General features: G+C 33.4%; 4 protein-coding genes, 1 long non-coding RNA gene and 1 pseudogene across 8 annotated transcripts in view; 3 read left to right on the forward strand and 3 right to left on the reverse strand.

Annotated features, from left to right (window-relative positions):
* Positions 1-2,943: 2,943 nt before the first annotated feature.
* Positions 2,944-944,254, forward strand: RhoGEF3 (Rho guanine nucleotide exchange factor 3). Its single transcript, XM_072521630.1, has 25 exons — positions 2,944-3,060; positions 6,442-6,647; positions 167,948-168,218; positions 182,739-183,054; positions 186,134-186,316; positions 187,300-187,717; positions 191,647-192,186; positions 202,694-202,941; positions 205,826-206,093; positions 208,013-208,195; positions 211,158-211,523; positions 588,749-588,854; positions 643,955-644,064; positions 672,039-672,124; positions 703,841-704,180; positions 749,254-749,356; positions 778,728-778,892; positions 932,264-932,564; positions 932,811-933,057; positions 937,819-938,258; positions 938,352-938,707; positions 940,817-940,945; positions 941,001-941,085; positions 941,375-941,614; positions 943,898-944,254. The coding sequence occupies exons 1-25, from the start codon at positions 2,944-2,946 to the stop codon at positions 944,044-944,046; spliced, it is 5,973 nt and encodes a 1,990-aa protein (XP_072377731.1). The 3' UTR covers positions 944,047-944,254.
* LOC140434437 (uncharacterized) lies at positions 629,823-631,938 on the reverse strand (annotated as a pseudogene).
* A 40,493-nt stretch (positions 944,255-984,747) lies between the features above and the next one.
* On the reverse strand, positions 984,748-1,041,482 carry LOC140434438 (uncharacterized). Of its 4 annotated transcripts, XM_072522697.1 has the most exons (20): positions 1,041,130-1,041,482; positions 1,035,139-1,035,323; positions 1,032,390-1,032,586; positions 1,030,738-1,032,332; positions 1,029,461-1,029,828; positions 1,029,050-1,029,335; positions 1,024,539-1,024,708; positions 1,024,040-1,024,385; positions 1,021,086-1,021,264; positions 1,020,666-1,021,026; positions 1,018,068-1,018,356; positions 1,015,539-1,015,672; positions 1,015,119-1,015,230; positions 1,008,259-1,008,451; positions 1,006,649-1,007,419; positions 999,719-1,000,304; positions 999,400-999,516; positions 994,813-995,019; positions 991,838-992,104; positions 984,748-988,007 (listed from the first exon to the last, which is right to left on the reverse strand). In XM_072522697.1, exons 1-20 carry the CDS (start codon positions 1,041,272-1,041,274, stop codon positions 987,928-987,930), a joined length of 6,588 nt encoding a protein of 2,195 aa, XP_072378798.1. In that variant the 5' UTR covers positions 1,041,275-1,041,482; the 3' UTR covers positions 984,748-987,927. The 4 variants fall into 4 exon arrangements, with proteins under 4 accessions (XP_072378798.1, XP_072378799.1, XP_072378800.1 ...); XM_072522698.1 differs by lacking the exon at positions 994,813-995,019; XM_072522699.1 differs by lacking the exon at positions 991,838-992,104.
* A 1,233-nt stretch (positions 1,041,483-1,042,715) lies between these two features.
* spel1 (DNA mismatch repair protein spel1) lies at positions 1,042,716-1,133,226 on the forward strand. The gene is made up of 14 exons (XM_072522703.1): positions 1,042,716-1,042,936; positions 1,047,880-1,047,929; positions 1,098,634-1,098,990; positions 1,105,065-1,105,245; positions 1,109,120-1,109,351; positions 1,109,614-1,109,956; positions 1,115,720-1,115,930; positions 1,116,372-1,116,689; positions 1,122,147-1,122,395; positions 1,123,786-1,123,991; positions 1,124,513-1,124,604; positions 1,127,371-1,127,593; positions 1,127,792-1,127,884; positions 1,131,997-1,133,226. Exons 1-14 carry the CDS (start codon positions 1,042,903-1,042,905, stop codon positions 1,132,150-1,132,152), a joined length of 2,745 nt encoding a protein of 914 aa, XP_072378804.1. The 5' UTR covers positions 1,042,716-1,042,902; the 3' UTR covers positions 1,132,153-1,133,226.
* On the reverse strand, positions 1,052,401-1,072,509 carry LOC140434440 (uncharacterized). The gene is made up of 9 exons (XM_072522701.1): positions 1,072,366-1,072,509; positions 1,065,843-1,065,990; positions 1,065,472-1,065,711; positions 1,065,103-1,065,376; positions 1,060,658-1,061,326; positions 1,060,129-1,060,512; positions 1,058,992-1,059,216; positions 1,054,640-1,057,601; positions 1,052,401-1,054,083 (listed from the first exon to the last, which is right to left on the reverse strand). The coding sequence occupies exons 2-9, from the start codon at positions 1,065,982-1,065,984 to the stop codon at positions 1,052,482-1,052,484; spliced, it is 6,498 nt and encodes a 2,165-aa protein (XP_072378802.1). The 5' UTR covers positions 1,065,985-1,065,990; positions 1,072,366-1,072,509; the 3' UTR covers positions 1,052,401-1,052,481.
* Positions 1,133,227-1,147,429: 14,203 nt separating the features above from the next.
* The window catches only part of LOC140433275 (uncharacterized), a 10,074-nt gene continuing 4,070 nt past the window's right edge, over positions 1,147,430-1,153,433 (forward strand). Inside the window, exon 1 of the long non-coding RNA XR_011949914.1 lies at positions 1,147,430-1,147,585. This is a non-coding gene — a long non-coding RNA (uncharacterized lncRNA). The remainder of the gene's footprint in view (positions 1,147,586-1,153,433) is intronic.

A 1,153,433-nucleotide genomic window follows, 5' to 3' on the forward strand; every position in this document is an offset into this window, starting at 1 on the left:
ACCACATACAAGCTCTTCACTAGGTTAGTGACATTAAGATTGAAGAAAAATTTTATTTCTACCAACCAAGAGAGCAGGCAGGATTCCGTTCAAAGTATGGTACCAATACTCACCGTCGCCGTCATACAGTAAAGACACTCATTGAAAAATCTATAGAATACCACAAACCTCTTGTCCTCACTTTCATAGATTTTCATAATGCGTTCGACACCATCGAAATAGACAGCCTTAAATAGCGACGAATGAGAGCAGAATCGACCATAGGTATAGTGAACTTATGTACAATATTTACAAAAATGTCACTATGGCTGTTAAAATACACGATAAAACCCGACCAATAAAAATAAAACATGGCAACGTAAAAATAAGGCACGGAGATACATTGTCACCGACATTATTCATAACGGCATTAGGGTATTCCTTTAAGATGGTTAATTGGGACCACAGAGGAGTAACAATAGACGGCCAAAAGCTTAACCATCTGCGTTTTCTAATAAGAAAATAAGAAACAAAAACATGCGATATGGGTTACACAACATAATGTTGTGGAACGCATAGCGGAACTGAAATGGAACTGGGCAGGCCATGTAGCAAGAATGCACGACTCACAATGGACGAGCAAAATTACAAATTGGAAGCCAAAATCAGACAAACGTAGTAGAGGAAGACCACCTACACGTTGGGCTGTCATCAGGCGTATCACCAAAAATTGGCAACAAAGAGCACACAATCGTAAAGAATGGAGGAGTTTAAGGGAGGCCTATGTCCATCAGTAGACCTGATAAATGAAGGCTGGATGATGATGATGTTGATGATAATGATGATAAAAGGCGGGGTTCCTAAAGCTTCTGGCGCATTTCGCATTTAGATTGCCACACCTTTTTGTCTTTCCATGAATCTTCATTGATTGCACGGTCTCTCATTGTAGCCATAACTCCCTTAATCTATGTAGATGCTCTCTTCGTTTCCTCCTACTTGACAACGTATAGTCAAAAGTTTTTCTTTGTCATCAATGCTCTTATATGTGCTCTAATTGGATATTCGACATGCTCTTCGGAGAAAATTCATTTCTACTGCGTCTACTACTTTTTTCTTCGTTTTTTCTATCATCTGCCACCATTCTGATTAATTTATCAATATTACCTCTACAACTACTCTGTAGAATGTTAATTTTATATTAATGAAAATTTAATTGGACCAAAGTAAAGAAATCAGAACAAATATACCTTTTCGTTCCTGCAGAACTCTGCATCTAATATCACACTCAGATGAACCTGTGTCAAATATAATACTGCCTAAATATTAATATTTTTTGCATTATCTTATTTGTTCTAATTGCAGTTCTGGATCTTCAATTTCTTCCCCTATTTCTTCACCATTTTTAATTTCCATATTTATGTACTAGTATTAGAAATAATGAAAGTATGAAATTTCCATGGGGCAAAACATCCACACTTATATATTTTCATCCTAATATGGCTGTTGCCTAGAACACCGTGACCAAAAGTGAATCAACCTCCAATTTGGGACATGACATAACCTATATATATCTTGTTATATACCGTTTTTTAACAAAATTATTTAATAATAGAGAGAAAATCGAAACGTCAAATTTTTAGGTAAATTATAATTGTGATTTCAAATAAATGTAGCTAGTGAGTTGTAATTGTAATTCTACAAGTGAGTTTAACAAAAACAATTAACACTTACGATAAGTACAAAGTATGAGTACTCAGCCACAGCATAAGAACAAAAATATTACCAACTGTGAAAAAATGATTGAAGTGACTAACACATATGATACTTCAGACTCTTTGCAAAAAAGCAAAATTGAAAAAGACACAAAATAAATCGGTGGCCTGTAAAGTCGGTTTTACGGGCGAAGATTTTACGTGACAACGTCTTTTTCTCGGTAGAATATTTATTGATATGAATATTATTAAATTGCACAATAGAAACAAGGAATTGAATGAAAATAAGAATTGCACCAATTTTAACTATAGAAATATATTTTGTTTACTAAAACATTGTACATGTAAACTTAAACTTAACTAATTTCTATTTAAGTGATTTTGTTGAGGATAGGACGATGATAGGAGAAATATGAAATGAAAGGAAGTGTTTCTGCTGTAATGTGTCTTGAACGCCAAGAACGCTCGAGAAAGACAGAGACACAAGCACGCACCGATTCAACGCGCCTAATTCTCTAGTGCTGCGCGCGCAGCGGACCGATCATGTTTGAGAGCAAGGCATTCGCCGGTCCGGCGGGCCTCTCTCTCGTTCGGTGACTCATCGTAACAGACGTGAGCGGGCGTTACACTTTTTCATGAATGACTCCGAGCCACAACCTAATTTAAGACGTTGTCACGTCAAAAAATCGGTGGCCTTTAAAGTCGGTTTTACGGGCGAAGATTTTACGTGACAACGTCTTTTTCTCGGTAGAATATTTATTGATATGAATATTATTAAATTGCACAATAGGAACAAGGAATTTAATGAAAATAAGAATTGCACAAATTTTAACTATAGAAATATATTTTGTTTACTAAAACATTGTACATGTAAACTTAAACTTAACTAATTTCTATTTGAGTGATTTTGTTGAGGATAGGACGATGATAGGAGAAATATGAAATGAAAGGAAGTGTTTCTGCTGTAATGTGTCTTGAACGCCAAGAACGCACGAGAAAGACAGAGACACAAGCACGCACCGATTCAACGCGCCTAATTATCTAATGCTGCGCGCGCAGCGGACCGATTATGTTTGAGTGGGAGAGAGACGCAAGGCATTAGCTGGTCCGGCGGGCCTCTCTCTCGTTCGGTGACTCATCGTAACAGACGTAAGCGGGCGTTACACTTTTTCATGAATGACTCCGAGCCACAACCTAATTTAAGACGTTGTCACGTCAAAAACTTAGTATCATAAAGGGAATAAAAGAAACGATGAATCCATTTGATGATACAATTGATCACCAACAAGTTGCCAATTTCCTGCTGAACGTCAAAGAAACTGGCAGTCGACAAAAATTAGAGTTTATTTCAAATTGCTCTTTAACTCCTGTAAGATTTGAAAAATTTATAAAACGTAAGAAAATCATCCATTTTGCTTTTTAAATACCACAAAAGTTCTCATGACCAAAGATAAAAATATCAAGTTGTTGATGAAAATGGAAAGAGACATCTTTGATCCACGTCTAGCAGTTAGCATACAAAAAAAAATTAATCTAGAACATTGCTTGACTTTTCCACCTGCACCCATACCGCCTGCACTGTTTTCATGTACTGGTGAAATGTTAAAAACTCCTAAAGCAACATTTGCGAAAACTTAAGCCGAATATCGAAATGGTTGAGTCCACAGTTATTTACGTAGAAATAATAGATGGCTTTTATTAGTTACACCTCATTAACCACAAAAATTTGAAAAAAATTCAGAATCAATACTAATAAAAATTTGTTCCACAAATGTTGTGGAAATCCATTTACTATTCGACAACTATTTGTTACCCCAATCAAAGATTCGGAACGTCAAGCTCGAAAGGAATTCGATATTCCATATAAAATTTCAGAAACTCAACAAGTTAGGTCTACATATTTTTTGCAAATCCTTAAAAAATATCGTTTCAAAGAGGTACTGATACGCTTTTTGACTGATCATTGGGATAGTAAAAATTTTCTTAGAATTATTCAACAATAAAAAATATTTTTAACCGTTGATCATCAGTGTTACTCCTATCAAGCTCACAATAATTGCATTAAAAAAGCTGAAGAAGCTGATTTTACATGTTACTACCACGAAGAAACGGATACGCGGATTGTTTTTCACGCTCATAAAATCGCACCTGGATTAATTGAGTTGACTCAAGAAAGTTATATAACCTACACTCTAATTTCACCAACTGCATCGATTTGGCTCTGAAGTTGGGTTCAAAATGATATCAAAGTTTACCTGCGTTCCACGCGTATACAGGTTGTTATCACACAGCAGCTTTTTATAATAATGGAAAAATTAGTCTGTGCAAAACATTTTCTCAGAATAAAAGGTATCAAATCGTTTTTACAGCGTCAATTTAATATTTTTTATTTTATTTTTGGATTCTATATGAAATTTTAGGTAAAATTTGTGCACATAGTCCTTTACCAAAAATGATGTATTTTCGAGATATTTCGATTTTTTTTTTTAATTTTAAAAAAATTATTGTCTACATAATTTAATAACGATATCTCTATAAATAACGGGACTAGTGACGTGAAATTGTAACAGTAAACAATAAGCACTTGTCCGTTAACTACATTTGCCCAACTCATTAATATTTCATACAGGGTGTTTTAAATTTAGCCGCCAACATGCACAATTTAAATCATTTAAAACTTGCTTAGTTTAAATAGATCACCCTGTATTTTCTTACATTTTTTGCTGTATTTTTTAAAATCTATTCTTTTGGTATCAGTATTCCTTTTACCTAAATCAAATGACTTTTGAGATATTTCATTCTAAGTTAAAGCATAACAACACTTTTTGCATAACAATATTAAATGGTCATTAAGGGCCATGATTTCCAATATTTAAGGTGATATTTTATTATTTTTTCATAAGTTATTAATTCTCAAAAGTAACCAATAGCATAAAAGGATTATTAATTGTGGATAACATTAAAAACGTTGATTTTGTATTTTGTACTAATTTAATTAGATAACTTACAAACTAAAATAACTAAATGTAATATTAAATAAATAAAGTTTTATAATAAGTGGAAGGAAAAAGACAGTTAAGATTTGATTTCACGTATAGTGCATCTGTGTATCCGCTTATACGTATTTCGCCCTAAAAGGGATCTTCAGCAGTGAACGCTCTATTCACAGTTCGCTCTCTCGCTTCTCTCTCCCTCTATTCGCTCTGAACGTGAAAATAAATCTTTTCTGTCTTAGGAAGCAACTCTAACATGGCTTCGTATGGACGCAAGTAGCGACATCTGATATTAAAATCCGTAAATTAATTTTCGAAACCAAATTCAGATTTTTGCTTTAATCTGTGCCTTCTAAGAATTGCAAGGCAAAACAGACGTTGATAAAGATGTTATTGTAGACATGGGGAATCTAAAAATTGCATTCCACAACAATTCAACAACTTTTATAATAAGTGTTTAAAATTAACAACATCTACTTCTAAACATTTTTGAATTCTTTTCATTAAGTTATGTCTTTGGAAAATACCTGATTTTTTATGTAACCCCAAAACCCAATCAACCCATGTGTTGCACACAAAATCACATAATTGTAAGGAGAAAGATATACTTTTCAGCAACTGATACTCGAAGGGAAGATAGAGGGTAGGAGATGTCTGGGACGTAAAAAAATGTCATGGCTGCGCAATATTCGACAATGGACAGGAATCCAAAGCTATGAAATGCTTCGCAATGCTGCTAAAAACAGAATTATTTAATACTGACTATTTAACATCTCACCTGACAAGACGATGTAAGGTGGACACCTACGCAGAAATGCACGGCACCTTAAGAAGAAGAAGTATTTTTTTTGCTCAACAATGTTTTTCTTACTATAATATACAACTAGGACAAAATTGACTCGCCCAAAAGTACCATTGCTACTTATAGGCCTCAGGGCCCTACAAGTTCTGTAAATTAGTGAAATAGTATAAACTAGCGGACCAACTCGACATCGAGTTTTTTAAATGAAATTTTTATTTTGCGAGAAAAATATACAATATATACAATGACCGGAAGTAAAAATATTTTTATCAATAACTCAAAAACTATAAATGATAATTTCGTGAACTTACATTTTTGAACTCTACGTTGAATTCTCTATGTATTTGACTAATAAAAACGAAACCGGAAGTCGACCTCAAAACCGGAATGCAATTTTTAGTTCATCAAATGTCGACATGGATATCATTTAGCAGTTAATTTTGCATGCTGATCACGAATCCGGTGTCAGATTTGCTCTATCTTGACGTTTTATGCGCGTTTCGGGTCACTTCCGGTGTCGGATCGCAACCGGAAGTACATATTTAGATTCGTCTCGACGAGACCTTTCGATCCATATATACATTGTGGGGTCTAAAACTTAAAGTAAATTTTAATTTCCGGTCATCTCAAAACCGGAAGTGAATTTTTGTACTAAAAGTATATCTTGACAATCTCATACGTAATACTAATAATATTCCAAAAAAATATTTTAATTATCTAATATGGTTTTTGAGTAAAGTGGTGGACAAGAAAAGGGCTTAGCGTTTTAGTATATAAGATAAAAAATAAATGTATTTACATGCGGTACATTAGTGGTTTTAAACAACAAAACTTTGTTTTAGGTTATACAAAATTAATCCCGAAAGGTGCAATCCTGAACTGCAGAAATTCTAGTAAATTTTGTTTTTAACGTATTTTTATCAGTATGTACATGCAGTGCTTTATTTCATTGCAGAGAAGCGTCGACAGCATTCTGGACTCGACATCGCCTTTAAGAAACTCACGGGCCGTGACTTCAGAAACAGCTCGACGTTGGGTCTCCAGCGTTGAGGAATCTGTGTCGGCACCTATGGAGTCACATAAATCCGCTTCTACCGCGTCTCATCCTTCGAGCAGGCAAAACTCCACTAGGGTCAGTCCGGCTGCAGAGCAGGATAATAGGTAGGTACACCAAAGAATAATATAATAATCCACACAAAGTATATTTACAAAAATTTGGTTATAAAAATATACTACGCTGTTACAAGAATGTCAGTGTAATAAGTAAATTTTAAGAAAATTAAGCCATTTTAGGTAAATTTTTATTTGATACATAAAATATTAGACAAAAGGCATTAAAGGCGTAGTATGCATGTATATGAGTTACATACACTTAAAACATACTAAAAGTCTAACAGACTTAGGTATTTTTATATTAAATAACACTTTTGTTCAGAATATAAATTTTAATTATCAAGTTTTTACAATTTGATTTCATGTTTATTTTGCATCAATCTGGTCATTGCTTATGAAAGTTAATCAACGTCTAAAAACTTAACATACAGATGAAAAAATATTTTCATTTTCTGGTAGTCGTCAACAATAATTAATGAATCATTTGGCTACTTTTCTAATATTCCCTGTTATTAAGGTACCTTTTATATAACTGAAGGTTAAGCTGAAATGAACATGTTTTACTTTTTATTTTATTCTAATTACATTTCCTCTGCTCATCTTTAAATGTTGCAACCTACTATAGCATCTCTAACACTGTGAGTAATTACTATTTAAATGGGAATAAGCCACAATTAAAGGTTAAAAAACGTTTATTGACGTTTCAATTTCCACTTCGGAAATCGTTCTCAAAATACAAACATTAGTAAATTAAACAAATTTTGTTTTTTGTGGCTTATTCCCATTTAAATAGTGATTACTTTAAAATGCCACAAGAAAATAGCTTCAGAACAATACTGTGAGTAAGTTGTTATCTTGGCGAGGTTTAGTAAAGTCCTGAAAATGGCACTGAAAGAAACAACAACACACTACACGATTATATGTGGCGATTTTAACGCAAACATCAGTCTAAAGCAGCATGAACAGAAAACAGCACTAGGTAAATTTGGATCCAAAGGCTGAAACGAGCGTGGACAAACACTACTAGAATTTTTATTACAACAAAATCTATACGAGATGAATAGTTTCTTCTCTAAAAAAGACCACAGAAGATGGATCTGGTGAAAAAGCCCAGATGGCAAGATTAGAAACGAGAGAGACTACATAATCAGTAACAAAAAAATATATTCAACGATGTCACAGTCCTTAATAGCTTTACCACAGGCAGCGATCATAGGATGATAAGAGCCAAACTAAAATTAAACTTAATAACAGAAAGATTACATAAGAGAGAGATTCAAAATGATTATTAAGAAAGCCAACCCAATATGGAACAACCCAACGAATTTAAATGAATACCAAGACAATATCAATAAAATCCTACAACAAAATAAATGCATTCTTCTTCTTCTTGATGTGCCTATCCGTTACGAATGATGGCGATCATCATGGCAATCTTTATCTTATCTGCAGCAGCGCAGAAAAGCTGCACCGATGTTATATTGAAGCAGACTCTGAGGTTCTTTAACCAAGATGTTCTTTTTCTTCCTGGACCTCGTTGTTCAAATATTTTTCCTTGCAGGATGGCTTGAAGGAGAGCATATCTGGAATCATTTCGCATAATATGTCCGAAGAACTTTCGAGAATTGATGGTGGTCAGTATCTTCCGGTTCTTATTTATTCTTCAGATGACCTCCTCATTTGTGACTCGATCAGTCCACGGGATCTTAAACATTCTCCGATATAGCCACATCTCAAAAGCTTCCAGTTTTCTGCACATATCTTCGTTTAAGGTCCACGATTCAACACCATAAAAAAGAAAAGAGAAGACGTAGCATTGCAGCATTCTCACTTTTGTATCAAGAAAGAGGTTGTGACTCTTGAAGAAGGCCCCCATCTAACTGATTTTTTTATTTTTTTATTCAACGCGCATTTCCCAATTCTGTTATGTCTAATGTTGTCCGTGATATCCTGATATCCTAATTCACTCATGGCCCTTAACAGTGAAAGTCCAGTAAAAAAGTAAAATTTTTGATCTGCAAAATTATGCCTCACCCTATCGGCAAAAGTTGTACCTATAGATCCATCTAGTCCCAAGTTACTTTTTCCTATAATAGTAAGGTTCCTTTCCGTTGGTAAGGTTCGGTACCCACAAGATAACCAATTGATACATTCTGAGATCAAAATTTACACTCATATCTCATAGGCTTCCTTTGAATAACCTGTTTACAGCTATGGTGGCTATTGTACGGTACCATTGATTTATCAAGAGATACTGATATGGTTTTAAATGAACTGAAATATTTAAATGTTCTATAAGTAGTCGTACTTTAGCAAACATCATTTTTTTGTAGCTGAGTGTTATCTAAAAAATGTAAATTTAGCCAAATTTTTCTAAACCAATTCTCGACATTGAGTTGGCGATTGCTTCATTTCTGAGTTTCAAATTAAAACTTTAGTACAGATCTTTTCTGGGACTTTAAGAATACCCAGAAATCAATTGAATTGCAAAGAATATTTTGAGTTCTTTAGGGAATGAAACCTCAAATGATGTGTTTGCATTTTTGTGTCGGGCATACTTATGTATTCAAAGAAATTATCACGCTAAAAAAGTGTAAAGAAATCGATTGTATTTTCACAGAGAACATTATTTTGATTATAAAGATAGATATTTTCTTGATATTTATCTTGGGGCAAGTCAACTCTTTTCCAGTTAATTGGTATATTGGATTTATACGCTTTTTTATTAGATTAAACAACATTTATTAAAGATTCATCGTCACTCGAGAACTTATCTTCAGCCTTTTGTGTCTCACATTGTGAAATAAGATGTGCCTCAGCTGGGGCGTTAAGTATCTTTGATGAAAACTCATCTGAACTTAAAAAGTTCAGACTTGGTTTAACAGAGAAGGAATTTTGAATTTAATATGGGTGCTCAAAGAAAATTAATTTCAAGTATTGGCAGCATATTCAAGATGACACAGCCTCTTGGTCCACCAATTGTTTAATTTTTCAAAGTTGCACAAAAGAATACGGCAACTCATATGAATGTAGAAAGAATAGCTTGGTTTGCAATTCGGCATGTAAAAATTGTGCTGGAGCGAATTGCACGAATATGGAGAACTATGAAGAAAATCAATTACGTGATACAGAAGACGACAACGAAATAAATTTGAATAATACGATTATTTGTTAATCAGCTTTTTTATTTTTTACTTGATAAAACGTTTATATTTTTTTAGTCAAAAAATCATATCGCAACTCTAAATAGATACCACACTTTCATAAAAATAGCATAACTTAAATAACTCATTTAAATAACTTGATCCTGGGCACCAGGAAGCTCGAGGACCATCGCCAGCATAAGATTTGTGTTCAGCGATCTTGAAAACAGCCGAGTAATCACTTTGCACTGATTTCGAAAAAAATAAACATAAAACTCCAGAAAATGAAGTCCACCAGAGAATGGGCACCAGGTAGCTCGAGGACCATATTCGTGTTCAGCGACCTCGACCACGAGTGACAAAATTGAACTCATTGCTGTCGATATTTTCGAGTTGCAAATTTTTCATTTTCTATGCACTTAATTCTCCTCATGCACAAAATACAATTTTCATTTTACCACCATGAATTTTGTTTACAAACTTTCCTGACCATTTCTCAAATTGAATGCAAAAAAGTTGAATAGCGATATATCTTGCTGTTAAAAACTGGTATGCTTAGTAGGTACTTCGTTGTCTCACCTAATAAGCGTAATACAAGGAGACTAACTGCTAATCTTTTAGAAGGTGAAATCTGAACATCAACATGGTAAAAGCTAGAATGACAGAAAATAAATAAGACTAGAGGGGAGAGAAGATTTAGTTATTTTTTTTGAGTATTTTAGCTAATAGAAAGGCTCTTAACCTTAATCGCACATGTTTAAACTCTTTGTATATTCGATTATATACCTGATATAATAGTGCGTAGGGTGTGTAAAACGGTAGTATTATATAATTATGTAATAAAATTATATTAACAACATATCATCGTTTTAATCATACTATCTTTTATACTCTAATACTTTTTTATTAAGAAAGTAATAAATCGAACCCACAAGGTTTCGGCCACGACCATGTCCACTTCCCACCCTGAAATCTCGCAGAATTCTTCGAAACACTGACAATGCTGCTAGGCTTAAGTTAGTCCTGTCGCGGATTCTGCTATGACGACCGCATCTGGTACGACTAGGTGAGAATGAAAGTGATCGGTATCTGTTTTCTTATTCTCGCGCTTGTCCTTCGTTGAGAGCAAGCCACATGTGTTTAATGTATAAATGTTCAATAATGCGAGTCCGAGATCAACAAGGTTATGTTTTGAATTTTTTGTGAAGGTGCCGCCACATTTTCTCGATCAAATAGTTTAAACAAATAAAATGAAACAATAAGTATATGTTACAAATGCTTGCAGAGGATTTATTCTTACATAGGATTATTAACAAATAGAAGCAGGTGTATTAATTTTTTAAAAATATTAGGTTTATATATATAATATATATATATATATATATATATATATATATATATATATATATATATATATATATATATATATATATATATATATATAAATACGTTCAAATTATCGGGTAAAGTGGTCTGTAATAAAAATCTTTCTTTTTTCTTAATTACTCAATATTTCGCCATTTATTTAACAGCTTCTTCAGGAGTAAACTAAAACAATTTGAACATTACAAAAAATGGCGTAAAAATACATTTTAAAACACTTACAGAATTTAAAAGATTTCGCAAATAAAAAATGACATTGAAGTATTTGAAATATTGAATTATAGATTAAATTGTCTTAAGCACGTTCGTTACAGCTATATGATAAAAAATTTAAATTATTTCAAATGTAAAAATAAAAATAACAATAAAAGAAAAGTTAGAAGAATAATATTTCTTTGATTAATTATTAAGGTTAGTTTTTTATTAAGATGAATGTTGGCTATTATGAATATTTATAAATTTTGTTCAATATGTTACAATATATGTTACTTAACTGTCCAGTGTCCGTTTTATAATTTAAAGTGTTTTTATTTTTGTTAATGTAATACATCTCAAGAAATAATCTGCTTTTGTAGTTATCAGTCTGTGCCAAAATGTGAGCTTTGTTATAGTCTAGCATATGACCAGTGTTTTCATAGTGCTCAACCACTGCGCAAGTATTTTTTCTCAAGCGGCAATCACTTTTATGTTGTGTGATGCGTTGTTTTAGCCATTGTGATGTTTGACCAATATAGCTATTTTGACATCCTAAACACGGTATTTCATAAACGACATTACTTTTATATAAGGTTGGTACTGGGTCTTTGATTTTTGAAAATAGTTGTTTGCTGTTCATGGTATTATATTTAGCTATACTAATATTAGGAACATTTTTGAATATGGATATGACAGAATGAGTTAGACCATTAATAAAGGGAAGTTTTTTATATTTGATTAAATATATATATGAAAACACTGGTCATATGCTAGACTATAACAAAGCTCACATTTTGGCACAGACTGATAACTACAAAAGTAGATTATTTCTTGAGATGTATTACATTAACAAAAATAAAAACACTTTAAATTATAAAACGGACACTGGACAGTTAAGTAACATGTATTGTAACATATTGAAGAAAATTTATAAATATTCAAAATAGTAAACATTCATCATAATAACAACTAACCTTAATAATTCATCAAAGAAATATTATTCTTCTAACTTTTCTTTTATTGTTTTTTTTATTTTTACATTTGAAATAATTTTAATTTTTTATCATATAGCTGTAACGAACGTGCTTAAGACAATTTAATCTTGACATTCAATATTTCAAATACTTCAATGTCATTTTTTATTTGCGAAATCTTTTAAATTCTGTAAGTGTTTTAAAATGTAATTTTACGCCATTTTTTGTAATGTTCAAATTGTTTTAGTTTACTCCTGAAGAAGCTGTTAAATAAATGGCGAAATATTGAGTAATTAAGAAAAAAGAAAGATTTTTATTACAGACCACTTTACCCGATAATTTGAACGTATTTATAAATTATTTTTTGGTCGAAATAATCATTTCTAATATAATATATATATATATATATATATATATATATATATATATATATATATATATATATATATATATATATATATAATTCTGCTAAAAGTTCTAATCTACCGTTAGTATAATTATGTGATAACGTATTCTGTTTCCTATTTATCATTAATTTGCTATTTTTATTATCATTAATGCTACATATTATCTTAATTACTATGCTATTTCTTTTTTTTTTTTTTTATTAATAAAACACCTCTTAAGAGGTGTCTTTTACACTGCAATCTGATCAGAAAATTCAATGAGCAGTTCTGTTCTGTCCTAAATTAATACGCTATATGCTCCCGAAGAAGCTGAAGCTGTTTTCACTTGAAGATCCTTTTTGTGCGCGCTCTTGTAAGTCTTGGATCATTTTTCTTCTATTTAGTTTGTCAAACGCCTGTTTAAAGTCTAGGAAAAGTATATGTCTTTCTCCGTCATACTTGTGTGTTTTCTCTATCACTTGTTTTAGCGTATGTATAGCGTCTATCGTTGATCTTTCTTTTCTAAAACCGTTTTGGTAATCCCATATGCTTTGTTCTGTATAAATATATTGTTAGTCTGTCGCTAATTATACCAGTCATTACTTTATGTTACATTCAGTAAATTAATTACTTGGTAGTTTTTGCATATTTCATGGTCTCCTTGTTTTGGGATTGCCATTATAATACCCTTCTTCCATTCTGCGGGCATTATTTCCTTGCTCCTTAGTTTTCTTTGCTTAGTTCTGCACATATTTTGTCTTCTCCCGTTGTTTCCTGTTTTTAAATTTGCATATTTTCTCTTTCACTTCTATATAGGTCAATTTTTCTTCTTCATCATCTTGTTCTGTGTTTGTTATTGTTTCTCTTTCTTCCTCGCTGTCCGTTTCTTGATATATTTCTTCGAAATACTTTTGCCATTTTTCTGCTTCTATAGCTATATTAGCTGTCCGTTTTCGGTTACCTAGTTTTAAGTATTGGTACAATGGTTGTGAGTTGTTGTTCTATTTTCTGTTTCTATCTTGTTTATAATTTCTTCTACTTTTTTATTTTTTTTTCGATTTAAATAATTTCTTTGTCTTTTACCTTTGATCTTTGTATTTTTCTCGTTCCTCTACTTTGCTTGTCCTTAATTATTTCAATCTTGTTCTACGGTTTTCTTCCACTGCTAATTTGCACTCATCGTGAAACCAATTATTTCTTCTTTTATTTTACATTTTTTAACCACTTTCTCTGCTGCATTGTTTATTCCTTGTTTGATTTTTTTCCACTATTCCTCCATTTGTTGTTCTTTGAACTGCATCTCTGTATTTACTTTTTATACAAATCTTCTTCTTACTTCTTTCTCTTACAATTTATCTGCGTCCCAATTTCTCTGTGCTTTTCGCCTTTCATTCTTCGTTGTTTTTATTTTACATTTTGTAATAGCAAATGGTCCGAATCGATGTTGGCCCCTTTGTGAGATCCAACGTCATTTGTGTGTCATTCTTTATGTGTCTTTTTAATCAGTACATAGTCTATTTGATTCCCCTCCAGACTTCCTGGTCTCATCCATATTATTTTGTGTATGTCTTTGTGTTTATATCTCGGGCTACTTATGTACATGTTTAATGCCGCTGCTTAATTACATAGTCTTTCTCGATTATTGTTTGTTGGTTCATGTATTGAATTTGTACCTGAAACCTCTCTCAAGCGAGTTTCTTTATCTATTTGGGCATTGAAATCTCCTATAAGGAGTAATCTATCTTCTACCGGGATTTTCCCTTAGGATTTCTTAGTTTTCTTTTAGGATTTCATAGAACTGCTGTTATGTTAAGTCATCACTGTTTTCTGTGATGACTTTACAAAAATGTCCTAGGTCGACTTTTTTTTTAATTTGTAAAAAAAATCAGGCTATCTAAATATGAAAAAATCAGTTTTTTGCAGTCAATGGTTAAAAAGTTATTCTAATTGTTTATAAGCAAAAAATCGACATGTTTTCGCCAAATTGTTTTGTAACATTATAATTATTTTTTCCAAGTTTATTTAGATAATAATAATAGAATAAATCTTCTTCTTTCAGAAGCTACCCGTATAATTAATATAACTATATAATTTTCTGACTTAATAAGTTATAAGGAAACATATAGGTTTTTGTTATAGAGGTCCATACTACTCAAAACAACTGTCGGTTGCCTGGCCGGACGAGTGTCACGAAAAAAAACTCATTTCCCTGGGCTATGTTGCTTAAACAAATCAATCTTAATTGCAATTATAAACCCCTTTTATTGTAGGAGACTTAAGAGGAAAGAAGAGTGACCTCATGTAATCTTAAAACTTTATTCTACTTTTTTTAAATTCCATTATACTAATTTATAATAAATCTTTTGCCAAGTTATTCCTTATTGAAACAAACAATAAATTTCTTCTTTCATGACGAATTTCAATTCAGAAATGTTTCGATAATTTAAAAATCTTAATTTTCTAATGACATATGCCAATTGTCATCTTTGAAAAATCATTTAAAAGGCTGACATTCGATTTTCCTCATTCTATTTTCTGCTTTAACTTCAATAAATAGTTGGGTCTGACACTTGTACTATAACCAAATTTTTATTGTATTTTTTGTCCAGTATATAGTCCTTTTTGTGTTTTTTTAACGAAAAATAAATAGAACCAGCTTAATAAGAAAAATTGTCTGTAATTTTGTTACTAAATGATCTAACTTAGTAGTGATACTTAAATACTTAACGTAAGTGAAACATTGTAAACTTAAAGTTAGTTATTTATTTTAAATGAAGAGCTGACAAGAATTGACGAAAATTTAAGTATAGAAGAACACTGGAACAAATGCAAGGAAGCTATACATACAGCGGCTAAAGGCGTTTTAAAACCTAACCAGGCTAAAATAAACAAAGATTGATTTGACGAAGAATGTAGATCCATTAACCAACAGAAAAATGAAGCACATAAGAGACTTCAGCAGCGCAGAACAAGATAAACCTGGAAGACTATGAAAATCTTAGGCGAGAAGAAAAAAGGACGTTTAGAAGGAAAAAGAAAGAGTGATACGAAAACGCTCTAAACGAGATTGTTAACCGCCACAATAGAAAAGACCAGAAGATAAACAGCTGCAGAAAAGAATTCAAACCCAGAATAACAGCATGTAAAGACAGAGATAATTCCATAATTAGTGACAAAGAATAGATATTAAACAGGTGGGCGAATGATTTTGAAGAACTGCTTAGCGATAGTCGTGAAGAAGATCAAATAGAAATTACTTTGCCTGAAATGGATGAAAACGCTCAAGAGCCGCCCCCCCCCCACCGAAGAAGAAATTAGAGAAGCCATTTTAAAACTGAAAAGTAACAAAGCTCCCGGTTTGGACAATCTTCCTGCCGAACTCTTTAAGAATGGTGGTGACACCCTTTTTAAAAACGTGTATAAATTAGTAACCAAAATCTGGCAACGGAAGGAAACGCCCGCGGACTGGAAATTAGGTGTAATGCACCCTCTTCACAAAAAGGGAGATATGATGGTGTGTGATAATTATAGGGGCATCACCCTACTTAACGTGGCATATAAAGTATTGTCCAACGTATTGTACAGAAGATTGATCCCATATGCTGAACAAATAGTTGGGAACTACCAGTGCAGTACAAGTTCTATTTAAGTATGTTCTCACTGCCCTCTATAATGTGGTGGTGTACAGTCTTGCATAAACCACATATTTCGCCTTAAGTTTGATGACAATTTTTCCAATAAATCAAATAAAATAATTTTATAAAAAATGTAAATAAATCTCACCATTCAAATTACAAGGTAATTCGCATGTCCGTAAAAAATAATTACCAATTGTCCAAACCATACGTTTATTTAAAATTCATGTTTAAAATGCTTATCCCATAGTTTGGTACCATTTGTAATTCTTTTTTATGGACATGAGAATTACCTTGTAATTTGATTGGTGAGATTTATTTACATTTTTTATAAAATGATTTTATTGATTGGTACACCACCACATTATAGAGAAAAGTGCAGTGAGAACATAATTAAATACAACTTTCCTGAACGTTGTTGGATTGTTCGTGGTAGTCATATTCCTTGGTCATGTGGTGGGATATTAATATAATTATTTAATTCATAAAATTCCCAAACGAATACTTTATTATTATATTATATTTATCATATATTATACTTATAATACTTATTATAAATACTGCAGCAGTTTCTTTAGAACCAATGATGCTATTTAATATGAGACGATCTTTTATGGAATGTATTGACAAATGAATTAAAGAAAATGGTGGACATATCGAACACTTACTTTGACAAAAAGTTTAATGTTATTAAGTTTAACTATTTCTTAATTTGGTTTATTAATAAAATATTTTGATTATGACTTTAATTTAATACACAACGTAAAATGTTGATGTAAAATCCCATTATTCTGTTATTTTGTCAAATCCTACTATTCTATCCTGCTAATATATTTATTTTATTTAATATTTCGTTAACTGTTAGCTTTATTGAAGGCATTTTATACCAAAATTCAGAAGTATTGATGTTTTTGTCTAATTTTCTTTCGTTGCCTGGAGTAATTGCGTTAAATCTGAATTATGTAGTTGATTTGTAAAATGCGATTATCTCGAAAACTGTTGAGTTTTGAAGTTATTAACAAGTATACCTTTTTTTTGGTAAAATAATGTATCTTTAATTTTTTTTATCACAAACACCGGTAACTTAAAAAGCAAAAAAGTTAAGTGCAAATGTATGCCACATATGTGGCATATGTGGCGCCCTCTATCAGCTACATTAAATTATGCATCAGATTATAATTTCGGATGATCAATACTACCCAGCTATGCATTTTTATACATAAATGTTTATAAACGTGAAAGTTATAGTGAAAATTAAAATTTTTAATTTCCACTTTAACACCCTGTATCTTTCTTATTATCAACATTTAATTAAAGCAATTTGACTTAAATCGCAATATTTTAAAGTGTAAAATCCATGGTTTCTTTTTGTACAATTACTTAAGGACCACCCTGTATAACAGGATAAAAACAATATATTAAGATTAAAGTAGAGTTAAAATTGGATAACGTTATTTTGTTATGCTGAAAATGGCTCTTACATGTTTTCTTTGTTATCTCGGTATATAATTCTAGAGCTCTATTTACTTTTCCTACCTACACATAAATATATTTATATGCAATTATATTATGTATATTATCTTTCGGGCAATTTATGTTTGTTCTAACTATTGTTTAATTTTATTCAGTATAATACTAAATAAGTTTAACTTATATTAGGTTTTCGAATTTTTTAAGAGCGTAGGCGCAAAATTTCGGGCCAATGCTTTTTAAATGCATTCATTTCTTTCGAATCCTGAGAAAACTAATAAATATTTTTGAAAAATTTAAACGCAGAATGAAAGATTATATTACTACCGAGGGCCGAAAGTTACTTAGAATAAACAAAAAGTATTTTGAATAAGATATTTGAAATTAAAAATCACACTAAATTTTCTCTTCTTTTTCACCCCTGTAACTTATTAAAATAAACATTATAGAAGTTTTCAGGGACTTTCGGCCCTCAGTAATAATGTAATCTTTCAATCTGCCTTTAAATTTTTCATAAATACTTATTAGTTTTCTCAGGATTCGAAAAAAAAACGAATCCATTTAAAAAGCATTGGCTCGAAATTTTGCGCCTACGCTCTTAAATATCACTTGCCAAATTTAAAAGTTTGTGCCCAGAATTTTTGAGCAAAACAAGATTCTTCGTTAACTATTTGTTACTGGTATACTTACTCATAGTCATTAAAAGTATGAAATTGCTAAAAATAGAAATAATTTAATCACTGTTTTATGACAAAGCTCTTGTCGTTAGTTCGAATCTTTTGTTTGAAATATGAAACAACATTTCTATTATTTCTCTCAATAGAACTTATTCCGAATACAAAAATTTGGATTCGACTACATCTCAAAAGAAGTAACAATTACCTAACAATAAAACACTGAAAACTTTTGTTTTCAATATTTCCACAAAATTGATTTTAAATTATTATCACTACAGCTGTTTCGGCCAGAGTGCCTTTCTCAAGTAATCTATTTTTGGTATGTGTTTACACTTTATAGTCTTTAACTAAATAAGTTGAGAAGGGAGGATCTGTTTGTCTCAAGTTGATTATTCAGAATTATGTCTGTATTTTTTAATTTGATTTCCATTGATCCTAATAAAGATAACTTAAGGCTTTATTTTGAATCTAAAGAATTTGAAATTCGTCATTAAAAGAATGATTATGGTCTAGAAGGCTGTGGCGCACCCAGGTGGAATTTAATTCATTAATCCATACCTTTTAGGAATAATCACAGAAGTATACAGGGATAACACTACGTACCTAAAAATCGAAAATAGACTATCAGAGCCAATAAAAGTAACTAAAGGACTAAAACAAGGATGCAGTATGTCACCCTTACTGTTTAATTTATAAATTGAGGCAGCCCTCCAAAATTGGAAAAATCACTGCCAGGGAATGGGAATCCCCATAGGAAATGACGTACTGTTCTCCCTGAACTTTGCGGATGACCAAGTCGTCCTAGCTCAAGATTCTTATGATCTAGAATTTATGATAAAGCGTCTATACAGAGAATATGTAAAATGGGGGTTACAAGTCAGCATGAAGAAAACAGAATATGTAGTTATTAATTCAGATGCAAGGTTTGAAGTGTTGATAGACGAGGACGTGAAAATCAAACAAGTGGAAAAATTTAAATATTTAGGTGCACTCATTGCTAAGAACGGCTTGGGATAAACCGAAATTAAACACCGATTTAATCAGGGACGTACAATTATAGGATGTCTAAACTCCTTATGGTGGGATTGCAATATTTCCAAAAGGAACAAAAAAATCGGTTGCCAGTAAAGTCGGTTTTACGGGCGAAGATTTTACGTGACAACGTCTTTTTCTCGGTAGAATATTTATTGATATGAATATTATTAAATTGCACAATAGGAACAAGGAATTGAATAAAAATAAGAATTGCACAAATTTTAACTATAGAAATATATTTTGTTTACTAAAACATTGTACATGTAAACTTAAACTTAACTAATTTCTATTTGAGAGATTTTGTTGAGGATAGGACGATGATAGGAGAAATATGAAATGAAAGGAAGTGTTTCTGCTGTAATGTGTCTTGAACGCCAAGAACGCTCGAGAAAGACAGAGACACAAGCACGGAAGCACGTACCGATTCAACGCGCCTAATTCTCTAGTGCTGCGCGCGCAGCGGACCGATCATGTTTGAGTGGGAGAGAGACGCAAGGCATTCGCCGGTCCGGCGGGCCTCTCTCTCGTTCGGTGAGTCACTGTAACAGACGTGAGCGGGCGTTACACTTTTTCATGAATGACTCCGAGCCACAACCTAATTTAAGACGTTGTCACGTCAAAAGAATAGTCCAAACCAAGGCTGAATCAGTTCTTTTTTAGGCTTTGAAGTATGGATAATTAATGCAGACCTGAAGAAAAGATTGTTGGCAGTTGAAATGGATTATTTGAGAAGTGCTAGAACATCAAGGCAGAAAAGAAAGACCAAGGAATCTATAAGAAATAACATGAATGCTACAGAAACGGTCATTGACAGAATAGAAAGAAGAGGTTTGGACACCTATTGAGAATGCCTGACGAACGCTGCGCTGGCCCCAAAAACTTCACAAATGGAAGCCCTCTGAAAAAAGAAAAAGAGGTAGACCTCGACGCTCATGAAATAAAGGAATTAGAAGAGCGATGGAATCGAGAGATTTGGAGGAGGAGCTTGCCTTGGACCGGGAGGATTGGCGGAGGAGAACGGGAATAAGGCGATAGCCGTCTCCAAAATGTATTGTATTGATAAGTTGGATTAATGTCAAACGTCAATAAACTTATTTTAACCTTCAATTGTGGCTTATTCCCATTAAAATAGTAATTACTTTAAAATGCCACAAAAAAATGCTTTAGAACAATAGATAAGATCTAGATATGAGAGGAGAGTGTTCTAAAAATGTAGTCATCCTTACAGCGGCCACCCCACTTTCGGAGTACGGTATGTGTGACAGTCAACTGCGCACAAGTAAGAGAGGGTAGTTTTAGTTAGTAGGCAGGATAATAAATACCTGAATCTTTGGCACTGCTATCTTTAGTACTTTAAACTAACCTAAAACCCAAATTTTAGGGACTCAAAATGGAGGTAGCATAAAAAAATTTTAAACCCCCCCTCTCAGACAAATTCTGAGTGCGCCGCTGTATTCTGAAGATAACGGATTAGGTACAAATTTGTTTTATTTCTTTATTAATTTGTAAGTCTGTATAATTCTTAGTTTGTCGTACGCATTTCCTATCTAAAACATACCTTAAATCTCTCTGTCAGAGCATGCCAATCGTAGATAAAAGTTACAATAAAAAATAAAGTGTGTTTCCACAAATTTTTCAAAAATTCAAGGTGTTTTTCGTGCCGATAAGTATATTTTAATATTAAATTGTCGTTTTACCCACTACAAAAAAAAAATTATATTATACACGGGAAACATATTAGATTTTACCTCCCGGTTTTTTGTCCCTCTCCGCTTCGAGTCGGGAGACAACACAACCTCGAACTAAAATCGAATACCATTTTCTCTTGTAAATTAATAAATATTTTCGATTTAGAATTTTTTAAAACCTGCCAATATGGTCCTTTACATAAACAAACATTTTTTTTGGATTTTTGATGCATTTATTTGTATTATTAGTTAAAATTCACACATAAACACTGTAAATAGTCTAAAGATAATATAATTAATAGTAAACTGGGGTGGTAGTTATAAACAGCATTCTTTATTAAAGCTTTAAAAAATGCTTTATTTAGTGGCTGCAGATAATCGGTCACTGTGCGCCACTGTTCCTTTATGCTTCTTCGTTGCAAAATGGTTCCTTGTCTACAGAAGAAAAATGTCAGCTTTTACGTGCGCTAACTTTTGTGACATGAAAATTATGGAACCAGGCGGCATACTGTCCTTATACTCAGCTTTTTCTTTTTTTCCCTCAAAACACATGCTGGAGGTAAAAACATACCCTCTCCATTGCAGCAAGTGATTATAGATATGGTTTCATCCCTTTCACCGGATGTTATTGCAACTACGCTCTTAGGTCCCTTTCATGCCAGCACATAGCGTGGTATAATATATGGTTGAAGTCCGAATTCAGCTACGTTAAATATATTTCCCGGTTTATCAAGGAAGATGTGTCCCATCAAGATGTTCTGCAGCAATGAAAAGTAGTTTGCAACATATTTCTTGTTTAAACTCCTGTTGATCGTACCTGTGAAACTTCTTCCGATTTGCGGACTCTGCGTACCTGTGAAACTCCTTGGATTAAGAGTTCTGGATTTTGTTTTAAGAATAAATATAGCCAATCCAGTCCGGCAATTTTATTTTCATGGTTAAACTTGTGATGCAGAGTACATTTGTCGGCCAGTTTATATGCCATGGTAAGTACTTCCGTAATAGTCGGTGCAAATACGAATTTTTGTAATCTTATGACATGTTTTAACATCTTCTTCTTACATTTCTGTGTTAAGAAAGGCGGCCCACTTAAGGGCTTTTTTGTGAAACATGCCTTTACTATTCGTCTTCAGCGTTGGCCATGGAATGACAAACTCCTTCCTTTGATGCTTCATTCAGGCTCATTCCATTTTGTCCTGCCTTTACGGCATCTTCTGGTTGCTATTCTGTCCAGTTAGCATGGATGGATCTTCTTTGCATTTTATAAAACGTGGGCATATTTGCCCGAACCAATGACGATTTTTTAAAGTTTTACTTATACCGAAAAATAAGAGTACTCCCATTTATTAGGGGTGCAATGGTGAATAGCACATCAAAAAGTTCGCTTTGTTAGAGGCAAAGATTTCTAGGTTATGTTGTATATAAATAGTCTAAGCTACCTGAAGCAACGTCTACAAGTGCAAGCATTATATAAAAATTACTAAGCACCGGAAATAGTTTTGCGCAAATTACTTACGGTTTTTAAAACGGGGGTGGTTTTCACAACGTATTCGCTGCATAAATGATAATAAACTGTCGGCATTTAGATTTACAGACACATCTGTATTACTGAATTACCTTAAGCTTTTACCACCTCAGTATAATACGAAGGAAAACTTTTTGGTCTTCTTTGGTTCTCTTCTATGATTCGTAAGATGCTTACCTGTCATTGATGATATTTATAATCTTCTTACTCTTTGTCAGAACTTAAGTGTTTTTAAACGCTTTTTTATAAATTTTGAACTATATTGCTTCCATTCCTGAATATGAAATGTTTATGAACTGGTCAAACTTCACTTATACAAGGCATCGTATCCGTGACGAGAGTCACGTCTTCATAACTATCCGATATTTTCGTCTGTAATTTTTTCAACAATAAAATACCAACTAGAAACCCTTTTATATCTATTCAATTAGTTAACGGTTGCATACTCGAATTCAGTGATAAACTTTAGTTTTCCCAATTAGTGAGAAGAGGCTGTTATGAAAAGAGACAGTTACTAGTTTTCTAATTACAATTTATTTGCTAATGGGATATGCAATTGTAAGAAGTTTTACTTTGGGAAATAAGGTTTTTGAGAGTTCTTCGCAGCATGAAGAAATTATTTATTTGCTATGTGGAGATGTGTGTTAAGAGATATAATTACTATTTACATATTTTCAATAAAGAGGTCTTAGGAAAACCTCGAGGGATCTAAACAATATGTATGTACTTTTATAGTGGAATAATAGTCTAAACACAACCTGTGTGAAAAAAACCTTGGTTAAAATATATATAGTCTAGTAGACATCGTATTGGCAACTAATGAAATGATTTAATTGTTATAGTATACTATATTTATTATATCATTTAGTTCATAATCCTTTCATTTGGTTTGCATATTGCACATAATTTTATATTTTTAAAATTGTTTCTTTACAAAAACTACAATCTGTAGCATAAATTATATGTTTCTCTCGTTTTTAGTTTTATATCAGGTGTAGTTTTCAACGCAACTTTTATATTCCTATTTTTTATAAACTGCTGTTTATCAACAAACATTGAAAAAATGTAACGTGCAACTTATTATAAAAGATCATTAAAACATGGGTAATAGACCAGGCGGTATCTGTTCCAAAACACCCCCATTTATGTTAATCATATTAATATGATCCTTTTTTCTCGATTTTTTTAGTTAATCTCTTTGAAATATTATTAAAAATAATAATTTCAGTATGCAAACACTTTAAAAGATGGGCTAACTTTTTTATTAAATAATTGGTTTTCTTTTCTTTTTGTTGCTATATCTCGGCAGCTATGTATTTTAGAAAAAATTGTGAAGAACAAAATATTTTGTTATTAAATTTCCTATAAGATTGAATTTTTTGCAAATTGAAAAAAAAATTATTACTAGTACAAAATTAGCAAAAACCATTAAAAAAGTGCCGGCAAAAAAATCTTTACATTGCCAAATAAATCACTAATTTCGAAGAAAAATTGCATGCGTTCTGTTTGCGCTTGTTTAGCATAAATGAGGGGTGAGGGGATAACGTACTTGCAACAGCAAGTCTGTAGTTTACTGACTGCTTAGTTTCTTTAGTTTATTCTGCGTGTTTGTACCATACACCGTTGGCTTTGTGCGGGTAGTCAGTGTTAAACTTCTTTTTACTTACTCAGTAAAGTTTCGAATCGTTAAATTCTAAATTGAGGTGAAAAATATGGGTCGAAAAAAATTCACACAACAGAAGAAAGTTCGTACTTTAACGATACTTGATAAAGAGGACTCTATAATTACCATAGCACGTGATATTGGTGTTCCAAGAGAGGTAATTTTTCAATTGAAACAGTCGGCTGCGTCGTTGCCTTCAGGGACTGTTCCGGAAAGAAAACCTGGTTCTGGAGCTCCTAAAGAAACATCATCTAGGACTGACACCATATCAGGCGTGAAGTAATGTCGAACCCTTCCATAACTGTCACAAAAGTCAAAAATAACCATCCTGATCTTCTTCAGACCGTTTCATTAAGAAAGATTCGTCACCGGCTTCAGAAAGATCTAGCATTACCTAATCGACGTGGTGCAAATAAGCCCTTGCTTACAAAAGCAGTGAAGAAAAAAGATTAGATTTTTGTAAAAGGTGTCAGCATTGGACACCTGAACTATGGAAAAAGTCATGTTCAGTGACGAAAGTACGTTCATGTTAGTAAGAGGAAGCTCCAAATTTGTTCGTTGTCCACACACCGCGTCAAGGTACAATCCAAAGTTCACAGTTAAAACCGTCAAACATCCTGAAGGTGTAATGGTATGGGGTGCGTTTAGTGGAAATAAAGGAAGGGAAGGGTGGTATTTCTTGCCAAAGAATGTTATAATGAGAGCAAGTCACTATGTGACTGTTCTAGAACATCATTTATAAAAATTGAAATGCCAATACAGTGTCAAAGATCTTGGATGATCACAATATTAACGTATTGGAATGGCCAGGTCACTCTCCCGACCTCAATCCCATCGAGAAGGAATATAATGAAAAATAGGGTTCGAGAGTGTCTAAAATAAAATCACGCGTTCAAAATAGCGACGCGCTTAAAAATTTTAAATATCTCAGCCTCTACCGTATCTTGATCACTTTTTATACTGGTATCTTGTCAGTTAAAACTTTCAAACATGATACTTTTATAAGCGTATAATTATTTATTTTTTATGTTTTTACGTGTAAATAAATATTCACTTGCAAAACTACTTCATTTTTTTTCTTTTTGTCAACTTTGATTAATCATAACGGAACTAATTGACCATTCTTAATGTTTCTTTAATACGCGTCTTTTGCTAAACTTTCGATATAAGTTTAGCAAAAAATGTAAATTGAAAATTAAAAAACTTATTCCATTTGTTTATTAGTTTAAAATTATACAGTTGTTTTGAAAATTCCCTGGACTTTCCTATTGAACAAATTTTAATTATTAAGTTTATTTTAATTTTTGAATCTCCTTTGTTGTAAAAAAAATTTCAATTATTTTAAACTTTTTTGTTGGCTTCCAATCATTATTTTTAAGAGTAATAAGTTTTTTTCACAAATTTAGATTGCAAAAATGTTTTGTAAAAACCACTTGATGGATTGTGCTGAAACTTTATGAAGCTCTTTTGTATTTTAAAAAGATTTTCTGGGTTCATTTTGAAGGTTATATGTGGTTTTTAAATACCTGAAAAAGCCACACGGCTTTTCTCCACACTGAGTCGCAGAAATGTGCAGAAAAGACGTGATAAATCCAATTATTTGTGTAATTCTTTGTAACTAAATACTACGACTGATACACAGCATGCTGAATAATCGGCCGTTTCAAATAATCAGGGGCACTAACATCAGTTCCTGAAGAATCTTAGGAATGGTTTGCCATCAGAATCGGTGCTCTTTCCACTCCTATTTAAACCTGCCAGAAACATAATAAAAAAGTTAGAGTATACTGACGATTGGATGCTTAAAATGAGATGTACTATTACAGTACCTCTACGGTACAGACCTCTTTCTAAGAAAGCAAACAAAAACAGCAAATTCCAATTTAGAAGATGTCTTTAACATTGCTAACGCATGATCTGAAGAGTAAATTGCTTGGAAAAATAGCATGCCTTTCATTATCTATAGGCTACCTCGGGTAAGCATCTTTACAGTGTGATTGCGGATAGAACCAGACCATTGACTACGTTGTTGAAGAGTGTGCCACAATATTCCTAGACTTAATATTTGTTTCTAGTCCTTCAAAAACCACTATAATAGTGGTGATTTTAATATTTCTGTTTATATATTTCTATATATATATATATATATATATATATATATATATATATATATATATATATATATCAAATTTCTTTAATAAAATGTTGATATTAAGAAAGATACAGGGTGTTAAATTGCAAATTTAAAATTTTATTTTTTGCTATAACTTTTATGTTTGTAAACATGTATATATAAAAATTTACAACTGGGTAAACATGAAAAATTGTAATTTGATGCACACGTTGATATAGCTAATAGAGGGCGCCACATATGCCACATATGCCACATATGTGGCATAGATTTGCACTTAATTTTTTTTTTGCTTTTTAAGTTACCTGTATTTGTGACAAAAAATATTAAAGATACATTATTTTAACAAAAAAAGGTATACCTGTTAATAACTTTAAAACTAAACAGTTTTCGAGATAATCGCATTTTACAAATCAGCTGCATAATTCTGATTAAGGGCAATTACTCCAGGCAACGAAAGAAAAATAGACAAAAACATCAATACTTCTGAATTTTGGTATAAAATACCTTTAACTAAAGTTAATAGTTAACAAAATGTTAGATAAAACAAATATATCAACAAATTTATGCCACACATGTGACATATGTGGCTCCCTCTATATGTTAAATTAAAATATGTATAAAATTATAATTTATCCTACTCAAAGCATTCAATTGTAATTTTTGTCTAAAAGTATTTACAAATGTAAAAGTTATTGCAAAAAATAAAATTTTAAATTTCCACTTTAACACCCTCTATCTTTCTTAATATCAACATTTTATCAAAGCAAGTTGGCTTAAATCGTGATATTTTAAACTGCAAAATCTACGGTTTCTGTTTGTACAATTACTTAAGGACCACCCTATATATATTTATTTATATATATATATATATATATATATATATATATATATATATATATATATATATATATATATATATAAATATATATATATACATATATATATATTTATATATATAAATATGTTGGAAATATCGGGTATGTAGTCTATATTAAATAAAAATCTTTGTTTTTTCTAAAGCTCAATATTTCGCCATTTATTTAATAGCTTCATCGGGAGTAACTGTAAAAAACAAACATTTCAAAACACTGACGTACACTTAGATTTACAATACTTACAGAAATTAAAAGATTATACACATAAATAAAATTGAATATTAAAATAACATTATTGTTGATGAAACTGTACATTTAATAAAATGCTTGTTAAAATTTAAAAGATCTTTGAGCACGTTCGTTAACAATAAATAAGATGGAACAAGTAAAAATTATTTCAAAATGCAAAAAATAACAATGTAAGAAAACATTAGAGGAATAGTATTTCTTTAATTTATCATTAAGGCTAGTTAGTATGATTAATCATTAAGGTGAGTGTAGTTTTAAATTTTGTTTAATATATTGCAATATATGTTGCTTAATTGCCCCGTGTCGGTTTTATAATTTAAAGTTTGTTTATTTTTGTTAATGTGGTACATCTCCAAAAATATTTTTATAGCGGTAAAGTTTCTTTTCTTACTATAAATCTTTGATTTAGGCCCTGTGTAGTCTAATGGTTATAGGCAAGTTTTATGAAGATTGTAAGATACAAATAGAGAGTCGAATAAGATCGTAAAAAAACGATATATAAATTTTTCCTTTTATGGACTAATGGCTATTATAAAAAGGTTAAAAAAAGATCAACAGAGTCTAATTTAAGACCAAAAGAACTACATGAAAGTCTTGTTTAACGTAATATAATAAAAAAAAACGATTGCGATTGGAGCAAGTAATAAAAATAAAAAAGAAGTTCGCGACGAAAAAGAAACATGCTAATACCCAGAAACACGCCGCTGTTTACTTCCTGGTCTCTAATAGCAGACGAATTTTAGACAAAATCCATCCTAGTCAACGAGTTTCAGGATTATTTCCATTCATTTGAATAGAAATACATGGGTAATGTTAAATAGACTCCGTAATGAATAACGTAGATATGCAGACATGCTAGCAAAGTAAGGTAATATTCAGTCTCCAAGCTGTTACTGTGGCCATGATAAATAAAGCATACAAAAAATTACTTCTGAATGACCTGTCCGAGCATATGCAGAACCATTGAGTGAGATTCTCGAAACAAGACCTAAAGCGATAAACTGGATAAACAGTTTCGACATCAACGTTCAATAAATATATTTTAATGTTATTTGAATTATTTCCTTTTTCATGTAAAATTTGTAATTTGTAGTAATTTGTAATTTTCCTTAATTTGTGCCATAAGGTAAACAAATAACCTTGACTCTCAATATTATGTCGACAGCAGCCCTTGATTTTATGTTAATTATAACGTAAGACCACCTATCACTCAAGTTCATCATCATCCAGCCTCAAGTCCATTGCTGAACAAAGTCCCTTCCTCGCGTTTTCAACCCCATCTAACTTGCGTCACTATTACCTAGTTTTTATTTTGTTTTCTTAAATCGTCAGCCCATCGTTTAGATAGTCGACTGACGCTTCTCCTGTCTTCCTTTGGTCTCTATTCCGTTGAAATAGCACTTATAGTATGCTAAAAAAAGCCTCTCTCATACCCACTGCGTTCCGAAAACCAAACTGAGTACGGCTGATTTTTCATGTACGGTTGATATAGTCTATACATATATCTTTTGATGTATGATTTTTATAAATAACTTTAAAATGTGGCTCATTAAGCTGATGGTCCGGAAATCATTACAGGATACAGATTGTGTTTTCTTTGGTAGAGCAATAAACGTTGACTTCAGACATGATCTTGGTATTACTCCATTTAAATATATGTCATTGAACATTTTTGTTAGTCGTTCAGTACCGTCGGTGTTAAATAGCTTTATGAGTTTAGCATATGCATTTTCAGGTCCAGGAGCTTTGCCATCTTTTAGATGTGATATGATTTTTATCTATTGTACCTATTTAACTTGCATAAACACACTCGCTAGTATATTTCTCAAAATGTAGAAGCTCCACAAATAATGTTCCACTAATTTTATTAAGACTAGGTTGGTGAATTTGTGATTTATTTGTGTGATTTCGACTACGTATACTTCATCTAATTTACATACCGTTGCACGTCATTGGCGTCATAGCCCGTGACGTCACATGATACCAACACGAAATATTTAGGCGGTAGGTGTGTTCTTTTTTAGAATCACTTTGCCGAGTACACTGGCATTACAGCCACTAGACATATTTTATTATATACGCGTAGAACTAATATTTAAAGATTTCTATTAATATTAACTTAAAAAAATAGACAACAATATGTTTAATTTAATTTGTATAAATGCATTATAAAGCGTTTTTATGAAGAACATTTGTTCGGAACACACTGTAACTGTAATCGAACGAAGGTGAAATTTTGGCATAAATTGGTAACACTTATTTGACAGTTGCGGTGTTGACACTTTTTGTACTTTATTATTTTAAATTTTAAAGTGAATACCTCTTCTTCTATATTTTTACCTATTTAATAAAATTTGTTCTTTTTAATACAAAATTAGTGTGTTTTATTTCAAAAATGTCACGTAACAATTTAAATAGTCGTTGTAAAGAGTATAATAATAATTATATGACCTATTTGATTTAAAATGGATTCAGGATTTTTTTATAGTTTGGCAACTATGTCAACTTCGATCTCTGACGTAGATAATGACGTGCAACGGTTTGTAAATTAGATGGACTGTAGTACAATATTATTAATTTTTAAACCCAATATGTATATGAAATTATATTTTAATTGATCACAAATAATTAAAACAAAATTTTATTAGAATAGACCGATTTCATAATATCGAAGAATATATTTACTTTTTTAAGATATTAATTTCCCTGAGGAATATTTCTAATAGCATTATTCTTACCTCTTCTTTGGTATTTCGACGTCTAAGGTAAATGCCTTCAAGACGATTTTAAGAGACTTTCTTTAAGAGAGATTATTATCGTTTAGGAGCCGCTGAGTACATATATAAAAACTTTAATTCTCTATTTGGTAGAAACGTTTACAATCTTAACTTTCATAGACAAATTTATGTTTTTAGATAAGTTTACAGCATGCATATTTAAATGAGTTTCTCGTATTTATAAAAGTTTTTTTGTTATTAATTACTGTAAATATATTTACCGGGAAATTTTATTGTTAATTACACATTCCTGAATAATTGCAAAATGTCAATGTCATCTATTCGTACTTATATAACATAATAAATGTATCAATTGATTATTTTCTTAAATTTGCATACATGCTATATTGTAGCCATGATAATAAAGTAGTATATTGTAAAAAATAAATTGCACATACTTTTTAAATCACTTATTACTATTTACCGCTTAGCCAAGGAAGGTAATTGTAATATCCTAGAACAACAGAAGCAACTAATTTAGATTATCATATCTGCTTATATAATATTAAATAAGTGATAGTGTAGTAAAGCTAATTTAAAACCCCACAATGTAATGATCGACTTCAATATAAATTTTGGAATATGAGGATGATCCCGTCTAAAATATTATTTTAAATATCATTGCACCGGGTAACGGTCAACATATTTATGTATGGGGTTGGAGTAATCGTATCTCCTCAATTACGTCAATATGTTACAAATGTTATACCTGTTTGTGAAAGATTAATAATAATTCAACTGAATACTACTCCAGTCAAATTGAATTACTTTACAAGTCTATGCCGAAACCAGCGATAAACCCGAAGAAAAGGTAGAGCAATTTTATGAGTTGTTGATAAATTCACTTAAACAAATTAAAAATGCAAAAAATGCAAAAATTGGAAAAAGGGAAAAGCGGTGAATTAATTGGTGATTTTGGTCTAGGGAAAGGAAATAAAAGGGGAAAAGATTAAAACTATTTTTAGAGGAAAAATAATTTGCAACACTAAATAAGTTCCTCAAACTGTAGCATTTTAAAAGTCCTTGGTATATATTGAAATCCCCTCGTATATCTTTAAACACCGAAGAATATTTTTAGTGTATTTCAATTCCTCTTTGCGTCGCCGAGTTGATATAAACACATTTTTAGAGTTTGTTTATATACTACGAACGCGTATTTCTTTGGTATTTTCTTTTGATCGAAGCCGCTTAATATTCTGCGTTTTAAATAAATATTCCCGTTTATATGTTTTGTTTATACCAAGATAAGCGAATGATTTTTAAGAATTAACTCACTCTCGCTGAGACCGTTGTCAAGAGCGGTTTGCTTCAGGTTAGTCCAAATTTTACGTCGAATTTGTAATGTTTTCTCATTCTTCGTCCCTTTTCATAGAAATATAGTGTGTAGTGGCAGTTAATTGTGCAGTATCTGTAGTTACAGAGGAGATTTGAATATTTGGTCAAGGAGAACAGACGTCGTTTAGTTTGGTCGGAGGGAATCGGCAAATTTGTGAAGAAAAGTGATTTTTACTCAATGTGGTGTGTCAGTTCTGAACGAGTAATCACTGTTTTTTGTTTAGAACGGCGTTTGCAACAAATTTTAAAAGTACCCACAAGTTCCATTTTCCTATTTTTTAAGAAGCCGAGTCTAAAGTTTTTATCCAGTGCCGCTAATTTCAGCCTCAAATTTGTATTTGTCCTAATTAAGAAGCCGTTTCACAATACTTTTCATAGTCATCATCATCATCATCATCATCCAGCCTTAAGAGTCCACTGCTGAACATAGGCCTCTTCCTCATGTTTCCAACCCCGTCTATCTTGCGCCGCTCTCATCCAGTTTTTATTGAGTCTTCTTAAATCGTCAGTCCATCTTGTAGGTGGTCGACCGACGCTTCTCTTGTCTTCCCTTGGCCTCCATTCCAATAACCTCTTTGTCCATCGCCCATCTGTCACGCTGGCTATGTGTCCTGCCCATCTCCATTTTAGTCTGGCTATCTTCTCGATGATGTCAGTCACTCCGGTTCTTCTCCTGATGTCTTCGTTGGTTATTCTGTCTCGCAGAGTTATTCCTAACATGGACCGCTCCATTCTTCTCTGCGTGACTCTCAGTTTGGTAGCTGCTGCTTTTGTTAAGGTAAGTGTTTCTGCTCCGTACGTCAAGACTGGGAGGACGCACTGATCAAATACCTTTCTCTTTAGGCATGTGGGCAGCTCACTTTTAAAAGTTTCTCTCAGTTTTCCAAATGCTGCCCACCCAAGGCCGATTCTTCTCTTCAGTTCATGAGTCTGGTTATCCCTGCCAATCATAATTTCATGTCCCAGGTATTTATATCTATCTACGAGTTCTATTTCTTTTCCACCAATACTGATGTTCTGGTTGGGTACCAAATTGGTCATGATTTTTTTTTCGAGATATTTATATTTAAACCTACACTTTCTGTAGCCACAACGAGTTCCTGTACCATCTCTCTTGCCATACCTAGATCTTCAGCTATTATAAGTATATCATCGGCGAAACGTAAGTTGTTTAGATATTCTCCATCTAATTTTATTCCCTTTGTCATCCAATCCAAATTCTTAAAAGCATGTTCTAGCACCGTATTAAAAAGTTTAGGTGACATTGGGTCTCCTTGTCTAACTCCCCGTTCTATTTTTATGCGATTACTGTTAGTATGTAATCTGACAGTCGTTGTTGCCTGCAGGTATATTTTGTATAATAATTTAGTATATCTATAATCTAGCCTGCATTCTTTAAGCGCCTGTAATATTTTGCTTAGCTCAACTGTGTCAAAGGCTTTGTGAAAATCGATAAATATTAGAACTAGAGGTTTATTGTATTCCACTGCTTTCTCTATTAGGGTTTTTATACTTTGTAGATGGTCATTTGTTCCGTAACTTTTTCGGAATCCTGCCTGTTCCCTTGGTTGATAAGTCTCTAATTTTCTTTCCATTCTCTTAACTAGTATTCGCGTAAACAACTTATATATATGGCTGAAGAGGCTAATCGGTCTGTAATTCTCTAAATTTGCTTTATCTCCTGCTTTGTGTAATAGAATCATAGTAGCGTTGTTCCAGTCTGTTGGAATATTGGCGCTGTGAAGGCAGATATTGAAAAGTTGTTTAATTTTTTCAAGTAATACATCCCCTCCAATTTTTAGTGCTTCTGATACTATTCCATCTTCACCCGGGGTTCGATTATATTTCATTTTCTTCAGGGCTTCTTTGATTTCTGATTTTGTTATATCGGGCATTAAATCTGATCCTTGGTTTAATACCCCAGTTTTTAGTGTAATTGGAGGTTCCGTATTGTTATCTTTTTTTCTTGATCTATATAACTCTGTGTAGAACTCTTCGACTATTCTTAATATTTCATCTCTGTTCATTGTTTCTTCTCCAGTGCTGTTTCTCAGTTTGTTAATTTCTATTTTCCCCTTTTGTACGCTCCTCTTCAAAACTTTCATGTTCTTATTTTGCTCTATTGCCTGTTTTGTTTTTTCTACATTGTAGTTTCTTATGTCTTTTCTTATTGCCTTTGTGATCGTCTTATTTATTTGATTTATCGCTTCTTTGCTTGTAGTGTTATCTCCTTTTATTTGTCGCCTTAGTTCTATAAGGGTTTTCGTGGGTTGACTCAGTTTTTCATCTTTTTTGCTTGTCGGACAATATTTAGTTTAGTTTAGTTTAAATATTGTCCGACTTTTCATAGTATGGATATGAATTTGTTCGAGTGGTAGAGAGTTTGTGTTCCAGTTCCTAACCCCAGAAAATTTAAAGTAATTTTAGTGAAATCAAGCTAACTTTTGTGTTTGATTTTTAAAGGAAGAATAAACATTTTTACTAATAATTTGCTTTCATAACAATTTAAAAAATAGTAGTAATTAATATTGTAGATCATAGGGCGTGGCTTAGCTGTCATTTTATTTGTTCTCGTTTTAAGATTTAGTTTTGACATATGACATCTAGCTTATATATTATTTTTGATATCTGGTAAATATCTAATCATATTTGAGGTTTTTTTAGAAAAAGGTTAACCACTATGCATAGTTTTATTTAAAAGATATCTTTTTATTTGTAATGATTTATTTCTGCTACAAATTAAAGCCCAGTAACATTTGTAAGTTTTGTAGTATCTCCAACTACTAGAGTTTGTAAACGGATAGGTCATAGTAAGTTTTTCTTCTTTGTTATTTTGGTATAAATCTTTGTAACTATTTATATAGTAATTTCTTTGTATTACCATCTATATTTGTAACTGTTTGTGGTGAGACAACAATAAATGTTTAATTTTTTTCCTTAAACCATTGTGTTTATTTATTTAGAGAAAAAGTTCCTAACCTCTCTTTTGTATTTTTTAGGACGGAAGAACCTTTTCTTTCATTCAGCAGAAAGTTTCCTCGAAGCGGCGTCCATTTTAAATAGCTAGACGTCCTTCTTGTTGTTTTGTTTGCCCATTTGTCCAGGAGATCCTTGTAAGTACCCCTATGTTTCATTTTTGTAGTTTCCCAATCCAATCACATTGTTTCATTCACCTATCACTTTCTCCAAATAAACCCTGAGCGCCTTTCGCAACAGTTTCGTTTATTTTGCTTGTCCTATCTCTAGCCCCGTAATTTCTGTCCCCAATTTTCATCCCCCATAATAATACCCTATCTGGTAGGAAAAAAAATTTGTTACAAAACTACCACCAAGACATTTGTATACTTGGGTCTCTCCTCAAGATCAACCAGGAAACTTAATAAGGAATCAAATTAATTACATAATGGTGAACAAGAGATTCCGTAATGGTTATTAGTTAAAAGTTACCCTGGTGCTGACGTATCGTCAGATCATATTCCTCTTATTGGTAAATTTTGGTTTAGATTTAAAAAGATTACAAAAAAGAATAGTAAAAAAATGTGATATGAGGAGATTAAAAGATAAGGAAACACAAGAGACAGTCGCACGGATTGTTTTAGAAAAGCTTAGTAACATGGAGCAAATATGTGATCCAGAAGAATCACTCCAGAATATATGTGAAACCTTTAACACGATCAGAGAAGAACATCTAATAAAAAATAAAGAGAAGAGGAAAAGTTGGATGAATGACAATATACTGCAACTCATGGAAGAAAGAAGAAAATCGAAGAAAAATATAATAATATAGTACAAAAATATTCAGAGAGAAATAAGAAACGAAATACGAAAGGCCAAAGAAAATTAGTTAAAAACGCAGTGTGAAGAGATAGAGTTGTTGAAACAAAAACGCGATACATTTAATATGCATAAAAAGGTAAAACAAGCAGCTGGTCGTTAAAAATCCAACACAGCTAGCAAACTGCAAGATCAATAGGAGAACATCATCTTCCCAGATAAAAATCAAGAAATATGCATATGGACTAAATACATGCAAGAACTCTTTGATAATAATAGGTCCGAACAACCTCTGTCCTACATATGTAATGACCACTTACCAATCACTTCAGATGAAGTGAAAAAAGCCATATCACAACTAAAAGATGGCAAAGCTCCTGGACCTGACAATGCATATGCTGAACTCATAAAGCTATTTAAGACCGACGGTGCTCAAAGACTAAAAAAAATGTTCAAGGACATATATTTAAACGGAGTAATACCAAAATCATGGCTGAAGTCAACGGTTATTGCCCTACCAAAGAAAACAAAATCCGTATCCTGCAATGATTTCCGAACCATCAGCTTAATGAGCCACATTTTAAAGTTATTTCCAAAAATCATACATGAAAGGATATATAGACTAGATCTTCTTCTTAAGGTGCCGTGCATTTCTGCGTAGGCGTCCACCGTACATCGTCTTGTCAGGTGAGATGTTAAATCTTTTTCTTCTTATGGTGCCGTGCACCTATAGTGCGTTGGCGAATTATCTTAAGGTCAGACGTCTGTCTTTTGCGGCATGCAAAAGTTCGCCAGTGTTAGTTACGCCTGTCCAGTTCTTTATATTTCGCAGCCACGACATTTGTTTGCGACCTAGTCCTCTCTTGCCCTCAATCTTTCCTTGGATAATTAGTTGAGGGATTGCGTATTTTTTCCCTGTCAGGATATGGCCCAGGTATCCAATCTTTCGTGCCTTGATCAAGCTGAGCAATTCTCTCTCAGTATTTGCTCTTCTTAGGACTTCCTCGTTTCTCACCCTATCTGTCCATGGTATGCGGAACATTCTTTGCAAGGTCCACATTTCGAAGGCTTCCAACTTGTTAATGGAAGATATTTTCAACGTCCATGTCTCCATGCCGTCCATGGATGTTAAATAGTCAGGATTAAATAATTCTGTTTTTAGCAGCATTGCGAAGGATTTCATAGCTGTGGATTCCTGTCCATTGTCGAATATTGCGCAGCCATGACATTTTTTTACGTTCCAGACCTCTCCTACCCTCTATATTCCCTTCGAGTATCAGTTGCTGAAAAGTATATCTTTCTCCTCGTAATATGTGTCCCAAGTATGCAGTCTTCTTACTTTTTACATAACTAAAAAGTTCCCTATCCTGTAAGCCCGCTCTTCTGAGTAATTCCTCATTTCTGACCCTGTCCGTCCATGATATTCTAAGCATTCGACGCAGGCACCACATTTCAAACACTTCAAGTTTGTAATAGACTATATATAGACTATGCGAAGAAAAAATCAGCCGTACACAATTTGGTTCTCTGAACGCAGTCGGTACGAGAGAGGCTCTCTTTAGCATACTGTAACGATTATTTTGCCTACCACATAGGGTATTATTATAAGGGGTTGAAAATTGGGGACAGAAATTATTGTGGTGGAGATAGGGCAAGCAAAATAAATCGAAACTTTTGCAAACGGCTACTCAGGGTTAATTTAGAGAACTGGGTCGTGGATGATAAGTGAATGGCAAAGATGCTGGAATATGGTAACTACCAAAAAGTAAAACAAAAGGGGGTACTTACATGAGTCTTCTGGACAAACCAAACTCAAGAAGGTTCTCAAGCTATTTAAAATAAGGACGCCGCTTTGAAGAATCTTCCTGCTGGATGAAAGAAAAGGCTCTTACTTCCTAAAAAATAATAATAAGGGATTAGAAATTTTTTTTTAAGAAATAAACAAATTGGTTTATTGGAAAAAATTAAATATTTATTGCTGTCTCACCACAAACAGTTACAAAAGTAAATAGAAAATACTATATTAATAGGTACAAAAATAAATACAAAATAACAAAGAAAAAAAACACTTACTATGTTCTATCCGTTTACAAACTCTAGAAGTTGGAGATACTACAAGAACTTACAATTGTTACTGGGCGATAATTTGTAGCAGAAATAATTTTTTACAAATAAAAAATATCTTTTTAGGTGAAACTATGCATAGAGGTTAATCTTTTTCTAAAAAACCTAAGCAAAACAAGATCTGTTATGATTAGGTATTTACCAAATGTCAAAAAATAAAGCTAGCTGTCAGATGTCAATATTAAATTTTAAAGCTGAGAACAATTAATATGACAGCTAAGCTACACCCTATAACATCTATAATTTTAATTATTACAATTTCTTAAACTGTTATGAAAGCAATTATTATTAGAAAATGTTTATTTTTCCATTAAAAATTACCACAAAAGAGTTACCTGGATTTCACCAAAATTTCTGGGGTTAGAAACTGGACTTACACTTTCTGCCACACGAACAAATTCATCTCCAAACTGCGAAAATGACGCTGGAAGTTGGGTACTGGACGCAAACTTTGAAACTCCGGTTCTTTAAAAACTGGAAGACATGTGGGTACCTTTCAAATTTGTTGGAAAAGCCGCAAATCTCTTGGATACAAGTCTCTTAAGTGAGAGACGACATAAAACAAAAACAGTGATTACTCTTATTAGAACTGACACATTACATTGAGTATAAATCACTTTTTTCAACAAATTTGCCGGCTTTTTAACGCCGACACTTGGAGCGTCTTGACTGTTTAAAGATTCTTCCAAACCTCTTTAACTGCACAAATAGAAACATGCAACTTCCTTTTCAACTGCTTACTAACTAATTCCCGATAAAAAACGAATAACGAAAAAACATTTGCGAATTTGAAGAAAATTCGGACTAACACGGACACCAACTGCCTTTGACAAGGACTCAAGCGAGAGTAATGTAATTATCTTTAAAAATCATTCGCACAACTCGGTATAAACAAAACATATAAACGGGAATATTTATTTAACGCGCAATATTAAGCGGTTTAACGATCAAAGAAAATACTAAGGAATACTACGGGGTGATTTCAATACATACGAAAGAACATAAAAATGCTACAATATAAGTGCAATTTCAACGATGTAGATATGTGAATTGCGATATTTATGCATGCTTCATTGATTACCATAAAGTTTTCGATACAGTAAAACATGACAAGCTGATGGAGATATTAACAAATGTTGGAATAAACACCTGTGATCTTGGAATTATTAGCAATTTTTGCTGGAATCAAACCTCGTATATCTGTGCAAAGGCAGGAGAAACCAATGATATCAAAATCAAACGTGAGATCCGACAGGAATGTATACTATCACCCTTGCTGTTCAACATATACTCTGAGGAAATCTTTTAAGAAGCAGTAGAGGATGTTGAAGTCGGACTTCGAATTAACCGAGAATGTATCAGTGACATGGTACTAACGTCAATAAAAATTGAGACCATTCCCTAGAAACAATATGTAGGATAGAGAAAGCAAGACCTGCATTTTAAAAAATGGCTAAGCTATTCAAATGCCATGATTATCAGTACCCATATAAATCAAGTTATTACGATGATATATCTTTCCTATACTGTTGTACAAAGTTTTGGATGAATGAGTCCTGCGAAGAATGCAAAAAGGAAAAGAGATTTTTCACAATACTACAATAAAAACAGCCAAATACCTCGGTCACATAATGAGTAACAGCGACAGATACCGGAAAACGAGGAAGACAAGGGAGGCCAAGGATTTCCTGGCTGAAAAATCTACGTACGTGGTTCAGCATAACAACCATGAATGTTTTCAGAGCAGCAGTTTGCAAAATCCAGATTGCCATGATAGTCGCCAACATCCGAAACGGATAGACACTACAAGAAGAAGAAGGGTGACCAACTAAGAACGGCTATAGGTCATGTCTCACGAATTCTTTATAACAACCTCGAGATAAATACTTTTATTTCAAGAATGGCACTGAAAAAATCAGGAATTTTGATAGAATTTTGAATCACTGATTATTTTTTTTGTACTGTGGTTTGTATACTGCTAGATGGCGTAATTAAATAACAAAACTTAAAAATTCCAAAATTAACCTAATTAAAGGACATTGAAAGTATGATCATCGTATTTTATGTAAAATTATGATTTTATTTGATTTAACAAGTTTTAGTTGGCCTTTCCAAATAAGAGGTGTAAAACAAATCTATTCTAATAATGAAAAAGTTACAATTTTGAAGAGATATAATAGGTAAAAGGCACGATGGATGACGCTATTTTTTGTTTTTTAAAATTTGATTTTTTTAGATTTCTCTGGAAAATATTAAATATGAGGATACAGTTTTAACTATCGATTATATAAGAATATTTTCCTACTTCGGGATACGAACGTATCCTGAAATCCCGTATCTTAATAAACGTGTAAATGATACGAACTTTCTTTCTAACAGCGATTACGCTGGTTAGTCTCAATGTAAATCAACTCATTTGGTCTTATTAGCAATAGGTGTACCACTACAATGTGTGTCTTTAAAATGTCTCATAAATTGGTTAAATGATGCCCAAGCTTACCTATTTTTCTTTCTATTCAGTTTTAAAAACTGGAATCAAACATTATCGCGAATATTTTTTATAATATAAACTCACGAAATATATAACGCAAACGTTTTTCTTATTTACTCTTAAGGAGCATCAGCTCATGTAGCTGTTATTGCCACTCAGTAGTACAAAACATTTATTTTATTTTATTTCATTAGTTTTTATAGTTTATTGTCCATATTTACAGATTTGATAAACCGAATAATGAGTTTTCTTTTAAAAACTCACGTAAATTTTGCGGAAAATTACACTTTTTCCTTTCTTTTTTATTTGCTGGACATTGGAGTAGGATATGTATATAGAGGAACTATTGGAACAGCTAAAGTACGTTGTTTTCTTCTTTCCCATTTTTACACTTTTTCTTCCATTTTGTAAGCGTTGTCTTAATGTTTGGAAGTTTTCGTTGGGATTTATTGAATCTTGCTGTAAGTCAAAAAGATTTGATTTTACGTATAGTGCCTCTACAATTCGCTTATACGTATTTCGTACTAGCAGGACTCATCAGAGCGACTGAGCGGAAGCCCTGAACGTGAAATCAAATATGTTCCATCAAAGAAAGTAATAATAAACTAGCTTCATATAGACGCATATGGCGTCATCAAAGATTAACACACAAAAAGTAGAAATCTGAAGAATCTGAAGACAGGGGAATCTAAATTTGCATTTCAAATCCTATCGATTCATCTAGATAAGAACTTTTCGTGAACTGGTTTCTTATATTTAAAATACGAGTAAATAAAGATATAGAAAAGACAGTTAAGATTTGATTTTACTTAAAGTGCCTTTACAATTCGCTTATACTAATGTGTGTATGAAGTTATTTTATTATTACTTCCTTTGACGGAAAATATTTGATTTCAAGTTTGGGCTTCTACCCAGTCGCTCTGATGACTGACTGGGTAGAAGACTAGGATGAAAAGAAAACTCATCCAGGTGTAAATTTTTTTGCATTATAAAGGTGATTAATGCGCATTTCAGTTTCCTTTGATTCAAGCGGTGTTGTGCCATATGGGCCGCAAATCGCGCAATGTAAAGTAGATATCTCGGCCTGTGTGCGAAAAAAAGTTATTAAATTAGCAATTTGTTTTCCTACTTACTTACCTATGTCCAAAGGTCCTCTTTGGACATTTGGAAGATTTTCTATATCCGTTTTAGTCCAGTTAACAGTACCAAATATCTAGGTAATTACGGAACATGCGTAGGTGATGAGTGTAAACAAAATTTTACTGTTAAAATGTGAACAGAACAACAGTTTTACGCTTCGTATGAATTCTAAACTGAACTTGATTTTCATTTGCCTATGGTCAATTTTTCGGGCCATGATGATTTAAACGCATCATTTTGACCCATGGCATCGATTTTTTGGCCATTTTGTGTATCGAATCAAAAATAGAATGCCACTAATTTAAAATCATCCATATACAAAAGATGATAACCCTATAGTACTTTTTAATTGTTATTTTTAGTTGTCATTTTTAATGTTACAACCTAAGTCGGTGGAGCGCAATATCTAGGATAGGAGGTCCTTGCAATAGGCCCTGCTTGATTGCGATCTTTTTAGATTCGATATTGTTTTCAGCGGATATTTGGAGGTGAATTTTGTTCTTCCAATCTGTCAATATATAATTTAAACAGGTCACTATATTATCATCGACTTTATATATTCTTATTATATTTATGTCATTTATGTGGAACTGAGTCGAACGCTTTCTTGTGTATGCCTCGTTATACATGACTGAAATGACTAAAATGATTTCCATATGTTTATATCATATTGAAATATATTTTTAAAATCCTTAATGTAGTCCTACATTTAAACTAAGGCTTTCGATTAGATGCACAAATTTAAAATCAACATATCAGTTATTTCAACTCCATGGTAGTATTGTCATAAGTAATTATATATTAAGCGGTACACGAATAACAGCTTTCCACTAACAAGTTATTTATGCTTCTTGTTTATTTTAATTAATTTAAGAAAATATTTTAATTGAATGTCGTTATTTTATCGTAATTATATTTTAAAGAAATTTGTGAATAGACTGGATCTTTGTTTCAAACATTAATTATAATTAATCTGTTGAACGTCGTCTTTAATTATTTTAAATGCAATCTGTTAATTTTAAACTTGTTTTTTAATCTTGTTATTGAAAAGTTCCCGAGTTGTCGAACTTAATATTTTAACCCAAAAATATTAACGTTATTGATTACAATATAGACAGTAACCATTCGTAAATCTTTATATATAAAAATCTCGTGTCACGATATTTGTCCAGACTAATAATCAAAAACCACTAAACCGACTGCAATAAAATTTTGTGAACGTTAAATTCACTGTTGGTCTAACGTATTTGTTGGTCTAACTTAGGAGATAGGATATTTATTATCTCGATGAATGACCCTCATTTTTTTTTAATTGTAAATTTAAAAAAATTTTTTTACGACTTCACCTCTACAGTTTTAGTTCATTTGATTAATGTAGTTATAAAATGTCATAAAATGAGGTTTAACAAACGTCATTTTATATTTTTTATACAAATGACTGAATTGATTTGGCAAATTTTGTTTTTGAAATATTTAGTTAAAGTCCTAGGAAGGTCTATTAGGTGAGTTGCATTTTACTCAATTGTTGCATTATACAAAACGATTTATACGATCTACTGTTACAGTGGTAGTTCATTTAAACATAAAGTGAAGTTTAACAACTTGACGTCTATTTGAGTGCTTTAAAAACACTAACAAGTGTTTTAACCCTTTACCGCATCATGTACCCTAATTGGCACAAACCAAAAAATTTTTTTTTAAAGTTTTAACTAAATTTTTGTCATAGCTGCATGGCCGCCCATATCTGACACGTACTAATAGTGTACGCGAGATATGCGGCATAGTTCTGACGGCGACATAGGCACCCGTGCGCAGTTTCAAGTTCATTCTTGTTGAAATTCTGAACCACGTGAAACAGTGCTCGAAGTTATAGGTTATTTTTCATAGTAAAAACGCTTTTTACGGCCAGAAAAAATTGAAATTTATTGTATTGTGATATTAGATATCTGCTTAGGTAAGCAATAAAAATTAAGAATGTTGAAAGTCTCTCGAAAACCCCAAAAAGGGGTCTTCGAAAGGAAAGGAAAATCTGAAAAGATCAGAAAATGATACAAAATTTTCTGGTCCTGAAAATTTACCTTCTTCGATTTTACAATTAGAAACTCCGGTCTAATTTTTTAAGTTTGTCTTTCCTGATAGTTTTATAGAGCATATCACAGACTAATCAAACTTATACTCAGTGCAACAACGTCCAGATAAACCAGCTAATATAAAAAAATATGAAATGGAATAATTTATAGGAATTACTATTTACATGTCGATAATTCAACTTCCATCAACAAGACACTATTGGAATGTCAATATTGGCCACCGAACAGTTAGCGATTTGATGAGCTGTAACAGATTCGAAGAAATAAAACGTTTCTTGCATTTCAATAACAATGATGACATGATTGAAAATAATCAACCTGGATATGAGAGATTAGTCAAAATTAGACCTGTTCTTAGCCAAATCAAAGAACGACTACTCATGGTTCCGAAAGAAGAATTTCTAGCTGTAGACGAACATATTATATCAACAAAAGCGCGAATCCACCTAAAGCAGTATAACCCAAAAACCACATAAGTGGGGCTTCAAAAACTTTGTGATGAGTGGTATTTCGAGATTCAGCTATGACTTTAATTTGTTTGCTGGTTCTCAGAGTAATATTGTACCTCTAGGAGCATCAAATCTTAGTATGAGCAGCAACGTGGTTGTCAAATTAGCAGATTCGATACCAAAACATCAACATTACAAGTTGTTTTTTGACAATTGGTTCACCAGCATTCCTCTTATGATATGTCTGACCAAAGAGGGCATTTTACCTTTGGGAACAGTAAGATTTAATCGTGTTCCTGGAGTTGTGATGACAGCTGAGAAAGAAATGAAGAAGCGCAGCAGAGGTCATATGGTAGAGAAAATAGCCAATATAGACAATGTGGATGTCAGTGTAGTGTCTTGGTTTGATAATAAAATCGTTACTACAATGTCAACATATGTTTTAAGTGAACCAAAGGGAGAAAAAAAAAGATTTTTCAAACAAGAAAGTATACATAAAATGATACCTTGTCCTAACAGTGTCTTAATCTACAACAAATACATGAGAGGTGTAGATCTCCTTGATTCAAGGTTAGGATTTTATCGTATAAAAATCAGGTCGAAGAAATATTATTTACGAATATTCTTTCATTTCATTGACATGACAGCCGCGAACTGTTGGTTATTAACCAAAAGAGCGAAGAAATTTGATTTACCCCTTTTGAATACCAAACTAGCAATAGCCGATGCTCTATGCAAAGCCGGAAAACCAATTAAACAGAACAGAGTAGGAAGATCGTCAAGTAGTAGCATTTAGCAGATGTACGAGAACAAACGAAAAAAGGGACCCACTAAAGAAATACCCCAAGAAGACATCCGTAAAGATGGACTTGATCATTTTCCCTGTTGGGATGAGAGCACTAGGTCAAAATGCAAATTTCCAGGCTGTACAGGGAAAACATATATAGTGTGCACAAAATGCACAATACCGTTGTGTATTAATAAAGAAAAAAACTGTTATTTGCGTTTTATACTATATAGTGTATACTGTAGCTTAAAAATTGTTTGACTTTAATATTACATTGTTAATTAATTAATTTTGTATTTTTGGCAAAATACAAAAATTCATGCGGTAAAAGATTAAAAAATATGATTTTTAGTAGAAAGTGTAATATTTTTATTTTTGGCATTGAAAATTAATACCAACGAAATATGTTTAAAATTAAAAATAATTTTAAAATATTCAACATTGTTTATTTTCATTTAAAAAACTATTTTTTAACATTTTCTCTGCAATAAAGTTAAAAATTTAAGTTTGTGCATTTAATTCAATACATTTAATAATTATAAATTTAATAAAAAATTCTAAATAAACTTAGCTCTTAGCTAAAGAAAGTAAGCTCTATTATCTTTAAAACAGTATATTCTATAAAAAAAAATATAATAATTTACAGTCGTTGAGTTGCGCCAAATGTAGGAAATTTGCAGTTGTTCTAAGCAATGCGGAGAGCTGAGAGCTGAGAGCTTAATATTTCATTAAAGTAACGAATAAAATTCAATATTATTCAATATTAACATCTCAAATTCAAAGTAATGATTTCAAATTATTATAAAATTTCAAGAATATAAACATTAAACCTTTGATTTATTGTTTCAGGCATTTTTATTTTGCATGTGTTAGTAGTAAATAATTGTTAGTTTGCAGACAGACAGACATTACCGGTTATTCTTCTCTTTACATATACGGACGAGATTAATATATATTTAACACAATCCGCGCATTATTTTCCAAACATTTGCTAAATATTAGAAACTGTAAAATAAAACTGCATTCAAATACACAATGCATTAAACTAGATAATTTCTGCAATTTTGTTGAGAACAAACATGAATTAATTGTAAGAGTCTTTCCGATTATACTGAATAATAACTAGAATCATAATTGGCTAAGTAAGCGCGCAATTTTGGCGGCAAAAAAAGTTGATGTTAAAGAAAATAACCGGATTCAACAACTGTTATCAGGTATTTGGTATCTTTTAAATCAATCAACAGTATTTTTAACCCTAGAACAACAACGTGGCGTCGCCGATGACCGGTGAAAAATGTAATCACTGTGTACTCACGCGCTTCTGTACATACATCGCTTGTATTGTATTCCCAGTACCTTTTAGTTCAGTGAAAACGATCACGCAGGCAAGAGGGTACGTACGTGCAAATAATTTTTTGAAGTTGTGAAATCTGAGCGATTTGTCGTATACGACGCCACGTTGATTATTACTTGAAAAATAAATTTTCATCGGGTAATGTTTTTATTTTATTTTTTGCTAAAAACTAAGAGATATTTTGTATTTGACTAGGTAAATACCAGTACAACCCCAACATGAACAACCTTTATAAAAGAAAGCGACCTTTAACTCATGATGAACTTGAGAACTTGCTTTTGGACGACACTGACGATGGTGACATATGTATTAAAAGCGAGGAAAGCGAGACTGAAGATTTGGAGGAAACTGAAGATTATGTGGAATATGAATTTGATGCACGTAATTCAAAAATGTTTGCTGAAGAAGCGGTAGAAAGTCCAGAACCAACTACAAGTAAAGATAGTCCGCAACATAACGCAATAATTTATTCAAAGAACGGTCACAAATGGTATCTAAAACCTTTTCATTCTAAGAATACAAGAACATCTCGACACAATCTAATTACACATCTTCCTGGACCACAAGGAGCAGCTCGAAATGAAAAGAATATAGACAAATTGTGGCAGTTATTTTTTACAGACGATCTATTAGAAATTGTTGTGACGTACACAAATTGTGAAATAGACATTAAAAAAGCTCGCTTTCGTTCTAAACAACGTTATCTTCAACCAACAAACCTCGTTGAACCTCGTGTCTTGAAATCTTCAAATCTTACGACTAACGATTTATGGTCTAAGCAGTTTGGTCCGCCTGTTTTTAGAGCTATGATATCCAAAAATCGTTTTGAATTTTTAATATTATGCCATAGGTTTGATGATAAAACCAGAAGATTAACAAGAAAGGCAACAGACAAATTTTCTGCTGTTAGAGATGTTTGGGACATCTTCGAGGGCCGGTGTAGACAGATGTACACCCTGTCCGAATATGTCACCATTGATGAAAGTTTGTTAGGTTTTAGAGGTAGATGTCCATTTAAAATGTACATTCTTCTGACAAATATGGACTCAAAATAGTAACAATGTGTGATGCAAAGACATATAACATGTGTTCAGCCAAGCCTTAGGTGGAAAAAGAAGTCCGTTGTTCACAATATTTAATTTCAACACAATACGTACTGCATCTTACAAGTGATATATATGGAACCAATAGGAATTGCACCATGGATAACTGGTTCACTTCGTATCAAGTATCGGAAGTGTTAAGAGGAAAAGGCCTTACTGTAGTGGGAACGCTTAGAAAAACAAGCCAGAAATACCACGACAACTAATTGAAACAAAAGGAAAACAAGTTTCATCATCTCTATTTGCTTTTGATTATAAAAACACTTTAGTGTCATTCGTTCCAAAGAAAAATAAAAACGTCATTCTTTTATCGCCTATGCATACTCAAGATGATGTAGATGAAGAATCAAAAAAGCCAGAGATAATCTTGTTCTACAATAGTACAAAAGTACTACTGTAAGTACTACTTCTTCTACAAAAGTACTTCTACAATAGTACATATAAAAAAAATTGTTGAGTTGTTGCATTTTGTTAAAAAAAAATGCAACGCAAAATAAGAATATATATGTTTATAACCAAAAATAAAAACAATATTTAAAAAATAATGTTCTTTTGTTATGCTTTACGGCCAGTCCTTTTGGAGTCATATACGACGCCATGCTGTTAGTAGCGTAACCCTACTTTCACGTTGTTGTTCTAGGGTTAATGAAGACGAAGCCGTAAATTATCCAAAAGAATTTTTAAACTCTGGATATACCGTGATGCCAACACGGATTTCATGATATTTATTTAATTTAACTCTGTTGAATAAATTGAACATAATATTAGTCGTATAATAACGAAGTTACAGCATATATATATATATATATATATATATATATATATATATATATATATATATATATATATATATATATAGTATATGTATATATATATATATTATATATATATATATATATATATATATATATATATATATATATTTATATACATTTTCTTTGACGCAGCAAGTGGCTTTGTGCTGTGTACAAAAAGGATAATAACAAGGTTAAATTAATGTTCGCCCTCCTGCTGTATTTTAAGGGTAGATCTAACATAATGTTTGGAAAACATAAGTATCGTTGCTATTTTAATCATTAAAAATGGTCCACCATGTTTAATCCATTGGTTGCTATTTTAATCATTAAAAATGGTCCATTTTTAATGATTAAAATGCAAGGTTGCTCGAAGGATCCTACCAAGCAGAGTCCACATTTTGTTCAATTTTTTTTTAAATAAATATCTGCATAAATGTTTTTTATATTCATATATTAGGAGTGGCTAAAATTAATTATTTAAATAATCATCTAATTGACAACTGCTGCATATCTCATTAGAAAGACCAAGGCCTTTTGCCATATTGTAAATACTATATAGTTCAGTTATGCTAAGAAATAAAACATAGCGAAATAAACAAAAAGATATATTACACAAATAATAATATTAACACAAACAGTTCATCAAAATTTCCATTCAATATATATTTCTACAAACAGATTATCATCATTTTCGACTAAAATATATACAAATGATTGTTCGATATGATGAAGTTCCCTGAACGACCTACGCGAACTAATCGCATCATCGAAAAATGTTTTGCTTAATTATCTGATTCGTGAATTTTACGAACGGCGACATTGCGAAAACGTGATCTACTAATAGGCGGTTGAGGCATCATAAAGCAAACGCCAAATACGGCGAATATTCATCATGGTGAAGTTTCATCGTACAGATTTTAAAATATCCTATTTTAGCGATATTGGTTTAATAAACCCGGGCAATTAAACAGTGGCGGATTCAACTCTTTCTAAATAGCAAACGAGACGAACTAATAGTTAGCAGAAATTACTCCCTGATCGATAAGCTACTGAGCGAATGCAAATCTTCCTATTGTAACGATTCGAAAAATGCTGTAGGTCTTAGTTCGAGTATTTCAATATCCTTTAACTTAAATTATTTTAATACTTTCGTCCGACTCTATATAAAATTGAGAAGAAATGATTTTTGTAAACATCTTACAGTCTGCATATGGAAGCATTTTAGTTAAGAGTGATTGTTTTGTTTGGTCCAAGTTAAGATCTTATTTAAGTCGTTACAAAGATTTAGCGATTTCTAAACTACGTTTTAGTTAATATATCCGATTGGATGGTAGCTATCACGACACGAATCTAACGTAATTCTTTCAGCAGAAGCCAACTTGCAAAATTCACATAGACTTTTGTGTAAATGTCACTTGTACAGTATGTCTTCATCTCAGCCCACCAGGTTAGTTTTTTGTTAATTTTTTTAAAAGGTTTTCCTTTTTTTGTAACAATTTTTAGTCTAAAAAAAACACAAACGCCCTTTTAGAAAGCAACAAAATACATTTGTCATACATACATTTGTCTATTTCATTAATATTCCTTCTGGTACAACTTTTTTAAAAGTGGTCATTTTTGAAAATATTGAATGCATAAACTAAGGGCTGATGCATATATTTCACGTTACCTCTTGTTAGTTTTGGATCCTGAGACCACAAAGGCATTCCTGTTCTTTCTGACCGAGACAATAATGTACCATTCAGATAAGTACCTAATTTTTTATTTTGTTAAAAATGCTCAGCATCAGCATCATAAATAAAGTGAACAAAATTCTAGTCTTAACCTGATATAATTATTTCAGCACCATTTTCAATGATTTTGATTTCTTAATTTTTATTTAGTTTTTTTATTTAGTTTTTTTATTTATTAAGTTTTTGTATAAATTATAATACTTTATGAGAAAGTATTATAGAGAGATTAGTCTTTAAGATGCTAGCTCCTAAAGAAGAATTTAATTTAACTTATTACTTTATTACATTATATCTCAATTTATAAAAGTAGGTCAGAAAGTATTATTGAAAAAAAATTTAAGTTAGTTGTTTGTCTTCATATTATCTTGTCTTCCTTTTCCAATTTTTTTTAAAAGCTATAAAAAAATTCGTGGCGCCCTTTTGGCAATAAGTTTTTTATTTGTTTTCTGTTCTGTTCATGTAAGTTTTTGGTTTAGCTTTATTAGCTATTATCTTTTATTCTTTTCTTTGATTTCTCCCCAATTTTACTTTAGTTTGTGTAACAAACGAAATATCCAAAGAACCACGCTCATATCTCCTCCGATTATGAGCAACGCAACCTCGTTTATTTTGTGTGCCTCAAACATCTCATCAACAAGAATTCCTGTAAAACCTACCTTATTATCTTAATCGAATAAATTGTAAACTACCAAAATGTCTTTTGCGGTGTTCAAAGAACTAATCGATTATTTATTTGATTATATCGTTAGGGTGTTATCAAAGGTTGACAGAACTTAAATAGGAATAAATTAAAGGATTCTTAGTATTTTACTACATTTCTGACAAACTATTGCTTAGCGTTATCATTTTGATAACGCTAACCATGTTAACCTGGGAAAGAATCACAACAGGAGCAATGCGAACTCAATTGCCACAAATTAGTCGCATTGCTCCTGTAGTGATCCTTTCCCGAGTTAATATGCTCTTTTTCTATCTCGGCTGCACCGTACTGATGACAACCAAATAGTTTTCTTCTTCTTCTTCTTTTTCTTTGTCTTTTTGTTTTTATGTAGACATGTCTGTTTTTTAATGTGACTCCAATAAGTTGACCTTCCATGGTTTTCGTGGTCTTCCTACAGATCGTCTTCCTATTGGGAAGCCATCTCTTACCGTATTTACTACTCTATTTCTTGTTATTCGGCTTATATGATCGTTTAATTCTACTCTTCTACTCTTCTTACCCAGTCCCATGTTTTTTACCTTGCAGCTATGTCGTATATCTTTACTTCTAGCTCTGTCCCATAGTGTTGTACCATAAATTTTTCTAATGAAATGTTTTTATCTCTGCTGTTTCTAACTTCCTTTTTATCCTCTATGTGCCAGGTGCGTGGTTATTGGTCTGATGACTGTTTTGTAAATTCTGCCTATCATTTCTTTCCCAATACTTTTTTTTCTCCATACTGTTTGCTGTATTCACTTGGTCTTCCACTTCTGCTTTCAGCTCTTCGTAGCTAAAGTTCATTTGTTTAGCAAATTCCCATCTGTCAACATAAGCACGTGTTGATATTCGCCGTCTCATTCGTCAAGAGGCTATTAAATATAATTTATTTGCTTTAAGCCAGACAGATTCTCATGTTACAGATCCAAACTTGCCAGCATGTTTAAATTCAAATTGTATCGTGTTGATTTTTAAGTTAATATATGTTATAGTTATTGTTAAGTTATTTACTGGTCGTGTTATTTTTAGAGTTATTTTAATTGTGATGTACTGATTAAATTTCAAGAAATTCTTACACTAATAGTTTCAAAAGTAAATATTTTTAAAAATCATATGATACACATCAGTACGCTAATATAACCACGCATTTTATGTTTTTTGGAGAAATAAATATGTTAAATTTTCTGGCGGTTATAATAAATTAGTGCAGAATACGTTGTAAATCATCTTCACTTTGAGAGAGTAGTATTGCATTGTCTGCATAGCAGATTATTTTAAGTTGTTATTTTCCATTTGATAATCTTTTTCTTTCCTATTTTTTTTATTATTTTATCCATAATCAGGTTAAACAAGAGGGAATCTCACTGTCTTATCCCATTGCCAGCTTCAATCGGGTCAGTTAGTTCTTCTCCTACTTTTACTTTTATTTTGTTGTTTTGGTAGATATTTTCAATCGTTTTGATTATTACTAGACGTTTATATATATTGTTTGTTAATTCCCGACAGTGAATTATTAATATATATATATATATATATATATATATATATATATATATATATATATATATATATATATATATATATATATATATAAGAAAAAAGAAGTACTTGTGACTCGTTTGGAACAAATATATAACTGTTTTGGATGGGTTGTAATCAATAAAAGGGCTATTGGTTAACTATAGATATATGTAGCAACAAAGAACATCAAAACTATTTTATCTTTATATTCTAAAACTAAATATCCTATAGACAAATTTGAAAAAACGAATTTAGTATACAGCATTAGTTGTACTCAGTGTGAGGCTGAATATGTTGGTGAGACCGGAAGAAATCTTTCAAATCGCATTATTTCTCACAAAAGTGATTGCAGAATTAAAAAACCATCTTGTGCTTTGGCAGAGCATGTAATCGATAAAGACCATATTATGGATTTTGATAACATTAAAATTTTATGTAGTGAAAGTAATAAATTTAAAAGGACTTTTTTGGAAATGGTTTGTATTAGCAAAAGTGATAATAATTTAAACAAAAGATCAGAAATTCAAAATTTAAGTAAAATTTATATTCTTATATTCTTTCTTTATGATTTATATCTAAAACTTGTAAAATGTCATATTTAATTCTCCATATATCTGTTACATTCTTTCAGACATCTGTCAACGGTGAATAAATCTTCTTCTTTTTGTTACTAAACAAAAAAGAATGTTTAAACGAAATTTTACTTTTGGCAATATAATTGTCAAAAATAAAAATTTTATGTTGGCATTTATGACATTAAGACTATTTGTAATTGGTTGCTATTTGAACTTATTTATAAATTCAATTATTTTTGTATTAAATAAAAAAAATGTTTTCAAAGTTATAAAAATTTTCGGAGAAACATTTATTGGAATAAAACATTTTTATATTAAATATTTTGAAGATGTAATAGCAGTAATTTTTACTTACTAAACTAATTTTTATTTGGTAAGTTAACAAAAATTGTTTTTTCTTTTTAGTTTAACCTTGTAAGTATTTTGTCTTTTTTTAGCTCTTGATAATAATTGTAAACACAATTGAAAGCTCGAGAATAAAAAAATAGTTAACCAATAGCCCTTTTATTGACTCCAACCCATCCAAAACAGTTAGATATACATATATATATATATATATATATATATATATATATATATATATATATTGATTTATAGTATCAGCAATCGGTCAGTTGACTATTGATTGATTGATATATATATATATATACTGACCGATTGCTGATACTATAAATCAATATTTAAAACAGTACGGTCGAAAAAATAATTTGAAATAGATATATATATATATATATATATATATATATATATATATATATATATATATATATATATATATATATATATATATATATATATATATATATATATATATATAGAAACATTGTAGCCCGCGATAAAAAAGCTATGATTTTATGTATAATTTTACCAGAGCACGTGTCTGCAACATCTGACCAGAAACACGTATGGGACTGAGTTTACTACTCCGCGTAGTGTGTGAGCGTGAAAGAGAGACGGAATGAAAGAGAGTGAGTAAGAGATGAGAGGACTGATTCTATAACTACACACAGCTGTATTGAAGCGCAGCATATATAATAATGTATAAACTGTACTGTCGTTTCAGTCGTGAGAGTCGTATATCCTTCCAAAACCAAGTACGTCGTCCTTTATTCCTTTATAAAATATGATACAAAATTTTATTTTAGTTAAAAAATATATAAAAGTACTTAATTCAAAACATAACCTTTTTTAAAGTCTCGAGACGTACCAGCCATTTACATTATTTGATATAAAACAAGCTAAATACCCTTGATCCTCACTTCTTACAATGTTTCGGTCCCATTGGGCCAACGAAGTATAATCGAATTAGTAACTCTGTTAGGCTGTAAAAGTATTCTCGTAGTGGGAATACTTTTTATTTAGTCATTATATAAGCAAAATCATCGAGCAAAACGAAAATTAAGTTGTGTATTGATATTTCTTGTTTATCTGTAGAGACGCAGTTAGTGATGTGTAAAGTTTTCTTGTGAAAATAATATTCGTTTCCAAAAGGTTTATGTATCTATCTGTGCAACAATGTCAACAGCAAGGTAAGCATATTCTGTTTATTTATGAATAAATTTCCGTTTAAATTCACATATTCTTTCACATATTTTTTTTAAATTGTATACGAAATTAAGAAATTTACTATCAATCTTTCAGATATTTGTATTGATTAATATGATGATTATTATGTCTAGTAAATTTCTTCTATCTACACCAGGTTATATTGGGTTTTTGTATTTTTAAAATATCGTATAAATAATTAAAAAAGACATCAGAGAAGACTAATGGAATGATACTTTTTAAGATATTTGGGGCAAGGATAAATTAATTATTTTCCTCTTCATACTTTCATCTTAATACTTTTAATTACAATGTCATCTTCTTCTTTAGCTCTGTTGTTTTTCATTTCTCTTAATACCATATCTGTTACGTCATTGTTAGTGGTGGCATAGTTTTTGTATAGCACGCCGTAGAAATCTACTATGTTTTATTCCGTCTGCTAGATTTCTTCTATATTATTTATTCATAAACATATTTGCTAGTACTTTTAATTTTTATTCCATTCTATTAGTTTTGAAATAGTTTCGACATTTACATGCATTTTGTATATAGTTCCTTATTTGTTTTAAATATCTTTCCTTTGTAGTCTATAATAGACGAATATTTACCTTGTTCGAATTAATCAACTATTATGTTTTACTCAGAATCAAACCAGCATACAGCCTACTACAGATTTTCAGATTTGTATCCAGATATCGGATACAGTATTTTATTGTGTTACTATATTTATACTGGAAATCTACACCTTTCACCTTACCAAAATCAAATAAATCAAAAAGAGGATATAGTAAAAAGCTTATTTCTAAATATGTACTTATGACTTTCATTGCATGCTTTAATCATGGAAGTATTCATACTGGCATTAAAAATTGTCCTCTTCTCTTTTGGTCGATGATTAGAGAAATTTCCTAATACGTTTTAAAAATAAAATTAACAATGTTCCATTAACAACTAAAATTCTTCGATCCGTGGATATTGTCTCAAACATTCTTTAGTTTGTCTTAACACTGAGTGCTGTGGTAAAATCAATTGTTTCAATTGTAATCCTGAGTGAAAAATGAAAAGGGTTCAAAACCACACATACACGTTATCTATTAGTAGATTAAGTACCTATATTTTTTAAATAGAAAAACTCCCTCGTTTTTCTTTTTGCATTGGGTTCTAAGATGATAACCTAGAGAAATCAGATTTTTCTTATAGCTTTCTTCATTTCGTATTAATCAACGAAAGTCATTCGAGTCCAATTTTCAGTAAAATTTATATTCCATTATTAAGTCCTCTCTTAAATCATCATTATTTAAATCAATAAAAGATCATAATTTCATGTTTGGTTAATTTTCTAAATAACTTTTTTAAAAACCTTAGTCATGCAATTTAACCTTATCGATAACATCAGTAAACAATTTAGTTTACCCGCTTTAAAGTAATACGGCCGAGCTTATGGTAATATTTACATTGTTGTCAGATTTTCCGTTTTTACTGCAAATATAATGAATTTTTTTATTTTAAATAGATCACCCCGTATATATTATCTATTTGAAATCCTTAAAAAATACTGAATATTCTTCATGGCATATTTTTGAAGTTATAGCTAAATTGATATTATGTATATACGCCAAGTTTAAATGAAATATGGCTACGACTGCAACGAAAACAACTTTGTCGTTTCAATAAACTTTTATTGCAGGTGTTTATTGATAGTCAAAATGGATCGTTTTTCTGATAAGGAAGGAATTGATATTTTAATAATATTAGGATATTGTGACAATAGGTGACAATGTATCTCCTTGCCTTGTCCCACGTTTTATTTCTATTGGTCGGGTTTTATCGTGAATCTTAATAGTCATAGTGGGCGTTTTTGTAAATGTTGTAAATACGTTCACTATACCCATGGTACTTCTTTATTTGTAATTACGAATTACAAATAAAGAAGAAGTACTGGAGAGGGTTGGTAAAGAAACAGAACTAATCCCCACTATACAAACCAGAAAACTGGAATACCTAGGTCACGTGATGAGGGGACCAAAATATAAAATTTTGAGACTCATCATACAGGGAAAGATTCAAGGAAGAAGATCTGTTGGCCGAAGGCAGAACTCATGGTTGAAGAACCTACGTGATTGGTATCAATGCAGATCGATTGATTTATTTAGAGCAGCAAGTTCAAAAATAAAAATAGCCAGGGAGACGGCACTCTAAGAAGAATACCCATGGTCAATCCTGCTGTCATTGATTGCTTCCATAAGGCTGTCTATTTCGATCGTGTCAAACGCTTTATGAAAATCTATGAAAGTGAGGACAAGAGGTTTTTTTTATTCTATAGATTTTTCAATGAGTGTCTTTACTGTATGGAGGTGATCATCGGTACCATAATTTGAACGGAATCCTGCCTGCTCTCTAGGTTATTATCCCTTAGCGTAAGAATCATCCTCGGAAAAATCGAAATGTCGGCCATAAACTTTGATACCAAAAAATTAAACCGCTAGGAATTATTTGCTGATTTATTGCTAAGTTTTACGCCAAGAAACAATTTGTTGCTGCAACCGTTTACGAGAAACAATGGTTATGCTGACTTAACGGTAAATTATCTATGGTGGATCTTCCAGCTCTAAACCTTGCTTTTTCCTCAGGTTGTATGTCTTTATTGTCAACTTCTACTAGGTTTCGTAATATTTTGCAGTATAATCTGCCTATTATTGATATTACTGATATTTCCTTATAATTTGCTGGATTAGTTTTTGTGCCTTTCTTGTATATTGGAGATAGGTAGCACGGTTTTTATTCTTCTGGAGCTATTTTTCCATTTAAATACATTTCAAATAACCTGCAAAGCATTTTTAACAGTTTCTCTTAACCATATTTTAGTAGCTCTAGGTGTATTCCACCTGGGCCTTGGAATTTTTTTACTTTCATCTTCTTATCTTCATCTCTTCTTATTTTCTGAATTTTCTTATTTTGCTGAAGGAGAACGACTGGGCTTGAAGATTAATTTAGACAAGACGAAGGTAATGGTGGTTAGCAGAACACGAAATATGCAATTAAATATAAGAGTAAAAAATAAGAACGTCCAAAAGGTCCCTAAGTTCAGATATCTCGGTAGTTGGATAACTGAAGATCTAGATCCAGACATAGAGATACGTAGCAGGATTGAGCAAGCCAGAACAGCATTTACTAATATGAGAACCTTGCTAAGCAACAGCATCCTTAACTTAACGCTTCGATATCGCCGTGTAAAATATTACATTTACTCCATACTGCTATATAGTGTAGAAACGTGGACCATAGGCCAATGTGATGAACCGATTTGAGGCCTTTGAAATGGGGGTATTTAGAAGACTACTTAAAATTCCCTGGATGTATCATGTCGAAGTATTAAATCGAATGGGCAGAGAACGAGAATTGCTGTCAATAATAAAAAGAAGAAAAACTGCTTATCTGGGTTATATATTTCGAAATAATAAGTACCAGTTGTTAAAGCTTATTATGAAAGGGAAGATAGAAGGAAAACGGGGCATCGGAAGAAAGAAATACTAATAGCTTAAAAACATAAGGGATTGGACAACCCTCGATGCCCATGCACTCTTTAGAGCCACACAAGACCGAGAGAAGTATGCCAGAATTGTCGCTAACATCCACTAATTGGATAGGGCACCATAAAAAGAAGATCTTCATCTCCCACCTTTTCTATGTTTAGCTTTATCATTCCTTCAGCTAATATTTGTTTATTCGTTTGTAGGAACTTTTCTCTTCTTTCTAGCTTCATTTTCCGTTCCAAACATTATTTAAATTTTAAGTCATTAAATTTTCAAAGAGATGGACAGTATAAATTTAATTATATGATTCTAAATATTGCCTTGAATACTAAATAGATGGTCAAATAAATCCGAACTCAATATCGATCTTGAAAAACAAAACTAATTAAATGTATTTCTTAAAGTTCGTAACATATGAAAATTTATTTCGGTGACTATGGCGATGATGCTACCAATTCCTACGCAAATTACACGGTCGTAGGCAGAAAAACATACAACAAAATTGCTTCGGACAATAATGGACTAATAAAACTTTATGTCCATTCGTTGAGGTTATTGGCTTGCGAATGTTTTAGAGCAAGTAATTGGTCTTGATTTATTGCACGAGGAAATAAAATCCTCGAAAAGTGGTAATATAAATACAATACGATTTTATTTATAACGAATAAAACGTGGCGTTAATGGCGAGGAAAATATAATTAAGAGTGCGGTAAACGAAGCTTTAGAAAAAACTATATTATACCAATATTCCAAATCTTTATCAGATTTACGATGGATATTTTATTTACGTTGTGTCTAATAAAGTTTCCTATTGCTGTTACAAAAACGGTTTTAATATAACTACAAGCCCATGGGAGATTTTTAATGGGTCATTTGACCCAGTATGAATCATATATAAAACAATACTACAATATGTAATGACAATTTTATAAACTATACCGTCAATTTTTACCGGTACAGGTAAGTCACAGATAAACTCTGTGGCTGGAAGGCAAAAGGGGATAAGTCGATTTTTTGCGAAATAGTGTTATGTATACCATTCGACAGCATTTTTGATTCTGCACAATCTTGGTAAAGAGAGTTAAGTGAAAGTTTACTAATTAAAATATTATTATTGATCAAAAAGGGGTAACTTGGCTACAATTTAATCGTTACGACTGTTTTAAGGATATAACTCAAGATATCTTCTGAAGAACAAAATAGTAATTACTAGTAAAATGGTATATGTGCACATATTTTCAACATTATGAAATTAACTGAGAACCAAAACGATTTAAGTCATGTTAACTTGAGAATTATTCGAAATGTGTGCTAGTAAAAGGCATTAAATCAAGATAACCCCTTTTGCCGGAATGTGATAGAAGAAATATATATGAAAGTATTGCTAGGATATACAAAGATATCCCTTTTTGCAAGAATGCGGTGTCCACGCAAATCATATTCGTATCAGTTTCTTGTCAGTACTTGTCTAGATCGTGAAGAGAGCACACGCAAATTTTATCAAGGAACGTTCACTACGATGGCAACTCGAAATAACAATTATTATTCCTCCACGTGTGGTATAATTGTTGATTATTGATCACTACATTCCATACTTTTTTTTAGTAAAAGAAAATATACAGCAAGATTTTGACTCAGGCGACAGCGTAAAAGACCCGGCCTATGATCACATTCAAGAAGACCACCATAGTAATTCTGACACCGAACAGGAGAAAAATGGCTCAGATGAACCAAATTTTGGAAACAATGAAGAACATGGACAATCAATGCACACAATATTGAAACGAAAAGTAGGAAAAAGAAAAAATAGACAGGTTTTACGAAATACGGGTAAAGGATATGAAACAGACAAAGGAAACGCAATAAAGCTAGGCAGTCACGGTCACTGCGAGATTGTAGAAGAAAGTGTAAAAAAAAATATTTGGTGAACATAGATTATCTCTGTTTCAAAATTACTGGAGAATGGGCAACTCCGGTAGAAGGGTAAGTTGTATTGCCTCATTAATTAAAATTTCTGACAAGAAGATTACTACTAACAGAAGTGATACTGATAAACCTTCAAAAAATATAGGGAAAAGTGTTTTACATATTTTATAGAAATCCAAGGAGGAAGAATCCAATGGTGCAAGGTATGTTTTTGTGCTATTTTTGACGAAAGTAATAAATTTATAGAAACTGTTACAAAAAAGAAAATGTCATCCAACTGTGGTATTCCTATGGCTGATAGCAGAGGCAGGCATGAACCAAAAAACAAAATTTCCGAATCTAGAATGGAACTCGTCTATAGCCACATATCAAAATTTCCTGCCTATGAGTCTCACTACTCACGAAAACATACTAGTAAAAAGTATCTAGTAGCAGAATTAACAAAAGCTAAGATGTATCAAATGTATACCCAGGACATAACATCTAAACCGGTTTCTTATAAAGTTTACTCTCAAACAATCGATAAATTAGGCTTAAAGTTTAAAAAACCAAGCAACGATACCTGTAACAATTGTGATATTTTTCAGAATCATATTAATATCAGTAAGACAGCTGATGCAAGGAAAAAATATAAGAATTTATTAGCGGATCATCATATAGAATTTGAAACTGCTTACGAATCAAAGAGATTAGACAAATTAAAATGTATAAACAGCAAAAGTCAAAAACTATTTGTATTTGACTTACAACAGGTTTTTCCCATTCCTTACTTACAAACTAATACCGTGTTTTACGTGCCAACGAAATTGCTTCTTGTTTATTTAAGAGTTTTGCTAATTTATCTTCTGAAATGCTTTCTGCTAAAAGGAATGTTAATAAAGAGAAAGAAGAGAGACAATAAGACTGAAATTTGCTGGAGAAATATGAAATGGCTAAGATACACCAAGGAATTTGGCATTATTAATTTTAAAACGTCGCTTCAGGAATATCAGCCATTTCAAGAAATAAATTTTAGAAGACAAAAAAAAAAGATACACTCATCGATATCAAGAACATTACTTTAGATAATTTGTATGATAAGCCAAGACAAATAAGTGAAAAAAAAGTAAGCGATCTTTCAGACCTTATTATGTTAGTTGATGAGAGTGCAAAAGAATGTTATCGTGGACTTGCCCAAATCTCACGAAATTCACAAGATCTAGATAATACTGCTGACATAGATAATTATTTTAGTGATGACGATTTTTAATAAAATATTCTAAAACAAATATTTGTGTAGTTTATTATTTTAAAGAAACAGCTTCCCAAAAATATTTGTGTTCATCAAAATTTTTTTTTCTTCCTGCGAAAGCTATTCTGTTCGTATTATATAGAATATATGTTTTTATTTTGTATTTAGGATGCGCCTTTAATTCTCTTTCTAAGTATCATCTTTATCAATTGTTAATTTGTAAACGTATCATCAGATTGCTATAGAAACCGCCATGTTTAATAAACTTTTTGAAAAAATTTACGTTTTATTTCTTGTTCTGTCAATGCTATATCCAGAACAAAATATTTTCTTTGCTTTATTGTGGTTGCCCATTGTAAGTGGAAATAACTGCAGTTAACACTACAGTGCACATATAATGTTAACCAAGTTACTACCGAGCATAAGGGTATAAATCTACATAACCCCCTTTACCAAGATGATTTTATGTTCATTTCAACTATAACTTGACTTATGCTTTCTTGAAATAATTAAAAATAATAAATATGCTAAAATATTTTTTTTTTAATTTATCAAAATATTGGACACATAGATATTAATTTAAGAAAAAACACTTAAATATATCTAACAGAATGTAAGTCGGATCTAGAAATATACAAACGTTACTAATATTACGTCTATAAGGTAACAAAAAGACCATATGAACTAAAAATGTCTGTACTGAAAAACTTCCAAATGAGAGTTATCCCCTTTTGCCTTCTAGCCACAGAACTTACCACTCAACGGGTTGGGGGCGGGGGGTGTGGATTTTTTGGTCAAACAAATTTGCACGGTATATATAACTTAGGTAGGTAATATAAAAATAATGTCAAAAATATTGGTACCAGGAGCAGGGAAAAAATTTTATTTTCGGAAAACTTTCTCCCAATTTTCGGCAATTTGACAAAGTATGGCATTTATACACAAAGTTTCGGATCGGTATATAAATTAATTTTTTTGCAAAGCTACGCGCAGTACATTTTGAGAAATCTAAGGCGCAACCCTAATTTAAACTCTTATGCTTTGTTAAGTGATAAGAATTGGCGGAATAATTTCTAAAGTTATTACATATTGTATTATTGATTTAGATGTGATTCATGTTGGGTCAAATGACCCCCTAAAAATGTCCCATAGACATATGGAAATGACAAATGCCTAAATACTCCATCTAAGTACTTTTCTAATGTTTTAAATATTGTGTTTATATGGGATTAAGTCACAAGATTATTTAAAAATTTTGTTGCCAAAGTTATTTTTATTAAAAGGAAACATTGCCGCATCCACCAACAGGTCATTAGCGGCGTTAATCAGTAAACAAATCTCTGTTATCAAATTTTGATTGAACTTAGGTAATTTAATAAGTTTTTTACGTGACAGTTTTCTCCTAATAAATCTGGAGTATTTGGTATACTGTTTATTGAACGTTCTCTATGATATTTTGCTATGACACTCAATTGACAAATGGACGACTGTAAGAGGCGTAGCACGTAGGTCGCACAGGACAGTAAATAAGAGTGTGTGATCTTAGTGTGTCCTACACGTAGGCGCGTTAGAACCGTTTGAATCAACCGTGTACTAGCACTAGTTTTCGCTGTCGTGTATCTGGTTTTAGCAATCTTAATTTAGATTGCGATAGAAACCATTCGGCTGCCACTGACCAATCACTTTTTATTTAAAAAACGCTTTGAGATCTTTACATACACTCTAACGCACTAATTCAGATTCCGCACTTGTTGCTGCATCACGAGCACTACTGTATGCATCTTCATTGCCGATAATTCCTATTTGCGATGAGATCCATATAAATTTAGGAGTTATGTAGTTCTCTTGAGCGATTTGTAGTTCAGTTTTTATTAGTTACTCCAAGGGCTGTTTAGGATACAGATGCTATATTGCAAGAAGAGAGCTGAGCGAGTCAGTGAGAAACAGAGGTTTTAAAATTCTTGAGAGGTTTGCATGTTTTTGGGCACGATACAAAGCAAACAGTTCAGCGGTGAAAACACTTGAACTAGGCGGTAATTTAAATTTGAAAGTAGACGTTGGAGTAACAAATGCACCATCAATGCTATCATTAGATTTAGAGGCATCGGTAAAGATGTTTGTGCAGTTAAGGTAGTCTCGTTCAAGAATCTCGTTTAGTTTGTTTTTGAGAAGTGTGTTGTTATTGTATATTGGAGAACTCTAATAGAGAGGTATTGCAATTTAGGATGCTTATTATCCATGGAGTCGGATGTTGGATGTTACAGTGAAATACATCTGGAATTGTTGTGTCAAAATTATTTAGAATTGATCTTACTCGTATGTAATAAGGTTTTCCAGTACGAGGTTATTAACGTTAAGGTATTAAGGTATTTTTAACGTTTATTCATTATTATTTCGCGCTTTTTTCATGTTTTGCCGATATTGAGTATTTTTTGTAGTTCTTTTTGTTTTTTTTTCTAGTTGTTTTGTTTTTTAAGGTTCGATATGGTATCCAACGTGTTTTAAAGATCTAGAGATCATTTTACCTTTGAATTTTTAGTAACTTATTTGTGGGTTATGGTCAAAGCCAAAATCTGCTTTATGGCAAGAAACTACTCGTTTAACACTATTGTGGAATCGTTCATCCTAACAAGAAAATCCAGTTGGTTTATAATTTTGTGTTGTTCAGTGACTTGTGGAGATTTCCATATCTATAACCGTCTGGGTGATAGATCATAGTATTTATTTTTATTTGCCAGTTCTTCGTGACAGAATTGTACTAACATGTCTTCTCGTTTATTCCTTTCTTCCAAGCCAAAAGATCTCATTACTTCTTCTACTGCTCGTTTTTCTACCTTGGCGTTAAAGTCACCAATAATAATTTTCTTTCATTAGATTTTATTGGTTTTTGTGGCATTCCTTACTTGTTCATAGAACTGGTCAGCTTCTACGTGTGGTTTGTCTGCTGTAGAAGTGTACACCTGAAGTACATTTACATTTATGGATTTGCATTCGATGTCTACTCCATGTCTATGTTAAGGATACTGTGTGTCAGTTTCAGAATAGTAGAGATTAAATTCACCATACTGACATACCCCGTTATTAGGCCAACTAGTTTCGGTAATGCCCATGATGTCCATGTTCATTCTTTTTATCTGCGTTAGCGATCTTTTCTGCAGTAAATAGTGTTCTCACATTCCCTGTCCTTATTCTATTTATTAATTTTACTGTATCAAACCGGGAGATTCTTAGCCCCCTCTAATAATAGAACTTGTCTGGCACCGAGGGCCAATTGTTTAGGTTTTTCTGTCATAGTGTAATTAATTTGGACAGCATAATTTTTCTGGAGAAATAAAAACTTTACTGTCATCGTTGTAGGTTCCCGTTACTTCCAAGGATACATAGAAATACATTTCCGTAATTCCAGTTTTTGTAGTTATACCGCTGATACTCGGTCATTAGGGAGTACCAGGTAACAAGTTACCACTCGTGAAGGTAAGGTTGACATTTGAGTAGGAGAACCTATTTAAGACGCATCCTACCTGGTTAACTCTTTCATATTTTATCCACTCTGTATAAATCAACTACGAAGCTATCTATGTCAATCAAAATTATTTTCTGGCTTTCATAGTCGAATATATTTTATGCAAATCTCAATTTGATGTATATTCTGAACTTGAGTCTAATTCTATAGAGATAAATAAATACAAATTTATACAGTTTTTATTAATTTGCGTATGGAGAAATGCTAATAGCCGATTAAGACGGATATTTTAGTGCGTTACCTTGAATAGGTGCCGTATTATTATTATTATCAAGGTGGAAATCATCGTTTTGTAAGGATTTCTATTTCTATAGAAAAACAGTTAAGAATGCAGCAGGTGATCGCTGATTAGTTACTTTCTCGTATAGTAAGATTCATCGGCATTTTATTTGATAGCATCAGTACGCGCCCATTAGTAGGCCAATATTTTATGTACTTTTTTATCCAAGATATGTAATATCGCAGTTATTTTAAGATTTCCAATCTTAACTATTATAGTTATATTCCCTTTATTTTTTATTAAAGTTAAGTCCCCATTATCCTGAATATGACCAAAAATAGTCCAAATAAAAAAAGAGATCAACGTCAACTTATATCGTCAAGACCAGATATCTGCCATTTGGTTTTTAATATATTATTTCGCACTAAAGACACTAATTTTGTATCATACACAGTAAACTAAACTACTAAAAAGTAGACCAAGGTCACTGAATACACTCGATTCGAAAGCACCTTTGCTCAGTAGTTGTAGATGATCGGAGGGATCATTTAGGGAGGTGAGAAACACGCGAACACAAAACAACAACAAAAAAGAAAAGTGAAAAGAACCACTTTTCACAAGACTCCCAAAATATATCCCTTTATATTTGAATTCTAAAAAAAACAGAAATTACATGATCATCATACAAAAAAGACTAAATGGAAGACCGATATTAATTTCAGAAGGAAATATTAGCAATATATTGGTGGATTTAAATAAATTTTACGCAGGTAATATATATGTTAGGCGTGGAACGGTTCCATCTCGCAACACAATCTTAAAATGGATAAAGAATTTTAGAACAACAGACAGAACTCCTGTAAACATACAGCGAGTGAGAGATTTCGTCGTCAGAAGCCCTACACGGTCCGCCCGAAAACATGCAATTGAGCTAAACATTAATCGGGAATCGTTTAGAAAAATGTTGCATAAGGATCTAAAATTTTACCCCTACAAATTGCAGATTGTTTAGAAATTAATGGAAAGAGATGTTGAACAACGTGAGGGTTTCGCTACGAGAATGCAAGATCTTTTGGAGGATAACAACTTGGGTCAGCATCTTCTAATGAGCGACGAAGCTCATTTCCATTTGGACGGAACCGTTACTAAACATAATTAGAGGTACTGGGCTCCTGAAAACCTGCGAAAATAAGCGTCCTTTACATTCTCAAAAAGTCACAGTGTAGTGTGCCATTTGTCCGACTGGCATTATTGGGCCATATTTTTTCGAAGAGGCTGGCCACACCGTCACTGTTAATTCTATTCGCTACGTGGACATGATCCAACATTTTTTGGTTTCAAAACTACGCAGAAAAGGGATACACCCAAGGAATGTGCGGTTTCAGCAGGATAGTGCTACTGCACATACTGCCCATTCTTCAATGAATATTCTCCCCAACCTGTTCCCAGGACAACTTATTTCACGTTTCGGAGATTTGCCGTGGCCTCCAAGGTCTCCAGACTTGTCAATTTGTGATTTTTGTCTATGGTAGTATTTCAAGAGTCGTGTATATGCTAGCAAGCCTCGTAATTTGATCGAATTCAAGAACACAATTCGCCAGGAAATCCTAACTATTGATCAAGCGATGTTAGAGCGTGTTATGGAGGATTTCATAAAGAGGATCTAAAATTGCATCCAACGTGATAGTCACCATCTTAATGACATTATTTTTCATACTTAATTAGATTATAAATGGCAATAAGCTTCATTTTGATGTTAATAAAATAGTATTTTCTTGCAAATTTCTTGTGTACCATTTAATTCAAAATCATCCTATTGCTAATTGTCACCCCGTATAAACAAAGAACAAATACCATAAAATAAAAAATTATACAGTTCACTATATAAAAAAGTATATTTAACGTAGCAAAATACCACAAGAAATCCATGTATATACACTAAAAAAATGTGCAAATTTATTCTAAGTTCTGTTTGGAATGGACTAACTGTACATGGAAATAAGTAAACATAACACAATAGCAAAGTACATAAAAAGAAGAAAAAAATGAATGGTTAGTTAGTCCATTTCACCTTTAAACATGTTTAAAATAAAATCTGCACAAAAAAAATATCAAAAACATCAAATACATCCAGTGTCTTTAGATCGGTAATTACATTTTTTTAAAATGACTGACATATATATGGACTAACCTGGCTGCCCTATCGCGGTTTTCCATTAAACGAACAAAACAAAAAACATAAACTCGTGTTGAATGAAACAAAACTGCAACATTTCGCAAACTTTTTGAAGAGAGGTGTGTTTTGCAACAGTTATAATTTTGTTTTTCGCTCGTGTTTCGACGTGTTTCCAAATTTGAGCCTGTTGAGTGGAAACGGTCATGTTTTATTTCTTATTGTCGCCTGTAGCATCCTGTAGTCTGAATACTAATTTTGTACCAATTACTTATTGTTTTGATTCGGAGGATGTCTCTACATCGCTTACAAGTTTTTGTAAAATTTAATTTTAATAGATGCTTTGCGCGAATATAGAAATTTGGTACCCAGAGCATGATAACTATAAAAATAGGTTTAAAACTGCAGTCCTACAAAGAAATTGCTTAATTGTTTGACATCAACTAAAGAAAAATTAAAAAAGTATATATTTCACAATATCAACGTGAAAGAAGGAATTATAAAAAAATCTGGTACAAAACAGCTTTTTGGTTATAATGAAATAAGTTTTATGCCTGACAGAAATACACCCTTTTTAACCAAGGACTTCAGTATGGAAAAATTGTTTTCCCTAAATATGTTGTTTACGGAAAAACTTTATGTTGACTTTCTCGTGACAACAAAATGTAGTCCGCTTGATGGAAAAAAGAGTTTTGCTTCAGTTCCGCAAAGAGTTCTGTTTTAGTTTTGTTTTTGTTTTTCCAAACTTTAGAAAACACAAACGAAATATAAACTCAACTGTCCGTTTAGTGTTCACAACTGGTTGGGTAATCGGTTAATCAGATTACAGCTTGATGAGTGCTTCGACACTAAGTCAAAAAATATTGTACTCGTAGTCACAATTAATAATGATATTTGGCTGCAAACTTGGAAACCTCAGTCCAACTTGAGATTAAGAGCCTTGGTCAAATAAGAAACCCCCCGGTCCAAATTGGAACCCCAATTGAAAAACGGAATCTCTCAACGAATGGTAGTGAGGTTCCTATCTTGCAAGTGAAAAAGGACAAGATTCGAGAATTTAGGTATATTAAATTAATTGCCAATACCTTCTTCAAACAACATCCTAGAAGGCTATACACATGGAAATCACCTGCAGACAGAAAAGACAGAATTGTTAGAAATCAAATTGACTTCATTTTGCTCAATAACACCTTTAAGAAATACATACAATCTACGAAAACATACCCTGGAGCTGATATACATAGCGATCACAATCCAGTTATAATGGATTTTAAATTAAAAAGATTTCTCAAAGTCAAAAAGAAAACAGTGACAAGAAAAATAGACATCTCACAACTGAAGAACCCTGAACAGAAAAAAGAAATAAGTATCAAGCTTGAGGAAGAAATAAAAACGATCGAAAACTTGGTACAGACAGACATTGAAGTAACATGGACTGCTCTAAAAACAAAAATAACAAAGATACAAGAAGAAGACATCGGGTTCATAAAACACAACAAAAAACAAGAATGGATAACGCAAGAGATCATGGACCTCATGGACGTAAGACGAAAACATAAAACAAGTCCAATAGAATACAAGCGAATCAACAAAATCATTAGAAAAAAGTGCAGGGAGGTGAAAGAAAACTGGATGTCAACAAAATGCCTAGAAATCGAACAACTTCAGGAAAAATACGACACCTTTAATATTCATAAAAAAGTAAAAGAAATGACAGGTAGACACAAAAAGAGACAAGCAACAATATTAAAAAATGATAATAACGAAATAATTATGGGTACAGAAGACAAACCAGAGAGATGGAAAGAATACATACAAACTCTTTTTGACGACAATAGACCTTGTTGTCCACCATCCACAGATAATCGAATAAATGAAAAAGGCCCAGAAATAACCAAAGAAGAAGTGATTCATGCAGTAAAATCTCAGAAAGATGGAAAAGCCACCGGTCCAGACAATATCAATGTCGAAATACTTAAACTAATTGCAGATAACGAAAGTAGAAGCCTAGATTTAATAACAGCACTATTCAATAAGATATATGACACAGGTAAAATACCAACAGACTGGCTAAAATCAACATTCGTAGCATTACCAAAAAAATCGAATTCCTCACAATGCGATGATTATCGAATATTAAGCTTGATGTCTCATGTCCTTAAAACTTTTCTCAGAATTATCCATACACGAATTTACAAGAAGTGCGAGTTCCAGATGAGTGACACTCAATTCGGATTTCGAAACGGATTGGGAACACGAGAGGCTCTTTTTGCTTTAAATGTGCTAACGCAACGATGCAGAGACATGAATGTGGATGTATATGCATGTTTTATTGACTATCGAAAAGCATTTGACTGCGTTAACCATCAAAAGATGATCGAAATTCTGAGAACAACTGGAGTTGACGAACAAGACTTGCGAATTATCTCAGAACTATACTGGCACCAAACGGCAACAATTGAAATAGAGCACACAACATCCGAAGACATACAAATCCGACAAGGAGTGAGACAGGGTTGCGTCTTATCACCGCTACTCTTTAATTTGTATTCGGAGTCTATATTCAGAGAAGCATTAGACGAGGTCCAAGGCGGAATTAAGATTAACGGAATCAGCATAGACAACATCAGATATGCTGATGATACCGTCTTAATAGCAAGCAACGCACAAGAACTACAAAATATAATAAATGCGGTAGTTCACCACAGCGAAATGTTCGGTTTACATCTAAACGTTTCCAAAACTAAAACTTTAGTATTTTCAAAGACACCAATAAACGTACAGGTGTATGCCAAGGGTCAAATAATAGAACAGGTAAATTCCATAAAATATTTGGGAACAAATATAAATAGTCAGTGTAATCCAAAAAAAGAAATCCTGTCAAGAATCGAACAAGCAAGGAAAACATTCATGAGGATTAAAACATTTTTTACAAGATCAGACCTTAGTCTACAGCTTAGAATCCGAATGATCAGATGTTACGTTTTTTCTGTCTTACTGTATGGCTGTGAAAGTTGGACAATGGACTCTGAAGTAGAAAAAAGAATAGATGCCTTTGAGATGTATATATACAGACGAATGTTGAGGATTCCATGGGTACAAAGAGTTACTAATGTTGAGGTACTTCGTCGCATGTGTAAACAAAAAGAATTACTAAGAATAATCAAAGAGAGGAAAATGCAATACTTGGGTCATGTGCTGAGAGGCGAAATATATGAATTACTTCAAGTTATACTGGAAGGAAAAGTACAGGGCAAAAGATCAGTAGGAAGACGCCAGAACTCGTGGCTGAAAGACCTGAGGAGATGGTTCGACCGCTCATCCGCAGAGATCTTTCGCGCAGCAGTTTCCAAAACTACAATTGCCATTTGGATCGCCAACCTTCGAAAGGAGACGGCGCAATGAGAAGAAGGTATATTAAAAAGCTACTACCGTTTTAAACCGAAATAATTACAACTGTAAGGTTTTTCCTTGCGGTGTTAAGGCGACATCTTTGGAAGGGATTATTATATCGCTAAGTTTTTTGATCTTCGGTGGTAGAAATCTAGCGGGGCTTTTTGCAAGATTTTATAAAGTATTATTTAGAATATTTCCAAAAAAATATTTAAGGGATTTTTATTACTGCAGAAACTTCTACAAAAACTACTGCAAAGAGGTCATAGAATAATATCATGAGGAATATTGAAAGAGAAACGAGTGGCTGCACTGGGTCTTTCACTAGACAAAATAAACAAAATAAAAAGAAAATAAATAAACTGCAACGCAGTGGTTTTTGACACATTACAATTTCATTATACATTATTAGATAGTTGATACTAAGCATGTTTTGGCCGTCTCAAGTGTATTTCTCAGAGAAAAATATTATGGTGGTCTATAATATTATACTCCAGTATTTGTCTACAACGATTTTTAATAAAAATAAAACTGTTTAATAAAAATGCTTTGTATACAAAAACAAGTTATTAAACCTATTTTCAAGTTTAACCTGGGGTCCATCGCGCTGTTAGAAAAAAATTCATTCAAACATTTTATTCTTTTCCATGATACCTTAATAAAAAAATTTGGCAACATAGCTTTCCACTCGTAAGCGTCTCGAGAAAGAGTGTAGTAATGCATATATTATATCCAAGGGTAGCGGACAGCGTAACTAAATATGAGTAAAATTAACTTTTGTAATATTATTTTAACACCCGACCAAGCGTGTCATCTTTTCTGTTATATAAAATCTAACGGCGCGACTGAAAACTTAGGTCAAAATTTTCAAGTATAATTTTTTATTATTGTGTCTAAGAGTCTTTTTGTACTCAGATATCTATACATTTCTGCAAGAAGTGCTTTGTGGATATTTTTCTAGAAGGATAAACAATGTGAGGCCCAGCTACTTAAGTGGCACGAAGAAATTCCATCTGATGAGGAAGGGCCGGGAAAATCTGAAGACGATATTGACGATGTTCTTGATACTGTGAAAGTTGAAGTGGACGATGAGCAGTGTAATAAAAGTGGCGATGAACAAGAAGTCAGTCTGTTTTTAACCAAATATTTGCCGAACTGACATTTGTTGGAAAAACAGACTAGATTATTTCAAACACAAACTAAATGTAATTAAAGGGAAAACATTATGAGCTAATTTATAATATCAAAGCTACCTGGGGTTAGGTTAGCCGCTAAAGGTTCAAAAACAATTTTATATTGTTGAAAATTGTTTTTTTTTTTTCAAATACCGTAATTAAAGACATGTTAAAATACACGAACCAGAAGTTAGAGCTTATGGGACCAACTTTTTAGCGAGGAAGAGATTGCCAGCCCACAGATTTTGATGAAATAAATACTTAAATTGGGATTTTATATACAGCAGGTCTTCAAAGAAGTCATCATCTCAATACTTCTAATTTATGGGCCAGTAATGGAATTGCACCTGAATTCTTTGGTGCAGTAATGTCTGAAAGAGAATTTCACACTCTTCTATGTGCCAAAAGGTTAGAAGATAGCAGTACCAAAAAAGTAAGAGCAGAATTTGATTACTTGGCTCCAATAAGTATGATGTTTAATAGTTTTGGCGAGAAGAGCTCATATTTTTACAATTTGGGTCAATATACAACAATTGACGAGATGTTAGATGTTATTTTACATGTAGTATGTAGATTTATGCAGGAAAGCAATCCGAAGGTCTAATCAAGTTGCTAAATGATTCCACCAGTATAGTGAAACGTCTTATTTAGCCTATAAATAAATCTGGACAAAATGTCACCATGAACAATTATTTTACCTCGGTATCTTTAGCAAACGATCTCTATATTAACCATAAATTAACAGTTGTAGGCACTTTGCGCGAAAATAAGCCCAACATACCAGCGGAACTACTTTAAGTGAAAAATCTCTCTGTGTGTAGTAGCATCTTTGCTTATGGGAAAGACTTTAATAAATATATCCTGACATCCCACGTTCCAAAGAAAAATAAGTTCGTTCATGTTCTTTCCACCTACCTTGACGATTATTCAATTGACTTTGAAACACATGATGACAAAAATATCATCTCATATAGAAAAAAGAGCTTCAATCACATATCTGCATATTTCATTACGCCAACAGATAAGCAACGTTATAGGAAAAATGCCCACTCCTTCTATAAATGTGCAGAAACCTCGATGTCATTATTGCCCGCTAAGAAAAAACAGGTTCACGCAGCATAGTTGTTCGACTTGCAGGAACCGCATTCCATTTGCAAGGAGCATAGGTCCACGTGATGATCGCCAACATCCGGAACGGATAGGCACTTTAAGAAGAAGAAGATAGGTCCACAACAACGTAGATATGCTGTCAATACACAAGAAGAAATAAAGAGCAGGAGTACGACTCGTAAAGAATTCTATAACATTACATACTGTTTATATATTTTAGTGTTTGTTTCGTTTCTTTGAATCTTTTTTTTTTTGTCTTTATAGAGGGGGATCTGAAATCTTTGAATCTGTTATCTTTTATTTCTTTTCCCTTATCCCTTAAGTTTTAATTTAAATTTATATTATTGTAAGTATTGTTAGAGATTATATAAAGTTATTATAAATCTAATTTATTATCTTTATTTATTATAAAATGTTCTAACACTTAGTTTATTAAAGTCTTTATTAAATTTATATGTATATTCTTACACTTATAACTAAAAACTAGAACACAACTACTTTAATTTATATTATTTATTTACAATATTTATTTTTAGACTATTTAAACGATTCTAATTTATATACTACATTTCCGCGTTACAATTCTTCAAACTCGATACAACTATTCAGACTAACTTTTCTTTAAATAAAAATGTCCTCTATATATATATATATATATATATATATATATATATATATATATATATATATATATATATATATATATATATATATATTAAATAGCCGTTCTTCCAGAGTTCCCTCGAACCGGACGTGACCTTTATTGAACTTTCTCGAACAGCATGGAAAGAAGATAGGTTTTATCGTAGGGGAAACTACTAGAAAAATACTTATTAGAAAAACATGTTTACAGTTTAAGTATGAGTCATATTTATCGTAACAATAAAATCATAAAAAATCAGTAAGAGCACAGGACAAGTTTAGAAAAATAGTCTGAAGTAAAATAAAAGAATCATACAGGTATTTATTGAAAAAGTAGCTGTAGATCGGATTGTGTTGTAACCAACAAAACTACAATGAAGAAACTAGTGACATGCAAGAAAGACTGAAGACATTGTATAAACGAAACCAGCAGTACTACAGTAAGGTAAATGTATTACTATCTTTTACATTGCTTTTTTACATCTTTGGTTATTGTAAGAAATTGCCAAAATAAATAAAAAGAATTGCAATTATGTATTATCGATGAACCTGAGTATACAAAAAATCGAAAATCAAAAGTTAAGCGATGCTGCGACGAAGATGCAAGTTGAAGACAGAGCCAACAATGGCCTGAATATTCGAAATATCTCGCGAGAGTGCAAGTTATCCTGCAAGAGATCAAGTTTCTGTATTTGGTATAATGACCTTTCACAAGTGCCGTGCGTTTTTCAACCTTGTAATATTATTTATCGTGATTTGCTTTTGAAATAAGTTTTAACAATTGGCTATCTATTGGCAAACTTTGTTTTAAAGTAGAGCAAGAAATATTCTTTTAGCAATATCACTATTTCTTATTGAAGATGGATGGATGTTGGATTACAATATATTTGCTGCAAAAATGTAAAACCTACTTGCACAAAATTGGTTCAAACTTCAGGATAGCGGATAAGTAAACATTTTAATAAACTTTAAGAGATAAAAGTAAAACAAAAGAGATAAAAATATAGTATTTAAACAGGACGTATCAATTTTAATTAAGAAAATTATTTTTTATTGAAATTAGCTCCATTAATAAACTAAGAACAACTAAAATATTTGGTGAAATGAGCATTATTAAGTATTGAACAAGCTTCGCATTTTAATGTTAGTACAAACTAACTAAAAATAGGGATAATTGTTTTAAAAATAAAGAATTTTTATTAGAAATATAGGAGAATAATCATAAAACGATGTGGAATAAAGTTGAGGTTACATTAAAACGAAATGTACCAGAAGTAGGGAGCGAAACATTAGAATGGAGATAAAAGGATGCAGAGGATCTGTTAAACCCTGCCCTCAAGTTTTGCCCCATGATGTTCGTCTTCGGCCTGTCCCACTTCTTCCATCTATCTTGAATCAAAAACCACGTTTAAAAAAGCTAAAATATCTATCAAAATATTTAAGATAATTGTAATTTAAAGGAAAAAAATAACTTCCTAGCCTTTTAAATAAAGTATGCGAAACCGGAAAAATACTTGGCTTAACTCTCTATTTGTGATCTGATGGAAATTCTTGTAGGAGTAGGAATATACTACTAAAGATTTAAGAATTATACCAAATTTCTACTATCACCAGCAAGCCAATGACAGAATTGGCGTAGATACTTCTGAATCAATGATTCAATTGAAATTCTTTGTGGGGTTAGACAGGAATTCATCTTGTCATCACTGCCTTTTGATCTATGCCCCAAAGATATTTTTAAAGAGGCACTTGCTAGGGTTGATGTCGGTATTACGGTCAAAAGAATTAAGAACAGTGATCTGCAATATGTGGATGATACGGTGCTGCTTGCAAGTTCTGCAGAAAAACTACAGTTATTAATTGACAGCGTTACTCGAGAATACAGAGAATACGGTTAAAACTCAACTTCAAAACTTCCAAGTTTACTTATTTACTTCAAAAAGTCATCAAAACACCGGTAGACGACTACAAAATTAAAGCATATGGTACTGAAATAGAAAGAACCAGAGAACATTACTTATCTCTGTTTAAATATAAATGATAATTGGGAAATGAGCAAAGAGATAAAAATCCGCATTGGAAAAGCCAAAGCAGTATTCTTTAGAATGAAAAAAGTGTTATGTTGACGTAGTATTAACAGTAACCTGAAAATAAGACTAGTAAAATATTACATCTTCTTGGCATTACACGGAGTGTACTCCTGTACGGAGTTAAAAACTAGACGCTCACTAAATTAAAACTGGTGTATTTTGTCCATCATCCGACATCCAAAACGTTATGAATTCCAATATGATAGCCAACGTTCAGTAATGGACATGGTACGGAAAGAGAAGTATTTAGCTTATTCAAACATCTGAATTGGGAGAAAAAGGGTTTAAATATTGATGGTGTATCTCTGAGTTATTTGAGGTTTACGGTTAATATAGTGTTTTATGACTGAACCTACAAAAAACCAAAATAAAGAGTAAATTACAAACTAATCCCATTATTATTAACATTAATCTGGAAAATTTATGTCACTATAAGAGTTATTTCAGTATCTCTACTGCGTCAGCCGTTAGAGATGATTCTGATTCAAACTGTTGCTGAAACCAACTAATATTTGCAAATTTTCGACAGGCCAGAGGACAGAAAACAATTTATTTAATTGTTTAGCCTTTCGTTACCAAATCAGGTGGCACTTCTGCGCCCGAACCACTGAAATTGGAAAGATTTTGGAGACATTAGTTAGACTTTTTGGCTTAAATCGGAATCAGCTCGAATGTCTGACAAAGTAAAGATACTGAAATAACTGTGATATCGTTCTATTGATTTCGATTCATATGTAAAAAGTTTGACTAATTGCGAGACATGCCATATAATGGCAATCTTTCTTACTACAACCTTTCCGCCTCTTTCTCCCCGCAAATTTGAATTGTCGTGTGTTGAACGCCGATGAGTTCGAGTTAACGCGTCGTTTTGTTATGTAGCAATTATTTTTTTGTTCGAATTACCAAATGCATAAAAATGTATTGATTTAGTTCGAAATATAAAGAGATTTTGTAGGGAACTCGTGATAACTTTGAATTATAGAGAGGTTCGAATTATCGCAGGTTTGAATTAACGCGAGTCGACTGTATTTAAGTAAGCACTAAATACTTCTCCAAACAGTGATACTCCTGGTTGAATCAGGTTTAGAAAAAAGTATATATTGCTTCGCGTTAAGAGAAGGAATCTGTTGGTTATATAGAATTCGAGAACATAAACGTGAGGGTAAGGGAATAAATTATGTATTTTTTAAACTAGTCCAGTATGTCAGATGTTATCAAATGCTTATGTTACATCAATACTAGCTCCAAACATTAGCATTTTTTATTAAAATATCGTACTTTGTATGTTATAATACACGATGGAAAATCAAAGTTGGGCATTAGAATTACCATCAAAGAGAAAGTACCAAAACCTAGAAATGAGAAGAACAGGAGTTAATGCAGTTGAAAAAATAATCATGGCCAAATGGTGTTGATCCGGACATGATGCCAGACTGACGGATGATAGATGGACTAGAAATATTTTGGAATGGCCACCAAGACAAGAAGCATGTTGAAGCAGAGGACGTCCACGGACTACAGGGCCGAATTATATAAAGCGCATCACCAGGAATTGGAAGATAGAAATAAGTGGAGAAGTTTACAGGAGGCCTGCGTTCAGCAATGGGCAATTGTAGGGTAATTTATAATGTTACTAATCACAAATTGATTTATCCGTTATCAAACCCAACTGATGGTTCGTAATTAGATTCATTATTTAGAATAATACTGGATAATTCATTTAATTTTTTATCTGGTTTGGAAACCATTATAATTTAAGCGATTTACACGACAGATGGAGACTAGCGATTGAATATTTATCTCTGGCAATCAGAGAAATTGTTTTTAAGATAAAAAAAACCTCTTTAAAGTTTGTGAAATTAATTGAAACCAACAGATTAGTTATTAAACTTGAATTATATATAATCGATCCGACGTCACTTAGTCGTTTGATAGTCCGTCTACAGGTAGAATCAATATGCCTTACACTAGTGGTTTAATCTTAGTATAAACTTTGAAATGGGGATGAAGTTACTGCCATTTGAAACGTCTATTATATTAACGACCCTAAACAAATTTACATTAAATTCCATTACTTCGGGCGTAACGTGGAAATGGTGAAATTTACTCCTTTATTAGGTTTCATAATACATCATTTCGACATAAGTGATGTTAGCTTCGTGTTGCTAAAATATTGCTTATTATACTATTAAATTTGGTATATACCCAATTAGGGGAGCGTTTTTATGACAGTCTGTAATGTAAAGGAAAAAAATTAATTAAAAGCGATAAATATTTATAAAATTAGTAAAACAATGTAATATATACTGGTTATTAATATTATTACTACTAAGACTACTATTATTTAAAACTTTGATCTTCTTCTTCGTGTACTTTATCCTTTAAAGACATTGGCGATCACCACGGCCCTTTTACTCTGTCTGCAGCAGTTCTGAAGAGTTCTATTGTTGTTTTTCCACTCCACTGCTTTAAATTTTTCAAACATGACGTACGTACATTTTCCTTATGCTGTCAGGTCCATACACTTCAGCAAAATCAGAATTATCAAAATTAAGACTGTTAACTGACCAGATTCCGACTTTTTCGAAACCATTTGTGATATTAATAGGAGTAAATGATAGTATATATGACTGGGTTGTCAAACTTGCAATGTCAAATGTCAAATGTTAGGCAAACCTAGTTTCAAACATGTCATAAACTCCGAGATCCAGCGGCTGCATTCTGTGTGTGCACTGAGGTGGGAAGGAAGCATCACTATTTCATGGTCTCTAGAGTAATTTATTGCATCAAGTGAAATATAAGTCTCGTGGTTATCAACAAGTAAGAGAACAGGATTTTCACCAGTGATATGCACATGTCACTGAATATGTTATAATTTTATTAATACGAGTACAGCTGTTAATATCCAGCCTGATTTTGTGGCATACCCAACTACACTGGACTTACTTCCATATAAATAATGATCTTTCATTCTACGTGGGTACACATATAAAAGAGTATTAGTTACACCAGTGGCGGAAGGTAATGCGGTGCGGATGCAATTATGTTCACATTCATTTCCTGAATCCGACCCATTGGCCAATCACTTTTTCTTGACATGAAAGTGAAGCGTAGATTTGTTTATTTTGCACATTGCTGCTACATTACTACATCAATGCTGATTACTTTAGTTATGGCATTAGCTAAGTTTTCTGTCAAAATGTTGGCTCTATCTCTTTTGCGTTTGTGATTACGCAGTCGCTCCGTGCGTGACTGACGCGACACCTACCACCTTCATCTGACAGTTTTGGACCTACCAATTTTCAGGTTAAACATATGACATATATTTGACATTGTTAAATACATGCGAAATTGACAATTATTAATAATTAACTTTTTAATTAAATTTTTTTAGTTTATGTACAAAATAAATGTAGTATTAAAAATTGGGTTTCTCAAAATTCATCATAATATATCTTTTCAACCACAAACGGAAAAGAAAGGGAAAAATCTAGTACTGGCAAATCAAGTTTTTCACGTGAAAGAGCATATATTTAAAAACAGTAATAGTTAAAGCTATAATATAAAAGCTAAAGTCATCAGGCACTCTGCAGTTAGCTTGAAGCCTTATAAAATATCATTTAAGGTAAATTATTTAAATTTTTCCTATTTCAATTGCATAAAAATGAAGTTATGTGATATTTACTTTTTCATATTAATAGCACGGATCCATATTTTCCTTTTCTCTAATTTATATGTAATCTTTGATAACCTATAAAAACTACACTTACTATTTTTGCTATTATTAGCACAACTAAATACGCAATATGTATTTGCATACATTTTTGATAAAATTTATGCGTAAAAAGGTAGGGCCAATTTTGTCATATTTCGCCGCTACGCACGCTGGCATCGTTTCAAAGTACCCCTACCATGGTCACGCACGGAGCGAATAAAGTATAACAGATCGTAAAAAACACTTGTTTAAAGGTTATGATAATCAACACACTAGACTCTTCGAGTCACAGACAACAAATCTTTGATATAAAAATATTTACATTCTTAATAACATTTCAGAATGTTTTCGCAAATTAAGATGCCGTTTTACTATAATTTCTAAAGTGACACGGCAACGACACACTTAAATCTGTACGTCCTTAGATGCAGTTAACTTTACAAAACTTTTTAAGCGAGAAAATTGAGTTGTCCACATGTGTCCCACGTCCAAATCTACCCAACCCTACCCTAAATTTTATTATATTGCAATAATTAAATTTATTATAAATAAAAATATTATAATATAATAAAATCAGAAAACAATATACAACAATAATTATTCTTTCACTAAATATGCTGGTAAATCCTGGTTTCATAGAGTTAAATGATAATGTTTTGGAATTAATATCGCTAGTTGAGAACATTCTAAAAATTTCTACCCTTCTTTTTCTGTAATTATTCAGATAAGGACAGTCTACAAGTACGTTTTTATATTATATAATATCATCTAAGTTTGTACCTCGAATGTGAATATTAAGAAGTCATTAGATGTTTTTGGATTAGTCTTGTATTGCCTATTCTGAGTGGAATAATTCAGATTTTATTGTTTTGTTGTCATGGAGGGAAACTCAAACTTTTCAGTGCTAGTTTCAATTTCACAATTGGCAACATGAGAGGAACTAATATTATTGTCATTTAAAAATACACTAATATAAGTAAATAATCATTATTTTTCGTCCAGAACATTATCTTACTTAAAACCATTCACATAAAACTCCACATAATTCTCATGGGAAACAAGTGAAACTTCTAACAATATTTACATTTTTTTTGCCCCCTTATTTGTGTCCACCTAGCGGACAACCCGCGCACTAAACTTTAAAAATCAGCCTAACTTACTGTCCTCAAGTTTTTCTTCTTCTTCTTCTCGTGCCACTCCTAGCGGAGATTGGAAATCATCATGGCCACTGCGACTTTGTTAGCAGCGCGCCTAAAAAGTTCAATCGAACTACACCCGAACCATTCACGTAGATTACGAAACCACGATATTTTTCTTCTTCCCACACTTCTTTTGCCCTTAATTTTGCCCTGCATGATATTTCTTAAAAGTTCGTACTTTTCACCTCTCACAATGTGCCCCAAGTATTCCATCTTTCTAGTTTTTATCTCATTTAGAATTTCGCATTTTTTGTCTAAAGTTTGGAGTACTTGCGTGTTAGTGACGCGGTCCATCCATGATATTCTGAGAATGCGCCTATAGCACCACATCTCGAAAGCTTCGATGTTTTTTGTGGTCAACTGTTTTAGTGTCCAAGCCTCTACTCCATACAACAGGGTAGAAAAGACATAACACCGCAGCATTCGTATTCGTAACTTTATATTGATATCACGATTGCAAAAGAGTTTGCGCATTCTATTAAAGACTGATCTAGCGATTTCTATTCTACATCTAATCTCTTTTGTTTGATCAGTATCGTCTGTGATCCAAGCACCTAGATATTTATAACAGGACACACGCTCAATCGTTGTATTGTCTATTACAAGATTAGCTCTGATGTTCTTTGATTTCGTGATTACCATAAATTTAGTTTTTTTCAAATTAATTTTCAAGCCGTAACTGTTACAGTATATATTGAGACTTTGAACGAGATGTTGTAGTTCTACTAGCGTTCCCGTTAGGAGAACCGTATCGTCAGCATACCTTATATTGTTGATCGTCTCACCATTTATTATCAGACCAAGATCTTCTTCCTCGAGTGCTTGTTCACAAATAGATTCACTATACAGATTAAATAAAAGTGGCGACAAGATGCATCCCTGCCGGACTCCTCGACGGATTTGAATTTCTTCTGTTAGCCTATCCTCAACCTTCACATTTGCTGTTTAATTCCAATATAGGTTGCATATAATTCGAATATCTCGGCTGTCTATATTTTTCTTTATTAGAATTTGTCTTCGTGGTTCATGTTGTACTTTGTCAGAGGCCTTTTCGAAATCAATAAAGCAGGTGTAAATTTCTTGGTTCATGTCTAAGCATCTCTGTGAGAGAACGTGCATTGCAAACAGAGCCTCCCTTGTACCCAGCCCTTTTCTGAATCCCATCTGAGTGTTACTGATGTCTACGTCTAATTTCCTATAGATCCTATTATGGATTATTTTCAGGAACAGTTTTAGAGCATGACTCATCAAAGCTATCGTACGATATTCGCTGCATTCCCTTGTATTTGCCTTTTTTGGCAGTAGTATAAAGGTCGAACGGAGCCATTCCCTAGGTATTATTCCAGTTCTATATATTGTGTTAAATAGATCTAGGAGTATTTTAATAGATTCATCGTCCATAAGTTTGAGCAGTTCTACGGGAATTTTATCAGGACCGGGGGCCTTACCACTTTTCGCTTGTTTGATTGCATAATCTATTTCTTCTCTGATTATATCAGGCCCTGTATCATCTGTATATTCGTTTGAGATTTCTTGTCTATCTTTGTCATCAAAAAGTTGTGATGTGTATTCTGTCCATTGATTCATTTTTTGTTGTAAATCTGTTATGAGTATACCATCTGTATCTTTGATCTGTCCTGTCTGTGTTGTTCTTCTCCTTCCTGTCATTTCTTTAGTCTCCTCCAGTTCTACATCTAGTTTATTATTGTTACATGTATGGAAAGGATAAACTACTAGTACTAGTAGTAGGATACTAGTATCCTGATTGCTTTCAATAAAAGTTTAAAATAAATAACAACGTTGAAAAAATGCGATAATTTACTAAAATAATCTTTATGTCTTCTTTTGAGACATCAGTAATTTTTAACCTGTCAGTTGAATAGGTTTTATCTATCTTTCTCAGTTCATTTCATTGGTATATTACTTGTACCTTGAGCAGGAGACATTACGGACGAAGTTTCTTCTTGTGTTTCTGAGATGTTAATTACACTGAAATCTACTGAATTCGAAAAGGCTCTTTTCATTTCAGCAGCAGGTGAGAATGGTGTTCAGGTTGTTGATGGTTTCGGAAAAACTGAAGGAACATTATTGGTATTGAGATAATTGGTAGCTACGTGTCCAAGGAGAGAAGCTCCTCCAATAAAAAACCAATGAAGTTTGCATCTCATAATTATCATTCGGTAAGATTATGTAGACTTTTTCCTTGTCGGATTCCACAACTTATTGTTTTAATGAAGCTTGTTTTTCGGCCAAATAATATTTCCAATTGATTTGACGTAAACAAATAGTTCTCGGGTGTTATCTAAAATTAAAATTATATTTATAATATGCTATAACCTGGTCTTTATTTATCAGTGTTGTTTGTAACAGATAATCTTGAGTATAGCATACCGTAAAATTGGTTGCCTATACCAACTAGCAAACTAGTAAACGTTGTGATAGTTTGATCACTTTATCACAAAAAAGTGTTTTTGCTTTTTATGTGTACGATAATACATATACGTATACGAAATTGGAAACTGGTCAAACAGATGTAATCAAGATATTCCGAGTTGAAAAAGCTGGATACAATAGAAATAGACCTATTAAAACTATAAGGTGAGGCTAACCTAGCTGTGAAGTATTTTAGTAAATTATCAACAATAGTTCAATCTCAAAAGTCTAAAACCAAATACTTCTATATCTCTATATTGACAAGATTGATGGATCTTCGTAACGCTATAGCTCAGTGTAGTTACGACATAATAGTTCTGGTAGAATCTTGTTTATCAGAAGGTTTTGTGGATGCAGAAATTTGATTGGGAAACTATAATATATTCAGATTTGACCGTTCCTTTATTACTAGTGTTAAAAGTCATCGTGGTGGGGTTATGATTCTCGTCAAGAATAGCATAACAGCAAAACAACTAAAAACAGAAATTAGTAGTGTGAAACATGTATTCGTACTGGTGTCCTTTTATAATGTTACAGTGATATTTTTTACAGTTTACATTCCTCCAAATTCCACAGATGCGAAATATGTAGATAACTGTACTGCTTTTAAAGAGCTTTAGAGATTGCAATCTACCGTTGGCTGCTTGGAAGCACACCAGCGAAAATGGTGTTAGTATATCGTGTCCTTCTTCCTTCTTCATATCCAGCAGTAACTATTGCTGATTACTTTACCTACTTTAATCTGAAGCAAGTAAATACTGTGCCTAACCAAAATGGTAAATTTTTGGACTCAATCTTTACAAATAATGTCTCTAATGTTAGAATCGATACTGCAATTGATTTGTTACTTCCGAATAATGTTCATCACACATTTGGGGTTTACTTTTGCTGATTTTCGTCCTTTACCTTACAGTTGCTCTTACTATAATTTTAAAAATGCCGATTACGATGCTATTAACAACTACTTACCACCAATATCATGGCATGAAATTTTGTATAATCTTGATATAAAAAGAAGTGTTAAATCTTTTTACCAAATTTTACATAATGGTATTCATATTTTTGCACCCATAAAAAATGATAGGCCCTTAAATGCCTCGATACAGTGTGCAAGTGATACAATGTCCTCGATAGTTTTAGCCAGATCTAAGAAATTTGATTGTAGCTAAGAAAGTTACTCATGTTAAATTTAAACATACAAGTTTTTCAATAAAATTGGAAGGATAGCTTTATTACTCCTTTTTGTTTAAGAAATGATGCAGAAAGGATGTGAAGAATTACCGACCTCTGGTTATACTGTCTTTTATCCCTAAGTTGTTTGAGTTTCTTCTGTGCAAACGATTGCCTTGGAATTGTAATTCTATCTTTATTAGCCAACAAGATGGATTCAGGAATGAAAAACCCACCTAGACTAATTTGACAATATTTCAGCTTTTGAGAAGAAGGTTCAGGCGAATGTCATATATACAGATTTTTCAAATTCCTTTTCAGTAAATTTTAATTATTGTTATTTTCTGAGTTTTTGTAATCTTTGTCCATAAAATTGTACAATTGTCTGTGACACCAAAGCATTATTCTATTCTTTACCCATACGATATAAAGTTATCTACTTTAGTTTTCTAAGTCTTTAAAACATAGTGTTAAAGAACTCTTAATTAACCAGTTTCTATTCTATTGATGAGTATCTGTCTCATGTATTGTATTGTATTTTTTATGTTTCACGAATGTAATAATGTAGAAATTTACATGAATAAAGCTATCTATCTTATATTTTTAAATTTCCTACTTTTTTCCTGTTAACATTACAACAACATCATTACCTCTTCAAAGGACAGCGAACAAAGTCAAGATAAACAATAGTATAACAGAAATCTTTGAGGTCCATTATCATCTAAAATGTTTAGCATAATATTAGAAAAGGTTATACAGGAATCAAACATTAATAGAACAGGTCTGATCTACCACAAAAAAAACATCACTGCTTAGCATTTGCGAACGACTTGGTAATCTTGGTTAGAAGGAATATAGAGCTGAAGGAAACAGTGATAAAACTGAGAGGGTAGAAACCAAACTAATGTATATAAATGAAGCAAAAACGTATATGGAATTCACAAATAAAAAATTCGTTCAGGGGCAGTATATAACAATGATAACAGCAAAGGTAACATAATATAAATTTAAAGAAGTTAAAAGATTTGAATACTTAGGAAATGTCTTCAGAAGAGAACCTAACTGTAAGGAAAAAATACAGAAAAGAATTATGTCTGGCAACCGCGCTGTATATGCTCTCAATGGGTTGTTAAGCAAAAATATATATCAAAGAGCAAAACTAAGGACATACAAGACCGTAATAAGGCCAATAGTAGTGTATGGAATTTTTATTAGTTTGGGAGCGCAAAATCTTGTGGCAACATATTAACGGTAATTAAGGTTCAAAGTGTGTTTTACCGGTTCTTACATATGGTGCAGAAACACCGACTCTGACAAAAAGAACAAAAGATAAAATAAGAGTTACACAACGCGCTATGGAAAGATCAATATTAGGTATTACCATCAGAGATAAAGTACCAAACCTAGAAATAAGAAGAACAGGAGTCACAGATGCAGTTAAAATAATAGACATGGCTAAATGGGCTTGGGCTGGACATATTGCCAGATTAACAGATGATAGATGGACCAGAAAGATTCTAGAATAGCGACCAAGGCATCACCACAAACTGGATACAAAAAGCTCAAGATAGAAATAGGTGGAAAATTTTACGGAAGACCTACGTTCAGCAGTTGGCAAATATAGGCTAATTGATGAGGGTTCAAAGACTGAGATACCTGGGCCATGTGCAGAGAATGATTCCATCCAGAATTCCCAGAATGGTACCACCTAGTACATTGGCAGACAAAAGGCGAAGAGAAAGACCGAGGTCAAGATGGAGCAACGAAGTTAAAGAAGATATGAGAAGACTTAACTTAACAAACTGGGAAAGAAAAGGGAGTGACAGAATAGTACATCAGCCATGGGCCTACTAGGATCGAAGTGCTTACATATTATTATCATTATTATACAATACCAAGATAATTTTATGTGTGAAAATTACAAAAGATGTAATTTAAAACATTGTGCAATATTGTGTGACCTCACTACACTCATGTTCGATGGCCAGCTAGCTCATCCGATCTAAATAAAGTTGACTTTATCATTATTTATTTTGATTTTGTGTTTAGTTCAGTATATACGTACAAATTTTGTGTACCTACATAACAAAGTGATCATTAACAAATTAAGAAGTGGGAATACCTTGTATATTTGAAAATAATTTTACAATTTTTAGCTGTACTCGACTCATTTTTATTTAGATACCACCTTTTTGTATCTTTTTAACCATCTGAAATATCGAACTCTGGAGTATAAGTTGATCAACCTGTACCTATGTGTAATAAAAGATAAGTAAAACTTGTTGTATAAAGGATATCTATGTGAACAAAATACTTGTACCAAAAATCAATAAAATTAAATTAACTTCAAAATATTATTTATGATTAAATATTATAATAACATAATTTTATCATCTCTTTATAATTACTATAAATAAATTAGCCAAATTATATAAAAAAGACTTAAAATTAAAGTCTTTTCTATACACCTACATTCAAATGTTGAGTGAAGAAGCGTCCTTGACTACGTCATGCGCGAAGCGAACCGATTTTGGAACATTCTGTATCATACCTTGTGTTCATTGTACCATGGAGATAATCAGTCTAACCGATTGTTTTAAACTTTAGGAAGACTTAAAAATTGAATAAATGATAGCAAGTTCAGTTATGTTTTATTAAAAAATGGCCCCTTTATCCGATCATGCATCGAATGGGCTTCCAAAAATTAATGTAATACAAATAATGTATACATCAGTCACAAAACCTTTTATTATAAAGTTATGAGTTATGAATTTTAATTTAAAATGACAAGTACAATCAGTGGCCATTCAAATAATCATCGGTGATTTACAATAGTGTCATCTATGAATGATATTCTGAAGTCTGAAGTACAAAAGCTATCAGTTACTCATCAGTATTAATTTAATTCGACAAATATTTTATATTGTCATTCTGAATATATATTTATATTCCAGGTATTATATTAAAAGGCGAAAAACTCGGGTTCGTTCGGAAAAATATTCCCATGAGATTTTTTTTGCATAATTACTTTCATGAAATACCCCAGAATAGGGTACAAGAGGTCGCCCATGTGACAACAAAATTTTTACGCATAGCTTCGAATGGCCAACGCAGACATTAGGATAGGAAAGCGCCGGAAATCGAAGAATATTTAAACTCAATCCCACACAAAATCACAAAAGAAGCACCAGTATTGGGTGGATAGGATAGGGTGGTTGGATATAATGAAAGGGACAAGACCGTTCAGACCTTGGGAAGATCCAGTACAAAGAGAATACTAATAAGTGACAGAAAGCGTACAAGAATATTAAGGAGAAGTGGAAAAAAAGCTCCAACGGCAAACTACATAAAGTAAAAGAAGAACTCTTACCTTGGAAGCAGGAGAAAATGTAATGGTGAGGGCGATAAGGGTTTCAAGTCAACTGTAACCAGTTGAAGGCCCATATAGGGTGCAAAATGAAATTGACATCAACAGTTACGTTTCAGAACATTTGAAGACTGGAAACATCAATTTAATTTAAAGGATATTTCCAAATAGTATTAAAACTTTCCCTGCACAAAATATAAAACCGAACTAAATACAAGTTTTAAATATTATATATAATGTTCAAAAGTTATGTTTTATTAAAAAATGGCCCCTTTATCCGATCGTGCATCGAATGTTCTTCCAAAAATTATTGTACAAATAATGCATACATCAGCCTGTCACAAATCTTTTACTTCAAAGTAAGATTATGAATTTAATTTAAAATGACAATTACAATTCAGTTGACGTCACAAATATTTATATTGTCTTCCTGATATATTTATTGAGATATATATATATATATATATATATATATATATATATATATATATATATATATTATATATATATATATATATATATATATATATATACCTATATATATATATTATATTTAGGCAAGGCAAAAAGCTTGAGTTTCTCCGAAAAAATGTCCCCATGAGATATTTTTGAATAGTCACTTTCAAGAGATACCCCAGAATAAGGTTCAAGAGGTCGCCTATGGAAGAAAAATAGTCCTAATTTATTTAAACAATTTTTCAACATCAGCTCGGTATTAGTCATATCTAAAAAGTGGTCCTAAATAGCACAGACCAACAAGTTTATCAAATTCCTCGAGAAAAGTCAACCGTTAAACCAAATATAAGTGTAAAATGTTTTTTCAACACTATTTGTAATTCACATTATATACCATTTAAGCTGTAAACTGTAAACTGTAACTCGTACTAATAACCATAGATGTCACACGCACGTTAATTTAAATAAATAAATAAATAAAGATCAACTTATTCGACTTTCGAATTGATAAACAATTTAAAACTAAAAAAAAATGAAAACTGACGATTTTGAAGGCTTAAAAACACAAGTAAAAAAATATTATTGTTGAAATCACCAAATGCTAAACTCAAGTTAACTATCAGTTCCCGATGTTAACAAATCAAAAATCTTTACAGAATCTCTATTCATTTAGTTAGAATTATGAATTTCTCGGCAACGGGGTCCCTCGTACGCAGATGCTACTTTTGTATGATAATAACTCATTTAATTTTTATGCTACAAAAATAAAAAAAAAAAGCAAAACTTTTATCAAAAGAAATTTAATTTTTTTAAGAACAGTTTATCGTAATTTTGTTACTTTTAGATTTATTTTGAAAAAATCGATTCTGAGGTTATTTCGACGTTGCAAATTAACATTCCTGAGAAGGGATGGCATTCACCTCACGATAAAGGCACATGCCAATACTACATATATAACTTTCATTATTTGAGTTAAATTGGAACTTCCGTCAAAATTGTAAGTATTAAAGAATTCGTAGCAGAAATTGTCACTGGACTGTGGACTTACAGAGAAGTGTGGTTTAAGACGGCCACATGTAAGGCCTTTAGGATTTTATCTGATAGATGTCGGTATTTCTAATACACCGATACTCTTTAAAATAATAATTAATTCCCATTGAAAATTTTCTTATAGAGTTTACATTATGAACATACCATTACATTGGTTAATTTTTGTAAGCCCAAAGACTTTTTTTGTAAGACTTTAGTTTATATATTTGGGCCATTTAATAAATTAAAGAAAATTATTTATTCAAACTAAGTTTTATAGTTTTATATATACTAAGTGACATAGAAATCCGAACACCCAGTTTAAATGATTTTATTTCAATAAAATTTGGTGTAATTTATTTATCTTACTGAAAAAAACAAGTGATAAAGTTTTTAGCCTTATCAGTTTTTAGATTCCGGTTTTTATACTCTTTGTTTTTAAATTCACTAACAATCTAAAAATGAATATTTCAGCTGCAGTAAAGATCCAAATTTGGCGGATTGTGGTTCTTGACATTCTTTACGATAGGTTACGATGCCTAGAGTACAGAGACCTGTACGATTTCGTCAACTAAGTGAGTTTGATAGGGGCCGTATAATAGGACTTCGGGAAGCTGGACTTTCTTTTCGGGAAGTTGCAGTTGCGGGAGTGCAAAGAAGTGTAGACACCGTGGTTAGGTGTTGTCAGGCATGGCTTCAAGAAAGCCGTACGCAAAGAGCAAGGGGCACTGGACGCCGCCGTAGAACAACAGACCGTGAAGATCGCCGCCTAAGATTATTGGCCTTAAGAGACCGTTTCTCCACTACCAGCTCCATTGCAAATGAATGGTTTGCATAACATGGAAGACCTATGGGCATGCGAAGTGTTTATCGACGAATGAGAAGTTTTGGCCTGTTTTCATACCGACCACACTGGGTCCTCCCTTTAACTCCAGAACACCGCCGTAATCGCCTTCAGTGGTGCAGAGAACGGTCACTCTGGAATCAGGAATGGAACAGTATTGTCTTTAGTGACTAGTCTCGATTTTGTTTAGGCATGCACGATGGTCGAGCGTGCACGGTCGTCGGTTAGAAGGCGACGTGGTGAAAGGAGGAATTTACAGTTTTTTGTTGAAAGACATGTTCATCACACTGTTGGAGTTATGGTTTGGGGTGCTATAGCTTATGGTTCCAGGTCACCTTTAATCTTCATCAGAGGTAATATGAACGCCCAGCGTTATATCCAAGAAGTTCTAGAACCCCACCTTTTACCCTATCTTGACACCCTGGCAAATCCAACTTTCCAACACACACACACACACACACAGTGATCAACCCTGCCCCTAGGAACATGTGTATACCAATCTAAGAATGGGATCCACATGTCCGAAGATCAAACCGGTCACACTTCGCTAGTCGAAGTGGTACCTATCTGACCCCCAGGTTTTTCCTCCACCCCTCCTCATCGTGTGACTTACGTGAGGAGGCTTATGATCTGAGTGAATGAAAGTTACTTAAGGTGTCCTGGGTAATAGAACACTCTCTGTTTTTAATGACTGTGGTTATGCCACCTAACTGTAGGGGTAGCCACATCTAGGCTTTTCTCCCTATTTACATTACTGACTCTATTGAAGTTACTCTATCATGACTTCGGGACTTGAGTCCCTAAAACAAAAGAAAAAAGCGTGTGTTCCGACCATAGAGCCCCCAGCCTTGGCTGACGACTCTATGTTCGGAAAAGAGTGTGTGCTCGGTCACTTGGCCGCCGATTTGGCAAAATAAATTTTGTTCTCCTCGCCGGCCGAGCACCCGAGTAGGGTCCGGCCACTGAGCCCTTGTATGCCGCACAAGACCTCTGTGCTCGGATTTCGCGAGAATATCAGTATTCACCTGATCCGCCTTAGGGGCCTAGTCCGTTGAAACGGTATATGTAGAGCCAGATGGTTTTTTTTTTTGTTTTTTTTTTTGTTTTTTTGTTTTTATTTTTTTTGTTTTTTGTGGACTTCCTTGGAGCTTCGGAACTATAATATGCCTGGGCAACAATTCTTTCCTTTTTTTTTCCTTAATCCTATTTGTGTGCCTGTGTTGGGGTGAGCATTTCCAAGTGTATACTGCTCTCACTCACCCCGGTGTATATTGGACTTATATCTACCTAAAAAACCTAAAAACCTAAAAGAAAAAGCGTACCCTCTCGCCAGAGTTTTTTTGGTCAGTGTCCTATCTTTCTTCATCTTGAGGTTTTGACGACTAAGCACCATTACATCCTTTGTTATTCGTTTGGGATCTCCCTATATCTTGCTATTTGCTGCTTTGGTCTTCTGTGTACCGTCCTGATGTTTTCGTTGTAGTTCGTCAGCTCTCTTAGCATTCTACTAGGGTGGTTTGTTAGTCCATTGAATATATCATATGCTCTTTCGTCTAGCGTCCGTAGGATCCTGGTTTGTCCTGAGTCTCTGAATACGTACCTTAGTGGTACGTATTTTGGTATTTTTAAGGCGTCTCGTATGATTTGATTTTGAGATCTCTGAATCTTCATTCTGTTCGACTTGCAGGTGTGTCCCCATGCTGCTGAGGCGTACGTTAAGACTGGCATGATGATGCTGTTTGCAACCCTGATTTTGGTTTTAAATCTTAGTTTGCTTCTTCTGCCTATGAGCGTTGAGAGCTGACTTTTCAGCGCTTTGGCTTTGTATACCTGTTGGTTGACATGTTCTGTGAATGTTAGCTTCTTGTCAAGTAAGACTCCTAGGTATCTTGCCTGGTTACTCCATTCTACTGGGGTGTTGTCTATCGTGATTTCACGGTTTGGTACACTTCTTCTATGACTAAACATTACAGCTTGGGTTTTGTCTGGGTTTAAGGCTATTTTCCATTTTATGCACCATCGTTGAAATCTATTTAGTGCTCTTTGCAGGTGATTAGCTGCATGATCCGACCAACTTTCCAACAAGATAATGCCCGACCACATGTTGCAAAAGTCACAATAGACTTCTTTCAACATAATGATGTCACATTGTTAGCATGGCCACCAAGATCTCCCGACTTATCCACACATTATTAAAGGTAAAAGGGCTTTAAAGCAATGCAATCATTTTGAAATTTTAATCATTTACTTATTATGCTTCATTAAGTACTTATACAAAATTTTATTAAAATAAAATCATAAACTGGGTGTTCAGATTTCTATGTCACTTAGTATATATTTTTTATTTTTATAAGTAATATTGAGAGAAAAATTAGAGAAAATGAAAAATCGATCTTAAACTCACAGTAGAACAAACAAACTTATTACTATAACTGAATTTATTTACTTATAGCAAATCACAAAACTTGAAAAAAAAATCAGACTAAGAAACTAAAAAGACGGAAAAGAGTAACTGGACAGCATGTGATAATTTTTTTTTTATATACTTACTAACCAATTATAAAAATCCACATTATGTACATTATTTACAGTGTGTTGTTACTCCAGTGGCAAACTTTTATTCGAAATTTTTTGGGTCTATCCTGAGATAAATGGAACAAATGAATTTGGGCCCTGTGGAACTTCAAATTCTGATTATTCTGAGTATTCTGAGTTATTAGTATGTGCTATAAACGTTTGTGTGTAGAAGAGTATTTGTGTATTGTGTATATGTTTTGTATTTTGTGTGTTGCATATCTGTTTTGTAGGATTGAAGACGAGTGACGAGTTTATTAATCTGAAATTAATGGCTGTATACCATCGTTTAAAAAAAACACAGAAGTTAAAACACTTCACACTTGTATTGTGGTATAAAAAACATAGTTAAAACTTATAACTTATAAAAAGTGTCGTCAAAATTTAAGTACTAGCATAACGTTTTCGATCTGAACAGATCATCCTCAGTGTCTTGTGTAATTGTAGCTAACAATAAAGTTATATGTAAGACCTCCTATATGGGTTTACATCATTCCAAATGTTACATTTTGATTATGTTGTGACTCTAGGTCGATGACAATGGATAAATTTTAATTACTTTAGGGACTACATGTCTCCCTGCTCGATTTTTTAACAAGTGGTACTTGTCAGTTAAAACGACAGTTGGGAACGTTCAGTTGGTCTGTGTCGTTTTAACTGACAAGTACCACTTGTTAAAAAATCGAGCAGGGAGACATGTAGTCTCTAAAGTAATTAAAATTTATCCATTGTCATCGACCTAGAGTCACAACATAATCAAAATGTAACATTTGGAATGATGTAAACCCATATAGGAGGTCTGACATATAACTTTATTGTTAGCTTCAATTACACAAGGCACTGAGGATGATCTGTTCAGATCGAAAACGTTATGCTAGTACTTAAATTTTGACGACACTTTTTATAAAGTTTTAACTATGTTTTTTATACCACAATACAAGTGTGAAGTATTTTAACTTCTGTGTTTTTTTTATTAATCTGCTGTTGTTGATATTTCTTGTTGTTGACTTTTTTTTTTCAGTATTGGTATGGTACATGAGGCTGCTTCTTTGATTTTTCTCTTTTTCATGTCTGTTTCTTTCATGATTATTAATACATCTTTTTATTGTACGCTGTGTTCATTTTCCCAGGCATGTTTGCATATCTGAAATTTGTTGAAATATTTGTTCTTGATGTATGTTTCATGCTCGTTTATCATGACACGCAGTGGTCTTGCAGTCTCTCCCACATAGAAACTGTTGCATTCACGGGGTATTTTATAGACGCAGTTCTGCGATAACAGTTTCGAAATTGCAAGAAGTAAGGAGATTGACCTGTACCACGAAATTTTATTGGATGGTTTTCCGGGTTTAACGATTGTCATCCCTCTGCTACCTTCCATATCTTCGGTAAATACCTAAGTCTGAATGAGGCATTATTAAGATGGGTAATTTTAACTAATTTCTTGGGGTTGACGTTTTCTTTTATTTTATTCGCAACTTCTTTTAGTATAGTTAGTCTATTTTCGTTTTCTTCCTGTAGACGGTTTCCCCAATCACCTTTGCTCTTTTGCTTTCACCTTAGTTTGGCTGGAATGTCTTTTCAAGATATTCAGCAAATCTATAGCTGACAATTTACTCAGATAGGCTGTGTCGGGTCTTGTTTTTAAGGCATATATCATTATTGGTTTTACACTGGTCTTGCAAATTCTTGACTTAATCTCAGTGTTAATGTGTCTGTTTCGCCATATAGTGTTATTCAGGCATCCTGCCAGTCTTGCTTTTGTATTTGATCTCTCACCTCTTTGTCCAGGTCTCTATAGTTGAACAGTTTAATTCCAAGGTACAGTTTTGTTGGGTAAATCAAGTAGATCGACAAACTGTTGCCGGTCGCAATGCCGGATAAATAAGGAGGGGGTCTACAGTCGGGTTGGCACTTTACTGATAGACTTTAAAACCATACAGCTCATAGAAACAGGATTATGCCTTTTTAAAGATTCGATCCCTTATTTTTCTGGAATAGATATGACCTTTAGTTCTAGCAGCAATTGTAAGTTATTATCCCATGCAGCTTGCTAGATATCTTTAACAAATTCTTTCGTCTTTGCAACTACTTGTTTTTTTATTTTTAGTGAAAGAGACACATTTAATGCTTCTTCAAGTTGGAGCTGAAAGATTTACCAATTGGTCCGTTTATGAACGAGTCTGGGAGCAGTTTCCCTTTGAATATTACTATTATTAAGTGTAAGTAGGATAGAAGAGTGGTCGGAATTCATATCCCATGCTTCCTCGACGTGGATATACTGGGTGTTCCAAGATGTTTTTAACAGCCAATAATTCTAGAAGTAATGAATATTTTCATTTGAAAGTTGAGAAATGTCAAGTGGACCCACAATACAATTAATTAATGTATACATGAGATCTGTCACGTCATCACGGGCGCTGTGACGTCAAATTCAACGGTGTACCACAATGGGGGTAGGGTAATTCGAGGAGAGATGGACCACTTTTTTTAGAATGGATGTATTTTTAAAAGTTTTTGAAATTTGGAAGTAAAATAAAACTTCATATAATGATTATAGTTTATTGATACTAATTTTAGTTATGAAATACAAATAAAACTTAAATATATTTGTTTATGTTAAAAAATATAAGTATGGAAAAAAACATCTCACCCACATAACGGAGGAGAGTTGGCTCTTTGAAGAAGGTGAGATGGCGTATTATAAAAAAAATTAAGATAACTCATTATTACATTACATATAACTCATTTTTATGTTACATAACTAGTTAGGTACTTCTTGTTGAACAAATAAGTTTGCCACAAAGGTCGCAGAAATTAAAGTATTTGCTACAAGATTCGTGAAACCATTTCTTGCAATGCATACATTGAAGCCAGTCGTACGATTTGGAAGTTTGTGAATATATTTCTAAACATCCTGCACAACATTCTGCATCGGAATCATCATCCATATCTGAATCATCTTTGAGACTTATTGTTATTGACTCATTATCAGAAGATTCTGAAACTAGTTTGATTTTGTTTTTGTTTATTTTGTTTTGTTTGGTTTTGTTTTCTTTGCCTTTAGAAATAATCTTTTCTTTTGTTTTTAAAACTTTTACTTTTTTTCAAAGCCTTCAAGCCAAGCTTGCTTTTCTTTCTCTTCTTTCTTTTCTCTCTTTTCTTTCTTTCTAGCAATGGTTTCTTTGGAAGTAAGAATCTCTGCTAGCTGTTTGCTTCTCTTTCTGACCGCAGCTACTCCACGTTTATTTGGTAAAGGTTAGATTTCATCAAGCAATTTTCCTGGAGTAATTTCAGAGGTTACAATTCTAATCGACATATCAACTTCAGAGTGATTTTTGCTTGTAGTTTCTGTAGTCTGTAACAAATCTAGTTCCCCCCTTTTGTCAAGCTGATAATCACTCCAGTTGCTATAACCAGCTTTAGGTTGTAATTCAGGCCTTGAAAGGTGAGGGTTAATTTCTTTTTCCTTCGGTACATTGTCCTCCATCGACAAAAAAGCATAGTCGGGAATTACAGAAGAATCCAAAGGTACAATTGCAGTTTATTCAAAAGCGGATACTGCGTTACTAACCGTAGCAGACTTTCCCCAAGCAAATTTCAGTAATTTCCCAAATTGAAGCCGAGTTATTTTTCTTTCTGGGTTATTCTTCATGAACAAATTGCAAGCAAATTGGTAATTTAATTTTAATGATTTAAAAAGCGCTCTGGCAAGAGGTTGCAAGAACTGTGTCGTGTGGCTAGGTAGGCAAAATAGGGTTATGCCATTTTGTTCCGGATATTCAAGAATGTCAGGATCGCTGCAATGCGAAGAATGGCCATCCACAGTCAGCAAAACATTGCCCTGTGGTTTTCGTGGAGTAAATTGGTCTCGTAACCAGGCCAAGAAAATAGAACTGTCTATATAAGCCGATTTTTCAGACATGTAAACCACTGACCCTGGAGGCATTCTGTCTTCAAACTCTTTCTTTTTATTTTTTTTTCCAAAAAATACATGCAGGAGGGATAAATGTACCTTCTGAATTGCAGCATGCTATTAATGTTATTGTTTCGCCTTTCTCACCAGATATGATGGCTGCTACGTTTTTTGAACCCTTTATGGCTAAAACATATCCTGGTTTATTATTTAGCTGTAGTCCAGTCTCATCCATGTTATAAATATGGCCAGGTTTATCTAATAGATCAAGTTCAATGAGAATAGACTCCAAAAGTATTGTTCAACATCTTTACGGCACATTCCATTAGAACGAGCAAGAGACACCCCTTCGGCTTTTCTTACGGTCAAATCTGGATTTCGTGAAAGAAATAATGTTAACCAAGGATATCCAGCTTTTTCAGTATTCTTGTTAAACTTATGTGTGATTCCCTTACGTTCAGCTAACTTGAATGCCATGGAACGTACATCTTCTCTAGTCGGAGCAAAGCCTCGTGGTTGCAGCTTCTTAACATGAGTTACAATTTTGCGTTCTACCAATCCCAGTGTTGAAGATGGTCCCAAAGTACGCTTTTTACAATCATTGTTTGATATTCTTCTACGTAATGTAGAAGCTGGAATATTATATTCACATGCAGCTTTATTCACTCCCATTTTTGTTAGTATTTACTGCATTAACTGCCTCTGTTAATTGTTGCTCAGTCCATTGACCTCGACAAGAATTATCCTTTCTTATGTATTTTGTAGGCATTTCTGAAATAAAATATTTCTATGAATAAAACAATAAAACATTACTGAATTTTTATACAAAAAACTATTATTATATCAAATAATCCTCTCCTTGCAAGTGCACCATCTCTCCTCTCAATACGTGAGCCATCTATCCTATTTATATGAGGGGAGATGGCGCATTGAATAACTACTCTCAATTTACACATATGTAGGAATTTTTAGGTTAGAATTATAATTTAAGGTTTTCTCACATATTTATATACTTAATATAACCAAAAATATGAAAAAAATTACCTCAAGTCTTGGATGCAAAATCTTTGATAACAATTGTTGTAGCCTTCACAAACAATAAACAAGGTTTTTGGCGAAATAGTAAACCTTTTTCGATCATTTAAACACGCTTTAAGCACGTAATCATTTTCCAATGCCGGAGCAAGGTAAACTAAGTTTGTCGTTACAGTACATCTCGTTTTATGCGTACCGCGCCATCTCACCTCCTGCGCCGTCTCTCCTCGATTTACCCTATTTGAAATATATTGTTTATTTTCAACAATATTCAATAACATTAAAAATGAAATAATTTTATAGGTGTTAAAAATGACTTCCTTCTGATTTAACACAAGCATCAAACCGTCTAAGCAATTCACGTGTACATGCCGCATGTGTCACCTCTAGCGTGATCAGGGTACAGGCTTGTCTTATTTTAGTTTTTAAATCTATAGGTTCTTCGTTACAAACGGTTCCTTTTAAATAGCCCTATAAAAAATCTAAGGGTGATAACACAGACAATATAGGAGGCCATCGGTTGGGTCATTAGTTCCAATCCATCTGTTTGGAAATGTGTCGGTGCGCCATCTTGTTGCCATACGATAACTCCTTTAGTGTAAAAGTATATTCTCCAATAACAAGAAAATTCAGATATCTCTAACCATTTAAATATTCTTGAAAAAAATATAGACCTATTAAACGCCCATTAAATATCTCACACCAACATTAATTCCCCATCTAGTTTGAAAGCGAGTTTTACCTAACCACTGCGGGTTTTCCACTGATTTAAAAAGTCATGAGTGTCTTGCATTATCACTTGCATAATGACGATGAAGGTTAGTCTTCGATCCAAATCGGTGGTAATGGTGGTTTTTTTTTTAATCCTTTGAACCGTAGTTGAAGACACTCCATCTGTATTGGTTTGACATGATCTCTGTTTCCCGTTCCAAAATAAACCTTGCTGCATCTTCTCCTTAGCCATAGCAAAAGTTATATAAGGCGCTCTTCTTTTTTCGGGAAAGTAGTCCGTGTATAAGGCTTGAGTATTTATTGAGTATAAAAGTCAATATTATGTTTATAACCCTTCTGAATAAACTGTGTGATGTGATTATTGTTTATTGCATCTATTGTTGTTTTTGTTTTTTTTTATGGCTTTAGATTGGTTGATTCATTCAGCCACGATATAAAATAAATACTGTTTGCTTTAATATTATTTAATATTATGTAATATAAGGATATTACATACATATGCACACATATACACACTTATGCACGTACATACATATTTAGGTATTAAAGAATAAAAAACAAAAAAAATACAAAAAGGAAATGGAAACATTAAATTTACCTGTACATCTATCATTGGATATATCTCTAAATCCCTGTTGAGAATCTTCTATTCTAGTTTCAATTTGTTTTATGAGTCGTTGTCTGATTAATAATTACTAGAATATTTTGTAGCATCTGTTCAACAATGTTATTTTTCTGAGCTGTTGGATTGTGCGTTATTACCTTTCTTTAGAAAAGGAAGTATCCAACCTGTTTTCCATTCTTCATTTCTTTTTTCTTCCCAAATTCTTATTAGGTCGTACTCTTTTTGTTACAGCTCTTTTCCTCCTCATTTTATTAGGTCATTTGGAGTTTCCTCTGGACCAGCTGCTTTTTTTTTGCTTTAAATTTCTTATCACTCCTAAAAATTCCTCGTATAAAGTGTTTTTGGACCTTGACAAGTGTTCGACAAGTCTTGTTTCTTCTGCGCGATTGATTTCTCTAGCCTTGAATAACTCTTCTCTCATATTTTTTGGCATCAATGTTAACTGATGGTTTTTTCTTATTGTGTGATTTTATATATTTAATTAACTTTATGTTATCTCTGCAACTCTTCAAGTTTATCGATCTATCGTTTTTATCATTGTTTTCATTATGGGAGATAAGCAGATACCTCAGTTTAAAAAGGGAGATAAGCAGCTTCCCTTGATTTATAGAGGAATAAACTTACTAACTTACTAAAGAGGTTTTAAATACAATTAAAATCAGAAAATTGCAATATCTGGAACATGTCATGAGGGGCGAGCGTTATAACTTGTTGCAATTAATAATGCAAGGAAGAATACAGGGTAGAAGGAGTCGCGGAAGAAGACGCATCTCCTGGTTAAATAATTTGAGAGCTTGGTTTAACTGCACTTCTGCTGACCTCTTTAGAGCAGCGGCGTCGAAAGTGCGAATTGCCATGATGGTTGCCAACCTTCCTAGAGGAGATGGCACGTGAAGAAGAAGAAACTTACTAATCACAATATTAAAATTTACGACAAAGACTATTGCAAACAAGATTAATGGCCTTATATCTCTAGAGGATAAACAACAAGACTTCCGACCAGGCAAATCTTGCACAGATGCCGTCTTTGTCATAACACAAAAAACAGAAAAATCAATAGAATACAACAAGTCTGCCTCTATATGTTTCATTGATTTATTGAATGTATCCTGTCTTGTCCAATTAAAAGACATCATATATCTTCTATATGATAGCCAAATTCTGCGGATTCAAAAACTGTGGAAAATATTTATCAAGAGAATTAAATTCAAGATAAAATAAACGGAATACCGATCCAATACCAGCTAAGAATGGATGACTCACTGTGTCACCCAACAAAATGAAAGGATATAGGATGGAAGATAAGGAGAGTTAAAGCTTGTGTTATCCGAATGAAGCGATGTTAATTGCTGAAAACGTGGACGACCTACAAAATCTAACATCGCAGTCGAATCGTTTTATATGGTGATATCAGCAGCTAAAACAAAATGTATGACAACATCAAATACACCTCTAAGATGTACACTCAAGTCGAATGTATCGATTATCCAGTAAGAAATGAAGTCTAAATATTTAGGCATAGAATTATCAGGCTATGGGCGACGTTGAAGTAGAAGTAAGAGAGACAACGAGAGTAACAACAATAACTGACTGTCGAAACAATACAAGGTATTTCGTGGCATAGCTGAAAATATTCTTCTAGACAGAGAAACTAGTGAAAACATAAGGAATACATTTGTGGTAGACCATAGTTTGGGTGACAGACAGGAAAAAATTCAAATGAACATGGTAATAGAATAAAAGAAATCAGAATGATTTCGCATCGATTTCGAAATCAGAGTGAGAGTCGCTCGAGATAAATCGCCAACGGGACGGTTTAGTAAAAGCCTTTCCCGAAAAAGTTAAAGCGGCAATCTGAAGAAGAAGAAGAATGTATGTTATATATATATATATATATATATATATATATATATATATATATATATATATATATATATATATGTATATATATATATATATGTATATATATATATATATATATATATATATATGTATATATATATATATATGTATATATATATATATATATATATATATATATATATATATATATATATATATATAGGGTAATTCTTGGAGAGATGGCGTACAAAATTTAGAACTTCGTTGTAATCTTTATTTGAAAAGATACAAAATCGTGTAAACTATCAAGTTAAAGAGCATTCAGCTGACTACCTTTTAATAATAAAATAAAGATTTTATTTCTAAAAAAATGAATAAAATGAACAAAATGTATTTTAAGATAAAAGCCATCTCTCCTCTACCATATAGGAGAGATGACTCGCCACCTAAGGTGAGATGGCGTGCTCATATTTACTAATAAAAAAAATAATAGTTTAGGAGAATATTCAGCATTGTTCCAAAGCTATTTTCTTGTGGCATTTTAAAGTAAATTCAAGAGAATATTCAAGTCTACATATTAATTTTTAGTTTTACATTTATTTCTTCCACACACATCACAAAAGTTTACGTATTTTGTACAACCCTCATGCATCCAACGGGCACAATTGACGCACTGAATCCAATCTTCGTGCTTAGTGGTCTTTTCATAATCTTCGCCGCAGCTAACACATGTTGCTTCTTCTTCATCGCCGCTGGAAGAATCGTCATAAATAATAGATTCGTCCCCATGGTCTTCGTCAGAGGAAGAACGTTTATATTTCGTATTGTTTTTAGCGCGTGGTTTCTAAATTTTACGTTTCGATACTGTAGTAGTTTTCTTGTTTTTATGATTAGTTTCAAGTGTTTTTTTTTATCAATATTGGCGCTATAGGTTAATATAGCAGCAACTTGCTTACTTCTCGTTCTGACAGAAGCAACACTGGTTAATGCAGATGCAGGAGAAATGATATCTAGTAACTTTCCCGGAGTCTCTTCCTCTGAATTTTTCTTTTCGGTAATAATTGTTTCTGCAGGCGGAGGAGTAATATCTCTGGAACACTTTGGTTTGTTTATGTCAACTGAAGGATTGGGAATGTGCTCCGGAACTGTTTCGGAATTTGCTTGTGAATTGTTATTAGTACTGCTCGTAGCCAAATAAGCGTATTTTGGAATTACGGATGGATCAAATAGGACAATACCAGTAGCTTTAAATGATGAAACAGCATTTTGAACTGTTGCTGATTTTTCCCAAGCTGTGGCGAAGATTTGACCAAATTAAAGTCTGCCTATTCTTCGTCCTGGATTTTCTCTTAAATATAAATTACACGACTGGTAATAGAAAGCTTTCAGCGATTTAAAAAATACCCTATCAAGAGGCTGTAAAAACTGCGTCGTGTGGCTTAGAAGGCATAACAGAATAACAGGCTTAGGTTGCCAAAATGTTAGCAATGTGAGTGGGGACGGGGATAGTAACAGCGAGTCATCTCACCTCATACGCCATCTCTCCTAGAACTACCCTATAAACGATGAACTCTAAAGAAATAGAAAAAAAATATAATATCAGAGAGATAAATGAAAAAAAAATGATTTCATTAGATGTCTCTGATAAGAAAAGTAAACTAGTATTGATCAAATATTAGAAAAACATTGGACATAAATGTTGGAAACAAACATTTTTTAGAATATTTAAAAAAATTTAGCGAATTTTGTTTACAATTTGTGTTTTTCAAAACGAGAATACGATAACTAGAATCTAAAACCATATAATCAAAAACTCAACAATTTTTCCTTTACAAAAAATAGTATTTGATGAAAAATTATATCTAATGATATTTAAGTCAACGCCAGCAAAAATTTGTGACAATTTATTTTGGAATAAACCGTGGGAGGCTCTATAAACAGCATAGTTTAGAATCATTATGAGCAAAATCGGATATACAAAAAAGGTAACTTGTTTTTTTAATTTATTTATATCCAACAACGCCCAAAAAGTTATTTCGCATATTCTTGACATAATGATAAAAATATATTTAAAACAAACTCTACAAAGTGGACAAATCTATGGTAAGGAACCACGGTATTCTTGTGCTATTGACACACAGCTATAAAAAATAAAAGAAAGATACACAACAGATTAATTTGCTCTAACGTTTCGATATCCAATCCGGAATATTTTTGCAGTTAGTATTTTTGAGACTAGTTCAAACAAATAACAAGCATATTCCCTCATAATTACAAAAATAAAGATTTATTTTCCTTATCAAATTAATGTAAATTGAGGAAAACCTGTTCCGAAATAATTTCTCTGGTACAGAACTTATGTTTGGATTAAATCAAGGCCCTTTATCCCATTAGTTTATTGCTAAACAATAGGACGGGCTACAAAAATTTAGTCAACGCCAACAACATCTTTTACCGATCTGAATATTAATGCATTAGTTGGTGACAAACTAAACCTATTCCTACTTACTAAATTTACTTGCTGAGACTACATACTAAGCTTACTTGCTAAACTTACAATCTAATCACTTTGATCCTAAAAATTTCAAGTATTCAATAGTATTTACAAAAACAAGTCGATTGTTTATAAAGCGCCATCTTAGTAATTATAGTAAAATTACAAAAGATAGGTTCAGGTAAATTTATACTAATTTGTGTTTTGTTAGATTTAAGTTTATCGGATAAACAACTAACTTGATTCACCACTTTCTCCTTATTTAAAAATATTAATTTAAACAAATTATTTTCATTTTCTCGTCGTTTATTAGTTTTGGATTATCTATACAAATTAAACATTATAATCATATTCAATTTAAATTCAAGAGCAATAGAAACTTTGATTGGTTATAAATATCAGTATAACAGCATTCAAAATATTTATAAACATCGAAAAACAAGTCACAGGAATTTACAAACATTTGGATAATACTATTTTATTGGGAATAAGCCACAATTGAAGGTTAAAATAAGTTTATTGACGTTTCAATTTCCACTTCGGAAATCGTTCTCAAAATACAAACATTAATGAATTCATAATTTATTGGAAATTGGATTTAAGTGGAAATTAAAACTTACACTTTTTAACAAATACTTTTTTTTAACAAATATACCCACATCAAAATAAGGGATATTAGCGGGGGGACATACACAAACAGTAAGATACATATTGTTACATAAAAAAATATTTTAGTCATTTAGTTTAGTTTAGTCATTTTAAGATAACTTAATAAAGACTGTAATTTTGACGTTAGTACACTTTTTAAATTGTCACTAAGGGCACATGCGATTCTTTCGTTGTGGTACACTGGACACTCGATAATTATATGTTTCACTGACAACTGAGTGTTGCACTTGGTACACATCGGATCTGCCTCCTGTTGAAGATGTGCTTGTGGATAAGGAAAGTATATCCTATTCAGAGTCGGTTGATGATGACTTGGTCTTTTTTATTACTTGGTAAGATGAGTGTGGTTCCTACTTGACTTAGACATTCCTTGAGTTTGTTGGCAGTGTGATTCCAAGTAGTTTGTCACGCTCTGTACACGTGGGCTTTGATATTTACTTTGTGATCGGTCCAAGGCATTTGATTTATGATAGCAATACTTTGGTCGGTTGTTGCATTGCTTGCCAGAGAGTCCACTTCCTTATTATCACTTATTCCCATATGGGAAGGTTCCCAGATGATGGAAATATCTTTTTGTTGAGTCTGTAGATAAGATAATTCTTCTTTGATCTTGAGAAGTATGGCGTGAGTTGTATATAGCTGTTTTATTCCAAGTAATGCGCTTATTGAATCGTCAATAAACTTTTTTTAACCTTAAATTGTGGCTTATTCCCAATAAAATACAATAAACTTTAAAATTTCACAAGAAAATAGCTTCAAAACAATATTTGGATAATATAAAAATATGTGTCTTAATCCTGCACTTCCTTCGTTTTCTGTATTTATCCTGCATTTTATCTATCTAAACAGCCTAAATTGTTCACTTTTGAACTTATGCCTCTCTAATTTTACTTTTTATCCAGTTTCCAGTAATTCTTTTTATATTGTTGGCCCATCTGTTAAGCGGCCTGCCTCTATTTCTGTACGCTTCCTATCTCGGACGCCATTCCACTACCTTTCTTGTCCATCGCTTATTCGTCATTTTCTACCAACATGTTAAGCCCAATTCCATTTTAGATGCAAAAGAGCCTTGACTTCTTCTTCTTCTTTTTATGTAGACATGACTGTGTTTTTCAATGTGCCTCCCGTAAGTTGTTTCATCGTTTACGTGGTCTTCCTAGTGATTATCTTCCTACTGATCGTCTTCCTATTGGGGAACAGTCTTTACTACTCTATTTGTTACCATTTGGCTTATATGATTGTTGAATTGTTGATTATAGGCTTAACAGATCACTTAAATTGAAACTCGCTTCTTTTGACTTATTCCTTGCATTTATTTTAAAAACATGTTGCATTACTTCTTCTGGTCCTACTTCTTTTTGTGCAAACATGACTCTATCTGTTTTTAAAAGTGCCTACAGTAATTTTTTTCTATCGTTTTCGTGGTCTGCCCACTGAAGGTTTTCCTATTGGGGAAGCCTTTTTAACTACTCTATTTGTTGCCACTTGGCTTATAGGATTGTTCCATTCTACTCTTCTATTTATTTCTTACCCAGCCCTTGATATTTTTCACTTTGCTTCTCCCTCGTATTCTGATGACTGTTTTGTAAATTCTGCCTTTCATTTTTTCTTTCCCGATATTTTTATTTCTCCATATTGTGTCATTCAAGCAACCTGCGGCTTTGTTTTCTGTATTCACTTGATCTTTCAATTTTGTTTAGAGCTTTCCGTAGCTAGATAGTGTGATGCCTAGATATTTAAACTCCATTACTTGTTCTATTATCTGACCCTCCAGCAATCTTCTCTGATATTCTTTTTCTGTATTAGTATTCCGGGGATTTCGTATTAAGTACTTCATCTCTAATTTTTGTTTGTGTGGGCTCCGCTCCCTTGGGTGTGAAGTATTTTTCTTGATGATCCTTATTTTACATAATACTAATCTATGGTCGATATAGCTGCTACGTTGAGGTATCTTACTCCGATTATTTTTGATAAATGTAAATCTTTGTTGGTTATAACATAATCTATCATAGATCTTTGTAGTGAGTGTTATTAAATGTATATTTGTGTTAATCTTTGTGGTCAAAAAATGTGTTGTTTATTCTAAGTTCATCATTCGTGCATAAGTTTATTATCCAGTTATTTTTATTTTTAACATTTTCGTTACGTGTTTGCTTAATTCCGGGTATTACTTAATGGCCTATTGGAGCTTTAAAATTCTCCAATATGATCATCTTCCTATTGACTTGATCTACTGTCTCTTGTAATTCGTCATAAAACGTTTCCGGTGTTTAGGTTCGTTATTTTCCGGACCGTGTACTTCGATGATGTTCAGATCTTTCTTCTCTATTCTTATCTTTGCTGTTACAGTCCTTTCTGATATGTATGGACACTCTTTAATGTGATTATGGTACCTTTGGTGAATTAGTAAGGCTACACCTTCTTTGGTCCTGTTTTCTTTTGCTACTCCACTGTAGATTAGTATGTCTTCACCTAATTTTGATTGTCGTTTTCCTTTTTTTTTTTTAATTTCCTGTAGAGCGCAAACGTCTATGTATTTCTCTTTCAGCCCTTGGGTTATGTCTGTATCGCTTAAATTGAGCAATTTGATGTTCCATTTGATAATTCTTATCTGAGTTTTGGATATTTTTTGCTTGTCCCTATTTATTGCTGTGATCGTCTTCATAGTATCAATCCGGTTCCGAGGTTGTACATTGTTTCTTTGAACAGTATTCGTTTTTACGGTTGGTAGGTTGCTAACCTTGCCAATCACCCTCTACATTTTATCCGGGTTTAGAACTGGCTGTGGTAACCGCGCAGCTACTCAATCCACCCCGCAATTACCTCAGAAAGTATTGTTAAAGGACATAAAATTCAGTTTTGCAGAGATAACCAGACATGTGCGCTCCCACATCGCATAGGATTAGCCTGGGCAGCGTTTGGTAAATTAAAATATGTATTTAAATCGGACTTACCCATATATTATGTCTTAAAAGAGAAATCTTTGATAAGTGTAACCTGTACTCACTTATGGAGCGCAAACAATAACACTCACAAAAAGGATAATGAACAAGATTTTCGTGAATCAGAGGGCTATGCAGCATCAGATGTTGGGTGTCCCTCTGAGAGACCGAATCCCAAACGAAGAAATACTTCAGAGAACAAAAACAGCAGCAGATATCGAAAAAATCGCGTCGTTAAATTGGAATTGGTCAGTACACGTCGCCAGACTATCAGACACTCGATGGACAAAACCTATTGTCGAGTAGAGGCTAAGACAAGAAGCGCTATGGAGAAGAGAACGCCCACCAGCAACGGTGGACGCGTACAGGTTGATGATGATTATGAAGTTGTCATAAGCGTCTAATCATAATATATTTTTCTTTTCTATAAATTCTAACCATTAGATGTGATTTCCACTCCTATGAAATTCACAATTTACTTTTTGTTTAAGTTCAAATTTACTAAACTTAATTTTCTTTTTTATTATATGGCCCACATATTCAAACTACAATCGAAAGGGCTTACAAAAATTTTTACATAAAAGTTATGCAGACAATGGTAGTAATCATGGTACAATGAATACACAAGGTATGATACATAATGTTCCAAAATCGGTTCGCTTTCGCGCATGACGTAGTCAAGAACCCTTATTCCCGCAACATTTGAATGTAGTTGTATAGGAAAGACTTTTAATTTTAAGTTTTTTTTATACAATTTGGCTAATTTAAGTTCGATATTTCAGATGTTTAAAAAGATACAGAAAAGTGGTAATGGAGGTACACAAAATTTGTACGTATATATACCTACTGAACTAAACACAAAATCAAAATAAATAATGACATTTAATAATGATAACATGATTTAACAAAGAAAAATATGTTATTTTGGAAGATGCTAAATTGATTTCCTCCGAAACAGTTCTTATTGCAAATTGCATAGCAGGCTGAGGCTAGTTTCTTACTTAACAAATCGATATGAAAAAACCATTTAAGGTTTCATGACTAATAATTAATAAAAATAAAGATTTAGACTTACGTCGTTGACCTAGAAGTAGTAAGAAGCTGCTCAACATACTTTTTGGACTCTCTGTGTTCGCCTCCTTGTACGCGTTTCTTTTGGTTGGTTAAAAGGGTAGCCGATGTTGATTTAGGCAAATAAAGACTAGGTACTGCCTCAGGTTTGAGTTTTAGACCCTTTTTAGAAACGTAATTTAAAAGTTCCTGCTGTAGATTTCTTTGGTAATCTTCAGTTTTAAAATGTGTATAACAAATTCTTGCAGTATTACAATTAAAATTATCCTTTCTACAACAAGATATAATCCACAGTTTTCTGGTCACACTATCTTTAGGAAATTTTATCTTCATTGTCACTATTACAACAAGCAATTGCACAGCGTACTTTGAAAAAGGTACAAAACCAGATATACAATGGCAAATAAAAACTTTCGGTTTTACAAAAAAATACTATACAGTATAAATAAATAGTAACTAAACACCATTTGTATAAAGACACATATATAAGCATAAATCTAAATTATTTTTCTATTATAAAATACATGACTCAGTCAGTATTGAGTTACTTTAAAATATATTTATTATCTCATAACTTGCAGTTTGCAATAGTCACCATTGATAACCGATATTATTGTTGAACTTTTGTTTTTATACAAGCTTTCTGTCTTGCCGGTGTAAAGTCGTCTGAAGTCGATATTTATTGTGTTTTGCGTTTGAACTAATTTGTGTCTTATTTTCATATTATTATATTGTTTGATAAGTAAATTTTGCATATAGTAATCGGTAGGTTATAGTAATGTGTATATTTTTTATTTTACTAAATTTCATTATAACTCATCTAAAATACCATATTGAATTGTAAAACAGATTTTTCTCTATTGTACTCTATTTTGTTTTTATTTCAGTAAAACTGCTTGGAAGTAAGTGACAGTGAATCAGAATAAGCAAATCTACTACTATTTACCTATTCACAGTATTTCCTCTGCAGAAAATTTTTAAATTTCAAGGGATTTGCATACAAAAAGAGTACTTATATTATTAGTATATGTATGAAAACAAAAATAAATATTTTGCCTGAATCTCTAGGAGAAGTAAAGGTTTTACGCTACTGAAAATATATTTTTTATTCAATTATAACCAAAACAAAACATTTAAAAAAAAATTAGATCACTTTTTAACCATAATTTCAAAATTAATGTGTACGTTAAGCTGTAATAATGGGTTCGAGGTTGTTCAGGCGATCTTAACTACGTCACACTCCTGGGCCAGCTGTCAAATGTCATGCGCAATATTATACCTTGTGTATTCATTGTACCATGGGTAGTAATACTTCAAAAGAATATTTTCTGTATGCGATAAATAAAATAAAAGAGTATTGGTATCATATAAACACCGACATCTAGCAGAGAATATTTTAAAAACTGCCAAGCTGTCATCTTTAATAACAATACTATTTTATTTTTACTTCAAATATGGTGGAATATCAGAAAACATAAAGTTATTAGATGAACGATGCAGGCTTTATGGTCACCGATAGTGTTTGCTGCAGTCTAAGACAAAACGGCAAAAAAAATTCTAGACTAAAACCAATAAACGCAGAAAAAAGTATCATTACAAAAATTTGTAGTGGGAAAAACTTGAGGGAATAAATTTGTGACTTAATTCATTCATTACAAAGGATCTTGAACGATATTTATCTTCTATTTGCGTTGTATTTAAATTTTGGAGTTTGAATTCTAACCTAACTTAGATATACATGTAATAATAGTATAAATATTTATGTTTGCATTATTTTAGTGCCCTTCGAGTTAAATAAATTAGATGAAATAAATCAACTATGTACATGAGGGCTTCAAAAAGTTTGTCCCAAGTGCTGTGGGAAAGGATGGAAATAACTAACTTAAACAGGTAGGGCTTCACATTTACATATCTGAACGAAGCTTAATTTTATTTGCATAAAATATCTAGTGACATCTATTGAGTAATAAATTATTCACAATGAGTAATAAATTATTTCAGTTACTCAAACATAATACTCTGAATTTTGGACTTATAAGGTTTTATTTATTAATGCCTTGGGCAATATATAAGGGATACCTAATTTGTGAAGGATATGTAAGGACAAAAAATTAATAGCTAGGATAGGGAGAAAAATAATACTTCTCCAGGATACCAATTCCTAAATCACCAGGAGAGGACAGAATACCGAACGAACTCCTAAAGTACTGAGGACTAGATCTGACTAAACAACTATTAAAACTAATCCACAAAAGAATAGAACAAAACAGAATTCCTCAAGAATGGAGATCAAGCATCCTAATACCTCTCTTCAAAAAGGGAGACAAATCGGACCCGGAAAATTACAGAATGATTAATTTATTAAACATAACACTAAAATTAACAACCAAAGTGTTTTAGGTAGGGAAGATCATGCACTAACGCTATATTTATAATGAGGCAAATGCAAGAGAAATAAATAGAATACAAAAAACCGGCATATCTATGTTTCGTGGACCTTAAGAAGGCATTTGACCGGGTCAAATTAAAAGCTACGTTATCCGCTTACTGCACGCAAGAGAGATACCTCCAGGAATAATCAAAACGATCAAAAATATCTACCAAAACAACACAATAAAAGCAAAAGGAGAAGAAGAACTTACCGACCATATAGAAAGCTGGCTATGAGATAAGACAGGGGGATTTACTGAGCCCTCTATTGTTCAATCTGATTAAAGATGAAATAATAAAAAAAGTAAGAACTGAAAAAGGATACCAAATGGGAGAACAACAACTTAAAATAATCTGCTATGCAGACGACGCAACACTACTCTCTCAAAGTGAAGATGATGTTAATTTAACATTTTATTTATTAATTTATTTAACATTCACATTTTTAATTTAACATGATAATTTTTCCAAAAAAGACAAGATGCATGGTTACAACAGCAAATTTACTAAGATGTAAATTTTAGCTGGAAGTTCAGATAATAGAACAAGTGATGGAGTTTACATATCTAGGCATCACATTGTTTAAATATTTTTAGAGTTTTGTGTGCGGACGGAAACTGATGTTTATAACAAATATAAGGAACTGTTTTTAATATTATGGTTTGTTGCTCTTAAATTATGTTTCTACAAATATGCAGAAAGTATTATTATCAGATAATTAACTACGACAAAGAAATAACAATTAATATACAAATTGTACCTTTTTTACGATCTTAAAAATTGACATGACCCTATGTAGTTTTATTTCAACCTAATAAGATGGCGCTGTTATAAACACCAACCACCGATTTTTATAAATACTGATAAATACCTTAAACTTGTATTCTAAAGTTGATTAGATTGTAAGTTTAGCAAGTAAGCTTAGTATGTAGTCTTAGCAAGTAAATTTAGTAAGTAGGAATAGGTTTAGTTTGTCACCAACTAACGCATTAATATTCAGATCGGTAAAAGATGTTGTTGGCGTTGACTAAATTTTTGTAGCCCTTTCGATAGTTTAGCGATAAACTAATCGGATTAAGGGCCTTAATTAAATCAAAACATAATCTTCGTTGCAGCTGATATTCAGATATCGGTTTGACTTAATATGAAAGCTTCCTTGTTTTTATATTAAGTTAAATATAAAATTGTTTCTGCTTAACGTTCCATTAGTTGCCTAGATTTTCATACCATACATGGTCATGCCGGTCCAAGAGACCGGTATTTATTGAACATTGTTTTTGGAAAAATATGATTCTTTTTCATTATTAAACAACAACTTGGGCTTTTAGGATTAATAATACACACATATAGTAAGATAAACCTATAGTAATTTTAATTTTAATCAGAAAAACTGAAACTGCAATTACACCTACTTAATGCAAAAATTAAAAATTTCAATCTTAAAAAAATTACAATTTTTTTATTTTTAAATCTAATTTTTAAAATCTAATTTTAATATTGACATGTCTATAAGATGCTAGTTAAATAATAGAGAAAACTGTCAATACTCCTGTTAAGCATTTTCATGACAAGATCGATAAATAACTGTAATGTCTTCCAAACACATGTTATTGCATATTTATGAAACAAGCGTATTTTGTTAGTCGGTTCTTTTTCCGGTCGCAATAACTGCATCTCAGGGTATATTATTCCCCGGAGGAGCAGATTGAACAGCGTCTTTAGTGCCACATATATCTCTTAATCGAACCTAAAGATTTCTTGGTATATTTTTCATTACAGCCTCCTCTTCATTCCTTGTGCTCTGCTCAGGGCGTAATGACACCCTAAATATTATTGGCTTGCTGCCTTCATTGGCTGCGATCCTCTGTCATATGGACGGCTTCATGTAGGAATTTTCCTACCAGAGTCTTTATTTGGTTTACCCATCGTGTTGGTCTTCGGCCTTTTACCTTTCCTTCTACTACCAATATTTGCATGGCCTGTAAATGTGGATGCATCAATACATTTGCTAGTTCTCCCAAGTATTGTCTTCTTAAAATATTTTTAATTGGATTGTTGAAACAATATATTAATTGTAAATTAATGCCTGCTACATTAAAAATAATGTAAAAAATAACTATTGACCCACTTTGAGTCTTTTTTGAGTAATTGTACTGTATCTAGCACAAAATTTTGTCTACAACATCAACTCCACATTTGGTACGGTTTTATTCTGAGGCAATTACTGGTTTACATTTTCCCCAGTACTTGTATCTATATCATCTTGATCATGCATTTTAGAAACCAAGTGTACATTTTTCTTCTTTCCTGACATATATGATACCGGGGTGTATGTAGATCTACAGGCAAATACATTACTATTAGCTGGTCGTGCTGTAGGTTTGGTAACTCTATTGGTAATTTAGGTTTGTTTATTTTGATACTATTTTAGTCAAACTATTAGATATCTGCATCGATTTTTTAACTAAAGGGATTGACGTAAACCAATTGAGATTATGAGAGCAAAAGTGGTCTAACGCCAAATGTTATGTAATGGATTTGCATGAACCAAGAATATATGCGTTATGTTGTCAAGAGGTTCTCAAATGTTTACAAATCATTAATTGATACAAAAAACTTGAAGATCGTGCAACATATTTAACAAAAAAATTAAAATCTAAGCTTTTTTGTGGATTAGACCCCTTTTGCATCAGAGTGTCGTTAAAAATTATGATAGGAATGTTGATTAAACCTAGAGTGCAATACAATTAAACAAATTCAATGTTTGAAAATAGGCTTTAATAAAACACAAAGTATACTTAATCTTCCTCGTAAACTCTACTTCTGGATGTATAGCGGATCTTATTGTTCTAGGCTTGTGTAAAATCCATTATATATTGGAGGTATAAATGAAGGGAATTTCAAAAGATCTTTTTTTTTGCTTCGATTATCGGACGTCCACCGTGATAAAGATGATCTAGCTGAAGTATTTTCCTAGTTGTCCTCTTTTTGATATCTAATGAGTAAAAATGTTCTCCTTTGTAAAAGTTATAAAGGATTCCTAAACTCAATTTTGGTGCAAAATAACTGGTATGTTCACTTTTATGTGTATAAATTTACTAATGAATTCTTTTACTTCAATAGTTTTGTCCTCACGTGTATTATTTGCTGAATTACTTTGTCCTCTTTTACCCTGGGGTGCAACTCCAGTTTGTAATTTTTTTGTGTGTCTATCCACTGTAGCCTTAGAAATCTGAAAGGTTTTTATAAAAAAAAGGTTTACATATCCTAAATATCTACGATTCTATCCCACAAAGAGGATGGTTAGTCCACTCTTCCATTATTTTACGTATTACACTTCCATTCAGCTTATATAATATAAAGATGCATCAGATAAAGCATATATTTTTATTTCGTATTTATTTTGTTTGATGACGAATATATTTTTTATATATCGTCAAAATCGTCAATACGACGATATATTGACAAAAGCCTCATATCTACCTCTAAATCCTGGTAGCATTTCGTCAATATCTACATATTTAGAATGACTGACCAATTTGACCATTAGATACAAAATTATCGAAAAGAATTTGTATAGATGTCAGCTTATCTAGTGATCTTCTTTCTTCGCGAGACTTCATGTTGTCAAAACGTGAATACATTAGGATAAATCTAAATTACTCTAAGATATGCTACGATGAAATAAATCTATACCTGACCCATTCGTTTTTCACATATTCTCAACGTTCAGACGGTTCTCGTGATAAACTCGGGCCAAATAAAGTAGCCCCAGAGACCACGAATCTCAATCGCAGTTGAAGGTGCAGCATCTCGAGATCGGAAAAAATTGTCGCGAATGGATCATACCATCATCGATAAAGTATTCGTATATTTCTCTAATTTTTAAGGACAATTTTGAAGAAGGAAAATTGTTTACAATGTTATATGCTCTGGTTCTTATAGTTTTAGTAACTGATGAGCGTTTTCTTCAGTGTTACCCGATTCTTTCTAATATACGATAATCAGTTGCTCTCGGAATATCATCTTCCTCCCTATCAGAAATGTTTTGTTCAAATTCACTACCTTCTAGATCTACTTCTTCATGGCATGATTCTTCAGAATCCGACTCGTCATAGGCAGCTTCGTCACTTCACCTCTTCCATAAATTTTTTAACCGCTCCTGCTGTTTTTCGTAATAATTTATATCTATAATAAATTATAAATAAAATATTATTTATTGGTTTATTTATACAGTTTAATAGACTATGTTATCAATTTGTGGGTCGTACCTTGTCTGCTTAAACATTTTATTCATTTATAAAACCACAGACATGTAATATTGGCATAATTACTGTAATTTATATAATTTATATCACCTACCTATGTTTTTATCTTTGTTTTTATCTTTATTGGACAACACCCTAATATGGGATTATTATTTTCAGCATTTTAACTTTGTATCGTGACCTGAAGATGCTTTGCATATTATAGAAAGCGAAACCGGTCGTCCGATTAGTTAAATTAAATTGATTGTGAGTAAGTCTAACTTATTATTTCTTTTACCTTTTGAAATGGACTCACACAAGCAACACATTCATGATCATGATATAAATAAAATATATATATAAGGTAAAAACAACTGTATCTAATAATAAATACCGTTATAATTTATATAAATTGAGAAAGTAAAAAATCAGTACACATGTAATCAGCCCGGTATCACAGACCGTGTAACTTTTTAACTATTCAAATATAAACGTAATATTTGTCACACCAACGCACAACGTTCTAGTTGGGAAGGTACTGTATGCTTAAGTTTCTTAGATTCCCCACTTTTGCCAACATCAGAAGCAAATTCATATACATTTTGAGCATTTTGAATAAATGCATGGTCTCTGCATGGGGTATAATATATTCACTTGTGAGCTATTCTTTATTTAAATTTGATATCCGTAGCATATTTCTTTAGTATCCTACAGTTATCTTTAGTATCCTATATTGTCCTCTGATGGCATAAAAACATTCCTACACTGTAGATCATTACACCCGATCTTTTTACAGATTTGGACCCATCTATGTACCAGATATAACTGTGCAGCCTGGATGAATCCTGTACCTTATCCCTCTCGTGGATTACCGGGAAAGGTATTTTAGAACTACATATATCTGGGTATTATATGTTCAGAAATCATCATCTACACGGTATCTCTCTCCCTTGTAGTTTTCCCACTACTGATGATCGTGATTTCTTCCAATATTCCTAACAATTTTTCTCCATTGGTCTTTATCGTCAGCTACTCTAAACGTTTCCAGAAACAATCAATCTTTCCAAATTATCGTTACCTCTGCTAACCACGTGACCAAAATCTGGACAGCCTTTTTTTAACTTCGAGTTGGTTTAGAGTGAAAACGTTTGTCCTATGAGCTGTCCAAGGTATATGCAGCATTCTTCTCCAGCACCGCATCTCAAAGGCATCAATTTTTTGGCGCTCGCATCTACGAAAAGTCCAAGTCTCTGCCCAGTACAGAAGCATTAAGAATACAAAGGCATTCACCAGTATCATCTTGATATTTTGAGAGATAAATCTGTCTTTCCAAACTTTATTTAGGCGACTCATCGCATTTTTTCCAATACCAATACGTCTCCGAACTTCTGTTTCACATTTACCATCGTTAGTTAAACTAGACACGAGATAGATAAAAATATCCACTATCTGGTATTTTTGTAACATGTTGTCAGTTGAATAGTGTACAATCTGTCGACCACCATTATTTTTGTCTTAGCTTTATTGATTTTCCGATCAACTTTATTGCTTTCGTTTTTTGCTCATTTGCTGCTATAAGTGTAGTATCATCAGAGAATCTTAAATTGGAGATTTTTCTACCAGCCACTGTTATTCCATCGGCCCATCCATCTAAAGCTATGCTCATAACATGTTCACCATAAATGTTAAATAAGTCAGGTGACAACACGCATCCCTGTCTAACATCTCTCTCGGTCTTGGTTTAAGAACTTTGGATCTAGTTGTACTGTTTACTGTACAGATTTATCAAGCTTACACAACCATTACCTTTTGGTAGTCAACGGAGCATATAATCATAGGTACTTGAAATTCTCTAGACTTTTCAATGAGTTGTCTCAGGTTCAGGATTTGTTTCCGTGTACCTCTACCCTTTACAAACCCCGCTTGTTCTTGAGGTATTTGGTAATGTAGAGATAGATTTTTAATCTGTTTTTGATAATATGCCACGAGATTTTACTAGCATGGGTTATTAGTGAGAGTTTGACAATGACACAGTGACATTGACAATCAGATGACCATTTGCCTAAATTCCAAACAGCGACACAGATGGAATAAATGATATGTAACCCTTTGTTACCTAGTAACTGTGGTATTTTACCTGTATTGAATCAATGCCTGTGGATTTATTTCTCTTTAGCGAGTTAATTGCATCTTTGACTTCAGCGAGTAAGACAGTAGGTTCTTTAGGGTAGTCAGAGGGTCACTGATTTTCTGCTGGTACCTCGTTATTTTTATATAGCTCGCCACAGTAGTTTCGCCATATTTCCATTATTTCGTCAGTATCGATCTTTAGATTACCTTCCTTATCTACTACAGACCACGTTTGAGATTTAAATTCTCTGGTAAGGAGTTACTCTTCTGAAATAAATACCTCGGTTCATTTCAACAGCTATGTTCTTCTATCCCTCTGCATATTTAAGAGATGTAATCAGCTCTGTCTTTGCGGCACTCAGTACTTCACGATATATCTAATTTTATTTATGATGTTACTGTGTTCTAATCTAACCACTACGTTCCTCAGGTTCCTTCCTTGTCTCCCTCCTTATAACTATCTGCATTGGAGGAAGGTCATTGAAGGTTGATGTGCCCTTCAGAGCCCTGGTGTTCTAAGACAAGTAAGTCTACATATGTTGTTGTTAGTTTTCGGGAGCTATCACAGTTGCGTTAAACTCTTCCATTATAATTTCAAAATGCTGTCTATGTCTTCGTTAAAACTTTCAATATCGTTTTTTGGTTTGTTTGCGGTTTGAGCATAAACTTGTATAATAAATACATCAAAAATGTCAAAGGAAAACAAAGTTTTTTTCTCATATATCCATAAATTTTGATTGGATTTTAAAAAGTGACATACCGTTATAATTCCTAATTAGTTAGTAATAAAATCAGCTCAATTTTTTTTATTATTTTATCATTACGGTAAAATACAGTTAAGAACTGCACTAATTTAATGAAAATTTTTAACATAAAAGTCAATATAAGATATAAAAATCTAACAAAAAATGTGTTTAATTTTTCTTCTTGAACATATTATGAACTGGTACTAAATAGTATTAGTATTATAAGGAAAGAAATTTAGACGGATCTGAAATAGTAGGTCGTTTCATTAATTGCGCTTTGTTGTCATAAACAAGGGAGGATGCGAAGCAAAAATACGTCGATACCTTACAATAGCTAGATCGGCAACAATCAAACTTACTAAATTCTGAAAAGATACGGCCATAACTAAGAACATCCTACTACACCTGGTACGGGCACTTGGACTATCAAAAATTCTGACTCACAACGTACAATGGCCTTTAAAATATAGGGCTATCGTAGAATGATGAACATACTCTGGACAGCATACCACACGAATATCTCAATAATAACAGAACTTGACAAGGCACCACAATCATTAATCAAAATATATTAAGGTATTTTGGACACATGGAGATTAGTGGTTAAAGGAAAAGTAACTAATAGACCAAATAAAGAACACCACCAGTTACTCTTTCTCATTCTCTATCTCTGTCTATATCTCTATCTCTTTCTATCTCACTCTCTCTCCTATGCAGCACACCACGCGTAGGAGAGAGAACAACGAATAGCAATTATACGTTTGATACCATAATATCACTACATTCTTTCAGAGGATAAACGACAGAGCAGAAGGAGGAAATGTTTTTAATTGATTAGGTTTTATAAGAACGGCCAGTTAGGTCGATTATAACCATCAACATATTACTTTTTTTTATACACCCAGAGTGAGCGTTTGCAAATCTAGGGATCTAGAAAGTTCTTATAGTAGTCTTTAGTATATACAGTAATTATATTATTAGACTAAAAAATTATTTATGTTTGGATTATTTTAAGGCCCTTGTAAGATAAGGCACTGAAGTAATTAAGGCACTTTGTTACTCAAGGGCTTCCAAAAATTTTTCCCACGTGCCGTTGGAAATGTAGAATATATACAATATAAACACCTTAGATTAAAAAAACCCTGGTTTTTTTAATCTAAGATAAACACCTAACCTAAGTTATATCAACATCTAACATCTATAACCTAACATTAAACTTAATACTAATTGGTGTACAGCTAACAAATAAATCAAAGTATTTAAACAAATCTTAAGCTTCACTGTCTGGTGAACTTATCTGGTGACATCTATAGGCAGGTAAAGCAACTTTGCAATCAGTATTAAAATTTATTTGGTATTTGGTATTTGGAGTTTATTTGAAGTAAACAATAAACAGAGACAAAAGTAAATATTTCTTTGTCTATCGGCTATATGTATAAAGATATAAATCATGTATTCAATGCTGACTTACTAGTCGGAACAGATTTCTTTAGTTTTACCTATAAATATACACATAATAAAAATAATTATTTGCACCTATTTTAAACGACAGTATCCAGAGAACAGTACTATACCAATTAATGCGTGAGCTTGGTATACCAAAATAACTTCTCCGCTTAACCAGAATGACAATGTTTAACTTATACGCTGATAACATTAGCATAATAGGGCGTAGCAAGCGAGATGTTTAGCAATATTTCCTAGCATTGGACACGGATCGGTCTTGCCATCAACAAAAACAAAACCAAGTACATGTTGATTACTAAAGATTCTATATCAAATAAGGAACGGGAAACAGTCTTTGGAAGTCCTATCATTACAATTAAAGATAAATAAATCTTACAAATAGGGCATACTATGTACTCCAAAATAATTCCGCTCTTGAAACATTCAAAGGAGAACTGAAACTGATACACAAACCACTGCTGAGGCTGGTTCTCACCTATGGGGCAGAACCATCGACTCTAATACAGAATGATGAAACTTTTTGAAAATATTCGAACATAATATATTCAAATAATTCAGCAAAATATTTAGAGCTATAACCGATCAGATGCAGTAGCGCAAAAAATATCACTTTAAGGAATCACAATTATTTCAACTCTTTAAGGAACCTCAACAGTCACTTAGATATGCTGGACACGTAATACGAATACCAGACTACACGATTGTTAAAAAGCTTGGGGAAAAAATAACACCTGTAGGAAGAAAAAACAGAGATCGACCGGAATTGGGTATTTATATGAAGTTGAGATCTACTGAGAGATATTAAAAATTATAAGATTGCAACAGGTCTTTAGAAACCGAACAAAATAACGACGAATGGTGGAGTTGGTCGGGATCCACAAAGGATCATCAAGGCAAATATGATGATAGATAGTGATTTATAGTAATTGTTATACAGGATTCAACAAATGTTTTTATGTTTGGATTATCTTAAGGCCTTGGTGGGACAAGGCACTGAAATATGTAAGCTGGGATGGATACCCCAGCTCCAAAAATTAAATTTTTTACCAATTTTGTAGAATACTAATTTAGAATATCTACGCCTTCAAAACTTAATCTAAGTTACATCTAACATCTAACATCGAACATCAAACATCGAACATCAAACAGCAAACATCTAACACCAAACACCTAACATCAAACCTAATACTAATTGGTGTACAGAATACAGCTAAATCAAAATGTTTAAACAAATATTAAGCTGCCTTGTCTGACGAACTTAACTAGTGACATCTATAGGGAAGTAAACCCACTTTGCAATTATTATTAAAATTGAATTAGTAAAACATATTTTGTTACAATGAAAAAACTACAAAAGAAAATATTTTCTGTTTCTTCTTTATTTGTACCTAATGTTTGAAACAGTTTAGTGCGCTTTAATGAAACAAGACATAATTGTTTTAGATAATCTACGCATTTAAACGGTTGCAAGAGAGTATAGGAGAGAAATTGATGAGGGAATGGAAAGCCTGGGGAACTAAATGAGCAAAGAGTTAAAACCGAGAATAAAACGCTGTAATGATGGAAAGGGAAAATATCCTTAATGACATGACCTAAATCTTTGACGGATAGGTTGAATTTGTCGACGCAAAATTTAATGGCCATCGTATAGTAGAAGCAGGTAACATAAAATAATTGAAATGTATTCAACACAAATAAAAGACCACCTATCATCGGTCATTGATAAGGTTGCCCAAGCCATTAAAAAGCTTAAATAAGTCACAGAAACTCATCAAATTTGCAGTGAGTTCTAAAAGAATGGTAACGATACCCTACTACAGACACTGCATAAACTTTTAATTGTTTTATAAATGGTCTCAATGCGTTATATGCCTGTTACATACAAAAAGCAACAAGCTTTAGTAACTACACGGCTATAGAGGTGTAACCCTGATAACAACTGTTTACAACATACTAGCAAATATTCTCTACGAAAGGCTACAGGTTTACACAGTAAGCATAATTGGAAAATACCAGACTGAATTTACTTAAAAAAATTCAACAATTAACCAGATTCATTCAATAAAACAGTCTATAGAAAAAACATTAGAATTTGACATTGAAACCCATCACATACGACAGTATCCAGAAAACAGTACTATACCAAACAATTCGTGAGCTTGGTACACCAAAGAAACTATTCTGATTAGCCAGAATGACAACGTCTAACTTAGAAGCCAAAATTAGGATACAGCTTGAGAATTATAGAACTTTTGATATAAAGTATGAACTAAAAAAAGGGGATTGCCTTCTATTTAATTTTGCCATAGAAGATGCAGTCTGAGACACACGAGAATTAGAGACGAAGCTAGATGTTAAGTAATATTTCCTATTATTGAAACGGGTCGGTCTTGCCATCAACAAAGACAAAACCAAGTACATGTTGGTTACTAAGGATTATATAGCAAATAACGAACGGGATTAGACATACAAGTATTGGGCCTTTCAGAAGTCCGATGGTCAAAGTCTGGAAACTACACCAAGGATAATAATACTATTTTCTACTCAGGCAAAAGCACTGGAGAACACAGCCATGGTGTTGGTATTATTATCAACAATAACTTAAAAGAGTTTGTGACAAATTTCATTCCCTTTAACGAACGTATGATGCTACTTCAGCTGAAAGCCAAACCTCTAAACATAAATCTAATCCAAGTGTATGCTCCAACATCTGATAGCAGTGATGCTGAGGTCGAAAAATTCTACGCGGACTTAGAACTGTTAACAAAAAACATAAAGAAGCAGGAGGTAAAAATAATTATGGGCGACTTTAATGCTAAAGTCGGTCAAGGAAAAACTGGAAATATAGGAGGAAATTTTGGGTTAGGTAAAAGAAATGAAAGAGGAGACAGACTAGTCCAGTACTGCCAGGAGAAAGAATTAGTCATAACAAATACATACTACGACCCCTTACGAAGATTATACACGTGGACTTCTCCAAAAGATAACACCAACAATATAATCAGAAACCAAATAGATTTTATAACGATTAACAAAAGGTTTCGTAATGGAGTACAAAGTGCCAAAACCTATCCAAGCGCAGATGCAAATACGGATCATAATCTATTACTAGCAAACGTCAACATTAAACTCAGGAAACCGGAGAAAAAAGTTAAAACCACCAAAATTAACATCAAAAACCTAAAAGACGACAACTGCCAACAGCAACTAAACGCAGAGATAAATAAATTAACTGAAGGAAGCGTTGAATGGGCAGATATGAAAAAAGCCATACTAAAAGCGGGAAAGGAGGTCCTAGGCGAAGAAGAGAAAACCACTAAAAAAGACTGGATGACACCGGAAATAGTTGAGCTAATAACTGAAAAAAGAAAATACAAAAATAAAGATGAAAATAAATATAAAACCATCAAGAATAAAATCAAATATGAAATCAGAAAGACTAAGGAGGAATGGATGAACAAAGAATGCCAGGAATTGGAAGAACTCAGCAACAAACATGACACCTCAAACTTACATAAAAAAATCAAAGAACTTACAGGTAACACCAGACAGAGAAGAACACTCATAACAAGAGATAATAATGGAGAAATACTTAGTGAAGAGAGCAAAATAAAGGAAGTATGGGAACAATATAAATATAATTCATCAGTTCCATGACGACAGAGAAAATGAACAAGATATCGGTGCACCGGGTCTTGATCAAATTCCAGTTGAATTGTTAAAAGCCTTAGATGACGGTAATATATTGTTCTGAAGCTATTTTCTTGTGGCATTTTAAATTAATTTATATTTAAATGGGAATAAGCCACAATTAAAGGTTAAAATACGTTTATTGACGTTTCAATTTCCACTTCGGAAATTGAAAATTTTGAGAATTTTGAGAACGATTTCCGAAGTGGAAATTGAAACGTCAATAAACGTATTTTAACCTTTAATTGTGGCTTATTCCCATTTAAATATAAATTGACGGTAATATAAAGAGACTCACCCGAATTCTCAACCACATATATGTAGAGGGCAACATCCCGGAAGAATGGCTTAAATCGATATTTTTACCTCTACCAAAAAACAACAATCTTAAATCATGTAATGACTATAGATTGATAAGCCTAATGCCACCCTTTAAAGATTCTCTTGAAAATTGTTCAAAACCGAATTTATAAGAAATGTGAGGAGCAGATAGGTGAAACTCAGTTTGGCTTCAGAGGAGGCATGGGTACAAGAGAGGCATTATTTGCGTTGACGGTACTCTTGCAGAAATGTCGGGAATATAACAAGAGTGCATATGTATGCTTCATAGACTTTAGGAAGGCCTTTGACCGAGTGCAGCATATGAAGTTAATAGATGAATTAAAAAACATCAATTTAGACAAAAAAGACATTGAGTTTATTAAGGCTATATACTGGAACCAGAAAGCAGCAGTAAAGGTGAACGATATACAAACAAATAATATACCGATTGCGAGAGGGGTTAGCTAAGGATGCGTCTTGTCTCCGACGCTTTTCAACGTGTACTCACAGGTCATATTCAGAAAAGCCTTATGGGAAAGAAAAAAGGGAATAAGAATTGGTGGAGAAATCATAAACACCATGAGATTTGCAGATGACACGGTAATTATGGCTGAGAGTATAGAAGAACTACAAATTTTACTAGATGCAATAAATAGTGAATGCATTCAAATGGGCCTTGACATCAACACAGATAAGACCAAATTTATGATAGTATCAAGGAGTCCAATAAATAATGAACAACTAACTCTTGGTGGACAGCAAATAGAGAGAGTGACAAAATATAAATATCTGGAAGCTTACATCAACACAGAATTAGATCCAGACCAAGAGATCCGGGTACGAATAGAAATGGCAAGGGCAGCGTTCTTAAAATTCAAGCAATTGTTCTGTGACAAAAATCTAAATACTGCGCTGAGACTGAGGTTTGTTGAATGTTACGTCTGGTCGCAACTATTGTACGGGGTAGAAACATGGACACTAAAAGCGCAAATAGTTAAGAAGATTGAAACCTTTGAACTTTGGATATACCGGAGAATGTTGAGAATTCCATGGACTGCCAGGGTCACCAATGAGGAAGTGCTGAGAAGGATGGGTCGAGACAAAAAATTGTTGAGAACGATAAAAGTACGCAAGACTGCATACCTTGGACACATACTGAGAAATAATAAATATGGTCTTCTGCAGGTCATCATGCAGGGTAGAGTCGATGGCAAAAAGGGGATAGGTAGAAAGAGGAAGTCATGGCTGCGAAATATTCGAGACTGGACAAACATGACTGTAGACGAATTATTCTACGTTGCAAAAGACAGAGAAGCTTTTAAAAATGTGGTCGCCAACCTCCGTTAATGGGGACGGCATAGGAAGAAATAAGAACGAACGGAAAAGAGTCTTTGGAAGTCGTATCTTTTAACATGTTGACAGCTTTACATACCTTGGCACGCTAGTGACTAGTACCAACAAAACAAGCGAAGCAATTAAAGATAAATAAATCTTACAAATAGGGCATACTATGTACTCCAAAAACAATTTCACTCTAGAATCATCAACAGAAGAACTAAAATTATTATAATATACAAAATACTGCTGTGGCCGGTTCCCACATATGGGGCAGAACCGTCGACTTCAATGCAGAAGGATGAAAAATTTTTGGGAATATTCGAGCCTAAAATAGCAAAATATTTGGAGCTATAAACAACCGTTCTCGAGCAGGAATGCAAAAGATATCATTTCGAATTATTCCAACTCTTTAATGAACCAAACGTTGTAAAGTTAATTAAAACAGTCACTTAGATGTGCTAGACACGTAATACGAATATCAGACCACACAATTGTTAAAAAGCTTGCGGAAAAAAAATTGACCGGAATTAGGTATTTAGATACAGTTAAGATCTACTGAGAGATATTAAAAATGATAAGATGGCAACGGGTCTTTAGAAACCAAACATAATGACGACGAATGGTGGAGTAGGTCAGGTTCCACAAAGAATTATCGAGGCAAAGATGATGATAGTGATTTATAGTAATTGTTATACACGATTTAACAAATGTTTTTATGTTTGGATTAGCTTAAGGCCTTGGTGGAACAAGGCACTGAAATATGAAAGGTAGGATGGATTCCAATCCTCTCCAAAAATTACGTTTTTTGCCCATTTAGTAGAATACTAATTTAGAATATCTACGCCTTCAAAACTTAATCTAAGTTACATCTAACATCTAACATCGAACATCAAACAGCAAACATCAAACATCTAACATGAAACACCTAACATCAAACTTAATACTAATTGGTGACAAATGGTGTACAGAATACAGCTAAATCGAAATATTTAAACAAATAATAAGCTGCTTTCTCTGGCGAAGTTAACTAGTGACATCTATAGGCAAGTAATCCAACTTTGGTAAAATATATTTTATTACAATGTAAACAACGACAAAAGAATATATTTTCTTCCTCTACTGGTTATATAAATATATAAAAATGCTTTATTAAATACTGACTTATAGTAGGTACCGATTTATTTTTACCGACTGTTTTAAACATTTAATACGCTTTCTGCCATTTTTAAAGATGGTATCACTATTTAAATTATATTTTCCATATTTGAGTTAGCATAATCTTAAATATTGTACGATATTTTATTATCCAGATGCCTCTCTCTGGGTGTAAAATTTAATCATCCCAGATACCTACAGTATCACAAGGATTGAGCCCTGAGAGGGTTATCTCATGCTATCGAGCTCTAGGTGACCTACAAACAAAATATTTTGTGTTTTAAAATAAAATTAGTCATATCTCGTAAAACACTCGGTATAAGGTAGCATAATCGTATATTGAGAGAATTCTCAAGAGATATTCTATCGAAGTCTGTAATAATATATAGGTCGTTTTAGACAAATTTTGATATAAACAGAAGTGATAGGAACCTCTGTATATTTTAGAATAATGGGACATATCCAAAAACCCCACATCGTAAAGTTTCTCTAACATCTAACTAGAACTCCCAAAGAATCACCCTACATATATGTATATATATATTTATATATATATATATATATATATATATATATATATATATATATATAGGTTGAGTTTACCGAAAGTACAAGCTGAATATAGCCGCAAATGTCAAAAATATTTTGGTTTGGGAGTGTTGACATGTTTTTATAATGCATATGTGGTATGTTTCAAATATAAAAAGATAAAACTTTTAAAAAGTACATTTTGATTATACTATTTTATGAATTCTTACTCATTGTTGTTTTATATAAATCAAAAATTGCAGAATTCATAACATAATATAAACAAAATGTACTTTTCTAAAGCTTTATCTCTTTATATTTGAAGCAGACAGCATCTACATTATAAAAACATGCCAACACCGAAATTTTGTGGTGCATGTTTGACATTTGCGGCTATAATTAGCTTGTATTTTCGGTAAATCAACCCCTATATATATATATATATATATATATATATATATATATATATATATATATATATATATATATATATATTTATATATATTTATAGTCAAACCTCAAAAGTCCGGCGCTCCTGGGGTTGACTAGTCAATCCTCAGGTCTGACTTACGGTCTTAGTCAAACCTTGAAATAAATTTCTTTTTGCGCCTTTGACTAATTTGGTTAGGCAAACGTCGAACAAAAAATTCCAGATATTACCTGGAACAAATTACAAATTCAAAAATTTTTATTTGAGGAAAATTTGTATTTTGAGGCATCATATAGTAAAAAGCAATTTATTGTTGGAGGTTGCTCATAGTAAACAGTACCAGAAGGAATATTTTGTTGATAACTGTGTTCTGATGAATCAGAAGACGACTCCGTTAAAGATAAGGACTGGGTTCAAACTGTTATCTCAGAAAGTAGTAATGACTCTATGCAGTATGAAGAATTAACTAATATAAAAGAAACAAGCGACATAAATAATTCTGTTGGGAATAATGATGAGAATACACCTCTAAAGAAAGTTTCTTCTCGATGTAGAAAATCTGATCCCTCTAAATGGTCAAAAAATATTGAGAAGAAAAATAAGTTTGCCCTATAAAACAAAAAAAGGTATAAAGCCAGCAAAGATTCCACAACCAGCAAACTGTCATTCTTGTAAATTTAAATGTGGTCAAATTTTTTCGGAAGTGCATAGGATCAGCATTTGTAAAAAGTACTGGTCTCTTTCTAATTATAAACTACAGAAAGTTTTTATTTTAAAAATGGTTCAAACAAAAAAACCGGCGAGACCTTTGGCAAATGTTTCAATTAATAAAAAGAGAAAGTACAGCAGAGCATACTTTCTTGTGAGCAATGACAAGAAATATCGAGTATGTCAGAATTTCTTTTAAAAAACTCTTAATATTAGTAACGGTCCTATTAATAAAGCCTTTAAGGGTTCTGACGATGGTGTTTTTACGGCAGAAGATAGACGAGGTAAAAAATCTCCTCATAATAAAATTAAACCAGAAGATGTGGTTTGTGTGAAACAACACATCGAGATGTTTCCTAAAATAGAGTCTCATTATTGTAGGAAAAATACTCACAGATGTTACTTAGATGAAAAATTGTCTATTAGAAAAATGTTTTCCTTGTATACCGTCCATTGTAACGAGAATAATCGAGTTCCGGTGAGTCATTTAAAGTACAGAAAAATTTTTTGCGAGTGTTACAATTTATCATTTTTTATGGGCTAATTTACCAGCCTTTTCTTTATTTTGCTTTTTTTTACGAGATCAACGGTAAATAATTATGGTCTTGTCCACGTCCATATCGCTATAAGGAAAAGACAAAACTGGCCGTCGATTGGCTGCTCATTATATCGGCTGTCTAGTGCACGGGGTACAGTATATTATTCTTTAGCATTAAAGTATGCGCTTGGACCCACTATTTGTTTAATAATTGCTTCTAATATGTCCATCTATTAACAGGACATGTAGATAACCTTGGTATTTCTGGTAGTTACAAACGCATTAATTTTACCTGACGACAGCATTGAAACAAAAAATGAACCACGTTTATTCGTTTGATGGTTTTGTGTTTAAATTAACTAAAATGGCCCTTGCTACTAAACTATACAACTTAACTTAAAATAAACTAAAATATGTACAATTAGATATGGGCCTCCAAAAATTAGATTCAAACCATGATCTTGTTTATATTGATCATTTTAATGTTTAAATCTTAGAGTCTTAAAATCTACTATGTACAACGATAATACTTGTAGCGGCCAATGTTAATGACTCAAAGGTATCGAATTTTACCTGTAGATATGTTTCAGATCTACCAGAGTGGTGGCTCAGAACAAGCGCCATCTAACAAAACAACCGAGAGATAGTACGAACAAAAATAAATATATCTGTATCAAATTCCTTAAGCAGTCTTAAAATATGCCTTAAAATCACATGTTAATGGATTTTGAGTAAAAAAATTTCTACAAAAGGGAATATTCTAATAGAAATCAGGTTAATTTTACCATCTGTCTCCCAAATATTTTTAGATATATGATAATAATAATTTAGATGCATTGTTGTAATATTTTGTTGTGAGGTATTGCTCCAATTTAGTTTTAAAAAAATACACTTGGGTGCAAAACAATCGACTCAAACGCGATATTTGAGATTACACCTTCTGTTTCAATGTAAGAAGTATGAAAATCAAAAGATGTAATGTGCAAACAATAACTTTATTATTGAACTTACAAATACTGCTATTGCATTATTTGGAAGAAGCATTATAGAAACAATATGCAATACGAACAGAGTTTCCCAAATATTTATCATTGGAACTAACCCAAGAAAGACGTTTTGAACAGAGAAATCATCCATTACAAAATTATTTTTTTTATATTTCACTATTTGATATTACCACCCCTACTCCTAATTCCACTTTCCAATCGATTTCCCATAGATCGGATGACTCTTCAAATAAATTCTTGAGGCATTGCTTCTCATTCATCATTAAGCGCAGCTCTCAATACCATTATGCTTCTTAGTGCTTGATTTCTGTCCCGGACCGTTCTTTTAAGCTCATCCCAAATTGGCCCATCAGGCCAATTTATTGTAGGTATACCGATCTTAGTCAGATACGTGGTGGTGAATCGTGCGATATGACACCATGCATTATCCTGCATTAAAATTAAGGCATCACCAATAAATTCCGCACATGGAATTATGGAACCACATGTTCCTTCAAAATGTCTCTTGTAGCCTAATAAATTCCTTGGTTTAAAAATAAGCATAATGAATTTCTTGGTTAAAAATTTCTAAAGACGTCCCTGGTCCGAGATATGTATTTCCGTTTAAGTACTTGACATATTGCGTCTTGGTTCTACAATCCTAAAACCGAGCTAAAATTGTTCAAGGTTTTTTTCATGATTCGTAGGTCTAACGAATTTTAAGAGAAGAAGAGATTTGTGCCGTGTACCAGAGTATTGAAATATTTTCAGTGTTGTAAAAAGCTGCGTATAGGGTGTGTCCAATGTGCCGGTGATTTTGTTCCAACCTCACTTTATTTGTCTCTGGTCGTCTTTCGTCGTCCAGTTGAAGCAGTCCTTTTTTGTATAGCAGAAATTCCAGTATAATTCCAGTTTAACCCTCAGAAACTTTGGTGCTTTTTTTGGTGAAATCAGGAAGGAAGAGCCTTTTTTCCGTTTTCCAGCAAGATTAGGATTCTTCGAAGAGAAAATTAGAGGTGTTTCTTGTGGTTTTTATTCTCTCTTTTGTCCAGGAGATTTATATGTACGTACCCATTTGTTTCATTTTTTTGTAGTTGCCCTAATCCAACCCCTGTGCCATTCACTTATCCATGACCCAGCTCTCCAAATAAGCCCCGAGTGCCGTTCGCACAGTATCGTTTATTTTGCTTGCCCTATATCCACCCCAGTAGTTTCTGTCCCCAGCAGTTTTCGAACCCCCTATAATTATACCCTATGTGGTAGGCAAAATAATTTCTCTGATGTAACGATCCGCCGTTAAACATCCTCCACGTCCTTCACTATATATATATATATATATATATATATATATATATATATATATATATATATATATATATATATATATATATATATATATATAAGAATAAGAAAAAAGAAGTACTTGTGACTCGTTTGGAACAAATATATAACTGTTTTGGATGGGTTGGAGTCAATAATAGGGCTATTGGTTAACTATTTTTTTTATTCTCGAGCTTTCAATTGTGTTTACAATTATTATCAAGAGCTAAAAAAGACAAAATACTTACAAGGTTGAACTAAAAAGAAAAAACAATTTTTGTTAACTTACCAAATAAAAATTAGTTTGGTAAGTAAAAATCACTGCTTACATGTTCAAAATATTTAATACAAAAATGTTTTTATCTAATAAATGTTTCTCTGAAAAATTTTTTTATAATTTTGAAAACATTTTTTTTAATATAAGAATAATTGAATTTATAAATAAGTTCAAATAGCAACCAACACACACGCAGTGATCAACCCTGCCCCTAGGAACATGCGTATACCAATGTAAGAATGGGATCCACATGTCCGAAGATCAAACCGGTCACACCTCGCTAGTCGAAGTGGTACCTATCTGACCCCCAGGCTTTTCCACCACCCCTCCTCATCGTGTGACTTACGTGAGGAGGCTTATGATCTGAAATTTACTTAAGATGCCCTGGGTAATAGGACATCCTCGGTTTTTAGTGAATACACACACACACACGCAGTGATCAACCCTGCCCCTAGGAACATGTGTATACCAATGTAAGAATGGGATCCACATGTCCGAAGATCAAACCGGTCACACCTCGCTAGTCGAAGTGGTACCTATCTGACCCCCAGGCTTTTCCACCACCCCTCCTCATCGTGTGACTTACGTGAGGAGGCTTATGATCTGAAATTTACTTAAGATGCCCTGGGTAATAGGACATCCTCGGTTTTTAGTGAATGTGGTTATGCCACCTAACTGTAGGGGTAGCCACATCTAGGCTTTTCTCCCTATTTACTTTACTGACTCAATTGATTTTACTCTAGCTTTACGTCGGGACTTGAGTCCCTAAAAAAAGAAAAAGGAGCGTGTGTTCCGACCATAGAGCCATCAGCCTGAGCTGATGACTCTATGTCCGGAAAAGAGTGTGTGCTCGGTCACTCAGCCGCCGATTTGGCAAAATAAATTTTGTTCTCCTCGCCGGCTGAGCACCCGAGAGGGGTCCGGCCACCAAGCCCATGCATGTCGTACATGACCTCAGTGCTCGGATTTCGCGAGTAGATCTTTCATTTCGATCTGCCTTAAGGGCCTAGTCCGCGGAGCGGTATATAGAAGGCCTGGCGGGCCCCTTCTATATTTGCTATATAAGGTAAATTTACGTTAAACGGTTTAATGAAAAGTATGAATGTATCAATATGAATTTACGTTATTTAATCAGAAAACACTTTTTTTTTTTGTTTTTTTTTTTGTTTTTTGTTTTTTTTTTTTTTTTTGTGGACTTCCTTGTGGCGTCGGGACTATAAAATGCCTGGGCAACAATTCTTTCCTTTTTTCCTTAATCCTATTTGTGTGCGTGTATTGGGGTGTGCATTCCCAAGTGTATAATGCTCTCACACACCCCGGTGTATATTGGACTTATAATTACCTAAAAACCTAAAAAAGAAAAGCGTACCCTCTCGCCAGAGTTTTATTTTTGGTGTGTTTTCTGATTGACTGCATTTCTTTGTTCGTTCTTCTTGCAACCATCTCATTCTTTATTTATTCGTTCGGGTTCTCCCTATATCGAGCTATCTGTTGTTTTGGTCTTCTGTGTACCGTCCTTGTGTTTTCATTGTAGTTAGTCAGCTCTCTTAACATTCTGCTGGGGTGGTTTCTTAGTCCGTTAAAAATTTCATATGCTCTCTCGTCTAGCGTGCGTAGGATTCTTGTTTGTCCTGAGTCTCTATATACATATCTCAAGGGTACGTACCTTGGTATCTTAAGGGCATCTCTGACTATTTGATTTTGAGTAGTCTGTATCTTTTTCCTGTTTGTTTTACAGGTGTGTCCCCACGCAGCGGATGCATATGTTAGGACTGGCAGGATAATACTATTCGCAACCCTGATTTTGGTTTTAAATCGTAGTTTACTTTTCCTTCCAATAAGTGTTGAGAGCTGACTTTTCAACGCTTTGGCTTTGCGTATTTGCTGATTGATGTGCTCAGTGAACGTTAGCTTCTTATCTAGATGTACCCCTAGGTATTTAGCCTGGTTGGTCCAGTCTACTGGTGTGTTTTCGATTGTAATTTCGCGGTTTGGTACACTTCTTCTGTGACTAAACATTACAGCCTGTGTTTTATCTGGATTTAGGGCTATTTTCCATTTTATGCACCATCTTTGGAATCTGTTTAGTGCTCTTTGCAGATGATTAGCTGCATGATCCGGGTTTCTCCAGCTAACAGCTATTGCTGTGTCGTCAGCGTAAAGACTCAATAGAGAGCCTGGCTCTTTTGGCGTGTCGGCCGTATAGATGGTGTACAGGTACGGCGACAGCACCGCTCCCTGAGGCACACCCGCCTCCAGGGTCCCGACTTCGGATAGGGTTGCCCCTATTCGAACTCTGAACCTTCTGTTGGCAAGATATGACGCAAGGAGGCATGTCATCGCCTCACTGTAACCAAATTCATTCATTTTATAGATGAGTCCATGGTGCCAGACTCTGTCGAAGGCTTTGCTGACGTCCAGAAAAGCTGTAGCTGTGTACATTTTTTCATTAAATCCTTTGGTTATGAATTCTGTAAGTCGTAGTACCTGTAATTCACAGGAGTGTTCGCTTCTGAACCCGAATTGAGCCTCTGGTATGGTTCCTAGCATTTGTGATTCTTCATTGAGTCTTTTTAGTATAACTCTTTCCGCTATCTTGCTTATAGATGATAATAAGCTGATAGGTCTGTAATTTTGCGGAAATGTGCCGTTTTTACCAGGTTTTGCAATCATTATTACGTGTGCCTCTTTCCACCTATCTGGGAAATATCGTAGTTTTAGCATGTTGTTTATTATGTTAGTGATATAAACAATAGCTTTTGTTGGTAGATTTTTCAGCGCCCTATTTGTGATGTTGTCGGGTCCTGGGGCTTTTTTGGCATTTGTCATTTTTATAAGTTCCTTTATTTCTTCGGGAGATGTATGTGTAATACCTATTCTGCCCTTTTTCCTTCTAAGTCTTCTCGCTGTTCTTTCTACCTCTTCTTCAAAGTCTATGTCATCGTCGGGGTCTTCGTTGTTTCTACACGCCCTTTCTAGTTCGTCCTTCATGACTTCGGCTTTGTCGATTTCCGTATGGACAATCCCGTTTACTCCATGTAGGGGAGGTATGGGTTTCTTGTCCTTTCGAAGGATTTTAGATAACTTCCAGAAGGCGGATTTGTTAGGATTTAGCTCATCGATATAGGAGTCCCAGCTTTCATTTCTATGATTTTGAAGTTGTTTTTTCACTTCCCTGTCTAGCTCATTTGCAATCCTTTTGTCTTCTACCATTCTTGTGCGGTAGGCTCTTCTTCTTTTCCGGTTTTTCTCTTTGATTAGGTTTTGAAGTTCTATACTTATATCCCTGAATCTTCCTTTTTGTCTTGTGATTGTTTCGGTTTTGGAGCTGGCATCGATAGCATTGTTTATTGCTTGTTCTAGTTTTATTACACTGTCTTCTAGTTCTGTAATATTATTAATTGTTGGGATGTTACCGATGTTCTCGCTCACAATTCTTCTAAAGTTTGGCCAACTTGTTTTCTTTCTGTTGTGGGGCTGCAAATAGTTCAATTCTGTTGCGCCCAGGGTCAGGACGATTAGGTTATGTGTCGAATCGCCTTCATTTAGAGAGTGTATCTCGTATTGTTGACCCACGTTGTGTAGGATTGCAATGTCGAGATACGTAGGGAGTTCTCCGTGGAAACATGTCGGTTCTGTTGGTCCGATGACATATGTGTTCGGTCTGTTCTCGAGATGGTTGCAGAGATATCTTCCGTTTCGGTTGGTCGTCCTGTCAAACCAATTGGGAGATCTAGCATTTAGGTCTCCAATAATTATAGTTGGCTCTTCTGAGTTCAGTATTAGGCTCAAATCTTCGTTGAAAATCGGATCATGTGGTCTAACGTAAGCTGACACTATTTTTAGTGTTTCGTTGTTGGCCTTAAGTCGAATAATTGTGGCTTCCATTGTCACCAGTCCGTCTGGTGTTGGGATGTGCTCGTGTTCGAGTCCCCTTTTGACTAATATAGCTGTTCCTCCTGATAATGCTCTATGATCCGTTCTATAGATATCGTAGCCTGGAAATTTTGTTTTTTTCCTTTCCACTAGTTTGGTTTCTTGAAGAGCTACGATATCGAGCTCTAATCTGTTTATTATTTCATCCAGAAGGTTGATCTTTTTGAATATTCCGCCGGAATTCCATGACCCAATGCGTAGATCTTCGTTTTGGTTTGCTAACATTTTCGGACGGCTTCTCCAAATGCAGTCATCATTTTTGTTGCTTTGTCCATCATGGACATCATTTCCATCATTTTGTTATTATACTCTGTATGGAAGTTTGCGATGAGGGTAGCCGCGTCCTGTACCGACACTTCTTGTGGTTGTGCTGGAGATTCTGAGGTGGTTTCAGCGGATTTTTTCGCTGCCTGTGCTTAGCTGACTCCTTTGTTGATTGGAGCGCTGTTTATGGGTCTTCCTACCGGTCTTGTTGGAGCAGGTGTTTTCTTTTTGGGGGCCTTAGAGCATCCTCTATAATTTGCTGTGTGCGCTTCACCACAGTTTGCACATTTGGGGTCGGTTTCCCGGCTTTTCTCACAGTCGTTACTGATGTGGTTTTCTCCGCATTTTACACATCTGGATCCGCAATGGCAAGCCTTTGAGCTGTGATAGAACCCTTGACAGTTATAACACTGTAGAGTGTCTTTTGTGATTTTGAATTCATCCTCCACATAGATTCGCATGTAGCATATATCAGATATTTTTTTAATTTTTGCAACGTCTTCCTCTTTGAGGGTGACGATGAAATGTGGCAGTACTTTTTTATCAGCTTTTTTGGAGATCATATTGATCACCCTTGTTGCTTCTATTCCTTTATTGTATAGTTCGTCTTTAATTGCTACTGTGCTAGTAGTAGCAGATAGCCCTTTTATAATGACTCTTTTTAGTTTATCGCTATCTATGGGATATGCGATGAATTCTATTTTTGGACTGTGTTCTTCTAGGATGTGTACCATTCCTAGGTAATCTTTTCTGGTTTTTGTGTTAATAACAATCGATCTGCCTGATCGTGCAAACTTATTGACTGATATTATGCCTTGGTTGGCTGCTCTCTGCAGGATTTTTTGGTGTTCTCCTACAGTTTTTAGGATTATCGCCGGTGGTTTCGGCTCTTTTACTATAGGCTCCTCGCTTGTTTGCGGTGAGTCTTTTGGTACGTCGTTTTCTTTTTCAACTTGGCTATTTTTGCTCAAGTTATTTTGGGCAGTTTTCTTTTTCTGGCTTCTTTCATGAGCCTCTTTCGCAGCCTTGTTAAATTCGATTTCTTTCCGCTGATTTATTATCTGCGTCTGCTTTTCGGCGACGCTTATTTTTGTTTTCACACTACTGTCTGATTTCTCAGTAGTGGTGCCTGTCTTTTTTCCTTTTTTGTTTTAGACTTGTGTCCAACCTGCAGGTTCTTTGGTTGTTATGATTCTTTCCGGCTCTTTAGGCTTGCCTTTGCTACCGGATGGCTTTACGGGGGGAGGTGAACCGATTCCTAGTTCCACTAGCTTTACAACGTCATTATCGAGGGAGGCTTTCCACGGGTCGATTTCCATTATTGACTCTTCTTTCTCCTTGGCTGCTGTTAATGCCATTATATGTTGTACAAGTTTTTGTATCTCCTTGTCCTTTTCTTTGTTTTCGTTTCTCAGCTCAGTCATCTGAGCGAGAAGGTCTTGGATTTGTTTATTTGCCTTTTCCTCGCGGATACGGCTTTCTTCTTTAAGGGATTTGATCTGTTCCGTCAGTACATTGACCGACCTTAAAAGCTCATTGGCTTTTTCCCTTTCCGCCATTTCTCTGGCCTTTTTCTTTACTTCTTCGTCTTCCAAAGAGTCTTCTTTGGGCCTTAGCCTTTTCATTTTCTTGCCGATTTCGGGCTCGGCTTCATTTTTGGAGACGTTGTCCACGGCGGGTTGTGTCTCTACTACAGTTGGGGGTGGGGCTTCGCGCGATTCTGCAGCTGGGCTCGGCTCTTCGTCGATGGCGTCCATCGTATTGATATCGTCATCGGTGTCGATTTCGCTTTTTTCTTCCTCCGACTCGGGCAGATAGGAGTAATCGTCAGATATTACGATTTCTATGTCGTCGATCGCGGGATTAGTCGATTTAATAAATTTATTATATAGCTCGATCGAGCTGTCAACAGAGGGGTTTGATGATTCGGCTAAATCATTCTCTTCTTCTTCTTGTGTTGTCACCTGCGTGACAACACTTTCTGGGGGGGGGGAATATCACTCATATTGCCGTAAGGCAGTGAACAAATAGTTCATAAGATATAAGAAAATTCTACTTAGACGACTCTGTTTTTTTTTCCACCGACTGACCGCTGTCAGTACGGCTTACTGGGTGCCGTCCCAGGTACCTCGCGGTAGTTCACTCCCTGTATTCACAGTGAGGGATCCTCTTCCTGTTTCTCACACCTCAGGAGCAGGGGCCGTTTCTGTCCGACCTTGTCAAATGTCAAGGCCTTACAGTGTCATCCCTGACGACACACTGAGGTGATCCCGAATTCTTCGCAAACGCGAAGCTATTATAGCCTCCGCGAGGAGCCTATAAAAACAGCTCCTCGACGGTTTAACTAGTAACAACCTCGCATCCGCTTTTCGCTAATATGTAGGACAAGTGCCTATGCCACACTCGGTGTCTTACCCACCGGGAGCTGAAAAGCTCCGTTGACAATAGGTCAGTCGCCCCCACCTAAGCACGCTTCTCTCTCACGTCCGTACTGTTCGGCTGCTCGAGTCGAACTTTTTTTTTTTTAGTGAATGTGGTTATGCCACCTAACTGTAGGGGTAGCCACATCTAGGCTTTTCTCCCTATTTACTTTACTGACTCAATTGATTTTACTCTAGCTTTACGTCGGGACTTGAGTCCCTAAAAAAAGAAAAAAGAGCGTGTGTTCCGACCATAGAGCCATCAGCCTGAGCTGATGACTCTATGTCCGGAAAAGAGTGTGTGCTCGGTCACTCAGCCGCCGATTTGGCAAAATAAATTTTGTTCTCCTCGCCGGCTGAGCACCCGAGAGGGGTCCGGCCACCAAGCCCATGCATGCCGCACATGACCTCAGTGCTCGGATTTCGCGAGTAGATCTTTCATTTCGATCTGCCTTAAGGGCCTAGTCCGCGGAGCGGTATATAGAAGGCCTGGTGGGCCCTTTCTATATTTGCTATATAAGGTAAATTTACGTTAAACGGTTTAATGAAAAGTATGAATGTATCAATATGAATTTACGTTATTTAATCAGAAAACACTTCCTTGTGGCGTCGGGACTATAAAATGCCTGGGCAACAATTCTTTCCTTTAATGTATAATGCCGTATAATGCTCTCACACACCCCGGTGTATATTGGACTTATAATTACCTAAAAACCTAAAAACCTAAAAAAGAAAAGCGTACCCTCTCGCCAGAGTTTTTTTTTGGTGTGTTTTCTGATTGACTGCATTTCTTTGTTCGTTCTTCTTGCAACCATCTCATTCTTTATTTATTCGTTCGGGTTCTCCCTATATCGAGCTATCTGTTGTTTTGGTCTTCTGTGTACCGTCCTTGTGTTTTCATTGTAGTTAGTCAGCTCTCTTAACATTCTGCTGGGGTGGTTTCTTAGTCCGTTAAAAATTTCATATGCTCTCTCGTCTAGCGTGCGTAGGATTCTTGTTTGTCCTGAGTCTCTATATACATATCTCAAGGGTACGTACCTTGGTATCTTAAGGGCATCTCTGACTATTTGATTTTGAGTAGTCTGTATCTTTTTCCTGTTTGTTTTACAGGTGTGTCCCCACGCAGCGGATGCATATGTTAGGACTGGCAGGATAATACTATTCGCAACCCTGATTTTGGTTTTAAATCGTAGTTTACTTTTCCTTCCAATAAGTGTTGAGAGCTGACTTTTCAACGCTTTGGCTTTGCGTATTTGCTGATTGATGTGCTCAGTGAACGTTAGCTTCTTATCTAGATGTACCCCTAGGTATTTAGCCTGGTTGGTCCAGTCTACTGGGGTGTTTTCGATTGTAATTTCGCGATTTGGTACACTTCTTCTGTGACTAAACATTACAGCCTGTGTTTTATCTGGATTTAGGGCTATTTTCCATTTTATGCACCATCTTTGGAATCTGTTTAGTGCTCTTTGCAGATGATTAGCTGCATGATCCGGGTTTCTCCAGCTAACAGCTATTGCTGTGTCGTCAGCGTAAAGACTCAACAGAGAGCCTGGCTCTTTTGGCGTGTCGGCCGTATAGATGGTGTACAGGTACGGCGCAAGCACCGCTCCCTGAGGCACACCCGCCTCCAGGGTCCCGACTTCGGATAGGGTTGCCCCTATTCGAACTCTGAACCTTCTGTTGGCAAGATATGACGCAAGGAGGCATGTCATCGCCTCACTGTAACCAAATTCATTCATTTTATAGATGAGTCCATAGTGCCAGACTCTGTCGAAGGCTTTGCTGACGTCCAGAAAAGCTGTAGCTGTGTACATTTTTTCATTAAATCCTTTGGTGATGAATTCTGTAAGTCGTAGTACCTGTAATTCACAGGAGTGTTCGCTTCTGAACCCGAATTGAGCCTCTGGTATGGTTCCTAGCATTTGTGATTCTTCATTGAGTCTTTTTAGTATAACTCTTTCCGCTATCTTGCTTATAGATGATAATAAGCTGATAGGTCTGTAATTTTGCGGAAATGTGCCGTTTTTACCAGGTTTTGCAATCATTATTACGTGTGCCTCTTTCCACCTATCTGGGAAATATCGTAGTTTTAGCATGTTGTTTATTATGTTAGTGATATAAACAATAGCTTTTGTTGGTAGATTTTTCAGCGCCCTATTTGTGATGTTGTCGGGTCCTGGGGCTTTTTTGGCATTTGTCATTTTTATAAGTTCCTTTATTTCTTCGGGAGATGTATGTGTAATACCTATTTTGCCCTTTTTCCTTCTAAGTCTTCTCGCTGTTCTTTCTACCTCTTCTTCAAAGTCTATGTCATCGTCGGGGTCTTCGTTGTTTCTACACGCCCTTTCTAGTTCGTCCTTCATGACTTCGGCTTTGTCGATTTCCGTATGGACAATCCCGTTTACTCCGTGTAGGGGAGGTATGGGTTTCTTGTCCTTTCGAAGGATTTTAGATAACTTCCAGAAGGCGGATTTGTTAGGATTTAGCTCATCGATATAGGAGTCCCAGCTTTCATTTCTATGATTTTGAAGTTGTTTTTTCACTTCCCTGTCTAGCTCATTTGCAATCCTTTTGTCTTCTACCATTCTTGTGCGGTAGGCTCTTCTTCTTTTCCGGTTTTTCTCTTTGATTAGGTTTTGAAGTTCTATACTTATATCCCTGAATCTTCCTTTTTGTCTTGTGATTGTTTCGGTTTTGGAGCTGGCATCGATAGCATTGTTTATTGCTTGTTCTAGTTTTATTACACTGTCTTCTAGTTCTGTAATATTATTAATTGTTGGGATGTTACCGATGTTCTCGCTCACAATTCTTCTAAAGTTTGGCCAACTTGTTTTCTTTCTGTTGTGGGGCTGCAAATAGTTCAATTCTGTTGCGCCCAGGGTCAGGACGATTAGGTTATGTGTCGAATCGCCTTCATTTAGAGAGTGTATCTCGTATTGTTGACCCACGTTGTGTAGGATTGCAATGTCGAGATACGTAGGGAGTTCTCCGTGGAAACATGTCGGTTCTGTTGGTCCGATGACATATGTGTTCGGTCTGTTCTCGAGATGGTTGCAGAGATATCTTCCGTTTCGGTTGGTCGTCCTGTCAAACCAATTGGGAGATCTGGCATTTAGGTCTCCAATAATTATAGTTGGCTCTTCTGAGTTCAGTATTAGGCTCAAATCTTCGTTGAAAATCGGATCATGTGGTCTAACGTAAGCTGACACTATTTTTAGTGTTTCGTTGTTGGCCTTAAGTCGAATAATTGTGGCTTCCATTGTCACCAGTCCGTCTGGTGTTGGGATGTGCTCGTGTTCGAGTCCCCTTTTGACTAATACAGCTGTTCCTCCTGATAATGCTCTATGATCCGTTCTATAGATATCGTAGCCTGGAAATTTTGTTTTTTTCCTTTCCACTAGTTTGGTTTCTTGAAGGGCTACGATATCGAGCTCTAATCTGTTTATTATTTCATCCAGAAGGTTGATCTTTTTGAATATTCCGCCGGAATTCCATGACCCAATGCGTAGATCTTCGTTTTGGTTTGCTAACATTTTCGGACGGCTTCTCCAAATGCAGTCATCATTTTCGTTGCTTTGTCCATCATGGACATCATTTCCATCATTTTGTTATTATACTCTGTATGAAAGTTTGCGATGAGGGTAGCTGCGTCCTGTACCGACACTTCTTGTGGTTGTGCTGGAGATTCTGAAGTGGTTTCAGCGGATTTTTTCGCTGCCTGTGCGTAGCTGACTCCTTTGTTGATTGGAGCGCTGTTTATGGGTCTTCCTACCGGTCTTGTTGGGGCAGGTGTTTTCTTTTTGGGGGCCTTAGAGCATCCTCTATAATTTGCTGTGTGCGCTTCACCACAGTTTGCACATTTGGGGTCGGTTTCCCGGCTTTTCTCACAGTCGTTACTGATGTGGTTTTCTCCGCATTTTACGCATCTGGATCCGCAATGGCAAGCCTTTGAGCTGTGATAGAACCCTTGACAGTTATAACACTGTAGGGTGTCTTTTGTGATTTTGAATTCAACCTCCACATAGATGCGCATGTAGCATATATCAGATATTTTTTTAATTTTTGCAACGTCTTCCTCTTTGAGGGTGACGATGAAATGTGGCAGTACTTTTTTATCAGCTTTTTTGGAGATCATATTGATCACTCTTGTTGCTTCTATTCCTTTATTGTATAGTTCGTCTTTAATTGCTACTGTGCTAGTAGTAGCAGATAGCCCTTTTATAATGACTCTTTTTAGTTTATCGCTATCTATGGGATATGCGATGAATTCTACTTTTGGACTGTGTTCTTCTAGGATGTGTACCATTCCTAGGTAATCTTTTCTGGTTTTTGTGTTAATAACAATCGATCTGCCTGATCGTGCAAACTTATTGACTGATATTATGCCTTGGTTGGCTGCTCTCTGCAGGATTTTTTGGTGTTCTCCTACAGTTTTTAGGATTATCGCCGGTGGTTTCGGCTCTTTTACTATAGGCTCCTCGCTTGTTTGCGGTGAGTCTTTTGGTACGTCGTTTTCTTTTTCAACTTGGCTATTTTTGCTCAAGTTATTTTGGGCAGTTTTCTTTTTCTGGCTTCTTTCATGAGCCTCTTTCGCAGCCTTGTTAAATTCGATTTCTTTCCGCTGATTTATTATCTGCGTCTGCTTTTCGGCGACGCTTATTTTTGTTTTCACACTACTGTCTGATTTCTCAGTAGTGGTGCCTGTCTTTTTTCCTTTTTTGTTTTGGACTTGTGTCCAACCTGCAGGTTCTTTGGTTGTTATGATTCTTTCCGGCTCTTTAGGCTTGCCTTTGCTACCGGATGGCTTTACGGGGGGAGGTGAACCGATTCCTAGTTCCACTAGCTTTACAACGTCATTATCGAGGGAGGCTTTCCACGGGTCGATTTCCATTATTGACTCTTCTTTGTCCTTGGCTGCTGTTAATGCCATTATATGTTGTACAAGTTTTTGTATCTCCTTGTCCTTTTCTTTGTTTTCGTTTCTCAGCTCAGTCATCTGAGCGAGAAGGTCTTGGATTTGTTTATTTGCCTTTTCCTCGCGGATACGGCTTTCTTCTTTAAGGGATTTGATCTGTTCCGTCAGTACATTGACCGACCTTAAAAGCTCATTGGCCTTTTCCCTTTTCGCCATTTCTCTGGCCTTTTTCTTTACTTCTTCGTCTTCCGAAGAGTCTTCTTTGGGCCTTAGCCTTTTCATTTTCTTGCCGATTTCGGGCTCGGCTTCATTTTTGAAGACGTTGTCCACGGCGGGTTGTGTCTCTACTACAGTTGGGGGTGGGGCTTCGCGCGATTCTGCAGCTGGGCTCGGCTCTTCGTCGATGGCGTCCATCGTATTGATATCGTCATCGGTGTCGATTTCGCTTTTTTCTTCCTCCGACTCGGGCAGATAGGAGTCATCGTCAGATATTACGATTTCTATGTCGTAATAGCAACCAATTACAAATAGCCTCAATGTCATAAATGCCAACATAAAATTTTTATTTTTGACAATTATATTGCCAAAAGTAAAACTTCGTTTAAACATTATTTTTTGTTTAGTAACAAAAAGAAGAAGATTTATTCACCCTTGACAGATGTCTGAAAGAATGTGATAGATATATGGAGAATTAAATATGACATTTTAAAAGTTTTATATATAAATCATAAAGAAAGAATATAATTATAAATTTTGCTTAAATTTTGAATTTCAGATCTTTTGTTTAAACTCTTATCATTTTTGCTAATACAAACCATTATATACAAACTATATATATATATATATATATATATATATATATATATATATATATATATATATATATATATATATATATTCATTAGTTTCCGTCATTCAGAAGATACTCTTCTATTTCGCTTGCTTTATATCCTTGTCGATTTTTTCTCTCCAACTTATTCTTGGTCTGCCTTTCTTTCGTCTTCCCTGCGGTGTCCAGTTTGATACTTTTTTTGGTATTCTACTGTCATCCATTCCATACCACCTTAGTTGGTTGATTCGGATGTTCTCTGGTATTTTATGTTTAACGCTCATGATTAATCTCTTCATCCAAATTGCCATCATTGGTTATATGTATGCATAGATATTTATACATTTTACAATGATTTCTTTATTATTGATAAAGTAAGGGGGGGGCTCCTTTGTCAATGCTCTTTGTTAGTGTTAGTAGAGGAGAGCAAAGAAATGTTGGAGGAGAAGTTGGAGTGTTGGAGAAGGGCTATTGAAGATGGAGGACTTAAGGTTGGCAGATCGAAAAAGGAGGAATTTGGTTGGGAGGAAGGAAAATGGTTGGGAACATAGAATTTCCTAAAGAAAAACTAGGACGTTTAGGAGAATTTAAATACCTTGGCTCATAGATAACGAAAAATGGAACACTAGATTAAGAAATTGCCTACAGGATACAGGCTGGTTGGTTTAACTGGAAGCGAATAAGCGGGGTACTTTGTGATAAAAAAATCGGGGAATGGCTAAAAGGAAATATATACAAGAGTGTGGTGAGACCTGAATTAATGTACGGCGGTAAAGTGTGGCCTGTAAACAACATTCAGGAAAAAAATGGAGGTAGCTAAAATGAAAATTTTACGGTGGATGTTGGGTAAGACTAGAAAAGACAGAATCAGAAACTACTTGCTTAGGGAGAGAGCTGGGGTGACTACAGTCTTAAAAAATGTTCAAGAATAAATACTGCAATGGTTTGGTCATGTCAGATGTAGGAAGGAAAACTTTGTGGTACGAAGAATAAAGCTGTTAGAAGTTAATGGAAGGAGACGTAGAGGAAAACCGAGAAGATATTGAAAGGACTGTGTGCAAGAGGACTTGAGAGAAAAAGGCGTACGTTAAGAAGACACGATGGATAGAGATGAAAGCGATGAAGAGTTTATAACAGCGACTTCTAAAACTAAGACTTCTAAACTAAGAAAGAAGAAGAAGGAGAAGACACTGATTTATTTGTTGATGTTGCTATTCCAAAATTAGATTTTGTTGTGTTCCTATACACATGTATTGCTATACACGTGTTGAAACAAAAATCAAAATGCGAGTTAAAGGTGAAGTATGCAATGCAACTTTGTCATACACAATTTTTGTATTGTGCCGCAAATGAAAGTTTCTATAAAGCTATTAAAAAATTAATATGGCGCAATTTTTGCCACTTATTACGATCCTCATGATATCAATAAAATCTACCACTACCATTGACCGGTCAATATGAACTTTACATTATTAGAGCCTAATGTTCAAAACAAATAGCATGAAAATTCGATTTCCGATGTTTTCTTCCTTCTACGAGGGGTAGGTTTTGAGAGGAAGCCCGGGAATAGGAGTGGCAAATTTTTTTGCATTTTTTTGGGGTCCCAAAATTGACATTCTCAGGAAAATTCAGCTTGTTCGTCTAGTTTTTAGAGATCATATCTCTGACGACTGGACTATTTTTTGAATTATCATTTTAAACAGCATATTATTAAGGACCACCTTTGATAGCAGGACTTCTTTTCTAAGGTCTCGTTCTATTACAAATATCTTAACTGTAACATGTATCTTTCTTATTTTACTTTATCGTGGTTTGTTCTAAAATTATCCGAGTAAAGTTAGCAACCTTGATAAGTAATTTGAGCACTTGGGTTGGATTACAAGTCTACAATATTACAGTGTCTTTTTTTGTATTGATATCCACTGCTTTATGTTGAGGACGAGAATAAGTTAGAGTAATACGAGCTATGGTTAGTTGTTACTGTTAACAATTTCTTTAAATAGGGAATGTAAAAGATCTAAAACGCTAGAAAAACGTTTTTAAACAACTCTATTTAAGGTAAATTATGTACAAATTCAATTTTTGTATGTGATACAGTCAATCTATGTAAACAAAACAGTTAACCTGTACTTCTATAAGGATGATTTTTGGTCTATTATAGAGATGGCGCTATTACAAGCAGTCGATTGATTTTAGCAAATATTGATGAACATTCAAAACTTTTCAAATTCAAATCGATTAGATTGTAAGTTTATTAATTAAACTTAATATGTAATCTTATTATATGAATTTAATAAGGCTGATTAGATTTTAAGTTTTTCGTCATTAACAACAAATAATGAATACTTTGACTGATAAACAGCGTTGTTGAATTGACAAAATTTTTGTGAGCCCATCTGGTTAATTTACAATAAATTAACTGGATAATGGGCCCTAATTAAATCCAAACATAATAAATTTTCGTTGAGTTTATATTTATATATATATATAAATATATATAAATATATAAATATATATATATATATATATATATATATATATATATATATATATATATATATATATAATATACATATTTATAATTATGTTTATTTACAATGTGTTACCGGTTTACATTTTTGGGGTGAATGGTACGGTTATTTTGTGATTCCGTAGCTTGGTAGATTTTTTTATTGATAAAAGGAACATTTAAGTCGTAGTGAAGTGATTGATTACTTACGTACCATGGTGGAACTACTATCGATCTTGGCACTTTTGACTGAAATCTTTGGATTATATTCAGCGACGTTCGCTTTGCACAGCCCCCTAGGTATAGTCAGTAGGTCAGTAGTACTAGATAGGTTTGAGTATGACTTTGTATAGACGAATTTTGTTTTGGATGTTGAGTTTTAATTTACGTCCCAGGAGAAAATATATTTGTCGGAATTTTAAGTCGAGCTGTCTCTTTTGGTCTGGATATGTTTCTTACAAGTGAGACGTTGGTCAAGATATAGTCCAAGGTATCTAGCGTCTGTTAATGTTGGTATTCTTGCATTGTCCATTCTTACAGGTAGGCATGTGTTGTGGCAGTTGGACAGTTATTTAAGTTAATTTTGTTTTATTTATTTTTGATCGCCATTTTGTGTACCAATCATTGAGTATGTTTAGATGATATTGCAGGTCTTGTGAAGCTTGTATGGAATCTTTATTTACAGCTAGTATGGCTACTTCGTCATCAAAGGAAGCGACTGTATTATTATTAGTCTCTTTTATATTGGCTGTGTAGAGTGAGAAAAGCAGCGGTCCGATAACCCTACCTTACGGGACTCCGTTGGTAGGGCAGAGGTTGGATTGTTGGTAATTGAATTTTACAGAGAAATATCTATTTAATATGTAGGATTTGAGTAGAAAGAAATAGTTACTGGATAGTGGTATTTTTACTTTGTAAAGCAGATCTCTGTGCCAAACTTTGTGAGATGTCTAGGAATATAGCGATGCAGTATTTCTTTTGTTCAACATTTTTTCATATTTCATTTATCATTTAATTGGTTTGTTGTAATTATATATATATATATATATATATATATATATATATATATATATATATATATATATATATATTCTAGATAGCAATTAGAAATAAACGATATTCATTTAAATTTAAAACAAATGTTCTCGAGTAAAAAAAACAAATTCTATGTGATAAAAGAATTAACAGAGACGGCAAATTAGCTTTCAACAAATTAAAGTATGAGGAATAAAAAATATACAGAATAATAGAAGAATTGGAATTTAATAAGCACCTAATAAGAATAAAAATAGCGTTAAAAAAACGTCAATTATAAAAAGAAAACTTAACAAAAGAAAAATATTTATGCCGAATGGAAAATCAATGCGTCTTAACGTCTTAAAATTTAACCATAATGTTTACTAGGTAGACAAATTATATATGATTATACCAAAGCAAGATTTCTATGGTACTAAAAAACACGCCTGACCGACCAGACAAAAAATATGTTTAAATTTCATTATGGACCCATTGCTATTGCGGGTCTCCAAAAATTAGGTCAACTCTCCAGAACTGTAAAGTGACCTCGCCAGGTGACTGCTACCTTAAGCGTTACTTAAATCTAATGTCTTAAGTCTAATCCTAATTAACTATTTACAAGTTCACTGGTACATACGTGCAGGTACAACGTTTGAATGGCGAGTGCCAGAAATTTGGTATTATTAAGGCAATATATTGTAAGTAGTTCCATCTGTTGGAGTGAAACAAAAACCTGTATCGGCTATTAGTTAGAAATTTACACAAAAATCAGTTAATATAAATAAAAATAGATTTTACTGAAGCTCAAGCAAAGAAATTATGTAAAATATGAGGGGATATTTGTGTACAATCTGCATGTTTCCTAAATTAAACTATTTTTTTTCTATAACATTTATATGACACCTACGTATTAATACACATTTTTTTTTACTTAAACTATTTAAAAATCATTAATTAATTGTAGAAAAATATTTGGATATTGTACTTAATGAAATTACAAATGGAGTTTGTCCACATTGCAAATAACTTACGAACATTATTTATTTTATTAAGATAATACAACCATTCGTCAAAAAAAAATTCACAAAGGGGATAAAATAATGGAGTGAGATGACAAAAAATAGAAATTAACACTTTTAATTATTCAAAAAAAGTTAATTAAATGGAAAGTCCATCGTCTTTTTCGACATTCTCACACACAACGTTTCATCGTCGACGGTTTTATTTTCTGGTGCTACATTGTCTTCTCGGTTGTCTTCGATGATGATGAATTTGTAAAAAGTTAAACGAGGATCACTTTTCCAGTCTGTATGGGAACTGTTTTGCAATATTTCAGCAGAAAATTATCTTAAAAGGTTTTCTCCTTCGTCCCATAACATTTAGATTCTTCCTCTTAGAGTGCCGTCTCCCTACGGAGGTTGGCAATCATAATGGCTATTTTTGTTTTTGAACTTGCTGCTCTAAACAAATCAATCGATCTGCATTGATACCAATCACGTAGATTCTTCAACCATGAGTTCTGCCTTCGGCCAACAGATCTTCCTTGAATCTTTCCCTATATGATGAGTCTCAAAATGTCATATTTTGGTCCTCCCATCACGTGGCCTAGCTATTCCAGTTTTCTGGTTTGTATAGTGGTGATTAGTTCTGTTTCTTTACCAACCCTCTCCAGTACTTCTTTATTTGTAATTCTATCAGTCCATGATATCTTTAATACTCTTCGGTATAACCAGAGTTCGAAAGCCTCGATTCTTTTTAAATTCCATTTTTTTATTGTCCAAGTCTCAGTATCATATAATAATATTGAAAATATATAACAGCGAATGGTACGTAGTCTGATCTCCAAATTTAGATTTTTGCACGTTAGGAGTGGCTTTATTCGTATAAATGCTGATCTGGCAATCTCTATTCGTCTGTTTATTTCTGCATTATGATCATTAGTTTCATTGATCAAAGTTCCCAAGTACTGATATTTTTCTACTTGTTCTATCACGTTACCATTGATTGTCAATAGGTGATGTATATTTTGTGGTCTTTTTGTAATTAGCATGTACTTCGTTTTTTTAGCGTTTAAAGTAATTCCCATCTCAGCACTATTCATACTTAAGCTTTCGATAAGATGTTGTAGATCTTCTATACTCGTTGCTATGATCACAGTGTCGTCTGCATATCGTAAGTTGTTAATTAATTTTCCGTTAACGGTAACTCCCGCTTTGATATTATTGAGAGTGTTTTGGAAAATTTCTTCAGAATATAAGTTAAACAAAAGTGGCGATAAAACACATCCCTGTCTAACTCCTCTACAGATCTTAATTTCTTGTGAGTGTTGCCCATCAATTTGAACTATGGCACTTTGGTTGCAATACAATATTCGCACTATATTTGTAATTTTACTGTCAATGCGCTTGTTCATAAGTATTGATATTAGTTTTTCATGTCTCACTTTATCGAAAGCTTTTTCGTAATCAACAAATCACAAGTGTAGATCAACGTTTACATCCCGACATCGCTGAATCAATATGTTGATGGCAAATAGTCCTTCTCGAGTACTCATTCCATTTCGGAACCCGAACTGCGTTTTGCTAATATCCTCCTCTAGCCTTTCGTATATTCTCTTATGTATAGAGAATTTGCCTATTTCTCATATCATATTTTGTTTCTAGTTCTTCTATTTCTTTACATTGTTTCATCAAATAGATTTCCTTAGCTGTTTTGATATTTTCCTTAATTATTCGTTGTATTTCTTTATACTTCTGTAGATTCTTTCTTCCATCTGTAATAGTATTTCTTCTGTCATCCACTGTTTTTTAGCCTCTGACCTCTGTTGTATCAAACTTTCTTGAGTTGGTTTCAGTAATGTGTTTTTTATATTATACCACTTTTTATTTACGTCCATAATTTGTTTGTTGTCTGTTAGTGTTTTTTGCATATTAACATTCACATTATTTTTTAATTCGTTTTTTTTTTCGTTTTTTAGCATTCTTACATTAATTTTTGGTTGTTGTTTTCTGAGTTCAATTCTTTTTAATTTTATCTTCACGTGAGCAACTAACGGATTGTGGTCTGAGTTAACATCTGCTCCAGGATAAGTTTTAACTGAGATTATAGAGTTTTTATATCTACTATTTACAAGTATAAAGTCTATCTGGTTTCTGACAATGTGGTTTTCTGTATGTGAAGGAGACGTCCATGTATATAGTCTTCTCTTAGGAAGCTGAAACTAAGTATCCGAACTATCCAACTATATTTTCAACTGTACCTACTCCAATTTTTGCATTAAAGTCTCCTAAAATGTAAGTTATATCTCTAGATTTTGTTAACTTGATTGTATTGTGCAATTCTGAATAAAACTTTTCGATCTCATCTTCGGTCTTATCAGCTGTGGGAGCATAGACTTGGATCATATTAATATTACAGTTCCGTGCTTGAATTTTTAGCATTATTATTCTTTCTGAGATTTGAATCACACCTAGCACTGATTTTCTAATAGTGTTGCTTATGATGAAAGCTACTCCGTATCGATGATCAGTTTTGTCTCCTCCAATGTAATAGATATTGTGGTTATTTATTGATATCTCTCCATGTCCTGACAATTGTACATCGCTAACCCAAAGTATATCTATATTTAGTCTCTCTTTCTCTTTAATAACATTATGTAGTTTTCCAGGCTGATACATACTTCTTACATTCCAGGTAGCTATTTTTATCTGAGAGGGTTGAGTATTTTTTTTGTTTTTTGTGCAAGGATTTCTCATGTTGACGACCGAGAAGACCTCGCTTTCTGATGGTGATCCTCCCCTGCCGTATTTTGGTCTCCGATTACCATAATCAATAATGAATCTTGTGCAAATAGTGCTAGCCATTATAATTTATACTAGAGATGTCATTAGGCACCTTTAGTGCAGTGGTTTCTCGTTGCCTTCTGCATTCTGATACCGTTGAGCACTTTCTTGGTTCTTCGGCCTTTGAGACCAATTTCTCAGTCTTAGGACAACAGAGTGACCTTCCACTTACTAGCTCATCCGCCCTAAGCCGTTGGCCAGTAAATGGTGGATTGCTTATCCCGGCAAATACTCGGACGTCAGAGCCTCGTTAGATACCTAGCAGGATGTACCAGAAAACCATGATCTAGATCATCATACGAGCAGGTGAGGTTGACATTTGAATAGAAGTGGCTATATATTGCGCTTCACTATCCAATTACATCCCAAAAAATTTAGATTGAAAACATTTTATTTCGTTAATTTGTAGTAAGTTACAATGAGAAGCACCACTTTTGTGTCTACATTTCGGATAAATTAAGAGCGAATTTACCTAAAGTAAAATCCATGTCTGTACCAAAATATACAAAAACCTTTGATGCAACTTTTCTCAATTTTTTTGCTGACTTCTTTTCCAGGATCTGGTAATACGTTGCCTTTTTCTTGTTTTATTTTTAGGTACCGGTGTATCGTTTACTTCCATTACACGATTTATTACTTTAAAAAGTCGAAAAAATACGATACTAATTTAGTAAACAAACTGTGCTGCTTCCCTAATCACATGCAACTAATAACTAATGTAATAACGTTGTAACAAAAACAACTGGGGAGGGATATAACAAACAAATAAATTAAAGCTGGCTAGCTGAATGTGCCGGAGAGTGACTACTTAACACTCAAAAGAGGATTCGGCAAATTTGCATGCCCTACAGAGACCGTAGAATAAAAAAATGAATGACAAGGTAATAAACAATCTATAGGTATATAACTGAGGTAAATAAAAATGATTATAGAAGTTGCTCCAAAATGTGAGTGGGCGCCAGGAAAGTATTAACATAAACTTTCCAAGGTATCTTGTAAAGCTATTTGCTGAAATACAAAAAAAGGATACAGGTATGAATTGAAATATTTAGTTTTCACCAAAAATTTAATCCCTATCCAATATATACAATCTAAATTTACCCTAAAATACCCACCACCAATTATGTACAGTCAACTTAGTTAATTATCTACAAAAAAATAAATGCCCTAGTTGTACGCAACTGATCCTTGATGATCTAAATTTACCAATAATAAGATATAGAAAAAATTGTAATGATTGACCTAAAAAGGTAATTACTTGCCTCAGAGATGCAACTCTGTCATTTGGCTTTCAATCGAAGGTTGTAATAAAGTAATGAGGACAATATCCTGAAGGGATAAATGTCCAAAGGTTTGAAAATATAATAATAATAAAATCTTAATAAGTAACTCTCTGATTAGATGTGTACACATAAAATCGCACAAATTGAGTTAAATGGGAGGATTTAAAACCTCGACCTGGACGTGACAATTTTACTGCATATATATATTATAATTATTTAGAAAAAATGACGGGTCTTTATTATTAAATGAAACAGTATGATTTAAGATTGGAAACAAAATATTATAAACAAAATTATTAACAATTAATGAATAAAAAAAAATATAAAAAAAAATGAACAATGTTCCACCCTCTAAATAAGGGAGGTCTTTCGGGCTGGTATCCTGAAGTGGTCCGAGAGTAGTCTGAGAGAGCTCTGGACCTCTGATGGAACAGACGGGCAAATGGGCAAATTCAAAAACGCAAATTCTTTTCCTCCTTGTAAAAAAAATCCCCAAAAATAAATGAGAAAAAAAAATCCTCGATCCTGGATTTAACTTCTTGGGGTAGGCGACTAGAAGTGGCTTATAAATCAACGGGTATACACTACGAAACAACTAAAACTGTATATATTCTTCCTTCCCAACGAAATTAGTATTCTTTAAAACAAATTTAGCCTTATTTGTTTTTAGCCTTTTTTTTGTTAAACGATGTTGTCTACCAAAAGGTTAAAACCAGAATGAGCGCTAATTGCTAGCCGGATGATCATGTTGCCCTACATCATCGTAGGTGTCGCTGTTTAAGCCAACTTAGAAATTCAAAATTCAGAAAAGCATTAAGAGGATTGGGATTTTAAAATTGTATTTAAAAATGTTTACGGATTATTAAAGTAACGGACTCGTTACAACGTAAACACAGAATGTTTTTAAATTTGTATTGATTGGATATTGACTATTTTGAAAATAGAATTTCTATTGTTTGAGAGTTTGAGAGTTCTATCAAGACAATTTCGAGTTGTGGTGTTCCGTCGCATGCTCAGAATCCCGTGAACAGCACCCATATCTAACGTATGCTAGAGATCAAGCAATGAATTGATTAACATCATCAAAATGCGAAAGTTACTAAGCACGGCACACAAAGAACGAAAAGGCCTGGAACTGAGATAACGCGGAGAGTGATTTTGTGGTGATGTACTTACGCCGTATAATCAGTTTTGGAACCAGCCAGCAGCTGTTGTCCTATCTATCGCCATGTCTGGCTACACTCAGTTGGTTTGGCAGACCGATGCAGTTTTCTGGGATGTGGCACGTAGAGCAATAAGTATACGTTTACACCTCTATATATATCATCGATCATCAAATATATCATCATACATAGTAACGCTAGAACGCAAATTAACAACGAAATTAACTGAAATATGAAAAAACCCGGCAACAGTGCCGTCTACATTATTTGTAAATTAATTTGGTAATTCATTTTGTCACTGCCTTTGTTCCATGCCTGGTAAAGTAGAAGGGTTGGGAAATGCTCTAGTCACCCATTCCCGTAAATAACAATGGATTATGCATACATGGAAAGTTCTTACACTAAATAAACCAATAGCCCAAGCATCGCTGCTCAACGAACTCATAAAATATAGAAAAGTACTAGTACTAGCACACAATACTATGCAGTTTGTAGTGGAAAAGGTAGCGGAAATAAATATAATTTGGAATGATCTTGAATTTTTAATAATATTATGAAGCGCAATATTTTATATTTTACAACAAAATGTTTTAACCTTCCACTTATTAATAGGGCAGCCTAAAACAGATTCATATAAGGTAGGTGGCCCAAATAAGGCCAAGTTAACGTTTGAATTTTTTTTTTTAAATGAGGCATTTGAATTAGAAAATAATAAAACAGCTTTAAATGTCAGTTAACTTACGACAATCTATATTATCTTGTTTTTACTGATATATTTTAATAAATCTTAGCTGTTAATAATTTTTTTTGTAAATTGGCCTTATTAGGGCCAGGTGTTCCGAATAAGGCCAATAAAAAATAAACCATTTTGTGATCATTTAGGTTAAAAATAAATAGAACTGACTGCAAATGAAAGTCAAATTTATTTTACATATGTGGGAAAATGAAACAATTTTGAAAATTACAAAGTAAAATTTTTCAAAAAGTACATTTTGGGCCAATAAATGCGCCTTTATCGGATTGTGTAAGTCCTACGCATTCTTCTCAAAAGTCAAATTTATTTTACATATGTGGGAAAATGAAACAATTTTGAAAATTACAAAGTAAAATTTTTCAAAAAGTACATTTTGGGCCAATAAATGCGCCTTTATCGGATTGTGTAAGTCCTACGCATTCTTCTTGCACATACCGTCCACAGCCTGAGCACATCATCATATTTCTGATCTGGTCCACGTTACAAATAAAGCAGTACCATGATTCCTTACCGGACAGGCCTTGGTGTGAAGACTTTGTTGATGGCTTCTTAATTGTACCACTTATAGACGATAGTGAAGTATCAACAATTTCACTTCTTGAAGATTTCTTTTTCATTTTCATTTGGAGGCGTTTGGGCTGTTCATTTTTCCTTTTAAAAGTTTTCGGTGCTTCTTTATCAGAAGGAGCATTAAACAAGTTAACCACCAAATTTTGGGCTCATAAATGAATGGAGAGGTGCAGCTTAGATGTGGTGTCTTCAAATGTAACAGTTGGTACAGGTTCCATATCTTCATTCTCTGATGTGTCATGAATCGAGTTGTTGTGGATGTCACTTTCCTCTGCATAAGACGAGAGCCAAGATTCTAAAGTGGCTGACTATGGAAGACTCAAATTTATCAATCTTTATCGAAGCAGATACTAATTCGGGGTTGAAGTAAATTGTAGACTTTTAAGTTTGAAATTAACTTTATTTTCTTAATCACATATTTAAAGAAAACAATTTTATTTTTACAAAACTTCTTCTTCTTCTTCTTCTTATTCTTCTTTTCATAGACATCACTGTCTGTTTTTTAATGTGCCTCCAGTAAGTTGTCGTTTCATCGTTTTTGTGGTCTTCCTACTGATCGTCTTCGTATTGGGGAACCGTCTCTTGCCGTCTTTGCTACTCTATTTGTTGTCATTCGGCTTATATGATCGTTCCATGCTACTCTTCTATTTCTTACCCAGTTCTTGATGTTCTCCACCTTGCATCTACGTCGTATATCTGTACTTTTAGCTCTGTCACATAGTGTCTTACCATTAATTTTTCATCTCTGCTGTTTCCAACATCCTTTTTGTCCTCTCTGTGTCATGTCTTCTTTCTGCCGTGTATGTCATTATTAGTCTGATGACTGTTTCGCAAATTCTGCCTTTCGTTTCTTTCCCGATATTTTTATTTCTCAATACTGTTTCATTCAGGCAGCCTGTGGCTCTATTTGCTCTGTTTACCTGATTTTCCACTTAAGTTTCGAGCTTTCCGTAGCTAGATAATGTGATGCCTAAATATTTAAACTCCATCACTTGTTCTATTATCTGACCTCCCTTTTACAAAATTTGTGCAAAGTACTATGTCGTTGCGTGTATAATATTGCGTGGCGATGGTAAGAACGAGTATAGGTGGACCGCGTTGAGATATTGTACTTGAGACGTTGAAAACTGAATGATAATGTTACTGGCCAAATGCGACAATTTATAGGAAAATTGTTTTAACGGTTATTAAAGGACTTTTTGGGGATGGTAACGAATGTTTTATTGAGCATTTTTTTCAGTCTTCTAACTTGTAAGCTCGAAGCAATAAAATATTTTTTGTGATATTAAACTTAAACATAATATTTTTCATATAACTAATAATAACAAATTGCTTGGAAAAATTAATAAAGAAAAATAAATGAAAAATAACAAATCTAACAAAATAATTAATAAGTAAGTTTAAGTTTCTTCTTCTTCCTATGCCGTCTGCATTATTGGAGGTTGGCGACCACATTTCTAAAAGTTTCTCTGTCTTTTGCAACGTGGAATAATTCGTCTACAGTCATGTTTGTCCAGTCTCGAATATTTCGCAGAAGTTTAATTCTGCGTCTAATTTCGTTTAAGTTTAAGAAACTAAAATTGGCCCGATTAATAAAAAAACACCATTCATTGTTTATAGATTTCTACTCACCGAATTTAAAATTTTTTTCGATATTTCATCGAATTAATTTTTTTTTTGTTAAAAAACCCGTTTCAACCTAATAAGATTGTTAGCGGAACGTGAACAGTTATTTACACTTTGCTTATTAAATTAAAGTCTTCTAAAAACAAAAGTAGGTTATCTATAGTGTTTTCTGAATTCAAAACGTCTTTAAGATTGTTTGGTAAACGGTTTTAATTCGGTGACGATTGAACTTTTCGCACTTTTCCACTAGCCCATGTTTTACCGTAAAAAACGTCCATGTCGTAAAGGAGAAATAATTATTTGCTTTCTTCTGGATACCTCGGGTGGTTGCCATGGTCCAATCTTATTTTTTATCTCCTGAAGCTTTGATGGTGTGAATTTCCATTTATTGTTCCAGTTCTCGAACAGGTGCTTCTTGAAATAGCTTTTTAGATCCATACTTACAGATTGGATTGATATGGGGATACTGTTGTCGTTTATAGCATCTTTGGCATTTTTGACTCTTGCTTCTTTACCTGCTATTCCAACATGTGATGGGACCCAGGAAACTTAATGCTTGTGTCTTTAGTATGCAATTTATTTAATTCTTCCTTTATTACTAAAGCTAATGGATGCTGCGTGTATATTTTCCTGATTATTTGTAGTGATGATATAGATTCTGTCACGATTAATATTTTGTTCATCTTATTTGCCTTTGCGTGTAGTATCGCTTGGTAAATTGCACAGTTCTCCTGTTAATATAGGTGCAGTATCTGGAATTCTATGTTTGAAAATCTCTGTGCTGTTAATTATTGCCACTCCGACTCCATTTTTAGTTTTAGACGCGTCTGGATAGTATACTGTGTAGTCGGAATGGGAGGTAATTAGATCTCTGAAGAGTTGTATGATAAGGTTAGGTTGGTGCTATTTTTTTGGAAATGTCTGCAATTGACTGTTGGAATTTTTATAATAAGGTGAAGATGAAACTATATTTTTGTATTGATATAAGGGTAGAAATTGCTTTCAATTAAGTAGGTTTATTGCATAATAAATTCTGCGGGAATATGGGAGATTTAACTTTGAAGAGTCGTTAAACATGGATATGTCCAAAATGATATTTATTGGAATTATTTTATTTAGAGTTTTGCTAGAAGAAAATGGCAAAAGGTAGACCGGTCCATCTGGCCTTTGTTGATCTAAAGAAAGCATATGACTCAATACCTAGAGTCAAATTATGGGAAGCAATGAATCATCTCGAAATCCGACAAACACTAATAAAAGCAGTTAAAGCACTATACAAAGAAAACAAAGTAGCTATTAAATGTGGAAATAAAGCCTACAATCCATTTAAGACGACAAAAGGACTTCTACAAGGCTGTGCTACGTCCCCTACTCTGTTTAAAATATTCTTGGAAAAGACACTCAAACCATGGAGGAGAAAGTGCGAAGGAATGGGCATACCAGTAAGAGACGAATACCTATACACCTTAAGTTTTGCCGACGATCAAGTAGTCATCGCACAAAATGAAGAAGATCTCAGCTTTATGCTCAGAAAACTAGAAGAAGAATATAAAAACAACGGAATGGAAATAAACTTAGAGAAAACCGAATACCTAACAACAGAAAACAAGGATATGAGAAACCTAGAGATAGACGAGGGAAGACAAATAAATGGAACAGATAAATTCAAGTATTTAGGAACCATAATATCGAACCAGGAAACAACAGAAGAAGATATAAACAACAGACTGAGACAAACAAGAAACTGTATAAGACAACTAAACTCAGTGTTGTGGGATAAGAACATTACGATAAAGACAAAAAAGAGAATATATAATACCCTGACAAGAAGTATCCTGACATATGGGTCCGAAAACTGGACAATAAACAAGAGAAATAGAGGTAGAATAAGAGCAGTAGAAATGGAGTTCCTGAGGAGAAGCTGTAGACTTACAAAAAGAGACAGAATTGAAAACGCAGTGATTAAGCGGAGAATGGGAGTGCAATCAGACATAATCGACTATATAGAGGAGAAGAGACTATCCTGGTACGGCCACGTCAGAAGAGCGGACAGAGGACGCTGGATAAACAAAATCACAGAATGGAGCCCGATTGGAGGAAGAAAGAGAGGAAGACCCCGAAGGTCATTCAGAGATGAAATCGACGAGGCTATGGAGAAAAGAACCCTCCGAGATGGAGACTGGAATGACAGGGAAAATTGGAGAAAACTGTGGAAATCCTTAGTAGTAGTAGTAGTTTTGCTAGAAGTGTAATTAAGGGTTAATAGCTGCCTACGATGTTCTAGCCTGGGTTCACCTATTTCAGCTTGTATGCTTATTTATTACATCCGTAATCAATTTTGGAACGACTTAAGGTTCTGTATACCATGAGTAGTATTTTACCATCGGCACCCCAAGTTTTGTGAGCTAGGTACTTTAACAAGTAAATGCCATTTAGACATGAAAGGACCAACTGCTGTATATGACTTTTCTAATTTAACTGTTGATCAAATATCACTTCTAGAAATTTTATTTTGTTTGTATAGAAAAGATTTTGGGTTTCAAGCATTAGGTTCGGTTTATCCTCGATATGTCTTTTTGAAAATATTATACATTTTGTTTTACTAGAACAAAATAAGTGTACTTGTAATATTGATGTCATACAATTAACGTTCTTGCCTTTGATGTAAATAATTAGGTCATCAGCATATAGTCTTGCCAGGTTTCGCCATGATATCGTTTATTGCTAATAAAAATAGAGTAGGACTGATAATCGATCCTTGTGGGATTCCGTTTTGTTGTTCTCTAAGATAAGATATAGCATTATTCGCTCGGACTTGAAATGTTCTTTGAGTTAAAAAAATACTTCTTTAGGCCAAAATATTTCCTTGATATTCCATTTTTTCATTCAATATACGGTGTTTCCATACTGTATCAAATGCTTGAGTTATGTCAAAGTAAATCGAATTAATTTTACTTTGTTATTTTCTTTTATTTTTAATACATATATCAGTAAGTAACTTATTGCACCTTTAGTATTTTTAACAGAAAATAGAACGCGCAGAAAAAAATTCATTATAAACAGAGTCGTAAAATCCTTATAAAATTCTTAAAAATTCAGCGTAGGCATAAAAAAGTCCCAAATATGGTAACGGCAGCCTACACATTTATTTTACCTATGACGAGTTCACTAACTACAGCAGCGGAGTAGAAAATATTGGAAAAGGTTATTGAAGAATCATAAATAATCTCATATGCACCAAATGTTCACTATTATTTGTGTCCTATGAAATATTCGGTTGTGATTAAATTTTCTTACCTCGAGACACGAAGTATTTCTTAATTTACCATTCTCGTCGTGTTGTAACTATTACAAAGTGATAACTCTTTTATGAATCTCGTATTATGCAGGATCTTTCTTTTAGTATTACCTTATACTACGTTTTATTTTTATTGTACGTAATAATTAAGCACTTTGTTTTTTTACACATTCTAAAAATTTTTTGATTTTTTATGTTTAGTAGGATCGTTGAATCTAAATTAATTTATATCACGATACTATTCAGCGACTTTTCTTTTTGTGCAGCTTGTCGTAAGTTACAGAACTTTTTTGTGTGTATTAGAAGTGTATTGAATTTTAAATTAATAAAATATATATTGTCCATATCAAGATATATAAAGAATAAAAAGACATCTGATTTTAGAGGATATAAAGGAAATGTATTTTATAGTAACTATTTCTATAGAAAATGACCCCAATTAGGGAATTTCTAAAAAAGATCTTAAAAAAAAAGGGAAAAGGTAAATAAGGTATGGAAGTACCAATCGAAAATGAAAATAAGTATTTCTTTATACTATTCGATACTATGATATAAAAGAGAAATATATATGGCTAAGTCAATACAACTTAGTCACTAAAAAAGTCAGTCCTACCTTAGATTCTTCGGGCACATAGTAAGATAAACACCAGGCTGAAAAAATGATCATCAAGGTTAAAATTATTGTCAGTTATAAGGAAGGTATTTTAAGTGATGGGTGGATTAATTTAAAGATAGCGAATCACGATCCGAGCTATCGAGATAGGACGTCGCTACATTTTTCTGATCGTCAAAAGACAAAAGAAAAGAAATGCCTGACAAAAGATATTGCTATAATTACAACAAAAAAAGAACTAAATAAGACTTCTTCTATTCTGTACACTTTAGTAGATCTGATAATGATTGTTAATATTCTTCTAGAGTCCTTTTATCTCTGTTAATTCCATACTATTCTATGTTGCTCGTTCTGCAGAGTGAGATAAGCAAGCATGCTTGCTTATGATCAAGATGAAATCAATTTGGTTCCTAACCATATATAATTCTTTCACCGCCGGCTCCAAATGAGTGAACAACTATAAATAAACAAAAATATATAGAAATCAGTCCTATACGAAGTAGAATGAAATTCCGATTTACAAATCTATTAGTAAAATAATACGAAAATAATTAGAGTATATTGTGAAGGTAAAAATATCTGGAAAATATGCTTAAAGCATTTATCACATCTCATCTCATAATTTTCTCTTTGAAAATCAATCTGTATTTCAAACCCTTAATTCGATACTGGTTTAGTAAATACATTATTTTTAAAAAACGAAATAGACCCGACACTGACTGTCTCTGTTATATTTTTAAGGTGAATGGCAGCATATTTGAATATAAAATTTTCGACATCATTCAATTTATATTTTTTGTATGTAACACTATATATATTTCACGGCGTACATCAAAGATTTTTTTCTCTCTTACATAAAAGTATTGTAAATTAATAAAATGTCTGCTATCGGGAAATTTTTTAATGAAAAAAAGTTATATGAAATATAAAGAGAAAGTAAAACGGTGCGTATTTTTATGCGCTTATGATACTGTGTACATATAGATACATGATTATAATCATAATTCCCTTGTCAGTGTCTTGTTTCTTAAACTTATTTAATAAAAAGCTTTCCTTTTTCATCTTATGGAGCTTTTTCTAACAGACGACATTTATCACGTTTTTTGCCGTTTTACTTTCAACAAACTAGTTATGTCTATCTCTTTTATATTGTCGTAACAGAATAATTTTTCGTTTACTCCTTTAACTATATAGTTTGTAGAAACATTGTCATCCTTTTTTTTTTTCACTGAATCCGTCTGTTATAAACCCGATGTACTTCAGCCAGCAGACTTATTATACATCTCCGATTTTTTCATGATACCCATTCCAGGATTCTGAAACCCTGTATCAGCTTGTATAGATTAAGAGGATGGGTCTACAGCAGGGATCCTCACTAGTTTTTCTTTGGGAGCCTAATAGTTTGAATGAAATTTTCCTCAGGGCCGCAAGTACAAGTGGTGGTATGAAATAACTATATGACTATAACATAAGTTTATTACAAGTTACGTAAAAACAATATAATTATAAATTATATGGACTGTTTTGCATGTAAAAATACGAAAATGTCTTTTACTTGACTCCAGGAATGTCAAGTCCTGAATTTGTTAATTCTTTGAAGTCGACGGGCGAAATCTTTCACAGCTCTCTAGAATGGCATCTATGTTAGCAGGTTGGGAAGAAACTGGAATTCTCAAAATGTTTTCAACTTTCTCACTAGTTAGCCCAGATCTGTACTTGTTTTTACTTGCTTACTGAATGTAGATTCACAGACATATGTAGATGCAAAAATACACAAAATTTTCTGAGCACAGTCAATTAAGTTAGGAAATTTGTCATTTTCAACTGCTTCCCAAAACTTATAGTGAGCTTTTTCCTCCTTTTTTCCTTCAAAAATACTTTTGAGCTCTGTATCATTCTGAAGATCAATTAACTCAGTTTTCAAATCCCTAGCTTCGTATTCAAAAATAGAAAGATGAGCTACATTTGCTGTTGTTATTACCCATGGATTTTCCACCAAGCGAAATGGTTCTTTGAACTTCCTGAAGTCACTAAACCAACCAGACATTTCATCCTTTAGGTCTGCTAACAGCTTCAGGAGGTCAGAAATCTATTGACTTTCATCTGGATTTTCATCAAACAGTGCTTTAACGGAAGGAAAGCTGGAATAATCTTCATTTGACAATTCTTCAATATACATATTCAGCTTCTGCTCCAGTGAAAACACAATACTCATCATTTTCGTTACAATTTTATTGTAGTCTCGTTGCAATTTGGTCAATGTTTCATTCATAATGTTCATTGTATCAGTGAGAAACGCTACTTTAAGCCACCAACTAAAATTATGAATATCAGGAAACTCTTTATTATTTGTAACCAAAAACAGAGTAAACTCATGTCGAATGCTGAAAAAAGGTTTAGTTCATTTGATATTATGATATTCACAATCTTTGCAAGTGTTTTCATAAAACAGCTTTCTTGATGAATGATACAATGGAAACTCAATAAATTATCATTTCCCAAGTGTTTTTTCAACAGCTGAACAAACCCTATATTTCGCCCCAACATTGATGGGCAACCATCTGTACACACAGAAAAAACCTTTTTCAAATCAATGCTATGCTCGTTAAAAAAATTTACTATTGTGTTCAAATAATCAATATCTCGAGTTTGTCCAGTCATAGGAATCATGCCCAAAAAATCTTCTTTAAGAACACAATCCTTTGATACATACTTTACGAACAATAGCAGTTATTTCAGTGGACGAGTCGAGCGCAACACTAAAATATTTAATTTTCTGCAGTTCATAGGTAAGATTGAGGGCAATACTTGCTGCTAAGTTCTGTGACCGTCTCATGCACGTTGAATCAGACAGCTGAAGTTTTGAAACTTCATCTAATATTTGTTCATTATTAGCAAATTGTGAGAACAAAGTTTTGCAAACTGTGACAACACATTCTATTACAATTTCTGCATCAGAAAACGGCTTCATCTTTTTTGCTAAAATTTCCGGCCAGTGCCACTGTGGTGGGGGTAAAGATGACTAATGCCAAATACGGTACAATGCATGGCGCCGCTATGCACTACTGTAATCTGATTAAATACATAAATAGAAACATAATTATATTATAACTCGCAAATTTTGTTTTACTGCCTAGCAGTCTGAGGGCCGCGAAAAATCGCTCCGAGGGCGGCATGCGGCCCACGGGCCACGTATGTTTGGTCTAGAGTATGTTTTTGGAGTCACTTGATAGTATATACAAAGTGTGTGCCACCTGCGATCTAATGCCTCGTAAACATATAAGATATATTTGACTGTTTTAGGTTCTTCATTGTATGTAGATGTCTCTTGACTGGCGTATATCCAGTAAGGAAGCATGCTAATACTCTGAGGTGAGCACTGCTCTTGTTTTCCGCAGTACTTCAGCCCTATTATCACATGTCCGTGTATTACCATGTATTTGACGGTATATTTTCTCAGTGAGAGTTATGTTGTCTTTGGATCCTGGATTTTTTTCCATTCTATGACTTTTTTCCAGACTATGCTTTTTGGCACTCCTACGGCCGGCACTGGACCGAAGTATTTTGTAGCTGATGCTTTTCTGACAAGGGAGTCATCTCGTTCATTGCTGTATATTCCCTGGTGACCTGGAATCCATACCGCCATAACATGTTATGTTGCGCTAGTCTGTCAAGTTTCTCTCAGTATTCCCACACTAGCCTAGCATTCAGTTTATTGGCTATTTTTGCGTATGGTGATTTACTTCAGTTGGAAAGCGCTTATGTTAATTTCTTTCTCTTGTATACTACAAGATTGCAAAAATCTCTGCCTGAAATACAGAGGGATATATTCTCCTAGCGGAATAGAAATGTTTAATCACTTCCATCACTACCGAATATTCCTGCACCCAACCCTTCTGCAGTTTTAGATCTGTATGTGTACCAAGTATAACCCTGTAGTCTGGGTGTTTCTCTGTGCCATCCTCCCTTGGGATTATGTTTGATTGGTAATGTACTTTAGCTCGATATCTGGGTACCATATGGCCAAAAATCATCATCCATTCGGTATCCAAAATTTCTTGTATAATGTACTAATCTAACCGATAAGTTACCCAGATTTTCTCGCAGTCCAGAATATTCCATTCTCGCCTCCTTCCTCATAATTACATGTAAAGGAGGAAGGTCAAGTAGGGCCTCCATAGCTGCCATTAGTATGTCTCTTACAAACCCTATGATTCCTAAGCAAGCACGTTTTTGCACCTTGCTTAATTTAAGGATACGACTTTTTTGCTGCAGCTTTGGCTACTATACTACTGATGGCTGTATCAATATGACATGTCTGGTCTTTATGAATGCGTCTGGCTACCATTAACGTAGTTATCGTTCTCTTAGTTATTCGATCTATCTGTGTATCGAGATGCTATCCGCTAAATAAATTCGGTCTATCTACTGATTTTAAGTAATACTTGAGTCTAATATTACCCCAAGATCCCAAGATAGTTGTTTTCACTCACCAGATTTGGATGTGTACCTTTTGGGTTAAAAGGACTCTTCCTTTTAGACGAATCTCCCCTATAATTGCTTCGTAGGAGTAGTTCGAAACTCCCTTCATATCGAGAAGTGCACCCAATACTACCTCTGGGTTTTCCAGAACATACTCCACTCTCTGTACATGACGGTGCAGTGCCGTTTTTAAAAATACTTTTCGATACTTATACTGTCCCTGATACTTCAACCAATACACCATCTCTAATATGCCAATCGATGAGTTTTGCTAAATTCTTTAATAAGAATGACATCAGATTTATCAGCCTGGTATACTTGCTGAACGAGATGGACAGATGACATAAAAAGAGTGACTACAAATTGGATTCAAATGGCGCAAAATCGGACTAAGTGGAAAAGCATGCGAGAGGCCTATGTTCAGCGGTGGACGTTAGAGGCTAGTTGATGATGATGATGAGATTTGCTGTTCTTGTCCTGTTTTGTCAGGTTTGGGTATAAAAGCCATTCTCATTGGCCTCCATGCTTTTAATATGTACGCCAGTCCTAAGCGAGCGTATAGTGTCGTACACAATTTTTTGTACAGAAAGTAATTTTCATTCTATAGAAGTATTTGATGAATCCCGTCCAAATCCGGTAATTTATATGGCTCAATTGAGTTTATTGTTCGTTTGATTTTGTCCTGGTACACCAGTTCTTTTACCACACGCCAGTTTTCTCTAGAACCATAAGTCATGGTAGCCAATCCAGTCTGTTGCCATGCGTTTAGTAATACCAGTTATGTTTTACACTCAGGCAAGAGCACCCTGAAAAGTTCTTCATTGTGTCTTCAGCATTCTGATTATATTAAGTTGACTCCTTTTGAAGCAGGGGAATACTTATCTGAGGATTCTTTGAAAAATTTTATGGAGTCTTGACATTTCTACATAGGGGTCTGTCGATAATCCATCTCCTCGCAATGCCGTCTCCACGATACTCCTTCTGTTTTTCTAGTTCCTTATTACATTCAGTCAGAGCTTCGCGATACTTGCCCCACTCGCCTGAGCTTTTGGTCCTTTGGACTTCTATCCTTTGATTTGCAAGATTTTTATACCAACAGGTCATGTGTTCGAATTTTCGAATGGTTCAGCGGCCATGTCTAGGTCTAATATATGCCTTATCGTCCCTTCAACCCTTCCTTAACAATATTCCAAGTTGATTGATATATTTTCCAGTTTGTTTTACGAAGATTACGATAATGTGTCGATAGTCTGAACAAGTCACCTCATCCAATACATTCCATTTTTAAAAGGTATATTAATTACCCCCTTGCGAAAGTTTCAGAAGTTACGAAAATTGGCTTCTTTCCTACGTTTCGTATGTCTTCCATCTTCTAAGCAATTTTATTAAACCGATATTATTATCGTGTTGATTTGGTAGTTACCTCCCTGGTCCTACAAGAGGTCCAAAGCAACGGCATTTTCCGCACAGCTTTAATGTCAAACTCTACACATTAACATAATATTAATACTTTCGTTCACTTTCTCAAGTTCCATATAAATCATGTCTTCTAGGCATTTGATCTATCTCATTAGATTTACATTTGTTTATTACAAATTAATTGATACCGGCTACATTCATTGCAGAATAAAAAATGACCATAGGCCACCGGCGAGTGGCTTGAGCGCAATTGTAGGCGGCACACATTTTATCGACTAGAGCTATTCCTGCTTCGGATTATTATAGTCAATGATGATTTCTGGCTTTCCCGTTAATTCGTCTGGAAAATCGTCGAGGTGCATTGTTGAGAGTAAAATATCGTTTTTGTTTATTTTGGTTATATACGACACAATAGTACATTTTTTTTTAAAAGCAAACATACTTGCTTTTTCTGGTCTCTTAGGATCTGTAAATTGAAGTGGAAGCTCTCTTTTGTTTTTTCTTATAGTGCCTACCATAGTCATATGATGTTCGTTTAAAAGAAGATCCACCAAGCTGAGGCTCGTAAAAAAATTGTCCGCTGTTACATTTCTGTGAGAACCAGATATAGGACTGCAGAGGCGAGGAACGAGGGAAATATTGCTCGTATCAACTTTATATGGGCAAGGTGGCTGTTGTAAGACGTACACCTCTAGATTTGCGGTATTAGGAAACTTTTATGTTTTTTATCTACCTTTTTATCTACCATTGTATATGCAGATAATGAAAAATGTTTTGATAAATTTGAATTAAACGAATCGAAGAATTATCTTACAGCTGCCCATTTGTCATATTTTTGCCTCTCTTATCGTGTTCGTTTACCAACATAACGGATGTGTCTGAGCAAAAATTTAAACCGTGCAAGGGACATTGTGAATCTAAAAAGCTCTGGCGATGAGCCGTTTGTCCTAAAGGGATCTTGTGCATTTCTGTTATTCTGTTATTTTTGGTTACCCTAGCTATATATAAAAGACCCAATAGTGCCCTAAGTTCTAAAATATCTGTCTTTTTTGCAGATTTATTACTGAGATTGTAAGAACACAGTTCAATAAAGATATTCGCGTTGTCTACAATGGTTTGCAAAATCTCTTCAGTAAAAAAACAACTCCAAATCTTTGATTCGCTTTTCCTATGTCATACTTCGTATCCCGCGGTTTCCTACACATTTCTTCCATTTATTTTCCCACAATCTCTTCCGAAATTAATAAATATAAGGTTGAATGCTCGAATAAATGAACTTTGATCAGATAAAAGGCATATATCGGGCACAGTTTAATTTAATCTTGCCCAAGTACTTTCGATCCCTAGATCATCTTCAGGGGCATTTCGTCAATTACGGCCTATATGACAAGAACGAAATGTCATAAACATATAATTGTACATTACACTACACTACAAAAGGACAAACAAACACTTTAAAATTATTAAGGAAAGCTACATTGCGTGCCGAAGCCGGAGACAGAATGACAAAACCATCATTCTGTCTCCGGCTTCGGCACGCAATGTAGCTTTTCCTTAATAATTTTAAAGTGTTTGTTTGTCCTTTTGTAGTGTAGTGTAATGTACAATTATATGTTTATGACATTTCGTTCTTGTCAGATAGGCCGCAATTGACGAAATTCCCCTGAAGATGATCTAGGGATCGAAAGTACTTGGGCAAGATTAAATTAAACTGTGCTCGATATATCCCTTTTATCTGATCAAAGTTCTTCTGAAATTGGCTCCTTAATTTCTTATATGTGGGTGTCGTGGTCCTTTATCTCTTCGAAATCTCGTTCCAAACATGGTCATCGTCAGGTTCAACTTCTGGCTCAGAATCAGAGAGTAACTCCGCATGAAGCTTTTCAAGATATACTTGTTGCTTTTTAAAACTCATATTTAAAAATCTGTAAAAAATAAGTTTATACCAATCAAATATACAGAAAACAATCAATAGATCACTCCTAATTATAAATTACATAAATATTTTTTGTTTACCCCAGAAATAAAATATTTTAAAATTTAATCTTACCTGAAGATTTATGACAACATATATAACATGCGTACTCACGTTCCACAATTTAATATAGCAGCAGAACTAAATGCATTAGACAACTCTCACAACTGTACTGAATAGAGTATCTCATCGCTTGAAGCTAGCGAGCACGCCACGACCGAAATCAGAATTAATCGTCAGAAATCGACAAATAATTCGACAAGGGGACTCATACTCCACACGTTAACTCTAAAAGATTAATATTCTGTAACAAATATATTGTCCGGAAATATTTGTAACACTATATTAACGGAAATATCAACCTAATCTACTCTATAATTGAAAAGCGCAGCACTACAAAGTTTTTACGTACCAGTACCAGTACATATCGGGAAATTCTTCTTTGAAGTATTAAGTAAATGAACACGTTTTAATGTGATCCGTTTTATTGTCAAACAATAAAAAACCTTTTTACCATATAATAGTGTACGGCTGTAAATGCTGTAAATACGCTCCAAACAGCAGATATTTTCACCGGAAATATAAAGGTTCAGATAGTCAAGAAATGTGGAGACTGAATTGAATTATCGAAATGTACATTTACGGATCCCTTTCGTATACTTCTTTTATTCTATTTTATCCTCATCTTAGGATAGACGATCGAAGTTTGATTTATATCTTTTTAATTGGATTTAAACATCTAAGAGATGTGTGTAGCGTATACGAATTTGATAAAAAACCATAAACTTTTCCGTTTCCTGTTCATGTTGGGTTTCTTGGTCTAACTATGTTGTCTTACCATTAAATATTTATCACCTGAAGAATTGCAACCACGATATCTCGTTGACGTCGATGCCGTAGATGGAACTTTAAAATAATATTTTTATTGTCATTATCATTGTTAGTAGCACCACAGTTTAATGCTTAAAGCTCTATACTGTGGTAATACTCAGAAAAGTTCACCAAACGTTTTCAAGTACTTTTTTTTTAATGCGTAGTTAAAAGAATAGCCAACCATATGTCTATAATTGTTCAAAACTGCGCTATTTTTAAAATTTCTCTAAACGGAACAGAGAAAAACAACATCTTGGAAGCGGCACTTGGCTAATATAAACAGACTCCTGAAGTTATTTAGTCTAATATTTTAAAATGCAAGAAGATAATAACTACATATATAAATTTTTATGATACACGGGGTAAAAAGAAAATGATACAGTCTCATTGCCCTATTCAGTCGTTTTATTGACTATTAACGTTTCTTCTTCGCCACTGTCAAATAAAAAATGCGTGGACAACGATTTGTGTTACATAGAAACACGATATTGACAGCAACAATAGACTCTACGAAACAGAGTGTATAAAGAGTCGCATCATGTTGAGACATTTTGACTCAAGTAGTTATTCACTAGAGACTCTGTATACAATAATACAAAAGAGCAAGTAAATAATCAGATGGTCAAATTATTAAATTGCTTGATTGCAAAATAATTGCAAAAAACTATAATTATCAAATTATTTAATTCCACAGGTTTAATAAATCTAGTTAGAAAAAAGGGAAAGAATTTTCAAATTTAATAAGAATCTTGTAAAATAACTATAGATCACACCTTAATACTGGTTTTTGTTGTAGGGGTCCCAACGTTTCCATTCTCCATCTACGAACTTCCACGGAACCATGGGAAACAACTACTACGTCTACGTTTTCGTCGAGCACGACTCATACTGCCAAAAGTTATTTCTCGAGAGGCGCAGCATCTAGTTTACCACCTCTGACTAAACATCAATCACTGGTCGGTCCGAGTGGTGCATACAAATGGCAAAACTCACCAAGTTTTCATACCACAGCCGAAGTCAACTCTCCGGAGATGTTCGTCGGAATTGCCAAGAGAGAGCTCTCACCGGTAAGTGCTTGTTCTTTTTTTTGTATGTGCCGTCTCTACTAAGCATGGTCAATTATACTCCATCTAAAGCAGATTATACGTTTAATTTATATTTAAAATTGAAATACTGTACTCCCTTGATACTCCGACGTTTTGCAATCCGACACGCTAGGTAGTCCGACGCACCTCCCGGCAAGGTCGCCGTCGTGTCTACTCGTACTGAAATCTGTCGCGAAATGAATCTCATTCTTACCAGATGCTTCATTTCGTGTTTTTAAGTGAGTAGTTCGATTCGATAGAGTTTTTAGATACAGTAATACATAGGAAGTGCCAAACTTTTATTTAATTCGTTTAGAAAGTTCAATTCAATGGCGAGTACAAGTTCAAAACGAAAGCACAAAACGCTGACTCTAAAAGATAAATGGGATATTATTAAGAGATTAACAGATGCAAGTGTGGTGAAACTCCGATTGCGATATCTAGATTGTATGATACTGGACGAGCTACAGGACAAGGAAAAACAAAGACAAAATCGAAAAATTTATGAAATCTGTAGAGAATGATTCTAAGGACAGAAAAACCCTTAAAATAAGTAAATTTCCCGATGTTGAAGAAGCTCTGCACATCTGGTTTAAGCAACAACGAAGCAGATAAGCTCCCATTTCAGGTGACATTTTAAAAAATAAAGCTGTTTTTTTTTATCAGGAAATAACAAACAAAACTGAATTTTCGTACTAGTCAAGGTTGGTTTGAAAACTTCAAAAAACGGCACGGAATACGATTTTTGCAGATAATTGGAGAGAAGTTCAGTACAGATGAGTCTGAGATATCGGAATTTATTAAGAATTTGAGCAAAAAGATCACCAAATTAGACCTAATTGATGAACAACTTTATAACGCTGATGAAACTGGCCTAAACTGGCAGCAACTTCCAACGACATTTATCACTTTAGATGAAAAAACAGTTTTTGGCAGAAAACTTCAGAAAGAACGTCTCACTCTCATGGTATGTGCGAATGCATGAGGATCCCATAAATTGAAATTGCTAATCGTAGGTTAGTCCAAAAAATCTCGTGCCTTCAAAAATGTTAAAATTAAGAAGCTACCAATTACGTACATGTGCCAAAGCCATGCCTGGGTGACAAAAGAAGTTTTTCTGGATTGATACAAGAACAGCTTTGTCAAAAAAGTCAAAGATGAGCTAAGAAAAAGAAACTGCCAGAGAAAGCCCTCCTTTTGTTAGACAATGCTCCAAGACATCCTGATAAGGACGAATTAAAAATCGAATCTGCCGATGGATATATCGAAGCAATGTACTTACCGAAAAATAATACTACATTGATTCAGCCCATGGATCAAAGCGTTATTAAAACTCTCAAGGCACGCTACAAGAAACAACTCCTTATGGATATTGTAAGTTAACCTAATGCTGACATCAATTCAATTTTGAAAAACTTTAACATCAAAGATGCGATTAGAGATAGTTCATACACTCCTGACTACGGCGCAGTAGACGCAATTTGCTTTAGTCTCCACTTTCATGCGAAACGCACTGTACTATGCACTATATAATTCCACTTACAATAGAACCTTTCTGCCTTTACGTGAATTTTGACTCCGCCTTCGCGCAGCTCCATGCTCAGGAGTATTTGCACTATCTTTACCAATGCTACGTTTGCCTGGCAGCAAGTCAAGCCTACTACTCATTAAATCGTGCAAGAATATTTGGTCCAACAACCCACTCCTTCCGATAGAAGTCAACAAAGAATCCAATGACCAACCTGTGAAAGTTGTACTAGATTCGAATTTGCAACGATATGACTAATTCATCAGAATCAAGAGAAGCTTTACACCAGTGGATTTTAGATGACAATCTTAATGAACAGATCTTAACAGATGAGGAAATAATTAATGAAATGACAAAATCTAATAAACACGACACCCATGAAGCACAGGATGAAAAATCTTTCACCGTCAACTGTGATGGTGCTATGTTGGTTGCAAACACTTTGGTGCATTGGTGTGAGGAGAACGCATAGGACTTTGAAAAAATTTTGATGTTAAAGAAGATACAAGAACAAGCAATGACACACTGTCTAAACAAGAACAAGTAAAAGACAATCAAAGATTTCTTCAAAGTGTGAGCACAGTACATAAATATTTACATACGTCCATAATTAATCTACCTTAGTTGCGGCATTTAGCTATTAGTACGTTTAATGTTTATAAGTTATTATTTACACACTGTAAGTACATTTAATTTACTAGCTTTCATATTTCTTTTAATAAACATGTTTTAGTTAGGCGAAATGGGTGTTTCGTTTGCATATTAATCTGTGTAGCATTTTACTTATAAAATTTAAGAATATTTTAGGCTACCGCTAGTACAATAATGCCAATATGCCAAATATATAATCACTTTCGGTAATCCGGACACTTTTTGAAATCTGACGCTCCTTTGGTCCCATACCTGTCGGATTATCAAGGGACAACTGTATTTTCAAATGCAATGACTTGTGTCGTAAAAGTTTTAGCACCAAATAATTATCGGATTTTTTTAACGAAAAATAATTTAATGATTAAATTACTAATATGGCTATTAAAACATAGGGATTAGTGACAAAAAAAAAATTTTATCCAAAAAATTTAAAAAAATGTTTGGGTGATGGTCCACCCTTATGAGTTAGGGCTTTGAAAAGTATATTGCGACCAATTCTCAGACAAACCGAATATACATAGGTATAACATTTTATAAAAATCAGTTAAGCCGTTTGGAAGAAGTAAGGCAACTAACTCTGTGACACTAATATTGTTATTTAAAAATAGGGTTAGGTGATAGAAGGGTAAAAATTAAGAATTATATGTATTGTTTAATACCAAATCATAAAAAAAAAAATAAATAAAAAATATCCAAAAATTTAAATAAATGTTTGGGTTTTACCATTCTTATCAGTAAGACTTTGAAAAATATATTGCGACCTATTCTCAGACCTATCTAATATACATATAAAATTTCAGTCAGTTCGTTACTGTAGAAAGGTGAAAATTAAGGGGTATTATGTATTTTTTAATGCCTCATCATAAATAAATAGAAGTTAAAAAAAATGTCAAAAAAATAAAATGTAATTGTTTGCGGTGGACCAACCTTATCATTTAGGAATATAAAAATAGATTACAACCTATTTTCAGACCTACGGATAACATGTATAACATTTCATAAAAATGGGTCCAGCCGTTTCGGAGAAGTCTGGCAACTAACTCTGTTACACTATTACCAAAGAATATGGACGCATATAAAAGAACAGAGAAAATGGACGATTGGGTTACGGTTATTTATACTTCAAAACAATCCTAAAGAAGGCGACGAAGTCGGAAAGGGGTACGAACGGAGCTATTGCTATAATGCCATTGACTTGCAAACTGTCTTTTTTGGTTTTTTACACAATAAAATCTTTATTTTTAATACGTTTAATTGTTAAAGTTTTAATTTTAATAATTAAAAAAGTATGAAATTTACAATATTCAAAGTATTTATTTTTTTTATTACATGTAAATAAAATTTTATAACTTTAAATTAAAAATAGGTTTGTTACAACGCTACGAAAAACCGTCACGTAACTTTGTATTATACTGTTTTTCTGCCCAAAAATTAACGAAATATTTTTTTAAAATTTTCAAAATATATTCAAAAAAAAATTTCGTTTTCTCATGACTTTTCATCAAACTTTTTAGACTATTTTCGAAATTATTTCATTGAACATGTTCTGTTCAAAAAAGTATTCAATTAAATTTTTACTAAATTTTGAAATTTTCCATTTGGCTAAAACTGCCAAACTTCCATTTCATCCATAATGTTTTAATAACAACAAAAAGCATTTCTGAATTATTTTTGAAACATTTAACAGTAAATTTTAATGAATAGTCTATGTGGAAGTTTTTACGCTGTATGGGTACTATTTAGTCGTGTTTTAAAATATTAACTACTAGTAAAACATAATTTTCACAATGAATAAATATTGATAAAATTATTACAATAGACTCTTAAATTGATTTGTACTTAATTAAAAATAAACTGATGATATTAATTAAAATTAAAATAAATTTTATGTATAAATTTATGACATTTACTAAAATATAATCTTTATAACTATTTTTTTTATTCATATCTGCATGAATAAATAAATTATTGGATTCATCAATCCCTTCTGGACCTGGCGATTTATAGGTGTCCTAGTATATTTTGTCCTAGTTGGCCACTTGTGTTGCATCACGCTAATTTTGATCCATAAGCTATGATATCCATTTAAGTTGCTGTCACGTGGCTAGAGGTATCAGTTTTGTTTGAACCTCAGGAAAGTGCACCCTGAAAAATATTTCAGAGTCTCTTCACAATTTAGTGTGTGTTCACCTGACTTATTTTGGAGCAAGGGAATACTTATCTAAGGGTCTTTTGAGATAACTTTATGGAGCCTGGACATTTCTGCAGTCTGTTCTTTGTCCTAGCAATGCCCTTCATGATTTTCTTTTAGCGTTTTTTATATTCAGTCCATGCTTTGCCATAATTGCCTTACTCACCAGATATTTTGAAGCAATTAAATTTTCGTCTAAATTCTATCCGTTGATTTCTGTCTTATCGTCTCTTTAATCTTACCTAAATAATATTCCAGGTCTGCTTGATATGCTTCCAAATTTGTTTTACGGGGATTACTATAAGTTTCCTTGATATGCTCATTGCCTGTCTCGATGGTCTAAACAAGACACCTTACCTAAGGCATGCCATTTAATGCCTGGGGCAGTAAAAACACCGTTTGGTGTTTTTACTGCCCCAGGTCAGATGGTAGGCATTCGTATCATAGCCAATAATTAATTGCAGTTCATTTTTCATACAATCTCTCACTAACTATTCCAACTCCCTTGATAGTTGTTCGGGATCATCATATGGAAGATATCCTGATCTGAGAACGCTTGATTTTTGAGGAGCAATCGTCATTGTTGGTTATTATGGAACCCAAGTATACACATCTGTCTACCACTTCGAAATTTGGCACTTGGTGTATGTGCGGTAGATTGTCATTTGCTCTGTCTACGATCATTATTTTTGTTTTTCCTGTATTGATCTGAAGTCTGAATTCTTTGCTTATAGTATAAGTGTGTCATCTGCGTATCGCAGGTTGCTGATTTTCTATCTTCTATGGTGATTCCTCCATCCTATTCGTCTAGTACTTTTCGTCTAGTATTATATTAATATATTTTGTACAATAATGCTGATAGTATGCAGCCCTGTCTAGTTCCTTTCTTTGTTTTGAACGCAACTGAATATATTCCGTGTATTTTAACTTTAACTCAGCTTTTGTCTGAGGAGTTGGTGATAGAAGGGTGAAAATTAAGGGTTGTAAAAATTTTTTTCCCAAAATAAAAAAAAATTTGGGGTTAACCATTTTTATCACTTAGGAGTATAAAAAATTTTAGTTCAATTTCACTTGAAAATGGTTGAAATTATCGTGTTAAAACAAGAATACCCATATACAAAGTTTCTTCTAAAAAAGTTTCGACTCATTTTCATCATCCAGAATTTTCTAGTGTAACTAAATATATAATAATAAATAAATCCGTATTCCTTGTCTAATTGCCTCTGTTAAAAAATACATAGTAAAATTATTAGTAAAAAAATCTCTTTTATCCCAATAGTTATGAATTAACCTGTATAATGATATTGTAATACAAGAGAGACTGTTATTTCTTGAAGTGTTTCTTATAGACTTCCTCCAACGATTACATTTTAGAGTATATATTTCAGGTAAAGGACCCGTTTGGCCTTGTAGATCTTTGCACACTGCGATCTAAGAAACCTTTTGTGTATACCTTACATCTATTGTAACTGTTGGATAGACTTAAAGCCTACTATCGAGTTTCTTTTATGTAGATTCCTTGCTATAACACGTTCTTAAACCTTTTCCTTTTTGTCTTTGTAAGTGTGGTCTATAACGGAACTCAGTTCCATAGTCTCTAGTGTGAATGAGCCTTTTTTGTTTCTGCTTGGACTATTTTTGTTTCCCTGAAGCTGGGGAATTGATAGTCGATGCTGGCAGAGCTCCGCATGCTGAAAAAAGGTTAATAAACCCTAAGTTTCGTATAGTACCCGAAGTTGAACCATTCTTAGCTTTCACTAGATCATCCTCGTCAACAGAACTAGGAGTAACTAAATCACGATCGAGTATTAACAGTTCGTTCCACCCCGATGGAGTCTCACCATCGCGGAGGGGCTCCAAAGATTTCGTCTTAATTTAACTTGTTCCATTCCTTCGTATATCTTCTTCGTATATATTCTCTTCGAATTGATGTAGTTCGGTAGTTCCGTAGTTAGCCATCAAATCTGAATTCAAATAAATTAGATTAGTTTGTAGTTTATTACAACCCAGTTTGGAAAAAGAAAAACATTTTTAATGCACTGAAAAATATATATCTTTCATACTTCACTTTTGTAGAATCAGCCGAATGTTGTAAATATTACAAACTACACATAGAACATAGATAACAATCCATTGATGTATTTATGTTAACAACGGGGGTATCGTGTCAGTCGGTTATTAAAAGGGCTGTCAGCAACTCACAAATCGCTGATAACGCACATAATAAATTCTCTCTACATCCAAACAAGTGTGTTTGGAATGTTCAACTGCTGATGCAGTCAAATTACTGCAAATACTACAATTCCGTTAACCATTCTACTTTATAATAAAAGATGATTTATTCTTTTGATGAGTTAATCAGGCAACATTATTAATTGGCTACTTGGGTATATTTTTTGGCTGCTTTTTTGGGTAGCTTTTTATTGGATATATTTTTTGGGAATAAACCACAAGAATTGTAATTCAATTAAATATTTTTGACTTTTGGACGGAAATAGTTTGAATACACTTTATTGAATAATACATATAAATATATAAATAATATAAATAACCTTTAAATATGTTTCTTCTATTAATTAACGGTACATGAATTCTTGAGGATGTAGATTTAAATTGTACCGATCTTCATGCCATGTAGTCTACTTCCAGATAAAACGATTTTAAAGATTTTATTGTATCTGATGATCTTTCTATACTTGGTGTCTTCAGCAAAGAAATAATGAAATGAGTCATCTGCGTGATCTCTTAAGTTATCGTATAATTTAGTTGTTCCTATGAGTTTTACCACGAAGCGTGTCAGTAGAGGAGAATCATCATCATCATTCTGGCTTACAATCCTACGTGCGTCCTAGCCTCCTCAAGAATTTCTATCCAATCGTCCCTATCCATCGCCTTTCTCCGACAAGCACGTATTCCCATATTTCTCATGTCGTCATCGATGTTATCAAGGAACCTTGTTCTAGGTCTTCTTCTTCTTCTCTGACCAATTGGTCTACCAAGGAGCGTTTTTCTAGCTGGGTCATTTTGTTCCATCCGCATTACATGCCCTATCCACCTCAGACGTCCTATATTAATATGTTTTACGATATCAGGTTCCTGTAAGTCCAGGTCTCTAAACCATATGTTAGGACTGGGCGTATTATTGTTTTGTAGAGTTTTATTTTTGTATTTCTCGATATAATAGTGGATTTAAGGAGGAGATTGAGCCCAAAATAGCATCTGTTCGCCGTGCAAATTCTGCAGTTTATCTCTGCGTTAATTCTTTTCAGTGTTAAGGAGTACTCTTTTCAGTATTTGTGGTTGCGTGCTTATTTTCATATACTTCGTTTTGTTGGTGTTTATTATTAAACTCATTTTTGAAGCTGATTCTTTTAATGCTACATACGCCTCCCCTACAGCGTTTCCGTTTTCCCAAGAATATTGATGGATTGGAGAATTTATTTTTTATTTAGCGTATGGAATATTAAGAACACGTAATTAAAATCAATATTTTTTTAAAAAAGGTTCTTTGGTGTATTAAAAATGAACATCTAATATATCAATATAATCTAAAATATTTTCGGTCGCATTCAGAAATTCCATCTTGTTAGTTTTTCTCTTGTCGATCGGATAGCCAAGCGGGCTGGGCGGCTGGCTTCTCCTTCGCTTCACTGCGAGAGATGTCAGTTCAATCCCCAGCTCGGTGTACAGAAAACAAAAAGGCTAACGCAGCAGTTTAAAATTCTAAATGAATCTGCGGCTTAGTCTAGAATATGCTGGTATCTGATGGGCCTATGGTGGAGCAGTACGGCAAGAGATAAGGGCTTGCGGCTTGGTGATACTGCTCCATAGATCCCTACCGGAAGGGCGTGTGCCGCCTAAATACCGGGTATATATATATATATATATATATATATATATATATATATATATATATATATATATATATATATATATATATATATATATATATATATATATAGTTTTTCTTGCTGTTCTGTCAATATATTATTACAGAATACATTATTTTGTTTATATTCTCTATTTTTGTTTGTATTTTTAAGTCCTTCTACCTATTATCGTTCATGTTTAGAACATCTTTTCCTTCTGGCCATTACCCTTTTTTCAGTAGTGATCAGATTTCGCAAGAAATCTATGTCTAAATCTGTCTAATTAAAGAATCTATTGAAACTGACTGAATAACGAAATTCTATGCCATCAAAAGAAGAATATTTAGCAGGATTTTTTTATCTATACTAAAAGAAGAAGTAGCTAATAAGAAAAGAACAAAATTGATAAGGTAAGAATATATCGTGACACATCGTTTATAATTTAATAAAAACCATAACACAAACGTCCCTACACCTAGATTTGTGCTATCCAGATACTATAGTCTGCCAAATATTAAATAAAATTAGTCATACGAAATCACGCGCCGTAAGTGATGAAATTTAGCCGAAATCACGGCCCATAATGAATTCTAGGACATTTTAAATTCAATCATTGGCGGCGCGTAATAATGTTTCCTTCCAAGTCAGTTTACATTATAACAATAGAATATTATATTTCTGATTTTATTAATAAAATTTTTTTTTAAAAATAAAAAAAGTTTTTATTCACACTAATAATGTGTCAACTGAGCAGATGTGCGGAAGTTGACTATATACCTAAAGATGTAAAATACTCGTATTCCAAAGTCTTCTAAAAACCTGCCAAAACGTGTTTATTTGAAAGAAGTTATATATCGAGTCATGCTTTACATGAATCATATTGTTACAAATACAATACTCCTAGCAGTTGATTCTACGTGTTCCGTTTACGGCAGTAAACAAAACGAAACGCAATTATCAAGATTCTATAGTTTTATACTATTTTTTTGTGAATTTAGCAAACATTAGTGGTACCAGAACATCATGGAAAAAGCCAAAGACATCTCACCAAGGAAAATAGCGAAAATAAAATTTTTATTATTGATCATTAATCACTCCAACAGAAAAATAGCTTCAATTTCTAAAGTTTCAAGGGCAACTGTGGACTTTGTAAAAAAAAACTTGAAGAAAATTTGGATTTGATCCCACGTCATATACAAAAATGTGGTCGAAACAAATTACAACACCACGAGATGAAAAAAAAAATTCGAGATATTGTTTTGGCAAACAGAAAATAACTTCAAAGGATATTAACGAAAATTATGCAGAAGTCTGGCACCAAATAGGTCCAGATAGCTCGTCCCCGAATAAACGATCTGGCGTTTTCATCATGTAGTCCTGCAAAAAAGCAGCTACTCACACCAGCCTTAAAGAAAAAAAGGCTTCAAAGGGCTAAAGATCATAAAGATTAGACCATTGATGATTCAAATCAGGTAAATAACATTACTTAACATTGTTTTCTTTTATATAGTTTACAGTTAATCAATTTGTCCACGATTCTAAAATAATAATAATATTCTAGGTTTGTTTTTCGAACGAATCTATCATGCAGATCCTCATGGATAGAGCTGAATTTATAAAGAGAAAACCTGGAAAAAAATACAAAGCTTCCATCTTCCTTACTGACAACCAGATAAAGGAGCACGACTGGACTGGCAATTCGCCAGATCTGAATCCAATAAAAAATCTTTGAAAGCTCATGAAGAAATTTCTAATGAAATTATAACCACAAAGCGGCAATTGATCTAGCGTTTAATACCAGTATGGCACAAGAGTGAAAAAATTCCACAAAATTGCCAGAAATTCATAGAAAGTATACCAAGAAGGTGCCAGGCAGTCATTGTTACAAAGGGTGACCCTACCAAGTATTAGGCTTAAGGCATATTTTTAAGTGTTTTCATGTAATTACTCGTTTCTTTTTTAATATCTGTACACTCTATAAGGTTCTAAATCATAGTAAAATAGAGTTAAGCATAAAAATATGTTTTATAGCTCAATTACATACCAATATTAAACAAAAAGTAAAATTTTATGGAGTCTCCAATAATTTGATTACCCACTGTACCTTCATTTTATTAGCATCAATAAAAACGATAAATTGCATCAAAGGAAGAACCGGAATAAAAGTGAACGTTTAACTTGCATGGCAACAAGAAAACCTGCACTACACTGCAAGTCACTAAATACTAATATACATACAAGTCAATATCATTTAAAACAATAATATAATATAAATTTGATTCTAAATAACACCCTTAATGGGCATATATTATCTGATCACTTTTAAAAACTACCTATCATTTTTCTTGAAGGTCTTGTCATTTCAAAACAGTTTTTACTTCCTTTTGTTAACAGTTGGTTGTTGCCACTCAGAGTGTCATGTCCCTTTTTTGAGCTGGAAATTTGTATGTTCCCTTAAAAAATGTAATCCCTTATCATCGACCTAGTGTCCTAACGATTATAATATTTGTTACTCTAATTATGGAATTTAAGGATCATATGACCTCATTATGTAGCTAGTTCCAATTAGTTGATAGACGTAAGTATTAACCACATAAACTAAAAGGTGGTCTGAACGAATTAATGAATAGTTCGCTACGCAATTTTCTTCATTAGTGGGGTCGGCTTTCTTAATTTTCCTTTTTGACGAGCCGTGTTTTTACTATTTATGGCGCCTGTTTACCTAACATCTGTGACATTTTTTAAAGTAACATTCATATTACTTTATGATTAAATTTTATAGTTTAAAGTTTCATTCAAATAAGAATTTTATCATTTATAAGGCATTTTATTCATACAGTCCTTTGTTCTTTATTGAATTTATTCTCTGCGGGGCATTTTCTGTCTGAATCTTTTTCCGGATAATATAATTCATTGAAGGTAATATTATTATTCACGCATTTTTAGTTGTAATGACAGCTAATTTTACTGCCATTGAATTTTTAATATTTGAATTTAGTAGCGATAAGAATGTCTTCATGTGTCTTTTTTAAAGAAACACGAGGATAGACACTAAATTTGATGACATTTTTAAATTGTCCTTAAAAAATAAGCTATGCTTTTATAAGGATTTTCTGTACCTAAATACAGGGTGTTTTGATTTATTTCGATTTTTCCAAAAATGTAAAGTTTTAAAAAACATTTAATATCTATGAATCTGAACTTGGGGATAAATTTGTTCTTTAGCACTAATAGAAGTATATTTGTCATTTTTAAACTTGTATTTATACATAGTATTTTAACCTCGGAAACCTTTTTTGGATGGTGCTAAAAAGGTCACCAATGGAGACACTGCGAACGGCAGCTAGGTGGTTGGTGGAGAGCGAGTTGGGTGGTAGAAACTAGCTTTTCGAACCAGGAATGGATTCAACAGAAGAAATAATAAAGATAAGACAAGATAAGATGGATTAGAAAAGATAGAGAAATAGATAACAGGAGGGATAGGTAAAATTACCAAAGATAAGAGAAGATAAGAAAAAGGGCGCCACTTAACTTTTTGGGGTTACAAAGCGGAAAATTAAGAAATCTTAGAAACGAAAAGAGATAAGGAGAGATAATTCGGTTCTGACAGCAAATACAAAAAAATATATTAACAATTAATTAATAAATAAATAGGGCCTGCGTAGCGCAAGCGGTAGGATTCTTGCCTCGCACGCCGGTGGTCCGGAGTTCCAATCCTACCGCCGGCAAGAACAACTAGACATTTTTAAAAATGTCTATAGGCCCCAGGTCGACTCAGCCTGAATAAAATGAGTAGAAGGTTGAAGCGTAGCACTGGCCATGTTACCTTCCTTGTATACCGTAGGCCCTAGATATAGCAGACTACCCTGCTATACTCCCAAAGCCGGGAAAAGCGGTATAAAACAGGAGACTATTATTATATAATAAATAAATGTGGTCAACACACTACATAAACAAATAATAAATAATATGTTCGGTGGAATTCGTCCACCTACTTACCTAAAAACATATACAGCCTGATCTTTCTCTTGGTCGAAGATATCGTGATAGTTAAATAATTTTATTAGCAAATATTCAGAGATACTCTATTATCAGGAAACTTATTAGGGGTAGATAAATAAAATTCAGTAGGTAAACAAACAAAATATATTCAATAACTGAATCACCAGACGGGTGAATTCCAAAAATAAGAAATACAAATAAATCTACCGTAACATGTAAAAAAATACAAAATCTTTCAATATCATAGTCACAGACACATGCACATATAAATAAAATATAACATTAAGGAGAACTTGATGTTTTAAAAAAATATCCAAAAGAGTGGATCATATAAATATCTCTCTTTAATGTTTTAGGCTTATCTCGAGATAATTGGGTTTAAAAGTAATAATTTATAGCAAGTACAAAATAATATTAAATTAATTTACAATAAAGTTTGCAGAAGTACAGAGACAAGATTATAAAAAACCGTTTTACCAAAAATTAAAATAAGGACCAATCCGCACTTGGTTCACAAGAAGCTACTTGCACAGCTTTTATTTAAAAAATGAATGTTTGTAATTAATATTTGTTATTGAAAAGATATGAAAGTTACTGAAAGTTCTGAAAAGTGCAATTGGTGAAATCGTTGTTCGTTAGAGGAATTGATTGCATCTTAAATGTTGCCTCTTAAATCGCACTGAATTTAAACTGTACTCAACTGTAGTATCAAACACTGAAGTCAATTTTGTGTTGTGTTTGGTGTTAGATCAAACTACTTGAGATACAATAGAAGTGTATATATACACTTATTAAATTTCCAGAAAACTAAATACCTACGTCTAAACTCTTAGACGACGCAACCAAAAGTCAGTCTAATCTCTTAGACTACCCAACGAAAAGTGATCCTCTTTTTCTTAAATTGGACAAACTATTCCCTAGAACAGGGTCATCCCCACTTAAAGGACTGCCTCTTAACAAGAACCGACTTATTTTCATTTTCGGCGTAAACACATAAACATAACGGTATTTTTTAAAAAGAGAAGCAAAAAGGCAAATAATGTACCATATTGAGGGCAAGATTCTCTTTGAATTAAAGCTATTTGTAAGAAGTTTAACAAATTTTATTACTCTCTTCCTAGCTCTATAAAAAAGTTCTTCGCTGTTCTTTGTTCCCAAAAAAATGACGATTGCTCTCAAATTTCTAACAAAGCAGCCATCAAGTAATCTGCATGTTTCGGTACTTCTTTTAAGAAATAAAAAAGCTGAAAGATATCGAAGAATTAGGTCTATAAAGATACAAAATCTAAAGTACCGTTACCTGCTCATAAAAAATTATATCGGCACCTCTCACTCGTTTCGGCGAGGTGCACAAGGAAGATTTTTGGATACGGCCATTGGCGTAGCTGCGGTTAATTGCAAAAGGTTTTTAAAATTAATCTTAAAGTAATATATAATAATTAAATACTAATCTAATTAAAAAAAAAAGGTTACAGTATCTCTGAACAAAAATAAGTTTATTTAACGTTTCGATTTCCACTTCGGAAATCATATTTGGAAAACGTCAAATAAATAAAACTAATTTTAAAGTAAAATAGTGGCTTGTTCCCAACAAAAATAGTAAATTTTATAAGATGCTACAAAAAATAGCAGCAATCGGATGTCTTCTTCTGAATCCCAATCCCCACGTTGAATTTAATAATGAAGCTTCTACCGGTGGCGGATCTTGACATTTGCCTTGAGAGGAGAACTTACAAATTGGAAGGGGGGGGGGGGGATTTCCCTATTTTCCTCCCCTTGTATCCGCCTCTGGCTTCTACTAATCTTTTCGTCTGAATCACACTTATAGTTAACGTCATAAATATTGAAATTCTGCAATTGATGAACTCTTTTTATTGATTGTTACTTTTATACCAATGTTTTGCTTGGTAATTCTCAAACTCAATTGTAGTATGGCTTATTTATTTAGAATTTGTACGATTTCTATATTTGTATGCATTAGTATTACAATGTCACTGGCTTTACAGGTTTTGTTGCAATTTACTTTCATATTAAAAATTATGGTAATGTAAAAAATTCTCTCTTCTCTTGAAAAATTTATCTATTTTTAAAAGACAAATATACTGGATATTTCCAGTATATTTGTCTTTTATGTCTATTATGTTTGCAGAGTTTTTAGTGAAATTATATTTCTCCTGTAACTATATTTGTTCTTTTAATTTACTATTATAGTAGTAATAATAGTAATAACAGTAATAATATTATTAACTCTATTATTGTAGGTTCGATGGCATGATCGGGAAGTAGACGGAGTATACCTAAATAAGTCTGGCTGGGTCCAAGTAGAACAACGATCACTTGACGAAAGTAAACGGATCAGTTCTGTCGATTTAACGAAAATACCACCAAAAAGAGTACCCGGAAAACTCACCGATTATCACTTCAACAGCGAGCCAGGCTCCGAACGACCTTCTGTGCTAAGTTTCCAATCAACCGAGTATATTCGAAAAAGTGCCTCACCTTCACCACCCCTAGAATCCCCATCGCTAACACCCATCATATCTCCACCTCCAGCCTTTCAGGATAAGGTTGAGAAAGGTAAGATAGAAAAAAAGTTTTTTCAAATTAGGTCAGGATATTTTTTAGTAGATTGATTTAGGTACTATTAGACAAAAAATGAAACAATGGGCTCTAGAAGTTGTGTTTATGTACCACATATAACTTACATTAAATGTAATTGAATAGAGAGAACGATTTTCTAGGTGGAAATTTCAATATAACTAGACTATATGTCACATAACTTTTTTTCTGATTATTTTACAATAAAATGACATTAGATCAATATTATAGGGGGTTTCTGAAAGAATAATTTTCACTACACAAATTGTTTAATTTTATTAATTTCCCTGTTGAAGAACACCATTCTTTTATTATATATTTTAAACGAACCAATAGGCTAATTTTTTATTCATATAATTTATTATTTTGTTAACATTCCTATGGTATTATTAGTTTATTATCGACCTTTTTGCCGACAGCCTGTGAGGTAGATTTTGGAAGCGCGTTTTTTTAAATGATATCCCCAATATTACGCATTATTATATATTTAAACAGTTGTTTTCCAGCTATTATTGTTTATTTTCTTTTATGGTCCAGACTGCGATTTAAGATCTAATTCAGTATCGAAGGTGAATGTTTGCGAAAGAACGGAAGCTAGAATTGCCGTCATTGTAGGTAATTCATCTTCGAATTTTTCGATTAATTTTAATATTTAAATAATATCACTGCAGGTTTCACCAGAACAATTGAGGCATACTGCAAAGTATTTGAGACCTACTTGTCGGCAGCCACATATATTTTGTTTCGCTTACATCTGCAGAAAATTAGTTTCAAAATTTCGAGAGTGCTGGAGTTCTGACAGTTTTGATTGGCATTCAAATTATTCCATGCTTTTCCTGCCTTCATCCCAATATTTTCTGACGATAAACTCTAACACAGGGAAAACGAGCTGCATCTTGTGTTGGCGGAGGGCGAAGATAAGTTAAATGTAATTTTGGTCACTGTCTTAGCGAATCGTTAGTATCTCATGATGTTAGAGAAGCATCTTTATTTCCACCTCATAAAGAGACGAAAGAACGTTCGCCAACGACAGTGGGCAAAAATAGCTCGGCTTTCTCACTGAGGGATAATGCTCATCCGCTAGCTAACTCAGGATGGTTCTGTAAAATTTTGATGAACTTAAGTTTGCTGATCTTGTGAACTATTAATATTTTGTTGCATCCTGAAAAGGCATGACGAAACAGCAAATTCTCTGCACTGACGTCGCCATATATAAAACTTGAAGGGCAGTATAATTGATGAGACTTACACCTTTTTGAAGTTTGAAAAAAATTGGACACTTTGGACACACAACATTAGACTGCTTCCTTCTTAATGCCGTGAGGAAGACAAGAATGTCAATTTCCTTTACTACTACTAAAAGAAGGATTTGTGACATTTTGTTTTGAATTTTGATGTTGGTTTTATTGACTGGTGGTTCCCAAGTTAGGTGTAGATTTAGGGCGTCATATCTACTATTGAGGCTTTCTTGTGTTTACAGTTATATGACCTCTCTTATTGTTCTCATTTTGTAGTGTAGGATAGTTGCAATTGCTGAGTCTTATTATTATTTTTGAGATGAGTCTCATCTCTAACCACACACTCAAATTTTAAATATCATTAGTTTAATGTAATTAGTGATTATATTTATTACCCTTAGAAAAGAAATATCACCACTTCTAGTAGTATCCAGGTATCTGAAAATTAAAAGTATACAGGCATTCAATCGTGTACTTTGATTTTTTATTTTATTTTTGAATATTGTTTAAGCGATATTAAATATAATACAAATCCTAATGTAGTGTATGAAAGTAAGAAGAGGCTAGATAAAACATTTACTACCATCGATGAATATTTCTAAGTCATATAAATCAATCGTGTACTTTTATTTTTGAATATCGTTTAAGCGATATTGAAGACGATACAAATCCTAGTGTGGTTGACAGAGTGGTAGAAGTCAGTGAAGAAAACGGACTGTCCCTAAACACAAAAAAGACACAATTTATGGTAATTACAAAAGCCCAACAGCGCCAAGAAAACATAACATTACATGGAGAACAAATTAAAAAAGTTGAAAAATATAAATATATGGGTACAATAATTAACGAAAATAATTAGTACACAGAAGAGATTAAGGCAAGAATAGGACAGGCAAGAAATTCTTTCAACAAACTGAAAAAAGTACTCTGCAGCAGGGACATTTCTTTAAAGATAAGACTTCTGAGATGCTACGTGCTCTCCGTATTATTTTATGGGTTGAAGGCTTGGACATTAAAGAAAGATGTTTCGGACAGATTAGAAGCCTTCGAGTTATGGGCCTACAGAAGGATATTAAGAATAAGTTGGGTGGATAGAGTCACGAATGTCGAGGTGTTTAGAAGAATGGGAAAAGATAAAGAGGTTTTAAATACAATTAAAGTCAGAAAACTGCAATATCTGAGACATGTCATGAGGGGCGAGCGGTATAACTTGCTGCTATTAATAATACAAGGAAGAATACAGGGTAGAAGGAGTCGCGGAAGAAGACGCATCTCCTGGTTAAACTATTTGAGAGTTTGGTTTAACTGCACTTCTGCTGACCTCTTTAGAGCAGCAGTATCGAAAGTGCGAATTGCCATTATGGTTGCCAACCTTCTTAGAGGAGATGGCTCATGAAGAAGAAAAAATCCTAGTGTACTGTATGAAAGTAAGAAGAGGCTAGATAAAACATTTACTATTATCGGTGAATATTTCTAGGTCATAAATCTAAGTAAATAAAGCGGTATTCTACACCACTTTATTTCTTAATATCCACGTTACATATTAACTCTTGGTACACCAATCCTGAAGGAGTTCGTTTAGGATATTGCATTTCTTTGTTGAAATATGTATTATCTCTCATTTTATTAATATTTATTATTTTTAATGAGAATTAACCAAAATTTCATTAAACAATTGTAGTGCAAATCTAAACGTCAAAAAACTGAATTTCCACATAGTGGTTAATTTCCATTTAAGATAGTAAATAATAAAATTAATTGGTAATGATAACTTGCTCTTTTGGTCAAACATTACTTATTATCTTAACGTTTTCTTTTAGGTCTTATAAAGAGGAGTAGGACGTTTTTTGGAAAAACTCCTTTTCTGCCTCGATCGAATGCTATTGAAGACAGCGATGCGAGTCCCCCTTCTACACCACAGTGGAAGAAAACAGGGAAGATTCCACCATCTCCTCTTTGGAATCCAAGCGGAAAACCTATTCCGTCTCCACAATGGAAGTTAGGTAAGATAGATCCATTATCATATAATAAATATTCTCTTATGTTCAGCGAACTTAAAAATTATAGCATTCATTTAATAAAGTACTTATTGAAAAAACTACTCGATTCAAAGAATCTTTGTTAACATTAATGCGCATAGCATGTTCCTATTGTTGGTAAATTTTGGTTTACGATTTAAGAAAGTTACAAAAAAAAAATAGTAACAAAAAATGCGATATGAGAAGACTAAAATGTAAGAAAACACAAAAGACAGTCACACGGATTCTTTCAGAGAAGCTTAAGAACATGGAGCAAAGATGTAATGCAAAAGAATACTCCAATAAATGATACCTTTAACAAGAGCAAAGAAGAACATATGATAGAAAAGAAAGAGAAGAGGAGAAGTTGAATAAACGAATATACTGCAACCCATGGAAGAAAGAATAAAATCATAGAATAACAAAAGAATGTACAACAATATTCAGCGACACAGTTGGTTAAAAATTGGAAAATTGGTTAAAATCACAGCGTCAAGAGAAAAAGTTATTGAAACAAAAACACGATACGTTTAATATATAAAAAAAGATAAACAAGCAGCTGTTAAAGGTTAAACAACATCATCACAGATGAAAATCAAGAAATTTACATATCGACCAAATGCATCCAAGAACTCTTTAATAATAATAGGTCCGAACATTCTTCATCCTGAATAAATAATAACCACTTATCAATCACATCGAATGAAGTTGAAAAAGCAATATAACAAGTAAAAGATGGCGAAGCTCCTGGACCTGACAATGCATATGCTGAACTCGCAGAAAATGTTGGTTCAGTAATTTCTTAGAAATAGACCTATAATGTGAAATAATAATCGTCGAAATCCAATCAAGGGTTCAGAAGAAAAATAGCTTCATGTTAAACTTATAGTTATATGTAATGCTTGTGTTAATTTTGGAGAGTAGTGTATATGAAATTCTACATTCTTTAATTTTATTATCATTTTCAGATAAAATGGGCAAATCAACTCCTTCATCTTTACGAAACACGCGTGACAAATCACCTTCTTCTCCCAAATGGAAATCGATAGATAACGGTCCACCTTCACCACTTTGGAACTCTAGAAAATCGCCACCGCCTTCACCTCTTTGGGCCGGTAGGAAAAAGTCGCCTCCTTCACCACTTTGGAGCCAAAATAGAAAGTCACCGCCATCTCCCCTGTGGAATACCAGTGGAAAGTCGCCACCGTCTCCACAATGGAAAATCAGTCCACAATCGACTTCCCTAAAGCCTGCCTTAATTTCTGGCAGTAAGTCAGTGTCTCCAGTGATAGAAAAACCTCCTAGAAATATGAACAGAATGCCTCAGACTAAATCTTTGGAAGATACGACTACCGGAAGAAGATCACTCTTCCTACAGCATTACAAGTAAGATTTTTTATTTAAATACTTTACCTGAATGGATGTTTTTAGAAGTAAAACAATATATCACAACGATGTAATGTTACAACGATACAATATAATTTATATACGGTACCACAATCTTAGGCCGCGTCAAAAGTTCGTTAAATTATCAGTGGTATTTAAACGGACCTGCAAGGAATGCAGTGCAGGCGGGCGCCCCTGCTTGGGAGACGAGAAAATGAACTTTGGAGATTTTTCTTCTGCTCGTGTTATGCAAAATACTCAAATAGAAACTAAATTTTTAAAACGTGGTTTAAATTCCAATCATAATACGATAATATGTGTTTATTGTTTTTGCATCCCATACACGTAAAATATACAACACATACAATTCCTAACGAACAGCGTAGTAATACAATTTATTGGTGAATATATTATGCAAACAACTTTGCACTCATTAAAAATGCTTTGTTTTTAATCTATTTCCTTTAAATTTCTTTGAAATTGTTTGTAGGTTTTGTATCCGTAGTTAGTCAAAGCAGATGCTAGATATCCGAACTTTAACTAGCAAAAATAAGAACAAAAATAACATCAAAACATTTTCTATAGGAAACCACCGAAGAAAAATTCAATGTAGAATCACTGTGGAACACTGTGTGAAGCACAGAAGACCTGGACTGCAACAAATAGGCGACATCGAAGATATAAACGCGAGCTGGGAGAAAATTAAAAACAACATTGAAGAAGCAGCAACAGAAGCTCTAGGAAAACGCAAAGTCAAACTGAACAAAAGAAACAACAACAATACACCATGATTCAGAAAAAAAAATAAAAGAGAAATGTAAAGAGAAACGAGAGTCTTACACAAAGTACAAAACATCAGATACTCCAGAATCCCGAGACACCTATAGAAGAATACGAAATGAAAAAAAACAGTTGGTAAGAAGAACAAAAAATGAACACTGAGAACAGTTTACAAAAAGGACAGAAAGCGACTTTTACGGTGCACAAAAACAAATATGGAGATTCCTAAGAAACCAACGAAAAGAAATGGCAGAATTGAAGGAATACAAAAACATACCAGCAAACGAATGGGAAAGTTACCTGACTGAAATGTTTAAAGGAAAGAAAAATAAAAATCAACACAATAACGCACCTGAATTAAGACACGAAATAGAAACCAGTTTTCAGGAAGTAGAGATAGCCATAAATTTACTCAACAACAGAAAGTCACCAGGACCAGACGGAATAACCAACGAGCTTCTAAAATACGGAGAAACAGCATAATGATACCAATGTTCAAGAAAGGAGATCAAGAAGACCCCAACAATTATAGAGGTATAAATCTTTTGAACACCGCACTTAAGCTTACCACAAAACTCCTAACCAACAAAATCGATAAACTAACAACTAAATACTCACTACGATTTAAAATCGAAATTGATGGGAAAATAATAAACCAGGAGGCAAGGTTTAGTTATCTGGGAATAGATATAACTAGTTACGGAGATGTTGAAGAAGAAGTACGACAACAAAGCTTAAAATCAAGTAAAGCGGCGGGATCTCTTAATGACACAGTCTGGAAGAACAAACACCTAACACAAAACACAAAAACAAGAGTCTATAAAGCAGCAATTAGACCTATATTAACATACACGGCGGAGACCAGACCTGACATCTAAAACGAGACGACTACTAGAAACAACAGAGTTGAATATACTTCGGCGAATATCAGGGAAAACGGAAACAGGAGTGGAACAAACACATTAGTAGAATAGCAAAGGATAGGATAGTACGAATAGCACGAGATAAGTACCAAATGGACGAAGAAGTATTGGAAGTCCAAGAAAAAGATGGTGCGATAATTTAAACCATTTAGGAGGCTAATACTGAAGAAGATACAGTCTTTAAAATCTACATACAAGAAGGAAGAAGAAGAAGAAGAAGAAGAAGAAGTTAGGAGCGTGAAAGAATGATTTTAAAATAAGTAGTTTACGTAAAATTTATTTTATTAGAAGCTTTGTCAATTTAGTATACTTAATATGTGTATTAATACAGAGTAGTTGTGCAGTTAAAAGAACATTTCCTAGTGTTACAATCAATTAACATAAAATTATATTTGGTAAGCACTCTGTATTCGTATCAAATTGCGGTTTCGCATTAGTGCAGAAGCATAATATTGCGGATTTAAAGTTATTATTTTATTTATTTAAATAAAAATGGATTTAAAAAAAGTTATCCAGTGCCTAAAATTGAAAAATAAAATCCGATAAAGAAGAGATGGCAAAAAACAATCTGCGCCCTTAGCCAATTTCTTTAAAAAGCTAAAAATGATGTTTTATCCGATAAGTCCAATAAGATTGTAAATCGAATTTGATTTAGAGAGGACATTCACATCCACACCATTTCTTGCTGATTATTCCAATAAAATTTTAACAAAAACTTATGTATCGGGGAAACCGGAGGCATCCACATTTAATCACTTTTATGTAATTATTACAGGCCATAAAATATCTCCAGAATCAATGGAAAATTTAGAGGATATCAGAAAATCACCAAAAGTTACCGAAAAAGCAAAATACAATTATTTTACTGTAAACCACTAACCTTTATCTTGTTGTTTGAAACGTTCTGAACGTTTGGCATTCCTTTCCTCAGGTAGCTTAGCTTCCTCCGTAGATATGTTACCTAGTTGTTGCTCGGGAAACCTCAGAGTCTTCTAAGAATATTGATACAAATTGGTCGCATTGCTCCTGTAGTGATCCTTTCCCAAGTTAACATGCAGAAATATCAAAAATGCTAAACGTTAAGTTTAACAATTTGTGCAAATTAAAAAAAAATAACAGAAAATATTAGCCTTATTAAGTCAGACAAATACGATCAATCAGAAATTATTAAAAGAGAACTATTTAAAAAAATTTAACAAAAATAAAAGTTTGAATTTTCCCCTGATCTAACTAATATTGATTATGCAATAGAATTCTAAACTTTACAGCAAAATATAATTTGGAGGAAGCTAAATTTGACAGTTGTTATTTAATATCTAATAAACAGTATGATGCAAAAGTATGGATTAAATACAATATTTAAAAAACAGATGACTTTTAAAAAAAATCTTAAAATACGCCAACTTAAATTTTTAAATGGCTATCAATTGCCATTCAAGTTCATATGTGTTTTACATAACGTCATTGGTGTTGGTGTAATTACGTAATCGACGATTTTTTAAAAGACAATCCAAGGTCACGGGTTAGCCCATTGAAAGGTCTCTTCCTAATCGCCTTTGCAACGATGCAATTATTTGAATATTTATTTCTACAAGGTTAACCAAAACTGTTGGTTTATTAGTTCAATTAACTTATAATAAATGTTTAGTAATATACAATAAAATTATAAGGAATATGGAAATTGACGGCCTTCAGTAATGAGAACAACGGGCAGTAAATTCTTTCCTAACGTAATTTAGTTTAGTAAATGAGAATTTATTGTAATTACATTTTACTTAACCAAGTTCATAATTTTGGTTAAATATAGAAGTAAATATTCGAATAATAAGTACATTGTTGCAAATGCGATTAGGAAATTTTTCAAATGAAGTATCCGGTGACTTTGTATTTAGGTTTGTATTTAAAGTATCCGGTTTGTATTTAAAAAGATCGTCGATTACGTCATTACGTCAACATTGATGATTAATTTCCAACACATATAACAATTAATAACCATTCAAAAATTAAAATTGACGTGTTTTAAGATTTTTTTTTAAATTTTGTTTCTAAAATAATGAATTTATTCCATACTTTTGCATCATACTGTATAATCTAATCTGAAGGTCCCAGTGGCTTGGTGATATAATCACTAATCCCGTCACACCTACATACATTGTAAATTGATAGATTGTTTTACCGTGTCTTTTAATTTTCATTTTTTTTTTCTAAATGAAATATTTTTCACAGAGGCTCATCTTCTTCGTCCTCTTCCTCCATGGGCTTTCGAAGTCTAGACAGCAGCTTTAACCGACCAGGTAACATAATGCCTCGCCTCTCAGAAAACACAGACTCCTCAATCGATCATTATCAAGACGCAGACGAGGAAGATAACAACAGCTCCTCGATTAATATTAGTATGCTACCAATAACAAGAACAACATCTACTCGTGAAAGAGAGAAACTTGCAACTACTAGAGAAAAGGCTGTGTCGTTGCCGAATCGAGAACGCGAGCGGGAAAAATCAACTGCAAATCAAGTAAGGTCTGACAGGATTTCACCTTCGGGAAGAACAAATCGATTAATCCATCACAGATCTCAATTAAAAAGATCTCCGGCTGGTTCGGATAAAACAGTGAATAGCTCATCTAGTAGCAGCGATGAGTTTGTTTCCAAATCGCCACCTGGGCCATCAGCGCAACAAGCTGCTAGAAGAGCTGTTACCGGGAGGACAGCGTATCAACCTCCAAGAAATACTATGCAAGATGATGCTACCGGTAGAGTCAGAAGGTGAGTTGAAATATTTATAAACTAAATGTATAGTAAGAGAAGCACGATTAGATAAATTTTTTAAAACAGGCCTCATATCATACTAACTATGAAAGTAGATTCGAGTTTAGGCAGTGGAATTACATATTTACCAAACCTTAAACTTAACATGATTTATAAAAACAATATCTGTCACTTATATAGGGTGATTCATCTGAAATTTCAATTACACGTTTTAGAGAAATTACTATTTAAATGGGAATAAGCCACAATTAAAGGTTAAAGTACGTTTATTGACGTTTCAATTTCCACTTCGGAAATCGTTCTCAAAATACAAACATTAGTAAACTAAACAAATTTTGTTTTTCAAAAATTTCAGAAAAAAAAAGCTTCAGAACGTTTTAGAGAATCTTCAATTATCTGAAAATTAAGAATAAGGTATTTTTTAGATATTCCCAATTAATCTAAAATATTTAGAGTCCTCTATCACTTCCATACCACAACTCTTTATATATTATTACGAATTTCTATAAAACTGCTTTTGAGGATTCTCTCAATAGAGGTTTATGCTACCTTACACCGAGTGTTTTACGAGATATTAACAATTTTATTATGAAACAGTATCAGGTTTGAAATTCTGTATCTATATAAATAATAAAATTATAAATAAACATTTTGTTGGGTACCATTTTGATGAAGCTTCAATATTTTGAATATAAAATAATATTTAATATACAAAGTATTTCAAAACGCGTACTTAAAAATTTCTTAACTTTATTAAATGGATCACCCTATATGGTATGACGTTTATTAAACATAACTTTAAGCCTTTTAAATATGGACACTAAAAATAATGTCTTGTTTTAAAAGAATGGAAAAAGAAAAGTATTTTTGAAGAGAATAAATGCGCGTGATCTCTTAATTTATCGTAAAATTTAGCTGTCCCTATGAGTTTTACTTAAAAGCGTATCAGTAGCGGAGAATTTATTTTTTATTTAGCGTATGGTACATTAAGAATACATATTTCAATATTTCAAAAAAAACTTTAAATAATGAAGTATTACAAACGAACATCTAATATATCAATATAATCTAAAACATTTTCGGTTTTATTCAGGAATTCCATCTTCTTAGTTTCCCCCTTACTTTCGACCAAGTAGTGATCAGAATCCGCATTTGCTCCTCTTCTGGTGCGGACGTTTATTATATTTGCGGATTTCCAGTTGCCTTTGTGTATATCTTTTCGAGCAAAGTTAAAATTATACAATCGATTAAAACAAAAACCGCTATTAAAAAAAGAAGTATGAAATAAAAAGTATATACTAATTTGAGTATTTTCCATCTATAGGTATATAGTCGACTTCCGCTCATCCACTCAGTCGACACATTAATAATGTGAATAAAAACTTATTTTATAAACTAGATAAAATAAATTATTTTTATTATTATAAGCAAAAATATAATACTCCATTGTTACAAGATAAAGTTACCAGCAAGGAAACATTTTTTCTTATGCGCTCCGAATGATCGAATTGAAAATTTCCTAGAATTAATGTTGGACACGTGATTTCGGCTACATTTCACCACTTACTTATTACACTCTCTCTGTTGTTCCATTCTCCATCGTTTAGGCTTCTCTTACTCATGGCGTCGTCTACTTCGTTCGTCCAGGATTTTTGGGGTCGTCCTCTTTTCCTCCTTCCTGTGGGACTCCATTCGGTTATTCTCTTTATCCATCTGCTGTTGCTAGTTCTTCTTACATGTCCATACCACTTTAGTCTTTTTTGTTCTATATATGTTAGTATGTATGTTTCTATTGATGTTTTTTGCTTTATTTCGTCATTACTTCTCCTATCCATTCTTGTTACTCTGCAGCATCTTCGCAGGCATTCCATCTCTGTTGCTACTATCTTACTGCTGTTTTTCTTGTTTATGATCCAATTCTCAGCTCCATATGTCATAATACTTCGCACTAATGTTTTATAAATCTGTGTTTTTGTCTTCATATTTAGGTGTCTATCCCACCATACTGAGTTAAGTTGTCGGATTGCTGTTCTTGTTTGTCCTAATCTTTGTGTAATTTCTTCCTCTGTTGTTGTCTTTGTCGTGATTATAAACCCTAAGTATTTGAATTTATCCTTTCCTTTGATTTTTACGTTGTCATCAATCTGTAGATCTTCTATGTCTTCTTCACTTGTAGATAGGTACTCTGTCTTCGCGAGGTTAATATCTAGGCCAGCCTTGGTAGATTCTTCTTGTAGTTTCTTCATCATGTAGCTGAGGTCGTCTTGGTCTTGTGCAATCACTACTCGATCGTCTGAAAAGCTTAACGTATATAATATATAATTGCGGTCTTTGTTCTGTTAACAGTTCCTTGTAATAGTTCTTCCATTCTTTGTCCTGTCTATTTCCCAATTTAATTTTTTCTTTTGAGTTTTGTTTCAATCCTCTCAGTACTTTCCATGACTTCGAAGTTCTTGTACCTCCTATGTATGTTTCAATATTTAAGCAGGTTCTTTCCCATTCTTCATTCTACATACTAACAAATACTTTGTAGCTTTTGTGATTTTTTTTATTTCGTTGTTAGAAAATGTCTCAAGGTTTTTCTTTTTACTCTTTTAATCTTCTTTTTAACAGAATATACTCCTAGAATATTGCAACAGTTTTTTACTATAATTATTTTCTGTTTAATAAAGTACGTAGATTTTAAAATGGGATAATGGTGTTAAAAATAGCCGATTCATCAAAATGGGCTATTAAAGTAAAATGTTTTCAGACATAATGGTAAACTAGCTTTTAGTTTAGTTTAGTAATATTTGGCACTCATCAATTTTCCCAATCACTATCACGTTTAGCATTGTTTATTGATTTAATTATTAGTGAAGTTTGAATTAGAACATCAATCTTCATCTCTTAAATTTTATATTTTTGTTTGGAGCATGTCAAATTTGATATAGAATAGGTAACATTAAAAGAAAATTAAAAAGTTATTAAAATGGAGTTTAACACAATTAAAAAGTATTCCTTTAATAATCAAAATTTGTGTTGTTATAAGTTAAATACATTTTGTGACTTGTTTCGTTGAGCTTTGTTCAGTGCTATAAGGCATTTTATATTTAGGTTGTTTCTTTCTGAGTTACTGTGATTGTAAATGTTGGAATTTTTTTCGTGTCAGTCAACTAAATAATTTTTATTGCCAAAAAATTCATTTTAACTTCCAATTCTAGTTCCAGTTGTGTAGTGAATATTTATCTAAAGACGTAATGACAACCAGTAATAATTTGCCTGCAATATGAAGTTGGTTTTCAGAGAAAGGAAGTTATCAGCTGCGATAGTTGTCATTGTGGAATTTAATTAATCGTAATTAAAAATGTAGTGAGTTACTGACTGCAGACTTTAGAGCAGTACCTAGTGATGAAAATCGATATTTTGTAGTAAGTTGGTAAAATACCGGTTCAGAAAAAATTTCAAAGTAGGAAGGTCCAATCCAATTACATCGCGTCCGATGGAGACAATTTGTTGCGATAAAAATATGGTGGCGTTTGCCTTCAAATCTCAAAACGGGTTTACTGATACTCGACTATAAAAAGATACATTATAAAATGAGTTAAGCTAAAACCAAATTACAATGTAGCCAGCTCAATAAGGTAATCTAAAGACCAATACTGACGAAATATTGGAAACATGTCGAAACTACTGTGGCGAGCTATATAAAAAATACGAGGTACCAGCAGAAAATCAATGGCCCTCTGACTACCCTAGAGAATCTACTGTCTTACTCGCTGAAGTCAAAGATGCAATTAAATCGCTAAAGAGAAATAAATCGCCAGGCATTCATTCAATACCAGGTGAAATACTACAGCTACTGGGTAACAAAGGATTGCATATCATCCATTGTATCTGTGTCGCTGTTTGCAATTTAGGAAAATGGCCATTTGATTGGTGTACCTCAATTTATATCCCGCTACATAAAAAAGAACTACTACCAGATGTGTAAACTACCGCACACTATCACTTATAACACATAATAGTAAAATCTTGTTGCATATCATCAAAAACAGACTAAAAACCTATCTACATTACCAAATACCTCAGAAACAAGCGGGGTTTGTAAAGGCTAATGGTAGACGGAAACAAATCCTGAACCTAAGACAACTCATTGAAAAGTCCAGTGAATTTCAAGTACCTATGATTATATGCTTCGTTGACTACAAAACGGCATTCGATTGTTTAAGCTGGATAAATCTGTGGTCCATATGATCCATAGAAATGGACACACCAATGCACCTGGTGATACTTATTAAAAATCTGTACCAGTCCAATACAGCAACAGTACGACTAGATCAGAAGTTCTCAAACTAATTTAAGGAGACTAGACAAGGATGCATGTTGTCACCTGACTTTCAACATTTACGGTAAACATTTTTGGAGAGATTTTTAAAAATCTTTAATTTAAGATTTGCTGACGATACTACACTTATAGCAGCAAATAAACAAGGAAGTGTCCTGCAAAAAGTTGAGTATGAAAGCAATAAAGTTGGTCTAAAAATCAATAAAGCTAAGACAAAAATAATGGTGGTCGACAGATTCTACACTATTCAACTGACAATACGTTACAGGAATACCAGATAGTGGACATTTTTGTCTATCTCGTGTCAAGTATAACTAACGATGGTAACAGTGAAGTAGAAGTTCGGAGACGTATTGGTATGGCAAAAAATGCGATGACTCGCCTAACTAAAGTTTGGAAAGACAGATCTGTCCCTTAAAATATTAAGATAAGAGTGGTAAATGCCCTTGTATTCTCAATATTTCTATACGGGGCAGAGGCTTGGACTCTTCGCGGACACGAGCGCCAAGAGATTTAAGCCTTTACGACAGCTCGTAGGACAAACGCTTCCATTTTTAATCAACTCGAGATTAAAAAAAGGCTGTCCACAATATGTCAAAAATGTATTCTGCAATTTTTTGGTCACGTGGTTCGCAGAGGTGACTATAGTTTGGAGAGATTAATTGTTTCTGGAAACGTTCCGGGGAGAAGATCAAGGGGATGATCACCAACTAGATGGTCTGACTAAATTAAAAATTCAGCTGGAAACTCATTCTGCGAAGCTCTTAGAGCAGCTGAAGATAGAGACCAATGGAGAAAAATTGTCAGAAATGTTGGAAGAACTCACTATCCTCAGTAATGGGGAAACGACAAGAGAGAGAGTCATCTCAAGAAAGCAGACTTAGAACTTGGATAAACATCAGAACATGATAATAGTCATCATCATCATCCGGCCTTCTGCTTCCAAAGTTGAACATAGGCCTCCCCCAATATCTTCCAGTTCTGTAAGTCTTGAGCTTTCTGCAGCCACTTCCCATCGATTTTTGACGTCATCTGTCCATGGTGTAATTGTCTTCTTCTGCTTCTGCTATTTGCTCGTGGTCTCCACACTGTAATTTTTCTGGTTCACTACATGGACCGCCCATTTCCACTTCAGTCATATGTTATGCGCTCTATAACATATGTGACGTCTGTCCTTCTTCGAGAGAGAGTCGAAATATTCACTTACCTCGGAACTACCCTTAACTCATAATTGGACTACGCTCAAGATATTAGATGCAGAATCAAAATGGCATGGTCCACATTTATCAAGTTGAGATCCTTGCTGTGCTGCAGTTTGGAAACCAAGATGCGGATAGTAAGGTACTACATTCTTTCAGTGTTACTATATGGAGTTTAAGCCTGGACACTGGCGCAAGCTACTGAAAAGCAGATTGAAGCATTCGAGATGTGGATCTACAGGAGGATACTAAAAATATCGTATGTGGACCATGTCACCAACATTAAGGTCATACAGCGCATGACAAAAAAAGAAGTGCTTAATTTAGTGAAACAACGTAAGTTTGAGTACCTGACACGTGATGCGAAACGAAGAAAAAAATCGAATTCTTCAACTCGTTATGCAGTGTAAAGTATTTGGCAGGAGATGACCGGGACGCCGTCGTATCTCATGGTAGATGATTTAATGTTTGTAGCTGATCATAAACATTTTATACTTAGTGCTTAAATCAAACACTCAAAAATGATACCCTAAAATTATCCTTTATACTACATTGATGGTGGTAAATTAAATGAAATAGAATAAGAGATTTAAAGGGATAATATTTGAGAGCTAACTTCAGTTCATTGATCATATTAATACAAGATCAGTAAAGGCAGCTAAGATTATGGAATTGATCACTCGAAACGCAAAAGATTTGTGTTGTCCATGCGCTAAAATTTTGTATTGTGCGTTAATAAAGTTTCTTTTAGAGTATTCTTGATTTGGTATTGTATGTCAGATTACAAAGTTCTCCCACTTTTTCCAATTTTCTCCATTGATTATTCCATAAAAACTTTTCGAAGACACTTTCTTGCCTTTCTTTTTCTACTTCTGAGCTCTAGTTCACTCTGGATCTTTTTGGTTTCCATTACAGAACTTGTTTTTGGATTGCACTTCTCTCCATACGCTGTACGTATTCATTTCTTCCCCAAAAACTGTTTGAAATACTCTGAATTTTTCGTCATAGTTTGGCATAACACCTTAAATAATATTGTCTATTACTTGAAAGACAGGTTCATGTATAATGAATAATAATGACGTTTGTCTTTATACTTATTGACAACAAAACTTTTTAAACTACATATCTTTCTTGTGTTCCATTAAATCCACCGATCGTGTCAGATTATATACCGCAGTTGTCGTTACATCTATGTATAGGGGAACAGAAATCCTTTATTATTTATCCGTATTTATTTACTGCGTATTTTCTGTAAGGGAGACCCCATCTTCTCTATTATAAACTTAATACCTTAATCCAAATATCGTATCTCACATCCACTCATTACGTTTTCAAAATAAACGAGCTGGAAAAAATCAACCATCTATAAACACCTTTTCTTCGAAATGTTTGTAGATAATTTTGTCCCAACTGTTTTGGATTATATATCAATTTTATCACTCCCATATTAACACCAGCGTCCGAAATTAAGGCCGGTTTTTCGATCAGTTGTATAATATAATACTTATACTTATATATATATATATATATATATATATATATATATATATATATATATATATATATATATATATATATATATATATGTATATATATATATATATATAAATATATATATATATATATATACTTATATATATATATATATATATATATATATATATATATATATATATATATATATATATATATATATATATATATAAGAGTAAGAAAAAAGAAGTACTTGTGACTCGTTTGGAAAAAATATATAAATGTTTTGGATGGGTTGGAGTCAATAAAAGGGGCTATTGGTTAACTATTTATTATCTCGAGCTTTCAATTGTGTTTACAATTATTATCAAGAGCTGCTAAAAAAGATAAAATATCTTACAAAGTTGAACTAGAAAGAAAAAAAATTTTTTGTTAACTCACCAAATAAAATTAGTTTGGTTAATAAAATTGCTGCAAATACATCTCAAAAAAAATTAATACAAAAATATCCTTATCTAATAAATGCTTCTCTGAAATTTTAATATAATTTTGGAAACATCTTCTTAACACAAAAACAATTGAATTTATAAATAATTTAAAGTAGCGACAAATTACAAATAAGCCTCAATGTCATTGAGGCTTAAGTAGCACGAAGTCGGGAGACTTCTCGTCGATAGCGAATTCTCGGGAGAAGGCTCCCTACTTCTTGCTACTTCGAACATATTTAAAATATTGGCTTGTGGTCTGATTTTCCTTCATTTAGGGTTTCTTCTGTTTCCTTATATTTTTCTGGTTTTTTCTGTTTGAAGGCCTAGGTTACTAGCAACTACAATGTCTATATGGGTTGGTGGTCCATTTTCTGAAAAACGTGTTGGCTCGATGGGCCCCATTGTCATGATGCCATCGTTGTTTTCTATGTAGTTATTTAGTAGTCGTTCGTTTCTGTTCGTAGCTTTATCACTATAATTTGGGGATCTCACATTTAATGAGAGACATCCTAATGTCTCCTTGCCTTATTTGCACTTTGATTGTCGTTACTTCCATAGTGTTAAGTTGAGGTATTAGGATTCTGGTGTGGTTTATCCCTTTTTTCACTGAAATAGCTATGCCTCCTGACCTTCCTGTGTTATCGTTACTGTAGATATCGTAGCCAGAACACTTTAAATTTATGGTGTTCGTTACTTTAGTTTCCTGCATTCATACGACGTCCATATCGAATCTGTTGATCAGTTCAAGTATATTTTGGTTTGATCTTATGCCGTCTGGATTCTTTGATTTATCATCAAGTATCACACAGGTTAGTGTGTCTTTATTTCAGCACTAACTTTATGTCATCTAATGTCTCGTAGACTATTCTGGTGATCAGTTCCTTCACCGTATTTACTAGCCCGTCCTGTTGTTGTTTAGAGATCAGGATAGTGTTGTTCTCCTTTTCTTGGTTCCTCACGTCCTGTACATATAATGTCCTGGTCTTTTGTCTAATTCGTTGTTGCCTCCTGATTATAGGGGCTTGTTGTCTCTGGGTTCTTCCCCAGGTGCGACATCTGGGGCATCCTCTGTAGTTTAATGAATTGTCCCAGACAGTTGGCATATATTTTACCTTTTCTTCCAGGGCCATCTCGCACTTTTTGCGGCTGTCTCTGTCTTTTTACCCATTTAGCGTCCTTAAAACGTGAGTTTTGGCAATGTTGATACCCTTGGCAATTAGAGCACTGTGCAGATCCCTGTGCCTTACTTCCTCTTTTTTCACGGTCAATATGAACATGGGCAGTTTTTTTCTTTCTGAGTTCCTTGACGTTATATTAGATATGACTGATGGTGTTATGCCATATTTTTTTGTTAAGTTATCGAAAATATCCTTTTCGCTAGAATTTGAGGCTAGGTCTCTCAATACTAGTTTTGGCTTGATCTCTTCCTCTAATGGCAAGACAATCCATAGTATTTTCACCGTTTTGGAATAGTCCTCTATGATCCTGACCATTTCTCTATAATCTTTCGGATTTTCGGCTTGTATTCTGCTATTTTAAGGACTGTTCCTGTTTCGTTCACGCTATGCAATTTTATTACAGAGTGACTGACACCGATACAGAGTACACTGACTACTGACGTTTTCGTCAGTGTCTGTATCCTCGATTGGGAGTGGAAGAACGCAAGCGGTTTTCTCGTTTTGTACATGGCATTCCATTGTTGGCAGGGATGGGAAATCATCTTTTTTAGTTTTTTTGTTTTCCTTGATAGGAGGGCTTTTTTTAGCAACTTTCTTTGACTTCTCGGCCTTTTGCTTCGTTACTTTTGGTTTTCTCCCGTTTGTATCCTCGGAGGAGATATGTCTAATTATTCGGACTGGTTTGTCGTAATCGTATCCAGCAAATCTGATAGCTTTTGTCGTAGTTGACTTATCAGTTTATTTTGGTTCGCTATTTCCTCGTCTTTCGCGTACAGTAGCCTTTTAATTTTCGCCAGCTTAGATTCATAGTCCTTGTTGCTGTCACTTTGTCGGAATCGTTGCCTTTTGTTCGTCTCTCTTGTCGTTTTCTCGTCAGTGGTATTCTTGACTTTATCGATCTTATTCCCTTTCTTTCTATTTTATTTCATCCTAGGAGTTTTGAAGTCCTCGTCGCTTTTGCAGATGGTGTTTGCGGCAGAGTGGTCGCCATCGAAATCTTTGAAAGTGGGGTTATCAGACATATTTCCGTCCATGGGTAGATTATCGTAGATGTTTAGGAATTTAGCCTAACGGCTTGTTGATCGAGTAATGCGGTCCAGGGACATTTTTAGATCTGCTTATTTTGAAGAATCTTTTTTTTTTTGCGTTCGACTGATCGCTGTCAGTCGTATTTTGGGTGCCGTCCCAGGTACTTTATTGCGTCTCTGAAAGAACAAAGAGGGATCCACTTGCGTTCTCACCCTGCACTTCCTGGGACCGTTGCTATCGGATGTTAAATTCTAATATAAAACATCCCAGACGAAGCACTGCAGGTATCCCGACGTGCAAACTCCGTTTGCTCCTTCACCGGCGCTTATATAGACAGCATCCTCATAAAAACCAATTTCCCTCGATTTAGTCCGATCCTATTTTGATTTCCTATCTCTACATGTCGGTGTCTTATTCACCGACAAGATCTAATAAGACCTGCTTTGATACAAAAGTCGCAACAATCCGGTACGTCCACTCAGCTCCGTCTGTAGCAGTATACTACTGATTCTAGCCTATACTAGCCTGTGGGGAATCTACCTGTTGGGGTCTGGCTGATGGCCGAAGCGTCTATCGTTATTCGCATAACTATTATAGCGCCCGCTATCAGATAATAATAGTAATTTCTAAAAAATTTGCGCAGTTTCCTTTAGCATACTAATAATACACTTTTACACTCATGGTGCAGTTACCCGACGTTTGGCAGTTTGGAAGTATATTTTACGGTACTGTTAAGTAGAGCCTCCTTAAAGCAATAAATCTTAAGGACAATTCAGCTTATTACTTTATACAATGATTTCCTTGTTTCAGATCAAGGAGTCTACAACTTCCGGAGAAAAAGCCGCAAACTTTCAGCAGAGATGTTCAAACGGTGCAATCCAGAATTTCCCCTCAACATCCAGAGCCACATAGGACCATTGTTAAAATAATCAATGCCGGAGAAAGGTCAAAAAAGCATACTCAGAGTCAAGCTCAGTCTTTGCCACATTCGTTGGAAGGAGAAGATATCAGTGAGGATATGCTTAGGGAAGCAGAAGTTGTCACAGGATTTGTATATGGTAAGTAGTACTTGTGTGCCATAGATCGATAAAGAAACTTCTTATTTTGAAATTAAATATTGAAAATGCATGAGCTATTTTAGCCAAATTTGTTATATCTGTTAAAATAATATAATAATATAATAAATAAATGTCCAATGATATTTGCATTTTTAAACAAAAATTATATCTTTATAATTAGAAAATCATATGTAATAATTATTTTTTTCTTCAAACGTCAAATAATGATGACATTACTTATCTAACTTGATCCTGTCAAAGTTTGATGTCTCCGCCGGCAGCAGTTTTTTTTCCCATTTCCCATTTTTGGCAACAATATGAAACATGTCACAAAGCAACAATACAAATGTCATTAACAACAATTAAACATAATTTTTATTTATAGTAATATTAAAAGTAAAATTAGTTAATGAGGCATTTTCAAAATTGAAACCGTGCAAAAATGTTCCCGACTCTTGATACGCAATGGTAATTGTTGATGATACTGATGGTCAAGAGAAACTTTCAGCAATCATTCCCGATGTTGGCGAATCATGAGGGTTTAAAATTTTTTGATCATTATCGTTCTTATTTCTTATTGAATCCTCTATATATTCTTCGGCAACCGTGCTTGATTTCCAGCCCCCATGTCGTTTGAGGCATTCTAGATATCCACCTCCATCAATTAAAAGTGTTGCTAAAGTTCGTCGTAAAGAGTGACCCGTGTATGCGCTTGCATCGTTTAAATTTAAATAACTAGCTACTTTTTGGGCTACTGCGCTGATCGAATGTATTCCCATGACGCTTCGGTAACACTTTCCATTTTGGTACTTGATAAAAAATCGGTTTTCTGTGAAATTTTCAGGCCGCAGTGATGCATACTTTTTATACAGTTTAATGTTTAGACCAATATAGTTTTGACCAATTATCGTAAAAGATCTAATTTGTCGTGTTTTACTGTCTGGGATTTTGATAATTATTCTATTTTCTTTATCCTCAATGTCCACAGTCTTCATTTTTACCATTTCGTCGCATCGACAGGCGCCGGTAACCCCAATTAACAAAACAATCTGAAATATTTTTATAATTTAGTAGAGTATACTACATGCTTTGCAATATAATTTTTTTTGCCTTTAATCCTAAATACAACTTATCTGGTGCTTTAAACAAAAATTTATCAAATTGTTCTTTGTCTTTGTCACCACATTGTAGAAGATTTCCATTTATTTTCATTTTCCATTATATTAAAATATGCCAGTAAAACGTCTTCGATAACTTTCCGTACTCCTCTTGTATCGCACCACTCTTGGAAGTGCTTGTACGCTAACCGATACTTTATTCCGGACTTGGAGGGCCCCAAACGTGCTACTGCATCATTAGCCGCGGACTCAATTTCGTTTAGGTTTTCCATTTTCGCACTAAATTTGCGCGGTTGCAACAACAATAAGCTGTCTTTAATAATTGCAAACAACTGTCAAACAACTGTAACCAGGGGGACGAAAATCCCACCGACGACTTAATTATTTTAATTTCCAACATCTAGACGACTTTGATAGTTGTCACAGTTAATTTCGGGTAAAAATAGCTTATGAATTGTACTATTTATGGTTGAAAATTGCTACGTTTGAAGAAAAAATAGTATACTTTATTCGGCAAAGAAGCGACTTTTCTTGACTTGCCCTCTATTACGCGCCGCACTTCGTTCGGCGCGTAATATCGGGCGCGTCAAGAAAAGTCATGCTTCTCCGCCTCATAAAGTAATATACTATTATTCACAACAAATTTATTAACTGCTCAAGATTATTGTACTGAAATTTATTTTATTTGTGTTTGTAGTATTACAAAGTAATGGGATAATAGATGGACATGCACGCAGTAGAATTGGGGTGGGATGTAATTTACTATTTGTAGTGGGAATTATCCTAAATTTTAGTTAAATTATTTATTTTAAATTTTATGGGGTGGATAAAGTGGTAAGACGCGAGTAATGTGTTGTGTAACAGAAAGATTTCAATGAAATGTAGCTCAGTAGCAAGATACTGGACTTTATAAGTCAGAGCCACTTTTTTTGGCTCTGACTCGGTACCGACATTTTCATTTCTAAAACTAATACGAGCAGATCACCATGCTTTCGAGGGTAGGTAAAGCCGACACTAGCTACTTGAAACATAGTTAAAGATGTAATTGGCGCCGGAACCTATCCGAAAGGATCTCCCTGGCAAAAGTACCATACGATATTATTATAATCCAAGAAACTTAAAACTGCAATAAAACAGGCTATGATTTACGGAACTGTTGTTCATTATCGAGACGTTAATCACCCAATACGAAAAATTGCTGATTTGCAAGTTGCTGGAAGAAGTAGGAAAGGAAGACCAAAGAAAAGTTGCGGAAGACGCTTAGGCGGGCACATCGGTAAAACCGAAAAACGAGGTAAAGGAGGTGGGTATTTGTATGACCGAAAATAGAAATTTGAAAAATGTAATTTCTGCAAGGAAGCCGAGCTTGCATAGTGATAAAGACAAATAGAATTATGAATGATTCAATAACGTGTTAAATCGTGTATATATACACTTCTTCGACTTCTGAACCTGTACATTCTTGTTATTCTATGAATTTATTACTGATGCATAATTTTCGTCTTTTTCTGGATTTTACTGAACTTTGGTTTTTTATTTCCTGATAGAAATTCACTTTCCTTTACTTAGTTTTAATATGTATTTTTATTGTTACGCTTACAGTGGCTGTTACATGTGACTTGTGATGACCAATGTAAAAAAAATAAAAAAAATATCAAAATAAAAAAACACTTAACAAACAAAATAAAATATTCTGAATTAAGTGCAATATTTTTCTTGGTACTCTTTCTGTTACTACTAATCTCAATTTTGTTAACTTTTTGTAGGTAACAGGTCACGTGCAGCAGCCCAAGCTCTTATTAATCACAGGTTCAATAGTACCAGTTTCAGTAAGGAAGAAAAGAGCAAAGCTTCAAAGCCTGTTATAAATAACGGTGTTACAGTGTACTATGTGGGAAATTCGAAGAAAGATTCGCAAAAAGTATTGGTGCGCGGAGCAACTAGTCCGATTCTGAGCAGTTTTGAAGGCAGGACTGAATATAAGGATATGTGTTCCATCGATGCATGCAATTTTTGGCCTCATTGTTCACACAGGTATAGTATTGTAATACCTACTTATATAACTTTTTACTCGACGTTGAATGTTTGCAAACAAAATTTTTGTTGCACTAATAAAATAGGTTTTAAAACTATATCCTTTGGAAAATAAACAATTTATCGATAGAATACCTATATATTTTTTAATTAAATTTAAAACATCAGCATGTATTTAGGGTAATAATAAAATTAATTAGCGTATCTCCCAAAACGCTGTCTATACTACTGTAATAATTAATAATGTCTAAAAAACCGGCATATCTTCTAAAACATGTAGTGCAAAGTACGACAAAAAAAGCTGAGTCAAAGGAGTCTCTGCATATCTTCCTAATGGGCCCGATTTATCGACCATGTGAGCTGAATGACTAATGAGAAGGTCATGTGGTCGATAAACCCGGCCCATTAAGGTACGTTTTTACTGGGGCGTCTGTTGCGAATGCGATTATCGTTGAGCGATCGTCGCTGAGCAATGATCGCAAGCGGAGTGTTTTTACCAAAGCGATGATTTGATTAATGAGTTGTCCGTTGTCTAGTGAACAAGTGATTTTGTTTCAGCGATGAGCGTATGTAAAAGAAAACAATTATTGTTAAAATACCTAATAGCAGAAGAAATAGGGGACGAAGAAAGAGAAGGGAATCTCTTAAATAAAAAACTCTTAAAGTTACATGCACAAACCACTATAGTCGCTCAGCGTTCAACTATCGAAGTGGCTCTAGCGATAAACGCTTCAGTCAAAATGGCGCCGTAACAGACCACACAAGGGGTACACCGCGATTATCGCTTAGCGACGATCGTACCTTTAAAAAGAGATACGGGGACTGCTTTGAGTCCGTTTTTCTCTGTCACTCTGGAGGAACAAGACTGTATTGCAGCACTCAGTCGATTTGTATTATATGTATATATTCATACCTAACCTAACCATTCACTCTGAAATATTGACATTTAATTCTGTTTTAGTTAACATTCAAACTATCTTCTGGGAGACAATTTAACAGAAAACAGGCATTTTGGCTTATTCCAGTTTGTTTTAAACGACACCGCATGAATATTAATATATATTAAATGCAAACCATTTTATATACCAACACTTTAGATGTGGGATGATTCAGGTATACTTAGATGACGGTAATCTTTCACTTTGAAGTTATCGAAGCCACTGGCACATTGCTCAATAGGCCTGTCTTCTTTTAAGCAAAGTGGTAACATTATTCAAACTGGCCCGACGCCATTTGACGGAATTTTTTTAATCAAATTTGATGGCGGTTTGACATAAAAATAGACAAAAAAAAAAGAAATTTGTTTAAACCAATATCTTAAAAATCGATGTTTTCGCTTATGCCGGTTTTATTTCATAGCGACGAAATATTCACCTTCACGGCCAAATATAATAGTAATAATTTATTTGTTTATCACTTAATAATGCAATTTTGGAGTCCCCAGTTTACTTTGTAAATCATAGAAGGCACAGATTTAAGTGAGAATCTGAATTTTGGTTTCAAACAAGTAGAAATCTTCCAATTTTTACTTTTTGCTTTATTCTTATACGTCGCCGTATGCGTATTTAGGAAGTTATTTCGTTATTACTTCCTTTGGAGGAAAATATTTGATTTCACGTTTAGGTCTTCCTACTGAGGCGCTCTGGTGTCTTTTCTATAACTTTAAATAATGTTTATATTTTAAAAACTAGACAAAAAACAGCAATTATATCTTGCCATTCAGCAATCTTATCAGCAATTATATATTTGATATCAAAATTTAATGAATCTGATTAAGGCACATAATAATTGCTGTTGATCAAGAAAAAAAATGACGGTCTTAAAAATATAATTAAACAATATTGATAAAAAAGAGTATATCGATAATTTTAACTTTACCACACTTTTATGCAATAAAGTATCTATTTTTCTTAATTTAGGGACACCAGCAACGTTATCCGATCGTCTCACAGTTATCCAACCCATCAGAGATCTCTGGATTCTTCGAGGGCTCCTCCGTTGGAGAGAAAAACGCAAGACCAGCACAAGCGACGTTTAGCATTAGAAATGGAGCGCAGAAAACAACAACAAAGCTGTATTGTCGCCAATGAGTTACACGAAAGGTGAGTGATATATTTATTTGGTATTTTACTTATCTTTTTTATTATCCTATATTATTCAGCGACCACAAATATAATTATCTTAGCTTGATCCTAAAATATTTACTAGTTTGTATCTTAAAGAACATGTCTCTCTCTTTCTCTCTCTCTCTCTCTCTGCATAAAGTATGACAAAGATAATATTTTCTTCCTATTACTAGTATTGCACCAATTTCATTGGAATTTTGAAAATGCGATTTATAAACCTAATTAAAATTTTAAAATTATTCTTATTTGTTTTAAGGTTCGAATGAAATTATCTCTGATAGGATCACTGTTAGATATTAAACATAATGGTATTTAAAAATTGCGTGTTGTTACGTTAAAATGTGATACTACAGTATATACAACAAATTGTTGTGATTATGAGTGTGATCCAAAGGTGTTTTTTTTAAATATATGTATGTATAATTTTTAACGTTTGAATTTATTTTCATTGTGTTGTTATCAATATAATGTTACTAGCTTACCGAATATTATAGTACAATTATTTCCATTGTACATTGGTATACAGGACGTTTGACAGAAATTTTTCAAACCATTTTCACTGTGGTTTGTTCATATAGCGTCATTCTTAAAACATAGATGTGTAATTCAAAGTGGCCTAATATTGGATACATTTTTTTCAATCGCTACTTTTTACAAAAAATAATTCTAATTTTGTTTTGTTCTTAGTAATTTATTGGTGTAACTATTTATTATTCTCTGGTAGGATGGAAAAACTCTAAAAGATAATAATATGTAATAAATAAGCGATAATAAAATGTTAATAAAAAAAACCCAAATTCGACAGTTTGGATATTGGATAGGGTATCCGATATTAGAGAAAAGCTTATTTCATGTACGTGTACAATGTAAACAATAAATTTGTTATTTTGGTAATTTATTATTCTGAAAGTACAAAAATAATTAATACAAGTTAATAGTAATTATCCATCCATACAAAATTCACAAATGAAATTAATGTTGCCTTCAGCTCCACCACAAGCTTCATGACACCATATGTAGCATTTGCAGCAGCGTATCCATTGTTGTCCAGCTTTGTCGGAAGAAAAAAATTCAAGGCAGTAGATGCATTCCACATCCTCTTCTTCTTGATCAATGTCATCTTCTGAATCAACAAACGGTATTTCTTGCTCAGACTATGATGAATCTGAAGAAACGACTTCTGTTTTCCTTTTGTTTTTGGATTTAATGTTTTGCTTGGGTTCTTTGCGTAAATTAGTATCAGCGTTGATGTTTTCTGTTATTTTCTTTAACTTTCTGCATGTATTAGATTCAAAGTTCACCACTTTCTTAACACCGCTTGCATTTTTAGGCGATGGTGCTTCTTCAAGAGCTTTTTAATTCCTGATGGACCAGGTAAAATAGGCAAAGGTTTTAAGTCAGTTGGTTTTACAAAATTGCTTATTTCATCAATCCTGGTAGTTATTCCACCAGGTTAACCAGAAACGTCCTGTAGAATGATAATGTGCTTGGGCTTCTCAATAGTATTTGGAGATTTATTTTCGTTGTTACTATTGTCATATTATTACAGGAGTATTTCTTTACCAGTTGTTGATTTGTTGGCAATAATATAAGGTCCCATAAAGGCTACAGCTAAAGATTGTACCTTATCGGTTGAGAGTGGAGGTAGGCATATTACAATGATACTATTTTCTTGAGCCTTATTAATGACATCCAAGTTTCTTGTGTGCGAATAGTGACCGTCTAAAATTAAAATGACAGGATCTTCGGCGGATGGCTTAGTATAGTAGATAAAATGGTTCATCCCCTGCGTAAATAAGTAGGTTTGAATCCACCCAGAAGGATGACATCTTCCAATTGCTCCAGGAGAGGCTCCATCCATCAATTCTGCTTTAAAATTTTTTCTCGGGAAGATCATCGTTGGGGAAATGTAATGCCCATTTGCATTCATAGATATGACAACTGTCACAAGTGAACCTCTTTCCGAAGTTGTTAACGCTCCAATTTGTTTTCTTCCTTTTAAGCCTATAACTTTAGTATGCTTGTGTTAGCCAGCTGTTAATATTTTCTTTAGTATATCCTTTGATTCTAGTAGTAGATACACCTTGTGGCATTCGAAAAGAAATAGTCTTCTTACGCTTTAAAAAATTCCTTAGCCCTGCAGTAGCCTTCTAGTTAGAAAATGGATGTGGCAAACTGTTGGCCAAAGCCAACTGAAAGGCTAAACGGCGAATGTCTGTTGAGCTTAAAACATAAAACCTTCTTTCAAATTCCAAGCAGTATTCAAGCAACCCTTTTTTGATTTTTCGAGGTATTCCATTAGATTTTCTTTTTTACAATAATATTCTAATGTAGCTTTTGGCACGTCGTATGTTTTCGGTGCTTTTAAATATCCCATCTCCTTATTACGTAGGGCCGAAATTGCAGAGGCCATATTTGCTTTAATTCATTGCTTTCTTTTTTTAGAGGACATTCTGTAACAAAAACATTTTTCAGTATAGATACATAAAAAATGTTCCTTATATTGGATATCCAATATTGAGAATACTTCTGTGTCCAATATTAGGCACATTTCTAAATTACAGGTTAGAATTTTTATAAGATAAACAGACAAAGATTTCATGACTAAAACTACATAAATATGTCAACTTTAACATTCATTACAGTACCGATTAAAAATATTTAAATTTCTTACCTTTTTTGAAATATTTTTAGCACTAAAACGAGGTGAAGTCAAAAAATGTAGGGATATGCGTTTCAATAAATTTGCAAGTATGCTAAGTTGGTCGATCTTTAGATTTTACAGCGAGCTTTACGTTAAGTTTTGAATAGATGGCACCTATTATTCCATTTGCTTTTGAAATAATTAGCTATCCAATATTATGCGCTATCCTAATATTAGGGGACTTTCCTCTATAATTTTTGATAGTAATGTAAATTTACTATATCTTTTTTGCAGGAATATTGCTAGTGAAAGACGCACTAGTCCGAACAAAGTCACAAAACGCGATCAAACCGACAGTCGAAAAACATCGCCGATAAATCCAAAAAGTCGTACTCCGACATTCGGCACGGTCAGCGGTTCTTCATCCGGTAGTGACGCGTGGATAACAGCTTCAACTTCGTTTAGAAATAGTGTTAAAAGCTCCGGAACTTCATTACCGCGAGACGAAACGTCTGACGACGGTACTAAAGTGCGCGAAACTATCGTTACTCGTCCAGGTAGTGCGCCGTCTGACGAGAGAGACAATAATACGCTCGAGATGCAGCAGAGGTCAATGTCTTTACCAAAATCGTTTTTATCAGCGAGTTATCAACCATCTGGGTAAGTCTCAATCTTTTGTAAAGAATTTTATACAGTATGGATGATGCATTAACCCAGGGCTTCCCAAACTTATTCGTACTGTGACGCCCTTGGAACTTTGCTATTTTTTTGCGACGCCCCCTCAACCCAACCCCCAATAATACTTACCAATTTTAGTACTAGCCTAGTAAAAGGTTATAGTTATAACAAAAACACTATTTGAACATTTATATTTTTTATTAAAAGTTAAAAACGAAATCAAAAGATAGTCACAAAAATGAAGAGAGATATTTATTTATGTAACTGGCTGGTTAACTGGCTTGCTTTTTTGAGCACAGCTTATGAAATCGGGGCTCCAGTTTGGAAATTGCCACTCTCATTTCTTTTTCTAAGTTTATGTTTGACCTGTACTTGTTTTTAATTACTGCAACTGCAGAAAAGTCTGTTTCGCACAAGTACGAAGTCGCAAATGGTAATAAAACCTTTAATGCGACCATGCTGATGGCATAATATTCATGAGAAAGTGAGCTCCAAAATTTAAACAGTTTGTCCTTGTCGTATTAAAGCTTTAGGCTGGAATCACAGGACAATTCTGTTAGTTGTTCTTCTTCCTCTGTTGATAGTGTCGATGGCGTAAATGACAGGGAAGGGTTTATGACCCAGCCATATTGCTCCATATCTTTGGGAAAATATTTCACAAAGTGTTCGCTCAATGGTAACATGTGTTATGTAAACATATTTTTTAAAGAGGGATCAAGGATTTCTATCGATTTTTTTTGTAGAATACCTTGTAAAGCAGGGAAGCAGTCAATTTCTTGAACTTCTAATTTTGTCTTCCATACGAGCAACTTCTTTTGAAAACCAGTAATTTTATCTGCCAATTGCAGGATATGAGTATTGTTTCCCTACATAGACTGATTAAGATCATTTAATTTGTTAAATATGTCTGCCACAGAGGTATGCTAATTTTATTATAAACTCTGAATTAATAAAGTTTTGCGCATCAGTTGCAATTATAAATTAAAGAGGTGTGCTCGGCCCCCATTTCTTCACAAAGTTTATGGAAAATTTTTGATTTCACGGGTCGTGTTTTAATGTTGTTCACCACTTTAATAATGCTATCCATCACAACACTTAATTCAGGTGTAACGTACTTTTCTGCCGTCTATGTATGACACAATATATGTCCATTTTACACTTGGAGTCTTGGTTTTGATAAGAGCTTGTAGTCCTCGATACTGTCCAGACATCGCTCGGGCACCATCGGTACATACGCCTACACAGTTATCTAGTTAATATTATTTTCACTCGTATATGAGTTTAAAATCTCGAAGAAATCAGTAACTTTACAACTTTCACATATTCTTCTGCAAAATAACATATATGTATTTGTTTATTGTATGTACCGTACATAACATATCAATTGAGCACCATCATTACTATCAGTCGCCTCGTCCAGTTGAATGGCAAATAAACCTGAAAGTTTCCCCACAATTCGCTCATTAATATCTTCTACCATGTGGTACGGATGTACATCAAATGAACTTTTCAGAGCAGCCGTCTCAAAAGTTCGAATAGCTATGATGATTGCCGACCTCCGCCGCGGAGATGGCACTTGAAGAAGAAGAATCTTCTACCATGTCGTGAATACGGGACGAACCGTATTGTTTGAAAGAGGTACATTTTTTATTTCTTTGGCTACCGATTCTCCAATTATCTCTGTTACCATGTCAACCGCTGCAGGTAAGATCAGTTCGATCCGATTAGATTCAGCGATCGTATGTGGTTTTTTCAGTTTTTTACATTTGGCAACATGGTAAGCTACCATGTAAGAGGCGAGCAATGCTTTGGTAGGAATTGATGCTCTTGAAACCAAAGCCGTGGTCTGATGTGTTAGCTCTCGCAATTTTCTTACAAAAAAGTCTCTTGGCTTACCTTGCAAATGCCTGTGAGTTGATTCCAAATGCCATTTTAGTTTATTAGGAAGCATACTTTCAGCCGCCAACACTTTGTGACAAACAACACATTGTGGGAGGGGAGCCGACCGGCGAAACAGAATGCGATCGGCGCTCTCTCGACTCCAGTGTTGCCAATTTCCAGATAATTATCCGATTTTCGGATAATTTCGTGGACCATCGTATAATTTTCGAATTGAACAATTTTTTGAATAATTTCGGATCATTCAAATGTCTATCGACTTGATGTTATATTTTTTATTTGATTTATTTATTAATACATATATTTTATAATCATTTAAAATTAAATAAATAAATTTTCTGTATTAAAAGTAAGCGCTGACACGCGACGCCCTTGGGACAACGCAGCGACGCCCCAGGGCGTCGCGAAGCACAGTTTGGTAAGCCCTGCATTAACCAATAAGTATTTGTACATATTCTATACGATATGAAAAATAGAAATCCTATGCCATGTAAACGTTTATTAGACTTAACTTAGTGATAATAAATTTAAGATTTCTATAGCTTTATTAACTAACTACAAGGAACTGCTACGCAAGTTAAATATTCCCTGGTTTTACTATTAATACAAAAATTACTGCTCTCTCTATTTATGTAGCTATACTTTTTTTACTCAAGGCACAATAGTTACGTTCTAAAAACATCGAAAACGTCAAAACATCAACGCTATACATTTTTTACAGGTACTTCTAACGTAATTATTTTTATAGCATGTTATACTTCTAATACAGGTAAATGATTTATTATTATTTCAATCCCTAATAGTCCAAGATCCCAAAGGGATCAGACATAACTTATTTTCACACAGATGAAACCTTACAGTCTGAGTAGCGTCTCGTGTGCTTTGAATACCTGCGTATTTATGAAACTTGCTGAGTGACACCTGGGCAGGTACCAGGTGAGAAAGGTAACTAAAAATAAGAGCTATTTAACTGATTCTTATACATAGTTTGTAAAATATTATTTTGAAAATACTGTAATGAGTGTCAGACACTTGTCATGGACCAGAACTTTTGTCAGACGCTTTAAAGCTCCACTAAAATTAAATGAACTTTACTTACTTTTACATGTCTGATTTTTAAATATGTTATTAATGGAACTATAATAAAGTTATATTTAATCAGTCAGACAAATTAAAATGACCAAACATCCCTCAAACACAAAAATTAGTTAACCAGAAGTATGAGCGCGAGAGTGCTGTGCGCATGAGCCTCAGAGTAAAAAATTCAGATACATTAAGAATACTTACTGTTTGCGATCCGATTAAATATTTTTGCATCTCTATTTAAAAATCAAACATGTAAAAGTAAGTTAAGTTCATTTAATTTTAGTGGAGCTTTAAAGCGTCTGACAAAAGTTCTGGTCCATGACAAGTGTCTGACACTTATTACAGTATTTTCAAAATAATATTCTACAAAATATTGTTATGGAATACTATGCGTTTATTTCTTCTCCGGACTAACTCTTTGTTTTGGAATTAAACAGAATATATTGACATGTATAAATTTATTATATTAGAGGATGAAAATTACACACTGCTTGTTATTTCTTAAAACTATGAATATATAAGTTCTGTTATCTACAATTATTTAACGATGTTTCTGGATGGATTTGAGTACAAGAGATTGGACTCAAATATTAATATTAAAATAGCAAATACGGATAGCTTATCGAACAAAGAAATAAGAGAAATAAATTATTATTATTCCATAGATACGAAGTATTAGGTGAATAAACTAGCGAAACTTATTTATTCTAAATAGGAAAATATTTATGAAGAGTATTGATTCTGATTTCTAACAGCAAATAATTATTAGTGATTATACATGAGAACTTTTCATAATTGTAAATAACATATACCAGGTGACTAAAAACTATATAGAAATACATAGATACTTTAATTATCTTACATGTGAGTAGGTAGGTACATTACACCTCCTTTTGTAAGAATGAAAATAATTGTAAAATGAATTTTCATTTAAATGGTATAAAACATTTGTATACATTATTATTTTATTTTAACACATTTAAATAGTTTCTTTTAGTCTCGATAGTCTTTCACTTCGTCTTATCGGTGTAGTCTCTGTGAAACTAGTCTCTTCACACTTTTTGGATTCACTATAATTATTGTCTTTATTATGTTTACAATCTATACTTAAATCTGTCTCATGTACATGTTTTCGTTTACTTTGACATATATTTAGTGTTAAACAATTTGTAATTTGTTGACAACTATGTGACGGATTTCTACGAAATCGTCGGTAAAAATATTTAATTATCCTGTATAAAATATAAAGTAACATACATTTTATCAAAAATAAGATTGCATAAGTGAAATAAGAACTATTTTTTATTGTGTCTGAAAAATTAATATTTGTTTCTGAGGTCATTTTCTCTAAATTATCTAGTTTATGGCTTGCTAAATTTAATGCATCTCGATCGAGATTATTTAATTGTAAGGGAACAAGGTGTAATTTGGATTCATTATTTATCTTAATATCATCACAACAGACTTCTGGAAGGGATAAATCTGGAATGATAGACTGAAAATTACTTTCTTTTGGATTTGAGACAGATATCAAAATAGTTGATCCGGTGTAAGTTTTGCAATTATTCGAAGTAGAAAAAATACCTGTGTTTGAAAGAACAATAGATATTGGCGTACTAGTCTGACAGCTTAAAGTTAAATCTGTTGGTTTGGGTAAAACATATATCCAAGAATTTGGTTTGTTTAATTTATGCCAAATTTCATATTCTGTTTGAATTATACGAGTATCGCAACTAGATGGTATGTTTGTTATTGAAGTTAACAATTCAGTTTCACAAATTGGATTAGTGTGTGTAAATCGGAAAGTATCAGGATTTTTGCAAATAAGTTTTTCTTCATCTAATGAATAACAGTCTTCTAATGTATCAATAGTAACATAAATGTTTCTATTTTCTGAAAGAACAAGATATTTGACAGATGGAAGAATAAAGGTAAGTCTCTTTAATGTTGGATGAATTATAGGAAGAGATATTAGTTTAAAAAGAGAATAAGGAGTATTACTAACCAAAGGTATACTAACCGTAATTAAAATCTTGTTATCAAAATATATATATTTAAGTAAAATGATATCGAAATATTTATGAGCATAATCGATAGTCAATGGAAATGGATAAGTCGATGTACTAGGTAAATGCGTTACCGTTTTAGATAATTCTTGAATTAGTTGCTCAGGTGTTATAACAGAAGGATGAAGGTTATTATTTCTTGCAAATAGAATAACGTTTATTAAAGTAGAATATTCTTGTTGTAATTCTGTTATAAAGAAAGTTAGTAAGGTAAAATGTTCTTCAATTTTTTGTTTTAAATCTAAATTAAAATATTTATTATTCATTTTATCTGTGTAATTGGTAATTGATTCAAAATTTTTATCAAAAATCACTTTGTTTCGGTCTAGATTTGTAATAGAGTTATTAAAATTTGCAATCGTGGCTTTTACTACATGAATTTGTTGTTTTAGTAAATCAAGAAGATGATTTTCGTTACTTTCAGCTTTGTTAATAGCATTATTGAAATTTTCAGCATCATCACTGTCTAAGGTACCGAATAAGGTCCTGAAAACAGATCCAATTGCATTAAATAGAGCGCGTTTTGGTCTAAAATGTTCATGCAGAATTATGTTTTTTAAAGTTTGTTCATCTTGAAAGAGTCTAGGTATGATTTGTCCTAAGAGTTTTAGTGAAGTATCGCATAATCGTAATTCAATAAGAACTGGTTTGTTTTGACACAGTCTTAATGTTTTTTGATAGGTGAGATCTACAAAATTTAATTTGTCTGTAAAAGGTTGTAAAGGAATATGACTTAATATGTTCCAATGAGTTTCAATAAATTGAACATTTTTTATGTGTTCGTAATAGATTCCAGGTGATTTGTTGATAGGAGTATTGGTATATTTCTTGTGAATTTGTTCACTATTTGTCAGCCATATTATTGCATACCTGAAACAAAAGCATGTTTCAATCTATTCATGTGAACTTTTATTGGTTTTTTATTTACTAAAATTGTGCAATTGACAGGAGAATTTATCTCTAGAATTTTATAAGGTCCATTATAATTTTGTGTAAGTTTTTTGGTTTGACCCTTCTTTGTTTGCTCATTTTGGAGATATACTAATTGTCCTTCTAAGAAAACGGTGTCATTAATCTTTTGGTCATAATATTTTTTACTGACTACTTTAGATTCTAATAGATTCGTTTTTGCTAACTCATGAGATTTTCTAAGCTTAAGTGTTAAATTATCTAAATAATCTTCATATGTATATTTGAGTTCTACTGGTCGTATTATACTGCTAGGTAGATTAGGTGTATATCCAAATATTAGTTCATATGGTGTGAATTTGGTTGAAGTATGATTAGTTGTATTATATGAAAACATAGCAAAATCTAGCCATTCGTCCCAATCGGATTGATCAGCTTTAATATAATGTTTAAGGTAGTCTGCTAAAGTAGCGTGACTCCTTTCTAATGCAGCATTTGATTCTGGATGATAAGCAGTACAATTTATATGTCTGATTTTAAAAAGCTTGGCGATTTGAGAAAATAATTTGGAAGTAAAATCTCGGCCTTGATCAGTAACTATTATATCGGGTTTTCCAAACTTGCAAATAAATCCACGAACCAGATTTTCAGCGATAGTCTTGGTTTCATGATTCGGAATTGCATAAGCTTGAGAAAATTTTGTTAAGTCATCTTGTAATGTTAATATGAACTTATTACCTGACTCGGTTAAAGGTAAAGGACCTACTATATCTAAAAATATTTTTTCTAATGGATTTGAGCTTGTTGTTGTTATCTCCATGGGCTTTACGAATTTTTTTCTAACGAGTTTATTTTTCTGACAAGATTCACAGGTTTTTATAAAGTTTTTAATATCATTTTTCATATTATTCCATTTGAAATGTTTTTTTATACGATTGTATGTCCGATGAAAACCAGAGTGTCCAGCCGTAGGACTAGTGTGATTCTCTTGTAATATTGTAGTTATTTCCTCAGGTTCAGGATTTGTTAGTATATCATGATAAATGATAATAGATATATCAGTTTTTCTAAAAATAAATCTAATCATAGATCTAATTTTTCCCCAACTTAATTTATCGTAGCTAAAAGTTATTCTGGGTAGGCAAATTTTTAATATTTTATCGTTTAATAACCAGTCTCTTAATTTTATTAGGGAATTAAATATATCTTCATAAGAGGTATTGTCCCAATAATTATTTTTTATAAATATGTAATAAAAGTTTTTATTTTGATCAGAAATATATATAATGTCATTTAGTCTTGGATTTTTGGCTTTCAATTTTTCTATATGACTGAATTGTTTATTTATTTGTTTCTGAACGATCTCATTAAAATTTAAATCTACGGAAACAAACAATGCTAAATTTTGTGAAAATGATGTAATCTTTTCATTTGTTTCTTTTATATTATCATTTGTTATTAATATAGTTTCGGATTTAGATAAGAACTGTGAATAAGTGTCATTATTTTCTTTACTCATTTTGTTTATTTGTAAGGTGATTGTTGCCGGGTTTTTGTTTTCTTCGCAAATATTTGTTTCAGATATGGTTAAAGGAGGACGACTTAAACAATCAGCATTTTGATTTAATTTACCTGGTTTATAAATAATTTCATAACTATATTCTTCTAATGCTAATCTCCACCTAACGAGTCTTGATCCGGGATCTTTTACATTAAATAGCCATGTGAGTGGTTTATGATCCGTATAAATGAAAAATTTATTTCCGTACAAATATGGTCTAAAGTGTTTAACACTCCATACAATTGCAAGTAATTCTTTTTCTGTTGTGCTATAGTTTGATTCCGCTTTGTTCAAGGTACGACTAGCATAAGCAATAGGTAAATCATCTGGTACTTTACCTTGAGAAAGTATGGACCCTATTGCATAATTACTAGCATCCGTTGTTAAGACAAAGGGTTTGGTAAAATCTGGATACTGAAGTATTGGTTCTGAACAAAGTATTGATTTCAGGTTCTCAAATGACTGTTGTTGAATGCTTGTCCAATTAAATTCAACATTTTTCCTCAGCAGTTTTGTTAAAGGTTGTGTTAAAGCACTGAAATTTTTTATAAAGCGTCTATAATAACCAGTGAGACCCAAAAAGCTCTTAATATCTTTTTGTGTTCTGGGTATAGGAAAATCTGTAACAGCACATACCTTTTTTTCGTCCGGTTTGACACCAAATTCAGTTATTAAATGTCCTAAATACATTACTTCGCGACGAAAAAATTCGCACTTATCTGGTTGTATTTTTAAGTTGAATGTAGACAATTTTTCGAATACTTCTTTTAATCTTTTATTATGATTTTCTAATGTATCGGCATGAATGACTATATCGTCGAGATAGACAAAACATCTGTAATTTTGTATTCCTGAGAGGACAGTATTCATTAGCCTTTGAAAAATACTGGGAGCATTTTTTAATCCAAATGGCATTCGTGAATATTGATAATGTCCAGACGGAGTTGAGAAAGCAGTCTTTGGAGAATCCTCAGGATCCATTTTGATCTGGTGAAATCCTGATGTTAAATCTATTGTTGAAAAATATTTTGAATGACCCAATTGGTCTAATATATCGACTATATTCGGAAGTGGGAATGAATCTCCTATAGTAATATCATTTAGTCGTCGATAGTCTATAACAATTCGCCATTTCTTCTTTGCTGAAGCATCGGCCTTTTTTGGCACAACCCAAAGGGGCGAATTCCATGGCGAAGTTGATTCTTCGATAATACCTTGATCTAGCATACCTTTTATTTGAGTTTCGACTTCATGTTTGTGTACTTCAGGATACCTGTATGATTTAGTGCTAATAGGTACATTAGAATTTAAAGGAATTTTGCAAGTTATGGCATTTGTACTGGTAAGTTGATCTCCTTCCAGATAAAAGATATGATTGTACTCCTTGCAAATAGAAATTAAAGATGATTTTTCTTCACTATTTAAATGATCTGTTCTCAAGGCATTTTTTAATTTAGCAATTCTGTTAGAATTCGTATTATCTTTATAAGAAGACATTTTTCGTATATTTGCATTGTTTTGTAAATTTGGAATTTTTTCTATTGCTACTTGAATATCGTTTAATTCAACATCCGTTTCAGTAGTGTTTACGATTGAGGTTAAAAAGAAATCATTTTTTACTTTAACAACACTAGGACATAAAAATACACCTTTAAAGATTTCGCGTTCGGGACATAATCCTTCGCTTAATTCATTATTTATTACTTTAATTTGAACAATTGTTTCAGTTCTTGCGGATAGAATAGTTTTATTACTTCTTGAGTTAGAATTAGAGTTTTGATTTAGTATAAGATCGTCTGAACAGGATTTTTCTTCTGAACAGGATTTTGATTTATGATTTCGTGAAGAGTTACAAGTTTTATTTGTGCATATCTCAGTGGATTTTACACATTTTGGACTTGAATTTTCTTTGGATTTAGAGTTAGATTTAGATTGAATTGGATTGGATAGTAGTTCTTCACTACTTAAGGTTATTTGGATATCATTGGTTTCTAAATAAGAATGATCCTCTATGGATTTAGCATCATAAGGAAATATTTCATCGATATTAGAACTTGTCTCGATATTTTGATCTCTCAGAAATTCGTCATTGTCATTGTTTAATGGAGATTTTATATATTCGATTGAAATAGAACAATTTTTAAAGTTTAATTTATTTTCTTTATAATCAATTTGGCATTTATTTATTTCAAAAAAATCGCTACCTAATATACCGTCGAAATGAAGAGGAAAATCGTCTTCTACGACATAGAAAACATGAGTTTGGACAAAATCTTTTATCTTGAAATTTACGTTACAACTACATATAGTTTTATTTGGATTTAAGACATTTTTATCAATGCCTCGTAGAGTAATAGACTTAGAATAAATTTTTGGAATGTTTAGTATTTTTGAATATTTAATTAAAGAAATATCTGCGCCTGTATCGATTAGAAACTTGCAAGAGGATGGATTAGAATTATTTACTAAGGGTAAATCTACATAGGAAGTGACTGAGAAGTTGATGGTTGTGATACGGCCTGAACTGAACGAACTCCTCGAGAATCGACCGTTGGTTGTCGAGGATTCTGGAAGTTTAAAGAATTTGTTGGATTTTTGTTTTTATTGTTAAATTCGCGTTTTCTACATTCTTCTATAACGTGACCTGGTTTTTTGCAGTATCTGCAAAAACGTTGGGAAGTGTTGGTATTTTCTTTTCTTAAGTTTGGAGGAAAATCAGAATTGGAATTTGAATTTGAAGGTTTATAATTTTGATTTTGAGAATTTGACCTTTGAAGATTTGAATTAGGATATTTTGGGTTTTGAAAACTAGAATTTTGAAGATGTCTAACATTTCTATCTGAATTGTTTTTATATCGACAGTTATTTGAGGAATGGTTATTTCGTTTGCAAATATTACAGAATGGTCTGAAAATTTCTTGTCTTGATAACTGTTCTTGTTCTTCGGCAATTGCTATAGCAACAGCTCTTTCTAAGGAATCTGGATTTCGGGCTTTGATTAAAATAGAGAGGTCTTTGTTTAATCCTCTAATAAAGACATTTAGTGCTTGAGTTTTTAAGAGTTTAGTACATGCATTTCTTGCATCTGGAGATAAGTCTGGATCAAGTGTATTTATTAATTTTATATAGCAATTTTCAACTTTATTTGCAAATGACATTACATTTTCACTGGGCATCTGACGTAAGGAATGTAATTCCAATTGCCACTGACCTTCAGTTCGGCGTTCAGAATAAGCATCTAATAAGAAGTCTTTTAAATCTTTCCATTCGTCAAATGTTCTGTTTCTAGTTATGGCCCTAGCTTTATCGGTTAATTTAGTTTCTATAATGGCTAATAAGATGGGTTTGGATTGCGGATTTACTAAATTGTATGCTTTATCACAATTGTCTATGAATTCGTATAATTTTGATTTTGTACCATCAAATCGAATGAGAAGTTTTTCAGCTATTTCAATTGATACTGACATTTTATTTGAATTAGAAGTAGAAGAATTTGAAAGAGAATTTGAGTCGGGAGAAGGTATTTGTTCGTCAAATAAGTTACTTATATCAGGATATAAAGTAGACATACGTTTACAAGATTTTTAAAATATGAGACAGAATTTAAGATAGAATGTACTTACAAGTAGAATATTGTTGTTGGTCGCATAGTCTATTATTCCACGGGTTCACCTCTACTTCCGATGGAACTACAATTGGGTTATGACTGGAACTGGATTTCGAACTGGATGTACTGGACCCCAATGTAATTAGTTGTAGTGGCGATTTTTCCACACTGACAGTTTTTTTTTGAATGATTCCTCGAAGGAAACAAGTCAATTCAAAAATTCCTCAGCTCTCCTTCTATCAGCAATCAGAGGAACTCTGCTACTAATATCCCACGTTCTGACACCAAATTTTGTTATGGAATACTATGCGTTTATTTCTTCTCCGGACTAACTCTTTGTTTTGGAATTAAACAGAATATATTGACATGTATAAATTTATTATATTAGAGGATGAAAATTACACACTGCTTGTTATTTCTTAAAACTATGAATATATAAGTTCTGTTATCTACAATTATTTAACGATGTTTCTGGATGGATTTGAGTACAAGAGATTGGACTCAAATATTAATATTAAAATAGCAAATACGGATAGCTTATCGAACAAAGAAATAAGAGAAATAAATTATTATTATTCCATAGATACGAAGTATTAGGTGAATAAACTAGCGAAACTTATTTATTCTAAATAGGAAAATATTTATGAAGAGTATTGATTCTGATTTCTAACAGCAAATAATTATTAGTGATTATACATGAGAACTTTTCATAATTGTAAATAACATATACCAGGTGACTAAAAACTATATAGAAATACATAGATACTTTAATTATCTTACATGTGAGTAGGTAGGTACATTACAATATGTATAAGAATTAGTTATGCAAATTTAAGTTAAATAGCTCTTATTTTTAGTTACCTTTCTCACCTGGTACCTGCCCAGGTGTCACTCAGCAAGTTTCATAAATACGCAGGTATTCAAAGCACACGAGACGCTACTCAGACTCTAGGGTTTCATCTGTGTGAAAATAAGTTATGTCTGATCGCTCTTGGATCTTACTCTATAATAGTATCAGTTCTTCCATAATTACGTTACAATGAGTTATGAATAGTACTCGTACTGTTACATTACATTACTGAAAACATTACAACAACAGAAGTAAAAAAATCGGACCAAAACTAATCACCAAAAACGTACGAAATTAACGTTAACCGAGTGAGTTAACAATAATTGTTATAATATTTTAGCTATTGCATTGCAGTATTATGTGACACCATTAAGATTGGGCCGTGAAAAAATACTGTTGGGGTCCTTAGTCTTTTAATATCTTACCGCAAAAATAAACCTTTATTAATTTTTAGGGAAAATATTTAGTATTTATTTACATATTTTACTTTTTATATTTTTATTACTAGATTATAATATGATCTTGTTTAATGATTTATTTCTAGCTACGTATTTACTTTAAAAGATTACAGTATAAAATTTTTCTTCTATTCAGCAAATTCTCATTGTCAAACTGGCTAACAAATGGTAATCTGTGTTTTTAAATTCAAAGAAATTCACTTGTCTTTAAGTAATTTGTTAACTGCCTCGAAAGTACAAAAACCGCTACAAAATATCAAATTTCTGTGAACCATTTATTTAAATTATCGCCGTTCAAAAGTGCAATACAATAGCGTTGATTTATGGGGATGCACTTGCCTCACTAACCTACGGACCACCTAAGAAGGGTAGTCAGAGGGTTTGACCTATCCCATCCCATACCAAGGGAATGCAGATCGAAACGTGACATCGGACGGTCAACATCAACTTTTCCCAGATTTCCACAGGGTCGGTCAAATTGCGGGTAACCTGTTTTGGTCCCGGTAATTGTGTAACAATATTTTTTGATTTTGCCCTTGGATACGTAAATTCATTGGTAAACAGTGTTTCCTCCATGTCGTCCCGTTATCTTTACCGGTATAACATGGACTGTCAATATTTTTCTTTGATTTAGTGGAAGTTACATTTTTCGCTTTAGATTACTTCACAATGTCTTGTCCCTCAGATATATCCTTGTCAATTTCTGGAATATTTTCGTCAAACTCTTGTTCGCTTTCCGAGTCCTCGTGTCTTTCTTCTAAATAGTTTTCCTCGTTGTCATCATCCTTGTCATCATATTCCATGGCAAGTGCATCATCTAACAAAGCTTCTTCCATGAGTTGTTGTAACCAGGCTTGGTTTCTTTCGTAACTCATTTTACGGCAATAAACGATTATTGTAGAAATTTGTTTATAATAACATAAGTACATTAAATAAGAAATTTGCAAAAATATTAATTTTATAGGCGTGCTGAAAATATCGCTTACCTAACTTGTTAGGAAATTAAACATAAAAGTATTTCAAGTATGAAATACTGTTCATACAGCTAATTTCATTATGTTTGAATAGAAATTATACTTTATTCATGAACACTTTATCAATGACTAGCTAATAATGTTAGAAATGGGTGAGTGATGTCAATTTATAATAGTGCGTAATGAATAGTATTATTATTAAATGAAAAATTATAAATAAATATTACATTAGTCGTGCATAAAAGAAATAAAAATCTCTCCTTTTTAATAAACAAAAGTGGTAGTCAAATTTTTTATATACGATTTCGGTGACGAACAGTCCGCGACACCAATACTTGGTTTCTAAGCGTGCGTTCATAACGAGGCGCCGACCCTCGCTCGGGCCATGGGATGGTATCATTTAATCGATTTTCGGTAAAATAAATGCATTACTTTTAATCGAGCGTTCGCCGTCAGTGCTACGCTCTAGGCGAGGAGACGGTGCGATGGTCTCCGTTAAGAACGCACCCTGCTGTTGTTCGTATTCCCTTTTCTTCTCACTAGTTATGTTCTTTATTCAATATCAGATGTTGTATAGTTTTCTTTACCTTCTGTTGTTTCTTGGTGAAGCATAATGTTTCGCTTTTTTCTATATGTCTTACAGTTTTTCTCGGCGTTCTTTATCAAACTATTCAAAACACACTTCGTCTAAGCCCCCTTTCAGACGAGGATACTGTATCCGAGATACGCGTATCCGAGACGCAGATATTACATAGACTCAAATGGAGCTTTTCAGACGGGACGCGCGAGGGATACAGTATGCGAGATACCGAATTCAGTATCTCGGACCTTCCTGTCGCCGACGACTGAATGCGTATGCGAGATACAGAAGAACCATTACGTTAAATGAACGCTTTCAGACACGAATACTTTTGCACCACATTCCATAGACGCGCGATTTTCTGTCGAATAATTGTGAATGAGCAACGAAAGAAAGAAGGTGTTTTCTGAATATAGTTAAATAATGGAGCGTGCTGTATTTGATAATGACAAATTTATTTGTTTGGTATAATCAAATCCCTGTCTATGGGATACAGCATCGCCAGATTACTGCAATAGAAATAAAAAGCAGCAGTGCTGGGTCGAAAATTCTAAGCGACAATTTTGAGGCCATGACTGTAGTACAGCAAAATGAATATGGTAAGAAATAAACATGTTTTTATTATAAATACATAGTAGAATAGTTTAATATTTTGTTTCATACGTATACAGTTTAGTTTTAAAAGTTTGCTAATTGGAATTTTGATTATTTAACGAATATCAAACTACATTATTGTGAAAGGAATACGGTCATTTTTTATTTAGGGCGAGGTAAACAATTTACAAATTGGAGATAAGTACACATATTTATTTTAAATTTAAGTCATAGACTTTAACTTTAAAAAGTCATAGAAAGCCGTTCTTTTGATGAAATAATTCTATGCATAGTTGTGACTTTTTTACTCAATTGAATTTCCAAAATTTTATGAAGTTCTTCAAACGACTTCACAGATATTCGAAAATAATTAAAAAACTTCGATGGATCTTGCAATAAATCTTGATACAGCAAACTATACGTTCCCTTGCTTTCTCTTAATTCTACAATAGGATGAACCCACAAATTACGTCGTCTTTTCAGTTTCTTTTTATTTAATATGTGCCACAGCATAACACACTCTTCTACATCCATAATCCAAAAATATAACCGCACTGCACTGCTACTATTTTCATACTGACGAGCATGCCCGTGAATCCGATACAGCCGCCATCGAAAATTCTGTATATCGCATACAGTATCTCGCATACAGTATCCTCGTCTGAAAACCCTCAAGCCCACTTTCAGACGAGGATACTGTATCCGAGATACGCGTATCCGAGACGCAGATATTACATAGACTCAAATGGAGCTTTTCACACGCGACGCGCGAGGGATACAGTATGCGAGATACCGAATTCAGTATCTCGAACCTTCCTGTCGCCGACGATTGAATGCGTATGCCAGATACAGAAGAACCATTAGAGGGTTTTCAGACTGGGATACTGTATGCGAGATACTGTATGCGAGATACAGAATTTTCGATGGCGGCTGTATCGGATTCACGGGCATGCTCGTCAGTATGAAAATAGTAGCAGTGCAGTGCGGTTATATTTTTGGGTTATGGATGTAGAAGAGTGTGTTATGCTGTGGTACATATTAACGAAAAAGAAACTGAAAAGACGACGTAATTTGTGGGTTCATCCTATTGTAGAATTAAGAGAAACCAACGGAACGTATAGTTTGCTGTATCAAGATTTATTGCAAGATCCATCGAAGTTTTTTAATTATTTTCGAATGTCTGTGAAGTCGTTTGAAGAACTTCATAAAATTTTGGAAATTCAATTGAGTAAAAAAGACACAACTATGCGTAGAATTATTTCATCAAAAGAACGGCTTCCTATGACTTTTTAAAGTTAAAGTCTATGACTTAAATTTAAAATAAATATGTGTACTTATCTCCAATTTGTAAATTGTTTACCTCGCCCTAAATAAAAAATGACCTTATTCCTTTCACAATAATGTAGTTTGATATTCGTTAAATAATCAAAATTCCAATTAGCAAACTTTTAAAACTAAACTGTATACGCATGAAACAAAATATTAAACTATTCTACTATGTATTTATAATAAAAACATGTTTATTTCTTACCATATTCATTTTGCTGTACTGCAGTCATGGCCTCAAAATTGTCGCTTAGAATTTTCGAGCCAGCACTGCTGCTTTTTATTTCTATTGCAGTAATCTGGCGATGCTGTATCCCATAGACAGGGATTTGATTGTACCAAACAAATAAATTTGTCACTATCAAATACAGTACGCTCCATTATTTAACTATATTCAGAAAACACCGTCTTTCTTTCGTTGCTCATTCACAATTATTCGACAGAAAATCGCGCGTCTATGGAATGTGGTGCAAAAGTATTCGTGTCTGAAAGCGTTCATTTAACGTAATGGTTCTTCTGTATCTGGCATACGCATTCAGTCGTCGGCGACAGGAAAGTTCGAGATACTGAATTCGGTATCTGGCATACTGTATCCCTCGCGCGTCTCGTGTGAAAAGCTCCATTTGAATCTATGTAATATCTGCGTCTCGGATACGCGTATCTCGGATACAGTATCCTCGTCTGAAAGGGGGCTTAGAGGGTTTTCAGACGAGGATACTGTATGCGAGATACTGTATGCGAGATACAGAATTTTCGATGGCGGCTGTATCGGATTCACGGGCATGCTCGTCAGTATGAAAATAGTAGCAGTGCAGTGCGGTTATATTTTTGGATTATGGATGTAGAAGAGTGTGTTATGCTGTGGTACATATTAAATAAAAAGAAAAAGAAACTCAAAAGACGATGTAATTCGTGGGTTCATCCTATTGTAGAATTAAGAGAAAACAAAGGAACGTATAATTTGCTGTATCAAGATTTATTGCAAGATCCATCGAAGTTTTTTAACTATTTTCGAATGTCTGTGAAGTCGTTTGAAGAACTTCACAAAATTTTGGAAATTCAATTGAGTAAAAAAGACACAACTATGCGTATAATTATTTCATCAAAAGAACGGCTTCCTATGACTTTTTAAAGTTAAAGTCTATGACTTAAATTTAAAATAAATCTGTGTACTTATCTCCAATTTGTAAATTGTTTACCTTGCCCTAAAAAAAATTACCGTATTCTTTTCACAATAATGTAGTTTTATATTCATTAAATAATCAAAATTTCAATTAGCAAACTTTTAAAACTAAACTGTATACGTATGAAACAAAATACTGTACTAAAAATTGTACTAAAAATTGCTGTACTGCAGTCATGGCCTCAAAATTGTCGCACATTTGCTTAGAAATTTCGACCCAGCACTGCTGCTTTTTATTTCTATTGCAGTAATCTGGCGATGCTGTATCCCATAGACAGGGATTTGATTGTACCAAACAAATAAATTTGTCACTATCAAATACAGTACGCTCCATTATTTAACTATTATTGTTCTGAAGCTATTTTCTTATGGCATTTTAAATTAATTACTATTTAAATGGGAATAAGCCACAATTAAAGGGTAAAATACGTTTATTGACGTTTCAATTTCCACTTCGGAAATCGTTCTCAAAATACAAACATTAGTAAATTAAATTGTTTAATTAAATAGTAATTAATTATTTAACTATATTCAGAAAACACCGTCTTTCTTTCGTTGCTCATTCACAATTATTCGACAGAAAATCGCGCGTCTATGGAATGTGGTGCAAAAGTATTCGTGTCTGAAAGCGTTCATTTAACGTAATGTTTCTTCTGTATCTGGGATACGCATTCAGTCGTCGGCGACAGGAAGGTCCGATATACTGAATTTGGTATCTCGCATACTGTATCTCTCGCGCGTCTCCTGTGAAAAGCTCCATTTAAGTCTATGTAATATCTGCGTCTCGGATACGCGTATTTTGGATACAGTATCCTCGTCTGAAAGGGGGGGATGCGAGATACAGAATTTTCGATGGCGGCTGTATCGGATTCACGGACATGCTCGTCAGTATGAAAATAGTAGCAGTGCAGTGCGGTTATATTTTTGGATTATGGATGAAAAAGAGTGTGTTATGCTGTGGTACATATTAACGAAAAAGAAACTGAAAAGACGACGTAATTTGTGGGTTCATCCTATTGTAGAATTAAGAGAAACCAACGGAACGTATAGTTTGCTGTATCAAGATTTATTGCAAGATCCATCGAAGTTTTTTAATTATTTTCGAATGTCTGTGAAGTCGTTTGAAGAACTTCATAAAATTTTGGAAATTCAATTGAGTAAAAAAGACACAACTATGCGTAGAATTATTTCATCAAAAGAACGGCTTTCTATGACTTTTTAAAAGTTAAAGTCTATGACTTAAATTTAAAATAAATATGTGTACTTATCTCCAATTTGTAAATTGTTTACCTCGCCCTAAATTAAAAATGACCGTATTCCTTTCACAATAATGTAGCTTGATGTTCGTTAAATAATCAAAATTCCAATTAGCAAACTTTTAAAACTAAACTGTATACGTATGAAACAAAATATTAAACTATTCTACTATGTATTTATAATAAAAACATGTTTATTTCTTAACATATTCATTTTGCTGTACTGCAGTCATGGCCTCAAAATTGTCGCTTAGAATTTTTGACCCAGCACCTGCTGCTTTTTATTTCTATTGCAGTAATCTGGCGATGCTGTATCCCATAGACAGGGATTTGATTATACCAAACAAATAAATTTGTCATTATCAAATACAGCACGCTCCATTATTTAACTATATTCAGAAAACAACTATATTCAGAAAATGTTTCTTCTGTATCTGGTATACGCATTCAGTCGTCGGCGACAGAAAGGTCCGAGATACTGAATTCGGTATCTCGCATACTGTATCCCTCGCGCGTCCCGTCTGAAAAGCTCCATTTGAGTCTATGTAATATCTGCGTCTCGGATACGCGTATCTCGGATACAGTATCCTCGTCTGAAAGGGGGCTAAGGGCTAGCAACCCCAGTGGAATCCTTCGTTGCGATGAAGCCAAGCCCGTGTATAACTTAAACATCCTAATTTGATAACATCAAAAATGTAATCTAAAATTAATTCAATTAAGTATATTTACAGAATTTTTACCCATGTATTTAGTGGCTTCAATCCAGATAGCACTGTTAATGGAATAGTTATTCCCAAAACATTCTGTGACGTAGCTCGATGGGGTTTTTATATTATCATACCTTTTATAAAGGATTTTTTAAATTTTTTTTACATTATTTATATTTCTCCTATAACTGTATAACAACTTTTATATTTCTCATCTAATAGCTAGAAAACACATTTCAATCGCAATGAAATCATATTTTGTTAATATTCAACAATATTCTCCAAACCTTATTAATTCAAGAATGTGATTGATTCTTACAAAATTTTATAAGTTATTGAATCAACAAGCTAGTGAAAATGCAGCCGGACGACGGAAAGGAATTTACGTCTAATAAGGCGAAGAAAGTTGGTACAAAATACAAGATCGATAAATTTCGCATGGCATATGGCGTAAGAGATTATAACTGTATTAAAATTAAATAATTTTAGCTTCCGGGGAAACTTTTCAGGAAGAGTGATTGAACTGAAAAGTGGCAAAAGTTTATAATGTTGCGTGGGGGGTCTAAATTTATCAAATACAGGGTCAAATATTTCTATTCAAAATATACGTTGCGTTAAGATGTGAGATTTTAAGAAAGTCCAAAGAGAAATAAATAGAAAAATTATACATATGTTCTTATAACTATTCTTTTGACATACTGTTATCCTTCTGATAATTCAGAAAGAACAAGAAGGTGTAACATGCTTTTTCTGCTTCAGGGATGCATTGGGTACTCGAGAGGCACTTTTCGCAATACAAGTTCTCTTTAAAAAATGTAGAGACTTGAATTGTGATATATATGTCTGTTTTGTTGATTACCAGAAAGCGTTCAATAGAATAAAACATAACGAACTGATGAAAATATTAAAGTCAATTGGTCTAGACAGCAGAGATCGCCGTATAATAAACAATATCTATTACGAACAAACTGCAGCTGTTAGAGCACATTATTAACCTAGCGCTAACGGACATAGACGAGGGAATACTTATAAACGGAAAACGATTGAACAACATAAGATACGCTGATGATACTGTTATTTTGGCAGACAGTCTTAAAGGTCTGCAGACACTTTTCTCCAGGGTGGCAGAAGTAAGTAGCAGGTTTGGGCTTGATTTTAACATCAAAAAAACCAAATACATGGTTATAAGCAAAAATAGGATACCACCTGGTCAATTACTAGTTAACCAACAACCTATAACACAAATCACCAACTTTTGTTATCTAGCTGCAAACTTAAACGAACAGTGGGACCAATCGACGGAAATTAACATAAGGATCGAGAAGGCAAGATCAGCTTTCGTCAAAATGAAAAAAATCTTTAACAGCCACGATATAAAATTTTCAAATAAAAGTTCGTTTACTAAAATGCTACGTATTCTCCGTTCTTTTATATGGCGGGGAGTCATGGACCTTAACTGAAACATCACTGAAGAGACTCGAAGCATTTGAGATGTGGTGCTATAGACGCATGTTGAGGATTTCTTGGATAGACAGAGTTACCAACGAAGAAGTACTACATAGAATGGGTAAAGAGCGCGAACTAGTCATAACCATAAAACGTCGCAAACTAGAATACCTGGGCCATATAATGCGCAATGAACAACGATACAACTTACTTCGGACCATACTTCAAGGTAAAGTGCATGGGAAAAGAGGTCCAGGACGAAGAAGAATATCCTGGCTGCATAACCTGCGAAAATGGTTTAACTTGACCACTACCGGACTTTTCAGGGCAGCAGTCAACAAAGTCAGAATAGCCATGTTAGTGTCCAACATCTGTAACGGATAGGCACCATTTTTGATTCTCTTTGGCTTCTCTTATCTTTCTTCTGACGATGGTATGTATTCTCTTATATTATTGGAGATTTACTTTGTTTTTTTTTCTCTGATCCATAACTTCAAGTATTTCATCGGTCATCCACGACTTCGGTTTCTCTATATGTTTCTTCAGGTGATGTTCGTTTATGTCTCTCACTGTTTCTTGTATGATGGTCAGACTTTCCTCTATAGTTCCTGCATTTCTGCATTTTAGCCCCTTTGTATTGAGGTTTAGAGAAAGCAACTAGAGAATTAAAAAACAACAACCTTTTTGCCAAATAAATAGAGGCGGACGTTAGAACCTTTTTTAATTAAATGCGAAACTATAATTGCAGTATTTATTTCAAAATTTTAGTTTAAACCAAAACAAAATTAGTATGATTGAATAGGTATGTTAAATATCTTTCAAACGAATTATCACTTGACATACGGTCTTATAACCGTTCAAAAGGAGGGTGGAGGGGACTTTTGACTAGCACTGTAAAAGTATTACTTTCTATAAAAGAAGAACTTATTACCTAAAAAAGTATTACCTTCTATAAAATAAGGTAATAATAATTCGATGCACAGTTGTGTCTTTGCAAGTTTGCGATCGCTGGCGGTTCAGAAGTACACACACAACAAGCGACGTAGACCGGAAAGACGCCAGTTTCTGTCTGTACTAGGCAATCAACGAGTACACATTGACCGCGCGATGGATTTCAACGTGAATACAAAACTTTTTATTGCTGCTGTTAAAAACCTGCCGGTAAAACCTACTGTTAAAAACAGCCTGCCATATGGGATACGACATCAGAATATTACCATGACAGGATTAAAGAGAGGAGCCACATACTTCTTTTTTTTTCTATTACATAAATTCTCATACACGGTAAACGCAAATGCAACACGTTACCTGTGATTATCCATGCTACTTGGGAGTCGTAATGAGACTGAAAAGTTTTCAGTGAAGACGCTGAGAAAATGCTTAATGTGTATTGATGGGCAAATAAGCCAAGCGCACGCATCTTGATCGCAGCGTGAACGCTACTTGCAAAGACGCAAGTGTGCATCGAGCCTTAGTGTTAACCTGTGGTTCTTACTACGGAATATTCTCAAGAATCTTTAATAATATGCAAAAAATATATACCTAGTTTGTGGAAAATTTATTCAATGATTATTTTTTCTTTTGAATATTCTAGTATATTGTAACCTTTTTATTCCCATTGAAGTAATTTTAAAAGACTTTTTAGTTTTGTACAACATTTTTTCAACAGTTATAATTTGTTGTATATTTTGTATTTTTTCTTCGTGACCTAAATTTTGCCGGAGTACGATGTACAAATGAAACTTTATGTTGCAAAATATCACGAAATTCCCCTGTTTATTTAATGCGCTGTTTGTTAAATAGCAAATAATTCATAATATCCCCGACGAGATCTTGTTTTCTTGTAAGAACCGCACAGCTTAGAGCGTCTTTGGACTCGTTGCATCCTCTATATGAACGTATATTTCCTCGGGAGACGTCATTTCATGAGCGAAATTACCGAGATTAGAACCATTAGACTCAAATTGAGGTTGTACTTCCAGACGGGGAGACGTCTAGAGTTAACTTCATTAAATCTTGATATCGTCTGTGTTGGAATTTGAATATAAATGCGATGCATTAATAAACAAACGTACGTCAGAATCGCATCTGCCCTAAATATACGTTATAATTACTTAAAATTTATAAGTAAGAACAGGTACGGAACAAAATTCAAATAATTAAACAAAGTTTATCAACGGACTTTTGAGTAGTTGTTCAGTAGTATCTCCTTAAAGTTTGACATTTAAACTTGAAAACATGCAATATTCCGCTCTAAGAATGTAACATGAGAAATTAACATGTGTAAAGGCCCTCACTGAAAAAATAATTAAATACAGCCGGTCCCCTTTTTCTTTGAATTTGTCTAATTGGCTCATTATATACCTAGCTCTCTTGTATCAAGGCGATATCTTATTTACTTGTTGCTTGGGAGTCGTCTTTTATGCCATTTCTTTTTCCTTTTGTTTCTTTTCCCATTTTACTCGAATTAGGCACTGCTGTCAGGCACCTGGAGACCTCATCTATAGGTCGATCCTATACTCAGCGTATTCTAGTTTAAGTCACAGATCAATTTGGATTCTAAACTACTGCGTTAAACATGGTGTCTCCTGACCGGGAATCAAACCATCACTCCACTAGACTTCTCACAGTGAAATGAAAGCGCCTAGTCCGTCTTACTTGCTTGTCTATCAGTCCCTGTCATCCTATCCACCGATAAGGAAATATAATTTAAATATTTCATAATGCGATGTGAACTTTATATTACAAAATAAAACAGTGAACGTGATATTTTTCATAGTTTTTAAAAGTCTAGTTTTTTTTCCATTTATAGTATTTGTATTTAAACTTGATCAATATTACAAGAAATCGACATCAATGTATATAAGTTCTTATATACATTGTAATATATCATCATCATTCTCGGCATATTCTACCGATTATGGTGTAGCCTCCCTTACATATTCATTCTTCATATCTGCCTACGATTGTCTAAAATTCGCTTTTCTGTACCATGTTGTACCGGCTGGTTTCCTTATGTCATAGTTCCATCTTAAATTTGGACGTCTTCTTGGTCTCGTGAAGCCTCTTGGTTACCACAGTGTGATTCTAGTGGACCACATATTGTCAGTTCTTCTCGCTAAATGTCCCGCCCACTGCCATTTTAAAAAGTTAATTCCATGGATTACATCAGTACTTGGTTTTCTGTCTGATCCATTCTATTCTTTTTCGATCTCTCTTTGTTATACCTAGCATGCATCGCTCCATTGACCTTTAAGTAACTTTGAGTTTTGATAATGCCCAAGCTAGTTTCATTCTTCTGTTGATTTCTGGAAGTAATTATTATTAATTATTACATTGTAATATATATATATATATATATATATATATATATATATATATATATATATATATATATATATTGAAATGATTTCAATATGTTAAAAAGGATACAACTTAAATGGATTTTTATATGAGTTTGTTGTTCATGAATTTCATGAAGCCATCACAATGTGGGTTCGACTCTGAAATAAAAGAGAGAAAAAGATTAGTAAATTGTTAAATAAATTAATTTTGACTTACCTGGTATAGTGTTAATAATTTCTGAATAGTATAGTTGCCTAGTGTACAGGTGAATCGTCTAAACCTTAAAAAGAACAAAAAAAGAAGAATTCTTAAAAAAATATTTAAACATAGAAATTTTGAAAACGTCAGAAAATAAACTGTCAAGCAAGTCTATGGGAGCTAAATTAATAGGGGTTTTGTTAAATAAGAAATTACAATGATGTGGAGATGAAAAGAATAAATTGTATTAGCATTGTAATAGAATAAGTTTTATATCTGAACATTTTTTTTTATAAATTCCCAAATTAGATGTGATTAAAGTGATTATGAGAAATTAATGTGGATTGACAAATGTGTCAGAACAGGACAGTTTTATGGTTTAAAAAAAAAAATAGAAGACGAAAAGAAAAAAGAACGTTGGTTGCTGTTAGCAACGAATGATAGATTTTGGGAGAGGCCGACAAGAAATTTTGAAAGGAGAGTCCTGAATTTGTGGAATAGGTCGGGAGTGTTTTTTTAACTCGTCTAAAGAGAATTTTAGTTTTTCCACAGTTTCTACAGCAGAGATATCCAGAATTTGTTCCAGAGAGTAAGAGAAACAATTTAACTTATAAATTATTATTGGAGTACAGAAATGTCATTTAAATTGAGAAAATTAAAATTCATGAATTAACATAATTGCGATAGGCCTTAAAAAAAATTGAAAATATTAATGATCATTAAATTAAAAATAGAATAGTACGTACCTTAACTTCCGAAGAGAGGATTGATATTCCAGTTTCACCAATTAATTTGCGAGTAGTTAGTTTTCTTTAAATAAATCAGAACTGTTTTAAAGTAAGGATGGATAATAATTTTGGGGATCATTTGAAATTTTGATTATATTTGAATGCAAGTTAAAAGTCAGCGGAATAAAGTGTTCATTTTCTTTTCTTTATAGTTCATTTAAACACTTTATAAAGTTGCAATATTTATTTAGTTTTTAGGTACTTGTATAGAGTCTCCACATTTTGTAATAAATTTTTATTGTCACGACTCTAAACCACATTAAGATTTATACGATTCCTATTTTTGTAAATTTTTAAAGGCAACCCAAGTTGCAGACGAATTTTATTGTTTATATTAAATTTGTTAAATATTAATAAATAACGTGCTTCATTTGGGTTAATTTATCAAAGGTCTAAAGTAAATTTTGGTTTAATTTCTTTTTGAACTCTACCAGGAGACTACAGAGTCGACGTCACACAGTGACAGATTGCTTAGAACACATAATTGAGCTAGCTGAGGTATATATTAAATTAAACAACGAACCACAGATTTTAAAAATTACAACATTTATTATAAATAAAATAAAATAAATAAAATACAACTTTTTCAATTGACGCTAACAACGTGGGGCCTCTCGGAAAACAGAAATAAGGGTGTTTTTAAGCAGATTTATTAATATTACACAGATTAGAGTAAAAATAAATTGGTGTGATTAGTGTTGCAGAGATTCTGGGGCAGTTAAAGTTAAATTTGAGAATAAATAGATATTAGGATAAAATGGCAGACCGAATGACTTTAAGAAATGGAAAAGAAGTCGTACCGAAAGAGAGTAAAGGAGAACAGGTATTAGAACAGGAACAGGATATACAGGTAGATGAAGAAAGCAGAGGAAGGTCAGGAGAAGTTGTAGTATATTTAGAGCAATGCATACAAGAAGCAGGACAAGGTGATAGAGAGGGAAGTCTAACAGATAGTTTGAGAGAGGAGTTGGATGAGACAGTGAGAGATAGACGTGATGAAAGTGAGGATGAAAGTAGAGTGCAGGAGGAGAGACGCAGGGAAGGAGATGTTGGAGAGTCAGGGATGACACAGATGGATATGAGGCAAATAATGCGGATGCTACAACAGATGGATCATAATATTAGGGGGGATATGCACAAAATGGATAGTAATATTAACAATATTAGGGGGGATATGAACAAAATGGAAAATAATAGTAAAGGAGAACTTAGGGGAGAGTTAATTAAAATGAGGGAAGAAATCAAAGAAGAAGTGAAGATAGTCAGGGAAGAGATGCTACACATTACCCAAGGTTTAGAAGAGAAAGTAGAACAGGTTAGAGGAGAAAGTGAGGATTTTAAGAGGAATGTACAGGAGGAGATATCCAGAGAAAAGGCCATAATTAGAGCGGAAATAGGACAGGAAATTGGGAGCAAATTTGTAGAGTTGGGAACATCCATTCAAGAGAATTTACCAAGGGAAATAAACAAAGAAGTTAATAAGCAGAATAAAGAGATTGTTAGGGAGGTAGAAAGTGTTAAAAGGCAAACTCAGGATCATGAGGAAAAACTTACCATTATCAAAAACAATATAAAGATGGGATTGCAGAATTTGGAACTGGAAATTGGTAGGCATGCAAATCAGGCGGAAAAGGGAGATAGAGTATTACAGGGACAAGTTGAGGAATTGAAAGAGAAATTTAAAAATGCAAGTGAGGAGATTCAGCGTTTGGAATCAAATCTAGGACAAACAAGGGGAGTGAGTACTATGATGCCGAGTTATAATGATGGGGGAATTAAGTTTGACGGAAACTTGAATCACTTACATCCTAGAATATTTGTAGATATCATCAAAAATAAGGTAAAGAATGTAAGGGATCCGATAGAAATGAAATTGAATATTCGAAACATGTTAGTGGGCATGCCATTATTATGGTTTTGCAATAATGAAAATTCCATAAATAATGTGCAGGAATTTGAGGCCAAGTTTATTAACTATTTTTGGGGAGAAAACCAACAGGCTAGTTTCAGGGAACGGTTGTATTTTGGGAAATTCAATTATGAAAAAAGTACCAACTACAATCTGTACGCAATGCAGTTATTCCAGACAGCACAATACTTAGAACCGGCTATGCGAGAAGAGGAGATTGTCCTATACATCGCCAGGCAATATAACCATAACATGGCGGAAACAATAGCTCTTCACAATATAAAGACGATGGAAAGTCTGACAGGATATCTTCAGAGGATTGAGAGGAGTGTAGGGACGCAGAATCGAAATGGACAAGAGCAAGGGACATATAGGAATAACACAGCAAATAGACAGGGATATGTGAATCGAGGGAATAATTATAGGGAAAGAGAATTTGAGAGACAAAATAGAAGCAGGGATTTTACAAATAGGGGAGAGAATATGAACAATGCCAGGAGAGATATCGGAAGATATAACTGGGAACGTAGACAAGGGAATCCAAACAATGATAGAGGGAATAACTGGAGACAAGGAAATGACAAAAGGCAATAATTGGAGACAGAACCAGGGAAATTATCCACAGGAGACGAGAAATAGAGAAGCCTACAGAGAAGGGAATCCAAGATATAATAAGGGGGAAAATGAGGAGAGAAGACAGGTGAATGTAGTTAGAACAGAGGAGAATAGGGGGGAAGCAAGTGTTGATGCAGAAGGGAGAAATTTTGTTTAGACCGCTCCTATGTGCATAATATTGTCTACTTATCGAAGTAATGAAGAAGGTGAACCAAAATTTAATAAGAAATGCTAATCGTTATGTAAATAGAATCAATAAGAAGAGAAAGAAAAGAGTTACTTTTGAAAAAGGGGAGAAGGTACTTATCAGGTCACTACAGGTGCCTAAAAGGGATGAAAATCTCTGTGGAAAATTACTTTTGCCATTTGAAGGACCTTATGTCATTAGTACTGAACATGGGGTAAACAGTTATGAACTAAGACATCCAGAAACTAATAAAATTAGAGGGATATTTAATATAGAGGGAATTTATAAGTATTATGAATAAACATACAAGGGTAGGCAATATTATGACACGAATTTGGTATTATAAGATATAAGTTTTGTAAATAGAAGAATAATTAATAAATAAGCATATCTTGAGATAAATTTGATAATTAAATAATTTATTAGGAACAGATGTACAGAATAATGATGAATTTATATAAACATAAAAGGTTGATTTATTTTCAAGTAGATTTATAGGAGTTACAAGTATAAATAAATGAGCAAAGTACTATGGACAAATCGATATTTTGTAGAAATTGGGAAATAGGGAATATTATAATGATAAATAGTATATGCGGAAATAAGATGAAAAATAAAATTATAAGAAATATTGAAATATGAAATATAGAGAGTTATATGTAGAGATGATGAAATGAATATTATATGCGGATATAAAAAGAATAAATAATAATGCGGCAATGAATGAAGATACTGAAATAGTATATGAAATAGTATATAGGGGAACAATTATAAGAATTTCTACGAAAATAGTACAAGAAATAAATAGTACAGGAAAAGAAGTAAAGAAATTGGGAAAGTACTTGGAAATTTGATTCTGAAGTTGATATAATTAGTGAAAGATTTGTAGATTTTGTTTGGAGAATTCTGTATTTGTCATAGAGTAAATTATAAAAAAAAAATATTCAAGAGATATGCTTATTAATAAAAGTCAGTTTATTGTTATGTTAATATTAATAAAATATTTAAGTTTACCGGTAAGAATTTAGATTTAGTAAGTGCTGATAGTTAGCACTGAACAAAATCCAAATTGGGGGGAAGTTGAAATGATTTCAATATGTTAAAAAGGATACAACTTAAATGGATTTTTATATGAGTTTGTTGTTCATGAATTTCATGAAGCCATCACAATGTGGGTTCGACTCTGAAATAAAAGAGAGAAAAAGATTAGTAAATTGTTAAATAAATTAATTTTGACTTACCTGGTATAGTGTTAATAATTTCTGAATAGTATAGTTGCCTAGTGTACAGGTGAATCGTCTAAACCTTAAAAAGAACAAAAAAAGAAGAATTCTTAAAAAAATATTTAAACATAGAAATTTTGAAAACGTCAGAAAATAAACTGTCAAGCAAGTCTATGGGAGCTAAATTAATAGGGGTTTTGTTAAATAAGAAATTACAATGATGTGGAGATGAAAAGAATAAATTGTATTAGCATTGTAATAGAATAAGTTTTATATCTGAACATTTTTTTTTATAAATTCCCAAATTAGATGTGATTAAAGTGATTATGAGAAATTAATGTGGATTGACAAATGTGTCAGAACAGGACAGTTTTATGGTTTAAAAAAAAAAATAGAAGACGAAAAGAAAAAAGAACGTTGGTTGCTGTTAGCAACGAATGATAGATTTTGGGAGAGGCCGACAAGAAATTTTGAAAGGAGAGTCCTGAATTTGTGGAATAGGTCGGGAGTGTTTTTTTAACTCGTCTAAAGAGAATTTTAGTTTTTCCACAGTTTCTACAGCAGAGATATCCAGAATTTGTTCCAGAGAGTAAGAGAAACAATTTAACTTATAAATTATTATTGGAGTACAGAAATGTCATTTAAATTGAGAAAATTAAAATTCATGAATTAACATAATTGCGATAGGCCTTAAAAAAAATTGAAAATATTAATGATCATTAAATTAAAAATAGAATAGTACGTACCTTAACTTCCGAAGAGAGGATTGATATTCCAGTTTCACCAATTAATTTGCGAGTAGTTAGTTTTCTTTAAATAAATCAGAACTGTTTTAAAGTAAGGTTGGATAATAATTTTGGGGATCATTTGAAATTTTGATTATATTTGAATGCAAGTTAAAAGTCAGCGGAATAAAGTGTTCATTTTCTTTTCTTTATAGTTCATTTAAACACTTTATAAAGTTGCAATATTTATTTAGTTTTTAGGTACTTGTATAGAGTCTCCACATTTTGTAATAAATTTTTATTGTCACGACTCTAAACCACATTAAGATTTATACGATTCCTATTTTTGTAAATTTTTAAAGGCAACCCAAGTTGCAGACGAATTTTATTGTTTATATTAAATTTGTTAAATATTAATAAATAACGTGCTTCATTTGGGTTAATTTATCAAAGGTCTAAAGTAAATTTTGGTTTAATTTCTTTTTGAACTCTACCAGGAGACTACAGAGTCGACGTCACACAGTGACAGATTGCTTAGAACACATAATTGAGCTAGCTGAGGTATATATTAAATTAAACAACGAACCACAGATTTTAAAAATTACAACATTTATTATAAATAAAAATAAAATTAATAAAATACAACTTTTTCAATATATATATATATATAATACTTGGGGCACATTGTGAGAGGTGAAAAGTACGAACTTTTAAGAAATATCATGCAGGGCAAAATTAAGGGCAAAAGAAGTGTGGGAAGAAGAAAAATATCGTGGCTTCGTAATCTACGTGAATGGTTCGGGTGTAGTTCGATTGAACTTTTTAGGCGCGCTGCTAACAAAGTCGCAGTGGCCATGATGATTTCCAATCTCCGCTAGGAGTGGCACGAGAAGAAGAATATATATATATATATATATATATATATATATATATATATATATATATATATATTACATATATAAGTATTATTGTAAAATATATGGAGAATTCCATTTAACAAAGATATCAGTGACGTCATTAATTAAAGATGGTTGATCCTATATCTTTCCTTATAGCGTAACTGTTCCAGAAATGAACATATTATTTTAAAATATAAAAAAAAAATATAGTTCTTTACACTTTTCTTAGTGTAGAATAAGTAAAATATTCACTAATATCAAGTTTGCTCGGGATAGCCGACTCATTGGCGCCACAGCCTCTTAAATAGTTTTCACACCTAAATACAAGAGGCGTAATCTTCACTTTTACGCATCAAGTAGTATTTTATTAGTTCATTCTCACACGCCCTTGAGGCATGTGCATTTTAAAACACTCTCAATTCATATATAAAATATTTCTCTAAGCCGAAATCGGGCATTTTTCTCATAAATACGGTTTTCTCTTTTACATGTGATAAAGAAAGAATTATTTGATATTGTACTGTCAGCTACGTCCGTATTGAGGCTTCTTTACTCTAAAAATAGTTAATTATAAGTCGATAAACTAAAGGTGCTTTTATTTCTCTGGAGTTATATTTGCTCACATTAACAATCCTTATCCTTCAACGGTCACTGAAGAACCAAACCTATGGAGATACATCCACTCACAAGTCCTGTGAAGTAAGGCTTGGAATCAAAAGATTTCCAACCCTCTCATATAGGGAGCCAGTCATAAGGCTCCCACAGTAACAAAAATTCAAATTGAACATTAAAACCGATTTATAAATGGCATTTTTTCACAAATAGTCTGTTTGACTATTATGAGTTTATTCCAGACTTTTGCCGTTCTCTGCAACTACCACAGTAATTCCAGAAGCTGACCAGAATACAGAATTAGACCTAAAAAGAAAATTAGACCTGAATACAGAAGTTCCATGGGCCATATTTTCATAATATATACCTATTAATCTTAATAATAATAACCAAGGATATATAAAAAAAATTCTCACTCATTTTAGTTTCAGAAATATCTTAGAAACTAGAGAAGTAATTTTTGCCATCAACAATAGAAAGATATATGGGCATGCATGTCTATGTTGAACATCGCCCTGAAGGTGCCAGAGCCAATGGAATCATCATTAACAATATGCCGATGACACCGTAGTATTAGCAGAAACAGAAGACCAACTAAAAATATTGATGAACATATTATCAGAAGAAAGTCACAGGCTGGGCTTAGTCATTAACTTTTCCAAAACCAAAATTCTGGTATTCTACAAAAACCCCCATGAACAAGTTACACCTAACATACAAATAAATGGTATCACCCTTCAGAGTTCCCAATGCTTCATATACCTGGGCGAGAACTAAACCATCCCTGTCTAACTTCTTGTTGGATTTCCATTTCTTCATATTACTCACCATCTTTATTAACAGCTGCTCTATGGTTCCAGTAAAGCTTTTTTAATATTCTTCTAGTGTTGCTATAGACAAATATAACTAGACCACTCAAAAGAAATTAGAAGACGCATTGAAATAGCAAGATCTGGTTTCATGAATATGCGTAAAATACTCTGTAACCCCAAGCTATCAATCTCAATAAGATTGAGAACACTAAAGTGTTATGTGTGGTCTCTATTACTAGATGGCTCTGAGACCTTGACATTAAAACAGTATGACGTCAACAAATTAAATTAATTTGAAATGTAGATGTACCGACGAATGCTAAGAATAAGCTGGACCGGCAGAACTACGAATGAAGAAGTACTGAGAGCAATACTACTGAGGGCGTGTACTCAGTACAAAGCGTGTACTGAGTACACGCCCTCATCTGGTCAATACTATCAAAATTAGAAAGACGTCATATCTAGGACACATAATGCGCCATAGGGAATTTCAGTAGCTCCAGGTAATATTAGAAGGCAAGATTGAAGGTAAAAGGGGCATATAGGACGAAAGAAAAAATATTGGCTACGAAACATCAGAGATTGGACACACACAAGAGGAAATGAATTAATTCATCAAGCCCAGAACAGAGAGAAATTTGCCATATTGATCGCCAACCTCAACAGAGAAGGCACTTAGGAGGAGGACGTCTATGTTGATATCTTTTTTTAAGTACTAAAAGGCGGTCGATGAAGTAAATATAATAAATGCAATAACATAATTAACTAATGAAATATTAGAGATTAATAACATCGATAGCAACACTGGAAGAAAATTAAAAAAGCTTTACTGGAACCATAGGTCAGCTGTTAATAAAGATGGTGAGTAATATGAAGAAATGGAAATCCAACAAGAAGTTAGACAGGGATGCATTCTAGGTATATTTAGTAGGTAGGTATTTCGAGTATATTTTCAACAAAGCCAAGTGCTTCCAATAAGGGTTGTCTGTCGGATACCCGGTGAGCGTTCGTGTGCTTCGTTTCGAGCGTCAACTTACCTCCTACCTGATTCGATTTTAGGACACTGACAAGCAAGGAGTTTGATGGGACAATATATCTATCAAAGAATAACGCGGGTATCCTAAGCCCAGCTCAGCGAGCACAGAAACCTCGCGTAGAGCAAAAACTGGCTTGATCCTGATGTTCAGTATGCATAGGGACTGCGGAAGCACAGCCTATCGATTCTGATCGATGGCTTGAAGAGATTTTAGCTAGAGATGTCAGAAGTTACCACATGAATAACGGCTCTTCCTATCATTATGAAGCAGTAAAAAACCAGTAATTCTGCTCAGTACGTGGGAACCGCAGTTTCGGACATTTGGTTGACGCACTTACTAGAGAGAGTAGTGGTGCGACGCTACCATCTGTGGGATTAGGACTAAACATCTCTAAGGCCGTATCCTTTCTAGTCCAAGGTGGCAACGTTATCTCTTAGAGTTCCAAGTGTTTAATGTGGCAATGTGGCTTTACTAGGCAATCGTAGTTCGCTACGATTGTCGCAGGAGGCCTTATTTCTGTTAAGATTATAGGTTTACGGTGAAATCGATTCTTGCCAGTAGACTAGAACAACTTACGTCATGGCAGGGGGTGTTGTACCTGTAGAGCACTTTCCATGCTTTGATCTATTGAGACTCAGCCGTCAGCTTGAGCATAAAACTGATCGAGTCACTTTCATTTAACCGTCGGTTAGACGAAACCACTAGTATATATTAAAAATGTGTGTAAATGGGAGATTAGTTAATAATATACTTTACACTGAGGACATAGTGCTAATTGCCAGCATCCTGAAAGACTTAGAGGATTGTTAGAAAGAACAAATAAAGCCAACAACCACCATGAACTGAGCATTAACTTAAAAAACTAAAGATATGATTATTAGTAATTAGAATTTTTAGATGGATTGGGATACTGTTTAAATATATTCTTTATTGCTTTTTTAAATAAAACCACTTCATTAATAGCACCGAAAAATCACATAATTTTTATCGATACAATTTCACAGCAAACTCGAAAAATTAATAGATTTTTACCATTGTTTTATTGTCCTATTTTCCAGCTGTATAAAAACAACTCCATAATTACTGTCTTGAATATACATTTTATTTTTTACAAGTACATTGTAGAAAAAGAGTTATTGTTTACGCCACTATCTATTTTAAGTTTAATTCATGAAGTTTTTCCTCCTCGGCAACACAGCAGTCTATGCGTACGCAGATATTATGCCATATGTGAATATAAGGCGAGTCCCTAAAAGCACCCCAAGGCGACAGTACTCAAATACGGGACGAGAACGGTGATACAGCATTTATAGCGAGCGGACATAATACTTGTTAGCGTTCAAATATTCATGTATTGTGTAATTCAAAATAAAGTCAGTTTTTTTACACGGAGTTTGATTATTTACCAGCGGCACACGCGAAGTGCAAATCAAGTCATTACAGTTACAAATGCAAGTATTAAACCAGTTCAGCACTTCCCATTACGTTTTCTATGTCGCATTCGACGATTAACCATTCTGCATTATTTTTGGTTCAGCATTGTATAAAAAACAGAAAAATCATTTAATTTTATTACAAAATATATTGGTTTATAAAAAAGATATACACTTCTATTTATTAAAATCAACAATGTTTAAATACTATTTGCCATCCCAAAAATTTTAGAACTAATAAAAGGAACACTATAATACTTCTATCTACAATATTCTTTCTTTATTAACAGTAGTAAACGTATATAAAATTTACATACTAATGAAAGTATAGAAGTGGATAACTTACATCTAATAAGAAACAGATGAAGTGGATAAAACTAAATTAGAATTTTTATTCTACTAGAAACTTTGAATAATGGACCATGAGAAAACTGAAAAATGCTTTGCAGATAGAATAATAAACACGTAAACGTGGAAAATAGAATAAACAAATCCAAACAGATGGAAGGTGACATCCGATTTGAGATCCTTGCCACTTTTCCCCATAAACTCCCCCACTCAGCTTGCAATATTTACAGTATACGAGTATCCACATGTTCTTTTCGTTTGTCTTATATACTTACCACAATGCTCAGCATTTGTAAAGCGCAAAAATTGTAACTCAGTCTAATGTAAATATATATATAAAATATAATGACAAATTATTTGCCATGAACTCTTCCTTCAAGAAAAAACCACATAGGAAATGGACGTGGATGTCGCCAGATGGGAACACTAAAAATGAAATTGACTACATACTAACAAACAAAAAAGAACATTTTTGAAGAAGTCACAGTAATAAACTCAATCTCTACTGGTAGTGATCACATAATGATACGGGATAAAATAAGTATTAAACACAAAAAAGATCGAAGAAAATATGTGCACTCTAAGAAAAAAGTCCACCCAGAAAAATTAAAGGAGAATAAAGAACAATACCAAAACAAATTAAGAACAGCTGAAGAACTAAAGCTAGCAGACCTAAATCTAGATTAACTAAAAAAAGCCATCACTGAAGAACTTCTAAAGACTAGCTTAGAAGTAGCACCAGCAAAATCAGACAAAAAATCAAAACTAAGTGCCATATCTTTAGACATGCTACAACAACGGAGAAGCCTACTACAATAAAATAAAAGAAATACAACTGAATACAAAACCGTTAATACAGAAATAAGAAGACATATAAAAAAAGATCTCAAACGATATCAAGAAGAACGAATCAAGAAGATTATAGAAGAAAACAGAAACTTACGATCTATCAAGTCCCATCTAGGAAGAAATAAAATAGAGATGGAAAATAAACAAGGTGTAATAGAAAAAAGCAGAACCCAAATATCTAAGATAACAAGGGAATATTATAATGACCTCTACAGCTCTAAAAACAGTCCACCTACAGGATTTAGAAAGGGGTACAGCACAACAACAATTTCACACCCTTAAAATATTGATAGAAAAGACCAATGAATACAACCTTGCAATATACCTAGCGTTTGTTGACTATGAAAAAGCGTTTGACAGCATAGAACTATGGGCAGTAGAAGAAGCGCTAGTTAATGGCCGAATAGATTCACGGTACAGAATGTTAATCCACAATTCGACGAAAGACAGGGAGAATAGATCTCTTCGAGAACGGAGAACCGTCAATACACGGAACTAAATACGTAGTGACATCTTCAACAGGCTTAATAGCTATGCAACTATTTATACGTAGCTGTATAGACCTTTAACATAATTTAGGGCGGTAACCCTTTAAAGGTGTAACACACTCCAGGAAAACTGGATAATACGTTAGCTGAACTGAGAAGACTCCAATTTAATATCTTGGGTCTTAATGATGTTCAAAGGTCTAGATCAGGCAAGCCTCCCACTAGTAACAGAATGTTATACTTTTCCGGTAAGAACGATATGTTGCATCGTTAGGTATTATCCTAAGTCGAAAAATCTTTGGTCAACTTTCAGATCTCTCAGTCAGATCTGGTGATGGTCCAACAGCAGACAAAGGTGATAATGAAATTGACACTTTTTATGTAAGGAACTAGGCACCGCAATAAGAACTATAAAAAGCACGAAAATTAACCTCGTTATGGGCGATTTCAACGCTAAGATTGTTGAAGGTGAAGTAGTGGAATGTGATGGAAAATTCGGTTTGGGATTCAGAAACGACCGAGGTGATAGGATGGGAGAAGCAACCCTATGTTTTAGCACCCTGAATGACATGTTGCATCGTTAGGTGTTATCTTCAGTCGAAACATCTTTGGTCAACTTTCTGCCTCTGTTAGATCTGGTCATGGTCCAAGACCAAAGTGATGATGAAAGTGAGACTTTTTATATAGGGAACTAGACACTGCGTTAGGAATTACAAAAAGCACAAAAATTAACATGTGATGCAAAATTCGAATTGGGATTGAGAAACGAACGAGGTGATAGGCTGAGAGAATCAACCCGATGTTTTAGCACCCTGAAAACAAGCAAGTTTGAATAGTCTGGGCACGTGATTGAAGAACCTAAATGCGTAATGCTGCAAAAAATAAAGCAGGGAAAAATAAAAGGAAAACGGAGTCAGGCAAGGAGAAGAATTTATTGATTTCCAAACTTTGACGAGGAGACGGAATCTAAAGAGCACGTTCAGGTGGCATTTATGTCACCTAACACAACAACGATAATCAATAACTTGGCCGGAATTCATTAAAGGTGTCAAGGCTTCATACACGTGCTAAGTGTTTGAAACAAATAGGGCAGCCATCTTTGTTGCTAAAGCATTAAAGCAACGTTAGATGAACTTATACTACAGTCGGTCACAGTCTGCTGTAATCTGTGGGCGGAATCTTATGCAAATATTAACTTAGCAACGATCTATGGAAATTTTAGAGTGATCATTTAAATAGCACGTGATGTTGGAAGCGAGAGTTTATTTTACATGTTGCAGAATAACTGTAGGACCACATTAAAGAACAAACATTACGAAATGTTGATAAGAAAAAATAAGTCATCTTCAGAGGAAGGGAAAAAAATTATTTAAAAGTAACCTTGTTCGTTACTATCCTCGGTTTCAAGTAACTGTTGCAGGGGCACTATTTTAATCATAAAGATCTAAAAAAAACTGTAAAAATGGTGCAATTTTATGAAATAATAGTTCTATTATACTAACTTGTGCTATAGCGAAAATAATTTCGCACTCATGTAAACCTATAAGTAAAATTTGCAGTATAAAAATATACAGTTTTACTAAAAAATACCAAGTGTTCCAAAAATTAGTCCCTAAAATATCATTGGATTGGCGCTTAAAAAATATCACTACAAAAAATACTAATATATATAATATATATATTATGATTTAATTCCCTTCTACCCATAGGGTGTAGAGAAAAAATACTAATAACGAATATAAACTAGCCGTCACTAAAAAACAGACATCATTGTAATTTATAATAACAATTTCTTAATTTATAAATTTGTTTTTGTTTTTTTTTACTCTAAAACTAGTTGATCATAAAATTAAAATTTAACATATTTCAGAAAACATATTGTACGAAGATCTCAACAATAATAAACTGGAATTTATATGCCATCTATTGCATTTTTGCTGCTCTAGTTTGGAGGGAAGGACAGACAAAGAAGAGTTTATGTCGCCAACAGATCAATGGTTTCACTACCGGGCAACGTATATTTACATATTGTATACAAGCATGACTTCACGTTCAACCTCCTGGAATAGGTTTCCAGAGAAAAACTACTCTAGAGACGACTGTTTTAATAGTACCTTCAGTATTAAATCATCCTAATTCAACTGTCAGTTCTAATACAGATTAGAAGTAATCTTGGATGTGTTCGGAATGCAAATGTTAGTGAACAATCTGTTCGAAGACGCAGACGGTTGAATGCTGATAAACTAAAGTCTGTAAGAACTGCGACAAGATTTGAACTCCCCAGTGAACGTCACATAAGTAAATTAGATTTCACTAGAAACGATCAAAATTGAAATGCAAACGATTTAGAGAAATGTATTGTTTACAGATTAATGCAGATTTTTGGACGATTCTCTAGAGGTCGCTGAAGACTAAAGAAAAGGTAGTCAATGATGTTATCTCTATCAACTTTTCAAAAGTATGGACCAAACTCTATAATCTTGCAGTACTCTAAGGAGTACTGCAAGATCATGTCCCGTAAGCATTATTCATTGGAACAAATCTTATACTGGTTCTAGATAAATGTATGGCACTAAAATACCCCCATGCCGTTAGCATTTTATTTAAAAAACAGTATTTTCCAAATGGCATCGTCAGAGCACAGTCCCTACTTATTCCCATCAATCTCAATAATTCCACCAAGACTGCTCCTAACATGCTCGATAGATAGAATTATAACGTGGATTAGCTCAGAGAATTTTAAATCAAGAAACTGCCAGACATCTTAAAAACTTTGTACCCATATCGGAAAGAATGATCCTCCTTCAACTTGATACCTAACCAATAACAACATTATTCAGGTATATATCATATAGACGACATAAGTGAAGCATTCTATAATGAATTATCCAATACCTTGAAACACCTTCCCAAAAAGGATCTAACCTTGATTATGGGTGATTTAAATGCCAAGATTGGTAGGGGACAATCGGGAGAATTCATAGGACAAGTTGGGATTGGAGAAAGAAATGAGCGAGGGGACCGATTGGGTGAATTTGTATCAGAAGAAGAGTTTGTAATTACTAACACTTACTTCAAGCTCCCATACAGAAGATTATACAAGTGGAAATCACCTTAAGATACTTCAGGACACATAGTCAGAAATCACATAGATTACATTATGATTAATAAAAGATTCCGTAACAGCATTACATCAGTCCAGACATACCTAGGAGTCGATATCAAGTCAGACCACAACCCACTGATTTGCAAAATGAGGGTCAGGCAAAAGATTCGACGTAGTTTCAACCCAAAATACGAGATTAGGCTACTCAAAGACCAACGCACAGAAAGAGTGTAAAACAGTATATACATAGTAATTTGAATACCGTTATTCAAACTGATTTAATAGACCAGGAGCTAGAAAATTGCATAGAGTTTCACAAGAATACTTACAAGAAAATTCCTCAAACTACCAAAAATTAAGAAAAAACCGTGGATAACAAATGAGATTCTAGATATGATGGAAGAGAGGCAAAAGATCAGAGATCAGGACAAGACATTATATGAAAGAATAGACAAAGAGGTCAAAAAAACAGTCAGAATGGCTAAGGCCACACAGATGAGAGGTGCGGAAATACAACTATTACAACAGAAACACGATTCATTCAATATGATCAAAAAAGTTAAAGAAGCTGCAGGCTTATACAAGCCTAGAAGAGTTGGATGTTTGGCAGACAACCAAGGTAATCCATTACTAAGTGTGCAAGAGAGACTAGACACTTCGACGAAATATGTGGATGTAGCATTTGCAGATGAAAGGCAGATTGCCCTTGAAGATATAGAATGCCAAACTATGTTCTCGGGGAACTAGGTTCCCCGATTACCACAAGTCAAGGCAGCTATTAGAAAAATTAAAGATGGTAAAGCTGTAGGGCCTGACAAATTTTATACAGAATTGACAAAGCTGGGTAAAAACATGCGAAGAATACAGAATAGACTAATGAGCCAATTACTTAAAACGTTTTTAAAAGTGATACATAACAGAATATATAAAAAATGTGAAGAACAAGTGTCATGGACACAATTTGTATTCTGCGATACCTTAGGCACCCGAGAAGCTCTATTGGCTATAAAAGTGCTTATCCAGAGGTGGAAAGATGTCAACTGTGATGTATATATTTCTTTTATCCACTACAAAAAGGAATTTGATAGAGTAAAACATTGCAGGCTCATATCCATCTTAAAATAAGCGGGCATGGATGACAGAGACTTGCGAATTATATATAATTTATATTACAACCAAACTGCCAACATTAAAGTGGATGACCAGTTGACAGAGACAATCTCCATAGATAGTGGAGTGAGTCAAGGATGCATTCTGTCTCCAGTGCTATTTAACATGTACTCGGAGCGTGTCTTCAAGCAAGCAATGGCACAACTTGAAGAAGGCGTCTTAGTTAACGGAGTGCGTCTAAACAACATAAGATATGCTGATGACGCAGTAGTTTTTGCAAATAGCCTAGATGGTTTACAAACAATAATGTCGCGCATATCAGATATAAGTCGAGAATATGGACTGGATCTCAATACGACCAAAACAAAGTACATTGTAGTTACTATGCGCGAAATATTAACTACACATATTTTACTAAACCAACAGCCAATTGACAGGGTAAACAGCTACACATATCTTGGTGCTAACATAAACAGTCAATGGGACCACTCTACTGAAATAAAACAACGCATAAGGAAGTCACGATTTACCACTTAGTACCATTACATAATCTTTATCATCAGATGCTATGTATTTTCTACATTATTATACGGAGTAGAGGCATGGACGCTCTCGGAAGCTTCTTTGGGAAAGCTCGAGGCCTTCGAGATGTGGTGTTACAGGCGCATCTTACGAATTTCATGGAAGGATCGTGTGACCCCGATTGATGTCCTACGTAGAATGGGCAAGGAATGCGAGATCACTAACACAATCAAAGAGCGGAAATTAGAATATCTTGGCCATGTTATGAGAAATGAACACAGATATGGCTTATTGCAACTCATTCTTCAGGACAAGGTATTGGGAAAGAGAGGACCAGGGAGAAGAAGAATATCTTGGCTTCAAAACCTAATGAAGTGGTTCAATACGTCTACAACCGGACTATTCCTATTAGCTGCAAGTAAAGTTAGGAGAGCTATGTTGATCGCCAACATCCGGAACGCATAGGTACAGTAAGAAGAACTCTTTTAAAAGATTACAAAGCAATTTCACTAAATTAATAACAGGTATTATTTCGGCAGCAAGAAATTACTACTGATTCTTTTGTGTTGTTCTGTTTCTAGTGGTAAATTATAGAAGTGTAAAATTTCTTTTTGTTAAGGGTTATGTAAGATTGTCTTTTCATCTGAGTTGTAATCCGTTAGCATACAAAGGGTCACAGGTGTCAATGCGTATTCATTGGCGAGATAAGATTTGTCACACCTGATATAAAATAATTGAACGAGACGAAGCTATAAAGTTTCATTAAACCGATACAATATGATACATTTGTCTTGGGCAGAAAAACAAATCGTTCTAATGGAGGAAAACATACAGAAACAGACGTCTTACACCAGTGAGCTTTCGGAAATCTCGTCTAGAGGCATGTATACAACTGTGTTGTACACACTTCTCAAAAGTTATAAACAAAGTCAAAAAAAAAATTAGATAATTTTATCAAAAATTATAGGGTGTCTGTTCTTTTTGGCCGTGAGGTGAATGTAAAGTTTAAAATACATTCTTAAAAATCTTACCCTCTAAGGGAAATTTCACCACTTATTACCTTACACAAGCACACTTTATAAATAATTTGTGGGAAATCGATAAAAACTGACACAGCAGCAAAAATGCACTCATATGGCTCCAGATCATAGACATGCTTTTTTCTAGTCATTAGTTGTATGTCGTATATGTAATACCCAGTCACACAAAAAGAGACCAAAGTACTTATAGTTATTTCCAGATAAAATTCAGTAATTGCAAAAATTATAGCAAGAATAATAAAATGCAAAGTAAATGTAAAAAGAAGGCCTTTCAAAACATTAAACTTTATGCAAGTAGGATTAGCAAACAATCCCAGGCCAAAACAAGTGGCACAAATAATTATAGAAGTAACAAGTAAAATGTAATTGTAGAAAACAGTCGATAAACACGCAATTAAAAAAGCCTTTGACAATGTAAATGATATAAGTATTGCATAATTTACAGGAGAGTCTCTTCTTAATTCTCCACAAAAACCCACGATCAATAACACCATAAATAATAGTACTCCAGCTACAATCAAAATACCGAAGTTCTTCTGGATAAAAAATTTTGTTGCATCTTCGAATAAAAACCAATAGGTTACGCCAGAAGTTACAGCAAATTGAACACTGATGATCCAAAATACTTTCAGAAAAAAATTCGCTCTGATGTAGGCGTTATCAAAGTTAAATCCATCTTCCATTGTATTTTGCTTGTGATCTAAAACAAAATATTTGATAAGTAAGAACAAATGTTTCTTTATGAAATCATTTTATATAAAATAAGATACTCTAAAACAAGTTTAATAGTCCAGAGAAATACGGTATTTCCGTGACTTTGACCCGTATTTGACAATTTTTTTAAAACCTTTAATCGGTAAGACCCTCTGCAGGAGGTCATTACTCTAACCTAAGTATTTTTTTAATTATGGGTGTGATTGAGCTGAACGACAAAACCGTTTGTAGGTGCTGAAAATACGAAACAAATGGTACCAGTTTGAAAGCTGTAGCTTTATTTGATTTACAGCAGCTGGCATTTGTGTCCAAACATTCATGATTCAGACGCTAAAAATATTGCGTTACGGGTAACAACATTGAATTTAAAAAAAGTACTTTCTAGTTGAAAAATAAACAAAAATTTTTGTGGTGACTAGTTATTATGTATATATATTTATTGATTTACTACTGTGTGTGGAGGAAATAACAGTTGATTTGAAATACCGCGCATTTAGTGAAAGAAGGCGGTACAGACGGTCTTGGCTTAGTCTTGTCGCTTAGTTGCAAAATTTTTCTCCTATTTTCTTATTATTACGAGTATTTTTGTTCTTTATTTTACCTACTAAACGTGCGGTTATTATTTTTTTTATGTAGAAAATAGAGGGTAAAAGTGGTGTAGAAGGATGTAGGACAGCATGGGCGACAGGAAAAGGATTCGATGTCTCTACTCTAAGTGAAGAAGTAATAGACATTATGGAATCATTTATGGATGAAGATGTTGATGACGTAGACAGTGATCCGGATTACGACGTGATGAAATAACACCTGAGGATGATGAAATGATAACTGAATACATGCAAAACATAGATTCAACCACTATATTTGTACAAGCTGCGAATTTATCGCTGAATATCAGTAGTACCTCATTCAGTTCAACCGATGCTACTCAAGTAGAATAAACCAGAAACATCATTTTACCTAACACCCCAGACATAGGTGTTACAGGAAACGTTGTTGTCAGGTTATCGCATACAGTGCCAGACCTCCTGAATTATGTCATTTACTTTGATAACTAATTAGCTCATTACCTCTAATGGTTTACTTGAGAGTCCGTAGCATTTTTGCTCTTGGTACTGTTAGAAGCAATCGAATTCCTATCTGCAAATTATTCTGTCGAATATTGCGGATCAGCTTATAGTGTCGATCTGATCACAGTTTTGTGGAAAGACACTGAAAATGTTAGACTTTGTTCGACATATGTTGGTGTAAAACCTTTCTTGAAAACCCAATCAGTTACTCAACCAATTAAGGTGGCTCGTTATGATAAGAAAGCAAAAAAATTAGTGTTGCCCAAAATCGGTCTTGGTCTTGGTCTTGTTCTTGCGTTTTTGCAAGACCAAGACCAAGACCGCCTAATTTTAGCAAGACCAAGACCAAGACTAACCGTGCAAGATTTAAGCAAGAACAAGACTAAGCCTGCGAGACTCTTGCGTCTTGCAGTTAGGACTGAGTGTGGTTTTAGCGACTATAGTAGTTCGGCTATGTGCTTAAAGACTCTATGAGATGCAAAAAAATATGTAATAAAATTTGAAAAATTTATGCGAATTACAAACAATACCATAAAGATACATACCGAATTAAAATATTCATTAAAAAAAAAAACATTTGACACGTGCTCAGAGGTCATAATTATAATGTAAAAATAAAATATTTTGTACATTTTCCAGCAGACTTCTTTGCTCTGAAATTAATTGTCCATATTTTGAGAATAGCCGCTCTCTAATCATAAAAATAATCTTCTTGCATTGCGACGCCGACAATAATATCGTATCGATATTTTTTAAAATATGTGACCCTAGCTAAAAAAATATAATTATTACGAACAACCACTTAATAATTCAATTTTTTCCCATTATAATTTAGTCAGGAGTAATCTAAATAAACAAATCTTATCGGCCTAAGGCTATAAATTGTTTCTGCTGAGTGTGCGATGAGATCATTCGGTTAAAGAAAATTTGCTGAAACAGTCAAAAGTAACGAGACAAATTAATAACAGATAATGTCGCCTACCATGTAAACAAAATACCGAAGTAACGATATAATTCTCGGTTTGTTATTAGATACTTAGGGTATTGGATAGTGACGAACTTAAATTATAGTAGTATAATAGTTACTTTTTCGACATCACTTAACTTCATTCCCAATTGAGCTTTCCTTTGAGTCTAATTATGTAATAGGTAATTGTTTTTCATCTAATCCTTGTTGTTCCCGGAGTGACAAGTTTACAATCTGACATGAGGGACAAATATTCAAATAGTTCTAGTCGGAGTAATGAGCGTTGGAGTTATAGATCTAAAAGCCCTAAAAGCAAATTTGAAGAGTTTTTCGAAATAATTTATGCATACCAAGACTGTCTAAGTCTCGTCTTGTTCTTGCATTTGGGCAACACTAAAACAAATACATCGAGATTGGGTGTCCACAGATCATTCGAGAATACAATTCTTACATGGGAGGTGTAGATCTCATGGATTCATTCTTCTTCTTAGAGTGCCATATCCCTACGGAACGTCGGCGACTACCATGCTTATAATATTTTTATACTGATCTCGGTCTTGCGCTACGTGTAGCAATTGGTCCCCTGTCAAACCTGTCCACTGCCGCAAATTCCTCAACCAAGAGAGTTTCTTCCGTCCTATCCATTTCTTTCCTTCGATTTTACCGTTGAGAATTAGCCGAAGGAACTCATATCTTGGTCCTCTGATTATATGTCCAAGATATTCTAGTTTACGCCTCTTAATAATATTTAATAGAGTTCGTTGATGTCCCATTCTTCGAAGAACTTCTTCGTTTCTAGTTCTGCTAGTCCATGGAAATTTAGTATCCTTCGATACAACCACATCTCAAACGCTTCGATTTTATTCATAATATCGGCGTTTAAATTCCAAGTTTCACATCCATACAAAAGTACAGACCACACGTAACATCTTGTAAACTTTTCACGAATTTCCAAATTTAACGAGTTATCGGATAATAGAGGCTTGAATTTTTGAAATGAGTTTCTTGCCTGTTCAATTCTACATCGAATTTCGAGGGATGGATCTAGATTTTGGGTAATCCAACATCCAAGGTATTTGAATATCTGAACTCTCTGCAGCGGTTGTTGGTTTAATATCAGTTGGGTTGCGCCGATATCCACTTTACTGGTCACCATGTATTTAGTTTTATCGATATTTATCGACAGTCCCCAATTTGTGCATTCCATGTCAACTCTATTGATTAGCTCCTGCAGATCGTCGATGTTTTCAGCTAGAATCACAGTATCGTCGGCGTACCGTATATTGTTAATTATTTCTCCTCCTATGATAATTCCTTTTTGATCTTTTAAAGCTTCCCTAAATAGATTCTCAGAATACACGTTAAAGAGGGTGGGAGATAGTATACAGCCTTGTCTTACGCCTCGTTTAATACTGATTGGCTTTGATTCTCTGTTGTTGGTATTAATAATGGCTGTTTGGTTCCAGTAAAGTTTGGCAATAAGTTTGATGTCTCTCTCATCTAGTTGGATGCTCTGCAAGGCGGTAATTAGTCTGGTATGCTGAACGCGATCAAATGCCTTTTCAAAATCAATGAAGCACACATATATACGGGTTTTCTTACCTCCCAACATCGTTGAAGGAGTGTTTGCATAGAAAATAGTGCTTCTCTAGTTCCAAGGCATCTCCGGAACCCGAACTGCTCTTGACTAATTATTTCTTCGCACTTGTTGTTAATTCGGTTTAGAAGAATATGCAAAAGTATTTTAACGGCATGGCTCATTAAACTAATGAGTCTACAATCGCTACATTTCTTAACGTTTGGTTTCTTAGGTAGAGGAATAAAGATCGATTTTAGCCAGTCCGATGGGATTTCACTGGTATCATATATTTGATTGAAAAGTACAGTGAGTTCTTTTATATTGTCATTTGAGAGTAATTTTAGCCATTCGCTGTATATTTGATCTGGTCCACTGGCTTTGTTGTTTTTGGCTTGGTGTATGGCTTTTTCCACTTCGGCGTTTAAGATTGATGGTCCTGTATTTGCACTTAAGTTAGGTAGTGATCCTCGATCATCCTTAAATAATGCTTTAATGTAGTTTTCCCATTCCTCCATTACTTCGTCTTCTAGGGATAGTGCATGACCTTCATTATTCGTTAATGTTATGGGTGTATTTCTTTTGTGTACTGTAACTTCTTTTATTTTCTTATGTGTGTTAAATTCGTCATGTTTTCGTTGCAATTCTTCTAATTCCTCACATTTTGCTCGCATCCATAACTCTTTGGCTTCCCTGATTTTTCTTCGAATCAGATTATGCTTTCGTTTATACTCTGAGTTATTTCTATTTTTGAGCTGTCTTCTTTCGTCCATCATTTCGATTATTTCATCTTTCATCAACGCTTGCTTTTTGTAATGGGTGACAGTTTCACTTTGCGTTGCTGTATCGATGATCATTCTTTATGTTATCCCCTCTTTCTTCGACTGTTGGTATATTGTATACTTGTGTGATGTTGTCTCGAATTTTTTTATTCATTATCTGTTCAAAGTGATGTTTAAATTCTTCTTCTTGGATTCATATATGGGTCGAAATGGACTTCGTATCAAAACAATAGACACGGCCACTAGAATTTTTACCAAGAAAAAAAACCAGAATGTTGAGAAAAATCGGAATGTCTTCGATGAAGGTGAAAGACAAAAAGACATGACAATGCAACAATTTTGATTGAAAATGGCTATACAGCTGTGTGCTACTACTGAAAAACGTCCTGTTGGACGACCATCGTCCGTTCCACAGCCATCTAGTACTTTTGCTGTCGGTAGACGAGCTGTTAATCAGGTGGATAATGTAAGATACGACGGATTGAATCATTGGCCTAAATGGGAATCAAAAAGTCGTGCAGACAGTATATAAAGTCTGACACTCATTCCTTTTGCACTAAGTGCAACCTTTATTTGTGTAACACGAAAGGTAAAAAAAAATCACAGTAGTATCACACAGTATCACAATAAAATCTGATACTTTTTGTTTATTTACTTGTAATTTGTTTTCAATAAAAATATTATTTTTGTACAACTAATAAATTATAGTGTTTTCATAAATTTTCCTTCTGAACGACAAGACCGTCTGCAGATGGTCTACAATTTATTGAGCTGGCGACTAAACACACACACACAATATCGCCAAACTGACCTCAGATTTGTTTTTCTCACACCCAAATTACCCCAAAACCAAACTTCCTGAAATTTAAAACCTGCTATTTTTATCTTTCCGATTAAAGGGTTAAGTTTTATAGACCTCGATAACTCAAACCTCTGTGTTTGCTGTAGTATGTTCGGTGGATTTTTTTAATTATTAAGAATTTAAGGCCAAAAATGCACCATTTGAAGAACTTTCGTCTGCCAGCAAAAATTAAGGCATTTGGAACAAATTTGTAGATAATTATTTGATAAAACACATGTAAAGCTTTAAAATGGCGATTTATGAATGTTGGTTTACTATCTTCAGCAAACAGATAATGAAATGAGTCACATGCGTGATCTCTTAAGTTATCGTATAATTTAGCTGACCCTATGAGTTTTAACAAGAGGAAGGTCAGTAGCGGAGAATTTATTTTTTATTTAGCGTATGATATATTAAGATTACATAATTAAAATCAATATTTTTATGAAAAACATTACATGGAATATTACGAAAGGAACATCTAATATATCAATCTAATCTAAAACATTTTATCAAGTGAATCACAAAGAAAGGCACTCAGCCGAAACAACTGTAGTGATAATAATTTAAAATAAATTTTGAGTTAAAAAGGTTTTGAAGTGTTGAAAACAGAAGTTTTCAGTATTTTATTGTTAGATAATTCTGTATCTGCTTCTTTCATGATTTTTTTGCACCCTTCCCACTCTTTATTTATGTTTTCATGTTTTTAGTCTGTTTAATAGTGTGATATTTATATTTTGTTTGTATTCTCTGTTTTGTTTGTATTTTTGAGTCCTTCTACATTGTATCGTTCATGTTTAGAACCTATTTCCTTTTTTAATGTTTAAAATTCTGACCCTATTTTCGACCCAGTAGTGATCAGAATTTGCATTTGCTCCTCTTCTGGTGCGGACGTTTATTATATTCGATTGGTGTCTTGAGTCTACAATAGCATGATCTATCATATTTACTGCCAGTCCGTCTGGTGATTTCCAGGTGCCTTTATGTATATTTTTTCGAGCGAAGTTAAAATTATACAATCGATTCCAAGAAAAACTACTATGAAAGAAGAAGTCATTTTTGAAATCAGAGCATCAAAAATATTTAAAATTCGTTATTTCTCAAGCACCAAATTTCTTCATTTTGATGGGCTCCTGTTCCATACCATGCAAGTTAAATGTTTACTTTGTATTCCAGTTCTTGCTTTGACGGTATTTTTAGTTTTTTATTGACGCTTATAAAATGAAAGTATTTGTTTCGTTGTGTAGTTGTAACAATAATTGAATTTCGTTCTGTTTACTGCCGTAAGCGCAATACGTAGAATCAATTGCGGGGAGTATTGTATTTGTAACAATATGATTCGTGTAATACCTGACTCGATGTATAATTTCTTCGAAATAAACAAGGTTTCTTTTCTTCTGAAATAAAAAAATATACTAATTTGAATATTTTTCATCTTTAGGTATATAGTCGACTTCCGCTCATCCGCTCAGTCGACACATTATTAATATGAATGAAAACGTAATTTATAAACTAGATCTAATGTATTATTTTGATTATTATAAACAGACATATACAATATTCTAGTTACAATGTAAAGTGACCAGCAAAGAAAGACAAATTCATGACGGGCACATGATTTCGGCTAAATTTCACCACTTAAGCTGGGCATTCACGTTCCAACTTGCGGTCCCACTTACTAGTACTACTACAAGTTGGATATTCGTCTCCACTCACGCTCCTACTTTCTATCCAACTAGAGGTCCAACTTCAGTTCTAGTTTGTTTTCACGACGGTATACATCGCTTAATAAAAAAATGTATCGGTTAAACACTACGCAAAATGTAACTAGGAGGAGGAAAATGGCAGCATTGTGCTTGTTATCCGTATCATTTGAAAAAAAGAAGAAAAAATGCTTTTTTTTTCTTCTTTTCATCAACGTCATGAAAAAATTATTCGTTGATCGTGTGAACTATTGTGACACGAAATTGCTTAATGTCATTGACGAGGATGATTACAAAAATTACCTCAGACTGGACAACTTCACTTTTTCGCTGTTGCTGAAAAAAGTTGGTCCACTCATTTCCAAAAAAGATACCGTCATGCGTGAATGTGTCAGCCTGCTCTGACTAACCTCTGCACTTCTGCCAAAAAGCTTATTTTATTGTAGTGCACCCAATTAGGCATGCACACTTCGTCTGCTCCGGTACCAGTTCCACTTTCACTCACTTGAACTTTTTTATATTCTCTGAAGAAGATAGAACGTAGAGAGTCAATTTTTTTACGCACAGAAGCTACATTGGCAGTGTTTTCGTACTTCAACATTACATTCAGCAGCTGTTGTTGGGCTGTTTTTCGCGCCTTTCGGTTCGCGTATAAAGCACTACCGCTATCCCACAAACAGAAATTATCTCTGTAGATATCGATAAATTCGGAAATTCCTTCACTGTTCATTACGAAAGGCGTGAAGTAGATACGAAAGTTGGCGTTATGAGTTAATAATCGATCGATATGTATGTTTAAAATTAGGTTTCGTTTCTCTAGTTATTTGTCTAGGGCTGAACTAATTAATTTTTTTGACTCTTGATTTTTATGACTTTAAGATGTAGGAAAAAATTATAGTTTTTAAGGATTTGTGTAGACTTTTTAAGATGTAGGAAAAAATTATAGTTTTTAAAGATTTGTGTAGGTATATTCTATTTTACAAAGAAATAAAAACTTGTTTTAAACTGGAGCTGGGATTTATTTTGTTGTGTGTGTGTCGTATATTTTTAATAGGAATAATTTTGATAATCGTGCAATTGAAAGTTATTTTCTATTATTTATTTGCGAACTAGGGATCTTTGCTACAACTATGATTTAATTTTCGTTGTTTGTTGATAATTTTTCTGTAGCCAATCCGAAGTGTTGGAAATTGTACCTGTGTGGGACTGTACGAAATAGATTTACAGTAAGGAAAATTATTTGCCCTAACAAAAAATAGATGATGATTAAGGATAGTGTATTTTAATAATGGTAATTTTCGTGCAATTGAAAGTTTATTTTCTATTAATAATTTGCGAACTAGGGATCTTTGCGTAAAGTAATTCATAGAAATCTCATACGTAACAGGTGCCGAAGGTCAACTGACCGAGGAAATTTTCGATCCGACCTGTGATCCGACTTCCAACTTCACCATTCACTCTCCGACTTCGTCGCCAGTCGGAAGTCGGACCTTCAAGTCGTACCACTAGTTGTCCAACTAATCCAACCAGCCAACTCACGGTCCGATTTCAGATCCAACTGCAGAAGTTGGACCACTAGTCGTACTAAAAGTCGGAACGTGAATGGCCAGTTTTACGACGCATAATTTCGGATGACTAATTTCATTTAATATTTGCCAGACATAGTTTGTTGCTTAGAAAAATTTGTAAAAATCCTAAGAATTCTTAATTTTAAATAATGTTAATAATTATTGTAAAAATAAACCTACAACTTTGAAATTACGTGGAAAGTTGGGTCTTATAGTGTTAAAAATGTGGTTATTAAAATTTCATTTATCAATTCGTTTAAAATTGATTTAATTTTAGACAACTTTTTTAGACAACAAAGGGAATTATGTCCAAAGAATTGAAAAAAAAAATAAGAAAAACAATTTCCATCATTGAACAAGTTAATAGCAAAAACATTGCAATTTTTTGCTTACGAACGTTTAGAATAACTTTTTAGCTATTGCCCAGTAAAAAATTATTGTTTCATTCATATAATTATTCTAAATAAAAAAATTAATAAAAAAAAGTTGTCATATGGCAATTAGTGACGAAGATACGTCACTTTTTTTAAATTCATAGCATGTTTGTTTATAACAATTAAAAAGTTTAATTAGCAGCTTGATAGATCAAGTACTGGTAAAAGATTTTGAAAAAAAAATTTCTTTGAACAGAGTCGTCTGCAAAGCTTCAAAATATATAACTTCAATTCGTTTATCTTGGAGCAGTAGAGGGGTTACTTTACAATTCGCGCTATAAACTATATTTCTGGTTCTTGCTGATGGATGTTGACGTTTCTTTTTTTGTATGTACTCTTTTCGTATATAACTTTCGTAAATAAAATTATAATTGAACTTTGAAAACTTAAAGGCAAATATCGAGCACAATTTTAATAATCAAATCTTGCCCAAGTACTTTTACTACAAGGGACATTTCGTCAAATTTGGGCTATCCAGCAAGCGCATAATGCAATAAACATGAATTTAAACATAAATTGTACATAACACTACACTAAAACAAGGACAAACAGTTTAAAATTATTTAAAAATTATTTTACGCTACATTCTTGTCGGCAACAGGAGAGAGAATGTCTTTCGGAGAGAGAAAGACAAGAATGTAGCGTAGAATAATTTTTAAATAATTTTTAACTGTTTGTCCTTGTTTTAGTGTAGTATTATGTACAATTTATGTTTAATTTCATGTTTATTACATTCTGCGCTTGCTGGATAGCCCAAATTTGACGAAATGCCCCTGATGATGCTGTAGAAAGCGAAAGTACTTGGGCAAGATTTGATTATTAAAATTGTGCTCGATATTTGCCTTTAATTTTTCAAAGTTCATTTATTCGAGCATTCAACCTTATATCAAAATTATAATTGTTCATAATATTTCAATACACTATTTACCTACAACTATAAATATTTATCAAACTACATGTTTGCCATATTTAAGCAGAAAAAAAAAGAATATTCTTAATTTTACGTTTTTTAAATAAATAAGTTATTCTAAACTTAACCGTAAAGGGTATATTCCTATTTTAACAAAAATAGTCCTAAAGTATCGTAATTTTTTTTTCCAGAAATTGTTTAAACAATTTACAAAGTATTAAATTTATTAACAAACGGCATATTCGTAATGGACGCAAAGCGTACAAAAATTTTTTTAAAAAAGCGTCAAAATCCATCGACAAGAAAGGAAGATATTTTCATAGCTCGAGTTTGAAGTTCATATTTAATTTTTGATATCCTCGATTTGAAAAAAGGGACTAAAGACGTCCAGAATAATCGTAGGGCATCATGAGCTCTCCGATCAGCCCCATTCTACCCAACATAGTTTTAGATCCTGTATTCAATATAGTCCGATAGACTTGAAATCAATGATTTGAAGTCTATCGGAATTAGAGCATGGAGAAGAGTTGCCAGAGACAGGGGCGAATGGATGATTGTTCTGAAGAAGGCTTTGGCTCATAAAGAGCTGTAACGCCACTGATGATAATGATGATTCAATATAGTAATTGCTCGAGTATCCTTCAAGTTACATCGTTCATATATGTGGATGATGTGAAACGTGCAATCCCCGAGGACAGAATCCAAACTACACTGAACATCTTCAATGGATTTCACAAACACCTACAATTTACCGTTGAGTTTGAGCAAGAACCAAGTGTTCCTCTCAGACATCTCAGAATAAGATCATTTTGGATTGGTATCAGAAACCAAAACCAAACCAAAACCAAAAAGCCAAAAACATAACACTGTTGTTGCGATGAAGAACAGAATTTTGCACATTAGGAATGATGTTTTCATGCTAAATAATTTAAAAACCAACAGATTGCGTTGTTTTCAAAAAGTTACCCTACGTAAATGACTTAACTAACAATATAATTAAGCTGCTGAGTGGAATTCCTGAAATCAAAATAGCTAAATAAAACAGCATATCCAATTACAGCTTATTCTCGAAGCTTAAAAATCAGAAACCAGTTTTAAATCAAAGTAATCTCATTTACCAACTTTCTTTTATATAGGGCAAATATCGCAGTGGTTAAAACAAAGAATAACACAGCATCAAAGTGATTTTAAAACAGAGAAACATTATTGTACAGTAGCACAACATTGTAATACAAGCCATACATTTAATTTATCAGATGTCCAGATCATGAATATAGAAAATAACTATATAAAAAAGATTATTTCTAGAAATCTACCACATCAACTAAAATAAAAAGTCAATTAATTATAAGACAGACACATACAAGTTAAGCGACATGTATTGTAATATTTTAAAATTAGTCGCAGACCACCGTCCCGACATTTGAACACGATTCCGTAGTCTTATACAACATACTTGCATGGTCGATAATTACAAAGGATTGGAAGAGTGAATAATAATAAAATGGTTTGCACCAAGAGGTCATAAAAAAGGGTAGACAATGAAGTTAGTGCGTTGTGATTACGCAGGATCTTTGGATGCGATGGAGAATATGGACACTAATCACACGGCTATGGTTTTGTGTGGCCTGAAAAGAGCCTATAGAGGAGAGTGGGCCACCTGCTCAGCTAGAGCTGCTAGAAATGGCATTCAGTTCTACAGAGTATTCGAGTTTCTTTATACGTGTTGTTTGTTCTCGAAAAAGGTAAGTTTTTTATACTAATAAGGACTTTAAGGAGTTAATATTCCAGATGTGATATTTTTAATGTTGCTTTAATTGACCAAGGAGACCTTCTATTATCTTCTACTGTGACTGTTTTGTTTTTGCACGATGTTTTAGTTGTTTTGGGTGTGTCTCAAGCTGTCTATTTTGTGATTACAAAACACCGATATTTTTATTTGTTATTAATAGATTCAATAATTGTATTTTGAATTTGAACTAAAGAAATTGGTAATAAACATCTTATATCATTAAAAATATGAAAAATGTCTCAACGTGACCCACTCTCCCCTATCTATTTATCTATTTTAAGGCTGCCTCTAAGTGTATATCCAAAGATTTTGTGGACGATATATTATGTATTTACACAAAAGAAAAAAATATAAACAGGTACATACCTTGAAACTCTATTAAAACATCTGAACAACTGTCGTTTACGGTCTCCATCGTTTTTCTGAAAAAAAAAGATGTTTGATGTTAAACGGATTATAACTTTTCGTTAAATTTTTATAATAAACATATAATGCATCCGAGAAAAAACAAAAAACAAAGAAAGAGCCACAAAAGAAGCTCAGTTACGCTGTGTTACATTTGACCAACAAGCAGTATTGCATATCCAATCTGGATTAGTAGGGCAGTTGTATTATTGTATTGAGGAATCTTGGGCAGACGATTAATAATGCTGGGTGAAAACTTTACATAATTTTTTTTTTCAATAATTACTTTCAATATATACTGATTTAAATATACATGAAATAAAAGTGATGTTGAGGAAAATCTACGTTTGAGGAAAATCTTTAAGTAAAACCAGATATATCAAACAAAATTGCCCATTATTAATTTTTATTTCTGAAAATATTACGTTTAGCAAAACCAGTATTAATTAATCTATTGATATTTCATAAAACTTTTAATTAAAATTCTTTTGTTCTTTATTTTAAAGATATGTCATTTTTACTAACTACGAGTAAAAACAGTTAAATGCGCACTTTTCTAATTCAGTTTAATTTTATTTTAGTTTAAACTCAATCTTAAAAAATCGATTTTATCTACAAATATAAATGATTAAAGTTTTATTTTGAAGTGATTAAAAGTAAGATTAAAACTTATAAGTTGACTTGAAAAGGTTGAAACATTATTTTGTATTACATTTATATGTTTTTACCAGTAAGCCGACAAAATATTATTGCCAAAAAAAGGCAGTTAAGACGAAAATGGCCGCAATCCAAACAACTGTAACTAAAACATGGTTAAACCAAATAACTCAAAAAAATGAGGAGATAAATTTAAAAAATTAAAAGCAAATCAATAAGCGAATACTTAAGGGACCTTTCATATGAAAAATATAGTGATTACTTGAGCCAACAGTAATCAAGAAAAAACAGACGTATTTGGTGATTTTTTAAAAAATAATTTTTAACCGCATAATATGCACTCTGGGGACAGGTTTCCACCAATAGATAAAAATATTAGAGAGACAATACAATTAGTAATACCTATAATGTTGGGCTTAAATCCAACCTGAGTTTACTTTTACATAAAGAAGGGTCAATTACAAAAATCGTGATAATTAGTGAAAGACTGTTTTGGAGTAAAATATGAAGATTGTTACTCTAATTTAAGAACAATAAATGCTGATGGATAAGAAATGATAACACAAGTATATTAGATGTATTAAATTAAAGATATTTATTAAATTAAAGCAAAAAGAGAAAGACAGATTGTAAGGAACTCTCAACGAGCTTTATACGTGGACTAAATTGAAGACTTTACCAACAAAAAAATAAATAAAACACTAATTGTATTAAATACCACTGCTATATACCATATGCCAATACAGCGAAATATTAGAGTTAAATCTAGAGTCCGATTATAATGGAAATAACACATCAAAAAGAAAAAAAAACAAAACTAAGCATCAAATATAAAAAATTTTACTTTCTTCTTGGAAGAAACATATTGCACCGTTTTAAAATTAGTAACTCGCCTGATTGTCAAACAATGTGGAGTTGCATTCATGGTGGATAATGATTTTAAGTCAAAAATCATAGACTTCCAAGAAGTCAATGAAAGGATATGCAAGTTAAGAATTTGCACCCACTTTTTCAACCTAACAATGATAAACATTCACTGCCCAACAAAAGAACAAGAACAACATACAAAGGAAAGCTTCTACCAACAGCTGGAGATAGTATATGACAATGCGCCCAAAAATGACATCAAGATTATAATGGGTGATATTAATGCTAAAACAGGCAAAGAGCCGCAGTTCTATGGCACAACAAAAAAACACCTACTGCACAATGAAACAAGCGAGAATGAGGAGTTTTTGATAAATTTTGCCACCAGTAAAAACATGGTTATAAGTTCCACATGCTTCATACATCAAGACATACACAAAATGACATGTATTTCACCACATCGAACCACAACCCACTCCATAAAGGGGAAAGGAATATGAAATAGCAAAATAGCAGTACCGAGAGCGGCAGCGTCCACCCTGGGAAACAAGAAAAAATCGAGAAGAGGAGCATGGTTCGATGACGAGTGCAAACAAGCAATAAAGGAAAGAAATGAAGCACACTAAATGTGTATAAGAAGAACACGGGAAAGACGAACATCATTTGAAGTCGCAAAACGGAAAGCAGACAAGATATGTAGAAATAAAAAAAGAGCCTATGAAAATGGACAAATAGAAAAAATGGAAGAAAAATACAAAAACAACGAAATTAGAGGGGCTTACGAATACCTAAAAAAGATAAAAAGTGGGTATAAACCTCAAACAAGTCTATGTAAAGATAAAAGTGGGCAAATAATCAGTGACCAACAGAAAGTCACAGAAACCTTTAAGCATTATTTTCAGACCCTACTTGGTACACAAATAGACATGGAAAATGAACGAAAGTACGAACTACGTAGAAGAGAACGAAGTAGAGAATGGAGTAGAAGCTCCAATCATAGAGGAACTTCTCGAAGCTATTAAGGCCCAGAAATACAATAAAGCCCCGAGAGTTGACGAAATACCAGCAGAATTGTATAAGGTACCAAGTTACGCGCTCATCAAAGACATATGGCAAGAAGAGAAAATACCCGACGACTGGAAGAAAAGTATAGTATGACGTATGCCCGATTTATAAAAATGGAGACAAACTCCAGTGCAAAAACTACCGTGGAATTTCTCTACTATGTACAGCTTATAAAGTCCTCATGTATATTATAAACCAGCGGCTCCAACCACTAGCAGAAAATATTATTGGAGAGAGTATCAGACGGGCTTCCGATGGGGAAGATGGAACAGACACTGGATCAAATATTTACAGTCAAACAGATCTTGGTTGGTTGGTTTGGATTGGTTTTATTATTTGAGAATGGATTACGAAACATAGTGCATCCTTTTAAAATTAATAACTTCCCTGATCGTCAAACAATCAGCATTTGCGGACATACGTTTATAAAGCAAACTGTCAATATTTTTTTATGCAGAATTACCCCTTAAAGTTTGCCATACTTCTTTAAAAACACCCTGTATTGACGAAAAACAAGGCTAGTTGTTAAAGTACCTAACTTTTTTATTATCCAATATAAGCAAATTAGTCAAAAAACAGAATCTTAAAAAAACACGAGGCTACAGTTGGGTTTTAATTTCAGTATTTTATAAATGCTAAATATTCACAGGGTCACGCGAACTTTCAGAAAAATCACAGTTTGATTGGTACACTCGGTATACAATGACAATTTTTATCTGTCTAGCACCAATGCTATTATAGCGATATTGTTAAAGAATAAGGCTATAACAACACTTAAAAAAATCACTTAACTCGGACAACAGGTTTAGAAACTTCGGGCCATCAAAAATGACCCATTTTTAAGATGGTCCGTTAATTTCTTGGAAAAGTGTATTTGTCCGCTTACAACTTTAAATAAAATAAAGTAAAAAAAAATAAAAGCCTTTTAGTTTGTACACACCTTATTCACTATAGGTGGAGGTATACTAAGTATTGTAAGACTTATAATACGTATTTATTAAAAAAAATAGTCAAATTATAGGTATTATTCTCATTGCCATAATAAGAATCATCGTCATTCTCTAAATTTGATGCACTAGAACGTGTGCTTTCGTTCTTCGTTGTCTTTCAAAACTGACAGATCATCATAATCATAATACCACAGATGGTATATATATGTCATCGCTTCCAGCGCCGCTATGTTTTGATCTACTGCCTTTTTTTAACTCCCTTCTGTAGCCTGTTCTTACTGAAGCAATCTTTTTCTTTACTGATTCTTTTGCCAATAGACTTTCATATGCTTCGTCTTTCTTAACTCGATCACTGTACTCGCGACTTTAATCTTCCACACACACGGAAAACTACGATAGAGTTCTATGAATTCTAATAAACATGTTCTATTTATCTGGCGAAGATCCGTCATATTGAAACAATTCGTTGAGAAATGTACACTTTGAATTTAAAATAGATATTTTTTTTATTTACAAAAAACCCGCTTTAACCTAATAAGGTTATGTTATGGAATACTATGCGTTTATTTCTTCTCCGGACTAACTCTTTGTTTTGGAATTAAACAGAATATATTGACATGTATAAATTTATTATATTAGAGGATGAAAATTACACTCTGCTTGTTATTTCTTAAAACTATGAATATATAAGTTCTGTTATCTACAATTATTTAACGATGTTTCTGGATGGATTTGAGTACAAGAGATTGGACTCAAATATTAATATTAAAATAGCAAATACGGATAGCTTATCGAACAAAGAAATAAGAGAAATAAATTATTATTATTCCATAGATACGAAGTATTAGGTGAATAAACTAGCGAAACTTATTTATTCTAAATAGGAAAATATTTATGAAGAGTATTGATTCTGATTTCTAACAGCAAATAATTATTAGTGATTATACATGAGAACTTTTCATAATTGTAAATAACATATACCAGGTGACTAAAAACTATATAGAAATACATAGATACTTTAATTATCTTACATGTGAGTAGGTAGGTACATTACACCTCCTTTTGTAAGAATGAAAATAATTGTAAAATGAATTTTCATTTAAATGGTATAAAACATTTGTATACATTATTATTTTATTTTAACACATTTAAATAGTTTCTTTTAGTCTCGATAGTCTTTCACTTCGTCTTATCGGTGTAGTCTCTGTGAAACTAGTCTCTTCACACTTTTTGGATTCACTATAATTATTGTCTTTATTATGTTTACAATCTATACTTAAATCTGTCTCATGTACATGTTTTCGTTTACTTTGACATATATTTAGTGTTAAACAATTTGTAATTTGTTGACAACTATGTGACGGATTTCTACGAAATCGTCGGTAAAAATATTTAATTATCCTGTATAAAATATAAAGTAACATACATTTTATCAAAAATAAGATTGCATAAGTGAAATAGGAACTATTTTTTATTGTGTCTGAAAAATTAATATTTGTTTCTGAGGTCATTTTCTCTAAATTATCTAGTTTATGGCTTGCTAAATTTAATGCATCTCGATCGAGATTATTTAATTGTAAGGGAACAAGGTGTAATTTGGATTCATTATTTATCTTAATATCATCACAACAGACTTCTGGAAGGGATAAATCTGGAATGATAGACTGAAAATTACTTTCTTTTGGATTTGAGACAGATATCAAAATAGTTGATCCGGTGTAAGTTTTGCAATTATTCGAAGTAGAAAAAATACCTGTGTTTGAAAGAACAATAGATATTGGCGTACTAGTCTGACAGCTTAAAGTTAAATCTGTTGGTTTGGGTAAAACATATATCCAAGAATTTGGTTTGTTTAATTTATGCCAAATTTCATATTCTGTTTGAATTATACGAGTATCGCAACTAGATGGTATGTTTGTTATTGAAGTTAACAATTCAGTTTCACAAATTGGATTAGTGTGTGTAAATCGGAAAGTATCAGGATTTTTGCAAATAAGTTTTTCTTCATCTAATGAATAACAGTCTTCTAATGTATCAATAGTAACATAAATGTTTCTATTTTCTGAAAGAACAAGATATTTGACAGATGGAAGAATAAAGGTAAGTCTCTTTAATGTTGGATGAATTATAGGAAGAGATATTAGTTTAAAAAGAGAATAAGGAGTATTACTAACCAAAGGTATACTAACCGTAATTAAAATCTTGTTATCAAAATATATATATTTAAGTAAAATGATATCGAAATATTTATGAGCATAATCGATAGTCAATGGAAATGGATAAGTCGATGTACTAGGTAAATGCGTTACCGTTTTAGATAATTCTTGAATTAGTTGCTCAGGTGTTATAACAGAAGGATGAAGGTTATTATTTCTTGCAAATAGAATAACGTTTATTAAAGTAGAATATTCTTGTTGTAATTCTGTTATAAAGAAAGTTAGTAAGGTAAAATGTTCTTCAATTTTTTGTTTTAAATCTAAATTAAAATATTTATTATTCATTTTATCTGTGTAATTGGTAATTGATTCAAAATTTTTATCAAAAATCACTTTGTTTCGGTCTAGATTTGTAATAGAGTTATTAAAATTTGCAATCGTGGCTTTTACTACATGAATTTGTTGTTTTAGTAAATCAAGAAGATGATTTTCGTTACTTTCAGCTTTGTTAATAGCATTATTGAAATTTTCAGCATCATCACTGTCTAAGGTACCGAATAAGGTCCTGAAAACAGATCCAATTGCATTAAATAGAGCGCGTTTTGGTCTAAAATGTTCATGCAGAATTATGTTTTTTAAAGTTTGTTCATCTTGAAAGAGTCTAGGTATGATTTGTCCTAAGAGTTTTAGTGAAGTATCGCATAATCGTAATTCAATAAGAACTGGTTTGTTTTGACACAGTCTTAATGTTTTTTGATAGGTGAGATCTACAAAATTTAATTTGTCTGTAAAAGGTTGTAAAGGAATATGACTTAATATGTTCCAATGAGTTTCAATAAATTGAACATTTTTTATGTGTTCGTAATAGATTCCAGGTGATTTGTTGATAGGAGTATTGGTATATTTCTTGTGAATTTGTTCACTATTTGTCAGCCATATTATTGCATACCTGAAACAAAAGCATGTTTCAATCTATTCATGTGAACTTTTATTGGTTTTTTATTTACTAAAATTGTGCAATTGACAGGAGAATTTATCTCTAGAATTTTATAAGGTCCATTATAATTTTGTGTAAGTTTTTTGGTTTGACCCTTCTTTGTTTGCTCATTTTGGAGATATACTAATTGTCCTTCTAAGAAAACGGTGTCATTAATCTTTTGGTCATAATATTTTTTACTGACTACTTTAGATTCTAATAGATTCGTTTTTGCTAACTCATGAGATTTTCTAAGCTTAAGTGTTAAATTATCTAAATAATCTTCATATGTATATTTGAGTTCTACTGGTCGTATTATACTGCTAGGTAGATTAGGTGTATATCCAAATATTAGTTCATATGGTGTGAATTTGGTTGAAGTATGATTAGTTGTATTATATGAAAACATAGCAAAATCTAGCCATTCGTCCCAATCGGATTGATCAGCTTTAATATAATGTTTAAGGTAGTCTGCTAAAGTAGCGTGACTCCTTTCTAATGCAGCATTTGATTCTGGATGATAAGCAGTACAATTTATATGTCTGATTTTAAAAAGCTTGGCGATTTGAGAAAATAATTTGGAAGTAAAATCTCGGCCTTGATCAGTAACTATTATATCGGGTTTTCCAAACTTGCAAATAAATCCACGAACCAGATTTTCAGCGATAGTCTTGGTTTCATGATTCGGAATTGCATAAGCTTGAGAAAATTTTGTTAAGTCATCTTGTAATGTTAATATGAACTTATTACCTGACTCGGTTAAAGGTAAAGGACCTACTATATCTAAAAATATTTTTTCTAATGGATTTGAGCTTGTTGTTGTTATCTCCATGGGCTTTACGAATTTTTTTCTAACGAGTTTATTTTTCTGACAAGATTCACAGGTTTTTATAAAGTTTTTAATATCATTTTTCATATTATTCCATTTGAAATGTTTTTTTATACGATTGTATGTCCGATGAAAACCAGAGTGTCCAGCCGTAGGACTAGTGTGATTCTCTTGTAATATTGTAGTTATTTCCTCAGGTTCAGGATTTGTTAGTATATCATGATAAATGATAATAGATATATCAGTTTTTCTAAAAATAAATCTAATCATAGATCTAATTTTTCCCCAACTTAATTTATCGTAGCTAAAAGTTATTCTGGGTAGGCAAATTTTTAATATTTTATCGTTTAATAACCAGTCTCTTAATTTTATTAGGGAATTAAATATATCTTCATAAGAGGTATTGTCCCAATAATTATTTTTTATAAATATGTAATAAAAGTTTTTATTTTGATCAGAAATATATATAATGTCATTTAGTCTTGGATTTTTGGCTTTCAATTTTTCTATATGACTGAATTGTTTATTTATTTGTTTCTGAACGATCTCATTAAAATTTAAATCTACGGAAACAAACAATGCTAAATTTTGTGAAAATGATGTAATCTTTTCATTTGTTTCTTTTATATTATCATTTGTTATTAATATAGTTTCGGATTTAGATAAGAACTGTGAATAAGTGTCATTATTTTCTTTACTCATTTTGTTTATTTGTAAGGTGATTGTTGCCGGGTTTTTGTTTTCTTCGCAAATATTTGTTTCAGATATGGTTAAAGGAGGACGACTTAAACAATCAGCATTTTGATTTAATTTACCTGGTTTATAAATAATTTCATAGCTATATTCTTCTAATGCTAATCTCCACCTAACGAGTCTTGATCCGGGATCTTTTACATTAAATAGCCATGTGAGTGGTTTATGATCCGTATAAATGAAAAATTTATTTCCGTACAAATATGGTCTAAAGTGTTTAACACTCCATACAATTGCAAGTAATTCTTTTTCTGTTGTGCTATAGTTTGATTCCGCTTTGTTCAAGGTACGACTAGCATAAGCAATAGGTAAATCATCTGGTACTTTACCTTGAGAAAGTATGGACCCTATTGCATAATTACTAGCATCCGTTGTTAAGACAAAGGGTTTGGTAAAATCTGGATACTGAAGTATTGGTTCTGAACAAAGTATTGATTTCAGGTTCTCAAATGACTGTTGTTGAATGCTTGTCCAATTAAATTCAACATTTTTCCTCAGCAGTTTTGTTAAAGGTTGTGTTAAAGCACTGAAATTTTTTATAAAGCGTCTATAATAACCAGTGAGACCCAAAAAGCTCTTAATATCTTTTTGTGTTCTGGGTATAGGAAAATCTGTAACAGCACATACCTTTTTTTCGTCCGGTTTGACACCAAATTCAGTTATTAAATGTCCTAAATACATTACTTCGCGACGAAAAAATTCGCACTTATCTGGTTGTATTTTTAAGTTGAATGTAGACAATTTTTCGAATACTTCTTTTAATCTTTTATTATGATTTTCTAATGTATCGGCATGAATGACTATATCGTCGAGATAGACAAAACATCTGTAATTTTGTATTCCTGAGAGGACAGTATTCATTAGCCTTTGAAAAATACTGGGAGCATTTTTTAATCCAAATGGCATTCGTGAATATTGATAATGTCCAGACGGAGTTGAGAAAGCAGTCTTTGGAGAATCCTCAGGATCCATTTTGATCTGGTGAAATCCTGATGTTAAATCTATTGTTGAAAAATATTTTGAATGACCCAATTGGTCTAATATATCGACTATATTCGGAAGTGGAAATGAATCTCCTATAGTAATATCATTTAGTCGTCGATAGTCTATAACAATTCGCCATTTCTTCTTTGCTGAAGCATCGGCCTTTTTTGGCACAACCCAAAGGGGCGAATTCCATGGCGAAGTTGATTCTTCGATAATACCTTGATCTAGCATACCTTTTATTTGAGTTTCGACTTCATGTTTGTGTACTTCAGGATACCTGTATGATTTAGTGCTAATAGGTACATTAGAATTTAAAGGAATTTTGCAAGTTATGGCATTTGTACTGGTAAGTTGATCTCCTTCCAGATAAAAGATATGATTGTACTCCTTGCAAATAGAAATTAAAGATGATTTTTCTTCACTATTTAAATGATCTGTTCTCAAGGCATTTTTTAATTTAGCAATTCTGTTAGAATTCGTATTATCTTTATAAGAAGACATTTTTCGTATATTTGCATTGTTTTGTAAATTTGGAATTTTTTCTATTGCTACTTGAATATCGTTTAATTCAACATCCGTTTCAGTAGTGTTTACGATTGAGGTTAAAAAGAAATCATTTTTTACTTTAACAACACTAGGACATAAAAATACACCTTTAAAGATTTCGCGTTCGGGACATAATCCTTCGCTTAATTCATTATTTATTACTTTAATTTGAACAATTGTTTCAGTTCTTGCGGATAGAATAGTTTTATTACTTCTTGAGTTAGAATTAGAGTTTTGATTTAGTATAAGATCGTCTGAACAGGATTTTTCTTCTGAACAGGATTTTGATTTATGATTTCGTGAAGAGTTACAAGTTTTATTTGTGCATATCTCAGTGGATTTTACACATTTTGGACTTGAATTTTCTTTGGATTTAGAGTTAGATTTAGATTGAATTGGATTGGATAGTAGTTCTTCACTACTTAAGGTTATTTGGATATCATTGGTTTCTAAATAAGAATGATCCTCTATGGATTTAGCATCATAAGGAAATATTTCATCGATATTAGAACTTGTCTCGATATTTTGATCTCTCAGAAATTCGTCATTGTCATTGTTTAATGGAGATTTTATATATTCGATTGAAATAGAACAATTTTTAAAGTTTAATTTATTTTCTTTATAATCAATTTGGCATTTATTTATTTCAAAAAAATCGCTACCTAATATACCGTCGAAATGAAGAGGAAAATCGTCTTCTACGACATAGAAAACATGAGTTTGGACAAAATCTTTTATCTTGAAATTTACGTTACAACTACATATAGTTTTATTTGGATTTAAGACATTTTTATCAATGCCTCGTAGAGTAATAGACTTAGAATAAATTTTTGGAATGTTTAGTATTTTTGAATATTTAATTAAAGAAATATCTGCGCCTGTATCGATTAGAAACTTGCAAGAGGATGGATTAGAATTATTTACTAAGGGTAAATCTACATAGGAAGTGACTGAGAAGTTGATGGTTGTGATACGGCCTGAACTGAACGAACTCCTCGAGAATCGACCGTTGGTTGTCGAGGATTCTGGAAGTTTAAAGAATTTGTTGGATTTTTGTTTTTATTGTTAAATTCGCGTTTTCTACATTCTTCTATAACGTGACCTGGTTTTTTGCAGTATCTGCAAAAACGTTGGGAAGTGTTGGTATTTTCTTTTCTTAAGTTTGGAGGAAAATCAGAATTGGAATTTGAATTTGAAGGTTTATAATTTTGATTTTGAGAATTTGACCTTTGAAGATTTGAATTAGGATATTTTGGGTTTTGAAAACTAGAATTTTGAAGATGTCTAACATTTCTATCTGAATTGTTTTTATATCGACAGTTATTTGAGGAATGGTTATTTCGTTTGCAAATATTACAGAATGGTCTGAAAATTTCTTGTCTTGATAACTGTTCTTGTTCTTCGGCAATTGCTATAGCAACAGCTCTTTCTAAGGAATCTGGATTTCGGGCTTTGATTAAAATAGAGAGGTCTTTGTTTAATCCTCTAATAAAGACATTTAGTGCTTGAGTTTTTAAGAGTTTAGTACATGCATTTCTTGCATCTGGAGATAAGTCTGGATCAAGTGTATTTATTAATTTTATATAGCAATTTTCAACTTTATTTGCAAATGACATTACATTTTCACTGGGCATCTGACGTAAGGAATGTAATTCCAATTGCCACTGACCTTCAGTTCGGCGTTCAGAATAAGCATCTAATAAGAAGTCTTTTAAATCTTTCCATTCGTCAAATGTTCTGTTTCTAGTTATGGCCCTAGCTTTATCGGTTAATTTAGTTTCTATAATGGCTAATAAGATGGGTTTGGATTGCGGATTTACTAAATTGTATGCTTTATCACAATTGTCTATGAATTCGTATAATTTTGATTTTGTACCATCAAATCGAATGAGAAGTTTTTCAGCTATTTCAATTGATACTGACATTTTATTTGAATTAGAAGTAGAAGAATTTGAAAGAGAATTTGAGTCGGGAGAAGGTATTTGTTCGTCAAATAAATTACTTATATCAGGATATAAAGTAGACATACGTTTACAAGATTTTTAAAATATGAGACAGAATTTAAGATAGAATGTACTTACAAGTAGAATATTGTTGTTGGTCGCATAGTCTATTATTCCACGGGTTCACCTCTACTTCCGATGGAACTACAATTGGGTTATGACTGGAACTGGATTTCGAACTGGATGTACTGGACCCCAATGTAATTAGTTGTAGTGGCGATTTTTCCACACTGACAGTTTTTTTTTGAATGATTCCTCGAAGGAAACAAGTCAATTCAAAAATTCCTCAGCTCTCCTTCTATCAGCAATCAGAGGAACTCTGCTACTAATATCCCACTTCTGACACCAAATTTTGTTATGGAATACTATGCGTTTATTTCTTCTCCGGACTAACTCTTTGTTTTGGAATTAAACAGAATATATTGACATGTATAAATTTATTATATTAGAGGATGAAAATTACACTCTGCTTGTTATTTCTTAAAACTATGAATATATAAGTTCTGTTATCTACAATTATTTAACGATGTTTCTGGATGGATTTGAGTACAAGAGATTGGACTCAAATATTAATATTAAAATAGCAAATACGGATAGCTTATCGAACAAAGAAATAAGAGAAATAAATTATTATTATTCCATAGATACGAAGTATTAGGTGAATAAACTAGCGAAACTTATTTATTCTAAATAGGAAAATATTTATGAAGAGTATTGATTCTGATTTCTAACAGCAAATAATTATTAGTGATTATACATGAGAACTTTTCATAATTGTAAATAACATATACCAGGTGACTAAAAACTATATAGAAATACATAGATACTTTAATTATCTTACATGTGAGTAGGTAGGTACATTACAGTTATTAGCGGAACGGTAACAATTAATTATACTTTACTTATTAAATTATCTTTTAAAAACAGAAGTAGCTTATCAATATTGTTATTTGAGTTTAAAATGTCTTTAAGATTGTTTGGTAGAAAGTATTTAATTCTATGGATATTACACTTTTCGCACTTCTCCACTAGCACATGTTTTACTGTAAGGGATGAACCGCACTGATCACAAATTGGGTATTCTTCTTTTTTAAGCACATATTCATGGGAAAACTGGGTATGTCTAAGTCGTAAACAGGAAATGCTCATTTGCTTTGATCTAGATACATCGGGTGGTTGCCATGGTCCAATTATATTTTTAAGTTCCTGAAGCTTTGATGGTGTGGATTTCCATTTATTGTCCCAGATCTCGAAAATATGTTTCATAAAGTAGCTTTTTAGATCCATGGAGAGACATTTGGGTACTGTTATCATTTATGGCTTCTTTGGCATTTCGATCGACTGCTTCATTACCTGCTATTCCGACGTGTGATATGACCCAGAGAAACTTGATACTTATATCTTTAGTATGTAATTTATTTAGTTCTTCCTTTATTAGTAAAGCTAATGGATGCTGGGTGTATATTTTCTTGATTAGGTGTAGTGATGCCATGAATCTGTCACGATTAACATTTTGTTCACCTTATTCGCATTTGCATGTAGTAATGCTTGGTAGATTGCATAAAGTTCTCCTGTGAATACGGTTGCAGTATTTGGAATTCTATGTTTGAGAATCCCTGTGTTGTTAATTATTGCCACCCCGACTCCATTTTCAGTTTTAGACGCGTCTGTGTAGTATACTGTGTAACCGGAATGAGAGTTAATTAGATCTCTGAAGTGTTGTATGATAAGATTAAGGTTAGTGCTATTTTTTTGGAATTGTAATAGACTACAGTTGAAATAGATATTTTAAAAAATAAAATAAATGAATGTGCCGCTTATTGATAAATAGTCGGTTATGAAAATTGTACCTACACATGACCTACACTGCCAACAAAAAGCACAGTTTTGAAGTCACACACTTCCGTTTTGCGTCATTTCTGTTCGAAGTTCGAACAGACTTGTTCGTCGAACAAAAAACAAAACTGTCCAGTAATAACGCAATTTGTGGGCCGCTTAAGTTAAGCCGGTTAAAAAAAAAGAGGTTAGGTTATAGGTTAACAGAAAAAATCTGCTCATTAATCTAATTTGGTACAATGTAGTTATAAAAATACCCAAAGCACCGCGTAGGTGTCTTATACAAAAAAAGATTAGTTAAAGAATTGATATACCTACAGTTTTACTGATTGTAGACTTTAATCACAAACTAACAAAATTCACTGTAATTGTGTTGAGGTTAAGAGAAAACGAAAACCGGCATATAATGTAATCTATTCTGAACATTCTTGTAAATATTTCTTATATAAATAATCTATGAGGTTGTTATGGTTTATGATTAATTAAAACAATTTAAAATATAAAACTTACCGATTATCTTACATAAATACTACACGGCAGTGTAGTTTAAAGTTTAAATACAGTTGTGATAACGAGCCCTTATTGATTTCCAAACTATTCGCACATATGATTGAGAAATCAAAAGATAACTAATTCCTCGAAACTCACTTTATATCTATTTAACGTTATTGCGTTATACAGTTTTGCTAACTACAAAATCACACACAAAAGAGACCAGCCCCAAATAAAAATGAAACTGAAACTGAGACATTGCAGATAAACATTTGACGATATGGGATTGTTTAGCCTAGATCAGCATAAGTGGTTATCAACACCTCCTTAAGTCTTTTAATTTACGCTTACGGATAAGTGCTGAAGTCTTAACATTTTTCTGTTTGTGAGAAGTGAGAAATATAATACATATTATCTGAACACTTGCCTATTTCACAGTAGCGGGTAGGGTTATTTTTACAATGGGTCTATGTAGACCGGTAAACTTTATATTATACATACTTATACGATGTCAATTGAACAAGTATAAAAACAAAATTTGAAACCGAGTGTCGGTGCCTTGTAAAACATAAGCGGCGTAATAGAAATTAAATAACTTAAATAACTTTTATTTATAAATTAAGGTCTAATATTTGTGTAACAGTAAAAGATTGTTAATTACTTACGTTTCTTTATGAAATTTACACCAAAGGTTCCAGTTCACAACTAGATAACGAAGTTTGTAACAAATAAAGAAAAAAATGCAATTATTATATTAAAAATAACCAACAACAGTCATTACAAATGAAAGGAAATAGGCATAGGAATTATATGAACCATATTGAATATTGTTTTCTAAAAGTATTCTTTATTCTGCGACCATACAGTGGCGGACATGACATTTTCGCAAATTAAAAGCAATTTCTCATAAACCTTTTTTCGATTTTGTTGTTTTGGAAGTCATAAACTATAAATATAACTAATCTATTTTTAATTATTTTTAATCCATATTGAAGTGTATGAATTATATATAAAAATATGTTTATTGCATTTAATCTACCTATCTTTCAAATATTAAATGTAAATAATACATTTATTACTCAAGCAATAAAACATATTTTTAAACAAGCATATCTAAAGTTGAAGCAAGGGTAGAAATGGGACAACCCAGAACACAGGTAGTAAAAAATTGAATATATTACACAGTTCTAATTTAAAACATCGTATAAAAGTGTGGTCTTTTCGCTTAAGATTGTGTTAATTCTGTAATTAGGTTATAGTTTCTTCCTGTTCTTTGTATTGGTCGATATATAAAACTGGTTTAAGATTTGCTTTCGGGAGATGGTGTTTAGTTTAGGTAAGATTCAGTATGAGTGGGCGCTTAACCACCCTTCCATTCGATCCAAGAGGTCTATGGTGACTTCTGAGAGCCTTGGGTTTATTAGTTGAATTTATTTCCGTCTTAAAAACTTGTGAGAATATCTTTTTTTTTTGTACCTGTACGGTGTTTGTATACTGCTATCTGGCTACAAATGATCAATTGCCAGTTATTTTCTGAACCAACTTAATAAACAGCAAATACTTAAATCTAAGGGCTTACCCTATGGCTTACTCTAATTTTACCTAATCAACTAATACACTACAACTAACATGCAATAACATCACAGCACTATGCTCTGCTTTTTACACTAAACTGTTACATATTTACACTAACTCAAATGGTTCTGTCCTTATGAGTCTCCTCTTTAGTTCAGTGTTGTCAAGAAGCTGAATTGCCTCGACATTCACATGACTATGTAGCCTCTGCTCGTGACTTGCTGCTGTTCTCTTGATTACTTTCCATACCCAGGTCCTGATGGAGGTTGCTGTTACGGATATACCAAGGAGCATCAACAATGTTCCTCAGTACTTTGTTTTTTTGAAATCTATGGAAAATATGTAGATTACTAGCTTTGGTACAGCCCCAGAGTTGGCACCCATATACCCATACTGGCCTCAGTACTTGCTTGTAAATGGGTAATTTATTATGAATGGATAATGTTGAATTTTTTCCAATCAGTCAATACAATTTCTTATATCTAATATCAAGTTCCCCTCTTTTCTTTTTAACATGGACTTTCCAGCAAAGCCTCGCGTCTAGGGTGATGCCCAAGTATTTTGCTGATATTGCATAAGGAACTGGGATATCATTTATGCTAACTGGGAAATTTTCTATTTTTTTATTTGTAAAGTTAATGTGTGCAGATTTAGTCTCATTTAATTTTATTCGCCATTTTCTGGTCCAGGTATGTATTTTATTTACTGATAGTTGCAACTTATCAGTCGCTTCTTCACTAGTATCTTCTATCGCTAGTATGGCTGTATCATCCGCGAAGGTGGCAATGGTGTTTTATTCGAGCTCTAGAATGTCACACGTATACAATAGGTACAGGACCGGACCTAATATACTCCCTTGTGGTACGCCAGCTTTGATCTCCCTTAAGTCGGTGTACACTTCTTATTGTTTTACTCTGAAATAGATATTCGCAATGTATGATTCTAAGATTTCTGAATACCTTTTTATTCATGAACGTTCTTAGTTTATAGTTTAAGCACTCATGCCAGACTTGATCCAACGTCTGTGCTACGTCCAAAAAGATTGTAGAGCAGACTTTATTTTCTTCTAATGTTGTTTCTATTATATTCGTTATTCTGTGAACTTGATCTATAGTGGAATGTTTATTTCTGAAACCAAATTGAATATTTAGTATAAGATGTTTTCTTTCTATTATTGGTTTTAATCTTGTCAATAGAAGTTTTTCAAATAGTTTTAACATCACCGGAAGGAGTGATATTGGTCGATAGGATGTCACTTCATTAGGAGATTTACCTGGTTTGGCGACCATAATGACTTCGGCTACTTTCCAGAGTATGGGATTATAATAATTTAAAATATTATTAAAGTATAACATGTGAGAAGAACAGATCATACAAGGTGGATAGCAAAGATTTTGGATTGGAGCCCAATAGGAAGGAGGAAAAGAGGTAGACCCCGAAGATCATGGAGGGATGAAGTGGACGAGGCCATGGAAAGACGAGACCTTAGAGATGGAGAATGGTAGAACAGAAAGGACTGGAGACGTTGGCTGAAAGAAGAAACAGCTGTAAAAATCCTTGTATAGATAAATAGATAAAGTATAACTGCCACTTCACAATGAGTCTCATAAGAAACTATTTACATTATAGAACATTATAAATAGGTCAATTCGATACAAATTTTATGTTCTTCAAATACATGGGAGCCAATATCCTTGATATCTTCCCATAATCAGTTTACTTCCTTATCAAAATTCACCATTTTTTATTTATTTTACAGTTTCTAGCAGGTTATAGAATAGCTTAGTATACATATGCTAATGTTTTTTTAATATTTTCCCAAGTTCGGGAAGAACTAAAGAACTTTTGCAATAGCTCTTTTACGACTTTAAAAATAAAAATCTTTTTGTTGTTACGTAAACTCGAATTTCCATGAAAAATATTTAAATAAAAATGATCTGCTTTTATAACAACTAGAAGTGAATGATAGTGATATAGATATTATATTTTCGCAATGAGGACTTTTATTCATTTTAATGAATATATCCATACGCTATCTTGTTCTTCATAGGATTTACCATTTTTTATTTAAAATTGTATAAATTGTAACATAAATTACAGACATAGCCATGGTTAGTTTTTTTTAGTCTGGGTGCCAATGCTGAAAACTGAGCCCTTCCTCCTACCCCTCCCCTTCCCTTTTATATACTTTATTTTTATTTCCAACAATAGCATTATACACTCATTAAATGTAAATGTAAAAAATGACGAAAATTATTTATAAAATGTAGTTATATATTTGGAGTAAAACATCAAATCCTTTCAAACGTGTACGAAACTTGTCTAGTTGTTATTTCTAGAAGTAAATGATCCCAATTTTTGCGTCCCTCGAAAGTTAGTGTGGGTTCCATGACACCCGCGATACTCGAATACGCATATGACAACAGATCATATACTTCAATTCGGGCAATATTGAAGCGCATGAAAAATTAAATATGATTTTATTTGGGATTAAACCACAGTTGACTATAATGAGAATTACATTTAACTTTTGTTTTTTCGTCTCGATTTCCCATTTACGATGAAAACAATACAAAAAATAGGCAAGAGATCAAAGAGAGAGGGATCAAAATCATTTATAAACTTCCTTGTGAATGCAACAACTTTTATTTGGTGTTAGGATAAATAGGTCTGAATTATACATTTAAAATCGAGACTTTGGCGGATCTCAGGTATGCAAAAATGCCTATCTATTACCAATACTGAAAGAAGACGTTAGTAATGAGAATATGCTAATACTAACAAGTTAATCTTCTTCTTCTTCAGATGCAAATCCACTAATGGATGTTAGCGATCACATTTTCCATTAATTCTCTATTTCTTGCAATATGTATCAGAGATTGTATGTCGTTAATCCCTGTCCATTGCCTTATGTTTCGGAGCCAGGACATTTTCTTGCGTCCCATTCCTCTCTTGCCTTCAATTTTACCCTCGATTATAAGTTGGAGGAACTGTTATTTTTCATTTCTCATGATGTGACCTAGATACGCCGTTTTCCTTTTCTTGATGGTTTCGAAAAGTTGGCGTTCTTGGTTTATTCTTTTAAGGACATCTATATTTGTGATTTTCGCTGTCCATGGTATTTTTAGGATACGGTTAACAAGTTAATAGCAGGTTAGAAATACATCATTTATACAATGTAATATTAATCCGAGAGTACTCTTAAGAAACACATCTTAACAGCGAAATAGTGTAACATTTTTTTATAATTAATATATTAATTTATTTCTCATCCCTCTACCCCTGTGGATGATACGCCGATGGTTGTGTTTACGATTAGAGAATATTATTGTACCTACCGAAATACCACGGAATTTCCCTGCGTCCGAAAGGTTTTTAATCCTTTCCGTCTTAATCCGGAGTATGAAAGGAACTAATGCTTTTCGGTGAAGGCGGGTCCTTTATGATAAATTTGTAAATATTCCGAAGGCTCGTATAGTAATTTTTCTGTAAAGACCCAATCTAGAAGATTTATATTTTATCACGTTCCAAATTACCTCGAACTTTCCGATAGTCGTTATAACCTTATCTTCTTAGAAATAGATACAGGCTGTCGTTTTTGAGTGGGAGATATCCCTATTCTTTTTTTTTTGTGGTAGTTTGTAAAATTTTAGGGAAACCAAGTTACTTCTGAGTGGGCACCCGTTAAGAAAAGAATTTTTTCTCGTGAGACCCGTCGCTCATATTATCGTATCTGCTACATTACCGTATCTGTGCATTTTCTTTATAAGTGTGTATACACTTGTTTATTTGAGTTTTTTTTATCTTATACTATATAAGATTTATAAAGTACCTTTAATGTTAATTAAATTCATTGTTTAATACAAGTATAGTATTAACTTCAGTGAATTAATGCAGCAGTCGTCAGGAATTACTGTAAGTTACCATAATCTTAGTATCTCCACTTATCTGGGCGAGTAATATGGTATGGTATCATATCATCTTCCATTATCTGGACGTATCTAAAGTTCATACATGTCTTCAAATGTAGTTGAGAGTAGCTACTGAATTTTGCATTCAATTTAAAGAACATTCTATATTTTTTTGTTACGAACCAAATTCCATCAGCTACTAAGAAATTTCAATAAGTAATAATTATGAACATTTAAGTCTCAGTTTATCATTAAATAATAGTGCGAGATAGCTAATCGACTTCACAAAGTGCGGTTTGGTTAAATTTTTATGTTTTCATTTCTGTAACCTTTCTGTATTTTTGTAAATTTAGATTTGGTTAATTTTTGTTATCTTTTGTATTTGCTATAATTTTTATTCATTTTTTTTGCTGTAATATCTCGAGATACGCCAAAACTTTATTTGTGCATGATTGTATTATATATATTTGTAAAGGTATTTTCTAATTATATTTCTGCTTATTTTTATATGTATACCACCATTTCATAGTTGTTGGTGTATTTTTATTACTTGTGTTGCATTCAGCAGCGTCATAATTTTGTTGTTGAATATATTGTTATTGTTTTATGTATGTATTTTATTTGTCGACTCCTAACAAAGTTTCCTGATATAACCATAACTCTGAATATTTACTTATTATATTAAATTATTATTATACTTTCGACCAGAAGAAAGATCAGGTTGATTAAGTTTTGTAGGTAAGTAGGTATAATACCTAATATACTTTATTATTTGTTTATGCAGAGTGTTAACCAAATTTATTTAATAATTAACTGTTGGCATCTTTTCTTGGGTTTGATCTCCGAACCTAAATATCTTTCCTTATCTCTTTTCTTTTCTAAGGTTTCTTAATTTTCTCCTTAAACCCCAAAAAATTAAGTGGCGCTCTGTTCCCTATCTTATCTTATCTTTGGTTATTTTACCCATCTATCTTTTTGTTTATTTCTCTATCTTTTCCAATATCTCTTATCGTATCTTTACTTATTTCGTCCGTTGGACCCATTCCTGGTTCCAAAAGCTAGTTTCGAACCCACGACTCGCTCTCCACCAACCATCTGGCTGCCGTCCGCAGTGTCTCCATTGGTGACCTTTCTAGCACCATCCAAAAAAGGTTTCCGAGGTTACAATAGTATTGACAAAAAGGGTCAATTTATCGTTGGAATTAAAATCCATTTTTTTATTTGCTTAAGTATAATAGTTGAAATGCATAATATATTATATTTTTTATTCATAGTATTGTTATGTTATTATTAATCTAATTTATTGTTTTTATTTATTATTAAAGGTTCTACACTTATAACACTTATAAGTTTATTTAAAGTCTTTATTTGTACAATATAACTAATTTATTTTACACTTAGAATTATATAATTTATTTATGTGCGTTATATTTTAAAAACTCGACGCGATGTTTAAAAACTAACCATTTCTTTAACTAATATATATATATATATATATATATATATATATATATATATATATATATATATATATATATATATATATATATATAACGTTATCGAGAATTATGGCGAAGAATCGATAACCTTCCATCCAAAGCAGGTTTTTTTTATATCGGAGGGGGACCCATACGTCTATACAGCGTTCCACGTTAAGAAAATAACATTGCGGAGATAGGGCCATGTATTTCTTATGGACGATAGAAGCGCAGCGATGCCACGATGAACGCAAGCAAGATTCAGGGTTGTATAATTTGTATTTTCGTTTTCACAGACATGAATTAAATTAACGTTTTTTAACGTAATTGACCAAAAGTGCCCATTCGAAACAAGAGATGAAAAGTAGAGAAAATGATTTAAATTAAATAAATAGTATTTACAAAAGATACTTTTATTTTATCTTATTTTAATTATAGTAACGACAGTTTATTTGTTTTTCGGTAAGAATGCCATATACCATGAGTCATATAAATCCGTAGAAAATATTGCTTAGTTAAATCATCACTGATCTCCATAAGCCTAATGTTATTTTCTTAACGTGAAACGCTCTATAGAAACTCCCATACGACCCATACGTCTACGGCCTTCCTGACCCTTGGCGAAAAGACTGGAAGGTCACGCCATACTGGTTTTTTTATAGCGGGTTCTGCCGGCTGGTGTATGATCTAGAAAATACTTGAATAGAAAAGATATTAGTAATAAATATGTGTTTTGAGTCATATGATGCGTCATTATCTATCGTAACAGTATATTCTGCAATGAAATTCGGTTGGGCAGAGATAACCAGACATGTGAGCTCTCACGTCGCATAGGATTAGCCTGGGCAGCGTTTGGTAAATTAAACTATCTATTTAAATCGGATCTACCCATATGATTCAAAAGGAAAATCTTTGACCAATGTGTGTTACCTGCACTCACTTGCAGCTAAACATTAACACTCACATAAAAGGTAGTTAATAAGATTCGCATGACTCAGATAGCTATGGAGTGAGAGATGTTAGGTGTCTCTCTGAGAGACGATTCGGCACGTCTTAAAAGGTTATCGTTCCGCTGTATTTTGGAGTTTGTTTTCATTAACAGAAAATTTACACAACTTTCAGACATTACAAAACTATCGAAAATTTCTTTGGGATCTTCCAATGCTTATTCCTTCAGAAGACAATTGGTAGCTCCTAGTTAATCTCTATCCTATATCGATCCATTTTCATATCCATAGCTTTTTTTTATTAATCACACAAATTTACTTTTCCACCTCTTCTAAAATAGCTGTTACCATTAGCCTAACTGTACTTGAACAAGGTGCCAACGATTTTTGGACAGTAGTGTGTATTTTAGTTACTAAATTACTCTTTACTCTACTAAAATACTAGCATAGTGCGAACTAGCTAGTATTTTAGTAATTATTATGTATAGACAATATATATGTATAGACAATATGTCTCGGTGCATGCAGTATAGAGAAAAGTCGCTAATCATTTTAAAACAGAGTTAGTACATCACCGCTCAATGGTTTTGTGAGTTGTTATTATCAATAGTGTGTCACAGGTAGTTTCAAGTGATCACTGTTCGTGTTCTAATTATTATTATCATAATGGTTCTCAAAAAATTAGTTCAGTACCTTTCGGATGTGTTCGTTAATCATCACCGGCTGCGAAGATACTGTGATTTCAAGACACCTGCAGGAGAAGCAACAATATTCAGGATTTTATGCAGTCACTTTTGAAATTAATCATTCAATTTATACAAGCTCACGTTTTGCTGGTTCATTTATACCAAATATGACAGATTACATAATAATTCAGCCAACTGGTGTTAGGTATTATTATTATTCGTATTTTTTCATTCTGTAAACAATTGTGTGCCAATTATGCATATTTCTCCCCACTCATTCTAAAACGAGCACTAAGAAAATACACTTCATTAATATCAAAATATGCTTACATAAATAAATAAGTAATTTTCGTAACCTAGTGATATGAAAGAGGATTGATTAACTATTGATTGATTAATTCCCCAAGAGGTACAACCTCTTGGAGATCGAGACCATGTAAGTCAACTGGCAAACTGAATGAAAACCCACCTCTAATTAAAAAAATTTGAAAGTTAAGATCATTCAAAACATTAATTTAGGATTTTTGCAAATGTAAAATGTAATACTTACTACAGTCAATTGTGGTTTAAGCCCATATAAAACAATATCGAATTTAGCCACAAGAAAACAGTTTCAGCATGAAAATTTGTTTTGATATACAGTTTCGAATATGTTTTAAAAATCAATATAAAATTAAATTAAAAAGCCGTGTTAACTATCTTTGGACTTTTCCTCTTCCTAGACCGAATTTGCTTTTACTAGGATATGGCTTCTTGTATTCATAACCCGATATTCTTTCTATCCGTCTAGAAATACAAACATAATTCAAAACTTACAAGCAAACGATTCATACTGCTGGACCAATACAAAAAAATTAAAGAAGGAATGGTGAACCGTACGCCTCTGAAGAAGGGTATAATCGAAAGCGAAACACGTTTTCACTTAGTATGGTAAAAAACCGGTCAAAAACCCTAAAAACCGGTCAATTCTTAAACCACGTGTAAAATGGCATGTAAGTTATAGTTATTCCCAAATCCCTCAAAACATTTGGACAGTATAAAATTATATAGAATACTGGAAGAAAATCTTGTTGAAGTATTGATCGCCAACATTTTTAGAAATATTTATTTTTATTGTATTGTATATAAATCGTATAATAATTAGAAGTTATATATTATTCGCCAACTTCCATTTTTTTGTGCCTTTGTTATATTATTCTATAAATTATAGAATATCGGTATTGCGATCTTAAATAAAATTTAAAATCCTATTTTTTCTATAAGGGACTTCATAATTTTCATAATATGTCCACAAAATCGATGTTTTTTTTTGCTCATCATAAATATCTTTTATCAAACTGATAAATACCGGTTTGTCCATCAGTAATGTTTAACTTTAGGATTATTATACAGGGTGTCCCCGAAAATAGCGCTTTCCCTTAAGGTATGGATATAATACACAATTTGGACCAAAAATGTCCTCTTAACATTTGTTCCTAAACATAATCGTTTCCAAAAAAAATTGACAACGTCATACGCAGTGAAAGCGCTTCTGAATAAAAACTCGTTGTTGAGGAGATGTAGGTAATATCTGCAAAATAATTATTTCTTGCCTTAGGTAATAATGTTGCTGTAATGTACCTACCTACTCACATGTAAGATAATTAAAGTATCTATGTATTTCTATATAGTTTTTAGTCACCTGGTATATGTTATTTACAATTATGAAAAGTTCTCATGTATAATCACTAATAATTATTTGCTGTTAGAAATCAGAATCAATACTCTTCATAAATATTTTCCTATTTAGAATAAATAAGTTTCGCTAGTTTATTCACCTAATACTTCGTATCTATGGAATAATAATAATTTATTTCTCTTATTTCTTTGTTCGATAAGCTATCCGTATTTGCTATTTTAATATTAATATTTGAGTCCAATCTCTTGTACTCAAATCCATCCAGAAACATCGTTAAATAATTGTAGATAACAGAACTTATATATTCATAGTTTTAAGAAATAACAGGCAGAGTGTAATTTTCATCCTCTAATATAATAAATTTATACATGTCAATATATTCTGTTTAATTCCAAAACAAAGAGTTAGTCCGGAGAAGAAATAAACGCATAGTATTCCATAACAAAATTTGGTGTCAGAACGTGGGATATTAGTAGCAGAGTTCCTCTGATTGCTGATAGAAGGAGAGCTGAGGAATTTTTGAATTGACTTGTTTCCTTCGAGGAATCATTCAAAAAAAAAAACTGTCAGTGTGGAAAAATCGCCACTACAACTAATTACATTGGGGTCCAGTACATCCAGTTCGAAATCCAGTTCCAGTCATAACCCAATTGTAGTTCCATCGGAAGTAGAGGTGAACCCGTGGAATAATAGACTATGCGACCAACAACAATATTCTACTTGTAAGTACATTCTATCTTAAATTCTGTCTCATATTTTAAAAATCTTGTAAACGTATGTCTACTTTATATCCTGATATAAGTAACTTATTTGACGAACAAATACCTTCTCCCGACTCAAATTCTCTTTCAAATTCTTCTACTTCTAATTCAAATAAAATGTCAGTATCAATTGAAATAGCTGAAAAACTTCTCATTCGATTTGATGGTACAAAATCAAAATTATACGAATTCATAGACAATTGTGATAAAGCATACAATTTAGTAAATCCGCAATCCAAACCCATCTTATTAGCCATTATAGAAACTAAATTAACCGATAAAGCTAGGGCCATAACTAGAAACAGAACATTTGACGAATGGAAAGATTTAAAAGACTTCTTATTAGATGCTTATTCTGAACGCCGAACTGAAGGTCAGTGGCAATTGGAATTACATTCCTTACGTCAGATGCCCAGTGAAAATGTAATGTCATTTGCAAACAAAGTTGAAAATTGCTATATAAAATTAATAAATACACTTGATCCAGACTTATCTCCAGATGCAAGAAATGCATGTACTAAACTCTTAAAAACTCAAGCACTAAATGTCTTTATTAGAGGATTAAACAAAGACCTCTCTATTTTAATCAAAGCCCGAAATCCAGATTCCTTAGAAAGAGCTGTTGCTATAGCAATTGCCGAAGAACAAGAACAGTTATCAAGACAAGAAATTTTCAGACCATTCTGTAATATTTGCAAACGAAATAACCATTCCTCAAATAACTGTCGATATAAAAACAATTCAGATAGAAATGTTAGACATCTTCAAAATTCTAGTTTTCAAAACCCAAAATATCCTAATTCAAATCTTCAAAGGTCAAATTCTCAAAATCAAAATTATAAACCTTCAAATTCAAATTCCAATTCTGATTTTCCTCCAAACTTAAGAAAAGAAAATACCAACACTTCCCAACGTTTTTGCAGATACTGCAAAAAACCAGGTCACGTTATAGAAGAATGTAGAAAACGCGAATTTAACAATAAAAACAAAAATCCAACAAATTCTTTAAACTTCCAGAATCCTCGACAACCAACGGTCGATTCTCGAGGAGTTCGTTCAGTTCAGGCCGTATCACAACCATCAACTTCTCAGTCACTTCCTATGTAGATTTACCCTTAGTAAATAATTCTAATCCATCCTCTTGCAAATTTCTAATCGATACAGGCGCAGATATTTCTTTAATTAAATATTCAAAAATACTAAACATTCCAAAAATTTATTCTAAGTCTATTACTCTACGAGGCATTGATAAAAATGTCTTAAATCCAAATAAAACTATATGTAGTTGTAACGTAAATTTCAAGATAAAAGATTTTGTCCAAACTCATGTTTTCTATGTCGTAGAAGACGATTTTCCTCTTCATTTCGACGGTATATTAGGTAGCGATTTTTTTGAAATAAATAAATGCCAAATTGATTATAAAGAAAATAAATTAAACTTTAAAAATTGTTCTATTTCAATCGAATATATAAAATCTCCATTAAACAATGACAATGACGAATTTCTGAGAGATCAAAATATCGAGACAAGTTCTAATATCGATGAAATATTTCCTTATGATGCTAAATCCATAGAGGATCATTCTTATTTAGAAACCAATGATATCCAAATAACCTTAAGTAGTGAAGAACTACTATCCAATCCAATTCAATCTAAATCTAACTCTAAATCCAAAGAAAATTCAAGTCCAAAATGTGTAAAATCCACTGAGATATGCACAAATAAAACTTGTAACTCTTCACGAAATCATAAATCAAAATCCTGTTCAGAAGAAAAATCCTGTTCAGACGATCTTATACTAAATCAAAACTCTAATTCTAACTCAAGAAGTAATAAAACTATTCTATCCGCAAGAACTGAAACAATTGTTCAAATTAAAGTAATAAATAATGAATTAAGCGAAGGATTATGTCCCGAACGCGAAATCTTTAAAGGTGTATTTTTATGTCCTAGTGTTGTTAAAGTAAAAAATGATTTCTTTTTAACCTCAATCGTAAACACTACTGAAACGGATGTTGAATTAAACGATATTCAAGTAGCAATAGAAAAAATTCCAAATTTACAAAACAATGCAAATATACGAAAAATGTCTTCTTATAAAGATAATACGAATTCTAACAGAATTGCTAAATTAAAAAATGCCTTGAGAACAGATCATTTAAATAGTGAAGAAAAATCATCTTTAATTTCTATTTGCAAGGAGTACAATCATATCTTTTATCTGGAAGGAGATCAACTTACCAGTACAAATGCCATAACCTGCAAAATTCCTTTAAATTCTAATGTACCTATTAGCACTAAATCATACAGGTATCCTGAAGTACACAAACATGAAGTCGAAACTCAAATAAAAGGTATGCTAGATCAAGGTATTATCGAAGAATCAACTTCGCCATGGAATTCGCCCCTTTGGGTTGTGCCAAAAAAGGCCGATGCTTCAGCAAAGAAGAAATGGCGAATTGTTATAGACTATCGACGACTAAATGATATTACTATAGGAGATTCATTTCCACTTCCGAATATAGTCGATATATTAGACCAATTGGGTCATTCAAAATATTTTTCAACAATAGATTTAACATCAGGATTTCACCAGATCAAAATGGATCCTGAGGATTCTCCAAAGACTGCTTTCTCAACTCCGTCTGGACATTATCAATATTCACGAATGCCATTTGGATTAAAAAATGCTCCCAGTATTTTTCAAAGGCTAATGAATACTGTCCTCTCAGGAATACAAAATTACAGATGTTTTGTCTATCTCGACGATATAGTCATTCATGCCGATACATTAGAAAATCATAATAAAAGATTAAAAGAAGTATTCGAAAAATTGTCTACATTCAACTTAAAAATACAACCAGATAAGTGCGAATTTTTTCGTCGCGAAGTAATGTATTTAGGACATTTAATAACTGAATTTGGTGTCAAACCGGACGAAAAAAAGGTATGTGCTGTTACAGATTTTCCTATACCCAGAACACAAAAAGATATTAAGAGCTTTTTGGGTCTCACTGGTTATTATAGACGCTTTATAAAAAATTTCAGTGCTTTAACACAACCTTTAACAAAACTGCTGAGGAAAAATGTTGAATTTAATTGGACAAGCATTCAACAACAGTCATTTGAGAACCTGAAATCAATACTTTGTTCAGAACCAATACTTCAGTATCCAGATTTTACCAAACCCTTTGTCTTAACAACGGATGCTAGTAATTATGCAATAGGGTCCATACTTTCTCAAGGTAAAGTACCAGATGATTTACCTATTGCTTATGCTAGTCGTACCTTGAACAAAGCGGAATCAAACTATAGCACAACAGAAAAAGAATTACTTGCAATTGTATGGAGTGTTAAACACTTTAGACCATATTTGTACGGAAATAAATTTTTCATTTATACGGATCATAAACCACTCACATGGCTATTTAATGTAAAAGATCCCGGATCAAGACTCGTTAGGTGGAGATTAGCATTAGAAGAATATAGCTATGAAATTATTTATAAACCAGGTAAATTAAATCAAAATGCTGATTGTTTAAGTCGTCCTCCTTTAACCATATCTGAAACAAATATTTGCGAAGAAAACAAAAACCCGGCAACAATCACCTTACAAATAAACAAAATGAGTAAAGAAAATAATGACACTTATTCACAGTTCTTATCTAAATCCGAAACTATATTAATAACAAATGATAATATAAAAGAAACAAATGAAAAGATTACATCATTTTCACAAAATTTAGCATTGTTTGTTTCCGTAGATTTAAATTTTAATGAGATCGTTCAGAAACAAATAAATAAACAATTCAGTCATATAGAAAAATTGAAAGCCAAAAATCCAAGACTAAATGACATTATATATATTTCTGATCAAAATAAAAACTTTTATTACATATTTATAAAAAATAATTATTGGGACAATACCTCTTATGAAGATATATTTAATTCCCTAATAAAATTAAGAGACTGGTTATTAAACGATAAAATATTAAAAATTTGCCTACCCAGAATAACTTTTAGCTACGATAAATTAAGTTGGGGAAAAATTAGATCTATGATTAGATTTATTTTTAGAAAAACTGATATATCTATTATCATTTATCATGATATACTAACAAATCCTGAACCTGAGGAAATAACTACAATATTACAAGAGAATCACACTAGTCCTACGGCTGGACACTCTGGTTTTCATCGGACATACAATCGTATAAAAAAAACATTTCAAATGGAATAATATGAAAAATGATATTAAAAACTTTATAAAAACCTGTGAATCTTGTCAGAAAAATAAACTCGTTAGAAAAAAATTCGTAAAGCCCATGGAGATAACAACAACAAGCTCAAATCCATTAGAAAAAATATTTTTAGATATAGTAGGTCCTTTACCTTTAACCGAGTCAGGTAATAAGTTCATATTAACATTACAAGATGACTTAACAAAATTTTCTCAAGCTTATGCAATTCCGAATCATGAAACCAAGACTATCGCTGAAAATCTGGTTCGTGGATTTATTTGCAAGTTTGGAAAACCCGATATAATAGTTACTGATCAAGGCCGAGATTTTACTTCCAAATTATTTTCTCAAATCGCCAAGCTTTTTAAAATCAGACATATAAATTGTACTGCTTATCATCCAGAATCAAATGCTGCATTAGAAAGGAGTCACGCTACTTTAGCAGACTACCTTAAACATTATATTAAAGCTGATCAATCCGATTGGGACGAATGGCTAGATTTTGCTATGTTTTCATATAATACAACTAATCATACTTCAACCAAATTCACACCATATGAACTAATATTTGGATATACACCTAATCTACCTAGCAGTATAATACGACCAGTAGAACTCAAATATACATATGAAGATTATTTAGATAATTTAACACTTAAGCTTAGAAAATCTCATGAGTTAGCAAAAACGAATCTATTAGAATCTAAAGTAGTCAGTAAAAAATATTATGACCAAAAGATTAATGACACCGTTTTCTTAGAAGGACAATTAGTATATCTCCAAAATGAGCAAACAAAGAAGGGTCAAACCAAAAAACTTACACAAAATTATAATGGACCTTATAAAATTCTAGAGATAAATTCTCCTGTCAATTGCACAATTTTAGTAAATAAAAAACCAATAAAAGTTCACATGAATAGATTGAAACATGCTTTTGTTTCAGGTATGCAATAATATGGCTGACAAATAGTGAACAAATTCACAAGAAATATACCAATACTCCTATCAACAAATCACCTGGAATCTATTACGAACACATAAAAAATGTTCAATTTATTGAAACTCATTGGAACATATTAAGTCATATTCCTTTACAACCTTTTACAGACAAATTAAATTTTGTAGATCTCACCTATCAAAAAACATTAAGACTGTGTCAAAACAAACCAGTTCTTATTGAATTACGATTATGCGATACTTCACTAAAACTCTTAGGACAAATCATACCTAGACTCTTTCAAGATGAACAAACTTTAAAAAACATAATTCTGCATGAACATTTTAGACCAAAACGCGCTCTATTTAATGCAATTGGATCTGTTTTCAGGACCTTATTCGGTACCTTAGACAGTGATGATGCTGAAAATTTCAATAATGCTATTAACAAAGCTGAAAGTAACGAAAATCATCTTCTTGATTTACTAAAACAACAAATTCATGTAGTAAAAGCCACGATTGCAAATTTTAATAACTCTATTACAAATCTAGACCGAAACAAAGTGATTTTTGATAAAAATTTTGAATCAATTACCAATTACACAGATAAAATGAATAATAAATATTTTAATTTAGATTTAAAACAAAAAATTGAAGAACATTTTACCTTACTAACTTTCTTTATAACAGAATTACAACAAGAATATTCTACTTTAATAAACGTTATTCTATTTGCAAGAAATAATAACCTTCATCCTTCTGTTATAACACCTGAGCAACTAATTCAAGAATTATCTAAAACGGTAACGCATTTACCTAGTACATCGACTTATCCATTTCCATTGACTATCGATTATGCTCATAAATATTTCGATATCATTTTACTTAAATATATATATTTTGATAACAAGATTTTAATTACGGTTAGTATACCTTTGGTTAGTAATACTCCTTATTCTCTTTTTAAACTAATATCTCTTCCTATAATTCATCCAACATTAAAGAGACTTACCTTTATTCTTCCATCTGTCAAATATCTTGTTCTTTCAGAAAATAGAAACATTTATGTTACTATTGATACATTAGAAGACTGTTATTCATTAGATGAAGAAAAACTTATTTGCAAAAATCCTGATACTTTCCGATTTACACACACTAATCCAATTTGTGAAACTGAATTGTTAACTTCAATAACAAACATACCATCTAGTTGCGATACTCGTATAATTCAAACAGAATATGAAATTTGGCATAAATTAAACAAACCAAATTCTTGGATATATGTTTTACCCAAACCAACAGATTTAACTTTAAGCTGTCAGACTAGTACGCCAATATCTATTGTTCTTTCAAACACAGGTATTTTTTCTACTTCGAATAATTGCAAAACTTACACCGGATCAACTATTTTGATATCTGTCTCAAATCCAAAAGAAAGTAATTTTCAGTCTATCATTCCAGATTTATCCCTTCCAGAAGTCTGTTGTGATGATATTAAGATAAATAATGAATCCAAATTACACCTTGTTCCCTTACAATTAAATAATCTCGATCGAGATGCATTAAATTTAGCAAGCCATAAACTAGATAATTTAGAAAAAATGACCTCAGAAACAAATATTAATTTTTCAGACACAATAAAAAATAGTTCTTATTTCACTTATGCAATCTTATTTTTGATAAAATGTATGTTACTTTATATTTTATACAGGATAATTAAATATTTTTACCGACGATTTCGTAGAAATCCGTCACATAGTTGTCAACAAATTACAAATTGTTTAACACTAAATATATGTCAAAGTAAACGAAAACATGTACATGAGACAGATTTAAGTATAGATTGTAAACATAATAAAGACAATAATTATAGTGAATCCAAAAAGTGTGAAGAGACTAGTTTCACAGAGACTACACCGATAAGACGAAGTGAAAGACTATCGAGACTAAAAGAAACTATTTAAATGTGTTAAAATAAAATAATAATGTATACAAATGTTTTATACCATTTAAATGAAAATTCATTTTACAATTATTTTCATTCTTACAAAAGGAGGTGTAATGTACCTACCTACTCACATGTAAGATAATTAAAGTATCTATGTATTTCTATATAGTTTTTAGTCACCTGGTATATGTTATTTACAATTATGAAAAGTTCTCATGTATAATCACTAATAATTATTTGCTGTTAGAAATCAGAATCAATACTCTTCATAAATATTTTCCTATTTAGAATAAATAAGTTTCGCTAGTTTATTCACCTAATACTTCGTATCTATGGAATAATAATAATTTATTTCTCTTATTTCTTTGTTCGATAAGCTATCCGTATTTGCTATTTTAATATTAATATTTGAGTCCAATCTCTTGTACTCAAATCCATCCAGAAACATCGTTAAATAATTGTAGATAACAGAACTTATATATTCATAGTTTTAAGAAATAACAGGCAGAGTGTAATTTTCATCCTCTAATATAATAAATTTATACATGTCAATATATTCTGTTTAATTCCAAAACAAAGAGTTAGTCCGGAGAAGAAATAAACGCATAGTATTCCATAACATTGCGTTTGCTGTTGTCTAAATTAAGGTTTTGGATTAAAGTTCGAAGTTTTAAATAAATTATTATTTTTACTTAATTAAGTACTATGGTTTAATTCTTCTTCTTCCTATGCCGTCCCCATTAACGGAAGTTGGCGACCACATTTCTAAAAGTTTCTCTGTCTTTTGCAACGTGGAATAATTCGTCTACAGTCATGTTTGTCCACTCTCGAATATTTCGCAGCCATGACTTTCTCTTTCTACCTATTCCCTTTTTGCCATCGACTCTACCCTGCATGATGACCTGTAGAAGACTATATTTATCATTCCTCAGTATGTGTCCAAGGTATGCAGTCTTGCGTACATTTATTGTTCTCAACAATTTTTTGTCTTGACCCATCCTTCTCAGCACTTCCTCATTGGTGACCCTGGCAGTCCATAGAATTCTCAACATTTTCCGGTATATCCAAAGTTCAAAGGCTTCAAGCTTCTTAACTATTTGCGCTTTTAACGTCCATGTTTCTACCCCGTACAATAGTTTCGACCAGACGGAACATTCAACAAACCTCAGTCTCAGCGCAGTATGCAGATTTTTGTCACAGAACAATTGCTTGAATTTTAAGAACGCTGCCCTTGCCATTTCTATTCGTACCCTGATCTCTTGGTCCGGATCTAATTCTGTGTTAATGTAAGCTCCCAGATATTTATATTTTGTCACTCTCTCTATTTGCTGTCCACCAAGAGTTAGTTGTTCATTATTTATTGGACTCCTTGATACTATCATAAATTTGGTCTTATCTGTGTCGATGTCAAGTCCCATTTGAATGCATTAACTATTTATTGTATCTAGTAAAGTTTGTAGTTCTTCTATACTCTCAGCCATAATTACCGTGTCATCTGCAAACCTCATGGTGTTTACGATTTCTCCACCAATTCTTATTCCCTCTTTTCTTTCCCATAAGGCTTTTCTGAATATGACCTGTGAGTACACGTTGAAAAGCGTCGGAGACAAGACGCATCCTTGCCTGACCCCTCTCGCAATCGGTATATTATTTGTTTCTATATCGTTCACTTTTACTACTGCTTTCTGTTTCCAGTATATAGCCTTAATAAACTCAATGTCTTTTTTTTTGTCTAAATTGATGTATTTTAATTCATCTATTAACTTCATACGCTGCACTCGGTCAACGGCCTTCCTTAAGTCTATGAAGCATACATATGCACTCTTGTTATATTCCCGACATTTCTGCAAGAGTACCGTCAACTCAAATAATGCCTCTCTTGTACTCATGCCTCTTCTGAAGCCAAACTGCGTTTGATCTATCTGCTCCTCACATTTCTTATAAATTCGGTTTTGAACAATTTTCAAGAGAATCTTTAAAGGGTGGCACATTAGGCTTATCAATTTATAGTCATTACATGATTTGGGAATGTTGTTTTTTGATAGAGGTAAAAATATAGATTTAAGCCACTCCTCCGGGATGTTGCCCTCTACATATATGTGGTTGAGAATTCGGGTGTCTCTTTATATTACCGTCATCTAAGGCTTTTAACATGTTTTGCATTCTGTAGGGCATTCTTTACTTCTGAGGGTAAAATTTGTAGGTATTGTTCTTCTTCACCTATATCTTGTTCATTTTCCCTCTCGTCATGGAACAGATGGATTATATATTGTTCCCGTACTTCCTTTATTTTGCTTTCTTCAGTAAGTATTCCTCCATTATTATCTCTTGTTATGAGTGTTATTCTTTGTCTGGTGTTGCCTGTAAGTTCTTTCATTTTTTATGTAAGTTTGAGGTGTCATGTTTGTTGCTGAGTTCTTCCAGTTCCTGGCATTCCTTGTTCATCCATTACTCCTTAGCCTTTCTGATTTCATATTTGATTTTAGTCTTTTTTAGTGGTTTTCTCTTCTTCGCCTAGGACCTCTTTTCCCGCTTTTAGTATGGCTTTTTTCATATCTGCCCATTCCACGCTTCCTTCAGTTAATTTATTTATCTCTGCGTTTAGTTGCTGATGGCAGTTGTCGTCTTTTAGGTTTTTGATGTTTATTTTGGTGGTTTTAACTTTTTTCTCCAGTTTTCTGAGTTTAATGTTGACGTTTGCTAGTAATAGATTATGGTCCGTATCTGCATCTGCGCTTGGATAGGTTTTTGCACTTTATACTCCATTACCAAACCTTTTGTTAATCGTTATAAAATCTATTTGGTTTCTGATTATATTGTTGGTGTTATCTTTTGGAGAAGTCCACGTGTATAATCTTCGTAATGGTAGGTCGTAGTATGTATTTGTTATGACTAATTCTTTCTCCTGGCAGTACTGGACTAGTATATCTCCTCTTTCGTTTCTTTTACCTAACCCAAAATTTCCTACTATATTTCCAGTTTTTCCTCGACCGACTTTAGCATTAAAGTCGCCCATAATTATTTTTACTTCCTGCTTCTTTATGTTTTTTGTTAACAGCTCTAAGTCCGCGTAGAATTTTTTGACCTTAACATCATTGCTATCAGATGTTGGAGGATACACTTGGATTAGATTTATGTTTAGAGGTTTGGCTTTCAGCTGAAGTAGCATCATACGTTCGTTAAAAGGGATGAAATTTGTCACAAACTCTTTTAAATTATTATTGATAATAATACCAACACCATGGCTGTGTTCTCCAGTGCTTTTGCCTGAGTAGAAAATAGTATTATATCCTTGGTGTAGTTTCCAGAATTTGGCGATCGAACTTCTGAAAGGCCCAATACTTGTATGTCTAATCTCTCCATCTCTAGCATGACTGTTGTTAATTTTCCTGCTTCATAAAATGTTCTTATATTCCACGTTGCTATGCGTTTTAAATCGCTTACACTAAATTTGTTTCACTAAGTGTGTTAGTAATGCAATAGTTAACTAAATTATGTCGGATAGTTTCTGTAACATAAAAAATTCGTTCCCGTAATTCAGCTTCTGTTTCGATTTCATCTCGGTTATCATAAACTAACCATTTCAGTTGTCCCCAAATATAAAAATTCAGTACATTGCATTTGATACTTCGTGGTGGCCACAGAATGGGTCCATTCCTACCTACTACGAGGATAAGTGGTATCAAGAAAATTTTTAACAGCTCAGTTAAAATGTCTCCGTCGTAAAAAACCATATTTCACGGCGTGTTTGCAAAGGCACGTCTTCAAGAAGTACCGTCAAAACATTTTGTAAGAAATTGTAGTATGCCTCTCCATTTAGTGTTCTGGGTAATTCATATGGTCCAATCAAACGATTGTTAATTATTCCAAACATTAAATTTATGCAAAATTTTCGTTGAAAATTTGTCCTATGTATTAAATAATGGTTCTCGTCACCACAGAACATATAATTATGAAAATTATACACGCCGTTTCTCTTGAAACATGGTTGATCCGTACATAACACTTTAGATGGATTCAGGTTCACTTACGAGTGTATCTTGAAACCCCCAACAAACTATTAATTTTAGATTGAATGTGGATGGTGGATGTAGAAGTTGTTCCCTAAATGTTCTAGGAACAATGTATTTTGACATTCCAATATACATAAATTCTCGACATAAATATGGACAGCTAAATTAATGTTACACTGCACTTCTCCATAAATAATCAACATATCAGGGTATTCACGAATTGAAAACATTTTCGCGGTGACACTAAACACGATCGTTTCAAAATATCTGTTTACTAAAGTTGTGACTGTCTACGTTTAGATTTTTGTACCGCACGTAGTTGACAGATTTCTTTATGCACACCAAAATGTATTTTCGTTTTTTGATCAAAAGGTTGAATTTAGAAAAAAATGTTATAAGTCTTTTTTGCTCAAAATGGTGCTCTCTACCTATACCTTTAAAGAACGCACTATTTTCGAGGACACCCTGTATATCCTTTTTGATTAATTTCATCATTTCTATGTATATTTCGTTGAACCCAGAAGTACAGTACTATTTTCTTTATCTCCTGGGTTTTACTCAACGTATTCTACACTTCTTCAATTTCCTTAGTTTACACCATTTAAGCTAATTGTCGTCTTTTATCGTAGGGTTCAACATGTTGTTGAACCACAACGTGGGATACCCCATCAATCATAAAAATATTTTAATAAAAGACAAATATGTTAAATTTTACTGATAAACTTTGACACCGATGGTTTTTATTAAATAAATCAAAATAATTTTATTTTTGGAAATCTAATAAAAATTTTGACTATATGGTCATCGTCATGTATTTACGCATTCTTTAGGACTCTTAATAAAACGGTATACACTACAAAACAAAAAAAGTTACACTACTACAAAAAAGTCATTTTTATGTTGTTTATTTAATCCTCCTACATACGTAATTCATTGAATTTCATAATATTGCTGTTATGCTAAATTGAATTTTATAATATATTGTATGTAGAGTTGCCGATCTCCTAATATCTTCGGTGCATAGTCATAGTCTAATCTAAGGAACAGTTTTAGGACCTTGTTCTAAGAGCGCTAATGTCGTCACGTTAGCGTCAGCTTAACTGAACAATGCAAGCAAGCAAGCAAGCAATTTGATTAAACCCAGCCTGTGAGAAATGTTCACCCCTAAGAATTACGTTCGGGTGTAACAATTCATTGGAGCGAGGTGTGTTAACTCGAGTAAAAACAGGAGTCACCCCACCGCGCTCCAATGCTGCAAACCATCCCTATCCCCCCTATAGCACTCTGATGCGCGATAGGGGCACAACTATCAGCCAAATGCTCTTCATGTGGAGGTCCTGGGTAATAGAACCCTAACATGGTTTCTTAACCAAATGCAAAACTCAGGACAGCGCATTGTCGCTATAATCCTGTTATCAAGTGGCTTATCCGCGAACTAAAATTGCTTACTTGGGCCTCAAGTCTCCGCTCTGAGCCAGGCTCAGTTCGGCGACTTGGTGCTTAAGCGGTTGGGCCCTACGTGCCCGGATTTTGGGATTTTTGTTAATTTTTTTTTTGTTGGCTTGCGCCGGTTTTTGTTAGTATTTTTTAATTTTTTTGGTGGCCGAGGCCAGTTTTTTGTGTTTTTTATAATTTTTTTTGTAGGTGGCCCTGAAACAAAAAATCAGAATTAGTGTACAATCTATACTATAATACTGAAAAATATATAAAATATAGAACATTATAACAATATAGAGTTCATCCTCTTTAAGGCAACCGGGCCCACTTTGTGTTTGGCGATAGTCCATAGTCCATGAGTTTTCTTGAGCTACGAACTGTCTTCTTTGTGCGTTGTTGTTATTTTTGAAGTATATTCTCTCTAGTGTTTTGTTTTCTCTCTGGTTTAATTTTCTCTCTGGTATTATTGTTTTAGTCTACTATTTTGGGTTTGGGTCTTTTGTGCTTCCATCTATGGAAAGCGTCATACCTCATTATCTCTCGTAGTATGTGACTGGGGTGGTTCTCTATTTCCGCGAACTTCATCCTGGCTTTTTCTTTCATCGTGTCAGTCACTCTGATTTGTTGCAATTCTCTAAAGAGGAATCTGTCTGCAACGTATCTTGGTACGTTGACTGCTTCTCTTAGGCTGTTGTTGTGTGCCGCTTGTATTTTCTTTTTTGAGGTGTTGCATATGTGTCCCCATGCGAGTTATGCATATGTTAGTATAGGAAGGATTATACTATTTATTAGTCTTATTGTTGTTTTCAGTCTGAGTTTGCTTTTCCTTCCTGTTAGTCCTCTTATAGATGCACTTGCCATATTTGCTTTTCGTACTGTGGCTTCTACATGTTTGCTGAATGTTAAGCCTTTGTCCATGATTACTCCGAGGTATTTTGCTTCGCTTTTCCACTCAATGAGATTGTCTTGCACAGTTACCTGTTCTTCTGGTTGTTGGTGCCTCTTTTTGAAAAGTACAGCCTCTGTATTATCGGAGTTTATTACTATTTTCCATTTTAAACACCATTCTTCTATGTCGTCTAGCGCTGTTTGTAGGTTTCTATATCTACATTTCTATGTTTGGCCGCTATCGCTGTATCGTCGGCATAGAGGCTTAATAGTGTACCTGGTGTTCTAGGTATGTCTGCTGTGTACTGAACAATGACACTACCTAGAAGTAAATTATATGCACGACATGGCCGTTGCTAGCGCGGCTGGCCGGTCGCGTTAGTACCGCACAGTTCACGCGTTGCATGTAGTGCGCAGTGCGCACCAGTTGTACGTAGCGCTGACCACACGGACAAAGTGATCTCAACGCGACGCAACTACAGTCACGTATAATTTAAAAATTATCTGTCCTGTTTTTCGCGTCATCAACGCGATGGCATAAGCGCTCGTATAACAGCTTATTATGCGACTGTCGCTTGATGTGTTTTGGTGTAAGACATAGATTGTGTTCTGTTACCATTGTAATCCACGCCTGTACTTACGTAACCCTAAACGAAAAATTATTTTTTGTATTCGGTGGTTAAGGTAAGTTTTCTACGTTAAACAGAGTAATAAATATTTATTTTTTATGGTTTTTTAGTTATCAGCAATGATCCGTCCAAAAAAAAAAAATAAGATTCAGCGACCCAAATTTTGAAAAAAAAGCTGATGGAAAGGTGCAATAAAATAAAGAACAAAACTAAGATGACCATAATGTTAGGGAATACGTATCTGATGATGTTCTAGACCAAGAATGTAGCATTTCTGAACAAGAATCGAAACAAGACTGTGATGAAGAGGTTCAAGGGGAACAAGATTAAGAAAAAATAATTTTAAAATACTATCTTGACAAAGACAAAAAGACAAAGTGAAATGAGTCCTGCGCCTACTTCAAAAACTCTTGCAACAAATGTTGTTTTGAAGTTACCAGACCAATAACAGAAGCTAGAAACGCAAACACACAGTTCGAAAGCTTTAAATTTATAGTAGATGATAATATATAGTCAAAGAAATTACGCGTTGCACAAACATATATATTGAAAAGGTAAGAGCAAATTTTCAACGCTATAGCGATGCTAAAACGACCGACGTCGAGGAGATTTGGGGATTTATTAGTATACTCTTTTTGGCAGGTGTTCTAAAATGTGGAAGAATAAATGTTTTGCAAATGTGGGATAATACGAAAGGTACTGGTGTTGAAGCTATTTACTTAACAATCTCTATAAATCGTTTCCGATTTCTACTGAGATGTTTGAGGTTTGACGACTTTAATTCTAGGCAACAACGGATAGAGTTGGATAAACTTGCTCCTATAAGAGACATTTTTGGGTTTTTTTTATCTTAAAATTTTCAAAAAAATGTTACATCTTCAGAACATTTAACAGTTGATGAGTAAATACCTGGTGTTTGGGGAACATGTCAATTCCATCCATACATCCCCAGTAAACCATCCAAATATGGTACAAAAATATGTGCGTTAGTAGATAGCAAATATGCATATACCTGTAATATGGAGATTTACTCACAACACAATCAACTGGACCTTTTGAAACTGCTTAGTGTAGCGCAGAGATTGTTACAAGAATGGTTAAACCTCTAGGCGGAGCGAGCAGAAATATAACCATGGATAACTGATTGAACCAGTATACCTTTTGCCATAGACTTGCTTCAAAAGCGATTAATTATTATTGGTACGATCCGTAAAAATGGTATGGAGCTACCACAAGGATTTATAACGTCTAAAAACAGAGACATATATTCTTCACTATTCGGATTCTTTGAAAAAACAAACAATGTAGCTTGTTAACGTACGTTCCAAAAAAAAGTCATATTAGCTGTTTCAACCATGCACCATGATAGCAGCATTGATCCTGAAACATAAAACGAGAATAACTGGTTGACCAGTTGTGTGCACAATATAATGTTTTCCAAAGCTCTCGGCATTAGCCACTCACCGTGTTCTTTGATTTATTAAATATATCAGGAGTTAATTCATTTTCCTTGTATAAGGCTAATAATGTATCTGCATCATTTACAAGAAGCACCTTTATTCAGAACATTTCGTTTAAGTTACTAAAACCACTAATGTTAAGGCGACTAGAGAACACTCGCACATCAACAGAAATAGAAGAAAAAATTAAATTTCATTTAAAAATAAATAAGGAAAGTGGTGCAGCAGATTGGATCAGTGAACTTGGCCAGGATATTTAAAGCAAATATGTATACATTGTGCAGGATATTATATTTAGTATTTATATGACGTAGTTTGGTTTTTAACTTGATTATCGCATTAATCTGTGATTTTTATAGTATTATTTTTTTCTAATAGTTTTTTGATTTCTTTTTAATTGAACGTACAATTTACTTATAAAATTAAGCCAATTATAGGTTGCATTGATATTAATAAAACTTTACTAAAACAATAACACTATTTTATCATGTATTATCATGTGTTATCATGTGTTATCATGTAAGAAAATAGAGCACGTGTAATGGAGGGTTTAATATTATTTTTTAGGAAAACTATTTGAGTGTGTTTTATTTAGAAATGGAATAGTTTCAACATTTTCAATTGTTAAAAAGGTAAGTTAGTTCTTTTGTTTAAAATTTTTGTTCATTCTTCTTATTTTAATAAAAATAAATATAATGACATTAAGGCATTAGGAGGCATTAGTAAAAATGTATTTCCATTGTGTATTTTTTAATAAGGGGACAACAGTCAGATTATTGGAAAATATGGAGAAGCTATTTTAAATGAAAACGGTGCGCAACTTATTGACTTATGTGAGAGCTTATCGTTAAAAGTGACAAATGGATTCTACTCCCATAAAAACATACACAAATATACATAGACATAACCAACAAGAGGGATCTGGTCAATTATTTATTATGTCATCATACACCAACAAGCAAATTTAAAAGTTGTAGACGTAAGGGTGTATCGAGGAGCAGAGTGTGGATTGGATCACCACTTAACCATCGCAAAAGTGTTAGTTTAATACCGGGAAAATAATAGCAACCATCAATATGAACAAGCAATGAAGTGCAGCGCAAACAAATTAATTTGGAAAGTCTAAAGAATTAAACCCCCCAATATTGTACAAACTCATATTGGTTACAAAATATTACAAAAGAAAACAAGACGGCGAAAGAACTATACTGTCAAATAAAAGTCTGTGTACATAATGCAGCACAAGAGGCCATAGGGTATAAGGAAAATGTGCAAAACCAAGATCCGGAGTGGTGTTCACAAGAAATAAGAGAGTTGGTAGATACCAAAAAGAAAGCCTATCGAATCTGGCAAACACAAAATCCAGAAGACTGGAGAACATACACTTGATTGACTAGACTGGAGACCAAAAGAAAAAACGAAACATGGAACAAAAAATGTGAAGAAATAAATAGATATATGGGAGGAACTCGAGTATCCGAAGCATGGAAGTATATATGAAACCTCAGAAAAGATCACATAGGAACAGGAAGATTAAAAGGAATATGATGATGTAAAAACGTGAGGTATCGAAGATAAATTAAAAGAGAGCTAGCGCGCAACGCTACTGGTTTGTGTGTTGTGTGAGTTTTTAAAGCATGCGTCCAAGATTTCTAAATAGGAGAGGTTGTCTGGTTACTCTAGACCAATAAAATGCTCGCATTTTAAAAGCGGGAATACATCATCTATACGATTATTTTAAAATTGTTCGTAAGTTTCAGTGCTAAAAAAGGTTCAAAAACTTATTTTGTGCAGTATATTTTTTGATTTTCTTGGGTATATGTGTATTAATTTTTCCCTTAAAAATCAATAGTGTGCTGACAAGTGACAAAAAAATAGAATTGATTTGAGAAAGAGTTAACACTTATTGTATGTTTTAAATGGAGAAAACATTTCAATTCGCACAAAAATCCAAAAAAAAATAGTAGAAAAAAAATTGATTTGAGGAAGATTAACACTTATTGTGTGTTTTAAATTGAGGAAACATCTCAATTCGCACAAAAAGCAAAATACATATAGTAAAAAAGGTGAAAAACAAAAATAATATGTCGGTACTTAGTTGTTATTTTTTTCCTGGAATGTACAGCAGAATTTTTAGTTATATACAACAACAAAAAAACTAATATTATAAATGATTTATTATTAGATTAAAATACAAAAAATGATTTGTACTTCAAGCACTAACCAATTAAAAATATATTGAGCTTTTATCTTTATAATCAGACACGGGAAAGTGTTTGCTACATATTTTATTATGTTTAGGTTCTCATTTATCTTTACGGCAATATTTTTTTACCCATTTTTAATAATTTTAGAATATTTGGAAAACGTAAAAAAACATAATTTTTTTTCGATCTTGATCAGGAATTTTGAAGATGCTTCTACATGTAGCTATGCTACAAATGTTACCGCCACTCATCTAAAAAATATTTCATTATTATAACATACAAAACTGCATATAATAATTGTTAGACTGACCTTTATATCACGGCTACGAAATCTCACTTCACAAGGCTTTATTGTTTTTGTATAGTACCCAAATAAGTATCTATAGTTAATATTGTCCTTATACACTTCAAAACTCAACAAACTATAAAAGAATTCTAAAGAATTCTAGACCTATATCGTTGATCATTCAAGTATACAAAATGTTTATGAGAATTATTAACAATCGATCGACTTACAAAAAGGGTTAATTACCAACCGGTTGCTGACAATGAGAACACTGATATAGAAGGCAAATGAGTACCAACTACAACAAAGCTTTTTAATCTAGTCCTAGAAGACGTCTTTAAAACTACAAATTGGTCAACATATGGCATCAACGTTAATGGCAACACGTTAAACCACCTCAGATTCGCTGACGACATCGTGATTATAGCGAGCACATTCGAGGAATTACAAATTATGATGAAGGAATCGCAGATAGCTCCCAAGACGTCAGCCTTTAAATGAATGTGACAAAAACAAAAACAATGATCAACACAGACGATCCCAGACGTATAACTATAAATGGCAGTGAGATAGAACAAGTGCAGGAATATATCTACCTAGACCAAATTCTGAAGAGCAAACTGACATGGGTAGGATTGGGAAAACTCAGACTCAGTTGGACATTAAAGAATCCTAAAATATCTCACTACTTGGAGAGCAAAGTGTTCAACCAATGCATCCTTTCTTTCATGACATATGGATGTCAAACCTGGACCCTAACCAAGGCAGATACGAATAAACTAGCCATAATAGAAAGGGCAATGGAAAGAGCAATGCCAGGTATATGACTGTCAGATAAAAAGAGGAACGACTGGGTAAGATCAAAAACAAAAGTTGAGGATATCAGAACAAAAATTGCTAAACTCAAATGGAGCTCTGCAGGTCACACTGCTAGACAAAAACACCAACGTTGGAACGCCACAATACAACATTGGAGACCTTACAACGGTAGGCGACCAAAAGAATAGCTGTAAAAAGTATGTTGCTCAGGATAGAGATCGATGGAATGAGTTGGGAGAGGATTATGTCCAAAAGTGGACGAGAGAAGGCTAAGAAGAAGTGATATGGATGACGTATGCATTCCGCCCGCTCGCTTCCGCCCACATAGTTACCAGACAACCTATGCTATTTAGAAATCTTGGGATGCGTCGATAGATATATAATAATCATCGATAATACTATACATATTATTACTTGTCAAACCAGTGTCGTTGCGCCCTAACTCAGTGTCCTAATTTTACTTTATCTTTAATACCTGGCGTTTTAACAGCTGGCTTCCCTAATTTACGACAATTTTTTCTTCTTCAAGCAATGTAGCCCTCCTTAAATTATTTTAAAGTGTTTGTTTGTCTATTTGTAGTGTAGTGTAATGTACAATTATATGTTTATGACATCTTGTTCTTGCCGGATAGGCCACAATTGACGAAATGCCCCTGAAGATGATCTAGGGATCGAAAGTACTTGGGCAAGATTTAATTAAACTGTGCTCGATATATGCCTTTTATCTGATCAAAGTTCATTTATTCGAGCATTCAACCTTATATTTATTTAATTTTTTCTTAGGCAACCATATCATCATAGATTTAGAAAAAAAAAATAGCTTTAATTTTATATAAAAAACATGAGCAGCGTATTTTATTTAAAAAATAAATGAACGAAATAAAATATTTGCAGCCACTTTTTGCCTGGCAACCCATTATCAATGTATTCTCCTAATTCTAAATATAATGTAAAAATGTGAGTTTGATGAACTACGTTACGAACTTAGTGATCCTGCAGCGGGATCTTATACTATTTTAAAGTCATCTACTTTAAAATGTACTTAATTTTAAAGTAAAATTGTGACTTATTCCCAACACAAATAGTAAACAGTCTAATGCCTATATGTAGTTGAATAAAATTTTCCAGAAAGTTACTTGTAGATTTCTTATTTTCTTGTTTAATAAAAAAGTAATGTTAGTACTTGTCGGGTATATACAATGTATATACTTTATGAATGTATTTTTTATGCTGAAACTAATATTTTACAAATGTCATTAAACTTCTCACTTACTACGCAACAAAAGCTAAGGTGTACTTAATTATAAACATTCTGCGAGTTAAGAAATAATTTTTTATAAGCAATAATATTTATTTATTATTTCCGCTTTTATGTTTATTTGTTAAATTAGTTATTCATATGCTTGTATCATTTACGATCAATTAGATCAAAACGTTTAAATCAAACATACACAGTGGGTTATCAAAAACTGGTCCCTAGTTTCTGTTCTTATTGATGAAAAAACAAAAAACGATTTGATGCTTCAACTCCCAAAGCTGGGTGGGTTTTAGTCTCTAGAATATTAATTTAATGAAAAAGGATATTGTATTATATATCGTATTAAAGGTTATTTAAATCTTTTCAACAGTACCTCGAATTTGGAGAGCCAATTTTTAAGAAATGCAGTTAAAGATTTAGATTATCAAATGTGTATATTAACAAGTTTTTTTGTATTTAGTAGGTGTGTCTGTGTGTTTGTTTATGACTCTGATTGTAACTTAAATGGCTTCAGTTTCGTATTGTATATTCGACATATCCTCACGAACCGCCAAGTAGTAACAGAGGCATTGCTTAAAGTCTTCCTCAACATGGTGGAACGTTTCAGGAGCAATATTGTTACACTCGTGCATAATTTGTTGCCGCAAATTGTAGCCGGGATATGTTGCATAATTTTTTGTCTTTAAATGGCCCCCCCAAAAGATCTAATGAAAACAAACGTGATAAAAATGCAAGCTATTCAGTAGTTCCTTTCCTTAGAGTCCATTCTTGAAGTATCAGGTCCAAAAACTGTCTTAAAGTTACAATGAAATGAGAACGAGCCCCATCTTTTAGAAAAATTAAGTTTTTTTCGCGATAGCGGTCGTCTTGTACAATTATGGCTGTTAAACAGAGATACATGGCATTTTTCAACAAATCTAGATATATTTCTCCATTCAAAGTTTCAGGAATAAAATAGTACCACAATATGATTCTCTAAAATTCTTGCGCAAACATTGAGTTTCTGTAGATATTGGGTATGTAACTCATGAAATAGTTGCTGGTTGTTGTCCGACCAATAACGACAAACTAATCACAATAAATATTCTTTTTAAAGTGCCCCTCTCCTCAATGGAGGTTAGCTACTACAATTGAAAACTCTTCTCTCTCTTCATCTGTTCTTATAAGCTGTTCCAAATTTAGACCTGTCTATTTTCAGGTTCTTCCTAAAGATTTTCTGGCCTGTTCTATTCTTGGCCTTATTTCTAGATCAGAATTTAGGCTGCTATCAATCCAACATCCCAGGTACTAGAACTTGTTGACCTGTTCTAAAATGTACCCGTTTATTGTACAAGGTTGAAGTACATTTTGGTTTTTCGGATTGACATCACTTTGGTTTTCTTTTACGTTTATTTTCATACCAAATTGTTCGCAGACTAAGTTGGTCCTGTCGATGAGTAGTTGTAAACCCAAGTTGGAATTCGCAATCAACACCGTATAATTGGCGTATCTGATGCTATTGATATTTACGCCAGTCACCTGACTCCATCCTTGGAATCATCCAGTGCCTCTTTAAATAGAAACTCGGAATAAAGATTAAATAGCAGGGGAGACAAAACACATCCTTATCTAACTCATCTTCTAATTTCTACTACTACGGACGTGGAACCTTCGATCCTAACTCTGGCGGTTTTGTTTCAGTACAAGTTTTTTAGTAGTTTGTTGACCTTCCCATCTAAACCGACTTCTTACAAACATTCTAATAGTAGGCTGTGTCTTACTCCATCAAATGCTTTTTGAAAGTCTATGAAGCATATGAATATATCTTTCTGTTGGTTGTAGCATTTTTGGGCCAGAACTAGTAAACTGAACAGGGCTTCTCTCGTTTTCATACCGGTTCTGAATCCAAAATATGTATTTGTTGCCACCATGTTGTGTTGTTGGCAGAACTCGGCCATGTCCTCTTTTCCTTGTCGTTCTTTACTCCAAGTGGGAAGTCTCCAATTAATCCAGAAACCTTTCCTCGGCCCAACTTAGCGTTAAAGTCACCTAAGATAAAAGTTAGGTCTCGTTTTTTTACCTTTATTAGTTTTTCTACTTCAGCGTATCACATAAGGGCCGACATTTTCATTGTTTTAATATAATGACGGCTTGACTCCTAGGGAGATACGTCACTTACGTCAGCCAACGTAGTAACCTTCTGTCGCTCAACAGTGATTTGCATTAACCTATCTTTGGTAAGTTTCCATTACATATGATACATTATGTTGATTCCATTTAGAAAAACATTTATTTTTAATATTTGGTGTAATTTATTTTAATGCGTCAGCTTTCATTTTATAATATTGTTCTTATTTTAATCAATATTTTTATTTAACATACTTCCGTATTTCCCCTAGACAAGCATAAAATTGATATGAGAATATTTTCAATTTTACCGTAGAATTGGTCCACATTGGAGAAAACTCAATAGGCACGTCAGTCTATATCGATATCACGTAGAGATATTATCTGAGAAATGTATACAGAATTTTTTGTAGGAGTTTATGGAGGAGCAAGTTTATGCCGTTTGGTTTCAAATATCCCAACACCAGTTTAACCCTTCAGGCACATGTCTGCTAAAATATATTTTTCCAATATGTACAAAAAATTAATTTATATTTAAATGGGAATAAGCCACAATTAAAGGTTAAAATACGTTTATTGACGTTTCAATTTCCACTCACGGAAATCCTGAAATTGAAACGTCAATAAACGTATTTTAACCTTTAATTGTGGCTTATTCCCATTTAAATATAAATTAATTTAAAATGCCACAAGAAAATAGCTTCAGAACAATGTACAAAAAAAGTAAGCTTTCAAGAACGCAATATATTTTTTAACAGCATAAAAAAATATTATTAACTCCTATTTAAAATTGAATTCATACACTCGCCGTCTGTGATAAACATCCTTTATTATTAAGCAGTTTACATAAGTCTTTTGTTAACTTCAGATAAAGAATATCCAATTTTATATTGGGTTATTGTGAATTTGCCAAACTTAAATGTATAATAACCCAATACATTAAACCAAATGCCTCAAATGCAAAAAGTAGCTCCCAAATAAAGTTAAGTGAAGCTAAATATTAAAAGGAAGAGATAACAAAGAATTATTTGTTGGAGCTCTCGTCTTAAGATTGCACAATATGGTTATGCTTGTAATAACATCGTGACCATTAGCTTCACGACCCAGGTTGTACTTTGACCTATTCATTAATCCTTGGTTCATATGTCGTATTTTTTGTCGTCCCAAGCATTGTCAATTAATTCCACCGTATGTTGTTGGGTTATGATCCTTGCTCGTTCACGGAGTTTGATTCGATTTTGTCAGTACGCTTGCAAATTTTTGAATCATAGATGGACACTGGTCTGATAAGAATTTTACGTAGAAGTAAATATGTCAGATGTCCCAAAAAGTCCATTTCATTCCAGATTTGCTAGATTCTGCGCTTAATTTCCCTCTTTATCTTATTCTCCCTATGAAATTAGGGACCCCAGATGTGTAAAATCTAAGACAAATTGTATATTTTCTTTTTCGTTGTGGTAACTTCGGTAGCTTTTCACCTACTATCTATTAGCACATTTAATTTTATCAAAATTAAGTTCTTAAGTTTATATTAGCATTTTCTACAATGTATTCTAGGGCAAGATTGAATAAAATGCAATATTGTGCGTCTCTTTTTTTAAGGCCGGTGTTTGCTGAAAACGAGTCCGTCCATTCTGTGTTTCACATGTTATCTTTGCCTAGTTCTACCAATTTCTTTGATACGTCAAAGCTTACTATTGCTCTACAGAATATGTAAGCGCAGTGAGGAAATCTACAAAGAGATGAATGAATTTACAAAATTTAAATTCATGGTATTTCGCCAAGTTTTATCTTAAGATGAAAATTTGTTGCAGACTTTTGCCTACAGAAGCCTATTTTTCCTATCATTTTATCTGTTTAAGGTTGCAGTCTTTGGTATATCACATTTGACGAGATTTTAAATGAAACATTAAGCAGGATGATGCCTCGGATTCCATTGGGTCTGTTTTTAAATATGGGGACTATAATTAGAGTTAGAAATGTCATTCATCTGGTATTTGTGTCCGATTCCAGATTTCGATAAGCACACTGTAGTATCTTTATTAGACTTTCACCACATTGTTCAAGTAACTATGATGTAATGCTGTCTGACCCCTTTGAGTTTGTTGATTGCATCCTTAATCTCCGAGCTTCTGTGGAAGCTTCTTCTTCTCTGTGGTTCTTGATGCTTTGAGGGAGAATTTCTAGCATTTCGTTATTGATCTTATATAATCATTCTTTTAAATATTCTTACCATTTCATCAGGTTTTTTTTCTTTAGCATTTATTATTGTTTCTTGATGGCATAATGGTCTAACTTCCAAAATCAAGTCACAGCTACCTCATCCCATAGCCAAAATTTTACCGCCATGTACATTTATAATGCTGTAACTAAAAAAAGTTCTAATTCTTATCTTTCACAGTCTCGTTGAGTACGCTTTGCAATCGATTACAAGGTTCTTGATTTTTTTATCTACAATAAACCCTGTCCGTAATATATGTTTACTCGGGTGGTAGCTGTAGTAGAATGCTTATATTGCGTATTTACTATTATCCAATATGTTCACTCGCGTCCACCTAATTTTTTGCAGAGCTATTATATTGACTTTATATTGTCGTAAAATTAGTAAGGTATCTGTCTGGCTAAAATTTTTTGAACTTTCGCAGATTTTAATGTTTTATATGTTCTTGTTGTTAGACCCACGCTCAATTCCAACATGAAGTATGAGGGAAACATCTGATAGGGTTACCATTTCTTATCCAAGGAGTTACAGATTTCTTCTTTGTCAACCATTTTCCATCCACTCCTGAATTTAGGTCTCTCCCAATTGCTTCCATCTTTCTCTATCTTGCGCCAATCTAATCCACTGTTTGCCTGCCACTGTTCTTATGTCATCTACCCATCTTTTTTGAGGTCTTCCCATACTTCTTGTTGTCGTCCTTGGTCTCCATTCTAGAATTCTCCGTGTCCACCTGTTGTCATTTTATCGGGCTACGTGACCTGCCCAGCGCCATTTCATTTTTGCAATTTCTTCCACAATATCCCCAATCTACGTTCTAAGTCTTATCTCGGTGTTTCTAATCTTGTCTCTTAGTAATATTCCATTGCTCTTTGCGTTGTTACTAATTTTTTAGCAGATTTTTTGGTAAGGGCTACTGTCTCCAAGACTTAAGTCCAAACTGGTAGTATGCATGTGTTATACACCTTTTTCTTTAAGTTTACAGGAATGGAGGTGTTTTTCAAGATATATGCTAATTTGCCGAAAGCGCCCCATGCCAGTTGTGTTCTTCTTTTGATTTCAGCATCTTGATTTGGTTTTCCTAGTTTGATAACATGACCTAGATATACATAATGTTCAACATTTTCTATGGTATGATTTTGTATTGTTATATTTGTCTGGTCTCGGCTCAGTATTTTTGTTTTGCTGTAGTTCATTTTTAAGCCTACCGCTCCTGAAACTGCATTTAATTGTTGTAACATATCATTTAGTTCTTGGATATTATCGGCTATTAAAACTATGTCGTCTGCAAATCGCAAGTGGTTTAAGTATGATCCGTCGACGTTGATACCCTTATTGTTCCATTCTTGTTTCTTAAAAATGTCTTCTAGAGCAAGGGTAAATAGTTTGGGAGAGATGGTGTCTCCTTGTCTTACTCCCCGTTGTAGTCTTATGGGATTAGTTTTTGTGTTTTCGTCCAGCTTTATCTGCATGGTGGCATTTTCATATATGTTTTTAATTATGTTAGTGTATCTTGAATCTATACGTGCATTTTCTAGAGATTCAAGCACTGCCCATATTTCGATGGAATCGAATGCTTTATGGAAATCGACGAACGCCATATGAATTGGAACATTATACTCAGTGCATTTTTCTATCAGTGTTCTTACGGTGTGCAAGTGGTCTATGGTACTAAAATGTTTTCTGAATCCAGCCTGCTCGATAGGTTGATAGAAATCGAGCTTATGTGTTAGGGTTAGTTATGATTTTAGTTAGTAATTTATACAGATGTGAGAGCAAGGATATTGGTCGGTAATTCTCGATGTTTAATTCTCGATTCCAGATTTAAGGCGCTGCAAACACGCCTTTACCCATCGCATCAAAAGTAGGATCTGACTCGAGTATTACCAGCCATTTACTAACAGCAGCCATTTAGCTGCTGACTCCTGCCATCAATATTCATTTACTACCCATTCACCCTCCTTCTTTCTCATCCAGTTAAATACGAAATATTCTAGGATACTACGAATGAAAATAGATTTACTAGTAAGACAAATTTTGATTTATTGATTTAAAGAAGGTCTCTGTCTTAATTAATAAGCTTATAGTTACATACGGGATATCATAAGGCACTATGGATGAAAAAAGACTTACTATAAGACAAATTTTCATTTATTCACTTAAAGAAGGTCTCTGGTTAAGTACAAAATAAACAGCTGATCAAATCCTAACACGCGACGTAGCCAATGAATGAGGAGAATATATTGAATATATTAAGATAGAAAAAACAAACAAGCCAGCTACCAAAAGGACACTACACAGCATCTTCGTTATTATAGGACGTATAGCGACATACGAGGTATCACATGGATGATAATAGACACACTATAAGGTAAATTTGCTTTATTGTCCCAAAGAAGGCCTCTGACTGAGTACCAAATAAACAACTTGTCGAATCCTAGCATATGACACATTAAACAAAACGCTTAGTACATATATTGTATATCGCGTATATATATAAAAAATATATATACAGGCTATAGTAAAAACACATGTCAAGTCAGAAGAGCACCAGATTCACACTGCCTAAACGTCGTCCAACGTCAACTGTCTAAATCAAATTCGTTAAAAGCACAAGGTTATAGTATGCAACTCCGAGTTGCATACTATATTTTTACCACCTCCATACAATCATAAAATCCATAGCCTTCATATATTTCAAATATGTTTAAACGTTACACATGTATTTTCAAACGTCAACAAATATTGTACATAGGTCTGAAGTAAGAATGAAAATATCGAAATAAATGTTGGTCATAGCATAGACGATTCTTGAATAGCCATCAGGCAAAAATTTCCCGATTAATGTTAGAAAAACATACAGAGAGTTTGCAGTACTGCTTTCATAGTTTGGTACCTGGCATGTTTCTGTGCGGAAAAAGTCGGACGAGCTCGAAACGAAGCAAAAAGAATTTTAAGGTAAATACGGCAGTAATAATGAAACAAGTATATTGGTCAAATTGAAAATGATTTACATACAAGAGACACTTTCAGAATCTCTCAAAATGATATATCAAATGAACAGAACACAAAAAGATTCCTCCCACTTAGAACTTATTAAGAACAATCGTTGAAACACTATAAGAATCTGTGGTATAACTATAATAAGTTGTGGAAAAGTATTAAGAAAAACAAACCTAAGATGTTGACCAGATAATAATGAAACTCCTTGTAATCTGTCAAAATTCTAAAACGTTAAATTTTGTTATTTTATTAAATTGTATTTCACCCTGTACATCCACTTTTTCTAATAAAACAGCAGTAGGATTCATCTGTAGCACCGCTTCAATATTATCAAGTGCCGTCGGTATGTTTAAATCTTTATTATCCCTTGTGTGGTTGTTTGCCTAAACGCTGCTAAATTTATTAATTCAGTTTCACGTTCTGTTTGAAAATATTCCGTCTAATAATATTAATAGTTCCGTCTAATTTTGACCACACACAACAGTAAGGGTATCTCCATTATTTTCTCTCTAAAGAGGAATATCTTCTCGACCTAAATTCATTTGCTTTTGAGTAATATGTAGTGAAGTCCGACTAGTGTTTTTTGGAGACCCCGCTCAAAGAGTAAGATATTTTTGATACTTTTCGTTTTTCTCTATATTTGTATCTTTTGTTTTCTTTGCCCTATATATTTTTCTCTATATTTGTATCTCTATATTTTCTTTATTTTTCTTTTTACTTTGTTTTTTTTACTTATTTAATTAGAGTCCAATGTTGATCCAAACATAATTCAATGTAGGTCCAAGTGCAATCCAAATGGAAATCCAAGCATAATCCAGACATAGTCCAAGCATAATCCAACAATAATCCAAGTATAATCCAATGAGTATAATCCAATTGTGGTAAGTCCTAAGTTAGTCCTAGGGCAATCCAGAATTAGTCCAGAATGTTACGCACTTACTGTCTGTAAGTCTGTATTAAACATGTTTAATAGTAATGGATTAACGAATCGGTAAATTTTTAACCTCTTTTCCGTATCTACCATTTAACTATTATGTTTTATTTTATATGCACAATTATTTCATTGCAAAGAGGACTTAGGCTAGTTCTCACGTTTCCTTATGATATTTGAAATAAATTTATTGATACGTGTTATATTTGAATATTTTATCTAATTAATGAGTATGATTAGTTTGTATAGTTATCATGTTAGATATATTTGATATGATATTTAACTATTTTATTTGATTACGTCATTTGATTATTTTATTCGATTATTTTGTGCTATATGTGACATTTGATATTTATGAATATATTTCGATTAAGTGAATTTTACCATCTTTTACTTAATGATACCTTGCTTTTCTCTTTGTTTTCTGTTTTTTTTTTGGATTATTTTCTTTTAAACAGTGGGGTTTCTTTTGAAAAGCTGTCCTCTTACCCGTTTCTTTTTTGTTGTTATACAGGGTGGTCCTTAAGTAATTGTACAAACAGAAACCGTAGATTCTGTACTTTAAAATATTACGATTTAAGTCAACTTGCTTTAATAAAATGTTGATATTAAGAAAGATACAGGGTGTTAAAGTGGAAATTTAAAATTTTATTTTTCGCTATAACTTTTACGTTTGTAAATATTTTTAGACAAAAGTTTACAATTGGCTGCTTTTAAGAAGTATAAATTATAATTTTATACATACTTTAATGTAACTGGTAGAGAGCGCCACATATGTCACATGTGTGGCATAAATTTGCGCGTAACTTTTTTGCTCTTTAAGTCAGCTCTATTTTTGTTAAAAAATATTAAATATACGTTATTTTTACAAAGAAAAGGTATACTTGTTAGTAACCTCAAAATTCAACCGTTTTCGAGATAATCGCATTTTATAAGTCAGCTGCATAATAATATTTGTGCGGTAAAGCACTGAATATCTGTAGATAAGCATAATTCATAGTTTATTCTTATGAAAACAACTCAAAGATGATAATGTTACATCACAAAAAGCTTTGTTATGGCTGCTAAATGTCTTATTGGAGAAAAGATTCTTTATCTTCTTCTTTAGATGTAGTGTCCGTATTCAGACGTTGGCCGTCATTATGGTTGGCCGAGATTTTGATATAACTATTTAATTCATAAAAAATCCCAAAAGAATACTTACTATTCATTCCACAGTAAACACACAGGCAATTTAGTTCCGCATAATATTAGTTCGTTAGTAAATCATAATAGTCCATTTGTTCGAGATGTAATTATAGTTACTCGTAAGCTGTAATTTAATCATATAAATAAGTAATGCCATAGATAGGTTATTCCGTGTGGATATAAGTAACCAATGAACGATATACATCACAGTTTAATACATTATTTAACGTCTGCGACAAATAAGGTGTAGTTCCACAATATACCATAAGATTTCGATATGTAGCTAAAATAATATATTCATCCATTATACATTATAGCCACCACGTAGCCCAGAATTTAATCCGCTTGATTTTGGTGTATGGGGCGCATTAAATCAACGTGTTTATAAGAATCCCATAAACATTCGCAACCAACTATGGGAAGAAATAAATACTGCAGCAGTTTCTTTAGACCCAATGATGCTATTTAATATGAGACGATCTTTTATGGAATATTATGACAAATAAATTAAAGAAAATGGTGGACATATCGAATACTTACTTTGACAAAAAGTTATGTGATTTAGTTTAACTATTTCTTAATTTGGTTTGTAAACAAAATGTTTTGATTATGACTTTAATTTAACTTAAAACGTAAACTGTTTGATGTAAAATCCCATTATTCTGGTATTTTGTCAAATCCTATTATTAATTATCCTGCTGATATATTTATTTTATTTAATATTTCGTTAACTATTAACTTTAGTTAAAGGTATTTTATACCAAAATTCAGAAGTATGTTATACTTCTGAATATGTGTTATGAAGTATGTATATACTGTTTTTGTCCATTTTTCCTTCGCTGCCTGGAGTAATTTCCTTAAATCAGAATTATGCAGCTGATTTTTAAAATGCGATTATCTAGAAAACTGTTGAGTTTTGAAGATATTAACAAGTATACCTTTTTTTATTAAAATAATGTATCTTTAATATTTATTGTCACAAATACAGGTAGCTTAAAGAGCAAAAAAGTTAAGTGCAAATTTATGCCACATATGTGGCATATGTGGCGCCCTCTATTAGCTACATCAAAATGGATATCAGATTAAAATTTCTCATATCTAAAAGTACCCACTTGTAAATTTTTATACATAAATGTTTACAAACATGAAAGTTATAGCGAAAAATAAAATTTGCACTTTAACACCCTGTATCTTTCTTAATATCAACATTTTATTAAAGCAATTTGACTTAAATCGTTATATTTCAAAGTTTCTTTTTGTACAATTACTTAAGGACCACCCTGTATATATATATATATATATATATATATATATATATAAACATATATATATGTGTATATATATATATATATATATATATATATATATATATATATATATATATATATATTCTTTCTTGTGTTTCCCACTTCTATGAACGACTCTGCCCCTAATCTACCAGTACTGAGCAACGGAGTCTTCGAGCCTATTGTGTTCTGCTGTCCTAAGATTAATTCTTCATAATCTTGATCATTATGCATGGTATAAACTTGTTGATGCAATCACGTCAAAGCTATTGTATTGTGACTATAATGTATATGTTACGTTTTAGTGATCGAAAGGTTTTTAGTTCAAACTGCAACTTTCGCGAACTTTTTTAATATTTTTAAAAAATTTGTATACTTCGTAGAGAAAGTGTAGTAAACAATTCGTGTGCTGAGGCTATTCTCTCATACTTTGGTCAACGATGTAGTTGTTTGTTGCTTTATGTACCAAACAGCATCCTCCGTACTGAAACTCTTCACAACTATAAGCAGATTCCGAAAATACGAAATGTATAGAAAATTACCGAATATCATTGTTCCACTTCCATAGATTTTCAATATGGTATATATTTGAATTTAATCAAAAAATGGATAAACGACTATTGAGCAATATTTTTATCGACCAGCTCGCAGCATACAATAATTTTATAAGAAAAAAAAATATTTAGTAATAGTTACATTTAAATGTTTTTTTATTATTATTATTAATATTATATATATATATATATATATATATATATATATATATATATATATATATATATATATAATATAGAAACTTTTTATTTCCTGGGTTTGTCGGTCTGATGTAAATAAAACTATTTAACTTATGCTTAAACGTTTCGGCAAATTTGCCATTTTCAATAAGCACTTTTTTTTATTTTATGAACATTACATTTTACAATTAAATATCATGTTTATACTTTTTTTAAAAAGTTTAACATGGATTAAAAAATTTGTATCTGACATTGACAGATGACATCTGGCAGGTGTCTTAAAATGGGAGTGGTTCAGGGTCGTATCTTAAATATATTTAAGATACGACAATATTTTATCATATTAAGAAAAAAATTAGCTTTAATTTGATATAAAAACCATGCATATAGGTCACGAGCAGCGTATTTTATTAAAAAATGAACGAAACATATAAAATGCTTGTTCAAAAATTAATTTATGTATTTTGACTCCCTACCTATTAACGATGTATTCTCCTAATTTTATATATATGTAAAAAAGTGAGTTTGATTAAGTACGTTATGAACGTAGTGATCTTGCAGTGGGATCTTGTACTATTATCTGCTCTCCACAACCTAGAGAAACATTAATAGACTAAATTCAAAACAATTTTTGTTTTTATAATTTCATTTTATTGAGTGTAATAAGTACATACTTAATTATTCTAAAGATATCAAAGTATTGATACTTTTCGGTATATGGTAATGAATTTTAACGTTCCTCCTCCTCCTCTATTCTTTATCCTTCCATTGCTTTCCATTGTTCTCTTTCATGGGCGCGGTGTGCTGGCTCAGACAGAGAGTAACCGGTAGCTTACTTTATTTGGTCTGACCATCGGAGTGGCGATCTTCCTCGAGTTCTTTTACCATCTACCTTTCCTTCAGCCACCAACCTCTCCATGCCTTCCATTCGTCTGGTAATGTGTCCAAAGTACCTCAATATATTTGGTTGATGATTGTGGTAAGCCTAGTATTGATGTCGAATTCTGTCAATATTGAGACATTTGTGCGATGTGCTGTCCAGGGTATGCGCATCATTCTACGATATACCCACATTTTAAAGGCCATTATCGTCGTGAGTCGGACTTTTTAATGGTCCAAGTTTCTGACGCATAGGTAGCGATAAGCGTCCGTACTAGGCGCAGTTTTGTGTTCCTGGTTATGTCCGTATCTTTTCAGACTTTAGTAAGTTTGACCGTTGTTGATCTGGCCATTGTAAGGCGTCAACGTATCTCTTTCACTTCACCACTACCACTTCAAACCCCGCTACGTTTCGTATTTTCGGCTGGTTATTTCTAATTCGATCGATTATCATTACCTTGGTCTTTTGTACATTAATTTTAAGTCTATATTCACGACTAATAGTATCTAGTCTGTTCATGATGTATTCAAGGTCATTTGTTGATGTACTAAAAGTACTAGTACTAGTACTAAAGCGTCGTCAGCATAGCAAAGATTGCTGATTTTTCGGCCTCCGACTGATATTCCTCCTTGCCATCCATCGAATACAATGCGCATGATGTGGTCGCTATATATATTGAATAACGTGGGAGAGATAATACATCCTTGACAAACACCGGCTTTTAGTTTAAAACTATCTCAGTTTAAAACTATCATTTCTCTCAGTATTCCCCATATTTTATGCCACTTTACATTATCGAACGCTTTCGAGTAGTCGACGAAGCACAGATATGTTTCTAGATTAAATTTTAGATTTTTTTTATAATTTGTCTGAGATTGAGAATTTTTTCTCGTGTGCCTCTTCCAGGGACAAATCCACATTATTTTTGTGGGATCTGTGGTAGAAGTGTTGATTTTAATTTCTCGTTAATTATAATTAGCAGAACTTTACTTGCGTGGGAGATCAGGGCTATAGTGCGGTAGTTATTACAGTCAGTTGGTGAGCCTTTGTTATAAATGGGTATGAAAGTGAGCTTACACCAATCATCTGGCCATTGTCCTGTGTTCCAGATTTCATTACACAGTTTAAACATTACTTCAATTCCTATATCTCCCATTTCTTTAAGTGCTTCCGCCGTGATTCCGTCTTCTCCTTGAGATTTTCCAGTTTTTAATTTTTTATTGCGGTTTCTATTTTCGATTTTAAAATATGTGGTTCCTTTTCGTCATTTATTTCTTCTGGATTCACGTCTTCATGGTCATTATAAAACAGCATTTCACAATATTGTTTCCATGTCGCTGCTATGCCCTCTGGATTGGTGATGATCGTTCCCAAGTTATCTTTAATTATCTGCGTTTGTGGTTTGAACTCTTTAGTTAAGTATTTTACTTTGGCAAACAGTTCTCTAGATTCTTGACGGTCGGCGTGTTCTTGTAGTTGTTTGCATATTTGTTTAATATGATTATTTTTGTCTCTTCTACTTGATAAATTTATGGGTCTGTTTACATTTGCTATCTTGTTTTCAGTTTCTGTTGGATTTGAAGCATTGTTTCTAATTTTTCTTCGTTCTTCTACTAGGTTTAGTGCCTCATCAGTCATCCAGTGTTTATCTTTCCTTGGGGTTTCTTTGGGGTTTGTAATATTTATTGCGTCTATATTCCACGTCTTTGTATGTTCCCATGTTTGATTGGGATCGCCAGTAATGTTTGGTGTGTTACTTTGTCTTAGTGTTTCTTTGTATTTTCCAGGCTCTTAGGTATATATTTGTTTTATTTGTTTCGGTTTTTTTACGAAATTTGATACGGAATTCGGATTGTAGCAGTTTATGGTTTGTTATGGACTACTGAACTTTTCCATCGTTTACTGACAAGAATATAATCTATATGATTTTTATATCTTCCCCCCTGTGAAGTCCAAATTGATAGTCTTCGCGGATTATGCTTAAAGTTGGTGATCATGATACTAAGTTCATTGTCGATGTAATAGCCTTTCTCCTCTCTCATTTCGTTCACCTATTCCAAACCCACCAACTGTTCCTTTCAGCAGATCTTCTGTTGTTGTTTTGCCTATTTTTGCGTTCCAATTACCCAATATTATGACTGACTTTTTTTTGGGTATATTAGCGATGTTAATGTTTAATAACTTATACATCTCTTCCACTTCTTCATCTGTTCCATCGCATGTTGGCATATACACTTGTAGTACATGGATCTTTGTTGGCTGTCCATCGAGAGTAATTTTAATTAGGCGGTCATTTATTGGAAGGTATTCATATACACATTTTGCCAGGTTCTTCTGTACCAGTATTGCTACGCCTTTTTGACCGGTTTTATTGGCTCCCGACATGAATATTTTATAGTTTTTATTCCCAGTGACCCTGACCTTCCCAGTGGGTTTCTGAAACTCCACATATGTCTACGTTTTCTCTCATAAGTTCTCGTTCTAAGAAATGTAGTTTTCCTGGTTCTAACAAACCTCTAACGTTCCATGTGGCTATGCGGTGTTTTGTACGTAGTTTTATTTTTGGGTTTCCAGTCACCAATTTCGCAGATGTAGCCTGGTTGCCCACATCCATCTGCCCGGTCGTCCATTTCACACCATCGACCCGGAATTTTAACGTTTAACAAATGAAAATGGTATATTCTCTCAGAAATTGTTTATAAAACTTAACGAAATTAGAAGTTGTGTGTAAGAGACAATGGTGAAGGTATATTTTTGTACGATTTGTTTTTTTTTGTACGTTCCGTATGACTATCGTCGAAATCAAGCTTTATTTTTTACATTCAAAAACCAGATATATTGACGTGTAAAAAATTTTTAAATGGCTTTGAAAATTTTAAAATTGACCTCCTTATTATTGACCTAAGAGGCGCCACTGCTATTAAAACACAACGCACATTATTAAAATTGCTTATTATGATAAAAATATATTTACTTAAACGAAGCTCCGGTTTCAGGGGAAGCACACAATATACAGACACCTATTAGTCAGAAGTAGAAATACAATATGTAATAAGTAATACACCTCCGTTAACTCATTAACTATATAGTCATATAGGTATAGAGATTTCTGTATTTATATAGCTAACTATTATATAGATTTGTAGATTTGTACCCAATGAGCCCACAGCCTGAACAGTTCACTACTATATATCATACAACAATAAGTGCATGATACGTATTTGACGACTTTGCCTTTATATATTGCTATTTTGGTTTCATCCAATAAATCGTGAAGCAGAAACGTACCAAAACATTTTAAAAATGTTACAAAAGGCCAATAAACGATGCAAAATAACATTTCTGTATATTTTCATAGTTTTGTCACATGAAACGGTCTTTAGGTCACTACAGAAATTAATAAATCGTTGACTACAGTTAAAAATTCGTTACGTCATTTATTATTGTGAGTTGCCCACCTTTTGTTTGAAAGTTTCAATAGTTTTAACAGCAATAACATAAATTATTCGGTAAAAAAGTAATTCCGCGCTTTGCGGATTAAATCATGTTAATCGAATTACGTTATAGTTTATTTGATTTTTTTAACAATTATTATTTTGAGTACTGGATGAACTATTTAGTGCGTCTGTTGTTTTTTGGCTACAAACTCTTGCGCGTATTGTACAAGCCGTACTGACGTACAGCGCGTACTGACTTGTATGTATACTCACAAAGTAACTTGCATGTACCCTTTGTTGCGAGCACACACGTTCGTGTGAGTGAGTTTGATATACCGAAAATATTCTACGCGTAGGGGTGCTCCGGTTGTGCGTCGGTTTAGTTTTATGAAAAATCAACCTCAATCAAATTAGTCAACTAATATTCATAGTACATATATACTTAAACAAACAAAAAAAGCGGGATAAGCGATGGTGGATAACACAGTTGTTTAAAAGCAGGCAGATATATAGTGTATCTGTTTTGATAAGAGATTTAAAATTTCATGAAACCAGTAAACAATTTCAAAATTTTGTTCGTATGTCTTCGATATATTTTGAAAAACTAATCAACATGATCCGTCTTAAAATAAGCAAAATGGATACGAAATTGCTATATGCAATACATCAGCAGTAGGGCAGTCAGACGATGATAGAATAGAAGATGAGTACATGAAAGGATGTGAAAATACTTTGTGTTTTCATGTATGTGCAGTCAAAAATTTTAGTTTTATATCCTGACATAACATCTATAACAATTAAGAAACATTCTCTGTGTCAGGTCGTGTTTCTTCCTCTTTTCTTCGTCATTATTGGTCTGATGTAAATCTGCCTTTCATTTCATTCCCGATATTTTTATTTCTCCATTGTTTCATTCAGGCAACCTGCGGCTCTGTTTGCTCTATTTATTTGATCTTCCACTTCTGTCAATATTTTCGTAGCTAGATAATGTGATGCCTAGATATTTAAATTCTATCACTTGTTCTATTATCTGATCTTCCAGCTCCAATTTATATCTTAGTTTTGCTGTTAAAACCATGCATTTTGTTTTTTAGGGAAAATTAACATGTTAAGTTTTCTGACGGTTCTATTAAATCGGTGCAGCATACGTTGTAAATCATCTTTACTTTGAGAAGTAGTATTGCGTCGTCTGCATAGCAGATTATTTTAAGTTGTTTTTCTCCCATTTCCATCTTCAATAGAGTCAGTTAGTTCTTCTACTTTTACTTTTATTGTGTTGTTTTGGTAGATATTTTCGATCGTTTTGTTTATTCCTAGAGGTATCTATCTTGCGGACAATAAGTGGATAACGTCTTTTAATTTGACCCGGTCAAATTTCATCTTAAGGTCCACGAAACATAGATATGCCGGTTTATTGTATTCTAATGAATTCTTTTGCACTTGCATCATTATAAATATAGCATCGGTGCAGGATATTCCCGACCTAAAACCTTGTTGTTCTTTGCTGGTGTTACAATTATTTCATTCGGTTTATTTTTCAGTTCACTTTGGTTGTTAATTTTAATGTTAGATGATAATTCTTTTGATATTTTCGTGATCAAACAAAGAGAGACCAATTTAAACAATTTACCGCTAATACAAGTTATCAACACAAAACTGTACTTAGAAGACTGATTACTTAACATCTGTCGCCATCAAAAGTCAAAACAACTCTGCCCAATTCAAGCAAGCAAACAAGCAATTTAATTAAACCCAGCGTATGCGACAGGTTCATCGCTTAAAATTACGTTCGGGTGTAACAATTCATTGGAGCGAGATGGATTAACTCGAGTATAACAGGAGTCACTCCACCTCGCTTCAATGCTACAGAGCATCCCTTTCCCCCCTCTAGCACTTTGATGCGCGATAGGGGCACAACTCTCAGCCAAATGCTCTTTATGTGGGAGTCTTGGGTAATAGAACTCCAACATAGTCCCCTAATCGATTTTAAATTCAGGACAGCGTGACGCTCTTTATTACTGTTATCCTCTTGGGACTTATCCGCGAAACTGAAATTCTGCCTAATTCATGGCGTCTGCATATTATTTATACCTTAGAGCTTAGAGCCCAACTACTTTGAACTAAATGTTATATAAACAATTGTTAACAGGTACTTCGAAATACGAAGTCTGTGTTTTTATAATATAAAATTAGTTGCACGGCAGAAGTAAAATGTACTTTTTGGCTAGACTAAACACAGAAGAAATATTAATTATATGCAAAATTGAAGATATGGCGTAATTAGACGCTAGATAAACAGTCTACGAGATAGTATAGGCATATCGTGATAGAGTAGAATCAAAATTTAAGGACGATTATTACTAGAAAATTGAAAACGTTACAAGTTGAATCGCTTTTATCTGAATAAATGAATGCGAAACCGATGTAGGTTCACTGAATGGGCTTTACATTCAAATATAAAAAGGGCATACCCAGTCCTGAACTCTGAAGTAAATATAATGATGACTAGTTTACCATAATAGTCGTCGGGAGCGAATGTGTTACAGGTAGAATAAAATATACCAGTGTTACATTGTTAAGAATTAATTTAAAAATAGAATAAAGTCTTCTTCTTCCTCTTTATAAGCAATTCTGCTGGTTCATTGGCGGATTAATACCTCTATGGAAGGTTGTCACTCCATCTCTTGCCATTTTGACGACAGGGGTCTCTTCCATACTGTTTATGTGGTTATTCCATTCTTTTTTTCTATTTTGTGTCCATTCATTTCTACACTGTACGTTACATTTTCTTCTAATGACTTCATTTCTCTTTCGATCTTCCAGCGTATTTCCTGTAATTCTTCTCAGTACTCTCATCTCTGCCGTTTCCAGTAGCCTTTGCGTTGTGGCTGTGTCGGGTCTTGTTTCTGAGGCATATGTCATAATTGGTCTTGCCCTGACTTTATAAATTCTTGACTTTATATCAGTGTTAATGTGTCTGTTTCACCATATAGTGTTATTAAGGCATCCTGCCAGTGTATTTGCTTTTTGTACTTGATCTTTCACTTCTTTGTCCATGTCTCCATAGCTGGACAGTGTAATTCCCAGGCATTTTATTTCCATTACTTGTTCAATACCGATGCCATGCATTTCTATTCTAAATCTGGTTGGTTCTTTGCTGACTACTATTGTTTTAGTTGTCTGAGATGAGATTGTCATATTAAATTGTTTTGCTCTTATATTAAAGCCGTGGACCAGTCTTTGCACACTATCTTCATCTTGGGCTATCAATATTGCGTCGTCTGCCTAACAGAGTATTTTTATTTCTTTGTTTCCCATTCTGTATCCTCTTCCTTTGTTAAAGATTTTGATGATTTCATTCATGATTAAATTGAAGAGCATGGGGCTCAATGAATTCCCTTGTCTTATTCAGCTGCCTATTTCTATAGGTTCTGAAAGTTGTCCATCTATTTTGACTTCCATTTTGTTGTTTTGGTAGATGTTTTCGATAGTTTTTATAATGTTTAAGGGAACTTCTCTATTATACATAAGATGGATTACGTCTTACTCTGTCAAACGATTTCTTTGGGTCAATCAGACACAGAAATGCTGGTCTATTATAATTTAGTAATTTCTCAGTAATTTGCTTTATAAGGAATATTGCATCTGTACACAATCTTCCACTACGAAAACCCTGTTGTTCATCTGCTAAACTTATCCTCTGATTTATTCAAACTTGTAAAATTTTAGTTGTAAGTTTTAGGGTAGTATTTACCAAGTTTATACCTCTGTAGTTTTCTGGCTGTTTTTTTTTCTCCTTTTTTGAATAGTAGAATCACTCGTTCTCCATTCTTCCGATATGTTAATTCGTTCCGTTGTTAATTGTTATGTGATTGCTGCTCCACAATATTTCAGTAATTCGTTTGGTAATTTGGTATCCCGTCTTTATATATACTGTATCCCGTCTATATGGAATACTTTTCAAGTATTTTCCGAACTTCCTGTACATTTATATCCTTTTCTACGTGTTTTGGTTCTGTTAGTTCCTTTACCTCCGTTCTTTGACCTCTTATGAAGCGCCATATTTTCTTTGGCAGACCGTAAAAATCATGTTCCATTTTTTTTTAAAGCGTTCCCAGTGATCATTTTTTATTTTTCTTAAGGTGGGTACACATATGCGAGCCAAACAGTATACGTACCGTACGCGTACAGATCCTTGAAAAATATTCTACATCGTACTGATCGCATACTTATCTCGATCCATGAAAAGCGACAAACCAACAACGAACACACATGTGCGAAATGATTCATTTTATTTATAATTTGGGTACTGATTTATGTTTCTGTTTTTGCTTGTTTAACAAAAATAAAAATATGTACAATAATCAGTTTACTGTTTTCTCACGTCTCTCTAGAAAGGAACACGTCATTCACACAATGTCGATTTGATGACACAATAAAAATGTTCGCTGCGTCTAGTAAGCGCCGTCCAAACTGAAAGACGAGCTTCCTTTGAAGTCGTGGAATAAACCGCAACAATTTGGTTCGCGACGAGTCACGATGAAACAGTACGCAAGCGGTTTTTTCTGCCGTACACATTAACGAATATAGCGTTCGCATACCGTATGCATACCGTTTGGCTCGTATATGTGTACCGACCTTTAGAAGTGCATGTGTTTCGTTTCCAATTGTCTTGAAATTATGGTATGCTTCTTGTGTTTTGGTTATATTTCAGGTAAGCTTTTTTCTTTTCGTTCTATTTTTCCTTTATTTCTGTACAAAACCATGGAGTTATTCGCCTTGGGAACGATTTATTTTTATTTATATTTCTTTCACCAAGAACTTCCCTAGCAGAGGTTAATAAATTAGACTTAATTTTTGCCCAGCTTTCTTCGACTCCATCCCTTTCTGTGATGTATGTGTTTCTGCTTTTTTCGTTTTTTTTTGGAATAAGTATCTTGTGTATTGTTCTGAAGCTATTTTCCTGTGGCATTTTAAAGTAATTACTACTTAAATGGGAATAAGCCACAATTACAGGTTAAAGTAAGTTTATTGACGTTTCAATTTCCACTTCGTAAATCGTTCTCAAAATACAAACATTAGTGTAATGTTTTTATTCCTGGAACTATATCATTGCCAACACGGGCGTTAGAATCACCCATAATGATTATATATTTATCATTTGGAGTCTCGTTTATTACAGTCTGAAGGGGTTCATAGAAGTTTTTCCTTGTGGTGGTATCTCTGTCGTTCTCTGGTGCAAATATTGCTATCACATTAAGAGGTTTGACATCCAGTTTAACTTTTACAGCTACTATTCTTTCAGAGCTATATTTACATTCTTGTACTTGGTGTAAAAATTTTCTGTGTACTAACAGTGCGACTTCTATTTTGGGTCTAGTTTCTTTCGTAACACCACTGTAAATCATCAGATAGTCATCTAGAATAATTTGACCCTTTCCTTTTTTCTTCGTCTCTTGCCGTGCACATATGTCTATATTTTTTCCACAAGCTCTTTTGTAATTTCCTGTTCTCTTGTATTTAGAGACTTTACCTTTCAAGTACTGATGCGAAGTATGTTTCTCGTTAGAAATAAAGAATAAAGTCGATGAAACTTATTCCTCACCTTATCTGAGTATAAGCGAAAACTACAGATTCCTTGGAATTTGATAAATAACAGTTGTACGTGACGGACTCTCCTTAAACTGTAAGTAGAACCCTGACCCTTATTCCCCGCATCGGTATCGCCATTACTCGGTAGATAAATCAGGTTGAAGTTTTAGGGTCGGTCAATACTGATATCGAGTCTGTTATACGCACCGGTATTAATTTTATGTTGTGGTTTCGGGTTCGAAACATAACCGTTTATCCCTCGGTCGTGCCATTAATACGCGTCGATATTACAATTGGAATACAAAAGGATACGCGGAATAATAAAGTTTGAGCGCCGTATTATATCGAGATTCCTTTAGCGATTTTAACAGGGTGACTAAACCGAAAGGGGTCAGGTAATGTACATTAAATTCTCTATTAAATTTAGGATCAAGGAATAATATATTAAAGATAGCTTCCTTAACGGATCTACTCGTCCATTGTAGTTTTAATCAGTGCGGCTCTTAGTTATTTCAATGTTGAGTCAGAAAACAATAAGAACTAATTAAACCGCAAAAATAAATGATTACTGTTTTCAGTGTGATAATGTTTGATATCCAGAAAGGACTTAAAAGTTATTTAGCTTGCATTGACAGTATTACGGATATGGTTGTACCAGAAATATTACTATTTCGACAACGATGCTTGTCCTCTGTTTCTGGTGCATGTTTTTTGTTGTGGAGTGTATCTTCTTTGTTTTTGCCCCCTTTTCGGTATCTTCCGACTCTCCAGCGCATGTGTTCTTGATACTTGTGGTGTAGGAACTTGTGTGTATTCGATTTCTACTATTGATAATTAAATTGTTTAGTGCCTGGCGTTGGGGGCAGTTAACCCTATGGATATTTAGAATTGTGCAATAGGATCGGTTAACCACATAAGACCAATCCTTCCCTATACGGGTCCAAAAGATCCGGGAAGTTATCTCATAACGGTAAAAAATTGACTTTACTCCAGTATATACATTTGTTGCTGACAAAGCTAAATAATTTGATAAGAAAATGAAGAAATTTCGTTTAAGGATGTCTGCTGAATGCATTACTGGAAGACGAGCAGCAAGTTTGACGTTTTGAGATCTGACGTTTTGGCCTCAAATATTTTTTAAATGCAACTCCTGTTAATTTTTATATTAACATTTTTATATATTTATTACATTTTAGATTAAACTCGATTGTTTTACCTTTAAACCTTTGTTTTAACTCATTTGTACAGTTTACATCTTTCTATGGCCTAGTGTTGTTTGTCGTGTAGAAGTCAATGCCTTGATTGGTCCCCAAGCGAGAAGAGTGTTTCATGTTTTCCTGATGTAGATATATTCGTGGTTTAATGTTAGGGTATCTAGGTTAATTGGGCAGATGGTTTTCTGGTTTTATTCCTTTTATGTTAGGCTGTATGACGTACGGTCTAAGTCAGATAAAAAACTCCTGCTAAAGCAGAAAAATCTCTTATATAAGGTTCGATAGTCGATAGACTCCTGTCGAAGGGTAGTCGTATCGTTTGTAGTTATATTTACGCTGATTGCACTGATTCTTTCTAATGTTAGCAGCTTCTGTATAGATTATGAATAAATAAACAACATATTATGTTTCTGTAGTCAATAAACGGATGTAAGTACATTTTGTAGGTGTGAAGTAATGTTTTTGTAGGCGTCGGTCAGAATTTGACACATAAAACATTGAGAAGGCTTATTTATTCTATCTAGTGTTAGTTAATGGGATGAAGTAATCACTATAGGAGGTAGAAAAACCAAAAGCCTGCGATGTGCAGATGACACACGCAGCGAATGAAGCCGAATTGCTTATTATCACCGAACGGCTAAGCTGGATAAGCAAGGAATTCGGACTCCAGATCAACACTGAAAAAACAAAAATAATGACCGTAGCCAGGCAAATAATAATCAATCGCACATACACCAAGTGAAGAATTTCGAAACAATAGACAGATTTGTAGACTTGGGCTACCTATAAAACCAATAATGGCGATCTTCTTCTCATTGCGCCGTCTCCTTTCGAAGGTTGGCGATCCAAATGGCAATTGTAGTTTTGGAAACTGCTGCGCGAAAGATCTCTGCTGATGAGCGGTCGAACCATCTTCTTAGGTCTTTCAGTCACGAGTTCTGGCGTCTTCCTACTGATCTTTTGCCCTGTACTTTTCCTTCCAGTATAACTTGAAGTAATTCATATCTTTCGCCTCTCAGCACATGACCCAAGTATTGCATTTTCCTCTCTTTAATTATTCTTAGTAATTCTTTTTGTTTACACATGCGACGAAGTATCTCGACATTAGTAACTCTTTGTACCCATGGAATCCTCAACATTCGTCTGTATATATACATCTCAAAGGCATCTATTCTTTTTTCTATTTTAGAGTCCATTGTCCAACTTTCACAGCCATACAGTAAGACAGAAAAAACGTAAATTTCTGATCATTCGGATTCTAAGCTGTAGACTAAGGTCTGATCTTGTAAAAAATGTTTTAATGCTCATGAATGTTTTCCTTGCTTGTTCGATTCTTGATAGGATTTCTTTTTTTGGATTACACTGACTATTGATATTTGTTCCCAAATATTTTATGGAATTTACCTGTTCTATTATTTGACCCTTGGCATACACCTGTACGTTTATTGGTGTCTTTGAAAATACTAAAGTTTTAGTTTTGGAAACGTTTAGATGTAAACCGAACATTTCGCTGCGGTGAACTACCGCATTTATTATATTTTGTAGTTCTTGTGCGTTGCTTGCTATTAAGACGGTATCATCAGCATATCTGATGTTGTCTATGCTGATTCCGTTAATTCTAATTCCGCCTTGGACCTCGTCTAATGCTTCTCTGAATATAGACTCCGAATACAAATTAAAAAGTAGCGGTGATAAGACGCAACCCTGTCTCACTCCTCGTCGGATTTGTATGTCTTCGGATGTTGTGTGCTCTATTTCAATTGTTGCCGTTTGGTGCCAGTATAGTTCTGAGATAATTCGCAAGTCTTGTTCGTCAACTCCAGTTGTTCTCAGAATTTCGATCATCTTTTGATGGTTAGCGCAGTCAAATGCTTTTCGATAGTCAATAAAACATGCATATACATCTACGTTCATGTCTCTGCATCGTTGCGTTAACACATTTAAAGCAAAAAAAGCCTCTCGTGTTCCCAATCCGTTTCGAAATCCGAATTGAGTGTCACTCATCTGGAACTCGCACTTCTTGTAAATTCGTGTATGGATAATTCTGAGATAAGTTTTAAGGACATGAGACATCAAGCTTAATATTCGATAATCATCGCATTGTGAGGAATTAGATTTTTTTGGTAATGCTACGAATGTTGATTTTAGCCAGTCTGTTGGTATTTTACCTGTGTCATATATCGTATTGAATAGTGCTGTTATTAAATCTAGGCTTTTACTTTCGTTATCTGCAATTAGTTTAAATATTTCGATATTGATATTGTCTGGTGGCTTTTCCATAGTTCTGAGATTTTACTGCATGAATCACTTCTTCTTCTTTGGTTATTTTTGGGCCTTTTTCATTTATTCGATTATCTGTGGATGGTGGAGAACAAGGTCTATCGTCGTCAAAAAGAGTTTGTATGTATTCTTTCCATCTCTCTAGTTTGTCTTCTGTACCCATAATTATTTCGTTATTATCATTTTTTAATATTGTTGCTTGTCTCTTTTTGTGTCTACCTGTCATTTCTTTTACCTTTTTATGAATATTAAAGGTGTCGTATTTTTCCTGAAGTTGTTCGATTTCTAGGCATTTTGTTGACATCCAGTTTTCTTTCGCCTCCCTGCACTTTTTTCTAATGATTTTGTTGATTCGCTTGTATTCTATTGGGCTTGTTTTATGTTTTCGTCTTACGTCCATGAGGTCCATGATCTCTTGCGTTATCCATTCTTGTTTTTTGTTGTGTTTTATGAACCCGATGTCTTCTTCTTGTATCTTTGTTATTTTTGTTTTTAGAGCAGTCCATGTTACTTCAATGTCTGTCTGTACCAAGTTTTCGATCGTTTTTATTTCTTCCTCAAGCTTGATACTTATTTCTTTTTTCTGTTCAGGGTTCTTCAGTTGTGAGATGTCTATTTTTCTTGTCACTGTTTTCTTTTTGACTTTGAAAAATCTTTTTAATCATAATAATGGCGATAACCCCTCAAAAATCAAGCGTAGGCTAGCGATGGTAAGAACCGCAACAGCTAAATTAATTAAAGTATGGAAAGATCGAACAATAACAAGGAATACTAAGCTCAGGTTGGTCAATGCCCTCACTTTTTCTATTGCTACATACGCAGCTGAAACAAGGACTCAAGAGCTTCATATAGAAGGCAGGCTATTAAAAATAGTAAACCGAGCATACCTAAATTACTTCAGTCACATATCCAGAATAACGGAAACTTTGGAGGTATTGGTAGTAAAAAAAAAGACCAAGAGGAAGATCTCCAACATGATGGGCAGACCAAGTGAAGATTGGTGGAAAAATCCCTACATGAAGCCGTCCATTTAGCACAGGATCGCAGACAACGGGGCCAGCAAGCTAATAATATTTAAAGTGTCACCACAACATAACAAGGGCTCAAGGAATGAGAAAGAGGAGATTGGCATGCCATATTATAAAATATAGAATACCAGTTAACTTTAAATGATAATAGTTAAAACTTTATAATCAGAAGAATTAAAATTAAACAGCTTTGAACCATCTACTAAGTATTAATCACACAAAATGATTAAAAATGTATTAAATAAAAGGTAATAAGAAGGTGAGAGTTTTAAGATTTTCCACATATTTAATGAGCAATTTGTCTCTTAAAGCAGTAGTACCGATCCGCTCAAAGGCATTTTATTTTAATATATGTATTTAAATTAAAATTATTTCAACAAAATGTTTACAGATGTTTCGTCAATAGATATAATTTCTTGATCCCTTAATTCACATCTCAAAAGAGAGAATGATAAGCAAAATGTGCTGTATCTGTTAAATTTAGAAATATCGTATTTTTCTTCTTCTTCTTCTTCTTCTTTATAAGCAACGCGGCTTGTTCATTGACAGATTAACACCTCTATGGAAGGTTGTTACTCCATCTTTCGCGCGGTCATCCAATACTTCTGCCGACTGGTGACTTAACTCTTACTAGTTTGACGACACGGGTCTCCCCCATTCTGCTTATGTGGTTATTCCATTCTTTTTTTTATTTAGTGTCCATTTATTTACATAGTGTACGTTACATTTTCTTCTAATGTCTTCACTTTTCTTTCGATCTCTCAGCGTATTTCCTGTAATTCTTCTCGATATTCTCATATCTGCTGTTTTCAGTAGCCTTTGCTTTTTGGCTGTGTCGGGTCTTGTTTTTGGCTGACACTCTCTTTATAAATTCTTGACTTCATGTCACTCTCTGTTGTCCTCTGTGTCTGTGCGCCATAATATGGCGATATATTATAGTGTTATTAAGGCATCCTGCCCGTCCATTTCCCAATAAAAATTGTAAATAATTTAAAACGTACTAATTACTTCTACGGATGCATCAGCGGATTTTAAAATAGTGTATTATATCTTTACAAAAGTATTCGAGTCCCACGCATTTAGACTCACCTGTTGCTTGCGGTACATAGATGCAAAAAATTCCAATTTAAGACATAATTTAGGTAAATACTGGACTGGAAATATTAAATCACAGTCTAAGTCCCACTCTTATTAGCTTGTAAGTAGAAGAAGGTTAGGTGAATATCTACTCCTTCACCAATATTTTGTCAAATGTATTTCCTTAGGTAAAGAAATAAATGACATGGAATTGCTCAGTTGCCAAATGAGCAATATATTCATATTCATAGAGGTTCTGAAACTGTTTGTTAAACATTGATTTATTTGAATTAATCACGATTGATTGTAATGAGAATTAAATTTTACATTTTTGTCTTGAAATGCAGAAGTCGTTTTCAAAAAATTAAAAAAAAAAGTTAATGATCTATCTATAAATTGTCGCTGGGTATTAATATCAATTTGAAAGTTGACTTACTTGGCGTCGATGCTATAGGAATTAGCATTAAGTTTAGTGAAATTCTGAGAGGTCTTATTGTACTCTCGGATTGATATCAAATTTTGAACTTTGTATCCCCGCTGTGCAGATAAGATAAATATCGCCATGAATATCACCAATATTCGTCACGGAGGGGCATATCAAGAGGACGAATCCTTACGTGGGTAATTTATTCATTATGCAGAATATTGCTCCTTGCTCCTTGTCGTCCTTGTATCATATGCTATTTAACCTGTATTCAGAATAAAACATTAGAAAAGTGTCTCTACGGTAAGCTATTAGCATCCAACTATTAAGCATTCGATATGCAGATAACACAGTGCTCATCGCCGACTCAGATTTCAGATTACAAAACATCTTAAGCCATATATATGCATATATCTTATGAGTCGGAATGAATATAAACGAAGAAAGGTAAAAATTGTGATAATCCAAAATAAATCAACAACATAATCCCTTTGTAATACAGTGAAACTTTTCCACAACGGACACCAACTGGAAAAATAATTGTCCGTTGTGTAGAGTTCTTCTTCTTCTACGGCACTAAAATGAGCCTTGGCCTCCTTTATTTTTTGCCTCCACCCTTGTCTGTCTGTGGCTGCTCTTCTCCATACACGGACTCCTAAAAGTGCTTGTGCGTCGCTGCTTACTGTGTCTTCCCAGCGCTTTCTTGGCTTTCCAACTGGTCTCTTTCCCTGCATTCTGGCGTTCAGTGCTCGTTTTGGTAGCCTATCCTCTCCCATTCATATCACATGTCCGGCCCATTGCAATCTTTGTATTCTAATGAAGTCTGACAGGGGTGTTTCCTTATACAGTTGATAGAGCTCGTTGTTATATCGAATTCTGAAGATTCCGTTTTCCCTCACAGGTCCTAGTATTCTCCTCAGTACTTTTCTTTCGAATGTGTCGAGTTTGTTTTTGGATGTTTCTTTCAGGACCCATGCTTCGCTGCCATAACATGCTATTGGCCGAATTAAAGTTTTATAGATTCTCATCTTTGTATTTCGGTGGACACTTTTAGACCGAAATATATGGGAGAGGGCAAAATAAGCTTTGTTTGCCTGCGTTATCCTTTTTCGTATTTCTCCATCCTCTGCTCCATCGGCATATATTTCTACTCCCAGGTATGTAAACTTTCCAACCGTTTCAATGTCATCTTCATGCATAATGTTTTGTGGGGTTATATTTCTTCTCGTCTGTACCATTGTTTTTGTTTTTTCTGTGTTAATTTCCAGACCTAACCTTTTCGTTTGTGTTTTTAACTCTGCGTATGCTTCCTGTGCTCCTGTTGATGTTCTACTCATAATAATAATATCATCGGCGTAGGCAGCCAGTTGAACCGTTTTATTGGTCAGTAGGTTTTCTCGTCCAGTTTGCATTTGCCTAACCGCATACTCCAGTGCCAGGTTAAACAATGTTGGTGCCAGCCCATCTCCCTGCGAGATTTTGTCCCTGCGAGATTTTGAAAAAGTCTGTCCGGTTGTTTTGTATTCAAGTTTTGTAGGAGCAAAAGTCATTGGATATCTCCACTTAATGGTTTTGTTCCAGTTTCACTTTTAATTTTAAAGTTTTTAATTATTCCTTGATCTAACGGTTGACAATATGCAATTAGGTGGCAAAATTATTATCGATATGTTGGATAACTAAATATTCGGATGGAATGTTGCGTTGTGTAGGAATAAGAGAATTTTTCACGTTGCATTTTTCTGTCGTGTTGAAGACAAAACTCGCGGCTGAAAGACCTGAGGAAATTTCGCTGATCCACAGAACTCTTTCGTGCAAGCTACAATTGCCATTTGGATCGCCAACCTTCGAAAGGAGATGGAGTAATAATAAGAAGATTTTTCTGTCAAATTTGTGCAGAGAATTTGTCATGATATCTCTGGTTTTTGCACACAATAATACGGCAGCATTTTCGTAGTAGATTTACCCCCAGTCCACTTTTTATTACGAAATGTAAAAATTTTACTTGGTAAGACTCGATACTATAGATCAGTCTCGTCAGCATTATAAATATCTTCAAGTAAATAGCCATTTAATAAATTTGGCAGTTTTCTTTGTCACTCGTCAAGGTTTATATTTGCAGCTTCTCCACAAATTGCTCTAAATTTAATGTTATATCTTAAGCAAAACTTGTCAAGCCAACCATTGGAAGCTTTAAAATTAAAATTGATTAAAATGAAAAAGACAGAAAAGATTTGATTTCACGTTCAAAGCGTCTGTGTATCTGTTGATACGTATTTCGACTTAATAAGTCTCATCAGAACAGTTATTCATAGCCGTTCTTAACGTGAAAAATAATCTTCTCTGTTTTATTAGGAAGCAACAATAAAATGGCTTCGTTATGGACGCAATAGCGACATCTGATAGAAAAATCGGTAAGATAGTTTCGAAACAAATTCAGATTTCTGCTTTAATCTGGAGCCTTCTAAAAATTGCAAGGCATAGCCAGACGTTGATAAACATGTTAATAGAGACATGGGGAATCTAAAATTTGCATTCCACGACATGTCTCGTCAACTAAGCAGAAATCCTTAACGAATTTGTTTCTTGTACTCATACAGAGTAGATCCGAATAAAATGAAAAAGACAGAAAAGATTTGATTTCACGTTCAAAGCGTCTATGTATCTGTTGATACGTATTTCGACTTAATAAGTCTCATCAGAACAGTTATTCATAGCCGTTCTTAACGTGAAAAATAATCTTCTCTGTCTTATTAATTAGGAAGCTATGTCTATTAACATCTTTATCAACGTCTGGCTATGCCTTGCAATTTTTAGAAGGCTCCAGATTAAAGCAGAAATCTGAATTTGTTTCGAAACTATCTTACCGATTTTTCTATCAGATGTCGCTATTGCGTCCATAACGAAGCCATTTTATTGTTGCTTCCTAATAAGACAGAGAAGATTATTTTTCACGTTAAGAACGGCTATGAATAACTGTTCTAATGAGACTTATTAAGTCGAAATACGTATCAACAGATACATGGACGCTTTGAACGTGAAATCAAATCTTTTCTCTCTTTTTCATTTTATTCGGATCTACTCTGTATGAGTACAAGAAACAAATTCGTTAAGGATTTCAGCTTAGTTGTCAAGACATGTCGTGGAATGCAAAGTTTAGATTCCCCATGTCTCTATTAACATCTTTATCAACGTCTGGCTATGCCTTGCAATTTTTAGAAGGCTCCAGATTAAAGCAGAAATCTGAATTTGTTTCGAAACTATCTTACCGATTAAAATTGATTCTTTAATTAATTGGTCTTCCACCAATGTATTCAGCAAAAATTCTAAAATGAAATTTCCTCATTTTCTAATCAAATTATTTACCCTTGTCAGTTATCAACCTATATTCTGGACTAAAGTCAATTTTTCACCGTCATGAGATAAACAGCTCACTTCCCGGAGCTTTTTTACCCGGACAGGGAGAGATCGGTTTTCTGTGGTTAACAATTGCACAATTTTACATATCCATAAGCATAGCTGCCCCCAACGCCAGGCACTAGACCATTGAATTATCTTCTTCTTCTTCTTTCTTGTATGTAGGCTTTAAAGCCTGTTTCTTCTTCCATATTAGCCTCTTAAATTGTTTAAATTGTCGCACCATCTTTTTCTTGGTCTGCCAATACTTCTTCGTCCACTTGGTGACTTATCTCGTATTATTCGTACTATCCTATCCTTTGCCATTCTACTGATGGGTTCGTGCCACTGCTATTTCCGTTTTGTCACTCGTCTTCTATATTGCATGCTCATCTTATGTTTTCGCTTCTCTCCCTATCCAACAGACTTTTCCCTGATATTCGTCGGAGTATTTTCATCTCTGTTGTTTCTAGTAGTCGTCTAATTTTAGATGTGCCAGGTCCTGTCACCGCCGTGTATGTTAATATAGGTCTAATTGCTGGTTTATAGATTCTTGATTTTGTGTCTTGTCTTGGGTATTTGTTCTTACAGATTGTGTCATTAAGAGATCCCGCCGCTTTACTTGCTTTTAACCTTTGTTGTCATACTTTTTGTAAACTGTTCCCAGTGTTCATTTTTGGTTCTTCTTACCATCTGCTTTGTTTCATTTCGTATTCTTCTATAGGTGTCTCGGGATTCTGGGGTATTTAATGTGTTGTACTTCGTGTAGGCCTCTCGTTTTTATTTATATTTCTCTTTTATTTCTTTTCTGAACCATGGTGTATTGTTGTTGTTTCTTTTGTTCAGTATGACTTTGCGTTTTCCTAAAGCTTCTACTGCTGCTTCTTCAATGTTGTTTTTAATTTTCTCCCAGCTCGCGTTTATATCTTCGATGTAGTCTATTTGTTTCAGCTGTATCTTCTGTGCTAGCCTTCTTTGGTAGATTTCTCTTCTCTTGTAGAGTCGTTCCATACTGATTCTACATTGAATTTTTCCTCGGTGATTTCCTGTAGAAAATGTTTTGGTGTTATTTTCATTCTTATCTTTGCTAGTACTAGTTTGTATGCACTCCTTGCGTCTGCTGAGTTTAAAGTTCGGATATCTAAATGTGCTTTGGGTGGATTTTTCTATTAGTGACTATAAAAGCAATCATAGATTTGTGCCGCCTGGAGTTTTTAAATGTGTATTTATAATGGAGCTTATGCTACCATTTAATTATCATTAGTAGAAATCGAGTACACACAAGTTTTTATACTACAAGAAAACTTGCGCTAAAGAGGCGGAAGATACCAAAAAGGGGCCAAAAGAAAAAAAGATACAATCCACAATATGCAAGCAACGTATAGTGACGACAACATCTTTCGCGATTGCTCGATCGGTCTCTCTCTAGTGCATTAAAACTCCCCACTTTCTCCTACTAAAAAGAGACTCATGCTATATTACTTGTGTACGATAGAGACACAACGAAGAACGAAAAAAGAGATGGAGTCTTCACTTTATTCTATAAATTGCGCAGTATATGTTAATATATTACGGCTATGGGTAGAACGTAGGAAAAAGTTCCACGGTTTTCTTCCGAAGAAGAAAATAAACATCTTGTAGATAATAAGAATACACAGCATTGAATTTAAATGAAAGTATACTTAACTCACAAACTTATAATATTCCCCGTCGACGGTCGATATAGATTTTAGACAAATGCCTATTAATTAGAATGAAACAATTAAACTGTTAGTAAAATAAATCTTAAACACAATAATGCTGCAAAATAATTATGCAAAATAATTTAGAATTCATTTCTTTTAATGAACTTGTTATTTTTCTTCTATAATAACAAAACGATACAAAACATCATCACTTTTCTTTCAATATTTTTGATCATCAAAATATTTTAAAATGTACTAGATAATATGCACGTATCCGCCAATTTGTGTGAAGATTCTGATTGACAGATTAAATTTTTTCGAAAATGTATGTCCATAAGTACATTATACTTTGAAAAATATTAAACTTGTTAACAATTTTCTACTGAAAGAGTTCTTGAAATTGTTATTTCTGCATTATATTTTTCTGTTTGCACTTTCAACCATTTTCAGCTGGTTTATGTCAAGAACTTCTTGCAATTAAACGTGGCAACACTGTTAGTTCATTCCTCCAGTGACTTTAATCGCGTGTTGTTGATTGTTGATGTCGATATGCCGGTGTTATCATCTACCTTTAGTTTAGTTATTCTATACTCGCAGTTGTCTGCAAAAATTCTTAGAATACTTGTAAATATCGGTCTGTAATCAGTGCAAATATTAAAAAAGTGCTATTTGAAATAGTGAAGGAAGCAGTGTTTAACTGTGCAGTTTTTTGATATTGTGAATTGAGTTTTTTGGTGCAGCTTTTTCAAGGTCTGCTTTGTTTTGATTTATTTTATTAATAATATTAGCAGAAAAGATTCCTATAACCTACATTTATTTCGCTGTAGACAGAATTAATCAAGACCAGTCTTCGAATTTTGTTCACTCAGATTTTTTAGAAATTGTTTGATTGTTTGACATTATGGTTAATGAAGCTCAATTATTTTGAACTTACCTTAGTCATCATTATAATTAATAATTGTTTATGCAATGTGGCATTTATTACGTTATTTTTCATTACTTGTATTTTCATGAGTATAGGTACTTATTTATCTAACCTTTAATGTTATATACTTGCCTTCAAATCTTTTGTGTAAAGGTCTATTTTATCCCCAATTATTTCGACCTTTGGTATCTTACTTTTTAAGCCAAGTTGCTTTAATAAAATGTTGATATTAAGAAAGATACAAGGTGTTAAAGTGGAAATTTAAAATTTTATTTTTATTTTTTATTCCAGAAGTGGTTTCCATCCTGTGTATATACAGGGTGGTCCTTTAGTAATTGTTTAATAAGAAACACTAGATTCTACACTTTAAAATATTACGATATAGCTAACTTGCTTTAATAAAATGTTGATAATAAGAAAGATAGGTACAGGGTGTTAAAATGGAAATTTAAAATACTTTCATATTTGTAAACATTTTTGTATAAAAATTTACAACTGGGTGCTATTACGTATAAGAAATTATAATTTAATGCAAACAATTATGTAGTTTATAGAGGGCGCCACATATGCTACCTATTTGGCATAAATTTGCGCTTAACTTTTTTGCTCTTTAAGTTAGCGGTATTAGTGTTAAAAAACATTAAAGATACATTATTTTAACAAAAAAAGGTATACTTTTTATTAACTATAAAACTCAACAGTTTTCAAGATAATCGCATTTTACAAATAAGTTGCATAATTCTGATTTAACGCAATTACTACAAGTAACGAAGGAAAAATAGACAAAAACATCAATACTTCTGAATTTTGGTATAAAATACTTTTAACTAAAGTTAATAGTTAATGAAATATTAAAGAAAATAAATATATTATCAGTAGAAGAAATAATCATAGAATTTCACAAAATAATAGAATACTTAATAGGATTTTACACCAAACATTTTACGTTTCATATTAATTTGAAGTCATAATCAAAACATTTTTTTACAAACCATATTAAGAAATAGTTAAACTAAATAACATTAAACTTTTTGTCACAGTAAGTGTTCGATATGTCCACCATTTTTTTCAATGCAGTTATCAATACGTTCCATAAAAGATCGTCTCATATCAAAGAGCATGGTTGGTTCAAAAGAAACTGCTGCAGTATTTATTTCTCAAATCACAGTTGGTTGCGAATGTAATGGGGTTCTTATAGACATGCTGTTTTATTGTGTTTTATACACCAAAATCGAAAGGATTAAATTCTGGGCTACGTGGTGGCCAAGGAAAATTACTACCACGACCAATCCAATGTTCAGGCAGGTTGGTATTTAAAAGTATGTTCTCACTGCCTTCGTATAATGTGGTGGTGCACCATCTTGCATTAACCACATATTTTGCCTTAAGTTAAATGGCAATTATTCTAACAAAACAATAATGTAAAAAATTTAAATAGTTCTCATCATTCAAATTACGTGGTAACTCACATGGCCCTAAAAAATGATTAATAATGATTCTACAGGGTTTATTTTAAATTCATGTTGGAAATGCCTTTCTCTCTTAACAGGAGGATTCTCAAATTTCCTAAAATTATTGTTCCTTAAATAAAAAACACCATGGCGTATAAATGTAGCTTCGTCCGTAAATAATCGATGAAAGAGTGGTCAAGATTTTGTCTGTTTCGGATATCATTTACAAATCTGCATCTTAAAGGTAAATCTATGGTAATAGATTTTCCACAAGTAGAAAATGGTAAGGGTCAAAATGCTCATGGTATAGGATTTTTAAAACTAAAGTTCTGCTGATTCCTAACGCTGGAGATCTTGATCAGACGTAATGATTTTCGGTCGGCATAAGTTGTCACGTTTAGGACAAAAAAATTTAAATATTTTTTTAATTTAATAAAGTAATTTTATTATTTATTTAATATTTATATTCAAAACAAAGTATATTAAGTATATTAAAATAATTCAATAAGTTATTATGTTTGCTAGTAGCGCCATCTGCTTCTGTATCAACAAAGCATACGTTGTTTACTTTCGACAGACCCGTTAAAGTTAGACTAAATATTAAATTATCAATAAAATATAAATTTGATATTTGATCATTAGGTACTTTGATAGTAAATTAAATTACCATATAAAATAAATAGGATGTTTAAAAATAAAATTTGATTATAATTTGAAAGCAATTTATTAACAACTAACGTTAAAATATATGATAACTAGAAACGAATTGAAGGATCGATGTGAAGACTGTTATTTCGTGACTCTACTAGTGACGCCGTCTCGTGGAGCTTCTTCCATGACGCTCGCCTCAACATTTTACTATAGAGATAGACAAAGGTTTCAGGAAATTGTAAACATGATGACGGCCAACGTCTGAATACGGACACGGCACCTAAAGAAGAAGAATATAAGCTTCGCTTCAACAAGAGATTTAGCAGCCATAACAAAGCATTTTGGAATGTTACATTACTATTTATGAGTTGTTTTTAGAAGTATAATCTATTAATTATGCTTATCCACAGGTATTTAGTGCTTTATCGCACAAATATTACAACTAAGAATTACTATGCAATTAATTTATAAAATGCGATTATCTCTAAAACTATTATTATTAAGTTATTAACAAGTATACCTTTTTTGTGATAAACTAATATACCTACCTTTAATATTTTTTAACAAAAATAGCGCTAACTTGAAGAGCAAATAAGTTAGACGTAAATTTATGTCACATATGTGGCGCCCTCTATCAGCTACATCAAAATTTGCCTCAGGTTATAATTTCTCATACTTAAGAGCACCCAGTTGAAAAATAAAATTTTTAATTTTCATTTTAACACCCTGTATCTTTCTTATTATCAACATTTTATTAAAAAGCAAGTTAGCTATATCGCAATATTTTAAAGTGTAGAATCTAGTGTTTCTTTTTGAACAATTACTAAAGGACCACCCTGTATATACACAGGATGGAAACCACTTCTGAAATAAAAAAATTTCTGTGCCTGTTTTAAAAAAATGTAAAAAACGCTGAGAGCTGTCGACTTTTATATATAAATATGCACTTTGAATATAAATTTAAAAGTACAGGGTGACCTCATAGAATCCTAGCATAGTCTATAAGCTTTATTTTTAATAGAACACTTTGGGACTTATTTTTTTATTTTTAAAAGCTCCTTAACAACCTGATCTCAATGATATCATGTAGGATCAATTATGAATATAACAGGGTGAAGTTTTGAAATTATACAGTGTTGTAACTACTTATGGAATAAAATGGTCTGTGTCCTTATATTAGAAAATTATAAAAAACGCTGAGGCACGTTAATTTTTAAATTTTTATGGACATAAACAAGTTTTTATGGACATTTAAACAAGTGAAAACACAACTTACATAAATTTTCAGAATTCAGAGAGAGTTCCCTCTCTCAAAATCACTTAATAACGAGTATGTCCGCCTCTATTTCTAATTACTTCTTCTCGGCGACTAGGCATAGGTACTCAAAATCAAGCGTCGTATTTGCTCTTTATAATTTACATTCCAAACTTCTCTCACCATAACTTCTATGTCCTTAAGAGAGACAGGTGGTGGTTGTCAGCCCTTGAGTTGACAATCAATAATTTCCCATAAATTCTCTATGTGAATTAGGCTGCAGGGTGGTCAGTACATGGTTTGTATACAAACCGCGTCCAAATAATCACGGACCAAACGTGCAACATGTGGTCATGCATTAAAAAAAATTATTTTATATGTAAGGGGCAAAGAGAAATACATGATTGTACAAAATTTCTGCAATCTACCTTTCACCTATTAAGGAACTTCTGTATAAACCAACGTGCAACATGTGGTCATGGATTAAAAAAAATTATTTCATATGTAAGGGGCAAAGAGAAATACATGGTTATACAAAATGTCTGCAATCTACCTTTCACCTATTAAGAAACTTCTGTATAAACCAACAAGCTCCGTATGCGCTGTAAGAGATATTCCTCCCCAAATCATCACAGATACTGCATTGAATAAATTCTATGTCGTATGCTGTATTGTGCATAGTCTCTTGGCCATCGAATAACACTTGCACATATATATATCTGGGATATATTAATCATCAACATTCCAGTCAAGGTGCTCTCTGGCAATTTGCAATCTACTTTTACGATGATTTTGGCTAAAGCTGATGCTCTGGCTGGTATCCTTACGTGCAAATCGTGTTCAGCGAGACACCTTTTCAAAAAGTGTTCCTACTAATTTGAATGTTAGGAATATCTGCTACTTGTATTTGTAAATGTCTCATTGTGACAAAATGTTCTCTTATAGCATCAAGCCTGAAAAACTGATTTTGGCGTGGTGTTGTGACTCATCCTCTTCCCTATGTAGACTGTCTCGCATGGTAATTTGTATCTCGAAAACGTTAAACGCCTCGTGATGTTGTAGTATGAGATACTCTTAACCTCAGGCTTATTTTACCATAACTACCCTGGCTCTGACCCTAGCTCAGATTTCTTGAAGTACGGTCCACGTCATCTAACTAACATACAGAATGCAGCAAAACAATCTACTGAATTGTAAACAGTAATGTCAGTCTAACAGTCCTGTCAAATGTTTAGATTTGTCATAGCTAACTACTTACTTATATTCAATTAATGAATTTGACAATTCAATAAAATCACGTTATACTTTGAACATACTTTCTTTTTTAGTAATAGAGATAGCGAGATGATTTTTTAACGAAAATGTTGAGAACAGATAAAGCTATCTCACAATATGAAAGTTGTAGCATTTGTTTCTAATAAATTCCACAGGGTGTTGCAAAATAAGATGAAAAAACACAACTTTGAACAGACTCGCTGTAAAGGTCGGACAAAATACGAGTAGAAGACAATATACAAGCCTGACCCATCCTGGGATAAATTTCTATTTTTTCGGTCAGTCTATTTTAGATCTTAATAATCGCTGTCTGTACAAATTTGAGATTATTCTTATGCCTCTACTGCCTACATCCTTGGCATTTTGAATTTGTAACATTTTATAGTGTTGCTTTAATCGAAAGCCTTTTCGAAATATATGAAACAAGCATACGCTTTTTGATTCATATCAAGGCATTTTTATGCAAGAATATTTAATCCATACAGGGATTTTTAAGTGCCACATCCTGGTCAAAATTTCATTTGCTTATTACTTATTTTACCCTCCAATCTACAGATTCTGTTGTAAATTATTTTCAAAAGCAGCTTCGGTGAATGAGATTATATGTATAACACAGCATAACAAAATAATATAATTTAAAATCTATTCTACCAAAAACTTTTTTTTTCTGTAATCTTTATGAGCAGTTTTTAATGCATAATAAATCAAAACAAACGCTACATAATGAATCAAGCTTGAATATTTTAGACATAAATGTAAACGTAAAGACCATTATTGTGTAACCGTGGGTGCTTCCATTTGCAATATGTACGATGTTGAAAAAGCCCAGACAGGGTCCGAGACGGTTTTCTTCTTTGGAATGTTTATCGACGAGAATATTTTCACCCCATTCTTGCAAACAAGGAATAAGCAAAACCGAGCGACAAGAAAATGAATGGAAAGCGATTGGAGCCAAACTGTAAGTTTTTTTTTATATACAAATACAACACAACAGTTAAAAAGAGACATTGGATTTAAATAAATTATCAACTTTTGTTTTAAAAACTATTTTGTTTATATTTTTGATAAAAGCCTACGAGATTTGCAATTGAAGGGGTCAATGCAAAACGTGCCCTAGTCACAAATAGCTAATTGTGAGATATTAAGGTTTGAAAGTTTATTTTTAATTATGAAATAGTACTGAAAATGTTATGATCAAAATGTGTTTTGCGATTTATTCTTTTTGTAGTTTAAAGTCACAAAGTTTAAATACTTTGTGACTTAAGCACTTTTTCTGTTGCAATTTGTTATTTCGTCCAAAATTAAAGATATACCGAAGAAAAAATTAGCCTTAGCTAAAGCAGCTAAATTAAAATGGAAATGGGCTGGACACAACGAACGTCTCGAAGATGGTAGATGGAACAAAGAAGTCGGAAACTGGCGACCGTACGATGCGAAGAGACCAAGAGGAAGACCTCAAATGCGCTGGAGCGACGATATCAAAAGAGTCGCAGGACCAATATGGAAACGCCTAGCACACAACAGGGATGAATGGCGAGAAATGGGAGAGGCCTTTATTCGACAATTCGGATAGAAAAAGGGCTATAAAAAAAAACATAAACATTGTATTAATTACAAAGAATGCTTGCAGCAAAGATTAGAACATGATGGGCAAGAATTGCACACCCACAAATTATACATCTACCTTCATTTATTGTCATAGATCTATCCTTTTAATAAATAATTCAATAAATTAACTCACATTTGTAAAATATACCTATTGAATAAATGTAAATAGCTTTTAAATAATATAAAACATCACTTTCTTTTTTAACAAACAATCACACAATACCCACATCCTATTTCATTTGTTAGTATGTCTCCCGTCAAGAACTTCCCCTCTAATTGTCAGTTACAATAAAACCGATGATCACCCATCACCAGCAATCCAGGATAGTTTGAATTATGTTTTCCAAATCACTAATTAATAATTCTTGTACTTGTAAGTAGTATTTTTAGTTATTTACTAATTTATTTAAATTCATTAGATTATCTTATGCCATTTTGTTGGTTTTACTTTGTCTGCTTTAATCAATTTTTATTCATATTAATAATCACAGACATAATATTGGCATAATTAATATTGTAATTGTTTTCTATATAAGACAACACCCTAATATGAGCTTTTGTAAGTTCAGCATTTAATTTACCTGGTACCGTTAGACCTGAAGATTCACAGCAAATTGTATTATGCGAAACCGGTCGTTGGTGGTATAATTAAATTGATTATGAGTAAGCCTTATTTTATTTCTTTTTGCCTAATTCTATTGTATTTAATAAGACTAAAGATTACTGGAGTTGATGTTGGATATTTTCATTTAACATCGATTTAGTATCGATGTTATTGAATACCCTAATATCGATGCATCGACCATCGAGCCAAGGAGTACGATGTTTATCAATAATCGATGAATATCGCGCATCTCTAGTCTCAGTCTCAGTTTTGCTTGTCGCATCGCAATCTTCAATCAGTCTTCATATCGTATTGTTTACGTTTTTATTCTTTTTACGTGGTTCTAGTTAATACTTTCAAGTGTTGTTTTCTATATAGTTCTAGCGGTTTTATTCATGACGATTGGTATCGTCATTTTAAATCATACCTAGAAGAAACTAATGCTCAGTTTGACGATTTGCTTTTTTATAACAAGGTGAGGTGGCTAGGCAAAGGTTTAGTGCTTGAAAGATTCTTTGCAATTCTTGACAACATACAAAAAATTCTGTCCACTATTACTAATTAAGCTGCAACTGACCATTTGGGCTTCCTCTTGGACACAGAAAACGTTGCAACTATCGCATTTTCAACAAAAAAGATTAAACTTTTTCCTGAGGATATTAAGGCAGAACTCCTGCATGATCTCCTGAGTGGGGTTAAGGGTTTCTGGGTAAACCCCCCCCCCCTCTAAGCCACTGACTGGTTTAGTGTTGAATGTCCGGACCACGTAAGTGTAGTAGGTTTTCGAAATGGACCCTCAGGGGATATAATTGATGACCCCTGTTCTAGAGCTTCAAAAATATTGGAACAAAGCTGATCCAAAAAAACAAACAAATGTATTTTTATTCTGGCTGAAGCAGTTGTCGCAAAAAAGTTTCAAATAACGTTGTTCTGGCTTCTGATTTTGCGTAATATACTGCAAGTTTATTGCATGAATATACATATTGGCTTTTCCTGTCGTTAAGCAACGTATTCTGAAATTATGAATCCTCAACTGACGCAAATATTAGTATTCGTCCGCAATATTCGTTAATCTATAATCTAAGCAAATTGATAGGACGGACGGATCATTAGCATTTGCTTCTTCCAAAATGTTCTTTTGAAACATTTATCAAAAACAGAGTCCATTCTTTGGGAATCCAAATAATATGTTGTATTCTTCTGTAAACATTCTTCTAAACATCTTATATGACACTTTTATGATTCTTGATTCTTTTCTAAGAAGTTTTGGTAAATTTTAGCGACAGATAAATTGGAATCCAAATACTTGCGAAGATTATTATCAGATCTGTTGTAATGATACTCTCGAGCTGGCAGTTCTTTTACAAATCTTCTATCTGAATCGACTAAAATCACAATCACAATAAAAAAGGAATTTTTAATGCATAGCCTACTGGAATAACAATTTTCTCCCATAGTTCTATACTACATAATATAAGGTATATTTTAGTTTAGAGGCAATTTTTGTTGATCACTGTATAAAATGGACCGTTAAATAATAGTTAGAGTGCCCGTCAGCAAAAATGTTTATCATAGATACTCTCTCTAAACCTACGCCCTGACAAGACTCCATCCACTATGCCTGTGGGACCCGAATCTGTGATTGGAGTGCCCTTCAATTCTGGTCGCCATAGTCTTAAAGAGCTTCTTCTGCGGAAGTTCCAGCACTCCTGGCCAGTTGTGCAGGTATGAAACCGGTTAGGCTCCAAATAGTGGGGCCATCCAAAAGTCTTTCAGCCCAACTTCTCCTTCTAGACCGTAGAAGATGCTCTCTGGTGGTCAGTATGCTTACCGGCGACTGTAGACTTAGAAGGCACCTTCATCTGCTTGGATTGGCGGATGGCTTACGGTGCCGTCTTTGTATAAAGGAAAGGAAACCTCACATGTCCCATATGGAAGTGCCCGACACTGGAATATCAGAGGTGGCAGACCCTGGGTTCGTCATTTATGCAACCGAGCTAAATGAGGGAGTTGCCCTTCAATGTGAGGCCACAAGTTTACCAGAAGATTAGACACTCGGAACTGCAGGAAGAGCTTAAATTTGGAACCACGCTGATTATAGCAGATATTGGAACCCGGAGCAGCCTGGGTCCCAGACACGCCGAAGAATAGGTCCTTATGGGCCTAGTTCGTATGATAGGGGTGATAGAATGGACCCATCTTAGGAGCTCTAAGTGTCTGATGGGCTCACAAATGTGCCCTGCCCTAATCTACCCTAACTATAACCATAACCTCTCCAAACTGTGAGTATCGCTTTATTAGGCTGAGTCTGACACGATTTCCCTCTCCGACTTTTTTTGGTCCTAGAGGGTTTTCCTCTAATTTTTCAGAGTTTTCACCCATCAGACAGGAAAATCGGAACAAAGTCCTGTCAGACAAAATGAAAAGTTGTTGTTGCTGCTGTTAATAAAAGTATCCTGAAAAAATTAGCTGGTTATCTATGACTTTTGTCACAGTCGTTTTTCCGGCATGTTCGAATCGTCAGACGCGTTAAATGACCTATATTTATCATCAGATAATTTTATTTTCGTGTTTTTCTTGTAATTTTAAAGCTATTTAAATAAAAGTATACTTTTATTATCTGATACAGCGATAATTGTTATGCGATTTTCCTGTGATTTAAAACGTATAAGTCTCTTATTACACTGTTTTATATACTAAGCAGTCTGTTTTTCTGACTTCTGTGATTAACACCACTATAATAAAAAATATAAACTGGATAATCTTTCAATAACATGAATGGAGACAATCAATTACACGTTTTGGAATTTAAGCTTTTGAAAACAAGTGATTATTAACCGGCAAAGCGTACATCCTCCAAAACGTTTTTCCTGCGCTTTAAATGTTACCCTCGCCAACGACCTAATTTCCCTTCTATTTTAATTAACTTTTGAGATGTTATCCTTGGAAAGACATACTCACTTGATAAGTTGACTTCTCATGATTCGACTTCAAAGCCGTCGAGAAAGTCGGACCGTCTTTATTTGAGGTTGCCGGGAAACGACTACGGGACAGCAGTTTATTCGTTTTCTGAATTATTGAGACTACTTTACTCTCCTCTATGAAGATAAACAACTTGTTAATTTGGAATCGAAGTTTCTGGAGTTCGAGGACTACGGACAACGCTTGAAAGAGATGCGGGCAGAAGCTCCCGCTCCTTTAGTGTTATGGGAATCGGAAGTTTGTAAGGATTTACTGACATGAAATTGGATGCGTTCACAACTTTCATATATAGAGTAATTAAGTCATTGTACAATGATATGTTCATTACATTAAACGCAAATGTAAGATTTTAATCTATTACTTAAACAAAACCATTAAATAATGTTTTTGTGTGCGTTTAATGTGCGTGTATACCATCACAAACAGTCTGCATTCGAACATAAGTGCTAATAGGGTTGAATGCTTAAAAATAGACATTACTCAACAATAAGCTCCTAAGATGAGCTATATGGGGGTCAAAGTCTTGTATTTGGAAATTTCCAATTTCTTCTTCTTCTTCTTCCTCTTTATAAGCAATTCTGATTGTTCATTGGCGGATTACTACCTTTATGGAAGGTTGTCACTCCATCTTTTGCGCGGTCATCCAATACTTCTGCGGATTGGTGACTTATCTCTTACTATTTTGACGACACGGGTCTCCTCCATTCTGCTTATGTGGTTATTTCATTCTTTTGTTTTATTTTGTGTCCATTTATTTATACGCTGTACGTTACATTTTCTTCTAATGTCTTCATTTCTCTTTCGATCTCACAGCGTATTTCCTGTAATTCTTCCCAGTACTTTCATGTCTGCCGTTTCCAGTAGCCTTTGTGTTGTGGCTGTGTCGGGACTTGTTTCTGAGGCATATGTCATTGGTGACTTTATAAATTCTTGACTTCATCTTAGTGTTAATGTGTCTGTTTCGCCATATAGTATTATTAAAGCATCCTGCCAGTCTATTTGCTTTTTGTACTTGATCTCTCATATCTTTGTCCAGGTCTCCATAACTGGACAGTGTTATTTTTAGATATTTTATTTCCATTACTTGTTTAATACTGTTGCCAGATTGTCATATTAAATTCTTTTGCTCTTATGTTAAATCTGTGGACCAGTCTTTGCAAACTATCTTCATCTTGATCTAAATTTGATCCAAAATATTTTATCGCTGGGGAATTACATTGAAGTTTACATTTTAGCAAGTATATAAGCAAAAACCAAACCACTATGTATACGTAAATGTGCAAAGCACGAAGTTTTTTACTAGAAATATTTCTTTACGTCACGTTCTAAAGCTTTTTGTCACATTGTTGAAGAATGCCTCCGAAGGCGGTTCATTACGTTGATACATTAGATGTTCGTGTGTAATACTTCATTTAACGCTAAGTGTTTCAATGCGTATTTTTTATTTGTATTGTTTAATTTTGTCTTTTTATTATATGCCATAGTTCAGCTAACTCAAATATCTTTCAAAACTTGAGAGAGATTAAAAAAATCCAAAAAATCTTAATCTAGACAAAGAAAAAAAATGCGAATGCACCTCCACGTGACAGCAGACGGGCAACATCTAATTAGATGGTTAACGCAGATAGGAACCGAGTGATTCATGGTCATGTAAACAATTCTCTACTTACTGAGGCTGAGGAACGGCTCTGGTTAGATAAATTAGTAAGTAGTAGAATACTCTTTTAACCCTTAAATGCCCGTGATATGAAAATAACCATAAATGCCCATGTGGGGTCTCCTAGGGACCCCACTAAAATTTTCAATTTAGTAACGTCATTTAGCACTGACTAAAAGGAAAACACGGTTAAAAATAATTTTAAGCACATTTGAATAATTTTTATTTATTTTTCATACAAAATTAACGGCTTTTCTAGAAACAAATTATTTTCAATTCGAACAAAATTAAAATTAAATAATAATATAAGCATATAACTTTTAGTTGCAATTTTTAGATACAATAGTTTTTTCTTCTTTTCTGTGCACCTGGCATATAAATTTTTTGCAAAAAGAGCAAACGGTATTCACTTTTCTGTCACAGTTTCGCGGACACTGGTAACAACGAGCACGTTTCTTAGCTGAATGGACGGATTGAGTTGCAACTTCGGTAGTTGGGTTTACCATTGGTATGCCACAATCTTTTAGAGCAGATTTTACATAGGCTTTATGTTTTATATATTTCGCTCTTTTTTCCATGTTGTTTCGAGCAAGCTCAGCCCCTAATTGTAACAGGAAAATACGTCTTCGTGAAAAATTATTTTTCTTCCAATCAGGATTTTTTTCAATGTATAAAATATAGGCATTTAGTGCACATATGTCTATAATATTCATAAAGAGCCTGAATGGCCAACGAGCAGTTCTTCTTTTACAGGAATATTCCCTAATCAGTTTGTCGGCATTATCAACACCACCCTTGGTATTATTATAGTCTAAAATCATCAAGGGTTTGTTTTGAGAGTCTTGACAAATTATATCACTATCGTGTTGACTTGAAAGAAAATGTACCATCCTGTGTATTTTAGGTATGTACGAAACCATAGCTAATTCTTTAGTAAAAGCAAATATTGACGACTCCGCAGGTCTTTTTGTCAAACTTAGTTGTGGTGGTGTATCAGGTTTATTTTTGCGGACGGTCTCAAGTAAAGTAAGGTTTTTAGATAAAAGATATTGAGCAAGAGGAACACTGGTAAAAAAGTTGTCAGTTGTAATTCCTCTCCAACTGCCATGATATGGTTCCACCAGATCTTTCACAACACGAAATCCCTGATTTTTCTCTATTCTACCACCTGGTAGTTTTCCAAGGTACACCTGAAGTTTTGATAAATAAGATGTTTTAACATCCGCGGCAGCCCAAATTTTTATCCCATAGCGGCAAGGTTTTGATTTTATATATTGTCTAAAAGGACACTTTCCTCTAAAACTCACTAACTGTTCGTCAACGGTTATATGTTCGTATGGTTCAAAGGCTTTGTCACAGTTAGAGACGAACATGTCCCAAATTACTCGTATCGCCGCTAACTTATCCTGTTCCTTCCGCTCCACCCTGGTCACTTTGTCATCAAACCTCAAGAAACTCGATAATTCTTCAAATCGGTTCCTAGCGAATGCGGCTGTAAAAAATGACCGGCGTATTGAGGTGTCTGTAGACCATATCTCTCGTGTCGATTCTTTCCCACACCTTAAAGCACCAGCTTTGATAAGTGCTCCTAAAAAGCTATCCAGTTCATTGTTGGTAAGTACCGTCCACTCTTTTTTGTTATTCGGATGTTTTTCGTTCCACTCTTGATAACGCCTAACAGCTTCTTCATTAGTATAAAGGCATATGACATTCTTCATCTCTTCGGTCAAAAATAAATTGAAATAGTCTAAAAACGTGTTGGAATTTTTACTATAGTTTGTTAAGCCTGGATGTACATTTATAATATTTTTTTGTTGCCTCTTGGATCTCACGAAAGGTAGGCTATTCCACTGCATTCCAGATTTGGATGTATATGTTGGACCACTAACCTCACTAATATTATCGTCCACTTCGGTAGGTTCTGCATCTGATTCCTCGTCACTGTTGACTTCTAAATTGTCCTCAGTTTCCGAAACATTTTCCTCAAAAACATCTTGCTCTTCGCTATCTGATTCGTCGGTAATCTCATAGTCGAAATCGGAGTCTGATATCCCTTCTTCTATATTTCGGATAATTTTTTCATGTTCTTGGTCGCTTATTGTCATTTTCATTCTCTTACGGTCCATTTTTCAATGTAAACTGACGAAAAATGTTAAAAATAATAAAAATATTCTGGTGCCTCTAAATGCCCAATCGGGGTCACAGCGAGACCCCACTTATCTAAATCTCTCTTACAGACCACTGCACCTCACGAATGTTCGTGGTATACTAACAGAAAACGTAGGAGACACGTCCACACAAATACCTGATTGCGCGGTTGCCAAATGTTTCAAATAAAGATATTATAGCCAAAAATGTATGTCTGGGGTCCCATAGTGACCCCGATTGGGCATTTAAGGGTTAAGTAAAAATGGACAATATATACAAGCTATATGCTCCCGAAGTAGCTGAAGCTGTTTTCACTTGAAGATACTTTTTGTTTGGGTTTGGTTTTACAGTTTTTGGTATGACATGTTTCCACTAGTTTACCCATTCTTCTCTGTCATTGATTGTCCTTTGTACTCTTTGTACTTTTATTGCTCTAACTATGTTCTCTTGACCCATCCATTCTTGTATTTCGTGATTCATCCATTGTCTTGCATCCTCTTCATTTTCCCTCTTTGGTCCCAGTATTTTTCTGGTAATTTTTTTTCCCAAAAACTTCTAATTGTCCTTCTTCTCTTGCTGTTAATGTAAATGTTTCAGCAGCATATACTACTATTGATCTTATGGTCGTTTTGTAGATTATCATTTTTGTGTTTCGGCATATCTTCTTATCCGTAAACATTTTTTTTATTTCCATAGAACGCTGTATTTTCCGCTTGAATTTTTCTTTTCATATCTACACTTTCATTTCTTCTGTTAGCTAGTACTCCCAGATATTTGAATGTTTCAACCTCTTCGAAACTGTATGCACCTATTGCCAGTTCTTTCATTTGTGTCTTCTTTTTCTTACTTACGTTCATGTATTTAGTTTTATTTTCATTTATTTCCAGTAATCTCAATTTGGCTTCGTTTTCTATTTCTTGGAAGGTTTTCTTTAATACCCTTTTATCTGTTACATTATTTCTTTGCTCCATATCTTCTGTATTAGTTCATAAATCTGTCTGTATAGTGCCTCTCCTCCGTGTTTTATAAGTTTTGCATATACTTTGTCTTCTACAGCTGTTTTCCCATTTTTAAGTTTGTATATTTTCTATTCCAATTCTGTATAGGTCAATTCTTCTTCTTCTCCATCTTGTTACGTGTTCGTTATTGTTTCTCTTTCCTCCTCTCTATCCGTTTCTTGATATATTTCTTCGAAATACTTTTGTAATTTTTCTGCATCTATAGCTATATTAGCTGTCCGTTTTCGGTTACCTAGTTTTAAGTATTGGTACAATGGTTTTGAGCTGCGTCTTTTATTTTCTGTTTCTATCTCGTTCATAATTTCTTCTACTTTTTGATTTTTTTTAAATTTAAATAATTTCTTTGTTTTTTGCTTTTGATCTTTGTATTTTTCTCGTTCCCCTTCTTTGCTTGGGCTTAACCATAAATGTATAATAATGAAAGTAAAAGTATAAGAAAAATCACATAATTAAAGAGGTATATAGATAGATAGATAGATAGTTTATTTGACTGTAAGTTACAACAAGGTTTACAGCAAGTCAAAAACTAAAAATATAAATATTAATCATTACAAAAAATGAAAACAATACATTAAAACTATTTAAAACATTAAAATACATATAAAACGTACAATATGGACATCATAATAGAATTAAAATAATATTTAATTTGGTTATGCTGCAGCTTGGGCATTCACAGATACACTCTGGTAATATTCACCTAATGTATAAGGACACATGGTCACTAGGTACTCTTTGACTTGGTTTTTAAAAGCTGTAGTTGAATGAATGTTTTTAAATTTTTGAGGAAGTTGATTATACAGTAGTAAACCACAGACAGTAGATGACTTCCTACTTATTTCTAAATGTCGATAGGGTACTACAAACTGTCTCTTATTTCTTGTGTTGTGTGAGTGAATATCACTGTTACATAAAAAAGTTCTTTTATTTTTATGAATTAGTATCAATAATTCCAAAATGTAAATTCCATACACTGTTAATATATTTAAATCTCTAAATAGATTTTTACAAGACCAACCATACGGAACACCTGCAATACATCTGACAATACGCTTTTGGGCCTTGAAAACGTCCGTTATACTAGAAGAGCCACCCCAGACAGTTATACCGTGGATGTCGTGGATATGGATGTCAGTTATCATGGCTAGGCAATTTTCAAGTTAAACGCGGGTCCTTCAAGAGCGTGACCTTGCGAAATCCCTATGGCATGTCCAAAAATATGAATATATTGCAGATAGGTATGTATAATGTGAAATCAAGATATGAGTATAATGTGCCACATGAGATATGGTGACTTAAAGTTCATAGAGTAGGACTAAGTGAGACTAGATGGCTTGGATCTGATGAAATTGAAATTAACACGACGAAATTATACTACTCTAAAAATTTAGAGACGGATCGCCATGTAAGTGTATTGCAGGTCCCAGTGTAGACAAAGATGTATATCAAATAAAGGAATTCTGCAACGCTAATAAATAGTTTGATATTATCAATAACAGGGATATAACCGTAACAATGCAGGATTTTTACCCTTAAATTCTTCCTTCTCATTCCTTGAGCCCTTGTCAGGGCGTGGTGATACTCTAAGCCCCCTTTCAGACGAGGATACTGTATCCGAGATACGCGTATCCGAGACGCAGATATTACATAGACTCAAATGGAGCTTTTCAGACGGGACGCGCGAGGGATACAGTATGCGAGATACCGAATTCAGTATCTCGGACCTTCCTGTCGCCGACGACTGAATGCGTATGCCAGATACAGAAGAACCATTACATTAAATAAACGCTTTCAGACACGAATACTTTTGCACCACATTCCATAGACGCGCGATTTTCTGTCGAATAATTGTGAATGAGCAACGAAAGAAAGAAGGTGTTTTCTGAATATAGTTAAATAATGGAGCGTGCTGTATTTGATAATGACAAATTTATTTGTTTGGTATAATCAAATCCCTGTCTATGGGATATAGCATCGCCAGATTACTGCAATAGAAATAAAAAGCAGCAGTGCTGGGTCGAAAATTCTAAGCGACAATTTTGAGGCCATGACTGCAGTACAGCAAAATGAATATGGTAAGAAATAAACATGTTTTTATTATAAATACATAGTAGAATAGTTTAATATTTTGTTTCATACGTATACAGTTTAGTTTTAAAAGTTTGCTAATTGGAATTTTGATTATTTAACGAATATCAAACTACATTATTGTGAAAGGAATACGGTCATTTTTTATTTAGGGCGAGGTAAACAATTTACAAATTGGAGATAAGTACACATATTTATTTTAAATTTAAGTCATAGACTTTAACTTTAAAAAGTCATAGAAAGCCGTTCTTTTGATGAAATAATTCTACGCATAGTTGTGTCTTTTTTACTCAATTGAATTTCCAAAATTTTATGAAGTTCTTCAAACGACTTCACAGACATTCGAAAATAATTAAAAAACTTCGATGGATCTTGCAATAAATCTTGATACAGCAAACTATACGTTCTCTTGGTTTCTCTTAATTCTACAATAGGATGAACCCAAAAATTACGTCGTCTTTTTAGTTTCTTTTTATTTAATATGTACCACAGCATAACACACTCTTCTACATCCATAATCCAAAAATATAACCGCACTGCACTGCTACTATTTTCATACTGACGAGCATGCCCGTGAATCCGATACAGCCTCCATCGAAAATTCTGTATCTCGCATACAGTATCCTCGTCTGAAAACCCTCTTAATATTATTAGCTTGCCGTTGATGTCTCCATTGGCTGCGATCCTGTGCCATATGGACGGCTTCATGTAGGGATTTTTCCACCAGAGTCGTCATTTGCTCTGCCTATCGTGTTAGTGATCTTCCTCTTAGTCTTCGGTCTTTTACCTTTTCTTCTACTACCAATAGTTCCATGGTCCCCGCTATTGTAGCTATGTGGCCGAAGTAAATAAGATATGCTCGGTTTACTTTTTTTAATAGCCCATCTTTTACATGAAGCTCTTCCAGAATTGACAGGTTGGTTCCATGTTCTGTCCAGGACTCGCATAGAATTCTTCTATAGACCCACATTTCGAGTCTGGGAAGATGTTTACTAAATTATGAATAGATAAATACCAAGATGTTACGGCTGAATTCAGACTGTATTCCAGGTGGGATGCGTTTTGAATTGGACATTTTCCATAGGTGTCTATTTTTTGCTGGTATCACTTAAGGATGTACCATGTATCACTAATCACGATATGCGCCAGTCGCAAACCTTGCTTAATTTTTTATTTAACAAAATCTAAAAGAAATCGACAATTTTTGCTTTTTGCGCCCATACTTTTGCCTGTAACTATTGCCTATAACCATTGATTATAAACCACACATGGGTGTGGTTTATAATCAATGCTATAACCATATTGCTCGTACCAAAAAAACTTATAGAAAGTAAAAAGTTGCAGTACCGTTAAAAACGTTATCGTAAAGTATAGTTTCAAATTGAAGCAAACCATCTGTGCTCAAAATTCTGTTACTAATTTAAATCTAAAGTAAAGAATCCTTTTGAATTGCTTTTGTAACATAATGATTATAATTATCTTTTCGCAAAAGTGGCATTTTCGATTTATAATGCCAAAAACAGATTGATTTAATACCAATCTCATTATTCCCGGTTTCGTAACAGGGCTTGTTATTTCCTTTACGATTTTTGGCTTCCTCTGTTAAAGGGGCTTTGAATGTCAAAGTAGGGGAGTTTTTTATCAATCTAGAAGGGACACCGAGGTTCCCTAATGAACGACTTATATTTCAATGCGGTTTTGTTTTAATTAACGAAATTGAAAATATGGGAATATTTATCGAGAGATAAAAAGAGAAATTTAGTCTATATTAGCGTTCTTGACATTAACATTATCACATTATACGAAATAGATCATACATTTTTTATCAACACTAAGTTTAAGATAGGATACAATGTAATTGATATTCAGGTCCAGTGTTAACAATTTACGTAACCACTAAAAATATAAAGGAAATATTTAGAGAAACAGGACGGACAGTCTGGAGCAAACAACAGAACAACTAGATATACACAAATTGAGACAACAAGATATCAAACAGAACTATGAGACAGAAATAACACAAACATTGACAAATACAGGCAATCTAGGCACCGAAGAACATTGGGAAGAAATTAAAATAAAGTTATTTGACTCAGACAGAAAGTCAGAGGCAAAAAAAGAAACAAACAAAAAGAGAATAGTTCAATGACGAATGTAAAAAGGCCATACAGAAAAAAATTAAGAACACAAGAAATATATGGAAAGAAGAGCAAGTTACGAAGATGCAAGACGGAGGGCCGATAAAATAAGCCGAACAGAGAAAAGAAAATACGAAAACGGTTGTATACAGAAAATGGGAAAAATCTCCAAACAACGATATAAGAGAGGCGTATAAATATCTACGCAATTTAAGAGAAGGATACAAACCCCGCACAAATCTACGCAGAAATCAAGAAGGGTAAATAACTAGTAATTTACTTATAAACAAGGTTTAGAATGATGGAAAGATCCCTAGCGACTGAAAAACTGGAATTATATGCCCAATCTATAAAAAAAAGATAAACTGAAATGCGAAAATTATCGCGGCATAACCCTCCAACGACTCCAAACAACTAACTGAAAATATTGTCGGGAAATATCAACGGGGAATAGAACGTTGATCTCCACAACATACTCATAGACAAAAGTTATATCAAATATTGCATAGCTTTGGACCCGACAACAGCAACTGTCAGAGTACAAAATCAGCTCACCAAGAACTGTTCAGTAGTCAAAGGATTAAAGCAAGGAGATGTGCTGGCACCGACACTATTCAATCTGACTCTCGAATATGTGATAAGACAGCTAAATATAGGAAGAGGTTACCTCCTAACAAATAATTCAATACATATTAACGCCTATGCCGACGACATTAACATTATGTCCCGCAGAACAGAAGGGGCAGCAGAATTCACAATTAATAGCAGAGGCAAAAGAGACTGGAATTGAAATAAATATTCAAAAATTTAACACAGGGAAGAGCTAGGGGAAACAGACGCACAGTTGAATTAGAGCACGATATTGAAACTGTAGAAAGTTTCACACATTTGGAAGTTGCATCAGGCACGGATGGAACAGAAGAATAGTAAAGAGAAACAAAGCTTACTTTTCACTCGCCCATGTGTTCCGCTTCAAAAACACACACTGAAGATCGAAAATTACGGTCTACAAAACTATTATCAGACCAGTAGTATGTTACAGATACGAAACAAAAGCTGTGCCAAAAAGAGCCCTAGATAGTAAAATGCAGGGCGCAAGATAAAAAAAAAGGACACGGAAAAGGTGGAAGGATGAAGTGGCAGCGGACGCGCAAAATTTGCTAGACGTGAGAACGTGGAGAAAATTGGCGCGGGACCGGAAAAGTTGGAGGCATAGTCTGGAGACGGCTCGATTTGGGCAGTAGAACATTGGAGAGAGAGAGAGAGAGAGAGAGAGAGAGAGAATATATATATATATATATATATATATATATATATATATATATATATATATATATATATATATAAAAGGGAGAATGCTACAATTGCTATTGGTGAAATTTAAATTATTTTAATACTAAACCTATTATGAACAAATAATAAACAAGTTTTAATATAATATAATCATACCAGAATATCTTGACGTCATTTTTAACACTTTGTTCTTACAATGTGATTATTCCATTCTTTTTTCTATTTAGTGTAGAATCATTTATACCCTGTATATTACATTTTGTTTTGATCTCGCCACTCCCTATTTGACCTCTCATCTTGTTTCCTGTAATTCAAGGGTGGCTAACCCGCGGCCTGCCGGCCGCATGTGTCCAGCTGGGTATCTGTTTGTAGCCCTCAGGGCATATATATATATATATATACATTTTTTTCTTTTAATGTACATAAACCACCAAAAGAACATTCCTTAATTCGTATAATAAGTATGTAATTCGTATCATATCTCATATAAGAAAGTATCTCAGTACATATGATTGAACTATCGTGACAATTTCTTCTATGATAATATAGCCGTTTTATCAATTAATTTAACGTTAAGCTGATTTTAAAAAGCGCTCCTCCGATCTGACTCCAACAATGGCTGACTCTTGTTTTGGACTTTCTTTTGCAGTTACAAGTGCAAGTGTTGCATTTCTTATTCTCTTGCAATCTTCGTACCCTTGTTGCGTCTTATTTTGCATGTACTTCGGGTAAGCTTTTTTCTTTTCCTTGCATTTTTCCTTCATCTCTGTATGGAACCACGAACTTTTTGGTTTGAGAGAGACTTGCTTTTATTTATCTTTCTTTCATACACTTCGATTTTGATATTGTTGTCTAAATCTGTGTAATTACGGTCCCTCCCAGGGCCGCTGTAACTTGGGACTTACACCTTTCCTTTCTGATTGGTTGGTAGAGACAAATTGCATCATATTCCTTGAGGCTAACAGGAGTGGATTTCTGATCGAACCTAACCTTTATCCGGTTACTGGCTATTTTTAGCTTATTACTGCCGAAATCGTGAATATTAACCAGTCGATCTTTTAGGCCTCTGACATACTTGGGGAATGTCTCTTGCCATGCCTCTCCGTCTGGTAGATTGCCATGTAGGAGATCGATGGAAAGCTTCGACTCTGGACATGTCAGTAACATTGCTGGATTGTAACCAGTTGCTTCATGTTGGTAGCTTCTGTAGGTTAGCAGAAAAATAGGCACGAGTTTGTCCCAGTCTCTCTGATTTTCATGTACAAACGGGGACAGGTGGTTTTTGATGGCCCGGTTATGTTTTTCTAACATGCTGTCGGACTAAGGATGGAGCGGTGTCGTTCTGGTCTTCTTAATTACCAGCAAAGCCATCATGGTCTTCCAAACTCCTGATTCGAAGTTGCGTCTCTGATCAGAATGAAGCAGAAGTGGAACCCTATGCCGGAAAACAACATTCTCAAGCAGGGCCTCACCAACTGTTATTGCTTCCTGGTTGGGTATTGTAATTACTTCTGGCCATTTGGAAAAATAGTATATAGCTATTAAATACTTGTTTCCTAGAGTTTTCCTTTAAGTCTCGTTTTGGACCCCTTCTTGGATGCACACAGGTTACATTGTTTACACTATTTTTCCATATCTTGCGGACAATTAACCCAATAATACCTCTCATGGACTCTGGTTAGAGTCCTATTTATCGGAAAATGCCCCCCGGAGTGTCTCTTATGGAGTTCTGCAAGTACGTCCTTAACACATGACTTTGGAAGAACAACTCGGGGCACTGTTCTTGTTCCATCTGGACTTTCTCATTTAAGAGTGATGACATCATCTCGCAGATACAAGGAGTCCCACTGAAGCCAATAGCCCTTCACTGCTTGTCCATATTTGGCAGTCTCCTGCCAGTTTGAACCTAGCTCCGTTTTCCAGCCACTCATGGACTATTTTTAGATCTGGATCTTTCTGCTGTTCAGCCTGGAGATTTTCTTTGGATAGAGCTTCTTGGTCATCCTCTAGGGTTTTTAACTGTATAATATGGCCCTCTTGTTCTTCTTGGCTCTCGCAGAATCGACAGTTCCTCTTTTTGCATGGTCTTCTCGAGAGGTCTTCTGTAGTTTCTCCAGCCATCGTGCTATCTGGCCTTTAGGAGTCTTGAAATTAAAGAGCCATTGCAAGGCGAAATGGTCGGATCTTATCAAGAATTTTCTGCCATAGAGGAACGAATGGTAGTGCTCTACTGCTTTAACGACCGCCAATAATTGCTTTCTGGTGACACAATAGTTTCTTTCCGCTTTTTCCATAGTTTTACTGAAGTATCCTATGACTTGGTCCTCACCTTCCTGCACTTGGGAAAGCACCACCCCGATGTCATTTTGAGAAGCATTCGTATCAAGCACGAAAAGTCCCTGTTCTTTTGAATATGCCAGAATTGGAGCCGTTGTCAATTTGTGCTTAACGATGGTGAAAGCAAGCTGGCAGTCTAGTGTCCAGTCAAATAACAGCTTCTTCTTGGTCAGGTTATGGAAAGGTTTGGCAATCTTTTCACGAAGCGACGATAGTAAATGCAAAGGCCAAGGAATCTTCGGACATGGTGTTTGTTTCTTGGTATGGGACATTCTTGCACTACTTTTATTTTTGCCGGGTCTGCTGGAACTTCTGAGAATGAAATAACATGTCCAAGGAAACTAACTTTTTTTGGAAGAGCTCGCACTCCTTGCATTTACTTGTAGGTGATCGTTCCTAAGTCTGGTGAAAACTTCTTTCAAATTGGCAAGGTGTTCGTCGAAATCCTTCCCGGGACAGTCACATAACAATATATTAAAATTATACCTTTACATATAATTATATATATTAATTCATTTATAAAGTATTTCGCCTAACTACCTGCGCCATTTATGCAGAACTCTGCATTACGACCAGTCAATCGTCTATCCCAAAGCTAACATTAATAGCTTCAAAAAGTTAATTCTATTCGACCCAATGAATTGTATCACCCGAATGTCATTCTTAAAGGGTGTGTAAGTCTGAGGCTGGTTTAAACATTATTGCTGCTTAAAGCTTCCAAAACAGCAGTAAAACAATTGATATAACCTACTATTCTAAGCTTGGGTTAAAATATTAGAACCGGGTGATGCACAGCTTTGCACATATACACAAAATAAATGACTTGTGTTTTGGTTTATTTTTTAAAATTTGAATGAAGTATATTATTTATATAGTAATATATTTTCGCTTAATATATAATTGGATGCCTTAACAGACTTATAATTCCTAACATTTTTATCAATCCGTTGACCTTTTCACGAGGGGACACAAAAAATATGAGAAAGTTATCAAACCAGTCATCTGCGATGACCAGATTGTATCCTTAATTCCGGTTGTTTTGCGTAAAAGCATAAAATGCTAATGAACGCGGTTCTATTTTAAATTATTACTTCAATTAATTAACACCACATTTTATGAGTGTACTGAAAGAGTGTAATGTAATTGAGTACATATTATCAGTTTTAAAATAATTTTGGTGATACTCTCTTTAATTACAAAAGGATAATATAATAAATATTTATACATCTCTATCTATAATTACTGAAAATTTGAAATGAAACTTTAATAGAAAAATGATGAACAATCGGGTGATTTTGTTTACACATATTTTACTCATATTTAGTGTATTTTAATTACCACGTTATTTTCTAGTCACTCTCTAGATCTAAATTAATGACATTAAAAGGAAAATACTGTAACTAGTTTGGATGAATATTGTATGAAAATGTCATTTTTAGTTGCAAAAAATATAAAATACGCCATATCTCGTTACAATTCGAAAAATGGCAAATGTCAACAAAAAAATTTATATCTTGCACAGAGAAACCTGGTGCATAGAAAATCTAAACAAATGTACTTATTTCTTCAATAACATATATATAATCTTTATGTATATATCTTTAAATAGATCTCACTCCAGTTCTTCCGTTGATTCCTGTCATGTATTTCGAGTACTCATTATTTATCATCTACCTATCTTTTCTGGGATTTGGTTCTATCTTCATTCATTTGTCTCGATCCCCAGTTTGTAACTCTACGATTTCATCTAACTTTGACCATTTTTATTAAGTCTTATAATTTATTTGTGATTCTTAAATTTGCCATGACGATTACCATCATTTGTCACGGATAGACATCAAGACAAATAAGGAACCCCAGTTTTGTTTGTCTACTAAAAATGTCTTGATGGGTCCCTAGACGAGAAGCAAGTGATCCTGTAAGTTTCCTTGTCGTATATTCGTCTATTAATTATCCGTTAGTTTTCTATTAGGGATAAGGTTGTGCTTTTGTCTGATTGGAGAATCTATTGCAACTGGCTGAATGACTAATGTCTATGCCATTAAAAGAAAAAAACAAATAAGGAACCCATGGGTGTACATTACACTTCATTCACGGGACAAGTAACTTCTGCTTTACTTCACACTTTTGCCAAGTTTCTATCTAGAATGCCGTCCTTATCATTCTCAATCGGAAATTATAAGTATAGTTGAACTTTCTGTGGTTAAAACAGGCCAAAAAAGAGTCGCAGGAACACATGGTTTATTTCTACTTTTATGCTCATTCTCACCCACACAATCGTATAAGTGTTGTGATATATGTCACTCATGTATATGCTTTTTTGCATAGTGTCGTGTGTGGGTTTAGATCAGGGATCCTCACTAGGATTTCTTTGAGAACCTAATAGTTTGAATGAAATTTTCCTCAGGGCCGCAAGTACAAGTGGTGGTATAACTTAACTTTAAAACTACATGGCTATAACATAAGTTTATTACAAGTTACGTAAAAACAATATAATTATAAATTATATAGACCTTTTTCCATGTAAAAAGTGGGAAAATGTCTTTTACTTGACTCCAGAAATGTCAAGTCCTGAATTTGTTAATTCTTTGAAGTCGACGGGCGAAATCTTCAAGAGCTCTCGAGAATGGCATCTATGTGTCTTCCCAGGTTGGAAAGAAACTGAAATTCTCAAAATATTTTCAACGTTCTCACTAGTTAGCCTAGATCTGTACTTGATTTTATGAACCTCAGCTTACTAAATGTAGGTTTACAGACATATGTAGATGCAAAAATACACAAAATTTTTTGAGCACAGTCAATTAAGTTAGGAAATTTGTCATTTTCAACTGCTTCCCAAAACTTATATTGAGCTTTTTCCTTCTTTTTTTCTTCAAAAATACTTTTGAACTCTGTATCATTCTTAAGACCAATTAACTCATTTTTCAAATCCCTATATAAAACCAGAATAGCATCTGGTTTTATCAAATATCTTTGGTGATAAACCGCAATTATAAAAGTAACTTCGTATCTGACGTTTAAGCTTTTAGATAGAGGTATCTTTCAAAATACAATTTTTTAATTAAAATGTTGAATAACGAAATGTCTCTACACGTGCAAATTTAAACTGTGTTTTACCTAAAAACAAGGGATACAGCATTAGCTGCCGAAATTACTTTATAGCCCGGTCAAGATAGCTATTCAAGATTACAAAAATTCACATAGAGCTAAATATTGGTACGAATGTTCACGCCACCATTATAAATAAAATGTGAGAAGTCCCCATTAATAAATCTGCACAAAAAGTTATTTAAGATGAAAGTTTTATCATAAAAATGTATTTGAGAAAAATATTCTACTCGTAGATCATGCAAATATCTATGTATAGAAATTGTCTTTATACTGTTTCTTCTAAGAGTCACCGTTTCGGAGATACAACTATTAAAAAGTTGAAAAATCTGCGTTCTTCATAACATGCACAATTTTTCATATCTGTGTAGGTATATTCCACGATCTATTGTGATTCTCTTTAATTCAATAATATTCAATAATAAAAAAATGGTCCTATTGGAAATAACAAAACGGTGTGGATTCTAAGAAATTTGGGAAATTTGAAAACTATTCGTACTCATCGAATACTTCTGCTTCTTTTCTTTCTGTTGGATGCAAGTAAATTGTCCTAGTCAGCGCTCCATCAGATGTGTACTCGTTGGTATCGTACGAACCCACGTCGGATGGCGATTCAACATTGAAGCACGACTGACTTTGACAACAGGTACATGCTAGTGAGCAAAACAATCCAACTCTTTTGCAGCCGCATTTAGCATTACACTCCTTTATACAATTACAAAAAATTGTGTTAACCCTCTATGAATGAAAATGAAAAATAGAAAATGTTTTAATTTGTATATATGCTCAAATATGCATTTACAACAACTAGTAATTTTTTTAGATTTTTTAAATTTTGTTTGGGGAGAGTTTTGGGAGTGTTGCCCTCAGGCAACTGTGGGCAGCAAAAACTAACGAATTAAGTTATATACTTATTTATTATGCCAATCAAAAAAACAATTATTTGTAGTTGTAAAACATAAAGCAACTTTACATTTATCGCACATTACTTTATGAGTATTACAGCATCCTGGTTTTTTGCATCTTCCCTTTTTTTCAGAAAATACTGGTCAGTGGGAGGTTTGGTCAAGCCTAACTTCCTTTGGTGGTACAATAGCAGTAGGTCCTCTCTTATGTTTTTTTACAATTTCGTTCTCAATTTCACTGAGCCTGGGACGTCCTTTGTTTTTGATCTGGTCAGTTCTTGCTAACAGTACGCTACATAAGTGGGACTTAAACTGTAACAAAGGCAACTGGATTTTCTTTTCAATTTCAAAGTAATCGCAATTACGACGAAACAACAACCAGCTGTTAACAACAGCTAAATCCAGAAGGTGAAAAAATATTTTTAGATACCACTTTTTAGATCTTATGTCTGTTCGGTAAAGAGCAATTAGTGAATCCATAAGATCGACACCTCCCATAAATTTATTATAAAATTGCACTGCATTTGGACAGCATACATCAATTCTTGATTTTTTTTCTTATCCCACCTCTTGACTAACGAAGTGGGCTCTTCATATTCTTGTCATCAGAAAAATGGCAATTAGGCAATCTGTTTGGACGAACAGTTCTCAAACATTGCAGTCCACGTTTTTCCATTTCAATCTGCAACTGAATGCTATTGAACCAGTTGTCAAAATATACTTTATAGTATTTGTTTGGTTCGACTATCTCACACAATCTTATTACTACATTACCGCTGGTGCATACATTAGGTAAATGAAGAGGATGTTCAACAGTTCCTGTATATAATTCCTAGTTATAAACAATATCATTGCTATTACACAAAACAAATGCCTTGTATCCCCATTTTTTGGGTTTGTTCTTCATATATTGTTTTAAAGAATGTGCCCCTTTGAATGGTATCATTTGTTCATCAATACACAATTTTTAACTCATTGGAATACTCTGAAAATTTTGAACTAGACCGTTGATGAATGGTCTAATTTTGTATAACTTATCATTATTGTTGACCATATTTTCGTTATTATTGAAATGAATTGTTTTTATTTCTTCCCAGCGATTTCTAGATATAGTGTCAACTATTTGAGCAACACGTGTTTCCTTCTGCCAAAATGATCTTGTCCTTGGCAAGCCATATATTGACATCAGTAGAACAGATCCAATAAATTGGTTTAATTCTGCTAGTGTCATATTCAATGGTTTATTTATATTCTTTTGCAGTGCATACAAAATACTTTGTTCTACTATGTTTTCCAGCATATTGGTAGATATCATCTTTTTAAAATAATGTAGAGGAGATTCCGGTTCTAATAATTTGCATGTTTGTAAATTACCCTTCCTTTCTGGAATTTGAAATACTGTTCGGGGACCACGCTTCCACTGAATGTTTTTTTTTGATAATTTTTGACCTTTTGGAGACATTTTGTTCAGTGTGTTTTTCTGTTTTATCGGTATCATCCTCATCTTCATCTTGGTCTAAATCTAAATTGGTATCCTGGTCTAAATTTGCTTCGTACAAATCGTCTTCATTTTCCATTTCATTTGATCCTGGATCAATTGATATCTGAGTACCTATGGAAAACTCATTATCACTCTCTTCAAAGTCAGAGTCTTCGGATTCCTCGGATTTGTTGGGAACTTTTACAAACAATAACGGATATTTACTGCTTTTCCCGTAGAACATTTTTGTATCCATCCTAAAAAAATAATTTAAAATGATATGGTCCAGTGTGGATTCAAAGCAACATACCTGTTTTTTATCACAGTACTGAAACAACACAATAAAATAAACAAATTTCAACCGTAATTAATATCTAAATGCTGATATAAAGCCTCTATGTATTTTTATATAAATTGTACACAATTTATAACAATAAATCACGATCGAAAATACAAACTAATAAGGCAGCCATGTGCATTTGACATACTGTTAAAAATTTCCATATAGGTTTCGTCATAGGTTCATAGATGGCACTAAGTGTGTTAAAATGTATAACCAAATGTTGCCTGAAATCAACAGAGGGCGTCTTAGAGTCGGAAATTGTTTTAAAAAAGTCTTCTGCATCAAAAACTCCTTTGTTGCCTTGAGTACACACGGGGCTATAGAGGGTTACGGAGCTTTTCCAGTGCATGTGGGAATAAAGTCTGGATTGGTGCCAATGTGTTGTCGATTAACTTCCAACCCTAATCTTTTGGATCTAGTTGATTACCAAGCCACATTTTAACATGATAATATACCCGAAATAGGTGCTGATAAGTAGAAGCACATGATAAAGGAAGACAAGCTAATCGTACTCGCTTTGTATTACTATTTTTCATTAAGCATATGTGTCGCAACTTATCTAATCAGAAAATTTTACTCCTTTAAAAACTTTAGCACAATGAACTAAATCTTGTTTCTCAAACATTTTAAAAGCTATTGTTTTAGCTCTCTTTATATCACAGACCTATTGTATCACAGCCAGTTATTGCGTGTAAAAACAGTATATGATTTTGATACTTTACAAAACCATATAAACTTTTGGATAAATATATATTTCTGACTGATGTTGAGCTTTCTATGGTTTGCGTTTGAGTTCAAGTTTCAGTCGTTTGGAGTTCGAGCAGTAAGTAATATTGTACCAGTAAATCAACGTCTTCACCAACAACATCAGTTGTACTTGACTGAAGTTAATCGGTTCTACTGCTATTTTAATTATCAGGACATTAGCATCATTATATGCTTGTTTGGCAAAAATATTTTCAGTTGTAAATCTTTCTTTCAATATTGAAATGAACCGAGAATTGTGACTGTTTGCAAGAAATTTTTGTTGGAAAGATTTTGTAGTTCGTGGATATTGTTTTGCAGCTTTAAATAATTAGGTATTCTTACAATCGGTATAGCTATCAAATATAGTAACTCCATGTTTTATCTCATTAACTCATATTAAAAAAAATTGCTTTAAATTGATATAAAAAACATGCATGTACCTGATGAGCAGCGTATTTTATTTAAAAAATAAATGAACAAAATAAAACTTTTTTTTTTCAAAAATTAATTACTATTAATTTTTTTCAAAAATTAATTATTATTAATTGAATTAAAAATATTTGCTGCCCCTTTTTGACTGGCATCCTATTATCAGTGCTGTAGTGGGATCTTGTACTACAGTAGACTCCCTCTATAACGAGAACTGAAATGGCAGACTAATTACCTCGTTATAAGCTGATCTCGTTATATCAGACAACAATAATACTGTGCATACATACAGTGTGTAAAAGCCAAATGGAATAAATTCATTATTTAGGTTACTGTACATATTTATAAAAAATCCCGAAACACGTCAAATTTAAATTATAACTTGACATTCTTTAACGTGAAAGTGCAACCTCTACCTTCAACCCCCTTAGAATGACAGATACAATCCCCAATTTTTAAAATAGGATGTATAGGCTTGTGATATATCGTTTGAAAGGTCTTTTCATTCTCCATTCAAAAATGTTGTCGCTTTCAAGTTTATTAAGATTAATTAAGATAAAATAAATTAAAATCATGTGGTTACCGAAATTCGCTACAATACAATCAAAAACTAAAATGTAATGCAAAACGTAATAAAATGTAAAACACAAAAAAGAACTATGAATGGCAATGAAGTAGATGTTCAAAATGTTCACCACGAACGTCTTGGCAACATCCTAATCTCAAATAAAACTGGCTTCTAACATTATTTAACATAACAGGCGTGATCGACCTAATCGCAAGCGTTATTCGTTCTTTTAAGTCATTTTAATCAGAAGGTTCAGTTTTGTACACATGGCTCTTCACATATCCCCATAAAAAGAAATCTAATAATGTAAGATCAGGTGATCGCGCTGGCCATTCAATCGATCCTCGCCTCCCTATCCACCGATTGGGAAATATTGTATCGAGGTACTGCCGGACATTAAGTTGGTAATGTGGTGGTGCTCCATCCGTAACCAATCATTTGTAAAACTGTTATTTTATGCATTTCCGTTAATCTGAAACCATATCGTATTCGCTGGAACTTGAGGGTTTCCTGGATCAGGATATAAATTTGCCAACGTTGGAATGACATCATTTTGAAGTAGTGCCAAATAATTGTTGCCATTCAAGTTGCCCTCAATGAAAAAGGGACCAATGATATTGTTTCATTACAATCCCTGCCCAAACATTAACCTTTTGAGGGTATTGAGTGTGTTCTTCTCTCATCCAGTGAGGATTTTCCGTGGCCCAGTAGCGGCAGTTTTGCCGATTATCATGACCGTTAAGCGAAAAAATACACTCATCAGAAAACATAACGTCTTCTAATTGGATAATATTGTTATCCAACATGTCCATCATTTGCTCACAAAAACAAGTTCTCCTATCAAAATCGTCTTCCATGAGCTCCTGAGTAGGTATCATCTTATAGGGATGCAATTTATTTTCTTTTAATATGTTTACTATCGATGTATGGCTAGCATTGAATGTAGTGGATGCCTGTTTACTCGATGTATGTGGATTTTCCTGAAAATCAAGCAACACATCTAATTTGAGTTCATCACTCAGTGCATTGGCAGCTGCTTTTTTTATCTGCCTTACATGATCAAACTCGCGAAACTGCTTCTCTATTTTACTTATTGTTCTTTGGGATATAGGCGGTAAATTAGGAAATTTCTCATGAAATAGGCGAGTTATTTCCTGTTGTGTTCGGGTGTTATCTCCGTAACCAATCATTTGTAAAACTGTTATTTTATGCATTTCCGTTAAACTAACCATTTTTCAGAAATGAATTGAACGAACTTTTTACTTAAATTAAAATACTGAGAACTTAAATAAAACAATTTACTAATGCGTGGTAAAATAACGTTGCCACGGAAATTCTTTAAAGTTTTTTAATGGTTACCATCTAAAAACCATATTGCTATGGTTTTTGTTCACTTTCTCATTATCAAGACCTAAACGGGAAATAAGTTTTGAGTATATTTTAGCGAATTTCGGTAACCACATGATTTTAATTTATTTTATCTTAATTAATCCTAATAAACTTGAAAGCGACAACATTTTTGAATGGAGAATGAAATGACCTTTCAAACGATATATCACAAGCCTATACTTCCTATTTTAAAAATTGGGGGTTGTACCTGTCATTCTAAGGGGGTTGAAGGTAGGGGTTGCATTTTCACGTTAAAGAATGTCAAGTTATAATTTAAATTTGACGTGTTTCGGGATTTTTTATAAATATGTACAGTAACCTAAATAATGAATTTATTCCATTTGGCTTTTACACACTGTATGAATATGTAGTTTTCGGAGCAATATAAGATGCTAATAAATATTGTTTGAAAGGCGTTTTTGAAAAAAAGTTGTTTACTTTTATTGTCAATGAAATACATTAAAACAAAAGAGTTTTTTTTTATTGTCAATGATATAGGTTAAAACAAAAAATCTGTACTTGCATTTTTTCCAACTACATAATGTATAAAGCCCATTTTCAAGGATAACATAAAATATTGCTTCTGCAATTGGAAGAATTCTCTCATTTTTGACTGCTTTAAATTGTTCAGTATTATTCTATCTATTACATTTTCTAAATATGTGAAACAGTTGTATTTACTGTAAAGAAGTTTATTGCGGGCGGCAGTTATATTTATTGCGGGGCCGTTTAAAAAGGTATTTATTTATATCCACGTCCGGGCCAAAAACGTAAAAAAAACACGTTTTTCAATTTTATTTTCTCTGGTTATAACCAAATTTGCCTCGCTATAGAGGGTTATAGTTCAATAGAAATTTTACAGGACATCTAATGTACCTCGTTATAAGCGAAACCTCGTAATAACCGTGTTCGTTATAGAGGAAGTATACTGTATTAGGAGAAGAAGTATACAGATAATTTTTATAGATAATTGCATGATCTTTTGTCTGATTTTTTTTTGCATATGTAAGATTTATGCAGACTTTTCGCATTTCATTTATAATGGTATTCCGAACATTTATACAAATTTTTAGCTCTATGCGAATTTTTCCAACCTTATCTCTGTTTTTGAGCTAACTTGACCGGGCTATTAGGAAAAGATTGGTTTCTCTGTCACAGCAAATTAGACACGTGTTACTTGGTTATTTCTCATATACTCCTCAGTATTAAATATAAGAAGGATATTGCATGACCCGAGTAAACAGGAACAATAATTACATTTTTGTTTTTTAGTAATATGTATACTTTTTACTCTATACATATTTATATCAGTGAGGGTTTGTGAGTATTAATATAGTTTTCTCATTATTAACTACAAAAAATAAAGGAGTTTCATCATTTAGTTTGAAATATATTTTTTTATCATCTCATCCATAGTTTCCGATCTGCAGGCCTGGCATGCATATATAAAAAAGGAGGGAAAATATAATGCAACAATCTAGTATGAAGGTGCAGTTTGAGACAGCCATTTTTTAGGATTTGCCACATAATGCTAAGGGGCTAAAGCGTTTAGAGTAATTCTTCTAAGAATTAATTGAAGACATCCCTATATGGTAAACGAGTCATAAGTAAAAATACTGAGAGATTTTCAAAAATTTAGTTTGTACCTATAATCAAAGATCAAAATTGTAGAAAGTGACTCATATTTTAATTATTTTTTGTAGGCCAGTAAAATTGAACGTTTATCCTCTAGAAAAAATATTTTTGTTCCGGTAAGAGGAGAAAATTTAATTATTATTTATTAAAAAATTAAAGGATTATTACAGAATCTGTTTCATCTCTTAAAAATTGACAAAAACCTTCTTCTGACTGTTCAAAGAATATGCGTTGAGATAGAAGAAATCACATTTTATATGAAACCAATTTCAATAATTTGACTGGTCTATTTTTAAACTGTTCAAATGTTTTGACTAAGATTTGGGTTCTAAGAAAAATGTAACTTTGTCAGCGTGTATTATTCAACTTGAAGTTATCTGCAATGTTGTAGTTAATATCTTTCCCTATCATCATTGGCTCCACAACCCATGATGGGTCTTGGTCTGCTCAAGGATAAGTCTCCATTCTTTCCTATTCTTCGCCTTGGCTTTCCAGTTTCGTACTTCCAACATTCTCAAGTCTTCCTCCACCTGATCCTTAAATAGTGCTCTGGGTCTGCCTCTCCTTCTCACTCCATCTATTCTTTGGTTATAAATATGTTTTGGCGGCTCTATCTCATTCATTCTCTCTCTATGTGACCTAACCACCGCAGCCGGTTTATTTTGATGGACCTAATAATATCAGGTTTGTCATACAGGCGGTAAAGTTGGAAATTATAGCGTCTACGCCCTAATCCGCCCTCCTGTACTCCTCCATAGATATGCCGGAGGATTTTACGTTCAAAGCATCTTAAACGTTTTTCATCGCTCTTTGTCATCGTCCATGTTTTCGACGTGTAGGTGAGGATGGGTTTGATAAGAGTTCTGTATATTACTAGTTTCGTTCTTTTTGTAACTAGGCTTGTTGTTAAAAAATTTTTTAATCCATAATAGGCTCTATCTGCCAGATATATCCGTCTGTTAATTTCTGCACTTACTACATTATTCTGATTAATTTGTGAGCCTAGGTATATAAACTCTCTTACTCCTTCGAAAGTATATGTTCCTATCGTTAGGTCTTCGTGTTGTTCTGCTTGTATATAAGTTGATACTTTCATATACTTCGTCTTACTAGTGTTAACCTCTAGTCCCATTCTTTTTGTTGCTGCTTCAAGCGCCTTGAATGATTCGACCACGTCCGCCTTTCTTCTTGCAATAATGTTGATGTCATCGGCGTACGCTAGCAGCAGATTCTCTTATCGCTTTCTCTAGTGCAATATTGAATAGAAGGCATGATAGACTGTCTCCTTGTCTAAGTCCTATCTGAGACTGGAACGTTCTGGAAACTCCGTTCTGCACTCTAACTTTACACTCGACTCTTGAGAGAGTCGCTTTCACCAATTTTACTAAGTGTACTGGTATGCTGAATTCTATCATGGCCTTGTACAGTGCGTTTCTTTCAACACTATCATGGGCACATATAAAATCAACAAACAGGTGATGAGTATCAATGCCATACTTATGTTTTTTCCAGAGCTTGCCTTAGAAGGAATATTTGATCGGTCGTTGATCTTTCTTTACGAAACACACACTGATATTTACCTATTATGTCTTCACAATATCCCGATAGTCGGTCGTAAAGAATATATGCCAATATTGTGTATGTTACGTTTAGGAGGGTTATTCCTCTGTATTTGTCACATATTGTTTGATCTCCTTTCTTGTGGATAGGTACAATTATACCTACATACTAATATCTTTCCCTAACGGTAGATAATGTCTGCGATCAACAACATCATCGCAAATGACGGCAATGTAACTGAAAACAACGCTATTCTTGGGTAGCGATTTTATTGTTTGTTATCTGTACTTCGGTTTCATAAGCGTACTGACAGGGGTTTCATAAAACAAAGAACAGAATTGTTTGTAGTATTATTACTAGTGAAGGAGCTTTTACGTTTACTTTTTGTGAATTGTGATTAATTTAGTTTAATTCAATTTGGTGACAAATAATAAATATTACTGACAGTAGTATAGTGAAACGTGTATCAAAAAAAAACTTCACAATTTAGCACGCAAAGAATAAACTATGATTGGAAATGTGTTTGAAGCACTTCGAGCCACAGAACAAAATATGTATGCAAGCGATGTAGTTACATTATATAGTATTTTGACAAAAGTCTCCTAAGCTACTGTGTACAGGGTAATTAAAACAGACGATGAAACAAACGGTAATAATATTTTGAAGGTTGAGACAAGAGGAAGGAAACAAATAAAATTGGATGATACAACCAAACAGGCCATTCGTCGTGCCGTACATTAAGAAATTACCAACTATAAAAAAATTGCTTCTTCTCTTCAATCTAATGAAAATATTTCAAAAATATCAAGACGTGTTTTGTTACGAACTGTACGTGAAATGAACTTTAAAGGTATTTCAAGAGAAGGTACTCACCCCTATTGAAAAATAAGAAATTATTTTATGGCGCAGAAAATATCTGAAATAAATAACAGAATTTCGAACAGATGAAAAAAAAAACATACAGAGATGAAATAAGGTTAAATGAAGGACATAATGTGACAAAAATATGGCAGGATTTAAGTAAATGTGAAAAGCAAACGACAAGCTTTCCTAACTAGTTTGTCGACAGGTTTAAAAGTACCATCCGGAAAGGGAAAACGTCTTATTGGTAGCGACTCAGAATTTGTTGAAGGTTTAAATGTATTTGTTTCTAAAAAGACTGGAGATTACCATGAGGAAATAGATGCAAATTATTATGAAAAATGGGTTTCAGATATTCTGTTACTTTCAGAACAGAATATCTCATATATATCATATATATTATCAATCTCTCCTAAACTTGTCAATAATAGCAGTTACTCTTTCATAAACATTAATTTACGAAGTTCTTATACTTATTACAGAATCCTTTTTGATTAAGTTTTCACCACTCTCTAGATACTCATATCATATCAAATTTAAAAAACTAAATAAAAATAAATGAAATACAAATGTCAAAATCTCTAATTCAAAATATTTTTACTTGATTTGGAACACTCTCTATACGTTATTTTCGTATGCTAGACTTCTAAAGCCAGTTTTACCGAAAACTTTCCAAAAAGTGCATTATCTGTTCTAATACATATTTTTTTAACTTTTATTGATGTTCATCTTCAAATATGTTTTATTTATTATACAAAGATTTGTAGAAAAATCTCATACAATTTAATTTTATTGTGCCATCTTCTCAACGCCCGCACGCAGCCAAAACTTCTATAACAATTGTACCATTTTTAAGGGTGAATGTAGTACGGGCAAGCTCTCTTATTGTTGCTTAAATGATGTTTCCTTTGTGCGTCTAAATTGGTCCAGAAATCACATCATATTTCATTTCCGCCATAAAAATTTTATATGAGGGCCAAAAGTAATATCCCGTAGGTGCTTTTGGGTAGCTTCCAGTTTCATACTGCAGCATAATGTCGTAGAGTCTTTAAGTGATATAGAAAGAGTTATAATGTGTTTGTTTTAAAATGTAAGTAAAATTGTAATAAAGCACAAACTATTTAAATTTAATCGTTATATTAGGATTGATTGTTATAATAAATATAAATATGTATCTAAATGGTAATATATATATATATATATATATATATATATATATATATATATATATATATATATATATATATATATATATTGTTATGATGTAATTGTTTGTTTGAATGATGAGCAATGAGTGTTTTTAATAATATAGGGTTTTTATCGCGGTTCTCAAAGAATTAGTTTGTAAGTACTTTTTTAAATTATCTTTATTATATCTATAATGAAAAACACATATATATCTAACCTAGCCAATGTAAATTTAAAATAAACTATCTTTAAATTGAAATTCTTATGAAACTAATTAAATTCTATAGACAATGTAAAATTTAAACAAACTATCTACAAAATTGAAATTGTTATGACACTAACTACATTATATTAACAAAATTTTGTACCTTTCTGTCACTGAATGCCTAAACGAACTGTTTTCCACTATATAGATTATAATCACCACTCAAATGTCTTCTTCTCAGCTTCGGTTATCCTTGTTTTTGTCAAATTACTTTTTCCAATTATCAGCTTCCACCAATTTAAGATATTTTTCTTCACAGCATTTATATACCACCAAGCAAACCAGCAAACAGCATTTATATTTATTCTTCTTTTCTATATCCCAATATCCAATCACCAAATATATTATTTAATTTTAATATTCAATTAATACTTCTTCCATTATCCAATTATCATTTATACATAACATAATTTTTAATCTTCAATATTTTCTTTATACTGTTTCTTACTTTTGATTTAACTCACTATATTGAACAATTGTAACTGATTGACTGCCTCTAACTAATTTTCATACTAAAACTGAATGGACCAACAGAATGGACTAACTTTCTTACTAAACTTTCTGACTGACTGACTGAATCCAAATTACCGGGTATTTATATCTTTTTGGATGTTCCAGAACCATCTGGTAAGAAATCATGTTCCATTTGTTCTATTAAATACATGTCTGAATTTTCTGGATCAAACCATTTCGCAAACAAGGCCATCTCCGGTGATCTAGAGAATTCCATACTTTTCTATTAATAATTTTGTTGACATTTAGGCTTTTCAGATCAGAATAAACACTTAAATCAGTAAATATATATAAATTAAACATTTTAAACTAACATTATTATTATAACCCCACTTTATATTCCTAATTATTCCTTAAACTGTCACTTCGAGAGTATGTATATCTGGTTGCCTAATCACATGGCTCACTTAAATATATTTACAACATTAAAATACAACTTTTTACAATTATTATATGCTACTTTCTTAAAAATGCCCTCACATAAATAATTTTTATTAAATTCTCTAGTATATAACTTCTTAAAATAACCAAATACTTGTTATATCCAATATTATCTAGTATATAACTTATAAATTATTTTCTTTAAACACTAATCATATCAATATATATATATATATATATATATATATATATATATATATATATATATATATATATATATATAATAAACTAACGTACACTCGAAGAGTGGTGGGTTTTTCGGTCAAAGTGGAGAAATAAAAGACAAAGAAGGTGGCTACTTCATCTATTTATTGAAGACGTTTTGCTTTCTGCTCAGAAAGCATCATCAGTTCATCTAAAAAGAACAATATGAAACCAAACATCCATAGAGAATTTAAAAACCATGTGTGTTATGTTTAATACCTTACAAAGACATGTAGCAGTCAATGATATTAAAAATATGAAAAAGCTTACGATACTGGACATTTAGAGCTAAAGTTGTATAAACAATTAATTGAAACTAGGTATAGTTTACAAATGAACAGAATTAGCACAGCAAAAGAACATGTGATAATCATACATGTATATAAAAAAAATTTATTCTAAAAAGTTAAGTAAAAAATCTTTAAGATTTTGATGTGTAAAGAACTAGAAAGATCATAAGAATGCACTTCCAACAATTTATTTATAATCAGTTAAATTTTAATTTTGACTTTAGGTAAAGAAAGAAGACTGATTCATGTGCTGCTATTTCTGATGTTTTTACATGTTTATACAGAACTGTTAGGAGCTATACTTTATTGGTACCACTGGATGCATCGATGCAATGCTTATTGGATTTAGAGGGAGATGTAAATTCAAGATCTACATGCCACAAAAGCCTGCAAAATATGGAATTAAAGTAATGTGTCTAAGTGATGCCCGAACCAGTTATTTGTTCAATGCCTATATATATGGAGGAAAAAATACCGATGGAGTAGGCCTGGATGATCAACAAAAAAAACTAAATTTTCCAACTCACTCTGTTCTCCGATTATGCAAGCCTATTTATAAGACAAACAGGAACATTACCGTCGATAACTGGTTTTCCTCTATAGAACTAGTGGGTATCCTAAAGATGAACGGTTTGACATACGTAGGTACGTTGAAAAAAAAAATGAAAAGGAAATTCCACCGGCGTTCCTTCCAATGGTTTCCAGAAAAGTTGACGAATCTCTTTATGGGTTAACTAAAAAACTAACGCTTCTTTCTCATGTGCCAAAGCGAAACAATGCGTTGTTTCATCGATGCACCACAGTGAAAGTATTGACGGTGATTCTGAAAAGCCTGAAATTATTGCATTTTATAACGCGACAAAGGGTGGAGTAGATACTCTGGATGAAAAATGCAGCAAATATTCGAGCAGTCGCCGTACACGTAGATGGTCAATGTCAATATTTTACAGAGTTGTCGACATAGCTTTTACAAATGTATATATAATGTATTTCTGCAAATAGTAGGCAAATTCTGAAGAGAAAATAACTCGATTCCAATTTATCAAAAGTTTAGCACTTGATTTAGTATCACCCCTGCTTACCAGAAGACTAGCCAACACACGAATTCCTATAGAAATTCAAATGAATATTAGTCGGATACTTCAGGTTCCAGTTCCGGTTGTCGAAACAGTGAACGAGAATTTGCCAAATAGAAAAACCTGCCTTATCTGCCCGACAAGGCTAAAAAAAAGAACTGCTTATGCGTGTGTTAAATGCAAGAGACCAACTTGTTTGGACTGTTTAAAAAAAAAAATTGTAATACTTGTTACAGTCTACGCTAAGTATCGTATACTTTTATTTATTTTATACCTATTTTTGCCAAAGTTTACCCATTGCATTTTTCTTAGTAAAGCAAAGAAGTGATTTATTTTGTTAATAAGCGTGGTAAATAAACTATCCTTTTGAATGTTTTGTAATGAAATTTATTGTTTTTTGAGAAAATTTTAATAAAACGTTTAATTAGTGAATCTTTGTTTTTTTTGTTGAGGTTATACTCTGGCATATCTAAATAAATACTTAAATCAGTTGCAACAATTTTTTTAAGAGAATGACGCTTTACGAGGTGTATTTAAGCGTTAGTAATTAAAAAAATAAAAACATTCGCAATTTCTTATTATTGATTTGATGGCGGTGTCAATTTAACGGCACGTCACCAGTTGCGTGACAACTGTGGCACGTCACCAGTTAAGGGTTAAGATTGTGAAGTAGCGTGAATGTGTCGATAGCAATTAAAGTAAATTGTATACTCACGCTTAATCAAGCCATTAAGAGCGATGCTGGGAATATTTATATTCCACTATGCATCAACAATTTACCCATATAAATTACCATCTTTCTTGTACTCATTGCGTCGAGTAAGTATTGCGTTTAACTTCATCTTTCACCACTAGATGTCTCTAGTAGCATACTCTGGTAATTATTTTTTCTATAATTGCCAGAGTAGTCGGTGCGTTTTGGTTTGGTTTGAGTTTTCTTACAAACTCTCTCTGATGACGGGTAGACCCAGAAACACGTATTAGGGAGTGGTAAGAAACTCAAATTAAATCGAAACGCAACCATTTTCGTATATTTATCGTCCTTACTCGACGCAATGAGTACAAGAAAGATGGTAATTTATATGGGTAAATTGTTGATGCATAGTGGAATATAAATATTCCCAGCATCGCTCTTAATGGCTTGATTAAGCGTGAGTATACAATTTACTTTAATTGCTATCGACACATTTAACTTCATCTTTCATCACTAGATGTCTCTAGTAGCATACTCTGGTAATTATTTTTTCTATAATTGCCAGAGTAGTCGGTTGTCATCAGATGCCACCAATCACGCATCTCGATGTGCATCGCCCTTCCTTCTGGAACAAATAATTAAATTTAATTGGTCGAGAAATGAAAAGGTTTCATATAAAAGTTAATTTATCTTTAAATATGGGACATTTTCGGATCTCGAGTCGGTCAGTCAAGTATAGTACAGTGTATAGTGTGTGTTTTACCCGTGTAGGGTAGCTCCCTAAAGCACTTTGCTCGAAGGGCTCTGTTTCTTTCTAAGACTCTGAAGCTGAGTTTTTTTCTTCTTAGAAAGAATGTGTTTTATTTCCACCACCTAATAAAACCATAATGGCATTGTCTCTTCAAGATAATGCCACAATAAGAGCGTACCGGCCAACTACGCAATATTACACCATATTGCGCAATAGTTGGACAAATTAATAAACATGGAAACTTGCACCAAGTTGCTAACACTTTTTCATACGTTTATTAATTACACCGGAGACGACACGGTGCGTTTTGGTTTGGTTTGAGTTTTCTTACAAACTCTCTCTGATGACGGGTAGACCCAGAAACACGTGTTAGGGAGTGGTAAGAAACTCAAATTAAATCGAAACGCAACCATTTTCGTACGGTTAAGATTGTCTTACAAAACCATAATACGACCAGCAGTGACATATGGAAGTAAAACATGGACATTGAGAAAGAAAGGAATCAATAAGCTATTAGTATGAGAACGCAAAATCCTGCGATTTATATATGGTCAAATGAATGGAGGAGCAGATACAACAATGAAATAGAGACTCTCTTCGGGAAAGGAAACATCGTAAGATACATAAAAGCCAATAGATTAAGATGGGCAGGCCACGTGGTACGGAGTGATGACGACAGACTGATTAGCAATGTGTTTTGGGAAAGATCGACAGGAAGGCCTAGAAAAAGGTGGAAAGACGCAGTCAGGGAAGACCTGGAGAAGATGGAAGTAAGGCCATGGGAAATAATAGCACAGGATCGGAATCAATGGAAGGCAATAGTAAACGCTTCAAAAACTCACGAAGAGTTGTAAAAGCCAATGATGATGATTGTCTTACAAAATGTACTGGTAATGAATGCCTCACTAAAACATAAAAATAATGTAATACTTGTGTGGCAATAATTTTATGTACCCACCCACGAATTTTTGAATTTCTACAGATCCTACGAAACATTTTGATTAATAAATGCTGTAATTCACTCAATAAAATAAAATACATTAAGAAATTAATTACAGAATGAACTCTCATTTCTTCTGCTCTCTATTTGCATTACTTTTACATTACTTTTCTTAAGTAAACGTCAATTGTTTATTAAAAACATGCATCAATAAATTAAAGAATAGTAACACTTTGTTAAATGGATTTCTATCTTTTTTCTTCCGTCTTCTCGTTCTTGTCAAATAACGTTCAATCTATCATTAACAAAACAAGGAACTTGAAGGAATATAAAATTTTTCAGACATTATCTCACCGAATCTTTTCTACCGACAAGTGACTGCCGATTGCCGAACGACCGCTTCTCTGTCTCCCTGCCTTTTTCTCCTTCGTATCTGTAGTAGTCGTAGTAGTAGCAGAGAATGTTATTCTCTGGTAGTAGTATTCGACAATGCGAGGTTAACGATCCATCTGTTCCAGACTGCTCCAGACATACTTCGATATGCAGACGCGCAGTCTAGTCGATTCGCCAGAGCCGTTCCTGATAGAAGTTCAGCACGTACACTCATTCTACCACAAATCCTGTACATTGGGTGTTTTTTTTTAATTAAATTGTATGTCTGTCATTATTTAGGGCAAAAGCTTTTCACACATCCAGTACGTGGTTATTATATTTCACGTTAAAAATTAGTATACAAATAAACGAAAATGTATACATTTCACGATACCAAAAGCCATTTGTTTTATTTTAAACTACAAAATCATACATTACCTAAAAATTGCAGGGTACATACTAGGGATTTTATAATCTTATACACTACGGAATTTGCAAATATATTGTAAAAATTAATGTATTTTATTATGTAAAAAAGTACCCTATAAAGCCCCTGTGCTCTTAATCCTATTCCTCACCCTTCATAGTTGCTTTTAATAACGGTTGACGTTTCTGGATTTGACCCTTACAATTTTAGACACCGAAGTACGGTAAGGCTTTCACATTGGCATCAGGAATGAATCGCAGTTTCCTCTTATTTTAGACATATATCTTCTTAAATAAGTGAAGAAATGAATTGATGGATGTATTGAATTTACAATAGAAACATAACAAAACCAATCCATTAATGTTTTAGGTTTAAAAATCATCAGACTAAAAAATAAACATGAGTTTACTTTTTATTTCATAAACCTACCCATACTGACACGACTATACACAATTCATCATTCCATCCTACACAACATAGATTAATAGAAATTCCGATGTCTAAATACAACTTTGAGACAGAATCAAATATTATTAAGCAAATCGCAGTAAACAATGGGTACAACGAACAACACTTAATAATAAAATTTTAAATCAAAAACTACACAAGAAATTAGTATTTCCACCACCACAGAAAAAGCCCAGTACCTTCTGCTCAATTACATATACATCATCATCATCATTTGGCTCTACAACTCTATGTGAGTCTTGACTGCGTTTACTTTTTCCCTCCATTGTTGTCGCTCTTGAGCAGCTGTATTCACATTTTGCGTAGATCACTGGCTACTGCGTCCTTCCATCTCTTTCTTGGGCGGCCAACTGACCTTCTGCTATCGGGCCTTTCCCAGAATGTGGCGTTCAGAAGTCTTTCGTCACTTGATCTTAGTACGTGGCCCGCCCATTTTATTCGGTTTGCTTTAATGTAGCGTACTATGTTTTCATCTCCATATACTGTCTGGAGTTCATCATTGTGTCTTCTTCTCCATTCTCCTGTTGTCTCTTCTCTGCAAGGCCCATAGATAGTCCGCAGTATCTTTCTTTCCAGTACCAGTAATTTTGTCGTTTCCGGCTGGTTCAGAGTCCATGTCTCGCTTCCATACGTTATTGTGGGACGAATTATTGTCTTGTACACTCTTATTTTTGCTGGTATTGAGAGTATTTTTGATTTAAATACGGTCACTAATTAGTAATATGCCCTGTTTTCTGCAATGATCCTGGCTGCCACGTCCTTTTCATATTTATTTTCAGATGTTATGATCGCTTACAGGTACTTGAATTCTGTGACGACTTCAAAGTTGTATTCATTGATTGTTACGTTTTGTCTAATCCTTGGTCTTGGGTTCTTCGTAACCACCATGTACTTGGTCTTGTCCTCGTTGACCTTCAGATCAACTTCCTTGGCTCGGTTTTTGAATAGGGTGAAAACTTCTTTTGCATCTCTGGTGGATTGTGTAATTGAGTCCACGTCATCCGCAAACGCCAGTAGTATTTTTGATCCTTCTACATATACAGGCAAAATTATCCTAATTACATATACAGGCAAAATAACAACAAAAATAGCCAAATACATAAAAAAGAAAGGAATAACACCAGCTTTTAGAACAAACAACAACTTAGGCAAATATATTAAAAACAACAAGAGCCAAAATAAATAGCACTTACACAGTGGTGTATACAAACTTAAATGTGGCGACTGACAAAAAACTTACATCGGTCAAACTGGTAGAACTTTTAACAAACGTATAGCAGAACATAAAAGGGCTTTCAATAATAGAAAAACAGATTCTACATACGAATTTCACCTTGTAGACCACAATTATTCTTTTAATGACGAATTTCAAATTCTTCACACCGAAAATAAAGGCCTTAACTATCTTTATTAGAATCTATGGAAATTAACAAATTAAAAAACACAGACATAATTCTGAATGACTAACTTGAGACAAACAGTTCAAACTATTTCGTATTTCGTAAAATGATCTTTATTAAAATATAGGGTTAGAACATGCTGTGATATTTAGTCTCTGTTGGAGTCGAGAGGGTTTTTACGTAGAACGCAAGTTGTGATTGGAGCGTCGAGATATCGGCCGACTTCGGACTTGCGAATGAGAATTTCTGACATGAGATCGTCAGAGAGTGATTGTCCAACTGGGGACGAGACAGTTTTATAAGATTTCTTAGTAAATGGGGACATTAACGTTCTTTTTTAAGGTCTTCTAGTTTGTAAATTCAAAATAAAATGGTTTTATTTTCCTTTAATCGACTATTAGAAACTTTTAGTAAAAATGGAACGATGAAAAATAAAGGTGTATGTCTCGAATTGTTTCTTCATAATCATAAAATTTTAACCTAGATTAAGTACTTAGGCATAAATTAGCACTTCGGCTATTGTGTAAAAAAAGAAGGTATATGCAAGTGTGAGAGTGCCGACTTAAATTATTTGTTTTGTGGCCCAATATAAGTGAAGGTCTACTCATAATGTTTCTAAAGCTTGACCTAAATTAACAATGGGTAAGAGTTTGGGTATTCAAATATTGTGAATTGTAAATACTATATACCAAAAAGGAAACTTATAGGGGAAGTAATACATATGAAAAACTTATAAGATAAAAACTTACACATGACATTCAGTAGCAGTATTGAAAATGAAATATGATTTGTCGATATATTACAAAGGGAAACACATAATACACAGTACTAATCACATATTTTATTTATATATTTTATGTATTTAAGTATGTAATATTTTATATTGATATCTCAAAAAGTATATTTTATCATCAAGAACTAGAAGCACAAGATTATTAAAGAATGTACATAGAAAAATATAACAGTAAATTCGTAAAATTGTGCATTTAAACCAAGCAAATATTATAATAATAAGGAGATACAAATCGTACTCCAATAAAGAATCAATTGATGGTTTCTACGTTTTGAAACGTAGGAAAAACTAAGATGTCACTAAAATGAGATTCTGTTACAAATTATATCGTTTCGAATACGTTGTGAAAAATAATGTAACGCGTTTATTCTTTTTATCCTTTTGGGCACATCAAAAATTTTAAAAGAAGAGCAATTAATAACAATGAGTCTTTTATATTGTTAGTTCTAATATATCTATTCGGTATTCTTAATAATAGTTAGATTACTTTCTCAGTTTTTGATTAGTACATTTCTTAAAAAAAGTTAAAAATAAATATTTGCGCTGTGTTTGCATAGAGAACGGTCCTGTCAGCAGCCTTAGTTTTGTGAACGAGGCTTATGCCATTGTCGTGTTGTTTTCGGCTTTAGGCTATTGCCTTTTGCTTAATTCATTGTTTTCAACCACTAGAGTAGCCGCTAAAAAATGTTGTCAACGCGCGAATACTAACTTTCCAGACGGCTTTTCTCCCACGAATATCCATATGTATTTTTCCAATGGTAGACACTCGTAAAACTGTACTCATCTGGATTAACAAAAAACTTTGATGGTATGTGCTAAAAAGTTTCTGCAGGATTAGTTGTGCTTGATGTATGGCATTTATTTGGATAAATTGAAGAATAAAACACACATAAGAGAAATTAAGTAAAATGCTAAATATATATAAAAGTTTTTATAATGCTTGTCAATTTCAAATTCTTCACATTCAAAATAAAGGTCTTAAGCTTTATTAAAATGTATGGAAATTATTAAATTAAAAAATACAGACATTATTCTGAATGACCAACTTGAGACAAACAGTTCTCTCCTGCTTAACTTATTCAGTTAAAGACTATAAAGTGTAAACGCATGCTTATAATAGATCACTTGAGAAAGGCACTCTGCCGAAACAGCTGTAGTGATAAGATTTTATAATAAATTTTGTGGAAGTTTTGAAAACAAAAGTTTTCAGTGTTTTATTATTAGATAAAATAAATTTCCATCAAGTAACGGTCGAATTCATCACTTAATTGAATAATTAAAGTTAATCAGAGGAAGCTTAATTAGACTAATTAGAAGCTTAATAGGCATTTTAGTTTTAAAATTGCAATGAACACAGTTCTGTACATTTGATAATGTCCGTTTATTTAATTATAGAGCCCTAAGTGCTGATTGCCGCTTGTATGTTTTAGTATGTATTGTTTATTAATGGCTTTAAAAGGTCTCTAGCTCATCGGTGAGTATATCTGGAATGATGTGAATTTGATAAAATCATTGCTGGAAAGACAATATAAAACCACTTTGCGTCGCTCAGCTTCTTAATACTTTATCGTTTGGAATTGGCGTTTAACTGTAAGTTCCTTATATACCCTATGTTCCGTGTTAGGAATTGAACTAGATTTTTTTTTATAAAGAACCTTTTTATAATTGAACTAGATTTTTTTTATAAGAAAATATATTCGTGCAGAAGTAAAATAGCAAAAATGGTATTTATTTAATAAATTTATTATCTATCTAATTAGTTATTAGTTTAAAGTAAAAATTTAAGCATTATATGTAATAAAACGCAATATTGCTGCCTTCTCGGGTAAGTCTGTTACACAGAGGTTCGTAAATATTAAACCAACGCTACCGAACAATTGTTCGCTTGGAACACTGTCTGTTGCTGTCGATAAAAATCTACGTGCTATTGGTGACAATAGTTTTAATTCTACTCGGTGAACGCTCCACCATTTTAGAGAATTGTCATTAACATGGGCTCTTTTTAATGTGTTTAGAATGTAGTTCCTTTTTGATTACTGTTTCAGCTAGTAACGTGTATATTTCTTTATCAATAGTTCAGAATACGCCTCTGTACTATAATTCTTTGCTACATATTTCTTTGTAAATGTATCTTTACCGCAAAAAGGTCAAGTTTTCGACCCTTCTTCATAAATCAGACCCCTCTTTTGTATATATATATATATATATATATATATATATATATATATATATATATATATATATTATTTATACAATATTTGAATCGCCAAACTCTAGTGGTCAGTTAATTTAAGACAAGCTTTATAAAAATAAAAAAAAAACATCCCATATGGTCCCATATAAGTTAAGTGCACTATATGGAAAACTTTTTTATGTTTGGTTTTATGAAAAAAAGGTATTCTTTATAAAATGTTTGTCAAAAAATATGAATTCTATGTTCATATATTTGGAATTTCTAACATAATTAAGTAGACAATTTATTTCAAAATTTGATTTATGTCAGAAAGAGACTCGGAAATTATTGAACAATTGAAGAGTATAATCGATTTTATGATCCGGAACGCAGACTAAGCATTCATCAATATATCGTTTGTAGAAACGTATTGTGGCGTGTTTCAATAAAACGAGCGATTATAATTTATTTAAATATATTTATTTATTAAGTTTACAGTACGATTATATCTCATATATATATATATATATATATATATATATATATATATATATATATATATATCAAAAGTATTATTCTATAATCATCTGGAGTAGTCCATCTCTATTTTTCCCGTCGGAAGAGCATCGAAGACAGGCGCTATTGAGAACGCCAACGATTTAATTTCTAAGAATTGTGACACGTAGAACGCATAGGAAGTAAGCTCCTTCGTTACACTGCTCCCCTTTTAAATCTGAACGTCCCGATCAGCAACTTTACATGAATGCCTAGGATGGCAGAATCTACAGGACTCTTCAGCTCTGCATAAACCCTTTAGAGAGAAATAACAGTTTATTGTCTTTGAAGGACACGATCTCTTCGGGTTAATGCAACGCACAGTAATTCGTACGCCGGTTTCTCGGAAGATCACTTCAAGCATGCTTCTGACAATCTTCCAATCCAGATTCTTTAGTGCGTGGCCTATCTTGGGTAAGGCCAAATGCTTGATGTCATAATTGCACACGATTTTCTTCAAATTAGTTAGTGCACGCCATATATCCTCGTAGCTTGCCTTGTCCATGTATGACTTCCTGGTCACCATATACAGCAAATATCGAGGACCATCTTCTAATCTCAGTACTCTTCCAACTTTAGGCTGCTGATTTTTTAACTCGTCCAAATGACCGAACTTCTTATAGAATACGGACGAGATTCCTTTAGTCATCTCACGATCTTTGGCAACACAGTGGGCTAGAGAGCCTAAGATGCAAGACGATTAATGTGAACTCCTTTTGGTTTACTGTTCGACAACTTCTTAATTCGGTATATTACGTCATTTATTCTCTTTTTAATTTCATACGGACCTTCCCATTGTCTTTGCAGTTAAGGAGTCAAGCCTTGACGACGTTGTGGATTATAAAGCTGGATGTCTTATCGGGCAAGTTCATGAATTTTGTTTATTCTTAACTCCAGGTGGTCGACATAATCTTCGCTTGCAACATGTTCTTCAGAAGGTCTGCAGCCAAACTCTAGGTTGCAAGGCAAATGAACTTCACGACCTAACATCAGGCAGGTTGGAGTCTGGCCTGTAGTTTCATTCACGGTCGAGCGGTAGGCCATTAGGAATAACTTAATCTACTGGTCCCAATCTTTTTGATGTTCTAATACAACTTTGGACAGGTGTTTACCCATCGTTCGGTTCATCCTCTCGATCATTCCATCTGATTGAGGATGCAGAGGTGTCGTTATGGTCTTATTTACACCAACCAATTTACAAACGTTTTGGAAAAGGGTTGACTCGAAGTTTCGCCCTTGGTCGGAGTGGATCTCTAAGGGAATACCAAATCGGCTAAAGAATTCATTAACAAGTACCTCTTCAACGGTAGTAGCTTCTTGATTTAGTATCGCATAGGCCTTAGTCCATTTCGTAAAATAGGTCATGGCTACCAGGATATATTAATTTCCATCATTCGTCTGTTGAAGTGGACCTGCAATGTCGATTCCTACTCTTTCCATAGAACTACCAACCTTTTACTATTTTATGGGTGCTCTATTTTTACCAACTGGACCATTACCGGTTGCACACAGTTCACATTTCCGGCACCATCTTCTTACATCATCTTTATAGTTCACCCAATAGAACCGTTTTGAACCTTTTGCAGAGTCGTCGTAATATCAAAGTGTCCACCTGATGTACCGTCATGCAACTGACGCAATACGTCTGACACTTTACTTTTAGGTACAATCAACTGAATCTTAGATTATGTACCATCATCGTCCTCAAAGGTTCTATACAGAAGATCATCTTTTTGTACTAGGCAATTCCATTGGCTCCAGTATGAATTGACTTCTGTACTACATGGACTAATGTCTTGACAAGTAGGTCTCTCACTTCAATCTAATCCAATACTCTTCTTACACATGGATCATCTGCTTGGGCGTGTTGTAGCTGTTGAGGCTGCCACTCATCATTAATGACGGTGGTTCGTCTCATGGGCCAAAGTCGTTCCTCTAATTTAAAACAGTGATAACAATTTGCAGTGCATGACCGTCTTGATTGAGCATCAGCATTTGAATGACTTTTTCCAGCCCTGTGTTCGAGCTGTTTTAGCTTCCTGACTATTGTATTATTTTCTTGCAATTTACAGCGAATGTGTCCTACGTCACCACAATTCCAACACCTGGGCTCGCGTCTCTTCGGCATCGTGTTACGAACTACTTTTCATACCATTTCTTCCAGACGTTCATTGTTTGGTTCGTCGCCTTCTTCAATGGTTCTTACTCGATAACTCCGTGAAGTTTGACTAGCTGTTTCAGGTTCCAAGACAATAGCGAGCGCTTCATCTAGATCTTTCGGTCTTGCTAGTCGTAAAGCTTTCTGTAATTTACTTTCTTTTAAGCCATTGACGAAGGTATTTACAGCAATTGCCTCCAAACTGTTGTCTGGTACCTCCTGATAAGCAAACCGCACTATACGAGAAACATCTGCTTCAAACTCCTGCAAATTTTTACTTTCTCGTTGAATTCTACTTCTTAGTTACGCCTTGTAGACTTGTTGTAGATGAGCATGTCCGTAACGTTTGTGTAGTCGAGTAAACAAGGTCTGGTAACATTTTTCTTGGCCCTTAGGAATCGATCTTAGGATATCCGCAGCATCACTTGTTAAGGAAACAGCCTTTTCTTTTTCTGTCCAATGATTAGCTGTCGCAATAGCTTTAAATTGTCTATGGTATATGGACCAAGAAGACTTTCCATCAAATAGTGGCAATTTAAATCTCATATGATGTGTCGATTCTTCTTTCACTACAGGATCTAAATTGACTGCATTAACTGGCGGTAGCACTTTCATATTAGTTATCATGCTCTCTAGCTGTTTGATCTTCTCTTCTACCTTATCTTCTATGTTCTAGAATTTTTATGAATGTTCTAGAAACTTCTTTAAATTTCTCATGGCTCTGACTACATACTTCGTCGAATCTTCTAGAAACATTTTCGAATTTCTCGTCATTTTCTCTAGCTACGTCTTTAATAATTTGATACGTGTAATCGAATCTTTTGGAAACATTCTCGAATTATCATCATTTTTTCTAGAAGATTCTTCGATCATTTGAAAAACGTTTTCAAATTTAGCATCATTTTGTCTAGCTGCTTCTTTAATAATTTAAAACGTTTCATCGAATCTTTTGGAAACATTCTCATCATTCTTCTGCTTCTGCTTAGCATCAATCAGCAGAAGAAGCAAACTGCTTCTTGACTACATACTTCGTCGAATCTTCTAGAAACATTTTCGAATTTCTTGTCATTTTCTCTAGCTACGTCTTTAATAATTTGATACGTGTAATCGAATCTTTTGGAAACATTCTCGAATTATCATCATTTTTTCTAGAAGATTCTTCGATCATTTGAAAAACGTTTTCAAATTTAGCATCATTTTGTCTAGCTGCTTCTTTAATAATTTAAAACGTTTCATCGAATCTTTTGGAAACATTCTCATCATTCTTCTGCTTCTGCTTAGCATCAATCAGCAGAAGAAGCAAACTGCTTCTTCTGCTAATTGAAAATGGAATGTACCTAGGTCATCTCCATTCTTGTTTAGAACATTCTTCAGTCGTTCTTGGAGGATCTTCTTGGACCCGCTGCAGTCTAATTCCATCTGGTTTTGACACAGTTTAAAGATATTTCAATTGTGGTGTTAGTGTATAATCACGTATAATTTTACGTCGAAATATATAAGTTTGTGATTAATTGATACAGACTGTTTTAAATTTGAAATTTTTCACAATTTTCCACTACCTTTACTACGTTGGCATTTTTATTTTTCTGTACACTGGACCAGTATTCAAACGTACTTCCTATAGAGCATTTCGCTTTCGCGAAATGTTAGTCGATCGCTTGGCTGTCTGTCCAACTGTAAATACATGTAAATGTAAATAGCTACTACAACAAAAATTGTATACTTTCTTTTTATTGGTTTTATTAATTTATATTTTAACTGTAATTTTTATATAATTGATGGATTCGACCGTTACTTGATGGAAATTCATTTTATGTAACAATAAAAACTGAAAACTTTGTTTTCAAAACTTCCACAAAATTTATTTTAAATTCTTATCACTACAGCTGTTTCGGCTGATTGCCTTTCTCAAGTGATCTGTTTTTGGCATGGGTTTACACTTTATAGTCTCTAATGAAATAGGTTGAGGAGGGGAGAACTGTTTGTCTCAAGCTGGTCATTCAGAATTATATCTGTGTTTTTTAATTTGTTGATTTCCATAGATTCTAACAAAGATAGCTTAAGGCCTTTATTTTGAATGTGTAGAATTTTAAATTCGTCATTAAAAGAATGATTATGATCTAGAAGGTGAAGTGCGTATGTAGAATCTGTTTTTCTATTATATATATTCTATTATATAAAATAGTACAAATCCAATCATTAAATCTGAAATTTTACATCTTCTTGAAGTTTGCATAAACCAAGACTACTTTGAATTTAATAATGAATTATATACAAATAACAGTGCAGGACTTATAATGGGCAATCCTCTAAGCCCATTGCTATCAGATATTTTTATGGATCATCTAGAGACAAAGATTTCAAAACATCCCATATTCAAACAGTTTTTATATTGGTGGAGATACGTAGACGACGTACTGGTATGTTTCACAGGAACTAACAGGCAACTCGACCAATTTTTATCGTATATTAATTCTCTTCATAGTCATATTGAATTTACAATAGAAACAGAACAAAATCAATCCATAAATTTTTTAGATTTAAAAATTACCAGACTTAAAAACAAACATGACTTCTCCATATTTCATAAACCTACCCATACTGACACGACTATTCACAATTCATCATCCCATCCCACACAACATAAACTGGCAGCCTATCATAGTATGTTACATAGATTAACAGCAATTCCTATGTCAAAATACAATTTTGAGACAGAATTAAATATCATTAAGTTAATAGCAGTAAACAATGGATACAACGAACAAACAATTAATAAAATGTTAAATCAAAAACTACACAAGAAAGCCCTGAACTTAGTATTTCCACCACCAGAGAAAAAACCCAGTACCTTCTGCTCGATTACATATACAGGCAAAATATCAACAAAAATAGCCAAACACATAAAAAAGAAAGGAATAACACCAGCTTTCAGAACAAATAACAACCTAGGCAAATATATTAAAAACAATAAGAGCCAACATAAAAAACACTTACACAGTGGTGTGTACAAACTTAAATGTGGCGACTGCCCAAAAACTTACATTGGTCAAACAGGTAGAAATTTTAATAAACGAATAGCAGAACATAAAAGGGCTTTCAATAATAGAAAAACAGATTCTACATACGCACTTCACCTTCTAGATCATAATCATTCTTTTAATGACGAATTTAAAATTCTACACATTCAAAATAAAGGCCTTAAGCTATCTTTGTTAGAATCTATGGAAATCAACAAATTAAAAAACACAGATATAATTCTGAATGACCAGCTTGAGACAAACAGTTCTCCCCTCCTCAACCTATTTCATTAGAGACTATAATGTGTAAACCCATGCCAAAAACAGATCACTTGAGAAAGGCAATCAGCCGAAACAGCTGTAGTGATAAGAATTTAAAATAAATTTTGTGGAAGTTTTGAAAACAAAGTTTTCAGTGTTTTATTGTTACGTAATTTTTATAATTTAAAGTTTTACGACTCTTAGATTTTTTGTAATTTTTATTAGTAATAATCAGTCAGTTGATTAAATCTGTGTTTTTGTACACATTGTACAAATTTGTACAATGTGTACAAACAGTTTGTTTTCATGCCTCCCTATCAGCGTTTCAACCATAATATCCGGATATTACTATTTTCTCTTTCCTGTCCATTCGCTAAATGTGTGTTTTGTATCGCACAACTCAGATACTCCGAAGGTAAATAGAGCGCTGATAAACTAGCCCACAGCGATAGGGAGTAGTTACCTTCGGAAAGTTTAATACCTTCACCAATCCGTTTTAATATAAAGTAAACATGAAATGAGACCTCAAACGGGTTGCTACAAGGTGGACGGTTAATGTAATCCAGTGTTTTTGACGAAGATTATCGTTGCGGGTAATTTGAGACACTAGCTTGACAATATGTACATGCTTTCAGTTGTTTATAAAAACTGTAAATAAGTAAAGCAGCACGATATGGAGACAAAAAGCCTGTAAATAATATATGTAATACATCATCTCACATTTGAGGCAGTTAAGGTACAGTGGATACCAAATTAATTTCAGACAATTTGTACAAGTAATCACCGGAGTTTTTGCTTTCTGCACATACGATGACTTTTATATAACATATAAAGCCATCAGAAAGAGACAAGAATATATATGTTTAATCGAGAACTCAATGGTTTCTCCCTTTGGAATTATGTATGTATATTCCCATAGAAAAATAAACGCAAGAGGACTATAGAAAACTTTATTTACAAACAAGTAAAATCAAAAGACAAATAAATATACATAAAAAAACGGGTGTGGCAGTCCAGTGGGACTGCCGGTAGAAGTTATACTTCTATATACGCGTTCGCCGTTAAAAATTTATATAGGAATCAATCTGCACAATCATTACATATGTAATGCTATAGGTAAGAGAGAGCAGAAAGAGAAAAAGAATTAGTTATATAGGTATATGGTGCATCGTTTGCAGTATATAAACATTTGACCTGTAATAGGAGTATAGTAAATGAAGGATTGTATCAATATTTTAATGAAAATATATATTTTTATTTTTATATATGTATAAAAGGAGTTGAATGCAAAAAAAAAATTTACACATACTCTGCAGTAAAATTCATTGTTTATTTTGTTATTAATATAAAAATTACATTACAATAAATACACTGCAACATAATTCAATATAATAATACAATATAAATTAAAATGTAATGTTGTGAATTTATTTAACTGCTATGTCTTTATTTAATTTACAATGTCTTTATTAAAAGGTTCTTATTATATTGTTCTTATTTTAATTTATTAAAAAGCACGATAATTTATATAAGTTTATTAACCACTAATAATACATAATTTATTTTATACGAACGCTACAATTAAGATCGCGGGTGCGGGTCTTCAGATATTAACTAACTCCTTCAATGAAAGCTCCGTTATTATATATAAAAATACAACTGGCCTAGAATTCAGGAGAATCCCTCTGACTTATACTAGAAGGTAAATCCGGGTTATAGTCCGACCGGTTTCTGATAAATTTCTGCCAGCTAATGGAAGGATCTCGTAAAATCTAAAACATAAGTGAATAAACAAGATGTTTACAGGTTTTTAATATGACTCATATTTTTACGTAACAGTAATACTCATAAGTATTTAAAACTGCCAATATACATAACTTACTTTACGAAGATAAAAATAAAAAACCAACAACTCGGATTATGTTGTAAATTTTCATTTTATTTTAAAATTTATGTTTTTTGCGTATATTACATATATTTAATAAGATTAACGTGAGGTTTTTAAATATTAAAAAAAAAAAAAAATGAAATTCATAATTGGGATTCGAACTCACAACCACCAGCGTATGAACCAAACACGTAAGGGATTTGCCAATTAGACATGACACTAACGGATTTCAAAATTGACAGTTCTCGGTAAAACAGTGATTATTTTGAAATACAAAAGCCTAAAATAATTATAAACGTTTAATTTTAAATAATACAAAACATATCACATAAATAATAATATTAATACATATTTTATTATATATAATATTATATATATACAATATTATATATATATATATATATATATATATATATATATATATATATATATATATATATATAATATACAAAAGGAACATATTTATTCTCGAGAGAGGAAGAGAGAGAAAATATATCTTCTGACTCTCTCTTACTCATTATCTTACATATCTAATGGTTTCACAGATTCACTATCATGCAAATTTCCAACGGCGACCGTGCGTATAGAAGTATAACTTCAAAAATACATACATTCAAATATAATGAAACATAAATCTCTAGTTTAAATATTATGTTATACGAAAGCCAATATTTTATTTATAGTTAAAATGAGTTTACAAAAGGTAAACGAATTTCCGTAAAAAATACAGATTTTTTGAAAACTAAACATTGCGGGGCGAATTGTGGATATCTATCACACATACCAAACCGCCTGCCTACAAAAGAAATTATGAGTATTCTAAAATATGGCGTATCAAATTGAATAAAACAAAATCTACTTATGTCAATTTTACTAACAAAAGAGAACAACATATCCCAGTTAGTATAAATAGAAACAAAATACCTTATGCAAATACGGCAAAATATTTGGGTATGACATTACATTCTAAGCTACGTTGGAAAGCACATATTAAGAGAAAAAAAGGAGGAATTAGAAATTAGGTTCAGAAAGATGTACTGGTTGCTGGGAACAGAAATCCATTCTGTCTACTTATAACAAATTGTTATTGTATAAGCAAGTCCTTAAACCGATATGGATATGGGATACAGCTATGGGGTTGTACAAAAGAAAGTAACATCCAAATTATACAACGATATCAGAATAAATTATTAAGTAACATTGTTAACGCTCCATGGTGCTTTAGAAACTGTGATCTCAGGTAAGTTTGCCGAGAGTCATGAACAAAGGCTCTCCAACCACGTGAATGTCGAGGTTATCAAACTCCTAGACAACGCCAACCAGATAAGAAGACTTAAGAGAACGAAGCCGTTTGAGTTAGTGCTATAAGTGAGTGAAAGTGAAAAAGAAGCAGAGCAAAGTGTGGCTAAAGTGTACACGTTAGCTAGTAGTACTATAAAGTATTAGAGCCTAAGGAATATAACTGAATATAACCTTATATAAGTTTTTTGTAATATTTTGTATATAGAACTACCCTGCTTATTGATCATAGTGAATGATCAGATAGCAATAATCATAAGATTCCTGTTGGAGTTTTATTAAATAAAAAATCGGTTGCCTGTAAAGTCGGTTTTACGGGCGAAGATTTTACGTGACAACGTCTTTTTCTCGGTAGAATATTTATTGATATGAATATTATTAAATTGCACAATAGGAACAAGGAATTGAATGAAAAAAATCGGTTGCCTGTAAAGTCGGTTTTACGGGCGAAGATTTTACGTGACAACGTCTTTTTCTCGGTAGAATATTTATTGATATGAATATTATTAAATTGCACAATAGGAACAAGGAATTGAATGAAAAAAATCGGTTGCCTGTAAAGTCGGTTTTACGGGCGAAGATTTTACGTGACAACGTCTTTTTCTCGGTAGAATATTTATTGATATGAATATTATTAAATTGCACAATAGGAACAAGGAATTGAATGAAAATAAGAATTGCATAAATTTTAACTATAGAAATATATTTTGTTTACTAAAACATTGTACATGTAAACTTAAACTTAACTAATTTCTATTTGAGTGATTTTGTTGAGGATAGGACGATGATAGGAGAAATATGAAATATGTCTTGCGAAAGTCAAGTCGATGGTTGTTCCTTTTAACGTAGTTGACTTAGAAACGTTTGATACGCAATCAAGATTATACGTACATTTCATGAAATTTAGAAACGAGTTGTCGTTAATACAATTATTTACCTTTATTGTTGTAGTTGTTGTAAATGACGAATCTAAGCACTCCACATTTTCACTACAGACACAGCTGACGATACTTTAACCACACGTGTGAACTTGTATTATGACGCTTTCTCGGTTTTCCAACGCCAAGAACGCTCGAGAAAGACAGAGACACAAGCACGCACCGATTCAACGCGCCTAATTCTCTAGTGCTGCGCGCGCAGCGGACCGATCATGTTTGAGTGGGAGAGAGACGCAAGGCATTCGCCGGTCCGCCGGGCCTCTCTCTCGTTCGGTGACTCATCGTAACAGACGTGAGCGGGCGTTACACTTTTTCATGAGTGACTCCGAGCCACAACCTAATTTAAGACGTTGTCACGTCAAAAAAAAAAAAAAATTAACGCCACTGGTAAACGCCACCAAAGAGCCCAATCACTACTTACAACCTTTTTACCAAATTCGTTTTACTAGTTTTTGATGTGATGGAGAACATTTTTAGTAATTGACAATTTTTTACAAATATGAAAAGAAAAATCACGGACGCCTGAATACTTAATTAAAATACCTCCGTAAGATTTGCCATAATGTGGTATATTTCCTATTTCCAACCGTCCATACCATTCATCATTCCCATTAGGTAAAGGTGTCTATCCTCAGTTGTTTATTTAAATATTTGATGAGTATATATTTCTTGAGCATACTTCACTTTTTGACCGTACACATTCAAGGCATGTTTAATTTCCATTTAATATGCCAGCCACCATTTCAAACCGAGTCAAATATAAATTAATATTACTAAATATGGGACATACCCGTCGATCGTCCCCCCGAGTGTCAGTTGTGTGGGAAACGTGACACACTGAAATATTCATCAGTAAATTCAGCATCGCCAAGGGCGATTTTGAACATAACTTTTAGATCCTCACAACTCTGCACAGGTCCGGTGTTAACTACGGTACGGCTGCGGTTGCCCTTGGCTACAATTTTTCCCTTTTAGTTTCTCAATACGGAAACACATTTAAATTATGTCACGCGTATGTACATAGAATACTTGTCAAGTATGGTATGTCCAATGATTCCCAATTAGGATTATAAAGAGAATTTATTAACTTAAAATCATTGCAGGTTACAAATGCTTTTGCAAGTGATGGGGAATTCTTTTTTAAGAAGAATATAGTTGTTAAATCAGCTGTATTTAATTGATTAATTATTTGAGCATTATAGGTGAACCGATAATGTTGGATTAGGAAGTATTTGATTGCCAGATATCCTCTGCGCAATGAGAGTGGGTTTTTAGAGGCTAGAACCAATGTGGCTTCATTTGGAGTGCTTTTCACCAAGCCTAACACAATTTTCAAAGCTGTAAATTGAATTCTATCAAGTTTACGTAAATTAGTTATACTAGCTGACCCATATACCAAACAGCCGTAAGCTATAATAGATCTTATATCTTCTTCTTCTTCTTCTAATGGCGCTACAACCCTTTGTGAGTCTTGGCCTGCTTAACAATGTTCTTCCATTCTGCCCTGTCGGATACTTTCCTTCGCCACTGCCTGATGTTCATGGTTTTAAGATCCCTCTCTACGTCGTCTATCCATCTTTTACGGGGCCTTCCTCTTGTTCTGTTTCCTTGGGGCTTCCATCTCTGGACTACTTTTACAGCTCGATTATCTGGCATTCTTTCTAGGTGACCAAGCCAGTTTAGTCTTTGTGACTTTACAAATCTGACAATATCTGCGCTCTGCATTAGTTCATCCAGCTCGTGATTCATTTTAATTCTCCACGAACCATCGCTGCATTGGGTTGGTCCAAATATCTTCCTTAGTATTTTGCGCTCAAATATTCTCAGTTGATTTTCATCAGTGGTTGAGAGGGTCCACGTTTCACATCCATATGTGACCACTGGTCTAATTACTGTTTTGTAGATTCTCAGCTTAGACTCACGATTCAGTAACTTACTTTTCATTAAGTCTTTGTATGCATAAAAGCACTTATTACCGCTAAGAATCCGTGCTTGTATTTCTTGACCGATGTTGTTGTTGTCATTTATTATTGAGCCTTAGATCTTATATAGGCTCGATAAAAATTCAATGCAATATTTTGATCTGCACACCACCATCTATTACAGAGCATTTTAAATAAATTATTACCTTTTTCGCAGCGACTACTTGTGTAGTTAATATGTTGAGTCCAAAGTAGTTTTCTGTCAAGTATTACACCAAGGTATTTGAATTCAGAAGCAATTGGTATGGCATTGCCCTGTAAGGATAAAGTGTCATCTTTAATAGGGTGTTTTCTAGAAAAAAAATCTACAACACACTTTTGGTACGAAATAAAGAAGCCGTTTAACAAAATCCAGATATCAAAGTTGTACATTATATGATTTAGTTCAGTAATACATTCAATGTACGTTTTCTTCTGTTAAAAGATGACAATATCATCAGCTTATTATAAACAAGTAATGTTAAGAGACCATAAATTGTGCAAATTATATGTGTAGGTACAGATTGTAGTGGACTTAAAACAGCTCATGTGGAAGTGTGTGTGTGTTGTTTTTAATCTTGTGATGTTGTATTTGTTTCCTATTATTCTTAATTGTTCTGATAAGAACTTGATATATGTTATTATTGTTATCTTTAAATCCCTTTAAAGTATTTTTGGTTTGCTTGTGTTTTGGTTTTGTGTTTTGGTGTTTTGTTAATTCCTTTCTTTAATCATGTGGAAGTCCTTATTTATAAATGACCGTGGGTAGCCATTTTTCGTAAAAAAATTATTTAATTATTTATATTTCATGACTTCTTTAAGGTGCTGGATGTTTAGATTATGTAACTTGAAGATGTGCATGTCCTTTTTGTTTATTTTGCAGATTAATAATCATAATAATTGAAATATACTGAATACTATGTACAAACAAATAACCCTTGTATGACTTAAACTAGTTTCATCGTCTACTTTTCAAGGACTGCTCGCTTTTTCTCTATCACACTGGAGGAACGGGTTTATATTGCACGCGCAGTCTAGGTATTATTTGTTTATGGTCGAAAAGCTGTAATATTTATTAAGTAGATTAAAGATACCCAAATGTACTGCCAAAACCAACATTTTCTGATAGTATTTTGAATAATTTTGAGAAATATACATTCATAAGATAGATAACTACTTATATTTCATACTCATTTTAATTTTTTTGTTATAATCTAGGTTTTTTTTTATTTATCTCCATTTATTCATTCTTTATAGCTACATGTCTATCTCCCATTTTTTATACCATTTAACCAGTTTACGATATCATATTTCAGTCAACTCATTATACTCATCTTGGGCCAAAATTGCCTGTCACATTTATCTCTTTCATTTAGTTAGTCTTGATCTGTAATTTTTATGTTGAAGCCGGATCTGCATTTGTTCAATTTCTCAGTGTATAACTCTAAGCAGAACTTTAGTTTTAGAGATACTGGATAAGAGTTATCTAACAAATGCTCCTAAATTGAAAGAACCTCGAGCTACTAAATTTGCTGCCAACCACTTTAAACGCTGAGCATATTTAAAAAGTTTCTACAAGTTGAGGTAAGTACTTGGAGAAAGAAAAATTAAATAGGCCAAAGAACAAAAACTAAATTAGCATTCAAGATGTGTTAAGTTTATTTAAGTGAAATTATAAAGAGCAATGAAGCGGATTTTCTTCTGTTACTTCTCTTTAAACGTATTTTTTTATTATCGTACTTTTACTATTAATTACTACGAATAATTTATCACTAGAATAGTACTAAGTGCAAAAACATTATAAATGAAACAGACAACTATAAATGAAGCTTTGAGTGAAATGATTTGTGAAGAACTATGAATTTTGGCAATTCATACGAAATTCCGTTCTGAAAATTAAGTTGATGCTTCTGAGATGACAAAAGAACTAACTAACTATTTTAACTATGTTTACCTCGGGCAAAGTATAGCAAAGATAAGGATGCATAAATTTCATCAAAAACTTTTGAAAGTGTTGGTATTTGGAGAAAACAATCATTTTATGAAAATTTATTTCAACTTAAACTTATGAGAGTCAGGTGTATGTATGGAAAGAAATGGAGATTAAAACCGTATATGGTGCACTAGATGTACACCGTTGTGATTGTGTACATCAAACCCACAATTACTTATGCAGCGATGATGTGGCGGACTAATACACTCCAAAAAGCTGCAAAAGCCAAACTCAGCAAGGTGCAAAGACTTGCACGTATGGGGATAAATGGTGCCATGCGTACGACTCCAACAGCAGCTATGGAGGCTCTACTAGGCCTGCCTACCTTGCATTTGATAATACAAGGAGAAACAAGATTGGAAGTAAACAAAATAAAGCAATCACTGAAACTTTGCAATGAAGGGCAGGGATATGAGTATCACAAGGAATGTGACGAAGGTCATTTTTATGAGAAACTAGATCGTATGACAAAAAGATGCAATTGTAAAATTTCATACAGGGTGTCTATTTCAGACAGGAATATATCGAGAAACAAGAAGTCGCACAACCAACAGGTAAGATCTGGTATATAGACGGATCCATGACAAGAGACAATGTGGGGCAGGAATATACTCCAATAATCCAAGAATTTACGGAAGCTTTGCTCAAGCGGAGATTTATGCGATACTACAATATGCAAAGGGAAATAATAAGAGAGCTCTTGAAAAAGAGTAGATCCAAATATTGTCTGACAGTCCAGCGGCACTAAAGGCACTGACGTGTCGGGAAGTGACGTCCAGGTTGGTGTGAGACTACATCAAAGAATTAAATGAACTGGGAGACCGGAATAATTTTTTTAAACTGGGGTACAACGTTAAACTAATAATATTTATCGTATTTTCATTGCGAAATTATCCAAAACAAAGCAGCTAATGACTACGGAATGTACAAATCTTTTCTTAAGTCGCCTTCTTATTGTTATTTTTTTATTTAAATATAATTATATTATATTTATTTAAATATAATTATTTATTTAAAATATAATTATATTAAATATATGTTAAGGTAAACCCGGGAAATGTGATTGTGGGCAAGTGTGACTATACTATATAAAATTTCTACAATTTAGGGATGTCAGCAGCATCTTGTGAGTAGAAACTTAAGTTCTTGAAACAGCGATCTATGCATATACGCAGTTTGTAGAAAACAAATAATTTGATATTTGACCGTTGGCGTATGTTAGCACGAATTAACTTGTTGATGTTAGTGTGCAGACTTTGTTTACAAATTTTGTGAGAAGCGAGTATTAGATGGTAAGTAAATATTTTATGATATGCAGGATTGTTTAACAACTATATTACGTTGTATGTATTAGTTTTAATTTTTAACTGAATTATGACTTAGGTCACACTTACCTCGTTTATATTGCCTACTGGGGTAAATGTGACCACGTGTGCTGGGGTAACTGTGAACTTGCAAAACTATCTTTTAATTTTTAATTCTAGATTGAACATGGTGAGAAACTATAAACGGAAGTCGGATCGAGCAACCAAATATACCCAAGATGATTTAAATCACGCAGTGTCAGAGATAAAAAGAGGAGTTTGTTCGATATACCGAGCACATAAAACAACATTATTCTACCACGGGACTGGTGCTCGAGGAGTTAAGGAAAATCGCAAAGGGAGGGCTCCAGCGATTCCACTACAAATGAGACTAGATTGTCCCAAGGACTAAAAACTATGGAGCAGTGGGGATTTGGAATATCCAGATTGGAACTACTAGAGATTGTTCGCGAATTTGTTACCAAAAATGACATAAAAACTCCATTTAAGGATAACACTCCTGGGGATGAGTAGTTCGGGAGATTTAAAAGACGCCACCAACTTAGCATAAAAAAAACCGTAAGCTGTGACTCAAGAAAAAAAATGACAGATCCTTTCATCATCCAAGAATATTTTGATATTTTCAAAAAAACTTTGGTTTAGCTAAAGTTCCAGAACTACTTCCGGCCCAGGAAGAGAAAACACCACGGTTCTTTCAGCAGTGCCTGCATCAGGGACGAAGGCACCACCACTAATCGTATTCAAGGAAAAAAATATTTGGGATTCCTGGCTACCAGATAACAAGAACTCATTTCCAGGAACTACTTATGCAGCCAGTCCCAATGGATGGATGGAGAGTGACGTATTTTTTAATTATTAAAAAAAAAAGTTTATTCCCGCATTAAGAGAAAATAGGCCGGTACTGTTGACATATGACGGTCATAGTACCCATATTAGTATTGAACCAGTTGAATTAGCAAGACAGAATGATATCATAATCATAATATCAAACTTCCTCCTCATACCAGCCACCTTCTACAGCCTTTGGATTTAGCCGTATTTAAGTCTCTAAAAGGCGCTTGGGACCAACAACTCGTAACCTGGCAGAGACATAATACTGGCCTTAAAATTCCAAAAAAAGAGTTTTCTCTGACCATAGGCACTACATGGAAAAACGTAACCGTAGAAATTATCAAAAACGGGTTTAGAAAAGCTGGTATATATCCATTTAACCGTCATGTCATACCAGAGGAAAAATACCACCCTGAAAGCCTAAAAAGATGGAAAGAATAAAAGAGTTTAGAAGACCAAACAATAGTTGTAGCTGAAACCGCAAATATTAATATGGATGCTATTACCGCCGGCAATACTGTTCAGTCGGTAAATAAAGACCAGATTGTGGAAAACCATACAACAAATATTTCGGATGAAACTCCAAGTAGTATTCTTCAAAAATAAGTTTTGAGGAGCTGCTATTAAACACTGTTAAACAGACAAATAAGCAAAGTCCTTCGGGCTCAAAAAGAAAAAAAGTAGCTGCAGGGGCAGAAGTTGTTACTTCCGAAGAAGTTCTGAATAAACTTACAGAAGAAAAGAGATTGATGAACATAAAAGGAATAGAAAAACAAACAATAGAAGAGAAGAAAATAAAAAAACAAAACTGAAGAGAATTAAGAAACGAGAAGAAACTTTTAGTAACTCAGAATCGGAAGAAGATTCGGTAGAATATGTTGACTCTGAAGATGATTTAGATCCTGAAATATTTGAAGAAAACGAGCAAATAATTGAGAAAGAAGTGCCAGCGAGTTGGTAAAGACCAAAATCGCGCTGGGTATTTGGGTTGTTGTAGAGTACACATATAAAAAACATATACATTTTATTGTAAGAATTGATAACAAGATTGAAAATAAATGGAAAATGCTTTTTAAGATATAAAAAGTGTTGTAACACCTTTTTTTTTGGCCTGATATAGAAGAGACGGATACGATAGTTGAAGACGATATCGTAAAAACTTTATCAGAACCCGTTAAAGACAGAAGGGAACATTTATATCTTAAAAAGTTTGTAACTTGCTTAAAAATGATTAAATTAAAAATTTTCAAACACTAAAAATCTCGTTTTTTCTTGCACTTTTAAATGAATGAACCATGGATACTTATATAATTAAATTAATACAATAACATTATTGTAATGTATTAGTATCTTCGATAATGAAGATAACGTAAATATTAATTACGATTATATTGATATCTTTGCCAAAGCTCAAAATGTTCCTTTTAAGTTCTTCGATCATTACTGTTAATTTAAATATAAATGTTTATTGCTTAAGAAAACTACAACTTTAAACAGGTATAACTTTAATACAAATACAGGTAAAGAAATTTAACAAATTTTGTTTGAAACTTTTTAAATTAAGCTTTAAAATGAGAGTTACAATCAAAAAGGCTTCGAAAAATACTCATTTTGCACTAATTTTACAAAATCTCGCGTTCTAATTATTGGATTAAACGCCATTTTGTTCGTTTTTTTTTTCAAATAACATATTTGATTTGAAAAAAATTTTCTAGATCTTTTAGTTTACGAGCTAGAGCCTTAGGAGCAATTAAATTGTATATAACAATATTTGACCACTCAGATCGAAATTCACCCTCGAAATTCGTAATCAGCAGCTAAAAATATTTATAAAAAACTTGGCCACGGTGGCTCCTAGCTGGCTTCTTAACTAAACACCATTATCTATTTAAAACAAACATTTTTAAGTGTCCATTCTACTTATCTTGTAAATAATAATATAGCATCTGAAGTTGTGATGCGAATAAAGATTTCTCGTCTGGAAGGTTAACAAAATATCTAAATATAACATAATTGATTAAGCCTGGTATATTTTAAAGGTCATTCGTATCGAACTTTCTATCCATGAAAGCTAGAAACGTTGCTTAAAACTGTGGGCATTTACAAGTATAATCGAATTAAACTCTGAGTTGTCTCAATTATTCATATCGGATCAGACCGCAATGATTTATGTAGATTTAATCCAATTCTGTTCAACCGCTTATGGATAGATTACTTGCATTGGGAGTCCGGAGCTTACGACAATATTAGAAATTTATGTCAGGTGGGGAAATATGTAATATTTTGATTAATGTACTAAAGTTTAAAAATATGAAAATTTAATAAAGTCACCTACATATACTTTATTTGGTATTGAGGAAAAGGAAGAGAGCGAGAGAGAGAAATAGAGAGAGAGGGAGAGAGAGAAAAAGAGAGAAAGGAACAAGAAATCAAGAGTTATAGATTCTGTAATGTACTGTATGAAAAACGGTTCTTTTTAGCCTTCTGTCGTCCATTTTTGGACATAGGCCTCTCCCAACTCCTTCCATCGGTCTCTATTCTGAGCAACATACTTCCAATTTGTTCCGGTTATTCTTTTTATCATCTACCCATATCATCGGTGGTGTTCCTCTTAGTCGTCTACCTTTATAAGATCTCCAATGTTGTATTTTGTCGTTACAACGTTGGTCTTTTTGTATAGCAGTCTGACCTGCGAAGCTCCATTTGAGTTTGGCAATTTTTGTTGTAATATCTTTAATTTTTGTTTTTAATCTTACCCAGTCATTCCTCTTTTTATCTGATAGATGTATACCTAACATTGCTCTTTCCATTGCCCTTTCTGATAAGGCTAGTTTATTTATATTTGCCTTGGTTGGGGTCCAGGTTTGACATCTATATATCATGATAGGAAGGATGCATTGGTTGAACACTTTGCTTCTCAAGTATTAATGTATTTTGCAGTTCTTCACTATTCAACTGAGTTTTCCAAATCCTGCCCATGCCAGTCTTACTCTTCTAGTGATTTTCGCACTTTGGTTTTCTTTGTCAAGTTTCAGAATTTGGCCTAGATAGATATATTCCTGGACTTGTTTTATCTCACTGCCATTTGTAGCTATATATCTAGGATCGTCTGTGTTGGTCGTTGTTTTTGTTTTTGTTATACTCATTTTAAGGCTGACGTATTGGGAGCTGTCTGTGAGTTCTTCCTCATCATTTGTAAGTCCTTGAATGTGCTCGCTATAATCACTATGTCGTCAGCGAATCTGAGTGAAAAACGGTTATAAAGTGAAAAAACTATTTCAATAAATTTCCATAAATATTTACATTGGAATTCGACCCAAGTTGTCTTCGTTTGCCTTTCACACCTTGTAAAATGTCCGAATGCAATAGAATGGTTTTTTACATATTTCTTGTTATTAGCAGACATTGTTACATGACATCAATTAATATTAGTAAAATTTTCCTAAGGCATGCATGAAATAGAAAAAATAATTAGAGATTATCAGCTCAGTTTTTTTTAAAGAATATTTATAAAATTTTATGAATATTTATATTTGGATATATATTATCTACTAGGATACTCTGGAGAGCAAAAATATCAGATGAAATCAGTGTGAAACGGGGAGTGAGACAGGGATGTATTGTGTCTGCAATACTGTTTAACGTCTATGGTGAACATATTTCCCAGGAAGTTTTATCAAACGCAAACGACGGAATAATCTTCAACAGGGAAGTTATAAATATCATTTGTTATACAGAAGTCACTGAGCTGTTTACAGGAACATCAGAGTATCTTGAAGTTGTACTATAAAATATGAATAATGCAGGCAAGAACTACGGTATAAATATTGATGTTAAGAAAATTAAGCATATAATCTTTAGTAAGAATTTTTACCACTATTCATCTTCACCTTCTTCTTCTTCTTCCTCACTTTTCCCTTTTTATGGGCCACTGTTCCTTACTCTTCTTCTCCACTTATTTCTGTCCACCATATCTTCTTCACCTAATCCTTTCTCTCTTAAATTTTCTGCCACACGTTCTTTTATCTTCTCCTCGATATTCCTCTACCCCTCTTTTCATCAGCAAACCATTGCAGTATTTGTTCTTAAATCTTTTTTTTGGGACTGTTGTTTCTCTCTCTCTCTCTGTCTCTCTAATCAAGTCGTTCTGGATCCTGTTTCTTCTAGTCTTACCCAATATCCACCGTAACATTTTCATTTCAGCTACCTTCATCTTCTTTTCCTGAATCTTTTTTACGTGTCACTCTTCACCATCGTACACCAATGCGCAACTCAAGCTCCACCACACTATTGTATATCTTTTTTTTTCAGCTTCTACCCTATTTCCTATCACAGCGCAGCGTACCCCGTTTATTCGCTTTCATTTAAACCAACCAGTCCGTATTCTGTGAGCAGTTTCTCGATCTAATGTTCAATTTGTCTTTATGTAGGAGCTAAGTTATTTAAATTTTCCTTTTCGTTTTACCTTTTTCCAAGCAATTCGATGTACCAACCATTCCTGTTCACCCCAACCACATAAACTTTGTTTTCAACCTGCTAAGCTTAATTAATCCCTCTTCGATAGCCCTTCTTCAACCCCCTAACTTCTCCTTCAACATTTCTTTTCTTTCCTCTAATAACACTATATCTTCAGCAAAGACCATTGACCAAGGAGCCTTCTCCCTTACCTTCTCTGTCAATACATCCATAACAAGAATTAACAGGTAGGGACTCAGTAAAGAGCCTTGATGCACACCAACTGCTACTGGAAAACTTTCGGTCATTTTGACAAAACTCCTTACTTTGATGTACACTTTCTCATACATAACTTGCACGAGTCTTACATACTTCTCAGGAATCCATTTCTCTCTTATACATCTCCATAGCTCTTGTGTAGAAACTGTGTTGTACGCCTTTTCAAAATCTATAAATACCAAATGTAGCGCTTTTCTTCTCGCTGTATTTCTCTATTAACTATCTAAAAGCAAACAAGGCATACACTGTCTTCCTTTCTGGCATAAACCCAAACTGTTCTCCTTTCGATCCTTCTCCCCTGTTGCTCTACAGTTCTCTCCTAAAATTTCATTGTGTGTGACATTAACTTTATTCCTCTATAGTATTTACAGTTTTGAATGTCCCCCTTGTCTTTATACAATCATACCATTACACACTCTCTCTCTCCATGCATTGGGCATATTTTCTTCCCTATATATCCTACTCATCATTTGCCACGAAACATCCATCCCTTCCTCCCTTGGAGCCTTTCAAATCTCCACAGGTATTCCATCATCTCTCCCTATCCTCGGTATTACATTCTCATTTGGGATCGCGCATCCTCTGTGTTTGCTTCGGTGTTCTTTATTTAGCAAATTTTCAAAGTACTCATACCGTATTTGCTTTATTTCAACATCGGTTCTTAACACTCTTCCATTCGCACTTAATCTGCCGCACATGAGTTAAATCCTTTGATGACCTCTCCATTGCTTTAGCAATACTGTATATCCTTTTCATCCCCTCGGGTGTTTCTAACTCTTTATACAGCTGTACAGACGATCTCTTCTTTTGAACTTCATTGTTCCAGCACCAAGTCTCTTTGATCCTAGGAGGCCCCGTTACCAAATGTTTTTCGTAGCATTTTCTTTCTCACTCGCATTACAACTTTACTTTTGGCTTCCCACCAGTCATTTACCGTATCTTTTTCCTCAAACTCTTCCAGCACTCGACTTTTAAAGAATTTTGCCAAATCCTTATGCTTTAATATCCACCACTTTACTTTTTGGTGTCCTACTTGCTTTCCTTTAAGCTTCACCTTTATCTCTGTATCCACCATCACCGGTCGATGTTGACTAGCTATACACTTACTCTTTATCACTTTACAGTTGGTAACCTCCTTTAGCTGACTTCTTCTACGCAGTACAAAATCTATCTGACTTTCCCTTCCCCCGCTACTTGGGTAACATATTGTTTTTTGGTCTTTATAAAGAACGTATGAAATACAGACAAATCCCACGCCCCTGCAAAGTAAATTCCACTATTTCTTCATGATTTCTGATTCCTATCCCCAAACCTCCATAAACTTCTTCTATTCTCCCTCTTTTCCTACCAATATGTCTATTCAAATCACCTTTAATAAATAATAAGACTTATAATAAGTAATACTCCCCCGAATAAATCAAACAAATGAACAAAACAGTGAAATTCGGAGATATATTGAAATTACCAGGTCCATTTTTCTTGCGCCGTGACGTTAGATGTAAAAAAAAAGATTTTGCCCACCGCTACCTGCTAGAATTCAATGGTTACCTTATTCAGCTCTTAGGGTAAAGACACACACAGCGGTTTTACCCGAAGCGTTTAACGAGTCGGTAGTGGTGTTAAACACGATTTGTGTAGAGTTCGATAGGGTTTTCGAGATGGACGTCGTATTGTATTTGTCAGTATTGTACATGCGTTGAAAATTTTGCAAGAAAAAAACAACAAAAACGTAGAATGTGGATACATCCAATTATCAAAAGAATGGAACAAAAGGGGCATTTTCATACGTTGTTTGCTGAAGTGCAACGAGATGATGAAACATTTTTTAACTTTACTAGAATGTCGCGAGATACTTTTGACGAGTTGCTCACAATTTGTCATGAAAGGCTAACAAAGAGAGATACACGTATGAGAAAATGAATAACACCAGAGGAAAAATTGGTAATAACTATCCAGTAAGCAAATAGATTCTTAGCACTCTATCACTATATTCACTCTTCCCCATATTCCAAAGTGTTGGTCGGTTTTCTACTTCGGTAATAAACTTTTCTACCTTAAATTTTTCTCCAGCTATTTCTAATATTCAAAAATCGAGACAAAAACGCGCGTGTGTGTGTACAGAGCTATCAAAACACTATAAACACCCAACGCCTCTCGTTTTTAAAACAGATGCGATTCCAGACATCTACCACCAACCGACTCTGTTTTATAACCGCTTTGGAAAACGAGGTAGTTAGAACCGCTGTGTATGTTTTACACCATTATAATTCAATATATGATGTATCGACTTGGACACCGATGCGTTTAACGCTTCGGTTAAAACCGATGTGTGTGTCTTTACACTTACTGGAGTCTGGCAATACGTCACTTAAAGAAAAGGTTCATTTTTTAAGTCTCACTCTCTTTCTCTCTTAACCCTGTTGATTTATGTGTATAAAAGTATAACAACACTGTACGGTGTAGAAGCGCGGACCCTCTAACACAATAATATAAAAAACATTGAGAGTTTGGAGATGTGATGATATCGGCGAATATCTAGTATAAGCTGCGTTGACATAATTACCAAAGAAAATGTACTGCTTCGAATCAATAAAAGATATAAAATAATAAATATTATAAAAAAGAAAAAGTTTTTGTAAAGTATTTGTGCCACCTAATGAGGGGACAAATTTTGAAATTTAAAGGCATGGTTTGATGCACAACAAACGAGTTGTTAAAACAGTTGTAAACAAAATTAAATTAACCTTGTTCATATCCAATCTCCAATCGGCCAGAAACATAAACGGGAGGGAGAAAATAATCATTTTTACGTTCTGGTAGCACTTGATTTGTTTGTTTTTTTTATATATAAAAAGGGCTTAAACATGAACAAATAGAACTGCATAAATATTTGGAAAAAAATATTTAGTTAGACCGAACAAAAACGTTAACAGTTGAAGAGCTAAATTGAATTAATTGCTCAAAATGATTTTGATTCTGTTTAAGGCCTCTTTGTTAGATTCGACATTTACGATTCGCGACTATTTTCAGTTCAGTCAATTCAGTGTGTGTTTGCGCTTTTTGTCGTATAATTAAAAAATATCGATACTGGGATATCTGGAATTTCAATGCTATTTTTAGATTACGTGTGGTTAGGGTGAGTGAACAGTTGTGCCCGTTTCACAAAACCGGGTTAAAATAACGATGGGTCCAACACGACAGCTGATGTCTATTTGAATAGTGAACAAATGGTAAAAAGGACTTTAACGCATAAATATTAGGTAATCGTTAAATCCACTTGTAAATTACCGATAAATTACTTTTAACCTTAAGTATATTACCAACAGTTGTTAATAATTCTTTTAATTAATATATATTCTATATATGCTAATGACAAGCATGCTATTTATAACAGGATCGATGTCGACAACCCCAACCGTCACCATGGAGCTCATACTTGACTTTTATCCATTGCATATATGGATGGAGAAGGAGGCAACGGTAGGAGCATACAGAATATGGATAAAACGCCTGGAAGCAGGGCGAAAAGATATCGGATCAAATCTGGAGAGATAATATTCATCCAGAGTTGGAAATGGTAGCACATGCAATGCAACCTAAATTTTGATATACATACGGCTCTAAAGCCGATGAAGGAGTTGGAGCTGGGTGTACGGAAGGAAACCAAAGCTAAAACTTAGTGAAAGTCTAGGTCTAGGTCTAGTCTACCCATCCACTAGACCTGTATAAGCTAGTTCTTCTTCTTTTTATAGTGCCGTGCACCTATAGTGCGTTGGCGAATTATCTTAAGGCCAGACGTCTGTCTTTTGCGGCATGCAAGAGATCGCCAGTGTTATTTATCATATCTATGCTCATACTAGCGTTATCGTATAAGTTAGTACATCTAATTGGCTGCAGTATGACCGGTTCATAACAGACCGCTCAAAAGAAAAACATCCAAGCAGATATTTATGTTACGGAGAGGTGCCTACACGAAATAATAAAGAGAAACTTAAGGGGTAGATCTATAAAGATCATAGCGGATAGTCAGACGACATTAAAACCACTGGAATTCGAATCCAGTTGACTCGCAAGTTAGTTTGAAATTGGAACAAAGTAAGTTTACTCTGGGTGCCTGGATATACTGATATTGAAGGGAACAAAAAAGTGGACCTACTGACCAGGGAGGAACAAGAGAAACAGTCACAGGTCCAGAACCTTTCATTGACATCGAAAGAAGCAGAGCCCAAAGAACGATACTGGACTGGGCAGAACGAATGAAACGTAAAAACTGGTATAAATAAATGAGTCTCAACTATTCGAACGCTTTTAGACATAAACCTTCGAAAAAGAGATACAAAGATCTATTAAATATGAATTGAAATGATCTGCAAATTATCGTAGTTCTCCTAAGAGAACACTATCGCTATAAAGGACACATGAATAAAATCGGACTAACAGAAAGTGTGAATTCCAGATTTTGTAGAGCTAAAGACGAGACGGCGGAACACGTTCTGTGCACCTGCCCACGGCTGGATATGATAAGGCTCAATACATTTGAGCATTATCAACTTGTGCAATATTACTTTGTAGTGTCACCAAAGGTTATAATCTTCTTCTTGTAGTGCTTATCCGTTTCGGATGTTGACGACCATCATGGCAATCTATATTTGGAAACTGCGGCTCTGAAAAGATTTGTGGTTGTTTTTTTGAACCATGTACGTAGATTTTTTAGCCAGGAAATTCTTCGCCTTCCTGGTCTTCGTTTTTATGCAACATAAACAATTAATAAAATTTTAAATCAAAAACTACACAAGAAAGCCCTGAAATTAGTATTTCCACCACCAAAGAAAAAACAACAACTTAGGCAAATATATTAATAATAACAAAGAGCCAAAATAAAAAGTACTTACACAGTGGTGTATACAAACTTAAATGTGGCGACTGCCCAAAAACTTACATCGGTCAAACTGGTAGAACTTTTAACAAACGTATAGCAGGACATAAAAGGGCTTTCAATAATAAAAAAAAAAACAGATTCTACATACGCACTTCACCTTCTAGATCCTAATCATTCTTTTAATGACGAATTTCAAATTTTTCATATCCAAAATAAAGGCCTCAAGCTATCTTTATTAGAATCTATGGAAATTAACAAATTAAAAACCACAGACATAATTCTAAATGACCAACTTGAGACAAACAGTTCTCCCCTCCTCAACCTATTTCGTTAAAGACTATAAAGTGTAAACATATACCAAAAAATAGATCACTTGAGGAAGGTCACTCTGCCCAAACAGCTGTAGTGATAAGATTTTATAATAAATTTTGTGGAAATTTTGAAATCAGTGTTTTATTGTTATATAAAATGAATTTTGTGAATATGAAGGCACAAGAGAACACATCTTTAATGTCAGACAGCTAATCGAAAAAATTCGTAAATTCAATGCTCCCCTGCTTATGTGCTTTGTGGATTACAAATGCTTCCAGCTTATGTGCTTCTAATTCAACTAATTAGAAGTCTATATGAAAATAATAAGTGCACAGTAAAAATAAACAACACCCATTCCGATCATTTCAGAACAGAAGCAGGTGTCAGGCAGGGATGCATAATCTCGCCAACTCTGTTTAATATCTACAGCGAACACATTATGCGAAAGGTACTAGACGGATGGAAGGATGGAATATCAGTAGGAGGTCAAAAAATTAGTAACTTGAGATATGCTGATGACACTTTAATAATCGGCAAATCAAGAAGAAATGGAAGACATAATTAGATGTCTGGAGGAGAAAAGCAAAACATATGGACATTAAATAGGAATAAGACAAAGATCATGATAGTAATCGGAATAATCTTCAACACATTAAAGAAATTGGGGGCTTTGAAGTAGCAAATAGTTTCATATACCTGGGGTCCCTAATAACAAATGACGGAAGGTGTGACAGAGAGATACGTAGAAGGTTGACTATTGCTAGAACAGCTATGATGAAACTGGTAACAATTTGGAAAAATTCTAGCATAACAATACACACAAAACTAAGGCTGGTAAGGGCACTCATTTTTTCCCATAGCCACATAAGCATCCGAAACGTGGACCTTAAAGAAAGCGGATAAAAATGAACTAGACGCTTTTGAAATGTGGGTATACCTCCGCATGTTAAGAATATCCTGGATTGATCATCGCACTAACGTATCGATATTAGAACAACTTGAAGTAAAGGATAGATTGCTTAAACAAATACAACAGAGATATTTGCAGTATTTTGGACACATTGCTAGAAGAACAGGTACGATAGAAAACTGATAGTCAAGGTAAGAGTTGAAGGAAAGAGACCTAGGGGAAGATCTCCAAGCCGTTGGGTAGATCAAACAAAAATATTGATTAACCAAGGGTTACATGAAGCTGAACAACCAGCCCAGGACAGGGAAGGATGGTGGGAAATCGTAAAAAACCTGTAAAGGCCTGGTGGTGTCACCACATCCCAAAAGGGATTAGGACTGAGGAGGAGGAAAATGAATTTCCATCAAGTAACGATCGAATCCATCACTTATTTGATCTTCCAGCACCAAAACCGTACTGGTAATCGCCTATCATATCTTCCACTTAAGGAGTGAGTCTCTTTAGCATGATAGCTGCTAGAACTTTATATGCTGTGCTAATAAGCGATATGCCGCTATAGTTTCGAAATTGTTCTTAATTTTCTCTTTTATGTATAGATACTATGAAGCTTCTCATAATGATTTCATATAATTGTTGATGTAGAACGTTTTCTTTCATTGTTTAACATGTATCCATAATTTCCTGATGGTTTGTGATATTTAAGAGATGTTATCGCTTTTTTATTTATTGAAGTGTTGGTGTTGGTATTTTCATCTTAATCTATATCTTCTTTCTCCGTCTTACTTTTAATATTTAATAAATTCTGAAAATATTTTCATCGTTTGACGATATCTCTATCTATATATAGTTTTCCTCTTTTATTTCTCATAGCTTTTCCTTCCCCGACACTTTCACCTTGTCTCACTGGCTTTACTTCACTATAGAATTGCCTTACCTGGTTTATCTCTCTACTAAACTCTGTTTTCCGTATTTGATGTTCTTGGTAGATCTTCTTTTTAGTTTTGAGTACTCGTCTTGACTGGGCTCTTGTTCTGTGAAAATCTGCTCTGTTTTCATCTGTAGGATTTTTTTAGTATTTGTCTTTTGCGAGTATTTGTCAAACCATTTTCGATATGGGCGATTCCTTTTATTTTCTAACGGTTTCCTCCGCTGCTTGTTCTTTAACTGTTGCCATTTGCTGCTACGCTTGCTCTATCTCTATGTTATCCTCTTCCTCCGATAGCACATGGAATCTATTGCTTATACTTCTTGATGTTCCATTTGTTTATTTGGTATTTAGAAGGTTTCCATGTCTCATCTTTCTTTTTGTCCTTGTTCCTATGGCTTCTGTACTGATATTCATGTTCTCAATGTACGTTTAATTAGAAAGTGATCATTATCTCTGTCATTCCTCTTATACTTCGAGAATTAATAATACTACTAGAATAAATATCTTGTATCTGTGAGAATATGGTCTATTTAGTTACGTGTTATTATACAGTATTATACCGTTTTATACAGTTGGTCTTATAGTTTGTAAAATTCTTTCTTACTATTGAAACTTGCTATACTACAATATTGAAAATATTGTGAAACTAAATAATTTGCTTTTGATTCTAATATAGCAGATCCTTTCATTTAGTGGCTTGAAAGCTGTCACTGCTGTTTTTAGTCTTTTTGGAATGACAAAGCGACATCCGTATTCATTTCTGTTTTCACTAACCGACTAAAAGACTACAAAATTTTCGATTTCCATATTTCCCGTTCCTGTCCATATTAGTTCTTATATTCCTGTTAATTTCATGTTTTATTTTTTTAGTTGTTTGACGACTCTTGTTGGTATCTCAGGTATGTACTAATATAACACATTTCATGTTCATATAAAAATATTCTTATTCCATTTCTTGTGTCGTTTATTTCCAGTATCCGTCTGGTTTCAAGGCAGTGTTTTCTGTTTTTTTTGGTCCATAGTACAACCCCTATTCGCAGGATCATTTCTTCAACTCTTGTTAGCTCTGACTCTTTTTCTCACTGGAATTAGTTACCACAGTCTTCCACAAGATTGCTCAGGATTTTAGGGTTCACCACGTGGATTTGAGTGTCGGAATTGGGTATGAGAGGACACTTGACGTAACTTGATACGGTATCATGTATTGCACATAACAATCCTATTTAAACCCCAAAATACCCGTCACAAATTATTACATATTATAAAAAGATATATTCATACTTATATACTGATAGATATACTCACTAGGTATAAAACATAATTATAAAACAATATAAAATATGATCAGCAAGAACTATCTATTCGGATCTTATACCCGAGAACTATTTATCTTTCCTGCCATTTCTGATCGACATGAGGGAATTGAAACCCCACTTCCGAAAAGATATATTAGATTCTTGTAACGTTCGGTCGCATATCAACCGCATCAATCGAAAATCAAATTACACAGTTAAGAATAAGCCATCAACGTTTTTATACGGATTCCGTAAAAATGTATCAAGTTTTTTGACTGCGTGTATTTTGTTGAAGGATTCCACTAAAACAAGAAAGATAGGCTTATAATGAGCTGAAATAATAAATAATATAGAACAGAAAGCTTGACAATGACTCTTACTTATACTAAGTGACATAGAAATCCGAACACCCAGTTTAAATGATTTTATTTTAATAAAATTTTGTATAAGTACTTATTGAAGCATAATAAGTAAATGATTAAAATTTCAAAATGATTGCATTGCTTTAAAGCCCTTTTACCTTTAATAATGTGTGGATGCACCCCGATGTGTTACGCATTCTCCAACGCGCCTAGGCATGCTTCTGATCAGGTGGTCAATGTCCTCTTGTGGTATCTCATTCCAGGCAACCACCAACTCCTCTTGAAGTGCTTGTAGAGTCTGAGGAGGACGTTGCAAATTTAGCAATCTCCTACCCATCATATTCCACACGTACTCAATTGGGGATAAGTCGGGAGATCTTGATGGCCATGCTAACAATGTGACATCATTATGTTGAGAGAAGTCTATTGTGACTCTTGCAACATGTGGTCGGGCATTATCTTGTTGGAAAGTTGGATTTGCTAGGGTGTCAAGATGGGGTAAAAGGTGGGGTTCTAGAACTTCTTGGATATAACGCTGCGCGTTCATGTTACCTCTAATGAAGATTAAAGGTGACCTGGAACCATAAGCTATAGCACCCCAAACCATAACTCCAACAGTGTGATGAACATGCCTTTCAACAAAATACTGTGGATTCCTCCTTTCACCACTTCGCCTTCTAACCCTCGCTCGACCATCGTGCATGCTTAAACAAAATCGAGACTCGTCACTAAAGACAATACTGTTCCATTCCTGATTCCAGAGTGACCGTTCTCTGCACCACTGAAGGCGATTACGGCGGAGTTCTGGAGTTAAAGGAAGGACCCAGTGTGGTCGGTATGAAAACAGGCCAAAACTTCTCATTCGTCGGTAAACACTTCGCATGCAAATAGGTCTTCCGTGTTCTGCAAACCATTCATTTGCAATGGAGCTGGAGTGGAGAAACGGTCTCTTAAGGCCAATAATCTTAGGCGGCGATCTTCACGGTCTGTTGTTCTACGGCGGCGTCCAGTGCCCCTTGCTCTTTGCGTACGGCCTTCTTGAAGCCATGCCTGACAACACCTAATCACGGTGTCTACACTTCTTTGCACTCTAACTGCATCTTCCCGAAAAGAAAGTCCAGCTTCCCGAAGTCCCATTATACGGCCCCTATCAAACTCACTAAGTTGACGAAATCGTACAGCTCTCCGTACTCTAGGCATCGTAACCAATTGTAAAGAATGTCAAGAACCACAATCCGCTAAATTTGGATCTTTACTGCGGTTGAAATATTTATTTTTAGATTGTTAGTGAATTTAAAAACAAAAAGTATAAAAACCGGAATCTCCAACTGATAAGGCTAAAAACTTTATCACTTTTTTTTTTCAGTAAGATAAATAAATTACACCAAATTTTATTGAAATAAAATCATTTAAACTGGGTGTTCGGATTTCTATGTCACTTAGTATATTTAATAAAATTTCTGTTCTGTGTAGTTCTTCAAGTATTAGTCTTTAATAATTTTTTAAAAGTTATTACATATAAGTTTTAATATCTTTGCTAAATATTATGTTTATATGAGATTAAGTCACACTTGATTGTAATTTAAATTACATTTCTAAGTAACGTTAAACGTTGACTTACTTGGCTTCGATCTTGTGAAAGCCTGGTTTTGGTTGCCAAAATCTGAGGGTGGTGTTTTTACCCTCGGAATATCAAATTCTGACTGTTTTGTGTGTTTTTTATATTATTTTTTTTTGTGTAATATGTGTTTACATAGATTATATGTTTGTGTATTGTGTGTTGCATATCTATTGTGTATAATGTCTGACACTTCCTTTAGTTCGCTATTGTTGTTATGTTCTTGCTGTTGACTTCTTCTTTTAGTATTGGCAACAAAAGCTGCTACATTCTGCTGATGGGTTACTATACATTTTTCTTCATTAAGTAGGATGAGAACTGCTTCTTTGAATTTTGTCTTTTTCATGATTATTGATGAATCTTTTCGTTGTACTCTGTGCTCGTTATCCCAGGCATGTTTGCATTTGATATATCTTCTTGATATATGTTTCATGCTCGTTTATCCTGACACTTAGTGGTTTGCAGTTTTTCCCGCATAAAAATTGTTGCATTTACTGGGTATGTTATAGATGAGTTCTTTGATCTTTCATGTGTGTTGTTTTGGTTTTTGGACAGGGGAGATCTTAGAGTGTTGGTTGTTTTAAATATGGTGATGTACTTATTTTCTATCCCTCTTATTTTTTTGATAAGCCTTTTACATATGCTATTGTTTTCATCTTTGAATCCCTTTTTGTGAGCGTTTCTGGATTGCTTGTGGGCTTTTATTGTATCCTATGTTAATTTTGTGAAATTCCTTATGTATAAATGACAATAGGTAGTCATTTCTTGTCAAAACCTTGGTTAGCAAGTTATTTTCTTCCTGAAATGCATTTTTATTGAAGCAGGTATTTCGGACTCTATGATATAATGATTTGATAATTCCTTTTTTGATGTTTACGTTATGAATTGAGTGGTAGTTTAAATATCTGTTTATCGGAACGCCCACAAAAGGGGTGAGTCATTAATGCAATTTATTATGACAAATAATTTGGACATATTAAATGTAGACAAAAACCGATTTTCATAATCAAAAATAGAAAGAAAGTAGTAGACATTACAATAGCCTCAAATTTCCTGAGCAATTTTATATCAGAATGGCATGTGTCTGAGGATGAGAGCTGCTGAGACCATAGACACGTTAGATACACCTTAGAGCAGCAAAAGTCACTTATCAAAACCCACGTTCTACTAACTAGGGGGCTTATAAAGAAGTTCTAGACCAGCATCTGTCGAGGATGCGGAGAACTATAAATGACGTCAGATGCAACGAATCTAAAAATTGTAGTGAATGATCTCAATGACGCTGTCATTTCAGCATTCCAAGAAACCTGCTCTCTAACCCAGAGGAGTTCCACCAGGAATACACCGTGATGAAATAAAGAACTATCTGTGTTAAGGAAAAAGACGTGAAAGCATTCAACAGAGCTAAAATAACCGGAAGTGAGAGGAATACAGACCCATACGGACGGGATGCTATACATCAATAAGAAAAGTCAAGAGGGACACGCGGAGGAAGCACTGTAAGAAAATTGAAAGCTCTTATGCTTGTGATAAACTTCAAAAGATGCTCTCAAAGAAAAAACATAACCAATTAACTTACTCCTAAATAACAAGGGCTAGAGTACCAATACATGAAGAGACACGGCTGAAAAGCTCTTCAGAGCTTCAATTGACTGGAAATCAGTAGGCAACGAGGCTCTGCAGAGATCCTCAAGAACTAGGAGCCTTTTTGGATATGGAGGGGGCTTTTGACAATACTTTGATAACATCCATAACCAATGCCCTGAGACGTAAAGGAGTCGAGGATATATGTTCTATGACTTAGAAATAGAGGGGTAAATACCACTATCCTTGGAGAAACCGTGTTAGCCTAGGTATGCAGAGGATGTCTGCAGGAGGAAGTTCTGTCCCCATTGCTGGGGAATCTGATGGTGGACAGACTAATATAAATTTTAAAGGCAATTGTGGTAATTAAAGAATTAGATATACAGATGATTCGGTAATCTTCTCGCAAGGAAAATACAAAACGGTAGTCAGAGATCATATAAACGAGGCCCTAGAACTAGTGAGACAATAGACTTATAGAGAGGGGATCAATATAAGCCTCCACAAATAAATTATAGTAGCCTTCGCACGCAAACGGAAACTAGGGAGATCAGGTTCTCTAAAGCAGCAGGGATAAAAAATTCAGTCAAAGGGAGAGGTTAAGTATCTCGGGGTTATACTAAACTTGAAACTAAGCTGGAACGGGCAATTAGAAAAAATAACAATCAGTGCAGTTACAACACTTATTAGCGTCAGACATATGTATGGAAAGAAATGGGGATTAAAACCGGACATGGTGGACAGGGTGTGCACTATGGTGATCAAACCCTCAATTATCTATGTAGCGACGATGTGATGTACTAAGACACTTCAAACAGCTGCAAAAGTCCAACTCAGCAATGTGAAAAAACTTGCGTATATGGGGATAACTGGTACCATGCGTATTACTCCAACAGTAGTTATGGGGGCTGTGCTAGTCCTGTATCCCCTTGCATTTAATAATACAAGGAAAAGCAAGATTGGGAGCGTACAGAATAATAAAAATCTGCTTAAGAATTCGTTTTATTGAATACTGACTATTTTCGAAAAAAAAAAAGATTACACGGAACAATTTATTATTTAGTTTTTCTTCACAAATTGCGTTTTTGTTTTTAAATTCTAGTACTATCTGTAAGCTACCAAACTGAGAGTCACGCAGAGAAGAATGGAGCGGTCCATGTTAGGAATAACTCTGCGAGACAGAATAACCAACGAAGACATCAGGAGAAGAATCGGAGTGACTGACATCATCGAGAAGATAGCCAGACTAAAATGGAGATGGGCAGGACACATAGCCAGAATGACAGATGGGCGATGGACAAAGACGTTATTGGAATGGAGGCCAAGGGAAGACAAGAGAAGCGTCGGTCGACCACCTACAAGATGGACTGACGATTTAAGAAGACTCGATAAAAACTGGATGAGAGCGGCGCAAGATAGACGGGGTTGGAAACATGAGGAAGAGGCCTATGTTCAGCAGTGGACTCTTGAGGCTGGATGATGATGACTATCTGTAATAAAGCAATCTATATATTCTTAAAATTGATCCAAAAAAACAATTAAGTGCAGTTGTAAAGAAATTTTTAAACAATAAGTGGATGTCACATATTTATAAGAGTAATATGCCTATTTCATGCGATTGATAGATATATAATCTTTAATTTACATAAAATAAACTTTTGTCATTATCAACGATTCGTCTTTTGGATTCATACAGTGTATTGTTTGGACGACCCTTGTTTGGGTTCATCTTGAATTTCAAAGACCAATTACTCATCTTTATCTGACTATGTATCATTTCAAATAATTACATTCCACTGTAAAAAATATTACTCATTGACTTCTTAATACTTTTATACAACCATATACCTCCCCTATATTTGCTTCATCACAGATAGAATAACAAGATCATTAGCAATGAAGACGTTAGCACTTTCCGACCATCCAGGAAAATTATTAAATTTAATCGATTGTAAAAGTATTTCTTTTCTTGTCTTGTGACCATACATACATCGGAAAGCGAAACGTTATACAGCAAAAATCATCAAAGATGCATGAGATCTGGTATTTTCATCCATTACTCAGTGAAAAAATACTACCAACAAACCGGGCATACAGAGAAACATTCGTGAAGCGGTACAAATCGAAAGGTTTCCCGAGAATATAAACGGAAAAAAAGGCTACTTCTTATTCTCATCGAAAACCCAGCCATAATCTTGGCCTGAATGTGCTAACAAAGACTCAGCGGTAACAGTAATGACCACCAGGAAGTGCAATCAATTAAACCCAAAATTACTTAACAAGGATATTTCATCATCATGTCTACTTACAAAATTTCTGCCCCAGTTAATATTAAGATTTACCAACCTAATATATTAATTTAGCTCTGTTATAAAATTTAATATAAACTTGACAATAAAGTATCCAATAAAGCATCTTACTTAAAACTCCGTCTCTAACAACGTTAGGCCATCAGCGCTCAGCTAGGAATTAAAATTGTTTACACACTTCAAAAATACTTCCCTTTTCTATCTTTTCAAATAAAAAATTTCTTAAAGATTATAAAATCAAAGTTTTTGTTTTTTTTTCATGTTTATTTGCATGTGCCCCACAAAAATAAAAACATTTTATTTAGAGAAGTTGCGCAGATTTTTATTACGAACATTTTACTACCAAATCCCGGTTGCCAGTGAGCTATGGGTTTCTTCTTGTTGTAGTACCTTCTCCTATAGGAGGTTGGCTATCATCACAGCTATCCGTACCTTATTGGCGGCTGCTCTTAAAAGATCTACTGAGCTGCAATTATACCACTCTCTTAGGTTTCTTAGCCAGGAAATTCTTCGTCTTCCTATGAATCTTTTACTCTTGATTTTACCTTGCATTATGAGCCTTATTATCCCATATTTCGCACCTCTAGTAATGTGGCCTAAATATTCCAGCTTTCTTGTTTTGATGTGCTTTATGACCTCGCAATCCTTTTGTAGCCTTCTTATCACTTCTGCATTTGTAACTTGTGGGGTCCATGGTATTTTTAAAATCCTTTTATAGCACCACATCTCAAATGATTCCAACTTTTTTATATTATCCACTTTTAGTGTCAAGCTTTCCATTACATTCAACAAAGTCGAGAACACGTAGCATCTTAAGGCTCTTCAGGATCTTCAGGACCTTCCTCTGGATCTTCAGGATAAGGATCATCAGCTCCAGAGGAAGGTCTTGATTAACAAACATTGTTATCATTTTTATAAATGCTTGTATTGCAATTTCAATGCCTGTCCTTATTTCTCTACCTTGGTCATTGTTTTCATTTACCCAGGTTCCCAGATGTTTGTACTTATTCACTCTTTCTACTTGTTTTGCCTCGATATTGAGCCTTCCTACTGTATGTTGCTTAGAAATAATCATGCACTTGATTTTCTTAACGTTTATTTGTAGTTCATATTTTATACTGACTTGATGTAATCTATTTACTAAGCGTTGCAGTGCTTCTAGACTGTCTGCAAAAATAGCGGTGTCGTCTGCAAATCTTATGGTGTTCAAGACTTTTCCGTTTATTGATATACCCTTTTGTTCCTCTGATATTGCTTCCTTAAAAATAGCTTCGCTGTACAGATTGAATAACAATGGGGACAGCACGCAACGCTGTCTAACACCTCCTTTGATTCCTATAGTTTCTGTATCGACATTTTCGATTCTAACCTGTGCTTTTTGATTCCAGTACAGATTGACAATAACCCGTATATCTCGACTATCCACATTCTTTTCTTTTAACAGTTTTACGAGTTTCTGATGTCGTACTTTATCAAAAGCCTTTTGATAATCTATAAAGCAGACATAGAGATATTGGTTCATATCTAGTCGTCTTTGCGCGAGAACGTTAGCAGCGAACAGAGCCTCTCTTGTTCCTAGTCCTCCTCTGAATCCAAACTGGGTGTCATGTATATTTTCCTCTATTTTTTTGTATAGTCTTCCATGTATTATTTTGAGAAATATCTTAAGTGTGGCTTTCTAAGGAAATTGTTCTGTACTGGGAACATTCTGACGCATGTACTGACTTTGGTAGTGTTACAAACGTGGACAGCAACCAATCTTCGGGTATTACTCCTCTTATATATACTTTGTTGAACAGATCTAAAAGTATATGCAGTGTTTCTTTGTCAATATATTTAATTAGTTCAGTGGGTATCTAATCGGGACCTACTGATTTTTGCGGTCTTTGCATTTCTAATTACCTGTTCTAATTCGCAAATTTTTATTTTCGATCCTGTGTATTCCTGTGGTTCTTCTTGTATCATTCTATCATCGTCGAATAGTTTCATTATGTATTCTTGCCAAAATCTTAGTTTATCTGTGATGTATGCAATGAGTTTACCATTATCATCTTTGAGTATCCCATAGTGTGCTCGCTTTTTGGTATTTGTTAGTTCTTTTATTTTTTTATGCATATTCAAAATGTCGCATTTTCTGTCTTATTCTTCTATTTCTATGCATTGACCTGTTAACCACTTTTCCTTGGCCTTTTTATCTCTACTTTAATTATACTTTGTAGTCCTTGATATTTTGGCTCATTTCTTCCTTTGGCTATTCTCCTCTCTTCCATTAATGCTAGAATTTCTGAAGTCATTCACTTCTGTTTTTTATTTGTCTTTTCAGGCTTTAAATTTTCTTCAGCCTTTAGTAATGCCTTCTGAATATTGCTCCACTTTGCATTGACATCTTCTGATGTTAAGATTTCTTCTCCAACTTCTGTTAGAATTGAGTTGACTTATTGGATCACTTTTTAACGTATTTCTCTCTTTCTTAATTTTGTATAATCTAACGTTGGTTTGTTTTCAGGTATTACAATATTTTTGAGTTTCACGTGCATTCTAGCTATCAGCGGGTTATGGTCTGAGTTGACATCTGCTTCGGGGTATGCTTTTACTACTTTAATTAAGTTTTTGTATCTAGTTTTGACTAATATATAGTCTATTTGATTTCTGACTATGCGATCTTTGTTGTCTGCAGGAGATCTTCTGTTCAGGAGAATGTATAATCGTCTGTCGTGTAGTTGGAACATTGTGATCATCATTGCAAAATGTCCATTTTGACAAAAATACACAAATCTATCCCCTCTTTCGTTTCAGTTTCCTAGTCTAAATTTACCATCATATTCATCAACTTTTCCTCTCCCGACTTTAGCATTAAAGTCCCCCATTACTATTGTAATGTCTTCTTTTTTAATAGATCTTAAAATTGCGTCTAACTCCATGTAAACATGTTCTATCTCCTCTTCATCCTTATTCGCTGTTTGTGCGTATACTTGAATTATGGATTTATCAAAAACTAAAGCACCTTTTGGGGATTCGCTGCTCGCTTATGCAGCAAAACTTTCATGATATACGTTTTTTTATATCGTGAACTATTACATTATTCCAATAATCATTCGAAGAAAATATATTTCCGCCTGTACTCGTAATTTGACTAAACTATTTTTTAGCTAGACGCTATATCGATCAGAAAACCATCATTAAAAACTCATAAACTCAACTTTACAGGAAAATTAACTAGCACTTCTTATTCTGTGCAAGCACTTGAACGTAATCTTGACGGTACACTACCAATGCAATTTACATACTTTGCCCAAACTCCATAAAACCAGTCTTAAGTGTGAGTTATTCCTAATTGGTTGGTTTTCTTCCACGTTACTGCCTATAAACTCCTAAAGAGTTCGGTTTCTTTTTAGTTTTGTGCAAGAGTGCAAGAGGGTAGACACCCGATGTGGCTACGTGGTGTATAAATTCCGCTTATTAAGACGTCCCAAATATATATTTCGTAATAAACTGTAAATATAGTGTAAATAATATACTCATTTGTGTCATAGTATAGTATATCATTTATCAAGAGTAAATTCGAATTATATTGGCTTTCTAGGTGATTGGTTGAAACACGATTGGTTTTACTTAAGAAAAATAATCTATAATTCGAGGAATGACACTTTTGAATTATTATTGAGAGAATACTATTGATTTTGATTATTTTTTGGTATTGTATTTTCGCTATTATTGTCACTTTATATATATTTTTATTTATTATGGCTATATACAGAGTGGACCAGCCAAATGGATTAAATTCGGTAATAAACAAATGAAAGCGTGTTCAAAAAACGCTCGAACACGTCGACTGGTATTTTAAATTGTGCATTTTTTGCAATACTTTGCAAACTTTTCATACAGGATGTGTTATGTAACAGTGGCCAATACTAACTCTCTTATTTAAGACTATATGCAAACTAACTACAAGTGGCGCAGTGTAGTGAACATTGAAGGATACTAAGGGAGTCTTATCTCCAGTACTGGACGCGATTGACTGATTGATAGTATGATCAAATCAATATTTGTAATTATGGTGTCAACGCATGTCCCTAAAGTTTTTGGAAAAAATAAATATGTATTTTCTAATTGTAAATTTATTATTATTAATTGTAAAGTTTATTCTATTAACTAAATACGGGAAATAAGGTCTACATATTTAAGGTTTATAATGTATTTTTATAGAACAGAAAGAGGTCCGTGATTTTCGATGACACGTAAATTTGGTCTTACATGTGCAATAAGCCTTGTACTGTATCTAAGTCGATCTCACGAAATTTTTGCAAAATTCTTCCCCTTAGCTGATTTTCCTTTTGGGCTTCCCAGCCATTATTATACACCAATCGACTCAAAACAGACCAAAACTCTTCTATAGGCCTCGCCTGAGGCACGTTTGGAGAGTTGTTGCGCTTGGTAACAAAATTTATATTTTGAGCAGTTAACCAATCTGTCGCACCATTTCGAATATTAATGTTTACTATAATAAAGCTATCACTAAGGAAACTTTGAATAAAGTCAATGAAAGCTGAAAAAAATTGTTGTTTATCGTTAAGTAAATAAATATTTAAACTAAGATATCTTTATTTCTAAAAAGTACGGTCGACGGAAAAGTTTTGTAACGAACTCGTGAATTAAAATGGCGATTAACAATCTCGAACATTAACCCGCTCGCTTCGCTCACGCATTAAAATATCTCAATTGTTAATCGCCCTTATTAATACACTTGTTCGTTAATAGTTATTTAACCAACAAGTGTATTAATAAGGGCGATTAACAATTGAGATATTTTAACGCGTGAGCGAAGCGAGCGCGTTAATGTTCGAAATTGTTAATCGCCATTTTAATTCACGAGTTCGTTACAAAACTTTTCCATCGACCGAACTTTTCAGAAATAAAAATATCTTAGTTTAAATTTTTATTTACTTAACGATAAATAATGACATACAATGACAGACAGTACTTACAGCGGCTATGTCATTTTAAATAATTTTTTAGTGGGAATATAAATAGGTACCTATATGTTTGGTTGCCTACACCACAGGTCACTGCCAATCACAGAGCGTTATATGTTGTTAAATTATTATACAAGCAATGTATGTTGTGTTGCCTATAATAAAATCGTTCATTAATAGAAAATCATTCATTAATAGGGGTCATTAATAAATTATTTTGAGGGTGTTAAAATTAATCATAAATGGATGGTCGACGGAAAATAACTATTATGCAAGCAATGTACGAGTATGTTGTGTTGCCTATAATAAAATCGTTTATTAATTGAAAATCATTCATTAATAGGGGTCATTAATCAATGATTTTGAGGGTGTTAAAATTGATCATAAATGGACGGTCGACGGAAAAAATTATTTAATGAAGACCAAGTACATACAATTATGGTAGAATTTGAATCAAATGAACAATTAATTAATCGTTTGTTTAATAAAACTGCAAGACAAACAGCATCTAGGGAATATTTTCCTGAAATTAGAAAGTTTGCTCTTTACATTTTTATTCTGCCGTTGCATATCAATACCCAAGGAAACGGTTTTTAAATCGTTTGTTAGTTACATGTTAAAATTTTATTAAAATAATATAGTTCACTAAATTCTGAACCAATATTCACTACAGAGGTTTTGAATTTGTTAAAATGTAAAGTCCAAAGTAGCAATAAAAAAATTGTCCGTTCTCTTGTTATGGATGAAATAAATACCGGAGAAAAAATCAATTACCTCAATGACAAATATTATAGTTATGTTGATTTCGGAGCAGAACATGATAAAAGTTGTGACATCGACAATAAAGTATTAGTGTTTCTTATAACTGCTATTAATGAGTCATGGAAAATTGCAGTTGGATATTTTTTTATACATACTTTAACAGGCAAACAAAAATCTGAACTTGTACAACAGTGTTTGTCTACTTAGCATGAATGTGGTCTAGTTATAATAAATGTAACTTTTGATGGTTGTTCCACAAATCAAACAATGGCCAACAATTTAGGATGTAATCCTGTACGTTTAGGTACAAGCAACTAAAGTAGTTTTATACATATTTGGGTATCACATTCAGCAACTTCAACTTCTTCGTAAACTAGTTCGTAAGGTTTTATTATGCAATTTGCATTTTAGTTAAATTTTGCAATGGATTGTATATTTTATTATCTTTTATTTTGTGATATTGACGATTTATGTAATTTCAGTAAATTTTAATTGTTATTGTTATTTTTTGACTTTTTGTAAGCTTTGTCCATAAAATTGTACAATTTTCAATGACATTGAGCATATTTCTATTCTATTCAAAAATATATCGTTTGCACAATAAACTTTGTTTTATTTATAACACATTTAATCTTCTCCCTAATACCATTCCACCTATTAGAGTATTATGTGTTATTGCGTTTCTAGGCTAGTGATGTAATATGGCTGACTAACTAGGTTGGTGCATCTTCTCTCTTAATTATGCTCCAGCTAATCTTTGTACAAGTTTTCTCCATTCTTTTATATTTCTTGCTCTGTTTTTGACAATTTTTTCACTAATTTTAAATTCTTTATGGATCTGTTATTAGATGTTAACTTCAATACTCTAATGGGTAGGTTTATATAATATATCACGAAAAAGAAGCAGAGTTTGAAAAATTTAAATTTCATTTGATTTTAAGGTGTTTTATAGCAATCGCAATTTTTTATCAAGATCATTTTTTGCTAAAATTAACAATAATCCTCGTATAAGACACATTCTGAAAAATATTTTATAGCTACTGTTTTATGACCTTATGGAAAAACATGAAATATTTTTCTAATTAAAACAATCATTATATTAAAATTTTCAAACTTTATACTAATTCCATTAGATACATTAGAACCCTTACACCACTGTATGATTATTGTGAAGTGTTGTAAAATTTAAATTTGGCGCTTTTGCATTTCCGGATATGTCCGCCATATTAAGAGGCCACTTTTATGAATTTTGGTCTCCTTTTCATAACGATTAGATTCCCTCTTTTGTCTTTTTGCTCGATGGTTTTGGCACATGTCCGACTAAACAATGAATACTTTGACGACTATTAAGTTTGTACGGCATCTTAACCAACCGTATTTGTCAAAACTGACATTGTTTATATCGTTTAAGTTGTTTAACTTTGCTTTTTAATGGCAACTTGATCCAATGCTTCCTACCCAATAATACTTTTAAATCTGAAATTTTCGAAATTTTCTCATAATCCAGGGTATTTTACTGTAGTCATAATGTGACTAGCTATCAAGTTGAAAATTTGCCATTAATATAATAAACTTTGAAAAAGAAACGTTTTTTTTTTTAAATGAAGAAAATTAATTAACTTCGATAAAAAACTCGAAGGTCATGGATGATAAAAGTTTTTTGTGATTAACATTTTAGACTTACTTCGTCAAATATGGGCTATCCAGCAAGCGCGGAATGTAATAAACATGAAATTGAAACATAAATTGTACATAACACTACACTAGAACAAGAACAAACAGTTTAAAATTATTTAAAAAGATTCTACGCTACATTCTTGTCGGCAACAGGAGAGAGAATGGTATCTAACGGAAATGTTAAGGTGAAATGTGACATATGACAGCTTTGATGGGCAGTCACAATTATGGAAATGTGATCTGCACATATTAAAATTCTGTGTAAGTAAGCTGGCATTGAATAAAGATCCAACTAACACTACTATAGAAAAACAGCTTAAGAAATATGACATATAGAATATTTTAATTAAACTAGATTGCATAATCCAGATCTCACACTTACACCTGTCTGTAATAATGTTGTTAGTTTGAGAGCAAATGAAGTGGACATAAAGTGTGAATGAAAGAAATAGACTGAACAATATATTAGACAGTGGGTGGTTGACTACAATAAAATGGTCTACCAGGCACTATCAATACTGTAAAAAAGAAGAAATCTGGCTATGAAATTTAAATACTAAAAATTAAACAAAATTGAAAGCAGTGTAAAAATGGGGTATAATTCAAGTAGTTTAGTTAAACCCCCAAATGGGAGAACTATACAACTAATATGTAAAAGCATTACTAAAGAGCAACTGATCAACAGTGGGAGATGTTGAAATATACAACTGTGGAATTGGTATATCTACTCAGAGGTATGGAGAGTGTAATTAACGCCAACTATAGATCAATTGAACCTGAGCAAGCTAGTTTTGTAAATTGTTGAAGAACAATTGTTCTTGAATAAACAATTGAAGAACAATTATGCAATCTAGTTTAATTAAAATATTCTATACGTCATATTTCATAAGCTGATTTTCTATAGTAGTGTTATTTGGACCTTTGGTCAATGCCAGCTTACTTACACAGAATTTTAATATGTGCAGATCACATTTTAATATGTGGACATTTCCATAATTGTGACTGCCCATCAAAGCTGTCATATGTCACATTTCACCTTAACATTTCCGTTAAATACCATTCTCTCTCCTGTTGCCGACAAGAATGTAGCGTATATCTTTTTAAATAGTAGGTCTAAAACGTTAATCACAAAAAACTTTTATCATCCATGAACTTCGAGTTTTTTATTGAAGTTAATCAATTTTCTTCATTTAAATAAAAAAAACGTTTCTTGGCTTATTTCAGATGCCCCTCATGATGCTGTAGAAAGTGAAAGTACTTGGGCAAGATTTGATTATTACAATTATGCTCGATATTTGCCTTTAATTTTTTAAAGTTCATTAATTCGAGCATTTAACCTTATATCAATTAATATAATAATTTCACAGAAAGCTTCGTAGGTACTAACACAGTATCTGAACAGTTTTTGATATGTTTTATTAGGCTTAGGGCCAATTGTTCGAACGCTAATCAAAACTTGATTGTAATCAAATATTTAATTAAAATCAAATACGTCACCATGGACGTATAAATAAAGATCTTTATTTATACGTCCATTTTGGGGTTATATTGACTGATATATTTTATTCAATTATATTATTTTGCGTTATAATTTAAAATAAACCATAATTAAACTCTATCTGATGTTAATTTCATGTTTTTATTTACAAATCAATAATAATAATAAGCAATTTTTAATAATTTTGAGAGCTGCTGTGATGTATTTGATTGTAATTAAATATTTGATTACAATCAAGTTTTGTTTAGCATTTGAACAATCGGCCTTTAGTATTAAATTTATAATTGTGTTAATTTGCGAATAAAAAAGTTTGAAAATGAAAATATTTTTTCAAGCTTGTGAAAAAATATTTTTATTTTCATCTTCGGACTTTTCTAATATATTCTGTTTTATTTTAGTATAGTTTTTAAAATTTGGTAAACATATAAATCACCTCCATTTAACATTCTCCACTTCGGCGATATTCGATTCATGTTATGGACGTTATCTCCATTCACACATAGTAATATCTTCAACTCGAAACGCAATGCTTCATTCACATGAACGTTATATAAAATAAATGGTGTTCGAATCCTTCACGACCCAATCATTAATTTAAAAGCAACAATTGGTGGATTGAACCGGTCGATTTCCATCTCAATGGCGTCTCGTCCAGAAAACACTCTAAAGGGGAACGCGATAATTGAAGTTTAAGTGGCCGCAAGGGCCTGAACGCGTGCTATTTCTTTTTTGCTGTTCAAATAGGCATAACTTTTTACCACAAAAAGTGGAAAATGTTGTGGGAAAAAGGGATATGTTTATACACTTTATAAATTCCTGACTCGGTTTTTGATGATTTAAAACGGTGAAATTTTTTTTCTGATTTAAAACGAAAAAATATATAAACGGAAAATGTTTTTTTATAGAGAAAGTATAATATGTAATCTCTTACGAACTCATTCGTTACAAGCATTTTATCTATATGCTCGGCTCGAACTGACAAGAAAAAATTAATTTTACTTTTATATAAATAAATAAAAGAAAAGCGGCTAGATGGAAATGGAAAAACGTAGATGTGTATAAGTATAGTTTAAATACATTTAATTTTTGTCTCTAACCCTTTGTTGCAACGAGAACTCATACTGCTGGAATTTGGTTTGCGTGGTGCATTAATTTTATATATTTTTGGTATCAATAAAACACTGAAAACTTTGTTTTCAAAACTTCCACAAAATTTATTTTAAATTCTTATCACTACAGCTGTTTCGGCTGATTGCCTTTCTCAAGTGATCTGTTTTTGGCATGGGTTTACACTTTATAGTCTCTAATGAAATAGGTTGAGGAGGGGAGAACTGTTTGTCTCAAGCTGGTCATTCAAAATTATTTGGCAAATAGCCAAACACATAAAAAAGAAAGGAATAACACCAGCTTTCAGAACAAATAACAACCTAGGCAAATATATTAAAAACAACAAGAGCCAACATAAAAAACACTTACACAGTGGTGTGTACAAACTTAAATGTGGCGACTGCCCAAAAACTTACATTGGTCAAACAGGTAGAAATTTTAATAAACGAACAGCAGAACATAAAAGGGCTTTCAATAATAGAAAAAAAGATTCTACATACGCACTTCCCTTCTAGATCATAATCATTCTTTTAATGACGAATTTAAAATTCTCCACATTCAAAATAAAGGCCTTAAGCTATCTTTGTTAGAATCTATGGAAATCAACAAATTAAAAAACACAGATATAATTCTGAATGGCCAGCTTGAGACAAACAGTTCTCCCCTCCTCAACCTATTTCATTAGAGACTATAAAGTGTAAACCCATGCCAAAAACAGATCACTTGAGAAAGGCAATCAGCCGAAACAGCTGTATTGATAAGAATTTAAAATAAATTTTGTGGAAGTTTTGAAAACAAAGTTTTCAGTGTTTTATTGTTACATAAAATAAATTTCCATCAAGTAAAGGTCGAATCCATCAATTATTTTTGGTACCCTTTAAAAATGTAATGTCCTGTTTTTATAGCATGTTAATGTTTTTTTTTTGGTAGTCTGTTAAATGTCTTTAAATTTGGATCGGGTTCTATATATTTTGATTTAAAAAGTTTTGGTTAGATCCTTTTGTAGTTCTGTCTACATTCCATTTGACGACCACACGGAAGAAAGGCGAAATACCAATTTTTTATTAGTTTTTGTTCAGAGCAGCAATAGGTAGGTTTTTAGTAGTAGTTTTGTAAGTAATTCAAACATGGAAAAATGAAAAATCCTCATAGCTTAAAACACGTTATAAAATGTAGGGCAGAAAGGCCTACAGGGAAGAAAGGCGAATGGTCATCGCTTAAATCCGGGAAAGGTGGAATGTCAGTGCTTGTTAGGACGTCGGGGAAGTACACGCCGCATTTTGTTTACTAAAAACGTTTAGTTTTCGATTAGTCTTCATTAAATAAAGTGCGTGTTATTGTGAGCGAAAATGACAGATAGTGAAAGAGATGATACGGGTCGCGAAAAAAACACTAGAAAAAGGAAAATTAGAGGTCAAATAAATGAAGTAATGAAGCGGTTAAGACAACAGAACCATGAAACAGGTGACGATTGTCAATGTAAAAGACTTAAGTGTTTTAAAACAGTAGATCAACAAAACCGATCCAACATTATAAAAAATTTTAACCGTATGGTGCGTGATGAACAAAATATTTACTTGGCAGGCCTAATAACGTTAATGCCCGTAAAGCAAAGAAGAACCCGAGATGAAGCTACATCAAGATTGCATGATGCAACGTATTCTTTTAGAGTTAGAATAACGACTGACGATAAAACTACTGACGTCCCAGTTTGTTTTAAAACTTTTCTAAGCCAAAAATCTAAAAAACACACATTACCAAAACAATAGCTAGATGAAAAAAGATAGAAGTTGAGATAAAACGAATAACTTTGGCAAATAGCCTACACAAATCCAAAGCGAAAGCATTTTATGAAAGAAAGAAAAAGGCAAGGAAAGCAGCTATGCAGAATGTTAACTGTGAAGCTGTCGCTATGGATTTTAAAAAAAATTTATCAACTCCAAATATTCCGACCAACGACGTCTACTCAAAGAGACAACTAACGCTTCACTCCTTTAACATTCATGTATTGTCAACAGGAAATGCTACATTTTATTGTTTTCCAGAAACCATAGGAGGCAAAGGTTCAAACGAAGTAGTATCATTTCTGCACCATTTTATCTTTGTTCAACTTGATCTGTCAGTTCGTCACTTCCACATATTATGTGATTCATGTGGCGGCCAAAATAAAGACTTCACTGTTTTCCATTATCTTCACTATGTAGTTAATACTTTAAAAAGGTTGGATTCAATCAAAGTAACTTTCCCAATACGAGGTCATTCTTACATGTAGTGCGATCGATATATGGGTGTGATAAACCAAAAAATTATGGCTGAATTTCCTGAGGATTGGTACACGGAAATTAGATCATGTCGAGTAAAACCAAATCCGTTCGATGTCGTAGAGGAACTGGTTACTATTTTGGAATCAAATTTACGTAACTAAAGCAACATATAAATCGAGACCAATCAGAGAACTCGAAATATTGAAAGATCATCCACGCCATTTCAAACACCGAGATTCCTATAATGGACAATGGGAGACGTCAATTATACGCAAACCATTTACAAATTCCGATGAGGTGCAACTACCCGTGAGGCAGTTTATTTTGCCACCAAAATTATATACAGGTGAGTTTGTTTTAAAAATTCCCTTCCTTTTCTCTTTTTTCATATAGATGTTTTTTAGAGCTAAGGAAAATTTCTAAGGAAAAATTCAACGATCTGGTCCACTTGAGTCAGTTTTGCACATCTGAATGGTGTAGATCGTTCTATAGAGGCGCACCTTACGATAAAAACAACAAAAACGTAAATAAAATGAGGAGAAAATAATAAAAGCTAGACAAATGAAGAACAGAAAAAAAAATTGTCATACATTTCATACATTTCGCTTTTTTTCCCATATTTGTAGTGACTTGTGTTTACGTAAAGCAATGTTTTAAAGTTTTGCGTTATTTTAAATTCCCTTGATTAAATAATACGTTACAGAATAACTATAAAGACTACTTAAATAAAGAAGTATGCAAAATATTTAATTGTATGATGATAGTTAGGGTTCGAAAGTTAAAGATTCAATTTTCTCGAATTAACCTCTTTGTGACATTTCGCCTTTCTTCCGTGTGGTCTTCATTTGTGACTAGATCTTAAATAGTCTGCAGATATTGATGTGCTTCGTCCGTAATAACTCTTGCCTATATTTGCTGATAGGATTATTATGAACTAATCTTGTGTTAAAGGTTTAATATATTTTAGCTCTTCTTTCTGATGGTTATAGCCTTGCCTTGCCAATGGACTCGGTGACGTGCCAGAACCTATTCGTCCCATCTTGTGGGAGGAAAATGTACACGTAGATAAAAGAGATGACAGGCTCAGAAAGAGACTCAGAAATAAGTAACTCTTAAGAGTCTACAAATAAACATATAAGGACGTAATCCTAAGATGTAACCCTGGTAGCGGACTTTGTGTCTCCTAGAAATAGGTCTTAATGACCCTAATGTGAGGCAACCCACAGTAAGGCAACTTTAGATAATTTCCAACTTACTGTTACTATGAGATTGTTCGATTTAGCCTTAATACCTGAGCTCTCTGTATATTAGAGCCAAATAAAGGATCAATCGCAAACGCAACGTAGAGAGTCAAACAAAACGATTTATCAACGAAAATAAACAAACGCGTAGGATTGATATAAAATACCAGTATCGGTAAATTGCCTTACTTCCGACGCACTACCAAATCTCTACGGTCAAAAACGGGTTTGCTAAGAAGGGTCCGAAATGTAAGACATTCAATTTACAAAAATTCAAGAGCCATTAAGCAAAGGTTTGTCTACTTATCACGAGTGATGCCGTCCGATGCGATGTCGGAAATTCAAGAGTGTTATTTCATTCCGATCCCTTTGATGTTTTCAATTAGTTTGGTGTATAAGCCAGTTTAATAACGCTCATAATTTCAGTAATTCCGGTGCATTGCATATTAGCTATTAAAGTAATAATTTAATAAATGTATTATATTAAATAATTTAATACTTTCAATTAATATTTGCAGTTTTTTTTTCGTGCATTTGATTCAATAATGTATTTACTTTATTAATTAATAGTTATAATATTGGTTGACATAAATGTAATAGTTTTTTGTATAACTAATTAATTTTTGGAACAATTTTAAGTACAAATAGTAAAACGTTGCATGTATCATATGCAATCAAATTATGGATTTATATATGGATGGAAATAATATTCTGGATGGAAGTATCATTATTAGCACTCTGAATAATGAAAAACAGACGGAATTAATATATTATTAAACACTTTGGACGGATACGTTATAAGAGGAGAAAATATTAATATCCTCAAAATTTCATCCAAGGAAATATTGTGTAAACAAGAAATATAAAGGCAGAAACTGAAGAGAGTGGACTGCATCTTCGATCAACTATTTCATATGGCTTGTAACGTAAATTAAACCTGAAGGGGAAAAATGATGCCCACAAGTTGGGTATTATTGTAAGTAATATAAAAATTATCTCAAGAGGAAGTTTCGTATTGGAACTACAGATAAATGAAGGTTTCCAGGTCTTAAGTTGTTTACTAAGTAAACCGGCACTCGCGTGTTTTAAAGGATACAACGGCGAGCTTTCGGATGTGGGTCTACAGATCGCTAAACAGAAGAGGAGAATCTGAAAAAGTCAGAAAAAAGTAAATCGTACAGTAAAAAGTAGAGACAAAAAAGACATAAAAAAGAAAAATGGGCGCCACCTTATATTTTATTTGAGTGACGAGGAAAACTCGGAATCTTATATGTTAAACGATTGGTTTAAGATAGAATAAAATAAAATTTGAAAAATATGCTAAACCTCTATTGAAAACCAATATATACATATCGCCAAAAGACAACAAACAATCACACTTACTTTATATGATCTTTCATATTGTAAGCTTACTTTACTTTACTTTTTCGTGTCCAAACGTGATCATTTCAAGTGTTAGGCCCAGAATCGGGCAGAGTTTATCGCCTTGTTGTTCGCATTGGTTGCATTCGAGCAGGTGGTCCATGTTCTGTCGTTGGCCTCAAGTCCATAAGATTTTATTTTTATTGAGCTGGCCTCATCTTGCTCTGTTGGTCTCTACAGCGACCACGCCCGATCTCATTTGGTTCAGTATTACTTATGTCATCCAGTCGCAGTTCAAACCAGTCGGTGTGTTTGGTTTCGGGGGATGACTGTCTGGAGGTTCCACGGGAATGCCACACAAAATTTTTTTCTTGGATTTCAGCTGCACGTCGTCGTGTGAGTGCTCTTTTGCACCGAACATCACATGTCTGTCGTCAAATGACTGCCTGAAGCGCTCGGTCTACTCCGTGGTTCGTCTTCGCAGGTCCAAACAGTCGATTCCCGTAACCTGATATAGTTTCTTTAGTGGCCTTGCTTTTAGTCACCCTGTTGCTATTCGGCGTGCTTCGTTTATGGTCACATTCACTTTCTTAACATCTGCCGATTTACCCCAGACAGGGCATGCATACTCGCCCGTGGGGTTGAGAGTATTGGTTGTAGTTAGAAGGACGTTCGGCTGGTCGCCCCATTTAGAGTAGGGGAGGTTGCGAAGTACGTTGTTACGGAATGCTATCTTCCTTCAGAGCGGTCTTTTGGCAGTGTGCTTTATATGTAAGTGTCTGTTCAGGTTTAATCCGAGGTATATTTGATGCTTCGCGTGTTCCAGTTAGTGCCCGTTACATTTGATCTTCAACTTTCTTTTTGCTTCTCCCGATCTTAGGTGGAAAGGGCAGACTTAGGTTTTGGTGGGATTTGGTTTTAGCCAGTTCCTGTCATAGTAAATTGTAAGGTTTAGAAGTGCTTTCTCGAGCCTGGTTTCGATACCTTCGAAATATCTGCCCTGTACCGCCAAAGCAAGGTCGTCAGCATACAGGAAGTGCACGGCAATTTAAATGATTGGTTGGTCGTTAGTGTAAACGTTAAATAGCATGGGTGATAGTACCCCACCTTGCCCTAGACCATTCTTCGGGTTCCGTCAGCGACTTTTGTTTTCCTCAAAAGAGACATACAAGCTCCTGGTTTCAAACAATGGTTTTACGACGTTTTTACATTTTTTATCTCCTGTTCTGAATGTTCTGGATCATCTGAACGTTTCAAAGAGTAGTCTATAACTGTCAGTATCATACGCTTTGGTTAGGTTTACGTGTTCAATTATTAATTAGTCCATTAATTTGTATTCACACATTAATTTTAATTTTCTGAATTTAATAGTTTCCCCGTGTATAATTGTAAATCATATCGATTAGTAGCTTAATTGCAGTTTGTTCAACTTCTTGTAAAGTATAGGTATTAATAGGTATTAAGGAAATGCTTGCAAATTATATTCTTCCTCGCTTCAAATTATATTTGCCAGGTTTCAAAAGTCAAAGGTTTTTTTCTATGCAGAGGACAATACACTTATTTGATGAATCGTAGCATTTTAGTGAGATTATAAATATAGTTTCGCAGCTAGTTTGAGACGCAGTCTATTATAAATTTTTACCTTAACAACATCTATAGTGCAATAATTCAGTAGCTGTCAATAAAAGTATATTTACTCCACGACTTCAACATTTTATTTCATCATCATCGATCGAGAAAAAACGGACACAGGGCATTAGAAACAATTCGAGATTATAATTACATTCGAATTGTACACTACGACTACAATACCTGTAATTAGTTTGTCTTAGTAGTCCTGTTCTCTGTGTTCAGTGAGACGTAGGACTTGGCTAGTACAGTTCTTTCCCAGTCTGAACCCAGCATGTTCGAGAATCAGACAAGGCTCGAGAATTGACTTCTCCCTCTCTAGTAGAATTCTTTTGTTTGTACAGGTGGCATAATAAAGAGATTGGCCTGTAACTTCTGGCAACATCGGCAGGTTTACCTGGTTCCAACATGGTAATAAATTTTGTTTTTCTCCAGATTTTGGGTATTTGGAGTAAAGAGACACATCGGTTTAACAGTTCCAGTAGCCACCTTTTCGTCCTGCACCAAACTTCTTGATCTGCTTCGTATCTAGATCGTCCTCGCCTGCTGCCTTGCCGTTCGACATACATCCGATACCAACGTTTAGTTCTTTCAATGGAAAAGAGCAAGAAATCACACTTTGGGGGTTAGTTATCAGCATGGCAGCATTTTTGGTCTTTTCGGACGTGATCTCCGGCTGGGTTTTCCATTGACTAGTGTTTGATCGGCGATTTGGTCTGGTGTAACTTGACTAGACGTTGTCAAAGCTTTTTATCACAGTTTAATTTTTGACAAGGTTCCCCTCCATCTTACTGCTATGTGTCATATCCGTCTTCTCCAACGCCTCTATCCACTTTCGGTGCCTCCCATGACTCATGGTTTTCATAAGTTCTTCTTTGCATTTTATAGTTATTGTCCGGGAAGTATCGTTGTCTACAACCACTAGGAATGTGCCTTGGGTATGTGCCTTGGATTTTCGAACTGTTTCAATAAAAGTATTATAACTTGCTGGGGTAGCTTCAAGGTTTTTAAAAACTGATCCTACGTCTAAACGGGATTTCTGTCGTTTTGACTATTACATGTACGTTCAGACCAACTGGACGGTGCTGTGTTTTTGGAATAGGATCGTAGACCGTCCTTGTGCAGCAGCCGTCAATTATGCCACTTACGAAGGTCAAGTCGCGGTTATTGGCCTTCCTCCATATTCTGCTGTAGAACGATTTTGGCAGTGTCGGATTGTGGATCAGAGATAGACCGTTAAGTTCCCTCCATTCTTAGATGACCTGTCCTCAATTGTTCGTTTCTGTCACCGCAAAAGTCACCTACGACTAAGTTCGGACTGGCGCATTGGAAGGTTTTGGCTCGGAAAAGAACCGTATTTGATGTGGATCGTTTATCCTGAGCTCTTTCTTTCTTGTTCACGCTTGGTGTTGGAAGGATTGGCCGTTATTTTTATAACGTTTTCAGGGACGCCGACAATTTTATTGCTTATGATGAATGGCAAAAAAGCAGTATTCGGGGAGGCTCCTTCCGTATCTCACTTGTTAGCATTTATTTATATGGCATCTAAGAGAAAGGAAGATTGTCAGAAAAATCAAAGATACATAGTTGTTACATACCAGCTGTATTTATTATTAGCTAAACCATTAAAATTCGTTCAACTGGATATATAAATTTTCAATTTACAAACAAAAATGTCCCATATAAAATTATACTTTCTAGAAACCAACTCTAAATCCTAAAATATCGAGACCAAATAAGTCAACTTTTAAATTGGTATTAAAAGCCAGGGCCTTCTAAGTAATTTATAATTTTTATTTTAAAGGTTTTTTTGAAAACGATTTCAAGATTGTCAAAATTGAAACGTCAAAACAAATGTAAAATGTAATTCTCATTACAATAAATTATGGTTTAATGCCATATATAACAATATTCAACCTAAACATGCCACGAGAAAACAGTTTCAGAATCTCTTTTACAATTTTTTGGCGAAGTAAAAGGCGGCTGAAAGTTATATGAATTTTGTTATGTATTTCAATATTTTACAAGCATTTGTTTGTAATTCCAGTAAAGAAATTAAATATAGTAGATACTAGTAGATAGTTTATATGTATATAAAATTAATTGGTATTTATTTATTTTTTTGTTGCAGGTAAGTTAGCGGCTGATATTATTAATTACTTGTAAGTATAATTTAAAACAAATATTCTTACAAACATCTTCCATAATTTTCGCTTTGATACACTTTATTTGGCTTCATGCATATTCATTAAACCTCTTAAAAACACTGAAATCTAAAATTATCTTTCACCCTATTATTCATGAACGAATTTTAGATTTTATGAAGGATTTTATGTTTAATGATCGCGTTAATTTGACTTTCCTCTGTGTTTAGAATCTTCAAATTGTGTATAATGTACTCAGTTGTTTGAAAACTGTGTGTTTTCAATTTTAATACTTTTGAACAATTAATGAGCAACATTTTTCAATTTACCTATTTCTTATTAAGTGTATGATTTTTGATATAATTTGCAACATTTTTTTTTATTTCAAATAACCGCAATATTATTACAAAGTCGCTGATTTTTTCCCACCTAGCGCGATTATATATATACATATATATATACAAAACCACCAGTTTATGAGGGCTGCTAGGCTACTAGGTTGGCCGAGATGTTAGAGAAACACTCTTTTGACTTTTTGTCGAGCTTTAGGAATGGTTTTATTATAATTATAAGATATTCTATGTCGTAGGAGACGATGCCTCTTTGGTGGAAAAAATTCTAGAGACGTTTGTGGATCTCATGTTTGAGTTTGTATTCAGCTATTCACACCTGACGAGACCAAACGAGGTCAAAAACGTAATGAGACTAAATTTAAAATTTTTTTTCAAATATTCTTCTTTGGTTGGCGATCATTCTGGCTATGATGACTTTGTTGGTTGCTATACGGAATAGCTGTGTTGAGGTCTTTCTATACCATGCTCTCAGGTTAGCAAGCCAGGATATTTTTTTTTGTCCTGGGGCCCTTTGTCCTTTAATTTTACCTTGCAAAATGCATTGGAGTAGCTCATATCTGCCTTGATTTCTCATTATATGTCCCAAGTACTGCAGCTTACGACCCTTCACGATGTTGACCAAATTCGCGGTTGTATTAATCCTCTGTAGTACTTCTTCATTGGTGACTTTGTCTGTCCATAGTATCTTTAGGATTCTTCTGTATAACCATAGCTCAAAAGGCTGAAGTTTTGATAGAGTTTCCGCCTTCAATGTCCACGTTTCTACTCCGTACAGAAGCACTGAGTACATGTAACATTTAGGGAGCCTTATTTTTGTTTCTAGAGTGAGATCATGGTATTGTCCCACGACTCATTGATTATAGTTTCCAAGTAGTTGTACTGTGAGGCACGTTCGATTCTTATTTGGTTGACATACAGATTTGCTCCAGTTATGTTTTCCTGATTGATGATCATTACCTTGTTTTTGCTCGTGTTTATATCCAGTCCATATATTCTACTTGTTTCTGTTATTTTGTTCATTAAGTTTGGCCCTTCTATGGTATTGGAAAACACTATTGTATCATCTGCATACCGCAGGTTATTGAGCTTGAGCCATTTATTGAGATGACTTCATCAATATCTTTTAGAGCTTCTTCAAAAATGTGCTTCGAATACAGATTGAATATCCGTGGTGAAATTATGCACCCCTGTCTCACTCCTCTTAATATTTTGATCTGATCTGTAGATTCTCCATCTATTCCGAGCACCACTGATTGATTCCAATACAGGTTATCTATTATTTTTAGGCCTCTTCTATCAACCCCTGTCCTCTTTAGCACTTAAATCATTTGTTCATCCTGACTCTATCGAAAGCCTTCTTGTAGTCAATCAGGCATGCAGAAATATAACAGCTGACATCTCTACATTTCTGAAACAATACCTGTGTTCACGCCTCTATCTAATTCAAGTTTATTATATACATTTTTACAACCCGGCAACATAGTAGCGTAGGAAGATATATTAGGCCATATGTGAAGATAAGGCGAGTCCCTTAAGACACCCCAAAGACGACAGACAGCACTCAAATACGAGACGAGATCGGTGATACAGCATTTAGCGCGAGCGGACATAATACTTATTAGCATTCATATTATATGTATTGTGTAATTCAAAATAAAGTCAGTTTTGTTTTCGCACGGAGTTTGATTATTAACCAGCGGCACAAGCGAAGTGCGTATCAAGCAAATACATGGTCCATTCGAGTCAAATCATCAAATTTTTGTGTTGAAACAGTGTAAATTCACCGAATTCCGAACTCATATTTGTGTCATCAAATTAGCGGGCGAAATAGTGCATTCATAGTGGCCCGAGCGCGTTATAGACTGTCGAACGTTATTCTTAAGACAGTTACATAATTGGACAACTGTGGGTTTAAAATCTGTGAAGACCTATTATACGAGTTGAGGCGGAGATCCTTGGCGCCAGGAGGCTAGCTGTTAGAAGAATAAACATACAATATTTTGGTGAGCATATCCATTTCACATTCCCTTTTTATTTATCAGTCTTTGTATCTTTATTCTGCACATGTGATAATTCTGAGAACGTTAGGGTCGAATATCAAGCGATTTATAATCTGTTTCTGTTTTCTGTATAATTCATTATAAAATTATGGAGAATTTAAAGCGAAAAAGGGGCGGTTTTAAATGCAAACTCACAATATTTTCGAAATTTATATTAGCGTTAAATGATAAAATAACTAAGGGTGAAACGATTTCAGATTTAGAAGTATTACAGGCTATTGAAATGATAAATAATATAGAACATTTACAGGGCGAATTCGATGAGGTTCAGGGGCAAATAGAAAATACGGTTCAATTTGAATTATTAGAGGATGAATATACGGAGCGCGAAGAATTCTATAACAAATATTATTCACAATTAGCGGTAGCGCGAAAAATCATTCGCGATAATCAACAAGTAGCTTGTATAGAAAGCGATAAAGCAAGTGAGCGCTCTAAGAATTCATATACAGGGCATTGTATTGAGCTTAAACCTATCGAGTTACCAAAATTTGATGGTAATTATAATAATTGGTTAGATTTTGCAGATCTTTTTGAATCTTTAGTTAATAGAAATGAGTACTTAGACAATATAAGGCGTTTTCATTATTTACGAAGTTCATTACAGGGCGGTGCGGCGCAGGTAATACGAACATTAGAGTTTACCGCCGAAAACTATGCAGTTGCGTGGAAATTAATTAGGGAAATGTACGATAATAAGAGATTATTAATTTCCAATCATGTTAATGCCTTATTTAATATAGAGCCAATACATAAAGAGTCATCTAATAAATTGCGGCAATTAGTTGACATTTTTTCGAAACATTTATACGCGTTAAAGCAGCTAGGGCTACCTACTGATTCGTGGGACATACTCCTTATTCATATTATTTCTTGTAAGTTCGATACATCGACTTTACGCGCATGGGAGAATAGCAAAACACATAATGAAATTCCTAGTTTTGATGATTTTAAAACGTTTTTAAAATCAAGGGCGGACCTCTTAGAATCTCTTGAGGTAAATCAAGCTGAAAAACAAAATACACGGAATATTTCTCAGGCGGGCGCATATTCACGGAATACGAAATATTCACATAACATTCGCGGTCTATATTCATCACAGGGAACTTTAAATAAATCGGATAATACACAGTGTTGCCCTATTTGCAAAAGGGAACACAACATTTATCAATGCGGCGAATTTTCAAAACTTTCATCTAGGGACAGATTTGATAAAGTAAGACAGGTCAATCTTTGCACGAATTGTCTTAAACCTGGACATTTCTATAAGCGGTGTAGACAATCAACATGCAAGAAATGCGCGTCAAAACACCATACGTTATTGCATCCAGACAGGTCAAGCGAACAGAACGCAGCTTTAGTTCATCAACCGGTAGAAAACGCGAGCGATATACGATCTGCAGATAATATACAAGGTAGTTTAAACACTACCAATTTGTCAGTTTCGGCAGTTAGCGCTGCAGATCAAACTATACTGTCCACAGTATTAGTTAATATTTTTGACGGCCAAGGTAAGGCATACATAGTGCGAGCTTTGTTAGATTGCGGTTCACAAAGCTCATTCATAACCGAAAATTTATGCGATAAACTTAGATTAAAAACGACAAGCGCGAACATATCAGTCATGGGCATAAATAATATCGCATCTCCCGTTCGATTCAAATGCGAAATAAATATACAGTCGCGTAGCGATATAACTTTTCATAAAACTTTAAATCGTTTCGTAATACCAGAAATTACGGGGTGCGTGCCGGCATCTGAAATAAACATTAGCGATTTGCAGATACCTAAACATTTAAAATTAGCGGATAATTATTTTCATAAACCACAAAAGGTCGAATTGTTGATAGGAAGTGATCTATTTTGGCAAATACTGGGCGCAAACAGAATTAGTTTAGGTAAAAATAAACCATTCATGCAAGAAACAATGTTTGGCTGGATCATAGCAGGGCCGTATATCAGCCAAAACAAAGCATCAGAAAAGCGAATAACTAAGTGTAATTTCACAAACACAATCGAAGTTACAGAACAGCTAAGTAAGTTCTGGGAACTTGAAGAGGTTTTCAATGGAAAACCTGCACTCTCGGGCGAAGAAATTGCATGCGAAAAACATTTCGAAGATACGGTGAAACGCGACGCGACAGGCAAATTCATAGTATCATTGCCATTCAAAGAACCGATAAGTTCACTCGGTGATTCATTTCGTCAAGCAAAAAATAGATTTTTAAATCTCGAGCGTAAGTTGAATAAAGATGCCAATCTTAAAACTCTTTATAGCGAATTCATCCAGGAATATAAAGAGTTAGGACATATGAAAGGTTTATGCAGAATTACGGAAGCGGCAACAGACTTTAGGGTAAATACTACATTTTATTTTATGCCACATCATCCAGTATTAAAGGAAAATTCTTTGACGACACGTTTGCGCGTTGTGTTCGATTGTAGTGCGCCAACTACAAACGGCATTTCATTAAATAGTATTCAAATGGCCGGACCAACCTTACAAAATGATTTACTCTCCATTTTATTGCGTTTTAGAACACACTTATATGTAGTTAGTGCATATATAGAAAAAATGTACCGTCAGGTATTGGTTGCAGATGATCAAAAATCCTTACAATGTATCTTATGGCGAAATAATCCGGAAGAACCGATTGAAATATTTTAGTTACAAACAGTTACATACGGTATGAAATGCTCTTCTTACTTAGCGATTAAATGTCTAATGACATTGGCAGAGGAGCAAGAAGCTAAAAATCCTAACATTGCTAGCATTATTAAATCCGATTTTTATGTGGACGACGTTTTGACAGGTTTTGATTCAAAACAGAAAGCGCGCGAAGCATGTAAACAACTTTTTGATGTCCTCAAAGGCGGAGGATTTACATTGCGTAAATTCTATTCAAATGATCCTGAAATATTGAGAGATATACCGGATAATTCAACTACGGGTTCCGTTATTCAATTCGGTGAAAACGAGAAGGCGAAAACTTTGGGATTATTGTACTCACCGCAATCAGATACTCTGTTTTATAGCATAAGTTCATCTCTAGGCCATATAATCACAAAGCGAACTTTATTATCGGACATAGCTCAAATTTTTAATCCCTTGGGTCTATTAAGTGCGTGTACCATCATAGCGAAAATTATGTTACAACAACTATGGCTCGAGCGTCTTTCATGGGATGATACCATACCGGAGCATTTAGCAAATAATTATTTACAGTTTAGGAATAAATTAGGAAGCTTAAACAATTTAAAAATACCTCGGCATGTTATATGTTCTAGTAAGGTCAAACTAGAACTTCATGGATTTTGCGACTCCTCAGAAAAGGCGTACGGTGCTTGCATATTCATTAAATCTACCGATTCGTTAGGCAGGTCGTATTCATTCTTATTATGTGCAAAAAGCAAGGTTGCACCCTTAAAGCCAGTTACCTTGCCGCGTTTAGAGCTCTGTGGAGCAGTAATTTTATCGCGTTTGACTAATAAGGTCAAAAATTCATTAAATGTGTAATTTGATACGTGTTACCTCTGGACAGATTCATCGATAGTACTTAGTTGGTTGAAAACAGCAGCCAATGCATTGAAGACGTTTGTTACTAACCGCGTAGCAGAGATCCAGGAAACCACTTCGTTTGCGCAGTGGCGTCATGTGCCAGGACGCCACTGCGTCCAAGGATAATCCTGCAGATCTAGTGTCCAGAGGCGTGGAACCAGATAAAATAATGGAGTGTAACTTATGGTGGCATGGACCGGAGTGGATCATGCAAGATTCAGATAAATGGCCAAATTTACAAGTTGTCCACACTGAAACAAGCGAAACGAGGAAAAACATAAAGGTTTTTACGAATAAACTTGATGAAACACAGAATACGGAAGTATTATCATTTGAGCGCTTCTCTAATATTTTACGTTTAAAAAGAACCGCTGCATATGTGTTCAGGTTCATCCGCATGTGTAAAAATAAGGAAAGAACTTCTGAACCCCTTTCTTTGGATGAAATACATTCTGCATTTAATCGTATTCTAAAACTGTGTCAATCACAGTCATTTTCTAATGAAATAAAGCATTTGAACCAAAACGGATCTTTAGATAAAAACAGCAAACTTATAAATATATCTCCATTTCTTGATGACCAGGGCATCATGAGAGTAGGCGGGCGTTTAAAGCATTCCGAGTTTGCGTATGACAAAAAACATCCCATCATTTTAGCGGCAGATCATATAGTTACATCGTTAATATTTAATCATTTTCACAAGGATCTTATGCATGCTGGTCCTCAGCTTTTACTTGCAACTATAAGAGAAACTTTCTGGCCGTTATCAGGAAGAAATTTAGCGCGACGTACCGTACACAAATGTGTAAAATGTTTTAGATTAAAATCTAAATCCACTCAGCCAATAATGGGTGACCTACCTGCCCAGCGTCTCGCAGGTGGCCCACCGTTTATTATAACCGGTGTAGATTATGCGGGCCCTTTCTTAATTCGCGATAGAAAGGGTCGAGGTTGTAAACTAATAAAGAGTTACATGTGTCTTTTTATTTGTTTTTGTACGAAGGCCATACATTTAGAATTAGTTACAGAACTGTCTAAGGAATCATTTCTGTTGGCCTTTAAAAGATTTATTGCGCGAAGAGGCAAGCCTCAAAAGATGGTTTCCGACAATGGAACCAATTTTATAGCAGCTAGTTCGGAGTTAAAATTGTTAAGAAAATTTTTAGAGCAGCACACTCCCGCGATAAGGGAATCCTTGCTAAAGAATAATATTTCGTGGTCCTTCATACCTCCCTATTCTCCACATTTTGGCGGACTGTGGGAAAGCGGAGTAAGAACAGTTAAGCATCATTTGCATAGGGTTTTGGGAAACGCGCACTTAACGTTCGAGGAATTTTATTCGTTGCTTGTGCAGATTGAAGCTATAATAAATTCCCGACCGATTCATCCTTTATCCTGTGATCCAAATGATCTCTCCCCATTAACTCCTGCACATTTTCTCATCGGAAGACCACTTATTACCAATCCAGATCCAGATTTGCGTCATGTTCCAGTTAATCGGCTCTCAAAATTCCAGCATATTCAGCAGCTTTCTCAGCATATATGGGAACGATGGAACAAAGAATACATCTCCGAACTACAAAAACGGACGAAATGGACTACTACTAACGGTGAAGTTGCGGAAAACACGTTAGTGCTCATAAAAGAGGACAATTTACCTCCATTAAGGTGGAAGTTAGGTCGCGTGATCGAACTTTTACGCGGCAGTGATGGTGTAGCCAGAGTTTTTAGGATAAAGACAGGCAATGGTATCATAACTCGTTCTTTTTCCAAGGTGTGTCCGCTACCCGTTTCGGACTAAGTGTAGTTTAAACATTTGAACATTTAGCATTAGCAGACGATTTTGTTGGCAGTGTTTGCCAAGGCGGGGGCCATGTTCACGCCTCTATCTAATTCAAGTTTATTATATACATTTTTACAACCCGGCAACATAGTAGCGTAGGAAGATATATTAGGCCATATGTGAAGATAAGGCGAGTCCCTTAAGACACCCCAAAGACGACAGACAGCACTCAAATACGAGACGAGATCGGTGATACAGCATTTAGCGCGAGCGGACATAATACTTATTAGCATTCATATTATATGTATTGTGTAATTCAAAATAAAGTCAGTTTTGTTTTCGCACGGAGTTTGATTATTAACCAGCGGCACAAGCGAAGTGCATATCAAGCAAATACAACCTGCATGCTAAATAAAGCTTGCCTCGTACCAACGGCATTCACAAATCCAAACTGATTTGGCGCAATTTTTTCCTCGCATTGTCGGTAAATTATTTTGTGGACGACTTTTAAAAACACCTTTAGCAGATGGCTCATTAGGCTTATGTTCAACTCTGTACAAACTCCGATTTGAGCCACTCTACTGGTATTTTTCGTGCCTTGTATATTTCATTAAATATTTTAGTTATTATCTTTATTTATTCTGCATCTAAAAGCTTGAGCAGTTCTGCAGGAAGTTCATCAAGTCTCGGTGCCTTTCCATCCTTCATTTGTCTGACGATTGCCGTTATTTCTCCTGGTAGGATTTACTGATCTGAATTTTCTTCAATGGTGGGTTCTTGTATTGTTCTAAGGACTTGGAAAAGTTTCTCCAAGTATTCTTCCCATACTTTCTTTTTATCTTCTTTGGTTATGGCAAGATTGCCTCCACCATCTGTTATTTTTCCGCTGTTGCGTTTTCGGAACTTTTCAGCTATTTCCCTTAAATCTAGTAGTTAGAAATCCTCGAAAATAATTATTATCAATTGTTTGTAACAATATCTAATGACTACATAATTACGGTAAGATAAAACAATCTGTGTAAAAGCACATTTCATTTATTGTTTAAGTGAGCAAAACGTATTTTGTGATTATACATATAAAATATCCTTCTTAAATTGTTTAATATTGCAATAGTACTGTTAGCTGTTTCTATTGTCTACACGATAAAATATTTTGTGAAACAGCTCGCCGCTGCATTTGAAACTAGCTGTATATAAATCGATGATTTGTCCCTATACCGTCAACTTTTTATTCTTTCAAAATGGGAATGATAGATATAAACTTTGTTAGCAATTTATAACCGACACCTTTAAGTTTATAAAATTAAGCGTTCTCTTTTTTATGTTTAAGTTGTTTTACATAAAGGGCGTATTTTCAATTTTATTTTTATTAAACATTTAAGAATTCCCCAGCGCAATTTGGATATTGATGAGTTGCTACTAAATATTTTATACTTTATGTGTATTAAACTGTACCAGAAAAAAACAGAAAAACGATACAGGATGGAAAAAAATCCAGATAATATTTTACTCTCCAATTTTTTTAAGCACATTTGCGGAGTTAATGCCTCTTAAATCTGGTCGTGACTATCAAATTATCAGTTTTTTTTATCTTAAAATACTTCTTGTTGTTCCCGACTCTTGTCTGCCACTCCTATCTGAGATTGGTAATTATCAAGGCTATCATCATCATCATTTTGGCTTTACAACCCTGTGTGGGTCCTAGCCTCCCCAAGAATTTTTCTCCAGTCGTCCCTATCCATCGCCTTCCTCCGCCAAGCACGTATTTCCATATTTCTTATGTCTTCATCGATGTTATCTAGGAATCTTGTTCTGGGTCTTCCTCTTCTTCTTTGACCAATAGGTCTATCAAGGAGCGTTTTTCTAGCTGGGTCGGTTTGCTCCATCCGCATAACATGGCCTACCCACCTTAGACGTCCTATCTATTTTTATCAAGGCTATCCCGATCTTATTTAAAGCTGATCTAAAGAGCTCATTCGTGGTGCAGCCAAACCTGAATCTCCGAATCAGGATTCCTTTTTTCTTTTATTTTTCCCCGCATTATATTTTGAATTATTATATTAGGGATTATATTTTTGTCCCCGTATTAGGTGGTCCAAATTTCAAGTTTTCTTTGCTTATATAGTTAACATAACCTCCGGCTCTTTTCCTATAGGACGTAGCACTTAAAATTTTGTGACCCAGTTAATCCAACTTCTTTATCTAAGTCCAAAGTTTAAGCTTTCAATATTTTTATTGTTGTGCTCTTTAAGAGTGTAGGCGTCTACTTATAATAGGGTGTTTAATACATAGCATTTCATCATTCTCAATCGTAGAGGGATACTTATATCCCTATTGCAGAAGATCTTTCTTATCTTAATGAAAGAGACATCTTTTTATTTCAATATTTTGGTCTATATTTTCATTTATTAAAGTTCCTAAGTCCTTGTAGTTTTTTTTCTTTCTCAATTTGAGTACGACTTATGCTAATTTGTTTGCTGTATTATGTTATTACTGAAGACCATGTACTAGGTTTTCTGGACATTGATTTTTATACTGTAATTATAATAATTATTACGAGCAATATTTATATTTGTAAGCAGTCGTTGTAAGTCCTCTGCTGTTCTTGTGACTATAACAGTATCGTCTGCTTATCGAATATTGTTTATAATCTCTTCATTGATTAAAAGTCCTTCGTTGGCTTCTAAAAGGGCTTCCTGATAGATGTTTTCATGAATTATATTAAATAGCAATGGTAACAAGATGCAACTCTGATGTATTCATCGGTGTATTTCTATTTCTTAAGATGTTTCCTTTTCTATTTTGATATCAGCCTTTTGATTCCAATAGAAATTCAGTATCATTAGGAGGTCTTTATTATCTATGTATTTTTCTTTCAAGAATATCTCTTAGCTTATCATGGCGTACCCTGTCAAATGCTTTTTAAAGATCTATAAAACAGGTATGTGTTTTATGATTTACATCTATAATAGTATATTACTTTATGAGGCGGAGAAACATGACTTTTCTTGACGCGCCCGATATTACGCGCCGAACGAAGTGAGGCGCGTAATAGAGGGCAAGTCAAGAAAAGTCGCTTCTTTGCCGAATAAAGTATACTATTTTTTCTTCAAACGTAGCAATTTTCAATCATAAATAGTACAATTCATACGCTATTTTTACTCGAAATTAACTGTGACAACTATCAAAGTCGTCTAGATGTTAGAAATTAAAATAATTAAGTCGTCGGTGGGATTTGCGTCTCCCTGGTTACAGTTGTTTGCAATTATTAAAGACAGCTTATTGTTGTTGCAACCGCAAGCGCAAATTTAGTGCGAAAATGGAAAACCTAAACGAAATTGAGTCCGCGGCTAATGATGCAGTAGCACGTTTGGGGCACTCCAAGTCCGGAATAAAGTATCGGTTAGCGTACAAGCACTTCCAAGAGTGGTGCGATACAAGATGAGTACAGCAAGTTACCGAAGACGTTTTACTGGCATATTTTAATATAATGGAAAATGAAAATAAATAGAAATCTTCTACAATGTGGTCACGATACTCTATGATAAAATCCGAGTCAGTTATTAGAAAACATGTGGATATAAGCAAATTTTTAAAGTTACGTGCCTTTCTGAAAAAAACAAGCGAAGGATATACTGCAAAGAAGTCTAAAGTTTTCACTAAAGACGAGTTTAATAAATTTTTGTTTGAAGCGCCAGATAAGTTGTATTTAGGATTAAAGGTAAAAAAAAATTATATTGCAAAGCATGTAGTATACTCTACTAAATTATAAAAATATTTCAGATTGTTTTGTTAATTTGGGGTTACCGGCGCCTGTCGATGCGACAAAATGGTAAAAATGAAGACTGTGGACATTAAGAATAAAGAAAATGTAATAATTATTAAAATCCCAGACAGTAAAACACGACAAATTAGATCTTTTACGATAATTGGTCAAAACTACATTAAACTGTATAAAAAGTATGCATCACTGCGGCCTGAAAATTTCACAGAAAACCGATTTTTTATCAAGTACCAAAATGGAAAGTGTTACCGAAGCGTCATGGGAATACATTCAATCAGCGCAGTAATCCAAAAAGTAGCTAGTTATTTAAATTTAAACGATACACGGGACACTCTTTACGACGAACTTTAGCAACACTTTTAATTGATGGAGGCGGAAATCTAGAATGCCTCAAACGACATGGGGGCTGGAAATCAAGCACGGTTGCCGAAGGATATATAGAGGATTCAATAAGAAATAAGAACGATAATGCTCAAAAATTTTTAAACCCTCATGATTCGCCAACATCGGGAATGATTGCTGAAAGTTGTTCTTGACCATCAGTATTATCAACAATTACCAATACGTATCAAGAGTCGGGAACATTTTTGCACGGTTTCAATTTTGAAAATGCCTCAATAACGAATTGTACTTTTAATATTACTATAAATAAAAATGATGTTTAATTGTTGTTAATGACATTTGTATTGTTGCTTTGTGACATGTTTCATATTGTTGCCATGACAACATTTTTCCCTCCGCCGTAAAGAAATGGAAAAAAAAACTACTGCCGGCGGAGACATCAAACTTTGACAGGATCAAGTTAGATAAGTAATGTCATCATTATTTGACGTTTAAAGAAAATAGTATATAAATTTATGAGGCGAAGAAGCATGACTTTTCTTGACGCGCCCGATATTACGCGCCGAAAGAAGTGAGGCGCGTAATAGAGGGCAAGTCAAGAAAAGTCGCTTCTTTGCCGAATAAACTATACTATTTTTTCTTCAAACGTAGCAATTTTCAACCATAAATAGTACAATTCATACGCTATGTTTACTCGAAATTAACTGTGACAACTATCAAAGTCGTCTAGATGTTAGAAATTAAAATAATTAAGTCGTCGGTGGGATTTGCGTCTCCCTGGTTACAGTTGTTTGACAGTTGTTTGCAATTATTAATAACAGCTTATTGTTGTTGCAACCGCAAGCGCAAATTTATTGCTAAAATGGAAAACCTAAACGAAATTGAGTCCGCGGCTAATGATGCAGTATCACGTTGGAATGATTGCTGAAAGTTGTTCTCGACCATCAGTATCATCAACAATTACCAATGCGTATCAAGAGTCGGGAACATTTTTGCACGGTTTCAATTTTAAAAATGCCTCATTAACTAATTGTACTTTTAATATTACTATAAATAAAAATGATGTTTAATTGTTGTTAATGACATTTGTATTGTTGCTTTGTGACATGTTTCATATTGTTGCCATGACAACATTTTTCCCTCCGCCGTAAAGAAATGGGGAAAAAAAAACTGCTGCCGGCGGAGACATTAAACTTTGACAGGATCAAGTTAGATAAGTAATGTCATCATTATTTGACGTTTGAAGAAAAAATATATTTTTCATAGATATATTTGTGTCAGCACAATCAAACAGAAGAAAGCTTCTCGAGTATCTAGGCTTTTTCTAAATCTCATCTGTGTACTGTTAATGTCGATTTCCAACTTTTGATAAATTCGGTTGTTTATAATTCTTAGAAATATTTTTAGCAGATGGCTCGCTTGTGATATTGTTCGATGTACTGAACATTCTTTTGTATTAACTTTCTTTGGCAATATAACAAATGAAGACAGTGACTATTCTTGAAGTATAATTCCGGTAATATATATTGTGTTAAATATGAATGTGTAGTATTATCTTATATACTTAAACGCTAAGCCCTTTTCTTGTCCACCACTTTACTCAAAAACCATATTAGATAATTAAAATATTTTTTCGGAATATGGTATTTTTGGTACAAAAATTCACTTCCGGTTTTGAGATGACCGGAAGTTAAAATTTACTATAAGTTTTAGACCCCACAATGTATATATGGATCGAAAGGTCTCGTCGAGACGAATCTAAATATGTACTTCCGGTTGCGATCCGACACCGGAAGTGACCCGAAACGCGCATAAAACGTCAAGATAGAGCAAATCTGACACCGGATTCGTGATCAGCATGCAAAATTAACTGCTAAATGATATCCATGTCGACATTTGATGAACTAAAAATTGCATTCCGGTTTTGAGGTCGACTTCCGGTTTCGTTTTTATTAGTCAAATTAATAGAGAATTAAACGTAGAGTTCAAAAATGTAAGTTCACAAAATTATCATTTATAGTTTTTGAGTTATTGATAAAAATATTTTTACTTCCGGTCATTGTATATATTGTATATTTTTCTCGCAAAATAAAAAATTCATTTAAAAAACTCGATGTCGAGTTGGTCCGCTAGTACTTATTGATTTATTATTCATTAAGTTTAATAATAATTCAGTGGGTAACCCATCAGGTCCATTTGCTTTTCTGGTTCTGGAATTTTAATTACAAGTTGTACTTCTTCATTTAGAATTTCGGGTTCCGCGTCACCATTTAATTGGGTAATGTTGTTTCTGCTGTTTTCAAATAATTTGCTTGTGTATTCGGTCCATCTTTCTCTTTTCCTTCTTTCCATCTTTGGCTTTCTTTATTTTTTGTTTTTATCGATTTATTTATATTTTTTCTGCACGATTCTTTATTTCTCGTCTTTCATTCATTAGTGCTAATATTTCTGGTGTCATCCACACCTTGTGTTTTTTTGTAATATTGGTGAGGTGTTTCTTTCCTGTTGTTCTTATTAATGCATTTATATAATTAAGCTTTTCATTTATATTTTCTGTGTTATGAATTTGGGTTTCCGCTACACTAAGATTATCATTTATTGCTTTTTGTACTGTGTATTGTAGATGTTTATTTTTAAGCTGGTTCAAATCTAATGGCGTGGTTATATCAGCTCTAGGGTAAGTTTTAATATCTTTCAATGCGTTATATTTCTCTCATATTTCTTATCTACAGTTCTATTTTTTTCTTTTGAGTTTTGAGGTGATGTCCACGTATATAGTCGCATTGGAGCAATTTGAAAAAGGTGTTCTAACTAAAACTTCAGATTAATAAAACTGAAGTAAACGATCTCCTCTTTCATTCCTAGTACCTAATCCATATTCACCAACTTTACCCTGTCCTACTTTGGCGTTCAGATCTTCCATTACTATGTTAATGTGTTCTTTGCTTGTTGTTCTTATCACTTATTCCAAGCTGTTATAAAATTGGTCTCTTTCATCATCGTCTTTCTCGATTGAAAGAGCATATATTTGTAGAATGTTTATTGTGTTAGTATTTTCCTTCGTTTGTACTAATATCATGCGCTTTGGGAAAGGAGAAAAGTAGAATATCTTTTAATTTTTTTTTAAATCATGATTCCATCTCCATATCGATGGGTTGCGCTGTCGTTACCGGCATAATAGAATTACTAGAATAAATATTAGAATAATTGTACCGTTATTGGTTGGGGGACATTTTCTCTTTCCTGTCCATCGTATGCCACTCATACTTTATATATCTATACCCAATCTCTTTATTTCTAACAATTTTCCTGAAGAGAATAAGCTTCTTACATTCCGAGTTGCTATTTTTAGGGCACCCTTGTTGCTAAATCCTTTATTGCAAGAATTTTGACTGTTAACGACCATGCATTCTATTGTTTATGTTTGACTACCGAATCTTGGTTTCCGATTTCCATGATCAGTATAAGTAAAACTTTCTCGTAAACTCCTTTTACCCTATGAAGGCCGATATGTAATTAAGATATGATCAGTGGGCCTCAAACAGTGGGACGTTAATATTTAATTCCGATCGCTTGAAAAGTAAAAATATTTAATTTCCTGTATTTTATGTTCAGTAATAATATTGAATTTTACAATATGTATAATATTGTAATATTATATACACAATATGTATATAAAGGGCGGTTAAAAGAAGTGGGATGGAATATTTCGAATAATCGAAATTATTTGTCGACATCAAATGTTCATCAAGGTCTCTATAAGTCTCTATTTTCCTTAGAGTGAAAATTATACGAATGGTTTTGCATGCAGTTAAATTGGAAAATACTTGCCAAGTTGCAGGTATGTCCAAATTTGAATAAAATACATCCAAGACTTTACTTTCTGCAGACACTGTATTAAATATAACCTTGAAACAAATTGACACTAAATCACTTCCGAGTTTTCAGCAAAACAAAAGGTTTAAACATGTGTAGTCCAGTAATTAATACCAAAGCTATTGAGAGTATGAAGTCCAGTAATTAGACCGAAGGTACTTTATCGTTTAACTTAAACACGCCACAAAGTCCGAATTGAATTTCCGAAACACTTTTTTGTTTCTTCTTTTTAGCAAACGATTTGTCCTATTTACTATCTGATATTTCACTAGCAGAGTCGTCACTATCTGAATTGTCTATCCGAATAATTAGCGGCCGGACCTCATCTATAACTCGTTCGGTTTGAAAAGACTGAACGATTATGTCTTCCGTATGTCTAATACAATTTTGCCATTGTTCTGCCTTTATTTGTTCTAGCGATTCTTTCCATAAACCAAGAACGCTAGCGTCATCTTTTGTTTTGGATGCATGTTTATCATAAAAATTTTTGGCTATACCCCAAACTAACTCAATTGCATTATAGTGGCAATGGTAGGGCGGAAGTTGAAGAACTTCATATGTCCATATTTAAAAGCCATTTGGTCAGTAATAAAATTCTTTTGAATTTTGTGCTCTCCACACCTTTGAAGTAAATCGACTTTTAAAAATATGTCACTGTGATAAATTTTCTTTTCTGTCAACCACAACTTTATTTCTTCTTTTGTCCAGCTGCTTGAAGGAAATCTCTCTTCTACTCTTGAGTGGTAGGATGCATTATCCAACACTATTATGGATGGTCGCTCCAATTTTTTTAACAAATTTTCTTCAAACCATTCTTCAAAAATATTTGCATCCATATTTCCATAGTAATCACCTGTATTCTTTGTGGACGAAAAAATTAAACTAGCGTCAGGAATAAAACCCTCATTATTTCCAGCATGAAGTATAATGTAGCGTTTACCATTACCGGAACGACTAGAAGAATAACATTTCGTGGTGCCATCTTGCCAAGATGATTTTGACATATTTCCTTTAGCGAAAATCCAAGTTTCGTCTAAAAATACAACTTGCCTCGGACTATCAGACATTTTATTGTTCATGAATTTTCTTAAAAAATGCCACCGTTTTGAAACAACATTAGAGAGTTCACACAATACTTGTCTATTATTTGTCTTTTTATATCGAAAACCTAAATGTTTCAACACTCTCCACAAACTTGTTAAACTAATATCACACAGTTCCTTGTCTTTTATTTTTTGCATCACAGCATTAACTGTTACATGTTCTTTGGCTTTATACATATATATATATATATATATATATATATATATATATATATATATATATATATATATATATATATATATATATATATATATATATATATATATATATATATATATAATTGCAAGTTTAATTGACTGGTGCAAATCTAAAGTTTTTGGATGTTGGCGATTTCTCTTGCTTACTTTATTTATTTCATCCTCACTCATGTTATTAATTCTTCGGAATGTCCTCTCTGAGATACCGCAAGCATCGCATGTGCGTTTCTGAACTGCCATAACAGATGTCAATGGACCCATATTATTTTTTTCCAAATTGAAATAACTTTCGACTTTTAGAACTAAACGCCGTTCTTCTGGAGAAAACACTCTACGTTTCGACTGTATTTTATTTTCTTCCAAATTACTCATGTTGCTTTAAAGTATCGCTTCACTACACTACTATAAAAAATAGGTACTTACATACAACTACTACACCCTAAAAAGGACGAGGGTTGTATAACAGGTGAAACAATCGAACACAAATTATTTAACAGCCAATGCTAAACAAGCATAAACACTGTATTGATTGTGATTGCAAAACCGTTCGCATGTTTTAAATAAGGTTTTTGCTGATTATGTATTTTGTTAAATTATTAAAACACAAAAATACAACCCACGACCATCAATTAATTTTTAACGATAAACAGAAGAGAAATATGATGACGTTTGAATTTGATCTACTTTGTCCGATGGCAGTGTCGTTAACAGAAAGATATTTTAAACAGCATGAATCATTTTTCAATGATTCTGTGGATTTAAGAAATACATTACTAATAACAATTTTTTTAAGTGTGTATAAAATCTTAACTGTCTTTTTTCCTGAGATTACAATTATTATGACACATGGTATTTACTTCTTATTTTTCAAATAATATGTTCTTGTAAATGCATAACTTTAATTATTGGGTAAACCTACATTATACGATACGTCAGAAGAAATTAAAAAAAATTAACATTGTAATAAAATTATAAACGAATAAACGATAACTTGTTGAGCAGTGCTGATTGAAACAACAGAGCAGTAAAATGGTATTCATAAAGGTAGTGTAAAATATATCGCCGGTTATCTGGTCTGCTAAAAAATAAAGTTACCAGTATTTAATGGCAAAGCGGTTTTCTTAGGTGAAAAATCCTATATGTAATTTGCCATGATAATTGTTAAAATACTAAAGGGAACCTATTACTAAGAGCTGATCCTGTGGTATTTTAGCAATCATCATGGAAAATTACATACGGAAAAGTATATATATATATACCCCCTTTAACCCATGTCGTAAACCCAGTTATGCGTTTGTCGTGTTGTCCATTTTTCTTGTCACTGAAATTGTACAAATGTATGAGGCATGAGGTAAAACTCTGAGAGCTAGCCGGGCAGAAAACAATACCCAAGCACTTTACGGTTCGTCGGGTTACAAATACTTTTAAATTCAAATTGTTTCATAGGGATTTTCTTGTTTGTTGAATTTTTATAATTAACTATAGGCGTTCTACTCATGATGGACATCCGAATTGTTAAGTTTTTCATTTAAGATTTACTTTTTATGCGTAATTGCGTACATGATGTTGCAAAGTACATTCCGACATTTTTGATAATTTATATTTTGAACTATGTAAGAACTTTTGCACATAAGAGGTATTTTGTATATTTTAAGCTTTATTACCTATAAGGAAACTTGTATATAATGGAACTAGATGAATGCACTAGGATTATATAGTAACGTGTGATAAATATAATAAGTAATAATTTAAGTTACATATTCCCAGTCGTAGGAGATGAAAATGCCACTGCTCTCCCTAAAACCAACCCCCTTAAAGTGGGAGAAACGAAAAAATCGATTTACCAAGAACCGGTACGCTGTAGAAAAAATTTTTCAAATAAAAAATGTAGCTGAGATAATTTTTAACATAAATGTTTATTAGTATTTTTTGTGTAGAATGAACAGTTCTGTCAGAAACAATGCTTGAAGCTACCGGTGATTTTGAAAGTCAGTTCAATTTGTATCAACTCGAAGGGAAAAATTGGATATTTTTTGATTAGAGTCCTATCAAAAAATATCAGAATGAGTGCTACTTCGTATGCAATTTTTGCATTGTATAAATATGTTAAATGAATAAACGTTGCGCAATTTTTGCCCATTTTTACGATTCTCATGAGATCAATAAAATTTATCAATAGACTTCGGCAAATATGCATATTGCATATTTTGCATATTGTGCATATTTTATGCAAATATTTCATATTTTGGCATATTTGTATAAAAGTTTGCATAACGTGCATAAAAGTTCAGATTTTTATACTGTATTTGAAAATTTTTAAACATACCAATTTATTTCAATTCTTGTATAAAATTTTGTAGTCATTTTAATCAAGAAATGATCTAAGTACGTAATCTCTACAGGTACAAAACATTTACAATTTCAAAGAAGATCAATTTAAGTAGCCCTCAACATTCTTAGAAAGTCTCGGTCACTGAGGCATTCAGTTATTGGATAATCGCTAAGGGTTCGCTCATTTGCATTTTATGATCTAATCCCCAAATCTATCTACAATTTATTGTATCTTAACAGCAGGTAAACGGCTAATAGTTTTGTTCTTAATTTAGGGATTTTCCAAAATCTCCCAGTTTATTGAATTAGGTACCTAAACATTTCTAATTTGATGCTCAGATTTGTAAATCATTTTTGTTTTGATATTCAAAGCGTAAACACTCGTTGTGCGTAACAAAAAGGAAGATTGTGATTTTATAATGTCTAAAACAACCAGTGCTTCAACTTGGATTAAACCTTATAAAGAGCTGTCTATGGATATGGGAAAAATCTACTGTTCAGTCTGTGGCAAAATTGTAAGTATCTAATATTTTCTATTAAATATCTAATATTTCATACATACAGGGTGTTTCCAAATGACACTTACAACGTTTGACTGTAGATACTTCTCGAAAAATTGAACAAAACGATATAGTTAATGAGGGGTCAAACTTATTTACTTTTCGAGATACAGGGTGTTAAAATTAAAAAAAATTAAATTCTTTTAGTTAATAACAACAATAACTTTAAAACCAATAAACGTATTTACTATGAAATTTAGTACTCGTAGGTTGTTTTTAAATGAAAAATAGCTTCCTTTAGTGAGAAAAAATTGTCCATGGTACAATATAATGGTGTGTATTTAGAAAAATTTTTCACCTTTACTTTTTTTTATGAAGTCAGCTATTTTAAAACACAATTATTTTTATTGTAATTGAATTACAAACATACCGCTTTCAAAATTAGCAAATGTAAATTTTAGTTCGTTTCTAAAAAAATATTGCAAACTTAATGTTCCAAGTGATCGGTCTCTAAGAAGAAATAATGTGAACGGGCTATACTCGTCGGTGTTAATTAATATTAAGGAAGAAATTGCAGATAATTATTTTTACATATCTGTAGACGAAAAAACTGATTCCTCAGGAAAGTATATTGCTCATTTATTGATTGGTGTTCTTAAAGAAGATACCTTACCAAAATCTCATCTTATTTCATGCCAGCAACTTGAGAAAACAAATGCTTTAACAATTTCGCGTTTTATACAAGAAACATTAGCAACTTTTTTTCTTCCGACAACTATTCCTTCTTATAAATTACTGCTTATTTTATCGGATGCTGCTCCTTATATGGTGAAAGCAGGACAAAATTTAAAAATATTTTTCCCAGATTTAATACATGTTACTTGTGTAGCGCATGGATTAAACAGAGTTGCAGAGGAAATACGAAAAAAGTTTCCTCTTGTAAATACCATGATATCCAGTGTCAAAAAAGTATTTCTTAAATCTCCTATAAGAATTCAACTTTATAAAGAAATGCTACCTAACATTCCTCTTCCACCACAACCTATTTTAACGCGATGGGGAACATGGTTAGAAGCAGCTAATTTTTATGCAGATCATTTTGTTAAAATAAAGAACATAATTGATACGTTAACAGATGAAAGTTCCCAATCTCTTTTGGATTCTAAACAAACTTTTCAGAGTAACTTGGTTCAACAAGAACTTTCATTTATAAAATCAAATTTTAGTTTTGTTCAAAAAACAATTACTCAGAATCACCAAAACTTTGATTGTTCGAAAGTACAGCATTAATAAAAGAATTTGCGTCATGTTGTCGAAACGTTAGAGGTAATATTGGAAAAGATATTTTAAAAAAATTTGAAGCTACTATGGAAAAAAATAAAGGTTACCATATTCTTTCTGAAGTAGTCAGTGTTCTAGCTGGAAATATTTCGGAAACAATTAATTTAGAACCAAATGTTTTGGTTAGTTTGAAAAATGCTCCCGTTACATCAGTTGATGTTGAACGAAGTTTTTCCATATATAAATATATGTACTCAGACAGAAGCCACAAGTTTTTGTTAGAAAATTTTGAACACCACTTGGTCATTTATTGTTACCATAATTCTAAATAAGTTTATTCATACTTAAAAATGATGTAGTTTTACTTAAAATAAATGTAAATCTTAATGAATAGTAGGAAATATTTAGTTATGTACACTTTTTTTTTAAATAAAATTGTTACTATTTTACGATTTTTTTATTTATTTGTATGCATATTTTGTAAAATATTTGCATATTTTCGGGTAAACACGTGCATATTTATGCGCATATTTTCTACATTTTTATTTGCATATTTGCCGAAGTCTATTTATCAATATCATTGACCGGTCACTATGGAATTTCCATGAGTATAGCATAAAATTTCGGTTTTGACTTTTGGCAATAAATGTGGGGCATTTGAAATATGCCTAAACACGTTGAATTTAAATTTACACATTACAAACGATCTTAATCCTTTAAAGCTACTTCTTTTGGATTACACAAGTACGTTTTTCGAAACTTCACAACTTCATCTACCAAGGGTGTCCCCCGTTAATATAGACAAAATGCCCTTACTCTCAGAAATAAATTTTTTAGGTTCTATGATTAAAAAATAAGGCTAAGCGCAATTTTAGCCCTCCACCACCTTCCCTCATATCCCCAAAACCGTAATTTTTTGGTTTTTATCTTTTATCTTTTGGGATGCAATTAATTTAAAAATTTTCAAAAAATTCACACGCATAGTTGTGGCTTTTATAAAACTTCTCTAATTTTTATAGACCCGTAGGTTTAGTGTACATAATCTAAAAATCCCTTTTTTTGTTCGAAAAAAGCGTATAACTTTTTTTTTGGAGTAGCTGCAGCTTTAATTTTTTTTAATTTGTATTTGATTAGAAAATATAATCTGATTTTTTCACATTTTTCGACAAAAATGTTTTTAGGGTTTTCTGGGAATTTCTCCATTTTATAGACTTAAAAAAAATCAAATCAAGGTTTTTTATAGGTTATATATAATTTAAATTAACGAGGCCTTTGAGACATTCAAAAATTGGGGGAAACACCTGGGTAAACCATGTTTTCACGATTTTTAAGGTTTTTGACGGGGTTAATCATAATTTTTGAAATCTTTACAACCTGAATCAACTTTCTCATATTACTACTTTTATGTGATTAAAAAATAAGACTCAGCGCAAAAAATGCATTTTTAGGTTATGTACACTCATCCTACGGATCTATAAAAAATAGACAAGTTTTGTAAAAACCTTCGCCAAACTTGCCGCTAAAATTGCGCTGAACTTTATTTTTAATCACATACAACGTAAAAATATGAAAAAATTGAATTCTGAGAGTGAAGGCATTTTGCCTATCTTAACTGGGGGTGGGGTACTCTTTCATTCAATATCGTCTCATATTTATTGCCAAAACTCAAAATCGAAATTTTATAGGTTTTGAAGATGCTCTAAAAAGAAAATTCCTCTGCGTCCGGTCAATGGAAATTTTTTTAATGAATTTTTGTGTTTTGATGCTTCTCTCTATGTCCGTCTTTATTTAAGTAAAAGAGAATTTGTCAAATAAAAATACTCTTTCCTGAAAAAATTCTTTTGTAAGGCACGATTTGTCAGTTTATCATTTAAGAAATGAAACGTGAAAATGAATGTAACTTATGACTTTGGAACAGGCCTTGCAAAATTCTTTGTCTCTTTAGTTTAACTCGGGAAAAAACTTTAAATAAGTAGATCCTTAAAATCAGGTAGGTACCTACAACTTGCTACGCTAATAAAATAATCATTTTCTTGGAAAGCCCATAATTATTAAATTCAGGTAGTAATGGGAAAGTCCAGATAAATATAACGAGCGATAGATAATGAGCTCGTTTACATCCAAGTTGTAAAATTCCAACAAAGAGAGTAAAAATATGCAAAATAAGTCGTGTTTGGCTTAAATATTGTAACGAAATATATTTTGCCTACCTTAGGGTAATATTATGGGGGTAGAAAATTGGAGACAGAAACTATGGGGGCGACGATAGGGCAAGCAAAACAATCGTTACTTATGCGAACGGCACTCAGGGGGTTGTTGGAGAGCTGGGGTCGTGGATAAGTAAATGACAAGGGGATTAGATTGGGATAACTACCAGAATATGAAATAAAAGAATACTTACACAAATCTCCTGGGCAACTGGGCAAATAAAACAACAAGGAAGGGCTTCTGGCAATTTAGAATAAGGGCGCCGCTTTGAAGGATCCTAAACTTGCTGGAGGAAAGAAGAAAAGGGCTCTTCCTTCCTAAAAAGTAAACACACAAAAAAGGTTAGGAGATTTTTTCAAACTAAAATAAACAAAATGGTTGGAGCAATAAATTAAACATTTATTTGTGTCTCTAACAAACAATTATCAAAAACACAGATTGCACCAAAAATATACTATATAAATAGTTGCAAAATACAGAATAAAAAAACTTACATGTGTCCGTTTACAAACTCCAGGTGTTGGAGATACTACAAAAACTTACAAATGTTACCGCACAGAGATTAACCTTTTTTTAAACAAACAAAACAAATAAATATCGAAAAAAATAAAGCTAGCTGTCATATGTTAACATTAAATTAAAAAAAAACAATTAAAATGACAGCTAAGTTAAACCATAAAATTTATAATTTATTAATTATTACAAATCCTTTTAAATTTTAATGAAAGCAATTATTACTTTTAGCAAAAAAATGTCTGTCTTTACTTTAAAATTTAATCGCTTAAAAAGTTACCTGAATTTCACTGTTTCGCACTTAACTTTGAAAAAACTTGTTAAACATCTATGGGACATCTATCTGGACATATTCTCCAACAGGGACAAGGTAACCATTTCTATACTCAGGAACGAACAATCAAGAGATGTAAAATTAGGTTCGGTGGAGGAAGCAAGCTGACGACGGGGACATCCTATATAATAATTTTCAAAAGTTCCGGTGTACTGCACAAATCTTATGATGATTACTCTGTTCTAAACTGCCATTATGAAAAGAGTATTATCACCTTAACCGGTCTTACGCACAAAGAATTGGCTACGGATTCAAAATCCGCCAAACGTCTTTCCCGTCTCAAATCTCTTGCTTGACTCCCCTTGCGTTAGATTTTACAAATTCAACCAAAATAAATTCCCCTCGCGTCTCACAGCTAGTTTTGGTCTATGAACATAAACAAACAATCTACCCTCCTTGACCTCGTTCTTAGCAACGAACCGACAAAAAAAACATCTTGATTATTTACTTTCAAATTGGGTACCTGGAAATAAATTCGTCGAAATAACACATAACACGTATTATATTGATTATTTTAACTTCGTAACACGATTTTTTCTTTGGGGGATTTGAATGTAAATAAAGACAAACAGGGGCGTCTTTAGAAATTTTTAACATATAAATATTTCGTAGTTTACGAAATAAAATTTAAAAATTTAAAACGCTACAATATGCAATGTTGTCTTAAGTGGGCAACAATGCGCAATACTTTGCTTATATTCTGCTCTCTACTCATGTATCACGGGGAGCGATATTACGTCCAACCGACATGACACCGCATTTCAGATATCTTCCGAACTAATAATTTTTAATTAAAACTGAATGTGTTGTTAATACAATAAATGATTCAGTTTTCAGATGAGTTGGTCCATGTTTTCATATCACAACAGAATTTCCTATATAAAAAGAGTAGGTACTGTATGGATATTTTCCATCAGTTATTTTTTGTGAATAATAACATAATTTGTAACAATATAATGGTAAATAAAACCAAAATTAATAATATTTTGTGTATTTTGTGAAATTAATTTTAGAGAAAATCTACAATAGCATATTCGAAGGGTTGGTATTTGTTTAATCACAGTGAGGTAGTCCAGTTTTCTAAATGAAATATAATAGCCCAGGCATCGGAGATTTGACCTCTAATAATCATACGAACAGGCTGAATTTTGCTGAGTTTGTCTATTTTGGGACCGTTCGTATTATTTTTAGAGGTTTAGTGGCATTTTTGTCTCTGACAACTGGAGTATAAATTTAATCTAATATCAGATTAAAATTAATATAGCAAAATAGAGCTCAGCAACGGTATATCTAATTACTTTACTTCTTCTTCAAGTACCGTCTTCATCAGGTTGGCATTAATTTTTGCGAAATGTGTGCGGTTTTGTAGGATTTTCTGGAATATATGTGGAAGTTCTGCAGATTCTGCACCCAAGAACATTTTCCAGGGCCAGCTCCACTATAGTCGTAATTTTCGTGAAATCATTATTTTTGCTAGGTATGTTGTTGTTCTCATCTTAATTAATGTTAACTATTTTCCCAGTCTTCCCAAACCTTCGTCATTTGTGAGAAGATTTATCGAGGATGTTATAAGCATACTCATCTAATGCTGGTAAACATCTATTAGCCAATGTAAAACACGACTTGGCGCTGACTGCAACTCTGATCATCAACTACTTGTTGCAACACTAAAGCAAAAAATTCAAAGCATGAAACAAGAAGATATCACAAATAAAAGATACACAACAATTTAAAAGCCAATGTAATGAAAGATTGGAAAATATTTTACCAAATATCGGCACTTATGATTCCGAAAAGATTTGGCTTTTTTATAAAATACCTTGATAAAGAACTTAACTGACTGCGAGGCCGACTCAACCGGACCAAAAACAGTGTGGATATCTGCAGATACTTTTGACATCGTTGGAGACCGTATAAAACTCAAAATTGCTACAATTCTGAACCGTAGTAGGAATTTCCAGTACCGATATATATCTAGAGCTATTCAGGCTGCCTGTATACGAGAAAAGAACAAGCATATAGGGAAAATCTGCAGTGAGATTCTGACTGTTCAAAGAATATCCGTTCAGATAGAAGAGATCTCATTTTATATGAAATACATTTTAATAATTTGACTGGTCTGTTTTTAAACTGTTCAAATTTGGGTTCTAGGGAAAATTTAACGTTGTCAGCGTGTATGATTCAATTTGAAGTTATCTGCAATGTTTTAGTTTATTTCTTTCTCTAACGGTAGATAATGTCTGAGATCAATAACGTCGTCGCAAATTAAGGGGATGTAACTGTCAACAACGCCATTGTTCAAGTAGCTATTTTATTTTCTGTTATCTGTGAAGCGATTTCATAAGCACACTGACAGGGGTTATAAAAGCAGAGAACAGAATTGTTTGTAGTATTATTAGTGAAAGGACGTTTACCTTGTGTGAATTGTGAGTAATTTAGTTTATTTCAATTTGGTGACAAATAATAAATATGACTGAAAGTAGTAATAGAAAACCGTATATTAAAAAGAAACGTCACAATTTAGCATTCGAAGAAAAAAGTATGATCGAAAATTGCAGGAATTAGAGCCAGAGAACAAAATATGAGTATAAGCGATGTAGTTACATTATGTAGTATTATGACAAAAGTTTCCGAAACTAATGTGTACAGAGTAATTAAAACAGACGATGAAACGAACGATAATAACAAATAAAAATGGATAAAATTGGATAATACAACCAAACAGGACATACGTCGTGCATTAGATACATGCATTTTATTTCAAAATGAAATTACCAACTATAAAAACAATTACTTCTTCTCTTCAATCTAATGAATATATTCCAAAAATATCAAGACGTGTTTTATTACGTACCTTACGTGACATGTTCTTTAGGTGTTTAAAGAGAAAGAGTAATAGTACTGAACTGTTTTTATTAATCTAATTTATTGTTTTTATTTATTATTAAGGGTTCTACACTTCTAACACTTATAAGTTTATTTACAGTCTTTATTTGTACAACATAACTTATTTATTTACACTAAGAATTATATAATTTATCTACGTGCGTTACATTTTAAAAACTCGACGCGATGTTCAAAAACTAACTGTTCTGTTTACAACAAAATTCCTCTTTAAATATAAAATGCCGTTAGTTCCGGAATCGCCGCGATCCCCCATCGAAGAGCCCAGAAGGTCGGTCATACTGGTTTTATTTGGCCTGCTTCTGGAAATTTCAAGTCGTGTGTGACTCATCAGAATTCAGGTACACAGGTCTTTCAACTGAGCGCCGAAATAACTAGAATAGAAAAGAATTAGTCATAATATATTTACAGTTTTATACGCCATAATATTTATCGTAACAGTACCCTTATTAAAAAAGAAGAAATTATTTTATGGCGCAAAAAGAATCTTAAATAAATAGCAGAATTTCAAAGAGATGAAAAAAAAAACATATTGTACAGACAAAAAATGATTAAATGAAAGACCTACTGTGACAAACAGTTGGCCGGATTTAAATGTGAAAAACAAACGACTAGCTTATATGGTTTGTTGACAGATGTAAAAGCATCTGGAAAGGGAAAACGCCTTATTATTAGCCATATTGGTAGCGACTCGATTTGTAGAAGGAGGTTTAAATGCATTGTTTCTAAAAGGACTGGAGATTATCTGGAATCGAACCAGGACATCTTATTCTTATGGATAACGCTGATTGTTACAGCTACGTGTAGAACAGTTACCAACCACTAAATGGAGAAAAGACGAGATTACCGCCATACAGTTGTAAGTTGAACCCGATAGAACTTATGTGGGCTTAAATAATAATGAAGTAGCAAACAATGTTACTTTCAAATGTAATGATGTAAAAAATCTGCTTAAACTGTATTAAGCATGTAGTGAAAGATGAGCAGAATATGTGGAACCTTGATAACTCCATTGAAATTATCATGGAACCAGTAGTTATGGAACCAGGAAAAGATACTGCTGATGAATCTGAAGATGATATAGATGCCTCAGATTAGATTATATATAATGTTAGTTTTTATTTGAACATATTTTTTTTATTTTGTGGAAATAAATGTTTATTTAATGTAAACTATTTATTACTAATACTGTTTCGTACCAAGAATTGTTTAAGTAATTCAGTTTTATCTATTCTAAAAGTTGAATCGCTTATTTATGAAAGGCCTCATGTCACTTTTTTTCAAATTTTCGTTTAACTCAAAAAATGATAACTCATATGTTTGCACATCGTTTGCTCATGAAAAGCCTTATGTCTTGTTATTCCTTTACTAGATATTTTAGTTTGAAATTATTGTTTATTTATGGAAGGCCTCATGTCATTGACAAGCGGCTTTTCATAAATAAAAGCATCATTGGCAACATTGCGCGGCCAGCTGATTGTTGACAAATGTTTACTGTTCAGAGATTAATTAACCTCTTGTTGTTTTACGTTGTAATTAACTGTTAAATAATAATAAAATAAAATAGTGTTCTTCAGTTTTTGTTAAAGTGATTCAACTTATGTTTTGAAATAATGTCAGAGAGTAAAAGTGTCGTTGAAATAGAAGCAGATAGCAAGAAGCTAAAGAGAGGTGTTCATTACTCTGAAGAATATAAGGTTAATCGAATATATGTCGTGGTGAAGAATGTTATAAATTACAGAGGAAATATTATTAAACCACGCAAAACAGGATTACCATTCTCGTAAGTTACGTTTTATCGTACAATGTACTATTTCAGACTCGAAATAAGATAACAAATTATCGCCCAGTAACAATTGTAAGTTTTGTAGTATCTTCAACTTCAAGAGTTTGTAAACTGATTAAACATAGTAAGTGTCTTTCTCTGTTATTTTGTATATATTTATGTAACTATTAATATAGTATTTTTGTACTGTTTACTTTTGTAACTGTTTGTGGTGAGACAGTAATAAATATTTAATTTTTCCCTAAACCATTTTGTTTATTTCTTTTAACTACCCCCCTAACCCTTTTTTGTGTTTTTAGGAAGAAAGAAGCTTTTCTTTCATCCAGCAGGAAGATTCTTCAAGGCGGCGTACATTTTAAATAGCTTTGAGAACCTTCTTGTGTTTTGTTTGTCCAGCAAACTCATATAAGTACCCCTTTTGTTTCATTTTTGTAGTTGCCCCAATCCAACCCCCTTGCCATTCACTTATTTACGACCCAGCTCTCAAATAAACCCTGAGTGGCCGTTCGCCAAAGGTTCGGTCTATTTTGCTTGCCCTATCTCCACTCCATAAATTTTTGTCCCCAATTTTCAACCCCCCATAGTAATACCCTATGTGGTAGGCAAAATAATCGTTACAATGTTAGATTCTACACTCTGAAAGATATAATGTTTCGGATTTTTAAAGTTAGTGCCCCAAATTTTACCAGAAAAATACTGTTTCAAAAGAAAGAAAAATTGAGAAATACAAAAAAAAAATGTTTCTTCCTACCACGAATTTACTTGCGAAAGAGTTAAAAAAGGAGTGGTTGTTGTATCTGATTTTATAGGTGGATTTCTTAAGAAAACCTTCAAATTATTATCTAACCCACTGTGTATTGCTGAACCATCTCCTCCTTTCTCATTAACAAGAAAAACTCATGAGTCAAAAGTACCAATTCATTAAGAGAAAATTAATGACCTGAAGCAACTTTTGCAATACGTCCCTCAAGAAAACGAGTTGTTGCAAGCAAAAAATGGGCAAAAATGTACAAAATGACAATTAATTTTAGTTAGTTGTATTGTCTTATAACTGTTTAATAAAGTAATATTAATTAGAAATAAACACGGTGTAAATTTATAAATCAATCAAAACTTTCTCCGTAAAACCAGACTTTTTTTATGAAAGGCCTTTTGTCAACTATTTTCAATAATAAAAAAAATACAATAATAATATTAAAAGGTGTAACTAACATGATTTATTTTCAGTTTTAAGGACCTTAATATGTTTTGATAACTCAGAAAAGCATAAAATTGTTTTTCTTAAAACTAAACAGTTTTTTCTTGTTTTCCAAAATTTACATTTTGTGACAATAGGAATTAAAATTAAGCCTTGAATCAGTGATAAGTTTGTTAATTTAAACGGATAAAGAGTTTAAAAAAAAAGGAATATTTAACAAGGATTAGTTTTGTTCATCTAGGACATCTATAAAATAAGAAAATAATTTTCAACTCGTTCTAAAATCATCGATTTTCTTTCCCCTCAAACCCGCAAAGATCTACATTGAAAATATGTATAAGTCACTTGCTACAATTGTGGTTCTGTGGTATAGGTATTAACGAAAAAACTTGTCAAAATACCTTTTTTTATTTCGATGTTCTGAAAAATACTTATTTTTCTGGACAGAAGAGTGGCAATCTTTACAGATTAAATAAAACACTGAATTTTTTATAAAATATATTGGGAAAGTTTGGTAACGTTTTCCATTTTTATTTTAAGAAAAATTTCTTACATTCTTTTATATTAATTTTTATCAATTATTGTCGTGATAGGCAATATTTGTAAATATTATTGCTTATAAATCTACCAAAATTTCGTCTTCTTCTTCCTACTTTATAAATAGGCTTAATGCCTGTTTTACTTCGGTTTTTAGCCTCAATTGACGTTGTCTGACCATCTTTTCCTCGGTCGTCCCAATGATCTTTTTCCATTTGGCGATTTGTCTCTTGCTATTCATACTACCACTTTTTTTCTTTTGGTCCACGCGTTTATTTCCTCTATACCACATCTCGCTCGTATTTCCTCACTTCTTACTCTGTCTCTTAGAGTTTGGTTTATTATTTTTCGTAAGACTTTCATTTCTGTTGTTTCCAGTAGTTTTGTGTTTTCGCCGTATCTGCTCTTGTTTCCGCTGTGTACGTCATTATCGGTCTTATTGTTGATTTATATATCCTGGTTTTCGTTTCCGTTGTGAGGTATTTGTTTCTCCAGATTGTGTTGTTGAGACATCCTGCTGCTCTGTTTGCCATGTTCACTTGTTTTTGTACTTCTTCTTCCACTTTTCCGTAGCTTGACAGTTTTATTCCCAAGTATTCAGTTTCCATCACTTGTTCTATTATTTTGTAATAAGGCTAATATCCTTATTTCCTTTTCTTCCATTCTATATCCTCCCTTCTTTTTTTAACTTTCTTTATGATTTCATCCATTATCAGATTAAATATTAATGGGCTCAGCGAATCTCCTTGTCTAATGCCAGTTTCATATTTGATAGGTTGCGATAGTTTTCTTTTACATCTTACCATAGCTATGTTATCTTTATATATATTCTCAATGGTTTTTACTAAATCCAGTGATATTCCCTTTTCATATAATAAATGTATCGCGTCCCGAATTCTCACTCTATCAAACGCTTTCCTCAAATCTATCAGACACATATATTCTGGTTTGTTTTATTCCAGCGACTTTTCTTTTATTTGTCTTATTACAAAAACTGCATCCGTGCATGATCTTCTTGTCCGAAATCCTTGCTGTTCCTCTTGCAGAGATATTCGTTCGTTTATTTTTGTCGCTATTGTTCTTGTTGTCAATTTGAGTGTTGTATTTAATAGATTTATTGCTCGATAATTATTGGGGTCTTTCTTATCTCCTTTTTTGAAGAACATCACCATGATCGCTCTCCTCCGTTCATCTGGTATTCTGTTCGTGGTGATTATTTTATGAATAAGACGTTGCAGTTGTTGTAGAAGCTGATCACCTCCATATTTTAAGAGTTCATTTGGTATTTGATCTTCTCCTGGTGACTTTCTGTTTTTTAATTTGTTTATTCCTTCTTTCACATCGTTTAGGGAGAAAAATCCAAAATTTCATTGATAGTAATTATATTATTTAAACTCTACAACAGATCGTTTAAATTTATAAATTTCTTTAATGAATCAAGATTAAAATTTATTTTATTTCCGTTATTTTATCGCATTTTGGTTTTTGATAAGCTTAATGAAAATTTCCCCGTTCGTCATATTGACATTGGCTACAGGCGTTATGTGAAAATTATTTGGAATTAATATTTGTTCAAACATATACACGATAAACAATGGCTTTTAAGTTATTACTCAAACGTCCAATATTAAATTGTAAAAATTAATAATAAATAAATATAACAGGATATTGTAATATATCCTATACAGGTTTTTATATATTATGGAGTTTTAAAATTAGTTTTACTTTTACGCAATATAGTGCACAAAGTTAAAATAAAGTAATATTTAAATCGTTTATTTCAGAAACCCGTGCAGTTTTTCATATTTTCGGCAAATGAAGAAAAACTGTTTATCTCTGACAAAACTAAAAATTGGTTCTTTAAATTTTTATGAATAATACTTAATACCTTTCTAAAACAGATGCCATAGTCCATTATATTTTAATAATTTCCAATTAAATAAAAAAAATTAATAATTTTTTTCACTTGACGGGTTTGTGAAATAAAACTGGAAAAAAAAATATTTTTGAGAAAATTTCTTTCAATTTTAGAACAGGACGTGCTTTTTGCTGTAGTTAATTTTTTTAATGTTAATAGGAACTTTTCCAAACGGATGTGCAAGGTCTGTTGGAAATTCAGGAACATTAAGGTACTTCTTTAAGGTAAATGTTGAAGAAATAAAGCCCCCAATAAATTCCTTAACCACAATTTTTGCTGGACTAGTGTTTTTATAACAAAATTCTTTATAGGTAGAAACTTAAAACGGTATTCTTTGTTCCTTTGGAAAACCTCTCCCACATCAGAGTTCACAGTCTTCTTATAATATTGGGTCCACCAAGTACTAAAAGAAAATGTCATATCACTGTTTACCTTGTAGACAGTAAAGCGACCAGTTTTAGTAACTTTGAGGATCATTTCGGCATACTGATTCTGTATGTATACTCTATCAGCACGTCGCAAAACACGTTTTATATTCCCAAAGTCAAGGTCGCATGGTAAATACGAGTGTCACTGATCGGAAAATAATGGGTTACAGTCTCATACAAATTCTTATTACACAGATTCATAAGAAACCTCACAACACAGTGATTTTTATTCTAGCCAGATGGGCCGTCACTAAAGAGTACAAGATGTTTCACTCCATTAGGAAAAACTTCTGTTTTTGTAGATAATTCAAGAGCATAGAACAAACCTCACCAAGAGAGTTATTTGCTTTGCCCTATAATGATATATATATATATATATATATATATATATATATATATATATATATATATATATATATATATATATATATATATATATATATATATATATATATATATATATATATATATATATATATATATATATATATATCATCATCATCATCATGTTCAGCTTTATCAACCGTTTCCAATTACGGTGCAGCCTCCCTTATTTCAATGTTATTCTATGTTCTTATTATTATTCGACGATGTCTTAGTTATACGTTGTTCTAATAATTTGCGCTCATTTGCGCCCATATTTTTCTATCTTGTGCTATTCGAGACCACGTTGTTCCTGTTAATTTTCTAATATCATAATCCAATCTGAGATTTGGGCGCCTCTTTGGTCTCTTAGCGTTCCTGGGGTACCACATAGTTGTTCTAGTGGTCCATCTGTTATCTGTTCTTCTTGCCATATGTCCTGCCCATTGCCATTTCAGGGATTTTATTCTTTGGATTACATCAGTCACCTGGGTTTGCCTCCGTATCCATTCAATTCTTTTACGATCCCTCTTTGTTATCCCTAGCATACATCTTTCCATTGCTCTTTGAGTTACTTGGAGTTTCGACGTTATTTCTCTCTTTAATATCCAAGTTTCACATCCATATGTCAAGACGGGTAATATGCATTGATCAAATACTCTCTTCTTGAGGTATAGTGGCATTTTGGACTTGAAGACTATGGAATTTTGTCCGAATGCTGACCACGCTTGTTTTATTCGTCTGTTGATTTCCGGTTCCGAAGTAGTGATCCCGATTTATGTATGAGCTGTCCCAGGTATATGTATTCATCTACTACTTCTAGCGAGGTTTCATTAATTTTTATTTCCACGTTGGCGATCAGATCATTGCACATTATTTTAGTCTTTGCTAGGTTCATTTTTAGGCCTACCTCATTGCTGGCTGTATTAAGGTCATTAATTTGCAGTTGTAATTCTTCAGGACTTCTAGCAATTAGAATGATGTCATCAGCGAATCTAAGATGGTTTAGGTATTCTCCATCTATACATAGACCTTGGTTGTTCCAGTCTAATTTCCGGAAGATATTTTCTAAGGTTGCAGTGAAGAGCTTAGGGGATATGGTGTCTCCTTGACTATATATATATATATATATATATATATATATATATATATATATATATATATATATATATATATATATATATATATATATATATTATACATTTTGGCTTTATTTGTCTTCATATCATGAATGCAAAATATATTTAACCAATCTGGCGCATGTAAAAAACTTCTTGAACAGGTATGTGTGGTAACAGTAAGTTCTGCATATAATCAATACACAGAACTATTGTATCATTGTCCTTAATTTGGGCCATTTCTTTTTGTTTGAAATAAAACTCTTTGGATCTGCGTTGGTGTACGATTTGTTCAGCCGCTACACTACGCTATACATTGTCACAAAGATCTGGATCTCTAAAGTTTTGATGAAGTTTTCACACTGGCTACATACGTCTACTTGTGGTAGTCCAAAGGATAAGTTAAAATTTTCCTTAAAATACTTGTAAAAAAACTATACTTCACTTTTTCCTTTAATTCAGGGTATGCAGTTTGAAACATTTCGTACGTTTTTGAAATATTTACTGATGCATCTAAATACTGTTTTTTCTTTGACACATAATGAGTTTCTCTGACTTCAAATCGGGAGATGTGTTCATGTTTAGCAAGACAAGTATTACCATCAATCGCATTATCACTACGGTTTTTGCCGGGTTTTATTAACGGGTGTTGTGTTTTTGACATTGTATAAAACCATTTTTGAAAATTGGTGTAGTAATACCATTTATTTATTTTTTATTCGTGAGGTTGGAGTTTTATCTAGGCCTAAGTTAGGCCTATTATCTTGATTTAGATTTTTATTCACTCTAGGCTTTATTTCAGTAACTTCTATTCTTCTTCTTCGCGTGCCATATCAGAATTATCCGACGTTGGCAATTACCATTGCGAAGGCTTCTCGATCTTCTGCAATATTGAATAATTGTCCTGCATTTGTTATCTGTGTCCATTCACGAATGTTTTTTAACCAAGAAACTTCTATTAAGGCCTGTAAATATAAATCTTGCTCGTTCTTGTTATTAATACAATAAAAAGCTTTCCAGATCTGATTTTGAATCTTAATATGTATCAATAGATAAATAGCATTTCCGTGGACATTTGCATATTCGGTTATTGGGAACAGATTTACATGTAACAACATAACCTTCATAGTTTGTGTATTCTTCACCTCTTACTCTTGATTTTCGTATTACATTACGGTTATATTTCACTTCATTAGTAATACCACGTTTTCTTTTTTACTTCAAGTTCATCGTCAGAACTTTCACTATGCATTTTTGTAAAGAAACTATTTTTTATGTAGCACAAAATTTAAAGTAAGAATGCAAATCACCAACTCTAACCTCAAACTAAAAAACTAAATGTGTTGAAAAATATAAAACAATTGACTGTTGCTGTCTGTCTAAATAAAAATAAACTTAATCCTGCTAGCTGTGGAAATAGTTTTCTACAAGCTAGTGCTGTCAAAGTAGGAAACTGAAATTTACTGCAGAAACCCGTTAAGTGAGGTCCTTTGACAGGTTCCTGCACTAAACTCAATATTCTTGTTGACATATGACACTTAGAGTCATGCCTTTTGACGGGTTTCTGCACTAAAATATATCTGTATTAAACTCATTTTTGATAAAAATGTGAGTTGACGGGTTTTCTGAGATAAACGATTCAATTACCGTATAGGTATTAAAAATTGTCTGTAATGAACATATATTTCCAACATAAGGAGCGGTGCACACGTTTTTCGCCATTTTAAATTTTTGTCCTTTGTGTGAAAATAATTAATTGATTTTTCTTTAATTGTTGCGAATCGATCTTTCTTATCCTGTTCATTCTCTTCTTGTTCCGGATCAGAAGCATGGTTACTATATTGATCATCATACTCATTGTCGGTATCAGGAAATTTATCTCTGCTTCATCTTCATCGTCCCACAAAGTATCGGCAATTTGGCGTAATATTTTTTCAGTTAGTATTCTGCCAGCCATTTTTATAAACCGATATTCACGGGCGTACGCAGCAATATACCCCTTGATAAATATTCTGCGACCGCCACTGGCTATTTTATAATAATTATTATTATTCATACAATGATGTTAGTATACATGAATAGACTTTAGAAACATTTTAAATCAACTTACTTGGATAATTACAACTGGAAACTTTAAGCTATGGTTTGTTAGAACTATGAGCGACGCATAACTCAAACTCACAGTTAGTCGAACGCCGCGCACGTTCTTCAAAATCAAAGGAATGGTTCTCTATGATAACGGTTTGTTAATCTGCTTAGTTGTGTGCGCTGCAGAGCGATAGCAGTGTACGTCGACGGTGTGCGCTGGAAGCAATTGCGATTTGATTTGGACGGAAACAAGTGATTTCTTTTACTAAATTTTCTCCCGAGGAAGATGAAAGACTAGTGGATCTAGTAAGCGAGCATCCTCCAATATATCAGTTCCAAATAAATCCCTGGAAAATCTAAAATATTCTTGAAATTTTTCCGCGTTTTGAATCAATCTTCTTTCGACTGTTAATTTAAGAGCACCTTCTGTATAACGACATGAAAAAATTTCGTTTACATTTTTATTTCTTTTATTTAGATTTGACATCAACTCTTCTTCTTCCTCCTCTTCTTTGAGTAATAAAATTATTGCGTTAATTTTGCGAGAATTCATTTTTCTAAACGTACAACCTTTAAGAGAACAAACGTGAAATTTCTAAACTTGTTTTGATCGTGACAATATATATTATGTATGCGAACTAATCTAACAAACCGACTCACCCAAAACTGCCGTGAGTCGATTACAACAAATTCTGCTGTACGTGTATGCCGTGCGCTGCGCACTGCTCTAACAAACCGTAGCTTTATACAAAATTGTCACACAATTAATCGCGTGGGGTTAAAAAACTATAAATACGCTTGCAAACTATAACACTGTCCAGCTAAAACTAGTACTCGTGTTTCCGGTGTTACCGTACAACACCGTAATATATCTTAATTACTATTTAAATGGGAATAAGCCACAATTAAAGGTTAAAATACGTTTATTGACGTTTCAATTTCCACTTAGGAAATCGTTCTTAAAATACAAACAATTTACTAATGTTTGTATTTTGAGAACGATTTCCGAAGTGGAAATTGAAACGTCAATAAACGTATTTTAACCTTTAATTGTGGCTTATTCCCATTTAAATAGTAATTAATTTAAAATGCCACAAGAAAATAGCTTCAGAACAATACCGTAATATATCGTCTAGGAAGTTAGGGGGAAGGAGGTGGTCGCATCTTTGCGCAGTTGACAGTTAGAACGACGGTAACGTACCGTGGGGTCACAATGACCCCAAATGACTAATTAAGGATTAGTTACAAACTCAAAAACGTGTTCAGCTGAAGATTGTGGAAGTAACCACCAACTTCTGGTAACTGTTTTTCGAATACGTTTTAGAAACAAACACAAGCCCACTCTTCGACCTCCAATGTTAACTGAGAGTGAATTGGCATCCTTCAAAGAGAGAATAAACTCGTTTAAATAGAATAATCAGTACTCCCAAAGAAGATGTTTAGACTTTCTGGAGGAAGTTCAAACGTGCAATACAGCGTTAAATACAGCTAATAAATGTCAATCCGCAAGAAGTAGTAGTCGTAACCATGAATCATTAATAAAACGTGCGAAATTATAAAACAAAGAGGGCAACTTAAAATTGGTATTTTTGATTTAAATGATGATAAATCCATGAAGAAGTTTTGAATCCTTGACGAAATAGAAATCCACGTACATTAAAATAAAACAAGAGATCTTGATGCTCCAGGGAAGCTGCTTTCTCGGGAATTTAAACCTTGCATGTATGCTATGGAAGATAAAACAGGTAATATGGTGATATAAAACTAAAAAAGAGGAAACTTTTAACGTTAATCATACCACAACACTAGAAATCACACCAACAAACATATCCTAAGGTCTGAACTTGATGAAGCCCTAAAATCTAAACGCTAGAACTGCGCGACAAGATTTTCTTTTTTAAGTCGCATTAATTCCAATATTATTGCTATACGGGATATCCTAGAATTACTATAAACGACAATGATTTACAAAGTTTTCAATTAATTGAGATCTTGTGTATATCAATCGTACCAAAAGTCTTTATACCCACACCCAATGATACAAATAATTTAAAAGACATTATTTTCCTCACATCTCGATACACATCGCATCTAATTGCTCTTTTGCACTTCATATTATTCAATAATAATCCCTTCGTTAAGCGACGGTGATTATCTTAGAGAAGTTTCCAAGGACGGTCGACACTTTGCCTTAGTTATAGGTTGATGAATTTAATTACAAACCAGGGGATTAGATTACAAAGTTTCTTATAGATTTTGACCTCAATTCGTAGAGTTTGAATAAAATAACACTTGTGGCCATTATTATTTTCTATTTATTATCCGACTTCGTAGATTTGTCTTAACCTGTACCACACACAAGTCTGTTTTTTCTTTCAACTACCTTATCCGATTTCCCGGATGTTGGCGATCACTATAGCAAGACTAGTTTTATTTTGTGCCATATGGAAAAGCTCTTTTTAGGTTTCTCCACTCTCGAATTTTTCGGAGCCATGATTACTGTTTTCTTCCAATTCCCTGTCGGCCTGTGTAACCACATCTCGAATGCCAGACCGGTTTATTGTTTTTGCTATTAATGTCCACGTTTCAACACCATATAATAACACTGGCCATATACATAATTCTGTCATTCGTTAACTTAGTTTTAAGTTAAGGTTATTATCACATAAGAACGGTCTGATTTTGTTCAAGGTTGCTCTTGCCATTTCAATTATACTTTTAATCTCAGAGTTTAACCTAAAAAAATATAACCACTAATAATTATTTGTCCTCATTCTATGGGATCCGGCTAGTTTTAAGGGTTGGGCGCCAATGTGTAATCATCGAACAACCCATCAGAAAAAGTGAGTAACAATGGGTAACAATACAACTCACAACTTTCTTTGGGAACCAATTGTTAGGCCTTGTCTAGCTCAGTCTCTTAGATGTGAGAACGTCTCATCTTAAAAGTAAATCTGAAAAATTAATTTCGCTGGGACAAATAAATTCAGATATTAACTAATCCTATTTATTATACATAAAAATTATAATAAATTAAAAACAAAGTAAATCTTGCCTACAGATTTACAGAAAGATTTTAAAATGATACTTATGGCATTGGTGTTTCATATACTATCGGCGTCGTGCAGTTGGATCACTTGTTGAGCATAGTTGTTGGCTTCAGATAATGGCTTGGATGTAGCTGAATCTAGATGTTTGTTGAATGCATGTATGTATTTTCAGCTAGTCGTGAGTTTTGCATCACAGTTTTTATTCCATGGTCGACTATGTGCTTCGCGAAGTCCCTGTGTAGTATCACGAGGGTCAAGAAGTTTCATCCATGTAGTTAGGGTATATCCCACCAAAAGGTGGACAAAAAAAATTAATAGGACCAAAAAAATTAAAATAATAAATCTTGAGTTAGTGAGTGCATAAGTTTTAAAATATTTCCTTGCCATACGAAAATTGAAAATAATTACAATACTAAAAGAAATAGCAAATGATTATAATTATGATTAAAATAAATTATTTAAAATGATTTAAATAAAGATCCTACATGTACATACAAATAGACACACGTGAGTTGGAGGTTATACCTAAAAGGTCAATATGAAATAATAAAAAGACACTGGATATTGGTTAAATATTAAATATAAACTTACCCTAAGGAAGATTCAACAATATAAATGAATTTTTAACCCTTGAGTAATCGGGTACATGCAAATTACATGAACAGTCGGGTACTTTTAAACCAATTATCCATGGTTATATTTCTAGGCGATCTAAACACAGGCTCACATATCCTTTCCAATAAATCTGTGGTTTTAGTACTAATGCGATATGGCCCTGAATGCTAAGCTCCAACGTATATTTCCATATTTACCGTGTAGAAACATTTGGCGTCCACTAAGGAAAATACTTTTATGCCATATTTGGCTGGCTTATTCGGGATGTATATGCAGAATCCGCAATGTCCACGGAATGCAAAAAGCATCTCGTCTGATGTTAAGTAAGATCCAGGAACGTAATTAACTTTGCATTTCTAATTAAAGTGGTCAAAAACGTTTCTTATTGGTGCAAATTTGTCTATGGTTCTTCTTTTTTCTCTAGTATTTACGTCATCAAAACGTAAGCAATGTAGCAAGAATACAAATCGCCTATGAGCCATAGTAGCTCGAAACATCTCTTTGCCTGTTCCATCAGTATCCCAAAATTCTTTGCAATTTCGGCGGCTTGCTTTGAAAGCCCAAGCTAGGTATAATAGACCAATTAACGTCTTTATTTCCACAGTATCTGTAGGTCTGGCTTCATTCAGATCTGCATAATTGTTTCTTAGTTTATAAAAAAATATGTTTGTGTTCTGTACAATGGTTTCGAAAATATTATCATCAATAAAACATTTCCACCACTCTAAAGGATCAACTGCTTGATGAGCATTTCCTGGTAAGTATGAAATTAAATTATAACTTCTTGTCTGAACATTTTTTCGAGGCGCATGTTTTCTCCAGGATACCCTTTTGCATAATAAAAGAGCTATTTTCCGTATTTGTTTTAAAATATTTTGAAGTGCAGGTTCCTCCCCCAATACTTCCTCCAATTCTTTCTCCCATTCTTCTTCTCTGTCTGTGTTGTGGTCACTTTTTTCACACCTGTCTGATTCTGGCTCGCTTTCCAAATCAATATTTTCTTCTTCTACTTTATCGTAGAGCTGTTGTAATCTTTGAATTTCTTTCAAATAAGGATTCATCACTGAAATCTGAAATACAAGGACAGGTACTGAAAGGTACTGCCTAACGCAGTGCATTCTGACAAAAAATAAGCAGTGAGGCATTAGAAATAAATTGTCGCTGGTCTCACAGGCCCCATCCGACTACTCAAGGGTTAATAGAAGTATATCTTTTTAGAGATAAAGAATATTTTTTAAAAGTATTCCCCTTTCTATATCTTATAAAGACCTACTTCGACATTGAAGAAGTCAAGACATGATAGAAGTCAAGAGTTGCTAACTGACAGATCAACAATCAACAATCACATATAGCGCAGCAGCAAACCAGTGGCAGCAAATTGAATTTAGAGAGCTTGACAAATACTTAAATTATAATTTTCGGTTTTAGTATTTCAATTTAAATTGATATATCATTCATGATCACTACACAATATCATGCATCAAGCCAATGTAAATAAAAAAGCCTTTGTTATATTAGTGGAATATATAACTAAATCAATGATTTATTACTGAATGTTGGTAAATGTATTTTCGTCGTTGAAGTTTTCATTACACTGCCCATCACTGCGAAAACCTAACTGAAGTTTGCAGAGCCTCGATTAATAATTTTCAAATCTCTATTATTTGACTTAAAATAGTCTGTTTACTCAGATTGTGAATATTTTATCAGTAGTCGAGTCATTGCGGGACGTATAAAATATGAAAATTCCTACCACTCATTTTTAAAGCAATTACTATTTTTATTGGGAATAAGCCTTAATTTAAGTTTAAAATAAGTTTATTTTTAAGGTTTCGATTTCCACTGCGAAGATAGTTCTCAAAATTCCAAACATTCATTAATTAAAAATCGTTAAAAAAAATTTTGTTTTTTGTTACTTCTTGAAAAATTCTTCTAATAATATAATTTTATCTGACTCATTTATGTTGACAATTCAGACATTATTATAAATTTTAAAATAGATGACTTTAAAATGATATTGCCAGTATTGCTGGGTTGCGCTCCTGGGACGTCTTTGTAAGATAGTCAGAAAAATCGTAGCATGTAATTCGTTTTAAAAAAAGAACCACATGCAAAGATGACAGTAAAATTCTCCTGTTAGTGATTCCATAGTAAATCATGAGGAAAAAACCAGGAAAAAAAACCGTATAATACTATCTCTGCATGGTAAGTGTTTTAGTTTTAATCTCAATAAACACCAAACTCTAATTTTATTATCTGACTTTGATCTTTGATCTGACGACCAAGCTGAATTTTGTTGGAAATGTCAATGATGGGACCCTAAAAAGATACAAAAAGTTTACCACTTCTATCCCCCGGTTTCTTCTCAAACGCAGCATATTAGGGGGGAAACTCGGAAAACATCGATTTACCAAGAATTTATACACCGTAGAAAAAAATATTTCAAATAAAAAATGTAGAGATAATTTTAAACAAAAATGTTTATTAGCACTTTTTTTGTAGACCGTTGTCACCACTGGGGGTGTTTTTTCGTCCTCCAATAAGACACAACATTTTTAATTACCTAACAACTCCAGATTAATTTCATTTGAGATAAAAAATCTTTTTCCTAGTATTCCTTCTACAGAAACTTTTGTTCTAGTAAAAAACTTTTTAGACCATAATATTAAAAATTTAATGATTGCATCTGAAATTTTACACCTTCTCGAAATTTGCATAAACCAGGAATACTTTGAATTTAGTAATCAAATATATACAAATAACAGTGCAGGACTTATAATGGGTAATCCTCTAAGCCCATTGCTATCAGATATTTTTATGGATCATCTAAAGAAAAAATTTCAAAACATCCCGTATTCAAACAGTTTTTATATTGGTGGAGATACGTAGACGATATTTTACAGCAACTAACAGACAACTTCATCAATTTGTATCGTTTATTAATTCACTCCATAGTCATATTGAATTTACAATAGAAACACAACAAAATCAATCCATTAATTTTTTAGATTTAAAAATTATCAGACTTAAAAATAAACATGAGTTCTCCATATTTCATAAACCTACCCAAACTGACACGACTATACACAATTCATCATCCCATCCTACACAACGTAAACTGGCAGCCTATGATAGCATGTTACATAGATTAATAGAAATTTCGATGGAACCAGAGTTTTAACCTTGTTTAAGCTTTTCGCTTCTTCAAGGAAGGGGTACTACTTTTTTTTCGGAGTAGTGGAGGTATGATAAAACGATATGAATGATGTTAAGTATGGAGAAGTAGTGGACTACTAAGGAGCTGGGGTTTAGAAGGTGGTGTATATGTGGACGATGTGAATAGCGCACAAGAGGAATTTAGGTGAGCTATGCCAAACATGTCGAAGGAGGTACTTCAGGGGTTACCAGCCATACAATAGAAACGGCTCTTAATTAGCATTTTGGCGTGCAGTTGTTAGCTGCGATATTTAATGGGGGGAAACTCCGATGTCAAAATACAATTTTGAGACAAAAGCTACAGGTCTGTTAATATGTGACTGTGTCTTTATTTAATTGTCCAGATTTGTGTACTTGGCGATCTTTTTGCTGTATTTAACACGCAGATTAGTATTGTTAGGTATCGCTACATATGTTAATGCCGGTGAGCACTGTGTGGTCCCAGTGTAAGTTTTGTAGTTTTCTAATTATTATAGTATTATTACTATTATTACATTAAGAGTGTTTCACTAATCGACATATTTAAATTCCTTAATAAAGCTGCTGTTGATTGAGACTGGCTGAATGACGACTATCCAGGCCAAAACAAAAATATCTATTATTTCTTCTTCTGGGTTTATCTAAATTGTCTTCTTATTTTTCCTCTACTCAGTATATTACTACATTTTTCTTTAAGTTCTTTTCTTTTTTTCTGTTTTAATGCAGGCTTTTAATTTTTTGTTTCATTGTCTACTCTTTTTATGTCTAGCATTTTATCCAATATTGTATCCGCTATTTTATTTGCCTGGTGTTAGCGAAAAGGAATTCACCCTCTTCAAAGGATTATAGGTTAGTCTTTTTCTGTTCGTAGAAGAATAGATATGCAGACAAATTTTTTCGCTTTGAAACTTATTCTGCTATCTATTTTATACAGTCCGGCAACACTGCTAGGAGATAGAATCAAAACAAAATACAGAAAGAACAGTGGTTAACCTTTCAGATAAGGTTCTAACTCCTGCCGAAACATCATTGCTAGCCAAAAGGGGAATGCGATTGCACCTAAAGTTATACCCAAAGAAGATATGATCGCTAATATCGAGTCTGCGATTCGCAACTTACCAATCGAAAAAGCTGAATAAATAAGGACATAATCAGCAAGAATTTTGCATAAAGCTAAGACACCGAAAAATAACCTGAGTCACCAAGAAATCCGTGCCATAAAATCGTTAAACGCAGACAAAGACGTTGTTATTTTACCAGCAGATAAGGGAAACGTCAAACGAAAATACAAAATCTTCTAGATCCTGCGGTATATAAAAGACTTAAAAAAGATCCCACTGCTCAACTAACCTGTCATAACATCTTCGTCCATACCAGAGGATACAAAGCCAAGAATATACAACAGCGAAGCAGTCCCACCACGCTTGTATGGCTTACCGAAAATACGCAAAGACGATGTACCTCTACGCCCTATTGTGAGCTCCATAGGGTCTCGGTCTTACAGCCTTGCGAAATATCTGGCGGACAATTTACAACCACACATAGGAAAAAACGATGCCTTTTAAAAGACTCCGCCCATTTCATCGAGAAGATCAAAGGAATAACTTTACAGAAACCTGACATTCTTGTTAGCTTTGATGTTTCCGTATTTACAAGAGTTCCACTAGAAGACGTTCTAAATTTAATTGAGGGACTAGTTTCCAAGGATATGGTGGAATTATACCGTATTTGTCTCACTACCACCTAATTTTCATGGGAAGACCATATTTATGAACAGGTAGGTGGAGTAGCAATGGGAAGCCCACTAAGCACGGTCGTAGCCAACCTTTTCAAGGAGCATCTAGAGAAGAGAGTAATGGAGGCAGCATACAAGCCAAGGGTATGGTTTAGATACGTCGATGACACTTTTGTGATTTGGGGTCACGGAGTAGAAACTTAACGATTTCCTGTCTTATATAAACACACTACATCCAAATATTCAATTTACGATGTAAACAGAGAAAGATCAACAACTAGCGTTCCTAGATGTATTAGTAAATCGAAAGGAAGGTTACTTAGGACATAAAGTGTATCGAAAACCTACACACACGAACAGATACCCAAACAGGAACTCAAATCATCATCCAAGCCAAAAACAAGGTATCATCAAAACTCTGGCGGTGAGGGAGAATAGAATTTGTGAACCACAGCATCTGCAAAGTGAACTTCTTATTGAAAAAGGACTCACCTTTTTTCTAGAAGAAAGGACGAAGAAACAGTACGTATAGGCGAAGCGTTCTTGCCCTATATATCGGAGGTAACAGACAGAATTGGGCGAATACTTAAAAAGCCAATGTAAAGACCATTTTTAAGCCTACAAAGAAAATCAGGGACTGTTTAAGATCAGTGAAGAACAAACCCGACCCATTGGCAACGGCCGGAGTATACCGAATACCATGCACATATGAAATGGTATATGTGGGAACCACGAAAAGACATACAAACACAAGGATAAACGAACATAAAAGCCATTGTCGTTTAGGACATATCGATAAATCTGCCGTTGCCGAACACGCTTTGGGAAGCGGAGAACATCGGATAATCTTTAAAGAAACGCAGATGCTGGATAAAACATCACAGTACTACCTACGGTTATATCGGGAAGTGGGAAATATATAAGCATCCAAATAATTTTAATCGGATAGAAAAAGGACTAAAAATTAACAAAACATGGATACCAATGTTAAAATCCACAAACACCCTTCCCGCAAAACACGAAAACAGAAAAGCTACGAACGACGACACGCCACCTCACGCCGAAACCAGTGGAAGGGAGCCGAGTAAAAAATATAAATATGGCCTCCGTAGTACAACGCGGCGTGAGTTTCACCTCACAAACGAAGCAGTAACATCTCCAGAAGATGCCAACCCCCATTGTTAACGAAACGTCGAGAACTAATCTCAGAAGACACCGACCTAACAGCCCGAAAAAACAGCTTAACACTGCTAGCGTAGTTTGAGCGATTCTCGTTTCTTAAGGTTCACACGCAACGGAAAAACTGAAGACATGCTTTCATGCGCAAAGGGAAACTTACATGTGTGTATGGAGAATTCTCTTAGGTATTTCTGATGCCTAGAGGCCGGAAATTACAATACCAAAATTTCATTCCTGTTGCCTCAAGACCTTTGCGTCTCAAAGCTTACCGGACTATTTAGACGGAGTGGGAGGTAGGCTGGAGGCGATTCATTATCAGTTATACTACTTGTGTTGTTTATAGATCCAGTTTTGTTGTACAATCATGACCCCCAAGAAAATAATCAAGAGGAATCCATCTATCTTGTTATTGGGTTGTTTATGTTATGAGAAAATTTTCCCTTTCTGTAACTAGTCTTTAGTCCACCCACAACTTTCGCTTAACCTTTTTTTTTCATTACTTTCGACAGCTAAGAATAAACCGACAAGTAGTACACCTAATATCATCAGTTGATGCCATTACGCGAACACACAAACTGGAGTGCCTTAAGGCCGGCCTTCATGTATTCACCTTAGTGCCTGACGTCGCAAGGCATGCCTTCAGTTTTTCCTTTTGCATATGAAGGCACCATTTACATGCTCTCCAGATACAATATTTTAGGTGAGCTTAGCCTTCTACACTTTTTGTATATACTTTAACATTCCAAATATTTTACAGGACACGTTGTCAAGTTTGCCCAAGATTTGTTAAACATCCTAACGTTATGGAGAAAAACAGTTGTCATTCTCCGATTCACTCCAAACAACATGCAAATTCCAGCTATGACCATTAAAGCAATTTTATATCACAGGCATGCGAATGATTTATAAAAAGGTCTTCTTCTTCAAGTGCCATCTCCGCGGCGAAGGTCGGCAATCATCATAGCTATTCGGACTTTTGAGACGGCTGCTCTGAAAAGTTCATTTGATGTACATCCGTACCAATCTCTCAGGTTGCGCAGCCATGACATTCTACGCCTCCCTATGCTTCTCTTTCCTTGGATCTTTCCCTGCATAATCAGTTGGAGCAAGGTGTATTTCTCTCCACGTGTAATATGTCCGAGATATTCTAATTTTCTTGTTTTTATTGAATTTAAAATTTCCATTTCTTTGTTCATCCTTCCCAGAACCTCTTTGTTTGTGACGTGTTCTGTCCATGCTATTTTCAGAATTCTTCTGTACACCCACAGCTCAAATGATTCCAGTTTTTTCATTGATGTCGCATTCAAGGTCCAAGATTCCATTCCATAAAATAAAGTCGAAAAAACATAGCACCTCGCCAACCTAACTCTTAGTTCCAGTTTTAAATCCCTGGTACATAGAACTCTTCTCATTTTGTTAAAATTTGCTCTAGCCTTTTCTATTCTTATTTTTATCTCCTGATTGTAATCATTTGTGGAGTTAATCATTGTTCCCAGGTATGCATATTTGTCCACTTGTTCGACGTTGGTTTCGTTTATTAGAAGATTCTCGTTATTTCTTTGAGTTTTCGATATTCTCATAAATTTCGTCTTCTTGACATTCATTGTTAGACCATACTCTTTTCCGAACTCTGCTATTCTGGTCACCAGTCTCTGAAGATCTTCAATGTTTTCGGCTAAGATCACAGTGTCGTCCGCATATCTAATGTTGTTAAAGGGGATTCCATTTACCTTTATTCCAGCTGTTTTACCCTCAAGAGCTTTTTTCAAGACCTCTTCGGAGTAGGCATTGAAAAGAATTGGCGACAATACGCATCCCTGTCTTACTCCACATCTAATTTCAATTTCTTCTGACAGCTGTTCGTTAACACGTACTTTTGCTCGCTGTTTATAGTATAAATTTGATATCCTGAGGTCGTTGTAGTCAATCTTCTTTGATTTCAGGACATTCATTAAATGTTTATGTCGTACTTTATCGAATGCTTTATTATAGTCAATAAACCATGCGTATATATCTTGATTGACGTCCAGGCATCTTTGTATTAGTATATTAAGTGAAAAAAGAGCTTCACGTGTTCCTAGGCCTTTGCGAAAACCAAATTGTGTATTATTAACGTCCAGTTTGTGATATATTCGGTTATGGATGACTTTAAGTAGTAACTTTGGCATATGAGACATTAATCTAATGGTGCGGTAATCGCTGCATTCTCTTGCGTTTTTCTTTTTAGGGAGACAAATAAAAATAGATGTTAACCACTCTTTGGGTAATACGCCTGAACTATAAATTTGGTTCAAGAGTGTCACTAAAACATCAATGTAAAGGTAGTTAACCTTTTTATAATATAATACCAATTAACGTAATCTAGAAAAAAATATATGATAATTTTTACCGAATCTATAAAAAAACTGATTAAATAAATAAAATTAAAAAATATAAATAAAAAATTAAATAAAAAAACTGATTAAATATTAAATTGCGAAATGTATACGAGCCATTAATATGTCTGTCAGATTTTATATTATAGATTTGAAATTTATTTGAAATCTCGAGGCAATGCAGAAACATTTTAGAAATGCAGCTGGTGCGCTTATATATAAAGAAATTAGAGAAATTCTGCCACCAGCCGTATAGCATACAAATTACTATTTCGACACTAACGATGAGAAATTTGCACGGATTTTAATGGGAATTTTTGAGGCTTAATTTATTTTCGCAGCAAAAATTTTACTGTTGCAAAAATATTAAAAATAATTCCATGCAATATGCATTGGCCTGCATTCGAATTTTTGCTCGTTTAATAATCCACAATAACGATTTACCCAACATGTTTTTCTGCGATTAATGATTTTTTCCTTTTCTTCTGTTTTTTTTATAGGTAATTCGGTATCTGTTATACCTCTTAAGAAAAATTTTTAATAACGGCCTGTCGTTGTTTTCTTAGGCATTTAACTGTATTTGTTCAATCGAATGGTATCTTCTTCTTCTTCGTAGTCGGTAGCTTTTTTTCAAGCATTGTGATTTCGTGAAATCTCCTATACTGTCAGTTTCCATTTGTCTCGACCTCCCGTCGATTGTGGTAAAATCATGCCAGGCTTCCTCCACTTCTTTCCGGTGGACCATGCCACCAACGGTAATTCTTTTAAAACAATTTCTTCTTATAATGTAGCCAAAGAATTGCAAGATTCTCAGCTACCACGGTACGTAGGAGAGTAACAATAGGGAAAACCGTAAAAGGGAGAACAGAGGAAAGAATTCTGAAAGACAAAAAACATATGGAATGAGTAGAAATCTGCTTAGAAGCAAGACTCTAAGTAAGAGAACAAAGATGAACCTATATAAGACTTAATAAGATTTGTTTTTAAATATGGTATGGAAACAACGACGATTAATAAGCAAGAGGAAGATAGCCTTCTAAAATTTGAAAGAAAAATAATGAGAACGATACTAGGACCCAATGTAACAAGAGAGGGAGAAATAAGGGTAAAAAACAGATGCCAAAATTGAAGAAGAATTAAAGGAAGAAAATATAGTCTGATACATAAAATCTCTTTGCTTAGAATCGAAAGGACATATGCAGAGACGTCCACACTCAGATATACTCTCAGATAAGGAGAACTAACTAGACACGATTATGGTCCAGGTGGAGAAGAAAGCCTAGAAGAAGATGGCTGGATGATTAAGAAGACGATACAAGAACCATAAACGTTAAAGACTGGAAAGGTCAGTGCAAGGATAGAAAGAGATAGAAGAGAATTACGTCAGCAGCAAAATATAAATGACATAGAGGAATAATTCTCGTCATCTAAAAATAGGATTTTGAACATCATGGCCTAAGCTATAATCCCTATAGATTGTAACGCTTTTTGAATGAATGAGTAAATGGTACGTAGTCTCTTATTTATTTGGATATGTTGGAGCATTGATAGCTCTTAGCCTTCGATGCAAGCAATACATCTCAAAGGCATCTATTTTTTTTTTGTCTGTTTGTTTTAATGTGAAGACCTGACATATATGGCCAGAAAACTACAGGAAGAATACAAGAAGTGGGGTTTAGAACTCAATACACAAAAAACAAAATATCTCCCAATAGGCGCAGAACTATCCAACATTCAGATGGACACAACCGAAATTGCATTCTGCACTGAATATACCTACCTAGGAATTGATTTCGACACCACAGGCACAGACAATAGGGAAATTAGAAAACGAATAACCCAGGCCCGTAGAACAATTGGATGCCTTAACGGAGTTCTTTGGAGCTCAGAAATTGGTAAAAGACGAAAATACAATATATATGAATCTCTCATAAAAACCAGCTTAACCTATGGTACAGAGACATGGAGACTAACAGAAAGCAATAAAAGAAAACTCGAAGCAACAGAAATGGATGTATTTAGACGATCACTTCGAATATCTAGAGCAGACAGAATTAGAAACGATGAAATAAGAAATCGGATGGGGGTAGATGGATCACTGGCAACAGACATAGAAAGGAAACAACTTATATGGTATGGCCATGTTCAAAGAATGCCAGAAACAAGACTACCAAAAATCGCCATGAAATGGATACCACCAAATCGTAAGAAACGAGGAAGACCAAAAAGAACATGGAAGGAGGGAATAACAAAGGCAATGAGCTCCCGAGACTTGACCGAAGAACAATGGAATGATAGAAATTCGTGGAAATTAGGCATCGGACAACGACGCAAGACGTTTTGAAACCGATATATATATATATATATATATATATATATATATATATATATATATATATATATATATTGTTTTAATGTACAACATTCAACTCCATATAGGAATTTAGGGAATAAGAGGCTTTTAACTATTCGTTCTTTGTGTTTTGCTTTATACGTTGACTTTCCAGATCTTTGTAAATTTTATTATGGCATTTTTGGCCAGTGCAATTCTTCTGCTAATGTAATTCTTCACTGCCCCTTGATTTCTTTGCATCTTCCTTGATTTGTTATTAAGAAGTCGCGATTAGTGAAAGTGTTAACCGTTTCGACGTTATAGATTTTCTTTATATATAAAATTTTGGGTTTTGTCGGTCTACTGTCATTATTTTGGTTTTCTGTTTGTTAAACTGGAGACCGATTTCCTTTTCCTTAACTCGTTGTACCTTTTGGCCTTCACTCGTTGTATGAGTTTATTTAATTCTTCTTTAGATGCAGTTATGAGGGTGGTATCATCAGCTTACCAAAGATTATTAATTTTGGTGCCATTGATAGTGATTCCATCTTCCCTGTTCTCTAGATCATGTCTCATAGTCCACGTTAGTTGTGGTATGATGTAGTATTTGAGATGCTGTGATATAATCTACAGCATCACCTTGCTCGCATGTGAAATGAGCGCTAGGGTACGATAACTTTCGTATATGTCTTTCGGACATTTTTTGTGGATCGGGATGTAAACTGATTTAGTTTAGTCCTTGGACCAGGTTCCCGATTAGGTGACATATTTTATGAAAAATAGCAAATACGGAAGCAATTCTTTACTTTTCTGTACTTGTCTCGTTGATAAATATAAATTATTACATCAAAATGGAAGGTGAAACAACGACGATTACGCTTGTGAACTATAAAAGTGTACTATATGATTAATCCCACGCTAAATATCCCAGATTATGCATTGTTTTTCGATGAATGGCATGATTGTTGATAAGTACTTCACACATTAAGATGCTTATCCTAAAGTATTTAAAAAGATTTGCAATCGTGTAGAATTAATTTTTAAATTTTTAATTTACCATGCATTATAAGGAATTTCCATGCTGGATGGACACTCCAGTCTCTTCCTTTTTGATTTACTGTTCTTTTTGATTTACTGATGTACTGAGTCTGCTGTTCTTTATTCTCCAACAAAACTGCTATAGTCGCCTATCTTCGATTGAAAATTTGAACTCCGACATGCTTTCAACAATGCATAGACATGGATACTGTCCAAAAGCAGTGAGGAACTACTAGACACCTTTCAACGTACAATGCTCATGAACATATTGTAACGAAATAGCCCATCTCCGATACGTCATAATTCTTAGAAGGATAAGTCTAGAAAACGTAAGAATTGGCATTTCAATAGCGCCCGTCTTTTGATGCGGTTTCGATGAGACGAATTAGAGGTGGGACTACCCCCGAAGATTCGAGAATAATACTTTTGGTATATATATGTAACGATGTTAGGAGTAGAGTGGAGTTGTTAAGATATTACCGAACTGTAAACTTATAAATAAATATATTTATATAAATTCGAACCGCTCGTTTTATTTAATCTCGCTACAATATATAGAAGACAGACAGATAATAATAAAAACAAATGTATAAAAATGGACATTTACGTTGGATAGGTCATGGTGAACGATGCAGGAAAATAAAATATCAAAGAAATAATAAGACAAATACCACTGGGAAAAAGTTCAAAGAGAAGACCCAGACTTAAATATACATTGAACAGGTGGAACAAGATCTAAAAACCTTAAAAACTATAAATTGGAAAGCTGGATAAAACAAAGCAAAGAATAGATCAGAATCGAGTTTGTATAGGTAATGATCATGATAATGCGTTTGTTCCGGCAAAGGAACATGATAACACTTAAAAAACAGAATAAGGGAACAAGTTGAGACTAGAAGACGTAAAAACAACAAAGATATTTTTACATGGAAGCCGATAGTAATGATCATGATATGATATGTTCCGGTACAAGAATAAGATGCCTCTTAAAGAATGGCATGGAGCAGGCTGAGATTAGAAAACACAAAAATAAAAGAATATATTGTTACGTAGAAACCTATAGGAAGACGAAACAGATGAAGATACAGAACGAGTAAATCGTGGCGAAGAACATTAGAACCATGAACTTAATATGACGGACAAGAAAAGCACCGAAACGGTTTTATGCAAATTGCCTTCTTCTTTTTTATGTTCCATCTTCTATCGAAGGTTGGAAATCATCATGGCTATGCGGACTCTGTTGACTGCCGCTCTAAAAAGTTCTGCACTACTGCATTCAAACCACTCCCTTAAGTTCTTATGGCAGGATATTCTTCGTCTTCCCACATTTCGCTTTCCTCGGATTTTGCCTTGCATAATAAGTTGCAATAATGCGTATTTTTGCCCTCTCATCACATGTCCTAATTACTCAAGTTTTCGTCTTTTGATAGTTAATATTATTTCCGCCTCATTTCCTATCCTTCTAGTTACTTCCACGTTTGACATTCTTTGAATCCATGATATTCGTAGGATTTTTCTGTAACATCAAAATTCAAAGGCTGCCAACTTATTCAGATGGACTTGTTTTGTGATGCAAATTGCCACACAAACTAAAACCCACGCAAAGTTCTGAAGTAAAAAAAGGGCTATAATTAGTAGGTGCACAGCTATTACAATTTCTTTTCTTTTTAAACCATGAATGTGTTGCTTGTGTGAGTCCATTTCAAATAGGTAAAAGAAATAAAATAAGATTTAATCACAATCAATTTAATTTTACTACGAAAACGACCGGTTTCGCTTTCTACTCTTTGCAAAGCATCTTCAGGGCAAACGGTACAAAGTAAATTAAATGCTGAAATTATAAACAGCCCATATTAGGGTGCTGTCTTATAAAGATAAAGATAAAAAAATACAGTAATTATACCAATATTACATGCCTGTGTTTATTAATATAAATAAAATTGATTTAGCAGACAAAGTAAAAACTCACAAATTGGTAAGAGATAATCTATTGAATTGTAATAAATTAGCAAAAAACAAAATACTACTTACATGCCTGTACAAGAATTTTTAGTTAATGATTCGGGAAACATAGTTCAAACTATCCTGTATTGCTGATGATGGGCGATCTTCGGTTTTTATTGTAACTGTCTGATAATTAGCGGGGAAGTTTCTTGAGGGGGGATGTTAACAAATGAAATAGGAATAAGGTATATGTGATTGTTTTTTAAATGAAAGTGATGTTTTGTATTATTAAAATTATTAAAAGTTATTGAATATCACGTCACAGACCCGTTTCACAAAAGAAACAAAAAATTATCTGGAAGGTGTATGATGGATTAAAAAAATACTATCTTTAATGGAAGCTCTTGATTGCTGTTATTTTTTGACAGGGGTATCAGTAGCAACAGTGTAACGAATTGTACACAAAAAAACTAAATTAGAAATGAATTAAAACCTCCATATACAAATCAGCACAGACAACAACCGATTAAGTTGGATGAAACTATGAAACCCAAAAAAATATCCTCCGCATAACTAAACATTTATTTTTCTTTGAAAATAGGGCTCTAACTCTGAAACCTGTTGGAAATAAACCATAATTTAAGTTTAAAATAAATTTATTTTTGACGTTTCTATTTCAACTTCGGAAATCGTTTTATCGAAGTGGAAATCGAAAAATAAACTTACTTTAAACTTAAATTGTGGCTTATTCCAACAAAAATAGTAATTGCATTAATATGCTACAAGAAAATAGTTTCAGAACACTATTCTGAAATTTTTATTTAGTAAAATAAGCGAATTCTATAATTTTCCTAAAATGAACCGTGAATTATTACGAAAACATTACAAAATCTTAACTTTCGATATATAAAACGATGCCGGAATTTCATTTTAACAGATAAGGACGAAATAATATCATATCGACGTAATTCTACGCTTAATTCGGAAATATCGTGCCACAAAACGAAAAATGTTTTACCTTGACGAAACTTTGGTTAACACCGGACATACAGTCGCCAAAGTTTGGCAAGATGCAGCAGTAGCAAATGGTGCCTTCGTTTTCACCAAGTGGTTCGAGAACATTATCCAGCATGTAAATAGTAACTATGTCATAGTAGTAGATCATGTCCCTTTTTGAACGCATTCCAACGATGACTGATAGAAAATCCGCCATGCAAAGCTGGCTACGAAAAAATGTATTCATTGACAGATAATATGGTCAAAGCAAAACTAATGACAATAATCAAGAAACATCGTGGTAGATATCGTCAATATGTTGTTGTTTCAAAGGCTAGACTTTATGGTAATACTGTATTGAGACTTTCATCTTACCATTGCAAGTTGAATCCAATTGAATTAATTTAAAATCAAATGAAGGGTTATGTTGCCCGAGAGAACGTAACATTTAAATAGGCGATGTTCAGCGCCCATTACAAACCAGTATAGAATACATACATTCCACAAATTGAAAAAACGCTGTTGCCCATGTCTTGAAGATAGGAGAGAAATGTGGATGTTGGATGGGGTAATGGAAAATGTTATTGAACCTGTAATAGTCCTTTGTACTTCCTTGTAGTAATTATAGACAATTTAGTGAATACATTTTTCGTATTTTGGTCTATTAAAAATTACTTTCGTAAATTATTATTTATAATTCCTTTCTCATCATATTTTTCGCAACAAAAGCATTGTGACAACATCAAATCTCCATCACACTGTCTCTATATATCCAACTTTACCGGTCGCTTCATCTCTTAACGTACTTTTAACTGGCATTCTCCTTTAGGCTAACGTTAAAAAACAGATGCACGTTACCATGACTTGTCTTTTAGACTATACAGTTCCCAGATGTAATTTTCTTGTTTATATATATTCATCCCCTGAGAATCGTCGGGAATCGTTCGTCTTCGTCCAAAAACCAAAAAAAAACTTTTTATCTCCAGAATCAACCCTTAGAGAGTATTGATTTTCTTGATTAATTCCCAGTTCTTATTTCCCAGTCTTAATTTGAGAAAAAGTGGGTTATGATTGTTATGAAATTTCGCTTATTGAAAGACGGACGCTCCCGAGGGAAGTGCAGTAGGTTTGAGGAAGTTGATTAAAGCCGATAGAAAAGGAAAATCTCGCGGAAAATTGGATGCTATTTAAAATTGTGCAGCCATTTAATAGCTATAACATTGAGGGAAATTTTAAAATAGACGATATATATGCTGTTGTTTGATTTTAGATAGAGTTCGTCATAATAAACTGGAGATGTATATTTATTTCTAGGAGGTGTAAGAAGGGTAAGAAGGGTATAATAACATCAATCAGCTCAGCATCCCAAAACCGTGGTACAAAAATGTAACTAATGGTTCCGACGAAATAAATCAATACAATTACCTTGTTTGTACGAGTACAGAAATATACAGAATAAATCTAAATACAAGATGAATGCATTACAGAAGAAAAGGAAATCTATGACAGATTGGAAGAATCAATCAGATCTAAGCTAGAATTGCACAACCGCGTAATCTAAACAATCTTCTTCTTAAGGTGCCCTCTCCATTACTAAAGGTTGGCTATAACTACAGCAAATTGCTTTCTATCTTGCGCTGTTCTTAGTATCGAATGTGTGTCCATGCTTGTCCAGTCTCTTACATTTTTCAGTCGGGAGCATTTTCTTCTTCCTGGACCTCTTCTTCCTTCCACTTTCCCTTCCATTATCAGTCGTAGGAAGTTGTATTTTTCTCCTCTGTAAATATGTCCTAGATAACTCGTTTTTCTGATTTTTACAATATTTAGGAGTTCTCCCTCAGTTCCCATTCTTCTCAGCACCTCGTTGTTGCTCACGTGCTTTGTCCAAGAGATCTTCAGCATCCTTCGAAGAACCCATATCTCAAAGGCTTCTACACGTCTCATATTTATGATTCCGAGAGTCCATGTTTCCACTCCGTATAGCAATATGGAATAAATGAATATTTTTACAAATTTGTATCGGATATCTAAGGATAAGGTAGAGTTTATTAGTAATTTTTTCATTTTTTGAAAATCGGACCTAGCATACTCTATACGAGCACGTATTTCAACTTCGTAGTCAAGATCGTTTGTTATCCATCAACCAAGATACTGTAATTTTTGTACGGGTTCTATCTGTTTGTTCTAGATATTAATGTCGGCATTTGGTGCACGTGTAACGGTCATTACTTTTGTTTTATTTGTGGTACTTAGCCCCAAGCTATCTCCCTCTCTGGTTATGGCATTCAAAAGTCGTTGCAAACCCTCAGCAATGTCCGGAATAATGATGGTGTCGTCTGCGTATCTTAACTTGTTTACATATTCTCCGTTGATTTTTATTCCTTCTTCGATATTTTCGAGGGTACTTTTTAAGATCTTTTCGGAATATATATTAAACAATAGTGGAGAAAGTACACAGCCCTGGCGAACTCCTCTTTTCATTGATATTACTGGCTTTATACGATTGTCTATTTTAATCGACGGCATTTGATCCCAATATAGATTTTTAATAAGGGCCACCGTGTTATGGTCTATACCATGTTGTGTTAGGGTTTCTATGAGTTCTGTGTGTTTTACTCGATCAAACGCTTTTTCGTAGTCGATAAAACAACGTCTTTTCGTTGATCTCGGAATTTTTTGAGTAATATCTGGAGGCCAAATAATGCCTCGTACCAAGGCCCATACGAAATCCAAATTGATTGTCGCTCAGATTTCCTTCGCATTCTCTGTATATACGTTGATGTACAATTTTGAATAAAATTTTCAGAAAATGGCTCATCAGGCTAATTTATCTGAACTGTGAGCATCTATTTGCTTTATTTTTCTTGGGTATAGGTATAAATGTCGATCTAAACCAGTCTTCTGGGAAGATTTCAGTGGTATATATTTTGTTAAATAGTACTGTTAAGGACTGAAGATTTTCTTCATTGATAAGTTTTATCTATATATATATATATATATATATATATATATATATATATATATATATATATATATATATCTCATGTGGACCTAAGGCCTTTCGTGGCTTTGCCGTATTGATTATTTTTGTAACTTCCGATGTTAATATATCAATGTCGTGTACTATATTCATTTTTGGTTCTGTTCTCTAGTCATCAAACAGATCTTCGATGTATTTTTCCCATATATTTCCTACATTTTCTGGGCTAGATACTATTTGGTTGTTATCACCTACTGAATGTTGTTATTTGTGACTTCCTTAATCTTTTTGTATGCATTGAAGTAGTCATGTTTTTTTAGTAATTTTCTCAGTTCCTCAGATCTGCTGTTCATTCATTCTTCTTTGGCTTTCCTGATTTTGTTTCGAATGGTTTTCTGGGTTTCTTCTTACGTCCATCAGTTCTAGGATTTCTACTGTCATCCATGTATTCTTTGTTTTTCTTGTGTTGTCTTGTAGTTGCTCTATTTGTTTAGTTGTGATTGTTATTTTGAAGGTGTGCCAAATACTTTCTACTGATTCTTCTGCTACCGCGGGTGCTTCACTGAATTTTTCTTTGAGTATATTATTGAGTATTTTCTCTATCTCTTCCTGTACTGCTGGGTCTTTAAGTTTTTCGAGGCTAGGTTTTATCTTTGATAGAAGATAGATAGAACTTTGATAAAAGAATTAACTACAAGACCAGATTACAAACAAAATATACTAGTTGATGAAAAGACAGACACAGTAATGGATACAGAGAACAAATTGATGGTATGGACAAACTATATAGAACAGCTGTTTAACGACAAACGAGACAAAATAGATAACGAACATTTAGTTGAAGAGACGGGACCAGAAATAACAGAAAGCGAAGTAAAACACACAATTAAAGAAATGAAAACTGGGAAAGCAGTAGGACCAGACGAAATACCGACCGAAATATTGCAACTTATCGCCGACTGCAATATACATGTTATTGTCGAATTATTACCTAAAGAATGGCTTCTATCGACATTCGTGACTATACCAAAAAAACACACATAATGTGCTTTCCCAGTTTTTGTTGATGTTGTCTTCACTGCATTACCCTTCAATATGTACGGTGTTTAGACGTTCATTTATTTTTTCTTTGATATTTTCTCTGATTTCTGGATCTCTTATAGTGCATTTATATAAGTTCTTTCTTCTTTTGCTGTCTTCTCTATTCTTTTTATTGTAATGGAAGGAGATTGATGTATCTTCTTAAATAAAAAACCGTTGTCTATTTTAGTAAAAATTTCAGCTTGTTACTAATTATTTTTATTGAAATAAAACGTTAATAATATTTTTATAATACTTTAGAATAATTATTAATATCTTAATAACAAACTAACTAATACAAAAAATATTAAGGTACCGCTACTGTAATACTCATCACGTATAGTGAAGAATTTCGAGACGCGGACGTAAGCGAAATCTTTTCACAAGTTCGTGTTGGCAGTTACGGGCACTTATCACATGGTATCATTTTTCACTCAATTGCTGGCGTTAAAACTGAAAAAGTTTTCTGCTATCGGCGATATGATTTCGATTAAAGAAAGAGGAAGGACTCTATGGCCATTCGGAGCCAATAACTTACTCGAGAGTATAAAAGAAGGACGTGAAGTGCTATATTAGAGATGGTTTATAGCTTTTTGAAACTGATTAAACGTTTAAAAAAAATTGCGTTTTTAGCTTTCATTAGAAATATTCCATCATTGAATAAACTAAAAAAAAATTAATATATTATAACTTATAGTAATGCAGTAACTGACAAAATCGTTTTAACTATTACCATAATTATTGCCAATGTGATACAATAATAAAACATTACACAAACAAAAAAACAATGTTAAACTTTACGATACAGTGAACAGTTAAAAATTCAAATTTAAAGATTTTAATTAAAATTGAGCTACAAAATTATAAAATTAACATGCTAGTTCAGTCGTCAGAGAGTTGACCCCTAAAAATCATACGAACAAGATGAATTTTGCAGAGAATATAAATTTTGGGACCCCAGAAAAAATGCAAGAAAGTTTACCTTTTTTACCTCCGGACTTCCCCCTAAAATCTTCCTCGTATGGGGGTAAAAACGAAAAAAAATCGATTTACGAAGAATCTGTACACCGAAGAAAAAAATGTTTCAAATAAAAAATGTAGCTGACATAATTTTAAATAAAAATGTTTAGTAGCACTTTTTGTGTAGAATAAACCGTTCTCCTAGAAACAACGCTTGAAGTGACCGTCGATTTTGAATGTCAGTTATTGATCTTACGAGAATCGTAAAAAATTGCAAAAATCGCGCCACGTTTATTTATTTAGCATCTTTATAAAAACTGAGTATATCCTTGGCAAAATACAAAAACTGCATACGCAAGCTGCACTCTTTACCTTTAAAATGCATTTTGATTTTTGTCGATAAAACACTTGCATAAAAAGATATCGAATTTTTACCATCGAGCTGATACAAATTTTACTGAACATTGATTTCGAGCGCGTAACTGACATTCAAAATTGACGGTCCCTTCAAGCGTTGTTTTTGAGCGAACGGTTCATTGTACATCAAAAGTGCTAATAAACATTTTTGTTTAAAATTAATTCAGCTACATTTTTTATTCAAAATTTTTTTTTCTACGGTGTCAGATTCTTAATCAATCGATTTTTTTGTATTTGTACCCCCTACGAGTGGATTTTAGGGGGAAGCCCGGAGGTAAAAGTGGTAAACTTTTTTGCATCTTTTTTGGGGTTCTAAACTTAATATTCTCGGCAAAATTCAGCTTGTTTGTATGATTTTCAGACGTTCAGTGGCATTTTCGTCTCTGACGACTGGAGTATGTAGTATTTTATTTTTTTTTTAATTCCTTGGTTTTGGCTAAGTACCTAAGTTACTCCTCCAATTAGATCATTATATGCAATTAAAAAAACGGATTTTGGCACTGCAAAAAGTTAATAAAAACATTAATTTTGTATGATTTAAATCACATATCGGTCTCGAAAAAAAAGTGCAAAAAATTATTTGACTAAGAAACATCAAGTTTTTGTAATGCAGTCGTTTATATTAAAATGAAATATCTTACAATTTGTAACTAATGTAGGACACAGTATACTTATACCAACCCTTCTAGTTCTTGTAGTATACAAAAGCAAATACCGACTTGAACGTGGTTGTTGCCATATAATTATTAACCCTAGTATGGTACAATGGTGTCGCCCGCGACACCGCGCAGTTTCGATTAGATGCAGTCAGCACGTTCCTAGAGAGGGGAGGCTTAGATTCTCAGTACCTTTACCTCTTTTAGTTTCAAATCAACTGTAACCGTAACTGTTTATCGGGCGCTAATAGCTATTGTAAAATATTTATTGGTGTCACATACGACACCACAGTACAAGTCCCGTTATAATTTTGAATATAGAAGTAAAAGGCTTCAACAAGCAAAGCGTTGACTCAGGCTGAGTTAGAAGAAATAGAAGTGCTTGTGAGGCTGGTGAGAGTGATGAAGATGTCCCTTTAAATAATACAGAATCTGAATGTTTGAGTGAGGATGAAGACAAAGAGCTTAGTGAAAGTAAACATTCTGATACCATTTTAGCAGAACCGGAGGTTAGTGAAGAGGAGAATGAAGATTCGCAGAAAGATAGCGATAAAAAAAGTAGTATGTGGAAAAAATAGTTTTAAGTGGTATAAAACTCTGTTTTTCTCAAAGAACACTCGCCCAGTTCACAAAAGCATAGTGCTTCGTCTACCAGATCCAAAGGCTCACGCTTCAAATATACCAGAAGAGATTCTGGCTTGGAAACTCTTTTTCAGCAACTCAATGATAAACTATATTACTCAATACACATACCAAGAAATCTCTAAACAATCTACTAAATTTAGTCAAACTCCAAGTTTTATAACTGTTACAAGCAAAGAAGAGATTTTGGCATTATTCGGTCTTTTATTTATGAGTGGTGTTCTAAAAACTAGCTACCTGAGTACCTCGGATTTATAGTCAAAACAATTGATGAACAGTTGCTTAGTTTTTGGGGCAGATGTCCTTTTAAAGTTTATATTCCAAATAAACCAGATAAATATGGAATTAAAATCGTTATGTTGTGCTACCCTGAGACTTTTTATATGTATTCTGCAATACCATATGTGGGAAAAGAGAGACGAGATGCATCAGAAACTTTGCCCACCCAATACGTTCTTCGCCTATGCAAAAATCTCTATGGCACCAATAGAAATGTCACCATGGATAATTGGTTTTCGTCCTCAGATCTTGCAGAACAGCTTTTACAAAAAAAGTTGACAATGGTTGGAACCTTAAGAAAAAACAAGTCTGACATTCCGCCAAAATTTCTTAAAAAGAAAAAAATTGTTCCAAGTTCTGACTTTGCTTTTGACCAGAATCATTTTCTCTAAAACTAACACAAATTGTTTTGTTGCTGTCAATATTTCATACTTATGGTGTAATTGATAAAGACACTAGCAAGCCCGAGATTGTTTTATTTTATAACTCTACAAAAGGAGGAGTATACACTTATGATCAGTTGGGTCATTCTAAATCCGTGTCCAGAAAAACGCGTCGGTGACCTCTTAGAGTTTTTTATGGCATGCTTGATGGTGCAGGTATTAATACTTATGTTATTTATAGCGCAAATATAACCAAATCAGATCCAAATTTAAAAATTACTCCCAGGAAAGGTTTTCTTAGGCATTTATCACTACAGTTGGTGACTCCGCAACTAACAAATAGATTAGAAATACCAACTTTGTCCAGATTTTTGCGCTTCATGATTTTGGATGTTCTTGGTCAAGAGGACTAGCCAGTACTCAGAAATCAAGAAACTTAACCTCCAATCCACAAAAGATGTCAAGTTTGCCCTCGATCTGCCAACAGAAAAGGTAGAAACCTGGGCGTCCGCTGTAAAGCTTGCCTGTGTGCCAAACACAGAAGACCAATCTGTCCAACTTGTACCGAAGAAATTTGATTTTTTTTGTTATAAACATGTTGTTTTCTACTTCTTTAATGTCTTTTTTATAACTTTGCACAATAAAAAATGTAAAAAATACGTATGTTTTTGATTTGTTAGTATAATTTAAAAAATGTCTGTGGTATCGTATATGATACCGCGGTACCACTAATTACCTAAAAAATATCGATACCATTCTAGGGTTAAATAATATATAAACTGTAACCCGTGTTCAATTTGACCACGCCTGTTATCCCACACACCTACATAAAATTCGTGGTCTCGAAAATGATCATTGGGGGCTATGATGTATCGTTTACGTAAATAATTACGTAAAAGTGTAAAATTCAGAAAACATACATCAGATTACAGTTCTCAAAACACCATGTGTAAAAACGGTATAATGCATCATGACCTGCGTTGCTATGCGTAGAATGACCAAGCTACAGCAGAAAATTACATAAAATGTTATTTACGGTTCTGTCATATATTGAAGATCTGTCAGTTAATTCAAATTAACCTAACTTTTGACCTTTTGTTTGTGTTTGAAAAAATGGATTTTGTAACTTTGTTATTACTTTTATGAGATTTGGTGGACGGAATGGTGTAATTAGGGCTATTGATTGCACACATATTGCAATTATAGCACCTTCTGCTAATAATTCGATCAGACCTGGCCTACTTCAACAGAAAAGGATTTTAAAGTATAATTGTGCAAACAATTTGTGATGCAAATTCTATATTTTTCAATTGTAATGCTTGCTTCCGCACATGATTTAGAGATTTTTGAGTTAAGTGTAAAGTACATTCATTTAGCAAATTCCCATCTGTAAATATGAGCACGTTTTGATATTCGCCGTCTCATTCGTCAAGAGGCTATTAAATATAATTTATTACCTTAAGCCAGACAGATTCTCATGATACAGGTCCAAACTTGCCAGCATTTTAAATTCAAATTGTATCATGTTGATTCTTAAGTTAATATATTGTGTTATATTTATGTTATAGTTATTGTTACGTTATTTACTGGTCGTGTTATTTTTTAGAGTTTAGTTTAATTGTGATATGATTAATTTTACACCAACTTAAATTCCAACACCAACAGTTTCAAAAGTAAATATTTTTAAAAATCATATGATACACATCAGTACGACCCTGTTTGGCTTTCACGTGCTTCTATTGACAATTGGGAATTTGTAAAATGAATACGGTTAAGTGAAAAATTTTTGGGAAGACAATTTGTTGCATATGAACTTAAAAATGCCTATTTAACTGGAGATTAAGGGTATCAATTACAACCCTAGAAGGAAGATTCGCCCATCTCACGCTGCAACCAGGAATGTGATTAAGAAAGCTTGCAGAATTTTGAAATCCCGCTTTAATTGTATGTACAAGCACAGGGTTTCACATTACAGCCCTGTTAAAACTGAAAACATTATATACTCCTGTGTTGCATTGCTTAACATGGTTATGAAAGAACAGCTTCCTCTTTTAGATAATGATAATGGTAAAAAAATCTAAAACAAACTAAAATATATTACAAAACGGTCCAAATGTTCTCAAAACCCTTAGAATTATTGCTGCAAACTTCATGTTATAAAATAAAAACAAATTGTTATATAAAAGTGTTTATAATCAGTTTATTTCATAAGGATTTTATTTTATAATCAATAGATTTATATATAGTGTTAAATAAAAATATTAATAATAAAATATGATAAACACAAAACATGTATGTATGTTACAATTAGTTACAAAATCAAAAAGAATAACACAAAGATCGAAACAAAACAAAAAAATCTAAAACATATTACAAAGTGGGTCAAAAGTTTTCAAAACCCTTAGGATACGAAGAAATGTTATTGCTACAAACTGTGAGTTATAAAATTGTTAAATAAAAATGTTGATACTCAGTTTATTCCATAGTTGAGATATAATTTTATAAACAACTTTTAATTTTCCCAGGTTAGTTTTCTTTCCTTCTGAAACATATTATACACCAAATTAAACATAATACATCAATCATTATTGAAATTTATACCTTTAAAATCAAATGTGTCAATAATCTGTGGCTCCCCAAGGTGAATCTTTAAAATGATTTGCAAAATCTTCTACTCATTGAACACCTAAAAATTTAACATTTATTAAATTTGATAGTAACAGAAATTAGTTTTCTTACATGACTCCATTGTTCCCCTATTTTATTAGTGCCACAATCTACTGTATTTACCATAATTGCAAATTCCTTCACAACTGGGCTACTTTCTTAGCCTCCCTTGGCTCTTGTTTCAGTAAGCACCATTTATTTGCATGAAGTCGAATATCACATCCAAGTGTTTCCTGTTTGTTTTCTTTTTAAATAAAGCCATTAGTTTATTTTATTATAATCATAAAAAAATAAATAAATGCTTTCATAAATAACATACTGTAGTATTTTTATTAATCTAATTTATTGTCTTTATTTATTATCAAAGGTTCTACATTTATAACACTTACAAGTTTATTTAAAGTCTTTATTTGTACAATATAACTAATTCATTTCACACTAATAATTATATAATTTATTTACGTTTAATACGCGCGTTACATTTTAAAAACTCCCCCTTTAAATATAAAATGCCGTTAATCGAGAATTCCGGCGATTCCCTTCGAATAGACGAGAAGGTCACTCAGACTGGTCTTTCAGCTGAGCGGCGAACTTACTAGAATTCGGTCGGCGACCCTTGCTGAATGATCTCGAACGCCATGGAACTGGTTTTAGCGTAGGGGTCCCTTGGATATTGCCTACTAGAAAAATACTTATTAGAAAAACATGTTTACAGTTTTGAGTAATATTATGCGTCATTATTTATCTTAACAATACAATAAAATAACCTAACTAAGAGCGAAAACGGCATGTAATTTTAGACAGCTTAAAAATTGGGTTTACATAAGATAAATTAGATATCAAGGTAGGTAACCCGTTATACGTAGATCTTACATCATACCGATTTGAAAATTTTTACATAAATGTGTAAAAATTAGAGTTTACAGCATGTAATTATTTCACATAAACGATAAATCATAGACCCCATTATCAAAATTGTGGTAAAACAGGTGATTTAGATCATATTTTTTTCTAATGCCAAAAATATAAGGATGAAACAGATCACTTTTTTCAGCAATTGCATGATCTGAATATACAGGCTCCGTTTAATATCCTTAAATCCTCCGTTAAACATTCGAGTCCATCTTTAATGAGCTGTAATTTATTTAGTTTACATGCAAATAACTTTTTGTACTCCTCATTTTAAACGACTTTGTATGGACTATAAAAAACTTTGTTTTTCTTTACCTACTAAAAATGAACCCTTTTCTTATAATTTGAATACATTGATCTTAATATTCCCAAAAAATATCTCCTTTTACCGACCATATTTCACTTTGTATTTTATCTAGAATAACTTACAAAAAAAAAATAAATCTCATTCTTCTTATTCTTAATAAATCTCATTCTTCTTTTAGAAGCTTTATTTTTGTTTTACATACTTTTTTGATCAAAAGCATATTTTTTAAGTTATTCAGAAAAACCGTAAAAAAACGTGAATTTTCAATGAAAATTCACTGTTTTCAACCATAAATAGCTCAAACAGTATTGCCCTTTTGAAAAAACTTTATAGATCAAAAGTTGCTTAAAATTTAATCTTACATCGATTACCGTTGTTATTTTGAACAAAAGAATTTCCACACCCGAGAAGGGGTGGAAACCACCACTGAAATGAAAGCACACATTCATAGGTTTTATATAACTTTTGTTACTTGAGCACTTTCCCATCAACTCACCAAATGTCAACTGAATCGGTTCAGTCCGACAAAATTAAGAAGTGAAGAGCCCGAGTAACTGGAATAGAAGCAATAATGGATCATATAAAACATTAAAAAGGTCTTTATCTAATCGTATGTTAAGCTATAAATTCTGATTAAAAATCTAGAGTTAAAGTTGAGACTAGACACGTTCTTTTACCTAAAATCTCCAATTATAGAAGTACGAGTAATACAAATCATTGTAGCAATTCAAATAAATGGTCTTTTAAAACTATTCCTCTAAAAAGCGGTCGTCGCAATTGTACTAATTCTGTCCATGATCAATTGCCTTACCCTAAAAAAACAAATAGACTTAATTCATTTCAAGCGAGAATCGAGGCGAAGCAAAAAAGGGTCTACCTACGCAACACATTACTGGCATTACTGTGTAATAGCCGTCATAGGTCGTTCAGACGGGTCATGTTCAATGATGAAGGATCACTAAACTAAGAATGTGGTTAAGTATATATTATTGTTATAATATTTGGAATATTTTTTATCAATAAAGATTTATTTCTTATATCAGCGTTACTCATAATTTTTAAATATACTCGATCTCCTTTTTAAAAGGTAGGTTTCTGTTTTTCACAGTTTCGGCCACTCGTTAAAGAGTTGACCCCTAAAAATCATACGAACAAGCTGAATTTTGCAGAGAATATTAATTTTTGGACCCCAAAAAAATGCAAAAAGTTTACCACTTCTACCCTCGGGCTTCCTCCTAAAACCCTTCTCGCAGAGGGGTAAAAACAAGAAAAAATCGAATTACCAAGAATCTGTACATCGTAAAAAAATTGTTTCAAATAAAAAATGTAGCTGAGATAATTTTAAACAGAAATATTCATAAGCATTTTTTGTGTAGAATGAACCGTTCTCTTAAAAACAACACTTGAAATGACCATCGATTTTCCATGTCAGTTACTTGCGCGAAATCAATGTTCAATAAAATTTGTATTAGCTCGACGGTAAAAATATCTTTTACGATATCTTTTGATTTAAGTGACCTATCGACAAAAATCAAGAAGCGTTTTAAGGGCAAAGAGCGCAGCTTTCGTATGCAGTTATTGTATTTTGTCGAGAATAAACTCAGTTTTTATAAAGTTGTCAAATAAATTAAGGTGGCGCGATTTTTGCTATTTTTTACGATTCTCCTGAGATCAATAAAATTTATTATTTTCATTGACGAGTTGTAGTAAAAGTTTCATTTTTAGAGATCAATCTTTAAAACCTATGACACGAAATTTCAATTTTGAGTTGTGGTAACAAATATGAGACAGTTGAAATATGAATAAAAAACGCAGAATTTAATGTTTTACATTACAAAGGATCACACGTCACGGGAAATGCATTTAAGAAGACGGTTTTGAGTGTAGTTTATTTCAGAAAATTTGTTTATTTTTTGAAAAACGTACTAGTGTAGTTGAAAAAAGAGTTTTAAATGCTTTAGATCGTTTGTTGTGTGAAATAAATCCATCGTTTTTTAATCCCAAAATGAATATGCTTGGTAAAATTCAGCTTGTTCGTATGATTTTTAGAGTTTCAGTGGTATTTTCGTCACTGACGATTGAAGTAGTTTATATATTGTCGAAATCACTTACACACTTACAGAATAAAATTATTTGTGTACTTATTTTAAAAAATTATAAAAAATACTAAGACTAGTCAACTTTTAAATAAAAATGATGAGAGATTTTTAAACATAAATTTAAATGTACAGGGTGATTCACTCAAGTCTATTAAAGTTCATAATATTGATTTTTAATGAAACACCCTGTATATTTTTATATTTTTAAAAGCTCCTTAACTATTTGATCTCAACGAACTATATAATGTAAATTTTATTATAAAAAACACATGCTGACATATTTTTTTTCCTCATTATAGAAAATTTAAAGTCTGTTTTAGACTATACAAACTATAAAATGATATAAAAAAAATGGTATACTAAGTTTTGGCATAATGTAAAACAGAAAATAGAATCTGTTTACAAAAAATAGTATACAAATTAAAAAATGTCCTATTTGATATCAATTATTAGTACAGACGCATGCGCAGTTAGATTATTTTCGTTATACCGTCACGTTGGTTTTTTAAGGTTAACTTGTTTTTGTTTTGATCTAAAAGTTGTGTTTTGTATTTACATCAAATACATAATTAATAAAAATGTCTTGGTCAACGGCAAATATAATTCAGTTACAATAGATGGGTATGAACCAAATCCATGCTTATTTAATGTTAACCACAAAGAGTATTCATCGTCATCCAGCCTCAAGAGTCCACTGCTGAACATAGGCCTCTTCCTCATGTTTCCAACCCCGTCTATCTTGCGCCGCTCTCATCCAGTTTTTATTGAGTCTTCTTAAATCGTCAGTCCATCTTGTAGGTGGTCGACCGACGCTTCTCTTGTCTTCCCTTGGCCTCCATTCCAATAACCTCTTTGTCCATCGCACATCTGTCATTCTGGCTATGTGTCCTGCCCATCTCCATTTTAGTCTGGCTATCTTCTTGATGATCTCAGTCACTCCGGTTCTTCTCCTGATGTCTTCGTTGGTTATTCTGTCTCGTAGAGTTATTCCTAACATGGACCGCTCCATTCTTCTCTGCGTGACTCTCAGTTTGGTAGCTGCTGCTTTTGTTAAGGTAAGTGTTTCTGCTCCGTACGTCAAGACTGGGAGGACGCACTGGTCAAATACCTTTCTCTTTAGGCATGTGGGCAGCTCACTTTTAAAAGTTTCTCTCAGTTTTCCAAATGCTGCCCACCCAAGGCCGATTCTTCTCTTCAGTTCATGAGTCTGGTTATCCCTGCCAATCATAATTTCATGTCCCAGGTATTTATATCTATCTACGAGTTCTATTTCTTTTCCACCAATACTGATGTTCTGGTTGGGTACCAAATTGGTCATGATTTTTGTTTTCGAGATATTTATATTTAAACCTACACTTTCTGTAACCACAACGAGTTCCTGTACCATCTCTCTTGCCATACCTAGATCTTCAGTATATCAGATCTTCAGATAAGTATATCATCGGCGAAACGTAAGTTGTTTAGATATTCTCCATCTTTTTTTATTCCCTTTGTCATCCAATCCAAATTCTTAAAAGCATGTTCTAGCACCGTATTAAAAAGTTTAGGTGACATTGGGTCTCCTTGTCTAACCCCCCGTTCTATTTTTATGCGATTACTGTTAGTATGTAATCTGACAGTGGTTGTTGCCTGCAGGTATATTTTGTATAATAATTTAGTATATCTATAATCTAGCCTGCATTCTTTAAGCGCCTGTAATATTTTGCTTAGCTCAACTGTGTCAAAGGCTTTGTGAAAATCGATAAATATTAGAACTAGAGGTTTATTGTATTCCACTGCTTTCTCTATTAGGGTTTTTATACTTTGTAGATGGTCATTTGTTTCGTAACTTTTTCGGAATCCTGCCTGTTCCCTTGGTTGATAAGTCTCTAATTTTCTTTCCATTCTCTTAACTAGTATTCGCGTAAACAACTTATATATATGGCTGAGGAGGCTAATCGGTCTGTAATTCTCTAAGTTTGCTTTATCTCCTGCTTTGTGTAATAGAATCATAGTAGCGTTGTTCCAGTCTGTTGGAATATTGGCGCTGTGAAGGCAGATATTGAAAAGTTGTTTAATTTTTTCAAGTAATACATCCCCTCAAATTTTTAGTGCTTCTGATACTATTCCATCTTCACCCGGGGTTCGATTATTTTTCATTTTTTTCAGGGCTTCTTTGATTTCTGATTTTGTTATATCGGGCATTAAATCTGATCCTTGGTTTAATACCCCAGTTTTTAGTGTAATTGGAGGTTCCGTATTGTTATCATTTTTTCTTGAACTATATAACTCTGTGTAGAACTCTTCGACTATTCTTAATATTTCATCTCTGTTTGTTGTTTCTTCTCCAGTGCTGTTTCTCAGTTTGTTAATTTCTATTTTCCCCTTTTGTACGCTCCTCTTCAAAACTTTCATGTTCTTATTTTGCTCTATTGCCTGTTTTGTTTTTTCTACATTGTAGTTTCTTATGTCTTTTCTTATTGCCTTTGTGATCGTCTTATTTATTTGATTTATCGCTTCTTTGCTTGTAGTGTTATCTCCTTTCATTTGTCGCCTTAGTTCTATAAGGGTTTTCGTGGTACAAAGAGTATTATAATAAACAGAAGAGAAATGTGGCACTAAATCATTTGAGCCAAATTATTGAAAAGCCAATTTCAGATATACAAAGGAAGTGGAACGGAATCCGAAATGCTTATAGTGCAGAAAGAAGAAAAGTTTTGGAATCGCAAAAAAGTGGTACTGGAGTAAATGAGGTCAAATACATTACAGAATGTGTAAGTAATATGTTTATAATTCATATTTCTATTTTTGCAGATATACATATGTCCCAAAACTATGATACAAGAATAAGCTTCAGTTTTTAAATAAATTTTTGACCACTAGAAAGGCAGTTTCATTATTTGATATAAATGAAACAGCCAGTACGTCAACTAACGATTTAGACATGGTATATGAAGTAGGTGATGATGGCATTTTATCATCTCTTTTAAATAAGGTCCAAGAAGTTCCAGATAAAGTGTATGAGACACCAAATAAAAAAAAGAAAAAAGTAGAACCATCATTAACTGATAAATCGTCAGATGCTTTAGACAGCATTGCACGTGCAATATGTAGTCACATGAGGATGGAAACTCCATTTATGGAAAATGTGTGACAGAGAGACTTTCAAAAATAAAAAAGATTGTTAAAAGTAAAACAAAAAATTGATAATATTTTGTATGAACCTTAACTTGAAGAGTTAGAATAAAAATTAGTAGGTAATTCATACATCTAGTTGGTAAAAAATGATAAAAAGATTACAATAAAAATTTTGTTTTATTAAGATATGAATTTGTACAATATTATTTTAATTACATAAGACATTTATTTTGCCAATGTACAGAACCTTCAATCATAAAATGATTTTTAAATTTATCTCTTACAGATAAAGCAATTTGTGCTGGCCTATAAGGACCTTGTGATTTTTTTTAAATTTCATAATCATTGCTACAATGATGATTATTACAATTATAATCTGGTCATAAGTGATCAATGAGCAATATTAACTTAACCTAAATTACTACTGTTCTTTAAAAAGAAAGACAGTTGAATATACTTTCTTTTCTTTTAAAGATCTTTCGATAATATTCGTGATTCTGTGCACCTGGTCAATTGTTGAGTGCGTATCCCTAAATCCGAATTGATGTGTCAGAATCAAATTTTTTGCTTTAATAATTGGTTTTATTCTCTTGAGGAGCAGTTTCTCAAACAGCTCCGATATTACAGGGAGCAGAGATATCGGTATGTATGACGAAACCTCATGTGTTGGTTTTCCTGGTTTAGGAATCATAATGGACTTCCGCCATCTTCCATATCATTGGTACATATTTTAATCTGAATGCAGCATTAATAAGGTTAGTTAATTTTACGATAGCTCTTCGGGGAAGATTTTTCAACAGTCTTAATTAAATCATAGCCCGGAGCTTTCTTCGGGTTAATATTTTCCCTTATTTCTTCCATCACTTCTTTTGGTAAAGTTAGCCGAATTTCTTCCTCTAATTGAACAGGTTCCTCCCATCTTTCTTCATCCTCTTGAGATTCATTTGGTTTCAATGTATTTTCAAGATATGCAGCAAATAGCTCTGATTTTTGTGCACTACTTCCTATGGATTACTAAGGACCTTGTCATTGGGATAAATTTATTAAGCGTGCATCTATTGTCTTAATTTCCCCATATGTTGAATTTTTTGAAATTAAAAAATTGTACAGGACACATTTGGCTAGATTTATTGTTTCAACTTTATCTGGGCTCAAATTTATTGTTGACAAAAGCACTCTAAACCTATTGGACATTATGCCAAATGCATTTGCAATAACTCTCCGTGCTCGAGACAAACAATAATTAAAAATTCTTTTATCAGTTGATAAATTTCTCGTGGGATAAGGTTTTATCATGTGTTCGGATGGGGGAAATGCATCATTGCAAACAAATACATGGGGCACAACAATGTTGCTCATGGGTACATTTTGCCCCGGAGAAAAATTAGTATATTTTTATCTATGGCTTTTTTGAGTGAGGATTTCCTGAATAGACCACCATCACTCATTCTTCCATTTACTCCTACATTAACAGATAGGAATTACCTTACCTATTCTCTGCAGATACACTATGTTTTAAAATTGTATCCTGTCTGGTAATATCTTCTCGAATAAGCTCAAGAAGCTCATTAAACTGTGGCTCACAAATTCTTAAAAACTGCCTATATTTTTTGGGATCATTGTCTTTGAGTTCTGTTTCTAACATACTTAACACACCATGACTTTCCTATCTTTTCTGAAGCCAAGCTGTAGACCACATATTTCCTTGGCGTGTTTTCTTGCTTGTTTGAATAAGAAGAAATGTTGCAATAAAAGCAGCGGATAATAATAGAATTTTCTTATCTATTATATAATATTTCTTATATAAAATAACAAAGGTATAGGAGAAAATTTGTATTATATATCTATGGGAAAAATGAGATTAAAACATTCTTAAAAGAAACAGAAGAAGAATATTGAGGTTAACAGTACATGTTCCAACATAAAAACCGTACTTTTTAGCATGTAATGCGCAGAATCACCACATATTCTGGTATGAAAATGTGATAATTTAATATACAAAACGTCGTGTATTTAATATTGTATACAATAATTTTAAGTCATTTTGTTTTATCGTTTTCTATTAACAAAAAAAAGTATAGTCTAAAACAGTCTTATTATTATAAAAAAGGCTGGTACCCGTCAACTTTTATATTAAAATGTTACACTTTTTAAATATAAATTTGAATGTACAGGGTGATTCACGCAAGTTTAGCATAATCCGTGATTTTTATTTTATTTAAATAAATCACCCTGTATATTTTTATGTTTTTAAAAGCTCCTTAACAACTTAAACTTTATGTAGAGGCTATTATGTTTTCTTTTCTTCCATGTACTTTGTTAATAATCAAAAATTGTATACTCGTTCTAAATAAAATGGAACAATTACTTCCTTTTCTATTATCTGAACATCTCTCGGCTCTTCGGTATTGTGGGCCAATGTAAGAATTTCGTATTTTAAATGATACTCCCATAAACCATAATGCATTTAAGTGAAAATGAATGGACCACTTACTTTCCTCGGAGTAAACTGAATCTAAATTATTAATCTTAGAACCTTTTATCGGAAATCTTTAAAGCAAAATAAAACAAACATTTGAATTTTACTGATATATTGAAGTAATTTTATATCTTCGCTGAAATGTTTCTGAATAGTAGAAAATGAACCGTTGTAAAAATAGCATATATAATTCAGTTCGTTTGGAATCAAGACACTAGAAGGTAAGATGTAAAAGATTGAAACTTGGATTAGAGATTTTAAATGTGTAGAAAATCAAACAAGATTCTATGAATAGTTAATTTATCGTCATATGATTAATAATATGTTGAGCACTACTTAACATATTAGTTGTCACATCGGAATAATGTAATCAAAAGAAAGAAGTAATTTCTTTAATATCCAAATAATAATCAAAATTTACATAAAACTACAGTGTTCCTTAGTAATTTGTAATATAAATATTATCTACTAGCGGACCAACTCGACATCGAGTTTTTTAAATGAAATTTTTATTTTGCGAGAAAAATATACAATATATACAATGACCGGAAGTAAAAATATTTTTATCAATAACTCAAAATCTATAAATGATAATTTCGTGAACTTACATTTTTGAACTCTACGTTGAATTCTCTATTGATTTGACTCATAAAAACGAAACCGGAAGTCGACCTCAAAACCGGAATGCAATTTTTAGTTCATCAAATGTCGACATGGATATCATTTAGCAGTTAATTTTTCATGCTGATCACGAATCCGGTGTCAGATTTGTTCTATCTTGACGTTTTATGCGCGTTTCGGGTCACTACCGGTGTCGGATCGCAACCGGAAGTACATATTTAGATTCGTCTCGACGAGACCTTTCGATCCATATATACATTGTGGGTCTAAAACTTAAAGTAAATTTTAACTTCCGGTCATCTCAAAACCGGGAAGTGAATTTTTGTACCAAAAGTATATCTTGACAATCTCATACGTAATACTAATAATATTCCGAAAAAATATTTTAATTATCTAATATGGTTTTTGAGTAAAGTGGTGGACAAGAAAAGGGCTTAGCGTTTTAGTATATAAGATTTAAGTATAAACACATCCTAGCTGGTGAAATAGGTCAATGTTTTTTTTTTCAAACTAGTTATACTCGTCAGTGTTCCCAACATTTTTCTTCTTTTTAATGTGCCTGTCCTGACGAATATTGGAATATTGTGTGCAGCAATGCGGAAAAGCTGCAGAGATGATGTGTTTAACCATGTTTGGAGGTTCTTTAACTAAGATGTTCTCACTGGACCTTATTTTCCAAATATTTTTAACTCAATGCTGGCATCTCTCGGTTCTTCTTCATTCTTTTGAAAACCTCTTCATTGTAATTCGGTCAGTCCACGGTATCTTAAGTATTCTCTGATACGGCCACACTTCAAATACTTCAAATCTCTTTGTACACATTTTCGTTCAAGATCGATGATTCAACACAATAAAACAGAACAGAAAAGACGTAGCATCGCAGTATACTTACTTTAATATCAAGAGTGATTTTGGCGTTTAAAGAAGTTCCTCATTCGGTTGAAGGTGGATCTAGCTTTTCCGATGCTTACTTTTATCTCCTGGGTGTTGGTCTATATATCTATCTGTCTATCTTAATACTAGCAACATACGGTCCAACGGAAGACAGTCCAGACAATGAGAAAGAACGATTTATCGAACAACTTCAGGAACAAATGGATAAGAGAAAACCTAAACAAGATATAATAATAATGGGGGATCTAAATGGAAGAGTCGGAAGAAAAGACAATGACAGAACAGTTGGTCCATTTGGAGAAGACACAATTAACGACAACGGAGAAAGATTGGTAGAACTATGTGAAGTAAATGATTTGAAAATTATGAACGGATTCTACAAACACAAAAATATACATAGGTACACATGGACTCAAGAGATAAGAAAACTAAGATCCATTATTGACTACATTATCATGAACCACAAAAGCTCCATCAAAGTGAAAGACACCAGAGTGAAAAGAGGGGCAGAGTGTGGAACAGATCACAAACTTGTGGTGGCATGGATGGAATTCCCCTATATCTGGACAAAACAAAAACATACATCGATTGTTACAACGGGAACGACAATAAACGAAAAGAGGCTCAAATTACATCTATTGCAGGAAGAATCAATAAAAGATTTATACAAAAAAAGACTAGACCAAAAACTAGAAGAATTCAGATATGACACGTTAGATGAAATGCATGAACACATAAAAACCTGCCTGATTTCAGCGGCCTTAGAAGCTCTTGGAGAAGACGACCAAAGGAACACCCATCAGAATATCAAATTAAGGGAAGACACATTGAAATGCATAAAATAAAAGAAAAAACTACACATAAAATACCTAAACACCAAAAAACAGGAAGACTTAGACCTATATAGAGCGAAAAACAGAGAGGTAAAGAAAAGAGTAACAAATGAAAAGAACGAACGATGGGAACAAGCATGCACAGAGATAGAACGACATATCGGAGGAACGAGAAATTCAGAATCATGGCGAATATTAAAAGCACTTCAACGAAATAAGACAGAGAAAACCCAGATCGGCAAAATTAGTGAAAACGAGTGGCAAGAATACTACGTAGAACTACTTACAGAAAACCGTCCCCAATTTCAGGAAGAGAATATAGAACATGCAGGAAATGGGGCATACGACCAGATAGAAATAAGCCTGGCAGAAGTTAAGAGAGCAATCAAGACATTGAAGAACAAAAAAGCCAAAGGACCCGGAGGAATACCAAACGAACTAATTAAAAACGGAACGGAAAAGTTATTCCGCATGCTACATAGAATGTTCGAAAGAGGACTAAATGGAGAAGAAATACCTGCGGAATGGACACAAGCATACATCACATCCATACATAAGAAACGAAACAGGAAAAAATGGGAAAACTATAGAGGAATTAGTATAATATCGTCGGTAGGTAGACTTTACGGGAAAATTATTAAGGAAAAACTAGAAACTGAAATAATAGAAAAAATTGGAGAAGACCAAGCAGGGTTCACAGTAGGAAAATCATGCCTAGATCATACGTACACATTAGAACAACTGATAGAGGAGAAAATGGCAAAAGGTAGACCGGTCCATCTGGCCTTTGTTGATCTAAAGAAAGCATATGACTCAATACCTAGAGTCAAATTATGGGAAGCAATGAATGATCTCGGAATCCGACAAACACTAATAAAAGCAGTTAAAGCACTATACAAAGAAAACAAAGTAGCTATTAAATGTGGAAATAAAGCCTACAATCCATTTAAGACGACAAAAGGACTTCTACAAGGCTGTGCTACGTCCCCTACTCTGTTTAAAATATTCTTGGAAAAGACACTCAAACCATGGAGGAGAAAGTGCGAAGGAATGGGCATACCAGTAAGAGACGAATACCTATACACCTTAAGTTTTGCCGACGATCAAGTAGTAATCGCACAAGATGAAGAAGATCTCAGCTTTATGCTCAGAAAACTAGAAGAAGAATATAAAAACAACGGAATGGAAATAAACTTAGAGAAAACCGAATACCTAACAACAGAAAACAAGAATATGAGAAACCTAGAGATAGACGAGGGAAGACAAATAAATGGAACAGATAAATTCAAGTATTTAGGAACCATAATATCGAACCAGGGAACAACAGAAGAAGATATAAACAACAGACTGAGACAAACAAGAAACTGTATAAGACAACTAAACTCAGTGTTGTGGGATAAGAACATTACGATAAAGACAAAAAAGAGAATATATAATACCCTGACAAGAAGTATCCTGACATATGGGTCCGAAAACTGGACAATAAACAAGAGAAATAGAGGTAGAATAAGAGCAGTAGAAATGGAGTTCCTGAGGAGAAGCTGTAGACTTACAAAAAGAGACAGAATTGAAAACGCAGAGATTAAGCGGAGAATGGAAGTGCAATCAGACATAATCGACTATATAGAGGAGAAGAGACTATCCTGGTACGGCCACGTCAGAAGAGCGGACAGAGGACGCTGGATAAACAAAATCACAGAATGGAGCCCGATTGGAAGAAGAAAGAGAGGAAGACCCCGAAGATCATTCAGAGATGAAATCGACGAGGCTATGGAGAAAAGAACCCTGCGAGATGGAGACTGGAATGACAGGGAAAATTGGAGAAAACGGTTGAGTGAAGGAAGACAGTGAAAACTGTGGAAATTCTTAGTAGTAGTAGTGTTGGTCTATTCTTCATTTATTATGGTGCCGAGGTAGTTGTTGTGCTTCACTCTTTTTGTTGGGGTTTGGTTTGACGTAGAGTTAACTAAAACAAAAAAAAAAACAATTTCCCAATCGCTTCGAGTAAAATTTTTTAGATTTTCTTTCTTGGTAATTTTTCGAAAAATGCTAATATAATTTTTTCTTAAAAAAATGCCCTAATTAGTGATTTTTGAGATTTTTTTTTTCTAAAAAACTGCTAAATGAATTATAATTCTAGAAAAAGCTTTATGATCTTTAAACCTTCACGTATAAGTAAGAATATTTTGACAAGGATAAGTGGTTTCTATCTTGCTAAAAATAGCGGCTTGTATCGCCGCTTGCCTGTATCACCGCGACCGTACACGTTTATTATCATATAGGTATACAGCGATAGATTGCTCGAAATGCATATCCGAAATATTTGGTTCCATGTTTTGAGCAAGATAGAATCCATTTATATTTGTCAAAATATTGTTACTTGTATTTGATGGTTTAAAGACTATAAAGCTTTTTATAGAATTGCAATTAATTTAGTACTTTTTTTTAAATCTCAAAAATCACTAATTAAGGCATTTTTTTAACAAAAAATTGCAAATACCTCAAAAAGGAAGCATTTTTCGAAAAATTACTAAGATAGAAAAAGTATTTATTTCGATGAGATTCGTCTAAAAAAATTTTTCTCGAAGCGATTCGGAAATTGGTTTTTTGTTATAAGTTATTTGTTAATAACAATTTCCGGTCCACTTGGAAAAATTAAAAAAACATTTGAACTTAAAAAAATATATAAAATCGAATAAAAAATGTTTAGTGCGGTAGAAATTAAAAAAAATTTAGTCAGTTTATGCTCTGCTTATAGGGGTAAACCGCTTGCCTATTAGGTGTATAAAGTATAGCTTTTTTACGGCCTTGATGATCAATTCGTAAAACTTTCCTTGTATGAATTGGTATCAGTAGATTGTTATAACGTTATTTCCGTGCGCCCTACATCTTCAGACAGTCGGATAGATACAAGCTCATAAACGGAAAGCCAAGGAATGTGTCCTGCTATTTCTACTTCTCCAGTGATAGCTGTAAAAAGCGTCATCTATTTTGGTAGCCTTAAACGAAAACGACTGTTGTTTTTTGTCTTTTTGAGCTATACGAAATATGTAAAAGAATTACAAATTTCAGCAAGAGCTTTTCTACAGCTTTTATGACGAAACGCCGAATATATAAATGGGGAAGTAAAAAGGGGCACAATTTAAGCAAATTCCAGTTATAAACAATCTTCCGTTGACTTTTAACTAAAATCCTAGATTACTTCTTATAAAGATGTAGCAACGGTCCTGTTTAGCAAGCTAAATTCACTCTATATTATATATTATATTTTTTAGTGCTCTATTCTGATTAAAACATTAATTTTTGGATGAAAATTAATTTAGGTAAATTTTTGTTTTTTATTATGTCTTGTAAGTAATATCGGCCTCCTATTTCATGTATTAACATTTCGTTTAGGCGTTAAATAAATTGATATTTTATGCCTCAATCAAACAATATACAGATATATGAAAATGCCTCGGTAGATTATTATTAATATTATGTTTTTTGTTTTAGGTAAGTCTGCATCAAGATATTCTGTAGCATGAGTAAGTCTAATCATGTGTATTTATTGAATGTAAATGTTAAAATATTTTTTGTTTTTCAAATATTCATAAGATATAAGATAATCAAATATTACATATTTTTTCTTCCAATTTTTAACAAAGCTAAGAGTACTCTTATTTTCAATAATCATATATATATATATATATATATATATATATATATATATATATATATATATATATATATATATATATATATATATATATATATATATATATAATTAATTTATTATTTATTCTAATACATTTACAATTTTCTCCTGAAGAAGTCACAAAATCGTGACGAAATATTGAGACAGAACAAATAGAGTTTCATTTCCTACAGACCGATTGCTGATACTTTAAATCAATATTTAAAACAGTAGGGTCGAAAATATTTTGAAAATATATATATTAAACCTAGAGCTAAGATTAATACTAAACTACTATACTATAAAAAAATTAATATTAAACTCACCAGTCTTCTGGGTTGAACCGCGTCGATATCCATTGGGCCGAGCTTTCGACATCCTCTCTGATGTCTTCTTCAGGACTTCCGAGGTCTCAGTCTCCCGAGCCCCCAGACACTACTACACTCACTAGTCACTTCTAGTTCACTCACTAGTTCACTACTACAGTCTTTGTCTGAAAGCCTTAGTTATAAATCTATTAAAATCTTTAATTAATGTACGGGTGTTCAGAAAATGAATGGATTCTTATGATTATGAATTTAACCTTTTGTTAACTGTTTTTATCAGTGCTACGAATTTGGAAAAACTTTATGTACTAAAAAATTTATGATGAGAAAGCGAAGGCCTTGAAATTGACCAATGAGATGGATAAAAAAAGATGGAAGTAGAAAGAATGGGAAAAGGTGGAGAGATGAGAAGAACATTGGAAGGTGATTGGTGATAAGGTAGTCATTAACTTAATGATTTTAGAAGAAGTACGGTGGTGGTATTTAGTTTTTTTGTGTTTGTGTATTTGATGATAAATAATTTGCTCGACGATAACAACAAGATTCTGAAGAGAATTTTTATTTTCCGGCCAATACTATCTTTTTGGAAATTGCAAGATTATATTGGTCCCAAGTAAAAGCGAAAGAAAAATATTTCAAGTCGTGGGAGCTGTGAGCTGTGCTGTTTTCAAAGTTCCTATTGCTTTTGATTAAGGTAATCCCTATTTATTTTTGGAAAGTTATTTAGAGAAGGTAGGAAAACTATATGTATATTGCCTATGTCTACATGTATTACATATATATTAGACAAACTTCAGAAGAGTAGTAAATTTAGATCAAATATTTTGACATAACAGTTTAAAGGAATACAATTAACTTTAATTTTATTAAATAACTTTGTGAGTCATTTGTATCAGATTACTTTTATTACTATTCCAGTCGTCAGACACGAAAATGCCACTGAATCTCTAAAAATCATACGAACATTCTGAATTTTCCTGAGAATATCAAAACTAGGACCCCAAAAAGGTGCAAAAAAGTTTTCTGATCCTACCGGGCTTACTCCTTAAGATCCTTCTCGTAGTGGTGGGGGAGATAGAACACATAAGTTTACCAAGAATCTGTACCAGCGCCATAAAAAAAAATGTTTGAAAAAGAAATGTAGCTGAGATAATTTTGAATAAATGTAGCTGAGATAATTTTGAATAAAAATGTTTATTAGCACTTTTTCAGTAGAATGAACCGTCCTTCTAGAAACAATGCTTAAAGCGACAGGCGATTTGGATCGTCAGTTATGCGTGCGAAAATACAAATTTTATATTGTTCTGAAGCTATTTTCTTGTGGCATTTTAAAGTAATTACTATTTAAATGGGAAGTTTCAATTTCCACTTCGGAAATCGTTCTCAAAATACAAACATTAGTAAATTAAATAATAAAGATTATCAGAAAAACTTAAAAGGATAGGAAATAAATTGAATTTTTGAATTCAACAAAATTCAAAACAACAAACACATTGAGATCTATTTTGTCTTAAACCAAACCTAACAATGAACAAGAAAGGACAAAGAATTGCATTTATAAGATACCTTGTGAATGCGATCAGTTTTATTTAGGTAAAACATCAAGGCCATTAAATGTTAGATTAGATGAACATCAATCTTATATTAAAAATAGAGAATTTGATAGATCTCAAATATGTAAACACGCATGGGATAATGAACATTTGGTTCAATGGAATGATTCAAATATAGTCCTAAAAGAAACGAATGGTAAAAAGAGAAAAATCAAAGAGGCGGCTCTAATTATGCTAAATGATACCAATTGTGTCGCAAATTCCTCGGCAGAATGTAGTAGGATCTGGTTACTCATATTAAAAAAGGAAGTTATTAAAAGGAAAATACCAGTATTAGTAAGTCAGTAACATATAGAGGATACATCATTTACGTTTTTTAAATAACAAACGTATAAAATCAGAATTTAGTGTTTATTGAAAGTAAACTAAATGCACGACCAAATACTTACTATGTCGGGATAGTATTATGAGGTTTTTTTCCTGGTTTTTCCCTCATAATTTACTATGGAATAACTAACAGGAGGTTGATTTCATGTAATCGAATGAACTATCTTACAAGTAAAGTCGTCCCAGGAACGCAACTCAACGATATTGTCAATATCATTTTAAAGTCGTCTACTTTAAAATGTTTAATATATGTCTGAATTGTCAATATAAATGAGTCAATTAAATGAATATAAACTTACTTTAACCTTTAATTGTGGCTTATTACCATTTAAATAGTAATTAATATTTGTATCAACTCGACGGTAAAAATTCGATATATTTTAATCAGAGTATCCTACAGACCAAAATCAAAATGCATTTTAAAGGTGAAGAATGCAGGATTTTTAATCCATTTTTCATATTGCCACAAATTAAGTCGGTTCTTTTAAAGCTGTTAAATAAATAAACGTTCCACGATCTTTGACGTTTTTTACGATTCTCACGAGATCAATAAAATTTATCACTTCCACTGACCAATTACTATGGAATGTCCATTTTTTGAACCTAATCTTCAAGACATACCCATAGCATGCAATTTTGATTTTGAATTTTGGCAACAAATATGAGGCATTTGAACGCTGAATTTAAGCTTGGTCTCACATTATGAACAATCTAAAACATTTAAAACTGCTTTTTTTCGATTGCACAAGTACGTTTTTCGAAAATACACAACTTCTGCTACAAATCCCATCCAATTCTTCGTTGAAGCATTTCTCGTAACGTGAGATCGTTTGTAATGTGAAAGTTTAAATTCAGCGTTTTTAGGAATATTTCAAATGTCCCATATTTGTTGCCAAAAGTCAAATACGAAATGTCAGATTTTGAATACTAGGCTTTTTATAGAAACTGACTTCATTTGCAACAATAAGCGAAAACTTGTATACGAAAGCTGCTTTCTTTACCTTTAAAACGGATTTCCATGGGTTGAATTAAGTGCAAGAAACGAGTGGTTTTATGTGACAAAAATGTTCAAGCGAAACTAAAAGGAAAAAACTAAAAATATTATATGTAATACCATCTATAATCGCAGAATGTTATGGAGGTACAAAAAAGAAGAACAACAAATGCATGTGACTGAACTAGCAATGTTTACATAGATGAACGTAGTAGACCAATAATTATAATTATTTAATACAAAGAATAATGTTGATTAGCTTTAGCATAGATAGATCATGCACTACCTGGTCAATTTTTTCGATTTTATCCATGTACCTATATAGTTTGTTTTATTCGTTCAATTCCATTTTTTAATTATTATTATTCATTTTTAATTATATTTTAACTCTAAAAGAATTATTATTTTTTTAGTTTTATCCACCATAAATATGTTTTTTTATTTTAAAATATTGGTGTCAAATTCATTTTAAAAATAATCCCTTGTGAATTTAAAATGAAAATTCACGACCATCAGTATACCTTTCACTAATTCGCTTTGCACTTTCCGGCTGTTACTTTTATTCAGTGTCCAAAAAGCGAACGGTCCGCATTCGGCAAAGGTTACAATAGGGTCAAAAAGCTACAAAGGGTCGGTTTAAAACTTTATTTAGCTAAAGTTCGACCACAAACTGGTATTATACGTGGCTGTGCGTCAGAAACCTGTGGGCAAATCGTATTGAATGCTGAATGCGAACGTAGAAAGTGGATCAGAGCTGTTCGTCTCTAAGATTTATTGAGTTTCGTGAAAGAATTTCCTTTGCTTTACACTTTAAATAGAAAAAGTTATGTGGCAGATTGTGTTATACCGTTTGCTATATTTAAATATGCCACTGTTTGTTTGTTTTGATATTACCTAAATTTCGTATACATATAGACGTCAATTGGTCGAAAGCTGATGAAAGCTAACAAAAGCGGAAAACTGCGTTTAAGATAAGAGAAAGAAAGAAATATTGAGAAGCAAAAGAGATTATTAGTTTGTAATTAGTGAGAGGTGTGAAAAAAGTGTCTGTTGACTATGGGAGCCGACAGTCAAGAGAGAGATTTTTCTTTTGCATTGTCCAAGAATGTCTGTATTTCTTGAGGGCAGGGTTAGAGTCAGAAATAGGAGATATTACTAAGGGTTGGCTTAGGTTAAAGTTAAAGTTGGTTAAGGTTAAGTAAAATAAATAAATAAAGAGAAAAACAAGTTGGATGACTTTGGAACTCATGGACTCATGAAAGAAAGAAGAAAATTAAGAAATAACAAAAGAATGTACAAAAATATTTAGAGACAAATACGAACCGAAATACGAAAGACCAAAGAAAATTGGTTAAAAACACAGTGTGAAGAGATAGAGTTGTTGGAACAAAAACACGATACATTTAATATGCATAAAAAGGTAAAATAAGCAGCTGGTCTTCAAAAATCCAACACAGCTAGGAAACTGCATGATCAACAGGGGAACATCATCACAGATAAAAATCAAGAAATATGCATATGGGCCAAATATATACAAGAAATCGTTAATAATAATAGGTCCGAACAACCTTCGTCCTACATATGTAATGACCACTTACCAATCACATCACATGAAGTGGAAAAAGCAATATCACAACGAAAAGATGGCAAAGCTCCTGGTCCTGACAATGCGTATGCTGAACTCATAAAACTATTTATCACCGACGGTACTTGACGACTAACAAAAATATTCAATGACATATATTTAAACGGGGTAATACCAAGATCATGGCAGAAGTCACATTTTAAAGTTATTTCTAAAAATCATACATCAAAGGATATATAGACTATGCGAAGAAACAATCAGCCGTAAATAATTTGGTTTTCGGAACACAGTGGGTACGAGAGAGGCTCTCTTTAGCATACAAGTGCTATTTCAACGATGTAGAGATGTGAATTGCGATATTTATGTATGCTTTATTGATTACCGTAAAGCATTTGATACAGTAAAACACGAATTCGAATTAACGGAGAATGTATCAATAACATCAGATACGCGGATGACACGGTGGTATTCGCTGATAGTTATGAATACCTTCAGGAGTTGAATATGAAATGAATAGAATCACAGAAGTGAGTCAGAGATATGGACTTTCACTGAACATTAAGAGAACAAAATGTATGATAATCTCTAAGAAGGAACAGTAAATTGAAAGTATCAGTGTGAATGGTCAACCAATAGAAAGAGTAAAAACATACACCTACCTTGGTACCAGCATCAATGAAAATTGGGACTATTCCCTAAAAATAAAATCTAGGATAGAGAAAGCAAGATCTGCATTTCAAAAAATCGCTAAGCTATTCAAATGCCACGATTTATCAGTACACATAAATAACAGGTTACTACGATGTTATATCTTTCCTATACTATTTTACGGAGTTGAAGCGTGGACTCTCACAGACGATACCTGTAAGAAAATTGAGGCTTTTGAAATGTGGCTTTATCGTAGAATCCTGAAGATATCCTGTATTGACCACGTTACTAACAAGGATGTTTTATTAAAAATGCAAAAAGGAAAAAAATTGTTAACCACAATAAAAACAGCGAAAATTAAATACGTCGCCTTCTAACGCCGCGCCGTTGATAATGAGTATTCCTCTTCTGTCGATTATTATGTGTTATCATGTATCGGTAATTTAATATAGGTAAACCAAAAGTTTACCTATATTTATTAGGTAATTTTTAATCTTCTTTTATTAAATATCTCATTGTATATATTATACTTTCCAATTAAATTCTTATGTTATTATCAACCCACGTTCGCCTGGACGATTTAAATACATAGTTTAATTTACCAAACGCTGCCCAGGCTAATCCTATGCGACGTGGGAGCTAGCTCACTTGTCTGGTTATCTCTGCCCAACAGAATTTCATGTCCTAGGTACTTATACGAAGAAGTCTACACAATATCTCTTCCATCAACAGCACTATTTCGATTTAGCAGCAGTTAGTCATTATTTGCGTCTTGTTCATATTAACCTTTAGTCCGACCTCCAAGGAAGCGTGATATAATTTTTCAAACATTATTATTGCATCTTTTATACGATCGGCAATAAGGACGATGTCATCTGCAAATCTCAAATGACTGAGCTTCACTCCATTTATATTGATACCATGCTCGTTCAGATGTGCCTTCTCAAAAGTATGTTCTAAATCGGGGGTCGTGAATAGCTTTGTAGAGACGGTGTCTTCTTGTCTTACTCCTTGATGTATACAGAATTTATTTGTTTCCTGTTCAGATAGTCTTACGATAGTTGTGACATTTTGGTAGCTATATTTCATTATATAAGTGTAGCGATGATCTATTCGGCATTATGCCAATGCTTTTAACATGTTCTGATGGCTTATGGTATCGAATGCTTTCTTGTAGTCCACAAATATCGGTGCTAATGGTTTGTTGTATTCTTGCTGACTTCTCTATCCCGGTCTTTATCACTAGTAAGTGGGCGTTAGTGCTGTATCCCGCTCTAAATCCAGCTTGTTCTCTAAGCTGATAGAAGCCTAACTTAGCCTCCAGTCTTTTTTGATAATGCTATTTTCTATACTACTTAAATTGAAAACAAAACCATCTCTTTGTAATCATTCCTTGCCTGTGTTCCAAAAAATTTCCGTGTAAATAAATAAGTTATAGAAACTCAACAAATGCACCTTCTAAGAGATTATGGAAAAAACCATTGCTGATGTTCATTTTAGAAACGGATTGATAATTCCTAATCTGTTTGCAAACATGGATTGTCTTATCTATCTACTGAAGTGTAGACCAAAAAATACGATTGTTAAACTCTATACTTTCTTAGAAAAACCTTTAAGCGCATAAATAAAGCAAAAATCTTTTATAGCCTATTTATGGTAGAGATTTTGGGATAATTAGAATTCTGGAATTTTTCAAAAGATTCTATGCTCCTATTTGGATATTTTAAATGGAAAATGGTTAGCATCATTGGATTCAGCGTCCTCTAATTAGATGTACTCAACAGGTTCGCAGCTTGAAGTGAAAAAGTTTCAGACTAAAGCACAATTATTATTGTTGATATCCATCTTAAAACTGGAGTTTTCGTACCACATATACTTATATTGCTCTGGTATATTACGACATAATAACAAATCAATGCTATTTCGATGGTCTACTCGATTTCAATAATATGTTTTAATGTAAACAATTTTATGACTGCTATTTACAATTCATTCGTTTTGTATCAGGTCGATTATGTGCAAATTCAGTTTTTTATTTAAACTATACACATTTGGTAACAATTTCGAATTGAAAACAAAAGATGCAAAAATAAATTCAAATCGGCAATGTTTGTTGAACAAAGCGAACCTCATCGGAAAAGCACAAATCAATAGCCAGACTAAATAGCTTGTAAAGTTTATAAATGGGCGTGTTATAAAAGTTTTCTACTGTGCTCATTTATCGAAAGCAAACTACAACCATTTAACTCCCATTTGCTACTGACAAAGCAAATATTTTAGTAAACTCTCACTTAACCGTTGGTACACACTAGAACAGAAAAATACTTCCAACTAATTCAGATAGTTTTTGAGACTAATAAAATTGTAAACATTTACTTAAGTAGTATAGGTAATACATGTTCTATGGACAGAAAATAAATTTATTCTATTTTTCTCTTGAGATAGCGCTTTTTGTATTGTAACATTTCAAATAAGTTGCAAAATTATATATGAAGAAATACATTTAAATATATTATAAGGAAAAATCTTCTGTTTTTCTTAAGATAGCGCTTTTTTTATGGTAAAATTTCCAACCAGTTCCAAATTTATCGACGAGATATCGAACGGAGAGTGGAAAATATACTCTACAACTCTCTACTACACATGGAAGCTTATCCTCATCCGTAAAAACCTCCGTAAAAACACGTCTCCTAGACCAGATAGAATTCACTGAAGATACCTAAAAAACTTTCAGAGAGTATTATCCCGCTGCTAACCAATACACTTAATGCCTGTCTTACGTTGATCTACTTTCCTACTCCCTGAAAAGTGTTTAACACTATCATGATTCCAAAACCTGGCAAATTCCAAACCCCACAGAATCATATAGACCATTTTTTTTCAGAAATACTTTGGATAAAGTCTACGAGAAGATCCTTAAGGAGAGACTCGTAGAATTCCTAGAGGCTCACTACATCATACCAAATTTCTAATTTGGATTCAAAGCTGGACACTTCACCCAAAACGCTTTGATTGAAGCATCAACTTTTATATTACAATCCATAAATGAACATCATAGATACGTCATAGGCACTTTTCTGGTAGTATAGAAGGCATTCGATTAAGTTTAGCCCACCGACTTGATCTAAAACATCACCTTACTGTGCTGCCTACTTCTTTCATAAAAAAAAATTTATTCCTATCTCTCCAATCGGACAATCCAAGTCAAGGTCGCCAACACATTTTAAACAGCATTTACTCCACAATCTGGAACCTCCCAGGGCTCAATTCTATCTCTAATTTTATACACAATCTACAACAGCGACATCCCCCATCCCTTAAACAGATCAGAGTCTATCCTGATATATGCTAGATACAGCACTCCTCTTCGCAGGTAACTTCCAAGAGACGCTGAGACACTCATCTGTATTCGAGAGAACACAAAACCAAATTGCAAGGTGATGCAACAAATGGAGAGTTACAATCAATCCCTCCAAAACACAAATTATTTTATACAGATCTTCCTGCAGCCGTAATGTAGATGGGAGAAACCACATAATTCTCATAAGAGAATGGCTTGAATTTAGATCCTTGGTGCATCCTAATTGGAACATCGACGTCAAAAATACTCTAGATAGACTAAGAAAAAGAGCTAATCTCTTGAGTGCATTATCTGGCAAAATTGTAAGTACACTAAACTAAAAACAAAACGTTCCTACTCAAGCCTAAACTAGGTCTCATAAAGTTCAGGTTTAGTTTCAATTATATGGCAAGAAATAAATACATTTTAAACTTAGGAGTCAAAAACACGACTATGTCAAAGTTTTAATAACATTAAAATACACTCAGATGCAAAAAATTCAATTCACGCTTATTTTATAGAGAAGAAGACATATTTTTGGAGACTCGACTTATAGATTGGGCATATATTTAAGCAGGAACATTAAATGTAAATAAGAAACAGAATATATGCGAAAACAATTATTTATTTATAAAAACGTAGGGCATTATTCGAAAATTGAAAATTAGCTTTCTTGATAAAAAACAGGTATAACAGAATAATGTTTATGGTATTTTTTGTTAGCCTTATAACAGCCTGCCTATGTGTTGTAACAAGAAGAAATGTTTTGAGTACAGCTATAAATTTGATATCGCAATTTAAATATAAATTTTTTTAACGTAATAAATTTTAGTTACATAAATTTGTTTGCCAATTATTATCCAGTTTAAAAGTTAAGTAGATAAATTTGATAAAAAGTTCTGTTATAGAACATATTTTCGAATCCTTTCATGGACAGAGGGACACGGCGTTCGAGTATAACAGCCATGTAATACGACAATCAAATATTACAGATGGATAAAGGACGGACGGACGGACCATCCGATCTGTTTATAACAATTTACACATCTCTAGAGCCATATGTCTAGTGGGCGATACCATGAAATGGATATATTTTCGTTTTATGACCCCGAATTCTGTTTATGACCGTTACACAAATCATTTTAACGTTTCGTTTTGAGTTGGAGGCACTGGTGCTTAATCATGGCGTGTCGCACAACTGGATTGGGACGAAAATCTCAATTTATGAAATTCACCAGATGTTGTGTTTGAATTATTTCAAAAAATTAAAAAATATCAATTAAATTTAATGTGCTTTGGTTTACCAGTGCAATCTGTTGTACCTACTGTAATTTTTAATCAAATTTATATAATAAGCAGTTAATAATATGATAATGCGAAAAGACAAAACGGGTATTGAATTAACACAAAAAGTAAACAAATAACTGTAAAATATACTACAAAAATAAATGCAGTTAAGGAGTATACAGAATAATAGTGTAAGAGCTTATGCATGTTCTCACATATCGGAAGAACAATATAGATTCGGAGCACTTGCTGGGCTTAAGAACAAAAGTAAGAATAAGAGCAAGGAGTTTAATGCAGAAAAAGGAAAAGGGTATCAGAAAGTTTCGCTACAACACAAAACTTTTAGAAGATCCCAAATACAAGAACGACATCAAAACTATTTCTAAATCGAACACACAATATGAATACGAAAAGACAAGTATATAGTGTAACGAACAAGCTAATTTCGATGTACTCCATATAACAGTTACATCTCTCAGAATGATGACGCGTAGACCAGAATCTTTGAGACGAGGATCTCTAGTAACATACGGTGCAGCCAGCGAGAATAGCGACGATAGAGATGGACTATTCTAGAAGTTCTGGAACCCTGTATGTGTATTTATATAAGCTGCGCTGATACGAGTTTAGTTAGCTGATAAGATATTATTATAATATAGATAAAATAAATAGATTTACATAAATTAGAACCGCTGCTTTTGTTAAAACACATTACAGTGGTGTCACGGTGTGAGAAAATTTATCCATTTAAAAATAAATAAACAGTGACTTTTAAGAAGACTTTTGAATTTTTAAAAAGTGTTCATCGGGCTTGCTGAACTGTCAGTAAAACAGTTACGTGAACAACTATAAGAACGGGATAAAGACTACAGAGGGTCCAAAAAGACCCTTTAAGAACGACTGAGGGATATTCTCAACAAGAATGGAGATGACGAAAATACATTCCATTTTCAATCAGCAGAAGAAGCAGTTTTAACGAAGATCGAAGAAACTTCTAGAAATAATGATAATAAATTCGAGAATGTTTCTCATATGATTGAAGAAACTCTTAGAAGTAATGATGGAAGATTCGATGAAACTTCTTAAATTATTAAAGAAGCAGCTAAACAAAACGACGAGAAATTCGAAAATGTTTGATTTCAAATAATTAAACAAGTATGTAGAAAAAACAATGAGAAATCTGAAGAAATTTCTAGAACATTCGATAAGGTAGAGAAGAAGATCAAACAGAGATAGCGAGCATGATAACCAATGGACAGTGCTACCACCATTTAATGCAGTAGTTTTGGATCCTGTAGTGAAAGAAGCATCACCGAGAGACGAAACGGCACATCATATGAGATTTAAATTGCCATCATTTGATGGGAAGTCCTCTTGGTCCATCTACCTTAGATAATTTGAAGCTATTGCACAACAGCCAATCATTGGACCGAACAAGAAAAGTTTCCTTGATTGCTGCTTTACGAGATCATGCTGCGGAAATTCTAAGGTCGATTCCTAGGGAGCAAGAAAAATGTTACCAAACCTTTATTCGACTATATAAACGTTACGGTGATGCCCATATACAACAGGTCTACAAAGCACAACTAAGAAGTAGAATTCAACGAGCAAGTGAATATTTGCAAGAGTTTAAAGCAGATTTTACTCATATAGTGCGATTGGCTTATCCGGAGGCACCAGACAACATTTTGGACGAAATTCCTGTAGATACCTTCGTCAATGGAAAGACTGAAACTTCTAAATGAAGCGCTCGCTATTGCAATGAAACACAAAACAGTTAGTCAGTCTGGAACGTTGCAATTTTGGACGTACGTCACATTCGGCGTAATTGCAATTAAACGATACAGCAGTCGGAAATTTAGAACGGGTCGACATCAAGGGGCAACTGCCGACATCGAGAAACAAAGCTCCCATAGTAACTGTTAACATTACGTTCTCCAGTGAAATTAATTGCTTATATTATATCGAGAATCGTTTCAATATTAAAAAATGTACTCGTAGATCGTGTTTGGCAGATATAGGTGTAATAAGAACTATTGCACGTCCAGAAGTAGTACGTGGCCATCTTAAATTATCGCCTGCAACAGTAGGGCTTAGAACAGCAACTGGTGAGCTAATTAATAGGTTAATATGTCAGTATCCATTGGCTAGACCACAGTGAAACACAGAGTCGAGGTCCCCGACGAGTTCATGTTGGGGATGGATTTACTAAGAAAAGTTGGGAGTATTTCATGTCAAAAATGGAGTTCTCAAGTTCACTGGTAAAGAGTTGCCATTTCATGAAGACAAAGAAGATGTTATCAGCTTACTAACTCCTTGTGATGTAACAATACCCGCTAATAGTGAGAACATTCTGATGACCACTGCCGAGAGGGAAGTTTAAGGATGGTCGAAGATGTGGACAATGCCGAATTCCTAACGGTAAAAGCTTCGGTGAAAAGTAAAAATGAGACAACACAGAGGAAATATTAAGAAATCAATGTATTTCACTTCCCAGATTAAGATTAGGTAATTTAAATAACAGAAGCGGTATTACAAATGTTGTAACTTCTTCCGCAGTGGGTGAAAGCGGATCTTTACAACTTAATTTCTAACTGGAAAGTGAATAGAATAGAAAGAGTAGGCCTTTGTATAGTAAGATGTTTAAAATAGAACGATACGGTTAATTCGGTATGTGGTCCAAGCGTTATTTGAACACATTTTCGAACGAAATGTGACGGAACTGAAATTTACCCAACTAAAGGTATGTTTTTTCGGCGCTTGTTTGAGAGATTAGTTACTATATTTGCAAACAGAAAGTACCCTGATTGAATTGGTAGATTTAGCAGCGATTATGTAAAAGGGACACTCAAGAATCAAACGAACCTTTCGGCACATGAAGTATTAAGGCGATAAATTTATAAGAAGGTTTATTGAAGGTTTATCATATCTAGCGGTTGTTTTATTATGGGGCATTAGTGGCCTACAATTATTTTGTGAGGAAATATTGGTAGGAATTAAAATGTATGTACAGGGTGAAATAAGATTTAATAAAATGATGAAAATTTTGACAATATGTAACATATCGGAATTTTGACACATTACAGGGTGAACCCTATTATATATACTTGTGGGACTGTTAATAGGGTATAGTCGAAAATGCAAGAAAGAATGGAGCGGCAAATTGGTTATGAACAATGACCACTGGCGAAACACATGAAGGCCGTAAGGTTACGTAGCATCTTGCACTAGCTCAGCTCGAAGAGAATTTTGCATGTTTTTTAAAAGCTTACTTTACACAAAGAAGCTTGATATAAAAGGAATAATATTTTATGGAATATTTTAAAAAACATTACTTATATCATCGGTAATTAACTTGCTATATTGAATAGATGTATTCTGCAGTTTCCTACTTTTTACTTATATTTGCTTTTATTATAACACTTTTACTTCTGAGCTTTTTTATGCCATATTGTTAATCATTTAGTTTAAGTTTTTCAAAATTTCTATAAAATAAATGTTAAATGTCGGTTTTAATAAGAGAAAAACTCGAAAAATTAAAAGAACATAGTAATCTACTTTTCCTATTAGGATACCGTATTTAAGGAAAAGTTTGGACAAACGGATCAATTTTCACAACTTAAAACCAACTGTGGCTAAAAGGAAAAATTCTTCTCTGGGGATACGCTGTCATGGAGAAAATCGAGCGTGCAGGACTTGAAGGAGAAAAAAGTTGGTGGCCACGGAAAATTCGTAAGAATACAGTCTGGAAGGAAAAGGGAATTAATTTGGAAAAACCTTTTTATTTTTAATCAATTTAAGTGCTTTAGTCTTTAAATAAATTTTAAACTGGACGAAATGGTATTATTTATTTACAGCATTTAATAAAATGTTACATCTGCTTTGACTGAAAAAGTTTTATATTTAACGTATATTGTGACCTATCAATATTTTATAATAAAGGGTGAAGTTAGCATTTATTAATGGGAAGTTAATTTGATCAACTTTTTATGTGATTAATGGAAAAAAATAGGGATATTTTTATATTCAATTCAGTATTTCAATAGGTGTTTCTTATTTTGTTAAATATACATTTAATAACACCCGTGGACAAAGATTTATGATAAATTATGTTATAACCAACAGAGATATACATCCATCGAAAATAATCGACGTAAGATGCCTCAACTCAGCAGATGTAGGTAGCGACCATAGCCTATTATTATGTAAAATAAGAATCATCAGAGAAATACTTCTCACCAAAGAGAGCGGCGCCAACACAAACAAAAACCAAAGACGAAGGACTAAATACAAAATTTACGGAATACTCATACAGGAAAATAATATTAGAGAAGATTGCTGTGAATGAAATATTAGAATACGATAACATCGAGGAAAGCTGGGAAAAACTCATAAATATCATAATTAAGGCAGCAACAGAAAATCACTTGGAGGGAGAAAAGTAACGAACACTAAAAAAGAAAACACCATGGTTTGGAGAGGAAGTAAAGACAATATTGTGAGCAAAAGAAGAAAGACCTTTTACAATACAGAACACAACAAACACAACAGGCATACTACCACTATAAACGAATCAGAAATGAAACGAATACTTTAGTTAGACAATTAAAAGGGGAACCCTGGTAGATCTTCTCAAATCAGATGAAACATGACTTCTACGGAACACAAAAAGAAATATGGAGGATGATCGGAGGGCAAAGAAAAGAGATGATCGAACTAATAAAAACGAAACACATTCAGAAGGAAACATGGGTAGACTACTTTCGATCCCTATTTGCTAAAGTTGGCGATAATGAACCACCGACATCAGAGGTGACGACAAACGAAGAAATAAATATTGAGGAGGAAGGGGTAAAGGAAGCATTAAGGAAAATAAAAAATGAAAATCACCAGGAAAGGACAGAATACCAAACGAACTAATAAAGTACAGAGGACTAGATCTGACCAAACAATTATTAAAACTAATCCAAAAAATAATAGAACACAACAGAATTCCTCAAGAATGGAAATTAAGCATCCTAATACCTCTTTCCAAGAAGGGAGACAAATCGAACCCGGAAAATTACAGGGGCATTCATTTATTAAACACAACACTAAAATTAACAACCAATGTGCAGAAGAACAAAAAGGTTTTAGGTCGGGAAGATCATGCACCGACGCTAGATTTATAATGAGGTAAGTGTAAGAGAAATCATTAGAATACAACAAACCGGCATATCTATATTTCGTGGACCTTACAAAGGCATTTGACCGGGTCAAATTAAAAGACTTTATCCACTTACTGTATGCAAGAGGGATATCTCTAGGAATAATCAAAACGATCGAAAATATCTACCAAAACAACACAATAAAAGTAAAAGTAGAAAAAGAACCAACCGACCCTATTGGAGCTGGCAATGGGATAAGACAGGGAGATTCCTTGACTCCTCTATTATTCAACCTGATTATGGAAGAAATAATAAAAAAAGTAAGAACTAAAAAAGGATATCAAATGGGAGAAAAACAACTTAAAATAATCTACTATACAGACGACGCAATACTACTCTCTCAAAGTGAAGATGATTTACAATGTATGCTGCACCAATTTAATATAACCGCCAGAAAAAACATGTTAATTTCCCCAAAAAAAAAAAACAAAATGCATGGTTACAACAGCAAATTTACTAAGATGTAAATTGGAGCTGGAAGGTCAGATAATAGAACACGTGATGGAGTTTAAATATCTAGGCATCACATTATCTAGCTACGGAAAGCTCGAAACCGAAGTGGAAGATCAAGTGAATAGAGCAAACAAAGCCGCAGGTTGCCTGAATGAAACAAATGGAGAAATAAAAATATTGGGAAAGAAACGAAAGGCAGAATTTACAAAACAGTCATCAGACCAATAATGGCATACGTGGCAGAAACAAGACCTGACACAGAGAGAACAAAAAGATGTTAGAAACAGCAGAGATGAAAAACTGATGGTAAGACTCTATGGGACAGAGCTAGAAGTACAGATATACGACGTAGATGCAAGGTGGAGAACATCAAGAACTGGGTAAGAAATAGAAAAGTAGAATGGAACGGTCATATAAGCCGAATGACAACAAAAAGAGTAGTAAAGATGGCAAGAAACGGTTTCCCGGTAGGACAGGAAGACTATCAGTAGGAAGACCACGAAAACGACGGAACGACAACTTACTGGAGGCACATTAAAAAACAGGCAGAGTCATGTCTATATAAAAAGAAGAAGAAGAAGAATAGTTGTTTCCTTCGATTTTTTTTTCCTTGCGTTTTCTCTCGAATTTCTTACTCCTATTTCTGACAAGTCTTGTTTTACTGCTTCCAACCATTTCTCCCTCTTTCAGCATGCGTTTAATATTTCGATTCTCTGGCATTCGTATAATGTGACCAAGCCATCTAGCTCGTTGGGCTCGTATTTTTGACGTGATTATTGGTTTCACATTATTTCTTCATTTATTCGTATTCTCCAAATATTTTCTGCGTCTGAATTCCTCAGAAAATTTTTCTGAGCTGTCTGGGATTTCTTTCCCAGATCTCTTTCTTTTCTTCCTGTTGATTAATAATCTACGTGTCGCTGGCCTATATCATTGTGGGTCTTATTACTATCTCGTATACTCGCAGCTTAGCAGTTGTTGACACTTTTATTGCTTTTAGTATTGAATTTAGTGACCCTAACACTCTGCTCCCCTGCATTAATATTTTGTCTATCTCTTTTCCCGTGTTCGTTATGGTTACTCTTAACTAGTCAAATTCTGTCACTTTTTAAAAGTTATAGACAACCTCTTCTTCATTCATTGTTATATGTTTGCTATCATTTGTTAAACCTCCTCTCATTTCCATATATCGCATTTTTGTTTGGTTTGTTGTTAGCCCGTATCTTTTCGCTTCTTCAAATTTCCGGAAAACGTTTTCTAGATGTTTTTCGTTCTCGCTAGTATCACCACGTCATCCGCGTACGCTATTGAATATAGTCTTATTTGTGCTCATATTTTGATCTATGATTTACTCTAATACTAGATTCATTAAATTCGCTGATATCGGATCCCCTTGTTTTAAACCTCTATTCACTATGGACTGCCTTCAAGAGCTTTCTTCCATCCTTACCATAATTTTCGTCCCTAAGCGCCTTTCTAGCTAGCCTTATAAGCTTTTCTGGCATATCTATTGTTTCCATGGTCCCATGTAGCATTCTATGGTTTATAGAATCGAATGCCTGTTTAAAATCGATAAATAAAATATGGAATCCTAGGAATGATCAAGATGCATCAACTTCTGTGTTATCAATAAATAATGACAATTATTTTAATGACAGCCCGGAATTAAAAAATAAAGATTTGCACGTACAATCCCAAAGAAGTTTTAAATATGTATGAGTGTTTGAAAAAAGAAAATATTGGGATGGCTGATAATGCAATTGTTTCGAGAATTCATATATTAACAAAAATCGGGTATAAGACGATATATACAATTATTAAATTAGGAACTGTTACAGATCATTCCTTAAAACGAAAGCGACCAAATAAAAAATTGGGTAGGATTGACACTGCTGCAAAAGACGTTATTCAGCGAACAGTTTACAATTTTTACAAAGAAAATAAAGTGCCTACTTTAGAACTGATTCGTGAAAAATTGAGAGATTTCCCTGAATATAATTATACATCTTTGGAAACACTGCGCGAGATTTTGATAAGTTGTGGATTTAAATATAAGAAATTAGATAATCGAATGGTAATAATGGAATCTCGGCGTATTGTTGAACTTCGACGAGAATATTTGAGTAAAATAAAACAGTATCGTAATTTAAACAGAAACATAATCTATTTAGACGAAACCTGGTTCGATACGCATGATGTTGTCAAGTACGGCTGGGTTGACAACACAAACAAGTGTGCGTTAAATACACCGTGTTCACGAGGAAAACGTGTTATTATTCTTCATGCCGGAAGCAAAGATGGTTTTGTATCTAATGCATTGCTATTGTCGGCCAAAAATATAACAAAGTCTTCTGCCGATTATCACGAAGATATGACAGCCGATTTATTTGAAAAGTGGTTTGTTGAACAACTCTTGCCCAATATTCCGCCGAATTCAGTGATTGTTATGGATAATGCGTCGTATCATTCCCGCATATTAAATAAAATATCTAATAATAACACGAAAAAGGACGAAATTTTAAAATTTATGCAACTTAAAAACATCACTGTTCCTAAAAAGATTCCAGTAAAGAAAGAATTAATTAGAATGATCAAAAGTCGGAATTTTAAAAACGAATACGTTATTGACACCATTTGCAGCAGGCACGGCCATACTCTTTTGCGATTACCCCCATACTATTGCATTTTTAATCCAATTGAAATGGTTTGAGGCACCGTAAAAAAAACGATTGCGAACATATAATCAGTCACCAACATTAAGCGCAGTGGCCATTGAGAATATTCGAGAAGTAATTAGTGGCATTAATAGCGATGTGTGGAAAAATTGCGAAGCTCATGTTTTAAAAATAGAAAACGAATATCCTGTTTTACCGGCAATAGCACCAATAGTTATCCAACCTGGAAACGATTCGACTTCAGAAGACTCTGACGATTCTTGAGATTCTCTCAGACGAATCTCAAAAATACTCATTTACATATTTTTCAAGCCTCGAAAATGCATATTAGGTATCGCATTTTTCGGATTTTAAATCGCCTATATCTCCAAAACTATTAACTTTTAAGAAAAATGACATAGATCTTATTTAGAGTCACCCAAAAACCTAAAAAATATTTCTTGGAGCACAAAAGGTGATATTTTGAATTTGTTTAAAAAATTGTTTAAACAATTTCTGCCCAAAAATTGAGAAATTTTCCTGAATATAATTATGTAAAAATTAATAAAAATTATATAATTTTTCTTAAAATATGCGTTTGATGAACTGATCCCTTTTCTTAATTTCCACGCCAATGGTCGGTATTGGCATTAAAGAATCTCAAAAGCCGACGCTTGGCAAATTGACATTGGAAAAAGTATACCAACATTTTATACTGGTGTTAACAAATTAACCCCGAAGGTGGAAGAACTAGTAATTACTAAGGATCCAGAAGGCATACAAAAACCACTGTATATAAACCATAAACCACAAAATATCTCTAGTAAAAAATGTCATGGCGATAAAGACATACACATTCTGGGTATTGATTATGAAAATCTAAATTCTAGATCCGAAAGGAAAGATAAATCCAGATTAGAGTAAGAGGCGATCCAGGTCATCATCAAGAGCAACCTTAACAAACCAGAATACACTTTAAATGATACATTCCTAAGGGTTTTGAGAAGGGCAGTAAATATAGGCACATGGTACTTTAGAATGTAAGAAACAAAAAAATCTATAATGATATTTAATAAATTGAAAGACTATAAATTACCATTATGGGAATGAGCGGAATGTAATGGACAGATACAGATCACCAAGCAATCAAAGGTCACCGAATATACTACTTAGGAAATCTTAAGAACAAACATATAAGTAAAATGGCCCCAATTCTGAATAATAAAATTGAAAATTCCGTAATCACTTTTCGCATACGAGTCAGAGTTGCTCCTAGTTCAGAACACAACTCCCATAAGAAGCAACATCGGTCAAATATAAGCTCATACGGCCAACGCTCACTAAACAATTATTGAGGTATTTTATAACGACCACACTAATACTGTCAAAACGATTAGGAGAAAAAAAGTAATAATAATGGGCGATTTAGACGATTCTATACCTGAAATTTGCAATTCCCGTTTTGTTAACACTCCAGTATCTATTTTGATGTAGTTTCATTCTTAATACCCTAAAAAATTTTATTAACTTTATCAAACCCCCACCCCATTCACCGTATCTAACTCTCACCAATTAGTTGAAAAACTTATTAATCTTAATCCTAATATTACTAAACTATCCTTTGATGTTATCTATTTATTCACTTCCGTACCCAAACAAGAATCTATTAGTCTGGTTAACTCACTCCTTCTAAACAAATCCGTCTCTCCCAACAACATTTCGTCAGTTCTAAATATTCCCAAAATTTGTCTCTACCAAGATTACTTTGTTTTCAATAAAAACTTTTATGAACAACCTCATGGTTCAGCAGTGGGCAGTTGCTTATTACCATTTTTAGCTGATGTCTTTATGAATAATATCGAATTTAATCAATTTACAAATCCTGAGAATCTACACTGGGTCCCTTATTTTAATTACTTACTTCACAAAATTAATTAAATCCATTAACTTTCTCGACTTTTTTTTATTTATCACTAAACTAAATGACCACTTCAACTGTTGTATCTACCGTAAACCTACACAAACAGATCATGTTATTCTTTCTTCTTTCAACCATTTCCTTTTACAGAAGCTCTCTGCTTTCCACAGTTTTATTTATAGATTATATTTTATACCGCTTTCACCAACTAAAATCAACAACTGAATATTCAACTGAATATTATCAAACAAATTGCAGTAAATAATGGCTATTATTTACATAAACTTTAACACAAAAGAGATCTTAGACTGCTTCAACAATCAGCTTTTCCTTCAATTTCTAATATCCCTCCCATTTGTGCTTCATTACCGTTTCATTATCCTAAATTATCTGAACGAGTCAAATAAATTCTTATCAGTTTTTGCGACAATATCAAAATTTCTTTTAAAGTCAATATTACCCTCAACAAGAGCCTAACCAATACCAAGAACCCCATCCATTATTCCTTAGACATTCCAAGGGAGAGACCACTTCGGTTTTGTCACACCACTTAAAAGTCAATAATCAATTTAAGATTCCTTTGGTGTCCATTTAATACATAACAAACAACAAAAAAACATATTTCGACTAGATTTATATGACAATTTGGAAATCATTAAAGATATTAAGATTGTATCAACAGACACACTTCTTTCATCCGTAATTTCGTCCCCATTGACTGATAGTTGTTTTCTTGATTCCATACATTTCCACTAAATTTTTTACTTCAACATTCATTCTTTATCTTCCTTTAAATTTCTACACATATTTATGACTTCTTCTGTCTTCTACTCCTTTTAATTTTCATTATTATTCCTTCCTACTAACTATAATACTACCCAAATCATATTAATTTCAACCTGATTAACTCCAATGCCTGACCATCAAACAAAACTCACTACAATTCCTATCACAGATCACAAATCCACTGTCAAATACTTGCCCATTTCATAAATACTTTTATTATGATCCTTTACTACTAGGACACTTTACAATCTCTTATCTTCGATTATTTTAAGAAATATTTTTTTATTACATGCTGTTGACGTTTTAAATTAAATCAGTTCTATTCATTCTGATTAACATTATAATTCATTTTTTTAACTTTCTTGAACTGTTACTTTTACACTTTTACAATACAACCTTATGTTACTGATTATGTCTCCATTCAAAATTCTAAAGTCTCTATACAAAATAAAACTCCTTTCTCATCTCAACAAACAAGAATCTTAGACTACTCACACATTTTCTGTAATTTCAAACATCACTTATACATACATTTTAACATTCCTTTAGATCTATACAACCAACATTACACCTTACTATTTAGTTAAAACTGCAATAAATATATTTCTTTCTTCTCATATTATGACTCAACTTATATCTCAGATATTACTATCTTTATATATTATTAGAATCATGCATATATCGTTCATCATCAGTCTATAAGATAAATCTCATTTAAATTTTATTGCTTAACCCTTTCAGCGCCGGTGACTCGTACGCGCGTCCAAATATGACTATAGATTAGTGCCATCGACGCGTAAGCGCGCTTTGTGTATATTATATATTCAAACGAAATTATTTCTGTCGGCAATGGACCTAAAGTTTTTTAATTTTGTGGGCACCTCAGTAAAGGTTAAAATTATATAATTTCGTGCTTGGTTTTAGTTCATGAAGTTTGGCATCTAATATTTACATAGCTATAAAATACTGCTTTTTCAACTTTATCTAACTATTTTTGGGAATGTTAATTTATATTTAAGATGTAAAAACGAAATAAACTAATGATTTCGGGGATTACCCTAATGAACAAAAGAAGTAGGTAATGTGTTTTTCGGGGAATACCCTAATTTTTAGGTATTTACCGAATGCTGTTATTGGAAATAGTTATCATTTTACGTTCATCGTCTGTGCATATAAGCAGTGATTATTTGTAAAATTAAATTAAAAAATGTCAGGTAAAGATGAAAATCCCAGTTGCTCGGGCGTAAAAAGGAAATGGGAATGAAAAAAAAAACCATTGACAGAAGAGGAACTACTTCGTATTTAAGACGAAAATACTGATAATGATGATGATTTTGATGCATCCAGTGATGATAATTGATGAAAGTGATGACGATGATGTGGTACCAGATATTGTGTCAAGGGTAAGTATGTTTTAAAAAATTTATTCAACGCTTCTCACTAGAGGTATTGATTTTAGGATATAAATACCTCTGTTGCAAATAATGATGGAACAGATATTTGGGAGGAAATTCCTAATTCGATGAAGCAGTTTCATTTTACAAAAATACACCAACTGCTAGTTCCTCTTCCTGGTGAAAGACCTATTGATTATTATAGCATGTTATTGACGAATGAATTTTTACAATATATATGCGACCAAACTAATACGAATGCTGAAAATATATTTTTGAAAACCGGATTTCAGGAACATTCTCGAATAATCCAATGGAAACCTATTACACCCAACGAATTACGTATATTTGTGGGAATATTATGTCATATGGGTGTAGTTAAAATGCCCAGATTTCAAGATTATTGGAAAAAGAACGACCCCTTGTTTACCACACCAATTATCTGCTCCCACATGAGCGGAAACAGATTTCTGCTTATATTGCGATGTCTACATTTCGTACAAGAACCATCAGATAATGAACCAATACCTGATGACAGGATTTATAAGGTCAGGACTTTAATTAATTTTTTTAATGAAAGAATGAGCACACTGTATTATCCAGGACGGGACTTGAGCTTGGACGAATCAATGATTCTACATCGTGGGCGTTTGAATTTCAGACAATACATTAAGAATAAAAAACATAAATACGGAATTAAACTTTATAATGATGACAGAACCTACCGGTCTTGTTTTAAACTTTATGGTATATACAGGAATGTACGATGATGCTGGCGGCAAAGGTCACACCGAAAAAGTTGTTTTTAAACTATTAGAGGGAAAATTAGGCGTTGGTCATTGTGTTTACATGGATAATTATTACAACAGTTTTACTCTGGCCAAAAAGTTGCTCGATGAAAGAACTCATTGTACCGGAACATTGCGAATGAGTAGAAAAGATAATCCAACAGATGTAAAAAATGCTGCACTTCAGAAATCAGAAAGTATTGCAAGATATCGAAGCGGCATTTTAGTAGGTAAATGGAAAGATAAACGAGATATTTACTATATATCAACAGAAGTGCAACATGAAATGCAAGAAGTTGTGACAAGAAGAGGTAAAAAGGTTTTTAAGCCGAACGCAATTGTCAGATACAATGACAATATGGGGGGTATAGATCGACAAGATCAAATGCTTGCTTATTACCCCTTTCAAAAAAAGACGGTTAGATGGCCAAACAAAATTTTTTTCCAGATCATACAAATGATGATGGTGAATTCTCATATTTGGTATAAAAAATATACGGGAAGAAGAGTTGGGCTGTATGAATTTCGTTTGTCTGTTATTAGAGATATGTTGTTTCCAAATGGAGTTTCTAGCGTTGCATCATCTCTTCCAGAAAATCAAAATCATATTGTGGAGAAACGTGAAGTCAAGAACAAAAAAAGTGGTATCATGAGAAAAAAGTGTAGAAAGTGTTACGAGCGTGGTGTACGCAAGGATACAATTTATGAATGTAATTCTTGTCCAGCCAAAGCAGGCTTTTGTTTAGACTGTTGTAGAATAACTCATATTTAAAAATGTTGAAAGATTTTGTAGTTTCCAATATTTTGCCTAAATTTTTATTTTGTTTTTTCTCTAAGTAATAAACACTTTTTGCATTAAACTTTTTTTATTAATTTCCGTCTTTATTCCAAAACTATCACTTTTACTCTTACTACATTGACAGACGCTCTACCGCGTCATGAAGCATGTATGAGTGTATACTATACTGCAGTGCCCACGACGCGCTAGTGCGTCTGATTTTTTCTTAATTTCAACAGTGGAAAATTTTATGTCTCGACGTATAATTAACTATTTTTTTATGTAGTTCAATTGATATAATTGGGTTAAAGAAAATTTTATATACTGGCATCACGTTGCTGCTTGGAAATATTAAAGAGGAGCTGAAAGGGTTAACTGACTACATCACTCATACACCACCTTCTTTCTTATCTAATCACACATCGAATTTTATCTGCCTTTTCGTATTTTCTTGATCATTTGAATTTTATAGTCAATTCATATTTATTTATTAAAACGAGTTTATTGGTCGATTAAATAAAATTTATATTATGATTAGACTTCGGCAAATATGCAAATAAAAATGTAGAAAATATGCGCATAAATATGCACGTGTTTACCCGAAAATATGCAAATATTTTACAAAATATGCATACAAATAAATAAAAAAATCGTAAAATAGTAACAATTTTATTTAAAAAAAAAAGTGTACATAACTAAATATTTCCTACTATTCATTAAGATTTACATTTATTTTAAGTAACTACATCATTTTTAAGTATGAATAAACTTATTTAGAATTATGGTAACAATAAATGACCAAGTGGTGTTCAAAATTTTCTAACAAAAACTTGTGGCTTCTGTCTGAGTACTATATTTCTTCTTCTTCTTCAGTGCCTTATCCGGTCCGGATGTTGGCGATCATGGTTTTGTTGACTGCTCTGCGAAACAGCTCCGCTGAGGTCATCCCAAAAGTATAGTTCTATATTTATATATAGAAAAACTTCGTTCAACATCAACTGATGTAACGGGAGCATTTTTCAAACTAACCAAAACATTTGGTTCTAAATTAATTGTTTCCGAAATATTTCCAGCTAGAACACTGACTACTTCAGAAAGAATATGGTAACCTTTATTTTTTTCCATAGTAGCTTCAAATTTTTTGATATCTTTTCCAATATTACCTCTAACGTTCCGACAACATGACGCAAATTCGTTTATTAATGCTGTACTTTCGAACAATGACAGTTTTGGTGATTCTAACTGAGTAATTGTTTTTTGAACAAAACTAAAATTTGATTTTATAAATGAAAGTTCTTGTTGAAGCAAGTTACTCTGAAAAGTTTGTTTAGAATCCAAAAGAGATTGGAAACTTTCATCTGTTAACGTATCAATTATGTTCTTTATTTTAACAAAATGATCTGCATAAAAATTAGCTGCTTCTAACCATGTTCCCCATCGTGTTAAAATATATTGTGGTGGAAGAGGAATGTTAGGTAGCATTTCTTTATAAAGTTGAATTCTTATAGGAGATTTAAGAAATACTTTTTTGACACTGGATATCATGGTATTTACAAGAGGAAACTTTTTTCGTATTTCCTCTGCAACTCTGTTTAATCCATGCGCTACACAAGTAACATGTATTAAATCTGTAACATGAAAAATATTTTTAAATTTTGTCCTGCTTTCACCATATAAGGAGCAGCATCCGATAAAATAAGCAGTAATTTATTAGAAGGAATAGTTGTCGGAAGAAAAAAAGTTGCTAATGTTTCTTGTATAAAACGCGAAATTGTTAAAGCATTTGTTTTCTCAAGTCGCTGGCATGAAATAAGATGAGATTTTGGTAAGGTATCTTCTTTAAGAACACCAATCAATAAATGAGCAATATACTTTCCTGAGGAATCAGTGGTTTCGTCTACAGATATGTAAAAATAATTATCTGCAATTTCTTCCTTAATATTAATTAACACCGACGAGTATAGCCCGTTCTCATTATTTCTTCTTAGAGACCGATCACTTGGAACATTAAATTTGCAATATTTTTTTAGAAACGAACTAAAATTTACATTTGCTAATTTTGAAAGCGGTATGTTTGCAGACACTAATGCGCGACACAAGTCTTCATTAAAAGTTTCTTGCTCATCTAATTTTTTTGAAGTAGATTGGAAACATTTAGCCATTGAAGTTTGATGTTTTCCTCCTATTTTTCCTTTTTTTGCAATGTGTGAAGCAGTTCTCACATGTTGGTCTATCTGAAATTTCTTCTCACATGCTATCTATAAATAAAAATAAAAACCTTTATTTTAACCCAACCTTTAAAATATAAAAATATACAAGGTGTTTTTGGTTAATCAAATAACTGGTTTGGAAAAAAAACACTCGCTTAGTGTTTTAAATGCAGTATTAATCCACAAATTAGTTTTTGTTACTAACCATTAGTACATCATATAACTTATTTTAAAATTCAACAAAAGTTTTTTTTTTGTTAATTCAATTACAATAAAAATAATTGTGTTTTAGAATAGCTGACTTCATAAAAAAAAGTAAAGGTGAAAAATTTTTCTAAATACACACCATTGTATTGTACCATGGACAATTTTTTCTCACTAAAGGAAGCTATTTTTCATTTAAAAACAACCTACGAGTACTAAATTTCAAGTAAATACGTTTATTGGTTTTAAAGTTATTGTTGTTATTAACTAAAAGAATTTAATTTTTTTTAATTTTAACACCCTGTATCTCGAAAAGTAAATAAGTTTGACCCCTCATTAACTATATCGTTTTGTTCAATTTTTCGAGAAGTATCTACAGTCAAACGTTGTAAGTGTCATTTGGAAACACCCTGTATGTATGAAATATTAGATATTTAATAGAAAATATTAGATACTTACAATTTTGCCACAGACTGAACAGTAGATTTTTCCCATATCCATAGACAGCTCTTTATAAGGTTTAATCCAAGTTGAAGCACTGGTTGTTTTAGGCATTATAAAATCACAATCTTCCTTTTTGTTACGCACAACGAGTGTTTACGCTTTGAATATCAAAACAAAAATGATTTACAAATCTGAGCATCAAATTAGAAATGTTTAGGTACCTAATTCAATAAACTGGGAGATTTTGGAAAATCCCTAAATTAGGAACAAAACTATTAGCCGTTTACCTGCTGTTAAGATACAATAAATTGTAGATAGATTTGGGGATTAGATCATAAAATGCAAATGAGTGAACCCTTAGCGATTATCCAATAACTGAATGCCTCAGTGACCAAGACTTTCTAAGAATGTTGAGGGCTACTTAAATTGATCTTCTTTGAAATTGTAAATGTTTTGTACCTGTAGAGATTACGTACTTAGATCATTTCTTGATTAAAATTACTACAAAATTTTATACAAAAATTGAAATAAATTGGTATGTTTAAAAATTTTCAAATACAGTATAAAAATCTGAACTTTTATGCACTTTATGCAAACTTTTATACAAATATGCCAAAATATGAAATATTTGCATAAAATATGCACAATATGCAAAATATGCAATATGCATATTTGCCGAAGTCTAATTATGATATTTTTCTTCAAATATTTTAGACCAATTATTTCTTTTCTTTTTTTCTCCCCTTCCTTTTACCCTATCAGGGTGTCGGATTATTTCTTTTCAAATTATTAAAAAAGTTTGTTACTTTATATTTGAAAACAAAACCACTGTCCTACACAAACTTATCCTGGATGATATCAATATGTATTCTTTAAATTCGGCTTACGGCTTACATATCCTTCAGAACGCTATTATCAAATTTTTTGACAAAGAAAACAGCTTCCAACAAACCTGTGATTAACTAACTCACTATACAAAGACTGCTATTCTGAGCTTAAATCACCTTTTAACAAAAACTCATCGAATTAAACTAAAATACCGGTTTTCGAAACTCTAACCGAAAACGATGCTTTCTCGTTCAGATCCCAATTTTTGGGGATGTTCTTTTCTCCACTCTCGACTTCGACTGCTACACACCCCGTCAAACTGTCAAACTCGTATCTCTCCGTACTAGTTTTTTACTCGCAGTCAATTCTGATTTCTCCCTTCGTGGGAACTTATTTATCAGGTCGAAATTGATAACTTCGTAGTTAATATTTTTTTCAGATGATCCCTCAAATACACTTGGGTAAACAAACTTCAGGTCTCTGTGACGTATTAACCAGGGGCGTTTAAGTAAACAAGTTCAGATCATTCTTACATACCAGCCAGGGGCGTATCAAATAATGTGTTATACATTTTTATATATTTAAATATTCGATACTTAAAGGAAAAATATCATGATACATAATAAGCGCAAGTACTTCAAAGCATAGACATATAATACAGCCTGAGCGCTGCAATTACAGGTCCGTTCCACCAGTGCGACAGAGAAAACTGACGCAAATCACTCCCTGCATCTCTTTCTAATGGGCCGTTTTTATCGACCACATGACCTCCCCATTGGTCATTTAGGTCACGGTGTCGATAAACCCGGAACATTAGAAAGATCTGCTTTGCGTCAGGTTTCTGTTTCGCACTGGAGAAACGGGTCGGTATTATAGTGCTCAGTCAGTATTATACGTCTATGACTTTAAAATAAGTAATCATAACACCATTTTTAATTAACTATCGAAATTTTAAATCACATTTTTGTTAACTTAGTGGCATTACTTACTTTTCAGGTTCACTGAAGATGGACGAATAAGTCCAAAAACATTCGTTCTGAACAAAAAATTTACTATTGTAATCCATTTGGATTTTTAATTTATTTTTTATTTAATTATACACTCATGGACAAAAATATCGAATATTTTGGAATTGTTGTTTTTTCAAAATAAATTCTGGTCAATCAAGCCGTTTATTGTAAAATAGAGTTTATTTTAACAATGTTTAATGAACAATTTTAAGTTTTTACGCGGAAAAAATTGTGAAAAAAATTAATATTTAATATTAGGTAAATAAGGTTATTTTACTCTAAACTTAAATGATAATTTAAATTGCTTAAACAAGTCGTTTTAACTGAAAGAAGTGAATGATCAGTAACGAGTATTCCCCCCTCTAGCTCTTATTACTGCTTGCCTTGCATCTTTCTCAGCATGCTTGCAAGTAAATTTTGGACATATCCTTGGGTAATTGCATTCCTTTCATCCTGTGCAGTAATCCGAAGCTGCTCTATCGTATTCGGAATGGGATTTCTTTGTCGTATGCTGCGTTTTAGGTGATCCCACATGTGCTCTATTTAATTTAAATCCGGGCTAAACGGTGGCCAATCCAATCTTCGAATTTGGACCTCATCAAGATAATTACTCACTATGGCAGCGGCATGTGGTCGAGCATTATCGTGCATTAACGTGAATCCTTCATATCCAATGTAACCAACAAAACATAATCTTGCAGGATGTTTTAAACGTAAGAATCACCAGTCATCCGTCCAATCACTTCCACAAGTGGGGTACGTACCTCCCAACTAATACCTTCCCAAAGAATTATGCCCATCAACTCCAAAACTAACGGTCTGGGGAGACTGCAGCTGTCGAATCGTTCTCCAACTCTTCTGTAGACGTAGTTTTGACCATCTGGCTTCCATAATAGGATTCTGGTCTCATCAGTAAAAAGAACGTTTTTCCAGTTGTCGATATTCCACTAAATATGTGTTCTTGCAAATTGCAAACGACGAGCTTTATGATTTTGGAGAAGACGTGGAACTTTGGCGGGGCGTCTGGGTTTTAAGTTTGCTTCTTTTGATCTTCGTCTGCTTGTGAACTCACATTAACTTGTCTAACATTTAATAGCTCATTTCTGAGGTACATCGATGTCAATGAACGATTTCGTGTAGAATTAAGAACCAAAAAACGGTCATTAATTGCGGTTGTGCACCTTGGGCGTCCTTGACCAGGCCTTCCGTACAAAATTTCCTGTGTCTCAGTACCTTTTTAAAGTATTCGAAACTAAAGATTCAGTTCTACTGAGACGTCGTGCGATACCTACCTCGTACAAAATTACAATATGTGCTACTTGGACTTCATCGCAGTGTCGAATTGGTGTGGTACTTGTTTTAAACTTAGTTAAATCAAAACAATATTTAATTAAATTTAATAAATTAAACTAAAAATAACCGAATTAGTATGATTTTTCCTTTACTTGAAGAAGGATTTTTATGATAAAATGTACGAATGACACTAACCACTGAATAAACGTCAAAATAAACATCAAAATATTTTAAACCAGTTGAGTACATCAGCCTACTATATGAGTATTATCAGTAAACTAAAATTATTTTGAAATAACAGTGACTACAAAAAAAATTGGAAAAATCCAAAATATTCGATATTTTTGTCCATGAGTGTATATCAATTAAAATCAAAACATAAGTTTTCACTTCTATTTTAAATTAAAAGTTTTTTAAAAATGATTTATGATAAAAGTTACATATAGTTAAAGTGATATAATGATCTAACCAGTAACGATCTCAATGCAATTATTGTAGATAACGTTTACTTCCGAAAGAACAACAATTAATTTGACGTTATACGAGTAGAACGACTGTCTGTCGTATGTATACTGATTATAAAACTAATTGGCAAAAATACCGAACATATACAACAATACTTGTCTCCATTGAATGAAAAACAAAGAGTTAGCAACCCTTCCAACGTAAATGTAAAATATTCAAATGGATATGTTCTCAAATAACTGACGGCTTGGCTATCACCATATACGTCTCGATAAAAGCAGGTCTGAGAATATATACCAATCGATTGGCGCAATACAAAAGACACCCTTTAGTGCTGACCGAAATGAAAATATTCATGAATTTCGAATGGATTTGCTAAATTCAATTTCTGGTTGAAAATGTTATGGGGCTTTGTTTTGTAGCAAGAAAAATATTTTGTTGAAACTACAATCAGTGTTATATTGTTTTATTTATACGATAACCTAAATTGCACCAGTACTATTTTATATTTTTATATAAAATTATATGACTATTGTTTCAGTCGCTTCCTAAATTTTTAGGTTATATACTCGATGACATTAGAAGTGTTACACCTAAAAGGAATAAATTCTTGAACTTAATTTTTTGGCAACAGAATGACAACATTTAAAACATGCTATGATAAGAATATCAATGTTTTATCTTTTCTACTTTTTGTAAAAATAAAGTTTTACCTTTAAATTGTTTTGTGAAGATACCGATTTGTAAAAACCGGTTTGTATAGAAATTTTTAGTTATTATTCCTGTCTAATTGTATTCAGTGTAAGAAAATGCCTCGAGTTCAAAGACATCAAAATTACCACCATGTAAGCGATTTTGACAGGGGCAGAATTATTACGTATAGAGATATGGGTTTGTCGTATCGCGAAATAGGCCGCCGCGTTAATTGTACGGCAATGACGGTTATGCGTCTTTGTCGTGTGTGGACAAACGAAGGTAGAAGAACACGAAGAAGACCTACTGGTCAACCGAGGCGTACCACAGAGCGTCAATATAGGTGCTTTAGATTACTTGCTCTGGGAAACCGTTTTTCTACTACGCGTCAAATTGCTGACCAATGGTTTGGAGTAGTAGGTAGACATGTTACTATGCGTACACTATATCGTCGCATTCAAGCCTTTGGACTGGTTTAATTCCGTCCACGACTAGTGCTTCCTTTGACTGCGGATCACTGTCATCAACGTTTGAATTGGTGCAGAGAACAGCAGCATTGGGTGGCAGAATGGCGTAATGTAGCATTCAGCGATGAATAAAGATTCTGTTTAGGAATGCATGATGGTCGTAGGATGGTAAGACGCCGCCGTGGAGAGCGACGAGATATCGGGTTTGCTGTTGAGAGACATGTACACAGGACAGTTGGAGTAATGGTTTGGGGTGCTATTGCCTATGGTAGCCGATCACCATTTGTGTTTATTCGAGGCAATATGACAGCTGCGCGTTATGTTGATGACATCTTACAAACCACTTTACTGCCTTATCTCGGCGGCCGTCGAAACGTCCTTTTTCAGCAAGATAACGCGCGTTCCCATATTGCTCGTCAAACTATGGACTTTCTCCAAGAAGCTGGCGTTAATGATTTGCCGTGGCCACCCTGTGCTCCGGATTTAAATTTTATCGAACATGTATGGGATATGATGGGAAGGGGACTGTCCACTTTGCACCATCCTCCACAGACTCTGGCACAGTTAATACATAAAGTTTAAGTTGCTTGGAACGAGGTGCCACAAGCAGACATCGATCATCTCATTTTGTCAATGCTTAGACGTATACAGGAGTGTATTAAGCTACTGGTAAAATTCCTAACAACGTTATCGTTTCATTCTTGACGAAAATGTACCATGTTGCCAAAAAATTAAGTTTAAGAAATTATTCCTTCTGGGTGCAACACTTCTAATGTCACTGAGTATATTAATCTATCTTTATGTAAGATAGCTGTAATAATAAGTTACCATGTCAATGTGTTAAAATTATTCTTCGATAAGTCTTCCGATTTAAAATTATCATATGTCTATTATTATCGCAGAATCTTTATGATCTAAGTATCTTTATACTTTTTCTTGACAGATTCTTCTGAGTCTCTGTTTTTTATTATAGTTTGGATTCTTTAGTTTATTATTGGTTACGTTACACTACATGCACCAACAGGGTATAAAAAGAGCTGGAAAATGTACTTTGATACCGTTTTAAATTAAGAGTTTGACAAAATCTAGTAGAACTCGGCGGACTTAACAATAACAGCAACAGCAAAACTAACAAACAGAGAAAAGTTTGTTAAGCACTACAAAATATAAAGAAAAATTAAGCAGTTGGATCAGATGATAGCTTTGACGAATTATAGACAGTGTAAGTTGACCGTCGGATTTCAATACGAAGTTCAATAACGATTTTATGTCTTATGTCTTTTTGTGTACTGCAGATATCATCTAAGAAAAAGCAAAAAAGAAGGAAATCTCAGTACCCATAAAAATCAGGTTACTACGATGTTATTATCTTCCCTATACTGTTGTACGGAGTTGAGTGGTGAACTCTTACATACGCTACCTGCAAGAAAATTGAGGCTTTTGAAATGTAGCTTTATCGTCGAATCCTGAAGATATGCTATACCACCACCTTCCTAACCAGGACATTTTATTAAGAATGCAAAAAGGAAAAGAGTTGTTAACCACAATAAAAACAGTCAAAATCAAAAACCTTGGTTACATTATGAGGAACAGCGAAAGATATGGGTTGCTGCAATTAATTCTACAAGGAAAAGAAGAAGGAAAACGAGGACCAGGAAGACGAAGGATGTCCTGGCTAAAAAATCTATGTACGTGGTTCAACACAAAAACCACAAATCTTTTCAGAGCAGCAGTTTGCAAAATACAGATTGCTATGATGGTCGCTAACATCCGAAACGGATAGGCACTACAAGAAGAAGAAGATTGACCTATTAACATTACATGTTTAGGTCATAATTTTTAAAAATAGAATCAATACTTCTCTATTAATTTGTAAAATGGTATAAGGGAGAATGCCAACATTCTGAGAATGTAACATTTTTTTAGAAAAGAGAAAAAGAAAATTCAATTTTCACGCAAATTTTTCTTGTTCCCCAATCTTGAGTGGAACTTTCTAAAGCCTTGTGGTGCAACACACATGCGATAATAACTGCAGTAGCATAGCAGATATGCACAACTCACTAGCTGCTTAAGTGCTTAGAGCTACGACGCCGACGGGGTCTATCCCGGCAACTCCACCATTTTGAAAACTAACTACAAGCTACAATCCAACACCAGAAACATCAGTAAGTTATCCTGTGAAGCCATAAGTATCGTTTTTAAAATCTTTTTCTAAAGCTTTAGGCAAGATTTACTTTGTTTTTGATTTAATATTAAAATTCATTTATATTTTTATATTTCAATAACACTCCGCAATAACACAGTTAAAGGATGGCAAAGCGGCAGGCCCTGATAATATACAAGCAGAACTACTCAAACTAATGGACAGCTAATCAATAGCAATAATCGCAAAGATATTCAACAACATATACAACTCTGGAGAAATAGAAATAGAGTAGAAATAGAGTTTATTGCACTTCCAAAAAACCAGGAGCCAAAAAATGCGAAGATTTCCGTACTATAAGCCTCATGACTCATCTTTTAAAATTGTTCCTAAAGCTAATTCATAAGAGAATCTACAAGCTGTGTGAAAGTCAAATTTCCCCCAACCAGTTCGGGTTCACAAATGCTGTTGGTACTAGAGAGGCTTTGTTCTCAGTACAAGCTCTCAGTACAGAAAACTGGAAGCATTTGAGATGTGGCTATATCGAAGAATGCTTAAGATCCCGTGGACTGACCGACTCACAAATGAGGAGGTCCTCAGAAGAATGAATAAGAACCGAGGTACTGACCACCATCAAATCTCGAAAGTTACAGTTCTTCGGATATATGACATATCTGACATATATATATATATATATATATATATATATATATATATATATATATATATATATATATATATATATATTCTTGAGGTCATCCTGAAAGGAAAAATATTTGGAAAACGAGGTCCAGGAAGAAGAACAACATCTTGGTTAAAGAACCTCAGAATCTGGTTCAATACAACATCTGTGCAGCTTTTCCGCGCTATTGCAGATACGATAAAGATTGCCATGATGATCGCCAACATTCGTAACGGATAGGCATATTAAAAAGAAGAATGTAAAATAAATATGATTATTTAATATCTTGGTTTATTTGTCCTAGCCAAACTCATTTTTCAGATTTACTATTAAGATAAGACGTTCTCGCACCTGAGAGACTGAGCTAGACGGGGCCTAAGAATTGGCTCCCATAGGAAGTTGTGAGTTTTGTCGTTGTGAGATTGTTACCCATTAGCACCCACCGTTTCTGATGGGTCGTCGATGGTTACAAGAGTATACAGATAAGCAGAATATGCAAGTAACCGCCGATTAGCGATAGGGAAGTTCATATATATAAGAAGACGACAAAAAGACAATATCCAGATAGATAAGGAGATGCAAAACATCGCAAATGAGAGGAATAAAGTATAACTTCTACAACAATTTAGTATTTGAAAACTATATCTAAATAGGCTACAGAATATACTACACATTAACGAAGAATATACTGCAACACCTAAAGGAAAAAATAAACAAAGCGACAAACGAAGTACTGGGTATGGAACAACTTTTTCTTGTTTGAGTAACGTGCCCAAATTGGGCGTGATTAGCTTCCATGACTATTTGCCGATATTTTTCTCGATATTGCGCGGCATGTAATAATTCATCTGCTGATTATCCAGTCCATTGACGAGGGTTTCGGAGCCGTGAATATTTCTTCTCACCAATTTATTTTTTTTTCTCGATCTTTCCGTTGAGTAATAACTGCAGTGTCCAGTATCTACTACCTCTTATTATATACCCAAGATATTCAAGATTCCTCTTTTTTCTCCTCTTCGTCAACTCATCTTCGCCTTGACCTATTCTGTAAAGTACTATGTTTGAGATGTGTTGAACCCATTCTATTTTGAGCATTCAACGATATAACAACATCTCAAAGGCTTCTAATTTGTTCATCATTTTAATCTTCATGATCTAGGTTTCACATCCATATAGTAGTACAGATACACATCCATTTTAAGAGCTTGATTCTTAGTTGTAAATTCAACTGAGAATGGCACAGTGTAGATCTAAGGTTCATAAATGCTTCTCTTAAAGAAAACCAAAAACAACAAAGTACCAAGATCAGGCAACATAAAAAATCGAACTGCTGAAATATGGAGGCGCAAGGATCGTATCCTTTATACAAGTTTTGTTCAATAAAGTCAAAGCAAGAAAGGAGATTCCAGATGAATGGAATCTATCATACATCTCCCCCATTTTCAAACAAGGTCACAAACGGTCACCAAATAACTATAGAAAGATCAGTGTAATTCCTTCAAGAGCAAAAATATTTTTCACAGAAGATTCCGAAAAGTCAGATCGAGATCATGTCTAGATAATAGACATGATAATGATCATGTCTAGAGAAGAATATTAAAATACATTATAATCTTTATCGACTAAGTTATAAGTCGATAACGTTCCTAGAAAACAACTATGGGAAGCACTGAGAAAAATGAGCGTCAGAGATAAATAAGTGAATAAAATACAAAGACTGATGGAAAACCAAAGGCCTCATACAGGAATGTGGTATATTATCAGTTTTTAACATACAATAGGAACTAAATTAAAAACAGTTGAAGTGGATTTTATGAGAAGATGTCTACAAATCACCAAGGGGATAGAACAAAGGAAATATGGAACAGAACTCATGCGAACTCATAACGGGAGAAAGCCCAAGAAGGAATAGTGTTTCCTTTGGTACATTTAGTATTTAGTACTTACATTATTTTTACATCGTTGTCTTTCATAAATGTTGAATAAAAATATTTTCATATTTTTTGTATCAAGTAATATCGTAATAATTTTTTTTATATCAACTGCATTACTCCTCTCTGTACCTCCCGTAATTTAACATCGGTAGTTTTTGTTTGGCTGACGAGGGTTGAAACAAGCGGATATCAGTAGGATGTATACAGTATCGGTGGGTCCTCGTGCATATTAATCGTCTCTTGTCTCATTTGACAGCGACACGCACTGGCGATGACATAATATATGTTGTTTCTATGGGTCCATAAACTTGCTCAGTTATCTCTAAATCCTTGGGCAGAAATACACTGCAAGCAAAAAGGAGAGTATATAGGTTATTAGGTAAATAGGAGAGGATTTGTGAAACTCGTCTCATCGGAACTTTATTGAATAGTCTACAATTAGAAATTAGTTATTTAAGCTAAAATAAGTTAAATTCGATTAATGTGTTTTTTATAATAGAGATGATTGACACCATATATTTGATTATTTTATCACGTTAAACGCAGTTTCGTTTAAGCTTTGAAACAGAGTAGACGTATTTTATAGCTATGTATTGGTGACAATATATCTATATAAAAGGCTAGAACAAGTCACACCCTTTGTTCAGTAAGATAACTACGCCACCTACGAAAGAAATCTGATCACTACCGACTGAAAACTACCAATATCTGACATTTCAATCATATTTTGTTCTTGAAACCACACGTTTAATTAATAACACTAATAGTAGTAATTACATTTTAATATAATCAATATTACGATTTTTTCGTAATATTTTTTCTCAAAATTGTCAAAAATATTGGTTGCAGTAATTTTAAAATAAGATTTAATAAGCACAATTATTTAAAGCTTTGTATTAGTTTAGATTTAAACACCTAGCGCCACCTAGGAAAGAAAAGTGAACTAACAACTGGCAGTTAAAATGTTATATATTAATTTGCCAAATAAAGTACTGAATAAAAAGTTATCTCGAAAATAAATTGTGTTTATTGTAGTTCGTTTTCGTTATTATATTGTAGGTTATCGCGAAATCAAAAATATTACCTAAATATTGTTGTTTATTGTGGACATGGATACGTTATTGGAAGATTTAATGAAGTCGGAGAGTATGATAAGTATGATGTTTAACGTTTATAAATTATTGCGAGAATATAATATTTAAAGCAGAACTGAACATTTTAATTTTGTTAATCATAAACACTTTTTTAAAAGGTTTAGATTAAGATTAAGTAAACCGACAGTGATCTATATTCTGAGAAAATATTGTAAATAGTTGTTAATAAATGATTATAAAAGAAGGTGTATACCTCGTGTTTTTTTACTTACTTTAGGCATTCAATGTTTTCATAATCTTGATAATTAAAAAATGGATTAATTAACGTTTTGCAAGAGATATTGGTGCTATTGATGAAATAGTAGCAGTATAAGATTCCAATATAAAAAATATGTACATTATTAGGTTGTCAGATTCTTTTAATAATTATAAAATTCATTAAATCATATATAGTTCACATCGATACTCCAAACCGAGCGGACGTTAGGTGGTTCTCCGTTATCAACGTGCGACCGGTTTTATCGAATTGAACAGATAAGTAAATGTTAAGTGATTAAAAAGCAATCAATTAGTAATAGACTTAAAAACAATAAACTCATCAAATTAAATTTAAAAACAATTCAGTAATTTATTTATAATGTTTCCAACGGGAAATGGACCAGGATTAGACAACTACATAGTTAGCCAACAAATGCAAAATGTAAACAGCCAGCCATTACCAATCCAGTATCCATCAAACCAAATGAATTGTTACCCACAAATGCAGATTCCAAACAACACACAGGGTCAATCACAAATCAACAATATACAGGGTTATCCACAAATCTCATCACAAACACCAGGTATGTACAATATGCAAATAAATCAACCAACCACCAATTCTTCGACGAATATGATATTTCCGCCCAATCAAGAACAATATATAAATCAACAAAACGCGCCACACAACAGCAATATAAATAACAGAAATAGCCAGCAATACTATAGAATGTCATCAACAAGCGATGACGAACCAGAAAGTGCAAATGTGTCAACAAAAAACTCATGGCAAGTAGTTAAAACTACAAAACGCAGAAAAATCAGATCAAATGTAGAAACAGACAAAGAAGATGATACCATTATACTATCGAACAAATATAATACACTAACGGATACACAAGAAAATGAAACCAATCAAAATGAAACAGCGCCAAGAAAACCTAAACCACCACCAATATTTGTTTACGGTGTAAGCGACTTCCCAGAAATGAGGAAAAAATTTACAGAAATAGCAGAAGCTGAACAATACGAAACCAGGACTATGGCAAATAATACAGTCAAAATAATTTGTAGTGATCCAGAAATATACAGAAAATTATCAAGATATATGAGAGAGAACAACATTATTCATCACACATATCAACCAAAGGAAGAAAGGGCCTATAGAGTCGTAATTAAATACCTTCACTATTCACATGCAACAGAAGATATCAAAGAAGAACTGACAAAACTGGGTCACAAGGTAAGAAACATCATTAATGCTAAACATAGGATTACAAAAGAGCCGGTAAATATGTTCTTTGTTGACCTTGAACCATCAGACAATAACCAAGATATTTATAAAATTCAGAAATTACAACACTGCAATATACAAATTGAACCACCCATAAAAAACAAAAATATCATCCAATGTATGAGATGTCAATTATATGGCCATTCAAAAACATATTGCAATAGACCATATGTCTGTGTGAAATGTGGAGGGCAGCACAGTACAAACAGCTGTAAAAAGAACAAGAACACGCCAGCTACGTGTGCTTTATGTGGAGGAGATCACCCAGCTAACTATAAAGGATGCGAATATTATCGTAATTTAAATAGAAATAAAAATGTAGCACAAACTACATATAATCATCACCAAAATATGTCGCAAGCACGTAACAGAAACTTTATACCCAATACAGTAAGACCAAATGTAAGCTATGCTAATGTAGCGAATAATAGACAACCTCCAGCTGCTCCTTCAGATAACCAAGATTCAAACACTATTCTTATGAAGTTTTTAGAAGAATTCAAAGCCATGTTTAATCAAATCTTGCAACAAAACAGCATGGTAATAAACATGCTAAGTAAACTCATATGCAAATAAAGTTCTTTTTACGAATAGCTGAATGGAACGCCAATGGCCTGCTGAATCATAAGGACGAGGTGATAATATTTCTACAACAAAATTTTATAGATATATTATTAATAAGTGAGACATATTTTACTGACAAATCGTATTTTAAAATACCTCATTATCTAACGTACCATACTAACCACCCAGACAAGACAGCCCATGGAGGTACAGCAATCTTGATCAAACAATCAATTAAACATTTCATGATGGAAAGTTATATAACAGACTGTATCCAAGCTACAGTAATTAAAGTGTGCTCATTACCTTACGAAATAACAATAGCAGCAGTATATTGCCCTCCAAAGCACAATATTAAAAAAAACGATTTCGGATCCTTCTTCAATACTCTAGGTCCAAAATTTATCGCAGCCGGTGACTTTAATAGTAAACACACTTACTGGGGATCAAGATTAATAACAACAAAGGGGAGAGAGCTCTATAGCTTAATGCAAGAAAATAAATACTCATATTTATCAACAGGAACACCAACGTACTGGCCAACGGACCCCAAAAAAAGACCAGACCTCTTAGATTTTTGCATCATAAAAGGAATATCTAACACCTTTATGGATATAGTTCCAAGTTATGACCTATCTTCAGATCATTCACCAATTATTGCAACAATTAGCACATGCGTTATTAACAAACAACCTACTCCAAAACTGCATGGACCTAGAACAGATTGGAACCTTTACCGAAAAATACTAGATGACAACATTAAACTAAATGTAAGACTAAAAAGCCCTTCAGAAATAGAAGCAGCTACAAACAACCTTATAACTTTACTTCAAAACGCTGCAAAAGAAGCGACACCGAACGATGCAGATAAAAATAAAATCGAGAAAAGAATAAATATTCCATTAGAAATTAAAAAGCTCATTGCTGAAAAAAGAAGAGCAAGAGCCAAATGGCAACAAAGTCGGAATCCAGCGGATAAAACGTTTTACAATCGCTTAACAAATAAATTAAAAACACAACTAAAAATTTCAAGAGAAGAGTCAGTCAAAAAATATGTAACACAACTTAATAGATACGACCATTCAATATGGAAACCAATCAAATCATCCTTAAAACCTCAAGCAATATCCCCACCAGTAAGAAAAACCACAGACACACAGAACCAATGGGCAAGAAGCGATAAAGAAAAATCAGAATTATTTGCTGAACATTTAGCAACAGTATTCCAACCACACAACAATGAAGAAGATCAAGAAATTATTAATTATCTAAAATCCGAACAACCATCAGTAAATCCAATAAAATTAACAATACCCAAAGAACTTAAAGAAGAAATCTTAAGACTAAATATCAAAAAGTCACCAGGAATTGACCTAATAACACCAAAAATGCTAAAAGAATTACCAAAAAAGGGTATAGTAATCCTTACATATATATTTAACGCAATATTAAGATGTAATTATTGGCCTAACAATCTAAAAATTGCAGAAATACTATTATTTCCAAAACCAGGAAAGGATCCAAGTGAAGTCTCATCCTATCGACCTATCAGTCTGTTATCAACAATCTCCAAATTACTAGAAAAACTTTTAATAAAAAGAATAGATCCAGACTTTACAGGCGCAGATTGGATACCAAATTATCAGTTTGGATTTCGACGAGAACACTCAACTATCCAGCAATGCCACCGAATAACCCATAAAATCAATACCGCATTAGAAGAAAAGGAATATTGCCCAATGGTATCACTAGATGTACGTCAAGCTTTTGATAAGGTTTGGCATAAAGGACTTCTTTATAAAATTAAACAAATATTACCACCATTCTTTCGAATACTTACATCATACTTGGAAAACCGACAGTTTAGAACAAAAGTAAATGGAGAAATATCCAAAACGCATCCCATTAAGGCGGGAATTCCACAGGGAAGCGTCCTGGGACCTTTATTATATATATTATATACGTCTGATCTACCAACATCACATAACGTAACAATTGGCACATTTGCAGATGACACAGTAGCACTTACAAGTCACAAAAACATTAACATAGCTACACAACAACTCCAAGACTATTTGTATGAGCTTGAAAACTGGCTAAAACAATGGAAAATAAAAATAAATGAAAACAAGTCAACCCACGTAACTTTTACTTTACGACGAGAAACACCACCACCAATATATATCAACAATGAGGAAATACCCAGGACTAAAACAACCAAATACCTAGGGCTACACCTGGACCAAACCCTGTGTTGGAAAGAACACATCACCAAAAAAAGAAAACAAATACAACTAAGACAAAAAGAAATCAATTGGTTAATTGGAAAAAACTCCAAGCTGTCAATAAATAATAAAATTCTAATTTATAAAACAGTTATCAAACCAATATGGACATATGGCATAGAGCTATGGGCTGTAGTAGTAAATCTAATATTGCTATTATGGAAAGATGCCAATCAAAAATCTTAAGAGCAATTGTTGATGCACCCTGGTACGTAACCAACCAAAGAATCTATGAGGATCTCAATATCTCAACAGTGAAAGAAGTATACCAGCAAAAGAAATTACAATACATTCAAAAAGTGAACACACACTCCAATCCATTAATTTCCGCAATACCTCAACATCGAGTTATCAGAAGACTAAAGCGACGTTGGCCAACAGACCAGTAACATGGACCCGTGATTCTCTCACTGGAGGGGACCACATCACGCCAGAACCAAGGGACAGGACCTAAACTCATCACATTAACTTATAGAATACATTGTTTTATTCTGATTGTTAATTTATTAGTTATAATAAAAAAAAAATTAAATCATATATAAAAAAGACTCAGAGTAAGTATACAAAATATCCAGTGTGTAGTACGAAATTTTCAAAACTTTCAATAAATCTTCTATATATGAGAAGGTAAAATATGCAAACAAGCTTAAGTCACAAATAAGTAATTTTTCAGGGAGGGAGAAAAACTTGTAGCTTTGCTCTGAAAAAGGATAATAAGTTTTAATCAATGTTATGCAATAGCATTGATTCCAAATATGCGACTAAAATACTCATTTCAGTTAGGATAGCTACAAAATAGTTTAAAAAATTGATTTTGTTTTGGCAATAAGACCTTTTGTATGAACTCAGGGGAAATAACTCGTTTTGCATATAAAATGTTGTGCACATAAGCTGATTTACATGTAAATAAAGTAATAAAGCAATAAAGTAAAGGAACAAGGTTTCTGACAAAACTTTTATTTTTATAAAATAATAATATAGGCCTTACTTAAGTGACAAACATTGTCATAATAGGTAGTTAATGCAACAAACAGTTTTTTAAATATATAAGTCATAGCGTTCATCGTCGAGGCAGTCGCAAATTTCTTCCTGCTCCTCACCAGCAGCTGCTGTAGTGGGTTCATCAAAAATCAAACTCTTGTCCCAACCAAGGCATGGAACAGAAGTAGATCAGTCCTCTCCAAACATTTTTTTCAAAAGTTTGTCAACATGTTTGGTCTTTTCTTTGGTAGTCAAAGAAAAGAGTGGCAGTTGCTGCGCTTCTATTGGTTGGTTGGAAATAAGCTGGTTTGCATGAAACAGTACAGTGGAAATAAGTTGTTTTACGTATAAAGGAAGAGAAGAACAGAAAGAAAAGAAAACGACAGAAGAGTTGGTAGATTTGGAGAAGATATAATGAACAATAACGGGGAGAGATTGATTGAGCTATGCGAAATAAACAACTTAAAGATCACAAACGGCTTCTACAAACATAAAGACAGACACAAATACACTTGGACACAAGAAACAAGAAAATTGAGGTCTATTATTGATTATGTTATAGTAAACCACGAAAGCTCGATAAAAATAAAAGACGTGAGAATAAAGGCGCAGAATGCGGCACAGATCACAAACTAGTAATCGCTTGGATGAAATTCCCCTTCATATGGACCCAACAGAAACCGACCCAGGGAGAGTCTGACCAAGTTACGGCTCCGGCTACACCTGTCAATACGTGCTCAACACAAGAAAAGAAATTAAAAATCAATTTATTAGAAGAAGACTCAATAAAAGACTTATATAAGCGAAGATTGGACCAAAAGCTAATAGAGTTTCGGTATGAATCATTAGAACAAACATACGAACACATAAAAACCTGCATGAAGACAGCAGCCCTAGAAGCTCTTGGAGAAGTGGACCAAAAATACACCCGCCAAACTACGAAATTAACCGAAGACACACTAACGTGCATAAAAGAGAAAAAAGAACTTCATATAAAATACCTGAACACAAAAAACTATGAGGACTATACAGAAAAAAAAATAAAGAAGTGAAAAGAAAAGTAGCAAATGAAAAAAATGAAAGATGGGAAAAAACATGCACAGAGATAGAACAGCACATAGGAGGAACGAGAAATTCAGAGTCATGGCGCATCTTAAAGTCGCTCCAAACCAATAAGACAGAGAAAATCAAGATCGGTCAAATCAAAGAAAACGAATGGCAAGAATACTATAAAAAATTGCTAACCGAAGACCGCCCCGAATTCAAACAATCAGAAATAGACGGAATAGAAATCTACACACATGACGAAATCGAATTAAGCCTAGCTGAGCTAAAAAGAATGATCAAAACTCTAAAGAACAAAAAAGCAGAAGGTCCCGGCGGAATACCAAATGAATTGATAAAAAACGGATCGGAAAAGTTATTCCGTATGATACATAAAATATTTGAGAGAGCACTGAATGGAGAAGACTTACCGGCAGAATGGACCCAAGCATATATGACATCAATATACAAGAAAGGAAATAGAAAAAACTGCGAAAACTATCGGGGAATCAGCATTATATCGTCTATAGACAGACTGTATGGAAAGACCATAAAGGAAAAATTAGAAATATATATACAAGATAAAATCGGAGAAGACCAGGCAGGTTTCACAGCGGGGAAAGCATGCTTAGATCACATTTACACGGTCGAACAACTAATAGAAAAAAGAATGGCCAAAAATAGATCCGTCTATCTGGCTTTTGTTGATCTTAAGAAGGTATATGACTCAATACCTAGAACCAAGCTATGGGAAGCAATGGAAGACATCGAAGTTCCACGAAGATTAATAAACGGGGTAAAAAGAATAACGAAGTAGCTATCAAAACGGGCAATAGAATATGCAGTCCATTTAAGACGACAAAGGGACTACTACAGAGTTGCTCCACATCCCCCACCCTGTTCAAAATATTCCTGGAAAAAACCCTGAAACCATGGAAAAGAAAGTGCGAAGGAATGGGTATACCAGTAAGGAACGAATATCTATATACGCTAAGTTTTGCCGACGACCAAATAGTGATCGCACAAGACGAGGATGACCTCAGTTTTATGATGAGAAAACTGGAGCAGGAATATACAAAGAATGGGATGGAAATAAACCTAAAGAAAACTGAATACCTAACAACGGAGAATACAGAAATAAAACAGCTGGAAATAGACGAAGGTAAACAAATCAAAGGAACAGACAAGTATAAGTATTTAGGTTTCATAATATCAAACAAAGGAACAATGGAGGAAGATATAAAAAATAGACTAGGACAAACAAGAGACTGCATACGAAAATTGAACCCGGTACTATGGGATAAGAACATCAGCATGAAAACAAAGAAAAAAAATATATAATACCATGACAAGAAGTATCCTCACTTATGGGTGTGAAAATTGGACAATAAATAAGAAAACCAAAAACAAAATAAGAGCAACAGAGATGGAATTCTTAAGGAGAAGCTGCAGAGTAACAAAAAGAGATAGAATAAATAACATGGAGATTAAGAGAAGAATGGGAATGAACTCCGACATAATAGACTACATCGAACAGAAGAGGTTAACCTGGTACGGACATGTCAGAAGAGCAGACCAAAATCGGTGGATAAATAGAATAACAGAGTGGAGCCCGATAGGAAGAAGAAAGAGAGGCAGACCCCGAAGATCTTTCAGAGATGAGGTGGACGAAGCAATGAGTAGAAGAAACCTACAGGAAGGGGACTGGCTAAACAGGAAAAATTGGAGAAAACGGTTGAGTGAAGGAATACAGTGAAAACTGTGGAAATCCTTGTATATATACGTATAAAGGTGATTTTTAACATGCTGTTACCATCGGAAATAATTTTTTCTGCATCAATCCGATAGAATAAACCACTTTGGCTACAACAGAACAATGCATTGGCACATCTAACTCAACTTTAAGTATACAGTGAAGCTATTTTTAATAAGTTCACTAAACAATCCGTGAAGAAAATTTCTATAACGGATTCCATATTAAAACCAGATGTGTAACAGAACTTTTTATGTATTGAAGAGAAGGTTTAGCTACTATTTCATTCAATGGAAGTGGCTTTAAGCTTGAAAAGATTCAACCGTTCTAATCTACAGAAACATTATACGAGTATTGCCTAGCGAGAGGCCAAAATGGAAACAAATTTGAAGATGAATTGCTAAATGAAGACATTATTAAACTTTCTGAAGTGGAAGATGTTTGAGTTAACCTTATATAATATTTTAGTGCTATGGAGAAAACTCGAAAGAATCAATAAACATGTATTATTTTTTATTCGTTATTAAATTTTTCTTTGCATAATTTAATTTATTCCTGCCACCAAAAATTGTATAATCAAAAGAGATATTAAAACATTAGTGTGATTACTTTGACAATTAATTAAATATTGTCGTGCTTCGAAATAAATATTACATTTATCTTACAGATAAGTAACCGCAATATAATTTGACGTGAAAAGACGGGTACATTTTATTTTATGAATAAATGTCTATCCTCCAGATAAGTATCTGTCAGATAGGACAATATTTATCTGGAGGTGAAAAGATTGGCCCTTTCATGCAAGAAGTTTATTATTTTAAAAATTTATTTTTTAATTCTTTTGAAAATTTTGTTGATATTAAAAAATTGTTTTTTTTGCGGAACGCCGTGGTTTAATTTGATCAGTTGATACAGTGTTTAGCGAAGCATATCTATTAGAAAAACTTAAATCTGAGAATCCAGATAGCAATATTAAAGAATTAAAACTACTAAAGTGTAGAGTCATTACAGCAAAAAATTAAACTAAACTAGTAGATAGACAACTTGTATGTATAACATTCATCGGATCTTCTTTATAAAAGGAAGTCATAATCAATAGTTGTCTAACGTCAACTCATCTATTTCGAGCTGTTGTGAATAGAATAAGATGGGTCAATCTGGTCGCCAAAATCACTAGAAAATAGACAACTTTAGAAAAAGAAATCAATAATTTATGGCTTTTAACCCATGCCAAAAAATATCATAAAAAATTATAAAAATACAAGCCATAAAAATTTGGTTTATTTATAAGCACGTACAATTTAATCCCATGGCTCATAAATTAACCTTTAAATGCTGGTAATAAAAAAACATGAAAGTAGGGTAACAAACGTAATTGATGTTTATAAACTCAAAGTATCCTTACTCTCTTACCTTCTTCAGAAAATTACCAAATCTAATAAATCAATCATTTAGCCACGTTATCATGCCTACTACATTTGAAAATATGTAAAACGCTCTGCGTAGAAAGTTTTTAGCAGGTTAATATTCCTAAGACAGTGATTATGTAATACGTCAATATCTGAATAATAATACATCATCCTATAGAGGCAATACCTGACTAGTTAGAGAACTTTTGTCTATTAACTTGACACGTGCGTCTCAAACTACGTCGACTAGATGGATAGCTATTTTATAATGTAATTGATTAGAGACGACTTTTTAAAACGGAATTCGAAAAAATTGGAAAAAAATGAAACCACACGGAAATTGCGCTCTATTGGCTGAATAACGCGTATCATTGCCTATACCGCCATATTGCCATAAAATAAATGAGACAAGGAAAGACATTTCCATCTAGTTCAGATAGTGTATTGTATATTTATTTATACAGGGTTTGACACTCAGAACAGCTCACCTTGATAATTTGGCAATGTTCATTAATTTTATAAAAATGCTTAAATATGCCGATTTTTGTTTTAAAGGGATCATCTTTTCAAACTAAACACATCAAAAAATGTAAGGGACACAAAATTTTTTCTCATATATACATCAATTTTGATTGGATTTCAAAAAGTGACATACCGTTATAATGCCTAATTAGTTAGAAATAAAATCAGCTCAATTTTAGTGTACTATATTATAATAGAAATTTTTCACATAAAAGTCAATATAACGATAAAAATCTAACGAAAAATGTGTTTAATAATCTGTATTTTCTTCTTCTTCTTCTTCTTCTTCTTCCTCCTTATAAGCAATTCTGCTTGTTCATTGGCGGATTAATACCTCTATGGAATGTTTGATGATGTCACTCCATCTTTTGCGCTGTCATCCGATACTTCTTCTGCCGATTGGTGATTTATCTCTTGCTATTTTGGCGACACGGGTCTCCCCCATTCTGCTTATGTGGTTATTCCATTTTTTATTCTATTTTGTGTCTATTCATTTATACATTGTACGTTACATTTCCGTCTAATATCTTCACATCTCTTTCGATCTCTCAGCATATTTCCTGTAATTCTTCTCAGTACTTTCATCTCTGCCGTTTCCAGTACCATTTTCGTTATGGCTGTGTTGGGTCTTGTTTCTGAGGCATATGTCATTATTGGTCTTACACTGGCTTTATAAATTCTTGACTTCATCTCAGTGTTAATATGTTTGTTTCGCCATATAGTGTTATTAAGGCAGGCATCCTGCCAGCCTATTCGATTTTTGTACTTGATCTGTCACTTATTTGTCCAGGTCTCCATAGCTAGACAGTGTAATTCCCAGGTATTTTATTTCCATTTCTTGTTCAATACTCATGACATCAATTTCTATTTAACATCTGGTTGGTTCTTTGCTGACTAATATTGTTTTAGTTTTCTGAGATGAGATTGTCATAATAAATTCTTTTGCTCTTATGTTAAACCTATGGACTAGTCTTTGCAGACTATTTTCATCTTGGGCTATCAATATTGCGTCGTCTGCGTAATAGAGTATTTTTATTTATTTGTTTCCCATTATGTATCCTCTTCCTTTGTTAACGCTTTTGATGATTTCATTCATGGTCAAATTAAAGAGCATGGGGCAATGAATCCCCTTGTCTTATTCCGCTGTCTATTTCTATAGGTTCTGTAAGTTGTCCATCCATTCTGACTTCCATTTTGTTGTTTTGGTAGATGTTTTCAAAACTTTTTATAATATTTAGGGGAACTTCTCTATTATACAGAAGATGGATTACACCTTTGATTCTTACTCTGCCAAATGCCTTTTTTAGGTCAGTCAGACACAGAAATGCTGGTCTATTATACTTTAGCGATTTCTCAGTAATTTGCTTTATAACGAATATTGCATCTGTACACGATATTCCACTACGAAAACCCTGTTGTTCATCTTCTAAACGTATCCTCTGATTTATTAGCACTTGTAAAATTTTAGTTGTAAGTTTTAGCGTAGTATTTAACAAGTTTATACCTCTATAGTTTTCTGGTTATTTTTTATATCCTTTTTTGAATAGTAGAATTAGTTCGCGCGTTCTCCATTTTTCCGGTATTTTATTTTGTTTTATAATTTTATTAGTTAATGTTGTTATTTGTTCTGTCATTGCTGCTCCACAATATAACAGTAACTCGTTTGGTATCCCGTCTTTACCTGCTGCTTTTCTGTTCTTCGGGTTTTCAAGTATTTTCCTAACTTCCTGTACATTTATATTAAGTTGTTCATTTGTGGTAATTTCTGGTGTTTCCGGTTCTAACGTCGTTTAGTTGTGGATTTTCTTCAGCGTCATTAATTACAGCTTGACACCTACTTGGCATGCTTACTGACATCTGTCGATTGTTCTGGCCACGGAAAAAGTCTAATATCCACATTATTAAACCAATCTGTTACTGTTGCTACAGTATGTAATCTTTCATTGTTATGTACGTGACGCAAATCAGGATATGCAGCAGTGGAAAATGGAAGGACAATAGATTTTAAGATACGATCAATATATTGAGATTGATTTAAATCGCCTTGGACAAAAAACGAGAACAGTTCCATCATAAAAAATTATTCTAGCTCACATCCTAACTTGTAGACCACTAAAGACGAACACTCTGTACGTGTCTGAATTTCTCCTGTCGCCAGGTTCTCTCCAAACTCTTACTCTTTCTTAATCAGGGTAGAGACAAAACCTAGCTTCATCTGTGAATAAGACAGAACTCCATTGCACATGTTCTTGTGCTCACCTTAATCTGAGTACACGATTTCCATGACGTAACATGGTAACGGTCAAAGGACGTCTGGCGTGCAGGTCAGTTTCATGTAAATTATTTTTCAAAGTTTGATACCATACGGTAATGTTGTGGATATAAAGGCCCCATAGAGTTACATACAGTTATATGCACATTTACATGAGCTAATCCTACCAAATACCGATCATGTCAAGTAGTAGTTTCACGTTGACGGCCCCCGTGTCTTTTAGCGACATTACCAAATTGTTCATATGGACGCCACAATCGCGAAATTACGTTTTGAGACATAAAAATGACGTGCAACATCAGCTTCTGAAAGATCGGTCTGATCAGCTTCTGAAAGATAGGTCTGAATTATATTCACAGCACTTACCATTTGAACATGTGTTAAATGCCGACGTTCCATGACTATCTTTGAATTCAATAATCTTGTTTTAGTAAAATTTTAAAGGATCTAAAGACTATCTTTAAAATTTGAAGCAATATTTCTTTAGAATTTGAAGTAATTAATCGTACGAATTTGAGGCGCTGCGCTGCCACTTTTGCTTTAATAAAATAGTGCAATTGATGGTTAATATACATGGCATATCTTGATTTGTAGAGAACAAGTTTTCCAGTCCGAAAATCGTTTAAAAAAAATTATTTTAAAAAAATTGTACGAAAATATATATGTAATAAAGTTGTTATAGGTTATGTCCTTTCAAAATTGATGGATTTACATACTTGGCCTCGATCTTGTAAGCAACAGCATGCGTATAATTGAAAAAATCCGAGGGTGATGTTTTTACCCAAGGAATATTAAATTCTTACTGTTTTATCTGTGTTTTGTGTTACATGTTAGTATTATGTGTTAGTGTTATTCGTTATGTTATTATGTTATACGTAAGTTGGGTATCGTAGGTTTGTGTTAGATGGTTAGGACTGTGACTAACACTGTGTTAGATTGTCGTGTACTGTGTGTTGCATATGTATCGTGTATAAATTGTTGGTGATATTTCTCTGAGTTCCTTATACTGAGCTATTGTTGGTATATTCTTGTTATTGACTTTTCTTTTAGTATTGACAACCAAAGCTTGTTACATTTTGCTGATATTTCTGCTATATTTTTCCATTGTACTCAGTGCTGAGGTATATTTAAATATCTGGGATTTGTCGAAGTCTCTGTTCTTGATGTATATTTCATGCTCGTTTATTCTGACACTTAGTGATGTTGAGGTTTCTCCTACGTAGAAATTGTTGCATTCACAGGGTATTCTATAGATTCAGTTTTTTAATCTTTTATTTTTGAAAGTTTGTTGGGTTTGGTTTTGGCCAGGATAGATCTTAGTGTGTTGGTTGTTTTGAATGTTGTTGTGATATTGTATTTGCTTTCTATCTCTATATGACAACAATACCATACATATGGTATTGTTGTCATCTTGAACCTTCGGCCAGGCGCGCCCTAAATAATTACATCATCAGGCGCGCCGCAGCAATTTGCTGCCATGTAGTTTCTTATTGTTTTCGACAATAATCAATTTCTGTTTTTATTTGACGTGCAGTTCCTTTTAATCCCGGTGGTACTCTCATTATATTTTGTTGCTTTGTCTTAGATGTGGCAAAAGAAGTTTTATACCACTTACTTGTTTTATCCTTGCCAATGAATGTATCTTCAATGTTTTCGTAAAACACTTCCTCCTCATCTGACATTTGCTCTGAACATGTATCGTCGTGGTTCTCCTTAATTTGTTGTTCATCCAAATCACTATCACTTTCCAATATTTCATCTGTTTCATCTTCAATATCTGTCATATTATTTAGAATTTCCTCTAATTGTGCTTGGGTTAACACTTCCTTTGGATTTTTACGAGACATGGCGTAATCTAAAATTATAAAATATGTTATAATATAGAATTCTACAATAATCTAATATGTTTCATATATATTATTAATTCTTATAAATAATTATATTATTAACCATTTTACTTACCAATAAAATTTCAATTTCTCAAAAAAGATATATAATATATTAGTTATTTCAAAAAAAAAAAATTGCGCGAATTTCACTACCAGGTGCCTTGCAGCAATTGTCTGCCTCGATGTAATATTCACAATAAAGTACGATAACTAACTAATTGGATTTGGATTTCACAAGACGATGATGGGTACCGACTAAGGATTAACCGATAAGGGAATTTTAAAAATATCACGTACATAGCGTATCCCGTTAACACTTTACCTGGAAATATTGAGTTTACGCAGCAAATTACTGCGGCGCGCCCGGCTGAAGGTTGTCCCTTCTTGTGAGTATTCCTGGATTGCTTGTGGTTTTAATAATTGACTATGGGTAGTCGTTTTTAGTTCAAACTTTTCTTAGCTGTTTTTTTTTCCTGAAATGCATTTTCATTAATGCAAGTGCTTCGGGTTCTATCATGTAATGAATTGATAATTCCTTGTTTGCTTTTTAAGTTGTAGTTAGAGTGGTAATTTAAATATCTGTTAGTGTGGGTGAGTTTTCTGTAGACTCTGGTTGTATACCGTATGTCTTATTTTGTGATTATCACATCTAGATCAATGAACTAGCGATGACACTCGTTGATACAGATATCTAACACCTGCTTTTAATAAATTTGGTAATAACAATATGTAACAAACAAAATAGGCAAAATATTAAACGTTATTCTTTACTTATAAACAATATATAAGAAATGTAAGATTGCTATTTGATTTTCAATACTAAAGGTGAAGACCGGAAATTATGTGGAAAAGTAGCACAATTTTTCTAAAAAAGCACAGAAAATCCTTTAAAATGAGAATTTGTAAAAATATTTTTGTTAATTTGTTGCTGAATTATTGGCAAAATCTTTAAAAGTCGATTTTTTAAAAATTAATGATAATATTAAGTTTTCTGAAAATGCACAAAAAACTGAATATCAAATATTCAGCTTTAAAACTGTCAAGAAGTTTCAATCAATAGTTAATGCAAAATTGAAATTGTTTATCCCAAAAAGCTTTTATTTTGAACGTTATTATGCGTAAACTATTTTGCCTAGATGAACTCTGAAATCATGGTGTATGGAGGGATGAAGGAGCTGAGCGAGCTGTAACCTTTACCATGGATGAACTTATCGATGCATTGGGTTCACTGAAGACTCGTAGGTCCCCAGGACCAGATCAGATACCATCTGAGGCGGTGAAGGGTCTAGGACGGGTGGAACCTGCGTAGCTTCTGGAACACATGAATGCACTGCTGGAAGCACAAACCTTTCCTGAGCCTTGGAGAACATCGAGGTTGATACTGCTTCCCAAAGCTAAGGAAAAGTATCGCCCCATCTGTCTGCTTCCATGCATCAGTAAGCTGTATGAAAGGATGCTGCAAGTACGCATTCGAGTACGCGAGCACGATTGATGCAATCATGAGTGTACTCGAAGCATTGCACAACAGAGGAGATGAACATCGCTGGGCGGCCCTGCTGTTGTTTGATGTTAAGAATGCATTCAATACGTTGCAGTGGAACGAGGTAATGAAGGCAATGGAGGAGAGAGAATGTCCTGGTTACCTGATGAATGTGGTGGCGGAGTATCTGTCCGAGAGAAGGATTATGGTGAAAAGGGCACGATCGTGGACGTGACGGCCGGGATACCCCAGGGATCTGTCTTGGGTCCGCCGCTATGGAATCTGGCATATGACGGGGTTATGCACTGTGAATACGGAGAGGGTACAACCCCCTTCGCATTCGCGGATGACCTCGCTGTACTGGTAGTGGCCCGGGATAAGCCAGATCTCAAATACCGGGTTCGAAACGCAGGCGGCGTCGTAAAGAAATGGATGACGCAGCACGGACTGAAACTTGCGACAGAGAAAACCGAAGCCATCATTCTGAAGGGGACAAGGAACCGGCAAAATATTGAATTAAAATGTGCGGGAGCATGTGTAACACCCTGGGAAACCTACAATGGCCCTATTCATCGACTTTAAACAAGCGTTCGATAGGATAAAGCGCAAAGAAATATACAAAGCACTACGTGAAATGGGAATTAGTGAAAAACTGATAAGAATGGTAAAAGTGACACTCCGAAAAACAGAGAATAGGGTTAAAATAAATGGCGAAGAAACAGATAAGTTTGAGGTCAGTGAGGGGGTGCGACAAGGAGGGAGTGAGGGGGTGCGACTGTCATCGCTGTTGTTCAGTATCGTCCTCGAAGTTACCATCAGAGAAGCTGGAATCAACAGGTCAGGACTTATATATCAAAGAAAACACCAATGCTTAGCATTCGCTGAGGACATTGTACTGATAGCCAGAAGTAAGCAAGAATTAAAAGAAATAATAAAAAGATTAGAAATGAAAGCAAGAAAGAAAGGGATGTACATAAATGAAGAAAAGACCAAATATATGGAATGGACAGAAAGAGATTACCTACAAGAACAATATCTGACAGTAATAACAGATGAAAAAACATATAAATTCGAAGAAGTAGAAATATTCCAGTATTTAGGAGCGACATTCACGAGAAGACCAAATATGAAGGAAGAAATCCAAGCGATAATTATGGCCGGTAACCGTTGTATTTTTGCACTAAACAATTTATTAAGAAGCAAAAACATATCTAGAAGGGCTAAGATAAGAATATATAAGACAGTAATAAGACCTATTGTATTATATGCCAGTGAAACATGGACAATGAACAAATTCGAGCAAGTCTTGCTGCAAGTCTGGGAAAGAAAAGTCCTCAGGAAAATATTTGGAGGTAAATTATGGAATGGTATATGGATAAAAAGACCAAATATGGAATTAGAGGAGATGTATGGAGAGCCGAATATCGTAGGGGTCATAAAGTCACACAGACTGAGATGGTTGGGACACATCCAAAGGATGGAAAACACGAGACTGCCAAAAAGAATGCTAATGGGAGGAATAGGAGGGAAAAGGAAGAAAGGCAGACCGAAAACCAGGTGGAAGAAGGATGTTGAAAAAGACATAGAAAAACTTAAAATACCAAACTGGAAAAATAAAGCAACAAACAGAAAAGAATGGAAAAGAATAGTAACCCAAGCCATGGGCCTTCTAGGCCTGGAGAGCTAAATTATATATATATATATATATATATATATATATATATATGTCTAACACCCAAGAAACAAGTAAAGTATCTAGGAGTGACATTGCACCAGAATGGAAAATGGGGGGAGCACGTGCGGGAGGTGGTCCGGAAGGTTGCGAATAGTGCGATCGTCCTCTACGCGGCACCAGTCTGGAGCGAGGTGGTAGAGATAACGGCCTATAGGAGTCTCATGACACGAGTAGACAGAACAAGTCTGTTGCGAGTGGCATGCGCCTACAGGACTGTGTCTGCGGCAGCCTTATGGACCATCACTGGATGTGTTCCGTTGCATGTTTTGGCGGTGGAAAGAAAATAGCTTTATGAGAGAAGAGGTCCAAACCTTACTGTGGCCGAGAGAAGACAGGAAAGGGAAAGGTCAGTTAAAAGATGGCAAGAAGAATGGAACAACATAGAAGATGTGGCACAGTGGACGAAAATGCTGATCCCGAACATAAGAGATTGGGTGGACTGTGGCCACAGGCGACTGGATTATTTCCTGAAGAAGGTGCTCACAGGACACGGGTGTTTTAGGGCCTACCTCTATAGGATCGGAAAGGCTGATACAGATGAATGCCTATACTGTGGATACTCGGACACTGTGACACATACGATGTTAGATTGCAGCAGATGGATAGTGGAAATTAACAGAATGGAGAGAGAGACAGGTGTGAATTTTGTTACAGTGAGAGAAATGATTGAGAGAATGATTGAAAATAAATTAGTTTGGACTAACATACACAGCTATATCCGTGCAGTGATCAAGAAAAAGGAAGAGGAAGAAAGACTGCTGGACCAACGCTAAAGGTAAGAGTGAATGATGCTGAAAGGTGAAGCTAGAAAAGTGGGTCACACTGTATGAGTTAGAGTGCGTGAGTCAGACTGTGGGGAAGCAGGAAATACCCATCTGGGAATGATGCCGAACTAGGAGCGATAAGTTAGTCTTCTACGCGCTACCTGGAACGAGACAGGGAGCCTCCTTGCTGATGAATAGAGTGTGGATGTGTATGAATGGAGAATGAATGAATAAAGGTAGTGATTCGGAAGTGATGCCGGCCTTACAGCGGCCATTCCGCTTCCGGATCGCTGGATGACAGAGGAGGGTCTGGTTTAGCAGGTAGGCGTTCGCCGTAGACTTGGCGACGAGAGGGCATTTTAAAGTACCTCGGGAACTATCACCGGGAGTACGAAGAACGAATCCTGCACTAAAGTTAGTGTCAGGCGGCGTCCTGGACTGAGATGTCTTTTGAAGATTCCAGACCTCCCCTCTATAAAGACGAAAAAAAAAAGAAGATGAACTCTGAAAGCTCTAGATTGAAGAAAAAGGCTTATCTTATCAAATTTAATCATTTAAGCTTAATAATAATTAAAATAACTTAAAAAACGTGTTTATTAATCTGTATTTTCTTCTTCGTCTTTGTAAGCAATTCTGCTTGTTCATTGGCGGATTATTACCTCTATGGAAGGTTGTCACTCCATCTTTTCCGCGGTCGTCCGATACTTGTTCCGCCGATTGGTGACTTATCTCTTGCTATTTTGACGGCACGGGTCTCCTCCATTCTGCTTATGTGGTTATTCCTTTTTTTTTTTGTATTTTGTGTCCATTCATTTATACACTGTAAGTTACATTTTCTTCTAATGTCTTCTCTTTCGATCTCTTAGCATATGTCCTGTAATTCTTCTCAGTACTCTCATCTCTGTAGTTTTCAGTAGCCTTTGCGTTGTGTCGAGTCTTGTTTTTGAGGCATATGTCATTATTGGTCTTACACGGACTTTATAAATTCTTGACTTCATTTCAGTGTTAATGTGTCTGTTTCGCCATATAGTGTTATTAAGGCATCCTGCCAGTCTATTTGTTGCTTGTACTTGATCTCTAACTTCTTTGTCCAGATTTCCGTAGTTAGACAGTGTAATTCCCAGGTATTTTATTTCCAATACTTGTTCAGTACTGATGCCATCAATTTTTATTTTACATCTGGTTTGTTCTTTGCTGATTACTATTGTTGGCAACTCTGCCTGCTGTTTTGTTGGGTGAATCAGTTGACAGAACTTTTGTCGGTCGCAAGCCCGGATAAAGGAGGAGGGGTCTACAGCCAGGTTAGCTTTCTACTAATATATCTCATAGAAACAGGATTATGCCTCGGAACAGGAATGATTTCACTTACTGACCAATGGCTTAGGGCGGATGAGTTGGGGAGTGGTACGGCATTCTTTTGTCTTGGGATTGAGAAATCAGCCCCGAAGGCGGATGAATCAACAAATTATGGTCAACGGCATAAGAATGCAGAAGGCAAAGGGAAACCACTTCATTAATGGCTCATAGAGCACCCCCAGGAAAATCACCATAGAATTGACACTGCAATTGCAAACCGTTACTAATCATGGAAAGCGGAGGCCAAGATTCGGCAGGAGAGGAGAAACATATTTATACCACGAGGCCTCTCCGGTCGTAAACATGCGAAAAAATCTCGTGAAGAAATTCTAAAAATAAAGAAATCCAATTTTATAATGTGCACATGGAATGTTAGAAGTCTATTTACGGCTGGGAAACGACAACGCAATTCAAGAAATGAAAAGAATGAAAATAGACCTACTAGGAATCAGCGAAATGAGATGGCCAGAGTCAGGATCATGTAAACAGAACGGAAGTGTATTATATTATTCTGGTAACAGCACAGAAGACCCGTACCACAAAAATGGTGTAGGTATATTAACATCAAAACTGAGTAAATATGTGACCAATTTCGTACCAGTCTCGGATAGAATAATATTAGTCCAAATAAATACTCAACCATTTAAAACTAACATACTTCAATTCATGCTCCGACTGCAGATAGAAAATATGACGATGAAATCGAGAAGTTGTATGATCAGATCCAATACATCTTACAGAAGGTTAATAAACACGAAATTTTATATATTATAGGCGACTTCAATGAAAAAATTGGGGAAGATCGACGAGGTCAGACTGTAGGTCCTTAAGGTCTAGGACAACCTAACGATCGAGGACAGAGATTGTATGAATTTTGTAAAGAAAACGTTATGATCATTGCAAACACCTGGTATAAACAACCAAGCGACGACTATACACTTGGAAAGCCCCATTTGATGATGGCAATAACCCTGAGTCCTCAAGAAATTAAATAGACTATATACTTGTAAAGAAGCGTTTCCGAAATGTAATTAAAAAGGTCACTACATTTTCTGGAGCAGATATTGGATCTGATCAACAACCACTTGTAGCAGATATTAAACTAAGGTTAAAACGAATTCAGCGACAAAAACTAAAAACCAATATACTTAACTTTGACGATATAAACATAAAACATAATATTAAAAAAGAATTTAACAATAGAATAAAAAACATTGGAGAACAACTAGAAGATCCAGAAGAACTATGGATTGAATTTAAAAACCAAGTTAATGAAATCTCCACAAACAATGATTATAGAAAAAACTTAATCAAGAGAAATAAATGGATGACAGACGACATCTTGAAATTAATGGAACAACGTCGACTGATAAAACCTAATGAAACAGAATATAGATACCTGCAGAGAAGAATAAAAAAGGAGATCAAATTAGCCAAAGAAAAATGGATGAGGATGGACGAAATGGAGGACGAAATGGACGAAAAAACTAAAAGAAATGAGTAACATATTTAAAAAACGAGTTCCCTCTGTACTCGTTGAAAATAATAACAAAATTATTGTAAATGAGCACGAAATAAGAAAAGACTGGCAGCTGTATATATAAGAGTTGTTTGAAGATTACAGGAATAATATTGACGAATTCTACCAAAACTATACTGACGGCCCAGAAATTATGAAATGCGAGGTAGAACACGCTATAAATAATGCTAAAATTAAAAAAGCTTGTGGTCCAGATAATACACCAACTGAGTTGCTGAAACGAATAGAGGATGATAACATCAAAGTAGTAGTAAGACTTTATAATTCAATATATAACACCGGAGTGATTTTCACAGATTGGCTCAAATCCATATTTGTCGCAATACCTAAAAAACACAATGCGAGAAAATGCTCAGAATATCGATTAATTAGCCTAATGAGCCACACTCTTAAAATTTTCCCAAGAATACTTCACAACAGAAATAGACGCAAATGCGAAGAAGATCTCGAAGATACCCAATTTGGTTTTAGAAATGCTATGGGAACCAGGGAGGTACTTTTTGCGCTTCACATCCTATTACAAAAATGCCGTGACCAAAGAAAAGATGTATTTGCATGTTTCGTGGACTTCGAAAAGGGATCTGATAAAGCACAGCATGTAAAATTAATGCAAATACTGAAAAATATCGGAATAGATGACAAGGATATTCGTGTCATTAAAAATTTGTACTGGAATCAAACTACTATCGTAAAAATTGGAGATAACTACACCGATGAAATCTTTATACAACAAGGAGTCAGACAAGGTTGCATTTTGTCGCCAACATTGTTCAACGTTTACTCGGACCAGTTATTTAAAAAGGCACGTGAGAGACAACCATATGGAATAAAAATCAACGGGGAACTACTTAATGTGATTAGATATGCAGACGATACAGTAATTCCTTCAGATAATATTGAAGGTCTCCAAATTCTGCTTGATCGTATTCACGAGGTAGGAGAGGAAATGGGCATAAAAATAAACTCAAACAAAACCAAATTTTTAGTGTTTAGTCGTGACCCACATCCCGATGCAAAGCTTCAATTAAACGGAGTCCAAGTTGAGAAAGTCCACAAAATGACATATTTGGGAACTGTGATAACGGACCAACTAGATCCAGACATAGAAATAAAACGTAGAATAGCAATGACTAAAACTACTTTTATGAAAATGAAGTCATTTCTTTGTAATAATCATCTCAGTTTAGAACTAAGACAAAGAATGGTTAAGTGTTATGTTTGGTCCGTACTTTTGTATAGTCAAGAAGTGTGGACGATAAAAGTATCGATCATGAACAAAATTGAAGCATTGCAAATGAGGGTTCATAGACGAATGCTGAAGATACCTTGGACAGCAAGTAAAACTAATAAAGAAGTACTAAAGAGCGTCAACAAAGATAGAGAACTGCTAAAGACCGTTAAACATCGAAAAATGTCTTATCTGGGACATATAGTAAGGGGAAGTTGATATAAAATATTACAACTGATCCTTAAAGGTAAAATAGAGGGCCGTAGAGGTGTAGGAAGAAAACAAGTTTCTTGGTTAAAAAACATTCGTGAATGGACAAAGATAACAAATGCAGGACAATTATTCCATATTGCAGAAGATCGAGAAGCCTTTGCAATGGTGATCGCCAACGTCGGATAATTCTAAGAACCATTTAAAATATTAAAAGTTCAAGTTTAGACAAAAAAAATTTAAAAACGATTTCTCTAATAATGAGCCAATCATGATGCTCCAAAGATAAACGTTTTACTATTTCAAAAACTGAATTCATAAATTCAAATTTATGAAAGTCGCAATATCTCCGGCTCTAATCAACAAAAATGTATGTTTGTTTTTAGTTTGGGGTATCTCGTGGTATATATCTATTTAGTTAATTTGTTAATTGTTTATTTAACCGAGTAATTTATTTAAACAATTTAAATTAAATATACATTTTACAATTTAATTTTACTTATTTAATTTAATTAAACATACAAATATAATTTACACAAATTAATTGTTATAAACTTTGTATAATTATAAATAAAAATTATGGAATTAATCTGTATAGCTAACTAACGTATTACAATGTACTTACTTAGTTTTACTATTTTGATTTATAATTATATAAAGCTTATAACAATTAATTTGTTTAAAATATATTTGTAATGTTTGTCAGTCAAAAAAAGTAATTGTAAAAATAATAAGCATAATTCAAGAAAAATTAACATGTATAAATTTGATATTTAAATAAAATAAATTTTATTGCGAAATTTATTATTAAAGGATAATATTTATAACTATAATACATAAATATTTAAGTTATCTATCATTTCATAACCTTTTCTACTAATAATAATCAGAGAAAAGAAAAATTGTGCAAAATAAATTTATTTTCTTCAAACGTCAAATAATGATGACATTACTTATCTAACTTGATCCTGTCAAAGTTTGATGTCTCCGCCGGCAGCAGTTTTTTTTCCCATTTCTTTACGGCGGAGGGAAAAATGTTGTCATGCAACAATATGAAACATGTCACAAAGCAACAATACAAATGTCATTAACAACAATTAAACATCATTTTTATTTATAGTAATATTAAAAGTACAATTAGTTAATGAGGTATTTTCAAAATTGAAACCGTGCAAAAATGTTCCCGACTCTTGATACGCATTGGTAATTGTTGATGATACTGATGGTCGAGAACAACTTCCAGCAATCATTCCCGATGTTGGCGGCTTGCGAACAACAATAAGCTGTCTTTAATAATTGCAAACAACTGTCAAACAACTGTAACCAGGGAGACGTAAATCCCACCGACGACTTAATTATTTTAATTTCTAACATCTAGACGACTTTGATAGTTGTCACAGTTAATTTCGAGTAAAAATAGCGTATGAATTGTACTATTTATGGTTGAAAATTGCTACGTTTGAAGAAAAAATAGTATACTTTATTCGGCAAAGAAGCGACTTTTCTTGACTTGCCCTCTATTACGCGCCTCACTTCGTTCGGCGCGTAATATCGGGCGCGTCAAGAAAAGTCATGCTTCTCCCCCTCATAAAGTAATATACTATTTTAAATTGTTAAAAAAATTAAACAATTTTTAATTATTATTAAATAAACAATTCACAAATTAATAAATAAATTTTTATAATCTATGCTTATAATATGTTGAAATAGTAAAATCGAGAAATAAACATGGCCTAAGTCGGTTTCTAAGGATCATAGGACATTGTATGTGTTTAAATCCGTACAAAAATGCTAAGATTTTGAGCAGAACAATTAAGTATGTTCCCTTTAGGTGAAATCTTATGATATTATAACCTCGTGTCATTACTTTAATAAATGTAACCATGATTGTCATCTAATTTAAAGATTTCTAAACCTATTTCAGTAGCTAGTTTGACAATTTTTTAAAATGTAAGCATTTTCCACATTTTTAGAAATTTAACAGTCAAAATTTTACCTATTTTTGTGTCTTTTTAAAGTGGAAATATACTTTCAGGTTTCACTGATGATGGTCCAACTGGACCAAAAACGTTTTTGAAAAATTGTAATCCTTTTGGATAAATTTTATTTATTTTTTTTAATAAAATAAAATATACAATCATACACTAGAAGTCTTTTCTTCTGTAAGTTGTTTTTATTAAAAATAATATTGAACATTTGTTTTTTGGTTAATAATATAAAAAATTAAAGTAACCATTTTCTTATGTTTACAAATTTTCTAAAAGTATATATATTATTTAATTTTTTTATAATATTAGTCGCATCAACTAAAGATTATTAGCGACATGTTACATTGAGGTACAATACTTAATTAATTAACAATAGATGAAAAAGTTGAGTTTCTTTAAAGGAAATTTACAATATTATTTATGATTTGATGTTTTTTGATGTTTTATGTTGTGAATGTTTTTAATTCTATCCCAATGTTGGAATGACGCACTCTCACCTCCCGTTTTGTTTTAGTGGCACTCTTCCGTGGCAAAGGCATGGAGCCGAAAGTGTCGGTTCATCCCCTGGTTTACCCCGCAAACTACCCACCCCAGAGCTATCACACACTGCCCCTGTGACAGTAAGTATTTTTTTAATGTAATTTTTATTTACACCCTGCATGTGGCTTTAATATAGAATTTTAGAGAAGTTCTTAACAGGTTGGGAAAGAGCTCATGGAAGATGGTTAGGAATTATGGTAAGAGGTTTCTTACAATATGTTTAAGGCAAATACGTAAGTAAGATCTGAGCAACTAAGACCTTACCTGATTACATACTAGTTATTTAAAGTTTCACCACTATGAAGTAAAATAAAGAAAAGCTTTTAATTTCATCGTTGGTTTATTGTTGCCAGCGATCGCCAGAAATAGTATTCCGTTTTACCCGATATAGTGATTTTATTAACTTCTTTTATCCATATATCGGATATAAGTGTTATAAAACAATATATTATTTCAACAAGAAAATATATTAATACTAATGTATAGGAGATGAGTCAATACCCACAATCTCAAGTATAAACTAAAAACAACATGAAACAAACAATCAACAGCTAATATCAAACAAGAGTTAAAATCAAAATTAACAGTTATTTAACCAACAATTGTATTAATAAGGGCGATTAACAATTGAGATATATTAACGCGCGAGCGAAGCGAGTGCGTTAATGTTCGACATTGTTAATCGCCATTTTAATTCACGAGTTCGTTACAAAACTTTTCCGTCGACCATACTTTTCAGAAATAAAAATATCTTAGTTTAAATTTTTATCATAGCACACTACCACCTAGCATTGAAACTTCCGTGTTAAGGAATAAAACAATGATTGGCGCATCACCTAGTGATCGGGCGCGTAACTATATATACATGGCGCTAAATTCAAAAGTTTAGTAATATTACATAGGATTGTGAACTCATTTTAAAGTAAAGGAAAATCGATATAATCCTAAAATAACAAGAAAAATCCCTATCCTATACGATAATAAATATTTTTCGTATACTTTTTGGGTTTTCTTGTTATGTTGGGACTATATTTATTTTCCATTACAATAAAATGCCAAAGTGGTTAAAAAAATTACAGAATAAAATATAGAATAAAATCTTTATTTATAAAAATGTTACAAGAAATGTTATATGTGTTACAAGAAATATTAATAATACAAGCCATGTGTAGTATAATTTAGTTTTCTTAATGTTGTGACAAGAACGGGTCAGTATTTAAATAATTGTTTTGTCATTCTTATCAAGTTTTATGTGAATAAAAGTCTAATTCTGCAAAAGACATTTTACTACAATTTTATTCGCCTAAATTTACAATGGGGAAGTACTTTAGACCAGATAAACTAGAGGCTGGTCCAAACTGTCAAACTTCCACCAAAGAATTGAAACATTAGTAAGTATATAACATTTAAGAATTTTTTAGAAAGCAATGAATCTAAAGATAAATCCCTAGAAGATAAAGATAAGTACATGCTTTTAAAAAATTAATCTACGATTACGTAAGCGAAGCAATCAATCTGGAAAACCAATTGCTTTTTTCACACATACCCTCACAGATTCTGAATAAAAACATTATGCAATTGAAAAAAAAAGCAAATGAGTTGAAGTATTTAAAAAATGCAGACATTATCTGGTAGAAAAGCAATTCTAACCAATTACAGATTAAATCACTATTTGGTTTATATAGAATGACGGTATATATCAAATCTAACAAGGAGAACTAGCTTTACTTCACAAGAATTTATTAATTATCTACACTCTAAAGGAATATATTTAAGTAGAACAACACCATATAATCATGAAGGAAATGGTTAAGTCGAAAAATACAATGAGTTATATGGAAATTGGTGAATCTAGCATAGAAAACCAAAAATTTAGAATTCACTTAATGGAAAACTGCTTTACCATGTGCTCTGCACTATATACGAAGTTTACTGTTGAATTGTTAATTATTGAATCAAGATAATGATGAAGGTCCAAATAACACACTAGAGAATTCCACTACTAAATAAATACCAGATGAGACAGAAAATTTACCTGTTCAAAAACCTGATGATAATGATGAACCAAGATTGGAAAATTCAGATTTTCATTCTAGCTGTAAATCAGCTGGAGCTAAAAATAAACCAAAATAGTTGCAATATTTTTGTTCAAAAATAGGGACGGGTGAATGTAGTATAATTTAGTGTTCTAAATGTTGTGACAGGAACTTGTCAGTATTTAAATATTTTTTTTGTAATTCTAATGTCAAATTAAAGCCTAATAAGCAACAGACAGCCATCAGACATTCTGAGTTTTTTGTAGTACTTTCATCCTAATGCAATAACACACACTATCAGTGGTCAGTGAAAACTCTTACAGTCTGGCGTTCTACTCACAGAAAGAGAGAACTCAAGGACCCTGCTAAGTTGGAAACAGAACAATTAAATGATTTAGTTCTAGAAAGAAGTTTATATACATTTATACTCATACTATATGTTATATATTTATATGATAATACTTTTATTCTTATAATCAGAATCATAATATAAGTTCCAGAAAAATATTCTGGTTATCAACAAAATTATGATTTTGATTAGATTAGCAAAATATTGCTTCTTGCAAAAAGAAAACCCAAGAATGAGGAATAACCGAATGATAGCAAATAGAAAAAACGAACAAAAAAAAAGAACAATGGATAAGGTAAATAATTTATTTCTAAGGTATGCTTAAAGTTTTCACCCAGAATGTAAGCTTTGCTAAAACCTGATATAGTAACTTTATTTGCTCAGTATAAACTCCAAACAACAGAGGATAATAATGTTTTTATGCCTGAAATGACAAACACAATTACAATCAACAGATTTTTTCACCAGTATGTCATCTTAAGATCAGACATCCCATCTCTATCATCAACAGAATAGGAAAGATCCCTGTCAACACATTCAAATTTATTTATTCATAACTCTGAACGCCTTACCGCTGTCTATGTGGATGCAGGCTAATATACGGGACAAGCCGATTAAATGTTACAACTTAGTGGTTAAGTACACAGCATTTTAAGATAATAAAATTAAATAATGTGAAATAAAAATATATTATGTACACAAACACATGCATGTACACATACATATATATATAAGTATATATATATATATATATATATATATATATATATATATATATATATAATTAAACATGTAATGACATTTTAAAACCTATAAACCCAACAGTTAGTTCTATGATTCTAAAATCCAGCACAAACAATAAAGATGGAAAAATAACATAACAAAAATAAAAAAATATGTAAAGTATTACCTAGTTACAATAAAAACATGAAGTAAATTACACAGTTAAGTTTCCAAACTCTATGGTACCAGTAACTCTTCTACTAATATTTATATATTTATTGAGGGACATATTAAATACATTTACATTTAGGTTGTTTAACAAAGATAAGTATCTATTCAGTGGGCTATTAGCACCATAGGTTGTTCTACAAAATGGAACATTAAAAGTACATAGATGAGGCAAACCATGGTAATATGGTACTCTAAGACCAATCTCACTCACAAGAGAGGGACAGATCCCTCCTCATACTTAAAGCAGGCAAGCTCATAGACCTCTCCATGATAGTGTAGTCATGGTCTGCTAATATAATCCAACTTTGAAAGGCGCACACCTGTAGAAATTTATGCCGAACCCTCTCTAAGGTGATGCTTTTTAAGATAGTTGTTGAACCACCACCTACAAATAATTCAAATACTAAGCTAAGTAAGACTGGTTTTATAATATATAATTTTAGGTTAAATTTATATACTAATTTTATAGTAAAAGGTCAGATATAATGTGAATAAGAATATAGGTCAGTGATATAATAGTTCTTACCTGGTCCTGGTAAAAACAAACTCGGAACGGCTGTTCTCGTAATACCGCTATTTCCAACATTGACTATATCTTCCTCTTTAAAATGACTAGCGCATACACGAAAATTGTTATAAATAGTTTCTTTTGCAGCATTCTCTAATTAGGGCTCTTAACAGCATTCACCCATTTATCAAACATATCCATATAATGTCCTGGACTTAAAAAAGTAGTATCAAAGAATATAGACGCTTAAGCGTCTATATTCTTTGGTAGTATCCATGCAATCTGGAACACATCTTTTTTGTTCAGTTCTTCGTCTCTACATTGTTATTCCATGTAATGTGTTCGATTCCATAATAAAAAATCGTCGAAAATTGTACGATTTTGCACTATTTATACAAAAAATTTTAAATTATAAAATAAATTATAAAAAATAAAACAAATACAAATATGGCGCCGTATTTGTCTAAACTCAACTTTGACTTGATCACAGCACACTCACTCCGTGCAGGAACGAGACTAGCAGCGCCACCAAGCGAATGGGCGCCTAATCCGAACATGATTTGACCTTGGCTATCCCTGTTACCAATCTAGATGTAATTTATCTATGTTTTTATTTACTTAACGATAAATAATGACATACAATGACAGACAGTACTTACAGCGGCTACTTCATTTTAAATAATTTGTTAGTGGGAATATAAATAGGTATGTTTGGTCGCTTACACCACAGGTAACTGCCAATCACAGAGCGTTAAATGTGGTTAAATTAATTTATGCAAGCAATGTATGTTGTGTTGCATATAATAAAATCGTTCATTATTAGAAAATCATTCATTAACAGGGGTCATTAATCAATGATTTTGAGGGTGTTAAAATTGATCATAAATGGATGGTCGACGGAAAATTAAACTAAACCAACAACTATAACGCTAATTAAGCAAGAGAGCTGATACTATATAATATAATGTTAATTAAATGAGAACTGTAAAATGAATTAAGTGGGAGAATTAACACAATATACAATATATTGAGATATCACTGGCATTCCATTAGACTGATTAGAGCCAGTGCCACTGTGAACGACTAGATCAGAAATACTTCCGTATGATACGAGCTACAGCAAGGTAAAGCATTTTACCTGGTAGGTAAAAGAAATAAGACTTACTCACAATCAGTTTAATTTTACTACCAAAATGACCGGTTTCGCTTTCTACACTTTGCAAAGCATCTTCAGGTCAAACGGTACAAAGTAAATTGTACCTGAAAATGCTTTGCAAAGTGTAGAAAGCGAAACCGATCGTTTTGGTAGTAAAATTAAACTGATTGTGAGTAAGTCTTAGTTTATTTCTTTTACCTATATGAAATTTTATACAAAGAAGTATTCCAATTTCGGAAGGGTTAAAGTAGAGTTGTAACTGCATCCCATAAAAAAATATGATCCACGTCAAAATCATATGCTGTTGTTGAGTAAATTATACAATCGTATTTACGTCTCTTAAAGTGAGAGACGTGGTTGCCGTCCAGACCGTAACTTCTTGAGAATTATCGTGTTCATCGTTTTATTCATTTTATTCATTTTCCAGTATTATCGAGATAACAGGTTTTCCTGTTCTGTAAGTTCACTTTCATTGGCGTCAAGAACTTATTCAACATACCTGACTTCAGATTTTTAAAACCATCATGTATTTCGTGCATCTCTTGTAGACCATCATTGACTTCCGTTATTTTATCGGTCACAGCTGAGGACCTAGAAAATTATAGACCTATTAGCCTGTTGAACCTAGCAGTTGATAACAACTGTATTCAACAACATATATGTAACTGGAAAAATACCCCAAAGCTGGTTAAAGTCGACCTTCGTGACCATACCAAAAAAAGTAAATGCCGAGACATGCGAAGACTACAGAACAATTAGCCTAATGAGCCACTTACTTAAAACGTTCTTGAAAGTGATACACGGCAGAATATATAAAAAATGCGAAGAACAAGTATCATGGACGCAGTTTGGATTCCGCGATTCCTTAGGCACCCGAGAGGCTCTATTCGCTGTCCAAGTGCTTATACAAAGATGCAGGGATGTTAACTGTGATGTGTCACTTGTTTTATCGACTACAAAAAGGCATTTGATAGAGTAAAGCATGATAAACTTATAAACATCTTGAAAGAAGTGGGGTTAGATGATAGGGACTTAAGAATCATCTATAATTTATATTACAACCAAACAGCCAATATTAAAGTGGATGACCAATTGACAGAGGCAGTCTCCATAGATAGAGGAGTGAGGCAAGGATGCATACTGTCCCTGGTGTTATTTAATATATACTCTGAATATATCTTCGAGCAAGCGCTAGGCGAACTACAAGAAGGCGTATTAGTCAACGGAATACGTCTAAACAACATTAGATATGCCGACGACGCAGTAGTTTTTGCAGATAGTCTGGACGGTTTGCAAAGAATAATGTCGCGTATATCAGATATAAGTAGAGAACACGGACTTGATCTTAATTCGAAGAAAACAAAGTACATGGTAGTCAGTAAGCGCGAAATATTAAATACACAGCTTTTGGTTAACCAACATCCAATTGACAGAGTGGACAGCTACACATACCTTAGTACCAACATTAACAGCCAATGGGATCACTAGAGTAAAATAAAACAACGCATAGAAAAAACGAGATCGGCGTTCATAATGATGAAGTCTCTTTTCAGAAGTCACGATTTACCACTTGCTACCAAAATCTCTCTCATTAGATGCTATGTATTTTCTACGTTATTATACGGAGTAGACGCCTGGACACTTTCCGAAGCTTCTTTAAGAAAACTCGAGGCATTCGAGATGTGGTGTTACAGACGTATTTTAAGAAGTTCATGGGTGGATCATGTGACTAATGTTGAGGTCCTAAGTAGAATAGGCAAGGAATGCGAGATTATTAACACCATCAAAAAGCGCAAACTAGAATATCTTGGCCATCTTATGAGGAATGAACAGAGATACGGCTTGTTGCAACTCACATTCTTCAGGGCAAGGTATTTGGAAAGAGAGGACCAGGGAGAAGAAGAATATCTTGGCTTCAAAACCTGAGAAAGTGGTTTAATACATCGACAACCGGACTATTCAGAGTAGCAGCAAGCAAAGTTAGGATAGCCATCTTGATCGCCAACATCCGGAACGGATAGGCATCGTAAGAAGAAGAAGAAGAATGTTTAAAGGTGGTCCTTAGAATGAACTGGACAAAAACTAAGTTTATGACAAATATGGTCCCCAATAACCATTTAACTATTCCAGACAAAGTGGTAGAACTGGTAGAAACTGGAGAGAACTGGAGAAATATACGTATTTGTGTCATAAAATAAGAATCAGCAGGGATAACCAAACATGTGAAATCCAAAGACGAATTACTGTAGCGTGGGCAGCCTTTACAAAACTGCGCGACACACTTAGCGCCAACATACTAATAAGCCTCAGAAGAAAAGTATTTGTCCAAGGCGTATTATCGGTCATGACCTATGGGGCGAAAACTATGACTCTTACCAAGACTACGGCTTCGAAATTGATAGTGGCACAGAGACGAATGGAACGGTTTATGCTGGGAGTGACGTTGCGGGACCGAATAAGAAACGAAATCTGCGAAGAAGGACGAGTATTGCTGATGTTGTGGAGCGCTGGGCAGGCCATGTAGCGAGAATGCATGACTCACGATGGACGAGCAAAATTACAAATTGGAGGCCAAGTGCAGATAAACGTAGTAGAGGAAACCATCTACACGTTGGGCTGAGGACATCAGGCGTATCACCAAAAATGGGCAACAAAAAGCACAAAATCGTAAGGCATGGAGATGTTTAAGGGAGGCATATGTTCAGCAGTGGACGTGATAAATGAAGTCTTGATGATCACGATAATGGGTCGCGTTTTCAGTGTCGCTTCCCTGTAGAAATATTCTCTGCCGGGTTCGTAGAAATGTGTCTATCCGCTACCCTAATAATTAAGATGCCATTACAAATTTACTAAAAACCATTTCCAAAAATAAAGTTGTTGCCTCAAAATATTATTTCATTCCTATACATGAGCTGCTGAAATTAGGTCTTATCGGAGTTCTTTAACTTACTAAACGCTATAATTTTATAGACGCGTTGTTATTAATTAATAGGCTATTTGTGTGACTGATTTTATAGACAGAGGTAATTAGGCATCAGTCTCTTCCTATAAATCCTCCCTGTTGTTGTTACTTTTTTTTATACCATTGCCTGTCTTTAGAAAAGTCTAAAATAAGAAAAACTGCACTTCTTGAGATGAAGGGAGTGTCCCAGTCAACAAATCTCTATTTTTGCTTTAACAATGATTAAATCTATTAAATAATAAGGATATAAAATCAGGTGCTTTATTAACCATAACATTATCAGTTATATTAATTCATATTTGATCGATTGATTAGTAATTAAATTCTTATTATTTTGAGAGGGCCGATTGTTCGAACGCTAATCAAAACTTTATTGAAATCAAATATTTAATTAAAATCAAATACGTCACATTTTGGGGTTATGTTGACTGATTTATTTTATTCAATTTTATTATTTTGCGTTATAATTTAAAATAAACCATAATTAAACTCTATCTGATGTTAATTTCATGTTTTTATTTACAAATCAATAATAATAATAAGCAATTTTTAATAATTTTGACAGCTGCTGTGACGTATTTGATTGTAATTAAATATTTGATTACCATTAAGTTTTGATTAGCGTTCGAACAATCGGCCCTAGATGTCTAAATATTTTATTTAATCTATTTATACTGTGTAGTTATTTAGCTATTACATATATTTAATAAAAATTTATCGGAACGTAAGATTTTTAATAAAAAATAGACCTAATCGGTTTAACCCTTTATGAAGTATTATTTTCAACTTTCGACAGCATTCATACTAAGTTTTCAGTTATTGTATAATATCAGGTCAATTAGCAATTAAGCGATTCCGAAACTTTCTCCACTTTCTCATTATATTAACTGTCTAAAATTAAACTAACCCCAAACGAAGTTAGGAAATTTCAGAAGGCCTGGCGCTATGTTCATTAATCTTCTAAAGGTGCTCTTTCCGTCAAAGTCTTAAATTTCAGTAGCTGGCTAACTTTATTAACCAATCCTGTATTGATAATCATCATCATAATATAAGCAAAATATGTTGTTGCCAACATCAATTAATTTAAAATAATTTTAATAAATAAATGCTTTATTGGTAATAACCAATGTCAACAAACTATAAAATATATACAGTGTGGAAAGCACGTGATGATTTTATAAGTGGATAAGTAGTAGAAAATAACACTAAACGCGATAGAATGTTACGTTCCAAATTTAAAGTAGAAAGTCCCACCTCTATTTTATCAAAATTTAAATAATTCAGGACGTGTAAGAGCGGTTGCCTATAATATATTATAAGCAAGGTGGCGAAAATAAAATTAGTAATTTTTAAATAGGGGTAATGTCTGGCAAATTGTGCTGAAGTTAAGGGAACACGTCCTCTTTTTTGTGAAGAAACTAATTTAGATCGTTCTTTCTAGAGTTATCTTGGAAGAATTGGGATCATAAAATTGAAATTTTTGAATCTCGGTATTATTCGGTGACCTCCGTGTGTCAAGTTGTCAAGTGTTCGGAAAGACGACGGAAAGAAAGTGATTCCAGATTTGACGGTGTTACTGAAAGGTTGGGCTAGATTAAAAACGGCATTTTGTTTTTTTGCTTTTGCTGCTGTTCCATGTGGGATCTGGACTAGTCCGAACCGTGTGGATATTCAAGGGGATTTGCTGCCTTCGTGGAAGGGTTTTTTTGGAATATCCACAATTTCGCTAAAAAAAGCGGATCTACAGTACACGTGAATACCGGGAGTCGTATTTAGATCAAGAAATTAGCCTTAATCACGAGTCCAAATAGCCGGCTACGCTTCGGTCCAATTTGGGATATTTCAAACCCCTAATCTGGCTAAGAAGGGTGAGTGTTAGAACATTTCGTTTTTAATTAATTAAAAAGTTGTAGTTATTTTTTTATCCCATCTCTAAAAAGCTATTCACATTTTTATCAGTTTTCATACATTCAAGTTCGGAGACAAGTTTTTTTTTGTATTGCTCCATTATCGCCAAAAGGCAGATAAACAAAGTGTTAAAATCAATATATTTATTTCCAAATAATTATTTTAGACACAGATGGTAATTAATGTTTTCTTGCTTCAGGGTTGGTTGGTTTGTTTGTTTTTTTCTGCTTCTTCTTCTTCGTATTTTTCCGTCTGGCTGTAATTTTTAACTTTTCAACATTGTCACACAAGTCTATGTACAGCGACAAGCGTATGGGATTTTGGATTGAAGACACGCTGAACTATAACTGGAATTCCACGCGGTGAAGTATATGAAAATTCGAGGTATGGATCGATAATTAATTTTCAACGGAAGATTTAAGCGCCGTCTAATTTGGTTTGCGGAATACAATAGTTTTTTTAAAGATTATTTGCTGTTAGTTTTTATTTTCATATTTACAAATACTTTACAGATTTTTTTTAAAGATAATTTGCGGTTTATTTTATTAATTCAATATTTACACATACCTATTTTAATTTTGTAAACTGCGTCTAAGGGGGGGTTATATATTTGAGATTTATTTTTTTTATATTATTTTCTGCGCACGCACTTGAGCTCACGTGGTGTCCTATTTGCGTTAATTATTTTTTTTGGTTGGTATTGAACCGCACACCCCTTAGCGTCCGGTACTTTTGATACGTCTTACCTTTCATTTTGTTCTGTTAAATAGAAATAACTTATGAATTTTTGTTAGGCAAGTAGAAGCCGCATTTTTATATTATTTTTTTATTAAGCCTATGGTAAAGTTAAATAATATTGTAATATGTAGTATGTATGTATTTATTTTCAACTATTTTGGGAATCTATTTATTAAAATTGACTAAATTCTAATCTGACAATTTCATTTATTTTTTTTTTATTTATTCAGGTTGTATACTGTTACTTAGTATTTTAGTAGTAAACCTATTGGTAAGTTGGTGGTTTATTGAATAGTAACGTAGGGAAGGCTGTGGGCCAATTTACCTGGCGCCCCTGATATAACTTCGGATTTTTTTTGTTTTGTGGACCGCACGACCATCTCCACTGTTTTGTCTAGCCGCGAGCCATTCCCAGACTGTCACCGTATAGTACTTTTCTTTCCGGGTGTACGTCTGATTTATATTTGGTACATTTTGTAATTTTTTTTATATAGATTCGGTTTTGTACGCCACATATTTTGGCGCCCAACGTGGGGCCCTTAATTAATTAACCTTTTTTTGTCAACCCCTTGTGTAGATTCCTTTTAATTAGTTAACCTAACGTGTTTGGGCTTTAATTGACTAACTTTGATTTATTTACTTTACCACTGGTTTTGCACTTAGTAGTAGTCTTAGAACTTCGTGTTTAGTGGAAGTGTATGCCAAGAAGTGCTTACTAGTTTTTTTTTGTGTGACGTGAAGTTGGAAGAAGCCAAAAATGGAACTTTAAAAGAAGATACTTTGAAGTGGTGTTGTGGAACTTAGAAGAATTATGGATATATTAGGACTTTGAAATATTTCTATTTCAGTTGGAGTTCAAATTTATTTTTTTGAGAAGTTGGACTTCGAAATTCTACATTGTGGTTTAACTTACTTATGTTAGGGAATGTAAAATCTTTTTTTGAGATTATGTTGTGACTTGTAATTTGTTCTGAAACAATGAAATTTTGAAAATCTTTTGTGAAATTTTATAGATTGAATAAAGCGACTATTACTTTTATTTTGCTTTTGGTTTGCTCCCATTAATAAAGTAAACTGTACCTGTGTGTTAATATTTTTACTTATATCTTGATTTTGTTTGAATATTTGCTCCTTTCGGTTGATACATTTTTTTAAATTTTGAACTTTGTCAAGATGGTGCGAAAACTTGTACCCAACTACTTAAGGAAAGAGGAACTGGAATATGAACTCAAAATTCGTGGAGTGTCTACTGGCACTGTTGAGTCTATGAGGTCTAGTCTGTCTGATGCACTTAGTCGTGAGGCAGCAAATGAAAGCTTTAGATATCCTGAGCACCCATTCACCTTTTCACAGGATAAAACTGCAATCGAGACTAAACTTGCGGAGCTGAATACGGCTGTTGGAAAGTTTGCCGGAACTCCTACTTGTGCTGAGTCCTTGAGATTGCGGACACAGATTAACCATGTCTTGGGGAGAATTGATCTTATGGTAATGCCAACAGGTGATGATGCAGACGCAGCCCAGGTTGTTAAGTCAGACTTTCTTGCTGAGATTTTGAAGTTGTCACAGGATTTACATGATAAGCAGCATCCAATCGGATCTGGTTCGGTACCAGTAGCGCTCGATGTGATTTCGGTTTTAAATCAGTCTTTTCAGGCAGGGGTAGGACAAGTTCATGCTTCTTCTCCTGGAGCGATGTCACAAGCTGGTAATAATGTTTTTTCAGGGTCTGTCTCTAGTTTTTCTTCTGGGATGATACTTCCTCATAAATGGGGAATAGAAAAGTTTTCAGGTTCTGCTAGGGGTATGTCTATTTCTGCATTTTTTGAGATGGTGAATGAATTGAGTCTCGCTCGTCATGTACCAGATAGTATACTTTTGGAATCAGGTATAGATTTATTTTCGGATAAAGCCTATCAGTTTTATAAAGATGTTCGTCTACGTGTAGGGAGTTGGGCTGAATTAGTTGAAGAGTTTCGTAGGGAGTACCTGTCAGCTCACCATGGGGAAGCGCTTTTTGAAGAGCTTCGGAGGAGAACTCAGCATTCGTCTGAGACTATTGGAGTTTACTTGGCAATAATGAATAGTTACTTTAATCGCTTGCGTTGTCATGTTCCAGAGGAAGTTAAATTGTCTATAGTTATTAGGAATTTGCATCCGTTCTATCAAGATAGATTACGTGATCCTTTGCCAGCTACCTTGGAGGAACTTCGTGTTCTATGTCGCAGTATGGAGGAAAGACGTGATTGTATTAGGAACTATGTTGAACCGAATAGTAGGAAAATGAATACTTTGGAAAAGGACCTAGCTTATATCAGTGTGGATGCTGAAAGTTGTAGTAGTGTTAGTGAGGGTCCTGTTGCTTCATCCGAATCGGAGTCAGCTAGAGGAAAGTTTAGGACTTTAGTCTGTTATCGTTGTAATCAGTCAGGCCATAAGGCAGTAGGGTGTTTAATGAAGAAGGAGGCTGTTCACTGTTTTAAGTGTAAGAAAGAAGGGTTTACAGTCAGAACTTGTCCTTCGTGTAATTCGGGAAACGGAAGGAAGCGCACCTAACTGGTCGAAGAGGTGTTGCCGACGTTGACTCGACCAACCTACGTCCTATTTTAGACTTTATTTTACATCATTCCGAAGGAGATGAACGTCCATATTTGAAAGTTAAAGTCTTAGGAAAGGAAATTTTGGGATTATTGGATTCTGGTGCTTCAAAGACCATTGTAGGAAGAACTGGTTGGAAATTTTTACAAAACTTGGGTTTAGAGTTGGATACTTCGAAGAAGACCGTTTGTAGAGTGGCGAATGGTCAGATGTGTGAATCGTTGGGGGAATGTTTAGTACCTTTCATGGTTAGGGATCGCTTGCGTGTCTTGCCAGTATTAGTTATTTTGGACGTACCGCACATTCTGATTTTAGGATCTGATTTTTGGCGTGTTATGGGTATCGTTCCAGATTTGAGGCATAACGAATGGTATTTTTCGGACGCTCCAGCAATGGTAGGTTCAGTGGATCATCTCCGAGGTCAAACTATTTTGACCGATGCAGAGAAGTCGCAATTGGATGAAGTTATTAATAGAAGTCGTGAACTAATGGGCACTTCTCTTGGTTGTACTGATGTCACTGAGCATGTGATTGTTTGTAAATCTGCACCCATAAAACAACGTTACTATCCTGTATCCCCAGTAATCCAAAGCCATATTGATAAAGAGCTAGAAGATATGTTGGCGAAAGGAGTAGTGGAGCGATCGAATAGTGCTTGGTCGTCCCCGATTCTCTTGGTGAAGAAAAAGGTTCCAGAAGGTGAAGAACCAAAATGGAGGTTCTGCGTAGACTATCGAAAGCTTAATGCCGCAACAGAGAGGGATGGCTACCCATTACCGTACATCTCTAATATTTTAAATAAATTAAAGAACGCGCATTATCTTTCCACCATAGACATTAAGTCGGCGTATTGGCAGGTACCTGTTGCTAAGGCTTCCAGGCCTTATACTGCTTTTACGGTTCCTGGTCGAGGTCTTTTTCAGTTTTGCAGAATGCCTTTTGGATTACATAATGCCCCGGCTACATGGCAGAGGTTGATAGATCGTGTCCTCGGTCCGGAGTTGGAACCCTATGTTTTTACTTACTTGGATGACGTGGTCATCGTGACAAAGTCTATTGAAGAACATGTAAGGATCTTAGAGGAAGTCTTTAGACGCTTGAGAGAAGCTAAGTTAACCGTTAGCTGGGATAAATGTCAATTTTGTAGACCGGAACTAAAGTATTTGGGTCATGTGGTTGATAGGAATGGACTACATGTTGATGGTGATAAGGTCAAGGCTATGCTACGTATCCCAACACCCACATCCGTCAAGGAAGTTCGTAGCATCATAGGCACATTTTCCTGGTATCGAAGATTTATTCCTTCCTTTGCGACACTACTAGCTCCAATTACAGCGATATTGAAGAAAGGAAGAAAATTCAATTGGACCCCGAGTTGTGAAGAATCTTTTCAGAAAATAAAAGAATGTCTAGTTTCTGCTCCGATACTTAATTGTCCTGACTACAATTTGCCTTTTGTTGTCCAATGTGATGCCTCAGGATATGGAGTGGGCGCCGTGTTATTGCAGCCAGGCCCGGATGGTGACGAAGTAATTAGTTTCCTGAGCAGATCACTAACGCGTCAAGAAAGGAATTTTTCCACGACGGAACGGGAATGTTTAGCTGTGTTATGGGCAGTCGAAAAACTGCGTCCTTATTTGGAGGGTGTTCCGTTTACGGTCGTGACTGATCACGCATCCCTCGTATGGCTTCAAAATTTGAAGGATCCTACTGGAAGATTAGCTCGATGGGCGGTAAGATTGCAACAATATGACTTTAAGATTGTGCATCGGAAAGGAAAAGAACATGTTGTCCCCGATTTGTTATCTCGGTCAGTTCCCGTGCTTGATATGGTTGAAGAGGTTGTACCGCTTCCTAGTGGTGATAGTTGGTATGATAAACTTTGTAGAAAAATCGAGTCTAATCCCTTGAAGTATCCTCAGTGGAGAATGTCTGGTGGCAAACTTTATAAATACATCCGTCCCAGTCATGGATTTTTGGTCGAGGAAGCGGACAATTGGAAGGAAGTCGTTCCTAAGGGTCAACGATTGGAAGTGCTGAAGTTGTGTCATGATAGTCCTTTAGCAGGTCATATGGGGATCCTGAAAACTTATAAGCGTATTAACGAGAAGTATTTTTGGCCGAAACTGCGGAGTGATGTGTCTCGTTACGTTGGACGTTGCTCACTGTGTGCCATGCATAAGGTGGAACAAGGTAAGCCCAAAGGCTTTATGACTCCTCAACCTAAAGCTACTCAACCATGGGAGATAGTAGCAACCGATCTTATGGGACCTTTCCCAAGATCAACTCAAGGCTATAAGTTTATCTTAGTGGTAATGGATGTGTTTAGTAAATTTTCTTTGGTATTTCCGTTGCGATCCTCAAAAGCCGTGCATGTCGTTAAGAAAATAGAAGAAGAAGTTTTTCTCGTATTTGGAGTTCCACGTCTGTTACTATGTGATAATGGTGTCCAGTATACTTCGGGTATTTTCAAGAAAATGATGGAAACCTATGGTGTCTCAGTTCGTTATAATGCGTTGTATCATCCACAGTGCAATCCATCTGAACGCTATAACCGAACCCTTAAAACAATGATGGCAACTTATATAGCTGACAACCATAGGAAGTGGGATGAAAATTTGGCCAAACTAGCATGTGCTACGCGCACTGCATACCACGAGTCGACTGGTCAAGATCCCTACTTCATAAATTTCGGTCGGAAGATGGTAGTGGATGGACGAGATTTTTCCCGAAAGGACAAACTCGGAGACCCGGAGGACGAAGTAGCTAAAATGGGATATAATCGATCGCGTGGACTCCAGGAATTATTTGTTGATGTTAGAAAACGTTTAGATAAAGCTTCGGCTAAGTGTGAGAAGACCTATAATCTACGGAGACGTCCAGAGGAATTTCAGCCCCATCAGTCAGTATGGCGGAGAAATTTTGTGTTGTCAGATGCCGCTAAATATTTCACGAAAAAGTTAGCTCCTAGATGGATAGGACCCTACTTCGTGAAGAAGAAAGTTTCCCCCTGGACATATAGTTTAGAGGATGAAAATGGCAAGGATCAAGGTATTTGGAATATTAAGGATTTAAGGATTAGTAACCCGACTGGTGATCCCGATAGGATTTAGGTCGGAGTAGAACGGACTAGCAAAAGTTTTGTCTAGTCTAAGTAAATTTAGTTAGTCTTTTGAAATTGGTTGTATTTATTTTTTTTGTTGTGTCCGTGAAGGATGACTGAGTGTTGGCTATGATCTGTTCTTAGGATGTATTTGGATGGTCAACCGATTCGTTTTTTTTTTGTGTTAGGTAGCCAATACGAAGTCGTAGGGTTGCGGTAGCCTTAATTTCTTTTGATTTATGGAATTGAATGTCACTTAGGTTTGGTCAGAAATATGTTGTCTTCGATGATATGGCGTTGGGATTTGTTTTGATGTTAGTAAGCCATTCTATTTAATTGGGATTTTTTCGAAGCCACATAATTATGTTTTGGTGAATCTTGTTGGATAATAGCTTAGTTTTGGATGATTCACTAAATTTCGTTGTATACGGATTTAAATTCTGAAAGACCTATCTCATTTTTATTTTAATGAACAATTGGAATTACACTACTGTTTCGGTAGATGTTCCTCGCAGTATCAGTAAGAGTGGAATGGTGGAGAGTTTCTTATGGACTCATGTTATGCGAGGTATAGTGAAGTACTAGCGATGCCCCAGAGCTGGGAGGTCGCGAATAAGGGCAACATCCAGTAACCGACCTAATCAGTGTTGTCAGATTGACGTTGGAATTTGAAACTATTCTACTTGATCTCATACGATGAGAGATGACTGTTGTGTGGAAGTGGAGTAAGTGTTGTAAGTAAGTTGTTGCTTTGTGCGTGTGGTTTGAGATTGGTATGTCTTTCGTTGTCCAAGTACTTGCGCACGGTGAAGACGGTGTGGATGATGATTGTGTTGTGGACTTCGCTCGGAGTTTAGGTAGTGCGTCGCTAGCGCGAGGGAAAATTTTCTTCGTCTAGTTTTTCCTCGTAAATTTTCCTCTGGGAAAGGGAGGTGTTGTTACGTTCCAAATTTAAAGTAGAAAGTCCCACCTCTATTTTATCAAAATTTAAATAATTCAGGACGTGTAAGAGCGGTTGCCTATAATATATTATAAGCAAGGTGGCGAAAATAAAATTAGTAATTTTTAAATAGGGGTAATGTCTGGCAAATTGTGCTGAAGTTAAGGGAACACGTCCTCTTTTTTGTGAAGAAACTAATTTAGATCGTTCTTTCTAGAGTTATCTTGGAAGAATTGGGATCATAAAATTGAAATTTTTGAATCTCGGTATTATTCGGTGACCTCCGTGTGTCAAGTTGTCAAGTGTTCGGAAAGACGACGGAAAGAAAGTGATTCCAGATTTGACGGTGTTACTGAAAGGTTGGGCTAGATTAAAAACGGCATTTTGTTTTTTTGCTTTTGCTGCTGTTCCATGTGGGATCTGGACTAGTCCGAACCGTGTGGATATTCAAGGGGATTTGCTGCCTTCGTGGAAGGGTTTTTTTGGAATATCCACAATTTCGCTAAAAAAAGCGGATCTACAGTACACGTGAATACCGGGAGTCGTATTTAGATCAAGAAATTAGCCTTAATCACGAGTCCAAATAGCCGGCTACGCTTCGGTCCAATTTGGGATATTTCAAACCCCTAATCTGGCTAAGAAGGGTGAGTGTTAGAACATTTCGTTTTTAATTAATTAAAAAGTTGTAGTTATTTTTTTATCCCATCTCTAAAAAGCTATTCACATTTTTATCAGTTTTCATACATTCAAGTTCGGAGACAAGTTTTTTTTTGTATTGCTCCATTATCGCCAAAAGGCAGATAAACAAAGTGTTAAAATCAATATATTTATTTCCAAATAATTATTTTAGACACAGATGGTAATTAATGTTTTCTTGCTTCAGGGTTGGTTGGTTTGTTTGTTTTTTTCTGCTTCTTCTTCTTCGTATTTTTCCGTCTGGCTGTAATTTTTAACTTTTCAACATTGTCACACAAGTCTATGTACAGCGACAAGCGTATGGGATTTTGGATTGAAGACACGCTGAACTATAACTGGAATTCCACGCGGTGAAGTATATGAAAATTCGAGGTATGGATCGATAATTAATTTTCAACGGAAGATTTAAGCGCCGTCTAATTTGGTTTGCGGAATACAATAGTTTTTTTAAAGATTATTTGCTGTTAGTTTTTATTTTCATATTTACAAATACTTTACAGATTTTTTTTAAAGATAATTTGCGGTTTATTTTATTAATTCAATATTTACACATACCTATTTTAATTTTGTAAACTGCGTCTAAGGGGGGGTTATATATTTGAGATTTATTTTTTTTATATTATTTTCTGCGCACGCACTTGAGCTCACGTGGTGTCCTATTTGCGTTAATTATTTTTTTTGGTTGGTATTGAACCGCACACCCCTTAGCGTCCGGTACTTTTGATACGTCTTACCTTTCATTTTGTTCTGTTAAATAGAAATAACTTATGAATTTTTGTTAGGCAAGTAGAAGCCGCATTTTTATATTATTTTTTTATTAAGCCTATGGTAAAGTTAAATAATATTGTAATATGTAGTATGTATGTATTTATTTTCAACTATTTTGGGAATCTATTTATTAAAATTGACTAAATTCTAATCTGACAATTTCATTTATTTTTTTTTTATTTATTCAGGTTGTATACTGTTACTTAGTATTTTAGTAGTAAACCTATTGGTAAGTTGGTGGTTTATTGAATAGTAACGTAGGGAAGGCTGTGGGCCAATTTACCTGGCGCCCCTGATATAACTTCGGATTTTTTTTGTTTTGTGGACCGCACGACCATCTCCACTGTTTTGTCTAGCCGCGAGCCATTCCCAGACTGTCACCGTATAGTACTTTTCTTTCCGGGTGTACGTCTGATTTATATTTGGTACATTTTGTAATTTTTTTTATATAGATTCGGTTTTGTACGCCACAAGAAAGCAACTGAAATGTATCAAAACCCAAAGGAAAAAATAAACAAAGCATTAAACGAAGTGCGGGGTATCTAACAACACAAGAATAAATATTTAAAGAAATACAGTGACGACCTAGAAGAGACAATTAAAAGGAAAAAAGGTACATGTCATAAATGGCCAAATTAAGCAAAACTGTTTTTTAATACTTTTCAATGTTTGTTGCTGATAATCAAAATGATTGGGATACCTTAGTTACTCTATTCGTGTTAGACTTTAAAAGTGCCATGCATGAAGCAACTGGTTATACACTATCGATGATGATCACCGGAAGAGAAATGAAACTTCATCAAAAATTTATTTTTGGAAGATTGCCTCCCTGCGAAGAATAATGTTCCTACCTGACGTACATCGAAAATTTGAAAGAAAAATAAAAAAAAGTCTACGAACTTGCTCGTTAAAGTTTGAAGCTTCAAAGAGATAAAGCCAAGGCCAGGCTGGATATGTATGCTACTGAGACAACTTTCGAAAGAGGTGACCCAGTATGGTTATACAATCCCAGACATAAGAAATGACTTTGTCATCCAAAACCTCAACGAAACTGGCAAGGCCCGTACGTTGACCTGCAAAAATAAACGGTCTAATTTACCGCATCCAGTCTTTAGCTAAAAGTAAACCCAAGTTAGTTCAAATGTGAACCTGGTAAAGCAGGGAGTAATGTTACGACAGTTTCGTGAGATTTATTCCATATAGAAAAAGCCCCTTGACGAAAAAGAAGAATTAAAAAATCTAGGATGTTCGAGATGTTCCCGAAATTCGAAATGTCTAGTAATATCTGAAACGGAATTAATATGTGTAAACATAAGAAGTTGATGGTTTAATAATTTGACGACCAAATAGCCAGAAAAAAGTCTATTTTGTTTTTTAGCTTGTTGCGAGATATGCCAATACTTCGCCAAAATATGCCTATTTGTAGCACATCAGTAAAAACCGGGCTAAGTGCCAAAATAATTAGTTTTGTGAAAACTAGGAAAAACCATGTAAATCAACTTTCCTTATTTAAATGTGCGTGTATGATTTGGACGCTAAATTTCAAATTTGACACTGAAAAATAAAATTACCTGTTTCTGCATACATGATTTGGACGCTGGGTGTAATTGAAATGTAAATGGAAAGTCAGGTAATAAAATTCTAGAGATTAAGCTTGATAAGGTTTATTTGTCACTTTAAAATAAATACATTTTACGACATACATTTTACGAAATGGAATCGATCGATACAGTTAGTTTGATACTCATGTATCCTATTTCTAACGAACATAATTTTTTTCTACTCTTTGGATCTTTAAGTCTATTACTTTCACTATTACTACTACTACTACTAAGGATTTCCACAGTTTTCACTGTCTTCCTTCACTCAACCGTTTTCTCCAATTTTCCCTGTCATTCCAGTCTCCATCTCGCAGGGTTCTTTTCTCCATAGCCTCGTCGATTTCATCTCTGAATGACCTTCGGGGTCTTCCTCTCTTTCTTCTTCCAATCGGGCTCCATTCTGTGATTTTGTTTATCCAGCGTCCTCTGTCCGCTCTTCTGACGTGGCCGTACCAGGATAGTCTCTTCTCCTCTATATAGTCGATTATGTCTGATTGCACTCCCATTCTCCGCTTAATCTCTGCGTTTTCAATTCTGTCCCTTTTTGTAAGTCTACAGCTTCTCCTCAGGAACTCCATTTCTACTGCTCTTATTCTGCCTCTATTTCTCTTGTTTATTGTCCAGTTTTCGGACCCATATGTCAGGATACTTCTTGTCAGGGTATTATATATTCTCTTTTTTGTCTTTATCGTAATGTTCTTATCCCACAACACTGAGTTTAGTTGTCTTATAAAGTTTCTTGTTTGTCTCAGTCTGTTGTTTATATCTTCTTCTGTTGTTCCCTGGTTCGATATTATGGTTCCTAAATACTTGAATTTATCTGTTCCATTTATTTGTCTTCCCTCGTCTATCTCTAGGTTTCTCATATCCTTGTTTTCTGTTGTTAGGTATTCGGTTTTCTCTAAGTTTATTTCCATTCCGTTGTTTTTATATTCTTCTTCTAGTTTTCTGAGCATAAAGCTGAGATCTTCTTCATCTTGTGCGATGACTACTTGATCGTCGGCAAAACTTAAGGTGTATAGGTATTCGTCTCTTACTGGTATGCCCATTCCTTCGCACTTTCTCCTAAATGGTTTGTTTCTCTTTTCCAAGAATATTTTAAACAGAGTAGGGGACGTAGCACAGCCTTGTAGAAGTCCTTTTGTCGTCTTAAATGGATTGTAGGTTTTATTTCCACATTTAATAGCTACTTTGTTTTCTTTGTATAGTGCTATAACTGCTTTTATTAGTGTTTGTCGGATTCCGAGATCATTCATTGCTTCCCATAATTTGACTCTAGGTATTGAGTCATATGCTTTCTTTAGATCAACAAAGGCCAGATGGACCGGTCTACCTTTTGCCATTTTCTTCTCTATCAGTTGTTCTAATGTGTACGTATGATCTAGGCATGATTTTCCTACTGTGAACCCTGCTTGGTCTTCTCCAATTTTTCCTATTATTTCAGTTTCTAGTTTTTCTTTAATAATTTTCCCGTAAAGTCTACCTACCGACAATATTGTACTAATTCCTCTATAGTTTTCACATTTTTTCCTGTTTCCTTTCTTATGTATGGATGTGATGTATGCTTGTGTCCATTCCGCAGGTATTTCTTCTCCATTTAGTCCTCTTTCGAACATTCTATGTAGCATGCGGAATAACTTTTCCGTTCCGTTTTTAATTAGTTCGTTTGGTATTCCTCCGGGTCCTTTGGCTTTTTTGTTCTTCAATGTCTTGATTGCTCTCTTAACTTCTGCCAGGCTTATTTCTATCTGGTCGTATGCCCCATTTCCTGCATGTTCTATATTCTCTTCCTGAAATTGGGGACGGTTTTCTGTAAGTAGTTCTACGTAGTATTCTTGCCACTCGTTTTCACTAATTTTGCCGATCTGGGTTTTCTCTGTCTTATTTCGTTGAAGTGCTTTTAATATTCGCCATGATTCTGAATTTCTCGTTCCTCCGATATGTCGTTCTATCTCTGTGCATGCTTGTTCCCATCGTTCGTTCTTTTCATTTGTTACTCTTTTCTTTACCTCTCTGTTTTTCGCTCTATATAGGTCTAAGTCTTCCTGTTTTTTTGGTGTTTAGGTATTTTATGTGTAGCTTTTTCTTTTCTTTTATGCATTTCAATGTGTCTTCCCTTAATTTGATATTCTGATATTCACTATTACAGACACTATTAATTTTAATGTAAGTTTCAGTTTGAAAATTTTTTAAAACATCAATAAAATGGAAAATATTTGGATGAGCATGGTAAAAATTATCATTAAAACGCGAGTGGAACGATTTACAAGCATTAGTTGTTAATTGTAAACTCTCACTCATCGCAGCCCACATCTCCGACGGAAATGTTGCGTGGTCGCCAATGTAGCTGTCCAATAAGTAGTCGGAAAAATTTTCATTTTTGAATCCTTTGGTTGAATAGCCATAAAATCATATATGAAAGATTCTTCGACTTCTGAGGGAGGTAAAAATGGCAGCCCAAAAATATATTTCAGCCATTTAGATATTTCACTGTCTGCCAATTTATATTCCCGAATTAAGCCACAACCACCGATATTACGATACCAAGCTTGCATAAGATGAAAACGGCACCCTTTAATGTGCACATTTGAAAATTCAAAACGCGCAGTATTGTGGATAGCAATTTCAAAATCGGAGAAAATGATTTTTGGATTGAATTTTAGACCAATTACTTCACATTTGCGTTTCAAAACATTAAATAGTTTTATATAGGTTTGTTCCGATTTGTCGGGAAGTAAACAATAACACAATGGTATATATTGTCCATTGATAAATACATGTATGGTAAAAAATTGCTTGAAATATTGAGCACAGTAACTAAATGTACCGTCCATATAAATCGTTTCACTGCCGCACAGAAAACGCATGTTAGTGTTACACGAGAAGATGATAATGTTAGAACTTAGTTCAACCGCAAATATAAAATTCTCGTCTTTAAGTGTTTTGATATTCATAATATTTACCGCAGCAATAGTTTCTTCTTTAGTTTTGGGCAGTTTCGGTTGAGCCATTCGCCGTTCACTGTATATTTGATTTCGTATTAAATTAACGTCTTTAACAGACATGTGGCTCAAGCAATCTACATTTTCTTTCAACGCACTATGTATGATTTTGGACGGCCTTTCGGTCAAATTATCCTTAGCCTTCCTTTTGGCACTGCTACGCACAATCTGTCTATTAAGCGTCTTGATATCACACTCGTGATTATGTTCTAGATTACTTCGGATCACTAACTTTTCTGGCCTTTCGTGAATATCCTCGCTTTACACGACCGTTTTACGCACCTCCAATACGTTTCTCCCGATTTTAGTACTTTATCTTGAGAAAAAGTAAAACTGTTTTTAGTACCTGTAAAACTGTAAAACTGAAAAAGTAAAACTGTACTTTTAAGACTCTCAGGTACTTCAGCGTCGAAAACATGCCCGCCCAGTTAAATAGCTTTAAAGTACAAAAATAGGTTGTAATTGTTAGCCTGATAAATTTTATGCATAAAAAATATTAATATTATTGCTATATTTTTTTTAGTAAAATTTGAAAGAATGTAATTTTTGGAAAGGCTAAGAGTAGTACAAGTTTTGGTAAATATTGTGCTAAGTGCCATATGTTTATATCAAAAACGAGATATATGTAGAGTTAATAAACAATAATAGGTTTAACTGAGGACTTTAATTAAAATAATAAGGGAAACTTATACAAACTATTTTGAAATTAACATTTAATTATTAAAAGAAGGAACAGTTTTGATTATATAAATCTTTACGATAGGCTTTTGTAATTAATTTACTGAAGTAATTCCCCATAAAATAGTTTGATCTCTTCTTTCAAATAAGGTAAAATTTTTTTAAGTCTTCTTTCTTCGTTTGTTTTATTTTACTTTCACCATCCAGTGGTACAAGTAGTTTTTTTATTTGTTTTTCAGTTAAATTCTTTTTAAATACAATTGTTTCTACCCATGGTTCCAATTCGTTGATGGTTTTATTGACACTTACCAGCCCAGGATGTTCTTTTGAAACTTTCAGTCATTGAACTTTAGGAATTTCGAGTTTTGTGGTTCACAAAAACAATATCATTTTGTTTTTGTTCTGCCCCGAGCAGTTATCACTTCATATAATCAATTTCTTTTTATTTGTTGTCGTTTTAAGGGTGACTGCTTTAAGTAAGCAAGAAGATATTCCGTTGCCACTTATTCCCTCATACCAAATAAACATTAGTGCTTGATTATTGTTCCCCACATGAACACCTAGATTGTAACATGACAACTGTCGCAAGTAATACATCTGCGAGTGTATCAAGGTAAGTATAGAAAAAACCTGTTGGAGATCCATAGAAAGAGTGGAGTACTAGCTGTTTGGAACCTGCTATTTTTCATGGTCCATTTTCATCACATGTCGAGCCTTCTAAGCTGTTCTAAGGTGTAGTTTTATTTTGTGTTGCCTTGCTACTTGGTAAATTTTGTATTTGATTTTTAAGTAAGCCACAAGTGGCACAAATTTTTTTTATTGTATCAGCATATTATGTCGCAAGGTGATTTTAGTAGAGAGATATAGATCTTTAAAAGCTTTATGTAGTCTACTATAGCTTAGATCTTCACTAAGATATAATTTATTACTGTTTCTCTATCCCGTGTAGTGGCTTTCCTGTTTAGGTAACGATTCAATATGACTTTTGATCATAGATTCATTCTCTTGAGTATACTTCCTAAATTTTTTCTTATTTTCTTTTAGTTCTACGTATACTAAATTACTTTGTTTTTTTGCTTTTATCAATGTTTCAACTCTTTGTTTCGTTATACTGTGGACTTCTAGAATGGTCTTTTTGCAAACCTGTACAGTTTCACCATTTCCGTTTGGAATAGTAAAATCAATCGAAACTTGGCGCCTACTTGCACCAGATTCAGAAGGACTGTAAGATCCGTGCCGCCGTCTCCGCTTGACTTGACAAATACTTATCAAGCCCATTAAATAAGTGTTTTGTTTAACGTTGTTACCAACTTCATAGAAACTCGTGAACAATAGTAGCTTTTGGTCGAATAAACTGATAGTTACAGGATACCTAGAAATAAACAAAAAGGCATTAGAGGCTTTATAGAAATGCCATAGAAATAAACATTTTTGTTTACCAACTCTACACATTATATCGGAAAAAGATTTAAATGATCTAAGATCATTCATGTAACCTATTATATTGTAAACTATTATAACCCCTTTGTAAATTGTTTTAAATTAAACTTAAATTTTATAATATACTAATAAAAAATTATCTATGTAAACACAGCCTTACCTACCTCATTTGGTGGAGGTTCTTTAGGTGGAATGATTTGATTTTTAAAGTTTTGGTATTGCTTGCCCTCTAACCGTAAATTCTTTTGAAATTCTACTTTTTTACCCGACCCTTTCTTACGTCGTTTGTTTTATTTGCAACATTAATACTGCTACATACACTGTTGTTCATTGTAAACAATTAAATACACAATTCTAACCTCAAACAAGACAACCTCACATGTCACACAGCACTACTGCAGTTTGTTTGGTCTATTCTATTGTCTCTTAGCGCGCTGGCACTTAGCCCGGGCATAGAAAAACCGAACACACATAGAAGCGACACAACGGTCCAAAAGCGTGTACCATTTTTGTATACGCATGCCCGATTCTGGTTGTGTAACTGTCAAAAACACGTGCCTATTCTTTAATTCTGGTTGTTTTCGATAGTCCGTAGGCGTCTATGGTAAATACTCGACACAACAAGTGCATTTGACCATTTATATAATTTATTTATAGTTAAAAGGTTATAGTTATAGTTTATAGTTATAGTTAAATATATAAGTTTATAGTTATAGTTTATAGTTAAAACTTTAATTTATATTTAAAATGTCTGGATATATTTGTGCGATTCGCGGATGTTCATCTGTGACAGGAAAATGAATAAGTTTAATTAGATTTCCTAAGAATAATAACAGGTAATTACTATTGCTTTGTAATTATTATTAGTTATTACATAATAGTATTGGTTTGACTTTCGAACAGTAAGCCGACGCCGACGTGTCTGTCCGAGCTATAAAAAATAAACTTTGGTCTGCCAAGGGATAGTTCAAAATGAAAACATTAAATTTGGTGTCACTGCTATTTCTTTTATTGAAAGACGCAAGTCTCCGAAGGCTCAGGTCAAAAAATCAACAGATGGTGGCCCGGGGTCAGTGCGCTCGAAGACAACAATATGAATATAGTATTTTTAGGAAATAAAAATATATAGAGGGTTTTATACACGAGAATATTTTATTTAAGAGCGTAGGCGCAAAATTTCGGGCAAATGTTTTTTAAATGTATTTATTTTTTTCGAATCCTGAAAAAACTAATAAGTATTTTTGAAAAATTTAAACGCAGAATGAAAGACCACATTATTACTGAAGGCCAAAAGTCCCCGAAAACTTCTATAATGTTTATTTTAATAAGTTACAGGGGTGAAAAAAAAAAGAGAAAATTTAGTGTGATTTTTAATTTCAAATATCTCATTCAAAAAAACTTTTTGTTTATTCTAAGGGACTTTCGGCCCTCGGTAATAATGTAATCTTTCATTCTGTGTTTAAATTTTTCAAAAATATTTGTTAGTTTTCTCAGGATTCCAAAACAATGTTAAAAAGCATTGGCCCGAAATTTTGCGCCTACGCTCTTAAACGAAACAAAGACATTACTAAAATGCTCAAACTAAAAATTGTTGGAGACATAATTAGACCGATAATTGGGAAAATCTTAAAATTACAATAGAACAAGACTTCAAAATTGCAAAAACATGGTTGCAAATAAACAAACTTACATTATATTATGAAAAAACTAAATAGGTACTCATCTACTTTTTGCTATATACAAAAGTTGTCTGTCAATTTTTAATTCCTTAAATATAAATAAAAAAGATCAAATATATGGATCGAAGTACATAAAATATTTAGGAGTTTTAAATGGGAATTACAAATAAAAAATATTAAAACTTTATTTGTTGCATATCTCAATATTTAGTGACATTTTTGTGACTTAGTCAGGAGAAAACTGTAAATTTATTAAGATTAGATATTGACAAAAGTTAAATATTTCATAACTTACAATATACTTAGAATATACTAATACTCTTATAGTTGTAAGTAATAAAGTATTATTTATAAATACAGAAAAAGTTCTTTGTTTAAAATTTGTTCTGTTAAAAATTTGTAGTGCCAAAGTGTGGATAGAAGCTTGCAGACGAGAAGATTTGTTATTTAAAATGGATTCACTTTATAATAATTATAGGATTTGTGAACTGCATTTTGAAGATAATGTTATTGTAAAAGGAAATAAAAGAAAAACATTGGCGCATGACGCAGTACCTTCAATGATCTTTGTTATTTATATTTAACGAATTAAAAATTGGCAGACAACTTTTGTATATAGCAAAAAGTAGATGAGTACCTATTTAGTTTTTCATAATTTAATGTAAGTTTGTTTATTTGCAACCATGTTTTTGCAATTTTGAAGTCTTGTTCTGTTGTAATTTTAAGATTTTTAGTAATTTCTTTGTTTCGTTTAAGAGCGTAGGCGCAAAATTTCGGACCAATGCTTTTTAAATACAATCATTTTTTTCGAATCCTGGGAATACTAACAAATATTTTTGAAAAATTTAAACACAGAATGAAAGATTACATTATTACCGAGGGCCGAAAATCCCTTAGAATAAACAAAAAGTTTTTTTGAATGAGATATTTGAAATTAAAAATCACACTAAATTTTCTCTTTTTTTTTTTCATCCCTGTAACTTATTAAAATAAACATTATAGGTGTTTTCAGGGACTTTCAGCCCTCAGTAATAATGTAGTCTTTCATTCTGCGTTTAAATTTTTTCAAAAATACTTAGTTTTTTCAGGATTCGAAAAAAATGAATGCATTTAAAAAACATTGGCCCTAAATTTTGCGCCTACGCTCTTAAGAATTTATATTGTGTGATATGCCCACTGACTATTAATTTTCTGGTTGTTAGCTGTCATTGGCGGCTTGGCCACGTAACTTCAAAGGACTGTCGCTTCTCTGTGTTCGGTTGTTCTCTGGCCCGGGTTTTACCGTTTTACCAAAGAATATAGACGCATAGATGCGTCTATATTCTTTGGTTTTACTGTCACTTGATACGTACAAGATCTTGTGGCGTTCTTTAGAACTACTTTTGAGTAGTTGTGAAGTTAGCCCACTTTATACAGCATCGGGCTTGGCACATATACCACTTTTAAGCACTAAAAATATTTTTTCGATTTTTGGCACTTAACTCGGTTTTTACTTTTGTGATACATTTATATTTGTTCCCTAAATAATTCTCTAGAAATGATGCACCGGTCCAATCCAAATAAACATCACCTAATAGTAGTAAAGATATTTATAAAGAGTCTGTCTATTTAGTATAATTGTTGCATTGTACTACCAAAATTATAAGCTTAAAGTATAGTTGAAACAACCACATGAGACATACAAAATTTGTGGAAATAGTAGTGTTGAAGACAACTATTTTAGTTTATTTTGTCGTCAATATGAGTTTGGATACAGTTTCAGTTTACGAGTATTATCGACATAACATAATTTAAACTTTGAATTACTAGCACATGTTCCACTTTAACAAACTTTTCTAATTTAAAATGTATACTCCAAGTATAGTGTTACTAGGAAGTGGTTATAATATATTATTTATAGTTGTTGGATACACAGTACAGCACCTTGATAATATCCCGGCCGAACTATATAAATATACGTATTTATTACAACTTATAAAAGAAATATGAAAGCATTAATCACTCCCTAGTGATTAGAATATTGAAATAATCTGCACGATACACAAGAAAGAGGATATCTTCGAATGCTTTAAGAATTACGCTTCTAAAAAATATTCTGTGTGTATAAAATATTTTCCAATATACTATGTCACCGTATGGCACTATACCCAAAAAAAAATAGTTGGAACAACTACAACTCATCAGATTACTTTCTGTCTATTCTTTCTTATCTATGCCATACAGAGTATGGCATAGATACTGACCATATATTTATCGACTTTAAGCCAGCTTACGGCTCAGTAAACAAAGGAAAAATTATTAGAGCAATGAGAGAACTAGGACCTGTAATCAGTTGTTAATATTAACAAAAGTAATCCTTCAAAAAGTTGAGTAAGGGGTAAAAATCCAGAGGACATTGTCTGAACCGTTTAGAACCAACAAAGGTCTACACCAGGGTGACCCTCTCGTGTATATTGTTTAATCTAGCACTAGAGGAAGTAATACATACGTTACAAATCACAACCACAAGCGCAACATATAGCAGCTCTTTGTAAATCTTTGGCTACGCTGATTATATGGATATCGTTACAAGAAAGAAAAACGTTGTACTAGTGACAAAATAGGGCATCTGAGGTGGATATAACATGTAATGCGATCGAAGCAACTGACACAGATAGAAAAACACTCCTTGATAGAGCCATTGGGTAGCGAAGAAGAGGAAGACTCAGAATAAGATTTATTCATAACATAGAAGGAGATAGAAAAAACATAGAAATACGTGTTTTGCTGAGAAAAGCGATGAATAGGAAAAGCTGGACGGAACTTTTTACGTAGGTTAGGATTCACATAGGGTTGAAAATACAGAATGATGATGATGAAACATATATATTTTGGCTGTCATTTATCTCATGTACTTTAACGTATTATCTATCCCAAACCTTTGTTACATTACTATTCGGTGTTGACATTGTATGTATAGTTCGTTGCAAGATACTTCGGATTTAATCTTCTAGGTATAGTTGTATACAGGGCCGGACTTATATACTGATACATTTTTTCAAAATTACGGCAATCAAGTTTTTCTTCTCTACCCATATTTTTTTTTCAATTTGATTGTAGTTGTTTTGCTCAATTTGTGCCATTCTAGCTACTAATTCTACTATCACTCTTTTGGCAGTCCTCTCATTTCACTGGATTTTTCGTTTTATCGTCAAAAAAAAGATGTTCGACCATTGTGTACTCCCAATTATGACTTAAGACGGAAAACTTTCTTTAACCAAGGCCACAGCAACCAAACTGAGAGTAGTCCAAAGAAGTATGAAACGCTCGCTGCTTGGACTGACTCTCAGGGTTAAAAACGAGGTAGGACAAGGGTTATAGTGGTCATAGGACGCATAATATGGCGGAAGTGAAACTGAACAGAAAAACTATCGTGTGGAGACCACGAGCAGACAAAAGAAGGAGAGGTAGACCATCTACACGATAGACAAACGACATTAAAATAATCGCTGGAAACTGGCTGCAGAAAGCTCGAGACCGATTGAACTGAAATAAATTAGGGGAAGCCTATGTTCAACTTTAGATGCAGAAGGCTGGATGATGATGATGTTTGTCTGCCTTTGCGATGACGTCCGAAGAAAAAACCTTAAAACTTGTTACCTTTGTACCTAGATTGTTCTTGATTCAAGAATAAGGTTTCAAGCGAGACAGCGGGACGCTGGACAGGCTCTTGTCACGTCACGCGTCCCGCACTTTTTTATCTGTCCCGTAAATTATATAAAGTTAAATAGAATTATATAACAATAACTAAAATTGTACAAAATTAAATAAAATTATAAAAAGTTAAAGAAAAAAATTAAAAAAAAAAACGGGTGTGGCAGTCCAGTGGGACTGCCGGTGGAAGTAACGCTTCTATACACGCATTCGCCGTTACAAATTTATTTGGGAGTCAATCTGTACAATCATTACATATTTATGTAATTTTATAGGTAAGACATAGCAGAAAGAGAAACAGAGTTAATAGCAACTTACTAACAATGAAGGATTGAATCAATATTTTGATGAAAATGTATATTTTTATTTTCATATATGTATGAAAGGAGTTGAATGCAAAATTTTTTTACATATGCTCTGCAGTAAAATGCATTGTTTATTTTGTTATTAATATAATAATACAATACAAATTAAACCGCAGTATTCATAAATATTTAAAAATGACAATAATATACATAAAAAAAATACACTACAATACAGTGCAACATAATTCCATATATAATAATACAATACAAATTAAAATGCAATATCCATAAGTATTTAAAAATGACAATAATGTAATAATATTAATAAAAAAGTCCTCCCCGACTGGGAATCGAACCTCGTTCTCCCGCGTGACAGGCGGGGATACTGACTACTATACTACCGAGGCATGACACAAAAGTATTTCAAAATTGACAGTTGATGTTAATTGATGTTAAATAATGTTAGAAGACAGTTTTATTTGAGATTAGGATGTTGCCAAGACGTTCGCGGTGAACATTTTGAACATCTACTTAATTAACATTCATAGTTGTTTTTCGTGTTCTACATTTTATTACGTTTTGCATTACATTTTAGTTTTTGATTGTATTGTAGCGAATTTCGGTAACCACATGATTTTAATTTATTTTATCTTAATTAATCTTAATAAACTTGAAAGCGACAACATTTTTGAATGGAGAATGAAAAGACCTTTTGGAGGTTGTACCTGTCATTTTAAGGGGGTTGAAGGTAGGGGTTGTATTTTCACGTTAAAGAATGTCAAGTTATAATTTAAATTTGACGTGTTTCGGGATTTTTTATGAATATGTACAGTAACCTAAATAATGAAATTATTCCATTTGGCTTTTACACACTGTATGTAATGATTTCATAGATTCACTCCCATACAAATTTTCAACGTGGAGCGCGCGTATAGAAGTATAACTTCAAAAATACCTATTAAATTCCTTTATATGGACCAAAATGTATAATTTCGTTTAAGATTCTGCAACTTATCAATTATTTTCAACACACACATAATACGTAAAAGCTAGTTGATTAATACTGCAAAATCAGAAAATAGCAAAAAGATAAATGATGCATAAGCCAAGCAAGCGTTGACAAAATTCAAAAACATACATCAAAAGAAATAGGTGTAATAAAACGTTATGAAATGCTACATGAAATTTAAAAAGAAAAAGAGTATGAAATATAAAGTATCTCAAAAGATCCTTTCTCTCTTTGTATGAGTTTCACGTTTCACTCGGTCACAAAGCTACCTAGAGCTTGCCTGTCGAGTTTTAAAAAAATGGCCTCATTTGGTAATATACAGCTGTGTTTTCTAAGTATTAATAAAACCCTAACAAGATAGTAACAATATAGTTGCTTTGATTGTAATAAAAGTGTTGTATTACTCAAACGTCCTAAAGCGTAACTTTTGGCTGAATACATATACGGGGTATATATTTTCGGAAAAATTATTACATTAAAAAACCTTCTGAGTTTAATGTGTTTTTTACAGTATGTTATATTTTTTAATGGAATATTGTAATTTATTTACAAGTTAGCTCTGTAGTTTAGATCCTTTCTTCCTAGTCGTTAACCTGTTACAGTTAATGTGATATTATAACTTACTGACTTGTTTTTTTCGATGTGCCCCAGTTTTCCTTATTATTTGTCAGTCAAATACCTATATCTTTTGGGGGATCTGTCTATTCCATAAGGTAATTTATTTAGGGGTACTATTTTTGGTGGGTATATAATGGGAAATCGTTCATGAATCATGTCAGCTGACGTTACGGTTTTGTTCAGTATTTTTTGACATTTCATCATGGGAAGAGTTGGCTCGGCAGGGCGTCTAGAAATTATTCAGCTGAATTACGAAAGTGAGGAATGTGTTTCGTGTGGTTTAAAGTTTAAACCTCATTTTTTATTATTAGATAACCACGTGACCAAATAGACCCGCTCGTACTGAAGAAAATATAGAGGCGTTAGAGAGTGTACGCGAAAATGATGAAGAATCGATGCATCTTCGTTCTCAACAACTTGGCTTGTCGTATGCTTTAACTTGGGGTATTTTACGTAAAGATCTTAGTTTAAAAGCATACAAAATTCAATTAGTGCAAGATCTAAAGCGGACCCACCTTCAGAATCATCACCGATTTAGTCGACGGGCTCTTAAGAAACTTGCAGAAGATCCACTGTTTTCGAATACAAATTGTGTTTTCCGATGAGGTCCAGTTTTGGCTTAATAGGTACGTGAATAAACAAAATGCCCCTATTTAGAGCGATAAGGAACCCAAAAAGGTTTAAGATTTTCATCATATTCATATTCCAGAAAAAACAACTGTTTGGTGTGATTTATGGGCCGGTGGAATCGTCGAGCTATATTTCTTTAAAACAGAAGCCGACCAGAATGTCACTGTGAATGGAGACCGTTATCGCGCCATGATAACATACTATTTGGTGCCTGAAATTGAAGCTCGTGGTCTCGAAGACATTTGGTTGTAACAAGATGGCACAACTTGCCGTAGAGCCCGTGAAAGTATGACTTTACTGCGAGAATGATGTACGAAGAATTTATTTCACGCTTGGGACCAGTGAATTGGCGACCTATATCCTATGACAACACCTCTAGACTTTTTCCTTTGGGTCTACGTAAAGTACAAAGTCTACATGAATAAACCGGCTACGATTGAGGCATTGGAGGCCAATATTACTCGAGTCATTGGTCAAATACTAATTCAAATGCTCGAACGCGTCATAGTATAGTCCAGTATAACCCGAGATATGTCAGTTTTTTCAGACCGCTCGATTTTGAAACTGTGTTGGATTTTTTGAAGAGCGCGGCTGGCTCTTTAGTCGGTTCTCCTCACTCTTTTACCCTAGTCGGAACGCAAAGTACTCTTTGTTTACAACACTCCTGTTTAAAGAATTTTTAATAATTTTATATGCTAAAAATTTGGTTAAAAACTTTGACTTTTCTCATAAAATATTGGTTAATTTCAGCTCTTAATATTGTTAATTAACGTAACAGTAATTAATAAAATGGAAATATCTTGGATTCTAAGAGTCCTAGAACATTTGTTTTGGTTTTAGAGGTTGGTTTTTTTAACCAGCTTTCCAAATATTTTTAAGCCATGTATTTTGAACTCAATTCTACGAAGTTATTGTAAATGTTTATAAGATTACAAAGTTAGTAGTAAAGGGTTATACAGATTATAGCAAATTAAGTTCATACAAAGTCTTACCAATTCTTCTGCTGCACACACACTGGCGGTATTTACAGGCTTTCATTCGCGGTTGTTCTACATACGGGGAAGCTGTCCGGGTAGCGGTTTCTGAATACGTGTCTCACGGTACTAACACTGAGATCACGAGATAGAGCATATTTGCGTCTGTATACGATTTAGAACAGTATTTGTGGTATTTTTCGCGTAAATATAAGCGGGAGAGAGAGAATGTCTGTTGTTAGCGGCAGTCAACATTAGAGGAAATACGTCTGTTACTAAGGATAGTTAACAGGGAAGGGGAAGCGTCTGTTCCTAGCGATAGGTAACAGGCAAGAGAGAGCGTCTGTTCCCAGCGATAGGTAAGAGGCCGTCTTCTTGTTTGCTATCTTACAACTGTCTGTATTTCTAAAGGAGGGGGGGGGGGTTGGAAATGGAAGTAGAAAGTATTATCAAAGGTTGGACTAAGGTAATGATTATAAAATTGTGGTAGAATGATAGTTAGTAATACAGCGAAAAAATGACATGATTTTTCGCATGTGAAAAAATTTAACATACTGGGAGCGGGCAAGAAGAGTTACGCCACTGGGATAGGGTATCAAATAGTTACTTCGAGAACGAGGGTAAATCGGTATTCATTAGAGACATTGTTGTAAAAACTAAGTAAACTAAGAACTATTTAAAATCTAGAGAAACTATATACATATTTTGCTAAAAGCGCCACTATTGGTTAAAGGGTAACCTAGCTTTCTTTCTTCCTTTCTTTCTCGAGAAAAACCTGGACATAATAGTAGAACTGTTCAACGCTATCTACACTACGGGAATAATACCTAGAGAAATGTTGACATCAGCATTTGTGTGTTTGCCAAAGAAAGTGAATGCCAAAGAGTGCAGTGACTATCGAACCATAAGCTTAATGTCACATACCTTGAAAATTCTGTTGAAAATTATCCACGCCAGAATTCACTCTAAACTGGAGCTGGATATTAGTGACACACAATATGGGTTCCGCAATGGTATGGGTACCAGAAAGGTACTATTTTCTTTCAACGTGCTGACGCAGAGATGTTTGGATGTTAACCGTCCTCTTTACGTCTGTTTTATAGACTACAATAAAGCGTTTGATAAAGAAAAACATGACCTACTCATGGAAATTCTAAAAAATAAAATCTAGATGAAAGAGATTTAAGGCTAATAGCAATCCTTTATTACAATCAGCGAGCAATAGGACGAATTGAAAAAGAGACATCTGAAGAAATGGAAATAAACAGAAGAGTCAGGCAAAGCTGCATACTATCACCTCTATTATTTAACGCTTATTCTGAAGAGGTAATTCGAGAAACTCTGGAAGATGAAACAGTCGGCATAAGAGTAAATGGAGTCTTAGTTAAAAAGACGAAGTTTATGAAAATTTGTAAAAACAACCATAATACTAACGAAATCTTGATAGTAAATGGCCAGCAGATCGAAAGAGTAAAAAAGTACACTTACCTAGAAAGTCAGAATCGAAAAAGCACGTTCTAATTTTATGAAAATGAAAAAGGTCCTATGTGGCAAAGATTTAACATTAGCTCTTAAAGTACGCCTAACAAAATTTTACGTATACAGTGTTCTATACTATGGAGTGGAATCATGGACGTTAAATCTAGATACAATGAGATGACTTAACGCCTTTGAAATGTGGACCTATAGAAGAATTATGAGGGTTTCCTGGATAAATAGAGTTACGAACAATGAAGTACTGAGAAGAATAGGTAAAGAGAAGGAAGTTGAACTTACAATTAAAGAAAGAAAGCTATAGTATCTCTGACATGTGATGCGGGGCGAGAAGTATGGTATCCTGCGACTATAATGCAAGGAAAGATAGATAGCAGCAGAAGCATCGGAAGAAGACGAAATTCGAGGCTTAAGAACCTGAGAGAATGGTTTGAATGCAGCTCAAAACAGCTATTTAGAGCTACTGCCTCAAAAATTAAAATAGCTATAATGATTGCCAACCTCCGTAGCGGAGATGGCACCTGAAGAAGAAGAGCTTAATTGTCTTGATACCTAGGACCTTAGAGAATCTATTAACAAAGTCAAGATTAACTTTTAAAGTGGAGACCATATTACGTTCATTTGAAAAGGCACGAGAATTTGAATATATTTTATAGAAATCATGAATGTGTTGCTCTGTCAACAGTATAGAGAATACCCCTGTTACTAATGATAATCAACAGGGAAGAGAGAGTGTCTGTTCCCAGCGATAGTTAACAGGCAAGAGGCCATCCTGTTGTTTGCTATCTTACACCTGTCTGTATTTCTAAAGGAGGGGGGTTGGAAATGGAAGTAGAAAGTATTATCAAGGGTTGGACTAAAGTAATGATTATAAAATTATGGTAGAATGATAGTTAGTAATACAGCGAAAAAATGCCATTATTTTTGCATGTGAAAAATTGAACAGCACTGTTAATGAAATAGTTATTTTAAAAACGTTCTGTGATGTAGCCCGATAGGATTATTATATTAGTAGACCTTTTTTAACGGAATTTTTAAATAAAAATATTTTATTAACAATATTCAGAAACAATGATTTTGTTGTTCATTTTGCAATAACTTTTTTTGTTAATTATCCGATTTTAATTTGGCATTTTCTCATTTTGTATATCTTTCTTTTCTGAAAAAATTCAAATCTCTAAATGGACAAGTTTTTAAGTTATGAGCAAGATGATGAGTAAAATATTTTTACTATTTATTTAAAAATATTTCCACAAAAAAAATTTATGAATCCCTAAATCAGAGTCTTTTTATAATATCTCCTAATAGACATTTCAACTGTCAATCAAACCCGCCTATATAGTTAAGTCGAGTAAAAGATTAAATTAATTGTCCCATTAAGGAAATATGATGGAGACTTACTAGAATTTGTCTATGCGATACCACCATCATCATCATTATCAACTAGTATGCGTCCACTGCTAGACATAGGTCTCTCTCAGCTCTTTAAATCGGTCTCTGTCTTGTGCGGCTTGCATCCAGTCATTGCTACGCTTCAGGTTGTCAGTCCATCTAGTTGGTGGGCGTCCTCTGCTCCGTATTGCAGATTCTATTGGTCTCCAATCGACAGTACGTTTTGTCCATCGGTATTCTGATAATCTGGCGACGTATCCTTCCTAATCCCATTTTTCTCAGAGAGACACCCAACATCTGGCGGTTCATAGCCCTCTGAGTCACAAGAATCTTATTCACTATTCGATACTATCGTCGATTAAATACTTAAGTAATTTAGATGTTAAATTGTAATAAGTTGTGTATTAAATCACCATAAGCTTAATAAAAATTATGTCTTCATTGCCCCAATCCTATATGTATAAATAAACGCGATTATACATTGTTAGAAAAACACATTTTAAATATTTTAAAATGTTTAAATTAATATTTTAAAAATCATATTCACTTATAAATTTTGTTTGTATCATATTTTTTATCCAAGTTGTCAGATGTCGTAATATTCTCAATATAATTACAGGATATGAAGTAACATCCCCTATCCATTAATAAACTGTTATTTAGAGAGACAGGCAAAGGAAAATAGAGTTTATTAAAAATCCATAACATAATTTTAGGTCACTGATAAGAAACGATGCTCAAGAGATTTGAAGTATCGTGCCCTAGTTTTAAGATATATGATCGGATCACAAGTTTATATCTCTGGAATTTTTGTTACAAACTGAAATGTGTGCAACATACTGCAAAAATAGTTTCATAATGCACTAGTAGTTTTACGAGGTACTTTTATGTATAATTCTTAACTTTAATAAAATAGACGACCTAATTTTTAAGATATAGCTCGCTGCTGTATTTTGTATCTATAAATAATACAATATAGTAATTTAAAATGTCTAATAGTTTTTAAATCTAATAGATATTTTACAGTCAATTAATATCATATTTTCGAACATGTCTTTCGGAAAGCCTGTGGTCAATTAGTGGTCATTTCAATTAATGGAAAGACTATAAACACTCTGACGACATGGTTTTAATCGCAAACATTACAGAAAGAGTAAGGCATACTGCTACTGCACACGAAGCGTATCGTCATAGACGCGTATTAGATGCGACGTTCGAAAACATACGTTTTCGTGTTGCTCAATTGTGCCTTTATAGTCTAGGCGGGATCTGTTTTGGATTGGACATTTTCCATAGGAAGCTATTTTTTTGCTGGAATCCCTTCAGGATGTGCCCAATATCGATAATCACGATATGCACCAGTCGCAAACCCTGTGCTAAATTTTTTATTTAACAAAATCTGAAAAGAATTGAAAATTTCTCATTTTTTTGCTCCTATTTTTGTTTATAATTCGGAAAATATTGATCCTAGAGAAAAAATTATAAGAAGTTAAAAGTTTCGTTACTCAATTTTACACAATATTTCGTTAGCTAGAAATTGAAAATTGAATGTCTATTGTTGAAAAAATAGCAATAATTGGAAAAAAAAATTACAAAAAATGAAGTTAGTCTTTAAATGTTTTCGACTTTCTAAACTTGACTTACAAGCTCCATATTCCGCCTAGAAAAACCTTTTAATATGTTTAAAACGTGTGCTAAATTTTGTTAAGATCGGTCGGATAGGTATTGCATAATAATTTTGCAACCCAGCCTACTGGGAAAAAATCGCAAATTTTCAAATTTATAGTTAGCCCTAAATAAGGCCCTCAGATAGTTGCAAATTATTTTTTTACACATAAAAGAAGGCTCAAACTTTCAAACGCTTTTCGTAAAATTCAAATCAGTTCACTAGGAGAGCATAGAAATTTTTTTAAAGTTTTAAACATTTTTTATATATATTAGGCTTATAAACAAATTGAATAACTTTACGAGTTTTAAACATATCAATTTTAAAATTTATACACTTAAAGAACATTAAAAGACGCTTCTTCAAAAAAAAAATACATTCGGCTTACTGGTTGCCGAGATATTGAAGGTCAAAGTTGGCATATATTTGCCGTGGAACCATAAGTGATAGAGGGCTCGTTTCTAAACAAATACTCTCGTCTTGTCAAGTACTTTTTATATGAAAAGTTTTACGTAATGCGCTTTATGGCAACATCCATAAAAAAGACAAATAAAAAACCGTTTTTGCGTAAAATGTCGCTCGGAATGCATGAGAGGTGGTGGTGGGGGACATTCACTCGAAATGTGAATCGGTGAGTTCAAAATCATAGCGCGCGCTAAAAATTGCATTATCTCGGCTACTTGTTAACCAATTTTGCTCTTTTTTTTGAATCGATGTCTCGGACGACAAGGATTTCAAATATCATTTTCAAGTACCATTTTTAATTGCAAAATTGGGAAATTTGCAATAAACAATTGTATGTTAAACAAGTAATTTCATTTTTTCTTCATGCATTTTTTTTGAGCTTGCAATTCATACATTGAAGTAAATTGTTACTTTTAGTAAACAAACATGTATTTATAAATTGTTAATAAATAATTTAAATTGTTAAAACAAAAGCGAACGAAAAAAAATTTTCTTTTTTTCATAAATAAACTTTATTTTGACTCAATCTTCAATAATTTTTTTTAAGTCTTTTTCTTTTTTTGGAAGGACAAGAATCTTCAGGTCTGACCTTGACCTTCAATATCTCGGCAACAAGTAAGCCGAATGTATCGTTTTTTTTTAAAGAAGCGTCTTTTAATGTTCTTTAAGTGTACAAATTTTGAAATTGTAACGTTTAAGCTCGTAAAGTTATTCAATTTGTTTATAAGCCTAAAAAATGTTTAAAATTTTAAAAAATTTTCTAGTCTCTCCTAGTGAACCGATTTGAATTTTACAAAAAGCGTTTGAATGTTTGAGCCTTCCTCTGTATATAAAAAAATTTGCAACTATTTGAAAGCCTTATTTATTGCTTACTAGAAATTTGAAAATTTGCGATTTTTTTCCAGTAGGCTGGATTGCAAAATTATTATGCAAAAACCTATCCGACCGATCTTAACAAAATTTAGCAAACGTTTTAAACATATTAAAAGGTTTTTTTAGAGGGAATATGGAGCTTGTAAGTCAAGTTTAGAAAGTCGAAAACAGTTAAAGGATTATCTTCATTTTTTTGTACTTTTTTTTCCAATTATTGCTCTTTTTTCAACAATAAATATAAAATTTTTAATTTCTAGCTAACGAAATATTGTGTAAAATTTAATAATGAAACTTTTATATTAGCAATATTAGCGAAAATATTAGCAAAAAAATGAGAAATTTTCAATTGTTTTCAGATTTTGTTAAATCAAAAATTTAGCACAGGGTTTGTGACTGGCGCATATCGTGATTATTGATATAGGGCACATCCTGAAGGGATTCCAGCAAAAAAATAGCTTCCTATGGAAAATGTCCATTATGGTCTGAATTTCTACAGATCCCGCCTAGTCTATTATGGAATACTGTACACGTATTCAGAGGCGTACAACGAAGTCAGTCGCTTGCTGTACGCTTTAGCGTTAGAACACCTTTTTTGACGGAATTTTATGAGAATGGTGGATCAAATATTAAAATTTGTCTAACTGATTGAAAATTATCAGTGTTTATATAATAATACCCTACAAGAGTACTCCAGAAAAATGTGACTGAAAAAGCGTGGTCAGCAGTAGCCAGGCAAATACAGTGGTCAGGTAGGTTAAAACAAAACTTAATTGTTATTTAGGTACATATATGGATTAAATTAATTTTCATGTTTTATAAACAATAATTCTATTGCCATGATAAAGCAGTATTTTGTAATAAAAAATAATTTGCTAAGTAATTTCGTAAATGTTGAGGTAAATAATTTACATCTATATTTAAGTTATCCATGTCTGACACATTTCTTACATTTTGTGGGATATTTTGTGTTGTAGTAAGTGCTGAAGGTACTGTATACAAATGCATTATCCTTTTTTTTAATAAAATTTTGTAATACACAAGCACACTGGATTATTGAGATAATAGTTTCGTATTGTCGACGTCTGATAGGTGTCAACAAAACCTGAAATTTTTGAGTCATCATTCCAAATGTGCACTTTATAGTTTTTTTACCTCGACTAAGTCTGTAATTGAAAGTTTGCTTTTTTTATCAGTATTTCTTTCAGGGTATGGTCTCATGACATTTTTTCTTTGGGGAAATGCGGCATTTGTTGCAAAATAGTATGGGAACTTATTGTCACTTTCGTCATGAGGAAGTTCAGTTGACGGTGGTAAAGTATTGTTGCTTTCCAACCAACGACCAAATGTCGACACCCGAAAGATGCCGCCGTCACTATTTCGTCCAGCATACCCACATTCTATTGAAGTAAAGATACCATCAGCATCCCAGCAACCCAGTAAAATAACAGAATGATAATTTTTATAATTAAAATTTGAAGATGCTGAATTTGTATATTTTGTAATTCTAATGTGTTTTCCATCGACCACCCTAGATAGTTTGGTAATTTCCATAATTCAAAAAATCTCTGGGCTATATCTTTCAATTTTTCTTTATTTGGTAATACCATATATAGTTCTTTTAACGAGTTCCATATGGAATTTGTAGTTAATTCTATAAATAATCCAATGGTACGTTCACCCCTTTGAAAATATAAAGCTAGGGCAGCAAATTTGCAGCCAGTAGCTAAATACCTGAAACAAAAAACAAAAGTGAAACAACTGAATTTTAGCTTGTATACATATTTACTCTTTGCAGAGGCTGATTGTAAAGAAAAATGGAAGAACATTCGCAATGGGTTTGTCCGAAGCCTAAAACCATCCCCATCTGGCTCTTCAGCAAAACCAAAAAAACCTTACTACTTGCACGACGTTATGCCGTTTGTATTGCCATATATAAGACCGGTCCAACATTTAGAAAATACTGGAAATATTTCGCTACCAGATACTGAAGTATTGATGCAGCCAGATGAAAACGAATCATCTCAAGCACCGCCAAACGAAAACATAGCTGAAAATAATACTAAAGAAAATAATAACAGTTCAGTAAACGAATCATCAAAACGTGTTCAGGAAACTATCTCTAGCCAGAGAAAAAAGAAAAAATGTATTAGACATGGTGACGCTGTTGATCGAGCAGTTTTACAATATGTAAATAAAAAAAAGAGGAATACCCTGGAATCACCAGACGATGATTGAAAGATGTTTTTTAAAGTTTACTACCTAAGGTAAAAAGCCTACCTGACAAAAAATTACGAACGTTCAAAATATAAACTCTAACGTTAATGGAACAGTTAATCAGACAACAAGAACAAAATAATCTAACTCAACAGTTTCCGATATACGATACTTCAAGAATAGACTATCACCACCACGAATCAGCATCACACACCTCAAGTTGATTTTCAATGAATACAGCCGGCACACCCGATTCTTCGCCCAATGATGTTGCCACAACTTCATTTCATGGAAGTAATTGCATCACAGTTACTACTGATGACATTTCTCCTCCGTCGACCTATATACAACAACATAGTTTCTTACAAATATTAATGTAATACTTTATTAATAAATATACCTAGATATAGTGCGTCTTTTACTTACCTAAGTGTTATCATAAGTCTTTCTTCTGAACTAACACACTCACACATGTTAGTATTGTGATTTTGAATGGCAGGACCTACAATTAACACCAATTCATTAAATGTTTTTTAGACATTCTGTAAAATGTGTGGAATTTAGAGTCATCTTCCGACAACTCTTTGTCGGCAATAAATAACCTTCTGTTGTAGTTTTTATAGATATAAGGATGCATCCAAAATTTCCTCTGTTTCTTTTTTTTGCGATGGCGAAGATAATTTAACAAAAGTAAGTCCTCTTCATCACTTGACATATTTGCAACTACTGTAAAAGCATGGAAAACCTTAAAACGAGACGATCACATGCCGCTTGCAAATCGAATCGTTTGCGGATTTTAAGGCGTAAAGGAATCGTTGCTGCATGACGAAACTTATACGCGTCTATGATGATACGCTTCGTGTGCAGAATGCCTAAAACAATGACATCGCATGCATTTCAGTGGCGTAAACTGCTTTCTGAAACTTAACAAACACAAGCACCAATGTCCTATTGTATTCTATTTTTTTTTCAATGGATAGTATGTAAGGTTTAATCTTCTGTAGTCTACACAAAAGCGAGTAGATTCATCTTTCTTAGTTACTAACACTACTGGTCAACACCAGGGGCCCGAAGCTTCTTCGATGATATCGGCATTTATCATGTCTTGTACTATGTTTCCAACTTCTTTTTGTCTAGCAAATGGCAATCTCCGTGGTGCTTGACGAGTTGGTCTTACATCTCTAGTATAAATACTATTCTAGTACGCGATGTAGATTTCTCGGATTCAAAAATGTCGTAGTTTTCATTAATAAATTCGTTAATTTTGTTTAGTTCTTTAGTTTTTAGGTGATCAATTCTACATACATATACAGTTAATAAGATTGAAAAGAACCGTATCTTGGAGTTTATGTCAAATCCAAAAGAATATTATATAAAAAGTTATCAACTACAAATGTGTAATGATATTAATATGTACCCATCCCAAAAAAATTTAAAAATATAAATGAGTGTGTGCCTTTCTAAATAGATAAAGTATATTAAAAAATATTCCCAGTTCTACATTGAATTAAAATTTGACATGACAGATCAGAGTTGCCAACTGACAAATATTTTGCATCGACTTGAAGTAGATCATAGACATTTTATATATGTAATATGGAATTAAATAGATACAGGGTCCAAATACGGGGAATACCCAAAGAGTAAATTGGAATAGAACTAAAATAAATAAAAATTGAGATTAAAGAATAAAAATTAAACAGAATATTTAGTTGATAGAAAAGTTGAGCGCCAACTATTTTTAGAAGAAAAATAGTAAAATGAAACAGAAAGTTAACAAATGAATAAAATCAACAGAAATTTTAATAAAATAATTATTTAAAGAAAAATAACAAACTTGCGACGTTTGTAACGTTACAATTTCTCGCTACTTTCTGTATTATTTATTGATCCAGTATTTTTTCTGTTTTGCAAATCAGAAACAAGAGCAATTACAAGAACTACCGAAACAATATTTTAATATATTTTTTAGAAAACAAAGAAGACAGTTAACCATTTTATAAGTTGCACTAGAAAGTCTATTTGCCTATAATATAAAAATAAAAGGCAATTTAGCACGGCTAAACGTGTCTAATTTTTATTGCCGAAAAGTGTTCACCTCCAAATCTACCTTCCGAAACAATTCCACTTGCACGAATCTCTGAGGATTTGCATTTGCACTGCACATTTGGTTTAATAACCATAAACGTAATGTGGCGTTATCGCATAGAAACACAAAATGCAAATCAGGCCGCCATTCCTGCCATTGATATTATAATATTCCACCTAATGAAATTACACAAACGCTGTCAGTGTACGTCGTAAACGGGGCGATTTTCTTGATACAGTGCTGCAGTTGTAGCTGGATCGTTTATGGTCGGTTTGTTTCAGATGTACTCTCGAGAGAAATTGAATAATCGGTTTAACAAATCTTATAATTAACTGTTATCTTGACCCTCTTTTATGTGTATGCATATGCATATATATATATATATATATATATATATATATATATATATATATATATATATATATATATATATATATATATATATGTAGATATTTATATAAATGTTTCCGCGTCATTTATGTTATTTATGTTATGTCCCATGTATGGTGCACCACGTGGTCTGGGAAATCCCACCAAAAATGGGGACAAGAAAAATTCTAATTAACAGAAAAACTAAAACCAGAGCCCTTGTGTTGGCGACAGCATAAATTTTAAAAATTGCCTTGCCTTGAGGTTTTTAAAAAGATAATATTTAGCTCTTCAACATTAGGGTTGCCAACTAACAAATAATAAAAAATATGGACTATAAGTTCGCGATTTTCTGAATAAATACTTTGGTAATTTGGTAGGGTGAAGAAGTATCAGCGGCCTGCTCGGCCTGCATGGCCTGCTCGTTCGACATTCTTAACGCCGTGTGATTTCGCCTTGTGAAATTTGGGTAAAGGCAAAGAGTTTGACACCCCATTACGTAATATCCAGCATTTAAAAAAGATATTTAAAGAAAAATTTGAAGCTATCCGTGCTAACTCGAAATTTTGTAGGAAAACTTGTTTGCTGTGCTCAAGTGGTGCTAAAAAGTAGCACACTTTAGTACGGCTAAATCGTACTAATTAAAATCAATAAGGCAGAAGTAGATAAACACATTAAAAATGTCTAAGGAACACAAAGTTTTTTTTCTCATATCTACATTAATTTTAATTGGATTATAAAAAGTGACATACCGTTAAAATGCTTCTGTTAGTCAGCAATTAATTCATCTTAATTTCAGTGTAATATTATTTCTGTACGATAAAATAATCAAACAAAAGTAAAGAAGGGCATTAATCTAATGGAAATTTTTAACCTAAAAGTCAATATAAAACATAAAAATCTAACAAGAAACCTATTTAATAATATATGTTTCCTCCAGCAGCATTAATTACAGCTTGATACCGCTTTGACATGCTAAAAATTAAATTAACAATTTCGTTTTAAGGCAATAGGATCCATTACTATGTAAGAAGATCTTGAAGACCTTGTCTAGTATTAACATTGTGCAGATCAGGAGAAATCCTTCTCTGAAGCATACATACTTACACATTTGCTCGATGGGATTAAGATCTGAGGGTTGTGCTGGTCACGGTAAAAGTGTAGTACCCTCGTTGTGTAACAATCTCTTACTGTTGCTGCAGTATGTGGCCTTGCATGATCCTGCATGTAACACAAATCAGGACCTGCGGCAGCGGCAAATAGAATAACAACAAATTCTAAGATACATTCAATATATTGGTATTGATTCAAAGTGCCTCCCACAAAAATGAGAACAGTTCCATGATAAAAAATTATTCTAGCCCACATCATAACTTGTAGATCACTATGTGGACAAATATCCTGTATATGCCTGAGTCTTTCTTGTCGACCAGGTTCTCTCCAAACTCTTACTGTTTTTGATTCTGGGTAGAGACAAAACCTAGTAGACTACAAGCCTATGTGACTTTTTTAGTGTGTCGTTTGACCCAGCATAAATCACATACAAATCAATAATACAATATGCAATAACAACTTAAGAAACTGTGTCGCCAATTCTTATCGGTACACAAAGCATTGGGGTTCAAAAAAAAAAGTTTTCCGAAAATAAAAAATTTCCATGCTCCTGGTACCAATATTTTTGTACTACATTAGGTTGCAGGTCATTATTTTTGTTTTACTTGAGTTATAAATGCCGTACAAATATGTTGGGCCAAAAAAAAAAAACCTCCCCCTTTAGTGGTAAGTTTATCTTACCTGTGATTCACACGTACCGATAAGAATTGACTGCATAGTTTCTAAAGTTGTTATTACATGGTGTAGTATTGCTTTTTATGTAATTCATGCTGGGTCAAATGACCCATCAAAAATCTCCCATGGGCTTGTAGAATATAGCTTTATCTGTGAATAACACATAACTTTATTTTTGTAATCCTCAATGCACTTTTGTTGTGACCACCTTAGTCTGAGTCCACGATTTATATGACGTAACATGAGAACCATCAATGGACATATAACGTGCAGGTCAGCTTCATGTATTCTATTCCTCAAAGTTTAGTCACACACAGTAATGTTGGTATTTTCTAAGGCCCCACAGATTTCACGTGCAGTTATATGCCCATTTTTTCAAAGGGTAGTTTCACGTTGACGACCTTTATGCTTTACAACAATATTACCAGATTGTTCATACAGACGCCACAATCGTGAAATCTCACTCTCACGAGACACGTAAAAATGATGTGCAACCTCAGCTTGTGAAAGACCAACCTCAATTGTCACTGGACACTTTTCCTAAATGTTTTGTTACTGTCATTAACACTTGCCTATTGTAAAATTTTACAGATTGCAAATTAAATGGGATGTTTATTAAAAAAAAAAAATGTCTACCTTTATGTTAGTTTATGTACTATGTTTCGGTCAGATAGCCAAGCGCACAATGATCTAGTGGTCGATGGTTCGAATCCTATCTAGCAAACAAAAAAACTAACGTAGTGGTGTAAAATACAAATGGATCTGTTAGAATACGCAGGTGTATCGGATCGACTAATGAATGAGCACTACGGCAAGATATGGAGGCTTGCGTCTCGGTGTTACTCCTCCATAGATTCCTGCCGGAAGAGCGAGTACGCTTAAAAACAACGATTATAATATATTTAAAATATACTGGAGTGTACATTGCTAGATTTTTTTAAAACGTTTTACCTTACGATCTATTTTTTTAAAATTTAAACGTTAAAAAACGTTTCCTTTATTTCAAAAGCTTTATAACCAATTTTTGAATGTTGTCCATATGTGGAATAACTTAATATAACTGAATACATACTACGTATGCTCCACTAGATTAAAATTCGCATATTGCTATGCTCATTGCAATACGTCAGTTGTATAGTGGGTCAACCATTTTGTGACAATATATGCAACATGCACGAGATGGCCACTTGTGATCAACTGCGCCAATAAATAGATAAACGTGCTTGAAGAATGATATCAGTTTACTGTTGAGGTGTTAAAAAAGTGAAAAACAAGATAAGTTTTGCTTTTGCACTATTATTTCGCCTCATACAATTATTGTATCATTTATGTATGTGTGGATACATCCAGATCGCCACCACACCTTTACCCTCCAAGAATCTAGATAAATAACAAATCCACAATCGTTGGTAATAGAAACTGTAGATCAATCATTTTCTTCTAAGTTTTAAAGTTTTGATTCCACTTTGATCTAACATCGCGATCGTGATAAGTACTGTATAATCTATCAGCGCGATTGTCTCACGAAAGATGTGGCTATGTGAGTAGTGTTGAATCATGGACAATGGATTTATGCAGAAGATTTCTTCCAATGTGTCAGTTTATTGTTACATGTTCTCAGACTGCAAGTCGGTAACCAAATCAGGTGCCTTTTATCGGTTAAAGCGCATCCACGTCTAAAATATTGCCTGGTAGAACTTTCTAATTTACGAATACTCTTTCTACCATATGTACATGTGTACTCTAACAAGACATCCATATGCTAAGGTACCTAACTCATCTAAAATACGAAATCTTGCTCGTAAAATTGTTATTTGACCTACTTACTTACCTTGGCTAAAACGCAGGCTTAATGTTTACATGGAAGTGTGTCATTACGTTTTATGGTTTTCGGAATTCTTATTTAAAGAATTCTCTTTCCAGAAAGAAAAAATCTTCACTCCAAGTCTTCATAACTCAGCAAATTTCAACGTCTGGCTCGCTACTCATGTTGTAGAAAGGAGACAGTTCACAACAGTTGTGTATCAACAAACAATATTCGAATAGAGAATATTACTCATCTCATCACCTTTTATAAATCGTATTTCATTATACCAAAGTTTGAAATTCGTATAACCCTCAAATAGACAAGATATAATCCGTATCTAATGAGACAAAAGTGGCTAAAATCATTCTCAAATAATAGATTATTTGAGAATGATTACGAACCCAAAATATCGCAAAAGACCGCTATAAATCAAATGGTGGATGTTAATAATGAGAAAGAAGGTTTATTAAGGGAAAATAGAAGAAAAAATGAGCTGAAACATAATACAATTTGGAGAAATATGACTACTAGTATTAGAGATACTGCAATTGAAATACTTGGAAAAATCTCAGGAAAAAGTTTAAGAATAAAGAGACCTAAAGTGGACAAAAAAAGGTTTATTTGGTAAAATTATGGAAGTTGTACAAATGCCAGACGAATACAGAAGCAGTATATTAGTAACTGTTTACAAAAATGAAGGAGATGTTAATCAATGCCAAACTATACTACTTAGTAGTACCATGAAACCAAAATGCTTAAAAATCACTTTAAAATCACAACAACAGATGAAGTTTTCATTATAAGGCAGCTGATATAAATATAGGAATAGAGACATAAATTGTTCACACCGTATTCCTTGACCTTGAGAGTGCATATCAAAAAGTTCCTCAGGAAGTTCTTTGGTTGGCTTTCAATAAGAAAGAAGTCCCCAGTGAGTATGTAAAGATTCTGAGAGATATGACTGAGGAAGTAATAACTAATGTTAGCACATACATATTTAAGAGGGACTGATTATTTCATGTGAAAGTAGGAATATATCAGGAATTAGTGGTATTTAACATCATAGCTAATATCGACATATTATAATATATATTGTTTTACGGTTTATTAGTAGAATTTAATTTAGTTAATGACTATTATAATTGGCAGCTGACAAAAGTCAAAAGATCGGCTTATTAGCTTGAAATAACCAATATTCAAACTAAAATATACATTTCCTTAGAGTTAGATAAATTACCCTTGCGAATTCTTATTTCAAATGTTTCTTAATTTTTCTAGAAACTTTAGTACATTTAAAGTTTGACATTTTTCTGTAAATATTCAAAAACTAGAACATATGAGGCGGGGTCTTTGTTCGGGAACAAACAAAAAACTAGCTGAATATAAATATTTTCTTTCAAATTATGAATTTATGAAAACGAGTAAAATATTTTAGACAGTATTGCAATAAGCACTTACATAATAATATTTTTTAAATATTTTTATATAGCAATCTCTTTCAAATTATGTATAAAATATAAAGCTTTGTTTTGGAGGCTATTATTACTGTGCAAAGCAAAATTTTAATAATTACATTCATACACACATCTAGTACATTATTATTGGCCTAATTCTAATTTAGAAATCAGCAGTGTGCAACTTTAATTTTAATTCAACTGGTACACTTTTTAATATGTATTCTTATGGGGCCATATTAGAATTTGAATATAGAGCAAAGAAAAACGCAAGACAATGTTGCGATCACCGTACCATGAGTCTAATGTGCCACATACTAAAAGTATTCCTAAAGATTATTCATTGTAGAATATATAAAAAGTTAGAACAAGACATTGGACAAACTCAGTTCGGATTTAGAAATGCTTAAGGAACCAGAGAAGCATTATGCAGTAAATGTGCTAATACAGAGATATCTAGATGTAAACTAGGACATCTATGTCTGCTTCCTAGATTATAACAAGGCATTCGATACAGTGAAACATAATCCGTTAATAAAATTACTGAGTACAAAGAACATCGACACACGAGATATAAGAATAATAAATAATCTGTATTATGAATAAAAAGCTGTCATAAGAATTAATAATTCAAAAATTAATAAAATAAAAATCAAAAGAGGTGTTAGACAGGGCTGTGTCGTGTCGCCATCAGTGTTTAATGCATACTCAGAGGAAATATTCAAAAAAGCATTAGAGGATGAAATAGCAGGCATAAAAATAAATGGCCTCCCATACGTGAAATTAGATTTACAATACTGATAATACAATACTAAGAGCAGGAAATATTACAGATCTTCAACGAATTTTATTCTGAGAACAACTGGAGTTGACGAACAAGACTTGCGAATTATCTCAGAACTATACTGGCACCAAACGGCAACAATTGAAATAGAGCACACAACATCCGAAGACATACAAATCCGACGAGGAGTGAGACAGGGTTGCGTCTTATCACCGCTACTCTTTAATTTGTATTCGGAGTCTATATTCAGAGAAGCATTAGACGAGGTCCAAGGCGGAATTAAGATTAACGGAATCAGCATAGACAACATCAGATATGCTGATGATACCGTCTTAATAGCAAGCAACGCACAAGAACTACAAAATATAATAAATGCGGTAGTTCACCACAGCGAAATGTTCGGTTTACATCTAAACGTTTCCAAAACTAAAACTTTAGTATTTTCAAAGACACCAATAAACGTACAGGTGTGTGCCAAGGGTCAAATAATAGAACAGGTAAATTCCATAAAATATTTGGGAACAAATATCAATAGTCAGTGTAATCCAAAAAAAGAAATCCTGTCAAGAATCGAACAAGCAAGGAAAACATTCATGAGCATTAAAACATTTTTTACAAGATCAGACCTTAGTCTACAGCTTAGAATCCGAATGATCAGATGTTACGTTTTTTCTGTCTTACTGTATGGCTGTGAAAGTTGGACAATGGACTCCGAAGTAGAAAAAAGAATAGATGCCTTTGAGATGTATATATACAGACGAATGTTGAGGATTCCATGGGTACAAAGAGTTACTAATGTTGAGGTACTTCGTCGCATGTGTAAACAAAAAGAATTACTAAGAATAATCAAAGAGAGGAAAATGCAATACTTGGGTCATGTGCTGAGAGGCGAAAGATATGAATTACTTCAAGTTATACTGGAAGGAAAAGTACAGGGCAAAAGATCAGTAGGAAGACGCCAGAACTCGTGGCTGAAAGACCTGAGGAGATGGTTCGACCGCTCATCCGCAGAGATCTTTCGCGCAGCAGTTTCCAAAACTGCAATTGCCATTTGGATCGCCAACCTTCGAAAGGAGACGGCGCAATGAGAAGAAGAACGAATTTTAGATAAGGTTGTTGCAGCGAGTGAAGAATTTGGTCTATCACTAAACATAAAGAAAACAAAATTCATGGTTATGTCAAAGAAAAATATTAAATACATCAATCTACACGTAAATAATAAGACGATAGAACGAGTTCAGAATTTTAACTATTTAGGGGCAAACATTAATTAAACAAACGATTATACCAAAGAAATTAGAGGTAGAACAGAAAAGGCTAGAAGTGCATTCAATAATATGAAACAAATACTATGTTGTAGAGACCTCAGCCTAAATCTTAGAACACTAGTACTAAAGTGTTATGTATTTTTTGTTCTTTTATATGGTGTAAAGACATGGACTTTAAATAAACATTGTCTCAATAATTGGAAGCATTTTAAATGTGGACATATCGAAAAATGCTGAAAATCTCCTGGACAGACTGAATAACTAATCAAGAAGTACTAAGAATAATAGAGAACAGCTGGGATATACTATTATTTTTTTTTTTTTTTTTTTTTTTTTTTTTTCGTCTTTATAGAGGGGGGGTCTGGAATCTTCAAAAGACATCTTAGTCCAGGGCGCCGCCTGACTAACTTTAGTGCAGGATTCGTTCTTCGTACTCCCGGCGATAGTTCCCGAGGTACTTTAAAATGCCCTCTCGTCGCCGAGTCTACGCCGAACGCCTACCTGCTAAACCAGACCCTCCTCTGTCATCCAGCGATCCGGAAGCGGAATGGCCGCTGTAAGGCCGGCATCACTTCCGAATTACTACCTTTATTCATTCATTCTCCATTCATACACATCCACACTCTATTCATCAGCAAGGAGGTTCCCTGTCTCGTTCCAGGTAGCGCGTAGAAGACACTCATCGCTCCTAGTTCGGCATTATTTCCAGATGGGCATTTCCTCCTTCCCCACAGTCTGACTCACGCATTCCAACTCACACAGTGTGACCCACTTTTCTAGCTTCACCTTTCAGCATCATTCACTCTTACCTTTAGCGTTGGTTTAGCAGTCTTTCTTCCTCTTCCTTTTTCTTGATTACTGCACGGATATAGCTGTGTATATTAGTCCAAACTAATTTATTTTCAATCATTCTCTCAATCATTTCTCTCACTGTAACAAAATTCACACCTGTCTCTCTATCCATTCTGTTCCTTTCCACTATCCATCTGCTGCAATCTAACATCGTATGTGTCACAGTGTCCGAGTATCCACAGTATAGGCATTCATCTGTATCAGCCTTTCCGATCCTATAGAGGTAGGCCCTAAAACACCCGTGTCCTGTGAGCACCTGCGTCAGGAAATAATCCAGTCGCCTGTGGCCACAGTCCACCCAATCTCTTATGTTTGGGATCAGCATTTTCGTCCACTGTGCCACATCTTCCGTGTTATGGATATATATATAGCTGGGATATACTGGATTGCATCAAAATAAGAAAACTACAATATCTGAGTCATATGACACGTGGTGACAGATATGAATTCCTAAAACTAAAAATGCCGGGAAAGATTCAAGGAAAACGTAGCATAGATAGAAGAAGAATGTCCTGGGTGAGAAACCTCAGAATGGTTTAGATGCAGCTCAACTGAATTCTTTTGGGCTGTAGTGTCGAAAGTTAGAATAGCGGTGATAATTGCCAACCTTCGTCGTGGAGAGGGCACGTAAAGAAGATAGAGCAAAGGAGGAAGAATACTAGTCAGGCTTAAGGGCTTGAGGATCTTATGCAGACAAGATTTTTTGCTTGAAACAGTTAATAGGAAAACGATCAAATAAAAATATAGAAACTCATCTTATGTTTTTAGATATACGCAAGGCTTATGATACAGTTCCTGTAAAATACTATGGAAGACACTACAGGTTTCCCTCCTACAAAATGATAGATACATTCCTGGAATATACCGTATTTTACGTATAAAGTAAATGAAAAATAGAGGGCTATTTTCCACAAATCAAAAACACCGTTTTATAGGAAGTATAGGAAGGCAAATATAAAAAAGGGGATAAGAGTCTTCCATGTACTGTTTATTTTACGAAGTATTTTTTAAGGATAAATGACAGATTCCCCCGCATAATCTGAACTGGGTCACTAATGACCTGGTCTTTGCAACATCTGAAAATCCAGAGGAAGAAGTAGGTAACACTCGATTTTCCTTACAACTGAGCAATACAATAATTATACCAAAGGATCAGTAAAATTACTACTTGATTCACAACAGAATTCCACCCAAAACAAGGTGTTAGGCAAGGATATTTGATATATGCGGAAAACATATGAGGATAGAGTTTAAAGGGCGATCGCTATAGCATAATTGACCAAAATATGGGAATACATCCATATTGTAATAACCGTAAAGATAAGATCGGTCAACTTTTTAGTATTTCCAAACATAGATATAAAATAGTGGACATTGAGACAATCGATAAGGAGAAAGATAGATGCCGCTGATGTTCAGTTTATGAGGGATGGTACGAATTCCTTGGACCGACCGTTAAAAATAATTCGATTTTAAGAGAGATAAGGATGAGATATTTTCGGGTAAAGTTAAACTACCACATTTAAAACATTTTGGACATGTCATGAAATCAGACACAGTATGGAGAAATCCATCATCAAGGAAAGGTAAAGGGCCGAAAACGACGTGGACAATACTCAACAAGATCGATTGACCATATCAAGGGAATCTGCAAAACGACTGCTGAACGAATTAATAGAAATAAAGAAAGATCTATGGAGATGAATCATACGATGTTACGACTACAACTGGGCTCCCTCCGACGGTCGAATTCTGAAGAGAAAATCAATAAGTGAGTCTTGCTTACCAGTGAGCATTTTACCAACAATTACTTAGTACTAATGTTTTTTCAATAACCTTTTACAAATAATTTGATACAAGGTTGAATGCTCGAATAAATGAACTTTGATTAAATAAAAGGCAGATAGATGCCGACCACAATGTAGCTTCGCCTATTTTTTAAAAAAATTTAAATTGTTTGTCCTTGTGTAGTGTAGTGTGATGTACAATTTTATGTTTATGACATTCTTTAATTGTTGAATAGGCCAAAATTGACGAAATGCCCCTGAAGATGCTCTAGGAAGCGAAAGTGCTTGGGCAAGATTTAATTAGTAAAACTGTGCTCGATATTTGCCTTTTATTTGATCAATGTTTTTTTACAAATATGACAAAAACAATTAAAGAATTTGGACGAATCTTGAGTTTTAATTGAAATGAAGCAAAAATATTGGCAATATGGGTACAAATACAAAGTTTGAAAGGTATCTGCTCTAGTTTTATATCCTGTCTTTTTCATCTGTTGATTTCATAAATTGATTTCACAAATTGTTATTTGTTTTAGCCGCTCCACGAGAGCAACCGTCGCAGGTCTCCGGTGGGCAGTACTCCGAGCAGACGTCCGAAAGCCACCTCCACCCCTCAACTTTTAGAAGGATCCAGCTCAGATAACAAGTAAGTATTTAGTTATCATTGTAATAGCTTTCAGCTAGTGTAGTTGTGCTATGGTCTTATATTATGCTCCTAGTTAAGAAGAATATATGATAAAAATCATGCGTTTTCGTAGTAAAATTTTCATTTTTAGAGATCAATCTTTAAAACATATTGTAATGTTTTTATTAATCTAATTTATTGTTTTTATTTATTATTAAAGGTTCTACACTTATAACACTTGTAAGTTTATTTAAAGTCTTTATTTGGACAATATAACTAATTCATCTTATACTTACTAATTATATAATTTATCTACGTGCGTTACATTTTAAAAACTCGACGCGATGTTCAAAAACTAACTGTTATGTTTGCAACAAAATTCCTCTTTAAATATAAAATCCCGTTATTCGAGAATCTCGGCGATCCCGCATCGAAGAGCCGAGAAAGTCACCCATGCTGGTTTTATTCGGCCTACCTCTGGAAATTTCGAATCGTGGGTGACTCATCATCATTCAGGTAAACAGGTCTTTCAACTGAGCGCCGAAATTACTAGAAATAGAAAAAAAAATAGTAATAAAATATTTACAGTTGTATACGCCGTAATATTTATCGTAACAATATGACATGAAATTTCAATTTTAAGTTGTTGCAACAAATATGAGGTATTTGTAATATGAATTAAAAACTCAGAATTTTGTGTTACATTTCAAACGATCGCATGTCACGAGAAATGCCTCTAAGAAGACGGTTTTGGGTGTAGTCTCTATAACAGAAGTTTGGTTTTTTTGAACAACGTACTAGTTTTATTAAAAAAAAAGTTTTAAAAGTTTTAGATTGTTTGTTATGTGAAAGTTTAAATCCAGCGTTTTTAAAGCATATTTTAAATGCGTCACATGTGTTGCCAAAACTCAAAATTAAAATTTCATGCTATAGGTTTCGAAGGTCAGGCTCTAGTAATCGAATCTTTATAGTGGCCAGCCAATTTAAAACGTATCTTGATTTTTGCCGATAGTACACTTGGATTAAAAGATATCGAATTTTTACTGTCGAGCTGATACAAATTTTATTGAACATTGATTTCGGGCACGTAACTGACATTCAAAATCGACGGTCGCTTCAAGCGTTGTTTCTGAGAGGACATTTTACACAAAAAATACTGAACTTTTTTGTTTAAAATTATCTCAGCTACATTTTTTATTTAAAATATTTTTTCTATGGCGTATAGATTATTGGTAAATCGATTTTTTTGCGTTTTTACCCCCCTACGAAGTGGTTTTCAGGGAAAAGCCTGCGGGTAAAAGTGGTAAGCTTTTTTGCATCTCTTTTGGGGTCCCAAAATTATATTCCCGGCAAAATTCAGCTTGTTTGTATGATTTTTAGAGCTTGGGTGGCATTCTCGTCTCTGACGATTGGAGTAGTAGTTCACTCAAAACTGTAGAAATAAATCTGTCTCACACTACAAATTATACGATTAAATAAATCACAGTAGAATATTTGTATGAATAATAAAAATATATTAAATAAAAATATTAATTATATATATATATATATATTGTTATGGATCAGTTTATCGATCAGAAATGGAATAAAGAGTTTTTTTTATTATTTTAATATACCGCGGGCATATAAGTTAAAATACAACCCTGTACTTATTTGTAATCGTTAGAATAAGAAAAGACATTGTTTCCGTGACGGACTAGTTTTTCCTTGAAGGACTAAGTGAATAGTGAAAGGACAATGGAATTCGTGTAATTATATATTTAAGGAATAAACTTTGTAATTGTATTTTGCGGTGGACATTTTTCGAAAGTAAATAAGAATTAGATTTAGATATGAGATAACAAGAATTTGGAAGCTTATTTCGGTTGAAAAAGGCAAAATTGTTAATGGTTTCTGAAAAGTAATTTGAGTGAAATTAGTTTATTTGTTTTAAATATTATGTTGGAAATTTTCTGAATCGAAAATTAGTGGGAAAGATGAATGCTTATGATTGGTTAAAAAGGAATGATGGGGGATGAGAGAGTTTGAGAAGGTTGTCTGGGGAGATTGAAAAGATTATTATGTTACCGGCAGACCAGAAGAGAAGACGTGTTTTTTCGTGTAGTCAATCGGAGTAGGAGTGTTTTTCGTTTGTTAGTGAAAAAGGTGGAAGCTGAGAGCAGATCAAAAACGAGAAGATTAATACCTCTTTTGAGTCTGCATAGTCCACGAGATCTAATTGAGAAAGAAAGGAGAATTTGTGAATAAAGAGTACCGGTCAAAAGAGGCTTGGGCTTGTGTTTTCGGAGGAGTAGTTTGCTGGTATGCGGTTTTGGAGCGATGCTGAGAACGGGAAAGATTTGATGGTAGCCGGACATAATCAATCAAGGAAGGAACTGTGGTTTGATCGAGAGGAGACATCATTGGTGTAAAAAAATAAAGGTCAGTCAAATAATTTGAATGAAAGAAAACTTTAAGACATTCTAAAGATAAAATCAAATATAAGCATACGAACTAAGATTCCAAGTTTTAAAGAGTTATTTTTTTGTGAATAAATTATATTTTTTATATGGTAAATTTTTTAGTAGATATTATTATAAAGCAGATCAAATAGATAGTTGTTAATTAAAATTAAATTTAGAGTATAGGAGTTTGTTGGGAAAGATAATTGCCCACAAAAAGTTATTTATTAACATTCACCGTATTGCTTATTGAAATAAATAATAATTTGTGTGCATATTTATGTTGTTTTAATGTTAGTTCCGTTTCCTGTTTTATCCTGATTATGAGCAACTAGGAGATACTGAACCCACTAGAAGAGATATACAGATTGAACGAATTTAAAACGGAACATACGAAATCAATGTATTTCGGCTCAACTCCGCTCTAGGTGGTTGGCCAACAAAAGGTTGTCAAATAATTATATTATAAAAATCCAATACTTCAGCGGGCTGCTGGATTCTGAATTCATTCAAGAACAAGTCAAAACTCCACCCAAATAGGTTGCCTAGAATCACTGTGAAAACTAGACTACACAAGCAGTTATTATGCTGTCAAACCACTTATCGCTTCCTTATAGTCCAAGAGATAGAGCCGAAATTTTGAACTGATCAGTAATATGACATTTCTCTATTGGAATATATTCATTGTAACTGGGTTAAGACTGCCTTACAGACGGTCGCCCCTCGTGGTACAGGGGGTGGCTATACAGGGATGAAGTTGTAATTTTTTTCAGAAAAATTAACGATCGATAATATGGCTGAAAATTTGCCCAGAGTAAGATCTTGGTATAACCAGACGAAGTCCCAAAGGGCGGACGCGAGAGTGGATACATAAGGGGTGGCGGACAGGGGTGAAATTGCAATTTTTTGGGGAAAAATTAACGATAATTAATATGTCCGCCATTTTCATGGCTCATTATTTAGCCCCTAAAAACTCTAAATCCAAAAGGGCGGACAGCTGGGTTGGTACAGAGAGCCATAAAACGGAGTCAAATGTACCACTTGCCTGCCCATTTTAGGTCTCGGTAACAATTTTCAAACTGATTTTATTATGATGTTTTTATACCGATTGATTTGAAAATTTGTATGCTCACTTCTGTTACTATTCTGAGAAGCGTCAAGTAGAGTTTTCCTCAAAATTTTCCAAAAAAATTTCCGTAAATGAAAATTTTCGTAATTTTTTGAGGTAAAATCTAATTTATAGAATCCTTTCGATTTTCTGTAAGTTATACCATGATTTTTTCCAAAAATTTTCAAACGATTTTTACGATAAGAAAAAAAAATTAGAAAAACTTTTCTAAAACATTTGATAAAACTCTACGTCATCGTCTGAATCTTTTATAGAATATTTTGTAGTTTTAAAATGATATTATGATAATGTTTTTTTTTTCAAACTAAAGTCATATTTACTTTACAAATCACATTTTTTTCTTAAATATAAATATTTTACGAATTAATTTTTAATTGAATAAATGTTTGATATTTGATATTTTATTAAATTAAAGTAATTTTATAATGTTAACTATTAAATATTTTTGGTATAACAAATAGTAATTTTACTTATTTTTTATTACAATAAAAAGGTTTTTAAATTTATATTGCATAAATAATGGTTGTTCAGATATAAGAAAAATTTGATTTATTATTACATTAATAATCAAATACAAAATATATTATTTCTATTTATCAATAGGTAAAATTCAATTTGTAGAATTCCTTTAACATTTTACAAATAATTATTAATAAAAATCAATTTAATAGTGGAATTATCAATTTTTTAAGTTTTGAAATTTACTTTGTACTTAGATATTTTCAATATTTTTTTTAACTTTCAAATTGATTGAATTTTTTTTTTCATTAGTTAAATATAATTTTACAAATTCTGTTTGGACATTAATTTTGCATCATTATTATTTTAAAATATTAAAATAATAATGATGCGCGTTCCATTTAGATCAGTAATTCTAGACGCATGCGTTAAATGTAATAAGTATCAAGATGCTTTTATCCAACTTGATGAAACTGACTTCGATTGTAATGAAGTTTTTGAAACCTTAGAAACTTTCATATGTCACTTATATGGAACAGGACTGACGAGAACAATTCCAAAAAGAAAAGTAAACGATGTCAGATTTTCACTATTTAACCGGCAGTATAAGTTGCATGATATGAACGAGCCTTTAAAAAAAAAACTAAAAAATTTCGATGCTTCAAGCTTACCACCATGTCAAGATGAATTACACCAACATCTACTGCGAGCCCATTATATTTCAAATATTTGGACAAATGCTCATAAAAAAAGGACCAACAGAATTGATTGTTGAAGAACATGGTTGGGAGTTTGAAGATGAAACATATAAATTCAAATGGTTTAGTGGACCTCAGATGCCAGAATCAATTCGAGAAGTAGTGATTGAAAATGAAGCAGATAATGAATGTGATATTATTATTAAGTTTTTCTAAATTTTTTTTTCTTATCGGAAAAATCGTTTGAAAATTTTTGGAAAAATTCATGGTATAACTGACAGAAAATCGAAAGGAATTTCATCCCTGTCCGCCACCCCTTATGTATCCACTCTCGCATCCGCCCTTTGGGATTTCGTCTAGTTATACCAAGATCTTACTCTGGGCAAATTTTCAGCCATATTATCGATCGTTAATTTTTCCGAAAAAAATTACAACTTCATCAAACTTCAAAATTTCGGCTCTATCTCTCCGACTATTAGGCAAGCTCCTCTTTCCTTTAAAGGAGACAGATAGTTGAACGATATTTTATACAATGTCTATCACCGGGTATGGATTTATTTTTGTCCAAGTTTTATATTGGTCCACTATTTCAAATGCAGTTCAAACAGACATATATTAAATTGTATGTTCCGTTTTAAATTCGTTCAATCTGTATAAAGTAAACTGATTAAAGTAAAATTAAAAAGGCACCCTGAGAATTTTTAATAGTAATTGAATTATATGACTCTGCATAAATTAGTGAACTAATTAATTAAATAATTGGATTAATTAAATTAGTCTTAATCAATAATAAGACATCATAAAGCAGATCACAACAATATATATATATATATATATATATATATATATATATATATATATATATATATATATATATATATATATATATATATATATATATATATATATTTGGCCACTTGAGAAAAAAATAATAGCGAAAATCAAAGGTCACTCAAAGGTTTCAATGGAGCGATGCATGCTAGTTATAACAAAAAGAAATCGAAAAAGAATATAATGGATCAGACAGAAAACCAAGATCACTGATTCCACAGAATTAAATCTTTAAAATAGCAGTGGGGAGGACAATAAAAATAAACGGCAAACTAAAGTTAAAATAGGATATAGATTACACATCCAAGACAGATTACGAAATTTTCTCAAAGCATTATAAATACTTTTGTAAACATTCACTACCATGGAAATATATTTTGCGCAGAATATGGCACGGTTGGCCCAGACAGTGTGACCTCACAAGATGTCCGCTGACAGCTGTAAATTATCATTTCAACTGTCAATTATTCTTCTTTTCGTCAGCTGTCAATTCTTTTGCGTCTGTCAAATCGTCTTTTTTTCAATCTGTCAATTCGTGTCCTTTTTCGGCTGTCAAAATCGATTGTCGAAGCAGCGCAAAAGCGTACCTAACCTTAATGATTTGTAATATCGTCATATAGCACGAAGTAAGATCATCATCATCAGCCGTTTTGATTTCACTGCTGGACATAGGCCTTCCGTAAATAATTCCAATGCATTCTATCTTCAGCACCCTGAATCCAGTTGTGCTGAAACGCGCTTGATGCCATCTGACCACCTTGTTGGAGGACGTCCTCGATTACGATAAGCATCGTTTCTAGGTCTCCATTCCAGAATTTTCTTCATCCACCTTCCATCTTTGAATCTGGCAACATGGTCCGTCCAGTTCGAAGTAAGATAAATCATATCAAAGATGGGGGCGCGGACGTGCTACATGGCTAAATTAGGACACAAGGGAATCTAACATAATGGAGGGGTAGGGGAAGACGGGGGTGTCTAACATAGCTAGATGGGGAGCTGGGGGAGTGTAACATGGATATATGGGGAGATAAAGGAGTCTAATATGGCGAAATTTTAGAGGCAAGGATACCCTACATGGTTGAATGGGGGAGGCGGGGGGTCTAACATGATCTATGTATGAGATATTGGCCAGAAGCTTATAGAATTTTATAACAAATTACTTCTAATAAAAAAGATAATAAAGTGTTTAAGGAGTGTAATAATAATTACGAAATAAATAAAGAACCTACATTACAGTGGTGAAATCAATAGATATCCTAAGATAATTAAGATTTGCCACCTATGTAGTGATTAGGTTCTCCATATAAGGTAATTCTTACCGCTTATTGTAACCATAAAATACAAAACTTTGTAATAACAATTATAAAATTTATCGAATTGTCAGTTTTAGATACAGTTAGATATACCATGCCATTCCATATGTATGGAATAAATTCATTTTTGGCGTTATTATGGCGTTACTATCTGAAAAAAACCTGAAACAGGTCGATTTTTATTCTTAAATTGACAATTTACAGTATGAAAATATTATCCCGTTCCAGCACCCCCTTTGAATTATAAGCACCCCTCGAAAATTTTAAATAACAAAAGGGGGCGTGTGATACCTTATTTAGAAAGGGATTTTAGTCCTCTGTTCAGAAATATAAAGTTTTTTAAGTTTAGTGCAATCATAACTGAGAAAACTGATTTTTAAGATGTAAAATTTTGATAATGTCTATCACAAAACTTTAGGTTGAATGAAGATAATAATGTCACGTATTATTTAGAATGAATTTTCCAATGTAGTTTTCAATTAAATTAAATGTTCAAAATAACCACCATTCACTTCTTGACAATCGCCGAGGCGATTTTGGAATTCTCGCACAACATTTTGTACGACCTCGGGGGTTATTTTGTTAATTTCTTCCGTTATCCTAACTTTTAAATCAGCAATACTATTTGGTCTATTAAAATATACTTTAGATTTTAAATATCCCCATAAGAACTAATCGAGAGGAGCCAAATCGGGGATCTAGCCGGCTATTCGATGGTTCCACGTTTTCCAATCCACCTATTGGGAAAAACCTCGTTTAAATAATTTCTAACTATACGTGCAAAATGCGGAAGAGCTCTGTCTTGTTGGTTAAAAATATATTGATCTATCTCATTTGGATGATTTACATCAGGAAAAAATCTTCGTAATGTAAGCACTAAAAAGTTAATAAAAAAATCTAGATAAACCTCACCATCAACTGTGCTCTCAAAAAAATAAGGACCAATAATTTTATTGTTACTGATACCAGCCCAAATGTTAATTTTTTAGGATATTACGTGAGTCTCATACACCCAGTGAGCCTTTCTCTGAGTTTGTTAACCGTTTAGTTTAAATGAAACGTCGCTTCATCAGAAAAAACTATTTTGTTTATGAACTGCAAATCTGCGTTCATTCTGCCCATTATCATTTCACAGATTTCTTGCCTTCTATCGGGATCATCTTCATTTAACTCCTGAACTAACTGAACTTGTAAGGGTGGTATTTTTCTTTATGCAAAACTCTCAAAATGACTCTCTCAAAACTCTCAAATTTACTTACATCAATGACGACGGCCAGTTTTCGAGTTGTCTTATGCGGATTTTCCTTAATCTCTAAAAGTACATCTAACTTTTTTTCATCTGTAAATTTAACATTTCTACCTTGTTTTTCAACATTTTTTACATGTCCAGTATAACGAAACTTCTTTTCAATTTTTCTATCTGTAGACTGCGAAACTTTTTGACCAGGGTATTTATTATTAAACATTTCACAAACCTTCTTTTAAGTTCTTGTTTTATTACCAAAACGAATCATAATTAAAATGTCTATAAAATGTCTAAATGACAGCAGCCTACTAGATTCATATCAATTGTTTATTTTACTTTTTGACTAATATTTTATTATCTTCAAAGGTTTTTCCCTAATGTTTAGCAGAACAGATAAAAAAATAACTGATTATTTCTAAAGTGTATTTTAATATACCAGGCAATATTGCTGATTTAAAAGTTAGGATAACGGAAGAAACTAACAAAATTACCCGCGGGGTGGTACAAAATGTTGTACGAGAATTCCAAAATAGCCTCGGTTATTGTCAAGAAGTGAATAATGGTTGTCAAGTTGAACATTTAATTTAATCGTAAAAATCAATTTTCTCAGTTATGATGGCGCAAAATTCAAAAAACTTTATATTGCTGAACAGTGGACTAAAATCCCTTTCTAACAAGGTGCCACACGACCCCCTTTGTTATTTAAAATTTTCGAGGGAGTGCTTATAATTCAAAGGGGGTGCTGGAAGGGGATAATATTTTTATACTGTAAATTGTCAATTTAAGAATAAAAATCGACCTGTTTCAGGTTTTTTTGATAGTACATAATAACGCTAAAATTGAATTTATTCCATACATATGGACCTCATGGTATATAAAGTTTATATATAATGGTGCTAGAGGAAAATGTGCAACATCTATTGTCTAACAGCGATATGTGTCATGTATAAGGAAGATAAAACAATACAATAGTCATTATAGTAAAATATGTTTACGATTAATTCCCTACAAAAAAACTAAAACCGATATCCAAAAGTAACGAATTGCAAAACGATAGAATGAACGGGTGAACACATACTATTGTAAAAATAGAGCGTGAGTCAAGCAACAGTTAACGTTAGGTTCGCTTTTGCACTACCTCGGTAATCGATTTTGACAGCCGAAAAAGAAGACAAATTAACAAAAGGAAAAGAAGACTAGTTGACAGACAGTTGTGACGTCACACCGTCTGGCCGAACCGTCTAATACTCTGCTATCTTGGGACGTGTAGGTCCCAACAGTATCGAAAGAGCTAAAGCAATAATTGGGTGTTACAAAGTCGAAAGATCTTGATTAAGAAAAGGAAGTCAAGGAAACACAATGATGATTGGTAACTGTTATATATATATATATATATATATATATATATATATATATATATATATATATATATATATATATATATATATATATTGTTTGTTAACAATTAGCACCACTAATACATAGCACTCCAATTCTAATTAGTTTACAAAAAAATCTGTTTTTTGAGTATGTTCTGTAATATAGGACGTGAAGTTTTGATAAAAGTACTTCAGCAGCACTGTTGAGTAAATATGTGATCGAATTTATTGCATAGCCGTTAGCCATTAGCCATTATAGAAGTAGTTTTTTGTAAATCGATATTATTTAAAGGCTTATCCTGTTGGTATTGGCATTTGCAAATATACATAATTCATATTGTTATTTGTATTTCATTTTAAAGTTATTATCATTTCGCAATATATTGTTAAACCTTCTACATTGTTCCAATTTAGAATATTAGTTTTTGATAGTAAACAAAATGGTCAAATATTTACGTGTTTCGCGTTTGAATTGATGCTGATCACCTGATTTACTTTAATCGATTTTGTATTTTTATTTAAACAATAATTTAAAATTACAGTAATTGTAAAAAAATATGTCAAAATTAAACAACAAAAATATTATTAAGTATACTACTTTTCTTAATACTAGTTTGAATATAAAATTATACAGCGCCATCGAAAAAAACAACCTAACTAAAGCAGCCTTGGAATAATTGGGAATAATCCACAATTTTACTTTAAAATAAGTTCTATTTCGGAAATAGAAATTTCAAATAAACTTATTTTAAAGTAAAATTGTGGCTTATTCACACTATGAATAGTAAATCGAGATTTTATGCTATGGAATAAAAATAGTGGATGAATAACTGGTTCGTTACCGGTGTAATTATTTATAGTGGTTGGTAAATTACTGATAAAATATAACAACGTAATAAAATTAGTAAGCCTCTCTATGTGCGTATATGTGTATATAAGTATATATAAGTATATATATATATATATATATATATATATATATATTCGGAAAGATTTCCGCGGTTAGTTCAATTAAACTTAGAGCTAAGATTAATATTATTATAAAAATTAATATTAAACTCACCAGTCTTCCGGGTTAAACCGCGTCGATATCCATTTTGCCGAGCTTTCGACATCCTCTCTACTAGTAGTGAACTAGTGAGTGAACTAGAAGTGACTAGTGAGTGTAGTAGTGTCTGGGGGCTCGGGAGACTGAGACCTCGGAAGCCCTGAAGAAGACATCAGAGAGGATGTCGAAAGCTCGGCAAAATGGATATCGACGCGGTTCAACCCAGAAGACTGGTGAGTTTAATATTAATTTTTATACTAATATTAATCTTAGCTCTAAGTTTAAATATATATAATATATATATATATATATATATATATATATATATATATATATATATATATATATATATATATATATATATATATATATAAACTATCAAAGCCTGGGACTTTCGAAAAGTCCCAAGCTTTGATAGTTTGATAGCAATCTCTTGATGAAGGATCTTTCCTACTAAGTTATGCCGTTCCTTATATTCAGTTGCAGTAAATACCTGGCAGCCCCCTGTAAAATAGCCTGATCCTGAATTACAAGCAAGAAACCTTCTGTTTTAGGGAACATTTTTTCTAATGTCAACAATAGCTCGACGCCGTATTGTCGACATAGTCCTGACTTACTTCATTGGGATGTCGTCCATGTAGAGGTTTTTCCGCGTTTGCTTTCTTCTTCTTCTTAAGGTGCCATGCATTTCTGCGTAGGCGTCCACCGTACATCGTCTTGTCAGGTGAGATGTTAAATAATTCTGTTTTTAGCAGCATTGCGAAGCATTTCATAGCTGTGGATTCCTGTCCATTGTCGAATATTGCGCAGCCATGACATTTTTTTACGTCCGAGACCTCTCCTACCCTCTATTTTCCCTTCGAGTATCAGTTGCTGAAAAGTGTATCGTTCTCCTCGTATAATGTGCCCCAAGTATGCCCTCTCGAAGTATGCGTTTGCTTTACTTCGAGATATTTATACTTATCACTTTCAACCATGGCCCCAATGTTTTGGCTTGGCCATTTTGCATGTCGAATTCTCCCGGCTGAACTTTGCCTCTGACTAAATTTAGAGCACGGAACTTGTCTAGTCCGAGATGCATACTGATCTAGGTGGTTTTGAGTGGAAGCCATTAATTTCATATCATCCATATACAACACTATAGACAACATAAAGACATAAAGATACCAACTAATTTTCACCATAAAGGTTAATTTGAATTGCCAAATATTTAAATCCTCAAAATCAATAATTATATAGCCTACTTACAGTATAATGTAGTTATTACTGTATAATTAGCACCGAAGACAACATAAAGGGTAATTTGTATTGCCAAGAATTAAAATGCTCAAAATCAATTATAGGTCTAGGCTATTTACAGGTTAATATAGTTGGAGTCATGTAGGATGTTTTCTTGCGAAAAGGTCTATGATTTTTTTTTGGATTTAAGTCATTGTTGCTATAAATTTGATGAATGTAATCACGATTTGGAATTGATTTATATTGCTTTCGCTGAATAAAAGACGCAAACATTTCCATTTTAACTTTTAAATTTGTTACTTATCAAAATTTGGAAGTGGGCGGTTCTGAATTTTTATGAAACTTGCTAACAACTTCCTTTCGGGAAGTTGTGAATCAGGTTTACAGAAGTTTAGATATTGTATTAAGATGTTTCGGCATGGCGCCAAGAAGACCGATTATGAAGATTGAGGGGCACATGGCGGCGTTCAAGAATAACAAGTCGTCCAGATGGTAGCCTGGTAGTTTCACTACCAGTTTTATTGTAAGTCAATGGTTTGCAGAAGATGGAAGACCAATTTGGATGCGCGAACAATTTATCGACCAATTCGCAGTTTTGGCCTTTTTTCATTTCGGTCACACTGGGTGCTACCTCTTACTTCAGAACATTGACGTTATCATCTAAAATGGTACAGAGAACGATTGGTTTGCGACCAGGAGTAGAATGGTTGTCTTTATTAAAGAATCTCAATTTTGTTGCATCATTGCCGAGCCAGGGTCAGAAAACGACGTGGCGAACGACGAAATCTACAGTGTTTTATCGATATGCATGTTCACCGTAGTGTTGGAGTTAAAGTGATGTGAAGTCCATTGCAATGTCACTTATAATCTTCGTCAGAGTAAAGATGCCAGCTTAATAATATGTAGAATAAATTCTGATACCTCATCTCATACCCTACCTTCAGACGCTCAATTATAAAATTTTTTAGCTGGCTAACGCAAGGCCACTTATTTCGAGAGTCACCATAGACTTCTTTGAACAGGTGGGAGTCAATCTTTTTCGCTGGCCCTCGACATTTCTAGATTTATTCCCAATTAAACACGTCTGAGACATGATGGGTCAGAGACTTAATTTTCATTTGACCATTATTCTCAATCTTTGGGAGCACTTCGGGAGGAGTTAATTGGGGCATGGAACAAGATACTCCAGGACAATATTGATCACTTAATCAAAAGAGAGATAAAAAGAGGAACGAGTGGATAAGATGCAAAACCGAAACAACAGACGCTGTCGAACATGCATTTAAATTAAAATGAAAATGGGCTGGGCATAACGAAAGATATCAGGATGGAAGATGGAATAAAGAAATTGGCCGCTGGAGACCATATACTGCAAAAAGGTCAAGAGGTCGACCGCAAATGAGATAGAAAGATGACATTGAGCAAAGTGCAGGTCCAATGTGGAAAAGACAAACAGAAGACAGAGACAAATGGGAGAGGCCTATATTCAACACATGAATAGATTTTGGGCTATAGATAGATAGAATCAGAAGAGAGTTCAGAAGCATTCAAGAGTGTGTTGCTCACAGAGGATCATTAACACATTATTAATTGATTTACCTCTGTAAGTTGTTTCAATTATACTGAAATTTTGCTCGTTTGTTTATTTTGCTACACTGTATAATTGTACAAAATATTTTCAAAATATAATAACTTATAATGCGCTGAAAACGTTGCAATCATATTCTCAAGAAATACTAAAATACGCGAAGGTTGTTTACATAAGAAAGAAAAATAAGAAGAGGAAGTGCTTTGTAGGAAGAATTTTAAAAATTCTACGTTAAAATGGTTTAAGAAAATACTAGACATTCATGACTATTTTATTTATGGATCTTTGTTAGATTAATAATTATGTTCATATTCTGTTGTTCCCGTTTTCCATTTCCTTACTTCATGGCTTTTAAAACCGTATTACCAAACAAAACTACCCTTAAGTTCTTTCTTCCTTTGTGTTTATACTCTTAATTAATATTTGAAAAAGGCTTTCGGAACTATTGATTTTTATTTCCTTTGTACTACTACTTCTTCTGGATTCAACGAGATTTGTGAGTTCATAAATGTCTGTCATCGAATTATTGCGCAAAATTTCAGGTGGAGAAAAATAAAGTTTAAACGAAAAAGCGGAAGAATATTTGGGAAAATGGCAATTTATGAAGTAGAAGGTCCCGGGTTGTCGAAGGTTAAAAACTTTCAAGTGTCGTCGGGATCAGACATAACAAGGAAATATTACGTAGTAGGTATTGGATTAAACCACAATTTTCGGGGAAAAGCGTGAAAACTTAAATATTCAATAAAAGTATTATATATACATATATATATATATATATATATATATATATATATATACATATATATATATACACACATATATATATATATATATATATATATATATATATATATATATATATATATATATTGTGACGATTAGGGTTTATAGAAAATAATTTATAAGTTATATACTACATAATATTAGATATTTGGTTGTTTTAAATAAATTATATACTAGAGAATTTAATAAAAATATATTTATGTGAGGGCATTTTTAATAAATTAGCATATAATAATTATTGTAAAAAGTTGTATTTAGTAATTTTAATGTTGTAAATAGATTTAAGTGAGCCATGTGCCTAGGCAACCAACTATACATACTCCAAGTGTCAAATTAAGAATCATAATACGAATATAAGTGGGGTTATTATAATAATATATTGTTTGAAATGTGTATTTTATTAAATTAGAGTGTTAGTTACTAATTTAATTATATATTCTGATCTGAAAAGCCTAAATGTAAACAAAATTATTAATAGAAAAGAATGGAATTCTCTGGATCTCCGGAGATGGCCATGTTTGCGAAATGGTTTGTTCCAGAAAATTCAGACAAGTATTTGATAGAACAAATTAGAACATGATATCTTACGAGATGGTTCTAGAATGTCCAAAAGATATAAATACCCGTGATTTGGATTCAAGACGGCAGTTGTTGGAAGTTTTTAGTCAGAAGTCAGGCCAGTTTATTATGAAAGTTAGTTAGTGAAGTAAATTGTACAAAATTTTCAAGACAGTCAGTGAATCAGTTACAAATAGTCAAATTGTTTAATATAGTGAGTTAAATGAAGATTAAAAATTATGCATATAATTTAATGCACATTTATAATTATACACAAATAATTATTGAAGATAAAAAAAGGTATATTGGAAGAAATTAAATTATATTATGGTTGGAGATTAGTATAAATCAACTTATAATAATTGGATATTGGTATATTGAAAAGAAGAATAAATATAAATGCTGTTTGCTGGTTTGGTTGGTGGTGTATAGATGCTGGTGAAGAAAAATATATCTTAAATTGGTAGAAGCTGATAATTGAAAAAAGTAATTTCACAAAAAACAAGGATAACTGAAGTACGAAGACATTCAGTGGTGATTAGAATCTATATACTTAGTGGAAAATAGTTCATTTAGGCATTCAGTGAAAGAAAGGTACAAAATTTTGTTAATATAATTTAGTTAGTGTCATAACAATTTCAATTTTGAAGATAGTTTGTTTAAATTTTAGATTGTCTATAGAATTTAATTATTTTTATAAGAATATCAGTTTAAAGATAGTTTATTTTAAATTTACATTGACTAGGTTAGATATATATGTGTGTTTCATAATAGTTATAATAAAGATAATTTAAAAAAGTACTTACAAGCTAATTCTTTGAGAACCGCGATAAAAACCCTATATATTATATTATTAAAAATACTCATTGCTCATCATTCAAACAAAAAAAACACATCATAACAATTTGGCGCCCAACGTGGGGCTCTCTATTTAAAAGAATTAGTTTGGGAAGATAAGTGCTCTCATATAATTAAATTAATTATCAGTAGAAAGAAAAAATTATAGATTTTATTTTTAATTATATTTGAACAAGTAAAGTCTCAAAATGTCTCAAGGAAAGAAAGGTACAAGAAGCAAAAAGAATGAAGAAGATGTGGAAGTAGAAACACAACCTATACAAGAGGAGAGTTTAGTTCAAGCTCCACAAGATACTGCAGAAATGAATCCAGAAAGAGAGGAAAATGTCAATATGGCAGCTTTGATGTCATTATTGATGCAGATGAACAAGACAATGGAAGAGAATACGAAAAAAATAGAACACAAAATGGAACAGAATTCACAAGAAGTCAAAGAAGACATGAAAAAAATGGAACAGAAAATGGAAGAGAATTCAAAAGAAATCAAAGAAGACATAAAAAAATTGGAAGAGAATTCAAAAGAAGTCAAAGAAGACATGAAAAAAATGGAACAGAAATTGGAAGAGAATTATAGAAAATTAGAAAAGAAAATAGAAGATAATAATAATAAAATTGTAAAACAAATGGATAAAAAACTTGAAGCTGCAGAGAAAAAAGTAGCAAATGAAATAAAAAGTATACGGAATGACTACAAGAAAAGGATAGACATTGAGAGGACAGAAGTAAAGAGGATTATTCAAGATAATAAGATAGATATAGAACAGAAAATAGAGTTACAAAAATGTAACTTAGAAGTAAAAATTAACGAAGACAGGAGAAACACAGAAGAAAAATTAGACGATATACAACAAAATATCCAAATAAATTGTAATCAAATAAGAGATGTGGAACAGAGAATAGATGATATTTCACAAATGAGAGACATAGGGAGACCTTACTTAAATTTAACAAATGAGACTGGGATTAAATTCTCTGGTAATATAAAAAATTTGCATCCTAGAGTATACATAAATAGTTTAAAACATAAATTAAGATTTGTGAATAATATTAATGATATTAAAGATTATATTAGAGTGACATTAAATGACAATGCAGCAACTTGGTTTGCTAGTATTGAAAATGATTTAGATAACTTTCAAACATTTGAAAATAAATTTTTAAATTATTATTGGGGTGAATTAGAGCAAGCAAAGTTTAGAGAAATTCTATATTTTGGAAAGTATAATCACAATTTAAAATCAAATATGGTAGATTATGCATTAAAACTGATAACAGTTGCAAAATATTTAGAACCACCACTTAGAGAGGATGAAACAGTCTTAAAAGTATCTAGACATTTTGATGCTGATGTTGTGCAAACCGTAACTGTACAAAATATTCAAACAATAGATAGTTTTATTAATTTTATTTAAAGAATACAAAGAGGCAATATGACAAGTAATAATAACAACAAAAAAAACAATAATAACTTTCAATATAATAAAAATGATAATCAACAATATAGGCAATCATATAATAGATATGGTAATAATTTACAAAATTTTAATAATAATAACAGTAATTATAATAGACAACATTTTAATAACAGTACTAATAATAATAGACAAGATTTTAATAATAGAAGAAATACAGAGCGACCTAACTATAACAGACAGGTAAATTGTGTTCGAAGGAATAGAAGCTGCGAAGACAGGGAACAAAATAGTACAAGGCAGGAAAATGTGAGTAGAAGTCATAGTAGGGAAAGACATAGGACATCAGATCCAAGTGGTCAGATACAATCTGACAATTCTAATAATCAAAATTTTGTGCAGTAAACTTTCTGAATTACAAGTTAGGCCATTGCTATTATGAAAAACCTTCTGAATTTATTTCTTTAGATGAAGAGAAAATTATTGAATCTATTAATTTAATTTATATAAATGCTTTGGCCAAAAATAAAATGATTAAAATTATGATAGATACTGGTTCAGAAAGTACTTTAGTCTCGGAGAATTTTATTTTTAATACATTAAAACTATCAGATATAATAAAGATTCCAAAAATTAAAATTATTGGTGCAAATAATAAGAAGTTGGGTGAAATTGATAAACTAGCCAATTTTAAAATTAATATTCTTAATAAAGAAATTAATATGCAAGGATTTATTGTCAAGGATTTATGTGTTGATATATTAATGGGAAATGATGAATTGGAAAAGAAGAAAGTAAAGATAGATTTTGAAGAAAAAATGGTAACTTTGGAAGGGCAAATAATTAAATTTATGCAGAAAGATGAGGTGGAAGAAGGAATAAGAGTTGATAGGATATTATTAAAAGAAAATAATGATGTTTATGAAGAAGAAATGTATTTTGATGATAGGGAAATGTCCCAAAAGAATGTAAAGAATAATGGTAGTGAATATTTAAGGAATGGAAATTTTAAGCAGATGGATGCCTACGAGGCGGAGTGCGTAAAATTGGAAGCAAGGAATAATGAGTACATAATGAAGAATAATGTTATTTGTAAAGAAGAAGATATGAGGAAAGTTTTAAATTGCCCTGAAGAATATAAATCAATAGTCATTTCCATATTGCAGCAACACAAGGGACTTGTCAATAAAGAAAATAGAATTGCACAAAATTATATCCATAGTATAAAAGTTAAAGAAGAAAAAGATTTTAAAACAAAATCATACCCAATACCATATAAATACAGAGAAGAAGTAAACAAAACAATTAATAATATGTTAGAAGATGGGATCATTGAGAAGGCAGACACACGTTTTATTAACCCCATAGTAGTAGTACGAAAAAGATCAGGTGAAATCAGGTTATGTTTGGATGCAAGGAATATTAACAAGATTACTGAAAAGCAATTTGAAGCACCAATGAGTATAGATGGAATACTAGGAAGAATTACAGGAATGTCATTTTTCACTAAAATCGATTTACAGCATAGTTTTTGGTTAATACCTCTAGAAAGAAAAAGTAGACAGTATACAGGATTTCAGATAGATGGAGTAGTATATCAATTCAAAGTAGTACCATTTGGACTTCAATCATCTTGCAGTGCTCTATGTAGATGTCTTCATGATATTTTGGATCAATATGAACATTTTGTAATTCACTACATTGATGATATATTAATTTTTTCTAAAACGGCTGAAGATCATGAGAAACACCTAAAAATTATAATAAATAGATTAGACAAAGTTGGACTAAAAATAAATCAAGAAAAATGTACATTTTTTCAAAAAGAAGTAATATATTTAGGTTATAAACTTAATACTAAGGGAATCGAAATGGATCCAGAACGGACACAAGTCATTCAGGAATATAAAACACCACACAATTTAAGAACTTTAAGAGGATTTATTGGAATAATTAATTATTATAAAAGGATGATACCAGATCTAAGTATAAAAGAAATTCCATTACTTGAACTACTGAGAAAAGGTGTAAAATGGAGATGGGATCAGAGAAGAGAACTAGCATTCCAAGAAATTAAAAACATTTTTCTGTCAAATTTGAAAATATACTATCCTGACTACACACAGCCATTCATATTAAGAACAGATGCATCAATAGAGAGATTATCAGGGGTATTATTACAAATACATGATGGGGTCGAATACCCAATACAATTCATTTCAAGAATAACAAAGCCACATGAAAAGGGTTACTCAGTTTCAGAATTAGAACTAGCAAGTATAATACACTGTGTCACAAAATTAAGATTTTATTTATTGGGTAATGAATTTACTATAGAAACAGATCACCAAGCTTTAACGTCTATATTAAATAACAAATATGGAAACAGTAGAATACATCGGTGGAGTCTAATACTTAGTGAATACTGCTTTGAAATCAAATACATTTCTGGAAAATCCAATATAATGGCAGATGCTTTATCAAGGTTAGAAAATACACCACAAAAAGGGCAGCGAACAATAAAAATTGGATTAAATCAATTAGTAGAAAGTACTGGATTATATTCTAAAGAAGAAATTATAAGAGATCAGATCAATTTGAGTGAAAAACAAAAAGTCCTTAGGAAAGATGGAGTATATTATAAAATAATAAATGGCATAGAAGTATATGTAATAACTAGAACTTTAGCAAAGAAAATATTGAAAAATTTACATAACGATTATATGCATATTGGTTCAAGAAAGCTATGGATGCTATTTAGGGACAATTATTTTGCAAAGAATGACATAAGTATAGCAAAAGAAATTACTACCCAATGCCCAATATGTCAACTAAACAAAGAAAAGAATTTCAAAAACCAGAACACATATAAATCTAATGTTGTATATGAAAAACTAAATACAGTTTCCATGGATTTTATTTCAAATTTAGTTCTCAGTCCAACAGGAAAAAAGCATATACTAGTGATAGTTGATTTATATACAAAATTTATTAAACTATATCCCTGCTCTAGAACAAATGTTAAAACATTAAAATTATATATTAATCAATTTTTCGAAGAAATAGGACCATTTAGAAATTGCATAATAGATAATGCTACATATTTTAACAACCAAAAATTTCAGACATTTTGTGAGAAAAAGGGAATCAACATTCATTTTACAAGTATCAGACATCCTCAGGCAAATCCTGCAGAAAGATATATTAAAGAAGTTATAAAATATTTAAGGATACTGTGCCAAAACCAACATGAAACTTGGCAGCGACATATACCACAAGTAGAATATTTTTTGAATAATACACATAATTTGAATACAGAGGAAGTACCAGAATATTTAATGTTTGGCCATATAGGAAACAGAAAGTGGATTAGTGAATATAATCAGGATATGTTAGAACAAGTAATGCAGAAAGTGAATAACCGAATTAGGAGGAAAGCTGAAAAATATATCAGAAGACAAAATCGAAATATAAAAAAACCAATCACATTTCAAAAAGGAGACCAAGTGTTAATTCGTTCACTTAGAAAAAGTAATGTTAAAGAAAACCGTTGTAAGAAATTACAACCAATGTTTGAAGGTCCATATACAATTGAAAATCAGAATGGACTAAATAGTTATGTGTTAATAGATGCAGAGAACAGACTAAGAGGCATATTTCATATCAACGACATTTTTCAATATCATGAAGAGATTGAATAATGATTTCTATACCTTTAACACAAATATAATAACACTAATAACTTACTGATATATCCATTTTATTCAATAGACTTGATTTGTTAAATGGTAGATGGTAGATTTCATTATTTTGAATCAATTTGACATCATACTTGTTGAATTTTGTATATATGGAAATTAATTTGTACCCTAAAAATCATAATTTGGGGTTAGACACAAAATTGATACTATAATTGCTATAAAAATGTCTTTCTAATATAATAAAGTAAAAAAAAAAAACTTACCAATTTATATTGATGAAGTTATTTTGAATGGAAATAATTCCTAGATTTTGTCTATAAATAAACAGAACACAATATAGATTATATTTTTAATTAAGGTTATATTTTATTCTCTGATATCGCATCCATTGCTCCATTTGACATGACAGTTTGACCATAGAATAGCCGAACTGTGCTACGATTGTTCTCTGTTTTGACATAGACAGCGAACAGGGATGTATTTGATAGAACAATTAAAATAGGAAATTAAATTATTTCATTTATTATAATTACTAAGGTATGTGGATAAGAAAATTAATATTTAAAAAAATAATAAGTAAATTATTTATTTTAAATTTAAATTTTGGGGTATTGTGACGATTAGGGTTTATAGAAAATAATTTATAAGTTATATACTACATAATATTAGATATTTGGTTGTTTTAAATAAATTATATACTAGAGAATTTAATAAAAATATATTTATGTGAGGGCATTTTTAATAAATTAGCATATAATAATTATTGTAAAAAGTTGTATTTAGTAATTTTAATGTTGTAAATAGATTTAAGTGAGCCATGTGCCTAGGCAACCAACTATACATACTCCAAGTGTCAAATTAAGAATCATAATACGAATATAAGTGGGGTTATTATAATAATATATTGTTTGAAATGTGTATTTTATTAAATTAGAGTGTTAGTTACTAATTTAATTATATATTCTGATCTGAAAAGCCTAAATGTAAACAAAATTATTAATAGAAAAGAATGGAATTCTCTGGATCTCCGGAGATGGCCATGTTTGCGAAATGGTTTGTTCCAGAAAATTCAGACAAGTATTTGATAGAACAAATTAGAACATGATATCTTACGAGATGGTTCTAGAATGTCCAAAAGATATAAATACCCGTGATTTGGATTCAAGACGGCAGTTGTTGGAAGTTTTTAGTCAGAAGTCAGGCCAGTTTATTATGAAAGTTAGTTAGTGAAGTAAATTGTACAAAATTTTCAAGACAGTCAGTGAATCAGTTACAAATAGTCAAATTGTTTAATATAGTGAGTTAAATGAAGATTAAAAATTATGCATATAATTTAATGCACATTTATAATTATACACAAATAATTATTGAAGATAAAAAAAGGTATATTGGAAGAAATTAAATTATATTATGGTTGGAGATTAGTATAAATCAACTTATAATAATTGGATATTGGTATATTGAAAAGAAGAATAAATATAAATGCTGTTTGCTGGTTTGGTTGGTGGTGTATAGATGCTGGTGAAGAAAAATATATCTTAAATTGGTAGAAGCTGATAATTGAAAAAAGTAATTTCACAAAAAACAAGGATAACTGAAGTACGAAGACATTCAGTGGTGATTAGAATCTATATACTTAGTGGAAAATAGTTCATTTAGGCATTCAGTGAAAGAAAGGTACAAAATTTTGTTAATATAATTTAGTTAGTGTCATAACAATTTCAATTTTGAAGATAGTTTGTTTAAATTTTAGATTGTCTATAGAATTTAATTATTTTTATAAGAATATCAGTTTAAAGATAGTTTATTTTAAATTTACATTGACTAGGTTAGATATATATGTGTGTTTCATAATAGTTATAATAAAGATAATTTAAAAAAGTACTTACAAGCTAATTCTTTGAGAACCGCGATAAAAACCCTATATATTATATTATTAAAAATACTCATTGCTCATCATTCAAACAAAAAAAAACACATCATAACAATATATATATATATATATATATATATATATATATATATATATATATATATATATAAGTGATTATTTCGACCAAAAAATAATTTATAAATACGTTCGAATTATCGGGTAAAGTGGTCTGTAATGAAAATCTTTCTTTTTTCTGAGATACTCAATATTTCGCCATTTATTTAATAGCTTCCTCAGGAGTAAACTAAAACAATTTAAACATTACAAAAAATGGCGTACAAATACATTATTTATTTATTATTTTATTTTTACATTTCAAATAATTTTAATGTTTTATCGTATAGCTGTAACGAACGTGCTTAAGACAATTTAATCTTGACATTCAATATTTCAAATACTTCAATGTCAGTTTTTATTTGCGAAATCTTTTAAATTCTGTGAGTGTTTTAAAATGTATTTGTACGCCATTTTTTGTAATGTTTAAATTGATTTAGTTTACTCCTGAGGAAGCTATTAAATAAATGGCGATATATATATATATATATATATATATATATATATATATATATATATATATATATATATATATAAATATAAACTAGGGAACACTCGAAGAGTGGTGGGTTTTTCGGTCAAGGTGGAGAAATAAAAAAGATAAAGAAGGTTTCGCTTTCTGCTCAGAAAGCATCATCAGTTCATCTAAAAAGAACAATATGAAAAACCAAACATCCATAGACAAGTTATAACATGTGTGTTACCTTACAAAGACATGTAGCAGTCAATGATATTAAATATGTGAAAAAGCTTACGATACTGGACATTTAGAGATAAAGTATAAACAATTAATTGAAACTAGGTACAGTTTACAAATTAACAGACTTAGCACAGCAAGGAACATGTGATAATCATACATGTATAAAAAATGATTATAAAAAACTTAAGTAAAAAACATTAAAATTGATATGTAAAGAACTAGAAAGATCATGAGATGCACTTCCAATAATGTATTTATAATCAGTTAAATTTTAATTTTGACTTTAGGTAACATTATTGAATTAGTTAAGATTAAAATATAGTATTTAAAAGTAAAAAATGAAGTTACCAGTCTTTTGCTTACTGAGTGCCGCAGGTAAATGAATTAATAGGTGTAACACCCACGCCAACAACGTGAAAAGACATTGGCCTTGAGGTCAAAATATGGCAGAACAACAAGGCTAAATACCAACCTCTAGTGCAATAGAGCGGTACATTTAAAGAGTATGATAAATTTGGGTGACAACTTGTCATTAAAAAGCCAAAAAATGAAAGGAAAAGGTGATTAAGATCACCATTTTCCCCCAGTGATTGGTTTAGTAAACCAAAGAACAAAGCATGCAAGGTCAATCCAAAATATCATACATTATAATATCTACGTTGTGACTGGTTAGCCAGTCAACAGGTGAAGATTAATTCAACTTCCACAGTCCAAGGTTCATAGTATTTGGAACTGTGAATGAAAAAGATTCTATGAATCAGTTCCAATTTAATTTTGCATTCATAACAAAATACAAAATTACTAAATTAAACAAATTTTGTTTTTTTGTTAGTTGGTGAAAAATTCTTCTAATAATTTAATTTTATCTGACTCTTTTATATTGACAATTCAGACATACATTATATCCGTGATATAATAATTATATATATGAATTTCTGTATTTGAATCACATTATTGTTAAAATACTAATATTACACAATAGCTTCTTTTTTACCTTGTAAACAAAATAAAATTTATGTTTATTCTAAATATCTATTTGTGAGATTTTCAGAATTGAGTGAACGCAAATCTCTCAACCTCATAAAACGTTTTTTTCTTATTAAATTTACTTAACCGTTCTTTGGTAGGTTTTATCGAAGATCCCTAAATCTAATAAAAGTTTGTGTACCACAAAAGAATTCGACGGTATCCCATCGAGCAAGAAAAGACATCTTCTCGAATTAAACTGGAAAGAAGTTCAATATATTTATAATACAACCTCTGAATACATAACATATAATCACGTAAAGGGTCTTTTGACTCATGCCATATAAAATGTTGTCGAGAAAACGGGAAAAACGGGAGATAAACAGGATTATTTGAAAGCTATTTATATCCCACTCAAATTATAATATCGTATCGGTTATTTTTATATTAGAGATCAGCTGAAAAACAAGATGTGAGGAAATCTTAAGTATATGGAACAGATATGATCAAATCAAGTAAGAAATTGGGCAAAAACACAAGAAATATTTATTCGTAGATGGGAATGCAACTTAATGACTGACAACATTATTAAATTAAATATTTAAATTTTTCGTTACTTTAACAATTTCCATTTTTTATGAAATGAAAATTTTCAAATCTAAAAAATGAAAACACAAAAATGATCCGTCCAACAAAACCGAGTAAAAGGGAGAAAGTAGTAAAGGCTGTCGAGTATGAGAAGTTTAATACTACTGTTTTATATGCCTTTTATACCGACATGACAAAATTATATTAATGTATCACCTTGCTTTGATACAGCGTTTCACCATTGTTTGAAATGTAGCTGTCTCTAAGAATACTGTGTGAACTAACCGAAGGCAAATGAAGAGGCCTCGTAAGAATGAAGAAGAACCGAACTGAACACCATCAAATCTCGAAAACTACAGTACTGCAGATACATTATGCGAAATTAATCCAAATGTGCCCTCCTACAAGCTATCCTGGATAAATATTTGTTCAACACAACATCTAGCAGCTTTTCTGCACCATGATGATCGCCAACATTTGTCATGAATCAAAGAGTCGCCCATTGCGTTTTCCCAAACCGTACTCTCCAACAACATTTTCGACATTGCACTTTCTTATCTTGGCCTTAAAGTCACCTAACACTAAAGGTGGCTTTTTTTTCTAATGCATTTCAAGAGGTATTTTAAGTCCCCATAAAACTTTTTTATTTCGTTTTCATTCTTATCTACAGTTGGAGCAAAGCACTGTATTCAATTATTTTCAAATGTGTGAAAAAAGAATTGTTCTAGTGGTACGATGCAACCAACTATATTCGATTATCATCATCATCATCATCATCCTATATGCGTCCACTGCTGGACATAGGTCTCTCAACTCTTTCCATCTATCTCTGTCTTGTGTGGTTTGCATCCAGTTATTGCTAACACGCTTCAGGTCGTCAGTCCATCTAGTTGGTGGGCGTCCTGTGCTCCGTATTGCTTCTTGTCTTGGTCTCCACTTTAAAATACGTCTTATCCATCGGTTATCTAATAATCTGACCACGTGTCCTGGCCAATTCCATTTTAAGGATACGATTTTTTTGATAGCGTCTGTTGCTTTTGTTCTACGACGTATTTCTTACTTTGGGGTTCGGTCCCTCACAGAGACACCCAACATCTGGCGCTTCATAGCCATCTGAGTCACGCGAATCTTATTAACTACCTATTTTGGTGAAAACCTTGGCCAAAGCCTGGATAATTTTATTTCCATTAAATGGAAATAAATCATGTTTACTCAAACTACGAAGAAAACAGATAAACTGTTTTTTTTTGTTTTAGTATGGTCACGTCATATATTTCAATTTTGTAGGTCCTAATGAATTATAGTTAAATTTATATGTGCTACTCTCCGCTTTTATTTCATTTGTCATAAATACAGTTTACTATAGTCGACTTACTCTTATTTCCTTTGTATGTCTTAATATACATACTCGCTTTCTGATATCCTCATATGTTATACAGAGGCTATAATATGTACAGAAAGCAACATGCATGGAAAATCATTATTTACGATACACTACTAGGATAGATGAAAGAATAGTAAAATGGCTCTTTCTCTTATGCAACACAGTCGTATGTTACTCAGTTTCTCAAGACTGTTACTCAAGACCGACCTGCTTCGCCGCCAAGGCTGTTTTTGTTTTGAAGTCTACGGAATACTGTTTCACATCTCGTCGCTTGCTACTCCCTATAATGTCAATTTCATCAGGGTATACTAATATTTGTATCAATCTATTGTAAATAGTACCGTCTCTAATTCGAGTGTCTTGGATTGCCTTTTCCAAGGAAATAATAAATAGGAGACACGCCAGCGCATCTCCTTGTCTAAGTCCATCCTTTATCTCAAAAGTTTTAGAATCTCTCTCTAATTAAATAACATATGACTCTCTCTAAATAACATATGTGTTATCAAATCCACTGGTAACTTTAACATCTTAATATATAAGATCGAATAATGTAAACTTAATTTTAACCTATAACTTTTAACGGGTTTTTACCCAGATATTTAGTGGCTCAAAACAAATACACCTAGACACTGATGATGGAATATGGATTCAGAAAACGTTTTGTCTTTATAATATAGCCCGATTGGGTTTTTTAAATTATATACCTTTTATAATAGTTATTTAACCAACAAGTGTATTAATAAGGGCGATTAACAATTGAGATATTTTAACGCGTGAGCGAAGCCAGCGCGTTAATGTTCGAGATTGTTAATCGCCATTTTAATTCATGAGTTCGTTACAAAACTTTTCCGTCGACCGTACTTTTCAGAAATAAAGATATCTTAGTTTAAATATTTATTTACTTAACGATAAACAACAATTTTTTCAGCTTTCATTGACTTTATTCAAAGTTTCCTTAGTGGATAGTAAACATTAATATTCGAAATGGTACAATTACTGAAATTAAAGGAAGATATTGATAAATGATTATCTGCTGTATAGCATTTTGACAAATTTATATTTAAGTCTTCTTGGACCTCTGTAAATTCTGTGATAGAAGAAGTTAAATTCTGGTGGAGTTAAATTAAACTCTTCGTCAATATCCATCCTTTGAGTTTTCAAATACACAGAATTTTAAACAATAAAGTAAATAATAACATAAAATGACAGATAGTACTAACAGCGGCTACTTCATTTTAATTTAATTTTTTAGTGGGAATATAAATAGGTGTATGTTTGGTTGCCTACACCACAGGTCACTGCCAATCACAGAGCGTTTAATCGTTTAATTAATTTATGCAAGCAATGTATGTTGTGTTGCCTATAATGAAATCGTTCATTAATAGAAAATCATTCATTAATAGGGGTCATTAATCAATGATTTTGAGGGTGTTAAAATTGATCGTAAATGGACGGTCGACGGAAAAGAATTTTAATGAATTTTTTAGAAAATTATTAATTATTTTTATTATTTTGTCATTATTTAGTTAAAAAAATATAATTTTTCAAATTATTAATTTTGTTGTTATTAATTATGCAACCCAGTAATGCATTGCGACCAGTTACACCACACTTTTAATTCAGTATAGGATTTTTCCAAAACCATATCTAATTAACTAAATACGTATTATTCGTTATTTTGTTACAGGAACTGGGCTGAAAATATTAACCAGTCAAAGTGTCACCCTACTGGTATAGAAGTCAAAACTTCCGGAACACGCAGGCAATTATCAGGTAAATAAAACAGCTATACTTTTCACTTATATTTTCGTGAACATAAAACTTCCAATGAACTTCCGATTTTCACTTTGGAAGTTGTTACATTGGTGATGGTAAAGTAGATTGTTTTTCTCGAAACTACTTTCTTCTACATATTATGTTTTATATATTTTTTATATATTTTTCTCTTCTCATACATACTACGTGGAATAGGCTAGTGATTATGTATTTTAGATAGGAACTACAACGTTAAAGATGTTTTATTGTTTTATATGGTCAATGGGCCCCCAAATATGAAAAAAAAACGCGGAGTGCTACCATTTATTCTCCGTTCACAAATTGTTGATAGCACGAAATGTGCGTCAAACTCATAAAACGGTCGTAAATCATAGGCGTTCCTAAGGTGTTTATTCATTAAATAATAATATAACGTTTTAATACTGTTATATATAATATTAATAATATTTTAATACTAATATATTTAGCAAAAAAACAATTAAAACTTTCACGGCTAATGTTGGTTATTATATTATATTAATAAAAATAAGAATTTAACGATTAACAATTTTGTAAATACGAATACCTTATCTCTTTGGATATTTCAATACTAATCTTCGCGTTTAATCACTTTACTAGAAAACTTGGAATTCATATCCGAAGGTACTATTCGTTGCAAGATAATTAGGATGGAATTCCCCAGATTTTTAATAATATAATGGGTATAAAGATGCCGGCTTTGGTCACGTGCCTCGTCTGTTCAGTTTATATTCGAAACTTAACTTGAAAGGGTGAAGTTATTACGAACGAAAACAATTTTTTTGTTTAGTACGTTTTTGATTGCATGTAAGTTATGGCTCGTCGGTGTTTCCGTTTCTAAGGCAGTAATTAGCGTCTCGAATATTTCTTTTGCGAATTATATGCAGTGCGTGAGTGATTTTTTATTCCATATACCTACGAACATATACGTACCTTTCGCTCGTGCTCGTTTTGTTTGATTGTTTGTGATGGCTTCATCATCATCAATATAATCAAGTTTTACACCGGTACTGTTGCGTATGGTTAGTAAGTCTGTCTATTCACCAAGAGAGAAGATTATTGTCCTGAATGTTCACGATGTTCTGGTTTCTCAGAATCCCACAAACACTGTTCGCAACATAGTCGAAAGTTGTGCCAACATAACTGGCGTAGGAGAGTCAACTATATATAGGTTCCTATAAGAAAGATAAAAACACGGTATAGCTAACCCAAACACAAACGAACACTTAAAGAGAGGGAAAAAGCCTATTGAAATTAACGAATTTGCCAAAAATGGTATTCGAAGGAAAATTCATGGATTTTTTTTTTCAAAAAAGAAATACCAAACCTAAACAAAATTTTACAAGAAGTTAGAGGCGACCCGGATTTGCCTCATATAGGACGAACTAAATTGTGGCAAGTTTTAAAAGAATTAAATTTAATCACTTTTAATTGACCGGGAAGAGATAATATGTTGGAGAAGAAATTATCTAAGATCCATACGAAAATTCCGGGCTGAAGGAAGGCCAATCTTCTACCAGGATGAAACGTGGGTAAACTCAGGCCATACTCTAAAAAGAAAATGGTCAGATAAAAATATATTAAGCTCCAGGCAAGCCTTTATGGAAGGTTAGTCTACTGGTATCTCCCCACCTTCTGATAAAGGCAGTAGATTAATAATTTCTTTTTGCTTTTCTGAGATTGGTAATATAAACATTTTGCCAGTCTGTTTATAATAATTATAACCGCTCTTTCTGATTGCTAAAGTTGTCAGGAATAATATACCTGGTTTGCAATAAGGACTATGTCGTCTGCAAACCGCAAGTTGTTCAAAAACTCCCCATTTATGTTGACTCCAATATTTTCTCAATTATCTGCAACAGAGTAGTGAATAGTGTAGAGATGGTGTATCCTTGCCTAATACCCTCATCCAAGAGTAATGTGTTTGTGTCGCCATAGTTTATTTTCACTGCAGCTGTTGCGGTATTATATATGTTTCGAAAAATAATTGTGTACCTATGATCAATACTGCATTCTATAAGAGCTCTCAACATGGAGCTATGCTGGACTGAGTCAAATGCTTTCTCAAAAAGTCTACAAATATTAATATCAATGGCTTGTTGTATTCTATAACTTTCTCTATCATACTGTATCAAATTGCCGAAAAGGGGGTCAACATTTTCCGAAAATCAAAGATTGTCCCTGCTACTGGTACCAATATTTTTGTACGGCATTAGGTCGCAGATCATTATTTTTGTATTTCCTACCTAAGTTATAAATGCCGTATAAATATGTTTGACCAAAATGCTCTACCCTTGAGTGGTAAGTTAAACTTATCAATGTAGTCACCTGTACCGATAAAAATTGACGGCATATTTTCTAAAGTTGTTATTGCAGTATTGTAGTATTGTCTATATTATAGTATTGATTTATATGTGATTCATGCTGGGTCAAATGACCTCTTAAAAAAATGTTCCATGTCTATAAGTATAAGTACTTTAATAGTAGCAAAAATACGAATACTAGATGCATTTAAATGAGTTGCCGTTCCTACCCTGATATTCATTTGAAAATATATATATTTAAGTTTGTCTTTAATCATTTCAAATTAAAATAAATTAAATAAACTTTTTCTGCTTATTCAAACTAGATCTCTGCGACTTACTGTATGAGTTCAACGAATGGAAAATTTTTCTGAATTATCAACGTGCTGGAAATATATAAAAGTTTCGAGTTTTCATTTTCTAGTCTAAAGTTTCTTGGCTATTCAGCAAATCTGCTCGATATTAGTATAAAATTTTTCACATGGAAGTTTAACTTTGAATGCTGATGCGTGTAATCGAAGTTGAAGGGCCTTTAAACTAACACTGGTTAGAAATATATTTTAATATGTAAAGTATTCAAAAACATTATAATTTATATAATTTATAAATAAAGAATATAAACAGGGTCAATAGCATTACCGATGTCTGTTAAAGTACAATACCATATTGTTTTTTTTTTTGAAACTAGAACTACTAATTAAGTGTTCTTGTGATCTTTAACACGTTAGTCGCCATGTGACCCGACATCTGAGTCTCAATAAAATTATACCACCAGGCCCTGTGACCCATATATGGGCTTCACGACTTGTTATCGTTTTCGACTCTGTGAACCGCCGTCTAGTTCTTGCTTTACATTGCTTCATGTGTGATATTAAAATAAGGGGCCTGGCCGCCCCAAGCAGCTTTTGGCCTGGGATTTTTCTATTTTTGATTCGACTGATATGCATAACAAAATATTCGCAAAAAAACAAGTTTTCTATTAGTGTTTAATGTAATATCAGAAATTAAGTACAGCTAATTTAGGAACTGAAACATGGTATCACATGAACGTCTAAAAAATATAAACAACTAAAAATAAGTAGAAACATTATTTTTGACACTTATGAACGTCGAAAAAACATGACAAACAGTAAAATGTGTTGCAAGCTACACAAGAAAACCTCGATTTCTTTGCCGTTAGCTGTGCTTGTTTTCGACCTTCATTACTGCAGATTTTTTCGTACCAAATAACACATCTACGGCGGTTTCTGGAGTCGGTTTCCTCTAATGCATGCTGTTCTATGTGGCTTGTGTTTTCTACTTCCATGTAATTCAGTTTCAATAAACTCTGAACAATTTCTTCTCTGAACTCTGTTATAGATATGTGACCTTTTGTTACCGTCTTGTAAAGAATATATGCGTTTACTATAGAAGTTCCTAGTATCAGTTCAAACACAAGCTTGCGATACCACTTGATTCCCTTCCTCAAGGGCGTAGAATACGACTTCAGTTGATCAGATAAATCAATGAACGATTTACTGTCATTGTAATCGCATATTAGTGTGGGTTTGTCAATTTCTTCACCTCGTCGTTGAACTTTGGTTGTGTTTGCTGTATGACAAGTACTCGGAGTAAGTACCTCCCGTTTGTCTTGCCACTTTAGGACAACCACTCCGTTATGTTCTCTAGCAATAACCTCTCCCTTTTTCAGCTTCTTGGTGGTCACTTCTACGAGATTGAGCTTTCTGTTTTTTCTGAGGGTGCCGACTAGGTAAGTTTCTTGTTTTAGAAGCTCCTGTGTCAAACCAACGCTAGTATAGTAATTGTCCGTAAAAAGAATCCTGCCTTGGCGAAGAAGTGGTTCCATAAGTTCGAGGACAATTTTTGTTGATGCGCTCATATTTGGATCCTTGTCATTTCTAGTGTAAATTTTCAGGTCCTATGTATATCCTCTTTTGCAACAAAGCTTGTACAGATTTATTCCGAACTTGAAATGTTTATTTTTTATATACTGTTTGAACAGTAGACGACCTCTAAATGGAACTATGCTCTCCTCTATGCAAATTTTTTGTTCCACAACATAACTTTCTTTGAGTTTGTCCATAATTAGTGTCAGCAAAGGACGTAATTTTGCAAAACGATCACCAGGAATAGCTTCTTCGTTATTGCTAAAATGCAACAAACGCAGCAGCATCTCAAAACGATTCCTGGACATCTTTCGGAAGAATTTATTTGAATACAGTGGGCTTTTTCTCCAATAATCTGTAATTTTAGGGTATTTTGCTAAGCCCATCCACAAAGAAATTGTAAAGAATGAGGTAATTTCTGCCGCATCAGTGTCTTTCCATCTATGCAATCTAGAATGCTGCGTAATTCCTTTACTGATGCTTTGTTGCGCATAACGATTTGTTTCGGTTACTATAAGATTTACTACATTTTCATTAAAGAATATTTTAAAAAAATCGACAGGGGTCTTACCCAGATAGGATTCTCTAATCTCATCAGAGGGGCCTACGGAACCTACGGAGAAATAAAATTTCCTTAGAGATGTTCCCGTAACTGTAGACCAAGTCGCATCTTCTGTTATTACATCAGGATCATCATTGTCCGAGTTATCGTTATCGATCGTGCAATATTTCATAACAACTGCCTCTATAGTATCTTCTACAGACAAATTTATATCCGGCGGTTGAGAAATTTCTTTGGATGTTGAAGGAATGGCTCCATCATGAACTTTTGGCTTAGAAGTCAATGAAATACTTTCTGTCCTAAAAATAACTTAGATAATACTACGTAAAAAAATGGTAAATCATTTGTGCATACAATACAGTTAAAAAAATCCATCATATTTTTGAAGAGAAAAAATTTAAATATTACCTGTTGAATCTTTTATGCGGCCTTAGAAACAGATATGATGCACACGGACAGTGTTGATTTTGCGTCAGAAGGCAAGAAGCGAAAAGATAGAGAGCCAACTCACCTTTCCTGCGGAGCAAAAAAACTGCAAGAACCTCAAGCAAAAAGAAACCAAGGGAAAAGATTCAGAGGATGAGGATGACGTTATGAGTATGTTTAAGAAGATGATAGGAGAACTAAAATAAATCAGTAATGAAAATAAGGAATATAGAGAAGAAATGATAGTGCTAAAAAAATGTTAAGATAAAGCAAGAATTGAAAGAAATAAAAAACAAATTAACTCAAATTAACTCGAATTGAAAAACAAATGAAAAGAAATAGCATAATAATAACGGGTATATGATCTAGGATCTACGATCTACTAAAGAAAGGACGGGTAAGAGACCCGTTGTGTACCTTGGTATTTAATATAGTTCTAGAAAAAATTGTAGGGGTTAGTGGGATAAATAGGTCAGGAACTCTTTTATACAAAGAGCACCAATGCTTAGCGTATGCTGATGCTGTGGTCCTCATTGAAATAAATGGAAAAGAACTGACAAGTATAGCAAAAAGACTGATGGGAAAGCTCTAAAAAGGGACTGAAAGGTAATATTAATAAAACCAAGTACACGGAAATCATATACTTGAATACCATTATTGATGAAACATGTAAGGAAAAACTAAAATGAACCTGAGACTGACCAAGAGCAACCGATGTGCTGAAGCCATAAACAAGATAGTTAAGATCAAAGATATATCTCGTAATAGAAAAATAAGAGTATATAAAACTATAATGAGACCCACAATGCTATATGCAGATTGGAAGCATGGAAAAAAATACTTCTCAGAATGTTTGGTTGAAAAGTAGTACAGACGGAATGGAGAAAACAAACTAATTTAGATGTGTACCAATTGTATGCTAGTCCTACAATAACAAAAGTAGTAAAAAAACGTAGACTAGAATGACTCGGCAATCCAGAAAGAATGTAAGGTAATATGTAAGTCAAGATTATTGGTTGCAGAGTACCTGAGAGCAAAAAAAAAATGAAGAAATGCAGTGATAGATGTCAGAGAGATGGGAATTAGAGATTGGAAACTGACAGCTAAGAACAGAAAACGATGGCAATTATCCATCCAGCAATGGGCCTGAAAGACCTGTTAACGCTATACATATATAATCTATTTTATCAACATTCTTCGAAATAAGCATATTTCGAAGGTTTTCAATTATGTCATATTATGTAGTCATCGAGTCCTGTTCATACATACAAATATGAAATGAATATAAGTTACAAACTATTCTTGAATGTTAATAATATTATGAAACCGATCAAGACCGATTATTGTCAAAGTACTGAAAAAGGTACTGAAACGTGAGTACGAACTAATTTTACATCACTTTTATTTTTTCTGCATTTTTTTAGTCCCTGCCGGTCATCTTTACTTATTATACTGGTTATTATTTCTAGCAAATGTTTAATACTTTCTGTTATATGTAATATTTGAAACTGTATCTGCATACCTCAAGCTGTTTATCCTTCTCCAAGAACCAATGTATAAATTCGAGTATAATTGCAAATGCCCTTATGTCCTAACTTCTCGATTGACGATGTGAAAAAATACACGATGTGAAAAATGTCGTGGAATGACAATTTATTGATAGCTAATAAATATACTCTCGACCCAACTTCAAACAATGACTTAACGATCTTTATGAGGTGAATATTCTAATTAGACTACACATTAAAAAGGGGTTAAACTCCAATTTATAAGCTCACAAATAAAACATCAATTTATTACAAAAGCAATTACATTGCACTTTGTAACGTATGCCTGTGAAACTAGACGTTTTCACAAATATAATTTGAACTAATTTTGAACACCATATTTTTAATTTAAATTTCCTCTGACAGCTGTTCGTTGACACGTACTTTTGCTCGCTGTTTTCAGTATAAATTCGTTATGATTCTGAGATCATTGTAGTATATCTTCTTTAGCTAATGGAACACTATCATACGCCTTTTGAAAATCAATAAATACCATGTGTGTCTCCATATTGTGTTCCAAGCGCATTTCTATTGTTTGTTTTAGACAGAACACATTATCTATATAAGAACGACCAGTACGAAAGCCACTCTGATCTTCATCGTGTTCCCAACAGTCTTCAATTCGGCTTTTAATTATCTTTCCGTATATTCTACAAATTGAGTAGGTTACACTAAGCGCTCGATAGTTCTTACAATTCTTTCTCTCACTTTTGTTTTTTATATATTGCTGATATATGCAGTCCATTCTTCCTCTCAAGAATAAATTAAAGGTATAAGCCAAGAGCTGAAATAGTTTCTCTGGGCCATATTTAATCAGTTCTGTGGGCCTTCCCCACAGTCCTGGAGTCTTCTCATTTTTCATAGCGTTGGCACGTTGTCAATTTCTTCTGGTGTTATTTTAGTTTCTTACATTTTTCACATTATCACATTTCACAAAAATATCACATTTTTCATAGCCAATATCTTGGAATTTTGCTCGATCTTCTGTCAACATTTGTTCATAGTATTCGACCCATAATTCCGGGGATATTACAGTTAACCTACTGCTCCTTTTCTGGTCTCAAATTGTTTTCTAGACAGAAAATTTAAATTCAACAAAAGGAAACAATTTCAAAGTGTTTCCTTTTTTTGCCGTACCCATCTATATCTATATCTAATTTTTGACTGTATTTACCTCTTTTTTTAATTCTTTGTTTAAACTATTATACTGTTACAGATCGCAAGGGTTCTTTATTGCTATCCTTTATTATACTGTAACGAAATAGCCCATCTCCGATACGTCATAATTCTTAGAAGGACGAATCTAGAAAACGTAGGAATCGGCTTGTCAATAGCGCCCGTCTTTCGGACGGGAGACAATTAGAGGTGGGACAACGCCAGAATGTTCTCGAAAAGTAACTTTATTATATATATATATGTAACGTTGTTAGGAGTGAGTTTAGTTGATAAGAGAGTACCGAACTGTAAACTTATAAATAAATATATGTATATAAATTCGAACCGCTCGTTTTATTTAAAAACGCTACAGTGGTGTCACGGTGTGAGGATAATTGATTTGTTTAAAAATAAATTCAGCAGTGACTTTTGAAAAAGACTTTTGAACATTTTAAAAAGTACGCGTGCCTGACCAAAGATGCTGCTAGTACAACTCTCAGTAAAACAGTTGCGTGAGCAGCTAGAAGAACGCGATGAAGATTGCAGCGGGTCCAAGAAGATCCTCCAAGAACGACTGAAGAATATTCTTAACAAGAATGGAGATGACCCAGAGACATTCCATTTTCAGTCAGCAGAAGAAGCAGTTTTAATGAAGATCGAAGAGAGTTTCAGAAAAAATGATAAGAAATTTGAAAACGTCTCTCAAATGATAGAAGAATCTTCTAAAAGAGATGATAATAAATTAGAGAATGTTCCCAAAAGATTCGATGAAACATTCGAAAATGTATTTAGAAGATTCGACGAGACTTTACAAATAGTTAAAGAAATATGTATTCAAAACAATGAGAAATTTGAAGAAGTCTCAAGAACATTCGATAAAGTAGAAGAGAAGATCAAACAATTAGAGACCATGATAAGTAACACAAAAGTGCTACCACCAGTTAATACGGTAGCCTTAGATCCGGTAGTGAAAAAAGAATCACCGAGAGACGAAATGACACATCATATGAGATTCAAATTGCCACCATTTGATGGAAAGTCCTCTTGGTCCATATACCTTAGACAATTTGAAGCTATTGCGACAGCCAATCATTGGACAGAACAAGAAAAAGCTGTTTCCTTGACTGCTGCTTTACGAGGTGATGCTGCGGATATCCTAAGATCAATTCCTAAGGGTCAAGAAAAATGTTACCAGACCTTGTTCACTCGACTAGATAAACGTTACGGAGATGCCCATCTACAACCAGTCTACAAAGTACAAATAAGAAGTAGAATCCAACGAGCAAGAGAGAGTTTGCAAGAATTTGAAGCAAATATTGCTCGTATAGCGCTGTTGGCCTATCCAGAGGCACCAGACAACGTTTTGGAAGAAATCGCTGTAGATGCCTTCGTCAATGGGTTAAGAGACATTGAACTACAGAAAGCTTTACGACTAGCAAGACCGAAAGTTTTAGATGAAGCGCTCGCTATTGCCTTGGAACATGAAACAGCTAGTCAAGTTTCACGGAGCTATCGAGTACGAACCTCTGAAGAGAGCGACGAACAAAACGAGAAACATCTGGAGGAAATCGTACGGAAAGTAGTTCGCAACATGATGCCGAAGAGACACGAAACCAGATGTTCGAATGATGGCGACGTAGGTCACATTCGCCTTAAATTGCAAGAAAATAATACAACAGTCAGAAAGCTAGAACAAATGGAACACAGGGCTGGAAAGAGTCATTCAAATGATGATGCTCAGTCAAGACGGGCATACAGTGCAAATCGTAATCATTGTCTTGAATTAGAAGAACGACTTTGCCCCGTGAGACGAACCGCCGTCATTAATGATCAATGGCAGCCTCAACAGCTACAAGACGCTCAAGCAGATGATCCATGTATAAAAAGAGTATTGGATTGGATGCGTCGAAGTGGAAGACCTTCTTGGCAAGACATTAGTGCATGTAGTCCAGAAGTCAAGTGTTACTGGAGCCAATGGAATTGCCTAGTGCTGAAAGATGATCTTCTGTATAGAACCTTTGAGAACGATGATGGTACAGAAACTAAGCTTCAGTTGATTGTACCTAAAAGTAAAGTGTCAGAAGTTTTACGTCAGTTGCATGACGGTTCATCAGGTGGACACTTTGGTATTACGAAGACTCTGCAAAAGGTTCGAGAACGGTTCTATTGGGTGAACTGTAAAGATGATGTAAGAAGATGGTGCCGGAAATGTGAACTGTGTGCAACCAGTAATGGTCCAGTTGGTAAAAAGAGGGCACCCATGAAACAGTACAATGTTGGTAGTCCTATGGAAAGAGTAGCAATCGACATTGCAGGTCCACTTCCAGAGACGAATGATGGAAATAAATATGATTCTCGATGCAAGAGTGAAAGCTATGAAGTAGGTGATCTTGTTTGGCTTTATAATCCACAACGTCGTCGAGGCTTGTCTCCCAAACTGCAAAGACAATGGGGAGGTCCGTATGAAATTAAAAAGAAAATAAATGACGTAATATACCGAATTAAGAAGTTGCCGAAAGGTAAACCAAAAGTAGTTCACATAAATCGTCTTGCACCATATGCTGGTTCAAATGAAACAGAAGAAGCACGTACCCTTCAACATAAGATCAAAGATGACCGGCGACCAAGCTTTAATGAATTTATGTCAAATTACGCAGAGAGAAAGAGTGCTAGATTCGGCGTGACCACAGAAGTTCAGCAGGATCTTTTTAGTGTTCCGCATAACGTCTCTCTAGCCCACTGTGTTGCCCAAGATCTTGAGATGACTAAAGGAATCTCATCCGTATTTTATAAGGAATTCGGTCGTTTGGACGAGTTAAAAAACCAGCAGCCTAAAGTTGGAAGAGTACTGAGATTAGAAGATGGTTCTCGATCTTTGCTGTATATGGTGACCAGGAAGTCGTATACAGACAGGGCAAGCTACGAGGATATATGGCGTGCTCTAACTAATTTGAAGAAAATTGTGTGCAATTACGACATCAAGAATTTGGCCTTACCCAAAATAGGCCATGCATTAGATAATCTGGACTGGAAGATTGTCAGAAGCATGCTTGAAGTGATCTTCCGAGAAACCGGCGTACGAATTACTGTGTGTTGCATTAACCCGATGAGATCGTATCCTTCAAAGTCAGTAGACTGTTATTTCTTTCTAAAGGGTTCATGCAGAGCTGGAGAGTCCTGTAGATTCCGCCATCCTGTGCCTACATATAGAGTTGCTGATCGGGACAATCAGATTTAAGAGGGGAGCAGTGTAACGAAATAGCCCATCTCCGATACGTCATAATTCTTAGAAGGACGAATCTAGAAAACGTAGGAATCGGCTTGTCAATAGCGCCCGTCTTTCGGACGGGAGACAATTAGAGGTGGGACAACGCCAGAATGTTCTCGAAAAGTAACTTTATTATATATATATATGTAACGTTGTTAGGAGTGAGTTTAGTTGATAAGAGAGTACCGAACTGTAAACTTATAAATAAATATATGTATATAAATTCGAACCGCTCGTTTTATTTAATCACGCTACAATACATATTCTTCTTCTTAGCCACAATATCTTCAATGAAAAAAACATAGATCTTTTAGTCCAACTACTGAACACAATCGATTCCACAGGAATCATTCCACGTGAAATGCTGACATTTATTTGTCTACCAAAGAAAGTAAATGCCAAAGAATGTAGTGATTATCGAACGATCAGTCTAATGTCATATACCTTAAAAACCCTGCTAAAAATCATCCATAATAGAATACACGCTAAGCTGGAGATGGATATTAGTGATTCCCAATTTGGATTTCGGAATAGAATGGGCACAAGAGAGGCACTATTTTCTTTTAACGTGCTGACCCAAAGATGTTTGGATGTTAATCGAGATCTTTATGTATGCTTTATAGACTACAACAAGGCATTCGATAAGGTAAAACATGAACGACTTATAGAAGTACTCAAAAACAAGAATCTGGATGTGAGTAATGTAACATTGATATCAAATTTATACTATAGCCAACGATCAAATGTGAACATTGGAAGAGAAGTGTCAGAAGAAGTGGAGATAAGGAGAGGGGTCAGGCAAGGTTTCATACTGTCGCCGTTATTGTTTAATGCTTACTCTGAAGAAATCATACAAGAAGCTTTGGTGAACGAGACAGTCGGCATAAAAGTGAACGGAAGTTTAATTAACAACATTAGGTATGCCGACGATACAGTCATAATAGCTGACAACTTGGAAGACTTAGAAAAAGTAATGAACAAAATATTAAGATATAGTGGAGAATACTGACTTGCTCAACATCAAAAAAACCAAATTCATGAAAATTAGCAAGAACAACAATACAAACGAAATATTAACGGTAGGCGGCCAGCAGATTGAGAGAGTAAAAAGATATACTTACTTGGGAACGATAATCACAGAAAATAACGATTATACTGCAGAAATAAGAGTCAGAAATGAAAAAGCACGTGCCAACTTCGTCAAAATGAAAAAGATTTTATGCAGCAAAGATCTGACATTGGCCCTCAGAATAAGGCTAGTTAAATGCTATGTACACAGTGTACTCTACTATGGAGCTGAATTATGGACATTAAACCGGAATACAATAAATCGACTTAACGCGTTTGAAATGTGGACATTTAGAAGATTGTTATAGGATTCCATGGGTAGATAGAATCACGAATACAGAAGTGTTAAGGAGAATAGGCAGAGAGAGGGAAATGGAAAATACAATAAAAGAAAGGAAATTGCAATATCTCGGATATGTGATGAGAGGCGAAAGATACAACATCTTGAGACTCATAATTCAAGGAAAAGTAGAGGGTAGGAGAAGCGTAGGAAGAAGACGCGTTTCCTGGTTGAAGAACCTGAGAAAGTGGTTTGGTTGCAGCTCAAGGCAATTGTTCAGAGCAGCTGCCTCAAAGGTCAGAATAGCCATGATGATTGCCAACCTTCGTCGCGAAGATGGCACTTAAAGAAGAAGATGAAGCTACAATATCTTCTATTTCTTCACTCCACCATTCATTTTTAATCTTTATACAATCCACTTCTCCATTGCTGCTTCGTCAAGAGCTTTCATTATAATTTCATTAAAAATATATTTTATACTTGTCCAAATTTGCACGGCTCTGATACTCAGTCTTCTACCCTCTAGGGCGATGTAACTCTCCACATATTACAGATGGCATTACTTACAACTATTTTATACTTCGAGTATTGTCTTATTTTCTCCTCATACCTTCTTTATTTTTTATTTCTCACTTTATTTCTATCCTTTAACCTTTGTAATCATATTCATCTCTCTCTCTGAGCGAATCATGCTTATATTATTATTATTATCATGTTACAATCAACTTTATTATTAACACATACAATTTATATCGTTTATTTTTAAAATACTACTTACTTTTCTACCTATCTGGAATATCCGATCATTGCTGTGTCGGAAGCAATCTAATTTCCCTTTAAATGAATATTCTTTCCCCATTTTATTCGATACCTTATTGTATTTACGAGACGCACCAGTACTTTCCGATAGCGAGTCTCCTCCATAAAATCCTCTCTTTTATTAGACATTGATTTCTATACGGAAGACGTGACAGGAACAGAATATATAACAGCTTTTTAAAAGTTCTGAATGGCAAAGTTTCTAGAAAGTAACCAGTGGTGTCCTCTATTATATCCGAAAATTGTGGAAATTGATTTTTTAGAAATAATAATATACGGGGCGTTGTGGTATATAATTATAAAAATTAGTCGATAAAAAGCAGTTTAAAAATTATGTCATAATGAAATTAGTGTAGCGTAAAACCTTTATTACTTATTAATGTTTATAAACAGGTCCATTAAAGTTTTTAATATTAATTTTACATTGTTATCGGTGTTGACAGGACCTGTTCCGAAGTTATTTTTTTTTTTTTTATTTAACATCCTCCCGAAGTATATTAGCGATATAACGATTTTGGTATATTTAAATGCGATTAACAGTACTTACATGATTAATTCACATGTGGGCCAATCCACACAAGCCACATGTGGGGACAATGTCATGTGGGCCAATCCAAGGCAGGATATGAATCAATACATGTAGAACTAGGATTTGGAACTAGAAATAAAGTTGGAGGTGACATGCTTGACTTAGCAACTGCGTTAGATATGGCCATTGTTAACACATTCTTTTAAAACAAAGAAACTTAGCTTCTTACATACAAAAGTGGACAAAATCAATCCCAAATAGATTATTTCGTGGCAAGAAAAGAAGATATACATGAATGTAAGGAATGCAAGGTAATAGAAAGTGAGACAGTAAGCCAACAACATAAGTTGCTTGTACTGGACCTTGAAGTAAAAAACGAAACCAAACGTATCGGAGAGGACCACAAAAAAATTGGTGGATGTTTAAAAGAGAATGTTTGAGAATAAGAAGAACTGGTGGTGGTCTAACGAAATTCAAAAAAAAAATGAGAGAGAAGAAAAGATTATATAAACAGTGGCAAGACAATAAATCGGACACATATCTTCAAAACTATACGGTCGCTAAAAAGGAAGCAAAAGTGGCAGTATCAAAAGCAAAAATAGCCAAACAGAGAGCAAAGAAAGCAAAAAATTCAGATTAGATGTATCCGAGATGAAAATAGTAAAATACTTATTCACGAAAAGGATGTCAAAAAAAGATGGAAAAAGTACTTTGACGGGTTATTAAATGAAGAATTTGACAGATAACCAGTTAAGTTAACGAAGATAGTAACCAATAGTAAACAAAATAACAAACGAAAAAGTGGCTCAAGCAACTCAAAAAATAAAGAAAGGAAAAGCAGTTGGACCAGATGATATGCCTGTGGAAGTGTGAAAAGCATTAGAAGAGAAAGGGACAAATTGGTTAACAAGTATATTTAATAGAATTATGGAAGTTGGACAAATGCCAGACGAATGGAGAAGTAGTTTGTTAGTACCCCGTCTACAAAAACAAGGAAGATGTACAAACTACAGGGCCATAACACTACTTAGTCATACCATGAAAATATGAAAGAGAGTAATTGACAACCAGATACGTCAAGAAATCGAAATATTTGATAACCAGTTTGGCTTTATGCAAGGCAGACCAATCACAGACGCAATTTTCATTATAAGGTAGTCGATGAAAAAATACAGGAATAAAGGAACAAACACTTATATGGTATTTATTGATCTTGAGAAAGCATATGAAAGGTTACTCGGAAGATTCTGTGGTGAGTACTCAATAAGAAAGGAGTCCCCGGTGAATATGTAAAGATTGTGATAGACATGTATGAGGGAGTAACAACTAGTGTTAGGGCAGGTGTGTGGGCGAGACTGATAAATTTCATGGGAAAGTAGGAGGATTGCGCCAAGTGCTTAGTCCTTATTTATTTTTATTAGTTCTGGATGAAATAACAGCGAAACTACAGGGTAATCCTTTCGAAGATTGCTGTAGACGAGCGGTCAAATTATCTTCTCAGGTCTTTCAGCCAAGAGTTTTGGCGTCTTCTAACTGATCTTTTACCCTGCACTTTGTAGTGGTGCTTAATGCATGCTGATGATGAAGTGTTAGTATGAAATAGTGAAAGCGACTTAGAACAAATACTGGTACAGTGGAGACAAGCTCTTGAGGAAAAAAGTTTAAAACCTGGTAGGACAAAAACCAAGTATTTGGAATGTTCATTTAAAGATGGATTTAGTACAAATAAAATGTTATATTTAGATAATGAAATGATTGTGAAAATTAATAGTTTCAAGTACGTAGCATCGGTATTACAGAGTAATGGGGGATAGATGGAGATGCATGCAGTAGAATTAAGGTTAGATAGATGAAGTGGAAATGAGAATAGGAATGAATGAAGTGACAAAAAAGGATAAAATTAGGAATGAGTATATTAGGGAAATTCTAGGGATGGCACCAATTGTTGCCAAGATGCAAGAGCATAGGTTAAGATGGTTTGGTCATATTCAACGTAGAGACGTTAATTACATAATACAAAGAAATGCAGATCTACGGGTTCCTGGAAGTAGTAGGAGAAAAATACCAATAAAGCGCTGGGAGGAGACGCTTAGGCAGACATATCAGTAAAGAGTATTAATATTGATATAACCCAAGATAGACACTTATGGAGAAATGTAATTAGGGAAGCCAACCCTACATAGGTATATAGGCAAATAGAATAATGATGATGATGACATAATTAAATTATTGTATACAACATATTTATACAAGACAGACACCTTATTAGTTTTCTGTAGTAAAAATTCCTTCCAAGTAGCGTTTGCAAGCTATTCTGAAGGCGATATACACCTCTTTCAATAGTATATTTAGGACAGTCAATAAGGGAAATGGTCTGTGCCAGGAATGAGAAAACTTTTTCTTCTGCCTGCCAATATTTACTAAAGGAATATATGGTGGATCAAGATGTTGAATTTTTAGTTATGTTGTTTGCTGAAATAAAAATATTAATTTTTCGGAAACACTTTTATTGTGCAATATTACAAAATAACTGATTGAAATACAAAAGCAATCGTAAGTAACTGAATTAAAATTTTATGTAAGCTGTGAAGTAGAAGGTAGAGGTAGCAGAACTAGACTTTGTGGTGATATGTAAAATGTGGAGCTGTTTTTGTTTTTGCATGATTTCCTCATAATTCGGCTGCATTTGTAATACTGAAATTTTTAGTACTGTAAACATAACCATATTTTTTGGTAGTGGGCAACTATATTTGGGTATTGTATCCTAGATATGGCCTTATAAATTTGCTGATATTAAGAAAAAGTTGCTTAAACCGTTGACATTAAAAGGCATGGAAAAAATGTTACGCAATGGTTCAATTTTCTTAAAATCTAGAAATATCTTCTCAAATTCCTCATGCAGTTTTTTTACTTTTTGAGCGAACCTTTGTAAGTTTTCTTCTTAGACAGGTGCTCATTTTGGGAAAATGGGTGAGTTTATTTTTCTCTATATATCTGGGAAATAGTTTAAGCTGCAGAAGTCATATTTAATTTTTTTAGGTGTGACAACAAATCTGTAAAAAATACGAATTCAGGAAGCCAATTTTCGTCAAACATGATCTTCAAGTCATCTGGCTTGCTCCGCCAAAAAGTTCTGAATCTCCTTCCTTAATTCCATACTCTCTCAAATGCGTTACCGCAACTTAACCAGCTTACTTTAATATGGTAGAGAAGATCAGAAAATTCGCTTTCGGTGGATTTTAAAAACTCTTGTCTATGCATCAAACCTCGTGAACGCATTGTGTTAAAAGTTTAACAACCACACTCAATGCGGATTGTATGTTAAGATGTGCTTTAGACAACACATCCTGGTGTATTAAGCAGTGCAAAAATAATTAAAAGTATTTTCGTCAAAATTTGGAAGAATGCTTAAATTTTTTACGTCAAATTGTTGAACAGTCATAATTTCAAAATTGTATATATTTGTAGGTGATACTCTTTAATTATTTAATCTTTTCATTAAATTTGTGTCTTCACATTTAGTTAAATTTTTGTTTAAATTAGCTTTTAAACTCAAAGTCAGCTAAGGACTCAGAGGAGCCTGAAATAACAATGTTTTTTAATAAATATAAATCTTCTTAATTCTAAGTAATAAAATTCGCTTACAATATAAAGATGATGCTAATGTGCATTTCTTCGATCTTAAAGGCTTCTCTCTAACTTCTAATTCCATCGGGCGAACCCTCTGCAGGTGGTTGATAGTAGGTAGGGCTGGTTCTTGGAATAGTGGACAAATACTTAAAAGTGACGAGGATCTTCAAATACTTTTACAGTTCTTTACTGACTCTGCGTCAATTCTTCTTCTTCTTCTAATGACGCTACAACCTCTTGTGAGTCTTGGCCTGCTTAACAATGTTCTTCCATTCTGCCCTGTTGGATACTTTCCTTCGCTACTGTCTGATGTTTATGGTTTTAAGATCCCTCTCTACGTCGTCTATCCATCTTTTACCGGGCCTTCCTCTTGTTCTGCTTCCTTCCATCTCTAGACTACTTTTACAGCTCGATTATCTGGGATTCTTTCTAGGTGACCAAGCCAGTTTAGTCTTTGTGACTTTACAAATATTCATACTTGAATACGACCGATCATGACATATGGCATAGGAGTGCGCAAAGATACCAACAAAACGAAACAGATGCTAAGGGTTGCCGAGATGAAAACCCTAAGAACAATATTGGGCAAAACAAGAAGAGACAGGGTGAGAAATACAAACGTTAGAGAGCAGTGCAAAATTCAAGATATTGTAAGATGGGGAAGGCAGCGTAAAAGGATGTGGTACAGTCATGTAAGACGAATGGATGAGAATAGACTCCCAAAAATTGCCCTAGAAAACAACCCGTCCGGTTCAAGACCTCCCGGAAGACCACCTAAAAGATGGAGGGATATTTGGCAATCTACCTCCAAGGAAATTAACCAGAGGCAGCTTCAGAATTAAACAGATCGAAAGATCTCCAAGAAGTAGAAGAAGAAGAAGACTTTACAAATCTAACAATATCTGCGCTCTGCATTAGTTCATCCAGCTCGTGGTTCATTTTAATTCTCCACGAACCATCGCTGCATTGGGTTGGTCCAAATATCTTCCTTAGTATTTTGCGCTCAAATATTCTCAGTTGATTTTCATTAGTGGTTGAAAGGGTCCACGTTTCACATCCATATGTAAACACTGGTTTTTACTATACCACTTACCGTTTTGTAGATTCTAAGCTTCGACTCACGATTCAGTAACTTACTTTTCATTAAGTCTTTGTATGCATAAAAGCACTTATTGTATTTGTTGACTCATGTTGTTGTTGTCATTTATTATTGAGCCTAGGTAGGGAAAAGTGGAGGCGTATTTGTAGGTATGGTTGTCTACCTTCAGATTCTCATGTTGATTCGATTTTGTGCACTCCATATATTTTGTTTTGCTTTCATTTACATATAGACCAAACGTAGCAGCTACTCGTTTCAGTTCTATAACTTTTTCGCTTAATACCCTTTTGTTGCGGCTTATTATTAACATTATCCGCATATGCGCATATTTGCATTGATCTTGTATTAATACAGCCGTTTATATCCAGTTTTCTAAAAACAGCTTTTAAAATTAGATTAAAAAGTGTTATTGATAAGGCATCACCTTGTCTAACTCCATTTTTAATATCAAAGGCCTGCCTGCATCATATCTCCATCTATTCTCACCGTAGTTTTGAAACCCTCCAGAGGGTTTCCTTTGCCATATTTGTAATTGTCGTTTGGATAACATTCCATTCTTCTTCAATGTTGTTTTGTTCTCCTCTTTCATTTAATAGTACTTTTGGAATAGTGGACAAACACTTAAAAGTGATGAGGATCTTCAAATACTTTTACACTTCTTTACTGACTCAGCGTCAATTAGTCGGAGCATATATATATATATATATATATATATATATATATATATATATATATATATATATATATATATATATATATATAAAGTATATGATTTTTTTAAGACGGTTTATAAATAGCGTTAATTCCCACAAAGGATAAAAATATTATTAAAATAATTTTAGTACGCTACGTTGCTTGGATCATTGTTTTAATATCAAGGAGTTATTCCGTGAAATTGCCAAACCAGTTCAAACCATAAGAACTAACAAACAGAAAACGATCTTCAGCGTAATTTCCAAAAGGCACACTCATCCTTTGTTCTAAATATATTAGACAATTGTTAATCTCTTTTACAACTTGTTTTCACAAGCTTAAAATGAGGATTGTCGCTCGAAGTTTGTTAAATACGAGCTTTAGCATATTCTTATTACAATTCCGCGATGGAAACTCTGGAAAGCGAATCGACAAAAGGCTTTGTTAATAGAATGCCAACAAATGAATGACGTATGCGAATGTTTCAATAATAACTTTATGTGAATGTATTTTAAAAAGGACTAGTAGGATTTCTACAAATCAACAATAGAATGTTTTGTAACGGTGAAGCGGGAAAAGCTATTGTTTAACGAGAGCTTTCCAATAATATACAGATTAGGCGATAGCTAGTGACGCGACTGTAACAGTGCAACATAATTTGGAGCATAAAATATACTAATCGAAGGACCAAACATACGAAGCGAACCCGCTCACTATATAAAAATATTTGCAGGTAAAAAATGATATTACAATTTATGCGAGTATATATACAGAGTTACCCAAAAGTCTGGAAACGGCCAATTATCTCGTAAATTGCTAGTCATAATTGTAAAAAATTTGAGGTACACCTATTTTTTGGATATGGCGATTCCATATTTGATATTTGCAATGTTGCCAGATTTGCCGTTTTTCTTATATTATTAGTAACTTTCGTTTTTCGAATTCATCACCCTGTATATTCAGTCATTATTGGAATCTCCTATGCAATACGAGTTCAACTATATGTAGCACTTATGATTTTATGTAATCTGGAAGGTCTTAAATACATAAAACAGTGCAAAATATGTAGATTTTAATAAATTTAAATATTTAAATGTAGAATGCTGTAATTTTGACATTTGTTCACCATTTACATTATTAACTAAAACTGACAGTAGTTGTGTTTCGAAAAGTTCTGTAAGATAAATTGCTTCTCTAAAATGGCTCTTAACGAAAAAGAACGAATTACTATTCTAATAATAAGAGGGTACGGTGACAGAAAAAGATCTTATTGTGAAGTAGCCAACTTTCTCAAACCGTTCTCCTATTCATAAGGCGACGGTACAAAAACTGTAAAGCGATTTGAGGAATCTGGTATCGAGGAATTCGGTAGACCGAAAAGGGTTATGAATGACAACAAAACTTTAGATATAATGCAAAGTTTGCACAAGTACATGATGTATATAGGTCGTTCTTCAGTCTTACGTGTATTACGTAAGAATAAATTTAAACCATACAAAATTAACTTAATGCCAGAATTAAGTGAAGATGACTTCGATCGTAGATTAGAGTTTACTGAGGCAATGATGGATAAAATTGAAAATGATGAAAATTTCGTTAACAGAATATGTTTTTCCGATGAAGCAACCTTCACACTGTGTGGAAGTGATAATCGACACAATTTAAGGTACTGGAGTGACGTAAATCCACATTGGATGCGTGACATACTCAAAGACCACAAAAATTAAATATATGGTCAGGTATAGTAGGTACTCAGTTATTTAGGCCATTTTTTATCGAAGGAAATTTAACATCAGATAGTTACGAAATAGAAATAAAATTGTACCTACACTGAAAAACTTGTTTGGGGCCAATTTTAATCAGATATGGTTTCAGCACGATGGAGCTCCAGCTCATTTTGGTTTAACTGTTCGGCGTTATGGCAGTGAGATAGAACATATCCAGGAATATATCTACCTAGGCCAAATCCTGAAACTTGACAAAGAGAATCAAAGTGCGGAAATTATTAGAAGAGCAAGACTAGTATGGGCAGGATTTCGAAAACTTAGTTGGATACTTAAGAACCGCAAAATACCCCAATGCTTGAGGAGCAAAGTCTTCAACCAATGCATACTTCCTATCATGACATATGGATGTTAAACCTGGACCCTAACAAAGGCAAACATGAATAAACTAGCCACAACGGAAAGAACAATGGAAAGAGCAATGTTAGGTATAAGACTGTCAGATAAAAAAAAACGACTGGGTAAGATCCAAAACAAAAGTCGAGGACATAACAACAAAAATTGCCAAACTTAAATGGAGCTTCGCGGGCCACACTGCTAAACAAAAAGACCAACATTGGAATACTACAATACAACATTGGAGACCTTACGAAAGTAAACGACCAAGAGGAAGACCACAGATGAGATGGGTTGATGACATTAAAAGAATAGCCGGAACAAATTGGAAATTGGTTGCTCAGGATAGAGACTGATGGAAGGAGTTGGAAGAGGCCTATGTCCAAACATGGACGATAGAAGGCTAAGAAGAAGAAGAAGTTCGGCGTTATTTATATGAGATATTTCCCGGACGATGGATTGGTAGAGGAGGTAGAATTGAATGGCCTTCACGTTTAATTTCAATCCTAAGATTAATTTTATTGGGAATGCTTGAAAAATTCAGTTTACAAGACTAAACAAACAAGTCTTGCACAGCTGAGGCAACGAATTATCGATGCATCTCGAATAATTTCTAGACAATCATGCAGAAATGTGGAAGACGCATTCTATCATCGATTAGGGTACTGTCAACTCACAAATGGAGCACATTTTGAACACTTGATAAAGTAACCATTATGTTAAAAAATGTTGTAATCTATCAATTGTTAGGTTTTAATGTGGTAGAAAATAGTTAATATTAAAAAAATTATTGAGACAATTAGGCGTTGCCAGACTTCTGTTTTATTTATTTAAGACCTTCCAGACTACATAAAATCATAAGTGTTATATATGGTTGAACTGGTATTGAATAGGAGATTCCAATAATAACTGAATATACAGGGTGATGAATTTGAAAAACCGAAGTTACTAATAATATAAGAGAAACGGCAATTCTGGCAACATTGCAAATATCAAATATGGAATCTCCGTATCCCAAAATAGGTGTACCTCAAATTTTGTACAATTATCACTAGCAATTTACGAGATAATTGGCCGTTTCCACGTTCCGACTTTTGGGCCACTCTTTGGGACATTGGTCGTGTAGAAGGTAAAGAACGTTTTGGCATAAAAAATTAAAATCAACAGATATCAGCACAAAATTTTATTTTCAAAATCATAGTACCTTAGGCTATTTTCAAATGTTGTTGCCTTGGTTGTCAAGGCCTTTATTGAATCGTGGAATAAGTTTTTCGATGCCGGTACTCGACAATTTCCTATTGTAGTATTTAGTCTTTAAAGGGTTTCACAATAGGCTTCCTAATTTATTGTTTCACCCCTAGGCATAAACTCTTCATGAATTAAACCTGTACGTTCAAAATGTTATAGAAAAAGACGCGTGGCCACAGTAACGAGACTTGGCTCACACCTTTGCGACAGACAGAGGTAACTGGCTTAAAAGCCTCTTTTTGTTTGATAGAAAAAAACCAACACCGGACCTAGGAAGTTATGGCTTGGTAACGATCTTATGAAATCTATCTCAAGAAACCAATTTCACAAATGCATACGATTACATTTTGTATTAGATGTTCAGCACTTAAGCGGTAAATGAAAATGTTGTCTGGAGAAGACGATACAACTTCGAACTTTATAGGATATACCAGGAACCAGATATCGTAAAACACATAAAGATAGGACGTCTGAGGTGGGTAGGCCATATAATGCGGATGGAGCAAACCGACCCAGCTAGAAAAACGCTCCTTGATAGACCTATTGGTCAAAGAAGAAGAGGAAGACCCAGGACAAGATTCCTAGATAACATCGATGAAGACATGAGAAATATGGAAATACGTGCTTGGCGGAGGAAGGCGATGGATAGGGACAACTGGAGAAAAATTCTTGGGGAGGCTAGGACCCATACAGTGTTGTAAAGCCAAAATGATGATGATGATGTTCAGCACTTATTATTAAAACTAATGAATATTTTAAATATGTTGTTGTTTTTAAAAGTTCGGTGGTACATTGAATGGATGCTCAAGAAATGGGTAAACAAAGTTTATTCTGGTCTGTACATACACGTACCAGTATTTACCATTTTCAAAGGTCAAAGGTTATATACAGAAGACCATCTCTAACTACCGTTCAATTCCATTTGCTCCAACAGGCTTTAACTGCTATATGCAATTATTATATTTTAACTTATATAATTATTACATGCAATTATATCTTTTCACGCTGGTCTTTTGCCGTAACACTTTTAATCCAAAACGTGTTTCAGTTGAAACACGTTTTGTGTTTCAATTTATTAATTATTCATTAACTTTGTACAGTAGCTACAATTCGCGCTGAATGACTTTCTCGAAAGGGAATCAACATTTGATTGGATTTTTCCTGCTCTGTACTCGATGTCATAACGTCTAGTTTTCTTACTCTTGTATTTTTTTCTTGCAAGTACTACTAAGTTGGACTACTTTACCAACATCTTAGCTCACGTTTAATAGGCATCGTAGCACGGATTATTTTCTGAACCAGTTTTTTTTTACTTTATTCTTGGCTTTTAGGAATCGATCGTAAAATGTCAGCAGCATTACGCTGCACATTATCAGAGATAAATGAATCGAGATTCCCCATCAAATGGGCGCAATTTAAATCTCATGTGAATTTTTAATTTTTCACATGTCTATGCACCTTCGTTATTGGATCTGGATCTACTGCTTCTGTTTCTGACTCAGTTCTTGATTTATCTGTCATTTGGACTACTGTTGTCATCATGAATTTTATCTTCTTTTTAGATTATTTTCAATGTTTTCAAAGAATTTTATCAATCTTCTCTCTATTCGCTTTAGAGGTTTTTCGATGATTAAGAAAACTTCTGTGAATTTCTCATTGGTTGTTTTAGAAGCTTTATAGATTTTGCTCGGAATATTTTTTATCGGTCTTTTTAAAAACTTCTAGTTTCTCATTAGTCTGTCGACAAACTTCTTCTACAGTTATTCTAAGTTTCGTTGATTTTTCTCATGATTGTCTCATCTTTTAACTAAAATTCAAAGTTTTTGGATCTTCTCCATTGATAATGATGACTTCCTTTAATCATTCTTGAAGAACCTTTTTGGAACCATGGGAATCTTCGGCTTGTTCCTCTAATTGCTCCCTCAGCTACTTCAACGCAAGATATTTTAGCAGCATTTAATGTCCTCAATATTCAAATTTATTACTATAGATTTATTACTTATACACAATGATGCTAACGAATAAATAGTAATCATAAAAATCTCGCTCTTGCGCACAGGTGCCACATTATGAGTCAAACGGCTGTGACACTGCGATGGGGAAGGCAACGGGAAACCACCCCATAAATAGACCCTGGTTCATTCATCATAGTTAATGTAAACCAATTTGAAGAAGGTACTGATCATGGACTTCGGATACCAAGATCCAGCAGGAGAGGAAAAACACAAAAATGTAAGGCTTCCCAGGTCGTCAACCCACAAAATCCTTACCAATATTTAAACACTAATAGAGAAAAAGTGTGCACGTGGAACGTTCAAAAAATATGTACTTGGAATGTTTGAAGTATGTTTAAAGGGAGAAAGATACACAACACCATTCAAGAAATAAAAAGTCTAAATATCGACGTGATGGGAATCAGCGAGATGAGATGGCCAGGCTCGGGACAGTGCTGTGTGGATGAGCATATCGTATATTATGCGGGAACCCATAAACCACATCACTGGAATGGCGTAGCGGTGATTCTGAGCAAAAAGATCGCTGGGGCTGTAATCAGCGTGCTACCTCTCTCTGATAGAGTCATTTTGATGAAGCTGTAAAGCAGACCCGTTAATACGGATATCATTGAAATTTACGCTCCAACATCAGAAATGCTAGAAGAGGATATCGAGGAGTTCTACGCACTTGTACAAAAAGCAGTAAAATATACCAAGAAGAAAGAGCTTACCATCATCATGGGTGATTTTAATGCCAGAGTTGGCAAAAGCAGAATAGAAAACATCGTCGGACAACACGGCTTATGTGGGCCAGATAGAACTCAAACTAAAGAAACTCATCAAAAGTAAACCTAAACAGAACCTGGATTATGACACTCTAAAAGATCCCATAGTTCGTCAGAACGTAGGAGATGTAATGAGAGAAAAACTAGAAACCGCTAAACAACAAGAACAGAGTGTAGAACAAAAATGAAGTTATATCAAAGACGTCATGCTAAGTGCGGGAAAAGAATATCTGGGAAAAGAAACAAGAGTAAAAAATAAAGAATGGATGACTTATAACATTCTGCAGATGATGGACTAAAGAAGATTAATGAAAAACAGGGACGCGAAGAAATACCAAGAAATTAACCAAACAATTAAAAAAGAAATACGAAGAGCCAAGGAGACATGGATGCAAGAAAAATGTAAACTAATCGAAGAACTCCAAGTGAAACACGATCATATAAATATCCACCGAAATATACAAAATATAATACATATAATAATAATACAAAAGGAGAAACACACACCTCCTCATAAACAAAGACGGGAACCTGGCGATGACAGTTAAGGAGAAGTTGGTGGCCTGGAAAATGTACATCAAAGAACTTTTCTGGGACTACCGAGGTAACATTCCAGAAATAAATTGCATGACAGGGCCGTCAATACTAGAAAGCGAGTTAAAAGCAGCTTTAACAGTCTGAGAATGGTAAGGCCACAGATCCAGATGAAATACCCGTTGAACTTATTAAGGTGATGAGTGAAGTGTGCACAAAGGAGTTAACTGAACTGTTTAACGCCATATACGATTCAGGTAATGTCCTAGAGGAATGGCTATTGTCAACATTTGTAACACTACCAAATAAACGATCTGCGAAAACGTGCGAGGATTTCCAAACTATCAGCCTTATAGGTCCTGCACTTAAAATTTTTCTTAAAATCATACATGCCAGAATTTACAAGAAATGCGAAGAAATATCTACCAATTTATAAAAAAATTAGACTGTCGCTGACAAATCAGACCCTCAAAGATTCGAGAAGGTATACGAATGTTCTAGTTTGCGTAGCAGGTCCGACATTGTGTTACAGTATGCTCCTATATCTTCTTCCTCTTTATAAGCAATTCTGTTTGTTCATTGGCGGATTAATACCTCTATGGAAGGTTGTCACTCCATCTTTTTGGTGTGGCTGGATTGGTGACTTATCTCTTGCTATTTTGACGACACGGGTCTCCTCATTCTGCTTAGGTGGTTATTCCATTGTTTTTACTATTTAGTGTCCATTCGTTTATATACTGTACATTACATTTTCTTCTAATGTCTTTACTTCTCTTTCGATCTCTCAGCGTATTTTTCTCTGTGATTCTTCTCAGTGTTCTCATCTCTGCCTCATTTTATTTATAAAAATCGTTATTTTAAAATACCATAACTGGTGCAAGGAAAATTCCCACAGATGTGATGAAATATATAAAGAATATATAAAGACAAATAGTAACTACTTGTCAAAATTATTTAAACAGGCTAAGTACTACTTGAACCGTGACCTCGAGGTTGTCTTGTGTAATTTGTATTAATTCATTTAATAAAAATTTGGTATTACATGAGAAGTCAATAAGAATAATAAAAGTCAAGTTATCCTGTAATGTAGGAATATCTCCCAGGAAGTAGTCCAGAAAAAATTATAATGCAATACCTTTTAATGTTTTTTAGTAATTTTTGACAAAAACACAATAAGTAATATTTAATCTAAAACTGGACTAATATATAAATCAATAAACCGTTTGCTTAAAAAAGGGAAGTGGATAAAATTCTTCAGATCGTCGCTTAGAATTTTATTTTCCGAACATGTCCTCAGAAAAGTTAGGATCAGTTAGTAACATGAGAGGCAATAAATTTATGATATTTTAAGGGATAACGTGTTGACAAATTGCTTTTAAGATGGACATCTCGTAAAAAGCATGAATGGATAGAGTTATGTGCGAGGGTTGTTATGTATGTAATAAGAGCTGTTGTTGTTTGTATAGATATGGCCATTTAATATGGATATTAAAAATTTGGAATAATCAAATATGTTGTTACGTTTTTGTGTGGGTTCAGGGATTAAGGCAAGTACACGTAGTTAAACTAATTTTATTTACTTTACATACTACAAAAAAAATCACTGATAATAATAACTAAATAACAAACATCTCGTTCAAAGTCTCAATATATACTGTAACAGTTAAGGCTTGAAAATTAATTTGAAAAAAACTAAATTTATGGTAATCACGAAATCAAAGAACATCAGAGCTAATCTTGTAATAGACAATACAACGATTGAGCGTGTGTCCTGTTATAAATATCTAGGTGCTTGGATCACAGACGATACTGATCAAACAAAAGAGATTAGATGTAAAATAGAAATCGCTAGATCAGTCTTTAATAGAATGCGCAAACTCTTTTGCAATCGTGATATCAATATAAAGTTACGAATACGAATGCTGCGGTGTTATGTCTTTTCTACCCTGTTGTATGGAGTAGAGGCTTGGACACTAAAACAGTTGACCACAAAAAACATCGAAGCTTTCGAGATGTGGTGCTATAGGCGCATTCTCAGAATATCATGGATGGACCGCGTCAGTAACACGCAAGTACTCCAAACTTTAGACAAAAGATGCGAAATTCTAAATGAGATAAAAACTAGAAAGATGGAATACTTGGGGCACATTGTGAGAGGTGAAAAGTACGAACTTTTAAGAAATATCATGCAGGGCAAAATTAAGGGCAAAAGAAGTGTGGGAAGAAGAAAATGATCGTGGCTTCGTAATCTACGTGAATGGTTCGGGTGTAGTTCGATTGAACTTTTTAGGCGCGCTGCTAACAAAGTCGCAGTGGCCATGATGATTTCCAATCTCCGCTAGGAGTGGCACGAGAAGAAGAAGAACAAATATCTCATTAATAATAAATTATCGTATATCACCTTACAAAATAGTCACTTTGCTATTAGCATAAAAACTGTCTCAAAATCAAACATCAGATCAGAACAAAACTCGGATGTATTAACAAAAAACGAAGAATATGAAAAGATGAATAAAATATTTTCAAATTTAAATGGAGAACATAAATATGGATCAGTAGTAGTGGCAGAGTATGAGTAAGATATCCAGTGTGGACGTTGAAAGAAACTTGTCGATATATAAACATGTTTTGAGTGACACGTCGAAATTTTACGATGGAACTTTTAAATGAATACTTAGTTATTTCATGCTTTACACAAAAATCGTATATTTTTCTTTACCTAACGTGTGTCGATAAAAATTATGTAGGTAAAGCATTTTATTATTTTAAAATTATTAAAAAAAGTATTACACTTTACGGTTCGGAAGTATGGGACGTCACCAAAGCTAATAAAAACAAACTTATGACGACAGAAATGGATTATCTGAGACGAAGCTGCGGTAGATCGAAACTGGAGAGAGTTAGAAACGAACAAATAAGAAACGAAATGAAAATGGAGAGAAATATCAATGATGACATAGAAAGAAAACAATTAATCTGGTTCGGACATGTTAAAAGAATGCCAGAGTACAGATGGCCTAGGAGAGTACTGGAATGGATCCCTCCTGAAAGAAGAAAGAGAGGACGACCACGGAGAAGTTGGCGCAACGATATTGATGAAGCAATGGCGGCAAGAGACTTAGAAGAGGCAACTGCATATGACAGAAAAAGATGGAAATTGGGGGCGGAGAAGCGGCGACAGCCGTAATAAATCCGTTATTATTATATATTATATATAAAGCATTTTTGTTCCAGATATCTATATATTTTTTTCTAGTATATCTTTCAAGTATCTCCAAAATTAATTTCAAGCAAATTTTTGACGTCTTTTAACTTCTACCGACTGACTAATCTTGGTTAAGCTTCGAAAAACTCCAGTTGAAACGTTGAAATTTGGATCAGCCTTTACCAAAATATCTCCAGGTTGTTTGATTAATAGCTTTAGATAAAGTCGTTTACATTCGGTAAGTTTAAAATGCCACTGCCTTGTAGCTTTAATGAAGCTATCAGCCTCGGTCTTCCAGTCGAAAAAGTTAAAATCTTGGTCAGCTAACAAAACAGTGGTGTAATATTTCATTTCATTGTAATATTCTGCAGGATTTGCTACAATTTCAAGTTATTTTATTTCAATCAGCCCAAATATCCTATCGTGGGGATAAATTAATGCCCTCTAACAAGGAATTTTTAAATTCACTTGAGCTCGCTTGCATGACCATCTCAAGAACAATCCTGTTCTTATTTGAATGCCACATCCGTAAACACAAGTCTCACAGTAGTTACCTTTGACATATCTATTTGGCATAAATGGTGCCAGATTGCAGAGGCTATATAATTGGAAGATTTCCCGTATTGGTCTAGGTTCAACAATAACTGAATGAGTTCTGAGGCCCAAATGTAGCCTTTGAGTATCCCTGAAAGACAGTGAGATTATGTAAATAAAGCTACCTGCTGTTATATGCCTGGTGGTCTGGTACTTTTGATAAGGAGTTTGGTAAGGTTTTTCTGAAGGTTGAAGAAGAAAGTGATTACGTTGGTATTTTCTTTCTTCACTAAATTATAGAATACCCTGGCTCGTAGCTTGTGGATTCTTTTTTGACATATTAAATTAGCTTTCTCACCTCCTTCAGATCAATTACTATTTAATAAATAGTAATTGATTATATATTATTAATTAATAATAGTAATTATTAAATAGTAATTAATTTAAAATGCCACAAGAAAATAGCTTCCTTCAGATCGTTTAATTTTTTCTCTAGTGATAAATATGTGGAACACATATCTTACGTGGTGTACTAGAGCCTAAATTGAAATTTTTGTTAAACACCTCCCGGAAAAAGCGTCTCTTGACAGGTTCATTTGACGGATCACTTGAGTAAAAACGGTAGAACTTAGTAATGTTTAAGTTATCACACAATCTCCGTTCGGATTTGCCACGGCAATAATATGACTCAATACATTTTAGCTTCATTATAAAAGCCATAACACTTTGCTTCTTAGTTAAAAATTTTGTTGTCTTTCTGTCTCAACCCCTTCTTTCAATAGGTACATTATTGTGCTTTTTATAATTTTCAATAATTATTGTTCTAACTTTGTCGTGTAATACAAAATATATTCAGAAATGACTTTAGGCAGACTTTTACAACCGTATTATCACTTAAATTAATAAGATATTTGCACGTCGTTGTTTTTGCTGATCTCCTGGATCTCTCTTTTATCAATTCTTGCTGCTTATGTCGTCTTTTTACATCCTGTATTTCAATACTCTTTCAATACTATTTAATATAAATGCATCTTGTGCAATCTTTGTTGAATTGGAGTAGAATCGTTTGTTGACTTCTGCAAGTTCACGTAGTTTAAATTTTCTGCACTCAAAAGCTGTTGATTTGTCCTGACACTGCGGTTGTGTTCGTACTTTTCCGATGTATCTGAAATAGAAAGAAAACTGTTTTCAGATCTCCTGAAAAATTGGTGGGTCAAAAACAAGAGATTTGAAATTCAGATAGAGTTTTAAGACATGCTGTTAGAAATAGTACACTTACCTGAGACGTTTCTTAACATTACATTTCCATTTTTCAGGTTGTCTAATTCTTTTTCGATATTTCGTTGGTGTTACTGGTACAGGTGAAATATCTATTTTTAATTATATTGACTTAAAAGTTCTTAAATTTTGATTAATGTGCTATTAAATGCTAATAATTTGTAAATAACCAAGCAGTGATTAAAGTAATTCGGCCATGATTCTTGTTTACGATATTCAGGTCACGTGAATGAAAGAAAGTCACCTGATTGGCTGTTTTAATACTGAACATTACTAGCAGTCGATAGGTATTAATAAGACGAATCCAGGGGAGTACATATATCAAAACTGGAAAAACGAGCGTTTTGGCGATTTTGTTACTAGGTGACTTAAATAGTTTAATCAAGCTTAAATTTGTTACTGATGCCTGGGATACTGTATGGAAATATTTGAATTGAGTAGGTATCTTTGTATAAAATAATTACTATTTGTTCTATGTGCTCTGTGCCTATTCATTAAGAATAAGGTTTTGTAATAGTGCTTTTGTAATAATACATTTTTACGATCTTTTAATAAAACTATAGGAAAAAAATTGAAAAAGTTTTAAATTTTAAAATAAATTACAAAGTATTCATTTTTGTAATATGTATCGCAACTGAATACACCAGTTTATACGATTAAATAAAATATCCCGTTTGTATTATTTTGAGCGGTAAAATTAAACAAAAGCCTAAGAAAATTTGTTTGTTTCAGCTTCAGGCCGCGAATCGGAGAGCGTCATCCAAAAATTCCGCAAAACGTTTTCGCTGCACTTCCACCACCAGCGAAAATCCAAATCTGCCGGCGAAAAAGAAGACGATCCGGTCGTTTCGCCGCCTCCATCCGTAGCCGATCTGCCGATGTGCGATGCGCCCGAAGAGGAGTCAATGCCCCCTCACGTGCCGCCTCCATCGGCCACGTGTCCGATCGATGCACCGCCGTCTGCTGCGTCCCCCACGCCACCTAGGATTCCCACACTAGAGGACGACGTCGCCGACGGCTCTAGCGGAGAGCAACAAGGCCCAGCCGCCTCCAATACCGAACACAAATACAAGTAAGAAAAACGATTTGTTTTTGGTTTGTTGTTTTTTAGTTTTAGTGTAATTCAGTGAATGATGGGCGGAAAGTTATGCAAGCACCCTTTGCACGGTAAGTATAACCCTTCTTCTTGTTACGTAACTGTTACAATTATATGGCGTGCGATTTGGAAGCCGCAGTTGCAAAAATGGTTTATTGTAAATATATATGACAGTTTAATTATTCATTTTATATACATAATTAGTAAGGTAGCAACAACTAAAACGTGCTTTTAAATTGTTTTGATATCTTTGACATTTGACATTGACAGTTTTGAAATAATTGATGTTTATTTTTATTCGACCTTTGGTTGGGTTCATAGCTAGTGATCGCTCTGAAATGAAAATTATGTTTGGTAATTTTTTGTTACCTTAAGATAAATCCTTAGTATTCGTCAAAAAGGGTTTATTATTTAATTGATTTTTGAATATGCATCTTCATCTTGATATATATTAGCTGCATATTATACCTAACCTCGTTTTGCATTTTCTAGCCAAATATTAGTTAAAGGAAGCTTAAACCGGGAAAGAAGAGCTAAAACATTTAAATTAGCTTATTATTGTCCTTGTTGATGAATATGATTCAAATTGGTTTTCCGTAAATAACATGAAATTGGTTTTTAAAAATACTTATGACAGTTTAATTATTCATTTTATATACATAATTAGTAAGGTAGAAACAACTAAAACGTGCTTTTAAATTGTTTTGATATCTTTGACATTTGACATTGACAGTTTTGAAATAATTGATGTTTATTTTTATTCGACATTTGGTTGGGTTCATAGCTAGTGATCGCTCTGAAATGAAAATTATGTTTGGTAATGTTTTGTTACCTTAAGATAAATCCTTAGTATTCGTCAAAAAGGGTTTATTATTAAATTGATTTTTGAATATGCATCTTCATCTTGATATATATTAGCTGCATATTATATCTAACCTCGTTTTGCATTTTCTAGCCAAATATTAGTTAAAGGAAGCTTAAACCGGGAAAGAAGAGGTAAAACATTTAAATTAGCTGATTATTGTCCTTGTTGATGAATATTATTCAAATTGGTTTTCCGTAAATAACATGAAATTGGTTTTTAAAAATACTTACTTTATATTTAACGTTTCGAATTGCATTTCCTAAATCAGTCTCAAAATATTGAAACAAAATATTTTATCTTATTTGGAAATAAATATTTGTTTTTCTAATAGTTTAATTTTGCCTACCTTACTAATAATAGTAGCAATTAAGACATGTAAATTACATTTTAAAATAGAGGACTTGGTATTACTTTCCACCTTTGTTCTGTGTTTTGCTGTAAGTCTCCTTTAGATATTCCTTCTTTTCCTATTATTGTTCCTAGATATTTAAACTCCTTTCATTCTTTATATATTTAAAAGACAGTCGAGAAACTCTTTATGCGTTCCTTATTACGAGGTATTTCGTATTAATAACGTTGATGGCAAGTCCCCAATTGTATTTTTCAGTCAGTTTTCGAACAAAGACAGTCGAGAAACTCTTTATGCGTCCTTTATTACGAGGTATTTCGTATTAATAACGTTGATGGCAAGTCCCCAATTCAGTCAATTTTCGAACAATATAATCCATATCTTCCTTGTCATTTGCTATAATTTCTTGATCGTCGGGGTAGAAAAATTTATCAGACACTGATTCCTAATGTCTATTTCCATTCCTGGGCAGTTCTTTAATTTGTTATTTTATAATGGGGAAAAGGTTTGATATATCGGTTCTTCTTACTGTGCCTCATTCTTTAAGGACATTGGCCATCATCACGGTCCATTTTACTTTGTCCGCAAGAGTTCTGAAGAGTTCTATTGATGTTTTTTAATTCCACTGCTTTAAATTGTCAACCACAACGTGCGTGATCTCCCCGGTTCTCTTTTCCTTCCACCTTTCTTTGTATAACCAATTATGTGACCAAAGTAGCTCATTTTTCTTTCATTCATGGTGTTGAATATTTCCTTTTCTTTTTCATCTTTCTTAAGGTTTCCGTGTTTGTTACGTGTTGTGTTCATATTTTCCACATTCTTCGATAACACCACATCTCAAAGTTAGTAAGGCCTTTTTAGTTGCATATGCACTTGTCCAGGCTTCAACTGCATATAACAGAACAAAGAATATACAGCATTCCAATACTCTAAGTTTTAATTTCTACTCCAAATTTTCCCTCCAAATACTTCTTCTTCATCTTCTTCTACGGCACTACAGCCCACATTGATCATTGACCTCATTTGTTTTTTGCCTCCACCCTTGCTTGTCTGTGGCTGATCTTCTCCATACACGGACCCCAAAAGGGCTTGTGCGTCTAGCATTCTAGCATTCGGTTTTTTTTTTGGTTGCCTATTCTCTCCGATTCTTATCATATGTCCAGCCCATTGCAATCTTTGTATTCTAATGATGTCTGACAGTGGTGCTTTCTTATAAAGTTGATAAAGCTCGTTGTTGTATCGACTTCTGAAGATTCCGTTTTCCCTCACAGGTCCTAGTATTCTTCTCAATACTTTCCTTTCGAATGTATCGAGTTTGCTTTTGGATGTTTCTTTCAGGACCCATGCTTCATTGCCATAGCATGCTATTGGTCGAATTAAGGTTTTATAGATTCTCATTTTTGTATTTCAGTGGACATTTTTAGACGGAAATATATGGGAGAGGGCAAAATAAGCTCTGTTTGCCTGCGTTATTCTCTTCCGTATTTCTCCATCTTCTGATCCGCTGGCATATATTTCTACTCACAGGTATGTAAACTTTCCAACCGTTTCAATGTCATCTTCATGTATAATGTGTTGTGGGACTATATTTCTTCTCGTCTGTATCAATATTTTTGTTTTGTCTGTGTTAATTTCCAGACCTAGCATTTTTGTTTGTGTTTTTAACTCTGCGTATGTTTCTTGTTGATGTTCTAATCATAATATCAATATCATCGGCATAAGCGGCCAGTTGAACCTTTCGGTTGGTCAATAAGTTTCCTCGTCCAGATTCTTCTTCTTATTCAGGTGCCATCTCCGCTACGGAGGTTGGCAATCATCATAGCTACTTTAATTTTTGAGGCAGTAGCTCTAAATAGTCGTTATGAGTCGCAGGATGCCATACTTCTCGCCCTGCATTACATGTCCGAGATACTGTAGCTTTATTTCTTTAATTGTAAGTTCAACTTCCTCCTCTTTACCTATTCTTCTCAGTACTTCATTGTTCGTAACTCTATCTACCCAGGAAACCCTCAAAATTTTTCTATAGGTCCACATTTCAAAGGCGTTAAGTCGTCTCATTATGTCTAGATTTAACGTCCATGATTCCACTCCATAGTATAGTACATTGTATACGTAACATTTTGTTAGGCGTACTTTAAGAGCTAATCTTGAATCTTTGCCACATATGACCTTTTTCATTTTCATAAAATTAGAACGTGCTTTTTCGATTCTGACTTTGATTTCTGCAGTGTAGTCATTATTTTCTGTTATAAGTGTTCCTAGGTAAGTGTACTTTATTATTCTTTCGATCTGCTGGCCCTCTACTATCAAGATTTCGTTAGTATTATGGTTGTTTTTACAAATTTTCATAAACTTCATCTTTCCAGGTCTTGTAAACTATCGGCTATTATTACTGTATCATCTGCATATCTGATGTTGTTAACCAAGACTCCATTTACTCTTATGCCGACTGTTTCATCTTCCAGAGTTTCTTGAATTACCTCTTCAGAATAACCGTTAAATAATAGAGGTGATGGTATGCAGCCTTGCCTGACTCTTCTCTTTATTTCCATTTCTTCAGATGTCTCTTTTTCAATTCGTACTATTGCTCGCTGATTGTAATAAAGGTTTGTTATTAGCCTTAAATTTCTTTCATCTAGGTTTTTATTTTTTAGAATTTCCATGAGTCGGTCATGTTTTACTTTATCAAACGCTTTATTGTAGTCTACAAAACAGACGTAAAGAGGACTGTTAACATCCAAACATCTCTGCGTCATCCCGTTGAAGGAGAATAGTGCCTCTCTGGTACCCATACCATTGCGGAACCCATATTGTGTGTCACTAATATCCAGCTTCAGTTTAGAGTGAATTCTGGCGTGGATAATTTTCAACAGAATTTTCAAGGTATGTGACATTAAGCTTATGGTTCGATAGTCACTGCACTCTTTGGCATTCACTTTCTTTGGCAAACACACAAATGCTGATGTCAACATTTCTCTAGGGATGATGTCCAGGTTTTTCTCGTTGACCAACTTTAATAGCTCTCTTGGCAATTCATCTGGACCAGCAGATTTAGTGGTTTTCATTGAGTTTAATGCCTGATTAGCCTCTGATTTGGTTTGGTTTGGTTTGGTCTACAAACACGTTGTAAACATCAATTTCCTGTTCCCATGATTTACTCAAGATCTGTTTGACTGTAAATATTTGATCCAGTGTCGATCTTCCCCGTCGGAAGCGCGTCTGATACTCTCCAATAATATTTTCTGCTAGTGGTTGGAGCCGCTGGTTTATAATCTACGCGAGGACTATTGCATAATACTAGTCTCATCTTATTGAAAGCGTTTGTGGCTATCTTAAGCCGTCGTTTTATTTAAAGGCTACGGTCCGATGCTTCATTTAACTCACATTCCAGGTAATTGTATCGGGTACTTTCTTTTTTCAAAGTTTTTCCTTTAACGTACATTCTTTCGCCTTCAATCTTGTCCTTACTGACAATCATGATTTTAGGTTTTTGTGTTCATAGCCATTCTATACCTCTCGCAGAGCGGACGTGTATGAACTCATCACTTTATAGCCCCCCATAAAATTATTAGACCCTCCGAGATATAGTAAACTGATCACCGCCATCCTTTGGAGATAGGTAAACTCATCACCACAGATAGGTAAACTCATCACCAACCTTTTTGCCCCAAGGCGCTGGTTGTTAATTCGAAAGATTGCCTTTTATCTATGACTTTTCTCTTTTGTGTGGTAATTTTGTGTGGTAATAAATACAGAAATTATTTTAAGCAAATTGCTTTAAAATAGATATTAATATCGGGTTTCTTACTGTGTGGCCTATTAGACGTATCTGCCAATCTAAACGGTTTTGAGATCTGAAAATTCAGTTGCATATGTTTTCGATAGTGAACTTTATAATGAATTTATATTTATTTAAAACAGTTAGAAAAATGGGAATGAAAAGATTCGCATGGATTTGTAGTGAAATGTATATGGCTAGACTGGGATGCCCAAACAGTTAGAGGGGAAAAAGACTCATTACTTACGTAATTCTCTATCATATAATCGGCCATTTTCATAAATGAAGGCAACTTAGAGATATACGCATGAAATCGTTAACAAAATAATCGCCGACTTGTTCTGGGTCCAAAAATGGCAAGCCAAATAAGTGGTGCAGCCACTTGCCGTTGGAATTTTCTCTCTTGTGAGTGGTTTTCAAACCAACGTTTTGGATTTTGCGAAACTAACTTTGAGTCAAGTGAAATAAACACCCAATACGCTTCGCAGATGGCCGAACGGCAATTACCCCCTTGTAAATTGAAATTTCGACACCAACTTCTTCGGAGCAACGAATTAATTGAGTAAGACCTTGACGTAGGTTTCTATGCGTTTGTCGGGAAGAACACAGAATATAAGAGACACGTAATGCCCATTTAATAAGATATAAATGGTAAATAATTGCAGGAAAAATTTTGGAGCATATTGAAATGTACCATCCATGTAATACTCTGCTTTCGCCAAGTAACGTAAATTTTCAAGAATGCCAAAAATAATAATATTTTGTTGCGAATCGTTAACATTTATCGCGGTCCGTATTTAGATTTATCTGTCGGATTGCTTGACGCGCTTCCCCATTGTCTTCGGTACAGGTGGCATAAAAGGCAAACGATCGTTTCTCATATTCCTCCGAATACAAGAGATGTCCGTTGTTGTCAGGTGTTCTTTGAAAGAAGAAGTTGCAATCTTTTGGTGAATGATTTTTGATCGCCTCTCCAATCAGTCCGCTTGAGCTTTCATCTTGTAGGAGTGGCGGATGACTTGGCGGTTTAGTTTTCGAAGGTCGCTTAAGTGATTGTGTTCGAAGTCGCAGTGCAGAGTATTTTCTGCAACTAAAATAATTATAGAAATATAAAGACATACTGGTCATTTTCAGACAACTGGACCTTATTCCATAAAATAAAGTCTTCTTTAGTTTTAAAATTTTAATAAGTTCTTTGCATATTTTTACGTTTCATGTGAAACATTACTTTATTGAATTATAAAAAATGATCTATTTGTGGTTAAGTCAAGAAAATATTTGGATCTTCAGCTGGCATTGCAAAACTTATTCTAAGAGTACAATTGCAATTCTACACAGAAATTAGTTATTTATACTAAATGATTTTCCAATTCTGACATTTTGAATTTTTATCATAAATATCTAGCAAGAGAAATGTAGAGTATTTCTAACAAACTTTAAAGAATAATATTGACATACATTTGTGTTTAGATTTAAACTCTACCACCGTTCACGAAACAGGGAAATTGTGTTAATTAAGAAAAATAGCGAAGTTCTCTAGAATTAAGTGGTCTATCACCAAAAATTGTTTTCGGGTATACTAGAAGATGTTGTATGTGGTATGATTTAGGTTGTTTTTAATAGACCACCATTTTGATTATTATACCGATTTGCACTTATTACTATTACCGTACTTTTCTCAAATGGATAATGCAAAAGTAAAATACATGTTTTATATACGTACTTTGGTTTGTAGCTAACAGTTTTGTAAATAATAATTTTCTTATTCTTATTTCAATTAAAATCTAGAAAATTTAACCAATAGTCAGACTTAATTAATTAAATGGTGTCTGAGGTAAAACTGTCATAATAAAAAAAAACCAAAAATCTTTTGCGTCACATCCATAGATGAAAAGTCAACGTAACATCTGGCATCTTTTTGAGATATTCAATGTTTTAGAATGATCTACCTAAAATCTAAAACTGTGATAATGTGACCTTAATGTGAATTTAATCAGAAATCTAAAAATGTAATATCAGAAAGGGTAATCTGCTTAAAGCAACAAAATAATAATACGCCTTGTCTACAAGAAACATCTTGTACAGTTGACTTAAAGAACTTAATTAAGCTGATTTTTTTCTGTTTGGTCAGAATGATCCCTCACCAGTGCGAAACAATTAAAAAAACGGTATAAAATCTACTCACCAGTTGTATGCCATTTAGCCTTACATTCTTTCTTTGAACAAGTCCACAAAAGGCAATTTGATTTTAGAGTCTTTAGAAATTCTTCCTCTTCTTCTTCTTCTTCTTCTTCTTCTTCGCGCGACTAGGATTACTCCTGTTTGTCTGCCTCTTATTCTGTTTCAGTCGTTGTTGACTGTACATTATCTTTCCACCTTTTTGGCGGCCTTCCAACGGGTCTTCTGCTATACGGCTTGTTGTTTTTACAGATGTTCGCTAATCTATCTGGTCCCATTCGGTTTACATGTTCGTTCCAGTGTTTTTTTCTTGTTTTTATCCACCTGTTAATATTTTGAATTTTGCATTGTTCGCGTATACTTCTGTTGGTTTGTCTGTCTCTTAATGATATGCCCGCTATAGATCTTAATACTTTCATTTCGATATTGTTGATTTGTTGTTTCGTCTTTCTTGTATCGGTCCTTGTGTCCGCTGCATATGTTAGGATTGGTCTTACTGTTGTCTTGTATACTTTCATTTTGCTTTCCATGGTCAGATATTTGTTTCTCCATCTTTAGCAATTGAAATTTGAAATTATTGAAAACTGTTATTTTTCGTCCGCATTGGCTCAAAACGTAATCAAAGAGCAGTTCACTATCCATGTTAAAGGAACAAGAGCAAATAAAGAGAAATTTTTTTTTCGCATAGTTTTAGGTAGCTATCAATAGAATTTTGTGGAATTCCTAAATAAAAACCAAAGAATTGAATTTGCATTTAATCCATCTATTTTAGATTTCTTCTGTAAAATTACCAAATCTTAGCGGTTTGCAAGGGGTTTATGTGTTTAGTGATGAGTTTACCATTCTCTTGGGGTCTATTTTAAAATCCCTACTTTTATGGCGGTGATGAGTTTGTACTATGTACGAGGGTATTTATGCTAATTGGTGATGAGTTTACGTGTACCCCGCAGAGGAATTCTAAGTGTTTTGGAGGCTGCTTTTATTTTCTTTAGTTTGAATTTCATGCCTGCTGTAATAAAATTGTGATAACTTGCTCTATCTGCCCCGTAATAAGCTTTAGTGGATACTAATTGTCAATTGTAAAATGCCACCATTTACAGTCGAAGAAGTAATATGCCATCAAAAGCACCAAAGATGGTAAAGCAGTAGGCCCTGATAATTTTCACTCAGAATTCTTAAAACTTATGGACTATGATGGCGTAAAATGGTTGACAAATATATTTAACAGTATATATGATACGGGCGTGGTTCCCCAAGAGTGGTTAGTGTCAACTTTTATAAATCTTCCAAAAAAAACCAATGCGAGAAAGTGCGAAGACTATAGAATTATAAGCCTTATGAGCCATTTACTTAAAACATTTCTAAAGGTCATTCACAAAAGAATATATACAAAATGTGAGGAACAACTAACAAGAACACAATTCGGATTTCGTGATGCTCTGGGAACACGGGAGGCCCTTTTTGCTGTACAGGTGCTATTTCAGAGATGCAGGGATGTGAATTGTGACATATACGTATGCTTTATAGATTACCAGAAGGCATTTGACGGAGTAAAACATGAAAAATTAATGACTCTAATGCAAGAAATTGGAATTGACAACAAAAATCTTAGAATTATCAGAAACATTTACTACAATCAAACGGCCAAAATCAAAATAGAAGACCAGTTAACTGATAAAATTGCAATAAAACGTGGAGTACGACAGGGCTGTATTTTGTCTCCATTGTTGTTCAATATTTATTCTGAATGGGTATTTAAGGAAGCTTTAGACGGTTGTGCGAAAGGAATACTAATAAACGGTGAATGGTTGAATAACATTAGATATGCAGATGACACTATAGTTTTTGCCGATAATCTGAATGACTTACAGATAGTAACAAATCGCATAAAAGAAGTCAGCAACAGATACGGACTAGCTCTTAACATAAAGAAAACCAAATTTATGACAATTAGTAAAAAACCAATACTAAACGCTCAACTTACAATCAACCAACAGAATATCGAAAGAGTCGAGCAATATACATATCTAGGCACCAATTTAAATAGCCAATGGGATCACTCAACAGAAATTAAACAGCCAATAATAAAAGCAAAAGCAGCATTCGTTAGAATGAGAACCATCTTCAACAGTCGAGACATATCATTAAAAACAAAATGCCGTCTATTGAACTGCTACATATTCACAGTTCTGCTCTACGGAATGGAAGCATGGACACTGACTGTTGCATCTATGAATCGACTCGAAGCTTTCGAAATGTGGTGTTATAGGCGAATCTTACGTATATCCTGGGTTGACAGAGTTACTAATGTGGAGGTCCTGCGTAGAATGGGGAAAGAATGTGAAATTCTTATGACCGTCAAAACTAAAAAGTTGGAATATCTAGGACATGTAATGAGAAATCAAGAACGTTACGGCCTTCTCCAGCTGATTCTCCAAGGGAAAGTAAATGGTAAGAGAGAACCGGGAAGAAGACGCATTTCCTAGCTTCAAAATTTACGAAAGTGGTATAACACGACTACCACTGAACTGTTCCGCGCTGCAATAAACAAAGTAAAGATAGTCGTGATGATCGCCAACATCCGGAACGGATAGGCACTTTAAGAAGAAGGATACTATAACTTTACGGAGTCTTTGGTTTATAATAAAATTATCAATCTGGTTCCTTGATATGTTCCCACCGTCAACTGTAGGGGCTTTCCAGGCACATATTTTTCGTACTGGTAGTTTGTACCGTGTGTTCTTAATAATAAATTCGTTGTCCTTTGGCAAAATTGGACTAGTCTCTTTCATCTTCCATTACTTTTTCCCGATCGCCATTCGCTTACTACTTCTTCGTTGTCTCTTCCTTTCCTTATGTTGGTATTGTTATATAATAACAATAACCTCCTCTTTTTTAGTTTCTTCAAGTATTTTATTTAATTCATTATAAAAGCTGTCTATTTCTTCATCTGTGATATCATGTCGGTGAATATGCTGTAATGATGTTTATATTGGACGGCATAGCGTTTATTGTCAGTAATGCAATTATGTCTGTTATCGGTATAATCCCTTTGACTGATCTTTTGATTTCTTGTTTGATGACAGTAATTACTCCATTACGATTTTGTGGGATGTTACGTCCAGAGTAATAAAACACGTAGTTGTCCATTGCACTTATACCGCTGTTAGGCCTTCGAACTTCACTGCATGCAAGGATGTCTATCTTTGCGTTTCTTGTGCCAAGTTATGAGCTTTTTTCTTGTTAATATAGACTCCGTACATTCCATTTGCCTATTCCTTTGTTTATTTCGAGTTGAATTGCAGGTCCTATAGGTCATATAAATCTTTAATGCCGATTTTCTCGCCTCTGGGACGATATTCTCCCCAAATAAATGATGGAAAGGTGGCATTTTGTTAAGATTCAAAAAACATTTTAATTTTATCTGACTTTATTCAAACAAGAATCTCACGTTATTTGTGTGGATAGACGTCTGATTAAGCTCATAAAATCTGTAGCTACTGGCGCTAGAAATATCACCGAGAAAATTCAAATTAGCAGGTGACGAAATCTGGCAAATGCTTCTCGTCAACTAACTTCCACGTTGTTAAGCCATATAGTCTGTTTATGTACAAACTTTATTTAATTAGGCATAGTGTCTGGTGCATGCACACCGAAGAACAGCCCAAAGGAGCCAAATTGACGACGTTGTATAACGGAAAGTGTTGTAATGGAGCTTAAAAATGGGTAATTAGTGGAGCGATATAACTTGCTGGGAGAAATTACCTATATAATAATTATATTTTAATAACAGGAAGATTAAGTAGTTAATATTTATTTTATTTATTATTCATAATACGTAATTTGCTACTTGTCCGCTTGATTCCTTTTTACACTATTCCTTCATTATTTAACCCTTTTTACTAAATTTTTGGGCATGCTTCATTAAAATTTCTCTCCAGAAATCACCAAAATGGGTAAAAATTATAAGTATAGAAGAAACAGGTGGTGATATTTGGTAACTGGAAACCAAATACCCCTATAAGTAATGAATCCAGTCCAGGCATCACTTCCATGGAAGTTATTACAAACTCCCTTAGAAAAATTTATAACCATAAAGCTTACTAGGTATGAAATCACATTTTTTTGTTCAGAAGTCACACCAGAAACTGCTAAGTCAACTAAATTTTCTTGTTTTTTTATTTCTGTGTTTATAAGTTTAGATGTGTTCCCTCTTCTGTCACGAAAGTTTGGTCCATTATTTCCAAGTGGCGTTCTTTAGTAGATATTAAGTTTATTCAGTTTACTCTTTGATCTCATTTTGGCTATTTGTATTCTAGAGTTATCTCTTTAGCTCTTTTCCCATCTTTCACATAAAGAGTAGGTATGACCATTGTTTTATTATTATATTATTTCGTATCTTGTTTTTCAATTGAGTCGCATATATACTGACATCTGTCAATTTTGTGATCAATATATCTCTTTGTCTCTCTTCCTCGAAACTTGTAACACCCACACTCATCCAGCCTTGAACATCCATAGCTAAACATAGAGCTTCTTTCCTTGTTTGCAACCCCATCTCTCATCCTTGTGAACCCTGATATCTCGTAACGCGAGATTGGGTAACTCCATAAATGCTAACGGAAAATTCGTAACAAAAACATATCGTAACATGAACATTAACCACAAGTTACTATTTTGTTTATTTTTTTTAACGTGGAAACCAATTTGTGTAATTACCTATCATTATAATAAGCTTTGTGATTGAACATAATTGATAACAGGAATGTCTTCAAACGTGTCAGTCTTTGAACATAAATTGAGAAACATTAGTGATCTTCTAGTTTGGCCTTTTTTTATAGCCCTTCTCTCCATTCGGATTGTAGAATATAGGCCTCTCGTAATTCTCGCCATTCATCTCTGTTGTTTGTAAGACGTTTCCAAATTGGTCCTGCAGTTCTTTTAATATCGTTGCTCCAGCGCATTTGCAGTCTTCCTCGTGATCTTTTGGCTTCATATGGCCGCCAATTCCCGATTTCTTTATTCCATCGGCCATCCTTAAGATGTTCGTTATGTCCAGCCGCCCATTTTCATTTCAGTTTAGCTGCCTGTTCGACAACATCTTTTACTTTTGTTCTATTACGAATTCTTCATTGGTTTTATGGTCTTTGAGTGAGATACTCAGCATCTGTCGTTCCATAGCTCTCTGAGTTTTTCTGATTTTCTCCATGTTTATTTTAGTGAATGTCCAGGTTTGAGCTCCATCTGTAAGTACAGGAAGGATACAGGAATTAAACACTTTGGTTCGTAGTCTTTGAGGTATATTTCTATTTTTAAGTACGTGTGAGAGTCTTCCGAATGCTGCCCATCCCATTTTTACACGTCTGCTTATTTCGGTAGTCTGATTTTCTTTGCTTATCTTGACGTTTTGACCCAGATATGTATATTTATCTACGTGTTCTATCTCTGTCCCTTGGATGCTTATCATAGGTTTGTCATCTTTGTTTGACATTAGTTTATAGTAGATCCTCAATCATCGTATTCAGTGCATTCCATGTATCGGCTATTAGTACTACATCATCTGCGTATCTATGATGGTTCAAGTATCTTCCGTTAATAGGGATTCTATAGGGATAATCTATTGACTTAAAAAATAGCTTCTAGGGCACCTGTAAATAATTTTGGAGATATTGTGTCTCCTTGTCTTACGCCTTGGTTGATTTTTACTGGTCTTGTTTCGATTCCATTACCCAACATCACTATCATTTCAGCTTGTTCGTAACTATTATGTAATAATATTTTGTACCTGGAGTCGATCCGATTGTTGACTAATGCTTCTTCTATTGCCCACAGTTCTACGCTATCAAAAGCTTTTTCATAATCTATAAAAGCCAGACATAATGGGAGATTTTATTCGTTAGTCTTTTCTATTAAGATTTTCAAAGTATATAGATGGTCACAGGTGCTGTACCCTATTCTAAATCCGGCTTGTTCTACTGGTTGATATTCGTCAAATTTAATTGTTAATCCCTAAAGAGGTTTTGCAGTACTTTGAAAATACCTATATTAGAGGTCTTGAATTGAGAAATGGCCGTAGGCGAGATCCAGCGTTTCCTCCAGACTTATGACATCATCATCAAAATGCATCAGATGGTTTGCCAGAATTATCAACAGCGTAGAGGGCTTTCACTATCCACTTTAATCTTTATCTTAATGTGCCCATCCTACAATATGGAAATTTCTTGATGGTCTTTTGCAGAAGTTGCTTTACAGTACATATTTGTATTTGTAAAGTAGTTAAATAAATTAATTAATTAATCATATACTGATGGCCAAAAAACACCAACGCTTGTTAATATGTTGACACAAGTCCTTAATAGATACCTAAATGGATATAATATATACTAATAGCCAAAGATAATGCAACACCTAGGAGGACAAATATTTTTTAAATATTTATTTAAAGGGTCTTGCATTATCCTGTTGAAAGCTCACATTTGGAATTGTTAGTATATAGGGATGTAAAACCGGTTGCATTAATTCATAAATATATTGTCGAGCTGTCACAGTGCCTTTAATAAGAACTAAGAGTGATCTCTTTCGCAAAAATATAGCGCCCCATACCATAATGCTTGGTTGTCTTACTGTGTGACGTGCAACAGCTCTCTATTTCGTCTCTTATGCGCCTATCAGAGTCACCAAAACAAAACTTAGATTCGTCACTGAAGCAGACAAAATTCCATTGGTCATTCCAGTTTTGCCTGTGGTATCAAAGGTGCTCTCAGTCTCATTACAAGTAACCTTTGATTAACTGTTCTTCTTGAGACTACTCCTGTATCTTCCTATAGCTGCAACAAAATCATCTCTTGCGTGATGACGTGATACACTGTCCCGTCTATTTCCGAGAGCAAGAAGTTAAAGATGGCGCAAAGCACTGCCTTGCAATATTCTAGGACGTCCAGACTCTTTAAGATGCTAATAGGTCTCACCATTGCACAACCTCTTTCAAACTCTTAACACCGTTGATGGATTAACTTTAACTTTTCGTGAAATTTCTCTTGAAATTGAAGTTGAAAACTGGCCTCTTTTATATCTGCAATGCGTTCTTTTTTTGAAGTCACTTGGCGAAGTCGCGAATGACGAAATTGCCGACGACTGCAAACTCTTGTTATTTTACATTTTTTGGGTAAATCAAAAACAATCCAAAATGACTAAAATTTACAAATAAACTGAAGTTAAATAAACAGAAATAAACTTTTTTATCTTTTTTGTTTTTATAAAAAAAAAGAAGAAAAAAACTTCGGTTAAAGAAAAGATAGAGAGGTAAAAACTTTATCACATATATATATATATATATATATATATATATATATATATATATATATATATATATTTTATAAGTCATACAAAGAAATACTTTGATCCAAATAAATACCGTATACAAAGTGTTACATTTTTTTTTGGCAATTAGTATAATATATATATATATAATATATATATATATATATATATATATATATATATATATATATATATATATAATATATATAACTATTATATTAAGAAAAGGAGTACGACCGTTAATCCCATATAAATTAAGGATCACTCGAAGGTGGTGGGTTTTTCGTTCAAAAGGTGGAGAAAAAAGACAAAGAAGATGGCTACTTCATCTATTTATTTGAAGACGTTTCGTTATCTAATCAGAAAGCATTATCAGTTCATCTAAAAAGAATAATATGAAAAACCAAACATCCATAGAGAGGTTAATACAAACATGTTACCTCAAAAAGACATGTAGCAGTCAATAGTATAAAATGTAAAGAAGCTTAAGACATTAGACATTAAATAGTTAGGTTATATAAACAATCAATTGAAACTAAGTACAGTTTACAATTTAACACAAACTTAGAACAGCAAAAGAACCATGTGTTTATTATACATGTAATTTAAAAAAAAGTATGTAAAAAACTTATGTAAAAAATAAGTATTTGCCGAGAAACTAATAGATCACAAGATTACTTGCTTTTTGCTAGAATTTCAGTCACTTTCAGAGTTTTTCGTTGTCAGCTGATCATTGGCAAAAAATATTGTTTTTATTTGTATAAATTGATTGATTTGTATATCTTTCTAGATTGTTTTATATCAATCTCTTACGATTGGTTAACAGAAAGATCAGAATTTGATATCAATCCATTTTTAGCCTAGAAGTGTAAACCTGGGCGATGTATCCAAAATTGCGGCCAATTAAGTCTGAACTGCCTAGTTTTCGTTCACCTACAAATAAAAACTACATTTACAGGTTTTTTTGATTAGAAATCGAAACGTCCAAGGCAAAACAAAAAATTTAATGTTTATTACAATTCATTGTGGTTTATTTCCATGTATAACATTCAGTGTATAAATTGTTAGTATCGTTTTAAAGTTAAAACAAATTGATTCGGGTTTAATTTATGGTCTGTCTGACGTCTGACCCTTCGATACCCAATTTTATCGGTTTATTTTGTTATATATGTTAATATGTCCTAATTTTTTAATAGCTAGATATCACTAGGTAATAAATATAAAAAATGATCCAATAAAAATTATTTTTAATAAATTGTAAAGTATTATGAAAAACTTCTATATTATCTAAGTTTGGTTATTGTGAATTTATTAAAATATTTTACAGTCCTTAAAAGTTCACTTTTTTATTTATATACATTTTTATGTATTACATTTAGGATCAAAAGCAACGTTAAATGCTTATGACAAATTTATTGTATATCGTTTTGAACTTTGACATTTAAAGCTACATCCACTGTTTTAATTAAAAAACAAAATTCCTGAATGTTGTCGAGAAATATCCTTTTCTTTTTTCGTTTAAATAAATATTTCAATTTATCTCATTCCTTTCTTTTTTAAAATTGAATTGTGATCCGTCATGATGAACAAATGTGTTGAGCGCATATTCAAAAAAATAGACCAGGGATGTGGATTTAATAAAGAAAAGTAGTTTACTCTTTAAATTTTTATTATTAGTAGTAAGTTAGTCTTTAGTTCAACTACAAAATCTGGGGCACTGCGTGGTGAAAGATATAGCATCCTACCGCTTATCATTTTTGAAAAAATAGCGGGGAAAAAATCGAAAGGGACATCTGGGACACATACTGCGTGGTGAAAGATACAGCATCGTACGGCTTATTATTTTCGGAAAAATACCCAACAAAAAAATCGAAATACTTAAGTATGTCAAAGTATATAAACACTTAGTGTATACTGTATAAACACTTAAGTATGTCAAAAATACTCTGTTACACAGACGACGCAATATTAATAGCCCAAGATGAAAATAGTCTGCAAAGACTGGTCCACCGATTTAACAGCAAAAGAAATAGTAATCAGCAAAGAACCAACCAGATGTAAAATAGAAATTGATGTTATCTGTATTGAACTAGTAATGAAAATAAAATACCTGGGAATAACACTGTCCAGCTAAGAGACCTGGCCAAAGAAGTGAGATATCAAGTACAAAAAGCAAATAGACTGGCAGGATGCCTTAATAACACTATATGGCGAAATAGACACATTAACACTGAGATGAATTCAAGAATTTATAAAGCCAGTGTAAGACCAATAATGACATATGCCTCAGAAACAAGACCCGAAACAGCCCAACGCGAAGGCCACTGAAAACGGCAGAGATGAGAGTACTAAGAAGAATTATAGGAAATACGCTGAGAGATCGAAAGAGAAGTGAAGACATTAGAATAAAATGTAACATACAGTGCATAAATAAATGGATACAAAATAGAAAAAAACAATGGAATAACCACATAAGCAGAATGGAGGAGACCCGTATCGTCAAAATAGCAAGAGATAAGTCACCAATCGGCAAAAGAAGTATGGACGACCGCGCAAAAGATTGAGTAAAGAGGTGTTAATCCGCCAAAGAACAAGCAGAATTGCTTATAAAGAGGAAGAAGCAGAAGAAGAAAAAGTATGTCATGGCTAACAAATAAAAAAAAAATATTTTGGATGTAGTGCTGGTCAACTCTAGATCAATTTTAAATGTAATAATAACCATGATGATAGGCAATCTTTGTAGTAAAAATAGTACATGAAAAAGCTTTTATTACACGAGAAAAGCATTATTGAAGACGCATCACTGTAAAGAGGACAGTCAGTAAATTCTAAGTTCTATTTGGCTTTCTTTAACTTTTGGAATTTACGTTCATAAACAAATAGTCTAGCGAGTAATATGCTGTTGAGAAACGACCAAAAAATAAACCCGAATTTCCGCCGAATCTTGTGGCAGCAGATAATAAAATAACTATGACAGCTGCTAAGTGGAAAAAATAATCGATCAAAGTGTTACAATATTTTTGAGGTGGTAAGTGAAGTTCGGTCTATTCGTAGGACTGTTTTCAGATCTAGATAAAAGCTATATAATAATATTTAAACTGTTAAATATTGTTCTTTTCTTCTCTCTAGCACTTCAACCCAGGGTGGGTCTTCGCTGACTTAAACTCTTCACCGCATGCTTGGTCTCTCTATCGGGGGCTTTGTTTTAGGTTTATCTTCTCAGACCAACTTTACGACACGCTGATCTTGTCTCGTAACATGGCCAATATCTTTGTGTTTGTATTATTTTTACTATATCAATCTGGTTATATAATTGTTTTAATTCTCGCTTAGTTCCACTTTGTATTGCTGTGTGGTATTATCCTAAATTCATCCATATAGTTTATTTTGTTTTGTCTTCTGCTGGATATGCTTTTACCGGTCGCCATTAGGAATTAAGATGGACTAAGTCTGTAACGATATGCATAAAGAAGTCATTAGTATTGTGGTCTGGGCATGAAAAAGGATGTGGCCTTGTAATAAAGGAAAGACTGCAATCAGAACTATAAGACGTTAAACCACTCAATGAAAGAATCTGTATTATGAGATTACGAGATAAATGATCCAATATTTTATGATCCAATAAGTTTATGCACCAACCGAAGATGCATTAGAGGATGATAAAAATGAATTCTACGACTGTCTAAATCAACTATACACAGAAACTTTTGACCATGATATCAAAATAATATTAGGTGATATAAACACAAAAGTAGACACAGAAGATTACTTAACACTAGTACAAGAAAACATATCTACATGACGTTAGAAATGACAATGGATCACGATCGATCGATTTTGCGATAGGCTGCAACTTAGTCATCAAAAGCACCTAATCTGTTAGAAAAAATATCAACAAGACAACATGAAGATCAAACGATGGAAGAACAAATAATCAAATAGATCATGCTGTGATTGGTGGGAGACATTCTAGCAGCATAATAGGCGTAAGAACTATAAGAGGAGCAGATAGCGACACGGACCATTTTCTCGTGAATTCAAGGCTCAGAACCAGAAATTCAATACAAAAAATAGATTAACAGATGAAGATCGAAAGAAGGAATGTGGCGAGCTCCAAGAAATATCAACTAGAAATAAAAAGTAGGTTTTAGGTTTTGGAAATAAATGAAAATAAAAGTGAAGATGTAGACCAGCAGTGGCACTCCATAAAAAGAACTATTACATAATCAGCAAAGAAATCTATCGGAAGAAAAAAGAAAACGAAAAGAAAAAAGTGGTTCGACTATGAAAGCGAAAGAGCCCTAAAAAAACAAACAAAATAAGAATGGATTATCTGACGAACTCATCAGACGCAAAATGTATAGAGAGCCGCAGCTAGAAGAAGGAAGGTTATAACTTTGCTAAAGCAAAGAAGCAGTAATATTCTTAAAGATTGGTTCTTCGTGGATTTCATTCGATCAACAGAGAAATTTTTAAAAGACAATAATCTACCAAAAAAAGCAGTCAGATAATGCGCCGACTCCTGATGAAACTGAACTTAAAGATGGGGATATAAAGGCCGTATTACTTCCGACTAATGTCACAGCTATCTGTCAACCTATGGACCAGGGTATTTTGAAGACGCTGAAAAGAAACTATCGGAGATTCTTTCTATCAACCATGATACAAGAAATGAACGATAGCAGAGAATTAATCCCTACATTGAAAGCCATCAATTTGAAATATGTTCCTTACGGGATCTCACGTGCATAAAATAAAGTTGGGGCACAACAATTGCTAAGTCTTGAAAAAAGCTATTGGACAATGATAAAGAAACCGCAGAGAACACTCCGGATGAAGTTCAGGAATATATTTTGCCCTTAGTGAATATCCATGGATGTGAAGATGCGTCTTCAAGTGATGTAGGGGAGTGATTTTTAAGGGATAACCAGTATGAAATAATCAATGAAGAAATTGTTACTCTTGTTAATAGTGAAGTTGGTAAATTCATCGAAGAACCAGAGACTGTTGACCCCGCAAAGTTTTACACAAAATACGCCTAGCAACAAGAAAAAGCCAGAGCTGTCAATATTATGATACTATAGAGATGGCGCGACTTGGCAGCAACAAAACGAGATACATCGGCAAGGCAGATGAATGCTTTTATACATTAATATGTACATACAGTATGTCGCTATGTGCAAGTTCCGAAGAGCGACACCTAATGGCATAAATCAGCGAAGGTGTTAGCGCTATAAATATTTTAGTCTTATATTAGTTGCAAATAAAGTGACTTAAACTTGTTTATTTAATACAATAATTATTGTAATATATTATATCAATAACTAACTTGGAAAAATTTTGAATTGATTTTTAACTGTAAAAATTCGTAAGTATATTTTTTACGTTTAGATTTTATTATTTGTCAATTAAGATTGAGATTATGAGGATATTACATAAAATACAATAATAATTGCATATCACATTAATATTTTGAAGCGACAATAACGCCTGATTTCATAATGACAACCCACTTTAACTAATGTTAATTTTATACTAAATTGCATAACTGTATACTTTGTCAATTCAAACCTTTCAAACAAACATACATCACATTGGTTTAAATAATTAATTTTAATGTTAACTTTTGTTTAATGTTTACTCCGAACTTGAAGAAATATTTAGCATTTTTTTAAATTTGAAAAAAAAAATAAAATTGTAAACAAACTTAAACTGGCATGATTATTAATAAAATTTGCACTTTAAAGTGAACGTTATATTATCGAAATTTACATTTAAAGTAAACTTTAATTTAATGTTCACGTCAAACTTATTACGAAATCGGGCGTAAGAATGCAGAATTTGGGTTATGTTACTTACTTCTGCTTTATTATGATATAAATCCACTTTTCTACTACAATTTACTATTTTTTAATGTATTTTTACAATTTATAACACAGCATTTGCGAAATCCCACTTTTTTTTAAACAAATACTTGAAATAGTGCTATGAATACTATGAAATATGCTAACAAAGTTGCAAGATTTCACCGCAGCACACACACGATCGTTTCTCGTATCCCCTCCAAGTACTTGCACATAGCGAATACAGTACGTAATTAAACACTTTTAAGAGTAAAGTCCATTGCAATGTTATTACAATAGGCCTGAACTTGTATTTCATTTAACCCTTCCTATTATCCGCCAGTTTAGCTTATCTTCCGTTGGTCCGTTTATGGCGGATAAGCGAGACTCTACTGTATTTACTACATCACTATATTTTTTATTGAGCTCAATAAATATAAATATTTCTTTCTCTTTCTCTGAGGTGTATTTTATATCCTTATGTTGTATGAAAAGGAATAGTGAAGGATGGCGGTTGAGTGAAGGAATACAGTAAAAACTGTGGAAATCCTTGTATATATATACACTCGCGATCATAAAATCCGGGTCACCTTGAAAATCACCGATATTTCATTTTTAACGAGCTTTATCGTAAATAATAATAACACAAATACAAACTAATGCATGTTTCTGAGAATTGTTGCGGTTTCCTTTATAACAAAGAATTCCAATAGTGTCGATTTCGCGGTCAAGTGCACACTTCCCAAAATGAATGCTACCTGTAACTCCGCTTGTTTTAAATGTCTCGTTTGTACTTAGACTTTCAAATGCAACGGACAAACGTTTATTATTGCCACCATTAGTGTTTATTAGTGCCATTATTAGTGTTTATTTTTTGACAAAAATGCCTTTGACTGTTGTTGAAACGGCACAAATTGTTGCACTTGTGGAAGACGGTCACACTCAACGGCAATTCGCAAGAACTGTTGGCGTAAGCCTTTCTACGGTTCAACGAGTGCTTCAACGCTTTCAGGAGGCAAGTTTGCTAACCAGGCGGCCTGGCTCTGGACGAAGAAGAACGACCAAGGCACTAGATGACCGTTTCCTTGTGTTTCAGGCTTTACGAAACCGGACCTCAACTGCGGTTATCCATCAAAATCGTCTAGAGAAAGTACGAAATCGCAATTTTAGTGTAGCAACAGTCAGAAGAAGACTTCGTTCTTCTTGACTATCTTCTCGGGTAATGGCTAGAGGACCGCCACTTCGCCGGGTGCCTCGAGTTGCACGACTAGCTTTTGCTCGACAATACGCGCATTGGGGAATTAACGATTGTAGCAAAGTGTTATTCTCAGATGAATCCCGTTTCTGCCTAACTGGATCCGATGGACATGTAAGAGTTTGGAGGAGAACCGGTGAACGATTTTCACAAGCTTGCATTGCTCCAAGAATGCCATTTGGTGAAGGCTCGGTCATGGCTTGGAGAGGTATATCTTCCGACTTCCACACAGAATTACCCTTTATCAAAAATGGGTCCCTAACTGCACGAAGGTACATTACGGAGATTCTGGAAGAACATGTTATGCCCAATATGGCAGGGCTTGGAGAAAACGCCGTTTTTATGCAGGACAACGTGCGACCGCCCGTTGCCAGGATCAGTATATAATATTTGGACGAAGTTGGAATTACGAGGGTACCCTGGCCAGCTAGGTCTCCGGACCTGAATTCCATCGAACATCTCTGGGACGATTTGAAAAAACGTATTCAAACCCATACACCTCCTCCTAACTAGTGAGAGAGTGGAATAACATACCACAACATGTAATCCGGAGAAAAATTGAGAGTATGCCCCGTCGTCTGCAAAAGGTTATTAGAGCAAGGGGAGGCAATACACGATATTGGTCATTGAAATTTCACTGATTTTTTACCACGTTCTGTATTTTCCATTTTTTTTCGTATGTCTGTTTTATCAACAATTTGATTTGTTTTCTGTTTTTTTCAATAAAAACAATAAAAAACCATTTTTTTCTTTTAAAACAAACATTGATGACAAATAAAAAATACATTAGCCAAAAAAAAAGGTTATTACTGCACCAGAGGCAAATATATATATAATATTAAGAAACTTGAAATTTTCAAGATGACCCGGATTTTTTGATCGCGAGTGTATATATATGTTGTATGAAAATTGGGTATTTCAATTGATTAGACATGGTGCAAATGATTGAATGACTAAATCGGATATTTACCTATACCTATTTAAAAAAATATTCTTTGCTCAGGATAGTTTAACGACAGTTTAAACTTCGTTGACTGGTCTAATTGTTTATCCGGATATAAAATAAATTCCATGTAGAGATTTTCACAGTACTTCCAGCTTTCGATCTACCTCGATTCTCTCGTAACTGAGTAGGGTAATGTGGGACGTTCGAAAAAAAATCAAATCTAAGGAGTTAAGGTAAGGGATTTAGCTTTATATTTTATATTCGGTTACGGCAAATTAGATAGTAATTTCTATTAAGTTGTCCTTAATAATAAATTTCCGTTGGTAATTTTATTCTTTGGGAGCTTTGTTCTTCATTTAACCACAATTCTTTCTTTATTTATTAATGAAAAAAAAAAAACAAAAAACAACAATGTTTTTAATATCCATATGTCAACTTGACATCACTGAGACATCAGCTCTTATGAAGGGAAAGTTCAAATGGATATTTTAGTGTGCCAAATAATTTGTGATAGTACCTAATAGAAGATTTTATTATTACTATATTTTGTGCCTTTCAAGCTTCCTAACTAGATTCCCGTTAAATTCGGATACCTCCTAGTATCTTTTGTTTTTTAAGGATTAAATCTACGTTTTTAATTTTCAAGCGGGCGCGCCTTTTAATTTATCTTGAGCGGGTGCTTGTCGTAAATTTTACGTCTTTCCGTAAATGATGGTTTCTTTAAATAAATGTTGGCAAATTACTTAAAGATAACTAATATTTTTTTAATATTGTTTACTTCTTCTTAATGTGCCTTCTTCATTACTGAAGGTTGGCTATAACTACAGCAAATTGCTCTCTATCTTGAGCTGTTCTTGGTATCTAATGTGTGTCCATCCCTGTCCAGTCTCTTACATTCTTCAACCAGGAGCATTTTCTTCTTCCTTCCACTTTCCCTTCCATTATAAGTCGTAGGAAGTTGTATTTTTCTCCTCTGTAAATATGTCCTAGATAACTCGTTTTTCTATTTATACAATATTTAGGAGTTCTATCTCAGTACCCATTCTTCTTAGTACCTCGTTGTTGGTTACGTGCTCTGTCCAAGAGATCTTCAGCATCCTTCGAAAAACCCACATCTCAAAGGCTTCTATACGCCTCATGCTTGTAATTCCGAGACTCCATGTTTCCACTCCGTATAGCAATATGGAATAAATAAACGTTTTTACAAATTGGTATCGGATATCCAACGATAACGTAGAGTTTATTAGGAATTTTTTCATTCGTTGAAATACGGACCTAGCATATTCTGTACGAGCACGTATTTCGACCTCGTGTTCAAGATCGTTTGTTATCCAGCAACCAAGATACTGGAATCTTTGTACTGGTTCTATATGTTTATTATAGATACAAATGGTAATGTCGACATTTGGTGCACGTGTAACGTAAGAGAACAATGGTAACTTAAAAATATAAGTTGTATAAGAATAAAAAAATTTAATCTAATGTAGAAGTCCCAGCTTCAAAACCAATCTCGCCATGAGTATTTTCTGTAATTTGAATTTTATATTAGTAAATCTAGTTAATAATTTAATTATTCTTTTAGATGTTCTGAAGAAAAATTAAATAAATTCGAAAGCTAGACAAAACATTCAAGAGTTTTACCAAATTCCTTAGCCAAAATCAATGACTGCTACTCTACGATAAACTTATGTAGGATTCGTTTTGAAGTAATGCGACCAAAGTTACTTGTTTTTAAGAAGAAAATGAATTTTAAATAACTTCGTCGTCGTAAGCAATTCTTATATGATCGACACGTCAATTTAATTTCGTCTTAAATTTATCGTTAAGACTAATCTAAACACATATTATTTTTACTGAATCTCGACTGCCCAATCTGCCTTTCGACTAATCGTATCTAAAAATGCCTTCTTTAGTCAAGGTACTTAAGAATTTGGCAAGGGATTATTTTATCTGGTAATTAAAATTCTTTACTTTTGAAGACACATGTGTTTATGCTTGTATGCAGTCCAGCAACGTAACAGATAAATAACATTGTAGACAAAACTTAAATAATAAGGTGTAATATTATAATACATAATAAAATATCGTACATTTGGTAAAAAATCCGACTCGGATTCTTAGGGATTCTCTATACATGGCTTTATATACTCTGTACCCGTTGATGTGCTCGGAGGTCCATCATGACATCCTGATTTTTTACCTCATCTCTGTCGTTTGCCTTAACTTCTATTACCAAGTACAGTCCTAAATATTTCCTCATTAGCTTGAGTCCTCCACCGAACTGTGTTGTCTTGATTGCCACTAAATCTATCCGCTTATACCTTCTCAACTTTTTTCTTTGTGGATCATATCTGCTCGTTTTACATCTTTATTTCGGCTCTGTTCTTCATCCATTTCTTTTAAGTCATTGTCTTAAATGTCTTGGCTTAGATCTTCTTCTGTGTTCTCATCATTTTGCTCTATTGATACATACTGACTTTTTTTTCCTGTTTTTGTTTTAGTATTCTCCTCAAGTTGCGAGCTATCATCTGCTGTATATACCTCATCAGCTGTAGTTTCTTCATCAGCGGTATTTACTTCATCAGCTGTTGTTATCTCTCTATCATCTGTTCTATCTTTCTTATCTTCCACATCATCATCATCATCAACTAGCCTCTAACCTCCATTGCTGAACATAGGCCTCTCGCATGCTTTTCCACTTAGTTCGATTTTGCGCCATCTGAATCCAATTTGTAGTCACTCTTTTTATGTCATCTGTCCATCTCGTTGGGGGTCGACCTCTATTTCTGTTAGCTTGTATTCGGGGTCTTCATTCCAAAATTCTTTTTGTCCACCGGTCATCAACTGATCCTGCTACATGACCTGCCCAGTTCCACTTTAGTGTTGTTATCCTTTCAATAACGTCTGCTACTCCTGATCTTTTGCATATAGTAGCATTGGGTATTCTATCACGTAGAGAAATCCCTCAATTATTCTCTCCATTGGCCTTTCCGCAACTTGTAGTTTACTCACTGTTGTTCTTGTGTGTGTTAGGGTTTCTGCGCCGTAGGTCATCACTGGCAAAATACTGATTAAATACTTTTCTTTTCAGACACATTGGAATCTTAGACCTAACAATATCCTTCATCTTTCCAAATGCAGCCCAAGCGAGGTTTATTCTTCTTTTCAGCTTGATTGTGTGGTTGTCTCGACTTATTCTGATCTCATGGCCCAAGTATTTATAGGAGTCAACTGGCTCAATATCTTTGTCTTCTACTGAGATGTTTTTGTTGTGGATTAAATTTGTCATAAATTGTGTTTTTGAAAAATTTATTTTAAGACCAACTCTTTTTGTGGCAGTATGGAGTTCTTAGAGCATTATCTGTGCCTGATCAAAGCTGTCTGCAATAAGAACGATATCATCTGCAAACTTAAGGTTATTTAAAAATTTTCCATCTACATTGATTCCCTTTTCGTTCCAATCTATTGTTTTACAAGCGTATTCTAGCAAAGGTATAAATAATTTAGGAGACATGTTGTCTCCTTGCTGAACGCCTCTTTCAATACGAAAGGTCCCAGTATCTTCATTAAGTTTTACACAGGCTGTAGCATGCTGATAGATGTATCTGATGAGGGATATGTATCGGTGATCTATTCTACATTGTGTTAGAGCTTGGAGCATTTTAGTTTGATTGACCGTATCAAATGCTTTTTCAACCACACTAACTGGATTTTCATTTTCTCTTTGGTCTTCTTTATCTTCCACTTCATCGGAATTTTCATTCTTCGTTTGCTTCAGTTTTTGTTCTGGGCTTTCGTTTCCAACATTTCATTTTTTTTTTTCGCAATTTTCTTCAACTGTATCCTCTTCTATAGCTGAACTTTCATCAAATATTTTAATCTCATTTTTAGCAGATATTTCCTTATCGGTCTTATTGTCATCTTAATTTGAATTTTTTTTACTTTTCATTTCTATTGCCTCATCTTCTTTACGAGGAACTTTATTTTTTGTTGCTTGATTTGTATTTGAGATATCAAGGTTTATTGGGTTTTCTTTATCGGGGCTTTTTCTGTTTGACTGTCGGTCACATTTATCGACAATCTCGTTCCCTATACTAACTTCTTTGTCTAAGATTTACGTGACCATTTTTTCTTCATCATCCGTTTTAAAATCTTTTTTGGAAATACCAGTGGTAATTGAGTTTTATTTACTACTTCTACTATTTAGTTTCACTTTTTCCTTTGGAGCTTGATCTTTTATATGGTCCAGCTGTAGATCATCATTGTCTGTGGTCTCGTCAATTGCAATCCTCATTACAAAATTATCTACTTTCAATTTTACGTACAATGATCACATCTTCGGTTATTGTAATTTATGCTTGTCTTAGTATGTTGTTTCCAAGAATAGCTTCTACGTCCATTGCTGTTTTTGGGACCACAGGAAACAAAATATTAAAGCCTTCCTCTTGTATTTCTACCATTCTGTTAAATGAACCTATTGTTTTAACTTAAGTACCTTCTAATCCATTCAAATGTAATAATTTTTGAGTAAGAATGACGTCATCAAAATGTTTTGGGAAAATATCTTCTCTTACTGCACTTTTGTCGATTCCTGTATCAAACAATGCACATAATGATATTTTTCCAAACTTCAAAGTCACCGTGTTTGTTTATACCACATTGATAACATTTATATGTCCATAGTTGATATTTTCTTTTCTTTAGAATTGCATCGAGAAGAAATATATCCAAACTGGTTGCATTCAAAACATGTTATCCCCTTGACTTTATTAGGACAGTCTTTCGATTTGTGTCCCTGACTTCTACAATTAAAACACAAATTCTTCCTTTTTATTCGTAGTCTCAGGTACTCTTCTGTCATCTCATCTTATTACATTGTTTTTCCACTTCTTTTCATACGTCTCTCGTCGTTATTCAAACTTCCTCGTCGTCCCAGTCCAAACAACCTCGTCTTCACTGCCTAAACAGCCTCCCAGTCACTGCTTTATCCTGCCTCTATTCCTAGACTGTCACCTCGGGGGAACAAATAAGGGTCTAACCACCTTCTGATATCCCCGGGTGCTCTGTAGAGGGCTTCGAATATACTGTCGAGAGCTCCTCTACTTAAGTCCATTTTCGGGTTATGGACTTAAAAAATATTTATCTTCAGTGTCTTGCCTTGAAAAAGGCAATAGGAAAAGGATATTTCTTACATGACAATTTCTTCGTCGAAATAAAACACCAAGTTAAGTTGAAACAATTCTCAGTCTCAGGGTATGGAAAATAAATGCAGGAAGCAGAGCCCCGAGAGCACTAAGCTCTCGGAGAGCCCGTGAGGGACTGCCCTCGCTAACCTGAAAATCGCCAATATTTATACACATACACACACACATTAACACACGAGGTGATCAACCCTACCCCTAGGAACATGTGTATACCAATATAAGACAGGGATCCACATGTTCGAAGATCAAACCGGTCACACCTCGCTAGTCGAGTTGGTACCTATCTGACCCCCGGGCTTTTCCTCCACCCCTCCTCAGCGTGTTAATAAAGTGAGGAGGCTTATGATCTTAGAATTTACTAAGGTACTTTGGGTAATGAAGTACCTTCCGTTTTTAATAGTTGTGGTTATGCCACCTAACTGTAGGGGTAGCCTAAATGTCGGCTTTTCTCCCTATTTACTTTACTGTTTCTTTTTGTTTATCTTAACGTCGGGACTGGAGTCGTCGATATTGACTGGAGACGCCAATATTTATATGCGCTGTTCGAGCGATAAATAGGGATTTCCAGGTCAAGAGCCAATGGAAAAATTCGAGGCGGGGCGATGCGCATCGAAATGGTACTAGTCCACAGAATGGCATTCGATGACAAGACAAGGTAACTACACTTTTCACGGTACTTTAAAACGTTTGTGTCTTCCTTAGATTGCGCCTGAACCCTAAAATTGTAGGATTCGTTGTAAACTAATGTGACCAAAGTTACTTGTTCTTAAAAAGAAAATGAATTTCAAATAATTACGTCTTAAACAACCCTTATATGATCGACACATCAATTTAATTTTGTCTAAATTCGTCGTTAAAACTATCCCAAACACGTATTATTCTTTTAAACACTAAATATCGACTGCTCAATCTGCCTTTCGATTGATCGTATCCAAAAATAAAAATGCCTTCTTTAGTCAAGGTATAGTTTAGTTTACAAAGAAGAATCTCTCATTCTACTGAAGTCCATTCTCGTAAATAACTCTTATCCCGTATCCATTATACATAAATTTCTTTTTTCCAAATGGTATGGGTAGTCTATTACTAAAACACCCAACGGGCTAACATTAGCGTTGATTTCTAATAAAATACAGATGAATAATTCCCCATTCTCAAAAAAAACACAAAATATGCTTCGCTTTCGCTCCCGTACTTCCCACAAATCACGAACAAGCTTACCAAGCTTTTCAAAAACTTACCTGTCAAAATAGCCTCAAACAACAGTTGAAATTTTTATTATAAGGAATCTAAAAAAATACGTAAGTCATGAACCCGGTACTATATCAGAGCAGAACATCAGCATGAAAACAAAGAAAAAAATATATAATACCATGACAAGAAGTATCCTCACTTATGGGTGTGAAAATTGGACAATAAATAACAAAACCAAAAACAAAATAAGAGCAACAGAGATGGAATTCCTAAGGAGAAGCTGCAGAGTAACAAGAAGAGATAGAATAAATAACATGGAGATTAAGAGGAGAATGTGAATGAACTCCGACATAATACACTACATCGAACAGAAGAGGTTAACCTGGTACGGACATGTCAGAAGAGCAGACCAAAATCGGTGGATAAATAGAATAACAGAGTGGAGCCCGATAGGAAGAAGAAAAAGAGGCAGACCCCGAAGATCTTTCAGAGATGAGGTGGACGAAGCAATGAGTAGAAGAAACCTACAGGAAGGGGACTGGCTAAACAGGAAAAATTGGTGAAAACGGTTGAGTGAAGGAATACACTGAAAACTGTGGAAATCCTTATATATATATATATATATATATATATATATATATATATATATATATATATATATATATATATATATATATATATATATATATATATATATATAAACTAAGGTACACTCGAAGAGTGGTGGGTTTTTCGGTCAAAGTGGAGAAATAAAAGACAAAGAAGGTGGCTACTTCATCTATTTATTGAAGACGTTTCGCTTTCTGCTCAGAAAGCATCATCAGTTCATCTAAAAAGAACAATATGAAACCAAACATCCATAGAGAAGTTACAACAAAAGTGTGTTACCTTACAAAGACATGTAGCAGTCAATGATGTTAAAAATGTGAAAAAACTTACGAAACTGGACATTCAGAGTTAACGTTGTATAAAATAATTAATTGAAACTAGGTATAGTTTGCAATTTAACAAAATTAGCACAGCAAAAGAACATGTGATAAAAATACATGTATAAAAAAGTTATTATAAAAACTTAAGTAAAAAACATTAAGGTTTATTTTAAAGTGTAAAGAACTAAAAAGATCATAGGAATGCACTTCCAACAATGTTATTTAATAAATTAGATTTTAATTTTAACTTTAGGTAACATTATAAGTTATTTAGATTAATAGTAATAAGATAAAATGAAGTTACCAGTCTTTAGCTTACTGAGTCTCGCCGATAAATGAATTTACAGGTTTAACACCCACGAAAACACGTGAAAAGAGGTGGCCTTGAGGTCAAAGTGACATAAACAGCAAGGCAACCTACCAACCTCTATATATAAGGCGGTATATTCAAAAATTGTGATAAATTTGGTTGACAGCTTGTCGTTAAAAAACCAAACAATGAAAGGAAAAGGTGGTTAAAATCACCACTCACCCCAACAGTGATTGATCTGTCAACAAAGAACAAAGCATGCGAAGTCAATCCAAAATATCATATATTATAATATTATGACGTCACTAGTTAGCCAACTAACAGGTGAAGATTAATACAACTTCCACAGTCCAAAGGTTCAAACATTTAGGACCGTAATGAAAAAGATTCTATGAATCAATTTCAGTTTAATTTTATCAAACAAGTTCATCAAAAAGAACAATTACTTAATTATGTAAAAGTGATATCGACAAATATTAATAAAATATAAGTTGATAAATCTAAGTTAAGGAAGGAATAATTTATTTTATTTTATTTTTATTTAAATTTATTATATGAACATGTAATAACAAAACCCCAATGTGGGACATATATATATATATATATATATATATATATATATATATATATATATATATATATATATATATATATATATATATATATATATATATATATATATGTGCAAGGAAACACCCGTTCATGTAGTTTTGAGATTTTGAGAAGGTAGGCATGTAAGTACTAGTACCTCGAAAGGTTTTCTAGCGGGCACTGGATATAAGATAGGAATAAACCTATGTATGATGGACTAATAAGAAATATTAAAGAAATAAAATAGGCACGAATAACAATCTGTTCGAGCTTAGTTTAGGTGACAATCAATTGTTGTACTCTGTGTTATACATAAATCAAAGTTTTATAGTACTTTTAAATTTTTCGGATAATTTATTAGACATTCATTTAAAAAAATACTTAATGGAGTTCTTTTAGATTTATCTTTATATCTTTATCGAGTTATTTTAATTTAAACTCTTACATTCATGGAAGTTCTAATCTGCTTCACCCCAAAGCAAAGTGAAGTGTCAAAAGTTAAATTCTAAATTAATTAGAACAATTAAATAATTCAAACAAAAGGGACTGAATCAGGTAATTTCTTCAAACCTATTCCAAGATCTTAGTTACAATAAACTTTTGTGAAAAGTAAGTGATAGAAATAAAGTTCAGCGACGCGAAAGACTAAAGTTTTGTCAGTAATTGCTTTCTTCTTAATTAGTTATCACTGGGCCAGAAAATCGACGTTTATCTGCCGAAATAACGATCAAAGGTTTATGAAATTTATTATTAGAAGTTATTTTCTAGCCAATTGCATGAAAGGGAAAAGCGCTATGAAGGAACAATTATTTTTAGTCAAATCTTCTAAGATTTATCGCATATTTTCAGTGGCATAGAAATTCATGGAAAAGATTAAATTTTCAAGGAAAATTGAACTCGTTTTATTCCTATTCGGAACTGTAGTTAATCTTTAGCTTTAAATTTAGCACTAACTTACCGGCAGAAATTTCATAATTTTACTGTGTTTAGCACAATCATAAAAGCAATTTGTATTCAATACAATTTATGGAAATGCTAAATGATTTTAGTAAAATCGTGTTGTAAATGACGTATCTCGACATCGTACTTTGACTGTGTACAGGGTGTTATGAGGAGCTGTACATACTCCAATCTCATATGGAGGTCCCTATAAAGGATAAATGATCATTAAAAAGTGTCTGCTTCAATTTTTAAGAATATACAGTACGAATTGTAAATTTTAACTGAAATTTTTGTTCGTCATAACTTTTGAACGATTAGTTAAATTTATTTCATATTTTGGTGAAACGATTATTAACTCATATATTCAACTAGAAAAAAATCAGGTCTGATTTTAAAAAATTAGTTTGTTTTGTTCATAGAAAAAATTTCATCCTGTATACGGTTTTTGAAAACCCTAATAAGAATCTTACAAATTAGACACAGGCAATTAACATGGCATATTTATTTTTCTCCAAATGATTACTTAACTTTTTATTAAAAAAATTGCCTATGAATTAAAAGTTTGGCAAAGTATATCTTAGATTGAAAAAATGTAACTTGCAAAAAATATTTTTTTTTAAAAAAAATATAGTCCAGTCGTCAGAGAGTTGAAATATCATACGAACAAGCTGAATTTTGCAGAGAATATTAATTTTGAGACCCCAAAAAAGATGCAAAAAAGTTTACCACTTTTACCCCCTGGCTTCCCCCTAAAAACCCCCTCGGCGGGGGGTAAAAACGCAAAAAAATCGATTTACCAAGAGATCTGTACACCGTAGAAAAAAATATTTCAAATAAAAAATGTAGCTGAGATAATTTTAAATAAAATATTTATAATCATTATTTGTGTAGCATGAACCGTTCTCTTAAAAACAACGCTTGAAGCGGCCGTCGATTTTGCATGTCATTACGCGAGAGAAATCAATGTTTAAAACCTTTGTATCAGCTCGACGGTAAAAATTCGATATCTTTAAATGCAAATGTCCTATCGACAAAAATCAAAATGCGTTTTAAAGGCAAAGAGTGCAGCTTTCGTATGCAGTTTTTTATTTTTCCAAGAATAAACTCAGTTTTTGTAAAGGTGTTAAATAAATTAACATGATTTTTGCCATTTTTTATGATTCTTGTGAGATCAATAAAATTGATTACTTTCGTTGACCAGTTGTGGTAAAATTTCGATTCCTTAGACATCAATTTTTCAAACCTATTACATGAAATTTCAATTTTGAGTTGTGGTAACAAATATGAGGCATTTAAAATATGAATAAAAAACGCAGAATTTAATGTTTTACATTACAAACGATCACATGTCACGGGAAATGCATTTAAGAAGACGATTTTGGATGTAGTTTATTGCAGAAGTTTTATTCTATTAAAAAACGTACTAGTGTAATTGAAAAAAAAAAGTTTTAAATGTTTTAGATCGTTTGTTGTGTGAAAGTTTTAATCGAGCATTTTTAAGAATATTTCAAATGCCTCACATTTGTTGCCAAAACTTCAAAACTAAAATTTTATGCTACTGGTTTTAAAGGTTAGGCTCTATTATTCGAAACTTCATAGTGGCCAGTCAATAAAAGGGATAGATTGTATTAATGTCGTGAGAATCATAAAAAATTGCAAAAATTGCGCCACATTTATTTATTTAACACTTGTTGAGGGGGCCTTGAAACTGGATCCCTACATCCGAGGGTTGGAAATCTTTTGATTCCAAGCCTTACTTCAAAGGACTTGTGAGTGGATGTATCTCCATAGGTTTGGTTCTTCAGTGACCGTTGAAGGATAAGGATTGTTAATGTGAGCAAATATAACTCCAGAGAAATAAAATCACCTTTAGTTTATCGACTTATAATTAACTATTTTTAGAGTAAATAAGCCTCAATACGGACGTAGCTGACAGTACAATATCAAATAATGCTTTCTTATCACACGTAAAAGAGAAAACCGTATTTATGAGAAAAATGCCCGATTTCGGCGTAGAGAAATATTTTATATATGAATTGAGAGTGTTTAAAATGCACATGCCTCAAGGGCGATGTGTGAGAACGAACTAATAAAATACTACTTGATACGTAAAAGTGAAGATTACCCCTCTTGTATTTAGGTGTGAAAACTATTTAAGAGGCTGTGGCGCCAATAAGTCGGCTATCCAGTGCAAACTTGAGATTAGTGAATATTTTACTTATTCTACACTAAGAAAAGTGTAAAGAACTATATTTTTATTTTATATTTTAAAATGATATGTTCATTTCTGGAACACTTGTATTAAATCTGAATTTATTTGCGGCAAAATATAAAAATTGCATAGAAAAGTTAAACTCTTAGCCCTTAAAATGCATCTTAATTTTTGTCGATAAGACACTTGAATCAAAAGATATCGAATTTTTACCGTCGAGCTGATACAAAATTTTATTGAACATTGATTTCGCACGCGTAACTGACATGCAAAATCGACGGTCGCTTCAAGCGTTGTTTCTAATAGAACGGTCCGTTCAACACAAGAATGCTTACAACCATTTTTGTTTAAAACTATCTCAGCTACAAAACATTTTTTTCCACGGTGTACAGATTCTTGGTAAATAGATTTTTTTGCGTTTTTCCCCTGCGAGCAGAGTTTTAGGGGGAAACCGGTGGTAAAAGTGATAAACTTTTTTGCATTTTTTTTGGGGTGCTAAAATTAATATGCTCAGTAAAATTCAGCTTATTTCTATGATTTTTAGAGGTTCAGTGGCAGTTTTGTCTCTGACGACTGGAAATTTATAGGTATTAATACTATCACAGTTTGTGCTATACATTATATTATAAATAATACAACCCTTTCAGCAAATTGCCATAGTTTCAAAAGGTACAAGTTGTCTTGAATAATACTAAAACATCGCCCTGTATAATATTTGTTTAGTGCTTCATCATAGGTAGCGGGTAGGAACTCTTTTTTGGACAGTCCTATCAGGGAAAGTCAATCAATCTCTGCCTTCCGCAGATTCCAGGTGTTTCCTGGCCCGGGAAACTAGTACCTGTTAAGGGACTTTGTCCAGGGTCATGCATGAAGACCACAACGGCATCCAGGGCGGAGAAGAAGGTCTTCACAACGGTCTGGAGGGCGGAGGTAGTAGCCCCATGGTTTTAGGGTTTATATAAAATCGAACCTGGAAAGCGACAGCTGGTCTTTCAGTATTTGTATTGAGCGGAAGTCATGTAGGCCAGAACGGTCAATACATAACAGTACCCGGTACGGTGGTAACCACTTAAACAGCGTATACACAGCGGTGTAGAAAGCCAAGGGAATGACTACTACACTATTTTTCCCAGGTTTATCAATATGGCTGAGGAATTAAACGATGGCCCCGAGTACGGGCGCCTCTTAAATGAGGCAGGGGTGCGAAGAATCTCCCGCTTGGCGAAATTTAATATGGATTTTATTAGAAACAATAACCAGATAATTGCAAACAATTTAGAGAGCAATTTTGAGAATTATGAACAACAAGAATCCATCGAGGATCATTGGAACCAAATCAAAACGATTATAAGCAACTCAACTCCAAACTTAAAAGAAAGCAGTCAAAAAAGCAACAGTGGATGAACGATGAGATTTTGAATTTGATGGAAAAAAGACGCAATTTTAAGAACCAGAACTTCAAAATGTATAAAGTAATTAATAAAGAGATAAGGACTAAGATAAGAGCTGCAAAACAAACATACTTCGAAAACAAATGTTTAGAAATTGAAGAATTACAGGGAAAACATGATTCATTTAATATGTATAAAAAAATAAAAGAACTGACAGGCCAAAACAAAAAACAGGCAAATAACATCGTTGATAGAGACGGAAAACTGATTATCACTAATTTGCATAAAATAGACAGATGGAAAGAGTATATTGAGGAACTGTTTAGTGATGAAAGGACCCAGCTTGAAACTAACGAAGTAGTTACAAGACCTGACATAACTATAGACGAAATTGAACAAGCAATACGACTAGCAAAGACCCGAAAAGCGACGGGACCAGATGAAATACCGAGTGAAATAATAAAGCTCTTCGAAAGTTCAGGTAAAATATCTCTCGTTCATCTGTTTAATAAAATTTATGAAACTGGCTATATACCAACGGATTGGCGGCTGTCGACTTTTGTGACGATACCTAAAAAAGCAAATGCAAAAATATGTAGTGACTACCGAACCATCAGCTTAATGAGTCATGTTTTAAAGATATTTCTACGAATTTTGCACTCTAGGATGTACCAAAAAATAGAACAACAACTTGGTGACACACAGTTTGGATTCCGCAATAATCTTGGAACAAGAGAAGCCTATTTAGTATTCAGGTTATGGTACAGAGATTTATATGTGTTTTATTGACTTTGAGAAGGCCTTTGATCGAGTAAAACATACTGAAATGATAGTTATTCTTCAGCAGGTAGGTATTGATGATAAAGACCTACGCATTATTAAAAATCTTTACTGGCATCAACGTGCAAACATCAGGATTGGCCGGGACACCTCTGAAGAGCTTCAAATACGAAGAGGAGTAAGGCAGGGCTGCATTTTGTCCCCGCTACTATTTAACATCTATTCTGAGTTCGTTTTTAATAAAGTAGTGGATAATGTTCAATGTGGTATAAAAATGAATGGCGTCAATATTAATAATTTGAGATATGCGGATGACACAGTGTTAATTGCAAGCAATTACGAAGAACTTCAACATCTAATTAATAGGATTACCACAACCTGTGATGAATATGGCCTTAAGCTAAACACCGCAAAGACAAAGGAGATGGTCGTCAGTAAAACGCCAATACAACCGGAAGTGGTAACAGCTTATGGTGAACAACTGGAGAGAACTAACTGTATCTCTTACCTTAGTTGTAATCTAAATGAGAACTGGGACATGAGCAAAGAAATTAGAATACGGATAGAGAAGACCAGAGCTGCATTATTTAAGATGAAAAAACTGTTATGTGGAAACAATATTACTTTAAGTCTGAAAATTATATTAGTGAGATGTTATGTGTTCTCTACTCTTTTGTATGGTGTCGAAGGTTGGACTTTGACGGATACACTTCTCAAGAAACTGGAAGCCTTTGAAATCTGGGTGTATCGGAGAATCCTACGAATAAGTTGGGTGGATAGAGTTCGCAACGAAGCTATTTTGCATCGGATGGGAAAAATTACGGAAGTCGTCAAAACAGTTAAAAATCGCAAACTTGAATATTTTGGCCATGTTATGCGCCACCCAGAGAGATATAATATACTCCATTTAATAATACAAGGCAAGGTAGACGAAAGAAGGGGGCCAGGTGGAAGAAGAACGTCATGGCTTAGAAACCTGAGACTGAGAGATTGGTTTAACAGATCCTCTGCATCTAGCATACATAGCATATTAAAAATAAACGAATTTATTTACATTTTTAAGAAAATTTAAGAATAGACAAGAATTGTCTATAATTACAGAAAAAAAACTTAAGAATCAAATAAAATGGTAAAATTGTTGAGTTTCATAGCAAATTTTTGAAAGAAATCTACCTATACAACGTCTTTGTTGGTCCATCAAATTGACCTCCTGAGAGTCAGGCATTATTTCTAATAATGTTACAAGAATTAATAATTTTGTCAATTAGTTCTTGTCGTGTATTTATATTTTCTCGACATAACATTTCTTTTAATCTACCTAATATGGAATAGTTGACATGGTTAAAATCAGGTGATCTTGTTGGAAATGGGGGCCCCGCGTCATATCTACCTCTTTCCATAAAACGTATGAAGTTGTTGACAAAAAACAACTTGGCTACATTAGCTAGCAGATTCGGCAAAATATTTATTAAGAAATCTAAGTGCACGCCACCTGTCAACGGTGCATTAAAAAAATGGGGACCTATGGGAATTTTCGTCTGCCCAAATATGTGAGTTATTTATTCCATCCCTCGTTAATTGGGCTTTCTCAGTAAATAGGATCCTAATATAGAAACAAGCCTTACGCCTTAAACTTCTTCAAGAAGGACCCGAATTTTCTGTAAGGTTAATTCCTTTATAGGCTAGTAAACATGTTTAAAAAAATAGGTCTAAAAGGATCTACAAAGTTAAAGGATTTTATCGTTTCATTTAAAGGGGTGCATTTTTGAGAAAAAAATGAATTTGTGCCCCCTATGCACTAGGGTGAATTCAAGTATATATATTTTTTACAAAAATATGTTGAAAAAACGAAGTAAACAAACAGGAACACCCGCAACTTTTTTTGTCCCATAATTTTTTCCAAGGGGTTATAGATATATTGCTATACAGAAAAAAAAACTTAACCCTTTTCTTCGAAATGTTATTTGGTAGAAGTCTTTAGGATTTGCAGTATCCAAGATTCGAGTTTTCAAAATTTGCTACTCACACCATTTTTGGACCATTTTTCCTATTTTTTCTCACAAATTGTTCTATCACTCTTTTCTACGCAGTTTTACGTATACACAGTGGTACATTTGATAGAAAGAAAAATTAGTTATCTTTAAAATGGACTAATGTAGAACGCTCTAGGACTAATTTTAAGTAAGATACGGTTCTTCAAAGATTTCGACTTTTAACGATTTTGCTAAATTTTGCAAAATATTCTAGGACAAACGGTAACCAAGATATCGTTCATCAAATTATGATGATGACCACTAACCTTACCTTATGCAACCTTACCTATTAAGAGTATGTGGATAGGGGGCTGAAGGATTTGTTAGAAGCTAGATTTTAGATTTTAGGTTGTTTTTTTTTTTGCTTGCAGACTTGCTCAGATCGTTTGTTTGTGTTATTTATTTGAATGGTTATTGTTTGTTGGAGAGGAGTAATTACTTTTTTATTTAATATCTATATTGTTTTATACAGTTACTATTTGTTCAGTTCTAGGGAGTGTTAGGAACGGCTCTTTCATCAGCGTTTTGGGCTAGCGCAAGCTATTGCCTGCTAAGTTTTATTAGGATGGATTTTAAAATGTTTCAGCACTTATCAGGAACTTCGTTGCCTGCTATGTTTAGAAACGTAGCTGGAGGAAATGGAACTTTTGTTTTTGGAATTCTGGTGAGTACGTGTCCTCGTCGGTGGCAAGGTTGTTTGAGAACTTCCTTTGCTCTGTTGTTCGAGCCGTTTATAGTAGAGAGAACGTATCTTTTACTTAGATTGATTATGCTATCATGGATAGAGTCTACCCTTGCCATGTGATGGATTAACGCTGACGGATAGTCATATCTTTTATACATGATTTTCCTCAGGATTTTTCTCTTGGTGGCCATGACTTGGTTTAATTGTCTTTTGCTTAAGAGAGTGTAGATTTGCGCTCTGTATTCGATAATTGGTCTTAAGAATGTTTTATACGTATGTAGAAGATTAACTTGACTAGTGTTTCCGAATTTGCCACTCAGTGCTGTTAGTTTGGCTCAGAGTTTGGCTCTGTTTCCTTCCTTGTCCAATGTCTTTTTAAGTTCAGCGTCCCAGTTGAGCGTCTTTGTGAATTCGACGCCCAAGTAGGACATTCGACTCTTTTTGAGCAGTATGTCGTTTCGATGTTCTATTGCAATGATTTGTATATACCTAAATGTACATGGAAAGAACTCCAGTCGTCAGAGACGAAAATGCTTTTGAACCTCCAAAAATCATATGAACAAGCTGAATTTTGCTGAGAATGTCAATTTTGAGACCCCAAAAAAGACGCAAGAAAGTTTGCCGCTTCCAAAGAGGAAGGGAAACGGAAATCATCGATTTACCAAAAATGTGTACGCCGTAGAAAAAAATATTTCAAACAAAAATGTAGCTGAGATAATGTAAAACAAAAATAGTTATATAGAACATATAGAACAATTTTTGAGAAAAAATAGGAAAAATGGCAAGCAATTTTGAACTAGGCAATCAGTGTTTATCAACAATGACAATAGTAAGCCACTCTTCACTTTGCGGAGCACTGAAAAACTAAAATATAAAACTGTATCATTTTCTCCCCGTTCAAAACTTTTTGTCAAATCTTCCCTTACCCTGGCATTTTGCTAATTGGGCCACCAATAAAAACATGAAAATAAAAATTTTATTTAAAATTTTCTATTTGTCGACGAAACAATTATAACGAGCAGAGGAGTTTTTAATTGGAAGAGTTGTAGAAGTTGAGTGGAACTGGATATATCGAGGGTCATATTTTCAATATAAATTTTAATTTAATGTTTCATATCGTATTATTGAAGACAGTTTGTTGTGACCTTATCAGTTGCCCGAAAATATAAATGGTAACTCGATGTGTGGTGAAGTGCAGTTTCGCACATTCCAATTATACTAGCGGACCAACTCAACATCGAGTTTTTTAAATGAAATTTTTATTTTGCGAAAAAAAGTAAGAGATCAATACAAACAATATAAGCAAGAATATACATAACATTCATCAATAATAATGCAAGTAAAAAGTGTATTAAATATCACGAAATATTTCGTCGAAAACCATGTTTTTTGTTACAATGTCTCCATTTTCGGGAAAGGATGGATCCTTCGACTCCCCGACTCTCTATCGTCAATATAGCTCACTTTTTAATTTCAGGAAATTCAGTTCTCTATATGAGCCGAGAACTCCAAAATTTCCCAAAATTTGTGAGAAAAGGAGTAATTCAAATTTTTTTAAAATATAATTTCAAGCTAATTAAGTGAAATAATTAATAAACTTAATAAGAAAATAAAAGTCTTAATAAAAAAAAGTTTTCTAATTTAAAAAATCGACCAGAAGTAAAAATATTTTTATCAATAACTCAAAAACTATAAATGATAATTTCGTGAACTTACATTTTTGAAATCTACGTTAAATTCTCTATTGATTTGACTAATAAAAACGAAACCGGAAGTCGATCTCAAAACCGGAATGCAATTTTTTGTTCATCAAATGTCGACATGGATATCATTTAGCAGTTAATTTTGCATGCTGATCACGAATCCGGTGTCAGATTTGCTCTATCTTGAAGTTTTATGCGCGTTTCGGGTCACTTCCGGTGTCGGATCGCAACCGGAAGTACATATTTAGATTCGTCTCGACGAGACCTTTCGATCCATATATACATTGTGGGGTCTAAAACTTAAAGTAAATTTTAACTTCCGGTCATCTCAAAACCGGAAGTGAATTTTTGTACCAAAAGTATATCTTGACAATCTCATACGTAATACTAATAATATTCCGAAAAAATATTTTATCTAATATGGTTTTTGAGTAAAGTGGTGGACAAGAAAAGGGCTTAGCGTTTTAGTATATAAGAAGATAAATTTTCCTATAAATTAAAAAAGAGTGGCATTAAGGACATATCACTGGCTCATTATCCTTTAGTAGTGCGGAACTACTTCATTAATAATTTTATAACCGTTTAACAGGCTGGCTGCCTCTAAGTCTCAGCTGCTATCGCTTAGATTTATCTTCTTCTTAGAGTGCCATGTACATAACATTCATCATCACCTACAGAACGTCAGATTTTAGAGATAAATATAAAAATGCCATCGATCCTTATAGCATTTTATATTCATTTCTAAAATTTTTAAACTACGTTACCATATTTAAATAAAACTGTCCCCAGAGTTTTATTTGAATATTCTGTGGACTTCAACTATCAGTCGAGAAATCAGTAACTCCCTTTTTCCATTCAACATAATCTTCCAAAAACCAGTAAAATTCATTTAAACAATGTAGATTTTTCATTTAATCATCAAGTCGAATATCTAAGGCTGGTCTTTCCTTACAAAAAACTATCCTGAAATCCGCACATCTAATATATAATCGATATATGTTCAATATCCGCTACAGGATGGTTAAATGGGATGATATCCATATTGTTATTTTGTTATACAGCGTGAAGACGTGGACGTTAAAAATACCCTCCATTAACAAGTTGGAGGTCTTCGAAATCTGGACCTTGCGAAGAATTTTTCCGCATACCATGGACAGATAGGGCGAGAAACGAGGAAGTCTTAAGAAGGGCAAATACTGAGAGAGAGAGTTACTCAACTTGATCAAGGTATGAAAAATTGGATAACTGGCTTATATTCTGAGAGGAAAACAATACGCAATCCCTTAACTTTTATCCAAGGAGATATTGAGGGTAGGAGAGGAGTAGCTTATGCTGGTAACTGGACAGGCATAAAACACTGGCGAGCTTTTGCATGCCGCCAAAAACAGACAGACAGACAGAAACAGAGAACAGTAACATAAATGTTGACCAAGCATGCACCAGTACAAGAATTCTTGAATAAAATGAGCATTTACAATGGAGACTCTAACTGCAGATTCAAAGAGATTAAACAAAGATTAAGACAAAAACTATATAAGCAACCAAGAGGAGACCCTAATATATTAGAGGACACACCAAGAAAAAGACCTGTACAAACTTTTAAAGGGTACAAAAATTCTAGACTGGGTGTGGGAAACAACAATGGACAGCAAACACAATAAACTTCAGCTTCAGTGATAACGACGATCCCTTGGATCTGACAGGCCCAGTTTTTTGTTTTTTCTGCTAAAAAACTATCGTTCTTTAGCAGAAATGACCACTCCAACACGTCTTGGCATTGACTCCACTAGTTTAGCGCACTATGTCGTTTATCGTGGGACCACACTTGTACAGTGTAGCACTTGTTATATTTTTTTCTGTTGTAGCACAATTCATCTTTGCTAAACGTTTCTGGAGAGTATGCCGTAAGTTCTTAAAGGAATTTAGGTCTGGTGAATTAGCAGGCTAATCAAGCACGTTTACTTTATTTTCTCGCATATAAGTCTGGACCAATTTCGAATTCTGACACGGGGCCATGTTGAACAACAGAATTCATGTTAAAATATTTCGTCAAATGTTTTCACGAATGGAACAATCCTTCTATTTAATGTTCATCATTCATCATGTCTTTAATAGGAAGTTTTCAGTATCACTTGTTGTGATAAACCCCAAAACATCTATTTAAAAGAGTATTTTACTGTTGAGTATGATATCGTCGCAGAAGTTCATCTTTACTTCATCTAACAATAAAAATTACCTTTTTACAGTCGTTAATAGTCCATGATTGATATTTTTTGGTCCATTCTTAGCGTTCACAGTTGAGGTACTCATTTCAACACCATAATCCAATAAATTACTTCGAAGATCTGTACTTATCTTACTGCTTTGTCTATTCTAGCTACATATATAAGGTTGAAAAGAAATGTGGCTTGGAGGTTATGGATAAAAAAAAGTCGAAAGAGAATATTAAAAGACACTGAATATTGACGAAATATTAAAAAGGAAATCAACTTACCCCAATGGAAATTTAAAATACAAATAAGTTTTTGAACTAAAACATCACTTAAATAGACAAAAGATATTTAAAAAAACACTCCCACTTCTGTATCTTGAAGTGAAACTGACATGACAGAACTTAGATATTTTATATATGTCTATGGAATAAATATGGGTATGAATACAGGTAATATGTGAAGAGTAAATGGGAATGGAAAAACTGGTATTATAGACGCAGTTAAAAGTATTTCATCGCTGAAATGGAACGGGGCAGGACATATTGTCAGAGTCAAAGATGGAAGATAAACCAAGAAAATTTTAGAATAGAGACCTAGACACGATGTGCTTATCGTAAACAAGAACGTCCTCCAACAAGGTGGTCAGACGAACTCAAGCGCATTTAGGACAACTGATCAGATCTGACCAACTATTTACTAAAACTAATCCAAAAAATAATAGAACTAAACGGACTTCCTCAAGAATGGAGATCAAGCATCCCAATATCTCTCGTTAAAAAGGGAAAAATCGGACCTGGAAAATTACAGAGGAATTAATTTATTAAATACAACACTGAAATTATCAACCAAAGTGATATCGACTAAACTGAACGAAATTATAACTCTAGCAGGACTATGACTAGCAAACTATGTTTCTTGGATCTTAAGAATTCATTTGACCGGATCAAATTAGAGGACGTTATCCACTTATTGTACTCAAGAGAGATAACTTTAGGAATAATCAAAACGATTTAAAATATCTACCAAAACAACACAATAAAAGTAAAAGTAGAAGAAGAACTAACTAACCCTATTGAAGCTGGCAACGGGATAAAACAGGGAGATTCCCTGAGTCCTCTGTTGTTCAATCTAATTATGGATGAAACAATAAAAAAGTATGAATTTAAATAGGATACCAAGTGGGAGAAAATAACTTCATCTGCTATGAAGACGACGCAATACTACTCTCTCAAAGTGAAGATGATTAGCAATGCATGCTACACCAATTTATTATACCCTCCAAAAATTTAACATGTTAATTTCTCCAAAAAAGACAAAACGCATGGTTAATAGCAAATTTACTAACATGTAAATTGGAGCTGGAAGGTCAGATAATATAACAAGTGATGGAGTTTAAATATCTAGGCTTCACATTATCTAGCTACAGAAAGCTCTAAACAGAAGTGAAGGATCATGTGAATAGAGCAAACAGAGCCGTAGATTGCCTGAATGAAACAATATGGAGAAATAAAAATATCGGGAAAGAAATTAAAGGCAGAATTTACAAAACAGTCATCAGACCAATAATGACATACGCGGCAGAAACACGACCTGGCACAGAGAGGACAAAAAGGATGTTAGAGATTGCAGAGATGAAAACACTTAAAAAAATTGATGGTAAAACACAATGGAACAGAGTTAGATGTACAGATATACGACGTAGATGCAAGCTGGAGAACATCAAGGACTGGATAAGAAATAGAAGAGTAGACTGGAACGAGCATGTAAGCCGATTGATAACAAATAGAGTAGTAAAGACGGCAAGAGATGGTTCCCAAAAGGATGACGAACAGTAGAAAGAACCACGAAAACAATGAAACGACAATTAACTGGACACACATTGAAAACAGAGAGAGTTATGTCTACATAAAAAGAAGAAAAGGAAGATGATGATGATGATGATGATATAAAATAACATACTGGACAGAGTTGGACACAAATGGCGCAAAATAGAGAAGCCTGAAAAAATGAGGGGGAGACCTATGTCCAAAGATGGATGTTCTTAACTAATTAGATAGACAGATAGATAGACATTGAAAAACTAATTTTTCGCAACAATTTATTGTGAACAAGAATTTTGTGAAGTTTAGGTTATTGAAGAACAACTTATTTATCAACGCAAACGACTTTTTCAAAGCACGTTCTAGAAAAACTGTTATATTTAATTGTGCAACTGAAATATCCTGTATAATCTACTTTGTATAAATTGTTTTATATCTAAAAGTTTAAATAGTTCTATAAAATTTATAATTGATTGTATAATAATCTAAGTTAAGTAAATTTTTCTTTCAGATTCGGAGGACTCGTTTGGCGAAACAGCAAAGAAAAGAAAAAACTAACGAAAGCAGCCAGAAACGCAAAATGTAACAGCGGAGACAGCGGCATCCAGATAGAGGTGATTATTTTTATTTAATTACTTTTAGTCCTCCCAGCTATTCATTAAACTCAGTAATTAAACTAAAACCTGCTTTAAAAATAACTTGAAAAGTGTATCGTTATTTCAGTCAACGTCATGGACGACATTTTTACAAGATTAAATCTTAATTCCTCTAGTTAAATGGAGTAATTTCACAAAGAGGTAACGTTAATAATGATGATTATAGCCATAATTTAAAAATATCGAATTAAAAAAAAACGATTTTAAACAAACGTTTTAAAAAGTACAGTTTCAAATATTGAATTTTCTAAGCTAAATATATGTTTATTAGCCAGTTTTTGTTACTACCCATAAACTGCTGACATATAATCAATATCTAAAAGTGATGCAAATTTTTTTTATTTCCAAAAAAAAAGTCGCGTTAACCACCTGTGTCATTATCGACATTTATTAGTTTACAGGAAATTTGTATGTACATGATTTATTTAAATGGTTAATTAAATTTTTAGTGTTCATGTACGCGTATTAACGGTTTTAAATCAAAGGTAATACTGTGTTTTTATTGTATAATTTTATATCTTTGACATTCCATTAGCATAATGTGATAGATGTCACACACTGAAGTATTATCATTAGTGACTAGGTGCTTGTGAGTAATGATGGGATGGCGTAATCGTAGAATCGGAAATCGGAATCGAGAGGTCGCCCAAGCGAAAAATCTTTCATTCTTTTTTTAAACAAATTGTAACAATAAATTTTTTCGATACAATTTTTTTTTATTTTTTTGATGATTTTGAACAAAATTGGTCTCTTGTAGTTTTTCTGTAAACTTGATCGTTTTCCAGTTATAAATAATTTAAAGCTGAAAAAAACGCAAAATTGATGTTCCTCGATAGTCGTAATCATCCAGTAACACCAGTGGTACATATAAGATTTTATTTTTCACTTTACATAATACAAAAATTAAAATTGAGACATATTTACCTGCACCTACAAAATATACAGTGATGAGTATCTTACCACCCGGCAAAATAGCGGAAAGGATAGAAGACAGATTAAGTTGTGAGATAGTACTAGATAAAGCTAATTCTTAGACGTGGCTATTTTACTTCAGTCATAATTATACGGATGACCTCGAAAATATTTTATTTTAATAATTTTTGATGTTAGAATAAATGATTGAATAAATTAAGATATATTATAGTAAAAAACATTAATTAGTAGCGATTTTAAATTATAAAACTTTAAGTTTATTTAATATTAAAAATAACTCAACTGAAATATTTGACTAAACTAAAGGTAAGTATGTTCCGTCTGCAAACAATTATTGTATGTGGAATTGGTGTAATAGTTAGAGGCGTGGTTTATTGACAAGAAGATTGGGGTTCAATTCACACCAAGGATAAAATTTTTGTTTTACTCAATCAAAACATAATAGAAAATATGATACATATTAGGTAACAAGTTTTCGAAAAACTCATTATTTACAATTTATTCTTATTCCAATGTTATAAAATAGAAATACAAAATAATTCAAATTCAATTCCAGTTTTACAGTCTTCAGTTGTTAATGCAAAATAATCCGGTGAATCTCAGTGTTAATATCAATTCCTCTGTACAGGTAGATTTACAGTTATCTGTCCTCTGTACAGTTTATTTTTGTAGAATCTTTACTTATTTAAACATTCTTTAAACGTTCTTTTAATTTTGACGAATATTTACTTTATTTTCGAAGTACAGCGATACTGTTTTTTCAATAAGATATTTGTGTTTAACTTTAAACACTTCTAATACTAGTAACCAGTGACATAAATGTTTAGTAATTCAAAGCAAAACGATCTCTGCATAATTTCAAATTATTAAAAAAAAATCACAATGTGGGTTTTGAACTCTAATCGTCTGCGACGTCTGTGTAGCAGTGTCGAATTCTTACCACTAAGCCACGAAGGATTGATAATTATTCTGTGACAAGAGTGTATAAAACTTCTCAAATCATAGTAGAAATTATTCTTGGTTAATAATTTAAAACTTTAGATTAAATAATCACTATTAATTAAATTATTTTATTCACATTTTTGCTTTATTGTGGTCAATCAGTTTTTACTTTATGCCAAATTAAAAATGGAAATACGTCACACAAACGACGTTACACATAATAATTATGACCGAGGTGATTTAGCTCGAAGCTAACGTCTAAAGGTGTGAGACTATCGATAGTGGTAATGTAATGTAATGTAAATTATAGGTTTCTACCGATTATTTCCCACCTCTACGAGTTTCATCTCTTTTTATTTCACAAGGTAACTGTGTTTTCTATCTCTTACGTTAAAAAGCCGGGTGGTAAGACACTCATTACTGTATACATATTTTGTATGTACCACTGTTGTTACCGGGTGATTCCGCCCATCAAAATTATATTTTACTTTTATTTTTAAGGTTTCGATTTCCAATCAAGAAATGGTTTTCAAAAAATTAGGTTTAAAAAAATTAATAACATTTTTAGGTTAAAACAATTTTTATTTTATAGCAGTATTTAGCAACAATAATTGACTGATACAATAAAATATTGTAAATATATTGTGTAAGAGGTGCTGATTTTTTTTATTATTGAATTTTTTTTCAGTTGTCATTTCATTTATTGGATATTGTTCTCCTTTTGAATACTTTCTATACTATTTATTGCATTCTAGATATGTCTTGTACTAATAACAGATTTATCTTTTGTCTCGTTTTGAATATTTTATCTCATCACGTTTAATTTGGAATAACATAACTCAGTCGATAAAAGCTTTGTATCTGAAACTTCAAAAGAATTAGAAATTACCTGATGACAGTACAACAAAACGATTAATCCCTGAAACAATTATCAATAGGTATTTTATCGCTTAAGCAATTTGTGCATGACAAAGAATTAATTCCATTTCAATTAGAGGAACCTTTAGCTTTTAATCTATATTCTGTTATTAAATGTTAGAAAGAAATCGAACTGAAAACTAAAACGAAACTGAAAAAATGACACACTTTTCATCCCTTTTTCATAGTAGAAGACATTTTTGTATAAAATCATATTCATGCAGGCTAGATCTGTTAACCAATGTAATCAAAAACTTAATTTTAATGTACATATTTAACATATTTGTTGATTTAATCATTGAAACTACTAGTCACTTGAAGCTAGATACAGTAGTAACAGTTAATAAGTTTCATAAACGAAATTGTCTTGCAAAGATGATTTCCGCAAATCTGAAGGAACAGTGCGGTTGAATAATTTGTGACTGTTAAATTTGTTAGACTTGGTAAACTGTGCCAGTGGCGGCTCCTGAGTACGCGGGGGTTCTATATATGGTGTAATTATAAAATCACCACTTTTCGCAATTGTAGAAAGCTTTGATCGATGTCTCTCTCTGAACAGAATGAAAAGACGCATTAGAAGTTTTTCTTTCAAGCAATTGGTTTTTCTGGTTGCATTTCCTAATATAGTTTCCAATATATTTAGAATGTTTTGACTTAAAATTTCCTTATTTATTTTTAAAGGTACTAAATTTATCCAAAAAAGGTTTATTAGTTCACCATTTCCCGACGGTATCTTACGGCGGTATTTCAAAACTGAAGCCGCGTACACACTTGAGCATTTGCTTTAAATCAGCGTGCGGTCCCAACGCATTCCTCTCACGGCTACGTCATACATGAGCACTAAGCCGGAAATAGAAGCCGGAACCCAGAATTCAGTCTGCCCTATCAAGTCATGGTGAACCGAAACCGAAAGCTTCTAGTTGCCAGTTTTTCCTAAATTTATATGAAGGAAACCATAAAAAAGAAACAACAGAAAAGGCGATGGTCGCAGAGGAATCTATACAGACAGGTATAATGCCCTGTATAGATATATCTGTATAAATAATCTATACAGAAATGATCAAATGTTAGCAACTATGTCACAAGTGAATTTCGACTTTCTCCTTAATAGTATCGGAGCTAAAATGCAGGGCAAGGGCACTGTCAAGCCATAGTATGCTGTGTACCAGTTGTGTTGGTCTTTCTTTTAATTTTTGCTCTTTCTCTCTGGTCTGAACCTTTGAAGGTTTCCACTTTCTTCCGCCAATCCTCTTTTATCATTTATCATGAGGGCGGAAATTCACTTCAATGTATATTCTTTTTCAACTTGTTGAAATAAAATGTATGTTTTGAAATTCAAAGCTCTTCAATTGGGAAATAGTCGATAAGTACAAGACAATATTTGTCTTAAAGTAGTTCCATTTCTTGTTTTTTTTTATTACGCAACAAATGTATTTAAATTGGACATATATTGTAAACTCGCGTGCGCGATACAATTCACTACTAAAGAGAGAGTATTAAAAGCGAGAGTATAAAAATTGTCCCCCGTGTACCCTTCCCATTATGAATCCGGCTTGTTCAGGAGCTGTTTGTCTGGCGGTGATTGCCGATTCCCAAGTGAAATTGATAATTTTCACAAGAACAAATAAAAAGAGAAATCATAGATATTTGAATTCTTCGGTAAAACACATGTCTAATAAAGTGCCACACATGACCCTATTTAAAATTAATGGTTTGTGATACTGGAAGAGACGGGATTGACAAATGACAGATGTCTATATTTTTAAAAGATTTTTTACAAAATCTAGTAAATATTGCGATACTTCCTCTATTTTACTGTATTAGACATTCATTAAACAAAAATTGTTAGTGCTTCTTGTATTATATTTTCTCATATTTCCAACATTTCACAGATTCCTAGATGTTTTTCCGGTGTTTGTCTGTTCTTCGGGAAAACCTTAACTTTTTTAGTCAGTTTTCTGTTATCGTTCGTATTTTGAATTTTAATACAAAATTTAAAAATAATAGTCCAGTCGCGTTAAACGAAAAAAGGCCTAACCTTGCATGGCTAGCTGACCTAAATTTTATTATTTTAACGTTTAGGGTTGGTCAATAGTAGTGGAAATTTAAATTCGCAACTAAATCCAACCGTGGCGTTAGCTGTTATCTTGAATTTTAAAATAAATAAGGCGAACCATTTGTGCTCAATATCTTCGCCATTTTCAACTATTTAAAAAAAATGGTAAGGACTGAAATTGTTGCAAATGCGATTTCCTACAATTTCTTTTTTATAATTTTTTTGTGTGGTCGATAGTTTCCGAGTTAAGGGGAAAAATAGTAGGAGGGGGGAAGGAAGCATAATTTTTTAATTCTCTTGTTTATTATTAACTTAACGATATGATTGTATATAAACAAAAATAACGACAATTATATTTTATAAAATTTTGATCTCTTTAATTTTTTTGCTGAAACCAATCTTTAAGGTCCTAGGCCTATCGAACTCTAGACGATGAACCAACGACTTCATCTAAATTGTATAAAATATAATACTCTTCATTTTTGTTTATGTACATTTATGTTGTAAAGTTAATATTAAATAATTCGATAATTGTGCTTCCCCCTCCTACCACTATTTCCTCCCTTAACTCAAAAAATATCGACCGCACGAAAAACTTCGAAACGCATGTTGGGCTGCGGCAGGGAGATGCGCTGGCGTGTCTCCTTTTCAACATAGCTCTGGAAAAGGCGGTCAGGGATGCCCAAATAGACAACAAAGGAAACATTTTTAATAAATCATCCCAAATTTTGGCATATGCAGATGATGTTGACCTAGTTGCCCGCACAACACGCAAGGTAGAAGAAATGTATACCACCTTGTCAAATGTCTCAAAAAATATGGGCCTGCAAGTAAATGAGAAGAAAACTAAGATAATGGCATCAACAACCAAACAATAGAGCCAGAAACATCGGCCACCAATTCACGGTTGATAACTCTACCTTTGAAGTGGTGGACAAATTCACATACTTAGGCTCCCTGATCACCAAGGAGAACGTCATGACGGAAAAAATCAAGCGAAGAATAATCCTAGCAAACAAATGCTATATTGGACTGAGTAGACATATGAGAAGCAGAAACTTAAGCCAAAAAACAAAAATAACCATATACAAAACCCTTATACAACCAGTGTTGACATATGGGTCGGAGACATGGACCATTTCCAAGGCAGATGAAAACCTCCTGCTTATATTTGAACGCAGGATCCTGAGAAGAATATTCGGTGGCATCTGTGCTAATGGTGTTTGGAGAAGGAGGTACAACTACGAGATATATCACAGATATAAACATATTTTTGGTGGTAAAGACTTAGTATCCCTTATAAAAATAGGAAGACTAAGATGGGCAGGACATCTGGCAAGATCACCGCAGAACAACACTCCTAAAAGAATCCTTATGTCACAACCTGTGGGAAGTAGAAGTATTGGTTGGCCAAAACTCAGATAGAGGGATGGTGTAGATGAGGATGGTAGACAAATAGGCGCAGCAAACTGGCAACAGTTGGCAATGGATAGAACTGACTGGTGTAATAGACTTGGGAAGGTCGAGGTTCATTTATAGGGCTGTAGCACCAATGATGATGATTTACCCCCCTAGAGGTTAGAATAATAAAATTTGTTAGAATAATAAAATGTATTTAAATAATTTGATCTTTTAGAATGTCAATTTAAAAAAATGGATTATGCGCTTTGTACAAGTCAAATGCTTTTGGAATTAGATGGTTTACTTTAATTAATCTACATCGTAATATAAAGAGAAAAAGGTCGGGAATTTTAAATAAAACATGAATATTTAATAAACACAACTCTGCCGTGTTTAATTAAAAAGCATCGAGATAAAAATATAAATCTGATATAAAAAATTTTAATTTTTTTGTGTATAATAACAGAATGTCTTCTATAATGAAAAAGATGCTAATACTATGATTAGCCACATTTTAGTTAAAAGATATTTTTTAAATATAACAAATAAATTTAGGTTTCACGTAGATTTTACAGAATTCGATAATAATAATTTAAGAATTTAGAATTCTGTGTATGGAAAGAAATTGTTGATAATAAAAGATAACTATTGGTTAATCGATACATTGGTGTACTCTATTAAATACAAAATTTTTATTTAATAATACCATTTAATACAATTTAATGATATAAGCAAAACAATATAATAATAACAAAGAAAATACAAACAAACTTAAGATTCTCATATGAAGTTACTCTATAGACCAGGGCGGATCTGTGAAAAAATGTATGTGGGATTTGGATATGAGAAGTGGCATTCGGATGTTTGTAGAAAAAGTTGTGTGATAACCTTAATAATAATAATTTACTTATATTCTCGCTCAAATAGGTCGAGAATATTAATAAAAAAACTAAAATATTTAAAAAATACTAAAAATATAGAATTTTTCCTACTTTTTTGATTATAGCTTTAAACAATTCATTGTGGAGTAAAGTCGTAATGAAATAATAAAGCGAAGATACGGTTGGATCAAAATGTTTTAATTTATTATCCTTGCTGCTTGCTTTCAAGGCTTTATATCTGTTCTTTGAGCCTTGTTTATTTTACAATGGGTATGCACAAAAAAATTAAAGAATTAGCAGGTATAAGACGGTCCAACAATAGTAACACTCTGGTTGATACAAATGGTAAAATAATATCTGATATCAAAGGCAAACTAAACAGATGGAGAGAATACGTCCAAAAATTGTTTGAGGATGACAGGACACAACAAGATAGCATAAACGATTGCGAGGAACATGATATAGGTCCAAATATAACTAAGGATGAAATAATACATGCAATAAATCTGGCAAAATGTAATAATACTGCGGGGCTTGACACAATTCCAACTGAAATAATTAAATTAATATCAGAAGATCAGATCAATGTATTAGTAGAATTATATAATACTATATATAATACGGGTATTATTCCGAGAGATTGGCTCAAATCAACATTTATTACATTACCAAAAAACCTAATGCAAGGGAATGTAATGGCCACCGTATAATTAGTCTAATGAGTCACACACTAAAAATATTCTTAAAAATTATCCGTTTAAGAATTTTTAGAAAAGTGGAAGAAGACATTACTGAAACTCAATTTGGATTTAGGAATGCCATGGGTACACGAGAGGCATTATTTGGATTTAAAGTCCTCGTGCAAAGATGTATGGATGTAAACCAACCACTGTATGTTTGTTTTATTGATAACAATATGGCGTTCGATAAGGTCCGACACAACCGTCTTATACAGTTACTTAAAGATAAACACATTGACAAAAAAGACTTAAGAATAATAACTCATCTCTACTTTAACCAAACAGAAAAAGTCAGAGTAGGCAAAGAACTTTCGGAGGAAGTAGAGATAAAAAGAGGCGTAAGGCAAGGTTGCATCCTCTCCCCCTTATTGTTCAATCTATATTCGGAAGAAATAATTAAAAAAATCACTGAAAAATGTAACAATTGGAATAAAAGTCAACGGCAGATCCATCAACAATATCAGATATGCCGATGATACTATACTAATTGCAGAGAATATACAAGATCTACAGACACTTTTAGATAATGTAGTAAATGCTAGTGAGGAAAGCTGACTAACACTTAATGCTAATAAAACAAAATTTATGACAATTTCCAGAACACAACAACAAGACATTTTAAATATAAGAGGGGTTCCAATAGAAAAAGTAAAAAATACAGATATCTTGGTACAATTATTAATGAAAATAACGAGTATACAAAAGAAATAAAAATGAGAATTGGACAAGCTAGAGCAACATTTAATAAGATGAGAGAAGTATTATGCAGTAGAGACCTTAGTTTACAACTCAAAATAAGAATATTACGTTCATATGTGTTTTCGGTGCTGCTATATGGGATGGAGGCCTGGACCTTAAAGAAAGAGGTGAGCCATCGACTTGAAGCATTCGAGATGTGGACCTACCGAAGAATATCAATAATAAGTTGGGTAGACCGAATAACGAATGTAGAGGTCCTCAGAAAGATGACAAAGGAAATGAAAATCATGAATACGATTAACATAACATATAAGTTACAGTATCTCGGCCACGTTATGAGAGGGGATAAATATGTGTTGCTACAAACCATACTGCAGGGAAAGGGAAAAATACAGAGAAAACGAAGTATTGGAAGAAGACGCATCTCCTGGCTGAGAAAGTGGTATAATTGCAGTTCCGTCGACTTGTTCAGAGCTGCAATCTCAAAAGTGAAAATAGCTGTGATGATTACCAACCTCCTTAGAGGAGACGGTATCTAAAGAAGAAGAATGCTAACCTGACCCATCAACCCTCCTCTTTTATCCTGGCTTGGCACCGGCTGTGGGGATGAACGCGGCTTCTGAGCTACAAGAGTGAAATAAAGATTTAATGAAAACCATGTCAATGCAAATGGAGAACTCATGGCTAATGTCTGTGCTTTAACGAATTGAGATTCAATAATACATTTTGCGACCATAAGCTCCAGTATAAATATACATTTGAAAACTCCAGGGAGTACAAATCTATGATTAATTTTATAGTCTCTAATAGAAAAATCCACCCAGAGCAGATTCTAGATATCCGAACTTTAAACTCAGCAGAGGCAGGGAGTGAACACAAACGAGTACTAGCAAAAATAAGAATGAAAATAACACCAAAACATTTTGTACAGGAAATCACCGAGAAAAAATTCAATGTAGAATCACTCTGGAACGGCTCTCCAAGAGAAATGTACCAAAGGAGGCTAGAACAGAAGATACAGCTGAAACAAATAGACGACATCGAAGATATAAACGCGAGCTGGGAGAAAATTCAAAACAACATTGAAGAAGCAGCAACAAAAACTCTAGGAAAACGCAAAGTCATACTGAACAATAGAAACAACAATACACCATGATTCAGAAAAGAAATAAAAGAGAAATGTAAAGAGAAACGACCTGACGTAACTGTTTAAAGAAAAGTAAAATAATAATCAACACAATAACGTACTTGAGTTAAGACACGAAATAGAAATCAGTTTTCAGAAAGTAGAGATAGACATAAATTCACTCAAAAATAATTTAAACAATTTAGGAGGCTAATATTGAAGAAGAAACAGGTTTAAAGCCTACATACAAGAATCTACATCTTAGGTGTCTCTATTGGAGTTACACCGGATTAAAAAACAATGAAGAAAATTGCTTCATTGGATCATTCATTCTGAATTTTAAACCGATGTTTTTTATCACTATAATATATGTTATAAATATCTTGATGTAAACATTTTTATCGAGAAAGAACTCGGAAAGAAAAATATGTAAAACAGTTTAAAGACTATCATTCTATTCATCTATTCAACATTCTACTTTAACCGATTATATTTCAGAAACCACTGCTCGTAATTGAACTTTTTAAAAGAAGCGTCTTGCCAGTGTTTTTTCCAACGCCGTTTTTGGAATTTAATTTAAGCTAATATTTACCGAGATATTCTATTTGTTTTTAAGCCAAAAAATTGTTTATAATTTTAAAACTTTCCTAAAGCAGCCCAAATAATCCGATTTGAATTCCTAAAGTACGTTATATAGGTAAAGTACTTTTCTATCAGTAAAAAAATTGGTAAACTTCTATATGGTCTAGTTTTTGTTATGCAAGATTTTTAAAAAATTTAATTAAAAAAAATTAGAAAAAATTATTGTGAGAAATTAATTAAATCGATTTTAATGGAATTTGGTGTGCTGTTTTAATATGTTATAAAGATTTTCTAGACGTGTTATAAAGGTTCTAAGTGCAATTTAAGTGCTTGAAAAATATCGAATTAGAAAAGGCTTGTTTTCCTTTCTTTTTTGTAGTTATTGCTATTTTTAAGAAAATTAAAACATTTTTAACCAGACGTATCTTATAGAAAATTCAATTGTCGCTATTTTATTTTATTACGACTTTGCTTGAAAATGAATTGTTTTAAAGTTATAAGCAAGGATATTGGAAAAAAATCGATATTTTTAGTAATTTGAAGAAAATTGCTTTACTGGAAGCCGCGAAAATACATGTTTTTTCTTCTTTCTTATTCTTCAACCTAATTTTTTTGTTATTTTTTGGTATATTTAATTAAATATTTTAATGTTTTATTAATATTCCCGACCTATTTGAGAGGGAGGATAAGTTAATTGTTATTACTGAAGTTCTCACACAACTTTTTCTGCAAAAATCCGAATGCCATCTCTCACATCCACCTCAAGACAGATCCGTCCTAGTCTAATAGTATTATTGACTGTTTCACATAATCTGTAGGTTGTACTCGTAGATTTGTAGCATAAGGTCGTAAAGCTATTTAGCAGCGACTCTTAATCACGATTTAACAAAATCTTTTGTGCGTAACTTTTTTGTGTTTTGTGTGAGCGCGTGTGTGTGTGTGTTGAGTAAATGCTTTGTTACTATGTAAAGTTGTCTTCATTGTCTTTACAAAGAATCGCACATTATATCCAATCGCACATTATATTTATTATATCACTCGCTCCAAGCGAGTACCGACCCGACGATACATAAGAATTTCTTTATCTTTAATAAAAAAATCCCTAGCCTGGCGAGATTTGAATATGCAACCCACCAAACTTTAGACATTCATAGCATCACCCAGTGTGCTACTCAGGTCATTTTTACCAGAGTACTTTTCTTTATATAAATTTCACCGTACGAGAATTTACACGTTAAAATTGAACAATGATGTTTCGTAAACATTATGTTCAGGGTTTAGACTGTACAAATATCAACTTATGTTGAATGCACAATAAAACAATGTTACAAATAAAGTGTAATGAAATGTAATACTCAACAACTCCTTATATGTTCATATTATTATTCAGGCATGATGAGAATATCGATAACATATTCGAAATTTCTGATATATTAGGAGTTAGAATTCAGTCTGCCCTCAACAAAATCGAGACTCGTGCTTAAATGCAAGCTTTTGGCCACACACAAAAATACCCAGCCAAAATTTGTATAATGAGGAGAAAGTCATCTAGCTAACTACAGAGGATGCATGGTAGCAAAAGAAATGCAGAAAACATAAAAGAAATAAGAAAACTACCTTACCTAAACAGCCGCAAAGGATGCAACAACAGAAACCAACATCAAAACCAACGAACTGAACTTTAATTTCAGATAGTCGAGTATTCAAGAAGCACAAGAAGTGCCAATTATTTCAAAGTAAAGTCAATTATCTGGGTCTTATAGTCAACAAAGGAGTGGCTGTGGATAAGAGAAAAATCAATTTCATTAAAGAATAGCCAGAGGCCTTAAGTACTTTAAGAATGCAGAGGGTCAGATAGCCAGATGGATTGAATTACTTTAAGAATACGATCTCAAGATTGAGCATCGGGCCGGAGTTAGACACAGAAACACTTATTCTCTTTCTAGAATACCATGCTCAGCAGAGTGCTTCCACTGCAACAAAACATATTCTAAGGAAGCAGCAGTGCTAAGAACACCGATGGTTAACGACGAGTAGGCGTCTGCTAAGATCAGAGAAGAACAAGAGAAAGATTCAGTTTTATATAAAATTCGAAAATGGAAAGAAGAAAACCGTAGACCATTTTGTCAAGATGGTCTACGGTTTGCTCAACTTGCTCAAACGAGTACTGGAAAATGATGATATTCAGAGAAAGAATACAGTTGCTGATTCCAAAGAACAGAATAGCCGAAATACTTCGTCAATCACTCGACAGTCCATTAGGAGGGCATTTCGGTATAAAGAAAACCCTTTCAAGAATTCGGAAACGTTTTTATTGGATGAACAGTTCCGACGATTTGAACGACTGGCAAAGAAATGTACAACCTGTGCTCCGAGTAACGGACCTTACCAAAAAAGAAGGGCTCCTATGAGACAGTACAATTTTGGAAATCCATTTGAAAAAATAGCTTTAGACATTACTGGGCCACTTGCAAAAAGTGGAGATGGATGCAAGTACATATTGGTTGTAATAGATAACTTTACGAAGTGAGTCCAGACCTACACAATCACAGACCAGAAGCCTGGCACTATTGCAGATTTGTTGATCAGAGTATATCAGCTGATTTGTAGAGTCTTTGGAGATCCAAAGTTACCAAGGAAGGAACTTTGAAAGCGATCTATTTCAGGGAATCTGAGATAGACTAGGCATGAAGAAAAGAAGAATTACAGCCTATCACCCGCAATCGGATAAATAAGACAGTTGACAGTTGTATAAGAAGTGAAAAAATAGTGTCCAATCATCAGCGAGACTGGCACCAGTACATTCCGTTCTTCGCAGTGGCCTACAGATCCCAGCAGAAAAGGATATTTTAAGAAGAATGGCAAAGTCTGGCTCTATAGTCCAAAGGAGCGAAAGAGTTGTTCTCCCAAGTTGCAGCAGTTTTCGAAAGGTCCGTACGTCATTATGGAGAAGATTAATGATATCATCTACAGAATAAGCAAGATTCCGAGGGGAAAGCCGATGATAGTAAACCATAACTAGCTGGCGCCATTCGAGAGAGACCACGACGAAGACTAAGAAGTGAAAGTAAACCAAGTCCATGAAGTACCTGACCTCACGTTTGAGAAATTCATGGGGGCCTATGGAGGTACCGGTAAAGAAAGACATGGTGACAAGTAAGATCTACTCGCACTTCCAGATGACTATCCATTGGCCCATACATCCCTACCAGTATTAAAGACGCACAAGGATTGGCATCCATCTTTCGAAGAAAGTTTGGTCAAGTTGCAGAACCTCAATACCAACTAACAGTCCCTGGAAAAGCTTTGAAACTCCAAGATGCATCACGTTACCTCTTCTATCTGGTAACAAAAGACACTGCTAATGACCAACCCACCTACCAAGCGGTATGTTAAGTATTACTTCAATTGAAAGGGCACGTGCTGGAGTCCAACCTGCAAAAGTTAGCCATGTCAAAGCTAGAATGCCGCTAATTGGATTAGAGGGTTGTACGAAATATAGTGGAGGAAATTTTTAAAGACACTGAAGTCCAGGTACTAGTCTGTTGTATATTATTAGTGTTATTGCATAGTTACTGTTGCTGAGCGAAAACCGTTCCTTGCCACTTTTACCCATCTCTTAAGGAGGGAGCAGTCTGATTTACACCACAAGTAAACATCGCTGAGGTCAGCATAACGGTAAACCGTTCAGTATTCTCTAGATACGAGGAGCAGGTATATATATTCTTTTAATTATAATTAATAATACGTCTGATGTTTGTTTTTAACTAATTTTTGCGTATGATACAATATAATATAAAGTTACTTTTATAACCTGAAGCTCTTTCGCCATTCCTATTTATTCTTGTAGCTCTCTGAAGATAAACTAACTCAATTAGTTTATACCGGAAATTTTCCAAGTATGTACTTCCCACCTCATCCTTTCGTTTATATCATGTTAAAACTTCCTTTATTTATAGAGTATAGAGTATCTACAAAATTCAAAGCTTGTTCCTTGCTGTTTACAACGTTTCCAGACTATATTACTCTCATCGATGTACCAGACTGCCGAGTTCACGCTGTTGCTTCCAGCTGTATTTCGTTTTTCGTTTTATTTGTTTGAGACGTGACCGAACTTTCTTTTTGAACTTCAATTTGGTCGGACGCGTGGAACAATAAAGGTGAAATTAGCCATTGATCAATCGAGGGAGAAATATTGCGTGTCAATTATCAATAGACATAGATGAGCTACGGACGAATCAAAAATCTAATATACTCGTAGACGCCAATAACAGAGTCGGTCATTATTGCTAGTGACATTTTAGATTTCAAAAAATTATTGGAATCATTTTTGTCTTCAAGATTATTGTGCAAATGGGGCAGTGTAAATAAATAACTTTAATTTTAATCTTAGAATTCTGTTTCGTAAGGTGCCATATTGCTATATAGAATAGTGATGATTATCGTAATTTGAACATTAATAATAGCTACTCTAGAAATCTAATTTAATGACCATTATTAAATATTGTGCATATTTCTAAGATATGACACTTTTGACTCTTTTTTTTGACGTATGTGAATGGATCGACAATCTACTTTTGTTACAGTCAGTCATTTGGTATCCATTCTTAATTTAAAGATTGGAAAAGAAAAGTATTTTTGAAGTGTGTAAACAGTTATTTGCTAGCTGGGCGGTTTCGGCTTATAAAGCCATCTTTAGAGATATGCTACAATAGAACACTGATATAAATAACTAATTATAAGTTTACAATGTTTTACTTACGTCAAATTACAACAACATCCGCTATGCAGATGACACCGTCATTTTTGCAGACAGTTTAAACATTTTACAGCAACGAATTAACAAAGTAAATGAAGTAAGTGAAAGATTTGGACTACAAGTAAACATTTCCAAAACTAAATTTATGGTAATCAGCAAAAATAAAATTAGAGACACCAGTCAAGAATACACCAGTGGACCGAGTAAAACAGTTTACCTATCTTGGTACAATAGTTAACGAACAATGGGATCACTCACAAGAAGTAAAATGTAAATAGAGAAGGCTAGGAGTGCATTCTACAACATGGAAAAACTGTTTAAAAGCCACAACCTTAATCTATAAATAAAAGTAAGGCTCCTACGATGTTATATCTTCTCGATATTATACTACGGAGTTGAATCCTGGACACTCACTGAAGCGATGGGGAAAAAACTTGAAGCCTTCGAGATGTGGCTATACAGAAGAATCCTAAGGATATCATGAACGAAAAAGATAACCAACGAGACTGTACTACGAAGAATGGAAAAAGAAAGAGAAGTGATGTATACGACTAAAAGGAGAAAGTTAGAATATCTCGGTCACTTAATGAGAAACGGCCCTAAATACAGATTACTGAAAATAATCCTCCAAGGCCAAGTATTCAGAAAACGAGGAATTGAGAGAAGAAGAATATAAGAAAATTGATAAACTAAACAAAAGTGGTATTTACAAATTGTCTTGTGATGACTGTAACATGACTTGGCTAGAACAATGAGAACCCTGGCTCAAATAATCAAAGAACATCTCAGTAACACAGATAAATCAAACTTTGGATAAATCAAACATTAAATTTAATACTTTTCTCAAGATTTTCAATTTTTTATTTAAAATTCTTACAATTTGTAACAAAAACAAATGAATGGGGGTATTGCGTAGGATGCCAATGTGACAAAAAAAAACAAATAAATTAAGGCTGGCTAGCAGAATGTGCCGGAAAGTGACTACTTGACACCCAAAAGAGGATTCGGCCAATTTGCATGCCCTACAGAGACCGTAAATTAGAAAATGAATAACAAGGTAATAAAATATATATAATATATATATATATATATATATATATATATATATATATATATATATAAATAATTTAAATGAAAGTGATAGACTATAGAAGTTGCTCTAAGATGTGATTGGGCGCCAGGAAAGTATTAACATATACCTTCCAAGGTATCTTGTAAAGCTGTTTGCTGAAATAAAAAAGAAAACAGATATTAATTGAAATATTTAGACTTCATCACAAATTTAATACCTAACCTAGTAACCAATTCACGCTAATAAGGCTGGCTCCGGCATCCGGTAATATGTGCCTAAACCACAATTTTCATAGAATGAATCCTTGAATCTAAATCAACATCAAAACAAATTTACTTATGCTGATATTCACCAACTATAGCAGGTAGCTACTACAGATTTATACGAATATCAGACATAAGGAAGCTACATGGCGTTTAGTAAGCCAAAAATAACTATACTCAAAATATCCAAATAGTAATAGTTAAAGAAGTAAGTAATCAAGCAAGCAATAAATAAGTAAGTAATCAGTAAAAAGGCATCAAGAACGAACAGACCAATTTCTGTAGAAACTGCAAATTAATGATTGGTTCTGACGTTACTCAGAAAGAACCAGATTTCCGTTCTAAATCCGAAATCAATAAGTGGATGCCTAAGGAAATAAGTGAATGTAACTGTAAACAGTCACTTGTTGACTAAAATATAAAATACTAATTTCTGAAAAGCAATCTAACTATGCTAGCTATAGAGGTAGCAATGACAAGAATATCTTAACATAAGTGAGACTAACAAGTCAGCTAAAGGAAATCTTTTGTAATTATAATTGAACATAGTCTGGAGAGACTCAAGATTAAAATTAAAATGTTCAAAGTCGAATTCAAATTGAAGATGGTTAGCTTATTATGAACGAAACATCTTACTGCCCAGCCATATGCATAAACTTGTCATTCATTTTCTCATTTTACGGTCTCTGCGGGGCATGCAAATTGACCGAATCCTCTTTTGAGTGTCAAGTAGTCACTCTCCCGCACATTCTGCTAGCCAGCCTTAATTTACTTTACTTAATCAGTAGACCCATTTGTACCTTTCGGTGTTGGGCCGTTTAAAATACAATTCATTTAATTACAATATTTGACAGTCTTCTGAGGTGTGCTAGCTCTTAACGAACTTTCTCCATTCCTTCCTATTGGATGCCATCTGTGTTGCTTCCTGCCAAGTCTTACCCTTACTCTGCAGTATCAGCGAGACGTCACTGTTCCATTCTTTAATGGGTCTTCCTCTTCTGTTCTTCCCTATTGGTTTGGCGTCCCACACTCTTTTTACTTGTCTATTATTGTCCATCCGGGTTAGATGTCCGAACCATGCCAATTTTTTCTCTTTGATTGACTCGAGTATCGGTTTGATTTTGAGTTTTTCTCTTATTTATTCATTTCTGATTCTATCAGTTCTTTTTACTCCTATCGTTCTTCTGAGGTATTTCATCTCTGATGCCTGAATTCTGCTTTGATGTCTTTTGTTTAATATCCAATTTTCTGCTCCATATGTCACTGTAAGTCTATATATTGTTTTGTATATTGTCATCTTGGTCTTTGTTGATATTTCTTTGTTATTAAGGAATCCTCTATTTAGTGCTTGGAATAGTTTTCCTGTGTTTTCCATTCTGTTGTTAAGATCATCCTCGATGTCTCCTTTGTTGTTGATTACTCTTCCTAAGTATTTGTATGAATTTGTCTGCATTATTTTTTGTTGGTCTATCATTACTTCTATTTGATCTTCCGTCCCTTGTTTCCTTGATATTTTCATTATTTGAGTCTTCTCTTTGTTTACGTTTAAGTTGTATTTGATTGCTTCTAGGTTCCATTTCTCTAAGTTGTATTTCAGTTTTTCTGCAGTTTAAGCAATTAATACTGTGTCGTCTGCAAATATACACATCTCAGCATTTACCATTTGCATTCTGTTCCAACCGATGCAGTATTTCTTGAATGTTTTCTTACATTCTTTCACTACATCATCTATTACATTTATGAATAGTACTGGGCTGAGACTTCCCCCTTGTCTAACTCCTTGGGTTGTTTCAAATGGTTCTGACTGTATATTTAACATTCTTACTGTATTTGTTGTTTTCATGTATATACTCTTTGTTGCTTCTATCAGTTCTTCACTTACTTGTTTCTTCTTTAGGCTTTCCCATATATCTTTTCTTTTGACTAAGTCGAATGCTTTTTCCATGTCTATAAAGCTCAGATGTATTTCTTTATTTTTCTTTAAGACTTTTTCTATTACTTGTTGCATGGTGAATATATGGTCTTGTGTGTTGTGTCCTTTCCTGAATCCACTTTGTACATCCTCTAATTTATGTTCTATTTCTTTTCTAATTTTCCTTTCTATTATGGTTTCGTATACTTTTGCTGCTACACATAGTAGTGATATACCTCTATAGTTCCTACAGTCTCTTGTGTTTCCTTTCTTGTATATAGGTATAATTACTGCATTTGTCCATTCTCTGGGTATTACTTTTCTCTTCCATATTAGGTTATATATGTATAACAATTTTTCTTTTGCTTTTACTCCTATATATTTTATCATTTCTGGTGCTACTTCATCGCTTCCTCGTGCTTTTCCAATCTTTATCTTTCTTATTGCTTCTTCCAGTTCTTCTTTTTCTATAGTTTCTGGATTTTCCGTGTTTCTCATGGATACTCTCCTGTTGTGGTTTTCCTTCTCCGTTGTATTCGCTTGATTTCCATTTAGTATCAGCTGAAAATGTTCCCTCCATCTTTCCATTATTGTCTTATCGTCGTTTATTATTGTTCCTTCCTTGTTCATTATTTGTTTCAGTTTCGTTTCTTTGTTGCTTCTTAGGTTTTTCAGTGTTCTGTAAAATAATTTTACGTTTTCTGTGCTGTTTTCTTCCATTTTTTCTCCGAATTTTTCCCAAATTTTCTTTTTCTCTTTCTTAACTATCTCTTTAACTTTTGTTCTTTGTCTCTTATAATTTTCATATTTTTGTTGTGTTTTGTCTTGGATGTATTCTTTCCATAATTTCTTCTTTTCTTTTATTTCTCTTTTCACTTCATTGTTCCACCAAGATGTTTGTTTCCCTGTGTTGTTATTTCTTGTAGTTCCACATATTGATTTAGCTGTTTTTATCATCGCATTTTTAAATTTTCCCCATTCTTCTTCTATTGTTTCTGTTATTTCATGTTGATTGTCCATCTCTTTCTCTAGTCCTTCTGAGTATCTTATTCTCGTTGTTTCTTCCCTTAGTTTATAAATTTTTATTATTTCTTTGTGTTTTCTGTTTATGTTCTCATTTCTTTTTATTTCTTTTCTTTTGCTTTTGAATGTGGTTTCTAGTAGATAGTGGTCACTACCAATTTCATAACTCCTTTTTACCCTTACGTCTCTTATCCAGTTCTTCTCTGTTTTTTGCACTATAGTATAGTCTATAATTGATTGTTCGTCTCTTGATTTGACTTCTCTTGTGATCTTGTGTATCCTTTTATGTTGGAAGTGTGTGTTCATAATCACCAGGTTATTGTCTAGACAGAATTCGAGTAGTAATTTTCCATTTTTGTTTAGTTTGTCCTCCCCATAAGGTCCGATGACATTGTTCCATTTTTCTGTTTCTTTCCCCACTCTACTGTTCATGTCTCCTGTGATCACAATTTTCTCTGTACAATCATTTATCACTTCTTGTAATTTGTCCCAGAATTCATTCTTTTTGTTTTTTTGTTGCGTCTTCATCTGGTCCATAACATATGACTAGGTTTGTATTGGTTTCCTCTGTATCCATATCTATGTCTACTCTTAGTATATGTTCGTTGTAATATATCCAATTTTTTATTTTCTTGATACTCTCCTTCTTTATCATGCACGCTACTCCTGCCTGAGCTCTCTTAGTTTCTTTCACTCCACTGTACATTAGTAACATTCCGTTTTCTAATATTATTGATCCTTTTCCTTTTTTCTTTGTCTCTGTTATAGCTACTATTTCAATGTTCTTATCTCTAATTTCTTCCCCCAGTTCTATTTCCTTCCCATTTATACCTCTCACATTCCATGATGCCATTTTCCAAATTGTTTTGTTCTTTTCTGTGTTGAAAGTTGTACTTCAATTTGTTTTTACTTCCGTTTGTGTTATTATCTTTAGATCTGCTCATGTCCCTGTTCTGTGCCTGTTTTGTTTCTCGGTCCGTCATTGTGTTTTCTTCAGCTAATTTTTTGAACCAGTTGGTTCTGTATTGTATGTTATTTTTTCTATCCGGCTTGTTTGTTGATTCCGTTTCCACTTAATACCTTCAATAACTATGAAACCATATCCAATTTTTGTCCTTTTCCCATTAGTCTTTTCATCTGCTGCTATCTTCCTAAGATTTCTTTGTATCTCTATCTCTTTTAATGTTAGGTCACATTCTATATATATATACTCTATGTTACTTATAGTTTATTAGTTTACCCTTGGCTTTCAGTATTTTCATTTTATCTTCGAATTTTTTACATTCGAAAACACACATTGTTTCATTTATCTTTTGTACCCTATTTATTTTTGATTTTACTCCCATTTTTGTTTCTATGAAGTTCTCCAGTTGTTTTGCTTCTATTGTGTCTATTGGTAAGCCTCTCATTATCAGGTTATTTTTCTTCTTTTCTTTCTGACATGCTTCCAAGGCTATTTCTATTTTATCTATTTTTTGTTTCATCGTTGTCATTTCTTTCTTTAGATTTTTATTTTCTCTTATTATTTCTTTCATTTGCAATTTGTATTCACTATTTTCCTTCCTAATTTCTTTTAGTTTCTCAATCATATTAGCCATTGTATTTTTTATCTCTTCCAGGTCCCTGTTTTTCTTTTTATTATCGCTTGCTATTTGTCTCATTAGTTCCATCATTTTGTTCTGGCTGCTAGTTTCATTCGTTGTTGGTTTCGACCTGTCTGGCGTTCGGCTCACTTTTCTGCTCCTGCTAAATATGTCTATCTCCTCTTTGCTTTTTCTTTTACCATCTTCATCAACCTTACCATCCGCCATCTTTCTTCTTACTCAAATAATTCAAATAACTGTAAACAGTCACTTGTTGACTAAAATATAACATACTAATTTCTGAAAAGCAATCGAACTATGCTAGCTATAGAAGTAGCAATCACAAGAATATCTTAACATAAGTGAGACTAAGAAGTCAGCTAAAGGAAATCTTTTGTAATTATAATTGAACATAGTCTGGAGAGACTCAAGATTAAAACTAAAATGTTCAAAGTCGAATTCAAAGTAAAGATGGTTAGCTTATTATGAACGAAACATCTTACTGCCCAGCCATATGCATAAACTTGTCATTCATTTTCTCATTTTACGGTCTCTGCAGGGCATGCAAATTGACCTAATCCTCTTTTGAGTGTCAAGTAGTCACTCTCCGGCACATTCTGCTAGCCAGCCTTAATTTATTTGTTTTTTTTTGTCACATTGGCGTCCTACAAGTGTGTACAAAAACATATCAAACAAATACATTTTCATTCATTTTTAGATTGTAAAATAAATCAATACATATTATAACTACATACACAACAGTTTCAATAAGGCATTACAACTGCATAAACAACAGTTTGGTGACGAGGACGAGTCGAATCTACAAGAAAATACACAAAATATTAAGGTCAATATACATACATTACCTTAAGTTTCAATCGCTATCGACGGTGAAAATTTATCAACATCTTAATCTATATCCATAATTGTAATCCTATCAAATTTACATATACATTTACATTTAGAAGATAGCTGAGATTACAAGCCATTCAGTTCACACAGTATTTAATATTTTACAAACGCTACAACAAACGTTTTTGATGGTATTTTCTTATAAAAGACGTATTAATAAATATTATTATAAAACTATTATCTAGAACTATCCAGAGAACTTCTAGTGTAGTAGAGCATTCTGTGTAATTCAAATGCTGTAGTTTGGAATTTTAGCCACAATAGAATAATTTATACATAAACTCCTTTTTATAATTTTCTTAATAAAATTTTTAACATTATAACACACTTGCAAATAACCTTAATATTAATAATAATAAAATAATAATAATAATAAATCATTTTGATAATTTGTGAAATAGCTAAATTAGCATCAGCTTCATTTAAATGTAAATTGTTCAATCTACGCTACTTAAGATTTTTCTAGACTGATACATCCCTATTTCACTGCTTTTGTAAAAGAATCTAAACTATGAACTATGATATTCTGTAAAATCTACTGAACGATTAATGTTATACCAATATTAAGTAGGCACTAACTCCGGTACCAAAACACTAGTAAGTTGAACTAAAAGAGAAATTTTTAGTGCATACACAAAAAATTTCTCTCGTGGTTTAACAAACAAGCGTTCTTTTTTTCTCCTTTTTATTATATAAGCACAATACTTTAAACTTTTTGGAAAAGCACACTAATCACTTTATTTGTTCAAAATTTTGAATAGGCCGCAGCTAGACTAGCTTGGTAAGAATTTTGTGTAACACTGTCTCGTTACCCCCACCGCTTACTCATCTTTATCTCTCATAAGTCACTTTTTTCATGGTATATAGAAAAACCTGTTGGATATTTATTATTTTATACATACATCTTAAAAGTATTTTTAAATTTATGGATTTTATTTATATTTAGTGTTACTTTTATAAGAAATGATAAAAATGATAAATAATTACTTCAGAATGCAAAAATCAAAAAGAACTAAACGAAATAGCGCAATATATTAAAAATATTTACACCTGCCAAGTACTAAGCAGCATGGTTTTTTTTTCTAACATAGAATGTTTTGCTCCTCATTCGATAAAATCATTTGTTTTCCCCAAAATTTCCCCTTTAAGGTTTTATTCATTGTGTTTTACATGTCCGTTTGATTACTTGTAATAACCAGAAAAAAAGGATAAAGAAATTTATTGTTAATATTAAATTATTTCAGTTCTGTAAAGCAGCTATATCAACCAAAACATATTCTGAGGCTGATATAAATTCTGATCATACTCCACTTGTTGTTCAATTACGAGTCCAACTAAAAACCATAATCAAGAAACAGGATAAAAATAACAGATTAGATATAAAAATAAGAATAATCCCGAACGATATAAAAAACTATATAGAACCATCAGTAGAAAGATAAAAGATGGTAAAGCGAAATGGGTACACCCTAATAGTTTTCCTAATGGAAAAATGCCAAAAGTTAGAACAAAGACGCAATAGCTTTAACATTCATAAAAAATCAAAGAGCTTACTTATATTTACGAGAAAAACATGTTGTAAGGTTAGTAGATGTAAACAACAAACTTATTGTGGACAAAAAAGAACAGTTGCAGATATGAAAAATTTGATAACGAAACAAAGATATTGAAAAGTGTGGTAATAAAACTATAGGTCAAACGAAAGATTGGAAAGCAACAGGATGCGATGGAATACCAGTCTCGAAGCAACCTGAGTGTAATGTTAGAACTATGAAATAAGTTATTAAAATTCCATGGCACTGATTAAAGTCTACGTTTGTTATTGTTCTCAAGAAATCAAGTTCTAAAACATGCAGTGAATACAAAGTATTGATTCAAAAATGTCTGGATCAACAAAAATATCTTTACGCCTGCTTTATCGGTTGTTAGAAAGCGTTTGACACCATCCAAGATGACAAAGTTATAAAACTATTACATGTGTCAGAACTTAACATAACGACATTCAGATTATTAAAGATCTGTATTGAAATCAAACAGTCCACACCGAGTATAGAAGTATATTGGGTCAAAACATAGCCATTTCTTAGGGGGTTAGACAGGGCTGCATTCTTTCACCACTGCTATTCAATCTATACAAAGAACAAAAACGTTTGTACAGGCACTGCAGGAGTACAACAAAGACATCAATATTAATGGCGTACCAATAGGCAACCTTCTATATGCTGATGATACTGTTCTAGTGGCCAATAACATCAAAGATTTACAGATAATGTACAATAGAGTAAATACTACAGGCAACCAATTTTGACTTAAATTTAACAGAAAGAAAACTAAATTTATGGTAATTAGTAAGAACATCCAAAATATCGACCTGCATATTGAAACCGATCACATTAAAAGAATATACCGATTCAGATGTCTGGAATAAACGGTAAATGATACGTGGGACGCTAAATATAAAAAAGTTTGACGCCTAAGAAATATGGCTGAATTGACACATATCGAGAATACCTTGAACAGAGAGAGTGACTAATACAGAAGTATTGAGCCGAATGGGTAAATAGATGGAATTGTTAAATTTGTTAAAATATGTTTCGTAATAAAGTCAGTCTGCTACAGTTTACAGTGGAAGGCAAGATTGGAGGTAGATGAAGGTTGGACAAAAAAAATCCTTACTGAGAAACTTAAAAAAATAGTTCCAAATACTAGAAGCAACAAATAATATACTATATGCGGCACAAAACAGAAAAACATTTCGTATGATGATCTCCAACCTTTGGTAAAAGACGGACAGAAAGAACCACAGCCCAATTTTGTCTAAAGTAGTTTGTCTCTTAGCTTTTTGGTTATAATATTTTTGACCTTTTTGAGAGATGATCTCTGTTAGGGTGTCAGAATCCAAATAGATTTCGAATCATTTTTTTCCGGGAAGTTACTGGAAGTAACCTGAATTACCTAACTTTACTAATTTTAGTATTTTATATTTTAGTACTGATCGTATTTTAAATAATGCAGTTAGTATTGCTGTTAGATTTGTGAACATTTCATTTGCAATTAGCAGACACTCTAGAGAGCTGTAAGTAAACAATTTTGGATCTTAACATACGGAAAATCAAAATACTCGTAACAAGTAAACAACAGAATATAAAACCATCTATATATGTAAATAGTTCCAAAGTTGAGCAAGTTGATCAACTGGTTTACCTTGAATGTCAGTAAAACTATAATGCAGAGAGTCACAGTGAAATTAGATCCAGAATTGAGCAGACCAGAGCCTCTTTTAGAAGGATGTTTAAATTATTATGTAACAGAGACATATAATTGGCACTGTGGATCCAGCTACTTTGCTGCTATGTGTTCTTGGTCTTATTTTATGGTGTCGGGTCTTAGACTGTGAATGAAAGTGATCTAAATTGCCTTGAGGCTTTCGAAGTGTGATGCTGTGGAAGAATTTTAAAAATTTCTTAGGTACAGAAGATGATTTTAAACTCCACTATAAAAAGCATCAAGAAGAGAAAGCTGGAGTACTTCGGACATGTAATGAGAGGTCAAAATATAGATTGCTACAAAATATTTGGCAAGGGAAAATAGCAGGCAAACGCAGTCCAGGACAAAGAAAGTCTTCAAGGTTGAAGAATTTGCAAGAGTAGTATAGTATTGACACAAGCATGCTATCTAGGGTGACAATGAATAAATTTAAGATAGCTATGATGGTAACCAATGTTCTGAAAGGACATAATACATGAAGAAAAAGACACTTTGCCTGGCATTGATAGGCTAAGCGCATGTTTTTAATAAAAGTTTGCATTTTTTTCTTTCAAAACTCTTGTAAAAGCTAACATACTCGTACTATCTCTTTTGTGTAGGCGTGAAATCAATTTCCAGATATTGTACATACATGAAACTAGTCGAGAAAAGAAGAGAAAAAAATCGAGTATTGTAGTACGTTTAGTACTTCTATGTTTAGTACTTCTATGTCGAGTGTTTTTATAACGTTCTTCTTTTTCTCATCTTTCTTTTAGCAGCAGTAGATCATGTTTAATTGGTTATGTTTAGCCTTCTTCTGCTTATTTTACGCACAGCTCCAACTTCCTTTACTCGTTTTTACAAGGCTTGTTCAATTTAAAGCTATCTTTTTCAAAAAAACCTTATTGGCATAGATCTACAACTAATTACTACTTAAATTAAGGAACATATTCCATTGTTCCACGATAATTCTTGTGGCTGTTACTCAAAGAATTGTTTTACAGCATTTTGTACTTCTTCGTGGGATTGTAAACGATTTTTTTAACGCCTTTTTCAGTGGCTTAAAGATGTAAAAATCTCAATGCCATAAATCGGGACTATAGGGTGGGCGCTCTAATATCCTCCATTTCTTTCTTTGTAGATTTTCGTTTATTACATTGGCAACACAAAACCAAAGATTGGCGTACAGAAGAATAGCACTAAATGAAAGCTTCTCTGAACATTTTGGATTATTAAAAACAATCGCCATTTTTAGGTCACAATAATTAAAATCGCAGTCAAATACAAATGATAGGAACTGATCAGTGTGACATTTTCAAACATCACATTGTAGAAGTTAAGTGATTGCAATTGTTTCCAAGGCTAACCAGAGCAAAGATGGGTTTCAATTGAACAAGCCTATATAAAATAGTTTTATAATATCGTTCTTATCCCATTGCCTTTGTTCCATCTCACATTTTATCAAGTTTCTTTATGTGAATAAATCAAAATTAAAAAACAAACTTTTTTACTTGGCCCTTTTTCACTTTTTGTTAATGAAAAGCAGTAATCTCCAATTAAACTCAGCGATTTTAGGAATGAAACAATTTAATAATCAATTAAAATTAATAAAACTATTTCTTATAGAAATGAAACTAAATATAAAGCCGAAGTAAACTGTTCAAGTAAGAATACGATATTTTCTTTACCAGTAGATCATATATAATTTCATCCATTAGATTTTCAGTTCTGCGTAAGATAATTCCTTCATTCTTCGCCTGATTTTAGTAGAATTTCGTGCTGTTACAGGCTTTTTTACATTGTAGTCTTTCTAACCCTTTTGTTTTTGTTATTATTTATGTTATTGCACCAAACTGAGATTAAATTGATGTACCAAGTAGTACCTAATACTAAATAAACTGAATAGAATATTAAGTGGCGTTTATTAAATTTATTAATCACAGCTCACTACCATCTGCAGCGCCGTGATATCAGTTGCATGTTTACGTTGTGATGTACTGAATTATAATGAAATTTTCAAAGAAACACCGTACTTCACGTAAACAGTACTTCTTTATTTGTAATTCTATCAGTCCATGATATTTTTAATACTCTGCGGTATAAAGCCTCGATTCTTTTTAAATTGCATTTTTTTACTGTCCAAGTCTCAGCTCCATATAATAATATTGAAAATATATAACAGCGAATGGTACGTAGTCTGATCTCCAAATTTAGATTTTTGCACGTTAGGAGTGGCTTCATTCGTATAAATGCTGATCTGTTCTATCTATCACGTTACCATTGATTGTCAATAGGTGATTTTGTTGTCTTTTTGTAATTAGCATGTACTTTGTTTTTTAGAGTTTATAGTAATTCCCATCTCTATATATACTTAAGCTTTCGATAAGATGTTGTAGATCTTCTATACTCGTTGCTATGATCACAGTGTCGTCTACATATCGTAAGTTGTTAATTAATTTTCCATTAACGGTAACTCCCGCTTTAAAAATATTAAGCGTGTTTTGGAAAATTTCTTCAGAATAGAAGTTAAACAAATGTGGTGATAAAACACATCCCTGTCTAACTCCTCTACAGATCTTCATTTCTTCTGAGTGTTGTTCATCAATTTGAAATATGGCACTTTGGTTCCAATATAACTTTTGCACTATATATATGATTTTACTGTCAATGCGCTTGTTCATAAATATTGATATTAGTTTTTCATGTCCTACTTTATCGAGCAAGCTTTTTCGTAGTCAATAAAGCACAAGTGTAGATCAACGTTTTTACGTCCCAACATCGCTGAATCAATATGTTGATGGCAAATAGTCCTTCTCGAGTACCGATTCCATTTCAGAACCCGAACTGCGTCTCGCTAATATCCTCCTCTAGCCTTTCGTATATTCTCTTATGTATTACTTTCAGCAAATAATTGTTATAAATGTTGACTTCAGCCAGTCTTGTGGTATTATTCCTGCATCGTGCACCGTGTTGAATAAATCTGCCAATACTTCCAAGTTATCCTATTAAACTAGTTTTAACAGTTCTACTGATATTTTTTGATAGCATATTTTGAGTTTTTGATAGCATATTTCATCTATCGTGATCTTCTGTCTCTCTAAAGGATTTAATTCTTGTATTTTCTGCATTTTACTTCTTTCATCTTGGAAATTTTCTATAACATAGTCCTCCCATCGTCTTAATTTCTCTGGTAAATCTATTAGTAGTACTCCTTTTTTGTCTTTTATGTGTCCTTGCTGTCTATTTCGACCCATTCCAGCCACTTCTCTTATCTTTTTGTGCATATTTCTCATATCATTGATTGATCAAATCAAATGATTTTTATGAATACTGATAAATCATGACATTTGAATAGCATAGCCGTTTTTGAAATGGAGATCTTGCTTGCTCTATCTCACATTTTATTCTAGTTAATGGTCCCAATTTTTATTGACGTTCGTACCAAGGTAGGTGTATGTTTTTATTTTTTTATTGGTTGCTCATTTACACTGATTCTTTGAATTTGCTGTTCATTTTTAGAGATCATCATACAGTTTGCTTTCTTACTGTTCAGTGAAAGTCCATATCTCTGACCCACTTCTGTCATTTTATTCATTAACTCCTGGAAGGCTTCCTAACTGTCAGCGAATACCACCGTGTCGTCTGCGTAACCGATGTTATTGATACATTCTCCGTTAATTCGAATTCCAGCTTTGTTGAACAGCAAGGGTGATAGTATACATCCCTGTCAAACTCCATGTTAGAAAGGTGAGTTTTTCCACTCCGCTATAAATTACTAGCCCACTAGCTCCACTGTAAAACTTAAGTAACCGGTTACACATCGGTTAATAATTTCTCCTTGTTTTGAGGTTTGTCCTAATTTTTGGTTCTCACCCAAATTCGATCTCTGCCCGAAACAATATTAAGTTTAGTACGTTACACCTTTTATTAAACACGTATTTTCTTTTATTACTTAACACGTAAAATCTTTTATAGGTCAAAAATATTTACTTGACAGTTTTATTTAAAAAATATATGTATCAATAAATTATTAAACATTGCAGTCAATTGTAAAACATATCTAGACCCAGAATTAAACTCGGATATGATATGAAAAAGAATAATTGTTTTAGTAACATTAATTTAAAGTTTAGTACACGGGTTGCAGTTGTTAACTATATAATAATCTATATTATAGGTACTAATTGGTACACCATATCTCTTGAACACATCGGAATACGGAATACATACACTAAGTATATACTACTGTTTGTAATAAAACCTTGTGAATAATTTTTACAGATAGTTACGAGTGGCGGGGGCGCCGGTGATAGTTCCGAATCCCATGATACCGATCCCCCCGAAGATACCGATAGTCCCCCTGTTACCAGACGCAGACCCCCCGCTTCCAAAAGATCCAGACCGTATTCCGAACTGCTTAACCAAGTTCTTATTGATAAGTTTAAGGTAAGTGAATAGATTGATGAAAAAGGATACGTAATTTAAACAGAAATTATATAATTTGTTAGATCTTTTAAAATTGGCTAAACCTTTAATATTATTAACAAGTATATGTACGTGTGAATATAAATATATCATTAATAATATATCATAAATCTTGCACGAACAGTCACATCATGTGAGATGATTATTTTCTAAAACAGTAGAACCTCTATACGTAAAACTTCAATGGAGACGTCAAAAAATTCGAGTTATGGAGTTAACGACTTATGGAGGATTTCGACTTAAGGCGGATTAAGGCGAATTTTGATTTGACATAAAGAGGTTAAGAGACATTCTAACTAATTTTAAGTTTAAAAGGTAAAATAAATAAAAAGTTACAGAGTGTAACGATAAGACTACCAAAGAGAATTGAAATACTATTATAAAAATAATACCGTAATCAACCATGGGAGCTTATCGTCTATGCTTCGCCTAGCTCAGTATCTCAAGTGTGAGTTCGTCTTGACTTAAACTAAGAATCAAACCTGAACCCCCAGCTGATAGCAAATAAAACAAATTTTAACTAATCATATTTATTACAAACAGGAAACAATCAACCCTGAAAATGCTTAACAATAAATATAGTGAGGGTGATACTTAAGGCAACAATGGCATCTATGGGATGCTTGTGTGTCCTCCCAATTAGACGGTTAGGTCCTCCTATGAGCTGCAGTTGTACCATGTGAGTGACTCCCAATTAAGTGGTTAGGTCCACCAATGGTCAATAAATTTTCATCCTATGTGGCCAATAAAGTCTGGAATACGGTCAATAAACTAAAATACAAGAAACAGCTCGTATTAGAGACACATCATAAAGGGTTTAATTTCCTTGCCATTTTACAAAATTACAATTAAACAAATAGCGATTGGCAAGGATAAAATGAAATATAATTATCACTACTTAGTTAAATTCTGTTAACGAGTCCTACATGCATATAATTGAAAAAACGTGCTTTCAAAAGAAGTGAGGTTACGAATATTGAAAATGCTGTCAGAATTATAGAATAAAGATTACAATGAAAGTACTCACCCCAAGAGAATGTTGCAGGCCATAAAATAAAGCTTATAATAATTTTTGCCTTCTTTTATAAATTTCAAAAACAGGCAAAAAATTATATTGCCACTACGTTAGAAAATTTAATTGACAGAAAGTAGGGAGACTAAACTGAAGTTAGCACAGATGTCATAGGATGTTCCTAAATGAGGGAATTCGCTTTTCTGTCAACATAGAACAGAATACTTACTCTACCAGAGAGAGAGAGAGAGAGAGAGAGAGAAAGAGAGATAGAGAGAAGGCAAATATTTATTCTACCGGAGAGAAAGAGAAAGAAAAGAAAGACAGAGGGCGCCAATTACTTTTTGAAGAAAAAATAGTAAAAACGAATCTGAAGACAGGAATTAAAAAATTAATAAAGAAATTAAAATAAAATAATTATTTAAATATAAATTAATAAAGATGTGATGTTTATAACGTTACAAGAGGAAACAGATATTTTTATTATAAATAACATTATTTCAAAACATTCTTAAAATATAAAAATATGGCATTAAAAAAGTCAGTAATTATTTTTTGCTTTAGAAAATTTTGTTGTTCCCTAGCAATAACATTAGCGTCTAAGGTATAAATAACAGAAAATTCTCATTCTTCAGGGTTGCTGGTCTGCTCTACAAAATTTCGTAAAGTATTAAATGCTTTAATGGAAATATATGGAGCGTAAATGGAGCGTGGAAATCTTCTGTGTCATCTAAATCATTAATACGTATTTTATGAGCTAGTGAATCAATAATTTCGTCATCAGAGATATAAAGTCCTCAAAGGAAATTTTTGATTCAGAGAACACTTTATTCCGTTCTATAGGGGGCGAAAGAGAAACATCTTCGGTTTCAGCTTCTTCATGGCTTCAAATACATCTATAGTAGAATTCTTTTTTGTTTGTTCCATATTTTCCAACATGTTCCTCACAACTTCTTATCGATATAATGACTTAAAGTTTTTATTAATACATTGATCCATGGGCTGTAATTTTGATGTGGTATTGGCGGAAAGATGTTAAATTTCAACTGCTTTCATTTGTGGAATATCCTTATGGGCTTTACAATTAAATTATCAATGAATAACAAGATTTTTCTTTTTTCTTTGTCCATTGCTTAATATTTTAAAGATACTGATTGACCGATTGAGATCTTAAAAACAAGGAGTTTTTTTTAGATTTACGATCACTAATGGTGACAGTTTTTCTGTGCCCGACATGTTTAAGAAAATAGTCAAACGTTCTCTGGCATGCTTCCCTCCATTGCATTTATCAGTTTTAAAAGTTAGAATCTTATCCAAATGTCATTTAAAGAGCAGTTTCGTTTCGTCTTATCAGGTACGATTGGTTTTGTAAAGTGAGACATAACAATAAATTTACAAAATAAACAGTACGTAATATAAATTCATTCTGACAAAGAAGCTTTAGAAATAAACTACTATGTATAATGGGTTGCCTACACTTAGTTCGTATTCAGTGTATTAATATCGTTTACAGAAGGATTATATTATAACTTTAATCATATCTATCTAAAAATGTAATACATTATTTACTTATGATCACATATGAATATTATTATACAATATGAAAAATAGCATCTATTTACCAAGGAGTGTGCCAACGGTTTTGGTTATAAAATACAACATAGACGAAAATCGATAAATTCTAAACTTTTAAGTGTATTGTGTATTCAATTTATACACATCAGCAGTTCATCTACAAACTTATTTAAATAAACAAACGTAAAAAGATACAAAAAAAAATTGCACATGGTTTACCTTATTATTGGGGGTTGCTTATTCCCAAATAGCCTGCGGATACATTGCTGTGACACTCCAAAAGTACTTCGCTAACTCGGCTTTTTGGGAGGACAAGTTGAAATTTGGGCTAGCTTCCATCGGGACTTTCCCATTTTCTGTGTAAACACCATCCACTAATTCCAATGAATCTCATTGTGCCCAATAATTTTTCTATCATTCTATCACACACTCTTGTCAGAAATTTCATTCCAGATTAGTCAACCCGTACCTTTTTCTATCATAAGAATTGTTGCAATACCACCATCTGTAAGTTGTTTAGCACGAAGGATTGTGGAACTCCAATGGTTTCTTGGTCTAACCTGGGTCCTTATACAATTGAAAATAACTTAGGGTTTCTTTACTTCAGCTTTGTCACAGTGGTTGCAGTCTTCTGGAGATGGTCGTCTACTTACGGTATCGGCATTATGATATTAAATGTCTTTACGATGTTCAAAATCATACATCTGCAGGTTTTTCAGCCATCGAGCAACCTGTCCTTAGGGGTTCTTGAATTGGAGGATTCATTGATGAGAGGCGTGATCGGTCCGAATAAGGAACTTCCGTCCATATAAAAATTATGGAAGTGTTTTCACTATATCGCTTTTCCAATTGAGACACCAAACTGTCAAAGTTATTTTGCTGTTCCTCAGAGGTGGTCTGCAAAACATTCAGGGCTTCTCCTCGGAGGGAAACTACAAGTTTAGAGGCTTTTTCTTCATCGGATCATGAATTGGCTTGTGCAGCTGTAAGAAACTGTTTCAGATAAACTGACAACTAGTTGTTCCATCGAATGTTGGTGGTTTGATTTTGGCTGGGCTGGAATGACGTACGAATTGAGGAGTAGTTGCAATATTTGCCTGACTCATTATTTATGCTACATCATATCTCACTTTGCGGTCTAATTACTGCATCTCTATTCGCAGTTGCGAGGTATTCCCATTCACAGCAGCCTCTTGTATCTCTGTGCGAAGTTGCGTTGTGGTCTCAATAGCGGCTTCTTGTATCTCTGTATGCAGTTTAGTAGTATCACGTACTCCTGGACCAAATTCTAAATTGGTTTCTTGTATCCTCGTCTTGAGCCATGCCAATTTGACGAACATGTCTTCTTTACGACCACCTAACTGTTCCGTGATTGTAGCTTGTTTTTCTTTTATGGAATTCAAATTTTCTTGCAATGCAGTCTGGCTTTCTTTCACAGTGTGGTTTTAGGTCATCTGATTTGTTAACTTTTCTTGCAATGTAGTCATCAGACCCTGCAGGATCGCTATCAATGAAGGATCTTGGTAGGAGGGACCTTCTAGAAAATTTCCAAAATCCGACGGCATATCGCTTTTACCTCTAATTCTCATCATTTTCAACTAATAATCATCTGAGCTGGGCCATTAAGACGTCCCACTTCTGACATCAATTTGTACTGTGGTTTTCTTAAAACACGTGGATCTTGAACTTAAACTTTATTAAAAATATATAAAATACTCAACTATCTAAGTTACATTGAAAAAATTATTTAATTTAACAAATTACCTCGACATTCAACTGTCCTAGCGTACATTCTATAAAAGTGTCATCAAGTGTGTTTAAGGGTGATTCCAAATACCGACAGCTGTCACTTAACTGTTGGTCGTAACAGTATAATAAAGTGGCAAATAGACAAGATATAAATATTCCTGTTCATATTTTCTTTATACATTATTTTATACTTTCGTTAAGTAGAAAGTGACAAATTATTCCTGGTTTTTCCTGTATATAATAGAATACATTTATTAATTCCACATAAATTGTATAAATTTCGCACTGACCCAATTAGTGTTCGTTTTCATCACAAATTTCCGACGAAAATTATTTCAGTCCCAATTTCATTAGACCGTACGGTTGTCGTGTATAGTGTGTACCTACATATAATTGCCTTTTGTTGCTTGACTGTATTATTCGCAGTGTTGATTGTGTCGATAAATTACTTAAAGCAACTTTGCCGACAATATCGTTAATGGAAATTCCAGATGAGTTTTCGCTCTAAAATTTCCTTACAGTCCACTAAATTATCCCGTTTTCGTTGAAGGTTCTGCGCCAAATGTAAGAATGCATTATTTCGGGGTTATTGTTTAAGTTGGTTTAGCTGTGAATTTAACGCTAACGGCAAGATAACAATAGTTTATTTCGTCCAAACCATCGTAATATTTTGGCAGTTTAAAGTTTATATACGGAAGTGAATTTGGATATCCTGTGTTTATATTTGACTACAAATGTTATGATTATTGAAATAAGATAGAATTGCTTGTATACTTTCTTATTCGCAGACGATCAACTAGTGATTTCTTCCGAAGATTTATAATCTTCTTAAAAATTTTGTTTTTTTTTGTTAAAAAACAAAAAACAAAATTTGTTTAATTTACTAATGTTTGTATTTTGAGAACGACTTCCGAAGTGGAAATTGAAACGTCAATAAACGTACTTTAACCAGTACCAAATAACCAAATAGTATGTGGTTAATTTCTTAATAATTAGGTTAAAGTATTTTTCTTGATTTTTACAACATTTTTCTTCACTATAATTTTTATAATTTATAATTTTACTCTACTGAGTATATTGCGGTTAGGAGTATATATTAATTATCTTTCAGAACGTTGATCTGAAGATAGATTTAACACATCGTATAAAAAAATAGTCGCTTACAGCTCAATTTTAATTGAGCTATTCATTAAAGCTACAATATACTCTCAAACAGTTTCCAGAACTTTTCTCTTTTCACATATTTCAATAATTCATATGCGAAACGTCTGTTTGAATTAAGTCGCTCTAATTTTCTATCTACAACTTCCGAAACTTCATTGGAAGTTTCTGTTAGCAGAAGGAAATTCATCGCTGTCGGGCAGCGTATAAAAGATTAACAACTACCTTTTAATCCCTATCGATTTTGATTCTCTTTTATAAAAATTAAATGATCCTGAGAGGGCTGGAATTTATTGTAACTTTGCAAACCCTAATCGATATATTTATTAGCTGAACAGGAAGTAAATTTTTAATAATGATTCAGAGATATCTATACTCGTAAATAATTGTGCCAACAAACTAAAATCATTAATACTATTAAAAAAGCCTCAGATTAAAAAAATATACCAATTAAATATTATTATTATTATTATATAACAAATAAGGACAGAGGAGCGAGCTCCTATTATGCCCAAAAAGCAAAAAATAAATAAAAAGAATATCCTTATAAAACTAATACCAATTATAAAGTTAAGTAAAGATAAACGATTAAGTATATCATACAAAAATTGAATTGTGAAACAATAAATAAATAATGTTGTCCGAAAATAACACAATTCTATAAATAAAATAAAGTACTATCAAGTTTATTTTTAAAGATGTTAACACTAGTTGCCGATATGGTGTCTTGATCCAAATTCTTCCAGATATTAAAGATTCTATTGGGCAAGAAGTTCACCCTGGACCTTGCAGTAGTTTGTTCCCTCTTTAATTTGTATCGATGGCCTTTTAATCTTTCGTCTTGATTCAAAGTGAATATGGTGTTTAGGTTCCCAAAATTATGTTTCAAAATACGGAAGGACATAATTAGGTCACCTCGAAGACGTCGCTGTTCGAATGTTGTAAAATGAGCCATGGATAGTCTATCTTCATAGTTGGGTCTTACACGGCCGTATGCCAGTCTTGTAGCTTTACGCTGAACATTTTCAAGTAGGATTTTATCGCGACTGAGATCTGGATTCCACACTGGTCCGGCAAACTCAAGAGTAGGTCTAACGTATATTGAGTAAAGTTTACAAGTTAACAGAGGTTAGAGATATAAGTGTAAAACGTTTACGGATCAAAAACAGTTTCGAGTTTGCACGTTTACACAGCGACATTATGTCATCAGACCAATTTAAGTCACTATTAATTATCACTCCGAGATCGTTGTGGGAGGTTACGGAGTTTAAGGGATGTCCATTAATAACGGCAGTGATGAGTTTTGTCGATATGTAAAACAACGCATTTTTCAATGTTACGCGGAAGTAACCATTTTGAGGACCATTTTAATATTATGTCAAAATCTTGTTGAAGAACATGTTGGTTAATAGTTGGATTCACATATAATTTCGTGTCGTCAGCGTAAATCGAAACCTTACTGGATACAATGAGCGGAAGATCACTAGTGTAGACACAAAAAAGTAGCAGTCCAAGTACTGATCCTTTTGGGACTCCACTCTTGACTGGCTTATCCAGTGAGTGGTCTTCCACAACACGAACCCTGAAGTATCTGTCGAATAGAAAATCTTGAATCCAAATGTTTAAGAGTCCGCGGATACCATAGTGATCAAATTTAGCTAGTGATCGACGTTTTGGAACACAGTCGAAAGCTTTGGAGAAGTCTAAGTAGACTACATCGACAGGATTCCGATTGTTTAAAGATAATGACCAATCATTTACACAATGAAGTAAGTTTGTGATGGTTGAACAACCTTTGATAAAGCCATGCTGGTGAGGGATGACATTTTCTTGAAGAAGAAACTCAGACATAGCTTCCGAAATAATCGATTCCATGACCTTGCCAACAATAGGAACCAGGCTGATTGGACGATAATTATTGCAATCAAGTTTATATCCTTTCTTGAATATAGAAGTAACTGAAGCCAATTTTCAGGACGAGGGGAGAGAACCTTGATTAAAAGAAGCATTCAATATGAGAGATATAGGGATGGCTACAGATTCTGCACATTGTTTGAGGAAAAAGGTGGTGAGTCCGTCTAATACAGGTGATGAATTATTTCGTAGTTTACTTAAATGATGTTTAATTTCATCCGGTGTGAAAGATATATTGTCAAGAATTTTTAGACAAACGTGGGCACATTATTTGAGGAATGATACCGTTAGGTTCATCTGTAAAAACGTAAGAAAAGGATTATGGAGGCTTTAGAAGATAAAAATGTACGAATGTACCGATAAACTTTTTTACTATTACCACTTGCAATGATAGATTCTTCAAATTCTGTTCTTAACTTTAGCAAAGATTGTTGACTCGGTTAGAAAAATTACGGTGGGCGAGAAAATCATCAAGGGAACCAGTAAGTTTATATCTTCGCCAAAGCTTTCGCTTATGACGAATTAAATGGGTAGCTGAGAGGTTAATCCAAGGTTTTAGTCGATTTCTGTATAGCTGCCGTTCGGTTGTATGATTAGAAATTGTTGTAATAGCAGTATGAAGAAAAGTCCCACATTGACGATGGATCAGAGTGATTAAGAAAAATAGATCGCCAGTATAACTGGGTTAAACTGAATTTACATTAAAGAAATCAGTAGTGGCATACGTTACGAAATTATTTATGCAAGGCGGTGTTAAACTAAATTGAATGTGAGCAGTAATAAGCGAGTGGTCAGAATGACCCACAGGGGAGGATACTTCAAGTGTAGAAATTAATTGATCGTCATTTGTGAAAAATAAGTCTAAAATTGAAGGATTATTGTTGGCTCTAAACCTTGTAGGTCCAGTTATCAGTTGTAATAAATTTGACTTAATGATAAAGTTTTTAAACAAATTTCGGGAATTGATAGTATCAATTTTGGAAATAATGGGACAGCTTATCTCTTAAAAATTAAAATCTCCAACAACAATGAGATTTTCAAGAATGTGTCAAGTTTGTTAATAAGCATATTGTCCTGAGTAAGTACTGTATCCAGAGGTCGGTATATGCAAACTATATTAAATTTGAAAGAGTTATTAGTACTAAGTAAGTGGATAATTTCTAAACCGGGTACGTCTATTGTTTTATTACTGATGGAAAAAGTATTGGTAATTTCATTTGCTATATAGATGCATACTCCTCCCCCTCGACGAGTACCTCTAAGAAGATTATAACAGTATTACGTCTTTTAATTAAAAATAAAAAAATACGAGGTATGGTTTCTTAGTTTTGACAGTATACGGAGATACGTGGTACTAACTTTGATTATATTAATCAAAAGTTTAAAATGGATAAATCAATAAATATCATTTTCTCTTTTTAGAAAATTAAAATTTATTTACATAAATATTTACATAAGTATCAAAAATATTCAAATACAACCTAAACAAAAAATTATCTAATTAAGATTTGAGTGCTTATTACTGCTACTGATAATGTGACAAATTGTCGTAAAAAGCATGGTAATCACTTGCTAGAACACGCTTTAATTCCTGTAGGTCTTGGTATTTCCCCTTTTTAATTTTTCTACTTTCTGAGTAGAGAAAATTCGGCAAATATTTCTGAATTTTGCCTACTTGCCTTCTTTTAGGCAGCAATTGCCACTCTTCAGATATTTGTAATTTATAGAATATTTGTCCTTGTGGTGTATATTTTAGGGCCCTAATATCGGTTACTACTTTGTCGCCAGACTTACACCCTGGCCGAATGCTCGAGACTGAATTTAGTGTAGAGTAAGTACTCCCTAAAGAACCTGTGATCTGCGTATTTCACTTCATATGGTCGTGGGTTTTTTCGAGAAGTTTTTGCAATAAAAACGTAATCAGCAGGAACGTTGATAACCCTGTTTTTCAATTTTGTTTCTATTTTGCCATGGCATGAGTCACAAGGCATTTGCGTGTGTCCTTTCTCCAAAATCTTTTGAATTATAGTAATATTCTTTAAGACTGCAGTTTGTAAAAGTGCATTACTTAAGACAGCATTTCGGTTTTGGTAGGTACATCCATCACTCCAGAGTATAATTTCGTCAACGTCCGCAGAATTTATATTATTTATAAAGTCGACAATACGTGAAGAAAATTCATTTGATGTGATGGCTCCTTCGCCCTCATGCCAAATGTAGCAAATTGTATTATGGTTAGCATTATTGTACATGGTGAGATTATGTACTATTAATTTTGTCTTGTAGTAAAGCGCGGACGCCTGCAGGCGCGGACTCAGAAGTACTCCTTGAAGGTCCATTGTGATTACCATATCATCATCATCACTGGCTCGACAACCCTTTTTGGGTCTTGGCCTGTTCCAGGATTCTTCTCCATTCTGATCTGTTTCGTGCTTTTTTTCTCCAGTTTTTTATTTTTAAGGTTGTTATATCATTTTCTATTTGTTCTAAGTATCTCAGTTTCGGTCTTCCTCTTGTTCTTTTTCCTACTGGCATCTGTTTGAATATTTTGTTTGGTATTTCGCCTTCTTCCATTCCTTCTACATGTCCTATCCAACGCAGCCGTCCTATTTTAATGAATGTGATAATATCCGGATCCTGGTATATTTTGTATAGTTCAGAGTTGTATCGTCTTCGCCATATTCCGTTTTCTTTTGTGCCCTTATATATGTGTCGCAAGATTTTTCTTTCGAAGGTGGCTAACAACGTTTCCTCTCTTTTAGTGAGTGTCCAGGTTTCTGAGCCATATGTGAGTACCGGTCTTATTAGGGTTTTATATATTTGGCATTTTGTCTTTCTTGCGACGTTATCTGATCTTAGGTGTCTAATTAAGCCATGGTAGTCTAATTAAGCCATTAATGGTAACATTTATTTGCAATAAATATTCGCCTCTTCACTTCCTCCGTAACGTTATTATCAGACGTGACTAGGGATCCCAAGTATATAAAGTTTTTTACCCCCTCTATGTTGTATTCTCCTATTGTTATATTTTGTGGCTGCCTTATTTCTGCGTTTTTACTTACCTGCATATATTTTGTTTTGCTCTGTTGTCTGCTTGGTCTAATGGTATGTCAGGGGTCGTCTCTCTCTGATTACCATATACCTGCTATTATTTTTTGCCTTTTGGGTATCTGACTGCATTGCTTCTCGTGCTTGTTGTTTTCTGTTTCTATGCTGCACCCATATTTCTTCTTCTAAATTACCATTTTCATACATCACACAGATATCACACTGGTCTTTTTTTGGCTTAAATAGACCAAGTTTCATGCTCTTAAAAGAAGTTTTAAAGTTAGTTAGAGATAAAGCCTCCTCTGACCTTTCAGAACAGTGTTCAACATACAAATTGAAAACCTCAGCCTTTGATGAAAAGAGCGGTTCGAGGTACAGTTTACTGGAAGACGCTCTGCAATAATGAGATGGCACTTTGGGTAGACTTTGCAAGAAATCCTCTTAGACTTTTCGTTGATCTGTTTTACCCGGGAGGGATTTTTTAGCTTTGTTCGACTTAGACAAATGCATTCCATCCGTTGCGCTGATTGCCCAATCTCTACTTGACCACTCGCCTATATTTAAAGTATTGTGGAACATTTTCTTGCAGACACGGAATTTAATATTTCCTTTCTTTAGATGGTAGGTTAATGAATGTTTTCGCTTTGAATTTGGAGCTGTAGTTTTCTTTCTGATGGGAATAGAAACGTTAATTAACGAGGCAACGTAAACTCTTCGTTGGCCCCAGTCTAAAAGATCCCAGAATGCGTCAAAAATTTCTTTATGACAATCTTCTGTAAATTCTTTGCACTTATTTAGCCGTACGGAACATTCACAAGCCGGTCCTATTTGCCTAGGGTACTTTTCAGCAGCATATTCTCTTTTATTTCACAACTTTCCTGCCGGTGTATGCTTTACCTTTCTCTCTTTGTCTCATTGCTTTCATTTTTTTCCATGTTTCCAAGTTTGGACCACTTGAGCTACGGCACCGTTTCTTCGAAACCAGCGTACCATTTTCGTCTTTTAAAAAAAAGTTTATTGTAATACAGCTATCTTTTCTAGCTAATATTAATTCTACAAAGATAATATTGTATAAACAAAAAAATACCTAAATCTTCTCTCCTATCATCTGGAATAACTCCTTCTACATCATCGGAGTTCGGATCTTCGGTTTGGTTATTTTGATTTTCTTGGAGTATACTAGCTCCTTCCAGAGCACCAGCAATATCAGGGTTTGACATATAACCTACTTCATCAATTTGCACTTCTCTCTCATCAAGTATTGTATTATTTTCTTCAAAACCATGGGCGTTGTCTTTGTTTAAATTCTAAAATTCAGTTATCATGTTATTACTAGAAACTATGATTCCTTAAATAAAATGAGATATTAGAATTATATTTCTTACGCCAACTGGATTTATTTCCTACAATAACTGATTTTTTCCCAATTCATAATTATTTACGTAGGTACCTTCATAATTTTTTGTTAATTCATTTTTATAAATATCATGTTTACTTTGATTCATTGAAATCTGAAGAGTTTCAACTGTTTGGTTCCTATTCGAAACAGGTTGTTCATTGAAAGGGACATTAGTCGTTTCTAAAAATATAATTTATTTTGATACTCAAATAGCTGCTAAAAAGACATTAACATAATTGTCAATATCATAAAATTCAAAACTGTACCTGCCGAGTAACGAGAACAATCATCCAAATAATTTTTATTTGTACACAGATCTACCATGAATTTACCACGATTCATCTTATCAAGTTATTTACTAAAAATCTCTTATATTAATATTATTATAATTAACACTTTATGAGGAAATAAATGGCACCAAACACACACACATAAACAAGTAACACAAATAATAACCAACGTAACCTAACTTTTTACTCGTAAGTCCCTCATTCGCGCACCAAATGAGAAATCTGACAGACCATACCTTGTATCTACCGATATGGCGCGGAACTGCCAATCATACGAGGTTTGGATTGTCATCAAATTCTTTCTATCTGTACAAGGTCTGGTTATTCGTTATTATAGAAACATTCTCCGATAATTTTATTATGAGGTTTTGTCTTACGATAAAAGTCGACGAGAGGAATGGGAATAACACAAAAAGTGGATTTCGCCAAAAAGTGTACATACGAGGTTTGGCTCTGACGATATATATATATATATATATATATATATATATATATATATATATATAGATATATATGTAATATATATATATATATATATATATATATATATATATATATATATATATATTACATTTACATTACATATTACATTACACATTACATATTATACGTTTATAATAATTTGGTCTCGTTCGGAAACAATTGTAGTCCCGCTATAATTTTACATATATATTTTCTCAGCACTTTAACCAACGAATTTGCTACATAATTCGTGTAATTAAATTTGCATCTCGTTCAGCTGCGGATTTGTTGAAATGGTCGGACAGGAATTTTCGATTAAAAATGTTTCCAAATGTAATTTTTAAGTTGAACCATTGTTTTGCGCGCTATAAAACCACTATACAACGATACGAATTCAATTCTAAACAAAAAAAAAATAATACAAAAACGACCCAGCTTTTTTTCGTTCTGTATAGCGGAGTTCAATTAAAATTAGCATTTTATACATCATTCGTTTCGAAATTTATAGGGTAACAAAATAGGACTAATATTGATTACATAGGTTACTGAACAGACAAATTATACAAAATATATAATTGAAATCAAGCAGAATATTATATTTTACTAGTGTTACACATCTAATAACTTTATATTTTTATTGTTATATTGGATAAATTATTGTATGCCTATCAACAAACTAAGTACTATTAACATGTTGACTGCCATGATTACCACATGTGGTACTCAGTTAACTTGCCATTTATGCTACAGCTTTTCTACCGTTGACAGCACGTTGACCCATGAGGCCACGACGATTTTTATTTATTATTTTAATTTAGGCTTTTGTAAGCATCTTTTGGGGGTTAATTAATATCTTTTTTATTATTTCACACCATTTTGAACCTGAGTACCTAAGGTGGTGCTCATGGCCTACCATGTTTTAATCAGGGGGCCATGAGCGTCACCTCTGGCACTCTCAATAAAATACTATATTCTAATATTAAATATAATAATTTATTATAATATGTATTAAATTCAATAATAAATATAACTTAGTGAAAATGAAGTTTTGAGAAATGAAGAGTTAAATAATGAGCAAGAACCAGCACCTAAGACTGTTCCCATATATGAAGATTGGCAAACACCTGATCAGCAAAGGATTAAAAATATAAATTATAATAGGAATTCCGAAGCAGTAGGCGTAAACCCCGATCTAATGGATACAATACAACATGCCAGCCCTTTTGATTTCTTTTGTTTGTTTTTTGATGAAGAAGTGGTATGCCTGTTAGTAAATCAAACAAACAATTATGCTCAACAATGTCTTGGAGGACCCAATATAAAGAGAAGTGCAAGAATTAAAAGCTGGGTACTGATAAATCGACAAGAAATGCACACTTTTTGGGCATACTTATGTGGATGGCTATAGTAGATATGCCCTCTCTGGTTCATTATTGGAAAAACATACAGTTATTTAATAGCAAACTGACAGCCTGAATGGCCAGAAACCGAATTTGAGTTGATTTTGAGGTACCATTGTGGTGCTATTATGTTTTTAATTACTAAAATATATATTTATTTTCAGCATGTTTTATATTTCGGATAACTCAAAACAGGTTCCCGGAGATAGGCTTCACAAGCTTCAGCCCCCTATTGACTTACTAGTGGATAAGTTTAACCACTGTCTAATTCCCGAAATCTCACTGTGTATAGATAAGTTGATGGTACCATTTCAAAGTGGGCTAAGTTTTAGGCAGTACCTGCAAAACAAAAGGCATCGGTGTGGGGTTAAAATTTTTAAGTTGTACACCGACCCATTTTTACACTTTGCAATATAAAGTTTTTGCTGGAAAGGAAGCTCAGCTTGGTATTTCTGTATCTTCGAAAGTGGTTATGGAATTAATGGCGCCATATTTAGATTTTGGTAGAACACTATATGCGGACAACTGATATAATAGTGTCACTTTGTGTGACAGACGTTACTAAAGATTTTATGTTTAGATGTTACTAAAATAAAACTAAAAAAAGGTGATATTGTTGCAAGGCAAAATGAAAATGGTATAATGGTTTTAAAGTGGATCGGCGAGATGTGCTTGCTATAAGTTCGAAGCATATGTCTTCTATGTTAAATGTGATATAAAGAAGAGAATACAAACTGAAACCGCAGGTTGTAGTAGAATATAATGTAGGAAAATGCTTCATAGATGTATCGGATCAAATAAATTCGTATTTCATTTTCAAGGAGGTCGTTGAAATGGTACCGAAAAGTTGCCTTTGATATTTTACTAAATGTTGCCGTTGGAAATGCCTTGTCACTTTATTCTAAAGTGACAAATAAATCAAGAAAAATAACATAATTTAGAGAGGAAATTGTCAAAGATATGCTTAACGCGATTGTATAATGCCTGCTAATAATTTACTCAATTTAGTAAAATGTGTAGCGAAAAAACACAAGCGAAATCTCTACGGAATGGAAGATATCATACCTCAGCACTATACATAAAAAGGGTGATAAAAATAATAGTGAAAATTACCGAGGAATAGCTGTAACCGGATCTATGAGTTGAATATATGGAAAGGTGTTAAAGAACCGAATCGAGAGAGAATACTTAGATTATGAAGCAGAAGAACAAGCAGGATTTCGTACGGGTCGATCCACTATTGACCACAGTTTCTCCTTAACCCAGATAATAGAAAAAAATATGGCAAGGAATCAAGAGATTCATAATGTTGTTCGTCGACCTACGGAAAGCCTACGACAGCGTTCCACTGAAGAAGCTGTGGCAATCAATGGAAAGCACGAATATTAATATAGAATTAATAAAAGCCGTCAAAGTATACAACCAACCAATAACAAAGATAAAAGCAGGGACACAAATAACAACAGGATTTATAACATCAAAAGGATTAAAGCAAGGATGTTGCTTGTCTCCCACTTTATTTAAAATATACCTCGAAAGTGCTTTAAAAAGATGGAAACAAAAATGCAGGACAATGGGGATACTATGGTATATACGCTTAACTTTGCAGACGATCAAGTAATAATGGCTCAAGATTATGACGATTTAAACTATATGGCACGAACATTAATTGAAGAATATGATATATGGGGTCTAGAAGTAAATAAAAAGAAAACCGAATACCTGTGCATTGGAGCAGAACAAAAAGATCTCATATTAGACGATAACACTACGATAAAGCACTGCTGTGACTACAAATACCTAGGTATCACTATTTCACAAGATGGAACATTAGACAAAGCCATAAGAGAGAGAAATATGTCAGGGAGAAAAGCCAGCACAATGTTAAACACCATTTTATGGGACCAATCCATCAGCAAAGAAAATAAAAAAAAGATATATGAGACTATAGTAAAAAGTATCACTTTATACAGCTGTGAGGTATGGCCACTGAACACTGAAAGAACACTGTCAACGCTAAAAGCGACGGAAATGGATTTTTGGAGAAGAGCCTCAGGAAGATCTAGAAGAGAAAGGATTACCAACGAACGCATTAGAGAAATGATGAGAATCAAACGAACAATCACAGATGACCTAACAACAAAACAACGAACACATACAACGTCTAGTTCGGACACATACAAAGAATGGACGAACAACGAATGCCAAAAGAAATACTAAAGTGGCAACCAGAAGGAAAGAGAAAACGAGGTAGACCGAGAAAAAGTTGGAGCGAAGGAATAAATAAAGAACTGAGAGGGAGAGGGCCATAGAAGAAGATCTATGTTTAACCGGTCTAAGTGGCGATTGGAAGTCGGAAAACGAAGGAGAATGTTATAAACCGACAAGTAGTAGTAGTAGTAGTAGTAAAATGTCTAAAAAGAAACCACTGCAGCCAATGCTATAGGGATATTGTTACCAAGCGTGGAAGACAAACAGCACAAAAGGAGACACCACGTGTGTGGACAAAGTGTTTTGCTTGCGCGAAATATTTGTGTTCTAACTGCTCTTTTAAGATGCATTATTATTAGCATTTAAAGTATGTTAAGTTGTCGACTATTTTTTTGTACCGTTTTTTAGAGTTACGCTACTTGTTAAATAAATATTTGAGCTAGAAAAGCATTTTTATTACACTTTGGTAAACGACCTTTATAAAAAAGAGTATAATACCATCTAGCTACGGGCTAAAATCATGGAACGAGGCCAAAATTTTAATTTCTCCATATAAAATGTACAAGCCGAGTGACTGCTTAGGTACACGGCATGCAGGTTTGTTAAGTTATACTGAGTACCATATATGGCGCTTAATATTTGAACTTATATTCTGGACTGAGTGCCATATGTGGTACTAAAATGATTCTTTGGCAATGCAAGGAAAAAGAGGCTGGTAGTTAACCTGTTAAAATAAACTCACTAAGGATTTCACTTGGTGTTTTCTAAAGCCGCCCAACGAAATGCCTGTATACGTATACTGCAACACCTTTAATTAAACTACGCTGCCAGAATATTGTTATGTCAGTCCTCTTTGCTACGGCTATAATCGAACATCAGGTGGGTGTTCGCTGACCCTGCGGCTAGTGCGACCTGTTTAGAGACTTGGTTCCGGAAGCGGCGTCAAAATTTCTGCTGAAACCTGGGAGCCAAGTGAAAACTTATTTTTACTATAAAGTAAGTAAATATGTTATAAATTAATAGTGTTTTTAGTGTTGTTGATTATTTACAAAAAATTGTAAATAAATTAAAATAAAAACATTGCAATATCATCAAATAAAGAAAACCTTGCGTATTTGACAGCAATTAAAACATTTCTCCTGGTAACTAATCTATAATAATAATAATAATATTTTATTTCCTTTTTGACAAATGCAATTTGTATAGGATCAGTCACTGTTTAGAAAACAAAATTAGTAAATATAAATGTAAATCTAAAATTACACCAAACCTAAGATTACAAGACTAACACAAATAGAAAATGTAAAATTACTAGCATAATATACTAAAAATAATGTCAACTACTTAAATATTCATCAACAGAATAAAACGTATTCTGCAATAAAAAATCTTTTAAAGTTAAATTAATTATTTTCATATTCTTACATTTTTTTATTGGCTCGGGTAACTATATAGCTTAGGTATATATATTCTTTGATCTATTATTGCAGGTGAGTAAAAATGCATATTTCCTTTAGAAAAAGGCACATGTAATTTTTGATTCTGCCTTGTATTTATATTGTACATTTGACTATTAGTTTTAAATTTCTCAAGATTTGAATGAATAAAAACACAAACTTCAAAAATATATAAGCACGGCACAGTTAAAAGTTTATATCTAGTAAAATAACTCTTATAGCTAGTTATTCGAGAAATACCAGCAATACAATGGACTATTCTCTTTTGAGAAAGACTTCACTGAGTTTACAAGACGTACCCAAAAAAATTATGCCATACCGCAAACGAGACTCCACCTGAGCCTAATACAGCATAATTAGCTGTTTTTTACTTTTCGAAGTAGGGAAAGTTTATTTTGGAAATAATATCATCACATTGCCTTTTCCAGTTGAGACATTCATCAACATACAAACCCAAAAACTTTAGGGATTGAACTTTTTCAATTTGTTTAGAATATATTGATAGTTCGATATCTAACAGACGTTTCTGTCTATTGTGGAAATGAATAGCATGCGTTTTATCCGCATTAAGATGTAAGTAATTTGAGGAAAACCAATAACTAAGATCACACAAAAGTTCGTTACATTTATTTTCAAGAGATATATGTGATTTATCTGATATAAGTATTTAAATATCATCTGCATAAAGTGTAAACTGTACAGCAGAATTTATTGAGACAATATCATTTAAGTAAATAAGAAATAATATTGGGCCAATTACACAACCTTGCGGAACAACCATATGAATTTTAATGTAGTCTGATTTGCAAATATTTACTGATTGTTGGGACATCTGTTAAGGAGACATACTGACGACGTTCTGACGACATTTTAAGAATTTTCGATGTCATCTTGAATGTTCTCGAACTACTTGCTCTTTTTCGTCAATGGACTTTTCCTATGTGGGATAAGTCTTTCGTAACAGTATGATCGATACAGTCAAATGCCCTACTGAGATCACAAAAAATCCAGACAGGGCATTCATCCGCATCAATATAGTTAGTTAAAGTCTCATAAAATGAATGAACTGCTGTATTTGTAGACTTACCTGCCTGAAAGCCATGCTGATATTTAGTAACAATACCGTTCTCCAATAAATAAGAGTTTAATCTGTTAAGATAACAGTATTCGAATAGTTTCGAAAACACTGAAGGGACAGTTATTGGGCGATAATTGGATCACCTTTCTTATGTACAAGAACGACTTTTCCCACCTTCAGATAATCCGGGAAAATACCATTGCAAAAAGACAAGTTTATTAGAAATGTTAAAGGTGATAGTATGAATGGAATTTTTTATTATTTATAAGATTATATCTAATAAAGATAAGATTTTTGCCAACACACTACACCTATTACTTCTACAATAGAATTTTATTTTTACATACTTTGCAAAAGTATCACATCACATCCTATTTAATTTTCGACGTTTCTGCTTCCATCTCTACGATTCTTTCTTCTGTTGCTACTACAGACTAGCAGTTTAGTGCGAGGCTCTGGAAATCTAAGATTACCTAGATAAAATTAAAATATAAATTTTAGTTGCTAATGTAAAGCTTTAATTTAATACGTGTGCTATTAATAAAATAATTTATTTACTCCAGATCAATTTTTTTCTAATCACTCGAAATAATTTATTTATCCATACTACAAATATTTTACTGTTTGTTTTTCTATTACCTCAAGATTATTTTACTTGCTAATTGGCCTAATAATATAAATATTACATATTACGTGAAAAAATATAAATATAATTTCAAGCCTATTCCCTATTAAATCATCTGAAAAAATAATGACGATCCTTCACAACAGAGATGCTTGAATATACACTGGTTTACATTAGAAAATATAGTATTAAAAACTACTAATTATCTACTAGAAGATCGAACGAATCTTCCTTTTAGAGGAGATTGGAGATTTATTTCGCAGTCATGATTTTAAAATAAAAATGAAAGTTCAGATTCTTAAAAGCTATATTTTTTCAGTGTTGACATAGAGGTCTACGGTGCTGATACATGAACTCTTACACATCCATATACACTTACGCATCCACAAAAAAAACCGCATTGAAAATTTAAAACTCGATTTGGCACCCATTTTGAAGCCATTATCAAGAGGGCATTGACGAGGTTTTTTGTATTACTTTTTTCCTTTTATCGATAATTTGTTTATAACGACCTTGTTCAAAATTCAAAACTTTCTGACCATTAATTTGTAATATGTAGTCGGGGAAACATTTATTTTCGTCTGAGCAGTTTTACTATTAATAGTCTTTTTGTTTAACATGTAAGAATTTAATGTTAATGAAGTTATTTAAGTTAGCAGTTTCAATTAACCAATCTATATTTATATGGTGAGTTATCTTATTTTTGTTTCCACTCTATCGGTTACTTTTTCTTGTAGCTCTTGAAAAAGAATATAAACACATACGAGAGCTCGAAAACTAAAAAATTGTCCTTTAACAGCCCTTTTATTGACTCCAACCCACCCAAACTCAATATTATATAAAGAGCTAAGATTAATACTATTATAACAATTAATATTAAACTCACCAGTCTTCCGGGTTGAACCGCGTTGATTTCTATTGCGCTGAGCTTTCGACGCCCTCTCTGATGTCTTCTTCAGGGCTTCCGAGGTCTCAGTCTCCCGAACCCCCAGACACTACTGCACTGATCACTGTTCGCTTCACTACAGTAGTGGGCGAAAACAAATTACAACACCGCGAGATGAAAGAAAAATTCTAGATTTGTCTTGGCAAATAGAAAACAACCTCAAAGGATTTTAACGAAAATGATGCAGGAATCTGGCATCACTATTTCTCCAATGACAGCTCATCGCTGAATAAAGGATCTGTGGTTTTTAACATGTCGCTCTGGAAAAGGGCCGCTACTCATACCAATCATGAAAAAAAAACGCCTCAATGGGCTAAAGATCAAAATTGGACCATTGATGATTGGAATCAGGTAAATAACGATACTTAAAATTGTTTGTTTTTATGTAGTTTACAGTTAAACAATTTGTTGACGATTCTAAAATAATAATAATATTCCAGGTTTATTTTTCGGACGAATCTACCGTGCAGATCCTCATGAATAGAGCGTGGTCTATCATAAGCAGTCAGGGAACTGGTAGATTCTCCATTGTAAAAGGAACAATGCAGCAAGACCAGTACTTGAGACTACTGCAAACAAAAATGCTTCCTTAAGTTCAGGAGTGATTTCCAAATAAAAGTTTCACGTTTATGCATGACTCTGCATACTCTTGCTTGCTGAGAACCATATAAAGGTGCTCGACTGGCCTGGCAATTCCCCAGAACTGAATCCAATAGAAAATCTTTGTAAGCTCATGAAGAAAGATATTTCCAATGAAATTATAACCACAAGGCGTTAATTGATCGCGCGCTTAATAGCAGTATGGCACAGGAGTGAAACAATTCAACAAAATTGCCAGAAATGCATAGAAAGTATTCCAAGAAGGTGCCAGGCAATTATTGCTGCAAAGGGTGACACTACCAATTATTAGGCTTAACGCCTAATTTTAAGTATATCCATGTAATTACTCGTTTCTTTTTTAATATTTTCAAACTTTATAAAGTTCTAAATCACAATCAAACAGAATTAAGCACAAACATATGTTGTAAATAAAAAAATTTGAATAAAAATGTGAAAATTACTTTTTATCTTTATATTGTAAGGCCGTAAGGTAGAATATAGGATTAGTGAATTTGTTTAGGCAGATATTTACTCACCTATCATTTTTTCTTAGAAATTGAACAAATTTACTTTTTATTAAGAAATGTTTGATTGATCGGCTTTTGGCAGCAGTGGGTTTTTTGTGACAACATTCAAATTTGATTGGTAGAAAACGGCTGAAATGAAAGTGATATTTGTGCGTTCTGATTGGTTTAGAAAATTTAGAGAGAGGTTTGAGGTCGATGTAAGTCTAGCCAGGAGAAGAAATAGGTATTGTGCTATGAAGACCCGAAGACGACACTACATTTTTTCTAATACAAAGGGGCTACTAAGCAGAGTATACATATATTTCAAACAAATACTACAAAGCTTTCGTGCTGCTACTAATATAGTAAGAATAGCCATGATGGTCGCCAACATTCGGTAATGAATGGGCACTCTCAGAAGAAGAAAAAACTACTTGAAAGAAATTAAAACCAGCCGATGCTATTAAATTAAAATTATGTACTAGAGAAATATAGAATGTGTTGACTATTTATTTAAACATTAAATTAACCACGCAACACGGAAGGGAGATCTGGAGACCACTAGGTAAAAGAAAATGGATGAATGGCAAGAACAACTTGAAGACATTAGCACAACAGATCATATGAATATGACGACTTGTAATCAAACAATGTTAAACTTTTCGGCAAATTGCTATTTTTAGCGAACGATAAAATGGTAAATATGGCAAGAAAAATAATTTCCTAAAAACAAAATACCAATGGTATGTGTGCACTTTAAACCAGATGTTATTTTATTATAATTCGGCTCTTTTTCCAAAGTCTCTATATTTCAAAAATGAGAAGCGTAAATTTTTCAAAAGATGCTCGGCTATTGCTTATAATATTTGACCCCTATTGTTTCTTGTTGCTATGCATTTTTATATTTATGTTTGTAAAAATTTAAAGAGTTTCTGTACAATCAAATAATAAACTTTGAATTTAAACCTGGTAGATTTTTGGTTTTATCAATTCTATGAAATGTATGCATTCATTAAAAGTGTGGCTTTCATAACCCATGTTTAATTCGGAAATTAAATTCTCATACAGCTTGCCTATTTACAATTTGTGGTTGGGGATTATATAAAACCGTCATTATGATGTCAACGCTCCAAAATTTATTAGAAAATGTGTATACATATTTTAAATACATAGTAGTACAAAGTAAAAACAAACGTGGGTTTTTGGGTTTTAAAACAAACTGATGCAGTGTAAAAATTCTGTTTACCTGTCAAACACAGAGTTCCTTAAAATAAAGATGCTCTAATAATGTATACTGAATCGTAACTAGAAATAATTATCCTTCACCTTTTTTATTTATTGTAGATCTAATTATAGAAATTATTTGGTGCCTAGAATGATTTTGGGTTTTCGGATGAAGATAATTTTAGAGGCAATACAAATACGGGTTAGAAAAATCAGAATAAGTTCTTGGAAGTCTGGAGTAAGAGTATGGAGTGGTTGAATAAGCTTAAATAAATTGCTTTATATTAGACTGAATTTCTATTACTACATTTGATAGCCATTGCTTATTAACATCTCTGCCTAATGCTCTTGCTAATTTCTACATATCTCCAGCATAATTTCTAGTTCCAAAGCCTAGTTTTCTTTATAACACTTTCTAGGTGTCACTATAGTATGTGGTCTAACCCGAGAATGCAGTCTGCCTGAGCAGAACCCATAGCTCTATTATAGTGTGCGGTCTACCGATCACAATCTGAAAATTCCTGGAGGATTTGCGCAAAATAATGAAATGCAGGAAACTTTTCTAGAAAAAAATATTTATTCACAAGTAATAAATATTTGGAGGAAAACAAATGTAAAATGAAAAGGGACTCTAATAATTTACAAAAAATGCACCTCAACTATTTACAAAAAAAGTTATATGTAACTTAATTATTTAAAAAACGATACGGCCTAATTAATATTAAAGAAAAAATTCATGCATCTTAATTTAAAAGAGAAAAGCAGTTAAAAAAGTTATACAGGCACCTTAACCAAGAATTTTAAAAATACCCTATCTATACCTCTCTTACGTCTATCTTAAAAACACTTACACGATTGCTTGATTCGCTGTGTGTGCGCTCTTGATACAGTCTATGTAGTGCCTTTGGTGGTTTACCGTGCGATGTTCGAATCGCAGTCGATTTAGGTTTGCATAAGCAGTCCATTTATGAATGACGAAACCTGCTGCAATCTCCCTTTGGAAGACAAAAAGATAGCGACAGTCTGCCCCATTTTTTAACCCGAACACCCAAGGGCAGTCGATCCGTACTCCGTGATTTCGTTGGTTTTCCACTTTCCGATTCTGCAGCACTATCTTCTTCCAGCATGCGTCCTCGGTTGTATTTTTGACGACCAGCGAATCTCGTCTTATCAATTTGAATGAGGTTTGTTCCTATAATCGGGTCTCTTCTCGATAAGATGAACTCCCAACTCAACTCTCGATAAGACACAAAAACAAGAATGTATAAAGCAGCAATTAGACCTATATTAACATACACGGCGGAGACAAGACCTGACACATCTAAAACGAGACGACTACTAGAAAGAACAGAGATGAAAATAATCCGACGAATATCAGGGAAAAGTCTGTTGGATAGGAAGAGAAACGAAAACATAAGAAGAGCATGCAATATAGAAGACATAAATGTATGGGTGACATAACGGAAACAAGAGTGGAACTAACACATTAGTAGAATGGCAGAAGATAGGATAGTACGAATAGCACGAAATAAGTCACCAAATGGACGAAGTAGTATTGGCAGACCAAGAAAAAGATGGTGTGATAATTTAAACAATTTAGGAGGCCAATATTGAAAAAGAAACAGGCTTTAAAACCTACATACAAGAAGGAAGAAGAAGAAGAAATAATTCAAATATTTGACCTTCTACGGCTGAACAGTATCTCAATCTGTCATAAAAACTTCTGCGGACATATGTAAGAGTTTCTGCTGTAATAGAATTGGAGACATCTCTTATTCGGTTTGTTAATTCATCCAAATTTTGGGCTCTAGCCTCAGGATGATCGTAGATGGTGCTTTTTAAATGTCCCCAGAAAAAGAAGTTCATTAGTGTAAGATCTGGAGATCGCACAGGTCACTTAATATCGCCTGTTTACTGGTAAGTCGGTTCGGGAAAGTATTGTTTAAGTACTCTCTAATTATTTGGGCGTTGTGAACTAAACAGCCATCTTGATGGAACCAAACATTTTTCAGATTTACATCAGGAAGATTAAGAATAGCGGGAAGAACATTGTTCTGTAACAAATCGAGGTGTACTCTACTATTCAAGTTGCCCTCAATAAAAAATGGACCTATTATGTGGTCTCCTAAAATGCCAGTCCACACGTTAACTTTTTGAGTTGAAGTTGAGTTCGGTAAACAACACTTGTGTGCTGGTTTTTCTGCGCCCAATACCTCGTAATGGAAGGATTGTGTCTTTTTCGTTAATGGAAGGATTGTGTCGAAGAATTTCGTTACAGTAACATTGCTAATATCTAACTCCCTAGCAACGCTTCTACTTGAACGTGTTGAGTCTACCTCGATTGTTGCACAAATTTGTTTATCCCGGTATTCCCTTTCCTCAACTTTTTCCTGTGACGCTTCTTGAGCGCGTGACATTTTCTGCAATTTTTGAGGCAATAACGACTATCAAAATTTTTAACAATATTATGAACTGACTGTACGCAAGAAATTGGTCTCCCCTCAAAAAACACAGAAAATAAATCTACACATTGTTGTCCAGAATTACCACCATAAAACCATTTTATTATTTGAAGCCTTTCTGCGGGCGTATAAAGACATGTTCTTTACAAAAATGAATTAAAAATCTACGCTCTTATTGCTTTAAACAACCACTGTATAATGACAAATTATTGGCGACGGGGCAACGGAGGTTCGTGGAAAGTCGACGGCGCGCAGTGTTGCCATATAGTAGTATATCTAATTTAAAACTTAACGTACTGTATAATACTTTGTTTTCTAGTTTTTACAATCTTATAGTTCATCACTCGAGCTAGTATAGCGATGACGAGAAAGGTAAGATGATGAAAATAAATTAATTCCCGTTGACAGTATTTCCGCTACTATTAAACACTTAATATGGTGTTTTTGATTGTCTCTTTGAAGACTTTAATATGTAATAGTTTTTACAGTTACTTTTGAAATACGGTTAGGACAATCCAGTAACATTTCTTTAATTTTTTATTTATTGGAAAACTATGCAACCAGTAGTGCTTTATTAGTTTGACGTTTTGTAATGTCACCAAAAGCAGGATTGCCATGTAAGGTCGCCGACCTTATATGCTAAACGGAGGCAGATTCTTTTCAATGTTAAGGGAGAATAAGAACACATATTCACTGGACGACGTCTTCGTTTATTCCGATCTTTTAATCAAATGTAAAGTGACTTATTCAAAACACTCTATGCTTACTCAGCATAAGCTTTACTTAGATAATCATGACACTTTACGTTTAAAAATATAAAACAATATATTAATGTGTACTATACACAATATTGGCCCAATATAATAAATAATAAATAAAATAATAAATAATATTATTTTCAAAATAATAAATATTATTTTCGTTTTCGCTAAATCCTTTTGAAGATTTTTCTGTTCAAAATTGTCATCTTTCTTGAAAGATACTTTCAAAATTTAAATGTTTAAAGCAAATACGATTTAAAAAACATAAAGCATTTACAAAAAAATAAAAACTAGAAAAAGGGGAATAGATCTGAGGAATTCGCAATTAAATGTCATTCCGATTTAAACTGAAACTTATTAACCACAACCATATTATTTTCTAAGAACAGATCTTTCAATTTACCGAATTATGGCGTGCTATGTGCAGTATTAAATTAATTTACAGTTGTTAGATACTGAAGTATTTGTCACCGCGTTTAAAGGTATTTCGTGTAGTAAACAACTTTATTGCCAGATTTCAATTAGGAAAATAACTGTGTTCATGATACTCCAGGCAACGCACGTCAGCAAACGCTCGTATTAAAAGTAACGATTTGATACTTTTTATTATGTTTAATATTGACTCCCAGTTCGGCGGGTACAACTTACTAATACTGGCATATAGATATTTAGTAGTATATTTTAATTTAAATTCGCAAAGCAAAAAGATTATTTTATGACAGAAAACTAAGAAAATAAATGGATATAAAAGTATACATAATAATTCTCTTTGTATTTTCTCTATGAGAGTTGATTTCTTTAACTAATTTTCTTTCTCAGATCTTTCAGGAGTTAATCAGATATTTTTCTTCAAAAAAATATTCCTTGGTCGACTTTCAAGCCTTCAAAACACTTTTTCTTGTAGAGCCTATCCGTTTCTAAAACCAAACTGTCGACAAATAAACGTCGACTTCAGCTATGCTCTATGCTATAATTTCACTATTTGGGAGAGTGATTCATCGTTTAAAGGCGCAGAAATGCGGAAGGACGTATGAAAATCCAGTCACGTAAACTCACTTTTATTTTAACGTTAATTATATTAAGTTTTTACTGACGTTTCGATCTCTATATCCAAAGACCGCTTTTAAAGATATAAATGATAGTTATATTTATTTTATTTGTTTATTATTATATATTTTTATAATCCTATATTATTTATTTTCTTTTATTTTTCTATCTTTAAAAACGGAATAGAGATCGAAACGTCAGTGTATTAAACATGTAAATAGATATATTGTAGCTTATTTCTAACCTTCTCCCTAAAAATACAGAATGCCACAAACAAGAAGCTATAGAAAAATAAATATATCTGTCATTTGTATGTTTGAAAACGGTCTCTTTATAGAGATCGAAACGTCCGTAAATTAAACATTTGAATAAATATATTGTGGCTTATTCCCAACATTATTTCTAAAAATATAGAACGACAAGCAAAAAGCCATAGAAAATAAATATTACTATCATTTGTATAATTGAAAACGGTCTCTGGATATAGAGATCGAAACGTCAATAAATAAACATATGAATAACTATTTTGTGGTTCATTTCCTACATTCCCCTAAAAATACAGAATGCTACAAACAAAAAGCTATAAAAAACAAGTAATTTTGCAGAAAGCTTACTGATACCACCCGGCTATCGAGGAAGTTACGCTAAAACGTCTTTTGACGTGACCCGTCCTTAAAGAGTTACACAATGAAATTTTTTTAAAACAAATTTTAAGACAGTTTCCACACCACTCCAGAGGTATGTCTTGTGGCACGTTACTTTTTTAAATGGGTGTTCGCCAAGAGCCATATTGTCTTATTAAATAAAATAAACAAAACACTTAAACAGTATAAAACAAAACAAAATAAAATCCTATAAAATAAAATCAAATTCTATAAAAACAAAATAAAAATAATGTTTGATGTAACAAAACATTGTACTATTCTATTTAAACACAAACACTATACACACTTACTATAATCTTCTCGTTTTTTTTTTTGTTTTTGGTTTTTTTATGCTGATGTTCTTACTAAACTATTAGAAAATATTATTCGCTGTCTAAATCTGAAGATGCAGTGCTGCTACCGCTGTCATTATCTTCACCACCTGGTGTAATTATAATTGGCTCTAGTAAAACTTCGATATGAGTGTCAAGTTCCCACATACGATGTTCTTCTTTAATTATGTGGCCTATACATTTAGCCCATTTCTCTGGAGTTACATGGAGGATTGCTTGAATCAAAAGTTTCTTAATTTCGTTTAATTTGAACGTTTTGTTATTGCGTGCTACTTTTCCTTTCACTTTGACACCATAATCTTTTGCAGTTTCATCTACAGCATATTTAAGATATTCACTTTTCCTTAACCGTGCAATGTCAAGTAGCTAAATTTTGAGCATTGATTCTTCGTATGCAATCTCCTTTTCTGTAAGCCATTCTTGAATCCTCCCTTTCAATTTCTTTCATAATCACCTGTTTTTTTCGACTCAAATTGAAGAAAACCATCATCAAGAAACCCTGTATCACTTCCTATATGGGTGATGATTAAACGCCGTCCCTTTCCTGATGGAGCTTTTTATCCTGTAGATCAGCCTTCTATAAATGCTTTGCGTTTACTTTTGACATTTAAATCGTGCCAAACTTTTCCAACTGTATGACCTTCGTTAATCCAGGTTTCATCCAAATAACATATTTTGCGTCCAGTGCTGCTAATTTTGCGTATTTCTTCTAAATATTTTCTTCTTCACACAATAATTTTATTTTTTTTCTAATAGCATACTTTTTCTGTTGAGTTTTACATATCGAAAGTTCATTTCGCGCATGGTTCTGATTAAGACTCTACGAGATATCTTGGGTAAGGAGTCATCGTTACCCAAGCTCTTGAGAAATATTTTTCAGTGTTGGAATTTCACTCCGAAAATAAAATGAATGAATTTTTCGACGTATAATATTTCTTGTCTCGTCATCCAAAACAATGCTTTTCCTACCTCTAGTTTTACCTTTTTCTTGCTTTTTATTTTCCGATGTATTTTAAAGTACACGATAAATACAGCTAACGGATACTTTTGTTAAACTGCTACAAATGTCGATCGCTTGGCTAACATTTAATTTCATTTTTCTGCCGACAATTCCTTCATAAACGTTTCGTATCATTACCTTTTCTTCGGACGTTAACATTTTCGGTCTCTTTTGCGGCTTTTCATTTTTGGAATCAACATCAGAATTTTGCTGTCTTCTCTCGGTTTTTCGTTCAACTCCAATAAAACTCAAACCAAATAATCACAGAATATAACTAAAAATTTACTATAAAACGACAAACTATAACACTCGTATTATCAATAACACGTTTTATCAATAAGACAAACTTATCGCATAAAATATATTCACAAAATGCAACACATGCACTACCCTCAGAAACGCCAATGTAAATGAACGATTGTTGATGGGCACTTGCTCGGCAAAAACCAGTTTTACGGCTTTCTGTGGGTCGGAATTGGAACGGAGTTCCGTCGCTAATTCCAAAGTTGCCAAACGATTGAAAAATAATGTTGTTAAAATATCGATTTTTATTTTATAAATTTAAATATGTAACGAAACGGAACATATAAATAAAATTTATTTACAATTAAATACGGGAACATACAAATAAAATTACAATTTTGTGCTTAATTTTGACTATTGAAAAAATCATGTTTTTGGTATTTTTATGACGGTAATAATCGCTGCGTGGAAGAATACAGGTTTTGTATGACCATAATTACTACTTGTGAACAAGAATTGGCTACACTGTACGACAACTCCTGGTCAATTTTTTTATAGAGAAGCACAAATAAATATACTACTTATATATTATATACTTACGAAGAATAGAAAAAGCCAGATCCATATTCACTAAAATGAAGAGAGTGTTCTGCGGAAGAGATTTGAGCCTTGAAATGAAACTTCGCCTGATGAGATGTTACGTACTTTCTGTGCTGTTCTACGGAATGGGGTCATGGACGTTGAAAAAGATTGATACCAAAAAATTAAAGGCATTTGAACTGTGGATGTATCGCAGAATCCTGAGAATATCATGGACCGAGAGAGTCACAAATGTCGAGGTCTTGAGAAGAATGAATAAAGAAAAGGAAGTCATATTTACGATCAAAAAACGAAAACTGCAATACTTGGGACACATTACAAGAGGCGAAAGATATGAACTGCTTCGAATAATTATGCAAGGGAAAATAGCAGGAAAAAGGTCCATAGGAAGAAGACGAAACTCCTGGCTAAAGAATCTACGGGAATGGTATAGCTGTAGCAGCAACGAATTATCTCGGAACGAAGATGGCACTTGAAGAAGAAGACTTATATATTGTGTAATTTCTTATGAGAAAACGCAAATTGCAATTGAGAAAATGGGTAGTTTTCGAGGGCCGCTGTGTACATTTAAATTTGAGGATATTCAGCGTTTAAACGATGAATCACTATTAAAAATAGTGGAATTATAGTTTAGGTATTACTTCGCTTAAATCATGATTCAATATTTGCTTTTCCACTGCTGGACATAGATCTCCCTCATAATTTTCTATCTCTTTCGATATTGTGCCTCTTGCATCCAATTCCTGTGGCAACGTTTTGATCGTCAGTCCAACGTGTTGATAGACGACCTCTGCTTCGGTAGGCATCAGCCACTCCCTATTTTCGTCGTAGCTGGCGGTTTGGGACCTTTTCTCGCAGTGAAATGCCCGACATGGCCCTCCATCGCCCTTTGAGCCACACGGACCTTTTTCACTGTTCACCTTGTCATAGTCAAAGTTTTTACTCCGTAAGTTAACACTGGCAAAACACACTAATTAAAGGTTTTTCTTTTAAGACACATTGATATGTCGGACAATTTTCAAATGTGGTTCAATTTGCCGCAGGCTGCCTAAGTTAGTTTTATACGACGGAGAAGCTCAACGGCTGGTTATTTTTTCCTATGCAAATCTCGTGAACTATGTATTTATAGGCCATTACCTGGTCTATGGATCTCACTGACTGCAAGATTTGTCATCATCTGGGTTTTAGATATAATTATTTTTAATCTCCTTTCTAGCGAGGAAAGGTAGAGCTAATTTAAAAGTTCTTTGGCGTCATCTGCAAACTTCAGGTGGCTAAGCTTTTCTTAATTTATGTTTAAATATGTCATTAAATATTTTTTTGGCGTTAAGTACCGTCGATGTTTAATAGTTTTATAAGTTCAGCGTATGCATTGTCAGGTCCAGGAGCTTTACCATCGTTTAGTTGTGATATTGCTCATTCCACTTTATCTGATGTGATCGGTAAGTAGTCATTACATAATGTAGGATGGAGGTTTTTCGGATCTATTGTCATCACAGAATTCTTGTATGTATTTGGTCCATATGCAAATTTCTTGATTTTTATCTGTGATGTAATGATGTTCCCCGTCGATCCTGTAGTTTGCTAGCTGTGCCGGATTTCTGCAGAACTTTTTATGCATATTAAATAAATCGTGTTTTTGTTCCATTAACACCATTTTCCATTCACACTGTGATTTTAACCAATTTTCTTTGCCATTCATTATGAATATTTTCAAGGGTCTCGGTACTTCTGTTCGAATATTGTGGCTTCTATTTCTATTATTTCTAAACTTAATCGTCTCGACATATCGCTCACATATAAAGGTAAACCTTTTAAATTACTTTTCTTCTCTAGGTTCTTTATTGTTTGCTCGTTATATGTTATGTTGCTCGTTATGTTGGATATCGATCAAGATATACTTATGGTGAGCTATACATTTATAGTTTTACAGAACTATTAATTCACATCTTTAAATAGTTTGAACTAAAAATTATGTACACAAAAGAAGAAGTTTTAACATTGATTCTTTTTGAAACAAGGTGTACAAAAAGGGTGTACATATGTGAAATTATGAATATAATTTCAGTTAATGAGGACTGTATTACATAGGGCTGGTTCAAATAAATTAGGATATGTGGTAAAAGGTTATACGGATTATAGCAAATTAAGTTTATACAAAGTCTTACCAATTCTTCTGCTGCACATACACACACTCGCGGTATTTAGAGGCTTTCAGTCGCGGTTGTTCTTCATACGGGAAAACTGTCCGGTTACCGGTTTCGGAACACGTGTTTCGCGGTATTAACACGTAGATCACGATGTAGAGCACATTTGCGTCTGTACACGATTTAAAATAGTACTTGCGGTATTTTTCGCGTAACTATAAGCGAGAGAGATAATTAGAGTGGAGAAAAAGCTTGGTAAGTCTGTACCAAGCGATAGGTAGCGATAGAGAGATTATACGTCTGCCTAGTAGGACTCAGCAGACGAAAGAGAGGACGACTGTTTCTAGCAACAGTCAGCAGTCAAGAGAGAGTGTCCGTTATCATCGAGAGACAACAGGCAAGAGAGTGAGACTTTCTTTGCTATCTTACAACTGTCTGTATTTCTAATGGAGTGGGGTTAAAATGTGAGTAGGAAGGGTTGGAGAACGGGAAATAATTGTAAAATTGTGGTAGAATGGTAGCTAGTAATACAGCGAAAAAATGACATGATTTTTCGCATGTAAAAAAATTTAACACAAGGCATAGGGTAATAACAAAATCCATGATTTGTTAATTTTCTTTTTGTAAATATATATATATATATATATATATATATATATATATATATATATATATATATATATATATATATATATATATATATACACCAATATTTAGGCGCCTCGCCCTTCCGGTAGGGATCTATGGAGGAGTATCACTGGGCCATAGGCCGATCAGACACCAGCGTATTCTAGTCTAAGCCGCAGATTCATTTAGAATTTTAAACTGCTGCGTTAACCTTTTTGTTTTCTGTACACCGAGCTGGGGATCGAACCACTGAACAACTCGCAGTGAAGCGAATGAAAACCGGCCGCAAAGCCCGCTTGGCTATCTGGCTATCTTTATTGTAAATAACTGATATAAAAACGGGCTAAAAATATACGCTATTTCACATTCAATATTCGGTTCGTTTTATGATTATTTGATTATTAAATCTACAAAAAATTCATTTCTCAGAAGTAGTAACATTACAACCTACGTGATTATCAGTAGTACTCCAAATAGATAATTTTTAGACATCCGGTATAGTAGAACAAAAACCGCGCCTCATATCACATTGACAGGAAACTGATTTAGAATCTGCGCTAGAGGATGTAGTCGTTTTTTTTACAGTTTCCATGTGTTCCTTAAACACACCGAACCACTGAGATGGTCGTACGGCTTTTAATATAAACAGTGATAATTAAATTACATGTGTATAAGCGATAATTTGGATGTACGTTAGATTTCACGGCGTGAAAACCGTTTGAAAGGCAGTATCTTGATTTAAAACTATTTTTTGTTCGTCAAAAGTGCACAACTAAACAAGTATAAAGTGTCTTTAACGTAAGTAGTTTAAAATAATCTTATATTCTCTAATATATAATATAAAACTAACTGAAGATATCTGAATTTTGGTATAGGTATCTTAAAAATTCTATTAAAAAAACTAGTTTAAAAGTCTCCAATGATCCCGCTTGTGTTTTTTACCTGAGTACAAAGGTCACAACTTTTCGTTTTTTCGTGTATTTGTAAAATGGTGAGAGCTACCGGAAAAATGGTTCAGAAAAAAATTGTAGATCGTGAAATTTTATGCAGAAGATGTATTAGTACTTTTCTACTTACGAAGCTACGTTCTCGAGTTATCACATTACCTCTGAGGTTTTCCGAGTGAGATTACTACACGATATCTTTAGATCGAGGAAATTGAATGGGACAATATTTTATTATTATAATGCAAATTGTAATAGCAAGTAAAGTACATTATTCATCATCAAATTCTATTTTCTCCTCTTCGCTCTCTTCTCCCTGTTCTTGCTCAGTTTCTATTGACTGCTCTAAAAAGGAAGATATAAATCAGTTAGACCCTCATCATTTTCGAAAGAACCTTTATCCCTTGCATTTGATTCATTAATAGCATTAGCATTAGTACAAGAGTGGCCTTGAGGCCGCAATAAACCTCTTAGATCGAGTGGATGGGTGAGCGCCCATTCATATTGAAGAGTGGCCTTGAAAATTTTCACAGACTGATAAACAAAACAATCCAACTTTTCTGCACCAACAATTATTCGTAAAGCCTTTTTGGTTTTAATTTTAAAAAATTATATTTTGCAATTTCTCTGAGCAGATAAAACTTGTTATTCGTCTATTTCCAGCCCAAGTCTTCACAATTCTGTTTATTGCACAGCTACACTTGAACTTGCACACGAAACAGTGTTAATATGCAGAAGCAGATTTTGTATTAAGACAAGATAACTACATCCTTTTATTATTCCTTGTGTTTCGCGAAATTCAAAAATCTATCCATTCCATTTTTTGGATCTCCAAGCTTCAAAGCAAGGAAAAAAGCGAATTCTGTTGGTGAGGAGTATGCCTGCTGAAGAATTAATGTTTGTAAATACATCTGCGTTATCATTCAAAGCATTACGTTTTTCAAACAATTTAAATACGGCATACTTTAATTTAAATACTAGTGGATTTGCTTGATATGCACTTCGCTTGTGCCGCTGGTTAATAATCAAACTCCGTGCGAAAACAAAACTGATTTTATTTTGAATTACACAATACAATATATAAACGCTTATTAAGTATTATGTCCGCTCGCTCTGAATGCTGTATCACCGTATCCCGTCTCGTACTTGAGTGTTGTCTTCTTTGGGGTGCCTTAAGGGACTCGCCTTATCTTCACATATGGCATAATATATCTCCCTACGCCACTATGTTGCCGGATTGTAAAAATGCATAAAATAAATTTGACTTAGATAGAGGCGTGAACATGGCCCCCGCCTTGGCAAACACTGCCAACAAAATCGTCTGCTAATGCTAAATGTTCAAATGTTCAAACTACACTTATTCCGAAACGGGTAGCGGACACACCTTGGAAAAAGAACGAGTTATGATACCATTGTCTGTCTTTATCCTAAAAACTCTGGCTACACCATCACTGCCGCGTAAAAGTTCGATCACGCGACCTAACTTCCACCTTAATGGAGGTAAATTGTCCTCTTTTATGAGCACTAACGTGTTTTCCGCAACTTCACCGTTAGTAGTAGTCCATTTCGTGCGTTTTTGTAGTTCGGAGATGTATTCTTTGTTCCATCGTTCCCATATATGCTGAGAAAGCTGCTGAATATGCTGGAATTTTGAGAGCCGATTAACTGGAACATGACGCAAATCTGGATCTGGATTGGTAATAAGTGGTCTTCCGATGAGAAAATGTGCAGGAGTTAATGGGGAGAGATCATTTGGATCACAGGATAAAGGATGAATGGGTCGGGAATTTATTATAGCTTCAATCTGCACAAGCAACGAATAAAATTCCTCGAACGTTAAGTGCGCGTTTCCCAAAACCCTATGCAAATGATGCTTAACTGTTTTTACTCCGCTTTCCCACAGTCCGCCAAAATGTGGAGAATAGGGAGGTATGAAGGACCACGAAATATTATTCTTTAGCAAGGATTCTCTTATCGCGGGAGTGTGCTGCTCTAAAAATTTGCTTAACAATTTTAACTCCGAACTAGCTGCTATAAAATTGGTTCCATTGTCGGAGACCATCTTTTGAGGCTTGCCTCTTCGCGCAATAAATCTTTTAAAGGCCAACAGAAATGATTCCTTAGACAGTTCTGTAACTAATTCTAAATGTATGGCCTTCGTACAAAAACAAATAAAAAGACACATGTAACTCTTTATTAGTTTACAACCTCGACCCTTTCTATCGCGAATTAAGAAAGGGCCCGCATAATCAACACCTGTTACAATAAATGGTGGGCCACCTGCGAGACGCTGGGCAGGTAGGTCACCCATTATTGGCTGAATGGATTTAGATTTTAATCTAAAACATTTTACACATTTGTGTACGGTACGTCGCGCTAAATTTCTTCCTGATAACGGCCAGAAAGTTTCTCTTATAGTTGCAAGTAAAAGCTGAGGACCAGCATGCATAAGATCCTTGTGAAAATGATTAAATATTAACGATGTAACTATATGATCTGCCGCTAAAATGATGGGATGTTTTTTGTCATACGTAAACTCGGAATGCTTTAAACGCCCGCCTACTCTCATGATGCCCTGATCATCAAGAAATGGAGATAAATTTATGAGTTTGCTGTTTTTATCTAAAGATCCCTTTTGGTTCAAATGCTTTATTTCATTAGAAAATGACTGTGATTGACACAGTTTTAGAATGCGATTAAATGCAGAATGTATTTCATTCAAAGAAAGGGGTTCAGAAGTTCTTTCCTTATTTTTACACATGCGGATGAATCTGAACACATATGCAGCGGTTCTTTTTAAACGTAAAATATTAGAGAAGCGCTCAAATGAAAATACTTCCGTATTCTGTGTTTCATCAAGTTTATTCGTAAAAACCTTTATGTTTTTCCTCGTTTCGCTTGTTTCAGTGGGGACAACTTGTAAATTTGGCCATTTATCTGAATCTTGCATGATCCACTCCGGTCCATGCCACCATAAGTTGCACTCCATTATTTTATCTGGTTCCACGCCTCTGGACACTAGATCTGCAGGATTATCCTTGCCTGGCACATGACGCCACTGCGCAAACGAAGTGGTTTCCTGGATCTCTGCTACGCGGTTACTAACAAACGTCTTCAATGCATTGGCTGCTGTTTTCAACCAACTAAGTACTATCGATGAATCTGTCCAGAGGTAACACGTATCAAATTGCACATTTAATGAATTTTTGACCTTATTGGTCAAACGCGATAAAATGACTGCTCCACAGAGCTCTAAACGCGGCAAAGTAACTGGCTTTAAGGGCGCAACCTTGCTTTTTGCACATAATAAGAATGAATACGACCTGCCTAACGAATCGGTAGATTTAATGAATATGCAAGCACCGTACGCCTTTTCTGAGGAGTCGCAAAATCCATGAAGTTCTAGTTTGACCTTACTAGAACATATAACATGCCGAGGTATTTTTAAATTGTTTAAGCTTCCTAATTTATTCCTAAACTGTAAATAATTATTTGCTAAATGCTCCGGTATGGGATCATCCCATGAAAGACGCTCGAGCCATAGTTGTTGTAACATAATTTTCGCTATGATGGTACACGCACTTAATAGACCCAAGGGATCAAAAAGTTGAGCTATGTCCGATAATAAAGTTCGCTTTGTGATTATATGGCCTAGAGATGAACTTATGCTATAAAACAGAGTATCTGATTGTGGTGAGTACAATAATCCCAAAGTTTTCGCCTTCTCGTTTTCACCGAATTGAATAACGGAACCCGTAGTTGAATTATCCGGTATATCTCTTAATATTTCAGGATCATTTGAATAGAATTTACGCAATGTAAATCCTCCGCCTTTGAGGACCTCAAAAAGTTGTTTACATGCTTCGCGCGCTTTCTGTTTTGAATCAAAACCTGTCAAAAGGTCGTCCACATAAAAATCGGATTTAATAATGCTAGCAATGTTAGGATTTTTAGCTTCTTGCTCCTCTGCCAATGTCATTAGACATTTAATCGCTAAGTAAGAAGAGCATTTCATACCGTATGTAACTGTCTGTAACTGAAATATTTCAATCGGTTCTTCCGGATTATTTCGCCATAAGATACATTGTAAGGATTTTTGATCATCTGCAACCAATACCTGACGGTACATTTTTTCTATATCCGCACTAACTACATATAAGTGTGTTCTAAAACGCAATAAAATGGAGAGTAAATCATTTTGTAAGGTTGGTCCGGCCATTTGAATACTATTTAATGAAATGCCGTTTGTAGTTGGCGCACTACAATCGAACACAACGCGCAAACGTGTCGTCAAAGAATTTTCCTTTAATACTGGATGATGTGGCATAAAATAAAATGTAGTATTTACCCTAAAGTCTGTTGCCGCTTCCGTAATTCTGCATAAACCTTTCATATGTCCTAACTCTTTATATTCCTGGATGAATTCGCTATAAAGAGTTTTAAGATTGGCATCTTTATTCAATTTACGCTCGAGATTTAAAAATCTATTTTTTGCTGGACGAAATGAATCACCGAGTGAACTTATCGGTTCTTTGAATGGCAATGATACTATGAATTTGCCTGTCGCGTCGCGTTTCACCGTTTCTTCGAAATGTTTTTCGCATGCAATTTCTTCGCCCGAGAGTGCAGGTTTTCCATTGAAAACCTCTTCAAGTTCCCAGAACTTACTTAGCTGTTCTGTAACTTCGATTGTGTTTGTGAAATTACACTTAGTTATTCGCTTTTCTGATGCTTTGTTTTGGCTGATATACGGCCCTGCTATGATCCAGCCAAACATTGTTTCTTGCATGAATGGTTTATTTTTACCTAAACTAATTCTGTTTGCGCCCAGTATTTGCCAAAATAGATCACTTCCTATCAACAATTCGACCTTTTGTGGTTTATGAAAATAATTATCCGCTAATTTTAAATGTTTAGGTATCTGCAAATCGCTAATGTTTAATTCAGATGCCGGCACGCACCCCGTAATTTCTGGTATTACGAAACAATTTAAAGTTCTATGAAAAGTTATATCGCTACGCGACTGTATATTTATTTCGCATTTTAATCGAACGGGAGATGCAATATTATTTATGCCCATGACTGATATATTCGCGCTTGTCGTTTTTAATCTAAGTTTATCGCAAAAATTTTCGGTTATGAATGAGCTTTGTGAACCGCAATCTAACAAAGCTCGCACTATGTATGCCTTACCTTGGCCGTCAAAAATATTAACTAATACTGTGGACAGTATAGTTTGATCTGCAGCGCTAACTGCCGAAACTGACAAATTGGTAGTGTTTAAACTACCTTGTATATTATCTGCAGATCGTATATCGCTCGCGTTTTCTACCGGTTGATGAACTAAAGCTGCGTTCTGTTCGCTTGATCTATCTGGATGCAATAACGTATGGTGTTTTGACGCGCATTTCTTGCATGTTGATTGTCTACACCGCTTATAGAAATGTCCAGGTTTAAGACAATTCGTGCAAAGATTGACCTGTCTTACTTTATCAAACCTGTCTCTAGATGAAAGTTTTGAAAATTCGCCGCATTGATAAATGTTGTGTTCCCTTTTGCAAATAGGGCAACACTGTGTATTATCCGATTTATTTAAAGTTCCCTGTGATGAATATAGACCGCGAATATTATGTGAATATTTCGTATTCCGTGAATATGCGCCCGCCTGAGAAATATTCCGTGTATTTTGTTTTTCAGCTTGATTTACCTCAAGAGATTCTAAGAGGTCCGCCCTTGATTTTAAAAACGTTTTAAAATCATCAAAACTAGGAATTTCATTATGTGTTTTGCTATTCTCCCATGCGCGTAAAGTCGATGTATCGAACTTACAAGAAATAATATGAATAGGGAGTATGTCCCACGAATCAGTAGGTAGCCCTAGCTGCTTTAACGCGTATAAATGCTTCGAAAAAATGTCAACTAATTGCCGCAATCTATTAGATGACTCTTTATGTATTGGCTCTATATTAAATAAGGCATTAACATGATTGGAAATTAATAATCTCTTATTATCGTACCTTTCCCTAATTAATTTCCACGCAACTGCATAGTTTTCGGCGGTAAACTCTAATGTTCGTATGACCTGCGCCGCACCGCCCTGTAATGAACTTCGTAAATAATGAAAACGCCTTATATTGTCTAAGTACTCATTTCTGTTAACTAGAGATTCAAAAAGATCTGCAAAATCTAACCAATTATTATAATTACCATCAAATTTTGGTAACTCGATAGGTTTAAGCTCAATACAATGCCCTGTATATGAATTCTTAGAGCGCTCACTTGCTTTATCGCTTTCTATACAAGCTACTTGTTGATTATCGCGAATGATTTTTCGCGCTACCGCTAATTGTGAATAATATTTGTTATAGAATTCTTCGCGTTCCGTATATTCATCCTCTAATAATTCAAATTGAACCGTATTTTCTATTTGCCCCTGAACTTCATCGAATTCGCCCTGTAAATGTTCTATATTATTTACCATTTCAATAGCCTGTAATACTTCTAAATCTGAAATCGTTTCACCCTTAGTTATTTTATCATTTAACGCTAATATAAATTTCGAAAATATTGTGAGTTTGCATTTAAAACCGCCCCTTTTTCGCTTTAAATTCTCCATAATTTTATAATGAATAAACAGTAAACAGAAACAGATTATAAATCGCTTGATATTCGACCCTAACGTTCTCAGAATTATCACATGTGCAGAATAAAGGTACAAAGACTGATAAATAAGGGAATGTGAAATGGATAATGCTCACCAAAATATTGTATGTTTATTCTAACAGCCCTAGCCTCCTGGCGCCAAGGATATGCCTCAGGTCTTCACAGATTTTAAACCCACAGTTGTCCAATTATGTAACTGTCTTAAGATTAACGTTCGACAGTCTATAACGCGCTCGGGCCACTATGAATGCACTATTTCGCCCGCTAATTTGATGACACAAATATGAGTTCGGAATTAGGTGAATTTACACTGTTTCAACACAAAAATTTGATGATTCGGCTCGAATAGACCATGGATTTGCTTGATATGCACTTCGCTTGTGCCGCTGGTTAATAATCAAACTCCGTGCGAAAACAAAACCGATTTTATTTTGAATTACACAATACAATATATAAACGCTTATTAAGTATTATGTCCGCTCGCTCTGAATGCTGTATCACCGTATCCCGTCTCGTACTTGAGTGTTGTCTTCTTTGGGGTGCCTTAAGGGACTCGCCTTATCTTCACATATGGCATAATATATCTCCCTACGCCACTATGTTGCCGGATTGTAAAAATGCATAAAATAAATTTGACTTAGATAGAGGCGTGAACATACTAGTTTTACTACTTCTGAAAATTGCTGAGGTCGTTTCGCAGTCAGTTATCCATGGATATGTGTTAAAACTTTGTGAAGAATATATTTTGGTTTGAATTTGAGCCTTCCCATGGTTTAAAAAGTAAATTATCTTATCACTTGAAATTTGTGCAGTTAAGTTAGTATTATTAATAAATCTACATCTTTTCCTACAAATATAGTTACTTTGGAACCAACACTATTAGTTAGTGCTACTAATTTATTTTCTTGCTGTTTCAATACTGAATACATCAGCACCATTACTACCTTGTTTAAGAAGAATATTGAACGACTATACCGAAGATATTTGTCCAAAATGCCAATAAATGTGTCCTTTCTACCCCATACAAGATGTAATAGATAGGGATCTTCCATCAATGATCTAGGTAGAATTTGAGGTCTTGAGTTCAGTATTTACACCATGAAAACAATCATAAATGGTTGACTTCGATGTCTTAAACATTCAAATTACATCACCTGTTGCTTGTCACCTGTCATTATTGCAATTATTAAATAGGCTTCCGACGACGCATTCTTACCACATATGAGTGATTATTGATATTTTCTAGGAAGTCACGATAACTTCAGAACGGTACTTTGTAAGGAAAAAGTATTTACACCTCTTTTTATAGAGAATTTTACGATTTACAAACAACTTTTCCTCTCATATATTTTTCCGATAGATTTCACGCTTCAGAGATTATGCCAAAAACAAAAAAACGGGTGTAGAAGTTATACTTCTATACACGCGTTCGCCGTTAAAAATTTATATAGGAGTTAATCTGCACAATCATTACATATTTAATGCTATAGGTAAGAGAGAGCAGAAAAAGAAAAAGAATTAGTTATATAGGTATATGGTGCATCGTTTGCTGTATATAAACATTTGACCTGTAATAGGAGTATAGTAAATGAAGGATTGTATCAATATTTTAATGAAAATATATATTTTTATTTTTATATAGGTATAAAAGGAGTTGAATGCAAAAAAAAATTTACACATACTCTGCAGTAAACATCATTGTTTATTTTGTTATTAATATAAAAATTACAATACAATAAATACACTGCAACATAATTCAATATAATAATACAATATAAATTAAAATGTAATATTCATAAGTATTTAAAACTGCCAATATACATAACTTACTTTACGAAGATAAAAATAAAAAACCAACAACTCGGATTATGTTGTAAATTTTCATTTTATTTTAAAATTTATGTTTTTTGCGTATATTACATATATTTAATATTAACGTGAGGTTTTTAAATATTTCAAAAATAAAAAAGGAAATTCATAATTGGGATTCGAACTCACAACCACCAGCGTATGAACCAAACACGTAAAGGATTTGCCAATTAGACATGACACTAACGGATTTCAAAATTGACAGTTCTCGGTAAAACAGTGATTATTTTGAAATAGAAAAGCCTAAAATAATTATAAACGTTTAATTTTAAATAATACAAAACATATCACATAAATAATAATATTAATACATATTATATTATATATAATATTTTATATATATATATATATATATACACTCGCGATCATAAAATCCGGGTCACCTTGAAAATCACCGATATTTCATTTTTAACGAGCTTTATCGTAAATAATAATAACACAAATACAAACTAATGCATGTTTCTGAGAATTGTTGCGGTTTCCTTTGTAACAAAGAATTCCAATAGTGCCAATTGCGCGGTAAAGTGCACACTTCCCAAAATGGACGCTACCTGTAACTCCGCTTGTTTTAAATGTCTCGTTTGTGCTTCGACTTTCTGTTCAAATGCAACGGACAAACGTTTATTATTGCCACCATTAGTGTTTATTAGTGCCATTATTAGTGTTTATTTTTTGACAAAAATGCCTTTGACTGTTGAAATGGCACAAATTGTTGCACTTGTGGAAGACGGTCACACTCAACGGAAAGTCGCAAGAACTGTTGGCGTAAGCCTTTCTACGGTTCAACGAGTGCTTCAACGCTTTCAGGAGGCAAGTTTGCTAACCAGGCGACCTGGCTCTGGACGAAGAACAACGACCACGGCACTAGATGACCGTTTCCTTGTGTTTCAGTCTTTACGAAACCGGACCTCAACAGCGGTTATGCATCAAAATCGTCTAGAGGAAATACGAAATCGCAATTTTAGTGTTGCAACAGTCAAAAGAAGACTCCGTTCTTCTTGACTATCTTCTCGGGTAATGGCTAGAAGACCGCCACTTCGCCGGGTGCCTTGAGTTGCACGACAAGCTTTTGCTCGACAATACGCGCGTTGGGGAATTAACGATTGTAGCAAAGTGTTATTCTCAGATGAATCCCGTTTCTGCCTAACTGGATCCGATAGACGTGTAAGAGTTTGGAGAAGAACCGGTGAACGATATTCACAATCTTGCATTGCTCCTAGAATGCCATTTGGTGGAGGCTCGGTCATGGCTTGGGGAGGTATATCTTCCGACTTCCACACAGAATTACCCTTCATCGAAAATGGGTCCCTAACTGCACGAAGGTATATTACGGAGATTCCGGAAGAACATGTTATGCCCAACATGGCAGGGCTTGGAGAAAACGCCGTTTTTATGCAGGACAACGTGCGATCGCACGTTCCCAGGATCAGTATGTAATGCTTGGATGAAGTAGGAATTACGAGAGTAGCCTGGCCAGCTATGTCTTCATACCTGAATCCCATCGAACATCTCTGGGACCATTTGAAAAAACGTATTCAAACCCATACACCTCCTCATAACAACGCACAGGAGCTTAAGGATCTGTTAGTGAGTGAGTGGAATAACATACCACAACATGTAATCCGGAGAAAAATTAAGAGTATGCCCCGTCGTCTGCAAGAGGTTATTAGAGCAAGGGGAGGCAACACACGATATTGGTCATTGAAATTTCACTGATTTTTTACCACGTTCTGTATTTTCCATATTTTTTCGTATGTCTGTTTTATCAATAATTTGATTTGTTTTCTGTTTTTTCAATAAAAACAATAAAAAACCATTTTTTTTCTTCCAAAACAAACATTGATGACAAATAAAAAAATAAATTACCCAAAAAAAGGTTATTACTGCACCAGAGGCAAAAATATTGAAGAAACTTGAAATTTTCAAGATGACCCGGATTTTATGATCGCGAGTGTATATATACAATATTATATATAATATATATAATATTAAATATATATACAAACGGAAAATTTTTATTCTCGAGAGAGGAAGAGAGAGAAAATATATCTTCTGTCTCTCTCTTACTCATTATCTTACATATGTAATGGTTTAACAGATTCACTCTCATGCAAATTTCCAACGCCGACCGTGCGTATAGAAGTATAACTTCAAAAGTTGTGACCTTTGACATCGAATAAAAATCAACACAGAAGCGGAATGTATTTTGACGTAGCATTTGTAATGATGTTTTCAAGACCTGTACAAAAAGGAATTCATACAACCTATTATATATATATATATATATATATATATATATATATATATATATATATATATATATATATATTATATTGGGGAAATCTGCAAGAAATACTCTAATGTGTATCAATTGTTTCGCCGAACGTTTTCGCCAAAGAGAATTAATTTGGCTTCTTCAGGGCTGAAAGAGAATAAATTATAATTAGCTACCATATATTATCTATTAAAACATTATTGATCTTACCGTAACTTAGAATTGTAGAGTTAGAATATTAAAAAACTTTGCTATTAACATAGTGGTGTTTTTTGTTACTATGTGCAAAAAAAGTTTTTTATAAGTATTGAAATGTATGGTAGCTTCGAACTTGACACGTAAAGGCTTACCCAAGGTTAATCGAAAAACCCAATGCAACTACATTTAAAAGGAGGTAATTCTTTGAATTGTCGGCAATAACTAAATTTTTGATTTTTAGATAGTTAAAAGTGAGGTTCTGTTAAGCCAGAACGCAAGCGCTGACAACTTCATTATTAGTTCGTATGAATCTTTATGTCGTTAAGGTTCATTGGTAAAAAACGAATGAATTTAAATCCCAGTAAAGGGAAATATTATTTTGATTTTCTTTATTTAATTATATTATATTGTTCATGTATTATTGAATCTTATTGAGACATGTCTAAGAAAAGCAAGGGAATGTTATATATTTTTTGTTAATGAAAATTAATTATAAAGGTATGTTAGTTGTTAATGGATATATCAGTCAAGTTAGTAATCTGTGATATAGTATTGTTATTGGTATCTGATTTAAGTAACAGGTGGTATATATCGCTTAGATTCTTGATGTCACTCTTAACATTAATGGAGAAATCGTTAAGGAAAATATAAGACATTTCAATGAACTCTCTTTTAGATTTATTGTTCTCACGGTGGAGAATTGTGGTGTTAGTATAGTCCATGAGATGACCAGTGGAATGGACATGTTTGGCTAATGCACAACGGTCAGGGTGAAGTCGAGAATCACTTTTGTGTAGTGTAATACGTGATTTCAATAATTGAGATGTTTGACCGATGTAGGAATTGTTGCAAGAGAGACATGGAATGTTGTAGACAATATTACTAAGCCTATCTATGGGAGTCTTATCTTTTATCTTAGAATAAAGATTATTAATTGTTAGGCTGATCTACAAGCTACATTAAGTTTAATGTTGTTATTATTATTGCCAAAGCTATTTTCAACACTTTTCAGAATCCTTGTTAACCCCGGAGTGATATCTCTGAAATATGGTAATGAAAAATATTTGTTTATAGGAGTATCAGAGACTGGGTTCCCACTTAAGACATCAGGATCAGCATTGTTAGTCGCGAAGGAAGGTGAAATATCTTCGTCATGGATAGTATTAAACAAAATCTTATTAACTAATGGTGTTGGATAAGCGTTTGAAATAAAAAGTTTCTGCAGGATTTGTAGGTTTTTTGTGTGAAATGAAGGATCTGATAGTTTTGTTACTCTATTTTTCATCTGTTTGATTAAGTTGACTTTGGTAGAATGATTATGGTATGAGTTGTAGTTAAGGTATCTACCAGAATGGGTCGGTTTTTGATACCAATCTATTTTGATGTTGTTGGTTTCCCTGATCATCCTTATGTCGAGAAAGGGGACGGACCAATTACCATCTTCCCTCTCTATAGTGAACTGGATGTAGGGGTCATAACCATTAAAAGTGTCTAATAGTTCATCTACCTTGTCATTGGGTCCCCAATATTTAAGAGTTTACTATTTAACTAATCTGCAAAGATTAAATTTCTTTTCTATATATATTATATATATATATATATATATATATATATATATATATATATATTATATATATGTATATATATTATATATATATATACATATATATATATATACATATATATATATATATATACATATATATATACATACATATATGTAATATATACGGTGCCATTCAAAAGTAGTCCGTTCTCCCCCTCGTATCTTTTGAGCGGTTATACTTATAATCGTGAAATTTGGAGGAAGGTAATAAATAGACGTAGCCTTCTTAACTAGTCATAACAAGTGACTTAATAGTAACAGATGACGTTACAGCGCCAATGTGACAGATACTTTTAAATATGACCTTATGGCAAGTGATACCTCGTTTGAAAGATATTGAAAATACCTATTCAACCATACTAATTTTATTTGAGTTAAAGCTCATTTTGATGAATAAATTAAATAAATACTAAAATTGTAGTTTCGCATTTAATTAATAAATATTAAAACCTCCGCCTGTGGTTAATTGTCAAAAAGATGACGTTTTTCAGTTCTCTAATTGTTTTTACGTCAATGCTAACTTTTTTGACAATTAACCAGAGGCGAACGTTAGAATATTTAATAATTAAATGCGAAACTACAATTATTTTAATATATCTATTCAATCATACTAATTTTGTTTCGATTTAAGATGATTTTTGACGAATAAATTAAGTAAATACTAAAATTCTAGTTTGACATTTAATTAATAAAAATTCTAACGTCCGACTTTGGTTATTTGTCAAAGAATTTGACGTTTATCAATTCTCTAGTTGTTTTTAGTTTGCAAAAGCGTTTAAAGCTTAATATTTAGTTTCTGTTTCTGCTTAGTTTAGTCAATTCAAGTTTAGTCAAGTTGTTTTAGTTGTTCGTCGTTAATATTTAGTTTAATTATTGTTCAACAAGACGTTTAAATTTTTACAAAGGCAGAATGGTACGTACTGTAGCCGACAAAGTAGCAGCTTTATTAATAATTGGTGAATGTGGAAATAATTTCCATGCTGCGAAACGTCTTTTTAATGAGAGCTACCCCGATCGCCCTACATCGAGAGCTTATTTTGAGGAAGCTTCTTAGGAAGTTTAAACAAACAGGTAGTGTTCAAGATGTCAAACGATCTGGTCGATCAACAACTAGTGATGACAAAAAAATTGACATAATTTCAGAAATGGTAGTGAACCCTTCTTCTTCTTCAGCCCATATGGAATCAGTTAAAAGACAGTACACCGAGTATTGGCTGAAAACCAATTTCATCCATACAAATTAAAAATTGTGCACTAACTTTCAGATGATGACCCCGACCGAAGACTAGAATTCTGTGAATATATGTCAAATAAAATTAACCAAAATTTACCATAACCAACACCATTTCCGCGGTTAGTACAATTAAACCTAGAGCTAAGATTAATACTATTGCAGAAATTAAACTCAACAATCTTCCGGGTTGAACCGGGTACCGCGTCGGTTATCATTGCACAATGTTTTCTTTATTTAGCATTGTGAAAGACCAGTCCAATTGAAGTTAAACCAAAAAATAATTTTGAAATCAACAAAATGCACTCATTTAACTACTTTTTTATTTTGTTGTTAAATACTGACGTGACCAAGACGTGGTAGCACAAGCATATTTTCTCAGAGTTGGTTTCTAAGGGTTAATTCTGGTAGATATTATAAACATAACAATATTATTATTAATTAATAGCGTAAGGTTGTCTGAGCCAAATTATTTTTTAATTGGGTTATTTACATAAAGTTATTATAACTCTGTATTACTATTAGAGATGACCATTATAAATTTAAATAAAATGGGTTTTACCTTCATATATATTTTAATACTGCTTGTAAACGATCTAGGTAGAATTGAATACTTATTAAAATACTAACTACACAGTTTTAATTAATACTCCTAACTTCGAATTTTATCGATATAACTAGAAAACATTTCATGTATTAAATTTCACTATTGTTTACCTGATCTAGAGATTAATTATTTCGAGTTAGCAAGGAAAATTGTAAACTTCCGTTGTTGATATTTGTTTCCGTTAGTTAAAACTTAAAAATTTTCTCCACTTAGTCGATTCGTTAAAAAGTTCTAAAAATAACTATTTAGATTAGGAAAATAAATTTGCAGTGATGGATTAGCTCATGAAACAGAATTCGTTCGAAAAAAAAACAAAATATTATGCATTTATTATAGTGAAACACTACAAAATTTGGATATCCACGTTGGAAGTCGTTCTCGAAAATACATATTAAATTTTTTTTTTTTGTTGCTTGGTAATACAAAAATTTTTTCTAGTAATTTAATTTTATCTCACTCATTAATTTTGACAATTCAGGCATAAATTATACATTTTAAAGCAGCTGACTTTAAAATAATAATATTAATATTTTTAAGTTGCGTTCCTGGGACGACTTTAAACGGAGAACACATCTAAGCAACCACGATCGCGTTCGCGTTCTCGATGGCGATGGCGATCTCGGTTTCTGTAGAAAGTGAACACATCGGACCGATAGCGAGCTGCAATTTCAAATACAATTTTTTTTTTTATTTAATAAAACTCCAACAGGAATCTTATGAATATTGCTATCTGATCATTCACTATGATCAATAAGCAAGTTAGTTCTATATACAAATATTACAAAAAACTTATCTAAGGTTACATTCAGCAATATTCCTTAGGCTCTAATACATTATAGTACTACTAGCTAACGTGTACACTTTAGCTGCACTTTGCTCTGCTTTTTCACTTTCACTCACTTATAGCACTAACTCAAACGGCTTCGTTCTCTTAGGTCTTCTTATCTGGTTGGCTTTGTCTAGGAGTTTGATGGCCTCGACATTCACGTGGTTGGAGAGCCTTTGTTCATGACTCTCGGCAAACTTATTTATTGTCTGGATAACCGTATGCATCTGGAGGTCTCGATTTCTGAAGTACCATGGAGCGTTAACGATGTTCCTTAATAATTTATTCTGATATCGTTGTATAATTTAGATATTACTTTCTTTTGTACAGCCCCATAGCTGTATCCCGTATGTCCATATCGGTCTAAGGACTTGCTTATACAATAACAATTTGTTATAAGTAGACAAAGTGGATTTTTTCCCATCAACCAGTACATCTTTCTAAACTTAATTTCTACTTCCTCTTTTTTTTTCTTAATATGTGCTTTCCAACGTAGCTTGGAATCTAATGCCATACCCAAATATTTTGCCGTATTTGCATAAGGTATTTGGTTTCTATTTATGCTAACTGGGATATGTTGTTCTCTTTTGTTAGTAAAATTGACATGAACAGATTTTGTTTCATTCAATTTGATACGCCATCGCCTGGTCCAGATGTTAATTTGTTCAACAGAGTTCTGTAGCATGGTTGCTGCATCCTCGTGGTTTTGTGTTAGGTTCTAATGATGGAATATCGCTGGTATAGAGCAGGTATAGCACTGGCCCCAGGACACTTCCTTGTGGAACTCCAGCTTTAACTTCTCTTAATCCTGAATATGCTTCCTCGTATATTTAACTCGAAAGTATCTGTCGGATATATATGATTCTAGTAGTTCAGAATATTGTTTTGGTAAGTAGCATCTCATTTTATGATATAATCCGTCATGCCACACTTTGTCAAAAGCCTGCGCTACATCGAGGAAAATTGCAGAACAGACTTTTCCTTCTTCTAGAGCTTTTTCTACTATATCTGTTATTCTATGCACCTGATCTATCGTTGAGTGGCTTGCTCTAAACCCAAACTGATGATTAGGAATTAGATTTTTTTCCTCTATAATCGGTTTTAGTTTATTCAAGAGTAATTTTTCGTATAATTTAGACATGACAGGTAACAGTGACATGGTTTTAGTGTCATTATAATTCTTGCCACTTTTCCTGCCTTTCTTTGGATTTATATTTTCTTTTATTTACAAATATACTTTTTTGGAGTTACAGGGCTAATCTCCATTTCATCTTGATCAGGGAGCTCCCTCAAATACAATTTGGAAATATAGTTTATAAAATGCGCGATTTACGAAAAAGCATTGCAAAAATTTAATAAAGGTATGCGTAGTCGTTTTATTTTTTTTTTTTTTTTTTCGATTTACAAATGCAGATATTTGTTCAGTTTATTTTGCACAAAAAGAACGGATGTTTGGGTACATGACATTAACCTGAGGCGCAAGCAACAAGGAAAATTCCATAAATTTTACCCAGAGCCGTTTCTATACATATTTTAGAACGAATTTTGAAAGTTTTGATGAAATTTTAGATCAGACAAAAAATTACCAAACAACAAACAAATTTTAGGGAACTAGTTGATGCTACAGAATGGTTTTATTTTTAATACGTACGTATCATATATCCTATTGTTTTTCAATTTTAATTTAAAGTTTTTCAATATACATTTCTATTTGCAGTGACGCGATCAGCGATAAACATAAACTGATGCGTTCTGAACCCTAAACTAATTATATCCCCGCGATTGCCATCAGAACGCTGCACAAATTCCTTTGATCGCCAGCAGTTCGCGACCAGTATGTGTACTGATTAACTTATTTGTTTCAAACGAGTCGAATTGTCGAATCTCGGTCGCCATCGTAAACGCTATCGCGTCGTGATCGCTTAGGTGTGTTTTCCGCTTTATGGAAGATAGTTAATTCGATTACATGAAATCGACTTAAACTTAAGAATACCCATCAGAAAAAAACCTCTGCTTAGTGATCCCATTATAAATCATAAGGAAAACCCAGCGAAGAAACTCATGACACTATTCCGATATAATAAGCATTTAGTTTTACATTTAGTTTAATCTCAACGTTAATATCAAACGTTAATTTTTTATGTATGATATGAAGTTGAAAATACAGTTTTTTGTTTGAGAATCAAGTCTAGACATGTTAATTTTTTTGAATAATGCTTATTATTTTTACAGTTAATTTTTTTGACTTAAAAACATTACAAATATATTTTAAACAAATTAATTGTTATAAACTTTGTATTAATATAAATAAAAATAGTGAAATTAAGTATGTATATTGTAATATGGTAATTATATATACAGATTAATTCCATTAATTCCAGAAACAATCGAAACAAGATTAATAGTTCCAAAGCTAAAAAACCGTGTTTTTTTAAGAAAACGCTTAACAAATTCTGACACACACACAGCTGTTTAAGATTGTTGTTTTTTTGTACACTGTTTTAGCTCAATAATAACTAGATGGCGCTCTATATATGTACCTACTTATAAAATAGTGCAACGTGAATATAGCCTTGAATGAACCTGCACGAAACAAAATATTGGTAGTTGACAGTGTTGCAATGTCCTTGTAATATATATGATGTACACTGCGCGTCATTAAAAAGAGGCCACCTAGAATTTTATAAGAATTTTTCAATAATTTTCAGTTTATTTAATTTATTGTATTGTAAATAAATTCCCACCATGCAGAAACACTTATAAGTACTGCCACTGGGTACCGACAGGTCAATTAAAGGTAATAAGTTCACAAATTGATATCAAATGTACGACTTTTGAGAATGCACGAGTTGTTGGTACGTTGTTGTTCTTGGAATATGGCTGTTCTGTTTTTCAAAAATCTTTCATTATTGTACAGTTGTTCAAAAAGTCAACTTGTGCAATTTTTAAATTTAAAATTATGGCTGAGAGATTTGCTAGATCCGTTCAAATTGTTACTTTGATTGATGATGGAATGAGTCAAAGAGAAGTCACCAGACAGCTTGGAGTCAGTCTTTGCATGGTCCAAAAAATATACCAACTATTTGTAGAGACTGGATCTCACAAACGACGACCAGGATCAGGCACGAGAAGAATCACGGCGGCCAGAGAAGATATCGGTTCCTTACGACTAGAGCAATTCAAAACCGTTGAGTTTACTATATACCAAGAGTATTGGACAATAGCAGATTGGAAAAATGTTTTGTTTAGTGATGAGCCCAGGATGGTTCTTTATGGTTCAGACGGTCGCATCAAAATGTACAGAAGACGTGGGGAACGACATGCTGCTTGTGCTCGACGAGCACGTGTTGCTTTTGGAGGAGGCTCTGTAATGTTTTGACAGTTTTGTCAGGCGTTTCATTCGAAGGCCGTACTGATCTCGTGTTATTAATAGATAAGCGTTGAATGCTCACCGATACGTTACTGAAATTCTAGACGAGCATGCAATGCCTTTTGCTGGGTTTGTGGGCGAAAACAAAAATGAATTGGCCGGCTAAAAGCCCAGATATGAAACCGATTGAGCATGTTTGGGACCAACTTAAAAGAAGAGTAAGAAACAGAATACCTGTTCCGATAAATCGTAAGCAGCTTCGATTGGCTCTCATGAAAGAATGGTAAGCTTTTCCTCAAAATAACTTCCAGAATTTCATCAATTCAATGCCAATTCGAATGAGGAGTGTAATTCAAAATAGAGGTGGTAATACGAAATATTAAAAATTACGACTTTATTGTAATTTTTATAAAGAAAGCAGAAAAAATTTACAATGTTAATTTTTTAAATTTTCCATTCAAATCAGCATTTTGGGTGAATTTTTTTTTGAAATTTGTTATTTAAGAAATTGGTGCATACTGCTTTAGAACATATTTTTAAACATTACAAAAACATCTAATGACAATCAATTTCTAATAGTGTTCTTTAAAATTAAAAATTGCCAAATATTTCAGGTGTCTTCTTTTTAATGACGCTCAGTGTATACTATTTTCAATTTTTAAATTTATATAAAATGTGAACCAATAATTATTTGTTTCTTTCGATATAAATTGCAGTTAATTATTAGATTTTTTTTAATTCCCCTTTTAGATTAGCGGATAGATTTGGCAATAGATTCAAAACCCTCAAATCACCAGTGGCCAGATTGTAACAGATCTTCACTAGATGAAAATTTTATGACAATTTCTGTATCATTTAAAGATATCATAATATCATAATTAATTAATATAAATCGCATATTCTTTTCCGATTTTGAATATATTTAAAGCATACAATCATAAAAAAGATTTTCATTTATTTAGCCAAATTAAAAAGTTTTATAAAAATTGGATACGTTCATCATTTATGTCATCAAATGGGTTTAAAAATCAATTCCTTTTAATTTATATAACAGCGAATTTTTTATATTAACAATTGACCATCATTTAATAATTACATTATTAAATTCAGCAGAACCTTCATTAAAATAAAATAGGCGAGCGGTTTACCCCTATAAATAAGCAGAGCTTAAACCAACTAATTTTTTTGCATTTCTATGGTAACAAACCTTTTTCATTCGATTTTTTATCTTTTTTCAAGTTCAAATGTATTTTTATTTTATTTTTTCAAGCGGGCCGGAAATTGTTATTAACAAATAACTTGGTAATTGCTTTGAGTAAAATTCAACAGAATCAACAAAGTTCTCTTTAAACTGCGTTAGGCTTTCACGGCCATCGTCTAACTTGTTAAACTGTTTGTTCGGGCTGTTAGGCCGTTGTCTTCTGAGATTAGTTCTCGACGTTTCGCCAACACTAGTCTTACAACACTAGTCTTACAGCCTTGGATCTCCGTCTTACAGCCTTGCTAAACATCTGGCCGATATTTTTCAACCACATATAGGAAAAAACGATGCCTTTGTAAAAGAGTCCGCCCATTTCATTGAGAAAATCAAAGGGATAACTGTACAGGAATCTGACATTCTTGTTAGCTTTGATGTTGTTTCCCAATTTACAAGAGTTCCCCTAGAAGACGTTCTGAATTTAATTGAGGGACTACTTTCCAAGGATATGGTGGAATTATACCGTATTTGCCTCACTACCACCTACTTTTCATGGGAAGACCAGATTTATGAACAGATAGATGAAGTAGCAATGGGAAGCCCACTAAGCCCGGTCGTAGCCAATCTTTTCATGGAGCATTTAGAGAAGAGGGTAATGGACTCACTATACAGGCCAAGAGTATGGTTTAGATACGTCGATCACACTTTTGTGGTTTGGGGTCACGGAGTAGAAAAACTGAACAATTTCCTATCTTATATAAACACACTACATCCAAATATTCAATTTACGATGGAAACAGAAAAAGATCAACAACTAGCGTTCCTAGATGTATTAATAAATCGAAAGGAAGGTTACTTAGGACATAAAATGTATCGAAAACCTACACACACGGACAGATACCTAAACAGGAACTCAAATCATCATCCAAGCCAAAAACCAGGTATCATCAAAACTCTGGCGGAGAGGGCGAAGAGAATTTGTGAACCACAGCATCTTTAAAGTGAACTTCTTCATATTGAAAAAGCGCTCACCTCTAATGGTTATACCAGAAGAGAAATACATAAAGCGATGAACAACATCTCTAGAAGAAAGGACGAAGAAACAGAATGTAAAGGCAAAGTGTTCTTGCCCTATATATCGGGGGTAACGGACAGAATTGGGCAAATACTTATGAAAGCCAACGTAACGAACATTTTCAAGCCTACAAAGAAAATCAAGGACTGTTTAAGATCGGTGAAAGACAAACGCGACCCATTAGCAACGGCCGGAGTATATCGAATACCATGCACATGTGGAATGGTATATGTGGGAACCACGAAAAGACACACAAACACAAGGATAAATGAACATAAAAGCCATTGTCGTTTAGGACATATTGACAAATCTGCCGGTGCCGAACACGCTATGGGAAGCGGAGAACATCGAATACTGTTTGAAGAAACGCAGATGCTGGACAAAACTTCGCAGTACTACCCACGGTTGTATCGGGAAGCGGTGGAAATATATAAGCACCCAAATAATTTTAATCGGATAGAAGAAGGACTGAAAATTAACAAGACATGGATACCAATATTAAAATCCACAAACACCCTTCCCGCCAAACAAGAAGAAAGAAGATGGGGGTAAATTCTCTGTCATGTCATCTTGGTTACCCCACACTATCCTAGAAACGGTTTCAAGTATTTTTCGATATCAGCTTTTGTTCGTGAGATATAGCTCATTGTAAGTTTTAAAATTGACACACTGTATAGAATGCAAAAAAAATTTAGTCAGTATATTCCGTTTTTAAGAGTTTTAAACTGATGGATAGCTTCAAGTTTATAAAAAAAAAGTTGATAATAATGTTTCTGAAACTAATATTGGTGTTTTCGTCTTCGAAATATCAAGATAAAATATTTTCAATTTGTGAATAAAGACTTAGATTTGAAGTTTTTGTTGATAATATCCAACATATACTATCTTTTAAGAATAATGTATAGACAATACCTACTTGAATTTCCATTGTTTTTTTAATGCTAATACTACACATGAATTTTGGCTCACCACACTCAAATTTCACGAAATTAAAATAAATATGATTTTCTTCTTGATGCCACTTCTATTTCAGCAGATAATATCTTAACTTACATTTAAAATTTTCACTGAAACTACAAAAATACACTATCACATCAGTTAAAAGCCATTGGCCTTGTTGTTGGTACCTAATTAATTATCTCTTTTTCATGGGACTATTCCTTTTAGTACCATCTTCTTGTTTGTAACTACACTGATCTGACGTGGTTTGGGTGGAGGTACATTTCTGACGGCATATCTCGACGTTATCATAAAGAAAAACTAATTCAAAGGTTTTAATCACTCTGTTTATCAAAAATCCATCAATACCATCAATATCCATCAATAATCCATCAATATCGGTACATGCATGCTAACTCTCATTATCCATCTTCACAAATAAATCAGTCAATAATACCCTTGTCTCCAGATCAATACGCCTTTGTGATCATGCAAGTAGACTCGCTGAGCTCTCTAGTTTAAAACAAGCCCTCATCCAAAACGGTTACCGCGAAAATCACATCAATATGAGCATCCACAGACATCAATCTCCCACTCAATCCCAACCCAAAGACTCAGATCATCATCATACGAAAGCTTTTCTTTCTTACATCAAAGGTGTTTCTGACCAAATCGACAAAATTCTTAAATCAAGAGGAATAAAGAGAATATTTACCCACCAACAAAAACTTTCATATCTTGTCCAATCAATCAAAGACAACATTCCAAATGAACAAGACGGAGTTTATGAAATTCCTTGTGAGACTGCCCCCGATCCTATATAGGCCAAACAAATCGTAGAATCCAAAAAAGGATTTATGAACATTCCATTTCTGTTCGCAATTCCGATTCAATGCAGCTCTAGGTCAACACCATCTTCATACAGGTTACAAAATTAATTTTAAAAACTCCAGAACCATAGCCCCCATCCGCTTCTATAAACCAAGAATTGTCCGAGACGCCATAGAAATTGAAAAATTGCCAAATTGTCTCAATAAAAGAGATGACGGCATCCGGTTACCTTCGACGTGGAGATTTCTCTTAAAGAAAATATCGTCCGCTCCGCCCTCCAATCAAAATCTCTCTAAATTCTTCAATATATACATTGAAGTCAATATATACATTGTAAGTACATGGCAACACTACCAAACACCAATATTTTGATCTGTGGAGGTTTATTCGAGGCTATGTTCACGTTGCACTATTTTGTAGGAAGTCCGAACCATTTTATACTTTAAGTATTATAAATTTTTACAGATATTTCGTGATATTAAACAATAAATTATAAATTTCATTAAACGAATTATTACCGAAATGACGTTTTTTCATGTTCAGGAACTACATACTCGTAATTAATTCTAAAAAAAAAATTATTTAAAAGCCTTAGTTTTTATATTACAACTTCGGAAATTCAATTGTCCTATTATGTGAAACAAATCATTATAAAAGAAGTGTTGCCGAACGTGCAGATTATTAGCTACATATTTGAAAATTTAGATGTGCAGCTAGCTTTCTAACTCATAATAACAACCAAATAGAGATCTTAAACCAACGGAAAAAGAGATAGAACTAGGCAACCTCCATCACGAGCATCAACTTACTTGTAAGAAAGTATCAAGCACTAAGTGTTTATTGATTATTTCTACCATTAAATTTGCTTCACTTTACCAACTAATTATATCTAGATACATCGCTGGAAAAGCTTTTTAGTTCCCTATACAAACATTCTTACCGATATTCGATGGTGTAGTAAGAAAACTTTTAATTACTTTACAAACTGTGGTGTGCAGATTCTGCAGGTATTTAATTTTAGTTCGTAGGTGTTGAAACTTTGGTTTTATCTCCACTTCGAGGAATTTACCTATCCCTAACAATATTGCATATATTAGACGTGCAAGCATGAAACATTTGGGCAATAGAAATATACAGTATCACAAGAATCTTTTTAGTTATATTACATTAGTACATACCAACAGAGAAGTATTATCATAATGATGAATTGATTGTGAGTCCATTTGAGCAAGGTTAAAGAAATAAATATTAGACTTACTAACCATAAGTTTATTGTACCTTAGACGACTGATTTCAAACATTAAACTTTGGTGTTCATCATCAGGTCTCCGGAAAGGTTACTTAAATGCTAAAAATTACGAATTATAACTATTACGGCTCTATCGGGTATACTATAAATTATGCCAATATTATGTATACATAATTTCAAAGAGTATATAAATTGTACTTACATGCCGAAACAAGGAGTATGGTTACATAGATGCATAGTAAATCCTCAATTATGATAGGCTTTTATCTGAGGGTCATTAGCTTTAATGCACATCAAAAATTGTGGAATTTTTCATAAGGAGAAAGTTAGGAAACAAAAAGGAATAGAAGAAAACTATTGATATGATTGTTTATTAAACTGTAAGTGATTTTACATTGATAAATAGAATATTACTTACAGTTAATTTGAACGCTAATTTATAATTAACATTTTTTGTCTTATTTTTCGTACAACTTAAGAAAAACATTTTACACGAACACTTTTACATTTTCTTATGACTTCCGCGTCAATAAAATTTATTTTCTTTATCCAAACAATCTAGAAACCACTTTATCACCAAATTTTCTATCTCATTTTCACACAATCACTTGGATTACCCTCTCGTGGTATCCGAACTAATTTGAGTATATTCCATTTAATCCACTTAATAGTTGCAAATACAACTCTCTTGAGAGAAAATCTTCCAGCACACAATCCCGACGATTGATTTGCATTTCTTTGTTGAGTTACAACAGATCTCGTAGGATTTGTCAGGGAAATGCCCGAGTCGTTGCTTTTGTTGTAAAATGGCATGAACATTCGAGTATGTTTGTGAAAACCGTTTTATTTGTTAACATAAAGCTTAGTGTGAAGTGGAAAATCATGTTTTAAAGTATAAAAGCAATGTCCATTTTCCATTTTAATTATATAAATGTTTTTTTTATATATTTGTGTTTGGAACGTTACTTTAATGTGCACTACCTAGTTGAAAATGATAAATAAATTTGTTTTGAAGCTGCTACAAGCTATTGTATTGGTTATTTTGATTGTTTTTGTTCATTATTTATTATTTTAAAAAAAGTGTAAATAAATTAAAAGCACAATAGACTATATCGTCAGCATGCAAGAGATGAAACAAAATATAAAACAAGTTTGTACAGAAAATAGAGAGGAAATCGACGACTGGTACTGACAGAGATGTCATGTCGAAAACCGGTACAACAAGAATATAATAGAATACAATAAAGTAACAATAGGAGATATGTGGATCAAATCATACTCTCCTCGTAGCTAAAGTAAAGCTCAAACTTAAAGCGCCCGTCAAACGGAGAGAGGCAAAGAGGATCATCATCATCATCATTATCTTTGCCTTTATCCCTATGCGTGGTCGGCTTTCCTAATTGCATTTCTCCATAAGTGTATATCTTGGGTCATATCAATATTACTACCCTTTACCGACATATCCTGCGTAAGCGTATCCACCCAGGTCTTTTTTGGTCTTCCCCTCCTACTACTTCCAAGAACCCACAGATCAGCAATTCTTCACATTGCTTGATTAACTTTGAACATGACCAAGCCATCTTAACCTATGCTCTCTCATCTTGCCAACAATTGGTGCCACTCATAGACTATCCCTAATATACTCATTCCTAATTTTATCCTTTTTTGTCACTCCACTCATTCATCTAGCATTTTCATTTCCTCCACATGCACTCGTTGTTCCTCTTTCTTTTTGACTGCCCAACATTCAGTTACGTATATCACAGCTGGTTTATGGCTGTTTTATAGAATTGTTTCTTCAACCTCATTGAATTTTTCTGTCACACAACACACCACTCGCTTCCTTTCACTTCATCCATTCAACCCTAATTCTACTTCATGCATCTCCATCTGTTCCTTCATTACTCTGTAACACCGATCCTAGGTACTTAAAATTATTACTTTTCATAATCATTTCACCTTCCAAATATATTTCTATTTGTACTAATTCCATCTTTAAATGAACATTCCAAATACTTTGTTTTTGTCCTAGTAAGTTTTAAACCTTTTTCCTCAAGAGCTTGTCTCCAGTGTTTCAGTTTTTGTTCCAAGTCGCTTTCACTATTTCCTACTAACACTACATCATCAGCATTCATTAAGCACCACGGAATATTACCCTGTAGTTTCGCTGTTATTTGATCCAGAAATAATGAGAATAAATAAGTACTAAGCACCGAGCCTTGATGCAATCCTACTTTCACATGAAATTTATCAGTCTCTCACAATCTTTACATATTCACCAAGTACTCATTTCTTATTAAGTGTTCACCACAGAATCTCCCAAAGAACTATATCCTATGCTTTCTCAAGATCAATGAATACCATATGAGCGTTTGTTTCTTTATACTTGTATTTTTCCATCAACTACCTTATAATGAAAATTGCGTCTGTTGTTGATTTGCTTTGCATAAAGCCAAACTGGTTAAGGGATATTTCGGTTTCTTCACGTATCCGTCTGTCAATTACTCTGTCCCATATTTTCACGGTGTGACTAAGTAGTTTTATGGCCCTGTAGTTTGTATATTGTTGTACATCTCCCTTGTTTTTGTAGATGGGTACTGTCTATATTAATGCTTTCCACACTTTCCCAAGAATATCATCTGGTCCAACTGCTTTTCCTTTTTTATTTTTTGAATTGTTTGAGCTACTTCTTCGTTTGTTATTTCGGTCACCATTGCTGTTACTGTCTCCGTTAACTTAACTGCCTGTCTGTCAAATTCTTCATTTAATAACGTGTCAAAGTACTTTTTCTATCTCTTTTTGACATCGTTTTCATGAATAAGTATTTTACTATTTTCATCTCGGATACATCTAATCTGATTAAACATCTTTTACTTTCTTTGCTCTATCTGTGGCTGTTTTATAAATCTTGGCTTCTCCTTTTCTAGTATTAAGTTGATCGTATAGATTATTATACGCTTCTGCTTTAGCTTTTGCTACTTCACACGTCATTTTTGCTTCCTTTTTGACGACCGTTTGGAGAGAGACAAATTGGATAGAACTAAGAAAGTCATTTTTCAAGAAGCGCGAAAGAGTATGCCACCTATTGGTAAGAGTACGTCACAAGAAATATGGGAGACTATTATACATTGTGTAACAACACCAATTTATTGCCCAAAGGTAAATAGGCGAAAAAGGTGAAACAGCAACACTGGATAACAAATGAAACCCTTAAAATTAATTGAAAATAGAAGAACACTTTATCAAAGTGGTATACATATTGATACGAAAAACGTTAGTTTAAGAGACCTCAACACAGAAATAAAACAAAGATGCAATGCTGATAAACAACAATACTATCACAATATATGCAAAGAAATTGGGAGCCACGATTAAAATGAAGAAATCGAACAAGAACCTAACATACTCGAGAATAAAATAAGACTGGCGATCAATATCAGATCAGTAAACTCAAGTATAACAAAACACCAGATCCAGATTATTATAACAGCAGAAATGCTCAAAGCTACAGAAAAAACCGAAATAAAATTGCTTCACTTGCTCTGCACAAGCGACAACTACAGAACCGTCTCTCTTATCTCACGTGCCATCAAAATAATGCTACATACAATCAATGAGAGACTAAAAACATTTCTACAAAAAAAACCCCGAGAGCAAACTGGATTTACCAAAGGTAAAGGTTATCGAGAACACATCATCTACAATTAACTACATAAGCACAAAGATCAGAGCAGAAAGACGTTTGAGATGTAATATCAGAATTTGATATCATTCTGAGAGTATTACATCACTCTTAGAATGTCAACTTAAAAAATGGCTCTTACAAGATCGAGACCAAGTAAGCCAACTGTCAAATCGGCTGCCACAAAGGGCTAATTTCCGGATTAGAAATCGGAAAGTGAAAAACAAATGTCAAATGTAATTTTCATTACAATCAGTTATTATGGTTTATTTCCAAATAAATAAAATAATAACTAGTCGAAATGATAATCACTGTATACGAATAATCTCGTTGGTGTAAAGTTTCTAAACAAAGTAGGAAAGGAGGGGCAAGGAAGGCATGGTAAACATACTTGTTTTTTCTGGTCTCTTAGGAATCAGTAAATTGAAGTGGAAGCTTTCTTTTGTTTTTTTCTCATAGTGCTTATCATATCAGATGATGCTCGTTCAAAAGAAGATCAGCCAAGCTGAGGCTAGTAAAAATGTGTTAATTGTTACATTTCTGTGAGAACCAGATATAGGACTGCAGAGGCGAAGAACGAGGGAAATATTGCTGCTATCAACCTTATAAGAACCAGATGGCTGTTGTCCAACGTATACCTCTAGACTTGCGGTATAAGAAAACTTAGCGTCTACTAATGCGTACATTTTTATGCCATATTTATTAGGTTTATTGGGCATATATACCCTAAAGCCACACTTGCCACGAAAAACTTCCAGTTTTTCATCTACCTTTGTATATGCTAATATGAAAAATGTTTAGGTAAATTTGAATTAAACGAATCGAAGACTTATTTCACAGCTGCCAATTTGTCATACGCCTCTCTAATCGTGTTCGTTTATCATCAAAACTTGAACCGTGCAAGGGACATTGTCAATCTAAAAATCTCTGGCGATGAGCCGTTTGTCTAAAGAGAAAAGAGATCTTGAGAGAGATATTTGTCTGGTAAAGAGATCTTCTGCAGTTCTGTGGTTATTTTTGGTTACCCCAGCTATATTTAAAAGACCCAATAGTGTTCTAAGTTCTAAAATGTCTGTCTTTTTTGCAGATTTATTACTGAGATTGTAAGAACACAGTTCAATAAGATATTCGTGTTGTCTACAATGGTTTACAAAATCTCTTCAGTAAAAAAACAACTTTAAATCTTTGATGCGCTTTTCATATGTCGTACTTTCCTAGTTACTCCAGAAATTTTTACTTTCATTAAATTGTCACTGCGAGTTCGTATCCGGCGGTTTCCTACGTGTTTCTTCTATTTAGTTGTTCCATCCTTACCGATAAAATGCGGCACTCTTTGTAGAACATTCAAGACTTCTGAGATTGGCTTCTCAATTTCTTCTTCCATGTCGGTGCCGTGGTCCTGTATCTCTTCGAAATCTCCTTCCAAACTAGCATAGTCATCTTCAGGTTTAACTTCAGACTACGGCTCAGAATCAGGGAGAAATTCCGAATGAAACTTTTCGAGATATGCTTGTTGCTTTTCAAAACTCATCTTCAAAAAATATGTAAAAAAATAAGTTTATATCAATCACATATACACAAACAAAAAAGTCCGCATGTTAACTCTGAAAGGTTAATATCGAAATAATCGAAAGTAGTAACTTATATCTGAAGAAAAGTCACTAGGAAAGTTAAGCCTTTGTTGTCAATGAAACAGGCAAAATAACGTTGATGAATTAATTAAATTTTTTTTTCGATCAATTAGTTATGTATTACTCTAATGTCCAATAAATTTTGGTTTATTTTAAAATTACGAAGCCTTTTCGTCCGTTTTCCTCTGCGTTTAGGAAAACAAAAACATTGCTATCATTCATTTTCGTGCTCCAGTCGGTTTGTGAGTAATTGCATTTTATTTAATAGCTCTATCCCATTCACGTAATCTTAAGAAATACACCGTTCCCTCTTTTCTTCTCAGATGCCTACGTTTGAATATTCCTTTAACCGAAACACAATTTCACAGAAATTCAATCCCGCTTTGATCTGTGCCCATTCCTTTAATTGGTTTCGTCTTCGTTTCGAGGCGTTTGGTACATATTACTGATTATATTTGAAACGGAAACCGTATAATTAGGAAATTATGTATACTGATTGTTATTGAACAATTCGAGGGTGAAACAATGCTATAAATTACTGAAAGAAATATGTCTGTAGGAAGCATAGCAGAATAATTAAGTGAAGATTAAGGTTTGGATATAGTGACAAATTATTGACAAAGCGTTCATTATTTATAAAGTGGTGCAGAGTGCTGAAACATTGAGTTTAAAAGTTATTTAGTCTCTTGAGTATTTTTGTAATTATTAAATTTGATATGTCAAAGACACGAGGCGTCTTAAAGTATGTCGATGAAGAGTTAGCAATCTTAAAAATGGATCTAACATTTATTAAAAAGTATAAAGATACGTATTGTCCTTTCAGATTTAGCCATACGGCTCACACTCCCTCTAAGGGGAAAATTCACTCATCCCAGATATCTACGGTATCAAAAGGATTGAGCTCTGGTGGAACTCTTTCCATGTTATCGAGTCCTAGGTGACTTGGTATGTCGGTGTATCTCCCAAAAATTTTCGTACGCATCTGGACGTCGAAAGTAACACAGCTTTCTGCATAATCTTATATAGATGTTCATTTAGACCCAGCTTTTTTATGTTTTCTAGGAAGCTCTTCGGGATGACTCCAGTGGTAGAAAAAATAATGGGTATCGTCTGGGTACTTTCCATTCTCCATTGTCTCCTGATTTGTATTTCTAGATCTCTGTACTTGGCGATCTTTTCGTTTTATTTAACACGTAAATTATTGGTGTTGGGTATCGCCACATGAATAAGTGTTGTTTGCCTAGTAATTTTATTAACTAGTATGAGATCGGGTCTATTATGGGCCACTGGTTGGTCTGTAAGCACAGTGCGGTCCCAGTATAGCTTGTAGTTGTCATTTTCAAGCATTATATCAGGGACGTATTGATAATAAGGAAGATGGTCGGTTTGGAGAAGTCCCAGTTTGTCAGCTAGTTCTTGGTGGATAATCTTTCCTACTGAGTCCTGGCGTTCTTTATAATCAGTACCGACAAATGCCTGGCAGCCACCGGTAAGATGTTGGATGGTTTCTTGGGCTTGGCATCCATATCGGCATTTGTCATTTTGGACTTGAGGATCTTTAACAATATATTTCAGGTAATTTTTAGTTGGAATAACCTGATCCTGAATGGCAAGTAGGAAACCCTCAGTCTCGGGAAACATCTTTCCTGATGTCAACCAATAGTTCGACGCTGTATTGTCGACATATTCTTGGCTGATCTCATTAAGATGTCGCCCATGCAGAGGTTTACTCATCCAGGTGCGCATTTTGTCTTGCTTAGTCAGGTGGTTTATGCGCATTTCTTGTTCCCTCAGTTTAAGCGGCGTCGTATCATCTACTGCGCAAATTGCTCGATGTAAAGTAGATGTCTCAGCCTGTACCTGAAAATAAGTTCTTAAATTAGCAATTTGTTTATCCAATTGCTCACCTATATCCATAAGTCCTCTTCCCTCTTGATACCGCGGTAATGTTGTTCTCTCTACTGCACTGCGTGGATGATGTTTTTGCGCCTTTGTGAGAAGTGTTCTTACTTTTCGCTGAAGACCCTCTATATCCGTTTTTGACCACTTTATAATACCAAATGAATAGCTCAGCGCGGAACAGGCGTACGTATTTAATGCCTTAAACAAATTTTTACTATTAAGATATGACCGATTTAGTTGTCTTACTCTTCGCACGAACTCCGAAGTTAGTTCAGTTTTCATTTGTTTATGGTCAATTTTCCGCGCTTGTTTTACTCCGAGATATTTGTACATATCATTTTCACCCATTGCCTCGATGTTTTGGCCATCTTGCATATCGAAACCTCCGGGCTGAACCTTTCCTCTGACTATATTTAGTATACGGCACTTGTCTAGTCCAAAATTCATACTAATATTTGTCCTTTTTTTGATTGTCCTTTTATTATTATTATTATTATTATATAACAAATGAGGGCAGAGGATCGAGCTCCTAGTATGCCCAAAAAACAGAAAAATATCCTTATAAAACTGATAGTAATTATAAGTTATTAAGTACATCATACAAAAATTGTTAAACAATAACTAAATAATGCTGTCCTGAAATAACACAATCCTACAAATAAAATAAAGATCTATCAAGTTTATTTTTAAAGATGTTAACACTAGTTGCCGATATGGTGTCTTGATCCAAATTGTTCCAGATATTAAATATTCTATTTGGTAAAAAGTTCACCCTGGACCTTGTAGTAGTTTATTCTCTCTTTAACTTGTAACGATGGCCTCTGAACCTTTGGTCTTGATTTATAGTGAATATGGTGTTTAGGTTCCCAAAATTATGGTTTAAAATACGGAAGGACATAATTAGGTCACCTCGAAGACGTCTCTGCTCGAATGTCGTGACATGAGCCATGGATAGTCTATCTTCATAATCAGGTCTTACACGGCCGTATGTCAATCTTGTGGCTTTACGCTGAACATCTTAAACTAGGACTGTATCGCGACTGAGATCTGAATTCTACACTAGCCCGGCAAACTCAAGAATAGACCTAACATATATTGAGTAAAGTTTACTAACAGAGGTTAGGGATATACGTGTAAAACATTTCTTCTTCTTTAGGTGCCGTCTTCTTAGCGAAGGTTGGCGAGGACCCCTGCAAAGTCTTCCCTATTTTGAGCTTTCCTTATTAAACTTTGAAAGTCTAATCCTGTCCAATCTTTGATGTTGCGCAGCCAGGTCATTTGTCGTCTACCCGGGCCGCGTCTGCCTTCTATGTTCCATTCTATAATAAGCAGAAGGAAGTTATACCTGTCGTGTCTAAATATGTTTCCAAGATAAGAAGTTTTACGTTTCTTGACAATTTCTGTGAGTTCACGTTCTCTATTCATACGCCTTAAAACTTCTTCATTTCTAACGCGGTCGGTCCATGGAATTTTCAGCATACGACGAAATACCCACATCTCAAAGCTCTCTAAACGTCGTAACGAGCTGACTGTTAATGTCCAAGCTTCCACGCCGTGTAATAGTACACTATATACATAACACTTTAAACATTTACGGATCAAAAACAGTTTCGAGTTTGCACGTTTACACACCTACATTATGTGATTAGACCAATTTAAGTCACTATTAATTATCACTCCGAGAACGTTGTGGGAGGTTACCGAGTTTAAGGAATGTCCATTAATAAAATACGACAGTGATGGATTATTTTTGCAGATATGTCGAACAACGCATTTTTCAATGTTACGCTGAAGTAACCATTCTGACGCGGAAGGACCATTTGAATATTGCATCAAGATCGTGTTGAAAAACATAATAGTTGGATTCACATATAATTTCATATCATGAGCGTAAATGGAAACCTTACTGGATACCATAAGCGGAAGATCTCTAGTGTAGATACAAAAAAGTAGAGGTCCAAGATATCTTGAAGAGTTTGAGAGAAAAGTGGATGCATTATTTGAGAAATGGTATCTTTAGGTTCATCTGTAAAAACCTGAGAAAAGAATAACGATAAACATTCCGAAGATTCGTTATTCGAAGAACATAAAGACTCATCAGCTTTTTGAAGTAATGGTATGGAGACTTTAGAGATAAAGATGTACGAATGCACCGATAAATTTTTTTACTATTACCACTTGCAATAATAGATTCTTCAAATTATTTTCTTAACTTTATCAACGATTGTTTGACTCGGTTGGAAAAATTACGGTGGGCGAGAAAATCATCAAGGGAGCCAGTAAGTTTATATGTTCGTCAAAAATTTCGCTTATGTCGAATTAAATGGGTAGCTGAGAGGTCAATCCAAGGTTTTAGTCGATTTTTGTATACCTGCCGTTCAGTTGTATGATCAGAAATTGTTGTATATGAAGAAAAGAGTCCCACATTGACGATAGATCAGAGTGATTAAGAAAAAGATATTGCCAGTTTAACTGGGATAATACTAAATTTACATTAAAGAAATCAGTAGTGGCATACGCGACGAAATTATTTTTGCAAATGCGGTGTTAAATTAAATTGAATGTGAGCAGTAATAAGCGAGTGTTTAGAAGACCCTAAGGAGAGGACACTTTAAGTGTAGAAATTAATTGATCGTCATTTGTGAAAAATAAGTCTAAAATTGAAGGATTATTGTTGGCTCTAAACCTTGTAGGTCCAGTTATCAGTTGTAATAAATTTGAGTTAATGATAAAGTTTTTAAACAAATTTCGCGAATTGATAGTATCAATTTTGGAAATAATGGGCCAGCTTATCTCTGAAAAATTGAAATCATCAACAACAATGAGAAGAGATGATGATTCCTTAAGTTTGTTAATAAGGATCGGCATATCGGCATTTGTCATTTTGGACTTAAGGATCTTTAACAATATATTTCAGGTAATTTTTAGTTGGAATAACCTGATCCTGAATGGCAAGTAGGAGACCCTCAGTCTCGGGAAACATCTTTCCTGATGTCAACCAATAGTTCGACGCTGTATTGTCGACATATTCTTGGCTGATCTCATTAAGATGTCGCCCATGCAGAGGTTTACTCATCCAGGTCCGCATTTTGTCTTGCTTAGTCAGGTGGTTTATGCGCATTTCTTGTTCCCTCAGTTTAAGCGGCGTCGTATCATCTACTGCGCAAATTGCTCGATGTAAAGTAAATGTCTCAGCCTGTACCTGAAAATAAGTTCTTAAATTAGCAATTTGTTTATCCAATTGCTCACCTATATCCATAAGTCCTCTTCCCCCTTGATACCGCGGGAATGTTGTTCTCTCTACTGCACTGCGTGGATGATGTTTTTGCGCCTTTGTGAGAAGTGTTCTTACTTTCCGCTGAAGACACTCTATATCCGTTTTTGACCACTTTATAATACCAAATGAGTAGCTCAGCGCGGAACAGGCGTACGTATTTAATGCCTTAAACAAATTTTTACTATTAAGATATGACCGATTTAGTTGTCTTACTCTTCGCACGAACTCCGAAGTTAGTTCAGTTTTCATTTGTTTATGGTCAATTTTCCGCGCTTGTTTTACTCCGAGATATTTTTACATATCATTTTCACCCATTGCCTCGATGTTTTGGCCATCTTGCATATCGAAACCTCCGGGCTGAACCTTTCCTCTGACTATATTTAGTATACGGCACTTGTCTAGTCCAAAATTCATACTGATATTTGTCCTTTTTTGATTGTCCTTTTATTATTATTATTATTATTATTATTATTATATAACAAATGAGGGCAGAGGATTGAGCTCCTAGTATACCCAAAAAAACAGAAAAATATCCTTATAAAACTGATAGTAATTATAAGTTATTAAGTACATCATACAAAAATTGTTAAACAATAACTAAATAATGCTGTCCTAAAATAACACAATCCTACAAATAAAATAAAGATCTATCAAGTTTATTTTTAAAGATGTTAACACTAGTTGCCGATATGGTGTCTTGATCCAAATTGTTCCAGATATTAAATATTCTATTTGGTAAAAAGTTCACCCTGGACCTTGTAGTAGTTTATTCTCTCTTTAACTTGTAACGATGGCCTCTGAACCTTTGGTCTTGATTTATGGTGCATATGGTGTTTAGGTTCCCAAAATTATGGTTTAAAATACGGAAGGACATAATTAGGTCACCTCGAAGACGTCTCTGCTCGAATGTCGTGACATGAGCCATGGATAGTCTATCTTCATAATCAGGTCTTACACGGCCGTATGTCAATCTTGTGGCTTTACGCTGAACATCCTAAAGTAGGACTGTATCGCGACTGAGATCTGAATTCTACACTAGCCCGGCAAACTCAAGAATAAACCTAACGTATATTGAGTAAAGTTTACTAACAGAGGTTAGGGATATACGTGTAAAACATTTCTTCTTCTTTAGGTGCCGTCTTCTTAGCGAAGGTTGGCGATGACCCCTGCAAAGTCTTCCCTATTTTGAGCTTTCCTTATTAAACTTTGAAAGTCTAATCCTGTCCAATCTTTGATGTTGCGCAGCCAGGTCATTTGTCGTCTACCCGGGCCGCGTCTGCCTTCTATTTTCCCTTCTATAATAAGCTGAAGGAAGTTATACCTGTCGTGTCTAAATTAGATAAGACGTTTTACGTTTCTTGACAATTTCTGTGAGTTCACGTTCTCTATTCATACGCCTTAAAACTCCATGGAATTTTCAGCATACGACGAAATACCCACGTCTCAAAGCTCTCTAAACGTCGTAACGAGCTGACTGTTAATGTCCAAGCTTCCACGCCGTGTAATAGTACACTATATACATAACACTTTAAACATTTACGGATCAAAAACAGTTTCGAGTTTGCACGTTTACACACCGACATTATGTGATTAGACCAATTTAAGTCACTATTAATTATCACTCCGAGAACGTTGTGGGAGGTTACCGAGTTTAAGGAATGTCCATTAATAAAATACGACAGTGATGGATTATTTTTGCCGATATGTCGAACAACGTATTTTTCAATGTTACGCTGAAGTAACCATTCTGACGCGGAAGGACCATTTGAATATTGCATCAAGATCGTGTTGAAGAACATGTTGGTTAATAGTTGGATTCACATATAATTTCATATCATCAGCGTAAATGGAAACCTTACTGAATACCATAAGCGGAAGATCTCTAGTATAGATACAAAAAAGTAGAGGTCCAAGATACCTTGAAGAGTTTTAGAGAAAAGTGGGCGCAATATTTGAGAAATGGTATCTTTAGGTTCATCTGTAAAAACCTGAGAAAAGAATAACGATAAACATTCCGAAGATACGTTATTCGAAGAACATAAAGACTCGTCAGCTTTTTGAAGTTATGGTATGGAGACTTTAGAAGATAAAGATGTGCAAATGTACCGATAAACTTTTTTACTATTACCACTTGCAATGATAGATTCTTCAGATTATTTTCTTAACTTTAGCAACGATTATTTGACTCGGTTAGAAAAATTACGGTGGGCGAGAAAATCATCAAGGGAGCCAGTAAGTTTATATGTTCGTCAAAAATTTCGCTTATGTCGAATTAAATGGGTAGCTGAGAGGTCAATCCAAGGTTTTAGTCGATTTCTATATAGCTGCCGTTCAGTTGTATGATCAGAAATTGTTGTAATATGAGTATGAAGAAAAGAGTCCCACATTGACGATAGATCATAGTGATTAAGAAAAAGAGATTGCCAGATTAACTGGAATAAAACTAAATTTACATTAAAGATATCAGTAGTGGCATACGCGACGAAATAATTTTTGCAAAAGCGGTGTTAAACTAAATTGAATGTGAGCAGTAATAAGCGAGTATTCAGAAAGACCCAAAGGAGAGGACACTTTAAGTGTAGAAATTAATTGATCGTCATTTGTGTAAAATAAGTCTAAAATTGAAGGATTATTGTTGGCTCCAAACCTCGTTGGTTCAGTTATTAGTTGTAATAAATTTGACTTCATATGATATCAAAACAAGTTGATAAGGCACATAGTCAGTGCTTATCGCACTCTATCATCTTTTACAATAATATCTATCATTTACTATAAATACTTAAAATTGTATTTAAAGTCTATTCGGTGGCTTTACACGGGGTTCGAATAGAAGATAAGGAGCACCTGGAAAAATTGTTTTATAAAAGTTGGTATCTTTCAGTGGGTCCAGACCATAGAAGGCTAGCAGTTAGTCTAAAATTAATATTTTAACTTAAGTCAATATGCTAAATAACAAAAGAGAGTCCATTCAACAGTTGTAAAAAATATTTCTAGATCACGAACGATGTGTTGTTGCTGCCAGCAGTATCGATTATTATAAAAATTGACATTCGTTGATACAGGTATCTAACAAGTGCTTTTAATAAATTTGGTGATAACACTATGTAATACACAAAATATGAAAAAGGTTATTCGGTGATTCCAACAAACGTTCATTTGATAAGATTAAACTTTTACAATTTACCGTGCGTTTGGCTTTTGCTATGACAAAAAACAATTCACAAAGCAAACTGTTGGAAGTTTGCGGAATTAACTCCCATGTTTCCATGTTTTGCGCATGAACAATTATTCTCGAGTCGGAGAGCCGTCATTCTTGTATATTTAAGCAACACAAAAAAAATAAACAATATTGTTTATCAGAAATTTGGCATGTTTTTCAGCATTAAATTGATTCAACTTTTTTCATACATAATATGTTTGAGTATTCTTTTTTTGGTTTGTTTTCTGCTAATTTTTAGATACATTATTTAATTCTAAGGCGCTATAAATAGGAAGTTTGCTGGATCAGCTAGTTGAATTATATAAATTTATTATTCTATCTTTCTATTTTATCCTTTTCGTTAATATTTTTGATAGAAACGTTTACAATCTTTCAATAATATGTTTGTTGTTTTATTTTGATATCAATTTATATAACTAATACTGTTTTTTTTTATTTCAGGTAAGTTAAGAAAATTTAAAATGGTTTTTATTTCCTGGGTAAGATATTTTATATTCACTCATTCCTGTTTGCACAATTCATTCACCTAAATAGTTTTCATTAGGGTTTTTCCAAATATAGGTTTTCAGAATTGATAAAGAAACAGTATAAATTATAAAAAGACTATTTTAACAAGTATATATGATTAAATTGTGGTTACTAGACGTACTATACCTAATATTACCATTTTTGTTTGCGTAAGATACAACTGAGGTTGTTTTCAACATCAAAATATTCAACATCAAATTTTATCGATACCGTGAACCAAACTTTGAAGTTAATGATTTGTTTTTATCCTCTTTAATTACCCTCTTTACCGTACTCTCTGCGATACCAGTTGCTTCAGCCACTCTCATTATTAGAAATATCCCCAATATTTTTCCCGTTTTATAAATAAATAAACTTTAAATATTATTGGCCTCCCTTTGCTATGTACTACTTTTTATTGTTTTATTTTATCCGTAAAACCACTTGATTTTAGAGAATAGATAAGATACAATATTAAATATCAGTTATGTATTAAATACAAATTTACGGACATAAAAATAAACATAATTTAATCTATTTCAATAAATCTTTTCAGTAATGTCAGATTTTACCGTATGGTTTGTAGATTGACATCACCAAATGAGTGAGTCAGGTTCATGAGATTTTATAAGTAGGCTATCCTTGTCATTCACTTGTATGATAAATTCATTTGATGAGATGGTCCAAAATATAATTATCCTCAATATTCTTTACATGTTTAACACACTAGTAGAGATCTCTCAGTTCGACCCTGTTAGAAATCATAGGTATCTAAATACAAAATTGCGTCTAGAATGAAATTTTATCCCGATATTATACCCAAGCTATTGTCATATTAGAGATCCTAAGCTCTTGTGCATAATTTATCACTCGTTGCTTTCTAATGAAATTAGACTATAAGTTTTTGATTTTCTCATCTCTTAAAATTTGCAACGCACTATCCAGTGAAAAATAAAACGAAATCGCACGCTCATGAATCAATTTATTCATTTTTTGGTTTGTCAGTTGGATATACTCGCGCTTTCACTTATTATCTATTAAAACTAAAGTGTAGGAATAGAATAACTTAATCTAAAACATATAATTATTATTTACCTGCATGCAGAAAAACAATTTCGGTAATAAAATTGTACCTTTCTAAAAACAGGTTTCTTCCTAATAACAAATAAAAAATATTTTTTTTTTATTTTTTTTTTAAATTTTTTTAATAAAAAATCCTTTATAAAAAAGTATATAAAAACCCAGTCGGGCTACTTTATGAAAGCAACCTCGTAGTCCTCGTAGACATACCGTCTCAGGACTTGCAACTTAATGTAGAGTCATATGTCGCCATGTTACCAATCCAACGGTAACTTTACCATCTTAATTTTAAACAAGACATAATGTAAACTAAATTTCAATTAGTAATTTTTTAAAGGGTTTTTACCCCCATATTTAGTGGCTACATTCATGTATTAACCTGACACTGATGATGGAATATTTATTCCGAAAACGTTTTGTCTATTTAACATAGCCCGACTGGGTTTTTATATAGGTACCTTTTTATAAAGGATTTTATTAAAAATTTTTTAATATATGGTATACAGCCAAACTACAGGAACTTAGTTTCCTTGTGGAAATTAAAAATACTCATTGCATTGCATTCTTAGCTCCGTTTGCCATTATGCTTAATTCAGTACTGAAATTAGTACAAAAAATATTGTATCTACAATTTAGATGCGCGCGCCGATTTAGTATTAAAAATTAGAGCATGTTCAAATTTCTTGTAGTAAAAATGATGAAATTATTAACTAAAAGTGAGGTTATTCTCAAATATTCCTAACAATTTTTTAAACAAATTATTATTCATTTGTGAAAAGTTTTTGTATGCCAAAGGGTCTTGTATTAATTCTTTGTAATAAGTATTTGTATATGTATGTATATATATTACAACGAGATATACAGAGAAAGATCAGGGAAGCCAAACAGAAAGAACTGGAGAAAAAATGTCAAGAAATAGAAATTCTACAAAGTAAATATAAAGACTTCAACCTGCATAAAAAGGTAAGAGATATTACAGGCAAATGTAAAATCAGAAGAGTAAGTAAACTTGTTAATGACAACGGACAGGTAATCGTGGACATAGAGAGTATTGATAATACCTGGAAAAATTACATACGAAATTTATTTTTTGATGAGAGGGGCAACCAGTCCCCAATACCTACGGAAACAGGACCACCTATACTAGTGGCAGAAATAAGAGCAGCCATAATATCACTAAAAGAAGGGAGAGTCCCAGAACCAGACGGAATACAGTCTGAATTTCTTAAACTTCTTGATGATGAATCTTTAAGAATACTATGTAAAATCTTCAATAATATCTATGACACAGGCAATATTCCAAAAGATTGGCTAATTTCAGAATTTATTACGTTATCAAAGAAACAGGGAGCGAAAAAGTGAGGAGAATATAGGCTAAAAAGTCTAATGAGCCATACACTAAAACTTTTTCTTAAAATATACATCGCAGAATATACAAGCTATGCAAAGAGAATACAAGACATAGTTTGGATTGATGAAAGGCGTAGGTACGAGAGATGCACTGTTTAGTCTAGTGGTATTATTCCAAAGATGCAGAGATATGACTTGCGATATCTACACCTGCTTTGTGGACTACCAAAAAGCATTTCACTCAGTTCACCACCGAAAAATGATGGATGTTCTAACAAAAGCCGAAATAGATGATAAAGACCGGCGTATAATACAAAATTTAACTGGAACCAATCAGCCACAATAAGAACAAATCTTGGAAATGAACCGACGGAAGCAATCCAGATTCTGCGAGGCGTTAGACAAGGATGTATACTTTCACCTATATTATTCAACCTATATTCAGAGGAAATATTTAGTGAAGCCTTGGAAAATTGCGAATGTGGAATCCTTTTAAATGGAGAACGCCTAAACAACATCCGCTATTCAGATGACACCGTTATTTTTGCAGGCAGTTTAAACAGTTTACAGCAACTAATAAACAAAGTAAATGAAGTAAGTTGAAAATTTGGACTACAAGTAAACATACCAAAAATGAAATTTATGGTCACCAGCAAAAATAAAATTAGAGACGTCCAACTGCTTATCAAGAATACACCAGTGGACCGAGTAAAACAGTTTACCTATCTTGGAACAATAGTAAACGAACAATGGGATCACTCACAAGAAGTAAAATGTAAATAGAGTAGGCTAGGAGTGCATTCAACAACATGGCCAAACTCTTGAAAAGCCACAACCTTAATCTGGAGATAAAAGTCAGGCACCTACGATGTTATATCTTCTTGATATTATACTACGGAGCTGAATCCTGGACACTCACTGAAGCGATGGAGAAAAAACTTAAAGCGTTCTAGATGGACGGATATCATGGATGGATATCATGGACGGACAAGATAATCAACGAGACTGTACTACGAAGAATGGGGAAAGAAAGAGAAGCGATGTATACGATTAAAAGGAGAAAGTTAGAATATCTCGGACACATAATGAGAAACGACACTAAATACAGATTACTGAAAATAATCCTTCAAGGCAAAGTATTCGGAAAGCGAGGAATTGGGGGAAGAAGAATATTATGGTTAAAAAACCTGAGGAAATGGTTCTCCACAGCAACAACTAATATATTTAAAGCATCAGTTAATAAAATAATTATAGCCAGAATGATCACCAATATTCGAAACGAATAGGCACCAAAAGAAGAAGAATATTAGTATTTGTCCCATAAGAAGTTGGAAATTTTTTTTATAAAATATACCCATTACAAAGATTAACCTCTTTTTGTGATACGTGGTATACAGCCAGCTGCAGGAATTATTTTCCTTGTGGATTTTGGAAATATTGGTTTTTTTAATTGTTTGAAGAATAAATAAGGACTTTTGGTTATGAACATTCATTCTGTGCGATTGGTATTATTTGTTGTTCGTGAATTTGTGAGGTAAGAATATCAAAGTATTAAGATATTTACTATGAATGTTTATATTTTTAGGTTATGTTATTGTTTGATTAAAAATTTAGTTATTTTTTACTGTATTTCAAGGTATTTTGTTGTTTTTTTTATTACAATTATTTCAAAATAAATCAAGAAATCATTTAATTTATTTGCGAAGTTAAAAAATATTTAAATTAATGTTTTTCTTTTTTTGCCAGTAATTTTAACCTGTAAAAGACAAAATATATTCGTTTTCTCGTAGTTTAAGTTTTAGTATAATATTCCGTGGAAACCTTTCTATCAAATTTCCATAGTGAATGGTTAAAAAAATGTTTTTTAAATGTTGTAATAGTTTTTGAGTTTATTTTTTAGATCTGGGCATATAATGACTAGTAAACATGTGTTAGAGATATCCAGTATTACTGAATTTTTTAATAATGACAACAAAACTACTATTAACTATTTAAACTACGAGAAAACATAAGATATTTAGTCTTTTAGGGCATAAAATCACTAGTACTTAGAAAAATAAAACATTTATTTAAATATTTTTTAACTTCGTAAATAAATAGTTATAATGATTTAGTCATTAATTAAACAATAACATAACCTTAAAATATGAACATTCATAGTAAATATCTTAATACTTTAATATTCTTACCTCAAAATTCACTAACAAATAATACCAATAGCTTCTTTTTCGGACGTGTACGAACTCATCACTATATAGCCCCCCATAAAATTATTAGACCCTCGGAGATATAGTAAACTGATCACCGGCATCCTTTGGAGATTGGTAAACTCATCACCGCAGATAGGTAAACTCATCACCGGGATTTTTACCTGGTTTCTAATGCGAAAGGTTGCCTCTTACCTGTTATACTTTTCGTTTATGTGATAATTTAATAAATTTAAAAATTATTTTAAGCACGTTGCTTTAAAATTTAACTGAGATATTAATATGTCTCACGGTGTGGCCTATTAGACGTATCTGCCAATCTAAATGGTTTTGAGATCTAAAAATTTAGTTGCATAGGATTTCGATAGTGAACTTTAAAATGAAAATATTTGCCAATATGTGCTATTTTTGTTTATATCGGAAGTAGTCCCAACGTTATTTGATTTTCATTGCATTTTTATATTTTTTATCATTGAATTCTCGAGATAATTTGTTAAGCATACATTCGGTCTAAGTCTTACCGTTTTGGCGTTATTTGACTATCTTGAAAATAACAGACGATTTTGGACAGTTAGTAAATATAAAATATCTGAAAAATAGGAAAAGCTAAAAACTTGAGTGTGCTATTAGTGCATTGAAGTCGAAGGAATCTTAATTTTTTACACGTGCAAAGCTTTACATTTTATGGCATCATTGGCGGAAATTTTAAATTTAAAGTAATCAGCAATGCAGTTATTGTGACAGAATGCATCAAAAGAAATGAGTGCTTTTAAAAGAAATTGTTTTACATTTTTTTTGGTTAGTTTTCGCCATTATTTGTAGTCAGATGAGTTGTTCATTTCATTTTATAAACATCATGACAACTAACTTCAATTAGTGTAAGATACAAAATAATTTTTATTCTGTAATTTGTACTAATTTTGTTTATTGTAGCACCCTGATGATGCAAATAAAAATTTGCGAAAGCTTGGTAGACTAAAAAGAGTACTTCTTTGTCCTATCTTCGGCTGCATACCCAAATATGTAGTTGTGTTTTGTAGTCTAACTGATCAGCGTTGACTACAAGCGTTTATCGCTTTTTCAGTATATATATATATATATATATATATCTATATATATATATATATATATATATATATATATATATATATATATATATATGTATATAAGGAGTCCAAGTCGGTACCATATGGAAAAAATTTTATTTTTAGTTTTATGAAAAAAAATTATTCTCTAGTTCTGAATGATCTAGAACTTCAATCATCAGAATCAGATATTAGTATTCTTCAGTCATTTACGCGGTTCGTTAAACAACATGAATTTTATTAAGACTTGAGAATATCCACAATTCATTTTTTTTTTGACAAACCGCGTCTACAACTAAAAAAATTTAATATCTGATCATTGTATTCTAGGTTTTAGATCATTCAAAACTTTTTATGTAACATAATTATTTTATATAACAAAATCCATCAAACTAAAAATAAAAAGGTTTCACATATGGTGCCGACTTAATTGGATACCCTGTATATATATATATATATATATATATATATATATATATATATATATATATATATACATATAACAATGTGACTTTAACAATTTATCAAAATGTAATATCGGAAAAGGTAATCTACAGCAACAAGGTAATATTATGCCTTGCGTATAAGAAACATCTTATACAGTTAACTAAAGAACTTAATTATGCTGATTTTTTTCTGTTTGATCAGGATGATTCGCGAAAACCAGTGCGAAACAACTAAACAAAAACGGTATAAAATTTCTACTTACCAGTTGTATGACATTTAGCCTTACACCCTTTCGTCGCACAAGTCCACAAAAGGCAATTCGATTTTTTTAGAGTTTTTTGCAATTGAAATTTGAAATTATTGATAACCATCATTTTTGTCCGCGTTGGCTCAGGACGTAATCAATTAGCAGTTCACTATCCATGTTGAAGAAACAAGGGCAAATAAAGAGACATTTTTCTTTTCGCATGATTTTAGGTAGCTATCAATAGAATTTTGTGGAATTCCCAAATAAAAACCAATAAATTGCAGTTGCATTTAACTGGATTTGGATTATTCTGTGAAATTACCAAAAACTAGCCGTTTGCTGGAATTTTATGGTCTATACCTGATCCCGGGTGCAGGTAGGCTAGTGATCAGTTTACCAATCTCTTAGGGTCTATTTTGAAAACCCTACTTTTATGGCGGTGATGAGTTTGTACTATGTACGAGGGTATTTATGTTAATTGGTGATGAGTTTACGTGTACCCTCTTTTTCACAGTCATTATTTACCTGTGTGTTTTGTTTACTCTAATCATAAAACAAACTTCATTGTTAGGTTATCAACACAAAATTGGTGGAGCGCATGCCTACATGCTAATTAAAATTAAGATAGTTGCAAACACAAACACAGATTTTTCATAGTAAATCGACTCGCGCAACTAGCTAATATTTTTAGTGCTGAAATCAGTACTGAAATTAACATAATGGCAAGCGGACCTTCGGTCAAAAAAATAAAGCTCATACAAATTATGGAAACTCCGTTTTCTCATTAGGTAAGGTGTCGACCTATAAGATATGTTTACATTACAGTAGTTATACTTTCATAATACACAGGATTCCGTAATAGATATGATCACGATTTACTTAGGTTTCACTAAACTACCATTTCTAACATTTAAATTTTCGTTAAAATAAACCTTACCCATATAGTTGTAACGGTAATAAATATTCAAGGTTAGAAAACGTTTTAAATCATTCATAATTTTACTTTTGCTCTGAATACAATATAATTTATATGTAACCCTCGTAGGTGGGGTTGCCTTTAGGGTAGAACAGGGAAGTGTTCTCACGAATGTGGAGTGTAGCCCTTTTTTATTTTGTGCATTGCATAGCAACTGCATTACTCGCCAGTCGCTACCGTTTCCACCGGCTCGACAGCATATGACCTTTTTATTCTTGAAGCAGGTGTAAGAACGAAATTAGTGCTCTGGAATAAGCACGAGTGCTGTTAGGCCAGTCCGCTAAGCCAGTTTACCATTTTTGATATATAAATAATTATTCGGGTTTTGAGGTTTTATACGAAACTTCTGAAAAGTATTTTATAGTTATATTCGTGACATATTTTTTAGGATATGAGATTATTTTTTAATTATAAAACTTCAATAATTCATAAATTCTGTTCTTTAATAATATAATAATAGTTTCATAATATATACAATATGTTACCTACCCTTTTTTAATACCATGAACTAGCCAGAAACAAATCACCCGGAATAGATAATCTCCCAGCGGAATTATATAAAGAAGGTGGCCACGATATCATAATAGCGCTACAGCAGCTTATAAAAGAAATATGGATACAGAAGTCCCTTCCCAATGATTGGAATATTGGAATACTTTGCACCATACACAAAAAGGGAGATATCTTTGAATGCTCTAACCATCGAGGAATTACGCTCCTAAATGCAGCCTATAAAATATTCTCCAATATACTGTGCCATCGTATGGCACCATATGCAGAGCTAATAATAGGACAATACCAGGCTGGTTTCAGAGGTGGTAAATCAACAATTCATCAGATTTCAACCCTGAGACAAATTCTAGAGAAAACACTGGAATACGGTGTAGACACGCACCACATATTTATAGACTACAAGGCAGCCTACGACTCTGTAAATAGAAGAGAATTGTTTAGAGCAATGATAGACCTAGGAGTACCAAATCAGTTGGTAAGTTTAACCAAACTAACCCTTGAAAAAGTTGAATGCAAAGTACGAATCCAGGGGGAACTCTCTGAACCTTTTAAAACAAATAACGGGCTACGTCAGGGAGACCCACTCTCCTGTATACTATTCAATCTAGCTCTGGAAAAAGTAATACGTACGTCACAAAGCACAACTACCGGTTCAATATATAACAAATCTGTGCAAATCTTAGCATATGCTGATGATATCAATATTGTTGGGAGAACGGAAAACGCAGCACGAGAGGCGTACGTAGCATTAAAGGAAGCGGCTACAAAAATGGGTTTAATAATAAACACCAATAAAACAAAATACATGAAAATTTGTTACGCAACCACAAACACTACGGCCACTTGTTATAGAAAATGACGTCATCGAAGCAGTTAACGAATTTGTATACCTGGGAACGCTCGTCAATACTGAAAATGAGACTACCGCAGAGATAAACCGCAGAATTTGCACGGCTAATAGATGCTATTTTGGGCTTAATCTCCTTTTTAAATCTACAGTTATATCAAGAAATACAAAAGTAAAACTCTACAAAACAATAATACGCCCAGTCCTAACATATGGTTCAGAAACCTGGACTTTAACAAAAAGCAATGAAAACATGTTAGGATGTTTCGAAAGAAAAATACTAAGGCGCATCTATGGAGCGGTAAATGAAAATGGTGTCTGGAGAAGACGATACAACTTCGAACTCTATAGGATATACCAGGAACCAGATATCGTAAAACACATAAAGATAGGACGTCTGAGGTGGGTAGGCCATGTAATGTGGATGGAGCAAACCGACCCAGCTAGAAAAACGCTCCTTGATAGACCTATTGGCCAAAGAAGAAGAGGAAGACCCAGAACAAGATTCCTAGATAACATCGATGAAGACATGAGAAATATGGAAATACGTGCTTGGCGGAGGAAGGCGATGGATAGGGACGACTGGAGAAAAATTCTTGGGGAGGCTAGGACCCACACATGGTTGTAAAGCCAAAATGATGATGATGATCTTTAAAATATATAAAAGCATACGATAATTCTAATAAAAAAATCGAGTCAGCAATATTGTGGCCTGCTTCAGTTAAGATCACTAACCTTTTGATTTTCGCTGCTAGTATAGTATTTGAACTGCCATTCTTCTGCTTATTTGTATATTTGAGAAATATTTGTTTTTCGTCTTATCGCTGCCCTTACTTAATGTTATTATGTTCATTTCTCTGAATTCCTCTAATATGTCTAAAACACATTTATATCAAGCCAATTTTATTTGCCACCTATCGATAAATCTCCTAATCTGCTCCTTTTATTTGCATTGTCTATAATATTTAATTAGTTTTAGTGTTTCACACCTGTATGTCTTGTATATGTAGTATTATTGTCATATTAAGTTGTGATGTATATGTAGTATTATTGTCATATTAAGTTTTGAAAGGATCCATAATTTCTTGTGACATTTTTCTTTGTTCTCTCATGTGTTTCAATACGAGATAGTTGGAGATTTGAATACCTGAAGTATCTAAATTTCATTTCTGTTGATATTTACTACTATATCTATAATATAGGCCTCCATGGCATAAAGGACAGTAGAGAACACGTAAGACCGAAACATCTCTTAGATTAGCTATAACCTTATATCTTGACAACATAGAAATGTTTTAAGTTTAATGAATGGTATATGTACTCTTCAAGTGTGTGTCTAGATGTCTTCGGTTTCATCCATATTAGATGTTACTTGGTTTTAAACCATTTGAAGGTATCTACACTAACAATTACAACGGTTTCAATCAGTGGCGGCTAGTCCTAAAGGGTCACGGGGCCATGGCACTGGCTCTGAAAAATATATTGATCGGAAAAAATTATTTTGATCACTAAGAATTCTTTTGTTTTTACTATGCTTTTTTTTATTAACAATGGATTATCTACATACATTATTTATCATTACGTAATTTAATCTCCAAGAAAAAACAAATAATTCAAGCGACATTTGACTTCAAACGCATAGGAATGGGTTAGACGCGGTCCGCTTACGGGCGGTGTATCGATACGAAAAATGGAATGTTTCGGAGCCAGACAAAGTTTGGACTTAGTGTGTTTTAGAATATGACTTTGCTAGTGAATGTTTAGTTACGTTTGAAGTGTTTGATTACGAAATCGAAGTGTTTGCGCTGTTTATATTTTACTGTTTAGTGTTGAGGAAAAAAGAATAAAATTACTTAGCTGTTTTTTAGAGAAAACTCACCCGCTTGAGGAGATAATTCAAATCAAGGAGCTTGGTAGACCACTTCGAGATTTAAATATATAACAATTACGCAGAAAGTTTCGACATCTAGCTCTTCAAATTTTAAAGGCAATGTAAGGAAGTTTAATAGAAATACTTATTTAAAAAATAGCTAGATTTGTGGATGTAATCAACAAAATGCATTTTTCTGTTTCGTGTGTATTTTGTTTGGGGGCGATTCGACATGGGCAATACATGGTATCATTGATTTAGTGCATATTTACGAGAAAACAAAAACTCATGAAAATAGCAAGGAACATATAAATAATATTTTTAGTTTAACAAACATTTGATCTGCAAGTGCAAACATTTGAAAAGACAATGCAAAAAATTCGTGATGAAATGGATGAAATTATAGACCAACTAGATTCGGAGCTAGTAGAAACCGATGAACCTATTCCCCAGAAAAGGCGACGTTGTTCTTATCTTCTCATTCCGATATATCTGTTTCAATTAATAAAAAAATAGAAGCATTAGCAGTTTGCGATTCCATTTTACAACAGATTGGGTCTGGATTTACTTATACAGGATATTTGGTAAATTGCTAGAAATTGCATTTCTAAAAAAAAGTTTAAAAACAGAACTGCAAGTCTATATGAAAGAGAAGAAGTGCAAACCATTTCTGAAGCTGTTCCTATTATCATTATTTTCAAAGGACGAAATGATACCTGCTTTTTAAGAAACTTAAGCTGCTGGAAGTTTTAGTGACTACGCCTATGTCAACATCCGCAGCTGAAAGCTGCTTCTCTATGTTGAAGAAGATAAAAAAAATCAAATATATTACCGAATCTACTAGAAAACTAAAACATAACTTTTTACGTAATAGAATTACGTAAAGTAACTTCATTATTTCGTACTCATTTAAACAGTAATGGTAAAACACTGTGCATTCACTGTGTACTAAAGGAAGTTTGAGTTCAAAAGAATTTTGAAAGCACAATAAGACTTATGTTAAACGTGTACCTAATATTCAGTGAATTCCTCTTCAAAATGACGTTTCGCATTTTTTCTATATTTGACGCAGAATTCACAAAATCCGAGATACAATTTTACAAAGTTTGCCACTCACTACATATTTTTGAGCCATTTTCCCTATTTTATCGCAAACATTGTTATATAACTTTTTTAGCTATATGCAATGGCATATTTAGTAGAAAGTAAAAAAACAAATACCTTTAAAATGGTACATTGTAAAAGCTTCTGGTACTAATTTTAAGCTAGATACGGTTTATCATTTTCTACTTTTAACAATTTTTGCGGCTACTTTTTAAATTTCCTATTATAACCTTTTTTCTTGTACATTTAGGTATATACAAATCGTTGCAATCATCACACTTTCACGAACCAGATCTTGGTTAACGTTAGTCCTAGAATATTTTACAATATACTTTTTTAAAGTACAAAAAATCAGCTTTCTTTTTTATTTAGTAATACGTACAGTGCTAGTCAAAAGTCCGTTCCACCCCTCGTATCTTTTGAACGGTTCTATTTATAATAGTGAAATTTTGAGGGAGGTAATAAACAGACGTAGGCTTTTTAACTAGTCATAACAAGTGACGTTTACGTAATAGTGACAGATGACGTTATTGTGACACATAATTTTAAATAGGACCTTATGGCAAGTGATACCTCGTTTGAAAGGTATTGAAGTATTCAACGGTACTAATTTTATTTGAGTTTAAGCTCATTTTGATGAATAAATAAAATAAATACCAAAATTGTAGTTTCGCATTTAATTAATAAATATTAAAACCTCCGCCTCCGGTTACTTTTTTGACAATTTAACCAGAGGCGAACGTTACAATATTTATTAATTAAATGCGAAACTACAATTATTTTAATATACTTAATCAATCATACTAATTTTGTTTGGATTTAAGACGATTTTGACGAATAAATTAAATAAATACTAAAATTCTAGTTTGGCATTTAATTAAAAAAAATTCTAACGTCCGCCTTTGGTTTTTTTTTTTCAAAAAAGTTGACGTTTGTCAATTCTGTAGTTTTTTTTTTTTAGTTTTCAAAAGCGTTTATAGCTCAATATTTAGTTTCTTTTTCTGCTGAGTTTATTCAATTCTCTAGTTATTTTTAGTTTGCAAACACGTTTATACCTGAATATTTAGTTTCTGTTTCTGCTTAGTTTAGTCAATTCAAGTTTAGTCAAGTTGTTTTTAGTTAGTTGTTCTTAGTTAATATTTAGTTTAATTATTGTTTAACGAGACGTTTAAATTTTTACAAAGGCAGAATGGTACGTACTGTAGCTGATAAAGTAGCAGCTGTGTTAATAATAATTGATGAATGTGGAAATAATGAGATTTTAATGAGAGGTACCCCGATCGCCCTACATCGAGAGCTTATTTGAGGAAGCTTCTTCGGAAGTTTCAACAAACAGGTAGTGTTTAACATGTCAAACGATCTGATCTGTCAAAAAAATTGACATAATTTCAGAAATGGTAGTAGTACTTCTTCTACAGCCCAAGTTGCATCTATCTATGGAATCAGTCAAAAGACAGTACACCGAGTGTTGGCTGAAAACAAATTTTATTAATACAAATTAAAAATTGTGCATCAACTTTCAGATGATGACCCCGAACAAACACTAAAATTCTGTGAAAATATGTCCAATAAAATTAACCAACATAAAAACATTTTGTTTTCGTGACGAAAGTACTTTTTCTCTCTATGGAAATATTAACACACAATGTGAGGTATTAAAGTTATACAAATCCTCACATCTTTCGTGAAACTCATACTCAATTTCCAAAAAAAATAGATTTTTGTGCAGGTATTTTGGGAAACCACATAGTTGGGCCTGTCTTTCTCAATACTAACTTAACCGGTGTAGTGTATCTGGAGATGTTACAAAATGCAATTAAACCGTAAATACTTGAAATGCTGGAGGATAATCCAGATGAATTCGGCAACTTGGAAATCCCGTTTCAACAAGATGCGCACTATTATGGTGCAGTTACGTTACGTTACGTTACCTAGATGAGAAATATCGTGGTAGATGGATTGGACGACAAGGTACGATAGAATGGGCCAGCTGGGTCACCGGACCTCACACCATTAGATTTTTTTCTGTGGGGATACTTGAAATCTAAAGTTAAAGCTACAGCACCCGACAATATTGACATTTTAAAACAACGAATTGTTGAAGAATGAAGCCCGACACATTTGAACGAGTACGGCAAGAGTTTAGAAATAGGATGCATTACTGTCAGGAAGTAGATGGAGCACATTTTGAACACTTACTATAAGAACTGATTGTTAAAAATTTATTAATTAAATGAGAAGCTACAATTTTAGTATTTATTTAATTTATTCATCAAAATGAGCTTAAACATAACAAAATTATTATAACTGAATAGGTATTTTCAATACCTTTCAAACGAGTGATCACTTGCCATAAAGTACCATTTAAAATTATCTGTCATTGTGGCGCTGTAACGTCATCTGTCACTATTACGTCATCTGTTATGACTAGTTGAGAAGGCTACGTCTGTTTATTAGCCTCCTCCAAATTTCACTATTATAACAATAACCGCTCAAAAAATACGAGGGGGGAACGGACTCTTGACTAGCACTTCTTCTTCATGTATCATTTCCTTTCAGAACGTTGGTTACCATCATAGCTATCTTAATTTTATTCACTGCTTATGCAATAACATTTCGATAGGAAATTTAATTTTGAACAACTTTTTTGAGATTTATGTATAAAAATGTGCAAAAGTGCACTTCTTTTTCAAAAACGTACCCCTTTAAATGGTATCACTCCTCGGTTATTTTATATTTGAGAGACCATATGAAGCAATAAAATTCCTTTAACGTTGTAGTTCCTTTCTAAAGTGTATAATCAATAGTCTACAGCTACACCAGGGATCATTTAGTAACTCCCACATGTTCTTTGGAAAGTATAGAAAAAGATTCCAGAATAGGATATCCAAAGGATCGGTAAAATAACGTTGCAACGGTGTTCCGCAACAATTAATGCTGGAGAAGGACAGTCGTATTATTAAGCTACAAATAAATTTTCTTCTTTGTTCTATGATTCATCTTTATAGACATTTTTCATAGTTAATAGTCTTCGTGAGACATTTTTTCACTTTGGTCTAGGTTTTGTGCGTCATTAACTAAAATATTTTTTAATACTATAGGGATGGTTATTGTAAATATGGTACCTATTCAAGTTACTTCAATTTATTTGTGTAGCATCTTAATAAAAAAAGTGATAGTTCTCAAAAACTTAACTAATATTTGTTAGAGTATCTACAGATCAAAAGTTATATCTCCACAAAAATGTGGATATTTTTGTTAAAGTGCTGAATTACAGAACAAATTACATCAGATATAAAATTTATTATTTGTATTATATTAATCGAATTTTTCTTGGGCATCAATGTGGAACATTACCGAAGTAAAGAAAATGCATGACTACCCCTACTTCACGCATCGCGTGGAAAAGTGCAATAACACACTGCTCCGCAATTAACCTCTAATTCGATGTCGATTTTACCTCCAGTTACCGGCCTACATAACACACTAACGTTAGATTTGTGACGGAAACCGTACCCGACGTATCGTTCATTTTGTACTATGTAAAATTCGCATCTGTTCTGTTCCTTCTTCGGTGCTTTTCATAGGGACGAGAATCGAGAAACGTACCTTACTTTTTCTTATCACAAAACAATTGTTTGCTTTTGTATGATCCAGCGCGGTGCTACAATATATTGCGAGAAGTGTTGCTCATTGTCTACTTTAGTGTATATGTATGTTAGTTATAGATGAGGTACAGTTAGAATGTCTCGGCCGTCGTGACTAATGAGCATTGTATCGATTGCAGCGGGTAATGATGATATACAATGCGGTTTCGTTCCTATTTGAAAATAGTGCACAGTGCACGGTGATGGATGAAACTGGAATTAATTTTGTGCCCATTTGGGAGCTTTAGACACACTGAATTGAGAATTGGTTAACGCTTAAACATATTTAGCAGGGGAGATAGGTACACAAAGAATATAAGATACTTGGTATAATGGATGATCATGTTAAGCATTTAACCGCTTGTAGTTTAGACCAAATTAGTGTAAGTATTTACAATTTTTATAATTTATATGGAAATAACTTTTCATTTTCTAGAAATTAGTTTTTCATGTACATATCGGTGGACATACCAAACAGCAAAATTTAAAAAACTGAAAAACCGAGACATCTCGTTGAGTATAACATTATTTTTTTGCAGTATTGACTTTAGAATCTATGTCCATCTGCCGTCTCACTAATAATTTAAATTTCAAAATTTTCACCCCTGTCTCTAATTCCTGGAAGAATCCTGGAAGTCTTTTAAAAACAAAAGTAGGGTTTCGATAGTGTTTTTTAAACTTAAGATTGTTTGGTAAATGGTATTTAAATCTGTGACGATTGAACTTTTCGCACTTACCCACTAGCACATGTTTTACCATAAGGGGTGACCCGCACTCATAACAATTTGGGCGTTCTTCTTTTTTAAACAAATGTTCATGAGAAAACTGGGTATCTCCAAGCCGTAAACGGTTTCGTCTGGATACCTGGGGTGATTGCCATGGTCTAATCTTATTTTTTATCTCCTGAAACTTTGAAGCAATAAAATATGCCGCCAAGATTGGATCTGTAGCCTTATTCTTTGTCGAGATATAGCTATGAATATGCTAGCTTTACCGTAAAGTTAGCATAATCATTGTTTCTCGGAAACGTGTGTACCAATAAATTGTTTCTTGGCGTAAAACTTCGTCAACAAATTAGCAATAACTTCCTTGCGGTTCGCCTTTTTTCCAGTACCTCGGTTTTCCGGGGGGTGTGTTTTAAGCTAGGGGATGATGAGGTAGATTTTTGAGATTGGTTAATATACCAATCAACAGCAATTAGTTATCAATAAAATATGCCGCCAAGATGGGCCCTGTACTTCTTTTCCTTGCCGAGATATAGCTATGACTATGTTAGCTTTTAATTACGGCTACAGCAATTAATTAGAGTGTTGGTCTAAATTCGGCCTTATAAAATGGATATGCTAACTTTACGGACATGGCTATTGCAATAGTTGTGTGTGTGGCCAAATAGTTTTCTATATTAGTGTGGCTATTTTGTACATTGTGGCACTAACTTTGGTTTTTTGATGATCTGATTTCTAACCCATAGGCCTACTGTTACTTTAATCTCGTATTTTTTTTTAACCATTCGTATTATTCAGCGCTAACATGAAAAGGACCGATAGTTTCTTTTCTATCGTTGGATTACTTTTTTCTGTCCGAACAAGTTCTCTTTTTAGTATATTAGTGGCCGATATACAAGACAGTCCTTGTTTCAAAGTGTCCTTTGTGTCGTCTACTATTGCAGTAGCATAAGTATAGCAGAAGGGGATAGTCCTCTTACCATAACTTTTATTTCTCTGTTATTTCTCTGAACTGTTCATAAAAATCATAAGAATGCCACTGAATTTCCTTGTCATTTATTTTTTTTACTTTCTTAAATTCATCCACATTATTGTGCTGATTTTGTATTGGCAATTATTTAGTGCTGTTATCTGAAAACTGATATTTTCTGTTTTCAATAATGAATATTGCAAACCATCAGCTGTTTTGGCTTGTTTTCTGTTGTTGTTAGTTACTACTACTTTGTTCGCTTCTTCCTTTGGCGAATCTTCTGGGGAGGAGTTTGCTTTTCTTTTTTTGGATCTTTTTATTATACTTTTACATGTAATCCATTTCACTTCTGGTGGTAACTGTTCACCGGTTTTGCGTGCCAGTTTCTCTTTAACTTAAACTTAATCTTAAAGCATTTTTACTAAAAAAAGTACGACAAACTGCTGAAAAATCACCTGTGCCATGGTTTAATAATGAATTAAGGTCTTACAGATCCTGATTTGTACAAAATATATAAACAACAAAAATTAGTTAGCTTACTGTGATTTTATTACTAATTCCAATGATAAACGTAGAGACTGTTTTAAAATAGCAAATTTCGAAAGAAACAATACAAGATCCAATTCGGTACAACGTGATCTACCTCCAGACGAAATAAATCAATTTTTTACTACAATTGCAGAGAATATAATTACATCTCTTCTCACTATTAAAGTCGATGTCCTCTTCAATTATAGAAATTATCCTTCTCCTAGCAAGTCCTTTTTTTTTTCGTCCCGGTGTGGAAGAAGAGGTCTCTCAAATAATAAAATCTCTTAGTAATTGTAATTGTAGGGACGTTCACGAAATTAATAGCAAAATTTTAAAAGAACCTTACCAAATAGTTTTAATACCTTTCACTCATCTTATTAATTTAATTCTATCAACTGGAGTATTGGTTTGCACTGGTTTGCAAAATGGTTTGCAATATTCATTATTGAAAACAGAAAATATCAGTTTTCAGATAACAGCACTAAATAATTGCCAATACAAAATCAGTACAATAATGTGGATGAATTTAAGAAAGTAAAAAAAATAAATGACAAGGACATTTCAGTGGCATTCTTATGATTCTTATGAACAGTTCAGAGAAATAAAAGTTATGGTAAGAGGACTATCCCCTTTTGCTATACTTATGCTACTGCAATAGTAGACGACTTGACAGTCCTTGAAACAAGGATTGTCTTGTATATCGGCCACTAATATACTAAAAAGAGAATTTGTTCGGACAGAAAAAAGTAATCCAAAGATAGAAAAGAAACTATCGGTCCTTTTCATATTAGCGCTGAGTAATACGAACGATTAAAGGAAATACGAGATTAAAGTAATAGTAGGCCTATGGAGTATCACTACTGGAATCAGACAGCCAATCTCAGAGTTGAAGGTGAACACACTGACTATGTGAAAATCATGAGTGGAGTGAGGTAAGGCTGTATTTTATCTCCTCTAATCTTCAATCTGTATTCTGAAAGAATATTTATCGAAGCTTTGCACGAAACTGAAAAAGGTATTCTACTAAATGGTTGCCGGCTAAACAACATCAGATATGCAGATGACACCATAGTATTTGTGGACAACTTAAAAGACCTACAAGTTCTTATGAATCACGTATGAAAATCACGTATTACAGTCAACAATGTGGACTTAATATAAACGTTAAGAAGACAAAGCTTATGATAATTAGCAAGAAAAGAATAACACTAGGTCAACTCTACGTCAACCAATCCCCTGTAGAAAGAGTGACGCACTACAACTACCTAGGCACCATAATAAATGACAAATGGACCAACAACCAGAAGATTAGAGCACGCATCGGAAAAGCTAGATCGACCTTCAATCGGATGGGGGCCTTCTTCAAGAGTCACAACCTCTCTCTTGATACAAAAGTAAGAATGCTGCGATGCTACGTCTTCTCTTTCTTTTTTTATGGTGTTGAATCGTGGACCTTGAACGAAGATATGTGCAGAAAACTGGAAGTATTTGAGATGTGGCTATATCGGAGAATGCTTAAGATCCCGTGGACAGACCGAGTCACAAATGAGGAGGTCCTCAGAAGAATGAATAAGAATCGAGAAGTACTGACCACCATCAAATCTCGAAAGTTACAGTTCTTCGGACATATTATGCGAAATTAATCCAGATATACTCTCCTTCAAGCCATCCTGCAAGGAAAAATATTTGGAAAACGAGGTCCAGGAAGAAGAAGAACATCTTGGTTAAAGAACCTCAGAATCTGGTTCAATACAACATCTGTGCAGCTTTTCCGCGCTGCTGCAGATAAGATAAAGATTGCCATGATGATCGCCAACATTCGTAACGGATAGGCACATCAAGAAGAAGAAGAACTGGAGTATTTCCAGAAGTACTAAAATACTCAAGAGTACTACCTATCTACAAAAAAGCATTGTTTCTACTTTTGGGAAAGTGATTGAAAAGGTTATCAAATAACAATTGTATTCCTATTTTGAGTCAAATAATTACTTTAGCAACTCACAGAAGTGCTCGTTCTACAACGAACGCGGTATTTAATGTTGTGAACGAGGTGATTGAAGTGCTTGAACGCGGCAATCGCGTAACAATTTTTCTTTGCGACTTGTCGAAGGCTTTTGACTGCATTTTACACGACATTTTGCTCCACAAATTAAATTACTATAGAATCAGAGGTATCCCTCTTAAGCTTATAACTTCTTATCTATGTAGCAGACACCAGGCGGTAGTATCTAAAGTTCATTTCTCCGTTTTTCTATCCTTAAAACATAGAATCCCAGAAGGTTCGGTCTTAGGACCGAACGTTTATTATTTATGTCAACGATTTGCCTAAATTCATATCTCCGTACAAATTCATACAATTCGCAGATGATACGACATAAATTGCTTCAGGAAAAAATAATGATGATTTAAAAATGTCTCACGGGGAAGTTTCTACTAAATCTAGCACATGATTTGCTGCAAAAAAACTAAAACTTAACTCTGATAAAACGAAAAATTTGTTTATATATTCAAGTAATTACACAATGATCTAGATAACAAAGAGACTGTTAAACTATTGGGAATAACCATAGATAATCGACTAAATTAGTCGGCTCATATTTCGCAACTAAAAAAAAGCTATCAAGTTCATTATTTGTTATTCGCCAATTAGCAAGGGTTGTCAACTTTGAAACATTAAAAATGACATATTTTTCTTTATTCCACTCTCACCTTTACTATGGTTTAATTATATGGGGCAATTCAACAAATGCACTTAAAATTTTTAGAACGCAGAAGAAAGCTATCAGGATTTTAGCGGGGGTTAGTTATCTAGAACACTGCCGACCTTTCTTTATCAAATTCAAAATTATGCCGCTACCTACTCTGTTGATATTTCAAGTTCTAATTGAAATTAACAGAAAACGGGCCCATTTAATAAAGCAGTCTGATGTCCACGTTTACAATATGCGAAACTGTCACTACCTAAGAACAAATCGCTGTAGATTACGTCTTTCGGATAAAAATTGCCTTAATTATAACTATTACAATATTTTACCAAAAAGTATTAAACAGCTAAGCTGTAATAGTTTCGAAAAAATTGTAAAAAATATCTTCTGAGACATTGTTTTTACTGTTCTGAAGAATATATTGACTCATTGCAGAACATCCACTGAACTACTTACCGTAACTTTGCCATAAATCTTTTTCTGTTTAATGTGTTCTTATTCGTGATACATTTAATTTACTTTTTATATTCCTTTTTTATATACTATTTATTTTATTCTTTTTTTACTTGTTATAAACAGTATTTGTATTTGTTATGTAGTTAAATAGATAAACTCTAACTCTAAACTCTTCATTTGTCTTTTAGTATGTAGAGACATCTAATTTTTGTATAGTATCAGTTTCTGGGACATTCTATACCTATATGTTGCTTCTAATTTAAGTTTTTAATTTATTTGTGCATGTTTTGCATTTCTAATTGCATTTTTGCAGAGTATTTTAACTTTTCTCTCACGGCCCTCATGGCTCGTTTTACCATACAGAGTAAAGCGCTTGTTCGCTTTGGCTTCTTACTTGGTTGTCTTGAAATAATACCTGGATTTGTTCCATGCAGTTCCCACCACCTCGGAAAAATGGGCGTGCATGATTTGGACGCTAAATTTAAAATTCGACACTGAAAAATAAAATTACCTGTTTTTGCATACATGATTTGGACGCTGGGTGTAATTGAAATGTAAATGGAAAGTCAGGTAATAAAATTCTAGAGATTAAGCTTGATAAGGTTTATTTGTCACTTTGAAATAAATACGACATACATTTTACGAAATGGAATTGATCGATACAGTTAGTTTGATACTCATGTATCCTATTTGTAACGAACATAATTTTTTTTCTACTCTTTGGATCTTTAAGTCTATTACTTTCACTATTACAGACACTATTAATTTTAATGTAAGTTTCAGTTTGAAAATTTTTTAAAACATCAATAAAATGGAAAATATTTGGATGAGCATGGTAAAAATTATCATTAAAACGCGAGTGGAACGATTCACAAGCATTAGTTGTTAATTGTAAACTCTCACTCATCGCAGCCCACATCTCCGACGGAAATGTTGCGTGGTCGCCAATGTAGTTGTCCAATAAGTAGTCGGAAAACTTTTCAATTTTTGAATTCTTTGGTTGAATAGCCATAAAATCATATATGAAAGATTCTTCGACTTCTGAGGGAGGTAAAAATGGCAGCCCAAAAATATATTTCAGCCATTTAGATATTTCACTGTCTGTCAATTTATATTCCCGAATTAAGCCACAACCACCGATATTACGATACCAAGCTTGCAAAAGATGATAACGGCACCCTTTAATGTGCACATTTGGAAATTCAAAACGCGCAGCATTGTGGATAGCAATTTCAAAATCGGAGAAAATGATTTTTGGATTGAATTTTGGACCAATTACTTCACATTTGCGTTTTAAAACATTAAATAGTTTTATATAGGTTTGTTCCGATTTGTTGGGAAGTAAACAATAACACAATGGTATATAATGTCCATTGATAAATACATGTATGGTAAAAAATTGCTTGAAATATTGAGCACAGTAACTAAATGTACCGTCCATATAAATCGTTTCACTGCCGCACAGAAAACGCATGTTAGTGTTACACGAGAAGATGATAATGTTAGAACTTCAACCGCAAATATAAAATTCTCGTCTTTAAGTGTTTTGATATTCATAATATTTACCGCAGCAATAGTTTCTTCTTTACTTTTGGGCAGTTTCGGTTGAGCCATTCGCCGTTCACTGTATATTTAATTACGCATTAAATTAACGTCTTTAACAGACATGTGGCTCAAGCAATCTACATTTTCTTTCAACGCACTATGTATGATTTTGGACGGCCTTTCGGTCAAATTATCCTTAGCCTTCCTTTTGGCACTGCTACGCACAATCTGTCTATTAAGCGTCTTGATATCACACTCGTGATTATGTTCTAGATTACTTCGGATCACTAACTTTTCTGGCCCTTTCGTGAATATCTTCGCTTTACACGACCGTTTTACGCACCTCCAATACGTTTCTCCCGATTTTAGTACTTTATCTTGAGAAAAAGTAAAACTGTTCACTTTGAGCAAAATTTTACCACGATTACTTACTAACGTTGAAATTTCCATGTTAACTTTTCACTATTCTATGACAAACTAATAACTAGTAACTAAGTAAATTTCAATGACCATCATTAAACCCTAATTATATCTAATATCTGGTACCTGCGATAATCCTTCCGGCAGCGTCCAAAACAAGGGTACTTTTAAGACCCTCAGGTACTTCAGCGTTGAAAACATGCCCGCCCGGAAAAATAGTAATAGTTAATGAGGCTCTAAGCCAATAGCAAAATAGCAAAAGTTGTTTTCATCAATGAGCACAGTATATAATTTTTAAAATACATATATCGAATGATATATAATATAAATACAAAATAATCTCATTAAATAAATAAACTCATTTAGTCATTGTCGTTGTTCATACAGTATGACATTACGTGTTAGTTAATTCACTGGCAAATAATCAGTTGTTCCATAAATTATGATCCTAAATTGCCAAAACGTATTCTCTTTATGGTTTTTGCGCCCCATCGCAATTGCCACTGTAATTTTTAGTGTTTGTAATGGAATTACTGCTACGCCTGGGACAAAATACTATTATGATTATAGAATAATTTATGCAAATCAGACTATATATAGTGCACTAACTGAAATTTAGGGCTGAAAGTGCTTTTAGTTTGTTATTGTGTCACTTTGGATAACTCATTTCATAAAATTAATTTTTCAACTGTGTTTTGTTCGCGGACGAGTTTTTATGCATAAAATTTGCAAATTAAGTTTTAATTATAATAATTTAAAAAGTATTTTTATATTATATTGCTAATCATCAAAAATATTAAAATGGAAGTAAAATATAGGAATGAGCCTATCAATGTGGGTCATTGAGCCTACCATAAGAATGGTCGAGAATTTTTGCGTAGATATTTGAGGCGTTCTGAAAACTTTTCAGATACCTCTTCCATAATATCCTAATACAGAAACGCAGACCTGGCTGGAGGGTAGCGGTCATTTAACAACCCCTAAATCAAAAAACGTAAACATTTTTATCCACAAGGAATCTACGTTCCTGTATTTGGCTGTATACCATATATTAAAAAATTAATTAAAATCCTTTGTAAAAGGTATATATTTAAATATATACCTTTTACAAAGGATTTTAATTAATTTTTTTGTAAACATTTTTATTACAAAAAATTTCTTCGAGGCAACTTGTAATTTTTTTAAGTAAATTAATTTTGAATATTAAGAAATATTCAAAAAAAAAACAAGCTAGGCGATTTGCGAGGATTTTAACTCGGCAAGATGCTTGTAAAACTATTCTGCAAATAAATACAAAACATATGCTTGAGGCAAGTTGCGATTTTGACAGGGTATTTTTTAATAAATTAAGAATAAATATTATAAAAAAGACAGGTTATTCTGGAGCAATTTTCTACCTGCCAGGTGATCAAAAAAATTATGCGTGCATGTGAGTGAAAAGCGCTATAGGTAAGCTACAGTGTGAGAGAGTTAGCTTATATCGCCAGCTGTTTGCGTCCCCGATCGTAGCGATTCCATTGGCTCGAGCAAAACCACGTGACATGACGATACCCACGATGTTAAAAACTTGAGTTAAAACTTAATAGTGTTATTTTACCGGTAAATACTAACGTTCAAGATGGCTATCATAGTAATAGTTATAAAAATTGTTTAGCAATTATGAAAACATATTATGATGCCGGTATGGTATTAATTAGATTTTGTTTTTTTTTTAGTAATTTTTTAAACTCACTAACTCTAATATTACGAATATAAGATACTTACTATATGACTGTATAGAAATGACGATCGATGATAACATAACCAGCAAAAATCACAAAGAAACCGATACGAATATACGTGTGTAAACACACCATCTTGTAAACTTGATTTGCAAAAAACATTTGCAAATACCAATGTTCTTATTCTGATACAGATGTTCTAGTAATTATGTTTGAAAACATGAATTATCTCCAAAGTGACGATCTAGAGACTTTTATGGATTATGGTACTGAGAATTCGAAAAGACACATAAATATAACAAAGCTACACACAGAATTGGAGCCATCTTTATGTACGAGGTTGCTGGTATAAATCGTAAAAAGCAGTGTATCGAGGACAGAGCCTTGTGGCACTCCACTAACCTATCCTGTGAGAATGATACGCAAACTGTAACATTCTAATGTCTATCTCTTATAAAATAATCGATCCAACGAATTAAAGTACCATAAACGCCATAATAGCTTATATAAAAGTATACACTTAGGAACACGGTCAAAGGCTTTATTTAGAAGTCTAAATACACAAACTACGGACGACGAACTATTTAGGGATGATGTCCATTCATTAACACAATGTAGAAGATTGGTTAGACTAGAACGACCAGAAACCAATCCATGTTATGTTGAATAACATGTTTCAAGACAAGAAATTTGGTTATATCTGAAATAATGGATTCCATGACTTTACTAACTACTGGCAGCAGGCTAATCGTGCGATAATTGTTGGGATCGAGCTAATTGTCTTTTTAACAATAGTACAGGCTAATTTCCAACTGAGAAGTAAGGAATTGTGGGTAAAAGAAGTCTGCATAATTAACGATAAAGGTATTCCAAGCATGCCTGCGCATTTATTAAATAGTTGTGGCGTTAAACCAGATGAAGCGAGTAGAGTATCCGAAGTTTTATTAAGTGTTGTTTACGAACATAGTACTTACTACATTAGATAATGTCAATATGTCTATATTATACCTATAACGGAATTTTTTTAAATAAAATTTTTTGTGATACATGGTATGCAGCCAACTACAGGAATTTGGTTTTCTTGTAGGGAAAGGGCACGATCGTGGACGTGACGACCGGGGTCCCCCAGGGATCTGTCTTGGGCCCGACGCTATGGAATCTGATATATGACGGGGTTATGAACTATGAATACGGAGAGGGTACAACCCCCGTCGCATTCGCGGATGACCTCGCTGTACTGGTAGTGGCTCGAGATGAGCCAGATCTCAAATGCCGGGTTCGGAACGCAGGCAGCGTCGTAAAGAAATGGATGACGCAGCACAGACTGAAACTTGCGACAGAGAAAACCGCAGCCCTCATTCTACAGGTGAAAAGGAACAGCCAAAGTGTTGAATGACAATGTACGGGAGCATGTCTAACACCTAAGAAACATGTAAAGTATCTAGGAGTAGCATTGCACCAAAATGGAAAATGGGGGGAGCACGTGCGGGAGGTGGCCCGGAAGGCTGCGAATAGTGCGGCTGTGTGGGGGAGGGTGATGCCTAACATTGAGGGACCCAAATCCGAAAAAAGGAGGGCCTTACACGGTGTTGTACAGTCGACCGTCCTTTACGCGGCACCAGTCTGGAGCGGGGCGGTAGAGATAACGGCCTATAGGAGGCTCATGACACGAGTGGACAGAACGAGTCTGATGCGAGTGGCATGCGCCTACAGGACTGTGTCTGCGGCGGCCTTGTGGACCATCACTGGATGTGTTCCGTTGCATGTTTTAGCGGTGGAAAAAAAAGCTCTGTGAGAGAAGAGGTTCAAACCTTACTATGGGCGAGAGAAGACAGGAAAGGGAAAGGTCAATTGAAAGATGGCAACAAGAATGGAACAACATGGAGGATGTGGCACAGTGGACGAAAATTCTGATCCCGAACATAAGAGATTGGGTGAACTGTGGCCACAGGCGACTGGATTATTTCCTGACGCAGGTGCTCACAGGACACGGGTGTTTTAGTACTTACCTCTCTAGGTTCGGAAAGGCTGACACAGATGAATGCCTATACTGTGGACACTCGGACGCTGTGACACATACGATGTTAGATTGCAACAGGTGGATAGTAGAAAGGAACAGAATGGAAAGAGGTGTGAATTTTGGTACAGTAAGAGAAATGATTGAAAATAAATCAGGTTGGACTAGCGTACACAACTATATCCGTGCAGTGATCAAGAAAAAAGACGAGAAAGAAAGACAGCTGGATCATCGAAAAAGGTAAGAGGGAAAGATGCTGGAAGTTGAAGCTAGAAAAGTGGGTCAGACAGTATGAGTTAGAATGCGTGAGTCAGACTGTGGGAAAGGAGGAAAAGCCCATCTGGGAGTGATGCCGTACTAGGAGCGATGAGGGTCTTCTAGGCGCTACCTGGAACGAGACAGGAAGCCTCCTTGGTGATGAATGGAGTGTGGATATGGATGAATGGAGAATGAATGAATGAAGGTAGTGCTTCGGAAGTGATGCCGGCCTTACAGCGGTCATTGCACTTCCGGATCGCTGGATGACAGAGAAGGGGCTGGTTTAGCAGGTAGGCGTTTGGCGTAGACTCGGCGACGAGAGGGCATTTTGAAAGTACCTCGGAAACTATCGCCGGGAGTACAAAGAACGAATCCTGCACAAAGGTCAGTCAGGCGGCGTCTTGGACTGAGATGTCTTTTGAAGATTCCAGACCCCCCTCTATAAAGACGAAAAAAAAAGTTTCCTTGTGGATGTCTATATTAGTTTAAATTACATTGGGTTAGATTTGGTCAGGCTTTAGTCATTAAATAATTCAGTAATCTTTATGGAAATTACATTGGGTTATGTTAGTTTATGTTAGGTGGGTTATGCCATAGACACATAATACCTAGACAGCGCGCTGCAATCTAAACCCGTTCCCCCAGTGCGACAGAGAAAAAAGATGCGAGCAGTCCTTGCATCTCTTGCAATCTTCAGAAGAGGAGGGTCACGTGGTTAATAAACCCCGTCTATTAGAAAGATATGCAGGACTGCTCGCATCTTTTCTCTTTGTCGCACTGAGGGAACGGGTTTAGATTACAGCGCACTGTCCAGTTATTATATGTCTATGGGTTATGTATTAGTCATTAAGGAATCTTTAGGGCAATTCCATTGGTTTAGATTTTGCCAGGTTAGGTTTTAGTCATTAAGGAATCTTTAAGGAAATTTTATTGGGTGATGTTAGATTGGGTGAGGTTAGGTTGAGTTAGATTAGGTTATGTTTTAGTCATTGCGGAATCCTTAAAAGAATTACATTGGGTTAAAGTAGGTCAGGTTAGATTTTAGTTATTAAGTCATTAAGGAATCTTGAGAAGATTCATATATTAACAATAATAATTCATCGTAAATAATTTATTATTTTAAATATAAATTTAACATCTTTAATCCGTAAAACGAAATTATGAATGTGTGTTTTTCTGTACATTGCGCATGTATAGAAAAATTCAAGTGAGTGTGCAAATGCGCGGGATTTCTTTTTGCGATTTGAATGAATTATGTATTTTTGTATGCTTTTTACTTTAACATGGTTCGAGCAAAAATATTGGTATTTATATTTATTTAAATAGATTTCATAGAATAGAATAGAATATTCTTTATTAATCCAATAAGATCACAATGTGATATAGGACAAGTCATATAGTTACATAAAGCATAATCAACAAGTTATATAGGACAATTACATAGCCTGTAGTCTTTTATTAAGTCAAAATAATCATTTAGGTTGTAAACGCATAATTGGATCAAGCATGATTTTAATTTGTTTTTGAATTTTTGAATAATATTTTCATTTCTTATATTAAGTGGCAAACAATCGTAAAATTTAGATCCCGCAAAAAGGACTAATTTCAAAAAGAGTTGTGGAGTGTTTACACACGCTAATCAACCTCCCGTGTCTTGTCGGGTAATTATGAAAGTCAGAGTTGAGGGTAAAATTTTGAAATTTAGTTTTGACGTGAATAATACACTTATAAATATATAAAGCATGGAAAGTCAACAGTCTGTGTTCAATAAAATATTTACGACATGATTGTCTATTATCAATATTGAATATCAATCTAAGAATTCCCTTTTGAGTTATAAAAACTCTAGAAGAGTTCCTAGAGTGTCCCCACAAGACAACATTATAGACCATATATGAATAAACCAGTGCATAGTACACACTTATTAGTGTACACACTCAACAAAAGATTAGACAAACAATTCTTTGATAAGTTTCTATAAGTAGTTATCTGGGATGTAGCAGTATTGTTACTCTCAGATATATTTAAACTCCTAAATTGTAGTTTACCACAGCCTCATTGTATAATTGAGGAATATTGGTAAGAAAATAATCTAGTTTCGATCGTGAAATTACACCGTTTTTGTTTGTAAATATTCTAGTTGGTTCAGTATTTTTACAGTTAAGTCCAAAACTATATATAATGTATAAAACTATCAATATCCCCATTAGGGGAGCGATACACATTGAGTAAACAAATTTTTTTTAAGTCACATCTAAAACTAATACAACAACACACAAAGTTAAAATCTTGACAGATGTTCTTGAGAAAACTTGGAATATTAAATTTAAAATTAACCTTTACAAATAAAAGTACACCACCATGTATATGATCACTTCGATTATAGTACGAAACTAAGAGATAATTAAGAAAATACAAAGAATTTATATTGTTGTCATTACGCCATGATTCGGATATACGTAGTAAACCCGGACTTTCAGTTTTAAGTAAGAATTGGATAAGATTTATTTTGTTTACAATAGATTGAGAATTAATACATACGATTTTTAGTTGACTGGTGTTGCCTGGTGTTGGTACATATGATTTTATAAGCAGTTTTATATTTCTTTAACACTTTCTGTTGCAATTTCCGATCTTTTTAATAATTTTTTTCTACTTTTTTTGGGTTTTTTCGCCCCTTTCATAGTTCCTAAACAAATATTATGAAAAAACGCCTTACTTTTTAGGCCAAGCCAAAAAAATTGTATTTTTGCGATTCCCGGATCGCTAGACTTTTACCCATTCCCCAAAATTCGGTCTTAGTTCCATGACAAGATATATCTGTTGTAACTTTATTTTCTGGAGATTTAACTCTGTATAGAATAGTCGCTAATGTTTTATGTGATTCAGTATACGAAGCAATAAACACCAAATGACTTTCGAAAATAGGTTACAATCCATCGCTAAAGTCCTAAACCTTTAATTATCATTTTCACTACAAACACACAAGTACGAAACACACATCAACTATAATATTAATTATAAACAAGCTTTCCTAACCAAAAGGTAAGCCAATAGTAAAATTGGTCGTTAAAAGGGGATAATCGCCTTCTTTATTAAAGCAGATAAATCCTAATGTTGATGGTTTTATACCGAGTCTTGGGTTTATTTAAAATTAATTGGCGTTTTAAATTGCACCGTCTTTTATTTCTTCTTCCCTATCTAAGTTACGCTTTACTTAAATCCGGAGTTTATTTTTATATTAATTAGTGTCAAACAAAACCGATTTAAATATATTATATCTGCCCAGGTGCCTGCAGCTTCATTAATACGAGTAGATATAAAATTAAAATATTCCGATTTTCACGGCTACCAGAGACCAGACGCTCCTGATTAAATCAAAATGACGTTCAAACAGGCCTAGTCGCTCAGTCAAAATCACACATATGCCGTAACGAATAAAAAAAACTATGATTGAACGCCCTTTTGATAAAATAGACGGGTTTCGACATTTCTTCCTAATCACAGCATACAGCAAAATAATCAATTGTTTACTTTTATTTATATCATTTTGCAGATATTACAGATATTATTTTTGGTGTTTCGAAAAACAAAAATCGAAAATTTATTTCTCCTAGTCCTACGTTATATTTGATATAGTTTCATCTCTTTTGGAATCTACGAAACTACAGTAATATTGTGAATTCATACGATTTGTGTTAATACAGTATTCTACATAATCAGCGAATTACTTGAGGAACTATTTTGCGAAAGACGCTATGCAAATCAATTCTAACTATTTTAATAGGCATATATTTTATTTTCACTATAAAAGTGAAAGACCTTAATATAACACCTTAATATAACAATTGGGGTTATCTGAAAGGGGAGAGAATATATTCTGTTCAATCCAGAACTCGCTGGTTTCTCTCTTTTGCATTGGGTATGTAAATCCCCATAGAAATATTAAGCAAGACGATTGTATGAAATTCTATTTAAAAATAAGTAACATTAATAAACAAATTACATACATTTAATTACAACAAATCCTTTATATCTGCAATTTAAAACACAGCTGTTTGGAACTAAATATGATACGATGGATATCTATACATCACACAAACCTCTTGTCTGCGGATGAAATCATAACAGGACTATGCTAGAACATGATACGACAGGCAATACCAAAGTCAATGCAATAGAATACTTTTGTGTATATATAAAGGTAAACGAACCAAACAATATTATAAGTAATATACATAGTTACACATATCAATTAATAGTAAAATAAAATATACAATTAAACTATACAGTAAATACGCTAAAATGAATGTTTATATGTACGTAAAATGTTCTTTTAAAAGTTCAAATCACGACACAATATGAAATAGCTAATTCAGCACACAAGATGAATTTCTTAACAATATGCATATACCAGTAAATAAAACATAACAAATGTAAAATGTTCAGTTGACAATGTTCAATCGCGATCGCGGCACAGCTGAGATAAAGTTCTAAACAAATGTGAAATCTATATACCAAGTAAACGTACTTGATATATGCAGCAACAAGATAAATTACCTAATGAAATGATAGCACCAACCGCTATCGCTAACTACGTCTTCAGCGACGTACAGGAACCACAAAAAGTGCATTTAACGACTGTCTCGGTCACAAGACTCAAGCGAAGTGTCTCAGGTACTCTTAACTCAAACGCACACAATTGTTGTACTGGCTGTAAGCTGTAATCTTGGAATACGGGAAAAATCAAAACTACCATAAAGTCTGTTAATATTATATAAATGTTTATATATCGTTACGAAACTGCAACAATAATCTCCCTTAATATTAATTAAGTATTAAAAATTTTTGTGTTATCCTTAAAGAGGCACCCAATGTGTATTAAACCAAAGTGAAAACGCATAAACTACTCTGTAGCTCTTATCAAAATAGACAAATAACTGTAAACGTCAGAACGATCGTAAATTTCAAAATATTGAGTTACTCAACTGAGGCCTGTTAATGAAGTTCGAAAGGCACGTGAAATTGCCCTATTTGAAAGTGATTAAAAAAACTAAATATATAAGCAACTTAGTAATTACTGTTTTAATGGTAATAAGCCACAATTAAAGTTTAAAATAAGTTTATTGAAAACTTCGGAAATCTTTCTCAAAATACAAACAATAATAAATTAAACAAATTTTGTTTTTTGTTGGAAATTCTTTACGAAAAATTAGCACATTGTCAAATTTTAATCAAATTTTTACGAAGATGTAGAAACAATAACTTAATACAAAGCGCTTAGAGTTACGTCCAGCGAAAGGTTGCAATATAATATAAGCATTTTCAAAGAATAAATAAAACTCTTGTCGATGCAAAAGCCAAGATATTTGGTTTCATTACCCATATTGAATTATTACAGAAATATATTAACCTACATACTACTACTGTCCTTTTAAAAGGCAATTGATGTATTTCCCTTAACCCTACACTGCTCAATGTATCATATATGAAACATACCGAGAATTTACCTGTATAACACAGTGAAATAATATTAAGTCCAAACAGCACTATGTAACATATTCGATATAATACCACTCTATTATATTATACACATTTTGTAACCTTGCAACGTCGTCTAATATTTTATAAAACGCGCGAATTAGTCAGTTATCACTTAACCGTCGTGTTGACGATAACGCTGAGTTTAAAATTTTTTTATAGGTGGTTATTAATCAAAATTGAATGTGCAAAATTGGGTTTTCTGTTTATTACACATCCACAAGTCATCCAGTATTAGTTTTATTCAGCATCTACTATTATTTTTAAAGGTATGGTATAAAAAAAATTTGTTTGTATCATTTATGATACATAATGTAATTTGGGTATCATTATAGATGTCTAGCTGGTATATGAAGAGGCCTTTATCCGATAAAGAATTGCAAGTTATAGTCGACATATGGGATGATAGTGAAGATGATTGTGATGTAAGTGATATTGAAGACTTGAATAATGATACAGATGTAGAAAATATAGACGTATCTAATATTCCAGTGGTATTTGAAGATGAGCTGAGTGGAGCACAAATGGAAGATACAGCAGAAAAGTAGCGAGGACGACCATCTACAAGTTCTATTGAACAGGATATACAATTGAAGAAAAAGAACGGGCCAACAAGCTATATTCCTCCAAAAGATAATCGAACACATGCTGTAGGACATTGGCCAATCTACACTAGCGATCGAATCCGATGCAAAAAGCCAAATTGTAAAAAATTAACCTATGTTAAATGTGACAAATGTGGCTTGCACTTGTTTTAATAAGGATTCAAACTGTTTCTTTCAATTTCATTAATAAAAATATTATACTATAAAGGTACTTAAGTATTTTATTTCCTATATATAATTTTGCCCAAATGCATTTTGTATCAAATTTGATACATAACCGAAAATGTCCTGAAATTTAAAAATAAATAACTTTAAATTTTTTTAAGCATTTTTTTCGGACTTCTTTATAAAATAGCTATACATATAATTTTTTCCAATCTAAAATTAAAAATTGAGCATTGTAGGGTTAAATTGATAACTTAAACTTACCGTTAATAGATGGCGCCTGTGGGGTTTACTGTCAAACATATCGATCAAAATATTTCATCAGCTGCTCGCTTTAAAAGTTTGTTTACGTACCGGCAAAGCATTGTTTTGTTTTTCAATTAAACATGGATGTTGCTAATTGGAGGTAAGTTTTTTTTAATTAAAAATCAAATGTGGACGTTTTACATGATTTGCTAGTCATTGCTTTACTTACGTGTAATTATAGTGGAAATATTGATTTGAGATTTTTGTTACTTTCTTGTGTACGGCCATTTTTGTTCTGTTCTTTTAAAAGGATTGTAGTAATAAGCATTACAAAATGGTTATTTTTTAGGAAACCGTTAAAATTGCATGAGTAAATGCAGAATTTGAGACAGATGAGATTCCAACGCCTCCTGATGGTATAATTATTTTTCCTCCAGACAATGCAAATGATAATATTGCAACAGATTGAGATTGAGGCGACGAGGATGTCACAACGATAGACCATTTGCCAGGAAGCCAGCTGAGAAATGACGTGGAGGTTATTTTCGACAATCAAGATCAGAGTGCAGAAGAAGGCTATGTTCTTGTATGAAAGGAGCGTGATTTAAAAAAAATTATTCAATGCATCATATAATGGCCGTATTTTAGCAAACTTGTTTGTTTTGTCCAAAGTATTATTATCACACACATGAAGATGAATAAATAAAACAGACATATGGGAAAATCTATCTCTCGATAGAGCTCCAGCGACTTTTTCATTCTGACTATCATCACTATTTTCCCAATACATATATCTTTTTGGTAACACCACGTAGCCACTCAAAATAAGCACACCCACAAAACACCTAATTTTATTATCTGTAACATCACTAGACAAGTTTTTTTGTGCCGCGTATATATTTGTACATGTTGTTATCATATTGAATAGGTTGTCGTCAAAAAATAGCTTGAAGAGCTGTAATGCCGTGCGATTTTGTTTATGTCCGATTTCTGGTCTTCAGTAAACATCTTCAGGATGCTGGTACAGATCACTTATAAGCCATTGTGCAGATCCTAGTTTTTCGAGAATAATCGAAGGTTTTGTTTCTTCTTTGCGTAATGTGGCAAGAACTACATCGTCGTCGACGGAATCTACGGCGGCTCCATCTACAGATGGAGCTATGGTACCATATTTTGGAAGGCACCCTACTAAACAATTTATACGAAATAAACCCATTCGTTGATGTTATAAGCTTTGAATGGGTACTCTCCGTCTAGGTTATATTGTATGGTTTACACCGTATCAAGGCAACTCAGTGCAAATTCTAGCCTCATACAAAAACTCGGGTCTTGGTTCGTCGCTTGTTTTGTCTTATGCAGATGTACTTCAATCACGCTGGCCAAACACGAGATTCAACCTTTTTTTTGATAACTTCTTCTCATCCATGCATCTACTAAATGAGTTAAAAACTAGAGGTCTTTTCGGTACAGGTACAATAAGGGACAATAGAACACTAAAATGCTCCCTATTCGCTCCAACAGCTATGAAAAAAAAGGAAAGGGGAACTTACGATTACAGATTAGATAAAAACACAGAAATTGTGGTTTGTCGCTGGCACGACAATAGTGTCGTTACAATTATTACATCTAACTTTTGTTTAGTAAAACCACATCACCTAGTCAAACGGTTTTCCCATGAGGAGAAGAGACACATTTTTGTTTCACAACCAAATATGATAAAGCAATACAATTCTTTTATGGGTGGCGTTGACGGCTGTGACCAAAACATTAGTCTTTACCGGATCTCTATAAGAGGGAAAAATGGTACTTTCTGCTAATAGTACATGGAATTGACATGGCTATTCAAAACGCGTGGCGATTGGACCGAAAAAACGGAGGAAGCCTTGATCATCTTGAATTTAAAAGGCAAAATAGCTTGGAACCTTCTGGAAACCTACAAAAAAGATACTCAACGCGGCCCAACAAGACGGAATCCCAAGACGGTCTTACATTCAAGATATGATGGTATGAACCATTTAATTGTTTATCAAGAAAAACAATCTCGTTGCGGACTTTGCAAGAAAAAGGTTCAATTTTTGTGCGAAAAATGTAACACCCTAAACAATGTTTTAAGAATTTCCATACTTTTATTATTTTTGTATTAATGAAGTTTTACTTTCTAATATACATATACTGCTTCTTACTGCTGTCATTTTAAAAGAACATGACATATTTTGACAGCTAATGCAAAAATTATTCTTTTAGTATTTTTTGTCGTTAAATAAGACACATTTCCTTATATTTTCTTCAAGTAAAGATAAAATTAAAAAAAAATAGTTTCAGTAATATGTGGGTTAACAACAAAAACTTTGCAACAGTTTCATTGTTCCAAAATTGTGAGTAACTGATACCGCTTTACTTGTTATTGTCAATCATCTGAATATTGTATCAGCTGATTTAAAAGAAAGAATTTCTGATTTAAAATAATTGATTTTCCAACATATATATGATGCAGCTAATATTAGTGGATTTATCTGATATATCAAACATGCAGTATCAAGAAGAACTTGCAGAATTTCAAAATGATGAGTCAGTTAGAACTTTAATTAATAAAAAGAGCGATGGCGTGGCTTTGTGAGGAAACAGAAATCAAATAGAATGTGTATTTACAGCTGTAAATGATTTACTGGTAAAAAAAAAGAAATCGGCTTGATATAACACAACGTGAAGACTTGAGATTAACGCTAACCAAATTGAAACCTAATATAAAATCTCTGTGCAGCAAACATCAAGCCCAAGGATCTCATTAAATTAAAATAATAAATTAATATAGAAAAATATGAATTAATATTTTACCTTTATGTTTCTTAAGTATACAATTCAATTTTTTAATATTAAAAATTAAAAGGCTAAAGTGAGGCATAGTACAAAAAGGTTGGGAAACACTGGTATAGATGTAAGTTTCAAAATTGCTCCTATGTAGAAAACCAAAAAAAAATAAGATAATTATACCTATCGTATAATATGCAAAGGTTATTTTACATTTAGCGATATAGCGTCTATATCTTTATGACTACGCCATTTATTTCCAATGTATAATATAAACCAAATCAATGTCATCGTTGCAATAAATTGCAAAATTTCGATAAAATCTGTATTGCATTTTTAACAACTTATTTACTAGAGATTGCGACTATCATTTCAAACATTGAGTCATTGTGTTAACGGAAATCCTCTCTTATCTAACCTGTTTGAAACAAAACAATTGTGAATGTTGAATTATATTATATATCTCATTAGTTCAATATTCGACGGCACACGCAAAACACGTTAGTAGATACATTAATTAGGCTTTGTATATAATTGTTACTTGGAAAGTTGATAGTTTTCGGTAGTGTCAAAATGTGTGCATGTTAAATCTATGTGGTTCAACCTTCTAGATACATTATTGGTATGTTTACATTATTTGCAACTTATTAATACTGTATTTAAAAATAGCGTTATTACTAATAAAATATGTCTTATCAGTTTATTATTTAGTTGTATTTTACATGTGCCGATAAAATTGAAATGTTGAGTTATCTGTTGTGACTAATAGGAGTCTTGGAAATTGTATTACTTGAGAGGGAAGGTTAAATACTAAAATATTGTCAGTTTATTTGAGAGTATGTTTTAAATTTTTTTCTTGGTAGAAGAAGACAGAAAGCATTCGATAAAAATCAAATTCTTATTATCAAAGATTTTTAGAATATTTCATTTTCAATCTCAAGATGCTTTGCCTAATCTTATTACATTATATTATCTTTATTTTATATACTAAGTATAAGCTTGGCAATCCTCTTTAATTTGTATTCTTAATGAATAGCGTTATTCGTTGCCGTATACTTACCTAATCGAGTTAGATCTTATCTAGTAATGGTCTAATAATACACAACCCGAAAAAGTATTCAATACCTTTGAGCCTGTTGATGACAGTGGACAGTTACAGTGAATCAGGAACACTGGAATTTAATGTTCCACAACCTAATGTTTTATTCCTATGCGTGGTCGGCTTCCCTCATTACATTTCTCCATAAGTTTCTATTTTGGGTCATATCAATATTAACATGTCATGCCTAAGCATCTCCCCCAGGTCTTTTTTGGTCTTCCTCTCCTACTACTTCCAGGAACCCGCATATCAGCAATTCCTCGTATTGGGTGATTAACTCTCTACGTTGAAGATGGCCAAATCATCTTAACCTATGCTCTCTCATATTTTACCAATTAGTGCTACCCCTAGACTTCCCCTAATATACTCTTTTCTATTTTATCCTTTTTTGTCACTCCACTTATCCATCTAAGCATTCTCATTTCCGCCACATATTTTTCTTTCTTTTTAAATGCCCAGCATTCAGTTTCGTATATCATAGCTAGTCTTATGGCTGTTTTATAGAAATTTCCCTTCAGTTTAATTGGAATTTTTCTGTAATACAAGACACCACTCGCTTCCCTCCACTTCATCCATCCAACCCTAATTCTACTGCATGCATCTCTATCTATTACCATTACTCTGTAACATCGATCCTAGGTACTTAAAACTATTACTTTTTACAATAATTTATAATCTTTAAATGAACATTTTAAATACTCTGTTTTTTCCTACTGAATTTTAAACCTTTTTCTTCAAGAGCTTGTCTCCACTGTTCCAGTTTTTGTTCTAAGTCGCTTTCCCTATTTCATACTAAACTACATCATGAGCAATCATTAAGCACCACGAAATATTACCCTGTACCTTCGCTGTTATTTGATCCAGAACTAATGAGAATAAATAAGGACTAAGCACTGAGCCTTGGTACAATCCTACCTTCACATACAATTTATAAGTCTCCCACACCTGTCCTAACACTAGTTGTTACTCCCTCATACATATGTCTCACAATCTTTACATACTCACCAGGGACTCCTTTCTTATCGAGTGTACACCACAAAATCTCCCGAGGAACTGTATCGTATGCTTTCTCAAGATCAATCAATACCATATGAGCGTTTGTTTCTTTATTCCTGTATTTTTCCATTAACTGCCTTATAATGAATGAGCCTTTTCTTTATCACCAATTCAAAACATGGAAAAATGTAAAAAGTGTTATGTTGGTCTTTTTAGTACGTGATAAGGAACTGAGAAGGGCAAAAAGAAAATCGTGGAAAATGCATTTGCGAGGAAATAGAGATAGAACAGACTGCCGAAATGTCAGTTCTCCATAAAGTTCTCTAATGGGATTCTCAAATATTCGCACTTCAAAAGAAATCAGGTTAATACATTCAGGATGATTAAGGACCTATGTTGTAAAAAAACACGTTATTAATGTTAGTTGATTTTTCGTTTTCACGGATATTGACTTAAATCTTATGTAACAGACTGTACTTCTTGTCAACAAAATATTTGTCTCATAATTGCGGTACACGGGGTGAAAAAAGGGAAACTCTCCCCCACCCCCAAGAAGGTCCAAAATTAAAGAAAACCTATTACTCATGTCTTTTATGTAGTTTGGGTTTATCTTTGTCTTTTGGTTGATATTTTATTTCCCCCTCCCCAAGGCAAATGATTAGATCCGGTGGTCTAGATCTGACACCGGCTTGTCGGCCCTTTAGGTCCCTTTTAGATAAAAATTGGTTCAAGCAACAAGAATTGCAGATGAGTGTGTGGTGTCAAGTTGTTAGCCGAATGTGCGCTCTCTCTTCGTCTCCAAAATGCAATGAAAAGTGCATCAAGTTTTCGCTATATTCGTGAGCCATTCAAACACCGGTATAAATAATGAACAATGTTTTAAAGCAAACTCTTTTATTCGGAATAGTTGTTGTATAAATATTATATTGTTATTAAATGTGTAGTATCGATCGATTACTCTTTATTTTACGTTTAAGTAAAACCCGATAAAACCAAACACAATACGGAATCATCGCCGTGAAGTCGCCTGCTTATTTATATCGAAGGAATATCTTAATGTTCCATGGTCCTAAAATATTTGATAATGTACCTTCTGAGGAAAGAAATTCAGTAAGTTTTCCCCCAACAATTGGTGAGGATTAGGGCAAACTTCAACAGACCTATAAAAACTTTTCAGGATGCACTTTCGTAACACGTAACAACACACTGGACTAGAAATATACCTAGAATACATGGAGACGGACCTAGAATCATATCTTATGGTATATGGGAAAACTGAAATGGTAGATCAGAATAACATCAAATAGCCAATAAACTTATTTGAGCCATATAAACCACCGGGCTCGAACGGGATTTAATCAATACTTCTACAGAAGGAAAATGACTTTTTGTGAAATGACTCTAGAAAAACTGCTCGATAGGCATGGGTTGAAAGTCCGATACATCAATGACAGTATGCGTTTAGAGCAAAATTTATCTAGTACAGAGTACTTTCTGGAAAGCCTAGAGGTGATGCTGAGTGCATTTTTCGATATAGGGAGAGCATTCAACAACACTTCATGCGAATCAATCACGGAGGAATTCGTCTAAAAGGAATAGACGAAATAAGCTGCAGATGGATAGACTGAATGCGCTGAGAAGCCGGTTTATATATTCATCGTTAATGGAGTATACAGTGTTAGCACATGTAGCCAGAGGCTATCCGCAGCTGGGAGTTTTGTCATCTCTCTTGTGAAATATTCTCATAGATGGGCTGATAGCTAGATCCAGCAACGACTGGGCTATGTAGATGACCCTGTAGTTAGAGATAGAATGCAACAGGCTTGGACTGTAGTCACAGAATCGGCAAATGTATGACTTAAAATAAGCCTCGAAAAGTCCAAAATGATGAAATTAATCATGTAATAAATATAAGTTTTCTTGCAAATCTGTTTGAAAACGACTCTTTGCAAATCTACAATCTGCAACACCTGTGAGGCATATATTATTCGAATTAGAATAAACAAAGAAGTGTTTAAAACATTTAATATATGTGTACAATGAATGTTAAAAACATATTTTTTATTAATTATTTGTATAAAAATAAAAAAAGAAAATTGGAAAAAACTGTTTATTACAAACTCATGATTGTTTATTGCAAAAAGGACTGCAGAGTAATTATTTTTAAGTGCTATCCCAGAGCAAAAAAAAAAACAAAAACAAATTGGTCCAATATACTGCTAGAAATGATAAGTGGAACGCCCAACAACAAGGAAATAGAAGAAAACAAATTGGGCAAACTTCAAGAGATTAGTGAGCGAAGGAATTGGAAACATCTTAACAATAGAAAATGCACTAGATCTAGACGAAAAAGTTCTAGAGTTTAAAAATATTATAAAAGAAGCTCTAAGAAACAGTATCAGAGAGGAAGAACATGTTGCGTTCTGCACATACGATGACATTTATATAATATATAAAGCCATTAGAAAGGGAGGATGAATATACATGTTCAATCTAGAACTCGCTGGTTTTCGCATTGAGTATGTATATTACTCTATGAATTAGCATAAAAACACAGCTGTTTTGAAAACTAAACCGCTTGTCTACAAAAGAAATCAGAAGTATGCTAAAATATCATACGTCAGGAAAGACCAGTGACTTTTACAGCTGATTGCCACATAAATATCAACGTAACGCAATAAGACGATTTTCTATATAAGACAAATAATATATTATAAACTATATTTAGATACAGATATTAAACAAAACTACAATTATTATACAATATAGTAAATACGTGTTTAAATAAACGTAAAATGTTCTGATAAAGTTAAATTTAAATGTTTCAACTAAAGCAACTAAAAAATGCATATATCAGTAAACGGTACTCGATATAAATTGTTTAGGTTGTACTTTACCCCAAAAGAATGATAGCACCACCCGCTATCGAAAGCGACGTCTTCTATGACATGCAGGAACCACAAAAAAAATCGGCGATATCGCAGAGTACCGCTACCTGTTAACCAAGGCACGACTGTCTTGTTTGGCAGATGAAACTCGTCTGTTCTGAAAAATGTTTTTTACCAGTTAACACCACGTGTGGGCGATAAATACCAAAGCGATTGAAAATTTTAACGAAATCCACTAATGTTTCTATGCTTTATTGTTAACATACAATGTATGAAAGAACTGTGTGTTGTTGTTGTTGTTGCAACAATGTATTCACAACTGTTTATTGTTCCATAGCGTCTGTGTTTTTGTACGCGAAATCTTGGCTAACTGTACGTGGAGAATCAAAACTAGCAAAAAGTCTCTTAATATTATAACAATGTTTATATAATGTTGCGAAACTGCAACAGAACATAGGATCCATAGGGGTAGGTTTAAAGAAATAAACCCTGAACTTAGAAAAATGATAAGGAAAAAGAACATAGGAAGAAAAAAGGCCTGAAGAACAAGAATCTAGGAAGACAGAAACAGGGCAAACCGACTTAATCGACAAGTCAAACAGGCACTAGCAGAATACCAAAATGGGACGAGCACGTAAAAGAAATGGAAGAACGAGGATAGAACATGATGGAAATATAAAAGCTACAAAGAATATTAAGGAATGATATAAAACCAATTCCACCACTTCACGGTGAAACCAGAATCTTTTACCTACTCCAGGAAGAAAAAGCAGAGGTGATGAAAAGGACTCTCAAGAAGGGGTGTACATTAAATTATCAACAAGATGAAGATATTGACTTTATGGAAGAAGTCAAAGAACCAGAAATAAAAAGAGGAAATAAAAAGGCGAATAATAATTGCAAACAGGTGTTATCATGGTCTATCAAAGTACTTAGCTAACAAACGTCTGTCTCAAAAAACTCGTATAAGGCTGTATAGAACACTGATAGTCCCCGTTCTCACATATGGATCAGAGGCATGGACGCTAACGAAAACAGATGAATCCGCTCTATCCACTTTTGAAAGAAAGGTATACGCAAGATATTCGGAGCGGTCTGTGAGAACGGAATATGGAGGCGTAGATATAACTTTGAACTGCAGAATATCTACAAGCATACGTTTGGTGGTAAAGATATTACCACTATAATTAAGCGAAACCGCCTGCAGTGGGCAGGACATGTAGCCCGGGCCCCTGAGTCAAACATGATAAAAAAGATTCTAACAGCGCAACCCGTGGGAATGAGAAGACGGGGTAGACCAAAGCTGAGGTGGATGGACGGGGTAACACAAGATGCCGAGAAGATCGGAGTCGGCAACTGGAAAATGCAAGCGAGGGACAGAATAGAATGGCGTAGAAAGCTTGAGAAGGTCGAGGCCCTCTAAGGGCTGTATCACCAAGATGATAATGATGACGAAGAACCAGAAGCAGAAATGCTTGAAGACCAAGGATGCATAATCACCCCAACATCTCAAAGGTAAATAAGCAAGTTTATCAGGAAAAGATCACCTAAAAAAGCACCTGGACCGCACAAAATAACAAACATTGTTCTAAAGTAGCTCCCAATCAAAGCCATAGTTTATTTAAAAATATTACAAATGTTATATTGACATACAGGTTATTCAGAAATCGATGGAAGGAAGCTCATGTGATAGTGATTTACAAACCAAGGAAGAGCATCATTTTCCCACAAAATTACAGGTCGATTAGCTTCTTCCAGCAGTCAGCAAAATAGTAGAAAGCGTCATACAAACCGGACTCCAAATAGAGACAGACCAACTTGAGATAATTCCTCTCTAGCTTTCTCTAACTCTCTAGCTAAAACTCCTTCCTTTGTTTTGCTTACACGAAATCTGGGTCAAATATCCTAACAATCCTTTATATCTGTTTTGGCTGCCAAATTATCCTTGGCTATGGTTCTCCCGGGGAATAATAACGTATTTGTATTTACGAATGCTGCAAAAACTCAAATACTGCAAACTTCTTCCCATCAGATTTTCTAGTACAGAAGTGCTACCTCCTTTTAACTTCTTATTCACAAAATTACTTTTACCCCCTTTAAAACTGCCGGCACTAGTTCTCTTATCAGAATTTGATGTTCTGTCTCTACGATCTGGAACACATACCTGCATCATTTTTTTGTTCCTTAAAATCACACAAATTTCCTAGTTCTTAATAAATGACTTTCAAATTTCCCATTTTTGTTTTCGATCAATAAATCTAACAATGGCCCTGCATATTTAAACTTTCTACAAAATTGCCCAGGGTTTTGAAACCGATACGAGACACAAAAGAGCTCGTTAATCTCTTACATTAAATTTTGTTTATCAAGACCTTTGAGAATAGGTAAACGGTTTTTCCCATAATATTTAGTGAGAAACTAATTTTGAAGTAACATAGAAGTCCATAATATTCCATATCACTTTTAACACATGCAAAAAAACATATATGTGAAACTCACTTGTCATAATCTACATGTAGAAATAACAAACTGTTATATGGAATAAAACAAATGATTTTTATAAATTGACATGAAATTGACTTTATTCGCGAGATAATGTTTTGATATAATTTTTGGCATATGACCGTTATGGCTGGCTCTAACGTAGTCTAATCTGGAGGTCCAATTTTCTATCACTTTTTCCAATATTATTTTGTCGTCGTATATGGGCAATATCCTCCAAGTAATCAATCGTTTCATGCTTATCGGCGTAAACTAGCACCTTCACATATCCCCACTTAAAATAGTCTAACAGTGTTAAATCGCACGATCTTGGAGGCTAATTCACGATTCAAAACGTCAAACTATGCGGTTACCAAACGTTTCCTTCAATAAGTCAATTGTGGCACGAGCTGTGTGACATGTTGCGCCATCTTATCGAAACAACAGCTCCTGCATATCATGGTTGTTCAATTGGGGAATAAAAAACGCAGTAATCTTGGCTCTATAGCGGTCACCATTGACTGTAACGTTCTAGCCAGCTTTGTTTTTGAAGAAGTACGGTCCAAAGATTTCACCAGACTATAAATCACACCAGTCAGTTTTTCTGGATGTAATGGTTTCTCAACATACATTTAAGGATTATCTCAACTCAAAATGGGGCAGTTTTGTTTGTTGACGTAGCCATTCAACCAAAAGTGAGCTTCATAGCTAAACAAAATTCGCTTATGAAAATCGGAATCAAACGGCAATCTCGTTTTGGAGCCACTCACCGAGTCTATGAATCTAAGCCTTGCTAGTTGATGATGTATGTTCAATTTTTGCGTGATTGAATGAGTTGGATTTTGTAAGCACGCAAAACAAGATCTTTCCGCAAAATCTTCCATAAAGGCAATGGACACGTATCCAACCGCTGTGCACGATGGAAGATAGACTGATTCCGGTCTTCCTGTATGCTACGCTCTACAGCAGCATCAAATTCTTCTGTACGCACTGTACGACGTGTGTGTGGATGCATATTAACGTTTAGAGTAAACGTGATACAAACACTTTCCATGGTTAATCGAATTACTTGGTCTGATGGACTATTATGTTGACCATAAAATTTACGTTGTGTACGATACGTATTTCGAATAGAACCACAATTTTCAAAATAAATTTGTACAATTTGGAAGCGTTGTTCGGGCGTCAAGTTTATTCATTCTGAAATGCCAAACCACTTGACAGCTGTCAAAATGGCCGACAGTTAAAAAAGTGTTACCAACTTACGTTTCTATACCTCTAAAAAAACACCCTTTATATATCAAATAACTTAATATTTTTAACTTCTATATATTTTACAGTATTCGGTTCAGTTTACAGTTTCTTTATAATTTGCCGAAGGATAAATACATTTCCTTTGATTCACACACAAAGACTCTGGAATAAAAGAAACGACCACACATTCACTCTATTTTCCTTCACTTATAATAATAAGAATTGTTGATACAGACCTTCGCAGGAATCCTTTAATTCCTTTATCTTCGTAAAACACTGGCGCCCGTCTGTTATCATGTGTACATGGGAAAATGAAAAGAAATGTAGCAGTGTAGCGTGTTATTAAATGATAAATGTTCAAGAAGAATTTATGTAAAAAAACTTTTTATTTACTTTATTTATATCATTGTATGCAGTGGTATGGGATGTTGATCTTGGTTCTTAGAATTGAGAAGGATCGGTAAATATCTGATGATCAAGAATTAAAATAGTTTGATGGTGATGAGCTACCCTCTCCTGTTATCGATTGTAGTAGGGATGCAAGAGTGTAGCGCCTCCTGAAGTACGGAAATCATTAGGTATATCCAAAAACCGCAGAAACATTGTACTGCGGTTACGTAAATATTGTAAAATAATCTGATTGAATTAATTACTTTACTTGTTCATGTACATGGCGACTATTTTATGGAAATTCATATTCAATAATATAAAATAAAAAATAACACACTGTTTTTAATCTCATGTTAACCATGTTAAGTCAACCTATATCGTTGAAATATTAGCTTCCTCAGAAGAATGATAATTTTAACTAACGAAAAGTAAACCCCTATTTGCTAAAATCTAAAATTCTCGTAGAAAATTGTAAAATTTCTGCATTTAAACATTCCTAAGCTATACACAGGCACAGTTTCAGAAGATTATTCGTAACACTTCCTGCATGTGCCGGAGTAGATATACTAGAGTTCAAACGGCACTAATGAACTAATAAACGGCACAAAATAATTCAATAACAAATATTAATTTTCTTCGGATGGCATGGATACAATTGTACTTTTTGAGTTTTCAAATTGTGATAAATTTTTTTTAAGTTGAGAACATTTTGTGAAATCTCTATATTATCCAGTAGATTATGTGAGCTAAATGTAACAAAAGTCTTTATTCAGTTCCCATAAGGAAGCTTTAATGGTTTCTACCCCCATAAACTACAGCATAAGTACATTTGTATCTTGTACATTTTTTTAAATAAATGTTATAAAAAAGTCATTTTTTTTTGTATTTAAATGATAGTTTATTTGAATCAAAATACAAAAATGAGTGTTAGTGTGTATTTTCGCAAGACATACATGTCGTTCTACTTTTCCTGTCATATGCATGGACGAGAGTAACACTACTGCTTTGTTTTTCTTTGGCACATAAGAGCATACAGTAGCATCATGATTGTATGCAAAATTCGTGGAAAATCAGATCTTTCCTTGTTTGCTTTCATACTGGTGAGTAAAAATCTCTTATTTTCTTTTAACTGTGCCCACTAACTTCATGCGTCATTAATTCTAGACTTCAGTGAGTTCAAAACTAGTAAAAAAGTTATCTTATTAAAAGATATTCCATCCAGAACCTTTATACGACGTGACCAGATCCAAAATTGTTCGTTCGCCAACACCAACTTGTCCGGAACCATCTACTGTTTTTCCAATATAAAGGTGACCTACGGAATAAGCGTTTGATGCATCACAGGCCCAAAATACATTGGTCTCTTATTTAGCGAGTTTGGAAGGCATATATTGTGTAAAATTTGTACGACCTCTAAACGGAAACAATTGTGGTCGATGGTTATTCATTGGGATGGTTTATAGCCTTGTTGCTAATTTTTGTTTAGCATTGTCAAATATCTCGTATGGGAGCAGCCTTATCGGTTTTTTGCGTTCTTCGCGGGTATTTTCATTTTTAAATCTTATAAATCTTAGCATGGTCTTAAAGCAATCACGAGACATTGCTGCACGTAGGTAGTAGTGGAAGAGAATCCATATATCACAAACATTTTCTTTGTTGTTTCTATGTACACAAATTCTTTCTATGTTTCTATGTAACACATTTTTTTTTGAGGCCGCCTTGAAGCATTTGAGAATCTTTGCGCCGATTCTTTGTTTAAACCTCACAAACTCTTACTTCTGTTTGTTTCACGCTAATTTATATCATAAATTTCTGGGCTCATAATTAACTTAAAGTTAATTAATTATTTGTTTACGCGTAAATCAATTGAATCGGTGAGTTAAAAAAGGTACACATTCCAAAAAATGAGAATTTTAACTGAGATAGCCATTTTGTTTCTAAAGTCAAGTTCCATCTATGGAGCTGAAAAAGGTACACATTACATTATACAACAAACTTCTATTAATTATACATCAAACTTCGATACATTCCTGGAATGTGTAGCTTCTTCAACTCGACGCGTGTCGGACAGCGCTAGTGTAGTGGGAGTCCGCACAGCTATCTGTCCGCGCATATCTGGCTTCTACACATCAACTGCCAGTCATTTATCTGTTGTTGTTTAGTTAGTGTGGAGCTGTGTTACAACGTAAACAGTTAACAGTGAATCGTCATAGTGTGTTATTTGTGACTGTTCTTTTGTGATGTCGAGTTCAGAGAGTGAAGATCCAGAGCCACACCGGAAGAAGGGGGAGTTAAATCAAGAATTACATGTCAGATGGATGGAAAACATTGCTAGACCAAAGGGTGAAGAGTTTGTTTCGTCATCGGGTAAACTAATTGAAGCTAAACACACTGGCCCGGATTGTCAATGTAGGAAACAGTGCGTGTCAAAGCTATTAGATGAAGATAAAAAACATATTTTAGGAACACTTTATGCTGGCCGATCAAAAAATGAACAAGACGCCTTTTTACTGGGGTGTATTGAAAGATTCATATCAAACGGCACAAACCAACAGTTGATCATTCAAAGCAAATCACTTCTACATTTAAGTATTATGTGATTGTGTCTGGAAATCGTTCAGAAGTATGTCGCAAAGCATTCATAAGTTTGCATGCAATTTCACACAAGATAGTTATCAGACTTACAAATCTCTTGGCTAAGGGAATGTCTCTTGTTGACATGAGAAGCAAGCATTTAAATCATGTTAGTACTATTCCAACCACTATAACTACTAAAATACATGAACATATCGATTCATATCCTAAATATTTAACCCATTACACTAAGCAACCTATAACCTATTTGGATGCTAATCTAGATGTACTGAAAATGTATGATATGTTTGTTCAAAAACCTCCTGACTTTGAAGAAAAAGTAAAGTACGAGTTTTTTCTAAAATACTTTAAAGAGAATTTCGGATATAGTTTTGGGAAGTCACAAGTTGACGTATATACAACTTGCGAATACCTTCAAACTAAGCTAAAATGCGATACATTGAATGATAATGGTAAACGTACTGCTGCTACAGAGTTAATAGTGCATAAAAGACGTGCAAAGAAACTTTATACTAAGCTCAATGAAGGGAAAGAGTTGAGTAAAACTAGACCTAATGTGATGGGGATAGTTTTCGACAGTTATGGTACTATGTATTTAATGTTTATGATTTTAAAAATGACAGGGTGTTACAAACCAAGGACCAGATGAGGCCACTTCTTTTGTATTAGATTTTATTCAAAATGAAATACCTGCAGAGATTACAGAACTCTATATTTTCAGTGATGCATGTGATGGCCAAAACCGCAACCACACTATGGTGAGGGTACTTTCAGCCCTCACTATGAACGGTCGATTTGCATCAATACATCAATATTAGCCGGTACGAGGACATAGCTTTTTGCCATGCGATAGAAACTTTGAAGTTTCTTTGTAGTTTTGCAGTTTTTTTCGTACAGCAGTACGAAAATATGATCACATTTATTCTCCAGACCAGTACAAGGCCATCATAGAAAACTACAAAAAGGTTCAACAAACTTATAAAGTAAACGAAGTAAAAAATGAAGATGTACTAGCCTGTAAGAAGTGGTGGCCTCTTTACTTTCTTAAAGTACCAAAAATCCTTGAAGATAAAACAATATCTTTTGCCATAAGCAAATACAGTTATTTGATTCACAGAAGTGACCGGAAAGGATACGTGGTAGCGTTATCTTTCATTGGTGGTTTTCTCTCACACACCTGTAAACTTATAAAATCCAATGATGCCTTCAAGCAAGGCTTACGATGATGGAAAGGTACCCATTAAGACAAGCAAGATCAATATTGTCATGAAGCTCATCAAATACATTCCAGAGGAATACTTAAAGAGAGCCGGGAAGACCACCCATAAGATGGACTGACGACATAAAGAGCATTTGTACCAACCGAATTGCAGCAGCCCAAGATAGATCTGAATGGAGGTTTTTTGAGGAGGTCTATGTTCAGCAGTGGACGACTATGGGCTCATGATGATGATGATTCAAAACTAACAAAAATTTCCCTTTAGATTTATAATTTTGTACCTACGCCTTCTTTTAACGTCATAAAATTATACCGCTTGACAAAGGTTAATATTGAAAATTGCGCATAAACTTGAGTTCAATTCTTCTTAATGTATTGTATTCTTCCCAATGTTCTTAATGCTAATCGATAGTGCTAAATAATGACTAAATATTCTTCTATTACATTACGGCTTTTATTTCCCAACGCTTGGCGTCCACTAAATAATATATTTCTTGGATTTTGCATGAACGTATAAAAAATATTGTACGAAACTCGTGTAAACGTGTTGGACAATATTCAGTGCTTTGACCCCGTTGGAAAAAATTACTTCGCGTGCAATGAGCACCAACTGTTTGCACTTGTTGCGTAAATAACTATTAAAATATAAAAAAAACAGGGTCAAACACTTTTAGATAACAGAAATATTTCTGTCTTTTATAATTAACATCTGATAATAATATACTACATAGTTAATGATCAAGAATAAAAATTGTTCATATCGAATTATCCACAAATATTGAAAGCAAATTTTAAGCCATTGTAAAATAAGAGAGCATTATTATATTCGAAGAGTATTTAAAGGGTTTATACCCAGCCTGCGAAAGACACAAAACAACTCGTTAAAATACATTTTATTGTCGCTGGGCGCCTCTGTCCTTAAAGGGCCATCTGTCAGTGCCAGGTGGCTGAAGTAAGAATAAGATCTACCTGCAGACACGCACCGCAGTAAAACCCCGGCCAACCTACCAACTCAGGGCTGCAACTGAACGAAAAGACAGAAACCGTCGAATAAAAACAAAAATACACACAGCAGAGCAGACGTCCACAATGCAAACATAAATCTTGGCGAAAACGCTATTCGACCATTCTGTCAAGCATCTGCTTCGCAGGTTAGCTTTAATTTTTCTTTATTGCGGTAATTTATCAAAACAAAACGTTAGTCTTTGGATTCAGCGATCGATTTTGTCGCAGTAGTTAAAACAGGGGTGTACTTTTCTAAAACATATAAATTAGTCTAAAAGAGCATCGAGCTGTATATTAATTATCGCAATTTCAAATTGTGTTCAAACTCTAGTAAAAATTAAACAGGTCTGTAGTAAAGGATCAATCCAGTTTTTTTTAACGCCTATTTTGCAGACTTCCGCTAAGAATATTTACTTAAATATACTCAGTGACATTAGAAGTGTTACACCCAGAAGGAATAATTTCTTGAACTTAATTTTTTGGCAACATAATGACTATATTTAAAACATGTTATGATAACAATACCAATGTTTTATCTTGTCTACTTTTTGTAAAAATAAAGTTTTATCTTTAAATTTTTTTGTGAAGAGACCGATTTGTAAAAACCGGTTCGTATAGAAATTTTTAGTTATTATTCCTCAGTCTACTTGTATTCAGTGTAAGAAAATGCCTCGAGTTCAAAGACACAAGACACCAAAATTACCACCATGTTAGCGATTTTGACAGGGGTAGAGTTATTGCGTATAGAAATATGGGTTTATCATATCGCAAAGTTGACCGCTGTGTTAATTGTACGGCAATGACGGTTATGCGTGTCTGCTGTGTGTGGACAAACGAAGGTAGAGGAACACGAAGAAGACCAACTGGTCAACCGAGGCGTATCACAGAGCGTCAAGATAGGCGCTTTAGATTACTGGCTCGGCCATACCGTTTTGCTACTACGCGTCAAATTGCTGACCAATGGTTTGAAGTAGTAGATAGACCTGTTAGTATGCGTACATTATACCGTCGCATTCGAGCCTTTGGACTGGTTTCATTCCATCCACGACTAGTGCTTCCTTTGACTGTGGATCACTGTCATCAACGTTTGAATTGGTGCAGAGAACGGAAGCATTGGGTGGCAAAATGGCGTAATATAGCATTCACCGATGAATCACGATTCTGTTTAGAAATGCATGATGATTAGCATGGTAAGACGCCGCCGTGGAGAATGACGAGATACCGGGTTTGCTGTTAAGAGGCATGTACACAGGACAGTTGTTGAAGTAATGGTTTGGGGGGCTATTGCCTATGGTAGCCGGTCACCACTTGTATTTATTCGAGGAAATATGACAGCTATGCGTTATGATGATGACATCTTACAAACCACTTTACTGCCTTATCTCGACGGCCGTCAAGACGTCCTTTTTCAGCAAGACAACTCGCGTCCCCATATTGCTCGTCAAACTATGGACTTTCTCGAATCCTATCGAACATGTATGGGATATGATGGGAAGGAGAATGTTCACTTTGCACCTTCCTCCACAGACTCTGGCACAGTTAATACATGAAGTTCAAGTTGTTTGGAACGAGGTGCCACAAGCAGACATCGATCATCTCATTTTGTCAATGCCTAGACGTATACAGGAGTGTATTCAGCTGCGGGGTCGCCAAACACATTATCAATTTTTTTTTGATTACTTGTTAATAAAAATTCTTGACCACGTTATCGTTTCATTCTTGATGTAAATCTACCACTACTAATGTCACTGAGTATATTTTGTTTAACAATGTTCTTTAACTACTTTTTTGTGGCATGGCATTAAGCCACAATTATTGATTGTAGTGAAAATTACATTTTTAACTAACGAATGATTAACGTTTCGATTTCCACTCCAGAAATCGTTTTCAAAAAAGATTGTTTTAAAAATTGTGCGAAAATGTACAACCAACTTGTTATTAATTAGGTTATGCCTTTTCAAAGTTGATGAATTGACATGCTTGGCCTCGATCTTGTAGGCAACAGCATGCTTATGGTTGAAAACAATTTGAAGGTGATGTTCTTGGACGTGTACGAACTCATCACTTTATAGCCCCCCATAAAATTATTAGATCCTTCGAGATATAGTAAACTGATTACCAGCATCCTTTGGAGATAGGTAAACTCATCACCATCATGTTTGCCTTAAGGCGCTGGTTTCTAATACGGAAGATTACCTGTTACACTTCTCGTTTACGTGGTAATTTATTAAATTCAGAAATTAGTTTAAGCAAATTATTGCTATGAAATATATATTAATATCTGTGTGGCCTATTAGACGTATCTGCCAATCTAAACGGTTTTGAGATCTGAAAGTTCAGTTGCATAGGTTTACAATAGTGAACTTTATAATGAAAATATTTATGAGCATGTGCTGTTTCCGTTTATATCGGAAATAGTCCCCAACATATTAACTAATTAAAAATCTGTTTATTATGACAGAAGAAAACAGCAAAAAAAATTAAAAAATTAAATATGCTTCTAAATATGCAGGGTGTTTCACTCTACCACTGTTCACGATACATGGAAATTGTGTCAAGTAAGAAAAATAGCGAATTTCTCTAGAATTAAGTGGTCTATCACCAAAAATTATTGTCGGCTATATAAGATGTTGCATGTGGCAATATTTAGGCTGTTTTTAATAGAACACCATCTTCATTATTACACCGATTCGCACTTATTATTATTACCGTACTTTTCTGAAATGGATAATGCATAAGTACATATGCAACATATTTTATATACATACTTTGGTTTATATCTAACAGTTTTGTCATTATTAATTTTCTTATTTTTATTGCAATTAAAATTCAAAACTGTCATAATAAAAAAAAATCAAAAATCTTTTGCAAATCCATAGGTGAAAAGTCAACGTAATATCTGGCATTCTTTTTGAGATATTCAATGTTTTAGAATAATCCACCTAAAATCTAAAAATTTTTTGGTTATGTGAAACACATAACTCGAAAACGATATAATTAAGACTGTATCGCGGTTGGTAAACATCTTGTACAGTTGACTTAAATAACTTTGAATGTGCTGTAAATTCTATAAGAGAAACACTCACTCATAATTGTTTATTTAGGTGCTGGTATAATTTTAATATGAAAATAAGTTATATGTAAATTTATCAATTAATATAAATACTGAAGTTGCTTGATTGAAGTGCTTAGCGTGTCGTCTTGTAGCGTTGTAGCTTCGCTCCCTTCAGACTGTTAGGGGGCGGACTGTACAGGTCCGTATTAATTCATGATTATAAGGCAGACACACACGTTAATTAAAGAATTAAATATATAGATAAAATAATAAAAATTATTAATAAAAACTAAGAATATGTGTGGAGGGACGTAACATTCCCACCCACCAAAATGCATATTTGCATTTTTAGTCAATATAAGGCAAAGGGCATAGCTTAACCAAAGGTCGCCTAAGTTCACCTTTCGCGGTTTGTACGATAGCTACGCGAGCAATATCATCTTGACCGAAAATTAAAGTTTTAATTCGACCTATTTGCCATTGTAAGGGAGGCTTGGTCTCATTACGTATTAGTACGAGTGTACCTATATTAGGATTACCCTCGTTTTTATGCCACTTCGTGCGTTGATGAAGAGTATGTAAATATTCTCTGCTCCATCTTTACCAAAAGTCTGCATGTAATCGTTGCAGCAATCGCCAACGACTTAGTCTATTTAAATGAACATCACTGTAATCCCGATCGGGAATTATCTTTAAAGGCTCTAGTGTAAGAAAATGACCAGGTGTTAACACTGAAAAATCATTTGGATCATTACTGACAGGACATAAGGGACGACTATTTAAGATAACCTCTATTTGTATGAGTAATGTATTGAATTCTTCATAGGTTAAAACCTGTTCCCTTATGACTCTAGACACATGTGTTTTTACGCTTTTTATGCCCGCTTCAAACAATCCACCAAAATGGGAAGCTGCCGGAGGATTTAAATGCCATGTAATGACGTCGTTTTTATCAAAATGTGACTTAATGTCTTCTAAACAGGATTTTGCTCCTACAAAATTTGTTCCGCAATCAGAATAGACAACAGAGCAACGTCCTCGACGTGCTATAAAACGTCTGAATGAGGCTAAAAATGCCTCGGTACTAAGTTCAGATACCAATTCTAAGTGCAAAGCCTTAGTGGCAAAGCATACAAATAGGCAAATATAGGCTTTCGTTCGTTTAGCATTTTTAAGCTTATTGGCTCGTATCAGAAAAGGACCGCCAAAGTCGACGCCAACGCAAGAAAATGGTTTGGCCTTGGATATCCGTAGGTCGGGAAGATAATTTTGAGGTTTTAGTCTCCAACAGGAAAGACATTTTGAAAGAACACTACGAATAACACGTTTGGATGAAATTATCCAAAAGTTTTGTGACAAGGCGAAGTGCGTACCTTGAATGCCTGCATGTAGATGTACAATATGAATTTCCGAAATAAGTAATTTGATAAAGTTACCTTTGGAAGGTAAAAGAAGATGAAAGCGCTTGTCATACGCTAATTCTGACTGGCTAAGTCTTCCGCCCACTCTGAGGAGATCATGTGAATCAAAGAAGGGATTTAATTTTTTCAAATATTTGAATTTTATAGAATTACCCTTAACCTGTTCTATTTCCTCCTTCAAATATCTTTGTTGCACTAATCTAATTAGTTGATTAGTGGCGTTACTTTGCTCCTGAATAGAAAGCTTTCCAACTGTTCGTTGATTGGCTGATTTTAGGTTACCAACAAATCTAAGAACATAGGAAAAGATACGTTTTAATTTTGAAAAGGAAGAAAATCGATTACAGAGATTATCGACAAATTCATCAGATGGAAAAGACAAAAGACAACTTTTCTGTTTCAATTCTAAGTTATGTTCGATAGAATTGGTCAAGGAGAATGACCAGTTATCTTCAGTAGTGCGAAGAAACTCCGGACCCACCCACCAAGCAGGAGTATTTAAGAAATCCTCAGGGAAAAGTCCACGGGATCGGTGATCCGCACTATTTAATGAAGAAGGAATATATCGCCAGTGTTTTGAAGCAATCCTGTCTTGAATATAAGAAATTCTGGTACTGACGAAGGTTTTCCATTTATATGGCTGTGAATTAATCCAATGAAGAACAACAGTCGAATCTGACCATGCGTAAATTCTACTAAACGGTATAGTGAGAGTCTGCAGTATATAAGATAATAATTTACTAAGAATTACTGCTGCATTGAGCTCAAGACGAGGAATAGTTTGTACCCTGGTAGGAGATACCTTTGTTCGGGCTAAAAGAAAATAAGTTTTGATGACTCCTGTATCATAACACACACGAAGGTATGTAACAGCAGAAGATCCACGTAAAGAAGCGTCGCAAAAGCCATGAAGCTCACAGGAAATAATTCCATTTAAAGAAATATGACGAGGTATAGTAAACTTAGACAGTATAGGCAGTTCAATTTTAAATTGTTCCCACCTTGAAGTAATTTCCAAAGGTGGAGTTGCATCCCAATCTAAATCAAGTAGCCAAATACGCTGAATAATAGTCTTCACTATCAAAGTGACAGGATTAAGAATACCGTAAGGATCGAATATGCGAGCTATTTGGGCTAAGAGATTTCGCTTTGTACAGGAAGCTTGAAGAGGTAAAATTTTATAAAAGAAATCATCAGATGATGGATTCCATCCAAGTCCTAATACCTTCAACGAAGATTGATCTAAGTCAAATGAAAAAGAATGTTGCAGAATATGATCCAAAGGAATATTAGCGAGAGAGAATAACTGAGAGGCATTACTTGCCCATTTTCGTAACTCAAATCCACCACGTTTCAATAAAGATATTAATTCTTTTATAGCAAGAACACTATTTTGTAAAGAATCGTTTCCTGTCACCACATCATCTACGTAAGTATCTTTTAGGAGTATAGATGAGGCCACAGGTAAGTCTGGTTCGTCGAGTGCTAGCTGCTGTAGAGTACGAATTGCAAGATATGGTGAGCTAGACACACCGAAAGTAACCCGAGTAAGTTCGTATTCAGCAATAGATTCCTGTTCCGAAAAACGCCAAAGTATTCTTTGAAATCTTTATTGCTCAGGAGCGAAAAGAATCTGAGTAAACATGGATTTAATATCTGCAGTAAAGACATATTTATGAAACCTGAATTTAAGCAATAAATTGACAAGATCATTTTGTAATTTTGGACCTGAATATAACGTATCGTTTAAAGACGGAAAGTTAGGGGCGTGTGCGGAAGCATCAAACACAACGCGCAATGGAGTAGTACTGGACTCCTTGTAAATACAATGGTGTGGTAGATAATAAGCATTATTTATTGCCGTACTTGGCTGAACAAGATTTAAATAATGATTATCTATGAAACTTTTGATAAAGCTTGAATATTGAATCTTAAGTGATTCATTTTTGGGAAATCTGCGCTCTAAAGAACTAAATCTTTGTAAGGCTAAACGTTTCGTGTCTCCAAAAGAAGGTATTTTGACGTGACAACGTCTTAAATTAGGTTGTGGCTCGGAGTCATTCATGAAAAAGTGTAACGCCCGCTCACGTCTGTTACAGTGAGTCACCGAACGAGAGAGAGGCCCGCCGGACCGGCGAATGCCTTGCGTCTCTCTCCCACTCAAACATGATCGGTCCGCTGCGCGCGCAGCACTAGAGAATTAGGCGCGTTGAATCGGTGCGTGCTTCCGTGCTTGTGTCTCTGTCTTTCTCGAGCGTTCTTGGCGTTCAAGACACATTACAGCAGAAACACTTCCTTTCATTTCATATTTCTCCTATCATCGTCCTATCCTCAACAAAATCACTCAAATAGAAATTAGTTAAGTTTAAGTTTACATGTACAATGTTTTAGTAAACAAAATATATTTCTATAGTTAAAATTTGTGCAATTCTTATTTTCATTCAATTCCTTGTTCCTATTGTGCAATTTAATAATATTCATATCAATAAATATTCTACCGAGAAAAAGACGTTGTCACGTAAAATCTTCGCCCGTAAAACCGACTTTACAGGCAACCGATTTTTTGTTTTTGAAAGGCAGTTTTACTACAAATCTGCCCTCGGAATTTCTATAAGTGGTATGAGTATACAGCTTCTCACAGAACGAGTCTTCCGGAGAATAAGATTTAACTTCTGGTACTTCCTCAATGGCCCAGAATTGTTTTAATGTCGCATCTAATTGCTCAGAATCATTAGCAGAAAATGACGTAAAAAAGGAATGAATATTTGTTATATTTGTAGGTGGAATATTTCCCATCAAAACATAACCGAAACTTGTTTCAAGAGCTGAAAGCTGATCATTACGGGTTTTAATAATTCCTCCTGTTAAGATGTAAGGAAAGATATTTGCTCCTAATAGAACATCAACTTTACCTGGAATATTTGCCATTTTATCAGCCAACCTTAAATGTTGAAGATAAGGCAAGTTGTCTAAAGAAATTGGAACAGTTGGCATATTTTGACAGATTTGAAGAAGAATTATTGCATCTATCTCGCAATGAAAGTTTATGTCATAAGACGAAGAAATGTTAAATTTTACGCCTGATTTGGCTGGGGTGCACATTCTATCAAGACCTTGTATCGATAAAGCCGCATTGAATTTAGGGAGACTTAATTTGTCTGCACATTCTTTATGGTACCCATTAAAAAATTGTCTTTACCTTGTCTTGTTTTTTTTTTAAATAGGTACAAAGACTTTTCGCATAGATACGGTATTATAATATTTTCCATTTTCCTTGAGTTCATTACATTACAGAAAGCGGTTGTTGTCCCTCACAAATAAAACCTGGGAGTAAGTAAAGTAGGTGCATTAAGAGCTATTTTCAGCCTTAAGCTTAAGTATAGTAGTGTGGATGTTAGTGACCGTTATCGGCATCTCAATTATATAAAAATAAAGATAGTAAATTGCGGCTAATCTCCCGCCACTGCATCCAAAATTAGAATTAACATCAAGTGACTCGTTATCTATAGAGATGGATGTTCAGGAGTATTTTTAATATACGCTTATATTATTTGAAGATTTGCCTCTGGTGAATACATCAAACATATTATGTAAACATAGTCGTTTGCCAAATGTTAGTAAAGAATTGTTGACGAAACAAAAACAAATTAAATATTTTGTGATTAACCAGATTCATCGAGTTGTGAATGAATTAATTAATTTAAAAAATGTCTCATATCAGTGTAATTATGATGTCGTCTTTTCGTTTTATTCCAAACAACACGAGATATATTTTAGGAATCTTGCTTTAATTCTGATGAACCATTCCATTAGTGCGAAATGGATTCCGGTGAAAAATTTCGTTAATTAATTTTAACTATTAATAGAGAAAAAATATATGTAGTGGTATTTAGTATGTGAAATAAATCAAATAATCTACAGAGGTTTTATTTCACAGACTCTACTATTGTAATATTTAAAATTTCAGAATATAATTTCGTTTAACATCAGTAGGTGCATTTTGTGCTGTATACATGCAGGGCCGCATTTAGGTCAATTGACGCCCTAGGCAATTATTCTCTAATAGCCGCCCTTTAAACACGTACCATTTTTAAGAAAAAAAAATGCAAGCAGAGTTTTTTATTTAAATAATAGTTATTTATTGTACAAGACGATAAAATTGGACTTTATCTTCGAGAGCGTTTTTTAGCGTCGAGACGTCAGTCGAGACGCTAATTATGCTCGAGAAGATAATGCGATTTTATCGTCGTGTGCAATACAACATTTTTTTCTATAGCAAGACTTCAAGTTCAGGTGAAAAATAGAATTTCAAAGAAAATTGTAATTTTTAGCACAAAAATCGCAATTGTGTTGCTCCGTTGCTAGGGATATGAATTACTCTGTATCCAATATAAAATCAATCCAGTACCTCGAATCAAGTGTTTAAGCAAACGAATACAAGTTGTGAGTCTCCAAAAATAGATATTTCTAATAATGTTAATTGTAAAATTTCAGTTGTTTTTAATCCTTAATGTGTTTGAATTTGTAAATTTTATTGAATAAAAAAAAGTTAAATCATTTTATCTACTCTTGCTGTTAAAGTGTCACTTTATCTACCCTTGCGGTTAAAGTGATACTTTATCTACTTAAAACAGTTGTTATAGCAACACTTTAACATTAGCTATGGAAAAAAAATATTAAAAATGGATTTAAACTACGATGTGTATATATATAACAGGAAAAATTGTCATTCCAGTTCGATCACATCAGAGATAGATCTCTTCCTTGATTTTTCTTTGACAAAATCATCTATCATGTCTTCATAATTTATTGCCTTTGTTACGTCACTTTCTATGGACAAAATCGACAAATTGTTAAGACGTTCTTGCGTCATAATTGATCGGAAATTATTTTTAATTCTTGACATTTTCGAAAATGACTTTTCAGCGAACACGTTGGCAACTGGCATGCACAAATAAATGAGCAAAGCAATGTCAAAATTAGGGAAAATATCTTTCAATCCACTCTTCTTTAAATATTTAGATATTATGTCAATTGGTGATTTTATTGTGGTGTCCAAATGGCCCTTTAAGTGAATGCATTCATTTATGAATGATGTATCTAGGCCGTCTTTATAAATTTGTATAAGATTTTCAGATTCTTTAATAATTTCTTCATTGTTTAATTTTGGCAACACGAAAACGTTGATAAATAAGTCGATAAGATTCCAGACGTCTATTCAGATCTCTTATCAGTGTCGATTATAATATAGAATGTGTGGATTTTCATCTCATCACTAGCTGAAAAGTTAAGTTCATCATCGGCTCCCTCGTCAAATTGAATTTTTCTTTTTCTCTTTCTTATTTCTTTATATGTTTTATTTGGACTTAATTTTTTGGCTTCCTCTTCATAAATGGCAAAATTATTTCTGATTGAGGTAAAGTAATTTGAAAGAGCCTCATACTCTTTAATGACAGAACCCAGATCCATTGCAGGACTCTGGACATACTTATTGGATAGGTTCACTCTTTCTAAGATATGTTGCCAAATGACAACTAATAAAACCATTTCAAAAGTGTCCATTTGTTCAAATATAGAAAGTACTTGATGCTTCACAGCTGCAGTTTGACATTCGTCGTTAGAGATATTAAAAAGCGCATTTTTTATTTCGCTGAAGCTAGTGTGTAACGCTTTAGTTACATCCGCCCTTGTGGACCACCTATGTAGTTTCACTTAGAGATTTCACAAGAAGTGATTTTAAGCTGTCAGTCAAAATTTTTCATCTATATGTGGAAGCCAAGAAAAATGAATATAATTCTTGTAAAAAAATAAAAAAGGAAGTGGCGTTCAGACAGGATTCTGCTGCCAAAGATCCTACCAAATTGAGAGAATGACCAGAGCAAGGTAGATACTCAGCAAGTTTATTGTAATTTTTTATTCTGGCCTGCAGCCCTGAATATTTGCCAAACATATTGGATGCGTTATCATTTGACTGGCCGCGACAATCATTTAAATCAATGGTATATTCCTCGATAAGTCGAAATCACTGTCGATTCCAAAGCAGCAGATTTGTGATCTTCAGATGGAATATATTTAATAAATTATAAATAGTTTATAATATATTATAAACTATTATAGAATAGTATTTTTCTTGCTTTAATTCGCCAACAATTCTTCTTACTTTTCTTCCCATCAAAATTATTAGTTCCTCGCATATCGTGTTTGACAGATAATAATTAAAGTTCCCTTAACCAATATTTCCAAATTTAGTAAGGTGCCCGCGTAAAAAAGGGTCAAATTCTGCTATGAGTTCTAAACGACCTAAAAAGTTGCCGTTGCCGGACGGTCATTAAATGTTAGAATAAGTGAACATCAATCTTATATTAAAAATAGAAAATTTGATAGATCTCAAATATGTAAACACGCATGGAATAATGAACATAGGGTTCAATGGAATGATTCAAATATAGTCCTAAATGAAACGGATGGTAAAAAGAGAAAAATCAAAGAAGCGGCTCTAAATATGCTAAATGAGACCAATTGTGTCGCGAATTCCTCGGCAGAATGTAGTAGAATCTGATTACCCATATTAAAAGAGGAAGTTATTAAGAGGAAAATAAGTACCAGTTTTAGTAAGTCAGTAACATATAGAGGATACATCATTTATGTTTTTTAATTAACAAACATATTAAATCAAAATTTAGTGTTTATTGAAAGTAAACTAAATGTACGACCAAATACTTACCATGTCGGGATAGTATTATCAGGTTTTTTTCCTGATTTTTCCCTCATAATTTACTATGGAATCACTAACAGGAGAATTTTACTGTCATCATGGCATGTGTTTGTCTTTTTAAAGACGAATTACTTGCTATGATTTTTTTCTGACGGATATTCTCAAGTTAAAGTTGATTTCATGTAATCGAATGAACTATCTTACAATTAAAGTCGTCCCAGGAACGCAACTCAACAATATTGGCAATATCATTTTAAAGTCGTCTACTTTAAAATGTATAATGTATGTCTGAATTGTTAATATAAATGAGTCAGATAAAATTAAATTATTAGAAGAATTTTTCACCAAATAACAAAAAAACAAAATTTGTTTAATTTACTAATGTTTGTATTTTGAGAACGATTTAAAAAAAGTAGAAATTGAAACGTCAATAAACGTACTTTAACCTTTAATTGTGGCTTATTCCCATTTAAATAGTAATTTCCGTTCTTTTTGAATGAATAGTGTTAAAATAATTCAATTTGTTTTCTAGAAATGAATGCCTACTTCTATTCCATTGATGGATGTACTTAAATGTAATTCGATTTTAATTTTTTAATATTTTTTTGTACAGTATTTTTGCCGCCCTCTCGTAATTTGCGCCCTAGGCAACTGCCTATATTTCCTAATGGATAAAGCGGCACTGTATACATGAGATCAAGATTCATTTCAGCATTCATTTTGTCAGGCTCTAAATAGTTCTGCACTACTGCGTTGAAACTTTATTTCCTTACAACATAGAAGAAAGTTTTTAAGTTTATTGAATGATGATTGTACTACTTCAATATGTGTCTAGATATCTTTGGTTTGGTCTATATTTCATGCTATCCGTGTGTCCAAGTACTTGCAGGTATCTGCACTTGCAATTATAATAGTGTCAATAATCAGTTGGATGCTTGTAACTGCTGATTTAGTCATGGTCACGCACTTAGTTTTCTTCAAACTGATCTTAGACCCGTATTCATGACAGTATACATTAAGGCGTTGCATTAAGTTCTATAAATTATTGGTGGTATTCGCCATTACTACTGTATCGTCTTCAAAACGTATGTTATAACAAAATTTTTCCATTGATACATATATCATCCATTGAATCTGACAGTGTTTCTTTAAAAACCGTTTCATTTAGATATTGAACAGGAGTGGGGACATCATGCAACCTTGGCGGACTACTCTCTGTATTTAGATATCTCGGAGTTTCTGGTTGTTAACTCTTTCTCTGGCAGTTTGATTCCAATATAGATTAGATATAATTTTTATATCACGACTGTCAATATTATTGCTTTTTAATATATCTTCAAGCCTTTTATTTTAAAACTTATCATATGTCTTTTTAAAGTCTGCAAAACATTAGTACATGTTGTGATTCATGTCCATGCATCTCTGTGCCAGTACATTCAAACCGAACAAAGCATCTCTTGTGGCCATCATTTCTTAACCCAAATTGTAAGCCGATAATTTTATATTCAAGAGTTTTAACAATTATGCTGTTTATTTTTAACAAAAGTTTTAAAGTTATTGTTCTGTGGTCTGAGCAGGTTCTTGCACTTGACTTTTTGGGAATTGCTACAAATCGATTACAGCCATTGCTTGGGGATCATGGCAGTCTGATATATTAGATTAAAGTTCAATCATTACATAAATAACATCTTCATGAATGAATTTTAATAATTCGATGGGCATCATCTGGTCCAGTAGCTTTGCCGTCCTTTGTCTTTTTGATGGTATAGATGACTTCTTGTAATGTTGGTGGTCCGATATACTTTCACCATAACTATTTAATATTTATTAAGAAGAATCGTTCGAGTAAGACCTGGAAGGAGCATTAGATAATATCTGTGTAAACTATAGATGACACCGTACCAAGCAGCTAAAGATCGTTAAATACTAATAGAATAAATCTTTGATGTAAAAGAATCTCATCGGATAAACTTTAGTTGTAAAAAATGCCTAAACTTACGGTAAGTTAAAATAATATCAATTAAACTCAACAGTACTACGTTAATGATGTGACTCTGCTACGGACAGAATAAATCTCTTACCTTATAATGAATGAATAACGATATGCAGGGATAACTTGGTACTACATCCTGCCTTGGATGATGGATAATAACTACTATTAAACTTGTGATGTATCCCGTTTATTGGTTGCTTATGTACACACGTACATAAGTACATAAGTACATAGACATTACTTAATATATTAAGTATGGCTTACGAGTAACTATAATTACATCTTGACTAAATGAACTACATATTACGATTGACTAACGAACTAATATTAATCTTCGACCTCGATTCCTCGTCTATTCTTCCTATATCATAACATCTAGGATGGAATCGGTCAGCTTTGGTATATATGTGTAAGCAAGATCACGATTGGATTATTTGCAAGTATGCAAACTCAAGTAATTTGTTAAACTTACACATTACGTGTGTCCCCGATTGTGATTGAAATCAATTCCAATAAAACAATAAAGCAATGTAAAATATTACTTTGGATTGAATATTTTTTATGAATCTTTAATATCTCAATATCCTACCACAACATCTTGCCCAATCGAAATCAGGATTGGAACCAGTTGCAACAGATAAAATGCAGACTAGAGAAGGTCAGAAACGCATTCAAGTCTAGATAAGAATTTAAGTCTTTCTAGTATATGTGTCTTCAGTACAGCAAATGGTGTGGAGGCATGGACCCTACAAAACCAGCGTAAAAAATAATTTTGGGTACGTTATTAGAAACAGAAAGTACCACCTTTTCAAACTAATAATATAAGGAAAGATCGAAACAGGGATTTAATAGAGGAAGAACCTCATGGTTCTTAGAGAATGTCTAGATGACATCGCCTTTGAGAATCTTTCGTCCATTTTTTTATTTAAAATATTCATGGTTATGGACAGAAAATCTAACTTGTTCGTAATAGATGTCGCCACTCAAACGTCAATCATCAATGTAACTATTTGATTTGATAATAGTCATAGTGATTTGTATGTAATTGTGACGTCACTCGCCATCAATTTACAGCCGCTTGATAGCAGCATCGATTTTATAGAAAAGTCCATTTTAAAAACGTAGCAGATTTGAACGACAGAAGACCCCCGTTTTCATGCTTGTCGTTTTCTTTTAAATTTAATTTTGGTATAACGTAGCGGTAGCCATCTCTATACTCGTCTGCTGGCAGATATATAGGGAAGTTGATTTGAGTTTTATTGGTCACGTCTACGCTCGATTCCTTTTGTTTTTGTTCTGTTTGTTCTGTGTAAAGGATATTAACTGATTTATACAATGAAATGTTTATAATTTCACCCAGAGATAAATCATAATCTCTTGTGAAATAAATAATAAAAGGGGCATTAAATTTATATTCATAATACATAATTATTGCAATAATCTTTACACTTTACTATAAAATACATAGTTTTGCCTGATAAAAAATGTAGAAATAGCTCTAAAGACAGCATCATTGATTTAAATCTTTTTATTAAAGTATCATGTAAATAGCACTTCAAGTGGTTTAGCGGTAGTAAGTATAAATAAAAATAAAATAAAAATAAAAACGTTTATTTACCTTAATATTATTACATTTTACACCTAAGATATTTCAAATTAAGATATCGTAGCCTTCTTTCTTGATGTACCGCTTCTGCACAGCCTACAGTTGCACTGCTTCCTCTCGGATCTTGAATTTTTCTGTCCTGGACTCCTTCGCTTCTTTTTCTGTAGGTACTTGTTTTCGGCATCGTACCTACTTTGCTGATTGGTTGTTTTCGGCCTCCACCCGGCTAGACCCTGATCATATGGTCGATCAGTCTATGTGTTGATCTGAACATCCTCTAGATCCGATTCTTGGCAAGGATGTCTCTGGTCTTAAGGAGTCTTCTTGTGGCTCCTTTTCTCAGCCACCTCCCTCAGTGGTGTGTACTGGAGCCTTTCTTTTATGGTTGCATTTTTTATTCTTTCTTCCCATGTTGATCCATCGATGATCCTGTAGCATGACGTCTCTGTAGCTTCTACTTTCTTCCAGTTGGTTTCCGATGTGGAGCTCCAAACTGGGACATCTTATAACATAAGCGATCTAAAGTAGGCCTGGTATAACTGAATCTTCTTGGCCTTCGTAAGTGGACTGGACTTAATAATATATGGAAGAATTATTATTTTATCAGCATTTGCTTTTAGCTTGATTTGTAAAGTTTACCCTTTACTCTTCGTAAAGTTGAGTTTCCTGTCGAGACGAACTCCTAGGCACTTGACTGAATCTTCTGACTGGATTCTGTTTCCTTCCATTGTTATTTCTACTACTGGTGAACTTGTCTCCAGAGTTGCTTTTCTTGGGCGTTGATTTTGATCTTCCATTTTTCGGTGTATCCTGTAATTCTTCCTTTTTTTTCTATGTTTTAAACTATTCTTCCATCATCATTTCCTGTTGCATATATTGCCGTGTCATCGGCGTAGAGGGCTGTACTTGTTCTTGGATCTTTTGGTAGGTCTGAAACAAAAATGTTGTATAAGATGGGTGAGATACTGCCCTGAGGCGTTCCTTCCTAGATTTCTAGAATTCTGGTCGGCTGAAACTTAAAAGGTTCTGTTAGTTAGGTATATGTCGCATATATTAACTAAATAATGACGTAATCCAGCTCTGTCCATCTTATAGCTCTCTTCCAGAGCATGTCATATGCCTTCTCGATGTCTAGGGTGCCCATTCCTGTCTTCTGTTCCGTGTTGAATCTAATCTTCGTGTCGCTGATGACTCTTGCTAGTTGGAGTTCACAGTTTCTTCCTTTTTTGAATCCGTACTGGTGCTTCTGAATGATTCTTCTTCTTTCTGCGGGCTTTATTAGCCTTCTGTGGGTGATTTTTTCCAGCATTGTTCCTATTGTTTCCAGTAGTGAGATTGGCCTGTAGCTTTCCAGTCTTCTTCCGTCCTTCCTTGGTTTTAGTAGAAAATCTTGGCATGCTTCCAGTTAATCGAAAAAGGCGCTTTCTCCAGGCAGTATTTGAAGATATGGTATAGTTGTACTATTATCTTCTTTAGTAGTTCCTTGAAAGCAATGTTGTGGATTCCTTCTGTTCCTGGTGCTCTACTTCTTTTAATCTTTTAATGATTTTGGCAACTTCTGTTGGGTTGATATAGTCTTCCTCCTCTACTAAAAATTCGTTTCTTCTTCCTCTACTATTCTTTCATATTCTGCATTGGCCTTCTCGATGGTTCTTGCATCCGACATGTTTTGGTTTTGCCTGTGTGTTGCTGCCATTCTTATTGCGATTACATCCACTTTTTCTTATGTTTCGAAGTGAATTCCCTCGTCGTCTATGATTTTCGGCATATTTTATTTTCGTCTTCGTTTGGCTTTCAGCATTTTCTACACGTTTCCATGGTTTTATTTTCTGCTTTCCTGATGTTGTTGTGTCACTTGTTTTTTGTGGGGCTCCTGAGTCTTCGGAAATTCGGAAATTTCGGAAAGTTTGTCTCCGTACTCCTTGAATTCCTGTCTTCTGATCCTGTTTCTGACATTGATAATGTCCTTCAGCTCGTTCAGTATGATTAGTCCGGTATTGTTCGTCATTTCTTTGGGGATGTTGTCCTCCATAGCTTGCTGGATTTTCCTTGTTATTTCTTCTATTTTTCTTTCCGCTTCTTCTGTAGTTTGGCCAGATTGCTTCCTTCCATGTCCATCTTTCTACTGGTTCCACAGTTGGTAAGTTTACTCTTGACGTCATTCTTTCTGTCACTGGTTTGTGGTCGGAGCTGCATTCGAAGTGAGTTCTTACATCTTTTATGATAACATCTTTGGTAATGAATGAATGAATCAATGGTTTGTCTTGGATTGGGGTTGATCCTTGTTAGTTCGCCTGGAGCGAATAACATCTTGTTTCTGTCTTCACAGTATCTCAATAGTATTGTTCCGTCTCTTGTGATGTTGTGGGATCCCCATGTTGTATTTTGTGCGTTGAAGTCTCCTGCTATGACTACGGTCTCCGCTGAGTTCATCATGGCGTCTAATTCTTCCAGAGCTAGATCGTTGACTTTTAATTAGTAAGATACATACTAATTGACTCTTTTGCCCTTAATTTACTATCTGTCCCGCTATCTTAACATAATACACACCAACAAAAGTTGGTTTGGTTCCAAGTTTTTAAGTTTTTTGTGTTTTTGGATTTTAAACTAAATTATTTGTAACCCCTTTCATCTAATCACATTGTGGCATTCGGATTTTTGCAGAAATAGTTAGGTGATAATTTCAGTAATAATAATTGACTTATCTTCCCTCTAAAATGTGTCGAGAACATTACTAAAAAAATTAAAATATTTAGAAATATTTTAAAAAATATTTAAAAAATATTAAAAACATTAATTTTTTTCTACTTTTATTGCAGGAACCACTGCTCGTAATTCAACTTTGTTTCTTTTATAAGAAACGTCTTTTAACACAGTTTCCTAAATTTAATTTAATCCAATAGTTACCGAGATATTATATTTGTTTATAAACCAAAACATTGCAGAGGCCTCCAAATAATCCGATTTCAATTCCATAAAGTACGTTAGATAGGCTAAGTGTATATGTAAAAAAACTGGATACTTCTATATGGTCTAATTTTTGTTGGGCAAAATTTAAAAAAAAAATAAATTAAAAAAAAATTAGATTGCAAAATTATTATGCGAAATTTATTGAATCGATATAATTGAAATTTGGTGTACTGTTTTATTATGTTTTCCAGACGAATTATGGAGGTCCTAAATGCAATCTAGTGGTTGAAAAACATTGAATAAGAAAAGGCTTGCTTCCCCTCTTTTTATATTTATTTTCATTTTGCAGCAAGGGTAATAAATGAAAACATTATTGACCAACCGTAGCTTATAGAAAATTTAATTGTCGCTATTTTATTTCCTCCCAGCTCTGCTCCAAAAAGTTATAAGCAAGGAAAGTAGAAAAAAATCGATGTTTTTAGTACATTTTAAATATTTTAATTTTTTTAATAATGCTCTCGACCTATTTGATAGGGAGGATAAGTCAATTATTATTACTGAAGTTATCACCTAATTATTTCTGCAAAAATCCGAATGCCACCTCTCACATCCAAATTTAGTCGTTTTTCACAGATCCACCATGGTCTATTAGTCTATACAAAATATATCAGTCTCTTTAATAATTTTTATTTTATAAAATATTCTATAATATATTTATAAAATATAAATGCCATTAATATGCAGTGGTCTTAAAACTGAACATGTTGTTAAACAGTTTTGTTAAATTAGAATGCAATTATGTTAAAGCATAAGACAATTATGATACCATGATACCTGATACCAGAACATAGCATGTAAGAGAGCATACCTTCGAGAGCCGTGAAATATTTTCTTGGTAGATGTGTCACAGAGAGAGCTCGATCAAGTGGAAAATAAGGACGGCTCAACTACGGATAATAGGCTACGCCCAGGTTTCGTTAACCCTCTTTCAAAACTCTGATGCGGGTCTGGCTTAAGAACCCGAAAGAATGGTTTGAGTGCAGTAGTGCAGAAGTATTTAGATCAGCGATCAACGAGTTCCGCATAGTCATGATGATTTCCACATCCGATCTATCTATCAATCTATCTATAGTGCAAAATCTATTCATGTGTTGAATATAGGCCTCTCCCATTTGTCTCCATTTGTCTCTGTCTTCTGTTTGTCTTTTCCACATTGGACTTGCGCTTTACTCAATGTCATCTTTCCATCTCATTTGCGGTCGACCTCTTGACCTTTTTGCAGTATATGGTCTCAAGCGGCCAATTTCTTTATTCTATCTTCCATCCTGATATCTTTCGTTATGCCCAGCCCATTTCCATTTTAATTTTAATGCATGTTCGACAGCGTCTGTTGTTTCGGTTTTGCATCTTATCCACTCGTTCCTCTTTTTATCTCTCAACGATATTCCCAACATTTGTCTTTCCATAGCTCTTTGAGTTTTCTTTATTCTATCTGCTCTTGGTACACGTCCACGTCTGGGCACCATATGTCAGAGTTTTCCGAATGCAGCCCATCCCATTCTTATTCTTCTGGTTATTTCTTTAGTCTGGTTACTTTTGTCTGTTCTGATAGCTTGTCCTAAGTAAATATATTTTTGGACGTGTTCTATGTTTGTTCCACCTATGGTAATTACTGATCTGTCTTCTGTATTAGTCATTATTTTAGTTTTCTTTAGATTCATTTTTAGTCCTTTCTCAAGAGATGTTTTTTCTAGGTCTGAAATCATTATTCGTAGTTGTTCCATAGTTGTTGCTATCAGGAGTACATCATCAGCGAATCTTAGATGATTTATATATTTCCCGTTTATACAAATCCCTTTATTGTCCCAGTCTATAGATTTAAAAATGTCTTCCAACGCCAGAGTAAATAGTTTGGGTGAGATTGTATCCCCTTGTCTGACACCTCTACAAATTCTGATAGAGAATCAGAATCACAACATCCGATAGAAGATGGTATTTGAAGAATAAGAAGGACTCTGATATTAGTGACCATCCATTCCCTAGCTTCCCGAGGGTTTAGAATGGGCCAGTAACGAACAAACAAAAGCAGCAATGTACCTCAGCAAGGAAGGAAAAAGGTGTCCAGCAGCGAAAAGGAGCTGCTCAGCGAGGAAACGGTTTAATTTTCTCGTGACGCTTCTTCCTCGGCCAAAAAGAGATGATAGCACGTGATAAATCCTGTCCGAATGCCATAAACATATGTATATACAAAGGGTATACACAAAAGATCTATCAGGTCGTAGAATGGATAGATATATCTGGCCATAGATCTACAATCTACGGAGACACCGATGTTCTTAATCAAAATTTTACTGAACTTATTTCCCCTAAAGCCTCTTCTGCAACGAAATTAATTGTTATTTAAACAAATACACTAATTATTCCTATTAATTTTCAATTATCAAAAGTTTCAAATATGAAAATTTTCTTTTAACAATTTAAGGGTTATATCAGGTAATTATTAATTTAAAAGATTTTATATTTTTAACTAGTAAGGAAATAATAAAAGGTCATTGTCAGGTCATTAATTCAATATAACACAGTATTACATAATAATTATTACTTGTCAACTCATCGTATATAGTTAAAAACATCATCACGCTAACTCAGGTGTTAGCATGCTTTGTTGTATTTTGATTTAGGCTAAAATCAGATTCAGCGTTTCCAAAATTTATAAACATGATTTCGTTAGCAGCAGTAACTATAATTTTCATAATGGCATTAATACGCTTATGCTTATAGGCTAAAGTAAGTCCAGAATAGGTAAGTTATCAAAATAAAAATTATCGTATTTATAAATAAAAAATATACTGTACGCCTATGCCTAAATCAAAGTCTGCTCCATATCAGATGAGAGACCGGATGGCACATGGCACGCTTATTGGGTAAAAAGGGCAGTTGGTGCGTTCCCTACTACTTTCCCCAAATACGTCTACACCCTGCACTTAAGCATTCAAATCATCTCATCTCAAACGTCGCAGGGAGTCTGTCTGAGGTTGAAATTATAGTTCCGCTAGGGATTTGCAGAGGAAGAAGTGTTCGCTACAAGCGTTGTCAGCTGTGTTTGTAGACAGTCTGTCTATTTATGTGTGATGAAAATATAAATATTGTATTTTAGACTTTTCTCAACCGCGGTTTTAGTGTAGTGCTGCTCATGAAAATATCAAAGGATGATATAGTTATGTTTATTTCAATGATATGGGTAAGGAATATTTTTTAATTATAGCTGGAATTATAGCTTTTTTAATTATAGCTATTAGAATATAGCTGGAACATAAAATACGGTTGCATATTACAACTGCATTTAAAGAGTAAGGGAGAAAACAAACGATGTCACAAAAGTAACTTTTATTAACTTTACCAAAACGCTTGTTACGGTCTTAGAAATAAATAAAACTACATGCCAATATTTTTAAGTAGTTTATTACTATTTTGTTAACCCTTAACTACCATGGCCAAAAATAGTAACATTTGTACCATGGCAGGGTCAAATTTGACCCCCCATTGTTTTTTGTATAAAAAATATTCTTTTTTTAACTTGTTTTATTTTAAATTATTTTGTTTACAGCTACTTTTACATTTATATAAAAATAAACGAATTTGTTTAATTAGATATAACTTTATTTAAAAAAAACTTTTGTATTCAGTCAAATTAACATAGCTATGCACTTTCTCGAAGTATAAGAAAAATAATAACAATGTGCAGTTTTTTTATATCCAATGGTGAAATCTAGGTATCATAGCTCCTACCTAAAATAAAAAAAATCGATTTAGATTTCGTATCTCAAAAATAACAAGCATGATTTTACCTTAATTTTTAACACAGCTTATGCATAACGTCTGTATGCGGGAATGATTTTTGCTAATAAAATCTCGACATTTATCGCACGATGAGCTTTCTTTCTTTTGGTTTTTGGAATATGGACATATTTTACACCTTCGCCTCTTTTTTCGTCGTTGTGGCTCTGTATTTGCGGCAGGCATTGGTTCCTGAAGTCCGGAAACTTTAAAAATGGCACTACGAATTTCTCTCGGTAAACAAGTTTGCTGAGCTCTACGAGTTAAATGGGCCTTAATAAGTTCTTGACCTAAAGTGGTTAGAAACAATCTTCTTTCCATTATTTGATTTTGCTGAACTCCATTAAAAATTACGTTAGCATTTAATCCTGCAATGTCCAAAATGCGAAACCATATTACTTGAGGCCATCTACGAGTTCTTCTGCCAGTTTTATAGCATGCACATTTCTTATCCAATGAATCCACCCCACCTTTTGTCTCGTTGTAAAAATTTATAATCTCTGGCTTTCCATTAACCATTGTATTGAAATGATGCATAGTTGACACTAACAACACTGCACGATTTTTCTTAGGAACAAAAGATACAAGGCTCTCGCTTCCTGTAAAACCAAAATAAGGCAGAATTAGGTGGCCTGTTTTTTTGGGGTTGAAATTCAGCAGGAACCTCTCTTTTATTTCTTTTTAGAGTTCCAACATATGAAATTTTATGGCTTCTCAGTTCTTTTATGAGCTCAATGAACGAAAACCAATTATCTGCTGTTATGTTTCTATTTGTACCAGAAATTGTTGGAATAAGTGTCAAAACATCTAGAGTGGGGATGGATAACTTTTTTGGATTTGCTCTGCGTGTATCTTTTCCAGTATATATAAAACCATTTAGCAAATAATGTGTCTTAGAGTCTACTAAACAATGCATTTTCAGACCGTATTTGTCTGGCTTATTTTTGAGATACATCCTGAATTGGCACCTTCCTCTAAATGCAATAAGCATTTCATCTATTGTAAGATATTCACCACAGCTATAATTGGACTGGCAATTAATTATAAACATATTAAAAATATGGGATATAGCTGCCAGTTTATCTCCGTGCGCAATACGTTCTTGTCTAGTAGCTGGGTCGTCAAAACAAAGGCTTCCAAGCAAAAAATAAAATCGGTTTAGTGACATGGTTGCTCGAAATATATCACGGCCAGTACCATTCGTAGCAAATAAAGACCTTAAATCTTCATTATTGGTTTTAAATACCCCAGCTAAATATATTAAGCCTAAGAAGGCCTTTAATTCAATTATGTCAAGATGATTGGTATATTGACACGATAAATTGTGTAAATTATATTTAGAAGCCATAGTAGTTATTCGTTCATTGGTTTTCTCAAGAATTTCTTGCAATATATCGTGGCTAATAATACATTCCCAAGCATCAACTGGTTTCTCTGGCATACTAGCTCGAGCTTTTCCAATAACACCAGGTAAATGACTAATTAAATTATGCTTACGTGTACGAGAAAAGGTGGGAGAAGTTTTAGACCACTTGTACCTATTTTTGCCATAAAACACATCCCTTGAGTCAGCTATATCACTTTCTTCACCCGAATATTCACTACCAGTTTCGGAATTATTAATTTGCCAATTTTTTTCGTCATTATCGTCCCATTACTCTTCACTGTCTGTTTCGTGATCACTGTGTTCACTAGCCTGGTCTAAAAACTCACTGTCACTATCTAGTCCATTGTCCATAATTTTTTGTCCCTCCTCTTCAAGTTCTTTCTGTGTCAGAGGACGTTTATTGCGACTACATCCCGCCATTTCAAATTACTCGTTAATTGCACTAGAAACACTTATACCATAAGCGGGTCAAAATTGACCCTATGCGTGCCTAACTCTGCAGTAGTAACAGATAAACTAACGGAATTTTCGTAGATCGATAAATCACCTACCGGTCGAAGATTAGCAGAAAGCGCGCAATGCTCAATCTATGTTTCGGTAGCGAAGCTTAGCATTAAAAACGCGGGGGGTCAATTTTGATCCCGCCATGGTACTTAAGGGTTAATATCTAAACAAAAGAATTTGTATTTCTTTCTTCTTGATTCTAGTTGATAAAAAATAAAAACACGTTAACGTTGCAAATAACTGTTTAAAAACCAACAATGTCCATTTTCGACATAAACTTACATAGAGATTTTTCATTTGTATAGCAATGTTTCATAAAATTCTTTATTTGAAAGACACTTTAACAATTGTAAATCGTTATACTTAGCTTGGGAAATTGGAAATGGTCCATGGTATGCTTGACTTGGAAGCTCAAATTCCCCATCTTTTAATTTTCTTTTCTACTTTTTACTTGTTATTTACTTGCTTTCCAAAATGCCCTCATAAGTGGTTCGGTAAAAAACCAATCCTCGTTTTCTTTCATCACTCCAAGTTCTCTTACTTTCTGTAGAGCTATTGGACACTTACGCATAAATTTTTCTTGCAGAAAAGAAGTCCACTGTTTTCTGGTCCATGTCTATAATTTTGAACGGTTCTGGCTTTTTTCTTGCATCTTGGTAACACATTTATTCAATCTATGGGTAGTTCCATCCTAGTCTAGAATTGATAGATCTATCTGGCCAAAGGTTGCGTTTATCTACAATCTACGGAGACACTGATGTTCTTAATCAAAATTTTACTGAACGTATTTCTTCTAAAGCATCTCATGCAACGAAATTAATTTTTATTTAAACAAATACAATAAATCCTATTAATTTTAAATTTTGTAAAAACATAGAAAGTTGTCTCCTATAATAAATATCGTTAGTGCTGATGTTGGGTAGCGAAATGTTTTTAGCAGCTCGTTTTCTATCTTAGAAAACTTGGGCAGGAGTTTTGTGCAATTTATTTTCCATAGATAGAGCTTTTATCTGTGCTGCATCGTCAACGGAACGAAGAGTCTTGATTTTTGCATTAAACTCACACTTACTACATGTATCTGCCCTAGGGTATCCATAAAAACAGATGCAGCAGGGTACTAGCTTTTCTTTAAAAATTTGAAACATTTTCATAATATTCAACTCTTTACTTAGATACAATTTTTTGGATGCTATAATGACTCAACCTGTCCCAAAATAAAGCAATGTGTTTCTGAATCTGGGTACTCAAATCAAGTTAATTGACGATGTTTTGAAGAATGCTCTTTTGTCGACAGGAACAATTCCGGAAGTTTTCAGTGAGGTTTTAATGTGGACCCACTTAGATCTCGTGATACCTTGCATTGCAGTAAAGGCACTACTGCAGACAGATATTTTTTCTATTAAGTTTTCCCTCTTCACTCGTACTCTGTAGCGGTAGGTAGCATCATGATGTTCTCCATCGATTTGTCATGACATTCATCTTACAACTGGCAAGACAGCAATCAAGCAATTTCTTTGCTAGATCTATGTCATACTCGTAGCATTTTTCAATTGACTACGTTAATAGGTGTATGGCATCTATGGTTGACCTTCCCTTTCTAAAACCCTACTAGTATTGTCCTACTCTTTTTTCCTGTGTAGTTCTCAAGCCTGTTTTTAAGATCGTCGACAGTATTCTATATGAAGTATTCAGATATTTGTCCTTTTCTCCAATCCCTTGGCATGACCTCTTTCTCCCAAATATCTGTTCTTAGCTCATACATCCGTCGCATCAATTCCTCTCCTCTACTTCTAATTAACTTATTATTGATTTCGTCCGGCCCTTCTGCTCTCCCTGTTTTTAGTCGGTCCACCAGTTCAGTAAATTCATTTTAGCCAGGAGTACTTTGTTACATATTTTTCATCTTGTATATCTAGATCGCTATTAATTGTGATTTCTCTGTTTTTATATACGTGAGTGCAATGGTGTATCCAGTTGTCTTGCTGATTTTCCTTTTGTATAGTGTGGACGTTTGGTGTTTTATCATCTTATATTCATTTAATTTTTCTTCTGTTCCCAATTTTATCTATGCAAGTCGTTATTGCTTTTTCTTTATATCTTTTCTATGTATTCATCGTCACACCATTCTGTTGAGTTCGTCTCTCGTCTTTGTCCAATTGTGTTTTCATTTGCTTCAATTATACTGGTTTTTGGTATTCTTCCAATTGTGTTATACGTCCTTTTTCTCAGAAGTTTCTAATTTTCTTGTTAAATCTTCTGCATATTTACTCTTAATTTTTTTATATTTTAGCTTGCCTAAATACCAGTTTCTTTGTCTATTTTGTTGAACATTTGCTCTTATTATTTTCATTTTCATTATGTGTTCCGAATCTGCATTAGCTCATCTGTATGACATGACGTCTTGAGTTTTTAAAACCATTTTTTTTTATAAATATGATCAATCTGGTTGCCGTCTCTTCGACCCGGAAAGATCGAGGTTATTTTATGTTTTTTTTATGATTTCTGCTGAAAGCTGTTTCATTTTTTTCCTTGCTTCTCTTTCCTTGCATAGTAGAGTGTGGAGTCTTGTTTGCTATTTTTTCCTTCTTTTTCCGCCTTATCTCCTGAAGTGCCAGTATGTCTAATTCGTATTTTCTCATTTGCCTAGCTATTTCTTGCATTTTTCCTACTACTAACATAGTTTCTACATCCCAAGTTTCGATTTTTTACTTTGTCCTTATTATGATATTATGATTCTTCGTTTTGTATTTTTTTTCTGCAATCTCTGAATTATTCCCTTTCAGTTAGTTTTTATGTTTATCACATTCATATCCATTTCTGTTTGGCGTGAATACGTTTTTTTAACTGCAGCCATAAGCGGATCGTTTAGGAGGAGTACTTTTGTTCATAACTTTTTGTCTTGCAAAATTTCATCATTTGACTTAACATTTAAAAAAATTTTTTTTATAAAAAAAAAGATATTCTTATCTTAAGTTCCTATGACGCACAGTTTTTGAGAAAAATCGATTTGTAGTTTTCTTGTATCAATGATTGAATCCTTGAAACAAATTCATTTCTAATATTGTGAATAATGGCTATGGAAAATAAACAAAATAACCGTAGCATTAATGAAAATGTTATTCATTTGTGAAGATCGTTTATGAGCGTATATGAGTTGTACTCTTTTTAAAAGAATTATTGCTACTTTTCAATGAAATTTCTCGCCTCTCCTGATTATACACATGCGAACAGTATAATATATAGTTGTGGTTTTATCGTATATATTGCACAATTCTTATGTATTTATCTAGAACTTACAATTTCATATAACTTTGTGTTTTGTTTATGAGTATTCTCTGTAATTGGACAACCAGCAATTACTAGAAATATTCACAAATACAAAAATTCTAATTATCCCACATAAACGTACAAACACCCAAGACGTAGGAATATTAGTGTTACGACCCAAATTGCTTCATTAGAAAAACAAACCCCAAATAGCTACAAATAAAAAATCTATAATTAAAACCGTAAAAATAAATATTTTGATGAGAATGACCCTCTTGCATAGCTTCCTTGTTTTTGTGTCGATTATGTAGCTTGGCTGGCTCTGAGCTTTGCTTTGGTTGTCTGCTGTCTCCATGAAGTTATTAACACGTAATTATTGCAGTCATTAGTTTTTGGTAAACATTCCACATTCAACTAAACTCACTCTTTACTGAACTGTCAGTGTTAGTTTTATCTCGTGTGTGCATTCAAGTTGTTATGTTTATTTCTGTTATTTGGGTAAGAGCGCTCGTTTCGTTTTTGTAATGACTGGATTTATTTGTGTTCGTTTGTTGCTTTAGGAAAATACCAGTGTCAACATAACAACATACTTTTTCTTGAAGAAAATAAACGCTTTGTCTTACAAATTTAAACAATTTTAGTTATCTTTTTCTTTTAATAAAAATACAATAGAGGAGTTTGCAAGAGAAATTAAGAAATAACGTGTGGTGGAAAGATTTCTTCTTTAACCTTTCCGTGACCGTGTGGGGTATTTTAGGTACCCCATATACGGTTTTGTTTTTATAACTTTAGAAAATATTTTTATTTTTTTTTTCTCCCTCCAGATAATCTTAGAAAATATATTACCAGATACTTTTGTATTGAAATCATACGCGTATAATCCTTTCGTCGGCCAGCCAAATAATGTAATTATGTGTATTTCGGAGACAATAGCACGACGTAAATGTTATACTGAAAAAGAATTACGTAAAGTTTAAGAAGAGAGTGACAATAGTGCTGATGAATGCAAGCTCAGTGATAGTGAATGAGAAAGTACCGACAATGTTGAAACAACCAACAGTTGAAAAGACAGTGCATGAAAACGGGTCAGTTAACACCGGAGATAAAACGAACAGAGAATATGCATGTTATCATTAAGGTAGGAAATGGCAATTTAGGATTTTTATGGAAATCATTGATATAGCTGCACTCAATGCCTATATTATATTCACTAAAAAATTTTCCGATTGGAAAAGTAATTACCGAAGTAGGCGAAGCATTTTTTTACAAAACTTGGCACAAGAACCTGCACTCTCGGAACGCTCTAAACCGGAAACAGAATAACAATAATTTTTACAAAACTGTAAAAAATGCGATAGATTTATTTTTTTTAACAGCAATGTTAGATTGTCAGAAACCCCTGCTAGAGGGATTCAACATTATACAAATCGAAGATGCAGATTTGTGCCAGATCACGGGATAGGAAGACTAAAATATCAAGTAGTACATTCTGCAAACCCATTTGCAACATACATTGAGAAGAAAGCAAAAACATTGTACATAAACATAATATTTTTGCAACATATATAAAGTAGATTGGAACGGGTTTTTCGTAGAAAACAGAAACTAAAATTATCTGGTATGCCTACACTAATGCTAATCCTCAGCTGTGACTGACTGTAAAACGGTAAAACTTTTACTTGATTAGTTACCTGTATATTTATTATAAGCCACATTTAGTGTAAACTCCCATTGTTAATTTTTATGACTTGATTACAATGTTCAGGTTACAGGTAGTAACTACGCGGAAATTTTAGGTGTTTATTTCTAATAGCAGATGGACGGAACCCTAACATATTAGAGCAACAGTAAATTTACAAAATCTTTATAATAGAGGTTTTTTTCTGACAGAACTTTTATCCAGTTCTCACGTTATGAAGTTCTTTATTCTTGTTTAGCATTGTTCTTCATTGTAAGTCTTCTTCACAAGGGAAACAATCTGTTTGTACTAGCAGAATAACATTGTTCTTTTGTATTATATATACAGGAATATATAAGAATAATTCTTCTATCTGGTTATACTAACAGATTTGATTTTTTTTAAAGTATCAGTTGTTAACCGATTTTCATTATTTTCTTAGTTCTTACTTAGTTCTTGGTTATACACACAGGAAGAAATAGAGAGTAACCTACAGAGAGACATATATAAGATAGAAACAATATTAAACAGCTTATTAAAAAAGCCACAAAAGTAGTGTCAACGCAAGCTTACAAGGAAAAATGAAAAACTCACAGACAATACAAGAAACCTAATCCAAAAAAGAAGGGAAATGAAAAATAAGCATAAAACGAACATAGCAGAGCTAAGAAATTTAAACAAAAACATTTCAAAAGCCGTTATGAAGTCATAAGGAGCTTTAAAACTAAAGAAAGAACTAATAACACGGAACAAAAAAAATCTAAAAGTCCTACAACAAAAGTTAAAGAAAGGAACAAGGATTTTATAACTTAAAAAATAAACAAGGGCGTGCATATATGAACAACAAGAGATCCCGAAAATCATTAAGGAGTAGTATAGAACATTATATAGTCGAGTTGAACCCATTCCAGAGATAAAAATCCTAGTAATACAGAATCAAGAATCAGAGGAACTTCGGGATAAATACCAAGGAGGAAATTGTATCAGCCTTAAACGGTATGAAGAACAACAAAACACCTGGAGAAGATGGAATTGTAAGTGAAATCATAAAACTAGGAAGAAAACGCGTCATAAAAACCTTAAAAACTCTTTATAATGCCTGCCTCTTTGAGGGAAGCCGCAGACCGGGACCTAAGCTAGATTTTCACCAACTACTAGAGCAAGCCGGATTTAGGAGTAGCTTTGGAACGAATGACCACCTACAAGTAATAAAGAAAGTTTATGTTTAAGAGAAAGTTGTAGAATACAACAAGCTATTGTTATTAATATTTGTATAATTTGAGAAAGCATTTGACTCAGTTCAGCATAGCTCCATGTTAAGAGCGCTTATAGAGTGCTGTATGGTCATAGATACAAAACTCTACTTAGTAGCACAACAGCTTGAAGAAGGGGCAAGGGGACATCATATTTCCTAAACTATTCACCGTTTTGTTGTCTAGTGCTATGAGGAACAATAATTGGGAAAATATTGGAGTCAACATAAATAAGAAGTTTCTGAAGCTTTTATGCAAGAGGCAGTATACATTGAAACATCTGGATTGATCGTAGCTGAAATCTAAATTAATAATTTACGATATGCGGGTAATCAAACAATCGCTAAAAGTTGGATACACCATTTGGACAATGGAAAACGTAGCGTTCGATGTAGACGGATGTCATGGCTGTGCAAAGTCAGAGAATAATTCCACTGCTTCAACCTTCGAAAGAAGACTGCAGCTTAAGAAGAAGAAGTAGTCTTGACGTGGCGTTTTAGACTCTAAAAGTAGTGAGTATTTTATGATTGTCTAAATGTCGTACAACATAATGCCAAAATGACATAAAACTAGTTAAGATCGTCCTGAAAGGAGTACCAGAGCAAAAAACGTGGTGGGCGACGGCCTAGACAAGACATGTCTGTGTCACAATAACTTGTTTATTTGTATTTTGAAAATGATTTCTGAACTGGAAGTTCAGACATGAATAAAATGTGTAATTTTAATAAAAGTTGTGGTTTATTCTCAGAAAACGATGAGCACAAATGTAATTAGGGAAGCTAACTGCGCGTAGTAAACAAAGAGAATTATGATGATTGATATAATTAATGTGTAGTTTTTTGACAAGGTAATAGTGAGCAGACCAATATAGTCATATCAAAAAATTTATAAAACGAGTGGAAAAGTTTAGCGAAGATGTTTTTGTTTTTCATAAAAATATAACTTTTAATAAAACTATTTGTGTTAAAAGTACTAATAAAAAATATAGAAATACTAATACTAAATAAAATTTATTATTTTATTTAACCATCTTTTATTACCGTACCAAACGATCGTTGTTCAAAAGATAATATTATTTCTTCTAGAATCCTTTGCTCGCCAATTAGCAAAGAGTTTAATTACAAAAACAAAACTTTTTGATCCAGATTTACCGGCGGTTTAAATTTATTCTAAAACTCTTTTTGAATATAAAAAAATAGCAATATGGGAAAGGTAGGAACCCGCGAAAGTTTTCCCAACTGAAAGAAACATCAATCTTGCGTATTTAAAAAGTTCGAAAAAAGTTGCCCCTAGTCTTTCAAATACTCTTTTATCCGAAGTGATTATAAATATGAAAAAACTTTATATTTTCGAACGATGTTGTATATGGATCCAGACTTTTTGTAAAAACTTTGTTGGAAAATATACTATTATACAGGAAAATGTAACATATTGATGGGGCTTTATTATTAAAAAATGACGAAAGTAAAAGATTGTAAAGAAACATTTTTATAGCTATGTGGTTGTGTGTTTCCTATAAATTAATTTGATCTCGAAAACAACCGATAGTTATAAAAAATGTTTTTCAACGAAGCAAAAAATCTCATTGTCCATGGCAAGTAATGAAAATCGATTCCAAAACAGTACGAAAAACATGCCGGTTGCGCATACACTTCAACGTAATTTTTAAAGCGAAACTTCTATACTGGCGTTGTATTACCTTTTTCTCTAGACTAAAATGCTAAGGTTAGCGTCACAGAACTAGCGCCACAAGATGGCGTCGTTTTTTTTTTTTCGAGTTAGAAGCAAAATTTAAAGCAAATTCGTTGCTAGCATCTGTGACGTCATTACTAACTAGATACTTCTCGTTGGCAACTGCGATATAGATTAAGTTCGTGATTACGCTCTTGCTTCAAAGAGGATATCGGAATGTTTTGACGCAAAGTTATGAAATAAGGTCAAGTATTTTATATAGTATGATCATTAAGTAAATTATAGTACCATAGTATTGACTATAGTATATACATAATACGACCTTAAATATTTATATTTATTATTTTCATTTTTTTCCAGGCTGATTTAAAACAACGCGCCCACGACAAGCACCAACAAGTTCGCAGGACCCGTTCTGACTTGGGAGGTCGTCGTATTTTAAATTGGGACCGTTCGATTGGCAGAATGTTCTCATCTCCGGGTCCTCCAGGTCTTCAAAGCCGATCGCAGAGTCCCAGAAAAAAACCACCCGATACTCCGCCAGATGGAGTAGTAATGCGAGGAAGGGGACCATTAGGCCGGCGAGGAACTTTAAGGAGATCTTTGAGCCAACCGTTAGACATCGATAAGTTGTCGCCGTTGATGAGGGCTAAAAGTGGAGGTAAATCAGTAGATATTTATTAGTATTACCTGCTATAGGAGAAAAAACACGAGTGCGCAGAAATTAAATATCATCATTTATTTAGCCTCATCTCTTTCTTCCACATATTTATCATCACCATTATCATTATTATTCGTTTTGTATAAACAGCATAGAAACTAAGCAGTTGAGCGTATATCTTATTTACCTTATTGTTTCTCTTTGATTAAATCATGAATACGTTCTAAATTCCAGAATTTATTGTAGGTATAAAACTGAGTGGATTCCATATGGCAAGCGATGACGATCGTCAAGGAACATCTGACGACGAAATGATGTCCGACTCGGAGTCGTCGTTGGCATCTCTAGTCGAAAGAAAAAAATCTCTAGACATGGCCATCGACGAGGAAATGGTTATCTTAGCTGAAGCTGTTTTTGATCACGTGGCCATCGAATCTGAAGAACTCGCTTTTCGTGCTGGAGATGTCATTGAGGTTCTAGAAACAGCAAATAGGTAATTTTATTTATTAACGAATTTTTTATAATCTAAGTAAAGTACAGCCAACAAAAGTAGCCAATTATGAGATTGCAACCCTTTACGCGAATGACGTATTTTCGCCTCCTCCACCATTGGAAGCTCGGCACTCATTTACTGAAGTATCTGGAGTATTAATTACTGTTAGTGTTATCTGCCATGTAGACAAACTTTCGCTCGTCACTTTTTCATATTGCACGATTTAGTTAACCAATGGTTTTCTATTTTATCTGTATTTAAGTGCATGCATCTTTACCTTGGGGTTTTTTTGTCTGGCTAGGTATGTGGAGTACATAATTTATCACGAATATGTTTTTCATCATACTTTTGAACAAGCCAGGCTAGATATACGTATAGCTCGAAACATGCATACATACAAAATCTAATTTTCTAATTTTCTACCTTTGGGGATCGAGGTGAATGTTATGTTAACTGCTTTTCCAAGTTTTGGTCGACCTGTACCTCTTTACGTTTTTTTTGTCCACATTCATATTCCAAATCTCTTTCACCTTTCTGCCGTCTTTCTTTTTAGTCCGAACTATATTAAATGTTTAGACTCACTCTAGCTAATGCCAATGTGACCAATTGCCGCACGAATACACCACATCTCGCACTCTTGAATTCTACCGATTCCGTTCATTTAAGATCCATGTTTCTCCCGCTTGTAGTGATATGCTGGTTCGTCTTCTTCTTCCTCATCGGTTTTGCCCTTTTCAGGGGTCGCTGTTCGATACTCTTCGTCTCCACACATTTCTGTTCATCGGGTCTTCTTCATCTAAACCTTTCTCTCTCAAGTCCTCTGCCACACAGTCCTTCGATCTTCTCCTCGGTTTTTCTCTACCTCTTCTTCCATCAACTTTTAACAGCTCTATCCTTCGTGCCACCTAGTTTTCATCTCTACGTCTGACATGACCCAACCATTGCATTTGTTCTTGAATCTTTTTTGAGGCTGTACTCACCCCGGCTCTTTCCCTAATCAAGTCGTTTCTGATCCTGTCCCTTCTAGTGTTACCCAACATCCACCGTAACATATTCATTTCAGCTAACTCCATCTTCTTTTCCTGGATCTTCTTTACAGGCCACACTTCAGCGCCGTAAACCAACCCAGGTCTCACCACACTCTTGTCTCACCACATCTTTCCTTTCAGCCTTTCCCTAAGTTTTCGATTACAAAGTACCCCGCTCATTCGCTTCCAGTTAATCCAACCAGCCTATATCCTTTGGGAAATTTGTCGATCTCGTGTCCCATTTTCCGTTATGTAGGAGCCAAGGTATTTGAATTCTCCTACTCACCCTATCTTTTCTTCAAGCACTTCTACGTCTACAACCATTCCTTTTTCTCCCAACTACATATACTCCGTTTCCGACCTGCTAGCCTTAAGTCCTCCCTCTTTAATAGCCGTTCTCCAACAATCCAACTTATCGTTCAACATTTCTTTATTCTTCTCTACTAACACGATATCATCAGCAAAGAGCATTGACCAAGATGCCCCCTCTATTACTTTCTCTGTCAGTACATCTATACTATAACAAGATAGAACAGGTAAAGACTCAGTGAAGAGCCTTGATGCAAACCAACCGTTATTGGAAAACTTTAGGTCAATCCGACAGCAGTCCTTACTTTGGTGTACGTTCACTGATACATATCCTTCACGAGCCTTACGTACTTTTCAGGAACCCATTTCTCTCTCATACATTTCCAAACAATTGCAGTTGTCCTCCTTGGAGATTGCAGTTGTTATAGTCATGAATGTCCCCTTTATCTTTAAACAATGATACCATCACACACTCTATCTCCATGCATTGGGCATCCTTTCTTCCTCATATCCTACTCGTCGTTTGCCACAAAATATCAACCCCTTCCTCTCCTTCATTTATCAACCTTCTAAAGTACTCATATCATCTTTGTTTTATTTCAACATCGGTTCTTAACACTCTTCCACCCAGCCATCATAATTGGCTCTAAACTTTTATTTTTTGATCTAAACCAATCTCTCTTTTTTTTTAAAAACTGGTTAAACTGGAAAAACAAACTTCGATTGGTTATTTAAGCTTTTATGCAAATGCTTTCAGTATTTTTAATCAGCCTTTATAATCATACCGAAATTTTTAAACTTCATTCCATACATTTAGGTTTGTCAATATAAATTTGTCTGAATCTGCAACCATTACCAAGTCATCTGCATAGATGTATACTTGCTTTAGTCTATTAAGTCTGATTCTGGTTTCCTTTACTCTATTTTTGCTTACGTTAGCTATTTGGTACATCAAGGTTAAAGGATCTCTTAATACACCCCCATATCTTACGCCACTTTCCTTGTTAATTAACTACATCGCTGGTCTGGTTGTTTGTCCTGACTCTGTTCTTGGTGCGATGATATTTACTTTTGATGATTCGTAATAAGTTATGTTTTATTCCTCACTGTTAAGATTTTCCATATATCATTCCTGGGACATTGTCAAACGCCTTTTCTAAGTCTATAAAACAACAATAATATGTACTGTTATGTTGAACTTGTTTTTTGTATCAATTTTCTTGCAGTTAACATCAGTATCTCCTCCTCAGCATCTTTTAGCCTTTTTTCTAAAATTATTTCATATATTTTATTGGCATACGCAAGAAGCAAGTGCAGTATGCTTATCACCTCGATTGTGTATCGTATCGCAAGTATGTTTGCGATTGTTAATAGTAGCTGTGCTGCCTCTCGTTGCATGTAAGTGATAAGTCTGATCGAATGCCGTTAAGTTCGGCACCTCTGCCATTCTCCAATTTTCTTATTTCTTTACTCCATTTAATTCCTTCTCTGTAATTAGTTAACGCAATATTATTTAAACGATCCTTTGTATTTTCCCCTATTTAATGTATCAACAAAATGCAGGTGCTATATTCTAATAACTTCTGCTAGGGAATAACTTTATAGTCTTGATCTTTAACATCTTCTATTCCTTTTGCAGTGCTTTTTTGAGTCTTTTATGGCCTTATAGAGTAGCTTGACATTCCTTTGCTATCTTTTCCATTTTTTTACCAAACTCTTTTCCTGGCCTTAGCTTCTTTGATCTTGTTTTTACCGATTATTCTTTGTCTCTTGTAGTTTTCATAATTCTTTTGTGTTTTCTCACTTAAATACCGTACCAAACCTTAAAAAGTCTTAAATGTTTACCTAAAATTGACTAAGCTAATAAAAACACACTCAAAACTTCGCGTAGTATGTTATAGGTTGTTTTTCTTCCATATAAGTTAGTCTGTCTGCTTTTCTTACTATTTAGAATAAGCTGTAGCAAAGAACTGAGATAGCTGAGAGCAATGAACACACGCCCTCATCTGGTCAATACTATCAAAATTAGAAAGAATTTGAGCAGCTCCAGGTAATATTAGAAGGCAATATTTAAGTAAAAGGGGCATAGGACGAAAGAAAAAATCTTGGCTACGAAACATCAGAGATTGGACCCACACAAGAGGAAATTAGTTAATTAATCAAGCCCAGAATAGAGAGAAATTTGCATTATTGATCGCCAACCATAACAGAGAAGACACTTAGGAGGAGGAGGTAGCAAAGAAATTTAGAATCAATTTATTTGCTCTTTTACTTGCTTCTATATTACTATCTTATGACAGTAAAATCGTTACTGCTTATGTTCCTAGAAATGGAATCGTCCTCCAAAAGTTCGTCACAAAAATACTGGTTTAAACATTCTTTTAATTTAAAGTATGTAGTAAAGTGTAAAGCTTGCCCGGAAATTTATTGTATGTTGAATTTAATCGATATACTCGCAATTACCTAGATTGTTGTCAGAAGTAACACAATAGGTAAACCAGACTGATTGTTTGTTTATTTTGGCCAAAGCTTTTGATCGATGGGGCGAAACGTTAGTAAATCTTTTATTGTCTATTTATGTGTTATTATTGTTAATCCAATCAAAAGTATTCATTACATTAAGAAAGTACCTTTGCTTTGGGAGGTTATCAGGTTATCATTATTCCTTGTTAGAATCAATCTGGTTTTTAAGAAAATTTTTAGTCTCAAATCTTTTAGAAGTGAACAATTTTATGACTTTAAAATTTGAATGAGATTAAGTGAATTTCATATATTGTTCAAGATTTGAGACAAAGACAATTATGTTTCTGATCCATCTTTGCTCCATTCGGCTAGTGTTTATATATTATTTATCTCCTCAGAAACGCACTATTGCATAGTAGGAGGTTCTCTGTTACCGCTAGTAGGTACTATTTTACGCCCTGTTGTTATTACATCCAATTAAAAATACAATTAATTGTTAAAGATTTTTCAAGTCATCAGTCAGATAGCTAAGCGGGCATGCGGTCGAATAGCATTTACTTCATTGTGAATGATTTAGCTGACGATGGTTCAGGCCCTGGCCAGAAAACAAAAAGCGAATCGGAGTAGTTTAAAAGCAATTTGCTATTTAGATCTCTATATGGATAAGCAGCACGCTAAGAGATATGGGGCTTGCGTCTCGGTATTACTCTTTAAGATGTTTGAGCTGCTGCATTCTGTTACATATTTGAGAAAAATCTGCAAATTTTTAATTAATTTCCAACTGTAACAATGTTATTTAGTTCAATTCCTTAATTTCATCATGATATCAAATTTTCAAATTATTGATGATTGAATACTTTTTGCAACAGCTCTCTCATAAGTTCTGGATAAATAAGTAAACAAACCTTGTGTCAAAATTCAAAACTTTTGAATTGTTAATTTGTTTGTCTTTTATTTTTAGAGACTGGTGGTGGGGCTCAACTAAAGGCAAATCAGGATGGTTCCCCGCCCAGTTTGTGCGCTTAAGGGTGAGCCAGGAAGATACCGTAGAAGATTGCCTGGCGGCGATGGCTTCCGGTGAGCGGATGCCTTCTCAGATACGACGTAGAACTAGTATCTCCCTTTTGTCGAACGACCAAGTCAGAACGAGTGTGGTGCGCGAATTGGTGCATACCGAGCGGGACTTCGTTAAAGTGTTACAAGACGTAGTGGAGGGATATATTGCGGAATGTCAAAAAAGGACCGATATGTTTACCAAGGAACACATAGACGCGATATTTATGAATTTAGAAGACATTTTGACTTTTCAGTTAGGGTTTTTAAAAGACTTGGAAGCTTGTATAGAGTGGGAAGCACCATATAAAAGTTGTGTGGGGTCGTGCTTTCTTAAACATCGTTCTGGTAAGTTTATCAAACACTCTTTATATTTTGTATAAACAAAGCTATCGCATTACTTGTTTTTCATTTATAATTTTCATAAAATTATTATTTTAGGATTCAAAATGTACTCAGATTATTGCAACAGTCATCCCATAGCAACCGCAACTCTGCAAGAACTGTATCAGTTCCAAAACTATAGCAAATTCTTCGAGGCATGTAGGCTAATGCGAGGCTTAATAGAAATTCCCTTGGACGGATATCTACTTACTCCCATCCAAAGGATCTGCAAATATCCGTTGCAACTGGCTGAACTTCTGAAATACACAAAAGCTGACCACGCCGACTATGAGGATATCAAGGAAGCTCTGGAAGCGATGCGTGGAGTGGCGATGCTGATTAACGAGAGAAAGAGGAGGATGGAAAGCTTGGAGAAGCTGGCAGCATGGCAACAAAGAGTAGAAGGCTGGGAGGTGAGACGAACATTTTAAAATTTATTCATTGGGAATTATATATTTTGATACTTACGTTTTTATGTGCCAAATTGAGATTCGGCTACTTGCATAATCTAAGCGTTTTAATCCTTTTGGTCATTTACCACGATTATTATATCTTCCATCAACTCACCTTTTAACTATTCAACGTATTTAATTTCAATTTGGTGCCTTAATACCATGTTCTGGTTTTCTGAAACCTGTAACTTGATATGAAATCGCTGCAACAGCTTACGTCAATACTTGTGCTGTAACAAATAGTGATTTTCCGTCAAACCTTCTTTTTCTTCTTTTTATATAGACATGACTCTGTCTGTTTTTCAATGTGCCTCCAGTAAGTACTCGTTCCATTGTTTTCGTGATCTTCCTACTGATCGTCTTTCTATTGGGGAACCATTTCTTCGCATCTTTACTACTCTATGATCGTTCCATTCTACTCTTCTATTTCTTATCCAGTTCTTGATGTTCTCCACCTTGCATCTACGTCGTATATCTGTACTTCTAGCTCTGTCCCATAGTGTCTTACCATTAATTTTTCTAAGTGTTTTCATCTCTGCTGTTTCTAACATCCTTTTTGTCCTCTCTGTGTCAGGTCTTGTTTCTGCCGCGTATGTCATTATTGCTCTGATGACTGTTTTTTAAATTCTGCCTTTCGTTTCTTTTCCGATATTTTTATTTCTCCATATTGTTTTATTGAGGCAGCCTGCGGCTCTGTTTGCTCTATGGACTTGATCTTCCACTTCGGTTTTGAGCTTTCCGTAGCTAGGTAATATGATGCCTAGATATTTAAACTCCACTTGTTCTATTATCTGACTTTCCAGCTCCAATTTACATCTTAGTAAATTTGCTGTTGTAACCATGCATTTTGTCTTTTTTGGGGAAATTAACATGTTAAATTTTCTGGCGGTTATATTAAATTGGTGCAGCATACGTTGTAAATCATCTTCACTTTGAGAGAGTAGTATTGCGTCGTCTGCATAGCAGATTATTTTAAGTGGTTTTTCTCCCATTTGATATCTTTTTTAGTTCTTAGTTTTTTTATTATTTCGTCCATAACCAGGTTGAACAATAGAGGACTCAGGGAATCTCCTTGTCTTACGCCATTGCCAGCTTCAATAGGGTCGGTTAGTTCTACTTTTACTTTTATTGTGTTGTTTTGGTAGATATTTTCGATCGTTTTGATTATTCCTAGAGGTATCTCTCTTGCGTACAGTAAGTGGATAACGTCTTTTAATATGACGTTGTGTTTATTGTGTTCTGTATTGTTAAAAGGCTTTCTTCTTTTCTTCACATTTTATCTTCACTTCCTCTCTAAACCATGATGTTTTCTTTTTTGATAATGTTAGTGTTCGTTACTTTCCTCTCTCCAAGTGATTCTGTTGCTGCGTTAATTATGTTATTTTTGAGTTTTTTTCCAGCTTTCATCGATGTTATCGTTTTCTAATATTTCATTCCCAGCGATCTTCTCTGATATTCTTTTCCTGTATAAGTTTTCTGTGGATTCCGTATTTAGTCCTTCAACTTTGATTTTTGTTGGGTGGGAAGTATTTCAGGATGATTCTTATTTTACATAATACTAGCCTATGGTCACTACCTACATCTGCTGCCGACATCTGCCGTCAAATCTTTTGACGTAAATTCTTTAACCGCGATATTTCTCTTATGCCCTGGCCTTTATTATCAAACGCGCATAATATTGCAATTTTCATGTCAGATTGTGCACGGTATTCTTGCAGTATTATAGAATAGGAGGAATTATCTTTTTCGACAATCGTAAGATATCTGTTCGGTAAGGGGTGGATATCGGCACAGATGGAATCTGTGCACTGTAGTTATAAGTTATTAGTCGGTCAATAGGTAATGTTACTACTGTGATTCTAAGCTGACGATGATAAGAATTATGATTCTTTCTAACTAACATATATTTTATCTTTTTTAACAATTAATTTCATACCAAATTTAAATCAACTTTTACGTAAGCAACAAAATGCGTATATTTATATTTTTTGTTATATCTAATAGTTTCATAGTAATTTAAAACTAAATTTAACAGGCAGGTTTTATTATTTGGCATTTTTCCTTCCTTAGGGTGAGGATCTCATAGAAGTTAGTTCTCAATTAATTCATCAAGGAGAAGTAGTTAAAGTAACGACTGGTATGTGGACCAATAATATTACCTTATTTCTCTTTGATCATCAGATTGTATATTGTAAAAAGGTAAGCTATTATCTCTCTTTGAAATATTGAATATTAATATATGATTATATTTTAGGATATTCTTAAAAGAAGTATATATGTGTATAAAGGAAGATTTTGTTTAGATACTAGTGAAGTAATTGATGTACCTGATGGAAAAGGTAAGTTGTCAAATTTAATAATTTGTTAATCTCACATTTTACTACTTCATTAAGTATGTTATAATCCGGGAAAACTTTCTCCTCTCTACTCAGCTTCTTGATTTCCTGTAACATTTTCTTCATACTATTTTACATACAAATACACTATAAATTTACTGATTATCTATTTCTTGATATCTTTCTAGAAAAAATTCTATAAATTGGCGTCCATGAAATAAATAACAAGCATATTCAATGAAATTGAAATTTAGTGTAAAATTTCTCTTAAAAATTATCACTAATCTTGCAGATGCTCACCTAGGAGTCACTGTACGACACGCCATAAAGTTGTATAGTCTAGTCCGTGATAAATGGTTACTATTCTGTTGCCGGTCTTCCAACGATAAACAAAGATGGCTCCGAATGTTCGCAGAGGAACGAAGACTAGTAGCTCAAGACAAAGACGATGGACTAGACTTCCCGCCATCGACAAGGCATCTAGCCAGGATATCAGCCAGATCAAAGAGGAGGCCTCCAAGAAAACCTAGAAGTAAGTAAAGATTACAAATCTTAATAAGAATCTGAGTGTTTTAAATGGTTTTAAATTCCAATAAAGCAAAATTAATTGTCTCAGTTTTATATAGACTCATATTAAGCTGACAGGTATACTCCATTCGCTTAGCTCGGGCATATTTTGATAGATTCATTGTCGGAAACCTACAACACAACAATTCCTACTTCTCAGTATTAATAGCTCAAGTATACTACTATTGCAGACTTCTTTCTTTAAAAAAAAGAAGAATTATTCTAAATAGTGGAAGTGTATACTAAACCCATAACATTTTGGGTAGTATATATTTAAAAGATATATTTTAGTTGTTATAATTTAACATATAAATATGGTGCAAATAAATAAATATTGATTGTCGGTAATTTGTAAAGTTCTATTTTACATACTATTTAGTTTGTTTACTATTAATATTGGCTATAAGTACGTGTGCTTGGTTGTATAGTAATTTCCAGCCACTTCGAGTCTGTCAAAAAGTAACTAACTTCGCAAAAAAATAATTACTAAATTCACTAGACAGTTCGGACTGGAGATAGCGAACCGAGTATATATAGAAATAGTGACACAGAGGATGATTACTGATCACTTCACTGTTCATTACCCTGTCAAATGTCATTTGATAGACGCCATCTTCCAATCTTTGCTGGAAGTGTCTTCACAGTGAAAAGCGCTAGACTTCACAGTTAAACAAACACGTACTAACTTTGTTGCAATATACTAGAGAATAATCCTCATCCAAATTGATTTATTCCCAATAAAAAATAACATAATTTAAGCAGAGGCACCAACGGTAGTACGTAAATCACACTAAGTAGTGGATGAAATTTTACTAGAATATAAAGAATACCTTAATTAAAATTTAACATATTTAAGACAAAATAGGTAAAGCCAACAAGGTGATATACATGGCAATTATCCATAGGCACTCCAGTAAACGTTATAATCAACAATAAAGTAAACCAACATAATTAACAATAATTACAGAAAATTTACACAAAAGAGTAAAAATAATATGGATAAAATTTGTGACAATTTGAAGATAACAGAATTATCACCATCGTACACAATACAAAAACGATGACGATGACAAATGACGACATTGCACCACCAATTGTAGAAGCCGAAATAGAAACTGATGTATCACAGTATCAGAGTTGGCAAGGTTGCTGGATAATACGACTTCTTCCCAGAATTTTTGCACGAGAATGCATAAAAAATTCCTTTTCTTGTCTGTATGTGGTTGGGATATTGAGTGCGAGCATCAAACTGTCATGTTCATTCCACGTTCTCTACTGGACACTGACCCAACTTGCCTTTTACCTTTTTGTGCAAGAACCTTTTGGCATTTGTTCTGCACAGTGTTGACACCCGTTTCGTCAACGTTAAATATGCGAGTTGCATCAATATTATTCTCATCAATATTTTTTTTCAGAAGGTCGAAAAAGACGTAAACATTCCTTTTATTGAATCCTTTTAAGCGCATCATGGACATCGCTTGAGGTTCTCTCAGTAAGATTATGTCCTTATATAAAACCACTTTTTTCCTGCCATTTGGGATTCTTTACTATAATTATGTGGTATTTGATTTCTCTCGACGATTAGAAATGCAAGCCGTCGAACATCATTGATCGTGAAACCAAACATCGACTCCATACTGCCTGCAGCATTAATTTAATCCCATGTCTCCATTACGAAATGTTTGAATGGCCCGGCTCATGTCGTCCACATTCCAAGTCCTATATTTTCTTTTGAGCATCTAAAACACACAAGAACGGTGTGTATTATTTATTTATTTATTTATTTATTTTTGAAAATAAGTAGATCTTAAATACCCACTGGTATCTAAAATTGTACCGGTATAATATAGGCAACTCGGCGTGGTACAATATGGGAAACTTGCACTTTATATAAATAAACTACGATTCCTAACCTAAAAATAGTCCGGCAAAGGGAATCAACTCAATTTTATACACCTACATACACGCTTTTCTTGTATTTATGAATCAAAATGGTTTGCACATACCTCTACAGATACTTCAGCACTCAACTCTAGGTAGTAATTAGTTCCACTAAACGACATAAGAGCGCTCTGGCTTCCTCATAAAGAATAAATACAGCTCTGGTACAATATTGGTGTCGGTACAATTTCGGCTACTTTCACCTATAACGTAACTTCAATTTTGCTATTAAATATTTTTATGTACAATTTATTATTTATTTACATATTTTTTTGCAATAATCTCTAACGATTTTTTTCATTTACAGCTGGTAAAAACTTCAAGCATGATTCAGGTTATATGGGATCAACTCTTCAATTAAATTCCACTTCAAATAACTCATTAGGAAGGAAAGTAGGCACGTGGTTTACATTTTCGAATAAGAAGACGAGGCATCAGCATTCCGATGTTTCCTGAGATCCGACTACTTTACTGTAATGTCAGGCAGTTCGTCTTCCCTTCCTAAACTCCAGTTGACTCGACACGAGACTGTATTACAGTAAAATGGTTACATTGTTTGTATATAAAATGTTGGCTTCGGTTTATTATAATATTATAAGCAATTTGTATCATGTAACTTAATTATAAATGTTAGTACCCAATTACATAACGAAATAACTCGTAATCAATCTTTCTACCCGTGGCTTGGGGCATGTTTCCTAATTGTGACGCTAACCTCAATATACACTTATAGTGGCTTCAAGGGAACAGTAAGTAAAGATTTGAGCGTAAATGACATGTTACAGTAGATTTTAAAATTTTTTAACGAATAAAACACGATTTTTATCCTTTCAAGCAAGATAAAATGTTTGGTTTGATAAAATTCGATGTCAATATATGTTCAAACATATATGTTACCTTTTCCTATTGTAACCTTAGGTGGTAATTGTAGAAAATTAATATAAAAAGTTGCTATAATGTTAAAATTTACTGAAGTTTTTGTTAAATAGAATAAATGCAATAATTATAGTGATAAATTGGCTACTGCCGAATGTGCTGTGCAAACGATATAGAAACTGTTTGTGATTTGTCAGTTGTGAAAATATACAATATGAGTTTTTTAGTCGTTTCGTAACTACATAATTCATTTATTATTTGTGACTTTTTGGTGAAAATGTACATGTGATATCGTTCAATTTTTCCACTGAAGAATATCGCCAGACTGAATACGAAAATCGGCAATTATATTAAACGTGGGCAAATTTTATAATTCCAAAACAATCAATATAACTCTGTAAAGTGCCGATTAATGCAATTAAAAAGTCATATCCTTACGTTAGTTGTAAAAATAAATAATTTGTTTATACTAAGAAAAGAGTTAATTATTAATTACAAATTTAAAGAGTTATTTTGTATTTTAAACATACTACGGTAATATTAGCAAAGAGCAGTTTTTATTGTCTATATTATATCTCTTGAACATCTCTATGATCTGACCCCGAAAGGCATTTTTTCCTTGCTAATATATATGCTTTCCCAAGTCTGCATTTCCATCAGCGTTAACTGGTGTCAAATCTTCTCTTACAATCATTAAAGATTTGACTTTCCAAAATTAACCTATTAAGGGCTGAATTATTTTTTTAAGAATGGTTGTTATTTTACAGTAGCACATAGTTAGCTTACTTTAATAAATTGACAAATATTATTGTACTATAGATTTTATTTTTTTTTTAACTTATTATAGGTATATGTTAAAAATCATGTTGTCAAATGGCGATGCCAGTGTGAAAAGGAGTCAGCCACATTGACAAAAACTTAAATAAATCATCCAATATTTATTAGATATTAGTGCGGAATATAACACGGCAACGTAAAGTGACACTTTACCTTTGAAACATTTAATACTTTGATCATTCTCATAATTGAGCTGCATCCTTTGCTAGGTCATCGCTTGTTGTCGTCTTATACTGGAATAAGTAGGTTATGCCATCCCCTATTATCAGAGATGGTGAAACATCACGGCTTAGAACACTCATGTCTTGCCTATAGCCAACTTTATCAGGATATTTGTACAGGGTTTCTCATTATATTTTGACATCCCACTTATTTTCGTTAATTTCGGGAATACAAAAAAAGTTTCAAATCAAAGTTCTATTATTTTATCTGTACCGATCAACAGTGTAGCAACAGACCAATTTTGTATACAGGGAGTGCCCAATAAAATGCATCTTCAATATTTCAAATGGGACACCCTGTATTTTTTTATAGTTTTGAGTAGCCCTGCATTTCCTGTTTACAAATATATAACATAGTGTAGTATTAGTTTTGTTCTATAATGGTGTATGTTACTACTATACTATACTAAGATAAGAAAAAAATATATTTAAAAAGTCAAAAAAATTAATGACTTACAATACTACATTCAAGATGCAATACTACATTTAAGATTACAATAGATGCTCAAAGTGTACTCCATTGTTATCAATGCGTTCTAATGCGTCAGATATTGTGTTATTATAACCATTTAAATTTTCAATTTCCGCGCGAACTTTTGCCGTGATAGTGCTAATATTTGTATTTGAATTAAAATACACTTTTTCTTTTAAAAACCCCCATAAAAAGCTATTACATGGTGTTAAGTCGGGACTATTTGATGGCCATGTAATGGTACACTTATTAACGATCCACACATTAAATTGATTATTTAAATGCTCTTGAACGGCTACGACATTATGTGGCGGTGCTCCATCTTGTTGCCATATCATACTATTTAATTGATTTTGTCTATAATTTTAATTTAATAACTCAGCCACTTTTGTAATGACTGTGTCCAAATATAATTCCCCAGTTAATTTATAATCATAAAACAACGGTCCAACTATTTTGTTTTAAAATATTCCGCGCCACACATTTATTGATTTTCTTCCTGACTTTTTTATTTGCTTAATTTTTCTTTTTCCATTCATTTTTCTGTTCCCACGAATACCTATTTCTTCTATTAAAAATGCCTGAAGTTGAAAAATTTGATTCATCTGTCCATAAAATGTTATAAAAATAATTAGTATCATTGTTCAAATTTGTAAGCATATCTTGACAGAACTGTAAACGCTTTCTCTTATGAACACCGGTAAGTTCTTGTACCGGTAATATTTTGTGCGCCTTATAGTTGTGCTTTTTTAAAACTCTATGTATCGTCGCACGGCTTTTCTCTAATGCATTAGTAGCATTGTTTAGACTAGTTTCGGAATTTTATAAAATAAAAATGTTATTATGGATTTAATCTATTATTTAAGTATTTAATTTTTACCTTCAAAGTAAATCAATGTATTAAGATCTTCATCATCATTTCCTACGATAGCACGTTTCTTCCGTTCAAACATTTTTTCATTTATGACATGACGATAATTATATAAAAATGTATTTGCAGAAAGAGTCTGTCGATTTGGACAAATCAGCCTATATTCTCGTCTTGCCGCTTGCTTGTTTTTATTATTTTTTACATAAATTAAGAATATATTTACTTTTTCATCTACAGTATAACCCATTTCGGTATGAGGACTGACCGTTTATAATAAATTAATAATTGTTTCATTTTGAAATGTCAGTTGCATAGCCACCTATGGTTACCCTTTTGTAGTACCATATGCCATTATAGAACAAAACTAATGCTACACAATGTTATATATTGGTAATCAGGAAATGCAGGGCTACTCAAAACTATAAAAAAATACAGGGTGTCCCATTTGAAATATTAAAGATGCATTTTATTGGGCACTCCCTGTATACAAAATTTGGTCTGTTGCTACATTGTTGGTCGGTACAGATAAAATAATACAACTTTTATTTGAAACTTTTTTTTGTATTCCCGAAATTAAGGAAAATAAGTGGGGGTCAAAATATAATGAGAAACCCGGTACTTAGTTAAATATGTTTTCATGATTTTCCTTCATACAGAACAATAGTATAGATGTCTAATTACTACTGCCAATCATTAGGCCTGAGGATCAGAATATTTTTCTTGCTGATTAAATATCTTCTGATTTCATCTAGTCGTGGACTTACCCCATATTTTGTCGATGATATGCTGACCATATTATCAACCCATATAATAATTAGCATTCAGCTTTATTAAGATCTGTTCGTAAGCGCTTCCTCTTATTTTCATCGCATTTGAAACCAGGCGACAATTCTGTGGAAATTTTATATTTCACATAGTTTCAGTTGCCCTAACGTGATCTAAAAATCCCTAATAATTCAATAGGTGGAGAGGGTACCCCCTTTATGATAAGCAAAATGCTCACACTTCCAGAATTAAATTTTTTTCAATTTTTTACTTTCTTAGTGATTAGGAGTCAGCGCAATATTAATCTCCCAAATCCCTCCCCCACCTCTTAACCCTAATCATTTTTTTGTTTTTATTTTTCTTTTTTTGGTGATTTGCAACCAATTTAAAAATTTCAAATAATTCATACGTATAGTTAAGGGTTTTACAAAACTTTTTTTTATTTTTCAGACACGTAGGTTGAGTGTACATAACCCAAAAGTGCATTTTTTTTTTTTCGAAAAAAAAGCATATAACTTTTTTTTGGAGATGGTTGGAGCTCCATTTTTTTTATATATTGTGTATTTTATCAAAAACTATTATTCCGATTTTTTTCCAAATTTTTCGTCAATTGCGCAACCTTCAAAACCCCAAAAAACTGTTTTTTTTTTTAGGGTTTTTTGGGTATTTTCTTCATTTTAATGATTTCAGAATAGATCAAATCAAGTTTTTTTTATAGGTTAGGTTAGGATATTTAAATATTGGGCGAAACACCTTTATACTCACTAAGAACCATGTTTCGACGTTTTTAAGGGTTTTTGTGGGATCATATTTGTTGAAATCCATACAACTTCAATCAATTTTTTAAATTTTTTGCGTTTCATGTGATTAAAAACGTTTGACTCAATGCAATTTTTTTAAATATGCTAAAGGACTCAGTTTCGTTAAATTATATATAACCTATAGAAAACTTTGATTTGATCTATTCTGAAATCTATAAAATGTAAAGAATCCCCAAAAAAAATCGTAAAAACCAGTTTTTTAGGTTTTTGCTGGTAGTACAATTTACGAAAAATCTGGAAAAAATCAGAATATTAGTTTGTGATATATATATATATATATATATATATATATATATATATATATATATATATATATATATATATATATATATATATATATAATTTAGCTCTCCAGGCCTAGAAGGCCCATGGCTTGGGTTACTATTCTTTTCCATTCTTTTCTGTTTGTTGCTTTATTTTTCCAGTTTGGTATTTTAAGTTTTTCTATGTCTTTTTCAACATCCTTCTTCCACCTGGTTTTCGGTCTGCCTTTCTTCCTTTTCCCTCCTATTCCTCCCATTAATATTCTTTTTGGCAGTCTCGTGTTTTCCATCCTTTGGATGTGTCCCAACCATCTCAGTCTTTGTGACTTTATGATCCCTACGATATTCGGCTCTCCATACATCTCCTCTAATTCCATATTTGGTCTTTTTATCCATATACCATTCCATAATTTACCTCCAAATATTTTCCTGAGGACTTTTCTTTCCCAGACTTGCAGCAAGACTTGCTCGGATTTGTTCATTGTCCATGTTTCACTGGCATATAATACAATAGGTCTTATTACTGTCTTATATATTCTTATCTTAGCCCTTCTAGATATGTTTTTGCTTCTTAATAAATTGTTTAGTGCAAAAATACAACGGTTACCGGCCATAATTCTCGCTTGGATTTCTTCCTTCATATTTGGTCTTCTCGTGAATGTCGCTCCTAAATACTGGAATATTTCTACTTCTTCGAATTTATATGTTTTTTCATCTGTTATTACTGTCAGATATTGTTCTTGCAGGTAATCTCTTTCTGTCCATTCCATATATTTGGTCTTTTCTTCATTTATGTACATCCCTTTCTTTCTCGCTTTCCTTTCTAATCTTTTTATTATTTCTTTTAATTCTTGCTTACTTCTGGCTATCAGTACAATGTCGTCAGCGAATGCTAAGCATTGGTGTTTTCTTTGATATATAAGTCCTGACCTGTTGATTCCAGCTTCTCTGATGATAACTTCGAGGACGATACTGAACAACAGCGATGACAGTGGGTCTCCTTGTCGCACCCCCTCACTGACCTCAAACTTATCTGTTTCTTCGCCATTTATTTTAACCCTATTCTCTGTTTTTCGGAGTGTCACTTTTACCATTCTTATCAGTTTTTCACTAATTCCCATTTCACGTAGTGCTTTGTATATTTCTTTGCGTTTTATTCTATCGAACGCTTGTTTAAAGTCGATGAATAGGGCCATTGTAGGTTTCCCATATTCGTAGCTTTCTGCTTGTATTTCGCGCAGTAGGAAAATTTGATCCACTGTGCTGCGCCCTCTTCTGAATCCACATTGATATTCCCCTATGTCATTATCTATATTTTGAGATAGCTTATCTTTTATATATACTGCAAGTATTTTATATGCAACATTTAGTAGGGCTATTCCCCTGTAATTGTGGCATAAACTTTTGTCGCCTTTTTTGTGAAAAGGGCACAGTGTCGCTTCGGTCCATTCCTTCTGTAATTTTTCTTGTTCCCATATGTCTTTTAGCAACTTTTCCAAATGCTTAATTAGTACTGGTCCTCCATATTTAAACATTTCAGCTGTTACTTCATCTCTTCCTGGGCTCTTATTATTCTTTAGTTTCTCTATTATTTCTTTCATTTCTTTTTCATTAGGCAGTCTTTCCTCTATTCGTTCTTGATCGACATTTTCCTTCACTTCTTCTTCCTCTTCATATTCTGTTGTGGGAATTTCATTTAAAAGTTCTTCAAAGTATTCTTTCCATCTGCTCAATATTTCTTCGTCACTTACTAAATTTCTTCTACTTTTGTTTTTGTAGTGCACAGGTTTTCCTTGGTACCCCTTTTTCTCATTTTTCACCCCTTGATATAAGTTTCTAATTTCTCTATTTTTATAGCTTTGTTCTATACATTTTAATTTGTCTTCATTGTATTTTCTTTTCTTAGATCTTATTATTCTTTTGGCCCTTTTCCTTTGTTCATTGTATTTTCTCTCTATCTCTGTTGTTTTTTCTTGCATCATTTTCATTCTTAATTTATTTCGTTCATCTAGTTCCATTTTACATTCATCGTCGAACCATTCTTTGTATTCGTGTTTTATATTTCGCATTAGTTTGTGATAAAATACACAAAATACAAAAAAATTGGACATGCAGCCATCTCAAAAAAAAGTTTTATGCTTTTTTTTTCGAAAAAAAAAATGCATTTTAGATTATCTACACTCAACCTGAGGAATCTATAAAAAATCGAAACCTTTTGTAAAAGCGTCAAATATACCTGTGAATTTTTATAATTTTTTAAATTGGTTGCAAACTACCGAAAAAAAAACAAAAACGAACAAATAACGCTTTAGGGGGTGGGGAAGAGGGGCTAACGAGTTAAAATTGCGCTGGGGGAGGGGTTTGGCAGGTTAATATTGCACCTAAAACTTATCTTTTAATCATATAGAGCGAAAAAAAGTGAAAAACATTGAATTCTGGGAGTGAGCGCATTTTGTCTATCTTAACGGGAAGTACAATTTGTAACGAGGTTGCTAAAATAGGAAGAATATCAATTTTTTCTCATCTGTGACTTTATTTAACATTTTAATAAAAGGCGATCTAGCCTATCTCAAATAATTTTGATAATAAATTTTGATTCTTGAGTGGGTTCCATGATATAGCACAAAATTAATAAATATCCACTATTAGTGTTTATATGCTCCAAATTGTATGCCAGAACGCCTTCTTATTCGGCGGAGCCATCTGCAAGGCCTCCTTAAGAGTGAAACCCCCGTAGAACATATAATAGCTATACAATTGTCCTTTGCTGATAGAGTTTCGATATGGCTAAGTTTAGTTTTTCAGATAGAAAATATGTGTTGAAAGTATTGAACAACATAATACCATGTTCTAACTTTTAAAACATGGAAATACAGCTACCAGCAAAGATATAATCTTAGTTATATGTGATAGATCAGGTTTAAAATGACCTTGGGTTAGCTTTAAGAACCTCTTAATAATTGCCCTTCACATATCCCTTTGCAATAGTTATTGATAACTTCAAAAATTTGTGCAGTGATTATCATTAACAGTGTAGAGAAGTCAAATTCATTATTCCTTAAATAAACTAAAAGCAGCTATAATGTTAAATGAAAAAGTTCTTTAGTAAAAAAATATAACTTCTCGCTATAATAAAAATAACTGTAATATTATGTAATTGTGTACTGTTCAATTATTTCATTGTTGTTTTGCCAAATTCAAGTTGGTGCATTCACAACTGACAAATCAATCGAAATGACAGTGTTTAGTCAACGTACGGGCCTAACTGTAAAGTGTATATACATAATAAAATTGAATTGAGGCCTCTCCTAACCTTGTGTATTTTCTAATTATATCCATACTCTATATACTACTACTGACTGATAACTCTTCATCTGTATTCTACCACAATTATGGGATTATATCTATAGTATCTTATCGTAAAGAAGTATATACATGTAAACATTATTACGCACAAAAGTATATCTTGTGGGCTAGACCAAAAAATTGATCAATAATGGATTTTATATATAAAAAGGTTCTGTGGCAGATGAAAATATTACAAATACTTTCCGTGTGCATAAAATATATCAAAACATTTTATTTTCAGAGAATAATTTCTACAAAAATATAAACATCTTGAGTTGATAAATATATTGACCCCCTTACTCTAGTTATCTGTATATCAATGGACTAATAATTTATCTCTGATTAGTATTTAAAATTATTTTCTCAATTCCACAATAATTTACTCGTAGTACATTTCTCTTTTTATTCATTATTGTCAGGGCTCTAGGCTTATTACCTTTGTTTCTCAATAAATGAACATGAATCTTACATTAAATTAGGGAGCTGATATATTAGATCAGCACAAGTGCATGTGACAAGGAACATACAGTTCAATAAAAAGATTCATAAATAGTTTTGAAAGAAACTGATGGTAAAAGAGGAAAATTAAGAAAATAGAACAAAATGGCATGGAAGAATTGAAGTACATCAATGCCATCTTTGGGTGCGTGGCTTGTGACGTCATTGGTATGTGATATCAGAGATGAGTGATGAGGGATGTCTTTGTTGTTCTTTGTAAAATTGTTTCACTTCTCTTTAAACTGTCATCATTGGTCTCCCTAGCATCAATACTATATTTAAAATGTCTCCAGTTTTTCCTTGATGATTGGGAAAGGGTCCTAGCCTCCATTCCAACATAATTTAAAATAGATAAAGGCAGATTTCACCGATGGTACCCATTCTAATAAATGTCATTTTAGCATTTTCCACGCGTTGCTTTATTTCTTTCGGATGCTTCCTTGGAATCTTGATGTTGCTGCCGTGTGTGTGTGTGTGTGGAAGGATAATGGCACGGAATCAAGTCCATTTGCCACAGAAAGTTGTATACAGAACTTTTCTTATAATATGAATACAAAGTTGAGGGTTATGCTGCTTTAAATTTCTATTTTTACTTCTTTAATAAAATTTACTAGAAGTTCTAAAGTGTTTCTATTGGCAGTTAATAAAATGTGTGATAGATTTAATGGAAGAAAATATTTCATTTTAATTAGTTTACGAATTAAATCATCTGATTTTTTTACATGTTTTTTGCAACCGAAGAATATATGGTTGAGATCTCCGTAAGAGTTCTGATCACAACTACAGGCCGATGACTGTATAATGCCCAGCTTAGCAAGGTGCGATGGAAATGTTGCTGCCGAGATATATATGTTTTAATCTGTTCAATCACTACATAGTTAATTGCTAATTATGTATCATAATTTGTTATCTTTGTGTTAAAGTGCAATCAGTACATGTTGCTAAGGTAATAAACGGGACTTCCTGTATAAGGGAACTTTTATTAAAATCTTCTAGAGCAACTTATAAATTCGGAGTAGATTTTGAAGAGCAGAAGTGATAGAATACGTCCGTCTCTGTCGTACTCCTCTCACAGAATTGAGATTGCCACTGTAATGATGTTATTTCTGTGCTTTTCATGACTCCTATGATATCTAAGAGTACTCTGTACAACCGAGCAGTGAGACTGACTATACACGCCTCTAGTGCCGTTTTTCTCCACGACGGTACTGATCTATATATTAACGTTACTCGTATCATTTCTGTGTACTACCAAAAGGTCAGTTGGTCGGTTTTACGTACAACTCTTCTGAAGTTCCAGAATAGTTTTTTTAGTCCTGTTGATAATATTATTCATGTTATTGTAGTGAGATTCTCTTTTTTTACAAGTATTGTTTATCTCTTTACTACGCATCTAAGGAATGAAGTTTGTTACCGGCATCGTTATAACCTTAAACTCTATATCTTAGCTTAAAGACAAACAAGAGTTTCATTTTTGTATTCCTCCTTAGTGTTCTTTATCTAATAAACTAAATTTTAATCTGAAAATAAAATTATTTGATGTAAATTAAATGTAATCTAACAATATTTTTAACATAACATTTTATTAGATTTCCTTCTGATTTTTTATGTCCAGGACCATTTTAATTATTCAAGACAGGGTACTTATTTAATGACTGCTGCAAGTGTTATATTTGAACTGATCTCTTATCAAGTTTTTGTGCCAAATTTCAATTTTTGGTCAAATATCACACTTTCTCTTTGTTATAATATCGACGTTTGGAAATTTATACGTAAAACTATTGTCATGGTAACATTTTTGAAAACTAAAATTTAAAAAGAAGACTACCTATAATATGCATATTAGGAGTACGTGGATAAAAGTTATACTGTACTTACAGGTAAGAGAAACATAATCTTCGCTCAAGGTCAAGCTATGTTTCAAATGAAAGACCTCAATTAGCGGATCAATTTCGATTTTCGACGTGGGATAGAATTTTGCTATAGTTTATTTTTATGAACGAGAGAGTAATTAGCATAATTTTAACTGGTAGCTCCGACCACTCCATGGGCGTGCTCAAGATTAATTGAAAAATTACTTTGAATAATTGTAAAAAATAAATTAATTATTTCAGTGTTATAAAGTGTTATGTGTATGTAAACAAAAGTGACCTCTTTTATCACACACTATATTAGAACTGACTGGCCTACATTAAAAAGGGTTTTATAAAATTCACATTTTTTTTAATTTTTAAAAATTACAAAAGAGAAAAAGAGTTTTTAAAACCGTCTAAGGTATGTTAAATAGATGAATAAAAATATTAATATAAAACTTACAGCTACTTGTTACAAATCCAAATCAGATTCAGAAGATGAAATTTCAGAACCAAGATTTATAATAACTGGCTCGATCATTTTATCAGTAATATTGTCCAGCTTCCACATTTTTTCCTCTTATTTAATAGTGTGATTTACTGCCTTTTCCCAGTTTTCAGGTTTTACATTATTTACGGCCTCCAAAAACAACTTTTAACATCATGAATTTTAAAAGTGGTATTTTTTCTTGAAACTTCACTCTTTATCTGTGCCCATACCAGTTCAATCGGGTTTAATTCACAATGATATGGTGGGGATCTAAGTACTGTCATTCCACGATTTTTGGCAATTTCATCAATTTCGTATTTTTTAAAATTTTTCTTTATGAAGGGCACACAACGAATAAAGTTCCTTTCTTATAGATCTGAGATGGTACATAATATTTTTTGAACTCAGCCAATTCTGCAAGTCATTTTTAACCACTTGGTTGTGGGCAGTCCTTCTATAAGTCTGGAGTGATAACTTGCATTATCCATTACTATTACACAGTTCTTAGGAAGAAGATCTATCATTTGTTCGAACCATTCTTGAAAGACATCAGCGTTCATGTCTTCATGGTAGTCACCGGTACAAGTTGATTCAAAAGTTAATAAACCACCTTCAACAAAACCGTCTGAACTGCCAATGTGTACTATTATCAGCCTGCGTCCCTTTTCTGATGGTGGGTTTAAACCAGTAGATAAGTTATTTACAAAAGCGTGCCTTTGACTTGTAACAGTTTCATCCTGCCAAAATTTATTTGGTGTATGACCCTCGTTGATCCATGTTTCATCAAGATATATTTTTCTTTTTTGGTTTCTCATTTCCTTTATGGTTCTTAGAAAATGTCTTCTCCATATGACAATATCGCTTCTTTCTAATAAAATAGACTTTCTGGGATTCTTTTTCCAGCGGAAGCCTATTTCTTTTAAAAGTTTCCATAACGTACTTTGACTCATTTCTGGGTAATCCTTATCATCTCGAACTGAGACAAGAACTTTATCCAATGTTGGAAATTCTTGTCTAAAGAAGAATTCATGCACTTTCCGTCGAAGTCCTTCTTTAAAATGATATTCTATTTGAAATTTTGGTTTCCCTGGAGCATTACGTGGCATTTGAAAACTACCACATTTCTCTTCTTTAATAACTCTGTAAATCGTAAATTTCCCAACACCAAGTGTACTGCTAACTAACTCAACGGTCTCATCAACACTTTCACATAAACGTTTGTCTGTAAATGATTTAAAACAATTAAATATTAATGTTTTTTCATTAACTGTTAGAGGACCAATTTTTCGGCGTTTACACGGCACTTCCAAATTTTCCATAACACTAGTATACACAATAAACTGCACCTTGCAACTGAAGTACCTACTTTTAGTGAACTGTTAAGAATTTTGAATACGCCACTTGGACCTTCCTATATACAAAATGGAAAAACCCACTATCACATTTTCTGTGGAATAAGTTTAGAAGGTAATTATCTAGTCAATTACTGTCGTAGATTCCTGGAATTAAAGAATTAAATGTTTGATTGTTGAAACCCTTACTTCGTGGAATGCACTCATTTCAGATAAAATAAAACGTTTTATTTTATCTAAAGAATTAAACTTTATTTTGCAAATAGGCAAAGAATTAAACTTTATTTTGCAAATAGATAAAATAAAACGTTTTATTTAATCTAAAGAATTAAACTTTATTTTGCAAATAGGTAGGTACTTATTAAACTTTTATTGGTTATATATAACCAATAAAATAAACATCTTACATTTCTTGCAAATTCATTAGTACCTGTTAACCTCCATCACTCCGACACTGGCAACCTTATTTAGGGATTAGTAACCCTCACAACTATTGTATTCTATTCTGCTCCAACATTTATACCTGGTGTTCATACTCAATTTAAAATTGTTTTCCTATATACTTCTGTAAACTTGTTGACAAATATCTGTTTTTCATTGAGTCACCCATATCAACAGTTTAGGGATTTGCATACATAATTTATTGTTTTATTACTCTCTCATACATAAAAATACACTATAGTGGGCGATACTCAAAAAATTGACAGTAAAACCTCGTTGATAACTAATCTATAATATAATGCCAAACCATAATTTAATCGAAAATTAAAAGAAGATATCTGAACAACTGCAAGACTAACATTTCTGTTTCTGTTTTAAAAAAAGTTAGCTAGGACAGTTTCTAAAAGAATTATCTTATTATGGAATTAAAATATTCGAAGATATTCATCATTCACATCTATATTTCTCCGAATGTTTATTTTGTTTAATGTCAATTTAATATATCAAATAAAGCACGCAATAAAAAATTTTATGGCTAATATAGTCTAACGAAAAATATCAATTAGGTTGTTTTACGCACAAAATGAAGTTCATCCTATTTTATAATGCCTCTTCTCTTGCCACATTCTTTCGAAGTTCGAAGGTAAGTTACTAAAATTGTATGAATGCGGAGCTTTTGATCATTTCGCTGGTCGGAGCATCCGGTAACTCGAAGTAAAATTATGTCATTTCGCGCACTCCACCATAACTGGCGTTTTGCAGTATCTTAGGTAAAACTAGAGGTAATAATAGGTGGTTGAATGAATCAAGAAGTAAAAGATTATACTGCCTATTTTTCCATTTAAAAATGAGCTTAAACAATGGTCTATTTTTAGAGTTGAAAAAGATTTAAGTCTAAAGTTTATAAAGTTTTTACTCTTCTACGTTCTAAAAAAGCGTCTCTTTAGCATATTTTGTATACTTACCAGAAAATATTTAAATTGTCTCCTAATATTATTTTAGTTTTCAAATTTTTTACCACTAGACTAGTTTTCCACTTACATGTATCATCATGGACCAATGTTTTTAGTCATCTACGTTAGGATGCGAAATTTGAATTTAATGTACAGTCGAAAAAAATAGAAACAGTTTAATTAAGCTGTTTGTTGAAATTTAGGGACTTGTAGCAAAGCAATGGAAAAGAAAACGTAGATATAAAAATTAAACTTATGTAGCTCAGATATGAGTAAATCATACATACTTGTTGAGGCCCAAAACTAGATTCGTACTCTACATTCAACTTTTTTAAGAGTTAGTTTTGTTAAATTTACCAACATATTTGTACTCCTAGCTCTGTCAGTGGTTTGAACATTTCTCTTCTATTTACAGAGTCGTAATCTGCTTTGTAGTCTATAAATATGTGATGAGTTTTGTTTGCAAGGCTCAGGTTTGCAATCTGATCAATTGTCCATTTACCACCTCTGAAACCAACCTGATATTTTCCTACTATTCGTTCTGCGTGTGGTGCCATACGGTGGCATAGTATTGTCGAAAATATTTTCTACGCTGCATTTAGAAGCTTAATTCCTCTGTGGTTAGAGCATTCAAAGACATCTCCTTCTTTGTGTATAGTGTAAAGTATTCCAATATTCCATTCGCTGGAAAGGGATTTCTTTTATGAGCTGTTGTGCCATTGTGGTATCGTGGCTACCTCCTTCAGTTGGGAGATTATCTATTCCGGGTGATTTTTTTCTGGCTAGTTTTTTAACTGCTTCTTTAACTTCAAGAATTGTTCTTCTTCTTCTTCTTTAGGTACCGTCTCCTCTAAGGAGCTTGGTAATCATCACAGCTATTTTGACTTTTGAGATTGCAGCTCTGAACAAGTCGACGGAACTGCAATTATACCACTTTCCCAGATTGTTGAGCCAGGAGATGCGTCTTCTTCCAATACTTTGTTTTCCCTGCTTTATGGTTTGTAGCAACACATATTTATCCCCTCTCATAACGTGGCCGGGATATTGTAACTTTCTTATCTTAATCGTATTCATGATTTCCATTTCCTTTGTCATATTTCTGAGGACCTCAACATTTGTTATTCGGTCTACCCAAGTTATTTTTAATATTCTTCGGTAGGTCCACATCTCGAATGCTTTAAGTCGATGGCTCACCTCTTTCTATAAGGTCCAGGCCTCCACCCCATACAGCAGCACCGAAAACACATATGAACGTAATATTCTTATTTTGAGTTGCAAACTAAGGCCTCTACTGCATAATACTTTTCTTATCTTATTAAATGTTGCTCTAGCTTGTCCAATTCTCATTTTTATTTCTTCTGTATACTCGTTATTTTCATTAATAATTGTACCAAGATATCTGTATTTTTTTACTTTTTCTATTGGAGCCCCTCTTATGTTTAAAATGTCTTGTTGTTGTGCTTTGGACATTTTAATAAATCTTGTTTTATTTGCATTAAGCGTTAGTCCGCTTTCCTTACTAGCATTTACTACATCATCTAAAAGTGTCTGTAGATCTTGTATATTCTCTGCAATTAGTATAGTATCATCGGCATATCTGATATTGTTGATGTGTCTGCCGTTGACTTTCATTCCAATTGTTACATTTTCGAGTGATTTTTCAATTATTTCTTCCGAATATAGATTGAACAATAAGGGGGATAGTATGCAACCTTGCCTTGCGACTCTTTTTATCTCTACTTCTACCGAAAGTTCTTTGCCTACTCTGACTTGCTGTTTGGTTGCAGTAGAGATGAGTTATTATTCTTAAGTCTTTTTTGTCAATGTGTTTATCTTTAAGTAACTGTATAAGACGGTTGTGTCGGACCTTATCGAACGCCTTATTGTAATCAATAAAACAAACATAGAGTGGTTGGTTTACATCCATACATCTTTGCATGAGAACGTTAAATCCAAATAATGCCTCTCGTGCATTGCATCTCGTGCATCTCCGAGAATTGTTGGTAGTTTGTAAAAAAACTGTTAAAAAACGACAGTTCTTTTCATTTTCACAAATTCCTAAATTATCGTCTTATGTTTTTCATCATGACTAACATTATCGATCTCAAAACTCCAGTAACCTTTAGGGTTATTCTCAATTTTAAGCTTTCATAAAGGTACCAAGAAATTTTGTTATCGGGATATCTCAACAAAAAAGGAATTATTTGGAGGTTGGAACAACGTTGTGGCCACTAAATTGCCTATAAAAACTGTCATCAAGAAAAGCCGTTACAGTGGCGGCATAGCAAAGGTTGTCCCCACTTGGATTGTGAATTTTAATGATTGGTCGCTTATTTATCATACAAAATATGTTACTTTATTATATGTTGAATTGCAGGCAATAATTCTTGCAATTCATATAAATATTCCTATCAACTTGACGATGAAACTGTAGTTAAAACTTTTATAGGCAGTTTTACCACTTACCTTTCGGATGATTCATTTTCATGCTATTGAATCATCTATGATTCTTTTCCATTGTTTAAAGTTAACTTGCACAAAACAATTTTTGAATTGTCAATTAGATTTTAGAATCGATTTTTGTTCGGAAGGCTGTTAACTATCTGCAGTCATTAAGATACCGCGAAATCAACCAATTATCTTTTTTAACAACAATAGTAGATTCGATTTTAAGCTTAAGAGTTATGACATAAGACGAATTCGCACTAATTGCTTAGAATGCGGTTATATCATTTGTAAAAGTTTGAGTGTCTTTTATTGTTACATGGTTGTTATATTGTAGATATACAGGATTATTCGTCACTTGATATCCAAGTCTGCCACTTTTTAAACATACGATCATTATGTTGTTTTTCCATATATGCAAGCATATCTTTTGTTAACAAAGCTCATAAAACGATAGATTTATATAATGATTGTGTTGTTTTTCACGAAACTATACATATCTTATGTTAACAAAGCTCATTAAACAACAGATTTATATTTATGAAAGTAGAAGGTTAAACGAAAAACAAAGAATTACAAGATCCGAAACGTCATAACTATCTTGCCGTCTGTTTTAAATAAATATTTTACCCTATTATACAAACTGACAATACAAAATAATAATTTTGAGTTACCACTGCGAATGTGTTGAGAAGAGAAAAGAATAGTCCTTACAAAACATTTTTTACGTATGAACTTGATTCCATATATTTGATCCAATTTAAATTAACTTTGCTTCGATTATTGTTGATCATATAATTATTTTGATCTTTTGGGGACAATTTATAGAGATCTAAATAAGAGGGGGTGGCTCAAAACGGGATAGTTAAAATTTTTTGACTCGAAGCTCATTAACCATGCTACTCGCATCTATCGTGTTTTACCAGTAACTTTCCATTTTCCCTTTTTTATGTCTAGCTCTACTTATTCTTCCGTAGATTGATGATAACACAGGAAATGTAATATTTTTAATAAAATGTAAAGTATCTCGTTTTGTCCACCTGACCTGGTCGAGTAAAATGGGATAGCGTTTAGAATAGCGAATAAAGAGAAATAAACATTTTAATCCCGACAAACATCGCACTAGTACGACTCATCCCCGTTATCCAACTCAGCGTAAGCTTTCTGTGCCCAATGATGACAATCCTGGCACATAACCCAACCGTCTTCAGTCCTAGATTTAGAGTATAACTTTGTGCAATAAATGCAACTTGGGTCATTGTCCTCTTCTTCTAAACTGCTGTTTTTTCTTCTTTTCTTTGGTTATTTACACACTGATTATTTTTATTTTCTTCTCCTTTTTAATGGACTTCTTCTCTATACATACTTCGAGTTCGTCCTTGTCAGGTGTTTAAGTTAGTACAGCCGTTTTTTTTTATCTCTATTTCATTACTTTTCCTTTCAGCGTGAGGAAGTGTACGAACAAGAGGATCGCATTTTTATAGAATTTACTGCAGAAAACGGGGAGGCATAGATATTATGCGAAGTTTCCTTGTCTGCAAGCGGCTGATACGATTTTTGTGGTGTTTTTGGAGAGTCTGGTGGTCGTATTTTTGGAGAATCACCAATATTTTCTGGAGCATGCCTTGCTTCTTTTTCACATGCAACTCGGTTTTGTGGTGTTGCTGATGATGTACATAGTGGTCAAGAGCGCTTATTATTTTCTTCGACCGTACCAACTGCAAGATTGTTCACCGGCATATCTGTGGTTGCTTCTGGCTCAAACATCCAGTCTTCAAAGATTTCCGGATTAAAAGGAGGAATGCCCGTTTTTCTAAACCCATTTACCGCTGTTTGGATTCTAGCGGCTCTCTTAGCGGCGCTTCCAAAGAGCTTACCTATTTGGCATAATATAATTGGTTGAACTGGATTTTGCAACGTTCTGACGTGTAGTATGTGCTTACTGGTGATATGCAACTGACGTCTAGAGGTTGTAATAAATAGCAGACAGTTAAATTATGTATAGAACGTCAGTTTCTATTGTTACCAAATAATGGATTTCTAATACAATATGCGTCTATTTACAGACGGTACAGTCAATAATATATCTCAATAATTACCTATTTTACATAGTGTAAGATATCCATATAACTTTATTAGGGCAATGTTGAGCTAATAGTGTGTCTAATTTAAATAACTGTTTTTAACCAAAACATCAACCGATTTTAAAACATTTGTACATACCATTTTATTAACAAAAGTACTATAGTGTTGTTTACGTACATTACATATCAAAAAAACATTCAAAAAGTGGCAGACAATTGGAAAATTTGTTGGAACAAACCTATATCAAGAGTAGTATCTTTCACAGTCTCGATTGGACTTCTTTAGACCCTTACCCGCATTGTTGTTTGTCTTGTTAATAGACTGATAGAGTAGATACATATTTACTTAAATAGTTGTTTGAGTTAATATTTTTATACACCTATTCGGTAAGTTATACAGGAGGTTACTAAATGTCAGCGCAAAGTGGCGTAGTGTAGCTAAGTAAATTTTGGAATTGTAGGTAAGAAATTTTGTTTTGTTGGATTCTACGAAAAATAGAAATCTTGATAGCAGGTATCTTTGAATTTTTGAAGTGTGAACACAATTGCTTATTCTTAACTTTAATAACATTCATACTAAATGTATCTATTATGTTGTGGCGTTGTATTACTTTTCCTCTATAGTAAAATTCTGAGGCGAGCGTCAAGGAAATAGCGTCATGACACGGCGTCACAGAACTAGCACCACTAAATCTTCACATCGATTCAGTACTCTCCATAAAGTCGATTCTAGTCATCATAAATTTATTCTAAGCAAGTTACAACAAAATACAAACATTAAATGAAAAGTAAAAAAGAATATCTATCATTAAAAGGTGTAGTAAAACAAACAGAAAACCATCGAAAACGTTGCCCAAGCCATTAAAAAGGTTAAAAATAATAAATCACCAGGAATTGATCAAATTTGCAGTGAGCTCTACAAGAATGGTGGCGATGCCCTACTACAGACACTGCATAAGCTTTTACTTCTTGTTTGGCATAATGAGACCATGCCTTGTGAATGGTCTCAAGGCGTGATATGCCCGTTACATAAAAAAGGTGACCAGCTCCAGTGTGACAACTATAGAGGTATAACCCTGTTAACAACTGCTTACAAAATACTAGCAAATATTCTCTACGAAAGGCTGCAAGTTTACACAGTGGGCATAGTTGGTAAATATCAAGCTGGATTCACCCCAGAAAAATCAATAATTGACCAGATTCATTCAATACGATAGATTCTCGAGAAAACATTAGAATTCAATATTGAAACCCATCACCTATTCGTCGACTTCAAGGCCGCATACGACAGTGTCAAGAGAACAGTGCTATACCAATCAATGCATGAGTTTGGTATACCAGAGAAACTTATCCGACTAACGAGAATGACAATGTCTAAACTTAGAAGCCACTGTTAGAATACAGGGAGATAATTCTAGATCCTTTGAGATAAAGGATGGACTCAGACAAGGGGATGCTCTGGCTTGCCTCCTATTTAATATTGCCTTAGAAAAGGCAGTTCGAGATACACGAATTAGGGACGGCGGTACTATTTACAATAGATCGATACAAGTCTTAGCATATGCTGATGACATTGACATAATAGGGCGTAGCAAGCGAGATATTGAGCAATATCTCCTAGAATTGGAAACAGCGGCGAAACAGGTCGGTCTAGTCATCAACGAAGACAAAACCAAGTACATGTTGGTTACAAAGGATCCGATAGCAAATAAGGAACGAGAAACAGTCTTTGGAAGTCATACCTTTGGACGTGTTGACAACTTCACATACCTTGGGTTGCTATCGACTGCTACCAATAAAACAAGCGAAGAAATCAAAAGACGAATAAATCTTACAAATAGGGCTATGGACTCCAAAAGCGTTTCCACTCAAGAAACATTCAAAGAAGAACTAAAATTATTATATACAAAACATTGCTGAGGCCGGTCCTCACATATGGAGCAGAAACATGAACTCTAACGCAGAAAGATGAAAGACTTTTGGGAATATTTGAGCGTAAAATACTCCGCAATAAATTTGGAGCTATAAACGACCAAGGGCAGTGGCGCAGAAGATATAATTTTGAATTGTATCAGCTCTTTGATGAGCCAGATGTCATAACGTTCATTAAAACACAGCGACTTAGATGGGCTGGAAACATAATACGAATGCCAGAAAATACGATTGCTAAAAAGCTAACCACAGGAACACCTGTAGGAAGAAGAAGCAAAGGCTGACCGCGAATTAGGTGGTTAGATGGAGTTGAAACCGACTTACGGATATTAAAAATCAGAAGATGGCAACATGTTGCCAGAAACCGAACAGAATGGCGACGAATCTTAGAGCAGGCCAAGATCCACAGAGGATTGTCGAGCCAAAGATGATGATGAAAACAAACAGAAAAATAAAATATCGATACTAGAATTCGATTCGTAACGATTCAAAATTTAAGTCATCAAGAATTTCATCCAATTAACCTATTTACGGTCAAGAAAAGGAAAAACTTAAATATGAAAAACAGTATATTTTTCTTATAAAAAACACTAAAGTAACACGTATGTCTGATTAAAACAAATTAAAATTAGTCATTTCTTAAAATAAATGGTGTTGCGTATACGCATCAATGGCATAAAGCGTTAAACGATTTGAAATTTAGTTGTGGCATTTTACTAACATACACAGTATTGTACATTTTTCAAGCATTTACAAGAGTACTGTCGATTGCATTTATAAATAGTGGTCACCACCATTTCTTACACAACACACGGGATCTATAGATTGCTACGTCATTATCATGCAAATCTACCCCTCCCATGGATTTATTATATGCAGAAATTGAGGCTGATTGTGCGATTCTCTTTTTTAATTTTTTATTACCTATACCTTTTGACAGAGCTGATAGGTACTCAATTATAATAGGTACTGCTTGCTGTCACAATAGAATTATCGTTCCATTTCAACAGAGAAATAAGTATAAATCGATTCGTCAAACTGTGAATCATAGGAACCCCTCTCCTGTTTTGAGAGCAATTTACCTGGTATCAAAAGATAGTTACTTGTTCTATTTTAGCGAATAGGCCCTGTGGCGAAGAATCCTTGTGCTTTCAAAAGAGACAACAGTTTTTAAGACGCGAAAAAGTTATCAAAAAGGATATGATACTGAACATTTTTCATATGTGACAAAAGTTCAAGAACTACACTCGCACCAAGGACAAGAACAGTTTTCTTTTCCGCACCTCCCGCGTAAGGATTGAACTGATAAAGGTATCCATTAGAAGAACACATGCACCAAATCTTAAATCCAAAACGGACAGGCTTGCCTTTGATGTACATCTTGCACGAATGTCGCACAAAATAAGGAACCATTTGCTCATCAATAGATAAGTGACACGAAAAATTCCAAACTGTAAAAATTTCTGGTTTAGTGAGTCAAAAAAAAAGACCGAATTTTGTAAATTTTTCAGTTACATCCAGGTTATCATTATCACTCAAATGTAGGTACCGCTTTATTGATCTGAACTGATTCTGGTTCATCATTTTCTGACAATATCCACAGTTCTATCCTTATCTAATGACCAATACATATAATGTATGGTAGCCTGACAAGAGTATGATTCCCAGAAAATTCAGCAGTTCTTCTCGTGATAGATAGCAGTCATGTTTTGTTATTCTTCCTGCGTATTTTTCCGAAAACTGAATAATAAAATCCATTAGGTCCTCATCCATAAACGTGAAAAAAATATCCAATGGTGACAGGTCCTCTAATTCGCTTTTCAATTCTTGAATATTTGTTTCTCTTCTTTGGACACAGGTAGATTTTGGTGCACGAATTGTCCAGCACTTACATCGGTTTGCCACTTCCTGCCGTTGCTTTAAAGACTTCTCTACGTTGTGTTGCTAAATCTTGATTATTAGATTCCTCATCTAGATCGTCTGGGCTGGAATGAATCCCGAAAGCCCCTGCTATGCCAATATTCTGGGCATTATATGCAAGGTCCTCTGCGACATCTTCCTCGTCTGTCAGTTGATCTACCTCAGATGTAATATATTTGTCAATTCAGAAAGAGAGCTCTATAAAGAAAGAAAAATTTGCCGAGTAATATTTAACAGAAAAAATAATATGTTCAAACGTGCATAAACCTCCAAGAATGAAGATATACTTACCATTTTCATCGCGTAACTCACGTACCAGCTCCTCTAAGGCAAGCTCTAGCTGCCTTTGCGTCAAAAATGTTGGCATATTATACACAAAATTTTATTTTTTTTAAAAGGCAGATTTTATTTTTTCTAATGTACATGTTGAGTAAATGCCTTATTATTATATAAAATTGGTTTCATTATCTTTAAAGAATTGCTTATTATATTCAAACGACTACGGCGCTCTAACAAGTACCAATCCCAACGGACATTATTCCCATTTATGGTAGTTGTAAGATGTAAAATTGATTTACATAATTATTGTTATGACATCTTAAATTTATTACAACCTGAACAAATAGACCATCAGATAATAAGGACAATTAATGAAATTAACAAGAACAACAAGACCAGAGTTATAATGCCAACAGGGGAAACAGAATGCATATAACTAACAGGAGGAATCCGCCAAGGAGACTCGCTCATCCCATTGTTATTCAATATGGTGATGAATCAAATAATTCACGAAGTAAGAAAACGACACGGATACCACATGGGAGCGCATAAAATCACGATACAATGCTATGCCGATGATGCAGTACTAATTGCTGATAACGAAGATAACCTACAAAGGCAGCTCCACACCTTCAATATCACAGCAAACAAACTTAATATTAGAATATCAGTAGGAAAAACTAAATGTATAGTGATCAGTAAAGAGCCGCGTAGATGCAAACTAGAAATAGAAGGCAAAATTGTAGAACAAGTAATGAAATTCAATTACCTAGGAGTAGAGATCACTAGTGACAGGGATATAAGAACACAGACCATAAGGCCAGCATAAAACGCGGCAAGAGTAAGTGGTTGCCTTCGAGAAACCATATGGAGAAACAAATATCTGACCACGGAAAGCAAAATGAAAGTATACAAGACAACAGTTACAGTAAGACCAATCCTAACCTCCAGCGGAGACAAGGACCGATACAAGAAAGACGAAACAACAAATCAACAATATCGAAATGAAAGTATTAAGATTAATAGCGGGCATATCATTAAGAGACAGACAAACCAACAGAAGTATACGCGAACAATGCAAAATTCAAAATATTAACAGGTGGATAAAAACAAGAAAATAAAAAAAAAACTGGAATGAACATTCTATCTGCTCCCATTCAGTTTACGAATGGGAGCAGATAGATTAGCGACTGAGGGACTTCAGAGGCTAATGGACAGAATAAACGAGTACAGTCAACAGTACGGACTAAACATTAATACCCACAAAACCAAACAAATGATTGTCAGCAAGGAGAATATAAATGGGGCTCATCTATACATTAATGGGACGCAGATAGAGCGAGTAAAACAGTATTGCTACCTGGGAACTATTATAAACGAACAGTGGAGCAATGTACAAGAAATAAAGTGCCGCATAGGAAAGGCAAGAACGGTCTTTAACAAAATGAGCGCCATCTTCAAAAGTCACAACATATCCCTAGATACAAAAATGAGACATTTGAGATGCTATGTTTTCTCTGTGTTGTTGTACGGGGCGGAGGCATGGACGCTTACAGACACCACTATTAAAAAACTTGAAGCATTTGAGATGTGGCTTTATAGAAGAATGCTGAGAATATCATGGACAGCAAGGATCACGAACAAGGAAGTTCTAGAAAAAATGAAGAAGGAACCAGAGATTGTGTTTACGATCAAACGCATAAAATTACAATATCTGGGACACGTTATGAGAAATCAGCACCGTTACTCCCTGCTGCAGTCTATATTGCAAGGTAAAGTCAAAGGTAAGCGAGGACCCGGTAGAAGGAGAATATCATGGCTGCGGAATTTAAGAACATGGTTTAAGAAAACCTCAACGGAGCTGTTTCGAGCCGCAGCGAGCAAGGTCATGATTGCCAATATGATTTCCAACATCCGAAACGGATAGGAACCAGAAGAAGAAGAAGATTAGCGAACATCTGTAAAAACAACAAGCCGTATAACAGAAGACCCGTTGGAAGGCCGCCTAAAGGTGGAAAGATAATGTACGGTCAACAACGACTGAAACAGAATAAGAGGCAGACAAACAGGAGTAATCCTAGTCGTGCGAAGAAGAAGAAGAAGAGAAGAAATAATAATTATTGTTCTATTTATTAATTATTGTTAATTTTATATGGAGTATATTCATGACATAACTTATGATTATCAATTTTTCCTCGCTAGTTCCACACTGAACCATATCAAAAATTCACTCTTTTTGTATAAATTGTCACCGTGTCATAACATCTCAAAGATGGATTCCAGAAGTTTTTTATGTCCTTTAGTTCGATGCTCTATTTAGGTTAAGTAATTGCAGTCCGTGATCATCCTGCTTTATATGCAACACCTATTCGCCTAAGACTTGACAATCTACAAATATGTCCAGTTTATTTTATTCGTTCAATAATGATATAAATGATAATTGAAAATGAAATTTTATAAAAGGTACCAACAATATTATTATTATTATTAAGACACACTAATAATATTATTAAGATATTTGTCTATCAAGAACAAGTAGTATCCTCAAAACAAATAAATTGTTTTTGGTGCTTTAAATTTTGCAACTGATTTAGTAAACATCCTGTAGATAGCACATAATACTGTGCTTTGTTATAAAAGCGACCAAAACGTAATATTATACTAAAGTGACCATTTATTTATTAACGCGATATTTATATTAACCAGTTACAATACAAATAAAAATACCTATCTTTGTAGATAGGCCTTTAGTAAGTGAATCATTTGAAACAATTTTAGAACGTAGACGAAGACTTCGGGTAATATATCTTCAATTTATTTGATTTGTTGTTTGTTTAAACTTTATCAGATCTATCTTAATATTTTTGAGATTTTCATTACCTGTTCATTTTAAGTTGCACTAGTATCTTCAGATCAAAGAATAAGCTACTTATCTCTATCAATTTTACCTATAATGCTTCCATCTTCATATACTTCCTACTTACCGTTTACACTTAATATAGATCCTATGTATCTAAAACTAGCTCTCTTTACAATCCATACGAACCATTATCTTCATCTCAAATCTGAAATCCTAAACATCCTGATTTTGTCTTCAACAAGTTTCCTAAAAATTAATATCTAATTTCATCATACATATCTGTACCTAGCACAGTGCAGTGCACTGCAATGCAGTACTGTTTGTAGGTTAGATATTAATTCAGAATAACTTCAAGATATTTTGGATTGGCCTGTGCGGTCTAAGGTATTTCAATTTCCCATTCCCAGAGGTGAAAAGAGTGTTCCCAATAGTTGTGTTTAAGAGACTTTCTAGTTTGTTTTCTACTTCTTCAATTTTAGTTTTCTTGGACGAATATTGCAAGGTCATTGGCGTAAAGAAAGTGCTCAGTCTTCTTCTACACCTTTTGCCCTCCAGCACAACAAAAAGAGTCTGTTCTTAGCAACGAACGCACGACCCTAACTAGGTGGTAATCACTAAATGTACTCTCAATTTGTAAAGCTGTGTAATGTGCTCAACAGTGTATTTTCTTTACACATTCACTGTGTTGCGAGAATTTGGCCTGAATTCCCTGATTTTTTTCCTAATTTAAGCAAAACTATGATTACTTTAAACTTTCTTCAGGATTTTGGGATTATTACACATTGTATAGTTGTAAAATCCAGTTTGTTGCACCTATGGCCTAAGTGCTTGAGTTATTCAGTGCAAATATTATTATCCATAACTGTAGCTTTCCCTTTTTTGTCATTTCAGTATCATCGTGAAAGGTATTCTATTCTGAAGCATAATGGAATTTTTAGTATTTTCATTTTAGGTTCTATAACTGTTTGTTTCAATAACTGGTTAAAATCAATACCATAATAAAAAAGTATTAACTGCGAAGATTAAACTCTTTGTTTTATTATAAAAAACAAGTTACCAATGCCAGAATCAGTGTTGATGTAATATATATTTATTTCATAGCAAACTACTGTTAATAATAAACTGTTTTTAGTGTAACCAAAATGTGATTCATAGAAAAATATCGCAGCAAAAGGCAGAAAACCAAAGTTGAGTTTTATTATTTTTTGGTCGTTTGTTACCTTTACTTGTTAGCCAAGCTCTCCAAGTTGAATTTTACATAATATACCAATGTATGAAAATTGATGTAATAAACATATTTTATACATTAGTTGGTTTTCTTTATATACTCGGTTCATTGATCCCACTCCGAACTGTGTAGTACATATAGCATTCAAATTTTGACTAAGTATAAGTGTTTGCAAGTTACTATATAACCAAGAATCAGTGCTTATTATTAAAATGCGAATTAAAACAAATGTTAATTTTTTTAAATTTCATAGTCATTAGTTTTATTCATTATTTCATTTTATATTAATATTTCCCATGCAGTTGAAACTTGAACCCTTAAAACATCAACCATAAATAAATTGAATCCTCTCCTACTGGATAATCCTCAAGATTTGATGTACATCGCACACCTCAAAGGAAGAAGTGCTGCATAGAACAGGCAAAGAATCGAAAATTTTTCAACACAGTGAGAGTCAGAAAAACATCATACCTAGGCCACATACTGAGAAATAATAAGTACCAATATGCTCAACTAATACTGAAAAGGTAGAGGAAAATAGAGGACTAGGAAAAAAAGACTATCGTTGCTAAGAATAATCTGTGATAACGGACAGGGCCAAATTTTGAACAGCTAATTAGAACAGTTGAAGACAGAGAATAGTTTGCAATTGTAGTAGCCAATCTCCATTGACGAGAGGACACCTTAAGAAGAAGATATATTAGTATTTTCAAATGGAAAGTTTATATTCAAAATTAATAAATATACACTCCTATAATTTATAATTATTCTTCTTTTTTCAATAAAAAGTATGTAACAGTAAGAATATTTGAACTATTAAAAGCAAGTTAGGATTTTTTTGTAATATGTTTCCGATAATGACTAATCAAAATGTTCTCAAACTGAGTAAATCAACTACACATAATAAAGCGTCTTGTCAGGTATGATATGATGATAACACTGGAAGAAATTGTCAAAAATAGGTAAATTTGTAGGAGAATAAATAACATTCATGATAAAGAGATTTAATTTATTTTTTTAATTATTAAAAATATACATTTTTAACCCCAGGCCACCTCGCGATTTTTTAAATTTAGCTCAATATTTAGTTGTTTGAATATATTTCAGAAAAGTAGCAGTATTTTTTACAAATAAAACATTTTTTTTGTTGCGACACAGCTTAAGTGCCACAGAACATAAAGAAATATTTTTGTTGACTGTGACCATACAACTAGTGCCGCACTTTCCTGTTGCAACGTGTCTATTCGTGGATTTTCGTTTTCATTATACACTGTTTTAATCATTTGTAATCGTACCTTCGGCAAGTGTAGTTTATCATAGTGCTATAGAGAGTTAAAAAAATCAGTTATGAGAAAGAACAACGTCGAATTCAAATGCTTATAGACGAGATGTTATCTGTTGACGAATGCGACGAAAGCAATTTATGAGGCGAAAACTCTGAAGATGACTATTTACCTATTGAAGAACGTAGTCAAATCGATACCTCGTCATGCAAATTTCCAGTACGAAAACGTAAAAAAGTACAACACATGACCACTAAGGACGATGGCATTCAAGATTTACCTAGTACTTCTACTGCTCAGAGTAAGTAAAACCCATTTTGCTAGACATGGTTTTTGTAAAGTTTACTCAAAGTAAAGGTCGTGGCATATTATCATGCACGTTGCGTTTCCAGCACATAGCGTTTAGTTTCCGAAAAATATAATTTAAATGGTTTTAAATATGAACAACGCACACTGTCCGGAACATAGCGTTTCAGACACTTAACGTTTCCGTTCAGTATATTTGAAAACAATATTTTACTGATGCCGACGGCTACGTAACGAGTCGTAACCGGTTGGTAAGGATAATGTGAATTAGATGTCCGTCGTTTTCCCCCCGTTGTTTATTTAGGTATTTGTCTGATTTTGATAGAGAGTATTTAAAAAAATAATTTTCGAGGCTATTTTGTCATTTATGCATGTGTTTTTATTGCTTTGTGACAATTAATCACGGAAGTGATAAACAATTAGGACTTTTGTACGGAAGTGATAACTCTTCTTTTTAAAAATACTTTTTGGTTTGATATGTATGGCTTCGTTAAATGTATTATTTTGTTTTTTAACTGAAGGTGAAATTAAATTTAAAACATATTTAAACTGAATCCTATTCATTCTAAAATATCCATAATATTTTTCATCGTCATCAATTAATTCTCTGTATAAAGTCCAGTATTCACATTCCTTCTTCCTTTCTCTTAGCATTGGATGTACTTCAAACCTTCTTTTTAACACAGTTTTTCATTCTTCATCGTTAAGTAGAAGAGCAATTGCACATAATTTTTGTCGAGAAAAGCGAGATCATATCTTCACCGAATCAAACTGAAACGTTCTATGTATGAAAATGTGAATGCGCAGCCCAATTGCTGGAGTGGAAATGCTACGTGCCGGAAACTATACGCGCACGATAATATGTCGCGACCTTCAAACCCATTTTGCTTGAAGCCAAAAAAATTTGGTGGAGGAACCATTTAGGTAATGTATTATTGGTTGCATATCTTAGTTTGAAAGTCTAAACTTTGACGGATGCGATTTGTATTCTTCTAGATACAAATGAGTCATAATTTTATTAAATGTTCAAGGAAGTCAATAAAGATAGTTGAAACATACTGAGGGAGTTTTAACTTAAAAAAATGAACGTATTTAACTGAAACACAACGATCATATAATGATGAAGTGTAAGAAAATTAAATGCTGTTCTGAAGCTATTTACTTGTGGCATCTTAAAGTAATTACTATTTTAATAGGAATAAGCCACAATTAAAGTTTAAAATAAGTGTACTTGTCGTTTCAATTTCCACTTCGGAAATCGTTCTCAAAATACAAAACGATTTCCGAAGTGGAAATTGAAACGTCAAATAAACTTATTTATTTTAAACTTTAATTGTGGCTTATTCCCATTAAAATGACAATTAAATGATTTTATAAATGCAATAGAGAGGTAGAGGTCATGAAAGATAATCTAATAGTATGTTAAACTGTGAATGAAACCAAATATTAAAAAAAGAATAGCTTTAATTATTTGCAGGTAACGATTACGCAGTCAAATATAGCAGAAACATTGTGTCCTGATCAAAAGCTGGATGGAATGTTTAATAAAATAATAAGATATTGTTCCAAAATAGAAATTAATAAAAATAATGTCTAAAATATCGTTGTAGTTAGTGTAATATTCATGTTTTGATAAATGTATAAAAACCTTGGTGGTATTATACTTCTCAAATATGCATTCGTCAAATGAAACTAAAAGTATTAGTCATATGAAATTTATAAATGAAGTTATGAGATAATTTGGAATACGGAACAGTTTCCGCAAAAGAGCATTAAAATAAAAAAATTGCGTAAGAGCAGTTTCTGAATTGGTTATAAAAACATTTTCTATATTTCACACTTATCACTTTCCATATTTAAATCATATTATTGGCAGTCGAGAGAGTTCATTATTTTTCTACAAAAAATGTGTTAATGGTGTTTCCTCGTCGATGTCCCACCTTCTATTTAACGTTCTAAATTGTGAGTTATTGGGTCAAGGTCGAACAAAAGATGAAACATGAATTCGATTGATTTATTTAAATTATTTTTTACAAAATACCGTCAAAACATTGAAAAAAGAATTTGTGAAAATAAAATCAGCTACATAATATAGGGGAATTAATTATCGACAATGAATCTATATTACTATAAAACATAAAATATACAGTTATATGAAAATATAATATAGAGTTAAATAATCTTCTGCAAGAGTTAAAAGAAAATAAATAAAAGAGAATTGCACAAAAAATTAAGAAAATAAATAAAATAGCTGTAGATACTTGCAATGGAAAATTCTTGTATTTTTAATACTAGGATTTTCGTACAAATAAATAAAGCTTTACAAACAATCTGTAAGTTTGACTTAAACTTTTTTTTAGTCTCATTGCTCAACCTACAATCTAGCAAAATTGTATGAGTCAAGACACTCAATGGGTAAACTGATTCATCCCTGAACAATGACAAAATATCAAAGCCCACATCTTTTGTCCTGGATATAATTCTCAACAGATTCCATCAAAAGTTTAAATTTCAATACAAGTTATACTCCTTTACAAGAAAAAATACTTCATTTTGTTCAAAATTCATCGTATGAAATATACTTGATGATGGGGGTAATTTATGCAAACTTTTTAAAAACAATTTGATATGGATGCAGTTATTATTGCATATTTCTAATGTGTTTGGTGTTGTAGGAGCTTGCCGTACTGAGAAAGTTTTGAATTTAAGTAACATTTAGCACAAAGAAATAATTTTGATTGATCATATAACTAAAATAAAGACCTACCCCATAAATAATCAAGGCATTATAAACATAGAACTATTTAACAAATGAAAAGACTAATATGTATTTTGTACACACTAATGACAAATAAAGAATGGAAAAGAAAAATATTTTTGAAGTGTGTAAAAATTTTAATTGCTAGCTGAGCGTTTTTGGCTTAAAAGCCATCCTCCATCAAGTTTTAAAAAGCACCACTACTCAAGGGAGATCCCATTTGGCGTAAAAATCTTCAATTTCCCTTTTTTCTTATTATAAAACTTCCTTGAAAAAACACATAAAAGACGGAAAATATGTTAAAAAAATTGTTTATGGTACGGGTTAAGAACCCGACCATTTGGTTGAAGTCATCCATTTGATTCTGTCGGCCGCTTCAACTCCAATGTGTTTTTTGTGGAGTCTAATGTTTCATCTTTTACGTGTCTTTTCTAAGTTTTTGTATCTTTTTAAATTTTATAATAATAAAAAAGGAAAAATTTCGGCTTTTTGCACCAAATGGTATCTCTCTTGAGTAGTGGTGCTTTTTAAAACTTGCCCATAGCTCTGAGGATGGCTTTGTATTCCGAAAGCGTCCAGCTAGGAATTAAAGTTTTTATATACTTCAAAATTTTTATTCTTTATTTATTTAACAAATATTCACACTAAGTTAAAAGAACTAAAATATGTCAAGTTTATGTTAAACATTTCTGAAGAGATACTTCAGCATTTAAAGACAAATTAACCACTTGATCCGAGAGGACAATGTCAGAACAAATAGGACAAAAACGAAAACTGACATTATCGAATTAATGCAAAACAGGAGTGAATGACCGATTAAATCCTTCATCTCACGAATAAAACAAGAACTTTTAAAGATAAATTCAAACAACAATAGAAAGCAATCAATCAAAGTGAGAAGAAGTGGACTATATACAAAAAACATATGACACCTTCAATATACATAAAACTATTAATGAATTTGCAGGACTACAAAGACGGAATGTACAAAATAAATTACATGGCATAGGGGACAAAATATTAATAGATATTGAAGAAAAAAAAACTAGAAACATTGAAAAATTATGTTAATCATAAAAAAATCCAAAAAGATTATCTTGAACAGATGGAGACGACCTTTTATATGGAGTGAATCCATTGAAAAATAGCCCAGAAAAACTACCAATCGAAATTGTTAAACACATTAAAGAATACTAGACTAATGATTTGGTAAATGTTTTCAACAGTATTTATTATTAAATTTACGATTTTTACCACAATTTTATATTATATAATATACAGCTTAAGCCAAACTTACACACAAACTTATCCACACTGATTCACTAACAATAAGAAAAATAATTCTTGCAGATAAAAATTATATCAGGAAAAACAGGTTTCAAGGATACAAAAACAAAAATATTTTTTAAAAATATTTTTAAGTGAGATTCGTATGCTTGTCTTATCTGGAATCTCAAAACTTATGACATATATTGGTCATTCTTGCTGCAATTGTACATGTTCATAGTTTACTACGATGTCATTCGAGATAATTATGTTAAAATTTGTTGAAATTTGAACACCTAGCGCAAACTTTTCCATATTTCCAGCATATGTTAATAAATAGAAAAGACAAGAAACAAACCTACAACTTCAGAATTATTTGTTTCCAATTCTTTCATTTTTTACAGTAATCTATCACACCTTTTAATGCAATTAAGTTAAAAAATATATTTATAAAAAGCATCCTTCGTCAATTCGCATTTTAACTGTAGAGATACAAAATCAAATAAACAAGTGATGATTCAAACGTAGTTCTAAGACTAAGGTAATCAATTGGGAAGATATAAATATTAAATATTTACAGTTCTTTTTTTAAGTCCTGTCTACACGAGACCAAATTAACAATGATGCATTTTGTTAACACCCGTGTTAAGAGAGTTATGCATCCGCATAGTGGACGTGTGTTACAAACACCGGCCAGTTTTGGATTCATGATTGACTGATTAGAACTCAAACTAGAATAGGGACAAATTAGGTTGCTATTTTTTTTTGTCGCGGTGATACTATGCTATGGCGCGGTCATTGTTATGCGAGTGTAAAACAAAGATAAGAGTTGCAAACGCATAGTTTGGTATCCCACATTCCAGCCAGGATACCTAAAAACTATAACCTAAGATATACAGAGTAATAATTCCAAACCTTTAAGTATTGACGACCACAATAAATTAATAACAGATTTGGTTAAAAACGCATAAGTAAAATTTTGCAAGAAAAAGAACACCAAAATTGAAGAGATTACCAAAAATACAAAAGCTCTAATAAACTACCATGAAACCTAAGCGAAAAAGAAAAGGGAAACAAAGAAAAATATAAAAAAAACACATATGAAAGGTCAAAGCACCGCCTACAAAATCCCCGCCTTAATTCATGACAACAAAATAGTGACTCAAAGTCAAAGTATTGCCAAGATCTTTGCGCATCACTTTCAATCGAAAACGCTAAACCAAAATAAGTCTCCTTTACACTCTTTTAACACCGCAAGTGGTAAAACTAACGATATTTCCAACCCAATAAACCTACCCTTTTCTAAACAAGAATTGACTCTAGCTCTATCCACTACAAAAAACTCAGCTGCTGGCCCTGATGACATCCCCTCAATTTTCCTCAAATATCTCCATGAAGAAACCATAAACAAATTGCTTGAGTTGTACAACCTAATCTGGTCCCGACAAGAATTTCCTTCCAAATGGAGGGAATCCATTATATTTCCTATCAAAAAAAGCAGCTCTCTTCCCAACTCTCCAAACTCGTTTAGGCCAATCTCCCTAACATGTACCCTTTGCAAATTATTGGAAAAAATGATCAATAAGCGATTAATCTGGTATCTAGAAAAAAACAATATCCTTAACCCTGCTCAATCAGGTTTTAGACCTAATAGAAGCACCACTGATAATTTAGTGATCCTACAAACAGATATAGCAAATGCTATGGCCTCCAAGCAAGACGTAATTGCAGTAATTTTTGATATAGAAAGTGCTTTCGATACAACATGTAAGTCGGTTATCCTTAAAAAACTGGTTGAAAATGATCTTACGGGCAACATATTTTGCTTTATAAACAACTTTTTAAATAACAGAAATTTCAGAATCACAGTTAACGGAGTATTATCCGACAAATATGTCACTGAAAATGGTGTACCTCAAGGTTCTACTTTGAGTTCTACCCTCTTTCTGCTAGCCATCAATGATATTTGCTCTCATATAAAATCTCCTGTTAAATTTGCCCTATACGCAGACGACCTTATTGTATACTGAAAAGGAAAATCCACAGCTGCAACCTCATCTTTATTACAAAATTCTGTCGAGTCCCTTACTACATGGTCCGAGAAAACTGGCTTCAGGTTCTCTTCCAATAAATCCAAAATAATTAAATTCACCAGGAGATACAACAGCACAGAAATACCCAAAATAACACTAAACGGAGTAAGTTTAGAGTCAATTGATCATTACAAGTTTTTAGGACTAACTGTCGATAACAAACTCACCTGGCGACGTCATGTCGATGAAATAAAAGGCATCTGTTTAAGCAGAATGAATTTGTTAAAGACATTGTCCCACCATCAATGGGGTGCCGATGAAAGTGTACTACTCAAAATATATCGAGCTATAATCCGATCCAAATTAGACTATGGTTGTATAGTTTACTTGTCTGCATCCAATAATTTATTACAATCTTTAAACTCTGTTCACAACACTGCTCTCCGAATTTGCTTAGGAGCTTTTCGATCCAGTCCCGCTGAAAGTCTCTATTGTGAATCTCATGAACTCCCCCTTTACCTCCGGAGGCAGCAACTACTCCTATCTTATGCTAGCAGAATTTCGTCGAATCCGACTAACCCTGTATTTAATCTTCTGACTTCGCCAAGACCTGGACTCGTAATCTCGCCCAGATGTATACTTTCAATCCCACAGATCCTACAACCCTTGTGCCAAGACACAAAATTATCTCAAACAATTGCATCTATAAAATCAGAATCCCCGCCATGGTCTAGAACACCTCCTTTTATAAACACTTCTCTCTGTAAATTTAATAAGCAACAAACAAATAATATCTTTTTTCGACAAGCTTTCAAAGATATTGTGAATACATCCCACTATGATAAGGTGCTTTATACCGATGCATCCCGAAACGCAGATGGAGTTGGCTGTTCTGTCACTACAGTTGATACAGTGCTGCGACAATACCGAATATCAAACGAATGTAGCGTATTTTCAGGAGAACTCTTTAGTATTTCGAAAGCTCTCGAGTTCCCTTTTGACAATCATCAAAGTGTAGCTCTGTGTACCGATTCCTTATCCGCAATTCATTCGTTAAAAAATATTTACAATCAACATCATTTAGTACAAAAAATATTAGAATCGATCCATCTCCTCACTTCCCGAGGGACTTCAATAACAATAATATGGGTGCCTTCTCATATCGGCATCCAAGGAAATGAGATGGCTGACAGCGCTGCAAAAGAAGCATCTACATCCAACCTACCTGTCTACAACATACAGCTCCAAGAAGACTTAAAATCAAAATTCAAAAGGAATATCCAAGACAAGTGGCAGAAACTTTGGATCACCAAAAACACAAAGCTCAGAGAAATACAACCTAATGTTTACAGCTATTTATCCCTAGCATCTCTGAACAGAAAAGAAAAGATAGCAATACGAAGATTGAGAATAGGACACACAGGTTTGACACACGGTCATCTTATGTCCTCTACAGACCAACAGTTATGCTCTCACTGCAACGATATTCCTATCACCGTCAAACACATCCTCACAGAATGTCAGCACGACCAGGCCGCCCGCATTGCCAACAATATAACCCATAGTCTAGAAGAACTTCTGAACTGTTCAAGCCGACTCAAGAGCCTAATAGACTTTTTAAAGACTTCTCAATTGTTTAACAAAATATAATTTACATAATATTTTTATTCTTCACAATTGTAAACTTTGTATCATAACTTTGTAAGTACTATTGTAAACCTTTGCTCCCGTAAAAAACTAAATAAAAGATGTTTGGCAGAAATTAGAAAAGATGTAAGAAGATAATACTAATGCCATTACTCAAACAGTAGAAGAGAAGAAAGGTTTAAATATAATAAAAAAAGAACTCACATAAAATAAAAAAGAAATATACAAACGGAGAGACAAAAGAGAGGTAAGAGTAGCTTTAACGGAAATGAAGAACCATCGATATCCTGGTGCTAATCGACTAATTATTGGTACAATAAAAGTAGGAATGAAAATTCTACTAAAATCACTAAGCGAACGATTTCAAAAGGCAGGAACAACGGTTTGTCCTACTACACCAAAAGAGTGATATTACAAAGTCATAAAATTATAAACCCATCAGCCTCTTGACAAATATGTACAAACTCTTTATAAACATCTTAACGAAGAGACTCAAACCTAAGCTTGATTTCTATCAGCTAAAAGAACAGGCAGGCTTCAGGGCAAGATATGACACAAATGGCCATTTGTATACCACTAGTCTGTGCATTTATCGATGTCATGAACGGAAATATAACGAAAGTCTGGGACACGACATTAAAATAAGCAGAGACAAAAATACAAACACATTAAATACAAAAACAAATAGGTCTGACATTGGCAGAATTTGGCAAACAGAGCCATATTCTCAAAAAGTTCAATTCCCACGTATCTCAAGCGAAAGGTTTGTAACCAATGTATTTTGCCCGCATAAACTTATGGAACAAAAACAAGGAAGATCAAGCATTGAACAACTGTTCACGGTTTAGAAAGTTTTAAGCAAAGCCTGGGAACATGGCATAGATGTCTATATCTTCGTCGACTCTAAAAAAGCATATATGAGATGACAGATCCATTTCAAATAACACAAGAATTAAAATAGGGTGAAGGGACCGCACCAACACTGCTTAATTTCGCACTGGAATACGTAGTTAGAAAAATGTCGGAAGATAGAAACAATAAACTTATCAATAAATGAGTCCAACTGGTAGCATATACAGATGAAATAAATATCGTGAGCAGAATCAAACAACAGGCGAGAACACGTATACGAAACTTAAACCATATGCTAAACAAATAGGTCTACCAATAAACAAAAAACAGACTAAAATTCTACCACAAACCCGTTCGAAGAGATCAACACGACACTACCTGAGAGTTGACAACTTAGAAAAAGTAGATTGCTTTATTTATTTAGGAGTCAACATCACAAAGGACAACATTGACGATGCAGAGCTTAACAGAAGAATCATCTAGCCAATATGGTATACTTTGCTATGGACCAGATATTTAAATCACGAGACGTACATCAAAGTACTAAGATACCAATCTACAAGACCATAATCGGACCGATAATGAGCTATAAATGTGAAACTTGGATATTGACTCAAAAATCTACATGGACATATTTGAAAGAAAGGTACTGAGACGAATACTAGGCCTTATAAATGAGAACAACGCTACAAAATAAAGAACCACCTTTATCTGAGTAAGTCCACCTAAAACGTCTTCAATGGACAGGCCCTGTATTTAAGATGGAAGAAAACAGGCTTCCAAAAAAACTGTCGAATGTAAGAATGCAGGGTAAGAGATCTACTGGAAGACCGAGAAAACGATGAGATGTTGATCTGGATGAGGACGCAAGAAATCTCCTTTACAGTTTTGCCAGGGCTCAAATTTGACTGCAGAGCCGTATGATGGATGGAATGTAGAATACAAAAAACGGAAAAGCTATTCAAAAGAAGCAGCTAGCAAAGCTACCATGATATTCAACCTACTATTGGAAAAGGAACTTTAAGAAGAACATCTTTTTTGTTAATTATTTAGTTCTTTTATAGTTACTAATGTAGTTCAGTGGCTATGTTGGACTGAGGGGTTCGATTTCCGGCACTGACACTAGAAATTTCTCAATTTCTAATTTAATTGAGCCGCCACCGTGTTTCGGAGGGCACGTATAGTCATCGGTCCCGGCTACGTAGTGGTCGTTAAGGGATGTTACGGCGCTGGAAACTTTAACACTAGACCTTAGCCAAAAGGTTACACGAACATTATAGTTACAAATTTAAAGAAAAAAGTGTGTAAACAGTCCGCAATATATGTCCACTAAAATAACAATTAAAATTTACATTTTATGCAAATCAATAATAAACTGTTCTTCATCGGTTCACGAGGATCCTAATTGCTATTAGGTTATTTTCCTATACTTTTAAAATATTATACATAATAATAAGAAAATATCGATAAAGAACTTATGATTTCAAACTAGAAATAATTTCAATATCTCTACATTTAAATTCACCGCTTGACAAAATACAAATACTATACAGACTGTTCGAAAAAATCAAATTTAAAATATTATCAAAATGTTCACCTAAGTTTGGAATGAGACTCATATACCAGAGATGAATGGCGTCTAGGAATTTAAAAAAGGTAGACTCAATGTTTTGCCAATCACCCTACTTAATGTAGCATACACGATTCAGTCAAATATAATACCAAAGTACGCAGAACCTACCTAACAAATCGGAGCTACAACGGACTCTGGGTACGTATGACATCAGGACAGGACACCAGGGCAGACACCAGGAAAAGTAAATAGCAGATCTATAAAATATTAATTGGACCAGTGCTCAACTATGGGTCACAAACCTGCGTACTGACAATATGAGATGAATCGCACCTGGCTAATATAAAAGAAAGATCCTTAGAATCGTCTAAGAAAATGGCATTTGGAGCAGGCGATCCAATTTAGCATTGTACCAAGCTCACGGAAAGCCTAGTGTGGTCAAGCTGATTAAGATTGAAAGACCAAGACAAAAAAAAACAACAATTATAGTTAAAAAATCATGGTAACAAAATAAAGTACCTACATGGATCAAGTAGAGGTTCTGAAAACACTCAAAACTAAAAAGGGAAAGCCAGAACTAGGAATGAAAAGGTTGAACTAATTGAATAGACCAAAGCACAACCAAAGATGTGGATCCTATGTTGATCATGATGATGAATAGAAATTAACCGTCTTAAAAATTCAGGTATTATTCCCAATGAACAAATAAAGATGGTGAAGTCACTGTTGCTGTCCCCAAGACGAGTTTAGTCATATAAAAAAAGAAAAAATATCTTCCTTTTTTTGGGTATGTAAATTGCTAACTCACAAAATATTACTCAATTATCATTCTTTTAAAGATGCTGATGTTTCATATTTTACGTTCCCTTCTCTTCTATATTTTCCCCTTGGCAATGACGTAGTGGCGTCTTGTAATTTGGACTATTTCTGTCTAATTATTTCTCTCCTGTGCGTGTTTTTGTTTGGAGAATGAGTAACCAGTAACATTCTTTTTTATTTGGTTCGACCATCGTGCTGGAGATCTTTATCTGGATCGTTTCCCCCCTACGTTACCATGAACTATCGTTCGCTCCATGCCTTCTCTTCTTCTAGTTATATGTCCAAAATATCCCAGTATATTTTGGTTGATAGTTGTAGTGAGTCTAGTTTTTATGCTGTTCTTCTAATATTGAATTATTTAATATAAACGGTAAACGGTGTTTTCTGTAATGTCGGTGTTCTTGTGATTTCACTGTAATAACCACATAAATACCTGGAAATCTTGTGCAAGAATTTGTTAACAGTAAAAAAACAAAATTTATATTGAGGCAGTCCATATCCTTGAAAACACGTTCTTGGCAGAAACTTCAAGACAAGACAAAAAATCCAGTTGATTAGTAAAAGTATAATAAACTTAACAGGTATTAATAAAATAAAAAGTTATGGTAGAACCTTAGGAATATAGTACGTTAAACTACACATATCTTGGTTTTAAATGACCATTAAAAATAATATTTTATATTACATTTACTTCGAACAGTTTGTTTAATAAAAGGACATGATAAATAATATTTTTGGTACAGAATCATTTGATAAATATTATACTTCCTACTGTATCACTTTCCAATTATATGAAAAAAGAAATTAGTATTATATACAACTATTTACATTTGTAAAAATTAGGAAATATTTACAATTAGCGAAATCTAATTATAGATTTGATTAAATCTATTCCGATATTAAATTTACCCAAATAAGTGTTGCAACGAACATCTGGATGAGCAATGAGCAAATGGACAAAATAGCTTTCTTTATTGACTGATCCGTTTTCGATGACTGATGTATTTTATTCAAATTATCCGTGCAGTTAATGTATACTGTTCTGGTAAATTTGACAACGAGCAGAATTGCAATAATATTTGTTTATTGTAATATCCAGTTATTGGTTATTTCAATTTCCAAAAAATGGTTACTTTACGTGAATAGATGAAAGTTATTAATCATAAAGTTGAGTCATTTCAATTTTCAAATTTGTTTTTTCCAGGACCAAGTAAAAACAGCTTTAAACTTTCATGGAAACGACGATTTCATACAGTATTTTAAATAAAATCCATTATAAATAAAAATACACTAACTAGTCCTGCTATAAAAATTAATACTACAAGTGTAAACGCGGCTTGTACGACAAACTAAACGCAGCTAAAAGATTTTTGACATTACTGACAGTTGACATGTACACTATAAACGTGTCAAAACATTCCAGTCAAGTTTGAGCTGTTACGGCGGGGTGGATAGACAAAGAGAACCGTATTGCTGTCATTGAAAGAACTCGTACTTTTGAATTATTAAAACCGTTAAATATTACGCGTGTTTTGGTGTATCGTACTGTTAAGTTGTTTTCGGATACGGGAGGAGTAAGTGAAAGATACGGCCGGCCTCGCGTGGCTCGTACGCCACATGTTATTAACGAAGTTGGGTTAATAAATAACCGAAATCCTGTCCGAAAACAAAAAATCGTGATTCGGGAAATGGATATTATACCGAGAACTATGAGTCGAATTATCAAACAAGACTTGGGGCTTTCAAACGACAAACAGGACAACGTCTTAACGTTGTATTAAAACAAAATAGGAAAAAAGGCCTGTTGTAATTGTATGGTACAGAGCTGTACTGTGGAGGAAACATTCAATAAGCAAAACGATAGAGTTTATGCACGGTCATCCAAGGAAGTCCGCGAACTAGTGCTAGGGATCAAACGAGGTCTTTATCCTGCCTCAGTGATGGTTTGGTGGGGAGTATCCTATGACGGCAACACTTGTTTACATTTTTGTAAAAAGGGCCTTAAAACAGCGGCCAGCGGGACATTTTAACAAATTTGGTGGAGTCCCTAACCACACTATTTCTCAAAAGAGACCATGGACATTTCAACAGGACTCTGCACCTACGGATAAGACCAAAACTACTCAACAAAGGCTTGAAAATCATGTACCCGACTTTATTACTATAGAGCGTTTCACGTTAAGAAAATAACATTGCGGAGATAGGGCCATGTATTTCTTAAGAACGATAGAAGCGCAGCGATGCCACGATGAACACGAGCGCGATTCAGGGTTGTATAATTCGTATTTTCGTTTTCACAGACATGAATTAAATTAATGTTTTTTAACGTAGTTGACCAAAAGTGCCCATTCGAAACAAGAGATGAAAAGTAGGGAAAATGATTTTAATTAAATAAATAGTGTTTACAAAAGATAATTTTATTTTATCTTATTTTAATTATGGTAACGACAGTTTATTTGTTTTTCGGTAAGAATATCATATACCATGAATCATAGAAATCAGTAGAAAATATTGCTTACAATAAATCATGCACTTTGCCGGCTATTAAAGATTTAAAAGCAAATAAACGGACCGCTTGGAATGGATATATCTAATTACTAATTTCAACTTAAAATAATACGGTGTACGTATGTCAGCGATTTTATGTCGTTCTCTGAGACTAAAATGATAATAAGGCTCTGTGGTTCTTCAGTTGTTATTCTGACTATACAGTTAAATGTTAATTGAAAATGGAAATTCGAAAAATATATCGACAATCTAGTAAACCACATGCCTGAGAGTTTTGGCAACACTGATCTCCATAAGCCTAATGTTATTTTCTTAACGTGGAACGCTGTATAGTGGCAATTGGCCGCCTGCGAGGCCTATGTTCAGCAGTGGTCGTTAGAGGCTAGTTGATGATGATGATGATTGGCCGCCTGTCAGCCCAAACCTTAATCCACTCGATTACAAATTGTGGTCAGGTTTAGAGGACATGGTCTGTACAAGACGTCACCATAATGTGGAGCCATTGAAGAGGGAGCTCTGGTAGAAGCTGTGGACAACTTTACTAAAGATGTCATCCGTACAATCGATGAATGGCGTAACTGACTGCGGTGCTGTATTCAGGTGAATGGTGACCATTTTGAATAATTTTTTGTAGTTTGTAGTTCATTAAATTAGTAATAAAGTGGGTACAATTTTTTCAAATCAAACCAATTATTTTTAGCTAAATACCTTGTATCAATATTTATGACAGGACTAGATATATAGTCATCAAATAGCAAGAAAAACTGTAAATCCTGTACAATATTTTAATAAATACTTCATCTGTCCGTAAATATGGTATATATTTATTTAAATAATATTGCATACATAAAATTGTTCAATTTTTTCAGATACATAGAATATATCTATGAACAGGTACAGGATAAGTTTTAATTTGCTATTTTAGATATTGATATTACATATTAGGAAAATGAGTACATAATAATACCTTCTTCAGAGAATATTTTTTGCATTTGCCACCAAATCTTTTAGTTTTAGTCCCCAATACGGGCGATACTAGAAACACTCCTTCTACTTGTTAGTATAATGGTTTCCATGTTACGTGGTCGTATGCTGTGACGCAAGCGTGAAATTGTAATTCCCTGGGCACCCATAAAGAAGATTGAGCAATGGAGAGAGAATAGAAAAAAGCAAGAAATCGAAAACAGGAAAAAACAAAACACTAACTAAAAAAGAACATTAATGAGAAAAAGCACTATAATAAAAATGGAAACACTTATAAAGATATATAACAATCACGTAATAATGAGATAGAACCGAACCAATTAGAAAATATTACACTTAACTACAAACGTCTACTGTTGTACTGGCTACTACTGTTTTAAAACGACGGTTCAAAACCAGTCTCATCGGCTTACAACTTAAACAAAAACCTGTCTCCGCCCACAAAGCGAATGATTTGGATCAGTTGAGTTATAACACAATGGTCAAGTGGCAAAATGGTAGGTATAAGAAAGACCAATTTCAAAAATTAGCTTTTAAAATCATTCTTTTTAATTTTTCTAAAAAAATAGTGGTTTTGTTCAAAAATATAATATTTCTCGGTTACCAATAGACGTGTGAACAATCATGTTTAGATTTTTCGTTAAATTTCCAATCCGAAAAAGTTATCCGTTGTTCCAAAATAGAAAAATATTTTTTTGTAATAACCCTTTTTATTTTTTACTTATATCGAACTGACAATTGTAATGACTACATAAAACTAAAATAAAATATTAAAATATAAATATCGTTAAATTATTTCAAATGTTTACTTAATATAAATTCTTTATTCTATTGAAATAATCTAAACAAAATGTTTTGATCAGTCTTAATTTCCGTATAATTTGAATAATTTTAAAGTATTTATATCCTAAAATGTTTTCATTATTTTATTTTATTTTTATATTATATTTTCTTTCGTACAATTGTTTTAACTCTCTCTATAGTTTAGGGGGTCAAACAGGATAAGTGCCATTCTAGACTTGTATCCAATATATAATATAGCACAACAGAGTAGATATGGAAACTTTTGTTTTCTCGATAATCACACAGGCTAGTGCGGTTCGACCATCACTTTGAAATACTAATCCACTTATTGTTGTTTACAATTTAAAATGATATTATTCTCTTTACGACCTTTACACTTTTTTTATAACTTCTTTACAGTATCACAACCAACCGACTGATAAGTCGCTTGTCACAATCACAAACATAATAAATTTTAAATAATTAATTAACAAATTAATTGTTTTTGCATTAATTTGTCTTTACACAATTTTATCTAACTTGTATTTCTTTAAAATTAAAATATATTCACTATTCCTGTAATTTTAAGGATTAACCAAAAAGAAATTTCGTCCTTAGCTTTGCTCATCCAAAATATTCAGTTGAGGTTTTTTGTCCTATAACAGACTTACAGTTACAGTCAAAATAATGGCTTCGTTACTTCCTCCAACTACGAACTATGATTCTAAATCTTCGTCCCTTTGGCTTGAGAAATAAGAAACTAAACCACCGAATTCGCCGGATTCTTCACCACCACCTAAAATCATCATTTATGTTGAAACTACGTAAAACTAAGTAATAATTGTATATGGTCAATAACAACCCGTAAATATACCAGTCTATACAGAATACTCCTCACATGTATTTCTTATATTCAATATTATATTCTTATGTTAAACACTAAAGAGAAATCAGTTACATTAATTGACCTAGAACAGTAAAAAGAATTCTATGAATCTCTTTTTGGTGGAAAATAGAGAACAGTTTTTAATGAACGAGACCGAAAAACAAGAAGAAATCGAGATAGACCAACTCAAGCCCATAAACCTAAGAGTGTATAAAAAGTATACAAAATGGAAGATCACCAACACCTGGTGATATTGCCGGAGATCTATTTAATTACGGAGATTCATTACTCTTAGTCCGATTAAAACATCTAATGAACTTATATCTTCTCCAACAAAAGACACCAAATGGTTGGAAAATGACTGAAAATTACTGGACATTCTCCGTATTTAAAAAGGGCAAAAGAAAGGACCCACATTGCAATAGGGAATTGAGTATAACAAGCTTTCTTTGAGGAAATCAGAGCAGTTTTACTCCAGAACGTTTTGTGTGGATAATTTATTTACCTTTACAATAAATAACTGAGAAGAAGATCAACAGAAATCAAAACTTACATATACCTTTGATTTTCCTTAAAAAGGCCTATGACAGTATACCTAGAAATAATTATTGCAGGCTTAAGAGATTATGGGTGCAAGTTCCTTCCTAATTCAAATCATTGGTGAAATGGACACATGGTTGATTCAGTTTTTGGATATGGCTACGAAGTTCACACAATGAAAGAAGAAGACAAAAGATGACTTGCAGCAGTCGAAATGGAGTGCTTACGACGATCTGTCAGAATTTTTGGAATAGATCAGATTCGCAATGAAGAAATCAAAAACAAACAATTATTGAGCGTATCGAGAAAAAAAGTCTTAGATGTTTTATAGAGGATAAAGGTGGCCGAAACGAGTATTCACCTAGCAATCTGGAAGAAATAAAAGAAGCCGACCCGGTAAGTCAATAAAAACAAAAGACAGCTATCGCACAACGACAGTTGTGTGACTTTTTAAAACGTGCGTCAATAGATATTATCATTTGTCAAACCAGTGTCGTTGCGACCTAGCTCTTTTTACTTTATCTTTGATACCTCGCGATTTTAACAGCTAACAACCCTAACTTTCTACCATTTTGTCTCAGACAACCTTATATCATCATATTAAGAAAAAAATAGCTTTAATTTGATGTATAAAATCTGCATATACGTCATGAGCAGCGGATATTATTTAAAAAATAAATGACAGAAATGAAATATTTGTCAAAAACTAATTACTTTTAATTGAATTAAAAATATTTGCGGCCACTTTTTGATTAGCAACCTATTATCAATGTATCTCCAAACTTTAAATGCATGTAAAAATGTGAGTTTGATGAACCACGTTATGAACATAGTGATCCTGCAGTGGGATCTTGTACTATTCATTTTACATGGAATATTGGTTCTTGTAGTGCTTAAAGTATGATCAAAATTTCATAGCCATCGGCCAAATAGTTTAAAAGTTATTTAATTTGTTTATCCCAAATTAATTTTTTTACAATATAAGTATAAATAAAAATGATTTTAAATATTGCAAAATATCTCGATATTTTGCTTATAAACTTATTATAAATTAATTATAATAACTTTTTAACTATTGTCTACAGGAAATTCATTTTTTCTAAGTTGTCCTACGACAATTTGGGACGAAGTTAGTCCTTTTTTTTTCAATTGACAGCAGCTTTGTTTATATCAGTTAAAAGATCTAATTGACCAATTGAAAAACATACTTTAAAGTTTTAATGTGCCAAATTTGAAAAAGATTTCCTTTCAATGCAATGGTCCACAAAGCTTCAAAATGCGGTCTTCAAAATAGGCAACCTTTGAAAATCGAGGGAGCGATGGAGGGGGAAGGAGCTGTTAATTACATCTCTGGTTCTTGTTTTTGGATTTCGAAGTTTCTTTTTTAATCTTTATGTACTTTTTGTGTACATTACGAATATGTATTATTTAAATAACTAAATTGTTAAATAAACCATCTAATTTGTTTCAACATTTTTTTTTTCATCATTTTTTTAGTAATATTTGAGGTAATTTTTATTGTAAAACCATACACGAACGAAGAACTAGGACAACAATAGATAGGTACAAAAAATTAAGGAGAGAGGAGAAACGCATACATCGAAAAAAGGAAACGAGAATCAGAAAACGGCATATTAGAACGGCACCTCGATGTATGAAATGTGTTCAGAATTATTACACTAGAAACTGTTCTCTTCCAAAGGGAGTCCAAAATAAGATCAAATGTTGAAACTACGGGGAAGAACACACATCAAACTACGTTATGTGCAGGAAGCACATCGAATTTATGGACAATCAAGCTCAGAAAACACCAGAAACAGACAACCTTCTAGATTAAACCTCACTACACATCTATGAGCTTTTAGACAACTACAAGTGGTATGTCATACGTTCAATCGGCAAAAAGAAATTCAGAACCAACATAGACTCAGGAAACATGCAAGAAATATGGGAAGAAATAAACAAAATTGTCAATGTCGATAAGATGTTACAATTACTATAGGACATAAAAAAAGAACTTTGAATGGCAAGTAACAGCTTCGCAGATATGCAAAAGTATTTATAAAATACGAAGTTCTCTACAATGCCGATTAGAAGATTAAAAATGCTACAGTACAACATAGCTTCCCTGAGGCTATGAATCAACGAACTAAGGGAAATGCTCATCGGACATAATACGCGTATCTGAAACTCTATGCATGACGACAACTCAACTTCCTAGAATTACAAACTACGACGGAATTAAAATTAGAGAAGCAAATAACAGAGGAGTAGCAATTTCTATCAAAAATAATCTCGAATGGAACCAGTATTTAACACGCAAAGTTTTGAAAATGTAGGTATTAAAATAGATAATATTAGGAAGAGGTAAGAATTAGAAGACATGATGAACTTAGCCGAAATAGTAGTCCTTGCTGGAAATTTCAACGCCCACCACAGTTTATGGCTGTGTGGACATCACTCCTGCAGGTGACGATCTTCTGAGATATTGTGACGATAGAAATAGGATGATATTCGCACTGAATGAACAAACCAGATCAAACCAGAACAAATCAGCTCAATACCAAGACTCAACGACTCTACACTCGACATTTTCGTCACAAAAGAAGTCATAGTTGCCTACCAACCATAGGTAAATAAAAGTTTTTATTTTATAAAGTACCGATTTCAAGATGGAGTACTCATCTCGTAAGAGCTTTTAGCCCGGATCGTGGAATATTAATCTAAGGAGAAATTGTCCTACTCGTCGTACCAAGTATTGATTGGTCGCTTTCCATTCCTTGCCGGACTGAGAAGTGATCAATTTGACCATCCGTTGGCGAACAAGTATTGATTGGTCGCTTTCCGTTCCTCGTTCGTATCCAGAAGTGATCGATTCGGCCACCTCTAAACTAAACTAAGTAGTGATTAGTCTTTCCCTGATGTTTGGTTACTGACCAAGACATCTTCCTTTTATTTCCACTTTCCTAGCATCGTCTGTATTTATTTTTCGCAGGTATCAACAATGGATCGTAGCGTGGTAAATTTATTCACTAGGATTGGTATTTTATTTTCATTGTACATATTATACAGAAGTTAATTTTGTTTTGTTATATATTTTGAATATATTTTTATTTAGAATAAACTTGTGTTATACTGAGTCTGGTGTCTAACAGAGCTACCCGTTACATGCTATAGTAAAATGTGATCACTATATTTACCATCACTTCTTCCAGAATTTTCAGGCGGTGCGGCCTCCTCCTCTTCAAAGGATTCTTCGTACGCTGGGGGCTGGCGGCTAAAAGACTGGGGCTCTTCATCGGGAGGAGGAATTGGCTCGGAGGGTGGATGATAAGGAGGATAGTAGCCAGCCGGTGGCTGTGGTGATTGAGCGGGATGGATTGGAGGAGGTTGTTGTACGGGAGAGTACGTGCGTCTAGGGTGCGGCATATGGGCAGGTATGATGTGCGGTGGCCTAGACGCAGGACCTGCAATTAAAAAATCGCTCCTTAACATACAGATTGCTTATTGGTGCCGTGCCTTCTGTACAAGTGTCTAATCTCGGGATCATGCAAATAGAAAAGAAAAAACGTTTAAAAAAAGAGCTTTTTTGGGTCTGCACTAAGAGTACACACTTCTGACTCATAGTTCAAAACAGATTCAACCATGGCTCTATCCACGATTTTCTTATTTTTAGAGATATTTTTATCCCACGGAATGAATTAATGACTTCTTAACATTTTCCTACTTTGTTGAATTTTGTATGTTATTTTTGTTTTTCCCAATCCGTTAATTTTTCCCATAAGTTAACACATCTTGATCGTCTGCAAATCTGTGTGAAAAAATAGTATTGTTATTTATAGGTATTCATTTATCACATCGAATTTTCCAGCTTTTATATACAGATTGAACAGGAGATGAGACATATTGCAACAATGACTCAATTCCTATGTGACATTTATTCCTTTCCTACACATATTTTTTCTGATATCTCTTTTAAAATAAATAAGGTATCTGTACATGATCTAAATGGTGTAAAACCACTCTGATCATATCCAATTATATGACCGATGTTCTATCTTATTTTCTCCTTTAACAACTTTACTGCACAATCGGGTTATTGTATTGTTTAAACTCAAACCTCGACAATGATTAGTATATATTCGGCTGCCTTTCCTAAAAATATATATTCAGTGTTCCCTTTTCCACTTCTATGGTTGGTATTTGTTGTATTTGTAGTTATTGGCAGCAAGTTTGTATTAGTTGTACTATTCGGTTCCATATAAAAAGGGCCTCCGACCATTAGTAATTCGACATTCATTAGTATTTCTAGCACCTGGGAATCGGTCATCCGTCATTCTGAAAAGTGCGGTTCTAACTTCCTCTACTATAATAGCCACATTTCTGTATGCTACATACGTTATTAATCTCTTCGGATCTTCAGGTGTGTATTTTGGTCTGTTTTCAACTAGCAGATGTTCATATTGTTTTTTCTATTCAGGTAACTGAATTATATCAGTGACTGCTCAGTTTATGTGGTTTCTTTACAGCTTGCCACCGTTTTCCATGTCTCTGAGCTTCTCCTAGCAGGTATTCAATACCTGTTAACATTTTTGTTTCCATAACCTGTTCTTTTTTGTTTTTATTGATTTCCTTAGTTCCCTATATTTTGCTTGCTATTCGTATCTATGTTAATCTAGCTTAGTTGTTAAGCACCTGTTGTAAGTGTTTTTTTTTTTATTAATTCCTTTATCTCGTCAGAGCAAAACGTTCTGATTGTTTTCTTTTGTACTTACACGGCATATTAATCGCCATTTCTACAATTTTTGTCTTGTTGATCTCTCATTAAGGCACCATTCTTAAATATTCAGTATACGTTAACACCTATCTCATTTTCCGCATTCCTCTAGTGATTTGAACTCCATTTCATCATTTTATTAACTAAATTATATTTTCCCATACCTTTAATGGCTCTCTACTATCGCTCATTGTGCCTATGTGCCGCACTACGTATAATTATTTACAATTTAACTTTTTGTTATCTTCTATTTATATATATATATATATATATATATATATATATATATATATATATATATATATATATATATATATATATTCAATCGGTTTAGAACATCTTTCGACGTTATCCGATGTCCAATTTCCATTCATTTCGGTTGTTCCATTGTTTTTCTCGAAGCCCTTTGGAGCTCACTGATTTTCTTACTCCTTCCTGTATTATTCTATATTTTCTTCGGTATTCCCCTCTTGTCTTCCTGTAGGTGTCCATGCGAGTACTTGTTTCGGGAGTCTACTCTGTTCCTTTCGGTGTTCATGTCCGTACCTCTCTCTTCAAGAAATTCTGAGCGTTCACCTTATTACATTTATTTGCGCGGCTTTTATCTATTTTTTGTTTCACTGTTAACCGCCACGTTTCACTCCCGTATAATAGCATACATTTTACCAGAGTTTCATGGATATTAAATGTTCTCTTCTAGTTATATTCTTGTTCCAGAGAATTACGTTAACGCATCATATACCTTTTGTAGTTTGTATTATTCGGGTAACTGTTCTTCTGACATCGTTTTTCTTCGCAATATATTTCCGACTGTCTTCTTTTGGTTTTGAGCTGAGCCAAGGCAAATACAATGTTTTTTTTCTTCGACTATATCGTCTAACCATCATTCATTCTAGATTTTTTCATTCATCTTCTATTTTATTCGGATGGTAAATTATTTTACCGTACAATTAATTACCTCATCTACTTTTTAGTATTGACAACGATCTAACAACTGTTTTGTACACTTCATTTTTGGACTTTGTAAATTTTTTTTGTCTTATTAAGAAAGTTGCAAAGAAACCAATTTTTTCTTTTCAAAAGATAGCTAAATTAATGAGACACGCGGTCCCTTTTACGGTTAAATATTTATCTTATCCTATCTTTATCCTATTAAAACAAAGCATCTTACGCAAGCTTACGTTGTTTGCGAACAAAAAATATATTTTGGGCTTTGAAATTTGACATTCATCAAGTCAATAATATTCAATTGTGGAAAATAATACTACGTTTCTAAGATAAACGAAAGAATAAAAAAGTTTCCACCCAACCAGTCAATGAAAAAAAAAAAAAAAATATATATATATATACATTCGAAACTACCACCAACAGTCCAAACGATCATGAATACTTATCTACCTGGAACGTTGGTAGGCGCACTAATAGGTGGGAACCGACTAGGCGGAGGTGTTCTCGAATAGTTTTGTACCTCGCCTTTGCTTCCGGGACTGCCAGAAGGCAACGGACGCATTCCAGAAGGATTCGCTTCTGGAGGAATAATTTGACCGCCTCCCGAAGGAGAAGGATCCAAGAATCTGTGTGGCTGGTAGATTGGCGGATGAATTCCTGTAAATTTAAAAATACAGTTCATTCTATATTAGAAATTACTACATTCTGTTCTACTCTCGAATTAGCATATTTTCATAACAGCTAAAAATCCTAAAGCTGGAAACAAAAAAATGACTATTTCGATGGCCTTCTAGCTCCCCAGATTTATCTCTAACAAATATGTGCGGGACCTGATCGCCTTCCACCTGAATAATTTACCCCAACTAAAAGATAACCTAGATGACCTCCGCCACCATGTCCAACAACCCTAGGATGACATCTCTCACGATACGATAAAACATTTAATTTCAAGCACGTCTCAAAAAGATTTTGAATGTATAAGAAACTATAAAAACTTACTAAATAACTTAAATATTTGAGGTTAATGTTATTTTTGAAAATTTGAGGTTGGTAATGTAGCCATCTTTCAAGTTTAATTAAACGCGAATTGTGTATAAATTCCATTGAAAATAATTGCATTGAGTGTTCGGATTTTGTGCGTCATTATGTGTTTTTTCCTAACGTGCCCTGTACGATAGAAATTTTGCTAATCAGCGACGCTAGTGAAATTTGTGTAACGCCTTTCTGAAAAATGTTGTGATGATTCGTGACCATTGCTGTAAGTTCTTCAGTCGGGAAGTTCTGCCACGATCTGAACCCCTTTTGCCACAATATTACCCTGAATGATAATGTAGAGGTAATGGATTTTCTAAAGAGCTATGACCTTGTAAATAGTTGCGTAGATCCAACTGACAACGATGCACTGGAAGGTTAGAGTGAAAACTGAAAAGTCCGACAAATTTATGGTTCCGTATGATAGCCCAGGCGAAGTGGGTTAAAAATAATATAAGACTTTAATTGCAAAATATAATTTAAACAAAGAGATATTTAATTAAAGAAGATTAAAATTGTGATCATACAATTCATACATCAAATATAAAATTATAAATTTAATATACCTAATAAATATAGGTAAACTTCTGGTTAATTCTAAATCTTAATGTTTACTAATTTGTTAAATATTTAAATATAATGTCCCCATTACCAGCAAATTAAAATTAGCTCGAGACAGCTTATAGGTGTCTAAGAAAAATAATTCGAGGCAATTAAAGATCATTTAGGAGTCTAGGATTTAATTAAATTAATACTACATCTGCTATAAACATTTATTAAGAGCTATATAAATTTTTACACACTATAAATATCTCGTTTTTGGTAAAAAAAGTTTAATGTTGTCTACCCCAGTGGATTACAATCTAAGTCGTCATCGTTTTCATCATTCGAAAATTCACTTTCACTGTCACTTGCATCCTCTCCTAAGTTTATAATTAAGTCCGACACTCTGTCCATAATTTATGTTCTCTTTCTATATATTCATTGTCTACTTTTGTTACATTAGCGCAAATCTTTTTCCAATTTTATAAAGTAACTTAAGCAGTTTTTTTCGTATAAATTAATAGTTAATTTCCATACATCGTCCAATTTAAAAGTTACGTTGCAGGCAGCAACTTCGTTTTTTACCAATGCCCATATTTTTTCAATAGGATTTAGCTCCGGATGATAAGGTGGTAGACGCAACGTCAATATTATCATGTTCCGCTAGAATTTTTTTTTGACGGATATAAAAATATTTATTTCAGCAAGCCACTTCAACAGTGCATCTTTCTTCCAGGAATAAATTTGGAATGGGTTCTAGGAATACATTATGATGATAAGAGGCATTGTCTATTACCAATATGCCTTTTTTCGGAGCATTAGTAATAAATTTTTCTTTTAACCATTTTATAAAATTTGTGCTATTAGTCATTTTGTCGTGGTCCCATCTCCACTTTTTGTCCTCGATTTAAAAATGGCAAGTGCCCCAGGCACGAATCCTGCTTCACCCCCCGCATGAACAATAATAAGCATTTGACATTTAGCTACAGGTGATTTTGAACATTTATGTTGACCATCGACCTCTTCTTTGGCCACTCTTTCCTGCAAATTCCTCACGGGGATAGTTAGGGATTCTTGTTCCTTTTCTTTTTTCATAAACTGACATACACTATACAATTTGTCCACCTTGGCTATGAATAACTTTTCTGGAACTATTCATGTTTCCATGTCTTTGCTATAACAACAGAAATTAAAACTTAATTAACAAAAATACTTATTCGGTGAAGCTATATTTTTTTTTATCAGATTTTATATACCATTTAAAAACAACATTTTTATTATTAAAGTTAACAAAATACCATAAATCAAAGGAGATTGCACACATCTTATGGAAAATTAATGTCATTCAAATGCAATAAAATTTACATGAATATATTCGTCTCGAAATTACAATCATTTCATATCCTTGCACCAACTCTGAGTTTTGATTAATTACGAAGTAAGTTGTAAGTAAAATCACATTTTTGATGTCCATAAAACTGTCATTATCCCATTATGTATATCCACTTAATGCTAGATTTATATCAATTTACGCCGTTATTAATTAAAATCCAGAGTTGGTGGAATGACACGAAATTATTGTAATTTCGAGACGAATCTATTCATGTAAATTTTATTGCATTTGAGTGACCTTACATTTTCCATAAGATGTGTGCGATATCCTTTTAATTTATTAAAAATGTAATAAAATGAATACATACCTTACTTTCCAATAAATTATTTCATGTACATTTTCAAATATTATATTCTATAAAGTCACTGCACTAATAATTAAAACTGAAAACTATAATAATTAATTAAAAAAGAAACAAATTTTACTGCACTATTAAGAATTGGAGTAGAAATTTAAGGACTGAAACTTTTAGGATGATTATTACAACTTACATATTTCAGATGTAAACTTGTGTTCTGCGTTGATATGACTCATAGCTATTTAGAAAATCCATTATGTCTAGGTAATTATCTTGTATTAAGCAGTATAATGTTGGAAGTATTCATACTTTCTTTTTGGATAGTGTGATGATTTATGTTTGTTGAGGTGGTTGAGTATTTCATGTTTGTTTGCGATGCCAATCCAAGAAATTGGCAGCGTAAATTGGTGGATCCACATTTAGGAAGATTTAAAGGTTCTTACATAGGGCATCTTAGGATCTATACATTAGTAGACTGAAGACAGAGCATTTGAGAATAAGAGTCCTTAAGGCTATATGAATACAGCAGTTGTAAATTATTATTGCATACAGGTCAACTGAGAAAAAGTCAGAATTTACACTTGCATAAGAACGGTACGTAAGTCTTAAACTCTGTCACAAACATATAGTACTAAACAATAAGCGATGAACGTTGAAATGAAACGCTTTACCTAAATTTACTCTAGACAGCCAGAAGCAGTCACGCAACAGTTCTTAAAGAGGTCAACACTCTACAGTGTTTCTCGGGATTTGTAGTTACAAGTGTATTAACCGTCATATCACCAGTGCCGATAATATTGGGGCTAATGGCCCACAAGTAGAGGAGAAAGATGGAGAACCAACATCAAAAGAACAAACTATACATCTGACAACATGTACAACAGAATATAAGAACTATTACGAAAATTAGGCATCTGAATTCACAAACCAATAGTAGAGCTGTTCGAATGGGTAAGATTTACGATCAGGAAGGCAATTGTAAGATTAAGCTAGAAACTCTACTACATGATCATCTCAAGATAATTCCATTTCTAGTAAATAAACCATAGTACATATTATTATAAGCAAAGTTAGATAATCATATCCGAATATTTGTAAATGAAGCCCTTAAAAATAAACACCAAATATAAGCTCAAGGAGATCTATTTCGCGGCAGGTGTTATGTTATGGTATTATTTTCGGGACTTATATGCCACGTTCTAGAATGAACGTTTCATCTACAATTGCAGCAGGCATCATCAAAGGCGTTCAGAGGTGGGCGTACATGTAATCTCCTGTTGCCCCAATCGATCACTGATGATAGTCCTCGAGTATCTAGGCTATTTGTGGTTGCCTTGTGCATCCCGGTACATCTATCGTTTGTTCCGAATCGACATTGGAATTTTCTGTGCCCTTGGGAAGAGTTTTTGTATTTTGCAGTGTTAAGAGCCACACCCTGTTTAGATGCAGATGGTCTTCTTTATGATTACACTCAATCGAGTGTTTTTAAATTAGCCTCTTTGTCTGCCGCAGTTGTGGGAAAAACATCAGGAAGAAACATAAATTTTAGATCACAACCTATAAATACCGAACATAATGTACCTTTACAAATTTAAATGTGATCTAAAAGAGGAAATATTCTGAAAATTAATAATCCAGTTGAAAATTCTGGATATTAATTAAATGGGAAAAGTGAGAAAATATTGGTATATTCCCTATATTTTCTCTAATGATAAAATTTAAATTCAACATCTACCGTTCTGGATATTCATATACACTACAATAGAATTACCTGAAGTATGAGGTGGCCCCCGTATCTGATGCGGTGGAATCATTCCATGGGGATAGTGGTTCATATTTTGAGGGTAACTTAGTCTGAATGGCAAGCCCAATGGTACTCTTGGTCCACCTAATAAAAAAGTCTATGTATAAAAAAAAAGTAACTAATAAATTAATGTAACAGTAGAATTTGTAAGCTATATACTGATTTGATTTTCGTTACGTTCTGTTAGTTTTATTTGTTTATTAATTCTTTTATATTATTGTATACAATTTTTGTCTATTCTTAAATTTTCTTAAAAATGTAAACAAATTCCATTTTTTACATTTACCTGGAGGAAAACTTCCCGGCGGAGGTCCTCCGGTATGTGCTATTGCCGGCGATTCGTCTTTCGGTTTACTTAAAGCGTTGTCATCCTCGTCGTCGTCATCGTCCAGCATGGTAGCAAACTGTTTAGGCCTTATGGAACCTATGGGATAGGTAGTTGTTTGACCAGGCTTCGTTTGTAACATTCTGGTTATCACAGACGGCGTCGGAGCGCTTTGTGAGAATGGCTGAGGCGGAGCTGCTATCTCGATATTGCATTCTGGTTCAGAAGAGGCTTTTTTATTTCCCAAATTGATTATAGCTTCTTCTAAAGACTTTTTAGGTTTAACCGGACGTCCTCGCTTCTTTTTAGGAGTCTCCTCTCCATCTTTTTGACTTAACGCGTCCAAGAAGGGTATACTTATATTCATAGGCGGTTCAGAGAGTTCTTCGTTATCATCGTCATTACTGATCACACTAAAGTTTGAGACAATTGGTTCGTGAATAATATTGGAAACTTGCTGCCTCTTTCCTTGTACGTCATTAACCTCTTCCGATTCACCGTCGATGGATTTCCTTTTTTTCTTTTCGACTTCAATTTGTGTTAAATTCTATAAGATAAAAATACATATATAAAATATGTTATAAAGGTTAAATTATTTGCTAATAGTCACTAGTACTATTAACTGATGACAAGCCCACTAATTTTTATAATATTGTCTAAAGATTTCATTATTTGTGACAGCTTCTAATAATATAGTTTTTGTGAAATAGTTTTTGACTAGAGCGCCAAGTAAAATGTTGTTTATACTACTTGTAAATATATTTTGAAATAGACGTAGTTCAAGAAACAAATGTTATAAGAGACATGTGTAAAATCATTAGAAGTATACACAAACATAAAGAATGACTCCCATAGTTTACTATCTTTCAAATAGTTAATAAAAAAAAACGATACATTCTATAGTGAAATCTCTGTCTTAAGAGGCTACATCAGCGCGTCATTAAGACGGAAAACGCGTTCCAAGATTACAGCTTTAATTTTGAATATTTTTTCCGAGATATTTGGCACACATATACGTGATATAGTAAAGAATGGCGGTACGGAGCCCAATTTGAGAAATATGTTAGTTTGTGGAAATTACTCTATAACTAAATAAAATATTACAAAAACGAGTCCGTACCGCCATTAAGAAAAACAAAAAAATATACTTTCTTCAAATAAACTTTTTTATTCCATGCCTAGATTTTGTGTCACATTGGAATTACTAAAATCACCTAAAATCAATGATCTATAACAAGAAATCGAACTTAATTGAGTGAGTTGGCAACATAGAGAATTAGTCAGCCCATCACATTTGCACACCTGCGTCTGTTTTCTATGTAAGTGATAGCACGATTCTGCTCTGTATCGATATCTGTTCAGTCAGATATTGGAATATTATTTTGGATATTATTTTGTAAGATATTGGAATTCGTTATTGTTGATTCATAGTGAAGTAGTGTTTGTAAAATGAATTTATTATATTTGTGTAATTGAACTAGGTTGTTGGACTATTTGAAAAAATAGATTATTATTAACTGAATTTTATAGTTATATTTTAAGCAAAAATATTTCAAATTCTAATGCGAGTATACAGGGTGTTTCAAAAAGGTATTTCATAAATTAAATCACGCATTCCGGGGACAAAAATAAATTGATTGAATCCAACTTACCTTAGTACAAAAGTGTACACAAAAAAGTGTACATTGTTTTTTTACATTTTCTCCCAAACTACTTACATAAAAATGGACACGTTTCTTGTTCTGAAAACATTTTTCATACAAAAGAAACAACATAATCTAAGCGCACATAAAAATTTTAAGGGGCGTGTGCATCCATAAATCTCCCCAAACTTTTGAGTACGTTCAAATCATATGAATTTTGTGGCATCATGTGTTCAAATAAACACATTATTTTTTATTTATTATAATATTTATTTATTTTTTGATTGAATTTATGACATACCTTTTTGAAACAGCCTGTATGGTTTTAGGAGGATTTTTTATTCTAGAAATATAAATATTTTTAAAACAGAAAAATGTCTCAAGCGAAAGATAAAGTCACGCCTTCCAAGAAAAAGTTCAGTAAAAACCGTGATAAAATGATTCAAAAATAGAAATTAGAGCCACCAAAAATTTTAATAATAATTTTAATAATAAGCAATCTACTGTTGTCGTAAATAAAAATTGTGAAAAGTGGTTTCCCATAAAAATGAAATTGGTAATAAATCTGTATTTATGTACAGAAATAGAAAATAGAAAAGTACAAACGCCAATTTTTTCCGATAGGTAGATATTCATTGGCGACAATATTTTCGAACTTATATTTTTTATTTGCTATACACCGCTATGCATCAATCTGTAGTTCATTTCTTACGGCTAAACTATTTGATATATACGTTTATAATAAACGTTATAAGTAGTAGAGCTAGGATCGAGCGAGCAATTTCCAGGGTAGTATTTCCTTTAGACTTCATTTGTTTAGATGTATACATTATTAATTTAGGTGATATATTACGACTGCTTGTGTATTCACTAAGCAAAAACCAAAGTATTCTCGCCATTAAACATGTATTTGTATGTCAATGTTTAGCCGTAACAAAACGAAATCAGATATTTGGAGCACCCAGTTTAAAATAGTAAAATCAACATGTTCTTACAGGAATAGTTTTTGCTAAATGGAAAGAAGAGCAGATGGAGAACCAAAAAAAAACGGCCTACCTCAAGGAAGCGTTCTGGCGCCGTCCTTATTTAACATCTACACCAACGACCAACCAATGCACCCGCAGACTGAGAGTTTTGTCTACGCTGACGACCTTGGTATAGCCGTAAAGGGGAAAACACTCGCACAAGTAGAGTCGACAATGGAAAAGGCTTTAAAGATGATGTTAACTTACTACAAACAAAACTCATTAAAGCCAAACCCTACTAAAACCCAAGTATGTGCATTCCATCTCAACAACCAACTGGCGCATGTAAAACTGAATGTTTCTTGGGAGGGACAACGCTTGAAACATACTGATAGGCCCAAATATCTTGGAGTAGTACTAGACCGGTCACTAACGTATAAATTCCACTGTCAGAGCACAAGACAAAAGGTTTCTACGAGAAACAACCTTCTCAGGAAACTTGTAGGGAGCAAGTGGGGTGCAAACCCCCAGGTCTTGAAGACAACAGCTGAGGCCTTATGTTTCTCAACAGGGGAATATGCTTGTCCCGTCTGGGGTAGATCTAGACACGCCCAAAAAGTCACCACGGCGTTAAATGAAACATGTAGAATAATTACCGGTTGTATGAAGCCTACTCCACTACCCCTACTGTACCGGGTAGCTGGATTCGCATCACCAGACGACCGTAGATGCGCCTCACACTATGTGGAGAAGTTCAGACAAACTTTCGATGAAAGGCACCAATTATACGGGTTTGACGAACCGCCAAGAATCAGCCGACTTAAATCAAGGAAAAGGTTTATGAGAAATGACAGCGTCGAACCACCCGAACTGTTCCCCCTACATCCAGAACGACCTAATGGAATGAATCTGGACTGGAGAACCTGGCGGACACTCAATCGCATACGCACAGGTATTGCCCCTGTAAAACAGAACCTCATTAAATGGGGCATCAAGACAGACAGCGACGCACTTTGTGAATGTGGTTGCACTTGCTATTAAAAAAAAACTGGGGGTTGATGCGTGGCAGTAGGGGGTTACATTTGAGGGCATGAATTTTGCATGAAAATTCGTCCCGCGCCCAATACAAATTGACGAGTTTTTTTTTATTTTGAAAAAACTCTTGATTTCTGAGTTTATGGGAGGGTCAAATTTTCGTTTTAACACACTGTATATTATTATTAAATTTATGGTAGGTACTTACTAATTCTTAAGCTAAGATGTTTTATACTAATTTTCGTAAAAAAAAGGTTTGTTAAAATTTATATGCTTATGTTTATTCCTTTTTGTATAATAAATAAATAATAAAATATTTTCATACAATCTTAATGCTTTTTTTGCGTTCCTTTATGCTTTTAAATCCGATCCGAACTTAAATTATAATTATCACAACATTGTGCCTTCCTTTTTGATAGTCTCACGTACTGGCGACGCACTGTTGCCAAAAGTTCGCAGAACTTTCGAAAGACGGTGCGGCTACTATTTCTCGAATTAATAGTGATGACGCGCTGATGTAGCCTCTTAACATAATCTCGAGTTTAACATCCAAAATAGTACTTTGTGTATTCAGTCTGATTAAAAAAAAAAACCGGTCGTTCAGGTTATGTTTACAAGATAAAGTCATTAAAGTTGACATAGTCATACTAATTCCTTTTATAAGAGACCCTAGCTATTTAAAACTGTAAGATGTTGGTGGCACTTCTGACCAGAGAAATCCATCAATATTACCGGATCAACAAACTCTCTCTTATTCTACCGTCGCTAAATAACAAACAATTACAGTTTCTCCCAGCTGTAATTTTTCTCAGTAGATACTATAAAACTACAAGAGGGTTCCACATCACTAGGAACACCATTACAATCCAAAAACATACTGCTCTCTTCAAGAATCTCTAGTTGAGTTTGCATCTACCTTTCGTGTAAACAAATTGTGGACAATTTTCTGAAGGATCGTGGAGAAATTAAAATTGGAGAGAACGTTTTTAAATAAAGAATACTAATTCTCCTGGCAAAAGATTACTGATATCGAATGTTTGTTCAACTATACTACAATATAATTTAAGAGCTGGTATTGCAGACCCCAATATAAACATGTCTTTAGCTTACGAAGACAGGCGAATTATACACCTGATAAAATATGGTGGTTTAAACTGCCATATATACCATCAATCTGGTCAAATAGCCACAACCTGTACTTATGCGAGGTCACAACCCAGTTCATCCTCAATTTCGAAACACCCTTCTTTCATATAGTAACTTCCCTGAAACTAAAATAAAAATTCAAAAACTGACAAAACAATGAAGCCTGGAGATATTTTAAAACTGGACAGAAACTTACTCATTCCGAAATATCAACTCCGGTGTGTATACCTCCTATAAAAAATGAAGAAATTATATTTGTACAACAAAAGTCAACGAAAACACACAAAGTTTGCAACAAAAACCAGGAAACAGTTTCCATTGCATCATTTCTTGAACCAGTAAAGGAGTTAATTAAAGAAACAGGGATTATTCCTTCCAATGCAAGGATGCCCATGGTTCTTCCAATCCAATAGAAATCGATCGAGATTACATAACAGATATATCCGAACTTATTATCCCATACTCGAAAAAAGAAGAACCCAAAGCCGCCGAGAAAGAACGCGACGTACTGCCAAGTGCAACACTCTCGCTTCGCTGCTTTGCTGGCAGCTCAGTCGCTCAGTACTGGCCTAGCAACCTTCGAAGATGGACATCCCCATTGCTGTTACAGCCAAATGTGAAATTTGTGCTGATACGTTTGTTAAATGCAAAACTAATTTCATCTATTGACGTTCATCGTCAGTTGTAAGTCGTGTAGAGAATTCAGTTAACGCCGAATAGAAATTCACGATGAAGATTGGAGCGGAAGACCTTCACTTTCAGACGAAATTTTCAAAAAAGTTGGAAGAATATTGCTTGAAGATTGGATGTTCACCATTAACAATCTTGATTTGCGTATTCCTAAGACTTCCCACAGCACAATTCATAAGATATTAACAACATCGCCAAAGCCGAAGAAGGTAAACAAACGTAGTCTGCTGGGAAAGTCATGGCAACCGTCTTTTGGGACAGGAAGGACCTAATGGTAATCGACTTTTTGTCTCATGGAACAACAGTTAACTCCCACAGATAATGTGAGCCATTAAAATGACTTAAGTGCGATCCAGAACCGCCGGCGAGGATGATTGTCCACTGGTGTGAGGCTTCTCCACAACAACGCTCCACCTCATGTCTCACATCAATCTGAACAAATGCCTGAGAGATTTTGGCTGGATTGGGGTGCCCCGTCCCCTACAGCCCGGACCTAGCACCAAGTGATTATCACTTATTCCCAAAATTAAAGGAACACTTGGATGGCTTACGCTTCAGTAACGATGATGAAGTCAAGGAAGAGGTTACTCGATTCCTAATCTGGACAAAAAATTGATCTTGGATTATTTTTTTTATACCTCCTATTATCACTTTCATCGTCACACATAATGCACAAAATATACAAAAGGACCAAAGGTGATCTTTTGGCGCCTTAAAACTGAAACACTCCAGCTAAGTAATCTTGACTGAAAACATGAGAAAGCCAATAGGAGATAACCAAATTGTTTTTCCTAAGAAAGTTATGATGGTCATATAACAAAAACAATGGCCCTCCAGTCCCCGGCGCAACTTAATATTCAGGGGTGCAAAGAATCATTGGGAGCAACAGTATAAAAATTAAAATTAAATCAGTGATCTTAAGCTAACAACCCCGCTAATTGCTGCCCGACCAATAATGATTCAAATAATTTAAATGGTGTCGGAATAATAAAAACCGAAGAACTGAAATCTGGAATCTAAACATCGACTTTAAAGACGAAAACACTGAATAATTTGGAGGCATTCGAAACATGGGTGCACAGACGAACTTTGAAAATTTCCTAATCTGATTAAATATATAGAAACAACTACAGAGAACGATCAAGAAAACTTAGATAATTTTCTATAGCAGTAAGGGCAAAATAGAGGATAAAATTGTAAGAAAAAATTGTTCTGATTGCTAAATATTAGACACTGGATAAGACTGGGCTTTGAAGAACTGCGGAAGACAGAAGGGTTTGTCACCATAACAACTAACCTCCAATGATGGGGCAGACACATGAAGGAGATATACAAAATTGAAGTTTTACTAGGAGTTAACATGTGTTATTGACGCGTGTTGTAAACTTAAGTTTGGACCAATATGTACTTACCTTGACTAAATCTTTCACCTTGTCTAAGTGTTCCGTAATCTTTTTTTTAGGTTCCTCTGTTGTAACCCCGTTGCCATTTCTTTCTTTTATGGCATTCGATACTGTTTTGTTCTCTTGTTTATTACATTCCACTTCTTTTTCAGAATCTTTAGGAACAGGAACAGGAGCAGAAATAGGAATAGGAGCAGAAACTGGAACAGGAGCAGAAACTGGAACAGGAGCAGAAACTGGAACAGTAGCAGAAATTTGAACGGGAGCAGAGACTGGAACAGGAGCAGAAACTGTAACAGGAACAGAGACTGGAACAGGAGCAGAAACTGGAACAGGAACAGAAACTGGAACAGAAGTAGAAACTGGAACAGGAAGGACCTTCGCTTCCAAAGTTTCTTTCAACTTCTCAATTACTACAGCTTTCTCCGGTTTATCTTCGGCCACCTTTTCATCAACTTCTTTAATTTCTACTTTCTTTTCTTCTATTTTGTTATCCACAGTTTCGTCTGTTTTTTCTTTAGAAATTTCCTTTGCCAGATTTGGTTTCTCAGATTCTTTAGAAGCAGCAGAGGCGGGTGTTGTAGTTGTTGTAGGTGGTTTCTTAATATAAATCTTAGGTACAAAAGCTTTTCTTTCAGTCTCATTTTTCTCTTCATCTTCGTTGTCATTTTCTACTTCACTCTCTTTGCTGTCCTTTCCTTCGTCGTCGTCGTTGGCTACAAAGTCTTCATCGTCGTAGTCGTCACTGACTAGACCAAGTCTGTCACGTCTACGCCTTTCCTGGAAATAAAAATAAATATATAAAGTAGTTATGAATAAAAAATAAATATCAGATAATGGATAATCATGTAATGGAAAAAATACTATGCTAAATATTTAGTAAATTAAAAAATAAGTCTAAATAAGCACAAGATTTGTGATAAATGTTAATATAAGAATCTACTTTAGGTCTCCACACAAGGTTATTTAAATATATAGTAAACATTGTTTAATCCGACATGTTCGTGATTTAAAGCATGCTGGTACAAATATGCATGCATCAAATATTCAGGATTGTAGGATGAGTATCGGAAACCGTACTATTTACAAAGATATTTTAAGAAATCTAACTGACTGAAACATGATGTCGAAATGTGTCGATTTTGGTTCAACGCGCTTTTTCACATTTACCCTTGACGTCTCAAAGTAGTGCCGGATCATATATATAAAAGTTTACTGTACCAGGAATACGACAGAAAATTAAAACTCGACAACACTGCAACGAAGAAGTATAAGCTGTCTATATTTGGCGCAAACAGGTGATAAAAAATACACTTTTACGTAGTTCTTGTTAATTGTCTCTTGATTTTTTTTTGCCTAATAATCACGGAAAAACCAAATATTTTTGTTTTGCTAACTATTTATTAAAACATTTAAAAATTTGTTCCATACCAAACTATGAGGTCAAAGACTTCTAGTAATGCCGATTAAATGCGAAGGAGTAGATAGCGCCACAGTCGCGCATGGAGCGAATATTGTAACGATGAAAATTATTTGTGATGCAACAAGTGTACAAAAATTAAGATACATGAATAACTGCAATAGTATTTTGCATATTTAAAGTAAAAATAATAACTTACATCTTCACTATCTGATCCTAATGTGTCAATATAGGTAGTTCTCTTTCCTCTAGTTCTGCGCCCTCTTCCAAAATCATCGTCACTAGACGTTAAACCACCATATTTAATCTTTGGTCGCTTTTTATTCACCTTAATTTCTAGATCAGATAATTCGTCAAGTATACTGTCCTTCTTTTTCTTTTTTCTGCCTGGTCTGAAAAACGTTACCTATAATTAGTTTTTTTTTAACGTTAGAAAGTAAATTTAAGATATTTAAATCCCATAACAACATCTTAGATGCAATATACTAATTTTGTTCTGTTTTAATATTAAATAATTGACCGTTAATACATATTTAATTACAAAACGAGCATTTAATGTCTTAAAATAGTTTTATTTATCAAAATTATACTTTGATAAATACAAGTACAAGATGTTGGCACCGAGCATTCACATATAAGGACACCTTTTGTCCTGAAGCCGAGAAATTGATTAAAAGGCAATAGCGAGATAAGATTGTAAAATCTGCACTCGGCTGGATTCTTATTTGGGATATGGTACTCGAAAGTACATATTTAGTAACCTCTTTAGCCAAATTTTAGCTGCCTAGGTGGCCGCAGGGGTCTCCTATAGCAAAAATGTGTTTTTTTCGAGAAAAAAAAAATTGTGAACGATCCTTGGCTTAAAATCTAAAAAAATTCATGTACATACATTTTCACGCCCAAAAACACTCTTTTTTTCAAATTTTTTGTTCAAAATTGAGCTCAGAAAAAATATTTGAACTATAAAATTAAAGTTTTAGGCCATGAAAACGCTTTTAATATAAGTATTTAAATATTTTTAATATCTATATATTGACAGCACACATCTGAGCAGCGGACGGGATTCGAAGCCTAGTGAACCTAATAAAACCTGGACCCCTTACCCATCAAGGAATCCGTGTCAACACAAATGGATAACGAAAATTTCCTCCCCGGGTGGTAAAGGCCAGGGACCCTCAGACATTGAACGAGGAAGTCTATCTTATTCTGGCAGAACCAATGCCCCTACGAGTCCGTCTCCAGTGAGGGTTGCACGATAGCTATATCGTGGGGCTCCACCTTCATCTTGATGCTACAGCCCTTAGAGGGCCTCGACCTTCTCAAGCTTTCTACGCCATTCTATTCTGTCCCTCGCTTGCATTTTCCAGTTGCCGACTCCGATCTTCTCGGCATCTTGTGTTACCCCGTCCATCCACCTCAGCTTTGGTCTACCCCGTCTTCTCATTCCCACGGGTTGCGCTGTTAGAATCTTTTTTATCATGTTTGACTCAGGGGCCTAGACTACATGTCCTGCCCACTGCAGGCGGTTTCGCTTAATTATAGTGGTAATATCTTTACCACCAAACGTATGCTTGTAGATATTCTGCAGTTCAAAGTTATATCTACGCCTCCATACTCCGTTCTCACAGACCGCTCCGAATATCTTGCGTAGCACCTTTCTTTCAAAAATGGATAGAGCGGATTCATCTGTTTTCGTTAGCGTCCATGCCTCTGATCCATATGTGAGAACGGGGACTATCAGTATTCTATACAGCCTTATACGAGTTTTTTGAGACAGACGTTTGTTAGCTAAGTACTTTGATAGACCATGATAACACCTGTTTGCAATTATTATTCGCCTTTTTATTTCCTCAGATGTGTTATTATTGGGGTTAACCGATGTCCCTAGATATATGAACTCTTTGACTGCTTCGAAGTTTTGGTCATTGATGATTAAATTTGTGTCAACATTTCCAGCTCTTGTGTTTGTGTTAGTCGCCATGAATTTGGTTTTATTTTGATTTATCTGTTCCACTATCTGATAAGGGGCTCCACCTTACCAGCAGTAAATGTGTCGCCATACGTACTGCTGCCCGTGATCCCTGAGAGGACGAACAGTTGCACGCTGGTGGGATAACAGACTACAAAGCACGTTTGACAGGTTGCCGCCGAGGAGCCTACTTCTCTACCACTCATCTCCAAACTAAAAGCACGTTTCAAAGACACACGTTCAAATTGGAACTGATCGTATAGAACCTGGAAAACTTTCTGCAGAGGTTATGTGGTTCTGAGAATAGTCCCACATGAGCTCGTCTCCGATACTAGGAACGTAAGCCGTTGACAAGTACGACTTATCGACTCGTCTCGCTTCCAGTAGCCCCCATACCGACTACCGACACCTCAAATGACGACCACGTTACTGTTCCTGCGTACGGGAGGTAAGAACTAGATCGCGCCCTTTGCTTGTTGCTGCGATCCCGACACCTCAAGCGACGGCTCACCATCTCTCCTTCCATCCCATTGCTTGACTTTTACAATACAAGGAACCAGTACCCTGGCAGTATTCGGTTTGTCCTTTCACTTCGAAGAGTTACTTAGACATGGCCGCTGCTAGACAGCCGGACATCCCATTGGTGGCCTTTTACGACTGGTAGGGGCCAACACCCTAGCGATATTCTTTTCATCCGTTCGCTAGTAGGAAGTTACTAGGAATAGGCCGCATGCTAGAAACCGAAAATTTTTTCTCGACAGTAAAATGAAGAGCAGATCGACACGAAATACTGGGAAGAGTCCATTTACTCGACGATATAATATATATATATATATATATATATATATATATATATATATATATATATATATATCAAAATAAACGAGACACGAGATCAAAATAAACAGAGACAATCAAACAAATGAAATACAGAGGCGAATAGGCCTGACATGGGCAGCATTTGGCAAACTAAGCCATATTCTAAAAAGTTCAATTCCCATGTGTCTGAAGCGAAAAGTTTATAACCAATGTGTTTTGCCTGTACAAACTTATGGAGCAGAGACTTTAACACTCACGCAGAAATCTGCGAATAAACTAAGAGTTACACAACGAGCCATGGAACGTGCAATGCTGAATGTGAGCCTCCGAGACCACATAACAAACCGACAAATCAGGCAAAGATCAGGAGTTCAAGACGTCATCGAAAGAACCACGAGACTTCAGTGGAACTGGGCAGGACACTTAGCCAGAACACAAGATGGACGATGGACAAGACGAATTATGGAATGGAGGCCCAGAAATTATAAAAGAAGCCGAGGACGACCACCGACTAGATGGACCGACGACATAAAAAGAGTAGCGGGAAACTGGCTACAAGCGGCCCAGTGTAGAGAACACTGGAAAGAACTGAGGGAGGCCTATGTCCAGCAGTGGACGGGATTGGCTGATTGATGATATAATATATATATATATATATATATATATATATATATATATATATATATATATATATATATATATATATATATGGCTTTTGTAGTTACTGCGTGTTGCGCGCGCTCTTGTAATTGGTCCGGTGCGCAGGTCAGTGGGCGGGGTCTTGGTCGATTCCGTTCTTGCGTTATTCTTCGGGATAATTGTTTTCCATGTTTTTGGCAATCTTTGGGCATCGTCTCGAGAATTTAAATTATTTTCTTGTTTTTCTATTTCTATTGCTTCTCTGATAATTCGCTTTCTCTTGTTTTCGACATTCGCTAACATTACCGTATGTTTGAGGTCAATTTTGTGTCCTGTAGCTAAAGAATGCTGGGCTAGGGATGACGTCGTTTCTTTTCGTTCGATGGCATTGCGATGTTCTTCTTGTCTTACTTGGATCCTTCTATTTGTCTGTCCAATATAGGCTCTATCGCATTCTCCACAGGGAATTTTGTATACTCCTTGGTTTTCTAGGGGAATCTTTGTCTTGGCAGATGGTAATATGTTTGCGATTTTTCTGTCTGTGTTGAAGACAGTCTCTATTTTGTGTTTTCTCAGGACCCTGCTTATCTTCTCTGTTGTGCCTTTAATATACGGTAGAGTGGTTTTGGCAATCGGTTTTTCCTCTTCTTTTATTTCTTTTGTTGTTTTTTGTGGTCTTCGTGCCTTTTCGATTCTGTGTGTGGAAAAGCCGTTGTTTTTTAACGCTTTTGTAACTTTCTGCATTTCTTCTTTCTTGTGTTCTTCGTCTGTTAGTCGTTCAGATCTTATAGTCAGAGTTTTTATGACTGAATTCAATTGTGCAGGATGGTGGTGTGAATCTGCATGTAGGTATCTGTCAGTGTGAGTTGGTTTTCGATACACTGTATATCCAATGTTGCCGTTTTCTTTCTTTATTATTAAGACGTCTAGGAAAGGTAGTTGTTGATTACTTTCTAATTCCATCGTAAACTTGATCTTGGGATGGATACTGTTAATGTATTCTAGAAATGCAGTAAGTTTGTCTACTCCATGTGTCCATATGATGAAAGTGTCGTCCACATATCTAAGCCATAGTTTGGGTTTATATTCTGCTGTTCTTATTGCCCGTTCCTCTATGTCTTGCATAAAAAGATTTGCTATCACGGGAGATAGCGGTGAACCCATCGGTGCCCCTTCAACTTGTTTGTACCGTTGATCACCATATATAAAATATGTGTTGTTTAAGCAGTGCCTCGTCAAATTTAGGGTATCTTGCGGTACTGGGTATTTTCTGCTTATAATTTCCAAGGATTCATTGATGGGAACGTTGGTGAAAAGTGAAACAACATCGAAACTTACTAACAAGTGTCCCGGCCCAAGAGTAACATCTTTTATACGCTCGATGAAGTGGCCTGCGTTCTTAACGTAGGAATCAGCTTCTTCTGCGTAAGGCTGTAGCTTTTCAGCCAGGAACCTTGCCAGTGGTTGTAACGGTGATCCGATGGAGCTCACTATTTTTCGTAGTGGTAATCCATCCTTGTGAACTTTTGGTAGACCGTACAGTTTTGGACATCTCGATGATTTTTCCCGTGGAATAAGTTGAAAATGATGTTCTTTATTAATATTGGATGTTTGTATTTTTGCTTTTGTTGTTTTTTCTAGATATGTTGTCGGGTCAGTCGATATCTTCTCGTATGATGGATCGTCTATAATATCTTTCATCTTTTGATCGTAGTCTGTGACATTCATAACCACCGTAGCATTGCCTTTATCAGCTGGAAGTACAATGATTTCTTTATTTTTGCGCAATGAATTTAATGCCTCTTTTTCCTCGTGTGTTAAGTTTCGTTTTGGCGGTTTAGCTGTTCGTAATATGCGTGACACGTCTTGGCGTATAGTCTCGGCCGTGTCGGATGGTATATTGGTTATTGAACTTTCCACTTCGCATATAATATTTTCAATCGGTATGCGTGCAGGAGCTACTGCGAAATTAAAACCTTTCGAAAGAACACTCTTTGTGGCTTCATCTAGTGTGAAGTTCGAAAAATTATAAACCAGTTTGCAGGTATCTTGTTGTGGCGTTTCTCTCGGTTGTTGTTCTAATGATAGTCTCTCGAACTTCTTAATTTGTTTTGTTTTTGTTAAGTCGGCGTTTGTCTCTGCTCGAAAGTTGCTGAGCGTATCTAATATGTTCCATAGTACCGGATGTAATGTGTTGCCAAGAATCAGGTGACCATGACACCAGACGAGAAATCGATCAGATAAACTCGAGATTATTAAAACTTCACCTGATTATATATATATATATATATATATATATATATATATATATATATATATATATATATATATATATATATATATATATATATATATAATATTATTAACGATTAACGATTTTTGTCCCCCCTTTATATAAAAGGAGGGGAGAAACCAAAATCGTTATTTGACAAATTTAAATGAGGTTTTGTAGTTACAAAATAAAAAAAAAACAACCGAAAAGAGACTGTTTCAGTCTGAAAATGCCATCATGACCATGCTATTAGAAAAAAATGGAAAAAATAGGGGAAACATCGTTCTTCATTCACGTGCAATTGCGGTTATGTACTAAAAACACGGGAAAATATAAAAAAAAGGGTTTGTTGAATTTGGAGCATGTTCTGGTCTAGAAATAGCAAACCTGGTCGCCCTATTAGATAATAAAAAAAATATCTAAAATTGTTATTTATTGACATGCAGTAGAGTTTATGTGCTAAAAACATGGAGGAAACACCAAAAAATGGGTTTTTTTTTTCGAAATTTGAGAATGTTCCATTCAAACCATGCCATTCAAAAGAAGGAAAAAAATTCTTTGAAAAATTCAAATATTTTTCTTGATCTCAATTTTAATCCAAAAATCTAAAAAGTCATGAGTGTTTTTGAGCATGAAAACGTATGTTCATGAACTTTTCAAATTTTTTATGATAGGAGACCAATAGGGCTACCTAGGGAGCTAAAAGTTTGGCACTCGATGTACCTTCGAGTGCCCAATCCCAAATATAAATCCAGCTGAGTACAGATGTCACCTTCTTATCACGCTATAACCTTTGTACCTAAATGTAACAAGATTGTATGAAGCTGAAAAATGCATAATACTATCAAAAAAATGTGAAGACTCTCAATAGACATTATGGAGTAAATGAAATGCGGAGGGGCAGGTAGCTGCGAGGTTGAATTACCGGAAATATTATTTATGTAACTAAAATGGAGAAAACATAAATGGAGAAAAAAAAAGCAAATCGTGTGAAAAACTTTTCCCCAATATCAGAACGAATTCGTTTATACGTCCATGGAATGCTAGTAATTAAACTTCACCTAGGTTCCAATAAAAGTTAACATTGTTCAAATATATGCACCAATCAGACGAATATTTCAACCAACAGCCGACAAATTAAATGAGACAATTGAAGAATTCTGTGGTAATTTTGTTAGAAAATTATCCAAGATTTGCCTTAACCCTGATATAGGTGACTTCAATGTTAAAATAGATAATTGACCAAAATAAGACAAACTAGGACCTTTTGGACTCCTATTGCAGTTCCAATTCACAGATTGAACAGAAGAAAGAGAAGCCCTTAGAATAAGATATTTTGATGAAGGAAAATATATCTTACTTTTTCTTTTTTCTGCCCCACGTGCCGTCAGATTCTGAATTCGACTCCGTTTCGCCAAAATACTTGACTTTTTTCTTTTTCTTCTTAGGAATATCATCGTCGTCATCATTAACTGGAAATAAAAAATATCTTTAATTATATATCTACAGTAATATGAAAATTAGGAGTTAACTAAGCCGATGATTAAGCTGGTTCAAGTTTGTTTTTAAAATATTTGTTTGTTTAAATATGTTAACAGATTTTTTTAATCGACATAATGTGAAAACTGACTGACTGAATTGAAATTACTTGGCATATACAAGAAAAAAAGGAAATGTAAACAAAAATAAAAAAAAACATGGTCTCTTGTATATAGTACTTATAGCTGAAAATATAGATAATAAGTTAAATATTTAAGAGATTGTAGTGAAAACAACTTACTAAAATCTGAGTCAAAGCGTGAGACTCTGGCTCTGGTTGACCTTCGAACTGGACGTAAAGACTTTCCTTTTCGACCAACCGCGTAATCTTCGCTATCATCACTATCTTCTTGTTCTTCTTCAGAACTGACAGAGCTAAAGCAAAAATTTTTTTATTAAAGATATAAGCTGCGATGTAAAAAGTAGTGGGAAAGATATATAGGTAAAATAAGAAAGTGGTATAGACTTTTTTCTCATTTAGTTTTCTTCTTAACTGAAAAAGGCAAAAATATACGTATATAACTACAACACATTGTATATTGCTCTCGATTAGTATATTTTCTGTACGCTTCATTTGATAAGCTAAAATATAATGACAATTTCCCACATATCGTGACAACGTGCCAAAAAATTATAAAATTGGTACAGACCATAACCACAGTAAATATTTATTCATAATGTACGAATTACCTTATGAACCAATATCCCAAAAACTCGTAATAAAGAACTCCATCTAAAGCAACGATTATGAGTTATCCACACTGATCTTGGAATTCCATATTAAAAATAGCTTACTGACTTTCACAAAAAATGAAAAATATTGACGTCTCACAAAACCATTAGATCTTTATTGGCGTTGTAACATCATCTTCTGTGTAATAAGCTGTGATCAAAAATTGCAATTCTTCAGTTTTCTGTGATTTTTGTAGTTTTGGTTTCATTAACATTCTTTAGAAACGATTTTTTCGATTAATGTATGGATTGTTAGGAAAAAAATTAATTCTAACACGATTATCTCTTACATATATGAAAATAAAGTCTAAATAATTATTGTAAAATCAGGTAGCGCAAAGAGTAAGCAGGGTTCAGAAAAGGCTACAGTGCCTGTGTTCACCTATTTACCACAAAGGTTCTAATTGAGAAAGTAAATAAATATAAAACGGCCGAATTGTGTCAACAAAAGAAGGCACCCGGTAGATAGATAGATTTAGAGAGGTGGCCTTTTGGCCTATTCCACTGCGACCTTTTAAGATCTATTGTGGTCCTCTAGTGGTAGATAACATTCTCTAGCCTGACCCTTTTCATGAAGTCTACTAGCTTTGAGACTGTACCTTCCATGTAGCTACTTGCCGGCACCCGGTAGTCTTCGACATGGAGACCTCCCCTTAAGAAAACATCGTCCGCTCCATCTAACAATCCAAATCCAGCTGTCAGGAATCTTCGCGCCAAACCCCACCAAAATACCACGTTATCATCGACAGTATAAATGAACCGTTCGCCATCCCTAGCAGCAGTATTGCAGTGAGTAGTGAACAGTGCAGTGAAAAGATATGGGGGCTCAGGAGAATAAGACCCCGTATCCAGTTAGTGGTAAATTGCCATTAAAGAAGCTAGCTTCTAGCTATTTTGCCTAGCTAATAAACAATATGTACAACGTATCTACATTGTCTAATTACCGCATTTATCGTATTTTGTTACCAAATATCTACATAACGCCCTACTGGTAGCTTTTTACTCATCTTTTCACCACCATCTTCTTGTTTTCCATTTTAACGAACACTCTCATTCCTCTGACGTGAGGGGAGGCTTTCTTGTACATCTACAGTGGCCCCAACGCCACCTAGCCATATTTTGTTACCAAATATCTACATAACGCCCTACTGGTAGCTTTTTAATCATCTTTTCACCACTATCTTCTTGTTTTCCATTTTAACGAACACTCTCATTCCTCTGACGTCAGGGGAGGCTTTCTTGTAAATCTAAAGAGGCTCCAACGCCACCTAGCAATATTTTGTTACAAAATATCTACATAACTCCCTACTGGTAGTTTTTTTAGTAATCTTCAGTAATCTTAGTAATTTCACATTAATCTTAGTAATTTCAACGAACACCACCTATGTTTCTACTTCTCACCATTTTTACCCCTAAAAGACCCCTCTGGTGACAGGGGAGGCTTTCTTCAATACTTATACTTCTTGTACATCATCCCCTACATCCCCAGAGGCTACTTCTACGGCCCCAACGCCACATATATAACCATCCAGCCGTCCGCCATCTTTGATCTGACATTTTCATATCCTATCTACTACCCAGATAAAGACACCAAAGAGGATGTCGACAGCTCGAATACCTCCAAAATGTACTGTCTAATATTGACGTAGGTTTAAGTTCCAGTTTTAAGACAAGATAGTTTTAAGTTGCATTCGTTTGAATAAAAGAAGTTACTCATATTACTTATTGCTGTGTCCAATAAACATTTATTACGAATAATTTATTAAATTGTGTCAGGCAATATAGATTTTATGCTGGTAAAATTTGCTATCGTCTTTCACCTGATAGCTATTGCGTACATAGAATATATGATCTATGTGAATCTCATGAAACACACATTGAAAGGACATGAACTACGTTATTCAAAATAAAAAGCTCAGTTGCTAAACATTTCTTCTGGTATTTGGAATAATGAAATAGAACCCTTTTATTTAATAGACCCAAGAAAATGTTTGGAGTATAGTTAACAAAAATTAACAAATATTAGAAATATACTGACCTGGATCCCTTAAAATCTTCATCTTTCTCGTCATCATCTTCACTGCTAAATTCCAGGTTCTTCAAAGTGCGTCTCTTCTTTCTTCTTTTCACCACAGGTTTAATCACTTCATTATCAGAGTCACTCTTATTCTTGTCCTCGTTGTCTTCATCTTTTTTTTCTTCACCCTCTTTCTTTTCTTCAGGTACTTCTTCAGGGGTCTTTTCCTTTTCGGCAAGTTCTCTTTCTTTTCTTTCCTCTTCTTCAGCTCTTACTATAGTCGCGATATCTTTACCGCGGCCCTGTGTAGCTGAAAATAAAGATATTTTAAAATAATTTTCACTTGGTGGTTATTAGAATTTGCTTTTAACGAACTGAGAATCAATCATGCATTTTTCGACCATAAGCTCCAGTATAAATATACATTTGAAAACTCCAGGGGGTACAAATCTATGATTGATTGATTTTATAGTCACTAATAGAAAATCCACCCAAAGCAGATTCTAAATATCCGAACTTTAAACTCAGCAGATGCAGGGAGCGAACACAAACTAGTACTAGCAAAAATAAGAACGAAAATAACAGCACAACATTTTCTACAGGAAATCACCGAGGAAAAATTCAATGTAGAATCACTGTGGAACGACTCTACAAGAGAAATGTACCAAAGGAGGGTAGCACAGAAGATACAGTTGAAACAAATAGACGACATCGAAGATATAAACGCGAGCTGGGAGAAAATTAAAAATAACATTGAAGAAGCAGCAACAGAAGCTCTAGAAAAACGCAAAGTCATACTGAACAAAAGAAACAAGAACAATACACCATGGTTCAGAAAAGAAATAAAAGAGAAATGTAAAGAGAAACAAAATGTAACAAAGCAATTGGTAAGAATAAAAAATGAACACTGGGAGCAGTTTACAAAAAGGATGGCAAGCGACTGCTACGGTACACAAAACAAATATGGAGATTAATAAGAAACCAACGGAAGGAAATGGCAGAATTGAAGGAATACAATAACATACCAGCAAACGAATGAAAGATACCTGACGAAACTGTTTAAAGGAAAGGAAAATAATAATCAACACAATAACCTACCTGAATTAAGACACGAAATAGAAATCAGTTTTCAGGAAGTAAAGGTAGCCATAAATTCACTCAAAAATAAAAAGTCACCAGGACCAGACGGAATAACCAACGAGGTTGTAAAACATGGAGGACAAAGTATAACCCTAGAGATTACAAAACTTATACGAAAACTAATATTGCACTGCAAGATACCAGACGCATTGAGAAACAGCATAATGATACCAATGTTCAAGAAAGGAGATAAAGAAGACCCCAACAATTATAGAGGTATAAATCTACTGAACACCGCACTTAAGCTTACCACAAAATGCCTAACCAACAAAATTAATAAACTAAAAACTTTATCAGATGAACAACAAGGATTCAGATCCAGAAGATCGTGCGTAGACGCCGTATTTGTACTAAGACAAATCACAGAAAAGGCCATCGAGTACAATAAACCAGCATATCTGTTTTATAGACATGACAAAGACAATAAAGAAAAGACCAGACACATCTAAACGAGACGACTACTAGAAACAACAGATGAAAATACTCCGACGAATATCAGAGAAAAGTCTGTTGGATAGGGAGAGAAGCGAAAACATAAGAAGGGCATGCAATATAGAAGACATAAATTCATGGGTGACAAAACGGAAACAGGAGTGGAACGAACACATTAGTAGAATGACAGAGGACAGGATAGTACGCATAGCATGAGATAAGTCACCAAATGGAAGAAGTATTGACAGACCAAGAAAAAGATGGTGCAATAATTTAAACAATTTAGGAAGCTAATATTGAAGAAGAAATAGGCTTTAAAGCCTACGTATAAGAAGGAAGAAGAAGAACAATTGTTTTTTTTTTATTTTATAAAGCAATCAAAAGCAGCCTTTTTAAAGATGAGGAAATTTCTAAGTAACCTAAGTATAAATCTGCAAATCCGATATCGTATGGAAAAATGTTATACTCTTTTTTAAGGTGCCGAAGCTTGGACTGCTAATGTTGTCTTGATGAGAAAGCTGAAAGCTTTTGAGGGTGTTTAGAAGAATGTTAAAAATACCATGGACCAATGATATTACGAAAGAAAAACTATTGCAGAGACAGAGAAGTTTTGACCACCATTAAAAGAAGAAAGACGGCATATTTGGGACACATACTTAGAAATGAGAAGTACGAGTTGTTGCAGCTGACTATGAAGCGTAAAATCAAAGGAAAAAGGGGTCCTGGTAGACGACAAATATCCTGACTGAAAAACAATTGCGAGTGGACCAGGTTAAACACACAGATGCTTTTAAAAAAAGCAGAAGATAGAAACGAATTTGCAATGGTTATAGCCAACTTTCATTAGTGGAGTTGGCACTAGAAGAAGAATAGACGTTATAAAATGAAAGTCAATATGGACATAATTCGCCACAAAACGTTAAAATTATGTTATAAGGAAACAAATACCTACTAAAAAAACGATAATATATGATTTGATATAAAAATAGTGCAATAAATGCAAAAAATCAGGCACTTGTGTGAAGTTATTATCAACTCTATACATACCTTTATCGTGCGCCTTCTCCTCAATTTCATCCTGTATCGCAGATTTGATAAGCTCATCATATTCATTAAACTTATAACTCTTCGCTTGTCTACGCTGCCTAAGCTGGTATATCGGTTCATCACTATCGCTACTATCACTCTCTGACTCTGATGATTCTGATTGTTCGCTACTACTCGGAGTACCATCGTAGGAATGCCTTCGTCTCTTTTTGCGGTGTTCTTTTTCTTTAGCGGGTAGTACGTTGTTAAGACTAATGCCGACGTAGGCGAGACGTTCTTTTCGTCTATCTTCTACTTCCTTTTTGGTAAGTTTTTTGTCATATTCTATTAGTTTGGCGTGAAGATTCTCAACAAGTTTTAGCTGCAACATACATCAGTATTAGGCTGTTAGTTAGTAAACGTGTATACAGATATACTTACATGTTGGCAAGGCGGACAAAACCAATCACCTTCGGGAATGCTTAATAGAGGTGGCCGAAGACATGAACAGTGCCAACCGTTATCACATTTATCACAGAGCAATACCATTTCCGGATGATCAGATTTGCCGCACTTCTGGCATGGAAAGTCTTCTTCTTCCTCCCGTGCATCAGAATCGACTAAAATATGAGATTAAAACTAAGTAATTGAATAAAATGTATAAAAATATGTACACGTAAATAATTAGTTTAAAACATCTCTTCTGAGAAAGCTGTTGTTCAGCGGAATATGTCAATATTCTGTGGAAATTAAAAAACTTTTTTTTTAAACCGTGCCCAGATTTAGGCGTGAATAGCCTCCAGTAGATATTTTTCTCGATCTTGTGCCATATGTAATAATTGATCTACTAATAAGGCAGTCCATTGACGAAGGTTTCAGAGCCATGAATATTTCTTCCCCCCAATTGCTCCCTTTCCCTCTACCCTTCTATTGATTATTATCTGCGGTGTGCAGTATCTTCTACCTCTCATTATATGTCCAAATATTCAAGTTTTCTAGAAATACTGAATATTATCGGTAAACCGTAAAACAATAATCATGAAGATTTACTCACTGAGAATAATAATATTAAAAACAATATTAATTAAATAAAACAAAACATACAACGAATTTGATCAAATATTTACGAGCCCCTTCACATATCAATTGGCCCACCTATGGAATTTGCAGTTTAAGTCGAATGCCATAAACAAATTATACTCTGAATGTTTTTATAAGTTCCCATATTAATTAATATGGCATTTTTATTAATATTTATTAAAACCATTACCCTTATGGTTTTTTTATTTATTTTCAACAATAAAAAAATTCACTAAACCCCGGCTATGCATTCACTTATGTCAACATACGTTGATTTTTCATAATTACGTTAAATCCAGAGGTAGCTATGGAAAAATGACATCAAAACAATAATATTGTCAGTTAATGTCAAATGTATTTTGTAGTATTGTAAAGTTTTTTGCCGTTTGTGGATTGTAGGTACAATGGGTCGAGGTAAAGTTACCGATGAGAAAATTTGTTCAATCATTATTAGATTTTTTAATTCTGGAAAATCCAATTCGGAAATCGCGAATATGTTGCAATTGTTACGCTATAGTGTAAGTGAATGCGAGCGTTCACTGTCAGTGCTATGCTCTAGGCGAGGATACCATGCCATGGTCTTCGTAATGAACGCACCCTAAGAAATATAGTCAGAAGATACAAAACCACAGGTTTGGTAGTCGCAAAACCTAGAAATCCACGGAAAAGTAAAATAACCGAAGCAGATTGAAGGGCATTAAGACGCATTATAGTGAAAAATCGACGAGCAAATTATTCCAATAACGAGTGACGTTATTGGAAGACACGTTTCTAGATCAACATGTCACCGAGAGGCCCACAAATTAGGATTTGGTACTTACAAAGTATGTTTCATAGTTGAAAAAATTAGTACGAATTGTTTTTTATACATTTCATTTTATTTTAGGCTAAGGAAAAGTCACTTTTAACATTACAACAAAAGAAAAATAGACTAAGATGGTCAAAAGAGCATAAAGATTGGACTCAGTCAAAGACTGAAGTGTGTGTTGGACACAGCAGGAATCGCGTCATTCGCAGGAAAAATGAAGCTTTCCATCCCTACTATCTGAAGTGAAAAGTCAAATTTCCTGCATATGTCATGATCTGGGGCAGCATGTCGTCTACAGGTGTGGAAACGTTACATTTTATCGATGGGATTGTAAACACGGACAAATATTTGAATATTTTAGAAGAATCTGTCTTACCGATTATGGAACATCGTTTAACATCAGCAGAAGAGTTTGTCTTCCAACAGGACGGCGCAGGTTGTCATACCTCAAAAAAGGGTTTAAAATGGATTGAAGACATGGCATACCACTTCTGGAATGGATTTCTAACAGTGCCGACTTGTCCCCGATAGAGACTCTGTGGCGCGAAATGAACAAAACTTTGAGAAAACATCCTGTCAGGTCCGTCAACGAATTAAAGGAAAAATTGCAAGAAATATGGGATTCGTTTACATTAGAATTTTGTCAGAACTTGGTAAAAGCTATGCCTCGAAGAATTGTGGATGTCATTAAAAATAAAGGGGATTTAACTCAGTGGTAAACTTTCACATTTTTTTTGTTAATATTACATATTCTATGCGTTTTTTAAATTTATTATTATTCTGTTTAATCAATAGTTTTCATTATGTTATAGAATATTTTCTATAATTAGGAAATTCAAAAATGTTGTTCGATGCATCAAAACTTTTAAAATTTACGCTGCGCTTTTATTTTTGTTCTCTAAAATTTAATTTTCTTATCAATCTAACGTTGGGCCAACTGATATGGGAAGGGGCTCGTATATAAATATAAGTCAAGTTGGACGTCTTTTTTCTTTCTACACGTAATTTGATAGGTAACGTCAAAATAAGGGATCTTTAAATAAAAGTTCTCTGGTCTGTATTTAATTTAAATACAGGCGACGTTTACTTTAGTATCGCACATTAATAAAGGACGCACAACTGCACATGCCGATAAGTCAAAATAAAGCTGCTTTTATTAAAAGATGACATAAAATACGTCTTCAATAATTCTCTATTTATTTTGTTAATCATAGCTTCCTTTGTTAGTCATAGTATGGCACCATCTATTAGTTATATTGCGATTTAAAATGATGACAGAAAAACTGTTTTTGAGGTCGTACAGTACAATTTTTTGAAAATTATCTTTTACACAAACCTCCTGATAATAACAAACACATCAAAAAAAGAATCATCTAATTTGGTGCATTCGTTCTGAAGTGATGTCCGTACAAACATTTCAGCGATTCATTTTTATTAGTATAGATTTATAAAGCAAGAAATGATATTGACTAATTCATCATAATATGTCAAAAAATGCATTACTTACCTTCTACTTTTTTCCTTGCAGTTCTAGCCCTCTTAGGTGGTTGGTATCCATCAGCAGTTTCGAGATCACTTTCTGGCGAAAACTCGTGATCAGACTTAAAATCTAGAGGAGGTTCGTCTTCTTCGATAACTTCTTCTTCCTCTTCGATTTCTTCATGTTCCTCCTCGCTCGACCCGCTGCTAGACAGCCACGGACGATGTTCGTCGAAGTGGGGCGCTTTCTTGCCTTTACGTCTCTTCTTCTTGGTCGATTCTTCGACAGGTTCAGGTACGGGAATTACTTCTTTAATCTGGTCTTTATTCTTTTTCTTCTTTTTGCTTTCTACTACGACAGGTTCCGGTAACTTCTACACGATAAAAAAAATATGATGAAAAAAACGACTGAAAACTAATCTAGAAACAGTTCATTTGAAATCACCAAATATATTAAGTTATGACCTTATTATCTACCAATCATCCATGCTTCAGCGTTAGTCACTAAAGCAGAGATTGGTACTCACCTTGTCTCCCTTCTTTTTGCTTTTGAATTTATCCTCTTTAAACTTCGGTTCCGGTTTCTTGGGCTCAACTTGTTCTTTAATTTTTATTTGAGCCAATCTTCTAGATTGCCTCACATTCGATGCTAGATTCAGGCTCTCGCTAGATATATCAAGACCTGCCAATACTCGCTCTGAAAAATTCAAAATTTTATGAACGAAATTGTCGGTATTATGATACTAGATTAACATAAGTAAACAAGTATGCATATAATATCTTATTATTCTAAACTTCAGAAAGTGTAACCAAATTTCATTCCGAGGGGATAATTCGACTTCTTTCATAAGAATATTAAATATATAATATTAATATAACACTGATGAGAAATACTCAACTTAACCAAAGAGAAGACTTTATACGTGGAAATAACCCCAGGACAATGGCGAAAGAATAATTCGAAACCAGATTGATTTTTTACTGATAAACGAACGATACAAAAACTCCTTAAAATCAGTTAAAGCTTACCCAGGCGCAGATGTCTTTTCAGACCATAACCCTCTAATAGCGCAAATGAGTATTAAACTAAAAAGATTGGAGTAGAAAAGAAGAGCAAATCAGATAGACGTCAGTCATTTATGTAACCTGGAGGTAAAGGAGAAACTGCAAAAATGTATTAATAATAATTTGAAAATACTTCATGAAAAAGAAACATCTCAGCCAACGAACAACATAGATAAAAAATGGCAAAACGTAAAAATGGCGATAACAGGTCCTGCGAAGAAAATTCTGACTAAAGAAAAACCAACAATAAAGCAAAGGTGGATGACTGATAAGATCCTTCTTCTCATGGACAATCGGAGAATAATGAAAGGAAAAAACGAACAAAGGTATAAACAAATACAGAAAGAAATCAAAATAGAAATCAGAATATCAAAAGAAGATTTTTATAAAAGAAAATGTGAAGAAATAGAGCAATTGCAGGCAAAACATGATATTTTTAATGTACATAAAAAAGTGAAAGAACTTGCAGGTACACAAAAACGTAAGCAGCCAAATACCCTGTATAATGTCAACGGAAACATAATAACAGAACTAGAAGAACAGTTAAAGACATGGAAAAACTATATTGAAGAACTCTTTGCAGATGATAGACAACAATCTGAGCTAAGTAACATACAAGGAGACGAAGGTCCAGAAATAACGGAAGAAGAAGTAATGTACGCACTAAAAAGAATGAAAAATGGTAAAGCCCCAGGTCCAGATGAAATACCAACGGAAATCCTTAAACTAATAGAAAAAGACTCGATTCACATTTTAGTCGAACTTTTCAATAGCATTTATACATCAGGAAAAATACCACAAGAATGACTTTTATCCACCTTTGATATTATACCAAAAAAAGATAAATGTCAAACAATGTAGTGATTACCGTACAATCAGTCTGATGAGCCATGTACTGAAAATATTCCTGAAAATTATACACTCTAGAGTACACAGAAAACTGGAAATGGACATTAATAATACCCAGTTTGGATTTCGAAATGGACTCGGAACAAGAGAGGCGTTGTTTGCACTGAACGTTATGTCTCAAAGATGTCTTGACATAAATCAAGATGTATTCATGTGTTTCATAGATTACAACAAGGCCTTTGATAAAGTGCGGCATGATCACCTAATCAGACTCCTGACAGAAAAGAATTTAGATAAACGAGACAACCGACTAATAGCAAATATGTACTACAATCAGAAAGCAGTAGTGAGAGTAGAGAATAATACCACTGAAGAAATTGAAATAAAGCGAGGTGTGAGACAAGGGTGTATACTGTCACCAACCCTGTTTAATCTCTATTCCGAAGACGTAATGAATAGAACACTCTCTGAGCGATCCGTAGGTATTAAAATAAATGGTGTTAGATTAAACAATCTGAGATTTGCCGACGACACCGTTCTGATCGCAGAAATACTTGAAGAGCTACAGACATTGGTGAATAAGATAGCAGACTGCAGCGAAGAATATGGACTATCTTTGAACATAAAGAAAACTAAATTTATGGTAATATCGAAATCAACACAAAATGTCCAAAATTTATATTTACACAATGAAATTATCGATCGAGTTAGCAAATACAAATATTTAGGCACTTTTATAAATGAAGACAACGATAGCTCAGCAGAAATCAAAATAAGAATAGAAAAAGCCAGATCCATATTCACTAAAATGAAGAGAGTGTTCTGCGGAAGAGATTTGAGCCTTGAAATGAAACTTCGCCTGATGAGATGTTACGTACTTTCTGTGCTGTTCTACGGAATGGAGTTATGGACGTTGAAAAAGATTGATACCAAAAAATTAGAGGCATTTGAACTGTGGATGTATCGCAGAATCCTGAGAATATCATGGACCGAGAGAGTAACAAATGTCGAGGTCTTGAGAAGAATGAATAAAGAAAAGGAAGTCATATTTACGATCAAAAAACGAAAACTGCAATACTTGGGACACATTACAAGAGGTGAAAGATATGAACTGCTTCGAATAATTATGCAAGGGAAAATAGCAGAAAAAAGGTCCATAGGAAGAAGACGAAACTCCTGGCTAAAGAATCTACGGGAATGGTATAGCTGTAGCAGCAACGAATTGTTTCGGTCAGCAGTTTCTAAAATAAGTATAGCCCTGATGATCGTCAACCTTCGGAACGAAGATGGCACTTGAAGAAGAAGATGAGAAATAAATTAAAAAACATATGCAAGTGGAATATTCAGACGCTTCAGGGCAGAATAATATCCAAGATACATATGAAGGTGCTATAAACTTGAGGCCAACTAAGGGGTGCCTTCAAGGCACTCCTATTATGAAATACGAGTCGTTGGTGACTCGATTCATAGGCTTAGCAGCCAAGAAATATGGGTCTATTCGCAGATGATATTGTAATAGTGTGCTAGGGTTTTAACTCCCTAAGTATTTAAACGCAAAATAGTCTTAAAAGATAATATAAATAATTCGTACTTAATAAAATGATACATGTTTGATATTTAAAACATTCAATAAGATTATGTGAACTTAAAGTGTAAAGTAATAGAGTACATATGTACAAAGACGGTCATTGTAGAAATATACATCTTAGAATATTGTTTCACAACGTTAGTGTAGATCGCGGACCTATGCTTATAAATATTGTTTCGATATTAGTGGTGAAATGTACACAACGTAATATCAACGAAATAAAGTATCTAGTTAATTAAAATATATTTTGTTATGAGTTTTATTAAGGGCACATTATACCTTCCAATACCACAATAGTGACTAGTGGAAAATTTCCTTTACTGTTTCGGATCAGATGGGATATTTATGTCCTTCATTACATAGAGAATTTTTGTCTGAAGGAGAATCTCTGTGTGAACCCTTCTAAAACTAAACTAGTAGCCTTTACTAATAAGAGGAAATATAAATCCCGATAAAACCATTATTAGCCCTTAGCCTAGATAAAGTTTTACCCCTTTTCTGAGACATTTACAGAAATTTACGGTTCAACGGTGGAGAAACCTGACGATTGAGAGATGATTTTACAAAGACCCTTAGTTAGAAGAACATTAGAAGAAAGAAACCAGAAACAACACACATGCGATCATATGCTAGACAAATAAGTCAATCAATAAACACCAAAAATGATGAAAAGGTTGCCAATGTGAGTCCATAATGCTTATATATGGGAAATAAGTCAATACTAACAATCTTAAGTAGTTTTTAGTATTCAATTATGGTAAATTTTGGGCTATCGGTTTCATGGCTTACACTATATGCCCCATCATCAGGCCCCGGCACGTTATTTTTATATGTATTAAAAACTACCAGATATCAGATACAGGAAAGCTCTATACACTAAGGTAATCCTGAAAACCACCCCCCCCCCCTCAAGGAATCCATTCCCTCAAACCCTGAAATGTGTAACTTTTATATTTCATGTATATTATTATGTTAATATGTAGCGAGATGTTTTTTTCCAATATATTTATTAATTGTTATAGCTGTTTGGTCAATATTATAAAATTAAAATTTCTGGACGTCCCATACATGAACACAAACGGAATTTATTAACATTTAAACAGCATTTTGCCCAATATGTTAGGTTGTAATTTTAGTGAAGGTTATGTTATCAGTACTCCTGCCAAACAATACCAAAAGGGCCAAAGTTTGAACGGCTAATAATAACAGCTGAAGACAGAAAAGGGTTTTGCAATTGTAGTAGCCAACCTTCATTGAGAAGAGAGCACTTTAAGAAGAAAAATATAACCAGCTATAGTTATCTGAAATAAGTATATTGAGGATATCAAGAATTGAGAGAACGATCAACATCGAAATAAAGAGAGAAAAGGAGACGACTCTAGCTGAATATACTTAAAAACAGTCAGATGACATCTCATCTCTGTTAGAAGGTGAGACTTGAAGAAGGAGAATATTACTGATCCGATCATTCAAATATGATTTACACCTGGTAATCCCACAAGACCTTACATAAATAGTATCAAAGTTTAAACTTACTATTTTTATTTTCTGGGTGCCTATTTATCGGTTTCCTTGGTGTAACCACTTTTACTTTCACAGGTTTGACAGGCGCAGGGGTAGGAGTACTTGTAGAATCATCATCAGTGATGGTAATTGTTGGAGGTTTTTTACTTTTTGGAGCCGGTTTTTTCTTCTTTGGTGCGGATTTTTTGCTTTTAAGTTCATTCTCTGATATTTCTATGACTTCATCGCTACTACTTATTTGTTGCTCTTTTTTCTGTTCAATGCTTTTTCTTAATTCTATATCGACCTGTCTCTTTCCCTGAAATGTTCGTAAAATATAAAAAACAATTTTTACATCCCCTAATATTCAAGATAAAAATACTTTCCACAAACATCATACCGAAACATTACATCGACAAGAAATCATTACCCTAACGTCGTTACCTTTACTTTCATCCTCTTGCCGCCTTTAGCTGGAAGTTCTTTTTCTTTTGGACTATCATCCCTCCTCCGTTTCCCTCGTAATGTCCGCGTAGATGGAATGACAGGAATAGGCGGCGGAGTAGAGGAATCGTTGTAGTCAAGAGAAAAAGACTGCAAATTCACCGGTTTTGCGGGCACAACATTGGATTCATCTTCTGACGCAGCGAGGGGATCTTTAGTTGAAACCGGTAGTTCTGTACTGTCTACTGAATCCGGCATTGTAATAATAGAATCAGCTACAGATACTGGAGATGAAACTCTGGAAGAGTTTGTACTGGCTACGCTTTTTGTGTTTTTTAATTTTTTATGAGTGGTATCAACATCTGAGTCTGAAAACAAACAGAACTTAACTTGATTAAAGTATATGTTACATTAAATAAGAAGAGTCAGTCCATGTTGTCAATGAATAATCAAATCAAGTTTTGTAGCATGTTTTTTTACAGTACTAAACCATAATAATCAACTCATCAGGGAATATGCCTTGGTATGATATTTTCGAAGATTTTCACACAATCTTCGACGTGATTTTATTAATTATTAAGGTGTCAGTTAATGTGGCTTTATAATTGAGTTAACAGCAATTCCCAGACGACATTACAAACCTTTTCCGACACTGCTTTACACAAAATGGTTTATGCAAGAGCGTACAAATTATGGCAATAATCTGGTATATAAAACTCTGATCAGACCAGTGCTCACATACAGATCAGAAACCTAGGTACATATTAACAAAATCGAATGAATCACAACTTTGACATATATATATACCGGTTGCAAAAATGGCATTTGGAGGAAACAATACTATTTCAAATTGTATCAAGCCTGTGGTAATAAATATAATGTAGTAAAGCTGATAAAACTTGGCAGCTGAGAAAGCTACAAAAAGAGCGGCCAAAAGTATGATATATTGAACAAATAGAGAAGGATTTGAGAGATCTCGAAACTAGAAACTGGAGAATGAATGAATGAGGAGGATTAATTGAATAGTCCATTGCTCAATCTGAGTTGTGGAGCCAATTATAATGACAGCTGCATGTTTTTTCTTAGACTCATTAGGTTGATAGACTGTTGACTAGTAATTGCAGCAGTAAGCAAAATATAGATACCACTTTAAAAGATAAGTTTAATCAGAAAATAACTTCAATGCAGTGAATAATGAAACAAAAAAACAAAAATAAAACAAAACATTGATAATAAGTGATTCAAAAATAAGTATAGTTAAGAAATATTAACCTTACCTGTGCCATTATTTTCTTTGGTTAGTTTGGGTTTTTTATTAACGGCAGGTGTTACTTCATTTTCTTTTTTCTTTTGCCTAGTTCTCCTTCCTTTTATGTATACTACTTCAGTGGAAACATCTTTTACTACAGAAGGCTCTGGTTGTGACTCTTGACTCTCATTTGTAGCAGTTGCTACCTTTTTACTTCTCACGGATCGCAAAGACTTTTTTGGTAATTCCTCAACTTTTTCTGATGGAGGTACTTCGTCTTCTTTATCAACCTCTTTTTTTTCTGCGTTTTTATTTTCATTATTATTATCGACAGGACTATCTTCCTTTTTAGAAGATTGATCTTTTAATAATTTAGAAACTTTAACGGGTTTAGATATTTCTTCTTTTTCAGTTTGCTTATTGTCTGTATTATCTTTTTTATTTTTTTCCTCTTCGTCATCTTTTCCACAGATGTAAGCTACTTTCTTTACACAAAGTTCCTCTTCAACAGGTACTGAATTGTTATCATTTTCCGTATTTACATTTATTTCTTCTTCTTTATCTGATATTTTGCTACCTTCGTTTTTGTTATGATTTATTTCAAATTTTTCCTTCTTAACCTCTTCGTTTTTTATTTTTTCCTCTTCGTTAGTACAATTTTTCTCTTTTTCTTGGCAATTCGTTCCAAATCCTACAGTTAAGGATTGTGGGATAGTGTTTTTTGCAGGTGAACCAAAAAAGAACGAACTTTTCTTAGAATTTTCTTTCGGTGATTTAGCTGCTTCATCATTTGACGTGTTATCTTCAGAAATTACAGAATCATTAGTACTATTATTGTCAGTCTTACTATTTATTCCTACATCATCCAATTTACAAGGAACTTCTTTATGTTTTTCTATATTGTCTTTATTTATAACTAAATTAGATTTAATACTGTCATCAGTTTTACTATCATTGCTTTTTTCCACTACTGTTTCATCATTACCAGTTTCACAGTCAGCTCCGTTACTTTCACCATAAAAATAAACAACCTCTTCTTCTATTTCCTCTCCTACTATTGGAGAAAGAAAAGCCTCATTGTCAGCTCCTGAACCTTCACCTTTCACGATTACCACTGGATCTATTACTTCTTGTGTTAAAACTACTTTACATTCCATACCTAATCTCATATCTTCATTATCTAGCCTTGGTCTTTTTGCATCACCTTCTAATAATTCATTGAGATTTTTAATTCTTAAAAGGGGTTTAGACTTTTCTTCAACTTTTTCAGGCTCTTTTGTTTCCTTATCTTTAATAACTTCTTTACTATCTTCTTGTGGTTCTTTCTTATTATCTTTCTTATTTTCTACTTCACTTTTATCTTTGATTTCTTTAGTTTCTTCTTGCTCTTCCTTTTTAGTATCTTTCTGTTGTTCTTTAAGCTCCTCAGAGATCTCTTCTTTCTTTTCTTCTACACTTTCTTTATTACCATTCACTTTTGTAGTGTCTTCATCAGTCTGACCAGTATCTATGATTGGTTTTTCTGATAATGAGTTGCTATCTTCATTTACTGCCGAATCTGAACTAATTTTATAGTCACCATCACTTAATTTTGATATAAGAGTCACCAAACTCTCTCTATCTCTGCAAAAAATATCAAATTAATTAAAAGTCAGTATGAGAAAATAATAAGTCAATTACTTTGCTATTAGACTCCAGGTTTCATCATCAATATCTTCTTTGTATACTCTGATTTGGTAATTATCATCAGATTGAAACCAATAGTTATGTCCAGCTTTATCTCTGCCCAATGGCTGTGATCTCAATTCGTCTGCAGATAGTTTGTTGATGTCATTTTTAAATTTAACATGATAATCAAACTGCATTTCCAGCAACTCCTAAAAAACAATTATCATATTTGGATATTAAAAAAAAAACACAACATTCATTTAAATAAGAGATAAAGTAGGAAATTAAACATCACATTTTTAGTGAAACAATACAGAGATAGAGGCAGGCATTAGAAAATATTAATGAAATCCGCACTACAGCAGGAAAACTATGAATGTCCAAAGCACATGACAGATATTAGTGGAGAAACCTATGTTTATGAGTGGGTGGTGATAGGTTAAAAGAGAAGATTGCCTTAAGTTAAATTTAAAATGGGCCTCAGAAAAAATGAATATACTAAAAATATGAAACAGGGGCGAGCTGCCCATATTTTTTATATCTAAAAAATATAAGTATTTACTTTTATTGTTTTAATAAATGATAGAAAGAAACTGAAAAGGCAATAAAATTTAAAAATAAAAACTAAACCAAATTTGACTTTTGAGGTTGTATTTGACCAACTTGGTCTTTCATTATTGTCATTGTTTAAAGAGTTAAAAAAGTTTATTTGGATAGGAAGTGCTGCCAAGAATAGTGATTAATCTCTGAGCAAACTTTTTCATTTCATTAAAATTCGAAGGCAAACTATCATATAATAATTTCATAATGACATTTATTTTATATTTGAGATTATCTTGACAATTAAGAGTAATTTGTAAATACTCGGCACATCTTCAACATCACACTAAACTGGTTTGCATAAATCTTCAGTTTGACAAAAACTTTTTTGGAATTAATAAAAACTGCCAATAAATTTATTCCATAGCTCTACTAAAAAGTGTTTCATCTTATCATGATTCTAATTAAAATTTAGACACTTTTTTAGGACAACTTTGTGGGAATGTTTTCTTTTAATTTGAGAAATTATCTATTGTTTACTCATAAATATGTTCCAAGTGCATGGAATACAGCTAGAGCCAACAATATCATCTATTTGGGTGCAAATTGACAACAAAGGTCAGATGGTGCTCATTTGCAAGAACACTGATGACCAATTGCAGTCAATTTTTCCTGGAATGACTAGTGAGCAGTTCTCTCACTAGTCTTCCAACTCCCTTGGTGGTGGTTTTCCTGGAACATTATTTGGGAGGTATGCTGATCCGAGAATTATTTTTTTTCATACTTACTCCCTCTATGGACCTCATCTTTAAGAGTTGTTAAATCTCTGGAATCAAGAATCATTAATCATGTTGTTTGGATATTATATAGGTTTAAAAGGGAAATTCCCAGTGGTTGGCTGTACACCATAGTTTAAAAAAACTTACAATGAAGTAAAAACTTCTTTTTGTAAAATGGTATAAAATTGTATTACCAAAATTTTTAAAAATGATCCAAAAAGGATTTATAAATTTTCAGAATGCTTTCGATCCTATCAGATCATTATCAATGAAAAACGTCTATATAGTAGTTGAAACTAGCACATAATAAGGTCAGATTTGTCAATTAAGGACAACAAACTCAAGGGATGTTACCTTTCAGGGCATAAGGTTCAATTTTTTGAGCTGGGAAATTATATGTTCCCTTAAAAAGTGTAATCCTTTATCATCAACCTAGTGTCTTGATAATTATAATATTAGTTATATTAGTATAAAATTATATAATTTAAGGGCCATCTGATCTCACTATGTGGCTAGTTCCAACTACTATATATATATAGATGTTTTTCATTGATGATAATCCGATAGAATCCATTTTGGATACTTTTTAAAAATGTTAATAACAAAATTTTATACCATTTTACAAAAAGAAGATTTTACTTCATTTTAAGTTTTTTCTATTACACAGGTCATTGAGACTTCAGCGGATCAGCTGTATATAAGCTCTCCACCAATGCCTGACACCTCTTATGCCCTCTAAGACGGACACCTCTTCTGACCTTGTCAACACAGGATTCTTGCATCAAAGTCACATTGAATCTTCTCATAGCAACAGTAAGTTCTGCTGCAGCTGTCTTAATATGTTGAAGGACTCTAATTAGAGCCATTAGGGCTCTGATGATTTTAAAGTATACCTTTTAAGTCTGGTATGCCTCGAAATGAGCAGCCACTCAATGCTTTGTAGGAGACCTCATTGATCATGTAGACTACAATTTGTGTGTCCTCCAGCTTGAGTATATTATTGGGATCAACTAGATATGTCTGGTCTCTCCCACAGGCCCTCCATAGTTCCCAGTACCTCAAGGGTCCATTTTTTTTTGTATAGTTGTTAGTACAATCTAACCAAAGAATCCCTGCATTAAATGATGTTTTATGGAACTGCAAAAGTTGATTCTGACTTCCAATAGGAGCCTCATCCAGTGCTTGTTACAGTTTGTTGATGATCAGGTCTGTTTGAGCCTAATCTGGTTGAATATCAGGATGGTGTCTGTGTTCCACCTGGTGGTAGGATTTTGTTTGAATTGTAGGAAGTTTGTTGCATTTAGAAAATTGTTTTATGTTTGTAAGCTATTACCTAAGACAGTGAAATAACTCTTTTTGAGAATGTTTCACTTGGCACAAAAAATGTTGAATCTTAAAACTAGTGGTTGTAATAAAATGTTGATAGAAGTTGAAATAAATACCTTAAGAATGCGAACTTTTGATGTCAGCTTTGCTTTCTTATATCCAAACCTTTCAATTTCCCATGCATCCTGGATGTTAAAATTATGACATACCATTGCTAGGTTTTTCTCCCACTTATCATTCTTCACAGCTTTCTTCACTCTTCTCAGAAGCTTTAGAAAAAGATTGACAAGTTCAGGATGAACTGAAAAAAATATTCATTGATATTAGAAAATTTATATTTGATAATTTGTTTTATAAATGTTTCAAAAAATTTAATTTACTATTATTAATAGGCCAAGCTGTTATAGGCGAGAGGCGAATTCCCAAAAGGTGCTTTAGAAGTTATAAATGAAGAACCTTGGATAATAAATAAAGACAATAAATTAGATTAATAAAAATACTACAGTATTCTTGATTTCCACACATTGGTAGCTTATTAAATAATTTCCGTATTATGCTCATTGATATCTCCATGCCTTAGCAACTTATTTATTTTTTTTTATATCATTCATTTTCAAAAATTTAAATTGCCAAAATATTGATTACTTTTTACCAAAATGCCATACGAAATAGTTGAATGAAACATGTCAGAATAAGCATTAAACACAGTGGTTTGAGTCCAAAAAAGTCATATAGAATTCTAAATATGAAAACATAGCTCTTTAGCATACTGGATATCTGGTCTGTGGTAACATTCCATTTAACATTTTTGGTTAACATTTACTACCAGAAATTTCATCTTTAGGTGGACTTAAGAAATTTACAAACTCTCTGGTATCTCATGGCAGCTCCTGGGTTTAGTTTTTGTTGAGAATCATTTTTTAGTGTCCAACTGCTCCTCATAATATGTAACCTTCCTTAGATTTCCTATATCTTGAATGGCATTACCATTAACAACAAGTATCAATCTGACTAGCTCACCTGTTGATAGGTCATTTATAAAGATAACAAAGAGGGTAGGATCTTAACACCTTCAATTAACCCTTTAAAGGATCAGTGGTAGGTTTGTTTACTAGTGTTGCTGGAGATTATTTTTCTAACTTATAAGCAATGAGTATTAGATCTTAAGTACCAACAATACTGTTGTATAGGATGTTTTATGAAATTACTTAAACAAAACCTGACTAGCATATGCCTGTACTGAGGTGAAGGTTGTTGAGTGGTAAACATGGCTACCAGTGATCATTTGTACAGGGTACTTTACCTGTGTTAATGTTACGGTAATTTATTCTACTTTTTCATTGGTTTATTCATTGAAATATTGGATAATAACAAGTGTAGTAATGTACCATATAGAGTGAAGAACTATTTTACTAGAAACATTTTTAACAAACCTAACATAATTTTTTTTTCAATCTTTACAATTGTTATTTTCCATGAATACAAAAATAAATGGAGGAATAGCATTTTGTGAGAATGTTAGTGTACCTTCTAGTCTTTCATATCATTCATTCAAAATGAGATATTACTTGTAAGTTTTTGCAAAAAGACATTCTGGGGAATATTGAGACAACCAGTTTTTTTTTCAATGAGTGAAAATACGAAAAGAGAATACCTCTACTGCAAGACAACTGGAAGAGTATGTAAGTAAACACCTGGATGATACAGATGATGATAATTGTCAGATTAAGAAGGTAATTCTTACGTAGAAGACAGTATTTCACTAGTACAGTCTTCAGCTGTATAAATATTGCTTCCAGTTTAATATCAAATATTGCTTTAACATCAAACAAACCTGAGTATCATCAACAAACTCATTCAACTTTGGATTTACAAAGTAGTGTAATGTTTTTCTATATACCATTTGAAATAAAAATTTAAATAAATATTTTTCTCTTTTAAAACTTTGTTTTAGTGTGCAGATGTAGCAGTATAAATATATAACAGTAATTTGAAGGTGAGGATAAATATTCAAAGAATCACTTGTAGCAATATTTACCACCCCATTAAAAATAATTTCTGTTTTTTTCTATCAGGCCATTTATTACCTTCTATTTGATTTCACAATTTAAAAAAATTCTGCTCCTTAAATGGTTAAGTAACCTACTTAACATAATTTTTTTTTTATATATTTGGTATTGTCATTAATTATTTTACATGTTTAACACATTACATCAGTCAAAAATGAAGTTTTTCATAGAAGAAATACAGTACAGTAAAACCTCGATGTAACGTACTATTTGGGGGGACGAGGTGTCCGTTAAAACCGAAAGTCCGTTATATAAAAATATGTTTAAAATATGGATGTACACTGCATTTGGATACCTATATACACAAAATACAAACAAAATTCTATTTAATTGTTTTCAGACATTCGTCGTGAAGTGACGTTGCTGTTGATATCGACGCGCTTGCTGTCAGTAACCTTGTTTTGAAAAAAGAATCAAGCTTCGTTTGCACTTTCGATGTTTGCTGTTTTTTTATGATCAACTCTCCAAAATTACGAAAATGCGTAGAGTATAGTTGAATTTCGTTATCTGGCGAATAATCAATAAATGTTATTAGATCGTTGAGATGCGATCTTACCTCTGATAACTTCATTTCTGGCAGTGTTATTTTGTCGTCTTCTTCGCTATCTTCACTGCCATCCTCATTTTTTAGTTTCACAACTTCATCTGCTATTTCACATTCAGTCATGATGTTATACCCAGGGCCACTCTCATCTAATTCTAGCCATTGTAAAACATCTTCCTTAGTTGCATGTTCTCCGGCATTATTATGTATTGTCCTACAGAAATCAGTAACTTCCAACCCTTCTAAATCTATGTCTGCATCTTGGCCATCAAACAAATTCTTTCAACCATTTTTTAATGTTTGCTCTTTCACCTCCCATGCTACAGCAAAATTAATAATCGGTTATTTTTAATTGTAAGACCTTAAGTTTTGCAAGGTAAACTGCTCTCTTGTATCTTCTGCATTTTCTCCATCGTGCAATACAACCATTACTTCGTCTAAAAACTTTCTGTGATATATTCGTTTGGTTGCCAAAATTATTCCTTGGCCCATGGGTTGAATAAGCGGTGTGGTATTTGTTGGCGAAAAAATATACAGCTAATGTTGCCATCTTCTGAACGTAGAATATTTTCAAAGGGGTGAGCAGGAGAGTTGTTTAAAAGCAATAAACATTTCACCTCTTCTGGCGGTATTCTTAATTTTATCTCTTGCCATTTTCTCACTGAAGGCACAAATTCTTCGAAAACCCCATTTTTGAAAATATCTGACGTGAACCATGCCATCTTAGAGCTATAATATGAAACGAGCAGATGATGTATTGTATCTTTTAAAACTCTAGGTTTACGAGATTTGCCAACCATTACAGGAGTCCATCTATGCTATCCATCGGCGTTAGCACAAATCAGTGCCGAGATCCTGTCCTTGCTGATTTTTCTTCCAGAATTCGATTTTACATATTTGGAGGCTTTCAGGCAAAGTACGCCATAACAAACCAGTGTTGTCAGCATTGTAAATCTGAGATTCTAATAGCTTTTCGTTACTTATATGTTCTATAAATTTTTGCATAAAAGGTTCTATTTCTTTAAATAAAAGAAATGCCGTAAAAGAAAGCGCCAGAGCTATCCATCACTTGCTCTAAATGGTATGTCCATATGATTTGCTAATTTAATTGTAGCAGATTTCCCGGCTAGCGTGGTAAACAACCATATAATCATAGAAACCTACGCGTTATTATATCGGGTATAATATGAACAGTAGTATTTTTTTTTTTTTTTTTTTTTTTTTTTTTTTTTTTTTTTTAACTTTGATCGGATTTTTTGTCTGTTATATCCGAAGTCTGTTAAATAGAGGTCCGTTATATCGAGGTTTTACTGTATTATCATGAAAAATAGAAACTAGATTCTGAAAGTAGGAAAATAGAAAATATAATAAATCATGGAGATTAAAAAGTAAGTTAATGATGGGTCTAAATCTTATAGCTGAAATACTTAATAGCCAGAAGAAATACAAAAATTATACAGAAAATACAAACTATATTAAAGATTTCAACATAACATACCAAAACAATCAGTTATTTGTTATTCTTAATTATGTTGCCATTGTTGATGCCACTAAGTCTCAGGTTAAACAAACATGAAACATACACCAAGAACAAAGACTTCGAGAAATCCCAGATACGCAAACATGCCTGGGACAATGAACACAGAGCACAATGGAAAGATGCATCAAAAATCATGAAAGAAACAGATATGAAAAAGAGAAAAGTCAAAGAAGCAGCCCTCATCCTATTTAATAAAGAAAAATGTGTAGCAAACCCATCAGCAGAATATAGCAGGCTTTGGTTGCCAATACTAAAAGAAGAAGTCAACAACATATATAGAAATCAAGAATATAACTACAATAGCAGAGTAACAGGAGATCGAAAAACATCACCTACAATCTTATACACAATACATAATATGCAACACACAATATACAGAACACAAATCTAGGTTGCACAATTTACACTACACAATCACACAGAATTTGATATTCCTAGAGTAAAAACACCACCCTCAGATTTTTTCAGTCATTTACATGCTGCTGTCTACAAGATATGTCCATGTATGTCCATTTTAAAATGACATATTCCAATAACAAATAGGTAGCTTTAGTTATACACTTTTGCAGAATTTTTTATAACAAACTTTTTTTGGGAATAATTTCCAAAGTGGAAGTCAAATTGTCACACACTAGTTAGTTAAAAATGTGATTTTCATTACAACCAAAAATTATGACTTCATAAACATAGTATTCAAATCAGATACTTCTGAAACTATTACATCAACATAGAAGGACTACATTGAGAATAAAACTCAATTAGCTATGATTCCTAATAAAACTCAATACCTAGGTGTGATCATTCTTAAATTTCATACTTTTATATAATATTATAAAAAGATAGTCAGACACTAATTAAATACAAATTTTATTGGCATAAACTTAAATGGGAATACTGGAAAAAATAATAAGAATAATATGCAGTGCATTTACAAGAGTATATTTATATTAAAAACCAAACATATTTAGGAAGATCAAATATATTATATTCAATAGTTTATGTCTCAGAACCAAGCCTTAGGTCTACAATGAAGACACAAAACAATACGAATAAAACTAATATTTTAAATATTGTAAAAAGCTATTCAGTTAAAAATGAATAACTCTTACCCTCTGAATAATAAATGTTTATTAATAATACTCTATTCTTAATAACATTTACTGCTACAACATAAGACGGTATTAGCTGTGGACTAAGATTTAAGTGGTGAGAAGAATAAGCACTGCATCACCTGTGATGCAGAACATCCCCAAAGAGCTACTGAGTCAGGATAATAATCATGATTTAATTCAGATTAAGGTATTAAAAGATTATTCAAATAAGTTTATGATATAAGATTATTCAGGTATTATTTCTGTAACCCCATTATTTAACTGGTGTTAAAACCTTAGCAATATTATTATGGATCAAATGAAATAAAATGGAAGAAATCTTTCCAGAAACATTTGCAAATTATTAGGTATTGGTAAATACAGTATCACATCAATGATGAAAACATATAAACACAACATTTTATCACAATAAAAATGGCCATCTTATATGAATAGTGATAACACTAACCATAAAATAAATAAAACTGCTCATGTCCTTATTGCCCAATAAATATAACTCAAATTATGTTATAAATCTTTATATGACAATACCTGTATTTATAAACTACATATACATTTTGAAAACCCTCTTAAATATTTGTTTACAACTAAAAATAAACACTACTCTTTTTAAATTGGCATTGAATTAATTAAAAATGTTGCAATCAAAATTTTTGCTTTAAGTTTATATTTTACAGCCAATCCGACTTCTGAACTACAATATATAGAATGTTATTAAAGTATTGATTTGCTTACTTACAATACTAGATATTGGAATAATTGGAAAATCATAAAACTAAACATTAAAACAATGTTGCACAGAGCGAGATAAAAACAATAAAACGGCACAACAATTTATATACCTTCGTCTGTGTTTTCGAGCATCCCTTGCAACTCGAGGAAGTCTAAATTTGGTAGACCACATTGAGAACCGAATTTCTCTATAAATGCACAAATAACTGCGAAATTCGGATCATTTTCACAAGAAGCCTCAATGTCCGACGCCATTTGTAGCGGTTCACCTTTGACAACTAATAATTAAGTTAATCCAACACCACATATTTTAACTTTTTACACTATTAGATTATCATATAGACACTATTTAGGTAAATAAATACCAGAAATTCTGGGCAAATATATTTTTAAATATTCATTTTTTCATTAAAAAGTAGGGACTGTATACACAAACCATTTGCTGTCATTACTTTCACGTCACGTTGATCGTTGATTATGTCAAAATGTCAACTGTCCCACTGTCCTGTTCTGTCACACTGGTTCTGTTTTGATTCAACTGTCAATTTGTTTTATGTTTTTTGAATGATTTCGAAAGAGCCAAATATTACACAAGGATCTAGGGATCCCACCTTAAATTTTAACCTTTACCATGCGAGATGCGCTATGCACCATTACGCAGATGATTTTAAGACTTTGACATTTTTGTTTCTCCTAACCCTAACCTAACCTGTATCTTTTACCGATTAAAAAAGGAGATCAATGCTCATCATATTATAACCACAGTATAAATAGTCTATACTGTGTTATAACCAGAGATATGTAAGAGAGTAAACCTGTTTTACATATCTCTGGTTATAACCAATAAAAATAACCTTGGTCCATCCTTGGCCGTTTTCTTAGGTTGTTCAAAATTTCTATAAATATTTTGAGAACGATTTCAAAACATCAAACTTTGGTTAATTAAAAAATGTGATTTTCATTACAATCAATAAATTGTGGCTTAATCCCATATAAACATAATATTTAAATTAAAAAAGAAGTTTAAAAAAGTTTCATTGTAAAAGATTTTGCTATTTAGTAGTGGGAATAAAATGTAAAGAAACATACAAAAAACCAGTAGAAGTACTCAATGTCAAATAAAACAAGAAATAGGCTTTTTGAAAGAGGAAAGAAAGAATTTTGGAAATTAAGATAATATATTATGAATGATATGAAGAATAAAATTTTCTTTTAAATTAAGAATTAGTTGTAAGTTTTTTATTTATGAGATTTGCTAGTCATCATTTTAATCATAATTTCGATAAGACTACATAAATGAAAGATTATAATTGGTTAATTAAACATATAGCTTAAATCTAGTTTTCAAATAAATTGTCAATTTATTATTTCTTGAAAACACAAGCCAAAATTTTAAAATCATAATATGCGTAATGGAGCATCGCGCAGATCGCATGGTAAAGGTAAAAATTTAAGGTGGGATCCCTAGATCCAAGTAATATTACTAACCAATGTTTTCTAGAATATATACATATATACAATACATGTAATTGTATATATACAATTACAATTGTATTTCTGTAAAACTGAAAATTATAAACATTTTTTTGGACTATTTTCTGTTTTTGTTTGATAAATTTATTTTGATAAAACACAAGATAGCAGAAGAAGAAAAATTTAGCAAGACCCACAGAACGCCAAGATTACATTTAGTTTCCCGCTTTTTGAAATCCATTTAACTCCGTTAACCTCTAAAATAAATGAAAACAAATTTGGTCGTTTTCTTGTAATAGAAATACTTGTGACCGGTTTGTTTTATTAATGTAGATAAGTCTAGACTATCTTTTTCAAATTGCATAGAGAAAAGTTTCAATTGTGTTTAGGATAATACTGTTAACTTCACAATGACAGATAAAACTTTCAAAGCTTTAAATTTAGGTAAATATATTTACTACCAAATTTGTGAATTTATTCCTAATCCGCTCTAGCACAATTATTTATTTAATGGGAAAACCTTGTTATATCAAATATTATGCATTGTATTATTACAGTACAAAAGTGATAATACAAGTAAATATAACTACTTAAAAAGAATAAAAAAAAAGGAGTATTTAACAATAACTACCAGTAATCTATCAATTCTTTGTTGACACACGTTGTATCTCTTAATTTGTTTAATTAAATTTAAAAAATGTCAATATTGAGTTGAGGTAATTCAATATTCTCCTGATAATCAACTTTAATTTTTACCATAATTTACATTATGAAAACTGGTACAAAATATATTTGTCTTCTAAGCTGACTGGAAGGAGCCCACAGATTCGGATGATAATAAATATCACTAGGCAAATAGGCAACTCTTCATTATACAAGCTATCACACTATTTAGCTTTCTCAGCTAAGTTTTCAGATCACCAACATCCTGATAATATCACTATGTTTTTTTTTTAGTATGCAATGTCTGACACTTTTAGAATAACAGTATAATGAATAGTGTATGCATTGTTTTGTCAAAGTTCCACTTTTTACCTAATAGATCAGTAAATTATCCTAAAATATGGTGATACCCTCCAACCTGTAAGAGTCACCATTGAATTAATTACATTACCTACCCTCCACCTCACACTTCACTTTTGGACTTGTGCCGTTGGTTGCTTTTTATTTTTTAGGGTTGAAAACGACCCCTATTAGGAAAAAAAATCATAAGTGTAAATTCAAGCAATTTGGAATTATTTAATTAAGTATACAGTGATATTAAATTTATATTTCTACTGTTTTAAATTTTTACAATATTTCTACCCTTATAAAAACCAACCCTTTTCAAGAAATTTGAATAGTTGTAATATTTTTTTTCATTGAAACTGTAAATACAATAGTTTTTTTAATCATGTTATGAATTTATTTTATTTAAGCATAAACAAACAACCCTTTTTAATTTGTAAGGATGGGTGAAAGTATGTCTGTGCCTAAATAGCACATTATGTGTATCTTACAATGCTCCGGTACACATTATGTTCTGATATCTCCTAAAATATGTGATTGGTTTTTTATTCATAATTTGGTTAGCTTTTAAGCTTTGAAGTACTTAGAAAACCATTTTGTAGGTTTGTTTAGAGCTATAGTTGAAAGGGCTTGAACGAGTCACTAATCACCAGTGTATGCAAACTTTAAATAGCAATATCTTAATCTATTTTTGTCTTACAGAAAAACAAAAAAACCAAAATTAACAGAAAAGCAAAACTTATATTTTTTTACTCTCTAAGATTTTCCGCATCACTAATACATTTTAAGTTATTTTAAAAAAAATACTTTTCAAAATTTTAAAAATTTTTCTTTTAACAACACTAGGAATCCTAAGATTTTCTACTTGGCGAAACTAAATTCAAATTCTTACCACTGTGTTTTCTAAATTACCAGAGCAACTGCATATGTTGCTCTGATGAGACCTAATGAGGTTGAAATATGTATAAGCGGCTTGCAGATGCCCTGCATCAAGATTAAATCTAAAGGTTGTGGCATATTTTCATGCACATATAGTTTTCAGCAGGTAGCCTTTCCAGCCGAGCAATGGGACTGCACATTCACATTTTCATAAATAGAACATTTCAGTTTGGTGCTGTGAAGATGTGTCCTTGCTTTTCCAAATATTTTCTCTTATTTGCATCATGATTTCTTCACCGCGTATGAGTTCAATTAATTTTTCGAAATCCATTTTAACTTGTACTATCAAACTGTAAATATCAAACCAAAGAGTATCTTTAAAAAAAGAAGAGGTATCACATTCGTGCAAAAGTCCTAATTGTTTATTACTTCAATTCAATTAATTGTTTAATTGTCACAAAGCAATGAAAACACATGCATAAATGACAAAATAGCCTCAAAAATTATTTTTTTGAATACTCTATATCAAAATCAAACAAATACCTAAATACAACGAGGGGAAACGATGGAATAATAATTCACATTATCCGTACCAACAGGTTTCGACTCGTTCTCTAGCGGTCGGCATCCGTAAAATATTGTTTTCGAATATACTGAATGGAAACGCAATGTGCATGATAATATGCACAACCTTAATACTGCCTTTCTAATTTTTCTTTTACTTTAAATTCATATTTTTTTAAAAATAAGCACACTTTAAATTGGTTAAACTATCATACATATAAAAAGTAAATTTTAAAACAACTTATTTTATTTGGTGTTTTAATTAGGGGGTGATTTTACGATGTTTTAAAAAAAAAGTGACCGACTTTATTTTGAGCATAACTCGCTTGAGCTTAACATTAAAATAACACTTTCAAAAAGTTTTGATGAGTTTTTCCTGAAAAGTGCTTCATTTATGGGTTATTTCACATTGAAATATTTGATTTGGAATTTGAAAAATAAGAAACTATTTTTTGAGCTACAACTTTGCTTCTGCTGGGTCTAAAGATTTCATAAGTTACACAATTTTTTTTGTTTTTTAGCTACATTTTTGCTATGAATATTTTTTCGATAAATACTTACTTTTTGAGAAGGGGTGTTGCTTTCACTCCCGAGTAAAAGCAACCCTGGGCTCAAGTCCAAAGGTGAAGTAGAGGGTAAGAGGAACCTAAATCCAAATTTTCACACAAATCTGCTGTGACAAGGAAATTTACAAGTTCATCACATACTCTATTGTACTGGTTTTGCTAAAATATTGTTTATTTTGGTTAATTTTAGAATTTGCCTTAGTTAGCCCAGGGGAACAACATTTTAAACAATGGGCCAATTTAAATTTAAAAATTTTTTGGTGGGCTGTACATAAAGTAATACTTTACAATTAATAATTTACAAAACTTTATTTATAATAAACATTAGAACAATAATAAAAAAAAGAAGTTAAAAATAAGTAAAGATTTTATATACACATTTTAATGCAAACTAAAACCGAATTTACTTGAAATCTTTAATGAGAAATTTGGCATTGTTTTTTTTATACAAGCTGATCAATATCAGCCGGAATAGATTAGGTAGCTACATGTACGCGGCTTTTTAATTCTGCCGCACTCATTCTTGATCGGTGGTAATTTTTGATTCATTTCATGGTTGAAAATAATTGTTATCATTGAGATGCTGAGTAGTCATGTCGATAAGAAACCAAAAACGCACATCCATTCTTTATTACATAATGTGGAAGGTGTATTTTTTCATATTCAAGAACAATTTTATTTTACATTTTAAGTTGTATACTCTTTTTAACACGGCCCCTCTACTAAGCCAACATACTTCGGTAATAAAAACCATGTCACCATATGTCGTTTCTAATTCTTTCAAATTTCCCTGGTGAATTATACAATGGTTAACGAATATTTTCCTTCCTGTGACCATGACTTTTTAGATGTCTTGAAATAGCCTTACCGATACTCCTACCACAATACTTGACATTGCTTGTGCTTCATCTGTCAATATATCTACCAATAATCTTGTCTAATAAAATTTTCCAACATAGACTTTAGTTTATTGTAAGTCTTTGTCAGTTTTAGTCCCTTGCATTAGAATCAGTAAACCCAATTCTTTGGTAATATTAAATCAGGAAATACTAGGAAATGCTCTTTTTGTAACAGTAGCCATTACTGCTGTATTTGATACAATAGCTTGATTTTTAAACATAGCCTGTTGTTTTCTTAAGTTTTTCTCCATTTCATTAAACTTATCTATCCGAAGCTGCCCTGTTAAGTTTGTATATTGTTGTTCATGTTTTCTATCGTAATGCCTTTTTATGTTATATTGTTTTAATGTCGACACAGTCTCAAAGCATATTAAGAATACATCTTTATCTTTGACGAAAATGAAAAATAATCAAATTTTCAATTTTCTTGAAAATACCTGTGCTCATCCACAACCTTTTTGAATAAAAAACACTAATATTACCTTTTGGACAATAATATTACACTCACGCTTTTCAAGAAACACCAGAGTTGCTAAAATTGCTAGTTAACAGCTTACCAGTCTGACTGATTGCGTGATAGACTTTTATTTTGGGACAGCGAGTGCGAATGTACCTATATATCTCTTTCACTGCCCCTCCAGGCAGTGTGTGATATAATCAGTCAATTTCAAATTTCCAGAGTGCTCAGATGTCATCAAAATATAAATTATATCAAACTACATAAATAAAAATAGTATATTACTTATTATATTTTATATTATATTAATTTACTATATTAGTGTATGTATTTTTATATTATATTCGGTTGTATTTATATATTATATTATATATTTATATTTTATAATATATATATATTTTATAACAATATATTGATGGGGGAACTACTTTACCGATCGAATAAGCATGTTTAAAGGGCCGCAAGCATTGCGCATCCCCGAGTTAGCCTATGTCTAGATTTTAAGGCAGATTGTCCACTGTACTTTTAATACAACAATGTATCTTAATCGGATGTGATTTATTTGGATTAGATCTTCCAACTACTTTTGAAATCCTTTTTGAAGTATTGTTAATTCCAATTGACTCTAAACTTTAAATTGATAGTTTTCTATCCTCATCTATTCTGATTTTTGGTTCCTCAGATTTAGACTTCATCACATTGTAAAGCATTAAATTTGAAGCTCTTATATTTATTTTATTTAAAATAGTTTCAGCATTATCTCTTAACAGCTTCCTTTTCCCTTAAATATTCAATCGAATTTGGCATTCTCAGTAATACTGGAATACTCTAAAATGCAAGATGGCATCCAGTACACAAGAAAACAAGTGATTGATTTTGAATCACCACTGCTCTAAACTCAGCATGACCACTATTGTAACTGATAATCTTTAACTTTGAAGTCTGTCTTACATGATTCACATAAATTATTATTAATTATTAGTTAAATTATGTACTTATATAATATATTTTCAGATATTACTCAACAGCAAGAGTTTGTCAGATATTTTAGAAATCTTCCAGAGGTAAGTATTTTGTATTTTATGCATTATTTTTTAACAAGTTGGTTGAACTGTTGACTATTAATTGATTAGTCGCTGGTTAATCGTGGTGACAAATAATTGATCCATAGGGCGAAGAAATAACTGTTAGACGAAATCTCTTCACACATTCTTTATTGTGCTCTTATGGTAACATATGGAAATATACTGCATGTATAAAATTGTAAAGGCTTTGCCCACAGCTTACAGGGTTGCCGTCTTGGGAAATTAAAACTTATGGCTAAGAATTTACATCGAATATAATATTTTTTAGAATAAATCTTAGAATAATATATTTTTAAACACAAGTTACTGCCAAAATAAACATCAAACTAAATAACGAGCCAAGAAACTCCTATCAATTTATTGGTTTTTTAAGCATACATGCTTCACGCTCTTCAGGTAGCTCTTCCCATCTCACCTTACTGGTGATCCATAGGTCGATCCGATACACCATTCTAATTTAAGTGGCAAATCGATTTGGATTTTAAACCACTATGTTAAACTTTTTGTTTCCTAGCCGCAGATCGAACCATCACTACACTAGACCTCTTACAGTGAAGTGAAAGAACTTCCTTGGTTTAGTCCACGCGAATATCAAATAAATCTTAATATCCATAATAAATAGCAACCTATACTTCAGCCACTAATTCTTTTAAATTAGACACTGATTTTATTTCCTATTTTAATTTTTTTATATGTGCAGTTTAAAATTTTAAATAAAGTAAACATAAATATATATGTAAAGTAACTCAATACTGACTGAGTTATCTATTTTGTAATAGAAAAATAATTTAGATATATGTTTACATATGTCTCTTTATACAAATATCCACTTCGCAAGGGCTTAAAAAATTTGATGGGTAAAATGTTGAATACCATGTTGAATACTTTGCTTCACCACTGCCTGATGTTCATGGTTTGAAGATCTTCCTCTATATCCTCTATCCACCTTTTATTGGGCCTACCTCTTGTCTTATTTGCTTGGGGTTTTAATCTCTGGATTACTTCTACAGCTCGATTATCTGGCATTCTTTTTAAGTGGCCAAGCCAGTTTGGTCTTTGTGACTTTACAAATCTAACGATATCTGCGCTTTGCAGTAATTCATCCAGCTCTGCATTAATTCATTTTTATTCTTCATGAACCTTCGCTATTTTTGAATATTTGTTATGTGTTAAAAATAGGTGTTTTTAAAAACATTTGGATAAACTGAGTAATGTGCATAGTTATGCAACTAGAAAAAACTCCATTATACTATCTTTCGTTTTGTAGATTAACGAAGACCCAGAATTCATATAAATAAGTATATCAGTTTAAAGCTTTTTACCATGTTACTGTAAAATTGTTATTATTTTTTAGACAGCAACCTTAAATGGTTCTTTCATATCGATTTGTTAAGTAAGAAACTAGCCTCAGCCTCCTATGTAATTTGCAATAAGATCTGTTTCGGAGGAAATCAATTTAGCATCTTCCAAAATAACATATTTTGCTTTGTTAAATCATGTTATCATTATTAAAATATATAATGTTATCATTATTAAACAATACCAAGGTAATTTAATGTGTGAAAATTACAAAAGATGTCATTTAAAATATTGTGCAATAGTGTGTGACCTCACTACTACATAACACTCATATTCGATGGCCAGCTAGCTCATGCGATCTAAATAAAGTTGACTGTATCATTATTTATTTTGATTTTGTGTTTAGTTCAGTATATACATACAAATTTTGTGTACCTTCATTACCACTTTTTTGTATCTTTTTAAACATTTGAAATATCAAACTCTGGAGTATAAGTTGATTAACCTGTACCTACGTGTAATAAAAGATAATTAAAACTTATTTTATAAAGGATATCTATGTTAACAAAATAACTGTACCAAAAATCAATAAATTTAAATTAACTTCACAATTTTATTTATGATTAAAGATTATAACATAATTTTATCATCTCTTTATAATTACTATAATTAAATTAACCAAATTATATAAAAACACTTAAAATTAAAAGTCTTTCCTATACAACTACATTCAAATGTTGCGTGAAGAAGCGGTCTTGACTACGTCATGCGCGACGCGAACCGATTTTGGAACATTATGTATCATACCTTGTGTTCATTGTACCATGGTACAAGATTGATACATAAAAATTACAGAGATTTGTTTACGAATTAAAATCGAACACACACCCCAGAACGTCGTTAACTCTTTCGTCTTTTAATAGCTATGAATCGGCAATATTTCCGGCTGTAACAATGTTACGTAAAGTCCTTTCAGACCAAAGCGACAATACCGACTGGGCGACTGAGGACTAATGATAAAAAGTTCGCATCATCGAATCACAAATCGCAAACTTTACACATTCCAAAAACCGATTGCCTCTCCTCTTGCCGGCCAACATGTATCTTCCCTTTTCCCCTCAAGGGCGTCTGGTGTCTCAGCATTATTTACGTAATATTTTACAGTGGCGTTACTAACGAAAAATAGTATGATGAATACTTATATGACTTCGTACATTGAATATTTATATTAAGAATGACTTCCTACATTGAATACTTGTATTAAGAATGACTTTCTACATTCGGCCATCCTGTTACGAATCCGACTCGGATTCTGACTGGTTTTCTATCCATGGCTTCATATATTCAGCGCACGTTGATGTGCTCAGTGGGCCTTCATGACATCCTGATTTTTTCACATCATATCTGTCATTTTACTTAACATCTACTACCACATATGGTCCTAGATATTTCTTAATCAGCTTGAGTCCACCACCAAACTGTGTTCTCTTAATTGCCATTAAGTCTCCTTTTCTATACATTCTCGACTTTTTTCTTCGTAAGTCCTACCTACGCTTCTTGTTCTCCTGAATTTTGATTAACTGGCGTCTACTCTCGTTCCTTAACATCTCTCTAACTTCATCATATTGTTTGATCATTTCCTGCTCTATTATTTCTTTCATGCTTAGATCTTCATTATTTTTCATCTTCGTCCCAAAAAGCACTTCGAATGGCGTAGCATCGATGCTTCTTTGATAAGTTGAATTAAAAAACTGTTGCAATTTATAAATATGCTTATATCACTTCGTCGGTTCCTCTATATACTCAATTTTATTAATACTGGGATTAACGTTCTATTGACACGTTCTATTTGTCCATTGCCCCTTGGCATACCTGTTGTAATCTTAATATGCTTAATTTCTTCACTCTTACAATACTCTTCGAACTCGTTCAAAATCCTTCTGTTGCCTCTTCGTACATTCTATGACTTCTTTCGCCATGGTTGATTTTGTAGGATAAAACCATGCGAATTTAGAAAAATCGTCGATTTTCGAAAATCAAAATCGTGATCAACATGAAATATTTGTAAAGGTCCCATTAAAGGATTTTTAATATCGGATGTAACCAAAACTTCTTTTTGCCTTCTTTTCTACTTCCAAGTATACATTTAATACAATTTCTTATACAATGCTCGACTTTTTCTTAGGAATATAAGGTTACATAAGTCTTTTTTGCATACAATAATTCGATCTTCGGTTATGGTATCCTTTGCTTATTTTAGTATATTGTTTCCAAGAACAACCTCAACGTCTAGTAATCCTTTTGGGATTACATGAAATAAAATATGAACATCTTCGCCTTTAATTTTCACTATTTATTTAAAAGAAGTTAAAGTTTTAACCTTAATACCTCCTAATCCATTTAAATCTACTATATTCTTCATATGAAGGACGTCGTCAAAGTGCTTTTCAAAAATATCTTCTCGCATTGCACTTATGTCGCTTCCTGTATCAAACAATGCACGTAATGATATTTTTTTTAATTTTAAGGTCACGGAGTTTTTGTATACCACGTCAATGACATTTACCTGACCAGTAGTCGAAGGTCTATCTTCTTTAGCCTTGAATTGAGAAGAAACGTGTCCAAATTGGTTGCATTTGAAACATTTCATTCCCTTGGCTTTATCAGGGCAATCTCTCGATCTGAATCCTCGATTTTCACAATTATAACATTGTTCTTCTTTCTTAATTCTATTTTCCGGCATTCTTCTGTCATCTCTAGCTTCATTGTTTATATAATCTCGTCTGGCTTCATAGTTTCTGCCATCTCGTCGTACTTCATTGATTCTGTCATCTGCGTCTCGTCTGCTTTTTAACGAGTTCATACAATTTAATAAATCTCTTAAGTAGTTTGCACCATAAAGCGTTACTTTGTTAAAAAATATTAATAATTACTTCCTACATTGAATACTTATATAGCAGATATTTATGAGTCTTTCTCCATTACTCTTTATTGTAATATCTCCATATATTCCTCGTACTCTACTACGTATTTGTTTGAAAAGCTTTTTCTCTTAGAGTAGCGGTCATTTACAACATCGCAACAAATTATTCTTTCTATTTTTCTCAATAGAATCGTTATGTAGGAAACCAATATTAAATAATAAGGAAAATTATTAACAGACATATATTTTTTATTTAATTCTAGCTAAAATAAGTTAATACACCAAAAATACTATTTTTAAATCTAACATTTAACATCCAATAACTTTCTCTTTTAATTTTTTCGCCCCTTCTTTCACCTTATGAGCTCCATTCCGTATTTTTAAAGCAGCTTTCTTCCACCAAGGTAATTCTTCAGGTACTTCTGGAGGAACAGAATTATCATGATCTACTTGAACCTCGTGTATGTGAATTACATCATGATGGTGTGGTTCTTCAACACCATCTTGATCTGGAACAACGCTGGGGACAGCATTTACTTCTTCATAATAATCAGGTCTTATGACTTCTATTTCTTGTTGTTCTTGAGATGAAGATTGTAGTTGTTGGTTTGGTATGGGAATTGGTTCTTCTTCTTGGAATTGATCGTCATACCCTGATTCTTGGCCTATTATTTCTTGTTCTTGTTGATAACTATGTGAGTGAGTGTGGTGTGGTACTTCTTGAACATGTACTTCATGTCTTGTATAGTGATGGGTGTGGGGTTCTTGTATTTCTAAGTATTCTTGGTGACCGTAACCGTCATGATGATGGTCTAGCACGTGACTGTCAGTAATATCATGATGACCATAACTAAGCGGTTCGTCAAAGCTGGTGTGGTGGCTTCCTCTATGTATGACTTCAATATCATGGTTATCATATCCAGAATGTAAAATATCATGATTGTGATCGTGATGATCATATCCGGAATGCGAAGAACTTATATGACCATGTCCGCCATATCCAGTTATTTCCTGTTCTTGAATATCATATCCAGAAATGTGGTGGTTATCGTGAGTGCCATATCCTGTTTGGATTTCTTGTTCTTGATAATCATGGCCTGAAACACGATGACTATTACGACCTCCATATCCAGATTGAATTTCTTGTTCTTGATTATCATATATTGAAGAATGGTGACTACCGCGGCCACCATATCCACTTTGAATCTCTTGTTCTTGTTCTTGATAACCATTATTGCTACTGCCCCCTTCATAAACGGTTGTATGTGAATAACTGTCAACATGATTATCTGATGGTTTTTGCTCTACTACTTTCGTATGTTTGAAGTTGCCTAAGTTTTTAAGAGCTGTTATTAAAGTATCCCCTTCATTTTCTGCCTCTTGTATAGATTTTGGTTGTGGTATAAATTGATCTTGGTCTGTTATTCCAAAGGAGGATCCCCCTGTTGTAGTATGCGTCGTTATCACTGTCCTATTTCGTACAATTGTCCTATGTCCACTTTGAAATATCGATGCTTCTGGTTGGATGTTATGAAATATACTGGTGTCAACATCAGGTTGTTGTGATGTCTTAGTTGTCTTTGTTCTCCTTGTTTCATGTTCTTTTTTAGCTCTTTCAACACCTTCTTCAATTTTCGCTAAAAGTTTATCCAAAATTATGGCTTGAATTTTAGCTATTTGTTTATCATTTAAACCAAGATCAGTTTGTAGATAATATCTGGAGTATCCTCTGCTGAATTCTTGAGTAACGTTCTTTTTAACATCGTTAATGAGTTGTTGTCGCATTTCGGGTACATTCAGTCTATCTGTACCACAAAATCCTATGATGGCAGCTTCTAATTTATTTGATAGCTTATCCTCAATAAATTTAACCTTTGTGGAAATGTCCTTTGGTAGATGATCATCATTGCCCTAAAAAGGAAACATTAAAAACATAATTAAATTTCTGTACATACTAATATTGGAATATATGATCAGAGCTTTGTTGATGAGCTATTAATTTGCTGTATGTCAAGTAAACTTTTCCTGCTATAATACTGAAAAGACCGTTTTGAACATGCACACAATTATATTGAAGTGAATTTGAAGCAAGAAGACGTGGTAATGGTCAAATAGAGCCCAAGAAAATATACAAGAAAAGAGAAAACTAGATAGTCAATAAAAAAAAGAAAATATGCCTTATAAAAGTGTTGAAAATTATACGGTTACCAAAAATGAAACCAAATCAGCTACATCACCTGTTAAACAGAAGCGTGCAAATGTCTGTACGATGACACAGAGATTGAAAGGAATGTAGGCAGATATAAATTATTAAACGGACATTTGGACACAATCCCAAAGACTAGTGAGTGGAGACAACGGATTAAAATATATTGGTATAATTAAGAGACAAACAGGAAAAACAGACCCGCATAGGAATAAAAGTAAAGAAAATGATAATGATCAAGAATTAAGACAAAATTCTTACCTTTACCGAATTCACATCAAAAATTTCAACTTGCTGTGTGAGGGGAATCTGTTCTTGGCTTTGATCTAACGGCCTTTGTTGTATTCTTGGTTTGTCGTGCCAATCGCTGACATGTTGTTCTACTTGTTGAGTTTCCACTTCCTGTTCTTGATCCTGTGAACTACCAATTTGAATTTTTCCTTGGTTTCCACGAGGAAAGTCCGTTTCAACTTGTTGACCTATGCCAAAGTTGACTTCTTCTTGCTGCTGACCAAGATCTTCTTGTTGTTGAGATTGATCTAAAGGTTTCAAATGTAATTTGCCCTGATCTAAGTGAGTTTCTTCTATTTGTTGACCCAAATCAATCTGCTGTTGTTGGTCGATGTCTTCGACTTTAGGAACGTCTATAGGTTTTAATTGCAGTTTTCCTCCACCGATTGTCGATACAGTCTCTTCAATTTGCTGGCCAAAATCTATCTGTTTTTGTTGACTAAGATCTTCGATTTGTTGGTTTTGGTCAAGGTTTTTTTGCTGTATTTTTCCTCCACTTATTTGGGAAAAACCCTCTTCAATTTGTTGACCAAAATCTACCTGTTGCTGTTGACTAAGGTCTTCTACTTGCTGACTTTGATCTAAAGGTTTTAAATGTAGTTTTCCTCCAGTTACTTTGCTTACATGTTCAACTTTTTGCCCAAAATCTAAATGTTCTACTTGTTGTTGATCTAAATCTGACTGTTTCTGTTGATTAAGGTCTTCTACTTGCTGTCCCTGATCTAAAGGTTTTAAATGCAGCTTTCCTCCAGTTACTTTATGTACAACATTTTCAATTTTTTGACCAATATCTAAATGCTCTATTTGTTGTTCATCTAAAGCTTCCTGTTGCTGTTGACTAAGGTCTTCTACTTTCTGTCCTTGATCTAAAGGTTTTAAATGCAGTGTTCCTCCAGTTACCTTGCTTAGAACATTTTCAATTTTTTGTCCAAAATCTAAATGATCTACTTGCTGTTGGTCGGAATCTGTCTGTTGCTGTTGACTAAGGTCTTCTACTTGCTGTACCTGATCTAAAGGTTTTAAATGCAGCTTTCCTCCCGTTACTCTGTGTAGAACGTTTTCAATTTTTTTACCAATATCTGTAGACTTTTCAATATCTTCTACTTGTTGCTGTTGTTGGTCTTCCTGTTGCTGTGATTGAATTTTACCATTAACAATCTTTGTAATTTTAGTATATGTATGTCCGTTGATACGCTGTTGTCCGATATCTTCATCGGCTTCTACTTGCTGACCTAGATCTTCTACCTGCTGGCCATCTACCAAATGTGTGCTCCCACGAATAATCTTTGTAATTTTATTATATCCAGTTCCGTGAATTTGATGTTGATTAAGATCTTCGTCAGTGTCTAATAATTGGCCAAGGTCTTCGACTTGCTCTTGACCGAGATTTTGTGCCTGTTGACCTACATGTGTAATTCTAGTAATTTTACTATATCTGGTTCCTTGGTGACCAATGTCTTCATCATCTTCTAATTGTTGACCAAGATCCTCTACTTGTTCTTGACCGAGATCTGCATGCTGACCTACATGTGTGATTTTGGTAATTTTGCTATATCTGATTCCTTGGTGACCAAGGTCTTCGTTATTTTCTAATTGTTGACCAAGGTCTTCAGTTTGTTGACTAATTTCTGACTGCGGTTTGCCCCTAATAATTTTTGTACGATATTTGTTTCTTTGAACTTGATGTTGATTAAAGTCTTCAGTATCTTCTAATTGTTGGCCAAGATCGAGTTGGCTTTGTCCTAATTCTACTTGATGCTGACCAAGATCCTCTACTTGTTCTTGGCCGAGTTCTGCTTGCTGACCTATATGTGTGATTTTGGTAATTTTACTATATCTGGTTCCTTGGGGACCAAGGTCTTCTCCATTTTCTAATTGTTGACCGAGGTCCTCAGTTTGTTGACCCAGGTCCACAGTTTGTTGACCAATTTCTGACTGTGATTTGCCTCTAATAATTTTTGTAACTGTACGGTATTTGTTTCTTTGAATTTGATGTTGACTAAAGCCTTTATTGTCTTCTAGTTGTTGACCAAGATCGAGTTGGCTTTGTCCTAATTCTACTTGATGCTGGCCAAGATCCTCGACTTGTTCTTGACCGAGATCTGCATGCTGACCTACATGTGTGATTCTGGTAATTTTACTATATCTGGTTCCTTGGTGACTAAGGTCTTCTCCATCTTCTAATTGTTGACCGAGGTCCTCAGTTTGTTGACCAAGGTCCTCAGTTTGTTGACCAAGGTCCTCAGATTGTTGACCAATTTCTGACTGTGATTTGCCTCTAATAATTTTTGTAACTGTACGGTATTTGTTTCTTTGAATTTGATGTTGACCAAAGTCTTCATTGTCTTCTAATTGTTGACCAAGATCGATTTGGCTTTGTCCTAATTCTACTTGCTGTTGACCAAGATCCTCAACTTGTTCTTGACCGAGATTCTCGACGTGCTGACCAATATGTGTGATTTTAGTAATTTTACTATATCTACCTCCTTGTTCTTGATGCTGACCTAAGTCTTCATCAGTTTCCTGCTGTTGGCCAATTTGTACCTGTTGTTCTATATCTTGTTGTTGATGTTTATTATCAGGTCCCCGGTTCCAGGGCCTTCTTCCATTATCATGTAAATTACCAAAACGACCGTTGTTTTTAAATGGTTTCCAGCCGAACACCTTGTGACTTATATCTGCAATTCCTTCACCTACTTGTTCAGCTTTTTTAGTTAAATCTTTGTGTCCCTGTTCGAGATCTGCTTTCACTTTTGAAAAACCATCGCCGAATCCAAATCCACGTTTACTTCTTGACTTAGATGGTGCAGGTTTTGGTGTAGGCGGAACTTGGCTACCCTGTGGTTTCCAGCCGATATCTTGGGGCTGTGTTTGCTGTTGTGGGGATCGTTTAAATCTCCGGTCATCTCCTTGACAACATGTTCCATCTGAACTAAAAACAGAAAGAACACGTTTATATGTATTTTTATCACAGTATATAACATTTTAAATATCCAGTTAACAAAATAACATCAGCGTAGTTAACAAAAGAATATCAGCATACAAGATTTGGAATAATTTGATTAAGCAATAGTTGTGGTAAACTTGTTACTAACCTATCCAAGGTTTCCTATATCATATCCCTGCAGTTCGTCATTTCGTAGTCATATCTGCTTTATATTTCTTCAGAATAATGTGTTAAGTGAGATGTGTTAAGTGTTAAAGAATGTTTTAAAATCTAAACACTGTTTTTTGTTTTCTTTAGTATCTTTTGATCGACAACGAGGGCTCATTTATATGACGAGCCACCGGTAAAGTGTAAATCCAATTATTAAAATATTTTTGCGTCGAATACCCTATAGTTCATCAACCTAAAGAGTCGATGGAAAAACAATAAGCTGTAACTCCGTAAAATATCGGAGAACGGTTCTTGAAGAATATGAAATTTCTCTAAGAAAATACCTATATGGGATTTGCGATCTATAAATCTGAATTAGACATCAAAATGGAACCATTTGACCGAATCATTTGGTCTTTTCACGTTGATACTCAAACTCAAATATTGGAACTTTACTGGTAATTAAAAATTGAATAATTATGAAACTGTTCTGTCAATATTTTGTTTGCCTATGTTCAGTTGCTGAAAGTGTTCAATGTGTACTAGCGTTTTTGTAGCAGCAAACTTTGCAAACAAGGACGTTGCTGTTGCTGTTGATAATAGGAGAGAATATTGCATCACCCGTCACCCTAACCTTCGTTAAGGTGTACGTCAGCTCTAGATTATAGTACACAGATTATAGTTTTAATATAATCCTTTGAATTTGATTATGGGGAAGGCAGTGTAGAAACATTGGAAAAGTTCAATATAAGACCCAAGTGTATGATTGTTTTAAACTGATTAGTTTAACAACAATCAATCATAAATGTCAGATATTCTAACTCTTACCAGAAACTTAGCAGAAAGGGCATTACAGAAAAACGTTAAATATATTTTTTTTATATTTATACTTATTGTAACAGATTACATTTTAAATTAAATAAGGTCTGTAATTGTTGCTATTTTTTATCGATAGTTGTGACCGTCGTAGCTATCTCTACCTGATTGGTAGCCATTGCTGTAAAAACAAATACACAATCAATATATAGACTACCAAGAAGAACGTCAAAAGCTATTTTGTAACGAAATATTGTGTAAAAAAGCAATACCAAATTATCCGGTCGTTATGGAATTATGCAGGCATACATCTTACGCGGAAAAATATGGTTATTGTATTAAAATATTTAATTTCATTCCCAAAATATATCCAAACGTTCTTCGTTTAAATTTTCCCGTCTGAACTTACCCGTAACTTCCCATCTGGTAATTTGATCCTCTTACTGGTCTGTAGCCACCGGAGTTGCTACTACTGCTACTGCTGCTGCTACTTGAACTGTATGAACTGTGAGTCTGGAACGATTGTTGTAGTCCTTGTCGCAATTGGTTCATCAGAGATTCTTCCAGTTTAGCTCTAAGATCTGCCATTTGGGATCTGTCGAAGTTTCCGTAGGCTGCATAGGATCCACTGGCACTGTAAAAAAAATACGAAATTAGAGTAAGATCGAGAGAAGAATATTAGACTGCTAGTGTAGGAGCAAATATGTCTACTATTATGTACTCACTTTAGAAATCATTGTAATAAGGTTTCGAAAATGTGGAAATTTTTATAATATATCATAGTTTATTAGGTAAATATCGATCTTTTACTGATGTAAGTAATAGAACAACCATTACAATTATCTAGAACGAATCTAAAAGTAGAAGCAAAGTTAGACAAGTACAGGAAAGCCCAACGAACAAATTAAAAATTAAATTAAATTAAAAAGGCCAATTATCTAACAAATCATTGAATAAGTATGAAGAATGCCTGCCGACAAGAGGCACTTGTTAAAGAAAACAAAATCTTAAGAAATTTTAATAGATGTTAATAAACTCAATGCAAATTGTTTTACATGTGTTTGAATTAAAATTAGGTAAATACCGAATGTGATATTGGTAAAACAATTAACAAATAAGTGAGAAATGTGATTGTAAATAATCAAATCTTTAGTATAACTGGCCTTGTAAGCCACTTATTTAAAAGCGACAAATATAAACACAAAGCGTTCATATTTCAACCCAGGTAGTACTGCTGTTGACGTCGCGCCTCGTAATATAAGTCACAACCGCGACCTATGTCAATTGTAAACGCGTTGAGGTTTGTAACAAAGCAGAAAAGTACCATACATCTTTCTTCTGGTGGAAATGTCAACCTAACCCCCAGTTGGGCCTGTGTAGTGCAAACTCAACGCCACATGGCGATCTTTACAGGATGAGTAGTAGGACATTGCCTACAATCACCCAACAAAATATATAATAAAATTAATACAATTGTCAAAGAATATATTCAGCAGTAGTCCCGGTTCTTTAATTGTTGACAATAAAATACAAAAAAATGAATTACCTATATTCTTGTAAATGCTTTGTAAGATTCCTATTCAATTGATCAGATAGATCTTGGAGGGAAGACTGGTAATTTTGAGGAGTATAGCTGTATGAACTGTGCGATTCTTGGTTTAAAGCTTGACTAAGCTGTCTCGACAGATCATCTTGAAGTTGTCTCTGCAAGTCCGCCATGTTTCCGCTGCTGTAGGTGGTGCCACCTGAATTATATCTGCTGGCTGAATTATGTTGACTTGCTGTGTTATATGCGCTACCTGAGTTGTATCTACTGGCTGAATTATATCCGCTGCCTGAGTTATATCCGGTCTTGATACCTGGTTCGTAATAAGCCGGTTGAGCTGAACCGTAGCTGGACTGGCTGTTGTAAGAGGAAGAGGAAGACCAACTGAAAGAGAAAGTTTATAAATTATATTCTATTATAATGTGATATTTTCATAGAAGAATGGAAGTTTACCATACTTCCAAGTAATTTTGAAAATGCTGTGTATTATCAATTACTGCCTGCAAGTATTACATTAACTATTTCTTACCTCTTTCTGTAAGATTCAAAGTCCCTTTCCAATTTATTAATCAAATTTCTTTGTATCTGTTCCTTCAAATTTTGCATGTCTCTCAAACCGTAATTGTAATCTGTGGATATAGCTCCGTTAGATGCGACAGAGTACAAATATCCGTCTTTTTGTGTCTGCGATCCGTAGTTCTTACTGATCATATCATCTAATTGGTAGGTGATGTTGTTCCTCAGTTCGTTCCTTAATCTTTCAAGAAGAACATCAGGGTTAGTCAACGAGTACTGTTGACTTGATGAAAAGTGGGTTTTACGTGTTTCGTCAAGTACGTTGTTGAGATTTGCGTCCAATTGACTTTGTACTCTTGAAGCAATCGTTGTTAGACTTTCAGGATTGGAAATTGGTGTGTATCGTGTCTTAACAGTGTTATATTGTTGACTGTGGGTGTCCACGTATCTTTCAGATGTCAAGGTTGGATAAATTGGCCTGTAGGTTGTGGTGTAGTATACTGGTCTCTGTGTTACGGGGTAAACGTAGGCACCTCCATTGTGTTGGTAAGCGCTTGAACTACCGTAGCTGTGTTGGCTGTATTGGCTATATTGGGTGCGTAATTGATTGAGCAAGGAATTTTCTATCTGGCCCTTAAGGTCTACAAGTTCTTGGTTATCGTAGTTAGCAGTTGGTTGTAACCTGAAAAAGAAAAATATACTACTTAAATATTATTTTTACAAAAATAAATTGTGCTGTAATAAAACGTATTTTCATATGAGCAATTTTAATTTTTTACACATAATACATTTCCTATATAATAATTTATGTGAATTACTTTGGTTTATCGGTCTGGTATTTAAAAAGCACAATCAGTGTTAATTTACAGTTCTTACAATGTACTATATAATATCTGATTGACTGTCTTTATTACTAATGTAGAAAAGATTTTTGACATCAGCTTGGAAATACCATTAATGCATGGTCATGATATTTAGTTTTTAATGGCATTGTTGGGTAATTGTTATTTTTTTAGGTAGCGTTAGGTAAGTTACACAAACGATACCAGACGTATAACTGGCAGTGGGATAGAACAAGTACAGAAATATATCTAGCTAGGCCAAATTCTGCAACTTGACAAAGAAAACCAAAGTGTGGAAATCACTAGAAGAGCAAGACTGGCATGAGCAGAATACTGAAGAACCGCAAAATACCTCAATACTTGAGGAGCAAAGTATTCAACCAGGGCACCCTTCCTATCAGGATATATGTATGTCAAACCTGGACCCCAACCAAGGCAAATATGAATAAATTAGCCACAACAGAAAGTGCAACGGAAAGAGCAATGTTAAGTACTGGGTTAGAGGATATCAACAAAAATTGCCAAACTCAAATGGAGCTTTGCAGGCCACACTGCTAGACAACGTTGGAATGCCACACTACAACATTGGAGATTTTACAAAGGTAGCCGACCAAGAAGAAGACCACAGATGAGATGGGTAGATGTCATAAAAAGAATAGCCGGAACAAATTGGAAGTTTGTTGCTCAGAATAGAGATCGATGGAAGGAATTGGAATGTCCAAAAATAGACGCTAATGCTAAGAAGAAAAGGCAATCAATCAGATGCTGTTGTAAAGCATTAAAAATACTCGCAAATGAAGCACGTAAAAGAGGTCTAGAAATTAACGAAAGGAAAACAAAATATCTAATCTACTCTAAAAGAGAAGTTATTAAGATGAGAGAAATAAAAATAGAACACTACACTTTTGAAAGCGTTCAGCAATTTAAATACTTGGGAGTAATTGTGAATGGTAAAAATAAGAGAAGTGGAGAAGTAACGGAGCGAATACTAATAGACAACAAAACATATTGGAAATACCATAGGTTAATGACGGACAAGAACTTATCCAGAAATACAAAACTGAAAATATACATAGTTGCAATCAGACCAGTAGTTACATATGCAGCTGAGACAATGTGCCTTACAGACAAAGATAAAAAATGATTAAGAATATTCGAAAGGAAAATCCCCACAAGAATTATGGGCCCGATAAGAATGAAAAACGGAGAAATGAGAAGAATTAACCACGAAATGAGATACGTAAGGAAGGAGCAAATGACATACTGATTAAGACTGACTGATTGAGGGAAAGATCTAAGGAGAGATGGGAGGACCAAGTCATGAGAGATATCAAAATCCTGAAAGTGAGAATCTAAGGGACAGATGGAAATAAGTGGAAGAAAAATGAAACAAAAGCCAAGGTATACAACTAACTTTGACAATACACCAGAAGAATGCGGAAAGAGCTCTAATTAAGAGCAGCAAACATTCCACTAAGAGTGAAAGGTATCGATAATGGGGATAACCAGATATTTTCTATGGTGCTTGTCCCAAACGAAGTATAACATCGTCTATTTTCTGGGCCTTTTTCCTGTTGATATTTTTGGCGCTTCTGTAATAGTTCCATGCTTTTGCTGTTTCCATGCTCTATTGAACGAGCTCACATAATATTGCTTTTTATTGCTATTAGTTCAAAGCTAACAACTTTGCACATTATCTCTAAAGGTTATTTTACACTAAATGAACAGTTGAGTTTATATTTCTGTTTTCTAGAACCTGAAAAACAAAAACAAAACTGGAACAAACCCAAAACTATTGTTTTTATCAATATTTTGTTCGACTTTTGCTTTTGTATTTCAAAAAGCAACCAACATGTTTAGCGAAAAAGATTTTTTATTTTTAGTTGTGGCTGGTTGATACTGAAGTCCTTGGAAAAAATGGTTATTTCTGCCATGCATAAAACTCATTGCATTATAATCACACCACGGTGTAAAATGGTGTCGTGCGCCAGATTTTTTCATTTTTTTATAATTTCTCGTCAGTTAACAAAAAATTGAGCAATTTTTTTGTGTAAATCCATTTTCTTAATTCTATTTTTATAGTTGCCATCCTTTGGATACCACAAATTTCTATTGTCCCAAGAGGCATCTATTTCTGTACAGATTTCTTCATCAGTCCATTGCTTTTTACCACCTTCACACATGATCCGTTAAGTTTTATTAAAACATGTGAGTGGTGTAGAAAAATTCTCCGACGAAAAACAAAACCAACTAATTTGGTACAAAATTCGTATTCAAACCAAATAGAAAACACAACATGACTTGTTTCCACTAAACAGACTCGAGTTTCAAAACACGTCGCTTTCGAGCGGAACCCGAAAAACAAAACTTCAACTTTCGCAAAGCACGTCGATCTTCAAAAAGTTAGCGAAAGTAGCAGTTTTGGTTTATTCGGCACGAGTTTGTGTTTTGTTTTTGTTTAGTCTGTTTAAGGCGGTTCACGATTCAACCGAATTGAATCACTTGGTTAAATGGAGCAGAAATGAAAGCAGTGCAATTTTACACGGTATCTGGAAAGTGAACGCCATTGTTGGTCTTAAGAAGACGCGATCATGGGTAATAAGAAGACTTAGGAGCTTCAAACCGTCTATTGAGAAAATTGGCAGAACAGGATCCAGATGCATACCTTAATCATCTTCGCATGAATGAAGCAAAATTTGATGAACTTCTTACAATAGTTACATCGTTAATTCAGAAAGAAAATACTATAATAAGGGATGCTTTGCCCGCAAGAGTGAAATAGCATACAGTGTTCAAAAACTCATCGTCTTCTTTAAACCAAAACAACTTTGGAGCATAAATATCGTCTGTGGAACAGCCGCTTTTGATCGATCGTTTTATCTTTGTTAACTCACAAGTATAACGAGTAGTTACGGATACTTTTAATTTTCATTTTTATGTCTTCTTCGGTTATACCACTAATGTTTAAATCTTCAATTAGCGATTTAGTAGCATTTCCACGACAATCCCGATTTTTACAACCCTCCGTTTTATAATTCCATAGAAACGATTACTGCTTAAAATGTTCTAAGGACAGAGGCGTGTACTCTTCCTTCCATTGCTTAGGTATGTATCGACCAAATACGCCTCGACACTGGCTGACTGTAAAAGGGACTCTTCAATTCTTGTGTATATAAATTCATTTCTCGTTTAACCGCTTTGAAGATTGGACGCATTTAATTACATGGAATGATTCACTTTTATGTTTACATGGATTAATTTGGTGGCTTCATCCAAATTGAAAGGCAAAAGTGAACCTAGTAATTTCGCCTTTAGTAGCAAACTACTATAATCAATGAATTGGTTGTTCTACGATGACATATGTTTGTTGTTGATGACGTGCAATAAGAGCCTTATGAAAACAGATATTTAAGTAATCTATCAAATAATGTGCTCCGTAATGTTCTGGTGTTTCACCCTTTATCTTCCATATTTTTTGTGTAAATATGGAATTCTAATTACACCATTAATCTGATTGAAGGAACTGCTGTGTAATAAATTCTGTTAATAATTTTCTATATTTCTTTTTGGGTAATACAAAGAAATATTAAACACACAATACTTCGCTGTAACTTACCTTCCTCCACTCATGGAATAGGACATGCCACTGCGGACAATTTGTTGACCATATTTTTGATTCAGTTCGTTGTTTAACCTCTCCGTTAAATTCCGCCTTAGCTCTCTTTCAAGTTCAGACATATCTATCCTAGTTTGGGAATAGGCGCTGTTTTGACGAACAGCTTCTTGCAAATCCCTCTCCAATTCTTGTTGAATACGAGACGTTAACAATCTAAGGTTGGAGTTTGTATTGTAGCTATGACTGTTGCTGCTACCATAGCTGCTACCGTAACCTTAAAAGGAGTAAATTTTATATCAGATACTTAGTGGATTAGTGGATAGTGGATTTAAGCGTTTTACTAATTAGTTGTTTTACTTTGAAACTTACCAGTAGAATATCCAGCTTGACTGCCATAGACCCTATCGGATCTGGCGAGACCTTCGACACCCATGCTGTTTTGGTTGCCGTATCCGTAGGTTCCATCAGCTCTCATGTTACCATAGGAGTTTGTGTCCAATCCATACTGGCCGGTTTGTAGTTTTGGGTTTATATATTCTGAATGCTCACTGTTTGAATCTTCGATAGGCTTATATCTGTTTTCTAAATCACCATCTTTTTTATAATAACCTACAACGAGATATTCCTTGATTGTGTTACGAAAGCTGTGTTTATGGAAATTATTAAACTAATAAGAATTTATAGTATAACAGACAAAACAATCTTTCTGTTAGTAAAAAAATTTAGTAGATTATACAAACCTTGGTCATCAGTCTTATGTTGCAATTCATTGTTTTTGTACGATGATTGTGATGTCTTATAGTTGTACTCCTGATGGTAGTAGCCGTTAGGAACAGCCAGCGAACATCCCAGTACTGTTACAAACAGAAAGGGAATCTTCATGTTTACCTGGAATATTAAGTAACACAGTCAATTTAAAGAAATATCCTTCACTAATAATTACGTAAAAAACAAAATATTTAAAGCATTTATTTGTTTGTTTATATGGTTAATGCTTTTGTATACAAACTTTCTACTACCAAGGTTACACAGAGTTGGCCACTTAGAGGAGACTTGTACAAACCAAAGAATAGCAGCACTTCCAAAAAACAGAAATATAAAATTAAACACGAAAAAAACAGATATGTACGAAATGATGACAGTGATTGGTTGTACTATGGTTATGTGTTACAATAAAATACCATCTATCTCACACTACTGGTCACAAACCGAATCACTTTTAAATTCTCTTATTAAAAAAGGTATTTCAAGAGATCGTTGTTTATTCCTGATATCTTAAATCCTACTATCATCATCATCATCATCATCAATGGCGCTACAACTCTTTGTGAGTCTTTGCCGCGTTTACTATTGCCTTCCATGTTTTTTGGGCCTGTGCCAGTAATTCCCATTATCGCACTCCCGTTTTCTCTAGATCTTCTTTGACTGCATCTTTCAACCTTTTTCTAGGCCGCCCTACAGACCTTCTTTCCTCTGGCCTTTCCCAGAACACATTGTTTATAAGGCGATTGCGTATCAAATGCCCTGCTCATCTGAGTCTATTGGCCTTTATATATCTTTATATATAGTCCTACTATAATAATCCTGAAAGAAATGGTAACAAATCAAAAATATACTACATCGATGAAGTGGTTTCTTGTTTGAAACAAACTTTTGTAAAGGCGAGGATTGAGAGTTCCCATCAGCCCATCGACGAATCATTGACTAAGTTCAAAGGAAGATCTGCCCTGAAGCAGTATCTTCCTATGAAGCCTGTAAAAAGATGTATAAAAATGTGGCAACGAAGTGATTTTTTCACAGGATATATATACGATTTCCATATTTACTCGGGTAAAGAATCCACACCAACTACTGGAATTCTAGGAAAACGAGTTGTTGAAACTCTAGCCAACACCATACGGTCGCCAGATATGTGTCTATGGTTTAATAGATTTTTCACTTTGTTCAACCTACCAAAACATAGCCAAATTTAAAAATAACAAAATGATAAGAAGTGATATGGAGTTTTTAGTTTCATCCGATGGAATTTTAGCGACTAAATGGAAAGATACGAAAGATGTGATGCTGATGTCCAATTACCACCGTACAACTGTTGGAATTATCAACAGAAAGCTGAAAACTGGAGAGAAAACTGAGAAGCTGAGATTATTGTTAAGAAAAACTTTACAATAATTTTATGGGAGGAGTAGATCTCGCGATCAAAACGTTAGCACATACGATGTGGACCGAAAATCTGCGAAATGGCTGAGAAAAGTTTTTTATAGATTAGTTATGTACGCTATTGTAAATTCTTGGATTATTTACAAGGATTTGCATAATAAGAAGTGCATAATAATTTGCAAGAAGTGTACAAGATAATATAAAATTTTCACTTTTGAACTTTCTGGTGCTACTAGCCGAACAGCTAATTGAATTAGGAAGATCGACATCAAATGTAAAAAGACGAATAAGTAGCTGTTCTGGAAGAATATTTAAACGACAGAAACGTTGATCAACGTTGGAGACCATTTTCCACAACAAATACCTACTAGGAGAAGGTGCTTTAGATGTTCACAAAATAAATCAGAAACTCGAATTACGACTATTTGTACAGCGTGCAATGTGCCTCTATGCAAAGTTTTTTTTTACCATATCATTCATAAGAAGTAGTTTTTTTTGTGTAATGTACTTTTTTTATTTTGAATAAGTTTGTTTCTTTACTGATGGGATTTATTTATCCCACCATTCAACGCTAATGGGACATATATGTCCCATGTCCTTTCTAAGGATACAAGGACACGCAACAATGTAAAAAAATTAATCGCTTTGTTAGGTCTCTAGGTATCAACGAATATCATTAAAGTCGTTTTAAACAGTTTTATTTAGCTACAATGAAATCAGTAATGAAAGGGTTAAGACAAACAGTTCTCCCTTCCTCAACTTATTCAGTTAAACACTATAAAGTGTAAACGAAAACGAAGATACCGACTGTCACCAGATTTCTCAATTTACGTTTTAGGAGATGGCACACGAGAGAACAGCAGCGGTGGAGCATTTAAATTGGATATAAACTCTTAATACATTTCCATTATCGTTACCTTATTTTTTCACCTAATTCTCTCAACATTCAACTAATCAAATGAGACTAAAGTCGTTAACCGATGACATTGACCCAAACCGATATTCGAAGGGGACATGTTTAATTAATTTGTTCAAAATTGCTTTATCTCCCGAAATAAAAATATAATTTCCATGACGCAATAAAAAATATCTCGTTACAGTTCATATGTCAATGTAAATATATTTAGAAGTAAATACTTTATGTAATCTTTAAGAAGAACTTTATGTTTATCAATTTGTTTCTCTGTTGAGGTAAACATAATCTGCATTTTATTAAAAGATTCACAAGGACAAATGTTGTCTTATCCTCTCATTTGAGAGCAAAAGTCTAAGCAAGTTTAGTGTACACAAAAGTTTTCTTAGTCATGTAAGACGATAAATAGAGAAAATTGGAATTTTCATAAAGGATTAATTTATTACTTCATCTCATTATTATTATTATAGACATTATCGGAAAAAATATGATAAAGACAAATACAAGTTTGTTGAAACCACAGATATGTGACAAATTATAAAGAAAGCTAAGACATAAAAATCGAAAAAAAATAAAGAAGTTATTATAATAAATTACAATAAATATAAGAACTACAAGTGATTAACACATTGGAAAAATCCTTAGATGATATCAATGTATGACTCTAAGCAATTATTCAAACGTTTTAAACAATGTCTATATGTAAACAATTACTGGAGATCCTCGGGCTTGACATGAACCTACAAGTCCTAGCGTTATATAAATATTTAGTTTTCTGTTAATTTCTGAGTATTTCTATAAGAGCTTATTTAAACCAGCAACGTTGTACCCTAAAAACATGTTTTATAGTTTTATACTTTTCATAACTTTCAGTTAATCTAGTTGACCAAGTAGATGATACCTTTGTAAGCTACTACCATTGTGGGAAGAATAGAAAGATATAGTATGATTGAGTTGAATGTTACAATATTAACATATATCTGACGAGTGGCAGATACCACAAAAAACATTACTTCGGTCTTATAGCTAGAAGAACGGAGACCATGGAATTATACGTAGTAGAAGGAAAGGTAGAAGGCCGAAGACCAAGAGGAAAATATCCAACACGATGGGCAGACCAAATGAAGACTCTGGTGGGAAAATCCCTATATAAAGCACAATGGCACAAGATCGCAGCCAATAGATAGAGCAAGCTAATAATATTTAGAGTATCACCACGCCCTAACAAGGGCCCAAGGAATGAGGAGCAGGAGGAGATAGACTTCCTACTAAGAGAACGGTAGAGTTGGAGACATTCCCATTTACTAATTAGTGTGTAGTTTAGTGTTAATTGATAGCTAGTATGATTTGATTTAACAAATTATTTTATATATACTAACACAATTAATTTTAATAATATATTTTAATCGGAGGAAAAGTTTCCTTGGGGAAAGCCCTTAACAATAACGTAATTATGAGCAGAGCATCCATTCTATTGTAAGCAAATTTTATTAAAGTTTAGTTCCAAACTTTGGAGGTCAGAAATAATATGATTCTGCAGTAGATTTAAGTATTACCGTGCCGTCAAATTTCCTTCAATGATAAGTGGACCAACAATGTGACCAATGATCCCACACCACATATTTAATTTCTGGGGAAATGTGAAATAGAGGAATAGTAAAATGCTTGTTCTCTCTAGACCAATAAACTACGTTATTTATATTTTGCATTGCTAGAACAAAATATATTTCTTCGGTAAATGAAATATTGGCAGAAAAATTTTGATTATGACCAAAGTTTCTCCGTTTTTGGTCTTTTGGTAGAAAATGCTGAATATGATTGACTTGACAATGCCGAGGGAGTATTTTTAACACGTTTCGAATAACTTTAACTACAACCGAATTTTCCGAATAATGTTAATTATTTGACTAATTTTTGTACGACTGAGAATGAAAATACAAAATGACCAAGTATCACGTCGATTGACAAACTCCTGTGAGTGGTGGACTCTGCTGCCTCGCTTTCCTAACGAGTTATTTATTATATAAAAACCTCGATCTCTTCAAAGAAGATACAAGAAAAGCGATTAACCAGTTTAATTATTGCCAATCTGCTTGTTCTTATGATTAATGAAAGGAAATTGGAATACGTCTCTCGTACAAGACTCTCCAGAACTAGAAGTAGAACAAATGTTCGTATTACTTTGATAATCATTATCGTCCTGCACAAACAACAGTGTGAAGAAGAAAAATAAGAAAATATGATGAGATTATAAGTAAACGTACATTGAATAAATGGTTCACAAATTTAAGAACATTGAATGCATTAGAGCATTAGATTATTCCACTCTAGTTATATAAATTCTTTATGGGCATGATTGAAATCTGGATTTGAAGATCAGAATACTGAATGAAGTGCTATGTATTTTTTGTGATCTACGTTGCGGAAAAATGCATCACAACCTATGCCGCCCTTAAAAGACTATGCATTCGAGATACGATGCTACTGGAGAATATTTCCCAAAATTTTGCAAACAAGATTACTTCTATCCATTCTAATTACATGAATTCTTTGTGGTCAAGATATAAATCTGGAGTTGAACATCAGAATATTGAAAAATACTGTTTCTCTTGATGTTCTATGGAGCAGATGCATGGACCAACACAGATGAAACGTTTGAAGCTTCCTAAATATGGTGCTACTGGAATTTATAGTTGGATGGACATATTACGTTATGAACTTATGTTAATTATCATGAAGATAGATAAAGAAATGGTAAAATATTACATCTACTGGTGCAAGAAGAATATTCGAAGGTAGTTTGTAAAAACAACCGAATCTGTTTCCGATTAGCAGTGAATAAGGTATTGTGTATACTCCAATAAGATTAAAATGACATAAATAATCATCCTTCATAATGATCAGTGTCCGGCAAAGTCTTGAGACCATGGAGAATATCTACAAAATATTAGAAAAAACGATCTAGAATAATAAAAAGTTCCATTTTATGTTATTTTCAGACATACTAGATTTTAATTTAAAATATAAGAAATCGTAGTACTTTCATAAATTGTATCTTTTACTTAAGGCGTTGATAATGGAGCGGTACCCTTAAATAGCTATTACAACAACAGTTAAACAATATGCCACTATAGTTAAAAAATGATCAAAGATTAAAGCAAATATGATTTATCTGACTACTAACTGAGCTTCGGTATGTCCCTTGGTACGAGGCAGGTTCTTCAATTAATTAATTAATGAAATTTTACATTAGCATAATTTTTACCTTCCAGATATTTTAAAATTAAATTATATCGTAACATATTGCAATCTACTGAAGAAGGTATTGCTTTTATAACAATAAATTTAATACGAGCCATCGTCTTGCATAAAGAAAAAGAAACACATTATAGGTACTGGTTATAAATTGGGATCGACTCCTATTTGGGACATAGTCTTCTAATATATTATGAACCTTAGTTAATACGTTAGTCATCTCTGTTTGAAATTTCGTTTAAGCGTATTTGAACATTTAAATAACAGATAAAGCGCATTTAAATTGTGTATAATTTAGACACAAGTCTGTACAAATAATGCAAAAATTTCAAAATAAGTTCTAAGAATTGTTACTATCTAACTTATGAAACAACAACTGATATCCAAAGTAATAGAAGTCGTTTGAAATGAAAGTCAAAGGATGCGTTACGTTAAAAAGTATAAAAATGTAATCAAAATAGGTAAGATTAAGGGTGCAGATTAACATCATTTTAACAGTTATTCTCCCCAGTTAAATAAAGGTCATGACTTCTTGTGCGTGTTGCTTACTTATGGACTTAAAAAGTGAATGTAAAAAAAATAAAACAAATAAAGTAGCTAGATAATCAGAATAGCTTAAAGATAGATGGGTTTAACATGTGCTAAGATCCACATAATGACGACGTAGCAAGTAGAGATATTGTTGATAGCATGTACAGAGGAACAGTAGCATAATTATAATAATATAAATTTGATATAGAAGACCACCAGGTAAATTACATAAAAGAAGCATTGAAAGAAATTTCAGAGATAATAAAATAAATTGATAAAACCAGAGCCAATATAGTTTTTAATCAGTATCAGTAAAAAATAATTTAACCTGGACGAATCTGATATCCATCAATTAATTAAATTATTTATTGCTTTAAAATAAAAATATTTTATGTACTACTTACAGTTTATTCTTCCAGTTTTGACCACTTCAACTTTTGCTCAGCAGAATACTGGTTCGCATCGATGTTCTTGATGTTTATATGTATTAAAAACTTATCATCTGACCCCAGTTCTTATCAACTATTAATTAGAGAATAAATGAAAGAGATCAATTGGTTCTCATTAACGTTTTGCAACCGTTTGTTTATATTTGCGGTTTGGGAATTTCGGATTTCGTTCCCATTCTTGCTAATTCTGATTACTAGAAATCAGAACTTGTTGTGATGGCTTATGTGGGTGGCTCATTCGGTAATGTGCATATATGGAAGCTTGTGGTTAGTAAATGTTAAATTAGTAAATAAATGTTCACTAACCACAATATTCATATATATGGCGAGATTTTGTGATACAGATCCTTATTGCACCCGGTCTTGTAATGCACCAATAATATATATTGATGCCAGTAATTGTAATGATGAATTCGATAGGCTATATATACTTCGATGGTATGGTCATGTAGTAACAATGAGATCCTGTCATTTACTATTGAGCCTAGATAGAGAAAGCTGGAGGCATATTCGTAGGTATGATTTTCTAAATTTATCGTCGGATAAAATCGATCAGATTTTTTTCGCTACATATATTTTATTTTCTTTTCCTTAATACATATGTTCACTATTCTTATTAGTTCTATCATTCCTCCGTCTCATGCCAGACACTGTGTGATTTTTTTGTCACCTTGGTCATAGCTGGTACCATAACCTTAAAAAGGACAAATTTTGTATCAGATAATAAAAACATATTATTTTAATCGTTTCACTTAATTGTTTAGATTACTGTGAAACTACCAGCAGAAAAGTCAGCTTGATGCCGTAGGCCCTTGGGAGTCTGGTAAGATCCTCGACATAATTATTTATGGTGCATTATTTCGTCTCCTTATTCTTCTTCTTTCTAGGTTTAAAAGCTCCTGAAAATATTCTTTCCACCCTTTCAGGATTTCTGATTTCTCACTGATGATTTCTTCGTTTTTGTCCTTGCAAATTATTGTTCTTTTAAACAATCCTTACAAATTATCATTTGGATTCTTTGTAAAATTTTCTTGTCTCTCTGCTGTTGTAGTCTGTTATTTTTTGTATTTTTCTATTTAACATTTTTCTCTGACCAAACAACTACTACAACTAATCCAAAAAATAATAGAACAAAACAGAATTTCTCAAGAATTGAGATCAAGCATCCTAATACCTCCCTTCAAAAAGGGAGACAAATCGGACCCGGAAAACTACAGAGGAATTAATTTATTAAAAATAACACTAAAATTAACAACCAAAGTGTTTAATTAACAACAAGGTTTTAGATCGGAAAGATCCTGCACCGACACTATATTTATAATAAGGCAAGTGCAAGAGAAATCATTAGAATACAACAAACCGGCATATCTATGTTTCGTGGACATTAAAAAGGCATTTGACCGGGTCAAATTAAAGGACGTTATCTACTTATTGTACGCAAGAGAGATATCTTTAGGAATAATCAAAACGGTCGGAAATATCTACCAAAACAACACAATAAAAGTAAAAGTAGAACAAGAACTAACTGACTCTATTGAAGATGGCAATTGGATAAGACAGGGAGATTCCCTAAGTGCTCTATTGTTCAAACTGATTATGGATGGATAAAGATAAAAAAAAATATATCTAAAAAGTCTACCAAATGGGAGAAAAACAACTTAATTCAGACGACGAAATAGTACTCTCTCTAAGTGAAGATTATTTACAATGTATGCTGCATCAATTTAATATCACCGCCAGAAAATTTAACATGTTAATTTCCCCAAAAAAGACAAAATGCACGGTTACAACAGCAAATTTACCAATATGTAAATTGGAGCTGGAAGGTCAGATAATAAAACAAGTTAGAGTTTAAATATCTAGGCATCACATTATCTAGCTACGGAAAGCTCGAAACTGAAGTGGAAAATCAAGCGAATAGAGCAAACAGAGTCGTTGATTGTCTGAATGAAAGAATATGGAGAAATAAGAATATCGGGAAAGAAATGAAAGGCAGAATTTACAAAAAATTTATCAGATCAATAATGACATATGCGGCAGAAACACGGCCTGACACAGAGAGGACAAAAAGAAACCGCAGAGATGAAAATACTTCAAAAAATTGATGGTAAAACACTATGGGACAGAGCTTAAAGTACGGATATAGGACGTAGATGCAAGGTGGAGAACATCAAGCACTGGGTAAGAACTAAAAGAGTAGAAAGAAACAATCATATGTAATAACAAAAAATAGAGTAGTAAAGACGGCAAGAGACGGTTCCTCAATAGGAAGACGATCAGCAGGAAGACCACGAAAACGATGGAACGACAACTTACTGGAGGCACATCGTAAAACAGACAGTCATATCTATATAAAAAAAAGAAGAAGAACATTTTTCTCTTTTTCTGCCTATCTGCATTTTTGCTGTTTATTGCATGTTGCATTCCTGGCCAAACCATTCTTCGCTTCTTTTCTTGTATTTTTTTGTATCGTTTCCCTTGCCCTACTCGTTATTATTATTTGGAATTCTGTTCCATTCCTCTTAGCTGCTATTTTGTTCACCTGTTTGACCCTAAGTCAGTGGTAAAATTATATAGTTTTACACAATATGTTCACATTAATAACCATATCGCTACTATTACATTACTCTCAAATACCGGGTGTGCGAAAGGAAGGGGGACGGTCGAACATTTTGCGACATTAACATCGGATTGGAAAACTGAAAAACACGTTTTCAATATTTTCAAAAATCTCTTGAATGACACCAAACACGACCATCCACCCCCAATCCCTATGGCGTGGCGGGGAGAAGGGCAACTTTGAAATCTTAAATGGGAACCCCCATTTTTTATTGCAGATATGGATTCCTTATTCAAAAATAAGTTACTTTTTTTCGGAACATTTTTTCGAATTGTTGATACATGGCGCTATAATTGAAAAAAAAAGATTTGTCCTGATACCCTAGAAAACTTACGGAAACGGTCGAATATCTCGAGAAATACACTTCCAAATACTACTACTACTACTACTACTACTACTACTACTACTACTACTACTACTACTACTACTACTACTTGTCGGTTTATAACGTTCTCCGCCGTTTTCCGACTTCCAATCGCCACTTAGACCGGTTGTTCCATAGATCTTCTTCTATGGCCCTCTCTCTCTCTCTCAGTTCTTTATTTATTCCTTCGCTCCAACTTTTTCTCGGTCTACCTCGTTTTCTCTTTCCTTCTGGTTGCCACTTTAGTATTTCTTTTGGCATTCGTTGTTCGTCCATTTTTTGTATGTGTCCGAACCAGATAAGTTGTTTTGTTGTTAGGTCATCCGTGATTGTTCGTTTGATTCCCATTATTTCTCTAATGCATTCGTTGGTAATCCTTTCTCTTCTAGATCTTCCTGCGGCTCTTCTCCAAAAATCCATTTCCGTCGCTTTCAGCGTTGACAGTATTCTTTCTTTCAGTGGCCATACCTCACAGCTGTATAAAGTGATACTTTTTACTATAGTCTCATATATCCTCTTTTTATTTTCTTTGCTGATGGATTGGTCCCATAAAATGGTGTTTAACATTGTGATGGCTTTTCTCCCTGACGTATTTCTCTCTCTTATGGCTTTGTCTAATGTTTCATCTTCTAAAATAGTGATACCTAAGTATTTGTAGTCACAGCAGTGCGTTATCGTAATGTTATCGTCTAATATGAGATCTTTTTGTTCTGCTCCAATGCACAGGTATTCGGTTTTCTTTTTATTTACTTCTAGACCCCATATATCATACTCTTCAATTAATTTTCGTGCCATATAGTTTAAATCGTCATAATCTTGAGCCATTATTACTTGATCGTCTGCAAAGTTAAGCGTATATACCATAGTATTGGTGAGCGGTATCCCCATTGTCCTGCATTTTTGTTTCCATCTTTTTCCATCTGGATCAGGACATTTTATGATATAATATACTTATTAAAAAGACACACAAACAATCGATAAATGACGTTAGATCTCACTGAGGGGCCAACATTGATTCGGACCATATGATAGTAATTACAAAATGTAAAATAAAAACAACGAAGAATGAATGGCGAAAAGCACAGAGCAAATGGGACGTAGATAAATTGAAAGAGAAAAAAGTAAGAAGAAAATTTGTACAAGAAGTAAGTACTGAGATGCAGTTCAAATAACAGGAAATGGAGGAACAGTGGAAAAAAATCAAACAAGGAATAAACAATGCAGAAGAGAAAATGGTTGGCAAAATGCAAAATAAAAGAAGAAATAATTGGTTTGACGATGAGTGCAAATTAGCTGTGGAAGAAAAGAAAAAACAAGATTAAAACGGTTAAGCACAAGAAAGAAGAGGAACGAGGATAATAAAAGATCAAAGGCAAAAGACAAAGAAATTATTTAAATAAAAAAAATCAAAAAGTAGAAGAAATTATGAACGAGATGGAAACAGAAAATAAAAGACACAACTCAAAACCATTGTCATCATAATCATCATCAATTTGCCTATATTTGTCCACTGCTGAACGTAGGCCTCCCATAAATTTTTCCACCTATTTCTATCTTGAGCTTCTTGCATCCAGTTTGTGGTGATGCGCTTGATATTATCCGTTCATTTAGTCGGTGGTCGTCCTCTGCTTCGATATGCCTGTTGCCTTGGTCGCCATTCCAGAATCTTTTTGGTCCATCTATCATCCGTTAATCTGGCAACATGTCCGGCCCAAGCCCATTTAGCTATGGCTATTTTTTAAACTGCATCTGTGACTCCAGTTCTTCTTATTTCTAGGTTTGGTACTTTATCTCTGATGGTAATACCTAATATTGATCTTTCCATAGCGCGTTGTGTAACTCTTATTTTATATATTGTTCTTTTTGTCAGAGTCAGTATTTCTGCACCATATGTAAAAACCGGTAAAATACACTGGTTAAAAACCTTTCTTTTTAAACAAACTGGAATAATAGACTTGAAAATGTTATTCAATCTACCAAAGCCAGCCCATGTGAGACCTATCCTTCTTTGTATTTCAGTTGTCTGATTATCCCGGCCTAAGCGAATCTCATGCCCTATGTGTAAGCTATTACTTGGTCGATGCTATGGCTCTCAATCAGAATTTTACCGCTGACTACAAGGTTGGTCATAAATTTTGTCTGTGAGGTGTTAATTTTAAGACCAATTGTTTTTGACACTTTATGGAGCGCGTGCAGCATTTTTGTAGCTTTATCAACTCTATCAGATATTAAAACGATGTCATCGGCAAATCTTAGGTGGTTCAGATCTTCCCCATTTATATTAATTCCCATGTTATCCTCTGGTTCAATTTGTTTGAACATATATTCAAGAACAGCTGTAAACAATTTAGGGGAGATAGTATCACCTTCTCTAATTCCACGTTCTATTCGAAACTTCTTGGTATCTTCATGAAGGCGGACACACGCTGTACCAGTTTCGTAAATACTTTTAATCAAGGCGATATATCGGTAGTCAATGCGGCAGTCAGCCAATGCTCGAAGCATTTTATGATGATCTATAGTATCAAACGCCTTTTCATAATCTACAAATATAAGAAAGATAGGCTTGTTATACTCTGTACACTTTTCTATTAGCGTTTTTATAACTTGTAGATGATCATTTGTTCCGTATCTGGAGCGAAACCCAGCCTGTTCACAAGGTTGGTAACTATCCAGTTTGTTCACAAGCCGTTTTGTTATTGTCTATGTAAGACGAATATGTGCAGAACTTATAAAATACGGTGGGGTGGCACTATACAAAAATATTTAGGAACTAATACAGAATATATGGAGCAAAGAAATAATGAAAGAAGAATGGAAGAAGGGAATTATAGTGACAATCCCAAAACAACGAGACCATAGAATATGCAAAAACTACCGAGCAATTAACTGAATGTAACATATAAAGTAATGACTGGTATAATTAGAGAAAGACTAACAATATACACAGAACAAAGCATAGGAGATTACCAGTACGGTTTCAGAAAAGGAAGAAGGACGATAAAAACTATACATACGCTAAAACAAGTGATAGAGAAAACATACGAGCACGATGGAGAAGCACATATTCTCTCCTAGACTTTAAACAGGCGTTTGAGAAACTAAACAGAACAAAAATAATCCAAGACTTACAAGAGAGTAATATACCAAATAAAGTTATAAGAATGATAGAAATGACAGTGCAAGATTCCCAAGCAACAAATAGACACCGGAAGAGAAAAAACAAATAATAAAAATAAAGACAAGGAGATGCGCTCAACGGTACTATTTATTTTATCACTAGACAAGATAATAAAAAAGCTGTCAAACGCAGGAACCATAAACAAGAATGCAGTACAAATAATAGAATATGCGGACGATATAACTATAGTAGCAGCAGATAAAAGGGAATTAAAGAAAACTTTCCAAGAAATAGAAAATGAAGCCAAACTGTGAGGACTGGAAATAAATGAAAATAAAACAAAATACATGAACGTAAGCAAGAAAAAGAAGACACAAATGACAGAATTGACAATAGATGCACTCAGTTTCGAAGAGGTTGAAACATTCAAATATTTGGGACTACTAGGAAAAAGCTGAAACACAAAAATGAAAATCTACAAAACGACCAATAGTGGTATATGCTGCAGAAAAATTTACATTAATAGCAAGAGAAAGAGAGCAGTTGAAAGTTTTTGATAGGAAGATTATCAGAAAAATACTGGGACCAAAGAGGGAAAACGAAGAGGATGCAAGACAATGGATGAATCACGAAATACAAGAATGGATGGTTCAAGAGAACATAGAGCAATAAAAGCACAAAGAATTAGATGATATGGACACATAATGAGAAGAGAGAAGAGCAATCAGTTAAGAGTTATAACGAAATGGATACCACCAGGTTAAAGAACCACAGGCAGACCTAAACTGAGATGGAGACAACAAGTGGAAGAAGACTTAGGAGTATGGAAATTAGGAATATAGAAAGGGCAATCAAAAAGAGAGAAGAATGGAGAAAAGTAGTGGAAACAGCGAAGTCACACCAGAAACTGCAAAACCAAACCCAGAATGGGATGATCTCCCACACAAAAAGGATCCTCAAGTAAAAACAGCTTAAGATTCTTCGAGAGCGTATAACTTGTATATATATACCCAATTCCACGGCACTGATTCGGCAAATCCTTCGTTTTCGTTTTATGTTAACCCTCGAACCTATTGTATTAGCTACCTGAATCTCATAATACAGGGAGAATACAACGAAAGATAGCGAGTAAAGACACATTTTTAATGAAGAAATTCTTACGAGTCGATTTAATTTTTTGAACGACCCTCTAGTGTTCCAAAAACACATTTTTGAATTTATAATGAGGTGCTATCAATTTTTAGAGTGTATATTAATTACACAAGTAAAATTTCACAAAAATAGCTTCAGATCAGTAATTTGTAGAGTTTAATTGTATATTTTCCTAACTGTCCACATTGGGTATCATATTGTACCTATATTACATTATATTATATTGTATACAGGGTGTCCCATAATTAATTGGACATTAGCTAATGAGTGATAGCTAACATCAAAATAAAGCGTTTGAGCTCAAATTGCTTAGGAAAAATGTTTCTAGTTTTCGTTCTACAGGGAGATTCATTAATATTTTTTTATATTATTTTTATGGATATATTGAAAACTATTCAACCGATTTAAGTGAAATTTGGTATCTTGCTATTATTTAGTATGCTTAATAAGAAAATGATATTAGTTTTACCATTGACACTAGGTGGCGCCACCTACTGTAACATTGGTTCATTAATGGAGCCATAATTTTTTTGTCCGCCCTGTATAAACATTCTAGGAAAAAAACATGAAATAACATTCAATTCTACACAAAAAAGGTATTCTTGTTTCAAATCAAAAAAGTACACCGTTTTCGAAATAAACGTATTTTGTTAATGATGCATGTCTCTATTTAATTTTTTGCAAAACAAGTATGCTTTGAACTTAATGACAACGTCAAGACGTAACTACGAATTTATTTATTATTAGTTGTCAAAGGTAACTACGAATTTATTTATTATTAGTTGTCAAAGTGCAGTGCGAGTCATTATTTGTCAAAGTGCTATTAAGTTTTTTATAAACCACTTAAGATAAAGGAAAAATGCCACGTCATAGTGAATTGTAGAAATGCGCGATATGATCTGTTTGTATGCCCAGGAAAATTTTTGTTCTCGTAAAGCAGCTGAACTTTATTTCTAACTTTATCCCAATAGAAGGCAACCAAACCATAAAACTATTAGATCATTGTTCGACAGATTAGGCGAAACAGGGTCATTTCATCCCAAAAACAGGAATGCTGGAAGACCGAGAGTAATTGATGCGGATATGGAGGATGAAATTGTTGTGCGTGTTGCAAAAGATCCAGAAACCAGTACAAGGCTTGTTTCTGCGGCCACTGGTATAAGCAAATCTACGGTGTCAAGAATAATACGGACAGAAAATCTGTATACGTATCGTTTTACTCCAGTACAGAATCTCTTACCACAGGATTTTCCAGCAAGGCTCCGATTTAGTCAGTTTATGATGGGGCGGCATTTAGACGATCCAATGTTTTATAATAAAATTTTATTTACCGATGAAGCCACATTTACTAGAAGGGGTGTATTTAACTGGCGCAATAGCCATACCTACGCGACAGAAAATCCTCATGCATTTCAAGAACATCATTTTCAACACGAGTTTTCCATAAATATCTGGTGTGGCATATTTGGGGATTGTATTGTAGGACCATTCGAATTAACAACTAGGCTTGACGGAGTAACGTATATAAATTTTTTGAGAAAAGATTTACCAACTCTTTTAGAAGACATACCTCTAAATTTAAGACGGAACTCTTGGTACATGCATGATGGTGCACCACCACATTATAGCCTAGAAGTTAGAAATTATCTAGATGAAATTTATCCTCAAAGGTGGATTGGTAGAGGTAGTGTATACCCATGGCCAGCACGCAGTCCCGAACTAAATCCCCTAGACTTTTACTTGTGGGGCTACCTTAAGTCACTTTATCTTATAAAAAATAAATAACCGTCAAGAGTTATGGCAAAATATTGTAGAGGGAGTAAACGTAATTAGGGCCCAAAGAAACTCATTATTTAAAATAAGACAAAACTTACACAAAAGATTTAGATTATGTAGTTTATCTAATGGTGCACATTTTGAACACTTATTGTAATTTTTTTTCGTATCGTTTTGAATTATTCACTTTGTTAATTGTTTTATATTCACTTCATTGTTTAATTTAATTTCTAATTTTTTTAAAATTTGTTACTGAGTCAAAGGTTTAATAAAAATAATTGTTTCAATCATATGCATTTTGTTTGCAAAAATTATCTACTACTAATACAGTTAATATTCACTTTTATTTAAGACCTTTTGAATAATGTTTGAATTTACATAAGTTTTTGTAAAATTTTTTTATTTTATGCACGTCTCTAAAAAATACGTTTATTTCGAAAACGGTGTACTTTTTTGATTTGAAACAAGAATACCTTTTTTGTGTAGAATTGAAGGTTATTTCATGTTTTTTTCCTAGAATGTTTATACAGGGCGGGAAAAAAATTATGGCCCCATTAATGAACCAATGTTATAGTAGGTGGCGCCACCTAGTGTCATCGGTAAAACTAATATTATTTTCATATTAAGCATACTAAATAATAGCAAGATACCAAATTTTACTTAAATCGGTTGAATAGTTTTCAATATATCCCTAAAAATAATATAAAAAAATATTAATGAATCACCCTGTAGAACGAAAACTAGCAACATTTTGCCTAAGCAATTTGAGCTCTAAGGCTTTATTTTGATGTCAGCTATCACCCATTAGCTAATGTCCAATTAATTATGGGACACCCTGTATATTGCTAGTACATATTTTAAAATAAAATTATAGAACATGTTGTTGACAACAAAGTGATTTTTCTAAGAACTTTTATTAATTATGTTTTTGATTTGATATCAAGTACATTCATGACTATCTTCGTTTATTGTGTCAAGAACAATGTTATAGCGAAATGTTTTTATTCGCAATTTTTTGAAGTCGACAATAAGATGATCTTTTAACCTTTGTTTTACTTTAGAAAAACGTCTGGAATTTAACGATTTGTGTGGATTATATTTATCTTAGTTTATGTTACTGTACAAGGTAACTCATTGTAGGCAAGTATTACGATCAGAATGTGAGTTGGTATTGAAATTTAGTTTTTGATTATCGTTTTTAAACTCGGGTTCAAATATATTTTTTTAATTCTAAAAATATATTTTTTGTCATTCGGTTCTTCAAAAGTTATATTTTAACACTAATTATTGTTATCAAAAATGATTCATTTCAATGCTGTGTTATAAATTAGTTAATTTTAATAAACGAGTTTATTCACATAGACATTAATAGGTATTACAACAGATACATCTGAGACGTAGATTTGGATATTTTGATAAAACATTCCTTGACATTGACCAAGGTAACTCGTATATCATGATTTTTGCAGTGTTATCTCTATAAAAACAGCTTTCAGCATTGTTGGCTACGAAATCTTTGTTTATTAGCCATTAACTAGCCTAAACTATTTAGTTTAACAACATTTTACGCCGACGGGATTTGAAACTGAATCTTTTACTAAACCAGCGAAGCTTTAACACCGGCTACCTCAGGTATAAATAGCTGGATTGGACGATAAAGATTGACGAATCATTACAAATCTAAATGGCATCATATGGTAAAAATAAAAGTAGAACAAGAACTATCGGATGAAATAAATGTAAAAAGAGTAGTGAGACCAGGCTATTCTCGCCTTTACTCTTTAGTTTGTATTCAGAGGAAATATTTAAGGAAGTTAATAGATATAACAGAAGGTATTATTGTGAATGGTGCAACCGTGGACAATATTAAATATGCCGACGATACCTCAGTGCTAATTAATTGCAGTGAAGCCCTTTAAAATCTAATTAACAAAATAAACCAGACCAGTTATCAGTACGGATTTAAACTCCACGTTAAGAAAACTAAATATATGCTAGTTAGTAAACAAAATTATATACAGGATGACGGTATAAAACTCGGAGATGCTGGACTAGACGGTGGTTTATTTTCATTTCTCATATACAGGGTGTTTCAAAAAGGTATGTCATATATTAAATCACGCATTCCGGAGACAAAAATAAATTGATTGAATCCAACTTACCTAAGTACAAAAGTGTACACAAAAAAAGTTACTTTCTTGTTCTGAACGCATTTTTCATAAAAACAACAAAATCTAAGCAAACAGAAAAATTTTAAGTTCTTTTATAATTCTGTTTTAGTATTTCCTACTCCTCTCTCATAACCATTATAGATTCAGCATAAATGCGCGACTCCTTGTAACTATCCTGTCATATAATCCAGTTTTGCTGAGAATAGATAAGGAATTAGTATGGAGTCACAGCGACCACGTTAAGAAAATAGTTGTTAAACACAAAAAAAAAACAGTCAAAATCGAATACCTCGGTCACATAATGAGGAACAGCGAAAGATATGGGTTGCTGCAATTAATTCTACAAGAAAAAGTAGAAGGAAAACCTACGTACGTGGTTCAACACAACAACATCAAATCTTTTCAGAGCAGCAGTTTGCAAAATACAGACATGGCCTTGATGGCAGATAATACCGAAAATCTTCATATAATCTAGAAATACTAAATGCAGAACTATCAAAGATAAAAACACAAATCGAGATAAAATCAAAACAATGGTAATACCTGAGACGAAAAAGATACATGACGTAAGATTTAATGGGATGCAACTATTAGAAGTAGATCACTTTAAATACCTATGTAATCATAGAAGAAAAAGGAAAATACGACTAGGAAATAAAGTGAAGATTGGGAAGAACCAGAAACATATTTGATACAATGAAAACAACATTTCTTGAGAAAAGAGAGATAACAAAGAGATAAAAACGGTAGTATTTAAAATAGTTGTAAGGACTATAATTATGTACAGTAGCGAGACATGGACACTAACAGAGAGACAAAATCAAGATTCAGTGCCATGGAAATGGGTTTCTGAGAAAAATATAAAATAGGAAAAGAATAGACCAAATCAGAAACGAAAGATTTACAAATCAAGTGTTCGAAGCACCAGTGTAAGGAAAAAATAAAAGAGGAAGACCAACAGCTAGATGGTGTCAGGAAGGAGGTTGTGAAGAGGGGTTTAGTATGGGAAGTACGAAATCAAACAAACATATAGCAAAACGTATAGACAAATATGCAGAGCTCCGCCCTACACCTAAAGATAGAAAGGCTTAGGACCAAGTAAGTAATTATGGAGTCACTATGCATTAATACTCTTACTATTGATCGGCCTCCGTCTATACAAAGTTTTTACCAACAGTTTTATCACAAAACCTTTTTGGTTAACTGCCGATAAAACGAAAGCTGTTTTTCTATTCGCCACTAAGATGCCGTTTCGATATTCATTAGGAATTTACCTGATTTATTCAATAAAAATAATTTCAAAATTAGAAATGAGTACAATTTTTGTATAATTTGTTAAAACTATTCAATTTTACGTATCAAAATAATCCTGTAGCCTGTAGTGCAAGGTCACCAATGTTTTTTATTTATATTATTGAAATATATCAGAAAATACTATTTTTTTTTTACCACATGCATTTCTAGTGCAACAAAACACGATGTTTATTGAAACCTTCACTGAAAAATATATTTACATTATGTAATCACCTCTAATACACATACATGGTGTCTCAGTAAATTAATATTTTTAGTTAGAATAATAAACATTGAAAACTTTGGTTTTGAAAACTTTCAGAAAATTTATTATAATATCTTATCACTACAGCTGTTTCGACAGAGTTCCTTTCTGAACTGATCTATTTTTGGTATGTGTTTACACTTTATAGTCTTTAATTGAATAGGTTGAGGAGGGGAGAACTATTTGTCTTAAGTTGGTCATTCATACTTTGGTCAATTCGGTTTTTATAAAGGTGTTAAATAAATAAACGTTGAGCGATTTTTGCCATTTTTTACGATTCTCATGAGATCAATAAACTTTATCACTTCCATTGACCGGTCACTATGGAATTTCCATTGTTAGGGCCCAATCTTCAAAACCTATAGCGTCCAATTTCGGTTTTGAGTTTTGGCAACTAATGTGAGGCATTTGAAACATGCCTAAAAAACGCTGAATTAAGAATTAATTTAGATTATTATGTATTTTTTCACGGCCAACAATAAAATTTCACCTAATAATGCCTAAAAAACGCTGAATTAAGAATTAATTTAGATTATTATGTATTTTTTCACGGCCAACAATAAAATTTCACCTAATTTTAGTTGCCATTAATTTTTGGCTCAAAAATCACGAGTAACTCCCAAATTAAAGCGGTTGGGTATGGGGAATACTTAATAAATAATAAAGTATCATAAAAGAACATTTGATTACAATAATAAAATAGAGGATGTTCCATAAACTCAAAAAATACTCATTCTATATTTCGACTAACTCTGTAGACAAATATAAAATTTTTTGCTACGTTATTAATTGTAAAAAATAGTAGATTATATTAAAAATCTTGATCTCAAATCTCTACAACTCTACAGGGTGTTAATTTTGCTACGAAATTAATGAAAAACGTATTTATCTTTTAAACTACCTCATATAACACTCCAAACCTATATTGAAAAAAACAAGAACTTCGCGAAAAGTAAAAAAATGTAAACATAAATATATAGGGTGTTCCGTTAAAAAAAGGATAAATTTGTTCCACTCTGTTAATATGAGTAGCCCTGTATATTGAAAATATTTTTAAAGTATGGTTTTATCTATGCTGCATCTTTTATCTAATTTATTTTTTTCGTATCTCTTACGACAAATGAGTAGATGGACTTCCTCGCACTAATGCCGCACCCTATATGTTGATAGAAGAATTCAACGCATGTGATCTACTTGCATAATGTTAAGGAACATATTAAATTTAAATGAGATATTCGTTCGGAAAAAGTACAGGCACTAATTTGTTTAAATTACAACCAACAGCAGCTGTGAGCCAATTTTACAAAGTTTTTGCACTAAGTAAAAACACAGTGTCGACCATCCTAAGATTAAAATTAAAAGTAGATCCTGAATGTTTTTTGAAGCATTTAAAAATCCCATATTCTTCAACTATATCCCTTACCTCAATACAAGCACGTAGCTGCTACAAGAATTGTTGAAAGCAGGTTGAAATACTCCCTTAAATTTAGATGTACCATTAAGTGAAGATGATACAAAAAATTTTAAACTAACTATGATATTTTTGGAAAAAATAAATGAAAGATGTGATTGAAAAATTGATCGTTTGAATGGATCTTTCCTTTGTATGTGTACCTATATGTATCGTCTATTAAAATAGTATCGTCTATTAAAATAGTTAAAACACGTAATTACGTAAATATAGCTATTGTATTAAATTAAATCAAACTCGTTCACAATGGTCATAATTAAATCACACCAAATTATTATCTCTCGTTCCGCTGTGTTTATGTGTCATCACCGAACTACTCGTGACCATATAAGGCAATTAGTGACCCAAGCTAATCACCGTATTAGAAGTTGAGTGTGACTTCACAATGTCATAACAGAACTACCAGTATTCCATCTTAAGCTGATTAGGACATTAGGAAGTTAGTGACTTCAGCTGATCAGCGTATTAGGATAATAGTGTGACTGCATTCGACCATCCTGACGTCACGATCGTCCTCGATCGTACAACACCTATTAAAAAAATAATATGTTCTTTATTATTAAAAATGCCAATTTATAGAAAGGCTCCATCATTCTGCAGAATGACATAGTCTAAATCAATTCGTTTCAGATAGCTACAACTATCCATACAAGCTCATTTTTAAACATTAAAACATATGACTGTCATTTTTCAGAATGACAATGTGAATAAATTTGTTTCAAATAGCTACGGCTATTCAAACAAACTCATTCAAGACATTAAAATATTTGGGTGTCATTTTGCAGAATGGTGAACTGAATATCCATTCAGAACATTAAAACATTTATTTGTCATTTTTCAGAATGACGAACTGAAAATCCATTCAGAACATTAGAACATTTATTTGTCATTTTTCAGAGTGACGAACTGAATATCCATTCAGAACACTATAACATTTATTTGTCATTTTTCAGAATGACGAACTGAAAATCCATTCAGAACATTAGAACATTTATTTGTCATTTTTCAGAATGACGAACTGAATATCCATTCAGAACACTATAACATTTATTTGTCATTTTTCAGAATGACGAATAAAATAAATTTGCTTCAAATAGTCAGAACTACTCAAATAAACCCATTCAGATCATTAAAACACTTTGTTGTCATTTTTCAGAATGACAATTAAAATATATTTTTATTTAAATAGTTCCAGCTATTCAAACAAATTTCTTTTAAACAATAAAATATCTTTATGTCATTCTACAAAATGACTACACTATCATGTAACTAACATGAATAATTTTAAGATCTTTGAATCTTAAATCTCCTGATGTGTTCTCCACCAACAACTCCTTCATAGGGACGCCTTGTTCTTGATGAATCATCTTCTTTTACACGATATCTATCATTTGGTGGAACCTCAACAATCCTGAATGGCCCTCTATACTTTTCTAAAAGCTTCTTACTTTCATTGTTTGCTGGAAAACTTGTAACTTTTGTCAATACCAGATCACCAACAGCATATTTCACTGGAGAGCATCTTTTTTTATTAAATTCGTTATTCTGTTTGATTCTATTTTCTTCTAATCGTTTAGCTACATCCTTTCTCAATAACGTTACATCAATAATGTCCATATCATTATCATCTATGTATTTGTCTCCATCAACTCTTAATTTGTACCCGAAAAACACTTCACTGGGAGAAGATTTAGTTATTCGGTGTTTTGTCCCGTTTATTCCTTGTTAAATGTTTTTTAAATTCTTATCCCACATATCGGATTCAAATTTTGCACCCATTGTGGCCATGGTATCCAGTAATGTTTTATTTGCCCTTTCTACTTGGCCGTTGCCTCTAGCCATTCCTACTGCAGTTGTAAACACTCTAATTCCTCTCTCTGCCATATAATTCAAAAATTCTTTTGAAACAAAAGCTGATCCTGATATCATTCGTTTGGTGTTACCAAATATTTTAAAAATTTCTTCTAAAGTACAAATAACATGTTTACTTGATGTATCTGGGACAGCTTCAACAAACACAAATTTAGAAAAGGCATCAATCAAAACCAAGACGTATTTATTTTGAGATTTCGTTAACACAAATGGCCCTAAATGATCAGCATGGAGTGTATGAAACGGTCTAGCATATTTTGGAATGGAATGTAGATAGCCAGGCTTTTTTCCTCCCGGTTGTTTATGGTATAAACAGGCAAGACAAGCCGCAATGTATTTCTTAATAAATCTTCGCATTCGTGGAAACCAATACCGTTCTTTTATTCTTTCAATTGTTTTATCCAACGCAAAATGTCCAATATCGTCATGATTCATTTTGACAATTTGCCAACGACAATTTTTAGGCACATACCATCTTCTACCATATTCCGTTATTTTATAAACTTTGTTTCCTCTTAAATCATATTTCTTGCAAGTATCCTTATGATTTACCTGATCTCCTGACAAAAGAATATCTTTAATTTTTTTTATTTCCGTATCTGTATCCTGTGCTTCTCTTAGATAGTCGTCTTCTTTGATGAGCATCACTTTAATTTCAAGACTTTCCTCTGCTTCAGTTCTTTCAAAGTTCCTACTTAAGGCATCTACATGTTGTAGTTGTACTCCTGATTTATGTTTTATTTCAAAGCAAAAATCTTGTAAACACAAAACCCATGTTGCTATTCTTGGGATTATTGTTTGTTTTACTAATGCATTTTTAACGGAATTGCAGTCTGTTATTACAGTAAAAGATCTTCCTGCTAAATAATATCTATACCTTTCTAAGGTTTTGACAATAGCCAAAAGCTCTAGTTCAAAAGAATGATATTTCTTTTCTTCTTTTTGTGGTTTGTTTGCTAAAATAGGCAATTCGATCATCAACAATTTGTGTTATTATGCCTCCAAATCCTTCTCTACTTGCATCCGTGTAAACTATTATGTCATGTTTCGGATTGAATATTGTTAAAATTGGTTCTGAGACTATAACTTTCTTCATTTCTTTAACAATTTTTGTTTCTTCTTCTGTCCATGTCCAATTTACATATTTTTTTAGTAATTGCGTCAATTTTGCAGTGCGTCTTGCAAAATTTGGTATGAACTTTCGGAAAAATGATATCAATCCAAGAAATTGCCTTAATTGATGCTGATTATTTGGCAAAGGAAATTTTTTTACTGACTCAATCTTATGTTTACTTGGTGAAATTTTATTAAATGAAATTTCATATCCCAAGTAGGTAGTTTTTGTCATTAAAAATTTTGATTTGGAAAAAACAATTGGATTTGTTAAATCAGGCAATTTTTCTGGACTTTTGTGATAAAGCTTATTTCTTAAATAAACTGCCAATAAATTGACATCTTTGATTTGAGCAACTTCAATAGCAGATTTAATATGTTCGTCTCCAATAGCACCAATTATTAAAGAAATCTTATCTGACTCGGAAAAATTTACTTTAAGTTTATTAATTTTTGCTAAATGTTCAAAATAAAATTCATATAATGAAGAACCCTCTGTTGGTTTATGATGGGCTACGTCCATAAAAAGATCATAAGTATTTCGTGTACTTTGAAAAGTATTTTCTAACACTGATCTCCATTCTGCCCAAGAAAATTGAGACCATGCCACTTCATTTTCAATAAAACTAGCGTACCATGTTTTAGCGGTACCTCTAAGCTTAGAAAGCGCTTGAAATATAATGTAGTTATCAGACCAACTATACGTCTTAGCATTGTGCTCTATTATTTCAATCCATCGATCTATATCTCCAATTAGTGGATCAAATTCAGGAATAAAACTGACGGATTCAATGTTTCTATTCGTACAATTATAAGATGCAGATGGTGAATTTATTTATGTGGCATTTTCTTTAATTTGAGGCAAAGGCGAAGACGTATAGGTTCTATTTATTTTTGAATGTTTAGATCTTTTTCTTGACTTACGTGCTCTTTTCGTTTTCGTATACCTTGACTCCCTTCTCCGCGAAGAATCGGTGGACGAAATAGTTGTGGTTTCACTACTGGAACTACTATTTCGCTTAGACTTTTTCCTTTTCGGCATTTTAGACACTTTCAATCACTTAACATTAAAAACAGTTCACTAAATTCTACCGTAGGTTCTTTAACACACTTCTGATATCGTCTATTAAAATAGTATCGTCTATTAAAATAGTTAAAACACGTATTTACGTAAATATAGCTATTTTATTAAATTAAATCAAACTCGTTCACAATGGTCATAATTAAATCACACCAAATTATTATCTCCCGTTCCGCTGTGTTTATCTGTCATCACCGAACTACTCGTGACCATATAAGGCAATTAGTGACCCAAGCCAATCACCGTATTAGAAGTTGAGTGTGACTTCACAATGTCATAACAGAACTACCAGTATTCCATCTTAAGCTGATTAGGACATTAGGAAGTTAGTGACTTAAGCTGATCAGCGTATTAGGATAATAGTGTGACTGCATATGTTGCCCACCTATCTAATCGTGGTTTATGTCTTGTGTGTCACAGTGAAGTCGCTCTGATGAATCATTGGGCGCGAAAAGTGTCCTCCTTGTACAATCCTGTATGCATGAATACTAATATTTATATGTAATTACGTAGCTAAAGATGAAACCAAAGCAAAAAAACTTATTTTAAAATTGTGGCTTATTCAAAGTAGAAATAGTAAATGTACGTTTACCGTGGTAAACGTACATGTATAGACGATTTCTACCATTACCTTTAAAGCTCATTATGGCATTTCACTTGTGCAATTCAAACTCAAGCGACACATATGTTATTGCTTTTCACTGCGTTGTTTTGTTCTATGAAACCTTCTTAGTTCTTTGTTATTTCAGCCTTTTTAGCTCCTTTTTCTTTTTAAATTAATTTTCTTGTACAGTTACTGCTTCATAATATTTTACCTTTGTATTAACGAGTGTTAGAGATTAGTAATTCCCTAACACTAACAAATTTAATTTCAATAAAAATGTTCATAAATAAGCACATCGTGCATTTAAATTTAAATATTTTGTGCGCCTCTCTTTAAAACGATTGGGAAAAGTAATATGTTGTAAATTTTTTTCTTTATTATTTATAAAATAAACTGCATTATCAATTCTTGGAGTCTAGTTTCGTGGTAATAATTTGTGTATAAAAACAACACGATAAATATTTTGGTCAAGTTACGTCATTTAACGCTGATATTCTTCATTCAATAATTTTATAAATTTGTAATTTCTAATAATATGTAGTTTCTATTACAGGATGTTACATACAGTTTCTTGAAATGAATAAATCACAATAAAGGATTGTAATTCTCCAAAGTCGATATTTTCTGGATAATCATGTAGCAAAATGTCGGGATGGCATCACACTTTTAGTCATATATTATTAGTCAATGATGATCTTTTATCGAATTCTTTGACTAAATCCGCATTCATTCATTCATTAAGCTTTACAATCCCTAGTGATTATAGCTAATGCCATGGCGTTTAAAATCCTATTCTTAGGTGAGGTCGATTATTCCTGTATGTCGTTTATAGTTTTCTGTGCGTCTTTGCAGCTGTCGTGACTTTTTTCAATTTCTTTCATTTTTAGTCTCAGTATGGCGATCCTACAGAATCAGGAGTCATTTCCAGAGATTGGCTGATGTCAACATTCATAACACTACCAAAAAAACCAAATGCAAAAGAATGCCAAGACCACCGGATAATAAGTTTAATGAGTCATACGCTCAAAATATTTAAAAAAATTATACACCGAAGAATACACTTTAAACTTGAGCAGGACATAAGTGACACACAATTTGGATTTAGAAATACACTGGGAACGAGGGAAGCCCTGTTCGCTGTGAATGTACTTGTGCAAAGGTGTATGGATGTTAATCAGTCAGTATATATGTGTTTCTTGGATTACAACAAAGCCTTCGATAAGGTCAGACATAACCGTCTTATCGAATTACTTGAAAAGAAAAACTTAGATATGAGAGACATCAGGATCATTAGCGCTAGGTATTATAATCAGATCGCTGTGGTAAAAGAGAACGACGTCTTTTCAAATGAAATACAGATCGAGAGCAGGCAGGGCTGTGTCCTGTCTCCTACTTTGTTTAATTTGTATTCAAAGGAAATAATCCAGGAAACACTAGAAGAACTAACTATGGGAATAAAAGTAAATGGCCGACCAATCAATAATATACGGTTTGCCGACGACACTATTTTATTAGCGGAATGTCTTGAGGATTTACAACAAATGGTTGACAGAGTGGTAGAAGTCAGTGAAGAAAACGGACTGTCCCTAAACATAAAAAAGACACAATTTATGGTAATTACAAAAACCCAACAGCGCCAAGAAAACATAACAATACATGGAGAACAAATTAAAAAAGTTGAAAAATATAAATATCTGGGTACAATAATTAACGAAAATAATGAGTACACAGAAGAGATTAAGGCAAGAATAGGACAGGCAAGAAATTCTTTCAACAAACTGAAAAAAGTACTCTGCAGCAGGGACATTTCAATTTCTTTAAAGATAAGACTTCTGAGATGCTACGTGTACTCCGTATTATTTTATGGGTTAGAGGCTTGGACTTTAAAGAAAGATGTTTCGGACAGATTGGAAGCCTTCGTGTTATGGGCCTATAGAAGGATACTAAGAAGAAGTTGGGTGGATAGAGTCACGAATGTCGAGGTGTTGAGAAGAATGGGAAAAGATAAAGAGGTTTTAAATACAATTAAAGTCAGAAAACTGCAATATCTGGGACATGTCATAAGGGGCGAGCGTTATAACTTGTTGCAATTAATAATGCAAGGAAGAATACAGGGTAGAAGGAGTCGCGGAAGAAGACGCATCTCCTGGTTAAATAATTTGAGAGCTTGGTTTAACTGCACTTCTGCTGACCTCTTTAGAGCAGCGGCGTCGAAAGTGCGAATTGCCATGATCGTTGTCAACCTTCTTAGAGGAGATGGCACGTGAAGAAGAAGAAGATGGCGATCCTCCCGTCTATCGGATTGAACTTTGTTATGCCGTTTGTGACTTTTTATTTATAGAAAACCTTACTCCATTCTTGCCTTGATTGTCATCTCCACTGTACATAAATACATATTCTTCTTTTGTGATTTCTTCTGTTTTTTCCCATCTTACTTCTTGTATCGCAGCGATGTCTATTGTGTATTTTTTTAACTCTCTTGCTTCTTCTTCCATCTTACCAGTCTTTTACCTTCCCTTATATTTTTTATTTTTTGTTACCTGATCTTTGAACAAATTTAATCTTGTCCTTATTCTTTGCCAAATTCGTTGCCGTTGTCTGAGTTCTATTTATGTCTTTTGTTAGTTTTTTGGATTCATGTTTATCGTTGTTTTGTCTTTCTTCATTTCCACAAGTTTATGATGTTTCTAACTTCATTTCCATTCTGTCTCGTCTACTATCAGTTTCCTGTATGCTATCTTTACTCCTTTACCTGCGGATCTAAAATTTTTTGCTTCTTGTCTAATTTTCATCTGTATTTTTCTATCACTCTTATTCAATTTTCCGTCGATATATATTTTTTTTGATCTTTAATTTCTTTTAATCTATATTTGTTTTTGAGGATTTTAGTTTTTATTCAAAGTTTGCCTTCTTTATAATGCCCTTTTGTGGTCCTATTTTACTTATTTCTTTAATTTTTCACTTTCAGTTTATGTTAGAAGAATTTGGTCACCCCATCTCTTAGTATCCTTTTATCTTCCGAATCTAGATCAAAGCCAATTATTACCAAATTGTTCTTAATTCTTTCGTTCTTTAATTTCGCTACTCTGTTGCTTAAACCAATATTTCTTTTCTTTTCTTTTGCCATTTTATCCATTCTCTCCATTTCGTTCATTTTATGTTTCAGTTCTATGATATTTTTTTTTATATTTTCGTTTTCTTCTCTTAGCTCTTTAAGCTCCTGTCTATACTGCTTCTGATTATCTTTTATTTCTTGGATATCTGTAGTTAGTTTTGTTACATTGTACGTCAGTTTTTCTAACGTTTTTAGTACTAGATACCAGGCAGGGAAGACCGGAATAAAGGTGTACCCATACAAGCTGCTGCTACCTGGTACACGGATGGCTCAAAAACATCGGAGGGTGTGGGAACCGGCATAGTAGGGACAAATCAAGGGATAGATTTCCCGGTAAGTCTATCTAAGGATGTGACAGTTTTCCAGGTGGAAATAACTGCAATCCATCACTGCGTGGAAGAAATAGAAAGGCAGGAAAGAACGTTCTGTTCAGTTGCTATCTTCACAGATAGTCAGGCAGCGCTTAAGGCACTCAATTCCGTAGAGGTCAATTCTAAGCTAGTATGGGATTGCGTGTGTGCCCTAAATAAACTAGGAGACCGTAGCAAGGTTACGGTAGCCTGGGTACCGGGGCACGAGGGTCATAAGGGCAATGAAAAAGCAGATGAAATTGCCAAACAAGGCTCATCATTGCCATTCATTGGACCGGAACCCTTCTGCGGAGTTGCTAAATCAGTAACAAGAACGGCTACAAGGAAGTGGGTAGCTCGCAAATCTCTGGAATGGTGGAGGAATTCACCAGGACAAAGACAGGCGAAACAGTTCATTACAGAACATTCGCCAAAATTTACGGCAGACCTAATAAGCAAAGACAGGAAAACAGTCAAGGTCATAGTAGGTCTTCTAACAGGGCACTGTAAGCTGAATAGGCACTTGAAGCTGATGGGATTATCAGATGATGACCTGTGCAGATTCTGTCACCTCGAAGAAGAAACAGCAGAGCACATTTTATGTCAGTGTGACAGTCTGGCAAATGTGCGGTTCTTTGCATTAGGAGAAGAAAATCCACCGGCAAATACATGGAAGGCTACATGGAAGGTACAGTCTCGAAGCTACTAGACTTTATAAAAAGGGTCAGGCTAGAGAATGTTATCTAGGACTAGAGGACCACAATAGATCTGAAAAGGTCGCAGTGGAATAGGCCGAAAGGCCACCTCTCTTAATCTAATCTAGTGCTAGATCCATTTTATTTTCCTTTGGATTATTCCCCTTTCGCCCCTCCTCCTTTTTTGACTATTATCCGTATCATATTGGTTATCGTCACTATTCACTGTTAGTTTCAGCGCGTTCTAGTTCCTGTAGTTTCTGCAGCCCCGCGAAAGCGTCAAAAGACCAGTCTTCCCGTCGGATCTCTATTCGCTATCAGAACCACAATTACTACCGTCTTTTTATTTCAATTTCCAAATTACCGAATATAATTTACTTAAATACAATAGATTACATACAATCCAGTCTGCATACGATACAGTCAGCATACAATATATTAAAAGAAAACGATGGATCGCAACCAAAAATGAGTTTTTATATAGTTATCATTATAGTTAGAATAAATAAAATTAATTAAGCATCACTCATAATTAAGCTGGTAAAGCTTGGTGTTCCAGTATTCAAAGCAATATACCGACATATTGTTACCAACATCGCCTCTCTGCAAAGGCTGTACTTAGCCATTTGGAATCTACATTAAATAGTTTTAGTGTAGTTTTCTTACTTATCTTCACATTTAATGATAAACACAAGACATTTTAGAGATCTACTCAAAGAAACAAAAAGTAAGTAAAGCTTTACAATAAACTTCTATAAAAAACCTTAATACGAGTATACCGATTTTGACGGGTAACTTTGAGCTCAGATTGCAATAATTAGAAAACAGCCAATAAATTTGTAGTACGTTAGCTATCATCATCATCAACAGCTATTCAGTCCACCGTTGAATGTAAACCTCGATTAGGTGTATCCATTAATTTCTGTTAACTATCATCATCATCAACAGCTATTCCATCCATCGTCGGATGTAAATCTCCCTTAGGTGTGTCCATTCATTTCTGTTTTTTGCATCCATTCGTGACCAGCCCTTGGCTTAATGTTCTGGTTTGAGATCTGCCTCTACTTATTTGCTCTTGGTAGCCATTCAGCAATTCGCTTTCTCCAACGGTTGAATAAATATTTAAATTTATTTAAAATGATTACAAATCTTCAAAACGTTTCGGTCCAGTCGGACCAGTGAAACCTAAAAGTATTTCCACTTTAAAATGACACAAACATAAGGTAAAATTTTAACTGCCAAAACATATCGAAAATAATTCATAGATATAAGATAACAGAACGAAAATATCTTAAAATCAAAACTAAACAATAAAAAGAGAAATTATAAAGCAAGTAAACAAATTAAAGTACACGAACATATTTATAAATAAAGACTTATCGAAAGAAATATATACCGCCTACATAAGTAACAACATAGTACTATAACCAACAGCAGAGACACAACAACAAATTATACAAAACAGAAAGGAAAGAACAGCCACCTAAATATCTTTAGAATCAGTATGAATCGTCGTTTTTTGTTAGAGAATCGTTTCAGGAAAATCCCGCATCTCCAGTTTAGCGTCGAAGAATTCTTTCCTTCCCGTCGCTATGCACGCGGTGCACTTTAATACTGCCCTCTTCTTTTTAGAGTGCCGTCTTTCTACGGAGGTTGGCAATCGTAATGGCTATTTTGATTTTTGAACTTGCTGCTCTAAACAAATCAATCGATCTGCATAATGCCAATCACGTAGATTCTTCAACCAAGAATTCTGCCTTCGGCCAACAGATTTTCTTCCTTGAATATTTCTCTATCTACCTTTTACTGTTACTCTTTTCTTGCATTATGAGTCCTCTCATCACGTGGCGTAGGTATTCCAGCTTTCTTGTTCGAATAGTAATGATTAGTTCTGTTTTTTTACCAACCCCAGTAGTTCTTTATTTGTAATTCTATCAGTCCATGATATTTTTAATATTATGCGGTATAACCAGAGTTCAAAAGCTTCGATTCTTTTTAAATTGCATTTTTTGAATGTCACAAGTCTCATCTCCAAATAATAATAAAATATAATATAACATCGAATGGTACGTATTTCTGAACGTTAGGATTGACTTCATTCCTATAAATGCTGATCTGGCAATGTCTATTCGCCTGTTTATTTCTGCGGTATAATCATTGGTTTCATTGCTCAAAGTTCCCAAGTTCTGATATTTTTCTACTTGAGCTACCACGTTACCATTTATTGTCAATATGTGGTGTATATTTTGTATTTTTTTTTTGTAAGTTAAAACGTTAAGCATATTAAAAATAAAATATTTCGGTGAGCACTAAATACTTTTCCAAATATGTAGTGTGTTCGTTAATTCTAGAGTAAAATCGTCGGTGGTTTTGTCATATATATTTTTGGCTACAATTTTCGCAGGATATGCCGGGGTTTCCAATGGGACAATGCCATTTGCAATTCATTTAAAAACATCTGAATATCTAAGTGATGGATTTGACCGTTACTTGATGGACATTCATTTTATCTAACAATAAAACACTGAAAACTTCTGTTTTCAACACTTCCACAAAATTTATTTTAAATTATTATCACTACAGCTGTTTCGATGAGACTGCCTTTTTCAAGTGATCTATTTTTGGCATGTGTTTACACTTTATCGTCTTCGAACTGAATAACTTGAGGAGGGGAGAACTGTTTGTCTCAATTTGTTCATTCAGAATTATGTATGTATCCTTTAATTTGTTTATTTCTATAGATTCTAATAAAGATAGCTTAAGGCCTTTATTTTGAATGTAAAGAATTTGAAATTCGTCATTAAAAGAATGATTAGGGTCTAGAAGGTGAAGTGCGTATATAGAGTCTGTTTTTCTATTATTAAAAGCCCTTTTATGTTCTGCTATACGTTTGATAAAAGTTCTACCAGTTTGACCGATGTAAGGTTTTGGTCACTCTGGCCGAAACAGCTCTAGTGATAATAATTTAAAATAAATTTTGTGGAAGTGTTGAAAACAGAAGTTTTCAGTGTTTTATTGTTAGATCTGAATATCTGTAAACGGCATAAAAGATGGTGACATTTAAATATTTTTTATACCTTATTATAGTAAATTTTATCACTTAAGTTAAACCATCCAAGTTTGCAATGAAATATTTACTTACATATTCCTTTCATTTCAGAAAGCTCCATCTACTATTCGTTTCTTCAACCGAACTGAATTCTACTCTCTCCATGGAGACGACACCGCAGTGGCCGTGGAATGTACTTGCGCCAGAGTCAAATACATGGGTATGGAGCCACAGCTCAGCTACGTCACACTCAGCAAGGGTCAGTTCGAGATATTTCTAAGAGAACTGCTTTTAGTAAGACAGTACAGGGTTGAAGTGTATGTTAAAAAGGCTACCAAAAGTAATCAATGGCAGTTGGAATATAAGGGCTCTCCTGGTAATCTGAGTCAGTTCGAAGATTTATTGTTTGAAAACACGTCCATAAAGTTCAATAATGCTGTTATGTGTTTGAAGGTTTTCGCTAATAGGGTAAGAATTATGTAGATTACCTCTTTGTCAATTTAATACGTACTTGCTTGAGTGTATTTAGTGCCTCTAATTACATCTGAAATTCTTAGATTTTAATTTCTGAATTTAACGTTTCCTTACTTTTTATATCTACTTTTGGATTCCAGTCCAACCCAAGAGGAAGAAGAAGGATCCCAGTCTTCTTTATCTATCTCTCTCTCTTGTCGTTTCCTCATTGCTGAGGATCGTGATTTCCTACAATGCGGGCTGTCAATTCTCTCCATCTCTTGCGATTTTGGGCTGCTCTCATGGACTCGGAGAACGTCTCTCCAGTGGCTTTCTGTACTTGATCTGACCATCGGATAGGTGAGCGTCCTCTGCCTCTACGTCCTTCTACGTTTCCGCATACAATTAATCTTTCTAAGTTGTCATTGTCTCTTCTCGCAATGTGGCCAAAAAACTTTAAAACATTTGCAAGACACTGAGAGGAGAGTCTGGTCTGAATGTTTAGCTCTTCGAGAATCGACTGATTGGATCTGTGCTCCGTCCACTTTATCTATACAAATTATTAAATTTTTTATTAATTTTTCTATTACCTATATACTTACTTATAATACTTGCTAACTAGTGCCACTAAATTAATTACTATTTAAATGGGAATAAGCCACAATTAGGGGTTAAAATACGTTTATTGACGTTTCAATTTCCACTTCGGAAATCGTTCTCAAAATACAAACATTAGTATATTAGTATACTAATGTTTGTATTTTGAGAACGATTTCCGAAGTGGAAATTGAAACGTCAATAAACGTATTTTAACCTCTAAATTGTGGCTTATTCCCATTTAAATAGTAATTAATTTAAAATGCCACAAGAAAATAGCTTCAGAACAAAACCAGTGCCACTATTGTTATTTTTTGAAACACTGATTTTAAACTATATCTAGAAATCACAGCAATGATTCTTTCTCGATACGAATATAAATAGTTATATACACTTGTTGGAAAATATTACTGCATCATATAATCATATACATATCTGAAAGTGTTTATAGATTTCCCAGATTTTTATGAGAGTTTGGCAATAATAAATATTAAATTCCATCGGGCAGTTACATATATTTTCAAGGTCGGGTGGAGCCTGCGTGGCTTCTGGAACACATGAATGAACTGCTGGAAGCACAAACCTTTCCTGAGCCTTGGAGGACATCGAGGTTAATACTGCTCCCCAGGGCTAGGGAAAAGTATCGCCCCATCTGTCTTCTTCCATGCATCAGTAAGCTGTATGAAAGGATGCTGTGAGTACGCATAGACGACAATTGAAAGGTCAGGTGGTTTATCTCGGAGGCAATTTGGTTTTTGTAAAGGGAAAAGCACAATTGATGCAATCGTGAGTGTACTCGAAGCAATGCGCAACAGAAGGGATGAACATCTCTGGACGGCCCTGCTGTTGTTTGATGTTAAGAATGCATTCAATACGCTGCAGTGGAACGAGGTAATGAGGGCAATGGAGGAGAGAGAATGTACTGGTTACCTGATGCATGTGGTGGCAGAGTATCTGTCCGAGAGAAGGATTATGGTGGAAAAGGGCACGATCGTGGACGTGACAGCCGGGGTACCCAGGGATCTGTCGTACAGATGGGGGTACAACCTCCTTCGCATTCGCGGATGACCTCGCTGTACTGGTAGTGGCCCGGAATGAGCCAGATCTCAAATACCGGGTTCGGAACGCAGGCCGCGTCGTAAAGAAATGGACGTCGCAGCACGCACTGTAACTTGCGGCAGAGAAAACCGAAGCCATCATTCTGAAGAGGAAAAGGAACAGACAAAGTGTTGAATTACAATGTGCGGGAGCATGTCTGACACCCAAGAAACACGTAAAGTATCTAGGAGTGACATTGCACCAGAATGGAAAATGGGGGAGCACGTGCGGGAGGTGGCCCGGAAAGCTGCGAATAGTCCGGCTGCGTTGGGGAGGGTGATGCTCAACATTAGGGGACCCAAATCCGAAAGGAGTAAGGTCCCTCACGGTGCTGTACAGTCGATCATCCTCTACGCGGCACCAGTCTGGAACGGGGCGGTAGAGATAACGGCCTATGGGAGGCTCATGACGCGAGTGGACAGAACAAGTCTGTTGCGAGTGGCATGTGCCTACAGGAATGTGTCTGCGGCAGCCTTGTGGACATCACTGGATGTGTTCCGTTGCATGTTTTTGTGGTGGTAAGAAAAGAGCTCTATGAGAAAGAGGCCCAAACCTTAATATGGCCGAGAGAAGACAGAAAAGGGAAAGGCCAATTGAAGGATGGCAAGAAGAATGGAGCAACACGGAGGATGTGGCAGAGTGGACGAAAATGCTAATTCCGAATATAAGAGATTGAGTGGACTGTGGCCACAGGCGACTGGATTATTTCCTGACGCAGGTGCTCACAGGACACGGGTATTTTAGGGCCTACCGCTCTAGGTTCGAAAAGGCTGACACAGATGAATGCCTATACTGTGGACACTCGGACACTGTGACACATACGATGTTCGATTGCAACATATGGATAGTAGAAAGGAACAGAATAGAAAGAGAAACAGGTGTGAATTTTGTTACAGTGAGAGAAATTATTGAGAGAATGATTGAAAATAAAGCAGGTTGTACTAGCATAGACAACTATATCTGTGCAGTGATATAGTTGTGTACTATATCAGTGGGTCAGACTGTGGGGAAGGAGGAAATGCCCATCTGGGGGTGATGCCGTACTAGGAGCGATGAGGGTCTTTTACGCGCTACCTGAAACGAGACAGGGAGCCTCCTTGCTGATGAATGGACTGTGGATGTGGACGAATGAAGAATGAATGAATGAAGGTAGTGCTTCGGAAGGGATGCCATCCTTAAAGCGGCCATTCCGCTTCCGGATCGCTGAATGACAGAGGAGGGTCTGATTTAGCAGGTAGGCGTTTGGCGTAGACTCAGCGACAAGAGGGCATTTTAAAGTACTCCGGGAGCTATCGCCGGGAGTACAAAGAACTAATCCTGCACTAAGGTCAGTCAGACGGCGTCCTGGACTGAGATATCTTTTGAAGACTCCAGACCCCCCTCTATAAAGACGAAAAAAAAAAGTTACATATATTTTAGAACGATTTTTTTAAATTGATTTGGATGATCAACTAGTGATTTTGCTCGTCACCATGCGATAGGGGTTCCAATCAATTGCCATCTACAGTCACTCCACTCAATTTTTCCTAACTTCCTCCTATTTAAGGCTTACGTAAACAAAATGATATTTTAGTCTGTAAAACTGTCATAACAAATAAGTTACTTTTGGAGAATCTTTGAACTTTTGCGTAAAGTCGTATTATGAAAGCGATCTACGTATAATAACCAGCGTAATTTAGACAGGTACATACATATAAACAGATTTATATGTATTATTGCAGCTTTTATATACAGTTATTGTATTAAGTGTTTTTATTTTTCTCATCGGAAATCGATGTTGGCTTCCTCTGTTTATTTACTTATATTTTTTTCTTATTATTTTCTAAAGTTATTTTGTTGAGTGATCCCATAATAATTCTACGTTAATTTTTCCGCTTTAACTTTTGGTTTTGGGTTTTGTCTTTATCTGAATTTTGCTCTTATTTTTTACAACAGCATATTATGATCGCTACCTATATCGGCTAAGTTCTAACTTCTAATAATTTGTAGTGAATGAAAAGGTATTCCTTTTTCTTTATGTGCCGTCTCCATAATTGGAGATTAGCGGTTATGGTGACAAACATTTTTCTGGCGAGCACAATTTTGTTCTTTCAATACCTATTTTCCTTCTATTTTACGCTTAATGATAAATTGAGGAATGTAGTACTTTTCGTTATATAGCAAATGACCCAAATAACCTAATTTAATCGTTCTCAATAGTTGTTTTTTATATTTAGTCTATTTAGAACTTCTTGTACACCACAATAAAATAAAAACAGCCAAAATCGAATACCTAGGTCACATCATGAGGAACAGCGTAATGCATGGATTTTTGCAACTAATTTTACACGGAAAAGTAGAAGGAAAACGACGACCAGGAAGGCGAAGGATTTCCTGGCTGAAAAATCTAAAAACACCGCACTTAAACTTACTACAAAAGTCCTAACCAAAAAAATCAATAAACTAACAACTTTATCAGATGAACAACGATGATTCAGATCCGGAAGATCCTGCGTAGACGCCGTATTTGTACTAAGACAAATCACAAAAAAGGCCATCGAATACAATAAACCAGCATATCTATGTTTTATAGACCTGACAAAGGCTTTCGATCGCATCCAAGTCGAAGACGTCTTACACCCACTGTATAAAATAAACATACCAATCAATATTATACAAACCATCGAAAACATCTACTTCCCTAATCGAATACAGGCAAAGATAAATGGAAAACTAACACAGTGTATACCAGTACAAAGCGGAGTCAGACAGGGTGACTCGTTAAGCCCACTTCTCTTTAATATAATAATGGACGAAATAATACAAGCAGTACGTAAAGATCATGGCTACAGAATGGCGAACAAAGAAATCCAAATATTATGTTATGTAGACGACGCCGCATTAATCGCCGAGACAGAAGACGAGCTCCAAAGATTAACACGCATCTTCAATACAACAGCCAAGAAATACAATATGATAATATCCGCAGAAAAAACCAAATGTATGACAACATCTAAATACCCACTACGATGTAAAATCGAAATTGATGGGAAAATAATAAAGCAGGAAGCAAGGTTTAGATATCTGGAAATAGATATAACTAGTTACGGAGATGTTGAAGAAGAAGTACGACAACAAAGCTTAAAACCAAGTAAAGCGGCGGGATCTCTTAATGACACAATCTGGAAGAACAAACACCTAAGACAAGACACAAAAACAAGAATCTATAAAGCGGCAATTAGACCTATATTAACATACACGGCGGAGACAAGACCTGACACGTCTAAAACGAGACGAATACTAGAAACAACAGAGATGAAAATACTCCGACGAATATCAGGGAAAAGTCTGTTGGATAATGAGAGAAAAGAAAACATAAGAGGAGCATGCAGTATAGAAGAGATAAATGGATGGGTGACAAAACGGAAACAGGAGTGGAACGAACACATTAGTAGGATGGCAAAGAATAGGATAGTACGAATAGCACGAGATAAATCACCAAATGGACGAAGAGGTATTGGCAGACCAATAAAAGTATGGTGCGACAATTTAAACAATTTAGGAGGCTAATATTGAATACATACAAGAAGGAAGAAGAAGAAGAAGAAGTGCTTCAACACAACAACCACAAATCTTTTCAGAGCGGCAGTGTGGAAAGTATAGATTGCCATGATGGTCGAAAACATATGAAACGTATAAGCACTACAAGAAGAACTTCTTCATTTGTTTTTTGTGCTGTCCAAGTTTCAAATTTTTAAAATTCTCCGGTCCATCGTCATTTCAAATGCATGTACGTTTCGACTCAATAGAGAACCACACATGAAACAAAACATTTTATAAGTTTTAATCCTGTTTGATATCTATATGTGTATAGCAGAGTATACCACGCATCTCTAACGAACTATTTCTAGCTTGAGCCAGTCTCGCTTTAATTTCTTGTTGTGGGTCAAGCTTGTAGGTAATCCATCAGCCAAGGTATTTATAATATTTATCTGTTTTAATATCTTCCTATTTATCATTATAGGTAAAGGCATAAGATGTCTCTTTTGGATTACCATTATCTTGGTTTTTTTTCTCGTTAATCTTCATTCCAAACTCTCGACAAGCCTCATTAAGTAGGTCTAAGACTTTCTGTAAGTTCGTGTCTGTATCAGTTAGTAGGGCAGTGTCATCTACATCTCTTATATTAGAAATTAGTTCTCCATTAATTCTTGTTCCTGTAGGGAGGTTTTCCTGGAAAAATCTTGAAAGGAGTTTTGGGTTAAAATAATTGTTATTGATATTGTACTCCTAAGTAAGAAATGAACTATTTCAACGAGAAACAGATAGTGTTGAGTATCGTACCACTCATTATGATAAATAATTTTCATTTTTTGATGTCAGTTTAAAATTTGGTAATTGCTTATATTTTTTAGTTGTTGGCGGTGGCTTGTATCAATATTTCCGAATGTAAGTTTGAAGTTTGCGAATTAACCGATAACGATACGTTCTCCGAATTGGAAAGTTTAATTGCTCAAATCGGACCCAAGGAATGTATTTTGCCGACAGGATCGACGCCCGATCTCGTTACGATAAAGAAACTTTTGGAACGAACTGGTAAGTGTACTTAATTAACAATTTTTCATTATTTATATAAATAATTTCAACATATTGGATATTAAAATAACTGCTGATAGTCTAAAAGAAAGTGTAGTGTAGCAAATGAAGACTCGAAATCAAACATAAAAAAGGAGAGGAATAAATGGTAAAATACAAGAATCAGTAAAAGAAAATTCAAGGGAAGATTATGAAAACTAATATAATGGTGACATATAAAAAGTGACAAAAAAAGAACATCTAGTGATACTTAATTTTTTACAATAATTTTTTGTAACCATGTCACATAACTATTCTTCAGAGGCGAAGAGAAGAAATTATTAAAACCGCAAAGAATAGAGAAATGGCTTACTTCGGCCACATTATCCGTAATAATAAATACCGCCTTGTACAGTTGATTCTACAAGGTAATATTGGGGGAAGACAGGCCTTGGACGAAGACGTATATGCTGGCTGGCGATGTATTTCGAGCTGCTATGAGTAGAAGCAGATAGGTCAATGTGGTCGCCAACATCACTAGAAGATAATTACTATTTTCGTATTGAATAAGCCACAATATAAGTTTAAAATAAGTTTATTTTTGACGTTTAGATTTCCACTTCGGAAATCATTTTCAAAATACAAACACTACAAACTGCAGTGGTGAAAAAAAAACTAAAAGTAAAAAAAATATTTTTTTGTATACCTTAAAATCTTCTTAACAATATTTAAAAAAATATATAACCAAAAATATAATAGTTTTTGTTTTGAAACTATTTAAAAAATGTTAAACGTAAAAACGAACACATTAGTAGAATGGCAGAAGATAGGATAGTACGAATAACACGAGATAAGTCACTAAATGGACGAAGAAGTATTGGCAGACCAAGAAAAAGATCGTGCGATAATTTAAACAATTTAGGAGGTTAATATTGAAGAAGAAACAGGCTTTAAAGCCTACATACAAGAAGGAAGAAGAAGAAGAAGAAGTTTTAAATATCCTAAAGTTAAACAGAAAACAAATTTGTATTCTTGTAAGGAAGATGTGAAGCGTTTTTTAAATTTAAAATAATACACAGGGTGTTTCATTTACAAAATATCTTTGATGTTTCATGGAGGACCCTGTATATTTGTAAATAATTTTAAAATCTGAAGCTTATAGCTACCATCTATTTTTGTAAGTAACTTTTTTTAGTAACGTCTCTAATAACAGATATAACGGACTTTCACAAAATTTGATCACTCTACAACTCTTCATGTTGTGATTCCATCCGTGATTCAAGTACACTCCAATTAAGATTTTATAAATATTTAATATTCTCTATCGGAGTATAATTTAACATGTGTCTAAAACCACCAATAATCATATTTTGGAATGTAATTGGTCCAAACTACCACCTGTTCCTTTTTATATTTAATTAGTTTATGATTCGCAAAAAAAATAAAATTATTTTTATTTGACAAACTTTTAATAGTCTGTTTAATCAATATAAATTATAGTTGTTTAAATTGGCTCATCATTTTTTTTTGCAAATTATCTGTATTGTCTAATAAGATTTGCAAGCAAAAGTACACCAGCTTTAGTGTCGAAAATAAAGAAAATTTTACGTCGTCGACCGATCCTTAATTAACATAATATAATTACCACGATATAAAAAGAACACTGAAAGCCATTGAAATTTTTCTAACTACTGGAAATTAGCGGAATATTTTAATATTTTACATCTATTGACACACATACAAGTACCAATTGTAAAATATAAAATCCGATCAAATATTACACTCTCTCTTTGTAGATGTGTATGATCTGTATCTCTGGTCATTTCTTTTAATTCTTCTACTTTTTCTTGTATGATGAGTCTCCCCGTGTTTTCTGTCTGATCTCATAAAATTTCCAAAGTATTGTAGTTGTTGAAGATTCGCATCCGTATGTCAGTATATGGAATATTCAGCAGTTAATCAATCTCATTTTTAGAGTTTCTTAAATTTGGGGATCCTTCCATATTTTGACCATCTTTCCTACGGCGATCTTTGCTATATCAGATGTACGTTTTATCTTATCCTGTAGTGACCATCTATTTGTGATCAATGATCCCAGATACAAGTACAATGGTACGTCGATATACTAGTTCCCTAATATACGAGTATTTTGAGATACCAGCCGCAGAGCGAGTGATATTTTTCTTTCAGATGAGAGCAAGCTTTGAGATACGAAGAATCGAATACTACACCACTGCACACGACCCCAACATACGCTCCAAATGTTTAATTGATAAGTTGGGTTCGTGCTTTTTGCTTTTTCGACATTCACAAAACGTTATATAACCATGAAGGATAATGGAAGGATCAATAAAGGATAGATTAACTCTAGCACTTTGCGCAATGCTACTGCAAAATCATGCCTCTGCTTGTATACCATTCGGAAAATCCCGTAAAAAAAAGAGCCGTTAAGTCACATAAGATTTTAAAACAAAAACTGCAAGTTATGTAGATCAGCAGAAAATTCTTTGTGAAGTGGATACTCAAATACATCAGCAGTCATTTCTTCATGGTAGTCGTTCGTAGAATTTCAAATAAAATGTAGCAAGCCTCCATCAACAAATCCTTTATCTCCTCCAATATGAGTGATAATAATTAAACAACGACCTTTACCATTTGGAAATTTTAAGCCCGTAGACAAACCTTCTGTAAATGCCTGACGAGTATTTGCAACCAGTTTATTTTGCCAAACTTTTTTTTACAAAATGCCGTTCATTTATCCATGTTTCATCTAAATAAAAAATATTTTTGCCTTCTCCTCCTCAATTTTCGAGTTTTCCGTAAATATTGCCTCCTCCAACAAACAATTTCTTCCTTCTCATAAAAAATTCTAATTCACGTAAGTTTTTACACAATTTATCTCTTTTAATGTTTGGCTTAAAAGATTCGTTTTCATTAATGTCTACTAAAAGTTTATCTAAAGTAGCAATCTTGTTTGTAAATAAAATAAATGACCTTTTCTTCGAATCGATTGTTGCACAGTATCGTCTATATGAATAAGTTTTCTTCCTGTTGACGTTTTAGGTGCTTCTGTAATACTTACACTCTTTCGTTGCTTTAAAAGTCCAACTCCAACTCCGGTCAGATCTGAACACTTAGAAACTATACTCGGAACAGTACTTATAAAATGTTCATATATAAGAGCATCATGTACATTTCACACTAAAGTTTTCATTGTCACTGTTAAATGATACTTTAATTTCATAGAAGTAAAATTATACGTTTGTGACATTTTAACTACACAAGTTCGCTTATTATTAATATCGCTTTTTATTATAGAACTAAAAATTCTGCGTGTTATAATCACAGGACTTTACAAACACAACGTGTTATTCTAACTTAAACGATTCACAATCTGCAAAATACGTTCTGCCGTTTCGAAATTTTAATTCTTTCTAAGAAAGTTAATGGCTCAAAAATTGACCCTCTCCTTTTTGGAAATTGTAAATATTTTGTACCTCTAGGGATTACGTACTTATATCATTTGTTAATTAAAATGTACAAAATTTAAGACAAGAATTGAAATAAATTGGTATGTTTAAAAGTTTTAGGTAAAAACCAAACATTTTCAGAACAATGCTGAATATTTTATTTTAGAAAATCTCCGTCACTGTTTTGTAATGTTATATTGGGTTTTATCTCACGTGCAATAAAATTTGTGCTACCAATTATTTTCAAATGTAATATAGAGATTGTTTCTCTGGGAAAATCCATGCATAAAAGCGAAAGTAATATACAGAACACAGCAAAGTTGAATTAACTTAACAAAATAATAGTGTAATTTTATTGTATTGCATACATATATTTGGGTTTGAGGTCGGAAATTTATAAATAAAGAAATACACTACGTTTTCAGGAATTATGGTATCTCAAGTCAAGAATACAGATTTCACCGACGAAGATCTGGGACAAGACTTAAACCGGCTTTTGTACTTTGCCGAAGGCCAACAGAGAAACGCTTTTTCTTTCCACGAAACAAACCTTAAAAATGCTATGTGTTGTCTACAGGCGGGTATCAAATTTTTCGAGATTAGTCAAGATGAAAAGAATTTCAATCAGTTTAAGATTAGTACGTTGGATACCAAGAGGTAAGTAAAGCATCGCCAATTGTTTTTTGTGTGTCCTATTTTGTGTGCTTATTTTATTTTCTTTAAATTTGTGTTTTAAAGAAAGCAACTAAGTATGTCTCAAAAGTGGATTATATTTATATTTGTTTTAAATTGCTTGAATGGGAGTCATTAACCATACAAAAGAAGGAACGCTTATTCCATGGCCTATCTCAATTACGATTTTTTTTTTCGATGGCTCGTTACAATACTACAAATTGTTATGGACAATTTTTGTTAATAGGTTTGTTAGAATCGACAATGCAGCTCTATACGCTCTGAACGTATTGCCCAAACCCACACCTGGTAGCAACAAGATCAGTAAATCAACAAACACTTCATGTTTAAAGGGACTTTTGGATCACTGTATCACCGCACAAGGTAGCAGGTTACTGGAACAGTGGATAAAGCAACCGCTAAAAGATTATCTGGCTATTAATGAACGACTAGAAATTGTAGAGACGATTGCGAAGAATTCCGATGTCCGAACGCAGTTGACAAAGGATTGGCTACCCCGAGTAACTGATTTGATACCTTTGTCGAGGAAAGTTGCATCAAAGAAAGCAAGGCTTCAGGATTGTTACAAGGTAAAGTATTGTACTTTATGTCGAAATGAGTTTTTAACCTTTACTAATATAATTTAGAATTCATAATCTATGAGTAGCATACTCATCATAAGTAAATCAAACATGTCTAACCAATACGCTTATTATTGCCCGCTTTTATTTACAGTTTTAAATTAATCTTAATTCTTTTAATTAATTTAATTCTTTATTTTAAATAAAGAAGAAGAATGGGGAAAATTTAAAAATGCGATGATAAAAACAGCTAAATCAATATGTGGAACCACAAGAAATAACAACAGAGGGAAACGAACATCTTGGTGGAACGATGAAGTGAAAAGAGAAATAAAAGAAAAGAAGAAATTATGGAAAGAATACATCCAAGACAAAACACAACAAAAATATGAAAATTATAAGAGACAAAGAACAAAAGTTAAAGAGATAGTTAAGAAAGAGAAAAAGAAAAGTTGGGAAAAATTCGGGGAAAAAATGGAAGAAAACAGCACAGAAAACGTAAAATTATTTTACAGAACACTGAAAAACCTAAGAAGCAACAAAGAAACGAAACTGAAACAAATAATGAACAAGGAAGGAACAATAATAAACGACGATAAGACAATAATGGAAAGATGGAGGGAACATTTTCAGCTGATACTGAATGGAAATCAAGCGAATACAATGGAGAAGGAAAGCCACAACAGGAGAATATCCATGAGAAATACGGAAAATCCAGAAACTATAGAAAGAGAAGAACTGGAAGAAGCAATAAGAAAGATAAAGATTGGAAAAGCAGCAGGAAGCGATGAAGTAGCACCAGAAATGATGAAATATATAGGAGTAAAAGCAAAAGAAAAATTGTTATACATATATAACCTAATATGGAAGAGAAAAGTAATACCCAGAGAATGGACAAATGCAGTAATTATACCTATATACAAGAAAGGAAACACAAGAGACTGTAGGAACTATAGAGGTATATCACTACTATGTGTAGCAGCAAAAGTATACGAAACCATAATAGAAAGGAAAATTAGAAAAGAAATAGAACATAAATTAGAGGATGTACAAAGTGGATTCAGGAAAGGACACAACACACACGACCATATATTCACCATGCAACAAGTAATAGAAAAAGCCTTAAAGAAAAATAAAGAAGTACATCTGAGCTTTATAAACATGGAAAAAGCATTCGACTCAGTCAAAAGAAAAGATATATGGGAAAGCCTAAAGAAGAAACAAGTAAGTGAAGAACTGATAGAAGCAACAAAGAGTATATACATGAAAACAACAAATACAGTAAGAATGTTAAATATACAGTCAGAACCATTCGAAACAACCCAAGGAGTTAGACAAGGAGGAAGCCTCAGCCCAGTACTATTCATAAATGTAATAGATGAGATAGTGAAAGAATGTAAGAAAACATTCAAGAAATACTGCATCGGTTGGAACAGAATGCAAATGATAAATGCTGAGATGTGTATATTTGCAGACGACATAGTATTAATTGCGGAAACTGCAGAAAAACTGAAATACAACTTAGAGAAATGGAACCTAGAAGCAAGCAAATACAACTTAAACGTAAACAAAGAGAAGACTCAAATAATGAAAATATCAAGGAAACAAGGGACGGAAGATCAAATAGAAGTAATGATAGACCAACAAAAAATAATACAGACAAATTCATACAAATACTTAGGAACAGTAATCAACAACAAAGGAGACATCGAGGATGATCTTAACAACAGAATGGAAAACACAGGAAAACTATTCCAAGCACTAAATAGAGGATTCCTTAATAACAAAGAAATATCAACAAAGACCAAGATGACAATATACAAAACAATATATAGACCTACAGTGACATATGGAGCAGAAAATTGGATATTAAACAAAAGACATCAGAGCAGAATTCAGGCAGCAGAGATGAAATACCTCAGAAGAACGATAGGAGTAAAAGAACTGATAGAATCAGAAATGAAGAAATAAGAGAAAGACTCAAAATCAAACCGATACTCGAGTCAATCAAAGAGAAAAAATTATCATGGTTCGGACATCTAACCCGGATGGACAATAATAGACAAGTTAAAAGAGTGTGGGACGCCAAACAAATAGGGAAGAACAGAAGAGGAAGACCCATTAAAGAATGGAACAGTGACATCTCGCAGATACTGCAGAGTAAGGGTAAGACTTGGCAGGAAGCAACACAGATGGCATCCAATAGGAAGGAATGGAGAAAGTTCGTTAAGAGCTAGGACACCTCAGAAGACTGTCAAATATTGTAATGTAATGAATTGTATTTTAAACGGCCCAACACCGAAAGGTACAAATGAGTCTACTGATTAAGTAAGTAAGTAAGTAAGTTTAAATTAATCAGTCAATTGCAGTGTTTTATTAATGAAAAAGTGACAATTCCTCAAATTTGTTTGCTTAATTACTTTCCATTATAAATACAGAGTGCTTCCAATTTCAAAGATATGATCCAATAAACTTGAAAATCGTACTAAAACAAGATTGTCGAACAGCAACTGCCGTCGTGAAGCGTTCGCATTCAAAACCTGTTTAAGTGGTAATTGCTACTTGTCGTTTCGCGTTATTTTGAAACTGGGAGTCTGATTTTGCGGTTGGGTCATTGATATGAACAATTTGTTCATGTCGCTGAAACACATTGATATCTTTAAGCTGCAACTAAGCTAATATTAACTGGCCGAATTGTTCATACATTTACACACTAACTCCGTGAGGTCTTGGTACATACCATAACTTAAAAGTATGTGAGCAAACTGAAAAATAGACTACAAGATGATGACTTGCATGCCAGACGTTCATTGAGTGTTCCCATGGTACGTATGATAATCATGGATTATGGTTAAGATGGAACAACATGTGCACTAGATCATGTGATTTGTCTATGTCCTGATTCAATAGTCTTGGACAAGAAAGACCTAGACACGTACATAAAGTTGAACTACCTCTTTCATATGATGGTCTACAATTTGTGATACGTGCTGAAATAATTTGTCATCATCGAACTGTTCTCGTTTTTGTGGAAAGTACTTTGAATTAGTTTCATTGTATTGACAGTATAGAACGTGTCAACCTTCCATGTGACACTGCTGGTGTCTTGATTTACATTATATGTGGGCTAATGCAAGGCACATACTGCGGCAATTTAAAATATTGCTTTGATAATTTGGATATTATCCTTCTGTCACGAGCAGCATGGTATTCTTGCCTTTGTAATTTACAAGGGTATGCTTAAAAATTACTTGTTGGCAAATTCTTGTCTTGCATTATCTTCTGACCATTCTCCTGTTTATAATCACAGTCGGCACCGACATAATACAAAAAGAAACAGCTCCAAGGTTAGGCAAAAAAGACACAAATTGGAATAATTTTCGTGAATATCTGGATACTTTTTAGAATCTACATATTTCTCTAAAAGGGATGCTGTATCTCACCAACCTTATTCAAGATATATGTTGCAGCGGCATTGGAAAGATGGAAAAGAAAGGTACATAGGATGGGTATAGAGCTTAGCAATGAATGTATATATACACTCCAGTTTGCTGATGACCAGGTAGTGCTAGCGACCGACAGGGAAGACATGCAGTACATGCTAAGAAAACTGATAGAAGAATATCACGACTGGGAAATGAATGTCAATACAACAAAAACCAAATATCTTTGTATTGGAAACGAGTCAGATAACATAGACCTCGAAAACGGACAACATATTTCCTGCTGTCAGAGCTATGACTACTTGGGTGTTGCCTTTGACAATACAGGAACTGGTACACGGGAAATAGAAAAACGAATCACTCAAGCAAAGAAAGTCTTAGGATGTCTCAATGGTATACTGTGGAGTAAAGAGATAACGAAAGGAAGGAAATTTAATATATATGAGACCATGATTAAAACTACTCTTCTTTATGGCGCTGAAACATGGAGAATTAGTGAAAAGAACAAAAAGCGAATAGAAGCAGTAGAGATGGATGCAATGAGAAGATCTTTAGGTATTTCCAGACGAGACCGAATCAGACATGATGTAATAAAACAACGTATGGGAATAGAAGGAAATATAACTCAAGATATAGAGAAGAAACAATTAAGGTGGTATGGGCATGTTCAACGGATGCCAGCATCAAGACTCCCCAAAAAAGTAATAGAATGGCAACCGATACGTCGACGGAAAAGAGGAAGACCCAGATTAGAATGGCAACACGGCGTAAACAAGTCCATGAGCGAAAGAAATTTAACAACAAACGACTGCGAAGATAGGAAGAGATGGTGTTTAGGTATCGGACAACGTCGAAAGACGTTCTAAACCGATGTGTATATATTTCTCTAAAAACCAATGTTGATATAGACAACACGGCGAAACATTTTACAAGATTCGTTCAGAATGCAATATTAGACACAACTCCAAGCGAAGAATCAACTAGCACACTTCAAAAAGTGTCTTCGTTAATAAAATAAAAAATCACCAAGAAATAGCACTACTTAATAACAATAAAAACAATGAAATGTAATACTAATTCAGAGACAATTGCTTTAGAAGCTACTGACCATAATTTATGGAAAGCTGTAAAAAAAAATTAAATAGATCTCAATTAACAAATCGTCCTTAACGATTTTGAATGACGCTAGGCCCATACCAGCTTCTTAATATTGTTCGGAAGCAATTTTCTTGTGGCATATTAATACAATCTACTATTTTTATTAGTAATAAGCCACAATTTTATTTTAAAATAAGTTCATTTTGTTTTCGATGTTCACTTCGAGTTAGAGAACGATTTTCGAAATGGAGATCGTATTGGAAAATTGTATTAAGATGCCAAAAAAAATTGCTTTAGAACAACATTAAGAAACTCTCATATTCCTACCCCAGGTGGCCACTGGGCAATAACTAATGATGATAAGGCTAATATATTTGCAGAGCATTTAGAAAAAGTCTTCTAACCTTATCCCGCTGAAAAAAGTTTGACTTTGGAACACAGTTGAAGCGTATCTGCAACTGGAACTACCTCTTCAAAATTTGGCAGTTAACCATGCCACAAGATCCATACATAAGTTAAATTTTAAAAAATCTTCAGGATACGACTTAATTAGTGCTAAAATTCTGAAAGAACTTTCATATATGGGTTGAGGTATTTGGCAGAAATATATAATGCGGTTTTAAGGACGGGTTACTTACTGCGTCTGTGGAAAGTAGCCCAAATTATATCTACATCCCTAAACCAGGAAAATCTGCCGAGAAAATAAAATCCCACTCCTTCTCCTGCTGAGAAAATAGAACCTTTTTTTCGGCAAATCGATTAATACCTAATCGTCAATTTGGATTTAGAGCGAAACATACCTCCATTGAACAAGTCCATTTTCCCAAATTTAAAAAGATTTTAATCTAAAGTACTCAGGATTATTGTACACGCTCTAACCAATCAAATATTGCTCGTGATCTTCAAATGAAATCCGTTAAAGAAGAAATATCCCATTTTTCTTGGAAGTATGATGGACATATAGAAAATCGCCCCAACGCATTGGCGGCTCAACATATAATGAGACTTCCCGTGCAGCGAAAGCATAGAAGACATCTTCTATGTGATCTGCCTGCTACATTTTAGAATAATAGTACTAATTTTGTAATGTACTGTAGTGCTGTGTAGTAGTTAGGTTCACTAAACCCAACCGTATTTAATTTAACTAAAAGGAACTGTGCTGGACAGTTTTGCAGTATATGCGTATGTAAATTACAAATCTCAGATTTTTTATTTGCTTTTTACCTTGTAGGTATATCAAGTTGTGAGCACCGTGCCATCAATCATAAAAGTACTTAAAGAAACTAATAATAAGTTTGTAAAAGACATGCTAGTTGATCCGTTGGCAGAAATAATTTCAGAAATGGAAAATTATCAAAGCATGATAGAACAGACTCTAGATTTCAGTTTGGTTGAAAGAGCTGAGTTCCTTATAAGAAGTTCGTACGACGAAAGTTTAACAGGTAAGTTCACGATATCGTTAAATATAAAGGGACAAAAATATATAATAATTTTATCTCCTTAAAGAACTGTTAAAAGTAACACAACAGATAAATAACGTAATACACGAACCGTTTATGATTTTAACAGATATTTTTTAGATGCAATTAATTAAACCACAATTAACTGTAACGAAAATTACATTTTTTACGTATTGATTCGGAAATCGTTTTAAGAAATTGTGAAAATGTTCTTTATTCTATAAACGTTTATGATGGGCGGAAGGAGACAATACAAATTTGACAGTTGACTTACTTGCTCTCGGTCTTATAGGCATCAGCCATGTTTGCGCTTTTGGAGCTGTAAATTCTGAGAGGTGTTGTTGTACCCTCTAATTGAAATCTAGTTAGCTAAATAAATTAAAGTTTGCAAGTTTATTAAACTATTAATAATTATTTTTTTAGAATTACACGAGGAAAAAGAAAAAATCCAGGCCAAGATGCATAGAGTTTGGGAAAACGTTGCGGATGAGTTAGGCTTGGAGAAAGGTAAAGGTGTCAAACTAGAGTCGACCGAACAACTCGGCTACTTCTTGAGAGTTACTTTGAAAGATGAAAAAATTCTGAGAAAACACAAAGAGTTTAAAACACTTGGAGTGATTAAAGGTGGTTGCAGGTTCACTAACGACAGATTAACTAGTTTAAATGACAAGTATCAAAATGTCAATGAAGAGTACAAAGAACGACAGAAGGATATCGTAAAAGAAGTTGTTGACGTTGCAGGTTAGTGGCAAATATATTATAATATAATTTACATACTGTAAACTATTTAACATTTAAACTTTCTGATTTTTTCAGTTAAAACTGAAGTTACGTCACAACTGATAATGGAGATCTTTCACAATTGAGGGATATCTCATCATTTTCGTTTTTATCAATTAACATTTTTACCCCTTAATGTGTGAGAAACCGTGTAGGATCTTAACATTTTAATACAATTATGTATACCTTCATCAGGACAACGATGACCGATGGCCTTTTTCCTATATCGCCTGTTCGTGTCGAAACTTAATTAAGACTAGTCGTATTTGTGCCGTTCACTGTCAGCTGTCTCCCCATCTTTTAAAGGGTGTCCCTGTTGGTCTAGTGTCTATTAGTTTTAATTCTACTATTGCTATTCTATTTCTATTATATATAATATACTATTCGGACTAGTCTCTCTTTATCCATTCGTATGACATTCTGGTTTAACTCCTCTCTTCTCTGCCTACCCTCCGTACAATATTTCCTGTATCCTGTAATTTCCAGATCTCTTAGTTGTTTATTTAGTATTCTGTCTTTAAATGTTTTTCCAGTTATTGTTCTCAAAGTTCTGAGGACCTAAGTATTTTTTTCTGTTTTTGTTGTATCTACTCTTGTTTCTATCGAGAGCAGATAATTTTGTCCTAACACATGATTTATAACAACGTTAGAAATTCTAGGATTTCCTACTTGGCAAAACTAAATCCAAATTTTTACCACTGCGCTTTCTACAAATTGCAAAGCAGATAGATTGATGAATTAGTCGACAAGGAAATCTATAATTTGCCTTCCACGTGTCGTTCATCACGGCAAAATTTCTTCGTGAGTTAGTTTTTAGTATTCGAAAGAGTTTCTAGTATTCAGAGCGTCATATGCAGAGGCTCTAATTTATACTATACAGTATATATAGAAAAAGTATATCGTTAGTATTACAAAAGTAGTGAGAGATACTATAAATAGCATTATGTTTGCACTTAATAGAGAGAGATCAAAATTATATTTTCCTCTAGTCTCCCGATTGAAACCCGAATGTTTCAGATCGAATTTAACACTGTTTAAAATAACGTCTTGCATTGCCAGGTGTACGATAATTATCGTTTTATACATTTTTCGCAACGTAAGATGATAGCATGTATACCATAATAGTAAAATATACGATATTTTCAGCTTATGATTATTATGAGCACCCTCTTTATGTTTTTATCTCGAGTATCTCGTGTAACATATACAAACCTTGAAATGAAAACAAACATTTTCTTGACGCTAAACTTCAACATCTTAACGCAACATAAACAAATTTAAATTGAAATTTATGGATAAATTGGAATGGAAGCTTTTTTACCCATTTTTGGAATGGGTTTTACCAAAATTTTTGAAATTAAATAAATTTTTCCAAAGTGATTATCACAAATTTGCACACCGAAATTATCACAGTGTAGAAAGGTCTATTGCTTACTTACATGGATCCACAATATGTGAGACAAACTAATGTTCAAACAATTGATCCTCAAGATATTACAAAATTTGTCAACATTAACAACATGTATCTAGGAATTGAGGTGACGCAAAATATTAATCATTCTTCTTCTTCTTATTATTTTTTTGGGCTATGTCTTAGACAAAATATTAATCATTTAGACGATAAATTGAAATATGATTTATGAAATAAAAAAGAAAAGATTATGCAGATCCAGTCATGGGCAAGATATACTTTCTAAATAGAAATAGCTTTAACACGTTGCATGCTAATCACGCCTATGAGCGTCAAGATATCGCTTCAGTCATATGCTGATGACGCACATGTGAGTTTTCAAGATACCTATGTTTTGTATTGTCTAGCATAAATACCCTTGTGTATAGAAGTTTACTTTTTGGAAAAGTTTGTAGAGAAAACTATCTGTTAACCTATTTATCAAGCAGTTCTCAAAAACATTTTCTACCTTTCCTTCTACTACCAATAGTTCCATAGTTCCCGTTCTTATGGCTGAAGTAATTTAGGTATTCTCGGTTTACTTTTTTTATTAGCCTGTCGTTTATATGAAGCTGTTCCAGAAGTGACAGGTTGGTCCTGTGTTTTGTCCAGAATACTTCCTCCACAAAAGCGCAGACCGGCCACGGCATTTTTATATACATAATGACAAATACTCTGTCTATGTCCTTTATTATTTCTTTTTCTCCTTTTAGAATGTTTCCATTACCTTCTTCAATTTTACTTATATTTTTCTTTTTCTCATTTTAGAATGTTTCCATTACCTTCTTCAATTTCACTTGTGTTTCGGTAATTTCTTCTCGGGTGCCGTATTGAATCAAATTATTTTCGATTTGCTTCGTAAATTGGGGTTAAAAAATAATATTGTTTCTGGTAAAATTATTAAAAAAAAAAAGCAGTAGAAATTTCAAGTGAACTAAGCATTGATATGAAGGCTTCTAGTTCTTCTAGGCTTGAGAAATTTTGAAAGCGACAAAATAGTTGCTTCAAATTTGTATATGACAAAACAGCTGCTGAAAATTACTTAGTGGTTTCTGATTGAAAGGAAAAACTGCTCAATTTATTGAAGCGATACTCACCGCTAGATATTTTAACGCAGATGAGTCGGGATTATTTTTATTTCGACGAAAGCATTATCTAACATAACTTATGCCCTAAGAGAAGCAATGAGCACTGCAAGTAAGGCTTCCAAAGATGGACTCACAATAATTCTGTTTTGCACCAACACTATAAAAATAAAAAACAAAGAAAAGACACCGGTAATCAAAAAAGAAAATCTTTTCTCCAAGTACAAAAACTAATTCATAAAATTATTTAAATTTAGATTCTGTATTATTTTGCCATATCAAATTTATTAAATTAATATATTTCCTAAATTTAAATTAACCTTATTCTATTTTTTGCTATTAGACTTTTTTATTTTGGATTTATATTATTAGAAAAGATAATGCTGATTATCACAGTCAACAACCGAAATCCGTATCTATCTATTACAATAATTGTATTATTTTATTTATTTATTAAAACCTATTACAGAATTCCGTACCTACATAATAGGTTGCCATGCTTTTTAGTTGTCAAACTATCAAACTATTGACGTTTGTTAAAATAAATGCAAATAATAATTCACATTGTAAAAGATCGAAGATTCGTGTGGTCAAATGAATGCAAATAATTCGAACTGTAAAAGATCACAATATAGTACTGATCAATTATATAATATATTAAATAATAATTCATCTAGTGAAGATGAATTCAGTGAATCCAATAATAGTGTAGTTCTGTCAGATGAAGACACAGGTATGTTTATTATAAAGTACAGATATGATTCCAATACGAGATTTGAGAAATGAATTCAAAATTATATCATAACTTCATTTGTATACATGTTTTGAAATGTTTATTTCTAATATCAACCTTTTAGAATATTATCAACAGAATTATTTTGCAGCATTATATTTTCTTGTACAATTGCTTTATTTTCTTTTTTTAGATTTTGAAGAAGAAAATGATTATTCTGGATTGCAAAATTTTAATTTTACCAAATCTTCTGGGTTATTAGTAGATATTCCAGGGACTGGTCTTCCATATGATTTTTTTTGCCTTCTTTGTAGAAGATATTTTTTTTGAGATGATAGTGCAGGAAACAAATGTTTATGCCGAATCGTTATTTTTATCCGGTGTTGCAACATTCACGTATAACTCTATGGGAACATGGAAAACCAATAGAATCCAGGACTACTGGAATACCGATCCTCTTTTTCAATTGAAATGTTTCCATAATAATATGAGCCGAGATCGTTACTTGCTTATTTTGAGATGTTTACATTTTGCCCGAAATCCAGAAGAGGGTACAATAGAAGATAAAATCTATAAAATTAAACCAGTTTTAAATTACTTCAATAATATAATGGCTGAAATATATCAACCAGGAAAAAATCTATCCCTTGATGAAAGTATGGTGTTGTGGCATGGTAGATTATCTTTTCGAATATATATGAAAAGCAAACGTCACAAATACGGACTTAAATTGTATGTGTTGACAGAACCCAACGGCTTAGCGCTTCGTATGAAATTATATACAGGACGTTATGACTCTACAGGTGGAAAAGGCCACTCTGAAAAAGTAGTTTTAGAACTAATGCGAGATAAACTTAACGTTGGGCATTCTCTTTTTATAGATAATTTTTATGGAAGTGTTGATTTAGCAAAAACGCTTTTACAAAACAATACTTTCTGCACAGGAACTTTAATTTCCAAGAGAAAAGGTAACCCTAAAAAAGTTTTAGAAGCTAAACTAGCACAAGGACAGACAGTAGGGCAATACAAAGATGGCATTTTAGTAGGAAAGTGGAGAGATAAAAGAGAAGTTATGTACATATCCACGGAATTTAAAAATGATCTTATCGAAACTGAAAACAAAATAAACCAAATAAAAATAAAACCCCTAGCTATATCCAAATATAATGAGTTTATGAGTGGTGTTGATCGCAAAGATCAAATGCTCGCTTACTATCCATGTGAGCGAAAGACGCTCAGATGGTATAAAAAAATAGGTATTCACATATTTCAAGTTTTGTTGTTAAATTCCTATTATTTGTACAAAAGTTATACTCCGTACACTGGTAGAAAAATGAATTTATATGAATATCGTTTAGAAATTATCAGACATCTTTTAAAAAATTCTGAAACAGTATTGGTTACTCCAGTGTACAAACAACAACAAACAACAGACAAGCACAACATTTCAAAAATTTTAAATGTTGATACTAAAGGTCGGATAAAGAGAAAAAGATGTAAGGTATGTTCAAAGAATAATTTAAGAAAAGACACGATATTTGAGTGCAGCTTCTGTCCTGAAAAACCTGGCCTTTGTGTTGGAAATTGTTTTGTACAGTATCATAATGATAATAATTTGTAATTATTAATATTATTATTGTAATATGTTTTCTATTAAAATTTCCAGTAAATGTTTCTTTTGACAATAATGACTTTCTGCAATTTAAAAATCAAAGACGCACATGTGAGTCACTTAGCATATGGATGAAACATTAATGATCTAGTGCTGACGACGCCTATGAGCGTCACGCGTTAAAAAAGACAAAATTTAGCAAAAACTTTATAAATGTATTCTGCCAACAAGAAACCAATTGCAGTTATAACGATTTACAAAAAAATACTCTCAGCACCTAGCAGTAGCATATCGTTAGGCTTTAAGCATGCGACGTGTTAATAGTTGCCAAAGTCTCTACTACTAATGTCAACATTGACACGAATTTGTAATCCTCAAGACCTACAAACAATGCAAAAGATCGATGACGAATGGAGGAAACTTAAACCATACCAGGATATTCCAATAGAATTCGAAAATATGCATGAATTCTATTTTAAAGTGTAAAATATATTATTTCACTACAACTATATTTTAAGTCATATTCTCTTAATTGCAGCTGGTTATGCGGAAAGCTTAAAATCATTGAACTTGTTGATTGCCAAAGTCGACGTGTTGACTTCCTTTGCTGTAGCCGCAGTTTCGGCAAGAATTCCTTACGTCAAACCAAAAATCCATAAGCAAGGAACAGGATTTCTAAATTTGAAACAAATGAGGCACCCTTGTATCGAAGCCCAAAGCAATATATCCTTCATTCCTAACGACGTTACATTCGAGAAAGAAGGTGCCAGGTTCTACGTAATAACAGGTAAACTAATATGTATTTTGAATTTTTTCATATTAACACTGTTCAGTAAAGGGGCTACATTGTAAGTTTTCTACCTCTCGATATCTCCGGTACAAATGCGTTCACATTGGTAGAACAGTTATATTAGCGAGTTTTAAGAGGTTATATCCTATTGGTACGTGGCTGTCCAAACATATACAATGTATTTTTATTGGTTTTAGTTTCAGTTATGCATCCTACATGGTGAAATATTCATTGTAACTCATCGTTCTTGAGGTTGACGAATCAATTTACAAGTGCTTTGCTTTTCATATTATCACAAAGTGTATTATTTATTACGGTTACGATTTGGGTATTTACTTAAATATTCTATTTTTAATATTCTTAAATACGTATATTATGATCTTATTTAATTATATATATATATATATATATATATATACATATATATATATATATATATATATATATACATATATATATATATATATATATATATATATATATATATATATATATATATATATATATATATATATATATATATATATTAACTATTTAAAATCTACTTTAAATTTTTTTTTTAATTCCTCTTTAAAATTGTCCTGGTCATATTTGTTGTCAAGTTCAGAGAACCACTTGTCGTTAATTATTCCGAAAGCATATAAGCTTTTAAAATATCAAATTTCTGGGGCATTGTATCACGGCCGAAGATGATAGTTTTAAAACCTAATTTATTTACGGTACGTTCCCTAACAATTCACAAGGACCATCCTATACGTTCTTGCTACCAATGATATTCGATGCTGATTTTCTACCTGCCAATCATTACCTGTGGTAAGTGCTTTCTTTGTACAGATGATGATTTATGAGTTATGTCAATTCTATATTCTATTTCACTGTTTACTATTTTTACTAATTAACCAGATAATTTCAATATATTCTACTTTAAAAAATTACTAAATACTGTGCTTATAGTAAAATAAACATAGTCGATACTCAAGGTTAAAGTATATGTCAAATGAAAGCACTTAATTAGAGAATCAATGTGGATATATCCTCCAATTTTTCTTGTGAGCTGTTCTCAAGGTAAAGTAAAAAAACCACTTCTGTGACTGACCTAAAAAATTCACCGAAGCTATATTAGGGTACAACTATTTTTTTTTTCGTTCCAACATATTCCATATTTAGTACATCTATATGTAAATGAATTTTCTTTTATTAATTCTCCGTTGATGGCCTTCGTTTGAATGAATAATGTTCAACATCTTGATCTTAAAAAGAACCGTAATACAAAACATTCCACCTCTGAACTGAGTACAAAATTTACAGCACTACATTGCTTCTGCTTCTTCTACATATACTATTACATATACTGTTAAAAGTTTGTATGACTTATACGTTATTATAGGTCCCAATATGTGTGGTAAGAGTACGTATATAAGAAGCGTTGGTACCGCAGTACTAATGGCACACATCGGTTGCTTGGTTCCTTGTTCTCTAGCTGAAATATCCATTGTCGATGCTATTTTGGTGAGAGTTGGTGCAGAAGATTGCCAGTTAAAGGGTCTTTCTACATTTATGCTGGAAATGGTTGAAACATCTACTATTATTAAGGTAAGTCTATTAGCCTTACCATATAGCTATTTAAAAATAACTTTGAAAAAGTAAGTGACCTACATTAGTAGAAGATTCTTCTAATACGACCTCGACAACTTATGGCTTAACAAGCATCAAGCGTTCAGATGGACCACACAAAACTAAAAATCTAGTAAATCTATATAATGTTAATGTGGTTTTAACGCCATTACAATTGGCTTTAGATTCGTTTATGAATTATTAGACAGACCTTGCTTAAACTGTTTGATTAAAGTTAAAATTTATCTATAACTAAAACTCTAAAGTAATATTTTCTGTAATATAAATGCCGTCCAAAAAAAATACAACAAAAGAATTATAATAAAAATAATAAAATTATGAGTTGATCTCTAGTATGTATATGTAGGTGATGTAAACTTTCGTCAGTAATATAAAACTTATTGAAAGATGGATGGATACAAACAATACCTGATAATTCTTTTAGTTTATGTTTAACTTTTCTTTTTTTATTTTCTCTTTTGTTTCTTTTTTTATTTTAGACAGCTACAGCTGATTCACTAGTCATTATCGATGAATTGGGACGAGGCACTTCAACTTACGATGGATGCGGATTAGCTTGGGCCATTGCCGAGTAAGTTTTTCAAAATTTCTATTTGACGATTTATAAAACCTTTTACCTATATAAACATTATCTTGGTTAAGTAATATATACAATCCGTCCGTTGGATCTTGTATGGCTTTTTTATATTAGGTGTCGTCTAGTCACTGAATCTAAAATGATGAAATTAAGTCACTTGTCACTTTACAACAGATTCCGTCAAACTAAGACTGGGATATGCTGCAGAATGGCGAAGATTGATTAACCTACTGGGCATTTCCAGTTTTATAACACAAAGTGTGTGTACAGTGGGTTTACAACTGATCAACTTTCCATAAATTTTCATGCCTTAAATTTATAAATTTTTTTAAAAAGAATTTTTATTATGATTAAATCTTAGTGGTTGATTTCTTAAAGTATGGTTATGGTAGATTGGGACAGGGCCCATTTATGAGCCCTTCGGACACTTAGGCCATTTCTTAAAGTAAGTAAATTAAAAAAGTTAATAATGGACAGCAATATTGTGACAATTCTTTTTTAAGCTGTGGATCGGATAGTTCAAATGATAAAGTGTTTGACTATTACTCATTATTGATACCGATTGTTGATAGACTGTTCCCTTTTTGCCGGAGCCCGCCCTTCTCGTTTTAAAGGGGCCCGCTCATCTCTCTTGGCGGCCCTGTCTACAGTTACACGGTCTACTGTTATACGGTTTCTGACAATGTTATTTGGGTTTTTTTACGATGATTTTAGATTATTGAAATATTTTTGGAGGTAGTTTGAAGAAATGTTTCTTCTTCCTAAGTGCAATCTCAGTAACGAAAAGAGTTTTCTGTATAATCCTACTATGCGCCCTCTATGATTCTCCCAAGATTACCGGCATGTCTCTCGACTTAGCAGTTGGATCATAAATTTATATTAAATTGTGTATCTCATAGGTTATCAGTTTCAGCAATATTATCCTTTCGTATATTTTAATGAAGCCAGTAGTTGAGTACATGTTAAGTATAATGTCCACTTCATATCGATATTGTCTTCCCCCTTTCCCGAATAAAGATTATTCGTTTCTTTATATTCTAGTCTTCAGAGTTTATCCATTTTGTGTCGCTTATTTCTAGTGTATCAATTTTTTAAACTATCTGTATGTTATGGATACCTTTATGTTTTGTTTTTCCAGATTTGTACATGCTTCTTACATTCCATGTAGCAATTTTGAGGTTGCTGTTTATATTTAATGGGAAGCGATTTCGTTGATTTACTACCTCGACAGCCTCATTGTCCTTGTTCTGTCCTCATCTGCCGAATCTTGGTCTGTTATAACAATAATTAATAAATTATTGCTTGATATTATCTAGGATTCTTCATTTTCTGGTGTCCCTTAAGGAGTTTGGAAATAAGTTTTCCAAACTGATTTTATTACTCTTGGATAGCTGATTATCTGCTCTTCTGGATTTTTGCCGCTTATGCCGATGACATCAGCATTATGCCTCGCAGAACGGAAGAGGCGGCGGAAACATATTCACAATTAAAAGCAGGGACAAAAGAGACCGGGCTAGAAATAAATATTAAAAGACAAAAAAGCTAACACAGCCAAGAGCTAGGAGAAACAGATGAAAATTTCAATTATAGGACTATATTAAAACAGTAGAAAGTTTCACATATCTGGGAGTTGAATTAAGCACGGATGGAACAGTAAATCAGACATTCAAAGTATAATAGTAAAAGGAAATAAAGCTTTCTTTTCACTCGCCCATGTGTTCCGCTCCAAAACCTCACACTGAAAATCGAAAATCAAGGTCTACAAAACTATTATCAGGCCAATAGTATGTTATAGATACGAGACATGAATCATGACAGAAAATACAAAAAGAAAGCCGAAAGTGTTTGAAACAAAAACACTAAGGAAGAGATTTGGACCTATTAACGAAAACGCAGTATTGAGATCCAGGTACAACCTTAAACTATACCAACTGTTCAAAGAGGCACCCATCTCAGAATTCGTTTAACTTCAAAGACTTCGGTGGACTGGTCATGTAGTAAGAATGGAGGCCGACAGACTGCCGAAAAGAGCCATAGGCAGTAAAATGCAGGGCGTAAGATTAAAAGGAAGGGTACGGAAATGATGGGAGGATGAAGTAGCAGCGAACGCACAAAAATGGCTAGACGTGAGAACTTACAGAAGAGCGGTGTTGGACCGGCAATGTTAAAGGCATAGTTTGGTGAAGGTCAAGGCTCGATTTGGACTGCAGCGCCATTTGAGACAGAGAGAGAAAGGGAGATTATCTAGGATAATATAATGAGGTGGTTTTCCCTCACCACCGCTGTAAAGAGAACTTTTTATGGATACGACTGTAGAAATTCGAACGTTGAAGTTCCATGAGCTTTTGTCTATTTTGAGTTTTGAGACCGCTAGCAGCTACGGCTGAGTTTTCTCGCCATATCTGGCCATATTTACTTAGTTTAACCTGCAGGTTAATGCAGTTACCAGGGTGTGGCACGTGGACGTCATAAGTAACTGACTACTTGTGAATTATTTGAAATCATCTCCAGTTTATAACTCCCGACACTATTATCTCAAGCAAAAAGTACTACCTCTACAACACAGACCGTATACCTCAAGAAATTATTAGTGAATATATATTGCTCTTCCGTTATGAAGTCAATAAGATTATCACTTTGGTTTGTATTGTTTAAGTCACCTCTATAATCTCAAGTTTGTTACGTTCTATCACCTCTGTTGTATTAGAGAGCTGATATAACTAATTAATCGTATTAATACATTATATTTTTTATTTACAGACATTTGGCTAGAGATATTCGCAGTTTTTCAATGTTTGCTACACATTTTCACGAAATTAACGAACTAGCAGAAAACTACGATTGTGTGGCTAATTTATATGTATCAGCTTTAGTTACTGATACGACGATGACTCCTCTCTACACGATACGCGAAGGCGAATGCGACAAAAGCTATGGAGTACACTGCGCACGAATTGTAAACTTTCCAGATGATGTTATACAGGTAAATATATAAATTTTAAAACTGTTTACGTAGATAATCGTGTATAATTCAATTGAATTTTCGATTCTTCTAAACGGTTTAGGAATATTTTAATATTAGATTATTTACAATGGCAAATAATTTAAAACGTTAAAAAATTGACATTTTTTAAATTATACAGTCAATATTTTATATGTATAACCTTACTGTATCTTTTAGGGGGCAATTGAATATCAGAGAAACTTGGAACATCAAAACGGCATGAAATATTTAAGCGATTTCGAACCAAGCGTGAAAAGGAAATATATCGCAGTAAGTATATGTTATATTGAACTGTATTTATAAATCTAATTTAGCGACTTTATTTATTATAAAATGTTCTAACACTTAGTTTATTAAAGTCTTTTTTATTTAATTTATATTTAATCTTACACTAATTTATTTTCCACTGACACTATTCTAATTTATATAATTTATTTACAACATTTATTTCCCGCGTTACAAACTCGACTCGATACAATTATTCTTTCTAGACTAACTATTTTCAATAACAAGTCCTCTATATATATTTTATAACCGTTATCTCGAGTTCCCTCGAATTGTCCGGTGACCTTTCATGAACTTTCTCGAATGCCATGGAGGCCAGACAGGTTTTAGCGTAGAGGACCCGTGGATATTGCCTACTAAAAATATACTTGTTAGAAAAATATGTTTACAGCTTAGGTTATGAGTCATATTTATCGTAACAATATATTGCGGAAATGTGGTGTCAATATAAAACAAGCATAGGTGAAAGGTAGTCCGTTCCATTCGCATAGTAAAAATAATGAAAAGAGATTAATAGATACGAATACGAATGATCTGTATTATTTCACTTATATAAACTTTTAAAACGACATTTAAAACGAATTTTGCCACTTCCGGTTCCATGCACTTAACACTTTATTTTTGAAAAATGTTTTTAAATCACTTGCCGCCCTCCGATAGGTATCCACACGAAGTTTACTATTCTGGGATTTTCGTGGGATTTCTGACCTTTCAATTTTATCATTTTCTTTATAGAATGTTTCGGGTAGGCACTTTGCATACTGAGGCAGTCGAAAAGAATAATATAGGAGATGTTTTCGGTATTTATATATTGTAGGGCTTTGAACAATGCCTAAAGTTCTGATTTCTGAAGAGTGTATGGTAGAAAAAGTGGGAAGGTAAAACTTTAAGAGACCGTCTGATATAATGATAGCTGCACCAACTCCCTGTTAGGTTTTTGATGTGTCAGTAAATATTTTAAACCATTCTTTGTACTGCTGGTTCAAGATAAGGTTTAGATCGGCTTTAAAGATTGCTGAATTTGTTTGATCCTTACTATTTAAGCTTAACGATACATTGATTTTGGGTTCTCCAATAGACCATGGAGGCCAGTTGTAAGAGTTTACTGGAAAATTTTTTGGAAATTAAATATTTAATTCACAACAGTACATTCGAATTCTTTCATAGTAAGGTTTTCGTATGGAAGACCTATTATTAAAGTAGTTCATATTCGCTATGTGCCAGTTCCGAAGAGCGACACCTAGTAGCATAAATCAGCGAAGGTGTTCAGCACTATTAATGTTTTAGTCTTATATTAGCTGCAAATAAAGTTACTTAAACTTGTTTATTTAATACAGTAAATATTGTAGTATATATCAATAATTAACTTAATGATAACTAAAATTTTGAATTGATTTTTAACGGTAAAAATTCATAAGTATATTTTTTACGTTTAGATTTCATTATTTGACAATTAAGATTAAGGTTATGAGGTTTTTAAAAGATAAGCATTGTATGTACTAAATAAAATTAATTATTAAATTGCAGTATTACTATTAATATGGATACAATAATACAAATTGGATTCTAGAAAATAATGCCTTTTCAACCAAACTATCATAATCCACTGTAAAATACAATTAATAATAATTGCATATCATATCAATATTTTGGAGCGGCATTAACGCCCGATTTCATGACAACCTAAAGAACACTTTAACTAATATTCATTTTAGACTAAATTGCATAATTGTATTTATTGTCAATACAAACCTTTCGAAGAGACATACATCACATTGGTTTAAATAATCAATTTTTTTCCTGTCAACTTTTGGGTGTCGTAATCCGAATTTGAAGAAATATTTAGTATTTTTTTAAATTTGAAAAAAAAAATTGTAAACAAATTTGAACCAACATGATTATTATTGAAATTTACACTTTAAAGTAAACTTTAATTTAATGTTCACGTCAAACTTATTACGAAATGGGGCTTAAGAATGCAGAATTTGGGTTATGTTGCTTACTTCTGCTTTATTATGATATAAATCCACTTTTCTCGTTGCATTAATTTATGCTTAGAAGTTGGAAACCGATAGAACTTGAATTTACTATTTCTTGTTGTATTTTTATAATTTATAACACAGCATTTGCAAAATCCCATTTTCTTCAATAACTACTTATGAAATATGCTAACAAAGTTGCAAAATTACACCACTGCACGCACACGACTTTGTATTGTCATACAAAGGTTACTTGGATCTGAGGCAATAGAAGTCTAGTGAGATAGTGTCAAATACATTATTTGGTAAAGTAGCTCACCGGCTTCACATGTGAAATAATTTTCAGATATCTTTACAAGCAAATCAACGTACAGATATCTCTACAAGCCAAACTCAGACATTGACACGATGACAGATGTCATTACTACTATGACTCAGACATGATGTCATTACTACTATGATTCAATGAAATCTCAATTGTTATGTCAATGGTTTGTTATTAAAATCTGATTAATCCTAGCTTGTCCTGCCAATATAAAAGATGGCAAAAATGGATATTTAAAGACTACATATTATTTTATAAATTTTCCAAAGCCTTGTATGGAATATCGTAAAAAAATTATTAAAACATGCTCAAAAAAATATTGTATATATTTATATAAATCATTATTATAAATTCCGTGGAAAGAAGCCGTAACTTGATATATCGAGTTTCGCTAAGTTTACAGGAGAGCTATTTTAAGATAAAATGTCTCTGGTAAATCTAAATATTAACGTACAATTTATAACTAATAATTTTCCTAGAGCTTAAATACCAATTATTGAAAGAGTTAAGTATGTATGAATTTTTATTAAATATCAAAGTTATTAAAGGTTGTTGAACATAACAGTTTTGCCATCTTCTACTTGACCATGTTTTTGTAATCGGAAAATCAATAATACGACTAAAAAAACAGAAAGTTAGTTTTTTTTGTACAAATACTTACAATTTAAGTTTTGCTCGCTGTTTACCTACTGAGGAAAGAACTCAACATCTCATGAAATTAATATAACTTTAATAAACAAAAAAAGTTGTACAAAGAATGAACTAGGAGTTTGCTTGTTCTTCAGTCTCGGAGTCGTCTTGCGTATTGTTTAGCTCATCGAATTCTGGAGCTGTTATCGTTGTCGGCAGCTTTTTGTAAAAATTATGGAACTTCGGAAAAGGCAACACATCAAAAAAAGTAAATATTGAAAAATAATCAAACTTGATAAAATAATAATAATTATAACACAACTTGCTTAGTCGCATCTCAGTAGTTTAGTCATATTTAATAAGACGGCAATACGTGATGTGTTTACATAACAGATTCAGCATCACAGAATGGTACAACTTGATATGTCAACATATCATGTTATGCTTTCTTTGAGAACCATAAAAATTAGCCGATTTTTAAAGTGGAAGAATTACATAAATCAACATATCAAGGGTTGGCATCTTACAACTTTTTCTTTGTAACCTTATAGTCAGAGGCGTACATTGTTATGTTAACTTATCAAGTTATTACCTCTTCTGTAATGTCAACTTATGACATATCAGGTGTGGGCATGCCTTATATCTCCGTTATTATTAGGAATTCGAATTATCAAGTTATACCATTTTGTAGATCTCGCTCAGACGAACACAGTGATGTTGATAACTCAATTTTGCTAAAATGTCAACATATCAAGTTATGCCTTCTTATCACAGAATTATATAACGTGATATAATTATAAATAAGTGAAGCAACATCAACGATTTTTTCTAGTGATTGATTAAATTGTGAAGATAATGTTGCGTCCCCAGCCATTGTTGATCAAACCAGCACAAAACTATTGAATTGCAGTTGTCGCTCGTCTCATGACGAAAAGTTCTATTGTGGTTTATAATACAAAATACAATAAGTTACAAGTGTTTTATAGTTTTTTTGGACCCCAACCGGTTTCATATATAATAATTCAAAATGAATGAGATAATAAAAGTTATATTTTTATAAAATTGGGTAGTTAAATAATGTATTGATTTTTATTTTTCTTACATTTAAATTCGATAAATATTTTTGATAAACTCAAGTTCTTAATGGCAATCTACTATTTTAGGAAGGAGACGCAATGATCAGAACAGCTATGAAGCAACTGAAATCAATGGATGTTAATAGCCTGAGCGATGAGGAACTGATGAAAAAAGTTGAAGAAATGAAAGATGACTTAATTAAAAAGGAACATCTCTTTGTAAAGGGACTCATGGATGTTTAATTATCTGATTTTTTTACTAGTGTACAACTCAACTCATTCCATCTTTGGATGATTTTTAGCGTTTTCAGCGTTCGGATTTTTATTGAGAAACTTGTTTAAGTCCTATTTACTTTTCCTTTTTAATTTTTAAATTTAACAGAATATACTTCTAACACCCAGTTTTTTTATAAAATCTTCATTTTTACCTTTCTTATTTTTACTTTCCAACATTTTATGAATTTTTGAAAAGAATTTTACGATTCTCTCGTTTATTTTTATAATTATATTATAGATTATAGTAGTGGTCGAAAAAGTGAAAATAACAACTTATGCTTACAGAGAAGTATTATTATTCTACATATCCCCTCTTATATCTATATAACCATATGCTCTCTGTAGCGCTTCTTTGAAAGTGCTTATCTACAGAAGCTATGGCTTTATTGGACAAAAAACGCTGACAACGAGGAACGTCTTTATTTTGAGAGTAAATGGAAGTTAAAGGGAGCCAAATCTGAGGAATAGGGTCAATGTTTCAGCACTTTATAGCACAGATACCTCCATTTCCTCATTACCAAAAAACTTCTGTGGAAAGTTGCGTTGTCCTGATGTATATTTTTTCTTTCGACCCTTGTCTATTTTACGAATTCTTACATACAGTTTCATTGCGATTTATAGTTGCAGTCAAAGACCAGTTAAGGTGTTACCTTTTATAAATAGACAACTGGCCTTTTTCGCCGATGGCACTATATTTCCCTTTTGTCTATCTATTCTTAGAACGCGTCAAATACTCAATAGTCACATGAAATGACTTGCAATTTTACATGGCCCGCATGAGGTCGCCCGCAAATTAAACCGCTTTAGTAAATTAGAAATCATTTTTGTGGTGTAGGTCAATCAGTATGATGTATCAATAAATACTTTATATGAATCTGAATGCTGGAAATTATTCTAGTTAACTCTGTGAATGTTATTTTAATATTTTTAAATTACATATCTAGTATCTAGATTTTCTTGTGTTTAGTATCCAAACTCAGTTGTTATTAACGGTTTAACGATCTATTTTACCAATATTATTAATAAAGTTTTTTTTTTATTTTGTTAGTTTTTTTTGCATGCTATGGCATGCTGGACAAGCCATACAGTCTGTAGTCAACACCCCGAGGTATGAGTGGGAACACAAAGTGAATAAATACTCATACGCTTATGAAACGCACCTGGCGGATCATAAGGGCCTTCACATTTTACTCTTTTTCAACTTGTCTTGAGTGAAATGTCTTTAATCTTTCCTATCAGCCTCTCTTGGCTAACTCTTGTTTCTTCCGACCCCGAATGGCGATTAGGTTTCCGAAGGCAGACGGGTCACTATATTTCCTTCTACTACAACTCTAAAACTCGCCAACACGCTTGGCCAGCGCGGCGTTTCAAGGCCAAATTTCCCCTCATGATGGATACATCAAGTGTACGGCCCTCAGTCCCCGGCGGTTCCAATTTCCCTGACCAAGGTGGCGGTCAGAATAGTGTTGGAGCAGAGGGTGCTAAGAATCACCGGAAGAGATCAGGCCACCAAAACAAACGACAAATGCATATATGTGCCTACAATGTACAAACTTTATTAACAGAAGCATCAATGATAGAACTGGAGAATGAACTACAACACATAAAATGGGATATAATCGGTATAAGTGAAGTTAGGCGTCGAAAAGAAGGTCAAATAATACTTAAGTCTGGAAATATGTTCCATTTCAGAGGAAACGAAGATTCATCTGTTGGAGGAGTGGGTTTTTTAATCCATAAAAAATGGGTACCAAACATAATCACAATAAAAAGTATATGTACCAGAGTCATTTATCTTATTTTTAAATTAAACTCAAGATACAAACTTAAAATTATACAGGCTTACGCACCAACTACGAGTCACCCGGATGAGGAAGTTGATCAATTTTATGAAGATATAAGAGCAGCTATACAAACTTCAAAAACACATTACACATTGATAATTGGAGATTTTAACGCCAAATTGGGATTCAAACAAGATGATGCAGAATCTGCTATGGGAAACTTTGGATTTGGTGAGAGAAATGAGAGAGGTAACAGGCTTCTTGACTTCTTACATCAGGAAAATCTCTTTGTGATGAACTCATTCTTTGGAAAGAAACCCCAACGTAAGTGGACATGGAAGAGTCCGAACCAAAATACAAAAAATGAGATTGATTTCATAATATCAAATCGGAAAGATATTGTTCAGGATGTAACAGTATTGAATAAATTTTCAACAGGGAGCGACCATAGACTAGTTAGAGCAAAAACCACTTTTAACACGGAAGTTGAAAGAACAAAAATGATCCTCAAAAAGAAAAGTGGAAGGTGGCTGTTCCCAGAAGATATAACACTTTACGAAGAAAATATTAAGACTAGTTTGGATACACACGACTTAGAGAATATCAGCGTCAATGAAATGAACAATAATATTACCCAAATATTGAAAGAAGCTGAAAAGAAATACTGTCCTTGTCCTGAAAATAATAACAAAAAATTAAGCCACAACACAAAACATCTTCTAGAGGAAAGAAGAAAACTTAGGGAAAATCAGGATCATAACCAAAATGAACTAAGAATTTTGAATAAGAAAATTAAAAAGTAAGTTAGAAAAGATCTGAGACGATGCAATACGATGGAAATAACTAGAGTAATAGAAGAAAACAAAAGCTTGAAAGTACTCAGACAGAGCATGTCCATTGGAAGAAAAAACGTCCACAAATTAAGAAATGAACAGGGGCAAATCATTGAGGATAGAATTCAAATTATGAATACGATAGAGAGTTTTTATAGACAACTATACAAAGAACAGCAATGTAACCGGAGTGGATCATTACCAAAGATAATCAATCAGGGATCTGAAATTTTACCGGACGTAACACCCAATGAAGTTCGAAGGTCAGTGCAAGAAATGAAAAACAATAAGTCCCCCGGAGGCGATGAAATAGTGGCAGATGCCTTGAAGGTGGCTGGAAAAAGATTATGGCAGGTCCTTGCCAAACTATTCACTAGATGTTTGCAGGAAGCAATAACACCAACCCAGTGGTATAACGCAGAAATTATCATACTTCATAAAAAAGGGGATGCTACCGACCTCAGGAATTACAGGCCCATAAGTCTACTTTCACATATTTATAAACTATTTACAAAAATAATTACAAAACGACTAGAAAATAAATTGGAATTTTATCAGCCAATAGAACAGGCGGGTTTTAGAAAAGGCTATGGAACAAACGATCACCTACTGGTAATAAAAAATCTTATAGAAAAATGCACTGAATATAATAAACCACTAGCTTTAATATTTGTCGACTATGAAAAGGCATTCGCCGTATAACAAGAGTTAAATGCAATGCAATAACAGGAAGTGGCAAACATCCTCCACGTAGCGAATATTTAGAAGAAAGATTTGATATACTAAACCATATTAAAAGTTTTCCTAGGTTTCAAAGCCACTATTCACGTCGACATACAAATAAATATTACCTATCGCACACGCTAAATATACGCAAAATGTGTGAGTTATATGAAGACGTGTAAAAATCAAAAGGTGAAAAGCAAGCTTCTTGTACCATCGATTGTACTGTTTTGTATTTAAAACAACAGGGTACAAAACCAAAAAATCTTCAATTGACACTTGTAAGAAGTGTGATATCTTCAAAACGCAATTAGAAAATTCAAATGCAGATGAACGTATGAATATTTTAAAGAACAAGTTAGAACACGCAACTGCATATGAACTAGCATATCGTTTAAAAGAAGGAGCCAAAAAAGCGGCAATGGAAAATACCAATGAAAGAGTTATTGTGTTTGATTTGCAAAAGTGTTTGCCTACACCTGATCTGACAACAAATGAAATATATCACAAACGTCAACTGTGGACACTCAATGAAATGGTTCGGGATACAACAAATGGTATGACCTACTGCTACATGTGGCATGAAGCAATATCTGGTAGAGGATCAGATGATATAGCTTCTTGTTTATATAAACATATACAAGAAAATATACCAAACAGTATTACACATTTAACAACATACAGTGACACATGTTTTGCCCAGAACCGAAATATAAATTGTTCTATTATGATGTTAATAACATTGAAGAAACATTCATCCTTGGAAATCATTGACCAAAAGTTTTTAGAGCCCGGTCATGCACATCTAGAATGCGATGCAGATCACGCTCGTATTGAAAGAGCAAAGAAATCAAGTGACATCAAAATTTCAATTCCACATGACTGGTTTCAGTTTGTATGGACAGTTCGTGGCTAGATCCCTGTTTTTGTAATTGAGATGAAGAATAATGACTTCTTTTCTGTTTCATCGTTAATTAAATACATTTATATTAAAAGAACATCTGACACAGTTGGAGACAAAATAAACTGGTTAAATATTAGGTGGATTAGGTATATAATACATTCAGATGTCATTTCATTCAAATATTTACTTGATCGTGATGCACCGTTTCGTAAACTAAATTTGTTGAAGAATCGTCATTCTGCCGGTAGGCCAAGTGAAGTCAGTGTTCCTTTGGCACATAATGGACCAATTCCCATTAACCCACTAAAGGAGAAAGACTTACTAAGCATACTGCCGCTATTGGATCCTGTTTACCATGGTTTCTATACTAATCTAACAACAAGCCGAATTAGTAGACCAGAAAATAATAGTGAAACCGATGAAGACTAAAATTTTGTAAAATAAATAAATACTGTTTTGTGTACTCTTAGTCTTATTAAACCCGTCAGGTAAGGTTTTTTCCGTCAGTGTACTGGCTAATAGTACGACTTGTCATCTTATGACTTGCTATAAAATTTACTGTTAGGAGCGGTGATATTATTTGTCATTACATGACATGTCAAAGAATTCAATATAAATTAGGAAAACAAAATACCTCTCAAACACTGATAGAATAATTCAATTAAGTAGTTATTGATTGATATTAAACACTAGTAGCAATGATACAAAAATAAAATGTGAATTAATAAAATGCTTATACATTTTCTATTTGCTCTGGTGAAAACCTGATAATTTTGACATGTCAGCTTATGGCTTTCAGCCACAGAATTGCAAGTAAGAGCGAGATGGTTAAGATTAACAAAATGGTATTCACTGAAATGTTGGAGACAATCTATACGACGTGAATCAATTTGGTATACCTAGGAAAAAGTACTTGTGCAACAAACACAACTGATCAAACGGGCTTGTATTCTGTACCTAGTGCGACCGATTATGTTAGGAATAATATTCATTGGATTTATTTTAAGGCTAGGTATCTCTTATATGAATTTCTTCTGTTTTTGCTTAATGAGACCGATGATGAGTGGGTTAAATGTTATTATAAGCGCAAATAAATTTTATTTTTGTCTGTTTTTGTAATAACAAAAACTTTTAAATTAAACTAAATTTTAATTTGCTTTAAAAATTATTTGCTTAACAATATTACAAATGGCACAAAGTAAACTCATCATATGGCCCACTTTGCACCACATTTGTATTATTTTTAAATTAGACAGACATCCACTTTAGCACCTCTACTATTAATTTAAGTAATCCCAAAATCTTATCGACCATTTAAAAAGTATATATTATAAATAAATGAAAATAAAGTCAAAAATGTGGAACAAATTTACCCCGTTTTACGGTAGGAGATTTTGGTCTGGCAAATAAAAATGAGCGAGGAGAGTTACTAATTGAATTTTGTAAAGAAATTTACGTCATATCCAGGACGTGGTTTTAGCTCCAGTCAAGATGATTGTATACATGGCGAGCACCAGGGAATTGTCCAGATTATATATTAGGGTATCAAATTGATTACATCTTGAGAAACAAAATATTTCGAAATTATATAAAAAGAGTGCCGCTTACCCTGGTGCGGATATATCGTCTGATCAAACCCCCTAATCTAAACACGAAAGAATTAATGAGAGATGAACATCTTATAACTACATACAATATACACATCAACGAGAACTTTAGGAATACAGAACAAGGAAATTGCATAGAGGAATCCTGTGAGAAAATAAGGATGGCTATAGCCAAGGCTATTAACTGCCAAGCTGAACAACGCAAATAGTATAAAATACATCAGAACCAATAGAAATACAAGGAAACCCAACATAAAATAAGAGCAAAGCTAGAGGAACGAACTTCTTCTAGTTCCATGACCGTTATCGATCGTTGGATATCATGATGGCTACCATATTCGCTATCGTGACTTTATTGACAGCAGTTCTAAATAATGATTTTCCTTACCATTGTCTTATATTTTCAGTCATAACGATTTTTCCTACCAGGACCACGTTTACCTTGGGTCTTTCCTTGAATGATGAGAAGCAAAAGTTCATACTTTTCAGGGTGTTTCAAAATGTGACGGAAGTATTTCAGCTTGCGTCTCTCTATTATATTGACCAGTTGTGTTGTTTATTGATTCAGTCGTCTAAGGATGAAAGAACGTTGTGAATAATTGGAATCATTACAAGAAAAGGGAGTCCACTTTGGACTACATAAAAAGGTTAAAGACATTTCGGTTGTATACAGGAAACACTATAACACTCGCCTGAAGAATCAACGAGACTACGTACATACCCAGAAAAAAGTATTTACATCCGGACATATGGTGCTTCGTCCCTCCTTAAGGATAATAGACCGAATCTTCTAACTACTATCTTACCAACGGAAAATTTATTTGGTGTAACGTTAAAGTTTTATTCCGTTAAACTTTTACTCTGAGAACAATTTTAACCTTGTAATTCTAATCTAGAATAAAATTTTAATGTAACATTTTTACTCTGTGTATTAAAATTTTGCTCTCCTTATCCTCTACTTTTGCTATATTTATGTTAAAAATTGAAATCTAATGAGCATTTTTGTGTTTTTAAATGTGATTGTGTTGAATTTACTAAATGTTTTGCTTACTAATTCTGGTTACTCATAAAAAAATCAACTTATACTACCTATCTCTCCATGAAATGCAGCAATATTTTTAAGTACCGCATAGCAGGAGTAGAATGGTTCAAAGAAGACAAGTTGGAATGGGTACGGTTCTCTAACACCAAGTGTAACTGAAAGAATATTCTTTCGCCTGGGTATAAGTATATATTACGACATAAAGTTGATACGTGGCCGGATCGTTGCCGGCGTGGTTGCTTCCTTCGGTAGTTGAAGTGTAAGAGAGAAAGTTCGTTGTGCAAATCTCATGCAAAGTCAAATTTTTGACAACGCGGTGCGGCAGCCATGTTGCCAAGGTACGAATAATTCAGAACACAAGTATTATAAAACAGCGCCTTTCATATACCCCATCTAATCTAAAGCTAACAAGATCTAATCATCAACATACACCATTACATCAACCCCTCAGGGGTCTGCCTAATCCGAGATATGATCAACCTTTCCACGTTCCTATAGTAAAGTACTAAATTATTGGTTGAATGAGTTTGTAAATTCTAAATTTTTTTCATGGATTACAGTTATATTTTTATTTAGAATATCAATTTTTTGAAATTGATTAAAATGATCACAAGGAGTTTAGGCACCCAATCAATTGAAATAAATTAAGTTAAATAAATCAAATGACCAAATGGATTGAATATAGTAAGATATCACTGATACCGTTATCAACGTCATAATTGCCAGTATCATAAACTTCTGATTAGCTACAAAAATGTTAAAATACCCTTAGATACTGATGTGAAATTACATTGACACCAAAAGTAAGTATTCATGTTTTTATCAGCCAGAGACATTATAAATGAGCGAAAATGCTTAAATAATCATCAAATGGTTTTGAGTCGCCTTGATAAGGAAGATGGGCGGAGATGCTGTAAAGCTTCAAAAAAATTGTTCTCTAATTGTTCTACTATTTGTCTTTTCACAAACCAGGAGAGATACTAAACAAACACCTAAATATCTGTCTTTTTTCCAATGTACTTACTCCGAATCAGAGAGTAAAATTTTAACACGCAGAGTTAAAGCGGCGAAGCACAATTTGGTTTGTGCGAAATGAGTACACGTGAAGCAGCTTTCTACTTAAATACGCTTGTACAAAACTGGATGGACCAACGAAAGGATATATTCATCACATTCCTCGCTTAGAAAAAGCGCTTGACACAATGATACACAACATTGAAGAAAAAGATATGTTAAGCGGGGTATTACAGGGGTAAATTTTGTCTCTTGTGCTGTTCAATCTCTATGAGGAGGATGTTTTTGCACAGGCACTTGCAGGATCTGAGTGTGGTATAAAGACACGACACCCAAATAATCACACATATAACGAACATGATATGAAGTTGCTGCTAAATAAAATATATACTGTAGAAAAAACATATGGCTTGAAGAAAAATGCAGGAAAATCTAAATGCATGGCAATGAGAAAAAACGCACTTTTAAGAGAACACATGCAAATAGATAATGCTCCAATTCAAAGCAAGGAAAATCATTCAAAAACTTAAATATGATGAATGACCCATTAATATTATTACCTACCTTAATATTACTCCAATATTAATTTAATCATTTTAATAAATAAATTTTACTAAAAATCCAAATTATAATCAAACAGATCAAAATAAAAAATCTTATAATCCGGACTTTAATCTTAAGTAACTACAATCCAATAGGTAGGTACTAATGAACTAATTAACTTTCCCGCAAACTTAAACTTAACTGTTTAGGCACATACAGCCCTTTTAAAATCATACTTTTTAAAGCTGTACTTATATATCTTTCTTCTTCTTTTTTTGTTGCCTATTCGTTTCGAATATTGGCTATAATTATTTTATTAACTGATGCTTTAAATATATTAATTGTTGTTATGGAGAACCATGTCCTCAGGTTTTTTAACCATGATATTCCTCTTCTCCCAATTCCTCGCTTTCCGAATACTTTGCCTTGAAGGATTATTTTCAGTAATCTGAATTTAGTGCAGTTTCTCATTATGTGTCAGAGATATTGTAACTTTCTCCTTTTAATCGTATACATCACTTCTCTTTCTTTCCCCATTCTTCGTAGTATAGTCTCGTTGGTTATCTTGTCCGTCCATGATATCCTTAAAGATTCTTTTGTATAGCCACATCTCGAAGGCTTCAAGTCTTTTCTCCATCGCTTCAGTGAGTGTCTAGGATTCAACTCCGCAGTAACATATGGAGAAGATACAATATTGTAGGAGCCTTACTTTTATTTCCAGATTAAGGTAATGGGTTTTAAAGAGTTTGGCCATGTTGTTGAATGCACTCCTAGCCTTCTCTCTTCTAGATTTTACTTCTTGTGAGTGATCCCATTGTTCGTTTACTATTGTTCCAAGATAGGTAAACTGTTTTACTCGGTCCACTGGTGTATTCTTGATAAGCAGTTGGACGTCTCTAATTTTATTTTTGCTGATGACCATAAATTTTGTTTTTGATATGTTTACTTGTAGTCCAAATCTTTCTTTTAGTTCATTTACGTTGTTTATTAGTTGCTGTACACTGTTTAAACTGTCTACAAAAATAACAGTGTCATCTTCACAGCGGATGTTGTTTAGGCGTTCTCCATTTAAAAGGATTCCATGTTCGCAATTTTCCAAGATTTCACTAAATATTTCCTCTGAATATAGGTTGAATAATATAAGTGAAATACATCCTTGTCTAACGCCTCGCAAAATCTGGATCGCCTCCGTCGGTTCATCTCCAAGATTTGTTATATATCTCTCAAAGAACGTAATTCTAATATACAATACTAATACTAAATATTTACAATATTAACGACAAATAAAGTCCACTCTTTCACTGTTTGCTTTATGAACCATTTTGGATACATTACTAATTTGTTATGCATGAATTTTCCATCATCTTTCTCCTTTCTCCTTTCTCCATCATATATATGATAGGTCCACGTTAATTAGATACCTAAATACATTAGAAAAAGATAGTACAGTAGACTAGCGCGAAGCTTCATACAGGTACTAGGTTTTCTGTATTTTTAAAATTGAATAAAGTAAAGTAATTTTAGTATTTATTTATTATTTATATTTTAAACAAATTAACTATATTATATTAAAATAATTCAATAAATTATTATGTTTGCTTGGTAACGTATTAATAAAGCTTAAGTACGTTGTTTACTTTTGACAGACCTTCAAATTCAGATGAAATATTAAATTAATAATAAAACTTAATTAAACATCATTTGATGGTAAATTTAATTATCATAATAACTAAATAAAATGTTTAAAAATAATAACTGTATTTATACGAACTTATTTTAAAACGAGCAGAGTCATAAAAATTTAAGCAGATAACACAGACCACTAATAACTAGGTAGGTGATCTGTGGCAGATAATTCGCGATTGAAAGCAAAGTATCTGACCTCTGGCGGAATAAATTTAAACTACTAAAAGTGGTATAAACAAACCAGACAGCTGTTAATTTGAATAAAATTATTAAATTTTTTTTAGTAAATTTCAGCATTATGACTTTGTCACAGTATATTGCCAAAGAATATTCTTTATAAAGCAATATACTGTGACTACGTTAAAGTATTTTAAATCAAATCGATATTGTTCTGTTCCTCAATGCAATTCAAGATGGACAAAAGATATTTCTCTATTTCTCTTTCCTAAACTGGAAAACTTGAGGAAAAAGAGGAAATCAATAAAAAGAAAATACCACTGTCATTAAGTCAATAACATACTGAGAATACATAATTTATTTTCTTGAATAACATAAATACAAATACTTACCATCTTGGGAGACCATGAGATTTTTTCCTTATAATTTATTATGGAATCTTTTAAAGACAAATCATGTGCTATGATCTTTTTTGACAGGTGACTCTCCAAGTTAAGGTTGATTTCATGTAATCAAATGAACTATCTTATAATAAACTCAAGTTCAAGTTATTTATTTATGTTAATATACAATAAAGTAATTACATGTCAAAAAATAGTATAAAATAAAAATTAACATATTAAAAACCTAAGGCATAATACAAAATAATGCATATATTAGTAAGACAAACATTACACAAAACATTATACTCTGGGTTCCCAGGTATACACAAAATAGGATTCTGGATTCATCAATACACAAGCCAGTTTAAAACATTTAAGTTAAAATTTAAGAATTTATCACTTGAAAACTGCTTCCCCTTCAACCAATGGTCTCTTTGCTTTATCACAATACTCAAAGATATCATTAGGCTAATTTCCATTTTTAAATGATAAAATAACTCGTCTTAAACCAAACTAAACATGCAAAAGCAATGGTAAACATTAGACTGTTATGTTTGTTTATACCATTCATGATACTATGATTAAGAAGATAAGATATTGCGCATAAGTCGTGACGTAATTGGAGAGCTGCACTTTCGTAATGTCAGTTTTTTGTATGTGTCAATAAATAATCTTTAATAAATAGTTTGGAGATATCCTTTTGTGTACGATTATTGTAATTATTAAACCTTTTTTTAATATTATTTTGCTAATCGAATAATTTCATCACAGAATGCATAAAAATCCCATTTAACTTTAACAAGAATTCAAATTCTGCTCTCCAATGACGGCATGCGCGAACACGACCGATTTTGTGCTACGGGAAGATCCTATCTTGTTATTCATAGTATCATGTATACCATTTATATCGGCCATGACACTGCAATCGACCTGCCCTCTACATTCAGTTTCAATCGCGAATTCAATATTGTTAATATTTTATGACATTTATGACTTTTAAATTTTAACATCGTTACGAATCGAAGTTTTTTTAGAGATATTTTTTTACTTCTTGTTTAATTTCTGTATTTTGCTAGTTATTTTTCATGCAGTTTTTCTTTTAAACCTCTTTAGAATAAATAAATGATGACTTGAAACAAAGTGATGGAGAGTAGTCGATCAATCGGTAAGAATAACGGCTATTTCGTGACGCTACTCGTGACCCTTCTCGTGGCGCTAGTTACATGACGCTCTCCTTAGCATTTTACTATAGTTAAAAAAGTAATACAATGCCAGTATAGAAGCTTCGCTTAAAAAGATGGATGGGTACATTTATAAATATCTATAACTATAAACGATAATTATTCTTAAATAACAAAGCTAGTAAATATTTTGTCTGTCTTACTAGTACCTACTGTAATCAAGAACAGAATTTTTAATTATAATAAAATAGTTAGAGTTAAATATAAATCACATAATTTCAATAATAATAAACTAAATTAAATTAATGTAATAAAAACTTATAATTGTGTTTAAAAGTTAATTAGAGGCGACCTTATATAAGCATTTAACTTACTTTATTACAGCAAAAAATGTCGTTTTTCGATATTTAGAAAACTGAAACACAAGCTTAGTTTAGAGGTAAACCTATTTCAAGGAAACATTCTATGAGCTGTAATAAAAATTCTAAACAACGAATTATTTCTATATTCTCGTATAACACTAATAAAAATTAGGATAAATTGAAATCCCTAGAGAATTGTAAAACACAATGTCACGGCAATAGAAACAATAAAGAGAAGAAAGACAATTATTTAGCCTTTTAAACGTCCACTGCTGAAAATATGCTTAATTCTTTTGTTTCCAATTAAGTCGATCATGCGCCATTTTCATTAAATTTTTATTGAGTCATCGTGATGGTGGCCGCTTCGTTTGTTCCCACGTGATCTCCATTATAGTAGCATCTTTCCATCGATCGTCTTTTATTCTGGCCGTGTGTCCTGCCCACTTTTATTTGATGATCCATCGTTCATACATATCAGGTAGGACAAGCCTGTTACTCCTCCTTTATCACTGTGAGGCTGCAGTGATCTAGATGCTCTGTTTGTTTGTAGTACCAAGACCCGTGAAATGCCAGGCTCGCCCACGTTTGCCACTTCCACCCGATCTGTAACCCGCTCACAGACCGCGGCAATGATGTCAAACCCCTATACCCCTTTCATCACTGACAATTCTGAGGATCGTATCCCAGAAAATTCGTACAAGTAGTACTCCGCTACCAATGAACTTCTCAATCTCTAGACTGAAATGATCACCCTACAAGTCCATTTTAACATAAAACGGAACAGAATTGACCGCAATGATCTGAAATGCAGACAACGTTCCTTTATATGTCTTAACTGTGGCCAAAACTATAAAGCAAGCGACTGTCCCACTCTAACCTCCCCAAAATGCCCAAATTGCAGTGGTGACCACACTGCATACTCAAATGGCTGTCCAAAAAGACAGGAAATCTTTCATTCGACCTCAACACAGATATCAAAAACATAATCACATTCAATACCATTGTATTGTTAAACATCCTTCCGGAAAACGGGATCTGATTACAGGAGTTACCAGCCACGTCATAGAAAGAATCTTCGGCCACATATGTGTCCGGTTTGGCTATAACAATAAGGTCAAAATGACTTCCTCTTTCAATTTATAAAAACCCTCTTATGTATTTTACCCTAGGTGCACTAAATTGTAGTTTACACTTATTCAAACTTTGCAGGATCTACCATAATCCATCGAAACCGTTATCAAATGTCCCGCGGGAACGGTATATTTATTAAACATATTTCTTTCTAAGTACAAGTTCCCATAAAATTTTTGGACTCCTATTACGGACTTCCTGGCAATTGAACTGCACATGCCCAACAACTAAACCCTCAGGATAATCTCTTACTGCGACACCCAGGCTACTCTGAACAAAGGCATTCTGATCGATGCCACATAGGCGACTCAATAACGTCCGATCATCTCCCAATTCTTGTCAACACAGACATATTATCACCCAAAACCGATTATCACCGAACCCCTCGAGACAAATCAGATATTATATCAACGCAAACTGGCCTCTCTTTAAACACCACATCACAAATAAACTCCCAAAGTTAGGCGAACTCGAGACTAATAAAAGTATCGATACGAGTGCAATTCAAATCGAAAATCTCATTTCCAAGGCTTTCAATAACTCAATTCCAATGAAAATATTACACTATTTTTCCGGCACTCCCACAATCTATCATTGCCAAAATACAGCAAAGAAGACGGCTATTGCATCTGTATAAGATCAACAGAAACCCTATCATTAAAATAGAATATAACCGCATCTCTGCTAGAATTAAGAGGAAAATATCTATCTTGCAGGCTCGCCGGTGGGAAGATACTGCCTCGAAACTAAACTACAGAATCTGGAACAAACAAGACCTAACAAAACAAAAAAAACCCAACATTCTCATCTGTTGGTCGACAATCAAATAGTCAACTCACCAGAGCTGAAAGCCGAAGCATTCACAAACTTGCTTCAAAACGACATTCAAAGGCCAGAAAATCCAAACTTTGATCGCATGTTTAAACTCACACAGAATGCAAAGTCAGAAATACTCTACATTTCACAATCCAGGCCAATGATCCGATCATGGCACCCCTTACCGACAGGTAAACGGAGAGCTATTGCTGAATAGGCAAAAATAGTGCTCCGGAACCCCACAATACCAGTAGATGATGCCTCAAAGAACTTCCTTAGAATGTTATCCCTCTTCTAAGAAAAACTATCAATGCATGTCTTAAAAACAGTCACTTTCATACTCCTTAGAAAGTGGCTAACACTATAATGACACCCAAATTGGGTAAACCCCGTATTGATGTGAAATCCTACAGACCGATATCTCTACTTTATATACTAGGGGAGGTTCTTGAGTTTATACTTAAGGAGAGACTCAATGATTTTCTCGAAAGTCACATCATCCCCAAATTTCAATATGGATTCCAATCTGGTAAATCTAGACAAAATACATTGATAGACTTCACAATCAAAATCACCCAAGCCATTAAGGATAACAGTGTCGAGTGACGCTGAGGAGTAGGCAGATTGCGACCTCAGTGCTGTTTGGGCTTGATGGTTCTCGTATTTCTTGAGAACAAGATACTGGTACGTCGTCAGTGAGATGAGTAGTCAAATTAAGAACCCAAACTCGAACTTAACCGTATCCCTCTGGATAATGGCTCCAAAATGGGTGCCGAAACGTCGAGTTTTAAATTCTCAACGCAATTCTTCCCGAGAACTTAGTAATTGTTCTATATAATTTAGATAGTAGCAAGATTAAGAATACACGTGTAATGGTATTAATATCATTTTGTTTATACTGTATATAATTAGTAATAAATGTAGTACATTTTATCAAAAAAATCTAAATTGTATACTTTGTAAACAGTCTACCTTGTCATCGTATTATTAATAAAATAAAAAAAATCTGTGTAGATTCATACTGTTAATTTATTTAATTGTGCACTGAAATTAACTTATCTGTTAATAACATCTATACAAATATTTAGCATTATTTATCTATTATATTTAACTGCTTAAACACTAACAACGGACGCTGATGGCAAGCAGTTGTCGACCAGGTGAGAAGATATGTGTAAGGTGATTTATTACCTGGTTTTAATAACTTATTTAAGGTAAGTGATAACTGAATCTTAACTTTTCGAAAAAAAAAACAACAAAATTTGCGAGAGTGTAAACAAAAGCAATTGAATTAATCTTAAAGGGATTTTGGTTACCACACGACAGGTCTTAATTGCTGATGGCTTTAAATCTTTATTTTATTTCTTAAACTCTTATCCAACTTATAACTTTTATTGTTTATTTTGTCAAAAATGATTTAAATTGTAAAAATGTCTTCGAGGTCTTCTCCTTTTTGTACCATGTGATGATAACCATGGTGATAACTAAATCAACAACTTGACTTCGATCTGAGTAGGTACATATACTTGTAAACAGAAAAGCTGCTTTCTGCATCAAAATGTGTGATTGGAGCATATTTTTAATTATTTAGTGGTCGAGTATCAATATTAAAATTTTCCTCAGTCATCCGAAAGAATTTTAGCCATATTTGCTAAAAAGATATATCTTTAGATATATTTTTCAATACTTCTCTTATTTTTCTCCCGACAGTGCTACTAAAAGCAATTAATTAAACCCACAAATTCTACTAAAGACTACCTATGTGACTCCAGCTTTAAAATAACATAAAATAACAAGCATAATTGCTCGGAATAAATGTTAGTTTTTGAGGTAGTAGTTTATTTTGTATCAACTTTTTTGAATCAACAAGATCTTGATAATTTTCATCAGTCAACTCAGTAATTAACTGTTTTAGATTAGTAAGCTCCTTGCCTAAATTAGCTAACTATTTACCAACATTAATCACTGTTTGTTGCTCTTTTTTTCCAATCATCAATTCCCTCTTTTCTGAGATCTTACTGTACGCTATAAAACCATCTTTTGTCTGGGTCGTCCCCTCATCCATCTCACTCTCTATGCCTTAATGAAGCGACTGATGCTTGGTCCGTTATAGAGTTTCTCTAGCTCCCTGTTTATTCATCGCACCCAATTTTCCGCCGTGTTTTTGATTCCATATATAGCTTTGAGCATTTTCCTTTCCCATCTTTCCAATTTCTCCGTATTTGCTTTTTTATTGTCCATACTTCACTATCATACCCCACTGTGGGCGTTATTACTGTTTTATATATCCCTAACTTTGTTTTTCTCGATATCTATTTGGATTTCATCAGTGATCTTAGGCTTCCCATATTTTTATTTCCCTTTGTCAATCTGTCATTTAGTTCCCATTTTTCCTGACCTTTCTCTTCCATAATAACCCCCCGATAAATAAAATGAACCACTCTCTTGAAAATATATTCCCTTGATTCATTAGATATGAAAGTAAACTGCCCTTTTTCTTTTTGCTCTGTATTTCCGAGTATCACGTACTTTGACTTTTCCTGGTTTATTTCTAGGTCAAAATATTTTGCCTCCTTTTCTAATCTGTTTATCTTCTTCTAAATGTGCCTATCTTCTAGAGATGTTGGCGACCACATTGACCCATCTTATTCTATTCATAGCAGCTATAAATCAGTTAACGTTAGACCGGTCCATTTCCTAAGATTAGCCAGCCAGGATATACGTCTACGTCCAGGGCCTCCATTACCCTCAATCTTGCCTTGTAGAATCAACTGTAAAAGTCGGTATTTATTATTACGCATGATGTGGCCGAAGTAAGCCAATTTTCTGTTCTTTACGGTGTTGATAATTTCTTTGTCTTTTTTTAGTCTCTGGAGGGTAGTTCTATTACTTGGGTGGTGTATATATGAGACCCTCAACATACGTCGGTAGCACCACATTTCAAATGCCTCTAATCGGCATCTTCTGTAAGGCTCCAGCTTTCTACTCCATAGACGACACTAAAGACGTAACATCTAAGAATTCTTATGTGTATATTGATACTTAAAGATAGGTTGCAGAGAATCTTCATAAGGCTGTTAAAAGAGCTTCTGGCTTTTTCAATACCAGTTTTTATTTCGTAGCTGTGATCCCAAGTGTCCTTAATATTGCAGCCCAAATAGAATATTTTGTCTAATCTTTCTAACGGTGTATCGCCTATTGTAATTTTGGTGTTTATGTTGGTGTTCTTGCTAATGATCATGACTTTTGTCTTCTTGCAATTAAGTTTTAGGCCGTATTTGTTACATGTTCCTACAACGTTATCCATCATCCGTTTGTAGCCCCTGCGCACTATCTGCCTGCAACACTGTATCGTCTGCATATCTAAGACTGTTTATAAGTTGGCCATTTACAGCAAGCCCATATTCTGATTCGTCCAAGGCTGAATGTTTTCAGAGTATCTGTTAAATAATGCCGGTGACAATATGCAACCCTGTCTAACTCCTTTTTCGACTATGAAGATCTCGGACAGTTCATTTTTTAATCGCACTGTTGCTTTTTGTGGGAGATATAAGTTTGAGATCAGTCTTATATCTCTACCATCCAGTTCTGATGTTTTTAGAATTAGATTAGTTTTCCATGTGGGACTTTATCAAATGCCTTCTCGAAATCAATGAAACATGCATACACATTGCAGATGATGTCCCTGGCTCTCTGTATTAGAACTTGAAAACTAAAAAGTACTTCACTCGTTCTGAGTCCTGCTCTGAATCTAAATTGAACTTCACTCAGGTGTTCTTCTAATTTGGTGTATATGCGCGAGTGAATGATAGTAAGGAGTACTTTAAGTACATGGCTCATCAAACTAATTGATCTATGTTTTGACGTGACAACGTCTTAAATTAGGTTGTGGCTCGGAGTCATTTAAGAAAAAGTATAACGCCCGCTCACGTCTGTTACAGTGAGTCACCGAACGAGAGAGAGGCCCGCCGGACCGGCGAATGCCTTGCGTCTCTCTCCCACTCAAACATGATCGGTCCGCTGCGCGCGGCACTAGAGAATTAGGCGCGTTGAATCGCTAAAGTTGAAAATCGTTGAAAGTATCGTCAGCTGTGTCTGTAGTGAAAATGTGGAGTGCTTACAGTGGTGCCACATGAAGTCAAAGAGAAATCGTTAGATCGGGAAAAATAAATCGTTAGATTTCGCTACAGTCGAAATCTGAAGGGGACGGGGATTTTTAAATGATAAATAATCCTATAAAACTATTTTAAAAATTATTTATTGTCAAATATTATGAGGTACATATTTAACAAATTAGTGTTTAAAATATTTTAATATATTTTTCAAAGTTGAGTAGAACACCTCACACAAATTCACTTTAATGAAGAAAGAACTGCGTTTGTGCGTTTAATAATTGCGTATTCACCTTATATATAAAAAATGTTGTGGTTCCCCCAAAACAGATTGTTACTAAAATAGAGAAGGTCCTATTTTAGGGGGAACCACCAGTATCAGATATAATTTTAGGAAATTACCTAGGGACCTATATTCTTTTATAATATTGCTATGGATTTATCCATTTAATATTGAGCAATGATTGTAAACATTCTTTATAGTTTAAACTTCAATGAAAATTATTAACTGTGTCTAAAGACATATATGATATGAGGTATTTTACCCAAGAGTATTAAGTATAATGAATATACATAAAAACATAATTTTGTTTTCTTAGGATTTAACATTTTGTCAGCAGATTATCTCAAATTCACACTTAAATCAATATGTTTTTACTATTAGGTCTGTTGAATGTTTGTTCTTTACACAAAATTTAGTCTATACTTTATATTTATTAAAGGCGGTAAAATATACATTACAATTCAGTTGTTTATAAACCACTTTCAAAGCATAAAGAACCTTTTAAGCTTTGTTTATATTATTTTGTGTATATTAATTGAGTTAATTGGAATAGCCCACTTTGATACAAAAATACAGTCAATTTATGGATATTTCAAGGTGACAATCTAAAAAAAGCTGATTTCCTCCCATGCATTTTATTAGAAACACTTGAAATTTAAAAAAAGACGTTGTCACGTAAAATCTTCGCCCGTAAAACCGACTTTACAGGCAACCGATTTTTTTCACATTTTCTAGGGTTGGCTTTTTTAGAAAGTGGAATGAATATTGATAGTAGCAAGTCTTTTGGTAAGTAACCAGTCTCATAGATGTTGTTGAATAGCTTCGTAAGAACTGTGATTTGGTGTGCCTCTAATAGCTTTAAAATTTCACCATGCACTTCATCAGGTCTTGGTGGTTTCCCATCTTTAATCCGTCTAATGGCCATAGTTTATTTCAATCAGCCTGTTTATATGCCTGTACTGCGTTGGTTTCTGGTGTTCTGTATCGTCATGTTTGCGTTGTAAAGTTTTAATTTCCGTACATTTCTCCGTCAGCCGTGCTTCTTTTGCTCCTTTTATCTTCTTTAGTATAGTCTTATGCAACTTTTTGTATTCGTTGTCATTTCTACCTTTTAATTTTCTTCGCTCTTCCATCATCTGTAATATTTTATCTGTCAGCCAGTCTTGCTTCTTTTCTCTTTTTGATTTTAGATATTCATGCGAAATTGTGGTAATAGATGTCTTTATTTCGTTCCACTGTTCTTCTATGTCTCTAGTAGGGTCTTCAACTATTTTCGCAAAATTCTTATTAATATCTGTTTTTACTTACATCTGCTCCTGGATATGTTTTTGTTGGTGATAGAATTTCTAAACTCTATTTTTTTCTATTTTTTACCTATAATTCCTATTCCAGAATTTGGCCATCGAACTTCACTGCATCCTAAAATATCTATATTCAGGCGAGTCATTTCTTGAATATTATTTGCTGCTTTGCCTGCTTGGTACATGATTCGAATGTTCCACGTACCGATTCTTTCAATTTTTGGAACATTATTACACCACTTAAGGGGTGCCCGGGACTGTGAGCCATTTGTTTTGAATTTTCAGCCATTGTGGTGTCCTGAGGATATCCTTACGGATCTTTAATGTGGTAGTCATCCCGTGGCTTTCCACATCTCAATGTCGTTGGGTAATTAAGCTCTTCCGCCTTTGGAGTCAATTTCTCAGCTTCAGGATGCCCTACCACATGTCAGTTTTTCCACCCGTAGCTGTTGACTTGCTAGCTGAACGGGAGCTGAACAAATGGGGGATTATTTTTACCAGTAATTTACTTCGTAGTATTATAACCGGTTAAATCATAATTACCGCTTGTGATTATTCAGAATCAGACCGGTAAAGAGATTTTTCTCTACCACTCTACTTGGCAAAGCCTTATTCACACCTGTCCCACATATCTGTAGATCGTTCCCTTTCAGACATTGGGACGCACCGTGTTAAGGTTGAGAACTACCCTCCTCTGAGTGTGTTTTCCAAGAAGTATTGAAGAGCCCCTACTACTCAATTCAAAACCCCTCCTTGTTGGAAATTACACCGACACGGGGGGTAATCTTTTTATTTTGTAATTCTTTCCTTGTTTTCGTTAGAGTAGTAACATCACCAGCGAGGGCCAGATATTAATGTTTAATGTTGAAGATGGATCCGGTCGTTTTAACTCGTCTATTTCTGATTATTGTTTCCAATACCAATTCACTTCTAACCCATCTGATGAAAATCCTCTTCATACTACATGATTTTGTGTGCTGCTCAGTCATTCTTACTAACCTAACCAGTGTTGCTGGTATGCACAAGGAGCTCAGTGCTTCATACATTTTATTTCTTCTTATCCTATCATTACAGAATCATTTTATACCTTCGTTTCTGCGCGTAATACTTACGATAATATTTCTATCTTATAATGATGTTTTTGTTCAAAGTTATTTTTGTACATTTATTTTTTACTTTTCGTAAATAAACTTAATTTTGATTGAGGATATCAATAAAGATGTATGAATAATTTACCTTAAGTGGCAAGTCTTTCCCTTTCAATTGGTATTTTCTTCTCTTCTCTTCTTCGACAGGCCAGAGGAGAGAAAACGATTGTTTGTTTAATTGTTTAGTTCTTCGCCCCCGAACAGGTGGCATCTCTTTG

This window comes from Diabrotica undecimpunctata, chromosome 2 (genome assembly GCF_040954645.1).
Source record: "Diabrotica undecimpunctata isolate CICGRU chromosome 2, icDiaUnde3, whole genome shotgun sequence".
NCBI classification, from domain to species: domain Eukaryota; kingdom Metazoa; phylum Arthropoda; class Insecta; order Coleoptera; family Chrysomelidae; genus Diabrotica; species Diabrotica undecimpunctata.

What these genes read in the sequence shown, in the direction of transcription:
- RhoGEF3 (XM_072521630.1), top strand. Translation starts at nt 2,944, where the DNA reads ATGAATCCATTTGATGATACAATTGATCACCAACAAGTTGCCAATTTC. An exon ending in GCCAATGAGTTACACGAAAG is followed by an intron (nt 208,196 to 211,157) that starts GTGAGTGATATA and finishes TCTTTTTTGCAG; the next exon opens with GAATATTGCTAGTGAAAGAC. An exon ending in ACAGCGGCATCCAGATAGAG is followed by an intron (nt 749,357 to 778,727) that starts GTGATTATTTTT and finishes TAATTTTTACAG; the next exon opens with ATAGTTACGAGTGGCGGGGG.
- LOC140434438 (XM_072522697.1), bottom strand. Translation starts at nt 1,041,274, where the DNA reads ATGGCGTCGGACATTGAGGCTTCTTGTGAAAATGATCCGAATTTCGCA. An exon ending in CAAAAGTTCGCATTCTTAAG is followed by an intron (nt 1,032,587 to 1,035,138) that starts GTATTTATTTCA and finishes ATTGTTTTTTAG; the next exon opens with GAGTTGCTGGAAATGCAGTT. An exon ending in GCAAGAGGATGAAAGTAAAG is followed by an intron (nt 1,029,336 to 1,029,460) that starts GTAACGACGTTA and finishes CGAACATTTCAG; the next exon opens with GGAAAGAGACAGGTCGATAT.
- spel1 (XM_072522703.1), top strand. Translation starts at nt 1,042,903, where the DNA reads ATGACAGATAAAACTTTCAAAGCTTTAAATTTAG. An exon ending in AAACATCTACTATTATTAAG is followed by an intron (nt 1,123,992 to 1,124,512) that starts GTAAGTCTATTA and finishes TTTTTATTTTAG; the next exon opens with ACAGCTACAGCTGATTCACT. An exon ending in TGAAAAGGAAATATATCGCA is followed by an intron (nt 1,127,885 to 1,131,996) that starts GTAAGTATATGT and finishes CTACTATTTTAG; the next exon opens with GAAGGAGACGCAATGATCAG.
- LOC140434440 (XM_072522701.1), bottom strand. Translation starts at nt 1,065,984, where the DNA reads ATGAAGATTCCCTTTCTGTTTGTAACAGTACTGGGATGTTCGCTGGCT. An exon ending in ACATAAGACTGATGACCAAG is followed by an intron (nt 1,065,712 to 1,065,842) that starts GTTTGTATAATC and finishes ATCTCGTTGTAG; the next exon opens with GTTATTATAAAAAAGATGGT. An exon ending in TATTCCATGAGTGGAGGAAG is followed by an intron (nt 1,061,327 to 1,065,102) that starts GTAAGTTACAGC and finishes TTTCTTTTTCAG; the next exon opens with GTTACAACCAACTGCTAACT.